Consider the following 954,430-nt stretch of genomic DNA (forward strand, 5'->3'; position numbering starts at 1 on the left):
ATCCTCCGCCGTATCTTCTGCCGCATTATAAATTCTTATTCTTATTTTCTATATGTTATAAAAATTGAAACAATTATTTTATCAAAAAATTCGTAGGTTGGAACGGAAGTTCGTAGCGTTTTGAAATCAAAATTCAAAGATGATTTTTAAAGACTACTTTTCTTTTCAAAGATTAAAAGATAATATAATGATAATATATAATATTTAAATATATATTTCTGACGCGCGCAGGGGAAGAGCAGGGAAAGGGAAGTGTGGTTAATTAAAATGTACCCAGTCTATATAATTTATTTCTTTTTATTAATAATTAAAATAAAAATTCTATGGTGGCTGTCGCCCGAGCGGTGAGTGTGTGAGTGCGCCGCGCGGTCCGGCTTTCACGCCTGCTTACAGAGCCTCCCGAGCAGACATCATGCTGCCGAATAATGTAAATTACGCCTCGAAAACGCAAAAGTAGGCCACTTTTATTAGCTCGCGCCCTAGATTGATCTTTTATCTAGCGATTGTGACTACGTAGGGGTCTCAAATGTGCATTAGCGAGACGAATAACGTCTGGAACTGAACCCTTGCAATCCGCCTAGGCACACGTACACGCTTCCCGAGCGGTGAGCTGTGCTACACACTCTCACTCGAGCACACCAACGCAGCATCATCGTCAGCCGTATAGTGACTTCACGTTTGCGTATGAAGTCTGACTTACCGGCAACACTTCTCAACCCCCGGTTTATCGATACAGTGATTGAATTGCTTGGTGACCGAATGACAAGAACCAGACTTCAGCGCTCGTAGCGGAAAAATGCCGGAGTTGTAGTTTCAGAGAACCGTCCCTTCTGAGTGTATGCTTCGGCCACCGACGTCGGTGCTTCGGCTCTAGACGAACGGTCGGTTTAAATACGTTTGTTTTAACATAATAAACGTTGCATCGACATTGTATGTGTCCCCGACAGGGCGCGAGATTATCACCGTTTCTATAAGGATCCCAGTTCTCTCGATATTTAAGAAAATGTGTGTCTCTTGACAGTGGCAGCACTATCGCGCCGCCCAATGCTTCTCGCGGCTCCGCTACATGCTGCCGAATAATGCAAATTACGCCTCGAAAAAGCAAAAGTAGGCCACTTTTATTAGCTCGCTCCCTAGATTGATCTTTTATCTAGCGATTGTAACTACGTAGGGGCTCCAAATGTGCATTAGCGAGACGGATACCGTCTGGAGCCGGACCCTTGCAATCTCGTGTACGTATACAGTGTCTAGCGGTGTGTGAGTGTGCCACACACTCTCGCTCGAGCCGGATCTACACCCGTAAGCGGTGTTTACGGCCCTAAATCAGTGCTTCGATTGTGCCCAACATTTTTCGTACGATGGATGGCCGCTAGAGGCTCTGCGAGGAAAAACAGTAACGTATCTACTATTGGGTAAATGAAATGGGGTTCCTTGAGCACCCCGCAGAATTTTAAAAAATTTATATGATTTGATTCTGAAAAATGAATGTATAACAAGTGTATTTGTGTATATTTTGTAACTCGTAGGACACGTCCTGGAGTCTTTTTGTCCGGTAAGATTATTTCGATACATTCCCGCCAATATAACTGCCTCAGAGCTCTGGCCGCTCTGCTACCCAATAGTATATAGATACGTTACTGTTTCTCCGCGCAGCGCCTCTAGCGGCCATCCATCGTACGAAAAATGTTGGCCACAATCGAAGCACTGCCCTAAATACACCTAAATAACATGGCGCGCGAGTATGCGAAAACACGTGCTGACAGAACGAATACATACCTGTAGCGTGACAATAAATAATAATTATTATTTTAACACGACAATAGTCTAATTATTGTGATCAATAAAAGTGTATTCAACGTTGCGTAAATCTGCGAAAAAATGGCGGTAAGTAATTCTACATTAATCACACAATTGAAAAATACAATAATTATACTTAACCTAATCGTCGTCGTATGAATTATGAATACATTAATTCAATTTGTCATATAATTGGTTTGTTCTTACTTTTTACGAAATAGAAAAAACTGAAAATTAGCGCGATTAAAAGGAGCAATCAGAAAAAAACCAAACTTATGAAACAAGGGAAACTTCGAACAAGGCGGCACAAACCTAAGAAGCAAGTTCAAAAAGTAGTGCAGCAACCAGAATCAGTGGAAGAAGAGGAGAGTGACCATGGAGAAGATCTTTTGACTATGGTAGAAGAAGATGACTTACAGTTTTTGGAGAAAGCTATCTCTAATAAATCCTATAATTTGTTGAAGCATATACATCTAGATCAGTACGTTGAATATATTTGTTTGCTCCGTTTATCGTGATATTTTAATGGACAAATATTTACAAATTATGTGGAATTCAGAGCAGATAATAAGCAAGATAAGAAAAGGAAAAATAAGGGAACGCTGGAGGAAGTATATGAGAATAATGTCTCTAAGATAGTGGAGGAGAAAGGCAACAAGAAAGTTCGTATGTTGCTTCCCACAAAATCTCAAAATGGGATTATAGAGAAAAGGGTAATAGAAGTCAACGACAAAGATAACAAAGATGATGGAAACGAGTCTGAACAACAGGATGCGGAAGATGAGAACGTGGAAGTAGAAGCAGATGTAAGCGTAATAACTAGTCGAGAAACAGGAGCTGAATAAAACAAGAGTTCTTATTACGTACCTATAAATTAATCGATATTTCAGAATGAAGCTGAAAATGGAGATCGAAATTTGAAGCCTGTATCTATGGTAGAACTATTAGCATGTTCTAGGGAAGCACGAACGGCCAAACGTTTAAAAATCGGTATACTCGCTAGCAGTCTTCTAGAAGCACCAGAGGCCAAGTCCGATAACTTCAAAGCGTTGCTAGACTTCATGGAAGAATCGGATCCAGAAGCGTACATTACTGTTAGAAAATTGGCGACATTGTCTTTGTTAGAAGTTTTCAAAGACTTGCTGCCATCTTATCATATTCTACAAGTCCAACAAGAAGGTGTAAAATGTATGTAGCTTTGGTAACATTATTATTTACATTGTAGTAACACGTTACAACGTATACAATAAACGTCTTTTACTTGTTTAGTGAAGAAGGATACATTAGCGCTACAAAATTACGAAGCCACTCTGTTGAGTAATTATAAACGTTATTTGCAAAGATTGGAGAAGATGTCTGGTGTGTTAAAACGAAAGAAAGGAGATACTCGGCCGTTAGAAGGGCAGGAAATTGAATTAGGAAAGATTGGAATAACGTGTATGTGCGATCTTTTAACGACGCATCCTTACTTTAATTACTCCGTTAATATCGCTAATTTTTTGATACCGTTTCTTGACAATAAACACGAATTCGTAAGACAAGAAGTGGCTAAATGTTACTCGCAAATATTCAAGGAAGATAGACGAGCTGAATTGTCTCTTACAGTAAGAAACTCAAGCTACAGCTACTATAAGACGAAATCGAAAAATATTACTTATGCTGTTACGTCTTTCAGATAGTACGTAGGCTAAATCAATATATAAAAGCGAAAGCTCACTCTGTTCACTCTGAAGTTCTGTCTGTACTCTTATCCCTTCGTATAAAAGACGTGAATTTGGATAAAGAGAAAGAAGAGGAAAGTAAACAGAAGAAACTTATGTCTCACAAACAAAGAATACTTGCTTTGAGTAAACGAGAACGCAAGAAGAGTAAAAAGCTAGAACAAGTAGAGAAGGAATTGCTCGAGACCAAAGCAGAAGAGAATAAACAGACTAAGCAGAAGCTGCTTACCGAGATTACCAGCATAGTATTCACCATATACTTCAGAATTTTAAAACAAGCTCCGAATAGTAAAATTTTGTCTATTTGTTTGGAAGGCCTTGCAAAGTATAGTAACATTTATATCTACAATCTACATTAAATTATATGTCACATTATATAATATTTTACTCTATGTGATAATTACACAGGTTCGCGCATTGCATAAATTTGGACTTCTATCAGGATTTAGTAACTGTCATAAATAAATTAATGGAAGAATCAAATTTGAATTTAAAAGATCAATTGTATTGTATTCAATGCGTACTCACGATATTATCAGGTCAAGGGTCAGCATTAAATCTCGATCCTTATAGGTACGTGTCTCGAAGAAAACTAACTAATGTTTTTTTTAAGAAAAAGTTGAACATACAGTATAATTTTACAGGTTTTATGTACATCTATATAAAAATTTAATAAATATCCATTGTGGTAAGACTCAGCCCGAGTCGGAGATTCTTATAAAAATTTTAGTACAAGCTTTAATTCAAAGAAGAAAAAGGATCACGCAGAATCGTTTAATAGCGTTTCTCAAGAGAATGGCTATTGTATCGTTACAATCTCAGCATAACACAGCACTCAGCATCCTCGGGATAATAAAACAAACTATGCAACTTGGAAAAACGGCAAACATTTTGCTAGACACAGACTGTAGTACCGGAGACGGCTTTTATCAACCGGAATTAGAAGAGCCTGAATGTTGTAATGCACATTGTACCGCATTATGGGAGCTTGCAGCTTTGCAAGTACGTACCCATAGAGTTTTTCCATAACAATAGGTATATCGTTGAAGTTCTACCGATTAATTATACTTTTACCATGTCTGTACAGCGACATTATCATAGCGCTGTTCAGAAAGTTGCAAAAAATATAGCTTGGGGTGTGCCACCAAGCGGAGAAGGTAGTTTACCCCCCGAAATTGCAAAATTGTAAGTAAATTATTTGACTTGTTATCGAACTCCAGAGGAACTATATCTATATTTAATTTGTTATAGAACTCCAGAGGAACTGTATAGCGAGTACGATCCTGCTGGTGTTGCATTCAAACCAGCCGTACCGGTTCCCAAAAAGACAACTACAAAGAGGACAATAACAACACACCATTTCGTTAACAGCGAATTCGGAGATTATGTTAACGGCAAATTTAAATGTTACGGTAACAGCGTAAACGATAGTGAATTATTTGCAGACGGATATGTAGATTTTTATAATGCATATCGCAGTTAACATTCTACAATACGAACTACAAAGAATGAAACGAGCAGTGTATTATTTTCAACTGTGCATACTTTGTAAATAATCATTTACGATCCTCGACGTCTTGTACACAGCTATATAAAATAACTAGCATTCCGGAGTAAATTAATTAAAACAACAGAATTTTATTGTATTAGAAGATTTAACAATGAAACAAATGTACAACAATGATTGTGATCCGCTTACTCACGAACCGTTGTTATGTATGTATTTGCAATACATATTCGGTTATTGTCACAATCAAGATAATTTAAGATAATTGATTTCTAAAACTTTAGCAACTTATTAAGATAAGTTCAGAATAAACAACTTGTTTTAATTAAAAATAGTAGAGAATGTTTGTTTGAGGATGTCAGCTTACAGCTGTAAACTTTTTTCTGAAATAAACAAAAAAATCATAAATTGTTCTCAATTCTTCATGAAATGTATAGTATAAGAAAATGTGAGATTTGAAAATCTGAAATAGTTTAAAAGATTGCTGATTAATAATTGTATACCTACAAAATGTATTCTATACAGTATACAGTATCTGTGAACATCCATAGAACTGCTCTATGTTCCTATATATATGTCACTCTTTTTTTGTACAAATTAGCATTGCATTTTTATTACATTCATACTATAAAATAAGGAACAATATATCATTAATTACTATTAAAGCTGTTTAACCGATAACATTTACATAATTATGCTAGTTGTACAGACACATTCTCTTACTTGGAATTAGATGTAATCTACATTTGGAAATCGATTTCATCGTCAAGCCTGGAATTCTCTGAATAAGTCTCCTCGTCTATTCTCATTTCACACGGAATTTCTTTTACATTGTCATGTTTTGTTGGCGACGTTAAATCGATCTTCTGTACAGGTATATATTTACGTTCTATAATATTCATTTTTATAGCGTCTTCTATCTCTAACGTTTCGTCTATATGCTTCTCTTCTTCGTTCCTTATCAGTTTCTTGGATGTGATTTGTGCGGTTTTGTCGAGGCTCAACAGTTTAGATGCGTTAATTTTGTCAATGGCCTTTGTAACGATGACTTGTTCGTTTTTATCGTTTTGACGAGGAGGCTGTGAATTTCTTTTAGCAAGTATTATTTTAGTGTACTTGATGGTGGGTTGGTTCGTACGAGTTTGCATTGGATTTGTAGTTTTAGTTTTCGATATAGTAGGATTTTGAGGTCTTGTCTGCAGTATTACATGATTTAAATTTTGCATGGCTACGTTAGGACATATGATAGTTTGAGCGGAGGGTGTGATAAATTTGTTAGTTGTCTGTTGCTTGTCTTGCTTGTTACTTATGAGAACAACTTTAGTGTTGCTATTCAATTTTGATGTGTTTTTCTCGTGAACATCTATAGGTACGGTTACTTGCGACAAAGATGGATTCTTTTCAATGGAATTCAAATTGTCGTCATCTTTTGCGAATATAATCGGTATGTCCAATATGTTTCCTAAATCATCGTCGATATCGTTTGCAAGGCAATTCTTTTGTACAGTCTGCGGTTTCGCTTTGTGAATCCTTTGCAGGCTGGACGTGTTCACTGTGATTTTTGGCATTATTTTTGCAGATCGTTGGGTGGCTTTTAACTTGTTAGACAGCGGTAAGATAGTACCTGAGCTATGACCATTTAATGGTACTATCATCGACGAACAAGTAGGTTTAGCATTAAGAGAACTTTCAACCATGATTATATTCCCACATGATGTATTATGAGAGTTATCGTTGTTGTTACAGGTTGTTACTTGTCGAGGTAATTGTGACATCTTGAACGTATCCAATGAATGAGCAGAACTGAGCATCACATGCGAAGAGTTACTGGTCGTTGGCATGTCGTCCATCACTACAAAATATATTATAGGTAACGTATCAACAAGTTTTTTTCAGATATAGATCAGCAAGTGTTTCACTGATTCAATATGAACACCACTCAATGATATAGATATGTTCAGAAATTATGGGAAACTCTCATTCTTACTATACTGTAAACTGTAAACTGTAAACCATGCAAGAAACTGTCAACGTACCAACAGAAATTCGATAATAGCTTAATTAATTATTTGTACGAACAGTATCATAGTACAGGTACCATTGTATTTTTTGGGTCGAATGTGTATACTGTATAGAACACTTGAATGGAAAAATATTACCGTATGAATTAAGTGAAAATTTATATAGATCGTTAATGCACATAGGAACGGGGTCAGGAAACAAATAAATTCAAAATACATGAAAAAATATTTATTTAATACAAAATAAAAAGTAGCGCTAATATATGTACAAGACATTACTTTAAATATTTTTGAATATATAAACTTATATTAATTGTAAAATAATATAAATACACATGCTATATTTTATAACAAATATATATATATACACGTAATCCCCTTGTTATCTTTATGCAGCAAGAATAATTTACAGGAATTGTTTTATTCTATATGTACAAAATCAAGAAAGGTTGTTAAATGCACTAATAATAATTCGAAATATAATACGACTAGAAATAAATATGGTCAGTTAAAGTTATTGGACTAATGCAGTCATTCTACAGAAACACATTTCGAATAAAGACGTGAAAAAACTACTTAAAAACACAGGTAAAAGTTTGAACCACAATCTATGAACATAATAGCAACATAAAGAATTGAAACAACTGTTCCGAGACTCCTGTATCAATGGTGTTCATGCATAATGTGTTTTATTTTCCCATAAGATAGGAGTCGTTTTAAATTGATAAAAAAAATCGTAGATACAAAGACAAACTAATAATTATTTTAATAAAGTAAAAGGCTATTCGAGAAGTGAACTGTAAATAGTAAATAGTAATATATCGAGAAGAAGCTCTAGTCTATACATGGCATATTCTTGTGTACGAAGGGTATTTCTACAAAAGAAACATATTTTGCCGAAAGCTTTTGTAACTATATTGGGCAGATGACATGGAAGCCTCCTCCCAGTGCTCTTATCTCTTGAAACGTAATATCTTAATATTGAAAATGGTCAGTAGATTTTTGTTGTTTATACTCTTTTTGCTTTTTATACTTTAATTTCATTTTTGTTTTTCCAATATAGTAGACAGTTTGAAGCAAATATGAAAATTTATTTATTTTTCCTTTTTTACGTGTATTATATACGGATATACGAAATACATTTCAAAGATACATATTACAATTGCGTGTAACTTTTTATACATATGTACAAGATTGATAAAATTTAGGAAAGAATATTTCCATTAAGAAAAGGAAAAGAAAATTTATCGTTTCGTTTCAGCGGACAAATTTTTTACAATAATTTCATTGTACGAATTTACCCTTAAAAGTAATAATTAAATTTGATATTTCATTGGAAACCGAGGGAAGTACGTATTACGATGTTGGCAAATTATTTAGTATTTGATTAGATAATGATATTCTACCTTTTGATATTGTGGACGAGGTTGGTGCTACATTATTTGCTGCAGAATTGTTTGGGGTCAGTAAAATGCTAGACGCTGGTACACGCGTGGACGATGAACCTGTCGCAAGTGTCAGAGAACTTTTCCCGTTTTGCAGCATGTTTGGTAAATTCCCGTTCGACGTACCAACTCCAGATTTACTATGTATTACTATGTACAAGGAAAATCGAACATTCATTCAGTATAGTATACGACTGTAGTATAAAAACTAAGTACAGTAAACCCTCCTATAACACGGAGCAAGAATTGCGTGAGTTGATTTCTCACAAATTTCATTTATAATTTGATCTGGTTTGTAGAAATTCCAAGTTTCCTATTACGCGGTTACGATATAACACGGTACGAATTAATCGCGTTATAGGCAGGTTGACTGTACAACCGTTGCATAATATTTACCTGCTGTAGTCGGAGTAGTCACTCTAATTTGGTTTCCTGAACTTGTCAACACGTTCACCAATTTCGCGTCTCCGTTTTTATCGGGCACGTTAAGGTGCCTGTAGTTGTTGGATATTACTTTCGAAAACCCTTTACCCGACGATACTATCGCTTTCATTTTTGAAACGGTTTGCAGCTGAACGTTCGTCGGTACGATTTTATTAGGCACTTTAGTCGAAGAGATCGAAGATTTCGCGGTACTTTTAACCATTGGAGACGTGATTTGACCAGTTGATGCCGGTGCTAAACGTATTGGGCCAATCGGTGCTAAACTCGCCAAGGACCCAATGTTCAATGTGATACCACCGTTGTCTGTCGTCGAATTTTGCTGCAATAAAAATGTTCATTATTGCATTTACTTCTTCGAAGGACGTTCAATGAGAGACCCTGTATGCAATTATTTCATTATTTACCTGACCAGTGAGTCTAGAGGTTATTAAATGCTCTACGAAGTGAGCTTTTTGATTACTAATTACACGAGGTTTCCGTTTCACGGTGTGGCCTGTATGCGCTGCACTCGACGTTGCTAAATTCGACTGTGCACTGAATGTGCCTACTTTTGAAACTGCAGGCGACGATGTATTTTGTCCAACAGACACCACCGAAGAGATAGGTGTGTTTGGTCGAGACTTTTTCACTGTTGGTGAATTCGGTTCGCTTTCGACGGAACTGCTTGTCGAGTTTCTTCGTTTCCGCGGTTCTTTCCTGTTGTTTTTACTTTCGAAACTCGACAGCAAGGTGGATCTTAACGGCAACGGTTGTGGCTGCAGGAGAATGCTGCCCACGAAATCGCCGATTTCGTCGAGGATACATCGGTCCACCATGCTCTGCGTAATACCCTCTGATATCTTCTTCGCCGTAGATATCCTCAAGTGATCGTCCGCGGTCCCGACCACCACGAGACTTGTCTCGACCAACATCTTTTCCCGTAGATCTTCTAGATCATCGGGTCTCACGAGTGTGGCATTTTGCCCAATTACGAACATCACTGGACAACGAATATCCATTAACGTATCATCCGGCGTACCTCTTTTCCCTTCCACTGTAGAGAAAGGAAATCCAAGGCAAATAACTGCGGTCACGTGTTCCATCTGTGCTACCTAAAAATATGCTCCCATATGGGCCGGTTAAGAGGAAGTCTACCATAGACAGTATCGCGATAAAGTCTAGACACTACCTGGCATGCAAGAGCAGCGCCAGCATTGAAACCAACTAATATGATCGATCGACCAGGACAATCGCTTCTGATATCCTGTATTTTTGTCCTAGTGGCTTGAACTAATTGATCAACACACACCATCATAGTCATTCTATTGGCCGCTAAACCTAAATGTGTATGTACAGTAACAACCATTCCCAAAGCTCCTAATTGCGATATCCATTTATGTTGCCTCGACGACATGGTGGAGCCAACTCCAGTGGGTGTTATTATTAAAATTGGATTTCCTGGTAATTTTTTCTGCAATAATAAGGTTAACAATTACATTAGCGAACATATTATGTACACGTACGTGTTGCAACAATCTAATAAAGGTTTCATTACAAGTCTGTTGCCGTTTAAGCTCGGAGCAATCGGGTCCCATGATCTTTTCAGAAGCGATCCAAGGGTTTCCCATGTTATAGAGCCTGTTTTTGCATTAATGTTCGGTTGCACAGCAATCATCTTGTCGACAAGTTGAGGAATTTTCAGTCTTAAGGTTTGCAGTATGTCGAGGTAAATACCAAGATATTCTTGAGGAAGATGATCGAACAACAGACTGTGCAACCATTGAGCAAGTCTCCAGTCCCAGCCCGCAGAAGCTAATGTTTCTCGAAATCTTCTTGCAGCTGTATCGATTGATGTCCGCCGAAATACTGGTTCTATAGCGCTGGTTGCTTTGGCTAGTCTCGCGAGCCTCTCCGAATTAAATATTTTAAGGACTTTGGTAAATATTCGATTCTGAACAGGGGTCCACAAGATTTTATCGAGTCGTTCTTCCCAATCTTCGTTCTCGTCGGGCCGTGCGAAATTTGCTAAACCTTGAAGCTCGTCCATCTGATTCCTAGATCTTGTTAGATCAACCGGTGGTACCAATAATTCATTACAATCTTCCTCCACGTCGATTTCTTCATCCTGACCAGGTTTCTCCCTGAAACATTAAAACTTATATTACAGTCTTTGTCTTAGTAAATGCACAAATTCTTTACTTGTTAGTTTCTTACGTTGATGAACTTTTTCTACGAAAAAATAGTCTTTTCAAGGGTTTCACATATATGTTTTCCGGTCTCCAATTCCATGGTCTAGCATAACAATGATCCCTTGTTATCATATCAACTTCCATCTCATAGCAGCCAGCAAGTTGGTGTAAATACATTGTTAATCTGTTCGGATTATCATCGAATGTATCGCTCATAGGGCTTGGCACCCTCGAGCCACTAATCGACGTGGAAGGTATTGCTGACATTGGAGTCAACATTGTTATCGTAAATTTCCAATACAAAATATATCCATAAGCATAATTAACGTTTATTTGATAATACTGGATCTGTTTAAACCATTTAATCCATGATATTCATTAGATCTACGTCCCTAGAAATAATTGGAGTCTTATATAATTAACGTATATTACAACGGTATTTACATTCGCCACCTCGATAATAGATAATACGCTTCGAAAAATCGAAACAAACAAACTGTGTAAATTTGAACTATTTCCAGTGAAATCTATATATGTAGGCGTATGCATAAATATCGTATGTAGTTTATTTCTCCTGTAAAACTAACCTTTAATGTACATCAGTATCGAAGTTGTTTGCTGTAGCATCAGAATTGATCAGAATTCAGTAAAGGTTGAGCAAGGTTGAGGTTGAGGCACTATGGATCGAATTAGCTGTCGTCCAATAATGCACGAGTCTATTAGGTTAGGCTGTACATTTATCATTCAGCATGTAATATTCGATAATCACGAAAATATTCTATCGATTGGACGACTTCTGCATATATTAAAGTCACTCGAAATTAGTTTTTCTATTTATTTAGTGGTAGAAATTGAGACATGTATGTACATATGTTATAGAATGTAAATAGAAGCATCATGGGTCGAAATAGACCCAGGCGCTGGCGTACGCGTTGCATGGATCAAATATCGCATATTTATAAGTCATACGTCATACGAGAATGAACAAATTGAATGAAAACATAAATAACCATACAGATGCAGACAATGGCAGACATAAGTATATAGCCTGCAACATTCAGAACAGCAGATGTTCACTAATCCCAGAAAGAAAAATTTCCTCTCGAATCTAATTGACCAATCGTGGACTAGGAAATCAAGCCAAATTCTAATGTTGCTTGAAAATCAATTACGAGAATTTATAAATTACTTTTTATTATTGACAATCGATTGCATTAATCTTTTTTCGATTATATTTGCTTCGAGAAGTCTAAAGGTTCGATTCCAACATGGCAGGCGTTACAATTTACAATAAAGGTTGATTCTCAATCATCGTAACCCAGACTGACACTGACCCAGACAGCACAGTCCAGCACAGTCTGACAGAGCTGGACAGAGCCTACCACCACCACCGGACCCAGCCAGCAGAGCCCCTGACACTTGGAGCCAGGCAGTACTGTGCAAATGCGTAGCAGTCTCCCTTTTTACCGACAAAAGTATAATAAGTTAATAAATAAGACCTTTGAGGGCGATTGCTGCCTAGATTGACCTTTATCTGGCGTTTTTGACTACTGAAAAAACCCGTGTTTGGATTATCACGAAATGAGAACGCGAATCCCGCACCCTTGCAATCTTGCAAATCGGCCGAACACCGGCCCGGCCGGCAGGCCCTGGGCTCGAGCCCCCTGCAGGTGAAATTCGCACCATTTTGTGCACAGGGGCCCGGCTAAAATTGGCTAAAATCGAGCCGGTGTGCTGTCTGGGAACATTTTAGCAGCAAGTGGCAAGTGGCAGCAACGAATACATATAAGTCACTGATATATACATATATATCATTGACATAAGTATACAGGTGGTATCAGAGTATCAGGTGGTATAAGCGGACCCTACACGGTAATCAGGAATGACAGTCTGATTGAACAGTCAGACCAAGTCGGACTGTCAATCCTGACCAATCCTGATTGATCCTTACTTCAATCACGATTGACAGACTGATTATCAGATTGACAGTATTGAATGTTGAAATTTTTTAACCAATAACTAAGTCGCAATGTCTTTTAAAGAGAAAGCCTGTTAGTCTCCCCTCCACTTCCCGTGATTGAAGCTCGGATTTCCAAATATCTGGAAATCCGTCAGTCCATTTCATCAGTACATCAGTATTAATCTTTCACGATCAATCCGAATGTCAATCTTCGACAAAACTGTCATTCCGATTGACCGTGTAGGGTCCGCTATACGGTATAAATACAGTACCGGTGCAGTGTTGCTAGATGGTACCTGGTACGGGAAAACTCGCGCATGCGCGGCGAATCCAGGAACGTATCTGCGTTCTACAGTCCGTAGCTTGTGGGGCAAGTTTTCTTTAGAGCGGTCTTAAACTTTTGTCCGTTACTGTATATATACAATTAGAATATATTTATATATTACATGTACATACACATCAAATTTTAATATAACATACGCATGACGTTATGTTTGAAAATCGAGAAGAAAAGATTGTGCGAAGCTATGCGGGGCAACCAAGGTGCCCGATTTCGTACTTCAGTGACGCTGGAATCGTCGCGCATGCGCGAGTTTTCCCGTACCATCTAGCAACACTGTACCGGTGGTGTACATTGTACATTGTACATATATAATATATACCGTATATACTTATATACATTATACATATTACTTACTGCCTTACTGGTAGTACTTACCAGTACTTACATACATCGCTGAACATCAAACCTGATCAAACCAAACCAAATGATTGTGTCAAAATTGAAATTTTAATGTGACAAAGATGTAACCTATTCAGTATTGTTTTTTCAATAGTATATTTACATGTATTTTTATGTATTTTACGTATGTGCCGTGACTATACAAGTGTCATAACATATTTTAATAGATTTCAACTGTATGTACATATATAATAGATGACTGGTTTTCGTCGCTCGTTTTCATAGAATAATAGTGTTAAATAGATCGCTAACGTATATAGGTAGGTAAATAATAAAATGCAGATATTTATGCAAATTTACGTCTTGTACGCATACATACATTTATAGAGATTCTAAATATTCATATGGCATAGACTTTCTGTACAAATCGATGTATTTATGTATATATTTTTTATATCAACTCTTGTCTTCCGTATTTTTAATAAATTTTTACAAGGCATAAATGTGCAAAAATTCACGATTTAGTAATTAGAAATCATTTATTCATACACCTTTTAATTGGTCCAATAATTACTTGAACCATATGTTTATAGGTATTTTTATAATGGATGGACCCTTGTTAACCAACATCATAGAGATACACAACAATGTGTATGCTTGTACACGTGTACAGTGAATTTAGATCTATGTAATTTCATACATATTTATTTCTGTACACTTCACAAGTGAAATGATAACTATACTATGATTGCTTTCGCTTGTCCAAAGACATAATGGCTGCTTTACGTAGTACAGATTTCTTGACAGGATTTTGGTTCGATATATTGTTACGGATCCTTTTAGCAGGAGTCTTCATGTAATATTTTTTTTAAGATTTATTTCTTGACGCTATTGTTATTATCATTCTCATGCACATTTATTATTCTTTGTACGAACAGAGAGTTAGAGAAAGCAGAACCGTTTACAAGAAAAATTCACGAGGAAGAGTTATGGTTGTATAAAAATCCAAGAACCGACTCCTATGTTCCAACAACAGTATTATGGGTAATGTACCATAATGTTGCACCACATTTTTATGCATATGTCAAATGGTAAAAGCATTATTCATTTCTACTTTTGCAGCCTTTAGTATTCCTTATGCCAGCTGCTGTGATTTTAGCTACTTTCATAATTTGTAAGGACAAAACTGACTTCTACCAAGCATTATTGTCAGTTACTTTAGCGTTAGGCCTTAATGGTGTTGTAACAGACATTATAAAGATTATAGTTGGTAAGAAGTGGCTTTTCAAACATGTCTGAACAATGTTTAGAAACAGCGAAGAAGACACGCGATTAACGAACCCATTTTATAGGCCGTCCTAGACCAGATTTCTTTTGGAGATGCTTTCCAGATGGGAAAATGAATCCAGATTTCAAATGTAATGGAAATCCAGTTGCTGTAAGAGATGGAAAGAAGTCGTTTCCAAGTGGACATTCCTCGTGTATGTATCACTATAGAAAACCATGTCGATTCTATAGTGATCATTATTTATTTTTCAGTCGCATTCGCAAGCTTTGGTTTTATTGCTTTATATGTAGCCGGCAAGCTGCATACATTTAGCCTAGTAGGCAAAGGACAATCGTGGAAATTATGTGCATTTATTTTTCCGATTTGTATTGCACTTGGAATAGCTCTGAGTAGAACATGCGATTACCACCATCATTGGCAAGGTAAATATCATTTTCCTTCTACAGCATCCAAGAAATATTCTAATCCTTGAAATTTTAGATGTGGCCGCAGGCTCGGTGATAGGATACTGTTTAACATATATGTGTTATAGACACTATTATCCACCTCTAGACTCACAAGTGTGTCATAAACCCTATGCTGTGCTTACACTCCAACCGGAAATCGCAAAGACCAGAAATGATCAGATCAAATGGATCTAATGTATTATTTGAAAAACAAGAGATTCTGATGTAATTGAACCGTACTCATTTAGTACAGTGGCTAGCAAAATTGATCAAACATGTTGTGTTTCACGAAGTATTCGAGCCCATTGTATCTTCAATAATTTCATACTCTTAATTTATGCCTGTGTTATGTATATTTACGAACATACCAAATAATAACGCTATATTTTTTACATAAAACTAATAATTTTACCATGCAAAACAGTCCATTCTATTATCATTTCATCTTTATTATATCGCTCTTTTACCGCAAACAAAGAGTCATAAACATGATTATACACTTTCTTCCTTTTCTTTATCATGTGAATAATAATAATGTACTGTTTGAACTTTTAGATTGATTAAGGGGTGATAATAAACAGGGGTAAAAGATCATTTACAACATTGAATAAAAATATATAAAATCAAACTCGTTTTTCCTAGAATAAAAGACAATTATATATCGGAACGTATATCGGAATAATGACGGGAAAAAAAGTAAAGTAGAAGCAAACGTACTCGAAGAGCGAGGTTCAGCGGCGCGGTTATTAAATCAGTCAGTTTTATCGAATAACAATTTCTTTCGGACGGTGTAATTTTTAAATCGTTTGAAATGGCGCGGTTCAAAGTGCGCAGAAACCGTACAGTAATCGTATTGCGCGACCGACCGCCATTTTGAAGGTGTCGCGGATGACGCGCCACCACATTGGTTTCAGTCAAAGAGGAGCCAGCGGTCGAGTTGATGGTGTTAGCGCTTCTCGTTAAACTTTTTAACTTGGCGGTTGATCGTATGTGTCTTTGTCAGCTTTGTGCATCGTGGAATTCGGTCGAATATCTTCTACATTAGTCAAAGAGGGATCAACATTGGGTTTCGTGGATCGGTTGTAAACGGGACGGGTGTAACACGGCCGTGCACCTTTTTCCGCGGAAATTAACAGTTGTATCAGGTTTCTCAGCCACCGTGAAGTGACATAGTTATTTACGAGCTGTTGTGTTGGTGAAATGTTGTCTCAACTTCCTGTACATGGCGAAGACTCGTGAGCGTCGTCGACCGTGTTGAATAGTCAAACGCCAGTGTTCGAAAGGTGTTTCGTCCCTTTCTGAAAAACCATTCATCGTATCGACCTGTTTCACGCAACCCAGATCGACGAGATCGTGCCAGTTGCGCGTGCAAGTGATCAACATGGAAACGGATAAGATTATCGGCGACACAAACACAAATCTTCAGGTATGCAACATATACAGTGGAGCTGTACGCTTATTTGAATGAAATATCGTTCGAACCACTGATGTACCAAATTAGTTAATCGATTAGCCTCCCGATTCTTCTCAGAATTATTGCCAGGTAATGTTCCAGTTTCGCGAACGTCCCAGGTATCTTATCCCCTGTCGACAGGTTCGGTAAATGTATTAGTATTTTTGACCCGCCATTCTACCGCCATCTTATGTCTCCTTATGACAGAGAAATTCGCTAACATTTCACGATCAGTCGTTAATTTTTGTTGGAGAAAAAGCTTCATTGGTTGCGTCTGATTCTCGGCTAAATAAAATCATCGGCGTGAATTAACATTGCGCGCAAAAGGTTGCAGGTTTCTGTCGCATGCTATTGTCACCCACGACGATGGTTGTGATCGTTCGACGGAACTTCTTTTATCAGAAGTATATTTACCTGTATCTATCGGTGACAGTTATCGTATCGTCGTTCGGAAATTTGTTATCGCACGCCTATTTCGGTGTTTCCTGCAACGAAAGCAAAATCATCCTGTAGCTTTACGGTTATCGTTACGACAAGTGTTCACTCTTTAATCCGGATCAAGGAAAATACGTATTGTAAACTGAAATCGTACAATTTATGTGCTTCTGTCATCGAGCATATTTTTTCTCTTTTACAGTGTAACTTTGTACACGCCGTTAACAATTTTGCGTCATGAACCGAATAATGTTTATACGGTGTCTTCGGTGTATGTGCCTTCTTCTAATGCTTTTTTTTATATCTTGTATGTTTATAAAGATATATCGAGTATATTTATTCGCAAACTAAAATTCGAATCGATACGCTGACACATCTGATCGAATTATGTATTTGTCAACGTTATACGGCCGATCAATTTTCCGTAAAATCTAAATAGCGCAGGCGGTAATCTCCAATTGGAAATCACATTTGCTCGATAACGTTCAATTGGTAATTAATTCGATCAGGTAATAATCGGCTTTGTTACTGGAACAAAGAAGAGAGACAGATGACTCGAATACATGTCTAATTTCGATTCCTGGCGAACTCCGAGAACAGCTTGCTACATAATCAATATTTAACTCCCGCTTCTCCCTTTCTGCTGTTTTTTCCAGTTTTACGATCTCGTACCCCTTTTTTAATGCTTCGTCCACGCCAATAATAAATGATCGGCAAATATCCGCAATAGAATTTGCTTTCGTTCGATTCGAATCGAATTTCTTGTATTCGAATGAAAAATTAAGAGCAAATTGAAATGAAAAATTCATGAGAACAAAATAAAGAGGCGTGAATCGATTAATTCCACGATAGGTGAATTTCTTAATAGGATACGTACACCCGTACTAAATAAAAGCTAACATTCTGTTTCATCGCGTGTCGTTACAACGATATTGATTCGTACACACGATTGGGTATAAGCCAAAAATGTTTAATTATGCGTACAAACATTTGGATCTCTCTTCTCCCGCCGTCGATCGTATCCGAATTAAACTCTCGATTATCGATTGCAATAAATGTACATTACACTATTGTAAAAAAAAAAGTATAGAATTGTGCAAAATCGAATGGGTCATGGCGGACCCAGGCGTTGCTTGTAGATGATGGAAAAGCAAGTGAATTATTTCTCGAGACGAGCCCGAGCGAACAAGTGTTGAGAACTCGTGTCGAGATCGTCGAAGAAAGAGGAATAAGCTACAGTTGTGTTGCATCAGAAGGTCTTGTGAATTTGAGTGTGCGTTTCCGACGATTCACCATTTACCATCTGTAGCGAAACAAAGGTTACGAGTGTATCATATTGCGTAGCCCCTCCGGAACAATTATTTCGTTTGGTAGAATATTAATCCTGTTTTCGGCCAGATGATAATAACGTCTGTCCACGATCCGCCAATGTAAACGAACTCTGCGCATTGTGTCGTTGGACGAAACATGACTTGACGAAAAAAAAAGAAATGTGCGTAGCCCTCATATTTAGTGCCAGTGACTCATCATTCCGGTTATATTACTTACTACCAAGAACCGCCAGACGCGCTTTTAATTTTTCATTTTTAACCGCGGTCCGATTCACGGCAAAAACCGAAGAAGCCACACGCTCTCCGAGGCAGTTCGAGGCTCCGAAGGAACCGACTATGAATTCACAATGGTCATTGGGAACCGGATAAAATTCGTGTACTTACGCACACGTATTCTTCAAACTCGTTTTTTTTCTATCGGCCGCTTTTTCAGCTGTATATGTATTTAGAAAGACAGGAAGAGAGATACGAGCGACCAAGGACTACGAGAAATTTCGAAACCTTTTCCGGTTGCAAATATCGCTACAGGTTATAATGGCTACTCTATGCTTTTTTTCGCGCCACGAGTCATGACTCCCGCTAGTCCTGCTTTACCGACGCGTACAGATTTCATTCTTTTCTTTCAGTTTCAAGAAAAAGGTTATCTACTCTTCGCGGCTGTGACGAGGGGAACAAGAGGAGACTCTACCTTCTCAGAATTCGATTCATTGTTGCTTCGACTGATAGCAAAATTATTTGTACTTAAAATCACATCACTTTATATTTTTTTATATGCCATTAGTTCTTACGTACATTAATATTGCACATTGTATGATAGCTTTACGCGTTTAGACGTGTATTAGAAAATAATTAATCTTAACTGTTAACCCCTTGCAATTACCTACCAGAAAAAGAAGATTTATGTTTTTCTGTATTTTCATTAACCGTTGAATATCGATGGCAGAGAGAAATAGAATTCGATTTGAATAATTTTGATTGAACAGTTTCTGTTAGATGGCAACAAACGTTAGGAATACTGCTAGTGTAGTCGGATGAATTTACCGAACTGAAAGGGACTGCCGCGTTTTCGTTCGAATCGAAGGTTTTATTTCGAGCGTTACCCAATTCGAATTTCAAGCAACTCAAACTCGTCTCGAGTACTCGGCGGGACAGCCCGAGAAAATAGAACACGTAACGACGCGAAGACAAAGAAATACGAGAAGCATAGATTCGACACAAGTTCGCGATCCCGTTATGCCGGGAGCACCGCGGAGAAACATTTTCAGGTGATCGAGGAGGTACTCCTTGGCCGCCAGGACTCTTCAATGTTGCTATGCCACCTTTTACAGTCGAGCGATCACGATATCTTGGAACGAAGGAGCGTTTTCTTGCGCGATGTACTCTTCCCCTCGCAGAAAGTGTTGCAATCAGAGTTGTCGATCGTTGCAGCGGTTGTTCTGCACTACATTTTGAAAACATATTCGCGCTACTCCTATCAATCCCTACGAAAAAAACAAAAATATCTAAAGATTTTTTTATGAAATCAAAAATGTACCGATGAATTTTTTAAAAATTAATTGGAAAGTCTGCAGTCGAGAATGACATGATCAGACAACAAATTTTTTTATCACAACAAAACTGTTTTACCAACTAACAATAAGTTACGTTCGAGGAATGTCGTCGCAGGGGTCGTTAACTCGAGGATCTAATTGTTAGAAGAACATCTTTTTTTTTCTCGAGCATCTGTCTTTTTTTGCTGAGAATTCTTTTCACCCCAATTGCATAAAAATCGTACATTCTTACGAGATACACCCTGTATTATTATATCACTGAAATGACCTATGAGAAGGCGTTTTATCTTGAGTACATGATAAGAAATATTCCTTTTCTGCGTTGTAATGTAGAATATTGCATTATATATCGAAACGATATCTTGAGCGAAGGGGGAAGGCCTTTTACCGAGAAATCGTTGAGCGTTAAGCCATAGATTCGCAGTTTTCTTTAGACTTAGCGATTTACATTAAGTCTAGCAGCGACGATGTTACCGGGTAATGAATTAATCGCAGTAGCACCGTCAATGATCGTGTCGAGACAGTTTTGATGGTCTCGTTTGATCGCGATAGAAATGTTCAACCTTAATTGAGGAATGCTTAACAAGATGTGCGTCTATTATAAGGGTTTTCGTTTCCAGAGGTGGCGAGCGTGACAAGTAGGTCAGACACGAAATATTGGATTATAGCGGGCACAGGCCACGGTCCTTCGGTACATTTCCCTCTCGTACAAATTAATTAGACGTGCCGCCGTTGAAAAAAAACCTGTATGTTTAAAAAGGTCCGGGAGACGTTTCTGTTACTCGAACCTGTTAACCTGCTGTGATTCTTTTTTCCCACCATAAACTGCTCATGAGGGCGTGTAATCCAAGGCGAACAGAACTAATAACTCTGTAACGCATAAATAAAATGTAGGTTACAGTAAATATAGACGTTGCGCCGTGATAAAAAAAGGCAGGGATTATTTATTATTAGTCGAGTAAAATGGAAAAACCGAAAACACACGAAACACGAGGATAACTTGTGTTTAACGGATGATTGGGGTGTCTGTAATCTGGTTCCGCTTACGATGTCGGTAAATACAGGGCTTTCGTTCCTTTGCGTTTTCCGATATCGAGTTCATTCGCAGATAAATCGTATCTGCGCACAATAGAAAACGTTCTAAATCAAAGAAACGAATCGCGTGTTTAAACATCTATTTCTGCAAGCATGCTCGATGTCCTGTACATGCGAGTGAGCGTAGTATATCTGAGGTCAAGAATCCGGTACCTCGCTCTACCTCAAGATACGTTTGTCGTATAGCAGGCTTGCGATCGCGGACTTTTTGTATGATGCTGCACTTGTTTTACAGATGTATGGAAAGAAAATTATTTAAATATACGTTGAACCATTGTACATGAGTATTTTTATCCACGTCCCTGGTAATACGTGATGTTTGCACAATAGGTGGAAGAACAGTAGTCGGAATCGTTCGTTTTATTGAAAACTCGAAGACCTATATGTATAAATTCGAAAGAAACTTTTCGTTGTTCATTGATGCTTGTTATTATAATTTTTGAAATATTTTTTCAGTATCCAATAACAATACTCTACGACCCTACTCGCAAGAAAGAATTGCCAACGGCGGTGTCCCCACAGTATGGCCAGGAAAAAGAAACTTGCATGAAATTGTTCGAGGGATGGAGCGAAGCGGAACAAATCAACTTTGTTGAACAATTGCTAGCCCGAATGACCCACTATCAGCATGGACACATCAATGTCTATCTAAAGCCAATGTTGCAGAGAGATTTTGTATCTCTATTACCAAGTAAATGCTTACATTATCGTGTAGATACATCGTAATCGATACTCCAATCACGATTCTAATGCACAATGGTTTTTCTTTTCTGTTTTTAGAAAAAGGATTGGACCATGTGGCCGAAAGTATTCTTTCTTACCTGGACGCGGACTCGTTAATTGCGACCGAATTAGTATGTAAAGAATGGCACAGAGTGATCAGCGAGGGAATGCTTTGGAAGAAATTAATCGAGCGGAAAGTACGGACCGATTCAATTTGGAGAGGACTCGCCGAGAGGAGAGGATGGTTTGTTGATGCCTCTGTTGTACTTTCTTTATGAAATAAGATCTCGGAAATTTACTATATACGCTACAGAGGTATATCGGTTTGGTTTTACTTTCAGGATTCAATACTTATTCAAACCAAGACCGGGACAAAGTCACCCAAATCACAGTTTCTATAGATCTCTTTATCCTAAAATAGTCAAAGACATTGATAGTATAGATAACAATTGGAGAATGGGAAGATTTAATCTTCAAAGAATAAACTGTAGAAGTGAGAATTCGAAAGGCGTTTACTGTTTGCAATACGACGACCAGAAGATCGTCTCTGGTCTTCGAGACAATACCATTAAAATTTGGGACAGAAACACCCTGCAATGTATTAAAGTGTTAACAGGGCATACCGGTTCTGTTCTGTGTCTACAGTACGACGACAAAGCAATAATATCTGGCTCCTCTGATAGCACTGTAAGAGTTTGGGATGCTAATACCGGTGAAATGCTTAATACGTTGATACACCATTGCGAAGCAGTTCTACACCTCAGATTTAACAATGGAATGATGGTCACCTGTTCGAAGGTGAGCCACGATTTCTTCGTTTCCGATGATTTTTCGATACGTTATAAATCTCGACATTTCGACTAAATTTTTCCTGTGCATGTTAGCGGCGGTGTCGCTTAGTTTCACGTGGCACAAGGATTTACGTTCCGTAAACCTACTGTTAAACGTATCCCCGTTTGCATTATGGAATTGTTCATTTTGGAAACATGAACGATTTGCCTCGTTTTCAGGATCGTTCAATAGCTGTATGGGACATGACATCGCAAACGGAAATTGCATTAAGAAGAGTGTTAGTGGGACACAGGGCAGCAGTTAACGTTGTTGATTTCGATGAAAAATATATCGTGTCTGCTAGTGGTGACAGGACTATCAAAGTATGGAGTACGTCCACATGCGAATTTGTGCGAACATTGAATGGGCATAGGCGTGGTATAGCGTGTTTGCAGTATAGGGACTGCTTAGTAGTTAGTGGTAGCAGTGATAACACAATCAGATTATGGGATATTGAATGTGGTGCGTGCTTACGTGTTCTAGAAGGACACGAAGAATTGGTCAGATGTATTAGATTCGATAGTAAACACATTGTTAGCGGTGCCTACGACGGGTGAGTGAGAAGTATAATTATTATGCCGAGTCTCGTATGTAACATGTACGAACATATACCAACGTTTCATCATTTTCTATTGCAGCAAGATTAAAGTCTGGGATTTAGTGGCAGCCTTAGACCCACGTGCTTTAGCCAACTCGCTCTGTTTACGTACATTAGTGGTAAGATGTTCTACATATTTTACTTTACCAATAACTAGACTGCAGATCTTTATGCGAAAGAAAAATTGTTTGTGCATCGATTCTAAGACACAGGATCTACTCAGGAATTTATTTCCCCTAACAATTCTACTATTTTAAATTTCTTCTAGCCATTTTTCTCATAAATGCATAAAATCCTTAGTCTACTAATAACGGGTGAAATTCATTCTAATCTTTACGTCGTGTTTTTTGGACCGTAGGAGCATACAGGACGTGTATTCCGCCTTCAGTTCGACGAGTTCCAAATAGTTTCGTCATCGCACGATGATACAATATTGATTTGGGATTTCCTCAATTTTACTCCATCAAATGGAAGTATATCACACGGGCCATCAATAAATGCATCTGGTAATTCAACTCATACAGACACCAGATCTCCATCTCGTGAGTATTTAAAAAGAAAGAGAGAGAGGGGGAGAAGGAGATTTTGCCAATATACAGTGGGTGTAAAAAGTATTCGTACGCCCTTTAAAATAGAATAACTTTTTTATAATTGTACCAAACGACCTGATTTTTTGTAATCAATTAGAAGCATTGGTTTACGAAATGATATGCAAGAAAGATTTTTCAAAAATTGTGATTTACAAGGTTACATGCAAAAAGAAAAAAGGAATTTTTTAAAACTTTTTTATTTGTGTCCTTAAAAAAAATTTAAAATATATATGTTTTGTAGATCTATAGTAGTTAAACGCATGCTGAAAATTTCATCGGAATCGATTAACATACACGCAAGCTACAAGCGGTTAAAAATTATTAAAATCGTAGTTTTACACGACTTTTGATCAGTTTCTGCTTAAAATCCACAGAATCGTACATCATTCGATGCGTGTCGTTTTTTCCCGCGTCAACCGATTTCGATGAAATTTTCAGTATGTGTGTATAACTAACATAGATCTACAAAACATATATTTTAAATTTTCATTAAGGGCCCAAATATAAAAGTTCAAAAAATGCCTTTTTCTCTTTTTGTATGTAACCTTGTAAATTGTAATTTTTGGAAAATCGTTTTTGCATGTCATTTCGTAGACCAATGCTTCCAATCGATTATAAAAAATCAGGTCGCGTTTGGTATAATTATGAAAAAGTTATTCTGTTTTAAAGAGCGTACGAATACTTTTTACACCCACTGTATGCTTTAAGACACTTTAAGTATATTTGCTAAACGTTTTGTGTATGCTGTTTTGCAGCATTTGAGTGATGCAAGTAACACGAAGATTCCTTCATTGTGATATAACTGTAAGTACACTATGTAGAAAGTTATTTATTGTCTTAGGATGATAAGATTTATATAAATTTTTTTTGTAAAAATATTCCTGTATAAATCACGTTTTATAAATAACCATTACCTTGTTGTATTAATAGCCGGCCTTTCTTAAATTCGGTTCGTCGTAGAAAGCGTACGTGATTGTTAATTAAGTTAATGGTGTGCACTTTATTTCAGACAAGTGGTTAGTGAGAGTGAGTTTCAATGTGTTCACGATAGTGCACGCAAAGAATGAAGAATCAGTGTCCACTGTGAACAGCGGCTAAACAGAAACAGAATCTCAAAAGGACATGGTCATTGACTTTTGTTTATTATTTGCTGTGAAAAGCAAACATAATCCTCTAAAAAAGAAAAAAAAATAGGAGACACGGAGTGACACATAAAACTATGAATTAATTTATACGCGCTTGACGCACTGCGTTTAGTAATGAACATTATGACGAAACCACATAAATACATCCCATGGATGTAAATGATTGTCTGCTTTGGCCATATCTGGAATTCTTCTACGCTCTATGATATGATAGAAGTTGACCACTTTCCTACTATGAAAGAAAAAAAAAGACTTACGATACGTAAAAACACAAAATGAAAACGTTTTTAGGGAGGCTGGATATACTTAATAAGATGTTAGCTGTATTATAGTAAATTAATAATTTTCTTGTGTAATTAATTTATGGTAAGAAAATTGTAAAATGTCGTTTGATTGTGGAGTACTTATTCTGTGTGAATGTGAAACAAAAAAATAAGGTATTAATATGTGAAAGGATTATGATAACCATCACGTTTCATTATTTTCGAGAGAAAAAAAAAACGCTAGCTAATGTGAATCATTATACCCATGTTTAGCATTATAAATGTACAGCCGTTAATCGAACATGTAGCAATTTCCATAGACATTAATTTTACGAGATTCATATTATATACTGAAAAGTACACGAAAAGTTAACTGTCTGTATACAGCTATTGGTACAATACCATTTGCATTTAAAATATAAATTTTCATTATACCAAGATGTAAATATTAATTCATATAAAAGCACTATAGTGACTCTAAAATAATCTTAGCTATTGTAAAGGAATTTATTATGTTCTGACTGAGATGATCTCTGATAAGATCATATTTTGCAGCGTTTAAGATTTTTTGTTAGTCACATTTTTTTTGCACTTAAATTATAAGAACATTTCGAATAATTCAATATCCGTTTGTATCGACAGTCGACATTAAAAGACAACGTAATTTTGCTTGCCGATATATTAAAAAAACAGAAGAAACATGTCGCCGATTCGCCAAATTTATTTAAATATTCTGACCTCCAAAAAAAAAACAACAAATCTCGCACGAGTAATATAATTACGAAATTCCTGATTTTTATTTCGATAGGTGTTTTTTGAATTTTTATACAACGTAGACCTTACATTAGGATAAATCTACGTGAGAAGTACTGAAACAAAGAAAAGAAATGAGATGATTATTGATCAAACGTGCGGAGCCACTTGATTTTTACGTTAAACGTGTAAGGAGTAATGTTAAGTAGCACTTGTACAATATTCTAAGTATTATAAAAAAAAGTTTACATTAAAAAAAAACAACAACAAAAGAATTCTAGAAAATTGTGAATCGTATGTAGTCAAATTGGGTACAAAGAATTGTGATTTTTAAATTAAAACGATGGCATGAACAATTTTCTATAACTTTAAGGTATGTATATGTGGGATTCAGATGCAAACTATACTTTTGTAGTATGCAGCATGTTCTGAATTCATGAAATACTTTAATGAAGAGATCGAGTAGCATATTAATAGTAGTAAAAGATATTAACTTACTCCTTATAAGCACATATTCTGTTATATTACAGCTATCTATGAATGCGTATGTATACATAGATATTATGGACGTAACATCACATATTAATTGCTGTTCCCTACATTCCACGCGGGAATGTAGAAAAAGAAAAGATTGGGGTCTTAAATGATTTCAGCCAATAAACGCATTATTATACAAAAACGAAAGAGATTCCTTATGTAAAAGTCTATGATCGAGGAAGGTTACTGATATTTTTTTTGAAACTTTGCGACGAATGATGTGTCTTGAGTGTAACTCAAGCTTTACATTTATCAAAAGTAATAGTACGAGAAGAATACCTTTAAGATAACATATTGTGATGATTACTGTTAATAACAACAGAAAGTTTCATGTACGAAATTGACTACATAAAAATTGAATGAAGGCTGTGGAAAAGGTATATTTGAAATACAATACCTATGCAAGAAGAGGAAGAATTTTAATAGACAAACTCATTCATCATTGTCCCTTGAATATTTAAGGCTTTTCAAAGTTACAGGTGCAATTGTAAGTTATTTTAAATATACTTATATGAAATAATTCACAACGTTCAAAGTGTTGGCCAAATTATCAAAAATCAAACAGTTTTTATTTATTATCTTAAACGACAAAAGCCATTACATCATTACATACCGATAAAAATGAACGATTACATTGCAAGTCTAGGGAACATGTAAAAACATTTTTAATTCATATATCATATCCATTTAAGTATCTTTGTTTAGAACGAGTATTGCACGGTATAGTTCCTGATACATTTTTTAAATGATTACAATTTGCATTATTCCATATTCAAATAAACTGTACATACATATATATACATAATATATATATATATATAAAGAAACTATATGACATTATTAGTGATGCAGTTTATTAGATATACAAATTACGAAGTTTTATTAATTAATAATAAGATATTGATATTTGATATTAATATATACGTTTCGTATGCTTCGAATAACTAATATGTAATTCTTTTTCTGATAAGGAATAATGCATTTTCTCATGAAAATTTTATCATCGATGATTTAACAAAAAATTCTTTTCAAGATGTTGCTATTTCCGTAACACATTTAAAAGGCCCCAATCTGAATGTTACAATCGCATTTTGCTATTTATTTATTATGTATTATCATGAACAATGGTATATAATTTACAAAAAGTACATTATTCATGACAATCACCTTTTTATCCAGATCCATTATTTTTTCCTGTTATGTTATATTATCATCAGAATTAATTAAATCGTATTTATTTGGAGAACTATCTCTTTAATAACGTAAGAATTAATAGAACTGCCAATTAAAAATTATGGTAATTTTTACAGTAATCTACATCAATAATCAATAAATTATATATGAAGAATAAAATACAACAAATCTTCTCCTTTATTTCTTTTTAAAAGAATCAATGCAATATTCTTGGCTAGACAAAATTTATTCTAATATTCGTTTAGGTATATTTCAATAATAATTCAGAAATATATATCATTTTTGTTATAAAATATTTTGATTGTAATTTTATCTTTTTCATAATTATAGATTGCAAACATTTACGCGTAATATAATATATAGTGTATTTTCGTATTTATTAAAATAATTTTGATGCGCGTAATTTACTAAAAGAGCATACATCACAGAGGATTTCGCTACAATTTTGATCAGTGATTGACTATAAAAAATTAATATTTATTGTGTATATTGACTAATACTCGTTTCATCAGTCGATTAAAATCGATTGCCGTTTCGGGCTCTCTGTAAACATTCATTGATCGATCAATTGAAAAATTTGAATCGATTAATGTGTAATCGTTGGCTGTAATAATAATATGTTATATACGGCTGTCATCGAAATTGTCAATTAACATAATACATATATATATATATTTAGTGGGGACGCAGCTTGTCATGCAACATCGATAGATGATAAGCGAGGTGCGATTACTATTTTCCTTGTTTTCTCTTTTTGTTATTAAAGGTGGCGTTGTCGATGCTCCCGACTGCTCCCGACGTATTTAGAAAACGTCGCTTCTACATAACATGTTGTGGCAGTCGCGATATTAAAGCATGTGATCCTGCCTTCACTGTAGATAATATACGAAGCTGCGAAAATGGCGGACGAACAGGTGAGTTGCCGATCAAAATAATGTGCGAACCTTGAAACGAGACGGTGTTATACTACGACGAAGTGATTTGAAAAACGGTGTGGTAAATCGGCCGGCGGCAAATCTGTCGTGAGTTGTGCGGTATCGATGTGTTACCAAAACGTTTCGCAAACGTGAAACTTCCGAGCGCTCGCCAATGCTATTGCACTGTTTGTTGCCGGACCACAGTGATTATTATTCGGCCCCGCTGTCAATGAAAATGCAGTCACGAACTAAACCATCCCTCGGCCAACAGATTCATTGACGTTCTATTTCGTCGACGAGATTCTGTTGCCGTTGTGCAAAAGTTTAACCTTGTTTTCGTGAATTGCAGTTTGTGTAGATACAGTTCCGAAGTTTCAAACAGATAATTAATGGATGGAAATGTTGAGTTCGTGGACGTTACGTTTGATCATTATATTCGGGAAAAGTATCGTTTCCTTTCCGACGAGCACAAATCTACGCTAGCCCCGTCAATTATTCGAAAAAATACGGCATAACCTATCTGTTACTCAGATTTTGCAACATAAACTAAATAAGATTGTTTTCTCTGCAACTTCAGTACGCTAGATAGTTGTTTATCTAACGTTCGTTGTTAGTATTTCGAGTCGCTACGTTTCGCTTTCATTCAAAATCATCGAATGCGTCGCACGGGAATGGATTCTTGAGATATTTTCAAATCGAATTTCCCCGACCGTTTGAAAAACAGTTGTTCCACGGCTGTTATTTACAAAATAAATAGAAACCGCGTAACCTCAAACTATTGCGCTGCAAAAATCAAAGAAACAATTTGTTGTTTATCGCTTACTTATCAGTGGAAAGCGGAGGAACAGTGAAATAAAGAAATCACGCGAACGAATAAATCGTCGAAACCACGAGAATCGTGTGTATTTCGAAAATGTAGGGACCGAGGACCGAGAGTATTTGTGATGTTTATCTTTCGTTTATGTTATTGTGATCGCCGTAAATGATGCTATATACGTATGTAGGATCTAACTTTTTCAAAAGTTACATTCGGATGCACTCTTTTCTTTCTTTACACGTACAATTTTACATTTACATTATTTCATAAGATCAAAACATATTATAAATAAATGGTATTATTTTGAAATTATGTTTACTTTTATTGTAATATATAAAGGCTAATTAAAAGAAAGTATCTAGATACAATTGTGTTTCATATTCCTTAGATAAACAATACGTTTTGTTATTATATACTCTTTGTTCGCAACTATGATAAAAGATCAATAAGGGATTCAAAAAATATTGAGAAGTGAAGCAATGGTTTCGAAAGCTTATAGACTTGAACCTAAGTGAAAATATTGAGGTATACATTTGAAACATTAAGAATGGATGACATACAGGAAGTACGGCAGCTGGAGTTGCTCTGCAAGCAGTTGTATGAATCCCAAGATTCGACTCACCGTGCAGAGGCAGAGAAAGCACTTGTTGCATTCCAAAATGCACCGGACACACTCACAAAATGCCAGCTGCTGCTCGCACGAGGGGACTCTGCGTACGCGCAATTGTTGGCAGCCACAACATTGACAAAGCTGGTCTCGCGTTCCGGTGGACTCAGTTTACAACAAAGGCTCGACATAAGTAAGATCTTGCGATCACATTGATAAACAAAGAAGACGACAAACACACCTGCTAATACACCTAAATTTGTTTCAGGGAATTATGTGCTGAACTATTTAGCGACACAACCCAAATTACCAAACTTTGTGATACAAGCTTTGGTCACATTATTCGCTAGGATATCAAAGCTTGGCTGGTTTGATTCCGACAAAGATGAATTTGTCTTTAGAAATGTGGTCAGCGATGTGACAAAATTTCTTCAGGTTCGACACAATCCATTTTTTTTGTCAAGTTAAACCGATTTCTTATGATTTCGCAATGTTTTCATTCTGTGCAGGGTTCGGTGGAACATTACATGATAGGAGTCCAGTTACTTTCCCAATTGACCTACGAAATGAATCAAGTAACAGACGTGGACGCGAGTAGGTCTCTCACAAAGCATAGAAAAATTGCTAGCAGCTTTAGAGACACACAACTGTTTGAGATATTTAAATTATCATGTACTTTGCTAAGTACAGCACGTGAGAACTGTAAAAATTTAGACTTTAACGATGAGGCTCAGGTATGTGTATCGTACTCCTCTATGTTTATCTTTTTCAGTACTTGGCTAACGATATTCTTTCGAAATTTTGCAGAACGGTCTGATCAGACAACTTTTAAAATTGGCACAGAACTGTTTAACATTTGACTTCATCGGAACATCGGCAGACGAAAGTTCCGAGGACTACTGTGCAATACAGATTCCACATTATTGGAAACCTATATTTTTGAATTCTACTTATTCGTTAAAACTTTTCTTCGACCTATATCATAGTTTACCTACCTCGTTGTCATCGCTAGCCCTCTCATGTTTGGTCCAAATCGCGTCTGTCAGAAGAAGTTTATTTTCTAATCTCGAAAGGACACAGTTTTTAACACACTTGGTAAACGGTGTGACCAATATAATACAAAATCCACGAGGTCTAAGCGATCCCGCGAACTACCATGAATTTTGTAGACTAATCTTAAGGCTAAAGAGCAATTTTCAATTGGGAGAACTGATTTTATTAGAACATTATCCGGAGGATATACAATTAATCGCCAAGTTCACAGTCCAAAGCCTGCAAATGTGGCAGTTCTCTCCGAACAGTTTGCATTACCTTTTAACTCTCTGGCAAAAGATGGTGGCATCTTTACCTTACGTTAAATCCGGAGATCGACATCTGTTAGATGTGTACACACCAGAAGTTGTGAACGCGTATATTACTTCACGATTTGACTCGGTTGCTGTAGTTGTTAGGGAACGTTTGGAGGATCCACTCGACGATTTAGGGGTGGTACATCAACAGTTGGAGCAAATATCGGTGATCGGGAGGTGTGAATATCAGAAAACGTATACCTTGTTAGTACAACTGTTCGATCAAGCTGCACGAGCATACCAAGAATTATTGACTCAAACATCATCCCCAAGCCAGCAAATGGATATCACTATAAGGGAGGGCCAACTTACATGGCTTGTATACATTATAGGTAAACTATTATTTTCGAAATTAATGTGCATCAATCCACAATTGTTCGATCCACTCTTGCCGCTAGCTGAACAAACTTATTTTTTCACGGTCTCTCGAGCTTATTTCAATAATATTTCTGCGACGAGTGATACAAGATACATATAATAATCTAACAATTAAACGTACAGGTGGTGTCATTGGTGGGAAAGTAACTTTTAACAATAATGAAGAGTATGACGCAGTGGATAGCGAACTGGTCTGCAGAGTACTTCAATTAATGAATCTGACCGATTCACGACTTGCACAAGGTGGCTGTGAAAAATTGGAGCTAGCGATGTTGAGCTTCTTCGAGCAGTTTCGTAAAATATATGTAGGCGAGCAAGTTCAAAAGAATCCGAAAGTTTACAGAAGACTTTCGGATGTTCTGGGAGTGAACGATGAATCTATGACGCTCGGTATTCTCATCCGAAAAATGTAAGTGTCCGATCATTTGACCAGCTACAGTAGGTTTAGCGTCAAAGAAACATTTAACAGATTCATTTATTGCTATTTCATTTGCAGTATAACAAATTTGAAGTACTGGGGCCGTAGCGAGCAAATCATCTCGAAAACGTTAAAGTTATTGAACGATTTATCCGTGGGTTTTAGCTGCGTTCGGAAACTTGTAAAATTAGAGGAAGTACAATTTATGCTCAACAATCACACAGTACGTATTAAATGTGCAGCGTTGCTGTCTAGAGATCGTGTAAGAGGGGAGAACATTAATCACGTTTCTTTTAACAAACAGGGAGAGCACTTTCCCTTTCTGGGAAACAATGTTCCTGTATCGGAAATGCGTTGTAGATCAATGTTTTACACATCCTTGGGTAGATTGTTAATGGTAGATTTAGGAGAAGATGAGGAAAGGTTTCACACTTTCATGCTACCCTTAACAGGTGCGCTGATTATTTCGTACACAGGGTGTTCCGCAATTTACTCGAAAACGAAGCGTGTAGAATTATTTCCCAATCGATTGTCCACGGTATGCGGGACACCCTACGTAAAATGCGATGCGATTATACATTAATCCAATCTCTGCGTTTGTGTTGTACTTGTAACTAGGTGCATTGGAAAGTTTGGGACAATTGATGGGTGCCGCGGATCCTTCACTTTTTGCAGCAGAGGAAGCGAAAAAGGCTTTGATCGGTTTAGCGAGAGATTTAAGAGGCTTAGCTTATGCATTTAACACGAAAACATCGTACATGATGCTTTGGGATTGGATGTATCCTTTTTCTCTTTGATAAAACGTAACTCGATAGATATTTGGTTAGTGCAAAAGTCAGTGCCCGATTTCGTATTAAAGTAAAAGGAATCGGACACGAACTTTTTCACTGGCCTAATACATATCTAACAACAAAATATCTTTGATATATATATATGTATATACATATATATATATATATATATTTCTTAATTTACATGTAGATATCCAAATTACACACCCATTTTATTACATGCGGTAGAATTGTGGCATTACGAACCACAAGTCACAACACCCGTCCTAAAATTGTTTGCTGAATTAGCACAAAATAGAAGTCAACGATTACAATTCGACGCATCTTCTCCAAACGGAATCTTATTATTTCGCGAAGCTAGTAAAGTGATATGTAGTTACGGTAATCGTATATTGAATGTTGACGTTCCAAAGGAACAAATATACCCTTTAAAACTGAAGGGGATAAGTATATGCTTCAGTATGTTGAAAGCAGCTTTGTGCGGGAACTATGTGAATTTCGGAGCGTTCAGATTGTATGGCGACGAGGCATTGGATAATGCGCTTAACACATTTATCAAACTACTCCTTAGTATACCACAGAGTGATTTACTGGTACGCATTTCATTCAAACAAATTCAGCAAGTGGTAGAGGTGTGTGCGAGAGCCCGAAAATGTCGGCTACTCGATGATGGAGATGGATTGAGTCGAGATTCCCGAAATTTTCGTGACTCCGTCCAGATCCCGAATAAAATTCTCGACCCAATCCGACCTTCTCGGGTTCTCGCACACATGTAGCGAGTGGGAGTTCGAAATTTAATATAATCGTATTGTATTTCACAGCATTATCCAAAGTTGTCAGCAACGTATTATCTGTTACTTGAGTACTTGGCACAGGATCATATGGTATTCCTCTCCACCTTGGAACCCAGAGTTTTTTTGTACATTCTATCAAGCATCAGCGAAGGCCTTACAGCACTAGGTGCGCAAATTGACTATTATACAGGTCTGTGTGGCTGATTCTACCGTCTAATCAATCTCTTATCCTCTGTACCCCGTGTTAAAACGTTCCAAAACCAGTTTCAAATAAAAATTGAATCTGTATGATTTTACAGGTAATAAGAGGATTGGAGTTTGTATAATCTAGACTCTATTTGCCACGACTGTAATGTATCGCTTCCTTTTAATTTTGAATTTTTGTGGTTTTGATACAGCATCGTATTGAAAACACACGTTTTCTTTTATAAAAGTTCACTAGCATAAGGGTCTAGCACACATAGTCAGCCGCACAGCTGGCATCATATCATTGACGAATGTTTTTGTAGACATTAGTGTTTGAATAATTAATCTATTCATTGTTTGCTTCATTATTAGATTTCGATATATCCAGTATCATAGAGAATTATTGTAATAACAGCAACGATATCTTATTGCAGATACAATGATTTCTACTGGCAGCTGCTCGACACTCGATCACATCGTGACATATTTATTCAAACATCTTTATCCAAAAGGTATCATGTACTTAGTAATTGCGTTGTACATAAATTCATGCGTGCAACATGTGTCTTTTCTTTTACAGGAAACTATGCCAGGAGGAAAAATGCTGTAGTCCCTGGAGGCGGAGATTTGTTTCTACAAGTTCTGAAACAACATCCTGAAATCCTTCAGCAAATATTAAGTACAGTTTTAAATGTAATAATGTTTGAGGATTGTAGGAATCAATGGAGTATGTCACGTCCCCTTTTGGTACTGATTCTCTTAAATGAGGAGGTGAGCATAAATCGCTAGCTGCTAAACACTTTACCATGAAATTTTCTAGCAATCGAATTGATAAAAAAAATGTTTACTGTTTCAGTATTTTAATCAGTTACGAGAAAATATTATTAGAAGTCAGCCGGTCGATAAGCAGGCAACTATGGCGCAGTGGTTTGAAAATTTAATGGAGGGAATCGAAAGGAATCTACTTACAAGAAATAGAGACAGGTAAGAATGATTAAAGATAAGTGGTGCGATGGTGTTCGTAAACGAAAGATCGATATTCTTAATACTAGGTTTACGGAGAACGCATTCTGATATTTTTCATTTACTATTGTAAAGATGCATTCATGAGGAATTATTTAACAAACTTATTTTCGTAAACCTAGTGTTAATGAGAAAGTAAGAAGGAGGGGGATGTTTAAATCTATACATGTATATTTCTTTATTCTAGGTTTACACAAAATTTGTCGTTGCTTATAAAAGATATAAATGATACCATGAAAGGACCTTACTCGTCTCTGTATGTTACCAATGATAATATGATGACATTGCAGTGATACCGCTCTCTTGCTACTAGATTCTCCTAGGTTCTTGCCTGCCAAAATGCTTGAATGTGTGTGCGAGTGAAACTATAAATTATGATGGATTTAAAATTATGGTTTTAGATGAGTATAAAGATAACAAATTAAGTACCGTTGTTTTATAAAATCGCTATTGTTTGGCTTCCTATTCTCTTGTGAGTTTATCTTATTTTTCTCTTTTTTTTTTGTACATCTTTCTGCACCCCACAACCGCTTCTAAGCCGGTATGATGAAACTCGTGCTTCATTTCTTTACATATATCTTTTCATACTTACAGTTTTCTCTTTTAAAATTAATATTGAAACGCTCTCGATCCTATAATAATATTTTAATAATATTTGCCAACAAACAAAAACGAATTGTCTTTATTACCTCTGTACTCCTACCGCTTTAACTTAACATCGATAATTGTGCACACGTATTATCTATAAAAATTTTGCAGGCAAAATTCACTGGGCTGTCTTTCTCTTTTCTCTTTTTCTCTCTCTTTTTTTAACTTGAAGCGTCAGGTTTCAGATCTAGCGTGCATTGTTCGTTGCATTAAAAATTTAAACTTTAGAATAGGAAGCCAATTGTATGGATTACAATCATATATCTTGTTCCATATTACTTTTATATGCAGCCAACTTCCATTTATTTAAATGTATTTGTTATTTAAATATTTTTTTACTGCAAGATATGGGCCACAGTTTTAAGAACAACGGTGATATTCAAAAGTGAAAATGAATCGGCATCGAAAATATATGAAAAATTTATCACTGATATCATTTAAAAGTGCATTCTTTACAGTGTCAATACTTTCAACATCTTTAAACTGATAATGGAAAATTTCGCTTTCAAATCTATTTCGTTACTATTACAATCACCATGAAATTATACTTGTCATGAATATTTTATTAGAACACAGTTGGTATTAAACATATGTTGCAGAAAGTTGTTAAAAGTCTTCTAACTGTTAACATGTACATTCTGGTATCACCAAAATACGTGATGCACTTTTCTGTAAGCATTTTTAGCATTAAAATCTTTTGGACACCTGTAAAATATGAACCGTCAAATATTTTTAACAAATTAGTTTTCTGTATTAAGGTTACGAATCATGTATATTGTTAGTGAAAAAAAAATGATGAATTTCAATAATAAACCATTTTCATTACATAAAGACTAAAAATCATTTTATCAGTGAACATAAAAGTCGTGCCGAACGGAATTTCATGTTACCTACACTTATCTAATTCCTTTTTGTCTGTGTTGTTTATTTCATCTTTCTCTCTCTTTTTTTTTTTAAATGCATGTTAACAGTAGAAGACTAGCAATATTTTTATTAACATTACATTTTATCCTGTAAACGAAAGTATTTAAAAATTTATTGTGAGTTTTGAAATTTCAAAACAGTTTTTAAAATATTTTTCGGACTGAAAAAAGGTATAATAATTTCATTCTTTCACAGCCTTTTGTACTGCTAACTATATTATTCAATGATTCGAGAAAATCGACGAGAAAATATTAAGTATGATTAGTTCCTTGAACATACTTATCTTTAGCATAAACATAATTCTTATCGTTAAGATGAAAATCTTGTTGATACATCATTGCGTCGATTGTCATTGCGTTACATGTTTCTGTTCCCTTCTAATGCTATTTTAGCAGTGATAAAGATATGTGTGAGGAGTGCGTGCAAGAAACTCATGCGAGAGATCTGTATAATGTTAATCCTTATACAGTGATTAATTTAGTAGGAATTAGATTGAATATTTACGAGATATCTTCTTTTAGGTTGCATCAAATCATTTATATATTTTTTACTGTAAGATAGTAGAAAGCAGCTGTGTTACGAAGCGGCTGACATTTTTTTTTATAACAAACTTTTAGACATTTTATGTTTAATAAATACTTGTACAAAATGTTAGAAAACTATTTTTATTAAACCGTGTGTGTGTCTCAGTTGAATACCTGCTGTAAACAAATGCATTGTATATACATTTAATATAGTAAAAATGTTACATTTCATATTGTACACGATGTTCAAAAATATCTAGCGCAGAATTAGACTAATTAATGTGACACCATATCCATCGACGAGATATATTAATTTTCATTTTGCATATGTTTCTCTGTTCAGTCGAATTATGCGCTAGGTTTTTAAAATAATTAATATATATATATATATATATATATATATATATATATATATATATATATATAAAATATGATTAAAGCTTTTATATAATCTTAATGTCATTTGTTGTGTAACATACAAATATGAACAAAATTACCTACATTTTTTAATATCTCTGGAATGAGTAGAAAGTTATATAAAATATATATGTGTACATTACAATTTTTTCGTTTGGTTATTTATATATTTATTTAACGATAAATTGAAGAGTAGGATAAATAGAGAGAGGGAAACGATAGATTTCATTGGTTTAGCATAACATTGTTATATAACATCAACACGATTGTTATATGGCATTTCGTATAGAAATAGACTTAACTTAATAAAGTTTCGCCATCTTCAGATGTGAACATTATGTACACTTTTTTGCTTAATTCGGGGCCTACTTTTCGCGATGTTGTGAGAGGCCCGACCGCTCTTCTTATCTGTAAAACATCAGACGTATGCTTGTGAAAAATTTAAGTCGAAATATCCTAATAAAATACTTCATTTTTATAAGTTTTAAACGTATTTATATATGTAATTTTCTCCATGCCTGATGACTTTAAATGTTACATACATGCGGAATTGGAGGAAAATTATTCTGTTTTATTTGTCCGAATATTAATCAGTAAACTAAAAGACAACTGAAATTTATATCTTACTGGAATATCCTTCAGCAGGTTCATTCCTTCTGTTTGTGTGCAATTATTGTAGGCCTGAAATCAAACGGAATACAGCAAAGTTTTACTCGTTAACTTACGTTTAAACGCTTATGTAATGCTTACTTCCATCAAATCTGCGGGGCATCGATATACGGAGCATATTGCTTCTGCGATTTCGAGACTGCTCAAATTAAATTGGCAAAGTTGCTGTTGCCATAATCTCTTCAATCCATTTCCATCTTTATCCACACGCACGGAATTTCTATTATCTCCCATTACATACCAATCAAATTTGCTCGTTAAACTTTTATTCTTCTCTGCCTTAAATGGAATCTCTGCTATAGCTTTGGTACATTGGTATATCATTAACGACAACTCTTCAGAGGTATTTATCAATCTACTACTACATTTGGTAATTATTTGAATCTCGTTCAGACAAGATTCAAGCTGTTGCTTTGATATTTCTGGATAATTTTTAAACTCGTAGCTGTTTTTACGTTTAGTTTTCTGTGTTTTTTCTCCATTTTTACCCGATTTCTTTGATTGTTTTCTACATGCAAAATAGTCTCCTATACCATAGATAACTAACATCATATTGTAATTTGGTAGAGTGGCTTTGATACTGGATATAGTTGTACAAAAGCTGCCATCTGCTACTTTTATTACCCCTTCATCCCAATTCCATATAATTAATATTTGTTTAACATTTTCCGTATCTGTTACTGTACATATTTCATTCGCTTCGTCGATATAACTATTTTCGATACTTCTTTTCCATGCAATGCTATTTGGAATTAATTCTTCTCTAATACTGTACCTTACGCTAGCATCCAATAATGTAGTTATAATTTCATTTTTACAGCTAAACCGTTCAATACCTTTGTCCAGAACAACTTCTATAAATTTCATGCATTCCCCAGGTTTAATATTTTTGGAGTTTTTCGATGCTATCGCTTTCAGTGCCCTGTCTCTAGCTAATTGTTCCTGCCTTTTCAATTTTTCCTCCGTTAATTGACTCTTAGGTTTCTTCTTGTTAGCTTTGTCAACTTGTGTTGCTTTTTTTCCTCTGTCTTCTCCGATGGTCTCTATAGCAGGTTCAGGAGAAACGGATGTACTACGAGAGGATGCTTGAACATTTCGTCTTTTCGTCTGGATGCTCGTTGTACCTGCAGATAACGATGATGAGCAGATTCTATTTGATTTAAAGGGACTAACGTTAGGTACACGATTCTTATAGGAACAATCGTCTGCTTCGAGCAGTTCTACATCTGCAACATGGTGAAATTGTACTTCAGGAAATTCGTAGTCGTCCTCGTCGATATTCGCGACTTTATCATTCGGAATAGAAGTAATAGATACGTCCGAATCACTGAGTACGACGACGTCTGCCATTTTATTAAAATAATTTAGCAAACTCTCAAATACAGCAACCAAAATTCACATAATATAGAGTATCATAAAGAATTAAAGAAAAAAGATTTTCGAAGATACTTTAGCCACATTAAGCTCAGCGATGGTATTTATTCATCTGACCAGACTTTTAAAACGAAAATAATTCTTCCTATAATTCTTTTATTCGATGCATTTCGATTCTCTGCAATTCTCTGTAAACAAAATATTCTCAATTGAATCGAAAGCATCCATCTTTGAAATAGTAATGCGTGGAGAATAGAATAGAGTCAAATCAAGTCAAATCAGTCAAATCCTCTGCCTCGCATCACTGATGATCAGTGACTAATGGACTTCGATTGAACCTGATTGAACCAGTGATGTGATTGAGGCCACCTTTTCTCGCGCATGCGCGACCGAAACAGTAGCGTATCTACGATGAAGCAAAAGAGCGGCCAGAGCCCTAGCGCCCCGTGGCAGTTATATTGGCGGGAGTATACCAGTGTTATTGGCGGGACGACTGATAGACGAGAGTATATATATATATTATTATATATATTATTCAGTATTTTGAATACTGGTAAGGTTTTGGCAGTTTTCCTTACCCTAGCAACAAATGTTGGTATTCTTTAATTGATTCTGCCAAATAAAGTATTTTCTTGTTATATTATGTATTATTTTGTGTAATTATTATAGCGCTCTTTCCCTATCCCATCCTCAAAATAAAGAATAAGTTTTAATTATGTTAAATTTTAATATTTCGTATGTATAGACTAGTAAATTTTTTAAAGTCTGCGTGGTGCTCTAGCTACCCGATTTCATCGAAAAGGTTACGTCCCTGAGGCTGAAATTGCCGCGCATGCGCGAGAAAAGGTGGCCTCAATCACATCACTGGGTAGCAGCAGTGATGCCGAAATCGTGGTACTGTGGTACTAAGCCGTGGTACGAGACCCCCCCACTATGACCTACCGTTGCCCCTACTGGCCTTCTCCAACTCGCTCGCGCGCTACACTCACCAACGTACCTCTCCTAGGATATTACGAGTTGGAGATATACGAGCAGTGATGCCGAAATCGTGGTACTGTGGTACTAAGCCGTGGTACGAGACCCCCCCACTATGACCTACCGTTGCCCCTACTGGCCTTCTCCAACTCGCTCGCGCGCTACACTCACCAACGTACCTCTCCTAGGATATTACGAGTTGGAGATATACGAGTAGGAGATATACGAGTTGGAGAAGGCCAGTAGGGGCAACGGTAGGTCATAGTGGGGGGGTCTCGTACCACGGCTTAGTACCACAGTACCACGATTTCGGCATCACTGTATACGAGTAGGAGATATACGAGTTGGAGAAGGCCAGTAGGGGCAACGGTAGGTCATAGTGGGGGGGTCTCGTACCACGGCTTAGTACCACAGTACCACGATTTCGGCATCACTGGTAGTATCGCCGGTGTGGTGTGAGGCAGTGAGGTTAGCAGAGGTTAGGTCGCACTAATGTGGCAGATGTCGGCTGATGTCGGCGAAGTAAACTTTTATTATACCAAATATACAGCACTCGTCCGTTTTACTGATAATTCAAAATACCGACTTTTGAATGCAGAAAAATTTGGAAATTCGTACAATGTCTGTGGAGAAGACGTTAGAGCCCTTGGTTCTACAAGTTACTACGCTTGTGAACACAAAGGGCCCCAGCAAGAAGAAGAAAGGGAAGTCAAAGAGAGCCAGTGCTCTCGTAGGAATTGTGGAGAAGGCGACTAGTAATTTTATCGAAAAAGGTGAACAAATCGCTTACGAGAATCCAGATATCACTGCTGAGATGTTAAGTGCTGTCGAAGAAGTCAAGAAGACTGGTGCAGCAATGAGCATTGCTGCTAGGTATCATTTTCATTCTTTTTTCTCATTCCTGTAGCATGCACATGTTTTTAACTATATATTCGTATTGTTGCAAATCTGAACAGGGAATTCTCCGAAGATCCTTGCTCCTCGTTGAAGAGAGGCAACATGGTCCGATCTGCGAGAAATCTTTTATCCGCAGTGACCCGTTTACTTATTCTAACGGATATGGTGGACGTGCATTTGTTGCTGAAGTCCTTGCACGTGGTGGAGGACGATTTACAGAAGCTGAAGAATGCATCCTCGCAAGGAGAACTGTTAGAGAACATCAAACAATTTGGAAAAAATGCATCAGAGCTAATGAACCAAGCAGCGAAACGTCAGCAAGAGCTGAAAGATCCTCAGTTGAGAGATGACTTGGCTGCAGCCAGAGCCGTGCTGAAGAAGCACTCCACTATGCTTCTCACTGCCTCCAAAGTTTACGTTCGACATCCTGAGCTTGCCGCGGCGAAAGCGAATCGCGATTACGTTTTGAAGCAAGTATGCGAAGCTGTGAATACCATCAACGATGTCGCACAAGGAAAGATTCCTCTCAATAGTCAACATCCTTACGAAGGACCTGGCGAACTGGCTGCCGCATTAGATGACTTTGACGAGAGAATGGTCATGTCTCCGCTAGCGTACAACGAAGTATGCACAAGACCCAGCCTCGAGGAAAGACTAGAGAGCATTATCAGCGGCGCCGCACTGATGGCAGACTCTTCGTGTACCAGAGACGAACGTAGAGAACGCATCGTTGCCGAATGCAACGCGGTTAGGCAAGCCTTGCAAGATTTGCTCAGCGAATATATGAATAATGTAAGTATTCCGGGAATTCCTTTAATAATTCATACAGAAATGAAATGATTGTTAGGGGTGTGTAAGAACTGGTTGTTGTTTATTTTAATTTTTCTATGATTTCTCTTGATTCGTCTTGATTTGTCATTCGTCGGATACATTCTTGCATTGCGTTAATCTCTATGCATCATTGATTATAATTCTAATATAATTTAACAGATGGGCGTCAAAGAACAATCCAAAGGTTTGGAGAGGGCAATTGATCACATGTGCAGGAAAACACGGGATCTTCGTAGGCAATTAAGAAAGGCCGTAGTAGACCACGTATCGGACAGCTTTTTGGAAACAAGCATGCCCTTGCTGGTTCTGATCGAAGCTGCAAGGAACGGTCGGGACAAAGAAGTCGAGGAATACGCGCTTGTCTTCACAGAACATGCGAATAAATTAGTAGAGGTAAATGTTCACTCAGCAATCAATATTCTTGCGCATTGCCGAAGTTGTTGCAAGAAACTGGAGCCATTCAGGAATTCCTTTGTTTTTTCAATAATTCTAGATCAGTGGTCGGCAACGGCAGTGTTTTTCAGCCCGATTTCAACTCGCTACGCTTCCTTTCGTCTCGCTCCCCGTGACGGCTCTAGTCCTCGAGGCAGCTCAGGCGTACCTATCCCAGACCGTATGAACTGCGCGTGGCGCATTAGGGCGACATCCGTATCAATAGGTTCTCAGTTAGGTACGCGCGCCTGAGATGCCTCGAGGACTAGGGCCGTCACGGGGAGCGAGACGAGATCGGGCTGAAAAAACACTGCCGTTGCCGACCACTGTTCTAGATGGTCAAAATTAATGCGTCGATACTCTCGAATTCTTTTAATCCTTTTACTGTTTCAAATCCGCAGTCTATTTATGAGTAAATTTAGATGGTACGGTTAAGTGAACCTGCATAATCAACTTCTGATGTAATCGATGAATTTTTCATTGATGCAATCAGGTCGCCAATCTGGTGTGCAGTATGTCCGGCAACGAGGACGGAGTAAAGATGGTTCGCTATGCCGCAGCACAAATTGGTAATTTGTGCCCTGAAGTAATTAATGCGGCCAGGATATTGGCGGCTCGTAACAGGTCCAAAGTAGCTTTGGACAACATGGAAGTGTTCCGGCAGGCGTGGGAAAATCAAGTGAGAGTATTAACGGAAGCGGTCGATGATATTACCACGATCGATGATTTCTTGGCCGTGTCTGAGAATCATATCCTAGAGGACGTGAACAAATGCGTGCTGACATTGCAAGAAGGCGATGCAGATACCTTGGATAGAACCGCGGGCGCGATCCGCGGCCGATCGGCTAGGGTCTGTAACGTTGTCCAAACCGAGATGGACAACTACGAGCCTTGTATCTATACCAAACGGGTTTTAGAGGCTGTGAAAGTTCTGAGGGAACAAGTAATGCCGAAATTCGCACAGCGAGTAGAAGTCGCGGTAGATGCTTTGGGTAGTAATCCTGCTAAAGAGGTGGATGAGAATGACTTTATAGACGCTTCAAGATTAGTTTACGACGGAGTCCGTGAAATGAGACGCGCTGTATTGATGAATAGAGTAAGAACACACCTCAAGTTTCAGACCAAGGCTCGGAACTAACACGTCTGCGGATGAAATCGCAGAACAGCTACGCTTGCGATAGTATTCGTAGGTAGCTGTTCAGCAGTTTCACTTGTTCGTGTAAATTCTAGCCTTCAGTTTTAAACAGAGACTCGTTCGTCGCGTCGGTCTGACGTAATTTTTCTTTTAGGCGGACGAAGATTTAGATCCCGAGGATGTCGAGCTCGACGAACACTATACATTAGAAACCCGTAGCAAATCGAGCGCTCAAACCGGCGAGCACGGCGTCGACGAGTATCCAGAAATCAGTGGCATAACAACTGCGCGCGAAGCCATGCGCAAGATGCCGGAGGAAGATAAGCAGAAGATCTTGCAACAGGTGGAGTTCTTTAAGAGCGAGAAGTTGAAGTTCGATAAAGAGGTTGCGAAATGGGACGATGCTGGAAATGATATCATCGTTCTGGCAAAGCACATGTGTATGATCATGATGGAGATGACTGACTTCGCCAGAGGTCGTGGACCACTGAAAACTACTATGGACGTGATCAACGCGGCCAAAAAGATTTCCGAAGCTGGAACGAAATTAGATAAATTAACTAGGCAAATTGCGGATCAATGCCCGGAGAGTTCTACCAAGAAGGACCTCCTAGCGTATTTGCAGCGTATAGCATTGTATTGTCATCAAATGAATATAACCAGTAAAGTTAAAGCGGATGTACAAAACATTAGCGGGGAATTGATCGTGTCCGGATTGGATAGCGCGACTTCTCTCATCCAGGCAGCAAAGAACTTGATGAATGCGGTGGTTCTTACTGTTAAGGCTTCGTATGTTGCGTCAACAAAGTATCCTCGACATTCTACAGTAACTGTGAGTATCGTTGATGTATATCTGTAGTGGGTGGGCAAAAGAGTCTAAGGCAAATTTTCATAATAAAAATGTAAATGTAAATATACTCTTTGGCTCGTCCACTGGAGATATTGTAATCAATTTCATTGTAATAATATACATACACACGGTAGATTTTCGCATACAACTAACATTAATACTCAACTTGTTTACTAACTAACAATTGGATTACACAGTATGTGAGTATTTCTGTAGCTATGCTGAGCATCGATTGTTTGCATTTTTCACTAATCGTTGATTGATTTTCTGTTCGCTTAGTCACCGATCGTTGTGTGGAAAATGAAAGCACCGGAGAAGAAACCGCTGGTACGACCCGAGAGACCGGAAGAAGTTAGAGCCAAAGTACGTAAGGGTTCGCAGAAAAAAGTGCAAAATCCGATACATGCACTCTCAGAATTTCAGAGTCCTACGGAAAGCGTTTGAACGCTCTCATGTGTAAGTAATTTAATCAAAATAAAATCTGTTCGAGCTCAACCGTCCCGGCTGCGCCCGACAATAACTCGGGAGCATCGGCCGGGCGACCGAAAGGACCGCCACGGTTTTCAAAGAAACGCGCGTGCCCGCAAAACGGTCGTCCGCACGGGGCGTATACAATTCGAAATCGCGATCCGTTGCCGAACCGCTCGGCAACGTGTTCCCCGCGACAACCCTTCCCGCGCCAGGAAGGCAGTGATTATATATATACATATATATATACCCCCTGCGCACCGATGCGCGAGGAGTTGAAAGTAGATCACGAAGCGAGCTAAGACACCTCTCTCTTTCGAGTTTCACAACCGTCTTTTCGCACCCTCGTACGAGCGAGTTCATGCCCTGTATATAGAGTTATTGTAAAATGTTATTGTAAAGAGTTATTGTAAATAGTTGTGTCGTGTAACAGTTTTCCATAATTCTCTCGTGTTCGCCCCAGCGTCCTCACCGGCAGTCCCGTACCGTAAAAGACGGAACAAAATCTATAGACAGCATCACCTTTGGAGAGCGATTCGAGCAAGATGTTTTATTTTCTACTGAATACAACGTTCAAAGACTTAATATCTGCATTTATTAACGATTTCTCGTCTATCATGAAATATAGACACTCTTTCTGCAAAACGATATCTCGTAGAAAATTAAAAGACGGAATTAAGTATTACTAACATGTTTTAAATATCATCAGTGTACAATCATATTATAGCTATAGTATTGATATATGTATGTATAGTTGTAATACCTGGCAGTAAAGGAGCAAAGGAGAAAGATTTCAAATGATAAGATATAAAGAAGAATTGATTTCGCATGAAATTGTGATAGAAATGGAAAATATTCCGAACAGAAATATAATGAAACTATTTGAAAATAAAATGTCTTGTGTAAAGTAAATGTTAATATTCTTTGTAATTATGTATTGATCGATGAACGTTTAGAAAAGCAAGAACGCTATAATGACCATGTCAATTTTCAGATGGAACTTAATTAGATCCCAACAAAATTAATCTCTTTTTGTAGAATATATATGAAATTTAGATTTGAATTATTATTAGAACGTGTTTTAATCACTATGAAGTACGTATGGGTATTTAAGTAAATTATACCTTACTCAAATAAGACGTTTACAATGTTTTACTACTCGTAAATCGATAATGATTACGAACATATTTTTTTGTAAGAAAAGACTTCCATGCAAAATGTGACTCTAATATCGAGAATAGCAATAAGTATCGAAGGGATGCCAATTTTTTCATTATCACGTGTACAATTGATATACAGATATAAATTTTTTATTATATACATCAATTTTTATTGGATTTTTACTAAATAATATTGAGCGATGTGAGTGCTGTATGTATATTTAAGGATATGTGCACGACAGCTTATCAAAGGCCTCATATTCTATAGTATTATGTTGCAGTATTGAAGAAGACTTGTGCATACATGAACAGAAATGTTGAAAACAAATTTAATTTTTTCGACGAGACGAACACCTCTTAGCGACAGAGTGACTATCTTTTGGAGTATTTAAATGTCTTTAAACCTTTGAGAATATAAAGGTTGCTGCTTCAAGTAATTTTAAGAATAATCATAGGCCTTGAACGTTTACCAATATGTTACACTAATGTCGGTTTCTTATTGTAATGTATTCTTTGACAATAATATTGCTGCATACTTTGTTATGCTTTTATACAAAAGTCTGCTAAGGTACAGACCTTAACGTCTTTCAAACTAAAATTATATTAACAATTCCAACCGATTCATTTACAAGCCTAATTGGATCTACTTGTACGCAAAAAGAACGTTATTTTTTAACGTGTTCTAAACTGTACAACTCTAGCTATATCAACTCATTTTGCATATAGTTTGTTCGACATATTCTCTCCAGTCTACAAATACGAGAAATTATTTAAATGCAAAATTATGACGTTATCGAATATTTTGTTGTGCTTTCGTGAAAGGAATAATATTAAAATTGCAAGGAAAAAATAGTTTCTACTGAGAAGACTTACAGAAAAGCAATAAGAAGTAAACAGTATTGCATTGGAATAAAGAGACTGCAGAACAAAGTATTTAACAATTGTATATAAGTAAATATGAGTACGCATTTTCGAGAAAATCTTGTTTACAATGATTTTGTAACAAACATAGCCGATAAGAAGTAATATTGTAAAAAAAACTGATACCAATTTCATACTTTTAATAATTACTACTGTGTAGTCGTGCATAATCATTCATTTACTAACAATTTAGTTTCTTTTTCTTTGAGCTATTATATAGCTTTACGTTGAACGTTCTTACGTTATATGTATATGTTGATCGAAATTAATAGTACCAACGTGTTTTGCAGTAAAAATTGCATCTCTATGAAAATATATAAATATATATATATATATGTTGTACATATACGCAACGAGTATTTAACAGTAACATATATATAATCGCACTCAACGTTATGACGTGTATACATTTTATTTATATTAATGCAGCTGTTATATAGTAGGTGTTGCCTATCGAAGTACGTCAAAGCGTTTGCAGAAAGTGTGAAATGTTGCAATTTTGCAGGTTGTTTCACCACGAAATATGTATTGGTATCAATTTTTTACTTTTGTAAGACGAACACTAATTTATATAGAAATAATTATAAGATTAAATTGTAGTTACTGATATGTGCTGCCAAATATAAGAGGTGATGCTTTTAACAAATATAATATATTTCCTTTGTATATCACTCGTTATTATTATTCGTTTAATCGTCATCGCTACAACTGACAATGAGTGCCGTGATAGCGTATAAACAATAAAATAATAAAAGAGGAGAGGTGAGAGGATAATGTGAAAATTTTGGAAAAAATATACAATACACACATCTGTATTTTATATGCTTCATTTATATACTAAATGATACAGAAATAATGATACGAGATGAGAAAATCGCAAATGCAAGTATTTAATGGCAATGGTACAATATAGTAATTGAAACTCGCTTAAAAAATAGAAGTATTCTTAATCCATCGTGCATTGTACTCGCAAATGGCGAAAAAGATTATCTTATCGTTTGGATTAAATTCATCTCTATTTTTTTGTGTATTTTAAATTTTGTACTTTTTTATCTTCCAACGTAAAAGTTGAAATTATGAATATATACTGCACAACCACATAAATAATTGATTGAAAATGAAAAACACATTATTCGAGTCCTTTCCATCTAAATATTACAAAGTATTTTTATATATATATCTATATTAACAAATTCTTTTTGACAATTTCATTATTTGTTTTGTTCTTTTTTTTTCTTTCAATATACATAATTATGTAAGGGACAATTGCAGTTACTTATTTAGTAAAACCTAGATAACTATTATTATTATATTATATTACTAAATAAATACAGGTACCATTAAAATAAATCATTTAGAAAATTGATTCTTATCTTGAAATATTATTCAACTTTGCGACAATCTGAGTACATGAGAATTCAAAGTTGTATGCAACAAGGCATTTATATGTACTGATTACATTGTAACCAGACAAATTTACTATATAGTTTCCGTTTTTATCTTTTTCTACTGCTAGAAAACAGTTTCGTACTGTGATACATGAGACATGCTATTAAAAATATTAATAATATGATTTAAATATTGCATGTCACTCGAATTGACAGATCCAATGACTACATGATACGTGTTAATACAACTATTATTATATGCTCCGTATTAGGACATTTTTTTTTTCGTGATTTTATTGCAAAAAAGTATAAGCATACAAACTAAGTAGCTGCTTTTAATTAGCATAATATGCCGTGTCATCGATAATATGTAATGAATCGATATAATCGTTAATTAAGTTTGTCGATTTGGATAAGCAAATGGTTCTAAATCTAGAAAACAGTCTCTCTCTGTGCTAAGTTAAATGTGCCAAATCAAGAAGTAGCTCGAATTACAAGTGAATTGTTTTACATAATCGATGTGTATCGATAAGTATTCGTAACGTAACGTATACCACCGTATAACGTTACAAACTACATGTACAATTCTTTTTTAAATTTTTCTTGGTTTTTACAAGGAGGTGTCACAAATTATTAATATACCAGACACGTATGAAAAAAAGAAGAGATTTGAAAGCAAGATAATACGAAGCTTTTATGAAATCAGTAAAGTGTCTTAACTGTGAATAATATATTTGATAAATCTATTTAATTTTCTTTATAATCACAGTTTTTGCGTTCGTACTAAAGTATATGTTGTGACTAAAATAATACAGATTTACCACATGCAATCTTACAAAATCCTGACAGTATATATATATGTATATATATATATATGTATGTATATATTTATATATATACATATCACAATGCAAAAAATGTTAATAAAATTTGTACATAAGTATGTGTTTCCAAATAATACACATAAGTGGTGAATACGTGGCAGAATAGGCTACGGACTATAGAATTTTTGTCCTTGGAAATGTTTGATTTGTTGTTAAGTTAATGCTCAAACATTTGCTAATGAAATATGTTGCAATGAAAAGTATGCTGATTTTATACCTATATATCTATCTATCTATCTATCTATATAATATATATATTTATATATTAAATTTTATATTATCATTTTGTATATTCACCACTTACAAGTATTCAAATATTACATTTCATATACATATTCTAATCACTTTTGAAGTATCGTTTCATAGAAATTTTTTATTACATAATTAAAGTAAGTAAACGATACGGCTCTTGGTATTTCTAAGAGGAGCCATAGAAACAGTCCTTCACAGCCTGCATAAGACTTTCATTTGAGATCTTTTAAGTCTTTCAGATGTACGCTGATAGAGGACCAAAATAACGCGACATTGATGTTTGCTCTCACTTTTTTTCTTCCTCTCTTTCTCTCGAATAAAGAAAACAAATTACAATACAAGATCATCGTTAAAGGTTATTCCATTATAATAAAGACATATTAAGTATGCTTCAGCAACAGAATATGCATCGGATGCAATATAGTTCTTTTAATGCAATATATCTCATTTCGCCGTCTTAATGACGAGCTGTATGTATTGTTCTTAGTTTATGTCAGTGATCCTACGGAAGGTGTATATACCAGTATAAAATAAGTGTTATAAAAGGAACTCTTAGGAGAAGTGTTTCTCTAGAAACGCATGCTACATTATAAAAACCTTCAGATCTTAATCAAAAGAAACATTCTGAAAGAATTAAAAAGGATATGCTTGTCTTGGATACAATAATTAATCGGGTGTACGTATGTACAACATAATTCATACAAAAGTGAATGTGATGCATACGAATCGACTAAACATTCGAGACTTCGTCGGTACATGATTTTCCCTTATATATATGCTGCCTCAATTTGTGTAAATAACATATATTTCGTAAAACAAAAGTAACAAAAGGTACCTCATACTTTTTCGCGATATATAAATTGTCCCCGGTTAAGCAAGAAATATAAATTGCAAATTTTTTTAACAAGTGATTTATGTATATACGTCGTGGTTAATTATACTTCCAAAAAAATATATATGTAAAATTAAATGTTTATAATATTATGCAATATTTTTCTTTCTATAAAAATTTGAATAGCATTATTTTTCCATATTTTTTTCTTTTTTTTCAAATTTATGGTTATGCAACTGATTTCATTAATCTTGGATTATCATATAACAGCATTACGTATTATCCACTTTGACATTTGTTATATCTTTGTACGTTTAGTCACAGTTGTTTAACTTTCAATACGTTTCAGTTAATACGACTGTGTTACTGTGGGTGGTAAATATTTAGCCATACATAAAGTCCATTTTTATTTACTTTAATCGGGGGAATGTATGGCTTCTATGATGATTCTGCAGTAACTTCTGGCGGTGTACTTACAGACGTTACTGCTGGCTTAAATGCTGGTACAAATTCAGCCGCGTTTGGATTTAATGTACTCTGCAAGTACACATTACACACGAATTAGATGTAATTATATGCTATGTAGTACTACTTAACAAAAATATCAAGGTATACCCATTCGGCAATGTCGTCTGGAAGACTTAGGCGATCGAGTTGCTGCCAAATTTCATTATCAATACTGTTTCTTTCGAGTTGCTTCTCGTCTTCCCACATTGCTTTTAAACATTCCTCCGTTAGTTCTTCCTCCATTAATTGTTGGATTACCTATATAGATAGAAATATTTATATCCATGCGTATTTACGTTTCTGTCTTTTGTAAGCTTTCACGCTAGCAGAACCTAGAAGTATTGTACCTCTTTGTCAAATTCCTCCTCGTTTTCCATCCAGAGATACTCTGAAAAGTCGGAGCTGGTCTCTGCTTCTGGCCCGTCAAGATCTGGCTCAAAGTTATTTTCCATATACGCGATAATATCCGTTTCCGTGCCATAATCGCTCCCAGAGCCACTGGTTGGTATCTTCATTTTTGTTTCGAATATGTCTGAAAGCACAACTACTAGTCTATATACAAATTAATTCCTTTTTATGCACAAGCTATCTATATGCCGAAGCGTTCAATCTCGTATAGCAAAATACACCGTACTGAAAACAACATGTACGAGCAGAGAACAAATGTTGTTTTCGAAGATTAGATTATATATACATACATATATATATATAGATCTTTCTCATACATATATGTATAGATATATTATTATAAATGATACGTACAATACAAAAACATGTAATCGGAGAAGGAATCGGTGATTTATCGACTGAACGTAACGTATCTCGTTTAAACGTACTGAAAACAATGTACAATAACATACAACCTTGAACTTTTTTGTTCGTACGAAAACTCGCGAAACTGAACGTTTAAATACACGATTGCTCCGTTAACGCATATGGTAGCAGCGACTTCGAATTTACGATTCCCGCTGTGGAGATCGCGAGATTCAGCGACTACGATTAATTTATCGTTGGATACGCGAACGACCGAGAATTTTGAACGATCGGGTTTATCGCATGGCAGCGATCGGATACGGGTGAATGTCGCTTGACAGATCTGTGTGTCGCAGGGCAACCATTTTTAACTATCTATTTTGTAGTCACCGACGAACCGATATTCCGAAATTTTTATTCATAATCGCACCGTCTATCTATTGTTATTACGGCCGAGAATGATCTCGTTCCGATCGTGAAGCGTAAACATACCTTTTAACTACGCGTCTACGGACGACTTGCGATAGAAAACACGATTTACGCAGTTCATGGGTGAAATACGTGTCGTGCAACACAAATTAACCCTTGGAGTAATGCCGGGACGGTGCTGCCACCATGTGCAAAAAGAGCAATGCACTTTGTGCTCGAAAATGTTGATAGATATTGATTTTGATCTGTGCATTCTAATTATTAAATAATTAGCGAGTATCAAAATCTTTCCCTCTCTTAATATTCCCTAAGCATACGACTTCTCTATGTCAGGAACAATAAGCGTCGCAATCTTTCCGTTACATTTACATTAACGGACGATATACATGATAACTCAATTTAACTCAATTACAAAATAGCTTAATTATATATCAATTCTTATAAAACTGAAAGAGAGTTGGTAATTATTACACGCTTGCCTTCGTAGAATAATTCGACAAAGGATTTGCTGATATTCTAATAAGTGATCCGGCGTAGTGCAATAAATCGAGTAGAATGATTATTAAAACAGGAAACAACGTAAACGCGTAGATTTATCGCGTATCTGATTACACGCGTATGCGCATACAATTAGAAAATTAAGGGAAACAACAGAACAATGATGTTACGCGTAAAAGAAGAGAATCAAGGCTCCGACTTGTAGATTTCGATAAAATTTCTATGTTCGTTCGATCGAGTCCCAAGAAAATAATGAAACGGATATATATATATATATATATATATATATGTTCATAAAAAATAGAGTTATTTTCTCGGTATTCGAAGATCGCTCCACCAGATTTTCGGAATCGCATCGTACGTGCGGTTACAAGCATCTGCAGGCATTATTTTCTGCGTCATTTTCTAAACTTAAGAACGTGGATTGAGTCACGTAGTCATTGGTAGGAGAACTATCGCGGTCATCGGCGTCATTCCCTACTTTCGTACTGTACCCGGTACCCACGAGCCACGAGCAAATTGGGTTTCCCCTACTCCGCTCCATCGTCAAGGGAACTGACACGCACAGTATTATGGCGGAATTCAAATATTAGGTCATCCCATAAGTCCTGTTATTTATTGTTGTCAGAAGACTGCATATCTTTTGTATGGGAAAAGCATAGTTTTCCTAAAAAATTCCTTACTTTACTGTTACATAAAATGCATGTATACAGAATACAGACATACAAATCGCGCGTCATTCAATTATTCAGTTTCGAGCGATTAAACTAAATGAACAGCTGTTATATAGGACTAACAGAAAGACTGATATGTCTACAAGAAATACTACCAAAAATATGTTTTAAAAAATTGATCCGAGGGTTAACGGGGTAGATTCGTTTTTAGAATTGCTAGGATGTGAGATATGCGCGTTCTCATTTCTCGGTAATGCAAAGATGGGATTTTTTAGTAGTCAAAGCGCTAGATAAGAGATCAATCGTAAAATTACATTTGCGAGGCGTAATTTCTATTATTCGGCAGCATGTAAATATAGCTATCGCAGCTTAATGAAAATAGCTACATGCGCAGCTGTATGCGCTTCCGTATAATGCAAATTACACTGCCGAATAATAGAAATTACGCCTCGTAAGCGTCAAAATAGGACGTTAAGGGCGATTGCGGCCTAGATTGATTTTTTATCTGGCGCTTCCCACGCCATCCCACATCCTTGCAATCTTGGTAAAACGAGTCTACCCCCTTAAGTAGCTGACCGACCGGAGCAATTACCTTGAAAGAAAATCAATAAGGACACGCATGTAAATGAGAGAGAGGTAATTAATTTGTTCTCTGAAGGGATGCTCGTTTCAAATACGAACGCGTTCCCGCCAGATTGCGGCGACATCTGTGTCAAACGCAAGGACCTCTGCCACTACTACCGTTCTTTGTTAGCGACATCGAGTAGTGGAGGGGATGTAGGGGCCCCACCCGGGGCAAATACACGGCAACGGCAACTTGACTCGAGCAGTGTATTTCAGTATTTACATAGAGGCGAGGGAGTGCAGCGATTGGTTGTCCCGTCGTGACGTTTATGTGTTGACGTTTCGTCAAAACAAAGCAGGCTCGGCCGGCTCGCCGAACCATCGAACATTTTATCCATTTTATCACGGTGACTCGTCGCGGATGCGTCGCCTCTGTGCTGTGGCATTGTTGTTGAAAAGTGTTCGTTGACTGTTAGTAAGTGCCGCGACCGGTTTTAGTGAGAGAGCGAGTGCCTTCGGCCATTGCGATGTCGTCCACGGTGAAATTTACCTCTGACGAGAGCCTGGGCGGTGAGTAAACTCCGTTTTCAAAAGGATCGATCCGAGCAGCTGTCAGACGAAAGCGGCCATTTCGCGGGTCTGAAGTTGACGCGTAAACAAATGCGATCTCGTTCTCTTTTCCGTTGTAGACGTTCGCACATGTACGATTCCCACTCTGCCAGAACGTTTCGTTTTCTACGGTTTTTCGTATTCGCACGATCCAACTGTTGAAACTATCGTGAATAAAGCGTGCGCGTTCTTTCGAAAATTTTGGCGCGATCATCTGTTTTTCTAACCTGACACGAGCCGGTGGTAAAATTGTTGAATATCGCGTCGTTTACGAATGCGTGACAGGAAACGACCGGGCTGTGTCGATCACCCGTCACCGACAGTATTCACCAAATTACGATTTATAGACGAGAACACAAGATCCCCGAAATTATTTTACCCTAGCTTTCATAATTTTGTCGAGCGGCAATTGCTCGGAGCCTTCGACTGTTTTATGGATTTTTACGGAAATTCGTTTTCGTGTTTAATCGCACGCGAATTAACCGGGGGACCTGTTGCACCGGTGAAGACGCCGAAAGATTCACAAAGGAATCGGGATATGTATGTATCTACAATCTACATACATAGTATGTACATAGTTCGATCCCCGGGGAATCATTCATTTTGGTCCGCAGTCTATTGATTCGCGACATTTTACAAATTCCACGGGAACAACGTTAGTCAACTGTGTTGCATTCGCCCGGTGAACGGTGCGTCAATTAATGCCGCATTGCAGAGCTTAATTTCTTTTTCCGGAGCGGTATTACGATACCGTAATCTTTATGTCCGCCTGTTGTTCTCGGATTTATCTTGCCGTACCCCGCGATGACACTATTCTAAAACCAACATGTTTCGATAAAAGAGTGAGGACAAATGTATATACACTCGATACAGGGAGATAAGTGTTAATGGATAAAAGTCGGGAAATTTTCATTTTAGCGTAAATCCTTCCGAGATTACCAACCACCCGAAAAGACACGATTGATAGGGAACGCTCTATGGCCAATAAACATTTTATTGGAAATGCGGGGTAATAAATGAATACATAAAAAGAACATTTGACTAGCTTTATATCTTGCAGTACGTGGCTCTAGCCTGTACACTGTACGTAATATTTCTGCCATGAAAAATAATAGTACATATCGGGAAACGGTTCGTCGACTGCTCACACTGCAGCACAGTTTCCGCATAGGGGGAAAGACCGACGGATAAAATAGCTCTTATTTATGTTTCTTCGGCATGCGGCGCGGCGGTCGGGAGAATCTCGGGAATCTAAACACCCCCGATGTAACCATGGTTACGATTTTTAGAGACTCCTCACAGTCAGACGTTCACGAACATTTGAATCTCGGCGGAATCCACGCGTCGGCACTGCTGGAATTGTAACTGATAACTTCATTATGTCCTATAAATAATTTCCCTCCCATAATCTTAAAACCGGCTGCGAACACAGTTTCCGTTCTCCTTTCTTACAATGTGCGGTTCCGATTAATCGATCATTTCGCACTGCGATTTTTCACCCCTTGACATTCGTAACAATTTTTCAAATTCAGATAGGATTCTATTCTCCAGTTATATCCGGCTAGCAATTAGTTCGTTGAATAATAAGAAAATGGTTGTAACGTTGTTTAGCAATTTTTTAACGGATGAACGCGTCTCGATATTAGTTGAAAGTCTCGGTGTTGAACAGCAACATTTGCGCACGCGAAGACGCGCGTGTTTGTAAATGCTAAGTGGATGCGAAAAAGAAATCTTTAGCTCCCCGAAGGTCTTGAATGGCTATTGTTCACGATAGTCGAAGCTGAAGTCTAGTAGTTGCGAGCACACATTGTTTGTTCATTAGCTCAGCGTTTATGAATGTTTTTGAACTTTTTAACTCGCGTTCAAATTACGTCCGTGAAAGCGGGATTAATATTCACGTATCAATGGATTGAACAATGTGTTCATTGGTTTGTTGGCCCACACGGGCGTGAATCGAAGCGTAACGATGACCAACAACTTTCCATTGTTCTTATCTGGTTTTGTTATTGGGAATAAATAATTGACCGCAGCTAGCAGCACGCGGCCGATACCTGTTGTGTTGCACCTGCATAACGAAAGGAAATATTGCGTCACAATAATCACTCGATAACGTCGTGGTCGGCTTCCTGACATTGATCGCGTCTCTACTCTCTCTCTCTTTCTCTCTTTTAATGATTTTTCCCGAGCAGATGCAGCTGGAAAATCGACAATACTCGGAACAATCGCGAAAGTCGGACAACGGAGTCCCTGAACTTGGCCGAGTGCCACGTTTCATCGGGTCCGTGTAAATAGAACCCCTGGTTCGAGTGAACCGCGGGACAGTGACCCAATTGTTCGATACCTTAACGCCGGACCTTGCACGTGCCAATATCCTTTCCGTTTTCTATCTGTCTGTTCCCCCTGGAACTTTCTGGAACGTCCCTAAACACAAAAATCCAATTTTCTTCTTACCTTTTGCCATACAACCCAAAAATAAGATTCCCAGGATCTTCCTACGTCTTCTCAAAAAGATTAATCCACAGCTGCAACCCAACAAATACAACGCTTACATTCATAATCAATCATCCATTCTTTCAGGGTGGTTTCTCTGAAATCTCTTAGCCCAGCTTAATGAAACCTGAAAAGTTCAGAGTTACTCCTTTATTTCATCCCACTCCTACAATGTAGACAGATATTAACACAGTTTTTTGAAAATTTTCTTGTTCACATCTCGGGTTCACACAAGTTCAAACTACAGGCTACAACCTGTTTAAAACAAAAATTACTGTAACGTTGCCTCGACGCCTCTTCCCAGGGGAACTCGGCGGCTCCCGAAGCAGAACTCGATCATGCTCCATCGACACAGGGGTTAGCATTAATATTAAAAATCGTCCCTCCGCCGAGGATTCAGCTGTAGGTCGCCTAATTTTATCTCCGGACGTCTAACCGGACGCTCGATACAGCGAAAGTTTATCGTTTCCTGAAGAATGCCGCTCTTCCGGGAGCGAGGGCCGTGCACCGCGCAGCTGTGAGGCTGTGATATGTCCGTTTATACTTTACGTGACGATCCTCAGGAGCGCGCGTATAGCTGACGTCAGTCCTCGGACTGGCTCTGAAAAAGTTGACCCGAGGCCAGCATTGCTAGGCAACCACCTACCTACCTCTACCTATCTCTTCGTACGTGACTCGACTCACGGCGGCTATTGTGTACGGAGCTCCGCAGACGAGACTCAAATGTTGCACCTGCGCTGCGTTTCGGCCATTAGGACAGGACAATTACCGCTGTTCCCCTTGAGGGGCCCTTTTTTTACATTCTCCTCTTTCTCTGCAAACAGCGTATTTCACTTCGCAATAAATTACTACATACTCGGATTACTGCTCGCCTAGGTCTTACCGAGAAACGATACCGGAAATTCAAAAAATTCTAAGAACTTTTTAGCTACCCGAATTCGCTTTCAACGGGGTGAATTCGACTCTCGAATACAATTTCTCTTCTGATTAACAAATTGATAAATATGTTACCAGACGGTAGTCCTCGTTACAAAGAACAACTTTTTTCCTATACTTTATGCAATTTGTTTCAGTGACAAAGCAGAGTATTCTTCCTATATTTAGCAGAGATAATACTTGCTGATGGACAGCCTTTGATGGTTGTGTACTCTGTTATACCGTCTCCCATCACGCCTCCGGCGCGGCGTGGAGAACGTTAGATTGAAGCGACGGACCGATGATAAGGGGGACACGTTTGTGTCTATTTTTAACCGTAACGCCCGTTGGCGGACCTTAATTCAATTTATTAAGGCCACCTACCCGCCGTGATTTCGTGGCACGTGACGTTTCCTGGTAATTTTCGTGCGTTCATCCCGGCGCGGCGACAGTGTCCGTCCCCCCCCCCCCCCTTTATCTTCCCCTAACAGCCGATATTATCACACTGTTCGGTAGAGTCCTCGCCTCGGCTACTTCGCATCAAGCGCAGCTCAAATAACCGTTTGAGTGTGAAAACCGCGTGAAAACAGGTCGCCGTTTGAACTCCTCGTTTCGACGAACTCAGAAACAGCGTTTGCACTGGACCAATCCCCGAAATGAATAAACTTTCCTGGGGGCTGCTGAAAAGTTTCTCTATTAAAGAACGCCATCTTGTCATACTCCATGATAATTGCGACTCTGGATACGCTGCTGGAAAAGGGAGCTGCAATTTCGGTGAATCGCTCGCTAATTGGTTGCTAGGTTGTTAATTAATTGCAGGCGTGGGGAAAATAAGGTCCTGGCCCAACGCGACCCTTCGGGGCCAAGTGACGCCAGAGTGGGAGGAGTTCTCTCGGTGATAGAAGCAATGTCTCACAGTACAATAATTCCTCTATCAATTCATCTGTACGATTCTCGCGCGCTAGGAAGCCACAGGCAATGGACAGATCACACAGAAATTGAAATTACAAAATTGTCACAGAGAAGCAAAAGCTCTATCTATAGTAGAAGAATATTATATTTCACGGAGTGGGGGGGGGGGGGCGTGGCCTCGCTGCCCCAGCCTGCTCTAGCTGGTCGTCCACACGATTTTCACGCGTAAAGTCCCAACACATACACACAGTCGGACACTAATACGCTTATCGCGTTTCAACTTCGCAAGAATCGGGACCATAAATTTACAAAGTCATCGCGACGGGCTACCTCGCACTTCGGAAACTAGTTTCGCTAATGCCTCTCAATCATTCATGTGTTATCCGCTCCTGTTTCGACTGCATTCCCGGCTCCCTGGGTTTGCTGGCTGCTTGATTACCGCTTGGAATCATTAACTTCAGAGATGCCTGGAATTCGAGATGAGCAAAGCGCCCGAGTCTTTCATAAAAATTGAAGGAAGCTCGACAGTGTCTTTCGAAGAAGAATTTCGATCGAAAGTTTCGAAGAGGATAGTGATTTTACTCCTCGAAAGAGTAACAAGTGCATTCGGTTTCTATCTTCTGCTTCTTCCGTCTTCGTATTTTCTTTTTCGTCGCGTGAGCCGAATCCAGGGAGCTTTGACGGTGCTGGACGATGCTGGAGAGTATCACTAATTGGCGCAGCCTCTTCATGTTTATCCTGACCATTTCGCGGGTGTGCACATATGGACAATTAAGTATTTGATGCAGGTTGATGACGCTCCCCTTACAATCCAGCTTCACGACCATTTTTCTAGCGTTCGAAGCCGTTTCATTCATCACCGGGTCGATATTAATTTTCCACTGAATCTAGATTCCTTGACACGAAATAAGATCGTTGACATTTAGCGATTATAGTTTATCGCTAGACTGCGGATTTTATGCATTTATGGCAAAGATAGCTGGGTAAAATGTCAAACGATAGAAAGATGAATCGATAAGGAAAATTTTGATTTATTATAACTGCTCGCGAATGAACGGAAACGGGACTGGTAATTAACGTTGTGTACCTGCGTGGTAGTGGATCTTTTAAACTTGAAAGATTTCTAAGGTGTAAGGTTAATTTGGTGGTGAACGGTAAAGAGTTCCTTGACGTCAGGCGTCAAAGAACAAAACAGGATTAAAAACAGCAGTCGATTACCTCGAAGGCGAGTCGGGTCGAGTCGAGTTATTTATCGTCGCGGCGATAGGTAGCCGATATACATTATACACAATAATGTACATTTTATGTCGTGGCGCGTGTATCGCGGCTTATCGCCTCGCCGCACGCTTGATACGAGCTTTATAAAGCAGCGGGTGTTGCCAGCCAGACTTCGCTCATTACCTCCCTCGGTTTTCGATAATTAAATTCACCGGGTCGAAATTGTGCCATCGCGTCGATTCGACCGCCCGCGAACGTGTAAATTGCTTAATCCGCGCGTTCGCGACAAAAGGCTCGAATTGATTCAGGCAAATTACGGCGAGAACTTTTTTCGCGTCTCCGTCAGCGGAAAAAAAAAATGTGGAAAGATAAATAAATTCGTACAAAATCAGAACAATTTATTTAATAATGCGCGAATAGAAAAGACAATATTTATTGTAGCAATTAGTTCGATCAAGTGTTAGTCACAGTGTTAATTCCGATTTGTTTCTTATTTCATTTTCTGACATTTCTTTTCATACAAGTTGCATATAAATTCTCTGCAAAATATGCAACAGAAGTACAGGCGAGTATATCAAAGTGCAAGTCGGCGCAAGCGCACAGAGCCACGATGGAACGGAGAAGAGAATCATTTTCTTCGAGCGTTCCCGAAGAGAAGAAAATTTCTATCCAGCCAAGTTGCATCGAGATGCCCAGCAAAATATGCAAGACAAGCACAACCTAGTACACCAAAGTGCAAGTCAGTGCACAGCGTCTCGATGCAGCTGATGAAGAAAAAGCAGGATGCTAGAAGAAGCGCATCGCTCGACCATTGAAGTTTAAACGACGTTGGTTCGCGTTCACCAGACGAAGAGACAACCCTTGTCGGGATTTATTACTCTCGAAGTAATGCAATCGTCGTACAAAGACGAGGAGGGGGATATGTTTTCCAAGTGGTCCAAATTAATAATATATTAATCCAAAATAATTGAAAAATAATTGGCTCGATTAAGCAGGCGGTAATTACAGACTGGCGATTAACTATAATCTGCCAGTGACAAAACAAACGAATCAGTCGAAGAGTGAAATTCGATAAAATGCGAGGAGCTAAAACATATAGCAACGGAAAATCGATCGTGAGAAGTTGTGCAATTGGGACAATCAAACGAAGAGATTCGCGTGGCGTCGTCGCTGCGGTTGCATCTTCTTATCACAGTTGTTCCGGGAACGGGCTCTCTCTCTCTCGCAATAAAGTGTTTGATTCGCGTGGTTAATTACTAAAATAGCGTACACCCGACGGAAAGAGAGAAAAACCAGTGTAGCGTGCCGGGAATCACGTAATACACATCGCGTATCCGCTTCCCAAGTTCGCAAAACGTCGAAGACCGTCATTAACCGAGTCTCTCGTGACGTCGGAGCGTTCGTTTCGTTACTGGTATTGCGAGATGCGACGATTGCGTTATCTGGAAGAGAGAGAAGGCGTTTTTGTGCAACGTGGCTAATTGTAGGCAGAAGAAAATCGCGGGCGTCTCGGAGAAATCAAGTGCCACGTGGTCAGCGATGGTGCGAGGATACTCGAAGATTCGCAGAACAGTACATTATTACAATCCTTTCTAGCATTTACTTATCCGAGACTCCAACGATTTCTTCGGGTCCCTTATTAACTCTCTTATTTCACCCGACCTAGAATATTTACATTCTCTCGTAAGGTGTGGAAGATCATAGATGCTGAAATAGGAAACAGATTACCAGCGATGAATCATTGGACACAATACAGAAGATTGTCGTGTAACACGTGACGAGCAAACCGCACGCAAATCTATGTGAATCTATGCGAGGAACGCGGGGGACACTGACATGTACCCGAGCCGCACGTGGCCGCAATTGGAGCGTGAAGTTCCGTGACATTACGTTTTCGTGTAATTCAATCGATCAATATACCCTTACGCAATAATCTCTGCACCGCGGATAGACGAGCGTACAATAACCGGAAACGGTTATTTTTCCTTGAAATTGGTTCCTCGAGAGATCTTGTTCTCTCGCCGGCTATTCATTGGAAGCTAAAACCTCGAGAACAATGCGATCGATTCTTCCATGGATCGATTAACAATCACACAACGTTCCTACACGGAAGATAGATCCTCTGTTCCATCGTACCGGGGTCAATCAAGTATACATATGTATGTATAGTCTTCGGTGACGCGGCACGATCCGCAGTTACCACGTCAGATCTAAAGGACCTTGCCCATGAACTTCTCTCGTAATGAACGATTCTCGATTTTTACTACACAGGATTCGATTTTGCTTCTCAATTTTTTGACACGCAGGATCTAGTGAATCTTGTCGTTCGAATTTCATTCAAGATCGTACGATGTAGACATCTAACGTGAAATTCATCTTATGCAATTACTCTTTTTATAGCCATTGTAGAATTTGTTTTCCCCAATCACGCCTCTGAGTCACCGTAATTCACTCGCAGCTAATGTTGTTCGTGACCGTAGACCAAGCTGATTGCGATCAACGTCGCTAGCGAAGTAAACAAGGTGTTATCGAAGACCGATGCTGAAAAACTTTATCTAGCAGAATTCTATTCATAGAATTCGCAATATTGCGCTGTACCAAAAGGAAGCTGGAAAAGTAGCTTTCCTGTTCAACTTCTGAAAATTACTCTTGATCAAAAATGTTCCTCACGCTGACTGGAACAAGTGCTGATACAAAATTTCTGTTGTATGTTTTCTCTGTTCATTTTTGTTATAAACGCATCCACAGTCCAACAATTGAACCGTTTGTTTAACAGGTGAGCAGCTAATATGCAATAGAAACCAGTTTTGAGCAACGACCATAATGAAAAACACGGTTTCGAGTCGATAGGCGCCTCCGCTTCCTGTCACATACATATGTACACATATTCTCCAAAAGATAAGATCGCGCGACGTTGCCTGCATTGTGGTTCGGGGTTAGCTACAAAAAAACATTAGCAATCGATGGAAAAACGAGCTGCGCGTACCGTCTCGGCCCGACCGATGACTCAGGTGTCCTCGCTCTATAGTTAACGATCTTCCAGGGTACTACCTTCCCTTTTCTGCCTGTGCACCGTGAATAACCCAGGACCCCTGTTTCTGTTCGCAGAGTCGTGGGTGGAACTGAATCATGTACCTGACAGGATAACGCCGTTGCCGTTCAGCAGCGGCGGCGAGGAGTACCTGCGACTTCTCAGGGAGGCACAAAGGGATTCCACGCAATCATCAGCGAGGCATTCGTTGGCCTCCTCCCGTCGGGACACACCGAGAGATAGGTAAGATCCTCTTTCCTGCACACCTTGGAAAATGGTCTAAAGGTTTCATCCTTCGAAGATCCTCGGGATAAGAAAAGCAAACGCCTCCGGCGTCCCTTGAGCCATTATGTGAACCCTGTGGTGTTCGTTTTTTTTCTCCCACAAGTCGATTAACCCTTGTCACTTAAGTTGAGGTCGTCTTAGGTCCAGCACTATTGTCAACACATTTCCTTTTTGGTACAATAATGTAGTAATATAGAATAATATTGTGAAGCTTCTCGAGGTCATTGGAGATTGGGTGCCCTTGCGTGGACGTGTACTCTACAACCGCGTCTTTTTCGATATCGCTGCAATTTCGATTCTCATCAAAAGCGGACTTGGCTGATGAAAACATGTTTGTTTTCGGGACAGAACGTTAGAGAAAAGTGAATCCGCGACCTCTCGAACGGCGAATCGATCGGCGGTCAGAGATTGTCGGAGGGGAGTGGCCGAGCGGTGTATAACAGTGGGTCTATTATGAAATCGGCTTACACGAGCAACCCGAGAGAGTTCACGGAGTCAGTTCGCTGGAAAGTCTGGTTTGGTTTCTCTTGGCGCAGTCGACGAACGGAGCGGCGCGGCGGCCGCTGTGCAGGGAAAAAAGAAAGAATAACTGGTCGCATGAGTCAGAAGAGATGCCGAGGTGCATGGAACGCAGTGTCCGGGTCTCCGGACCGGGGGATCTTTTTCTGGCCGGTCTCTTTGTACTCGTGGGCGTTGGTTCTCTTCAAGACCGCCCGATGGAGGAAGAAAAAAAGAAAGAACGGACAAACACCCTTTTCTTGTACACCCTCTACCTTCCGTTTCGCGAGTTTTATGCCCGACGTTTTGGCCTCTTTGAACCTACTTCAAGAGCTCTAGACTTTGAAGGTTACTTAAATTATTTTAATATTCGAAACATTTGAACGATGGAGCTACTCGGTGAGCTAGTACGATGTCGCTCAGGTATCGCGCTGTTAGATGAGCTAAACCAGACACCTCTATCTTCCCACCACTTAAAACCCCTTCGTTCTGTAGCATACTTCAGCCGGAAATGATGCTTCTCTTGCTCCAGATTCATCGATGATTTCAAGCATAGTCATCTCGCACGAGGAAAGCAAACGTAGCGATTTGCGACGCAGTTCTTTCCCCAGTTTTTCCCAGTACGTTCGTCGATAGCGCTCCTTGAAGGTCAGGCGTGATTAGATGTGCATCGACGTCACGATAGATAAGAAACGCACGCGTCACCGTCTCATATTATCCTATTAGAACGATCGAGTTTTCAGATAATCGGGGTAACGAACTCCTTTCTCGAGGTTTATCGTACTCGATCTGTACTTCTCGGAATCTCTCGCGAATGAGGAACGACATTTATTCGCCGTTTCTCGGTTTGCTAACTAGCGACGCAGGCGTTTGATGAGGTCATCGCCGTCCGAGATCTTAGACTAGGCTTGGCACCTGTTACGATCAACACCATCCCAAATTTCCAATTATTAGAATAGACCCAGGTGTAGCAGGATCGATAAAAATTGATCGAGAGATTTATAGGATGCTAAATTCTATATTAAACTCCTCGGTTCTTCAGGTATTTATTCTTCATTACACGGGAGTCGATCAAAAATTTATTTTCCTTCGTCGTAATAGGTTGAAAATAGCGTCAAAACCCCTTTCCGAAACACCGATAATGGAGGCTCGCGTGTAATCTCCGCAGTGCGGCGCGAACGATCGGCAGAAAACCGTAAAAATGTGGAAACGTGTATCGTACCATACACAGAGGTCAACCAATACAAAGTCGTCAGAGTTATCGATGAGTAAGACCGTTGTGAATGTTTCGAATTCATGGATGAGAGGCTTACGTTGTGATTCTACTTTGCTATTATACTTGTGACGCGCTAGATGTGGGAATTGTGTAAACCGTGTGAAATCTTATTGTTTCAGCCCAAAGAGCCCGCCGAACAGCCCCAACACCGAACTGTCCACCGAAGACGAGCTCAAGGGAGTTTATATAAATTACAGCTCCAACAAGGTCAGTTCCATAATCGATTTCTAATAGAGCCGTGTATGTGTATAGCTGTGCGTGGTCGATACGTGGGAGACATTCCATGACACTGGGAGCAAATAAAACGCTCTCGATTTGAAGAATTTATTATTCTATTGATATCTCTGAAATAATTCTATTAGCAATCACTAGACTGTGGATCTTCGTGAGAAATAAGTATTGGAAATGGGTAGTTGAATAAACTGCAAACAGTATATTCTTTTCTAAACTCTAGTTTATTTGACTGAACTTGGAAGAACGTCGTGTCGCGTTGAAGGCTATACTCGAAGTGAAGAGACATGGCATAAAAGTCTTTTATCCACTTGAGATAAAGGACCAGGGCTGCGTTCTGTTTCTTACCCCCTGGCATCTGATTTAACGTCAAAGTCATGATGATTCTCACACGTAACTAAATTAACTTTTGCTTTCTAGCTGACGCGTTGTTACCAACAATCCAACAATAAGATTTTTATTCGTCATTCAGAAGAGAAAGAAATCGAATAGAAATTTATTTCTCTTGTTAATAATATGAAATTCACAGTCTAGTGATCACATTCGTAATCTTAATTGATTTATTTTTTGCCAGGGGTGGTAGCGCGCGATAAAGAAAGTATGAGACAAGAATAGAACCATTTATCTTTGGGGGGAAATTGGGTTTTCCATTTCGTTCGTTTCCGTCAGCGAAATCGAGTCCGTCCATTCATCCCCGGTCTATTTTCGCTTCAATTTCACGGAGAGACATGCAACTGGTTTTATCGAGCGACGTAGTCGGCGAGTTTTCCAAGTCTACGGCTCGCAGACTTCTCGAGTGAAACCCTTTCGTATTTGTGGGTCACGGGACACCTGTTCGGCAACGGTGATATATCGTCCCTTTGCCCCTCTGATCGATTCGTCTTCGGATCCATGACGTGATACACGCGGGCCCATTTCGTTTTCGGGCTTAATAATTAATTTCAGCAAACGTTACACTTGTGCCAATTGAGTTTTCATTAAAATTGCCGGAGACTAAATTAGAGTTGGACCATTGTGACAACATAAAACATGCAAAACGCTCTGAAGGCAAATAGTTTTTTCGATGATTGTATTTGCGATTCCTTGTGATAGTATTGTTCGCAATCTTTCCAAAAATAAACTAATGATCGCGGAACCAGACGCGATACGCGAATCAATGGGAGCGGTTGCGATAAAACATTATCACCGATGACTGTTTGCTGGCGATTCACGCGGATTATTTGTCTCAGCGGGGAATCGGTGTGCCCGAGAGCTTATGGTCACGTTGTAGCACGGAAAATGCCGAGGTACTCTTATCTTTAGGTGGACCGTGTAAACACTGCATAACAACTTCGGCAAATATAGTCTATTTACTAAATGCGGATGGCAGGTTGACTCGGTCGCGCGAGACACGCGATCGTTCTCGTTATCAGCCGATTTATCTGTTGGAGACGGTGCTCGGAAATAGCAACAAAGACAATTGTATCTGCGTATGTAACGGCATGAGTAATGCGTGATAACGAGACGCGAAGGAGAAGCGTTAAGGATTTTCCATGAGCGCGTTGCTTAATCGTGACAAGATGGACAAAAGAAGGATCTCTTTGTGAGTCATACATGGTTGGTTACAAGCTGGGAGAGTTTCGTGAAACCATCGTAGAAATTGATGTTGTTTATCAATAGCCAGGGCCGTTACACAATTTTACAAGCTAGACATTTTCTGCTCCAAGCGCGCGGGGCCCCGGGCATTTGTCCAAGTTGCCCATAGAGTAACGCGCCATTCTGCATTACGATACAGTATAGTATATGACGCGCTATGGTGCAGTACGTTGCAGTACAGGTTCCCGAGGTCTCGGAGAGCGCATTCCCTCTCCTCCCGTCTTCTTCGAGCAATCCGCAGTGCATTTGGCCACTTGGATCAACTATTATAAATAGAACATCTCGACCCGAGGTTTCTACGTTTCCTGAAAGGCCACGGGATGCACAGTTGCGGTGTTTTTCCCACACCGTGGTTATTTTAATCGCGCGTGTGTCCCGTTCGCCAGAACGGATCGTCGTTCGGACAAGAGAGAACGAGGTCTCTCTCTCTCTCTCCCTCTCTCTCCCTCTCTCTTTATCACCGTTTCTCGAGTAATGCGAATGAACGACCTTGGTGGCGAGCTCTCTCGTAGTGGAACGGCCGACCATTCCCCACTACTATGTACCAGCGCAACGATTCGAATGATTCGAGAATGATTCGACGACGCAGAAACGGGGCTTGATACAAGCCTCGCTGAAGTCATATACCGGTGCTTGTTTTTCTCGGTTGTCAGGTTGTGCACCGTGCAGCGTGATTGATATAATCTTGTCCTGATATGATCAAGCTTGCGACGACCTCTTGCTGCAACGTAGGTTCCATCGCAGTGCGTTGCAACGCGGTGTTTCTTGTCTACAATCTAAGATTTATAGCGTTAGGTTAGTTCGCCGCATCGCTGTGCAATGTTGCTGAACGTAGAATCTACATATAGAAGTCTGTTTTACATCGAAATTCCCCAGCTTCCAGGCCCAGAGAAGATTTAGTTAACGAAGAACATTTGCGATTCGTGGATCACAACGGTTGCAGCCGAACGAAAGGAGCCTTCTCCGAGGCGCGGCGCGAGAGCGTTCACGCGAAACGAGCATAACAGAGGAATTATCATAATCCCACGCGAGCGCATTGCGACCGGTGAAGCGTCTGCGCGTTCCACGGAGCGTACTCTCGAAGCGGTTCGTGGCTCGTGGCAATCGGGCCGCGGGAGGACCGGTTTTTGCGCGGCGATGAGAATCGCGAACCGATTCGCTGGCTCGCGATCGCGTGATCCCTCGTAACGGGGAAACGGAGACGCGCGAACACGCAGGTGAACGATCTACGGGGCGCGAGAGCACCTATGCCAATACAGCACCGCGTTTCGTTTCAATTTCGTATCGTTTCATTTCATTTTGCGACGAAACGCCACTGGGTTCCTAGACGCGCACGCCTGCGACCGTTGATATAAAACGAGTTCTTAGCTGACGCATCGATAATTGCGGGTCTTAGAATTGCCTCTGTTAGTTTATCCGGCCGCAACCTCGAGTACCGTAAGCCTAAAGTCTCCTATGCACGGCGAAACGTGTCGCGATGCATTAATATTGCACTCTATTCGCCGCAGAAATCGGTTCTTTACACACGAGTTCACGCAAACGATGTGGAGCCATTTAAATGGAAATATTGCATCGCTGTTTTACGAAACGATGCCCAATATTGAAATTTTCTGACGTAACTCGTGAATAGATTGTGGATTAATGAGTCGGAAAGTAACACAACATTTCTAACACACTATACCAACCACGGTTAAACGTTTTCTTATTTCACGATTATTGAAACGGCACTTATTTTGCAATTACTGAAATTATAGGCGCAGAATCGCTTTTAATGCTTGTTAGTAGATTTCTTTACAAGATAACACGTTTCTAATATCAACTAGGACGAGTCCAATTATATCCGTTATCATTTTCACACATGATAGTCCAGGGTTCAGACAAACTAAAAAGAATCGGTAATGCGCAGCGCGAAATTGAAACAGATGCATGTTTCACGAAGTATAGACACCGATGCGCGCATCGCACGTTTCGGAGTATGTACATAGGAAGCTTATAGTCTTCATCCGTGTGAAACTTACGAAACTAGAGTCGCCTCGTTTCTTTTCGAAACTGGCGAATTAGTTATTGATGAACCCAATTGCGTCGGTGCTCGACCTAATCGAGAAGAGTCCCTTTCTAAAGTAGCATCGATTTCAACCACGGGATGATTCTTGTCCCACGTGTTACTTTTGCGCAGTTCTCGCGACTCATGCTAGTTCCTCAAGGTTTTCGAATTGCACGTAGTTGCAAACTACACGCTCGATGCCAGGCCTTTTCTTTTCTAGTTGATGAACGCATTCAAAAGAGAAATTCGATAATTCCTGCCAAATGAAATTAATTCACTTCCTGGCACACTGGTGAATGCAGTGGATTAGAAAACGCGAACAATTTGCTACAATTTTAACATTCCGCGAAGTCGCGAAGACATGAAGAGTGATCGGGAAAAGAAAGGACTACGATCAATGCAAACATTTTTTATTTTGCATAAAGATCCACAGTCTGGTAATCACATTTCCTAGCAGTGCATTTTTACGATTGTAATGAAACCTTATTCTCGGTATCGCGTTCTTGTTTCTGCCCAGGGATTCTTAATTCATTAGCGTGTTTTGCTGTAGGTTCTACCTTGAAATGCAGCTACGAATGCACAGAGCACTTTAATACACGTAGAAAGTACGCTTGGCGTTTCCCTATATACGGCGAATAAACCGCTCGATAAAAATTTCTCTTTTGCTTGTTACGCGACGTTGTGAACGTAACGAGTTCCACTTCCGCGTAATCCGAGCGAGGAGTCGCGTTTCCATGAACCGGTTCGCATAAACGACGGTTTTCTACACAATTCTGCCGCCGCGCCGCGCCGGTCAAATATCGCACGTTTATCACTGCACTATAACGAGAAAAGAATTAATGTTGCTCGAAAGCGAAACCAATCCTTTCCGAATCCTGATTTTGTTCATGCTTCTTGTTCCTGATGGAGCTTGTCTTTTATTCCTGGGCTCGAATGTTCATTATGTTCGACTGGTTTGCCGTCTCTCAGCGACCCCAGCAGGAACAATTGTGGAGAAAGAGACACGAGATAAAAGAGTACGTATGTCGAAAGTTCTACGTGTCAAGGGAGCAACGTAGAACCCCGTTCATACCAATCCGGAATTGTCCAGGGATCGGACCACTCGCTGTATCGAATCAACTCGCCGTGGGCAGGAACGTACGTAGCCTGATTTCCTTCGACCGGTTCTTGATGACTTCTTTTTGTACCTCGAACGCCTTTGTCACCGGCGGGAAAGTGACTCGCACAGTTCACCGAAGTTAGATCGATTCTTACACGTCGCTAGATACTGCTTGCGTCGACAATTCCTTCGGGAATGAGACGTTTCCTGTGGGTCTCAATGAAATCAATTTGTCCCTGTGATCGCGAGAGATCACTTCTCTTCAGATCTTAACCGAACTTCGTACAATATATATTGCGTCCGATGTTAGAATGTTCGAATTAAGAGAACACTCCTAACATCTGGCTACCAATTTTCCCACAAGGTCTCCGCATTTGGAGCGCAGCACGTTCATCTGGTCTAAATCGGCTCTCCTAGATCCCCGAACAGTTGTCGCGCTAATTTATGGTCGTTCTTTTTTAACCAACAGCAATAAAATCTTCCCGTGGACCTTTATATTGCCCGCGTGGGAGAATAGTTAAAAAAAGAATCGGTAGAAACTCGTAGACAAACCAAGCCCGATTTGGTAAACGATCGCGAAGCGGAACGGATTTCGAAAGAGGTTCACGATAGGATCTACGAGCGAGATAGATTCGGAAGAGTTCGTGAATAAAAAGTCGCGGCCACCAGGAATCGATAAACTTGCTAGCTCGACAACGAGTGATTGATAAGCACATTTTTCTTCGGCGAGTGTGTGTCTTTTTTCGATAAAGCTGGAAGTGCTTCACGAGTGAGGGTACCAGATTAGCAAAGATTTCTTTTCACTGAATACGATTGCTTTTGTTTTACGATTGTGGATCTCGTTTGTATACAATGAAGATAAAGCCTACGAATTACAAAACCCTGAAACTTCGGAAGTGTTCGGCAACGCCAATATTTTATCACAATCTATTGAAATACTTCGGATATGAAATCAATTTTTATCTGGTCTTTGTTTCTCGTTGAAAATTTTAATGTTAACAGAAAAATGTACAATTTAGTAATTAATGAAATAAGGTTGAAGGACCTTATCAGTTAGCTTTTTCTTGGCAAAATTTTCGTGCCGGAGCGCAACGTTCTTGGATGCGCATTGCGCATAGAGCAGGCATGTCCAGAAGTTGCTCGATCGGAAGCATCCTCAAGGAATACCCGCGTGGCCCGGAGAAGTGGGGGTATTACTTGAGAATGCCTCCGATCGAGCAACTTCAGAGGAACCAAGCTGAACCAAGCCTCTTGTCGAATGCGTCGCGATGCTGCACCTAACCGGGCTACCGATGGAAACCGACTCAACCGACCTTAAAAGGATTTTCCACCAAGCAAAGGTCCACGTCGCTGCAAATTGCAACTCATCGCGTTTCAAAACATAGTTCAAGCGAGCTTACCAAGCGCGAGTCTTTGATGTTTACCTCCCGATGGGAAGAGATTAAACAAAGCCGGATAATTCGAGGCTAAATGGATGCACTCGAGTGGCGAGCTCTCTGCGTGATTGTTTCCCGATTTCTAAATGCGTTCGGCGTCGACGGCGCATCTCTTCGCTTGTGCATTTCTGACCGCGAGGATGTCCATTTATTTCCGCAGTCAATTCAAATTCATATTCGCGTCTACTTTATATGTAATTGATTATTCAGGTACGCGTGGGCAAGCATTCTTCGGTATTCAGGCCAATCGCGAGACGGAGCTTCGAAAGATATCCTTGAAAATCGATTCTTCGCCGCATTCCCGCATATGTAATCGAGCCGGGCAATTGAAATCGAGAGGGTGAGTCAAACGGAAGCATTTCGATGCTTCCTGCGTCTCTTTCGGACAATGTCTTCCGGTCGTTTAGGTGTTTCACGCCATTGTTACGCTCCTCTGAAATGTAAAATCAACCCTCGATGATCTGCAGAGGCACCACCTCAACAAACGCTCTTACCGCATCTATTTTCCTTCGAGAGAAATTTCTTTCAAATGTTGTGGTGTTCACGATATATCCGGCACTCGACAGTGATCGCACAGACGACCGCTAAACGCGCGATTACTGTACCATGAAAGTAATTGACGTTTTGAATCAATAAACTGCTTGATATAGCATTTTATTGAGAAAAAAACGCTTCCCCTGCTGAATTATTTGAATTTTCTATTGATGAACATGATAATTTAGATGTTAAAACATAGTTCATGTTCAACATAGAATCCAATGGATGTTAGACAATGAATTTTTAGATTTTTGTCCACAGGGTACCGCGCACTGTGCGTCGTCAAGACTACACAAAATTGAAAGACAAGAAAGAGCTGTGTTGCACGTTAAGAGACTAATTGTAAGCCAAGTTTTTGTTGTTCGCCACGAAAATAGATCAATATAACGAACACACAGAGAATCTGAAAGTTTTAAGGCGTCGTGGGAAATGATTCATCCATCTTTGATCTTTTTGGCGCCACTCGGCCCGCGCAGGTAGACACGCAAAAGCGGTTCGCGCAATTTTGAGCAACGGAAGCTTCACTGATTCATGGTAAAATTTAATCACGCGGTGGTTTCGGTCGAACTGGGCACTATTTCTCGAAATAGAGCCGTCGGCGCCGATGCTCTGCCCGTTCACTTGGCAAACAATTTAAATAAATTTGACGGTGGTTAACGAGCGTGTAACGTCGCTGCAAATAATCCCGTGTATCCCCCCGGCATTGTCGCAGCTATTCGACTGCATCGTCGCGCGTCGTTTGCTCGTCGTTTAGCGCGTTTGCAGCGAGCGGCGCAGCTCGCTGTCGCCTATGCAAATGTTCATCTCCATGAACGGAATCGCAATGAGGGGAACGAAACGGGACGGAATGCTTCTCGGGAACTGAAAACGGCTTTAATAATCTGTCAACAAACGGAGAAACCTCGCCGAACTAGTTTGATTCGGCTACGGGCGTTTATCCGCAGCCTTGAGCGACGAGATTTTAACGAATAATTGCGGAGTAGCTGACACGACGAATTCTTGATCTGTTAGTCGGCCAATTTTTCGAGCAAACGCTGAAGGCGTGACCGGGAAATGAAATTGGTACATTGGATATTGAGGAATTCAGCAAAAGTTACGTTTGTCTTGTACAAGTCACGGTCAAATTAGGGAGCGTTTATAGTTCGCTTTCCGCGAGCGGTTTTCCGCGACGTCAAATTTAGTTACCGGAGAATTAATGGAAAAAATAATAAACTAGAAGTTATTTACGATCCACCACAGGCTAGCTATCGTTTTCCGTGAGCTCGATATGCATATAGTCGAACAAATAATTATTCCAGGTTCCTCGAGCTCCTCCGACGCGACAGTTCGTTTACGACGTGTACAAATGATCGCACCTGCATTTCAGCGACAAACAATGGCACTGTTAATAGAAAAATTCGAGGACGAAGTCGTGTAGAACGAGCAGAGTTGTTTTCAAAGAAAAACGATCGGAAACCCGACTATCGGGGACTTACGCGGTATCGCTGTGACACCGTGTTTACACCGAATAATCTGTTCAAATAAAGGAAAACCCGTTCACGGACCGCATGTTTGCGCACCGAATTAGGATTTTTGGATTCCCGCGCGGTCGATAATTCGCGAACGTTATCGCAACTACGGTAGCGATAAGCGCTAAGCGTTGCTAGCTGGATTGAGGCAAATATCAGCTGCTAAAAATAACACAGCAACAAATACGATTTCACCCCGTTGAGAAAACCCGAGCTGTCGAGCACTTTTAAATCACAATAATCGATTTGTCCTGCGAGCGCTAATTTGCTAAACGCAACAGTTTATTCGATGTTTCAAGTCTTTCCCTTTTGATAAGTTTAATTAACGATCTGTTGTCTGCTATTTAAATACGTGTAAAACGTCAATGGGGAACTACTGTCGTCGTTTATCTATTTAAAAGGGATAAAACAAACATCTTCTTAGCAATATATTTAATTTATTAGCTTTTAATGTTTACGCGTTAAGTGAAATTAAAAAATATTACCATAAATTTCTTGTTTGGGGGATGATGATTAGTAGACTGCGGGTCTTTATGTATTTATAGCAAAATTGGGAAGATGAAATTGAAAATTGTTGAAAAATTTTAAAAATTGAAGATGTCTCGTTTCTATTTCTTGATTTCCAATGTTATTATTGTTGAGTTCGATTTAATAAATAGAAATTTAGTTGCACAGTAATTTATGTAGAAAGTTTCGAAACTTTTGCCGTACCCTGTGATGTATTTTCTATAAAAATAAGCGTAATACATATGTTGTGGAACGTCGTAGAAAATTTTGGTATTAATACGAAGTTTAAATGTGCCGGGTCGCGAAGCGCCATTCGTCTCGCACGCGAAATATAAATTTAGGCGTGTTCGCGAACCCGACGATTGTTTACAAACAAACGCGGCGTAGTTGACGTGCGACGCGTGTACAACGATAGCGAGATTGCGATCGTCTCGCGATTGGCCGATCGCCAATAGATGTTATCCTTGGGCGGCTCTCTTAGACCGTGGTGCATATCCCCGGTATGTATAGTCATTCATAGATAAGAGAGCACGGCCACGAGCTGCTGCGTCTGCGATCATTTTTATCTTCGAGTAATCAACTTTTACTTTTTTCGTTCTCTCAAGTGAACGAGATAACAATGAAAACAGTAATTCTTCTCCACCGTACGATCGCTTGTCAACGAACAATTAAAGAGCATAATATTTATATGTACTTGTTTTACTATCGCGTGAGATACGGACGCATAATGCTCGTGCGAATTCGAGAGATAGCAAATGTTAATGAACTTCTAATTGTTGCTGATTCTAATTGTTGAATCGAACGCTGTGAACATTTTGAGAAAGTCGTCGACGATGTCTTCCGAAAGACATTTACACCGATAGATGATATAATTTAGATGATAGGTATAGGATATTTACCTTATTAAGACATTTATTTATTTCTATTAAAGACATTTTTTTTCTGACGCATTCGCGAATGCATTGCAATCGCTCGAAGCCGAAAGATCGGAAACGTTTTCGTTGCGTGAATAGATCAGGCTCAGAAATTTGAACATTCATGCATGATAATAAATTCTGTAAAAAGTTGTTACTTTGCCGATTGTTTCCTGAAATTCGAAGCCGCGCAGGAGAGATCGGTCTGGCTGATTAAGCGAAGCTTGGCAGGAGTGAATCATTGAGATTGTTTGTTGGCTGTCGAAAGAATTTCTGACAAAAGAGAGATCAGTTTCTCGGTCGATTAAAGAATGGGGCGTGGAATCGCGAGGTCTCGATCCTGTTGCGCAACGACCCGCGGTCGATTCTCGGTCGTGATCGAATTCTTCCAGGCGGCGCGGCGCAGCGGCAGGAAACCGATCTGCGTCGCGCGTCGGTTTCCCATGGCGTCGTCGGCCCAGCAGAAAAACCCGCTCGAGCTTTGTGTTACACGCACAAAACCGGTAAACCGATCCCACTGACTTTCAATTCATTTCTGACGCGTGCATCTTCTGTTTCACTGGACGACACACGGCGGACAGGACACGGGATCCGCTCGCCCGACGACTTAAACGATTCGCGATCCGATTCGCCAGCGGGATTATACCGAAACGAGTCCCGTTCGAATCGCGTTTCCCTCGGATTTATAGTAATCGTCGTGCTAATAGGTGTTCTCTTGTATTTTTTGTTGCAGGAATCGGAGCTTCTGGACAAAAACACCGACTGGATCTACGAGTGGAGTTCGCGTCCGGACCAAGCGCCCCCAAAGTATGCAAACTACTCTACAAACGAGCAAGACGCTGGTTCGCTTGAACGGGAATGCCCTAATGTCTCTGTTATTTATGGTCGCGGGAAGAAAACCGCACGAGACAAAGCAATGCTATTTTAAGAAACACGTTGTTCGACGATACAGAAAGATTTCTCAAATCAAAATTACCTTTTACGATCGTCGATGCGTTGGAAATTTCCAACAGCTATAAATAACCGAGATATTTTTGTATTTCGACTTCAATGCCCCGCCTTGTACATATTTGTTTAACAAACGATCCCCCTTTCCGAAAATTGTTCCTTTATTTTAACGATATGCTTGATTTTTTCTTCTGCATATTTAGCTACCGTGCGTCACTCTGTAGTCTGAAATATTCAGAACCATCCTCGCACAGATCCTTTGCCATTCCAACAGTCGCCAAGTAGATCGTGTCCTACTTACAGCGATAACCGCATCGTCTATATAGATTATACACACCGATAGCGTATATAATAATAAATAAGCAAGGTCTCTATTTTATTTGAGGTACGATAAGCGCAATGGCAGAGTCAATACGCTTCTGTTTGACCCAGTCCGTCAAACTTGATATTTCTAACAACATTCGTATCCTTAGCTATGTACATCGTTGTAATCTTATACATATATGTAGAGTGAGTCAGTATTACAAACAGCAGCAAAGACAGAAGAACATATTTCAGTTTTCCGCGATCGCGAATATTTATGAAGAGCCCGTTCAGACACGGCGGAAACCGCGCGATTTTTCTTTTCGATTGTTCGACCGCGCGGATGCGTGAGAACGAATCCATATAAGCCAATGTAAACAAGGTCCGCGCGGTTCAAATCGCGCGCTGTCGAGAACGCGCGGATTCCGCCGCGCCGTGTCCGAACGGGGTCGAACACTCCGTGTTGTTGCTCCGGAATTGTTGGAACAGCTGCGTAAACTGCAGAAATTCTCCGAGATGGTCTATACCACGCTTGCTTTTAAATAATAACTTCGGCTTGGGAATTATTCCACCAAGCTGACAATTTCCAGACTACTTTATTATAACACGGTCTACTTTACTCTGCATAGTTTCCTACAAACTTCCTAGCACAGTGCAAAGCCATCATTTCTGTTTGGCAACACTTCACTCCTAATTTCCCGGCCTCTAGTGCTACTTGAAAGCGTATATGCACAATGCAAAGTTTCAATTTTCATTCGGGTATATCGCTTCACCTAATTTATTAGCACTAGTTTTACGTAGCACTGAAAGTGTGTCTACTTCGCAATTACAAAACCATCCCCAGTTTTCCACAGTTATATTTTTCCCGGTGCATATTTCAAGGAAGCTTTGCTCTCAATATCGTTGTTTCATTTCAGAGACTGGAAATTTAAGCACCCTCTTGGAACAAACAAGAGGAAATCCTACAGCATCCGAACTACAAAGGTCGGCAAGATTGGTCTGTTCTCAAAGGAGGTCCTCTACACTCTTTTTATTACAAACATTCTGTCCGTGCTGGTCGGCGCTGGCTTGGGGTAAGCATGAAATGTGGAGCTGAACGGATCGAGGGCGAGAGTATTAAATATGATTCTCAGAGTTCTATACTAAAATCTGTGCCCATTTTGCAGAGTTTGGCTGACCAGGCGAGGATTCATAACGTCCAGCGTGACTATTGAGTGAAAAAGTTCGCCGGTCAGGACCGCGGACGTGTAAGGATTGCTGCGCTTATGTTTGCTGAGGGAACGGAGCGACGGGTTGGTCCAGAAAAAACGAGTTGCGAAAGAAAGAAGACTGAAGAGCGAAGATGGTCTATCGAGCCTAAAACATTGACTAAACAAGAAAAAAAACAAACAAACACCACAGTAAAACCGATAACAATCAAGAGAAACAGACACATCTCGAATTCCGATTAGCCTCCACCATCGGATGTTTCATATTAGCACTATATTCGTCTTAACCCTTTCCTGCCCGACAAACAGAACTTAAAAGTCACGATGTGTACTTATCGGGACACACGCCGCGTTTATTATCTCATAAGCCGTATACGCAATTTGCATTTGCTTAGAATGAAAGGAGGAAGATGAAGAAGAAAAGCATTGTAGACGTATACAGAGACACGTACACACGAACATACACAAGATTAATATGATTTATTACTATAGTCTAGCGCGTTGTTGATACAACAAGGAACATGTCCATTTTATACCGTTTCTAAATGCGTTTCTATCTGCGATAGTCTATATGTAGGTATAGCTTGGATAGTATTTATCTATAATTAATTATTAATTATTACACGGAGAGGAGAACGTTGAGAGAGAGAGAGAGAGAGAGAACAGATATATGTAGAATGTTTATGAGAGTGGGAAGTAGCTAGAGGCAATTACTATGAAAGAGTATAACGATTGGAGGAGATTAAAGAGCGAGCGAGAGAAAGAGTAGTCGTGTTGGAAAGAAAGGAATTGCGAAGGGAGACATTCGACTGCATTGAAATCGACGTTCAATGCAGGCACGAGTAGGCAAATTTTGTTCGAGTGTGATACATGTTATATAGAGAGTCAATGGAGCTTAATGGTATCTTCTTTCAACGGAGTAATAATTGAAATCTGTTCGTAATATAGAAATACAATAAGACGAGAGTTTATTGGAAAGTGAGTTACAATGTATGACCGCGTTCACGATTTTCTATCTTGTTCAATGATGTTTGTTTCTTTTCCTTTACTACGTTTGCGACGCCGCCTATCGTCGAGTATGGTGAAACTGTGAAGAATCGTTTCGATACTAATTTAATTTTTTAATTTTCCGTTAGAAATTAAGAATTTGCATATATTCGGACATAAACGTTTGCTTTTATTGGCGTGTTTTTGATCTTACGAATTTATGAATTTATTAGGTGCCACCCCTGGCAAAAAGCATTCTACGGGAGAGCCTTATATTGAAAATGAATCATACTATTCCATATATGGTAGACTTACCCGATAATTCAGTTAATTATATTTCAGAAAAAAAGGTTAATCAAACGATTAGGGTTCTTGTTCATTATGAGATGAACCATTTTTCTCGTGTATAGCCTGTGCGAATCAAAATATTTTCCACGTTTAACTATGCGGATGCTTGCGATGATCGACGTTGTATGGATCGAATACCTTCTGCCAGGGGTTTGATAATCGACGATGCACTTGGAATATGCGACAGCGATTTTATACGACGCGAACTATGATTTTGTATCGTCCAGTACACACAGAAGCTTCGACGAGAGACGAAATGGGGGATCGCTCGCGTAATTTCGACGTGAAACCTCGAGTCAATTGAACGATCCTTCCTACATTTGAGAGACTTTTGCCAGTTACTTGCGACGCTTACAATTCTCCCGCGAAACTCTTCGAACCGCGCTTATCTTTCGATAGCACAATGTGTGGTTGGTATGAACTATGGTAAAGTAAACAACAAAAGGAATAAAAAAAGGCATACATAATAGAAAGAAACAACTCGATAGCCGACCGCTATCGCTTTACTAAGATTTACCGCGGTTTTTCACTGACGACGAATATAATATCTGTACCGTGTATTCAGTGTAAGATGCTGTATATTATGAAACAGTGCGTATTCGATGTAAGTAGGAATTAGCCACGCAGGTTTTTGTATTTTCAATAATAATTCTATATATTATATCGGGTCTTTTATTTCTGGGAGCCTTGCAGCGTCAAAGTTATTATAATTACAGAACTATCGATTGGTAATCGATAAAATAATCCCACTGAAGTGCAACGCGAAAGCATATATTGAATATTTTTATAAGCACTGTATACAGTATAGTGGAGTCTGCGTGGTTCAGGGACTTGAAAGTGTCTGTGAAATGCAAACATCAAGAAAATCCATGGAAATGGCGCGTGAACCGGACAATCCGGGAGCAACTTCCACAAAACACAAATAACCAAGCACCAAGAAACAATCAACGACTCTTTTGATTTCTCAAGATTTAACGAATGCAAAACAATACATAAAACCGAGAGAAGCTCTGCTGAACCGAGTTTAATTGCACCCGGCGATTATTATTAGCATGACGACGGATTACGATGGTGCGGAGACTCGCGAGAAAAATATCAAGATCTTCGTCAGGGTCTTGCCTTTACAGAAACCTTGCGAATCGTGCGTGAGAATCGACACGGAGTGCAAAGTAATTTAATGTTGTTTGAGTTTGAGATTTAATTGGCCTTCGTTAAACAGTTACGAAGAACCATTCATCCGAGGCTGGCGGGTTAATTTAATTGATTATAAGAAGGGTTAATGTTGATCCTCTCTTTAGAAAATATTTGTACGATGTCTTCAAGAGATGCAACCAAACAGAATCGCCGTGAAAAAGGAGCCGTCCTATTGGTGCTTCCAAACGGATGGCATTTTTATTAATGCCTCACAGGATGAGGTGTATCGTGTTTCTAGCCAGGACCTAGTCCCGAAGTAAATCGAAATATGATCGTTAAGATACATTAATCGCTTCCACCATCCTCGACTCCTTATCTTTGGCCAACGTAGCTTTCAAATCTTCTGGCAATCCTTTTTCAAGGCTTTGACCCCATTCTCACATGCTCTAAACAGTATTTAAGGTACAAAGTAAAGTCGTGATCTAACTTTCCTGAGGAACTCCACGATCACTGTCCCCTCGCCTACCCCTTCCACTAGGGGGCATCCTCGCGAGGAGCCAAGAAACTCGAGCTGCCTCGGTCACCGAGCGCGGTCGACTCAGTCATAAAAAAATAGTTTCACTACACGATCTCTGTTCCTGCTCGGAACAGGCAATGGGAGCTAATTCGCGTAGTGTCTCACAATCAGTGGGTAGAGCGCGCGACTGCGGACTCCGTGGCACCTCTGGAAATATTCCATGTGCCATTTAAGTGTGGTGTGTTCGAACCAAGATGGTTCGGAGCCCACACTAAACTGTGTAGGTCCCGTCGCTTAATAATTATAACCATAGCAGTTGAAGAAGCTACGTAAAACAATGAAACAAAAGGCAATGGGAGCTAGATCGCGACTTTATTGTAGCTATACATATAGTATATCATCGGATAGAACTTTAGTTTTGATGTCGGGTTGCAGAAATTGCATATCAAAGGGATGATCCTTGATTTAGTATGATTATGTGAAAGTTCCAGTTCGCAAAAGGATCTTTTTCAGGATCCTAAATGGCATAAGCTGCGTGTTGATGGGCCACGGCCAGACAGGCTCCGGGAAAAGTTTCACACTCAGCGGTCTAAGAAACAACTGGGAAGTACGATTCTGAGCGCAGAGAAGTTGCCACTGACCGCAATTAACCGAATAAACGCAGATCCACTGATCACGGTTCCTCTTCTCAGCACAGGGGCCTAGTATCAAGGATCCTATACGATCTGTTTCTGGAGAAATCGAACCAAAAGAGGGTCAGTAAGATACAGTACCAGATTAGCTTTGTCGAGTTGCGTGGGAAACACGCCAGAGACCTGCTGTTACCTGAAACGGAGAACAGGATTCGGATAAACGATCGAGATCCGTTTAAGGTGCGTCACCTCGGGAAACAGAACGATATAACACGCGACGGTTTAATTGTCGCTCTTATAGGAGATCTCTGTAGAGAGCGTGGAGAACCAGGAGCAAGCTTTGAAGAAGATCTTCGAAGCGGAGATCAGGAGGTCCATCGTGAAGGGACCCACTTATCCGGATTCGCATTTAGCTACAGCTGTGATCACCGTTCATGCTACCAATGCCAGCTTGGTCACTTCGGGATACACCTTTACCAAGGCTAAAGTAATTTATACTCAGAAATTTTCATTTTCATAGACTGCTTCGGGGGAAACTTTCGTTTCCAGGATTGCAAGGGTGCGGGATGCGTCTTCTCATTTCTCGATAATGTAAAGATGGGCTTTTTCAGTAGTCAAAGGCGCTAGATCAGAAACATCAATCTAGGCCGCAGTCGTCCTCAAAAGTCCTATTTTTACGTTTACGAGGCGTAATTTGCATTATTCGGCAGCATGTAACTGTCGCAGCTTCATTCCCCATTCATCATTCCCCTATATGTATACATGCGCAGCTCTATATGCTTCCGAATAATGCAAATGCGCCTTGTAAACGTAAAAATAGGAAATTTGAAAAATAGTAAAAACCCCATCTTTGCCTTTATAGAGAAATGAGAAGACGCATCCCACACCGTTGCGCAATCCTTTCTTGTTAACGTGAAGGAAATCCGCCTTATGGATATCCTGCCCCTCGCTATAAGCACCCTTGAAATCCTGGAAACGAGACTACCCACTTGAGTTTGTAGATCCTTGTACGAGAATAAAAATGGTCTGCACTGACCATGAAGAGGGAACATTGTGAATTCTTTCGAATTGATTTTTCTAGATGCACATCGTGGAGATGGCTGGCATTGGAACACCAGGCAGGTCATTTATCCGGAAAACGGCTTCAGACATTGGTGCAGCTAACTTGACCAAATCGCAGTTGGGACAGTTCTTCTCGCAGCTCCGCACTGCAGGGCCGATCCCCTACAACGCGATACGATCCAATAATCTGTTGAAGATCCTCGGAGACGATTTCCCCGTTGCATCTGTGATCCGGTGATTGATTGAAAGATTTCTTTTTTTATTGTAGAAAATCTCATGAGAGATTTATTTCAACATAATACAGAATTCGATATATGAGAATTACAAACAAGAGAAATGTTTACAGAATAAGAATATACAAATACATAAACAGTGTAGACTGTAGACGTTCCAACCGCTAAAGGCAATTTAATCAAAGTACTTAGTTCCTCATCTATAACGATAATTGAATTTATCAGTTTTATATCCCATGTCCGAGTGACGAAAGAGGATCTGGACGTCACTCTGTCCACGCTGAGGTTCACCGGGAACGTTGCCAGATTGAAGCCCATCAAAATCAAGAGGAGCATAGAATATCAGAAGGATCACATAGTGCATAGACTTCGGAACGAGGTCGATGCCGTGAAGAAAGAGCTGACGATGAATCGGTTGTTCCTGGATCAAGAAACTTCGATAAATATGTCCAAGTTGAGATCAGAGCAGATCAATCGGAGCGTTGTCAATTACTTGAATGGTAGCATCAATGACTTCACCTTGGTCAATGCGACGCAGGCTCAGCAGTTGCTGAAGAGCATCAAGGATTTCTATAACAGGTTGTAATATATTTTTTCGAACGTTCATCTTTCTTATAAAATGATTCATGCAATTATATTACCATTAATCGAGTCGCTAGACTGACAGTCAAAGAGACGGAGATCGAGCAGCTGAAGCAGAAGTACGAAAGTATTTCGAAGAACATGGTGGACACGAGTGTATCAGCAAGACTATCAAAGGTATTCGTATATGTTCAAAATTCGTGGTTATTGATTAATGATCGTTGTTAAAATAGTCGTATGTTGACAGGAGTCTGCGTTGTCTGCTGATAGCCGTATTCGTAATCGAAAGAGGAGTATGAATTCTTCGGGACGCCTTTCGGAAGATCAGGAGGCAGTGACGGAGGTTAAAGAGATTGAAATAGAGGAAGTGGGAAGCATAGCTAAAACTGGTTAACAGATTTCCTAATTTTTCTAAATAGATATTTAAGACGAATAGAATGATTAATATGAATTTTTAGCTGGCGGGATGACACTGGGACCATGCAAGGACACAGAAGATGACAAGACCTTAACTATTCCAGAGCCAGTTTATCAGATTGATCGCCAGAATAGAATACTAGTTAGTATACATTGCAATATAATTACACGAAGAGCAGAATCTTCTCGTCTCGTGTCTTCAAAAATATGTTTAAAAAATTGATAAACGAACCTGTGAACGGTCGTAATCATCACCAATTATGTAAATGAGGGGCAGAGCTGAGAGTTGATAATTAATTGCGATTTTCATTTGCGCTTCTGTAGAAGCTTCGACAACTTTTCGAGCGTTTCCTCAAGAGCGATAAAGAGTACAGAAAGATGAAAGAGATGCTGGATAAGAATACGAGGACTTTGGCGACGGTTCAGCAGAAGTTCACCAAGTGGATCAACAAGTACTTCGAGGTGAGCGAAATTTACTTGATTCATAGAATCAACTTAGAACTGTGCGATTGACTTGGCAGTTTTGTTCGCCAGGTAAAGAGCACTTTGGAGAACGCAAGGGACAAGCTCAGCAAGCACCAACGAATTCGACACGCGATGCAACCCGAGGACCAACAGGAGCTTACACCGAAAGCGGAGATAATAATCGAGCGTGATATCGCGTGTCATCAAAGAGTCCTGTTGAATTTGGAGGAAGAGGTGGTTCAGGCACAGGACGAGATTCAACGATTGTTCCAGGAACAAAGGGAGATGCGTTCGCAGTTCAACTCCGGTTTCAAGGAGTATTGCAAAGAGATGGACGCCTCGCCACTTTATAGCAACAGTTCGATGAAATTGTTATTTGAACCGGCGGAGAAGGCGTCTCTGGAAGTAGCTAAACGCAAGTTCAATCAGTTCCAACGAGCGATGACGCGCAAGCTCCAGGTAGATATACTGAATACACCGAAGAGAACTATTTTAATCGTGTATTATTACGGTAATTTTTGGGCCTATAAGTTTGTTAGTTTTTTATGATTTTAGGAGACGGAGACAATACAGAAAACAGAACGCGGCAGCTCGAGGTCTTGCATGGATTGAAACCTTAATTAATTAAACCTTATCAGCTACTGTAATAATAGGTACTTAATGTAACGCAAAAATAACGTAATAAACATGTATAATTTCGAAATTGTTTAGATTGCGGATTTTAATGATGGCAAATTTAAAATCCGTATTTAGCGCTAGTTTTCATACCGGCATTCTGCACCGACGATGTACCGTCGGTGTCTTCTGTTTCCGCACACAAAGTTGCACCCGCTGGCACCGACGAGGTGCCATCACTGCTCCGGTTTAGTGCTGCCACATCGTGCATTTCATATATTTGTTTACAATTGTGAGCAAATTATGAACTGTAGAAAAAAAATTTATTTTTCTTAAGGGTGAGGGTTGCAAGCAATAGAAGCTGCTGTGTCAAAGATTGACGATGTTCCGGATGAGTTGTTTCCATTATCTATTCCTTATTCTTTCCGTTACTTCGGATTTTGAATGATATAAACAGTATTGTAAACAGTAGTGGTGGCCACAGTATTGCCATAGTAATCTCAGAATCACGATTACTGTCGCGATTTCGTAATCTAGAGTGAATTTGCTCATTGTCATCCTAATTCTTCGTATATCATAAAAGATATTCCTACCAAAGGTTGAACCATGCTAATATTTGATAAAAACATCTTCGATCGGACTGTTGATAACAGAGTAAATACTACCGATTACGAATCACGATTCGTGGTTCACCCGGTATAAAGGATGTTAGACGTATACAAATGTTTATTCTCTATGCTGTGTACTAACCTATTAAAATAAAGCATACAAATAACAATCGTATTGGGTCATTCCATGCCAAATCGATCACTTTCTGAAGTCACCATCGTCACGATTTTGTTCTAAATGAAATATGTTGCAGTCCATGTGAAATTAGGGGGGGGGGGGTTTAAGTCATCATTTCGCCGATTTCGAATTTATTTTAGAAATGACAGGCCTTCGAAATTTGCAATTTTTGTCCATTTTGGCGAAAACGCGACCCTCACTTACGAATTTTTATCTCGGGAACTGTATGTCCGATTGAGCTACATGGGGGCCAGAGTGATTTAAACTTTGAAAAGAATATGATATATTCCTTGAAGTTTCTCCTTTAAACTGAGCCCATGAAAAGACGCGATTTCAAAGTTAGCGTCACAATGAGCTGGTAAAGGACGCCGTGCACACCCGTTTCAGGTAGAGGCGAGTCGAGCGCACCGCTATTATGGTCCGCGTTGCCTACATCGCAGGTCTTGGGAAAATACCAGCAGACTGTTATACATACGACGCGACGTCCGACTGCGGCACACACACACACACACACACACACACGAGCGTTTCGAGCGCCTCGGGAGGCATGTGTTGGTGTCTTTTCGGCCGATTTCGTCCGAAAATGTGCTCACAGCGGGCCAGACATCGGACCAAATGGTCGAGGTCAGCGGGGGGCCGAACCTTTTCGAGTGCTCCGAGAAGGGTAACAATGGACATACCCCATGGGGCCCCAACCCGACGTCGGAAGATGGTCGAAGGAGAATCAAATCAGTTTGTTTCTCGCTCGACGTCGGACGGTGCAGCGTTCACTTCAAATAATTTTCATGTCGCCAATTTTGAAGTATCCGTATTTTTAAAAACGGGTCCGTAAAGAGGACACTTGGGGCTATATTATCATTACTTTTATTTTTTCAATTCTCCGGTGCTATGATAGCAATGCGCCCGTTTAAAACAATTGCAAAATAAACTATGAAAATAAATATCTTTTCAACTGAAATCATTTTTATTAAATACTCTTACGCTTTCGCTATGAGCACACAAAACTAATCGACATAGTTTTGTTAGTTTGGCCGTTATAATTTAATGAAAAACTTGTGACACTATAAATCTTTAGAAAATCAAGGAGTGCATATATACACAAAAACAACAAAGAAATGAGAAAAAATCGCGTTTTGAAAATTGTTGGGGACATCTTGCCAGAGCTGTGTACCAAAATGGCAGACAATTCCAAAATATTAACGATTTAAAATAGTGCATTTTGGATGAATGGGAGGATATTAGCCAAAACAGTATTAAAAAATTGTATAAATATTTACCAAACCGAATGATTAAAGTCGTTAGCTGTAAAGGAGGTCCTACAAAATATTGAGCAATGATTTTTATCGATTAATTCTGTTATATTTAAAGTTTTTCGTTAAGTGTGCTATCTTTTCGTCCCGGAGTGTATGTTGACATATTAAAATATTCATTTTCTTCAGTTTAATGTATCGAATGAGGAAAAATAGATGATGTGTAACCTTTTTACCCCGGAGTGTGGGTTACAAATGAAAATTAACAGTTAAAAATCGTAAACTTCACATTTATCTTCGAAATTCCAAGCAATAGTAATTTTTTTTTTAATTTTCTTATGCATTATCTAGTAAAAAGATTCTTCCAACATCTTAAGAAAATCCATTTTTCTTAAACCCATCCCAACTTGTCCACCATGGAGGTGGAAGACAGGTAAAAGAGTCACTGCACACCAGTGCACACGGTTGACGGGGAGAACCCCAAGACCCCAAGATGAATAGCTGCAGCCTGCAGCTCACAACTGACCGTGGAGGTCTGCAAGGTTTATAACACATAATTGCTATAGAGGCATAGGAATATGCCCGAGTCTTTCTTCGGGCTCCGACAATAAAGTAATAAAGAACTAAATGCATTTAAGAGAGAGACTTTCTCTCAAATAAAATAGCAAGAAAGTCACGTCCGTGTATATATAAACACAGGTATATTTTCCATTTATTCCGGTACGTTGTCGAACTTTCGATGCTGTGGGTATGGTCACGTTGCTAGAAATGATCTGATTGGTCGGTTTACCTGAAAATCGCAGACCAATCAGCAAAGTTTTGGGGGCAAATGTACGCATCGAGGAGTTCTCCTCCTAGAGCGCGGGAATGAAGACACCAGAACGATTTCGAGACGCGCCTAGTACGGTTCGAAAAAGCAGAGAGACACGCTACGTATTATAGTAATGGATTGTGTGAAATTAATCAGTTTAGTCCAGGAGAGGAGAAGTTTGTGGGACCCTCAAGACTCTAATTACCATAACAGAGTTGCTAATCGGGCACTGTGGTGTGAAGTTGCCGCATCATTGAATTCCACAAGTAAGTACCTACGTCTACGACAATTACTACATATTCTACAATTGATCTATACATTGCATACAATTAATATACATTACACATAACTAGACTGCGGATGTTCATACACGTAAAATATGCAAAAAGTAAATGTAAATAGGCACAAAAATATGCAAATATGCACATAAAATATGATCAGAACTAATGCAAAGTGATATTTATCAGTCAGGTTTTAATTAACGATAAGTTGCTAGTAAATTTTTCCATGTTTGTAACACTTAGTTGTTGCCGTTTGTCAGTTAATATTTACTTATATGCTGAAAAAGTACGTTCTACATCACAGGATGTAATGCGTGCATATTTATACAGTTACTCGAATTAATATTCGGACGCTCTAAAAAAGACGATAACTTTTTTAATATTGTACTATACGATTTGAACATTTTCGGGAAACTAGATCAATTAGTTTACTACAGAATGTGAACAAAAAACAGAATATACAAAACGTATTTTTTAAATTTTCAATTTAGCCCCTCATAATGTCGTATTTTTTATACCATATATAGATAGAGTATCAAATTCCGAGTATAATAGTGTTGACCTTGATATGTCCTAAACCTAATAGTTAACGAAATATTATCGAAATAATTTTCTTTTTTCTTTGGATAATATCTCGTTAACTATTAGGTTTAGGACATACGAAGGTGAACACTTTTATACTCAGAATTTGATACCCTATCGATATATGTATAGTATAAAAAATAGAACATTCCATTTACAAAACTTAATTTGACTTTGAAATCCCCCTCCCCGTCATTCTAGTCCTCAAAAAAAAATTAGACTATACATATTATATGATTGTACCCTTCATACCGAACAATTTTCGTACCTAAACAAATTTTTTTCGTAACTTCAGTGCGTCACAAGATATTTCCGCGTTATCAGATAAACGAAACACCGTATTGTATACATGGTAGAAAACATATACAATATGCAAAATAATATCTGCATATCGAAATATGTATTTACATAAACATCCGCAGTCCACATATAACTGTTATACATTACAATTAGTATACATTATACTATACTATTTTTATTATTTATGCATTGTATTTTTTTCAGGCCATCTTGTTAAACTTAAATGGCAACGTCTGAGAGACACGCATAGACGAGAAATCAGGAAGAGCAATCTACCGACAGGCTCTCAAACAGGGGATTCAACGTGGCGCTATTTCAATCAAATGAGTTTTTTGGAAGAAACATATACGATCAAAGCCACGGCTGGGTATTCCCATAATCGGGAATATCTTCCCGATATACTGGATACGCACAGAGATTCAGAAAGCGATGTCATCGATATGGAAATGGACGAGACGACGGACAAGGACTTGTACGATAGAGTCTATCATATGGAACTATTAAATAAATCATCGCTACTGAGGAAGAGGATATTGGCGAAAGATTTGGCGAAAGATTTGGCGAAAGATCCATTCGATGAAATTCTACGAATTGAAAAAGAGAAACTGGAGCGCGCCCAGCAACTACTAAAGGACAGACACGATATGGAGGACGACGATTATTTCTTCCTAATGAGTCTGCTTCCCTATGTGCGTGCCATACCCAAACGCAGGAAATTACAAGCACGCATGCGACTGCAACAAATCATCATTGAGGAAACAGAAAATACAGAATATAATTTGCATTCAGCCTCGTTCCAATAACGCAGCCGCCGCACGTCACAATTTCAAAAATTTGAGATTATGCTTTTACTTCTAATTACCTATTCCGGCGAATTTATTGCTAAAATTGTTTGGATGTGTTCATTGTATTGTTTGAACGATTGGCGAGAGGAGTTTGAATCTTTGTAGTCTCGGTTCTATTTTTTATTATTAAAAGTGGAAATTTTCTTTTGATCTACCGTCATTTTTTAACTTCTGATTCACAAAGACCCTTTCCTTCTTCCTATATACATCTGTCCTTCTTTTACTAATTTCACATTTAGATAATTGCAGCGATAGCGTATCTTTAGCAACGCTACTGTTGTCGAATGTCGTTTTCTCTTCAACACGTGCATCTTGCGATTCAACCGAATCTGATTCTGTGGGATCGTCCAATGTTAACCGATCTCTCCATATTTTTATCGTATCGCTATTGGTAGTGTGAAAATCCTTATGTTTTGTGTTCTATTTAATATCTTTGTACAGTAAATGTTCTATAAACGCGAACGCATCGGGGGGATTTCTTCGCGTTTTTCGATCGTGGTCCTACTTTTTTCGAGCTTCAAAGGCCGAGCCGAACGTAGAGAAGGACAGCGCGTGTAAAGCGAGACCACGCGCGGGCCTTTGAACTGTGCCGGCGACTGCGACTCTCCGCGTCTCTTTCTTTTCTATACGCGCTATCCTTCCTTGCGCCCAAAACGTCCATCGTCATTTAAACCTCTACAGTTTAAATACCATCGAAGGAAACCTATCGAATTGGAGCGTTTGCATCCATCAGGAAAAGGCACACTTTTTGTAGTTTTTCAACTGTTTTAAGTAATGTACTTAAGATTTATTTAATTTTGTTTCTTATCAAAAAATTGTAATGGAGCGAGCGACGCGCGTGACTTGACACGGTGTTCGGTTTTGCGACATGATCGGTCATAGTTCATCGCGTCTTTATATTTGCGAAACCGAACGTTAAATAATAAAAATATAAAACAGTTCAGCATATTTTATAAAGTAATTTTTCTCGTTTTTTAATCTTTGCCTAGCGTCGAGATCGCAATTTCTCTTTCTTTTTCACTCGCTATACATACTCTTATGTTCTAAAGTCACTTCATATGTACATACCGTCAATTAAACCACTAAATTCTGTTCAAATTATATCGTGTTTGGTATCATTTTAATCAGAAAAATGCCAGAAATAAGGTAGTGAAAGTCCCATAACAGAATCATGGAAAATGAAGAAGTTTGACTGTTGGTGTAACGTTATGATGACTCACGGGCGTTTGAACTGTGCCGGCGCGCTGCGACTCTGCGTCTCTTTCTTTCACATACGCTGTCCTTCCTTGTGCTCGACACTTTCATCGTCAATTAAACCACTAAATTCTGCTTAAATTGTATCGTGTTTGGTATCATTCTAATCAGAAAAATGTCAGAAATAAGGTAGTGAAAATCCCATAACAGAATCATGGAAAATGAAGAAGTTTGACTGTGGTGTAACGTTATGATAACTCACGGGCGCGTTTGAACTGTGCCGACGACTGCGACTCTCCGCGTCGCGTTTGTAGTGGTTCACACCGATATACCGAGCCGAGTCAGTGTATTAGTTTGGAGGGGATATTTTTTTCGCGTTTATCGTTGAAAGATTTTCGCGTTTATAGAACATTTACTGTAATTATCTGAATTTGTTTTACTTTCATCTTTGCTTCCACTTTCTACTGTGGTGGCCTTGGCGTTGCCCTACGCCGCCGTCGTTTAGAAAACTCCTTATTTCCTTGGCATATTCCTTTTCTATTGTCCTCAGTTCTGAGTGGGTCTGGTCAGTCCTGGTAATCCTCTCCTTTGCCTCTTCCAGGTCTCGCTTGGGCCTGTTCAAGGTCTATTTACGTTCAGGCCCTGGCGAACCTTTCCTTTCTTTATTGACATCCTCCTTCCGTTTTATAGCATCCTTCCGCGTATCCTTGCCTGATCTTTCTCTCCTCCTGGATATTGCCATACCATCCTCTCCTTCATTTTGTACCTCTTCCGGGGGAGTTTCCTAAACGTTGACACCGTGGGTACTGTGTGGTACTAAACCATACTAAACCATACCCCCACCATAGCCTACTATTGCCCCTCCGTTGTTTTCCAACGCGCCCGCGCGCTACACTCACCAACTCACCAGCGTACCTCTACGGATACAGTAGAGTGATACGTGGTGATACGCTGGTGAGTGTAGCGCGCGGGCGCGTTGGAAAACAACGGAGGGGCAATAGTAGGCTATGGTGGGGGTATGGTTTAGTACCACAGTACCACAGCCTTGGCATCAGTGACCCCCACCATAGCCTACTATTGCCCTTACGTTCCTTTCCAACGCGCTCGCGAGTTAAATGGTTCCTAAGATGGCGCTGTTCCCGGCCTGACTTGCTCTGCCGGTAACATTTGGCTAAGAGTTTGAGCGTTTTGCAACTAGATGGCGCTGCAAGTACGTATACGAAGCGCAAATAATTCGTGCCGGAATTAACATTGCGTCTTATGGGAAAAGCGGCACGAATCATTTGCTGCTGTAATGAATATCCAATATTTTTCATTTTGCATGAATAAATTATCTTTATTGTACAATACAGACACAGAGGATTCTCCAGTATACACCCACCAATTTTTTCAGCCCTTGAATAACAATTTCATTGAATATTTAACCTGATTTAACCATCCACGGTCCACGGTTTAACTTGTGAAACGGGAAAAATGGCGGACAACGATGTCAACGGTGACTCGGATGAGGTGCAGCAAGAGAAGTCACAGAAAAAGGCAGCGAAATATGACAGCGGTGCGGCAGATTTGGAAAAAGTCACAGATTACGCGGAGGAGAAGGAAATATCTTCCTCCGATGGATTCTCTTGCGTGAGTGTTCCATAACTATATGTATTTACTTACCGTTTCACGTGTTTACCATTGTGTGAACAATTGTCTTACGTTTTACTTCGTAACTATTTAGACAAATCTGCGTTTTTCCAAAGTCATCATCTGCACTTTACCATTTCACTGTGCGTCACCAGTTTAATATTCGAAATTAGCTATATTCGAAGGAATAGATAACAAGACCTAACCTATAAGTTGCGTATATGTCTCTCAAATCTAAACAGCGTTGAACATGAACGATTCATAATCTTACTTTTAATATTGTTTTCATGCCAATCACAAATTCTGTTGTCTTTTATACAGGCATTGAGCTTAATCGGAGACCAAAGAACTAAGGAACTAGCAGCGAAAAAAGCCAGAGAAAGGGAATTGCTAAAGGTTCCTATTAAAAAAGAAGACGTCGATCTGATGGTAAGACAATGGATTTATGTATATATGCAACGGGCAATGTGTATAATGCGTGGACCAGGTATATTTCACAAATTGCCCGGACATTTTATATAATATCCATGGTTCATTGGGCAGCATGTTAAATCCATGCTTGGCATTTTTTATGTTTATTTTTTATAGCAGTAAACTTGTCAATTAGGGTCCTCCTCTCAGATTTTAACGGGCATTTTACACATTGCCCAAAAGGCATTGGGTATTCTATAGAATGTCCGTAAAATATATAACTGCCAGTTCCTGTGCCCTCTGTAACGGTAAAGAAATCTCAAAACGCAGAAGACATAGTAAGCTGAAATTTGGTGCACAGCTGTTAGCCCAAAAGGATGCACAAATATGTTATGATCCCAGAAATCCTTCATGATCAAGCATTAAAATTAAATTAGTGTTATTTAAGTTCCTCTGTCCTCTGTAACAGTAAAAAAAATCTTAAAATACAGAAGACACAGAAGTACACAGACAGTCTGTAGCTCAAAGGGTTAGAGAATCCTGGAATAACGAGTCTACCCCTTAAAGATATTGCTCGGTTGTTGTATCGATTACAATTGGTCCAATCTTGTTTCAGGTGAAAGAGATGGAAATCAGTCGGACTACCGCGGAGCACACGCTCAGAGAGCACAGAGGAAACATTGTCGAGGCGTTGATTACGCTGACAAACTGACTGTACAGTACAGGCTCTAAGCGTACGATTTACATGAATCTCGATTTTATTGTGAATTCTACGGTCTTAGGAGTTGTTATGACTTTGGGTTATTAATACATATTCGTACATATTACAAAATATATTCTATGCGATTCTGTACACTCTGCTGTTAATTTCTCTAATTCGATACCCGCGATTAAGATCCCTTATCGGAAGATATTTTGCCGACGTGCGTACTAAAGGATATATTTTCAATAGAATGAAAAAATAATTGCCGTAGTACTGATTACATGCGTTATCAGGGAGTTTCCTCTTGATAAGATTGTAACCTTTATACGATCCAGAAGTCCGGAAATTTTTTAGTGTTAAGCGACATGTTTTGCTGGTTGCGAACGATGGTCTCGGTACTTGTACTTGGAAATCGGTGAAAGGTTTCAAAAGTTGCGCGGGATTATTATCTTCGACACGTTCTCTTCGGCGCGAAACTTATTTCCGTGTGAAACAACTATGCGTACATCTCGAAGAATAATCAGCTTCGCTGCGAGAACAGTTTAATTAATAATGTCACCGTAATGTCTCAGTATCATTTCACGCGAGATCTCATGAACTTTTAGACTCCGAAGACGAACGATTTTTCGAACTGTTCGAGATGGTTACAGTGAATCAACTGATGAATTATCCAGGTATGTGCAGTTCGTTTACGCGCGACCACGTCTGAAACAGAATGTTAAACGGATGTTTGGTATCTTTGGTAGAACTAAATGATTCGCTGCATCAACTTGCGAGTACTTTTCCGTACACGGAACATTCGATGACAAAGTTCGAAGACAAACGCAACAACAACGGTAACAGCAGCAATAACAAAGGTGAGACCAATTAAAGAAAAGATTAACAAAAGAAGATGACGAGATTAAATTTGTTTGTACTCTTTTCTATGACGTACTAATCTTCGTTCTGCTGTCCGCGTAAAACTCGAAACGATTGCATCCTTCGCTGGTAAGATCAATTCGCCGTTTTCGCGCAAAAACGCCGACCGTTATCAACCGACTGATTCTTTGTTTCCTTGTTTCCAGGAACGAAAAGATATTAACGTGATCACAGCGACGCAAATTATAGTTTTACTGTTGTTCGCATTTGGTATATTTTTTGCTCTTCTAATATATTGCAAAACCTGCAACAGGTAGGAACGAATCTCTTTCTCGCCTATCGATCGATCGCGTTTATAGCTAACGAATCTAAAATCAAATCTATACACAAATGTATAATATTCAGATGTTCTCGGCGCAACGGTTCGATCAGTTTATAGGAAACTGTACTATAAACTTCCTATAAACTGATCGAACCGTTGCGCCGAGAACATCTGAATATTATACATTTCACTACCTTGCGATCGATATTTCAAACAACATTTCTATACACAAACTTTGGGAACTCGACCGGATGATATCCAAAGTTCCGCGTTGATAATGCCTAGGCGATATCAGAGTCTCGTTATTAAGTATTTGCAGGTCGAATCGAGCGAGATACTCGGACCAAAGTCGATACGGTAATAATGACGACGATCAACAAACGGACACCGATTCGTTGTATTCCCACGCAATAAATGAATCCAGGCAGAGGCCGCCGTCTTACAGCGAAGCTTGCAACGCTCCACCCCTCTACGGATCACCTTTTAACAGGGTAAATTAATCCCTACATTTTTCTTTTCCTTTTCCTAGAGGTACAGTTAATCCCGCGATCTAAGCGATCTCAGTCGATTCTCTCGGTTCTGTGTTGTGAAAGACATCGTGAAGGGATACTAATCATTTTGTGCCGCGTCGACCGCGCCAAACGTAGGAAAGGACAGCATGTAAACACAATAATACAGCATGTAACGAAAATAGTGTATCGGTGAGACAAACCTAGCGCAATAATGAAACTCTCTTCTTTATCTTTTACTTGTTTTTAATGTAATTTTACCCATATATTTGCGACATTTTTCGGATTAAAATGACACCAAACAAGATACAATTTCACCCATATTTACTGTACATGTGAAGCATAATTTATGCTGTATACAGTAAAGTCTTGATCTGAGAGTATGATCCTCGGTTTGGAGTTGTGACATAGATAGTGAGGGGATACTATCTTTGTCTAACATTTTTGTGATCGTGTCGACCGTGGAAAAATTAGTCAATTAAACCCCACTAAATACAGTTGAAATTACATCGTGTTTAGTGTGATACTAATCAGAAAAATGCCACAAATAAGTTGGTGAAAGTCCGATAAAAAAATAATGAGAAATATAGAAGTTTTGTAATTGGATTAGTAGTGGTTCACACCGATATTTCCCCTGGCCTCTCGCGGGGTATACCCCCCAGTGGAAGGAGTAGGCGAATAGGCTTAGATCGCGGGATTACTCCACCACGATTTTGCGATTTGAAATAAGGTTGAATAATAAACTAGACAGCGGATCTTTATGTAAAATGGAAACTTTCTACCCGCATTGTAACAAAGTCGAGTGAATTAGAAATTGATTCTCTTTCAAAATATGTTTAACAGATTGAAAACAATATAACTTGTATCATTTTCGCAATAAATGCACAAAATCCGCTGTCTAATAATAACAAATCGAAGCGATGCTATCTGTACGCGAAAAACGAGATTACTTTCCGAACGACCTGATAACATGCAGCTGCACCAACGCGATTTTAAACAGGACAACCTACAGAATCAATACGATGCAGTATAAATCTTTTATTACGAGTCAATTATTATATATTCTCATTTTACTATCACATAAAAATCGAATTTTATTTGGAGACGCGACACCAAGATATATCGTTATGTTCTCTAGGCGTCTATGCTCGAAGCACCACCGGTCTACCCGGACACCCCTAAGCTATCGGACAGGGTGCACGGCCAAGGTTTCCCAGTAACTCATCACATTTAAAGCGTACAAAGGACCCCCGATCATCTGTACAGACATATTTATAATAACGCGAGAAATTTCGATTTGATAACGGCGAATAAACATGAAGTTTTGTGATATAACACGCTTCTCTTCTTGTCAATTCTTTCTCTCACACTCTCTCACTCTCTCTCTCTCTCTCTCTCTCTCTCTCTCTCTCTCTCTCTCTCTCTCTCTCTCTCTCTCTCTCTCTCTCTCTCTCTCTCTCTCTCTCTCTCTCTCTCTCTCTCTCTCTCTCTCTCTCTCTCTCTCTCTCTCTCTCTCTCTCTCTCTCTCTTTGTATGTCGCAACCACAACGCAAAAGTGCCAGGGATAATGAGAGAAATCACTGTAAAAGTTGTCATGATTATATAATGAAAATGTCATTTATTTGATGTGGTGCAATGACTTAAAGTAAATGGAAAAATGAACGTTTGTATGAGCTGGGTTCGATGATCACAACGATGCCGTGTACAACATCGGCGAGCTACCACTGCTGAACTATTCGTTACAAAAAAGCTTTCTTCGGGTTTAAATGCAATATACAACGGAAGTGTGTATCAGACAGCAGCGCAGTAGTAGCTAACACGATACGGGCACGCTGCTTTTCCATGATGAGGTAACACTTGTCTTATAATTGTACTTATAGTTTATCAAATTATCCAGTCATACGCTTATGCAGATTGGTTCGAAGAATTGCATCTAATGTATTTTATTTTTTTTTTGTTTCTTGTTCACCCTCTCTCTCTCCCTCTCTCTCATCTCTTTTTGTCGAACTCTCGAACTCGTTTTCTATCTCTCTCTTTCTTAGGAAAAAGACATTCAACGTTACGAGTTTTGTTTTCGTGAGATATTTCGCCGTACAGTCCCAAAGATAGAATGGGTAGAATTGGACGTAGATTTTCGTTCGTTATCGATAATCGTTTCCTCTCTCTTTCTTTCTCTCTCACACATGCACACGCACTCTCTCTCTCTCTCTCACTCTCTCTCTCTCTGTGTCTATCTACTTCTTTCATTCTCTCCACGAAATGTTAAAATCTGAGTGAGCACGGCCAAATCTGTTCCTTAAACCGCTTATACAATTTTTAATTTTTCTCGTTTCTTCTCTCGTTCCCTTTTCTCCGTTTTTCTTTTTAACCTTCGTCCGTCCCTCGTGGCGATTTCACAGTTTTACCCGAAGTAAATTATACTGTTCTGTTGATTGTAGGTAAATTTGCCCGAAACTGCGTGACTGATTTTTTTAAAGCGAAACACATAACCGAAAAATCTAACATGTAAATATGTTAACCCTTTGCACTCTCTCGGAGCTATTTTAACTGGAAAATATTTTATGGATATGAAATTGATAATAACACCTCGTACGATATTTAAATGTTTGGTAATTGATTAGTAGATTGCGGATGTTTATGCAATTTCCAATCTTTATAGACGAATTTTAAGAAAGTGGAATGGAATAAGATCCTATTTTTCATGGAAACAGCCTTTGTAGATGTAAAACAAATAAAAGGCGTACTAAATACTATCGAATTTTATATTGTAGCATTTTTTAGAAGTTTTCATAAGCCTTTCATATTGATTAAATATACCAACAGATTTAATAATCTAAACAATATTTTGAATAATGGTATAACGATTTTTAATGGTAACTCACGGTCACCAGTCGAGTGCTCAGGGTACCCTTTGCACTCGGAGCTATTCGAACTCGAAAATTAAACATTTCTTCCGACTAAGAATAATTTCATTCCATATCATTTTTGAATAATGATATAGAATAATGAATAGCAATTTTTAACGGTAACTCTGAGACGCCATTCGAGTGCTAAGAGTTAACTCGGCAATTTGAATAACGAAAATATCGAAAAAATAACTGTTCACACTTTGTTATCTCATTGATCTTTCACCACACTGTCAATTTAACACCGAGGGACAAATTCAGTTCGTGAAATGAGGGACGGACGAGGGTTAAATTCGCGTTCATATTTCATCGCCCTCGATTCTTTTCTTTTTTGCCATTTTGTAGTTTCATTTCAAGCTCTAACGGTCTACGGACTCGAAATAAACGTCGTGTAAAAAACGGTGGAAAACGTTCCCTAACTATGTTTCCCATAGGATCTTTTTTTTTCCTTTGTTGTTGTTTTATTTCCCTCGATCGTTCTTTGAGCCTGGACAAGAAACGGGAAATACGCGCGGGGCGCGCGCGCTCGCGCGTCTCTAATCAATATAGGATGCGGCGCATTTTTGTGCGCGACACGAGAGTCAAGGCTCAAAGATGAACACGCAAAACGTATGTTCTAATCCGTATTTTAATTTGTCGACAATGTACATATTACATAGTTTACTTAAAGCATTCGCTAGTGTTTCAAGGAACATGAGTTTAGCACAGTCTGTAAAATAGAAATAAATTATAGTTGGTTATTGTACCCTTCATAAAAGTATGTGGTTCCGTTATTTTCGGTTTTGTTCGGTTCTTATAAAATACAGTTTAGATATGTACAGAGTAAAAATCTTAAAATCGAAAGGGACGCTAGATTTGGGACTGTCCGGATTGTAGCGACCGTTTCATAAAAAGATTTCAAGTTTTTCTTTCGTTCTCTCAATTTGTTTCTTTTTTTTTTTAATCCTTTTCCGCTGGCTGCCAGGATCGTCAGAAGTTCTAGAAACTGTGTGTACATGTATGCGTGTGTGTGTGTGTGTCTTCACGTGGTTCTGTGTATGTATGTCTCTCTGCGTCTCTGTCGTCTGTCTGTCCGCGTCCGTCGCATACGTGTGCGTGTACGTGTGCTTGCTCTGTATCTCTTCGTGTTCCATGTACGTGTGTACGTGTGTGAATGATTACAATTGCGGTAATTACAGTGGTCTTATCACAGAACATGTATGGCATTAAATCGTCGATATCATTACTTTCAGGTAATGGTATTTATGGTATATATTCCGTATTTAAAACGTTCGGTAAAGCTAGGTCGGAGGATCAGGAAGCCAGTACGGTACTAAATGATGATTATTCGTTTCTGCTGTTCACGGTTGCCCATAATTCAGATCATTGACCACACACGAATTCACAATTCAATAATTAATTACATAAAAAACGATTAATATTTCGTGCTATATAATTGACTAACTTTTATTTTACATTTTTCTTTCGTTCTCTCTCTTTCTCTCTCTTTCTACCTCACTTTTTCTCTTTCTCTCTCTCACACATACACTCTCTCTTTCTCTCTCTCCTTCCGAATTTTACTCGCTCACACTTTCCCTCTCTCTCTCTCTCTCTCTCTCTCTCTCTCTCTCTCTCTCACGATTTGATTTTTCTTTCTTTCGTGTCCCTTTCGCGTTTCTCCTATGTGTCCCGTGTATCTAGCATTATTTTCATTTTAGATATTTTTTTTATCTAGTTGCATGCGTCAACTCGATTTCCGCCGCGACGAACTTTTTTCTTTCCGTGTAATAACATCTATAGTCCGATTTATTGTATGTTCGAATCCTGCGCGCAAGTAGGATCGACGTTTTGACAATAATCAACGTAAAATTCGATAAATTATGGACAACCCTAAATTTAATATAATTAATAATATAATAATAATAATAATAATAATTAATATAATAATAATAATTCGAATCTATCACTTCAGCTACTATGCAATACTCGAGAAAACAAAACAAACTGTGCCTAGTGATCGTTGGGAGGAAGGTGGGAATAAAGGTCGCGCGCGGCAGACTGGATACCCGTTATCCGTTGAGATGGCCGTTTGTCGGACAAGCGTTGAAACACCGTTTGACGGAATTTTGCAGTGTGTGCTTGTGGCGAATATTTACAAATAATTGTTTCGAAATTTTCTACGCGTTCAACAAAAGATCTGTACGCAGAGTTGCTTTTGGAACAGCCGTTGCAACGTACGTAATATACTACTTTGACTGCGAATCTTCATGCATTGATAGTAGAATCGAGTAGATGAAATTCAAAATTGTTGGATTTATCCTCTATTAACCCTGATTATAGCAAACTAAAGTGTGTAGATGATTTAAAACCTTTTGTATTTTACATATTTGCACACATTTTCATTTCAGGGCTGTAAATTAATATATCAGCGAGCAAAGAATAGACATATTCAGAGAAATATCGTAATTTTTCGTTGGAGGGACATTAATAAATTATCATCGATTCAAATCAGGAAGAAATAACATATTCAATTCAGTTTCTGTTCCTCGCAATCGATGCTAACAATTTTGATTTTGCATAGAGATGCGCAGTCTAGTTATACCATAATCGCGTGAATCGGGGAGCAAGTGTTTTCTTCTCTTAAACGTTTCTCAGCGTCTAATCGTTCGGAACGACTTATCCCACGACGAATGCGATCACAATCGAGAATTTACGTTGCCACCGACGATAAACACCGCGAACAAGTTTAAATGAGAACACCAGAATTGGACGAGATTAATTCGTCGATCAGTCAACGATCCAAAGAATCCAGCTTTGAGATTAGGGTGATCGGGGCGGGCGGTGTTCGCGCGCGCGAAAAAATATACAAAAATTAAATGTGGGAGGCAGGAGGGAATTGGGGCGGAAGGGGAGCACAGATTGCGTAGCGTTAATAGTAATCATAGTAGTAGTAGTACATGTTTGAGAGAAAGAGATCATAAAAAACCCTAACTAGAACCCTAACTAGAATGTTTTTCTTCATTCTGGAAGAGTTTCACGTTCGTATCCGTCTCTTGTGTGTGTCTCCGGTTAAACTAAAAATCACTATCGGTAATAAACATAGCATATATCTAACGTTCTTCTTGTTCGTTGCGTCGACGAACATGCGTGGGACATCGTTCGATGCATTCTTCATCTATTTTCATCGTCGTCTCGCCTTCTTCTTCTTCTTCTTCTTCTTCGACAAAGGAACAAAATGTTTAATCGCCTGGCCAACGTCTATCACAACTTCCTTCGCGCATACCGTGTACGTGATCTGTCTTCTGTGTATCTGTCTCTGTCTCTCTGTATGTATATGCGTGTGGGTAAGAGCGCGTGTGTACGTGTAGATGAGACTCTAACGAGTGGTAGCAATTTCAGGCGAGCTTCAATCTCGCTTTGGTCCTCTGACTGCTTCTTTTGTGATTCGTTCTCTTTCTCCCCCAAGATACGGTTGCTTCGACGAATTCTCCAGCTTACCTCGGTCGGTAGAAACGAAAAGCAGACCGACTAAGGGAGACTACAAACGGTGCGCATCGACGGATCGCTGACATTCGAGCGCGGCCACTCGAGGCTAACGATGGACGATGGACGATGGACGATGGACGACGAACGATGGACGATGTGGATGATGGACGAGATGGACATTAGACGATGGGTGATCAACGAGCAACGAGGAACGAGCAATCGCACGTGGTTACCCGGCGCGCAACGCGAGAAAGAGTATCGTGTGATCGTGTCCCAGTCCGTGTATCGGTCGGCCCGAACCCTTCCGAGGATGGACCCATCGTCATCGTTGGTTACACTCAATTTCCGGCTTCTGTTTTTCTCTGTGTTGCGCGCGGGGACGCGTGCTGCTGCTGCTGCTTTTCTCTCCTCTTGATGCTCTCTCGTCGCTGCACTCCGGATATCTGTGTGATAGGCTCGCGGGCCGCATCTCGCGATACACGCGAAAAGCTCGCACGCGAGACAGTCTCTCTCTCTGGCTCCTCGGCGCACAGTTCCTTTCGCAGTGGACCAGAGGATGTGTCGCACTAGGAAACATTTATTTAGAACACTACTTTTGTATCACTGTACAGAAAAAAAGTTTCTCATGAGGGATGCAGAATAGGCGGGGGCGATGTGGAGGTCGTGCCCGGTGTTAACGGTGATTGTTTTCAGCTCTGTTTCACTCGCTTCCTGGGCGGACCGATCGGCGGGATCTGTTGGGTGGCGAGCGCTCGAAACGCCTCCGCTATCAGGTGCGGATGCGAGTTCACCATCGACTTGAAACCCGCCGTGTCCATCACGTCTGTCGCGTGTCTGAAAACATAAATCGCGTCGCTTTAACAAGGTCTTTCTATTCCAATAAAAATTGGTCGTCCATGCGGTTCTTTCACGAATTACGTCTTTCATTACGTCTTACTGTATTTTAATACAATTTTCAATCTCTCTCTCAGTCAGTCTGTTACATCTGAATTCAAATAAAGAGCAATTTCTACTCTATTTTTATCAGTAGACTGCGGATCTTTATGCAAAATAAAAATTGTCTGCATCGATTACAAAGAACAGAAACTAAATTGAACGTTATTTCTTCCCTTAATGATGTTAATAGAGGAAAAATCATATATTGACATCTTGAATTATTAAAATTTTCCAACTCTTCTAGATCCCCGCATATTTTGGATTTGTGTGTGTTTAAAGGGTTGTCACTTTATAGCAAGAAAAATTTGTTCGATACAAGAAACTTGAAGAATTGACTTTTTTGGGGTTCCAGGAGAAACGGGATTCCAGCCCATAGTGTGCATTCGTTCGAAACGGACAACCACTTACGTATTAATGAAGTCTATGGCTTGCGCCTTGAGTTGATCGGCGCTATGAAGATCAGCGAGAATGAGGATGTCGGCTGCGTTCTCGATGGCTAAACTCGTGCAAAGCGCTTCCTCGCACATCACCTTCAGCCTCTCTAACGCGTACTTGTCCGCCGCCGCGAGCAGATCGTCCGCCATCTTTTCCAGATTCGCCGCTTTTCCCGTGTAGATGAACCGCAGCATTTCGCGCAACACTTCATGATCCACGTCCGTGATGTCCACGCGGTTCTGCTTCCTCTCCTCCATCTCGTGCTCGAACATCGCCGAGAACACCGGACTTCGAGCTAGACGCGTAACAAAATTGCTGGTCGATTAGCGGCGAACGATTTACGGATAAACGGCTTTCACCGGAGTTGACAGAAACAGTTCTTTTTAGATCTATTAGGTCGTTCGGAAAGCCATTTCGTTTTCTCAACGGAAAATGAAAGCCAATTTCTTACCATTTAGAATAAGTTTTATGACATTTCGTTCTATAATCTTTTGCGATTTTTCAGGCAAGTTGATCCTTTGCACTCGGAGAAATTAACGGAGAAACATTTCTTCCGACCTAGAATATTTCCATTCTCGATGATTTCTTAAATTTGGTGGATACGAGATTGATGTAATACCTCGTACAATACTTAAATGTTTAATAATTGATTAGATACCAACATATCTAATAATGTAAACAATGAATGAACAATGAAAAAAATTGACTCAGAGTCGCTGCTCGAGTGCTAGGGGTTAAAGATCCCATGCTCGTAGTATTTCTGGTTTTTTATTAGCAAAAGATCGAGTTATAAAAATCATTAACAATCTTGATGTAGTCATATCAATGTGATCGACATTGTTAAACTCTTTTAATCTTTTTATTGTTTTGATTAATGCATAAAATCCGCAGTCTAGTAATAACAAATGGAAGCAACGCCATCTCTACACGAAAAACGAATGTACTTTCCGATCGACGTAATATGTATCAGTGACGGATCTAACGGTAAGCGGACTAAGCGGCCGCTTGGGGCCCTGGGGTACCATAGGGCCCCGAATTTTAAATAAATAAATTTATTACATTTAATGTGCAACACGGTATGAAATTTTTCATTAGTTTTCTTTTTCAATAAGTTCGTGATAGTTTTCTTGCACCTTTTATTTCTAACTTGAGTTTGCGGGCCCCAAGATTGTTACCGATTGGGGCCTCCACTTGACTTGAGCCGCCACTGTCTAATACATGGAACCGATTCTTTCCATGGTCTCGATTGTTCGAAACGGGGCGTGTACGCGATCTCTTCCGAAGAGTTTGCGAAAGGGGGAGAGACCGTCTCGCGTCTCGCGTCTCTCCGAATCGGTATCTGTAGCGATAGCGCGGACTGTGCGCGAAAGTACACGATCGAAAGTAGTCGGGAGTCTCACCTGCGAGTATGGCTTTATGCGCCTGAAACTCTCTCCCGCAGACCGTCAGCGTGACGTCGCTGAATTTTTGGTTTTCAAAGAGGAGGCCGAGGTCGTCGGGCAACCGGCACTCCGGCACCTTAAATTGAATGGTGTTGCTCTGACCGGAAATGTTGACGCTGTCCGCCACCACGCTGACCTGCGAATACCAGAACGTCCGTCGTTAATTCGACAAAAGGCCCAAGGTGTTACGGAACAAGGGCGAGTATTAAACAATTAACATACAAAGGTATATACCTCACAGAATATCGTGAGTTTGTCGTCGGGCAGGAGTCCGTTGGCCTCGTCCAACAGGAAATCTCTCCTGATGAACTTCTTGAAGCCCCAATCTTTACCTTGGACGAACCTGTATGCACGTTGGCTCTCTGAAACCCAGGAAAACAACGATCGGTTTAATCATCGACGCGACTCTCGAGCCCTCTGACGACGCACAGAAGCCACCAAACGACTCGTGGGGTCGCAATAAATAAAATCAAATTACTTTGGCCGGTTGCAACACTGTAAACGGAATAATATCTATCCCCATCCATCTTCCGAGCGATTCGATCGTCTTTACAAGAACAAAATCGATTACGCCGCGCCGTCGCTGTCGTCAACGAATCGTTATACGGTGGTTTCCCGATAGATCGTCATGTGTCGTGTGTCTTCTGTCGTGTGTAGCGTCGTTTCAACGATCTGACTTTTCACTTACCCATTGCTTTGGTTTCCTCTCTTTTGGCATTAAGGATAGAAAATTTGAACTTTGCTCTGACTTCTGATTTGTTGCACGAGACGAGAAGAAGGTATAGGGACAGGTAGTCTTTGCTCTCCTCGTCCAGACCCTTAGGATTCACTCTTAGGCACCTGGAAATCAATTATCGTTCATGTAAAATTCATAGCCGGTAGCCGGGACCCCGATATTTCCGAGGATCTGCATACTTTTGCGCGAGCCCGCGCGCGTCTACACTCTCTCTCTCCCCCCCCATTTTTGTTTCGTTTTTGTTCGGGTCCCCGCGCGCAAGGACTCGCGACAAGTAGTCGAGTGCTCGAGCACTCCAACGCTCGAACACTCGAAAACTCCTCGAGCAAGGAAAGTTTACCCCGGTAGCTAAACTTTCCATCGAACGGAAAGAAAAAATGAATTAGTCGGCGCGATTTACACGGCGCACTACGGTCCGGAAACCCGCTTCTTGTGGCCAAAAGTCAATATTTCAAGATTAACGTGTTCGCTACCACTGTCACAAATATGCGACATCCATTATCTGACAGTTCACTTAAAAACAGTCAAATTAATTTTATGCACACTTCGTTGTTTCAAGTCATAATTTTCAGAGAATCCGTGACTTTCTTCTGCTAAACTGTTTTGACCATTCAAAATTGGTTACGTTGCATTTAATAAAACTTTCGAACAAGGAAGGTGAGTTAAATGTTAAATAAATAAAAATTGTACTAAATTCTGTCGAATCTTATCAAAAGCCATAACTGCATAAAGATCCCCGGCAGTCCACCTTTAACTTTGAAATAACGCTAAATTACTTTTGGTCGTAAAAAGCGAGTTTCTAGATCATAGTGAGCCGATGCACGTCAACGTTAATATCGCTCGAGTATCACCGCGGAGAGAGTGCAACCAGTGGACACAATATGTATGTTAAAACGAGACGACAACGAATCGTTGGGCTTACCATTTTAATTTGTCGTTGGCCCCTGCCGAGAAGGTGGACGATTTCAGCACCTCTCCCATCTCCTCCCGGCAAAAGCTGAAGTTATTTATCGTCCACATGTAGCTGAACTTCACCACCTTCACCTGTGCACATAAGACCTTAAAATGCGACATACGTCAGAATGTGTCCCGTTCGAAGTCAGCGTTTGGGGTTTGATCTACGCGCTAACTACTACATACTCCGGAATCGTTACCTCGCCGCTATCGTTTCCTCCCGGTGTTAGTTTTGCGGCTTCCGACGCGATGCTAGTTCCGGTTGCAAATCGAAAGATTCGCGTAAACGCGTTACGAAAACAAATTCATTGTTAACCCTTTGCACTCGAAGCTTGTAACTCGAAAATTAAACATTTCTTCCGACCTAGAATATTTCCATTCTCAATGACTTAAAAAATTTGGTGGATAATTGATTCGATACAAAAACATACAGTAAATCCTCTATACACAAAAAAAATATCCCCTCCACTGTAGTAATCTGATCTCGGCTCGGATATATCGGTGTGAACCACTACTAAAGCGACGCGGAGAGTGGCAGTCGTCGGCACAGTTCAAAGGCCCGTGCGTCCTCGTAATGTAATGCCAATATAAAATCTTTTTTATTATTACTTATTTTTTTATGAAACTTGCACCAATATATTTGTGGCATTTTACTGATTAAAATAAGACTAAACACGATATAATTTCAACTGTATTTAGTGGTTTAATTGACGATGAACGTTACGGGCGCAAGGAAGGACAGCGCATGGGACACGCGCTGTCCTTCTCTCTTCGTTCGGCTCGGCCTTTGAAGCTAAAAAAAAACAGTGTCCGTCTACGAAAAATGCAAACGAACCTCCCCGAGACTTTTGCGTTTATAGAAGATTTACTGTATCGAATAATGTAAACAACATTTTCGATAATGGTACAGCAATTTTCAGTGGCGCCTCGGAGTCATCGCTCGAGTGCTAAGAGTTAACATTTAGGAGTGCAAATTAAAAAATTTTTTCCGGTCTATAATATTTCCATCGTGAATGATTTTTAAAATTTGGTGGATAATTGATTAGATACCAACATATCAAATAATGTAAACAATATTTTAAATAATGATACAGTAATTTTCAGTGGGGCAACTATTTTGGTAGCGAAACCCTATTATGGAACATCCTGTAAACACGCCCGATATCAGTTACGGAAGCACTGGTGTTTCCTCTATAGTTGTGTGCAGCGAGTAGGATTAAAAAATGGCTGAAATATCGCAACGAAGAACGTTCATGCGACGCAGCGTCGCGCCGCCGCACAGTGGGTAAATTTGATCTAACTCGATTCAAAATCAAAAGAACTTTCGATAGAAATTGAGGTAGAGCGATGAATTTTTGAAAAAATTAAAGCTGAAACTTTGCAGAATATGGGAAAAATAGGGAGATTACGGTACAAACGGTTTTTAACCTTGAGAAAATTCGTTAAACTTGCACAATTTCAAGAAAATGTGGTTTCAACATTTCAACGAAAACATGATTTCATTAATTTCTTGTCACAAAAATCGATTTCTTGAAAAAACCAGAGGTCGTAGACAAATTTTGAGACCAGATTTGAAATCAGCGTGAAAAAATCCACGGGAAATGATTGAATAGCATGTTAAAAGAAAGATTTTTCCGCCCGTGATAACGGAGAAACCACATTTTCTTGAAATTGTGCAAGTTTAATGAATTTTCTCAATGTTAAAAACCGTTCGTACCGTAATCTCCCTATTTTTCCCATATTCTGCAAAGTTTCAGCTTTAATTAAAAAAAAAATGCATCGCTCTATCTCATTCCTATCGAAAGTTCTTTGATTTTGAATCGAGTTAGGTTAAATTTACCCACTGTGCGCCGTTTCGTCGGAGACGTTGCGCGATGTTTGACGAACGGCAAAGTCCTCGGATATATTTGTTCGGCTAGCTTCGTCGCGAGAGAAGAGAAAAAAGACGGAAGAAGTTCTTTTCGAGAGATACGCTCGAAGGTCCCTGTCGACTAAATTGATCGTGGCCTTGAAGTCGAGCAGACGAGCAGCGAAGAACTACAAGTACCGAGAGACAGAGAGGGAGCACGTGTTTGTTAGAGACTGGCTGGGGAACGGAGAGAGATCAAGACGAAGACAGAGAGAAAACGAGCAGAGAACGAAAGAGAGCGAGAGCGACAACCAGGGTCGAGTCGAACTTATGTCTCTCTTACGTAATTACCTTGAAAAACGCGCAGAAAAAGGATTTAACCTTTGCGAAGCTGTTCTCCCGCTCTGTTCTACGCAGATCGTGCCTGCCGCGAGTTGTCCGTTCAACGTCCACCTCTTCGACCGGCGCGGAAAAGAAATTCCGTGCATGTTAAATTCGTCCCTCGTTTCACAAACCGAATCTGTCCCTCGGTGTAAAATTGACGCGGTGATAAAAGATCGGCGAAATAGCAAGGCAAACAGAGTTACACCATTAAAAATTACTGTGCCATTACTCAAAATATTGTTTAGATTATTAAACATGTTGCTATCTAATAAATTACTAAACATTTAAGTATCGTACGAGGTGTTAAACCAATTTCATATCCATAAAGTGTAAAAAATTATATTGTTTAATTTTCCAGTTAAGATAGCTCCGAGTGCACATTTACATCTTACAAGGGGGAAGGACCTCAAGTGTCCGACTTCGATTTTGATCATTTTTTTGTGAGACGATGTGACGTATGGATGCCTAATAATGTTTGCAAAATATTAAGTGTAGTTACTCAATAGTTTTAAAGATATAAACAATTAAACTTTCATACCTTGTTGATACATCATGATTTGCTGCTCAAGTTTTCCAAGTTCAATTGTTTATATGTATATTTAAAACAGTTGAGTAACTACATACACCTAATATTTCGCAGACACCATTAGGACTCCATATATCATCGTCTCACGAAAGATTATCAAAATCGAAGTCGGGCCTTCCCTTGTAAGGTTTCGCAGTTATGTGTTTCGCGTTAAGAAAACAAAAGTCACGGAGTTTCGGACAAATTGACACGAGGGACGGACGAGGGTTAAAAAGTTCCGCGATGTTCGATCGGACCGACCCTTCGACCGCCTACGTCTTCTCGAAGATATTTAACGCGGCTATTGGTTCGCCATGATTTTTCCAAGAATCGTTTCGAGAAGCCTTTCGAACGATTCTCCGCGGAGTTGAACTCTGCGCTTCGCTTGAAATCGCTTTGAGTGGTTCCGAGTCGCGTCGGCAGGGGAAGGAGCAAGATAGAGATAAGCGAGAAGGGGCAGTGGAGGGAGGAGGAGGAGGAGGAGGAGGAGGAGGAGGAGGAGGAGGAAGAGGAAGACGAAGACGAAGAAGAAGCCGAGGTCGAGCCCCCAGGAGTCAACGATCCCTGACGTCACGCGTGTGCACGACCTTGGCGAACGAAGCCGTGCCCGTAGCCAAATCTATTTGTCTAGTTCGCCTGCCATCCGTTCGGAGACGGGGCCCTTTTATCGGCGATCTATTGCTGTTGCGCGCGGTGCGCGTTGGTGTGCGCAAGCAAGCCTGTTCTGTTAACCGTATGCCGTATTCGGCGTAAGACGCAACCTTGGCAGACCTCGGATCGATCGGTAATCGCTCGTAAAATTTCCCCGCGAGATAGATACATGCGTACTTCGTGTCGCGTAGATCGCGGTAATCGCTACGTGTCGACACGATCGCGATAAAACCGAGGGGAACCTGTCGCACTTTCAACAACTATTTCTTGGAAACGCTCGTTATGACAAGTGTTCTCTGCGCTTTTAATCGAATTTGACGACAACGGAGCATGCTCGGTCTCAAACAGACCGAACGTGAGATTTGGACACGGTCGGCTGCAATAGCTCGAGACTCTCGACGCGACGCACAATTATTTCGATGCCATCGGCACCACCTCGAGACCTTCGTGAACGAAACCCTTGACAGAGCAAGTTTAGCCAAAGAAGCACTTGCAATTTCCCATACATATCTCATCTAATTCACAGTTTTATTAAAGCACACTTCCATTCCGACGACCGAAACGCATCGCCCTCTCACCAATTAGAATTCGAGTCACGACACAGAAACTGTTTGCTTAAAAATGGATAACTATAAAACTAAACAATATAATTGAATGCAATATAAGAAGCATTTTATATAGCAGGCTTGTTAATCATTCTTTCCTCGCCCCGTAGCACGTGAAACAAGGTTCGAAAGCATTTTTAAATCTCAGAGACGGATTTGCCCCATTTTCGCGGCAAGTGCGTCCTACTTGACACTTTGTACAATATCCTATCAAAATGATCATTTTCAAGCAAATTTACAGTCCTACATAATACTAATTCGTTTGATACCAAGAACGTTAGGTTTTTACATACCAGACTGAAAATACATCAGTTTAAAGTCCAGCTTTGCAAAAACTAGGGCGGACTTGGTCCACTCCACCTTACTGTTAAGTTTCAAAAGATATGTAAAGTGTTGTCTTCCAAAATTGACAAGTTATTTCAACTAGGCGTTGTTACTCTGTAACCTCGCCAAAGCTCCGAGTATCGTCGCAAGGAAGCGAAACGGGATTTACGACTCCGCGAAATTCGGTACAATCGATTCGAAAAGGAATTCGTTTGGAGTCGATGGTGCAAGTGCCGGTTCTAGCAGGAATCGAATACGGCAAGCATTGGCAAGACTACGCTACCGACCGATTCTAAATTAGTTTCGTCGTATTCTCCACGTGTCGGACCTTGAGGAACGGTTCTAACGGAAGCTCGAGGCTAGAATCAGCTATTCGGGCGACACAGGTGGCGCTTCCGGTTTCAAAATATTGCCTCTCGACGGGGCGGGGACGTTCGATATCACGGTCGCCGCTGCGCTGGTAACGCGTTCGACGCCAGGGGAATCGTTCTCTCTTCGAGTTTCCTTTGATTCGGCAAATTTCTCTTTGTCCTCGTTAATCGATCGGCGGAGGCGAAACAATCGAGGACGGATAATCGATTTCGATCGGCGGTTGCAATCAATTAAGAGTTTCGTTGCGACTCGATGTACCGTGACGCGTCTTTTCAAACTCCCGTCGATATCGTTCGCCGACGAACTTTCGAATATATAAAGTTTAGCCTGGTAGAAATCGCTGTCGATCTCCGAGACAAACTCGGCCAGCTTTCACCCGCAATTGTTCCCACCTATCGACCGGTAACGCACTGTCTCGGGCTTCCGGTCTCGGACCTCGATGGTAACGACGCGCGTTCAACGTTCGGAGCGCGAAATTTCGAGCGAAAAGCGTCCGAGTATTTCGAAGTTTGCCGTACGGTCGCGAAGAGGTGTACGCGCGACGGCGCGGCGGTCGTGCTCTTCCGAGGGGAACACTGCGCGGAGTGCGACTCGAGAAGAGGATACGCGGTGCCGTGAGTTCGATGATCTTCGCTTTGGCGTGACCTTCGCGCATCGGAAGTTTAAGGTCAACATTCGCATCGAAACAGGTAGGAGGTGCGGAGCGGTGCGGCGCGGCGCGGCGTCGGCTATCTCACCACGGAGCACGGCGCGGCACGGCGGTTCAACGCACGCTCGTGCGTGTAATCTCGTAACCAGTTACGTCCCTGGACGACGGTTCACGGCCGGAAAATGTTCTTTTCAAGGTGGCGTTGCGAAATTCAACCGGCCGACGCCGGAAGTCGTGAAACACGACCCTGAACCCACGCACCGTCTTCTTCCACGTTGTCCGCGTTTTTACGTTCGAGCCGAGGTTTTATCGCTCTCGCGATATTCTTCCGGGTCGCGGCGGTGTTCTCTCCGCGAAATCCCTTAGGAAAACGATTTCTAGGGTCGCGAACGAATCGAACGCGCCGGAAGTCGATATCGATCCGGGCCGCGTAGATTTCCGAATAACGGAGGAGATGTTCGTTATGTTCCGACTCTAATTTCGGTATCCTCGAGCGTAATAACGCAGCCTGGACGCGTTCCAAGTCTGCCTACGCGTTCGATCGATCCTCTCGAACGCGAGTTCGCGCGTACTCCTTTCGTAAAACGCGGCGGACGTGTCACGTGGCCTGCACACTGACCCTCTCCGTCTTGTTGCATCAGCTTTGCGCGCAAGACCGACTACCGGATTTTAGCTCGTTGTACAATGGTCTCGACAAATTTCATTAGCCGAGAGACAGAGAGAGGGAGAGAGAGAGAGCCGTTCTCTCTCGTAAATGACTCCCGTCCTGTTAACCGGGTGATTCGCGGCCGATAAACACCGATGCGGTTGAAGCTAACGGCGAATCGAATTGGGCCAATATAATTAACCGATAATCTAGTTTGCTATCACGACTCGATTCACGCGAGAATAATCGGCGAGATAAGCAAATGAACGAACGTCGCGAATGATTGAGGGAGCGGAATATGAGACGATGCGACTGGTCTTATCGCGCGGATAAGGATTAAATGCGATCGTTCGAGGTAGGAGGACGAGTCGGAGAGCCGACGAAACGGGACGCCGATTTATTTAAAGTTTAACGAGCCGGTGGTAATCGAAACGTCGGGACGTCGGAGTCGTGAGGAATTTCAGACACCCGAGAGAGACACGAGAGAAAGAAAAAAATGGAACCGGAGGAAATCGTGCCACCCACCGATCCTCTGGATACTGTTAATCGGACTTGGGTACTGTTAAGCAGTCCGGTGGAGGGAATATCGATACGACTCGCTCGTTTCCAAGGATCGAGGCGACGAGGAACCAAAGAGGTGTACCGGTCGATGGCCCCGGGAGTCGTTCAACCCGCGATGATCGACCATAATCGTCCTTGAAACGCGCGTTTCAGGAACGAGCACGGGTCAAAGATCGGCGCGCTTCCATCGATCGCGGCCGTGAAAACACCTCCGTCGAACGACGGCGCACGAAACCGGTCGCGTCCGTAGAGAAACGATAAGCCTCAATGGGGAAATCGATGGAAAACTGGCCTCGGGGATTAAGAAACGATTTCGCGAACGGATCGGTCCGAGAGTTCTCCGACGCTCCGATCCAGTTTCGCGTTCGCAAACACCGTCGATCGTTCCGGAGTCTATTTCGGGACGGAACAACATTCTGCGGAAGCTCTTAACGCCGGACGAGATTCGCCGTGTACGAATCGGGCTGCTCGTAAATTCTTCGGCACGGTTAAACGCCTGTTAAACGGAATACGGAAGAGTTTGACAGTTCACGAACCGATTTATCCCCTCCCGCCGCGCCGACGAGAAAACCGAGACGAATCGTCGATTCTTTGCGATGGTCGTACGGTCGCTAGGCGTGACGCAACTGCGATTCGATGCTAGCGGGTCGATCGACCGGTCTGCCCGGGCCACGATATATAATTTGCGTTAAGCGGGATCACGCTATCGTCGACTAACGCTCGAACGAAAACTGCGCGCGAATCCTCCGGGTGTACATCCCGCTGCAAGCAGGGAATTTCTGATTTTGTTCGGAGTCTGTCCTCGTTCCGGGAGTTATGGATGGCGAGATAAGAAGGATCGCTATTCAGCCTTCCGTGCAAGAGAAGAGCGGATCGTATCGGATCGGATCGGATCGGATCGGATCGAAGCTGAAGCCAGGACACAACCCAGCCAGCTAAGAGGTACTCGTTTGTTCATCGCGTTCAACGATTCAACGATTCGACGAGATTCAACGTTTCCGCATAGAAGAAAACACCGCGGAGCGAGACGGCGAGGAAGGGAGAAGGCCCGGTCGACGCCCCCGGGAGTCGTTCAACCCGGTGCCGGCGGTCGTCGAGGATCGGCCTTGAATCACCCGTGCCCGTTTACGGGAGCGGCGCGCACGGGTTCAAGCACCAGACCAAGTCGAGGCTTCCGGTAGAATCGTGGACACGGTGCCCGGGCACACACCGAAGCACCAAAGCACCGAAGCACAAACGATCGCTCGTTCGAAGGATTCGTCTTTCGCGCGACATCCTCGCCGACTCGAGTCTCATCGATCCGCAATACCAAGCTCTCGAGGGTTGGTTCTCGGAATGGTAGCAACTTTTCAGGGAGTTTGATCGAGTCGACAAACGAGATTGGTTCGATAAAGGTAATGGGACCCGCTAATGAGAATTTCGCGGTGAAAATCAATTACCGATAATTTGCGCGCGTTCAAAGTGTCTCGTTTGGCCTGGACACATTCGCGGGCCAGTGAAAATAGTCGGTCTATCTGCGCGGCTGGGCGCGGCGCTTCGGAGCGTTTTGGCTCGAGGCATTATTTTCACGGCGCTTTGATCCGACGATGGACGAGAGCAGCTCGGTTTGGCGAGGATGAACACGTGCCCCGAGATAACGACGTGGAAATGAAAGGCAACGAGTGATAATGACCATTAGCGAGACAGCGTGGGGCGGGCCTGGTCGCCCAGGACCGGCCGACGCGCGACGCGACGACGCCGAAAGCGATCGAACTTATTACGAACCGAATACAAGCTACCGCATGGGAATTGCTTGGGACATTTTGATAGATTCGGGACGATGTCGAGTGGATATCGATGAAACCTGCTGGACATCAGAGTCTACGACGATCGAACAAACGAATTTTCTGTCGGTAGGGACACGACCATCGACCAGACGAAAGATTCCGTTTCCCAGCGGAAGCTTTCGGCTGCGTTCGACGGCGGAAAATGGTCGCGGCGCTCGACGGATTCGAAAGGCGGACAACAGCATCGGTTATCCGACGCCGCGACGCTTTCTACGGTTTTATCGAGTCGATCGATCGGCTTGTTGCCGCGAGTTACGACAGATTCAGCGGCGGCGATGGTGCGCGCGATTGCTGCACCGCCGACTGCACCCGGTGCTGACGCGGCGAAATCGGTGTGCATTACGAAAGTTAACTGGAGCACGAATCGACTTTCGATTCGGTGGTAAGAGGCCCCGTGCGCTCCCCTTCTCGCTCCCTCTCGCGCACGCGTTCTCTGAAAACCGAGAGTACTCTCTTCGGCGATTCCCGGTGATAGAGAGAGAAAAGATCCGCGCTTTGCTCAATACACCCTATCGCAATCCTTCTAGAGAATTCAACAGGCCCCGTAACTTCTCCGTTGCGTAAACTGTGGCCGAGGCCCAGTTCCCGAAGATCTTGCCGCCTATGGGCAAACTTTCCCGACGGCGAATGAAGTTTGTTCGACGCAGAATATCGGGGGATCGCGATCGGTCGCTTCTGATGCGTCGAAGGCGTTCGCGGCGACAGATCGCGAATCTTTAAGCAATTTCGCCGGGAAACTCGGCGAACGTTTCCACGGCCAAGTCGGAGGATCCGCGGGGCATGGGAGGAACAAGATATCTAGTTGCAGGTCGTTCACATCGCGAGGGGACGACCAGTAAAAATAGAATGAGAGCGCCAGGAGCGCGCGAGTGCGTGCGCCGCGCGACCAGACGATCTTCTCGATCCTCCCTTTGCACCGATTCGCGAATCTCTGTAGGACTACATACTCGGTTCAGCGAGACTGATCTAAACTACCGGGACTCGATTTTTGCTAGGGTCATTGGGGTCATCTGGTTCATAGGATAATCGTCGTTCTTGCATCGATACGTACCTGCGTGTAACACCAATTCTCGGCTACAGGGGTGTTCACTTCCGGCGGTGGTGGGCTCGGTACGCGGCTTACTGCCATACTACTGCTGCTGTGCAAGTTCGAGCTGACCCGCGATGTTTGAGGCGCACAGTCGCTCACCGCAAGTCTGCAACAGAAAACGACACCGAGCAATTATAGTTACCGTTGGAGAGACGACGACCGAGAGTATAAGGGCGTTAGTCCGAAGCGAGGAGGTCGACACCCTTCTTCGGCATCGAGATCGAAGTTCTTTGTTTGTGTCGTCGAGGGACAAGGAAGGATCAAAGAGCCGAAGGAAATGGGAAAATTCTCTAGTTTCTCGGAACGAAGGTCAGCGACGGTTGATCGACCTCCGTCACGAGGATGGAACAGTCGCGCCTCTTCGAGGGGACTCGCTCGATGCTACGAAAAGGGTGGACACGTCGATGGAGGGGATGAAAACGCGAAACAAGGGGCGGAGGAGGAGAAGGCGGTGGAGGTGGAGGGGTGAAAGAAGCATGAAAGAAGAAGGGTATGCAGGGCACGCGATGGTGCTCACGTGCGCCAAGTACGGAACAACTGCTTGAGCATCATCGACTCTCGACTACTCTCGAGTGCATTAGCCCCCGCGCGCAGGTTCATCGGACCCGAGTCGTTCGGGAAACCGGGATGCACCGCCTTGTCCTAATCTTACGACCCTTATCTGTCAGTCGATCGATATGCTAACGCGATAAGGGCGACGGTTCGGTCAGGTTAATCCTTCGGCTCTTCGACGTACCTTGCGCGCTTGCCCGTTGGGGAACTTTCTGCGCTGAACCACCGCTTTCGCGGAAACTGGGCCACTTTTGTGGACTCGTTTTTTAACGGGGTAGACGGGATACGTCTTCTCATTTCTCGATAATGCAAAGATGGGCTTTTCCAGTAGTCAAAAGCGCAAGTTAAAAGATCAATCTAGGCCTCGAAAGTCCTACTTTTACGTTTACGAGGCGTAATTTGCATTATTCGGCAGCAGCGTATAGCTGTCGCAGCTTTATGAAAATATCAGATGATTGCACAAGTTCGTCTCCGATTCGAAAATAAAATTCAATGGTTAAATTTTCAAGAATACAGCTGTATTGATCAATTATATAGTCACCATTTTTTTCTACAATTGTTAGGAAAGAAATTATTATATTATTTTTTTTCTGTAATTCTTCTTACAGTTTGCGACATCTATGAAACAATGAATAATGCAAATTACTCCTCGTAAACGTAAGAATAGGACTTTCGAGGGCGACCGCGGCCTAGATTGATATTTTATGAGAAGGCGCCGCAATCCTGGAAACGAGACTGCCCCCTTAAGCTCTACCTCCCATCTCTGGTTTTCGAAATCCGGTGACATTCGTGGAAACGAATCCGTGCAAAAACGCGTGGTATTTCGGAGGACGATAGGATCGGTGGCAATTGGCATTCCGTCGATCGTCCTCGCGAGCAGGCACGGCACAGTGCGACGTTCCGCGTGCGTACCGTGGAAAAAGTCGATCCGTGGGTATCGGCACGCCACGGGATCCCCGGGTCTCTCGTTTCCCACAAAAATGCTCGCGTTACGTTCACCTCGGGTCTCGTGCCTCGGGTGGGATCACGACGGAACCGTTTATCTCTCTCTCCTGGCGAAATGTCGTCGCCGCGCCGCCGCTCGCTGTCGGGAACACGAGCTCCGAGTTCCGAGCTCTCTGCCGTGTGCCACCAAGCTCGCCGCGTTGGAGCACCTCTTCCCCGTTCTCCGCACGACCGTACCCGACCCGACCATCCAACGTATAGTATTATAGCGCGAAGGCAACGTGGGAGTAACGTGGAAGTGAAAGTTAGAGCAGGCTTCGACGGTGGCGAGGGGAGAGGACAGGACAGGTTGCGTAAAAGGCAACCGCTAATACGTCGACGAAGAAGACATTTAACCCTCGCGCACCGTTCGGCTAATCGGCGCGCCATGCGCCAAACCAATTATGGGAGAAAACTCGGAATCGGATATACGGGCCCCGCTCGACACCCGATCCGTTCCTTCCCCAAAAGGATTAAAGGTTCCACCGATCGGATCGCACACTCGTTAATACTTGGACGCGACATTTTTGTAACTGTACAACTGATGTTGTCCAACGCTACTTCGAATGTAAAAGCTATTCGCATAAAATGGATGAAACAAAACAGAGGAAAACTGGTGAAATAACACAAATTCGGTTTTAGTGGGTTCGAGGGAAAAAGTTTTGTCGTATTTTAAAGAAAACATTTAAATCAATTTATCATATAAAAATATATGTTCAATATTATTCAATCATACGATTTCCATTATTTGTAACAGCTTGTTGCCATCTTTCAGATAACCTGTCGATTCCTGTTTCCCTGTTTTACGAGCGAAATTGCCTGCTTATTTCGAATACGACGGAACTCTCCCTCCAACCTAATAAATACATATTCTGTTCATCGGTGTTGAGCCCGAGCAGGACCGATAAGGACCTCGACGCCCGAATTTCATCTTTACCATCTCTTCGGATTACCGTGCACCAATTGTGGTCTGCGCTTTCACGAATGCCTCATCCCGTCTCGGCGTGACGGGAGTCGGAGCCAGAGCCGGTAAAGATTCGTCGGTTTTTCTTGGGTCGGCGACAGCAACGCGATCGCGGGATTTCTCTTATCCGCTGGTTGTGCAGCATATTGGAAAGTGAAAGGAGAGAACGAGAGTCTTTTTCGCGTGGCCGGGGACTCGATTTATCCTCCGGAAAAGATCCGTATCTTATCGGGGATCGGTGCGGCGTAGACACGAGACACGTGTACACCATCGCGTGTGTTGGATCGCTCGTGCCTCTATGTATATGTATATCGGGCCATTCGTATTCATTTCGATTCTATCTTCGTCTTCGTTTCAATGCTTTCGATTCTTCCGACGAGACCAAACGAAGTCTCGCGCAAGGCGTTTGCAACTGGTTAAACGATCGCTGGAGATATATCGATTCGAGTAAACTTTTAGTTTTCGTCGCCCCTCCATGGAAGAAGAAGGCGTACCAAAAATCGACGAGTTAATTAGCGAGTGTGGGGCTGGATTCGAGATGTCGAAAACGGTTGCCGTAGTAATTAATATCTCGCGATATCTCGGTGGATCGTTTTTTCCCCGTTCGATAATCGCGGCCGTGCGTACTTCCCGTTACTGTAAAGAAGGCGGAAGGAATGCGGGTCCGCTCGGTGAATAGGTACGCGTAATTTTGCTATCGGCCGAAGCGACGATCTCGACGAATCGAATTACGAACAGGCACACAGGAAGGGTTTCCCCCTGTCCTGGTGTCGCGCCCGGGCTGTCTTCTTCGCAGCAACGGGCAGCAGTTTACCTGTGCGCGATGCGACGCGACGCGACGCGACGCGAATGCAAGCGGAAACGTTGTCCTTTGGAAGGGGATAAACACCGATATTAACCCATCCGGCGACAAGGGGGCCGGCGGACGCCTTTGTGACGGCGATAACGTTCGCCAGAATGTATCACACCGGATGTGAAACCCGAACTTGCCGGAAGTTTTGTCGGATCGGTTCGAAAGCTGTGGAGAGGGAAAGGGAGCGGGACGAGCGGAGGTTTTCTTTAAATTCGTGTTCGCGGATTTGCGACGGAATCAAGCCTCGAATTAACTCCTCGGTAACTCGGGCCAACCTACCGAAGTCTACGACCCCTTCAATCCTCAATTACGTTTCCCGGGCTGCGACGTGCTCAAATGATCCTGCCGTGATCCTTTCAAAGCGACTCGAGCCCGAGAGGGTTAATAACGCTAACAATTACCAACGACACGTGTGTGGGCGCGCGGCGCGTTCCCTTCACGAAAAAGGGCTGCGCCCGACGGTGTACACCGGGTGAACTACCCTCTGCCAGAGGGTCGCACTCGTTCACCTCGAGGGTCAGGAAAGTCGAATTGATACGACGTCAATTCGATGGAAAACGCACGCCTTTCATCAACCGTTTTATACTCCAGGACAAATCTTATATAAATCTCGGACAACAATTTATCTCCTGCCTCGAGATCGATCGTTTATACAAGGTTTTCTTTCTCAATATTCAAAACGATTGGCAACTTATAAGGAGCAACAACAGAAATCTGCGGTGAACGACTCGACCGAAGCCGAGGAAGCTGATTCGTCGAGTATCTATTCTCGGAACGCGATACGTTCGCTATAATTGCGTTGTTTCGGGCTTGGTGCACGCGGTTTTCACCCAACTTCCTCGTTTTCACCAGCGCGGCGCGGCGAGCAGCGGTGTTCCACTTTCCCCTGAGCTCTCCGGCCTGGCCCACGACTCCGTTTCAACGGATTCGGAATTCGGATGGGCCTGTGAACCATGGAATCGTCGTCTTCGTGGCTGCTTCGGGACTGACGCGTCACTAATTAACGCCGTTGCGTTCATTTTCGCTCTCGAGGAAATGAAGCGAGACCGAACAGCAGCTCTCGATAGAGATCTACACATGCTTTTTCCTTACGACATCGTATAAATATTCTGTTTAACCACACCTCTCTGTGTGTAGGGCGCAAATGCACCCCAGGCTGGTAAAAACGGTAATAAAAAGTTGGAGGATGGAAAATTTCCAGAAATTTTCTAGGAATGCTATCTGCGATGTGTTCCAAATTTTTTATGTATTGCTTACTTCTCTTTTTAAAATCAATATAATTTTATGAATACTCGTGCAGACAAGCTTTTCCTTTCCAGTCTTCTCCGAAAATGTATGGGATCCAATTACGCCCCTGTGCACGGCGAGCATTAACACTAAACCTACCGCCACCGGTCAAAATAACCGGTTCCAGACTTTTTATTTTACAATTATTTAAATAATAAAATTGATTTCATAAGAAATGATTGTATAGATATCTTTAGTAGAGCATGCATTACGATAGGAGCTGCACAAAGTCTAAATAAAATCAACCTTGTCATTTTTATAAGGGGGAGCATGTGCCAGTTACTTTTAAGGCTCGGGAAGTTTAGTGTTAACACTAGGATTCAAAACATATATTCAATAAATTCCCATGAAAACACCTTTACAATTTCAATAATTGTCAAGTAAAAAATCTATAATGGATCATTTGACCCATCGTGGTCACGAAAAAGGAGAAAATAATTTTTTTCCTGGTTTTCCATAAAATACCGAATCTACTTAAATGATTAATAATATTTTTCCCCAAAATTTTAAGCAATCAGTTCAAAATTTCTTCCGTTATAAAATTAGTGTCGGAATAGATGGTGTAGTAATAATAATAACTAATGATAGGTGTAGCTACTCAGTAGTTTAAAAGCTATAAACAAATGAACTTGGAAAACTTGAGCTGCAAGTCACATGGTATATCAACAAGGTATGAAAGTTTCATTGTTTATATCTTTAAAACTATCGAGTAACTACGCCTAATGTTTCGCAGACATTATTAGGGATCCATATACCATCGTCTCACAAAAAATTATCAAAATCGAAGTCGGACACTTGGGGTCCTTCCCTTGCGAGTACTCGAGCGCGTTCGATCGTCGATCGTCGTTCGCAACAATAACTCCGTTCGAACGGGATTCGGCATGAAGCGCGATCGAGAAAAGGAAGACGCTTTGAATATTTCGTAATCGGTGGGTGCTGTTCGAGTGTTCGTAAAGAGGGACTCGATGGTAGTCGAACGCATCGTAGCGTGAATTCGGACTGGTTTTATAATACTGGGAAGAAACTGGTCGACGGTAACGACGATGTTCGAGGAAATAAATTGCGCGTCGCTTCGTGTCGCTTCGCGTTGCTCCTTGTCGCTCCTTGTCGTCGGAAGCTCGCGGTTTTATCTCGTCCCGTGGCGGGTAGAAACGAGGACATGGAAGAGACGCGAAGAAACCCGAGATCGTCGACAGAAATCGGAAACCGGACGAGGTAGCTATCGCCGGAAAAGTCACTGAAATTCCCTGGCCGCGATTCCAGCTGGATATTCAATTTGGGATCTGTCGTCGCTGAACCCGGAATAAAAGAGCTCTTCTCGAAATCGAGAAAATTTCATGGAGCGTAACCTTTCGACCGATCGATTAGGCTGTTTCCAAGGTTGCGGTTACAGTTATCCTGGCGAGAATCGCTCGCCGAGATTCCAGAAAAAGATTGTTGCTCATCGCTGCACCGAACGATTAATGAGGGTGGTGCGCGTACCGCATCGATGACTCGTCAACGAGGAATTACGCAACGCTCGGAAATCACGATACGCCGAGTAGTACATATATTCGAAGTTAACACCTGCGCGTTCGAATTCTGTGACTGTTTAAAACAACGCTCGATTCGCCTTACGAACGTTTTCTATTTCGTTGAACGAGACATTTTTTTCGCCTCCGAGAAGCCTCGACAGTTTTCGAGAGCCGGTCCGTGCGATTTTCGCCGCAAACTTGGCAACGAAGTGGGAGCAGAGCTTAGGGGAAAGAGAGAACCGAGAGGGGCGAAGTCAAGGCTGATGCCTGGCGCAAGCCGACTGTGATAAGACAAAGGCTAACTCTCTTCAAGGGCGCGACGTCGACTGCGGTTCTCGCGGCCGTTTCGCACGCGCCGAGTTGTCGCTTCGACGAAGAGGCACGAACCGGCCGAGGAGACGCGCGACGTCGTTCTACAGGGAGAGAGAGAGAGAGAGAGAGAGAGAGAGAGAGAGAGAGAGAGAGAGAGAGAGAGAGAGAGAGAGATACGAAGAAGAAGAGAGAGAGGGAGACGAAGGGGCAGAGAGAACGGGAACAAGACCAGTCCAGGCCGACCGTGAGCAACCGTGGGTTTGGCCTCTCTTCACGCGCGGGCCTCATGTCGCCACGATAAAATTCGATAAAGCGTCGAACCTATAATCGACGTGCCTCCGCGCGTGTCGCGTGTGCTCCGGCATTGACTTTAATGGTCACACACATACACGTGGCGGAACCGATGACCGTGGAAATAGACGGTCGCGTAACGCTTCGCTAGATCGATTCGTGACGGGATCGCTGCACAAGAGCTTTGCGGAATCTCGTGTAAGAATCGTTCGAGATGCACACACGTCCGCGGCCTAAAGTTCACCGTGAGCGAGCACGGATCTTACGGAGTCGCGACAACAATTACTCCGACGCCTCAACCTGCCTTCGAAAAAGCAACGATAGAAGAGATATCGGCACGAGTTGCTCCAACGGAAAATTCAACCCGCGAAATTCCTCGCGTAATTTTGAAATGCTTCGAATGGGATCGAAGTATATTCGAATCGGGACACAGTGGAAATAACCTTGAGAGTTTTAATATCGAGTTTACGCGCGACAGCGATTATTCAGCGAGTAGATTATAATTTTAGAGTCGCGCGGCAAGAATGAAGACCGTCCGCGAGCAGCTGATTGCGAGTTAGTTTGTTTACCGAAGCGAGTGTCTTACGCCGTCCGTGAGACGCCTTTTAATCGGACAAGTTTTTCCCGTTGTCTTCCTTCCACGTGCAAAAAGATTGAATCGGTGGATAAACACGCGCAACCAGGGCCGGCATATCCCCTCCCTCGACCATTAAAACGGGGAATTACAAATGGTAATCGAATAAGAGTGGCAGGCCACGTAATTGCGGCGAATACGCGGACCCGAGGCTTGAAAATACCACGTCCACCATGCTGTTGCCCGTGTGTTCGCCGGTAATTTTAGTTTCTTCACCGATCATTAGTCGTCGTTATCCAAGACGGTGTGCACGCGTCGCTCTGCTCGCTTTCGCGTCCCGTAAAAAAGGCAAATGCAACGAGAACGTTGGCTCTCTGTATCATACATTGCCGGACGCGAGTCTTGGTACAAAACTGGACGCGTTTGAGAAAAAACAATCTCGGTTGACGCGCCGAAAAGCGAGTCGTCGCGCGTCGGGGAGGAGATTCCACGGAGGATGGGGAAAGCGAGAAGCGAGAAGCGACTCGGTGGCTAATAAGACGGCCGTAAGAGCTCATCTGGAGGGAATGGACCTCGCAAATTGGCCATGAGGCCCAAGGTCGTCCGGTATATCCCACATAGCCGGGGCCAGTGGCCCCCGTTGGAAACGAGTCGGGAGTTGGGAGTCAAGAGTAGAGAGTACAGTCCAGGGGAGTGCTTCCCTGCCCTTGGTCCGCGTTGGCTCTCTCGACTCGGTCAGCAAGGATAGAGGATAGAGAAAACAAGACTGGCCCCGCGGCGGCCCCACGGCCCTATGGCCCTATCGAAGGACGACCGAGTCCTGCGAGGAGGTTCAGGCCTTTTCTCCTCTCCTCCGTGTAGCTCCTTCTCCTTCTTCTTTCTCTCTTTTCTTCTTCAGGTAGAAAAGACCGAGCCCGCAGCCAGCCTCGCCGTGGGCTCTGTGCTCTGGGCTCTCTCTCTCTCTCTCTCTCTCTCTCTCTCTCTCTCTCTCTCTCTCTGACCGTTCCAGCTGCACCTTTCGAGAAACGCGCTAGGAACTTCGAACAACCAACGGCCATCGAGCGCAACAAAGAAGCTTCCGTGGAACGCGTTGTCTGTCGTGGTCCTTGGAACTTCTCTATCCCTTCCTCCTCCTCTCTTTCTCTAGTTTTATATGCTCCGAGTTTCTCGTGGGAATCGTCGTGTTTTGGATGATCCAGGATAAGCGATACAGGTTTTCCCTTCGACGAGCAGGAACACGCGAACCAAGAGGCCCAACGATTTTCTTCCCGGCTCGATCGTACCTGTGTACCTACAGGTCGGCGTTCCGACTACCTGTCAAGGCAACATTCGGCGAGAAAAGCTGTTTGGAATAGAAATTACACCGGCACGTCGATTAGATCGCGTTTTCGGGGATCCTTTGTGCTCGCTCGACGGAACATCCTGTACAGCTTGAAAACCGAAGCGTGTGGGTGGTCCGTCAATATTTACAGCATCGAGAAGCTAAGAATCTTTCACGATTTTTCGAATTCCGTATTTTACAAACGCGGCCGAGAATCGAATCCGTTTTATTCCATCGCTCGAAGAATGTAGTTTTGACGAACCGGTCGAGAGAGTCCGTAAGATTATTCTAAGGTGAGACGCGTCGCAAAAGTATTTTCCTTTCGACGGTTTCGATCGATTTTCCCGGTTCGGTCGGCTGAAAGCCGGAGTTAAGGGCCAAAGTACCCAAGTTGAAGCGAAGCGAGACTCCACGCCCTCCTCCGTAAAGTCTATACCCCGCCCGCCCCTCCCTCCGTCGCCCCACTCTACGTTTCTCTTGTTCCCCAATTAACCCGAATTGCACTTCGGGCTGTGAACCGGACAAAAGCTCCTTCTCTGCCAGTGGTTCTCCGTTTCGCGCAGCTGTGTCGAGTGTTGTAGGACGCAGCGCCGACTAATTGCGCTGTTAACTCGGTGAATTAATTCTGCCAACGAGTGTGACACGGAGGGAGAGAGAAATGAAGAGAGAAGGAGAAAGATAACCCCGCCCCTCTTCCCGCGTTATTCAATTAACAAGCTGTCGTATCGATCGGTAGTTACGCGGAATCGAGAACGTCGAAAATGATCGAATAAGCCCGGATTACGGCTTTCAACCCTTCTTCCGCAACCCTAACCGATTATCATCCCCTAATTCAACCTATCCTCGAGGTTCGTTTAAAAATGTTCAAATCTGTCCTGCTGGCCAGTTGAGAAGCAGCGTCGAGATATTTCCTTCGCGTTTGCGGAGAATAGAAATCAAGTAAAATTTCGACGACCAATTGTATCTGAATGTGGGGGGCGGAGAGAAGAGACCTCCGGCGAATGCGAAATCACAGAAATACGCACCTTGTGTATTTAATTTGGTTGTTCGGACAACGTGTTTCGCCAGGGGCCAGCCAACCATCTCTCTCCCGGAGGAGGGAGGGGACGAAGTTCGTGGAAGCGTCAGGCTGTTTTTCGGCGTTCGCGAGAGCTTTTGCATTCCGCGCGAATGCTGGCCAGCAACAATTCCATGGCTCCATAGCCCCATAGCCTCCAGCCCCCTGCCCCCTGCGAGAGACGGCGAGGGAGAGGGAGAGGGAGAGGTAGAGGGCGAAAAACCGAGGGGACGTCGCACCACGGCCCTGTACCCTTGAAGCCGAAGGTTGCGGAGCTAGCGAGGGACAACCTTCCTTCCTTCCGACCCCCTCCTATCCTCCTGTCCTCCTGCCCTCCTGCCCTCGACCAGTCCGCCTTTGTGCTCGGCTTTATTTCATCGCGCACCGGACATCGATTGGCCTCGAGTCTCTTCGCGATATAATAATAACGCTGGGCAAACGATTTCCCGAATCGAGACGCTCCCGAACAGATATCTCGTTCTTGGCTGAAAATCTCTGTCGCAGTCGTCGAGACTATATACAAAGTAAAATATTGACGACATTGATTCGAGCGACGGCAAGTCCTGCAAGGTTCCAAGGTGAGGTCACAAAAGGCCTTTCGAGAAAACCGTTCTCGTGGACCGAAAATCCGGAGCAAACGTGCGCGCGCGTTTCTGGGAACCAACATCATCGTCGAGATAAAAAGCTTTAGATAGAGCCGAGCGCGTACACTCGAGAACACAACGCTATCGGGCATCTTCTCGTATCGCTGCGAAAGATCGGAGAACGGCTTCCAAGTTCTTGGTTACTGTTATCAGCTCGAACAGCTGGAATTAGTTGGCCAAGGAATGCGATATATCCGGTCTTCGAGATCCGATTCGATCTTCGAGTGTCGTTCCATGGATCAAATAACTGCGAAAGAGGGAATTGTTTGCGGAGTTGTAGTGACGAGTTAGCGCCGGTTTGACGCGACCGTTCTAAACGATTCCGAACGAGGACGTTGCGATATTCCAGAGGCTGTTCGCGGGCTCGTGGGCTGCGAGAACTGACAGGGGAACGGAAGCGAACTGCGAGGGGAACGGAAACGAACCGCGCGCAGCTCGTTACATAAACGTGCAAACACGCTCAAATAGGTAAAGGTTAATTCGCGAAGACGGTGAATACAAGCGGCGAAGCTGTAAAAGCGTTACGCGTGTATCGTCCCGGGTTCACCGCGATAATTGCTCGCGGCTGCCGAGCAGAATGAATGAAACCGGCCGGAGGTGAGAATCTAACCCCGGCTCTTTCTCTCTCTCTCTCTATCGTTAACCCGTCATGTAATCGGGGCTACACTCGTAGGAGTTGATTCGATCGCCTCGACTCGCGGGTTTGCCTTATCCTAAGTATCTGCCGCTAAATTGTTTCTTCCATATTCGCGGGTCATATGCGGTACGAGTGTGACTCGAGTTTCTTCGCGGCGGAACCGCGCCACATTGTGTTCTTAAAATATACGCTCTTTGATGGACGCGTCAAGAAAAATACGGAACATGCACCTTTATCGGAACGTTTGCCACTGCGTTACCCGTAAACCGGTTCGCGCTTCGGAAAAGCTGATTTGAATGATTGCGACGAGCCGTTCGACACCCCGACACGGACATCGGCGTTATCCGCTTCGGCCGAGTCTTGAATATGCAACGAGTCGAGTCGCCGCGAGTCGGGATAAAAATGTACAACGCGACAAATAAAGTTGCGCTCCCCGCCACGATTAGTTGCAAAAGAGATAAATCTGTACGCGGATATCGGGGCTCGGTGTATAAAAATAAGCGGTGGGGAGAAGATCTTGGAAGCTCTTGTGTGGGAGCACGACGCGAGCTGCTCGTCGATGACCGAAGAGCAAGCGAGACGACACGGTTCTCCGTAAACCTATGAACAAACACATATTCAGCCGGAAAAAGGCTCTCGATCAACGCAAAGAGAATTTTGCGTCGACAGGAAATCTGGGAAATGATACATGCACGAGAGCGAAACTAATTTACGACAGCGTATATGAATTTCGATATCGCTATCGTTATCGGTATCGGACGTTTTATGGCTAACCATGCACGCGCTTCAATCATCGATCGTAGGCTCTCTCTCTCTCTCTCTCTCTCTCTCTCTCTCTCTCTCTCGCATTGTTTCCACATGCTTCGGGGGAAAGGAGACCCATGCCGTCATCAAGCACGAGAACTTCGCCTCTGAAATCGACGTGTGTGTGAATGACTCTATACCAATTTACGGGAAAAGAATCTGGGTCGAAATAGACACACGGATGCGCACACAGGTACGGCTACGGGTCCACGAAACGTAAATTACTGTAATCCAGCTGGTAATAGGCCAGCCATTAAAGGAATACCATTGCGTTAATTAAATCTGCTTATTAGAATAGCGCGTTTAGCTCACGTTTACCTATCGGTGCCGGTACACCCTCTGTTTGCCATCGCGATCGATACGGGACGATTAACGGGGCGGGGGCGGGAGCGAAAGCGCGCGCGCGCGCGTCTTTTCGTCCCCGTGTTTACGCACGAAATTCAACCGGGTAAAATCGCTTGCAAACTTGGCGTAATCTATTCCGTAAACCAATGCGGCGGAAAACGTTATGCGCGCACACGATCGGAAAAATATTTACTACGAGGAGCTCGCGAGAAGCTTGCGTAATCGTCGTCGTCGCCGCTCGTCTCCGCAGGTTCGGGTTACAACGGAACCAATGACACGTTGCGGATATAGAAGTCGAGGATACTCTTCGTCGACGACTGAAATCCGTTCGCGGAAGGAAAAACGCGGAAATCTTATCGCGCGGTTGTGATAAACGCGGAAAAACAGTATTCCGAGAAAATTACCAAAGGAGAACGGAGCGATAACCGGGGCGGACGAGAGGATCGATGGATCGTTAGGAAGGAACAGGTGCTTTTATTTGAAGACACCGTTGCGCAGAAACGATTGATACGGGTTCTTTCGACGAGCAAAGGCGAGTATGTATGTAGCGCGCACGCAAGCAAGAGCGCACACGCGCATTTACGCACACTCGAGTAAAAAGCAGGCGACTACACGGCCAACAATGATAGCCGGCCAGCTGTGCCGCGGTGGGGACAAAGGACACCGACATTCAAAGCGCGATTTCTGGCTTTGTGTGTTCTCCCCTCTCTAACGAGCAACGAGAAAATATTATGACGCAAACACGATAACGGCGCAGGCAAGGTCGGAGAGCTTTTCCGATTCATCTAACGCGACAATCAGCACGTTATGCTGAAACTTTTATGCTCCCGGGACTTTAACGAACCGCTCAACTTTATCGCCCGCCATGCTCCACGCGCCTCTACGTGCTCGTAATTATGGCGACGGCTTTTAAACGCTGAAGCGACAATCACGAAAGAGACAGAGACACAGACGGAGAGGGAAGAAGAGAGGGAGCATAGAGCGTCGAGGCTCGTCGAGTATGTTCTCTGAAAATGTTTACGCTAGCCTGGCCTCGAAATTGAAATTTCCCACGCCAGTTTTCATAGTCCGACCCCCCTCCGGACAATCTACAATCTACACCAATTGAATCGCTCCGAATCGTGTTTACTTGTGCCCGATCGAGCTCGTAAGAACGTCGATAAAGCAAGAAAGTTTCTCGGGCCAATGAAGCGACAGCACGAAGGTCGCCTCTCGAACAATTAACATAACTCAAAGCGAATCACCCGTCGATCAGCGTCGATGGAAATCACATTAAACGCTTTACGACGCGAATCGATTGACTCCCGGTTGTTCGCCGCGGAACAAATGTCGGTCGAAACAATTTTCATATTGCGACAGACACAGCGCGCGCATTAAACGCCAAGTTGATCGGAGGGTCTCGCGAAGAAACGTTATCGGCCATGTAAACGCGATGGAGATAACGAGAAAGAGCGGGGGGGAAATCGGTGTTACGAAAAATCGTGCGCGCGGGAATGAAACCGAGGCATTAATTGAAACGTTCTCACATTCCGCCGGGAAGTGTGTGATATGATCGAAATTTCAATCGGCAACGAGAAATTGCTCACCGGAAATCGGTTTAGCGTTCTCCACGATTCGGTCGGTTCTCAGAATCAAATTACCGGACCTCGGACAAAATTGAATCGCCTCGATACGCGAAATTGTTCTTTCGCAAAGATATTCGCGAAGAGAGACGAGGTATTCTAACAATAAGAAAAATGCGTCGAATCGAGGATTTCGGATGTAACTGGCGGTAAACGGAGTGGCTTCCGCAATGCCAAGGTTATGGGCGCACAGGTGAGGGAGGTCCCACACTAGCGATCGCGACAGGCGTTCATTAAATTACAATTATAAAGTCGAAGATCTGTTTATAGCCTCGTGATTCATCGGTTCGCCCGACAGCGTTTCTCGCAGCAGGAAGTAATGACTAATAGGTTCCATCGAGGAGGTCCACTGGTTCTGTGCACAGCGAACAGTGCACAGTGCACAGTGCGGTGTAAGCGCCCATTTCTCTGGCCGACCGTACCGTGCCGCCCCCCGGACTATTCTCTAATTCTCTCCGCGTTCAATTACCGTTCGTACCTCTCCATATTAACCCCTTGCCGTATTTTAACGAGTCAGACTCGCGATGAAGATTTGAACAAACTCTAACAAATATGTATCAATGTTACGCCTTTCTTTTTAGATGATATAAAATTTGATTCGATCGTAATCAATTACTTAAGCATTAAAATAAATGTACCCATACAAAAAATATCAATTTTCTTTTCTCTGATAATATTAATTGTATGAAATTTCATAGTAATTTAATAATTCTATTAAATTTACTAGGAATCTCAATTGATTTAGTGTTATTTTAGAGATTTTTCGGGATAAAGACGTGTTTTAGTCATTGTAAATGTGAAGAAAATGATACGGCAAGTGGTTGTAACCCCTGCCAGTACTTTGCTCCCCTCCCCGATCGCTCGAAAAATGCTACAAATGATTTCTATCCAAATTAGTTCTGGCGTATTTTAAAGAAAACGTTTGAATATCAATTTATAAAAATATATGTTTCATTATTTGTAACAACTCGTCGCCATATTTCAGACAACCTGTTACATACATAGTTCCTGTTTCCCAATGACTCGCTAGCAACATGTGTTTTTGATTTACAAGTGAAATTACCTGCTTATTTAAAATACGACAGAACTTTCCCTCCAACCTGATACGCTAATTCCGCGAACGAATTAATCGTGTTACAGGAGGGGATTAACTGTATCGCACCTCTGACGAGAGAAATTTCAAAAAATACGGGAATATGGATACGAGTAGCGCGAGCAGCTCAATGTCAAGAGACAATACAAAATTAATAAAGAGGGACATTAGCAATTCCAACGAGTATACTGGTGTATGAATTGTTAACCGATTTCCGACGACATTATACGAGTCGAGGCTGCTTCTAGGGGACGCGGAGCTGGTCGTAAAAACTCATTGCCAGTTCCGTCACGATTCGATCGGATACGAACATAAATATGAACAGCGAAGGCTGTTTACTGGCCGCGTAGTATCGTACTTACTGATAAAAACCTCTGACACAGAGAAAGTCGTACGAGAGACGGTACGTAACCGTCAGCAAGTAATAACATTTGTATGAACACGGGTGGTCTTGTAGGTTAGTTAATCGCACCGCTGCGTTCACGATGCTATTTTATTGATAGCGCGCAAAAATAGACGCGAATATCTCTTATCGCGTTTACGCAACAACAACAACAACAATAATAAATACACGGTCGAACGGGCATCAAAGCAACAATATTTGTCGTACGACTGTTCAATATACGAGATTTATTTGTAGTACGATTTCGTGTCGTCTAACCTCTGACTCATGCCGAATCCTAACCTCATTTTTGCTGTCGCAAGATATTTCGAGTGTACCGTTCCAACACCATCGATGTAGTATCGAGAACTCGAATTGTATTCAAATATCTTCTATCGCGTTCGCCAACCTAACCTACAACGGTTCCACTTTCGAAACGATATTTTATTCAGCCTGGCGCGTTCTCTTTTCGAAATCACAACGTCTCTCCACTCTGTATCGTTCGATTCGAGCATCGGATTCGTTTACACTGCTTCTTACGAAAAGAATGTAACTTCGGTTTAGAGAGCGCTTAACTTCGTTGATACTGTATCGGGCTCGAAGATACATTGTATGTCGTCTGGCAGTTATTGGCGTGTTTACTCGAAACGTCCACGGACGTTAGGGGGATGTTCTTGTCGTTAATTGGTTGAAAGTACTCGGGGCCATCTGTAGGGACATGGCCATATGGCTATCGGCGCTTACAACACTCCCGTCCACAAGTCGCCGGACATTCGAATTTCGATGCAGGCTATTTTTTGTTATTAACCCTTTGCACTCGGAGCTATTCCAACTCGAAAACTAAACATTTCTTCCGACCGAGGAAAATTTCCATGCCCTACGATTTTTTCAATTTTATGCATGTGAAATTGGTTTCGAGAGCTAAGGATTAAAGGACAGCAATAAAAATGGTACTCGCTAATTTTTTCTAGTGTCGAGAACACGCAAATTACAAATATAAATCACAAAAATTTTCATCATTATTCTTATATTTTCTAATTCTTAAATTCGAGCGAGGTACATTGTGTTTCCAATTTGGTTTCTACAGCTGTCCACAATTTCTCAATCTTGCATTCAAATTTTACCGTATAATAGCGACATCTGATCAAATATAAAACAATCAAATCAATCTGGAAGCTTGTATTCTTCATGGTAATTTATGGACGGGAGTGTAAGTATGTACATATGTACGGGCGCGGACGCGCCGAGCGACATCGGTGCGTGCGCGTCGAAGAATTTTCGTTGACCCGACCCGACACGGCCCGGAAACCGACGCGCGACTCCGATTCAATGTTTCCTCCGTTCAAATTCCAACAGCTCATATTCACGGTCAAACGTTTCAGCATAAAGGCGGATTGTCGAACCGTGACTGTGCCCGCATCGGACTCGGAAGGTCGGCTCGCAACGTAAAAAGGTGTATTAACCTTGACGTCTCTCTCTCCTTCGCCACGCAAGCGACTTGACCAAGAACTTTCAAACTAATAACGACCACGGCGGTAGGCATCGGCGACAAAAGAACGGAAAAACGAGCGTGATACGTCGCAGGTTATGCGAATTCTTGGTATATGTATACCCCGCAACGGTGTAAATCTGTTAAATCAGTGACTATATACATATGTATACGTAGCCATGGCAGGGATGGGTCGTTGACCAGCGCGCACTCTATGGCAGATACCGGCATCTGCGGTCGAATACTTCAAAACAAAGGGACACCGGTATCACCGCGAAGGGCACAATCGCTCTCGATCTATCATACGAATCTGCTCTCGAATTCAACTGCCAAGCTTGTTCGAATTTTCGAAAACCCGATATATGTACCGACTGACATTGATTTTCGGAGTAAGTCGACGATTTCCCTTAAATCGAACCATACTGCTCGTTCCACGTTTGCCTACAACGATTTTTGAATCGTCGTGAGAAAACGTGAATGGAATCAGGGGGCTAGAAGAGTGTGTAGCTCTCGTACGTAGTTGGTGGTGATGTCGGATCGATAGAGCCACTTAGTAATGGGGAACGGGGAACGAGAGAAGAAGAAAAAGAAATGGTGTTCGATCAAAGACCCACCCTGGCAGCCTAGGCACAACGTCGAAGCTCTTGGGTCGAGCGTATACAGAAAGTATATATAGAGAGAGAGAGAGAGAGAGAGAGAGAGAGAGAGAGAGAGAGAGAGAGAGAGAGAGAGAGAAAGAGAGAGAGAGATGGAGCACGTATACAGTAGAGTATAGATAGGTAGGGATAGAGTACGTACCGCGCCAGCGCCATCCTGACATGAGATAATCCAGGTCCGGTAGGTGTCGAGAGCAAAGTATCCAGATCTGGAAAGAACGCTTTATCGCCGGCACTAAATCCCACTGGACACATGCGCGTAAATTCCTGGTCCTCGAACACACGAGCTCGTCATAACTTCCGCTGGTTTTCGGAGGGGCCTGGTCGTTCGAGGAGCCTCTCCCGAAAATTCTTTGCCGTCTCACTTCGATTTTCTCTCGAGTAAACTTGTGGCGTCCTCGCGCCTATGAAACGTAACCAGGGATATATATTATCCCCGCGCGGTCCCCGCAGTCCTCGGACGGTAACTCACTGTCACTACCGCATTTTCACTGACTTAGTGTGTCCACCGCGAGACGAAACAAGGCCTTCGCGAAGACAGTCAATTACGGCGACGACGGTCGAACGGAACGACAACCGAGAATCGACGGAACGATCTGAACCGTGTCTGCGCGTATATACGTGTACACGGAGGCAAGAGATAGAGACGGAGATGAATAGAGAAAGCGAGAGCGAGAGCGAGAGCGAGAAAGAGACGAGTGTAACAGCGCACGCGATAACGGGTGAACAGAAGGCTCGCGATCCAAGTATGCTCGAGCTCTCGTGTCAGCCAGCCTGACTCTGAATTTTGACTCGCGAACGACTAGAACCCGCAGGTCGAGCTCTTACGCCTGCCTGCTCGAGTACACAAATCGCCAGTCACTATTCCAACTCCGATCACGGCGCTGGCTCGACTGAACCGAGCAACTGAGCGTCCGAGAGTCCCCACCCCGGCGGCCGCGGCCTCGTGCGCTCTCGTCGATTCTCGGCCGTCCCCGCGGTCGGTTCGGGACGCCTCGTGCCTCGCCGCGACCTCGTGTCGTCGCTAGAACGATGCCTCACCGCCGCGCCGCGCTGGGTACCCAAGGCTTCCTCCGCTTCCACCGCTTCCTTCACCACCACCACCTCCACCTCCTCCTACAGGAAACTAACTACTCCTCTCTGTTCGGGAATGCACGTTTTCTGGCATGCTACTTCGAAATTATACCAACTAATGCTATTGTAACGTAACACACACGTCGAACCGCTGCGCTCTGCGTCGCACCACGACGCCGCCGCGCCGCCCCGACCGTTCGACCGACCGTTCGACGAGTGCTCTCTGACATTCGTGTCCTCTACTCCTCTGACAACCACCGGAGAGCTTAATATAGCGACGTGTAAAAATATTCAATGATTCTTCCGATATTTACGGTGCTCTTGAGCGTTACATAGGAAAACGATTCTCGACCAAGTCGTTTACCGATCTCTCGTTACAGGTTTTACGCGTCCGCGGCACGTGCTGCCGTTCCAAACGATAAAAAGGAAAAATCCATGATAATATTTCTCCTCGTTCCGGAGCAATCGGAAATTTTCCGTGGAACGAACGCGCGCGCACGTGTACGCCCCCAGTATGCACACGTTCTACCCTTATGCATACGGTTTGCAAATGTTAGCTTTCCAAATTTCCGATGAAAACAATTTCCAAGTATGTATAAACGGGTTAACCCCTTGCCATAACATTTTCTTTACAGTTACAGTGATTAAAACACGGCTTTATCCCCATAAAAAAATGTCGTAGAAGAGAAAAGACTATATTTTTTGTTCAGCTACGTTCATTTTAATACTTAACCCGTCGTACTCGGACATATTTTAACTCGAAAGTGAAACATATTTCTTCCGACCTGGAATATTTCCGTGTCCCATGATTTTATGGATGTGAAATTGGTGTAACACCTCAAACAACACTTAAATGTTTAATAATTGACTCTGCGTCGCCACTCGAGTGCTAAGGATTAAATATATTGGTTGCAGGTTAAAAAAATAAATAAAAATAAAAGTCACAAAGTTTCAGGCTTTAAAGTGCGTCAAATTGACACGGGGGACGGATAAGGGGTAAAATCTTGATCGCGAGTCGTTAAAATACGTCAAGGGGTTAACCTGTAGAAATTTGTTTATATAAACATCTCCGCCGACCGACGCGTCTCGGTTCATGGGTTTTCACGAGAACCTTACGGGTATGGAACGGAATTATTCATGCGGTTAGCGATGGCATATCCGAGGCATTCAAATCGGTATAGGAAACGCGTGAACGTTTACGAATTCAGAGGTATAACGCACAATCGTTGGGACGTGTGAAAGGTCCCCTCTCTTTCTCTCTTTCTCTTTCTCCCAGCACGCCGGTTGGATATCGGTGCTTTCATGTCACCGGAAACGGAGAACAAGCCTCAGTGTTCGTCGAATTACATGAAAAAGAGGTCACGAAAATGTTTTATGGGTGTTTAAGGTGGCCTGGGGTCGGCGTCAATGGGACCGTGACGTCGTGCCGGAATCACGCACGACGATCGTGACATTGTGAGAATACCCGCTCGCGAAACTAATACAATAACATGGGGCCACCGCAACAAAAGACGTTGAAAATTGCCCGTGAACGATCCCATCAACCTATATCTACCGTCATACTCGATGTATCGCGTTCCTCAAACATTAGACGCTCGCAACACACGTGCGAAGATAAATATCCCTGGAGTACTTACTACTCCATTAGCCACGCTTCCAACATGGATGCCGTTAACCTGCTACACCTCGACCGCCATCTTCGCCAAACCGAATTCCAATTGCCGTTCTTTTCAACGTCATCCGATGAATCGTTTAGGAGACAACAATTTGTTCAAGTTAACGGACAATTAATTGAACCGATGCAAAGCGAATTATCGGTGGGTCGTTCCGTTTTTAATTTGAACTCAATTGAATTTCCATGTTTTCGTTGTTTTAAAAGCGGCGGTTTACGAAGAGATTTTTCGCTGTTTTAACAGGATTATAAAGTAAGTTGGAAACCCGAGCGGAAAATTGAAGAACGTTATCCGTCGAGTTTAGTGGACCGACGTTGTAGCTCGTAATTTCCACGGTACAATGGGACTTTTGTGCGAAGAAAGTTGATTCGACGCGGAGGAAACGTGTTTCGCAGCGATCCTTGGTTTTCGGTGGACAAAGGGACTGGTTCTCGAGGAGAGCGGACACGCGGTTTATGGAAGGCTAAAGTGTCGCTTCCACTGTGACAACCGGATCACAGCTGCCACCGCACACGATTTCCTCGAGAACCGACATGGACGACACGTCGCGTCGTTTGTGTTTACCGCGTGTCCTCGAAGTTAAACAGACCCTCTTAGCCACGGCAGAGTTTTCGGGGAGGCATCAACTCACGGCTTCGAAGGTTTCCAGAGGGCCGGAGTATTTTCGGGACCGCGGTTTCGGGCCGTTTTTACGAGGAAGGGTTCTTACCTGGAGCCTCGGAACACGATGTCTGAAACATTGATTCTTTCCGTTCGAATCCCTATTTAATCGATCCGGCAATCGTGTCGACAGTCGATCCGTAACGAACGACGATGGTTCCGAATGATTTGTCGCCGTTCTGTCGAGTAATCGTGCCCGTGAACGACACGCCAAGCGGCGAGGGAAAAAAGTAAAGGGAGAGAAGAATGAAAAGCATAATAGAGTTTACGTGGCACTCTCGTCGCGTGCTCTGGGGCAAACGAGACTCAGGGACGTATTTGAAGGGGGTCAAGGGGAGCCTGCGCCCGGGGCCGTCCTTATTAACGCTGACCTTTACACCTCGAAATCGGGAATTTCAAAATTTCTTGCGAAAATCCAGGCGATGGGACCTCGCGTCGCCTGGCACTGTTGCCATTTCTAATTATCGGAGATTCTCACATCGAAACCTCAGCCTTCGTGCGGAAACGTTTGCATCGGTTATCGGGATCGGAGAAAATCAGCACCGTTACAAGCACGATTTTCCGCGGGTTACTTTGGGAACTGGAACGAATGCTGCGCGCCACGACTCTACTCCACTCTGCTCGTTTCAAGATGGCGTCCTCTCACCGGATTTCCTCGATAATTTTCCAATGGAACGACAGGCGAGAAAGTCGTTCCCAACGCGACGCTTAATTTATGGACGCATTACGCCGCCGCGTATCAGCGTGCGATCCGTGCAACCTTAAACTTGCATCCGTGCATACGATTGCGGCTAATGGAATATGTATCCTGGACCCGGCTGAACCATAATAAACCCGTTTCTTCCTGTTAGTAACGCGAATTCAAGAATCGATATCAGGGGGATCGTTCGCAGCAGCCCTTCGCCTGTTGATCGTTACCTCGTGAGAGAGATCGATCGGCAGAGACCCCTCCGAGACCAGTCTTTCCGTTCGCCTTCAATTATCAAGCCGACCACCGAATTACCGGACCAAATATTGCCCAACCTCCGGAAGAGAGATTCTCTCTTAGGCTCTTGTTCGAAAATTCCAAACGTATTTGCAGTTTTGCCAAGTGAATTTTGGAACGCGTTCGAAGAATCGGCCGCGAACGCGTTAAGAGGAGTACAAAGAGCTTTCGGTCGAAGTGGGAAACCGGCTTCACCCCTCCTCGGTTTATCCAACTTCGATCGAGCCGCAGTCTCTCGCAACCCCGCGAGCTCGCCGCCGAATCATTTTCTCCCGTCTATGCTAAAATCCCTTCGCGAGTGGTGCACACGTTGGGGTTCAACCCTCAAACAGATATATTCCATCGCGATGCTATGCTGTCGGGAGAGAGAGAGAGAGAGAGAGGGCGGGCGGGGGGAGAAAGAGGGCGATCCCGCGGATGAAATACGAGGGGAGGACCTGTACATGGTACGCGTACTTCTACGTGTCCGTGTAAGCGTACGGAGTGTCCGCCATTAATCGGCGAGACGCGCGACAGTCGGTCTCGCGCTAATAGATCGCCACCGCAACAATGAAAAATAAAACCGTCGAACGGGCGCCTCGCTGCGTGCAATTAACACCCGGGTACTGTCGATGATTAACCCGTCGACCGAGAAGGACGAGTTAACTCGCGCTCCATTTTGCTCTCCAGCGATTTCAATGTTTTGCTCGTCGTGTACTGGAAATGATTTTCGCGTTCGAGTTTATACAGCGCGGCGAAAGCTTCGGTCGAGCGCGAATTCTTCACGGAAAATCAATCGTTTCCGGCCGCGTTCGTCGGCCATGTTCGACCGCCGCCCTGTGAACTGGGCGTCCATTCATTTTCCTCGAATCCTGCGATCGTCCTCGGTCTCGCAGCTTACCTCGAAACTGCACAGTCTTTTTCCCAGCGTCACCGGCGGCCTTCACCCGCGCTTTCGTCGCTTTCCGATTGATCGCGAGACGCGAATTTCCCGTCCTTCAGACTCCAGTTCTTGACCCCTGACCGCGTTCAGTCGTTTTCGACTGAAATTGTTTCAATCGAAGCGAACGGTAAATCATTCTCGCCACCTTGAAAAACTTCGGTCTCGTCGCTACCTAAGTAGAGCCTTTAGGGGACTAACGATCGGACCCTTCTCGACGAGGAACCCGGAATGGTTTATTGACCTAAGGCTAGCCAAAAGGGGCTGGGGCGAAAGGAGGGACCGGCGGAGGGAGGGCAGGGAGACAGAGAGTGAACCAACCGTTCAGATGGAAAACGACCAAGAATTTCAAATTCTCGTTCGATTCGCTCGCCCGAGCGCAAAGTGGTGCGCGCTCGTTTCAGCGTCCACTTAGATTCCGATCGTTCTCCAGGCTGCTCGTTCTCTCTCTCTTCTCGTTTCGCGGTTCTAATCGGCTGCGGGCACATTCTCGGGCTTCGTTGCGCAACGATTTATAGGATCGAAGTAATAGAAATCGATCCGAATAAACGTATTTGGCAAGCAACGATCGCTCGACGGCCGAGCCCTGACGTAACCGCGAAATTAATTCAGCCGGAGCAACAGGCTCGCTTGCTCGTTCACTCTCTCCCGCCACCGTCTCGGCATGGGAAAGTTAAGTAATCGGTGTTCGGTGTCATTTTCGACCCCTGGAAAACCTATCTACGGATCTACGCGTTATCCCGATAATGTACCGATCGCCTATGGGGCAAACAGCGCTTCCGGAACAGAGGTTGCCCTCTGGGGCCGTGGCTCGAGAGATGGACGATCTTCCGTCTCTTTCCGTGGCATCGTTGGCCTCCACGTGCTGCGCCTGGGGACGATCCAGGGTGGAAAAGGTGCTAGTCGTTTCTGCAACCGTTCCGTCGCGCGGATTTATTTACAAAGGATCTTAGGGGTGATCGAACGAGACCCGGGGACGAGTTGAGAACGCGGCAGCTAGATACGGAAGGTAGAAGGCAGTGCAGCGCGAGCCACTGGCGTGAAAGATGTATGTAATACGCGCGGCGAGGATAGGCGTCCCGGGGAGACACTAGCCGGTAAATAAGCAGCAACGATTAATAACTCCCGCGGACGAATGCGCGTTTGTTGCTGAAAGCGGAGATCGCCTAACGCATACCGACACCCTGGCCCACAAGAGGGGTTTGACCCCATTTTTATTGCGGACGAAACGCGTTCTCCTCCCCTCTATCCGAGGAACAGTGTCATTGGTCGCTAATGGATTAAACGCGCGTGGAACAGTCAGAACGAGAAGGACAGAGAGGTTTCGGAGCGAGAGAGATGGAACGAGAGGAACCGGCGCGCGGCGGAGGGACCGAGAGACTTCTCTTTCGCGTTTTAAAGTTATTACTCGAAAGCACGGACTCGCCGTGACTCATGGGCCGCCAAATGGACCCGTTAAACGCACTCGAATTTACCCGACTACCCGATGAAAGCATCGTTTCTGCGATTGCAACTTTCTTCCGGGGAAGTCGAACAACAACGCGAACCCGCGTTCTACGACTCCGTCGGCTAAGATTCGATACAATACCGTCGATACCTCGAACGGAAACCTGACAATCTGAAAAATTCTCGTGTGGACTCGCGAACGGTCCCCGGAGCCTCCATCGGAAATGGATCATAATGGAAACGAGATGGATCGATCGATCCGAAGCTTCGTCTCGCGCCGAGAGTGCGACACACGTTCCTCGTTGCGTACAGAGTGTGTGTCCTATGAGCTCTAACGGTCTTCTGCCTTGACCGAGTTGAGCGAGGTCCGTGTCGGATCTCTGTCTTGACTTTGACTCCGTTTTATCGTAAAAGTCATTTTCACGATCAATCGGTGCTCGAGAGGCGGCGCGGCGCGGGCTGCACGCTGAAATCCGCGGCGTTGTTCAAAGCACGTGCGGCAGGCCGATAGCGAGAGCGAAACAGGGGAAAGACTGTGTGTGTGTGTGTGTAAGAGAGGGAGAGCGAGAGGGAAAAGGGAAGAAAAGAGCATGATGGGCGGACTAGGAAAAGCTTCGCCTAGGCAGGAGCTATCGATCCTTTATTTACGGGCAGAACGGAGCGATCCATCTGTTTCTATTGCGCTCTCCAGATCTCCTTTTTCCTTGGCTGGCATCGGCTCGTCTCTTGGATCGCCTCCAACTCCAACTCCAACTCCAACTCGCTCTCAGGCCGGTACATACTCGTGTGCTGCCCGCGATGCTGCGCCGGCCTGGCGTTCCTGAATCCTTAATGCGACCTTATCGAGGTCTTCCACGAGGTAAACCGCCGCTAGAGGAAGCGAGGAAAACGACTGTGCTTCCTTTCCTCCGGAAAGATTAACCGGTGTACGGATAACATACACGTTTTTTACGCGGAGGTCGCACGATTTTAACTTTTCGGATTTCCCGTAGGAGATCGGACGCGATTTGTAATTCCAGTTCTCGATATTGAATTTCACCTGTCCCTCGGCCTCCGAATTTTGCGGAGCTTGCTTCCAAAGACACCGGGGATCTTTCATTCGGGAAAAATTTTTGGTCGAAAGCTGAACAACCGGGGAGACTCGCAGCGGACTTCCGCGTCGAAATGAACGGTGTAAACGTGCGCAGAGACGACCAGGCCCGCGAGACTGGCCCGATACGCTCGTGTACGCGTTCGTATACGTGTTTATTCGGCACAGCATGGCGTGCTGGCGTGTGGCATAGGTGGTAGCTTCGTTCTATCGACCGAACAGCAAGCTCGTCCCGTGACCTGACCTCGTCTGAACCCTCCATTCCGCTCTGCCTCGCTCTAACACAATCGCCAACCGCGCAACCCCCTCTTTCTCCTCCTCTCTCTCCTCCTTCTCCTCCTTCTCCTCCTTCCCTCTACCCACCCTTTAGTCTCCTCTGTTCTTAACACCTCGCGCGCAGCCACAGCTGAAATCCAGCTTTACATGAATAAGCCGAGTGCCTCGCCGCTTATCGAACCGATCGCTTAATAATTTAGAGCAGGCCCTGTTTCTACGGCTCGCGCTTCACGGCATCTCCGAAAACCGTCTATTTCACCCTCGCGTCGCGTTTTCCGGATCGAGCCGGTAGAAGGAGATGCGAATTGTTCCGGGCTCCCGAAGATTCTTCTACTCTCCGTACCTCGGAAGAAGTCTCCTGGTAGGAATTGGAAAGGAATGCGGCAGCAAACCATCCGCGATTGGGTCGTTCCACTGGCACTTTCGGTTCTAGCCGAATTATTGGCTAAAGTGTGTCATGTCACAGCCACTGTGCCGTCTCGAGGGACTTCTTGCGAGGCATGGAGAGTAAAAACGCGCGAAATCGATGGTTCGCGTAGAACTTGGAAGAAAATCTGACGGGGAATGAAGAAAGTTTGAAACGGGCGCGCGTCCTCGAGAGGATCGAGGGAAGAGAGATCCATTATCGGCTTCGTTGGCGTACGAAGTCGCAAAGTGCAAAGGACACATAGGAAATACGTAGAAACCGAAGAGCAGGGACTTTCGAGCAATGGTGCGGGCTGGAGATAGGAAGATCCAGATGGAGCCGACGAAGGACGAAGGAGGGTCGGACGCAACTCGCAGGCAACGGAAGATCTATCAGGAAACAGCATAGAAAGTTTTGTGAGATGGGCACCGGTGGCCCAGGGCGAGCGTAAAGGAGAACAGAAAGGCGCGCGCGTTGGGGGCTCATTGTTCGTCGCTGTCGTGACACCCGCGTTACGACAGCGACGACCGTAGCCTCAGCCCGCTCTCGCGCTCATGCTCCCGCGCTCACGCTCGCGCCAGCACCGGTCCGGATGCATTGAAAGCGGTCTCGTCCGCGTCGCCCCGAGCACCAACAATGCATAATAATGCTGGAACGGGCCCGTATGGATTCTGGCTCCGGTGTCGCTCGCAAATAAGCCGGCGACAGCACCGGAGGACCTAAAGAATACGTGAAATGGAAAACGGAGAAAGTTCTCCGGCGCGGCCGAAAGCGCTCGTAAATTTGTCCGCCGAAAGGACTACTCGATCGGACGAGCCTGAACAGAGGACAGAAAGAGAGAGAGAGAGAGAGAACGTGGATTTCCCGAGAGAGAGAGAAAGAGAAGCAGGCTAAGTTCTTCGGTTTCTGTTTTGCCGGTGATAATGCCAGCGCGGCGAGATCGCGTTTCGAAACGCGGCGGCGTCGTACCCGCCGAGACACTGCCAATTCGATTCGAGCGTTCCTCGCCAATCGCACCGCCATAATTTAGAGCAGACTTGGAAGTCGAGCCTATCTGCTGCTACCCCTTCACTCGGTCTATTTGCACACTTTCGGCGAGGTATGCGTCCGGCTCACACGCGATCGCAACCGCCGCGCCGGGATTCGAGATCCTGCACATTGGCCAACCGGATATCGAGAGACGATCGAGGACTCGCAACTTGACGGAAACCTGTTCGATTCGATACAACACGCTCGAGAAAATCGTCAAGATTTTCGAGGTTCACGCGAACCCACGATGGATCGTCCTTCGTCGCTACGCTTCTTTCGAATTTGCTTTCACCGTAGTCGGAATGCGAGAGCCGATCGCCGATTGTGCAAACAAGAGAAATCTTCGAATTAGAGGCGATCCGGTCGGGGACCCGATTCCCCCAACGGGGTAATCGATTACTGGCATACACAGCCTTGTACGCGAATTCGGAAATCGGCCATTATGATTCGAGAGTCATTGCCGGCGACTTTGATTCATCCTTAACCCCGTTTCCCCGAACGACAGAAATTCTCGGCTAATATCTGGATGAAACCGTAATTAACGGACTAACCTTAACACTGTTTGCTCGGTCTCCTCCTTTCCCCTCTCCCTCTCTCTCTCTCTCTCTCGCGCGCGCGTTGTAACACAGTTCGAAGCGATTCCTCACACCCCAGCATGTTGCGCTACGACATTATAACTTTATCTCCCCGCATTCTTGTCCTTCGAGGGCAGAGCTCCAAGCCGTATCGGTGGCGATCGCTGATACATATCGATCGCAGCAGCGATAGCACGATCGAACGACGATGCGCTCGTCGAACTACATTCACGGATGGAAAAGCCTACCTCGAGGAAAAGGAGTGACAAGGAAATTTGGAAAAATTAGTGTTGCATCTGAGGGAGAAAGGAGAGGAAGGGGAAGGCAGGATTTCTGGGAGGAATTTTTTTCTCCGGGCTTAGCGACGCTCTCAGCCTTCGGTGCGTCCGAACCTTGGGACACTTTCATGCCGAGCCTACGATCAATTCCATCGATTATCGACACACCGAGGTTAAGGTTAGCCCCGTCGCTTCGCTTTAGGTCGTTTGAACGGGATTGCGGCGTGGCCGCTCGCGGGATCGGCCCCGCGCGCGCGGCTTTCGCAGCTCGTGGCTTGTGGCTCGTACGTATCGATTTTCGGCTCGATACGCGCGGAGGCTGATCGAGCGACACCCGGAGACAAGCGCCACCCGATTTCACCTTTCGAGCAACCGGACGACAAATTCATTGCTCGTTGGAAAATCACCGAGACTTTTTTTCAATTTTTCAAAGGTACCAGCATCGCGATGGACGTCGCACAGTGGTCGGAAATCGTTAAAACGTAGCCAAAATGGGGAGGAGTACCCCAGTTTTTTTAGTTGAAAATTGTTACTCTGGGGTTTCTCGGGTCGCTGATTATAATTATTGGACTGTGGATGTTCATGCAAGCTTTAATTCTTGCAGGCAAATTTCAAGTAGTGTCCTTGATAGATCTGAGATAAATAAAAATCGTATCCAGTTCTGTGGAATTTGATCGAAGCTTTAAAAAGTGAAATAAATGTACACGCGTGTACACATATGAGAAAGAGAAGAGCAGGAATCGCGGCAGGTGCCGCCTAATAACCATTAGTGTACGGACGTTCCAATGAACTTGTTTAAGAGGACCACATAAAGCTATACATAATTGGCATTACAACGCGAAGCATAATGCCGATCATTTGAAACTACCAACTTTGAAGCTGCGTATCTCCGAACGAAGCACCTATTAAATATTGGTTGTACACAAAGTAAACGCGCTCAGGCACTTTACAAGCAAAGTACTACTACACCGATTTTTAAACTACGGAGAAACATTTTTTACTTTTGGCCACGATTTCGATCGAACTCGCCACCACTGTGCATCGCGAGTTTATGCGAATGACTCGGTGTCGATCGGTAAGCAATAAACAGGTGATCGAACAGGAAACGTCGGAGGTCGCGCGTTGGGGTTAGGCTTCTTCGTGGGCTTGGCTCTCCGTCTCCCTCTCTCCGCCGTCTGTCTGTCTGCTCTCTCTCTCTCTCTTTCCGTCGTACGGTATAGAATGGAGCAGTGAGAGGTGCCACAGCACAGGACGTCCTCGAGTTCTCGTTTTATGCGTCCTAGACGACCTCACCGTCGAATATAACCATTTCGATGGTCGCTACGGGTGTGTACCCACGCCTTACCCGTGTCCATTGTGCTCCCCTGTCCGTATTGATCGGGCACTTGCGCAACCCGGAAACAATGCACCGGACGTACCTTTCGGGCTTTTTATGGTTTCCATGGGTTTCCCAGATCCTTTCGGGCCAACTGTTGCGAGAGCCGCCGTCTACGAAAAGCTGCCGCGTACCCGGAGAAGCGAGAGGAACCAGGCGGACGATCGTTGCCACGCACCCCCTCGATTTTTTAACCCTTATCGCTCGAGGGGTGACTCATAGTCGTAACGAGAAATTGCAGTACCGTCACTTACAATATATTGTTTACATTACTAAATATGTGTGTGTGTGTGTGTGTGTGTTGGTATCTAATCAATTGCAGCACATTTAAGTATTGTACGAGGTATCGTATTCATTTCATATCCATAAAATGAAAAGAATCATACAGGGTGTCTCAGCTGAAGGAGAGGCCACCTAAATATCTCCTTTATTTTTAATGGCACAAAAGATATCCACGGCATAATTTAGAATGGTATCGAAGGAGGAATATCATAGAAGAACAATTTCTTTTGTCCGGTTATTTTTTCACAGTTTTTTCAAGGTCATCGTTATTTTTTGTATCGGGAAAACTTTTTTTTTTTAAATTTCATCTTATAGCTGCTGAAAAAATACATTTGAATATGCTTAAGTCCATTAACAAGATGGAATAACAAAGAAATAAGCTGTCCCGATAAAAAATAACGATGACCTTGAAAAAACTTGAAAAATAACCGGACAAATAAAAATTGTTCTTCTATGATATCCCTCCTTCCATACCATTTAAATTTTATGTGATAAATATAAATATTTCGAATTAGAATAGCCCCGAGTGCAAAGGGTTAAAAAGGATCAAGGCAAGGATCATCCGCCAGGGTCGAGGACGTCTCGAACAATTTCGGACGGCATCCCGTTGGACCGGAATTTCATCGTCCGATCTATCGATTCGTTTCCCCTCCACTGCCTGGAATTTTACCGGATATAAAGAAGCGATTGTCTGGACGGACATCGCGGCGGCTACGAGGGAGCGACGCGCGACGTCGCTTGTCCTCGGTTACGTAAACGCGTCGTCGTTAATATCGATGATCCTTGCGTGGATTGTGTTCGATGGTGGCAAGCTGCTGTCCCCTTCGCCACGATTCAAACATTTGACAGCGCGCACCGGCCCGTTTCCGTTGCACGCGGAATGGAAAGTTCTTAGAAAGTGACGCGGCGTCTCTTGTTCACCGTGTAACCGCGCGAACCGAAGCACCACGTGTCCAAACTGTCTTAATATGGGATGACAAGGCTTCGAAGACGCGTATACAGCTCGAGCTGGGACACTCGGCGCCTTCTGCTCGCGCGGTTGATCGAGCCAAGCTCGATTGATCGGGATTCCCTTGTTTCGATCGATTTCTATGTTTCCCCGTGAAAACGGGTTTCAATGTTTCACCGCTTCGGACATGAAGAGTCGAATGAAAAGAGGTAACACTCACGCGTCGACATAGCTGGTCCTCTTCAGGCGACGGGGCCCGAGCACGACTCAAACGGGGCACATCTGAAACCGAGAAATCAAACCGAAGGTTATTAACATTGCCAGATGGATTTGGAAAAAGGAAAAGATGGAGGAAAGAATTGAAAGAAAGCAGGACGCCCTGTAGGCCAGCCAGCCGTTGCAACCAATTTCCCTTCGTTTCACCGTTTCGTGGCCGGGGTATGGGCCAATGGAAAGAAGACCGGCTCTCGTGCCGGCTGCTTTCGATTGTCAACCGCTGGTGCCCACGGTTGGCGAAGTGAAAATCACGCCGCTAGAGAAGCTGAAGGCAGAAACTTTCAAATCGCCATTCTACCCGGCCGGCGCGGCGCGGCGCGCTTTTCACTGGTCGCTTTTCACTCGGCCGGTGATCACTTTCCTCCGGTGGGCGTTCAGCCCACAGTCTCGACGCTCGGCCGTGTCCAAGAAAAGAAGAAGAAAAGAGAAAAGAAAGAAACCGTGATCGTGAAACCATGGTTTTCCGCGATATTGGCCAACATTATCGTCGATCACGCTGGGCTGCGGTTCCTCGCGCGTCCTCGGCATTCTGGTTCCAAATGGAAACCCGCTTTCGCTGCTCGGACCTTCGGTCGGCTCGAAGCGATCCGAAACTCGTAAAAGCTAAACGCTGTCCTACGGAACGAGGAGACGCGAAAGACGACCGATACGAAAATTTCCATATTAAAAGTTTAAACGGACTGTAGAAACGTCCGCCGAAAGGAAGCGGGGTCTGGCTAACTAAACAAAAGGGGATCCTCGCACAGGGCCGGATGGCAACGTTACCATAATCCCCCATTGAATCTTCGGAGAAGCTGTTAAGTAACTGGTGGCACAACGCGCGGCGAGAGCGGTCCCACGACCACAAACGCAATCCTACATACATATTCATTTAATTTTTCGGAGGTACATATCATCGACGTACCGGAGCTGGGGTAAAGGGTGAAGCGAACACGCGGGGGCGAGGGAGAACAGCGAAGAGAGACAAAGGCGGAGACAGAGAGAAGAAAAGAAAGAGAGAAAAAGATAGAGAGAGAAGAGGGGCCACGGTGGCCACGAGGGCTCCGCAGAAGAGAGACCTGAATACTGCGTGTGGTACCGGATGGCGAGAAGGCAGGACAGAGGGGGAGGGGAAACGATTTGGACAGCGACGGCCCTGAGCCACTTGCCACAGTAGGTCAGCTCTCTTCACCACACTTCGCCTCGTTTTTCGAGCCTCCATTATACACGCGGTGAGGATCCTCCATCGCTCTTCGACAAACGAGCCCACGGATTCCTTTTTCCGCCCGCACTCTCTTTCCCTACATACGCAGCTGCGTATAAATATAATTGCTCCCGTTCGCGTTATCGTGGCCACGGTAACGGGGTTCGCGCTCTCTGCTCTGCTCTCCTCTGGATCTCCTCCGCTCTCCTCGCTGCCTCCAACGCCGCACACCGCCCCAGTCTGGTCTCTCTCCCGCTTTCTCGCTCTCTTTCTCTCGTTCGCGATTCCGTCGCCCTTTTGCGATCTTTCTTCGAGGCACCCGTGAACGTCCGATCGAATCTCGGCCGTTTCGCATAATTCCCTGACGACGCGACGTGACGCGGCTTTCGAAACGCGAGCGTGCGACGATCCTCGGTCGGATTTCTGCGCGTTTTTATCGGCTCGACTATCGCGTCGCGACTCGAGACCTTACCACGGTTCTGCACTCGTGACCGAAATCGCGCGCTCTCTGCGTGGTGTACAAGTACAATATAGGAAGTTAAGAGATTTGGCAATAAGGTGCGACAAACACAACAGGTGTCATGTATAAGAATAGGACGTTAATAAAACTAATCCATATCAAGTCCAAGTGTGTGTGTCCTTTTCCATGCCTGCTGGCAGCGCAATATCTGTGGTTGCAAGGAAAAACATCGCATATCACAAGTTATGCATTAATTGAGCTTCAGAGTGTAGGATTTACGTATTTACCCGAAAAAAACTCATGGAAACAAATTCGGAAGGGTCAGAAAATAATGCAATTTAACCAATGTCCTATGTCAAAGAATCAGTAATCATAACTTTAAACAGCAATATCTCTCGAAAGTGAAAGTATGCGACATGCGTCGTTTTTCCTGACAACCACAGATATTACATTCTGAACGCCAACGCATCGGTTCTCCGCCACGGACCTCTGAGAACCTGCATAGGTACTAGATTCGTGTGGGACAGCAACAGAATCGATCGAGCTTGTCCCGAGAGCGATTAGGCTGGCCGGTTAAATGATTAGAAACTGCAGGGACGTTCCAGGAAGCAACGCGTTTTCCATATTCATAGGAAACAGATGTGGCCGCGGGTGCTGGAGGCAGGCGACCCACGTGCTCGACAGCCGACGCGACACCGAGCGTCGCTCGTCGCAAACCGCGTTACACAATGCCTTTGTCCGCGCACGCTGTCCGGCACACGTGCGAACTGCGAACCGCAAACTGCGAATTGCGAATCGTTCCTACCAGGCTCTCCGGCTCCGGCTCGATTAAGACACGATGCCTTTTTCGCGCGGGCCAGCCGCCGTGCGCAAACACGTGGGGCGATTGTCACGCGTTCCACCGCGACGCCATTGTCCTTCGGTCGACTATGATGAACCCGCCGATCTCGAAAATCCCCGGGGAACCATCCCAAACGGGTTCCAGAGGGACCTTTCGAGGTTCTAGTTTCGAGACCTGGATCTCTATCAACATAACTTTCGAAAAGATCCCTCGAGAGATCCGAAACGGTCGTAAAAGATCCTCGAGTATTCGCGAGAGTCCTGCGTGGAACGAAATCCGAATTCGTGGTCGAACCAGTCTGAGGTTAACTCGTTGTCCGTTCCGAGGCGTATCGAGCATGCTCATCGCGCGCGGTTCGAGATTGGCCTCGATCTAACGAGTAAAGATTGGCCTCAATCTAACGAAGAAAGTGTATCTCGCGAAGACCCGGCGAACCGAGCGAGCACCGGCGAGCGATGACTGTTCGCGTCGCGTCGCGCGCCAATCACAAGGGAAGGACCCCTAAAACACCTGATAATCGGTAATAAGCGAACGATGTTCCCGTAAAATGGTTAAGAGCGAAAAATGTGCTATAAAATCTTTTAACTCTCGATGAAATATGCTGCTCTATGAATTTTTAAATTAAAAAAGAATGCTGATACATTGTTCCTCAGACATTCAACTATCTCGAACAACAAAATTTGTACAGCTTGCGCAAAATTTTTGAAATCGACTTTTGGCCAGCTTTTTCGTACAAATACCCCACTGTGCGCCGCGCCGTAGGAAACGGTGGTAGCTCGCTGATCCACGATCCACGGGATCGTTCGTTGTCGGTGCCGCGTACGCCGAGTATCATCGGCACCAACGATGACGGCCGAATGTTAATTTAATCGAAGCGAACGGCGCAACCTGTAATCGGGACTTATTTATGGGAAACCAGTTTCGGAGCTGGCGACGCCCCGACCACGGCCCTGGCCCCGGTCCCAGTCAGAGTCCCAGTCCCATCGAACGGGTCCTACTCCTTAACTCGATAATGTTAACGAGGACCAATTTCGTTGTAACAACGATAACATCGATACGACGTATCCACTCCGCTACGGATTATGACAACACCGACCACGGCTAACTTGTTCAAGGCCCATCGAAACGGCCCATCCTTACGCACCGTCGAACCACGTAATTATTTATAGAACCGTTGCCCCAGAAATCATCCTTAGACTCCGCTTCGGATAATAACCGTCTCGCCGGCATATAAAGGAATCGTCAATTTCACTGTACACTGGACACTTTCGTTTTCTCTTTGGTAGTTTAACCTTCGGACGCTGTTCGGATCGATACAGCCCGAAAACGCATCTTTCCATCCAACGTTTACTTTCGCCCGTCCGTGATTCAACTTTATCGACCGGAAGCCTATTAATCGGCGTTTTAACGAGTCAGCTGGATGTCGAAGAAGTTTTATCATTTTTTCTTGTACATATAATCATTTCGAACGATCAACGAAATTGTTGCCGCTTTCGAACGAATTGTTGACACGTCTTCAACCGTTCATCTTCGTAAGTTGTTGTTTCCGAAAGTATAAATAGCCAGTCAAAATGCCATATCATTATTTGTAACAATTTTTAAATGATTAAATTCTTCCGTATTTTAGAAATTGCTTGAAATTTAAATGTCGTGTGAGAAAACAGGTTGAATTTCATGCGAACAGTGTAAAAAAGATTATACATATATAGAATAAAAGTTTTCTAGGTTGAAAGATATGTCTTGATTTCGGAATTAGAATTGCTTCGAGTCCAAAGGGTTAAAGGTTGAAGACAGGATAGCTGAATAGAATAGAATAGATGGGTATTGGGTGAATCGACGTTAAACCTTGCGATTAATTGCAATTCGACCGGTCGTGCATCGACGTTTCGTGCAGCCGGGCTTTAGCTCCAAGGACCACCCGGTCGGCCGATCTCTCTGGCGCAACGGCCAAGGATGATCGAGGTGGCGGACCAACGGAGCCAGGGGATTGTTCTCGAATTGATATCTCTCCGAATCGATCGTCGGATGGCACCTGGCCGACCTAGTAGTACAGTTAGACAAGTGGGAGGAGTGGTATTAACCGTCGCGCGGCTGGGAGGATCGAGGTTAACGATAAGTCCTCCGCATCGCGAGCTAATAAACGTCCGGGAAGAGAACGGAGAGACAAACTAAAGACGTTAAGAGACGGCCGAGGACGACCCTGTATCGATTCGGAAAAATTCTAGAGTCCTTGATCTCGTCGAAACGATCGACGGATCGTCCGTCGCGTCGGACAGCCTCGTTACCAGAGATCACGGTTTTGAACGTGTACTAAAATACAGGGCCGCTTGTGTGCAAATGTAGCGCACCCTTTTTAAACAAACACAATGAATCACCTTTTTTTAAGCAGAAATGTCTGTGCTCCCTGGCATCGACAGGCGCCCTTGCCCGTTCAAGTTTCGGCGCCTCTTCGATTAAGCGCCCGTGTGCGGGGGTATTGGGGACCTGCCCAACCGCACGTGGCAGCCATGTTTTGTATGGCGCGGGGCCCGTAGCATTTGCTACTTCTGCTACGGGGCTTAATCCGGCACTGCATCTCGCGTGCGCGCACCCTTGCAATCCTAAAAACGAGAGTCTGCTCCCTTAATTTTGATAATAGAAGGAACAGCGATTTACCAAATATACTTAAGTGTCCAGTGTTTGTTTATCCGCGGATGCTTAAATTCTTACTACATACATACACGGTTCACGTACCACGTGTATCTATATGTATACACGTGAAACATGGATCTGTACTCGTTACCGAGTTTCCAGAGTCGATTTTCTGGAGGATGACGAAACGAAGAGTTTGACGAACGGTCGGGTCAGGGGAACTCGGCGATCGTTCACTTGAACGTCCACTTAGGTGGGTTTCTTTGTAAACGGTCTTGCCCGAGGCACGTGGTCGAATCGAGGGCATTAGCGTGGCCGAGCGACGCAAATAATTAGGATAGTTGCGTATCGTTTCTATAGGCTTATTGAATAATGGCGGGGCAAATTGGTGTGATTTGCAGACGAGCGACTGGCGACGACTGAAAAGGATCGAAATTTTCGACGCGACCGAAAAAAAACACGTCTCGTCCGAATTCACGCGATTCGCCACGAGAAAAAAACAAACGAACGCGCCGAACCTTCGGGAAAGTAACCGTAAAAAGAAGACGCGACACCGCGAGAGAGTATGAAATTGCCGGCAATAAATAAAGCAAAGTTATACTGGGCTCTGGCAGCTGTCGAGGTGACCCAATAATTCCAGATCGTGCCCTTTTCGTTCAATGTTCTGGCAATCGGCCGACGCAGCCGATCGAACTTTCGATGAATTTTCGTACGTCCTCGAGTTTCACCCTCGACCGCGATCGAGTTCCACACCGAGGTACATTCGACGACGGGGTATATGACGTCGATACATAGGGTGATTTTTCGAGGAGGGGGGGAGGGGGATGAGCTCTCTTTCTTTCTAGCGAAATTCTTGAATTACAAGCGAACAGTATGGGGGAAGGAAGTATCGATTTAATTGGAGCGCTCGCAGCAGACGCGCGATCGATTTCACCGGCAAAACGTGTCCCACGATCGATACGACGCTCCACCGATTGTCTCCGCTCGTTTTCTCGAAGCTACAACAATCGCGCATTGTTTCTCGAGCCGATACGCGATACAACGATTCGACGCGCGCTTCCAATTCTTCAATTACAAAATCTATTGTACCACCTGGATTTTTACCGCACGCTACACCTACCTCGGAGGTATCGAAATCGCGATAAATCGTTCTCACATGTGTGTTTACCGAACGAATATGCGTGTAACAAGAGAACCACCGGGACAGTTAAAACCTATGATCCGAGGACACATTCATCCCCGGTCCGGTTATTCCCGCATTTGGGATCTCGTGACGGCCCTCCTCCGTGGGTGGTAGACGAAATAAGACCGAGGGTTCTCTCTCTCGCCTGAATTTTCTGTGGGGGCCTGTTGCCACCCTCGTCGAGCAGGCGAGCGGATCGGTACTCGTACGGATCCGGTTCGGGCTCGGGTTCGGGTCCAACTGGGGGATGGCGATCGAGCAGAGGGTGGCAGATGTGTTCGACCGAGCCTCGGATTTCAGCGTTGCCAACCCAATCCAACCGACCGATTTTCCCCTGGGTTTTCCAGCAAAGTCGCGCGAGCCACAGAGAGACCATTGCACATTCCACTTTTCTATTCGATCGTTCTTGGCCCTAGCCACCGGCCTTTATTTTGAACATGCTTTATGTACTGTTTTCTGAGCCAGTCCCCAGCAAGTGTGGGATTCATCAATGACAGGTGTTGTAGTCATCGACCTACCCACTAAACATCCTCCCTGCACTGTGGTCATTCCTAGCCGTTGACCGTTTTATTCTATCCTCTTCTTCGTCAGCTGTCACGCACTTATTGTTACTTCAAGTACGTTGCAGTCTGTTGATTCGTTTTAAATGAGTTGCAAATTTTTCGTGTCACTTGCCTATACCTTTCACCCGGCTTATTCGTCGAATTAATACGTTCATACTTTCGTTCTCTCGATGACAGACTGTATCGCGCTGCTGTCGAACGTTCCTCGGTTTCGACGGTTCGTTTCTCCTTGGTTATTGGTTGGGAACACTGATTAACTTTCCAGCAGCCTCGGTGTAGAGCGAATGAACAGTCAGGGTGGCTCGGAACCCTTCGAATCGGTGAAACGAAGCGAGGGTGATGGTGAGAGTGAGGGTGAGGGCGAGGGCCGGAGGGTTCGTCGACGCTCGCAAGGGCAGCAAGGGCATCCGAAAGAACCGAGACGTATCTCGGAGGGGACGAGGGCGGCTACGAAGACTACAGGGTCTGGTCAATGGGGCCCCATCTCGTGCACACCCTCCGACGATTCTTATTTCGTCGGCATTGTCAGCGTTCAGCATATGGCAGCCCTTCATTCAGACTCTCCGCGGCGAAACGGGTCTCTGGAGCGACGGGAACCATGGGGAAATCGAACGAGAATGGGAAACGGTCCTGTGCCTGAGCACGTGGGAGTCGATTTCAGGGATGTTTCTCGCGCCTCACAGACTAGGGGATTTTATTCCGTACGATATGTTGGCTGTGCCGAGATTTCGCTCGACGAGAAAGCCCTACGAATTAATTTTGGACGGTAGAAACGGTAAGTGGAATCGGTTAATCGATAAATTGCTGTTAAGTGGTCCCTACACGATCAATGATATTGTCAATATTAACGCTCTATCAATATAAACGCATCAGTATTCTCACCAATACTCATTCTAGCAAAAATATTCGTACAGTGGTGTTTTTCTTGTGAATTTCGAAATGTTTTCCAGTTCGGACTTGGGTTTTCTAGCATTGACTCTTTCACTGTGCGAACAAAAAAATCAAAGAGAATGAGAATTAGACGCTGGCCTAAGGAGTGGTACAAGCTGAGAAACCGTTTTACACACGAACATTTGCTGAATTTTTTGCGTTCTATAGAACCGGACGACTACAAAAATTGTCTTCGAATGGACGAAGAAGGCTTTCAAACTTTATTAGAGCTAGTTAGGCCCAACATCCAGAAAAAAGACACTGTTATGCGCGAAGCTATCCCTGCAAACCAAAGAGTTTCTATAACATCGAGATATGTAACCTAGATCGGTTCCAAATACGTTCGTACATCAGTATGTTGACAACAAGCATGTACGACGCACGCAACACACGTGTCGCACATTTATCATAAATTTATTTTCCCCAAAGCAAGTGAGTGTGTCTTTATGAACAATATTTCTTACATTCAATCATTCAATATTTCTGTTCCTTCAAAATTACTACATATAACATATTTAATTTACAGACACGATTCAAATAAATCTTGAAGAAGATCCAAGCTAGGATCGAAACGTTGATTTTGTTTGACAATTGGCAAAGTTGCTTTATAATTCGTAATAAACGATCGAACCGTTGCGCCGAAAACATTTAATAATTCATTATCAGCAAATACGATCGATAGAAGAAACATATACTATATTTAATAATGTAAAGAATATTTTGAATAATGGTACAGCAATTTTTAGTGGCGTCTCAGAAGAGTCACACCATTCGAGTGCTAAAGGTTCATTTGGTCGATAGAAGCGTCAACTCTGTTCTGGACTAGACCTCATGCTGCGTTTCCAGCTGAAAGATTCCGACGAGTTTGGCGTAGACGTAGACTGGTAGACAGTGTCGAGTGTAAACGATTCTTCGAGCAACTCTCTTCGGCGTCGAAATGTCGAGAGTGCTGCGGAGCTCGATCGCGGGAGGGGGGAGAAATTTGAAAAATCTCGATCGCACGAGACGCGATAGGACGCGGTTTGCCGGAAAAATCGAGAAGAGAAAGAATCGTTCGCGTGGAAGAAAGTCCGAGGAGACTTGGAATAGCGAGTAGGTAGAACAATATCGAGGGAATCTGTGCTAAAGTTTTGCAGACGCGAGGTTCTTTCGCTCGCACGCTCGCTCGTCGGCCGAGTGGGTAGCGAATGGAGCGGGCAGGCTTTCCAACGATATTTCTGGTGGTAACTATGCCAGGGACTGCCGGGTAAGTAGTCACTGTAATACGGCTTGAATCGAGTAAAAGTACATGGGTAACCTCGTAAGCGGGTTCACCATGTCGCTTTCACTCCCCATGCCGCAATATTATCCGTCGCTCGAGGACCAACCGGTAGACAATCCTAGATACCGTGGGCTGCCATTCCTCCGAACTGAACCGAACCGAACCGATCCGATCCGATCGGCAATCCCATAAAAATAGTCGCGTTTCCATACAGGGTGTACCGTAACGATCGAACGTTTCGCTTCGATCAAAAAGATCAAAGCGATATCTAACCCACCAACTCTTTTCTTTTACGTAATCCCACAGACGTTCGGTGTCGGGACGCGTCGAGAGTCGAGAGCCAGCCGTTCGAGTTGGGAAACGCAGCCAGCAACGCTCGCGCACGTTACAAAATACAATTAGAAGAAACAGCAAAGCGAAGCGATTCATTTCCGAATAACGATGTCAACGATAACAACGAAGAATGAAAGACGGTCGGGCAGGACGGTAGGTATGGTAATTCGGTGGCACACCCTGTACAGAGAAGGATCGGTGAGAAGCGGATGATATTTGCAGAACGGGAATCGTCGGAGCTTTAACGCTATCGTCGACGGTGTCGTACATGTATCATTGGTTTCTGCTTGGACAAGCACGACCTGTCCCGGAGAGCGATTCAATAAAACGTGCCCGACACGATCGAGGACGATACGAACGAAAGGTCGTCAATTTGCAAACGCGTTGTAGAAAATGGAAGGAAATGGAATCGCGGCGTTCAATGGGAGACGATATTGCACCGGTGACACGCTATACACGATCCTTCGGACAGTCGATAATTTCTGACAGAGAGATGATAAACGGTGGATTTGTAACCGAGCCGGACAAATTTATTACCCGAGAAAAGCTCGTTCGAACGACGAGCACTGTGTATTCGTATCGAATAAAATGGCTTTCGAACGAGCGAAGAATCGACAATTTATTCTATAGAAACCCGAACAAATTGTAGGTAGAATAGGGTAACGCGTGAAAGCGTGTTTCAGCGACCGATTCCATGGCAACCGATCGTCTGATTAGAATCGCCCTGTAGCCTCCACGTTTTTTCACCGTCCTTCGGTTTTTCGCTATTTTCCTTTCACAGGCCGGACCTCGGCGCGGCGAGGTCACTTCGCTCGATTTTTTTCCACTCGAAATTATCCACGGTCATCCCGCGTTTCGCTTAGCTAATCTATTCCACCCCCTGCTCCCTACTACCGACTCCCTACCCCCGAGCTCCCCATGCGCGATAGATCATTCACGGTGGCTGGCTTTAAATCGCGGAATTATCTAACCGAGGTCAGCTGGGAAAAATTCGCGAGTAGCCAACTTTTATTACCGCCTGAAAAACCGTGCGGCGGACGTTGCTGTTCTTCGAAAAGTTTCGACCCACATTCAGCCTAATTTACAATTCATAGTCAATCTTCCAGTCTATTCTTCGCGATAGGCCCATTTTCGTTTAGATACAGGTGGTTCAAATTAGTCTACAATCCTGGAGAAAAGGATAAGACGCTGCTGCGCGTGAAATGTGCGTTTTGTATGTTCTATGAACTTTTTCTCATCGCTAAAAATTACTTTTTTCCATTTTATCATCCAACGATCGCGCTCACGAGCAAACTTTAAGCGTGCAGCCGACGTGCGTTCCTTAAATTTGTCTGTACTTCTTCTTCTTCGGCAATTTGCCTTGTCCGCGCGTGTTAAAATGCACTAAAAGGGAGAAAATAATTAATTGCCCAAAATCGCGAGCAATTAGTTGAAAATTTCTTCTGTTATAAAATTAGTGTCGGAATAGATAGAAAAAAATTCGACTAATCGAGACGCGATGAAACGAGGCGCCAGCTGAGCGCCAAAGAATCGATGCAGCTCCGTGTCTCGTTTTGGTTTCCGGTCAGCTAGACGTTTCTCGATGCGCACCGGTGGAAAAGCAGGTACCTACTCGCGCAGCGGGCTCTCTATTGTGCCTGGTATACTTTAAACGAGCCATTTTACTATGGGAACGTTTCCTCCGGGCTTTGTGTCGCACACCGTCGCGTCCGAGATAAGATAAAAGGTTCCTTTGTGTCGAGTCGAACGCCGCGCCGATGCTCTCGCGGTGACCTTTCGCTCGCGACCCGTTCAAACGAACACGCTGCTCCACGATCTAACCGTCGCGTCGTGTACAATTTAGCTGTGATTCATCGGACCCCGCACACGACGCGACGCAACGGTTCCCTTGATCGCTCGACTAACTATACTGCCCGAAATTTCCGTAAAGCCACCTGATTTTTTGGTGAAATCTTATAATCATGTCATAGTAGTAATGGGTAGCTGATGCACGATAGCATTCTAGGATTAAAAAAAAATATATATAATAAAAAAAACTTTTTAGAAACCACGCTTATATTAAAATGTACTAAAAAGAAGAAAATAATTTTTATATAGGCATTAGCGATAAATAAAAGATATAAATAAAAGCGTGGAGCGCTAAACTATATTGACGTAATCTTCGTGGGCGCTCCACGCTTTTATTTATAGCGACTAATGTGTAAAAAAATTATTTTCTCCTTTCTAGTGAATTACTCTCAAACCTTTTTTTCTGTTTGATCAACTTTTCCGAACCGGGTTCACGGATTACTCCCGCCGGATATTATTGTCGCGCGATCGCCAATACATAATATCTCGAAGAGCTTTCGACGAGACAGAAATAATGATCGGGTTGATCGTGGCCCTCGTGTCCGCGCGTCAATTTGCGAAATGAATTAATCGATTCCCACGGTTCGCTCTTGGAAGCACCCACTTGAAACTGAAGTAACGGTGGAAAGTAACGCGATCTCGCCTGAGAACCACTTTTCTCAAATCGGCGCGCACCGGAACTCGAAAGCCATTCGATCCGATCGACTGCCAAATTAATTTGCTCTTGTTCCACTGAAAAATCACACCTGGCAGACATTTCCTAACACCGACCACAAACTGTTGTCTCTCTCGTCCTAATGTCAATGTTAACTGTACGCCTTTCTACAAATTACTAAACAGTGAAAACATTAGAAGAATTTTAAAACACAGTTATATTATATTTTCAACCTATTAAAAATATTACGAAAGACAATAAATGTCTATTTCACTGTAGATTGTTGCAATTCAGGTAGAACATAAATAAACAGCGAATAAATAATTAAACCATTTTTTCCTGAAGTGAAGTAGCCTCGCGATTATCGAAGCCGTTTCTCGGAGAGATTCGAGGAGGCAGTGACGGGCGACATCTCGAGAAATTACGATTTCGCGTTCACCTGCGTCGACGTCGTTTACGAGAGGCGTGCGCTCGAGGCTTCGACGGTGAATTTTCGCGAGAGGAAGCTCGCGGGTTGGCCTCGCGCTCGAAATTGTCATCGGAATCGGAATGGAAATCGCGTGCGCAGAGTCGGAGCAGGCTCGCTCGTTGGAAGATGTTCCGCGGGGAGCTACTCGGCGTGCAACCTACCTACCTACATAAACACGCTGCTCCGCTTTGCTTTCCGTTCTCCTTACGAGCCCCTGCATTGCACCTCGACGAGAAAATGAGAGAAAGAGGAGCACGGAGCCAGGAGCAGTGGCAGCGATGGTACCGACGACGGCAGCGGAGTAGCACAGTCGCTGGATGAGGAGCAGCAGCCAGAGGAGGAGAAAGAGGAGGACGAGAAGCAGGAGGAGTTGGAGGAGGATTACTAGGGAGGGGACGCGGAGTAGGAGGGCAACGAAAAAAGGTCGAGAGTTGAGAGTAGGCAACCCAATTTTCCTCGGCTCTCCGCTCTCCGTTCTCGGCTCTCGTCTCTCGGCTCTAGGTGTTCCGATCTGTATTGGATAGGTCAAGGTCGACCGAGACATTTAACCAGAGAAACGTCAGTCGTTCTAAATGCGCTCCTCTCTCAACCCGGACCTGGTCGACGTATTTCGCCTAGCTCGTCACCGAGATTTCAACGACCGTCAACAAGAAGACCATCGATCGTTATCGGGTAACGTCTACGCCGCGCCGCGCCGCGCCGTCCAACGAACGTCTCTCGTTTCCCTCCAAATTGCTGACCCACCAATTACACTCTTCGCCGGTGTGACACGGTCTAAGGCCGCGGTCACGGTGGCTCCGATATCGGACGATTCGGCCGACAACCGAACGACCCATCTGTCTCTTTTCTCGAACGTGCGAAAAAGAGACAATACATCGGGCGTCAGAGTTCCATTAGGCGAAATCCAGAAAAGGTACCGACTCTTGCGACAACAACTATCTGTTCGTGAATTTCTCGATTCGTTGATCGCGTCGAGTCCGGTCTGCTCGGCTCGATCCCAGACGATTTTGTTCTCGGAGGAAGAGAGAGCTTCGCTCGTGAGTTTCAAAAATGGAGGTTACACTAAATATTAAAATAGAAATAATAAAAAAAACAATTGTTCATTTCAACTTTATCCGTGTAAAACGAAAATGACATTATAGAAATTTCGCAGTCTGTTCTGTGTAAAAATATATTTCTTTTCTCGTTTATCAATAAATGTTATACTTATGTTTCGAAATCGGTGTGTATACTTTCTTGATACAAATTTTTCATTGGTGTATGGTATAATTATAAGATAATTCATTATACAAAACACAGTGATTTCCTACGGAAATATGTATTTAATAACGGAATTGACTTCAACAAACTATTATATGTAGTATCGAACTAAATAATAATTGATCTGAGCCACGTGCTCTCTCGCTCCACAACGGAATATGTATCTCGGAAATCTCTGACCCACGTTGCTTACTCTCTCGTGGTCTGTAACGCACTCGTCGTTTTCCCCACTCTCGCGTTCACCTCAATTAGTCACCGAACATTCTCACTCCTAGAACGTCTTCTTATATTCAAACCATAGATACCGACGTTCTAAAACCAAGTGCACAAATAGGAGGGAAAAAATTGAAGAGAAAGAAGATTGAGACGTATCTGATCAGAGCTCGAGGCAGCAACGGACAGTGCAGGCGTTGAACGCGCGCGCGGATAATCCCAATCCCCCGCGCGCGAGCGCGAGCGGCGAGCATGCAGGTTTGTAGCTCGAGAGATCGACGAGCCATAAAATCAAATTAATTGTACGATCACGCGTCGCCAATGCCCGGTCCGCGTACACGTACTACCCGCGCGTCTACACGTGGGCGTAATTCGCGCGCGTGTGCGTGCCCGTGTAGGTGTGGTCCGTTGTGTTACGTGACCTCGTCGTTGTCGTACGGCTGAATAGGCTCGTCAATGGCTCGTTTCATTGAATTAAATAGGCCATTCGTGCATGAACATAATTACTCGCCGTCGAGATGAGGAGGAAAACGAGAGAACGGCGAAAAAACGAACGCACCGCACCGGCGAGAACCAACCAAAACGAAGAACACACAACACACGGAGACAGAACAACGTGATCCTTCTTTCATTTTATTCGCACGATCGATCGCGTGATCTTCGACGGGACGATTTACCTCGTTCCAATTTCCGTGGACTCGATTCGCGAGAGAATTTTGATTCAAGACGGAAAACCAAAATGTGGAATGATAACGCGGTTAGGAATCGCGCGGAATCAACGAGGACTGCAAGCGCGGGAACAGAGAAAGAAAGAACGCGCTGATTACACGTTTCGACATCGAATCGTGACGCAAACCGTCGCGTCTCTTGGCAAACCGGTACGCGATCGTGGAATCGCATTGTTGCGCGATGCTGTTCTACATTTTCGGCGTCGCGCCGCGCCGGCCGAAAATCGCTGCCCGCGTCCTCTCGCGATCTCCGATCAGCGAAACTTTCCCAGGAAACCGTTCGTTTTCGACGTTTCGTCCGTAGAACAGAGAGCGAAGTCGAGCTGGCCTAATCGCGAGGAAAGAGAGAAGCTCGCATCGTGTCGGGACATTGCGCAACAATGGCGTAACGAGCAAAAACGTCCATCGTCCTGTCGCGATATTCCGGTCGACTAGCATCTTCGAACGACCCGATAATACGAATCGAACGTAATCGAGAGGCGATTAAACGTAACGATTTCGAAGCAGCCGGAGCTCTTTCGCCGGTGGCTCCCAGCTAGTTCCCAGCTCGCGGCTTCACCTCCACGCGTGCTCCAAATCGCGAACAGAGTGTGTCTGTGACTCCGCCACGCGATAAGTGGACCGAGACCGAGTCCTGTCTCGTCGCAACGAGCCTTTTGTACGAGCCTCCGCGATCTGCCCGGATAATCGCCGTAGCTGTTCCCCGTTTCGCTTGCGCGTGTGTCCGTGCGAGTACACGTGCGTCGATGTCCCTTTTAGTATTTCCTCTCTTTTCTACTCTTTGTTCTTTCTTTATGCCCGCGTTAATCGTCGACGATCGGTAACGGTAGCGCTCCGGTTCGTCGCGTTCAAAGAAATTTGGCAGACCGAGCGAACCGGGCGTCAATCGAAAGTAGAATGCGGGTACTTTCACGGAATAGCAACGATAGTTACCGTCCCGACCAATACCGGTAGATACTCCTATTGCATTTATTCTTCCTGTACCTATCTATCTTCAATCTTACTTGTTTTTTATTCAGGAAATCTCATAGGAGATTTATTAAAACATTTGGTACAAATAAAACTATAGCACACATAGCAAGTAATCTGTACGAACTAAACACGAGGCTATTCAAGTTTACCCAAACCAGATATTGCTGTAAAAATTGTTCCGTCGCATTATGCGTTTCACCATACTTTCACGCATTTCATACGAAATAAACAATAAAGCTACAATTGTGTCGTCAGATACATATGTAATGTTTAATATTTATCATCTATAAGTAAAAATCGATTATTTCTGTCAAATTTTTCAATTAATATTCATATCAATCATAAAGATACACGAGATATCTCGTCCACACCAGTTAAGGGAGCGTTCTCGTTTCCAACGATCCAAAAATCAATTTTATGTATTCAATTCTCTTCAAGCGTGAGTGTTCTCAGCAGCGTGGAGGAAAATTGAACCTGTGAAATTACCTAATATCGGTAAAATGTTCAATCGCGTTACAGTAACTGTATACTGTTTGAATGGAATTTACCGGAGCGATTGGTTGCGACTCGTCGACGACAACGTTCGTTAACGAATAAGTTTCGCAACGGAGGAGGCCGAGAGCCGGATGATGTCTCCGGGAGAGCAGCTGGCATTTAGCTCCCCGCGGCATATATTGGCGAAAGGAGTGTCTCTCCAGGGTCGCGGTGAAAAATTGATTGGCGCCTAGGTTCACCGAGTTAAATTCGGTCCGACCTCGCAGCCTTCCCTTCCACTTGATATAAAATGGTGTAGCGCGACAACGGAACAATCGCGAATTCGAAAAGTTGTACGAGATTGTCGGCGGTAAATCGTTCTGAGATATTTAATTATCCGAGATCTCGCGCTAATGGTTTGCCCGATTTGCGAGTATAATTTTTCAATCAAATTGTCGATCACGGCTGGCCGATTAGCGTGGTAATGGCGGTCGAGTCCTGAAAACCCACTCGTCGGAGAAGCGTGGGACGCGTCGCGTCGATGAAACTCATCGAAAGCGTTATCAATTGCCTGTGATGATATCTGCACGTAATTATGAAAGTGGTCCAAGTCAAAATTTAAAAAAAATGAAGTTTATCAGTTATTTCACATCACATTATTTGAAACTAAGTGAATTCAATGTAATTTTTACGATATTGTCAAAACTTAATATCCTTTTCCTTTAAATATCTAGGGAACAAGCATCAGGAACGTCCTCCTCTTCTTCAAATCCATCGATCTATACGAACTGTTACGATTTTATGCTATTGCCTCTCATCCTAATGTCAATGTTAACTATAGCCCTGTTTACAAACTGCATGTCGAATATATTATAACAAGTGTAAACCATGTGATCGCTAACGACCACGCTGTTAATGCGATCACGAAATTAATTAAATTAAACTCTCTCTCTCTCTCTCTCTCTTAGACTACTTTCATAATTTTCGGCACATAAATCGTAGGCACCGGGGAAACGTGGAAAACTGGGAATCATCTCGAATCAGGGAGACGATTGGTTATATGGGATAGAATGGATAGATGATTTATCGAGCACTCGTCCTGGCCAATTGTTTGGGGAATTGTCCGCAAATTGGCTGGAGGCAAATAAACCATCGACGACGGTGATTTATGCGAATCGCGATTCAAGGGCCGGGACTTTCTAAAAGGATCCTTCATTCATGCGAGAACCTGTTCATTCTTTCGATTTTATTGGCGACGCGAGCGACCAAGCGAGAAAGAGACGGACAAAAGGAGAAAGAGGTGGCGACGATGGGATCGAAAGTGTCTCGACGAATCTCGATAGGCCTTCGGACATTTCGCAACGGTCGTAGCGATCGTACAATACCTTTGTAGGCTTCGAGGATTTCACGATCGAAAATTTCGGATGTACCGTTTCGAAAGATCGATCGAGAAATCGTTTACTCGACGTCGACGAACGATCTCGAACAGTTTGATTTCTAGAATACGAAACCGAAGGATCTGCTCTTTCGAAAGATCGTTTGGCAGAAATCCCGAGGAATCGTCTACGCTTTCACGATGGGCGTTCGGAACGCGTGAAAGTTTTCGAGATCGCTGAAAAATCCGCGCGTACCTTCGGCGAAAAAGCCGAAGATACCGGAGTAACAGCACAGGAAGCCAGACACCGATGAGTATCGAACGTTTCGAGAGAGCGAAAGGACCCGAAGCTGCCGGTAGAAATGGTGAAATCTGAATGTATACTTACGCGAAGGTGACCTAAAAGTGAAACCATTTGCGAGCGGCGCGGCGCGGCGCGGCGCCGTGTAAAACGTTAAAAGTCCGAGACCCCACTTTCCATCGTTTTGATTTTTTTCACGAGTCGAGGACACGGATTCGTCTACCGAACGTGGCCGACGGAAAACGGACTGCTACAAAAGTTGATTCGAAACGAGGGCTATCGCGTAGCTCATCGACGCGAGGGGGCCGAACCTGCGATCGAACGAGAGGAGACGTTTCCTTCGTTTAACCTACTTGTCCGAATAATTAGCCGACCGTCGGGCGCAAGGGTCAGAGGTGGGCCATCTCGAGGAGATGGTCTGCCAATCGAGGTGGACTCTTTTCGTCTGAATGCGGAGGAGTTTCGTTGCACCGCGCCGCTCCGCTCTCGTAATGCGCGATCGAGCAAACATTCTAATTTCGCCTAGTTCTCTCGGCCGGTTAGCCGCGCTCGCCTACTTGCATTAGAACGTCGGCTAACCCGAACCGTGTCGGCAATATAGGATTACACCGGTCGCCGCGAGTCGGCTTTCTAAGAGCGTACCCCCGCCATCGGTTGTGGAACGTCGCGTTTTCACGAGAGAAATGGATTACGCGAATCTCGGCTCCGACCGAGAGAGACGTCGAGGTCCAAAGAAGGAGATACCGAGAGGCAGAGAGACGGTGGGGATGGGGAAGAGAGCACAACGAAAAACCGAGAGACGGGGTCACGGCCAATCAGATCGATCGAGCCGATAGGCAAAATTCGAGAACCACCGAGGCGAACCATCGAACTTTGACCAAAGCATTCCCATTGGTACGGCATCTACGATATACATATTCGAGTCGTTCACAGGCCAAAACGATTAAAAAAAATTGTCCTGCAAAAACGATGCTTGAAATTTCATCGTCGTGGACGCCCGTTGGGGGAAGAAGCCTAGAAACGCGTCTTTCGTTGCGCGGTTGGTGTTGCGAAATTTTCTCTAATAGAAACTGATAGATTCTCGATAAAATATTCCCCGTTTCGTAATCGTTACATTTGCCGATGGAACGTCACCGTCGAAAGAATCCATCGTCCTGTTCTTGCCTGCGAGTACAGCAAGTCCTCAGAAAACCAATTTCGAAATTCGTTATTTGACTGCCAGAACGGGAGCTTTGTCGGTACATGTATGCGACAGAAGTGAATTCATTCAGTTTGAATTATTTATAGCCCTTCATGCATCTCTTTAAAAATTAAATAGCGTTCTTTTAAACTAATTTTCACAAACGCTTTTTTCAGTATTACAACAGGTATTTCTAAGCTAACGAACTTGGCCGTATTTTGTTTGATCTCACAATTTTTTACGGCCATAGGAACTTGGCTCCTGTTTACAGGACGTTTTTGTTAGGATGAGTGTTTACTTGAATTTTCCTTTCAAACGAGTACATACATATTGCGGGGCTTTTATAAAAGTTGTTCGGTTGTTGCTCGGTTTACACTCAGCGAGGTACCGTCTTCTCTTTTGTTAACATGCCTTGTCTCGAATGTCGCGGCTACAGCCGTAGATTATAAACTATTACAGTTCGCGGTCGTATACATATTATAAAGTATTACATTACAGTTTGGTATGTACAAAGCATATTATATTAATAAACTTTCAGCGATGGCGCTCTGGCGCTAATCAACTTACGCGGAAATGTCTGGAACGAATTAACGGCGTAAGTTGAGGACTTACCGTACCCGAATAACTCTACGTAAATATTTTCGACTTTACTCTCGGTGCAACGAAGATCGATTCGCGTTCTCGTTTCCGTTCGCCGACGTCGCGAATCGCGTCGAAAGAATCCAGGCGCACCCTTCGCTCGCGTTCAGGTTCGAGCGACGGCTGCGAGAGGGTTCGGCAACGATCGGAGCTCCTCCCACGATTCGCGGAACACGAAAATCGATGTGCAAGCTGCCCGGATTCCCGGCGAAAATGTCGCGTGAACAGATTCTTCGGGATCCGGGTGAACGGTGCTTAAACGAGATCGGAGCGAACGCGGAGGTTGCCAAGGAGAGTCGGGGCTGACTTCGCTAACTAATCTTCCGGTGGGAGACGTTCTGTACTATGAAAATCCGTTCTTTACCGGCAGGAAAATATTCGCTTGGAAACGGAACATGGCATTACCGAGAATTGACTGATGCATTGCTCAGAGGGGCTTGAATTTGACTATTATTTAACGATTTTAACCCTTTGCAGTCGCGGAGCTGTTTCAACTTGAAAATTAAACATTTCTTCCGACCTGGAATAATTCCATTGTATACCTGGCTTACAATTAGATCGCCAAGCTCCGTCGCGCTTAAATCGTGGGATTACTGTACTATCCCCGCAATCAATTTACTATAGCAAACAGCGACAGCGCGTGTAATCCTCATCCGTCCCTCGTGTAAATTTCACTCAGTTTTCCCGAAATAAGTTATTCCGTTCTGTTATTTCTAGGTAAATTTGAGTGCGAAACTTTGTGACTTTTATTTTTTTCATGCGAAACACGTAACCGAAAAACCTAAGATGTATTAGGCGTGCAAATAAGTTCCTTCCCCTTTGTTTTCTGCGATCATAACTTCTGACCGAATTCGAATTACTTCCCGATTTTGGTGTCATCTGAAAGGGCGTTCTTTTAGTTTGAAGAAGAGTCGCGATGAGCGCTCTAAGGGTCTCCAGTCCTATGCAACAATTTCAAGCAATACAGTCGTGCGAGAAGCATTATTTGCGTCACTGCTTACTCTTTGCATTCCTGCTTAGTAAATCAGCTGTTGAAGCTACTGAAATGGTTTGTGCGGCACTGCAGAGAACGCTGTATCTTACGGAACATGGAAAAAGTGGTGCCAAAGATTTAAGTCGGAAATTTTTATTTGGAAGTCGACCATCGCTCAGGTGCACCGAGAAAGTTCGATGCAGAAAGATTGGCAGTCACCGGACAAGATTTTACATTACATTTTATTTAATAAAATCTTGAATTTGGAAAGAAAGGCGAAGAAACTTATTTGCACAGCTAATAAATGTTAAAATTAAACATTTCCTTCGACTCAAAATAATTCCACTGTATGTACATGATTTTTTTCATTTTGTGGCTATGAAATTGATATAATGCCTCGTACAATACTGAAATGTTTAATAATTGGTTAGATACCAACATGTTTAATAACGTAAACAATTTTTAGTGGTGACTCTGAGTCAGCTAAGAGACTGCTAAGGGCTAAAAAGGGTAAAATGTGCAAGGCGAGTCGATGCGACGCGAGCCGCGGAAATTCGAACGAGGGTAATGGAAAATCGTGATAATGGCCACGAGACGACGAAGGAGACCGAGAGGAGAGGAACGCTAGCAAGGCATTAGACAGATAGGATGCTAGGTGGAACAAGAGAGGCGAAAGAAGAGGGAGGGAGAGAGAGAGAACGAGAGATACGACGAGTTTCTCAAGTGATGCGACCCTGTTTCCAAACGGCGCGCTTCAAGATCGCTCGTAAATCAACAGCACGCTACGGGAACGCTTCGTTTTCATTATCAGCTCGCGAAAATTAAAGAACAGTCTCTCTCTCTCTCTCTCTCTCCCTCTCTCCGCGTTTCCATCGTACCGACGAGACACAATGCGTCTTCCGCGCTCACGAGAACGATTCACAGTCCTCTGCTTCTGGTCGTTCCACGCTGAATCCTCGGCGCATTGTTCTCTTTTCGCGTTATCTTTCAACGGTGGTCGCGAAAATTCGAATGAACGCTTCCGAGACTGGGAGTTAACCCGAGAACCGGATTGGTACGAAACTGCTGAGCCGAGGATCTGGGAGGTGGTGATCGACCCTTTGTAGGGCGACGCGGTTTCCGGTCCAGCTTTAAAAATGAAAGTTCGAGCGTAGGAGGTGCGGACGGGTCGAAAGACGAGCTGCTCTCGCGAAACGCCTCGGGGGAATCGGAGGCAACGTCTCGTAGGAGGCTGATCGAGTACGTGGAGGTGAGCTGAGCATCGTCGCGCAGGAAGCGTCGTTAAGGACACGCACACGAGCGATCGGACTTCCGGGGATGCGAGCAGGGAAAGTGAAGCAGCAGCGCGCCGCGCCGGGCTGGCACGCGTAAGTGTCGTGCGCGAGTGCGTACGCGCAACAGAGTTGGCCGACAGACGATCAGGAAGAGGAGAGCAAGAGAGGAGGTAGAGGAGGTGGAGGCGATGCAGGAAGTGGAGGGAAAAAAGGCGGCGACAGTCTCGCGCGAGATCCACGGAAACGGGGAACCGTCGACGACCGGGTATCGAGTGCGGCCTATTTGATCGGGAGGTGGCAGATCGAGGGAGGGGAGGTACATGAAAGGCGAGGATGGAGGAGGCAACGAACAAGGCGAGAGAGGGCAGGTAGGCGCGTGCCACTTAGCCCACCAAGAAACGCGGTCATAGCCTCGGCACGTCTGACTCGTCGACGATGTCGTCGTCGCCTGCGTCGTCGTCATCGTCGCCGTAGTCGTCGGAGACTGCTGCTCGCGAGACCTTTCGATCCGCGATCGACCCGAGTGGATCCTTGTACTCTACGCCCACGCCGAGAACCTCGATTCTCGAGTCGAGAAATTAGAATCGCCAACGAGGAAGATCTAACTTTTGAATATCGAATCTCGAGACGCGGTAAGATGCAGGCTTGCAATGCCAGTGAGATTAGAAAAGAAAGCCCCCCGGGGCTCTGTTTGTGCTCCGAGTGGGCGTGACTTTGTCGCTTCCGATCTCGCCGGAGACAGGCCAGTGCCCCACAGGGCAATCCGTGGGCCACGCTTCTCGAGAACATCCGAATGACCTCGCTCTTCGAGCGTTACATACTCGTTTCGCAGTACGCTTTTGAGCCGCGCAGCATGAGCACGAGCACGAGAAACGAGTCCGACCAGAATTCACCGGGTCGAATTTTCGGCTCGAGAACGGGATTATCGCGTACCTTCGAGACTCTCCGATACCTCGGATCACATCCCGTCCCTCCTATCTCCGTCTCTTTTCTTCTCGGCGTATCTCGTACGTCGTACGAGAAGAGAAGCCATTTCGCGCGGGCACCGACTCGTAAATCTTTCGACGCGCCTCGCGAAACGTAAATCTTCTCGCGACGCGTTCAATCGGAGAGCAGCTTTACTCGCAATCGAAGTGCTCCCGGTAAAACGCTTACCGCCGCCGCGCCGGTGCATCAACACGCGTTCAACCTTCCCTCGAATTCGCCGACCCTGAATATGCACGAGGCAGTTCCGGGACGCTTTGAAAGCGGCCAGACCGGCTGCTCCTATTTACGATTTCAACGCGGTTTCTTTGGCTTCTGCAATTTTTTCGACCGCTTCGGCCTTTTCTCGTCGAAGATCTCCCACGGATCGATAACAATGGGACGCGGCGCATCGTTCTCCCGCGGTAACTCCCTTGTTTTTTCACTTTGATCCCATCGTAAGTTCGTTTCCAAGGATTCGGCGTAACGAGCCCGAAAAATTGCAAGCGAGCAGCTGGCACGGGACGTGTCTCGAACAAAGTGGCGACCAAGTTGCCCAGGGGCGTAGCCACTAGTGGGTCGTGGCCGAGAGAAGATGCCTATCGCGGAGACGGTTCTACTGGACGAGAGAAGGTCGCTGATTTCACGAGCTCCCGCTCTTTTACAGGCCGACGGCGACGACGACGACTGCCTGCCCCCGAAACCCTCATACCTCGATGCGCGATGCACGATGCGCCAGTAGAGATATCTCCTTTTCCGCGGTTTTCTCTAATTGAACTAGTTCTCGCGTAATCGTCGTCGACGATCCAAGGACCCTCCTCGCACCGTCCCCCTTCGCGCATCGTCGCGTTGCAACCCCCATTCCTCGTTTCATCGATCGATCGTGATCGACGCGTCGCGTCGCGACGATCCGTCAGCTTCTCTTTCGTTGCTCGTTCACTTTCCTATGCGATACAGCCTAGGCCCAGAGATCATCGCGTTCCCTGATAAAATTCGATTATCTCGTGTTGTCGATGTACATTCAACATTATTCTTTTCTCACCGAGTTCGCGCCGTGCGGTCGCCGTGAAAACCACGCGTTAGGAAAAGCAGGCGTTCCCTTCGAACTAGGCCTCCTAGGCGAAAGTGTTTTCCAGAGGTGAAAGCAAAATAGGGGAAACGCCGCGGAGAGGAGAGGTGGGGCGGAGAGGGACGACGAGTGCTCCAAACTTCGAACCGAAGGCGGCGATACCCGCGACCCGAGACAAAAGAGAAATCAGAATAATTGGAAGAAACGCGGTATCGTTCTGTCTGTAGCAGCCGCGCAGAGTCGCTCGCATTATTCGCTTCTCGTTTTAGCGTCGGCCGCTGAAAAGACGTGGGCGGGGAGAGGGATGCGGAAGAATGGAAAGAAAAAAGGACGCGGAAACTTTCTCGGGAGAAGGGGACCGCGACCACAGAAATTGCTACGGGTGTCGACACTGCTCCGGGTCGAACGCTAAGACCCCGTTCAGACACGCGTTTTCAATCGCGCGGATCTTTTAATTGCATTAGCGTTTCGTATTCGTTCACGCGTGTCCGCGCGGTCGAAGAATGATTGAAGTAGTACAACGTAAAGGGCAGTCCACGCATTACTAAAACTGCTAAGAATTGTGTAATTTTTTTGAATTCTAATACTTTTTTAATTTTACATTCAGAGTACCTTATCATTTTGCCCACGCTAAAAGTCAATTTGTGTAGAAATAATAAATGGTTTGAACGAGTTACTTAATTTTTATTATATTATACATAAAAGCTAGTACCATATTTTGTTGTGTATTCACTTTCTACATGTATATATGTACAAATGAATGTTCATTGCTAAAAACCTTGAGGTGCCTTATCATTTTGACCACCAGTGTACTGTATTTCTTTCAACAATTTGATAGTGTTCCTCAAAAAAGTATTACAAAATTTCTTATATTCTTATAATGAGAATTTGTGCAAGCATGTTAAATACAGAAAGGTTTTAAATAATAATCTATAGATTTTGATTGACTACACAAGGGTCAAACTCTATGAAATAAGCAATACAGCAACGCCGTCGCAGATCGTTGCTCTCTGTATAATCACGGCCTACGGGATTTGCACGCGCAACTGTCATTTGTCGCGAATCGCGACTCTCCCGCATTCCGCGGCTGTCGCTCCGATCGCTGATTCGAATGTTGTTCGCGAGAAGAGAACGATCCTTGGAAACGGTAATATTCGATTAGCCGAAACGAAGACGATTCGACGCGCTCGTACCTCGGAGGTCGATCGCCGCCAAGTTTCTCTTCCGAGTGTTGCGAAACAAACTTTTACGGGAGAGCACGGTTGTTTCTCTGTTATAGGCGTAATCGTTTCGGGAAAAGGAAAACGTTCAGCCGTTTGTATCATTCTTGCCTTACGCCGAGCGATCCGGCAAAGTATTGTTCGGGATAGCGATCGACAGGTCGTAGGTCGATCGCAGAGCGGAAGAAAGTCCAAGTGCCTGTTTAGACACGGCGGAAACCGCGCGGATCTTATTTTCATTAGCGACTTCGTATTCGTTCGTACGTGTCCGCGTGGTCGAACAATTGAAAACGCACGGTTTCCGCCGTGTCTGAACGGGGTCTAAGGCCCGCTCTGCACACATGCGTATGTATTTCTAACGCGCGACGACCGTGCGGCAGAATAACGAACGTGTACATCGACTGGTATGCGATAATGTGCTGACGATTGCGGCGACCGTGCGTTTCTTTGGGGAACTGCGGTAAATATTGAACGCAGCATGGGCGCGCGGCGCCGCAACTATGGTTCAAACAAATGTGCAGCGCCTAATTGAATCCATAGTATTTTAGACAGCAATTCCGCAAAACGGATGTGTGTAGCGGGCCTAAAGCATTGCGCTGCGATTCGACGATGGGAGCAGCCCTGTACGGGTGCAAAGTGGCCGGATCGTGGATCGTGGATCGTGGATCGCGGGTCAGCGTGTTTCTTTTGGTGGGGCGAGAGAGGCAGGCGCTTGTATCGAAAAACTCGTCCTCCTGTTCGAGATCGCGGGCGCCTCGACCTGGCGCAATAATCAGCTTTAACCGGCTTCGGCGTGAAACGGATGAAATATCGACTAAATATAACCGGGGCCAGGAACCGGTGGCAAAGAGGGGCGACCAGACACGGTGGGAGAGCCTCCTCGTGCCGCGAATGTAGGACATCGTGCCTCGTCTTCGAAAAGATACGCGAACGGGAGAGGGACACCGTCGATTACGTTACTGTTCACGCCCGCCCGATTCTCCGTGCTCGCGATCGAACCCAGCTCTCCTCTCTCTCCTCTACTCTCCTCTTTCACCTGTCCTGCTCCTCGCCGGTTCGACGGTTAGCTCATACCCCGACCGTTTCTCCTAGAGCCTCCTCGCGATCGAATACCAACGCAGCATACAGCTCTACATTCTCCCTAAGTAATTGCAGGTAATAGTGGATGAAACGAGCCCCATCCACCCACAGTTTTGCAAATTGGATCGCGAACAAACGTAACCAGCCTATTAGGGGGGACGATGTTGACGAATCGATTGCCGATCCGCGTCCGCGCTCGAGATGATAGAAAATCGCGCATCGTTCATCTACGATCGGAACGGCATCGAATCCTCGGCGAGGTCGAGCATCGTGAATAATCGGCTCCTGTAGGATCGTCGACAACAAAAGGACGAGGAGAGGCAGCGCCGGTTTAGGTCAACGGATGAAGTAGGTGCGAGGTAGGTTAAAGTAGGTAAATAGCCTGCCGGTGACCCGTCACCTGCGTTCTCGTTCTATCGAGAGCAACGTCTCTCGGTGGGAGGGACGGAGCGGAACGGAACGGAATGAAGATAGCACTCGTTCGCCTGCTCGATTCCCCGTGTCCCCACCCGGGTCGCGAGCTCTTCGTGCACACGGAACGGTAGCGGTGACGTTGGGCTGTTCTGGTTCCAGCAGGACCGATCCGATCAACTTTTCACCTATTATTGCGAGCCGACATGCAAATCGTTCTCTCCGACTCGGTCCCATGAGTCGGCGAACTGCGCTCTCCCCTTCATCCCTGCGACACCCTAACGGTGGGATCTCCTAAGCGCGTGTGGACGCGGCGGTTTGCGATCCTTAATCCATTTATCGTAACCAGACTGCGGATTTTATACATTTATGGCAAAAATGGGTACGTACAATTTTTTTATGCAAAATAAAAATTGTCTGCAACATTTGCAGGACACTGGAGCCAGATAGACCAATTTAATTCTTACTTTAATCATTTTAGCAACGTGAAAGTGCTAGATCGGCATTGTTGGATCATTGTAACTTTTTTACCGTTTTAAGTGTCACCTACTCGATTTTTACCATAAACGCATAAAATCCGCAGTCCAGTGATTACTGTGTAATTCCTATAACTCAAAATTCAACTAAAACGTGACAAAAAACAAAACACTTACGAAGCAGAAGAAATCTGTAGCGATGGAGGACTGTGCCCCACTAAAGTAAACGGGGAATTCCCGAATTTCGTTATATCGCGCGATCTACGAGAATCGCGTTATACGAAAAAGTCTTTCGAATATTTTTAGCGCGTTGTAGGAATTCGCGTTATACGGGAGTCTAAGAGGTCCCACGATCGCGAAACGCTGCGTTCAGACGCGCTTAGAAGATCCCACCTTGAACACTTTCCATGCCACGTGTACCACCGATAGTACAGGTAAAGAAAGCATCGTGAAACGTTCCCGATTGCACTGGAGACGACGCGAGAGCTTAAATAGGATGGACGTCGTTACCAGAGATCGTTCAGCGCCTCGTTGAGCGCAATAGCATACGGATAACGCGCGAAGCTGCGTTAATTTCCTAATGAAACCGAGATGATGTTGACTCGACCGTCGACAAAGCGTTAAACGGGCGTTTATTGCTTTTCGAGGAACGCGAACCGCGGACAGTGCCGGCACTGTTGGTCGTCGGGAATAGGGAATTCTTCTTCATGTTTATGAATTTTGTATATTCTTACTCTGTAAATACTTCTCTTGGTTGTCATTCTTATATTGAATTCTGTACCAGGTTATCCAGAAAGTTCGTAGCCTGACACACGTAGATGATATTGGTAGCAGCAAAAACATATCGTTGTTGAAAACATCCGTCCTTGATGTGAACATACCATACATTCCAAATCGATCTGTCGAATAGCTTGCTTCGGGCAGCTGATTAAAGTAGACGTGTTTGCTTTGGTTAGAAGAATGGAAAACTTGAAAAATCGTGCGGTCATTGAATATTTATATAAGAAAGGATTAAGCGAATAGTAAATATTTGGTGATACGGTGAATGTGTTGGAGAACACTGCTCCTTCATATGAAATGGTAAAAAAATCGGTTGCTCTATTTAAACATGGTCGTACAGACATTAATGATGATCCACGTTCAGAACGTCCAAGAACTGCAACCACTTCATAAATGAGTGATCATGTCCATGATTTGATTTTGGAAGATCGTCGATTAACTGTGGTCGATTTAGCTGAGGCCACAGGCATCGCAACTGGATCAGTTCATGAGATCTCAACTAATAAATTAGGTATGAGAAAACTATTAACAAGATGGGTGAATTTTCACCAGGTCACAAAGGTGTTCTTGCAATGGCCAAATTGAAGGAGTTACGCTATGAATTGTTGCAGCATTCACCTTATTCACCAAACCTGGCCCCCTCTGACTTCCATTTCTTCCAAATGAACAAGTTATAGCAGCCGCAGATAAGTATTTTAGAGGTCCCGAGGAAAATCATATCAGAACTGGGGTAAATGAATTCGAAAATCGCTGGAAAAAATGTATTGAACTTAAGGGAGAATATACTGAAGAATAAATGTATTTTGACTCGTTATTTCATGTCATTTCATTGTCAGGCTACGAACTTCCCGAATGACCTGGTATATGTTCAAATAAGTCTAATATATAAAACAAAATCAATGGCGTTATAGGAGAAGCCGCAAATCTCCGAAAAAAACAACATATCTCGTCTGGAACGGTTCGGACACCGTTCGCGATTCTAGGTCGACGACCAACGCTGCGCCAGCGAACAACGGACACGGCACACAGCCTAGTCCATTTCGCGTTCGAACGTGCGCCGGCTTACGGGAACCGGCTTTTGCGATTTTTGCGCGATCGCGTGTCGGTTTTCGCGTCCAACCGGAATACGTCGCTTCCTTCCTCCGCGAGGAGAGGCTCCGCGCGCGCAGATGAAAGATCAAGAAAGTAGGCTTCGTTTCGGTTTAATTGAACGGCGGCGCGGAGCGTTCTGAAACGATAATTCGCCGTGTCGCATGTCGCCGCGACGCGACGCGATATTAAAGAGTTTCACCGGTGAACGGGGTTACGTCGCGTCGGGAGGCCAACGGAACGCGCGAAATCTAGTTCGTCCAATTAGAAATACCACGGTGACGGGATTTAATCGGTGTTGAAAGAGGTTATCATTGGCCGGAGCCGAAGCTCTTGGAAAGTGCTCGGCTCGATCGCTCGAGATTCGAACAGATTCGATCGACAGGACCGATCGAACTTCAACTTGGAGCGACTAGATCGCGGGTCCATCGACCGTGTCCCATCGCTGGGCAACGTTTTTTCGTCCGGGTGATCGCGGCAGCGTTTTATCGGTCGGCTGACACGGCACGCGGCCATCGTAAAACCGTCGTAAACCGCGGCTGAAACGATTTCGTTAACTGTCAGCCGGCTCGGCGCGGCGCGGATCGTCGCGCGAGAACGAAACGTCTGGGTCGCTCGATACGACCACGGCCGATTCCAGTATCGCCGGCCAGGTAGGTTAACAGATTAATAGTTTGTGTATCTAGAAGGCGGCTCAACAACGAAACCAGGCCAGCATCGCTGGCGCAAGGTTCGTCGATACCGCTACTCGCCGCCGATCCAGAGAAATGCCGAGGAAAAATTGGAAAAAGTCGAAGAGAGCGGACCACTCGAATGAATGGATGCGTGTCGACGCCGAAGATACCGAGACATTCGAATCGAGCTAAACGTTTCGTCTTTTCGCTCGCGAACCACTAGTTGCGCGAAACGAGAGGCTACAACCGCGCGGAAATCGAGCGCGATGTAAAACTATGTATCCGGCTCGATATCCATCGTGTTTTTCGGGATTGGGACCGATCCAAAAGGGTTCCGGTGATCCCCTAACCGCGATATTCGCGCCAATCACATCCGACCGTGCTCCAGCTAATTGGAACTCGAATTCGCGTAGAAGTAGACTCAGACACGGGGCTTAGGTCAGGGACAGAACAACAGATCGATCGGATCGAACGCTGTACGAACGGTGCAAGGTCTCGCGGCACGCGCGCCTCCGCGATCGTGTACTCGTGTACATGTTCATGAACGCGGCTGATGGTGTGTCCGATCGTTGCATCGATTCCAAATGCCCCCCTCTGGTCGTCTACGGAGGAACGAATCCGCGCTTTTCCATCGAACCTGTAGATTTTTCCATCGGGAACACCGACATTCGTACGAAAGAATGTCGAGTCGAGCAACGGTTTCGAACAGAGCGATAGATCTTTCAATTGTCACAGCCGCCATGTTCGTTATGCAATTGTTAGTGTCACATGTTATTTGTATTCAGTAATGCTCGGCAAGTCATCATGGATAGATACTCGGTTGCTCAACGCCTTAATGCTTTATTGAAATCGAAATTCAACGATAGCATCGATTGGCCTCCAAGATCTTGCGACTCGATGCCATTAGACTTTTCCTTGTGGGGCCATGTTAAGTCTCTTGTTTATTCCAATAAACCGCAAACTAACTGTTAATCATCTTAAAGCAAATATAATTCGTGTTATCGTGGAGATACGACCTGGTATGCCAGAGTCGTCGAAAATTGGGTTTGTCGTATTCACTTTGACCAAACGCAACCGTGGTGGTCATTCATATGATATTGTATTTCATGTGTAATGCCGTCGAATGTACTTTAAACTAAAACAGTGAGTACTAGATTATCTTCAGTACCTCCTTTTATTTAATTTCAAAGTTCTATCGTTCTTATTGAAAGACCCTGTATGTATTTAGCTTCCGTTGTCCGTGTGGTGGCTGCTCTGTACTTTACCGGACTCAAACATTTGTGCCTTTCTCCTATAAATTATGATGTATTTGGTATGTGATACAGTAGATTTGTACCCGGGGCGGCTGCACATCGAAGTTTCAATCCTGTAAGACGTAAGATCAATGGTTCAGGAGTTATGCTTGCTTAAAATTGAGCAATCTGCAGTGTTTTTGACAAGTAAAGGCGCCGCCACATTGATTTGCAGTGTCGCGCGCCGCTTACCGAGCAGAGCCACTACAAACCAATATGGCGGCGCCCTTACCTGTCAAAAACACTGCAGATTGCTCAATTTTAAGCAAGCATAACTCCTGAACCATTGATCCTGCAGGATCGAAACTTTGATTTGCAACCGCCCCGGGTACAAATCTACTGGATTACATACCAAAGTCTAGAGTAAAGCAAAGTTTACCCGTGTGGTCGTTCGACACCGCGGTAAAGCACCGTTGGCGTTACGATTACCGTGTCATGTTTGAAACAGCAGCGCGGCGCGCAACAGCTCGGACTACGGTCGACGACTGTTTCGATTCGAGGGGAGTTCCACTTCCAGATGAATTTACGGCACGATATCAGCGGCCGTTTCATGACGCCGGATAATAAATTCGTGTTGTCCGATGCTGCCCAGGGAAATGGCCTCCCTCGTTCGTGGCACCGTGGAACTCGCGGCAACGCTCGATTAAGGTAAGTGGAACGGTGTCGCCTGCGAGTTGCGAGCTACGAGTCGGCCAACGATATCATATTTGAATGGAACCGAGAGGATCGTGGAATTGAAAGAGAACAAATGTATCCTCCGAGCGGAGCGTATCGAGCAGAGAGAACGAATGAGCGAACGAGAGCGAGAGGGAGAGAGGAGAGAGCGATATACGTTGGTGAAGCAGCCGCGTTGTCGTGTCCGTGACCCTAAAAATTGGACTGGAAAGCTTCTGTTGTTCGATTGGTTCTACCATTCGACGGAAAAGAAAGACGGAGAGAGAGAGAGAGAGGAACGAGAGAGTTCGGGAGAGACCGTCCAAAGAGATGAGACACTGCCGTGGCCAATCGATAGAAAACGGTGGGCCGCGGCGCGGCGTTCCACGTGTAACGAGGAAGTGTTCTCGCAAACAGTTACAAGTGGAGTAGGTTACGTAGATAAGTCGTCACACATACCTAGCCCCGAGCGTGTATGTAATTCTCTGCCGAGTGGGCATGTGGGCTCTGAATACGCACGACCGACATCGCAGGTATCGCAGATATCGCAGGTGTAATATACGACACGGCCCGGGTTATATCGTCACTGCCCCGCGTCTATCGGAGTAAAGTCGATGATACTTTTTTCGGATGAATCGCTTTTCATCTATCCCCGCTCGTATACTCCTTCCTTCGCAGCTCGCTCGCGCTGTTGCTTCTCCTTCTACTATTTTCAGCCCCTACCCGCCCGTTCTGCCTTTATCTTTCTCCGCTCACCGCGTCTCTCGCTATCCCTCTCCTTCTTCTCTCTCCTCTCTCGGCCGGCGTACAATCTGAATGAACTCGATGTGCCCGACAACGATTTAAAATATCAAACCCACTCAACGAGCGACCGACCGTGTCTCGCGATAGTCTTAGGGTACGAGTACATCGGAGGTGCCATACTATCGAAGAGAGCGAGGCGTCGAAATAGAATGTGTTAGGTCCTTGCATATGATACATATGAACGATTTATAGGCTTATTATAATTTCATTTTTGAAGGTACAAAGCTAACTTCTAAAGTCCTATCTTCTGTTTCTATTTACATATTCAAACTTTTCAGTGAAGTTTGTTACAATATTAGTCGATCTGTGATCGTTGTGAGAAAATGAGCGTATCGAAGACAACATTATGCGATGCTTAGTCAAAATGTGGCAGCAAATAAACACACTGTTAGTCAATGATAGAGAAAGCTCGAAAATATAGATGACAATCTGATAGATGAGAAAGGTAGTCGACCAAAAAATTCAATTTTTACCGAAAAACTGGTCGTTTTTTTTACAATGATGCTTACTTTAATCGATAAGTTTTATTTAGAGATAATTAGGTTTGTTTGTAAAGTTACTGTTATGAATCGAACATTTCATATGCAACGACCTAATACACGAATATACCTGTAATCCTATGATTAGGGATGGGACCTCGCAAACAGATTTGATATCAGTTTGTATAAAATGAATACTTTCCAAACATAATCATTGAAACATTATTGCTTTTGAGTAATAATCGGAACCCATGAAATGAAACTTGGTTATTGAAATTGACTCGAAGTCGCGAGCACTAGACAGCGGATCTTTATGCAAAATAAAAATTCTCTACAGCTGAATTGCAACAAACCGGAGTCACATAGAAATGTATTTTGTCTCTTAATATGTTCAATAGGTTGAAAATAATATTATGTATTTTTAAGTTCGCCTAATGTTTTCTGATGAATGCATAAAATCTGCTGTCTAAGTGAGTACATATTGAACTTGATCCCATATAATATCCCTAGAATACATACCTATCCTTTTACAGTGGAAGCGTTCACGTTGAAGCGTCGGTCGATTATGAAAAGTGGCCCACTCCGGGGACGCTCTCTTCGCTGGTATAGCAGCTCGAATGTGCCGGTACCCTAAAAGAGAACGTTCTCGCATGGTGGATTTCTGCAAAGGTCCGCGCGGCCACTCGAACCGTTGATAAATCGAAGAAACTCGGGACGGTAAGGCGACGCGAGAGACGGATCGAACGCGCGCGTGCTCGATATGTGCATCGAACGAGCGCGCACCGGATCGGCAGGCGAGGAATGGAGTCGCGGGCGAGGCTGACCTCTCCCTGTCCGTTCCCCGGATCCTGGAAGAAGTACAGTTTTCACCGTGCCTCGTTCCCGTTCCCCGTCGGCTCGTTATCCGAATTGGACGGTGACCTATGCTCGGACACAGAGGTGTAGAGAAAAGGCGGGCGCGAAACGAGGCTTTGGATATCAAACTGGCCAGCGCCTGTTGATATTAGCATTTATTTATATCTCCTGACCTCAAATATGTGTAACGTGGCTCCCCTCTTAGCCGTCGCAGGCTTGGCCGTACACGCACGCCTCTGTTTTCGAGGTTACGCGCGGTGCTGATATCGAGTTCCATCAAATTCTGTCGGTGTAACACCGGTAGGCTTCTCGTTTCGCGATAACGCGCCCGAGGCTTGGCTTTTTATTCTTTTTCCCTTTTCTCGCGCTCTCTCTCTCTCTCTCTCTTTCTCTCCTCTCTTTATTTTCCTCTCTCTCTCTCGTTTCAGACCGTCTGCTCGTGTACGCCCACGCAACGACGTCGATCGTCTCTCGACGATACTCTCGATCGATCCCAAAGGGACAGATACACACAACGCGACGTACATTCTCCGCTCCGTGTAAATACCTATCTCTTTCGACCGGCCTGTGGATTTTCCGTTTCTATATTATGGTAATCGTGTCTCTGTCCAATCATCCTTCGACAGGTATACGCAAAAGGTACATGAAAATGATACGGTTTTCGTTTCCATTCGCTTTCGAGGAATTCTCTTTCGCCATTTCAGCGGCTGCGCTGTGATCCGCAACATTTGTACTTTGTAATAAACTGTTTGCATATAAAGCGACACGTTACACGCGTGTGTCCAACCTACAGCTATCTCTACTTGGTAAAGTCGCGAAATAGGCACTCCGCAAAGTACATACCCATATATAATTCTACCGTTTGTTATCGCTCTCGTTTCGAAACGCGAGACGGTGCACGCCGATCTTCGCCGCGGAAGAACCACGGTTCCGTTGAACTCGACGGATCGGGAGGCCGAGGGAACGAAATCGGACCGATCGCGAGATCGGCATGGTTTCTTCGGGCTCCGGAGCGACGTTCGTACAATGAAGTATTCACGGCCGGGCTAATGTGGAACAGAAGGAAAGCCAGCGAGAATACAGCCGAGAATAAGTAGAATGGCCGCTCCGAAACAGATCCGTAGATAAACCATCCACGGTCTCGTTTGGTCGCGTGTTCGACTAACAGCCGCGCCGCGGAATCATTTTCGAAAGTGCTCGCCGCCGCGCCGCCGCGGGATTTTCATTTCACGATCGGTTCTCCACCGGCGACAAATTGCCTGTCGATCCTTTCGTTCTCTCGCCGGGGATCCACGAATTCTTCGAACCATCTCTTCCGGTCGTACTCGCTGCAAGAACGAATCGAATTCTTGGACCCTGCCGGAATGGGAAAACTTCGCTGTACCCGGTTTCCTTGGCGACCGATAGAGAAGCTGCGAGGAGAACTCTCGTGCTTTCGAAGCGCTTCTTTGTCAGCCGGTGTAAGCGCAGGCGAAGTCCGAGGCGGGTACGTATTTTTAAAACGGCTGGACTCGTTTCTCGATACCGGTGGGTCTCTAATAACGAACTTCAACGTCGGACGGTCCCCTTTTTTTCATTCCCGGCTAACGGGAATAGACCAGAACCGAGCCGGAGCTTGAGTAACGAGTTTGCTCCAATTTTCTGGACCCGTGTCTAACGGCAGATATGGAGAGAGAGAGAGAGAGGAAAGAAGACTGGCCACGCGACGGAGATCGGACGTCGAAGCAATCCGGGAAAACCGATCCGAATTTTCCGGGCTGATCTGAAATCCACGACACCCACGACGTCACGGTAAAACGATTCGCCGATCATCGCGAGTAAAATTAGAACGCGCGGGATACGGGCGACTCGATAATCGTTTCATAACACCGATCCGAATCGATGCGAGGATACAATCCTGCGGCTGGCATCGTCGACGACTCGTCACCTCGTCGAGCTCTCATTTTTCAGGCACTCGATTTAATTAAGGTTATCTGCGGTGACAGTGGCTCGTAAACCCCGGCCAGATAACGGATCGTTTTGCATGAAGATAACTCAATATCGAGCGAGGCGCGATCAAAACGCCCCTGGGGCGTGGGAGAGGGGAACAGAGAAAAACTCGTCAATCTGTGTCGCTGGCTAATTAAGAGCAATCGTTATCGTCGGTATCGCGTCTCGCGTTTACCAACGATCGTGGATTCCCTCGAGGAAAACGTCAAAATTCAAGCCTCGACTCCGGTTCGCCGAAGAAACGTATGTTAGTCCCGAGATTTGATTTTCAACCGCTCGCCTTACGACATCGAGTCGCGAATACGCGAATACCATTTTCGTAGACGAATGTTAAGAAAGTCGAATAAAATAGTGATACAAGTAGGTTTTGCAGATCTCAAAAAAATAAAAATTGTACCAAATTCTGTCGAATTATATACTCCACCGTTTCTTGAAAAATTTCGGAAGCGATAAATATCGCTTTAAATCGCGATATAGAACACTTTATCTCTCTGTTATCGATATTCAACGATCGGAGAAAATATAGCCATGTAATAGATATAAATTGACTTTCTCTTCTAGGAATTTATGAACGGGCAATGGAATAGATCGTGGCGTGCGAGGGCTTAAGGATCCAAAACCAATCCAAAACCAAAACGAAATAAAATTACGTCTGCCACGGTAACGGTGTATGTAATACTTTTATAAATACCGCGCCGCGACGCGGTGCAACATCGTCGCGAAAGAAAAGAACGAAAAACAAGTCCACGGTGTGTGAAAGAGTACGCAAGAGAATCTCGCGAGCAACATAATGGCCGGCCTAATGCGAGGCTAAATGTGCGTGGGGGATCCTTCGTAATGTGGACATCCTTGGCATAAGCATAGAAAGCTAGAAAGCCTCGACAGAAACGGCGGCGGTGTCGGTGTCGGTGTCGGTGTCGGTGTCGGCGGCGGCGGTGGCGAGGATGATAACCCAAATGCGAGGCGCTGTTGTGCTCGGTTATCCGACTTTGTTCGAGAGAAACCTTCTCGCCGCCTAAACGAATCGACCGGGGCCTGTGCTATCGCGCGCGCGGCATACGAAAACGTCGCACGAAGCATGAAACGTTTGATCGGACGCTCGACCAAACCCGAGGGAAACTCTATTAGAATCAGAAATGCCGAACAAGAGAGAACGAGAGCCAAAGAGAGCGTGATACGGCAGGGAATGATGCGATCGTGATGGATCGAGGATTAAACGTCCCACCGATGCGATTCGAGGTGCTAGCTGGACAAAACCGTCTTTACGACTACAGTAAAGTCGCGATAGTTGTCAGGTGAGGTGTTAATATTCTTAGCGTTTAGACATCACTTCATATGATCTATTTTTTATGAGCGCAACACTGTGGATCGGTGCGAAATCCAATGTATGCAAGCACAATAACTTCAAATCCTCTTAGCGAGCGATTCGACTCGCATGATTACAGGCGAAGGCGCCGAGTGAACGCTCAACGGGACGGAAGAGTGGAAGAATGGAGACTCGCGTCGGGAATTCCGCAGGTTGCCGCGGAAGATTAACGACCAACTAATTATTGCGAATCGCCGCGCCTCCTTGTCGAGCCTGGAATCGTATCAGAGCTGTTCTTCCTCTTCGATCGAAGCGTGGTCAGGGTTAGCGGAAGTTTTGGAAGAGATACACGTTGCAATTTGAAAAACCGCACGTCTGCATTGTAGACAAATTAGAACCCCCTTAAAACGAGGTAGCGAACACGGTGGCAACAAGGCGTCCTTATGGCTAGAATTTACTTGAGCGGTCACTGTTCCAGTGACGCTCGCAGTGTTAAGTTCTTGTGGTAGAATAAAACGCACTTGTTGGCGGACGGCTTCACCATCGATCCTGGTTTCATTCAACCCCCGCATCAGTTATCCTTTCATAGGATATTATATTTCTTACAGAAACAACTGAAAGAAAACTCGGTGGGTTTCGATGGAAGGCGATGACGCCATTCGTCGTTTAGGGTGACGTGGATCGACGGGGAACGGTGTAATGGTCTGGCGGTGGTTCGCAGTCGGCGTTCGCAACCTCTTAGAAAGCCGGTTAGACCTTTTTCTGCAACGCTGCAGCGCGACCGGGAGAGTTCGCGCTCACTTTCCCTGGCAGCCGAGCAAAATGCCAATCGTCGTTCGCTAGGAACCACCGATTTAACGTTGCTCAACGAGGTCTGCGGTTCTTTTCGGCCGCAACAAGCGCATCGAACCGTCTGCTGCATGCCCGCCTCTGCCTGCCTGCCCGCCAGCCCGCCTGTCTACCATCTCTCGCGGTTTTGCGAAAACCAGAGAAACTCAAACAGCAAAATTTCGTAAAATCTGAATTGCCAAGCGCAGAGCCAGAGGCTCCGAACCGCGAGTTACGCTCCGCTGGACGAGAACCCGCTTACGGTCCGCTTAAAATCACAATCGGTGTTTCGTCCATCGATCTTCCGGATATTCGACTGCTGCGTCGAGGGAGGAATTGTCAGGAATTCGCTCGGGTGCTCGACTTTTCGATAAAGGGAATACGATCGCTCGAAAATTTATACGCGAATCGCTGTCCCATACAGGGCGATCAAAAAAAGAGAGCGTAACCAAGTCGCTTAGCTTTTAGAAGAATCGTGCTATCATCTCCCGCTGTAAAAACAAGTCTCTATAGTTCCAAGAAGGCAGAGCCGATGGAACAAAACTCGTGGAGCGAGTTGGTTATCGCCGGGGCCCTACGTTGCGCGAACGTTATTGGATTCTGTACGGCTTGTAGCCGAGAGAGCCTGCAGAGGAGTACAGAGAGAGGAGAGCGTTTCGTCGAATGGCGGGCAGCTCGGAGGACAACATCTGTTGCTCGTCAACGGCGCCGGCATGGCAGCATAAAGCCGTGATACCCTAATCGCGGCAGCACGCGATCGAACCTTCTAATGTCAGCGAACCGAGCGAAACGAGCAAACCGAGCGAACCGAACGAACCCAGCGAACCCGGTGAAATTCTGGAAACGTTCTCTCCCCGTGAACACGAAAGGTCCATGGGGGGAGCGCCGTCAAAGGCGGGGTTCATCGTACACCGAGTGGGTAAAGGTAGGTAACCCATTTTGGGGGTGGTTGGCTCGGCTACCTCGCTCCATCCCCTATCCTCCGTTCTTCGCCCTCTTTCCATCCTCCTACCATCCTCCGTCCCCCAGCCAAAGAGCCAGCACCCGTCTCTCGCCCTGTATTCTCGTCGTTCTCTGTCCGACGTGCCTCGACGAGAGCTCGCGGTCGCTCGGTTGTGTGTCGTCGTTCAGTATTGAGCGGGGTGAACGCTCTTGCGCAATGCACGTACAGCAACCCCAACCTCGACGACCTCCGGGCTCCTTCGTCCGGGTCTGCCCTGGCCCGCTGCAATTGATTAACCGAATACCGATCGCGTTCCATCTTGTTACGATTATTAACCCTCCCCCCCCCCCCCACCTCGCCCTGGCCGGACGCGCGACCTCTCTCCATTCAACGTCCTCCATCGCGGGGGCTAATCGTTTCGCCCTTAGGCTGCGATAACAATGAATCCGACGTCCAACGTTTTGTCTGCTTTTCGCACGTTTGAAAACAGAGACAGATGCGTCGGACGTTGATCGAAACGCGATCGGATGATCACGGCAACAAACTTTCGGAACATATACTCTTCGAACGCGGTAAAAGTCCATCTCGATGCGATTACCAACCCTCTTTCTCTTTCTCGCCCCGTCCGTAATCAAGACACAATCGCTTCACCCTTACTCTCGGAGCATTCGCAAAACCATGCTCAAATAAAATCGTTGTCCAGTCACGGTAGGCGTAGGACCGCAAATGGTTCAACAGCGAGAAAGCGTGCCGTGTTTTGTTGCTCGTTTCGTTTCCTTGGTGTGCTGCATTGCGCCGCTCGTTCCCTTTGTGTAACGAGCTAATATTTGATACGGATAGAATCGCAGCTGTACCATCTATTCGAGTATACGATCCGAATTGGTTTCAAAGGATGAATCGGCGACTCCAATGGTTGGAATATCGAGCGAATACGAGGCTCTGGCGACAATTTCGCTCGGCGCGACGCGGCGAGTCCATTCAGCCTCCGCGAGACTGATCTCTGACGAAACGGACCGAGGAGTCGAGTCGGTCTGGCCTCTCCTTCCTCTCGTCTCCGTTCCCTTCCGTTCCTGTTACTTCGCACAAGGTTGTCCTCGCGCGTTCGGTGTAACTGTGTTTAACGATCGAATATCCTTTCTTCCCGGCCTCTCTTCTTCGGAGACATCGTCGGATTATGAAACGTCCTGTACACACGCCACTTTCACTGTCGCGGCCAAGTTTCATAACTGTTATTATCGAGGTCATACGTAGGTTGGAGCGAACTGGCCGGAGAGAGAAAGAGAGTACCGAGAGGGAGAGGCAGAGGCAGAGAAGGGGTGGGGCGAGGGAGAGGCAGAGAAAAGGGTCTGGGCACGTCTGCTACCAATAATTATTGTCGCTCGCCGCCAATGCATCTCGAATCGAGCGTCTGACAAAAGACAACACCCCATGTTTCTCGAATAGAATCGAATGGATCGCGGACTCTGATCTCTCCGCTCTTTGGAAGAGAGAGAGGGGATTCCTCTCGATCGCGAAATCAACCCCTCGAACGATCTCGCTGGATTAGTCCCTCTCCGCTTGAAGCATTATACGAAGAAAAGTTCCTCCTTGGCAAGATCGGATTAATGGAACGAAAAGGGTGTGCGCAACCAGGAATCTCGAATATTTTGGAATTCGAACGATCAGCTTAACCCTTGGCACTCGAGTGGTGACTCCGAGCGAGGCGCCACTAATCAATTGCTACAAATTTAACCCCTTGCCGTATTTTAACGAGTCACGCTCGTCATGAAGATTCGAAACGAATATAATAAATATTCTTTTTAAACGACACGAAATATATTTCGTTTCTAATTAATAAATAAACATTAAAATAAACGTAGCCACACAAAAAATATATAAATCTTTTTTTCTCTTCTACGACATTTTTCGGGATAAAGACGTTTTAACCGGTGCAACTGTAAAGAAAATGATACGAAGAAATTGATATTATATCAATTTTATGTTCATACGAAGGGAAAGATTAATATAGGATGGAATTGTTCTAGGTCGGAAGAGATGTTTAATTTTCGAGTTAACATGGCTCCGAGTGCAAAGGGTTAATCATGGAATAAGCGGCCAACAGAGGATTCGGGTCCGAGTTGGGTCTGTTATTTCCAAAGCAGCGCGGTCGCGTCGTCGCGTCGGATTGGTCGGATTCGCGAGAAGCGCGTTCGCAACATTTAACAGAGGCCGATATCACGGCTGCCAGGCAAGTAGAGGCAAAGTAGCGCAAGCGAGTGCGAGAGAGTGCGCGAGCGAGTGCAACGCCGGCAGCCCTGACACGTGCAAACACCAGAAAATTATGTTACACAGCCTCGGCTGATGTGTGCGTAACCGTGCAGCCGGCCGCGTGTGTGCAGACGTTTCGCGCTCGTGTGTCGTCGGTGTGCTGGTTTGCTCGTGCGATCGCGCGTGTGTGCGGCATGGGTCACACAGAAAACCGCATCAGCCACGCTGCGATGCACGTAACATGTGTGTCAATGCGACTGACAAACCGCCGCGCCGCACCGCACCGTACCGCGCAGCGCCGCGCCAACGTTTCATTGTCCGCAATTATTTTCTGTAACGTCGTCGCCTTCGTTCTTTCTCCCTTTTCGTCTTCCTTTTTTTCATTCGCGAACTGGCCTCCTCTCGGGTCCTGTTCGGCCGTGAAACATCGCCTCGCCTCGCCTCGCCTTGCCTCCCCGCTCGACGCTTCTTCTAGCAGTTCGAGCATCGTTTCGACACGATCCCAATTTTTCGAATGCTGACTGTTGAAAATGTCTTTACGTGGATACGTTATTCTAACAAACTACACTTTATACCGTATATATGTACTTCATTAGTATTATAAAGACGTTACTCTAAATAACGACAAAGCGTTTCCGCGTATCCTGTACTTAATTTGTGTGTAAACGTAAACAGTAAAAGTGAAAGCTGTACAATGTCGCGATCTCTTCAGGCTAGCTGCTTCTACCGAACAGACGATGGTTGTTGACTATATGTCCCTGCCTGGGCAAAGTATGTCTCCCTCCGTGGAAAAAAACCGCTCTTTACGGCTAAACCCGAAAATCGCCTTAACACCCTGTAATCTGTTATCCGACGATTGACTCCAACGATGGAATGAATCCCTTGTGCTTTCGTCGAATGATTCAAGCGTCAACGATTCGCGGCTAACGACGAATATGTTATAGAGAAGACAGGGGAGAAAAGAAGTTAGAACGCGGTCGACTCGGTTACAAGCGTGAAGGAGAATTATGCCCGACAATACCGAGAGAGACTCGATTTACGACAGTCCGTAGAAACCCTGAAGACCGTTCGGAATAGGAGGTTGCCAGATTGGTGGGGGAAGACGGGAATCGATGTCTCGGCGATCTTATTAGAAAAGAATCGCCAAGGGATTCGCCCTGTATGGTCGGTAGGGATTGCAAAGGATGGGAAATGCTCGCCGACGAGGGGTTGTTCCACCCTCGCGCAGCTTATCGCGCGTTTTGCTTTTCAAATGGCTCCTCGTTCGTCGCCTTTTCCCTCGTTTCCCTGTTTCCGTCGCCCGGCCCACCCCGGCCTCCCCGCCGCTGTTTTCACGATCGATCCGGGAAGAGATGTACACCGGGCGGTGCACCTCGTTTCTCTTTTATTGTCTGTCTCGCCTCCTGCCGAATAAAATACTTCCCGGAAACATCGAAGAACTCGAAGAGACGGCGCTGCCTCCTTCGTAAGAGACGTCGTCGAGCCGAGAAAACTGTACGGTAGAGCCTCGATAGTTGCGAAGCCCTGGAAAATGCGGGTCCGAGGTTCCCGAGGCAGAAAATCAATCTGTAATGACGATCCTTGACAGAAAATACCGTCGAAGCAAAGCTGTCGAGGTTTCAACGTGCGCTGCGACCGTCTCGAACCTTGTTGCAGCGTGATCCAGCGACGCTAAGCGAATAAAGCCGTAGCAAAGCTTTGCTCCGTGGAACAGCGAGCAAAGAGATCACGAGAAAAACGAAACCGACGCTCGGCGTCGCGTCGAGGGAAGCTGCGCTGAAAACGTAGCCGTTCGAAACGAGCAGAGACCGACCCGGGGTTCTTGTTTCCAGGAAAAGTTACCGGGGTGATAAGAAACTTATTGAATCCCTGGAGAGAACAGAAGAGAGAGATAGAGGAGCGCTGTGAAATATCGCGGTCGGTTCCATTTCCGGGGTGAAATATCGAATGAAACGTGATATCGAAGGGAAATGAGAGACCTCTCGCGCGATTCTACCCTCTGCTTCTCTATCCGCTCTGTTCCCTTCTTCTTTCGGTTCTTTTTTCGCCTCGGTCCGGTTTCTTACTTTACTTAACCGCGGCAGAGTAATTAGTCTGTAACGAAGTTTTACGGCCGCTTTAATGGGCTTTGATACGAACGAAGAGCGAGGGAAATGGCTTCCCGAGAAGTCTAACGGCGTTTTCGGGAAAGGTAAACAGCGGCGATCGAGGCTTTTCAGCGCATGGCGATGCTAAAACTGCCACCGAACTAGATTTAAACGAATCGATAATCGTGCAACCGGATTTATTAGACGTATCGACGAATTGTCGCTATCCTACGGCGCGCCGTACGTATAACATTTCTTTCTAGTAGCAAGCGTTTCCTCCGTTCCGAGTTGTCGAGCTCGATATTTCAACTCTCCATGGTGCAACGAAACTCGCGCCGTTGCTCTTACTCATTCGGAAACGTCCGTTTGTCGAACGGTCTCCCATTGAATTCAATTAAACGCGTCTGCCGGCGATTCCTCCCCCCATGAATGATTTTAATGCGAGCGAGACGATCCTTATCTGTCGAGTTTTGAACGGTAACAGACTGCATCGATAAACGGACCGGTTACAGAGTGGAAACCGGCAATTAAAAGTTACAAGTAGCGTTGGCAAATATTTCTGACGATCGAGAGAGAGAGAGAGAGAGAGAGAGAGAGAGAGAGAGAGAGAGAGAGGGAGGGAGAGGGAGAGAGAGAGAAAGACGGACACAGAGTGACAGAGGGAGAGAGAAGCAGAAGGGTCGAGGGTCTGCCCGCATCGTGGCCGATTATATTAAGTCTGCAGGGACGTTCTGTCGCTTTCCGCGGCCCTTATCCGATTTCTAGCAGTTCGTTAGTCCATCCTATTCACATTTCGCTCAGCCCTCGGTTATTCGATCGCGAATATAGTTGCCGTCTTAGACCATACATACTTATAGACCCGACTTCGGATAACACATGCCGTGTTCCAAGATCACTTCGTCTACCAGACGACGGATGTGGGCAAAGTGGTATAGTCTGTACGATAAGTCTCCAGTAATATAATAACTCTACTGCTTTAACTAGTTACATTCTAGTTGAAGTATCCCCTGCTCCATGAAATCTTAAATAGCTGCAGTATATTGACCGTACAAAGGTAGCATAATCATTTGTCTTTTAGTTAAGAGCTGGAATGAAAGGGGGAATGAAATATAAACTGTTTCAATATTAAGAAATTAATTTAAAAGTTAAGTGAAAATGCTTAAATTTTTTTAAGGGATGATAAAAAAAAGACCCTATAGAATATTATAATTTATGTAAAATATTAATATAATCTTATAATAAGTTATATAATATGTATATGTATAAATGGATTATATTAATTATTTTATTGGGGTGATATTTAAATTTAAGAGTTACTTTCCGGTAAGTAACCAGTAACTAGTAAAGTAACTTATGCTTTTTGAAGAATAACTCCTTCGGAGGTTATATGAAGGTTAACATACACTTATACATGGTTGAATTTGTCTTTTCATTAGCTATAATGTTACACTAATCAAAATAAGATATCATAGGATAGGAAAATATTATATCGGAAATATCGGAACGAAAGATTTTCTGCTTGACACGTTTCCTTGTATTGCTAGAAACAACCAAGTATACATATATGGTCTAAGGTTGCCGTATAATAAAAATATAGTTGACGCATGGGTCGAATAGGGAGAAAATGAATATTTCGAAGGCGGCAGAATTTGATCCGATGCCGGCGTGTTATTTGGTCGGTGGGCGACTGTGAAGGTTCGGAGCGGAGGCAGCTGGAATTGCGGGTGGAATTGTGGGTGGTACAGCGGGTGGAATCGCAGTCGAGGACAGAGGGAGCCTGGAATCTCGGCTGCGAAAGAGAAACGAATCAAATTTGATCCCCGGGGGGGGGGGGGGGATCCCGGAGAAGGAACGTTTCCCAGCGATTCTCAACGATTCGCAGCATCCGAAGGATCCTAGGTATGCGCAACCGTGTCGGCTTATTACCGGAGCAATCATATCCTTGCACAAGAGACGAGTCTCTCGGCGCGATCGCGACCGTCTTCAATCCCCGTAATTGAATGTCAGTAGCTAAACTACTTTGTCGACTTTGATCGACTGCCGCGCGACGCGCGACGGCTCGCCACCGTACTACACGGCGAAAGCTCTCGCGCGCGTCTGGTTCTTTCGCAAATCCTTTCACGAACTTTGCCGTTCGAACGGGAATGAGTCTTCAGGAGGTGGAAGCGAGCCATTCGAACATTTAAATGGACTTTGTCGATGCGAATTTGAATTTAAATTCGAAATTCGTCGATTCCGGGATACGTTTTCAAGGGTAGCGTTCGATAAGGAACTACGAGCAGGCTCGGACGAAGTTGCGCAATCACCCTCTAGCTCTAAAAGCACAGCTTCGCCTTCTCGAGACGTTTAACGAGTACGGGTTTCCCACTTCCACCGTACGAACAAACGTCGAACAAACGACCGAGTCGTTTCCACGAGGAAACTGGTGCTGCCTAAATCACCCAACTTTTTCCTCGCTCTTAGCAACTAGCCGGAACCACCAATTCTGATCGCGGTCAACTTGAATGCGACCTGAAATTTCGCGATTTTCGAGGTTAAGGGAATTAAAGAATAATAAGGAATAAATGAAACACAGTCAAAGAGCGGATGATTATTCGAAGCGGTTAAGAGAAACGGTGTTGTGCGCGAGGTGTCGGTCAAAGCGCTCCGTTTGACTGGATAAAAGTTTCTATTCCCGAGGAATCGCTCCTCAAAGGAACAAAGAGAGTTTCTTGATTAATTGCACGCGTCGGTGGAACAATGCCGAGCTGGCTAATGTTGCGGCCCATTGTCTCGACACACGCGGCACACGGAAGAATCTACTTGGGTGGCACTTTTGCGACGCGAAGGATCGCATACCTGCGGTCGGCTCCTAATCTCACGGAAGAGTCGAACAAAAATTTAACTTCGTTCCCTGGATGCCGAGAATACTCGGTTGTATTTTCAAAAGCGGAAGAGCAAACGGTGTATACATATACATACATAGGTACGTATATATCGGATAACCAATAAAGATCGGATGAAAGTTATCTTTCCGACGCGACGGGACGAGATAATGGCAATCCTATTAAGTTCTCGAAACGACTTGCGGCTACCAAGCGGCGAGGCTAATCGTTCAGGCTTCGATTCTCGACCGGTCTATTGTTGAGCTAACGAGGAGAGCCTAAGGTGGCGTTCCTGCGCTTCGAAATGTTAAACGTTGCTCCGTGGTAGGCGTAAAAGTCGCGATAGCGAAGTGAACCCGATCGAACAGGGCAAGGGGGCAAGGGAGGGGGCCGAGGGCACAAAGGGGCGGCGGGGGATAATATTTCAACAATGGAGCATTATTTAAGGCCGCGCGCGCGCGCGCGTGTACTCAGCGAGCCGAGGCGAGGCAAGCCGAGGCGAGGCAAGCCGAGCCAAGCCGAACCGAGCCGAGTCGAATTAAGCCGAGCCGAGCCGAGCCGAGCACAACAGCCACGCATATGGAAGGAATCACTCCGTGGCAGTGGTCCGAGTCCGAGATAAAAGAGTTCCATGAGTCATGCACGTAGAATCTTGAGTTGATGATCGTAAGTGATCCTTGACGCTTAACGGCTCCACGACCTCGATTTTGGTAAAACAAGCGGAAATTGGTTAAGCGTCCGCGGACACGGGTTTCTAGTGTTGCACGCGTCAGCGAATCCCCGACAATAGGGTCGGTTAACTTCAAATTATCGCTTGCCGAACGAATCCTCCCGCGCTAATTCAGTTCTCCTCGTTTAGATCCCCGCCCCAAGATTACTCCTGCCGAGTATCGCCCCATACGCCCTTCGCTTTTTCTCCTCGCGATTCGCAACTCGCAACTCGCAACTCGCAACTCGCAACTCGAGAATGCACCGTCGTTTTCCGCTCTTCTGTTCGTTCACTGATTACTAGACTGCAATTACTAGACTGAAATTAGACATTTATTTTCTATCAAGATATGTTTGATAGGTTGAAAACAATATTACAGTTTTTTCCGATTTTTCTAATGTTTTTACCGTTTTAAAATAATTATTATTTTATTAAGTAATTAAAATTCGCCGTCTATCCATAATCTCGGTAATGGTCGCCGACAACACGGACACGGGCGCACAGTGAAATTGGTCTGTCCCGGAAAAGTGAAACCTCCGTAAGCATCGTTACGTGATATTAGCGAAAAAACAGAGGAAAAATGCTCGCTGCGAACTAGGTCGGCAATAAATGCCAATACTTTACTTTCTAAACGATTTTGTTGTTTCTACAATTTTTCGTACGATTGGAAAAAGCATTAAAAGTTTGAAACGGAACGGTATCGATGACAGTGTCTACGCTGAATCACGTAGTGTCATGGTGGCCGTTTGAATTTAATTCGTACGTTACGACACACTGAATAGTCAACGAATAACATGACAATTGTAAACTTAATTGTTTATTGTAAATGATGGAAGGAATCGTTTCAATAGAAATGTAGAGTACTATTTGCATATCAATATCTTTATCGACAACCTAACCAAAAATGCGTGAAACCTACGAACCAATGAAAAAAAATAGCAAACGCAATGAATTTTTTGAACATCGATACAATCTCCTCAAATATTCCGTGATTTTGTTCCGAATACGATAATATGCAGGTGCTGTAGCGTTATGTTTGAAACATGTTTATAAATAATTCCTTGAATGTCACATTGTACATACTTACGTTGCAGATTTTCGATATTTCCCAGATAAATAATGGAATTCCTATTCTTGAACGTTCTCGTTTGAAACACGGAACAACACAAACGCACAGTCAACAATTTGTTTCAAATACTAAAATCTCGCAAAACAGTTCAAAAAGATTGCTGCCGAAATCTGATTACAAAACCACGGGAAACATCGTTATCGTTAGAAAAGATGCCGGACTGCGAGCGTTATCTAGCGGTGGAATTACAAAATTCTAACTATCCTCCGATAGAATTCCGTCGATAAAGATGGCGGCTGTAAATTTCCGAACCTCAGACGAGATACAAAGTTTTATAATAACGGAGGATAATTAGATTTTGTATAAGAATCGAATTTACACTTGATGTATTCAAATCTTTTAGAACACGACCATATCTCAATTTTCGTGTTCATTACTTCTCATTTTAGACTATTTTTAAACTATCGCCATGGAAAATAAAATAACTAATTAAATGTAATCGATTGTTTCATAAAGTATTGTCACACTCCAAAAGAACTTATAAAATCAATCATCAAATATGCTCAAAAGAACTTTGTCAACAAATGGTATGATATATGGATGCTAATATTAAGACAGCTTATCCTTGTGTACGAAATGACTCACCGAAATAAAGATGCCAGAATAATTGCCACTGCACCGTAACAAATGCGCTTATAGATTATCTGCAAAAAAACAACGTATTTACATTACAACTTGGTTTTTACGCATACATTTGTCTATATGTATATGTATACATTTCGCAATATGTGCAACACTTTCTTCGATTTGTTAGCCGGCTGATTTTTCGGTCATGGATACCCGAATAATATTTGACACTGGGAGCACTGGGAGTCGTTGCAGGAATACAGCGAAGAGTAAGAATAACAATGAAATTCGACTGTTTCCCGGTTAACCTTTAGTTATTAGTGATTTCAATGTCTTCACAAATGCGTAATTCCTGTCAAAAAATGTTAACAGAGAAGAGAAATGTTAAAATAGTTGTATCATCTGGATTGAAACATATTATTATATTGGGTCCTACAAGATCCTATGCGAGCAATTTTGCACTAATTGAGTAACTAAAGGTTAATAGGTTAAGTATCGGACAACAAACATTTTTCGAACACGCTGAAGCACACAAACTATGACATATATTCGATCGATAATTCTTCTTCGACAAAGTCGAGTCCTTGTTAAATTATCGAAATGGAGCAAACGTGAAACTGTCATTCGAAACGTATAAACAAAGCAGAGGATTCATTGACGGGTTACAGACGAACAAGCTCGATGCAAGCAAATCTTCTGTTTGTCAATATCCGTTTACAACTATCATTTGATCGATTACAGCGATTACAATTACTACAGAAAAAGGTTTGAAACCGTAGTCGACAATGGTGACTACTCGGTCATTGTATACTTGCCAAAGTCAAGGTTGTCCAACTTTCCATTGTAAGGTCAAGTAACGTCGTCGTGTTTACAATGTCAAACCGGAGCTGTAATTCGCGCTAGGCTGCAACTTACACGCACATGTTCCACGCACTAACATTTCGAATGAACTTACGACATTGTTCGTGGCTAAAAAAAGGCGAAGCATCCCCGCTTGATCGAATAACCTCGTTCCAACAAAAAGAAACGAAAAGAAAGAAGAAAAACTTCTGGACGACGCGAGAGTTAGGTTAGGCTGACGTTTAATGAAATAACGAACCGGTAACCGCACAACCGGCTGAACGATAGTATTTTCGATGCTATCGCCGTACTCGTCGCGATACTCGCAGTTTTCCAATCTGTCGTAGCGAATTAGACTGCGAAGAAAGGACAGCCTGTACCGACGCGATTGCCTAGCCCAGCGGATCGGAATAGCAGAACGAATGTTTCGATAGTAAGCATTCGCTCATTCAATCTTTCCCCAGCGCGTAATTCCTCGTACGACCCAACATACTTGACATCTTACTGTTATTACCGTATCTTATTCACTAACCGGCGAACGTGTAATAATCACACAGAAAAAATAATTCTCGATGTTGCCGCTTGGGCGCTCTGTTCCGAAACGATACCAATGTTAGGTGACCGCAAGGCGGGTCAGTGGCTCAGGTGGTAGAGTGTCTGATTCGTAGCAGGAAGGCCAGGGTTCGATTCCCGGGTGTGGCATAAATTTCCAAGGTGGTTTTTTCTCCTGCTACGGGCTCGGTACCTACTCTCGGGGTCATAGGGCAACCAATGGCAACAATTTCCCCTTTATCCAGGGAATCGGTGAACTGTTGGAAGCCCAAGTTGGCCATCCCGCCTCATAAGGGTACCCGCCGCTGCTCTATCTCCCCTGTTTGGGGGAGAGAGTAAGGAAAGGGGGTGGTCAGCGAACAAATGGTACCACTGTGGAAACTGGGCACGGACCCTACTAAAAAATGGAATCAAGAAACGCAAACGGAATTAAGGGAAAGACCGGGTGGACGGAGCTAATAGCTGAACACCGACCAGAACCGAGGATGATGGTCACATCCAAACAATCAGCCATATTTTCTAGGATGTGTCAAGCCTACCCAAGAAGGAAGATCTCGATGAACCTGATATCAAAATCTCTCAGGAGACAGATTTCGGTGAAGTTGGTGAACCCTTCCTTCTCAACCCCATCGCGAAGTAGGTTCGGCAGGTGAAGACCGAATGGACACAGGCGGAGGGATTAGCCCTAGGGGAGGGTGTGGGCAGGTTTCTGGACTATTTGGAAACAGAGTAGGGACGGGCTTCAAAACTTGACACATTCGACATGAAAATATGGTGAAGTGGGGGGAGTCTGAAAGGGCAGGCGAGACACCCTGCAGGTCTGAAGGTGAGGGGGCCCGACGTTCATACCGAGCCGTAAAACAGCTCAAAAACTGACAAATTAGGTAGCATGGCCCATCTCATCAATGATGACCGACCCGTCTAGTAAGTCGACGACTCTGAAAATGGTCCGGGCCGAATAAAACAGAAGGGACGGCTGAAAAACGTGGATAACTGCAACCCGCAAAAGGGCCGAGTGCCGGCAGCGCCAATTGTGATACTAGTGATTAAAGATCCGGTGTGCCCTAAGGAAGCGAGCGGCGGCCGACCCGCCCTTCCCCGGCAATTACCACGACTACTACTACTACTACTACTACTACTAGGTGACCGCAAGTGGCGTACGGCGTACTACAGTGCACTCAGTGCAGTAGATTGAAAAATATGCACTTATTCGCTCAGTTTTCTTTTTAAATAACGTGAATTTTAAAAAGCTCAACACTTTTACAATCCACAGAGTGCAGAATGGGGATAAATACAAACACGTTTCTACGTGTTTATAAATATTCGCGGTTTTTGTAAACAGTGACGATTTATTCATAGAAGAATAGTACACTTTATTTTATACAAAACATTTTCTCTTAAAACTATTTTTCTTAAAAAGTAATTTGCCAAGAGTATTTCGAAATATCACGGTTCGTGTTCCTCCAGGAACTGTTTCAACAATGTGTTGCTTAATGGAATCACGAGATGCTCCACGCTATCGATATTCCGTTTCACTTTGACTAACTTGTGATCTATAAACTCGGTTAATTGTGCTCTTAATGCCAAATCCGAGCTGACAAGGAAACCTTCGCGGGCTGCACGATAGAGATCTTTAAATGCCATTCCTAATAACAGAGATAGATTACCATTTCGAAGCGTGTAGAATTTCCTTAAGGTTGGTAGACTTGTTTTCAGGATTGCAAGGGTGCGGGATGCGCCTTCCCATTTTTTGATAACGCGAAGATGGGCTTTTTCTGCTGAATAATGGAAATTACGCCACGTAATCGCAAAAATTTTCAGGACTTTTCAGGGCGACTCCGGCCTAGATTGATCTTTTATCTAGCGCTTTTGACTGCTGAAAACCCCCATCTTTGTATTATGGAGAAACGAGGAAGCGCATCCAGCACCCTTGCAATCCTGAAGACGAGATTACGCATTTAAGATAGATGATTAAATGATATGAAACAAATAAGTACCTGCAAAAGTGGCAGTACCACTATTACTTAGTTGATACTTGGCAAGCAGTATATAAATAGATTTTGCGTTCGATGTTAACGAGAGGAAGACGTTCTGAAGGGATGATAACGCTAAAGCACCGCTTTGTTGTACCAAAAGAGAACTTTCGTAAGACGTTTCTTCTTGATAAGATAAAAGCGTGCTCGTGTCCCACCAGAAGAAATTAAATCGTGAACGTTTTATATGGTCCCATACTGTAAACATGAGAATATGTAGTAATTGTGAAGAGCTTCGGTAAATAGACATCAACGTAAAAGACAACTAATCGTACATAATGGAGCATTGACGTGATCGACCGATGCCAAAACACACACGTTTGGTATACTTGCAAGTCTAGAAAGCAAATCCTGAGCTTTATTTGAACGTAGCATTATACCGTCAATGTTATGTATTAATAAGTAGAGCCTGTCTTTTGGATCTTCCTTGAAAGCCTTCTCAATAATATCTATGCACGCGGTTGTGTCGACAGGGCAACTTAACTCTAATAAATCAACGATTATGCCATCCAGTATCTGAAATAGTAGCATCTTAATCTATCGTGTCACAAATGACTTTTATATTTTCATTCTACTTGTATAACTTACATCCTTTACAGTCAGACTGGGAAAGAATCCATTCACCACCAATGAAGGATGATAGCATACACTTTTATGAAAATTATTAATCAAACATCTTTTCGACCCTAAGCCATACAGTAATACATTGTACCCTTGTCTAAAATAAAACAGAATATCAAATAATTTACAAACGATGAATACTTATTGTTTCATATGTACCTAATACATACTCCATAATAAAATACCACATGGGAATCAAGGTGGTGTAACTCTCGGTTAATGAACAAATATTCTTTTTATGTCGCGTCGATACATAATTCTGGTTTGCTAACAATTCTTCCAGTTTTTCTTTTGTTAAACGAGAATTATGTAAATGTTCCAAAGTTCTATTGGATGTAACAGCTTTTCCTGTTTGACTTTCAAAGTATTCGTCAGTTTTCATGTGCTTTAAAGGTATAAATTATGAAATATTATCACATATAAATTCTTTGGCGCATAGTCTTCTGTAAAACTAATTCCATACTTACAAAATCCTTGTGGACAATTGCTGGTTTATTCCAGTTACTGGTTTTTTTCGGTGTACTTAATAAATTCGATGGGATTACTATCTTATGCTTCATGGCTTTCAGTTTAATATTGTCCTCCTCCTCCTCATTGTTAGATTCATAATTGCTTTCGCTCGATTCATCCGAAGATTCTTCATCGGATGGCATGTAATCGCTTGGCTCCGATACACTCTCGCTTTCGCTAGATGTTAATCCAGATTTGAATCTTCTACGATCTTGCGAAACCGATTGTTTGTACTAAAGGTTAGTAAATAATTTCATATCGCATAGTTAAAAATTAAATTAATACCTTTAGCATTTTTTGTACGTCCTTGGGATAAGTCTGCACCATTTAGCTCTATTCTTTCGAGAACAACTTTCGGTACCAAGTTTCTCATTGAACTAACAGGTGTGCGGCATAAACTTGCCTTTTGTGTCATAGCGTTCTTCTTGCTCGGTGTTTGAAATTTATATAATGTTTGACCACTGACATCGTTGCTGGAGAATAATTCTAAACAGACGCAGATTATCGGTTATCAAAGCCTGAAGGAAATTATGAGATACAAAAGTCTGGAACAATGTTGAAAAATTACCAACTGGTTTTTGCACTGTCTCTTCTATGTCATTCAATTCTTTTCTCAATGCGACCGATGCTTCCGCGAAAGTATCCTGATCTTCATCCGAATTGTATGTTGTAGTTCCTCGTACTATAACAATGGAAAGAATAATGTCTAAAAATTACGTGACTTTGGTATTTGAAATAAACTGCAGTTGCGTATTTTTATTTCATATTTTTAGATTTAATGTTGCCTTAATACCTTCGACACGAGCTTGAATTCTGGACGATCGTCGTAAATTCTCCGCAGCGGACATTTCTTACGAAACGTATATAATAATTAAAAGGAAGTGCAATCAGAATTGATCAAAATCCTAACCAATCCTAACTGAAACAACCGCTCTTAGTTGACTGAAATGAACGGTGTCGCGAATCTATTTAGATGATTTAGAATAACCGGTCAACACCAACACTGGTCAATATTGTCAATAACCGCCCCACGTGCGAATTCAAAAATGTTTTGCTTGATGCGCCACCACGCGGCAAAATTAAATCGAATATTAGAGAGAATAATTTTCATTGTTTCTGAAAGGGAAATGAAAGCCAATTTTTTTACTATTTAGAATAAGTTTTATAACATTTTGTTCTATGATTCCATGCTCGTAGCATTTTTGTTCTTTATTAGCAAAAATTGAGTTATATATATGACTTTTTACGACTTTATTTTAAATTTTGGTAATCCGATGGTACACCCTCTCTGTAATTAGCACACATCTTTTTCTTTTGTGCACTGCATTTTTACCCTTGTGGTAATCAAAAAGGTTTTGCATATTTGATGCGATGAAAAAAAAAATACTTATCCGAAATGTCAACTGTCAAGAAGATTTTGCGATTTAAAATAAGGATAAGTAATAACAAATGGAAGCAATGAAAAACGAAATTACTTTGCGATCGACCTGATACATTATATAAAATAAATATCGTGATGATCTTTTTATATAGGTGTATATAGAATATAGATAGGTTATCCTCTCTGTTGCAGACATGTAGGTCCATGGTTGCAGATACTGTTCGAAGACGCCATTTGTAAAGGATGGGAATTGATGGGAATCAATGGGAATTATAAGGACAATTGTGCTGAATTGTGCGGAGATCTGGAATTATAAATAGACGTATTTACGTACTTCTAGGAGATATATATATATATAGTTTAAACTGATGTATAGACAAATGGCAGACAAAGAACATATATTTTATATGTCATATATGTATTAGCTGCGTTGAATAAACGTCGATCAAAATCGACTGCATATTTACATCAGAAATATCAGAATACAAGAATAAAGTAAATTGTCGAATTATTTCGATAAGACGAAATGTTTCCGGCGTATGCCTATCTGTCTGCTTATGACAGACACAAGAAACTTATAAACGATTACTTGACATTGCACGGAGGTTCCATATCATCTATAAAACGAGACACGTATGTTAAATTTTCTAATCGATCTAAAATGTTTTTTATGTCACACTCCATGCTTTAGAATACTATATCGTAGAATTTCTTTCATTTAAAATATTCTCCGATACTTTATCGAGAAATGGTTTCGAGCTAACCTATGAAAAGTTCGTCCGATAACCTCGCGAATTATTAACCGGGTAATTGCTTACAAGAGAGCCCTTTTGTAAATATATAATTACTAGACAGCGGATTTTATGCATTTACTGCAAAAATGAGTAGGTGTCAATTGAAATAGTACATAGAAACATTAGAAGAATTTCAAACTACTGTTATATTGTTTTCAATCTGTTCCAACATATTTTGAAAGAAAATCAATTTCTAATTCACTCCACTTTGTTACAATGCAGGTAGAAAGTTTTTATTTTGCATAAAGATCCGCTGTCTAATAATTACTACTAATCGTAAACGACGAAGAAAAATGATAACTCTGTGAACCTTAAAACGAGCAGCACTTGACGTTTCGGCCTGTGTTTCGAGGTCCCGAGATAAGAGAGACTATGACGTTATAAAAGAAAACCATAAATTTCTTTGGGATCAGGATAACGATGTACCAGAGACATGGGGTGCACGGTTGGCGAAAAAATATTACGATAAATTGTTTAAAGAATACTGTATAGCCGACTTATCCTACTACAAGCAAAATAAGGTACGACATTGTTGTTTTCCATAAACGAGTAGTGTTATTTCAATGAATCTGAGAGAGATTGTTATCGAACAGGTCGCCTTAAGATGGAGAACAGAGAAGGAAGTGATAGTTGGAAAAGGTCAATTCGAATGTGGGAACAAAAGGTGCAACGAAAAAGAAGATCTTAAGTCTTGGGAAGTGAATTTTGGCTATATAGAGCACAGGGAGAAAAAGAATGCGCTTGTGAAATTAAGTAAGCCAATTGTATTTGTGGTATTTTCATTTGTTTTTACCTGTTCGATCTATGGATTTCCACTGCTATTCTTCAATTCAAGGATTATGCCCCGAATGCTCGGTGAAATTGAATTATCGATCGCAGAAACGCGAGGTAAAGAAACACAAAGCGTTGAAGAGATTGGGAAGAAGTTCAGAATCGCAGACCGATGTACCGAGCACATCTGCGGTAACTATTAAAATCGAAGAGGACAATACCACAAATAATACAGCGGAGGAGTCTATCGCACAAACGGAAAAAGACGAATCAACAATTTGGAAAGAGAAACCAGCGGACAGCTCTGAAAAGACCAGGGAAGAGGAGTTCGAAGAATATTTGGCGGATCTGTTAATGTAACAAAATATTTTCGTTTACGTAATGCTATCGGGTAATGTCGAAACATTGTTTATTGATAATGCTGTTAAAGAATATAACAATTTTTACATATAACACTAGTCACGTTTAAATAAATATAACAATTATAATCGTTGTATATTTATTTCAATCGATACATGATTCATATTTTACCATTATACCGCATGGTAAACAAGGCTTAATATTCACATTTGTTTAATGTGTACAGATAGAGTAATTTTCCGTTCATGTACACTCGTGTCATCGAAAGAGAACTGAAATTTTTTATCGTGTGGAAAGAACTAGCACCAGCCAACAAATATACGTCGATGTATATTTTACAATAAATAAATACAACTATTTACTTATTTTATTGCAGTCCAGAATCTTCAACAACCTCCGTAATATGTATATATACACTTTGAAAAATAAAGGAAACTTTTAGCTTACCTACTCGTGAGATGCAGATTATTTTAATTGCATTTTTTGCTGAACGGTGATCGTGTTTTATGTCTTTTTATCATTTACAAAATAAAGTTATACAAAAATTGTATATTGTCTGATTTTTATAAGATTCGCTAATCGCTGTTTTCATGCAAAATTTCTTGTTACCGCAACAAGATTTCATAATTGTCAGCTAGTCGATACGAACTAATCATATAGTTGAATAAGTGCACACGTTTTATGCATTCTTCATGCAATTTATATAACAAAGATAACAATTTGATTGATTCATTTTCTTTAACTTAGTTCTACGGTTCTTTTACTCTCATCATGTCAATAAGCTAAAATTTCATGTAAAAAGACTAGCCTAATACTCAAACTTACTCTATCCTCAATATTTATAACATTTAGTACTCTTATATAATGTGTGTAACAACTTACAATGTGTCGTATAAGACTAATTATACAAAAACGTACGATACGTAGTTGCAAAAGTCTAGCTCAAAGATTCCTTTTACAATGGAAAAAATATTTCTAAGAGAATCTCAATTGTGCGAGAAACATGTACATCTAAAAATAACATTACAATCAAAGAATGTTTTTCTTTTTTATATCTTTAATGAGCAATCGACATATTGCTTCTATTGTCTGTTGTTAGAAAAAAGAAAGAAGAATCAGCATTATATAATACGGAAAAATTAACAACTAATACGTTCTGCATTTTATTTTGCCTTCTTCGTTAATTAATGTATATTCTGCACATGTATATTAATAATATTATAGCACTCTATTATAATATTCTCAATATAGACATTTGCAAATAATAAAAATAAGAATTTATTCACGTGTACAAGAATCGCTAAATTATTTAGTCTGTATACAGCTTGTATCATTTCAATTGAATTTCAAATAAATATAAATCTAAATCAACGAGGATTGTAGATTAACATGCACGCTAATATACATTTACGTTTGCAATAATTCATAACTTGCAACTTTAAGAGCCATTTCAAGTGACTGTAAATTCAGCTTTAATATGTTAACACGTATATATATATATATATATATATACATAAATATATAATTATGTTAATATATATTATATAAATATATAATTAAGTGAATATATATTATATAAATATATATTATATATTTATAAGTATATAAATTAATATATATATATATATATATATATATATATATATATATATATATATATGTATTCGTTTTGGAATAGTTATCGTAACGACAGTATGTATCATGATCATGAAAATCCTAGCATCGATGTTTCGCGAATGCAGCAAGGTAAAATACAACAGTGCCGACAAAGCGGCTTCAGTTACAGAAACGAAAGGTCTCTAAATTTTTATAAACATATCGATGTCTCTGATAAAGACTTGAAAATATACGGGGGCACGGTGTAGAAAGACCGGGACGAGTAGTTCTATTTAGTCAAGTTACACAACAGTTGAATAGATGCAGGAATGAAGTATAGCATATCATTCAATAAATCCGATCAAGATCTTAGAGTACTCCGTTTACGTAGCAGGGTCGTATAAAATCCTTCAATAATATGATTGAATTATTAAAAAATGTAGGAACGAAACACAACGCAACGGTAATGAAACGAGGATGGAAAAAAAAGATTCATTTACAATTAGCATGAGTTGAGCATGATCTTACATGATTCGCTTGCTTCTGGGAGTCGCTGTCTTCGTCGCTACAATCTTCGTCATGCGTATGGGTTACATTCCGTGGAGTTTCAGGCCTTGCGTGTGGTATCTGATTGTTTGTACACTCCACGAACAATGTTTTCTGATCATTGAAACATAAAATTTGTCACATCGATTATCTTGAAATGCTAAACACAAAAGACGTTGGTACTTACGGATGGTTTGGTTGGTTCTTCTTCTTCTTCGTTGAGTTTGAATGTTCGAGACCGACTGATCATCGGTGTTTCCATTACGAATCTTTGCTCGTGAGCCACGGTGCTTTCGTGAGGCATCTATAAAGAAATATCATTTCGAAATAAACAAGAATGAGAATAGAGTGTAGAAAGAACACGAGGTGAGAATCATCTCCTTACCAACATAGCAGGTGCTCTGAACATGTACGAAAACGGATAATAGATCAGGTTTAAAAAGGTTGCCGCATAGAGATCGGCATACCTAACTACTTGACTACTAAAGAAGGTTTGTCTACTTCCGCTCCGAAACAGAGAACCCATCATTCCGTAAGACAGATCCATTTTGTGCGTAACATCTCTAATAGATGCTCGGAGCTTGGAAATGTCGGGTTTTTCTTTTGTGCTGCTATCTAAATTTCTAAATACAGAGAAGATCGTAGAATACGGTGTAGATATGCTTTTTCGATGGTTGAACGATTCTGCGACTTACTTATACATTTCCCCTAACATAACATCTAGGTTCTGTAATTCAGCAAACAATTGACATTTGTCTGTCCAGACGTGAAGTTCTTGAACTAGTTCAGGCACTATTAAAAATGTTCTCCAACCCCTGATCTTTTTACTCTTCAAAATATCACCAAAAATATGATCACCGACGTATAATACGTCTTTGCCTTTTGCTCCTATCAGCTCGGTAAAGACGTCACACGAACCTCCCGAATAAACTTCCCCTGTGTTCGAACAAAAATCATTTTGTTATCACCGCACCGTCGCGAATCGTTTCCGGACAAAGTCCGGACGTATCGACGGGTACGTACCCGTGTGAAGCGGGCCCTTGTGTGTTCCAAGCTTCAAAGCGCCGGTCTTCGTATCTACTTGCCGCAAAATCGTACCCTCGCCAAAGAACAATGGTTTCCTAGCATCGACCACGATAGTATCAAAATAGGTTTTCCAGTTTCGATGCGGTTCGTCCGGCTACGAACAGAGATAGAACCGCGTTAAGTCTAACAAGCTTTCGTTTTACAAATCAACGACAATAACAACAACGACCTATTCGAACACATACTTTCGCTCCATGCGGAAAGTCAAACAGATAAGTCATGATCTTATCGGTGAAAACGTAATCGCTATTCGTTAACAAGAATATCTTTGCTCCGCTCTCTCTGATCCTGTTAAGGAACATCGGTAGCCTCTCGTCCTTTTTCACATACTCGTCCAAGTTCTCGATAGTCTTCGACTTGAGGTCACCGTGTAGATGGATCCAATCGACCGCGTTTCGAACATCCTGGAATATACTCTTGAAACTCATTGTCAGCTCGCCCTCTTTCACCCCTGTCTTCTCCCGCGTGTATTGCGGCGAATTGGTAAAAAAGTCGATCAGGCACGCTAGTAAATACGTTTCGGGAAGATTGAACAGTGTGTTCAGCACGTATACCCTGGACTCGTCCAATTGTAAAAATTTGTTTGGATAAAGCTCGTATACTTGCGAACTGAAACATTGTCAAAAATCAACTGGCTGAAATATACTATCGCGCTAAATCAATGCTACTCTTATTGTCAGGCTCTAGAGATGGCGGTTTTGATTTACATATACGTAATCCGGTGCGTGTCATTTTAAGTACACACACGGGGTACACATCCTCATTTTAATTCGCATACTTTTTAGAACATTGATATTAATTACCCAGTAAGCAAAATGCTCGATTTTCGACGGGCATCCGTGCGCGCATAAGTATCGGTTTCTGCTATTAAATAATTTAGCACTCCATGTAACTCATTAAAAATTAAATAGCGTTCTTTTAAACTAATTTTTTGCAAACGCTTTTTTCAGTACTGCAAGAGGTATTTCTAAACTAAGGAACTTGGCCGTATTTTGTTTGATCTCACAACTTTTTACGGCCATAGGAGCTTGGCTCCTGTTTGCAGGATGTTTTTGTTGGTTTATTTTGATATAAACCATCTTGATATAATGTTTGAAAATAAAGTATATAAGAGAACGTGACTGAAAACTACGAGATCATGGAGAACAGTCTTGTGTTCCGCTGGCCCTCTTAAAAGCAGGCAGAATCCAGGACCGAGCTGTCTGCGTACGGCCGGCAGCTTCTGCCGCGCGGACCCTACCAGCAGAATGCCAGACATCTGCGCAACAATAAGTATAGGCAGGGTGCGCTGTCCAAAATCGAGCAGATTCCGAGCATCCTCTGCTTCGAGCAGCGTTCTGCCAGCATGATGCTGGCCATCTGTTGGTATCGTACGCTTGCCGTTATACAGGACACGCCACATTAGTGCGACCGTGCTGCCCCCTTGAACGAAGGCAGAATTCGGGACTGTGCCGCATTCGTTCTGCTCTCGGCAGATGCAGGCTCTTTCTGCCAGCAGAAAGCGGTACTTATGCGCGCGCAGCTGCTCGTCGAAAATCGAGCAGATTCCTCGCATCCTCGCCAAGCTGTGCTCGATTTCTGCTCGAGGCAGGCCTGGCTGACTGGGTTAATATACACGTGTATTTAAGTATACGTGAAATAGTACACGTGTACCCGTCTACTTAAAACGACACGTACCGAAGTACGTGTACGTGAAATACACGTGAAATAGGGATCTCTATCAGACTCCTAACAACTACAAACTCCCGCCCGCGTCCCTAGATTCGAGTCTCGTAGAGTTGAAAATATTATCGACGGGAGCGCGATTTGACTTACTGTTTTAAAAATTCGAAACCGTGGACGCAAACTAAGATGTTTCCGTAGGCGTCCACTTTCAGGAGATTTCCGTAAAGCGTGTCGAACCATAGTCCTCGCACTGGGAAGCTAGGGTCGTATTCGAACGCCTTGATCTCTTGCGGATATCCCAGCGACACGAGGCGATCCTTCAATAACGTGAAACCGAGTTGCTCGTACTGTGGCGACTTGTATTCTGCAACATTTCAAACGATCATTTTCATCTTCTATCGTGCATGTATATCTACCGTGTGAGTTACGCTCTATCGATATATGTATGTGTATATACCTGCCAACGTATAATCCATATCGAAGCCATAGAACTTGATGTTTTCTAAATGGAGACTACGGTTGACAAAAATTCTGCAACATAACAAACGGCCGAAAATCAACAAACCATGAATACTTCTGGTCGCTTAAAGCAGGGGTCGGCGAACTATGGCCGGCGGGTTAATATTGTTCTTTACATGAAACGATTCGAATTAAAATAATTAGATAATCGTTGACAATAAATCAAATTACGTAACATAAAGAAAAGTATGTATTAGGTTGGAGGGAAATTCTGTCGTATTTTAATGAAAACGTTTGAATCAATTTATAATACATAATATGTGTTTAATATTATTCGATGATATAATTTCAATTTATTTGTAACAACTTGTTGCCATCTTTCAGAGGACACTGTCAATTCCTGTTTTGTGTTTTTGATTCACAAGCAAACGACAGAATTCTCCCTCTGCAAACTAATAAAAATATCACATCTTAATCAACAAAATTTTTAACCTGTTTTTCTTTTGTTGCTCTACGAGTAAAAATTTAGTCCGCCGAGACTAAGAAGTTTACGATTTGGCCCTTTCCAAGAAAAGTTTGCCGACCCCTGGTCCAAAGAATACATATTCGAGAATTCGTCGGATCAACGATTTCTTCGAACCTGTTTATCGCGATGCATCTAGCCTTCCGAAAAATGTCTGGGCATCCTGTTTCGAACTCTTCAGGCTCGGTCATAGAAAAACGCGGTAATTGCATGATTTCGGAATCGCTAATTCTTCGAAGCGTGGGCATTGTCTCTTGAGAAGACATTTTTCCCTCGAATAAAGGAGAAATTGCCGAAGTAAGGTTACAAGAGGAATTGATATTGAAACGGTACGGTTTCAATTGTTATTATCGATATAACTTCGTGTCAATTCTTATAACATAACAATTCATCGGCTGCAAGTGTGCTCGGATATCAGTTCGCGTATCTTATCCGTAAGTATACCTACTTCGTACTCCGATAAATTCAATTGAGTTCAATTGTTCGTAGAAATGTTCATCCTTGCGGGTTTCTTTCAAATCATATTAATTTCCGTTCAATAATAACGATGATAAGAAAACGAAGAAAACGCTTGTGTTTTTACGAGTTGTGTGGGCAGTCGTCATCCGGTTGATAATTACGTTGCGCGAATACATTGATTCACGTCTGACCCATCGCCACAACAGTCTAACGTAATTGAAGTGGATCTCGCTAATTTATTCGCGCTACGATACAGTACCAAACGATGATTAAATCTGCTTCGTGTATGTACAAACTATTCGTACACCTTTTAATAACGAATAACTTTTTCAAAACTGGACCCAACAGCTTGGGTTTTCTTTTCTGAAACTTTCGAAGGATTAGTTTATTAGCTAATGTGTAAATAATTTTATTTTAATCTTCATAATTCTCTCTCTCTCTCGTAATAAACGATCGAACCGTGTTGCGCCGAAAACATTTAAAAATTTATTATCAGCAAATACGATCGATAGAAGAAACATATTTGTTATTGGTTGCAATTCCGAAGGAAAAAGTAAAGGTCACGATTTTTTAATTTTTTATCTGTGTCTGTTATGCAAATGAAGATAAACTTATGTTGTCAAGGTCATACTTCTAAACAACTTTTTCCTATACGTATAATAGGAGGTGCTTTGTGCAACTCAAAATATGCTCAAATAAGGACAAAAAACGTCAGCCCGTAACCCATGTTTTCAGCCAAAATCTAGGTAGATTCTAGTTCTTTGCTAGTTTTGTCACGTGACTACCCTTCCGCCTTAAGTTTGAGTTAGGTCTGGGGTCTGGAGTCTGGACATCTCAAAGAAGTTCAAGCTGTTGGGTCCAATTTTGAAAAAGTTATTCGTTTTTCAAAGGTGTACGAATACTTTGTACACCCACTGTGTGTCTATCATATTATCTACACTACCATTGATCGATTCATCGACCTTTTTATTGAAAGGATCAACAAAACCCTCCTTCCTCATGGCCAATATGGCCTGTTAGCTTGCAATCGATACCTGCAGATGTCGATACCAATAGACAAAGTTCAATTGCCACAACGATCCGTCAGATAACACTGTTCAGCCTCTATTTTCTGTTTACCGTCGGAACGTGAAAAATGTGAAACTCGGTTGGACGGTGTAATTATCCGACTTTGATCATACCTCGTAATACGCATGGTTGAGAATGACATAATACTCGTTCAAGAATTGTAAAGCAACTGCGAATAAGAAATTGGTGATCGACCGAGTCTTGACAAATCATTTCGGCTGGAATTGGAAGAGAATGATACGTGTGGGAAAGAGAGAGAGAGAGAGAGAGAGAGAGAGAGAGAGAGAGAGAGAGAGAGAAACTTACTCGTTCTGGACGCAGCATCGCGAGTTCACGAGATTCGCAGCCGGTACGTCGTCGTTTGCATCCTTCAGCCACATTTTTCGCTATTTTCAAATAATCATCGGCACCCTGTGTGATCGATACGAGCACCTATCAGGTCAGTCGGTAACAACACAGCGTTTCGGTAGAGTTGTTTCGATGTTAATCGGCGCACCGAAAAGTGTCGCGCGCGGCTCGAGTGAAAGCGATACAGAGTGCCATAACAAATTCGTTGGAATTCCTTATGGTGGGCGATGCGGTTGATGCAACGATGTGCATTAGACACGACCGTTCGGACGCGCACGATTTACTTCGGTGGCAAGCCGGTTACCGTGCAAGACTAGGGTAAATGTACCTATTACTGCGGTTTATTTCTTCCGAATCAGATTAAAATACGTAAAAATGAATATTTTGCCCTGAGTAAATTTGTGCAACTCGACGAGAATGTATTTTCGTTGGCGAGGCAAACAAAATTGTCATTCATTCTCATATTTTTGTAATCTCAGAATTTGAGAAAACACTCTTCGTAAAATGTATTTTCTTCGTAGAAGGTACATTCTTCGTAAATAAGACCATTTTTCTTCTATCTCGATCACCAAAGAACTGTTGTTCACATGATCGTACATTCTTTATATTGCTTTAAATTGCACAGGAGAAAGTTTTGTCATTATTTAGACACCTACTTCAAGACAATAAACATATAAAAAGAAAGTTCTCTTGCCTTTTTAATAAAAAAAAATTAAACCCTCGGTATTATGTACATTAAAGTGAAGGAGGAGCTCATTACTGCGGCACAAAAATCACTAAGAATGTCCCTAATACTGCTGTGCGTGTTGCAACTACGTAATACGTATGTAATACATACAAAATGTTATCGATTTTGAAAGAAGTTTAGTACGGTGACAACGCCTGCGGTGGTGGGGATTAGGCGTGTATGGTGAGGGGGAGGAGGGTAATACGAAACCGAAAGAATTATTGTACGGAAATGAACGGTTGTCGAGATATTTGCAAAAAACTATAATTATTTAAACATTCTATATCTATATAAGTATCTCCCCTCACCATACACGCCTAATCTCCACCACCGCAGGCGTTGTCACCATACTAAAACGCCGCCTCGATTTTATTCGTTAATACTCCCTCTTTCCCAAATAATAGCAGCAAGTTTAAACGGAAATTGTTGGCGAATGCAGCTTCAATCAAAATCAATGTTTCACGACATCTGTCATTTGTTTTGACACATCTTCCAATTTTTAGGTTGACCTAATTATTACGAATTACATATAACTATTTTTCTAATTCCATCCGCTGATCGAAATCAATTTAGTTTTATTTCAGTTGAATATCAACCCATTGTAAAAGTAAGATGAAAAAAAACAAGTTATGCCGGAAGCAACGAAGAACGATGGCTCCAATAGTTTTAAGCTCACGCATATACATATAGGGAAAGCAAAGCTTCGCAGCCAAGGGATCCTACTATGTAGCTACTATATTATTATGGGACAAGAGGGAGTATTATCTTCCGATGTATTAGGTTTTGTGATGGTTTATAATATACGGCTGTTGCCAAGACATATTAACAAATAGAAGACCTACAAACCTACTTATATTCAGAACACATCATTCTTCGATAACAAGCTTGCACATATTATTTCATGATAAAGTAGAAATAATATTAAAATAAAGCACGATCGAGGCATGATACCGCAGTAATAGGTACAGTCACTCTATTCAATTTTAGACAATGTCCTCGGCAATCGGTGAAACCTAGAAATCTCCCTGCTCGAGATTCGCGGAAGATTTTGCTCGATTCGACGCGACCACGGCAGATTACTGACCTCGCGAAACCAAATCGTAATACGTGATCAAAGAGATTACGACGACGGAAGAGGGAGGGGTTCCGTTAACGACTGAACAGAAGCTACGAAGGTCAATGTCATTCGGTGTTTCGAGGAGCGATATCTACAATACATATAATACAAAGAAGCTGTTCCACGTGTGCTATACATATAGTCGTACTATCTCGACCAATCTGTCTCACGAACGAGATCAAAAGTTCTATTCAATTCAAATTTTCTAGTGCACGCTCCTCGGCTCCCACGCTTTCGAAAGGCGCTCGCTCCTTCTGCCAGGCTTACAGGTTTTCAAAGAACGTTATTTCTGTTATTCCATTCGGAGACGATTAATTTTACCGTAGGATCTGTTTCATGGTTTCGCGATCGAATTACGCGGGCCTCTAACGGTCGCGGTCGAAACGCGAAGCCAGTAAACACGCAGGAAAATTCGAATCACGGCGAAGTTGATCATTATTTTCTACGCTGTGCTTCTCACAGTTCCTCGTGGATTGTAATTCTCTCGCGTTATACCGAAGTCTGTCTCGAAAAATGATGTATTAGTTGGAAACCAACGAGATATCCGCGTACGCGATGTTCAATCGTACCTGCCTGTCGAAGTCAAGCAAATTGGAATCGTATGTTTTCGTTGAAAGAAAAAAGGCTCGAAGATCGTCGAAGGCCACTGCACTCGCCGCGGAAAGTAGACACAGATGGGAGGGAAGAATTTCACGGTTCTCTCGATCGAAAGACGTCTGTCTACTTGGGCACACGTGAAAGTCGCGTGACAGAAAACTACGATGTGATCCGCGCGATGATCAAACGTCAACTGATCCTTGACTTGCCGAGCACCCGGTTAATACGCACCGATAGGAATTAACTCATCGTCTTCCGGACACGGATCTATTCTATCACGGTGTAGCAGACGTTCTTCTAGCGTCCTCCGCAATCACGGATTCGTCCAATTCCTATCGTTGCGGTTTTCGGTTATCAAAAAAAAAAAACAAAAAAATATATCATATATATACATAGTATCTTGTTCCGATAGACATCGTAATTAGCACTCGATGCGATATTTAATACCACACTCGAGGGGTATTGCATACCAAATTAGAACGCGATATAGTAAAATATTTCGATGTTTCCTCTATTAACGGCTCGGGTTTGAAAATAAATTGAAAGAGGATAAGAGTGGCATAGTTCGCGCCACCGATGAACTATGAACCGCCATCTATCGCGATTGCGCAATAATAGTTTTACCAGACGCAGTATTGTTTCCGTTTTCGACATAGGGGCGAGACCCGCTGTGACCAGCAGAAATTATTGTGGCAGCTGATTTTTATCAGAATTTCTTCTATACAGCTAGAACTCTATGCAATAAAAATTTCAAGATTCTTTGAGACTTTCTAGAAAACTGGTCTAAAATTGATCGAGAAGGACTATACTAACGAACTTTGTGAATGTTAATGCGAGCATTTAATTAAGTTAATATAGAATATCGTGCACAGGACTCTGACACAATTTTCTTTATAACGAATATAAACGTACGCGTTTCACGTATGGATTTCTATGCTTGTATCGCTATTAAATGAATTATTATGGGTATAATAAGGCTCGGTAAACATTCCCAAAGAAGAATATATGAAAGTTACCGTCGTAGCATCGCGTCGCACGTCGTTGCGATAGATCTAGCGAAGCGATGCGACGCGTTGCGGAGAAAGGATCGCCTGATGTTAACAGTTAGGATGATTGTCGCGTAATTATCCACTTGTTCGAGTGTCGCTGGGAGGGCTAACCATTTCACGAACAGTCCGTTTGTCTCGTCGAGACGTTGCGTGCAGCGGCTCGGCAACAGACGTGTCGCGTAGTTATTACGCCCGGTAACCTTTCGATGACAAACTAACTCTGTGGGTGAACTTGGGTGGAAGGTGTTTCGGTCACGAAATGTATCGAGCAACGTTTTGCACCGGCAAAGGGGTAAGTTTCGCAATCGATCGATTCGATCGAGGAAAATCTCGGTTCTCGGCCGATTCGCTCTCGAGGTCGGTGCGTGAAACGGTTTTTGGAATTACGTCAGCTTTTACCGAAAAACCAAACGAGATACTTCTCGTTAGTAGCAACGTGCTACTGTTAGTCACCTTGGTAATCACGATTCGTGTACTGTAGGCGGCTGAAAAGAAGGCAGTGGGGACGTCGCGGTCCCATACTACCTCCTTGTACTCTCCGTGCCTTACAGGAAGTCCCTCGAGACGACATATGGGACACTTTAGCCAATAATTCGGTTGGAACCGAAAGTGCCAGTGAAATAACCCAATCGGACTGCTTGTTTCCGCATTCCTTTAGAAATTCCTACCAGGAGACTTCTTGTGAGGCTCTTGAGGATAAAGTAGGCTCCTATACGTATAACGCGATGGAAAAACTGTTTAAAATTACTGTGTATCTATATCTTCTGTAGCTGTAAGTGTACAGTCGTCTTACGCAAGAAACGTGACACAAGCCAAAACATGGCAATTTTGAGGCTATGTCATTGAAAAATATGTATCAAGTGCCCCAACATGCACGAGGAGCGTCACATCTCTATCTCGCAATTTATCATACCCGCCTGAAATTTAAAAGAAACAAACTATTTCGATATAAGTTTTATAATATTCTTTAAGTTGATTTTTCTCAAATGCTGCATTTCTGAGTTTTGTCCCTTTTCTTGCGAGGGTGCGATATATGTATACAGTCTTTTCAAACAAGCTTCTGGTCGCGTTACACGGGAGCCTACCGTAGTTCCAACCCATCGGCGAACCCCGAAACCCTTCGACTTGTTTCGCCCTCGACCAATCGGAAACACGCTCTTTCCGGCTGCCTTCTTTTCAGCCGCGTTCTATAGACGGAAGCAACCTTCCCTAACAACCTAAAATTAGAGCCGCCGAATTCGACCTTACGACGCGATACAACCAGATGTTTCCCAAAGTTTCGATTCGCCGCCGCGCCGTTACGAAATCGCAGACAATCGGAAAGTTTCGACGATTGGTTCGGCCCGCGAACCAAGATAAAGTACACCGCGCGCGATTCATTATCGCGATTGAGACGCGACGTAACCGGCAGAGCCTTCCCGTTCAACGATATTAATTCCATTTGGTTCTTTTAGGTAAAGAAAAAAGGTGTTCCGGCTTTGGTGAACGACGGAAGCGGACTCGGAGACATTTTCCCGCGTTTTCCCCCGCTTAAGCAAACAGGCATAGGCGTCGCGCGACGATTCAACAACAATTACGAACGATGTTCTGGATGTGCCGAGTAACTACGTCAGGCAATATCCGGCTGCCGCGCCGTGACTCTATTAATTCAGCGGAGACCGCCGCTGCGCTGTTTTCATCGGCCTAACACGAGCTTTTTTCGCCTCCGGTTCACGATATCGACTTTTGGTTAAGTCGGTCAAGCATCGAGCGAGGATGCACGTCTACACGCGAATCTCTGGCTCTAAAGCACGCGTCCTCTGCACTTTCACTCCGACTAGTCAGACAGCGAGAATCTTTCGCGTTTCAAGTTTCAGCGAGAAAATCCTCGTGGACCCGCGGTTTTTAATGTCCGTCGGTATAAGCGTTCTCCAGGGCCGCCGAGGTAGAGATAATCAGTTGGAATCACTGTGAAAAATCGCCGTGATTGGGAACGGACGATACCGAATCACGAGTGATCCAAAAGAGGTGTATGTAATCCTTGCGAGGAAAGATATTGTTCGCAGTGGCGCGGGCACAGCCACGCGCTGCCAACATTGCGCAACGAAGACGGACACATTCTCTCTTACTTTGTTGGCATTGTTCGCTGCAGTCTAGCTGTTCGGAAAGTTTCAAATTGCTGGCGTCAAGAGTTCTCGATACGGTTATCGATCGCAAAGTGATGCCAGGTAATCGGTGATTTTTATAAAGCGAGTAGCGACCGTAATGTATATTTCTTTGAACTGCTTCGTTTCAGGATTAGAAAAGTTATGATTCAGAGGACGCGCGAGTTCCAGCATGGAAGACCAGCGATAAGGAATCGCGCGTTCGTCTTTCAGTCTACGATCGACGATCGAGATAAGGAACTGTGAGCAATCAACGAGAACAGTTCCTCTAGATTTCAACCGAAATGGGATAATCCGAAGGGCAAGACGCAGGCAACGGCTCCAACGAGCGACTGCGCGACCACAGGCTCTGATCCGCTAAAATTAACTTCTCGACATAATCGGGAACGCGCTTCCCCATTGCATTTCGCTTTGTTCGATGCACCCGATGACACTGACGAATGACACGTGTCCAGCGTTGCGACAGTACAATTAATACCTATCAGATATATTGCCAGGGTTTCCTGCCAGTGACCAGAATAAGATGCCTCCATCGTTCTTGCGCAACAGTTTCTTTAACCCTCTTCAACCTAATCTTTCTTCGTGTCTAGGAAAGCAAGAAAGTGACATTCGGACTGACAAAGAATCATTCGATTATACATACAGACATATAGTAAGTCCTCCGCACCGCTAAAAGATTATTATTATTATATAATACGATCTGATTTGTACATACGAATAAACCAACTATGTCCATAGAAAATGTATCACTCATAAATAGCTGAATGCCTACGCTGTACACAAGCAAACACTTATCTCCGCAAAGCTCCCGTTCTGGCAATCAAAAAACGGATTTCACAGTACGGAATTGGTTTTCTGATTCGTTTATAGGAATTCGCGTCGCGTCGAGGACTCGCTGTACACGTGTATGGTACTTCAAAGTCGTTACAGAGGATTAGCTCGTCGACCAGAGAGATCGGGGTTGCTAAGGGCACCCTATACTACATGCATCTTGATCCCGTGGAAACACGAGCCACCCTTAATTGTCCCAGACAATATACTTGGCCAGATGAGCTGGATCAGGGTCGTTCGCGAACGAATACAAACATCATTGATCCTATCCGTCGCGTCGACGTGCCCGCGGGAAGATGGATACGAAAATACATACACGGATACATGGAGCAGCTCGGAATGCGTCACATCTAGCCGGAACAATAGATCGTGACGCGTTACAGACGTTGATACGTTGCGTCGTCTATGCGTCACGGTTTCCCCAGCATTTCTATCGTTCAGCTTGGTTCCGTCACCCTCCCTCCGTTGCTGTATTTGTTCTCTTGTCGCAGAACAGCTCAAAGGAAACCGAACACCTTTGACTACTTAGCTGCTGGCACGTGAACTTCATACCGAACCGTGACCTCAATGTACAGGGTGTACCGGTACCGTACGGATCGACCAGAGTGAATCATATTCGAATCTTCAAGGAAACGATGGCAGTAACGCTTCCTGGAATCCGGCCTCTCGTTCCTGAAAGTGACTACGAGCGGTCCAGCACGTATCCTAATCACGCTTCCAACTTCGTTTTCAGGTGGCGGGGCCAGTTCGGAATCCGGAGTACGATCGGACTGGCACGTAACGAGAAAACGAAAGTTGGAAGTTTACGAGATGAATCAAGAATGAATCAAGCTTCGATGCAACAAAACGTTCTGGGAAGAGGAACGAATTCGAGGAAAACGCTCGACGAGATTCGCTAGAATAAACACCGTTGTTTCGAGTACATAAACCGGTTAGCGCAAAGAACCCGATTAATTTGCGAGCTCGCTCCTGTTCGCGGAAAATCGATGCGATGGATTTCCAGGGAAGCACCGGTGCGAGAAGCCGATACATACTTACGAAGATACAATTTTTCGACGAAGAGAACTCCTCTCCTCCCGCATTCGCGATATCGATTCGCGCGGCAGTCTTGCTGCTGGAAGAATCGCTTCCTGAAAATTCCGTCGAGGATCGAGCCGCTGCTGCACGGCTGCTGCGCTCTGCGCGTCGCGTCGGCCCACGGCCCACGAGTCGCCGAGACAGATTTCTACAGGACAGTTGCAACATTCCGTATGTTGCAACGTGTTTAGTGTTTTCGTCCGTATTCAAGGCGATACGGTGCCGTTTATTTCTGGCTACGTTATCGGGGGTCGGTCTCTCGATGCTAACAATGAGCCAATAGCAGAGAAGGAATGATTGTTGAGTGGTAAATCGAATGCTACACCTTTATCGCGCGAGATCATTACTCTAGAGCAATTCTACGGGTCGTTCAACAAGTAACAGACCTTATTTTTGGAAACAGTCCGAAGTATATTCGGGTTTGTTTTCTGTTTCGAGGATAGACTTGTTGTTAGGGTTCGTTTTATCACCGAGAGAAGTTGCTCTCGTTGTTGCTTCAGCGAGGATGAAGGTTCATTTTGAAACTGTCTGTAGCTCTGTGCTCGATGGATGCAGATCGTTGCAGATCCGCGCGCGCGCGCGCGTATTGTTAAGCGAACGAGCAAAAGAGAGAGAGGACAAAGAAATCTCGGAATACTCATTGGTGTTTCGAATAACCCGATGGTCCACGAGCATCTTTCGGTAATAGGATCGGGAACGCTGTTACTCCCGAGCAATCCCCTGAGTTTTCGCGGCGCAACGGTTATGGGATACCCTGTACGCGACGGGACGCTTAATTTCATTTCACCGAGCCACCGATCCCTCCTAACAAGGCCAGCCAATTTTCCGTGGGCACCATTTCTTTCTCAAACGGAACGAAACACGAAAAACGATAAGAAAAAAGAATTACCTGTGCCCTAACTCGCGTTTATCGGTTCGTACACCCTGTCTGCTGCCCTCGTTGTAGCAATCCAGGTCCTGCTCGCTACGATCGTTCCTGGTCAACCTGATCCCCGGGTTCAAATCGAAACCGAGCATCGACGGATGAAACGACTCCCCGGAGAAGACGTTCGGCTCATCCGGAAATTGAACTTTCCACCCTGCTTTCAACATTTCAATATCTTTTAATCTATATTCTATCGAACGGTATTTCGATCGAATCGATTCCAAATACTGGCTACAAATAGAGAGAAGAATTACCGGTCCTGATCAGCGGTGTGAGCGCATCCATGCTTCGACGGCTCATCGTGAAGCACCTGGAAGAACTCGTATACGATCACTGGTCCCTGACGGTGTTTCACACTTTTCGTCGATATAGAGTTTATAGAGGAAGAGAAGGAGCGCGCGCGTTTTGTGTGCGGCGCGAACAACGGCGATGTATGTAATGATTGATTGCTAATGAAGATTTTCGGCTGGTTCGCTCGCTCGCGACGCGCAAACACTTGGTCGGAATAGCAACAAAGATAAGAAGGCTGCAGGGGTCATCCGTGTGACGATAATAAGCAGGAAGGAAAAATACACGGAGCGAGTGCACGCACACACAACGTCGCACATGGGGCATTTGCCCGATTTCAGCGGTCAAAATTCAATTAAAAAAATTTTAGATAAATTGTAAAATTTTTGTGGCTTGAGTTAGTTGAATGTCTGAGGAACAATCTCCCATCATTCATTTTCCCATTCATGTATCCATCAAGCACTGAAATTTGTCGGAAGTTGAAGTTCCGTTAACCCGCTTTCATTTCTCAACGAATTCACCTGTTAGTAATTGTTACCTTATTTACATACACTAACAGATTTTTGTTTTGTAGAAGTTTTTTCTAGCTAAGTATAGGGTATACTTTTAAGAGAAATTCACTTTTGTACCATATACATGTTTGTAATTACTAATACTTAAAGATAACCAACGATGAATCACTTTCTTGATGATTCTAAGACTGGTAATGATTTCGTTATATGTACTTCCGGGTGCGTCCCGGTGTTCATTTCTGTGCCATTGTATTCTTTGAAGTCTTCTGATTAAGATGCAAGAAAAATTGTATCTGCCTTCGTCTGCTTTCGTGTTTTATAGTTGATTTACGAAAAAATGGCCATCGTGCGCGCGCGAAAATCGCAGCATTTCTCACATCCTGCATGTTCGCATTCGCTATATTTTCGTATTTACTTAAGTAAATATTAAATAATAATAATAAACACAATATACACTAAAATAAGAAAACAGTATACACATGAAATTTAAATAATATACAGGGTGGAGCAATAACTATGTCCACTTTGAATATTGTCGTTATTTGTAATGATATGAAAAAAATGTTATGAACAAAATTTGCACGAAACAGAGGGGGACATGTTGTGGCATAAACATTTTCTGCGTGGGTGGAGGCATAGAGGAGATTTCAAGGTGACCTCGATTTTTTTAAATCGAAAGACCTACTTTTTGTATCATGAATCGATAGACTATTGAATTCTGGGTAAAAATGTATTGAGCTCCACATGTCTTAAATCTAATATGTAGTTAACGAGATATTATCGGAATAATTTTCTTTCTTCTTTTGATAATATCTCGTTAACTATTAGGTTTAGGACATACGAAGGACAACACTTTTATACTCAGAATTTGATACTCTATCGATCTATGGTATAAGAAAAGGACATTCTGTTTAAAAAAATCAAGGTGACCTTGAAATCTCCTCTATGGCTCCACCCACGCAGAAAATGAGACACAGTACAAAAAGTAGAAATCTCAAGCTTTAAAATGGCTGTTTTTTTCATCAAATTTGGATGAATTTTAGCAAAGTTACAGCGGTTTCAATATTGAGCGAATTTTAAACTAGCTGTGACCGCTGAAATTGGGCATATACCCCACTGTGCGTCGTCTCTATACGAAAGAAAGAAACATTTTACACCTCTAAAAATGCAGTAAAACATTCAACCTATTATAATTTGGTGCATGGAGAACTTTACGTCACTCCAACATAAATAATTTTCTGTTCAATGAAATAACTACTTTAATGCAAAATGAGTATTTGCTAGTGTGGTCGACACCTTTGTTTACGCTTGAAACACCGTTGTTTATTCTTGCCAACCGAATATATGCGAGTAATGAACAGTTAAACAGTCGATTGCTCGGTTTGTTTCCCTATTTATGGTCGATAAAGTTGTGCGGACGCGATGCGTCGAATTTGTTTCGACGAGGCGCGATTATAGCGTTGTTGCGTCATGCTCGACGTATCGTTTTTGCGTTACAAGGAAATACGGAGAAATTTGGAGCGGGATCCCCGCAGCGAATCGATAAACCGTGGGCGTAATCTCTTCTGCGGGGGAACGTTGCGGACCGGAGGCGAGTTTTCAGCCAACACATGTATTCGTGACTGCGGCCGATAATATAATTAACCTTTCGCGGATCACGACGTTCTCGCAATTCTATGCGCGCGATATTCCCAGATTTCTTTTCACTCGCCGACTGACTTTGTTGGTCCTGTACAATTTTCAACTATAATTATTAGAATAATTCCAATTATCGATCGTAAATGTTGACTATCAAAATTATAGATGCTTTCGGCGCTACTATTTCGATCAATTACTAATATAGCAAATTTGCAAAAACTTTTTACTTCTTTCCTGACGTTTCGGTTCACGTTTTGAACCTTTGTCAAAGGTGGAAATTTGCTTCTAAACAAAAATATATATATATATATATATATATATATATAAATATAAATTTCAATAATAAGAAATGAATTTGAACATACTTGGTCTTGATACGTACTTGCTATAATAATTTTATCTATGTAAAAATGAACATTGATGATAAGGATTCATTTCTTATTATTGAAATTTATATTTATATATATATATATATATATATATATATATATATATATATATTTGTTTAGAAGCAAATTTCTACCTTTGATAAAGGTTCAAAACGTAAACCGAAACGTCAGGAAAGAAGTAAAAAGTTTTTGCAAATTTGCTATATTAGTAATTGATCGAAACGGTAGCGCCGAAAGCATCTATAATTTTGATAATTATTAGACTGCTGATTATCTTCTCTATGCAAAATAAACATTGTTCGTATTAATTTGTATACGTAGGAACCGAACAGGAATTTGTTAATAATTATAATTAGACTGCGGATCTTTATGCAGTTATAGCAAAATTTAGTAGATGAAATTCAAAATTGATGGGAATATGTGTATATATAATTCTCCTACATTGTGAAATCATTAAGGGAAAAAATAACATTCAATTTAGTTTCTACTTCTTGCAATCGATGCAGACAATTTTTATTTTGGGTAAAGATCCACAGTCTAATCATAATACTACGGCGCGGCGTCGGTTTCGGAATTTGACGTTGAATCACGTTTGATATAGAGCTTGTTGAAACAAAGTCTAATATCCACTCGGCTGCCACACTGTACACAAAGTAGTTAACACCGAGACCAACAGCTCATTTCTTGTATAAGTTCTGAAACGCCACGTCTCCTGATATGTATGTACTACGTACTTTAAAAAAAGATTCGAGGTATCTGCACCTCGGTCGTTCAACGCGCAACGAGTTTATTAAATCGAGTAACGTTTCAGAGAAAACATTTTCATTTCGCGATTCGAGCGACTCTGAAACAAGATAGCAGAAATTAGTCACTTTGACCGATCCGGTAGTTCTAATGTTAAGTTGAACGAGTTATTTTCGCGCGTATGATCGAGCCGTGGCTGACAGTGCGTAGGATGTTTCGGCTGGCCTTGAACATCTTACGAATAATATCGTAAAATCTGGTAGCTTGCTGCGCGATACCGCGCTTTTATCGATAAGCATCCGTATAGATTTCGGAACGCTGTCGATCATGATTTTGACCGATCAAAAAATCGTTCGCAATATCTTATAATTTTTCTGTTGTAAAATTCTAATCTTGGTCATCTTGAAAACTTAAAACGATTAATTAACGTTTCAACAGGTCTCTATGCGATAAATTTCAACGATTCAATTAGATTGACAACTATCATTTGGTGGTACATTAAGCTTCGAGATCGCGTGTCCATTAAAGATCCTTGTCACGTCGTCTAATCGCAATTCCCATTTATTTAGTACCATAATTTTCCTCTAATCTGTAAATTTGTCTATCCTAAAATGTTCATAACAGAACGTGGTTTCTAGATCTACCTTTAATTTGAACTGAATAAATCAATCTGTTATTAAAATCGAGGCTGACACTTTACTGTCAAATTCCGTGCATTCCTTCAAACTAGTTCAAACACGAGTCTCTTGCAAACTATTTGATTTTTTAATTGGATTTTTACAGGTTATCTTTAGTATTATAAGACCTTCCAACAGCAAAAGAAATGTTTTCGAAATCACTTTTTATGTTCAACATAAATTATATATTTATTATTGAAATTGTTTAAACATTTACAATCTTTCAATTGAGTATTACAGAAAGTACCAAAAGGTACCATTTGATACTACGCGGTCGTTACTACGGTGATTTGATATTACGGTCGTCCTTAAGTGCATAAATATACACAAATGTTAAAAACATAATAAAAATTAATTTAGCGTTGAGTAACGCGCGTTCGCCGTCCACGCCTTTAACGCGGTAAACAAAAGGAATCTTAAATACTCCCAAGTTCTAATTCCTTCTTGTGAAAATGTAGATGAACAGTGTACAGTGTACATAATATGTATAGTACTTTTTTCCAATTTTCATTAAAATTGTAAACCACTTTTTACTCGATAAAAAAACAAAAAGATGTCATTTGAAAAGAATTTTTTTATTTACCAATAATTTCATCTTTTTGCATTTTATTTCAAAAAGTACCAAGTTACTTTACTCGAAACTTACTCAGTTATGACTTTTTCCCCGAACGCCCATATATACTCGACAGATTGTGCTTCGTCGTGAATGGACAAAGGATCGTCCAATTAGCAGTTCACTTGTCGTGTAACAATTGTCTCTAGAGAATAATTTGAAAGAAATGTTGACTTACCTTTGGCTGGCTTGTCGGTAATACTTTCTCGTTCCGCTGGGATCATTTTCGTGTTGAGGCGTGTTGGGTCCGTGTTCATGATCGCCGTGCGAATTGCAATTTTCCAATTCCATGATTGACTATAACAATAACAACGAGAACGAAAAAGTCGTCAATTTATCCATTAACTGCGGAACAATTATGACAGCAAGTACATGTTTCTGTGAAACGAATTTCCAAGTCCCTTGTTCGTCCGGTTAAACATCAGACTTTGTCTACGTACGTGCAAATTCCCCGTGAAATTCCACAGTTCAATTATCACCGAACGTTACAGTTGTGCAGACAGAATCCAGCGAACGCGTTGCGATATTAATAAATCATAGGTGTCCGCGTTATATCGAAGATGAATCTTCGATAACGCTTATCAATGATCAAATTTCGTACGAACGAACGAAAACACGTCAAAACAGTTCAGCTCCGAGCAACCTCCACAAATTTAGAAAAATTGACTTTCCGAGGAATCGATGATTGCGAGTATGGAACAAAATCTTACTATTTAATCAATTCGTGACAATGACAACACATTTAACGAGACAATATCGCAACGAGACCGCGAACGCTGGCACTATTGTTGTACGAGGAAACACAAAACGAGAGAGAAACGTATTCGAACGCCACTATCCTATGTTTTTGTTACAATTTAATAGACCGGTCGTCATCACAGAAACCGAAGTACATACACGAAGTAACTGAATACGAATATTGTTTGATTGTTATGTTGGAAATAGTATTAGTCGCTAAAAGAAAGCAATGGTGCGCTAATGTTCTTTCTTCTGTCATCGTACTTACAGCGCTGGGATTTCTTAAAAAAATATACATTCGACGCTTCGCAGAGGTCCGAATACGACTCAGAATATTATTTTGATATAGGTTAAACACCGACACACGGCACGACGACCTGTCATTTGAACACTAATTCCACACTGTTCCACACTGCCTCGGAACTCGCAATGAAAACCAATGAAAACTGCACCACGCACTGTGAGGCGTGAGGTCAGTTCACTGAATCGCGTTGACCTCCGCGCAAGTATACCAATATAGAAAATCGAAGTGTTCCTATGTGGTTCGACACTATCGAAGCTTCCGCGGCGGGAAAATTGATTCGAGTCGAACCCGATATTTTTCCGTGAACAGAGTTGATCGACAAGTTTTAACTGCAGCGTGAACGAGATAAATAGACTGCAGATTCGATGGATTTACAGAACGAACAAATAAATTTTTCCGAAAGTAAACATTCGCGTTTGCATAATAATACGCGGTTTAGCAAATAAATTGTGCTCGGTGGATTTGAAGCGCGAGTATTCAAGCGCTCGTTGTCTCGAAATAAACAATTGATATCAATTATACTTGTTCCTGCAACTATGTACAATTCCAAGGAAACGATTACATAATACTTGTGCGACAGACTGTACGCTAGGAATGACAAACTGCGCGAGATGAAAAACTTGAAATAAGTAATGTTCGAACACGAAATCGACAATTGCTGTGAAGCTTCGTAACGAAGAATTTCAATGAAATATTTGAACAATTGGGGAAGCACTCGGAATCAAATGTACATATAGCATTGTAAAATGTAAAATTAGAGAATGCGATAATTAAATGGAAACAATTAATGTGACAGTACAATGAAATCGTCGCGAGGGAATAAATAAATTCTGTCTATATATACGCGCGGGTAACTAAACACCTATATATCTATTATATATAAATATGTATATCGAAACATTGTTAACTGTTTTAAAATAACTGCGTTTCGAACTATATGCATACGTATAAGTATACTTACGTGAAAACGAACAATACACGTTTACGCGTTAGTAAAAATACGGATAACTATGAGCTAATATAGAAACTTTAACCCACTAACACCCGAATTCGTTAGATTCGGTTAATTTTTGTTTTTCTTTTCAAAAAAAAAATAAAAAAAGAGAGAAGGTGGTTCTAACATGGAAATAAACGAGGATTAGAGCGAAGAGTATGAAACGATTGAAATTGAAAGGACAGTGATGAAAATGGGGCAGCGGGCGTTAATGGGTTAACGGGTTAATATAAAAGTGTTGTAAAATACAGATGACATACTTAAAAAATTGTTGACTCGGCATTATGGACACGTCCATTATTGGTATCGGCGTGTGGATGATCGGTGATTTCAATGCAAGGAAGGAAGAGGGTAATTATCAGTAAATGATGCACCTGCCGGACAGTTGAGTTGCCAATCGCACGCGTGTCACTTGGACTTGTAAAGGCGGCGGACAAATTCGTTCGTAGCGCCGTGCTTAACCCGTCCGTCCGCTGTCGTCTGAACGCCATAATTCGAGGTAAAATCCCGTAACGAAGGAATTTCGCGATTCTCCACGCGTCCGCGGTGCACATCGTGTGACCGACGACACTCCGAGACGCAGTCCCGAGGCCCCCGTGGCCAAACAATTACGTTGCATCCTCTGTATTGCGTAAAATTAATCCGATTTAGGTGACCTCGACGCGACATAACCTAACAGCCCTGTGGTGTCCGCCGACGTTCATCCGGATGACCACGCAGCGAGCCGTTTGCGTGCTCGCTCGGTTTCGTTGAAAACGCAACAACGCAATTGTTACCAGAATATAAAACGCATCGAATCACGGCTCGGACTACCGTTTGGGAATGTGTCAGGTAGTGCATGATCCTAGATGCACCGCCACTCGAACCTCATCGTAGCCCAACCCATTTTTCACTATCCAACGCTTTGGACCCATTTGGACCACCCCGTGACACTTATCGCTCAGGAAATCAACGGTGTTTTTCATTCATTTCTCGCATCGATTCGATCGTGATTCTCACCGTGACGGACGGTCGTTCTTTTTACCTTCTTTTTTGCACTCTAAATACTATCGTTATTAAAACGATACAAACACACATAACCTTTACGATCGTTCAGTATCATTCAGTATCGCCTTCGTTCTATTTAATCGTGTCGCACACCTTTCCGATGACTTTTTAATGAAAGACATTTGTGTTGTTACTTCGTGGTACACTACTTTTTGTAAGTAGGCTGTGGATCTTAACTCAAATTCTGATTCATCTCGGTACAGACATGTAGATAAGTACTTGAAATTTCTATACCTTTCTGAATTCGTGTACAAATTCGAATGAAAAATGCATAAAATCCGCAGTCTACTCGTCATTTTTTCGCTGCTTTCGTGTTATTTGATTTAATTTCTACATTGTTTTGAACTGTACAATGTTACATTTGTTCACGATATTATTTGTATTATAAATATTATTATAAATATTTTTAAAGATTTTAAAACTTTGTGTTTTTATTTTGCAACACACATTTTCCATTTTTTATAGCACTCGAGAGTTGATATATCGTGTTCTATAAACTAGTATATCCCAAGTTGTTCAGTGGTATTCGATATTGTTGTACATCTACGCATATATCATCTCTTCGGTGTTATATAATTGCATTAAATAATAGCTAACTATTGTTACAAAAATTGTTCTAATAATCGCACATAAATTATTAAAAGCAATCTTGTGCTAAAGCATCGAGCTTCCTAAGATTTGTGGCCTAAATATTTTGAAGAATTGGGTAACTCGAGAAGATGAATAATCAGGCATTCAGTTTAGCGGAGAAGCTTATTCCTTCGCTTTACGTACAACAAGGTTTAAATGCGAAAAAAGCACGCGAGAACCTTATAAGACAGTTCATCGAACATGTAAGATTTTATGGAACCTTTCTACTAACAATCATGGAATTTGTCAATGATTATAATCGCTAATCATATATATATACATATTCTTTTGTACCAGCAAAAATGGCCAGAAGAAGGATGGGACGATACAACGATAGAATCATTTCTCTCAGATCTATCCCAAATGGATAGTAATAATTTTCCTTCCAACTGTAGTGTCGGAGAACGCGAGGCCAGAATTATATCAAATATTGTCGCAAAACGGCATTATCGAATGGGACATGGTATAGGCAGATCAAGCGATTTAGAAGAAGTACAACCGAAAGCTGCTGGAAGTAGTTTAATGTATAAATTAACAAATGCTTTGGTACTCGAAGTGATTCGGTACATGGGTAAGAACGATGACTCTCTGGATTTGTGTTATACGTTACACACTACTACATTGCAAAACATTTTTATTATTCTAGGTGTAAAAAGTATAGCAGGCTGTTTTTTATCACCAATGGCTACAGGCATGAGCTTGGTGTTATGTATGCTTACGTTTAAACAGGATAGACCGAGAGCAAAATATGTTCTCTGGTCTAGGATCGATCAGAAATCAAGTTTCAAGTCGATATATACAGCTGGATTAGAACCGATTGTTATCGAAACGAAAATAGTTGGGGATGAAGTGAAGACGGATATGCAAAGACTCGAATCTCAAATGGCAGCTTTAAGCGAAAGCATTGCTTGTGTCCTTACGACAACCAGTTGTTTTGCACCCAGATCATGCGACTCTATCGACAATATCGCAGCGCTTTGTACTCAATACAACATTCCTCATTTAGTAAATAATGCATACGGGTAAATATTATGGTTATTATAGATAAATATAATTTTCTGTTGAAAACACATCTTATATTGTATCTTCTTCTTTGAAGTTTACAAAGTACAAGGTGTATGCATCTCATACAAGAAGCCTCACGAAAAGGCCGTGTCGATGCTTTTGTTCAAAGCACAGATAAGAATTTTTTGGTGCCAGTTGGCGGTGCAATCATCGGTTCATTCGATAAAAAGCTGTTAGATCGCATATCAAAAATGTATCCTGGTCGTGCAAGCGCTAGTTCCATCATGGACGTAATGATAACGCTGTTAAGTTTAGGAATGGCTGGTTACAAGCAGTTAATAACGCAACGCAAAGAAATGTATTCGTACTTGAAAGACGAGCTTGGAAAATTAGCAGCCAGGTATGACGAAAGATTGCTCGACACTAAAGGGAATCCCATATCAATGGGAATGACTCTTCAATTCCTAAATCATCACAATGGTTTACAACAAATTCATATGTTACGTTCGATATTGTTTCTTCGAAACGTTAGTGGTACAAGAGTAATAACAGGTACAGAATGTAGGCATGTTGCTTCGCATAAGTTTGAAGGTTTGTATCCCATTCTTTGCCTCCGTCTATGTTCTATTAAATACTTCAAAATTGATTCTATTAAATTGTATTCAGGTTGGGGAGCTCATAATAGTAATTATCCGGTACCATATTTGACTGCCGCTGCTGCTTTGGGAATGAAGAGATCGGACGTGGACATATTTATACAACGATTAGATAAAGCTTTAACTAAAGTGAGAAGACGTTCAGCTCCAGTGACTCCAACAGCATCTCTTGCTGGATCCAGTATCAATGGAGATACAGGAGGTGCTGGTGGTCCTGGAGAATCTAGCACAGCTTCAACTAGCCGAGCAAGTAGTAAGGACAGTTTGAGGAAATGAACCGTGGTCAACGCAAGTGGTCAGTCAATCGAGTACATTAACTTGTAAGCGCATCATTGTTCGAAATTAATACATGTTAAATACCTCTAAAGACTATCTTGCATTTATACTTTCTATATGTATACACCGTTACCTCTTCTATGATATTCATTTAACGTTTAATCGGTATAACTAATTTGGAATCGTTATTATTGATATACTATTTTTAAACCAGCAGGTTACTAAATTTCTAATGAAAAATATATTCTATAGAGGTATGTAACAATAAAGTGCGCTGATTCAGCTGTCCATTTGCGTTGCAACAACGTCAATTCCCAAAAACCAAAGAAAGGGATTTGCATTCTCGTGCAAACGATATTAATACCTGAACATCAAACACAAATATGAAGAGGAGGAAAAATATTAGGATATTCTGTAGACCCATTTGACCATATTAATTTATAAGCGCTGGCCGCAGAAATATCTAATGTTTGGTTGATCTTCTGATATACAAGCACTTGTGTTTAATGCAATGTATTGTTAAATGTTCAACTTTTATTCGAATTTTGTACCTACTTCTATCGTACTAAAAATTCTGTACTTTTGGCACACCGAGAGAAAGCGATAGTATTATCTTGCATTTCTTAAAATCAACTATTTCTTTTCTTTTAAGATGATTATTTCTCAATAACGAAGTAGCATTCTACTTGCGTGATTTATTTCTGCTATAAATTTAGGAAGATAAAATCGAAAAATATTTGCTTTTACTTAGGGATAATACAATTGTATCAATGGTCATAGTGAAAAGATACGTTATCACTTGTAAAGAGAGGTTTATAGTAGATACAGTTGCATATTTGCTTAATCACATTGTTATAGAAAGTATTTACGAATATTAGAGGCACTATTCATAACAAACAATATTTTTCAGATCTGTATAAATATTATATTTCTGCAAGACAGGTATTAGTTTATTTTGAGTAATTTACCATTACACCACGAATATTTTCTGTACTAACAATGTGTAAACCTTGTTTGTTATCAAACAATCAACAAAATAGTCTGTTTGATATTTCTTAAAAAGAGAAAAGAAAATGAAATTCACAGAAACGATACCATACAATGTATAAAATGTTATACTGCTGAACACAATCATTTCCAGGTGTATATATAAAATGTTGTGTACACACAATGTACACGCAACCTGCGTTCACATTCATTTTAATTTACACGGAACCTTTTACGTATGTTCCTTTCTTGATTCTATGTATAATATGTATTCAACTGTTTTTTTTACATTGTTATCCATGTAAATTTGATTAACTCGATGTGATGTTTATATTGGCATACATTTATATTAGCTCACGAGAAAGCAATATAAAGCGTTCCAATTGAAAAATTACGTGCATCGTTACTTTTAATAGAGAGAATCAAAAAAAGAAGTAACTTCATAATTAATAAGGAACATCTCTGTTGTACACTTGTTTAGTTTAAAGAAATAAATAATGTTTGTTGGTTTGTAACATGTCTCATGTAATTGAAGAAAAAGTGTTATGTTAACACTAATTCCTAAAGTAGCGAATCACTACAGACTTGTCATTCTGGGTAAATCTCATATGCTATCGTAGAATGTATTATTATAATGTTATTTATGAAAGAAGGTAACATATAGTGAGTATAAAAAAAAACATTGTAGATTTAGTAAGAAATAATGTACCTCATGCCATCAACATTCCTACGAATGTATATATATTTACATATATATACACATATATTTTTTATTCTTTTGGTATTAATATTTATTTCATATTTTAGTGAATATTAATTTTCTGTTAAAAATATTTATTATATATTAATTACGCGACATAATTTTTACATGAAACAACGACATTTTTATGGTCCTACTTCATTCATGTTCTTTTTGATTTTTTACAGCAAATCATATGTTTCCGTAACAAGGTAACGGATACGATTATTGTTTGAAAAATAATTTGCGTTATCAAAAGAAGATTTTCTATGGAAGACAATGTAAAATGTATTGGAAAAAGTTTACTTGTTGTGTATTCCTCATTTCAATGTAATTAATGTATACCACTGGCTGTGAACATATTTTACTGTTATATATGTTGTAAACTAAGAAATAGTTATTCACAGTTTCATGCTGAGTTCTATTTGTAAGATGAATATTTTGTTGTTTAGTCATAATATTCAAAAAGATGATCTACATACTATATAACAACATTGTATATATGCAGTTGTTTTAACAAAATTTTTAAAAATACATGTTTAAGATATTTAAGATACAAGCCTAAGCAAAATAAATTACACGTATACACAACACTCGCTAATCTCAGTAAATTCTCTGGATCATAAAATATATACATTCTATTACCTATATAAATAAGTGACCATTTTACACACAATATATGTATGTACTTGTTTGAAATTCAGATGGAAATTAATGTACTAAGTAAAAACTAAATAGAAAAAGAACATGTGTACAAAACATTTAATCATGACAATATTATGATTAACTTTGTCGAACGACACCGATACTCGAGTATTTCCATTTGAAAATTTAAACAATGTGCTTGCATAGTAGAATTCTATACAATTACTATAACTTAATCAAAGATTTACATGCATAAATATGTAAACAATATATGTAATTATAAGTTCTTCCCCCATTATGATTACCGTGTGATAGTAAATGCTTTATTTGTAATATATGCAACTATAATTGGGTAAATAAAAATTTAAATGTTAAACAAACTTTTATGTGACACATCATTAGTGTAGGCCTTGTAAATATCTAATAAATTAATAGTATCGATTGGCCAAAATTTAATTCGTTTATTAAAATGGTAGTAACAATTAAATAGATCTTTTATTGCTTGTGAATTATTTAAAAGGTAGCGCTACTTCTCACATGTTTTTACGTTTTATTGCTTCACATGGCTTCGCGACAAAATCGGTAAAACAGAATAATGTAATTTGTATGCATTAAATTGTTTATTTTTCGTACTTTATTCAAAAAGCATTACTGCGTGTTCTATTTTTCGGTTCTTATCAGGTAAAACGTGGTCAATTTATTATCACCTATAACCTTCAAGGAATGAATTGATCGCGTAAATGTAAAAGAAAGTTCATAATTCGAATTCTAACTTTTGTTTCCTGACTTGCGTTATTAAAACTAAAGGTATCTATTCAATATGTAATATTTAAATATTAAAAATTTGCAATTTCCTAGGAATTGTTATATATATTTTTTTTAAATGTATAAATCATTTTATTTTTATAAGGAAATATTTGTTTTATGTATCTAATACTTTATGTGCCTAATATTTATCATTTTTTTTAGGATAATTAGTATGGCTAAGAGTAAAGTACAGGATAAGTTTACAAAAACAAAGAACAAAATTCCAAATTCCAGCGACATTAGAAAAGAAAGTAAATTTAAAATGTCAATGTTAAATACTACGATTACAGCCGCATGTATAGCCATCGCAGCCTGGTTCAGTTACAAGGGATATCTGGAAACTAGAGTGAATACACCTTACGACGTAGATAAGGTCTGCTTGGCATGTCGTTATTCCAGAATATTATGATCTCATAAAATATATTAACACGATGTCTTTTTCACTGTGTCATTCGAAAACAGTTAGTTACAGCCTCTGGTTTGGATGTTGCGGATAGATACTGGGGTACTTACCGTCCAGGTGTCTATTTTGGATTTAAAACAAGAGATCCTCATTCTTTGGTAACGGGATTGATGTGGTACTTTCCACATTTATTGCATCAAGATGGTAGTGGCCTTAGACATTGGTGCGAGCAAGCAGACAAATTGGATAGGTGAACAAAATTTTACATTTGGTAATATACGTTATTAGTAGACTGCGGATCTTTATGCATTTATGAAGAAATTGGTTGGGTGAAATATGAAACAGTAAAAGATTTAAAAAATTCAAGAATGTTGTAATGTTGCTTTCAATGTAACACAGTTGTTAAGGGATGAAATCAATTTTTATGTTGTTCCTGCTTCCCATAATCAATGCAAAACATTTTTATTTTGCATAAAGATCCGCAGCCTAGTTATTAGGAATGCGTATAACGTGTGCTGCTTAAATCTAATGCAGGTACGCATGGCTAGAACACGACGGAAAAACTTTTGGCGTTCAAGAAATAATAGATGGTTCAGCTATTTTGAATACTACGTTTGTTAAAAGACCCGGTGGCAAACATGGTGGAGACTGGACAGCGAGGATCGCTGTAACGTCCGAGAAAGAAACACGAGATGGCGAAGAAATTTCTCTACTCTTTTACACTGCCACTGACGAACACACCAAAGGCTGGATTAAAGCCAGCCTTGGCGACGAGAAACGCATAACGGGTGTAGAGGGAAATACTCAAAGTTTAGGCACATTCGCAATAAATATTAATATAGTGCAGGGGAGTATAGAGGAGCACTCGTTTTTAGCAACTGTCGCTCCTGGCTTGAGCCACTTGAAAGAAACCATTCTGCACAATTTTAGAGTAGCCTCTCATAAAGGATCGTCGAAGAAGCACATAGTTTTAGCAGGTGAACAAGTACCATTGGCGGTAGATGGAATAAGGAAAGATGCAAACTTTATTGTATCGCAAATAACAGGAAGGATTCCTTTCACGATAGAAGTCAGTTACGAGTCCGGTAGTTTTATAAACAGAGGTGACAAGCTAATCGGTAAAAATTACGAGTACGCTCTGGAAAAGCAGAGAAGATTGTTCAACGAAAAGTTTGAAGAGACCTATAAATTAACTTCGAAGGGTTACACGGACGAGGAAGTAAAATTTGCGAAAATGGCGCTATCGAACATGTTAGGCTCCATAGGATATTTTTATGGAACTTCGCAAGTGCAAAGCCAACATACTAAAGGACCTGTGCCTTACTGGAAAGCACCTTTATATACTGCTGTACCTAGTAGAAGCTTTTTTCCACGAGGTTTTCTATGGGACGAGGGTTTTCATGGGTTACTGATATCGACGTGGGATTTAGAAATTGAACTAGATATTATAAACCATTGGTTCGACTTGATGAACGTCGAAGGTTGGATACCAAGAGAAATGATTTTAGGTCAAGAAGCTCTGGCGAAAGTTCCCGACGAGTTTGTCACTCAAATCAACACAAATGCTAATCCGCCCATGTTCTTCTTAACGTTGCAATTTATTCTGAAACACAATCAAAAGGAAATATTGGAGGAGCATTATCAATTCCTCAATAGATTGTATCCGCGTCTTCAGACGTGGTTCAATTGGTTTAACACCACGCAATTAGGAGATTTGCCGAGCACATATCGATGGCGAGGCAGAGATGCTACTACGAATAAAGAATTGAATCCGAAGACGCTCACGTCTGGATTGGACGATTATCCAAGAGCGTCCCATCCAAACATTGATGAACGACACGTTGATCTACGTTGTTGGATCGCAGCTGCTGCCGATATCTTGTATGAAATTAGCAACATTATAAGTAATTCCAACAAAAAGTATCGGGAGACCTATCAATATTTATCGGATAATCATTTATTGAATAAACTACATTGGTCGCCGAATACGCAGTCCTATGCTGATTTTGGTTTGCACACGGATAAAGTATCGTTGCGAAGACAGCCTTCACCTCCGAGGTCCCACGTGCAACCAGAAATGATACGTGTTGTTTCAGAAGATCCAACTTTAAAATATGTGGATTCATCTTTCGGTTACGTTTCGTTATTCCCATATATTTTACAGATCATCGATCCTGAATCCCCGCAACTAAGCAAAGTGTTGAAGGATTTAACGAATCCTAATCTTCTGTGGACTAAACATGGTCTACGTTCGCTCGCGAAGACATCGCCGTTGTACATGAAATATAATACCGAACATGATGCTCCTTATTGGAGAGGAGCTATTTGGATGAATTTGAATTACTTGACAGTAAGAGCAACTCATTATTACTCGAACATAGAAGGACCGTATCAAGAGAAAGCGAAAACTATTTACCAGGATTTAAGACAGAATTTGATACAGAATATCATGAAACAATATAAAAAGTCTGGCTATGTGTGGGAAAATTATGGAGACGTTCATGGAGATGGCAAAGGAAGCCATCCGTTTACTGGTTGGACATCTTTAATTGTTCTACTTATGGCAGAAATTTATTAATTTTCTTTTTATACTACACACACACACGCACACACACACACACACACACACACATACTTCCGTACATATTCCTTTAGTAATAGTAAAATCAAAAGACTTTTTAATGTCCACAGAGAATGTAATAACGTGTGATAGATCCTATACTATAAATGATCAAAATCGCTTGGGTGAAGAAGGCTCTCTTTCACAACAGGAAAATTTTGGGAAGATATAGGTCTATATGTTTTACAAAACAATGCAATAGAGTTGCATTTAGAGTGCACAAGAAGCATGTTCAGACACTCACTCGCGTATTGCGACCATACAAACTTGATTATGTGCGAAGACTATTTTGATGACTTTGATTACAATATATATTTCAATGAATTAATACTAAGTTTTTACTCTAATACGATTCCATTGAAGCAGCGCGAGAGAATTTTGATACTTTTTAATTCTATTCTTACAGTGTTAGTTTGCCAATTGTTTATATCATGTTCTGTTGTCTGCTCATTTATACGTTTGTCTATTTTCAGCGAAATAGTCAAACACATAAGCAAAGTTCAAATCTTGGCTGTGATTCGTTAAACAAAAACTATGCTGTAATGTTAAATCATCTTAAAAATAAACGCGTTTAAAATACATTTTTGTATTTTTCTTTGTAAATCAAATTTCTACAAAAGTAAATATATGTACCTTGTCATATCGCATCGTGTATTACATATTTTGAATTTGCCGGGTTCGCTATTGGCAACCCTGTTTGCGACTAGACGGAAGAAGTGATTTTGTTGCGCCTGGCTGTCAATAACTGCCTTCAAACCTTACCAGAGAATAGGTGTGTGACTGAGGGGTTACAGTTGTGCATTTTCAAAGTCCTTACATAAAACAGCACACTTTTCAAATAATTATGGAGCCGTATGATGTTATAATTAATCAGCCTGTGGTTATTGATAACGTAAGCGACTCGTTAAATTTAAAAATTATTTCATTTTTTCCGTCCTTTGTGTCGGTATGTCAAATTGAATCATACCATAATGTCGGCTCCTAAGTAACTCCAAAATTTCGAACTTTCTCCTCGAAATGATACGCATCGAATAGATTATCCAATTTCGCGAACGAGATTCTTCATATGATCCTGTACGAACATGTCGAATGTCAAATAAACCCGACAATCTTCCTGAAATTGTTATTATTTCTGTAACTTTAAATCGGTCATTCGACGATTGTGTGATCTTTTCTACGTTTTAGGGTTCAGGAGTAATCAAAGCAGGATTTGCAGGTGATCAAATACCAAAATGCAGATTCCCCAACTAGTAAGCAGATTATTCTATACGATCTAATTAATATTCCCGATAGTGTTCGCTTAGCAGTATGTACCAACAAGGGGGAAAGAAAATCAAAATTTTCTTTTCGAACAAATGTATTTTTCATTATTTGTATATTAGCAATTTCAAAATGACTACTTACTTTTCCCTTTCGTTGTGTTAACACATCAATTATTCGTTATCGAACCAACAACGTTTTGTAGTATCGGAAGACCCAAACACACGCGTGTTATGGCTGGTGCTCTGGATGGAAATTTGTTTATGGGTCCAGTGGCGGAAGAACATCGTGGCCTTTTATCTCTCCATTATCCAATGGAACACGGAGTTGTTACAGATTGGAACGACATGGAGAGAATTTGGTCTTATGTATATGGTAAAGACCAATTAGCTACGTTTTGCGAGGAGCATCCGGTACTGCTGACAGAGGCGCCTCTTAATCCAAGAAAAAATCGTGAAAAGGCAGCAGAAATATTTTTCGACGCGTTCAATGTACCAGCTTTATTTATCTCGATGCAAGCAGTACTTAGTCTGTAGGTATTCGATCTGTAAATCTGTTATTTGAAACAATATCGTTTGAAGACATTGCTTCATAATAGATATAATTGTCATTCTTTGAATTTAACAGATACGCGACAGGACGAACGACAGGAGTTGTTTTAGATTCTGGAGATGGGGTCACACATGCAGTACCTATCTACGAAGGTTTTGCTATGCCTCATAGTATTATGAGGGTCGATATAGCAGGCCGCGACGTTACGAGACATCTTCGACTACTTCTACGTAAAGAGGGTATTAATTTCAAAACAACAGCAGAATTTGAAATTGTTAGGACAATTAAAGAACGTGCATGCTATCTCGCTAGTAATCCTCAGAAAGAGGAAACGATCGAAACAGAGAAATTTCAATATGTTTTGCCCGATGGAAATTATTTAGAGGTAATTATTTCTTAATTCTAACTACAGGTCGCTAATGGTGTAATTCATTTTTATAAATCAGTTGCATAATCTCGCAATGTATATTGAATCCATTTGAGAATTACTTCATATCATGTGATGTATACAGAGTATGATGCTTCTTTACGATAGATTGGTCCAGCTCGCTTTAGAGCTCCTGAAGTCCTCTTTAGACCAGATTTGATCGGAGAAGAATGCGAAGGACTTCACGAAGTGTTAACATATTCCATTCAAAAGTCTGATATAGATTTGAGGAAGGTGTTATTCCAGAATATTGTCTTGTCCGGTGGATCAACGCTATTCTGCGTAAGTATGAATTTATTGAGATCCGTATACGCGAATGAATAACATTTTAATATATATTGTTTGTACATTAGGGATTCGGTGATAGATTGTTATCGGAAATTCGTAAAATGGCACCAAAGGATGTAAAAATTAGGGTACGCATAATATTTTGTTAAAATCTAATTTCTTATTTGAATGATTTCCTTGTTATCATTTCGCTGTAATGTTTAGATATCAGCACCTCAAGAACGATTATACAGCACCTGGATCGGTGGATCCATTCTAGCTTCTTTAGATACGTTTAAGAAGATGTGGGTTAGTAAAAGGGAATACGAAGAAGGCGGTACAAGAGCAATTCATCGTAAAACATTCTGAATGTAATTTAGAACGATCCGAAGATTTCAATGACACATAAATTAAGTACAACACATAAATAATGGCACACTCGGCACAAAGATCGACATGTACCGTGTTGACAGTGCTCTTTCAATGCTTTCAACCCTCCAAGTTTTGCAGCTAAGAATTCTGTGCCGGAGTCATTTTTGACTCACATTAATACTCGCTAATACAGTGACAGAAGAATATGTTATCTACATTAACTTGGATTTTTGTTGTACATTTACGAAAGAATAACTTTCTGAATCGTAAAAAGAAAGATATTTAATTCTACGATTTTGCGTAAAGCGAATGTTACAACATTTCTCACAGAATGATCGCATACGCGCACGCACATGTATGTCTTTCTTTGTCGAAGGTTCTAAGAAATTAAATTGTATCTGTAGTTTGTTTTGACGTGTGCGAAGTCGATCGCGAGATGAAAATAATGACTCTGGTACAGGAATACGGAGGATTAATGTCGCAATTTCTTTTAAAATGCGTTTTCTTTCTCTTTCGAACGAGAATAATGCCTCCAAGGAATCATGAAACGTGCATGCAATATGATTTATTTTATACCTGAATAGTTGTAAAAAAAATTTGAATATTTATTTCCAGTCGCAATTTTAAAATAAAATGTTTATTCTGTTTTTACGAAACATCTATTATTTATTACGGTTCCTTGGAAATGTACATAGAAAAATTTCCAAATTTCGATGTATTCAGCGAAATCGAATCCCTATTTATTTATAAATTTGCAATTCTTTATTTTTAAAATATCACATTCACAATTTATATATATATTTGTATTTATGTTTTTTTATACTATTTATAACTTTATTATATTTAAATATAACATAGCGCGATCAGTTTTTAACACGAACGGAAAAGAAAAAGTTACTTAAGTGCTTTAATCGATCGATTTAATGTTATAAGGAAAGAATAATGTAATTTCTACCTGCAGTAACAATTTTGCAAAGTATTTGTAAATAATGTATGCTTTGGTAAAATAAATCTGTAAACATTTACACGTATAAATGATTACGTCGTGTTTTAATAATCGTTTTCATTAGTGTGGTTAACCGCAATTATGCGATGTTCTTCGCGATCAAGAAAATAGGTAAATAAATAAATATGTTTTGTAATTCTATTTGTCAGATATGTTTTATAATATTATTTGTTAGCATTGTAATTTCCAATTAAAATATTCCTGATTTGCATATGTGTGTGTGGGTGTGCGCGCCTGTGTGTAAATAAGACACACATGTGTATTTATATGTATTTAATATTGTTACATAAACATGTGCATCGTACATTTTGGTAAATAACAAACTTTTGTATACACCGGTGTATACATATTCGAATATGGCGACGTCCATAGTGACGCATCATTTAACAACATCAAATTCGCAAAAACACTTTCAGTCAATTCTGCAAGATAATCTGAAATAAATAACGTGTAATCGTGTTTGTCTGGTTTTTCATTATTACAGTCTGCAAATCTGGATGAAACTAGGGAGAAGATGATTGCCGCTTCAGAACCGGTGGTAGGTCACCTATATTTTTTTAGGTTAACAAACATACAATCGACACGAATAATTCTTTCAATTACTCAATGTTAGAAAGTTATGTTATTGTAATGACTTCCGAGCAATTTTCTCTTTAAAGGAGTATACTCCTGGTGGAAGACAGACAATTCTAAGGCATCCTGAACCAGTAGTTACCAGTCAACAAACAGTGAATAACCAGTCAACCGCTGGAGAGAGTATTTTATTACAAAAATTTAGTCAAGTAAATATTTCAGATAGATCGCTGGTAAGTCGACGACTTTTTGTATAGTTAATCATGGTTGAATTCGCCATCTCTGATATTGCCAGTCTTTAACAAATAAAACTGTTAAAACGTATAGAAAGACTTCTGGATCGTACGCGAGAATGATTTGTGCGGCGAAGAAGAATTATATTGCTCTGGCAAAGTTGCAATTCATTCGAAGGGTAGTCAAAATACCCGAGTGCTGCAAACAACTTACACTTGTGAAACGGACATTAAACACGCCTTATGGTGTAAATTTCATACCAGTATACCGAATCGTCTGTTGAAAGGGAAAGAATCGGAGGACGGAGAGTGTAACGACAAACTAGTAGAATGTATATGTTTAATCGATTCTTATACTCTGAAAGTTTTCACAGAAACCGGCGAGGATTATGTATCCAGTTTGCAGTTTCAGGTAAATGTTAAATATAACAACGTAACAAATGAAATCTTTCTATTAGACTTAAATGTAGAACTGCGTTGTGATATAGGTGTCTGCAGTTTGGCCTACGAAATATGGAATTTTATTAGAGAAGTTGCAAGTTCCTACGACCGAAATAAGGTTCGCTTCTGTTCTTTAAACGTTTCCTATCGTAAATATTGAGAAATAATATCTCTAGTCTTGTTTATTTGCTTACAGGTATACGTCGTTAGATGGAAATAGATTACAGTTACATAACGATACGAATTTACCAGTGGCTTTTTCTCTAATGCATCCTTTAGATGAAATTTGCCCTGTACTTATTAAACACGGTACTGTTACTGTGTTTTGTGCATTCTCTTATAATATTGAGATTAATCGAAGTAATTTTTATATATAAATATGATAATACTTGCAGGAAGCATATCATACATGTATGATTCGAATCAGAGAATTGTATTTACTAGTTCTGAACCATCTTTGGCTGTGATATACGATACGAAGACTGGATTGCATTCTGTATATAAAATTCGTAAAGCACTGATGGAGGAATGTCTACTCGTTTGCGGAAATAACGACAGTACTCCTAGCATATTGAATCAGTCAGCGAGCGCGTCATCGCTGAATTATGGAAGTAACCTTTCGTATAACAAAAGTTGTACGAACAAAGGATACTTAAGTATATTTGGTAAATCGTTGTTCCTTCTATTATCAAAATTCAAATGATTTTACACATAACTTTTATTCATATCTGTTTCAAATAATTGCAATCTAGGAGTACCGAATCCGCAGTTAAGTACTATGGGAATAGGAGGTATAACGAACAGTCCATTTGGTTCTCGAACATCTTATACTACCACATGCTCGGGAGGACCGTCTCCCTCGCAACAACAGCAACAACACTCTCGATCTCAGAGTCCAATGGCAACTATTTCACGTTGTCAATCTCCTACTCACTCTGCATTTTCACCATTGCTTGGAGCACCGCCTACTTCGGTCATTCATCACAGTAAATTACACCACGCGATTATGGCCTCTGCGATGAGCCACGCACAAAATAGTCATGTCGGAAGTTGTAGTAGCAATATACAATTACAAGATATCGTTGCATCCAGTAAACCGTTGTATCCGGAAATTTGTCTCGATCATGTGTGGACCGAAAATGTTGGAATTCCCAAGTGAGTATTCTGCTCGCCTATATTGTAGGTCCTTCGCAATCCCATCTTCACATACCCTATTACAGATTTCCTTCGTATTTCCAATTCCTATGGACTTTAACTACAAAGTAAGTTAGACAATGTTTAATCGAAGAACTATAACATCAGCAGCATTAATCGTTTCATCTTTTTAAGGGAAGTTGCGTCCGGTCGGGCCTCGAAAGTTTTCTTATCATCGGATCTTGTCGGGCAGAGTTACTTGTGCTATTTGGTGCCACAGCGATCTCAACTTTTTCTAGTGAGACTCGAGAAAACTAATAAGCAACAACAAATTATTTTTGGCATGGTGACGAGCATTGTGGCGAAGGATGCCGTCAATATACCAGTCAGTATATTTATTGTCACCTCATACTACGAATCCGTGTACAATAATTAGACTGCGGATTTTATGCATTTATAACAAAAATCGGTACAATTTAAAGCAGTGGACGTGTTAAAAATATTTAAGGGCATCAATGTATTAGTTTTACTTATTGTTAGTAGGATAATTAAAAGAAGAATAGAATTTTTATTTGGCTCCTGTGTCCTGCAATCAATGCGAACATTTTTTATTTTGCATACAGATCCACAGTCTAATAATAATTGTTATAAAAGTAAAGTACCTTACCTACTTCTTTTTACAGAATTTGCATATGATAGCTATAATGGATTTGTCGAATGGAGTGGTGTTGTATTCCGGTGTGATTTGCGTAGGAAAATTACATGTCACCGGAATTCTTCCGAATTTAACCGGATGCAATTACTTCTTGTCCAGTATTAATCCGAAACTAGGCTCTCCGTTCCCTCGACGTAGTTCATTGATCTCGCAAAACTGCAGCACCGCACACGATATTAAATTCGAAGAAGGAATGCACTTGTTAAGTCCGGTGGGAGGGAACTGTGCGAGGCCTCCAATTTTATTAGAAAATTCTTTAGTCGATTCGAATTGTCTCGTGTTAAAAGAAGCAGTAGGGAATAAGGTTACTCTGGAGTATGGCAACAAGAATTATTTTCGAATAACTTTACCTACTTCCAGTACCTCTCCTTTAGGTAACAGAAAATGCATATTATAGCGCAACTAATCGTTGAAATGTTTAGTATAAATGTTACTAAAAGACATATTTAATATTTCTTCGCAGTTACGAAATGTTTGCAAACGCTGAGAAGCGTTCTACAGAAAGACTTGGCGATGCAGCTACTAGTCAAATGGTACGGAGCTCGAAACGCTCCTGGGCCCCAAGATTTTTCACCGGAGCAGGAGTGGTATCATTTCCTGGTAGTTCTATTTACGTTATTGGGTTACGAGGTTGAAAAGTTACAATTAATTCAAAGAAACGAGAACGATCAACTTGCCGAACGTAACAGTCCCATGGTGGTACCGAAGAAACAGAAAACAAACAATTCGGGGTCCACTGACGATTGGATGTACATGTTGCATTCTGTTAAAAATGGAAATCCGCAGAATTTTCTTTCGAATGTACTCGGTGTTCACAAAACGTCGAGCGCTTGTCAATCATCGGTGCCAAATGCTACAGAATCGAACGCCACAGGAAGAATCAACGTACAATCGATTTTATTTCCATATTTCCCACTAGTTCTGTTCTCGTTGCATCTCTTATACGAAGAGTTAAAGTTGAATTGTGTAATGTCGGAAAGTTTACCATTGCTCGCGCAGCTGTTGTATCAGTTGAGCGCTGATTTGAAATTCGAAATGTACTCGCATCACTATTTTCTAGATTTTCCGTCTCTTTGCCACGTACGAGACGCTACATCTCAAATCGGTGAGACAGACTTGCCAAAGATCGCTGTACCGAACTACATTCAGCTGAAACCGCCGAATATATTCGAGACTTTAGACAATTTATTAAACAAAAGAGAAACGGCGCCGTTCCCTTATCTGAGCCAAGTGAATCCGAGAACGAAAAATATCGTTTACTTGACGGCGCTAATAGCACACGAAAACGAAACAAATCTTCCGGAAACTGATGAGTTTGTGAAGCATGTAATACCAGTCGGTAGCCGGATCGATTTCCAAGAGAATGGAAACAAACACGAGAAAGAAATATTTCGAAAAATCGACTACTTCACAATAGATAGAATAGTGTTGATATATCATGAAATGGGTAAGTCTACGAACGTTCTAAATATTAGATTGGACGGGAAGTTCCGTCGTATTTGAAATAAGCAGGTAATTTTGCTTGTACATCAAAAACACATTACAAATAATGGAAATTATATCATTGTGAACAATATTAAACATATATTGTTATAAATTAATTTGTATCTTCTCTAAAATACGACAGAACTTTCCCTCCAACCTAATACATACGTTCTATTGGAAACTCGAATTTTAGTGACCCGAAATATTTGTGGTTTCAGGTATGACTAAAAAGGATCTTGAGATTTTGCCGCCCGGTATATCGTTGTTGTTGAAGGATGTGATGTACAGGTGTAGAGAACGGCCCCCAGCGAACTGGCCGATGCAAGCATACGAATTGATCGATCGTCAAGACTTGGCGGCGTTAGACAAGCATTTAAAATCATCTACATCGAATCAGCACTCTGAGAACGAAGGAAAGAATTATTCCATCAAAGATCCCGAACAAGACGACGGCATGGAATTCGATGATGTTGTGTTAAAATTAAGGTTCAACAAAGACCATAGAGTAACAGAAGTACGAAAACTCCTTAATTCTTCGAAGCCAGTGAGAATAGCAATCGTACAACGACCAGACGTAAGCGATCACGAGTTCATAGAGGAACAAGAGAAGCATTTGCATGCGTTGTGTACGAGGACGATGGCACTTCCTGTGGCTAGAGGCATGTTTACGTTAAGAACGTCCACGCCTATTATTACAGAGCAATTGCCAATTCCACGCCTGTGTTTAACTGGTACGAGACAAAACATACTGAAACAAGTAGGAAAAACTTTTAAGGACGAATAACCTTTTTCAAATTCGACTCAAAAGCTTGAGCTTTTGTGCGATGTTGGAAGAATTAGTTTACTGCAATGTGTAAATAATTCTTTTTTTAAATCGTTATTGGTCGCAATTGCGAAGGGAAAAAGTTATTTGTGCCTGTAATGGACATTTAAAACATGTATTTTATAAATCTAATGTACAAAGGAAAATAGCAAAAATTGTAAGAATCTGCGATAAAATTGTCGGGTCCAATTTCGAAAAAGTTATTCGTTTTTAAGAGGTGCGCGAACACTTTATACACCCGCTGTATATATTTAGACTAGATGAAAATATGATTTTTCTCGTAGGAAAAGCACCTCCTCGTGGGACCACTGTAGAACTGGCTCACATCGACGTTCCTCCAAATATGAATTTGTGGCCGTTGTTTCACAATGGTGTTGCCGCAGGGCTTCGTATTCATCCGAACTCGTCGAACATCGATTCGACGTGGATCGTGTACAATAAGCAGCAGCAAGGAGAATTCGGGATCGAACATTCAGGCTTTCTGATGGCTCTCGGTTTGAACGGACATCTGAAGAATTTAGCACCGTTTAATATGTACGAATATTTAGTAGAATGTCACGAAGCTACTAGCGTCGGCCTTTTACTGGGACTATCGGCGACGCATCGTGGCACGATGAACGTTTCGATGACTAAATTGCTGTCGCTTCACGTTGAAACATTGTTGCCACCGACGAGCATCGAACTAAGTGTTCAACATAATGTTCAGGTTGCTGCCTTAATGGGAGTCGGTTTGGTATACCAAGGCACTGCTCACAGGCACATTTCACACGCTTTGCTATCAGAAATGGGTAAACACTATTTAACGTATATGCATATATACTGCTCAAAAGTATCCGGACACTTGCGAAATGTGTAATAGCAACGCCTAAAAGTTACTCAAGCATCAATACAGTGACTAAAATCGATCTTCATCATTACTTTTTATATGGGCTTTTTAACTTTAACTGGCTCCAGAAAGCGAAAAAATTATCGTAGAATCTTGTGCAAAGAAGCAATAGAAAGAGCGTTTCTTTCTCTTCAAGGCACTCCTTTTGTTTTTTCAATTTCATTAACATTTCGATATATCAGGTGTTTCTGAAAATATGCTTAAAAAATGCACAATTTCCATTTTTCCTTCAACTCGCTATATCTCGGCGAGAAATGATCGTAATATGTAGCATGATCCGAACGTCAGATTGAAGCAGAGATTCTGCCGATTCGATTGAGTACCCCATGAACTCGCTGTGACAATTTTTTACCTATGGCAGCTGTGTTTGAAGTTAGTGCTTCGCAGAAATTAGCACGCCACGTACAGTGGCTGCCTGACATCTCTGAATACGCTACCGCCGCGCCGCACAGTGGGACCTTTCGTCCAAATCGGAGACAAAATCAAAGAACTTTCGATAGAAATGACGTAGAGCGATGAAATTTTTTAAAAATTAAAGCTAAAACTTTGCAGAATATGGGAAAAATAGGGAGATTATGGTAAGAACGTTTTGTAACGTTGAGAAAATTCGTTAAACTTGCACAATTTCGAGAAAATTGTGGTTTTTCCAATACCACGAGCGGAAAAAATTTTTTCTGAACATGCTGTACTTCATTTCCCGTAGATTTTTTCACGCTGATTTCAAATCTGGTCTCAAAATTTTCTTATCATTAGTCTACTGATTAATAATTATTTGACCTACGTTTTGTAGAGAAAAAGGAAGTGTCCTGATACTTTTGAGGGGTAGTGTACATTTACAAGAGTTCATACAGCATTTAATTATGATTTGGTGAATTCAGGTAGACCGCCAGGACCGGAAATAAAGAACTGCGTGGACAGAGAGTCTTACTCGTTGGCAGCGGGATTAGCATTAGGTTTAGTTGTTCTAGGAAGCGGCGGTGGGCCAGATCTGACTAGCATTCCGGACACTTTACATTATTATATGGTGGGCGGACATGTTAGACCTTTCACTGGTTCGCAGAAGGACAAATACAAATCGCCTAGGTACTGTTTTACTAATTTACTAATTTAAATGGTGTTCTTATACAGCGACTTTTAGTTTATACGTATCTATTTAATGATTTCAGTTATCAAATCAGAGAAGGCGATTCTATAAATATTGATGTGACGAGTCCCGGAGCAACGATAGCTTTAGGTCTTATGTACTTCAATACCGGAAATCGAGCAGTCGCAGAATGGATGCAGGCCCCCGACACTCAATATTTACTTGATTTTATACGACCTGATTTCTTGTTACTGCGAATACTAGCAAAATCGCTTATCCTTTGGAACGAGATCGAGCCGACAAAATCTTGGGTGTCCAGTCACGTGCCCAATATTGTTTATAAATACAGATTACAAAAACCGACATCCGAAATAGCGCAAAATGTAGATTTGGAGACCATGAAGTTAGTATATCGAACCTATATGATTTCTGTTCTTCCCGTTTTGTTTTCATCCTCTGACTAATATTCATTCAAACACAGCCAAGCTTATTGTAATATTATCGCGGGAGCCTGCATGGCCTTAGGTTTGAAGTACGCAGGCACTGCTAACAGAAATGCCTTTAAAACTCTGTACAACTATGCTCAGATGTTCACGGCGTTGTCGCATAAAACTATCGCGGAGTTGGCAGGGAAATCGACTATTGAAACCTGCTTAAATGTTACTTTACTCGCTGCTGCTGTTGTAATGGCGGGATCCGGTGATTTAGAGGTAGGATATTTGATATTTTTCACTTTCACGTGACAACTAGACCGCGGATCTTTATGCCTTCACACAGGGTGAACCACGAATCATGACCAGTAGAAATTACTCTGTTATTAGCAGTCCGATCGAAAATGTTTCTATCAGGTGTAGCATGGTTTCGAGAGAGCTTTCACGTGATTATAGCAAATTTTACGTCAACTTTTACGCCTATTTGTTAGATGATTCCAAGGCGAATTCGGTAAGTATCATAAGATTTAAAAATTTGCTATAATCACGTGAAAGCTCTCTTGAAACCATGCTATATCTGATAAAAACATTTTCGTTCGGACTGCTAATAACAGCAATCTCTACTGGTCACGATTCGTGGTTCACCCTGTGGATGATGAAGATGAAATTCAGAATTGTTGAAAAGTTTTTAAAATTGAAGATGTCGGTGTATGATTTCTCCTCTATTCAAATGATTAAGGGTAGAAATAACATTCGATTTAGTTTATATTTCTTGCGATCGCTGCAGACAAGTTTTATGTTGCATAAAGATCCGCAGTCTAGTGATAACATTGATCAGGCAGCGTGTAATTTTGCTAATTCTACAGATCATGAGGATATGCCGACACGTGAGAACTCGCGTGGGTCCAGCAAGCAGTGTCGTTACATACGGTTCCCATTTAGCGACGCATATGGCCCTTGGTCTTCTGTTTCTTGGAGGAGGAATGTACACCCTCTCGAATAGCCCTAGCGCGGTAGCTGCACTTATAATCTCTCTTTTCCCGAAATTTCCAACCCACAGTAATGATAACAGGTTTATATGCTACTGCGATTTAGTCGCAAACATTTTTTATTTTTCCAGTATTATTGATACAGTAACTATGACGATGTTTCACTGATTGATTTTATGCTTTGTAGGTATCATTTACAAGCTTTGAGACACCTGTACGTGTTGGCTGCAGAACCACGTGTTATTTTACCTAGGGACATCGATAGTCGTCAGTATTGTTACAGCAAAGTACATTTAACATTCGAATCGGAGAAGCAAGCTGAAGGACAAGATTTGGTACTTCAATCGCCATGCTTGCTACCACAGTTATCCAGTCTTAAAAAGATCGAATTGAAAGACGAACGGTATTGGGAAATTATATTCGAGAAAGGTCACAATTGGCAGCATCTTGAAAACATGCTTAAGAAAAGTGAACCGTTGGATGTTAAACAGAGAGCTGGTTGCTTACCGTACATAGAAGATCCTCACGTAAATGATATTATTTAATCCAGTCTAAAATAATCTAATTAATCTAGTCTAAACTCTAAAATACATTTGCTGTTAAATGTTTGCAGGGATTTAGGAGTTTAATTGCTCAAACGTTAACAACAGAAAATGTGATCGCGTGGGCCGCTCGCCCCGAATCTGTCACCTCGTTTACAAACAACAAAACCGTATTGAATATAGTCAAGTACTTTTTACAGTGGCCTAAAAAAGATAAAACTAATATCGAGGGCAACTTGAACGCACAGTCGCACAGTAGTCTAGCTAAAAGTAGTTCCGGATATCTGACTCAGAGCTTGAGCGACGTGTCCGAAAGAATAAGCGGCAGCTGGAACGAACGATCGGACTCGTCCACCGAGAAAATGGAAATTGCAGAGCTCTCGACTGGTTTAAGAAACGCCAGTTACTCATACAAGTTAGAAGGACAACATTTCGATATGACGGACTTCGAGAAACATTTCCTCCATACCTTCGCTATAATTGTTTACGAATGCGTGATAAAAGATAAAGTCACGCTTCTTCCTCTGTGGGTGAATTTATTGAAGAGCATAGAAATCATCGAGAGAGAACCAAACAGTTTCTCCGTCTGGCAAATCAAACTTGTCTCGTCGCAAGTGTTGAGACGGTCTTACACGGAAAATAGAAATCCACTGCTGAACGCAGAAAGCGTGAAAGCAATCGAACAAAAGATTTCGTATATTATAGATAGTTGGGAACATGGTAATTTATTGACTTTCTTTCGTTGCGATACTTCTACCATTGGTCCGGGACTATTCTCGATTTTGATTTTCCAGATCTGAAATCGTGCATCAAGTCGTACTTAACTACAGGAGAGATACAGGGTGATTTAACGTCGCTGCGGAGAATGTGTTCATACTTCATATTTTACGACATACCTCACAGAATGGACGATAGGACAGTTTGTAAGTTTCTTTTTTTTGTTTCTCTATTCGCTTGTTCAGCGAAGAATATTTCTCTTGAGATATTTACCACTGTCGTTACATCTTTTTCAGTGGCTTCGATTCTGAATCCAGAACTGAGATCTACAATACCGAATGTTAAATTGTACAACTTGTATGAGATTTTTAAATTCTGTTAATCGCGTTACACGTTCGATTTTCGAACGATTGCAGTTATTCCGTGAATGAAATTATGGAAGATCGATAAGTTGAATTATATATTTTCGCTTCACAATCGAGAAACGTATAGAGGGTGCAGAGTCATTTTCATAAATCAGTTTTATTATGTATAAATTACGAAATGTAGATAAACTGTAATGTATTATGTAACGCAGAAGAATATAAGATGAATCAAATGTAAATAAGGTAACGGTCGTATTGATAGAAAATTAATTTATTGTTTTATACAATATAACAAATGCGTAAAGAATATATAAATCGCCATTTCTTATATACACATATATATACAAACATCCCTAAAAATCATTCAACACCTTCAGAATAATTTACATACTTAAGGCTTCAGCAAAATCATAAATATTTCAGTTTGTTCGAAGATGGATTAATGTATTAGGTTGTCCCAAAAGTTTCTTCCGGAATGTGATCCTTTAATATTGCTAAATAAATATTAGGTTGTCGCCAACAACCTCGTTAGATCACCGAAGTTAAACAACGTGGAACGTGACCGGCACTAGGATGGGTGACCGTCTGGTCAAAAACCGGAAAGTGACCCACCCGGGGTGTTTTTCACGTGTTGTTGGCAAAAGGTGGTTCGGAACCCACCATAAACAGTAGGTCCCGCTGAAAAGGCGATGGTGAGAGTGGAAAGAGGAAGAGGATTGGTAAATGAATTTGAAACCCTGAGGGGACCAAATATCATGTCCATACCATACCATACCAATATTAGGTTGTCCCAAAAGTTGGTTTTCGATGCATACACATAATGCAAATTCATATTAAGAAGTACTAAAATATTAACATAAACATTATCGTATTGTTTGTATTTATTTAGCGACATCAAAGGAACACATTCCGGAAGAAACGTTTGGGACAATCTAATATAATTAATTAAATAAGTTATTCACATCGAATTAATAAATAAGAGCTACAAGGTACTCGAGTACTGTCACGAAAATAACATTTGCAACTTGTAAATGTACTGTACATTCGTGAAAATATATTTTAATTTATAGTCTGATAGTCAAATTTATTCGAAATAATTGTCAAGCTGAAATATTAAAAGTTTTCTCACTATAAACATTACCAAAAGAATGAATTTCGTTTTCTGTAGAATTGTTCTTCGTGTATGATAGGAGTACCGGTCAAACTATATATTATGTTATCTATTCTTTCTCCAACAAATGTATAACAATACAAACAACCAACCAAAATTCCCCCAAGATGTCCAATAAATGAAGACTGTGGCACCAAAAGATGAATTAAGATCAACTCGACCCAAACAGCAGTCTTACTGGGAACTGTAAACCCACCAATATTGTGAGATCTATCTTGTTCCTCGCAGACTACGATTACTTTTAATGCGAACAAAACTGCAGAGAACCCGATAGCGCACTGAGTGTAGTACGCGTAGTCTCCAGTCAATTGCATTAAGGTGTAGCCTAAACTAGCGTACATAGCGCTACATCCGACCGTGAGAGTGCTTAATAACAAAATAAAGTTCATCGTTCCATACATTGGCTCCAAGTAGGAGCCTTTTAAGATCAATGATACCATGTTGTAATATAAGTGCATGTCCGAACCATGTTCGAAACTTGACATTATAAAAGACTTCCAGTTTTTATGCTTGAACACTTTTAACGCAGATATGCATACCTCCTCTGCGTTCCAAGGAACTTTGATTACACCTATGTACAGCAGAACCTGGCAAAATATAAATTTATATATCTTTTTGATATTTTATATGAAAAAGGTGGAAATATCAACATATTTCGTAAAAAGACGGAGAATAAGGTAAAATGTAATCCAAAATTGGCATTTCATAAGTACGTAAAATTCGAGAAAATACTTGCTTGACCGAGAATCGTAACCAAAGTAGCCGGCGGAATTTTATCAATGCCGAAATTGAAAGCTTGCAAACACAGCAAATAAATGCCGTATTGAAGGCCCTGTTGTCTTCTTTGAGCGGGCCTCATGATCGTTTTACTTTGATTAAAATTTCATCGATATTCTTCGCTATGGAGCACTCAAAGTCCAATTGAGTTTACGCTGCGTTCAACGATAACACGTTAAATCGATGTATAGTAAAATATAACAAGCACATTGTTGTGAACTGTATTTAGCTTACACGAACACGTTTGGCCGTCTTCAATTGTTAATCATCGACTTCTGACACAATTGATCATTTTCGTGAAATAGATTTATCGCGATAGAGAAACGTCATTTCATTTCGTAAATGTAGTCAAAACTGCTGCATACATTCGACCAATCCTGTGAAACCACGTGCTCTTATATATATGTATACGCACGTATGCCTACCTACGTAAAAGATAACCGTGTGAGTCAGGAATTTAAATACCTGTCTCACGTTTCTGCTGACGAAATCCTGTGAGAAGGCCTGGTAAAGTTATAATCAGACTTTTCAACAATCGTATATGTTACAAATCCATAAGATCTGCATTCTGATTATTAGACTTCAGATCTTTATGCATTTATAGCAAAATTAGGTAGATGGAATTCAAAATTGTTGAAAAGTTTTAAAAATTGAAGGTGTCAGTGTATGATTTCTCCTCTACTGAAATAGAAACAACATTCAATTTAGTTTCTATTTCTTGCAATCGATGCAGACAATTTTTACTTTGCATAAAGATCTGCGCAGTCTACTAATTATTTTTAAAGAAGACCCGTTATATCTAATTCCAATTGAATAGAGTCTGAACATTTTTATTCATAAAATAAATATACAAATTACATAAAACTTGAAAGATCGCTTTCGAGTATTAAATTATAAAATTAATAAATAGCAGAGGGTAATATTTCGAAACGAATGTGAATATATATATATATATATATATATATATATATATATAGACATATACGATACACTCTCGCATGACTTGTGGTATATAATAAAATATATGTATATGTATATATCTTCACGATCGTCGAAGAATTGCTTTTTACAAATTAGTATCTAGACGAGAGATGAAACGAGAGTTGTTAATAAATAGATAGTAAATTGCGGTGTAAATTAGAGATCACGGTTTTGAACGTGTACTAAAATACACGAGTAGACGTGGTATGTGTAGTATGAATTTATGGATCCGTGTTCGTGGATCCTTAAGGGGGTAGACTCGTTTTTCTAGGATTGCAAGGTTGCGGGATGCGCCTTCTCATTTCTCGATAATGCACGCGATGGGATTTTTCAGTAGTCAGAAGCGCTGGATAAAAGATCAATCTAGGCCACAGTCGCCCCCAAATTTCCCATTTCTACGTTTACGAGGCGTAATTTGCATTATTCGGAAGCATAAAGCTGCGCATGTAGGTATTTTCATAAAGCTGCGACAGCTACATGCTGCCGAATAATACAAACTACACCTCGTAAACGTAAAAATAGAGCTTTTTAGGGCGACTGCGGCCTAGATTGATCTTTTATCTAGCGCTTTTGCAATCCTGCAAACAAGTCTACCCCCTTAAATTGTTACTACACGGTTCACGTAGCACGTGTATCTATATACACGTGAAATAGGGATCTCTAGTGTAAATAGAGGACGGTTTAAAAGGCTCAGCTGGAGAAACCAGGATTAGTATGCTCTATGATGCATCTACGGCAATAACGTTTCACCGCCCGGTATCCGACCCACGTAACTCTAGGACATTCGCCGATATTCAGCTGTCTCAATCCCCGTACATAGTAGGCTAACGCTTCCAAGCCAGCGTCCGAAACTCGCTCGCAGCCGCATAGAGACAATTTCTTCAAATTTGGACATCCGGTCGAGAGAGCCTCGAGGGTCGCGTCACCGATATCGCATTTTCCTATATCGAGAGCTCTCAACCGGGGACATCCACGGGCCAAAGCCAACGTGGCGCTGTCGCTGAGTGCTTCACAGCCACGAGCATTCAAGTATCTTAATTTGTAACAGTGCCTGGCGACAACCAACAGACCAGCATCGGACACGCGATCGCATTTGCCTACCGAGAAATAACGCAAGGACGGACCAAGGCGCGCTGCCAATTCACGTACCCCGAAATCCGTGATTCTCACACAATCGGAGACGGATAACTGTCTTAGACTGGCGCAATAGGAGGAGATCGCGACGAGACTGGCATCGGTTATACGTCCGCATCGTCGCAGATACAAGCAACCTAGATGTGGCATGCGCGACAGCGTCACCACCAAACCGGAATCTTCGACCCCGTGACAATCGCTGAGATCCAACGACTGCAGCTTCAGCGTTGTTATTCGGCTGCATGCTCTGGTCACGCCGACGCATCCCGTCAGGTCCAGTTCTTTCAGATTTATACAATTGTCTAATACAGAGCTGACATTCGTGTCTGTAACACGTCTGGAATGTCGTAGTACCAAGGAAGTTAAACTTAAAAACGGCAGCTGAGTGAAAATACTAGCCAGGCCAACAGCTCCTTCCAGCACAAGACGACGAATACACGCATGACATCCTCGTCTGGACAAAGCGTTCAACGCGACCGTCGCGTTTTGGGGATAGCGTATTTCTACTTCTTTCCAGAGGGACGGATCCCACGCTATTTCCCAAAGGCGTCTGCATGTTTGGGCAACGGAGCAGAGGTCTCTGGTACCCAACCAACTGAATATTCTTAACAACAAGGTGTCGTCTAGCTGACACAGATCAGCCGTGTAGACGCATTTCTGTTGCAACAATGTTTGCTGTCTGATGGGTACAGATATAGCGGTCGACAACAATGTAGATCGGCAGGCATTGTTGTCCAGAGTATGGTACCCTAAGTCAATCGCATCCGAGGGTGGTCTATACAGACCCACTTTTTGCGATGTGTATATAGCTTCCCTCTCAGAGCTGCCTTTTTCCCCAAAGGATGGAAGGAGTAATGGACAAGATCCATCCATTCCATGCTCTGTTCTAAATTAAACAATTTCATATTATTTCCATTTCCGTTTGCTTCGTATCATCAAGTACATGAAAAATCAGAGTAATTTAAAAAAAAGGCAAATTCTAGAAACAGGACTCAAATTTCGCGGGCATATCGACAGTTAATTGATCGATATTCGTAACAAGTTGAGAAAATAATGTCGTTCTCTGTCTAAAATAAATATTCGTGAATGTTTACTTACTATTGTGCGACAAACGGGAGAATTATCAACAATACGTGACATTGCAGGTCAATATCGATCTATCTGCCACTGCCACCATTTTGATCTTACATTCCAGTTCTTGCAAAAATTTTCAGCTGTTTCTCCTCTTCGTATTAAAATATATTGCTTTCAGATACATCGGTTAAATACACATCTGCAACCTTTAGTCGATTATGTACACAGGACGATAGATTGAAATGAAAGTATCAAATTTGATAGATAACGTAAGGCCCCAATACATTTGATAAATCCCCACTGCTAGGATAGTCACGTGACTTTTCAGATTTTTGGGTATTTATCAGTGTAACCAACCTCTATGCAAAAAAAGAGTTTGGTAACACTGAGAAACACGCAACTGCCTGATGAACACGAGATGGAGTTGCTTGCTATTTCCATATTCTATTCTGGGGGGAAGTGCAGTCACGTGACTTTTAAATTTTTATGTGTGTGTATATATATATATAATATATATGGGGAAACTCTGCTATGTGAATGCAATCACGGGGTTTCGTTTTTTGTCCTTATACGAGCATATTTTGAGCTGCACAACGGTTCATTTGATAGAGGAAGGTTCATCGCAGCCCGCTCTGGTCATCATATCAGTCAAAAAAGTCTTTTTGTGACAGAAAAATACATTGGAATCTGCGGCATCTGTGGCAGGCTTCAACGTTTCGTACAGGCCGCGCAGTCTATCTCTATTGTATTGTTCTTACTAAAGCCTACTATATATATATATAGTATATAGGCTGTGTTCTTACTGAAGTAAATACAGATTTCATATTATTATCAACATCTATACTTGGGTCCAAATAGGGAGGTACTTGTCACTTGTTCTGCGCATGTTGTTGCGCGTCAGCCATGAAATTAGCCAATGAACGAGTTCCGTTAGAGTCATATGCGCAGTAGATTCGTCGGCTAGTATAAGTATACCTTATTCTTATTTGGGCTCAATAACTTTCCCAAATTATAATCGACAAAATGAGTTAGCCATATTTACAATAATAAGAGTAAAGTAAAAATGAATGAGTAATAAAATAAAATTGTATGTTACAGTTACAGTTTCCATAAATATATATTTATACAGAATGATTCCCCTCTCCCCTCTAGGTACACTCAGGTACACTTTAGCTTCGTGATACATACTGGGACTTCTCAACAGACTATATATAGCACTTTGCCCACATCCGTCATCTGGTATAGATGAAGTAATCTTGGAACACGGCATGTTCTCTGAAGCGGATTTATACTTGACGCCAGATAAGAATAAAGAGTAAATCTGGCAAATCTAAAGCCTTATTTTCAAAGAAAAGAAAGAAGGGGGCACTAGAGTTGCGAATCTACAATATTGGTAACCAAGTTGTCTAGATATCGTATCTTTTCAGGGACACACACACACACACGTTCTCTCGTATGTATACACGTCCACGTTGACACTACCTGTATGTTTGTGCTTGTGTGCGTATATATATCACACCTAATGCTCTCCCGAACAAATTATGGCATTGTCTCTTATCAGGAGTAAGGGTCTTCAATACGGAAATTCGCAGTTACGTTTCTTATCCTGCATCGCGACCATGAAGGTATTTAATTAGAAAACTATTATTCGTTCGTGTGTTAGAAAATGATTTTTCGGATGTTTTTCGTCGAAAGAGCGTTTATATTTTTGCTTTATACGACGAATTAACGAGATGGAGAATTTTTCTGTTAGACTGTCGCGATAATTTTCCGCACAATGAAAAAGAGAAGTATTTAACCATGAATTGCAAATTTTTAATAAGATTTCGCGAGAAATATATTATATTTAAAAACGATTTGCACATTTTTGATAATTTTTCGCGACGAATACATTGTAAATCTCTTGGTATTTGAGCTTTTTCACATGAAACTCGTTTTCGCGAGGCTACGGTTCGAATGCATTCTAACATACTTCGCGAAAGATTGTCTATACGTTTGATTTTTATCCGAAATATTTCAATTCCCAACAGAAAGGTTTGGTACTTGGTGTATACGAATCAGAGGATGAAAGCAAGATTTCGTTGACTCCCACGGCGGCTAAATACGATGAACTAGTTAATGGAAAACTACAAAAGAATATTCTATTGTAAGTGCCAGTAATATGTCTTGTAACCTATAACATACATATATGTATTTTGTAATTGAATCGTGTCATCTGTAATACCAGTTCATGTAGCAGTCTGTATTTATTTCATTGAATTGATTATTTTTTTCTTGTACGATATGCGATACCACAGTACACATACGTGTCCTCATTTAGATATGCAAATACCGGGTACCGAACATTGAACTGTATTTTTCCTGTATCGTGCAAGATAGCTGAGTAATCTGCAGATATACAAATTATATACATATAACAAAACACACACATGTCACAGAATTGTGTGATAAGCTTAAACTTAAACACAGAGTATTTGTACTATATAGTTTCGTACATGTTACTTTTGCACTTTTCCTTTGAGATTATGTGAATTAACATTGAACGATGTTTGAAAATGTTTTATCGATAGTTCCAGCCTGAAACAATTGTCATAATGCTGCCTGAGCTTTACATACAATATTCAGAATTGCTTTTCCTTTGTTGTTTTTTATAAAACTTCTCCATAAATTATTTTTTCCGTTAATAAAACTCTTTCGAATTTGAACGTAAAATTATCTTTCATGTGAGCTCACTGGCATTATTTTCATTATTTCAGGAGTGACTAGACTGAGAGATGGTATTGTACGCATGATATGAAGCAAAAACTCGCTGCACAGAAGGAGTTGCCAGATCGCATATTTTGTTATATAAAAAAACATTTGAGAGCAAATATTATTTAGGAGATAATAATTTCTTTTGAAACTGATTTTCAGTTAGAAATAAATTATTATTAATTTTTTGACAACCGAAAGAAGCTTCGAGTAGCATGAAATATCAGATAGTTCTCTAAAATTTAGGCATACGTAATAAGAGATATTATTTAGATAAAGAGAATGTCGGCTATCGGTGATAATAGTCTGGGAAATGATAACACTGCTGGAAGCAGTGGGGCGGTAGGTGAATGTAGCAGTAGACTAAGCAAACACCATTACCCCACGAATGTTCTTCATAGGATTAGTGGTACACTCGAAGATAAAAATAATGATTATCTGTGTCCTATTTGTTTTGAGGTAATCGATGAAGCTCATATCACACGTTGCGGTCATACATTTTGTTATCGTTGTATAGTCAAATCTCTAGAAACTAATGGGCGTTGTCCGAAATGCAGCTACACGTTAACGCAACAAGATATTTTCCCGAATTTTGTGTTACACGAATTGATATCGAAATATAAGACTAGAATTAAGGGTCTTAGCGAGCTAGGATCTTCTTACACGACCGATGGTAGACACAGAGGTATGGGTACAGACTTATGTTTACCGCCGTACGATGGATTAAAAGACATTGTAGCTGCTGAAAGCGCTAATCTAACGTTACCCGATATAAACGTAATGTTAGAAGTATTAACACAAAAGAAACATTTGCTCGAAGCGGAAACTTGCGCGGCGCAAAACAAATTGCTGCACGAGTTTTTAAAGCATTTACTGCAACAGAAGGAAGAACAAAAGAATCAGTTACAAAAAGAGATAGCATTGATCAAGAGAGACACGGAAGAAGTTGAAAATATATTGAGGGATGTTCAGAGTAAATGTCCGAAAATGGAAGACTTGAAGAAATCAAGCGAAAACGACACTGCACAGGTCTCTGCTATTAAAAGAGAGATGATTGGACTTATAGACATAATAGATTCGAATATGGTGAAGCCACTCGATAAAACAGGATCGTCTGGGAACGATACGTTTGTTAATCCCCCGGGAAATCAGAAGCAAAACGAATATACGCCTGGTTCCACTCTGGCTCTACGTAGAAAGAGAATGCACGCTCATTTCGATGATTTCGTGCAATGTTACTTTGACTCGCGTGCCAAAGTGCTGCACCTCGGACATAAAACTGAAGGACAGAACGACGCGTGGCACGGCTCGAGTTCAGGATTGGATGTTTTCAGAGAGAATCTTGTGAAATTTTTGAAATACAATTCATTGCGTCCGTTGGCAACTTTGAATTACTCGTCGGACATTTTTAATAATTCTACCATCGTATCGAGTATAGAATTCGATAAAGATAATGAATTCTTTGCCATAGCTGGGGTCACGAAACGTATTAAAGTATTCGATTATAGCGCCGTGATTAGGGATTCGGTAGACATACACTATCCTTGCGTAGAAATGACTTCTAGCTCGAAAATATCCTGCGTTTCATGGAACTCTTTTCACAAGGGAATGTTAGCGTCGTCTGATTACGAAGGAACTGTAACGGTCTGGGACGCTGCGACTGGTCAAAGAACAAAAGCATTTCAAGAACACGAAAAGAGATGCTGGTCCGTTGACTTTAACGATGTAGACACTAGATTGATAGCATCAGGCTCGGACGATACCAAAGTTAAATTATGGTCCTTGAATAACGATCATTCCGTTGCTTCCTTAGAAGCGAAAGCTAACGTATGCTGTGTTAAGTTTAATCCACGTAGCTCGTGTCATTTAGCATTCGGATCTGCGGATCATTGTGTCCATTACTATGATCTGCGTAACATGAACGGGGCACTGTGCATATTTAAAGGGCATCGCAAAGCTGTTTCGTATGTAAAATTCATTAACAAGGAAGAGATTGTATCGGCGAGCACCGATTCACAATTGAAAATGTGGAACATCAATAATCCACATTGTTTGCGATCGTTTGTTGGACACGTTAACGAGAAGAATTTCGTAGGTCTTGCTACCGATGGTCATTATGTAGCATGCGGATCTGAGAACAATGCATTATATGTATATTACAAAGGACTTACCAAGCAGTTATTCTCTTATAAATTCGATGCCGGTCGAAGTATATTAGAAATGCAAGAAAGAAGAGAAGAGGACCTAAATGAATTTGTATCCGCAGTTTGTTGGAGACGAATGTCTAATGTTGTGGTGGCTGCAAATTCTCAAGGAATTATTAAAATATTGGAACTTGTTTGAAGATAGATCGTAAATTAATTGCATATACCGATACATATATGTATATTTATCGTTTATATGTTTGTATATGTATTTTGAAATTTATTCGATTCACTGCTCAGACATACAACAACAACGAGAAGTAAATATTCATTATAAATGTTATAGTAATTTATTGTGAGGCAAATTGTAAAAAGAAAAAGGAACAAAAGTATCTATATACCTGAAAATCTAAATTATTAGAGACTGACTAATTTCTGAGAATACTCTGAGCATTAAACAGCACAAATATTATCTTACAATTGTAACTACGAAAATGGGTACTGTTGCTGTACCGTTATCTTAGTTTATTACGAGTACTGTTTGTTAATTCTACTTTCGGTTAACTATTTCTCAATTTAGATATACTTTAATAATAGACTGAATTTAAACTATATATAAATAGTTGATATGTGTCTGTACTAACGGCACACGTCTGTCTCTGATAGTTTATAACATGAAACATGGTATTTTATAGTTTTTAAAGATGTAGTATATTAAAGTATTCATGTTCTTTATTTTTATCATACACTTTAAGTGGATTAAGTTTCTTTTTGGTCGTTCTACGTTAATAGTATTCGTTCAGAAAACAAATCAAACGAAACAGAGAAATTTGAATTCAGTATATATATACATATATTATATTTAACTTGTAAATTACAAATGTAGTATAAAGTATACGCTACTAAAACTATTCAGCGTTGTAAAAGATATTTTTCTGGCTGTAACGATACAGACAACACTTGATAATCCGAAATCGCATACTCGTTCTAAATTTTCATTTGCAAATGCAACTTGAATTGTACAATCCGATCTGTATAGTAAATGTCTTGCCAAAGTAGCCTAATTAATTCGAATCAGGAGAGTAGATATATTCGTATCGATATAATAAACGAATTAATGTGTATTCAATTGACTTTGTGCCAAGAATATCGTCAGCTAAGAATAGTAAATGTGCTTGGATCGCATTAAGTTCCTACTGTCAGCATTAAGATCATTGTACGCTGGTATCAATCTTGTGAGTTTGCTATTATCCTAGCATAATCGTAAACAGACAGCTGGCATTGTGTTTAGAATTGGAAATTTTATCGGTTGTTCGAAGTCGTAGCGACTCTAGTGTTAATAAGTTCCGGTACGCCTACATTTACGGCAGTAATAATACCGATAAGTGCAGTCTATTATTTTTTGTTCGACGATTGTACAATATATTGCTAATTTGAAACAGCTGAAGGCTGGAATACTAGCGTCACAGCTAAAAAAGATTAGAATTTCTGATTAGAAGTAATAGATTGTAAATATTTTCGTTTCAGAGATATTCTTATATACATATATAATATATAATACTATATGTATATATAAGAATTTGCATGTACTACTCTCTTTATTTAAATGTTATTTTACCTATATAGCTCTGATGAGTATACTTTAAGCGAACAATTTTCACGACTAATTGTCGGAAAATGTCTCAATGTGTCAATTTCGAATAATTTGTTTAGTATTTCTATGATAATATTTAAGCAGACAATGTTACAAATACGCGATAAAAAACCCCATGACAAATTTATATACTTACATCTGTGTATACATACGAAGGAAGGAATCGAATTTTTGGTATATACATATATATAATTCAAATATAGTTTTACATTGTACTATATTATCATTCACGAAATCATTCTTTATTATTACGAACTTCGATTAATTAATAAGTATACTGAAAATAATTGTGGCGCCTATCTTCGATGTACTCCTAGTACAAATTAATTGTCTTCATTATATAAAGTCGGAGAGAACACAAACGGAATATTGTGAATGTGTAGCTTATTATGTAGCTCGAATTTGTGAAAGAAACTCTAATTGTAATTGTAATTAATAATTTAATACTTAGAATAATCGTTATCATAGAAATAATTCGACTAATTTTAAAGAAGTTTATTCTAGGATGTATGTAAAGAATAGTATATTTTTAGATTGTATTTTAAAATCGCAAACGCTACAGCATATGTTACGAACGATGCCTAGAATTATTGTAACGAATAAATTTGTGGATCTGTGTCTCAGTACATTTTTTCACATATTTTATTAATCAGAAAACAAACTCTCACCCTTACCTCAGTTAATGCATATGTCAATGAAAAATCAACATTTTCAATAACTCTTCAATACTTGTACCACTACAGAGCAGGCCCGAAAATTCCCAAAGGCTCTGTTAGAGTATTTTGGGGTTTGGATGAGAAGGAATATGTGGGAGTTGCGGTAGTTGGTCTTGGGAAAAAGAACCTCGGCGTTAACCAACTTGAAGAACTACACGAAGGGAAAGAAAGCATACGCACAGCTGCCGCAGGTAGATACACTTGCTTTTCTTCTTTCTTTTTCTGAATACGTATACATCATTTTCCGTGCGTAGTCTTACGGAATATATTCACAGTCAATCTCAACATTGAATGTTTCATTTATAGCGGGTTGTCATGCACTGGATGTGGTTGACATTAAAGACATCAAATTAGAAACATTAGGCGACGCGGAAGCTGCAGCCGAAGGTGCTACTCTATCAACATGGTTCTACCAAGGTATGAAGAACAAAGAAAAGCAGGCAGCATTCCCAAAAGTTTCACTGTACGGCCAAGAGGGAGAGTAAGTATTATGCACAGTTTTTCGTACGTACATTATATTTAAAAGATATTTATACATGATTACAAAATGACCCTGTTACAGAGAGCAATGGCGGATTGGAAACATCAAAGCCCAAGCACAGAACTGGGCGCGTCAACTATCGGACACTCCAGCCAATTTAATGACACCCACGATATTTTCCGAGGAAGTCTGTTCGACTCTTTCGAAATTAGGAATCACCGTTACAGTACGCGATAGATCATGGGCTGAGCAGAAGAAAATGGGCTCTTTCCTCAGCGTCTCGAACGGTAGCTGTGAGCCACCGAAGTTCGTTGAAATTCATTACAAAGGTGCTAACAATGACTCTCAACCGATCGTGTTCGTTGGGAAGGGTGTTACTTTCGACGCTGGCGGTATCAGTCTCAAGGTACAAAATGGTTTTGTCTAGTAAAGTTCTTTTAGGTTGCTCTTATTAGATTCTTAATGAATTTATTTTTGAGTAGCCATCGTTAGATATGGACGAAATGCGTGCAGATATGACTGGCGCGGCATGCGTAGCAGCTTCTATTCGTGCTGCCGCAGAGCTCAAGCTGAAGGTGAACATGGTCGGTTTGATTCCACTTACCGAAAACTTACCTTCTGGAACTGCGACCAAACCAGGAGACCTTGTGATCGCGATGAATGGAAAGAGTATCATTGTAGATAACACGGACGCGGAAGGCAGACTGATTCTTGCCGATGCGCTCAGTTACGCTCACGAATTCAATCCAAGGTAATTCGTGTCCGAGTGATTTTGAAAACAATTCCAATGTTCGCGTATCTACGAAACACTTCGACATATACCTGTATAAATATAATTGTAGATTTATCTTGGACCTCGCGACGCTGACCGGTGCAATGAAAATCAGTCTGGGAGCAGCAGCGACTGGAGTTTTCTCCAACGATGCTGCACTTTTCGAGAAATTGAGAGAAGCCGGTACTGTGACTGGTGATCGAGTATGGAGAATGCCACTGTGGAAACATTTTACAGATGAAATGACAAGTAACATCGGACAATTAAACTGCTTACCTTTTATTTTAGATTTGTTAACACTTTCGAGACTGGTGGTTACGTAGTCGTGCGACATCTGAAGCTCTCTTTGTTCTTTGTTCTAAGCCTGACAACCGTTGGTCACGAATGTGTTAACATTTTTTCGAAAATGAACGACCAACGAGATTATTTGATCGTATGATTTCGCTTACAGAGAAAGTGAAGTCGGCAGACATAAACAACGTTGCAAAAACGAAAGGTGGCGGTGCGTGCACCGCTGCAGCTTTCTTGCGAGAGTTTGTTGAATGCGACACCCCATGGATGCATCTGGATATCGCTGGAGTAATGTGCTCTGGACCCGATGATCAACCATATTTACCATCCGGAATGGCAGGTCGTCCAACCCGTACGCTTATCCAGTTCTTACAGGCATTCTGTTAAAGTATACAACTGATTGTCAGTTGTTTGATGCAAATTGTATGGTCTATTTCTATATATATGTATATATATGTATATATATATATATATCCGTATGCATGTGTATGCAGCCACATGTATATATGCATATATATTACATTATTTGTTTCTTTATATACATATGTATAAAAAACTTATGCATTTTATGTAATACGCTACCCGCCTCCCTTCTTATTATATTCCGATATCACAATTGCATTTCTGTAAATGGGTTTACCATATATTAAGTATACGCGCGAATATTCCAGCGAATCAATCAAATTGAAATGGAATGTATAAGCGAGAATTTGAAATCGAATGTTCGTCAGTTTACAAAATTTGTAATCATTAAATTTCTGTACAGAATTATATTACTTTACAGTGCGACACAGTATTTTTAGTACAACTGTGATGAGTCCATAACCTTCTTTGTACAGTTACTTTTTGTTCATATTCTGTAAAAAGTGAAATTTGGTGAACAATAATCGGCGATCAATCATATCGCCGAACATTGATAATCAAATTATACAACAACAACAAAAATGGGATAGCGAAGAGGCATACAGGAATACTTTTGTACAAAACGGTGCAGAGAATACGCTATATCTTTGTATTCGACAGAAAAAATTCTTCAACACACCAGTTACGGGAGGGATATCGTTATTTGGGCAATTTACATTTTATTCGAGTGTCGTATCTGAAATACATCCGACAGTTTTGATCAACATTTGTGTAAACGTTACACACGACTTTGTAAAAGTACTAACGATTATCCGAACTTAATGTAATAAAATACAAGATTTATTGTATGGAAATTCGTGCTTCTAATTCTATGTACAATGTGAATCACTATGTTATTCTTCGTCCGTCACGGTCACAACACACACACAATCTCTTGTTATGTACAGTTTTTACTTCTTATACCCTCTTAAAAAGAATCTTTCATCGTTCTGTGCACGGGAGCGCATCATATCTTACATAAATAGTCCTATCAGTTACTGTTACTACATTCGAGTAGAGTAACGCAAGATATACTTAAATCAATAATTGCAGAAGTCGCAAACCGAAAAGAAACATTTACAACAGAGAGACTGAATAATACTCTACATTCGTTATTTATATCGAAACAATGCAATAAACTGGCACTGTGCAACGAATACGTCCCCAATGATATTTCCAATTTCTCGGTGTATCTAACACGGTATATCATTTTCTTTTGCCACGCATACCTTTGCATGTCTCAAAATTGTCTGTTCAAAAAATTATTGCAACACAATCTTAAAACTAAGCTAACAAAGCACTTTAATGTTTCTTACACTAGATAGTACTGTCACTGGCATCACCAAGTTGTTTAACAAATTCCGGACTGAAAGAAACTTCTTGGCAAGCTTTTCATTAACCCTTATGTAGCCAACCAAAATGTGTAGATTATTTAAAACCTTTTGTATTTAACATATTTGCACGCATTCTTATTTTAAGACAATATATATATATTAGGACATTCAGAGAAATGTTGTGATATTTTTAAAAGAACATTAACAAATTGTTGAAGGAAATGCAGTAAATGGGTACCCGGATACCCGGTTGGCTACACAAGGGTTAATGATCACAAGTAACTCTCGTTAGTGTGATCTAATAAGTCCTTTTAAGGTTCCTATTGGAAAAAATATCTTTAAGCTTGTTAAAGATTTATGCCGATACAAATATGTACTTCGAAGGAGGAAAATAATAAGATGCACAATAACCGAGAGATGCTTGGCCAGTGGTTCCCAGAATAATTGAAATGAAATCCATCGTTTTCGAGAAGAGTCTATGGTCAGAAGGATTTCAGACATAGGAATAGTAGTACATAAATAAATCACTGTAATTATGTGTTCATGTACAAGACGGTGGTGGCTGCTGCTGCTGAGGAGAGGGAAGGGGCGCTGCCGCAGCAGCTGCGACTGCGGCAGCAGCAGCATACGACGACGGGTCTGAAGTATCGAGGAGCGGAGGTGGCGGAGGTAGATTTCCTCCTGCGCTTCGTCCTTTTCCTCGGCCTCTTCCTCGACCCCGACCCCGGCCCCTCCCCCTTCCGCGTCAACTCCGCCTTTCCGGCATTCCTATATTGCTCGTTGTCTTCTCCAGGAAGGCTAACGGACCTTGAAGAGCACTGCTCCCTACACCTCCGACAGGAAATCCAGCTCTTGCACCAGCTACGCCGACACCTCCCTGCGTCATGAACATCCCCTGCTGCCCAACCGAGACTCCAACTCCCTGAAGACCAGCTGTGGGAGGAGCACCCGAGCCTTGCTGCACCTGCAACGTTAGGTCACAACGTTCTATACAATTGATACAATTGGTCGGATGCTTTCCGAACACAAGTGGACATCAATGTTGAATGAAATAGAAGGATTCTTAAGGACCCGAATCTACGTCAAGCTAAGATTATTTAGTCGCGGAGAGTTCCAAAGTACTTTTAGATATACAGATTTCAGAATAGAAATAATGGTATATAGTGTCTTGATTGTTTGTAAGCCAATAGGGTGGCAGGAATAGTAATTAGATAGGCGAGGGAAATGAAAGAAAGCACAATGTTGTTTTACCATGAACAGAGATTTATTCTGCGAACATCTAGTTGCATGTAAAGACAACACAAGCGAAATGATATACGTTTGTTCTCTTACGGTCATACCCATTTCAATGAATGGCTGCAATATGTAGTTTTGTTCGTATGTATGGATCTCTAAACATTTATACGAGAGAAACTATAATAGTCATATATGAAGTACAGAAGAACAGTCACGATTTTGTTCAATATGATTTTTCTGAATATAAAGGTATTTTGTTTTGTAAGGGCTTTCATACCGATACAATACGCATGCATACATGTTCGCATGCAAAAGATATTTATCGTATTATAGTCAGGGAAGCTTATAAATACCGAGAAATATCTTGTCTCTTTAACAATTTATAATATGCGATATAAAGAAATCTATGATATGAAAAAATATGAAAGGAAAATGAATTATATACATATGTCCATGTATACATATGTCTATATATGTATAAGAAGTCACTTTAGGTTTCAAATATTAGTTCCTGCTTCTATATTATAATTTATATTCGTTAAGGATCGTTAGGTTTATTATTAATATTAAGCAAACTGATATATGCTTATCTGTTTTTCTTATTATTGCCGTTATCAGATTTATCATAGCAGCTTTTGGCTAAACATTTGTACGCATTCTAGTATCAATAGTTTTGGCACCATTTTATAACATATTTATATACAAGTATATATTGTATACTCGATACTTTCTTTTCTCCATAAATGAAAGTCATGCTTTTATATCTCTATATATCGCAGATGCTAATAGAAGCACTTTAACTTTTTTTTCTTTTCTCATATGTTACGCTTCTGTGGATAGGAATTATGTAAGGCACTGATTATACGCAACACTATAATGGTATACATTCATTTTTTGTGCAATAGGACCGAATAATTTCATGTCTTGAATAGAGCTACTATTATAAGAAAGAAGAGCAAAAATAGTCTCTATGATTCCGATGAATGTTTCCAATCGTAACAGATCTTAATAATTTAAACTATTTATATACACCTTATACCTTATACACTCGCACTCCCATGCATACACGCAGGCAGACGTATAAAATCATTCAACAGTGGTATTCATTTTCAAATGGAACAAAGAATAGAAAAAACCTAATAACAATAAATATACTAGAATCAGAATGAGAGTATTATAGCAAGTATAAATAATCTTTTGATACAAGTAACCGTACGGAGCAACAATTCTTTGTAAAGAGAAGATTTTCAATAATTTACATTAAGGATAAGTCTTAATTTACAATTAAAGCAAGATAAAAAACGTTAAAAAATAATAACTCAAGATATTTACTTTGTTAGCTATAACCGCCACGCTAAAACAAAATGTCTGAGAATACACAATTTCTTTTCTTCCCTGTGGTTAAAAATTTTTTTATATGCAGTATCGAAAGAAAAGTCTCTCCAATGGTAATTTCAAACAGCTGCCCATGTACGAAGGTTTTCAGCATTTCTTGTAATGGTATTATTTAAATACCTGTTGCTGATGAAGCTGTTGTTGCTGCATTTGATGTTGCATTTGATGTTGCAACTGTTGTTGCTGCTGGAGCTGTTGTTGATGTTGCAATATCTGTTGCTGTTGTTGAATCGTTGCGTTCCCTCCCCCGTTAGCGGCTTGTTGATTTTGCCCACTTTGAGTACCATTCGGTAAGCCTATAACATTTTCAATTTATCGAGCATTCTTCTATTTACTGATTTTCTTAGACTCTTACCGTTAGGTGCCGGGCCTTGAGCCGGGGATTTGGCCCAACCCTGCAAATCCGCTAACAAATTCTGCCACACTGCGATCTTGTCGTAGTGTCTTTTTATGAGATCTTCTTTCCGAGCTAACTCTACTCTAAGATCGTTAATATCCTCTTTGACTACTAGCTCTGGCTTCAATGCAGATAATAAGAATCTCTTCTGTAGAAAGAAGGCCTCCATTTGTTTCGCTAAATCTATGAACCTTAATGTCACTTGTTCAACTTCGCTACGAGCTTCGTCCTCATCCACAGTCAAACCACCAGACATTCCTATCCCATTGTTTCCTAATCCCTCGTCCTTTGCCGTTAGTATACTCAAACATTGCTGTAAATTTGATTCTACGTTAATGAAAATCGTTATGCAAGCAAATAATAGGCAATATTATATCAAATATGTCATCAAATTATTATCCCATCCAAAAATCATTAGTATTATGTAAAACGTAAAGTGTTATAAAATATAGAGCTTTACAGACGTTAACCCTTTGCACTTTGAGCTATGTTAACTTGAAAATTAAACATTTCATCAACATGAAATTGATATAATACCTCATACAATACCTAAATGTTTAATAATTAATTAGATACCAGCATATCTAATAATGTAAACAATATTTCAAATAATGGTGCAGCAATTTTTAGTGGTGACTCTGAGTCGGCACTCGAGTGCTAAGGGTTAAATAAATGAATAAAGAAATTGCAGCGCCTGTTATAGCGTACCTGGAATGCTTCCTCGAATTCATCTATAAGGTTACCATTACCATTAGTGGGTGTCGCCATTATACTAGTAATGTTTATGTACAAAAAGAGATTTCTTTACATTACAATTACATTGAACTAGGGTGCGCAGGCGCGAAACTGATACCACCAACCACCACCACCAGTCCAGTGTTCCGATTGGTTCCGATTGAACCAGATTGAACCCGTGGATTGAACTGGATTGAACCCATACCGTTAACGTCCGTAACTCGCGCATGCGCGGCAATTTCAACCTCAGTAACGTAACTATTTCGATGAAATCGGGTAGCTTGAGCACCCCACAGACTTTTAAAAAGTCTTTCTTCACTATTAACTGCCATTGTATAATAAAATATTAACGTTCCGCGTCACGTCTCTCGTCCATCAGTCGTCCCGCTAATAACACCGGTACATTCCCGCCAATATAACTGCCTCAAGGATCAGGGCCCTGGCCGCTCTGCTGCGTCATTGTAGATACGCTACTGTCTTGGCCGCGCATGCGCGAGTTACGGTAGGTTCAATCGGAACACTGAGCTAAGCCCGCCCTGCCCGCCTGGCTTGCCCCACTCCTCGCCAGTGGGAGCATCTGCTTATGTTAGCCGTAGCCAGCCGTAGCCCAGCAGATGGGCGAGGGGCGCAGCGGTAAGGGGCCTGGTACAGCACGGAATATGGCAAGCCTGGTCGGCACACCTGTACAGTGTGTAAATGTAAATGTATCGGAGAATAAATAATAACCAATTAATTTCTCTGGCAGAATTTACCGAAAATTGTTACAGTTAAATTGATCGCGTTCAAAGGTGTGCAGTTCTTATTCGTACAACACGTATATTTACATACTGTAGCTCGAAATGTTGAAATATGTTTTGTATATTATTTAGCCGTTTTCGTTTATATCTTGGAATAAATTATTGATCGTCGAGCCCGTTTAAAAACAAATCGATTGAACGTTCGAATTGACGACAAACAAAAATGTAAGTGATAAAGAGTGAAAACTATTTGTAAATTGCATTATGTTTGTTTATTAGCAATATTTACATGAATCTATTTTTGTTAACTTTAAAACTGTCATTGACCAAATGTAATTATGAATAAATAGTCACCCATCAAGTACAAACTTTTTTTTAATGAAACTCTGGACTTAACCATTTAACACTGATTCAAATTATTCAGGTTCAGATTTCGTTCAAAAATCGATTAAATCAAATTCCATCAGGTCACCCATAGGAGGCTGTGGCATCGGTTGATACCATGGATCGTCCAACTCCCATAAATCAGGATGCAGCGACCCCTTGTCCGGTGGAAGTTGGCATACCGGACAAGGAGGATAATTTTCAAGATCAAAGAATCTTTCCAACTCCTCTGGATCAAACGATTTATGTTTGTAAGCTTGTTGCTGCTGTGGGATAGGAGATGCATAAGCTTTAACTCTGGATTGAACAGGCATGGCTGTGCCTAGCTCTTCGTCTTCTTCCCAAGATATATCTTTATCTACATAAAATTCCTCTTCGTAAGGAACACCTAAGTGTAAGTCATCTGAGACTTCTTCCGCTATTCTTTCAAACTCTTCTTCCAACCTTCTGTCTGCTATTCTTGCTGCCATACTTTCTTTAGCTTTCCGCAAAAATTCACGAGCAGCTACAACATCCGGATGATCTCTTCCGTGTTCAACTTGGAACGCCTCGGTCTCCACATCAGGAACTCTGTGTATCGTTAAGAAATGCCATTATATTCGGGCATTGATTTCATTCGTACTATTATACCCTAAGCGAATTTACCTATATAGTTGTCTACGAGGAGCGACGGGTGACGTTCTCAAAAAAGCAGTAAAGTCGGTATCCGCATCAGGATCTCTGTGTATCGTTAAGAAGTGCAATTGCCATTATACTCCGGCAAGAAGTGGTGTTTTCGAAATGATTTCATTCGCACCATGTACCCTAAGCGAATTTACCTAAGATGTGGTTGTCTACGAGCTGCGGGGAGTTGCATGAAACTAGTTGCGTCGGGTGGACCTTCATCGGCAATGTTAACAGCGTTACCACCAACGTTTGCTACCGCCATGACAAAGTCTCGTCTGGCTTGCTGTAAATCTTCTAATTTGTTTTGCACTGCTGCAACTTCTGCAGCTTCTTGCTCGTCGAGAGTCTCACTGTTACGATTCAAAAGATTCTGTATCAGAATTGTAGGTAAATCAATGGTACGACAGATTCACCTGATCACTTGAATAGAGCGATTCGCAATTGACGATGCTGCTTTTGATTCATCTGCGGCTGCGGCTGCGGCTTGCGGCACGCTGATAATAGTAGTGCGAGCGTCGTCTATTGTTCCAGGAGGTATTACAATGTTGCTGATCGGTCCTTCGCCAACAGGCTCGGCCCTAATTACATCGGCGTTCATCATTTTGGCTAATTCGTTGGTTTGTCTGGGGATTTGGGGTAGTCTTGATTTCGGTCTTGGGATTGCACCCGTCGATGGACCTGCAGCCACAGGCGGAGGTCTTTGTACAGGCCTCGGCGCTTTCTCTTTACCGAGCCTAATTAAAAATTCATTTTAGGATATTAATGGTAAATCTTGTGTTACAAACAGACTGATTAAAGCAGACTTGACTACTGTCGCGACCTGGCATCACCTCCTATCGGACGTGCTGTTCTTTTTGGCACTCGATCACCAGCAGTTGCTTCCTGCCGTTTCCGCTCATATTCCTGCTTCATTTTCTCCGCTTGTTGCATTCTAGCGATCATCGCTTTAGTCATTCCCGGCTTATGAAAGTCCACTTTCTTTGGCTCATACGCTGGTTTCCTTCGAGACTTGAATGCATCCTGCTGAGGCCTCACTGCCTCCTCCTTTTTTTGCAGTTCTCTTACCATTGCAGTCGTCTTCGCCTCGCGAAGCTGCTGCGTCTTCGTTAAGCCGGGACGTGCGTATCGACTCATTTTGATTCTGTAAAATTTCTCATTGGATTCAGGATAAAGAAAAGCTGTGTTACAATTTTATCGAAGAATTTATTATATATTTTAATATTCATTATAAATGTATAAATATCGCTGATCTAACAATCGCGTGGAGAGATATTGTTTCCTGACGAGGACGATTAAGTAAATAGATTAGAATAAATGATTAATAACCTAATCGATTGTTACTTTTCGTTGATAAATGCTTATATCGCTAATATTTCACTGGTAATTTGTTAAGTCTTCATGCTGCAAGTGTTCTTTGAAGTCAATGATTCATAATTTTCAGTATAGAGATTACATATCCAATATTGTTGAATTTTTTTTAGTGTATTAGTTACGAGAATTTTATGTTGTGCATAATATATACCTAAACCGTATGTGATTTGGCAGGTAGGATAAGTATTTGCAGTAGAAATTGCTTTTGTTTTTGACAGTATGCTAAATGTGTTTGCGGAAAAGTAAAAATCTCGAAAAGTTTCATTTTATAATTCTTTTCATGTGTAGTTTGTAAGGATATTAAAAGATATATATATATTTTTCGAATAGTAATTAACGATGGGGAATGTAAATATAGTATAGCAATTGAAAAGTGTAATTCCATAATTTGCGACGATTATTTGAAAATTTAAGTTTAATCGATTGTTGCAGAACTTTCGATACTCGAAGCAGTGTTTCGATATGGGGCAAGATTTCACGCGCATGCGCGCCCAAAACAGTAACGTATATCTATATTAGGACGATGAGGTAGCGGAGCCCTGAGGCAGTTGTATTAGCGGGAATGTACCGAAACAATCTGTTCCGAACAAAAAGACTCCAGGACGTGTCCTATGTGTTACAAAATGTACACAAATACACATGTTATACATTCATTTTTCTAAACATTAATTTTTTAAAATTCTACGGTGTGCTCAAGGTACCCCATTTTATTGAGAATCTGAGGTTGAAATCACCGCGCATGCGCGTGAAATATTGCACCATATCGGAACGACTAGAGGTCGAAACGAATCGATACTTGGTCGATATGTTGCAAACGTAAGTCTGTATATTTAATTAATATCAGCTGAATTCTTCACTTAAGTTAATATACATTTCTAATAATGCCGACTAGGGCAGAACGCCCTAACTTAATGCCCTTTCAGGATACTCAGTACAGTTGGACAGATGATTTACCAGTTTGCAAACAATCTGGTACGTAACTTTCCACCCTCCTCGTATACATAACCTCAAAGATTGATTACTCCAATATTTAGATAGAGATAAACCAACGGTTTTATGGTCAACCTGGGAGGTGCCAAAATTCTTTAATAAGTAAAACTTGGCAGTTTCTAAAACGTATCTATATTATTAATAAACACACTGAGATAAACTAATGTTTGTAAACATTGCTAGATCTCTTCTGACAGGCCAGGAAGTATAACGTATAATTAACTTTTCGAAAAAATACGTTTCTCAAGTTGTCATCATATTTCAGGAGTAGGATTCTCAACTAATCAAATTTATCGGGAGGATGGATACAGACAAGAGGAGCACCCTTTCGAGGACCGTAGTTTCCATTGCCGCTATGATGATTCGACATTCCTTTATGGAGTGTTCGACGGGCACGAAGGGACTAAGGCTGCGAACTTCGCTATGCAGAGAATGGCTGCAGAGATTTTACTGGGTCAGTTGAACGGAAAATCAACCGACGAAGAGATCAAAGAAGTTCTTCGGTAATAATATGTATTTTCATACTATTTTTAGTAGAAGTAACAATGAATAATGTATTCGTGGTTTATTATTATTTACAGGCAAGCATTTATTGCCGTAGAACGAGGCTATCTAGATTCCATTGGCGATCTTCTGGCTGAACGTGCTAGCTTGCAGTTCGATATACCCGATGGTTTAAACTCGTATGAAACTTATCAAAAATTCCCTCACTTGGTTAGTCCAATTTATTGATTGCATTTCCAAGAAAACGGCATAGAATTCATATCTTAAGGGGAGCTAGTCAAGTTAAAAGCTAAGCTTTTTTTCTGAAATTTTTCCAAATATTTCTTTGTTCATCAGTGAAATTATAAATGAACCAAATATTTATACAGGTCGATAAATTAAATTCATTAAATTGCGAGCTATCAGCAGGAACTAGCGCAGTTGTAGCTCTTGTATACGGTGGAAGATTATACGTAGCGAATGTTGGCGATAGCAGAGCTTTATTATGTAAAACAGATAGCAATCAAGTGTTAAGAGTTGTACAATTAAGCGTCGATCACGATCTACGGAACGAGGATGAGTTATTACGATTATCTCACTTAGGATTAGATACCAATTCGATAAGACAAGGTGAGTTAATAATATTAAACCAATTTTTCTCATCGATATTATCGCTGATAGGATATTGAAAACCATCAATTTTTACTTTGAAGGATCTCATCTTGGAAATCAAGAGAATACACGATGTCTTGGAAATTATCTCGTTAAAGGAGGATATAGAGAATTCGAAGAATTGGCAACTGCCACAGCAGAACCCATTATAGCTGCACCTGAAATTCATGGCGGAATAGAACTTGACGAGTCGTGCAGGTTTTTATTGCTCATGTCCCACGGTCTTTATAAATCGTTAGAGGAAGCTACTGGTACCGATCAAGTTAACAAAGAATTGGCGCTTATAGCCGTTGAACAGGTACAATACAATTATATATATATAATTCTGTAACAATGAGTTTTACGGATTAACTTTCAGTTTCGCATACAGTCTACGTTGACTGGAGTTGCTCAGGCTGTAGTAGATAAAATTGTAAGGATTCATCATGATGTTAATATGAGCACTTCGCAAAGTACAGTAACTACTGGCAAACGAGACGATATCACTCTTCTCGTACGAAATTTTAATTTTCCGCTTCCCCACGCGTTGAAAAGTCCAACCAATCAATCGGTTAGATTTAATCCAATCGTTGAAACTGCTCCGGTAAGAACGATACCGGAAACAGAGGATTATTCGAGCACTGGAGTTACAGACGAAGTATCGACAAGCGACACGTCAACGTCGGATATGTATTCTCCAGGAGCAAAGCCGGCCGACAGAAACGCTAGGATTAAACCTTACGTGAATTTTTCGGAATATTATGAAAACGTGGAAAGGAGACGACAAGAAGGAACTTTACCCGAAGGGATAAATTTTTAGTTCTAGACTCTGAGGATACCAAGTATTTATCAAACTCCGTATTATGCTTGTACATATTTATTTTGTATACAGGTCTTTCAAATAAAATATCGAAAATCTATGTATAATCTGTGCTTGCATAAACTGGATATAACAAAATTGACATTATAAAATATATATAACAACTATAAAAATTAGTCTTCTTCTTTTCTCTCTCTCTACAGAGCGATGACACGAATAGTTTCAATTTATACGAGAATTTGTACCACTTGCACGTTTTCAACTTTCAGACGTTCTAGAATCAAATTTCGGTAATTAACAAATACCTGCAATATGAAACTCACACGTTTGCGCATATAGATTTATAGATATTTTGTTGGATTTGTTTTAAGTCTTTCAAATGCAGCCTTCTCGAGGCATTCTCTATGATCCGGATGAGCGATTTGAATCAATGCGTTTGCTCTTTGACGTAACGTTTTGCCAAAAAGGTGTGCTATCCCGTGCTCTGTTACAATGTAATGGGCGTGTGCCCTTGTTACTACAACACCGCCACCTGTTTAACAGTTTACAATTGTTATACAGTAGAAAGATTACAGTACATAGTCGGCTCCGCATAATTGAACAAGTACAGTGTTTTCTCGATTAATGTCCCAAATGCCAAATGTCCAAAACACATGTTATACATTCATTTTTCAGAATCGAATCATACAAATCTTTTAAAATTCTACGGGGTGCTCAAGGTACCCCATTTTATCGAGAATCTTACTTTACCGAGGCTGAAAGGCGTCACCATCGCTCGAGAAATCTTGGACCATATCGGAACACTGGGCTGGACCCGTGTTTTGGACAATTATCGAGAAAACACTACTGTATTATTTCTTTCTCGTATCGTACCAACTTTGATCACAGGTTGAATTTTACTTTCACCCTTGCTAGTCACCGAGGGGAAAGCGATCACGGCTTTCCCCCGGCCGTCCTGACCCATCGCAGCACCGCGAATAAAGTCGAGCTGCCCACCGAAACCAGAGTACATTTTGCAACCTAAACTATCCGAACATATTTGTCCAGTAATGTCCATTTCTATGCAGGAGTTGATCGCTGTCATTTTCGGTTGTTGAGATATCACTCGAGGATCGTTTACGTAGTTGATCGTAAGCATCTCTAGACGAGAACACAAGTATTCAAAGTTACATATACAGTTTCAGAGACACGTTAACAAAATTGTTACAAGAACAAGCAGAACGACATACGCACCTACGAACGGATTATTATGTATGAAGTCGTACACTCTTTTAGTACCGATTACCAAAGAACTAACCATGCGTCCTCTGTGTTTAGGTTTCATTTTATTCGTAATATTTCCACGTTCAGCGAGGTCCACCATTGTGTCTCCCATTATCTCGGTGTGAACGCCAAGATCTTTGTGGTTGCCGAGTGAACAGAGGACAGCGTCGGGTATATTGCCAATACCGAGTTGCAAAGTTGCCCCGTCGTCTACCAGCCTCTGTGCTATAATTTTGCCGATTTCTGCTTCGATTTCATTCGGTGGTGTACTAGCCACGCACGGCAAAGGACAATCGTACTTTACAGCCCAATCGATGTGGCTGCAATGAATGACGGTATCTCCGAATGATCTTGGCATGTGTTCATTGACTTGAGCTGCGAGACCAATCAGAGAACTAATTCTTATTTCAATGCATTCTCGTAAATACAGCGTTTCATCCATAATTGTCCAAAACACGGGTCCGGCCAGGGATGTACTATTCTTTTACTTTTGCCGAACGTAATGTAAACAAAACTTCTTTATTTTTCATTATTTTTGTGTGGGAGTTTCACCAACATATTCGTGGCATTTTTCCAACGAAAATGATACCAAATATGATACAATTCCGATGATATTTACTTGGGTAACGAACGATGAAAGTTTTAGACGGAAAGAAGGACAGCGGACAGAGTTCAAAGGCTTTCCATTAAGTATGACGCCAGGGAGTTCCAACTTATTCCCCTCCGAGAGCCGCAAGGTCCCCACCATTCGAACCTCTTCCCACTACATATTACGTACAGCCGTAGAGTTAGCGAGTGGGGCGGCGTGGAAGGGAACAGGGACGAAGTTCGACAGTTATTATACATATGTATAACGATTAAGTTTAAGAGTAGGGGAAGAACCTAAGCGGGGAAGGTGCCGCGTATGACTCGCGAGCTAAAAGTTGGAACTCCCTGCCTTATGCTGTTCTTCTTTGCGTCCGAAACTTTCATCGTTCATTACACAAGTAAATATCATCGGAATTGTATCATATTTTGTATCGTTTTCATTAGAAAAATGCCATGAATATATTGGTCAAAGTCCCATGAAAAAAAGTAATGAAAAATAAAGAAGCTTTGTTATTGGATTAGTAGTGGACTCCTGGTCTCACACCGATATACCCGACCCGTGTTATGTTACACTTGACACTTCTCTAGTAGTTCTGGGACAATTATACAAGCCAGACACTTGGGATATTTATCGATAAAACACTGTATTTCCGTAAATAGCGATCTCATTAATCCAACTGACCAATGATCACTTTGGCCGAACTGAGAGCTGCACGCGTAGTGTCCACGCTCACACCTAACGAACAAAAGCCACGTGCATCCGGCACGCTGACGTGAATCAGCGCAACGTCCGGGATAATTCGCTTTTCGTAAAACAGCTTTGGTGCCTCGTGGAGGAATATTGGAATATAATCGGCGCGACCTTCGTTCACAGCTTCTCGAACGTTCGCTCCGATGTAAAAGCTCACGGACCTGAAGTGTTCTGAATAAAGTGAATTAGAACGAATATTAAAAACTACAATTACAATTACAATTACAGGATATCATACTCTCGAATTCGGGGCTCGCGAACGGCGCGTCTCCTTCGAGACCCATATGGATTAATCGTACCCCGCGTAGATTATTGCAAACACCGTGCTCCGTCATAGCACGTATCAATTCGTTTGGCGTCGCTGCGCCACCCTGTATAAAAACTAAATGCTCTGGAACAAGAAGAATTTTCAAAGATCAATAAGCTAGTTTATTCGAGTACCAAGCCAAAACCACTGTAAATACCTGAATTGATAATTTTCACTGCATCTTCTACGCATACCCATCGTGGACATCGTTTCAATGGTTGCAGAGGTTCTCGTATATATTTCAAACCGCACATGTTGAAGTTACTCTTCGGCACGAATTTGTTGAACGTTGTGTTCAGCGAGTCCAAGTTCCGACGTAAATTGAGACCAAACATTTTGACGTGAAGTACAGAACGAAAGTATAAAATGTCAGAGAAACCGTGCCGGCGGCCGAGATACGTGCTAACTTCGTCGAATCGACGGAATATATACCGGAATTACATGAAAATTTGGAAAGCACATAATCTAAACGATTTCATTGGTTTCAGATGTCACTTCACGTCAGATCTGGATATTGGATCTGTTGCCATCTCCACGATAACTATTTGAACGTCGGATTTGACGGTTTTCGATTTTTCGACTCTCTCTCTCGATGTGTTTGTCACGTTTAGATTTTCCGAACCTCCCGTAGCATGATACATAAAAGGTGACCAAAAAGAAGAAAAATAAAGACAGTATCGCCGACGAAATAATTACGCTTCAACCACATTCCATCTTGAATTTATTCCTTCAAATGCGATGTATCTGCTAGTTTGTTTACAGTGATTGCATTATACAAAGGAACTTCTTTAAAATTCCATATAAAAAGTATTTATCATCATTGTACAACAGCTTTCGTGTTCGACTATCGTGAAATACTCATTTAAAATAAAAGGTTTTCCTTGCTTCGTTAGGGATCGATGTTCCCTTGCCTATGACCACAAATAAGAGGCCTTCTTGTATTTACTCAGAATGTAGTTAACTATATTGTATAATGTGTAGAAATTGAAGATTGTTTTCTGATATTTTGTTTGTCCGTACGGTTTTATTATTATTCTTATATCCCAGGCAAGAAGGCGCGTTGATTACACGGAAGTCAAGAATGTACGAGGTCTTCGGCACGAATAGTTATGCGTGCGGAAAACGGTAAATATCACGAAATGCTATTAGAATAGAGTCTTTTGACGTTGGTGTGTGTTTGTCGTCGAGACGCTTATGGAGCCGGCATCACTTTCAACCGTTCGAACGCTGCTTTCTCGAGAGCCTCTCTATGATTAGGATGAGAGACTTGAATTAATTCGTATGCTCGCTGTTGAAGATTTTTGCCGAACAGGCTGGCAATTCCGTGTTCTGTGACGACGTACCGAGCGACTGCTCTGTTGGTGACAACACCGGCACCTGGAAACCACGAATCAAACATTTTACGATTCACATTTTTTTCGAAATAATTCGCTTACACGACTCATTGCAATAGAGATACAGAAAACCCTCGTCATATATCTCTTGTTTCGAGATATTTAAAGGAAAAGGCTTTCAACACTAAATGAATTCCATATAATGTTAAAACAATAACGGCTAATTTTCGACAATATCGTAAAAATTACATTGAATTATTTGGTTGGCAAGAAAGTAATTTCGGTGTTTCTATTGCTTGCTGACCCAATAATTTATTTAAAATATAATGTGATGTGAAATAACTGATCAACTCATTCTTTTTTTTTAAATTTTGACTTGGACCACTTTGATAATTATGCGCGCATATAACACGGTACGAATTGATCGCGTTACGTTACAGAAGGACTGTGTATCTCCGTGCACCGGGTACGGAAAAGGCGCAGAGAAATTCTGGGAATTCGAATACCATGTTTTAGACAAGGTGCAATTTTACTCTCGCCCTTGCTAGTAGTAGATTGCAACGCGATAATAGGCTTTCCAAGTCGATCTTCGCTGATCGCTGCCCCCGTGATGAAATCTAGTTGTCCTCCGAATCCAGAATACATTTTTGGCCCGATACTGTCGGCGCAAATTTGTCCCGTGAGATCGACTTCGATACAGGAATTGATAGCTGTCATATTCGGCTGCTTAGCCACCACTTTCGGGTCGTTCACGTAGTCCACCACCAACATCTCTGCAACAGTCATAGCCTGTATTGTACACTCTGACCTGGATAGAATTTGTATCAAGGCCTTACTAAAAACAGACTCACCGATGAAAGGATTATTGTCCATAAAATCATACAGTTTCTGGGAACCGACGCAAAACGAGCCGACGATTCGGCCTTTGTGCATCGTTTTCATATTATTCGTGACGCAACCTTTATTTACAAGATCGACTACACCGTCGCTGAACATCTCGCTATGAATTCCGAGGTCCTTGTGTTTGGTCAGCTGTGACAGTACCGCGTCCGGTATGCTGCCAATCCCCAACTGCAAGGTAGCTCCGTCCACTACCAAATTCTCTGCGATATACTTGCCGATCTGAAGTTCCTCTTTGCACGGCGTTTTCACAGGATGCACCGGAAGTTTCTGGTGGTGTTCCACGGCGAAGTCCAAATGGCTGACATGGATGATGGCGTCGCCGAACGTCCTCGGCATGTGTTTGTTTACTAACGCTGCGAACCAGCGGTAACAAACAATTTTACCGATGATTAATATTCGCATCGGGTCGCAGAGAGAATATGAATGAAAAAGATTCGAAAATTTACCTACGATATATTTGCTGTGGCACACAGCGGATCTGACGCAGTCCACGCTGGTGCCGAACGAGCAGTACCCTTGGTCGTCCGGAGGACTAACGTGAATGAGCGCGATGTCCGGCTTGACGTATCCTTCTTTGAATAATCGAGGAATCTCGTGTAAAAAGATGGGAATGCAATCGGCGGTTCCCGCTTGAACGGCCGGTCTTACGTTGCCTCCAATAAACAAGCTTATCGACCTGAAATGCTCTGTATACAAAGCGTCATAATATAGTGTACATAAGAAAATCGGCATATAATTAGAACAGGTCTAACAATGAACGAACTGCACGCCTCGATTTACATACACAGTGCATTAGAAAAAGCTTTGTTACTTGTACGACGTACTTGCATTTTCTGGCTTGGCAAACAGCGCCGGACCTTCGAGATGCATATGATACAGCCGCACGTTTCTCACGTCGCATCGTACGCCATAGTCAGTCATCGCCCTTAAAAGTTCAGAGGGTGTTGCTGCTGCTCCCTGAATGAATACCGATTGATCTGCAATGAAAAATGAATTCGTTGAAAAATAGTACATCGCAATCTCTAAATCGATCAGTCTCGATTTGCGCTACAACTCTTACATCGAATTGTTTAAAAAATATATGTACGGGATGACCATTCTGTTATTAGCCGTCCGATCGAAAATGCTTTTATCGGATATACATATAGCATGGTTTCAAGTTTCAAGAGAGCTGTCACGTGACTGTAGGCTCAGAGATACCGATGTGAACCACTACTAATGCGACGCGGAGAGTGGCAGTCGTCGGCACAGTTCAAAGACCCGTGCGTCCTCGCGATGTAACACCAGTATTTAATCTTTTTTATTATTACTTATTTCTTTATGAAACTTTCATCAATATATTCGTGGCATTTTGCTGATTAAAAAGAGACCAAACACGATATAATTTCAACTGTATTTAGTGGTTTAATCGACGATGAAAGTTTCGAACGCAAGGAAGGATAGCATCGTCAGAGACAAAGAAAGAGACGCGGACAGTCGCAGTCGTCGGCACATTTCAAAGGCCCGCGCTGTCCTTCTCTACGTTCGGTTTGGCTTTTGAAGCTCAAAAAGATAGCTACAGTAATTCTTCGATCGGAGTCCCAACTAGAGATGGGATGAACTGCTCATTCCGAATCACTTGTGATTCGATCACGTTCGTTCTAAATCACGGTGTTTTTTCACAGTTATTCGTGATTTTTCGTGATCGCTACTGATTGGTGGAGAGCATAGGAACATAACTGTTCTTGGTCACTCTATATAGAAGTCTATGTTCGGGTTGAACGGGTTGAACATGTTGTGACATAAACATTTTCTGCGTGGGTGGAGACATAGAGGAGATTTCAAGGTCACCTTGATTTTTTTTAATCGAAAGACCTACTTTTTCTATCATGAATCGATAGACTATATATCGAATTCTCAGTAAAAATGTATTGACCTCCATATGTCTTAAATCTAATAGTTAACGAGATATTGTCGAAACAATTTTCTTTCTTCGTTGGATAATATATCTCGTAAACTAATTAGGTTTAGGACATACGAAGGTCAACACTTTTATATGTACTCAAAATTTGATACTCTATCGATCTATGGTATAAAAAAATCAAGGTGACCTTGAAATCTCCTCTATGGCTCCACCCACGCAGAAAATTGGACACAGTACAAAAAGAAGAAATCTCAAGCTTTAAAATGGTTGTTTTTTCATCAAATTTGGATAAATTTGAGCAAAGTTACAGCAGTTTCAATATTGAGCGAATTTTGAACTAGCTGTGGCCGCTGAAATCGGGCAAATACCCCACTGTGCGCCGCAACCGAATCCCCCCGAAGCTTTTGCGCCGTGAGAGACATTACATAATACATAGAGTAATATCTCTACAGATTACGATTTATGGTTCACCCTGTATGTATAGTGTCTCGGGGAATGTTTACGCACATAGAACGCGCGATAATGGAATGAATACTTTGAACCCCATCTGCTATACTATTTACACGGCTAAATACAAGATAACATCGAATTTGCCTAAGGAAAGCACAAATTATCATCTATACACGCGTTAACAATAATAATTAATTATCTCTTATCTGTTGGATGTAATTTCCGTAAAAGATTTTTATCGAAGATTGTGTTTTCGAGCCGTTCGATATTAAAATAAATCCTCGTTCCGTATTCGACTGCTGGCATTTGAACCTTGACCTCAAAACACTGTACGCCTTGGCAAGAGAGCGAGAGATCGAGCGTTCTTGATCTATTTAACCAGTGAGACGTGCGAATTGAGAACAATTCATTTTTCCTGTCCGAAAGTACAGGAAAGTACGAGAAATTGAAATTATGCAAAGGAAAAGTTTCGATCAGTTTTAGCGGAAAATATTATTTCTGTTTGCAAAATAAAACTATTCGTAGCAGAAAATGGTCGAGAAGCATAACCCGTGAACAGTTTATATTTAATCGCAGACCCGGAAACCAATAAATATTCGCTCGCCCAGATTTATCCGCTATAGCGGCTGCATGTTCGCATGTTGGAAGTATGTTTTGAGGTCGATGATATTGCTTGTAATAAAATCAATCGAAGAGGAAAGGGTTAGCGTTCATTGTACCTGATATAGCTGAACATTCATTGTCTCATTTCTTATTAATTCGTGAATAACGATTTATTTCATAGGAATAATTTAAGACAATGGACAATTGTAATGCGATCATTATTTAACGAAGTATGTACCATGGTGTAAGATGATACGCATAGTCGTCCTTGGCGGGCATGTGACTCACTATCGGAGTGTACAAACAATTATGTACAATTCGTTGGTTGCTTGGAAGAGATTTTATTGGTAAAATTAGTAGATCTATGTTTAAAATACTGTAATCTCTCTGCCTTCAGGTTTGTAGATGTCGACAAAATTTATGTTAAATATAGTCGACAGACGGAGGCTTCCGTACGTGATTGAAATGTAAATTTTCTATGTATGTATACATATGTATATGCGTTACACTTACGGACACGGCTACAAATATATCTTTCAATCCTAAAATAATTTCTGGTTGCAAAGTTCTACAGTTAATAATAATAACCGGTTCAAAACAATTTTATCGTCTGTAAACAGTCTATAATCGCCGATTACGTCACTCTTCATGTACCGTTAAGTACTCGTGTTCATGAAACGGAACTCAATATAACTACGCCCGCCTTTCATTAAGTCAACAGTCGACAATCGGTATTAATTAATTGTATACATTGAGCGGAAAATCGATTACATAATAACTGTTATTTTCTTGCTATGTTTATTATATGTATAATGTCGTTGCCATATGTTTATTATTGCGTTTGCTATAATTGTTAAGTAATACATTGGTATTTTGTAAAACTTTATTCGTAAACGTAAAAAAAATTGTCTGCCCTTTTAGACTATTTAGATAAATATTACGATTTCGAAATCGAGAGGAAGAATTTATTTTTTTCTGTTTTAAATACTGAAATAAGGTACGGAAAAGAAGATATTTTTTATTTTTATCATTCAATGAAGTAAATTAGGTTATATGCAGATATTTTTATGCAAGCTATGTAATCGATGTATTTAAAAAAAGAACTAATTGAATCGAGACGAAAAAGGAGGACGAGAGTGATCAAATTTACTTTAGATTAAAAAATCACGGTCACTATGTGCGATCATTGTGATAAATCACGGTTAATCATTTTGCACGCCGTCATTATTTAGTAGAATTCCGTAGGCCTGGGAGTTCCAATTTATCCTCTCCGCGAACCGCAAGGTCCCCACATTCGAACCTTTTCCCATTACATACATACATACTACGTACAGCCGTAGAATTAGAGAATGGAGTATGGAGCGACAGTGTATACGTGTTCTACTACACATACATATGTATAACGATGAAGTCTAAGAGTGGGGGAAGAACTTACGCGGGAAAAATACCGCGTATGACTCGCGAGTGACAAGTTGGAACCCCCTACTCCCTGCCGTAGGCAGTGATGAGGTGTTGCGCGCTTTCATCCTTGCCTAATTTCGCAAAATTCGTTATCATTTGATTTTGAAATGTGAATGTATAACATGCGTGTGTTATATTAAAATTTAATATGTATGTACATATAATATTATACATTGTATTATATATAGCATATGTTAAATATATGATAAATTATAAATTTCGCTTTACATGTACAGTAAATATGGACCAAATTGTATCAGATGATTGCATAAGTTCTCGTGCCCGATTTTTACAGATGTCGCAAAACTGTACATATTGCACAGCGCAGCGGAGTGTAAAAAGAAAATAATTTCTAATTGTAGAAAAGAATGGTGACTATATAATTGATTAACAAAGCTGTATTCTTTAAGATTTAACCATTCAATTTTATTTCATTTAATCATCTAATATCTTGTTCGATATCATTTTAATCAGAAAATGTCGCAAGTATATTGATAAAATTTCATTAAAAATAAGTAAAAGATAAAGAAGTTTCATTATTGCACTAGTGTTGTCTCACCTATACGCTTTTTTTTTGTTGCGCCTTCGGCCGCGCGGTCCGTGTTTACAATAGTTCACAGTTTACAGTTTACATGCTGTCCTTTTTTACGTTCGCGGCACGGTCGACGCGGTCACAAAAAAATATCCCTTTACTGTATACTACATACATATTAAATTCTAATACAACACTCACAATTTATACATTCATATTTCAAAATCAAATGATAACAAATTTTGCGAAATTCGGCAGGATGACCAAGATAGCTCAGTTTAGCACAACTTTGTACGTTACTGACGCTAAAATTTCCGCGCATGCGCGTGGAGAACACGGTATCTCATCACTAACAATGAGCGTATTTACTTACACTACGCATGGATAGACAAGCGGAGATGAACGAGTTGTGCAGCGAAGTGGGAGAAGCAGGCGTTTGAGGGGCCCCTATATCGTACTGTGCCCAGGTCTATCGTAGACCAAGATAACAAGTGTTACTGGAATATAATATGTATCGCGAACTGTGGCAGCGAACACGGGCGTGAAACATAACTCAAAATGTAACATCCCAGAATAAACATTCCCCATTATCTCGCATAAATAATGTCATCAGCGTTCTAATTTCGACAGAATTTTCGACATCGTTATCCGAGGGTAAGATTTTGCTTTTCTAATTTTGCAATTGTTTGCCCGTAAAAAATCGAATTTTCAAAATACAGTTCGCTCCGGAACTCGAGACTATTCTGTCAAGAATACTTGGAACACTGACATCTGGATTTATCCCTACTTAATTCTTTCCCGATGTGTCATGAATCGATATAGATTTGATGAACGAACAGCCAAATTTCAAATGTCGTGTTGGCAAAACGTGTTCGCGGTGTGTCGCAGAAAAATTAATTAATTACCTGAATCTAGTTCTGCTTGTTCAATAGCCTCATCGGCGGTCTTGAGCCAGCAAGGTTCGTGGCCTGGTATTGGCATTGAAGGTTCGTTCACGTAAGTAAAATAACTTTTCTTCGATGCTGTAAAACTAGAAGTTCGGGAGCTGGCCGTCAACATATTCAATGTTTTCGTGAGGGTGGTTATTCGCTTCAGGGTCGCCATGGTTCAGCAGATACACCGTGATCTTCTGTCACTATAGCACGAGGACACAGTGTCGAGTGGAACGACGATAAAACTGTTAGGCGATCCAAAGGTCCGAAATACAGAAAAAGCCGCGGCCGAATGAACCAACAAGATCACAGAATTTCGAAAAGAACTCGGCGGAAATTCGATTTTATCGAACGATATTGTATATCCTCGAACCAACCGCCACCGTGTCACGTCAGTCTCGCAGTGCAGTGCAGTTGCGCCTCGTCGGCGCGAAATTATCGGGAACAGCGAACAACTCTGTATCTGAAAGTAGTACTACTGCACCGATTCAATTACGAATGACAGATTTTGTCGCTAGATGGCTACAGGCGATATCTAATTCTCGCGTGATTATATAGAATAGAATTAATCGCTTCCTGTAAATACAAAGGAGTTCTAAATAATCATTCGAGCTGTGAATAAATAATATGGAAAAGGGTTAACATGAATTTAGTAGTATCTCTGGAGGAAAGGAAAGTGTTTGATTGTAAAGTTAATTCTCAGAGTTCATACTAGATGGCACTCACGAATTTTTAAGGTTATGCTTGATCGTTCTGTTCAAATCAGAGAGTGATCAGAGATCAGAGACAATACGAGTATGCGAGAGTGCTCAGCACAGTGTCGCCAGTTGAGCTCCAAACGGAGCTCACACATTCCCCTCTTTTTCCCCTTCCACTATCCCATTCCAGCACCATGCGCACACTCCACTGCACTCCACCAACGTCCCCCACTAAGACCGTACGTTGCGCACGCGCAACGTGTCACATATTACGACTCTGGCCATCAGAGAGGGGGTACCTAACTCCCCTCGATTTCCTCAGTCTGGCGACACTGGGCGACACCGGCTCAGCACAGTGATGCCAGAGCTGTGGTACTGTGGTACTAAACCATACCCCCACCATAGCCTACTATTGCCCCTACGTGTCCTTTCCAACGCGCCCGCGCGCTACACTCACCAGCGTACCTCTATGGATACAGTAGAGGTACGCTGGTGAGTGTAGCGCGCGGGCGCGTTGGAAAACAACGTAGGGGCAATAGTAGACTATGGTGGGGGTATGGTTTAGTACCACAGCTCTGGCATCACTGGCTCAGCAGTGATGCCATACGAGGGGAATCACGGTGAGATGATGTACCCTCTCTCTGTTGACATAGTGGGGGACGTTGGAGTTGGAGTGTGCGCATCAGGTGGAATAGGATAGTGGAAGGGGAAAAGGAGGAGAGTACATGGCACCCGTTTCGATGCCATATGGCACACGTCACTGGTGGTCACTGTCACTGAGGCTCACGTCCGGGGTCTCTCTTTTCTGCCACCACTTTTGTTAGTATAGACAAAGAGAGAGAGAGAGAGAGAGAGAGAGAGAGAGAGAGAGGGAGAGAGAGAGCATATTCAGGTTTAGCATGGAACAGAACCTATACCCTAATTTTTGGACTCGAAGCAATTTACAAAATCAAGACATTTCTTTCAACCCAGATCATTTTTATTCTTTGACCTGTTTTCTCATACAACAGTTGAGCTTTTGACAATTTATAGAATACGGACAATTGTAATAATATTAAAACTGTTTTGAATAATGGTACGTCAATTTTTACTGGCGCCTCACCATGTCATCATTCGAGTGCAAAGGGTTAAAAGTGGGTATAGGTTCCGTTCCATGCTAAACCTAGTATTCGTGCTGAATGAACTTCGACAAATCTGAAATTGAATAAACATTTCCGTACTGTGTTCCGTTAATTTTCGATCATTTTGAGGGTTGACAAGTTTCTGCGTAACTTGCGTGGTAACTTGGCACAATCACAATTGAGCGTTGCGCGCGTAACGATTCAACTACGATGGTAACAAGCAGAACTTTTATGACTTTGATCAATAAATATCCTGTGATAAAATACATATTCTCTTCTCGTAGAATTCTTAAAATTATCAATAATATTTTTCTATGGCGACAGAGGGCTCTGCGAAGCGGATTTTATTTATAATAAACGTGCAATGAATTAATAGTTGAAGCCACGTGATCGCACGTGCCCCTGTATCTGTCTTTGTCAGACACCTATTCTCCGCTTTATCTGCAAGGTTGGGCAAATTAAGTGTACAGCAAATTGGTATGTTGTACCACGCACTGACCATATAATTATCAAAGAGTCTCGGATTTTTCACTGTTAACATTTCCCTTGAATTCTATTGATTTAGTCGATTGCATAACATATTATTTCTTCGATTTTAGTCGAATATTCGAAGTTACCCCCACCCTTGACGTTTCGGTCTGTCTTCTTTCATCGAAGCTCTAGTGGCAGTACCTTCTGCTGTTTGGCCGACGTAACAGTTCAGGGAAATCACTCGGCAAAATGTATTCGAAAACCATCGGAGATCGCCAAGCCAGTCAGGAACATGTTTTGGCTGTTTCGAGGGACTTTGTCGCACAACCACGACTCAGTAAGCCACTGTATTGTTTTCTCAAAAACTGCGAGCGTAAATTCACAAAGTAGAAACACTCGACGTAAACTGGGCGTAGCAGCGGATCGATTTGTAACTAGTCAGCTGATCCAAAACTGTTCGCTCTATTATCGTTTATGAAAAATTCGAAAACATGCTGCTGCTAACATGCATAAACGTTCCAAACAATCGATTATTTTTAGCTTTGAAAAACAATTTGCGAATAGATTATAGTTTCCTCAGGGAAGTGCTCGTTCGACTATCATGTGACTAGAGGCATAGACACTGACATAATGAATTTTAGACGTGCTCGAGACTAAATGATTAAATTGATGATTCAAATCGATTTCTATTCTTTCAGCGTACAAAACTGTGTCGGGTGTGAACGGACCCCTGGTTATATTGGACGAAGTCAAGTTTCCAAAATTCGCGGAAATCGTCCAATTGAAGCTTGCCGATGGATCTATGAGATCCGGTCAGGTTTTAGAAGTATCTGGTTCGAAGGCGGTGGTTCAGGTGTTTGAAGGTACTTCTGGTATCGATGCGAAAAACACTCATTGCGAATTCACCGGCGACATTCTTCGGACACCGGTGTCCGAGGATATGTTGGGCCGTGTTTTCAACGGATCCGGAAAGCCGATCGACAAAGGACCCCCGATTCTCGCGGAGGACTTCTTAGACATTGAGGGTCAACCGATCAATCCCTGGTCACGTATTTATCCCGAAGAAATGATTCAGACGGGTATCTCTGCTATCGATGTTATGAATTCTATTGCTCGTGGTCAGAAGATACCTATTTTCTCGGCAGCTGGTTTGCCCCACAACGAGGTAATTTACTTTTCGATGGTATAAGGCAGGGGTTAATAATTCTATAAATTTGATGATGTTACATTGTATGATTTTGTTTAGATTGCCGCACAAATTTGTCGTCAAGCTGGCCTTGTCAAGGTCCCTGGAAAATCAGTCTTGGATTCTCACGAGGACAACTTTGCCATTGTATTCGCGGCCATGGGTGTAAATATGGAAACCGCTCGTTTCTTCAAACAAGATTTCGAAGAGAATGGTTCTATGGAGAACGTGTGCTTATTCTTGAATTTGGCCAACGATCCTACCATCGAAAGAATTATCACTCCGCGTCTTGCTTTGACCGCAGCCGAATTCTTAGCTTACCAATGCGAGAAACACGTTTTAGTTATACTTACCGATATGTCCTCTTACGCCGAGGCTCTTCGTGAAGTATCAGCCGCTCGAGAAGAAGTACCGGGCCGACGTGGTTTCCCTGGTTACATGTACACCGATTTAGCTACGATATACGAACGAGCTGGCCGAGTAGAAGGCCGTAACGGTTCCATCACTCAAATCCCAATTTTAACTATGCCGAACGACGATATCACTCACCCTATTCCCGATTTAACTGGATACATTACCGAGGGACAAATCTACGTTGATCGTCAGCTCCACAACAGACAAATTTATCCACCTGTTAACGTACTTCCATCTTTATCTCGTTTAATGAAGTCTGCCATCGGTGAGGGCATGACCAGGAAAGATCACTCCGATGTATCCAATCAATTGGTATGTATCACTGCTACGAGCGATTATTCTTCAAGTTTTCAGATATTCTAAATTTATGAATTATTTTGTTTTAGTACGCCTGCTACGCTATCGGAAAAGATGTACAAGCTATGAAAGCTGTGGTCGGTGAAGAAGCTTTGACACCCGACGATCTATTGTACCTGGAATTCCTCTCGAAATTCGAAAAGAACTTTATTTCTCAGGGCAGCTACGAGAATCGTACCGTCTTCGAATCACTAGACATCGGTTGGCAATTGCTGCGTATCTTCCCCAAAGAGATGCTCAAGCGAATCCCAGCCAGCACTCTCGCAGAATTTTATCCAAGAGATTCCCGCCATTAATTTTCTTTTTTTATCTTATCATTTAATTTTCATTTTCCTGAAAATTCCACGAAGAATGGAAAATAAAAAGATTATGAACCAGGCCTGGCCCAATAGCAGAAAAGAAGAGAACGGAACTTCGCGTAAACAGGATTTTCAAGGAATTTTCTTGAAACAAATTGGAAGCTAAAATTGAAAAAGTTGAATCAATTTATTTTCGAAAGATCGTAAATTATGAGATTAGACAATAATGATAAGCGTGTACCGGTAAAAAATAATGTTTACACAAAACATGTACGTAAAGGTCAGAGCCATGTTATACTGTTGAACGTTAATTCTGTAGCGTTATTGTAATTTTAATTATAATGTTTTCTGTCGTATTCAAATGTTCGCTTACAGAAAGTGATTGTGTAAAGTGTAATATATTACTCAGTATTAACATAGAAGAAAAAAAAAAGATTGCGAGATCATATCACTTTTTTGTCCTACATTCCAATAGATTTTCGTTTGCGCTTTCGCGAAACCAAAAAACGAAGAACAATGTTCGTTCAATGTTGTCGCAAATGTCTAAACTTGTATGGATAAACAACTTTTTAAACCATATTCTGCAAGCACTCTTGTTGCTTCGATGTTATACATATAGAATAGTATTCTTGTTTCAGAATAAATATATAAAATATAGTTTAAATATACATGAATTTGTTGACGATACTACTCAGTGTAATTAACAGCCCAAAATGCAGATGCATGCGCACGACGTGAAAACTTACACCCATGGAAACGAAAGAAAGTTGCACACGAAAAACCATATACTGTTTGTACATGTTCTGTTTGCTTTTTATTGTTTTACAAGAGCAGGGACGTATGTAGTCGGGATCGAGAAAACATATGGTTATAGATAACAACTTATAAACTATATATGTTCATACTGTGCAAAACATGATGTTACATATGTTCAGAATCTGTGTAATTAACTCTTCCGTAAATTTGATATATTAATTTTGATCGATTAGCTGTCAAGTTTTGGCTGTTAATTGTTGTACTGCTAATTGGACACGGAGTTCGATGCAAGCATCCTTTTCTTCAATGATACTGCGGATTAAAGTGGTCATTTTTTTCTGAAATCGAACAAAACGAAGATATAGATAATATCGATTAGAGATATTAAAGATATTAGGTCGGAAATACCTCCAATAACTGATTTTCTTTATCTAATTGAACCATGGCTGTCCATTCAGCTTCATTCGGCGAATGTACTCTTCCTGGTTTTTCCGGTTTCTTCTTCTCGGGACCTCTTTCTGACAACATTTCCGTTAATTGTTTGATTTCATTCCTCTCTTGATTTATTCGTGACTTTAGTAACGCCTGCATGTTTAATAATTCTTCATAAATTAAGCTTTCCCTTAACTTATCTATAACATTCTCTGGTTCTGGTTCTACGGTTGAAGCTGAAATAATATTTTCGATTACGTTGAGATGTTACGTTAATTATACAGTAGAGAAAATATTCCATAGGTTTATCCTTACTGCTCTCATTTGTCTTGGACGCTGCAGTACTGTTTTGTTCACTGGATTGCGACACAAGCGTAGACGGCTCAGCAGAATCAACGATATCTTTATCGTTGGTTTGACTACTTCTTTCACTTTGATTACTATTCGTACTTATTGGTTCCTTACCGTCTTCCGAGGTGTGAACTTTGTTAATCTTCTTTAACGTCGAGACAGACGTTGTCTGAATTTCAGATTTCAGGTGGGCCGAATCTTCTTCCTCGACTTTAACTTTCTGCACCGTTGATTCTACTATATTCTCATCGGTCGACTTGACTTCCTCGTCTAAGCTTTTCTGCGCGGCACCTTCCATTTTCTGAACTGTTTTATATTTTCTCTGAACAGGCAAAAGAATATCATTGACACGGAATATATTTGCATGCGTTCGTTAGTTCAATTTGTTATAAAATCGGACCTTCAGTTGCGTTATCATACGTTGCACTTCCCACAATTGTTCCTCGCGGGACTTGGTAACAAAGCCTGCATTCATTTGCATATGTATTTGTGACAGTAACGATTCTTGCTTGGACAGTTCAGCAGCGATCGTTTCCACGGTGTCTGGCAGATTGACACTGCCAGACGAGAGCGGTGGGACATACTTTGTTAACAGTACATTTGGAAAGAGAGCTTTGCAATGAAATAACAGAGCTAGTAACAATCTATGACTCATTTGTAAGACAGGACTCAATGTCATCGAGATTGTTTGGGCATTCATTTTTGTCGTTTTCTCCTGAAATCAAGTTTCAATCACCAAACGTGATCACTTTCTAATGAAATTTACAAATTCGTTTGACGTACTCGCGCTGTGACATGATCCAAGTGCAATATGACCCACGCAAGAAGAACCTTGTTGCATTCTGGAAGCTGTTGAGTGAGCTGTATCAATTGTGCTTCTCTTTGCGCAACATCTTTAGTGGATGCTGCTTGCTCGAACCTAGAAATCGTCTCGCTGTTCTCCAATACAGGTTCTGGCAACTCCCTGGAATACAAACATTCTAACGACAGTTCTTTTTATACAATATCAAATCGTCTAAAAATCGTATAATTCGAACCTCAGAAATAATATCAACAGGCTTGTAGCTACTGTTGGTTCAAACTCGGACATATTCACATGTTCCCTGTTGTTGTACAACTTTTTCAAATATTGAACTTTCGACTTCACCCCTGGAACTTTGTACAAACCCTCCACATTCATGCCATTTTCTTCCACAAAGTCGATACAGTCTCTTACAACCAAGGGCAGTTCAATGCCGTCATGACAACGACTTCGTTCTACTGCTAAATGCAAGCTCACCCCGAATATCGGTTGCTCTTCTAAACAAACAATTCAATTTTAGAACAACAGGAGCAAGGAAATTTTGTAGTGAACACTGCGTTTTACCTCCAATGTCTAGACACTCTTCTCCGGTATGCTTCCCTTTCTTACGGTCTTTTAGTTTCTGTTTAGCCTTGTCCTTCTCCTTCTCCTTGCGTTTCTCTTTATCTACATCCTTTTCATCCTTGTCTTTCTTCTTTTTGTCTTTCTCTTTCTCCGCATCTTTCTCTTTACCCTCTTTCTCTCTAGACTTCTCTCGTTTCTCCTTCTTTGAAGGAAACTTGAAAGCTTTGGTCTTTTTCGACTTTGACGGACTTCTACAAGTTGAATCTCTTATTCATTCGATCGGTACATCGACAAAAACAAAGATGTTACAATGATAAATCTTCTTCCCATCTGTGATCTATTCATTCTCTCTTTGTAAATATATTACAACGACTTTTATGATAAAATACACATTCACTACTGTAATGAGAACCAAAACGATTAACAATATCAAATCATAAATATTTGCTATAAGTTTGTTCTCCATTTGAAGATAAATGGGCTTTGTATTATCGACTCTAACTGTGTACATACAAATCAATACACCTAATTTTAGATCAATATGAAGCTTAATTAACACAACAGTGCCAACAATATGTGAAAATTAAAATTACTTTGTAGAAGAACTATAACACCATGAGAGGTGACATTGACAAGCACTTTCGTGTTATCAATTATTCAGAACGAACGAAATGTTTGACAGAATAGAATTGAATCAATTATAAAACGTAGTCGTAAATATGAACCACTTTGAATAGGAATGGTGAGGGTTGATCAATGAAATACTCTATATTGAATAATTCAATGAAATAAGATTACTTTGTTTCTTGCTCCTCGTCGGGGGAACTTTCACCCTCTAATGTGGCATATCCACGATCTTTTCGATCTTTTTTCTCTTTGCGTTTACCGCCTAGGAGTTCTTTCTTCGAATGTTTCTCGTGTCCACCTTCGTCGCTAACTAAAAATGTATTTACATACACACACACGTTACACAGAACGATTAATAAAAATTCATGTAAATTGTTGACACGTTGTTATAACATGTCATTAAAGCGAAGCAGAGATATTCACAACATTCGATATACATATTTAGTTGTACACGGATGACAGGTGTATAACCTCTTGCATGAAATTGCTACGTAAATTCGAGGGAGTAATTAATTTGACGAGCAACAATACGTACAATCACTTTCGTTACTTTTCTTGGCGGATTCCGAGGCGTACAGTCCCGGAAATTCTTTTTCTACGTCAGGGCTTTCGAAATCCATTCTCCGTCACTCAAGGTCTGTTTTAGCCGACTTAAAAATTCTGGTGACAAACTATCGATTATTACGCTCGAGTTTCCCGTTTCGATTCTTCGTAATCGCTCTATCAATAAAATCGATTGCTTCGAGCCCGCGAAATTTTCATAATTTAAACCTTCCTTTTTTCAACTGAGAGTCAGAGAGTCTCGGAGTCGAAATCTTATTTAAGTTGCTGTTTTCCGTATTTCGGAACGATTCCATGGCTTAAAAACAAAGCCATCCGCTTCTTTGCCTGCCATGTATGTAAAATATGCTTCTTTGAACGATACGTCTGGAAATTTTCCATAATCCATTGTGTTCCACATCGATCGCGCATATAAAACGCGATTTTTGCGAACCTGGCTGTGGAATGTCGCCTTTTTCTCCGCGATCTGTAAAAGAGTATAATGATCTCTGCAAACACAAAATTCCATAGCAGAAACGAACTTGTTCTTTTATTTTGTCGGCGTCGTCGAAAGTCAATTTTCTTAGTTGAACTTTGGTCATGCCTATCGATGGGGGATCGGACAACGACGAGCCTCTGACACCTATCGAGTTCCACTTCTCGATGCTCTTCCGCACTGATTCGTCTTAAATAACGTAATCAAATTAGTACGACGTATACTAGTTGTACGCAATGAGTAGACTGCGGATCTTTATGCATTTATGAAGAAATTGGTTGGGTGAAATATGAAAAGTTTCAATGTAACAAAGTCGTTAAGGGATGAAACCAGTTTTTCTATTATTCCTGTTTGCCACAATCAATGCAAAACATTTTGATTTTGTGTGAAGATCCGTGGTCTAGCAACGAGAAATAAGAAGAAAACTATATCTACATTTATCCGTACTGCTAATAGCAATTCCTTCCCTATACATCAGCCAGTATCTCAATTGCGGTAATAGAAAGCACCTTGGTAATTTTGCGAATAGAAATCCTTCTGTTGCCATTTTGTTTAATTCATCCTAAACATTAAACTCTCTATGCGTTAATGTATTCATTAATTAATCTCCGGCTAAGAAAAGAATTATTTTACCTTTACGAAAATCATAAAAGAACTTTCCTCAGACATTTCTATGTCTTCCTCGGCAACAGCTTCCTCTGCAAGTTCTTCTTTCGAGTCGGTAGTCGTATCTCGTAAAGAAGAATTGCTTTTACCTCCTCTAGATCGACTTCTTGAGGGGCTTTCTAATCTTCTTGGTACATCTCCTTCTACAAATCTTAACGCCTCTGTCTTCTCTCTGTCTCGGATTTCTTTTTGTTCAGATTTTTTACGAGTATTTGCAACATTTTGTACGTTCTCTTCGTTCCTAATGCCGTCTTTAGACTTCTGCCGAGGACTCGTTCTAGTACCTTGAGAATATCTCTGCAGCTTTGATCTCCTGGTACCATCATCCTTACTGCTCCTATTCAGACTACTTGATCTGCTCCGAAGTTTCGACCTTTTAGAAACCACCGCTGTACCGCCGTTCTCCTCTAGATCTTCATCTTCTGAACCAGTATTCGAGTGACAAGGTTTGTTACAACTATGGGTACCGTGGGTGTCGTATACTTTATCGGGCACATGAATTTGTCTGTATGCCTCCTCGGCGGCCTTTCTCCTTCTACATTCCTCAGCACGTTGCAGTTCCTCTGGTTTAGGTAATGGACCAGGAGGAACGTGTATGGGTGACCAATGTCGATGTAGACAAACGCATGGTATCTCTTCTACGCTTGGCTCGGGTGTTTGAATAGGTGTAGCCATATGGACACCAGCTACTATCGGTTTCGGTGGTTCTTCAGTGTAATTTTCAACAACACCGTTTATACAATATGTAACATCGTCTATATATTCGTCTTCTCTTGGAATTCTTTTTACTCCTGATATCATCAACTTATTGTCGACAACTACCGGTTTCGAGATATTTTCTACATTTACAAACGGCTGTTTTTTCATGGATTTCAATTTTTGCTGGCGTTCTTTCCGCTTGATCTTTTCTTCTTTATTCTCGAGTATTTTCCTTTCATACTGACATTCGCAGACCGGTCTTTTCACAACGAGTCTCGTTTGGGGTAGTCTACAACCGATTTTATTGAATTTACTGCACTTCAACCAACAAGGCATCGAATCTCTGCATCGTGTATAATAGTCGATCAATCCTACATCATTCAGCGCTAATTTCCATCGTTCTTTCGGCGGTTTCGCTTCTACCAAGCTCTGTCTGGTTTTCTCAAGCTCTTCCATCGCTTTCTCTGCTTCGGCATCTTGACCTTGTGCTTGAATATCATACGTGTCCACAAACTCGTTGCACCCGCACGGTTCGGTTCGCTTTGATGACACAGAGCTTTTCGGTACGCTATAGCGTTCCAGGAATTTTAGATTTTTATCTACGCGTTTATTGAGGCACATGTCGTACGGAGATTTGTTGAGATCGTATTCGGGTACATATTCGTCGCTCCTACGGGGACTCAGAGGCGGAGTGTGATAAATAATACCTTCTATCACCTGCAGCTCCTTGTCTTCTTCGTTTTTCTTCTTCCTAAATAATTTCGTATTAATATGCTCTGCATCATCTTTCTTTCCTACTAAACCTCCAATGTTGTACATCAGTACTTTCTTCTTTTCTCGGTTCTCGCGACAAACGCATGGTTTCCCTCCGGGTCGTACATCTATCGTTTCCGGAGGATAATCTGGTTCGCTCAGATAAACTAAAGTCTTTTTCGTTGGCAATTGTTGCTCTGATTTTGTCCTCCAGCCACACGGCCCCTTACTTGGTAATGTTATATCAGTTTCTTCCACTTTCTCCGTGGAATCATCTTCGACATGTATATGTCCATATTCGTGTGCACACTTTGTCGGAGGCTCTTCCGGCAGATCTACTGCTTTAACATTGGGAGGATAGTTCTCGGGAGACATTAGCATGTTCTTCAAGTTCAAAATCTTCTTTCTCGGATCGTCACCTTCGTCTTCACTGGTTAGCGTGTCTTTTCTTCTCTGCCTCTTCTTGTTTACACTAGGCGATCTTGATTCCTTTTTCTTTCCTACAGGCGAATTTCCGCTCGCATTTAATGTCCTCGTAGGTGTACCACTTCTACTTCTGTTACCGGGTTTTTCATTCTTTTTACTAATCTTACTTTCACTATCTCTTGCCGTTTTAGATACCGGGCTTTTGCTTGATTTCGATTTGGCTTCTGTCTTCTTCCTTGAACCTTCGCCACCTTTCATGTCTAAATTCGCGGTTCCAGGAACTGTGCTTTTTCCAATTCCCTTTGTCCGAGGATTATTAGCTTTTTCTTGTTTCAATGACGTATAGTCGCTTGTTCTATCGCTTTTCGTGTTTTTCCTGGAGACCGTTTCTGCAGATTTTGCTCGAGATTCTAATGGTTTTCTTTCTGACTTCTCCTGTCGTTTATCTGTTTTCTCGTCTATCTTCGGCTTTGCGGAGGATTCTGCTTTCGAAGTTGTTCTCGGCTTTACGGAGGATTCTGCTTTCGAAGCTGTTCTCGGTTTTGCGGAGGATTCTGGTTTCGAAGTTGTTTTCGGTTTTGCGGAGGATTCTGATTTCGAAGTTGTTTTCGGTTTTGCGGAGGATTCTGATTTCGAAGTTGTTTTGGATGGACCCTTCTTCGGAGAAGCAGCTGTTTTCTGTTTATCTTTCTTCGATTTTAATGTATCTTCTTGGAACGAAGGCTGAGCTTTTTCATGATCGTGTATTTGCGATTTCGATTCTGCAGGAGTCGCAGGTGGATTAGGAGAACTAAGTTTCAGTAAGGCTTTGAAATCTGTTTCCGATTCTTTCTCCGACGGTGCTGTACGACGTATGTTCCATACATCATCGTAACCAGGATAAAGGGGATCTGGCACAAATTTTTTCTTTGCCTTCTCCTCCTTGATCTTCTGCTTACTAGCTAAACTATCTGGGCTCATTTGGCATTTGTGATCTCTGCTCTTCTTCTTCTCTTTCTTTACTTCTACCGTCTTCGTTGCTACCTCTTCCTCTTCCTCATCTTCCTCCTCTTCTTCATCGAATTCTCCAGGTATTTCTGACAAATCTATTATCTTTTTTTTCATTGGTATGCGTTCACCGAAGGGTCCTTTACAGACGGCTCGACCAGGTTTTATTCCACACGGAGGACCCTGCGTGACGCAACCATGCGATTACGAATTCAACAAACTTTACTATAGTACATTTAAAAATATCGGGGCATGCGCACAGAGGAAATACCGAGTGAGAGGGAGAAAAAGGAAAGAAAAGAGTAGAGAGAAAGATAGGAAGAAGAGAGACAGCTCAAAGTGTATGAGTAGGTACGAGTTAGTAGGAATTGTAAACCGAGTCTCTTTTTATGGTCGGAAGGTTAAAAATAAGGCATTTCTATTTTATTAAAGAATATCTACCCTTAGTATTTGTTTCCTCAATTTTTCTTCTTCTTCTAACTCTTGAGGAGTCAGAGTATGCAAAGTACCCCATGGTGCTCCGCAAATGCCCATACCATGTTCGTCCCCGCACGGTTTGAAATCTGCGATGCTGTACATTCTCTTCTCTGCGAAAGGATCTAGGGATTTCTCCTTCGCTCTCTTTGCTCGCCTCTTCGCGTCTACTATTTCACGGTAAAATGGATTTCTCCTGCACGATTTATCGCCAGGATATTTTTTGCAGGTCATCGCAGGAGCTTCGTGGGGTCTAAATTTTTTTCCGAAGCACAAACCTTCTTCTTTTGTCCACGGTATGTGATCGTGGCTTACTTCCGGTGTTAAACCTTTAGCCGATATTTGTTGAATGGCACACTCGCACGGCGGAACGTTTTTCGGTGGTGGAGGAGGTGGACGTTCAATGATTCTGGATGGTTGGTGTATGATCTCGTCTGTGACCCCGGAAATAAAATATTGCGTTTCGCCCTTGGAATCGGTTACTCCGTTTATCATCAGCTTGGAGTCGAGAACGTCTTCCGAAGGTATCACTTCCACTAAATTAGTCGTTGATTCCGGTGGTGTAGCTGCAGGTGAATGCATCGCCATTGATCCTATAATACATCTGTCGTAAAAAGGAGTAAGGAGTTTATATTTTCAAATGAAATATATTATCCGACTCTATTACTTTTACTAGCATAATACCCGTTGAAAAGTCAACGGATAGCTTAATTCTGGAGGTATGCCACTAATTTATTTTTAGCACTGAATCCTGTAGGATTTCCGGAATAAAAGCATATTCGTGCACCCTTTTGGGCTAATGGCTATCTGCATGTACATCAAATTCCAGCTTTCTACGCCTTCTGTGTTTCAGTTGAAACACAAAAAATAGACAAAGAAATAACTCATTTAATTTTAGCAATTAATCCTAAAGGATTTCCGGGATAAAAACATATTCAGAAGTCTAACGTTACAGAGGACAGAGAAATAACACTAATTCAATTTTAGCAATTGATCCTAAAGGACTTCCGGGATTATAACATATTCGTGCACCCTTTTGGGCTAACTGCTACCTGTGTACCAAATTTCAGCTTTCTACGTCTTCTGTGTTTCGAGATGTTTTTACGGTCACACAGAGGACAGAGGAACTGGCAATTATATACAATATATAGATTACTTGTTCTTTTTACTGTCTTCGGCTATAGTGTCTATCACGACATACGGTGTTCTCGTGTCCTTCCCTTTTAAATACGACTTCCTGCTTTGTCTGCAGGAACAACAGTTGTCGCATTTAGGTCCTGGGAACACCAGTTTCGTTATAGCTTTTATCTTCTTCACCAATTTGTCCATTTCCCTTTCCCTTTTGCGATATTCTTCGTCCACATTTTGCAACCATTCTTGCCACTTTGGAGACAAATTCTTTCTACCGCTCGGGTAGATCTTTTTGGGTCCATCACCGAGTTTCAATATAGCGAAAAATTTTTCATCGCTATTCGTTGGGGTTACGTTTGCAACGCCAGACATTTCATACGTTATAGGGCACGATGGTGGATCTTCCGATGCTCCAGATATGATGTAGTGCGGATGTTTCTCACCGAGCCAAGACTTTGTGTGTGGTTTAGGGGGTTGTAAAACTCCTACAATAGATGTACACGTTCGAATAAATATTTCAAAATGATTGTGTACGCTTCATCCATGTAGTATCGAAACAAATACCGCATATTTTATATTCTACTGGTCCTGGTTTCTCGCTAACTCCGTTTATCGTAAAATCAAATACTTTACTTCCATGGGGTAATTGTGGAATATCAGAAATAGACTCTTCCTTGTTCATCCCTTTTGCCTCTTGTTGCATACTTCTCCCTAATACATAAGTCAAGCATTATATTATTATTTAGAAGTTTAGACTTTGGAGTAATATACCTCTACTGTGACTTCTAACGGTACTTCCTCTGTTCTGTTCTTTAATTAAAGCAGAACTCGTTCGCGCCCTATTTTCATCTTCTTCTTTCACAGAAAATCTACTTCGTTTCTCTTTTCTTTGAATACTCGAACTTCTTTCTGTGTGATACGACTTATTAGCATCGAAACTTCCTCCACCTTTCTTTCTCTCTCCTCTATTCTCTTCTTGATTACGACTCGTTCTCGTGTTCACGTTGTTAGACTCGGTTAAAATGCACTCTTTAGGTGGTAATATTACTTTTGGTAGCGGTAATAATTGATAGCGTGCTCTCCAATGTTGGACACGATTATAATAAGCTGCCCAATCTGAGTGTACAAAGAGATCTTCTTCGTAAGGCGATTCTTTCTTCTGCCTTAGGGGCAATGTCGGCGGTAAAGCTATGGCGTAATTGTAAAGATTAGTTTTTAATTTTAATTCGGAAATATACACGGTACACACACACACACACACACACACAGATCATACGTTTAATAGGAATCTTTGGCATTGTCACGGGAGGTAATCTCTCATGCAGTTCAATTATTGCTTCCGGCAGAGTTAAGAATGCAATTGCTGACAAAATGATCCGTTCGTTACAGTCGTAAAATTGTTCTGAAATTGTGAAGATACCAGTGAAGAGTAATCTTAATAAATTCTACGAATTTCAGACGACAAAACAAACAAACTATAGTCTTCTTCTTCAAAATAATTTCCTGTTAAGACTTTGTAGATTTCTCTCAGAAATGTGATTGCATTGCAATTAGAAGTTTCTTGTAATTTTCTAATGATATTTGGCGTAAGTAGGAAGAATGTAGACATTATCCCAATGTCCACGAGCATCCTTTCCGTGCGTCCTGACACCATTTCTTCGCAGTCACTGCGTATTACACATTGCAGCATCATTAAGTTTCTCATCTATTAAATTTCAATTCTCTATTATGTTATTAGTAATTAAGTTTCAGCAATTATGAAACAATAAATGCTCTATACTTGGTCGATGGAAAAATCTTGGTACCATCTTGGAATCTTAGCCAATTCTGCTTTCACGGACCAATTATCTGAAAGAAATTACAAACATATTAAACTGTGTTCGATCTGTGAAATTCGAAGGTGCTACTTAAAAAAATTGTAAGTTTACATTTTTCACTTCCCATTTCGATATTTCTACTCATTTCTTCGTTATGAGTTCTCTGTTTTTCTGTCCGTAACACATTTTTCGCTGCTTCAATTTCATCTTCTATATACCATACTATTGGTCCCCGTTGATTTTTTTCTGTTTTCTTGTCAGATAAATTGGTGTGTGCAGTCCCACCTCCACCTCCACCCCTACCTCTACCACCACCCCCACCTCTACCTCCACCTCCACCTCCACTCCCACCCCGACTCCAACTCCAACTCCGACTCCGACTCCGACTCCGACCCCATCCTAACCCAGACTGCCTTCGTAGATCTTGTGCAGTCTGTCCCGAATGTAATAATTTACGTTTGTGATCTGCAATATCTTGTTCGGAAATATGACCAAAAAACTGAGTTCGAAATTTTAATACTGGACCCTCATTTATTGTATTTGCAGATACGAGCGGAGGATTGTAAAGAAATTTATCTTTGTCATTGTATTTCGACAATGGATCGGCATTTTCCAGTGAACAGCAAAAGCCATAAGGTTTTAAAATTTCCGGATCCTTTTCGTGGTGCCTATTTTGTATTTAAGACTAGTTATAGTTGTCTTCAATTTATATTTACAAAATGTTTAGGGGTTTACCTTTTGTGATGTGGTTTAGATGTTATAGTGGTCATTTCTGATTTTGGAGGAAGAGACAATTCTGATCGGATGAAGTGAAGGACAGTGGTAATTAGAAATGTAAGGTGTTCATCTTTAGTGATCCATGGTGTTGGTGTGGTGGTTGTACTTATATAAATTTAAAGGTGGTGTAATGGTTCTTAAGTTACAGATGGTTTTGTGGAATGAATGTGTCTGCAAACATATTGTATATAGGGTGATTCTGGGACTTGGGACAAGTTAGTGCTCTTTGTTAAATAAAAATAGAAAAAAATCATATACAATATGTCCTAGCTTTCTATGACCTTACTTTTTATGTGAATGCACAGATGCACCCACCGGAGGTGCAGTTCAGTGCAGTTGCACTTTATTCTTTAATGCAACCGAATTTTTTTGCTAAATCAATCGATTCCTTTTGTTACCCTACGTATAAAAGTACTAACCCAAGGTCACCGAAATGTCAATACTTTGCGAGATATTTGACATTTTGTGTCAGAAATGTACTTTACTACGACAAGTAAACTCTGACACAAAAAATTGTCAAATATCTCGTAAAGTATTGATATTTCGATGACCTTGGGTTAGTACTTTTATACGTAGGATAATAAAAGGAATCGATTGGTTTAACAAAAAAATTTGGAGAATAAAGTGCAACTGCACCTCTGGCGGGTGCATCGGATCGGTGCATCCACATAAGAAATAATTAAGGTTATAGAAAGTTATAGGACGTATTTATTATGGCATATATAATTTTTTCCTCTATCATTTTTTTCTATTTTTACTTTAAAAAAGCACTAATTTGTCCCAGTTCCCAGGATCATCCTGTATAATACAAGGTGGTACTTCATGTATATTATACATAATAATTTTTATGCAAATCTTTTTATTCTTATTCTGTACTTAGTAAGTCATTATTAAAACATTGTAATTGTCACGAAAGTTTAATGTTATATTTCGTATTATCCACAATATTATAAAATATAAATCCAGAATAAGATAAACAACAATCTACTTTGTAATCAAATTGTTTGTAATATCAGAGTAATATATATTGGTAATATATATATATTGTACCAGGGGTTCGAAACAGTTCAAAACAGTGAACTATCGAGATACTATCGATGGTTATCGATAGTTATATTCTCACTATCGAAAACTATCGATGATTCACTTTTACTATCGATAGTTCGCATAGGTGGCACAAACGTCGTATAATTCTCTGTCCTTCTTGGTCCTTGTTGCGCACTATCTCCGTCCTTATCTTACGCTGTCTTACGCACATAACGTAGTTTTCTATTTCACTATTTTGTTATAATTATTTTTCGCGTGATTTTGATTGAGATTTTTTGCATAATACGAATACAGTGGAATGTAATAAATAATTTTTTATGTTTAGAATATTTGTATATTTAAAGATAACAATAACATCAATAAGAAGAGGACGCTGTATTCTGTAATCATTCTGAATCATTCTTGAATGTTTAGGTGGGCGTAGCACGACAAGATGTGCGGTATATTTTTACATTTCTGTGATATTATGGTGCATTTATAATACATATGTAATACTTGTCTCTAGTAGGAGAAAAATAGTTTGATGTATTAGCTAGCCAAAGATGTTCATCACAACGAATGACGAGTTTGTGCCAAAACACTTTATCATTTGTACGTTTTACGGAGTAGAAACTTGTTTCTGTTGGCACGAAGATAAGGTAGTAATATTTCCATACACAAACGATGATTTCGTGTCTACTGAAGTACTAACAGCTCCTGCTCCAATCAAAAGTATACAATGTTTCGCAAGCCGAATTTTTTTCATTTGCTTTCCACACGGTGTATACAAACTTTCGAGAGACCGAGAATTTGCTGTTTTAAGTAAAAGTGCAATTGGAATGGGTACGGTTTTCTACGAAGTACTGACACCAAGAAACAAGTACCTTTACTTGGACAATAAACAAAATATGATGAACAAGCTGTTGCTGCAACTTTCTCCCAGGGAAAGTGATTCGGGCAGGTTATCTGTCTGTACGCTGAACGCGGAGAACACAACTCAACAATTCATGCAGACCGTAACCAAAAATGACAGTAACGTTGAAAATTTATGTATACTAGCAATTGGAAAGAAGATTCTAACATTAATAAACGAAACTGTCCAAATAGTATATAATAGTATTTATCCCGTCAGAGATATAATACCTGTACAAGCAGATTCTAAGATTGCTAGTCTGCTGTTGCCCACTAATGGCGATAGCGTTGTTGTAATGCACTCCAAGGACGACACGCTGACTTTTGAAAAGATTTTCTTAGGAGTAAATGTACAGACTATTTGCGCAGGCTACGACCTATCGACCATGGACTCGTTATGGCTGGTATATTCGGATAAATGTAAATTATATTATGGGAAAAAACAACTATTAAAGCCAGACAGTGTTCAGCGGTTCAGCGTTCAAGACAACAGCATTTCCTGTTTGAGATATTATAATCCAAACATAATTTTAGGTTTAACCGTGAACAAAGAATTAGTGGAGTTTCCTATAGACGAGGTGGAGAAAGTATTGTCGATGGAGCAAGATACTTTTATTGGTCTTAGCGCAGATATGTTGAAAGGCACGGGTCTTATAATGGACAAGATCTATAAGGGAACTCAAGAAATACATACGTTGAACAACAGGTTACAGGCCGAAGAAGAGAGACTGAAAAGAATAAATTTGTACGCTCACAAACAGAAAGTACAATTCTCTCCGAACATATCGTTGCACAGGATAGCTAATCTGTTGCTTCTGTCTGTAACGTTTCTCGACAACCTTCCGAAAGATAGTTGGGTTGTGTTCAATGTAAAATTCGAGAACGAGACTACGTTTTGCATGAAAAAAGTGGAAGATCAAGAGACTGTAGTCGATATTTACATACCGGATGGTAAAACAGTAAATTCTTTACAAGTTGCAACGGATTTGATTACCTTGAAGGAAGAGGGGCGACCTTGGTGCCTAATAAGGAACTATGTAATCTATCCTCTCCGCGAGAAGAAGAAAAGAAAGAAACCAAGGTTGGGTGCAACAGATTCCATAAATTCGAAAATCGCTATGCTCGAGAAGCTTCTACAGGATGGGACCATCAATATGAAAACGTTGTCGGACATTAAAAGAAACGTGAGAAGAGAATGCTTGGATGGGAACGACGTTTAAAGAATCTTCGTGAATAAGTATGCACGTCGAATTTTATTAGAAAGAAATCTTACTCTGGTCAACGAGACGTTTATAAAATATTTCATTATATATTTTAGATTATTTCCCGATTCGCGTTCGACTGAACGTGCAGTCGTAATTAAAATTAGAATGATCTGGAAATTATTTGACTTGGATTTTTCCCATTCCCGATATCGAAACTTATGCGTGTTTCGTACAGGATGTTCTATTATTTCTCGGTGATAGGTACTTCGACGATGCTACCGATACTGCAGCTAGAGCTTTTCTTCGACTGTTTCTGTGGGTTTCTGGAACTGTTCGGTGTTCGGACGCTGCCCAACCGCGTTTGAAACGCTTCCAATGTTTTCCCGTTTTTCTTGGATGATCCTGTGCGTTCCGCAGTAGTCCTGGCATTCCCGTCGAGCTTGCGTCGCCACAGTTTTACGAAACAGACTCGAAAGTTCTCGGAAAAAACACCGTACAGCAAAGGGTTCACTATGGCGTTCAGCTGCGCCGCGATCAAAGTCCAAACGAAGTGATGCGATCGTAGGAAGAAATCTGTATTCTCGACTGGTCTGCTGCCGTCTACGTAGATCAATAGCATCACGGTGGTGATGGGTAGCCACATGACGAGAACGCAAAGCACGTTCAGCATTAGGATTCGCACGGCACGCAGATGCTTCTGCAATCGAATCTCTTCGTGTTGAGAAAGACTACCAGCTCGTCCTGGTCTGGCCGCGATGCTTGCGCTGGATAGCTTTCTTCCTGGCCAAGTTAGCAACGTTCCCATCACCGACAGTTCGGAATCTCTTCTACCAGTTGCGCCGCTCTCCAACCCCTGCGTTTAAACGCATATATATATATATATATATATATATATATACACACGTACTCGTCGGTTTCCTTTCGGAAGGTAAAAATGTCTGGAGTCCAGAGCGAGTAGGTAAAACTAAAGTGATGCTATATAAAGGGACTTAAGGGGCTGGTCTCGTTTCCAGGATTGCAAGGGTATGGGATGTTCATTTCTCGATAATGCAAAGATGGGGGGTTTTCAGTAGTCAAACGCGTTAGATAAAAGATCAATCTAGGCCGCAGTCGCCCTCAAAAGTCCTATTTTTACGATTACGAGGCGTAATTTGACGAATAATGCAAATTACTTAGAATTATGCGTGGTCTTACCAACTCACAACAAATGTGCATGAAAAACCCTATCTTTGTAGAGACCCGCACCCTTGCAATCCTGAAAATGAAACTATGTACCCCCTTGATAGACTCTGGCTCTGGGTCCGTATGTCAGGTGGCATTGGAAGATCAGCAATTGGACTTACTTGCGCGATGCACGAGACGGCCCATCTGCTTCGCGAGTCGAGGATCTTTTGAAAAATCCGCTGATAATGGTAGACAAGAAGAGTCATTGGTAGAAGGCAAGCTAGAACGACGATCGGTACGATGAAGCACAGGGAAATGCTGACGATGTCGCTTCGGGGGAAGACTAGAGTGCAGATCGTCAACTCGTTCGAGATCACCTGCGCATTTAGGGCGTATCAAGGATAGCTGGAACAACGAGGACGCTACGTACATCTACACCAATCGTTTCTCGGAACCGTCTCGGCAAGCCCTGGTTCCTACACGTGTTTGCTGTAGGCGTTGCACAGTTGTTCGCGCGTACCTTCGATTTGAACCAAAATATCACAGGTAGAAAAAGGAAAGCCGCGACGATCCAGGTGACGAGACTAGCCGCTAGGACTCGGGGCCTGGTTAAAGCGCTTCTATAAGGAGCTACCGCTAAACATCGATGCCTGTCCATCGATATGAACGTCAACGTCCACAGAAGCACAAAGCCGCAGACAAACTATAACGTGAATCACATTTAAGAAGCCGCGAAATGAGAAGAGAGAGAGAGAGAGAGAGAGAGAGAGAGAGAGAGAGAGAGAGAGAGAGAGAGAGAGAGAGGCGAGAGAAATACCTGGGAGTAGGGTAGCAGTTTGCAGATCGTTCCCCCGAGCCGCCAGGATTGGGTCAATCTGGTGTAGGCGATTGCCGGTACACCGGTGCTGAACAAAAGATCGGCGGCCGCCAAGTTCACCAAGCACAAGTTCGTTGGCGTTCTCATTTCTCTGTATCCGAGTATACAACCGGTGATCCCCAAGTTCCCAGCAACCGCCAGAACGAAGCTAACGGCTAGTATCACCACCTGCGTAACGATTCCGCATTTTCTCTCTTTTCTTTTGTTCTGATTTTGCGACTAGAACGCGGAACACAGCGTCGCCTCGCGACGTTGACACGCTTATTATTTGGGATAGGAAAATTAGGACGCGGTTCCACCCGGCATTGTTCCCTTTCGTTTAACGAGGCGCGTGTGCGCTCTCTTAGTCAAACTCGACTTGCTAATTAGCCCGTTAACCTGGTAATTTTTCGACCATAGTCCTCTCTATGTATCTCAAATAGGGGACGATGGAGACTGATCCGATGCTTCGGGGAATGCAACTGCCTCGGGACGTAGACGTTACAGGGTAACGCGAGCGTCGAAAAGCGTCCAAGAGTCGTCGGATAAATGACTAAAGGTCGATTTCTACTGTACATATCTGCAAAGACACGGACCGTTTCCGTACCGGACCTGTTCCGAACACGACAAAGTATTCGCGAGAATGTCGAACGGTCGGACCGGTGCGATAGGTATAAACACTTCTATTCAAATGCATTCAAGAGTATTTGTCAGGTTGGATATGTTCCAATCTAAGTGATGCGCCTTCTCATTTCTCGATGGGGTTTCCCAGTAGTGAAAAGCGCTAGATAAAAGATCAATTTAGGCCGCAGTCGCCCTCAAAAGTCCTATTTTTTCGTTTAAGAGGCGTAATTTGCATTATTCGGAAGCATAAAGCTGCGCATGTAACTATGTATTTTCATAAAGCTGTGACAGTTACATGCTGCCGAATAACGCAAATTACGCCTCGCAAACGTAAGAACAGCACCCTTGCAATCCTAGAAACGAATTTACCCCCTAAGGACAACAAGCCGACTATATGAATCGAATTCGTTACCTCGACGGTGCTAGCTCCTGCGCGGTTTCCAAACTGACTGTAGTAGGTGAAATAGTACCGTGGTCCCCATTCTTCGTCTTCTCCCCAGAGGTAAGACGAGTTCATCTTTAAATCACCGATCCCGTTCGCCGATGGCCAAGCAACGAGAGCAGACTCGATACATTTTTCGTTGCTGTGTTCTTTCCCTTCGCTCGTGATCGTACGCGTTTATTCTCCACGCATTTAGACGCATTCGGCCTTCCTTTCGTTCTCTGTTAAAGAGATGGTTCGTTCGCCGTGGTTTCCGTCTTCGTCGGCATTGTTCGAGGAATGAACGAATCGCGATACCTATTCTTTAACAGCAGACTATATCGATATGCTATCCGTGCAGCGTGTCCGGTTGATAGGACTCTTATCGAGTGTCTGTAACAAGCGAATCGTTTAATGCAATTTAACTTCTGAACAACGAAATTGCGATCTATTAGACGAGCAGCGTGTACGCTCGATCGAATCGCTCGATGCAATCGCAGATGCTCGTGCTGCGATCCACGATTAATTGTGTTATCGTCGGATCGATGCGATGGAACAAATTCAGCGCGCGCGATCCTTATCGAGCTCTTTCGTCTTTGACCTTACCGAATAGATAAACAAGCATTATCGAGGAGATGCTTTTCATTTGTATCGCAATTACAGGACCAACGAAGTCCAGACCAAACCAAGGGGGTTGAGCATCACGAGTATTTGGGTCGAAGATTGCGGGTCGTAGGAGGTTGAAAATAATTGGAAACGAAATTATCGCTGCAAGGGCGGGCCAGCCTTCCAACTACATATATATACATAAGTATACGTATATTTTTCGGGGGGATCAAGTACGTGGATCGATACATCGAGTGGTAATTAACCTGGCCGAGAGATTCCTCGATAGAAACGTCCGATCCGGAATACGCGCGATAAGAGTAGTCTTTTCTTTCATTATATTTTTGTTCGATGAGCCACAGCCGCGGGCAACCAACGAATACGGTGGTATTGCATCCACCTAAGGGGGGCATACTACCCTCTTTTTTCCCATCCTATTAGAAAGTTGAATATTTGCAGATATTTCCAGAGAATCTTTCTTGCCGGACAACCTTCGCCGTGTCGGCCTTTCGAATCGCGACGACGTAAACAACTCCTTTGTCCCGTATTCCTACTATTTTTGTCGAGGCAGGGGTAGCAAGCAACGCGATCCCAGAGCTCGGAAAATATTTACGAGAATTTTATGGCTTGAACAAGATTAACACCTTCGTTAGATTTAAAAAAAGCGATGAGACAGCCTCGTAATTCCTGTTCGTCAGACCGCAATATCCCCTATTGTTTTGCCGACCGCACTCTCGTTCCTTCGTTTTCCCATAGCAGAAACATACATGATCGGTGATGGAATCTCCATAGTACGCAGTTTCGTAATTTTCGGCACATATTTAAATGTAAATTCAAATTCAACTTTCAATCATTGTATTTAAATCTAAAGTCAAATTCAACTTTCAATCATTACACACAAGTCAAAGTTAAAAAGAATGAGTTTATCAGTTATTTTGCATCACATTACGTCACATTACATATTGTTAAAAATGAACCGTTGGATAGTGCTTGTTTTTTTCAACATTATGTGGAATTCATTTAGTTTTAGTATCCGTTTCCTTTAAATACATACATATCTAGAAACAAGAAATATATGACAGACTACTTTCATAATATATACGGGCACATTTATATGTGTCTAGATGATCGAGTTAAATAAATCTGTTGTTCGAATTCGAGAGGACCGCGCGAATAAACTTATCGAATCGTTTGTTTCGGTCCGATACCGAATTTCGGCGTTGCAGTGGTAAATGTGATACCGCGTACAGCCGATTGTTGTTTCATTCACGCAGAATTCGGGTTTCTGTTTATCCAAGGATGGATAAAACATTGGAATTCGACCAGTGGGAGGCAGCAGCCGTTCCTCGACGACTCGTCGAGTATTCACCTTGGCTGTCGTGCAATTATCTGCCTGCGACTTTTCTCCGAGAACCCTAGACACGTTCGAGCAGATGCAATTAGCTGGCTGTTTCCGGACGAGCAACAAGGACAGAAAACGGCCAACAACATTATAACAACAACTCGTGAACGATGTGCTCTCGAAACGACTGATTCGTTTCTGCGAATTGTGTCCGGCGCGGCGGTTCCGTGTCGCGTCACGTGTCACCACGCGAACTTTCATCGTTTAATAAATGATTTTGTCGCGGTTCGTTCGTGCGACGATATCGTCGTGCTGACCCAGATCCAATCTTCGGATCAGAAATAGTACGAATTCAATTGTTCCCCGTAACGATATCACAGAAAATTATATTTTTCCTTCGTCTCTAGACGTCACCGGACGCGAATTCCCGTTCTCTACATTTCTACTTTCGCCCGACTTTTATCTCTTTTCTCGTTCTCTATTTCCGGTTAACGATCGAGCGTGCAACGAGAACATATTATTATCACGACCAGAGATTTCTGACTTTCCCGGCCCGGCGCGTCGTGCAGTTCTCATCGCTGAAGTCTTTCAATTGGAAAAACCGTCTACTCTTCGAGTTGTATGTATTCTCTTTTATTAGAAATTATCTTTTATTGTGGGATACAAAAGGAAAGGAAATTTTCCTCTCCGGTGTAAAGGAGAAAGCCCCGTTACACTGGAAATAAATAAAGACGTACCTTTTCAAACGGTGCGGCGGTAATCCGGCATTGTCAAAATGCAATTCTAACTAGTAGATGAACCGTAACGAGGAAACATTATCAAAGAGTTCGTCAGCGTTTAGTATGCTGCGATCGAGAAAAATTGCACGTTTCCACCGACTGGAAGAGCGAGTAACGAGTAGCAGGCAACCCGTGCTGCCCCAGCGGATGTTACCCGCCGACTAGTCCGCATCGAACAGCTATCAACCATCAGGGGCCACGTTCTTGCGATCCTATTACGCGCATCTGTGGGAAACGCGCGCGTTTCCATATACCCGCATTTCCCGTAAATACAGACCACATCGACCAACATCGACGACGAAGCTACGGCATACACTTCTGTCCATAAATCGCCGGACACTTATTCAAATTTGAATGCAGACGATTTTTTTGTTATTAAAGGACGTATATCATGAAATAAAAATGGTACTTACTAATTTGTTCTAATGTAGAGAATATGCACATCAAATCCGACATAAATATCCTATATATTTTCTAAATTTTAATTATTATTCTTGTATTTTCGAATTTTTAAATTCAAATGGGTAATCATCCCACAATTTTTCAACCTCCTTTTTCCAGCATTTATTCGAATAGTATATCTATGTATATATACATATTTAATTTTATATTAAAATATATGATCTATAATTAAAATAAAACAATAAAATCAAGCTGGTAGCTTGTATTCTTTAATTACCATTTTGTTGAAGATGTCTGGTAATTTATGAACGGCAGCAGTGGCGCACCCAGGGGGGAGCCAGGGGGCCAAGTCCCCCACCAAGAAAAAAATGTTCAGCTTCCAAAATTAAAATCGCGGAATAGCCCTGGGTACCGTTGATAGATATTTTGGGTTAAAAAAAAGGTCATCACGCAAAACCTAGGGCTGGGTTCAACTCGGCCCCCCTCCCCCCCAAGATTACATTCTGGGTGCGCCACTGGACGGCAGTATGTATATATATATATACTACCATAATAATTATTATGAAAATGGTCCAAGTCATATATTTCATGTTTCGAGATATTTAAAGCAAAAGCAGGATAATGAATTCCACATAATGTTGAAATAACAAGCACTACCTAACGGTTCATTTTTGACAGTATCGTAAAATTACATTGAATTAATTTAGTTTAAAATAATTTTCGTTTACTTAGATCACTTACCAAAATTATTTACGTTCCAGCAGGTTGTTGTCACAGCAGAACATTCAATAATAATCGCGTAACAGTTTCCTAAAATAAAACAATTCTAGGCTCTCCGAGCAATTTGTTCTAATCGCGACAGTATTGTATAACTTCATTCGTAAACGAAAAACAAATTACCTCGAGGAACATATAGCGTAATTAATTTTTTATTGGACTTTTTGTTTAAAAGGAGATTACTGAATTCCTTTCAGATATAGAACGGTCGTTAAAAAACCTATTCATAGATTTATGTTAGCTAAAACGTTAAAGTCCGTCGAAATCGCATTCTGAAATATGATTAGGCTTAAGAATTGCTATTCTCAATGAAACGCGGTTTGTTAAGGAGGATCAGCAAAAAGCAACCTCTGAAAACGAAATTGTACTTTATATTTCGTGAATACAGTAATACGTTAATAAATATTTCACTCTGTTTGTTTTTCTTCTCGAATGTACATTTTCGTTGACATACATTGATTTAGAAATTAACCACATAACGAACAAGTAATGTAACAAGAGTTTTATGGTCGAACACCAATAGAAATAACCGAATTTCTGGCACTGATACAGCTTCTTTTCGTAAACGAATTGCAATACCTAATAGGAATTACAGGTGTTTGCCGCGATATCGAAGAATTCGTTACAATTCTCAAGTGTGTCAATGATATCACTATATCATGAAAAGGACGTCGTCGGTGTGAGCACCATGTACTAGCTAATATATAATTTCAAGCACAAAGTCTGACAAATTAATCAAATTGATGACATTGCGAACGCAACGTAAAAACCAAGTTTTTCTTTTCTCTCCAAATTCTTGTCGTTGGTCTTTTCTTCCTGTTTGTTAAAACTCCCACGGCAAAACAAAGTATTGATTATAAGAGACGAATAAAACAGTTCTTTACGAATACATACGGATAAATACAATATGCGCAGTTCCTATGAAAAACCATAAATATAAATGATTCGCAACAAATACAATAAAATGGTTTAAAAACGAAATCTACTAGCTAAGTGAACTATAAAAATACTGCGTATAACATCCATTGTAAATAAACAACAAAACGATAATCGATACCCGGAGGAAAGTAAACTATATAAAAAAATAATAAATGCTACGAATCCACGCGACGGCCTATTGTTGTTGTTGCGCCGCGTAACTATTGCAGTTGAAATTTTCGCATTTTTCAATCGAAGTGTACCCGGTAGAATACCGAATGTATTTTCAAAAGCTACATATACTATAAATTATATCGTACTCGACGAAAACATTCCACAAAGGTACAACAGACATATAAACGTACATGATTACGTAAAATCGTTCAAATGATAAACACAGTTATAGATTTATATATATATATATAAAAAAGAAGAAAACAAAATCTGAACGATTTTGTACAGTATACGTTGATCTAAAATTGATATATTGAAACATATGTCTTCGAGCAAGCATGTGTATAATAATTCGACGGTTTAAAATTGAAATCGCGTTAACGTTTTCTACTTTTTTCCAAATAATGGATACCTGTACAACGATGCGCTAGCGATCGGTTTTGGATTTCTCAACTTTTCGTTCCGGGAGAAAAATGATTTAAAAGAAACATCGAAACAACAATGTGTACGTATAAAAAATATGGCAGTAACAGTCTAAGTATTAAATTTTAAATGGAAACAACGATAAGCCGCAATGATTTCAAAGTGAAAACTGTAGATTTTCTTCGCCCCTATATATGCTAATATACGTAAACCTATTTGTTGAACCGGCTCTATGTTGCTTACGCGTTAAGTACGCTAGTTGATTATTTCCGTAAAAAATTCAACGACAAATTCTCTCATTTTCTCTCATTATCTCGTTAATTCGTCGATTTAACAGCTTATCAGATAATTATTATCTCTTCGATAGGGGATTACTCTCTGAAACTCGGAAAAATCTCTATTCGTACTTATTTCACCTATTTCGAACACAGGATATGTACAGGATGTTGATCGTTGTTACGTGTATATGTATATGTGTATGCTATCCGTAGACTGCGGATTATTACGCATTTATGGCAAATATGAACGATTTAAATGGGAAACGGTAGACATAGAAATTTTAAGAATACTGCTATTTTAGTTACAACTCGATCAAATTCATGAAGAGAGATGTGCCGCTTTTTACTTGAACGCCTACCTGTTGTAATCGACGCGAGAAATGTTTAATTCGCAGAAAAGGCCCGCAGTCGAGTTACGCGCGCGTGTGTGTGTATGTGTGTGTGTTTATGTGCGTGTGGGTACGCATTTATACGCGTGTATACATACGTATATGTATAGTGACTCCCACTAATATTCGGACACTCTTAGAAACACCGTAACTTTTCAAATATTGGACTATGTGATTTGAACTTTTTTTCGAAAGCTAGAGCAATTAGTTTACTACAGAATGTGAAAAGAAATTTTTTCAAAAATTGCATTTGACCGAAATTGTAGAGGAAATACTAAATGTTGCATTTTACAACTTTTTTATGCGGGCCTATATTGAAATTTTGAAAAATATGTTTTGTAGATCTGTGTGGGTTATACGCATTGTGAAAGTTTCATCGAAATCGGTTGATGCGGGGAAAAATGACAGTCATTGAAAAAGATGTAAGAATTCTTATATTTACTGCTGTTATAGGCCGAAAATCGTGAAAATCTGCAATTTCTTTAAACGCTTGTAGCTCATTGCAACGTCGACCGATTTTGACGAAATTTTCAGGATATGTTTAATTGAAACAGATCTACAAAACGTATTTTTTAAATTTTCAATATAGGCCCACATAAAAAGTTATAAAATGGATCTTTTAGTATTTTCTTTACAATTCCGACCAATTGCAATTTTCGAAAAAATTTCTTTTCACATCCTGTAGTGAACTAAGTGCTCTAGCTTCCGAAAAAAGTTTGAATCGTATAGACCAATATTAAAAAGATTATCGCGTTTTTTAGAGCGTCCGAATATTAATGGGAGTCACTGTATATATACACGGGGAACGATTCTTTTTCATTCGATACAACAATTAAGAAAAATAAAAGCATATGTATCGCAGGATATCGAACTTGTTGGGATTTTCTATTCTCCTACTGTTTGAGGGATTGCACCCCGTTGCGCTGTTGTCGCATAACAACACTATACTTTTTGAAATACGCGACCGTATTTTTACAATACACTGTGCACGAGTATATCTCCTATGTATATAGTAGTATAATAAATATCACGTGTTGCATGAAAGTGTTTATGACGAATGAAAGAAATCTGCCTAGAATCAACAACATTTATAATAAACAGACTGTGCCATTTGTCGTAAGAATGCAAGAGTATTGAAACGAACATACATTTGGAAATCATCCTAGAAAATTCTATACTCGCCTTCCATTAAAGTGCATTTCATTGCAGACGATTTATATAACTCGTTAAGGCACTCAATACAAATATAATCAATTTTTTCGTATTTATACTATACCGAGGATCTTTTTACATTTGCTTAATAAGATGAGGGGATTCGATTCTATACACACTATTCACACTCGTATCTTGGACACGACGTAAACAAATCGAGGAAACTTAACAAAAAAAAAAAACAAAATGGAAAAGAAACGCACGACTTCGAGAAAGACCTCTTTGTATTTATGCGATAGACTTTAAATAACGCGTTTTGTACTCCCATCTGGTAAACGCTCGATGTGCTTTTATCGAATACGCTTCCTTGCTCTCCCTCCCTCTCTCTTTCTCTCTTCCCCTCCTCGCGATAACAAGTAATCTAACAATCTCGATTGTATTTGCCCGGTAATCCTTCAAATTCTTTCAAATCCTTCCGAAATATTTTGTTTCCACCATACGATAAAAATATAATGTTGCGCAATATGCAAACACACGGTTCTCATAAAATGTGATGTAAGCGCGTGTACTTCATTGTCAAAAATGAAATGCACATTTCAGAAGTTCCGTTTCCTTTTCTTCTTCGAGATAATCAACATGGCAAAAAAGAGAATGATACTTACATATTCTACATAAAGATAATCGGATAATCAAAAAAAAAAGAAAAACGAAGCCTCCCAATGAATATGTATACATATATGTATGTTATTACGATTAGCGTTCCGCTCTCTCGTTGTATGAATGGGAAAAAAGAAACGAGAAAAAACAAAAGAAGAAGAATTATGAATTTGAACGCGGTATCCGAATGGAAACTAGACGATCATCGATTAATAGTGCATTTACGGGTTTGATTACGTATTCGGTCGTTTACGTAGACTATGTAAGAAGGATGCGTCTGAAAATTTGGCAATCTTCCCTGAGCGTACTAACTCGGTAGAACTAGAATGTCGCGAACAGTCTTCTCTGAATCGACTATCCCGAAAATTAAAACTCGCATGATCAGATATATCGATTTGTTTGGCGATAAATATTTTAAGTGATTCGTTAAGTACCTAATGCCATCGTGATAGCATTTGTATGTCATAGAGGTTTTTCCTGCTCTTCATTGTTTGATAGTTTTCTGCTGATAAGCGTCGACGCGTTTGAACATCATCGACCATTCTCTGAACGTTAAGAGTCCTCTTGCTTTGGCAGGAGATTCGTTCTTTCTTCTTCCTCCTCGAGCAACTTCTTCGCCGACATTACTCTGTTCGCTTCTCGACACGCGAGGATCTCCATATCTAAATCCAATTTGTTTGGCGTCTGGATGGGACTTGTCACCAATGTTGCCTGTAACGGAAGTGTGCACGATAATAAGAGCTTCGTAGGCTCTACCTTGCAGAGAAATCGGAACACCGTAAACTATACCTTCGTCGGCGAATTTTTCAGCTTCCCGTTATGGTCGCTGTACGATGAAACAAATTTCGAATGTGTAACCGGGCTGGCACTGACAGGCGCCGGTGAAGTCGGAGCGGTCGCGCTATGAACAGGAGATTGTACGCTCTCTTTATCTTTTTTCGGTTCCTTTTCTTTATCGATTGGCAACACCGGAGATTCTGGTACGCTACGGTCATCCTCGTCCAAAGAGTGCAATAGCTGAAACATTCGAAATTATCAGAGCGTTTACAAGAATAAGACGTCCCCATAGTTCGAAGAGCGTTTTCAAATGTTATCAATGGACTGCGGATGTTTACGCAATTTACAATTTTTGTAGACGAATTTGAAGAAAGTCAAATTTTATATCCCAGCATTTTTTGTAAACTTTCAGCAGCCATAATTGCATAAAGATCCGCAGTCTAGTTATCAATCTTTCGAATTCAGCTGCAACGCTGTCGAGAATATGTCTTCAACATATGTTAAACTGTAACAAAAAAAAGATGTTTGCAACCCATCGAACTAGAGAGACCCCTTAAACGATTGCTTGATTTTTCGAAACGATTCGCGTAGTAATGTTTTTTCTGTGTGTAATGTAAAACCTTTTCGACTTCGTCGTCAAACTGCTCGTGACCAGGTAACGGATCCTTTTGGCTCTTTTCCAAAAGCGTAGCACGTTTCGCAGCCAGATAAAGAGATCTTTTAATTTTAACGTAAAACACTTCCGTTACCGCCCGTACTGTATAGTCAGGGACGAACGTGTATCGTAGCATAGAGTCTAAATTAATAGACTGTATGCTTCCTACCGCTTGTGGATTCGAGGTAGTAGTAGGAGATTCGGCTAAGAATTCAACAGAAAAAGTCGGAAAGTCAATAATAATGTTACTAGAAAAAAGAAAAGCATAGTTAGTTACGTGGTCTTACCAACTCCGATATTCACGGTAAGTGCTTGAGAACCGAAAAATGTGAATGGACCACTTTCGAACATCATATTCTCCTTGCCAACCGTAACTTCAACACGACCTTCCAAAATCAAAACAAAATAGTCGACTGCTTTTCCTTGCTGGTAAATTACTGCTGCCGGATCGTGTCTCGCTTTTTCGCGCGTTTTCACTTTGACATGATAAATAATGTCTTGTTTAAGCAAACGACGTAAAATAGTTTCCGATATTGTATCGCATTTAAATGCGTCTACAGCTGTGAATTATATATTACACTCAGATGTATCTTAAGAGTATTCTAACAGATTTTTTTATATAAATCTCATATTTTCTTAAATCAAAACACTTCTTCCTACTTGTGGATAAATACTGAAACATGGCCAGTGTCAACTGCGGTGATATATGAATTCGTTGGTTCTCTTTCTTCTCCGCGAACACGGTGAAGTCTTGTACTTTATGCTTAGCTTGCCTTCTACGTTTCGTTTTGTTATCCGCTGCGGAAGATCATAATCGATCATATATATAATGCCGTGAAAACAATTGATCAACACGTTAACAAACAAATCGAGAATCATCTTACTGAAGACGTCAGTTTCATCCATGATCTCGGCTTGAATCAGTTCTTCTATGACATCCTCCAATGTAACTAATCCTATCACCTCGTAAAACGGATCTCCTTCGCCTTCGTTATTTACTCTTTGAACAAACGCCATATGTCCTTTATGACCTGACACGAAATGTACACTTTTATTGCACACGTTGGCTTCCAACGAGAAGTACACGCTCTATTCTATCTAAAAATATTTACCTTCTTTAAACTGCTTGAACATTATGTCTAATGTGACATCTTCAAAAATAAAGTTGCATTGATTTTTATAAAACTGACACAACGCCTTGAGCGGCATATTATCGTCCGGATCAACGAACGCGAGATCTTTAATATAAAGCATCGTTACTATGTTCGTTCTTGTCCCCTCGAACACCGGTATCCGTGAGAAACCTGAAACGATCAACCATGAATATTCGGTTTCAACGATAATCGAGGTAAACTATAAAAACGCGTACCAGTCTTCATGATCTCCGATACTGTTTCGAAATCTAGAATGGCATTGTAATCCAACATGTATACATCCTCGATTTTTGTCATTACGTCGGCAACAGTTTTTTTCCGTAATTCTAATGCACCAGCAATGATGTTCACCTCGTCCTTCTCTAAATCATTATAACCTGTGGTGACCTATAAGTAATTGATATTGGCATAGTTATGATTCCACGTGAATCGATATGAAATCTTGAACAGTGTTTTGACATTATATAAGTAGAGCACTCGGAAAATGGTTCTGGATATTAATCACACAACTTACATACATATGTTTGTATTCGTATACGTACACGTATGTACACGGATACGAGTTACGTATAGAAATACATTTTAACGATAAGTCCAGCTTGAATTAGCACAGTATAAATATATGTAAAGTTATCTTATTTAAGTTTCACATTGAGATAAGTAATCTAACATGTACTCTGTAGAATGTGAAAACTTCAGGCGAAACGTCAGTAGATCTATATCTTACCTACATATGATTGAATTTGGATGTCAGTATAATAATCTGCCCTATCCATGCTCAATCAGATAAGATCCATAAGAGTAAAAAGTTTGGAAAGGCGTTTGATAATGTATACTTCAAATTACAATCGGAGAAAAACTATATTAAGTACATACTGTAAGAATTAATCTAACGTATCTATGGCGAATTCTTTTCTTTGTTCTCACCCTTACAAGTTCCTTCAAACGTTCACGGTTATACACATTGCCAATTTCTTCGCCCAGAAGAACATCTAGAAGCTTGCTGATCGGGTAACTCAATGGAAATGTTATTATCATAGTTAATTTTGTTATATAGATTGTTTTAGCTCCGATACATAATCCGTGTCTACTGCAAATAGCCTGAAACCATACAACGGGTTTATGGTACAACTGTGCAACACGTGATCGCCCCTATTACATATATCTGTGGTTCAATACATACTTGCGGCGAAATTTCACCAAAAATCACGATGGCCAAAGTCGAACAAATAACCGCGACTAAACCGGACGTCAAATCATCTAGCAAAATAGTGAACATCGAATTCACCAAAACGTTCGAGAACAAAATTGAACATAGCAAATAGTTCCCGTGATTCCTCACTGGCTGTATGGTCCTTGCATATTGTTTTTCCTTTGATACATATTATATTATTATAAAATCGTAATATAGAATTCAATCTAGAATAATAATAAATACGATAAAGGGACACACCTTCTCAGTTCCAGTGTTACAGAGTATTTTTAGCTCTGTTCTATCCATCGCCATTAAGCCCAGATTCAGACCAGAAAACAAAGCGGAGAAACTGAGACACATGAGGATGATTACGATAGTTAGCCAGAGTGGTAAAAATTTTTCGTACGTATAAATCTGTAAACAACGGCTACTATTAATAATAGATATATTTCACACGCTCTAGGATACTTGGTAGTAATACATTTATATTCTAGATGCGATATACTCGTAAAACACATTTACTTACAGTGCCCCATGTATGTGTACCTTGATGTTTGAAGAGAAGACGATCAGAAGCATCCCTTCCGTGTACCGGTTGTTTTATACATACGTAAAACGGGGAACCAAGTGGCAATACCACATCTATAGTTGCAGTATTGTTATTTACATTTTTCACCTACGCCAATAAAACCCTTACGTTCATATAAATACAATAAACTAATAAATAACAATGGTAGGTGTTTACCGGGAATTCGTTGCTTTTGATCTTGTCGCAAATCGTACCCCATATCGATGGTTCATCCGTAAAAGTGACTAATATATCATCTGTAATACCAACACCAAACAGTCTTATAACAGCCCTGCTCTTGGCCAATATTTCTGGAATTCCATCAGCTCTGTAACTGGGATCCTTATCCGCCGTTTCTATTCTTAATCCCTGAATAACCGGTACTACATGGTACTCTCCGTGGTCATTGTGAATCGAAGAGGAAAACTCCTGACGACGTGAACGAAAATGTTTCCTGAAAATAGAACCCGATTTTATAATAAATCCTAAAATATCATTTTATCTTTCCTACTCAACATATTAATCGATTGTTTCTTCTTTGAAATAAATGTAGTATTATTTTATTAGTCGAATACAGTTATTTAGGTCTAGGTTATTAGTCTCCAATGAGATGAAATTACAAATCCAGCAGGAAAAACATGTTTTACTTTCAACGAAATTAAACATTATTGCTTTCTTTCTGTTTTGTAATTTCATGCATATATCGTACATATTTCTGCAGCACGAGAAAACACGAGGAATAAAATTTCCTCGCTATCGTACGGTATCGTCAAAAAATACCAAACACTTGACGTGCAATATAAAATTGTAATAAAGTAGGATAAAATCCTTGCCGTCGGTAATATCGGTATTTTCCTGCAGTCAAAAAATTGTGCCATGTCATAAGACGGATATCTATTATTAGTAAAAGAAGGGCCTGTTCCCGAATGAACGTTCAATAAAAGATAAATGATAAATGATCGAGCGTTCGAAACTTACTCGGATCGTGGCGGAGAAGCGATAGTAAAGTTGCTTCCCAGATTGGTCCATTTTTCACCGAACCTGGTGACGATTCTTAGACAGAAATAGATTGTGGTATCCTTAAATGTAGGAGTTTGGTCGAATTTGTAGACCGCATGGTTGCCATTAGGCGCGATCCAGACCGCGTGCAATTTGTTGTTCGGGTTTGGATCACAATAGTCGGGTGTGGGAGACCAGCACAAAGAAACGTTGCTCTCGAGACCGGTGCCAAGAACATCGACAAAGAAATCCGAACTGTCCGACGTGTATTTCCGCGTGTCGTATCGTTCCGTGTCCAAAATATTCACTGATCTCACATTTTGACGACCTATTACATTCACTTCTATAAATGCGTTAGCGTATACTAGATTGAATATTGTAAAAACAAGTAATAAAAGAGCTGCCGGTGTGCCTGAACGGTCAACATGTTGCGCCATCATGCGACAAGTGCACCGTGACAACTTCACACTGTCGTTGGTTAGTGGTCTATTTATAATCTCGGATTCTCCTATTGCGCCTGCGTATTTCTTCGATCACATCTCGCCGTTATTCGCCGAGACACACGCTATCGCATCTTGGTGGGGAGAGCATTACTCAAATTCGGATATGCATACATTCACCTTCCGCTATAGATATAAACACTACCGAACGGGTGACATGTATTAAAAACAACCTCTTATTTCAGACCTCGGAATTAATGACTCGCGGCGACCAATTTTTAAAGGCTACGCCCCCTTCACCCGGCCGCGCGTCTCGCTCCCCGTGGCGGCCATAGTGCTCGGAGCTTCTCAGGCGCGTACCATAAGTATAAGAGCTATTCGTGACACATTAGGGCGACATTCATATATATATATGTTTTCTGCCGCATCCGTCTTCATATCCGCATCAAGACATTTTTGAAATTTTTTTTTCTGTTTGATGTTTTTATTACATCGATATACAAGCAGTAAGAAGCTACATTGCAAAATGGTAGCGAAAGAAATATGAGAAATAGATAGCATATCACAGCGGTCGGGGATCCGCTGGACACCCACGTGGACATACTGATACGTAAATACAGGCACAGCCTACTCTATTTAAGTAGGCTGTGATACAGGTGATGCGAAATCCCACAAACTTTGCGGGACTACGCGTGTAACGAAAATCGCGCGAATGACGACGCGCAAGATGAACTATGTCGACGATGTTGCATTGATATATTCTACCTACAAGTGTATGATATATGTTTATTTAATGCGTGATTTTATTTTTGCTAATGCATTAATAACTTCAGAAAAATTACATTATTTTATTTCTTCATCATGTTCAGGCCCTCTCAATCGCGGGGCCGCGGGGCCCCGGTGCATAGCATCCGCCGCACCCGCACCCCCCAGATGGCCGGCCCTGTATATGTATATCTTATATACATATATCAAAGTGTCTGTTTGTATTAGAGAGCAGTGATAGTATGCGTAAGGCGCTTTTTTCGCGCATGCGCGACGATTTTAGCCTCAGACGGCCTCAGTCAAGTACGAAGATCGGGTACCATGGCCGCCCCGCTAATTTTTGGCTCCTGCCGTAGGGCAGCCAAACGAGCCAAACTCCAAAGCCGCCACAGACGCCACAGTTCCTCATGGTTCCTCACAAACTTCGGACGTAGATACGTTCCTGACGAAACTCGCGCATGCGCGAAAAAAGCGACGTACCATCACTGTTAGAGAGGATATTTTGTATGTATTGACTTTCGCGCTTAATGAATCCGTAAACATAAATAAGGAATGATCAACTATTATGTAAATATGCACTCTGTTACGCTTTCAGATTTTTATGACATAAGACATAAACGATGTATTAAAAAGTAGTTAATGCCACGATCACCGTTGACATGAAAAAAATAATTGCACACTGTTTATTATTCGTGATAAAATAACACTAAATATAAGGTATTGAACAACTCCGGCTAGAGTTCCAATGCATTCCAATGTAACTTTAGCGACAGGCAACAAAATGATGCCTGTACCTAATTTATTTTGTTTACTTTGTAAGAGGAATCTCGACATTTCGTCCTGTATAAATATATATTGCACGACTCTCCCTCGCAACGGAGAATTATTACTAGCGAATTTCATATCGAAAGTGTTGCGTGCAACTCTTTCAGAATTAAATGATTCGTATGTCTGTTCTCAATGTTACAAAATGTTCGAAATGCTAGAACAAGCTCAGAAAACTCTTCTAAATATACGTTGCGAAATTTTAAAGATATACTGTGCTGGTCAGAGAAGAAAAAACGTGAAACAATTGATAAACAACGATGCAAGATTGAATGCAAGAACAGTTTTAGAAGAAAACGAATTAGACTTGAATGAGAAAAATGTACAATCTTTCCCAATCAAAGAGCTGGTTAAACAACAATGTATCCAAAACAAAATAACAGATCATGTATCGAATCTGGTTGACAGTATTAATGTTGAAACAACAAGCGTGGACAATACTAGAACTTACGATAATAGCAATAGTCAGAATAATGTAAAGAAGAGACAAACTTTTAAGAATGATACAAGTTGTCGTTCTCTATCATTGAATAATGACAACAATATATATAATATTGATTCTTCAGAAGGTAAAAAACTATATTATTTCAAATAACGAAAGTATCTGAATTAATAACACTTTTCGAAATGCTTTCAGCGAGTACGTGTACAATAAAACTGCATGTGAATTCTGGGAGCAAATTAAAGATCTTCGAGAAACCTAATCCTTTACTTTCTGACAATAAGTTGCAAGTACAAAACATTACAGAGTCCATTGAATCGAAATGTAAAAAGACCGATGAAAATGCAATAGAGATAAGTGAAATTACTAACTGCTCAACTGGTAAGGAAACATCTAAAACAATTACTTTCTAAACAGTATATTCGTAATTATTGAAATTTCTATATAAATTCAGCATCGAAAGCTAAGAAAACAAAAGTTCCTGCAAAATCAGAGAAAGCATCGAAACACGGGCCAAAATCATTTACATGTTCCACTTGTGGAACGAAATGGAGTACATCGGCTGAATTGAAAGTACATGTAAAAATTCATGCTTCATTAAAACCCTATACGTGTGAAAAATGTGGTCAGGCATACAAACGCAAACATGCGTTGGAACTACATGTAGGAATGCATAATGGAATTAATCCGTTCCAATGCAATTTCTGCAACAAGTGCTTCTCACAGAAAGTAGCACTTATAAGACACTTGCCAATGCACACTGGTGAAACACCATATCAGTGCGAGCTATGTGGCAAAAGGTTTATACACCATACATCTTATAACATGCATAAACTGTCGCACAGTGGAAAGAAATCTTATAAATGCCATGTCCGTAATATTTTCTGTTTGTCACTTGTTTCATATTTAAAGAATGAAACCTTTATCGAAGTCGTTTCCTCGTTACAGATTTGCGACTTGTCCTTTCTCTCGACATCTCATTTGAAGAGACATACGCGAGCTCATAGTGGTGAAAAACCTTACAGCTGTACACTGTGTGGAAAACGTTTTACAGAACGATATAATTTACTTGCACACCAGAAGATACATAATCCGTCCGAAAATAAAACGAAGAAAGCTAATGCGGACGGTATCTCCGATCTTAAAAACTCGTGCACAGGCTCTTCGGTTGAACCAGATTCAAACGATTTATCGAGGAACCTAGATGCCGAGGATAACATGATGAAATTTGTACTTTTACAAAATCCTCTGCCCGAAATCGACGAGAGTTCCTTTGCAGTCACGTTCAATGATCAGAGGGAGAGTACAAATTATAATGCAAGTTTGCAAGTAATTACACAATCATCGGATACTTCTTGTTGAACGACATTATATGTATATTGAAACATAAGTAATACGTAACTTAAGCAGCGTTAAATAGACTTTAATGATAAAAGAAATGTATTTTTTCTACATTTTTAAGAGAAAAATACGCTAATTATATTTTATTAACTCAGTCACGACTAAATTAATACATTAAGTAAAATAATGATAGTTCCTCGTGTGCAAAAGTACTTCTGACAAAATGTGTTCACTCTACATGTAATTAATTGCTATGTGCCAATGAACTTATTAAAAATAAATTACAGTAAGCTTATAATGAATGAAATTTATAAATTCTTGCAATTAGTTGTCATCGGCGTCGAGACATTTCTTTGAATCGCGGGGTATTTGACTAGGCATCAAGTTTTTAAATGACGTAACACCGTAAGTTCTTAACCATGTTTTTGTTTGTTGTTTTGACGACGAGAGTGATCTATAAATTTAAATATACAGAGTCAAGTTAACATAAAACATTGGTAAAACATATATACTTACTGTCTTATTTCTTCAATTACAGTGTTCACCATTTCAGGAACAGCAACTTGCGAAAAGTGTTCAACTTCGGTGAAAAATTTAGGCTGTTCAGTAGCGTAGCCTGTGTACGATTTATAAATAAAATGGATCAATCTATTAAAGGTCCGCTTATAATCGTCTGTCAACAACTACAAAAAGCAATCGAATGTAATTAAGTAAGCATTGCACATTTTGTATCTTCTACTGGATCATGGTAAAAATTCATACCACTAAACAAAAAAATCCTGGATTATTTATGTGATGATTCAAGTACATTTTTCTTGTTTTTATTACAAGATCAGTGTACATATCCTTCAAGTGTTCTGGATTTCTCATTTCCATTAGGAACTTGAAATAAATGGCGGAATAACATTACACCATCTATAAAACACTAACATTAAGATAGAAAGATATAGTTTTTAGTACAAACTTGATCAAATAATGTTTCTTCGCTTGACCCTGATTCGCTTAAATTATCTGGTGTATATAATTCTTGATGTATTAACGTACTCCTACGTTGCATCAGTTTTGCCTGATGCCTTCTTCGCTTTAAATCTTCGTTTTCTTCTATGGCCGATCCTTTATCCAAAATTACCTAATCAATCAAACAACTGTTTATTCTTGAAACTGTTCATTGGTAATTGTAAGTATCAATGTCTTTACCCTCAAATCGCTTTCTTTATCTAATGCAAAATTAAACGATGGGTCCATTAATTTTCGATCATTAAATTCTTCTCCTTGAAATTTGATATATTTTTTCTCTTCAATATCTGTATCACTTGCCGTTGAAAAGAGCCTTGGTACTGATGAACTACTTACATGTATACGAGCTACATATGCTTCTTCTGCATCCTAACGACCAAAATTTTGGTAACGGTAATAATATCACAGAGAGACAGAGAGGACAGGGAAGTTCGTACATTACTCGAATCATCTTCGTGTGACATAGTTCCCTCATATTCTGCACTTTCCCTGCTATCGCTTTCCTTTGGTAAACCCTCTGCGCTTTCCTTAATACAAGTATATACATCAAACTTCTCCTTGATCCAACTGCGATGAATTTTCTCGCTTTTCGTCAACACAAGAATTGGCTTAGCATTGGAATACCGTCTACACATTTGTATAGCTGCATGCAAATCCACTTGCGTAATACCAATTTTCTTTTCAGATATTAACGAAGCTATTTGATTGTGATCTGCTCGCATATATAGGGGCAATTACAATTAGTCCGTAATCGAATAAAAAAATGTCGCTGGCAAAATTTAATATATTTTTAACTAACGAAACCCATAACTGTTCCCTAACATTTCTTGAATCGCTAGAAATTCTCCGCGGCGAGACATATCGTTAAATTCTTCCCTATTCGCAAAAATAAACGACTGCCGTTCTAGTTTAGTGTCGCCTAGATCTTTTGTGGTGTACCACGGGCAGTACTTTACCTGAAATTAATTGTTAATCTTAAATGTCTTGGCTCACCATCTTTATGTACAGCTATATTACCTTTTTTGGAAGTGTTTGAGCAATGTGGAGAGCTAAAGATATTTTTCTCACTGCTGATGGGCCGGTAAGTACTAATAATGGTGGGCTTGCTTGGTCATATGGTAGAACATGCAGACCAATTGTAGGTATATTTAATTGTTCTAATAAAGTTAATTTCGTTACAGTGCGGGCTGCCATTAAATTTATCGGTGATGCAAACAAAGTTGCTGCAACAATCTGTTCGAATTACTTTCTTCACTATGATGACATTATTATATTTCACCATTTAATTGCATACTTTTTCAGACGAATGTACAGGAACACCATCAATTTTTTGTATACTTGGTATAGAGAACAGGAGTACAGCTTTATAATTAGGCCATTTTGTGCAACCATTTCCTCTTAGATCTATTTCATCGATGAAACCCTTGAAGTTCAGCAATTCCAGTAAATCTGAGATTCTATTAAACTTCAAGTCGATTACACGTAAGCTGTATCCATCCTAAACGAAAATTTTACATTTGAAATATTTTATTAGTTAATTGATGGAACAAACATCATATTATAGACATTATTACTTTAAAAAATTCCAAGTTAGAGATTCTATTGTATCCTAAATATATTTCTCGCAGATGTGGCAAAGTGTTGATATTGTACTCGGGTAGACCAGATTTAAATGATGTTATACAATTGCCTTCCAGGTTCAGTTTTTGGATATTCATTTTATCCAAATTCTCGATACATTCGATTAAATTGTACGACAAATTTAAGTACTTCAAATATCTAAAAATACCATACATGGAAACAATTCGTTTTCTTTCTTAAGTAGGCGCGGCATGTATACTAACTTCAAATTCTGCAAGCCGGTGATTACCTCGATCGCGTTGTGCGATAAATCCAAGTGTACGATACTCCAGAAGCAACTAATATCGCGCATCTTTGATATATAATTATAAGACAAATTTACGTAAGTCAAATACCAAGGTGGATCAAAGTCTAGAATCGTGGTCACTCTGTTATGCATTAGATTTAAGTGCATTAAATAAGGAATTTTTCCCAAAGGCGTTAAATTCGATATATGATTGTACGCAAGATCAATGTATCTCAAATAACGATGCAAACGTAATATTATAATGTTTGAAATGGCCTGTAGGAAAATGATCTGTATTAAGAGAGATGTTCGTTTTGTTGGTGGTACTAACAAAGTACCATGTTTCTCATGACATATTTGTTTAGAACATAAAGGCCATTTTCCGGGGACTTGGCCAAGAATGAAGATCCAATTCCTATCAGTCTGTCTGTCAGAAAGCCACAGAATTCGAAATCAGTGAACATCACTTCCTTAAGGTTTCTCAGTTGTACAACAGGTGCTCTATCATTGTCCCATGCATTCTCGTCTAAAGCGTAACTACCCCAACGGCTTTCAGTTGTGCAATGTATCGAAACTATACTTGTCGGTGTTGGCATATGATCGAGTACAATCGATGGACTAGACTTGGAACGTGTGAGAGAATTATTACTTTGATTTCATTAACGAAGCGCTAAGTAATATTTACACTCGAGTCAGAAGAAATTGTGGAAGACGACACAGTAGACGCGTCGTATATAATTTCATACGGCACATATCTGTCCTCTAACGAGCCCCAACTCATATCGCTATGCGACAATAAATCAGAATCGCTGTCAACATGATCATTCTCGTCGTGATCCTTATTTGGTTTTTCTTTTCCAACAGGGACTGGAATCGCATTTGATCCATGCAGCGACGTGGTCGAAGAAAAGAGATATGTAAGCTATACATAAAATCAGAATTAGATACTGTAACATTGATCCTAAATTTGCATTACATACTATGTTACCTTTCTATTACTCATTTTTATATTGAAATGATTATTAGCATAGATATGTAACCAATGATCTTCGTATATTCATTAACAGTTGAATACAGAGTTACATATAGGGGGTTTAAAAATAAAGTAATAATTATATACTAGCAGCTAAAGCTTTCAAAGCTGTGTCCGAGAAACGGTAGTGATGCCATCCTTCGTCTACAGTTAAGTCTGTAGCTCCTTTAATTTTATAAAACTGTTGCGCAGGGTTCCATTCGAGTACTGAAAAATCTAATCTGCAGCAGTTGTTATCCACGGCTTCCTGTAATGTAGGACAAATTTATTAGTTAAAATTTACTTAGATATTAATGTAATTTTAATAACAAGTTCTTCATATTTGAGAGCTTATACCTTAGCTACAGCTTTTAACAATTCACCGCCGATATGTTGTTTCCGATATTCTTGTGTTACATATATATCTTCTAAGTACATGGCTTTCCCACACCATGTAGAGTATGTATAATATGAAATTGCATATCCCATTACATTCCCATTAATCTCTGCCACAAAGCAAATGAAGAAGGGATGCTCCGTATCGAATCCATCCTTTTCTAATGCTAAAATTGTTTCTTTTATTTACAACTAATTTTGTCGTATTACAATGAAAATATTTAAGACTAAATCGTTACTTTTGTGATCGATCCTTGGTCCATCTGACATTTTTTCAAAATCCGCAAGTTCCTAAAAAAGGATAACAATAAAAGTGCTAGATAATATATGTATATATATACAATGTATATTTTTTATGATAAATAGAAAATAAATATTTTACTTGTATCAAGTTTCTTATAGCCTTGCAATCTTCACGCTTTGCTCTGCGGATTATAGCTTTCATATTTGGTAATAAATTTACTGATATCGTTTTGAAAAATGTAACAAATCTGAATGAACTTAACCTCAAAGTATTCAGTATTTAACGTGAGTGTACATAAATCATTAATATTAAATGCTAACAGTAAATTAGTCGTTAATAAAGGTAAATAATTCTTATTTTCAGTCGTAATATTTATTTCTTATTAGAAAAACGTATTTTATTTCAGAGTCGGGCTACATTTAATGCAATTAATTATTAATAATTACAGTCGACATATTTGGTGATCAGTTGTTATACAGTTACGTATAACGTATAAACGTAGTTAATAAAAGATTTTAATCGGTCAATGCCGAACTTTGTTTTATTCGGCAAGTAGCCGAACGGTAAATATTCCGAAGTTTTAAATTTTCGCGGGCGATTGTATCGATTCCCTTCGTCAAATGAACGACAACTTCCGGTCAGGGACAACGATGCGACTTCCTGCGGCTGGATGCACCGTTTGTATTCACTTGGGTTTGGTGCGTCTTGTGATGTCATTTTGTGCGATCGGTGGTGACGTTCGAATGATAATTTCGGGTTGATAGTCGGTTCGCGATTCTCGTGTTATTTCTCGTAAAAACTGATACAGAAAAGAGAAAGATTGAGAAAAATGTCAGAGATTGACGCTAAAGTGAACATGTCGCTTGGTAAGTGGCCAGAATCTCGAAAATCTATCGGTTTCGCCGATAATCCTGGGTGAGCGTACGGCTACCGTTTCTTCTTTTGCACGAATTCAATATGGCGACGGAAAAAAATCGTAAGCGTAGATATACCCACCAATTTATTTTCGTTCCGTTTACGCCCGACGATAGATAATGATTAACAAAAAAAGTGCGTCTCAAACGACGAGGCTTAATTAATTCCGGCATTAATTTTTATAAAAGAGAGAGAGAGAGACGCGCGTGTGTGTGTGTGGGACCTTTCGATCACTGGAAGAAAAAAAATGTCCTTGGGAGTTTACGATACGTTGGGCAACGTTTATGGTGGTGTACGCATTCCTAGTCGGCAAAAAAAAGTAAAATAGAATGAGAATATTGGGACCATTCAGAGTACAACCATGGCGATATAGATGCTTTATCATGAAATTCGGAGAGTATTAGTGAAAAAGGAGAAAATAGCTACCGCAAAAAGGATTTACTATGATTCCCGTAGGATTATAGTGGAGATTGGAAAATTGACGAACATGAACCCGGGACACTATTTTGGACGTGGCCGCATCCGAAGCCATGACTCACGCTTCACAGAAAAGAAGTCAACTTTCTCGTTGCGTGGGATACGCGTTTGCGTAACTTTCGTTGTATTTTTATCTCTGCTATCATGTTCCTCGAGTTTCTCTTCCTTCATGCGATGAACCTGAAATACGGTGCACCATCCACGAGACAGGAGACCAATTGTCCCGTCTCATGTACCTATATAATATAATCTATGCCACGAAGCGTATGCAAAACATTCTGTTCACTGTTAAATTAAATTGTTTGATTTCTTTATGAATGAGAGTATATGTATTTATACAACAAGTGTCCGTCACCCAGGACGATTACGTTTTATGCTTAAACATGTTCAGTTTGACAAATATATATATCTATGTATATATATATGTATATAAATGTTCAGAATGACAGGATATTCTATGAAAACGGTTCATTGTACGTATGTTATTCGAATGATAAAGAACAGACGAAGCGTAGAATAAACTAACTTCAAGGAGACAAGAAACCTGAACAATCCTGAGTCAACGATACATATTTGCACAGATACAGTGTTCGTGGAAACTTAGTATTAGCAGAGCAAACATAAACAGTCGTTAAGGATTCAATTTGAAACAGGAGAAAAAGGAGAACTATACGGTTTTGATTCAAGACCCATGTCGGTATTGGAAACTTAAAATCACCATTATTTGTGCAATCAAGTCGCTATAATTCAATAAAAAGAGTCGTCGAATTAATATTTGCGAACATGTTTTACGCAAGCGGTCATATCATTTTTCTGGATCCCTTTTGTTCAAAGAATAACTAATTCAGTATTTTTAAACGAGCACAAAGAAGTAGAAAAAGTGACCGAGCCAAGTTACGTGTAATATATCAAAGACGAAAAGACATTATTAAAAATCGTGCAGAAGTCTTGATCAGGCTAAATCAGAAATCAAAGAAAGTCTGAGAACACTGAAGATCAATTATTTTCTATTGAGAAATCGGTGGTGAAGACATTCTACGAACTGCTCAGATACAAAAAGGAAGAGTCGGAAAAATATTGGTGAAAGAAAAATTAAATATACAGCCGGATCCACTTTTTGGAGTATCAATAACAATGGACATTTAATAATATCTTTAACGGAGCAAGAAGAAGGATTAGTAATGAAGAAAACAGTATGTTTATAGAATACTAGTAGAACCTCGAAAATATGGGAAGGAAGAAGAAATACTGTAAAAATGATAAAAGAAGAATCATCGATTGTCGCCTTACACATCAGTCCTGAATGCTTCCTGGATGACCAATAACTACATACAAAAACTTGAATAATCTTAAACTCATATATTACATGAATTAAATATACGATGTTCCCTGTATATTTTACTATAGCATCGAAAGATACCTTAGAAGTTTAAATAGTAGTATATTTGAAAATTGGGAGGGTTTAATTATCTCTTAAATTGTAATTTTGTCATTAGATCAATACGTTTGATTTTTTGTTATCTTTCTTGGTATTATTTGCTTTTAACACATCAATCGAACAGTTAGTAGTGAGTCTGACACTATCCTCAAGTGGTTGGGATACATTGCACAATAATTAACACACAGGACAGTCGAAAGTTATGGTTTTGATATATATTGAATTAAAAAATTTATATATAAACTTGTACTCGATGAAAAACGATTTGAACATGCACGTATACATATGTCTGAAGAAAATCAGGGAAGCGGTTAACGATAAACAGACCAATTTCCTTAATGGAATTAATACACTGAGTTTCTCATCTCGAATTATCCTTCAGAGTGTCATCCGTACAGGAGGGGATTTTTCACGTATTCCAGATTAAAGCTTAGAAACCGAAAAACAAACAATTTAACTTCTTGAACTAAGGCTGTATGCTCACTAAACCTTGTGAATTTTCTTCCTTTTAAGATGAAATCATAAAGATGGAGAAAAAGGAGAAAAAGAAAAAGGCTGGGACTGCCAATGGAAAAGCTGGCACGAAACGCACACAAGGTAGCGCGAGAGGACGGAGTGGACTGAGAGGTAGAGGTGCAAGAGTGAAACGTAACATTGGAACTGCTAAGAAAGAACAGCCCTGGCAGGCTGGACAGAATAATAACAATGTGCGCGGAGGTTTTGTAAGAAAACGGTACAAGAAAAACAATGGTCTCACCAGATCACGAAGCAATTTAACATTGAACCAAAAGTCCAACACACGAGGTGCTTTCAATGTTCGCCGTGGTCGAGCCAACAGATTCGGTCTGACTCGCAGTAGAAGTCGCACAAATCTGACTTTTACTCAAGGAGGATTTTTCACCAATAATAAAACACCGTTGAAAAGAACGAACAGTCTGCCGAATTTGCGGGACCCGACTTCAGTTCACAATCGGCTGGGATATCAAAGTCCTGCTCAGATTGCTTACCGGAATCGTGTCAAGAGAGCAAAACAGCTGTTGTTGCAGAGACAAAATCAAAGATTATCTTTGCAAAATCAGTTCAGAGTAAGTATCTTGTTCCATGTAGAATCGTGAGCAATTTGGAAATCCATAGTCGAATAGAAGCTATAACAATTGTTTTATCGCAGATGCCACAAGCTGGGAAGTCCTTGTTGTCGCTACAGCAAAGAAGCGCCATAGAAAGAAGACAGCAGATTTTAACATCTCAACGCCGTTTCACTACCGGCGGATTGCGGTCAGATCAGATTGCCAGAGCACAGAGACGCGCACAATACGAACAGAAATTGATGAGACTAAAGTATGATTACAGTACCTTTCACGATATCGTTACGAATAAATAAAATTTTTAAGCTTTAAAAATTTATAAGTAGACTGCGGATTTTATGCATTTATGACAAAAATGGGTACATGTAATTTAAAGCAGTCGACATGTCAAAAACATTTAAGGACATCAATATATTAGTTTCAGCTTCATAGGATAATTAAAACAAAAATACAATGCAAACATTTTTTATTTTGCATAAAGATCCGCAGTCTATAAGTAGTTACTTGGCATTTTTCATTAGGTCAGTGCAGAAGTTTGTATCCGATCTTCGTATTAAAATAAAAGAAGAAGAATCGGACACGATCTTCTTTTAGACTGACCTAATACATTCGGTTTAGATTTTGGAGACACCTTTTCTTTTTAAGTTAGCATTGCACATATTTGACGCTTAATACGATGAAACAATGTTTGTAGTTCTCCACGATTAAGTGCTAATTCAAATGTGAACTTCATGTGTACCATGGGAAATGAATATAGTCCTAGCACGCATCAACGTCCGCTTGCTCTTGCACCGAGCCGAAACGGAAGCGCTATGAATAGTTTGCGCCAGCTACCCAGGGGACGTTCACCATTCAGACAGAGTGTACAAAGTTTAAATATGGTATGTTTAAATTATGTTTAAGTTACAGGGGTCGTTTAGGGGATTGTTGTAATAAGAAAGGTTGCTTCGTTAAGGGGGTATTCTGGTTTGCCATTTTCAAAAGATCGATTTTGCATGTAATTTTGATTATTTTCACATCACAAAAGGTTCGAAAATAAGAAAGAAAATTTATGAATTTCTAGTGTTACGGGTACTATAATGTTTTTTCTCTACACAGTTCTAATAAACTGAATGAATTTCAGGTTGGTCGGGCACCTCTTTTCGGTCGACAACGTTCGAGGTCTAGATCACGTTCTCGTTCCCGTTCCCGTACACGTAATACCCCGTCATCGGATGCTGGAGCAGATGTTGATGATCGTGCCTTCAGCGAAGTCATGTACAGCTTATCCGGAAGCCTCGGCGTCACGGGGAGAACGTTGAACGATAGATTTAGCTTTTGAATTTAACGAAAGGATTTGTTTTGTATTTAGAGTATAAGACTGTTGAGGCCAGAGATGAAAGTTTTATGCTTGAAACATATATAGATACACAATCTTACAATTTATATTAATATTTAAGTTGTATCACGTGCGAAAGAAAAATAATGAAAACTAGTTTCCTCGCATGTACTTTTCAATTTTTTCTCATTTCATATTTCAGAAAATATGAAGGTTTATTTTTAAGCTGTAGAGTAGACGATTTATGTTTCGAATATATTAAGAGGATTTAGATATAGATATATAGTATATAAATATATCTATATTGCTTTTAATAAAATTTAATATTTCTATTATTTTTAATGTTTGAAATTACCTTAAAATCTTAAAGTATCTTTGCTTTGTGTATAGTGTATAGTTCGTTCTTTTTTTTCCTTCCAACACTCGTTTCTTCGCTTATTCATTTACACGAACAAAATTTCGCTGCTCAAGTTTACGAAACGTTGTAATAAATATCTAGAGATGGCATTTCAGAGATTTTATATCGAGACATGTTTTTTTAATTTATTATATAATCTCGTATGATTTTCTGTTCGTCTACAACTTGAATATTTCCGGCTTATTTCTAGAAACTCAAGGCCTCGATAAGCATTCTATTTGTTCCATAATTTACTCGTACGCATCATCCGAAGTGTGAAGTATAATAAGTAAAACCCGAGATACTATAACTCTATACGAATTATCAGAATACTAGAAAAATTGTTAAGGACGTAGTTCCTAAGATAATCGTAAGTCTGATTTAATAAGGAAAATAATTGTTATTCTACCGAGTGGTATTAACATATACGAGATCGACTTATCACGCGTATCGAACTATATCTAAACTGACATACCAATGAATTTATGAAAATAACGTAGTATGAAATGAATTCTCTTTCTGTTACAATCATTTCATAATTATATAAATGCTTGTAAGAAAATCTGTAATCCGATTCTACGTAGATGACATTGTAAATTGACTTTTTATATTTTACTGTATTAACATAATTTAATACATGTATCTGCAATGCGTATAAATGAGAATAGATATAAATATCGCAGGTTTATTACGATAATATAAAAGTTCAATCTAACCGAAGGACTCACTTTCCTAATTTGCTGTTTCTACCGATACTGGACGTTGTTACACGACGAGTGTAACACAAAAGAATTTTGTATTTATACTGTTGACAGTATATATATATGTTCTGGGATTATCAACTCGAAGCGGTATCGACCGCACATGAATACATCTATTCATTTATCGTAATAAGACAAAGGAGCGGCCGCGCTCACTGCCTACTCGGCTTAATCTACAGTGTATGTATACAATGAAGTTAATTCTGAAACTTGTAAGTTGAACATTCTTCATGATGGCTCTGCGAATAGATTTGCCCGCAAGATTTATAAGTATCAAAGTGTCATTTTCTGTATTCTCGTAAAACTTGCGTTATAAAACGAGTAAACGAATTTATTGGATCGCTTCTTGTATAAAGACCAAGTTGGTCAAGCTTTTTCAACTGATACAATGTCAATCAAAATATTATCTCTTGTATCAATCGGTAGACGGATCATAAATAGACAGGTATTTCTTTGCGTTGCAAATGCTATTTCTATTCAAACGTATCGTTGCCAATTCATGTGAAGCAAAAATATATGTTTCAGTGCATTCGTCGATCAAACATTTATTTTCAACAAATTCGACGCCTGCAAGTTCACGAGCATGCTGCATATACATTATTGAAGGAAGCTGGAATTCCGACACCGGTATTTAAGGTAGCTAAAACTCCAGATGAGGCTGCCACGGCGGCCAAGGACCTGAATACAAAGGACATTGTTCTGAAAGCCCAAGTCCTTGCTGGGGGTCGAGGAATGGGGCAATTTAAAGGTACCAGTGTTAGCGGTGTTGTTATGTGCGAAACGTGAGTTTGATCAAAACCTGATTTTAGCAATTGTATATGATCATTCGTTTCGAAAGCGTTATTAAACTTCGGTAACTTCGCAGGGTCGAACAAGCGAAAGAAACAGCCGGTAACATGATAGGAAAATTCTTAGTAACGAAACAGACTGGAGAAGCTGGAAGAATTTGTAATTCGATCATGGTGACGACCCGAATGTTCCCCCGCAAAGAATATTATCTAGCAGTTATGTTGGAGACCAGTTTTGATGTGAGTCTCCTGTGAGTCTCTAAACAATCGATTAACGATCGCTAAATTCTTCTACAAATTTCAGGGACCGGTTGTTATCGCGTCTAAACAAGGTGGCGTTAATATCGAGGACATTGCTGCTACGAATCCTGAAGCTATAACGTATATTCCAGTTAATATTATGAAGGGTCTGTCGGTTGAACAAGCAAACAAAGTTGTAGAAACGTTAGGTGTGAAAGACGAGGACAAAAAGATCATTTCAGCCATCGCTTGCAATCTTTATGAGCTGTTCATTGAAAAGGATGCTTTGTTACTTGAGATAAATCCGTTGGCGTTAGATCTTTGCGAAGAATGTATGTTTAAAAATGATATTAATTAATTCAACGGACAAGAACATTTGATTAGTAATCAATTTGTATTTTCAGATTATGCGTTAGACTGTAAATGTTCATTCGACGACAGTGCAGAATTCAGACAGAAAGAACTGTTTGCCTTGCAAGACTTCTCGCAGATGGATCCTAATGAAGTTCAAGCGAATAAATTCCAGCTAAATTATATAGCTCTCGATGGGAATATAGGGTGCATGGTAAACGGAGCTGGATTAGCCATGGCTACTATGGATATAATAAAACTTAACGGTGGTTTGCCAGCCAATTTTTTGGACGTAGGCGGTAGTGCCTCTGTAGAAGCTGTCAAGGAAGCTTTTAAAATAATAGTGTCTGATAAAAAGGTCATTTTACAATGAAATAGGAATATAATGTTTTATCGATAATTGTCTAAAACACAGGTCCAGCTAGGGATACTATTCTTTGACTTTTACCGAACGCGGAAAAGGGCATCGAAGCTCGAGAGGCCTCGGCCGCTGAGAAGTGTAACAAAATACGGCCAAAGTTATTGTCGTTCAAATCTGGAGTCGGTGAAACCTGTGTCGGTGATTTTTATGGGACCCTTATGTTGCCCTCGATAGTTGTGGGACAATTATAGGCCAGACACTTGAGAGACATTTATCGATAAACCACTGTATCAGTTCTTATAAGTTCAATTATTAATTATTACACAAGTTGAATTCTTTCTCTAAATTTCCAGGTAATCGCCATTTTTGTGAATATATTCGGTGGCATCATGAGGTGCGACATAATCGCAAACGGAATTATCACCGCGTCGAAAGACTTGAACTTGAACTTGCCGATAGTCGTAAGATTACAAGTAAGTTATCAAGAAACTTGATAAACGTTCGTAAAAATCAATAGACTCTATGTTTCTATTCCTCAGGGTACCAATGTGGAGGAAGCGAAAGTGTTAATTCGAGATGCTCAATTAAAAGTGATCTCCGTGGACGATTTTGCTAATGCGGCCGAGGCGGTCGTAAAATTGGCTCTAATGGTGAAATTAGCAAATTCATTGAATCTTGATATTTCTTTTGTAAGCAAGGAGAAATCCAATGACAAGACTAGCAAATGCAAAAAGTAAACGAAAGGAGTTTTGTGAATGTTTATGAAAAGAATGTAAAAGCAATGTATGATATATCTACTACTTTTAAATATATAGTCTTTTTGTATTCGCTTTTATATATCTATAATCTCAATTATTTTAAAATCATAATTGTTGTCGAAGCTCTATATAATATATTTATAGGGATATGAATGTTATAAAGCAATAAAGATTGTTCTTTCAATTCGTAGTGCGTTCACACTTTAACTACCGATAGCCTATATACTTAGATTTATTTTTAAAAACCCTCGTTTATCTCCGATTTTGGTCTCGCGTATGCGACTGAAACGTATAAGTAGATTTAAAGCTTTAGTATTGAATATTTTTTTCAAAAATATGAATTGCCGTGCAGTGCGGTTTTGTATTTTCGGATCTGGATAAAGGATTGCTAAAGACATGTATATATAGTAAATAGGTAGGTGAATACCTGGTTGCCTGTAGAAGGGCTACATTGAAACACGATCGTGCCGATAATGCGAATGATTTTTGTTTGAAATAAGTAATGATTAGCTTAGTAGAGAGAAATGTGGTAGCGCCACCGCGGCTCTTCAGCTGCGGAGTTTGCGTCATGTTTTTCAGGAAACGTCAAGAAAGGTGGGGACATGAAGGCGCAGCTTACGCTCGACAGTCCACTGCCACTGCTTTAGTAAGATGGCTACCATGTTGTCGCGGTCCATCTCACTTGCTGAGAATCTTGCCCGATTCAACGGGTCTAAGGTACGTTCAAGTCACATTTACCACAGTGTGATCTTCCACCTATTTGTTTTCGCTTGCCTGGAAGTAGTCGGTCTGTTTACATACCGAATGAAATTCGTCGGATACGTCCGAATGATTCATACGAAGGACAACCACCATATTTGATGTCTGTAGTCTGCTAAATTGGGCGCCAGGGTCAGTCGATTCGAAGCCAAAGATCGTGGCCTCGTACTAAACTCGATTTTTTCACGAATTATGTGTGTGACAGTTATGCAATGGACACGCGAACATTTCTATGCCCGCTCGTCCATTCATTGGTCATTGACTCCGCATCGTTCGTTCGTATTTAATTAACAATGATTGAATTACATCCGAACGAGCACCACTTGTCAAACAATCAACACTGGTCGCGTTCTTCGAAAATTCAAAGTTCAAACCGATCGACCGAACGATCTCTCTCGTCATTTGTTTTCCTTCTTATCGCTCCTTTCGGCTCATCTTTTGCTGATATTTATATCAACACACTGTTATTTTTGGAGAAGATAGCCGTTTTTGTTTTCATCGACAAACACTCGCTCTACCCGGAAATTCCGAAAATTATGAAACATTCAGTCGCGAAAGTTTATGTTCGAATATTAAAGGGAAAACACAAATTTCGTACGTTTTACGCGTATTGATTAATTTATTGACAATGTTTTTGTCGCATTTATAATGTTTTTTACAAATGTACCCTGAAAGTTTCGTAATTTTTTGAATTTCCGGGTTGGGATATTCCTTTGTTCGTATCGAAAACAAGTCAGGGACAACAACGATCAGACGTAACATATGTGGGTCATTACCAATGATCGATTTCTGAGTTCAGATTATTTTTAAATCTGAGAGACAACAGAGTATTTTAAGATGCCAATGACAATGTGTCGGGCTCTTTATATTTAAGTTATCTTTGTTCTTGTACTTGAACATTTATAGACATCTTTGTTCTTGTACTTGAACAATTACATTATTATGCGAATTAATTGTCTAATAAATATATTATTTTTATGGAACATTGCTAATTGTTCAATTATTTGTCTTTATAGATACTAGGATGCAAGACCAACTTAGTAAAGCAACCAGTGAGAAATTTAAATGTGCACGAGCACATCAGCTACAGTCTTCTAAACGAAGCTGGAGTGCCAACTCCAAAGTTTGGAGTTGCAAAAACTCCAGACGAGGCTGCGAAGCTTGCCGCCGATTTGAAGAGCAAAGACATTGTTCTTAAGGCGCAAGTTTTAGCTGGCGGCAGAGGAAAAGGCCATTTTAAAGACACCACTGTCAGCGGTGTGAAAATGTGTGAAACGTACGTCATTAATAATCACAATGAATATCGCAACGATTACGTTAAAATGTCTATCGTTTCGTAATACATTCCTATTTGATTTGCAGGCCGGAGGAGGCAAAGAAGTTAGCCACTCAAATGTTAGGTAAATTATTAATTACAAAACAAACAGGTGAAGCTGGTAGGATATGCAACGCAGTGATGGTGACACAGCGCATGTTTCCCCGCAAAGAGTACTACCTTGCAGTCATGATGGAGAGAGCCTTCGGAGTATGTTGTTAAATAAAATCGAAAATTCGAATTATTACAGATGCAACGTATAACACGTGAACTTTTTGTTTAAGGGTCCAGTTATAATAGCTTCGAGCCAAGGTGGTGTGAACATCGAAGAAGTTGCTGCAACAAATCCCAGCGCTATCATGTACGAGCCCATTGACATTCAAAAAGGAATTACGAAAGAGCAGGCGGATCGCATTGCCGTTAAGCTCGGTCTGCAAAACGTTAAGGATTATATTTCCAAGATCATTGTAAATCTGTATCAGATGTTTATTAAGAAGGATGCTCTTCTGTTGGAAGTGAATCCTCTTGCAGAGGACATTAATGGAAACTGTAAGTCTAACGTTAGAATCGATGGGGAAAGACATGAAATAATGTTATATTAAATTGGAAATGTTATTTTGTCGTACATAGACTTTGCTTTGGACTGCAAATGCAGATTCGACGATAATGCCGAGTTCAGGCAAAAAGATTTATTTGCCTTGAGAGATTGGACTCAAGAAGACACTAAAGAAGTCGAAGCAGCGAAGTTTGATCTGAATTACATCGCACTCGATGGCAATATTGGCTGTATGGTCAACGGAGCTGGTTTAGCTATGGCTACTATGGACATTATTAAATTACACGGTGGAGAACCAGCCAACTTCTTGGACGTTGGCGGTGGCGCGTCCACCTCTGCTGTAAAAGAAGCATTTAAAATTATTACATCTGATCCAAGTGTAAGTGATACTCTTAAAGATTATTCGAACAAGCATAGAAATTTGTTGTACAACTAAATCGAATATTTCACTACCATCGACACAGGTCCATGCTCTTTTGGTTAATATATTCGGTGGTATCATGAGGTGCGATGTTATTGCGGAGGGAATTATAGCTGCAACTAAAGAACTTAGCTTAAAAATTCCTGTCGTTGTTCGATTGCAGGTAACTGGAACATGACGCTCTTTCTTTTAAAGATTGCATCATAAACTTGCAAAGTATTCAATTGTTTTCTGATTTCAGGGTACAAACGTGGACGAAGCGAAAGCCTTGATCGCTAACGCAGGATTAAAGATCGTACCGATCGACGATCTCGACGAAGCTGCTCGAGTCGCGGTCAAGTTGTCTACGATTGTCAAGTTGGCGCAATCTGAAAATCTTAGCGTTAATTTCGAGATACCTTCGATTTCTTAGATATAACGAGAATTGTAATTTACACGCGTTATCAGAAAACGAGGAAAATCAAGAATGTATTCTCGAGCATTGTTAAACGGTTGGAACAACATTTGAAAGTAATAACTACATAACAATTTCGAATGTTATTTCTGCGCTTATCTCTTTAGAATCACATTTTCAGTGTTCCGAATGCCGCCGCCGCGCCGCCGTGCGTGTCGCGCGGAGTAGAAAAATATTCGTCGAACGTGTTCTGGAGAAGACTTGTACTTTTCTGTAAGAGCACACGTGGTTTCTTCACGCAGTCTTGTAAATGTTGAATGCTAGAAAAATTACTCAGACTATATCCATTCGAATTCTTTGGTGTTGCTTCTTTTCCAGTGTAAGCACAAACTTACTACCGAGAGGGAAGTATATGCAGGCTTCTCCGAGGGTATCTATTTATTGCTTACCCATCGCCGGGTCTCTGTGATTCAGTATTAAAACTAAGTTATATGATATATATTTATCAACATAGCTATATTTTTTGCACGGAAGTCTATACAACATCCTTTCAAACATTGTCCGCGAACGAACCAATTGTAACACATCTCCCACCAAAAAAAGGAAAGAAATTGTTGTATGTAAGCTATATGTCATCCAAGCAAAGGCCTGTTTAATGTAACATAGACATATATGTAGCTATATGTATACATATATAAATTATTTTACGTAATTTTCATTTGTTTTATTTTCTGTTAACGATCGAGTATGCAACGCGCACGTTTTTTATCACCCTGAAATATAATTGCATTACGAAATAAGGAGATTTCGCTGTGTCAGTATTATACGTATATATGTATATATATATACTCATGACGTTATTCAGCAATGATAATATATTATATAAATAATGACACGTTGATTCTCGCGTCCAAGTTACAGAAATATATCATATAACTGACATAGTCCATAATGTCGTTCGTTTATAAGAACTCGTTCGGAGAAAAGTTCTCTTTGATAAATATATACAATGTAATGTTACTTTAAATACAATACAAAACTTTGAATAAAACTGCAAACGTTCCTTCATATGTGTTACGCAGTTCGAAAGTATTATCGGTTTATTAATACTATCACAGATGAGATATCTCGTCTGTGATACTATATATTATCTTTTTCTTAATAAGAATATTGCTGTACAAATCTATGAGCATAGGAATTTGCGTATCAAAATGCTTCAACAACATTGAACAACTAAGGCTATATATACCCCGACGGCACACCGGCTCGGTTTCAGCCTGGCCCCTGTGCACAAAAGGGCGCGTTTTCCGCCTGCCGAGGGCTCGAGCCCAGGGCCTGCCGGCCGGGCTAGGATTCAGCCGATTTGCAAGATTGCAAGGGTGCGGGATTCGCGTTCTCATTGCGTGATAATACAAACACGGGTTTTTTCAGTAGTCAAAAACGCCAAATAAAGGTCAATCTAGGCAGCAATCGCCCTCAAAGGTCTTATTTATTAACTTATTATACTTTTGTCGGTAACAAGGGAGACTGCTACGCATTTGCAAAGTACTGCCACATTGATGCGACCCGCCCTGTGTCGCGCATGCGCGAGAAAAGTTGGGCCCAATCGAAGCACTGATTGGCCACATTAGTGTGATACCGTGCTGCCCTCTCAAAAACAGGCTGAATCCCAGCCCGGCCGTCAGGCTCTGGGCTCGAGCCCCCGGCAGGTGAAAATCGCGCCCTTTTGTGCACAGGGGCCAGGCTAAATCGTCCTGATTTGGTCTCAACGCTGAGCCAAGCATTGCGTTAGCCCGTAACGTGTCGGGCTGGGGCTCGGCTAGCTGGGTCCGGCGGTGGGCTCGGGCAGACTGTGCTGTCGGGGTATATGCATATATGTATAGTTTTTAATGTGTATTATGAAAAATAAGACAACAAGATCGAGCATGAAGATTACGAGAGAAAAACATCATTTCGAAATATTTGAATTATTCATTGATATTGTAATAAATTATACATAAGAGTTGCATAACGTCAAATCTTTTTTAAATTTACTTTACTATATATATTTTGTATCGTAGTCGTTCTCAGGTTGGCTCTACTGTCTGGAACAGGTGTAGGTGTAGGCAGTGATGCCAAGGCTGTGGTACTGTGGTACTAAACCATACCCCCACCATAGCCTACTATTGCCCCTACGTTGTTTTCCAACGCGCCCGCGCGCTACACTCACCAGCGTACCCAAGCGTACCTGAGCGTACCTCTACTGTATCCATAGAGGTACGCGGGTACGCTGGTGAGTGTAGCGCGCGGGCGCGTTGGAAAACAACGTAGGGGCAATAGTAGGCTATGGTGGGGGTATGGTTTAGTACCACAGTACCACAGCTCTGGCATCACTGCCCGGCATACCCCCACTTCTCCCGGCCGCGCGTCTCAATCCCCTTGGCGGCCGTAGTTGCTCCGAGCACTTGGGCCGCCACGGGGAGCGAGACGCGCGGCCGGGAGAAGTGGGGGTATGCCTGGGTATTCCTTGAGATTCCCTAGCCCGTGTGCTATTTCTGCCTGATTTCTACCTGTTTCTGCTGTTTCTGTCTGGTTTCTGCCCATGCCTGGTGTAGAGTGGAGTGTAGGCTCTAAATACAATTGGTATAACAACAGAGGTTCGCAATCACTGCAGTAGACTCAAGTAGACTGTAGATTGTAGACATATGATTTGAATAACGTACATTGTAAGTACATTGTAACGAAAATTTCGTATTTGTGACGCTATTTTCTTCTGCAATTCTAATTTATAGAGACCCTCCAGTTTGAGAATATGGTGAGAACGAAAGCAGATCGTGTGCCTGGCAAAGGTAAATGAATTTTGTTGAAAACTCTCGGCTTCAGCGAACCAGCGAACTCCGAAATTAATTCCTTTGTTTCTGTTTGATACTGATTTCGATCCGGATTTCGATTCTCCATCAATGTTTCACATTTTAATTTGAACAATTCCTCCTGGATTTACAATTTCCCATTTACGAAATAATGAATTCTGTCGAATTTATTTATGTAGAATTATTGTTTATGTTCTTTGTAGCCGTTGGCGGTAAAGCGCCAGCTAAATCTGTAAAAAGTACTCCGGTGAAGAAAGTTGTGGGAACCAGCAAAGGTAGACAAAATTATTTATGCACTAGCATTTACTTTTGACCTATAAAATCACTTTTGACCCAGTATTGTATCAACAGTTGATACGAGAATCTATGTACTTAGTTGCATAAATATTTTTCCCTCACTGTGTATATTGTTTCTCACTATTGTTTCAAGTATAGAAATTTCATTTTAGGAAAGAATTATTCTGGTGGTAATCCATACCATCCGAGAGAGACACCTGAATGGCAGAAGCCAATCACATGTTTTCTCAATCAAAATTCTTCTACAGAATGTACTTCGGCATCGCAGGTACATTTTTACATATTATATAGTAAGATATAACATAGCCAGACAGTTTGTTTAAAGTTAATTTATCATTGATAGGAATCTGGAGGCCAAAATGAGAACGAAGACATTGGAAATGAATCCGAGTAATGCCATATTATCTTGTTGATGTATCTCAGTACAAACATTATTTATTTCTCATAAGTAACATAGGCGTAACTTAATACAATACTAATTTATATTTTTTATCGATACATTACATAAACTTCAAGTTTTTAAACATATGTGATAAGAAATAGCAAGTGAATTTAATAGATTTCTAAGTGTTTAATACTAGCAGTATTATATATTATAAATTGTTTTAAACTTGTCTTTTTTATACATGATATTTAAAGTATGTTCACTTCATTATAAGTAGATTGCGGATGTTCATGTAAATATCTATTTTGCATTCATTAAAAATGTTAATTATTATTTTGTACAAGATAAAAACTTCTAGTTCGTTGCATTTTCAATATTGATATTTGCATAATATCTGCAGTCCAGTTGTAGGAAATGCTCACAAATTTCGGAGCTTTAAGACTGTAAAATATATTAAATATATAATGAGGTATTTTTACATTTCTCCCGCATTTTTTGGTGATCAATTTCCAGTACGCATGCGCCCATTAGTAGTTCTCGGAATTCACGTTTCAAATATTGCCGCGCTTTCCAACGTTGCCAATTTTTCGCACACAGTCTCTTTGCACTTTTTCATCTAAATTCTAAATGACCAATGCAAATGGTAGATATATGCATGAGAGAGGATATCCTCTCTGTATGCATTTATACTGATTTATACAATTTTATACAATTTACAGAGCGGACAACACTGTTCACGGACGAGTCCAAAATATTGGAGTTCCGACACGAGTTTCGCCTCTCAGATATGTATTTCCCGTGACTGTTGTTTCGATGGGTTCAAGAACGCACGATTACCATCAAAATTTTGGCAGTCGAAGTTGCGGTAAAGATTCGCAGTATTGAAATGTTGCGGGCGGTGAAATTTCATTAGAACGAAGCTTTCCTAACAAGATCTACGACCGAACGAACGGGATCGAATTCAGTGTCGCCTGTTCCCCAGAAACTCCGTAATTTTCTGTTCTTTTTGTTGAATTACAACGTAGAAATATTGGGAACGACAACTGTAACCGGCTGTGAAAAAGTTTTCAATCATGGCTAGTGTCTCTTATCACATTGCTAACTTGCTGGAGAAGGTATTTATCATGGCTCCTTTAAACGAATCTTTTTACCACACCGAACATTATGAACGTTTGCTCGTTACTTTGAAATTATCCTACACGAAAATGTTAACGTTGTAACCGTTAATGATACTCAACTTTTACATAACCTTTATCCATGTAAAGAGCTTCTGTTGATTTCGTAAAATTCGAGTTAATTTTCGATACGAGTACAGATCGATCCATTTATCTAAATTGATCTGATTTTCGTTTGAAAATGTATCCACTAATTTTCGCTATTATCTATCACAAATGGAAATTTCTATTTCAATAAGTGCATTGACTCAATGAGAATCTGAATTGCACTTTACTGTCAAAAAATTCGTTTTACGCGAATGTTATTCTAATTAATTTAATAGAGATCTTTATACAATATTTTTGAACCTTGGCATTGCATATTCTCATCAATTTATGTTTATCTTATATTTTTTATATGTTTAGAATGATTTGAATGAAATCTAATAGAATTTATTATTTTAGATGACATCCAGCGACAAGGACTTCAGATTTATGGCAACCAACGATCTAATGAGTGAATTACAAAAAGATAGTATCAAATTGGATGATGAATCGGAGCGCAAAGTTGTAAAAATGCTTTTAAAACTGCTAGAAGACAAGAACGGAGAAGTACAAAATCTTGCTGTAAAATGGTACAGTTATATATAAATTAAACCTAGACTATAAGACACACTGCCACTATCGTTTTCTGTAAAATTAGCTCACAATGGATGTAGATATCCAGAATTTCTTGTTATTTTAAAGGACTAGTTAAGCACTTTCTTGCATTTGCAAGATTTTCTCTGTATTTGGACATGATTACAGAAACGTGTCCGATTTCAGTTTGGGCCCATTAGTCAATAAGGTAAAGGAGTACCAAGTGGAAACTATTGTAGATGCGCTATGCAGTAACATGGTGTCAGACAAAGAACAATTGAGAGACATCTCCAGTATCGGATTGAAGACTGTAATCTCCGAACTTCCCTTAGGATCCAGCGAACTAGTTGCGAACGTTTGTAAACGGATAACCGGTCGTCTTAGCAGCGCTATCGAAAAAGTAATTATGACCCCGCTGAACTATTCTGAAATATTCTAAAAAGAAAAGCTACTAATTACTATTCACATAGCAGGAAGATGTATCTGTACAACTCGAAGCTCTTGATATCGTCGCTGATCTATTGTCTCGATTCGGTGCTTTACTAGTCACCTTTCACTCTATCATTTTGGCTGCTCTGTTACCACAACTCTCTTCACCCCGTCAAGCAGTTCGAAAACGTACCATAGTAGCGTTGAGTCATTTGTTGACTTCGAGTAACAATTACTTGTACAATAAGCTTTTGGATCATTTGCTTGAAGGTCTTTCCACTCAAACTACTAAAAATGTGGTACGCACTTACATACAATGCATCGCATCTATTTGGTAAGTGGTACACTTTTTTCTGAGAACAGTTTTCCCTCACCCTGCATATATCATTTTCTACTGCTATCGTTAAATTTCAGTCGTCAAGCCGGACACAGATTTGGAGAGCAAATAGGGAGGGTAATGCCTCTAATCTTACAGTATAGCATGGACGATGACGATGAACTTAGAGAATATTGTTTGCAAGCTTTTGAATCTTTTGTATACAGATGCCCCAAAGAAATTACCCCGCATATAAGTAAAGTATGATATCTCTTTATACACTCGTGCTACAAACTCATCGGACTCGTGATCCGCTGAGACTCAACAAACATCTGTTCCATAGATTATAGATATTTGTTTGATGTACATCACCTATGATCCAAACTATAATTACGATGATGATATGAATGATGCGTCTGATGGAGAAGGTGCCGTGATGGAAGTAGAAGAAGATGGAGAGGAAGATGCGGAGGATGAATACTCAGATGACGATGATATGAGTTGGAAGGTTCGAAGAGCAGCTGCCAAGTGTCTCGAGGCTGTTGTTTCTAGTAGGCGAGAACTTCTCCCGGAACTTTACAAGGATGTTTCGCCAGCTTTAATCGCAAGATTTAAAGGTATAGAATAAAATGGCCCATATAAAAAGTTACTATCGACTAAAAATACAACACGTATGTTAACACACACAGAGAGAGAAGAGAATGTAAAATCGGATATATTCCACGCATACATCGCACTTCTGAAGCAAACTAGACCAACCACCGGAGTACCACTCGATCCTGACGCGATGGAGGACGACGACGGTCCGATATCGTTACTCCAACAACAAGTTCCGTTAATAGTAAAAGCAGTCCACCGTCAGATGAAAGAGAAAAGCATTAAAACCAGACAGGACTGTTTCTCGCTGTTGAAAGAGCTGGTACTCGTGTTGCCAGGTGCTTTGAACAACCACATACCGGCATTAATATCCGGTATTCAATACTCATTGGGAGACAAGAATTCCTCGTCGAATATGAAGATCGATGCACTCGCTTTCGTACATACGTTATTAATCACACATCAACCGGAAGTGTTTCATCCGCACATGGCGGTTCTGGCGCCTCCCATTATAGCTGCCGTTGGAGATCCATTTTACAAAATTACAGCGGAGGCCTTACTGGTACTGCAACAGCTTGTCCAAGTCATTCGACCACACGGTAGGTTGCGAAAGATCATGTTTAACACTAACCGTACCGGGTACAAAATGTATCGGATATACATATATTGTTTTATCAAAATTACAAGACTGAATTTATTTAGATATTTCACAATTTTTATAATAATACGTGCTCGAATAAAGAAATTTATGATTATGTGAAAGCGTTGATTGACCGGTCGCGGCACGGTTAGTGTTAAAATGAGGTTCGATGAAATGAGAAGTTTCAAGATTAATTTCGTTCCAGATAAGCCATGCTATTTCGACTTGACATCACTATCTGGCGAGATATATCGTTGCACATTGACGAGACTAAAAACAGCGGATATCGATCAGGAAGTGAAGGAAAGAGCGATCGCTTGCATGGGTCAAATTCTAGCTCATTTTGGAGACATCCTGTCGGATGAATTGCACGTGTGTCTGCCTATATTCCTGGACAGACTTCGTAACGAGATCACGCGACTCACGACCGTCAAGGCCCTGACTTGTATAGCATCATCGCCTTTGAGAGTAGATCTTAAGCCTATTATGGTACGTGTACACCATTGTTCGGCACGCATAACCCTTCGTGCAAGCTTCATGTATTATCTTGTACTTTCTGCAGGACGAGGCCATTCCAATTCTTGGATCTTTCCTCCGAAAAAATCAACGAGCTTTGAAATTGTGTTCCCTACCACTTCTAGATACTCTCGTGCAAAATTACAGCTCTGCTCTTCATGTAGATTTATTAGATAAGGTAATGGATGCTCAGGAGTAACGTCAACTAGGGCTGTTACTTTCCTTTGAAGAGGAAGAAGCTCCGGAAAAGTAACAGCCCTAATATCAACTAAACATTGAAAGTGCATGTCGTAAAATAATATTCCGTTCGTTAGGTAACCGCGGAGCTACCAGCATTATTGAATGAGACTGATCTGCATATTGCGCAATTAACTCTTAATCTCCTGACCGTTATCGCGATGCTCCATCCCGTCGCTTTGACGAAGGTGTCCGATTACATCCTCCCAGAAATATTGGTTTTGGTCAAATCTCCACTCCTTCAAGGTAATCTTATTTCAAAATCGCTACGCTATCGTAATATTCATTCGTCTTATCGTTCACTTGTTTTATGTTTGTAAAATTTAGGAGTGGCCTTGACTTCGATGCTGGAATTTTTCCAAGCATTGGTCCAGGCAGACATACCGGGCCTGGGATACAGAGAGTTGCTTTCGATGTTGATAACGCCTGTGAATCAGTCTGTACTTCATAAGCAAGCCTACCATTCCCTTGCTAAATGCGCGGCCGCGTTAACGATCACGTGGCACCAGGAAGCTCAGGCGGTGGTAGAACAATTTCTGAAAGACGTTCAGAAACCTCAGAGCGACGCGCAACACATCTTCGCGCTGTTGGTCATCGGTGAAATAGGCAGACACGTGTAAGTAATATATATCACGAAGTGTTTCGGATTTACACCGCGTCTAGAATTGCATTTTCTTTTCGTGCAGGGATCTGAGTAGAATCACTTCTCTGAAGCATATAATTTTAAACTCGTTCTCGTCTCACTCGGAGGAAGTGAAGTCAGCAGCCAGCTATACATTGGGGAACATAGCAGTCGGCAATCTTCCGGAGTATTTACCATTCATACTGAAGGAAATCGAGGCACAACCGAAACGTCAATATCTTCTCTTGCACTCGTTGAAAGAGGTAGAGTACGTTATATCGTATCGTATCGTCTCGCAAGCAACGTTTTCTAAATTAATTACCAAGCGCAGAAGTGTATCATTTCGACTTTATGAATATTTGTGATTTTACAGATTATCACGTGTCAATCTGCTAGTCTGTCCGGCGTGTCCCACTTGCAAAACTTCGTGCCTTCGATTTGGATGTTGTTGTACAGGCATTGCGAATGCACGGAAGAAGGCACGCGCAACGTTGTCGCGGAATGTCTAGGAAAACTTACTCTGATCGATCCTGCTACCCTGTTACCAAAACTGCAAGAGTCATTGAAATCGCCTTCCGCGTTCATGCGAACCACCACAGTCACCGCTGTCAAGTTCACCATTTCCGATCAGGTACAGTGACTCCCACTAATATTCGGACACTCTTAAAAACACCGTAACTTTTCAAATATTGGACTATGCGATTTTAACTTTTTTGGAAAGCCAGAGCAATTAGTTTACTACAGGATGTGAAAAGAAATTTTTTCAAAAATTGCATTTGACCGGAATTGTAGAGGAAATACTAAATGTTGCATTTTACAATTTTCTTATGCGGGCCTATATTGAAATTTTGAAAAATATGTTTCGTAGATCTGTGTGGGTTATACGCATTGTGAAAGTTTCATCGAAATCGGTTGATGCGGGGAAAAATGACAGTCATTGAAAGATGTAAGAATTCTTAGATTTACTGCTGTTATAGGCCGAAAATCGTGAAAATCTGCAATTTTTACCATCTTTAAACGCTTGTAGCTCATTGCAACGTCGACCGATTTTGACGAAATTTTCAGGATATGTTTAATTGAAACAGATCTACAAAACGTATTTTTTAAATTTTCAATATAGGCCCACATAAAAAAGTTGTAAAATGGATCTTTTAGTATTTTCTCTACAATTGCGACCATTGCAATTTTCGAAAAAATTTCTTTGCACATCCTGTAGTGAACTAAGTGCTCTAGCTTCCGAAAAAAGTTTGAATCGTATAGTACAATATTAAAAAGATTATCGCGTTTTTTAGAGCGTCCGAATATTAATGGGAGTCACTGTATATCGAAAGTCACATGCTCAATTGTTGTCTTACATATATAGTAATAAATCGTAACGTCTTTCACAGCCTCAACAAATCGATGCCATGTTGAAACAATGCATGGGCAACTTCCTGGTGGCTTTAGAGGATCCTGATCTGAATGTGAGGAGGGTAGCTTTAGTCGCGTTCAATTCGGCAGCTCATAACAAGCCGATGCTAATCAGAGATTTATTAGACTCTGTGTTACCACATCTCTACGCTGAAACAAAGATAAAGGTACTCGAAAAACACTTGTTATTATTTTAATTTTAATACGACTTCTCTCTGCACTAACGTAATATTTCTCCGCGATAACAAAATGTTAATCGTCTGCATTTCGAATGCTTTGTATACAGAAAGAACTGATAAGAGAAGTGGAAATGGGACCGTTCAAACATACAGTAGACGACGGTCTGGATCTTAGAAAAGCAGCATTCGAGTGTATGTACACGTTGTTAGATTCGTGTCTGGACCGATTGGATGTCTTCAACTTCTTGAACCACGTCGAGAATGGTCTCAGAGATCACTACGACATCAAGATGTTGACCTACCTTATGACGGCCAGGCTTGCTCAACTATGTCCTACCGCAGTTTTACAAAGTGAATATTACAAAGCTTATTTATTAGCTTATTATTACATTATTCTTACACACTATTTATTTATATAAACATCGATGCGCAGGGCTGGAAAGGTTAGTCGAACCGTTGAAGAGTACTTGTACAATGAAAGTAAAAGCAAATTCAGTGAAGCAAGAGTATGAGAAACAAGACGAATTGAAACGTTCGGCACTGAGGGCAGTGGCAGCGCTATTAACAATTCCAGACGCCGGTAAATATTGAAATCGTCATATGGATTGCACAAGCTCTACGAGCTGATATATATTTTTCTTCCAGATAAAAATCCGTCGTTGTGCGAGTTCGTAACACAGATCAAAGCAACGCCCGAATTGCAACCACTTTTCGAAATAATTCAGAAGGACTGCAGCGGAAGCAGTATGAATGAAACCAACGCAATGGATCAGAGTTAAAAGTCTACGATCTGACTTTTTTGTATTTCACATTAAACCGCTGTTAGCTATGCATGATCGCGGTCATATTATTCATAGTTTATTTCTATACGTTATTTTTTCATTATTGTCCTCGACCCGAAACGTAGTTTGAAATGAATGTGATTTCATGTAACACGCCATGTATAAATTACGAAAATAAATTTGCCAATTGTAAGCATTTTACGATAACGTATCGGGCTTCGGTTTATCAGTGTAACACGAGGGTTGATTAATTTTTAAAAAAGAGCTGAATGAAATATTCAACAAAAGAACCATCTGTCTTTGAGTATTTTCAATAACTAAAACCGAAAGGCCTTTGGAAACGTGACTGTTGTCACGTTCGCAAATGCTCCGTTTACGATTGCGCCAATCGACCACGATGTTTATGATTAATGTTCAATCGTTTTGCAGACATTCGTATCCCCATTGACCCACTTAATCCGATCCTTAATCAACTACTTGGCAAGGCTGACTGGAACTTTCCCTTAAAATATTATGGAAAAATTACATTTAAATATCGTTTGACAACTAGAAGTTTGTCCCGGTATCTTCAATTTACAACGAAACTGGATCAATCTATGTAATACAAGCGGTACCGTTCAACGAGCCGTTTATTACGAGTTCGTGATGATTCTCTTACGCGTGTAAAGTCCAGACCTTCACCTAATTCCAAAACCTGCCGCAGATCATGTTTTCCTCGACTAATTCAAGAAACCAGTTTTCGATACAGCCATCATTTACATTTTCGAGGGCTCAAAAAATCCTTCGAAAGGCATGCAATTGCTCTAAAGAATACAAAAATGTGTTTCGGGAGTATTTATTTTAAAGTAGGAATTGTCAGAATATATATATATATATATATATATATATATATATATATATATATATATATGTATGACGCAACACGATTATAAATTTCCGGCATCCCGAGAAGCATTCGTTTCGTTAGAATAGGAACCGAATCGTAATACGTTCTACGAATCGAGGTCTACCCAAAAATTGTCTGACGTTGCTGGGAATCACGTAGGCACCCGTGAGACGAATCGCTTTTAACTCGACGCATTCGTGTGTGTGTGTGCGATGAGACAGAATGCGAAGATGCAGGCTCATCGATTCGTCAGCGTTAATTGCATTTATAGCTCCTCATGAAACAAGAAGGGGTACCGCTGTATACATATTTCTTATTAATCGCGTTCTCTTTTGACAAATTCCTTTGCTATTCAAGGAGTGGATAAGAATTTCTTGATTCTTTCTTTACAATCTTGAAAAAATAATGTCCAATTCGGACTATAGACCACGTTACAGTTGCATCGTACGATGTAGACGTAGACGTAGACAGATATGGTGTCTCTATGTGCAAAATGTTGCAAAGACGTTTTGACTGTCTTTTCGTTAACCCTTCCGACCCGATGGAGGTACGTCGCAGTGTGCCAAACCGACGAAATCTGTGTCAAAATCAAAGAACTTTCGATAGAAATGAGATAGAGCGATGAAATTTTTTAAAAATAAAAACTGAAACTTTGCAGAATATAGAATAGTTATGGAGATTGTGGTGCGAACGTTTTTTAACCTTGAAAGAATTCGTTAAACTTGCACAACTTCAAGAAAATTGTGTTTTTTCCAATACCATGCGCGGAAAAATTTTTTTTTAACATGCAACACATCATTTCTCGTAGATTTTTTCACGCTGATTTCAAATCTGGTTTCAAAATTCGACCTCAGGATATTCCAAAATCGATTCCTTGAAATTCTACATGTTTAACGAATTTTCTCAAGGTTAAAAAACGTTCGTACCACAATCTCCATAATTACCCCCTATTATGCAAAGTTTCAGCTTTTGTTTAAAAAAAATTTCATCGCTCTATCTCATTTCTATCGAAAGTTTTTTGATTTTGACACAGATTTCGTCGGTTTGGCCCACTGTGCGTCGTCTGTCCCCTCGCATAGCCGCACTGTTTTCGCGCGATTTCATATCTTTATATTTATAAATAAAATAAAGATTCATAAATAAAAATCAAAAAATGATTGAGATATGTTAAATTTCAATAATAATATACCGTTTTTATTCGGAATATGTATCTTATAGTCATAAAAAGACGAAAATTCATCATGTTGCATCAGGACGTATACATATACCGTATGTCGTCCGTCTGCGTACGATAGATCACGATAGATCGTGAGGACGTACACCGTACGTGCTTAGGGTCGGAAGGGTTAATAAATACATTTGTTGATGAAGCAAATTTCTTTACAATCTTGAAAAAATAATGTCCAATTCCGACTGTAGATCACGTTACAGTTGCATCGTACGATGCAGTACGATGCACCATGCGTAGAATAATCGCTGACAGGGTGTCTCCATATGCAAAATATGTTGCAAACACGTTTTGACTGTGTTTTCGTTAATAAATACATCTTGTCAAGAGAAATATGAAATTGTCTGACTCACGGAGATGGAAGCGATATTAAAGATATCAATATTTTCATTGTTTCGTACGACGCAAAGTGAAATTATACATATTTGCGTGGTCGTAACGATTCAGAAGGTTGTGCTCTTAAATTACAAAATTATATAAATCGATTTCATTAACGCATGAAACGCCATTAGCGACCATTCATGTGAAATCACTCGGGTAAAATGCAATCGTTGGCAAATGATGCCGAGTGCAGTTTCAAAATACCGCATACCTTGATTCTTCATGTTCTTTTTCCATGTCCGGTTCTCGCAGTAACATCTCAGGGTGTGAATTACGCATTAAACTCTTTTGTGGCCGGATAAATAATGAAACAATTCGAAATAAGAGAAGAATTAAAAACAATTTGATAACATTTTCCCCCCTTTCGTTGGCGCAGTCTGCTTGAAATTATTTGCTTCTATAATTAATACTAATATTTACTTGCAACATATATGTATAGTCGCGCAGTATTAATTATGCATATGCTTGAAACATAGGGATGTTGACCCAGAATCGCTATCGCACGATCGCGTATGATAAGCTAATGCATTTCTCTGTCTGCGAGAAATAGGAAATGAATCACATTGTGTTGACAGTCTCGATCGATTTTCGAAATCGACATAGAAGCTCGACAAAAGTCTGTTACGAAATTCTGTCGATTTTACGAAATCGCTTATGGCATTTCTAACAAATATCGTTACAAGGGGAAGTTTCGAGTGGTGACTCTGAGGCGCCACTAAAAATTGCTGTTCCATTATTCGAAATATTGTTTAAATTATTATTAAACATTTAAGTATTGTACGAGGTATCCACCAAATTTAAAAAGTCATTATAAGAATGGAAATATTCCAAGTCAGAAGAAATGTTTACTTCTCGAGTTAAAATAGCTCCGAGTGCAAGTGGACACAGTGGTGAAAGATCGACGAGATAACAAGGTAAATATTAGTTATTTTTCGATGTTTTTTTATTCAAATCGATGAGTCAACATTTACATTTTAGGTTTTTCGGTTATATGTTTTGTATGGAAAAAAACAACAGTCACGAAGTTTCGGGAGAATTTATCCACACATAACAGGACAGCATAACGTGTATTTCAGGAAAACTGTGTGAAATTGACACAAGGGACGGCTTTCCACGGATCAGTGAACTGATCCTTTGTAAATTCAGTGTTGGGCAAATTTTATTTTAAATAATAAATAATTAAATAATAAATAAACATGTGATTTTAATTGCAAATAATAACTAAACTTTTTATTTCAATAAAAATTATTTAAATAATTCCAAAAATGATGTATTCATTATTTCTTATTTGCAAATAAAAGATTATTTATTATTTGGACTGAGAGATGGAAATATCAATCAAATAGTTTTTGCTCTTCTCTCTTATTTCTTGTATTTTGTATACATGTATACAATGAACACGTGGCGAAATGAATATTTACGTAAATACAACTATTTTTTTTTGTACCAATTTGCTTGGGTGTGTTGCACGTGTTGTCCATCTGTCGGAGTTAAAGTTGTCGGAGCGCGATGGTTGTAAATAATCGGCCGATTCGGAGCTGATCCGTGCGCTATGTTTTTTTCTGCTATGGCAACCTTTGCAGGTACACCGCCAGAATTGTATTGAAAATACAATTTAATTTATGATTTGCCAATACAAATAATAATTGCAAATTGTATTTGTAAATAACAAAATTAACTTTATTATTTTAAATAAATTCATTTAGACTTGCTCAAATAATAGATAATTATTTTTGCGTTTTATTTGAATATCCAAATAACAAATAACTTGTTATTTAAATTATTATTTAAATAAATTTATTTATTGCCCAACACTGTGTGAATTTAGGGTTCCCGAATGGGAAACCCTTACGACCGGCTAGACCCCGTGGATTGGCTGATCATGGATCGATGGTGGGGCGGTATAAAAGGGGATTACGTCCACGGAGCGGCGCACTGTGCGATAGTACAAGTTCGCGATCGCGTCGATCTGGTATCGCGGTTTCCAAATTCTCCCTAAAAAAAAGAAGAAACGTTCGCGAGAAGTTTTATGGTGTAATTGGCGAGATACGATTTGTTACGTTCTGAATTCGATTTCTCTCTTCTTCACGTACGGTTGCCAAAGGGAAAGAAAACACCATGTGTCTTCGTACATCGCTCGGTACGGAGCCCACGGAGCCGGTAGTGGCGCATCCTCATCATCAGAACAATAAACTGCAAAAAGCGAAAGAGAAGTATATGAAGTTGCACGACGAGCTGGTGGCCAGGGAGTTGAGCATCATCGAGGAGCAAAAGGCCCAGGCTGTTTTCATTCCGGAACTGGCCGATGACATACTGAGGGCCAGCACCATTGAATACAGCTCTCTTCTCAAGAAATTGTCAAGATATTACGAGGCGTTGCAGCAGACGAAATTTTTCAAGTAAGTATCCCTAAATATGCTGTGTCTCATTCTTTTATCCTGTCAATCGGGATACTCTTAACTTTACTTTGCGGGTAATCGTGGACTTTATTGTTCATATGCTTTATTTGTGCACTACTTGCAATATACAATTACGCACATTACTCTGATCGCGCACGCACTTTAAATCAGAATAACTTTCTTATGAATGTGGACCACACGGCTTCAATTTTTCTGCAAGGCTAGAAGAATTAGTTTAGCAAATCCGAATGAAGGCCGAAAATCATGAAAGATTGCAATGTTTACCACTTTCGATCGTTTATAATTCGTAAACCAATCAACCAATTTCAATGTAAACAAATCTTTGAAATTTTCGTTATTGGCCCAGCTAATACTGATCAAATGCATTTTTTCAATATATTTATTAGACGTCCTTTACTAAACTAATCTTTCTAGCCGTACAGATAAATTTGAAGTCGTTTGGTCTATTCATAAAAAAGTTATGTGATCGTTGTGTCAAATCTATTGTTTGGAAACTAGGTTAGAATAATTCTCGTATTTTACTGCATCGAAAGATCGCGTAACCGGTTGGGAATCGTGAATTGATCAATATTGCGAGAAAGAAAGTGGAATTCCCCTAAACGCAGAAGAGAATCTCATTTATTTTTTAAGGTGTACTCGTAAAAATGTTCGGCTCGATTGCGAAACTTTCGGCGTGGATAATAAGTCGGTGGATTGATAAGTCGACAATTAACAGTGATTAATAAATGAGCAGATAAACGAGTAGCGTACAGGTCCCGAGATAACGTTATAGTGTCGATGTTAGATGCATTCGAAAGATTTCGAGTAATCTTTGTAGATGTAACTAATGCATACAGTGGTAATGGGAGTGTTCTCCCATGTTCTTCACCTGTCGGTGGAGTTTGATTTACAACCTATCGCATATTATATAAATATTCGTAAAGTGCTTTCACACGATTAACCACGATAACTATCAAACTTGCGTATAGCACTCGTGGCCCGATAACGAATGGCTGCGAAGCTTGCAACATTTTGACTTTTCCGAGATCTGTTGGCTCGTATTGTTAATATTATAATCGATAAAAATATGAATAACAACATTATTGCTCAACTGGAACGTAGAAGTATTTTTCTTTCATGTCAATTCGCACGAAAAGCTTCCGGTGTAAAGTTCTGTAAAACACAGACGTTTGAACGGCGATAAGGTAATGAATCCGATAACGATAAAAGATATAAATGGAAAATTTGGCAAAGCATTTTCAAAATCCGAACTTACAACCTCTTTCGTGTGTAAATTACGATTCGCGGATCGTCGACAAAAATGAGTATCGGTTGTTACACATCACATTATTTATAAAAATGAACCATTGGATTTCATTTAGCGTTAATATCTTTTTCCTTTAAATATCTCGAAACAAGAAATATATGACTTTGAGCACTTTCATAATTATGGGCACATATCTCTCCATAAATTGTGTAAAATGATAAATTGTTAACGAAAAAACTGTTTGTCCGAGTTCGATCGGAAACTGGGAATTCGCGAGAAGACAATTGCAACAATATTCGCGAGTAAAAAGAACGAGGAAGACGTGAAATAAGATGTGAAAGTAATTAGAGCATGGAACGGTCTACGTGACTATGCGCCTGATTAAGAATGGCACCGAGCTCAACATGATACTAGGGTTGTCACCTTTTCCCATTACAGTATCCGGGTATAATAGGACGTGTAATGGGAGGGGTGTACGCGTTAGAGTCTACTGCAGACCGTTAGCAAAAAGTCTCTGATCTCTCTCCACGTAACATTTCGAGACTGTATCGAGTTTGAAAAGGATATTTTTTCGGAAGACTGAGCGCGCCTTTATCGGAAGAAAATAAACAGACCAATTGCAATATTATTTTCCAGCTCCTACGGTCGCAGAATTAGTATGCAATATATAGACTTTGGTCGGACGCGTGAATCATTATTGTACCCATCGTTTATTCTTGATGTTTATTGGCTCAGTGGTTCGGTCTTTGATCTATTTCTGCATCTGGAGAAGATCAATCGGTTATCAGCCTTTCGTAAGTAGTTTGCTTTAGCCGACAGGTACGTTTAGCGAAATTCGAACCGAATTCGATTTGAAATTGGGATGATATAGTTATTCTTTTTCTCAGAATGTGTAGATATGTTAATGAGAATTGGAAGTTCGGTTGGCACGAGTGTGCAGAGAATAACTTTCTATTCGAATACTTTCCATTCAGAACCTACAGGTGGATGATGTTCATAAAACAGAAATAGGATGCGAGAGAAATAGATCGCCGTCGACGGTATAAATACACGGCATTGAATTCACGTCGCTTTTTCTCTTTAAAGTGCATTCACACCCGAGTATAAATAGCCGGATATTGTATAATAATTGCGCGTCCCCCGTGATACGATGATTCCTCGGACACGTGCTCTCTCTCTCGCCAAGTTTTTCGGAATGCCACGTTCCGCGCATGCGTGCGAGAGAGACTGATGGAATGACAGACAGTCCGACACAGTCGGTCACGCATTCTCCACGCGAGCGAAACCAAACTGGCCAGGCCCCGCAACAATTACATAACAAATGCAAGTTTGATAACGACGACATCGTACGAGGGCCGAATCAAAACGCGATCGATCCTCGAGGTTCGCCCCGTGTCCTAATCTTGAGAGACACGGTCTCGATCAGCGTTTGTAATATTCGAAAAGATAGCGCGAAAGTCTCGGGTAAACGTACCTATAACTGCGGGTGTACGTTTTGCTGCGGTATTTTTTCTCAATCAGATCAAAATATCAAAATACGTGAAAATAAATGTACCCATAATTATGAAAGTGGTCCAAGTCGTACAATATTTCTTGTTTCGAGATATCGTAATGTAATGTTGAAATGACGAGCACTGTGTAACGGTACATTTTTGGAAATATCGTAAAAATAATTTAATTTAACATAATATGATGTGAAATAACTGATATAAACACATTTTTTAAATATCTTTACTTACAGTGACTCCCATTAATATTCGGACGCTCTAAAAAACGCGATAATCTTATTAATATTGGTCTATACGATTCAAGCTTTTTTCGGAAGCTAGAGCACTTAGTTCACTACAGGATGTGAAAAGAAATTCTTTCGAAAATTGTAATTGGTCGGAATTGTAAAGAAAATACTAAAAGATCCATTTTACAACTTTTTTATGTGGGCCTATATTGAAAATTTAAAAAATACCTTTTGTAGATCTGTTTCAATTAAACATATCCTGAAAATTTCGTCAAAATCGGTCGACGTTGCAATGAGCTACAAGCGTTTAAAGTTGGTAAAAATTGCAGATTTTCACGATTTTTCGGCCTATAACAGCAGTAAATCTAAGAATTCTTACATCTTTCAATGACTGTCATTTTTCCCCGCATCGACCGATTTCGATGAAACTTTCACAATGCATATAACCCACACAGATCTACAAAACATATTTTTCAAAATTTCAATATAGGCCCGCATAAAAAAGTTGTAAAATGCGACATATAGTATTTCCTCTACAATTCCGGTCAAATGCAATTTTTGAAAAAATTTCTTTTCACATCCTGTAGTAAACTAATTGCTCTAGCTTTCCAAAAAAGTTAAAATCGCATAGTCCAATATTTGAAAAGTTGCGGTGTTTTTAAGAGTGTCCGAATATTAGTATTAGTGGGAGTCGCTGTATGTTAGATTTTCAAAATTATGGGCACAAATATCGCTTGTCCTGAATAAATTTGTACAATTCAAACAAAAAAAGGACTGTTGTTCGCATGATCGTACATTCTTTACGTTGCTTTCAATCGAATAGGGGAAAGTTTACTTCTATATGTACAATATAAATAGAAAAAGAAACTTGTCTTGCCTTTCGATTAAGAAAATTAAGCCCTCAGCATTACGCACAATCAAGTGAAGGAGGAGCCCATTACTGCGGCACAGAAATCGCTAGGAATGGCCGTAATCCTGCCGTGTGAATTGCAACCAATAAATGCTTACAATAAATAAATTGCAACTAATAGATCCATAAAATGCTTGCACATATTATTATTTCACGATGAATAAAATAAATACACGATTATAAATGTACATTTGAAGCATGATACCGCAGTATAATCGGCACAGTCAGCCTAATGCCGAGCAGAAATGTGTTCGCGGGAACTCGAAACGCTAATCGACGAATGGCGCGTGTCGTATTATTTTAGGGCGAAGACGTTAAACGTACGGGACGAGGACAAGTTTGACGCGAACCAGATTTTAATGTACTGTCGCGCGCGCGCGTTTACACTCGTCATTCTATCGTCATGCTTGTGAACCATCCAGCAAAGCTGAAGCAGAAGTGTGCCCCAGTGTGCCCGCTAACAGTGCTCTCACACTGCTGAGCGCCAGCTAGCCTGCACCACTCCCGACCAGATGTTCGCCGGGGCCGGGATTACCGTCATTAAAATTCCATCGCGACTACCTGTCATTTCTGTCGAAAGTGCAGGCCTACGGGGAAAACCGGCGCCGCTTCCCATGAATAATTCTGGGACTTTTTTTCCTTCCAAATTTTCACGAGTCACCGTGAGACTTCTTTCTCTCAAATATACCTGGACGGACTCTTTTTTTGCGGTTTCGCTGCTGATCAGAAAAGCAAACCGAAAAATAAGTCGAGAATGCAAAACGACGAGAAAGTTTGCGCTCCCGTAATTTATTCCGATTGTCAGACAAATGGTCGCCGCAGTCTATTTGTTGCCGTTCCTCGGAATACACAAGCGCGTAAATATACATATAAATAAATACATAATGTATATATACATATACGCACGAGGAAAATCCTGCAACATTAACCACAGTATTTATAGGCCACACCGGTAAATATAATTAGACGATCGTCTGCCTACGTGAACGAGTTAACCCGAATATGTATCCTCGTAGTGTACGCAATGGTCCGACATCTATCTATTGTTAACCGCTAATGCGTCCAAGTATTGGAAGCAAGAATTAGGAAATGCTTTTAGGCGGTTCGTGTGCACGCTTGATAACAATAACCTTTTGAAGGTATAGAAGACGGCGTGTCGAGCTGTGCTTTCACCTCGTCCAGTTAGTTTTTATCGCGGTCTGTCATAATTAACCGGCAGTGACGCAGGACTTTCGTGTATCTTCGTCGTAACGAAGGGATCTCGCCCAAAAGACCATCGGCAAGGTTAACGAGCGAATGGAACCGTGAAAATAGCCTTGGACAGATTGGAACAATTTTTACGCTTCCGATTTGTTTGCTTTCATCCACGACTTGACGCTACCTAGATTTTAAAGGTCAATGCTTGTGTGATTTGTTTTTTGGAGTATAGTTTTCCTCGTCAGTGTCACGCTGACGAGCACAACGTCACCAACTAGCATTGTCGTCACATGGTACATTAAAGAGGAAAGCTTATTTGTATTTTATCTCACACGATGATCTTGACACACACACACACACACACTTCTTACAACTTAATAAAACCGTTAACCCCTTGCCGTAACATTGTCTTCATCCCCAAAAATGTCATAGAAGAGTAAAGAATATTTATAGTTTTTCTATGGCTGCATTTATCTTAATACTTAAATATTGATTACAAACTGTGGAACATCTGCAAAATTAAGTCGAGTGTTGAAGGATACTAAGAGTGTCCATGGAGTGTCCCGGTATATTTTAACGGTCCTCGGGTCTTTGTCACTGACTCAGGTCAGAAGTGGAAGGCCTGCAACCTTCAAATTCAAATAGGTCCTGTGTTTTTTCCGAGTGGACCCCCCCCAACAGGGGTTTTTCTTTCCCAGAAAACTTTCTCTGTAGCTCCACTTCAGTTTCGGCTTGCTAACGATACAGACGTCTTCTGACTAGTTCTTTTTCGGTCAAATAAAGAACAGATGCTTTGAATTCTTGTGCGTTATTTCTGTATTATAAATACCCATTTCCATTACAAATGAATCAAATTGTTAAAATACGGCAAGGGTTAAAACGAGAAATAAATTCGTACATGGTTCCTGTGTCTTGCAACGAATGCTAACAATTTTAATATTTCAGTCTAGAAATAAGAAATAACTATCAGAATTATATTCCGAGGAGTCGCGTTTCGTTGAAGGGGCTGGCGGGTCGAATGTGCCGAGGGAACGAACGAAAGGCTGCGAGTAGAAAGAGCGAGAGTCAATTCGTCGTAACCGGTTAACAGGGGTCAAGAAGACGAACGCGTCTCTTCCCTATCTGATCGTGTTTCGTCTCGAATCGGGGACGTACAACAAAGTAACTGATCGTTTGATTCGCGTCTAAATCAGAATGGCAATTGCCCCGGAGGTGGTGCGTGCGTGCGTGCGTGCCATCTCGCACGTCTGCCGGTCGATGCCTCTTGATAACTGGTTCATAATGCCCCATTGTGCTGTATATCTTGCAGTTTAATGCTTTGGAAGCCGAGCAGGACAGGTTCGTCGTAGGTGCAGGAACGGTTGCCGTGCCGATGTATTCACGCGTCGTATTACGAACGATCGTGTAGTGCAGGCCTGAAACCGGTGGTGTGGGTCTCTCAATGGTTTCCTTTTCACAGGTGGACCCCCTACAATGAAAGAAAAAATAGATTTATAGGGAGCTAAGCCCCCGGGTACACCGAAACGCCCCTTCCGGGAACGCGGTTTACAACTTGGATGTTTACATAAGCCGGGTCGAGTAATCGTTTCCGGCAGCGTCCTAAAGTAATCTGCCGCTTCTAACGAGAATCATGCACGTCTAGCCGGCGATTCCGGTTCTGTTTGGTTTATCCGAACGTCCGGTCCAAGATCTTGCTGCAAAACCGGGCAAATCGCGTGCAAGTCCAAGTCAAAATTTAATTTTAAACTAACTCAATTCAATGTAATCTTTACGATATTGTAAAAAATGAATCGTTGGATATAGTGCTTGTTTCAATTTTTCATAATTATGGACCCGTACAGTCGAATAAACCCTTGATGTGGACTTTTGGGATGCAGAGAAGGGTCGAAGAGTAGCGTCTGCTATGATAAACTTGAATTTTCTAGTTTCAGTATTCCATCGATTAGATTATTAGACAGCGGATTTATGCATTTGCGACAAAAATGAGTAAGTGCAATTTAAACGAGTAGAAACATTAGAAAAATTTAAAAATACTATTACATTATTTTAAAAAATTTTATTTTGCATGAAAATTCGCTGTCCACAGATTATTATGATAATGCTCGAAACGTCGCCACTCGAGTGGGAAGGTTCGAAATGAAATCGGCTAGAGAACGACGATATCGACGAAAGCAGAATTTGTGTCGAATTGGCCGCAAGACGTCGTAGAAGATACAAAAAAAGGCCTTTGTCCAAGGTCCGATCATGTTCCTAATAATTGATGTGAGATAGTCTGACGGTGGTCGCGCGCGATGATCCAGAATGATTGATGTAATAATGAAACGGCCGGGATACGATTACTTGCCTCAGACGTCCCGTGTTATCAGTGGCTGTCGTGCTGCATTTCCATTGACGGATTGTCGGTGGGAATTGCCGCGCTCCACGTGTACGCTTCCATTATTTTCCGTCGCGAGTTATTCATCATATTTTCGGCGAGGATATGTTTATTCGCGAGACAAGAAGGAGTCGCGCCGTGCGAATTGGTCTTCGGGATTTCGGAGGATTCGCCGGTCGGTAATAATTAGTAGGCGCTGCCGGAGATGTTTGCGAGAGACTCGTGATTGTCGTGGATTCTTTCCCTCGAGAAAATTGATCTGTCGTTTGACTAATTTGCCGAACTCTCCTTGCGCAAATATATGCAGCTCTCGCGAGAACACGCAAGGGCAGGACAGGACCTGCATAATCCTGTCCCGAACTTCTTGGAAATGTTCTCGATAGTGTGTGCCAGACGGTCGAGAACCTGTCGCAGGAAGAAGTTGGCTCCCCGAATATCTGCGTGCACGTGATGCACCGAGAATATCGGAGTGTTCTTCAGTCCAGCGTCTCGCTGCCTTTGAACAACTCTTTTGGGACGAAGGGTTCGCGATTTGTTCAACACGTTAACGGAGTAGACTCTCGTTTCCGCGTCTGCAAGGGTGCGAGATATGCGCCTTCTTATTTCTCGATAATGAAAGACGGAAAGATCAATCTAGGCCGCCGCGATCACCCTGAAAAGTCCTATTTTTACGTTTACGAGACGTAATTTCCATTATTCGGAAGCATAAAGCTGAAAATTATGTCTCGTAAACGTAAAAATAGGACTTTTCAGGGCGACTGCTTTTGACTACCGAGAAACCCCGACTTTGCATCATCAAGGAATGAGCAGGCGCATCCCGCACCCTTGCAATCCTAGAAACTTGTTTACGAATTTACGAAAGTATTGTATGTATGATTTGGTTAAAACAGACTAAAAATATGAAATGGAAACCAAGACGAGATTAGGTCCGCCGTCGAACGTTTCAAATGCCACGATTATTAAAAAAAGCTACTAATAGGCTTCTGGCAGCTAACGTGTGAATGGGCGTTTACACATTTTCCGTTTTGCTTCGAATTTAGGTCAAGTGTTCCGAACGACAGCGTGACGAGCTAATGCGTCTGTTCAATCTTTGCGGATTCTCTTTGCAGGTTTCCCCTCGCCTCGGTCGCACGCAATATTGTTTGTCCACGATGCACGTCTTAACCGCTAACTACGCGCCAGCATCCAATGGACCTGAGCGTGAAACATAAGATTAGAAAGTTCTCTTTGATAAGTAGACTGCGGGCAGAGATGCGCGAAGATAGTCTAGTCCTAATAATAGCATCCTCCGAATCGGCAAGATTAAAGTGCCTCTGTATCGAAGGAGATCAAAGAAACCTTCTGTTATCGTAAGCAAATCTTCGATCAAAGGCTACTCGCCGACAAACATGTTTGGATTTGCTTGTGTAAAGTCTCCTAGGATTCGTAGAATTGATGAAATTGTTTCGGTAGCATTTGCGTAACCAGAGGGAATTAATGCGACGAGCTTTCCGGCTGATAATGTTGGGGATAGACACGCGACCGTGGAACTTTCATCATCGGCGGGGAAATGATGCAACCAGTCTACCGGCTACGTGCGAATTGATTACGACGATATGGCAGGCCTACGGCAAACATCGAATGCTACCAGGCTTGCATCCTCCGTCGAGAAATATGTTTTTCTGTTCTACGGAACACGGTTCAGTAACCAGTTCGTGTCGCGGCGCCGCAGAGTTTCGTTATCTCTTGATCCATATTTTTTTGTTTTGCCATTATTCACTTCGTGTTTTGCTGAGGTGTGATCCAAAATGTCGAACCGTTATCTCGGAGGAGAAACGAGTTTGCGAATCGTCCAAGCAGATTTCTTGCACAATTTTTCGCTTCGTTAAAATAGGTCTCGGATAATAAAACAACTGAAATGATCGATATAAGAATGGTAGGGATGGTACACCTTTCTCTAGAGTAGATCAGCGGTTTCCAATCTTTATGCTATGTAATAAATTTTTAAATGTTTTCGGCGCAACGGTTCGATCGTTTATTACGAATTATAAAGCAACTTTGCTAATTGTCAAACAAAATTCGTAATAAACGATCGAACCGTTGCGCCGAAAACATTTAAAAATTTATTATCAGCAAATACGATCGATAGAAGAAACATATTTTTATGCTATGTACTACGACTCCCTGAAAAATACTTTTTTCCGCGCCTCTCTACCTTTTATATTTTCAACCCTTTGAAGACGGAGACTTTTTTTTAAATACTAAAGAATATATTGCTCCGAGAAGTAGATCTTGTATCAAAGTCTTGGGTGCTGGGAAAATGGAAGATATATACTGATATTTTATCATGGAATGCCGTCAACGTGACGACATTCGTCCGCGAAGGGTTGATAGATATAATAATGTAGACACGTAGATATTATTAATTTTTTCCCAGATTGGAAACCGCTGGAATAGAGAGAATGTAAATGAACGGTAAAGCTAACGTTCCGTTGTACAAGATTTGTTGTTTCCCATGTAAACCGAGCTATCTAAAACATCGGATCGTCTGGCGCCAGAGACGATGATGCGAGTCTGATCCGCATGCGAGTCTCGTGAGTCGAACTTAACGGAGAACCGGATCGGGTAATAATAAGATGCGGTCTCGTGAACCGTGTAAACCCATAACGAGAACATTAACGCGTACGTTCCGGCGATTTTCGATAAAATTACCGACACCATTATATGGAAGCGTTCTTCGTCGAAGAGGGTGGGGCTTCTTAGAAAGAAAAGAAAAGTTTTCTTTGAAAATTTGCATTGCAACGATGATTTGATTTGTTACAGGATTCTGTTCTACACCACGCAGCCAGCCCACGTAATCATGATCGCAGCAGTTCTATGTGTAACGTCAGCTCTGGTGCCAACGAAGGACAGGGTACAGGGTGCTGGTCATCCTTACTCGAGAACAACCACATTTATTTATCTGGCCTCGTTCGTGATGCATCTTGGTGCTCAAATCTGGATGACCTTTGTCTCAGGTAATATTTGAGTCCGTCGAGTTAAGCACAACAACAAGGAAGAACAGCGTTTCTATTGGCAATTTATTGTCGTTTCAGGTCTCTCCTTGTACTTTGCATTGCCGAGGCACACGTTCGGCGAGGTGCAGCGGATTCTGTTCCCAAGATATTTCACCATCAACGCGTGTCTCAGCCTGACTACGCTGTTGATTTTCATTAAACACCATCCGGCGCATACGTGGGACACAGAAATAGCCATACAGGTACGCGAGCATTGCTAAATTATAATCACAAAAAGATTCCTTGTTGCATTTTAATCCTTCGTGGGCGACAGCGCGAAATTTCACTCTTGAATTTCTTTCTTTCCAGTATCTATTCTTTCCCACCGACGCTTTCGAAACTATGACTGGAATTAAGACGAAAATTAAGAATAACAAAATTGCGTTAAAAATTGCGAAAATTTTTGTTGTTCGGGGACCCGAACATCATAGATCTTCGGGTATCTGCCAACCCCTAGTTACTATAGTAAGGCAACAGCATCTTGTAGTGGGTCCATTCCATGCCAAATCGATCACTTTTTGCAGGCACCATCGTCGATTTTGTTCTAAATGAAATATTAGGTTGGGGAAAAAGAAATCCATTATTTTTACGTTATCTCAAGCGGGGAAAAATGATGGATTTCTTTTTCCCCAACCTAATATGTTGTAGTCCATGTGAAATTAGGGCGGGTTTCTAATTTCACACGAACTACAACATATTTCATTTAGATCAAAATCGACGATGGTGCCTGCAAAAAGTGATCGATTTGGCATGGAATAACCCAGTGAAATCCGTGACATCGGTAATTTATTAAGGACGCGCGTACTCGACTGATATTTAAATTTAATTTTCTCGAAAACAAAGCCTCTCACGCAATTTCGTTATTCTTGATTTTCGTCTTATTTCCAGCCATAGAATCGACCTGGCCTAATTTGTACCATGAACTATGAAACACCCGGTGTTAAAGTAGGAACTTTAATACGTACACCAGACAATTTTTTCGTTTTTTTTCAAGAGCAGCTGTAAATCTAGAACAGCAATAAAATTAGTCGTGAACATAAATGACTTGTGTTGCTCCACGGAAGATGCATAAAATTAATACGAAATCGGTCACGAACTTATGCACTGGCCAGTCCGAGGAAGGGGAAGGTAATTATTATTTATTTTGTTGTAGGTGGGCGCAATGTCCGGTGCATTTTTCCTGGAGCTGCTAATTAGACTCTATCTGACTCCGCCTCTGTTACAATTGATAGTTCAAAAGAACGTATTGGAGCGTGCTGCTGGAGTCGGCAACGAGATCGGACGCCACAATCCCGGCCCGTTGAAACACTGCCCACACTACTTGAAAATTCACAAAGCTTTCCGACGCGTTCACGTCTACATTGCCATGGGGAACATGCTGACTATGGGATGCACGGTGTTGCATCTCCATTATATAGCTAGCAAAATATGTGTTCTTTAATATAATTATATCCGAATCAGATCTTCCTCGAGCACGTGTATATGCCGAGAATTGTGAGAGTAGCCTGTTCTACTTTTTCACCAATGTCTCGTGAAAATCTTTGGACGCCAGGACTTTTCAATTAAAGTATCTGACGAGGAGACCTTTCGAACGGAAAACGATAAGTGAGAAAATTGTGTATAGTGAGATATGCGCTTCTAAACTTTTCCTAATTTTCTTACGATCGCTACAAAAAAAAGATCCATCTTGTGACGGGACCCTGCGACATGAGCGTTCGATGTAATTTAGCCAAGTATCGTACGGAATCGGAATTATTAACGTTGGAACGAGGAGCACGACTCAAATCTATTCTTAACGCGATGCATTAATTATAATAAAAATTCCGCTTTGTGAGTAAAACTGTGGATACGTGTGAGATTTGGCCGTGCAAAATATTTTAATGTTAACCCCTTCCCCTACAATATCGTGTCTAACTCGTGATGAAGATTCTGAACAGAATATGTATGCTACTAATTTCCTTTAAACCGAAATAAAATTTTATAAGCATATAAGCATACAATAGACATAAATTTTCTCCTTTTTGTTGGGAAAGCATATGAACTAGAAAAAAGTTCTAAACACTGAAACCGTAAAATAAATCGTAAGGCAAGGGGTTAATCATGCTTTTCTTTGTTTAGAGACATGCATTCTGCGTGTTCGTGGATAGCGCACGTACAGAAATCAGTAGATGCGGTTTAGAATAGAAATCTGCAGAAAAGAATCATTGTCAAAAGAATCTGATGTAGGAAAATGTATATATTTTGATAAATTCGAACATTCGAAGAAGTAAGAATGCGAATTCGTTGACTATACTGTTAGGTAGTAAAGAGCTTGCTCTGTATCAGAGTTAATAATATTTATTAAAGTAGCAGTAGTATATAATACTAATCTTACAGCTGTCGGGATTCGTCAGATGTTTGATTGAAAAGAAGATATTACTGCAAGAATTTAATTTAATTGATTGACTAATATTCTGACTCGTATACTCGCATTTCATTATTGTAAATAATGCATCTCGCCCATATTACGTTAACTGTAAATTATGATTATATACGTGTCTGACAACAATATGAAATTTGTTTATTATTTTTGTTCTTTAAATGTTGAAAGTGTGTCGATTGTAATCCTATCATATACATACATATATGTTGGCTATGGAAAGTATGATTTTTATGAAAGCATGGATTATTGGTACATTGAATTGTCTTAGCGTTAATTCAAATAATTTATGTATAAAAAAACTACCTTTAATTACAAGTTCATGATACAATCTTACGTCTTAAGATTCATTGAAAACTTCGTAAGTATGTAATCATATTATCACATAAGTTGGTTTCCTCGCTAATTCTAGTATCACCAATACTACCGCTATAACTTTTGTCATTGCAATAAAAGAAATATTGAAAGTTACTCTCCCCCCTCTTACTAAATCATGAGTACACACACACACTTTTGCTACGATATAATTATCGTTTAATACAAATATATTGATTGAACTCGGAGAGTATGTAGAAAGCTATTGTTATATTCTATGATTTTCTACAAAATCAAGTAAATATGGAAGTATAAACATATATACAATCTTATTACGATCGGTACATTTCATTTCGTTTTATCCCATGAAGAAGACAAATAAAGACAATTTTGTAATAAATCAGTCTGATTTGTGTTTTTCTTCAATTGCGAAATGAAATATCTCGATCACGTTCACTTTATATTATGATAATATACATGTGATTCGTCAGTCTCTATATATCGCGTCTCCAGAACACATCCATAGATGACCGAAGACATACATAATTCTTCTCTTATACAAACATTACGCTACTGTTTCAATTATCATTCGATGAGCTTTTACTTTGTGTGTTTGCTACCGTTATTTCACTTGATCACGCGTACATTTGCTTGATACTCCTGAGAATCTTAAATACATACATAAATACCAGTGGCACAATGATAACACATTGCATTATCGTTAAGTCAACATGTACATATACTCGATATTTTTAGATCGGTCCAGCCATACTCGATCCGACCATTTCAATTCATAAACCTAGTTGAACTGTATCGAATTGTTTTATCATTTTCTTTTGTATGTAATTCTTTCAATATCAATTTTTCTATACTTTTAAAAAATAACTAGTATTTGTACATGCCTATTTTACAGGTACAAACAGAAATGAAAAATGCATGGTGAATCGACAAGACCATACAGAATATACAAATGAAACGATCTAACGAATTCGAAGACAATTCGTCGAGAACATGGTTTTATAGGGAAATGCGAACCTATCGGAAGATACTTTCTTTACACTCTGAGGATCTCCGCAGCTTTGTTGTAACAAATTGCAATCCAATCGGGTTGCGTTGCGCCCCACTGAATTTGATTCACCTCTCCCTCAGCAGCGGTGTAAGCTAGGATAGGATCTTCGATGGCTCTCGGCATTTGCTGTATGTCCCAAATTAACGCTTGATGATCGTCACCAGCTGTGCAAATGTGGCAAGATGAATGCGGTGCCCAGGCTATACCATTAACACTTGCTCTGAAAAAACAAAATAAAGAATGAACGATATATAGAACGTAGAACTAATATGAAATTAAGAGAACAATATATCTTTTGTACCTATGGTTATTTAATCTGGCAACTGGTGTACATGGAACACGAACGTCTAAGATGATCACTTCACGGGCATCCATAGCTACCGTTGCAAGATAATTTGGATCCTGCTTGTTCCATGCGAGCCTCAACAGCGGTGTGTGCTGAGGGTCCTCGTAAATGATTGTCGAGTGCTCTAAATGTCTCAAATCGAACATCCTCACAGAACCATCAGCTCCGACAGATGCAAACATGTCCCTACCACCTCCAGCCCGACTGAATGCTATATCGTATACTTCTTTGTCGTGGGCGATCAATTGTGTTTTAACGTGTCCTGTGACCATATTTACTCTGCCTAACACTTGTCCCGTCTCTAGACCCCAGATGGTACATGTTGTGTCTATGCTAGCTGTACCAATCAAATTTGGATCCACTTCGTTCCAATCGAAGGAAGTAAGCGGTGCACAGAAGTCTGAGTTTTTATTGTTGTTTAAAACGCATTCCAACCGAGTCTCTGGTTCTGCTGCTCTCCAGACTCTTAAGTAATCGCCGGATGTAGCTAGGAGATCGGGCAGCAATCCTGAACATAATAAAATTACAAATTTAATATAAATACTTCTTTGGCGATACGACTACAGAGGCAGAGACCAAAGCTAGATCGCAAGATTCAGATTTGGGAACAAAGAGCAGGGAAGCAAGTACTGGAAGGAAGAAAGAGATAGTATGCAGATAGTTTGCCTGCCGCAGCCAAGAAGCTTCCTCCACCAATGTCTCTTTCGTGCAGCATGCACCTTCGGAAGCAAAGGCACGAGGCATGCTGCGCAAAAGAGAGGTTGGCGGGAGAAGCAGACAACTCAGGGGCCCCTACAGTGCCCACCACTAAGCTAGAGAGACGTTGGGTCACATGCTCCAAGAATATAAGGAGCTGAGAAGAGAAAACTCAGCGATAAGAGGGGTACTGAAGGGAGAAGGAGGAGGAGCAGAGTGGATGCGTCTGATTCTAGAAAAAAAGGAGAATCCCAAGTGGAAGGAAGAAGGTAAAGCAAAACCATAATCTTAAGTTAACAGCCCCAGAAACACTTAAAGGCAAAATATAAACCTATTTACTACTATATATGCTTCTTTGAATTATACCTTTACTGTCCGGTATCCACATAACTTTTGTTGTTGGATAAGGATGATCAAAAGTACTTTTCGCACTGAATTCTGACGTCTCTTCGTCCAGAGAAACTATTTGTACTTTATTATTATACTCTTCTACGAAACTACCGAGGGCCAAACGAAATCTCTTATCAGGTCGAACAGACCAATTCATACTGTACAGAGGCCATGGTGCCTCGTATTTATAAATTTCTTTCCTTTTTGGAGGCACACTGTGCAAAGCCATTATTGCCTTTTGTTTTTCCCGCTACAAATAATGTATGGTAGATATATGTTACATCCCAGACCCGGTAATATTACAAGTACAATAAAATTCTAACTAAGAAAATCGAACGTTTGTATGTACATATATTATAACATAATAATTGGAATAATTGTAAAATAAATATTAGCGAAATTTTTTTCACGAAGTTATTGCTTGCCGCAAAACTGTGATAATACAATTTGTTTAACGAATACCACGACTTGTTCATGTATAAATAAACAGAGAAAGTCAGTACTTGATGACACTAACCTCAGAATTCGATGAGTTCGATATAATACATAGAATCGCTCCGAGTACAATTTACTCAAGAATACCAGACGTTTACTCCATGTTAATCTTGTATTTATGAACAGAACTTTGTATTTCTGAATACTGAATGAAAAAAGAGAATAGGCACGTTACAAAGTTTCATAAAGGTATACAATTAACCACATCTCCCACGATAACATAAAATGGCGCTCTTTTAAATTTGACATTTTGCCACACAATCTATTGCTTCGCGATGAACATAATTCATTTATAATTGAAGGTTATTATACATATCAGTAAACTAAATATTGTCCACATTATATTATACAATAATAATTATAATATATATTTCGTAGCCACACACATTCTTGTATAAGTTGAAATGAACAGACTCCCTACTTTGTGAAAATTATTTAATAAATCGCAAATTTATTTATTCGAACGTAAAATACAGTTGCCAAATTTGAGAATAAGGACATCGCTATATTCAGAGAGGAATCGCTGTATTCATCACTGATAATATATATCAGTGGCTCGCCATGTTTGTATGTAAGTACCATATGGTAATGTAATAAACGTCGCACGCAGTTTACCGAGCGGTGCTGCTAGGTGGCACCACGAGCACGGGCATTTCTATCTATCAGATTTCCTCTCTGTATCTATCGAACACGCATTTTGAACCACTGACACTAACCGCTTAGAATTGTGAAGCGTAGATTTTTAGCATTTTCTCGCCAAAATCTACAGGATTACATACGAAAGAAGCAACAATTTCTGGTTTCCGGAGGTAAAGTTTAACCTTATTTAATATTCATTGATTTAAATTTATTCTCGAATCGTGTTGCCTTCTCGCGACGATTTACTCTTGTGTCGTGACGACCAATCCTAATTAAATTTGTTTTGTTGTGAAGTCGAGTTTATTTAATTTTGATTCACATATTACTTTTGATTCTCTATTCAAATTGAATTGTTTATTTACTATTAATCCTGATTTAGTTTCCGACTGTTTGTCAATTGAATTTGTTCTTTCTGTTACAGATTCCGCGGGAAAAGAATCATCGTTTGACAGAGCACCTTATTGGTAGCGAGATCGATGCTTTCGAGAATCGAATCGTGACGTAGCATCATGGCGGACTTTCTTGAAGCGGGAGAAGACGCGAGCGTGAGTACAAATTAAATTTCAAATTATACTATGTTTTTGAACATCTTTATTCATATCATTAATGAACAATCAATAAATATTCCACTTTAATTATCTAATTCTTATTGAGATTAAATGAATTTATTCTTTCTGTTACAGAGCCCTGAGGATATAAAATATTTTGAGGCAGCCTACATGGATGACTGCCTACCTTCACGACCAAAGACGACATCGATAGCTGAGACCGAGAGCAACATGTCGTGCTCAAGTACCAAGCATACAATTTGCGATAACATACATATACTCCGAAATCACAGACAACATCTTTGCACGTCTCAAAACAACCTGCAGTAGAAATTAATGGAAAGAGTCAGGAATGTATTTGTTAAGGACAACATTAGAATGTTCAAGTAATTTAATTTCTCTGTAGTCGTTAAGGAACTTCCTTTATTTTCACATAGTACATAATTTTCCCACTCTACTATCATGTACAATCAACCGATAGAAGTTATTGTCACAATGTTAAAGTAGTCGGACGTTTTCCTCGTGTTGCTCTCTTGAAATGTATACAAATTTTTGCTACCAGTACACAATTCATTCAATAACAATTATAAAATATATCGATTTTGACACTCATAATACACAGCATACCCTTCGGTAAAGATTACCCGGGAAAAGGTCTATTATTATACATTTACAACAAAATATATTACTTTCTTTCTTCTAATATACACAGTATACACATACATATATACATGTGCATACACATCACAGACACATACACATATATATACATATACACATTCACGTACTCGTATACATATGTATGTATGTACATATAGATATTCATATACATCTACGTACGCATATAAATGCACATATATATGCCTAAACATATACAGTATGTTTTCATTTAAGTGTATCAAATAGTGAACCATTCAAAATTTTATTTATCATAAATAATTATAAGAAAAACATAGGCCGATTTAGCAGATCAATGCGTCAGTAAAATGTTACACTTGGCCTAGTTTTTTTGCATTGTTTTCGTAAATTTACAGTGGCGGACAAAAGTTTAAGACCGCTCTAAAGAACACGATAACTTTTTTAATATTGTACTATACGATTTGAACTTTTATGGGAAACCAGTGCAATTAGTTTTTACTAAAGGATATGAAAAGAAATTTTTTCAAAAATTGCAATTGATCGGAATTGTTGTAAAAATATTAAAAGTTGAACTTTTAACTTTTTTATGTGGGCCTATATTGAAAATGACAAAAATAATTTTTGTAGACCTGTGTCAATTAAACATATTCTGAAAATTTCGTCAAAATCGGTCAACGTTGCAATGAGCTACAAACATTTAAAGATGGTAAAAATTGCAGATTTTCGCGCGATGTTCGGCAATAATTCGTGAAAATCTGCAATTTTTACTATCTTTAAACATTTGTAGCTCATTGCCGACATGTAGGTCCTGTCGTACCATTTAAATTTTATTAAGAACTTGTTGACTATTTTCAATATCTTATGAGGCGATTAAATGTATTAGCACAGACTTTAAGTCTGTGGTGTTAGTTTAAGTGCTACCACACTGTACTGTACGTATCCATACACATATATGTACATACATATACACATCCATATATCTAGAAATTCATCTCCATCCCAAATAAAACGCGAGGCAGCTCGTTAACATCGTAAAACTACTTATCTGGAAATAGAAAGCTCCTTGTCAGATCACTTCACAAATTACCCCTAATTAGGCTTGTGCGAGGACCCGAAATCTCGAATTCGGGACGGATCGGGCATTCTCGGACGAGAAAAAGAAATATCGGGCTCCTGAAACTATCCAGCCACGTATCGAGAAATAGAGACGCCCATAGTCAGTTTTAGAATTAGTCGGATCGTTTCGGCGATCTCTCTTCTCACTCTCCTCTCTCCCCATCCCTCTCCCGCCCCTCAAATAGTAACCGTATTAAAATGATTCTTGTTAATTTCGACCATACCTACAGCACCATGTTACAACTTCGGTCACACATGAGGTTCCTAATTCCTTAGTCGTGGAATAAAAATTGTTCGATGTTTCGGGAGTTCAATTCTGGGGTGCTGGTTGCTGTTGATTCGATGGTGGTTCCATGTCGTTGTACAATATATTCGCTTGATGAGGACAGATGTGAAAAGGCACAAGATCAGGAGGGTTACCGTTTTGTTGGGTTGGACCTTGCGGTTGTGGTTGCGGTTGCGGTTGTTGTTGCGATTGCGGTTGCTGTTGCGGTTGCGCAGGCCTTTGCGGCTGTTGCTGATGCTGCAACTGTTGATGCGATTGTTGCGGCACTTGGATCATTGTAGCCACATTTCCTTGAACCGTGGTCGACACTGTTTGCACTGGACTGACTGGCAAAGAGTGAGAGAATAATTCAGTGGGCACCAGAGGTACTGGAACAGTGATGGGTAGAGGAAGAACGTTCACGCTCTGTACATTGTTCGATGTGGGAAGTTGCACAGTTGTATTATTCGAGTTACAGCGGTTCATCTGTTGACATGCGTTCGTTGCGTTGTATGACATGCCCGCCTGAAGTAAAAAGTAGTATAGAGTAGATAGTAGTATAATAGATATGTAGTATGATAACTAGACTGCGGATGTTTATGCAAATGCATATTTATATAGAAATCTGATAAAGCAATGGGACTTAAACAGAAATATGTTTTGCGATTAGAAGATTCCAAAAATATGTTTTTTATTTTGCACTTTTTGCATAATGCATATGTTTTGCATATTTCTCTTGAAAAACATATGCAATATATTGTTGCATATGTTTTTCAAAGAGAAATATGGAAAACATATTATTTACCGTGTATATGCATATCTCATGCTCATATGAATCATTTATCTTGTTAAATTTATCTAATCTATTAATAAGCACTCGTATCATAACCGAATAGCATCGATAATAGTGATATGCCGATATATGTAATACTGAAGAAGCCTCAACAAGTTATGATGTTACGACCTTATATTGCTTGCTGTGTGTGAATCAGCTGTAAGAACACATGTAGCTGTTGGTATTTAGAATTCGAACACTTCAGTTTGATACTCGAAGTGATAAAGCGAATTTTGTGAGAGTGGTGCGATCATTATTAAAATGCCGGAAGTTCGGAAAAGTAGGGTTTCACTGATGAAAAGCTGGATCGAGGACGATCCCAATTTCATTATTGACGAAAATAATGGAAGTAGTATTTACTGTGAAATGTGCGATAAAAGTGTAAAGTGCGATAGAAAATCGCAATTAATTCAACATATTAATACTTCCATGCACAGAAAAAATAGTGATTAAGCAAATATTACGATATAGGTTTATCATTAAATGAATCAGTAGGAATATACAGTAGCGGACAAAAGTTTAAGACCGCTCTAAAGAAGACGATAACTTTTTTAATATTGTATTATACGATTTGAACTTTTTTTGGAAAGCTAGAGCAATTAGTTTACTAAAGGATGTGAAAAGAAATTTTTTCAAAAATTGCAATTGATCGGAATTGTTGAAAAAATACTAAAAGTTGAATTTTTAACTTTTTTATGTGGGCCTATATTGAAAATTTAAAAAATACGTTGTAGATCTGTGTCAATTAAATATATTCTGAAAATTTCGTCAAAATTCTCGACGTTGCAATGAACAACAAACGTTTAAAGATGGTAAAAATTGCAGATTTTCACGATGTATTGTTGAAAATAAATCGAAATACTCCAGTATAACTGTGAAATGTCTCTTAATACTCAATATTGTACCTAACACTTAATCTAATATATAATTAATATCGGAAAAATTTGCATATGTTTCGAGCATATTTGCATATTTTTCGTGCACATATTCGCATGTTTTTCGTGCATAAATGTCATATGCATTTTGCATATTTATCGTGCATAAACTTCTCCGCAATCTAATGATAACTAGACTGCGGATCTTTATGCAAAATAAAAAATGTCTACGTCGATTTCAAGACACAGAGGTCACATAAAAATTTCTTTCTTGTTTTAATTATTTTATTGAACTGAAACTAATGCGTTGATGTTCTGAAATTTTTTGAATATGTCCACTGCTTTAAATTGTAAGTACCAATTTTTGTTATAAATGCATAAAATCCGCAGTCTAATGATAACTATAGATTATAATGTAACAAATCGTGATCGCGTAACATCGAAGACTTCGCTTTTCGAAAAAGAAGTTGTCGAAGGTTTTGTACACTACCAGCCCCGATAAGAAGCATTTCTCGAATAAACTAGCTGTTATAAAAATTACTCATCTGTTTAATTTATTCCTTTGCCAATAGTAAAGCAACTAATCATTCTTACGTAAATCAAATTCTAATAAGTTGACCCTCTTAACGAGAAGCTGAAATTGACGAATATTTTACATATAATAAGTCGAAATCAGAGATACTTGCATTCAGCAACGGCGACAGAATTCCATATCTAGCGATAAATAGTTGTTCCGAGACTCTTCTAAGTTCTTCCTGCTGATGCACTATCAGCTGTTGCAGCTCCTCGTGTTTGCGCTGCAGCTCGTCCTGAATTTGATTCTGCTGTGGTGTCATTACGATACCTTGCTGATGCAACATCTAGAAATATTCCTAGGTTTTCAGACTCTGATCTAATAAATTTCTCAAAGAATGCATAGTAACAGAAAAGTTTCCAAGTCAATCCTAATTATTAAGTCTATTTTATATAATATTAGAGCGAATTAAACAGTACGGGTAGACAAAATATGATTCGCATGTAATAATGAAGTATTTGAAGTAATTATTAGCGTTAGGTTACCAAAAAATTTTAAAAACCCGACAAAATGGTGCGGTAAAGTAAATTCCAAAGTCGAAAATAAGAGCCACCCTAATTCTCACGTTAAACACGTTGATCGTAACGGATACATAGGCACAAAAACTGAAATTAAAATAGATCATTTCGTTATCTCACCTCGTGAGTAGGAACGGTCGACAGAATTGGACCGGCAGGTGCAGCGAAACCAGTTGTAACCACAGGTTGTAGATTAACTGTTGCATATTGCGTCTGTTCCATAAAGTTAATACAACTCTGATCAACCTCTAACTGAGATTGCTGCGACTGCTGTGATCTGCTATCGATCTGAGGTATCTGAGTCTTCGAATTGTTAACAGAAGTGCATTTCGATCGCGACGCGTGCGTTATTTGCGAGTGTGGCGAACTTTGCATGGAGGCCGACATTGAAGAACTTTCGGAGCCATCGATGTGATGCCTCGGTCTAGTATTGGAAGCTACCGATTTCGACGACTTTGACGATTTCGATGGCCATTGAGTCGATGGAATTGAGCAAGATGTCGTTACCTGCAACGCAACAAAAATTTTAAAATTTTAAAGACGTTTCGCTCTCTTTGAACATCGTTGAGACGTATTTAACTGTTCATAATGTGATAAAAAAGTATACTGTCGCAAAATTGTTGTCGAACAGTGTTATCAACGAAATAAACATAACTCGATCATACCTGCTGTTGTTTTACTGTCATCAACACGTCTTCGTTTTGTTCTTTTCCAAAAGCTTCGGACTCCTTGCGCAATTCTTTAATTACATCGATATAACTAACTACATAATGGGTACAGACGATAAACTCGGGCTTTGAGTTCCATTGATTGTAGGTGATATAAAATCTCGTTTGTAACCATATCCATTGCTGGCCCTTTGTAAGGAATCTGTAGTAACAAGAAGTCCCTTCTCCTTTCTGCATCACTGCGCATATACATAGCACTCAAATGATTGAGAATCTTGAAATTATTCAGAATAATTATCTTTCGATTGAGTACTTACGGGATTCGTGGCACATGACGACCTTATCTAAATCATCCACATGATAATAATCGTAACCAGAAGTACCAAGAACTTCGAAGGGTAGGTAGCCAATAATGGGAGGCGCTCGATGGTCCAGAAAGAGAAATTTCCATTCAAGACTATGTCTAGAAGTGAACTCTGATTTGGTGTTGTCCATCACGGATAACTCGCGGATTAACTGAGGCGTTTGAAGACGTCCTGTACCCACGAAAATCAATCTACGGGCGAGTATAGAATGATTTTATAAAAATTTTCATAGAAAATGGTTATTATCATACACAAAAGCTATTACTTCGTGTCCATCCCCCCTGTCGTCCCGAATTTTGTATTTGGAAGAAGATTGTCCACTTCTGAATCGACATCAGAACCTAAAGTAAATAAAAGAATAAACGAATCTTTATGTTTAGCTGTGTTATTATTACACTGCGGATCTTTATGCATTTATAGGAAGATTGGGTAGATGGAATTCAAAATTGTTGAAAAATTTTGAACATTGAAGTTGTCAGTATATGATATTAAAATCATTAAGGGAAGAAATAACATTCAATTTGGTTTCTATTTCTTGCAATCGATATGGACAATTTTTATTTTGCATAAACATCCGCAGTCTATTTATTATAAAGTACAGTGTAATTGATAGCAAATAATAAAGGCTACTGGTTCTATGAACAAATAAACAGATTTTTTCGTAAGGAACTTTGCGAATAAATTAATTTTTATCTGTTACATGGTTACTGTCACGAGTACAGTTTGCAACATTCGAAGAAAATTGCAAAGTAAAGGACAGAATCCTTACTTTGACTAATTGTAAGTTGCTAATGGGAAAATTGCCTCTTCGTAGAGTCTATTCCAAGTAACCACACCCCATTCATGCATTATATTAAAATTATGTTTTTTATAAAACAATGATCCCTACTAAAAAATGGTACTCTACATTTTTTGACTTACAGTAACGAGCATAACTGATTTAAAGTGTGTTGAATTAGTTGTGCTCGTTGGTGTATTTATTTCAACGTACGTTTTAAAACCGTATAGATTCACTATGGAATACTGTATGCAACTTACGAAAATATCCGATAAACTGCACGAGCTCGTATATAGGATTATCTTGAACATTTAGGCCACCCCTCTTAATATGACACGAAAAACATATTTGGTCCTCTACGAATAAGAATAATATGTATATTATTAACGCGCGCGAATGTGTTAGATTTTTCATTTATTTACAATCGAAGAACTACCTTTCTTAACGTTTCGCCGGTCTCTCGTGTCGACAGGATTCAATAAAACGTTGTACAAAGGTGACTGATCCTCTTGGTAAGTTATGTCATAAATAGTCGTGTTTTCCAGCTCCTTTGGAAGGTAGCCAAGTAGGGATGTAACGCTTTCGGACACATAATAAATGCGCCCGCTTGAAGAAAATACCATTATAAAACCGTCCAGAGCCTACATTGAAAAAATTGTTTCTGGTTTTATCGATCAAGAAATTCGTACGGATTGCACTTGTAATTTTTGGTTGCTTATGTATGTAATCTGTAGGATATAAGTTTCAGACTCGATCGTTTTAATCAATAATGTTAACTAGCTTCAAATTTGGAATAATAATCATTCGCATGCATATCTTACCGATCGAACTCTTATCCTCTTGTATAACAAAAGTAATGGAAAATAGAGATAATCTTAAACTTGTAGTTAGTAAGTTAGTTACATTCTATCTTCTTATTTCTGTTATATACTGTACGAATTCTCTACTTTCCTATGTTTACGTCTAGTTACACCGTCGTCGCTAATATAATTGTTGGTTTAACTGTGAGTGTCTTTTAATTTAAGAACATCAAGAAAAATATAAACCACAGACAATCTTCCATACGTTTTTTTACAACTCATAAGTATGATCATAATCGTTAATATTCGCAGAGGTATTAGAAATTCCTTATTAATTTATTTTGTATTGATTACGTTGATAATACCTCCAATATCAAATGCGTAAATTCTTCGTTCGATAGAAACGATGGCTTCCAATCTTCTTGAATTTCATGCACTCTTGATCTAACGGCTATTTCTGCAGCATTTACAAGGTTCGCATAATATAGCACAAGAGGAAAACAATATTTTATATTAATTAAGCTATACTCACCGTTATGATTTTTTAAGAATAATATCGTAGATTTTAATACAGTTGATTTATCCATTTTTCGCGTATTCGAACCAACCATGCTCCCCAGTTCGTTCACCAGCATGTTGAATTGATCGCGTCGCTTCTTTTCACTTAAATTCCTCGATTTCCTAATAATCGAAATAATATTGTGACGAACAACAATTTAAAAGGTACCCGAGCAAAGAATACGAACAAGGATCTTCTAATTAAAAACTTACCGCTTCGTATCATCTTTGTCGTCAATGTCATCTTCCATTGTGTCACTGAACATAAGCCTTTTAATTACTAAATCAAATCTTAGAACAATATAAGCTATAAATTCGTAGAAGGTTATAATTTTGCAATGTACGCATCGGACATGTTAGTTTTGTCTTTAAAAGGAAAAGTTCCGAGGGAAGGTACTTTTGAAAACTCCGAAATATTCGAAACATTTCTTATTACCAGTTGCACCAATCAATTCACCTGATTGTATAGGAAAGTATAGTTGTGTGTTTGATATACGATTCACTTGAATCTTAACTTAAAATCTTTTTTTCGTTTCTTTGAAAATAATTTTTTCTTGAAACGATTACATAGCCGATATCTACATACGTACTACGTACCTACAACGATCAATAGTGTTTGAACTAATAGGTGGACCGTCTGTTGTGTAACACGTGTGGTAATCAATATTGGCCACGTGTATGGTGAAAAGTATTTCCGTAAAGTTATTTTTCTCACCTATGAGATTTCGCGAATAATCTTAGTGGATAAATTATACAATTGGCCATAAACAAAAAAGTGATAAGTCCATAGGTTTAAATAAAATACTTTGACGATAAACAATAATTTTTAATAATTTCCAAATTTTATCAGAGAACGGGATAGCATACAAAAACAATTAAAAGACAAACTCTAGACAAATGAAATACGTAATTTGTGCAACATACAGTTACTCAAATGCAATAACAGCAATAATCTAAATGAAGAAGTAAATTGTAGTAATCGACTATAAAAATGTACTGCTTAGACATTTTGATATTGTTGTTTCTAATTGGCATAGCAGAGAAAAAGCAGATACGTATATTTCGAAAGTATGAAGTAAGGTAAATGTTGGAGAGAGGAAATGAGAAAATTCGTCGAACAAAGATAAATGTCAATTCGATCTTATTGTTCAAAATTATATTCGATGTCAATGAATCTTATAAATAATCGGGCCCCGCATGCTGCAAAATATGATGCTCCGTGAGTCCATAATCCAGTCTCGATCCTAATTAGTTTACAACTTGGCCAATTGCCTGATTCCCGATATAATCGATAATAATAAAGTTCCTTAAAAGTACAAACAACAGTGGTTTCTGTGCCGTAACCGTGCAACATAAGAGATGTAAAGAATGCGGTGATAAATATTGTGCGGTCAATGAATCGTCCAGTCAGTTGGTCGTGGTAATTCTGACCAGATACCCGAGTCGTTCATTATAAATGACAATTGTTCGCTGATAGATTGTCAGTTGGAAATTCTTGGAGCGTTATGAAAACTCATTGGACATGGAGTTACAATGCATCGAACGACTAATCGACGCGAGGCGACGCGATGCGACATTTCATACAGATCGTTCAAGTTCCAGATTGGGACTTGTTGATTGGAACATTGCCACTCACTCGGATTGTCGAGAGGAACGTCCTCGCGAATAAGTCGCCATGTAACTTGGTCCGCGGTTGTTGTCGTTGTCACGCAGCTGTATGTATTGCGCTGGCGAGCGCGTTACTCCACCGATCAATGCTCAGATCGTGTGATCTGTGTGTGATCCGTGCGATCCTCGCTCTCTCGAGGTTGTCCCTGCTGATTGTAGGCAGCACGCGTGGAATTCACTTGTTCGGGGTGCCACTGTCCCCAACAACATTGACACATTTTTCACCACGTCTTCGAGAACCGATTCGCACGCGCTACGCACACGCACCAATCGTTAATCTATCTAACGATTAGCCAAGTCAGCTACGTACTTATACGACGCTTGCGTACCAGCTTGCAATGGAAGATCCGTTTGCACGGTCGTGCACCGCCTGAAGTTGCATCGACCACGGAACTAGACGGAAGAACGCATGCTCTCAATTCAAACTGGATACCTACTTGCTGCATGCTCGACACTGATTTCCTCTTACTTTTTCTAGCTATTTTTTTAAACGTTTCTGCTCCCCGAATTCGATTTTTGTCTTTGCTTGCTCCGAAAAGGGAAGTCCACGAAATTGACAAGGATGATAAGGTAGAATTCTGAGTGAGTCGAACGAAACATACAGATGATACGGAATTGTAAAGGAAGGTTATTTGGAAATTCATAAAGATTGAACACTACGTTCAAAAAGATTAAAAAAAAAATAGAAATAGTTCCTTCAAGAGTTTTATCAAATGTACACGTGACAAATTGCTAAATCAGAATGATTGCTCGAAGACTCTAGAGTTGTAAAGAAAACAGAATTTATTCAGTTTTCGGTTTAAAACATCGAACTGTCCTTCTTCTTAACGAAACATTTCTGGTGAAACTCGATTCACTACGATTGTATGCACATTCTTACCGTTACAACTTGATCTCGGTGTAATACGTGTTGTTGACGTGCAAATACACTGACATTTTTTTCGTTCCACTGTATAAATATGTATGATAGACATTTTAGATATTTAAAAATGTTCCATCGATCTTTTATTCGATTCGTTCCTAAGAAAAGAATGTGTATTTGACTAAAGGTTGAATTGGAACTGAACTGATGCACAGTGTTCAAGACAACAATGTTCTAAAGGCTAATTTTCGAAGTATGAAATCTGAAAATTTTGTCGTAAAACATTAGTAATACTACTTGCAATCATGGCTTGATATATGAATTTATTGCTAAAACTGAAGCGTAAATTCCAATATAAAACCCGACACATTCCTTAAAACACGTGCTATTTGCTGAATGTTCACACGATTAATTTTAGTTTAGCAAGTTATGACCTTAGAAGGTCTTTCAAACTCCACAAACATTCTTTTGAAATATTAACAACGATTTGTTCCAATTTTTCATGTTAAATGCTTGTCAACAATGTTGACTCAACATTCATTCGAGTTTTAAAATAAGTACCAAAAACTACCTCTCCTATTGTTTGCAGACCACTTTTGAATGCATTAAACTGTGAAAAAGCAGTTAATTTTACTTGTTCAACTTTGCCCGAATCGGAAAAAATATCCAGAACGTAGCGCCTTCACACCCGAGACTAAAGCAACGCATTTCACGCATTTCCGATAGCCTGACAAGAAAATGTTCGGACAAGAGTAGTTGTCAGTAATGATACGATAATGCATTGGAATAAAAATGAGTTTTTTATTTAACGAGAGAAATAAAGATTACTTCAATGCTTTTTGCTAAATTATATATTTTTCTCATTAATTCGTGCACCTTCGTGTCCTCTTTAGAAAAGTATTAGGGGTTTTAGCTCGAAAAAGGATTAGTTTAGAAGTTATCGATCTTCTGTCGTCATACAGTAAGAGGCCGAGCAGTGTGTGACGTAGCGTTTCAGGAAAACTACGGCTAACTTCAAGCAAGTTTTCCGTGATCTGTGGATGTGCATGATGTGCATGATGTGTGCATGGGCACAGAACGCAGAGAGACCGTTTGCTGAGAGTGCGCAGCCGCGGCTTATCATTGCATTGCCATCTCGGAATTGTATGCCACGAGGTGAACGGGAAAAGCATACTGTATATCGTTCGGCACGGCTGATTGGCCGACCGTAATTCGTAATCCGTAATCCATAATGCACTATTTGGAACAGTACGACAATAACGCTGCTACGCGTCGAGCATTTTCTATCAAGAATTCTAGAAACACGCGTAAACTGCTCGCGATAGTAGCATGCACTTCGAAAGCTAGGATGATGCTTACAAATTCAAATTACCCAGTCTGGCAGGCCTTCGTTCTGTCCCGAGCAGCTTCTGCCGGGCAGATGCCCGGTCTTTCTGTCAGCAGAAAGCGCTACTACTTATGCGCGCGTAGATGCTCGTTCAAAATCGAGCATTTTGCTTACTGGGTAATTACAAGACTGCGGATCTTTCGCTCGCGGCTTCGCTCGCACAGGAAACCGTTTAGTGCCCTCGGAAATTGATATTGTTTCTCCTATATAAAACCTTTTAACCCCCCATTCACCCCTACAGAGTTTTAATTTTACGTCATGTCGCCATCTTAGACTTCAAAACCCCTTTTCACCCCCTTAGAGGTTCAATTTTTTAAAATGCCGAAATAGGTGTTTCATTAATTATATCAAAGAGTATTAAGACCAAGTTTCAAGCAAATCCGACCACGAACAAAATATTCCTCATACAAACGTTGCAACCCCTTTTCAACCCCTTGGGGATTGAATTTTTAAAAATGCCGAAACAGGTGTTTGATTAACTTAATATATCAAAGAGCATTAAGACCAAGTATGAAGTAAATCCGACCACGAACAAAATATTCCTCATACAAACGTTGCAACCCCTTTTCACCCCCTTGGGGGTTGAATTCCGAAATATCCTTTCTTATCCCTTGCATAGATCATAAAGAAAACCTCTGTGTAAAATTTCAGCTTTCTAGGTCCAAGAGTTTAGCCTGGGCGTTGATCAGTGAGTGAGTGAGTCAGGAGGACTGTCTTTTTATAGGATAAAAATTCTCTGCATCGATTGCAAGAAATAGAAACTAACTTGTAAGTTATTTCTTCCCTTACTGATTTCAATAGAGGAGAAATCATCTAGTGACATCTTCAATTTGTCAAATTTTCCAACAATTTTTGATTTCATCTATCTAATTTTGCTATAAATGCATAAAGATCTGCAGTCTAGTAATTACACTTGTATCTTAAAAATCGTTCCGCCTGGAATCACAGTCCAGCCCTCCCTGCCACAAAATGATTTTACTAAATCGCTCTGTTTACTACATGATTTTACTAAATTACTAATGATAATAAATTGCACAGTATGAAGTAGCGAAATACCAATTATGTAGGTCGTGGGTTGTCGATATTATATCAGATATGTATATTCTATCGCGTTCCAAACTGAAAATGAAACTGCAGCGCAGCTTCGTAGATAGTGCAGATATAAATACAGTGTTCCCGCGATTGTTGTGAGAACCTCGGGGGTATCGAGCCTCAGGAAACGAAATGGTACTACGTTTTTTTACGTGAACATAGATTTCTTGGATAACTTTTCCAAGTGTAAACGACGATCTTAAGTAAACAACGGTGCTAAAGAATGATACATGATGCTGAGAATGATACATCGAGTATCATAAAACCCCAATTTAAACACCCTAACACCTTAATTTCTTTGTAGCGCGATCGGCCGCCCAAGGGCGAACCCCCTAGTAGTGGGGGTAAAAAAGTCACGTCATAGCTAATAGTTACGTGGTAATAAAGAGTTTGGAAGGAAGACAAAGGAAGAGAATATTTCGATTATATTTCCGGTAGGGAAATTAGACACGTGCACGAATAAATTTTACATAATGTTTATTATTTATAGTGTACTCAGAAATGTCGGGCCTCAACCAGTGGGCCTCCTCTTTTTTGACATATTTGATCAGTAAACATCACATTGTTAATTTTCTTCTAACCCACACAGTTTCTTTTATATTGTTCTGTCTATTCAAAGTGATGCGCAAGCTGTTCGTACGTTAACAGTAAAAATTTAACAATTTTTGATTTGCACGCGCTGTACGTGTGTTTGTTTGGCGTCAAAGTAATTCATAAAACGAACATCGAAACGAAAAGATTTCTTCTCAGTCGTTATCTTTTCTCTTATTCGAATACATATATGTATACGTGCAAAGCACACGCGACAAATTAGTTAGTTAAATCGACCACGATCAGTTTGCGCTCCGCAGAAAATAGATGATATCCAGCATTTTGTTGATTCTCTTCCATTGATTCAACATGCCAGCATATTTCATATAACAAAACATCGAATATAACAACTGCATAGACAAAAAACAAAAAAGGAAAAATGAAAAAACAAAACGAAAGTGGAGAAGTGTGTGTATTATTAGTCGCCAACTCTGTTCAGGATTACGAATTTCGTTTTTGCGTGGTTCCGATGGCCAATAATTAATAATTATAATATTAATATATATATAGATATAATATATGTATGTATATATATATATATATAATAAGTATATATACATATATAAATATATATATATATATGTACATGTGTGTATCCGAGCACGGATGTATCGTTAGAACGCAACTTAGTATATTAGTTAACTTCGCATTCGTATTACAAAAGTTGTCGTCGGAATTTGAACGTCGATTTGATCGACAATTAGAAAAAATGCATCGGTTATCTCATTTGATAATCACCCTCTTGATCGTCATTTCTCAACATTCTTCCTCTTTAATTTCATTAGCGAGCCGATATTCGAGGAACTTCTAGACGTGACGGGCACAAAACTCGAGAGAAAAAAAACAGGAATCAGGAGTTGGTTGAGAATGGGGAAGTGGGTTCAGAGGGAGGAAAGGGACTAACTTTCCTTTTCTCATTTTATTCGTATTACAGTAACCAACCACACCCGCTGTACAGGCTTCTGATCGACTATTCGTCCTCGTCGCAGACATTGAAAAATTAGGATTCGCGTATGTCGGTCTCAGAGAATGAAAATGGAAGGGAGCATCTCGAATCATATCGACGTTTCTCGCATCGATCGCGGTAGACGTTGATTTACACACCCCCTTCCCTCCCTTTCCCTCCTCTTCCCACCGTTTCACTCTTCGATCCGACGAATTGAGAATTAACCGGCTCGGTCGTCGAAGGGTCAATTATATTTCTTTGAAACAACTAGGATTTTCTCTTCTTCGTTATTCTTGACTGTCGTCGATTCTGAAAGGTTCGTGTCGAATCGAGCCGAGAGAGAAGCAAACCCCTTTGTTCGACGATCTACCTCCGTGAACATAACGAGGATCAAAATTTCGACCCATCGACCACCGATTTAAACGGTTGTACGCTAAGGAAATCAGCGCGGAAGCAATAGTGGCGCGCGAGTACCTTTCTGTGTTTGTGATCTTTCACTTTTTCCGTTCAAGATCTCGTCGTATTAGGAATCGAAGGGGACTGAATATTCGAAAAATCTCGGTAAAAATATGTGTAGCGCGACCCGGCGCCACTCGACTTGCCGACGCTTCTGGCCCACCTTAATTAATTCTCTTAAATCTTCGAAATACTTCGTCCAGGCTTGGCGCTATTACGAAATTCATCGTTTACAGTATCATATTATATATATATAATATATATATAATACATATATTATATTCTACATTACATTACTATGTTCGAAAAATAATATTACAATATATATTTTGTGTCGGTATGCGTATGTGTATGTGCATGTGTATGCGTTCTTGTGTGTGGCGTGTGTGTGTGTGTGTGTGTCCTCGTTGTTGTTGTTATTGTTGTTACGTGTATTATCATATTATTTTTTTTCCTTGTTATTCTCCTTGTTCGTTCTTTTCTCTGCGATAGTGTACACCTCTGAACTATCGCCAATTTCCATCATTCTTTCGTTTCCCCTATCTTACGCGCTGTAGTACCTAAAATGTACAATTAATTAGTTTATAATCGACGACTCGATGCTGCTGAGAGGACTGTCAACCTGCGTTTATCTGCGTTCGTCCCTCTGAACGGTCGTATAAAATTATTATTAATATTATCATTATTATAATTATTATTATTCTATCTGCAAGTCACGAATACAAATCTCTCGTTCGTTAGAAAACTCGAGTTCCATATGAATTATTACGTATACCGAACGGGTAGATCAGTTGTCGATCGCGTTTCCACTATCGACTTTCGTTTCGGTCGAACAAACGAAGTACGAGAACAACAGTATAGACAACCACTCTAGCCGTTCCTCGCCACGGAATGCCCTATAAAATTTATCATCGACTTATCGTGAAACCTGTTGCTTCTCTCAGCAGTACGCGCGTCACATTACCAACTCTATTTGGTGTGTTCGTGTTGATGCAAAACGCTTCTCTTCCCTTTCTCTTCATCTTTTTTTTTTTTTATAATTCGAATAACAACCATTTTCCTTTTAAATTTGTTTTACTAAATATATCACAAACTGCCGGCGGCTAACACAGCCTCTGTGTTCGTACCGAAAGCATCCATCGCTCCTGTTAACGATAAGTCTTACAATCTTTCCCACGAATTCGAATGGATTTCTTTCTTTCTTTTTTTCTATTCAGGTAAAAATGAATTTCGGTATGAACGCTCAGACTACCGCCAGAAAAGTATAACGTTAAGGGATACATGTTAATAGTTACATCACTGTCGGAAGACGCAACGTGCCGGAGGGTCTTCGGCGGCTTATGTAAGTCTCCGCCGGGAACCTTTCGGTCTCGTCTCCGACGTTACGGTTAGTTTAAGTTGTCGAACTATAATAGAAATTTGTTCTGTTTATTATGCTGCCACAGAAGATTCTCTGTTCGTTTCGTGAAACTGTAAATACATTTTATATTTCGATGAGCTTACGATGTAAGCTGTAAGAGTGTAGTTTGTTTTTTGTATTGCTTACGTTGCTCGATAATCTTTGCGAATTATGCCGAATAAGTCACGAATATTGAAGATCTTCTTCTTCGTTCGATTCGTCGAATTTTCAACTTTCTCTCGTGTTTTTCTTATTTATTCTCGTTCGTTTCATTTTATTTCGTTATCGGAATATTTTTCTCTTTAGAAAACTTGTAGTCAAGGGGGGCAACCGTGTTAATATACCAGAAGGACATGACAGGGGCAGGTGTGGGGACAGAGGAGATTAAGCCATCTTTCGACTATACAACGACGTACAATGACTACACCGAATTATTCTTCTCGAGGCTACATGCAATCGGTTACTAATACCGCGAAAAGGAACTACTATTCTAACATTTAGTTGGTGATACATATGAATGCGTAACTAGAAGGAAAAAGTCTTAGAAACGCAAATGCTTTCTCATGATGTGCAAAGCTGGTCGCTATGGCTGGCGTCGTTGAAGTGTTAAAAACATTTTCTTTGTGCTTCAACAAACAAATTTTTCGTTCAAGGTACTTTCAAGACTAGGAATCTCTTCTTCGCACGATTACAACTTATAACTTGTACTTAACGATTGCTTTAAAGGAATTTAAAGAACTAATAAGAAAACAATGTCCGAATAAGAATGAAGTAGAATTATAATATGTACGTATTATATTACGACTTTATTTGGGATTCCTTATAGCTATGCTAATTGAATAGCAATCTCTGAATGCAATCTCCTATTAAATAATAGATTTTCGCTACTGTTTTTCAAAGATCTCCAACAACGAATAAAGAATTTCTGAACCTAATTGCAATCGAACGTGTTAAAAACTCGTTAAATCTTGGTTTTATATCGAACTTAACATTTCGACGGTAATTCATAAATTTTAATTAGTAGACTGCGGATCTTTATGCAAAATAAAAAATGTTTGCATTGATTGCAAGACACAGGAGCCAAATAAAAATTGCATTCTTCTGCTGATGATCTTGTTAAGGTGAACCTAATGCACTGGTGGCCTGAAATCTTTTTAATACCTCCACTGTTTTAAATTGTACGTACCCATTCTTGTCATAAATGCATAAAATCCGCAGTCTATTAATTAGAGACGTTAATACTGGAAGTTAAAGGTTAGTTCGTATTTTCAAGATTCTCGGGTCTATTTTTTCAGTTTCGAGTATCATAGAAAACTACGGAATTTATGAATAAACCACAAAATCCAACGAAAATTCCCAACGCATTCCTACCTTCCTAACAATACCAGGAATATAAATTACTGTTAAATTGGAATGACAATGTACTCGTGAATATTCCCAGTACACGTCATTCTATTTCCAAAAATACATCTGAAATTGCTAACCTTCGTTGTACACAAAAATGACGAAGAACATGTTTAACGCAATAACGACACGGGAGTCCACCATTCACGATCAGCAAAAGTGTCGTACTAACATCAGCGGGTAAAACTACCTTTAATAGTATAGTTCAGATAAATATACGTACGGTAATAACACGCTATTCTTAGCATAGCTGAGGCGCGCGCGTTCATATAGGATTAAAGAACATTTAATCTAATATCAGTATGCATATATATGTTCGTTTCTATACGTGGTACATGGTATAAGGATCTAAAAAAGCGTTTCGCAGATTGCGTGGAAGCTTTCGCTTAAGCGAGGAAAGAACCACGAACTTCGGACGACCGTAGCTTAATATGGAAACAATAGAGGGCTACTATTAGTTAAACAGTCCGTCTACTTCTATCACTCTAACTACAGTTCTGATAATCAATGCGCGATCAACAATGTTTTCCTTGGCGAGAAAGCTAATTTTTTCCATAAATCCTACGTGTGCTTCACTACCACGAAACAAGCCGAGGGGCTTGGAAAAGTTGTGTGTCGTGTTGTTTGGATGAACGAGGCTATTCAATCTTAACAAAGTTAGAGAATGGGCGAAACAGGTGGGCATATTGTATAGGGGAGTTGGGAAGAGGCGATGGATTGTTTTTCCTTTCAGAGTTTCGAAAATTCTCTCCGACGAAAACCTCTTCTGTTAGCAAATTTCTCCCTCGTGTGTTGTTGTTGTTGTTATTGTTGTCAAGAACGGCAGGTTTGTTTTGTGTTTCCGAGACAGTTGCGTTGCATGGGAGCTACAAAAATCGACTGGTTAAGGTTACATCCTCCTCTTTATCGCTATTCGAAACCAATTCTTTCATGTTGCGGTAGATTCTCGCTTTGGGACCGTGCTCCGATCAAGGTAAGCACCTCATGAAGAATTCTATTCAATTTTTGCTGACGTTCTTCTTTTGCGGCAAGTACACGACCTTGATACAGATACAGGACTACACGTACGGGGGGCTATCAAATGAAATGATTCGAATAAAGGGTTTTATTCGTAGACGTAGACAGTTAACGATGTGTCGAATACGTATCGATAGAACCATCTTATCCAAATATTCGAAGAGGGTGGAAAATGCTTAAGAGGATGGAGTCAGTACCGGGAAGTAAGGCATCGATTCCTCGTGCTTTCTTCACCGTACATTGACCTTGAACCGTGTACATTTATAGCTCCCACTAGCGTGTATTGAAAAGATTCGCACCAAACAGGAAAGCGGAGTGCGTATTATTTTGGTGGTGCGTTTCATTCTCGGCAAGGTAGCGAACCCGAGTTCGATGAATACATTCCTACCATTTTCGAAGTGATATATCATATTAATGAAGTTTCCCTTTGTTTATTAGTTACGTTTCGGTAATAATAGGATATATTAAACACTAAACGTTAGTCAGCGCGAGATCAATCGTCCCTTCTTCCATCGGTTTCCCTAAAGTGGGTTAAGAGGAGCAAGCTCTGAAGGAGTTTCAAAGGGTAGAAAGAAAAGAAGACGATACAAATTGTATTTGCTCGTTCAGGAGGAGTAAATTGCGGTGTTTACACATGACTACTGACTACGAGAAGCTTACTAGAGATAGGATGGATTCACTAACATGCAAATTACTTGATCAGTAAAAGTTTTCATCTATCTTTTCTGTCTCTACCTGCTAGAATCGTGTACGTACTACAATGTACTGCTAATTGTTAATCGTCTAAGTTCAAAAAATACTATTAGTTCTCGTTAGCTTAGTTTCAAAGAACGTTTAATTATCGAGAAATCTTTAACATCGATAGCTATCAATATCGAATAAACGCGTTGTGTAACTTCTCACATTGTCGTCTTTTTCTCGTTTATCGTAAGAAAGAGTCGTTTTTTCAAAAACTTATCCATTGGTTTCGTCTTCGTGTTTCTTCAGTTTTAGCTTTTTCTTTTTTTATGTTCGCCTAGATAATTGTTCATTGTGTGTTCTCTTGTACTTGTGAAATCGAAAAGACGTCATGCACACACGGGGCATTTCTCATTCGTTGGCGATCTGTCCGGCCGTTGCGCATCGCGTCGTTAGGTGCGGCCACACCGTTTACGGTTTCTGTGTCTTCTGTGTTTCTATTTCTTGTCCTCCAAGAAAATTATCCGCCTATTCGCGTCTATAACAATAGTTTGGATAAAAAGGAACTCTCTTGAAGTGGGAGCAACTGCTCGAACGATATTATGTATATATCTATCTACACCTTTTTTTTCTTTTCTTTCTTTCTATACACACCTATAGTATATGTTTTATTTGTGTACGGGTGCGAATATGTGTTCGCACGTAAATGGCGTCACTATATATATATATATATATATAAATATCTATATATATGTATGCATGTGTAACAAAAATTCCAGTTGTTGTATTCTTATCGAACCGCGCTCGAGTTCTCGTTCGTCTTGTCGCTCTCATTTTCTTCTGTGCATCAATCTTTAGCCACCAACAAGGGAAACACCCCGCGTAGCACGCCCGAGCACTTCGCTCTGCAGAGGAATTCGGTTGCTTTCATTGTCAGCTTTTCTTCTTTCTTCTTTTTCTTTCGTTTCTTCCTCATCTTTCCAGTTTCTTCTGTTTCAGTTTCTCCTTTTCTACCATCGACTGATTACGTTGAGTGGATTTCAAGTCGAACTTCTGTATCTATTTCGACAGAGATTCGAGGGCGCTTAATCCTCATTCATGCGACGGAATCAGAATGTCGACCACTTGGATCCATAGAAGGAATGAAAAGGTGTCAAGCAGCCAAAATTCGCGAACGCGACTCTAACGTATATTTGTAACCAAGGAGACTTGTCCGTTTTGTTTTTTTAGTTAATTATCATCGTACCGCTTACGAGTTACTGTAGAATAAAAGTCAAAAATATATATCATATTATATGTATATCCATATATATTCGGTCTGTCGTACCTACTAATATGCGTATATAACATATTATGTATATCATATACAATTACATCGTATACATATATATTATATGTTATAAATACATTGTGTGTGTGTGTTTACCTGTGTGTACGTGCGCGCGCGCGCGCGTGTGTGTATATTTATATATATCTAATGTACTTCAGAAGCGTATACACGTCTGAGTTCTTTCATGACGCTACTTAGACCACCCTTTTTGTTTGTTTGTTAAACCTGTCTATAATCTGACTGCGGATGCTTATGCAAGCATAGTACAAAGAATTAGATAAAACAACGAAATGCAAATAGAACGTCGAAATGGAACTGTTGCACGAATGTAATCGTTTTTGTAAATTAGCTAACGAGATTCTCGATTCGCGCAAACATCCGCAGCATATACTGGTTACACATGTTGTTCTAGAACTAAGGTTCTACAATTCTCACACTTCTCGAAGAAAATCATTGTTGATCTTGCATCACATGCTTTCGTTCTGTTCATCGGACAAGCTTATCCCTGGCGTGGACGGTCTGTTAATGTATTTATTTCGGTACAGTTTTTTCTGTTCGTTTGTTCTCTCCAATGTTCTCCTCCGAGCCACTTTTGCTTTCGATCGGCCGTCTATCAGCTCTTCGATACAAGTCAACGATAACCGTTCTCGCGCGTTCCACCCGCGAATCATGGACGGGTTATCCGGACAATTCCGATCGAAGTTTTTCGTGACCGCAATTTCGGATAAGCTCTGTTCAGTCGATAGTATACAATCCAAATGAAAATATACCAAAAATATCCGAGCATTCAGGCCCACTTTCGATCGCGAGCTGTTCAGTTTCTAGTAACCGATGCTCTGCAGAGCGAGCAACTGCTCGTTGAAATTTTCGTTTTCGACCTCCTACTCGGTCCACTGAGATTTTTTCACTTTTTTGTCTCTGTTTTATAATAGTGTTCACCGGGACTGGCTGTTCACTCGAACCTTTTTCTTCTATTGTTCCATTCTCTCGGTAAAGTCAAAAATGCATTGCACACAAAAAGCTAGATAGGTACACGCGAATATATATTTTGCAGCCAAAGAAATGGTAGCTTTCGTGAGAAACGGGGACGTGGAACGAGACGTTCAAATTTTTCGAGACACTTCAGAATATTTATTCCTCTAGTAGTTTCGCTTGCGGCTCTCCTGTGGTCTGGCTTGAGTGGTTGTTTGTTGATTACATGGAGAAATTCGACGTAATAATCATTTTTTGTAAAAGACTGTAACTTGAATGCAAGTATTTGAATACACACTACCGATGTAGTCTGGTTTGTGATGTAAGTAATTGCTGGATATCCATTTTGTCATAGTTCGAAATGTAGAGAATTTTGAGAGAATGAACCAATTTCATTACCTTCTCGGAACATTGTCAAAAATAAAAGGTGCGTTAAATTTCAAGATCGAATGAAAATGCGGAAGGTTTGAAGATTATATTCCGAAATATTTCTAACTGACAAGCCGATATAATCATCAGATATCATAAAGAGATACTGGAACATTTTACCGAATGATACAAGAACCGGGATCAGACCCGATTTTCCGATGTTCATTCCGGAATCCCCGTTTCTCCTGCTTATCGGTACCATTCGATGGCCTGGCAAAGCAGTACTCTTTGTCTCGTCAAAGCGACAGCATATATAAATTGTCCTATGAACCCGTCGTCGCCGAAAAGTTATTCGGTTCTCCATCTAGGCACGGGACAATATCGATTCTTTAGAACAGCGACATATGGCGTTCAAGCGAGTGAACTCTTTGCTTGTTTATAGAAATAATTTATTTGACTTTTTGACCGCCTTGTAAATGGCTTGCTTCAGCGCAGCTAAAACCCTTGACTCAAGTTGGGAAGCTCAAACTTCAGTGAAATCATCGTATCGTTTTCGTCATTATTACCTTTCGTATCTTCTCTTCTTATTGGTTTAGTTCATATTTTCTTAGACCTATCTACATATATTTCATTTATATGCTACACATATATACACATCTCTGACAGTTTACATTCCGCGAACGGGTTTGGTGTTTCTCCGCTCCCGATAGCAGAGTAGCACCCGCTCCGATCTTCCTAATCATCGTTCTCCCCTCCTCTTTCGTACTGGCATAGCTATGAATTATTCAGTTATAATACTTGATGTATTATTTGCGAGAACGTTTGGTATTGAAGGGAAAGACGGGCTACTACTACTCAATCTCGTTCGTTCAACATTCTACGCGTGATCCGTTTCGCTTCGGACAGAAATCAAAGTTGCTTCGAAGGTTACGCGTTCACTCTAACGATAAGAGTAGCACTCGGAGTGGGACACGAGTCTGCGTATAATAAAGACCGGACGAAACCGCGAGTTATAATTATAATCTCAACGATAAAAACAGTCATTTAATCGAGAGTAAAATGTTAAAGAGGTATTCTCAGGACTGTGTAGTAATTGGTAAAGTTTTACTTTCAGGGACAAGTTATTAAGCAACACGTTCACGCGAATACGTAACACAAGTGATCTCGAGGCGAGAAAACCGGTCGTTCATACGATCATTGAAATTTTCTGGTTGTCTCGAAACAACGGAAAACATTGCTTGATGATTGGCAGCGATTGGGACGAATTCGAATATATCACACTCACGATCACCTAGTTTAAAGTTTAAAGAAAGAGTCGAACACACAACACCATTGTAATTCGATTTCGCACAGAAAGAAAATCATCCTCCGAAAGATATTCGAACACGATAAAAATCGCAATTAAAAACGTTCTCATCTTCTTCTTCTCGGCGCTACTTAAATGGACATTCGTTAATTATTGTACTTATAGTTTTATATGGATATATCGCGTACGACGATTCTCGTTTCTTCTTCATTATAATCCTATTTATGAACATAGTGGCAGAGACGGGCAAAATTTCAGGTAAGGATCTCGAATAATCGTAAACGATAAAAATGTGTTGCTTTTGTTTTCTCAATTATATCAGAGTAATCAGCGTAAAGATCATGTAAAAGGTATTCGATGGAGTAAATGATTAACCCGGTATATATTGTTTCCCTTCGTTGTATATTATTCGAAGAAAATTTGTCCCATCTCCGCATCCTAGATGCAGTCACGAGGAACTCGTCCGTATTTTCTTGCTCTGTCTAACTTTTCGCTTCTTTTCCATTTCCTTGTTGTTCGTCATTATTATTTCCTACCAAACGTTTGTTCTTGCGCGAAACGATAGTAATAAAAGAACGCCTCCCTAAATATCCCTATTCGTATAATCTGTACGTACCACGCGATTATTTTCTTTCACTTTCTAAAATTGTTCGTGTGCACGACATTTCACGTTATCTACATGTTCTCTATGTTGTCTACGATGTATGAGAACTCGAACGAATTTGTTATATCGTAAAGTAAACCTCCAATAGTATCCCACCTCTAGCTGTGATGTATCTCGGCTCTCGACCAGTGACATTTCAAGAGGCAGCCTTTTATCTTCAAAAATATATTCTTCGAAGAGAAAGAAATAGCTACATGTTCGTGACTAGATTCTCGAATGTCGAAACAGTGAAATTTCACGGCGAAGAAAGCGCGGTAAAATATATATATATATATATATATATTTTTATATTTATATATCTCACTGGTAAAAAACGTTCTCCGTATCACGTTTGCGGAACCACGAGTAATTTTTGGATTCTACGATGATCTAAAATTCTTCAAAACATCCTTCGTCTCGTCATACAGTCTAAGCTATGTACACGAATAATTTACAGCATTCAATTTTCATGATCTTTCCCCTCTAATACCAATATTAACCGAAAAAAAGAACAACAAATTAACATATATGGAATTGCTAACCTTTTCGGGTTTCATTTTGTATGCATCATCGATGTAAGTATGTTCTTTGATTCTTAAATGCTGTACAGGAACATTTACTTGTGTAATCGTTTAATCGCTCGCTCAGCATTTCTTTTTGCCACTTTGTCTTTATTCAATTATCTCGCATCGATAAACCTATAGTTAGTTTGTCGTTAAAGTACTTCGTTTATATCTACATATAGTTTTTCTCAAACAATTGAAGATATCGTTCGGTTATAATCGATGAAAATAATTACTGTTCAATTTTGAAAGTGTTTCTGCGTTGTGTATTGCGCGTGTGCCCGTTAATGAATCTCAATCATTCATTGATAATTTATTCTCAAAGAAATTCTGGTCGTTTGTGGTCGCCTGTGCAAGTAGTAGAATAACGCGCAAAGGACCCGGCCTATATCGCGCCGACTAGTTCAATCACACGGTTCTTATGTGCAATCTTCAACGAATGAAAAGACTCGTTCCTACAGACTTGGTCGGGGAAGTGATTAAAAGCTTTTCCTGGACGGCCGTATTCTCTCGTTATTTTTATTTCTTTTTTCCTATGTTTATTCGGGATCGAGGTGACTGTTCAGAATCGAAACAATGTCGCAGCATATCGATAATAGTATAATAAGAAACGACTGGAATCAGGCATACACATTCCACCAAACGAAAGTACTTTTATCTATTATGTGCTATAGTGTGATATTCCAACTTCTACGATATATGATCCATGTTTATTGGCTGTTGAGGATCAGTTCTAACGCGTTTACGCTTCAACACCTTGAGAAATGTTGATTTTTTCAGAAACAGTTTCGAAATATTTCAAAGAACTACCGTGTATTCAAACAAATCACGAGAATTTCAGATTCGGAGATACGATGTGAAATGCAAACAGTTGTGCCACGCACTCGGTGAATCTTCTCAAATATTTGTAACGCCCAGATATCTGCTTTTACTTCACTTTACATTGCCAATCAGACCCTTTACGTATCCGAAATAATGCGTATATATCACGTTAAAATTGCGTTTATGCATCGATCGCATGAATTACTTTCATTTATCAATCGCGCTAAAGAAAAACAATGAAATACCGTGGAATATAGAGTACCGAATGAAAATATCAAGGGTAGAGATGATGTAGAAATAAAGAACGACGAAAGGCACAATCGATGATGGGTCCTTCGCGCGACAAATCGGGGAAAGCTACCGCGCAACGTTCTCGGGAACGCCACACGGTTGATAAACTAAGCAAATCGAGTCTTGTTTGAATCCGTTTACGTGAATTAGTACCGAATATAAAATGATTTCCACACGAATGTACTTCCGTGTTGACACTTGTTAATCGTTTTCCGAATGATTTTTTTTATCTAATTCCCCTCCCCCCTCCCCCCTCATTACCACTCTTTTCTTCCTGTGCTTATCGTACTCATTCTTAATTTATTTCTGTCGTATAATAACCTCGCATCCTCTCAAAAAATTCTATTACTTTAATTAAATATAATTTCTTATATAAGTATACACACATATGTATGTATATGTGTACGAGTACGTATACACATATATATGCATATATAAATAGTATATATAAATAGTATATATATATATATATGCATATATAAATACATATATATGCATACATGTATAAATATAAATATATATATATATGTATATATATATCCATATATAAATAGTATATACATATGTCTATATATGTGTATATATATATATATTTATTTATTTATATTTATATATTTTTGTCATATACATTTGTCGTGTTAGTAATTAAATAGCGTTTACTTGCCTAAAGTATGTAGATTTTCGGCGTTTTCTTTCCGTGAATGGAGAAAACAAAAAATAAATCGTTCAAAACGAAAGAGCCGCCGGAAACCTTGATGTAAGGCTTTGTTCCTCCCACGGAAGAACATATTTATTTATTCATTTATTTCAATTCTATTTATTTATTTAATCATATATTTATACTTATATTTATATGTATGTATCGTTTCGTCCTCTGATCACCGGTCGTTACCTCTTTTTCTGTTCTATTATTTCTCGTCATTTTGTTTTTTTTCTCTGCTTCGATCAAATACCAATCGGTTTGTATCGATCGATCAGTGTCCTGTAACGTATGCATATACGTACGTTCGTTGATCGAATCAAACGTATACGCACACGTGACAATATATTGATATAGAAACAAAATATAAGTGGAATTTGTTTAATATATACGTGTATAAAAACTCCATTAGACGTTAAGTTATCTTTTATCGCCCGGACCACCTTAGTCTCGTCTAGGTTCGAAGCGTCCTCGATCATTTCATCATTCCCCCTCAACATCTGTATGAAAATAACGATTCTGTAATTCTCGACATCTGAACTTCGTAATTATAGGAAATGAAGAACATGTTACAGCAGAGTGTGTTGTTTGGCCAAAGTAGAGTCACGTGAATGTGTCTATTCACGCGTTTTTCTACTTTTATCAGGCTTTAAAATTTGTTTACCAGTTGCGATGTTATATAGAATGAAATGATGCATATTAGTTGCGCAACGAAAATGCATAATTTCTCTTCTATAATAAAATACCAATCAATCATATATCATTTGGAAAAGTTTACAAATCAAGCAATTTCTGGCCCAGATATAAATTTATAATTCGATAGTGTTTAATCCCCTAAAGTTCCTTAATTTCAGATGTACTTAGATATAATAATTACACGAAAGTAGAGGTAACGTATCAAATTTAATTCCACATGTACATATTTTATTACCCCCTTAAATTTTGTCGGTTTACCTCTCAATGGGCTTTCTCCTAAAAGAATTGAATAAAAATTCATAGTTATTATTTCTATTTCTCTCAATGTGTGCAAATTATTCGATTCCATAATAAATGTTTGTAGTACTTGAATCCCCAACTGCGTTGTTGCCTCTTTGCAAGATGTACTACAACTATAAATATAATCTCTAAAGGATAGAAAAAACTAAAAAAGAAAGTTTCAATATGCGCCCGGAATCGATTAATTATTAGTAAAGATATCAAATTCGGTTAGAATTTAATATTATAAAATGTTGGTGTCAATGTAATACAAAAAAAGTAAAGGACTATTCAGAATACTATATATTTCTATAAAATATTATAACATTATCGAAACAGTTTATTAAAAAGAAAACATTTGCCAAACCAATCTTGTTTTCTAATAACAACTTCGGCTAATCTGTATAGTTTTTATCTATAACTGGCTCCCCCTTCCTTTCTATTCGAATCATGGAAGAACAGAAACAATATCATCTCTCCGATGGAAGTGATAAAAGAAATCAGTCAGTGGAACAAAGTTTACATTGTAAAGTTAAATAAAGATCTTGACGAAACACACACATGGAGATTAATATGTGTAGTAATACAAATCGGGACAACTTAACCCTATGATTAATCAAGTATTTTTCTCGAAGTAATGTTACGTTCAACTCAGTATGTTCTAAGAGTTTAAAAATCCAGAAGTATGTACATAATTAGAGATTATACTTAAGTATTTCATCGTAGCTGCGATCCGCTGATTTCTGATCATTAGAGTACACGGTAATAAACTATCAATCAGAACTCAGGGTGCAGCTAGGCGTCATTTGTGCAATAGTATTGAAAACGATAAATATTACGCTCGGAAACATACAGTTACAGAGTTAGTGTTACAGAGCCCGTCTGCAGAAGTGTTGTAACGTAGTTTAAAGAGCGTCGTCGGTTACGTGTCGGGTCGTCAAGTATGAAACTCGACGAAGGAAACGCACACCTCTTGACATTTGTCAAGTTTCATGCTTAACGACCTGATAATTTCCTCATATTCGATAAAAGACATCAGGGAAGAGAGCAGTCGTACCAAATACAGAAACTCGACTATTTCAACGGATTTGATAATTTTGCTTCCAATCTCCTTCTCTCAGTGCTTAACGTGAACGAAGAAAATAAGAGGGCAGGTTCAAGGAAGACCTCGTCTAATGATGCTCGATCGATATCAAGCATTCTGAGGGACTGTTCTAAGTTAATTTTCACTATTCGCCTTGTTAAAGACAAGCGACTAGTCGGTGAAAATTATACGATCTAGCTTAGGAACTAAACGAAACATGGTGTGAGTATTAACACACGAAACTATCGATAGTCGTTCATCTAGCAAGCAACAAGACGTTTAGAGACAATCAACTTTCTCTCGTCAACGTAATATGGCTCGGTTGATCTGTGATCTATTGAGATTATTATATATGTAGCCCTTCAGCGATGTTAAAGTTTCTCCTTGTCAGGGCCACGAGATTTGGAAGTCGGAGGAATCGACTTCGGTTAGTCGATATTGTCGTAGGAATCTCGTTGAAATCGTTGAGTTCCGATTGAAAGAAGGAAAGGAAAATAGAATTCTGTATGGTTCTGTTCTCTTCCCCTTTTCTTTCGTCATATTTCGTTTCTCGGCATGTCCATCTTCCCCTCCCCATTCAATGGTAACGTATGCGTCGAAGGAGATTCGCAGAGCAAGATGAAATAAAATCGAGTCGGTTCTTCCGATGTGGACGACGATGTGAACGACGAGGACGAAACAGTTGGAACTTGCGATGCGGCTGCTCTATCCTTTTCTCTTTTCCTCGATCTTCTTTGGGCGATCAGGACTTTCCCTCGTCCTCCCCCACTCATCCCCAGAGTTCTCTCTCTCTCTCTCTCCGTCACCCCCTTGTCCCTTTAATTCTTCATATTTCTCTCTCTCTTTCTCTTTCTCTCTCGCTCATCGTTTCTGTTTTTCTTTTTTCTACCTCTCACGTTCGTATTCATTCTTCACACTTTCTCGCTAGTGCTTCTCGTCTTCAGTTTCTCTGTCTGTCTGATCGCCTCGTCGTATTATCCGCTAAACGAGAAGGAGTAACTAGGGCGTCCCAGGAGATGTAATCGCCATCAGGGGCGCTGGCGGTAAGGCGACCGGTATGTGATAATATTTACACTGGGGTCGCATGCACGCGCCCTTCACTGCGTCCCTGCACACAGTTACGCGATTCTCGATCACCTCCACGTTTCCTGTAACAGTCGGGAAACAGATTGTTTAGAAACCACGAGTGTGGACGTGGACGATATGGCCGAACAATGATACAACTTACAGGGTGACAAGAAATAACGGAGTTAAACATTTCTTATTATAATTCTTACTATAATTCTTATTATGGCCACTTCGAAACTTCTTAAATATATGATATGAATACTAAAGGTCCATGTTATGGTTGTTATTATTTGGTTTTTCAAAATTCGCCAATTCGACAGAATTATATGATAATAAGAAATGATTAACTCCGTTAATCCTTGTCACCCTGTACAATCAGATTTATTGTCTATCTGGGATTATTCGCATACGTTGATGACTGTTGTGCATGGAATATTCATTTTCTGATATAAATTACATACAAAAGGGCACACCTCACGATTTTGATGACTTTGAAAAATGATAACGAAATTGTCACAGGCAAAATTAAATTTCACATCATAGGCCTTCGAGTTTGCTGTGAACTACCGAGCTTTAAAAACTTTGGTACTTTTGATAAAAGTTCAACTCGTATGGTCGAATATTAAAAAAGTCATCGTCTTTTTAAGAGTGTCCGAATATTAGTGGGAGTCACTGTAGATAGAATTAAGTATATCTCCGAGTTCAATTTCATTCGTGCAAAATGTTTTTTCGTCAAGTGCATATAAAACGCGCAATAAAAACATAGAAATAAGTTTCCTTGGGAAAAGTTCTCTTAAAACTCCACCGAAATTCAGAAATCTGAAGAACTGGAGATTAGAAGAAAGTATGAAGCAAGTTTACCATTCGATTCGACGTTCGGACAACCCTGATCTACCGGTTCGAAGCGAATGAGACTTACCGTCACTGAGATGGATAAACTTGCAGGCGGGACGGTTGCACACTTGTCGATTAAAATCTTGGCACACCGGGAGGGTGTCCAGTAACTGAAAGAAAATGTGCCAGGTACTTTTATAACAGGTACTTGCCAAGTGCTCGCGAACAGTAGTTACAACAAAAAGGGGACAACTCTCACAGTATCTCACCTCAAGCACACGGAACACAGAACCACCAGCATCCATTCATTCTCTCACACCCACTTTCAAAAGGAGACAAATGAATTTTGCCTCTCGAACATCATCGAGCACATTCAGACAGTTCAGTGTTAGAGCATATGCACGGTACATTACATGCTCTAAAAAATCGGATCGTAATACGAATATTTATTAATTACTACTGGTGCACGAATAATCGACACAGAGAGTGTTCACTGAAACTGAGAATTTCTGTAAATTAGTTTTCGTTGAAGGAGAATTGATTCGGACGGGTCGATTATTCGTGCAAGTCGAATTAAGAGGAAAATTTGCAGTAGAACTTTTTCATTTTCAAACAGGGCAATTGCCTATCTTCGTTATTCGTACTATTACTCGTCGATTGTAAGATTGTTTGATTCGGTCCAATCGACACGAGCCATTTAGCTCGTTTTCACTGATTTTTCTTACGATACGATACGACACCACGGTTGTCAGACTCAAAAGAATTGACTTTACAAATGGGCGAGAGCAAAGGATTCTGTTTCATTTCTTGACGATTCACGCGTGACTATGTCTTCCAATTCATTATTTCTTTTTTTTTTTCACAAGTTAAGTATCATTCCCGACACTCTGTGTGCAAGGAGCGTGCCTGTAAACAAGGATCTGATTCGCAAATTTTGTTGAAGCAACTAAGATATTCAGCATAGTGATTGTCTTATTAGTGTCAATTTCTAGAAAGAAAAGATGAAACATTACGAAACATCGTCAATACAATCGAAGTACAGTTGGATTTGGTAGAATTTGCGAATCAAGTAATGGACAAAAGCCCTCTTCTCAGCGGGCCATTCAGCACAATGACTAGACTGAAATTTTAGTGTTAACAAAAATCGTGGGAAGCAACGTGTCGCGGATCGTTCGAAACGTTCCGTTGTTGGCTGAAAAATACGGTTTTGCTAAACAGTGACTTAAAATGTAATACTTGACCAGTAAGAATGAGAAACAATAATCGTATCACTCGTGTGCATGTATAAATATAATATGGCCGCGAATAGAACTTGCATACCGATCGATCTTTCACTTTACTCGGACAAATGAGAAACGAGTACTCGATTTTTCGTCAAATAATTCATTTGTACGACCTACTTTGAACGTCGAAAGCAGCAAATTAAAACAAAAAAACGTACAGAAATTATATATTATGTGTACAGGGCCGGACTCGAGACACCAAACTTTAGTATAGACGAATTCAAAGAAGAGAAAAATGTGTAGGACAAATACTCTGCTTCGGCGAAACGTGATACATATCGGGATCCGTTATACAGTTATAATATCGACGTAAGTCAAACACGGAGGCATCAGATTCTTTCTACATACGCGGATAAATCGAAAATAAGGAATCAAATTTGTTCGTATAATGTTTCGTTTTTGATACAATCAAATTTGAAAGTTCGTCCGATTCACGTGCTAGAAAATCAAAATTTGTTAGCAAGCCGGACCGTGAGTTATCGATTTCACTTCTTCGTAAATGCTCTTGGAATAAAGCAATATGTAGACAAATTTTTACCGCATGTTTTGTACAATCCAGACAGATATATGTACATGAAGCTGTTTTTATAAAACCGTGGAAACGCGATCTCTCAAACTAATAGTAATTCAAGCTTGTATAGTTCAAATTATAACGATAGAATCATAGAATACGGGTCTAGAATCTAGAATCACATTTATTAAGCGAGCGTCGCTACACTATCGGTAAACGTTTCGCATAATATAAAGTGGTACAACTTCTCTACATAGTATGTTGCGAATAACGCTTTCTGTCATTGACTCTAATTATGCTACTATTTTCTACGTCCGTGCTTAGCTGATGTTACTCCGAGTGAGTTACAGAAAGTGGGGGGTATGACGAGGCAACATACTAATTTGGTTGGTGCTAACATTCGTAACTAGAATATTGTTTGAATTATGTGCTCTACACATTTATCTCGAATTTTGAATCGAACAAACGCGTACTGCAAAAACATTTCGTTTTTCATGGCTCACCCAGTGTACAATGTAGAAAGAGGTATGAAAAACTTGCGTACAATACTCCAGCCCAGCTACGCTATCGTACCGTTCCTCAGATTAGCCCCGAGCGAAAGATGTATGCATATTATATGTACACACACACACAGAGACACACGCGCAGCAGCCAGAAACACACACGTACACTCGTATTTAGGAAGATCGAATTCGAGCGTTCCGAGAATATAATAGACAAATGCAGCAAATAGATGAAACATTGAAATCGTCAAAGAAAGACAGAGACAGAGAGACAGAAAGAGAAAGAGAGAGAGAGAGAGAAAAAGAGAGAGAGGGGGGATGAGAAGAAGAAAAGGAAAGAGACAGATAGAGAAAACGAAAGAAAGAGAAAGAATGAGTGAGCGAAAGAGAAAGAGAAAGAGAAAATTCTGTCTCGACGGTTAGCGGAAAAAAACCGTTAGATCAAAAAAGCATTAACAACCTACATAAAAGAGAACCGTTAAACTAGAAAATAACAAAAATTGATTAACTCTTACAGTGTACGTACGATGAAAACGATTTGCGAAACCGTATCGCGCAAAAGTAATAATACCATAGGCTCACCATAGAAGCGTGCAAAATATATATGGATGTATTAAAAACAAATAAAGAAAGAGACAGAGATATATATATATGTATATATACGTTACTGAAATTAAATCATCGTCTTTCTTTGTCAAGCAGTCACCGGTTCTACCGTGTGTTATGGCGACAATGTATTAGAAACACAGCAACAGATCAATAACTTAATAATACGAACAACCGTGGTAACGAGAAAAAGAGGGAAAGAAAAAATGACCAATGATATACATATACACACATATGTGTGTATATTATTATACACACATTATATATTATGTATACGTATTATACATATATTATATATGTATATAAAACAATACATAAATATTAATATAAATATAATGTATAATATACATACATATACATATACATATATGTATATCATATTAAGAATAAGAATAATGATCATAAGAATAACAAATAATTCTTGCAACTGCGTAAAGAGATAATTTGCTACAAACACAGAGTCTGGTCATGCAAATAATGGCCCGGGAGAAGGGGGTGGTTTTCTGCTTGGGTGGTGATCATACGCGTTTAAATTATCCAAGATGATGTTGGCATATCAAATCACTGAATAAGTAATTTTGTCTTTGCAAGCAACTAGAAAAAGTCAATGATATATATATATATATATATATGTATATATATCCATTAATGTCTCATGGAGATATGTATCGTCTAAACGGTTATTACAATACAATATTGTTCGGTACGGTATTTATAAGTATTCGTCAGAATATTTCAAAGTGACTGTAACAAATAACGATGAAACTAGATAAATGTGTCTACAATTTCGTCGTATATCACTTTAGAAATTTATATGCAAAAATGTGTTGACTACAGACTTACTCGAGTGTTTTCGAATTCACCTTTATCCAATTATATATATTCAAAATATATCGGATAATTTGAAAAGTTAAAGGTTGAAATTACAAGTTCACAGTTTTTGAAACGATTCGCGAGATAATTAGTACAGCTGTTATTTCACTACGGTAATTCATATTTTAACTTGCTATATGTATAGTATAATAAATTCCTCGCGTCTCTTACAAAAGGGAAATAAGTTATGAATTTGTAAACTAGATCTTACTTCAGGATCTGCGTTAAAGAAGAGATTAATGAATCGTATTTGCACGGCCAGATTGAATAATATTTAATTTGGTCTATCCCCTGAAGAAATCTACTTTGTCACATAATAAATTCTCAGGTTTAGGCTGAAACCGTTCAAATTGACAGCTACTTGTGTAAAGTATTAGCGGACAAGGATTCTGGTTTACCGATTTCTAGTTCCTTTTCAACTAGTCAAAGCTGGAATAAAGTTTATGTACTGTTAACGTAGTCCGGAATGCTGTATACATGTAATACATATATATATATATAAAGACGACATTACTTATAAAATGGTTTGACTATCAGCGGCGAACATATTGAAAATAAAATGAAAGAAATTCCCTCGTTTGACGTGATGAACGATTGCGAATCATAATTGTTCATTCGTTTATTCAAGGTGTTGTTGGAGCTCTCCTCTCTTCATCACCCAAGCATTCGTGTGCTGCCAAAAGCCGACTTGAGAGAACCGCGGGGTTTTGGTTCGCGTGCGTGAATTACAAGACTTGAAACACACACATCCACTCATTACTAAAGCTACGGAAAATAGATAAAGATAGATTCATGGGGGTATTGTTTTGGGGGGTGGGGGTGGGGGGGTGGGTTGATCCACGCCAGCGAACCGAAACTGCCGTAGGTGGCTGAACAAAGTCAGCGATTATTGGCATTCGTATAATGTGGATATGGGATGTCGTAAGCTGTCAAATTAATAATATTCTACTGCAAATAAGTTCAACACTATAGCAACTGCGACTCCGCAACCATAACAAAAGAGCTGATTATGCTCACAAAGACAGAAATATAAGTTAAACCGTTTATCCGACCTGAACAGAGAGATTGTGGAACGCAATATAAAATGATTCAGGATGGAGGAAAGCTTTGTCAGTTGTTTTGTAGGCAGGTCGTTAATGAAACAACGCGAAATCGTTACTAATTTGCACCCTTTTTATCAGTTTTCTTCAGCTTTTTTCCCGGCTACAGGCATCGTAAGCTCTCTATGCAAGCGAAAGAATTTTCGTGTTCGTTTTGGCGGTAGCGATAAATTAATAATAAACCTGGGTCAAGACTAGACAAAACGGGAAGAAGGTGATATGTATGTTTGGAAATCCAGTCTTGGGAGGACAATATTAAATCTGACGGAAAATTTTGAACTTTTACCGCTATACAATGACCTTTTACGTCTGTTGTGTAGTAATTTTATTTAGTTATGAAGGCAATCTTCAAAATTGGTTCAAAATAATAAATTTTGTGGAAAGTCGTCAAATTTGAACTGAAGGAGATGACATTAAGCAATTTTAATCCTTAACCCTTGCTTATATAATTGTATTATACATTTATCATGACCTTGTAGATACTAATTTTCTCGGTAGTTTTCTAGGTAGAGTAATGCTCTTTAATTCTGATAATCAGACGTCATCTACAGAAATTATTGTATGTTTAATTGTAAGCAGAAAGGTGTCCTAGGTAACGGTACCTTTTATCAACTATTATTATCACATTGTTCTATTTTAAGAATTATTTTTACATTATTTTCCAAATAGACATAACATTGGTTTGGCCGAAATCACGCCATTGTCATTACCGCGGTGTCCGACTAGAAAACAAAAGATGATCATAGACAATCGACTTGGAGGGATCGCGAATCGAACAGAAGCATTGTGACGCAACGATTCTATATCATGGGAACATTAATATCAATATACATGCAATACATATCGGACATTATTTAACAAACAGTCTATACCGTGAGGAAATTCTAGTGCGATAAAAAAAAAAGATGCACAAGAAAGGTAGGGTACAGAGACAAATTAATTTCGGTATTGAAGCATCTGTGAATAAAGTAAACAAAATGTGCATACAGGGTGTCTTATCCAAGTTTATTACTTGAAACAATTCCTCTAGTTTTATTGCTTCGAAAACATTTTTATTATATATTGTATTACATTTTATTTAATATACGAAGTAAGGAGCAAGTCTCAAGGAAAAGAAGACTAAAAAATCTCGTATCATTATCATGTTATAATAAATTGATATAATAGAGAGCAAAGCAAACTTGGAAATATGTTTTTATTAAAAAAAAGAAAGATATAATTTTCCAAACAATAAAAATCGGAAAAATGTTTCAAGAAATTATATAGGATATGTAAAATTTTCTCCGTATATATTGTTGCTTTGTCAGATGTGTCGGACGTATCTCGGGAATAAAAAGATCCAGAATAAACGCGCAATGTTAATGTAAAAAGCGTATATATCAAGACAATGGCATGATAGATAATAGTAAATATGTAAATAATAGTAATAAAAACGATAATAACAACAACAATAATAATGATAATAGTAATATACGTAGTATGTTTTAACTGAGTGTACAAAAACCGATTATTTGAAAACTATTGAAGTTATGAAAATGTTTGTAAATGGAAATTAAATAATGTACAGGTGAAAGTTCTAGCTGCTGGTGAACTTTGGTTAAATATCCTTTTCTAAATGAACATTTTATGCGCGTGCGAAATTGAATATGACAATCTAGAAAATATACACTCGACTTTGAATGGTATTCAAGATACTGTAGGTACAAATTTTTAAGTAAGAGGAACCAATGCTGTCAAAAGGAGAAAGAGGTATCGATGTCAATTTCGATCGGGATCTCAAGAGTCACGAATGAATTGTCACGTCCCGATAGTTCGAAAGAAATTTGTTGTGTCACAAAATTTGTAGTAGGTGTAACTCTCCGTTCTAATTCATTATAAAGCGCGCTCTCAAATTATTTAAAAGAAAATATATATACTTTCGACTGTACCAAAAGGATTGCTCTTCGTACCATCCAATTTCCATTGAAAAGCTTTTCTCTTAGTTTCACACAATAGTTTTTAAATAATAGAGTTCTATACATTTAGCTGAGATATACTGTATATGTATGTATCTACTATTTACGTATTGTTTACCTAAATAGTAGCCTAAGTAAAGTATTACAAACTGTTTTCACTGGGAGAAATAGCAATTATCAACTTCATCTTTTTAGTTAAGTAGGGAGGTAGATGGTTTCTTTAGTTTGATTTCATTTATACGAACAATGGAGACGTCTATGAATTTATTTAAGTAATAAACACTTTCAAATCTGTTTATAATTACATTCTTCTGTGTTGCCTGCTTGTTAGATAATAAGATGGTTTTTTAATTTATATTTTGTAGCAAGAAGAACAAGTAGTTTCAACGATTTTAATATTTCCTCGAAAATTAGATATTGAAAATACTACATTTTGACGAAAATAAAAATGATAATTATATATATATATATATATATATATATATATATATATATATATATAATGTGTTGGATAAATACAAACAAAACTGCAAACAAGTAAGATTTGATTTTATCACAAGCAAGAATATTACACAATGCTACGAACAAATTGTAATACTGCTGTCATTTTGATAACGCTAACTACAAGTCAATTAAACCAAGAGAATGATATTATATTATACAATCTCAATCATATTTCAGTTAAAAAGATCGTGAATCAAAACAAAAGTATCAGTCGCATGAGATATGTATGTTTTCGCCAAAATCTGTTTGGAAATTCATTATCGAGTCCATCCGATTGGAAATTGAATTATTTATTCAGCTGCTTGTTTAAACAGTCGCGATTATTTGGTAATACTGGTCAACTAATAGACATAACTAGATTATTTTTATTATCTGTAAAATGAGACTTCCTTTCGATACGTTCTGGTGCATTTCAACACCGATGTTTAATGAATACGCACGAAACTATTGGACACTATTGACTGTACTTCTTTGAACTAACTTTAACTGCAGTTTTAGCTGATCTTGGGTAAACGTATACATAAGCTGGTCCACCATAGATAGACCTAGTTGGTTAGAAAAGGGATAGATCGTAAGTGTTCAACAGTCTAAATATTAGAAGTTTAATGAAGTTTTAACAAAACATTAAGTGTTTCTTGAGAATAGTGCCCTTCGCTATGCAAAACAAAAAGATAGACAGGTTACAAACCATCGACGCACCCACAGGGGTCGCTAATGACCTCCGTTAGATGCATGTGACCTTAAACGCGCAATTAAAAAAAATGAAAAGATAGTCCAACAAAATGTTATTCAATTCGATAAGATCTACCTAACAGGAGAACGAAAGCTGAAGTCGATATCTGCTAAGGCCTGAGAGAAAGTAGCTTGTAACACTTCGTTCATATACATATACATGTACATGTACATATGTGGCAAACTGCTTACTAGCAAGGTCTTGCTAATTACTGAATAAGAAGCGTGCATCTCTTTCTTCGTGAATAGGTCTGTCTGTAAGGGGAAGGAGAGGGGGTGACGACAACGCTTTCGAAGTAGCATAATAATAATTATTGATGTAATAATAGTAGACAAACACCAGATAAGGCAGTGGTTATTCGCAGTTATAGTTGCGGTGAGCAGTCGTGAGGGAGATGCCCCCAAAAGCTACGTGTTAGCCAAAGTTACCGAGGGATTGGAACCGTGCTTCATCACCCATATTATTCTTCATAGTTCATAACTGTTAAGAACTCAGTTTAATGCACTGCCTTATCGACAGTTAGGTCGAGGTTTTACGCTAGAAATCGAAATTGTGTAGGATGATCAAACGCGTTCCTCACCCCTGTTAACCTTGAAGGTTAGCAGCATTAAAAGGCTCGAGCTTGCATCAAAGCGCCGTAACGATTTTCTGCAACTGTAAAATTTGGGAAATCCGTATGAAACTGTTACATATTCGAAGAAACAAATATTACGCCTGGCGCATATAAGATCTAACAAAATCTTCCTCCCTCTATCTGACGAATGTCAGGCGCTTCTAATGCAGATTCGAGACCTAGATAAAAAACTGGTTACAATAATGAGTCTACCTGTCCGCAGCTGTCTGTGTAGACGACACAGTGAGCGTTTTGGGGGACCACTTGGGCCCCGACAGTGGCTAAGGCTGCTAAGGCGATCCACATGCAGCAAACGAGGCAGTGTTCGGTACGGTTTTTTTTTTTTTTAAGTATTGGTAGCAGTTTTATACATATATTTTTTCAATTAATTTTTTTGTTTTTAATGCAGGTCATTTATTACCAGTTGATCGAATTCGGTGGAGAGGACACCAAAAATTAAAATGAAGCACGTCGAAACGTGTCCTCGGAGCACCCAGGTACATGTACGAGAGAACGAAAAGAGTTCGAGTATGTTCGTTGTTATCCGTATTGTTTGTTCGATATTTTAGGATGATTTTTTTTTTGTTGTCGTTGTCACATTGTTGGTTGAAGGATTGGCCACAGAAGGACGTTTAAGAATGTAATTTTTTTCGTTTATCGATCGCAACGGATTTCATATTTAACATGTATTTTTGTCATTTTGGTGTACAGACAAAAAGTAGTCGATGCGAGGGGGGTAGGGTGTAGGAGAAAAGCCGGGGGGGGGGGGAACGTGTGAATCGCGCGTGACAAATAAAAAGGTACACCATGCGGCGACATCGTGTTGTTTACGGAATCGTGTGTTGTTCCCACGTAAACGTATGTAATTTTCGTTTTCATTTTCATTTGGTAGTTTTTTAAGTCCAGTGACAAGTTGATGCATGTACCAGGGTGTATTCGTTGCAACGTTTTTTTTATCGTTGACGTTGTTTTCCGAGTGATGGGGCGAACATGACGGCGATAATGCAGTGCACACATACCAAGCCAGCATTTATCAATAGATTTAGACGTATGTGTGTACGTGTATAACGTGTGGAACATGTGTAACGTATATCGATTACGTTAACGTGTCGCGGTGGAGAAATCGCGAACGCGTACACGAATATTACGAAATGAAGCAAATTTTTTCAACAACAAAAAAAAAAAGAAGAAGAATTATATAGTAAAACAATATCCGTCACCAAAATTCGTTGATCAGAAACGCATCATAAAAATCCGTTAATGTGCGGAGGACAAGCAAAATACACGTCGTGTGCGCGTGTGCATATGTGTGTTCGTTTGTATGCGCAACGGCGACAGTTTGCATTTAGTGTGAGAAGATATCATGGGGATCGGATCGAGAAAAAGAAAAAAGAGACGAACGAAAGGAGAATGATTAGAGAGGGAGAAATGGTAAAACGGTTTACGGTGATTCGTTCCCAGCGCACGGGGACGGTAGGATATGTTCACAATCGCCACATAAATGTAATCAATCGAAGATCGGCGGATCGAGAGGTTCCGTAGTAGCCGTTGTAGATTCCGAAGAGCAGGGAATAATTCAGGCACGTGTGGCGTTTCAGGATGAATTTCGGGATTGGAGAGTAATTTTCAGGCACGTGCGTGGTGGTGGAGGACCATGGACGGATTGTGGGAGGATGTTGCGTCGGTTCGTATCGTGGATGGTAACCAGGGATGAAAGCGTTGACGGGACGAGATTAAACAGTATGCGTGGTAATTTTCGATCGAAAGACGTGCGTGGTGGATATCCAGGCAGAGGGCAAGCATGAAACAGAAAGTTGAAAGAGTGGTTATGAAACGATCGGCGAGTAAACGTGCAGAGACTGGTATATGTGGATCATGTCTGGAACCATTCGCTGTAATTTGTATAGCTACGTGGCTAGAAAATTCTCATTCCATTTTCATTCGTGTCAGCTAATAGATATACAGTCGTTTCTTATTCTCTATCACTATATAACAATTATCAAAATATATTTATACACAGGGTGTGGCCGGACGAGTGGCACAACCGAGCAGGCAGCGATACTACGTGTAAAAATCAGTCGGAAAATAGGAATAACAGTTTTTTGTTTGACGCTTCGTTGTCGAGAGAACCGAGTTAGATAGATTAGAGAATAGACGTGCTATCGCGTAGGAATCGTCTGACGCGTCTGACCATCATCAACCAATTCTACTTTCTACATACATACATGCATACTAAAGCAGGCCTGACCAACCCAAATGGTTTTACGGGCCACTTTGATGACCGCGTAACGTTACAGCGGGCCGCACTTTATGTAATAAACATGCTTTTAAAAAGTGTAATACAAATACAAAATGAATAAAACTTTATTATTATAAGTCGCATTATAACGATGACACATGCAAATTTTCATTTACTTAATATTTTTGTATACATACAACGAGAAACAAAAGTTTCAACAGGCGTATAAAATCGCCCGGCGGGCCGCACAATTTAACGTTGCGGGCCGCGTGTTGGCCAGGCCTGTGCTAAAGCACGCGAACCCGGCGGAACCTTAAACTCGTTTTTCTCGAAAACGAAATAATGTTATTCCTTTTTTTGCGACTTATTTTTACACGTAGCATCACCCCCTGCTCGGTTGTACCACCCGTCCGGCCACACCCTCTATATGCTTATCATATACATATATATTACTGTATATATACCATATATATATATATATACACACAATATATATCCATGTATAAAGAGAGAGAAAGAGAGAGAGAGAGAGAAATTACACACAATAAATAATCTTGTTCGCATGCGCTTAAGTTTTGTCGTTTCCGTGGGATGTCGTGTGTCCGTGTGTTGTGCGTGTTATTCGTTCAAAATTAAAGTATACCGATGGAAGCTGAAAAGATTGGACTTTAATGAGAACTATCTTGCTGATCGACACTTCGGTTCTTTGGTCATTCTTTGCCATCTTTGTGTAAGATAAAAAGTGAATAGGCAGTTCCAGAATAGCTGTAACATTCATCAAGTAAACTTACTATTTTATATTATCCATTTTACCAGCGAAAACAAAGAACCAAGCGCTTGAATTTGTTGTTGATAAGCATTTCAATGATTCGATAAAGATTTGAAAAATTTATAAACTTGTATATATCAATAATAATAACAATAGTGATGATGATCGTGATGATGATAAACTCTTTGTAATAGGAATGATTGAAACACACAAATTCCATAGAAAAAGAATCACGTGCACAGACGATGAAACGTCAATTCATTTCAACATCTCGAACTCGTTGAGCCCAATCTCTTCAACCGCCATCTTTGGACACATGCGTGAAGAACATACCGTGACGTTGACATTGTGTTACAATTGAACGCACGTACAAAATTGAAAGAGAGATTACAAGAAACAAGACCAGGTATAGAGATAGAGTTGACAGAGATATTTATTTTCGTCCATACAATAATAGCGTGGAAAGATACACAAAAGAAATGAATGAGAAACAAGCCAGTACTATTGTACCTCCTACGAACATTTTGCGTGGAAGCCGTAAGTGTTCTACATGTGTACTCTATAGAGAAGCGTTCTATCGGATCGAGTACCATTCATTGATCGTGAAGCTCCAAGTGTTTCAAGCTTGCATGTGCGACAAAATAAAGTGCTACTGCGATACTTACATCGGAAAGAGTGCTTCACATCGGTTTCTATAACATAGGTGTGCATAAATAAGACAGAACTGCGAAGTATCCAATAGAAATCGATAATGTGGAGAACGTTTATCTATCCGTCGGAACAAAGCTCAACAGGTTATTCGAGAATAATGAAAGAATGATTTTCTCGGATAAATCTTCATGGATACCCAGAAGTCAGTTCTATCTATTCATATTCACCTATCGGCCGTCACACGTTGAACGTTAGAGTGCGGCGATAAACCATCGGTCAAATAGTCTTGGCCATTTGAGTGCAGCTCCGGCTTAATTTGCTCCCTGTTCGTGCGGTGCCATGAACATGTATTTTTACGCATTTACAGAACGTAATGGCATCGACGGAGTCGTGTCCAGAAAGCACGTGAGACGGTGCGCGTTTCGTGTCACTCGCGCATGCAACGTCTCTTTCGCCGTCCATCGACACGAATGGGGAAATCAAAATTCGAGTACCGAATTAATCGCGTGTTCCCATTCGATACTCATGTTTTCATCACTTTGTTTTCTTCTCTCTCCATATATATACATATATACATACATGCATACGTACATTTACATATCTACATACATTCATATTTGATATGTATTGTATATATATGGATATGTGTATGTATATACGTATACACGTATGTATATATTGTACGTATGATGCAATTACCAAACCTTGATATATTGATACGTGTATACATATACAGTAGTGCACGGTAAAATTGTATCAGTTCGGTAAACAACAGAAAAATTTTCGTGAGCCCCTTTTTTGCCAAGAATGTAGTACTCACGTTGTTATCGAGACTCGACATTTTAAAGGGATACAACGACTGACAAAAATATACAGAGTGGCTCACGAAAGTATTCGTACACCTTTTAAAAACTAATAACTTTTTTATAATTGTACCAAACGACCTGATTTTTTATAATCAATTAGAAAGCATTGCTTTATGAAATTATATGCAAAAAAGATTTTCCAAAAAATTATAATTTACAAGGTTACATGCAGAAATAAAAAAGGAAATTTTTAAAAGTTTTTTATTTGGGCCCTTAATGAAAATTTAAAATATGTGTTTTGTAGATCTATGTTAGTTACACACATGCTTTAAATTTTGATCGAGATCGATCAACATACATACGAGCTACAAGCGGTTAAAAAATGATGAAAATCGAAGTTTTACACGACTTTTTCTTTTTTTTTTTTTATCAGTTTCTGCTTAAAATAAACAGAAATAATAAAAATAATCGTCCGTCTTTCGATGCGTCAACCGATTTCGATGAAATTTTCAGTATGCGTATAACTAACATACATCTGCAAAATATATATTTTAAATTTTTATTAAGGGCCCAAAGAAAAAAGTTTTAAAAAATGCCTTTTTTATTTGTGCATTTTACCTTGTAAATTACAATTATTTGGAAAATCTTTTTCGCATATCATTTCGTAAACCAATGCTTCAATTGATTATAAAAAATCAGGTTGTTCGGTACGGTTATAAAAAAGTTATTAGTTTTTAAAAGGTGTACGAATACTTTGTACACCCACTCTGTATGCAATAAAAGAAATTTGATTTTCAGCAATTGTCGTCTCGCCATTACAATTGCAATACCAATGGGCACACTCGAGATTTTTCCGAGATTAAAATAAGTCCAAAGACGATGCAAATCGGACTATTTTAAATTTGTAAAATTAGTCCGATCTGCCTCGTATTTGGACTCGTTCTAATCGGAAGTGTCACAGCCACCTGTTGGTACTGTAATTATAAAATTAAGACGATAGTTACTTTCTCTAGTCGTGGTATTGCATACATATATCGTATTCGTTCTTAATCCTTGTCTACCGAGTGAGATATAGCGTCGCTGACCTCAAGAAACTGATAACGAGTGGTGGGAGTACAGAAGACTTGACTCGAGCAAATTGAACCGTGTATGAAATTCTATCCGTGCCCTACTGTATGTAGAATATTCACGAGTTGACTTTCTTGACACAGAACGTCAGCAAACAATCTGCGTAGCACTCTTCTCTCCTTTTTGAATCGCAAGGCAGTTTGAAAGCGATCAGAACAGGTGTAGGCCTCGGCGCGATACTTGATGCGATCAGAAGCGTGGATTATTTGATATGAAATAGAGATGCATGTACAGCGTTTTTCTGGCGACACTGCCTTTGACAATCGCGGACTCATCGGTAACAAGTGCCACGTGGCTCCCGGTTACCGAGACTCGACGTTGTTGCAAAGGTCCTTGTCCATGTGCCAAGCAGTTACAAAACAAGTCAGTAGGCACACGCGCGAATATAAGAAAATTCTTACGCAGGCGATTAGCGGCGAAATAATATAATTCGAAGCTTGGATATGAAGCTGACCGAACGCAGGATTGGTTAGTAATGGACACTGGGGGTGTTCGTTTTGAAAAAGATCGACTTGCGTACTCATTTCTATGGAACTGAATTATTCGGAATATTCTAGCTCATTGCCATAAACGTCGTTACGACTCCTTTCTCATCACACGTTCCTATAAAATTTAAATCTATATTTTAAATTTAAATCTATGAGAACCCCGCTCAATATTTGGTAGATTATGAGCGATATTGTACATAAAATGCCCTACACTGCTATAACCCTTGAAATAACATGATACAGATTGATATTATAGAAATACATTTCCGTTCACCTTCGAAACAAAATCACTCAGTAATATGGAAATATGTATTCCACGTTTATTGAAATCAGGAAAGAAAAGAATCCCATTCAACATAATTAAAAAGAAGCTAGCCAATGACGTAAATTTTAATACCATTCTCCTGCTCCTGAATAAAACTTTGCGACAAAATTCTTTAGTCGAGTAATTATCTATTATAATAACTTTCTCTGTTTCGTTTATCCTTCGCTTCAGTAATTTTAGAACCATAAAATATATTCTCCTCTACAGTTTGTACACGTATGATTGTGCAAATAAATAAAGCAACCAAACAGTATCGTAGTTTAACCCTCCGAGTACGGACTTTCTACTGCCGCGTTCGGTGACTAGACATGTAGCTCGTGATCTAGTCATAAAAGAGGTACGCGAGGGTTAAATAAACACTAACCAACACATCGATCTTTTTCAACGATTAATGAGAACGGTATTGGAAGTGAAACTGGATGTAATGTGGCGATTGTTCATAAGAATTGTAGGATGCAAATGGGAGTGGACATGATTTAATACGGGTAAACCTAGACATTACTCCTTCGTGCCTCCGAATTTCGCAACTAAAGCGCAACCAAAGCTGCGGCACGGGTGGAAGAAGGGTACGTAACGGTGATGTGAGGAAGTTGGTGGTGGTGTAAATAACAATTTTTACGATCAGAGAAACGAGAAAGAAGTAGAGAAGTAGAAAGAAGAGAGAAAACAGTGAGTTGCACGCCGGTATTATGGCGTTCCTCGTAATAAAAGCGGCTAACATCTACAAGATTTTAAAGACGATCATGTGTGCTTGGCAATGTCTGGATAAGCTCGGCCGAGTACAGACCGATTCCCGATGAAAATAAAATGAAACGTATGCGTACGATTTGCTGTTATCTTGTTCGCCGAGAACTCTTCGACTGCGATATATTTGAATTTGTACGAAAAAAAAAAAAAACAAAAACATTTCATAAGAAAACAATGTTACCAATTAATCAACAGAAAAATAATTAGAAAATGAGAGAAGGCTAAGGCCAATATTACGTAGAAGAGCGAATAATGATACAAGCACCAAGTCGACTAGATACCGTCAAAGGATATGTATAAAACAAGGGAAGCAGGAAGCGAGGCTAAGACTGTGAGCAATAATGGACGCAATATCGAGTAATACACGAGTATATATGTAGTATATATAATATATTATATAATACTATATATATATATCTTTTTTTTTATACATATATTTATATTTTAGAACTCGCACACACGCACGCACACACCCACACACACACGCACGCACTCACATGTATGTGTACATATATATTTATATTATAACCTGATATATGTATACATGTATACACATAAATATACATATACATCGATATACATATATATAGATATACATATACATGTATACATATAATAGGATTGCATTACTAGGGATTAGCGAGTTGTTGGGAAGTTCTGTTTCGATAGAAAGAGATGAAATAAGAAGAAGCATTAATAAAACAAATATTCATGCATTTCTCAAGCATTATTATTACAAATACTGGCTGACTCCTTGACAAACCCCGTGAGCGTGCACGCGCGAAAACGCATTCGGGACCTTCGAAGACTCGTTTCTTACTTGTTTCTTAAATTCTTTTTTGTTTTCGTTAAGCTGTCGTCTCGCAATCATTCAAACTTGTTGCTGATACTCTATTCTGTTATTTCTTTTTTTTCTTTTCCTTGAGTCGATGGCGCAGATTACACGTGGTTAGATCTCCTATACGATATCTGTTTTTTTTTTCGATTAAATGGACGACGTGTGTGTCAGTCTCGTCGGACGTCTTCTCGCAACACGCGGCTTTATCACGCTCTCTACGTGATATCGTGCAACGTGTGTCAATGAGACTGTGTATATGTGTGAGTGTATACGCGTCGACATGCATACAAGAGTTCAAGATTATCGGATAAATCTCTTTAAACATAATTATACAATTTTCCAAATTTCGTTACACTTTGAAATCTTGTGCACACTCTTCTCCTTCGTATTTCTTTCGCGCATATTCGTGCATTTATGCACGCAAGCATGGTGTTTACGCGGATTCGTGTGTATGTGACGTCTAGACGAAAGATTCAGGACGAAACGGTACGCAATTATAAATTCTTATTTATACGCGTATGTAATATATATGTATGTATGTATGTAGTTTCGTCGTGAAACCTGTTTCTTCTCTTATTGTTTATAATCCTTATTCAACAGTTTAGTACATAATATTATCGTTATTAATATTATTATTATTATTATATATGCTTATTTGTCTATTATCTCGCGACTTATGGCTACTGTTCTCTTTTCGTTGCACGATATCTATATGCAACACTGATAATGTATTTAGGATTTTTGTCGTATTTATATGTACGTATGTAAAGTTATATATAAATATAATAATGTGTGCGTATACACATATATATGTATATATAAATATATATGTGTATATACATATACATATATATGTGTATGCCGTGTAAGTAGATCAGACGTTGTGCTTTTTACGTGTTCTCGTCGAGTTAATCGGGTACTTCCAGTACACGTGTGTTCTTCGTGTGCGACGGTGTATGAGTGCAGGGGGAAGGCACTTCTGCTGTTTTTCGTTCGATATTTCGCCGAAAAACTCAGATCCGCTGTTCATCTTTCTGACTGATTGTCTATCGAACTCGATTTTGATCGTGGAGGGTGTCAAACAATACAGTAAACATTAACGAATCTCGAATCATACATATACATATAAATATAATACATGTATTAACTTCCTTCTCCTTTGAATTATTGTTGAAAAGACTAAAAATGTTCGTGCCAGTTCTGTGATACTGTTAAGGCAAGATTGTATGCGAATAAAAATATTTATAACAACAACATATTACGAAGAAATAGCAAGTGAAATCAGTATTGCCACAGAAAAGATCCTCGTCACATTTATAGCTATAGGTGAAAAGGGGCCAGCAAGTTCTTGTTTCCGGGGAAAATCTAGGAAAAATCAGCCACCATCTCGATAGTGTAAAAGAGTGAACAAGTCAAGGAACACTGGTGTCGTCAGTTCGTGTGCGCGAGTCTTTCGAAGCCGAAGAATACGTGTCGTCACAACTTAATTTGTCTGTTCTAGGAGGCCAAAGGAAGTATGATCGTCAAATATTGTGTTCTTGTAATCGAAAGTGTGCGAGTGAGCACACTTCGCGAATGTGAGTACCGGTATTCGTCGTGTCTATAGATACATCCGGTTTGTTACACATCGAAAACTATCACAACGTATCGCCTTTAGAGGTATTTCAGCTAGCGCAGAACAAAGACAGCCTCTCCGCTCTGTTTCGTTCGATAAACGATAGAAAAGTAACCGTCATATACTCTGCCTCTATGGAAGACCGTGTTTCTGAACAATTGTTACGCTCAGAGGATAGCCGTATGGTTGCCACAAATTTTAGTACTTTGTGCGTGTGAGCGCGTTCTGTGCAATATGCGCGCTGTATCTTCGCGATCAACGTGGAGAAGATGCCTTTGCTACTCGCGAAGAACAAACGGAACCGTGAGAACACGTACCAGAATATATAATTGTTTCTATCAGTGATCGTTCACTTTTTACAATGTTGCTTAAACGCGAAGCAGTTTCATTGCATCGTGAATTAAATAGCGAAAAGATCTCTGCAATCCAGTTAGATTAGGCCGATTTGAAGAGTTTTTAACTTACAGCGAAGGATTCTTTGAAGCTCGAGAAATCTTTATCATGTTTAACCAGAAGACTATCTTCCACAGATTATCTTTCACAAGTACGAAAATGTAAGACATTCGATATAAAAGAATTAACTTTTGATAATATTATTGGCTCTATCGATCTAAGTGAATTCGACGAAAAAGGTGATCGAAATGTATCATTATTTTTCACATTATGGTTTCTGCCACCTTCGTAGATCAAGTATGATTCGAGAACATCTAGAATATTTTCGAAATTAGATTTGCGTGTTAGCATGGTTCCATTCGTTCTTTTAATAATATTAAGAAAATTCTTATTTACATGTACATAGATCTATACATATACATATGTATATCATATACATATATAAAGTACATTATATATATATGTATATAATGTATGTATATCCATCTTCGCCAGTATTACCATTTCGGCTAAAACAGGCGCTTTCAAATCACTGGCAAACACGTGTACGAATACAAAGAAGAGAGAGCAATTCATTCTATATACGAGCAACTGTTCTCGTGTCATCGTTATTCTGTGTGTTCGGACGTTATCCTCTTCTCCGTAAGAAATGCACAATTGCTAAAGTACATTGACACGTATGCGTGTATTTGCCCTCTGTAGAGTGTTCGTGTGTCAATTTATTGAACGGTTTTGTGCGGTCGTGTGTCATTTTAATGCGCATGTGAACTCGTTTTTCATTTTCCGTTATCCGTGTTATTAGTCTTATATATTTCCTCTATCTCTTCTCTCAAGATCAGCCTCCTGGTTCTTTTCTGTTCGCTTTGTTTTTTTCTTTTTTTTTGCAAATTCCTGTCAATACACGTAACATTTGTTTACTCTGATTTCCGCTTAGGTTCGCGCTCGTAATCGTCTGTTCGCTCGACCAAATGCGTAAACTCGAAAGTTGCAATTGACGAGGTTCACTATGTGCAAAACAAACTCCCCCGAGTTGAATCCGCAAAGGACAGGAGGATGACGCCTCGTGTTTTTCACATGCTAATTAAATACTATCTAGATAAATATACTATTATCAATATTACCATTATTATAGCCCTAAATAAAATAAGATAGGACGATGTCTCTGCTAAATCTATGCATATGTTAATTATATTACATACACACATACACGCACGCACACACACACACACACACACACTCGCACAGACACGCACGCTCGCACACATATGTATATACATATATATGCGTGTATATGTATATACATGAATTAAAAGGACTGCCACGAACACGGTGACATTTCCATTTCAATCTTATCGATGTGCAAGGTGTTTCTAGGAAACATACGTTACTATAGTTCGATTAATCCCTAAAGCTAAATAGAAGGGAGAGAGATCAGGTTGGTGGAAATACCATCTGAAGAAAGATCGGAGGTCTACGCGATAAGAATAAAAATAATAAAATATTTAAAAAGTACGATCAACAGGAGTCTCCAAGACATCCTACAATTAAATTTCTCTGCTTCCCTCTTTCTTTTCTTTTCCTCTAGTTGCCTCTCTCCCCCCTGTTCTAATTTAGAGTAGGCTATACGTTAAACGATCAAAATTAAAATCTGAGAAAACGATAAACCAACAATATATATATATATATGTTCATATATATATATATGTATAGTGAATAAAATCATTCGATCTCGAATAATGAACAATCGATTGAGTAACTTAAAAATGTACGTCGAACCAGCCAACTGGATTTAAATTCGTTTTAACACTACAGATTTAAAAGGCAAGTGTCGCGCACGTGAATATGTGACTTAGGCCGAGCGTGGTTTCCGTCCATTCTGGCGTATGTATGTTTCTATATATATATACATATATTATATTTGTACAATATTTATATGTATATACACACAGTATATCTTCGAAATATATTCAAAACATATTTAAATATAAGAAGAGTACAGTTAAAATTCTGAGGGAACATTTCTTTCGACGATTATATCGCAACAAATAAAATAATATACACTAAACAAAAAACGGAACAAATTGCGCGCGGTGACGCGCGTCTCGCAATAGAAATTTTTAACAAAAGTAAAATTACTCCTAGATATAGGCCAATCAAGATCGACGCATTTTGACCTATAAATAAAATCGTGATTACGAACTAAGTAACGTTAAACGTTATGGGAAGAGAACGGAGAAATTATTAAGAAAAATCCCGATGACTCGTACGAAACGCAAAGTTTAAACTCTGGCAAGTCTTCATAGATCCACTTTAACAGACGACGATACGTAGAGATAATAAAAACGTGAAACAATGGATAAATACACCTTTCATGGACGTTTCAAGTTGCTGAAAGTACCGCTAATCGTTGAACAAAACGAAGAAATTCAGAGAGTGACTTAAATAGTCTTCGCGTTGTTAGTCATTACATAGTTGAAAACGCTTTAAAGTGGAATCGGGTCAATAAGGCACTGTTCGCCGACAATGTCTGACTAGAAAATGAATCTATTTTTCGGAACTCTTGTTTTATTTCTTAACTTTTCTTCGTCTTTTCTTCTAACAATTCAATTCTCGTTTCACATTCGCTCGGTTGGTATTCTCTCTTTCGTGGACAGGAACCGCGCACAGTTTCTACAGTTCACTCAATTCCTCGTTATAGTATAATGTATTTAACTAACAATCTAGTAGGTACTTCAATCCCTCTAATTATCTTTAACAACAGATATAAAAGAAAATTTTTTTAGACTGATTGTTAACTTTCGCACGGTTCTTGGCAAAAGACTAGGATCACTATTCGTCTCGGTTTCAGTCAGTTTGTATAGTACGTGATAACTATACGGATATCCTTTTGCTGCAAGTATCGAGGAAAACAAGAATTTATCTGTTTCTTTTTACTTTCATCGTCACAAATAGCTTATGATACTTGTCTACTTATCTATTGAAAATATGTGTATTCATAATTGACAGCAAACAAAATGTAACCAAGTTTAATCGTATCCGAAATCATTTTGTTTCGTACGGACAAGGCAGAAAAATTGAAAAGGACGCTCGATAAATTGATAAATTGATAAATTTGTAAAATACAGTGGGTGGCCGAAGTTTAAGGGAAAATTGTAGATACGTTTGGAAACAATAAAGCTTCCGTGCCGAGATACATATATCGTTGGAAGTATGCTCGTTCGTAGGAGCCTGCGATTGATCCTTTTACCGCCAACAAACTAAATAAGTGGTGCATGCGAAAATGTCTAGCCTCGATTTGATAGTTACGTTTTCACGAAGAAATACAATCAGTTCGATCAATTCAATGTTCATTCTAACATTCTTCTGCCATCAATAAATATCGATTTCATTATCAAAATTGTGTGACTCTCCGTATAAGAATCGTCTAGTATCGTAATTCCTTAGATTTTTAAGGACAAACCTTTCGGAGACACACACACACACACCGTGCGAGCGTTACACGAATAGTTTATATCTCAAAGTCGAAGACAACGCTAAACTCTCGAAGATCGACGGACGCCGTTCGTGGCCGAAAGAGAGAACGCAAAGAGCCCAGAAGAAGGAACCAGATATTCAGCAGCGAGAGAAGAAGGAACTCTTCCCTCGCGTTCCTCAACAAAAAGAAATAGTTTACGAAGTCTTCATCTTTTTGTATGGCTGCATGATCACACCGGAACTCACAGGGATAGCTACCTGTGGTTGTGCCGCGATGGTAGCAGGATTTGGAATCTGAGGTATTTGCGGAACACTCGGTACACCCGCTGTTGGTACACCAGCGGCGACTCCAGGAACACCAGGAAGAACCGTGTACGGATTTTGCACGTACGGGCTACCTTGAACCGCCGCGCTAGGAACGGTCGGTATCGATGCCTGTACGTAAGGATTTGGTAGGATCTGTTGCCTCATCAAAGAATAAGGATTGATGTGAGTACCTGCCGGCGTTCTCGAGTAGGCTAATAGTCCAGCAGACAACGGAGAAGTCAAGGCCCCTGGAATACCAGCTAGGTTAGGAATGACTTGCCTGGGCGTTGCCGCTGTAGCTTGTAATCCAGCTACCGCTGGATTCCCTGCTGCAGCTGCGGGATTCACAAGGGCCTGTTTGTTTAAAGCTACACCGGTGTAATTCAGCGCCGTCAGTTGGTTAATAGGATACGATTGAGACGCTTGCGACAGTTTAATAGCTTTCGCGTAATTCTTCTGAGCAACCTCTTTTGCCAGAGCTGCCGGATCGAGATGAGTTGGCAACCCGGTCGCCATACCCAGGCTGTTCAGCATATTCAGATTAGCAACGTTCGAGGCGTTGTAGTTCGACATCGAGGCCATCGAATTCGACATGGACGCCATCGAAGCCATAGAGGCCATCGAAACCATATTGACTACACCCGGCATCGAGGTTAAGCCAGCAACCGAAGTCAGTGGGCTCATCGCGGGCTGTACGGAAGCAGCGGACAATGCCAATTGGTTTTGTATCTGTTGTTGTTGTTGCTGCTGCAACTGATGCTGTTGTTGTAACTGGTGTTGGTGTTGCTGCTGCTGCTGTTGCTGCTGTTGCTGTTGTTGCTGTTGCTGCTGCTGTTGTTGAGCCTGCTGTTGTTGATGGTGACTTTGCTGGTGCTGCTGATGCTGCTGATGCTGAGATTGCTGTTGAGTAATCGTCGAAGGACTCGAGTGATTCAATTCGGGGGAGTTATGCACGTTTTCGGCATCGTGATTTTGCGTAGTATTCGGCTGCTTGTTACTGCCGTTACTATTGTTACTGTTATTGTCAGCAGTTGGAGGTGGTGGCGGTGGGTTGTTGCAGGGATCCATCAGCACGCCATTGTTGGCGTCGGCGCAGTTATTGACTGTGGCGCCACTGGTTCCCTGGGAGGAGGAGGAGGACTGAACCACCACCGCGTGGTGGTTGCTTTGCACGTTCGGAGGTTGCACGACCGATTGGTTAGAGGTTTGGGTGGGTAGGGGTGGTGTTCCAGTGTACTCACATGACACAGGCACGAAGGGCTGCTGCAGCTGCATTAACTGTTGGTAGGTCGTCGCACTGGTAGGTTGATAGACCGGCATGCCGGACTTGTCGCCCGCCGGTCGTTTATACGGAACCATTCCTGGGAAGGCCTGGAAACGGAAGCGCATATATATGTTTACAGTTAGCGAAAGCAACATGGTATTTAGGGAGGATTGAATGGAAATTTTATTGTAGGGCTACACTTCTTCAGACTACTTCTTTAGAGATCCAAAGAAATTTTGGCTCGACAATGATTTTAAAAGTGTCCTTGCATCTTTTCGTCTCGATACGATGATGCTTTGGTACAACAGTAAAGTTACTTCGAAATTGTAGAACATCGTTTTCTTTAGAAACATTACACGAGTGACTCGCGAATCTCTCGGATCCCATATGTAAAAACTGTGTAGAAACGACGTAGAAACTATGCATAGTCATATTGTTTTTATTATGCTTGCTCTATTGCATAATAGGCACGCGACTGTGGGAAAGCGGATAAGTAAATGTACTGAGCGAGATTGGTATGATTCAATGGGTAGATTCTGCACTTACAAAGTTCTCGTAGTAGAACGATCCGACAGACTTCACGTCCATCTGCAACAAAGACAGGATTGGTTTCAACTAATTTCAAGGAGGAGGCTGCGTTTATATTATTGAATATTGAATCAATAGGACGATGGTAATTGAAGGAGCAGGTCGATTGGACAGGTCACTTCTCCAGAGAAACAGAATAATTGGGAGGATTGCACACGAAAATAGTTGGCTTGTAGTAGTAACCAGTAGTAAACACAATAACAATAATAATAATAATAATAATGGTGGATGATGATGATGATGATGATGATGATAATGATGACGATGACGATGACGATGATAATGATGACGATACGATGATGATACTGATGACGACGATGATGACGAAGATAATTATGATCATAATGCTGATCATGATCATATGTGATGATGATGATAATGATGATGACGATGGCGATTACGATATGATGATGATAATGATGATGATAATGATGATGACGATATGATGATAATAATAATGATAGTAGTGGTGGTGGTAGTAGTAGTGAAAGTAGTATAATAATATTAATAATAATATAGTAGTAATGGTAGTGTGTGAAAGTTGTGCCGATGACGCAGCTTGCGGCGACGTTCCCAAATGACGACGTTCGTTGTTGGATAACTGTAAAATGTTCAGTATACTTTCTTTCGCTTCCCTCCGTTTCAACTATTTGAGAACAAAAAAAGAAGTATGCCAGAAAGACCAGCCATAGTTTTCTATCATGGAAGAGGACCGTCTCACGGCCAATTAAACTGAGAATCGTTGGTCCTGTTTTAATTGGATAATCAAATAAATTCATTAAAAAGGTATCACCGACAAACATGAACTCGGAACGTGACTGTTCTCCGATTGACGGAGAAAAAAGAGATTTCTTCCTCCTTCGGTTTTGCGGATGGGAAGTTCCCCGTATTATTCGCCATATATGCCGTTCGTCTGACACGCAACAGTCGTACTATGATTGTAGTCGAAAGCAAGAACCTTCTTGAAGACGAAAAAAAGAGAAGAGGAAATGTAACAAAAAGAGAATTAACAGAAATTTGAGTAGATGTGTTCCTCGATCGACGGTATTCGTCGACGACAGTCGCATGGAACGGAATGCGATAAACGAAAAGTTGTATAGGTCGAAGTGGTGAAAGTTAGAAGCTGCATATGTAGTACGGATGCAAAAGCTGAAAAAGCTAGTAAGGTTCGAGTAGAGAGGGGAAGAACTGTGTAATGTGAACTGTTACGACAAATGACTGTATATTTTGTAGTATAGTATAGAAATGTCGGAGTAACACGCGGAGGAACGAAATGCACAAGTACAAATTTCATTGAAAAGATTCTACTAATTTTACGGTTCGTCCAAGACATGTATACAAGATGCTAAAACTGAATGTTTTATGTTTTTCGATATTACGTGTTTGAATGATTTGAAAATGGTTAAATATTCCGTGAGGAATGGACAACATGAAAATCTATATCTGTATAGTTTTTCTATAGGTACGATAGTGCGATAGGTTTGAAGCCGAGATTAATTATTTTCTTAGTGGAATGTTATGCTTTTTATTTATAGTTACGGTAATGTTGTTTCAGAGTTCAGTTGTTCAGTTTGGTGTAGTGCAACAGAGAGAAGGTATTCCAATTCGATCGAAATCTTTCTTGGTCGTGCAATGGGACGCGGATCGAAATTTTCCAATGGCATGAAACGCTGTACCGTTTATGGTGATGGACATATGTACATGTTACAAACAAAGTAGATAGCGGATATACATATTATAGCATAATACAGCGGCTGCTCCAGTTGTCTCCTGTCCAGTTGGCCAACAAATTTTAAGGAAATGAACTTCTTAACATTCCACATGGAATAAAAAACAAATATCAACATAGTTTCTCGTGAATAATCAAGTTTACATTGAAACATATGTAGATTATAATACGATGATTATCTTGGCTACTGTGATCGTTCCTACTGTTCGAAGTACCGTGTACAGATGTGAGACAAACATATTCCAGCGACTGAAAACCCGACAAGATCGTGAATGTTCGACTAGAGGCCTTCAAGCTGTCGATGGACAGATAAGCAAAGATCATCAACGAAGACACGAACGAAAACGCAGAAAAATTGGCGTTAAAATGATTGACGAATGTGTGTATGCTGGTATGAGTAGACTCATGTGTGTGTGTGTTTAAGCTGTCTACTTGTGCTCCTAGCAGTTCCGACGTGACTCTGAAATCGACAGACACATAGAGTTTATTTCGCAAAAAAAAAGAAGGAGACGAGTGGAGGCGAGACGAGACGAGACGAGACGAGACGAGACGAGGCGAAACGAGACGAATCGAGACGAGACGAGATGAAAAAACGAAAACCCCGGAGAAAGCCGAGTGAAAAAGATCGCAGGAATACCGTGGATCGCTGATATGTACTATAGAAAAAGACAAAACTTCCCGGGACATCGTCCAGAATGTCAAGGGGATGACATATTACACCATCACCTCGGTACATAGTCGCTTAAGCACAACATGCATCATCGGCGCAAGCTCGGAGTTTACACAGATCTATCGCTCCGTAAACGCATACCAATGTCTTGTCGCAATCGTTTTATGTATACTCGTGCGATTCTTTCTCATCGATCGATTCGTTTGGTTATGTTTGTCTATCTAACGAAATGATCCTAATGTTCAGAGATTTAACAGTATCGGACAACATACAACTTTCCCGAATTTAGAATATGTATACATTAAAGTCTGGAACAATCCAACGGAGAAGCGTCGGTAATCAGGGAAACGCGACTTTTTGATTCGTAACGCGATGCAATCGTTACAAATATAATATTATAGGTGTGTACTTGATCTTTTGATCGTAGAAGAAGGAATGAAATAAGGAAAAATACGCGTAACGGATACACAAATAATCAGCAAATTTGCGTCTGATGTAAATTACAATTTACGAGTTGCTAAAAAAAAAAAAATAACAATAAACCAATTGAGAAATTACATAATACATATATTCCATAGAATACATGCATTCGAATGGCGTATACTGCAACAGCTAGTCAGCTCTGACAGTAAGTCTTATATTGTATGTCGAATTTTACAGAAATGCGCGCGTGACTTAAACCGTCGAGTGCAGCCATCGATCGGACGCAGCGCAGCGAATCGATGGATCTTTGATCGATCACGAGCTCTGATTGTTGTTGGCAGAAGAGTTCGCCATGGGGTGAGTTTACATTAATCGTTTGAGTGCCACGAGTCTTTGAAGAAATTCTTTGTCTCTGAAGCAACGGTAAATTAAGAAAAAGTTGATTACATGTATGGCTTTCGTAAAATTTCTCTTGAAAAGGAATCGCTACGACGATTGCTACAACAAAAGTTACAGCATCTAACGATAGAAACCGAATGCATCGTCGTCAATTACACATCGTGATTCGATTTAGCGTTATTTTTCGAAATAGAATGATCGCGTTACGTGGTACTCAAACGGTTCCAAGTAGTATACTGGCATCAGCAACCACGAATAATTGTTCATTTGGTTCAAGTAGATATTACGTTATGCGCAACCGAATGGACTAATTCGTGGCCGATGATTGAGAAACCAATAATAAGCGATCTATAAATACATTACGAGGCGTAAGCTCTGATACAAACAACATTGCAACGAACGACAGAACGAAGCAAAATCAGCAAGAAAAGTTTACGAACGAAAATTGAGAAGAACATATTCACAGAGACAGATAGGTAGATCTTCGCATCTTTTTTTTTTTGTTTCCCGAGAAGCCAATGATATACAGGTGTACGCGTATCGTATGTTGTAATTATTATAAGCGTAGTATCATGAGAAGAATATAAAAAGTATGAGCTTCGAGGAAAATATGTGCGGTGCAATTAAAAGATTGGATGCTCGAATTCTACGGAGCGTGTGTGACCGGAACACGCGGGAAATATCCCTCGAGGACCGTGTACAGTTGTTTCGAGACTAAACAGAAAAATATAGCGGGTCTCTTATCGGAAATATTTGAAAAATGAGAGACAAGAGCTAGAGCTCTAAGCGCGCTCGGCAGTGTATTCACAATCGCAATAACTATGTATTCGTAACTTAAAGATAGGGCTACAAGGAACTTCCGAAAAATGGCCCCTCAAACTCTACGATCTATTTTTGGCAAACCAGAAATTATCTCGCGATGTTGATTGTAAATTAGCACGTGAAACAAATTTTTATACCACGGATTCCCATTTTTCTTCTTAAATGGCATATCTTGACAAATATTATGTGTGAATATTAATAGTAATTTGCAATGGACGTCTTTTATGTTGAAAATATTTATTAGGATGTGTAGTAAATTCGTTCGCGTTGATAGAGATACGTACGTCATTCAAGAAATCATATCTGAACTTGTTTTTAAGTTAGAACACCGGCAAGCACAACTTTTATTGTCACCGTTAAATGCTCTTTTATTGTCAGGAAATCAAAAGTATTGGAAAAATAAGAAGAAAATTTTGTTCGAAGTACTAGTTCAATAAAGATTAACCCTTTGCACTCGAATGGCGAGTCTGAGGCGCCACTAAAAATTGCCATATCATTATTCAAAACAGTTTTAACATTATTAAGTTTGTCTGTATTCTATAAATTGTAAAAAGCTCAACTGTTATATATAAGATAACAGGTTCAATTTGATGTGCACAATGTAAAAAAGATTACATAGAACAAAAATGATCTCAGTTGAAACAAATATCTTGATTTTGGAATTCAAATTGCTTCGAGTGCAAAGGGTTAATAACGAGTAAATATGAAACTTACTTGACCAAAATGATCTGCAACAACGTAACAAGTAATATGTATTGAGATTTAGCTGGACTTGGTAAAGACTTAATCTAAGAAAACGGAAACCCTGGGATCTAAGAAAAACGAATATCCCCCCTCCACCGCGCGGGGCATACCCCGCGAGGGACCGGGAAGCTCGAGCTGTCTCGGTCGCCGAGCAGTTTAAAGTGTACTCCGATACGAAGCCGGGATATTGGTGTGAACCACTACTAATCCAATTACCAAACTTCTTTATTTTTCATTATCTTTTTATGGGACTTTCGCCAACTTATTCGTGGCATTTTTCTGATTAAAATGACACTAAACGGGATATAATTTCAACTTTGCACTCGGAGCTATTGCTACTCGAAAATTAAACATCTCTTCCTAACTAGAATAATATTATATCATTCTATATGATTTTATTATATGATTTTTTAAACGTTTAGTAATTGATTACCTAGCAACGTATTTAATCATGTAAATAATATTCTAAATAATGGCATGGCAATTTTTAGTGGTGGCTCTCACCCTCCGAGTTACTTATCTACGTTCGACGCGGTCGATGAGGGCACAAAGAAATAATAGAACCACAGGATCTAAGAAACAGCACCGACCCGAGGGTTTTCCTTAGATCAAGGCGTCACTGTACCTCGAAAATGACAAAATTTGTCTGGATTCTTGTTTAAAAGCATACACGAAATAAACATGCGAATGATCGAATTTCATAGTAAACATCGCGATCGTCGAAAAAATATAATACAGTCACGATGCATTTCACGGTTTGCCTAAAGTAACGCGAAGGAATTTATTACAAACTCGGCTAATATCTGCAGAAAAGTGTTATAAAGATATGGTGCAAAGGGACAGGTGCTGTGTAACACGTGCACTTTATCCGAGGCGGGGGACGATCGTGATTCAAAAGTTATGACAAAAAGGAGATAACAGTTGTTACACTACATTTACCGGAGTATATGTAATTCTTGGGGAATATTTTGTAAACCAAGTGATTTTTCGAATCAAGTAAAGAAATCAAAGATTTGAATCGAACACGACATTGATAAACTTATGCACCGTCTTAACGAACGTAACAGTTCAACAAATGGAGCGAAACAAGAAACAGAAGAAAAGTTCAGTGATCGGACTCTGTTAAAGTGAAGCAGTCAGAGCCACGAATAAAATAGAACAGAATAGATGGAATTATGTGTGTCGGCTGGAAGAAGAAAAACAAGAGAAGCGTAACCAGTGGGGCCATTTTCGTAAGTTCTGGCTACGAAAAAAGGAAAGTGTACACCATGCATAAGCCGTGGTACCATTAGCAGGTCATCATTGGAGTCGCGCATCCGCTTTTTGCCGAGTTCGATGCTCGCCATACTGGCGCTCTGAAGTCCTCCGGGAACCGCAGTCGCGGGAACTCCTGATACTCCGCCAGTCAACGCGCCCATTCCCGCCACATTCGTTGGCATTGTCGCCGTCTGCTTTTTATTTTCATTTCGGAATGTTATATATTATGCGATCGATCGTGTCCAAATATCCCCGTATTTAATCCAAAGTAGGTGTATCGTTATCGTAATCGTAATCGTTATCGTCGTCGTTGTCGTCGTTGTCGTTGTCGTTGTCGTCGTTTTCATTTTCATTTCCGTTTTTGTTTTCATTATCGATTTCGTTTTCGTTTCCATTTTCGTTTTCGTTTATCAATTTGTAATGTTCATTATCGTGCATACATCACGCCAATGTGCGTATGCACACCGTCACAATCGTCGTCAATTCATTGTATCATGTGAGCCGTTGGCGATGTTGGTTGTTGTTTGTACGCACAGTATTCGGTTATATTTGTTTGTTTGATTTTTTTTACAATCATATTTGCATTCGGCCGTTGGTTAATTTTCATTTGATTTTGTCATTGGGCGTGGCGTAATCCGAGCGTATTTGGATATTCGGTTGGCGTAATTTGTCGGCAGGCGTTAATTGGCAGGTAGCGAAGCGCACGGAGGTTTTGTCAGCAAGCATGAAGAAGCATCGTCAGGCGGAAGAGGGCAAGATAAAAATCAAAAAAAAAGAGAAACAGACCAGTTGAAGCTAAAGGCATAGAAACGACAGTCGCGATCATTTTTTCGATTTTTTTTCTTAAACTAAGAAGAAATAGATATATGTATATATGCATTAGAGGTGTATATAGATATGTATGCACACATGTATAGATACATATAGCACGTGTATACAATGTATGTATATGTATACACATACGACAGTACACAATCGCGCGTTTGTATCGGCGCGCCGCGCCGTGAACCACAAGTGAGCGCATTCGCGCGCACAGAATTCACGGCAAGGGAATGTTTTGTGGTAAAACGACACGTAGATTAATATGCACCTGTATAGACGTATGTAACACACTTCTCGGGTTGCTCGCGCGAGTACCGGTACCGGGCTGACGTAATTACTCTCGTATCTATCTTGCGATTCGATCGCTTCTCGTTGGTCACGATCTCGTTTTTCATCGAGCGAGGAACCGGAGAGGCGTGCGGTACAGTCGAACCGCCGCGTCTTTTATCGAGTAAACGCACGAATGCAGAATTTATTCGTTCCAATGATAAACAATACATCGTTTCCCAATGCCTAATGTCACTTTTACTTACGTATAGCAAGAGACAACGGTACTCGTAGAAAAATAGATGTATTATATTTACCTATACGTTTGCATACAAAGCCGCTCCGACATGTCGACATATTGTCAAATATTTCAAGTTCGGGCTACGTTACTCTGCAATTACGCAAAGCGTTCCAGTCGATGGGATACACATAAATATATTCTTCGTTTTAATAATGCAAAAGATGTTTAGAAGTTTCAACAGAATGGGGTGGATAGTTTGTGTCTAGTAGTTGCAAGCTTGCAGTGAAAACGGTACAAGCGATCAGCGAAAACGGTAGAATTGAAATTTCTCTGCTCTCATTGTTATACGATAAACGCAAGGTATAGTCGCGGTAGGGACAATACGGTACAACTATACAGCTTCTCTTCGAAAAGCAGAAAATCCAATTTCTAGAAATCATTTCGATCCTCCTGTGCTTGAATAATAAGAATAAGCTCTATCGCGAGACGTTGACTGGACGTCTGTACGTGTTACGTTTTAATAAGCACGATACTACATTCACCGTTTTGCTGCTGTTCATTGGAATTAGCTGCTGCATCATTTTAACATACAGAGAGTTTGCATGCAGCTCTACATTTATCGTGGAAATGGATTCCTTTCTTCATGGTCGAGGCACTTTGAAGGTAGATACATTATTCGCGCGTACTACTTGAGAATATTTTGGTCGTCAACATTACAAAATAGAACTGAACAAATACATGATCTACTGCAAACAATACTGGCGATTTCAGTAACGTAATTAGTCGAGAATCATTCCGGTCCGTCATATAATAGTTTCTCTCCGAAATCGTTTAATATATGTATTTCAAAAACGTTTCTCGTGCCACAAAAACAAAGAAGATATTTTTAGGTGCTCTTCTTCAGCTGGGTTACGCTCTATATTCTATATCCGTAGAACTGTATTTTTACGTATGGGTTTATGTATGCGTAGCAGTGTAGCTGAGAACCATTTAAACAAATATAAATTGTTCAGACTGATTTATGAAATTATTTAATTATGTCTAAAATGTCAGATTACAGGTCTGATATCTTCGGTGAACGATGAAATATTACACGACCAAATAATTTACTTAATTTTCTCGATTACTGTTCATACTTAAGCACAATTGTAAAAATAGCGCCAGTCTCTTACTGTACGAATACCTCTTGTGATTAACTTTTACATTACATGATTGATTGAATACGAAAAATTTTGTTTAACATTGTCGGCGCACACGGCTTTTCTTATTCCCCGAATAAATATTGTACGATAGTTAAAAATAAATTGCGTTTACTCGGATGACAGCGTGGTTCGCGAAAAGAAAGCTGGTAACAGAAATAGTAAAAGGAACTGAATTCTGTCGAAAGTAATGGCAATTGTAATAACGATGACTATAATCGTGATAATAGCGATAAAAGGGCCAATAGGTAGATTTCCGGGCGTCATCGGCAACAATCTGCGAACTAATAGTGCTGATATTTAATTCAGTAAACGCCTGTGTGGCTCCGTTGTGACACCTTTCATGAAATCGTAAACGATGCTCCTGATAATAATTCAAAATAAAATATCCACTTGTTGGTGGGAAGTGCGCAATTCAGGAGGGGGCAGGGGGGGCAGGATGGACAATGGCGTAAATGAAAGAGGTAAGTAAGGTAAAAGAAAAACGGAGAGAATTCCATTCGATCGTCCCTCGAGTTATCGGCTGGCGTTTCTGACTCCGGCAACACCTGCAATAATCAGGACTATCTGTCGAAATTTATTAGTTTTCCCGAGATATCTTTCGGTCCAGCCATTTTCTCCCTCGCTCCCGCTTTTCTTTCCTTTTTTCATCGTCAGACAAAAGAAAGAGAGAGAAAGCAGCGTCGTAGGGTGAGAACTAGGCAATTTTGTTCCTGAAAAATTGAATTTCCAGATTATTTCGTGTCTCCTATGGTCCATGTCCCATTGTTTCCTGCTGGCATCACTGGGGCATTATCCGTCGGTCGTTGCGTTGATTCACGGTACGTGCGTATCGAGACGTGGTACGTGTGCGTGTACGTTGCGTGTGCGTATACATGTGCGTGCGATGAATCGTGTGCGTATATTCGTACAAATCGATAGTGGACAGACTCTTATCGGCTGATCCATGTGTCTGCAACGCCTGATCCGTTTTTCGTGTTCGTACATTTGACAAACATTCAGATATGGCGTAGCAATTCCGAAGAGTGCATTTCATTGCATTAATTTGATTAGACCGATCAACGATACTAGCGGCGAGGTCGAGGTTAATCGATCTAATGGAAAATCGCGACCGAGTCCGAGAGAGAGAGCATCAAATCAATACCCGGCCCTTGGAATAGATCAAAGAGTGCTGCCGCGTGGTTAAATCGGTTTATACGATGCATTCGGATCTCTCGTCGCCATTGTTTTTTTTCATCCACGTAAATTTTCATCAAAAGCTTCAGTGTTTGGACCCTTTGCGGTCGTATGTGTTTTATAAGTTGCGGTTATTCTTTTTTTTTTCATAAAATCTATTATCTTCTCCAGATAAAAAGTATTAAAAATTTATATCTCAATCAAGATTACCTCAGTCTATAAATATTTGCTCTAACATTTACTTTTCCGTTACTTTATGCTACACACACTATATATTAACTGATTTTTTCTTTTTCTTCGATAAGCTAGACTTTGAAAGTTTTAGTTTATTAGCGAAGTAATTCGGACCGTGATATGTTAAAATTTGGGCATGGAACTTTGAAGATATTCCTCGAGCAAAACTCTGTAATCACGGTAAAAGTTCGTCCCGAAAATGGCGGCGCAATGGGCTACAAGATTGAGGAAAATTTGACCAAAGGTTACCATTCGTCGGAACGCGCGTTATGCACCCTTGGGAAATTGAAAACCACTTTTAGAGAATGAGACTTCCCTGCCAACAAGCTGGTCTGCCGCAATCATCCATGTGAGACTTTTTCTTCCATTGTGTCCGGGTGTGGCTGCAGGTCTTCCGCGCGACGTCGCTGAAAATGTCTTTCCCACGTATTCTTTCTTTTTTTTTTTCTGTTCTTGTACTCTTTTTATTTTTACTACTTTTCGCTCTCTATTCCCCGGACAGTGGATAATTTCGTTCCTCGAAGACAACGTACGGAGCGGAGTGTCGAAACGAATGTATAACGTTTTTCCCACCGTACGAACAAAACAACAACAACAAAAAAAAAAACCGAAAAAATTGTCTACCTTCTGTAACAGATTTGTTTCTCTCGAACGACTTTCTCGTTTCTCGTCTTTCGAGCTGAATTTGAATCGTCGCGTAACATAGAAAGATACATTACTCCATACAATTGTCCCTCGACACCCACTTTGCAAATCAAGTCCCAAACGCAAACGTATTCCAACAATGTTCGATCGTACGAAATAAAAGACTAAACTACGAGAGAAAATAAACAGCGGTCGAAGCAAGATATATATCCGGTCTTTCGAGTTTAATCGTTATTGTCGTTGCGTCACACGGAAACAATAAGTTTCCGCATAAAATCGGCTCTCGACCTCTCATTAATATTATACAATAGAGAATTGAATTTTCATTTGGTTCCACTTAATCGAATGTTTTCGTAGTAATCATAGACTACAAGGAAATAAAGATTAAAACGATGCGAAGTAACTAACAGCAGTTGAGGGAGGACAATTGTGAAGATTCGACATTGCTAATTTCGACGTCGGTGTACCGACTAGTCAGTCAGTCACTCGAGCAACGTTCCTCTAACGACTATCCGTTCGAAACGACGATGTTCGTTCTCCGATCGTCGTGATGAACACGCGGAATATGAACGAAGATAAATATTCCCGAGCACACTCTTCTTGTCCCCGAGCCCATATCTCTTAACAAACCCATCGGATGTGACTCTCCGGGCGTACAAAGCATCTGTACGCTTTGTTCTATATTTTCTTATTTTTTTTTTTTTCTTTCGAGGTTTGACAACTTTCAGTGTAGCGTTTTTGTGTTGGGCAGCAAAACAGCAGCGAGGGTTGATAGCCGGGGTTCGTGCAGCACAGCTTGTCAGCAGAGTGGTGTACGTGTCATTCGTAAAGATACGTGTCACTTTAAACTACTTTCTTATTTACAAAATCGCGAGCAAGCTCCATTTCTGGTTTCCGACCAATTTTCGTTCAACTGAATTGATGAATGAACTGATTCGCGCGGTCATGTTTACCATCTACAGTGAACTTACAAGTATCTGTTTCATTATGCCTTGCTCTGTATAATTACAAAATTTCGAATAATTCAATCATGTATTTATCCGGTAAAGGCAGTGAACTCCATTCGTATCGTGCCATGTCATGTTATCGAGACTGGAATGGCTGCGAATAATGTTGTTTTCTTATCCCAAAATCCCAATAATTTCTTAATTATCCCAAACTGGAACGATCAAATTGAAATACTTCTTATTATACCTTTCGTTAGGTAGACTTTTCTTCAATTAAAAGAAAGGAGTATCCAATTGTGGCTAAATTTCGAAATTCTGAAGCACAACTTCACCCGTAAACTACCCTTCATAATTCCCTTACCGATCTTCTCCGATATTTCTCACGAAAAATAATGTACGGAACATGACTAACAATAAGATGAGCTTCTTCTCGAGGCTAAACATCTCGATATTAATGTTAAACGAAAGATATTTGACAAAAGCAAAGTAATTGATCGAAACGGTAGCGCCGAAAGCATTTAGAAATTTGATATTCAACATTTACGATCGATAACTGAAATTATTTTATCATGGATGGCGAAACAATCACACACAACCAGGGATTTTTGACAACAATGTCAAGAACGTCTGGATCAGAAACCGTTAAAGTTCCAAAGGAACGGTCAAACACGAGAAGCCAAATCGCGAAGATAAGTAACAGAAAGTAAAAAAAAAAGAAAGTAATTGATCGAAACGGTAGCGCCGAAAGCATTTAGAAATTTGATATTCAACATTTACGATCGGTAACTGAAATTAGTTTAGCTTATACTGTGTTTGGATCGTTACAGAATAATTTATACGATAGATGTTAATGGTGGTTTACTAAGAAAAAAGAGATCTACATATTGTAGTTGCGTGTTTCAGTCAATCGAATTTGCCATGCTATTTCTATTTACCTCTACGTATCCGGCGCAGACAACAACGCAGCGTGATACGATGTGAAGAAAATCTGTAGGAGGCCCTCTAGTCTCGATTATGTGACTTGGAGAATACATTTATGCCGTGATTTCAATCGAAATCGTGATCAAATTTGTATAACGAAAATGATCTTTGCCTCAATACGGTTAATATAGCCAGACACTTTTCTAATTCACTGTAGATGTACCGACAAGCTTTTTTGGGGAGCCGAGAAATCGGATTCGCTGCTGAATGATCGGAAATGGAAATGGAGCGGTCGCGTGTAGCTGCATAAATATATCTGGTACTCGTTACAACCTATGTACCGAACAGGTAATTGGTGTATTGCAACTAGTTCTTTGCACCTGGATAGCTGCGATAGGCTGCTAGAAAGAGAGAAAGAGAACAGTGGTGTTTGGTGATGTTAACAAGAATTTTGCCTCGTGTACTACTTACTACACGCTACGGGAACGGGCTGAACATCATACAGGAGAATGTAAAAACGGACGAACACAAAAGCGACAAATATGATACGATGAAATGAGGAACAGGAGAATACCTTGTACAATCCAATGAAACAAATCGGACAGTTGAAAAATTAACATTAGGGAGTGTGTAGAAAAATGAAAAGTAAAGCTTGAAAGAAAGATGACAGGATAATGAAAGAAACCAGAGAGAATTTGGGAACTAATCTCGTAATACAAAGTCAACGATAACCGTATCGCGTGAGACGTCGAGTTTTTTCCTTTTCAAACAAATGTGGAACAAATAGAACACGTACCATTGACCTTTTTAATCGAGTCTATCTTCGTATTCTTACTACGGATGTTGTATAAGTTGATTCGGCTTTGACAGCACGCCGTTACGGTTATCGCGTAATTCGAACACTGCGCAGCTATTGGCCAATTTTTACTTGTGTCTCGGTTCCCTGTCTCACGTGCCATAGCGTATACATACGTGTACAGGGTGTCTCGACTGAAGAAGACCATTTAAATATATCCTTGTATCATTTCAGATTGTCGAGTGGTTTCACAGAAAAATATTCTGCATGTAGAAAACAACTTTTCAAGGTCATGGTATCCTTTCTTGCAGGAAAGCTTCTTTTCCTGAACGCAAGATATATACGATTCGGTTTTAAGGCATTTTCGAAACCATTAGAAAATCTGGAAATCACAATAATAATGTCGTTAAAGTGAAGAAAATATTTGTATGGCCTCCTTCAACTGCGATACCCTGTACATATATCCTATCTATCTATCTACACATAGTATAGTATAGACAAATATAGAGAGGAAGAAAGAGAAAGAGAGAGAGAGAGAGAGAGACAAAGGTAGATATACAGAGATAGAGACCGATACGTGTGTAATAGCGTATACAGAGTACGTATAAGGGTCTACTGCGTTCAAGGGGGAAGCCCGACATATATATTTATACTCGACGTAGATTGGCGAAAAGCAGCGCAGCAACGAAAGCTTCTTTCGATGCAAACCCAAGAAACTGAAGGGACTGACATGATAGACTGAAGTTAGAGAGTTTGAGTGACACAAGAGATACAGAATGAACGGGAATCAGTGTTGAGAGTGGGAAGAGAAATTACGTATGTATACAGTCTGTGATCGTATGCGTGCACTTCGAGTTCTTCCTTCTCTGGTGAAACACGGTTGTCTCAGCTTTTAATATTACTTTTAGGTCGACTAATTTCGTTCGATGTGCTGTGGAGCGAACAGTACGGTGGATTAGTACCATTTTTAAGTTTCATAGGAATAAACTAAATTGTCACATCTCTGATTCACCTTCGATAGAAATTTATCGCTACACACTTCTTCATTTTGGCTATTTTCTGAAAGGCGAACATTTCTCGATCACATCGTTATATAATCTGTAACGATGTTACAAGCAAATCTTCGGTTTCGTTCGAGTTCCCAGAGGATCCTGCTGTATTCGATTTACCAATAGTTCACTCACTGCTTTTTATTGCACTTCGAGAAGGTGTTTGCGTTTTGATTTTGCACATTACTTGTGGAATGACTAATTCTAGCAGTGGATGTATAATTTTTTTACATCAGCATTGTTGTTCAACGTTATCGGGTTCATTGAAATATTGTTTGATAAAATTGCAACCACTAATGATAATACCAAAGAACTTATTTCAAAGATACAGATTCTTATACCTACAATTTTTCTGAAAAGATTCTATAGAAATAGTTCAAATTTAGGACCGAAATATGTCACTTTGTCCACGTTAAAATAGAAATTGATAAAGTTCGAAATTCGCTGGTATCCTCCGTTTGCTTATCAAGACAGAGAACGTTCATATATGCGAATAAAATATGAATAAATGTCATTCGACAAAAGAAATGGAGAAAAGTGTTCATTTCGGTAGTTGTTTGTCGGGAGAAATATTTTGTTAAATTATACAGGGTGTTTTGTAACTGGTGGTGCAAGCGAAAAGGGGGTGATACTACACGAAAAGATAAGTCGATGAAAAGGAATAAGATTTTTTCGTTTGGCAAACTCGTTTTCGAGATAATCGAGTTCGAAAATGCCAATCAACCAATTCCACTTTCCGCAAATACTGAAGCACGTACCCGGCGAAAATTCAAAGTTGATTTTCTCGAAAACAAAGCCCCACATGAAAAAATGTTACTCCTTTTTTTCGAATTATTTTTTCACGTAGTATCAGCCCCTTTTCGCTCGTACCACCAGTTACGTAACCACTCTGTATATCTAGCCAATTGGTACTAGACTGAGGTACAAGCAAAATTTGGATGCTTCGTCGGAACGTGGACAGAGCCAGCTTAAGCATTTCGTTCTTCCCCTATTTACCAATTACAGACACGACACGAACATATATGCACACGATATAGGTAGACTTTCATCACCACCGCACCATTTCGCAAGCTCAGCGATGTAACAATCATATATATGTCCAATTTTCAGCGTAGATAAAAACACAGGAAGTACAAGATATATCAAATATTTGCACATGAAGCACACGCAACATGGACTGAGAGAGAAATATAGAGACTTGGAGAGAGAGAGATAGATAGATAGATAGATAGATAGATAGAGAGAGAGAAAGAGACTTTTGGAAAGCATCAGAGAAAAAACAGGAGCCAAGGAAGTTTGGATTGATCAGGATTTTTGTTTCGACAACAACATAGATAACTCTATTGATAAATCTGTGCGATTATACTTGCAAAAGATTTTTCAATAAATACGTCCGATGGCGAACACGAGCTCGGCTCTCAACATTGAAACTGGAATGAAAACTATCTCGATAAACCAACATTTCAATAGAGAATATCATCGTAATCAACATTATAGAAATTAATCGTATTTCTTTCATCCAACCCTAATTTGACGGTGCCTAGGTTTAATTCATCCACGGTTGTCCGCAAACGTTACTTACGTACATAGCCGATGATACCCCTTTTATCGGGCTAAGTTCGCGGTAGGATACCGACGAATCTCGAGAACGTGAGTACGTTTCAACCAGAAGAACACGTTACGTTTGAATAAATGTAGGTACTGCTATATGTGTAGTCGTCGGAAGTGTCCGCCATCTAGGAATTCGTGATAAAGAGAGAACATTCGTCGTACATACAATTATCGTCGCGGGTTTCAATAGAAAATAACGGACATAGTCAAACATTAAAATAATAGGATAAAGTACAGGATATTTGGATAAACGTATGTCTTTATAGTCCCGAGTTGTTCGTCGAAAGGCGGATAACAAAGGTATCTTGGAACTAATTTTGTCATTGTTCAAAGTGAATAAGGAATGTAGTAGTTTACAGAACAGAAACAGTAACATTGTGAAGTGTATAGAGAGAAAGAAAGAAAGAGTTAGACCAAGGAAAGACACGGCAACGGTAGAGAATAAGACTGATAGAGGTGGATAGAGTGAAAGTTAGAGATAGAAGTGAAAACAGAAATAGAAATTAAGGTAGAGGAAGAGATAGACAGAGAGAGATAGAGAGAAAGAGAGAGAGAGAAGAGAGAGAAAGATATAGAGAGATAGAGAGAGATAGAGAGAGAGAGAGAGAGAATGCATTACCGCAATGCTAGCCCGAGATTGTGCGGCCTTAATGTGGGCTTGAAGGTGCAGAGGGGGGTGGAAATAGCGGCAGGGGTCCCGATTGCATCGGCCCTTGACAGCGTCCATGCAGACCGTCACAGAGCCGTCCTCGTTCGCCTGCACCGTCTCGAGGGGGTGCGCAAACCGGCACTCCGTCTCGCCGCGTTTGCACGCCCCGCGTTGAAACTCGCGACATACCTACAGCAAGAGCGAACACGCATGGCATGGCACTCTATCTATGTGGCCAAAGGGGGCTGGGGCCGGGGGAGGGGCGCAAAACCGGGGGCAGCTCTGGAATTTGTTGGCTGAGATGGTGAACTAGTGTGTGACCCATTCTCTTTTTTTTTATTCAGCACGATATCTCTCGCCTTCGACATTCTAGCTGGCTGGTTTGACGTTTCATTCGATGGGTTTGGATACGGAGGCGGTGGTCGTGGTGGGCAGGGCGGGGCGAGGTGAGGGAACGATGGCAGGAGCTGCTGGAGCAGGTTGGAGAACGCGTCCTCGAGTGAGTAGAGGCTGGCGGCGAGTGTTGAAGACGTTGAGATTTGGGTGCAGGATAGCAATTGTTTCTGGATGCCGTGAAGAAATAGCGGTGTAAATTGGATCAGTTGAGTAGTAGCTTGTTCTACAGGGATTGTAGGATCTAGTTAAAATGGCTCGTACAATCATCGATAATGATATAAGGAATACATAGTTGTAAGATGGGCGACGCCAAAACATAATTGGACAAGCCACTTGGGTAATTTACTGTAGACAAAATGTTTGACACAAAAATGGTTTCGATGCGGAGAAAGATTATAAATAAAATTTTCAAGGCAACCCCCCTTTCGAGATGACTTTAATAATTCAAGTTACTCAAGCTGACGGACACCTAGTGCAGAATGACATCGTTCTGGTGAACTTGATTTATACAATTTATTTACATAGTGACGTGGGGTGGCAGTATTAGCAATGAACAAATACTATGCCTTCGATCATAAATTCCTATAAAGCCCTGTACAGACTGACAGACAATTGTCCGCAACTTTCTGTGGATAATTTTTTTCAAAATTTCTTTTACGGTATCCTCCAGAATTGTTCAAAATAATTAAAAACAAATCTGTCGAAGGTTTGAGCTCGATCGGATTACGAGGCACGTGTCCCAAGCAAATACTTCTTAACAATAAATATTGGTAAAAAGAAAAGTACGATAGAACCATTCTAAATTTATGATTGAAGGGCATTTTCGTTCTCTATCGTACCTGAACTGATGGGTAGAGACAAACTATGAAACTATACTGAATAATAGCCATTTGGATAGTGTAGAAAGTTATGTTATATATTATAAATATTTTACAGTTGTATGTAATATACAGTTGTTGTAATATTTTAGCTAGTTGTGCTTCCTTGTGCACAGGTAAATCCGTCGTTAATTAATTTCTTATATGCAACTATTCATCTTTGAAATATTAATTTACCAATGATTGTATAGAAAGGAATTCAAGTAAAATGGAGGAAAAAAATTGTATGCAAAATTAAAATTACATATTTTTCACCGAACACATTAGACAATGGGAATTTTTTCGATAAAAGAATCAGAAGTGTTTTAAGGTAAGAAAGGATGACAGAGAGAAAGCCAGTATGCGGAGAGGAAAAGTGAGTAGAGAAAAATGCAAGACATGAGAGAGAGAGAGAGAGAGAGAGAGAGCGAGAGAGGGGAACAAAGCAGTGATGAAGAGAGTAGTAGGAGAATCGAATGATACGAAAGAGCGCCACATTTCTGCGAGTTTGGTCTCAACAGCCAACCTGACTTTGTTCCAGTCATCCGTTCTTTCTGGTCGATAGTACGACACTCCAATCTGCTTTTGTTTAAACGATTCTTCTGAATTCAACGAAAATTATGTAGAAAATGAATTAAAATGATTTTGTAAATACCAATTTGTCAGAGTATAAACTGTATTACTGGTTCGTAACACTGGAGTACTAAAATGTAAGATTGGAGTGTACCAACGCCCAGAAGAGACAAGGCGTATCTAATCACTACTCTCTACTGGTGGATCTAAATACCGTATCCTATCAAATAGACGTCGCTTGCTGGTTTCGGTGTACCATCGCCCCCGCCCAATAAGGTCAGAGGACACGGAATTTTGGACGGCTATATGTGAGTGAAACAAAAGGGGTGTTGGGGGAGTAGTCGAACGGACGCCACGACAGAGGGCATCCCCTCAGTGTCCTACCAATTAGATTTATTTGCACATGTGTTAGAGGATTCCTGGCGCATGCATCATTTGCTGTTTTCGACTTGCTGTTTATCTTCCGTCACTATGCACAGGCATTCAGAAAAATATATAATCTAACAAATCGACAAGTCGACAATGCGAAAATGCATCGTTTGATATTTTTTATGTCTTCATTACTTCGCTGTACTTTGGTTCTAAAAGAAAAGTAGCCGAATATTGTTGAGAAAACGAAGGAGTTTGAACATTGGAGCGTCTCCAGTGGCTTGGTCGAGTATGAAGTTGTAAAATACACTTTAGAACTTCGACTAGAAAATTTGGATCATTTCGAAAACAATCTACACATTGCCAATTGTAGTTTAGGATAAGAAAAGACCTAACTGGAAATCGATATACGACCATTATAGAAAACGATAAATATATTAGTTATAATAAATTGTTTGAATAGTTCCAATTTCGTCACGTACTCTAAGGCAAAAAGTAATAAACGAAGTTTCACTATTTGTCCAGGGAATGCAAAATTTTGAAGGTCGTATGAATTGATGAAGGGTCAATTATACATTTTTCTCTGTGCATGATGAACCACAGAATTCTGAAGAAGCATGCGAATCTTCTGTGTATTGCATTCAAGCGTACACAGAAAATCAAGCGTGGATCAATTTACCTCTGTCATCCTCGCTAGCTTAACTGCCGCTGGCGGTTGTGTGTTAGGAAAGTATACATACATATATACAATACATACGTATGTATACATGTATATGTATAGCCAGACGAGCGGGTGTAGCATGCGCAAATCGCTCGACAGTGTTCACTTTCGTTTTGTTTCCTTCGTTTCTTTCCATTTCTATTTACTTTCGGTTTTGTTTTTTGCTTTCGAACGCGTGAACACTCTCGAGAGCACGCGGTCTCTCGACCTCTTTTCGCCTAAGGGAGCGGAGCTTTCACCGAAAGGCGGAAAATTTTGTTAGGAACGTACGTACAAAAATTGAACGATTAACGAAACACACGCACGCACGCACGCACGCACGCACACGGCCACGCTCGCACACAAGCGTTATACGGATCGTATACAGAGATCAAAATATGATAAAATACGCATAAATGTATTTAGTACAGACATATACGAGAAGCAGAAGGAGAGAATGAACAAGGGTCACGGGACAAGATGAATAAAAAGGAGGATGGCAACATAAAAAGGAAGAGGTTTCGACACACGCTTCGAGTAATTGCTTATGCAGTTGAAAAGAAAATTTTCTGAAAGGATACAATAGTTTGTTCGCAGAGGGATAATTCAGGTATGCGAAACATTTGATTCGTAACCCTACACATATATTTAGATACTGCGGGATGATTGACTCGTTAGAATTTCGACTTTTGAATTGATCCAGTAGAGTGAACAAACTTTCACAAAGTAGTGTACGTATGTTTTCTACAGAATTGGTTTTTCGGGCAATTAGGCAAATGATCAAGAGAGCTGCCCTTTAATACGAGATGTGCCCCCCACTCCCTCGGCATCCACATCAGCGGGCATTAATTAGAAACAAGGAGGTAACAAACGCCAAACAATTGGACAAGAAATTCGATACATACTGGTTTTGTGTGAAAGCGGTTCGACTGAGAAACAGAATTTCTTTCAATCTATTTTCTCCATTTATTTATTACAATCGTAAGAAACGTTCTGGGGCTAACGACAAACAACAAGAACTTCTACGGGATATGTTGCGTTAGTTGAATTTTCCTTGGTTTTTCACTCTGTATTCTTTCGAAAATGATATTTCCAGGTGGACTCCTTTCTCGCGACGCAATTGTCCGCGTAACACACTCACCGAAGCGTTATCGCTGCTGTGTGTGTGTGTGTGTCGTGTGTGCTGAAGTTACAGACTATATAGATTATATTCGGTGCACTGACGAATTCAAACGTAAACGGATATAACAATAGGTGTACAGCTGTTCACACCGATGTAAGTAGTTCTCCCGGAGATGAACGACGCGCTGATCGTCGCGTCGTACACACGTTATCACGCGTCGTTCTTATCGAGACTGTTAAACCGAGCTATATGTATTAGCAGAAATATGAGACAAAAAGTAAAACAAGTTAACTTGGTACATACTGCTCGCTGAAGCATACACATAAACTTTCAAATAAAGTAGTGTGGAGAGAGAGAGAGAAAGAGAGAGAGAGAGAGAAAAGGAATTATGCTGTTATATGTTTTTGTACGTGAATTTTCTGTGTCTTTCTATGTTGTACTAAAGGCAATGATCTGTGTACGTGTGTGTAAGCGTGCGTGTCGCATGTACTATGTACGTATTGCGATGTCGTGTTTCTTGTATTTGATGTATATACATATATTATACACACATACATATACATACATACAATATACTATATACAGTAAGGAGCATAACTGATTCAACACACTTTAAACCAGAATAACTTTTTTATGAATCGACCAAACGACTTCAATTTCTCTGTAATGCTAGAAGAATTACTGTAGCAAATGAAGTCTAAAAAATATTTTTAAAAAATGCATTTGGTCGGAATAGTTTTTTAGTACTTTTTTAACTGGACCAATAACGAAAATTTAAAAGATGTGTTTGGTCAATTCGTATAAATTATATACGCTCTGAAAATTTCATTGAAATTGGTTCATTGGTTTACGAGCTATAAACGATCAAAAGTGGTAAAAATTGCAATTTTTCAAGATTCTCGACTTTTTTACCACTTCTGATCGATTATAACTCGTAAACCAATGAAGCAATTTCAATGAAATTTTCAGAGCGTATATAATTTATACGAGTTGACCAAACACATCTCCTAAATTTTCGTTATTGGCCCAGCTAAGAAAGTAGTAAAAATCAATTTTTACTATTTCTTTTCGCAATTCCGACCAAATGCATTTTTTCAAAATATCCTTCAGACGTCATTTACTACACTAATTCTTCTAGCATTACAGAGAAATTGAAGTCGTTTGGTCCGTTCATAAAAAAGTTATTCTGGTTGAAAGTGTGTTGAATCAGTTGTGCTCGTTAGTGTATGTATATGCAGATATATGTGTATAATATGTATAACACGTATGTATACATGTAACACATATATAATTATGTATGAATGCATAGAGAATGTCAAAAAATTTAGCATGCGATCGTATACATAATAGAAAAGCACCTTCTCCTAGCTGTAAAAGTAAACGCAATAAGTCGCAGATCACGTTCAATAATTAATAGAATTAGTAAACAAGTGTTTTCTTTTGGTAAAAAACAGAAAAGTAACAACAAATATATAAATATAAAGTCTGGCGCTGAAAAAATTAGACACAAGTATACGGTATGCATATATGTATATGGATATACATATGTACATGTATATCCATATACATATATGTAACAGTAGGAAGATTACGAAAGCTGTAAAGAGCATTAGCTTTGTGCAAGTACGTTGCCAATTTACGTCTATATAGGATCAATGCTCTCCCAGGATTTTCTTCCGATTACAGTCGAGAAAAATAAAGTGAAGCAGCAAAAGAAAACTGTCCAAATAGCAGACGACATAGATTTACGAAAATCTTTCGACTGGGAAAGCACTGTGGCGCCAACAGCGGGCTAGCCAACAACAGAGTAGAAATATTTTACAAGTACCGCTACAGAAGGAAAAAAGTCTTCCGTTGCCAATTATAGATTGATGATAAATTAAGCGACGTGATAGAAAAAGTAAACGGAAAGGGGGAAAAAGTATGAATCGATTTGAATTTCGAAACAAAACATTTAGAGTTGACGGTAAGTAGTGTCGATCGATTGGCCCATCTATCGTGCCCCTCTACTAATCGATTACTTTCTCGAAAGCGAGAGCGTAATCGAAATATAGGGTGGGGCGCCACCTTCGTTGTCTTTTCTGTGAATGTATGTTGAATCAGTGTGCGATTTTCTTTTCTTAATTCTGGTCGATTCGACAGACTTTTTGAACGACAGCAGATGGTCTTAAATAACGGACAAATAGACAGACACCATTATATTTAGGGGGGGCGTAAGAAATAGAACAGAGGGACCTCTAAATTCAATTGTAAGTGCCGGCCTGTAAAAAAGAAATCTCACGGACTATAAACATGTAGGGATACGTACAACGAAGAATGTTCTGGTGAGTCGTTCGCTAGTGTGCTAGTGGCGGTAAGAGTTCGTTAACACCGATGCAAATAGTTGTAAAGACAAAAAATAATATTAAATGGACATCACTACGCTTCAGTCACTATGGTCATGACACTACTAATGATTATAGGATATAAAAATGTCGTTGTTTGGCTTTCTACTGCTTCTGCTTTCTCCTTAATTGATCAAGTCTTGTCGTAAAGAATTACTTGGCCGAAAACTTTCGTTTCATAGTGAAAAAAATGAAAAGTTTAGAGTCGTTCGTTAATACCTTTGCTTCTACCGCCAAGACAGTCTCGACCAATCAAGGGTTGGAGATTATATTAATGGTGTCTAAGTAGCAAAATGCAAACATATTTATATCGAATATTAATAACATTATACTTAAACAGGCAGCAGGCAATTAATTTTAAAACCATCAATGATATATAACGTTCTGCGGGAGATATGTAAATTATTTTCTTTCCTTCTTTTTCTTTTTTTTATTCCTGATGGATGATGGAGTTGGAGATTGTGGGGAGTATCGAGATATCCAGACGGGATTAAAGTTGAGAGACAGAGTGAGATGGGCGTGACACGGTGTTTGCTCGTCGTTCGACGCAGAAATTCGTTAATACAGAGCTCTATCGGAAGTTTCTCGACTCTGTGGATACAGTTCACCTGACCGGTAACGTTGCTACTTTATCACGGTAAAATTAGCAATTGAAGGAAAACAACAACAACAAAAAAAAAGAGAAATAAAACAGTGGAACTAAAAGCCAACGGTAAGAAAGAAAACGTTATTTTACACAGAAACTATTTCTTTTCTTTTGCAAGCGGAATATGTGCTATGGAAACGTTCGTATTTTTTCCAATAAGGCAAATATATATTACTGGTAACAATATAAAGTAAAACAAAACAGAGAAATAGTGAGAATACAGATTTGGGCATACTTCGCACAAGTTCGATCAACTAAAAGAGCAAATTCACATTACACCGAAAGGAAACACAAAATAAATTGTATAAATCGCAATAGACAAAAAAAAGGTGAAACACAAAAAGCGCACACACACTTGATCTGCTTTTTTCCTTTTTTTTTTTTTTTAAATCTTCGTTTGGTCGTTGAGTAAACATAAAACAAAAAAGATTCAATAAATGTAGTCTGTGCGTTTGTTTTTAGTTTCAATTATATTTCTTTTATTTGAATTCATCGCTCAATAAATTTCGTTGTGACCCGAACTTAGTGCAAGTCATCAAGTATTACATCACAAATAGGTTATCATTTTTACGATTACTAAATATCATTTATTATCGTATATTTACCAAATATTATAATAATATAATTATCGTAAGACCAATTGTGTGGTTAGTTGATAGATCAATCGATATATCATCCGAATTCTATTTGTAATAGTTAATAATTAACGACATTACAGTGCATATACTTTTTCCTTTTTTTCCTTTTCTTCGCTCTCTGATTTTACTTAATCATTAATCCCTAATCGTCGGCAATTATTCCTCAGACTAAGGAAACCAGAAGACGTACGAAAATTCCGAAGTATCTTTTATGGTGTAGGAATCGTAATAGGGTGGGTATAGGGGAACGTTGAAGCACGATATCGATCATCGAGTTGTAATGCAAAAAGAAATGAAAAAGAAAAACATACCGTGTGAAAAAGAAAACAGCTATTTCGTTATTACCCTAGGTTGTCCTAGGCTGGAAAGTACTTTAGACTGAAAACTTTTTAATACCATTTCTAATCTTCAATGTCCGAACGATTGACGTTGGTATCAGGTATTAGGTATTATATAAAACGTAATGTAACTAGAAGTAACTTTGATCAGAGATTTGTCCATTATTTCCGGCTCTCATTCTCCGCAATACGAAACACAATTAATTTGTTAACCTACCTACTATGTACACGTGTTACTGTGTGCATATGCGTGACTGGTTCGTCGCGTAGAGCCATATTTCTGCATATGCACACGAACGTATAGATTCTTTAAAAGGTTAAAATTTTCGGCTTCAGAAATGTGCAACCAACGTCGAGAAATCGAGGTAATCATTATTCTCAGAGAGAGAGAGAGTTCGTCTTCTATCTGTTATTATCATTTTCCTAGATAAGTCTAAAATGTCGAACAGAATAATTATTACATTAGCTTGCAAACATTCGCATCATTATTAAATTTATAAATAATTTTCTCAGTATGGACCACCTTTGCTGAAAGTGTACGATGACCAGACAATTGTATGTATAAGTATCACAGACAGTGAGTGAATTCTTCAGAATACGTAGATGCATGAATATTATACTTCCGGTCCAATACGACATACATATGTATATGCAAGGCTACATAGTATTCGAATCTTTTCTTTTTATTCCGATCCTTTTACTGAATTAGAAAATAATCAATGTCCCGAAACAATTCCCGAATTCAAAGTATCTGTGACGTAGCTATCAAACGTTTTTTGAGAATGTATGGTATCTCAGTAATATGAATAATAGGGTATAAAATGCGGATTGTATAATGATACGGCGTATTTTTCGTGGGTTGTACGGTTTATACATTTACACTGTTCTGCAGTAATAGCAAGAAATATGCAAAATCAATTTACGTTAATACGAATCAATGCGAATAACATGTACGATATCTACTGGAAAAGTTCGGTTTCTCATTTTTCGCCACGAAAAGAGTATTAAAAGGTGTGAATGTGCGCAATTAGAGCGGTTCGTTTGATCTAGTTCTGTTAACTATACAGAACATATGTATTTATGACTGCAAATTAAGGATAAAATCAAATGAGGCGAAGTCTACCTACTGTAAGTAGGTACTTACATACATAATACAACTCGCGACTGTACTTTCCTAATTCTTATCGCTTGCAATTGCTAAGCATCACGTCGGAAATTTGTGCGCTAACCTTTTCACAATCACATTTAAATAGATCTATCCACCTCTCGAGAAGAATAGGAAAATGCTTGATTTCGCGTGACTGTGTTACGTTATTATGATGGATGCGACGCACAAAAGGTATCCAATTTTCGAAACCAACTCCGACATTGTGTGAAGTATAACTTTGATGGTTACATGTGGAAAATGTCAATTTTAACACTTTACCTACCGAAGGCCTATTAATAGGCTTTGAAATAGTTGTGCTGTACCAAAAGAAATCATAGAAATTTTCTTTTACATTGCAATCTTAAATGAAACTGTTAGATGACGTTATCGAGGATGCCTTGTTAGTTCACAACGAAAATTGCTGTTGCTATTAAAGATTCCATTAAAAGGTGTTTAGCCATGTACCACAAATTTCCATATCAAAGATCTTGATTGCATTGTCGATTCTGAAAACGTACTTAAAGGTGTTCGGTGCGAGTGATGTTTCCTTTATGTATTTCGTTTCCAAAATCGTTCAGTGTTCTCGCTTAATCGTGTAGGTGTAGTAGCAAAAGTGAAGTATCAAAAATACTTGTAAACGTAACACGTATTCGGGGAACGTGGCTTGATCGCGAATTTAGGCATCCGAAGATTTGTTTGCACAATTAATGAATTCGTTAACAGCCGAATATGTAAATACATGCGAAACGTGTGTACGTATAATGAAAAATTCGGCGATCGCGAAGAACCGTTACTTGTTCTTTCCCGTTCCGGAAAGAACAACTCCATTTTGCAAAAGGAATCGTAAGAGTTTCGCGGGGTACCGCCACGCGTCTGCGTCCATTCGATTTTATTCATTTCGCAGTGGAACTGTTGTGCGGAACTTGTTAATTTCGCGAAAGCTACAGTAGGAGTGAAGTGTGGGGTCTGCTAGTAGATAATGCGATACAAGCTCCGGGGAAATTTGTGAACTCGAACATTAGAAAACTTATAGCGGCTTTCACGACAGACCGAAAGTTTTCGCCGGAGCCCAACTTTTAGGAGACCGGCAAGAAACATTATTGTTGCTACTAAAACGTTTCCTTACGCGAGAATTCAGTATGCTTCCAGTGACATCGTCGGAGAACGTTCACCGATAGGAGATAGAGGTATTAAAAAGTGATTCGATTAAACGAATAGAACGCCGGTGGTTTCTTTTGAACTGCCGAGCTGCTCTTTATTAATTTAGCACGTGCTTTTAATATGTGTATATGAATATATGAGTATATGAGTATATGAATATTCATGCATATGAATATGTTTTATTTATACTTCACGTTCAAATATTCGTATCTCGGTGAAATTGATTTTTATAATATATCCACGACAAAGAGAACATAATTCACTTAAGATTTTCCTTCCTGTTGATAAAAAAATACACGATATTGGCAGCAATATGTTCCTTCGCCCATCAATATTGTAGGGATAACAAAAAATGAGGGTACAAGTAACAAAATTTATATGAAAACATTGTTTTCTACAATAATGTTATAGAAGAACCTCTAGTTAGACCTTTACTGAAACTCGAAACTTTACTGAAAAACTACTGAATGGAAATGAATTGTCATTTGTCGAAACAAAGCAATTATCGGATGCTTGACTTATTATTAAACAGATTTGTTCCGATGGACATAGATACAAATACATATGCGTATAGGTCGTCGAGAAGTGTAAACTCATTATAAATTACACGGTCACATATCACCAATCTATTAAAACCAAAAAATAAGTATGCTTCAATATCTGTTGTTTGCAATAATCAAAATTTAATAACTTTCCTTAAACTTTATCCATTATTATGGAGGCAGTACCCTGCAATACCGTACCGCAACGATCTTGGTCCACAGCGATCATATTTTTTACGAGCGCGCCGAAGCAAAGGGGTTGGAAAGAAATTCTTCAGTATTTCTCGGGAGTATTTAAGTGTGAAATCGATAATTCAGGAATTAAGTAAATGTTGATTCGCGAAGAAATATTTTAGAGGGCACAACTAAGTTTCATTTGAACGTTAAATGTTTAAGTGTAAATAGATCTTAGGCGAGTTTCATGTACATACGCTTGAATACATTGTGCCGAACGGTAAATTTATGAAAACTTTAACAATTAGTTTGCCTTCCATTCGAGCACTAAATGTATATCAACAACTCTTTAGTAAAAGTGATTCTAGTCGATTGGAGTGCGAGTACCATTTCACTTTTGAAGACTTATCTTATTTGGAAGAACTTATATAATATTCGACCCGAAATTCATAAACGAATTAACCATAGAATTCTTGCGAACGACCGGCATTGTATATGTTGCACACTTCTGAGCCCACGTCTTGCCACTCTTGCATACTTTTAATCATTTAATAATATAATCATAATTATCATCACGGTTTTGTCGTTGCCATTATAGTATGAGTTAATCTTATAGATATACAACCTCCGCAAAGTTAATCTTCACGATTAGCCCGGAGCTCTATTCCTACCTTGTGTAATGGTTTCTCTTAATCGAAACGTTGCGCCGCATTCTACGTTAACCACAAGATAAATTACTATGAGTACCTACGGAATCTTGTAGCCACACTCGCGTTTCTTTTTACACGTTTCCTGTTTCTCTTCCACTGAGAAACGCGATTTGCTGTTTTGCTCTCTGCACGCCGTTAGCGGAGTTCTTTTTTTTGTCTTAGTTCGCTCGGTTACAAGTGACTCGGCACGGTTACGCGGTTCGTTTTGTACGACCCGACATCGTAATCGTTAAATATCGGTGCGTTCTCGATAAAAATGATTGGATTCGTACAAATAAACGCGATCCGACTACGAACGAAGACGCGCGCGCAGCCCGCGTTCGTTCTTGCGACACAATTCGTACAAAGCTGGACCATCGGCAGCGTTCAGAATTCGTATAATTGATGGAACAAGTTCGATGCTTGTGTAGAAAAGTCTGCAGAATATATTGTATAAGTAATACTGCAAGTACAAAGACGTAAAGCTGACGAAGCTTCCTCCGCTCTGTTACATTGTCCAACGCAATGCACAATATTTCGTAAGCGCTATATGTATAGTAAGTATGTCTAACGAGACGTGCGACAGAGTTGATAGTACTCTTCTCGCATAATTAGCAAAAGACGCACGCTGGTGCTTCACTGTCTTGCCTCGTTGGACATACTACACATAGAGCAGAAGGTCATCAAAGAAAAATAAAAAAAAATGTAATACGTCTTTATACGCGACGGAAAAAAATTGAGATCAATTGCGATCCATTAATTGGCTTCCACGACTAGCAGTTTTTTTTTTTAAATATCGAGTTAATTCGAGGAATATCATGGTACCTGTTTCAGCAAATATACGCGCATTATGTCCACTGCCGTGAATAAATGTGTAGAAATATATAGCTTTTCTGTTAGATGCTCGTCCCCGTAGTTTCGGGAGACCGAACGAGAGCGATCACTGACTTCCAGCCCAGGTAGTTTCCTGTTTGTTTTCATTAAAAACGCCTGACACAAATCCTTCAATCTTTTCCTTTACCAAATCAACTCTCTTTCCTTCGAAGTCTGAGCGGTATCGAATAAATACTTTAATCAATGCACATATTCACGCGGCTAGTCGGCATAAATCACTTGAAAATAATGTTTCCAGCGCGCAAAATGGACTTCCGAGGAGACTTTTAAGGTGATCCGGTGAACACGGTGGAATCTTGACCTTAAGTGATAACAAACTGTCGAGTATTCTTTGTATCAACAATGCAAGTAGAAAAATATGTTAGTTTAGGCAACATAATCAGAGCATCACGTTGTTGTATTTGTAAGAGGTATAGAATGTTCGTAACACGAATATATTGTCGTTCTGGTTAAAAAAAAAACAAAAAAAGAGAAAACCATGGTTGTACATTGGTACGCCACAAAATTGGATGTACACAATTGTCAGTTTATACACGTCGTTAGGCGTTGAATATTCAATTAGCATATCCAACGATTGCAGTAATATACTAGCATGTCGGTATGTGACTTAGTGTGCTCTGGTTAGTCCCTAATTGTACTGAAAGATATGTATAATCCTATCTATTTGAAAATTGAAATGATCATATGTCACAGAAAAATTGAAGAATGTGGCCAAATAGTCTGCAGAATATCATCACAGAATGTCAAGAGAGAGAGAGCGAGAGAGAGAGAGAGAGAGAGAGAGAGCCTGATCGCTTGAAAATCTCACAATCTCCTCTCACCTACGTCTAAAGTCGAATGGTGATCCGACAGAACGAAATAGTCGCGGCAGAAGTAAGAAATGAAAAAAAAAGAAAAGAAAGAAAGAATGGAAAGCACCGGTCGACTTCAGTAATACGCGTGGACGTAGATCAGATTATGGATCGGATGATGGTGGGCATGAGGGTTGTGCAAGGGAGTACAAAAGGAGGTAGTGGTGATGGTGGTAGGGGATGGTGGATGATTGACAGATTGCATCGTGGAAACGGGCGACACTTGATTGGGGGGACCGGCCGGCACTTGGTACACGGTACTGGGAGCGGCCATCGGGCACCTTGAGGCCCCGGCTGCGCCTTGTTGGGCCCCATGCTGTTGTTGTGACTGTTGTTGTTGCTGTTGTTGTTGTTGTTGAATGTAGTTTGGTGGTAGACATACCTCGAGGCGGTCGGTACGTGGCATCTTCTGCGGCATCGCTACTGTCTGCGGCACCACGCCGAGAGGGCTTCCTACTCCGGTTGGGTCCGCCGGCCCCATTATCGCCGGCATGATGGGGCTGGGGGCGAACGTGTACGGGCTGTACGTGTTGCCAACCTGCGGCATACCGGTCAGGTACGGGTTCGTCGCCTGTGAAAACAAACCCGGAAAGTATCCAGGTAACACGGATTAGAACGGATCTGGTCCCACCTTCGCTTCGCATCGGTCGTCTTCGTTAACTGCCCCTTTATTACGCTAGCCTTCGAACTTCCTCTCGACTGTGACCCAACAAGCTCCGTACAGTATGTGACATGTATCGAAATCCAAATTGAAATCGAAAGCGGCAAACTTTGACGCTTCCACTTCCGCGTCTCTGACGATAATTATAATCGGTGTCGGGGAGCGCAAGAAGAAGCGTCAATGTAGGACTTTCCCGCTTTCTTCGCACCGAAAACGATTTTCTGTCGCATAGTGCCGTGCTGTCCAGGGCCGACGCCCTTACACTTTTTACGCCACTCTCCACCGATTGCTTCTAACAACAACGAAAACAGCCGCAAAAGGGAAAGACTCGAACTCTCCTCATCGACGCATACAACAGTAGCTGAGTCATGCTTAGCGCGTCTTGGTTTCTCTGAGGACATAGACAGGGTAGGGGTAGCCGAATTTACTCGCGAGTAAAGCTTGGACAGCACAGGCATCGTGTACTTTCGGCTTGTTAGCTTCCGCCCTGTTTAGAACCTTATGCTTCACTCGAACGTATCAAGACCCTGTGAATGCCGTGAATCGTCTATCGAAATATCTACTCAGCTAATACAGAGGTTGTTTCATAAGAGAATTGTCGAGCATGCGGTGATCAATCTAGAATGTTAAAAGCGACAACGTTCAACCAATATACATACGTCCACAAAGTTCTTCTGATCTGTTCTCTCAACATTCGAGAAAATCATGTGTTGGACATACCATTCGGGTCGTTTTCATAAATCATAAAAAGAAACGCTGCATGTTTGTTTAAATTTACCTTACCTTTCGCTAATGATATTTATCGAGACATATCACACGAAACATTTATGTGTATAAGATCGAAAGGATAGCTGGCCATTGAATTCACTGAAAAAATAACGAGAACAAGACGTATAGAGTTGTAAAAACGAGGTCGCGAGACTGCTTCGCTGGTTATTCGATTCTGATTTGATCAACGCGGGTTAAAAGATCGATCTCCTCTCCACGGAGAAAAACACGGCTAAAAATACATTTTTAACGTTGAAATAATTGAAACGTAGGCAGCGATTCATATGAAATTTTTTATAAAATGTGGCGACGCCACGAATACTGTGAGACCTGAATGGAAAGTCACGAAAATAGTCCGTTTTCATAGCTACAGAGAACCATACGTATGTATATTGTATTACTCGTTCTACCATCCTTTCTTTGATTCGCATTCCAGACACATGGCTAATTACATTTTAAGTAACCAATGTTATTTCAAAATGTATCTATCGAGTTAAACTTTATGAGATAATTTTAGAGATCGATGAGCACAATTTGACGACTGTTCTGTCAAATCATTGCTGGTTTCGCTCTTATTTCCTTGCATCAATCTACGTTCTCTTTTTCTTTTCTTTTTTCAATGCGACGGAGATCGCGATACAATTTCGAAAGCGTCTAAGTTTAAAATTTATTATAAAGATTCTAGTCCCGAAAATTGATACTGTTGAAGACATTAATTTGCGAAGAGAACGAACGGTTCTTGGAAGAGTAGTCGAGACAATTTTCAATTTGTGGCATTCGAGTTGAAAGTAACGAGCGGAAATTCGCGAAGGGAAAGAGAGAGACAGCACCTTTACTCACAGAGTCTTAATCGTTCCTTCTTTCTCTCTAGTCCTCGTTTGAGCGACAAGCTCGCGCGCGTTCCTGTAAGAAGCGTTCGATTTTGTGGGGAACGAGGTTTCCAGAAGGAAAGGCAGGTAATTTGAAGGCAGATAATTCTTCTTTCTAAAGGATTTCTGCTCTTATGCTTCGAGCTTTCGTTTGGCGTATAGAGAAAGCTTTCGGACGCAAGTCACGCCGGCTACCAAAAGACATCGGCGCCGTTGAATACTGGCATTGACAATGGTTATCAAAAATGAAAATAATAATATCTCTTTTGAAAGACGACGCGACATGCGCGCAGTCGTATCCTTCGCTCCCAAACCACCTCTCTCATCGATCACATTTTCGTGAAACACGAATAGCAACCGATAAAACTAGTTTCTCGCGGCGTTCGGAAGGGAAGAAGCCGACGCGATTCGAACTTGGCCGCAGATTTCCATGCTTTTACTCCTCTAAAAGAAGGAAAACTTGAGAACTAGACGATTCATCGCCTTGGATATTGAAACGGAGCATCTCGTGAGGCATGCAATTAAATTCCTTCGATTTACGGTGCGGTATTTTCTTAAACAAGTCGAAGCATTCGTACAACCGCTTACTAAACTTACAGGCATACTAATTGTAAGTGGCGCGGCGGAGACGGTAGAATCGAACAATTTATATAGTCTGATCCCAAGGATCTGAAACTTGAGCGCGCGTGGCTCAGTGATTACGTGATTTGCGTAATCTACAACGTTAAACTGTACAAGAGCGCTCCATTAAAACGGTTCAAATTACAATCATTCACGAAAGTTCTTCACCTAGATGTTTCTTGCACAATATAACAGGTATAGAAGCAACAATGCATTATAACAATTCTTTGCAATATAAATAATCTCTGTGTATTTCTTAATCACTATACGTATAACCATAACATATATGTATATACGTACACTATACATATGTATGCATGTATACACGCATAGTCTCCGTGCTGAACCAAAAAATACTGAAAATTTGATAACGTGTGTACACCAACAATTACTATTACAATTACTATTGTAGCTAAGAAAGCAAGACAAGATTGTCTTGGTAGGTAAATGTTTTTGTTGTAGAATAATCAGCGAACACGACAATTTTTCTAAAGATTCGTCTCCTGTAATTACAAAAGGGTTTATTCGTCTACGACGCGGTAATTGGAAATGTTCGATTTCTTAATGAAAACGAGCTTCGCCCGACAATTTTGTATTTGTACAGTGAACCGTCGCCACCGCGCTTCATTTAATTTAACTAAAAAATTAGTGGAAGCCAACCAAAACCAGGAGTTACCATAAAGGCGTGGGTAGCGAGAAGTTGCTGCTGGATTTGCTGTTGAAGGTGATGGTGTGGTGCCGGAGGTGCCGGTGCCTCCTGTTCACCAATGACGTAATTGGAGAACACACCAACAATCAACCACAACCACGAGAGCCACAGCGGCAAACATAGGGGACAGACAGGCAGTCATACGAGTAGTATAGGGTTCGATGTCACGTAGCAACGACTATGAATATATGTCATGAATAAAAGGCATGTGGGCATTTAAAATGATGTGACTTGATTTCTCCACGACCGAATTTTTTCTTCTCTGTTCGCCAATGTCAGTGCACAATTTTCGTGCGAACGCACACGATAGACAACAAAAAAAAAAAACAAAAAAAGAAAAGAAAGATTGATCTATTGGAACTACTCGTTTCAGTAGACGCTGCATTTCCATTTTGTTGATTCGTCAGAGTGATGGAGTATTGTGACAGATCGAAAAAACAGTATCGACGAACCGACAAAATTCTCTCTCTTTTTTTCAATGACAGTTTTTCGTGGCAGATCTAGGTGGACTAATGTAAAGACTACTGTTTCTTTCTATATATGTAGAAATTCATTGATATTGACTGTCTATCAATATTCATGGATACAATTCAGGAGAAAGGGGATGACACTGACCAAAAACATGCGGCGTGCTAGTTTTTACTCGCGGAGGTTTCATCTCTCGATGCAATGCCCGCAATTTCAAGACGCTGGGAAATTGAGACGACTACGTATGTATACAGACTTTCAACAAGAACCGTTAACCTGATCGATTAGAAATTAGACTATCAGGTATACAGATGAGTAATCCAATATTTCTTTTTTCTCTGATATTACGGTAGCGGTAACATTTAATCCTCTGATAATAATAATAATTCTACGTATATTGTTCGCGTGATCATCGAAATATGTGCAGGGTGTCATTCTTAAAAAGAAATATTAAATTTAGGAGTTGCAGACGCAAAAGTAGCGTATTACTCATTAGAATACTTGCTAATACTAATTTCAGAAAACTTTAGAAAATTTGTTATTAAGAATGGACCGTGTTATCTATTTGTATTATGTATTCTATGTATGATATAATAAGAATTCAATCGATTCGAATCGGTGCAATTTTCAAACGAACCAAGCTTTATGCCATTTCGAATAATTCTGATGTTGCGTAAAACTGAAAAATAACAAAAAAGAAAAGATTCGGATTGTCGTTCATTTACCCAGCGTAGCCTACCAATAAGGGGTAGTCTAGTGGTAATCATCGACTAACACAGACAAAATTAGGAATATGTCGATCGTGATAAAAGAAAACCAAAATGTGGATGTGTGAACAGCAGAAGACATGGTGCAAGTATGCATGAAAGTTCGGACGTACCACTGCCGGTACCTGGCCAGGCACGAGAGGTTGAGCCGGTGTGAGACCCATCTGCTGCATCAGCGCGTTCTTCAGGGCCAAGTGATTGCGGCCGTTTATCAAAAGCTGGTCCTTTAGATGTTGCGGTGGATGGAAATATTTGCAGGGTGGCTTGTCGCGATTACATCGGCCCTGAAACAGAAACAAACTCTCCGTTACAGTCTGAACGATTCCATAAAAATGCAATAGAACAACCAATACAATTGACTCTATTCATGTTTCCAATTGATTTTCGATGCTTTCGAATCCTTAATAAATTGAGTACATTATGTGTCTCTTGTAGTTAGATTAAATCCAAATTCATGAGTTAATCGAAGGTACTAACTATAGTAAAGTCACTGTCTAAGCGCAACGGAGGTGGTCGTTCCAAGTCAGTTTTCCTACCCCTTCCACTGTTATTTGCAATTACAAAACTTCTTTATTTTTCATTATTTTTGGGGGTTTTCACCGATTTGTTTGTGGCATTTTTCTGATCAAAAATGACCCTAAACACGATGTAATTTCAACTACAATAAATTTGTCAATACAAATAATAATTGAAATTGTAATCGTAAATAACAATTAACTCTATTATTTTAAATAATTCTATTTAGACTTGCTCAAATAATAGCTAATTATTTTTCTGTTATTTAAATTTTTATTTATTTAAATAAATTTATTTATTGCCCAATGCTGGTAATACCGAAAAAGTTTCAGTTTCCGTAGCGGTTCTTCTACCTTGTTGCGTCGTGTTCATGCGTATGTGTACGTATCGACGCGCGACGCAGCGCGCGGCGTCCTTAAATCGCGTTAAAGCTCGCTGCGACGACCGAGTTACGAGGAGGCGGTAGACCTTCCGATATTAGCTGTATTATAAACCACTTGTACGTGAGTGAGTTTCACTCGCGGGTAAATTGCAGATAGGTTGCGCATACACTTTGAAGACTTTGCTCTGCTTCTAAAACGGTCCGTCTAACGCTTACGCGCCTGTGTACATATGTACACAGAAACGATTCGCGAGAGAATATTGTTAACGGGAAAAGGTTCCGTAATTAAAGTTGCGTTTAATCGTACTACCATGCCACCAGAGGTGGGCATTATTTGGCGAAAAAAAAAATTGAAATACTATTTAATATTTTAGATTTTACTTTGCTTAAAGAAAATAGTATTTTATTTGAACAATCTGAAGAACCTCGAAATGAAATACTTCTATTAGGTTGGGGAAAAAGAAATCCATTATTTTTACGTTATCTCAAGCGGAGAAATGATGGATTTCTTTTTCCCCAACCTAATATTTATACCGATTCTATTTATGTCTTTATACCGATTTGCAGAGCTTCGGTATCTGTGGGTTAAATGTCGTCGAGCTGCGCCGTAAAGCAAGTGTAAGGGATGCATGACCTTGCGAAATTCAGTATATGTATGTGCTGAAACTTTAGATTTAGAGAAAGTGAAAAATGATATCGAAGGGGTCAATCGCAACTATGTGAAAACCTAATTGTCCTCGGTATTCTCTATCTCACAGATCCTGGACAAAGTAAAGTAGTACGCGTGTCTGCCAAATAAGCTATTTACCCAACTAAACGGGTCCACAAAATTTGTCCCATAATCTAAGTGCACCCGCGTGGCTCGTAATAACACGCCTAGGGTCCGCTGGGTGTTATCATTTTAGACACCGCCTAGCACTTACGTAACTCTCGTGGCTGTTGAAACAAGGCATCGCAAGGGCTAAAAGTTGTAAGCTAGCACGCGTAAGTCGCAAGAAAGGGCTAAACGCAACGAATAATGCTTCATGGATGGTGTATAATCGAAAAGCGGATGGATGGAACGAAGAAAAGTTGAAAGACGAAAATGCAAGAAGGCAGAGGAAAGCTGACAAAAAGAAAACAAGAGAAGGAACACAAGAGATAGAAAATGTCTGGTGAAGAACGCGTACGTAGAGGGGAAAGAGAAACCGATATCGGGGTAACCGAGAACGGGCTCGGAAGAGGATGGAAGAAGAAGATCAGACGGTGTCAGGATGGTACTAATTAGACCCTAACAATATTAGTTCAGGTAAGACGCCTACAGGATAGAGGGGATAGCAACAGCCGGTAGGCATGCTTTCTTACGAAGATCCAGTGGCTTTCCGTAATAGCAGCTTGCGAGCGTAAAGCCGACCTCGAGAGGATGGTAAAGGGATACCTCCTCAAATATCGCCTAATTAAGCACATTCGTGAGTTTCGAGGAATAATGTGTACCCGCCAGGGAGAAACTTTCGACCCACTGAGGAGAGCACAATTGCACGCTGCTTTGCACCGTTTCCTTCTCCTTCAGCTTTCACTCGCCCTGGTACATACCCGTATTTGCATCATTGCTCCTATCCCCCTCCAGTGTGCTCGGTGTATGTAGAATTGTGTGGTCCATGGTGCACGAGACATGAAAGCTTACCGACATGTCCCTGGTGGATGAGATTTCCGACCAAAATTTACGTACATACGTGCCATTTTTCAATAAGTTTTTAAAAAGTTGTATTATTCTCTACAGTTTACGGCAGAGAAATGACTCCAATGTCGTATGTACTAAAACGGAAGGGTACAACGATATCTTTTTCCATACGAGGTACATAGTATCTTCCAATGCCTGCCGTTTATTCCTGCATTATCCGATTTCGATGACATTTCCCGACGGTATACAATCATTAATAAAATCGATATCGTTGACTAGATACCGCCGCAAAGGATATTTAAAACGTTTGAAAGCGTAAAACTGTTAAGACCGATTGTCATTAAAATTTGGAATAAGAACGAGCAGTACGGTCATAAGACGATTTAATTAAAATCGCCACGGAAACGGAACTGGGTTGCTTGTCAGATGGAAGAGCGAATGATTACCTTGAATAGGGTGCGCGAGATATTATATGGTTGGGAAGCGCGAGATTTATAATGGGTGCCTACGTCCCCGGACATCCTCTAAATATCATTAAAGTCTCATTAAAATTAGAACGAAACATTTCGCAGGGTTCCCCGGGGAATGCTGTTTCTTATCAGTAGACCCTTTAAATCAACTTTAATACTACGCTCGCCGGTTAATGCCACGAAATATGTATATGTTACTTTAAACTCTTCGGGACTACACACAGTTATTTGCATCCCAAAGATAATATACACCTCGGCCCGTGAATTAAGTTCATCGTGCACGTGTCGCGAAGCCTTTCGAGGTCGGAATCGAACACTTCATGGTATTTTTGATCAATTAAAAATACTAATAATACGAGCCTGTGAGTTACGATTGGTTTTACACGTAGACTAGCCGATGTCCGTTTCACCACCGGATCGCCGCGTGTGGAAAGGGTTCGCTTGTTCCGTTGCCTCGTAGCTTATAGAATTAACTAGATCGACACCTCGAGCGGCAAAGGTGTATCGTCATAGAATACCAACTACTGGAAATTCGAAAGGATGTGAAAAATACCGATGGACTTTAATATGTTAATATGTACATATGTATAGAGTGATATATTCTGGAGTATTCCGTGCTCGTTATATCCGTGCTCGTGCCCGTGTCGCGCACTCTCGTTTACCCAGCACTATTTCGTTTTGTCTCTAGTCGAGAGACAAGACTGTTGGAGTTGCGAATCACCCGCCAATGAGAACATAGTTGAGATAACTAGCGCTGTTTCCAAACATCCCGGTGTGTCTCTCGTGTTGACGGATGTAAGGGATAGATTACCGTAGCTGTACTAATTGTAGGTCGAAGTGAAATAAAAGAATACGTTAATTGGATACGAATATCAAATCAAGATTGTATACGTAACAAATTCAAAGAATAGTCCCGGTAAACATTGATCTTCGATTCTCCTGATTCGATCGGAAACGTCCCGAACACTCGCAGCCAGAATACACGAGCTGGTTGATTTTTACGCAAATGAACACGGTTAATTCAGCGACAGAGGAAGAGACGACCTGGAATCGGTGTGAAACAAGCGTATTTAAACGCAGCCACGAGGCTAATGTCGTAGGCACTTCTGCCGACGAAATTAAGGGACATCATGTGCCGCTTGGCGCCATACGACACCGTTTCAACGGGAAAATCGATATGCAAATCTACGCGCAAATCCTAGTAATCTTGCCTCACCCGGTCTGCAGCTCTTGCAATGGCTGTGCGCTTTTCTACCATGCTGTCCCCTCCCTCCATTCTCCTTTTCTCGGCCCTACCGAGCATGCTGGCTCACCTTTCGTTCACGCATTCCTCTTACACTTTCTCCCTATCATCCTGCTCCGAACGTTTTCGTTCCTTGCACGTGAACCGATCTTCCGTCTTCGGTAGTGAATTTCCACCTTCCTCCTCTATCCTGCGATCCAGAGATGTGTCGTGTCACGCGAACGTGTGCACAGGGAGAGGGAGAGAGAGGAAGAGAGAGAGAGAGATGTGTGCGTGAAAGGTTATAAAGCAGGATTAAACCCGGTCTGAAGGATCGTGTTCGTAGGCCACGTTCGACGGCAGAGCTTTATCAAGGTGAAAAGTCATCGACCTTTTCTGACATCATAAAACGAGTACTTCTCGGTATAGTACTTCTTCGTACGTCGTCCTTCTCTTTCGACAGTCATTTTTCAAGTTACTTATTGTTTTTTTACTTGGAGAAATGTGGAGGATATTTTCTGGTTCTCTAGAAGTACTCTAGCTACCAGCCTGTTGCTATTCGAGCCAATGTCAGCATGACATGAGCATGGTCGATTGGTTTTTTCTCCGGTCTTGGATAAAACAAGATTATGAATTATGATTGACAATTACCCAGTTACAAGTTTAGGATAATTTCTGCTAGTGATGCCTAGAAAAATAGCAAGCTACATATTAGAATTATTTTGCAGATTTTGCAGATTCTGCTCCGATAAAAGTTTGTTTTGTGTCTTTTAAAATCTTTTTTATACTAAGTGGGTGTTCTGGTTTTAAATGCCATTCGTTTTACATTCTTTTTTTACTAAAGTTTCGATTTTTATATAGCTACGTCTCGAATTAACGTTGGTACGGAAGTGGTATGATCGTCGTGATCGTTCACACATTTCCCGGATACGCATTGGAGCAGAGAGAACGAAAGGAAAGAAAAAGAAAAGGCAGCAATTCTTTCCATTGGCTAAAGGTCAGAGCAGCAGGAGGAAAGACAATCAATCTTGATCCCAATTATCGCGTCATTCAGCAACTGTAATTGAGTCGGTCGCCACCTCTCTTTCACCTTCTTTCACCCTTTAGTTGTTCCTCGAAATGCCGGAAAGTCGAAACACAATGAAGGTGAAAATTCCTCAACTACAATCGAGCAGTAACTTATTTTGCTCCTGCCACACCTGCTCTTCGCGAACCAATAATTTATCAACAACGGTTGAAAGAAGACGACTGACCAACGGTTGAAAGTCGTTTGTCCTTAAAAGTTCTTCGATTTAGACGGTTCGTTTTCTTTTCTCGTGATTTCACTCATCCTGGCCCATCCTACCTGTCCGCCAAAGTAGTTAAGTTTTTTTATTAAACAGACGGTACCTGCTTCCGATACAACTGCGAGTTCTCCCAAAACAACTACCAGACAGCTAAACGTTGTAACGTTTATGAACTTCTTAATTTCATGAACTTCGTCGCGAAAGTCCGAAATAGAAGCGAATTTCTCTCGCTCTGTTCTCTACACTCATTTTAGAACGCTACAAATTCCGCAATCAATTAATAATGCTTATCGTTGTACCTATCCTAATAGTGCCAACTCTGCAATTCCAATCAATTACAATTTTTTGCAACTTTTGGAGTACTCTACGAATTTTCCATGCAAGTTTGCGTAACGCTAAATCTTGAAACGCATAACAACAGCAGTAATTATAATTTCGATTACCTTCTTAAAACTTTTCTGTTCACATAAACACACACACACAAAATGCATTAAATTAAATGAGTTGAAACTTGAAAACACGAAAGAGGTAGTACACAGAAAGGTTGACAAAGGAAGATCTGTTGGTAGAATTATGTTAAGTTTGTGATAGGTTATTGCACACAGGAATATGTATATGTAGATGGCGTAACAAGGATTGGAGGACAACGTCGTGTTTTTCTATTCCCCTAAGTAATGTAGATAACAAAGTTCCTCTCAATCTGGCCTATCATCATGCCAATATCCGCTGGCTGCGCCGCTATCTCGATATTTCCTCCGAGAAGGAGTCTCTGCTGTTGATCGTATTACTCGCTCCCTTGCAAGGGATATTGCAGAATAGAAAGCCTCTTCGGTAACTCTCACTTATAGACAATTAATTCTCTATACTCATATACCTATACACAATTAACACATCGTCCTCTCACGAGCTATTATTTACCAGACACGTCTCATTCGCTGGCTCTCTAATTTTTCATTATCTGTGGATTACTTTATAAATGAACTGCAATACAGTATTTCATCGATAATTGTCCCCAACACGGGTCTGCCCAGGGACAATTATCCGCCAGGGATACTATTCTTTGACTTTTGCCGAACGTAGAAAAGGACAGCGGAGCTCGAGAGGCCTCGGTCGTCGAGAAGTGTAAACATAACTAATCCAATAACAAAACTTCTTTATTCTTCATTGTTTTTTGACGGAACTTTGACCAACATATTCGTGGCACTTTTCTAATGAAAATGATACCAAATATGATATAATTCCAATTAGATTATAATTCCGGTCCAAAAATTCCAGTTAATTTTTTATTATAATTCCAGTTCAAAGAACTTCCTATGCGCTGTTCCTCCTTGCGTTCGAAACGTTAATCGTTCACTGATTGGTCGGTGGTTTTTCGTTAATAACTCCTAAACAAAGCCGCGAATAACATTTTTCCAAAGGAAAATGTTGCTTCAAATGATCTCGGCAACCTTCCATTTCCAGCTGTTTAAGGAATTTTGGGACACCCTGTATATTAAGCACGTTTTTGATTACATATTCAAATGGCTAAAATAAATGAGAACCAACTTCACTACAAAAATGGTAAAATCATCGTACACCTAAACTATACAAAGGCACGCATGGACATTTGTGAAAAGAAAGCAATTAGCATAAATCGTGCATGTGAGGGGATAGATAGGTTGGCGGAAGATTGGAACGCGGTCCATATGGGGAGCAATAATTATTCGCGGGTGTGGAATGAACTCGGCACCGACTGGCCGCGCAATATCCTGCTTCGACGCTCGCAGAATTCCGAGGAATATCAGGGAGCTCCGCGAAAGATTGTGGAATGAAATCTTAGTAGTGGTGGAATTTTGAGTGGTATCATATTCCCGCAGTCGTGCGGGTGCGTCGTCGTCGTCGTCGTTACGTGCGCGCAATATGCAAAAGCATAGCCGGTGTCTTGAGGTTCCATTTCGGGCGGGCGCGGGTGGTAGAGCGCGGATAACGACGCGGAATTATTAACGACACTCTTGCCAGGACGCAACACTTTCCAACTAAATTAGAGAACAAGTTGGCCATGCGCAACACCGAGCGTGTGTCCCTCATTATCCTGACAAATTTCGTCGCGAGCGAGAGTGCGAGACATGGACCGAATGTTTCGTAATGGGGGTTCTGTACGGTACATATTAATGCGTAAAAGTTAATTCCGAACACAGCGATATCTTATGTAGATCACGAACATTATTAGATTCAGTGTACATGTATTAGAGTCGCATTGGATCTATCAGCTCGGTGCTCCTTCGGCGTCTATATTGTGGATGAGACACTGTGAGAAATTCTTAACTACGTTTACTCTGTTGGGGCAGAACTTGTCGTATTCAAACCACGAATTCTCTCCGACTTCACGGCTGTCTAGGGTGAAGAGGAAGCGATTGGTCTGGAAGAAGACGGTACCGATCACAGATCCCTATTTAACTACGCGGGTACACGTGTAGTACAACGAATCCGGATCTCAATTCGTATAATTCGCACGTTCAAGTTCGGCGACTCATGCGTTTATGTTTTTCGATCGAATTTGATCAACTTTTAGTGTTAGTTTTAGTTTTAGAAGCGAGACGCAAGCGAGACAGCAATCAATTCCACGGTAAATTATTCGACGTTACGTCACAGCGTATTCAAATACACGAATATTTGTGAAATTAAAATACACGGGCAAATAAATAAATAAACGGATTCGTTTATCGCACGTATACACACCAGAGATCCCTATTTACCGTGTGCGCAAATTCGTGTGGCCGACTATAGGTAACAATCCTTTTTAGAGGGTGAGTCAATAGTGAATATTACATCAATCATAAAACTGGAATGAACTGGAAAATATTTATCGTGTATGAATATAAAAAAAAACTTGTGTGGTGATGGACGAACAGCTTTATAATAGCCTCGCTGATCATTATTACATTTGACTCACCGTGTCACGTTGTATACGAAAATATTTTTCCTCGAAATAAATTAATAATCAAAAATCCCACCACGAGTATATTTTCTGTGGAAAGTGGATAGCTCTGCGAAATTTCATTTAGATCCACCTGACAGTTACGAGTTGTGCAGACGTACCGGTCGCTACAGCTGATACGCTGAACAATAAATCCCCATAAATCACTACCAAGCGTTCTTTAGTTGAAGATCGCGTTGTAAAATAATATTCGGACAAAGCGATTGTTTATTATTTGAATGAAATTTCTAACCGAGTGAGCGACGGACGTCTCCGTCTCAGGGGGGTATAGGGGGGTTCACAGATAATTCACAAGTTTCTCCAGCTCATTAAATCGACAGATTAAATTCTCGTTTCACGGAGAACGGGGTATCGTACGAATCCATTACTCGGAGGGACGATGGAAAATGGACGCGAATAATTATGCGGGGGAGAGAGCGGGCTCGCGAATCTGTGTACGGGATTTGAACGAGCCACGCTCGAAATGGGACAGAATTCACCGCGTGCCACACGTCTTTGAGCCGATCTTGAACTATATACAACGGCAGTGCAGTGATTGTCGGTGGATCGACGATTTAACAAGACATTTCTCCGAGTGTGAGTTATCGTTTAATGAACGCCTCTTCGACTTCGGGATGCTGAAGCACCCTAGAGTCTAGTGCAGCGTGCGAACCAGGCCTCACCACTTGAGTTAAGGACGGCCAACCCCCGATTTGCTTTGTCCCTCCCATTCTTCCCCTCCTAATCTCTCTCTCTCTCTCTCTCTCTCTCTCTCTTCCTCTTTCTCTGCCTCCATGTTACTGCCCCATCTGCAGACTCCTACCAGTTAACCGGGCTTGAGAATTCGTGATAATTCGTACAGGGGCGAGAAAGAACGGAAGGAAGTCGGAACGAAGATGGATAAAGGGGGTGGAGGAAGAGGAGAAGTAGTGAGAGAGAGAGAGAGAGATTCTCTTAGCGTTTGATTCGTCAGCACAATTAAACAAATTAATAGGCGTCGCTCGGCTCGTTCAACTCCCCTTCCGTGGCCGGCTTTCTTAATCTCTCCGACACTACCGACTCCGACCCACGCCACTTCACCTCTATGACCTTCCGCTTTTAGCCAGATAACAATCAAAGTTCGCTTGGAAACGTACCGATTTCCGCCGCTACAAATGGCTACAGTCAGGGACAAAACGATAGGACGTTCTACGTTTCTTTGCGCTTCCTTATAGTAAGTGATATCGGAAGGAAGTGCGTACACATTTTTAGTCAATCAGTTATACAGTGTTGTACACGTAGCTGTAAATACTGCACGAATAGTATTACTATCGTGGTGCATGTACGAGTGAATGAGCGATGAAGGAAGTTAGCGAGTGAGCGTGAGCGAGCGATAGGTCGAACGAGGAAAGACGAGAGAATGTGTGAGAGAATGAGACAGAAAAATCGCGAAGCGAATTCAGCGACAGGTTCGTCGCAGTCAAAGCGGACAGACGTACTCTCGAGTGTATCGCAAATCGTGTGGATTGTTTAAATGGTTCGAGCTGTTCAACAAAAGTTACAACACTACGAATAGCAATCGTTTCTAAGAAACTTGTATTTTCTCGTCTCATCGTCAGTTGTAAAACTCTCTCTCTCTCTCTCTTTCCCGTTGCAGTTTTCGTAGATCAAAGACCGCGCGAGAACGCCTCGAGAAGACGTGTTCAAGGCCGTAAAAAAGGCGTCATGGTGGTTTTGCTTAGGGCGTGATCAGCAATTCTTTTTTACCCTCGCAGAGTATGGCTGGAATTTCGGTGCAAAGGAATACGGGAGTTCGCCTTTTATAGAATAACAATTTAGTGAATTAGGAAGCTTCAAAGGAGAGAACTCCGGCAATGATCCTCGTGAGAAGAAAGTGGTCTTAAAGGGTGTGGAAGAAACTGGAAAAAGAGAGAAACACATAAAGAAAGAACAAAGAATGGAGAGAAAGAGAAAGAGAACGAAAGGCTCAAAGGCGAAGAAAATTTTCCGGGTCCTAAGTGATCAAAAAAAGGAAGCGTTGAACCTGCTAGCTGTTTTCTCTACATCTCCTCTGATCTCTATAGCTTTCGCCCTTGTTCTCGTGTTCTGCCAGTTCTCAATGTTTCATCGAGCCCACCATCACCCGCCGTGCTAAGAGTCTTGCCCGAACATCAAAGAGCTTCGTGACTGCCTCTACGTGTGGAATAAAACAGATACGATATACCAAAGCAAACCACTAAGTCCCTGGACTCCGAGAGCCCCGATTCGAGTCGTGCTCGACGCGCCACTATAATTATTAGGCTTCTCTCTCCATCCCTTCTCGAACAACGATTTTATCTGTCATTTCGATACCTTCAACGCGAACTGATCATATTAACCCCCTCGCCGTATTTTGACGAGCTAGACTCGTGACGAAGGTTTTTAACAAAGTCTAACAAATACGAATGTTACGCGTTTCATTTCAGAAGAAATACAATTTGATTCGTTTGTGATCAATGTTTAAGCATTAAAATAAATGTAGCCGTACACAAAATATAAATTTTCTCTTCTCTTCTACAACATTTCTCGGGATAAAGACGTTCTAATCAGTATGATTGTAAAAGAAACGGCACGGCAAGGGGTAAAAATTGCCAAGCAGTTTTATAATTTGCGACAACAAGTTAATTCGGCTGTTGGCGAGAAAGAACTTTCAAGCTCAGAGATACTTGGACACCGATGGTGCATCGGATCTTTCTCCTTAGAAAAGATTCGCTTTTGTACAATAATTACTTTTTGCCACCGCTTCTTTTGGAAATGCGTGATTCAAGAGAGAAAGGGAGAGATTGATCGAGGTATATTTCTTATACAATCGCAAAAATTTGTGACAGTTTTTGAAAATACTACTGTGCTGCTCCGGGATTAATTCGATAGAGGAGTAGTTTATCAGTAAAGAGCCTTTCTTTGCTCTAACATGTAGTGCGTATTCACTGACCCAATTATCAAGATTTATTCGACCCCATTCTAGCAATGAAATTAGAGATATCACGTTGGATAACAAGGTGGCCCTTAGCAGAGGAAGCCCACCATGAAATGTTTTTCATTTTTATGAAGTCCATCGGAAGAAGTCATTCAGCCAGAACAATCTTATATGTATTCATCTGTTTGTCGAAAAAATGCCACAGGAGTTTGTGTCAGAGGAGGTCTGTTTGGTCAGTTCGCGCCACAAACGATTACTCTAATTTCCTTCGGCAGCTTTGCTATTGTCTACCACGATAGCATTTGATTTTTCTTGGACTTCTCCACAGTAATGTAGAACACGAGTTTATTGTATTCCGCAACAGTGTTCCTTGGGACATTATGAATGACATCGCTCATGAATTTCTTAAGGAAAACGATGAAATTAAAATATATTGGTCGTAACACATCCCTATGCTGCCGGGTATCAAAGAGAGAGTTTAGTCAAAACTAAATAGTGTATGTGCATATTTTTTTAATGTAGTTTTATGTAGCTGTATATATTTTTATTATTCGCAATATTCTTGTCAACTATGAACTGTGAGTAACTACAACATGACTTCTAAAGAAAATGCAGTCTCATAAGACGCTCTACCTACACTGTACATTAAGAACCAGCAGATTTATCTTGATTTTCGCTATAGAATTCTAATGCTTTTGATTAGGTGGAATTATACATATGTTAATATTACCTATGCTTTGAAATAAGGATTCACGAATAAAATGATCTCAGAAACGGTAAATTTTAGGAAAAATGTACCTCCGTAGATTTTTTACTTGTCCAAAAACTGTTATTACTAGATTATTAGTAATAGATTCGAGTCCTACACATTTTATTTTGAACATTCTCGCGCATTGTTAAAACGACGAGACTCTAAAATGATCTCAGAAACGGTAAATTTTAGGAAAAATGTACCTCCGTAGATTTTTTACTTGTCCAAAAACTGTTATTACTAGATTATTAGTAATAGATTCGAGTCCTACACATTTTATTTTGAACATTCTCGCGCATTGTTAAAACGACGAGACTCTGTACGATTATAAAGTGGTTATATGATATAATAAAAGAGCAAATTCATATGAAAAATATCCGTTTCGACTAACAAGATAAAGCGTAGAAATTTTCGTTTAAAAGGTCGTTCTTATTCGTTCAGTTTTAGCAGATTTGCATCAGGATATGCCAACTTTAGATGGACAATCCCGATTGAAAGTCGATGACGGAACAGCAACCCTTCGATTGGTTTTTTACGCGGCAACGATATCCACGTGGCGGTGCGGCCGATAGAGAATCCCGGGATTAAATCAATGTACCGTGCACGGCGATATGAACTCATTGAAACGTATGTAATGCGTTCATGAAAACGGTCAGGGGAGGCAACGTGCCGCGGATCCCGGAGATTTCAAAATTTGTTTTTGTCCTGTGAAATATGCTGCGCTCTCGCTGGCCGCGATAATGGAAAGGGAATTACACGAAATGGTTATTTTAATTTCGGATCGTTAAAATCCTGAAAAACGATCTATTATTATTATTTATCACATTGCATTTTCGTCCCGGTCTACGTGTTCCACATGTTCGAGAATCGATCAAGGAGAAATCGTGAACATAGTGATACACTATACACGTGATACATTTAATGAAATGTGGTCTGAATCCAGAAATTCAGTGACATTTTGTTATAACTTGGACTGTAGGTGTTTACGCAATTTTCAATTTTTGTAGGCGAGTTTTAAAAGAGTGGAATAAAATAGAACCTTGTTTTCCGCGGTAGTAGCATTTTTAGGTCTGAAATAAATTAAAATTGTACTAAATTCTGTCATATTTTATATATCATAGCACTTTTTGAAAATTTTCGAAAGCCATAATTGCATAAAGATCCGCAGTCTAGTTATAACTTTTGAACCATCAGAGATGTTGCAATGAAATTTTCAGTAAAAGTAATTAAATGATGCAAATTATTACGCCTCGTGAACGAAAAATAGGAATTTGGAGGGCGATGGCGCCCTAGATCGATCTTTTATCTATCAATTTTATCTTTTATCTGAAAAACCCTATTTTTATATTATCAAGAAATAAGAACGCGAATCCCGCACCGCTGCAATCCTGGAAAAAGGAGTCTACCGCGGCCGTTCAAATGACCGGTTTCGCGTTTCTTAATTATTGAAATTATGAAGATGTTTCCATCAGAAATGATTCAATAAATTTCCTTATTTAATCACGTATTATTATCAAAATTGTGAAAATTCTAAACAAGTTCGGTGTTGTAATTTTTATAAAACAATATACATCAAGTCGTTAAGTATGAAACTTGACAAATAAGACACCAATTTCAAACACATTTGTCAAGTTTCATACTTAACGTCCCATCTTGTAGCCGGTACGGCTCGTGTTAAACGCGACGACACGAAATTGCATTACAAAATCAAGTTCAGCGTGGCTGCGTCATAACGAAGCGTTCACGGTACGAAGGAAGAAATCGAAGAAACCGGTTGAGCTGCGCCGAGATGCACCGTGCCGAGCCGCCGCGGAGCCGATGGACAGGAAAGCGATTTGCGGGTGGAAATTCCGGAACGGCTTAGGCTAATAATATTAATGGATGCCGATGCGACAATGCCATTTGCGCGGAAACGCGGACGAAGGAAGTTTCGTCTGATACGAATTCGTAGGGGCGCGTAAGTACTCGAAGTAGATTGCGTCATGGTGGGAAAGACATTCCGTCGCTATGGAACCGAGTTCTCTGAAGCTAGAGGGGGGTTAGGAGACCAAGTGGAGAGGCTACCGAACGTTCAGTTTACCATAGTCTCCCCCTCCCCCCCCCCCGCCGCCAGTCTCTCCCACTTTCCCCTTTCACCACCATCTCCAAGCCTCGACCGGCAGGCACAACGTGCCTAAGCGCGAGCTATTAGAGTAGATCCCTGCGAATTTGCACGTGGTCGAAGTCACGGACGGTGAAGTTCTTGCGAAAGCAAATCCAGAGCAAATCGACTGCTTAATCGAGTGACGCGAAATTTGAATAAAGACTCCGGATTCAACGCAGGCTGTGCCTTTATTCCGCACTTCGCCCACCGCTGGATTACATTATCATAGGAACCACGGGCCAACCAAATGGATTATGTCTAATTAACTGTAGCTATGGCTGCCTCATAGATTGGACAATGTGCTAGAATCAAACACGATAATACGCCATTCAAACTTTTACTACTTTCTAATCGCTAATACCGTGTCTTCTAAACATACCGGAGTAATACCAAAGTATTTAACAACGTCTCAATGCCCACGCATCGGCACATTGCGGAACGGCTGAAATTTCACAATACATACAACGTGATGCGAGTGAAATTAGGAGAAGTCTAGGGCTGTTACGTTGCTGGCAGTACAACGCGCAGTGGGCCAGCAGTCAATTTTTAAAGTTTAATATATTGAAGCAATCTTTTCCCTATACACTGGCAACCCTTTAAAACTCCTACATCTAAAATATTATTCATTTCAGATGATTCTGTGATGAGATACAGCGTTCTAAAGACAAAATCGTAAAATTCAGAGTGAAATTCAACGTGTTTCATACCAATGTGGAATATCAGAAAACGGATTTTTATAGTGGTTTTATATGTGTTAGGAGGTGCACTTCTCAAGTATATAAAAGCAAAATTTTAACAATTTAAACTTTTTGAAAGTTCTTAAACAAATGCTTACACATGCTTGACACGAGGATTGTTTTATATGAAAATTTAGTCATCAAAGAAAATCAACATATAGGTTTTAGCTGCTAATGCCTGCACGTTTCATTTTTATACAGATTTTAAGAAAAAGACGCATGAGATATTCGACAACATATTTCTTCACTTTTAGACAACATAGAACTAGAGAATCAGAATATCCAGTATAACATTATTTCTTGTGATATTTTGGCTATATTAGCTGTGTTTTTAATTTTGTCCGCAAAAAGCGTGTTTCCGAACCATTGAGAGATTAACATAATTTTTTAAATATTTTTAATGATCTGACAAAAAAATGTGTGCAACAAAAGTTGATCAGTGTTCAGTTTTCTACAAATGTCGATATAAAAGATTTAGAAAGAAATTTTCTTCTTATAAAAAAACGAAGGTCAGCAGAATTTTTTAAATGTTAAATATGCATGTCGGTGAAAAGGAGTAATCGTTTGATTATATTTACGAGAGAACTTGGAACAAACCAGAGGATTAAGAACGAGACCAGGTGTGTAGCCACCTGCTGCTGATCCTAGGCACCCCCGAAATTCGCAGTACGATTTGCAAGACAGGCGAAACATTGCCGGCCGGAAGCCGGCGAGCAAGGGGTTGTTAGACAATGCCGCCATTTCCGGCCGCACACAGTTGCTTTGAATCGCTTCGTTTGTCCCGGGCGCTCGAGAACGCACAGCTATATGTAGATTAAATCGGAACACGTGTAAGAAATATACTAGGCCATGAATCTATAACGTACTCGATTCACATTTTTCTAGATTACTTTCGTAAAACGAATAGTACAAAGTTGTCGAATTATTCGGTTACTTACTCGAAGGCCATATTCGAAATTCTACTATTTGACTACATTGATTGAATATTATTACTAAATTATTACTAAAATTTTCATAATATGCTGCAGTGTAAAATTCGATAGAATTTCGTACGATTTTTATTTATTCCAGATCTACAAAGGCTACTACCACTGAAAATAAGATTTCATTTCATTCCACTAATTATTGGGTTGGCAAATAAGTTCGTCCGGTTTTTGTGATTTATTCCAATGTAAAAAACTGAACGAACTTATTTGCCAACCGAATATTACAATTTAGTAGTGTTAAAACACTTTTGGTCTTTTAACAATTCCGGCAGAGGGATCAATTGACGACGCCGGCACCTCTGGAAATGTTTCATGTGCCATTTAAACTGTGGTGCTCAAGGTGGTTCGGAACCCACCTTATAAAAACTGTAGGTCCCGTCGCGAAAAAACCCTGGCAGTTAAGAGCGACGTAAAATAACCAATAAAAAAGATAACAATTGAAATTAGTTGTTTAATTTCAATATTCATATTCATGTAAAGCTAAGTAAAAGTAGCAGCGTATCGACCAGCATGTCCCACAGGAAGAAAGGGTTAATCGTAATTAGTCTGCGAATTTCATGCGTTCGTTACATTCGAGAATCAGCAACGCGAAGTCGAAGAGAAACTGTAAGTACAATATACATACACATTGAGTCTGCTCGAGGTATTAGTGGTAAGTTGCTCCTGGTGTTATAATGTTACACAAAGGTACCGTCTATTTCTTGAAGGCCCACCCAATTTATAGTTTGGAAAACTACCGACATCTGATACAGTTAGTTGCACATATCATGATACATATAATAATACTTGGAATGTAGTATTAGGTCAGTGCAAAAGTTCCTACCCAAATACCCTTTTGCACTGACCCAACACAATTGTTTGTTAGTTTAAAATCTACCCGTCGGAAGTCGGAAGGAATGCGATTTAGGCCATACACACTGATACAGTTGAATTACACGCATTCTCGCTATTATATTCGCTGAGTAGGTTACAACCAGCGTTACCAAACGATGTGTTTTCCCCTCTACCACTAAATGTAGCTTGATTCTCCTCTAGCGACTCTCTGCACGAGGAAATACGTGACGTCATACTATTACCACTACCGGTGCTGGCAAATATCTGCTAGCCATCCACTGTCACGCATTCTCCTCGTGTGCGATAATAATATCTCTTCTTTATTACCTTAACCCTTTGTAGTCGGAGCTATACATATTAACTTGTAAATTAAACATTTCTTCCGACCTAGAACAATTCTATTCTATATGATCTTTTAAGTTTTATGTATTTTTAACACATTACCGACCGGTGATTATTGCATCATTTCAAGAAATCTATGGAACATGGCTAAACACTTTTTAATGGAACCTTCAATGGAAACAGCAATTTTCCTTGAGAACTAACAAGTCACCCACAATATCGTCATCTAATAATTTCATTTAAGATTACAATGTAAAAGAAAATTTCTATGCTTTCTTTTGGCACAACACAATGATTGAAAATCCTATTAATAGGCTTCCGGTAGGTAAAGTGTTAATGATCAGACACTAACATATTTAATAATGTATGGAATATCGTGAATAATGGTACAGCAATTTTTAGTGGTCGCTCAGTCACCACTCGAGTGCTAAGGGTTAACTTAATCTTGCTACTAAATTTCCTTTCTGCATAAATCAGTACCATAGAAAACTGTTAAACCAAGTAGACAATGCTTTCAGTAAGAAATACATATTAGGAAAGGTCTTTATTTTGAAGTCAGTATGAAACTTTCCAAAGGTTCCGTTATTTTAATAAAAATCATTGGGAGAAAAAGAGGGGGAGCCACAAACAGCCATTTGCCCCATTTCATTTGGTGAACGATCGTGATATCTTGCAGTCGTTGGAGACGGCCGCCAGTTTGCCCTTTTCTGGCCCTGGTAACCACGCAAAGGGGTGAATAGACAGAGGGTAAAAATCAGAGAAAGGGAGTCGAAATTGCTAACGACACACGCGGCTAACCGCGTTGACCCTCCACGCGGAGAAGTGCCGTCGCGTCGTCGTGCCCTTTGCCGACAATTTTAAAGTGAATAGGGCTGCAACGGGCCAGCTTTCTGCCATTGTCCTGCTCCGCTCTGCCTCTTTTCTCCCACTATTACTCATTTCACAGACCAAAGGAGGGCAAACGCTACTGCTTATTCAAATAATCACCCGAACAATCAGGGACGACGTGTTTATCGAACATGTTTTTATGTGTCTTCCAATAAAGAATTGACGTTTTCAATGTTTCATTCGTTCAAAGGATCGCTATAATGGCAATCGAACCAACCATCTACTCAAGAATCTTAAACAATATTATTGTTTTCGTTCCGTATTATTTTAATTACGATATAATAATATTCTGCTATTCTACAAACGTTTAAACAAAACGATGTATTGTGCGTCTTAAACTATTTCAATTAAATTATTGTTTATGCATCCATACATGCGCGAAATAAATTTACATATTGATTACTGGTCACGCGAGGTTCAAATAGCTAACCTTTATATTCTATTAACGTGATATTCGGGTTAAGCTCAATTTGCATGTTTAATCGAAAAAATATTCAAACGACGCATTAAAAACATTATATTTGTAAAGCCATGATTACATGTTACGTTTTTATTTCTTTTATCTCTTCACATTTAAGAAAAATGTTTAGACTTTTACAAATAATGACAGAGACCTCATCTATTGTTATCAGTAGACTGACGGTATTTATGCAAAATAAAAATTGTCTGGAATCATTGAGAGATACAGGATCAACATAGACATACGTGTATTTCTGTTCTTAATAATTTCCACAAGTTGAAAATAATACAATAGTAAAAATCTTTTTATTGTTGTGCATTTCATGCGCGTAACCATTTTTCTCGTGAATGCATAAAATCTGCATGTTTACTTGTCATGAAGAATAATCTTTGATCGTGATAAAATTTGACAGAGAACGAAGACACGATTCGCCTTCTTCGAGCTATGGTTAAATCGGTTTTTCTAGAGCGCTATTCGCATGAAATATTCAGAAAACACGTATGCCACAACTCTTTTCGGCATACAAGTACCACCGTCTCTGGGTCTTGCAAAACTAATAACTTTAATGAACGCCCAGACGCGGCATCTTCTTTCGCGAAAGCCACGGATAAGAAAGATATTTGCATGGAGCACGTCCGCATGTGAATTCGTGGGGACGCATTCGAAGTAGATTGCGCCCGAGCTAGCGAGACATCTGGTGCTCTTCTCGGGTAGGTAAGAAGGTTGGGTCGCCGTCATGCTATTGACGGGGTCACGGGGTCAATAATATTTCTAGAGAGTGCATACAATTCTCGGAGAAATTTTGACCAAGATACAAATCTCCAAATTAATGAGATCATTTTTGAAACGCACAATGTATCAACTTTATGTCCTAATACACTGTAATAAAAATGTGAATTGGTTTATTTACGATAACTTCGGCGTGTTGCACCAAATTCTGAGAAAAAGCAATCATTTTTTTCTTGAATAAAAAAGCTAGAAACGATGGAAAGATGAAAAATACTAACAGAAGGATAAATTAATGAGACAATTTTTGAAACACACAATGTATCAACTTTATGTCTTAATACACTGTAATAAAAATGTGAATTCGTTGCATATTTACGATAGCTTCGGTGTGTTGCACCAAATTCTGAGAAAAAGTAACAGTTTTTTTCTTAAATAAAAAGACTGCAAACGGTTGAAAGATGAACAATACTAACAGAAGGATAATTGTAACGATTGTGTTGAGCTGAAATAGTTTCTATTATACTGCGGATCTTTACGCAAAATAAAAAATGTTTGCATTGATTGCAAGACACAGGAGCCAAATAAAAATTTCACTCTTCTTTTAATTATCTTGTTAAGGTAAAACTAATACACTGGTGGCTTTAAATCTTTTTAATACCTCCACTGTTTTAAATTGCGTGTACCCATTTTTGTCATAAATGCATAAAATCCGCAGTCTAATTATAACATTGAAAGAAGAAGCCACGTGGAGCTGCGAAATTGAATTCGAATCGAAACCCAACTCTAAAGTCGAATCCGAATCGGTACTCGAGCCAAAACCTGAGCCCAAACTCAAAGTCAAACCCGAGCTCAAACTCGAACCTGATCGCGATACAAACTCGCATCTATTCTGGCGACCGGTAGTCTCTGGCAGTTAAAGTTACGCGTACGTCGCCGAGGAAAATTTACATGTTGCAGAAACGTCGGCAGGTTGCATGCAAGGGCGCTATATGTTAACCGGTCGCTGACAGTCGGCTTGACATCTGCTCGGAGCACCGGTAAAGTCCTGGACTGGACTGTGCTGAACTGGTCAGCACCAAATGGAAATGACTCCGCAGCAATTTAACATTCATTGAAAGAAGCTTCGGCCGGACAAGCGACGTCGACCTTCCGTGAAACGAGCCGTCGCGTCGCCTCGCGTCGCGCCGGGCCGCGGATACCGGTCGGCCATGGTTTCTCTACTCGCCATGGGGAAGCTCGTTATTCTTCTTGACAATCGACCGCCTTGCCACGCGTGATAATAAGCAACCTCTTGCGAATTACAGCTTTGTTTAGTACCGATTATGCGATAGTTATACCGAACCCAACGTGCATTTGACATGCCTATAACGAGAAATTCGAACACAGATGACTCGAACGCGTCGACCGAGCGTCAACTATGTATAGTAGTATACTCTGACGTCTATCATACTCTGACGCGTGGTCAAGAGTCTTTATCAGATTAAATACAGGGTGTCCCAAAATTCGTGAAAATCCCGAAAGGGGGTGGTTCCTGAGACCATTTCAAGCGACATTTTCCTTTGCAAAAATGTTATCCGCGGCTTTGTTTAGGAGTTATTAACGAAAAACACGGACCAATCAGAGCGCGACCTAGACGCGAGTTGCCACAGTCGGCCCGGCGCGCCAAATGTCTATTGGCCGACTGTGGCAACTCGCGTCTAGGTCGCGCTCTGATTGGTCCGTGTTTTTCGTTAATAACTCCTAAACAAAGCCGCAGTTGACTTTGGTGCAAAGGAAAATGTCGCTTGAAATGGTCTCAGGAACCAACCCCTTTCGGGATTTTCACGAATTTTGGGACACCCTGTATAGTAGTACAGTAGAACCTCCGCTGTATGAAATAATTGCGGGACAATAGTCTTTGCATAACAGAATTTTCACATAACGGAACGGCACACAGTGGGCCAAACCGATGAAATCTGTGTCAAAATCAAAGAACTTTCGATAGAAATGGGATAGAGCGATGAAATTTTTTAAAAATAAAAGCTGAAACTTTGCAGAATATGGGATAATTATGGAGATTGTGGTGCGAACGTTTTTTAACCTTGAAAGAATTCGTTAAACTTGCACAACTTCAAGAAAATTGTGGTTTTTCCAATACCACGCGCGGAAAAAATTTTTTTTGAACATGCTGTACTTCATTTCCCGTATATTTTTTCACAGATTTCAAATCTGGTCTCATTTGTCTACGACCTCAGGATATTGCAAAATCGATTTCTTGAAATTCTACATGTTTAACGAATTTTCTCAAGGTTAAAAACCGTTCGTACCATAATCTCCCTATTTTTCCCATATTCCGCAAAGTTTCAGCTTTCATTTAAAAAAAATTTCATCGCTCTATCTCATTTCTATCGAAAGTTCTTTGATTTTGACACAGATTTTGTCGGTTTAGCCCACTGTGCGGCATACGGTTAGCTATCAATTTGACGAACTACTTAAGACAGCGGTTTCCAACCTTTTTGCTACTACGCCTCCTTAAAAAAAATAGTTTTTCCGCGCCTCCCTATTTATACTCGAATTTGTACTGTTACGTTACGATATGAAGCTTATTTATTTGTAGATACTACGGTATGAACATCAATTTTTTATTAAAAATTTCGGCGCCTCTCCTGGCAATAGTCCGCGCCTCCCAGGTTGGAAACCGCTGACTTGAGACGAAGTTAAGTAAAATAAATACAAATTTCTATATTAAGAAAAATAAAGATATATAAATTTCTAGATAACTGTGTGCACACACACATAGAATATGAAATCGAACAGAAACTAATGTTTTGTTCTTCTTTTTGACGAAATTAAAGAAATCAAACCCATTGATATTCGTCAACTAATTGTAAGTTGCATGATATCTTCAATATAGGTAATGACGATATGGCACAGATAACGATATCTGTCCGAAGACGACACTTATCGTATTGTTTGTATAGTGTGCAACATTTTTAAGAATCATTTCTTCTCTATTTGTGTCTCGAGTTCTCTAAAAGTGTCTAGTTTTATCGACCCGAGGGAAACTCAGAGACGAAGTAGAGTTTCTTATGGTCGCATGTGAATTCTGGGGAAAACATTCGAGGTTGATTGCGCCGAGGTGGCAGGACATCTGGTCCTTTATACATATACACTAAGCGTTTGCATGAACGACAATTTTGTGAAGGGAAGCTAGGCACGGAAAACAACTTTCCTTCGGCTTACGATGTCTCAATTTTCAGCGAACAGATGTGTCTCGTAAAATTATCATACATTAATCATACTTGATTCTCCTACAGCATAATTGTCTACAATGGGCAAGAAAATGAATCAGAATTACGTACATGATTTTATCGACTGATCTTTATTTTTTTTCTAACTCTATATGGAAGAAAAATTTAAATCCGGGAACGTTCATGCTCCGAGTTTAATAAAAATGTTATCTGTTACCTCGTTCTTGACGGATCAGATCTACAATATCATGTTATACATATGTTTGTATATTTGTATATGATTGTAGGCAATCACCAGCATAGAAAATGAAATTAAAAGATGTTGTGTAAATATATATTCTATCTTTTTTTTGCAGTGTTTTACAATCGCTAATTAGTTACAGTGACTCCCAATAATATTCGGACACTCTTAAAAACACCGTAACTTTTCAAATATTGGACTATGCGATTTGAACGTTTTTGGAAAGCTAGAGCAATTAGTTTACTACAGGATGTGAAAAGAAATTTTTTCAAAAATTGCATTTGACCGGAATTGTAGAGGAAATACTAAATGTTACATTTTACAACTTTTTTATGCGGGCCTATATTGAAGTTTTGAAAAATATGTTTTGTAGATCCGTGTGGGTTATACGCATTGTGAAAGTTTCATCGAAATCGGTTGATGCGGGGAAAAATGACAGTCATTGAAAGATGTAAGAATTCTTAGATTTACTGCTGTTATAGGCCGAAAAATCGTGAAAATCTGCAATTTCTTTAAACGCTTGTAGCTCATTGCGACGTCGACCGATTTTGACGAAATTTTCAGGATACGTTTAATTGAAACAGATCTACAAAACGTATTGTTTAAATTTTCAATATGGGCCCACATAAAAAAGTTGTAAAATGGATCTTTTAGTATTTTCTCTACAATTCCGACCAATTGCAATTTTCGAAAAAATTTCTTTTCACATCCTGTAGTGAGAACTAAGTGCTCTACCTTTCGAAAAAAGTTTGAATCGTATAGACCAATATTAAAAAGATTATCGCGTTTTTTAGAGCGTCCGAATATTAATGGGAGTCACTGTATATACATATAATACGTACCACAATTAGCCTCCCCATTTCATTTTAACCCCCGAGAAAAATTCTAAAATTAGAGGGCGGTGAATGGAGTGTAGCCAATAATAGGAGACCGTGAACGAAGAATAGGTTATGGAAAAAGAAACGCTGGCAACTAAAACACTCATAAGCAGATCGATAGAGATCGCCTTGAGTCACTTTTCTGTCTTCTCTCGTGGTTGACATCCGCGAATTGTACTTGCAACCTGTTGCGTTCTATCTCGTTCACCCTTCCTCCGAGGCTGGATAGCACCCCCTCTCGTCACCCTCCACACCCCAACTGGCTCCATCTCCGACCCTTGGCCGAGTCCAGAGGTGTAAGTGTATCCTGCGCTTTAAAATCTTGCCCCGTGTCGTTCCAGCACCGTTTATAATCGCCCCAAGGAATTCCTACATACATATACTCGAGTACGCTCTGCGAAAGCGAAACTTGCGGAGCATACACCTACCTACCTACTTTTAAATCTGCTTTCGGAACTCGGGTACAATGTACGCGGAAGCAGGCGACAGCATCGCCACGATGAAACAGCGACGCTCTGTTTGTCGCAGTAATATCATTATTTTGTCACAGAACATTCTCACATGTTTTCCTGTTTCCCTATAGGCTGGATGACGTAACTTTAATATATGTATACCGTCAATAATGATGCGCGCACTATTTTCTTTTAGATGAAGACTCCTGAGTATAGCTAAGGTAACCTTTATTCATTATAATTGAAAGTTTCACGGCTATACAAAAAGAAATTCGAGAAACTACTATAGCTTATATGTATAGTACGAAGTATAATAACGAAATAATAAATTGTTTGATTTAAAATGGAGTTAAAAAACCGTATTGTTTTATGCAAACATCCTACTTACGTTCAAAATGAGAATAGCCTTTCTTCTTTAATCCTCATACGCTCTTTAAAACTGATTACATAAAAGATGCTCATATTTTCTCCAACAACGGAGAAACAACAAATATTACAGTATTTGAAACAGAAAATAGATGAATTAGCACCCGACTACATATCGCTGCGAGTCCTAAAATGATTAATAAAAACACCAAGAAGTTACACATCAAACTCAAACCCCAGAATTTTTCAAGATTTTACTACATCGCTGCTACGACTTTCTTAGAACGTGAACGTATTTACGAACTAGTTTATGTTTGAACTGCATATTTAAAAACAACCTATGTATGCATGTCGGTAACATCGATGAATCAATAGTCAAATGCTATGATTGAATTTGGCTAAAACGAAGAATGATCTGAAATAGAGCACTATTTATTGCTTTCTGTACTGGTAGGTAATATCTGTTCGATTTCATAGAAGACGAGTATCCATCGAGTACCAGCGCAGACCTCTACGATGCCGCGAAAGCAAAATTTACCTTGACTCAATTCGAAATGTAAACGTATCCTCGGCTCCTCCCTTGTGCGAACGTACCATACTCTAGTTCGCTGTATTAGCTGTTTTCGCGAAACTGCTGAATTAGTGAACGCTCTGTGGTATTTCCACCAAATCGACATCGCGTGAAAAAACCGTATCGATCATGTTTCTTCTTCGCATTACCTCGAGTAATTTCATAAAATATTCTTCTATCAATGCAGTTAAAAAAAGTTGTGAATGCAATCAAATGTTAATGCAATTTCATCGATGCCGACATTTTTATTCCGAAGATCGCCACAGCCAATAATATAATTAGAGTCAACCCTTTGCACTCGAAGCAATTTTAATTCGAAAATCAAAATCATTTCTTTCAAACCAGATCATTTTTATTCTGTGTAATCTTTTTTACATTGTGCACATGAAATTTAACCAGTTTTCTCATGTAACAGTTGAGCTTTTCACAATTTATAGAAAACAGACGAATTTAATAATATTGAAACTGTTTTGAATAATGGTGTGGCCATTGTTACTGGCGCCTCAGAGTCGCCATTCGAGTGCAAAGGGTTAACTGTCAGTCCCCGTCCCAGACATCAATTTCTATGAATAAATTGGACTCGGTTCTTCTTTCTAGAGCGAGTATTCCGGAATCACGTATCCACCGACGCCACATCTGCGAGGATCTCGGACCGGAGTAGTGAAAGAGGACTACGAATATATGTATCAGATAGGGAAATTCTGCAAACCGTATCCACCACTTCTAGGTTCCGTTGTTTCTCCCCGAGAAACATTCCACGATCAAAGGGATGGTCACCCCGTCTCTCGTCGGAGGTAGACACACTTCGTACGCTGGTACGACAGTACAGTAGTATTTATGGAAATGAACCGAGGTAGTTTGAGCCCACTTTTCGTCCGGCTATGTTCTGTGCAAGCTCACCAACTCGAACCATCCGCCAACTCTACCCCTCGGATCCTTCTATCATTTTGCTTCCTTTTTTCTCGTTCCGCTAACTTCTCTGCACCGCACCGCAAGTCTGTCCTTGTTTCGTCGAAGAAAATCCAAGCGCAGCTGCTGACACTGTTTGCCCACCTAATTACGTGGAATTCATAAGTTACGGGCCACCGCGAGTCCCATACTTCTTTTACTACATTATTACTGTACTGTACTTTTAGCCGGCGAATAAACTGTAACGAACGACAATCTTTCATATTAAAATAATTTCAGTTATCGATCGTAAATGTTGAATATCAAATTTATAAATGCTTTCGGCGCTACCGTTTCGATCAATTACTAATATAGCAATGTAGCAATATATTTTTGTTTAGAAGCAAATTTCCACCTTTGATAAAGGTTCAAAACGGAACCGAAACATCAGGAGAGAAGTAAAATTTTGCAAAATTGCTATGTTAGTAATTGATCGAAACTGTAGCGCCGAAAGCATTTATAAATTTGATAATCTTTCATATTATTTGGTATCACGGGGAGTGGCATGATGACATTTCAGGGATCTTATAATAATGTCATTGTCTGCAGAAATCAATGCAAGTATAGTGATTCAGTTTCGAGATTCGTCACTAGAGTAAATTTTTCAAATTGCAGCGGGCGTAGTGAAATGTATATGAGAAACGAAGAATTCTCTAACATTTTATCCTATCGCTACAAAAAATCAGTCACGACGTAGACAGAATCAAAAAGTTTGAACTTTCTGGATTGAGGACATATCGAAAACTGAGTTCTTCTAAATCGCATTAACCCGGCGTTAGTTAGGTGGGGTCTCACAGACCCCAGAGTTTTTTGATTGATCGTAACATTGTAACAACGCGTGACAGTTGTTAAGTATTTTTGAATAATAAAAGTTTAATTTCGTGGATCTGCGTTTTTACTCTGATAAATTACAAGCGTCTTAAGCAATACCTAATCTTATATTTATGAAAAAGGTATTTATTTCTATAATAGAATATATTATTTCGGGGGATCTGTGAGACCCCACCTTACCAACGCCGGGTTAAAATTATAATAATCTCATAGCGTTTGATCGTAACGATAAGATCTCAAAACGTTTCAATTTCTCTAATCGGAGTAGCCACGAGCCATTTGCATGTCAACTAAAATTACATGTTGAGTTACTAGACTATTACCGACTATCTTTCATATCAACAAATCTAGTGTACCTAGCTCTTTAAATCATATCTCGTGAACAAACAGTCTTCCTAATCAACCACAACGGAACACAGTTCAATTGTAAATGACGTCTGAAGGGCTTCCTTTCCGATCCCATTTCTATGAAGCTCCACCTCGCCAATTCCCGATCTTTTTCTGTCGAGTTGCGCGATGCATTTTTCCTTCTATCTCCCAGCAGCCATGTTTTACGTTCCTTTTTCTTTCAAGGAATTCTCTCCTCCCGGCATTCGGTAACGGCTCGTTATCACGGGCACTTTATTCTCGATAACGTTACTCTCGAATTCACTGAAATTTCGCATTAATTGAGCCTCGAGTTCCGCGAGTTTACCTTTGCGATAAATTCGCAAAATCGGCTGGGAGTTTTAATGGAAACGCGAGCACGCTAGCAGTTTCGTTTAATGACCTTCGGTCAAATAAATTCGCCTGATTTTACAAACGAGCCTGCACATGGCCCCCGGGTTAGTCGTCGTTCCGCGGAACGATATAATTGAATCGAATTATTATACGGTCCGCGTGATCGCCGACCAACGACGCAAATCACCGACAACATTTTTCTGATTGTTACATGACCCCCCCCCCCCTCCCCGCCCCTGCTCCACCAACTTCTCTCTCTCTGTCTCACTTCTTTACAAACCTGTCGGAAAGTTCGTTAATCCGACGTAACAAAAATATCGAGGAATGCTGTTTGCGTAATTAACCTCTCTGTTGGCTGAGCATTGTTTGCGACAAATCGTGGGAATTGCGATGCAATTTCGACGCGGCAACACTCTCACCCGTTTTATTAACCAACTCTCCTTTCCTGGACCACCCTCGGTATCCTCCCCTTTAAACAAATGAACGCGCAGATACAAACGATGCTGCGTTATGGCGATTTGACGGATGTTTACAAGACCACGCGACGTACTAGGTTTGTTAAATATAGGACTGATTTCGCGGTAAGAAAAAAGCAGACGCGAAAGACTCGTACATTGGAAAAAAGGAGAAAACAATTCCTCTCGAGTGCTGTTCGAATGAAATTTCCACAATCCAAGGAATAGAGAATTCTGTATATCGGTTAGTTTGTTGATTCTTTGTTGATTATTATATCCAGTTTTTCTCCGTTTATTATATTCGTTAGGAATTTCGCGATCAAACTGTTTGTCCAGAAACCGCGCGCATTGTGAATAGTACGCAATTAGCTCTCAACATGCCATAGCTAAGGACAAAGAGTGCAAAGACGATGGCCAAGCCGATCTCCGGTGAACGAATATAATGCGGATCGAAAGTGGCAGCTGAAACAAACTCGGAAGAGTATACGAGTATTGTGGCAGAACGCGATATTACGGGCTCTGATTTACCTCGAACGAGGAGCCCCGAGGTTCGAAATTCTCGAGGAGCGAAGCATGAAGGGATGAGGGTACGGCGCAGCGGGACGAGGGACGGGAGAGGAATATGAAGAGCGTGGAGGAGTTGAGACGGAACGCGATAATTGCGGGGAAGGATAATTTAACGGGCGGCTCTTTTCCGCCTCGACTTCTGCTCGCATCCATTTCTCCTTTCCCTTCTCATCCCCTAGCTCTCCCACCCTTCTCTCGCTCTCGGCCACCGTTTCTCTCGTTTCCCCTCTTCTTTTTTTCTTTCTCCGTTGTCACGGTGCGGCGCGGCACGGCACGGCGCCCGGTGGCGGCTACGAGAACGATAAAGTCCACTGTGTTATGGGACTGAATGGATACGAGATTTTCGTGGTACGTACAACGAGATCCATTCGTTGGATTCATTTTTGTATTTCTACCTTGCTCTGTTGCTCGCGGGGATAGCTGCGTAAAATGTGTATCTACATTTAACGTGTTACACCAGCAAAAGAAACACACCGATATAGTAAATCACGTTTTCATATACAGGGTGTCCCAAAATTCGTGAAAATCCCGAAAGGGGTTGGTTCCTGAGACCATTTCAAGCGACATTTTCCTTTGCACCAAAGTCAACTGCGGCTTTGTTTAGGAGTTATTAACGAAAAACACGGACCAATCAGAGCGCGACCTAGACGCGAGTTGCCACAGTCGGCCAATAGACATTTGGCGCGCCGGGCCGACTGTGGCAACTCGCGTCTAGGTCGCGCTCTGATTGGTCCGTGTTTTTCGTTAATAACTCCTAAACAAAGCCGCGGATAACATTTTTGCAAAGGAAAATGTCGCTTGAAATGGTCTCAGGAACCACCCCCTTTCGGGATTTTCACGAATTTTGGGACACCCTGTATACGATAATTGTAATCTTCTTGGATTTATAGCAGTTACTAATATAGAGGAAATACGGGCCCCATGGAAATCACCGACACGGTTTTCATCGACAACATTTCATTAATTTTTTATTTATTAATTAATTAATGTGGATTGAATGAAAATCAGTGGATAAACGAAATATGAAACCGAGTGTTCTTGAATTAATTAATTAATAAATAAAAAATTAATGAAATGTTGTCGGTGAAAACCGTGTCGGAGAAATCTGTATCGATGATTTCCATGGGACCCCGAAATACAGGGTGTCTCAGCTGAAGGAGGCCATCTAAATATCTCCTCTATTTTTAATGACACAAAAAATATTTATGGCATAATTTTTAGATGGTATCGAAGGAGGAATATTATAGGAGAACAATTTCTTTTGTCCGGTTATTTTTTCAGTTTTTTTCAAGGTTCAATCTTATAGCGGCTGAAGAAATACATTTGAATATGCTTAAGTCATTAACAAGATGGAATAAAAAAAAAGTTTTCCCGATAGAAAATAACGATAACCTTGGAAAAACTATTAAAATAACCGGACAAAAAACATTGTTCTTCTATGACATTCCTCCTTCCATACCATTTAAGTTATGCCAAAAATATTTAGGTGACCTCCTTCAGCTGAGACACCTGTATAATTGGGTCGCACAGTATTGCTAGAACATGGTAGGGGTCACAAAAATGTAATTGTAAAAGAATACAGACTAGTCAAATTACCTATAACATGTTTCTCAGAAGTCAAACTAGGCCTGAAGATAAGAAAAAGTATTTTATAGGTTTAATCGACCACACATACTACATATAAAATCAAACTTAAATTGATAGAGATTCGAAACGATATACAGTATAGTGACATTTGAACAAGCTGTGTTCTCGGAATAGCTAAGGCAGTAATAGTTACCGATCTACTTTGTATATTTGTACCACTCGACAATTTGGGAAGCATAGAGAAACAAAAACTACGGTAAACGTTATTTAAAGCATTCGTTTTATCTTGTGTTGTATTGATATTAACCCTAATCACTTGAATGGTGACTTAGAGAGTCACTATTAAAAACAATATTGTTTGCATTAATGGATATGTCAGTATCGAGACAATTACTAAATATTTAGGTATTGTCCGAGGTATTATACCAATTCCATATCCATCGAATTTTAGAAATCATGGCGAACGGAAATATTCCAGGTAGGAAGAAACGTTTAATTTTCGAGTTGTAACATCTCCGAATGCAAAGGGTTAATAATTAAATAAAGCTCTTTAATATACAGCCGGAAATCGTAGTATAATCGGGCAGCAGGTGATTCTACATGTGAAAATAAATCGAGGAAAGGAATAAAATATTTTCATTTCGCAGGTTCGCCTGCTTTAGTAAGTACATACATCATATATGCAGGAAGTAGAATTGGTTGGTCATGATCAGGCGCATTAGACCATTCCTATCTTGTAAAAGCACGCGTATTCGCTGCATCTTCAAACTCGATCTTCTCGAAAACGAAGTTTCGGATGAAACAATATTATACCGAATTTTTCTCTTATTTTTTCATGTATTTTTTCACCCCCTGCGCGTTTGTACTACGATTCCCGGAGCACTCTGTAGAAGTGAGAGTTGAATTTGCATAACAGTTTAATATGTACATTTCAATAAACTCCTGCGTTATCGGAAAAGTGTTCTGTTAATGAAACAAACCAACTTTTCGACTGTTCATTTCGTAAAATGTATTAAATTGTTAAGCAATCTTACAAATTGAAACTGTTACCATTATTACGTTCTATTTGGCATGTAAATGAATACGCACACATTCTGATATGACGAATGCGCTTTCTCCAAGACTGTAAGTAGATATGGATACGTATGTATTTACGTGTAGTGAAATTTATGGTTCTGAGCTAACAAATACATAAACAGAATGGAATCTTGGTCGAGGGCTACGAAGTTGGTAATTTTGAAACAGTTCCCGAGAAGCTACAACAAATTATAGGACTTCTGCAACGGCAGGTGTTTCCAGAGTTTCGAAATTTCGTAGGTCTTCCCATGGAAACGATCGTATTACAGAAGGATGTATGTATGCACGGGGTGTATAAAAAGTAATAGTCACATCCGGGATGAATCTACACCTCTGGACATTTGTAAAAGAATCTTTCCGCAAAATTGTTGTTAAAGTTCTTTTTTACATCAACAGCTTCCACTCATCTAGAAGAGAAAAAGTTTGAAAGGAGCCACATGTCGCAAACAAATAGTTATTGAAATATAAGCTGTTAAAGTTTCAGCAAAATTCTTGCAAAATTTGAGTTACGCGTATATGTATAGACGAAAGCATCGTGTTATCTTTTTTGGTGGTAAAGTGTATTTCATTTATCGTTTTCTATCTTCCATGTTTTACGCTTGCCCTAATTATTCTTTACTGGTATCTGTATGTACTATATTAGACACTCTGTTTTTTTTTGTTTTTAAATACACTGCACTTTCATGATCGTCATATTTCAGCTGACAGGAAGATAAATGCGACCATGTGCCACTATTCCTGTAAATCATGAGCCATCATAAATTTTAGTGGTGCTCCAAAAAATATGGGAACGCCGCCCTGAAGTCACCCTTCGTATGTAACACTCTAGTGCACCCCGATAGATACTCTGGCGATATTCACCATTTGAATTTGTAAAAGTTTGATCGTGGTATATCAACGAGATTGTACCGAATTGTTTAACGTTTCCTTCGGTGTAAAAGATAAAAGAGTGCGTACAACTTTTTCTATTTCTACAAATAACATCATTAGACAGGAATCGTACGAAATTGAAATTTCGGAAGTGAAATTGAAAAATAACGACATATATGCAGAACGTCCAGTAACTGGTGATAAATTTTTTTAAGTATTCTGTACAGAGGACGAACAAAAAATATCGAATAGAATATTTTGATAAGAATCTTTTATACAATATTAATACAAAATATTTTATACAATACATATACATATGTGTACATATGCATACGCATAAGATGCAGTAAGTTCATAATGTTTCGCCAATCTCCAAACTCTGTTCTTTAAATTAATCTTGAGAAGGGTGTGTATCTTTCACGGAAAACAACTGTTATTTACGTGTATTTTCCGTATCCAAATTCAAACTTTTTAAATATCTAGCTAATAGAAAAATCTTTGTCTGATCCGTGACGGTCAATGGTAAATATTCAGAGTCACTCGGTAAATAGAGCTCGGTACATGACAAACGATCTCTCACTTTCATCCGAATTTCATTTCTCGACATTACGTAATTGGAAGTCACTCGAGCAAATTGGATGCAGCGAGGATGTGTGAGTGGTTTTCGCGATTCACTCTGATTACCAAATCAGAGGAAGGAAAAGACGGGCCACGGATGCATTCATCTTTGTTCTGTCGTCCGGCTTTTTATCGATATTGTTTTGCACCTATGACAACAATACTCTCGATGGCAATTGTGATGATTGAACTGCACTCACAGCTACGTGCTGACTTGCAATCTATGCCGGCCTATATTGAAATATTAAAACATACATTTTGTAGATCTGTTTCGATTATAGGCACTGTGAAAGTTTCATAAAAATTGGTTGACGCGGGAAAAAAAACGATAGGCATTGAAAGATGTAAGAATCAAGATGTGAAAAACTGCAATTTTCACCATCTTTAAACGTTTGTAGCTCATTACAATGTCGACCGATTTATGAATATGTTTAATTGATCCAGATCTACGAAACATGCTTTCGAAATTTTCCATACAAGCCCACATAAAAACACTTTTAGTATTTCCTCTGCAATTCCGACAACTTGCAGTTTTTTCCAAAAAATTGTCACGTTGTGTAGCAGACCAATTGTTCTAACTTCTCCAAAAATTTCAAGATGTATATTCCAATATTAAAAAAGTTTTGGAGTTTTTAAGAGTGTCCGAATATTAGTGGGAGTCACTGTAGCTAATAACACCTTACAACGTTACACGCCAATAAATCGTCTGAATTAGTTACGCGACTTCTTATGGAAGCGAGTAAACTATACGTTTTCTGATCGCAAGAAACACATAAATTCACTCATTCCTTCAACGACCTAATCGTGCGCGTTCTAAGATCCAATATATACGTATATCCAAGTTCATCTCATTCGTTGAGCTAACAGCCCGAAAAAACGAAGGAACAGCCGAATAATGACTCCAATTCCGGATAATTTTTCCCGGTCGAAACGACTGCAGGCACGTCTTACTGTTTGTAATAAGGCAGCCAGATGAGAAGAGAGAGAGAGAGAGAGGGAGAGGGAGAGGGAGAGAGAAGTCGAGGACTGCTCTGGACTATCTGTGGTAGAAAGAGAAAACGGAATACGGCGGGGTGCGTGGGTATATACCCCAGGGGTGTGATAGTCGTACGATGTATGGTTATTGGGCGGCTGGCGGCATCGATTCTCACGACGAGGGAGCCACAGATCACCCGGAAACTGAAACTCCCGCCGCGCGCCGCGCCGCGCCGCACCGTACCAAACTCTCCTCCTTCGGCTTCCGTAGCCGAGGCACATCGCGCTTCCATCCGTCGGCTAAATACTTTATTAGGAAGTTATACGGGTTTCCCTTGGTGCTTCGGATTCGAATTCAACTTTGAGACGGAAACCGATCCTTCGACGAACGCCTAGGTATCACTGGGACGTCGTATGCGTATGACGCGCGGTTTTAATCATTCTATGGGCCAAACCGACGATACCTGTGTCAAAATCAAAGAACTTTCGATAGAAATGGGATAGAGCGATGAAATTTTTTTCAAATGAAAGCTGAAACTTCGCAGAATATGAAATAATTATGGAGATTGTGGTACGAACGTTATTCAACCTTGAGAAAAATCGTTAAACTTGCAGAACTTCAAGAAAATTGTGGTTTTTTCAAGTAGATTTTTCCACGCTGATTTCAAATCTGCTACGAAATCCTGCGTTAATTCCCATAGTACAGAGATCAAACATTCCAGTGGGATATCCATTCACGTATTCGCGTAATTTTCAGGGCCAAGCGCACCGGTCCAATCTTGTTCCATCTAATCTAATATCACAGTGGGTAATAACGGCTGGATATGAGGTCAATTGCGCGGCAATAGTTCCGCCACGGAGTGTACAGAGTTTGTCAATCTTCTCGTGTTTGCGGATCCGTAAGTAATGCGAGGAGCAGACTCGAGGGGTCTCCGTGCATCGGCAATAACGACGGCCAGGGCTAGCGAACACACACCGGCGCGGTGCGGCGCGACGTCGCGTCGCGTCAACACGAACTTCCCCAACGTCCGTATGGATCCATCGTCTTCCGTTCCCTCGATCGATCCGATCGCCTAATTGTCCGTGCTTTAGGACCGTTCTGGAACGTCTTAGAGCGTGCAGTTTGCAAACAATCTACTCAACTACCTTCGTCCTTTTGTCCCGTGTCCCTGGAGTTACTCGATCAATTCATAATCCCTGTCTTCTCTCTCCCCTTCTCTTTTCACCTCTTTCCATTATATGGCAAGGTTCACAGTCTCCTCGTCGAACTCTCCTCTGATCACATATGTAGGCGTGCGTAAACCGTGCTACCTCGTAAACACGCGCGAAAACCGGCCTCCGATTTTGTCGCGGCGGCAACACCGAAGGTCACACGTACCCCACACCGTTCCTCCCGCGTATTAGGCGCGACATACCTGGAAAGGATGTTTCAACAGGTAAAAAGCATATAGGGATCGGCTGTATTAGTTTGCGACCATTGCACTCTCTGACAATTTCGACTCCGATAGATGGACAACACGTGCGACAGACCCACCGAAACGACGAGCTGACGTACGCCTATAAATCACGCCATTGACAACCGAAGACAATACGAAAAGGAATTTTCAACATACTTGAAGTTACGTTCTGCAGCGGGTGAGACAAGAAAGCTGCCATTATCGTGCAAGATCCCTTCAACATACTCTGGCGTACGGCATGTTTACATCAGACTTCCTATACTGTGTACATACTCCCAAAATTGATTTGTGTTTCAAATGGGTACACTTCATAATTTCAGAAATTATAAAATAATTATAGCTAACATATTGAGTTGGCAAGGAAGTAATTTCGGTATTTTACCCCTTTGCACTCGTGGACTTTTTCGCTCGGGCGAGCAAGTAACTCGAGACGATTTTGGCAATATTAGACAAGTGTTTTACAGATACATACTTTAAAATGATTTTATACTCGACCAATCGTATACAAATAATAAAATTTCAATAATTTATTTATTTCTACGTTTTACAAAACAAAGTCTGTTAAATATTACTCTTTGCAATTGGTTTTTGTTTGATATATTTTACAAAACAATCTCCAAGACGCATCCTCGGTTTGTCAGGGCACGTATCACAATAATTTGAGGTTTCACGTCTGTATACCGCCAGGCATACTTCGGTCAGAGCAGACCTTGGAACCCCTCTTTACCCCTTTCAGAACAACATGGAGCTTTTTCCATGGAAATGATGTATAGCATGTAAAAAAAAATTCTTTTGGCGCGTGATATTGGATAAACAACAATTTTCTTGAAATTGTGCAAGTTCAACGATTTTTTTCAAGGTTAAAAAACGTTGGTATCATAAACTCTCTATTTTTCCGAAATTCTGTAATATTTCAGCTTCAATTTAAAAAAAAAATCATCGCTCTATCTCATTTCTATCGAAAGTTTTTTGATTTTGACACAGAATCCATCGGTTTGTCCCACTGTGGCGCCGTAACGGCGCCGCTCGAGTGCAAAGGGTTAAGGTGATATAAAACCGAATTTCTTTATTCAAGCGATGAAGTTTGATCAATAAAATATTTTATTATTTATTCTTCTTGGCAAAAGATCATCGAACAAAAGGGAAAATATTTTATTCGTTAAAATGCATTGCTTGAATAAAAATATTGGGCTCTATTTCACCTTAAAATATACCGAAATTACTTTCTTGCCAACCCAATATATCATTTTGATAAATTATAACGAAAAATTTCATTGTCTGACAACACGCGTAAAGGATGACCTACTTGAAACGAAAATAAACCGAAATATCCTATTACCTGTTATCCAACAGGTTCGGTTGCTTATCATTTTTCATTGTATTTGTTACAGAGTTGAAACAAATTGATCAGTCGAACAACTGGCAGGGAAGATAATTTGGGTTAGGTTATTAGTATTCTGCCATGATAACAGTTAACAAGTAAGACTCGGTATTGGTGACCGAGTCTTTGGTAGAAATTGAGATACTGTTTGGCAACCAACATTGAAATTTTGAATGAACAGTGAGTGGACCGGCCATGTAATCGTGGCTATTTCGCACGGATACAAGAACGCAATTTGGGTAGCAATTTAAGCGCGCTGAATTCGAAATGGTCATTACTATCCCCTGCGAACGTAGTACATTCAAATATATATATATGTATGCTTACCATGCAAATAATCTAGTATGCTATTACCAAATTACTCATGGAGATGTAATACACATTACGCTTCGGTCAAGCATTGACGCCTGAAAGCATTGTTTTGTACAGGATATCCGTAAAAAATGTCGCGGGAGCCGCTGGACCATTCTTATCGCGCGAAAGTGAATAAAATACTGAAACCAAGCTGTTCGACGCTGTTGCCTAAACTCCTTCTTCGCGTTCGATACGAAGTTCCGTAAAAATGCAGGAGCCCGGTGCTTTGAAAAATTGACGAAACTACCGACAAACCAGACTATCTAAAATTTATCCATTTGCAGACCCGTAGCCGGAATGTCTCTGAGAAAGGTCAATGAGAGAGAGAGAGAGAGCTCCGTAGGATCGTGGCATGGGAAAATAACAAATTCATTCCGAAAGCACCATAAACGATTCCCGGTTCAGCCATCTAAGAAGAGGGCCGGCCAAAGGTTCCTTAATTTATTAAAACGTCGCAGACGCGAAATTCGAAGCGATCGTTGGCGCAGGCATGTTCGTCCGTTCCTCGGTACGATCTTCTTCTTCTTCTCGAACTTCATCCTTTCGTTCGTTGCGCCCGGCGTAAAATTTTCAAGTGCTGTTGCGCGAACGAAAAGCGTACCCGGGTGGCTGCGCAGAGCTCACATCTGCCATTTACACACGTTTTCCTCGTCTGTAAACGTGTGGTCGGCATGCAAGAAAGAAGGTCCAGGAGAAGAGCCGTAAAAGGAAGGGAGAGGGGGGAAGGGGGTAGAGGCGTGGGATACGTGGAATAAGAATCTAAAAAGACTGCGGTGAAGACTCGGCGACGCGACGCAACGACTCCCATGGGTTTTCTCCAATCAGCCAAACTCGAGACTGGCTAAAATGCACTCCTCGAATATTTCAGATGTTCCCCCAGGAACCGTATACAGTATACACTATGCACTCTCATTTATAGGTAATAAATCAACGCAACGGTTGTCTCTGTTTTCACGAGCAATCAAATGTTTTTACTGAATGAGACGAAGAAGCCAGGACAACGAAGAATGCTATTAAATCTTAGCACTCGAGTGACTCTGGGGCGACACTAAAATTAGCTACTAAATTTGGTATCTAATCAGTAGACACTGGATCTTTATGAAAACTAAAAGCTTTCTACCTGATTTGCAACAAACTGGAGCGAAATATGTTTATATATAGGCTGAAATTTAATAGTTTGAAAATTATAGAACAGCATCTTTTGATTCTTCTAATGTTTTTGCTGTTTTAAATTACAGCTACCCATTTTTGTTATAAATGCATCAAATCCGCCGTCTACTAATCAATTACCAGATATTTAGGTATTGTATAAGGTATTATAACAATTGTTTTCATATCCATAAAATTTTAAGAATCATAGGGAATGGAGATATTTCAAAGTCGCAATAAATTAAAAATTAAAACGGCTCCGAGTGCAAAGGGTTAACATTTCGAGTGCCCGATATCGGCCCGTAGGATTTCTGTGAAAAGTACCCTCTTTCAAAATAATTACCTTAAATATCTTTTACACTACAATAAACTAAAAACAAATTGCCACATAAAAGTGACGCAACTCCGTTTTATTTTTTGTTTTAAATGCACCACGGTTTTTTTCATTACACAATTCAATGCCAGCGGTTCAGAGAAATATGATACCCTCGTGACTCAAGGACGTTCTAGCTCGTTCGAGGACGTAAATATGGTTTCAAGGATAAATTGGTAGAATGCAAACGCGAGAAGGCTTGGAAGATTGAATCACTTGGTCAGGCGCTGTGTATTTATTTGAAGATCAAGCCGATAAGATTCAAATTTACGGAAAATGTCAACTAAATTCGATGGGAATATTCGCTGTTCTCTCAGCCGTATAACTTCTTAAAACATTTTTCTAAGGAAGGTGTTGAAAGATATTTATAACATAACTTCAGTTCGAATATAATATGTATGATTGAATACAACAAAAAGAAGAGATGAAATAAATTAATTTAAATTTCTTAGTATTAAAAAGATCGCGCAAAAATGATAGTAGCCTTTGCTAAACTTCTTTTTATTCTATCGTGCGTATTTATGTATACTATGAACGCATAATTAGCATGCTAATTTTAAAGACAGATTTAAGTAAAATTAAAAAGAAAATTTACGTCGGTTCGTAGCCGATATTTCACCAAGTTATTTTAGTCTAGAATTTCATACTATTTTTCGGTTTGCTTCGCATTCCACGACTGTTCCGATGCTTATAGATGGAAAATGTATGAAGTGTATGTGGTAACTCGCTAATGTACATCGCCAGTGGAATAACCAACCCCTATAGTGTTTCGGCAAACCTTGGCCAGCAGCGAACAACTTTTATACGCTCGTATGGATTCCATTAGTAATCTTTATGCGATCTGTTAACGCGCCGTGAACAAAAAAAGAAGAGGAAAAGTCCCCGGGGAGTCTTTCCGTTTGGCACGTTCGCCGTTCCCCAGCTTTTATACAATTTTCAAAGGCCTTACGTTACGCGTCAAGTAGATACTCGACTCGTTCGTTCAGCTCGTTTCAGCGAGGAAATGGACGCGCTATCGTTTCGCCTGCTAACGTTGCAAGAGGGAGGAACCGTGAATAGCTTTATCGATGCGACCATGTAGGTACCATTCCTCTGCATCGCTGCGTGTCAATGGTTTTAATCTCTTGTTCACCTCCAAAATAGCTTCAATCGTTCTGTAGTAAATCAGCAATCGCATATTAGAGTTATTTACTTTTAGCCGTCACCCGCTGGTTGGGGACCGTATTCCCGTGGTTTGATAGTAGATACATATGTAGTACCAACTCGCGCCCAGGGTGAGGCATCTGTGTTTTGTGTTTGTTCGAGTGTCGCTCTTAACCCTTGAACCTTCTTGCAATGCGATTTCGACAGTTCTTCTTCGCGGCATTCTTCGACACAGCTCAGTAGGTTCTTCTTAATCGGAAATACGTTAAAATTGCCAAATAAGCTTCTTAGGGTAGCGAGACAATATCCATTCTTCAAATATACGGTACAGACTCAATAAAAGATCTCATTACTTAGGTAGATAGCCAAAACTATTGACCCCAAACATATTTCCCTCGGACGTTCTGGTTATAACAGCAATCAATGCATTAAGGCTAACATTCCAGAGTTTTGTTATTTAGGTGCACGGTAGTGCACCAGCCAAGTTCCTCGCACTACCTCCTTTTACACGAAACAACTTAGCCGTTTTTTAGAGGCTCACAACTCGGCACTGGAGGCAGATGGAGAGATGTAATTTCGTACACTTGTTAAATGCTATCATGTCTCAATATTGACAAAACATTAATCTTCCAACATTAGTAGGTTCCGAGATATACAACCTCAAAAATCGCTGAATTTCTCACTGTCTGACTGACAGATCATCAAAACCTTTTGGGTACTTCCCGTTGACCTACAAGCTTAAAATTTGGTACATAGGTCCACCATAACAAACACTCAAAGGATTAATTATCAAAGTTTGAAATTTTACACCTTGAAGGGGTTGTATAGCAGCATAACATACATAAGTATACGTTTTATTAGCTTCGAAGTCGCAACAAATACTGATGAAAAAAACAATCGGTCTAACGTAAACAAAAGAATCTTCAACACATTGAATTTAGATTTTGTCTTGCAGATTAGAATAGGATTTTTTTTTCTTCGATACTTACTTGATAATTGATGAAATTTCAACAAAAATTGATGAAATCCCAACAAAAACATCGTGTAAACGGGAGCCAAGTTCCTTAAAAGCTCCGTAAAAAGCTGTGAGATCAAACAAAATACGGCCAAGTTCGTTAGCTTAGAAATACCTGTTGCAATACTGAAAAAAGCGTTTGTAAAAATTAGTTTAAAAGAACGCTATTTAATTTTTAAAGAGTTACACGGAGGGCTAAATTATTCAAACTTGGCCGCTATCTAACACCTTTTATGGCCATTGGTTTCAAATGTAACGGCCCAGTTTGAATAATTTAGCCCTCCATGTAACTCTTTAAAAATTAAATAGCATTCTTTTAAACTAACGAACTTGGCCGTATTTTCTTTGATCTCACAACTTTTTACGGCCATAGGAACTTGGCTGCTGTTTACAGGATGTTTTTGTTGGGATTTGAAGCTACACGTACTCGAATCTCATACAAGACCCAATAATTAAAGTTTCTTGGTTGAGAGAAATTAGGTAAACTGAAATTTCTACGGCTTAGAGTATACAGCAATAAAACGGATAGTATTCAAATTAATGACCAACTTATAAAAACATACTTGTTCAATTCTTTTCAATAAATTTTTCGAACGATTAAGGGATTGACTGGGCAAGCGGCGTTTGGGACAAACGAATATGTACCTGCATACCCGACGATACCCCGGCTTCGATAGTTTGTTTCGTATACTTTTGTATTCTGACTGGAATCTTATTCTTTTTTACGTCTGCATGGTTTCGTTTTCTCTTTTTCATATTATTTGTACACCGATCCTAGCCAAGATATTGCAGCAACAGCGGCATCATGCAACAGCAGCGGCGCGGCGGCGCGGCGGCAGCAGCAGTACCGTCGTCGTCGACAGTAGCAGTAGCAGAAAATCTCAAATAAATCCTTTCGTAATCCCGCATCGCTCCTTTCAGCCAGTCCGGATTTCCACTACTCGCTTTTATGTCACCTCCGTACCCTTCGAAAACTCTCCACCCCGTTATCTGCTGCCCTTCTTTCCTGCATCCCTTTCTCTCTATCTTCCTCCATTCTCCATTCCTCTGCCCCTCCCCGCTTGCGAATCTTTGTCCCCGTATACTACTACCGCCCGTTCTCGTTTCGTTTACCCTTTCCGTATGGCCGTCAATAGCGACTTCCTGCTTTCCAGCATTCACGGCCGCCGTCATTACGATATCTGGCGACGCAGAGCATTCGAAACAACCATCGCCCGGTCGTTCCGAAACAATTTTCGCTCGCGACCGCTCCCGTTGGAATTGGATATTGTAAGCGCTTTACTGAAGAGTGAGCGAGAGAGAGAGAAAGAGAGAGAGAGAGAGAGAGAGAGAGAGAGAGAGAGAGAGAGAGGGGGGGGAGGTCGGGGTGGAAGAAAAATCCTGTATTTATTTCCTGCAATGCAACTCTCGTTACAGGAGCACCGCACAAATTTCTGGGTTAGAATCTCTTGGTTCCACGATATCCCCAACCCCACAGACCTCCGAATAAACTCGGTTTTTCCTGGTTAAACGGCAGACCACGGAATGAACATATTTTAGGGAACAAATTAAAAGTACTCTGTTGGATGAAAGACTGAGGGGTACCATTGACGGCGGATGACGATGAATTGTTGGGGAAAATATGTTGAAATAAGGGTCCTCGAGGAAGAGATTCGTTAAGAGCTGGTACGCGGGCAAAGCGTCATCATTTTCTGTCATAAAGTAATAACGGTGCTCATCAAACTCGAGGAGTTACTATTGACAACAAGTAATGGCAGCGAGCACATAATGAAAACAGTAGCGTTTCATGCGATTATAAATATCAGGTTACCGATGTTGTTGATCTCTTTATCAAATAAAATCAAGTATCAAACAAATTTGATAATTATGATTGTTGTCTCCGTTAGGGATCGATTACGATAGCAGCCGCAGGAATGTTTAAACAGAACATTAATCGTCACATTCTGAAAACACGAGCGCCCCAAGATATACCGTTCATTCTCTTCTGTGTGAAGAATTAGCGGAATTGCATTCTGCGGTTAGAATTCCCAATGTCCACGTGGACATTGTGGGAATTACCTTGTCGTACCCTTTCCCAAACTTCCCAGTTTGTGAAGCGATATTATTCTCAGTGGGGCACTATTAAAAATTATACAATAGTAGATCCACAGACCTACTAATTGTGCGGTATTTCTAACTAATATCAGGACCACCAAATTCTCGAAAAAGACGAGAACTCGTCACTTAAAACAGACACTTGTTCACTCTAAAAACACGCGTATAGCCAAGCACATATCATAATAGAAACGAATCGAGCAATTGATAAATGGGGTTTGCATATTTTGTGGGAAATCTTCTATACATCCGAGCGCATTCAGGGAAAAACAAATTTCGTCTGCGTTCCGCAGTGCATACTTGAAACGTTTACGGAAGCGTTACCGAGGTATTGGCTCTCCTTAAATCGTTCACAAGCCTATTCGAGTCATATTTTTGCTTCTTATTCGTTTCGTAAGCACACGAAGGAAACGTGGAATTTCTTTTTTCCTCGTTCTCGTCATCTCGAGAGAAAAGCCGTGTTTCTAGCCCCGCGTTCTGTCACTTCTATCCGGCTTAAGTTAAGCCACTTTTTATGCTAGCCCTTATTCGAGGCTTATCGTGACAAGATGAATGCAATATGATATCAAAAGAGGAAGGAATTCCATAACGGAGTATACAGTCCGCTTCAAAGGGCGCTTCTTCACTTCCGAGGCGCTCGCTTATTCAGTTCCCCGCCAATTTTATTGGAGTCCGCTGCACACCTCCTTCCTTTTTTAGCCAGAACGTCTCGCTCCTTCTTACGTGCGAGCCGTGTTCTACGCTTAAACCAAAGTTGCATGAAAACAAAATTGAAATCGGATTGCAGACAAAATGGAGTTGCGATTAAGTTTATCGTAGCTCGATTGTTTTTTGATGAAATTAGACGGTTCTCCTGGTTGATTTTGATAGGTAAGAGATATATATGTATTACGCGTTTCTTTAAACTCTTGCGAATTAATTAAGAAATGATTAACTCCGTTATTTCTTGTCACCCTGTACAAGTACGTGAATAGATTTTACGAACGCTCCACAGAGCCCGTTTCCTAACAACACGATCTAACCCAACGATCTCAATGACCTTGATGTATGTTATTAACACTAAACCATCACCATCATCGGTCAAAATGATCGGTTCCGCATTTTTTATTTTACGATTATTGATATAATAAAAATAATTTTATTAGAAATGACTGTATAGAGACATATTTAGTGGAGCACATATTACAATAGGAGTTGCACAAAGTCTAAATAAAATCAATCTTGTCATTTTTATAAGGGAACATGTATTTACCAGTTACTTTTAAGGCTCGGTAGGTTTAGCGTTAAAGTCTTCACTCTAAACAAGTTTCTCCTATACAGTTCAAGAACAATGTGTGCTGTTGAGTGAGCTTAATTCACGGATTTTCCCAAAAATATGTCGGACAATTGGAAAAAAAGGTAGGAAAGTTTGTAGCATCATTACGATTTAACAATGAAAATATCCGCCAAAGGAGGTACGATCGTGTGGCATCGTTAGAATCTTATGACTAAAAAATTTCATAGACTATCGAATATACGTCAGGTAGCATCGTGGCTCGAACTCGAACGGGTAGGCGTCGCGTCGTCGTTACGGAGTCACTCGTAGACGTCGCGTCGTATCGCCGCAATTAGTTTCATTCTTATCCGGCCATAACGACTACCTTTTCCCGCTTTTATGGATCGTCTTCCCTTCCTCTTGAAGGTATCGCGAAGGTGTGAACTAAAGAACGATGAAGATGTAAGGAGAGGAACTCGAGAATCGTCACGTTGGACGCAAAAATTATATGATCTTCTTCTCACAACTTAAAATATACTGATTTCGAAACTTAATGAACTTGCCTGACTGTAAACGCTAACAGTAACGATAAGCACCATTCTAATCCACATATTCCGTCAATAAATTACAAGTTTCTGGATTATATTGTGATAGAAATTTATTCGTTTGTTCGTTCACGTTCTTCATTTAATTTTTCCATTCATATGTACGGGTATGTTCTACATCTATGCATCTAGCAAATTCTTACTGTTCTCGCGCGGTAAAATGCCGTGCTAGCGAACAGCAAGGGATAGAGGTTAGTTCTGAAAACTCGCATGACATTAAAAGGGATGACGTTCAGGACCGCGACATTCGCAGTTAGTACGGATAACCTAAGGCAGACCGCATTAGCCGGGAAGCTTATGTCTTGCTTGTCGACATGGCGGCAACTTCAGAACAACAATTACTATTCGCATGCCAAGATGTATATTTGTTGAGAGACCTTCCAAACTGTCGTCCCGCCGCTAATAAAACTGGTGCAGTTGCCAGCGGGTGCGTTCACCTGCACTGAATATTGTCAGCGAGGCAATTAATAATCATTACATTAGGCGAACGGGCCGAGCGTGTGTTAAAGTTTACGCCTCCACCCCATAAAATCTATCTGTTTACGATCCTCGTGGGGGCGAGAAAACGGCAGGACGTTATTTCTAATTCCGTGGAAATTGCGCCAACCCTGCGTAAATATTCTAATATCGATTTATTGTGAAGCCTGCCGCTCTTTTTGTCAGAGTCTGAATAAAGAAAAGCTTCCTGGGGGGTATATCCTCTGCGGAGGGAGACAGAAGAACCCAGAGAAGTAGGTGATTTTCTTTACAATTTACTGTATTTCTTTGAACAATGTGTTAATGTTCCTCTAAAAAATATTACGAAATTTCTCTGAATATCCATTTTTTACTCTTACAATGAGAATTTGAGCAAACATCTTAAATACAGAAAGATTTTAAATAATCTACATATACATAAACAAGGGTTTATGTTCGTATCTCGTTTCCCTTAATTTATCTCTTTGAGGAAAAATTTTATACTACACGTACGCACATACACGTGCTAGTGTGTTTGAAATGATTTGTTATTATGCATGCAGACAACATTATTGAATATATATCCATGAGTTCGCGTGCACTTTCATTCATTTAACGGATTGCATCGCAACCGGTTTAATATTCGATTACAAAGACAGAAAAGTCTCGTCATTCGTTTATTTATTCGTCGAAAGAGACGATATCTCGGCGAATAAATATGAATGAAGTGCCTGTTACAATGGACGTTTTAAGAGTTGATCGAGCAAAGGAAGTTTGCGGTGGAACGTTCCGAGACAGATCAATTACATTTCAGTATCAATATTCATAGTTACACTATTGGAAATATTATTTATTTCGTTATTCAACCATTGAACACATTATTCTTTGTAACTTCTACATAAGTATTTGACACAAACACGTAAAATTGGGGGTAAGGAATACATTTGATCGAATATTCTACCATTCCCATAATGGTGCAATTCCATCTCGATGTTCTATCGCGCATCTAGCCACGCGTAGTGTTTCAAGAAGAAAAAAACGACAAGGGAGAGAGACAAGGGATTAACTACCTATCGTAATCATTAGACTGCAAGATCATTAGACTTTATGCAAAATAAAAAATGTTCTCATTGATTGCAGGACACAGGAGCCAAGTAAAAATTGTATTCTTCTTTTAATTATTCTATTAGGCTGAAACTAATACATTTATATCCTTAAATATTTTCACCACGTTTAATAAATGCATAAAATCTACGGTCTAGTAATCATCTCAGACTATTTTGTCGATAGGGAACTGATTGAAATTTTTTATGATACAGTCGAACACCTCGATAACTCGAATCTCAAGGGAAGAACTAAAATCTTCGAGTTTTAGAGATTTCGACTTATCGAAGACTTCGAGTAATAGAGGTTTACCCAACGAAAATTCGACTTACAGGCGGTTTGTATAAGAGTTAATAATTTGCTGATTTGAATAGTTTCGAAGAAAGAAAGGTACAATTTTTGGAGATGATAGGAATCGACTGACGCGTCTGACCATGATCAACCAATTCTACTTTCTGCATACATACTAAAACACGCGAACCTGGCGGAACTTTATAAACTCGATTAATATAATCTACTAGGCTGTTACATATTACTATTACATATTAAATAAATCTGTGATTTTACCCTGTGCCAATCAATTAACCGATTGTTGATCAATGGTATTTTCAACGGTAACCAAAGCAGAGAATACATTTTCTTCAATATCATCGCATCTTTCTACGAAACATTGTAAAACATTTACTACTGTTTTGGCTTGTTCAGCTTCCACACTTGTGGAAACTAATTCGAGTTAAAGGAAGTTTTGTTTCGATTTATAAAGGTTTTCACAGTGCTGCCGGAAGAGAATAAACAAAATTTTAATACATAGATAATATAACATGTGGTACGTCTAACTATTTATCCATGAAGTCAAGTCACAGTTTTTCTCTCTAATCGTAAGGTAGTAAAGTGGCGTCAATCAGCCGGAACAAAGACAAACTAGCTGCTTACGCGACGTTAAAGAGGAAATATTTTACATAACAAAGAGTGATGTACAGTGATTATCATTTAATGTTTCCTGGCTCGAAAAACAGCGAGGTATTCCAGAGCAGCGAAAACTGTTTTTGCTTTGCTCTTATTGCCTAGTGGTGGTACTTACTGCTGCCTCGCGGCCGGTAATAAAGAGGGGTTGGTACCGAGCGAGTGAAGGGAGCAACGATATACCCACGAATATTTATTTGATTTACCAAACGGACATGAGGTCATGTATGTCACACACATTCACTTTCGCTCTGGTTCTGTTAACTCCACTAATTGCTTTTCTTCATCTTTCTTCTTCAACTGCACATTTTGTAGCCTACATAATTATTTATTAATCAAACAGGCACTAAAATTTTGTGATATTGTGTTTCTCCTAAATTCTTATTATACTATCCTTATCAGTACAATATTCATGCCAAATATTTACAATATTGTTTGCGTTTATGTTCGTAATGCATGGTGTTTAAATATCGATTATTTGGATAAATTTATAAAATTCGGAAACACGCTTTTAAATACGAAAAAACGAAAGAGGATTCAATCAATCATTCTATTAAACATATTTTAGTATTATAATATTTGACATGAAAATTCACAAACGCATTTTATTATTATATTCTTATACCAGCACACACCGACCATTAACCGACGAGACTTTAATAGTCATTGTATGTTTTTAAAATTCATATTTCCGGAAGAAAAATATTAGAGGAAACTAAAATGACTAAAGTCGGTGCAAAATATGAATGATAAATTGTATAATTCTCTCGATAAATGTCTTATCACCGAGAGTAAGTGAAGCACTGGCCACAACATAAGCCACCCACACTACTTGCAGTGGAAGTCAGCGCCATCATCTGTTTTTTATACTTGCGATGCCGATTTCAATGATTCGGAAACAAATTAAATTTAAATTAAATTACGCAACGTATTATCACAGAAGAGGGTACACAAAAATCGCGCTGTTTTATCAAGAATATTGACGTTTATCCTGACAGTATGCACAACTGGTAAGGAACCACCCGGAACCACTTTCTGCATATAAAAAAACGTGATAACTAGATGAACTCATGAACTCATGAGCCTATTGTACGTAGACCTAGCGAACAAGTATAGCAGTTAACATCCAGCCCTCTCGATCTTATAGTGTTTTATAGAGCCCCAGGTCTTACACTCTCTCAAGTACAGTGGGATCTAATCTTCGAAAACATTGATAACCAAAGCCATACAATTTTTATGGATGATTTTAATTCTCACCATATAAATTGGAATTGTAAGAATCGTGATCTCAATGGTGAAAGGTTACTTAGCAGCTACAACAACTCTAATTTGTTTCTACACAATTCTAATTCTATTACACATTTTCAAACACGTAATAATGTCCCAACAACTTCGAATTTAGATTTAATATTCTCGTCTATAAACCTAATTGAAAAAATCAATAACACAGCCTTATGAAGAGACTTTGGGTTCTGATCATTTCCCGGTATCCGTAAATGTCTATTTAAGTATAGCAGTTCACACAGAAATAGTTTCTAGAATTAGTTCTCCATCGCAGCATTTTAAATGCATGTCTCGTTTATTGTTTTATCACGTGATTCGATTACATAAATTGATTCTGCCAATAGACACCGTTCCACATGCTCGTGCATGTATATTTTTTATCTGCTCTCGAACGGCGTTTCACGAGATACGCGATCGCGCACGCGAATAAAGCCTGCCTCCAATTCCTGCTGAAAACACCGGAGCTACCGCTTATCAATCCCACCGACCCTTTCACCGACCGCAATCGATTACGATCCATTAGGCAGATACTAATCGAGTATTTGCACGGGGAATTCATCCGCGTCGGGCGCTCGTTCTTCCACCGCGTTCTTTATACTCTTCATTGACGAAGAGGCACGTTCCTAGAAACTCGCGTGCGAGCACGCCACTCGCCTCTCGCCTCTCGCCGCTTGCCGCTAGGACGGAACGGCGTGTTTTATATGACCGGTTAGGCGCCAGGATGGCTGCTCCGACCCCGTGGAAGTCGTCGCGTCGTACCGCCGCGCCGCGCCGCGCCGCACCACGACGCGACGCACCACGCCACGCCACGCCGGTTTTCTTTATAACTGTTACCACAGAACCCTAACCCAGCCGTTCTACTCCTCTACGAGTAGCGTGCGCTTCCATCCCGCGATTACGTGTACGCGGAGCAGGAATTATAATAAAACACGGCCGCGAGGTCAGGCTTGCAAGACTAAGCGTTAATTTTAAAATTCTTGTTGGGCATCGAGATAAAGAGTTAGATCGGATAGCCACAGTATGGCTTCGAAAGTGGAGTTTTAAGCTCCGCTCATTTTTTAGAGTTGTTGAGCGTCAAGGATTGCGCAGGGCGCGGCGTGTCGCAGCATCCGGTATTTCAAAATTATGTGATTTAGTAATTTAGTTGTGCGAAGCCAATATACAGGGTGGTCCACGCAACTTGCACACCTATATAACTTCCAAAGTATGCGTTGCGCGAAGAAGTTTTGTACACAGAAGTTACATGGTCTGAAGAGGTGCATTATGTAATGTATTTATTTTTTCTACAGGTGGAAGCGTTTCGAAGAGTTGAAGGTAAACATTGTTTTTTTAAAGCATGTAAGTTAAATAAAACGAAAATCAAGAATAACAAAAATGCGTTGGTAACTTCATTTTAGAGAAAAGAGGATTGTGAGATTCCATCAAGTGCACGTTGGATCGATATCATCGATATCAATACTAATATACGAGTACAAGAATGATTAAGGCCAATTTTCCCCCCAAAAAAATGAAAAGTCTCCAACGCAATTTTGTCATTCTGGATTTTCGTCTTATTTTTAGCTGTACTATCTCCCTGACCTCACTTCTGCCCGACCCTGTATTCCTCCTCCATAGTAAGAACTATTTTAGTTTTATAGAATTTTGATGTACTCTGTCCCCATACTTGTCCTCTCCTGCCTTACATCTTCCACCATTTTGTGTCTGAACAATTCCACATTTTCGATTCACGTTTTCTCAGAGAAATGCCCTGTCGTCGATTATTATTATCCGGTCGGTTGTATCAGTCCACTGTTCCACACTTGTGCCGCATTCGTGCCGCCAAGTGTGCCCAGTATTATTTTCTCGGGAGTAATCGTGAAGCGTCACGAGATCCAAAAGATGTCCAAGATAATCGAACGACCTCGTCACACGTCGCGGCTCAGCTGATGTCTCCTCCTCCACCCTTCGCCCTTCGCTCTGGGAGGCGGAACATACGAGGAGAAATGCCTACCTCTATTCTCATGCAAACAACGAGGCTCGATTACCCTTCCCCGTTCCGTTTCGCAAGCCCTATCCGAACCCCCTCTTTCCAGGAACGGCGTCACTGTTTGGCACAGGAGTGTCCCTCCGTTACGGGGTTAGCGGTCGAGAAAGGGTCGGTGTTAGTTGCACGAGACTTCAGGTTACCGAGTGTACGAGGCATATCAGAGGGTCTGGTAGGGCAGAGTGTGGGAGGATGCACGATGAGCGTGGCGGGTAGATGGACGCGTATAGTGCGTTTCCATGTGTTTGGATGCGTTTGTGCGCGGTCGAACGCGCGGAATAGGGGACTAGTACCGAGTGAGTGGACTAGTAACGCGCGCGGGGGATACGTAGATCGTAGAGCCGGCAGGCAGGTTGCCGCTACCGTTGCCGCTACCATTGCCGTTGCCGTTGCTGTCGCCGCTGCCATGCCGTCGCCGCTGCCGCTGCCACTGGGCGAAACAGGGTGAATCGGGGTGAAAGAGAGAGGAGGCAGTGGATGGTCTATAGGGAGGTGGGGGTGGAGGCGGCAGGCAATAGTCGGAGTGGCGCCGCGACTCCCGTGACGTCTGTCGGCGCGTTGGCCAATCAATAGCATCCCCATGGCAACCACAGATAACATCGGACACACACCGTGCCGCACAAGCACGCCGCCTTTCGGGTACTCGGTACTTCCTTCCACCGATGCTCGGACGAAAGACCGACGCAGGCCTCGGCCAGGGGGCGAGGGGCTTGCAGCCTCTATCGGAAAGATTCCTTTCAACCCACTCATCCACGTGCTACTACCTTTTTTGGCTTTGCTCGTCGCTCTTCTCTACCTTCCATCGTTCGCGCACCTACTTCTTTTCTTTTTCCTCTCCCACTCGCCCGTACCTCAATCTCTCTCTAACTCTGTGCCTATCTTCGTCTTTGTCTTTGTCCCTATACTCTTCAAGTTCATTCTCCACCACCACCACCACCTCGCCCACAACTCGCACACCCATTCTTTGTATCTCTAGCGGTTTAAACGAACTCTCTAACCAACGCGGATACTAACGGTTCGCAGCAGCTTTGCATTTATCCGATTCCAGCGCACTCCGGTTCCAGCACACAGAACTGCCCGGTAAACAGAGTTGTATCGGGTGTCGGTTCGACACCCCCAATCAGGCGCCTGCTTGCGGGAATCATCGAACAGAGAACACTCTGTCGATTAAGGTCTTTCTGTACGATGTCCGACTTTTTGCACGAAATTATCAAATTCAACGAAAACAGTTCGCGTCTACTTCTGAATCGTGAAGTGTAACAATCGATCACATTAATTTTGCGCTGCTCATGTTGCGTGGCTCTTGTAATTTAGCACTGGATCTGTCGAGAATGCATGTATTGATACTTCACTGGCGAATGTTTTGCCACGTTTATGCAAACAAACGATTTCATGTACGAGTAAAATATTGGGTCGTTGTGCACGAAATGTACGATTTTGGAAGGCATACATTCCGAAGCAGTTTTATTATACATATCATTTGAGGGTGCAAAGCTAAACTTTCAAGTCCTATCTACAGTTCATATTTACATATCGGACTTTACTTTTAAATACAGTCTACTTATTTATTTAGTCCAAATGAGGTAGTAAATGAACGCACTGTTAGTCAATGATAAGAAAAGCTCAAAAATAGAGACGGCAATCTCATACATGAATAACATGCACGTCGAAAAATCAATTTTACCGTGGTAATTGAAGAACTCGTAATCTGTTGACAGTCGAATGTTGACGGTTCGACAGATTCGAACCGTCATGTCGGAGAAAGTTCATGTCGGTCGCGCCGCGTGAACCCGTTCGTCGATTCGGCTTGGTTTTGCATCTTGTGCTCTACGTAGCGGATTCTTAGCGTGAGAAAGATTTTATTTATCAATGTGAAACTTTCCTTTTCCATGCGCGCATCGTATACGGCCAAACTCTCGAGCGCAAGCAATCAGATTAACGATTGTCGGAGCCTTGCTTTGGTCGCGACTTCACCGTACAGACTGTGCGTACGTGTAAGTTGGTGGCGTCGACAAATATTCAAGAACACGGTCCCGCGGACGTTAGAAGACGCAGCAACAGGAGGAGTATTGACGAAGAACCGGAAGAGAATCATTGGTGCATCGGTGCAGTAGGGGTGACTCCGTCTAGGGAACTTTTCCTCGAGTAAACGCAATTAAACGATGGAGCAGCGGCGCAATTTGCCCGGAACAGCAAACGGAGAAACTCTCCTTATGCACAAGTGGAATAATCTCGAGAGGAAAATCGAGGGCCCAAGCACGAAATCGATTAGTCGAGGTACTCCAACCCGAGACGGTTCGTTATTTGCGGAAAGAACTACTTAAGTTTGTATCCTTGCTGAATGAAATATACGGAAAGGCTGCAGTGTTTGCCCAATTGACTGATCTGTAACACTCTACGACTGACAAACTTTATATACACGAAACGAAAATATAAAACGCTCGGTTAAAGCGAATGGTTATAAAGCAAAATGAAATATTACATATAAAATGGGTTTCGATGAAATTGTCAAAACATGCGTATAAATAACATAGATCTGCAAAACGTATATTTCAAATTTTCATCAAGGTCCCAAATAAAAATTTCGAAAATGCCTTCTTTATTTTTTCATGTAACCTTGTAAATTATAATTTTTGGAAAATCTCTTCTGCATATCATTTCGTAAACCAATGCTTCTAATTGATTATAAAAGATCAGGTCGTTTTTAAAAGGTGTACGAATACTTTATACACCCACTGTATATGTATCTTCTTCCTATTTGAAGAAGCTCAGAATGCTTTCACCTATAAAAGGTGTCATTGCGCGAACTCCGCCCCCGATGATCATCTCTGAAATAACAGATTTCAATCACTGAAATCTTAATACTGTACTTTTCACCGGGCTGAGCAGCAAGTAGCAAAGAGAATTGGAGAAGAGGCGGTGATCTAACGAGATGTTTTCCCGAATTGCACTCGCACGGTGGCAACTAATAATTCGATTTTACGAGCGGTCGCGTCAAGTGGTTCTCCTCCCTCTGCCCCGGTGCAAAGCGACAAGCAGTCGGCAAGCGTCGCGGCGCCACTTGGGCTGGAGCCCCATTCTCACGCGGTCGCCAGCATAGCTTGCTTATTCGTTCGTTCATTCGTTCATTCGTCCGTCCATCCGTCCGTTCGTTCGCTCGTTTCTTTCCTCGTCTGTTCCATACTAGTCGATCAGCTGGTCGAAAACGTCAGGACTCGGTCGCTGGATTTCGTCCAACCGGGTTACTGCATCGCTTTCACCGCACCCCCTCGTCATCCTGATCGAACAACCCCTCTCACCACCGACTCGCTGCCCCTCCCACCCCTTAAACGTCGCTTTGAGACTCATTTATTCTTTATTTTCGAACCTCTCGTTTTTCATCTTCGTTAGAACAGGAGATGGTCATTAGTTGCTGAATCTAAAGGAAAACTCTTGACCCGTTCGATTTGAAAGTCGGTCATGACGTCATCGAGAGATTCCATGGTTACGCGACCCCGTCGATTGTCGTAGAATTTCGGGGAGAGTTCGTCGTTAAAAGTTTTACGTCTCGACGGTAGTCTTGTGCGTTTCTTGTTATCTGGGGCGACTCACCGACGGGTTGTAGGAAACAAAAAGAATGGAAAATAGAAACATGGTAATTTTTTGGTTAGTCGAATTCATTGTTTCTATCCGGATACGGGTTTGTAAAAGAAACTTTTCGTTCTATAAGTAAATAATGCGTGAAATGTTTAATGAAAAATGTAGCGAATCCAAACTGTGTATATGTACTGTACGGCCGGCTACTGAAATATAAACAGGAATTAACCCCTTGCCGCATTTTAACGAGTCAGGCTCGTCATGAAGATTTTAACAAAGTCCAACACATATGAATGTTGCTCGTTTCTTTCAGATGAAATAAAATTTGATTCGTTTAGCCATACAAAAAATAGGAATTTTCTTTTCCCTTCTAGACATCTTTGGGGATAAAGACGTTTTAGCGATCGTAACTGTAAAGAAAATGGTACGGCAAGGAGTTAACATCGTAAGCCGTTCATACGTTGTTAAACGAAAAGACGAATATATTCGTGGCCAGCCCGTAAGATGTTAATCAATTACTGACCTGTGATTATTGCATAGTTTTGAAAAATCTATGGTACATGGCTAAACACTTTCTAATGGAACCTTCAATAGCAACAGCAATTTTCATTGTGAACTAACAAGTCACCCACAATAACGTCATCTAGTAGTTTCATTTAAGATTGCAATGTAAAAGAAAATTTCTATGCTTTCTTTTTGATACAACAGAATTATTGAAAAGCATATTAATAGGCTTCCGGCAGGGAAAGTGTTAATGAGTAGCATAGAGTGTTAAATATTCATGCGAGAAGATTCTTTCTTTCATATTTTAGAAAAATGTTTAGCACGTCATACAAAGAAAATCAATTATTTATTGACATTTGTATTGTTGAAAGTGTAGCGTATTTCACATCGCTCAAGAAGCATCAAGAGCAATGTTTTCGAAACAATTAAATACGAACATTTCAAGACTGAATACCGAGACCAATCCGATGGATCGCATCTTTTTTATTGCGGCTCCATCAAAATATGTAGAAACAAATACTATACAAATAAACGATGCATTCGGTAGCGATCCTAAATATTCTCTTTCCGACATCGACGCGGTCATTCGTATTTAATCAGGGTTAAATAAAAAACTGAATCTAATGAACCGAATTCGACGAGGCTACGACCATCGATCCATATCGGCATTCATCCAAGAGTAGACGTTTATCGCGAATTACGACGCGAAGCGAAATTTTTTAATATTTATGATTGCAGCTAATGTGTTCCTGTCGGTTTTGCGCAAGTCGGAAATCAAGGATCGCGTTGGTTGGCCGCAATATATCGACACGGCGCCAGCTGAAACGGGAAAAACACGGCACCGCAAGATAGCCAGTTTCTGAAGTTAATAAATCATGCTTGTAATTACCAGTAATTTCGTTGGTTCCCGGAGCGCATCACTTCCCAGCCGAACTTTTCGTATAACTGGCGCAACTCCGGTAAGATCACTGCCGCCGCCGCGGCGGTTTCATTCTTCTGTCGCAGAGGAAGCGGCAGATGCAACGAACGGGAGAAAAACAAGACGAACTCTAATAAACCACGCAACGGATTAGTGTATATTGTCTTTTGGTTACTTGTATCAACCCTTCATCTTCCATTTAGCTTGGCTGTGCTTCAAATTTGTGGCAGAAACTGTTAATGTACAAAAACAACTGTTCGACTACCGTGGTATTTCGATGTATTTTTCCTTATTTGAACTGAAATATTTATTCGTAAATTTTTCTGAATATGGCTATTAGTTATAACTCAATTTTGTTATAAGATTTATTATAACGTTATTATCATTATAGTAAGAAAATAGTATTTTTTAAACAGTAGATAGTACATAATCCCATTTATTTGACAGTGTCTGTACAACTTTGGAAATAGAACATTTTATTTGATGCAGTACTTTTTGAAAATAGTATTTTATCTGAAACTCGGAATCTGAAATATTTTATTTCGAGGTCAGGATTGTTCAAATAAAATACTATTTTCTTTAAGCAAAATCAAAAATCTAAAATATTAAATACTATTTCAAATATTCTTTTCGCCAAATAATGCCCAGCTCTATTTCATATCCACAAATTTCAAAGATCATAGAGAATGGAAATTGATTTATTCTAGGCAGGAAGAAATATGTTTAATTTCAGTGTTAAGATAGCTCCGACCGCAAAGGATTAAATTCGAAACGGAATACGAATTCTTTACGTAAGACTTGTTGCGGCATTGAACGTGTGCTAAAATTTGCGGAAAGAACATGTTTCCGTCTCACGCCAAGGAACGTTACGCGATTAGAAGATGTACGAAGCTGTAGACGGTGCAGGTGGGAAGAAGGAAGAGGAAGAGGAGATGGCTACGGTGGGGAGGGATTAATTATCAGCAAAAAGTTCAAACCGGATGGGAATTAAATCGAAGCTGAACGCGATCTTAATCGTTGACGGTTAATCACTCGATTCACAGCGTGGGAATCGGGAAGTTTCCGAGGTACAAAACTTGCGAATCGTCCAACACCAAGGGTAGACAAAACGGAACGAAGTGATTGATACCGGGCCGGGGGCGCGAGAAGTTGAGCGAGTTCGGAATCGTTTAGAAAATTCGCCGGCTAACGAAATTACCGTTCACCCCTGCAGAGTACAGACCGGTGGTACGGACGAATAAGGGTGGTTCGATACTATACCGAACCCTTTCACAGTTTTACGAAACCAATGCCTATCCGAAAGTTTCCTTCTCTCTGTATCAATGCAGCTGGTACCGTACCAGTCGCGTGCTACTTCCACCATCACGATTGATTTCCGTTGTGGCACATGGGCACGACTACTCCAATTAATGTTATTTCGGTTCGTTAGGAGTCGCAAGGATCATTGCACCTCGGTAGAATATCTCTTGATTTTTATTTAACACGCGCGCGTTCGCCACCAGCATTTGTTTCGTTGCTTACCTTTCTTCTTCGAAAGTTTTACTAAATGCAACGTATCCAATTTTGAATGATTAAAACAGTTTGGCAGAAGAAAGTCACAGATTCTCTGAAAATTATGCATTCTACTATTTACTATTTACCATTCTACACTTTAAACGACGAAGTGCATATAATTAATTTTACTGTTTTTAAGTGAACTGTCAGATTACGGATGTCACATATTTGTGCCGGTGGTAGCGAACAGGTGAAAATTACAGTGATTGCGTACAGAACAAAAATGAATCCTTACCTAACCGATTTCCGTTTAGATTGAGAAAAATTCAGTATCTGGAATGTACCGCTTGTTCTTGCGCACTCCGTTCAAATTTCGTGATATTGTAGGATCGGAGTGAAACTGGTTATATAAGGACGCTAAGTCTATGTTTAATGAAAATATAATTGGTAGACTGCGGATCTTTATGCAATTATGGCTTCAGAGAATCTTGAAGAAATGCTAGAATATAAAATACGATAGAATTTTTAGTACGATTTTAATTTACCTGATCTAAAAAGAGAGGCTATTTTGTATAATTCCTACCAATTGCAATCGTATTAAATTTTTGTTTACTTATTCTCTAGCGAACCAGCCGGTCTAACATCTTAAAAATATTCAAGTCCTTTGGACCGATTTCTAAAAAGTTGTACGATTTTTAAGGGTGTCCACTTATTATATCTCGTCAAATTTTCAAAAATTTTGTTGCCTTTTCATATACCTCCAGAACATCCTTAAATAGATCGATTCGTTCGATCTCTATCCTTTTTCGTAATATGGGTATGAAGCGGGAGGCGGGAGGCGGGAGGGGATAAAGCCCTCCCGTGAGGTCGTGCTAGCGGAGCCCATTGCACACATACCATTCCTGAGTCTCAAGAAATTTTCAATCAAACGTTTGGAATGCCCGGGGCTATCTACATCGAATGCCACGACAGGAAATAATGCGTGGTCTCGCGGCCAACCCCTTTCCACCCCGTCGCTCGCCGCCTACCAAAGACGTCTGACTGCCGATCCCGTTGGTAATGCCTCTTGCCGTTCGTGCCGCTGAAGAAAGCACCCTCTTATTCGCGACGTACCAATAATGGATGTGGGATTAAAGGGGCGCAAAGGTTTACGGATTCGACTCTCGTATATACGAAGTGCAGACACATTTGATTTACGAGCTTGTTCGTGTTCCTGGATTCTTTTCCACGTCAGCCATCCCCGCTGCGGGATATAAAGCAGCCGGGCCGCAGGATCCATTTTTGTTTATTCTGGAATTCCTGCAAGACGATGGCTGGGCTTGCCGCAGCAGAAAACGACTTTCGACTCGTGAAAACCCACCACCACCTTTAACCCTCACGATGCACACTTTTTCTTTCAGCCTCTCCTCCTCCCCTTCGAGTCTCACCGTAACCTCTCTTTCCCCAACTGCGCTTATTTCCTTATGGTCGTCATGAAACGGTGCTGTCGGATGAATAAAGTATGGCGACAGGTGAGAAAAGTTTCTCGAACTGAAATCCGCGGGCTTTCGCTTGTCTCCTTTCCGTATTTCCTCGCGAGAAAGTATGATGCCGGCAGGGAATGGAGCCAGTTCGAAGCAATCCCGCCGCCATTCCCGACAAATAAACCTCCTTTCCGCCATCCAGTATATTCGGAAAAACTGAATTAGCCGCACGCGTTTGCGGCGAAATTAAATGTTGCGGGTGGCGGGTCGCGGTACAATTTTCGAGCGGAATAATTGAACCTCAAAGGCTATTCGGGACGTTCTACACGAATGTAACTGGCAATACAAACGCGAAATTAGAATTTTGACTCGCAATTGCAGACATACTACACAGTATTTTCGAATGAACCATCCTCTAGCTTGAACGGAAAAGAGCGGAAATATCTGTGGTACATTCAACAACAGAAAACTGTCTAATTTAACGCAGAAACTTCTTCATTTTATAAAAAGTAAATACTTTGTTGTCTTTCATAGTGAAAAGTGCACAGTAATGTTGCTTAAACGTAACATTCTTTGTAATTTAATTACATATAATTATATTAGATGATTGCATAGGTTCGTGCCCGATTTGAAAACAAAATTCAATGGTTCAATTTTAAAGATTGGTTAAATTAAAATTGAGAAATGGTTAAATTTTCCACAATTAGAAAAGAATGGTGACTATATGTATTGATTAATAAAGTTGTATTCTTTAAAATTCAACCATTGAATTTTATTTTCAAATCGGGCACGCACTTATGCAATCATCTAATACTTGATTATACTCTTATCAGTATTTTCAGGTCGATAGTATAACAAAATTAATCCACTGCTACAATGAGAATTTGGAATATTTCCATATAAATATAATCATTACAATATGAATCCATGGTCGTTCGTTTATTATTTGTTATACGTATTGATATTAACGTATTAAAATATCCGATATCTGCTAAAATTAATCTGACATAAAATAACAATCGTCCTAGCGTTCGTCGCTGTCAAATAAAAATGTTTTATTCCATAATTTAAACATAAGAAATACAATGTGGAACACTTTGGCGGACGTATTAAGAAACAAGTCAAAAAGGAGGAAGAGCAATGTGTTGTTTGACGCCTCGTTTTCGAGATAAACAAAGAAAATCTGTCGAGTTTCTGTGTTCTGGGATTTGCAGGAAGTAGAATTGATTGGTCATGATCAGACACACCAGTCGATTCCTATCTAATGGCACGGGTACTCGCTGAATTTTCAAACTCGATTTACTCGAAAATGCAGCGCCAAACGAAAATATGTCATTCCTCTTTCTTCATCTTGGTTATGCGTGTAGAATCATGAGAACCTATAAAGATGAAAATGATCATAATGTAAACAATTATTATATGCTTCTGAAACATGTTGTCTTTCGTTCAATGGATTATACGAAACGAACTGCTTTTACGAACTAATTTTACCTACAGCTGAAACTCGTCTCATGAAAAATAAAATCAGCACAGATCGAACCTATTTTTCATTTCATCCTATGACTCATTATCAGCTAATTTCGCTTCTCTCTCTCTCTCTTTCAAAGAAGATGTAATTCATTTCTTGAATTCTAATGGTCAAAATAAAATAATAAAAGCAACTTCCCGAGTCGTCAAGTCCATAAAATATTTTGAAGTGAACGTTGGTTATGTTTATCCATTTTAGAAATCATCAAGCAGCTAAGGTTCAGGCTGCATTTGATTTAATTGAACACACCGATTTAATTGCGAAAATGTATAGGCCCAGCTGTCGTCAAAGCGATAATAGTATCGATGATAGCGTAATAATCGATCTCTATAGGCTGCGGGTTAATAGAAAATGAAATTGTGGTTCGAATATTATCCCGAGAATTTTGGATTATCCTCGCACCGTAATAGAACGCTTATTAGTGTCAGCATATTGTTTCTACCGACAAGCCGCGTTCAAGATTGCCCGATATGCAATTAACGGGAAAAGTAGCAATAATTGCTATGATTAACTATGATTAACTACTCTATTACCAAAATTTACGTAATACGCGGTTAATAACGAAAGTGACGCGACCGCGGTGAACCGTGTCCATAATGTATGTAGCTGCGTCAATGCGCGGATGATGTTCATGCTACGAGCTATAATACCGCACACAAATTTTTCACTTAATTTAGAATAATTCTAAATAATAACGTAATTACGAGGTCGTTTATCGACAGGTTGTACTAATTATGCTGGAGGGATTTCGATAATGTCGATGAATTAAAACGAGAAAAGCGAACAGGAATAGCCAATGCTTATTCTTAAATAGATTGCACAATACATTGCCAATTTGTGAACGCTTCCCTTGGATTAGTATCGGTATAATTAGCCATATTTTCTTCATTTTGAAAAAAATAATATGGCAGGTCTAATGATAATAAACACACGATACACAAGTACTCTTAAGAATTTGACTTCCTTCAACTCTCAGTACTCGAATGGTGTCACTAAAAATCGCTGCACCATTATTAAAAAATATTGTTTCACATTATTAGAATCAATTAGTAAACATTCAGGTATTGTGCGAGGTATCATGCCAATTTCATATCCGTAGAATTTAAAAAATCATGGGAAACGGAAATGTTTTAGGTCGGAAGAAATGTTTAGTTTTCGAGTTAAAATATCTAGTGCAAAGGGTTAAATAAGTTACCCGAATAACTTGTGAAATTGTACTTCATTATTCTTTTGTCGCTCCATAGTAATTGGCTGCTTCTCACAGTTTCTCCGAAATCAATCTTGATTAAAACTCTCGATTGTATCTTGTTTCCCTACATTTAACGAATCGTTCTATGACGATGAAATGATAAGAAACATAGTTTTTGTGGAATTAGGTACAGGTTTCATGGAGCATGCTACATCGCAGGTTCTAAAGACAAACTCGAAAGACTTGGATGCCAAACAGGTCAGGTACAAACACCCTGTCTCAGTGTTAATAACGTTCTCGCGCCTTTAGAAAGACCTTAACTTGAAGGTTCCCGCCTCGAAGTACAAAAGAGAACACGCCGGGCATCAGGGGGAAATTGGGTCTGGTTCCTTTGTAGGGGAACACTTGGAGAATACTTAATGGTCGGCTAGGACGCGGGTTTACCCTCGCAGGTGTGACGATCAAAAGTTTCCGCATCGACGTGGCTCATTTACCCCGAGCCATGGCTTTGACGTTCTCCTCCCGCCTAGAAATTTCATTCCAGAAGACGTTGATGACACTTACATTATTATTCTCTGGCTTTCTCACACCGTAAACAAAATTCAGCCAAGGTACGCCTGTTGTCTGCTGACATGGTCGTAGACGATGGTAACTGATTGTGATGAAATCGTGAGGCGCGAACATTACGAACAGATACATACATTAAATTAACCTCATCCAACAGATACAAGTTTTATTTGGATATCATCGCTATCATACGCAATATAAGTAGCGAGACACAATGGTACCATTCTTTACGACAATGTTAGAACTTGGAACACACATTTTCAAACCTACAGTGACTCCATTAATATTCGGACGCTCTTCAAAAAAACGATAAGTGTTTTAATATTGAACGATTCTCACTTTTCTGAGAAGCTAGTTATTCCGACCAAAAGAATAAGGTAAGATGGATTGGGGTCCGTCTACGGGGCAAGTCCGTTAATTGGTTATTTTTATTATAATACGAGATTAACTAACTGGCGAATGTTTATAATGTCGATAATGCAAACAGACGTCGATAATGTAAATATCTATTGAAATATTGATTAAAAGCTACGACGTTCGTTTTTTTGTTGTATTGAAATATGATTCTAAAAGCACTTTTAGTTTTTCCCGAATTTTCCATTTTTCCGTGATACTTTTCCAATTTTTCTTATCCTATAACCTAGTTCGGACTAATACGAACATTTTAAAAAAAGAATTAGCCAAATCGGTCCAGCCGTTCTCAAGTGATGCGCTTACCAACGAACAGCATTTGATTTTTATTTATATAGATAGATGAACGAAATTTCTCTAGCTTGTATTTATTAATGTATAATAGAATAAGTTAATACGAACTATTCTACATAGATGTCCCCAAAGAATAAAGGTGTTTTCCTCGCTTAACATAAATCAACCAATGCCAAACAGTCACGTGCGAGATACACGTACAACTTTGAGGTTACTCTGAACGTGCAATAGTTTACAAGTTATTAATATATTCTGTGTTGTTATTTTAGGCAAGTACAACAAATATTGACGTAGGTTTACATTAAATAAACCGTTTTTATTGTATTTTTGAGAAAATTAATTGAGAAAAACACTAAGATGATCTTGCCCCGTAAATATTACTACACGGGGCAAGTGCGTACCATCACGGTGGGGTAAGTCCGTACTGTATGGGTAACTATAAAACTAAACAATATATGTAATGCAATATGAAGCATTTTAAAGTACGCGCTTGTTAATCATTCTTTTCTTGCCCCATAGCACTTGAAACAAGGTTCGAAAGCATTTTTGAACTTTGTTTTAAAATCATTGTATCCCTTTTCATATTTCAGCATAGAAGTACATGTTTGTTTAAAAATGAATAACTATAAAATTAAACAATATAATTGAATGCAATAAGAAGCATTTTATAGCAGGCTCGTTAATCATTCTTTTCTTGCCCCGTAGCACTCTTGAAACAAGGTTCGAAAGCATTTTTAACTCTCAGAGACGGACTTGCCCCATTTTCGGGGCAAGTGCGTCCTAGTTTACACTTTGTACAATATCCTATCAGAATGATAATTTTCAAGCAAAATTAGAATCCTACATAATACTAATTCAGCAGTAATAACTGTGGCAAGTGTTTGATGCCAAGAACGTTGAGTTTTCACATACCAGACTGAAAATACATCGGTTTAAAGTTCAACTTTGCAAAAACTAGGGCGGACTTACCCCACTCCACCTTATTATAAAAAGTACAGTACAGAGCAAAGCGAATGGCCCGAATGAAAAGCCGAGCAAAAACAGCTCGGCACGGAACGTGTTAATTTTATCCACTATCATGTATTTCCTGTGGTTTCTTGCGTTTATTATCTGATCTTGAATGGTTATGGAAACCGTTCTGTTTCCGGGTAAACGAGAGAACTTGCTTAAGCCAACTGTACGTTAAACATAGCAACAAGATTTTTTCGTTGCTCGTTGTTATTTTATAATTCGTAGGTAGGTATATTCGCCGCATGAAATTCATTGACGAACTTTACCCAGGGTCGTGTCGCGTAAGTTACAGTAGTAAAATAATGGGCAGTCAATTATACGAGGTCACTGCGGCTTGTTAGCCGGAGAAACGCACGAATTGGTAGCTTTTTTACCGACTCGCGTGAAATGATTTATCGCGGCGAGTTTTTCGCTATTCCACCCGGGGAATGACAGCCGGGCTAATTAACTTCGCTATTGTTTCCCTCTATCCACGTAGTGGCGAAACTATTATTACTCACGGCATCGTTGCTTCGCGGCAATTAACGAACACAGTCCGAATATCTGACAGGGAAACGGGGGTGGCACTGTCGCCATCCTCTTCATCCTCCCTTCGGCTGCCTTGGCGAACGTACCCTAATTTAGTGGGCTACATGTAATACGCGAACGGGAATCTGATATGAGTCAATTTTATCACGTTTCGAGACATTCGTGCTTGGACTATTCGGCGGAGGAGACACGAGGGCAATTTCATTTTCAAACTACGTACATATGTATTTTAACACATTACCGCGACCGGTGATTATTGCATAATTTTGAAAAGTCTATGGTACATGGCTGAACACTTTTTACTGGAACGTTATTGAACGTATTATAATATGTTCGTGGCCAGCCCGTAAGATGTTAATCAATTACTGACCTGTGATTATTGCATAGTTTTGAAAAATCTATGGTACATGGCTGAACACTTTTTACTGGAACGTTCAATAGCAACAGCAATTTTCATTGTGAACTACCAAGTCACCCTCAATAAAGTCATCTAATAGTTTCACTCAAGATTTCTATGCTTTCTTTCGGTACAGCACAATTATTGAAAATCCTATTAATAGGTGTGCGGTAGGTAAAGTGTAAATTTTCGCCGCTTCTGCAATAGTCGCTCGTGTAATGCAACAAACTTGAGTAATGGACAGGAGTTTACCTTCACGTAGCATTCGATTGTGCATCTTCATTCGCCATTAGAAAATATGACATTGGTTGAAATTATGATCTTACCTGGAACAGAAAAAATTTGTGTTTGTGAGATTTTAACGAAGTACACCGCGCGTTCAGAATTATTACAAATATTTCCGATACACTAAATCAATTAGACGATATATCTGTAGTTGCAAGGAAAAACGCCGCATGTCACAATTTCAAGAAATTTCAGTTTATACATTAACTCAACTTTAGAGTATAGGATTTACGTATTTACCAGACAAAAAGTCATGAAAACAATGCAACTTAATCAACGTCCTATGTCAAAGCATTAGTGATCAAAACTTTGAACGGCAATATCATAAGTTATGATTCATAACTCTGTTGATATTAATCGGATCTGGCATTTTGAATCGGATCGCAGATTTGAAATCGGCGTGAATAAATCTACGAGAAATGATGTGTCGCATGTTAAAAAAAAAATTTTCCGCCCGTGGTATAGGAAAAACCGCAATTTTCTTGAAGTTGTGCAAGTTTAACGAATTATTTCAAGGTTAAAAAACGTTCGCACCACAATCTCCATAACTATCACATATTCTGCAAAGTTTCAGCTTTTATTTTTAAAAAATTCATCGCTCTATCTCATTTCTATCGAAAGTTCTTTGATTTTGACACAGATTTCGTCGGTTTAGCCCACTGTGCGTCAGAGTAAAATAATTATTTCTCTGGTTGAGAAGTCGGTCCTACAAATACCTAGTCTCGTAGAACGTTGTTCTCGCGGCCGTGGATCTGCGCGCGACTTTCCTTACTTCCTTAACGAGCGAAACGACGTAACGATGATTCATTCCTGCCGGACGTAACTAAGTGCACCGGGGTTTAATATAATGTGCCGTTAGGGGATTTAAATAATTAGTATAATGAGGTGAGCGAGGATACCTAACCGACGACACCTCGCGTGCCTCATCCGAAGACGAGACGCGCGGAGGACGGAGGTGGTAGAGCAGCAGGAGCGGCAGGAGCTACAGGAGTTGGTAGTACATAGCTGCAAGAGCAGAAGGGACGGCAGGGGCATCAGGGACGAAAGGGACGACAAGACTGGTGAGGAGAGGGGGCGGATGGCAAAGTGGAGGGTGTGAGTAAGGTACTCCAATTTCAAACTCTGATATCAAGGCACGGGAGCCGACACAGAAAGCACCGAAACCAACCGACCGTTAGCGAACCTTTCTCGTATTACTAATTAATTATTTGCGGGTTTACACCGCGATGAGAAGAGATTTATGTACATCCCCCGTATCCGACGAATTCCATTTCTTGCCGTTTAAAATCGGTTTTGGATTTAACCGTGTTTGCGGTCCGTGGTCTGGTACGAGAGATAAATGATCTCATAATGTGAGGGCAGATGGTTCATTCATGGAATTTTAAATCAGTTTTGGTTGGGAGTAGCGATGTCTCTCTAATAGTCGCGCATGGTTATCCCCCCCCCCGTCCACCCCCGGGATCCTGGATCTATTTGTGGCGGGCGAAGGGATCCTATGTGTGTTCACGCTCATGAATATTAATCCGAAGAATTAGGACACATTCTTTTGCAATGGGTTTTCCAAGTTTAATCATTTAACATCCACGCCGGACGGATGTTATCAGCATATACATTTACACCCCTTTATCTATCATTTGTGCGGTGAACGGAGAGAAATGTTATCTCATATCAGAAGCATTTTCATCTGATGCACGTCAAACGGAAAACCTAGTTGCTTTTCACTTGATGTTGCATTCTGTTAATTGCGCCATGAGTTTCCTCCTCGAAACGTATTCACGTTTTCCATTTCAGTGCTTTCATTATTATTATTTTGAAAATATATTAAACCTAGCAGAGTTTTCTAAAAGAGGATGTTTCTTATTTACTTCTAGAAAATGATCTAATTGTTACGAATTGTTTTTCCTGTAACCTTTAATGATATTAAACAAATCAATGACAACTGGAATTTTCGTTCTCGTGGCTAGTTGAACTAGAAATTTCTACTTTTGATTTGTTCAAAATATACGAAAAGAAACGAGAAAACGTCCAGGACTCATCCCCTGTCCTGCTAACACGGATAACGCAAATAAAAGAGCGTATTCGGTGGACGTCGAACGGCAGCAAGCTCGTAAGACAGTGTCGGAGGCGGAACGTGAGGAAGATACACGCCGAAGGGGTCAGAAGCCACCCACTAAAGGTTCCGCAACCCCCTTAGTTTCACATGCCCGGCGCATTTTGGAAAACTCTAGTTCAGCCGGGCTTATAGTTGAAGCTTGATACGACGTTGACGGTATGCGCGTTTAGTGAAACGGGTGGGACTCTGTACGCGGTATGAATAAAACATTCTCCGCCTCGTAAAACCGTTTCTTCCTTCTCCCTTTCCTCCTTTTTTTTCATTCTCTTTCACCCTACCCCTTCCCTTTTCTCGAAGGGTTACGAAGTCTGGCTCGTGAGACCATTAGTACGACAGCGTTGGACCGACGCGACGCGACGCGACGTCTAGCGTCTGTGTAGATAGACCGTTTCGCCAAAGGGTCACAATGAAAATTACGGGGAAGCAGCAGGGCTTGCCAGTGCAGGAAAAAGGGGATAGTTCAGCCCAATACCTCGAAAGTACCTGTTTTCCGGGGCAGATTTCGCACTTTCATGTATAATAAAGTCACTCCGAGATGTACGGAATAATTACCTTTTATTCGCAACAGCACGGAAACTCGTTTATATGCATAAGCTGTTCAGAAATATTCAAACTGAATGTGATAAAGACGCGGAAAATCCACGAACAACGTTTACAATTTTCTGGATGTGATCAATATTAGAATAGTGTAGTTGAATTATATGTGAACTCAAATATACAAAGTAGGTATACTAAATAATAGTATGCGTGTACATTGAGGTAGACTTTATTTTTCGACCTTTGTATTTTTGTCAAAAAACAATCTGTGGAAAATTTAGATCGATCGAACGTGCGGCATCGAGCTTGAATACTTTTTATTATTTTTGAAACTTGGTTTTCCCCATGTAACACACATCGTGAATATACATTTCTATATGTCGTTGAATTTGTCTGTCTATGCTCTATAAATAATATTCAAATATAATACAAGGTCACCGTAAAAATTGGATTTCAAAACAATTTTTCTTTAGATTCGTAGTTACTTCGGCGAACAATACAACTTTTGTTCGACACGTTTTTCATATTTTTATACATAAGACTTCCTTTTTGATGGAGCAACTAATACCTTCATCAAGATTGCAGTTTCTCAAGTATAATAGTAAATGTTATTACGAGTTCTTACGTGCAGAATAATTTGCACGAATATTAGAAGAATGGGGATCATCTGGTTGGTCTCTGTCGATCATACAGAGCCACACAGCACGATTCATATAACACTGTTAGGCGTTATGAGCCGCCATAGTCTAAATATTAATTATAATTTACTTTATAATCATTGAAGTTGTAAGGATAATTCCATTAGAAATCATTAAACGAATTTCTTCGTTCAAGCACGTATTGTTATAAAAATTGCAAGAAATTTGGATGAACTCAGTCAGTGTTATCATTTTTATAAAACAATGTATAGCAGTCGCATTTTGTGCTCGGTACGGTTAGTGTTAAAGCCTCCATTTCCTCGATTCCATAAACATCAGAAAGCTTAGTCTGTCACATTAAAACAATTCTTTGTAACATTAGAATCGCCACGACACTTTTACTCTTGGGCGATTGCAAGCCACCTCGAAGAGAACAAATTACCTACTTGTATTAAGGAATTACTTCCTTTTTCGATTGTAATCCTGCAGCTCTCAGACATGGATTTCATTTCCTTAACTAACAATTGTATAAGAAAAGACCCTGACTGCTACAAACAGTCATTTGGTTAAAAAAATTCTGAAATACAAGTATAGTATCATACGATTCATTGAAATACTATAATTGTACTCTTTCCATATAACATTTAACATTTAAATGAAGTCAAGTTTTCTACGGAACAAATAGATAACATTCCTTTATGTAACACAAACTGGATCCTAGTCTTCTTTATACTAGACAATGCATATGTATGTTTAAAGTGAAATTAAGTTTATCTTCTATAGTCTGAATGATGAAGCTAAGCATCGACTATAAAATTGATCATGAAACGGCTCTTTTTAGGACGAGAACGAGCAGAATCTTTTCGTCGATGATAAACAATAAGCGATGGCAGTTTAATAAAATCAAGTTGGTTAATAACGTTTTACGAGTAACTCCGTAGCATAAAGGCGAACGAAAATCCGGAGAAGCGCAGACCGGGCAAACAGGTGTTTCGGCGGCATTATTAAGTTTGATTCACCGTGTTTCCCTTGCAGCTGCGGCGGCGCGGCGGTGAGCTGTGCACCGGCCATAATTTCCATTGTAACTTCTCGTTTCGAGTTGCCTCGAAAACTTTCAATCGGATTTGCGAAACGATATTACGGAATATTACACGAACGATTGAACCGAATCGTTATCTGCTTGAACGGGTACTTAATCCACGGCTTCGTGTACACGCGGTCACTTTTTAGGGATTCTTTTACTCGCTTGTGCTACTACCACGTTCACGATTTAATCATAGTATTGATTTTTCCGTTATTAGAAATAGCATTGTAAACGGTGTCCTAAAATTCACGCAACAAGTAATTTTGACGAATTAGTTAATGTAGACAAATTTTGAGACCAGATTTGAAATCAGCGTGACGAAAATCTACTGCAAATGATGTATAGCATGTGAAAAAAATTTTTTTCCGCGCGTAGTATTGGATAAACCACAATTTTCTTCAATTCGTGCAAGTTTAACGATTTTTTTCAAGATTAAAAAACGTTCGTACCATAAACTCTCTATTTTTCCCATATTCTACAATATTTCAGCTTTATTGTTTTTAAAAATCATCCCTCCATCTCATTTATATCGGAAGTTCTTTGATTGTGACACAGAATTCATCAGTATGAAACTAGAGCGTTAATTGCCTTGAACCAGCGGCAATATTGGACACAACGCTCGAAACACAAGCATTATATTCGCATAGTTTATCAATTTTAGATGTTTATTCTAATGGAACGGATTCTCCATTAAACCCAATAATATAATCACGAGCGAAGAAGAAAAAAGTGAAATTAGGAATAGAAAAACGGAGAGATCGCATTTAAAACTTAAAGACGAATTAAGAAAAAACAGGAAGTATAATAAAAGTTAGTTAGAAAAGAAGAGAGCGAAGAAGAAGAAGAAGATGAAAATAAAGAAGAGAGTGTGTGCGTGTGTGTGCGAGTGTGTATGAGAGAGAAAGCGAGAGGGAAAGAGAGAGAGAGAGAGAAGCAGAACTCTTCGACTGATGCATTAACCGCAGCCGGCGTAACCAGTATTATCCGGGACGTGCGGTCGTTCGCGAACTTTGAATCAGATTTTAATTAAACGAAATTGCGGAATGATATTTCACGGCCAGTTACGTGGGTGGGCGAGTTAAGGTTCGCCGGAGATACTCGCACGGCCTACGGCAGTCAGGTGTCTGTGCAAAATTAAGTTTGATTCCGTTTCTTTAGTGGCAGCTGTACCAGCGGAATCGTTCGTTCGTTCGTTCGTTCGTTCGTTCATTCGTTCGTTCGGGCCCCCTTATTTCCCCGGTTAACTGCCACGAAAACCCTTGAAAACTTTCGTACCGATTCCTTCCGAAGACGGGATTACGTGATATTTCAATGGTCTGGCGTAATTGAATCTCTTCTCGCGATACCTCACGCAGAATAAACACTCGGAAGACTTGGAAGATATCGTAACAATAATCGCTCGTAGCACTGACACGATAGAGCAGTCGTAATTTCACAAATTAATTAAGCGACACGTCTCTTACAGAAGATAGTACCTCCACCTTTGTTTTTCCGTCCGCGGCAGAAGGTAAGAATTTTGAGAAATATTCTCTTTGGACATTCCTGAAAACGCAGATTTTCTACCAACACCGGTTCCAGATTTTTTATTTTACAATTATTGAAATAATAAAAATTATTTCATAAGAAATGATTGCGTAAATATCTTTAGTAGAGCACGTATTACTATAGGAGCCGCACCAAAGCACCAGTTACTTTTAAGATTTGGTGAGTATAGTGTCAATGAAGCACGAACGTGAACAGGAATTAAGTTTCTATGTCAAGACTTCTTGGTATATTATACGGTAATCCATATACCTAACCCCAGACCTAACTTAAACTTAAAAAAAATATTTTTGCGAATATCTAAAAAACTGAGAGACCGCTTATTATATGCATACGTAATCTTAGCTAACGCAAGATGATAATAAAAATATAAAGACTCGTTTAACAAGAACATAGATAATCTCTATTGTATATCTTGAAAGATACGATTTTGAAATAAATCTTCAAACCTAATTAATGATTTCAGCGAAGACTTTTTTTGGACGTAGTGAAGCATGGCCAAGTGGATATTATAATAATGGGTACACATACATATAACAACTATGTAAATGTATGCGTACGAAGATGTAGCCAAAGAACAGAATGAGAGAAGTGTGTTTTTAACCGAACGAGTATATTTTCATAACTCTAAAATAACGTCAACGGTTCGATCGTACTACATCAAACGTTCTACGAGGGACTGCGCACGTTAAAGTTTAATCGTAAGAAAGTACTGTGTCGTATAATATGTATAGATATTGGACACCGGTGTAAGGAAATATTCGAGGTTATATTTCAATCCGACGTAGTGCCCGCTTTATGTACCCGCGTCCTATCCGTCGAGGGACCAAAGATGGATAACTGATAGGGAGAAGAAATGTTGGTGACGATATTTTATAGGACTACAGCTTTTATTGCGCAACACATTTAGGACATTTCTAAAGGGAGTCTGGTTTCCAGTAATACGAAACATCCAGAAATATACCCTGATGTTACTTTCCTGTCGGGGACGACATATACGACGCCCCTTATGACCTGTAATTTTTTTATCGTGATGCTCGCGATATTCGCTCAATTCTGCACACCTGTAAATATATGCGTGTCTGTATACATATGTATATAGAAACTTACGTTGCCCTTTTTTAGTCCAAAGCTGAATTAAACCCTTAAATGAAACATTTCTTTCGACCTGGAATATTTCCATTCCATATGGTTCCTCAAATTTTATGGATACGAAATCGTAAAAAGTCTTACGTACAGAATTTGTATTCTGTTTCGAATTTGATCCTTTGCACTCGGAGCTATTTGAACTATAAAATTAAACATTTCTTCCGACCTAGAATAAATAAACTTCCATTGCCTATGATTTTCGAATTTTATGGATACGAAATTTTATGATTTCAGTGATTAAAACTTTTTTTCTAATTCTTAATTTCCTAGAGAAGGAGGAACTTTGTACTTGTTGTACGCCTACACGTTCTCCAACAGCTGTACATTAACAAAACCAAAATCGGATTTTGTTTCGTTTTAAAGGAAACGAATAGCAAACACATTTATTAGACTCTGTTCAGAATCTCCATCACGAGTCTGACTCGATATTGTAAGGCAAGGGGTTGAAACGTTTCCGTAGAGGATTAAAACGCAATAAAACATACAAAAATGTACATACTTTGTTTAAAAAAATTAGTTGAAAATTTTTTATTTCCAGAGTAGATACGCGGATTGTACGATACATTATTGGAAACCATTTAATTTTGTTTAGTACATCTGTTATGTATCTTTTACACTCGTGAAGCTTGTTTCAGTTGCGTACAAAGTTTTGTTTCAATGCAATAAAAATTCCAACGGAACACTGTACAGTATAAGCGGGATAATTGCAAATTCTCAACAGTGTTTGTGTAAGTTTTCTTGCTCGCGTACCGCGATATAAAAACCAAAGTGACATGGAAACCTGTTTTACCCATTTCAAGAGCCCAAGTGCATTTTATCTTATATCGAACTTCCGGTTAGATTTAATATTAGTGTTTTCTAATTAACGCTAGATCATTTGGCGTATGGTATCGGTCGGCAAATTAAGCGAGAAATAAAACAAACGGGAGATATAATAGGAGAAACTCGTTCCTATTTTGTCTTATTCGTCAATTACGTACAACCAAAAGGTTTGTATGTAAAAACTAAGTTTCTTCAGCGATATACCATCATATTCGAGCTGCGCCAAGCTGATGCTTTTTAAATATTTCATAAAAGCCAAGTATTCAGAAGCCAATTCCTTTTTTGCTAAATTGTCGATCGTAGATAGCTCGAGGCGACGCAACGCGACGTAGTAAAATATGTTACTATGAACAATGGTTTTAGGTTCGTGTAACGTGTTCTCTGGTACACGATTTACAACCGTGTAGAGTCCGCCAACCCACGATTGTGAAGGGTGAGTTCAGCTGGGTATTAGGGCAATAATCGTATAACAAAGGGATGGTCACCTGATGGTCCTTCCGGCTGGAATATGGATGCGTTTGTCGGGAGAAAATTTGTCGAATCTTCTCCCCAGTCTTTCGGTGGATTCACGAATATCACATCTGATTCTCTCACACACTCAAATATACAGTGACTCCCACAAATATTCGGACACTCTTAAAAAGCCATTGGACTATACGATTCGAACTTTTTTTGGAAGCTAGAGCAATTAATTTACTACAGGATGTGAAAAGAAATATTTTTGAAAATTGCAATTGGTCGGAATTGTGTACAATGTACTAAGAGTTGTGTTTTACAACTTTTTAATGTGGGCCTATATTGAAAATTTTAAAAAATACGTTTTGTAAATCTGTGTCAATTATATGCACTGTGAAAGTTTCATCGAAATCGGTTGATGCGGAGAAAAGCGACAGGCATTAGACGATGTAAGAATCTGCAGTTATAGGCCGAGAATCGTGAAAATCTGCAATTTTTACCGATTTTGACCGATCGACCGATTTTGACATAATTTTCAGAATATGTTTAATTCACAAAGATCTACAAAACGTATTTTTAAAATTTTTATTATATGCCCGCATAAAAAAAGTTGTGAAATGCAACTTTTAGTATTTTTTTCTACAATTCCGATCAATTGCAATTTTTGGAAAAATTTTTTTCACATCTTGTAGTAAACTAATTGCTCTAGCTTTCCCAAAAAAGTTGAAATCGTATAGTACAATATTAAAAAAATTATCGCCTTTTTAAGAGTGTCCGAATATTTGTGGGAGTCACTGTATGTATTTATACGATTATTACAAGTCGCAGCTTTATTTGCACTCTTTCTATCATCACCTTTCGTAGCGCAATTGCAATATGTTTTTATAAGGTACACATAGAACAGTAAGGTCTACTCTGAACTTTCTAAAACAACTTCGAAAGAAGATGCCTTCGCCTCGGATAAAAGAGAATTTATAAACAATTGTCCATTCACATAATTTCTTAACGATCAATCCGTCGTGTACATTCAATTCCGACTTCGGTATTACTACTAGACTGCGGATCTTTATGCAAAATAAAAATTGTCTGTATCGATTACAAGCCACAGGAATCAAATAAAAAATTCCTTCTTCTTTTAATCATCTTATTAAGCTGAAACTAATACACCGATGTCGTTAAATCGTTTTCACATGTCCACTGCTTCAGATCGTACGTATCTATCTTTCTCATAAATGCATAAAATGCGCAGTCTAATTATTACAAATAGTAATAGTAATAATAGACTGCGGATTTCTATGCATTTATGGAGAGATATTGGTTAATGGGTTTGAGAGTTTACTTCATAGCATTATTGTAGCAGTAGAAGCTTAAAATTTGAAAACGGTATTAGGGAAAGGTGCGCCTTGGAAATTTTCTTTCTTCTTTGCACAACCACGTGATTATATTAGGTGTGCAAATAAGTACCTTCCCCTTTTTTTCTACGGCCATAACTTCTGACTGAATTCGAATTACTTCCCGGATTTTGGTGCCATCAGAAAGAACGTTCTTGTAGTTTTAAGAAGAGTCGTGATGAGCGCTCTACAAGTTTCCAGTTCTAAGCAAATATTTCAAGCAATATGGCGTGCGAGAAGCATCATTTGTGTCACTGCCTACTCTTTGTATTCCAGCTTACGAAATCAGCTGTTGATGCTACTGAAATGATTTGCGTGGCACTGCGAGAGAACGCTGTATCTTATAGAGTATGTCAAGAGTGGTAGCAATGGCTTAAAGCCGGAAATTTTAATTTGGAAGACGACGATCGTTCAGGTGCACCGAGAAAGTTCGATGACGGTGAGTTGGAGGAATTGCTCAACGAAAATCCGTCCCAGACGCAAGAAGAATCGGCAAAAAGATTGTCAGTCGCCAGACAAGACTTTATTACGTAAAATTTAATACATAAAATGTAATAAGATCTTGAATTTGGGGAAAAAAGATGTGATAGTATGTGCACAACACATGCACAATCAACTTGGCGAGAACTCTGCTTCGGTCTTCTGCAATTCGAAAACCATTCTTGTGATTATGGTAGAATGAAGATAAAGTGAAGACATTATTCAGCGAATTTGAAAGGACAGATTGTGCTGAAAGAGGTCTGTATAATATGTATGTATTCCGCACAACAACGTGATCGAATCTAGTCAGAGTCCCCATAGAGATAAGACGATAATTGCCACTTTTTCTTCTTCCGTCAGGGTATCGAGCGAAACACACGAAGCCCGGCCGAAGTAGGAACTAAATCTTTGTGACTCCATTATTGGATCCTCATACCTCCGTTCGAAAGGAAGAACGAGTGGGAGGGAGCGCTGGTAGCACTGGCCCGATATGAAATCCGGAAAGTGCAGCCCCTCGTCGGTGCAACCGGGACTACCGTGCGGTGAAACGGCACCCGGATCGAAAGTTATTACAAATTCCAATCATAAAGCCCAATCGATAAGCCACGAAGCTTCAAAGAAAATTATAAGTTGAGCATCATGGATCCGCGGGATAGGGGTGCAGGCGGATGACGCGACGGTTCGACGAGAGCGACGGGGAGGGAGGGTCAGACCATGGAGGGGATGATGGCGGGGTTCGTGGGGACTGGAGGGGCGGGAGGGAGGGAGGCAGGTCGTAAAGCCATGAAAGCGCCTCCAACAAGGCGGTATTGCAGGCAGCTTTTAAAGTTAATAAATTCGTCGGCTTGCTTCACTCTTCCAATGGTTTTCCCTTCCGCTTCTCTATCTCTGTTCTTCATACTCTTCCATTTCAATCGCCCTCCTACCCCCCCTCTCTCTCTCTCTCCGTCTCTCTTTTTCCCGCGATCTTCTCCTCTGTGTGTGTGTCCTGTTACTCTATTTTTTTTTACCAACGAGACTGAGAGAAGAGATGCAAACTTAGTTTGAACGGGAAAGCGAGATAAACGGATTTAATAATATCTCGTAGCAATAATAAATGAGATTTATATTTAGCGGTATCGCAGCAACAGCGCGTGCGAAAAATCATGGAAAGATTGAACGGTTCACGGAATAACGATGTTCAGGATTCTCTTGACTCGCTCCGAATATATTTAATGACACTCGCCTACGATTTCTACCGTAGACATCGTTATACTGAAGGGTCCACGATTCTATGCTAGGAGAGATCCCCGTGACTTGATGTGAGACGAAAATCAAGAATAACGCAATTCTATGGGATTGTTTGTGGAAGACTTCCGAGGAATCTCGTGTATATTTGAAAACCTGACGATATTACGAATTTTACGCGCTAAGCTGTATTGCCGTAATCTTCGTGGGCGCTCCACGCTATTATTTTTATAGTCACTAATGTAATGATTTTATGTAAATTTATATTAAATTTTTCCATCTATCCCGACACTAATTTTATAACAGAAGAAATTTTGAACTGATTGCTGAAAATTGGGGAAAAATATTATTAATCGTTTAACTGGATTCGGTATTTCATGGAGAATCAGGAAAACAAATTATTTTCTCCTTTTTAGTGCATTTTAATATAAGCGTGGTTTTTAAAACGTTTTTGTTATATACCTTTTTATTCGTATATTCTGTATCGAATTGTGAGCAGATATACTAATTTAACAATAAACTTAAGCATCAGTTGGAGTTCGTTACAATTATTCACAATAAGATCTGACGTGCGTCTTCAGCTCATTTCGAGCAGTGTAAAATGACCGACTCTATAGGCGTTAACAATACATCCAATGCACAGCTTCAAAACGCCTGTCGGGGCCAACCTTAACAACTGGGTTAAATGAAGTAGTCGCGTGGCAAACAATTCTGTATAAATTATCTTAGAAAAAGTTTTGCGGAAATAATCATGGATCATTGTAAGAGATCTAGCCTAGAGAAATCCGATTCGAATTCGCAGAGAGGGCCAAACCCGGACGGCACCAGTAGAAGGAGGCAGAAATGAAGAAGGTGGGGGAGGATCGTTGGCCCCAAGGCTCATCGTTCATTCATGGGGCATTTACTCGGTATCCCCGTAAAGCCAACCCTCTCCTTCCTCGTTGCCATCCTCTTCTAGACTGCTTTCCTCCTTCAGACCGAGCCACCGGCAACCCCTTGTGCCTCCTTACATCATTCTCTTGTCCTCTGGAATGGATCGGGATCAAGCGGATATAACATCTTCCTCAAGGATTCATTTTCGAGCGCGGCTGACCACGATGCGCCTGCTCATCCCCAGAATTTTCAAGTTGCAATTCGTCATGTGTGAAATATCGTCTTCGTATCGGAACTGGAAACAGTATTCCAATTCCAACCGGGCCATTCTTGTTGCTTTTCGCACGGGTATCTTGACTCTCGCATACATAGCTAATCAAATATGAAAATAACAAGGCAACAGAATAGATTATTTTAATGAAAATAGCAACGGTGTTGTCTGTATTAATCAACATATCATCATGGAAGCTTAATGTTCTATCCGAATTCCATAGTATGGAATCTATGATGCCTGTGAAATAATTCACTCTAATAACCAATCTCTTGTGGCAGTTCGTGGGTGAGTCTAAGGGCATATCGAAAGATCAAGGTCAAAAAGAATAAAGAGAAATATTCCATGTGGATCGAGGTGTATGAGGGGGGTGATATCTACGCTGCCGCGAAAACAGCAATGACGGTGGTGGAACAACCGAGATAGAGTAGAATACGTTTACTCCACCGATTGACAGATTCTGCTGACTGATAACTAGAAGAAGCGTTGACTCGTCGGGATTCCTCGAAAGGGACTCGAAGACCCTACCAAGGTTAGGGATAGCGAAGAGCAAAGGGGGATCGAAACGAACGTGGAAAGAAGAGGGAAGAGAACGATTGACGCATGAAAGATTCATGGCCTGCACCCGATGGCCACATCAGAAATGCCGTAGGGCGAGTCTCGACTCGATTCTCCTTTTCTGCGAATCCCGAAAGGTATCTCGAATTACCGTTGCTGGCTTGCTGCTTCAGCTGTACTGTATAGGCTGCTCCCTGTTAACTGACCCCGTTACGTTCATTTTCGAAATCGCGACGCGTCCTTCTTAGCTGATTAGCCCTGCGGAAATGAGAATCGTTCGCGAAGAAGAATGAAGAAACTTGAAAAAATAAACCAATTGACGAGGGTAGCAGACTAAAATGATTGAAAGATAACAGCGAATAGTTCTAAAGACTGCTGGTCATCGCTGAGATTTATTTTTGACACTTATCGTTAGTATTAGAACATGGGGATTAAATGTTTTCATGATCCCTGAAAGTGCTGTTCACCGGATTAAGCTTTCACGTAATGGTAATACCTCCCGTACCAGCCAATAAGTTCTTACCATCTATAACTCAAAACTCGAATTGTTAATTGCGATTAACGATTGAAGTAGAAATTTAGTCGTCAATCGTTGATTAAATTTTTGACCAACTCTGGTGGACGCAGAGTCGTTAGATGAGGGGAGGGAGCACGAATAAAGAGGAAAAAGTTACCCTCTCTCTCTCTCTGTGATCGAACTTTTTTAAATAAAAAATGAGTTTGATTTAGGTCAGATTTTTGGGATCAGGGCGGAGAAGGGAGAAGTTAATAACATATTTAAAAAACTATCGGAGTGGGGGGTTACTCCGTTTTCGTAAATATTTATCTGGTTTTGATAATAGTTTCCTTGCACAAGAGAAAAGGCGAGAGCGTGGAAATTTGGCGACTAAGATGTCCTTTCTCCTTGGCTCGTGGCCTCTTATCCTGTAAAACGAAACACATATATGGAGAGAGACAGAGAGAGAGCGAGAGAGTGGGAGAGAGGGAGAAACGAGCGGGTGCGCGCGTGTGAGTTCTCAATGTGGAACGTACATCCTCGTGCTTCTCCTAGAATTACGTGCGAGGGTTTGAAAATGGCCGACGCTCTTATGAATTGGTATTAGAGGATAATTACGACGGTGATCCCAAGACGGCGATATATTACGTCGTAACGTGAGACCGGCTAGGGGAGCATCTACGTGCGAAGCAATAACCAACAGCAACTCGTAATATTTCCGAATTGACTCGAGATCAACGTAGCTACAGCGATAATGTACGAATTCTTCGAAGTTTCCTAATTTTACGAGTAATTAGTCATTCTCAAAAAATTGCTTTTCACATCTTGTAGTACACTAATTCCTCTAGCTCAGGGGTGGGCATTATTTGGCGAAACAAATATTTAAATAAAATATTTAGTATTTTAAATAAGACGTACAATTTCGAAAATGAAATATATCTTATATTTTATTATATTATATTATATTAAATATATTATATTTTATTTTATAAATATATTTTATAACAATCTGAAATACGAAAATGTTTAATATAACATTTAATATATTATAAAATGTTGTACTTTTTGTCTGTCTTATCGTTGAGAAACGATTTACACTTATAAATGTATTGAATTCGAACCATTATTTTCAGCACTTCCGTAACACAATCCAGGGATCTTCAGAGTGTTCGAAATGATCCACGACGCGACTTCTATCCTAAAAGAATTCATCGCGGTGGTGAAAAGCATTGCCTTCTTAGGCGAATCGGTCCAAGGAAGGGAGAGAGCAACGTAATGGTTCGACGGTGATTTGTGGAGGGCGCAAAGTTGATTCAGGGGTGAGAACGGGACAGCTTTCGGCCGACGAAAATGAGCTCTAAATCAGGGATGCCTGGGAAAACGAGTGTAACAAAAAGACCTGCGGGACCAGGCTTGGCTGATAGTGGAAGCGAACAGGAAGAAGTATCGGTGGAACTAGGCAAGTAGGATGAGTTTGAAGTCTGAAGGAAAAGGAAGAAGAACCAGAGAAAAAGGAGGGAGACGAAAGACACTATGGTTTCTGCGAACAGTGAAATCTTGACGAAATTTTCAGCATGTGTATAACTAACATAGATCTACAAAACATATATTTTAAATATTCTTTAAGGGCCCTAATAAAAAAGTTCAAAAAATGACTTTTTTATTTTTGCATGTAACTTTGTAAATTATAATTTTTTGGAAAATATTTTTTCCATATCATTTCATAAACCAGTGCTTCTAATTCATTATAAAAAATCAGGTCGTTTGTTACAATTATAAAAAAGTTATTCTGTTTTAAAGGGCGTTCGAATACTTTCGTGAGCCACTGTATGTGCATATGTAACATATATGCATACATAAAGTTTCGAATCATTCAGATTCAAATCGAAATAAATAGATTTGATAGAATAAGAATAAGATAGAATAAGTACTTTCATTTAATTTAATTTGAACTGCTTTAATTAATTCCTTTAATTAACTCCTTAATGTTAAAAGGTCCGAGGCAATAATATAGTAGGATACCATTTCCCATGGAGTAATTTTATAAATTTGTTCAGAGGTATAAATGAAACCGTGTATGATCTCATTGTTCATTTCCAGGTAGCCTAAGGAGTCTGGCTAACGAAAAGAATTTCTAATTAGTTACGGTTCCGCTGAATGTATTATCTCACTACATCGATACGTTTAATCCTAACTTGTCTGTCTAAAGACCATTAACAATTAGAAGTAACGTAAGAACTTATGTAAGTAACGTAGGACTTTGTATGTTTGTATAGAACCAGAAAGAGTATTACATATCAGAGATCTCTGTACAATTGTACATCCATTCAAGGATCAGCTTATAGAAGTGTTAAGAAGACCACACTCTTTCTAAAGAGAAAATTTCAAGACGGTGCAAAGACGTAGGAGAAGAACGAAGGAAAGGGGTGAAAGAGGGCGTTGTAGCGGTCCCGTAATCCGCATCGAAGCGAAAAATACGGTTTTTATCTTTAAACGGGGTTGGATAATTGCGTAATTAATTACAGCTTTTATCCCGTGGCCCACGTCCGTTCTTGGAATCCTGGGCTGAGGTACCTACTTTGCCGACGGAGCACCTGGGCGATCGTGATTTACGTTCACCCCGGTAATTAACATAGATAGAAACCGGTGCCTGCTTGCGTCCTCTCGGCCAACTCCTCCTCAGCACGCTCTTCCTTTACCTTCCCTTAACGCTTCCACCCCCTCGAAACTCCACCGCGATCTTCTTATCGCGCGAACCGCGACATTTGCACTCCTGGCTGTTTTAATCGAGCCAGAAGTAATTTTCGAAATTCTGGATACGTAATAAATTCATGCAACTATATTTATAGCCAGATAAAACATGAAACGATCTTGAGGAATTGGGGTTAGAGAAGAGAGAAGGTGTTAGCTATCCGACAGAAGTCCAAACATTTTCTTCATAAAATTAGGTAGATGTTAATTCGTAATTCGTAACTTTTAATTAACGATGATTCGTAAAATCCGATAGATTCGAAGCATTTTTTCACACATTTCGTGAAAAAACTTGAAAACTTTATCGAGTGAACTAGGTATTGAAAAATTTGCAAGGAAAGCTCAACTGCAATTTTGCCACTAGTTGCCGACGTAAAATCTCAATTATCGCTAAGCATTGCATAGTAACAGTGGATTTTATCTTACAGTCAGTATGGACTACAAATACTTGTGTCATTTACGACGCTACACTGTCATTTTCAACAAAATGACTAATCACATGTAACACAGTATTATAGTTTAAAATATTGTAAAAATTTATGTTGTCATTTCTCTCTACACGGCTTGGGAAAGTATTACGAATTTAATAATTTTTCTGAAAAACAAAAACGAAGAACAAAAAATCCCAAAAGCACATGTTTCCTATCTTGATTTATAGATTACACATGCGATTCTGCATAAAAGTGGATTAGCAATCGATAAGAAAAATTATTTAACAAATCAAATTTTGTAAATATTGTTTGTGCTGTTTCATCCCTTCAGTGTAAATGATAACTAGACTGCGGATCTTTACGCAAAATAAAAAATGTTTGCATTGATTGCAGGACACAGGAGCCAAATAAAAATTGTATTCTTCTTTTAATTATCCTATTAAGCTGAAACTAGTACGTTGATGTTCATTAAATATTTTTAACATGTCCACTGCTTTAAATTGTACGTGTCCATTTTTGTCATAAATGCATAAAATCCGCAGTCTAGTGATAACCGATAACCTTGTACCGAATACTTTTCAAATAATTGTATAATATAATTATCTGTATATAAATACTTGTATGATTGAAGAATTTACTCCAACTTCAGTAGCACTCCCAAATTTTCCATTCACTTCTCTGAGATTTCCCAGCACACTTGAAATAAAATCGATGCTACCAACATTTCGAAGGACTTTTCCCCTATCGAGTGATTTCCATATACCCTCTATTCGTCCATTACATTGCCTATTCGTCTTCATCGTGGCCTTTGTTCGAAAATAGGAAAAGAGTCGCAGAATCAAAGGTTCCTATCGAGAATATCCTAAAGTTTCTTATCCACGTTCGAACAAGCAAGTTCGGCCCTGACCGACGTAGTAACTGATGGAGGCGTGGGGAGGGGGGCAACGGCGAAGATGAAGTACTCTAACGTCGGCATTAAGAATCCAACTTCTTTCTGGATATTCCCTCGGACACGTAGCATAAGACCCGCCCACCTGCTCGTCGTTTTTCTCCCACGAAACTTTCAAGTCCTGCTCCTTTACCAGTACATATCGAAAGCTTCGAGTATCAGCTAAAAGTATGGATCTTGACTCTGGATCGTCGAAAATCGCAAGTACTGTGTCGCGAAAATTTTTAAATAACTGTTATAGGATGACAGAAGAAATAATGAAAGATGTAGGTGCGTCTTGTGATAAAACTTCTAGCAAAAGATCTAACAATAGTGAAATCAACATAAACGGTGATGTAGTTTTGCAAGAAATCAGCTTTTTATTGATCCTAATGTGAGCACATTAGACTGCGGACCCCTTTATGCAAAATAAAAATATTCTGCTTCGATTGTGGGAGGCAGGAAGAAAATAAAAATTGATTTCATCCCCTGATGACTTTGTTACATTAAAAACAACGTTACAGTGTTCTTAAATTTTTCTAGTCTATTACTATTTTATATATCATCCAACCAACTTCTTCATAAATGCACAAATAAATAACTTTATGTTGATGTACTAAGAATATTATTCTCACGAATAAAATGTACGAAATTCTGTTTTCGAGAGCAATATTTGTATAATTATGATTATGGAACGACTGTAATTTTCACTTTTAGTCCACACAAAAAGTAACTAGAAAGTATAAAACTATTATTGGAAAAAAGGAAACGTCCTGATCCAAATCATCCGCTTTTGAAAGAAAAACAAAACAGTAGAGAAATCCAGAGAATTCGAAGATTGCAATAAATCGTATTTACGAGCCACCGAAGGTTGGGGGTTGCGTGCCAATTTTGTGGACACTGCTCCTACAACTCCTGTGCGTGGGTTGATGAAAATGATTTCGAAGAAATTCATATTTGTGCGTCAATTGTTAGAAAATAATTAAAGGAACCAACTTGCTTCATTCTATGAATTTATGAAAGGAACCAAATTGCTTCATTTTACGGGCAAAATGGGTTTTCACTACTTTTTCAATCTAAGTTTAATGACTCCATATTTTTATTTAATTACTGACTTATAATTAAAATGTATAATTATCAATTTTTTGCTTGGCTTCCCCGCCATATCATCTATTTCCCTGCATATGTACTTACGTAGATGGCTCTACGTGTCGTTCGGATGATAAATTAGCTAAAATCGGTGGAGAGCAATGAAACTTTTCTAAAATGTTCGTGGATCGATCGTTTTCTGCTACATGAAAAAGTGTTTCTCTCGGGCCGACCGAACGAGAGAATTTCCGAAAATATATATCTTTCTCTCTGGAATTTGTCTCGTTGGATTCGACGAAACGCGCGCGCGACAGGAGTTTAAGAAAAATTGAAAAAGCTTTCGGTAAACAACGCGATAAATATCGTCGGTGCGCGACGCTTTTGTTATTCGCGATCGGAATTGGGTCGGAAAAATGGCGGAAGCAACGTCGACTTTCGTCCCCTTTCCTACGCTCTTGTTTTTCTCTCTTGATCGCTTTCAGGACATATTGCAAATGAGATTCGAGTCCCGTACCTTCAAATGAAGTTTCAGACACGTTCTACGGAGGTTAAGTAGATTTTATATTATTGCGCGGCGGCGTTAATGTCGCTATTATCGTTCCGATCACTGACCCGCGCCAGCTTCCGCTCATATTACTTTTTAATTCCATTACCACGCGAAATGTGTGCCACGTAAAAAGCTACAATTATCTGTTCCGCTGAAAGAAATGTAGATAGTGGCTCTTTCTACGAGCTTTACATATAATAGTAAACAAGATGGAAATTACTCTAAATAGTTAGATTTCCTTTCTATAGGTACTAATCATTTATATTTCGTTCACATTCATATATTAAAACAATTAATCATAAATTAGAGGTACGAGTTGAGCCGTACAAAATATTTCAAGCTGTTTTTTAAATTAATTTGTTCAATTTGATGCGATTACAGCTGTTCGAACAAAATAATTAATCCTCGATTTGATTTAAGAAATAGTGAATTCCCTGTTGTCTTTCCAGCAGTTATCTTGGAATATCCTGGATTGCTTACTCAATACGAAACATCGTTATTAGTATTGCCAAAAAGTATACAGCATTTTAAGGGTTAAAGAAATAATTGCAGTTTACAAGCAAGTCTGTAATAATTTCGTAAATGTTTCGTTTCTTTCTACACTAGCTATAATATTCAAATTCCGCAAATCGATGTTTCTTTTACCAACAGGCAACAACAAATGGAAATCGTTCGAATAAAGCCTTTTTCAACAGGGGATTGAAATGCTGCGCAGCGTTGGGAAGTCAAAAAATTACACGACAGTGCGAGACGATCCCAGGACCAATTGGATTTGCAACCAAGGTCTCTACGATGGACTCGATGCGACCCGGGAGAGAACTTGAAAGGACTTCGAAGGATCTGCTGTATGTGTTACGGAAAAGAGAAGTCGAGATTCGGGTAGGAGGGAAAGAGATTTCGCATTAAAAAACGCGGACGAGGCAAAGGTTAAGAAGAGTCTGCACGCGCCGAAAATCTTAAGCAGCCTCCGGTCTCGATCGCGCGCAGACCGTACTACTTTCTTTTGCTTTCTTTTCGGTCTCTTTCGCTTGCCCTCATCTTCCCGATCTTCCGGCTCTTACTAACCGACGTTTGTTCCTTCGATACCTCGCCGATCCTCGGATTTAAGTTCGTCCGACTAAATTTCTTGACCGCGTATCTTCACTTCGAATCTTTCTTCGATTGCAATTGGTTCGGTATTCTGCTTTCTTCATCGTTCAAATGCATACGTATACTTGTATGTACGGGGCGTTTCAAAATTATTAGGTTGGCAACTAAATTCGCGACCTTTTGTTTCGTAATTCTCTTTTATTGTATCGTTATAACCTCATTCAGTGACCACTACTTTTGAACTGTATATCATTGGAAAGCTCTGAATAATGCGATTAATTTGATATAGAATACTCGTGCTTAAAAAAAAAAATATATATATATATATAAATGACTTTGTTTGAGAAAATATGGAGGGAATGATTCTATGAGAAAATAGAAAAAAAACTTTTTACTACTTCTTAAGAAGGTAGACTCGTTTCTAGAACTGCAACGGTGTGATGTGCCTTTTCATTTCTGGATAATGCAAAAATGGGATATTCCAGTGGTCAAAAGCGCTAGATAAAATATCAATCTAGGCTGCAGTTGCCCTCAAAAGTTATATTGTAACCTTAATTAACATGATCTTGATTTCTACAATCAACGTGAAATGTGTATCACCATTCGATAGAAGTTTTAAAACCTTTAAAACTTTTGCCTGAAATAAAAATACACGACCACGTTGTTTTTTCCGGAATTACCAATACAGTCATATTATCACACAATTAGTTTAATTATGAATATCTTGAATAACGAATTGCATGAATATCTTGAAACATTGTATCTGACACTATAACGATATATTTCCGTAATTGCGATAACAAAATCTATACAAATCTACAATTTTCCACCTTCCACTCTCCTTGTAAGCAGAAATTTAAATTTAAAACTCATAATATCTACCATATCGTTCATCAACCTGTTACCATTCGTGTTTCAGTATACGGAGGGCAATACATTGTCGGATTAAATGCTGTTTGCTTATCGCGACGTATGCTCCGACAATAAACGGTGAGCACAGTTTTACATTTTATGTGGTGCAACTAGTAGATTACCTTATCGTCATGACACCACCACTTTTTAGGTTCTAGATAATTGAACCATGGTTACATTTTCCTGTAGAAAACATACAATATCCGATCGAAATCTAAACTTTATGTATAGTCGGTGTAAAAAGTATTCGTAAACCCTTAAAAAAGAAATCATTTTTTTTTTATGTGGACCAAACGGCTTGAATTTTTTTGAGATGTTAGAAGGATTTGTTTACTAGCTAATGTATAAATGATTTTTTAAAAAACTTTCTAAAAATCAGTCGCAATTACGAAGAAAAAAGTAAAGGTTACGATTTTTGAATTTTTTATCTTTTAACATGTCTTTTGCAAATCAGTTGACGCATAGAAAATATGTGCATGTATAATAACTAGACTGCGGATTTTGTCCATTTATGACACGTACAATTTAAAGCAGCGAACGAATTAAGAAGATTTAAGGACATCTGCGTATTAATTTCAGCTTAATAAGAGACGATTAAAAGAAGAAAGAAATGTCTATTTGGCTCCTGTGTCTTGGAATCAATGCAAACATCTTTTATTTTGCATAAAGATCCGCAGTCTAATAATAACTAACTTAGGTCTACTAAAAGCATTTTTAAATTTTCATTAGAGACACAGAAAAAAATCTTAGCAATTGTGGGCGTCGCTTTTTTTCTTCGCAATCGCGACCAATAGCAATTTAAAAAAAAATTATGTAACCATTAACTGGTAAATCAATCCTTTCAAAAAGATTTGGATAAATTTTTCAAAAGTAATTCGTTTTTAAAGGGTATACGAATACTTTTCACAGTGATTGTATACTGACCCGTGAAATTTATTTAATCAACATTCCATGGTATTCAAAATTACATTTGCTTCAAATAATATAGAACCACTCGAATTGTAATTCTAATTAATAAAATCTCATTTACCTGTATGGGAATCGACCGATCCACATTTTGAGAATGTATTTAAATACGATGCGCATAATGAAATTGTCCAATGTTCTTACCTGTAACAGAAAAGAGAGAGAAATTTTATAATAAATATAATTAATTGAATTATGATAGTGAAGGTTGTAAAAATAACTTTTGATATTGTTCTCTAAAATCGATTAAAAATAATGGTACGAGCAAATTCATGAGTTGTATTTCTTAAAATTCTCATTTTCATATAAGCTAAACATTTTATAATGCAAACGCCACTCTAAGCAATGTATAAGTATTCACCACCCGTTTATCGAGTTTTTTTGTTGTAAATATGTTTCTTCTATAGATCGTATTTGCTGATAATAAATTTTTTAATGTTTTCGGCGCAACGGTGCGATCAAATAAATCTTGAAAAAGATCCAAACTAGGATCGAAACGTTGATTTTGTTTGACAATTAGCAAAGTTGCTTTATAATTCGTAATAAACGATCGAACCGTTTTTTTGTTGTAGTTGAAATGAAATAATTTAAGCTCTATCTGTTTGATAGAATTAATGCGCGTAGTATACATATATTTAAAGTACTCGTAATTAACTGAGAATGAGAGAAGGATAAGACCGCATTGGTAACGAGCCACGTAGGTGGATCAGTCCAAGGAACCATTAGAACAGAATACGAGTTCTTCAGACGACGAGCATTATCGTGGGGTTACCCTTATCTTGTTTCGCAAACTTTTAACGTTATTAACGTCGATTTGCCGACGAGTTTCGATTTTATTCAATCGTCCGATGCCCCATTGAATTTAAGATAAGCGCGGCGATCGATCAGCTGTGCCTGGGCTGGGTCGTATACATATATACTCGACGAATAAGAAACGAGGCAAGAAGTCGGACTCGCGTCAGGCCACGAGCTGCTGCCCGATCCGTGTAAAGGAAAACTTATCGGGAATAATAAATTCCGCGGCGGGACGAATCGAGACAAAAGCCTTGGCAATCCATCGGTCTCCAAACTTGGACTCTTCGCAGAAGCTGGTTCTCTCGCAGGAAACGGAATAAATCGGAGGGGCGCGATAAAGAAACTATGGATGGCCAGGGCAGAGGGGCGAAGGGATATATAAACGACAAATTATATGCTATTCGAATATCTATACAAAATCTTCCGTAAGCGGTGGCACTACCGTCGCAATGAAGTTTTGTCACATGCCAATTTCAAAACATGCTGCAATCTCTTTTGTTGAAAGTTTCGTTCCCCGAGAAAATCATAGCTGAAACTTATTTATAGAAATTAATTAGCGTATTTTATTGCGTCTCGGTATGCTTAGTAAAATCTTGAAATATGCGACACTTGCCCTCACACATATTATAATAAACATTTCTTTTAATAATCTTACACGCGACAGAATAATTTCGCATCCTTTGTTGAAAATACGTATGTATATTGCAAAATTCAATCTTATACTTGTGAACTTTTGATAACACATTCTGTAAGTGAAATTCCGTACAACGCGACGATATAAATTCGCGTTAAAGCGAGTAACTGTAACAAGTACCTTTGTTAAACTCAATTCTCAGGAACACCAAAATACATTGCAGCCAAAAATGTTCAGCAGCGATTGTGAGCAGTAGGAGAGTTCAATACAAATTCATTTCATCCCCTAATAGTTTTCTACACCTGAAACGAACATAACACTATTGTATTTTTAGATTCTTCTAATTCATCACTGTTTTATATTTCACCTAGCAAATTTCTTCACAAATGCATGAAAATCCGCAGTCTAATTAATCTAATGCAGTCCAATGACACAAAATCCTAATTTTTCTACTTGAAAATCACGCGATCGTCTTGATAACGTAAATTATTCGATTGGTCTGGGTCGTGCATGTTACACAATGTTAAAAAGACATATGTAAACATATAGAGGGCTTCTCATGAATACAGAAAAGTTGAAAAGTTTTTAACCATTTTGGAAGTACAAAAAAGTTCCGAGATTATTAAGAGTTGTAAGGCTCACGATGTGCAAATCTCGGTCAGCCGATCGGTAGGTCACCTGTGCACGCATACGCAATCAACAAATACAGGGCATCCTGCTGCGATAGGTCGAGTCTAGGGTATTGCCCTGTTTTTTTCCTCTTCACTGTATATTGCGCGTGCGCGTGACGTACCAACCAGCTGACCGAGCGAGACTTGAACAGAGTGCATCGGAAGTTGAATCATCAATTTTAACTGTTAACATATTCGCCATTAGCGTCTTCTCTGTCAATGGTTTTTATAGTTTCAGCATTTTACCAAACACAATGTGTCCTCTTACGAAATATGAAAAGTGCATTGTTCACGCAAAAAATTACAAATGCTTTAAGTATAATGCTATACGTTATATTTTTATCATGGACAAGAACATTGTTAATTTTCTTCGCGAACATTGTGATGCAAGTAGCGAACATGTGAATATTTTGCGAACAAATTCTTGACTTGCGGAATGGTAACAGACTTCTCGATTTCTAGGTATGTGTGCAAGGAATAAGTCGGTTTTCTTCTAATGTTCGTTCATAATAATATTCAATATTTTTTAGCATACTTGCTAACTGATCTTGGATTATCAAAAACAACATTTTCGATGATCATTAGACTGCGAATGTTTATGCGATTGTTGTAAACGAATTTTAAGAAAGCGGGGACAAAGAACAAACAACATTTTCGATGATCATTAGACTGCGAATGTTTATGCGATTGTTGTGAACGAATTTTAAGAAAGTGGGGACAAAGAAAATCTTATTTTCATTGGGGTAATATCATTTATAGATCCTAAATAATTAAAAATCGCACTAAATTCTGTCGTATTTTATATCCTGGCATTTTTGTAAATCTCCAACAGCTATAATTGCATAAAGATCCGCAGTCTAGTGATCATAATATTTGACTCCTCAAATCAAATTATGTCCTCTTATATCAAGGTGTTTTGTGTGTGTGTGTGTCATAAAGAGTAACCGAAATAAGTTAAAGTGTCCAAACCAGGGACACCCTATATGTATGTATGTATGTGTACCCTATAGTGTATAGAGATCTATCCGTCTAAAGGGTTCTCGTAGGACGTAACCGAGCAGAAGCAGCTACTGTGTCGTCCAATAGTGTCGAGAATCGAATAGAAACGGGAATAATACGATGAAAAAGAGAGGAAAGAATAGAGAAGACTGCAACCTCAAATCCTTTTCCCTCTTTCTACTGTTCCTCCCTTCACCCTTCTTCCACTTCTGTGTTCTATGTCTTCTATATGTATATGTATATGTATACATATAGCTTGGACGAGACATGAAAAATGCATCTGACGGCCCTCGAGGCTCTCCGCCATTCAAGTCCACGGCTATTCCCTGCCAACCTGCCACCGCTTCTCAGATCAACAGTTACCGGCTGCCGGCCTATGTCCTCGTACCGAAAGGAACCTTCTCTCTACAATTCAATTTAACGAAGCACAGGATACATCATTTAGAAAGATGAGCAGCGATGATCCAAATGTTACAGGAATACAGTGTTTCATCGTCGACAATCAATTGATTAATGTGGTAGGTATGTAGCGGTTTCTTTATAAGCTTAAGTGTAGACTGCGGATGTTTATGCAATTTCCAATTTTTATAGAGAAACTTTAAGAAAGTGCAACGAGATAAAATCCTATCTTTGAGAACAGGACTGAAGGATCTTTCCAATTTTATAACAAATCTATGTAGTTGTTAATTTTGAAAGTGACATAACTCTATTTGTGGTAAGAAAATACATATTGTTCACTAAATAATTGCTATTATTTTAATAGGAATTGTAAACTTAACTCTTTTGGATATACTTAAGCAGTGTGACGTATATTTTTAATTTTATTGAAGAACGCAAACTCTGAAATATATCTCAGCTTAAATATAAATCGACTTGGGTGACTTAACAGGCTAGTAATCGTACTGTATGCATGTATGAGGTCTACGATTTTTCTGAATTTGTGATTAGTTTATAAACAATTAGCTATGAAACTTTGAGTCAAATAATTAAAAATGTTTGAATGATGTACAGTTTCAATTTGAAGCGTTATTCGTTGTAGAACCATTTCCACGAAGGTCAAGAAATGAACAACAGTTTAAAAAATCATTCCTAACTAATTTATTAAAGCAAACTCTGTCGAATAGTGTGTAACCAATAATTCTTCACTGCGATTTATTATTTAAGAGAGCTTGTACTCTTGTAATATGCAATATAAATATCTATCTACTATATACCAACATCATGGACTATTTATTTAAACCCCTTCCCTACTATTAAGTTGGCGAAGTTCAGAAATACATGTAAAGATTGCGACTGAGTTGTGTTTGAATTGTACTACTGATTTGGAGTTGTGAAAATGGTGAAAATTCTAAAATTTTTAGCCGTCTGACTTTTCGTTGAGTTGCACTACTGATTTTCGTGCCACCTCCTTTATTACCATGTTTACCTAATACAAAACTCAATTTTATAGATTCTCGAATTTTTCGAAAAATCGAACTTTGTATTAGGAGAACATGATAGCGAAGGAAGTGGCGCGAAATTCAGTAGTGCAACTCAACGACAAGCCAGACAGTCGAAAATTGTCGAAAAAACTCGACGATAATCCAGGCGGCCCAAAAGTGTTCAACGTAAGAAAAGGGAAGGTGTGTAAAAGAAAATAACTTTGTTACTACAAAAGGTTATTGCACACTTATGTACAATTATGTATACAAGTAAACTTATGTACAACACATTAAAAATAAAAAAGACATGTTTTTAAAATTAAAAATAAACTTGAAACGCAGTAGGATTTAATAAACGAACTACCATGTTCAATATATTTTTTATAGTAAATTAACAACGCTTCAACGTATTGGTTGTCGATTTGCATAATAAATAATAATATCCGAGTCGCGCACGATCCTCTTCTCGTCGTCTTATATTGCAAAATACGTAGTACGTGTATCCATAGACTAAGATATTGTATGCAGTAAACGATCCGATAATTTCAGTGGGACGTCGTGAAAGTTGAATAAATAATAAATCCTAACATTCTCTTGCCGGTAGTTGACCAACGCTGAGAGCTGTTATTAAGATCCAGCTGTACTTTGAGCAGAATATTGTATTGTTTTGTTGTGATTAATTTTAAATGGTACGCGTATACACACACAAGAACATTCAAAGGAAATTGCAACATCTATAGTTTCCCATTGTTGATTAATGTACAACACAAAAAGGTAATTATAGACCAACGAATAAGGCCGCGTTGTTATTAGAATACGGCTTTCATAATCCCCCAATAAATGCCTATTCCACGTAATCTGACCGCTGTGTTCCTGAGCCAATTTGAATACAAAGAACCGTGATAACTGGCTCTGGTTCTATTGTCGAGGGTATATGTAACGAGTCGTTCGCCGGCATAATACGTACGAGCTGGGGGTCTGTGACGCGCAGGAATTAGCTCGAAAAATTTGAATGGAATTACCGGAAGTTTTACCGGAATTTCTCGCGACTCGTCAAACTTATACGAGTACATCTACATATTCGTCTATACGAAACTGTTAATATTGCTTTTTACAAATATCACCGATGATTCGAAGACAGCATAAAAGAGTTTGTATTGACATAGGACGTAAAGAATAAACAATTATTTTATGGTTTGTAATATTTGTACGGTTTAAAGCCCGACAAATATAAATAATAATAATAGAATAACATTTGATTAACAGTTTAAGATTAAATGCAATAAAGCGGAACAGGACATTGAAAATGTACATACAATGACCCCCAAATTGATATTCGGACGCTCTTAAAAAGACGATAACTTTTTTCATATTGTACTATACGATTTGAACTGTTTTTGGAAGCTAGAGCAATTAGTTTACTACAGGATGTGAAAAGAGATTTTCTCAAAAATTGCAATTCATCGGAATTGTAGAAAAAATACTAAAAATTGCATTTTACAACTTTTTATGTGGGCCTATAGTGAAAATTTAAAAAATTCGTTTTGTAGACCTGTCACTTAAATTAAATGAAAAACGAAAAGTCGTGAAAATCTGCAATTTTTACCACCTTTATACGTTTGTTGCTCGTCGCAACGTCGACCAATTTTGACGAAATTTTCAGAATATGTTTAATCGATCGTTAGTTTTGAGTAGTTCCGGTGAAAATATAAAGAGTTCGTGTTGAAAATACATAAATCTCAACACAATGTCGGCTTATACCCGTAGAAAAGCCAATACGAAATACAGAAATTGTATACGGTTGGAAAGAGCATCTCAACAGCAATCCAATGATGCTCCACAAACTCCTTATAAGAGATTTAAGCGTTGTCAGGTGTGGAAGAGAGGCTCTGCGGCGCGGCGCGGCGGCGACCACGCGTGTCAATGACGGCGCCAGCAAGTGCATCTGCCACGGTGGTAACTATGCCAGTAAATATAATGAAATCACTTCTGCGTCAACGTCACAATGTATGGACATTAATTGTTTTATCGTTTATTTCCTGCCTTTCTTCCTTCCCGATGCCAGTGACAATAAAACGATCTCTTGGCGAACATTGTGACGTATCTATTTACGTCATCTGTCCGTACGCGTCACAGACACACCGGATATTTTTTAAGCATATTACGCGTTCATTAGAGATATTCTCTCTGTTTCTTTATTTCTTTCTCCCTCTCTGATTGATATCAGACATTTTCAATGGTGCATATCACGATATTAAACAAAGATATAACTAGACTGCGGATCTTTATGCATTTATGGCTTCCGAAAATTGTCAAAAAATGCTAGGATATAAAATATGACAGAATTTAGTACGATTTTAATTTATCTGATCTAAAAAGAGAGAGGCTACTACCACTGAGAACAAGATTTTATTTGATTCCACTTTCTTAAAATTCGTCCAGAAAAATTGAAAATTGCATAAACATCCGCAGTCTAGATATAACACACGATTCTGACATTATCTGTGTACGTACACACATTACAGAATACGATTGGCTTTTTCTGAAAATTGAATCGGGTCAATTTATGTCTTACGTAAACCTCGACAGAAATTACTGAGCAGGTTTTGGGGGCGAACGCGAACCCCTCCGATCAATTTCCAGCCATCCAAACTTTCAACCTTCCAACCAGAGGCTGTAGCCCGACCGACAGAAGTGCTCTCCTGCGAGTTTCGAGGACGGTGAACACATACTAGTCCGACCTAATAACTAAATCATGAGGATATAATAATGGCAACTCAGCGCGGAAACAACGCGTGATAATGGATGCTTCCATTAAACAATATTCGTCTCGTTATGTTCCATTACAATTATGTAACATCTTCAAATAATTCCGCTTGGTCGAATCGCATATTTTTCTGCACCGATACGGTAACCAAGTAATATCAATTATGATACTAATTTACCGCTTAATACGAAACGTATCGATCAACACAAGTGAATAGTATAGTAATTTATATAATAATTTATTGTTACGTTCTCTGTGTAATTTTTATTGTAATATATGCTCGAATAAAGAAATTTATTCAATCATTTACTACGAAAGTATCTTCATAATGTCAATAATTATAAAATAATAATTATTATTAGTATTATGTACACAGTATTATGTATTAGGTTATATAATTACTCTTTTTTGTCTGAATTAATTGTGAATAAACGTAACTTGGAAGTATATGTATAGCAAGATAAAGTTTAAGGCGACACCTAATGTTAAATTAACACTAAACCTACCACCACCAGTCAAAAGGACCGGTTCCAGACTTTTTTTTCTACAATTATTGAAATAATGAAAATGATTTCATGAGAAATAATTGTATGGATATCTTTAGTAGAACACGCACTGCAATAAGAGCCGCACAAAGTCGAAATAAAATCAATCTTGTCATTTTTAGAAGGGAACATGCACCAGTTACTTTGATGGTTAGGTAGGTTTAGTCTCAATACCGACCAATATAGATTTTCACGAAGAATCCGCATTTGAGAACCGTTGGATGTAATCGAAACGGAAGAACGGTCGTAACTATAATAAATAGACAGCGGATATGACACAACGGACAGCAGAAAATTAATTTTCTTTCTCACTAAGTTTAATAAATCGAAAATAATATAACAGTATTTCGAAATTCTTCTAATGTTGCCACTGTTTCTAATTATACCTACTGATATTTGTCATAGATGCATGAAATCCGCCGTCTAATAATAAACGTTACATAGAAACCGGGATTCGATTAAACTATTTTACGCTCCATTGCGATATTTCAATGCTTCCGCGGAACACTTAATCTCGAAACGTAAGCAGTTTGAAATCATATATACAGCCATTCTAAGCGTTCAGAAAAAGATTCAGGGATACAGAAGAGTGAAACCCCACCACTGGCTCGACAACTAATTCGTAGTTAGCGGAAGTATACTCGGTGTTGGTAGACTCTATCTAATTAGCCCGAGTTTGCTAATTGGCAAATTGGCAAATTGCAAGCGTGAGTCATATAGCAGCAGGTTTGGTGACTCACTTTGTAACAGTCCCTTTATGGTTCGCACGTGATTCTAGTACGGGACGATCGTTATGCGTGTGACACATTTGGAAACGCCTAAGCAACCTTGATACACATCTTCCAGGCTGCTGTTAAACGCGATACAGCATCCAACTTTTTCCTCGTGTCCTTCCTACCCCGACTCTAGTACATATCTTATTTATTGCAAGTGAAAATCCTGTAACGTGGACGACATAGTGTTCAGGTGAAGGTTAAGGATGTTCTGGTAGTATGTCAATAGTTAGTACATACATATAAGTATCTACTAAAAATTTAACAGTAGAATGAAATATTGGAAGTAAAGTTCGTGGCGTTTTCAAATGAAGAATCGAAGATGAAATTAAGATATTTATTCATACGTTTATTCAATAACACGAGAAGTTACCTCGAAAATGGCAAAAAGCAATAGAACAGAATGGAAAATATGTTATTGAATAAATCTCTATGAATAAATATCTGAATTTTAGCTTTCAATTTTAATTTACAAACGCTACGAACATTCGTTTCAACCGAATATTATAAAATTGGCCGGGCGCTATTGGCGCCTGCAGTTCTCCTTACGGCAATATCAAGCGAGCGGCTGCATTTTCAACAACGCAAAATTTTCAAAGCGCCTTTAGGCTTTACTTGAACAGTAAAGAACTGGTTAAATAGACATTTCAAGGATGAAATGTTCGCGAAATAACTTTATTCAGGATAAGTTTATCAAAGTTGTTCGAAAAACGAACATTCTCAGACAGCTGTATGGTCTCAGGTATCGTCAGAAAAAGAGGATAGCATCGTTATGGAATGAATGAAAGTTTGAGCGGGATTTAACATTCCGCGTGAAATAATGGGGCTAAGTGCAAGCAAGCAGCGTATATAATTACACCATTATTTCCGCGCGCTATTGAAATTCCTTCGTGCGTAATGAAAAATTTGTTCCAGATTTAGGACATGTTAAACACGTTCGCTACTACTCGCTCGTACGTATTATGTATTACTTCTATTTCGGTTCATCGTCATTTGGACATCACGGTACAATTATTCAATTCCCTTTCTTTCACGTTCGAACCACGAATGCTCTTCAAATGTTGATAATTTTGCTTCGCTATTATGAATACAACGTGTACGTACAATGTGTATGTAGATAGAAAATACAGAAAAATCTAAAGTAAAAATCAACCCTGCTGAATGGAACAAATACGTCCCAAATATTTCTAGTCTCGCCTAGATAATATCCCTTGTTAAAGCGGTAGTATACCGTCGGATTGTAACTAGCAAATAACTAGAATCTTACTAGATTTTGGGTCGAAACCATGTCGAAATATGGGTTTGCGCGCTTCGGTTGTTTGACCTTATTTGAGCAGATTTTGGGCTGGGTGAGGGCTCATTCTAAAGAGGAAGGTTCATCACAGTGCGCTCTGGTCATCATACAAGTCAAAAAAGTCTTTCAGAGACAGAAAAATGCATTGAAATCTGCGGGAATTTCTCTAGATTTTTTCTCTACTTTGGGCCCTCATATTATTAGATATAAACATAATCTCGTTAAAATCATGACCAGAGCGCACTGTGATGAACCTTCCTCTTTAGAATGAGCCCTCGCCCAGCCCAAAATCTGCTCGAATAAGGTCAAACAACCGAAGCGCGGAAACCCATATTTCGACCCAAAATCTAGTAAGATTCTAGTCCCTTTCTAGTTACAATCCGAGGCTATACTACCGCCTTAAGGTCCTTGCACACTAGGATCTTTAATCGTACCCTTCTTCTGCTTTTTTCTCATTTTCTTACATGCTTTTCTCCTACATGTTTGTACGTAATTTTAAAAAGGGTAGTACACGTTCAGTATTTATAACAATGTTACTATTACTGTTGTCGTGTTCATTATTGATATTTCTAACGCAATCACCGGAGAATAACTGTAATTGCATTGATTAACTGAAATCGATGCAATTACAAGTCGTATACATATGTATAGGAAAATAACTTCTAAAACCGTTCGATTCGTATCAGTCAATTTTGGTCGATCGGCGGGAAGTGCAACTTGATACAGTGTGTACAACTACGTTAATTATTTTCAAAATGATTGCGAAAACCGACCGAGTCTATGGCATGTGTTCGGTGGCGGGCAAAAGCTGCTCTGTTTGCTGTTTGCAAAAGCTCGTTGTGTATGAACCACCCAGCCCCGACACGTTCAAATTAGATTCGTGTTTACACGACCTCTCGCGACGCGGAGCTCTGCGTCACGACCAATCAGAAGGTACGTCTGATTAGAGGCTCGCAGAGCTCATTAATTAACATTGCTTCGCACCGAGTTGATCTTATGCTGCGCCTTTGCCGAAAATTTCCTGTCCACAGCCATGAGAACGGTAATTATTTGCAATTAACGTTCAGCCGAGTCGCACCACACACTTACATCCATTTATAACTCGCGAGACTTGCTCTGCTACATTTACAGATTCGATTAATGAATAGCCGAGCGTGTTTCAATAGTTACACCGATATATAACGTTCCGTTTGAATATTTACTGAAACGAGATTGTCCTATTCAGTCTTTTAGTAATAATTAGACTGCGGATCTTGATGCAAAATAAAGATTGTCTGTGTCGATTGCGAGATATAGAAACCAAATAGAATGTTAGTTCCTCCCTTCATAATTTTAATAGACGAGAAATATTGACATGTTCAATTTGAAAAATTCTCCTACAATTTTGAATTTCATTTATACACTCAGTAAAATAAGTCTCCGTACATGTTTAAACAATCATAATGTATTAATATGGGAAATCACACTGTATTCGGGAAAGTCTGCAGAATCTTTTGCTGTAAAGAACAATTTAATATCGTTTATAATAACATCGCAATATTTACTTAAAGTTGAAAAATGTGTTTTGCATGCAACCTTGTAAATTGTAATTTTTAGAAAATATTTCTTGCACATCATTGCATAAACCTCTAATTGATTATAAAAAATCAGGTCATTTGGTATAGTAATAAAAAAGTTATTCTGTTTTAAAGGGTGTACGGAGACTCATTTTCCTGAGTGTAAATAAATGCATAAAGACCCGCTGTCTAGTAATAATAATATCTTGATAGCTTCTCCCAGTTCCAATTAAGCAGATATTTTCATGACGAATTAAACAGAAGAAAGAAGTCCGACTGCAAAAGTGCTAGCCACCTAAGGAGTTTGAAAATGACCAGACCCTAAGGCGCTTTTGTGCTGCAGCATAGTATCTCTTTCCAAGAAAGAGACCAAGGGAGTAAACATTTTCGTAATGAATTCACCAAAAGAAGGGGAGTACTAATTACGCGATGCAGACGCTGCCGGACGCCACCGTGCCGTCTCCTCCTCCCTTCCACCGCAGATTATTAATATTTACGACAATTCGCGGTGTTCCGGCCCGCGCCTAACTGCGCAATATAGCAGAAACTCGACGACTCTTATTTTTCCGTATATTTACTGGGTGCTCGGGCAGCGTTGCCTCGTTTTCGAGCCCGTCGCCGCACACTTGTTAAAATAGAAAAAGGAAAGGAACGTTGAACGAGAATAGAAACGGGCCGGGGAGAGAAGGAGGCGGAGGAGGAGGAAGAGAACAGTGGAAAAAAACAGCATGATAAATAAGAATGAAGTGCGGTTATTAAAATAACAAATGCGTTTGCGTGCGGAAAAAAGGCGTGCCGGTAGTTTTTATGCGTTCGCACGGGCCCAGCGCGTGCACAATGGCCCCTGCCAGCGTTGTCCATGTGTCGACGAAAAATTACGTTTCGGTCGACGAGTCTGGATTTCTCCGGCGGCCGTTTATTGTTCCCGGGTAATTGACGACAAGCGATTCCTCGGTGGAAAATACGGTTAAAAAACGCCGCGTGCGCTTCGCTCGCGGGAGGCTTTCTCCTCTCGAGGAGATTACTTTTGAATATGCGATGGGGAAGCACGCTCGGTTACGCTTTTATTTATTTCTTCTTGTTTCTTCTCTTTCTGTTGTCTTTTCTTTGGAACGGTTCAGTGAACAGACAATACAGTTAAACTAAGGAATGTTCTCAATCGCTTCTTTGACGGACTTTGTGTTCTAATAAAGTAAACAAATATGAAAGAATATTTTACGATGATTGTTATTTCCTTTTCGTATTTTTTTGTTTAATTTTGACTGCTCGATACATGTAATTTGTACGTATACTAAATAATCAAGTACTTTTTAACCCCTTGCCATACAATATCGTGTCAGACTCGTGTTGTAATAAATATGTATGTTGTTAATCTCCTTTAAACCGAGATGCAATTCTATTTTGGTTTTGTTCATGTGTAGTTATTGACAATAAATATCAATTTTCTCCTTTTTTAGGAAATTACGAACTACGAAGAAAGTTCTAATCATTGAAACCGTAAAATCAATCGTAGGGCAAGGGGTTAATGATAGGGTACATAATTTATTGTATAATGTCATAATACTGGTAGCTTAACAAACAATCGTTTATAAATGATTTTAAGGATGCGTACCCATGTATTCCATACTTTTCCGAAAAATTCGTTGTCACATTTGTATCATATATTCAGTGTCGATTTAAGTATTACTTTTTAATAGTTTTACGTTTATTCTGTTGTGAACGTTTATTGGTATCAATATACCAATACATAATGTTACGCGGAAACAAACGAAAATGGTAGTTGGAGCATCTATTAATATGACTTTGAAAATAATTCCTATAGAAAAATATGAAAGAAAGTGTCATCGCTGTAAGGAAACATTGAATGTGCCTGCGAAGAAATTTAAGTATTCAAAAAAGCACTGAAACATCTTCTTAAAAACATCTTGAACAAACATTTCAAAAGATGGATTAATTAATTGTTGACGCGAAACGGTTTCAATAGCCGAAGATGTATTCTAATTCACTGGAGTGAACATCCGATGATGGCAGCAAGCAGATAATTTCCAGATATCGCAAAAGCCTTTCGGAAAATTGCTACCTCGATGCACTTGACGATAAAAACTCATTTATCACCGACTATGGTAGACGAAGAATTGGTTTTGACGTCATCCGACAAACATTGAGAACAAAACAAGCATGGGGAGAGGGCACAGATGGGCAAATGGATATTTTCATTTCGACTTTCTTGATCGAAAGCTTCCTATTATATGGAAAAATGTAAGTTTACGATTAGCTGGTTCGAGGAAGAATGAATCGGCGAACATCTCGAATATCTGTTGATTAATTGCGCCGGTTCTGGTAAAGATTGAGAGGGGTCGTTGGAGATGAAACTCGGAGGTCGAAGTTAATTTGAAAGTAAATACTATCTATATAAGAGCAAAAGAAACGTCAGAATAAGTTGAATATTACTGCCAATTATATCCAGATTCTGTAATTTTCAAGAGATGAAAAAATAGGTATAATAGAGGTTCATTTATAATAAAGGATGGCATTCTGTATGTCGCTCACTGTCTGAATCATTCACTGCGTTTTCTAAATTGAATGCTTGTGTGAAAGAAAATTAAAACAAACATTCGTGAAAAATGCCTTTCACCATTTTTAGTTTCTTGTGTTATTTTTATCGAGCAGGATAGTGAAACTACCCATTGAATCTAATTGATTATTTTTAAAAATGTATTTGTTTCTAACATATTATATTGATCGTTGATGAGTCTATCGTGTAGACACGACTAACAAGATTTCCGTGTAGCGAGTAGCCATATTTTAATTATCGAATTATTTTCCGTTATCAATGTAAACGGTATGTACCATAAAATCAAAATAACAAAAACCGTAAGAACTTTCTTTTCGGACTAATAGAATTGGAAAACAACAATACACAGACGGGTGAGAGAGCGAGAAACAAATATTAGGTTGTAAAGAAAGAAACGCAGAACTTTTGTTCCTTTGTTATAATTGCAATTCTATACGAATAAATATTTACTTTAACTTAACGAGTTATATGTCATATTAAAGCTTGTTTTACGCTCTATTTAATTATGCTTTTGACATTTCATTTTATTCAAATTTTTATTAAATTTTTTGGCTTTTATTTTAAGATGTCAAAATCCGATTTTCGCATTATTTTTTTCTACGAGTTCAAACTAGGCCGAAGTGCCGTTCAAGCGGCTGGGAATATCAATGAAGTATGGGGCGAAGGAAGTGTCAACGAATACGCAGCTTTATATTTTGAAATAATATTAAATTCTCTGTAAAATTAATTTTAACACTATTCCCCTCGATAATATTAAAATCAATTCTCATAATAATTTAATGTTACTATTAAACGATATTAAATTTCCATATTATTGTTTCTATCAATACAATTTTAATAAAATTGAGGAAAATAACCGAGCAACGCTTTTAACACTTACTCAGAAATCCAATCCATAGAAATTTCTTTGCATATTTCAAGAAGATCTGTGGAAAACTGTTGATACGTAGGAACAGAGACATTAGGATTGATGGGCGCCGATCCAGAGTCACGAGGAACGCGGCACTGCACAGTCACGAGAAGATAAATACACGGAAGAACACGGAAGATACAGAAGCGAGGCGATACGATTACAACCAAGCGTAATGAGCGAAGAAAGGAGAAAACGCGCAAAAAGAGGGAAAATAGATAGTTAAACTTGGGAGAAGCATGAGGGGGAAGAGAAGAAGCTGAGAGTGGGGGGATGGATGGAGGACCGAAATAAAAGGGTGGAAGGGAAATGGAATAAGGAGCGCCGGAATGGGAACAGAGGCGGAAGGACTACGTAGGTAGGAGGCAGAAGGTTGGTCGTGCGCCGCTCAGCAGGAAACTTTTAATTCCGTAACTCCCGGATTAAATTATCACGTCGAGACGATTGTCTCAGGAAAGATTAAGAAAGGAGTCCTCTTAGCTGCCGGTGGGCGCCACACAGGCGTTGCTTCTTCGGGGAAGCACGCGCAATCGTCCTAACCGGCGAAACGGAGACCGAAGCCCGGAGGAACGGGAGGAACGGGAAGGCACGGGTTGGGCAAAACGAGATCATGGAGGGGGAGGAACAACGACCAAATCCCTTTTTCGTCTGCAGCACCGGTTGTTGCGCTCGGTTTAACTTGACTACGACTCACAGTCGGAGAAAGAAATAAGGAAACACCGATGAAGGAAAGCACGGGGGAAACACGGAAAATCCACTCGGTGTGGGTGGGAGGGAGGGAGGGAGGGAAAGCGAGAGATTGAGACGAAATAGAGAGAGAGAGAGCGAGAAAGATTGTGCGGGTCGCGAAGGGCGCGACCAGAACGCGGTACAGGCTGGAGAGAAGCGAAGAAACGGGGTGAAACAAATGGACACGGAATTCACCCTCCCGTAGAGGGAGCCGAAAGAGGGCTGGAGAAAGTGCCACGGAATTTGTTCGGCGCGAAGCAAGTTGAAGGGAGGGGGAACGCGAGAAAAAGTCTTGACAGAGACACCGTGGAGAATGTATAGAAGGTGGGGAGAGGGGGGGGGGCAAGAGAATCAGTTCTCGTTCCATTTTCCCAGCCTGCACTTCACTAGCTGGATGAACAAAGAGCACCCCGCGTGAATCTTTCTTCGCAGGATTTGAATTTTTATTAACTAGAACCTTCACTCAAAGAAGCTGATAAAGAATCTATTGTCTCGTATCGAGACAGGTTTTGCGAAGGAGAAACTCGAGAAGTGATCTGATTTAATAAGGCCAGCTAAATTCTTAGTTTATCGCATTCATCCGCGAATATTGGCTGTTTCGTGATCTTCTTCGTCTGCTATGTTTGTAACCGACTATAAGGGTAATAATTATTTAAATAAAAATAAATTTTTAAAAATACCACGTTTTTAAGACGGACTAAAAAGTATAAAATAATTTTTCCTAAACCCGTACAGATTCCTAACCCCGTACAGATAGTCATGAAAATTTGTGTTTGTGAATCTTTAATAGCTATGAAAATATTGGGTTGGCAAATATGTTCGTTCGGTTTTTTAGAGTGGAATAAAACACAACAACCGAACGAACTTATTTGCCAACCCAATGCTTGCAAGATTTAAAACGAAAAACGTGGGGTTCGACGGAGAATCTCGGTGCAACTGTTCTTTTGCTTGTTAAACAAACATTATAGTGTAATAATACGTAGCAACCTCGTAAACACCGCACGGAGCTCGAACGCACACTAAGCTCCTTCGGTGCGAAGCGGGTTAGTGGAGTGGGGATGAGTCAGAGTAGGAACGCGTAGTGGAGTAGGGAGCACTGTCGCACGGGGAGGTGTAACGGTTAAATTGAATAGTTTATATCTCCTAAACGCATAGGCTTTTTAAAAAAATTTTTAAATATTGCATTGTCATCCACTTCTGAGCTATGTCTCAAATTTCAAGTCTCTAGCTCATCGGAAAGTTAGTTTAAAATCGATTGCAAAATTTGTACCGGACAGACAAGAAAGCGAGCTAATAAAAACGTGATACAATACGGTACAAATTGACCCTAACCTTTAATTAACCTAGCCTTTAATTCTTATCCTTGTTTTTGTCTGATATACTGAATTGCTTTGAGCGAATTGTCTCCATTTGAAAGTTTTGTAATATTGCATTCGTAGCCATAAAAAGTAATAATTTGTTATTGCAAATTTTTAATAAAAATGTGTATTTGTCATAGTATTAATAGTGTCCAAGCTTACAACTCAATAGGGGTTGACGTATATCGCAGACGTGTCAGTAGGTTCGCTAAATGCTCAATTGCCTTGGATATCTCTATAGACAATCTCTGATTTGATTGCTGATTTATTCACCATCGATAGCATTCGATAACAGAATTTAAATTCATTTACATTGCAATTGATTAGTCATCTACATACACCTGTAGGCACACTATAATTTCCCATTTTTAATTGTGAATTTATTCTATCGGTTAATCTTATTAACCGAGTTATTATTGATCAAGTTACAGCAGAAAAACTAATAGCGGTCATACAAGATTTAACACTGTCAAAGCTTTTTAATGCTCGATTTGTACATTTTAGTCAAATCTCCGAGTTACCACGTATATGGAACTTGACTATATGTGCAATTTCATTCCTGTCTGACCATGAACCGTTTGTTCCACTTCATTGTGCAGCCTAACAGAAATACTTGGTTCGCGTTCTTGTCGACTTATGAACTGCGTATTTTATTTTTCCTCGGACGAGATAGAAAGAGGGGAGGAGAAAGTATACCCATGGAATTGGTTTGGCGTGGAACGAGGGGAAACAAAGAGAGGGCGAACGCGAGAAGAAGTCTCGACGAAGACATCGTGTAGAGGACGCATACAGGAGGAGAAACAAAGAGAATCAGCTCTCATTCCATCTCTCAAGTCGACACTTCCCCAGTTGGAGGGACAAGGGGAATATGGCGAATCTCTCTACGTAGGGTTTGAGTTTTGATTAACTCGAAGGTCGACTTGAATTCGAGATCGAGTTCCGTTGAAAACTCGTCGTTCCTGCAGCGACGCTCGCGCGGTAGAGGTGCGAGCGAGAACAGGGCTGACTGGCGGATGGAATCTGGATGGAAAGAGACGGAACTTATCACGTTTCGTAGTCTGTTTGATTTGGATACAGTGACGTGACAGGTAGTTACGCGTTTGCCGAGATTCCTCGCCCGTGCCTGAGTACACTTCAGCTCTCAATATTATTATCAGGAACAACGCGGTGAATCGAGAACAGCCGACCCGGAACTGTATCGCGATCAAACGAGATGAAAATTGGTTTTCTCTGGCCACACGTAACGGGGATCATCGCGATTGGTGAATAGGAACTATCCTGCCAAAAAATAGCTGATTTTTAGAAAACAATGTTTCATAATTAGACTGCGGATTTTATGCATTTATGACAAAAATGGGCACATACAATTTAAAACAGTGGAGGTATTAAAAAGTTTTAAGGCCACCAGTGTATTAGTTTTACCTTAATAAGATAATTAAAAGAAGAGTGAAATTTTTATTTGGCTCCTGTGCCTTGCAATCAATGCAAACGTTTTTTATTTTCCATAAAGATCCGCAGTCTATTCATAATCCATGCGAGCTGGAGTTCTCGTTATGGAGAAATACGGTTCGCGAGAACATACACCTCGATAACAACGAGCGCAAATATATTTTTAAAAATATATTTTAGCTAGCGAAGATATAAATAAAAGGATTTTATCCCATAATATTCGAAGAATATTAACCGAATAGAAACATTATGAAAATATTGTCAAATTTTGCTGAGGCCACTCGAGCTCCCTGTGTTTCATATTTTGGAATGCAATAAAATAACACACAATTTGCAGTTTAATTGCAATATAAAAATCAATGAAAGAATCATATGGAATAGCAAAAATATTGTGTGGTAATTTTATTTCGTATTGTCAGAAACTTCTGAAATTGTTTAAAAATCTGTGCGAGACATTCAGACTTTAGACTACTGAATAAAAGTCATATACATGCATGAAATGAATTCTGTAATCTAAGAAGTTAAATTGAAGATCCCAATTTGACCCTCTCACGCTTATTGTTAGTAGAAAAAACGAAATATCAGAAAATCAACGGAATTAACTTTTCTATTTTTATTCGCCGTTTTTGAAAGTGTGTTATTTGTCCCTTGAGCACCGAAATGTTAAAGTATTGTATCAGCTAGGAGAATGGTGTCGCGTGCTATAACAAAACAGTAGTTGTTACCATTAACAACGTCTATTAAGTTAACGACGTTTCCCTTCAATTGCATTAGTAATTATCTTTAATGGTAATTACCTTGCCTCGGAAAAAAAATTCCATTTAGAAACCTATAAAGAACTCGTTCATTGATTCTGCACAATGTACATATTCCCCCCCGTTTCTATCAATTTAGACCGAATAAATGAAATTCTTACAATTCTCATCGAACTCGTTTCTCCAACTATTGTAGAAGAAGGCGGACAGTGTTACAACAAACAATAATTGATATGTATAATCTTCATTTTGATAAATAACACATTATTTTACCTGTTCTAGCAATAACGTCTCGTCTTCGAGACAGTAGCTATTCTAACAACACAATTTTTACTAATATAATTCCCGACATCAACGACTTTTATGAGCATGAAACATCATGTCAACTTTAGTTTCTGAGATATTTGCTTTAAATACCTTTTAGATTTTTAACCGTATATCCGATGATAGCACACATTTAAATAAGAGACGTTTCAGTTCTATTAGTAACTTTTCTCCTTCGGAATTGGTATCAGTTTGGGGTACAAAAGTTCTGAGCGAACACCGGTCGATACTACTCACTGTCATCGTTCTGAAATAACCTTTCTGCACTATGTATTCAGTTGGTAATTAAGTTACAATGGTGGGAATAGGTAGTATGATTGGACTATCATAATTAGATGGCGGATCATTATGCACTTATAGCAAAATTGAGCGGATGAAATTTTAGATTGTTGAAAAATTTCAATATTGAAGATGCCAATATAAGATTTCTCCTCTATTACAGTCGTTAAGGGTAGAAGTAACGTTCAATTTAGTTTCTATTTCTTGCAATCGATGCAGACAATTTTAATATTCATAGCGACTATGTTTGTACACAGTTACAGACAACATATTTCACGAGCCTGTTCTGTATGTAATACTTCAATACAGTAGTTGCATTTTTGATATGTATAATCGCAGACACTTTCCTCCAAGTTCCAGTAATAATAATTGACAGGGTCAAGTTTAATATTAGATGATTGCATAAGTTCGTGCACGATTTCCATACGTAGATGTCGCAAACTGTACTGCACTTGTCTTTAAAAAAGAAAAAAATTGTATAGTCACCATTCTTTTCTACAATTTGAAATATAATTGATTAATAAAGCTGTATCTTTATTTTCAAATCGGGCACGAACTTATGCGATCATCTGATATTATACATATAATCCAAAACTGTTGCATTGTCGATAAGTAACCAGCACAATGAACATATTCTTCTTCGTCTTAGGATCGTCTTCCAAACAAAGATTACAAAGTATCGAATGTATCGAGACTTTGTTTCGAGGCTCCGACTGTGGGACCTAACCGTAACAATCTGGAGATACGAGAGGACCCTAGTTTTCCTTTCAGCTAAGAATTCGTTGAGTAAAAAGCTTCCTGACACGTCGCGAAATAAAGAAAAGTTTTATAAGAAAGTACCAGTGTACATTTTATTTACACCCACATTTCCAATAAAAACAATTTCAAAGATACTTTTCTGTATAATTCGGAAACCAGGTTGTTTGGAATAGTAATCCTAGCAATGTACAGCGGTGTACAACGAACGTTGGCTACTTATCCGGAGAGGTGACTTTTCAGAAAGTCCCGACGGTATCGATAAGAACCAGAAGGGAGACACAACTCGTGGCCATATATCCGTACATCACTGTATTCTAATCTGAATAAACACAGTGAGCAATCACTAATCGCAAATAATTATCGGAATTTAAAATGTAAGAATCAGATAAATCTAATTTCCAATTTCGTGTACTTTACTTCCCTGTACGCCACATTTACGAACCTGGTACATACGCAAAGTACTTTGAAGAAGTATATACATATGTATGTATCATCTGCCAAAAGACATTCAACCGAGACTCTAACAGATCTAACTGAACTCCAGCAACCCTATCGCCTCCGACAAAGCGTTCCACCATCAAAAGGAATGAAATTTCTCAACTTTCCAAAGGAACAAAAGAGCATCCCTTCGATATCACGGCTAGAACAATGATCGAGTGCCGTCATATCGCTGGATTATCCCGTCGAAAGATCAAGGAGTGCAATTAACGGGGTCTCGGAACCAATAACCGAAGCTCGCAAGTGTGTTTGAGGATAGGAAGAATCGATGCTTCCAGACCTAACTCAGTCCCTCACCCTCTCCCAATACTCAACCACCCACACACCCCTCCCGATCCCGCTTTCCCACCTCGTTCTTCTCTTCATCCTGCTCTTCTCTTCACCACGGAAGATCGTAAAAGGTGCCGCGAGCCATATTCTCGTCGCGTTTGTCGCGGTCGCAAGAATACTCCTCTTTCTGCTGTATTACCCTCGATCATAGAGTCCTTTGAGCGTCTTTCCGCGCGACTTGCCGCGCCGCCATTGTTTCGGTATCGCGTCTACAAAAGCTCGCGTGGCAACCGCGACGCTGCGGCAATTCGTAATCCCCCGAAGCAGCAGAGGCAAGAAAATGGTGGTACATCTATGTCTCTCGCAACAGAGGATAAGAAGAACCCCCACAGAGAACCTGGAGTATGTGAACTAGGAGAGAATGTAGTTCGAACATCGAAATTTCGAAAGAGAGGGAGGAAGAGAGCATGGGGTAAGGAGAGGGAAAGATGCGGGAGTACTGGTGAAGAGAGAGAGAGAGAGAATGAGAATGAGAAGGAGGAGGAGGAGACGGCGAGAACGCATCCAAAATAGAGGATTTCATGGAAATCCATAGAAGACACGGTTCACCGAGTAAAATATCCTTCGTCGCCGTATCCCGGTTTTCGAGGACTCGGCCGAGGGCTCGTTCGGGATCGGAACAGAGGGCGACGGAACCGAAGAAAGACGGTGACCGAGAAAGAAGGGTGGAAGGCACAGGAATGGTCCTGCATTGCGACAACTAATGAACCATCTTGGAACGGACCCCCGAAGTCCCGTGAGACGTGACGGCGCAATGCAGTCGCCGGCACTAGCGGCTATGTTTTTTGCTCTCATCATCCCGCACCACCCTTCCAATTTCTCTCCACAGACCGATCGTATCTCTATATTCTTCTTCTCCGTTTTCTTCTTCCTTCTTCTTCTACTTTCACCTCCTCCATGGTTCCCTTTTTCTCCTCTTATTTCCTCAAGACGTCTTCTTTCTCTTATAAAATCTTATTTGAATTTTCTTCCTGGCTGACCAACGTCGCCGGACCACCTAGCACCATCCTCTTCCCTTTCGCTCTTCCTCGGCTCTTTCGCTTTCATCTCGACGCGCCTGACTAGAATTTGAACAAGATCAGAGCAACGAGATTTTTAGATCCTCGAAGGACAACGGGGACCGAGATTCCGGTGGATGATCCGGTGACAAGTAATAAGCTTCTGCGCCTGGTGTTGTAAGCGAAGAACGCGATGATGGGGTCGTTAGAGAACGCAGAGCTTGGTTAGAATTAGTTCAGGATTGAAGGTCGCGTAGCTTCCGCTTTTACATGCCACCATCGTCCTATTACGATAATTGAAGTCTGCCCCGGCATCTATTGACTTTATCATTTTCTGTCTTATTAATGGGGGTAATCTGTTGGCACAGAATATCCTTGAAAAGAAAAAAGTGCCGACAGATACACCGTTATGTTAAAGGGAAAAATTCTGTCAACTGATGAGGCTTCATCGCTTCATCAAAGTATCAACAACGAATATTATATAGCCTAGGTTTTAAACTCGATGAACAAAGGCAATTGAATAAAGCATAACTCAAGATTGATCAGCTCGGAAATACCGTCATTTCCTGAATTGCCGAATATCAATTCTCGTCTTCGATCACCCCACTATTGAAAGGATTAAGTTACTTTGTCAAGCAAGTTGTTTTGGTTCCTCAAAAACGAATGAATGAATTTCTACAATGATATTTTCAATTGTATAAATTCACATTCATACAATTCAAATTTACCACGACAAAAGACAACAGCTCTCTCGATGAAACTTCGAAAAGAAGGATGCAACAAGAACTTCTTCTCGAAAACGTCAAAGTACGTTCGAAGAATTTCGTTTTTAGTTTTCCTTCGCTGTCCTTTCTTCCCTTCGCGGAAAGCAACCGGGCACGGAGGCAGTAATTGCGTTAAAGTGGACGTGGGTTACACAAGGGCCGCCCTTTTCGTACGCGGAATAATAAATTCTCAGCGGCGTGGTAACGAAAGTTAGGGCCCTCGGCTTGTTTCCCGGTCCGTTAACGGAGCAACCTCTCTGCTCACTCACTCCCTCCTCTCATCTCCTCGCGCTCCCCTTGCTCTCCTAACACCACTCCTCATCCCGTCGACGACGGTGACCCATTCCCCTCCCGCTTCCTTTTCTCTTCGTTACGGAAAAATCTATAGCTCCAAGCGGGCACATAAATTTTCAAATAATTTAAACATTGTTTGTTGCCTCCGTGTCACCTCACATACACTCTACTCGCGATCTTCGACTCTCTCGAGGCTGTTGCTAAACATGCAAAAATACGTATTCGCGTCGGAAAATCGAACCAGTTCAGAGTTATTTGATAAACCGAATATTCTATCCACGTCGATTCGTTACCTTAGTACAGTTAATTGAAAAAAAAAATGTAATATGCGTAACTGACCCGAGTTAAGCGCAACAAATCAAATATTTCATGAAAGTTATGAAAGTTATCCACTTCGCTTCTATGTTGCAATTATGAAATAATAAAAGTGGAGTGTGAATGGCTATTACGACTTCGATGATACGTACACCGGAATAAAAATCGTCTGCATCGATCGCAAGAAATAGAAACTAAATTGAATGTTATTTCTTCCCTTAATAATTTTAATAGAGCAGAAATCTTTTATTGACATCTTCAATTTTTAAAATTTTTCAACAATTTTGAATTTCATAAATGCATAAAGATCCGCAGTCTACTCATGAGAGACTCGGGTAATTTTAAAATCTCATTTTCAATGGGGGGGTAGTAGTTTTTGTAGCTCTGAAATAAACAAAAATCGTACGAAATTCTCTGCAATTCTATGTATATTCTACAATTTCTTGAACATTCTAAGAAGCCATAAATGCATAAACATCCGCAGTGTGCTCGTAAGTCAGAGCTCCACTAGGCACATGTAGATTAGCAAACTTAGAATGAAACGAGTGGTCGTTAAACGTGGAACAGTTTGAGAAATGCTAATACATTCATAGGAAGCCGGCGCAGAAACGGTGCGAAACGAATAAATACGCGAAAAGCGCTGCGCCCAAGTCAAATAGAAGACAAAGGGGGCGGGAGATGATAGATACAGGCGGAATCGAACATATGAAGGGAGCACGTGGTAGAAAAGAAAGATAGAACGGGAAGGAGAGTAAATTCGACCACGTATGAGGAGGGTGCAATACGGAAAATGTATTTCACGAAAAACAGAGACTCGCTCTCCTCCTCGTTCTGCTGCCGTTGCACTGCGCCGGCTATATGGCGAGCAGGCCGTTTCACGCTACGTTTACCATTTTATTTTATTTCGAAAGATATATGTCTTTAGATTTTATTGCTAGTTCCGTGCTCTATCCTCTGTACAACGGGTGCGCCCGAAGTATCCATCGCATCCTTCATTTTGCGAATTTATCCTACGGTTCCGGTCTAAACGTTCTCATTTTATTGTAATTATAAATATATAATTAATAGACTGCGGATTTTATGCATTTATGACAAAATTGGGTATTTGTAATTCAAAGAAGTGAACATTTCAAAAGTATTTAAGAACATCAACGTACTAGTTTCAGCCTAATAGGATAATTAAAAGAAGAATACAATTTTCATTTGGCTCCTGTGTCCTGCAATCGATGCAAACATTTTTTATTTTGCATGAAGATCCGCATAATTAAAATGTGGATTTGTAAATATATAATTAAACTGCGGATTTTATGCATTTATGACAAAAATGGGTATTTGTAATTCAAAGAAGTGAACATTTCAAAAGTATTTAAGAACATCAGCGTACTAGTTTCAGCCTACTAGGATAATTAAAAGAAGAATACAATTTTCATTTGGCTCCTGTGTCCTGCAATCGATGCAAACATTTTTTATTTTGCATGAAGATCCGCAGTCTCATAATTAAAATGTGGATTTGTAAATATATAATTAAACTGCGGATTTTATGCATTTATGACAAAAATGGATATTTGTAATTTAAAGAAGTGAACATTTCAAAAGTATTTAAGAACATCAGCGTACTAGTTTCAGCCTAACAGGATAATTAAAAGAAGAATACAATTTTCATTTGGCTCCTGTGTCCTGCAATCGATGCAAACATTTTTTATTTTGCATGAAGATCCGCAGTCTAATAATTAAAATGTGGATTTGTAGATATATGATTAAACTGTGGATTTTATTCATTTGCGACGAAAATAAATGCGTGGAACGTAAAAGAATAAGAGCTTCGGAAGAATTTAGGGTGGCCATAACTATTAACATTAATAGACTGTTTTTTATGATTGCTTCGGGAAGTTTTGATCTTGCATAAACATCCGTAGTCTGGTAGTATTATATTTCGTGAAAAGAGAGAACAATTATGACTGTTGAGCGTGCAAAATAGATTTGCGTCGCGCTTATTTCAACGAATCTCTGAATATCTGTTAAATCTACATAAAGCCGGTTACCGCAAGACAACGGAACTTTCGGACTGACCTAGCAGAAGGGTAAAACCGAGTACGTTAATAGGAAAACCGAGTGTGATTTATCATTAGCAATTTGTTACTCGGTAGCGGTGCAGCGAGACTTGAACTAATTTCGAAGAGTGCCTAAGTAAAGAGAATCTGGGAAGGAAATCGGTTACGCGGGCTCGGTCTTACTTTTTCGTTAATATTAATTTCGCGGAGACACCGGAAGGCGGCGGAGAAGCAACTAATAAAGTAAATTCATTTCCATTTCTCTAGGAGAGCAGAGAGCCGCTGCCGCTGCCGCCTCCGCGCCGCGCCGCACCGCGCCGGTAGCAGCAATGCAGTACCGAAGTTCCGTAGCAGCCAACCAACCAACCCGGTGGCAAGCAACCCCCTCCGCATCGCTTTATTATCTCGAAAGCTATTTCGCCGGCTGCCTACTCGCTAATAGGATTGTCACTCGCGTGCCTTTTGCCAGGCCAAGGGCGGATAGTTCCAATTCTCGGTATCGCTAACGTTGGTCGAAGATATTCCAGCTCATGCCGCGTTCGTACCTCGTTACCCTCCTACTACCACCGCCCCTTTCACCCTTACGAGGGAAATAAAAGATAGAAGAAGAGAAGGAAACGGGGAGAGGGAAGATAAGTGAGAAAGAGGAGAATAAAATTTCCTCTGATCCGATGGAGAATTGATGCGAACGTAACACGGTTTGCATAACTTTCACCCTTAAAAAGCTACGTTTCCGACCCGAGAGAAATAGTCCCCCACCGTCAGTGTGTACACATTTGCTCAAACTGAATTCATTTCGTTAGGGAAATTCAATAATTCCTTTCGATCGTTTTCTATTTTTCATAGTGTTGTGGCGCGCCTTGTTACGATACAGTTTTGTTTGCTGAAATTCGAGATACTCTCTTGTCCCTCTTTTATAATTGTAAATAAAGTTCCACGTTCAAAATAAAATGTGATGTTTATAAAATATTTAAGGGCATCAATGTGTATTAGTTTCAGTTTAATAGGATATTTAAAAGAAGAATACAATTTTTATTTCGCTCCTGTGTCCTGCAATCGATGCAAACATCTTTTATTTTACATAAAGATCCGCAGTCTAGTGATGATACATCAAATAACTATAAAAGATCAATGACAGATCAATGATACTTAATTGAAATCCTACAAGGAGATTGTGTAATGGGAATGTGACGGATAAAAAATATCTCTTGATTGAAAACCAATTCTGATCATGGAGTACATTTCACGTGAAACACGTTGAACACACTGTAGGCAAGAAAAATATTCACGTTAGCTAAGTTCATTCAGACTTCGCGTCCGCTCCAAGGAGTCGTGTTTCCGAAGTACAGAAGAATTCATCGAAATCATCTTCATGAAACACAGGATATAAGAAATAAGAAATGAACGTCGTGTGTAACGTTGCGTAAAAAGGAAAGTTGTCCACGACACGTAAGGAGGCAAAGTTTGAGAAATACGTAACAAGTTCTCGAATAATTCTCACAGGTCGCCGTATATTACGGTCACACGAGGAGTAGTTTCGATGAGGCTGGTAATAATGGAGGGGTGGGGTTGTACGGGGGTGCGTGTCAAGATTCGACGCACGATTTCGAAACTTTTTTGATGACTCAATTTCGTCAGTGAGGAAACTCCAGCTTTTCTATTTTCTGTGGCGACCTTTTTCCTTGCGGAAGAGGATTGGGGTTAATGTCACCGAGTGGAAAGAAAAAATCGCCAGCGATTCACGGACGTGCTCTAGACTCTAATATGTTTCGCGCGTGTATCCTACTTTACCACCTTCCCTTCTCCGTGTTCCTGCTCTATTTCCTCTTCTTTCTCTTCCTCGGCCCTTTTTCGTCGAGAAAAGTAAAGGGAGACAACGATGGAAAAGAAGAGGAGTGGGCATGAAGATGTAGAGTGGTTCGTCCGCCATGGAACTTGAACCCAATCCCACTTTCATAAGTTTTCCCAAGTTTTGCGGCAGCTAGTGCCGTCTAATAGCCAGCGTACCGATTCTCTCTCTATCTCTCTCTCTCTCCCTCTCCCTCTACCACGTTTCTCTCTTCCCCTATTCTCCTTTCTCGTTCGTTGCTTCCTTTTTTCTACTTCGTTTTTCCTATCGCGCTTGCGAAACTTCGCCGCGATGGCGAACCGAGCCCGGAGACTTTTCAACGGGCCACGACGTAATTCACCGCGAATATCCCAGCAGACGTTCATGGAAATTGCGGGTAGAAGGACCGAATCGAACCGAAAAAGATCAGTTCAGTTCGGTTTCTGAAGACATTTTCAGATTCGACTAATTGGCCGTGTCTTTCTGCTACTTCTACAATCCGATATACTATGTAAATACTCGAGGTTCTCAAATCATTTCAGTTCTGATGGTACATCAATTTCGAAGATTACTATTTACAACACCATATTGATATTCGATCATGCAAACACTCTGACAAATAGGTCAACACTGGATCGTAGTAACATATACGTACATGGGCTATCAGACAGTCTGAATCGTAGCCATGTTATCAAGGAAAACGCGTCGTGATAGCATCGTGACGACTCTGCCAGAGTCGGGTGAAACAATCATATACATACAATTACTCGAATTAATATTCGGACGCTCTAAAAAAGACGATAACCTTTTTAATATTGTACTATACGATTTGAACTTCTTTGGGGAGCTGGAGCGATTAGTTCACTGCAGGATGTGAAAAGAAATCTTTTAAAAATTGCGATTGATCGGAACCGTAGAAATAATACTGAAAGTTGCATTTTACAACTTTTTTATGTGGACCTAAATTGAAAATTTAAAAAATACGTTTTCGGTCGACGTTGCGATGAGCTACAAACGCTTAAAGATGGTAAAAATGGCAGATTTTTACGATTTTCGGCCCATATCTATGTAAGAATTCTCACATCTTTCAATGCCTATCGCTTTTTTCAGCATCAACCGATTTCGATGAAACTTTCACAGCGCATATAATTGATACAGACCTACAAAACGAACTATTTAAATTTTCAATATAGGGGCGTACATAGGAAAGTAGTAAAATGCAACTCTTATTTTCTTCTACAATTCCGATCAATTGCTATTTTTGAAAAAAAAATGTTTTACATCCCGTAGTAAACTAATTGCTCTAGCTTCCCAAAAAAAAGATCAAATCGTATAGTACAATATTAAAAAAGTTATCGTCTGTTTTAGAGCGTCTGAATATTAATTCGAGTAACTGTATGTACTTACACAATTCTTCGTTACAATCTGATTGATCCGTACGTAAATTCGAAACACGACAACTACACGAGCGAACCACGTCTCAAAGCTAGTAAATTATAAATTAATATTGAGCTCAGCGAAGCTACCTCAGCAGAGGAAGATGGGGAACGAATACAATATAAAGAAAGAAGAGAGAAAAGGTGTCCTGCTGGCAAGAATTTAATTGCTTTTACTCCTGATTTCATTTATCACAAAGCCAACTTACAATCACAACATCTTATTACATCTCTCAGACGTATACCAATTGTCAAGCTTTTTATTATATGATGGCGTTTACCAGCAATTGAAGAAGTCTCGATTCAATAGCGACGATTAATATTAATATTAGCAGTACACATGATACGAACTCGAAATTTTCTTGCTTTCCAATACTAAATCTTTGCTTGAAAATATATATTGTTCGATTTACACTCTAGATTCGTTCATTCAAAATGATATTTACTGAAATCTATACGTAGGATTTCGAAAAACAGCGGAGATGGGAAAAACAAGCGATTACGAGATGTTCTTAGAAAAAACAGGAAAGGAGACAATCTTGTGAAGACTCGAATGATAAATGACACCCAGATCGACGTTATATTGAAATCTTAAGGGACGGTTATATTCTCTTAGCCCTCCGCTACGTTGCAGACGCCATATGGCACCAAGAGGACGCGTCATTACCGCTGGGACATCCGAGTATCGAGGAAAACTAATACAGACACTCGCTGGAATTGATAAAGTTCTCGATCGGTTTTTGCGATCTTTCGAACCTGTTCGTCCCTAAACGACAAGTTTAAATTACGGTCGAGGAACTTTCGGATGATGGTTTCCGGAAACGGGAGGTTATATCGTGACACGGTGTCGGTTTAGCAAAAATTAATGTACATTACGAATAGTTTTTATGGAACTCCTAATGTCGCGTAACTGTAGCTGTTCTACGATTCAAGGAAATATGATGTATTCTCTTCCTGTGCTGACTCGTGTCACTCGCAAGTAATAATGCGATTACACGTGTATAAATGGCGGAGGTCGCATCCTTAAAACCTAGTCTTGAGTCTGCCTATTTCGGACGTGAGAAGAATCCGGGATAACGTTTATAAGGAGGTTATCAAAGCGAAGAAATATCAACAGATTCGTACTGGAATCTCGCAAACAAATTACTCATAAAATATAATAATATCATAGAAAAATGAAAAATAACACTGTCCAACAAATTTCAACTTTTTCTATGATTTCAATATACTGTTGGGTCCTTCTTATACACGCGCTGATTTCGAATCTGTCCTTAATTTTTCTAAACGCACAGTTTTTGAGTAACATGGCTTAAAAAAAAACACATATTCTTCAACTTTAAACAAATATTGTGATGTTATTATAAAAGATATTGAATTGTTCGTTACGGAAAAAGATTCTGTAGACTTTCCCGAATACAGTGATATTCAATATTAATACATTATGATTGTTTAAACGCGTTTAAACATGTACAGAGACTTACTTTACTGAGTGTACAAGAAAATTGAGTAGATGAAATTCAAAATTGTAGGAACATTCTCAAGATAAAAGTCTGCTCTATCGCGTGGTATAGTTCGATTTTCCGCTGGACCCTTATTTTTTGAGATAAATTGAAAAATATCCTCAAAAATTGGTGCAAAAGTCGTGTCTCTCCGTCTTTAATCATTGTTTAAACATGTTTAAACAATCATAATGTATTAATATGGGAAATCACACTGTATTCGGGAAAGTCTACAGAATCTTTTTCTGTAAAGAACAATTCAATATCTTTTATAATAACATCACAATATTTGTTTAAAGTTGAAAAATAGGTTTTTTTGTTTCAAAGCCATGTTTTTCAAAAACTGTGCGTATAGGAGAAAAATTAAGGACAGATTCGGAATCAGCGCAAAAAAAACTCTATAAGAACAGTATATTGAAAACAAATTTGGTGTTGGACAGTGTAATATAAACTAGAAAAATAATTTTTCTAGGAAAGGGTAATCCACTGGACGGATACGAAGAAAGTAGCTTCGACGGACTCATTTTTTATTATCCTCGATTAGCGCGATTCCAGGTTCCTTAAGGAATCGCCGATAAAGATGAGGGCGTCTAAAGGCGTCACCGAGGGGGCTAGGGACTTACAAACCGCGTTCGGGCCACTTAATCTTCTTTAGTTACTGATCGACGGCTTCATAATCCTCCCTTAGCTTCGAGTTTTTCGGACTTAGCACCAGCCGGAATGACTGGTCGATTTATCGGGCCACCTAATAGAAAGGTGATCGGGATGGGAAGAGAGGGTACGAGACAGAGAAAAACGATACCCGCCGCGCGCTGTCTCACTCGTTCTCAGTGCTTCTGACGAACCTTGAACGACGTTTCGGCTTATTCTAAAAGATGAACTAGAACCTCTCTCGATGAAAAGACATCGCTGAAACCGCAGTGATAATGCCGATGATATTATAAATCTCTGACACTCTCTCACGGCGAACAAATTGATACGAGTGATGCGGTTCCTGGTGACCCGGGATCTATATCGGTAATTGCAATTCATCGTATCGCTCTGGTGTTTATGCACGAATAACATTTAATGGGTGATATTTTCATTCCCCCCCTTTTGTGTACATTCATTTTTTTCCATCCCGACGAAGAAAGCAATCGGTGTTTGCTTTGCATCGTTGGCTTACGGTATTTGTTTACAATTTTCTAAAACGTTTGCGTCGGTGATATTAACCCGCGAATTTACAGCTGAACCGATTTGTAGGAGCCGTTGATAAAAGTGTTGCAGGTTTTTATCAATCAATCAATTGGTCACGGTGAAAATATTTGTCGGATGTTTAATCCGATTCTCTAAAGCGGAAAGAAATTCGAAACTTTCAAAAGTAAACAACTATTAGGTTGTGAAGAAAGAAATGCAGGATTTTTGTTCCTTTGTTTTAATTGAAATTTTATACCAATAAATATTTACCTTAATTTAATGAGTTATATGTCATTTTAAAGCTTGTTTTACGCTCTATTTAATTATGCTTTCGACATTTCATTTTATTCAAATTTTTATTAAATTATTTGGCTCGTATTTCGGGATGTCAAAACGCGATTTTCGATTTTCGCATTATTTTTTTCTACGAGTTCAAACTAGGCCGAAGTGCCGCTCAAGCGGCAACGAATGAATTATATTTTTAAATAATATTAAATTCTCTGTAAAATATTAATTTCAATACTATTCCCCTCAATAATATTAAAATCAATTCTCATAATAATTTAATGTTACTATTAAACAATATTAAATTTTCTATAAAATTAATTTTCATATTAAAACGTTTCTATTAAAACGATTTTAATAAAATTGTTTTTTATGTTAGTTATAACACTTTAAAAACATAGGTTTAAATCCTGCACTTCTTTCTTTACAATATATGTATACAATAAAATAACTTGATTTTATTGAAAAAATGTGCTTCTATAATCACACGCGAACTTTAGAGCATTTCATATTTATAATAATGGAAACACTGTTTTCGAAATACGATACATAGTGTTATAAGATGATAATAAACTTGAAGTCTTGGATTATTATAATAATTTGTGGACTTGACATTGTGCAAGAAAAATTAGCGTGACCAATGAGAAACGTGCATTGATAGATAAGTGTTATAAAATGATAATAAACTCGAAGTCTTGGATTATTATAATAATTTGTGGGCTTCAAAATGTGCAGGAAAAAATAGCGTGACCAATGAGAAACGTGCATTGTTAGATAAACGGCGGCTTTTCACTGCAAAAGGTATCGTTCGCATAATCATTTGAAAGAAACAATGTTTGTTTTGAAAGGATCAATGACAATGTTCTCTTCGTATATTTGTTCTATCGATAATACGTCCGTTTGTCAGAGTCCAACAAAGTTTCACTGTTCTAGGAGACAGCTAATCATTGTCCGACTCGCTACAGAGAACCAGCGTATTCGTAACAATTGCGTCGGAGGTGTTAATGGACTCATGGTAGGAAGGAGCAAAGAAAAAATGTAAAATACGCGTCGGAACGTTTTCATTGCTACATAGTAGGGAACGGGTGGAAGTCGGTCGCGTTAACATTCTTCGGAAAGTTTCGACGAGGAAACGTAGTTATGTCGGGCAACGGTGCGGCATCGTCGTCGGCAGGGTCGTCGTCGTCGTCGGCGGCGGCGGCGACGACGACGATGTTACGCGCACAACGCGTTGTTCGTGAGCGAGAATTGAAGCACGTTTCGGCTGCAGCGGTACGTGACGAGCCCGTTGCCTTTGCTCGAATACACGCCGAAATAGGAGACGCGAGATACAAATCAACCGAAACGTATTCATATTTCACGTGTCTCGGCCTGGTCGTAGAGTTCGCTCCTTCGTTCCACACCAACCAACTTTTCCGCGTTTTTCTTTCCCTCGGAATCTAATAAACTCGCATGTAAAACTGTTTATAGTGTGCGACGTGTGTATTTTTATTATGCGTCGAAAAGGAATTATCGGCTCACTTCGTATTTCTTTCGCGGAAGCTCTTACTGCTTTACTCTTTCGAAGGGTTACTGGTCACTGGGGTGACTGGTTTATTCTTCTCTTTATATATATTACATAAAGATGGCGTTGTAGAGCCTGAGCTCTATTTGCCCAATTCAAACCGGTCCTTTCACTCTTTCGAAGGGTGAACAACCCGTTTCGTAGGAACACCGCCATTGCGAAACAAAAGAGCAATAAGAAACAATTTATTTTGAGTAGGTTGTTAATTTGAGGTACCCCTAGAGTACCTTAAAGCTGAATAATACGGAAGGTCGATTGTGTTTACTTTGCCTGTACTTACGAGATATTTCTTAACGTACGAGGATCGTTAAAAATGTTTAAGACATCATTTCGAAATGACCACCTTCTGCATCGATACAAACTTGACATCGTTTATAAACAAACTTCATATAACATCTTTTTCGTATTTTCACTTGTAGATATCTTACTCCTACAATCTTGCCAGAAAAGTAGGAAACACCCTGTACAAGAGAGATCGATGAAAAGAAGCATTTCCAAAGGTTCCTGAATGATGCTTGATCAATAACAGAAGTTCATTGACGTTGACGCGGACAGTCCAGCAGCGGTGGCAGCATGAAAAAGAATAAACGTTCGGTGTTGGCGATAACTACAGGTATAGGCCATAGGCGATAGGCGTTGGGTAACTGCGAGCCGACACCGCAAAGGGCTACCTTGTTAAATGCTGCAGGCTAAAACGACTTACGCCCGTTTAATCTTGAACGCGAATTCTGCGGTATCTCGCAAGGGGTTGTAATTCAGCGTAGCTCGTTCTCCATTCCCGCGCCGACCAGCTAACCTCCTCCCGGCGTAAAGGATAAAATGGAGCCGAAACACTACGTCGCTTCGCCCCTCACCAATTCTCTCCGCGCTGCGCCACCGACGCGACGCGACGCTACGCGCGACGTCGAGAGAGAATCGCGGCGTATCTCAGTTCCACTAGTATCGCCTCCACCTTCCTTAACCTCGAGTACCGCAAATTCTACCGCCCTTTATTATCCTTCTCTTTTCACCATTGCGAGAGAGACCGATCCTCGCGCACGGTTCCGGCTTGACCGGCTGTCGTCGCCTAGAAAGGCGGCGAAGAATTCACCCGTTATTGAATCAATATTGTGCAAACATATCAGCGGCATAGTCCCCTTCTTTGTCATCCGTCAACACCCTTCAATTTCTTTTCCCTGTCTCTCTTCCGTACATTCGTACACACGGCCACGCTGACTATTTTTTCTTTTTTCTTTGCCCCATCCCGGCTTCGCGTCCTCTTTTCACTCTTTCCCCGGTGGTGCGTTCGTGCTCCTGTCGGCATCTATGGACTCTGATATGACGCCGGTGAAAAGTATTGTCTACTCGTCGAGCTATCGATCCGTGTGTAAATATTGAACGTAGGAAGGATCCAGGGGTACAGGGGATGAGGGACCTGGGATAGGGGACGGGGGATGAGGGATGGTGGTGTGGAAAAACGGTGCGCGCGAGGATGGACAAAAAGAAAGCCACGGGGGCGGGAGGTGGAGGCGGAGGCGGACGGATTGTCCTCGTTACGGAAACCCGACCGACTACATATAGTCTTTCGAATGCAGATGAATTTAATGGAGTATCGTTCGCTTCGCTACGGACGAGGGGACACTTAGGTTCAATTAAAGGAAATCTCTTTGGTATCGCCCGCGTCCCGTTTCTTTCTATCGATTCCTGCTTCGTGAAACTGATAGAATCGTTATTTTCTGTCAGCTTTACTCTGTCTCGCGCGAAACACCAGATACAATACACGCGTGTATAGTATAGAAAGTGAGAATCACTGTTGATCCGTGATTTATGATTAGAGACTGCGGATTTTATGCATTTATCACAAAAATGGTCGAGCACAATTTAAAGCAGTGGACATATTAAAAGGATTTAAAGAAATTAGTGTACTGGTTTCAACTTAATCAGACAATTAAAAGAAGAAAGACATTTTTATTTCGATCCTCTGTCTTGCAGTCAATGCAAACATTTTTGATTTTGCATAAAGATCCGCAGTTTATTTATGATGTTCTCGAAGGATATGAAAAGTCGAAGTCTGAGACCGTGTGACTCGAGACATTATCAGTACTGATCAGGAACAGCCTAGACAGAGTGAAACTTGTAACTTGTAATTGAACGACGCGACGCCACGGTAGAAATTAACCCTAGCACTCCTATGCGAAGGGCTCCACGAGCCCACAGGTTGGAAAAATTAAAATTAAGACTATTTTTCTTGGGTGAAAATTCTGAAAAAATTATTTATCGTCGTTTATTCGTTATACTTTAATATCCAGAAGGTTCTGCTGCTATAGAGAAAAAATTACAGTGCATGGAAAAGAAAAACAATGCCGCGAGCGACCCGAAATAACAAATAATCCCAGAACTAAGGATCAAATATAATAATATATCGAAACCCAAACAAAAATGTAAAAATCATCAATGCAAAAAGCATTCTATAAATGTTGTATCCTGTCATTCATGTTTGTCATCTGAAGAATCGAGTTCGGAGTGGTATTGATGTATACATTATCTTATATTATATTCTATTATATGCATATACATCTAAATACAATATAGTAAAATGTTCATTAAGTATCACACGCTCAAATATTACGAACCTTTCGTTTTAAATAACTTTTGCTTAGAAGAAATGAGTAAAGAAGAGTGAAGGATCGGAGCTTGGTAGTGCTAGGGTTAAACTATCGATCAAACAAGAACAAGAAATTGAAATATGTCTACTTGTTAAATTGGCTGTGGATATTCCTGAAAATGCAGATTTTCTACCAACACCGGATCCAGATGTTTAATTTTACAATTATTGAAATAATAAAAATGATTTCATAAGGAATGGCTGTATAGATATCTTTAGTAGAGCACGTATTACAATAGGGGCCGCGCAAAGTCTAAATAAAATCAATCTTGTCATTTTTAGAAGGGAACATGTACCAGTTACATTTCAGGCTCGGTAGGTTTAGCGTTAAGCGTGATCAAAACGTGGGGATTATAGGGAGAACAAGTGTACACTGCGTATTATAAGTGGAGTTTTCATGCTGTTGGGCAGACCGTGTCTTTTTTATTCCTTCGAGGGGAATTGTGACTCTCTTAGTAGCTGAACAAAGCAGACTTCTTCGTTCATCCGAGACGTTTCATGCTTTTGCGTTTAAAAGTTTCCATCGACGTTGTTATCACGAACTTCGATCGAAGCTGGAAAATTTCTCCTGTATCATGACGTGATAAGCAAGTTTTCATTTTACATATTTCTTCTTAAAGTATCAATTTCAAAATTCTTGAAGAAACATGATCAACTTGTGCACAAAAAATTGTTAACAAGAGCGAGTTTAGATGCGCAGTTTATAATAAAATCGAGCGTACGGTGAGTTATTAATAGTTGCGGTACAATTGAGAAATCTGCTCAAGATTAGTAACAATATTTATTATCTTTCAGTTATTTGGATGATTGTTTTGTATTTTTAATAGGTAATTAAATTAAACTAAATTATTAATATGTATTATAAGAGTATATCGCCTAATCAATATTTATAGACATTATAAATTATAAAAAAGTTAAAAATGACGAGTTTCACTGTTTTTACCTTTGTTTACCTAGTTAACGAATCCTTCTAACAGCTAACATATAAAAAAGATTCAAATCGTTTATCCAATTTTAACTCTTTGCGCTCGGAGCTATTTTACGACCTAGAATAACTCCATTCTATATGATTTTTCTAATTTTATGGATATGAAATGGTATAATACCTCATACAATACATAAATATTTAGTAATTGGTTAGATCCCAACATATTTAATAACGTAAACAATATCTTAAATAATGGTACAGCAATCCCTCATAATGTATGGAAAATATTAAGGGTAGTTACTCGATAGTTTTGAAGATACAAACAATGCAATTAAAGTCTCATAGCTTGTTGATGATACGTAGAGTGATTCATAGGTATGATACTTTAATTGTTTATACCTTTAAAACTGCCGTGTAACTACACCTAATATTTTGCATACATAATTAGGGATCCATGTACCATCATCTCACAAAAAATGATCAAAATCGAAGTCGGACACTTGGGATTCTTCCCTTGTGAGTCACCACTCGAGTGCTAAGGGTTAAAAAAGTTGTTCGTCCTTAGAGGGTGTCTAAATATGTAGTTTTGTCCACCAATGTATTTCGAAGACCTGATTTTTCTGCCGCTACGACGCACTATGGGCCAAACCGACGAGATCTGTGTCAAAATCAAAGAACTTTCGATATAAATGAGGTAGAGCGATGAATTTCTTTTAAACGAAAGCTGAAACTTTGCAGAATATGGGATAATTATGGAGATTGTGATACGAACGTTTTTTAACGTTGAAAGAATTCGTTAAACTTGCACAATTTCAAGAAAAAAAAATTTTTTTAATATGCGACACATCATCTCCGGTAGTTTTTTTTCACGCTCATCGCTCTATCTCATTTCTATCGAAAGTTCTTTGATTTTGTCACAGATTTCGTCGGTTTGGCTCATAGTGCGACGCGATGCGACGGGGAAAATGTTGGAATTCATGGAATAAATCTGTCGAGGATAGCATAATAAAATAACGGGCGGTAAACTGGGACAGGTAAACTCGACTAATTTCTACATGTACATATATGTATAAACGTATGTATGTCTAATGTATACGTATACAGCAGTCCGATTTGGGTCCAAGAAGCGACAGTGTGTCGCGCGTCGAGCGTCGAACGTCGAGTGTCGCATGTCGCGTCGCGCAGAGCAACAGAGAAAGAGAAAATAGGGTTGCGGGCGTAGAGGAGGTTGTGGGCGGTGCAGTTAATCTTTCTGGTCCACTAGACGGTAGGAGAATCCGGCAATTAGTTCGTATCCACTGCATTGTCTTTCCGCCGCTCTCATCCCTTCTGATACTTCATACCGGCTCTTCCGGTTGAAATCTCGTGGCTGTGTGTAACGCAGGAGACAGATAATGTCTTCCTAACTGTATGTAATTAACAGGTAGCCTGCTATTGTTGCCCGCATATCCGCATCACGGTTTTTCATTTCGCTGGAACGATTCGCCCTCTTCTCATTCGCTTATCTCTTAGTCGGGTTAAAAACAAAAATATTGGAATTGTCCTATTTTCCGGTAGCGTCGGGGCAAGCGACATTTTAATGAGCCACACGAAATTTAAGCTGATTCGTACGCGCGCGGAAAATTGTTCGTAATCATATGTACGCGTCGACGATAATTAATGACATTAACATGGCCAAACCGGAAAAATCATTCGAATTATCGGGTCAACGGTATTTTGCAGTCGATTCGACGGAACGAAGTGCCAACATGTGGATGGAATTGAAAGGTTTTGATTATCGAACCGAGTCATGAATATTGCAAACTTCTAATTTTTTTAAAATTTCGAACTTCGAAATTTTTAGAATACGTTTAGTTGATGCAGATCTACGAAAAGCATTAAATAAATAATAATAATATATATAAGTATTTTCTATATTTCTTCCATATAACTCCACATCGAAAAGTTGCAAAATGAAACTTTTAGTATTTTCGCTGGAATTCCGAAAACTCGCAATTTTTTCAAATTTTTATCGATCCTGTGCAGCACACCAATTGTTCCAACTTCTCGAAAAAGTTCAGATCGTATGATTCTATAATGAAAAAGTTATCGTTTTTTTAACAGTGTCCGAATACTAGTGGGTGTCGTGTCCATTTGATGAATTTACAAACTAGAAAAAAAAAATGTTTCATTCTCTCAACTTATTTTTACGTGTAAAATCACCACCGAACTGTTGGTATCATGATTTCGTAAACCGATATACAATATGTACACAAATAATATACGTTCGAATGAAAATAACTTGTTACGATTAAATTGAAACACATACACACACACACGTTTAATTTTTCGAATTCTCCTATACCATCGAAAGCTTCGTTGAAAACCGCGGATATTTCGACAAGTTTTGTCGTAGATTGTAACGATCGAACGCCGCGTTACGTGTTTGCGAAGCAGAGCAGGCCGAAGAGTAGCAGTCGATTGAAAAAAAATCGTGCGTGAACGATTCGAGCAGCTCATTCGAAACGGGAAAGTTGATTCTTCGGTCGACCCGCGAACATCCACCCTCCCCTGAATGTCAACATCGCCGTTTTCGCCTCCCACTACCTTCCTTTGTTGATTTTTTTACTCCCCCGCCCATCCCCCCCCCCCCCCACCGCATCCAAACCGACACAGTTTGCCAACGTTTCACCGCACAGGCCATTATAAAACGCGCCTCTGTTTGTTTTTCGCGCATTTCGCGAATCGGTATTTTTCATAGTTCCCTTGTTCATTTGTTACCTTTCGATTAGCCTCGACATAAATTACATTTTATGCGTCTGGCCACGAACTATTACTGAGCAACATTACTTTTTCTTTAAATCGTTTCGCGTTACTATTATCAATATTTCTGTAGGTATACATACTATGACTTCCATTAATACATCTGTGGTTGCAAGGAAAAACGCCGCATGTCACGATTTCAAAAAATTTCAGTTTATGCATTAATTGAGATTTATAGCATAGGATTTACGTCTTTATAAGAAGAAAAGTCATGAAAACAAAATTCGAAATAAATTATTTCTATGAAACCTGGAAAAGTGTTAAGGGTTCGCCTTTTCTTCAGAGAAAATTTCTATGTTAAAAACGCTGCTTTTTTATCCTACATTTATGTGCACATACTCTAAAAGGCCGCGGTCGACTTTTCCGTGAGTTCGCAGATGCAGCTCCTCCATTCCGAATAAAATGAAAAAAGAATTTCCGGACAATTAACGGTATCAGTAGCACCCCCACTTTTTTCATTTTTCCCTTTCTCGTCCGCTGTTTAGCACGCAAGGGAGGCTTTCACGAAAATTCCGTCGAATCGCGCCTACTTCGTCTCGCGATAATTGTAATGGATCGCTGAGTAAAACACCAATACGGTAATTTCCATCTGCACGAGCGGCAATCGTGTAATACGGTCGATAGAATGGAAAACACAAATTCGGCTCGGATCGGTAGAATGGCGCGTCGACAAAACGGAAAGAAACGGGGGGGAAAAAAGTAACAAGAGGATGAGAAAAACAAGTGAAAATAAATTCAATTCGAGGACCATGATTCGCGTGCGGTTCTTTCGAATCGATGCACGCCGTGGCTTCCTGTCGTTCGCGCTTACTTTTAATAGAAATAACATGACCAATTGATCAAACAGTGACCGATCAGCCGTGATACGTTTGTACAACAGAGCGACGCTCGCTGCCATGCCGGGATAAAGCACACCGAAACAGAAAGGGAACAGAGATCATCGCTCATTCGAGACATCGTTCGCGGCTGTGGTTGCTACGGGGAGCTTGATGGAGAAGCACAGAACAAAATACGATCCGCGAACAATGCTCTGTGAGAAAAAAAAACTGCTTTCTCCACGTTGAAACACGCAGATGATCGATAAACACGTCGGAGGGCCTAACATTTTCAGACTTGGCGATTATGATTTGATTACCATCGTCATACTCAAGTATACTTAGAGAACAATAATCAATGTATAAGACACTTATGAACATATTGATCTAATTAATTTCTCTCGAAAGCCGGCAAACGTTGTTCTCGTGCCTAATAGCATGTCCACATTAGCTCAATTATTATTATGGCTGCTGTTGTTAAGCAAATTTTATCATTTTACATACTACTCGTTCTGCAAAAGTGTCGGTCATTTCGTTTATCAGGAGGACGCTACTTTAATATTAATGCGTGACGAAATGAAACAATATTTCACGTTACCGAAATTATTAGTTATTTACAAATATTTATAATTCACTTTCATGATTTTATCATTTGTTATCAATTATCATTTGTTGGCCAAATTGTGTTTGATATCATTACATTTATAATGAATACTTGATAAATTTAAAACAAATATGATTCTAATAATCAACATAGTAGACACCGACAGCTGGTTATTAATATAAAATTACAAATTGTTGATCATAATCACCGGATCGCAATGCAAAATTACATTTGTCAGCTAGAAAATTTATATGTAGAGGTAAGGGATGCACAGAGTAAAATTCCAGTTAGAAATTTCGTTTAAACGAAAAAATATATTAGGAATTTAATAATAGTTTGCATTTTTCACACTTAAAAGTGCACGTTCCTTATGTAGATATCTAAAATTCACAGTATGATAATTACTAGACTGCGGATTTTATTCATTTATGAGAAAGATAGAAACGTACAATTTGAAGCAGTGGACATATGAAAACGATTTAACGATATCGGTGTATTAGTTTCAGCTTAATAAGATGATTAAAAGAAGAAAGAATTTTTTTACTGATTCCTGTGGCTTGTAATCGATGCAGATAATTTTTATTTCGCATAAAGATCCGCAGTCCAATAATTACAGAATGATTTTAGAAATCCAGTAGATGGTTGTACCTACAGTCAGTGACAATTTAAAGTGGACACCCTTAAAAATCGCATAACTTTTTAGAAATTGGACCAAAGGACTTGAATTTTTTTAAGATGTTAGACCGGCTAGTTCGCTAGAGAATAAGTAAACAAAAATTGAATGCGATTGCAATTGGTAGGAATTATACAAAATTTTAAAAAATGATGTTTTGTCAACTTTTTTATCTGGGCCTGTAAGGATAATTTAAAAAATGCGTTTTATAGATTTCGGTAACTTATATGCATACTGAAAATTTCATCGAAATCGGTCTACATTGCAATGAGCTACATACGTTTAAAGATGAGAGCTTAAGGGTGAAAGTCGCAGATTTTCAGATCACCTTACGTGATCATCTTTAAACGTATGTAGCTCATTGCAATGTAGACCGATCTCGATGAAATTTTCAGTATGCATATAAGTTACCGAAATCTATAAAACGCATTTTTTAAATTATCGTTACAGGCCCAGATAAAAAAGTTGACAAAACATCATTTTTAAAAATTTTGTATAATTCCTACCAATTGCAATCGTATTAAATTTTTGTTTACTTATTCTCTAGCGAACTAGCCGGTCTAACATCTTTAAAAAATTCAAGTCCTTTGGTCCAATTTCTAAAAAGTTATGCGATTTTTAAGGGTGTCCACTTTAAATTGTCACTGACTGTATGTGTAACATGACCGCTATTTTGATTACACGCTAATGAAAAGAGTATTGTTCTATGATCTCCAAAAACAACTGCGATCACTATTTTTATTTGCGCCGCGCCGCGTCAGGTCGATCGGACGCTCCGTCCGGTATAAAGAAAAAGGGGAGTCTTCGACGTATAGATGGACTGAGTCACGTAGTATTGCAGCCAGAACGTGCTTCAATCTTCGAGAGAAGTACGCATTGGCGTGCAACCCGCGAGGCCGATTCTTCCTCTAAAGTTTTCCGTGAGAATTTTAACCATCGCCACCCTAGGAACTTCCTCCGGAAAATAAGAACGATCGAGTGAGACGCGATCCGAACTTCCGTCGCTGATTAACGCTCTCCCGACGAAATTATAACGAGTCATTTCCGTGTTCGTTGAATCAGCCTACTCAAGGATGCTGCTCGATCGAGGAGAATTTAAATTACACGAATTTAATTATTGTCCCCGACGAAGCCGAACACTTTTCTCTGAGAGAGAGGCGAGTTTTCTTTATCTTGGAGACGTCCAAAGTCACGTCGAACTCCCTTCTTAAGTTGTAGATACGGTGGAAGGAGAGAAGAATGTCGTCTTTAATCATTCATTTTTCCAGAACTTCCTTCGAATGCTGTTTTAAAATTTCTTATATTCTTTTGGATACAAATCGTACATGAAGAACTGCAAACTTACGATTCGACTATTTATTTCTTTGGAGTAATTTAGTCGGGTACCCGAAAAATCCAGGTACCCGAATATCACGAATTTTCGGGTCCCGAGGCTCGGGTACCCGACATTTTCGCTCACCCCTAATCATTATCGACGTCTACAAGTACTGAATAGTCTTCCATTCATTTTGATAGAATAACTAACAAGTTTTAATTACAAATAATTACAAATTACAAATTTTACTAACAAGGCAAGGACTCCAAGTGACCGATATCGATTTTGATCATTTTTTGTGAGACGATGGTATACAGATCTCTAATGATGTCTGCAAAATATTAGGTGTAGTTACTCAATAGTTTTAAAGATATAAACAATTGAACTTGGAAAACTTGAGCTGCAAATCATGGTATATCAACAAGGTATGAAAGTTTAATTGTTTATATCTTTAAAACTATTCAGTAACCACACCGAATATTTTGCAGACATCATCGGGGAACCATCGTGTCGCGAAAGATTACCAAAATCGAAGTCGGACACTTGTAAGAGGAAAATGATTTTAACGAAAATGATTTTCACAAAACAGTTTAGAATAAGCACACTAAATGAGACGAGGTAATTATACAGAAATAAACGCTCGTTAACTCACATTTAGTATAATATTTGGTTCACTTTCTAGAAACTTTCGCATGCCGCGAAAAATAAATATATTTCTGTTTCAATAACAATTCCAATTAGCTTCGCAGCACGTTGCTTCTCTATCGAGATTGCACGGGGCATTCCATATCATTCACCCTACGTGTCAATTGAAAAACAGAATGTTTTTATATTCGATATCTTTTCCATATTCGCAAAGAGACAATGTTTAATTTTATGGAGTTGATTTTAGAGTTTAAGGATAAGCATCAGTGTAAAATTTCGCGAAATTGAGAATTGTCAATTCGGTGATGCATTAGCAATTTCCAGCGCGTAATTAGTTTACACCGCGAATACAACACAAGCGATAAAAATACCGTTCCCGCTTCGGCAAATTTTCCATCCCGAACGTGCCGCGACGACGGTGCAATGGAGGCAATGTCGGTTGACGGTAGATAAGGAGTGGCAAAAGGCAGAAATGAGAAATGCTAATGGCATTCCGTTCTCACCGCTATCATCTTTCACGGAGCACAGAACCAGGGTGGGCAAGAGAGGGAGACAGGAATCGAGAGAGTCAGAGAGAGAAAGAGAGAGAGAGAGAGAGGGAGAGGGAGAATGGGGTGGCGTTGGCACAGTCGTAAGAACGGTGCAGCAGCAAGGTATTGGGGGTATTTTATGCAAGGACTCGCGGTTGATACCGCTCATCTTGAATATTTTATGTGACGCGTCTGGAATAAGGTTCGCGGCTCGCCTACCTAGCCGTACTCCACTGAAATCGTATACTTTCACGTGAAACTACTTTATTGTGGTAAATTCTCCGTGTAATCCGTTTTTCGAAAAACTAACTTCGTCAGATTTGTTGATTAGGAGAGTTAATACTCGAGAATGATTAGCCGAAGGGAACGGTTTTGCACAATATGCATGTTGCGAAAACAGAAACGAGTTGATCCTGCAACGAAGAAATCTAAGTAAGTTGTATCTTTACAGAAGCTATAAGTTTGAATATAATCGAATACCAGGCAATTCTGAATGCAAGCAAGTAATAAAAGTTCATTGACTGTCTCTCGAAACTGATCGAAATCCAACTATTTAATTAAAGAATATTAAAAACTATCAACGGAAGTGACGCAGCAATTTTGCTCCGAGAAATTAAAACTGGTATTCCTTCGAGAGGGGACACGAATGCAGATTCCCTTTCAACCTCTTCAACCAGTCGGTAGATTCGGTTTTCTGTATCGGCGAAGTAGCCGGGAAGAAGACGAGCCTCTTACGGAATTATTCATTACGCCTCCCTTGCCCCTCTCGCAGCGAAGCAGTTTCATTCGCGGCACTTTTCATCCCCCTTTTACCCATTTCGCGACGCTCACTTTTCAACTTCGTCTCTAAGCCCACGCAGTCTACTGAAAGTTACGGAAAGTCGGTGGGAAGGGACGAGTTCGCGAGAAAAATTGAATAGTTAAAAATTCATTAAAAAAAATCCGCTACCGAGTTTACAGTACTCGTGGAACGTCAAGCCGGGCGACATTTTAAAACAGATCGCGGACAAGTTAACAAGAAGATGAACAGTCACCGCTATGTAGCGGAGCTCGATAAACTTGCTAATTATAGATACATATAATGTAGTCAAGTATACATTGGACAGACATCAAGGCTATTAGAAACAAGAATCAGGGAACATAAGCGAAATATTTTTCTGAATCCAACACAACATACTGCTTTAACAAAACACTCTGTTGAGTTTGACCACAATTTTGATTTTGAAAACGTTAAAACAATTGAAAAGGAAAGTGATTTGAATAATAGGATCCTACTGGAAACGATTCATATGATTAAACATCCTAGCGTTAATCTTAGGTATGAAACACCTACGATTCAAGAATATTACGCAACACTACTGAACCAGTAGTGAGTTATGATGAATCACTTCCTAACAACAATTGTATCCTATTACTTGTTATCATAATATTACTATTATTGTTATATGTTTTCATTATGTGGTCACTAGTTATAAAGGTTGGGTTATTGACGTTTTCACGGTTTGAAATAACCGCCAAATATCGATTGGCTTGTGTTTTGATCGATTGAGCCGTTCGATTCTGTTTCTATTGGCTTTGCATCTCTGATCCAGTAGCTTGTTTGACGACATGAAAACAACATGTGTTAATACATTTCAATTCCGTTTTTAAGATTTCCATAAAGCAAGTAAGTAATTTAATACAGTATTTTGATACAGAATTGCAATCCGATTTCACAGAAATTCTAAAGTTTTTGTTTATTACATTATAAAATCTGTTTCAGACGCAGTTTTTCTACTTTCTTGAAAAGGATCCACACATGGACGAAACGTCGAAAGTTCAAGCTAACGTGCAAAATTTGCTTTTTCGTAATTAGTTGATCGAACCGTTGCGCCGAGAACACTAACATATTATTCATTTAACAACCATACGATCGATCATTCAAACAATATTTATAGATACATACTTCGAAATAATTCTAATTGATTCTGCCTTTCGGTAGATTCGTCCACTATAATTTTTTGGAAAGGTCAGTGGTACGCAACTTGAGGTGAATTCCGCACACCATGGTATACCACAGTATTCTATGAATAAAATCTCATTTACCTGTACACAAATCGGCCAGTCCACATTTCGGAAATGTAAGTAAATACGATGCACATAATGAAATTGTCCAATGCTCTTACCTGCAACAGAAAAGAAAGGGAAATTTTATAATAAATATAATTAACGAGAGATATGAATGTAATTTACTTGTTAATAAGAGTACATACGTTAAATATAAAATGTAAGAAATCATGATAGTGGAAGTTGTAAAGTAACTTCTAATATTGTTTTGCAGGATCGATTCAAAATAATAATACTCCCTTGATAAAGTTACGAATTCAAATACCTCATGGTCATTTTTACATGATTTGTCATTGCATATTCGACGAACAATGTGGCTCCAACAGGATGGTTGTCCTGCACATTATGCAAGAATAACAAGAAATGCATTAAATCAAATATTTCCGAATCGTTGGATAGGATGAGGTGATTCCGTTCATTTTCCGGCAAGATCAGCTGATTTAATCATCATCTGAATGTAATAACTAGACTGCGGATCTTTATGCGTCCATAGCAAAATTGAATAGATGAAATTCGAAATTGTTGGATAATTTTTAACATTGAAAACGTCAATATACGATCTCTCCTCTATTAAAACCACTAAAGGAAGAAATAACATTCAATTTGATTTCTACTTCTTGCAATCGATGCAGACAATCTCATTTATTTTCTCTGATCAAAGTATGTAATCTGATGAAAATTCTGATTGTTCAACGGGATGCTAATGTTCGGCAGATTAGGTCAATTCTCCCTAAACTCCATATTAGCTAAATGGAACGTGCAAGTTATCGACTCGGCAATCTGATTTTCGTACGCACAACTCGCAAGCACATAACCTGTCGATTCGAAAGTTCGGCTTCATTAATATGAAAATGGTGGATGACAGGCAGTCAGGTTGCAAGAAAACCGGTCGTATCGCGACCGAGACGTCTCGATGACGGTAGCAAGGTCGGTATAGTGGGTCGGTAGCCGGAATAACAGTGGATATCGCCGACGTCGTCGGTATTATGGCAGGCAAACAAAATATCGTGGCGTAACGGGACATGGGATACGGTGCTCAGGGTCCCAAACCAGGAAAACTCGACCGAGTGCTCGGGCAAACAATGACGACGAGGCCAGTATTGTTCTCCAAGTAATTGAATCCAGCCTACCATCCTCCTCCGTCGCCTTCTCCCTCTGTGGCCATCCGATCTTGCCCGTCCTGCTCGCTTCTTCTTCACCTCGTTGCTCTCCCCGTCCTTCATCAACTGTCATTTCTTTTCCCCCGTCCCTTTATCCTTTCCCTCTCATGGACATCTCCAAGGTCCTTCGTCCTTCCCTTCCCTTCCCTTCTCACAAAAAATTCATGAAATTTTCCTCTCGTTCTATCGACAATGATATTTCTTAAGAATACATCGGTTCTCCCTCTTTTTCTCTTTTCTCTACCTTGTATCCAGCTACTCTACTTTATCGTTTATCGCGATCATTCGTCCCCTTGTCTCTGTTCCATGTATTGCCCGGGAGGACGAAACTACGTCCCTTTGTACAGCGTCAACATTTATGTTACAACGTTAAACTGAGATTTCGGGGAAAGCCTCTTGCCCGATATGATGCGGCTTTTGTTAAGGTTATCCTATCCGTGCGTTTTACAAGCCGGGAGACACTCCGAGTGCATCTATCGGTGTTCCCGACGCGATGCGACGCGCCGATGCTTCCCTTTGATCGAGTGGCACCTAGCTTTCGACGAGATAGCGTTATATTATACGTTTCGACGACTATTTCAATTCGCGAATAAGATAGTTTCTTTCTTTGCGTATTAACCCTTTGCACTCGAATGGCGAGTCTGAGGCGCCACTAAAAATTGCCATACCATTCATACCATTATTCAAAACAGTTTCAACATTATTAAATTTGTCTGCAATCTATAAATCGTAAAAAGCTCAACTGTTCTATAAGAGAACAGGTTCAATTTGATGTGCACAATGTGAAAAAGATTACATAGAACAAAAATGATGTGGTAAAGGAGGAATTGATATCGATCGCATGATTTTTAATTAGACATAATAGTATTTTTCTCGGCGCTACGGTTCGATCAGTTTCTACATTAATTATAGCTATTGTAACGAAAAGAAAGGCGGTGTGTTTCGTCCTAGACTCGCAAGTTACTAGAATGTAATCAATTAGTATATTAATAACTTTTCTCATAAAGTCTTCTGACCCTGTGTCTAAGGCTAGGCCCGCTAGATAGCCTTACTGATGAGTCCTCTAACGGGTCTAGGACGAAACACACCACCTTTCTTTTCGTTACAATAGCTATAATTAATGTAGAAACTGATCGAACCGTAGCGCCGAGAAAAATACTATTATTTCTAATTAAAAATGATGTGGGTTGAAACAAATATCTTGATTTTAGAATTCAAATTGCTTCGAGTGCAAAGAGTTAACCATTTGCAGGGGTTTTTCGCAAATGTTCGCCAGATCGACGTTATTATAAATGAATTATGGATGAATTATAAACAGCTGATTCGGAGATAGTTGCATCAGAAACGAACGTCTAGAAGTTTACGCGGTTATACAAGAAACATATAAACATACATGCATACGTACATTGATATCGGTTAGAAGGTATAGTCGGTCGTTCCCTTCCCCATTCGATATGGAGTTCTACCGAACCGGAATTTCAGGCGGATATTTTAATACTTTCTTTACGTACTCGTGCCGGTAAAATGGTGATCGTCTGTTCATGATAAAGTACTCTGCAAATGTCCTCGATTCGCGAGCATTCAGTCTGTATTAGTTTCCACAGTAGGTATGGAAACGTCTACACAGCGCAAATATGACACGCCAATATCAATATCTGTTTACGACATTGGACGACGCCAATGTCCGGGGTTAACGTTCCCCATACGCAGCCATTATTTTATATGGATACTGTACACTCCGCGGCCGTGTCTTTTTCCGGGTATCGAGCACGTTTGTCAGGAACAGTCCTCCATTTGTATTTTCATGGAAAACAACCCTCCCCTTCCGGTACCAGTGTCGCTCTCGAAGTATCAACGATACACACGCCGGCATTTCCATGCCGCGGTTCTAATATATTATTATCGTCCCGGGCGGAATATATTTTCATTGTAACGTCCTTGTTTTTCCCGCCAGTTTCCGAGAGAGATTTCGTAGCTTGGAATAATCTTCCCGCAGCAGGAAACTGACAGACTGATAGAGCTAGAGATTGCTGCTTCGCTGCGGTACCTCTCGTATTTAAATGACCTTTTCGTTGGTCTGATTGTTTTCAGGTGCTCCTGACTGTGGTATAGAGTTACAGTTTTAAAAATACATAGAGTACATTTTTGTAGCACATCTATGCATCGCGAGAAAGGATAATTTCGCGAAACTTCGAATAAATAGCAAAGAAGGATAAACACCACTTGTGAAATAACCTTCAAACTGACGTCGTCTATGTAAGCAGATGCAGGAATCACCTCTTCCTTTTTCCGACACTCTATCTGGGACACCCTGTGTATTTACCGATACACAGTTTAGCAGATAATCTTTGTTAACCCTTTGCACTCTCGGAGCTATTTTAACTCGAAAATTAATCCTTTGTTTTCACCTAGAATATACCCATTTGCTATGATTTTTGAAATTTCATGGGTATGAAATTGATATAATAACTCGTACAACACTTAAACTTAAATGTTCAGTAATTGATTAGATACCCGGTGGGGTCTCACAGACCCTGAGATTTTAGATTGATTGTAACATTGTAACAACGCGTGACAGTTGTTAAGTATTTTTGTATAATAAAAATTTAATTTCGTGGATCTGCCTTTTAACTCTGATAAATTACAAGCCTCTTAAGCAATGCCTAATCTTATATTTATGAAAAAGGTATTTATTTCTATAATACAATATATTATTTTGGGGGGGTCTGTGAGACCCCACCTTACCACTTACGATAGGTACATTTTCCTACCTTACCAACGCCAAATTAATAATCTAAACAATATTTTGAATAATGGTATTTACAGCAATTTAGTGGCGCCACAAAGTCGCCACCCGAGTGATAATGGTTAACAGTAGTAACAATCTTTTGTTGTAATAATTTAATCAACCGTAATCTCGTTCCATATAACCGATAGTGGGTGTAAAAAAGAGATAATAACGCATAAATTTTAAGTAAAACGTTTGATTAATTATGACTAAATAAGTTCTTGTTTCCACCCTATTGTATACAATAGTATAATTACAGTATACAGTTATTAACAGGGTAATGAACCAACGGAACCGAATTGCATTTGAAAACAGACTGAAATAAAAAGGCTGTACACGCGATAAACCAGGTGCGAATAAGGCAGCGACTCAGCAGGTCAATCACAAGAAACAGTGTTCCTGCAGCAACAAATGAAGGTGTCTCGTTTTTAGTCATGCGCATATATGCACCGCTCTAATTGTAAACACAGGTAGCGAAATTTGATAGCCGGTCAACTGCAAATCGAGTCTCTCTCTCTATCTCCGTCTGTTCTGTTTTGTACGGGCAGCGTTCTCCTCTAGCAAACAAAAGAACGTCTACACGCTAACGTTCTACACGCCCTTGGCAAGCAAAGGGCTGCCCGTTCCGTAAGTACCCTCGACGTGTATAATCCAAGCCGGTAGGGTTAGGTCCTCGTCACGGTCTATTACACGAACGCAAGAACTTGATGTGGCCCGCGTGTGTGCTCGCAAGCTATGTACAATTGTTAATCGGGATCATACAAAGGAGTGGCCACCGATGACGTCACGGCGCACAATGACGACGAGTACCTGGCCGGCAACACAAGCTTCCTCGATATTATCACCGTTCCGTGCTTAATGATCGCGTATATCGAGTGCACGTGCACACGCGTCCCTGTCATATGCGACGGTAAATTAGTGTCGCCTTATCTGGCCATTCGTCTCTCTTGTTAATCACCTTTTCTTGGGTCGCGCGTCGTCAATTTTCTGTTTTTATATATCTTTTTTTTTCTGTTTAGAAGTCGTTAGAACACGAGTTTCCGGGAAACGATTCTTGACCATCGAGGATGATAGCACAGGTGATTCATACACCAGGTGGGAAGATTCATCGTTACCTTCACTACCTTTTTTTTTTATTGTACTTTCCCACTACAATGCACGAGATATTGGGTTGGCAAGAAAGTAATTCGAGTGGGTTCAAGAAAGTATTTCAAGGTGAAATAAAACACAATGTTTTACATTCAAGCAATCGACTTTAATCAGTAAAATAGTTTCCATCTTCTTCGATGATCTCTCGCCAGTGTTGGGCAAATTTTATTTTAAATAAGAAATAATTAAATAATAAATAAACAGGTGATTTTAATTGCAAATAATAACTAAACTTTTTATTTAAATAAAGATTATTTAAATAATTCCAAAAATGATGTATTTATTATTTCTTATTTGCAAAAATAAAAGATTATGGTAATTATTTACAAAAGCACCACCCTCTCCGATTTTGATAAAATTTATATATGATATAGATATGGACATTTTGAACAACTTTTTCCGTTTCCAATATAGGGGGGTCGCTTTTAGTTTTCGAGATATTTGCAAAAAACTATCGCGAATACTGTATTCAATTTTTCGCATTCCTGGACACTCCGCTGCAACGTAGACCTGTTTAGGTGCGGCGTTTGTTTACATTTTGACGCTGTAGAGATAAGAGAGAAAACAGGGGGGGGGCGGAAAGGGCCAACCTGACACCACACACACCCACCCAGTGCTTAACACGCACCCAGTGTTTTTAAAAAGAAGGTTTCCGTTAAGAAATTAACATTTGCACCAATCTTCACTATCATATTCGTAATCAGCGCGTGAAAATACGTAAGAATCTAGAGTATAATTTAGAAACAGTGGGTGCATATCTATAAAATGTCCATATCTATATCATATATCATATATAAATTTCATCAAAATCGGAGAGGGTGGTGCTTTTGTAAATAATTACCAAGATTATTTATTATTTGGATTGAGAGGTGGATATCAATTAAATAGTTTTTGGTCTTCTCTTCTTTCTTGTATTTTGTACATGTATACAGTGAACACGTGGCGAAATGAATATCGCGATTACCCGTATGTATAATATTTACGTGAATACAACTACTTTTTGTACCAATTTGCTTGGGTCTGTCGCACGTGTTGTCCATGTGTCGGAGTTGAAGTTGCGAAAGAACAATTTCTAATGTTCTTGTGGAGTAACATTATTCATGTATAGTCGAATCTACGGGTATCTACTATACCAATTTAGCAAGCCTTATTAAAAGTAACTCACGCAGACGCAAAGTAATTGGTCGGTTCAGTTCTAAAAACTGAAAAATTACTCGAAAACGAATCGGTTCTCGGGCCATATTAACCATAGGGTAGCGAAGTGTATCGCGTGGAAAAATGTTCTGCTCCGATGTGTCGCAGATTAGTCTTCCATGGAAGTCGGCAACCCGCGAATTCAACCCCATCTGGTTGCATGTCTTATCGACTCGAAGATGCAAATTTAGAAATACGTGGCGACGTCGTGTCTAGTGGCTCTAATGCACGCGATCCTAACATACCGTACAAAGTAGCCGCGGATAGATATTTTTGTAATTGAAACTAATCGATCGCGATGTTTGCACGTTACACGGCTGGGGGATAATGGCTAGCGGTCTGACGGTCGAGCGATGGACAAACAGGAATATGAACAACCGTGAGAGGTATTTCCTTTTGTCGGTGGAACCGCGAGTTTCTCGGAAAATGTAGCTAACGGTTTAATTAATTAATAACTTCATCCATTTACTCACGCGGCGATTGATGGCCGGCAAGAACATGGGAAATCCATTTGAATTACGTACCTGAAACAAAAAACAACGATACACTGTTAGTCACCTGTGAATTAACGAAATGCGCGACAGCGTAGATATTACCGGCTTAACTTACTGGAAAGCGAAACGTGTGCACGTTCGGCATTGTAACTTTCTACAGTAGAATATTCTATTTGATGTAGTATTTCCGAATTATGTACCCGAAGATACATGTGACATGTTTTTAAGGGAAAACACACCATGAAAGTGTTATATTTTCCTGGCAAACCGTTTTTATTATACTACTTCAGTCACGTAATACATAGACAGAGCAATATTCCGGAAGTAAAACTCGAAGATAAATGAAATGCAAATTTGACAACTCGGAGAAAATGTGCAAATGTTGAACGAAATATTTAACTTGTCCTGCTAAAACACGAATTCAGGTTTGTATGTACATGTGACGGTTAAATATTTCCTACTTCTGCACCACCCCTCCCCCCCCCCTCAATCCGCACCGCTACCCTAGAAGTATGTACGTAAGATGATAATTCGTTTGTGTGGTAGAGATCAAGGAGAAATCAATTATCGAAATATCGAAGTTGTGGGGCGTCGTGTAGTAGTATTTCGATATTAAGCGCCCAGGGAACACAGACAGCTGTAGCTTGCGGAGAGATTGTTAGGAAGGAGAGAGAAGAGAAGAGAAGAGTTGAGCGAAAGAGAGAGAGAGAGAGTGATAGGGGGAAGGGGGAGGGAGAGGGGACCAAGCGTAGAAGCGCGCCGGCTAGCAATATTTCGCGTTCATAGCGTTGCTAAGCCGCAACTAACCGCCTTGTTAGGAAGTTACTCCTCCTCTCGACCTCCACCCTCATCCTCTTCCACCTGCCAGCTCTTTCTCTTCCGGTTTCTGTTCCCTTTCCCCTCCTCCGCTCTATACTGCACCCACTTGTCCTTTTCTCCCCCCCTACACTGTCTGCGCACGTATGCTCTCCTTTTCTACTGCATATTAGATTTTTTCATTACCTTTGTCCGGTCTCGATTTGTACGTTTTCCCGGCTACCTACCCTCTTTCCCCGTTTCACGTTTATTATTTCTCCCGTCCCGTTTTTCCCTTTGCCCTATTGTTCCCGTTTCGTTTGTCATTTGTACTTTCACCTTTAGCAGATTTTCTCCCGTGTACCCTGGATTTCCTTTGTTTATCTCTGCTTTCTTTTTTCCTCCTGAAACCGGTACACGCCAGATTTCGCCGTTTTATGCGATCTCCCGTTGCATTAGAATTATTATTCCTCCCCTTTGTGTTCCTTTTCTCGCTAATTGTCCGCGAATTTCCGCCACCTGTCCGATTCCATCCGTGTTTCGTCAGTTTGCTTTGCATCGTCCGTCTTCTTCCTACCCTTTCATGTTTCGATGTTTCTACATCGAGTTAACTACCTCTTTCTCTAGCTGCAGCCACCCCCTTGCACCGGATACTATATCATAACTTGAGAAATTCACGTGCCGCGCGTGGAACACCTTTAAAGGGCTTAGAGGAAGCTCGCCATAGCATGGGGATACTGCCGCCCATGCAAACCTTTGATAACTAAGTACGTGCTGCGTCTAATCCTACTCTCTGAGAACCTCGCGATGCGCGCATGGGATGGATGAATCCATGTGGCGCAGCGCGTCGCGTCGTGTCCCGTCGCACGTCGTATGCTTTCGTGAAATACCCATTCTGAAACTGGTTTCATTATGACTTCGGGGAACCGTCGAATTGTTCATGTTTCGAGATTTCATTGAACCTTATTTAATCCGGCGTTAGTTAGGTGGGGTCTCACAGACCCCAGAGATTTTAGATTGATTGTAACATTGTAAAGATGTTTCATTAGTTAAGTATTTTTGAATAATAGAAATTTAATTTCGTCGATCTGCGTTTTTGCTCTGATAAATTGCAAGCCCCTTAACACTTTGATGGCCCAGCGTAATTCGGCTAAGTTTCCCGCGGGGCCCAAATCCGACCGTCGGTACACAGAACGTAAACAAAGCGAAAAGCATGTTGTATATCCTATATATAAAATCTGTTGTTAGGGTGGCCCTGAGTATACAGAAGTGAATCCATTATTTTTATTCATCTACAGCTTGAAATAAATCATTATAAAAAAGTGCTCTCCGTGCTTCACGACAAGTCCCTTGAGACAGCACACAGTGGGACCTTTCGTCCATATCGGAGACAAAATCAAAGAACTTTCGATAGAAATGAGGTAGAGCGATGAAATTTTTTAAAAATTAAAGCTGAAACATGGCAGAATATGGGCAAAATAGGGAGATTATGGTGCGAATGTTTTATAACCTTGAGAAAATTCGTTAAACTTTCACAATTTCAAGAAAATTGCAGTTTTTTCAATACCACGTGCGGAGAAAAATTGTTTTTAACATGCTACACATAATTTCCTGTGTAGGATCCGACATAATGGTAGGAACGGGTTCTCTCTCTCGTATCGCAAGGAATAGGAATTGGGATTTCTCTCTGAACAAAGAATATATTTTCCAATTAGTTTTATACATCGAAAGTTTTCGTAAAATTTACAATAAACCTTTGAAGAAGGTTAGCAACGAAAGATTAAAATAATTTTACTAATAAAAGGTTTTCCCATCAGGCGTCCGGTTTATCTCAACCGTACTCTCCTATTGGGAAAACGACGACGACGACTCGGATTCACCAGGTGTCCTCTGTAAGCTCGGCGACCGGCCTTCATGGCCGTCCTCTCCAAGACGTACAGAGTAACCTGGTGAACCTACTTTCAGGCGGCCAGGAAGCTGCCCTGTTCTTTCCTCTCGGCGGGCGGCCGGCCTTCATGGCCATCCTCTCCCATTTATCCAGAGAGGCGTCCAGGTGCAACCCCTGTCCTCTCCTGAGCTGCCGGGCGTCCGATAGCATTGCTTCGTACTCTCCCTAACCTATGGGCGGCCGTGGTCTTACCTCGTCCTCTCCCACAGGCGCAGCAAAAGTGATTTCTCCGCGATCGTCTACCGGTATTTATACTAGTCGTTGCTAACCCTTGTTTGGGCGTTGTTAGGGATTTTAGAAGTTTCTCGAACATGCGGCCTTCTAGAACATTCGGTCGCGGCGCGATTCTTTTCTTCATCTCAGGGTAGTGCCGAGGCGGATTGGCGGCCCTGGGGTTGTCTCGTTCCTCGTCGCGTTACACCTGCAGATTTTTTTTACGCTGATTTCAAATCTGGTCTCAAAATTTGTCTACGACCTCAGGATTTTGCAAGACCTTATTCTTATTTTTATGAACAGAAGTTAAAGAATTTAACGCCGGACATTGCTCTCCTTCAGATTTCCACTTGTTCCGGACCATGCCATATCTGCAGAGCAGTTCACTTCCTATGAAAGTATCCGAAATTGGCTCGATGAATGGCTTGCATAGAAACAACCAGATTTTTTTCTTTGAGGAATTCGTTTATTACCTGAACGGTGGAAGAAGGTTGTAGATGCCGATAGAGCATACTTTGAATGAATTTACTTTCCATTTGAATTTCTGAATAAAGAGCTTTTTTTCAACAAAAAAGGGCGGGAACTTATTCCCATATCCAATATTTGATGACAGGATTTATAATGAGGCTGGTTTATGGCAGGCAATATGTAATACGTAAAGCAACTTGGTTGACTCAGATGTATATTTGGTTGCCGTTGTATATGCTGTTGTCGCTTTAGTTCGTTGAAAATTCAAGTGGTACGACTCGAGCACTGGTACGACTCGAGCAACCTAACCCTCTGCTTCGTTTTTATACAAGAAAATCAGAATATCTTCAGATTTTTGATAGATTTTCAGGTACACGTACGAAAGCACCTCATCTTCGGTTGCATCAACACCGATCACGATCCATGTTGTATTACAGGATCAATGTATCATCTTCAGGCCGTACCTATTCGGAGGAGTTCATCACCGGCGAAAATAGAGTAGAATTACAACGGGCTCGTTATAACGGAAGGTCACGTATTTAATAACGGTAGCGTATATCGGTCGAGATAAATTGGATAAGACACGTATCAAGATTTATGCGCTCAGCGCAGCCGAGATACTCCGTAGACTAGAACATCCGAACCTTGACGAAACAATGCGTCCCCTTACGCTTGCCAATTCTTGTCGGGTCTCTCATGAAATTTCGATCGCGATTCGCACCTCGGCGAATCTACGCGATTCAATCCGATACACGGTGCCTCTTCAGCGACAACTTTGTTTAAACTTTCCACAGTAACCTGCGACATTTCACGCCACGCCTCGTGTACAACGATATTAGATAGGGTAGCTTGCGCCGCGTTATCATCTTGTTATGAAACCAAGCATGGAGTTGTAGTTGGTTCGCGCTTTGTGTAATGTTTTCAAATTTCGTGGTCTTCGAAAATCACTAATTTGTTAAGGTTGCTGTTTCTTAAATTGTTGTTTTGAATTATATCGATTCAAACTTTCAACTCATTCCCCAAGAATCTAATTTTGTAATTAAACTGTTTGTGGTAACAAACTACAGTTTTTGAATTCAACTAAATATTCCCAAATATTTTCTATTAAATGTCTAATTAATCTAAATGTCTGAATAAACTTCAATTATAATATTCCTGGTAGTAAACAATCGTCATTTATGTTTCATGAAAATGTTGAACGCTACGAAATTCACAACATTCGGGGAATAATTCGCTTGGAAAAACGATGACGATAGAAATTAGCCAGAAGAGTCGTAGGTATTCACGTTCTTGAAGTAACGATTGAATAAATATTAAATGTCTCGTCGAATTGTACGGGTCAGAACTTTGTTTTCTTCAATCGTTTCTCCGCTTGTAACTTTCTACTCTCGATCTTGACCCGCTCTCGGGACAACGTAGTCCTTCGGTCTTAATTAAGAAGTAATTCACCGAGGGGATAATGTTTAACGCCGGGCCAAGATCAAAGAGAAACGGCCACGAGCGTCGAGGGTTTCCGCGCGAAATACGATTTCTTTGAGAAAGTTCTACGACTGATTCGATTAAATTCAAATGATACACACCCTTTGACTACGGGATCCAATTATATCTGACGCTCGTAACCGGACCGACAATTAACGGTACGAAAACTTGTCTGTCTTCGAGTCGTTTCCTCGGATCTTCAATCCGGTCCCTCATGTTTGTCCTTTTACCAGACTTTGGCCAAACATTTATTAAATCAATTATTCTTATATATTTCTTTTGTTCTACATGTTGTAATGCCCGATGCGTAATACTGTAAATAAGACAGCATTTGAAGATGTATCTACGTTTGGACAAACATTGCAGTTAATTTTAGTTTCTGTAGCAATTCAATGGAACTCGTGAAGAAAAATAAGTGAGGACGGTTGGTTTTAGAATAACATTTTCGAGTAAATGCGACAGAAGTGCTGTACTATTGTTACGTACTGGTAAACTGCGAAACGTCTTAAAGTATTTAAATTTAATATTTGCGTTTTTTCTTTTTCGAAAACAACACATGAAAATTCAAGAATTATTCGTTCAGCTGACGATGGCAAAACAGTGAAAAATATGTCGACTAACGCAGTTGAATAACATTGGTCGAAGTTCGCGGTTAAAGAATGCGATCTAGAAAGTAAACTGAATTATAGCTGACCGGTGAAGAAACGAAGAGAAATAACAATTACACGTGACGTTTAGAACTCCTTGTTTCGAAAGGAACAAATCTGGAGAAAGAATCACGTCCGTCCAGTTGTCTGCGATTCGGTTCAGATATAATTTTTATTTATTTACACAAGGGTCGGGCACCCTTAGCCTGACACAGGATCGCAATGCAGGTTGGTTTATATTTTATTCATCCCTTATTGAATTCGAGCTCAATCTCATGAAAGTGTCTCTACCGTGGCCTTCGGTCTCCCATTCTCTCTCTTTCCTCTGTCCGTTCTTTCTTGGATCGTTATCTGTTCTCCCTTGCTTCCCATCTCCCTTGGCTTCTTCATGGATGGGTATTCCAATCTCCCTATGTTTCCGTCTGCCTCCGCTCCCCGGTCGTCCTCAACAATCCTTTGCACTGCCAAGTCTCCGCGATACTCTACCTCTACGACGCGACGCGACGTTCTTCTTCTCTTTAAATCTGTGCCCGACATCTTCGCTGCCTCGCCGAGTCCGATTGTTTTCAGGCCCGAAACCAGAACTCTACTGATCCATCAGTTCGAATCAACTAGGACGAGAATAAAAGGGAGATTGAGATCCGGCGAGCCTCGGGCGAGACAATTAATTTGTAGGAAGCGCGACGGAGTACTCATGTGTGCAGATGGTATATGTACAATAATGTACATACAGTGACTCCCACTAATATTCGGACACTCTTAAAAACACCGTAACTTTTCAAATATTGGACTATGCGATTTGAACTTTTTTGGAAAGCTAGAGCAATTAGTTTACTACAGAATGTGGAAAGAAATTTTTTCAAAAATTGCATTTGACTGGAATTGTAGAGGAAATACTAAATGTTGCATTTTACAACTTTTTTATGCGGGCCTATATTGAAATTTTGAAAAATACGTTTTGTAGATCCGTGTGGGGGTTATACGCATTGTGAAAGTTTCATCGAAATCGGTTGATGCGGGGAAAAATGACAGTCATTGAAAGATGTAAGAATTCTTAGATTTACTGCTGTTATAGGCGGAAAATCGTGAAAATCTGCAATTTTTACCATCTTTAAACGCTTGTAGCTCATTGCAACATCGACCGATTTTGAAACAGATCTACAAAACGTATTTTTAACATTTTCAATATAGGCCCACATAAAAAAGTTGTGAAATGGATCTTTTAGTATTTTCTCTACAATTCCGACCAATTGCAATTTTCGAAAAAATTTCTTTTCACATCCTGTAGTGAACTAAGTGCTCTAGCTTCCGAAAAAGTTTGAATCGTATAGTCCAATATTAAAAAGATTATCGCTTTTTTTAGATCGTCCGAATATTAATGGGAGTCATTGTATATGTATTGGAAGTCTGCCTCTCGGAATTCATTCCATCTTGCAAACAAAACGTTCATACAGTTTGGTTACGTTATTGTGCAGTGTTTTTATAGAAATTAAACTTTCCATGAGAAGTAGAAGTCCATATTTGCGTTCACTGTTTTACAGATAAGCTACGAAAATATAAAGCAGGTTTCTTTGCAGATGATTTTTCTTCTCTTCCTATATTTTTCGTCCTGTTCAACGTGGGTGAATTTGCAGCAGCTCCGCATGAATGATTCATTTATGCGTCTTTATAGCACTACGTGCTCTCTAGATCAGCACAAGCTCTAGATACACCACAGCAGTATTCAACATTTTATAGTTATGATCAGACTGCGCATCTTTATGCAAAATGAAAAATGTTTACATTAATTGCAAGACACAGGAGCGAAATAAAAATTTCTTTATCCTTTTAATTATCTGATTAAGTTGAAACCAATACACTGATATATCCTTAAATCTTTTTAATATGTCCACTGCTTTAAATTGTGCTTATCCATTTTTCCCATAAATCTATATATTTGATTTCTAAATTGATGCTTTTTGTTTATATCCGAACCGTCTAAGCACAAGGACTAATTTTTACCCAAAGAACGGTTATCCTTCCGAGTTCGTGTACACTAATCATCAGTGTCTTACCTCAGAACCACTTTTTATAAATATCCCTTGATTAATAATTCTTTCCTATACATATATGTATGCATCCACGTGTCACCTTACGTTCTCCTCTGTCCCTCCGAGTTTTGGAAATACTTCCACCAGATTCTGTCGTTTCGTGCAAAGGCGTGCAACGGGTGATTTAATCAGCGCGGGAAAACGTTTCCGTCTGAATATTTCAACGAGCCTCCCTACTGATCTTTAATTCCTTTATCCTCTCAAGGCTCCTTAACCGCCGCGATTCTAGCTACGCCCAGACAACGACAAATTCCGTTCCCTTCTTCGTCTATTTGCCGTTTCTATGCACTCGAGTCCTTCTCGCCTTGCAATTTCAGGAGTGTCGAGGCAGCACTCGTATCCAGACGCTATTAAATATTGAGAAACCCTATATCCACCCTCGCGCGCCCAACTATCGGTTCAATCTCTCCCCCTAGAAAGAAGCTTCCTAAAATCTTGAATGAAACTTCTCTACGGAAGTTGAGAAATGGAACTATCGGTCCCCGGCTAGAGTGCTCCACGGATTAGATGGTTAATTGGAAATACTAAGCTGGGGATGGGGAAGTTTTCATTCCAGAGCTGAGCAAGTTATTCCGATGTTCGAACCGAAAGGGAAAGCGAAAGAGAGAGACGCACGGATCATGCTAGGTGCGTCGAGTCGTGTATAGGCAATGATTCTGTGAGCTGTAACTTGACGATTATAACCTGCACTAATCCGTGGAGGATAGAGTATCGTATTTACCTACGTCCGGGTATCGGATCGAACACTCTAGAAGGATATGCTTTAAAATTTAGAATGACACTTCTAGGCTGGATTTAGCAACCAATTCCCATTATTGCGTCGAATGACTACGAAATTGACTAATCTTATTTCGAAATTCTATTCAAATCATTGAACAATCTATCGGTGCAGGAGATTTTATATTTAATGCTCAATTTTAAAGAAGTTTAACAACAATGCAATTCAACTTTTAGTTTAAACAATATAATGTCGCAGAATCATAATTTGTTTATCATTTTAAAAGCTTAAAAATAATGTTTGCTCGTTTGAAAGCAAAACCCAGTTACGTAGATTAAATATTTTGCAAGTGGTACAAAAGGAAACGGACATCGTGGAATTAATAGTTTTGAAAACAAAGATTAATTATACACATACATACAATTATATACATATATACTTTGCAGTTTCACCAAAATTGTTAACTTAACATCTTCCAACTTTTAAAGAAAATCGAAATGAATGGATGATTGAAAGTGCTACATAAACTGTGCCACATTACAATGTTACTATAATCCCTATGAACTCATGCAAAAGTAATCAAAAATTACTAAATTCTCATGAATCGCAAAAGATAATCAACAAGCACTGATACCAGGATTAAAACATCATCGTCGCGTCGCAAAATCGTCTCTAGTGTGCGACGATCGGAGAGTAAATGTTTCTTGTATCGAAAATAAATTTCTTCGGGGGCTCGCTTCCAATGAAATTAAAACGAAGGGAAGAATGTGAAATGGGAAGCACAGAGAGACAATCAAAATGTATTACGTTGCCTGGCGAGACACTCAAGAACCGAGTGGAGAGCATTCCGATATGCATATACACGACGTCTGGTTTGGCGGTTGAATATGTTTTGTTTTTCGTCGAAAGACAATTCAAACGTCTACGCGAGTGTAGAGGAGGCGGAACGATGAATTTAAACGGCCGAACTGAGAGACAGGGAAAGAGAGCGGAAGAGAGAGTATAGAGGGCCGAGGAGGAAAAGGAAGGAAATAGTGTCATCGGCTAAAACGAGCGTAAAAGGGAGACCGAAATACAAAGAGAGAGAGAGAGGCAGAGAGAAAGAGATGGTGGCGGGGGTTGGAGAGGTGAGAGGGGGAGATGAGAATCGAGACGAAAGGGAAGCGTAAGAACACGTTAGCTTTGGTAGGACGACAATGTTCTCAGGCGCATCCTCGAAGAGTACTGCTACTGGATGGAATCCGGGTTCCCTTAATTACAACGACCCTCTTCTCTCCCATTAATAAGCGGCCTAAACAAACTGCCGTCATATAAATACTTGGATTTCTACCTCGTCCACTCTCCCGTACAAGCAGCTTCCTTCTCCGTTGTCGTTCCTCCTCGGTTCCTCTTCCACACCCACCGGCCCCTCCCCCCACCTCCTTCTCACACTCTCTGCCCTCTTCCCTATAATTAAATTTGCACTGCGCTTCGTGAGTTTGGCTCCTCCGTTCGTTTAATCGGACACCGGGCGTTAGTATAATTAAAAGCACATCTCTTTTGGAATTCACCTCGGTCCAAATCTCTCACACTCTCTGTTCCTATCCCTGTACACGAGTTTCTTTCTCTGTTTCTCACGTTTCTATGTCTCATCCAGCAGCTCCCCCTCCCACCCACCCCTAGCCCCAGCCGACTACCCTCTCTTTTCTAGATGAGCATCCTCTTGTTCTCTAATTGCGAGGCACTCGGCTGTCTGTACGTGTTTTTGGCGTTTCTATGCGAGAAACAGGACCGTTCTCCTCTGTAAAACGATCTGTGAGCAAAGTAGACGCATGCGAACCGTTTGGACGCCATGCCGGTGTTCGTTCGCGAACAACGCCGTAGGGTTTAGGCAAATACTCGTGGAACTTGCTTAAACGTGACCACGTTTAGTATTTTTCGTTCCGTAAACGACCATTTCCTCTATATTATCAGATAATTCAGCAATAGTAATTGACCTCGATGTATTGTAGCAGTTGCTGCGTTCTACGTTAGGTTACATGTCCATGTGAAACATTAAAACATCGCTAATTTGGTACGTACGTAGTGTACGAAATTACATCTCCCCATCTGTCTCCAGTGCCGAGTTACAAGTCTCTAAAAAACGGCTGAATTGTTTCGTGTAAAAGGAGGTAGTGCAAGAACCTGGCTGGTGCACTACCGTGTACCTAGATAAAAAATGTGAATAAACAGAACGAATGCTACGAATGTACATATGTATATAGACTACAAAACATAAAAAATTGTACAATAATTACAGAAATATCAAGTAATGAAATTAAAGTGATATGAATAATGAACTCAAACCTGTCGTTAAACACGGACGATGAAAACATGCGTCTACGATTTGACCGTGTCGATGAAGACATTTGTCGACGATTTGACCGCGTCGATTAAAACATAGTGTCGACGAAAGTTACTGTCGCTCGAATTGTGTCGATGAAAACAGTGTCGGTGAAATCGGTTGTCGACCAACCAAGGGTAACCCGCTAATTTGAGTATCGCTAATTTACCAACGACCATTGCCTCGCTGCTGCAAACCGGTTGTCGTCCGATCACCGAAGTTAAAGAGCGTTGGGCGCGGCCAGTAACCGCCTGGATATACGCCGCGTGTTATTGGCAAAAGGTGGTTCGGAACCCACCACGATAAACAGTAGGTACCGCTGAAAATTAGGCAGAAACAGGCTGAAATTAGGCGATAGTGAGAGTGGAAGAGGTGGCGAATGGATTTGAAACCCTGAGGGGACCAAATATCATTAAATAAAAATAAAACAAAATTGTGTGTATCGCTAATTTCCTGCGCGCACAAAAGTCACAGGGTACACCGCGCCGCATCTCGGTTACCTGACGGCCGCGATGCCGTCTATCGTTAACGAAATTCCCTTGCCGCAGCTGGGAACAAAGCGTATTCAAATCGCAACGACCTGTCGTTTATATGCATACCGCTCGCGACCGTTCGTTGTCTTTAAATGTCTCACGGTGGAATAAAATACTGATACCCCTCATGCTGCTATCCACGAGGCTTCCTCTTCCCTTATTCTGGTTCACGGGTTGGTGTTACGAACCGAACCGATGCGATGGTAGGGGTATAGGGAGAGAAGAGGCCGGGAGAGAGAGAGAGAGAGAGGACACACCGAGGGAAGCTGGCGAGGGAGAGAGGCCGATGACGGGAAGGGTACAGGGGGGCGGCAAAAGCGGAATTCGTTTAACTGGCATCGAATACATTTCTTTCGACGGTAGACGTCAATTAACCGTGCTCTATTGAAATTGACGTTAAATGTGAAGAGAGGCAAGAAAGAGAGAGAGAGAGAGGCGGCAAAGAGAAAAGAGAGTCGAAACACAGGACGAGTTTACTCCATTCAATTATGCGAGCCAAGTACACACAATGGCTTGATCAACGTCATGTTTCGTCGCGGTTATCGCACCAATCTATAATAATCCTTCTATTTCATGTTATTCGATTAATTGATTATAGGTTAAAATCTGATGGAATCATTTCTCGTATGTTCACAATCAACGGACGCTCGACAATAAAAGAAGTGTTCGTCGAGTGGCCTTCAATCGTTTAATACGTGAAAATATTTTCCATTGTACGCATACAATATGTTTATTTCGCTCGGCGTATATACGCTTTTCCGATAAAGGGGAAAATGTAAATGTTCGTACGTAATCGTTATTATTTTATGTAACTTCTTTTTATAACGTTATTATAGGTTTATGTAGCATTTGAGAATGTAGCGAAAAAGTACACTTGTACACTATAAACTACAAAGTGTCAAACGTAGACAATCGCAAACAGGACGAATGTGTAATACCTACAGCCACTCTGCCTAAATTAAATCTAAAAGAACTCGTTACCACTTTCGTGTAAATTGTATAAAATTCAACAACGAAAATTCGATGTTAAACACAAGTTTTTAGTAGAAATCTAAGCCTTCTGATAAATACGATTGCGTATGACAAACGCCCGACCGCGCGGCTTTAAAAGCAAATTGATAACGACATCGGAACGCTTGGATCTCGCTTTCTCGAAATTCACTATCGACGCGCAGAACTGTTCCCCGACTCAATAAACCAGACATCGACCACTAAATTAAACAACCATTAAATCTGCAGGATCGCGCGAGCCTCGCGTGTCTCTAATTCTATAAACGATAAGTCCTCCAGACCTATAGGAAAGTGAGGAAGAGGAGAGAAGGTAGAGTGGAAATGGAGGTGGAGTCGGGGATGGAGGAGGAGGAGGAGGAAGAGGAGACGGAGAGGGAGGAGGATTCAGACCGTGCAATTTCCAGCTGTTTCCGATCTCCCACTTCGTTACCGTACTCCCTGGAACGTTTTAAAGACAGCCTCCTTCAGACTACATCAAAAATGCGATTCGTTGTACGCGCAATTAGCGGAAGGATGGTAATTAACCGGCAACGATATCGCTCGTCGATCGCGTCGTAATCGAAAAGGATGCAAGATTGGAACAGACGGTAACGGTTGCGGAGCCAGCGGAGCTCGGTTTTCTCGATGCATGGAGACGCGGCTGAAGGCGGTCAACGAAGCGTGCATCCGTGAGCACCGAGCAAGTAGTGAGTAGCGAGCAGAGCACTGGGCAGCCGAACGAACCGGCCGCGGCCTCGGTCGGGCCTGAACGCGAGCGTGTGCAACCGTGAACGCGTCTGCGGCCCGTGTGCGCCGTTCCGCGTGCTCCCGTCATTATTACGTCTTTCAAGATTACCGCAATTGCGTTGATAAACGCACCGGCACGAATTCAGCTCGGTGACTCTTCCTAAATTGAGGCTTCCCTTTCCGTCATGCCGCGGCATCAGAGTTTCCTTGGTGGAAATAATGCCCGAAATAAAACTTAATAGACCTCGTGAAACAAGGATTTTATAGACGTTACACTCTGTTTAACTGTAAGCCGGAGATTGGCCTCGCGATTCCATCGTTTTGCAGAAAATATTTATCGAGAACAGAGAATTGTCGTAGTCTCTCATTTTTCTATAATTCTTGAAGCTTCGTAGCTCGAAGCTGTAGAAGTTGATCAATAAAACATAAACTTCAGATTGATAGCCGTGTATTCACCATTTTTATAAAAGCTGGCTTTGAATGTTAACATTTTCAAGTCATCGAATTAAAATTTATGGGGGAGTCGCAATAACATACGGTCGATTATTATTCTAGAATGAAGAATCTTATAAAAAATAAAGATTTTCATTGTTCGTGATCTTCACATGGTTTCAAAAGTTTCAGAATATGGAAAAATGAGAGTTCAGTTTCTCTACAAAATTGTCTACTCGAGGAGGCAATGTAAATATTTGTTTCCTCTTGTATAAATAATTAACGGGATACAAATTTAATTATTATTATGGCCAGTATACATAATAATGAGAATCACTCTCGTGACACCTGTAGTTATTTATGGCTCAACCACGTGTCGGTTCGTTACAAAATTCATAGTAAAAGTCATTTGTCCCTATCACTTTTGAAGAACCTAAGATAACAACGCGCCTTGCATGATACACCTATGAATATGAATATATATGTATACAGTATGACGCAAGCATAAAGAAATAACGGGCGCGATAAAACGCGCAAACGAACGACACCGACGGGCCGCACATCGTTTTCAATGCAAACACTTTGGCTTGTCAGCCAAGAGGAAAATTACTGACCGACCTATGGTTGGATGGACGCATACACGTTATACGTACACGCTCATAGAACGCGTCGACGTCCATTGATTCTAGTGTTATTTGCATTCTCAAAGGTGGAAAGGTATCATCCGTTACCATCGTCGCAGTTGAGTACTTATCCCGACGCGCGTATTTCCCAAGAGAGTAACGATTCCCAAGAGCATGTACGTTTGTCGTCGGGCGAACGCGTACCAATGAATTCCTAATTGAAAAACATGCCATCGTTTTCCTGTCCCGCGAGCTTCCGACATCAATGAGCTTGCCAACATAAATATTCTTTATTTCGAGAACATGTATGTGTTCATCTCATTTATCTCGTTTAACGCAACGAGAGAATATTAATTACCACCTCTTAATATTATGATACATTTCTACTAATTCAACTGTGTGTAACACCTGTTTTAGATTCGATGTTTTCTACTAATTGTTCCTATTGTTAATCGTTCGGGTGTAGTATGAATTCTGCACAGGTGTCTGTATGTTTAATTACGACGACAATTATTGTCTATTGTCGCAGCAGGTGTCGCGGCCCAGCTCGAGCTGCCATCGACATGTATATCATAGCATCATCGGATAATAATTCTGTATCAATGATTATAATCAAGAGTTTCCAGTAGTCAAAGGGCTAGAGAAAAGCTCTAAAGTCAATTTAGGCCACAATCGCCCTCAAAAGTTCTATTTTTACGCTTTTCCGTGGCGTAATTTGCATTATTCGGCAGCACGTAGCTGTCGCAGCTTTATGTTTCCGAACAATGCAAATTACGCTGCCGAAGAATGCAAATTACGCCTCGTAAACGTAAAAATAGGACTTTTGAGGGCGACCGCGGCCTAGATTGATCTTTCATCTAGCGCGTTTGACTACTGAGAAACCCCATCCTTGCATTATCGAGAAATAAGAAGACGCATCTCGTACCCTTGCGATTGAAAGAGAAAGTACTTACAATGACGCTAGATCAACTAGATTCTACGAGGAATCGAGAACACGAGGTACGCATTCCTGGTTCGCTGAACGCTCGTTGTTGATCCTCGAATAAGAAGCTATTAGAGAGGCATGTTCAGAAAACCACGTTAAGTAAAACTTTCGATATTTTGCGAGGTTTCTTAATTTGCCCACGCAAGGAGGAGGCAAGCTCAAAAGTTTCCACTCTCCCCGTCAAGGGAATCCACGCTAATCAGTAACGGAACGAGGAAAGTCTGGGAAGGAGAACTTTTAAAGGCGAACGCGAGAAAATTCAACTTCATTGACGGCAAAAACGCTCAAGAACGTGTTGCCAAAGTACTTAACGAAGAGAGGAACTTTGGGACGGCAACAAAGACAGGCAGCGACGACGGCGACGACGGGAACGACGACGAAGACGACGACGACAGGAACTTGCCAAAACCCTCTTGTAAGAGGGCTATGTACACCGTTCCCCATTAAAACGAAATGCTGTTTCGCTATTCGCGGTGCACCATTAGGTGTATGGAAATGGCGCATAACCCGGACGATAAGTGCGGAAGGGGTTGAGAAATGAGGAAGTTCCCCCTCGGTAACCGTCCCGGTTCTTCGGCTTATCTTGGGTGACTCGTCGACATACATGTCGTCCTTATCTCCTTCGTACCATATTACACGCTATATACAGCCTTGGGTGGCTATCTTTAAGTGAGAAACCTAGCACGAGCTTACAATGGAAGGCCGGGTCGCGTTAGGCATAAGGCGGCGTGGACGCTAACTTTTCAGCTGATTAGATTTTTAGCAGGCCGTATTTCACCACGCTACGTCCCCAACCTGTCGAAGTCCGTCTATGAATCAGGTTACAACGCGCGAAATGCCCCTGCGCTTCTATTTCAAACTGTAAATCTCCTATTGAGCACTATTCGCTGTTAACGCTGCAACTAATAATAAAGCATGACATGGCAAGGGGAACGAATCGCAGTCCATAATTGGCCACGTGATAGAACATATTTTACTCGCGCGTATCGCGTTTCTAGTGTCCATTTAACGAATTACTGAAATTCGGCATAGCGAAATTCTGCGTGCAGGGTCGAATCAAAAGCGTAAATTCAAATTGATCATTTTCGGGATCATTTGTTTGAAATGAAATCAATAAAAAGACATATATTCATTGCTCTTTTTATCATGGTTAAAAAAAACAAAAACAGTGATGCAGAGATAGTGGCAGATTACAATTTTTAATTGTACCGAACAGCAAACACAACAATGTTTTGTCGGAAAACCATCCGCATTTTGGATATATTATACATATATGACTCTATCAAGCATTTTTGTTAGCCCACGGTGTATGGCATGTAACGATTTATAGTACTATTATTCTTTTTATAAAAATAACTAAGAAAATAATGAAGAAATAGAGCACACAGCTTCACTGGCGGCAAGTTAGCGAAGAATTGTTTGCCATTGAATTACTCTGCTCTCAAGAGTGGTCCTCATTATCTATCCTAAAATCCTTTCTTGCCCGCACACGAAATTATTACCGTCAATTATAACAAATTCACTCGGACCGAAGAAAGAGGAAGAGTGACAGAGAGGGAGAGAGAGAGAGAGAGAGGGAAAGAGTGGAAGGAAGAAGGAATTCTTCCCTGGGAGACTACCTTCGAACTCCGTGTAATTTATTTTGAAAGGTACCTGGGTCATGAGAAAACCGGGAGGAAACGTCGAAACGGTTTTCCAAACTTTCCGACAAAAACTCGACGAGCGAACGGAGGAGAGACGGTGGTTGAACACGATCAGTAGCTCGAGGTGACATACTTAGGATGGATCTAGTTCTGCGGCGTACGAACTGATACTGCCATTGTCATTGTAATTTCACGGTTGAGTACACAGCCGACTCGAAGGAGGAACCGAGCCAACCTATCCGCCGAGTTGTGATCGATGATGTGCGTATACCTGAAACTCCCCTGACAGAGAGGGACTGGTTTCGTGGTAGCAGCGCAGCGTTTCAAATAGGAAAACTGGAAAATTTTGTCATCCGAAGAGAATAGGTCTAACGGAGGAGGAACATGCTGCACAGCAGTTTTAAAACCACCATTTTTTTTCTGTTCATTGTCTCTACACTTTAGCCTGTAATAAATCAAATTCTTTTTTACTATGTTTACACGTAATTCATATAAAATGAATATAATGTTTTAAAATGAAAACACACGTAATAATCTACTCATTGAATGCACCCCTATGCAGTACGCAGGATATTTTTCTCGCATGAACTGAAAAAGTACAATGAAATTTTTTCCTCTCGAATTAGTTGACAATAATTTGATTGTTATGTTATTGCTCGAACGTTTGTCACATTCACACTTTTCGTGTTGAAATGGATCAAGGTTAACATATATAATATGATTTATAATATTTTTACGGTCTCCTTCTTAAGCAAAAACACAAGGTTGATTCGTCTAAAAATATAGAGATTTATTATTAATTACACAATAAATAATTCTTACATACTTGCCACGTGTCACACTAACCTAAAAATATAGAGAATCAACAAATTAAGTGTTTGTGCTTCCCTATATTCTCTCAACATACGAACTTCTTTATAGAAACCTGCACTTGTAGACTTCTGAATTGAAATATTTCATTAATTCGTTTCTCACGAATTATCAAGGTAATTCATTATTAAATCAATCAATTGAATTGTCACTCTGTCTATCTGAATCTCTGTTTACTTTATCCTCTCTAGTCCTGACCTCTCTCGAGCATCTATGTATCTCACCGGCCTATACACAAAGCTTACACATATAATTACAAAAAGGACTGTCTCTCTAATCGGAATGTCATTCAAATGTTTATGTATAAACCATTGATATCGTATTATTTTATACTGTATGATTAGTTTGACTGTATGATTATTTTATACTGTATATTGCACGATTAGAAACAAAGAGCTTAATAGAACACACGTTCTATGTTCAGACACAGTATTGTTAATTGTTACCCTTAATTTTTACGACAGATCGAGACAGTAAGTTGGCGAATGAAAGCGTTACGTTGATATAACCATTTTTTCGTACGCGTTTAGGGAACTATTACGTGAAAGTCGAATTTCGAATGAGTATCCACGAATTCAAAAATGTCGATGTGGTAACATATGGAAAATGATTCGAATTAACAACTTTTTGATCACTGACGATCCAGTTATTTCTGTTTGATTAACATACTAAGCTTATTGGTCGCGGTGGATCCACGGAGCAAGTGAAACCACTCAGGACGTCGATATTCCACTGTGTGGAATTCGGCTCATAGTGAAGGCTATCCTCCGGAATGTGTTTAATTGAAATTACGCAGCACCTCCTGTCACTTTGCTCGTATGAAGGGTCATGGTACGTGGCACAAATAAGAAAATATGAATATTATTGTATGGAAATATTTTTCAATCCACATACATACAAAAACGTCATATATATGTATAATGGCGATTCTAAAAAATGTTATATCGTTGTACTATCCTATAGTTACATACATTATAAGTTGTCAATAACTATTATATAATTTTAACACTAAACCTACCATTGCCGGTCAGATGACCGGTTTCATATTTTCCATTTCACAATTATTGAAACTATGAAGTTGATTACATGAGAATTGATTCGATAGAGTTTTTACTCGGGCACATTATTGTAATAAAAATTGCACAGAATCTAAATAAATAGAGCCTTGTGCTTTTTGCAAAGCTAAGACATTTTAGTCGCTTTTAGTGCTCTGTAGGTTTAGTGTTAACATGTAAGTAAGTAATATAATTTTAACATGTAGGAAAGTACTAATACTGTCATAAAATTTTTAGTTTGATTTGAAAAAAAATACAATTCACAAACTTTTTAACATTGCGAATACATTGCATAATATTCAAGAAATTCATTTTTAAAATAGTACTGGAAAGTGTAGAGTGTAGATGTTATGTCCTTGTATATGTGTGTGTATAAAGTCGGGTACCATTTAATATTATAAACATACATATAGAAAAAATGGTGTCTGTCTATCTCTTGTTTTCATAAATCAATGTATGCAATTTTGAGTTGGTATAAAATTTCTCACATCCCAGAGCTGATAAAATGAAAAATTGTTTTTTAGCAGCTCTGTGTGCAACGTTTTACGACCTAATCGAGCATCTTATTTTAGGAAAAAATTGTTCTGTTTTAGTAGAACAATTAGTAAAAAGCGAACGCTTTCAGTGATGGAAGTGTTATGACTGTTTCTAATCGTTCTAATATATTCGCTTTCCAGTTGGACTGCATGAATATATTTCAGATCGTTAATCGACGCCGTTTTGCGTTAATCATGGCTGCAATTACGTCGCCCCATTATTGCCAGTAATACTGATTTGATTAATTAGCAGAGTCGCTTTGATTTGTGATGGATTGCAAGATGAATGTATCCGTAAACATATTTACACTGACACATCGATATTTTCCCTGATCGCCGGTACTGAATTTTCTTCTCCGTAAACATCGCTAATTCGCTCGAAAACAGATCGATACACAGTAGTCTCGAATCTCTTTCATCGAAAACATATTTTCTCGATGTGAACGTTTAAATTTCACAGAAATATCTCTGGAAATACAACTCGAAATAACGATTCTATTGTACATAGATAGTAATACTCTGCACAACTGATAGAAAACGATGCAACTCTTTACTCGGGGTTTAATTCAGTTTCGTAGGTGACAAAAACGAGAGAAAAACACCGACCAAAGTGAAGTAAAACGGTCGTAAATCAAACTGCCGTGACTATTCAGTTGTCTAAGCTGTTTAGCTTTAAGGATTAAACAAGAAAATATTGAAATTCATTATACTGAAATGAATTTAATCAGTTTATATAAAGAGTAAATATTTAGTAAAGTCGATGCGTTCTATAATCTACTTTTTAGTGGTTTCCAGTACTTTCTATTAATTCTATTACGCATTTTCGTAGGATATTCCAAATAATTGATGAATTCACAATTCCAGACCAGTATCGTTGTGCATATTGCATAATCCTTGCTTTACCCTATGCGGCTTTCGCGTATTCGATAAACTAGACTCTCCATTATGAACAATACATTGAAACTTCAAAGCTCTCAAAAAGCGCATCGCAATTACGTGTGTAGCGATTCAACAAGTATTTAGCTAGGGTTTAATTTCGAAATCGATTCCGAACTAACGTTTTCCATTTCCGAGCGATTCGGACGTATGGCGTAGCCACGGCAGAATTGCATTGTGTTTTTAATCGACGCTATTAAGAGCACAGAATAAGAGAAAACGGTGTCACGCCGATGACAGAATCAAGCAGAAAATGCCAGTCGCGCACGGTGTACACGTAGCAAATGAATCGCTCGGTTAAACGCTGTAATCACGAGGCACCCACGATCACGAATCAGGATCTGTGATCCGCAGGACGCATGTAAACGTACGTGATTACCTACGTGAGCCTGCTAGGTACACACGATAAACAGAGTACGAAGACAAAACGAGCAAATGAATCTCCGACGGAAAACAGACAGAAAGAAAAGCGGAAGAGGAGGAGCAAAGAGAGAGGACAGACAAAGAGATGAAGAAGTGGCCCAATATTGAATATATGATACCATGGAAGAGTTGAAGGTAGTTAATCAACGCGCAGCTAAAATTCAAACTGATCGCCAATGTTTTCGAGATTTACCAATATTTCTTGCATTGTTATAGCGCAAACATACGTGCCATAAAAATGTTGACGGATCACCGTTTATGGCACAAACGACTGAACGACTTTTTGTTTTTTTTTTTTGTTTTTTTGAAAGAAAGAAAGAACAATATTTAAAACCGATGTCAAGTAGAGCTTTGCTACAAGTTAGTTTATCGTTACACATTTTTAACAAACGCGAGAGCTTCTAGCATTCAATAGCCGTTGACGGAACATAAATCTCTAGATGCGATACAATAGACAATGGGTCCGCAATGTACGCGCTCCATAGAGTTGCTTGTTGATTCAGTGATCCCCCGAGTCAATTCATAACTTATTTTCACACCCGTAACCGCGCGATGAAGCTATGGATTTGTAAAATTGACTAGTCGCAATTTTTTTTGAAATGCCGCCAATAGAACACGTAACAAGTTGAAGTTGCCTAACAAGGCAAGGACCCCAAGTGACCGACTTCGATTTTGATAATTTTTTGTGAGATGATGGTATATGGATCCCTAAGTATATATGCAAAATATTAGGTGTAGTTACTCAATGGTTTTAAAGATATATAGTTAATTTTAATTGTTCATATCTTCAAAACTATTGAGTAACTACACCTAATATTTTGCATACACAATTAAAGATCCATATACCCTCACCTCACAAAAAATTATCAAAATCAAAATCTTCCCTTGCAAGTTACAATTAACCTATGCAGAGCATGTTCTCTGTCCAAAGTTCGATGATTTTCAAATTTCGACAAACACGAATCTGTAAATCGACTAAATCAATTCAACCTATGTAAACGATCCTAGATTATACTTTCAGAATGATTTCAAACAACGCTGCCAACGCCGACTTGGCATCACCCTATAACTGTGCGTCGATATCGAAGCTAGAATTTCACGACCACCGGTAATTGGACAAATTGTTCGTCATGAGCAGTACCGTGCGTGCCACGCATTCATTTGCGAAACTTCTCGTTGCGATGCAATTAGTTCGGCTGAACTGTGCCGTCTCTTTCTTTGTCTCTCTCTCTCTCTCCCTTTCCCCTCTCTCTCTCTCTTTCCGTTTTCTCTTTTCCTACAAGCGTCTGCATCGATTTCACGCGTAGGATAAACCTGATCACGGAAAGGCTCGACCAAACAAGGGTTAGGAACATCGTTCCAAGTTACGGGCCGCTTCTCTCGAAACTTCCAGCAAACTTTCGGAGTTTAAGAATATCAAGGTGTTACAGGAAAATCGCGTGTTGCTGGCGCCCGATCTCCTTACTTATTTAGCGGAAGCTTTACGGGGCAATAAATTACCATTTCGGGGGGAACTTGAGACGTTGTCTCAGGGAAATTGCATTAACGCATGATCGACTGACGATTCCGATAAATTTCTGATTAAACGTTGTAGATGCGATTTACTTTGGAAACGATTGTTTCGCGAACAATTTGCGACGTACACGTGTACAGTAGAGCCTCGGCAGTTGCACTCTCGATACTTGCGTGCGAATCTCGTCAGCGGTGGGAGTTGTTGCCTAGTTACGGTAAACACGTGACCACGCGATTGTAAGACAAGCATGATAGAAGTGGGGGATTTCATACGGTTGATTGGTTATCTCGATAGTCGCAGGAACCTCGATCAGTTTACTGTATGTACAGTTTAGATAATTTGTCCTGAGCCAGCCAGGAAACAAAAATGAATTTGTACAAGATGTCCCAAACAAATGTTTAAGGAAGAGCACAAGCAGGGAACTCCTTTCTGTATCATTAAAGACGAAAGAGACATTTAACGCTAAACCCCCCTACCGAGCACTAAAAGCGATGAAAATGCTTTAGCTTTGCAGAAATGACGAGGCTATATTTATTTAGATTTCGCGCAATTTTTATTACAATATGTGCTTGGATGAAGAAAATCGAATCAATTTCCATGCAAGTAACTTCATCGTTTCAATAATTGTAAGATGAAAAATATAAAAGACAGTGCTAGGTTTAGTGTTAACAGTTCTCTTTCATCCGGGACACTTTGACGAATTTAGCTGAACTAAACAAATTAATAGAAACCAGAGGACATCGGTGTAATGTTTATCTTAAATGTTAAACAAAAAAGTTGCTGTTTCTCCAGAAAACTTTCATCGGGAAGATATCTCGGACAAAGACTGAAATGAGGGTGCAATTATTTTTGTGATAACGTAGCGAGCAGTAGACACGACATTCAGTTCAGAGATTCATGAACGCTAGAATCGCATTTACGAGAACGCAACCAAGCGCGATGTCATGCGAAAACTGGGTTAGGTAATTTATATCGTCCATTTCGTTAGATGTCCGCGTTGCGTCTTACCATGTTTCCGTTGCAGTGCTCGAATCGATATTACTTTGGTCGTTCTCGTTTTTATTTTCGCGTCGATGCAGGACGCGCTGTGGTACCGAGAGAACTGGGTTTCTCATTGAACGACGGACTTAATGGAAGTTTTTCATTTGTTTACAAATAGCGCTGTTTATTCGCAACCTATTTACCATACGACGAACAGCGCGAGTTATAAATTTTTATTATTCTTCGCGCTAGAGCTTTTCTTTGTGTCCACTAACGTGGTAACAAAGTTATAGATGTAAAATTTTTACATTTGAAATAATGGATCAGATTCGCTCACGCTATCCACTTATACGTTACTAGGGGTGTGAGAGAAACCGAAATATCGGGAATATGTATACGCGAATACACCCTTGAAAAGAATTCGTGATGGACAACATTCTTACACAATGAAAAGAATTTTGTATAATAATGAAATGTTTACATTATATTAAACATGTAACTTGAAATTTGGACATTTCGAGTTATCTACTTCGTATTAAAGAAGAAATCAAGTAGAATTTAATGTGAAAACTGGGTAACCTACCAAAGTAATCTACGACATCTAGCGAGCAGTGTTCAAAGTAGATAAAAAATAAATACATACAGATTTCTGTTTATGTTATAAATGTGCAACTCGACTTTTAAAAAATTTTTTAAATCCAAAATGATGGTCTTTCATGTATTGTTCTACTTAAAATGAAGATTTTAAATATTATATATAATATTATAAATATATTATGAAGAAATATAAGCAGATAATGGCGCATTATGTTTAAAATAACGGTCTCCCTACCATAATCTTGAACCCTTAAAATACTGTCTCATCAATTTCTCTAAAATAAGGAATTTGTAAGTTATCTAGTTATCTAGGCGGCGATATAATACAGGGTGTCCCAAAATTCTTGAACTTCCCGGAAATGGGAGGTTCCTGAGACCATTTGAAGCGACATTTTCCTTTGCAGAAATGTTATCCGCGGCTTTGTGTAGGAGTTATTAACGAAAAACACGGACCAATCAGAGCCCGACCTAGACGCGATTTGGCACAGTAGTCACGGCGCGCCAACTGTCTATTGGCCGACTGTGCCATTGGCCCTGTACTTCACAAAAAATTGTCTCTTGAAAAGACGAAGATAAATCCGCAATATTTGAGAAGAAAGTACTCACGGAAGGATTGAGGAAGTGGAACATAATAGCTTGTTTCATTCGTCTATGTAGGGTTGCGTTCCATGCAGGATATCTACCGTTTTTGCGCACAATATGCTACCAAAAGAAGGGACAGTCGTCGCGGCGCAGCGTGGTGCGTCGCACCGGGAAGCGATATAATTAAACAGTCTCTCCTAAATGTTATAATACGCGCAATTTGCTTGAGAAACGCGCGTGCGAAATTACGCACGGTTCGCAGTGGTCGTGGCGTTCTCAGCGCGCTGCAAAGGGAAAATTAACGAAATTTCATTTCCTCGAATTCAAGCGATACAAGGCGCCGCGCCTCGCCGGCCGCGCGGGCTCGATGAAGTCGAGCTGTGCTGCTGCTGCACAGCCCGACGACTTCTATTTGCCGTTCGAGGCAGTTATTACATCGTTATTCCGTCGCCATGTCCAACAACGCCGTATTAAATTCCCATACTGCATTGTTTCCATAGAACTCCACTCGCTAATGGTAGGGTCTCTGCCAACGTTGCGTGGACACTATTATTTTGATTGATAGGTCGGTGGACAGGTTTGTCGCGTGGATGAAATTTTTTCTCCTTCCGAAACAATCGTATTCGTAATTATCGTTTCTTTTCTAGAACGATTTTATTCAGATTTTCTATGATTCGCGGGAACATGGAAGAGACTTCAGAAGAAATGCCATTTTCCTTTAGTTATTAATCGTTTTGGTTTGTTCTTTTTTATTTGCATGCAGTTATTTTGATAGAAATTTAGGCTGACGTTTATCTCTAATTTTCTTTGTTTTGACGTTATATTTTTGGAATCTTCCTTGGTCCGTTCAATGCGGAGCCACTTCACGGAATACTCTTCAGCTTCCGTGTTTTCTTCTTTTTACTTCCTGGGCCTCTACCGTTCTTCGTCTACATGCTTACATTTAGCTGGATGTTCAATAAAAATAGAACAGATAGCGGCCGTATTGACGTTTCATAAATACGGAAATCAATTTCTTGCATTGTACGACGTTCATCTATCGGCACAGTAAAGGTTCGATCTAGACAAAAATCCCGGGTCCGTGTCTTTGCTTAGATCGTACACTTCCACAATTTGTTGTGGTCTCGCGGAACGTAGAAAAGACGCAACAAAGAATAACGTATCGGTTAGACAATGCTATCGCAAAAATGAAACTTCTTTATTTTCATTTGTTTCGACTGAAATTTTACGAACACATTTGTGTGATTTTGCTGATTAAAATGACACTAAACGAGATGTAATTTGGCCCGTGCTTACTGTGTACATGTGAAGCACAATGTACCACTGAAACGAAAATCTGTTTTGGGAATGGCTTCACGGCAAGAAATGAAAAATAAAAACGTTTGCATTAATATTGTTCTATCGGTAGGTACATTCCTAGGCGGACTTTATCATTAAACCAGTTTAAAACATGGGGATGTCTCGTGCAAATTTAACCATTACAGATATAGTAAAATTAAAGTCAGCGCTACTGTATTCATTTTTATAAACACTTCGGACGCTTCTGGGAAATGTATTGAACGTTAAACTTCGTGCCGAGAAAGCAGTGAACAGCCTCGAGTTAATTTTCGGAAAATTTTGCCTCGAAGCGAAGAGAACAATTTTCTCAATGCTTCACCCTCGATTTTATATCGGTCAATCGTTAAATCGGTAAGTCGTGAGAGGGTGAGTTCGCTTTACTATGGAACAACCTCGAGAGCACGGTCAGTTAATTCCGAAACGCGGAGCCTAAGCGGAGGTTGCAGCGTTCCCCAGGAGCGGGAATGCGCACCGGGGCTTAATCAAATTCAAGATTAAACTTTGGAGTTTCGTAAGTCGTTCCGCGCCAATATTTGTCGGGGAGCGGTTTTAATTTCCATAAGTACCGTAATCTCCAAGTTTTCCCCTACCTTTTTGCCTCTCCTCCACGCGTCCGTGCGCGTTTACTAATATCGTTAATAACACGTGTTCGCGGACATGCCTTCTCGTGTTCGTCCAATGCCTAACGAAAAATTACAATTTGTTATTAGGAAATCGTATTTAATGTTTTTATCATTATAATCTTATCTCGCACACGGAGAAGTGAGACGAAACTAAAGAATAACATTTTTGTGTTTGGGGCATTCTTTTCGAGAATCGGTAGGTCATGTTCAGACGCATCCTCTCTAATAGCACGTGTATTCACTGAATTTTCAAACTCAATTCACCCGAAAACGCAACGCAAAAGTGTTCTTCAGTTTCGTCTCACTTTTGCGTGTAGAATTATTTCCTAATCGGTTGTCCATTGTCATTGCCATTATCATTTTTAAGTTGTTACGTCAAAGAGATATTATCGCTCTAGTATTTCCTTTAGTAGGATGACGGACAACATTTTTATTTTAGAAAGCGCAAAACCGTCAATATTGCGAGAGGTTGACTCTACCCAAATAGAGAGCATCTGCTCCCATCTCGAATTTAAAAAGATTCGAGAGGGACTTGTCCCCCATTACATCTTCGGTAGTCCAACCTAAATCTTGTTTCTATATCGCCTTGGAAAAAATATATTTGAGGGGGACTGTTTGTAAGATCAGTCGGAGACAGTCATATTTTACGGTGCATTTGTAAATCGGTCGTAACAGTACATCTGATTAAATTCTTTGCGCTATAAGGCGCACCTGCTGCCCGATGAAAGATCTCCGTAAAAATGAAATGAGCAGCAAAGAAATTGCCGTTACGCTAGATTTATATTCGTACACGTTTAAGTCGTATATTTTTTCTTCCTACACGTTCCTCTTAAATTTAAATAAAAAAAATCGTAGGAAAGGCAATATTAACCCTTGGCACTCGAGAGAGAGAGGAGACACCGCTAAAATTTCCTGTACCAGTATTCAAAATATTGTTTACATTATTAAATATATCGGGATCTAACCAATTACTCTAAACATTTAAGCATTGAATGAGGTATCCTGTCAATTTCATATTCATACAAAGAAAAAACAATTAACATAGATTGGAATTATTCTAGGTCGGAAGAAATGTTTCATTTTCGAGTTAGAATAGCTCCGAGTGCAAAGGGTTAACATTCAAGACATCTTCGAAATGGGAATCATGTTATTGTTATTGAAGAATAGAACGATAGATCTTTCCGTCGTGACGAGTCCTGCGACCGCATAAAAGCGATAGAACCTTGCGGTATACCTAATAATATCTGTAACTCGAGTAGCAGTAACTCGAATCGATACTAGCGCAGCGTAAAATAACATTGACGATGCGAATAATAGTGAAACGTAAGACAGTAATGCAACGTATTGCACGACATTTAAAGAGCAATCTACTTTTTTTTACTTTACTGAAACTCGATAACGAGATTGTTTATTGCGACTATGTAACTCGGTACATAAATGAGTTTTAGATTCACCAAACACAATATAAAAACTTGTTACATCGCCTCAAGGAACTAACCATTGAGATAAACTTTTATAATAATGTTTGACATAACAAGCAAAATCATGAATTCAAAATTTCCTACATTTATAGCCAATTTCTGTAAAACATACTCTACTTTCAGTCTCCAGACATCCTTATAGAAATATCTTTTAATCGCAATAACTTTTTTATAAATAGACTAAACGACTTTAATTTTTGTACGAAGCTAGAATGATTTGTTTAGTAGATGACGTGCAATGAAAATTTTGGAAATATTGCATTTGGTCGCGGAATCGAGGAAAAAGATGGAAGTTTCTTCTTACGACCAGAAGGTCTATCCGGGCCTATAATAAACATTTTAAAAATGTGTTTTGTAGACTCTTTTCGATTACACAATACATTCTAATGATGACAAAGGCGGTGAAAATCGTGAAAAATATAATCTACATAAATCTGCACAACATATTTCCAAATGTTTATTACAGTCCTGGATAAGAAGGTCCTGAAAAACAACTTTTACTACCTTTTTTCATCTACTAAAGTAATCCTTGAAGCTTTACAAAAAAATTAAAGTCGCTTTGGTCCATTTGCAAAACAGATGTTTATACTTAAAGCTCATGGATCAATTATGCGAGTTACAGTACAGGTATTAGAAATGAAACTTCTTTTTTATTGAGCCACTGAAACCTATTATGGGTTTATTTTAGCTTTTACAATTACACATTAGGCTTACAGTTAGTGTACAATGACTAGACTGCGGATTTTATGCATTTGTGGCAAAAATGAGTGGTTGCCATTTAAAACAGTGAAAAGGTTAGAATGATATAATACCGCTAATCTAGTGTTCGCAGCTCGTTAAGATTATTAAAATGAGAATTAACCGTCTATCTGACTGCAGTCTCTTGCAAATGATGAAGACAATTTTTATTTTGCATAAAAATCCGCATTCTAACAATGACGGTCTTAATAATCGCTAGAGAAGTAGACTGCAGTCGTTTAAAGAAATGAAACTTGAAGCATTTATACGTATAGAGAATTCCGTATAGGAAAGAATGAATCTAATATTGGTTTTCCCGTGTCAGCAAACGAATATAATCGAGATAAGCGAAAATTAATATAACAAGCAACAGTTCTTCTTGCAGAAGCTTTTTCCCCCAGAATCAAACCGAAAACTGTGTTAATAATGCACAAAGAACGAGCAAGTCGACGAAAGCGAGAAAGTGGCTGTAATTATTCGAAATTTCGACGCAATTGGGAGCAGAAGCGTAGAGGGCGAGGAACGGGTAGAGGGAGATAGTGGATAATTTCGGTTCTCGCGCGACAAAACATCGCGGTCGACCCTTTGCGTAATTGGCGGCACACTGCTGTTTATAGCGCCACAACGAACCGTGCGGCCGGCATTACGTACGACCACATACACACGAACATCCACACACACCCACGCCCTCATACACGCTCACGAGAACCGTCCACCCGGGCGCTGATATACCGTCGTTTTCCGCTCCATCCGTGTATTTATGCAGTTGCAGACGTTTCTGCACGCCCGAGGTAAACACGTGAACCGCGGTTCACGCAGTTCACGCGAATACCGCGAAGATACGTGACACCACCAAACTGAAAGCTTCGCCTCCCCTCCCCTCGTTCCTCTATTTAATACGCACGTATCGTGCAAATAGGTTAACTTATGAAAATAAGTGGCCTGGAACGCGTGAAACGTTCCTTGCTCAGATGTACATATATCCTTGAATAACGTGTATCGAACAATGGCGGTTTCGATTATACAGCTTGTCCAAAACGGTCGAGACCAGTCTCGCATCACAGTTTACTCGGGGCAAATAGGTAAAAAATGTTCGTGTAAACTTGTGTTCGAAAATGCTTCAGACTTGTAAGTAGACTGCGGATCTTTATGCATTTCTAGGAAAATTGAGTAGATGAAATTGAAAATTGTAGGAAAATTTTGAAAATTCAAAATGTCAATATATGATTCCTCATCTATTAAAATTATTAAGGAAGGAAATAGCATTCTATTTGCTTTCTATTTTTCGTAATCGACGCACACAATTTTTATTTTGCATAAAAATTCGCAGTCTAGTTATAAGCGTTCAAAGATCGTTTGGTAGTGTACAATGAATGTCACAACGAGTGATAGAGGTTTGAAACTGTAAGTCAAGTCGTGTAAACAATAGGTAACTGTCAATCAGAGTGGGGCAATGATCAACTGATATTTAAAAATGTCTTTTCGGATGTTAGTCATAGAAAAATAGTCATTAGTCAAAACTTTTCTGGATGAATTGGTACGTCCTTGCTTTCGCTAGACGACGACATCCTCTGTGACATCCTTTGCTCTATCAATCTTTTCTTAAACTGCTCCATCAGTTCTTTGATACACTCGGCTTTCCTTTTTGTCATTTTTTCCTTAATTACTACTATTTAAACCTCACTCTAATAACGTGTTGCTCCTAGCGAACAGCGAAAAAGAATGAGGAACGAGAGAGACGCCAGTATGCAATGAAAATGCAGCGAGGGTTTTTGTTTCCACTCTAAAGGCGCTGTTAATCCTGTGGGCGAAAGGGGGACTACATCCATAATCTCGAGAACGAGGCGAATGAAATGTAATAATAATTTTCCACCTGAATTGCAGCGGACTGTGCGGACGGAGTATCCACAATTAAGTAAACAATAAAACCCTAAACAGATCCAGATACATAGTACCTAACGATCATCAATACGGATTATCCGAGATCCATTAAGACTTCTAATTCCGAGTACAAATCATTTGGCACGGATTACAACAGATACGGATAATGGTGATGAAAATACACACCAAGCAAGCAACACGTGTGCACCACGTTGCATCGATACACAGTTTGTATTCAGGGGATCCGCCATCTATTTCTCGAACGAACTGCTGGGTAAACGAATGCAAAATCAGGGAGTTATTGGTAGGAAAAGGGATGCAAAGAGTGAGAAATTGGAGTGCATACCGAGAAATCTAGAAAGAGAGAAACAGAGAGCGTAGGAGAGAGGGTAGAGAGAGAGAGAGAAGCGAAGATAAGGGCAAGAGAGAGGATATTCAAACACTGATAAGAGACTCAATTATCGAACTATCACAGGGAGGCTCGTTCCGTTTGCATTTCCAATTATTTGCTGGGAAACGGTCTGCCAATACCGGGTACTCTCGATAACGCTGCCCTCTCGCTTCTCGGACCGCCTCGCCGGCTTTCCACAATCTCTTTCCCACTTTCCCGCTGTTCGCAGCCTTCTCGCTCTGTGACAATCCATCTGACTTGCTCGCACCGCGCGATCCTCTTCCTCTCCCGCTCCCTTTCGACCTCCCATCCTCCTGCGCCGCCCGCGTTTCGCCCCACCGTGCCCACACCATGCCGCACCATGCCGCGTGTCGCTCGCTATTCCCTGAGGCATGTGACTTGCACACGCACACACACACACACACACGCGCGCGCGCGCGCGCAGGCCCGTACACGCGCGCAGCGCACTCTACGTTCAGGGAAAATGGCATATAATTACAGCGAATCAGATTAGCGATTTGTAATTGCACGCGTCAAGAGAGATTAACGGATCGAATTCGTAATTCACCAGGCGTCGCCTGTCCACGGTGAACTTTTTATGGGCAGAGGCTTCTGGGTAGCTGCAGCCAGCCCGGTGTGTGCACTTTGCACAGTACGCGCGCTCAACTAAAAGCTACTTGAACTTTTCGATACTTGAACCGATTAATCAATACCTTCCGTAATATTTTGCAATTTTAATACTTTTTATACAGTCTACAGAGGAAGCATAATACTTCTAAACACTTCTTAGCGACTCTAAACAGTTTAAGAGATACGAAAGTTCCTTTTACTACTACAATAAATGCATTTTCTAAATGTTATTGTTAGTTTCCTGAGTCAGACTTTTGCCATTCTATGTATAAAATATACTGTGTACGTGGAATATCAGTTTTCCGTCACTCAAAATCAATTTTAATAGGAAAGATGTAAACTTTCCTACACTTTATCGTTGAGGTCCCGTTGAAATTTTTTGCCATTGCGCAGCGGGGACTTTATTATATCAATTAAATTGCATTCACGATCGTCGACGGGGATCGTAAATTTGATAGTCTTCCCCCTTTAGCGGGCAGAAAGAATTTGACAACGAGAATGATTGGTGTGTATCCATGACGATCGGGTTTGTTGCGTTTATGACGAGCCACGAAATTAATGACGTGCTCTCGTGGCAACGGCAGGCAGCGGGGCGGAGGAACGTTCAATTGACCACTGAAATGTGGAGATTACCTGAAATGTCAGGGGTGAAAAAATATGGATCGGTGCCTCGCGTTAGCACGCGAATGTCTCATACCCGTCGGGGCATGCATTGCCGAGCAGGAGGATGTTTGCAATCTGCAGAATTTTCTCTCTGTCCTCGTTCCTGATGAAATAAGTGGACAGATCGACCTTTAGCTGAGATAAGTACAGGGGTTCTTGCGTGAACATTCTACTATATCGCAGCGCACTGTGATTAATTAGTTGAACCGACATTGGTGTTCGTCTTAAGTACCTTCTGACTGCTTCTAACAGCTTTCTATCGCTCATATATTTGCTCCCCATGAATTAGCCAGCCTGGAATTAGTAACCATTAAATTTCGTGAGATGCACAGTCAGACAGCCACGTGTTCGACGAACGTTAGATCAGTTTTCCTCGGATTTGCTCTACAATAATGATTCTGTGTGATGCAACACTTCGAAATGACGCTCACTTATCTGCTTTTTTATTATCCTTAGAGAAATAGAATGGATACGTAGCTTTCAGGAAAATGAAACTATACGCGTGAGCCATAAGTGAAGAATATTTATCTCTCACTGTAAAATGACTCGATAGTCGCCAATAAAGATATAAATACTAAGAATATAAAGTAGGTGTGTGTGATTAAAGTAGTTTTTCGATTTTCGTTAATTGTAATGCTTGGTATTTTTATGAAAATTTTTATGAATAACCTATGTGAACGCGTGTTTAAAAATATATAAATATATTTGAAAAGTATGCAATCTAGAATTTCTGTTACATTTCCATAAATTAGTCTTCCTTTTAATACTTCATAGTACCTCGGAGTCTTATAAATGTATTCATACTCAATCAATTGGACATGTAGGCCTGCGAGAATACTTGGCAAATGAAAAGTCTCGAATATAGAAGACAAAAATAATTTAGACAAAATTCTAATAATCCATAGATAGGAAGATCTCCGTGGTTACAAGTTGCAACCTCGATAGAAAACAATGTTTTTCGCAACATCCTTTTTGTCACTGTCGCTATCATTCTTATAAGGTCTATATGTTTTGCGTTGTGTATTGTGAATTCGACCCACACAAGTCCGCTAGCAAGATTGTATCTGAACTAAACGTAGGTCCGTTTTACGTGCAGTCATGTTTCAATACCTTCAGACACGTGGTCAGAACATGCTCAAGTCAAGTCAGAACATTCTGTGCGAGGATGTTGGACGACATCTGTCTGAAGCGCAACTGCTTAAACTGAATCGCGACGCTATCGACATACATCAGAGTTGGGCAAAAATTGTATTCAAATAAAATTTTTGCCCAACTCCGACACACATACAGTGGGTGTACAAAGTATTCGTACACTTTTTAAAAACTAATAACTTTTTTATAATTGTACCAAACGACCTGATTTTTCATAATCAATTAGAAGCATTAGTTTACGAACTGATATGCAAAAAAGATTTTCCAAAAATTACAATTTACAAGATTGCATACGAAAATAAAAAAGGCATTTTTTGAAACTTTTTTATTTGGGCCCTTAATGAAAAATTAAAATATATGTTTTCTAGATCTATGTTCTTTATACGCATATTGAACATTTCATCGACGCAGGTAAAAACAACAGGCATCGAAAGATGTACGATTCTGTGGATTTCAAGCAGAAACTCATCAAAAGTTGTGTGAAACTACCATTATCACCATTTTTAACCGCTTGTAGCTCGTGTGTATGTTAATAGATTTCAATGAAACTTCCAGCATGTGTACAACTAACATAGATCTACAAAACATATCTTTTAAATTTTCATTAAGGACCCAAATAAAAAAGTTTTAAAAACTACCTTTTTTATTTTTGCATTTAACCTTGTAAATTATAATTTTTGAAAAATCTTTTCTGCATATCATTTTGTAAACCAAAGCTTCTAATTGATTATGAAAAATCAGGTCGTTTGGTACAATTACAAAACAGTTATTAGTTTTTAAAAAGTGTACGAACACTTTGTACACCCACTGTATGCATGTAATAGGTATATGGAACTAATCGTTCCGTGTCTGACCGGATAATATAAATTAACCTTTATACAACTCGGAGATGTTGAAGTTGAGACGGGAGACGCGGAAATATTTTCACTTTCGCTGGGCAAGAATCATGCAGAATTACGTGAACGGTGCAGCGAGCGATTTGTCGGACGCAGTTAAGAGGAGGAGCGAACAGAGCGAAAATGGGAAGAATGAGTCGAGCGGGGAGCGAGATCCCAGGGGTGTACGATGATCGATTGAAACGTTAACGAAATAAAGCGGCGCGTCAGTCGCCGCGGAATCCGTCGTCCTCTTTCTGCCCTCTTGCGCGTCCGCTCGGCGGTGATTAAAATTCGCGGAGGGGAAAAGCGGCCGGCGCGCCGTGCAAGCGGAGGCGGTTTGCGGACGCGGACGCCAACGGAACGCTGGACGAAAAGTCAGTGTCGCGTACCGCCTCTACACTGCTCTACTAACTACTACTCTGCTCCACTCTGCTCCACGCTGCTGCATATCGCGTTGCGTCGCACCCCTCCACGGGGCCACGGGACATTAATCATGCGAACTGACGGGGAGTGACATCAAACGCGAATTTACAGCAGCAGGGGTAGAGAACCGTTCGATTTCATGGGGAATAGACTAGGCAAAATTTGTCAACCGATGATTCTTCCTGCCTTCTCTCCGACAAGAGATTCGTTATTGCCTGTTAAATTCACGCGATAAGGCGATCCACTTTGCAAATAGATTCGCGTGTGTATCGATCAATAAAGATTCCAATTCATACGACACAAGAGAAGACGCATTCATTTTCATTCGTTTCTCTCTTGTACATATATTATATAATTACTAGGCTGCGGATCTTTATGCAAAATATAAAATGTTCGCATTGTTTGCAAGACGCAGGAGCCAAATAGAAATTAATTTCTTCTTTTAATTGTCTTATTAAATTGAAATTAACATACTGATGTCCTTAAATCTTTTTAATTCGTCGACTGGTTTAAATTGTACGCGTCCATTTTCGTCATAAATGCATAAAATCCGCAGTCTAATAATTACGTTAGTCACAGTTCGCGCACCACTCATTGCAGTATAATAAACAGCGCATAAATAAACGAATTCATTTCATAATTTCCAAAGTGCAAAGACACGTTCATGGTTTCTGCAATTATAAACTTGTTTGTTTCGTAATATCGCGAGAGACTCGTCACACGGTTCGTGGAGCAAATGTCGATGGACGGACGAGTCGCAGTTGTGGTACAAATTAAAATATTTATTTCAAATCTTTGAACAAATTGCATCGATGTATGGTTTGTCGAAGCTTATACGATGCAGCACAACCGGTTCTACATCAAAAGTAAAACCTGCGGTGGAATTTTCTATATCCGATTTGGGTGATTGAAGTGATGAAATATCTTTATTTCCTTGAAATGTTCTACACGTAGAAACACGCGAAAAACAAGATTGACATTATTTTGTTTGACAGTTCGTTTTCGAGAACTTGTCTCTTTTAGGTTATATTTCCTGCAACTACAGGTTCCGACAGGTTCCGACAGATTCCGACTCATTTTTCTCGAAAAGTACTCTTTTGTCGATTTATTTCTGCATGCACAATCGCCAAGCTTGTGTTATGATTTCGAAGATATGTAATCAAGAGCTCTAATAAATAGTGGCGGGACCGAATCGATCGTGTAACGAAAAGCGATAATTGACGAGTGGGTCGTATGTACTTGGTGAATATCACGAATTATCTTAAGTGAGAAAACCATGTTGGTTCTACGAGCAGAATCTGGTAAAGGGAAGCATTTGATGGCCGGCGTGCGTGTGACCTAGCGTTCTCGAATCCCCCATTTTCCCGCGCTTTATCAACGTAAAATTGCACACTGCGAAAGCAAAGTTAATATCTGGCCTAATACGCGGCGGCAAAGAATAAAGCGCTCAACGCGCTCGACCGACATTTGTATCGCGCCTCGATCTCTCGACCCTCCTGCACCATCGATAAAGCCCGACCCCGCTGCACCTAGAGAGCCGAGTTTTCACGAAACGCGCGACGCGGTTTGAACACGCGACTACGCGACCCACGAGAGGCAAGGCACACACGTTCCCTTCGCAATCAAAAGCGTTTCTCCGCACACACAAAGAGAGTACCTCCTCGTTACCCGACTTTGCCACTTCTAACCCAATTTTCACGATAAAACTATCGAGAACCATTCATATGTTTCGTTTCATTACTCATCGATCCAGGCACGGTGTTTAGCGGTCATCAGCGATTCTCTTTTCGAAAAAGGCCATGCACGGGTTTGGAGCGAAAAATCGCTCCCGGGCCGATTTTAATCGAATTTCGACCAGTCGATGGCCTTCCAAAAGAAGAAACCTTCCCGCCAACTTTCAGCCCGATACCTGTGTAAGGGTAGTTACGGGGAAAATCGAAGAACCGGTTTGCCCCATTTTGTTAACAAAAGATCTACAAAACGTATTTTCTAAATTTTCAATATGAGCTCACATAAAAAAATTGAAAATGCAACTTCTCGTATTTTTTCAACAATTCCGATCAATTGCAATTTTTAAAAAAATTTCTTTTCACATCCTTTAGTAAACTAATTGCTCTAGCTTCCCAAAAAAGTTCAAATCGCATAGTACAATATTAAAATAGTTATCGTCTTCTTTAGAGCGTCCTTAAACTTTTGTCCACTGCTATAGATATAGCTCTCGAAATTCGTTGTAATTTATGTTTGTGGAACTTATGTTTATTTATAACTAAAAAGATAAGACAATTTAATAAATAAAGGAAGAACCAAATACATATAAGAACCCGTTTTATTTACATTTTTCTTTCTCTGATGTGGAGAGTCACTCGACAAAGGAGAGCAAAGGGATAATTTGAAATGGAGGAAAGAGAGAGAATTCCGAATTGATTATTCACGGAGCAAGTAATTTATACACGCATGGCTACTACTGTAACTGTTGAAGATTCGGAAACTTTTGTTAACAAGATTAGTAACAACGTTCATTCTTCAACTTATTCTCGCTTGTCATTATCTGGAAAATTTGTATCGTCCGAAGATTGCGTTCAGGAGCGCGATACCGTCGCTAAAAGTCTCGCCCTCGAACTCTCGCAGCTTACAATTCGCAACTTATAAGCCAAAGAAAATAACGACAGTGCGGGGTGAGAAGAGAACGGCGAAGAGAAGGGAAGACTGGTGGTAAACTGGATAGTAATAAGAGAGCGACTAATCTCGGTTAAGAAGAGTAAATAATCAAGCGGAGTGAATGACTGGCAATTTAATCAGACGCTGGCCAAGATTTTGAATTAAGCGAGGGTGCCCATTTAATCTGGATAGCAAATTCAAGCTCTGCCCGGCTGCTAATTCTCCGGGAAAAATTCATTTTACATTTTTAATTTCTTATTTCGGCTCAATTCGTCCGTTCGCGCACCATTTACATCCACCCCGTTCCCGTTTCATTCAACCCTCTCCGACGAAACATAATACTTTATCAAGAGTGTCCGAGACTCGACTAGAAACTGGAATTACTGTGTTTCTCCTTTCTGGGTCACCAGGTAGCTGCTGAATTACAGTTCGGTTGAATAATAAACGGAAATTCGTGTTGCCAGTGATATGTGTCTAAATGACAGTCGTAGCTTTGTCAGTACGCGATTCATCAGCTCAAAGAATTTTGTTAGAAGAGAGTTTTACAACAATTTTTCGACTCGATCGAATGCAATGTACACGGCCGGGTAGAAAACCATTAATGAGTGATCAAGTAATTGACGGCTGTGGTTACACGTGGGTGGAAACTTAATATTCTTGTACTCTTGATACAGGTACTCTTTCAATTTGATGATTATCAATTTTTACTTTTCAACGAAACAACATGGACACTGTCGTGGTCTCGATACAGGTACTCTTTTAATTTGATGATTATCAATTGTTACTTTTCAACGAAACAACATGGACACTGTCGTGATAGTTGTGTGATCGATATTTCAGGTAATAACAGAATTGTGCAGAGAATTATGCTTGCTATATTACGCTTCTTCAAAATGTTTTGCAATACCGTACAGGTTTTGCAAGTCAAATAAACCCTTTTACAAATCAATTTCACCCTTTCGCGAATCGATTTCACCTTTCTGCAAATCAATTTCAATCTTCCACAAACACAGTATTTTTAAGTAAAATAAATCAAATCAAATGTGAATTAATTGTTGAGAAATTCAAAATTTTATTTATTGCAAAGAAGTACGTCAAATGCTTATTTCAAAGTAATTACCAATTCATTAACTTTGTAATGTGAGGAACAAACACATTTTCTGAGTAGCAAACTTCATTTTTGAAAGTACATTTTCAACATTTTCACAAGTTTTATTTCTCCCCCGCGGTTCACGTGTGTCTCAACAAATATCATATATAATTTAATCTAAATAAATAAATAATTGATTTTCACTATTCTTCATGAGTGAGAATTTAATTTGCAAAAGATTGAATTTGGATTGCAAAAGGGTGAATTGATTTGCAAAAAGGTGTGAATTTGGAGTGCGAAACCTATAGTAAAGTATGCGCGACAGCACTCCGAGTTATTCTTCGAGACACACAACTGCAGAAATGTGTTCGTTTTAAATTTCCGCGTCTAAGTGAATTATTAATTCGATTGGAATGCGAGTGGCGTAGATAACATCGTCAGGAACCAGAAACAAGAACAGATGAGGACAGGCAAGGAGGCGCGGGTGAGAAGCGTACAATTATCGGCTGCTGCTATCATCGTCTTGCTGAACATACAGCCGACGCGACGCGACGATAGAATTGCTTGAAGATCGTAAACAATCGGGACTCGTTACCAGTACGGTAACTCGATAGCCGTCTCTTAATGAGCGTTTTTAGCGCGTTCCCGAAGAAGTATTTGCACAAAACTGTGCAGCTAATCGGAGCTTAATTAAATAAGGAAGGACGAGGTACGGGGTAAGAATGAAAACAAACGAGTAGCCAGGTAAATAGACGTTAACGAGGGCTTTGTTTGGTCCTGCATTATACCGAGAAATCGATATTTTTTATTTCAAGGAATGATTAAACTGGCTCATCCTCGCTGACGAACTTCTAGTTCCAGAATTTTAGAACCTGTCCAGAGGAAAAGCACGGTCAATTCTGAATTAACTCGAACGCTCTACCTTTTCGAAAATCTGCACTCTACAAGCAAGGGTAATACATTTTGCGTGAATTGGTATTGTATGTATTGCTAGACAGCGGATCTTTATGCAAAATACGAATTTCCTACCTGAACTGCAACAAAATGGAGCGAAACAGGAGTTTATTTTCTTTCTTAATAATAATGTAAAGAAACAAAGAAAAGAATGTAATAGTATTTTAAAATTATTCTAATGTTTTTACTGATTTAAATGACACCTACTCATTTTTGTCATGAAGCGGAGAATCCACTGTCTATTGATTATAGTACAGTAGGTTTTTTTACTGACAATTGCTTGTGGTAATCGACTGATTTTAAAATTCTGATATTTATTGTAGTTCTACGAAGTGATTGTTAATTAGATGAGAGAGAGATACTTTGTATGGTTCGAAAAGCCCATAGTGTTAACTTAAACGATATTCTTGTCTACAACGCGTTCATTCTAGGCATGAACTTTAAGATTTTATTATCATAAAACTACAGTCTCTTTTATTATAGAATTCGTTGAGACAGTTTAACTTTTCGAGGAGAAATGTCAACATATTATTTGACGTATACCGAGCAGTGTTCGGAAACTGTTAAACAGAAAGAAAATCAAAATTGAACTTTCTGTAAAATATTAAATATCTCCATGACAATAAGGTAACAAAATGGCTACCATAACTCCAGCAGTACACTTTACAAATGTTTTAATTGTCTTTGCAGCCCAGTCTTTCAGCTTCAGCACTCAATGTGTGCAAACCAGTAATTTTAGCCTGATTCTGTTTAGTACGTGAAAAGATCTAGTTAAAACGTAACAGGTAGCCCCAGAATGGTGACCAATAGCAATTAAACAAAAAACGAATCCCTTTAACATCTCGAAAGAACTCGTGCCGTTTGCTCCAATTTTAAGAAAGCTCAAAAAATAAATAAAATAAGTTTGAAACAAAAGATTTATCGGTGTCGGCCACAGTATCGAAAGTAAAAATCTACTAGTGGTGTGCAGATAAATTGTGTAAAGGTAACGCTGATAAATCCCGGATCGAATGGATTTCGCGAAAGGTTGCAGTCGAACGCAGTCTCCGATGCCTCGATTTCTCGATGCCTCCCCCCCGGTTTCTCAATCCCTCGGTACACTCGGTTCGCGCTCTGCCCGAGAGACAAGGAGATGTGGAGGCGAGGAGGCAAAGAGGCAAGAAGGAAAGGAGGCAAAGCGAACGAGCGAGGCGTGGGAAGTGTAGGTGGTCTCGGGCAACGTCTGCCCCTCGATTTCTGCGGACGATAACGGGCCGTTGACTCTGCTCCACGTGCACGGGAGCAGAAAGGGTACCGAGGTGCCGGCCGGGTGAGAATTCGGCGCCTAATTTGGGAAGGTTCTCTCCAAGGGTCGTGCTCGAAAGGACGACCCGATAGAACCAGATAACGCGAATCGTGAACGCCGCCTACTCATAAGCCTTCCCACGATCTTCTTACAAATCGCGAAGTCATTATCTTTCAGGACTTTTTTTATTTGAACCGTCGCGTCGGTCTTTTTATTCTGGTTTGAATGTTATGCGGATCTGACGCTGACTCGGAATCCGGAGAATTTGCCCGCTACGATCAATATTTGAATAAAAAATATCAACAGCGCTGGAAGTGTCCCCCCACTTTATTTGGAATTTTTTACTCGATTCCATTTCCATTCGTGGGATCATATTTCTCTATAACTATTCCACAATGCATTGATGATCATTGTTTTTCTCACTATGTCAAAAGTGGATCAGTTTATTACTGAAACATTTCCAAACAATATATGTAAATGGAAGAACTTGTAACCCAACAATGACCGAGGAATTCTTCTATACAAAATTTATATCTGACCTGTGTTACATAGTGATTGCTTAAACCAGTCTGCTGTTAAGATGTACCAGAGGTATTTCCAAAATTCTTACCTGAAACAGAAAAGGAAAAATGTGTTTCAATGATAAATTTCCTTAAGAGAGGAAAAGGCGATAGTAACAGATATGTATAATGGTTTCTGTCTCTAGTGATTCCAACAAAATTTTTGTACACAAATCTTCGCTACTGTATTAAAAATAGCGTGATACAGATATTAACTTAGTTCCCGTGGCGTTAGTAAATATCCGATTTAATTTTAAGTTCTACGACGTCATGGATTATTCAAAGAAACGTAATAATTCATCTCACAGAGCAATTTACAGTTCCAGGCGAATTTCTTCGGGGCCACGGAAGGTAAGAAGGGAACATTGAAAGTCAGGACGCAGTATCGCGCGAAAAACGATCTTCGTGTATCGCTAGGTGACTCGGCAGTCCCAGCACGCTCGTCCGTGTTCGCCGGAGAAATCACGAAGGCCACGCAGAAAGAAGCAAACAAAGAAAGAAATAAGTTTATCGCGCACCGCCGCGCCGGCTGTACGTTCCGCTTTCCGGCGGGAACCAGGAAAATATAATTCGAGTCGACGCGGGATAACCATACGTTCGCCTGAATTCGTGTGTACGTGGGATCATGTTAACTCCTAGTCCTGTCCAATTTCGAAAAGAGTGGTTCCCGAAGACACGAAAGAAACGAAAGTATTTTCCAGTATTTTCCAATTTTTAACACTCGGGCGCTGCGACCCGTCTAATTGAGCACTTGCTCAATTTTGTTATAAATGCATAACAATCCGCTGTCTATTTATCAGTACTCTTCCAACAAACCTCTCGTTATGTAGTGCTTCAGAGAATGAGGATACTGTATCTTTACTCGTGAATTAACTCAAAGTGGAGGTAGTACACTACAGTAAAACTGATTTTTTAAGTGGCCCGAAGAAGCATGGGGCTTTAGGGGATCGCGTGCCTATCGAACTTTCTACATGAACTACCCTATCGCTTTTGAAGATTTATCATGTGTCAATTCCTATTGGACTAGAACTGTAGAGTACAGAGTACCGTAGACACGGAGTTTCACTCTGTAAAATTTTCAATGATGGCGCACTTCGCAGAGACAAATGGTCTCAAATATTTTTAAAATCGGGCGTTTTATGGCAAAAAACAGGTAAGCTGGTTGTATTTTAAGAGCATATAGGAACCTAGCATGTGTCTATATCAAAAAACCGAAAAAAGTGAAATACACAGCTTACGTACAGTTCATTTTAGAAATGCTGAGTTATGATTAGTGATTAGTACACTGCGGATGTTTATGCAGTTTGTAATTTTTGTAGACGAATTTTAAGAAAGTGGAATCAAACGAAATCTTATTTTCAGTGGCAGTAGCCTTTGCAGGTCGGGGGTAAATAAAAATCGTATTAAATTCTGTCAAATTTGAGGCTCTAGCATTTTCTGAACCGTTTCAGAAGCCATGAATGCATAAAGATCCGCAGTTAACTGATTAGTTATCGCAAAATGATTGATCCGTGTTCCAATTTCACCGACGAATTATCGAGATTCTTTGAACGCTCTTAAAATATCTTACAAGTTCATGACTGACGGAGAAACAATATTCTAACTTTTAATGACGGTTAAATGAATTTTCGATCCAGATATAATCAATTAATAATTGAACTGTAAAGAGCGGAGTATATTTATGTATGTTAGGAGTACGGGCGAGGTTAGATACTTAGCATAGTGCAATCTTGCAGCTACATATATCATAGTAAACTACTGGAACAAGGTATCCGAAACTGTTATTGCATTAGCCAAAAGAGCCTGAAGGTCCTTCCGGTAGAGTAAATCGATGTTCATGCAAATCGAGCGGATGGTTCGATGCGGTATTGAGCCGCAATATATTCTACAATACTTCGATAAGTATGCACTTAATATGCAATATGTATACATTGTGTTGTATATACAACAATAATATCAGTCTGGCGAATTTATAAAGCCAAAAGGTAAAATCGTTCGTTCCTGAAACTCTAAAAGAATCAAGCGACATGCTCTCGTGCAAGGTTGCACGGCAGCAGCCTGCATGTGTAGCCGGTAGAAAAAGTTGGGCCTGGAAACAACATGGAAGCAAAAGAAACGGAAAAAGATGCACAGGCAATGGGGATAACTTTATCGGTTTGTATCGTGGTTGCAGCCCGCAGCTGACCGGGTATATTATTTTCGCAGAGGGCACGGAATTCGAACGGTCGTCGGAGCAACGGCATCACGTTTTTATCGAAACGATGCGATCCGATGGCCGGAGGCGTCAGCGCAGCGGTCAGGTAAAGAGGGTCTGGCGTATACGTGAGCACGGACCAACGAGTCCAAGCCCGTAACAAGAGGCGCGATGTGATTTGTGAGCGGCTGAACCGCTTCACCGTGATTCCCATCATTCCGTGATGCATCGCTGCGGCACGCATCTGATGACACAGCTACCTCGCTTACGTGCCTGTCTATTCCTGCCTGCATCACTCCGGGACATGTGCCCACGCTTCTTCATGCCAGTCTATGCGAATGCAGACGATTAACAGAGGAGTTTCCGCAATCTGGAGCCTGCCTTTGAATTTTTCAAACGATTCTATGGACAAATGAGGATTCTTCTCGATCGAAATGTTTGAATAAACTTGGAATAATGTTATCGGCGCCAGGTTCGATCAATTTCTACGTCGAATAACTTTCTCGCAAGTTACTAAACTGTCACCAATTAGTCTATTAATAACGTTCCTCACAAAAAGTCTTCAGACAGTTGTGTCTAAGGCAGGGCCCGCTAGATAGCCTTACCGATGAGTCTAGGACGAAACACCACCTTTCTTTTCCCCTAATAGAACAATTCTATAGCAAACGTGGTCTCATGACGTGGATCATGGACCATCATTGTTCAATTACTAGAATCTAGTGTTCATTGATTGGTATTTTTTATATTTTTTATTTAACGTTTAATAAAGAAAAATAGTAATACATAATTTCATTTTATTTGTGTTCATTTATTTTTGACAAATGAAGTATAGGGAGTCGTTTGGCATATATGAGATTCCTTTAATTCGCATATTTTTTTTTTTAAATAAAATATCTTCCTGAACAATTTCTTAAATTACTGGTGCTTAAAATCACTTAAAAAAACTTAAAATCACTGGTGCAGTTACCCTAATCGATTCGAGTGCTGTGGCGTGTTGAGAAACAAAATTAATCTTTCTTCATTGAATAATAGATTATTAACTGATACGGTTAACAAATCTGGTACATACCTAGTAAACTAATAATGTGTTTCTTACAATTCCACACATTTTATTTCGTTTGACAAAATGTTGTTTTAATTTTTTCAAATATTTTCCCTTCAATAAAACACCAAAGTCGACCTTCTCTCAATTTAATGCATAATGAGTGAGACGATCGAAAACGAAGAGAAGGGAGCTGCGAAAAGGGAGAGAAGAGAAATGCATTACAGTTTGAAGGAAAACATGTCTACGGCGATGCCGCTGTATCCATTAAGGTTGTACAGGAACGTGTAGCCCCGGGACAATATTGTGTTTTCTTGCAGTTCTGTACCCCATGCGGGTAATCACGACGTCTCCGGTATTTCTCTCTCGCCCCCGTGAGTGGCCGTTAAAGCGGTGGAGAAGTTGACGGTCACGAGCTTCGATCAGAACGCCCGCGCCGCGCGCCACGCCACGCATACGCCGCGTCACGCCGCGCTCCGGAATATACGGGTGGAAACTTGTGGTCTGCCTTGAACTGGAAATAGTTTCCTGTTTACAGAACGACAGCTTCGACTGGTATTTTCGCATTAACCCCTAGTAGGTTCCACTTCGATTCCTGGCTAACAATTATTCCTTTCCACTTCAACAAATTCAACATAGTTATGACTAGACTGCGTATCATTATGCACTTATAGCAAAATTGAGAAGATGAAATTCAAAATTGTTGAAAAATTTATTAGTCCAGTCGCCAGGTACTTTTAATAGGAAAGTATTCCGAACATAATGAAATTTTGACACGTCATTCAGGGGTACTCTGGGGTGTCGAATCTCAGTTTTCGACCTCGAGGACCCTGTGCTAACTTGGGGAGGGGGAAAAAACCACGATTTTTGTTACCTGTTTTCGGTATTTCGCCTATTACTGAAAAACTGTGGGTCCCCAGAACTTTTGTTTTTCATTTTTGGAAAGAGAGCATGAAATTTCCTTCAAATTTCACTGGTCAATCTTTTTTTTGACCCAATAGGCACCGAGAGACAGGCGTTAATTAGGAAATGTTTCTCAAAATGTCATTTTGAGCCACACATTGTGACATTCAGGAGGAAATTGCAGGTTTTTGGCTCACAAATTTAGTTTTTCAACATATCTACATATAATCTACATACTATGTATATCCCTTACATTTTCACACTCCCCTAACACCCCCCCCCCCCCCAACCCCGGGAAGACGAATTTGAGAAAACCCTAACATTGTACTCTTATCAATCTAACTTCACATGGTTTCAAAAATGTCTACAAAAGCGATGCCTCTCCGCCTTTAATGATTGTTTAAACATGTTTAAACAATCATAATGTATTAATATTGGATATCATTGTATTCGGGAAAGTCTACAGAATCTTTTGCTGTAAAGAACAATTCAATATCTTTTATAATACCATCACAATATTTCTTTAAAGTTGAAAAATATTTTTTCTTCTCGAAGTCTTGTTTCTCAAGAACTGTTCGTCTAGGAGAAAAATTAAGGGCAAAAATCTTGATTCGGTAGAAATCGTTTTTCAATTCCTGGCAGAAAAGATATGTTAGGTTCATTAGGCACTTCGTTTGCAAATTCTTCGATCGAGCATTATTGATTCGTGCAGAAGATGAATATACACGTGATATTCTGACGCTCGAGCCGTCTTCGACGCACGGGTGATAATAGAGAAATTGCACGGGGCAAAGCAGACGGATGAACACGCAAATGGACGGACATACTGACAAGTCGGGGCGTGATCATCGTATTGTTCGATACCTCAATTTTCCGTACTGTCTCATTCGCGACGCAGTCTAATTACCCTCGAGGCTTACCGCGTGGTTTAAACATCGGCACACATTACGCGTGCACATTGCACATGTGTGTACGTAAATGGAAACCGCGATATGTAGGGATCGGGGGGTGGGAGAGCACAGGAGAGCGAGGGGAGAGGTCCCCTGCAGCGTGGGAGGGAGAGAGCAGACGAACATATGAGAGCTCGATGAGATAAGGTCAGGCGCAAATGGCAAATTTCACGGGAAATTTATGACGTTTCATGGGGTCGCGTAATTATCGTCAGATAGAGAATCGTTCACCGTTTATGAACATATGGTAGGGATCAGTGCCATGTGTACGTTGAATAAACACCCGAGAATAATACACGAAATGAATACGCGGACAAGACTGACGAACGGAGAAACATTTATGCTAGCAGCGTCACTACCAGACTGTTAACCCTTTGCACTCGAATGGCGAGTCTGAGGCGCCACTAAAAATTGCCATACCATTATTCAAAACAGTTTTAACATTATTAAGTTTATCTGTATTCTATAAATTGTAAAAAGCTCAACTGTTATATATTAGAAAACAGGTTCAATTTGATGTGCGCAATGTAAAAAAGATTACATAGAACAAAAATGATCTGAGTTGAAACAAATATCTCGATGTTGGAATTCATATTGCTTCGAGTGCAAAGGGTTAATTTCTTAAGGCTCACTGTTTGCACCTTTAGAGTTGTATGTATGTATTCGGAAATGTTCCACCTTATTGTTAACCCTAGATTCTACGTTATCTTTGTAATGTTAGCATGCACAGTCATGTGCATTGGAACATTTATGTTGAGCGTAACTACCGGGGTGGAAAATAGAACTTTCCAATTTTTGACAAATTGATCTTCGGATTCTTGTACATTCATGAAGAAATTAACTCGGCGGATAAACGACAAAATGAATTTTTATTCGACTACTGCTTCCCAGAATCGATGCAGAATATTTTTTTATTTTTCATAAAGATCCGCAGTAGAAAGAAGGACTGAAATTCATATGTTTAAAATGCTTTAGAATTTAGATGAGTTGTTTGAAGATACGTTAATTAATTCTTACTTAATCGCACGTGTGCACGTTTATAAAGGACGTGGTAAAACACGGAGCAGTGCGAAATAGATTTCCGTGTGAAAAGACGAATCAGAAATGTAGGGTAATGGTATTTCATTTAACATTTTGGATTCGAGATAATTGAGTACAAGAATTTGCCAGTTACACATTTAACTTTCATGATTCAAGATTTACTATTTCGTCTTTGCGCACATTATACTGTATAATAATACTGTATAATTAGAAAATCTAAATATCTTGTCGCTTGTTTTAATTGTACGAAATAATCGCTCAAATTACTGTGTATCACACGAAGAAATCTATTTAACTGTACGAACAGTGTATAATATGATCAATTAGAATATTTAGATACTTCCATGTATGTGAACTTGAATGTTTAAAAAAGGTCCTGTACCTTTTTAACCGTCGTGTAGTGCATTCATTGTTAAATAAATTACCAAATTTATCGAAGGAACAGAATATCTCGGTACTCAGAATTTATAGGAGAAAATATGCATCACAGTTGAACGGTTTCCTAATAGGTGGTTTAATATTTAGCCGATATTTTAAGGAAGTGGAATAAAGCACAATGTTATTTCCAGTGATAATAGCCTTTGCAGATCTCAACAAAATAAGAATTATACTAAATTCTGTCGAATTTTATATTCCACATCTTTTAGAAAATTTTCAGGAGCCGTAATTGCATGCAGATCCGCAGTCTACACGTCACATTAAACATCGTTTATCTACATTCATTGAATTATTCCGTCCAAGGGATCGTGCAGTGTCGTCGAGAAAATGGTGACAAAATATGAGACGGTTAAGTGCGCCGAAAATCTTCATTTCCACGGGGCCCAATAAGTTCTCCGTTAATCTGCTACCTAGCTGCGCGGAAAGAGCCTCGCGTCCGAACGCATTTGCATTATTCTCAGGAAAGATTCGTAATACTTAATCTATGAATAATGCAACCGGTCCCTCTAGTAAAATCCCACCGCCACATACTTTCAGTTAATCTGACAGTTCGAAGTAGTTTTCAAATAGTTCTGAGCGGACGTAAGTCAAGTTGAACTCAATCTTCGCATTATCCACTTCCACCAGGTGATCATCGTACCGGCTGGCGAGAGACTTTCCGTGTACGGAATCGATACGTGACGTAACCGAATCGCCGGAATTAATAACGAGTAGTTCCGGACCAGGTAGAAGTACGAGAAATTGCTGGAAAAATTGTAATCGAGTTTCTCGCCAATCCCGCGAAGCTCCGCTGTTCCCGCGACAATCCACGAATTTTCACCGAGCCCGGTAAATTACAACAATTGTTCCCCCTTTGAATATGGCCGGCACGAGGAAAAACCAAACGGCGACGGAGCGTGACAGGTTTCTACACTACGAACGACTGCAGCCCGTAAAATACAATATTTCCCACGGATGAATGTCGCGTGAATAAATGCGTTTTGCATTATCCTAATCAGTATCGGTTGATGTCGAAATGCACAACGATTTGAACGCACTTTAAAACATTATAACTTTTGTATAATCGGATCAGACGATCTGACTTTTTGTGAAATATTAGAAGAATTGGTTTACCAACTTGACCGATTCACCTATTGTTTCTGCAATTCATTACTAGACGTCAATTCCGGATTTTATTGACATTTAGGAACTGCTGTAGAGTTTCTAATCTTTTAAGATATGTAGAACAATAAAACTTTCAGGTATGTTTGAACAATTTCAAGAATTTTAGCCCTTCGGAGAGCTACTTTAACTCGAAAATGAAACATTTATACCGGCCTAGAATAATAAAATTGATATAATACTTCATACAATACTTAAATGTTTAGTAATTGATTGAGACACGAATATATTTAACCCTCATCTGCCCCTCGTGTCAATCTGACACGGTATTCTCGAAATAAGTTATACTGTTCTGTTATTTGTAGGTAAATTTTCCTAAAACTTCGTGACTTTCATTTTTTCAATGCGAAACACATTACCGAGAAACTTAAATAAATGTGGGTTACGAATATAATAGTGAAAATTGGCGCAAATGTTATTTTCATAGCGGAAACCGTGAAAAAACCATAAAAATCATAGTTTTTTCCATTTATTTCTGCAAATAATGGGAATTTTGAAAAATACTTCCGATAAAAGTTGTAGGTCTCATCAAAGTGCACATTCCATGTCCTATTGATTTTTGTGATAAAGATAATACTTTCTGAGAAAAATGATAGGTAATTCATTTATACGGAGCCACCCTCGATTTCAATGATCGCATGATTTATCCATTACTATTACGTGAGGATACGTAAGAATCCAGAGTATAAAAAAATCGGAGGTATGGGCTTTTCGGAAGTTTATCCGTAGATGTTGACTCGTCATCAACTTGACTAAAAAAAACATCGGAAAATAACTGTTTTTGCCTTGTTATTTTGTTGATTTTTTATCACTGTGTCAATTTGACACCGAGGGACAGATTCGGTTCGTGAAATGAGGAACGGACGTGGGTTAATAATCTAAACAATATTTTGAATAATGGTACAGCAATTTTTAGTGGCGTCTCTCTCTTAGAGTCACCATTCCACTGCTGATGGTTAAAATTTGCAGAGATAACATTTCAAGCTGTGTAGATTTCAAAATGTTTAAATTGTTTTAGACATTCCAGAGATGTCCTGATAAAAGTACCAAAGTACTGAAACAAATTAAAGCCATACAAGAGTTTGAATTCCATGAAATGAATGCTATAAAATTCCTTAAAAATTCGCAAAACTGATGCGTCGAGACTTCACTGTGGAAACAGAGTTCTTAAAATGTAAAGGAACACACTCAGCGATACCCCGCGTTACTTAATCTATATTCTTCGTCCGAGGCGTCCTGTTTTCCCAGCGGAGGATCGACCGAGGACGAAAAGAGATTCGTCGGAGCAATTTCCTCGCGGAACAGGAATACGTTCGTCGTCGCGGTTCGAGTTATTCGCATTCGAAGCGAATATACGCGATTTTGTGTATTCTCCCCCGTCCTGCCTTGTTGTGTACGTGTGTACAGTTTCATTCCATTGCACGTCCACACATACATACATACATTGTATAGTTCTCCGTAGGAACGAATGAAAGGAGGAGGGGAGCCCGAGAATAGAATGTATATTTGGGAACAAATACAATTTGAATGAATTAGCAGTAAACTGGAAATGGGCAATTGAGGGTTACCTGACCCGAGGGTTGCTGCTTCCCCACCACCACCACCACTACCACCACCACCATTCACCCTCTCGCTCACTTTCACTTGGTCCGACGGTCTGACTCAACCGTCTCCATCTTCTTCCTTCGTATTTAGCCGGTACAAGTAGGTTATCTCTTGCAGATCCGTTACTTCGTCGCTCTCAGTTCTCCGTCTCGTAGTTTCCCTACTACGCTCCCCCCCCCCCCAACACCATCTCCGGCCGATCTAAACGATATTTTTCGAGGCAAATTCCGCTCCAACAAGGGGAAACATTGTACTTCGAGTGGTTTTCTCCCGGTTACTTTTCTACTCAGACCAAAACAGCCTCGTCCCTTCGTACATAACTCTGTCTTCTCTTCTCTTCTCTTCTTCTCTTCTGAGTCATCCATAAATAAAATTTCGACATGTCCAAGAATTACGATGTTCGTTAAATCTTTCTATATTTCTTACGAGACGGTCAGGGTAGTCGAGGAGTTTTTTCAGGTGCCTGACATACGCAATGCTTGTCAGACACTTTTTCTAAAAGACAAGTTTTACATAGCTTGTTTTGCCGCGGAACTGTGGGTTCGCGTATGTTCCGGATCACTGCCCGCCAAGTTAATCTTGGGCAGCTAGTTCAAATGATAGAATGATCGCAAAAGACAATAATTGATTCGCTTGACTTGATATCGCATGAATACGTTAATGGAAGCGTTTCGTCCCGGACCTGCTAGTGGACTCGTCAGTAAGGCTGATCTAGCAGGTCCTGCCTTATACGCGCGCAGATGATGATATGAGGATTCCCGTTTGTGATTGAACGCACGCGAGGGATCTCGATTGATTTGATCCGGTTCGCGAGGGATTTCGACCGACGCGATCCCGGTTTGTCGGGTGTCCTGACCACTGGACAACGAACTACCGTGATGCTAACTTTGCACATGTGATGAACGATTGACAAGACAACGGCTCGTGCGTTGTACTTGTCTACCCGAGGACTGAAGAATGTCACGGCGTTAGAGCGTAAAACTCAACTGAGCGACTTCGTCTTCCAGTCCTAGCGCGATGCTCGTTGGATTCTCGAATATGAAATAAGATGCGCTGATTGGTTCCTGCAGAAAGTTGCATTTCCCAATCAGTACACACTTTGACTTCTAGGACCTCCTTCCCGTAGCTCTGAATGAAGCCCTGGGAAGGAGGAGTGGGGCGAGATCTTACTCGGTCGACGACGCGACGGTTCCAGGTAATTCGAGACCCTGCGTAACGGTCGCGGACGGTCCTTCGGAGGGACAAAATTTATGACACCGTGTAATTTCGAGGGTGTATAAAAACTGAACGTTAAACAGATGCCTTGACTGGTCGCCGAATGACCCTAGTTTGTTTAATCCTTGAGGAGGATATTTAGGCACGTTCGCATCATAAATCCTGTCCGAAGGAAACCTACGAATTATATTCCTGTGCGACGGAACATAGCTGTACATATGTGTTTAAACGAATGAGGAAGAAACATATAATGAATGATAGACAAAAACGTATGAAGTGAATTTGGCTGTGTAAAATGAAGAAGTAAGTTAAAATTTCCACTGCCTCTGGATGTTTCCATATTTCTGGCTGGGCCCAATATTAAAGTCTGCCTTTATATTGACTCGTTCAAATATTTTATTGATTAAACTTCATTGCTGGAATAAAAGTTCTATTTCACCTTAAAGTACCGAAATTACTTTCTTGCCAACCCAATACTCTTCGACTACTGGAAAACCCCATCGTTGCATTATCGAGAAATGAGAAGGCGCATCCGCACCATCGCAATCCCGGAGAAACGAGTCTACTCCCTTAACTGAAAAGTCATACAACATTCAGAACAATCCACTGAACTGCAGTAGGAACAATTAGCTACTAGTAAAAAAGGTAATGCACGATTTAAGCATTCCTACCAGATGTTTCTAATTCCGTCTCGGAGCGAAGCAAACTCTTCTCTGCAAATCGAGGAACTCTGTTTCAACGATGTTTCGCAGCGGGACAGTTCCAGTGATTTCCAGGGGACGAAGTTCCCGAAGAAAGTTAAGCCCGCCGCGTCCTTCAATTTCGGTTTTCACATAATTTATCCCAAACACGGTTCCAACTTCCGCGAGCCAAGTTTCCCCTCCTCAGAAATTAGTAGGTGTCCCTGGCTCTGTTCGCAACCGTCTGTTGACATTCTCTCCGCGAAAGACAACGTTTTAGAAGCGTTTCTGCATCCGTGTCACGAAGCTGCGGCGAACAGCAAAGAAAGTGGTAAACTCGCCGATCTTGCCTCTTTCGGGATTAACGTTCCAGTTCCTGGCAACAATTACACCCTCCATGTTCAGCCGACCAACCAACACTTATGCGGACATCTACATGGATGATCTCTCCCTCTCTCTCTCTCTCGCTCCCTCCCCCTCTCTATCGCGCTACTTGCGCAACCCTCCAGATTACCTTTACACAAGCTGATCCTCGCAAACACTCGTCCAAGTAGCCGGGAGAACCGGATTCTCCTAACTTTCGAAATTTCAACCAAGTTTCGCGCTGCCTCGGACGAATCTTCAACCGCCCCATCATCCTTCGTCTTCCAACTTAGTCGTTGCTACTGTATCGGTTTAGTCGAGTGGAAACACTTTTGCGCGTTGAGTCTCTGATTGCGTACAAATAGAAGACAATGTTCGCCCGATGCAATTATACCTAAGCATTGCGACTAAAAACCAGCGAGACAGAGAATCTGCAGGAAATAGCGCGTTGCCAGTGACTTTGTTACCGAACTATATTTACATGTAATCTGCTAACGAGCTCGAAACTTAACGTTAACTATCAAATATCAAATGGGCCAATGAACGTGTTAACACGAACGCTAGCTGAAAGTATTTAGATGCATAATCTCGCGACACGTTAAGACACGTGTTCGCCTAGTACAGTGGTCGGCAAATTCATTAGTCGAAAGCAGAGTTGGGCATTAATCGATTAAAATTGTAATCATGCTTGATTGATTAATGTATACGATTAAAAAAAGAAATCGTCGAAAAATCGGCGATTTTCGATGATTTTTTTTTCCATCAACGATTGACGATTAACTTCATCAATCGATTGAATCAATCGTCCATTTTTCAATGATTACCATTTTTAATCGTACTCATTAATCAATCAATCTTGATTAAAATTTCAATCGATTAATGCCCAACTCTGGCGTTCACCCATTGGGGGGGGGGGGGCTTCAGAATACATAACACACATACATTCCAGGAGACGTATCACATATGAAATAATAATTTTACAAGATACTGCACAGTAAGAGAACGTTAGTAAATAAGCGGACAAACCTGAACGTTCCAAGTACATACAACTCGATTCGTAGGAAAGAAAAGTTCACTGTTAGCTTTTCTACGCTGCTGCCGCATCGAATGAAACAGTAAAATCCAAATGATATTGTTGGCTATCCTATCAGCATTCATGGATTTTAGAAACGTTCGAGCGAGGAATGCAATATTACCGAAATATAATACAAAAAGAACTAATAACGAGAAACTCTGGACGCAAGGTCTCTGTACCGAATCGATTCTTTTGTATCGCGACGGGGGTCGGGGGATGGAAAAGGGCAAAAAATCAACGATACGAAAAGCGTAGAGGGACCGGAATGGAAAAATTCGTGATTCCCGAATGTTCCGTATCGGTAAGCTCGATCGATGAGAAGTCATCGAGATTCAGTTAGCATAACAATACTCTCCTCGACACAATTCTCTCTTCTACCGATGCCTTGCTGGACGGTGTCGAATCAATCAGAGGCACGTTCGAACGCCGCCAGAGAACCCAGCCGCGAAACCACGTGATAATCGATATTTCAGTCCACCTACGTGCTGCTCTCGTGAGGTATACCTGTCCTATACGGCCCTGTGTAGACTCTGTAGACACGGGTCCTACCAATACACCAGCCATACATATGTAATCCTGTCTGGAGGCATACGGAAAGTCGTAAAGACGCTTCCACCGCAATAAGATTTCGGCTGAAGGCATAGCCGACGGCCGACCGATAGAAACGAGCGTTGCACCGAGTAGAAAAGGCTAGCATGTTTTGCTCGATTCTATTGAACGCGAAATCCAGAACGGGCAGAAGTTAAACGCGAGATGGGATCAGCAAAGAAAACAGTGGACCACTACTACTATGTACCTATGTACATTTTATTCATCGTGATCCTTCCTAAAAATCATCAATATCTTGTTCGACTCGTGATGAAGATTTTGCACAGATTCTAACACGAATGTGTACAGTTATTAATTTCCTTTAAACCGAGATGAAATTCTATTTTGATTTTGTTAATGTATAGTTATTGGAGAACATGCAGGCATACAATAGATATAAATTTTCTCCTTTTTTAGGAAACTACGAACAACAACAAAAAATGTTCCTTTTTTTATCGATCATGGAATTGTTGATGAAAGATGTAACAATGCTCTCGGCGCACTGGTTCGATCCAATTTTATCTCAAAGCAATTTTGCAATTTGAATTAAATTTTCGACGTTTCGATCTGTGTTTTATAGATCATTCTCAAGAAAAATAATAACTGCGTCTGTGAATTATTAAACAGAATAACTAGTATTCTATAGAATAGATAAAATATGTATAGTAGAATATTACTAATAACTAGTATACTGGTTATTCTGTTTAATAATTCACAGACGCAGTTATTACTTTTCTTGATAATGATCTAAGCACAGATCAAAACGTCTTTAATTTAATTCAAATTGCAAAATTGCTTCGAGGTAAAATTGGATCGAACCAGTGCGCCGAGAGCATTATCACATCTTTTAACTACAAAAAAGTTGTAATCACTGAAACCGTAAAATAAATCGTAGAGCAAGGGGTTAACATACATTTTTCAAGATTATTGATTGAGTGTTCCGTCGAACGAGATTGCGAATGCTTGTCCTTGTTCATTTCAGAAGGTTTAGCTTCGGTGTGTGATGTCAATAACATTTCTATTTTGTAAAGAATATTTTTTGTAAAATTGATAAAGAATATGATACCACTCCCTTCCAACTTGAAGTGAAGACAAACGTAAAGAAACAAACAAACGTTGACATGGCGATAACTAAAATTTCAAAAAATACACAAGTTGTAGCTGAACTAATTGTTAGAATAAATCGAACAAAAGGAAATGGCACTTTTCATTAAATGCTTTCGTTTTTCTCGAGAAAATTTCATTTAGTATTTTCAAATAAATGTATTCAACTGCTCCCATGACATCGGAATATTCCCGTAGAAACCGAATGAACGCATAGAACTCGACCAAACAGCAGAATTCTGGTTCTTCGAGGTTCTCTTACGGATTTATGGATTTCATTATTGTCGACCGTGGTTGGTAACACCGTGTGACTACTACCGCTCACCGACACGCTCCGCGGGGTGGTTCAGAGGACTGACAGGGGTCTGGTAGGAGGCCAACGCCGCGTGGAGAGGGCTGAAGGGCTGGAGGGCTGTCTAAACTTAAACTTGCTGCCCGTTTGCATTTTATGAGCAAGCAGCAAGTTTCTACGGGCCCGGAGGAATCCCAGCGGCATCCAAACCGAAGCCCATACATTCATCCCCCTTCCTTCTCCGCCTCCTTTTCTTCCTCCGATCCTCCATCTCAATCTTCTTCCGCTGCCCCTCTCTCTCTCTCTTCTTCTCTTTCCCTTTTCTCTTCATTCTTTCTCTATCGCTCTACGTTTCTCTCACCACTAGCCATTTTCCTAGCCGTTGCAACCTCTAACCGCCAACATACTCCGGTTGCTAGCTACCAGAAACCCGGCAACTCGGTCAAACCACCCATTACACCGGAGCGTGTAACTTGAATTACCTCTCTGTTCGGTTTTTCCTCCCTCTCTAACTGAATAGTGTAGGTGGTGGGTATAAAGAAATGACACCCCTGAATCTTAGGGCTTTACGTCCATTGTACCTAGGGTTGCCAGATCTTCTATATTTGATACGAGTCTTTATCATATTTGAACTTGATCTCCTATATCATATTTGAATTTTCGAAAATCTTTGTTTGAATAAAAAAGTTTAAAATGTGCTGTGTACCTCTTTCACTTGAACTCCAATATTTTGAGCCTATCTCATATACAGGGTCTGTCCGGAAAGTAATGCAACCACATTTTTAAAAAAAAATCTATTAAACATATGGGTACAAACCTTGAAATTTCTTCAAAGTAGGATCCTTGGGCATCGACACATTTTTTCCAGCGCGATTTCCATGCTTCGTATGCTCCCTGGAAGGCGTTTTTTGGAACCTCTCGCAGTACCCTCGTCACAGCCTCTTTGACGCGTTCCACGCTTTCAAAATGGCATCCTCTTAGCACATTTTTCATTTTTGGAAACCAGAAGAAGTCGGCGGGAGACAAGTCAGGACTGTACGGGGGTTGAGGAGGCGTTGTGATCCAACTAAGAAGTACCGTTTACTGTTTTCCCCGTAATCTACGAAAAATTTGTGGCTGGAAGTGCTCGACGAGGCTGCGACGAGGGTACTACGAGAGGCTCCAGATAACGCCTTCTAGGGAGGATACGAAGCATGGAAATCGCGCTGGAAAAAATGTGTCAACGCCCAAGGGTCCTACTTTGAAGAATTTTAAAGGTTTGCACTCATATGTTCAATAGATTTAAAAAGAAAAAATGTGGTCGTATTACTTTCCGGACAGACCCTGTATGTATTCATAATTGCAGTTTTCACTACTTCTTCTATATTTGGATAAAACATTTCCGGCAACCCTAATTGTACCTTACAATTTCCATCTCACAATCAGATGTATCTTGTTCGGCTGTTTCGAAGAATGCATTCAAAAGTCGGCCTACCGGTTAACCCCTTGCTCTACAATATCGTGTCAGACACGTGATGAAGATTCTGAATAGAATCTAGTAAATACATGTATACATATGTTATTAATTTCTTTTAAACCGAGATGAAATTCAATTTTGATTTCGTTAACGTATAGTTATTGGAGAACATGTAGGCATACAACAGATATTAATTTTCTCCTTTTTCTAGGAAATTACGAACTACAAAGAAAGCCCAAGGGGTTAAAATGCTTTCTATATCTGTCTTTGCCACATAAGAGTAAGTTTCTGAGAATACCTTGGATGTGTCGCGTGGTTGAGAATCGACGAAAAAATCAATTAGACTTAGGAAATTCAGAACGGTATGAAGAATTTTTTAAATGAAGAATTTGCTCTTTTCACGATTTCGCATTTAACATTTTAAATTCTGAGATTTTCTCACGAGAAAGTTTTAGGAAGTACACAAAATTACCGAGACAACGTTGCAAAGAAGCTCTAACTTTAAAAGGTAGTTCTTGCCAGAGACAAAACCGACATTCACGTCGCGACTATTCTTTTCAATTCTTCTTAACAGAGGTGCTTCATCTTTGCAAAATGGCCTGGGGAATAAACTGAAGAATAGAAAAAACTCCATTACCGAACGCTTGCATGTATTAGTTATTTTATGCAAAATAGAAATTGTTTGCCTGAATAGCAACAGACTGGAGTGAAGTAGAAATTTATTTCCTTTTTTTCAAAATTTTTTAGTATTTTAAAATTCTTCTGTTTTCACTGTTTTAAATTACATATACTCATTCTTGTCATGAATGCATCTAATAAATAGACAGCAGATTTTATGCTATTCCACAATAAATGATATTCCACTTATTAAAATTATTCAACAGAGAAGGATATTCTTTAAAATAAAATATAAACTTTCTTCATCAATTGTGAGTGATGGAAGTCGGATATAATTTTGCATAAAGATCCGCAGTCTAACAACTACGTTGGAAGTGTTAAACGATATGTCAACGTGGCGAGAATACTCTAGACACATGATGCAATAATGCAATAAATAAATAATTAAGAGAGAATAGTTTCTTCACCGTAGGGGAGTCGTGAACGTCCTCGTTTGAAGGCGCACGTGTTCCCCCACTAATCTACATACGCACATACGTATAATACGTAACAGTATACATATACCACGTGGGTATAATGCTACACCCCGCACATCCTGCATAATACATAATGCTCGATAAAAAATGATGTAGATTGGTAGGAAAGACAGACCCGTTAGGGTCTACGCATCTTATTTAGTTTTCTTACGCAGCTACGAAACAAGAAAATAAGGAAAAGAATCGCGAGAGGGTCACGGGGGCTATCGGTTCATCATGCTTGTGCTGGCGGAAACTAAGCCACTCAATTATTCACAAGATGTTTATACTTATTCAGCTTTTCATATTTCACATTCGCGAGGGAATGATGCATTGTCAAAGATCGATGGAATCGCGGAGAGTCGAAGAGGGTTGCGAGATCAGATGTAACACCGATAAAATATTAACCCGCGCCGGAGGGCCGTGGAATTTCATTACGCAAATTCCACGCGCGCGAATTTTCTTCGGAGAAAGAATCGTGAAATAATTTACACCGGGTTCCTGGGGACACATCGCGTCGCGTCGCACGCAGACGACGGCAGTCGACAGTCCCACTCCGAGACAATAATACCGGACAGAATTGAGTCGGTATAGATGTTGGAATATGCGAACGAGCTAAGGCAGAGTGCACTATTCAATAATTCAACAGCGATAGTAGATCTTCTGGGCGAGAGAACTCTCGCCTCCTGTCTTGTTCCCGATCTTTCGCGAACAACTCGTCGAACGTGGCCTCTCTCGAATTTCCTGTCGGTCACGAGCGACTACCGAGCCTCTTCGAACCGATCCGCGATACATGTATGCATAATATACAACCCTGCGAAAAATTCCGTTTCTTCCACCAATTCTCTTTCGAGAGAAGATGTACCGTTGACGGTATTCAGATTAAAGACTTGTTGAATTTCGGTTCTTCAGTCTTCAGGGAGTACTTGCTGTTTTAAGGCGGTAGTATAACCTCGGATTGTAACTAGAAAGGGACTAGAATCTTACTAGATTTTGGGTCGAAAATATGGGTTTGCGATATTTCGCTTAATGTCCTTGTACGAGCAAATTTTGGGCTGGGTGAGGGCTCATTCGAAAGAGGAAGGTTCACCGCAGGGAGCTCTGGTCATGAGGTTAACGAGACTATGTTTATATGTAATAATATGACCCAAAATGTAGTAAGATTCTAGTTAACTAGAAAGGAACTAGCATCTTACTAGATTTTGGGTCGAAAATATGGGTTTGCGATATTTCGCTTAATGTCCTTGTACGAGCAAATTTTGGGCTGGGTGAGGGCTCATTCGAAAGAGGAAGGTTCACCGTATGGTGCAAATGCACGGGGTATTTTAACTCCAAACTTCGCTTACTAATTAAATAAAATAATATTGATGAAATAAGATAACAAATAATCATTTGAAATAACGAATTACTATTTCTAGTTGGTAAATAACATATTAAAAACCTACTTTCATTTTGTGTTCAATTCAAATAAATTATTTGGTTGTAAAGAAAGAAATGCAGGATTTTTGTTCCTTTGTTTTAATTGCGATTTTATACCAATAAATGTTTACCTTAATTCAATGACTTACATGCCATTTTAAAGCTTGTTCCACGCTCTATTTAATTATGCTTTTGATATTTAATTTTATTCAAATTTTTATTGAAGTATTTGGCTTTCATTTCAGGATGTCAAAACGCGATTTTCGCATTATCTTTTTCTATGAGTTCAAACTAATCAATCAATAATTTAATAAAAATTTGAATAAAATTAAATATCAAAAGCATAATTAAATAGAGCGTGAAACAAGCTTTAAAATGGCATATAAGTCATTGAGTTAAGGTAAACATTTATTGGTATAAAATTGCAATTAAAACAAAGGAACAAAAATCCTGCATTTCTTTCATTAAAACCTAATATTCTCAAATAATTATTGATAGAGTTAGAGTATTTGAGACTTTTTTTATTTAAAAAAGTATTTGATCAAATGAACAATAAAATGAAAAATTATTTATTTACCTTTTAAAGTAGCTCCGAGTGCAAAGGGTTAAATTTCATTTGGGACACAATGCTTTTACTATCTCCTTTTGAAAGTTTTTTGGTAGAAAAGAATAGCAGAGAAGTGTTTTACAAATGGCTCAAGAAATACCAGGAAAGGATGGCGCTGATTCATCTTGAATTTATTAAAAGTCTTTCATACGAAATAACAGTTGCCGCTATTAACGGATACGTAAATGTTCACGTTCGTAAAAGGGAACCATTTACCTGCAAGTATAAGAAATCCATCTCCCAAAGATAAAAATCACAACGAACTGCTTACCTGCAACAGAAAACAAATTATCCTATAATAGCGGAAAATATATAAATGAAAGGAAGTATTCTTAAATTAATTAACATCTGTTTCGGAACAACAACCATTCTTCGTTTAGTTTGTGATTAATTAAAATGGGGTACCGTACCAATTTACAACCAGCACCTTATGCGATGGAAAATTCTTTCTCTTAATTCCATTTAAAGCGCGGAACCGTGAAAAAGTTTAGTCTTTTAATTAGGAGACGCCGTGTATTTTTCGTAGAAGAACGGTATAATTTCTAGGAAAACGTAGGTCTCGCTTAGGAAATCGATGCAAGGTTTCTGGTGTATTAATTTACCGCGGCACGAAACCCGTTGCCGTTTTTACGATAGAATTTTCCTGGGAATCGGCCGACGCGACGGCGCGGCGCGGAAAACTGACGGAAGACATATCGTATCGACTTTCTCGTCGAGTCATCGCATTAGCCTGTTTTCTGGTTGCGGTTTTACTTCGTGATTTTACTGAATATCGCTTTCTCGTTAATAATCGTCTTAGAGATGTTCAACTGGCATTAACATCCAGGAAAGTAGGCCACTCGGTGACAATGGAATGAGGAAACGTTAAAAGGTACATAAACAAAAGTATAAGAGTCCTTTTTCTGCTCATCGATCGTTAAGTAATTGTTATTTGAGGATGTTACCTCAGGTCTATTTCAATCCTCTATACATATGCATACGTGATATCCTAGTTTTCCTGCCAAACATTGCCAACATGTTTAACGTGTAAATTTAAGAAAAAATTCATGCTTTCGTAAAAACTTGTAAGAGATATATAGGAACAACATAGTTTCTGGTTTTCTTCCCATACAACGTAACAATGAAACAGTGTTGGGCAAAGTATTTGGGTTTCAAACCCACTTTATTCGAAATTTTTGCCCATCTCTGCAATGAGATGTAATAGATATTCGTTGCTTTACATTTAAAAGTGTTGCTTGTTGCTATGCATTCTAAGTTCTAAGGGTTCGTAATGTGCAAATTTAACAAAAAATTCATGCTTTCGTAAAAACTTTTAAGAGATATATAGGAACAACATAGTTTCTGGTTTTCTTCCCATACAACGTAACAATGAAACAGAGTTGAGGAAAGTATTTGGGTTTCAAACCCACTATATTCGAAATTTTTGCCCATCTCTGCAATGAGATAATAGATATTCGTTGCTTTACATTTAAAAGTGTTGCTTGTTGCTATGCATTCTAAGTTCTAAGGGTTCGTAACGTGCAACTTGAGAGACAGTGTGTGTACATTGGTTCACATTTTTATCCAAAATTCGCATAAAATTGAAAAACGTCACCAAAAATGTATCGCAATCAATTCACATCGTATATAAATGATCAGCTGGAGTTGAAATTTCGAAAATCAGAAATACCTTTGGCTATACAAATGAATAAAATCGTATTGTTAGCTACTAGCTACGAAAACAGGATCGAATGCATAAACGTCGAACAGACCTCGATCGCTTTCACGCTTCACTGACCGTAATAGAAAAACATATCCTTGCCCGCACCTCATTCTACGTGCTGTTCGAGACTTGTCATCGTGCAACAATGTTGAGACATGGGATCAGTCTCATACTATAGAATATTTATAGCATCTTTATCAGAACACCATCAAACCCTTGTTAAAATGAAAATGCGTTCAGGCTCTCGTCACCATCCGGTTTAGTTTCAACCAGCAAGTATTTATTTGGATATTTCTAGATGTAATGTTTACACTGTAGAAATATTAATTAAGTTGATTTCATTTTTTAATTACTTCTGTACAATGCTCAAGGTTTATCAGAGCCTGATAGACTTACAGAATAAATAGAATGTAATAATTTTAAGGTTAGCTTAGTTCTTCGCGGAAAAAACGTCGAAAAAATCGGTTTTTATTTTTTTTAACGACGACGCACCAAAGCAAAAAATCTGAAAAAAATTCATGAACAATACTTATAACAATATACCGCTACTGTAAAAATATAAATGTTGTCATTCTAGAACTTCCATGTGAAATCTGCGTTTTTTCGATTTTTTGAGGTTTTTGATTTTTTACAAGCAGGATTTTCATTTAAAAAATCTGAATTGCAAAGTATGTATTTGGGTTCTTGACATTTGTCAGATTTTTCTCAGAATTTCTAAACGTCATTAACTAGGGAAAATAGGCTAAAAACTGATTTTTCGATTTTACCCCATAACTACCCACCAGATCGAGATACAGGGTTGAAATTTTGCACAGTATGTTTTTTCTTGGTGCTCTATCGAATGGTGCTCTATGCGATGGAAATCGACGAAGATTTTTGAAAATTATATGCAATTCAAATATGATATAGGAGATCAAGTTCAAATATAGAAGACTCGTATCAAATATAGAAGATCTGGCAACTCTAACTTCAGACCACCAGAAATTAGAGGGTTAATAAGTATCAGTTTAGAATGCATGCTATATAAATCATATCCTAAACGTTGCTTATTGCTACAATTTATAGCCACAGAATAATCCAAGCTTGTAATGGCCAGCTATGTACCACAATAAAAAACTTCAGTGGTTTGTAATTCGTTTAAGTTATTTCCTACACCAAGTTATACTATTCGCTGGTATAATCTTATTATTAGATGCGCATACAGTATTTCCCCTCTAATGTCACACTCTGGAGGTTCTCACAATGAGGTAATTCTAACCTTACCAATTCATGGCACTTATGCTACATTTACCAGCACAGATGCTACTTTCCACGCGGATGCGCAGCACAGCTTGTCTCATTCTATTGTCTACATGCTCATCTTTAGCATTGTACACGTTCGTCTCGCGAGTGAAGCCTAGATATGAAACACGAAATTCATTACTTCTTACGTAAGATATCGTTTCATTCGAATAGGATAAATGTCGAGTTCTCGCGAAGCAGCGCTTAGAATTAAAAAAAAAAGGGTTCCGGGTGAATGTACAGGGTGACAAGAAATAACGGAGTTAATCATTTCTCATTATAATTCTGTCAAATCGACGAATTTTGAAAAACCAAATAATAACAACCATAACATGGACCTTTAGTATTCGTATATTTAAGAAGTTTCGAAATGACAACCTTTTGCGCCGATACAGAGGCTCAAACGTGTCTTGAAATTTTCGGCAATGGGCCGCAGCTCTTCTGGCGTCATTCGGCCCCACTCCTGGTACAGAGATTTTTTCAATAACTCCAAATTTTTATGGGGCCGAGCACAGGCCCTGGCCTCCAAAATCGACCACACGCTGTAGTCCATCGGGTTGAGATTCGGTGAGTACGGCGGCCATTCCGCAGATGTGATGAAACCTGGAAAATGGGCTTTGCACCACTCCTGAATCGTTTTCGCCCTGTGGGCGGGCGCGGAATCCTGCTGTAACGTCCATTCCGGATCGCCGAGGTGCTGTTGGGCCCACAGAAGTACGACGGCTTCGAGAATGTCCCGTCGATACACTTCTTGCTTGATTTTGACCCCTTGATCCACGAAAACCGTAGCAAATCCCATTTTCCAGGTTTCATCACCGGATCTCAACTCTATGAACTCCAACGTTTGGTCGATTTTGGAGGCCAGGGCCTGTGCTCAGCCCCATAAAAGTTTCGAGTCGCTGAAAAAATCTCTGCGCCGGGTGTGGGACCGAATGACGTCAGAAGAGCTGCGGCCCATTGCCGAAAATTTCAAAACACGTTTGAGCCTCTGAATCGGCTCAGAGGGTGGCCACTTCGAATCTTCTTAAATATATGAATACTAAAGGTCTATGTTATGGTTGTTATTATTTGGTTTTTCAAAATTCGTCGATTTGACAGAATTATAATAAGAAATGTTTAACTCCGTTATTTCTTGTCAGCCTGTAATAGCCACGACCAACCAGAATAGTCCACACGAACAGTTATAGTTCTGCAACGGGCGAATAAATCGAGCATGCTCCACTCTTAAAGCTGGCTGCGATTCAGTTTGTCGGCTTGATTTGACTCGAAACCCGAATTTACTCGAAGCCAGCAATGCTCGCCCAGTTTGCTTGAATTGATCGGGTTTTCCCGCCAGAACTGACCTGCCCACTGTTATCCACATACATATGTACCTACGCTTATTACATATCTTTTCGCGCTCTCTTTCCTCCCTCTCTGTCTCTCCCTCGTTTGTTATCCCGAATAATGCGCGATTTTCTTTGAAAGCTCGACGGGGATGTAATGCCAAGCTTGGCAGGCATGTATTCAAATTAATTCATCGCACAGAGGAAAAGCTACGATTAGGGGAATAACCCGCTGCTTCTCATTATACATTTTACCTACCATTCGGCTGATTGGGACTTAAATTGCACGCGTCGAATACCAAATCTTCAATTTCAAACTAGTAAACTGATGAATGAATCTTAATGAATCTTTTTCGGTAATGAATCTCTCGTCTAACGCCATACTTTTATCATGTATATTATTAAGGATATTATACATTATACCTACTATGGCGGCTCGTGACGGGCGAAGATATTTTGCTTTTTGGTTCGGTAAAAACGTCGACGTTTCAAACTTCAAACGGGGGTTTCTCAAGATAAAAGTGTGCACTATCGCGTGGTATACATAGTTCGATTTTCTGCAGGACCCTTATTTCTTGAGATAAATTCAAAAATATTGTCAAAAATTGGTGCAAAAGTGGTCCGTCTTTAATGATCGTTTAAACATGTTTAAACAATCATAATGTATTAATATTGGATATCACTGTATTCGGGAAAGTCTAAGGAAATCTTTTTCTGTAAAGATCAATTCAATATCTTTTACAATAACATCACAATATTTGTTCAAAGTTGGGAAATAGGTAATTTTTTCAAAGTCAAATTTCTCAAAAACTGTGCGTCTAGGAGAAAAATTCAGGACAGATTCGGAATCACTGCAAAAAACTCTATAAGAATTTCATAGTGAGAATCGAAATCCTTTTTGGCTGTTGTACAGTGGCTATTTGCCATTTAGTTATCACTAGACTACGGATCTTTATGCAAAATAAAAATTTCTTATCTGAATTGCACCCAACTGGAGTGAAATAGAAATTGATTTTCTTCCCTATTGTTTTTAGTAGGTTGAGAATAATGTAATAGTATGTTTAAATTTTTCTAATATTTTTGCTATTTTAAATTAGACCTATTCATCATGTTCGTCATAAATGCGTAAAATCCGCAGTCTAATTATCACTAACTAATCAAAAAGGTTTGACTAATGACTATTTTGCTATGACAAACATTCAAAAAGACTATCAGTCATTTTTGAATATTAGTTGATTATTGCCCTACTGTATTTTATACTCTATTTTATACCCCCTGGTATATTTCTACAAAATTAGAAGCAATCCCTAACGAGACAGGTGTGCGAGAAACATAACGTGGAAAAAGCCGGGACATTAAAAGTCCAGGTGGAAGGAGTGCAACTGTGTTCGACAGGAGGATGACTATCAACAGATGGCGTTTTAATCGTGACACTCTGCCTTCAGCGGAGAAAAAAGGGCCAAGAGGGTGGATAGGTGGAGAAACATAGACGAATAAGAAAGATGAGGGTGATGGGCCGATAGAGGGGTAGTAGGGATCCCGATCCTCCGAACTTTTGCCGGGTGGGAGACAGTATAGAAAAGAGGGAGGAAGAGAGGAAAGTGGGAAAAAGAGGAAAGAGCCAACGGGACACTGGTGTGCAGCCGGATAGTAAATGATTGTCGATTAAAGTGTCCCCCGTCCAAGAGCGGGCAGGACCCAGCGACTCGATTGACAAATGGTTTGCGAAATCTGCATTCGCTGCGAAGTATTCGTTTGCCAATTCGGCTGGAAGTCGCGCGCGTACACGTACCCGGCCATTTGTTCGTTGTCCGCTCTACCGTGAACGAATGGAAGAAATAAAAATGCATAGTCTTGCTGGCTCGGGGTTTGTTTGTCTACCTTGATCCTGATCTTTGTCGATTCTTGCTCAACGACGATCGATCGGCACTCTTCCCACTTTCCGTTAGCCTTCGATTATCGATGGAAACAGTGGATGGCGGATAAAAACGATAGGTTCCAAGGGAATTAGTAGCCACTTGAGAAATTATGATTCTCAATTTTGTGCATATGAAATAATTATGTTCACCTAAAAATACGTCCATTTTCTCTAATGCTTTCTGCCCACTTACATTATCAACCGTTGCTTTAAAATTTTGAGTGTACGCTAACGTTTCTTTGTCGACTGTCAATGCTGAGAATATATTTTCGTTGAAGGAATAAAGTGTAATGCGTGTAGACTGATTTTAGAAATGAAAGATTAGTAATTTTGTTAATATTATAATTATTTATTAGAATAATTATTTGTTAGACAAAAATTTTAAATTCTCCTTTATGTCGATCGTAGATAGTGTAAATAAACAATTTAATGATTTCGGCGCCACAGGTTCGATCAAATGTTACTCACTAAGCAATTTTGCAATTTAAATTGTTCTCGACGTTTCGAATCCAAATGTCGACCATTTTCAAGAGAAATTTTGCCGATGCAATTTCTCAAATTGCAAAATAGCTTAGCGAGTCACATTTGATCGAACCTGTGGCGCCGAAATCGTGAAATTGTTTATAAATATTTTGTTAGTTATTTTAATTTGTCATTAGCTTGTACACATGAGTTGTTTCATCCGAAACATTTCTATTATTATTGGATAGAATGTTAAATAAATGTTTACTGTACAAATTGTGTACTTTTACGGTAACCGATGTTCGGTAACGTTAATTTTACTCGGTTAGAACGGTTTAATGAAATACGAACTATATTTCATTTATATGTATTCGATAGTCACTTTAAAATTTAGAGTATACGTATGATATGTACATATACTATTAAGTCCTACAAGATTACTTAAGATCGTGTAAATAAGTGCGAAGAAATAATCTGTTTAAAAGCACAGGTGGTCCGAAGGAATCCGAAATAAGTACTTTGCTTTAATATTTCATTAGGTGAGCGCCGTTCCTACACTTGTGGTGGGAATTTTAGACACATCTGATCTAGCGTAAGCTGCCCGAACCGCTGCATTTAACACATATTTTGGACTTCCACGAGCAGCCACTGAATTGTGCAGCGAACTCTGCTACACAGAAATTAAGGTTATGAGTGTATGAAAATAAGCCGGATGCATCGCGCCAAACTTTGCGTACGCCGAGCTAATTGCTTCGCGAAAAGGAAAGTAGCTGAAAAAAGTGCATTACAGAATATTCTGCATGTTCAAAAATGTAGACCGCAACTTGTGATTAAAAATTTAATCTCTTTCCTCCATAGATTTTGTTTCAAACTTCTGTTACTCGCACGCCACGTTCTACATAATCGTTTACATGGAACTTCGTATGATTCGAACATAAATAAATTTTTATTCAATAAAATCACTACTTTAATGCAAAATAGATATTTGCTAGCGTAGTCGGCAGCTCTGTTTTTATGCTCGAAACACTACATTTAAAGTTTCGAGATTGTAAGTTCTAATATGCGAGTATGTAATTAAAAGTTAACACTAGACCCCCCTCTCTATCTCTCTCTCTCTCTCATGGACTTTTATAAAAATGGGATTATTACGAACAATAAACGATTTAACATATGACAAAATGTTACAAAAGAGGAATTTGTAAAATTCCTGATGATTTTCTCAAAATTTGTGATGTGTAAAAAATAATATTGAGATACATCCTGCATGGCGGCGGTGCGAAGCATTTCACGAACGAATATTGTGGCAGCAGCGGATCGAAACAGCCAGAATAATATAGCGTATAAACGCTGATATTCCGGATTGGAAATCGAACCTACTGAATGCCTCGTCTATCCGACTGATGATTTTTCTACGAAACCATCTCCCTGGCTTGAATATCGGTTTATCATTGTGGGGCACCGGCTATTATCTACTGAAGAGTCTACGCGGACACTGCACACAGACGTATACATTGTAAAGATTGCCATGCTTCTGTGTTTTCACGTATCTGACCCCTATGAATGGGTTTTTCTGCCACGCGGAATATTTTCAGCAATTCCAACTTGTAAATGCTTTACCATCAAGAAACTTTTAAGGATGTTCTGGAGGTATATAAAAACGCAAGAAAATTTTTGAAAATTTGACAAGATATAATTCTTACTAAATTAATGCAATTACCAATGTTTGGGCTCGATTCACCGCACCGTTTAAGAATTATAGCAACTTCAAGTTTGCACATTTTAACACGTCTTCTTATGGAGAATTCATAAAATTCCACTTCAAACCCTACTTAAACCTTGGAAAACCGCAACTAGAAACTCCAGTTTTTTTTTTATGTGTAGTAAAAATTATGTAATTAATTATGTTCAAAATTTATTAGGATTCACTAAACAGTTACAGAGCAAAACAATTATAAACTCTTACAATTGATGATAATTGATTGATAATATTGATGGATTTCGAATTTCTTGTACTTTTGTCTCCCATTGTGCCTCCAGAACATCCTTAATGTAATAATTTCACTTCCTCGGAAGGAAACTTTGCTCGTTTGTTAGCGATAGTTGTACATACCTATAAAATGTGTTGGTAAAAATTTATTATAATATAATAACCAATTATATAAAGTTATTATATATATGTATGAAGGATTTATGTTTTAGCGAATGAACACATAAAATTGAATGAACACATTGTTTGGAATAGCGTACATTTCTCGAACAGAACTTCAACTATTCCAGAAACCGATCAAGATTATTATAAAGCTTATTCCACATAAGAAATCTGTTTTTATAATAGCGATTACATAAAAATCTTGTTAAGAACAGGATCTAGGGCTTCCATATTATGTCGAAATGTGTACCAGACCACAGTACAGTGCGTATCGAAGACCGATCGGAAGGAGAAGCTTTCTACTTTTCTCCACCGAGCAATGAGTCAGAAAGGTGAACGTTCTAAATTGTACTCTGCACGGGCTGCAGAACGTTGAACTTTCACCGATATTATGCTCCCATTACAAACAGAAATTCGCTTCCTCATGGTGAATGAGTCGTCCGATTTTTTTCTTCATCTAAACTCAAGAAAGTCTCATTTGAACGATGCTTTCACGCTGATGGATGCCTAGTCTTAATGATCTTTCTGCACGTGCACACAGTCACGTGGTTTAATCCGTTTCAATCACAACCATTTGATACATTCGAATCGCTTATTTATTGACGAGAACGGTCAGTTTGTGTTCAAGTTATAAAAAATGAAAAAAAAATTATTTTTACAGATTTCTACTTCCTATGATGGGGGACAAACAAGGGCAACGATACAATAGTTGCAACTAAATGCAAGACACCGTGGACTACTGTTTAATCGTTTCTCGATGCAGAAACAGAGACGTGCAAACGGAACTATCGACAATAACTATATTATATTACATATATGCATATGCATATAGTGGATGAAAATTATATCGATGCAATACTTTTCATCGGTGCGGCGCGACGTCGCATTTTACATCAAGCCAGAGAAAAAGCGACAGCCACTACCGCAACCGCAACGCGTATCCCAGCCAATGAGAGCTCTGCGGCTCGATAAAGTCCCGCAAAAACGTGGAAAAATTACATTTCACGTTTAACAAATTCCACGATAAACATCTCTGCGGTCCGTACAACGCAAACAGGTATTCGTTTCCCTCGATAACGCGTCAACACTTTCGTCGCTAGACCGACATCCATAAAACTTGTCGCAGAATTAACACTCGTTTACCAGATCATTGTAAACTGTATAGGATGCCCATATTTGTCGATTCAAAGGTCGTTTAATGATTTTATGAGACGAAGGCTTTCTATAACGTAACAACAATTAATTAAACCGGTTCTTTCGAACGACGTTTATCTGTTTACAGGCAAGGCGTGAACTGTCCAGTCGTTTCATTACTGTACCATTATTCAAAATATCGTTTACATTATTAAATACAATCGGCATCGAATCACTTGCTAAACATTTAGGTACTGTATGAGATATGCCAATTTCATACCCATAAAATTTCAAAAAATCATAGGAAATGGAAATATTCTAGACCGGAAGTAATGTTGAATTTTCCGGTGAGGATAGCTCCGCGCGCAAAGGATTAACCGTTTGCACTCGAATGGCGAGTCTGAGGCGCCACTAAAAATTGCCATACCATTATTCAAAACAGTTTCAACGTTATTAAATTTGTCTGTATTCTATAAATTGTAAAAAGCTCAGCTGTTATACATATAAGAAAACAGGTTCAGTTTGATGTGCACAATGTAAAAAAGATTACATGGAACAAAAATGATCTGGGTTGAAACAAATATCTCGATTTTGGAATTGAAATTGCTTCGAGTGCAAAGGGTTAATAACGTCGAGTGTAGAAAAGTGTGGGCGGCGAATTTTGGTGTGACCTCACGTGTATGAAACGCGGTGACTCACCTACAGAGGCGTGCCCAAATACAGTAATGCCGTAAGATGTGCTGTCTATTCGTTCCCGAAGTGTAAGATCTGTCTACGTGCAATGCAATAAATAAAATAACATTTACGGAGGTCGCGACTGAAGAATGAGAACGCGATGAAACGAGGACTGAAACGGTAGGGACTCGTGTGATTTTCTTCTAATTGGACCGAGAGCGAAGAAAGACGATTCCCGACATAAATCAGGCCGGCAAAGAGAAATTGGAATCGCATCAGGCGCCGGTTTGCTGGTTTTGTAAATCAGCGCGTAACTTAGAATCGAGTGGCAGCTCGGTTGACGGAGCGGCAATAAAGAAGAACGGGAAGAGGAGGTGTAGGTGGTGGGACAAGGGGGTGAGGGAGGGAGCTAAAAAGAAAACGAAGGCACACCTTGCTCAGAACCGCCCCCAAAGCGTCGAAGTGATAAATCCACCGGGCCGCCGCGCCGTTCGCTGCTTTCGAGTTTTTAACTTCCGCAACTTTCTTATTTATGTGCGGCACGTACAGGAATAGATTTTGCCCGTTAAAGTTCCCGTGCCGTTGAAATAAACGAAAACTCGACGGATCGATCGCTAAGGTCGAATCGACGACACCTCTCCGCCCACTTCTTTCCTCGAGGAAAACTTCTTCGTCGGTTTTGCGGAAGAATCATCCCGGCGCAGTTTCCAATTTTCGTTTATTTTTTTTTTTTTGTTGCCTTTTACCTGTAAGGTGTAGGTAGTCTCGAGTTTTGCGTCACACGCTGCTAATATTTTGCATATTTTACAGCGAGAACACATACATAGGTGGATGGAATACTGAAATGGCATTTAATACGTTTATGTAAATCGTACGAGGCGCGTTTCAAATCATTCGAGCAGCTAAGTCATGCGTTATTATAGCGATGCCCCGCGAACGTTGTTTCAGCGTTGAACCACACGCTTCCCACGCGATTTTCGATAAATGTCAAAACGATACAATTTGTATTACAATCACTGCAGGACTTTTCGTAAACTTGTTCGCGATTCTCTTGGAAAATCAGACGGATTTTCCGGCGAAACAGGACTAAATAAGAATTGATTGTTGGATGTGGCTTTGATATCAATGGAAATCAAGTTGCGATTTGTGGTTTTTGTGTCTGGGAGAATTGTTGTCGTATTTCGAATCTTCGGTCTGGTCAGGATGTGGCTTTGATATTCGTTTCATTGAACCGGTTTCGTAAGAATTGTCGCTTCGGTACGTCGAAGCGAACACGGGATCTCTAACATACCATGTTTTCACGGAAAACATGTAGTATATAGATTTTCTGGCACTTCCCTCGGCTTTAAGCGAGTCACTTAACGCGCGCTTTGTTTACGATCCCCAAAGAGCCACGGCACGCCACGGTTTCCCAAAGAGAACCGCGTTAAATCGACATAATCGCGTTGCCCGCTCGAATTTGAATCGTCACGTGGAACGGAAGGAGAGTTTTACGATGCCGGGACCGTTAACTCCCGCGAAAATAACAAAATACAGCGGGGCAGCCTTAAAGCGTAACTGGAAGAACGAGATTTTACTCGGCTTTATCCATCAAATATCTCTGTATGCAAACCGCGGGGTAGAAAATAACCGGGTGGAGGGCGTATCGGTCGGGGGGTTAACTCGGTTGAGTAGAACCGGAAGGTGGAGTCACGTAAGAGCGTTATTAAAAACGTGCTAGTAGGGTGGTAGTTTTCGAGGGCAATATGCGGTCGTTTGCTTCCACGAACCAACCTACCAACCACGTGGGCCAACACTTCCATGCTGAAAAAGGGACGTATCTGGCGAGGGGTGGACCGAAAACTTACAGAAATACTAATATCTGTTCGCGTCTTTCGTTGATACCTTTCTTTACACTGTAGAGAGAAACGACATATTCGTCCTCTTTGTTCTCGAGGAATCTCTTTCGCAAAATTATTATAGAAATATATTAAATATCCTTCTTATTTGCGGTCCTATGAAAATCTTCTTAGGATAAAGTAGTATTGTAAGAGACGCGCGTGAAAATCGAGAAAATTCTTTGAAGATAATCTTTTTATTCTTTCAAGAACAACCAGAACAACAAAGAACAACAAAATTCTAATTACTAGACTGCGGATCTCTATGCAAAATAAAAAATGTCTGCATCGATTCCAAGACACAGAGGTTAAATGAAAATGTCTTTCTTCTTTTACTTATTTGGTTAAACTGAAACTAATACGTCGACGTTCTTAAAATTTTTAAGTACGTCCACTGATTTAAGTTATACATAAATACCAATTGTTGTTGTAAATGCATAAAATCCGCAGTCTACTAATTACTAATAGAACATAAGAGATCGTCTTCGGAGATATGTATCCTGTCGTGTTCATCCACATGTTTACAAAAATACTATACGGTCGTTATTGGGTAAAACAATGTAAAAAGATGATTGACACTCTATATTGAGATCCTTCTCAATTCCTGATTGGGAAAGATTTTCTCTTTAGCCCCTGCTACATTCTCTTCCTCACTTCGAGTCCGCTAGTCGAACTGTCCAGATCGTCCTTCCGCGCTGTTTAATAAAACAGTTTTGAAAAGAATTCTCTAGCGTATTCAATCATTGAGATACCAATTCCCAACATGTATTAAATAGTTGTCCGAAATACAATATAAAACTGCGTGAAAATCGGAAGGACATTCACAGGCGGTACGTCCGGTTAGGGGCGGGTCAAGAGGTAAGAGTAGTACGAACAGCCCTCCCCTTTTAGTACTTCTCGAGAAGCCTTCCCCCTCTAATTCAACCCTTAACCGCCAACCCCCAATCTCCAGCCGCCACTCGGTTATTACTGGTTGGTCTCCTGGGAAGACGTTATTATCCGTGCGGCTCCTTCGCGATGAGTTTCTCCTGGAAGCTGATTGACGGCGCGGAAAACTGCACCAGAGACCGTCTTACGCACCGACTTTCTCACTCTCTTGGTACAGTGTTATCTTATTAGCCTACTGGAATCGATTCTGCCATGCAAACACAATCTTTCTCGTTATCGTGACATTATTTTTCTGTCGCATTTCACCGTCGCTCTGCCAAGTTATTCATCATCAAATATATTCTATCGTAAAGGAACGAAAAACGTGCTTACCAACTCGGAAACATAATTTGATTGTTATGAAATAACTGATTTTTGTCAAATTATTCAAATCTGACCTCTACGAGTTACTACTCGATCTTAGGAGAGAATCTACACATTTGCAGATGGCCAGTCTGACGTTAAGACTCGACTTTCACCGGCTGCTGTCCACTCAGCTGACGATCTTTTTGATTCAGACGTGTAGCGGTGGAACCATGTTTCATCTATTGTCACATACCGACGCAAGAAATCCTTTTTATCTCGCTTGAACAGCTTCAAACAGCGCTCTGAATCGTCGACGCGTTGTTGTTTCTGGTCCGGTGTGAGCAAACGCGGCACCCACTTCGAAAGCAATTTGCGCATGCTCAAATTTTCATATAAAAGTATAAAGACACTGCCCTCTGATATCTTCAAGGTGTCAGCTATCTCACGCAACTTCATTTTACGGTCTTTTAAAACTATTTTGTGGACATTTTTTATGTTTCCCGGAACAAATGCCGATTTTGGGCGACCAGAGCGTTCAGCATCATCGGTGCTTGTACGACCGCGTTTAAATTCAGCATACCAGTCAATAATAGTTGATTTCCCTGGTGCAGAGTCCCCATAATGCTTATCAAGCCACTGTTTGGCTTCAACAGTATTTTTCCCCATCAAAAAACAGTGTTTAATCAACACACGAAATTCCTTTCTATCCATTGTCTTGAAAATTACAAAACTGGGGTCACTAAAACGACTATAACCTCTAAACTAACGGTCAGAATGCCATGAAATTTTGACACGTACTGTTTGGATGTTGGTACTACCCGGAAATCACGTGGGTCTGTCAACAATGTTGCCATATATGTGTCAGACCGGGGACTTATCGAGTGATGTTATATGTGCTGAAAACATACATTTTATAACAAGTTTGAGACCGTAGAATATATTTCCACCAAAAGAAGGTGGCATTATAAAAATGGTGGCAGTATAAAAGAAAGCACATAAGTTTGCTTAATTGTCGAGCAAAAATGGGTCGGCACGGAACGTGTTAATGAACGATGTATTACTCCTTTAAAACAGCTCGTCAAAGGAAGGTCATTGCCCTATCCGGGTTGAAAAGAAACGAAACATGAAGGAGTTATTTGAATGAATCACTAATTTCCCGTATTCCGAAAATCCCGACTACATATCCCGAAAAATTCGTGCGGAATATCCCTTTAATGGATGAACCGTCACATATTCGACCAAGATGGGAGAATGCGATACGCGTATGTAGTATGTGACTGTATCTTGTGTTCCATTCGTGTCTCATCGTTCCACACATCGTCCCGATGCGCTGTCCCTCTCCCTCTCCCTGCTCTCCCTGCCCTTCTCTCTTTCCACGCGTCCATAGCCAACCCCCCTCAGTCACCACCGTCGACCCCCTAGAACTCGTAAAAGAGCCATTCGTTTGACTTACGTCGTTGCCCGTTTGTTATTACAGCACTCGTTACAGAGTCAATTCTGGCACTCGTATTCGCGTGTACCGCTCTTTATGGCCGTGTCTGCGAGCTAGAATGGGGGTACGGAGCAGGGAAAGGGACAGAGAAAAGACGGAGATACCCGAGAACGAGCAAGGAACATGAACTGGCTGGCTGGCTGGCTGGTGTCGCGGAAGATGATCGTCAGACGGTTCCGCCCAACGATGTCGCATCAATGTTAAAATTCTCCTTCGAAAGGAGCCTTCGAGAGGTAAGTGTATTTGTCGAGCAGACTCGGCTGTTCGCGCGACAAATTCCCGCCTATCCCGATGAAAAATTAAGCTCGCGCCACTATTTCACGATTAGAAGACCGTTTACGATACGGTGAGCGTACCTGTTGGAGCGTTCACGAGGATTTAATGGAAACTGAAAGCAAGGATGAGATATTCGCGATGTTCCGACCAAGTCATTAATCTATCGCAACAGGAACATGAAAAACTACAATGAAAACGGAAAAGGGAATTTATGCTTTAGGGGACATTCCAATGCGAATGCGATAGTAATAATACTTTTTAGCTACTTTCCATTGTTGCAGAAAAATCTACCAACCTCGTTCGGAAAAGTCTGCGCAAATCATTTCTATAACACGTTTGCTTTTGATACTTTTCGATGCTCTGATACGTGTAAATTGTTATCGAATTCATGAGTAGACTGCGGATCTTTATGCGATTATAACTTCCGAAAATTTGCAAAAAATGCTAGGATATAAAACATGACAGAATTTAGTACGATCTTCATTGATTTCAGATCTAAAATGGCTACTACCACGGAAAATAAGATTCTATTTCGTTCCACTTTCTTCAAATTCGTCTAGAAAAATTGAAAATTGGAAAAACGGATGAGAAGAATGAGGATCGCGACGAAAGTATGGAATGGTTTAAATAAAGCAAACGCGTATTTTTATTGGGCTTGCACTATTATGCTGAACTCGTGAGTGATGGTGATGAAATCGCAAATGTGACGATCGTCCCCGACAATAAGACCAGAAGACGCTTCTATGCGCGGGGAAAAGAACGTTGAAACGGTTGAAACTCGACAAACGACACGGAGGCATTTTCCGCGTGACATAATATCTATTATGCCGCGGTACAATGGACCAGATACGTCGCTTAATGTACCAACGAATGGCTATTGCTATTGTCACTGGATGGCAGAAAGTAATTAGTTCATTGTCTCGATAAATTGCTCGTCGGCCGACACGCATTTCGTATGTTAATTAATGAACGCGACAATGCGGCTATTCTACAAGTATCATCGACGTTTCCATCGTTCCAGCACATTCAACCGAATTAAAATACAAAAAGGAAGAAACATTTTCTTTCGTTGGACTGGCTATCGAATTTTACAAGATTTACAGTTGTTGTATCCTTATCAAAATCTCTATCTTTATCGTGTATTTCGTATATAACGATACTCCTTGTTACGTTCTGTGCACTATAATTCGACGGTTGAATTTCCCAGGGCTGTAAATCCCACTTACGCTTGATCGCGACGATATAGCGAGTCGTCGGCTAATGCGAAATTTATAGGTCCTGATTCCCGGTATATGAAGCTTGGATGTGACATAACGAATGTCCCGTTAGCCCATCCTTTATCAATCATTTCAGTTGAATTATGTGTCGTATTTTCAACTGATAGTCAAATATATACATATATATATATATCTTTTTACATTCGTCGGACCTCTTTAATATGTAATAATACGCAGTTAGAATGCGGATCGATTACTGTCGCACAATATGTTAGCTGTGGTCGTAAAAGCTTCTAGTTAGAGTTACAGCTGTGTCGGAAATAAATGTGTTTTCCTTCGAATGAGAGTTATTTCCTATTTTTGGTCGAGTATGACAATTGATCGCTGTGTGTATTGTAGTCGGACATGCAACAGGATTGCGAGATGTGTCGATTTACGTAACGAAATTTATAAATATCTCGAAAGAAAGAGTAAACAAGCATAAACAACGAATACATTCAAGAAGCAGAGGCTAGAAATGAAGATCCTGCAAACGGAAGCTCAAGATGAATACTTTTGCGGCCACTAAGAAACTAGTTGTAGGTATATGTATGTAGATGCAATTATAACTTGTGACTAGACTGCGGACCTTTATGGAAAATAAAACATGTTCACATTGATTGCAGGACACGGGAGCCAAATAAAAATTTGGTGCTTCTTTTAATTGTCCTATTAAACTGAAACTAATACATTCATGTTCACCGCTTGAAATTGTACGTGCCAGTTTTTGTCATAAATGTCTGGCCAAGATTTGAAATACCCAAAACAAAATCGCACCTGCTTGATGACCGGATTTATGTAACGATGTAATTATACTTATGTTAACTTGCTATGTTGCTTTTCACTTATACGTTAGAATTCAACATTTTCTTCTAGATGTTCCATCCTGGGATACCAAGGACCATTTGAAAAAGTTCGCCACCCGGAAAACAAGATCTCGAATAATCCACGAAGGCAGAGCGCGACGGACCAATACAAACGGAAATAACTTTCGGCCGCGTGCGCGAAAGTTCAAAGCTTGGCCGGGAGAGTTTTAATGGACCGTGCACCGTCGGCTGATTTTTCATCCTAATTTGCGGTGACAAAGTCCAGAAGCGGAGGTTCCTTAGAATCCCGGAGCGGTGCGGCGCGACGCGACGCGGCCCAGCAAGCGAAAAGGGGGAAAGAAAATCGAAAGGAAAGAAGCGAAGAAGAAGCTTAGTAAAAGGACGTAGCCAGTGCGCCAGTGAACGCGGGAGGGGCCCGGAGAAACGAAAACGACACATTGACGAGACTCGGGAAGATAGTTTTCTTTTGTCGTGCTTGGCCACACACTCCAGACGGTCCTCACCGCCGGAAATAAATTACCACTCGAAATCTCCGAAAGCCTTTTACCCCCGGTCCGAGTCCCAAACGCCCCCAACGCCCGCCGTCCCCTCGCCGCAATTCCATGTGACTTGAGATCAAGAAGTCGCGAGGAACAATTTTATTGTATCTGTAAGCCTTCGCAGCGAAAATGTGTCACCCGATGGACCGAGGAAGCGTCTGACGAGCAACAGAGAAAGGAACCTTCCAGCCAGAGAAAGTTCCACTGCCACGAGATAAATAGAAGCGTGTGCGACGCCGCGCTCTGCGCCGGCAGATGAACTACCGTTCTAATATGATCGGTGAACGTAGAACGTGGTACATATACTATGTATGTATATGTACAGGCTGGTTCACCAAGATTTTTCTCATTATTATTATTTGTTGAAAATTTATAGAGTCAATGAGAAACTCTTCTTCGATGTACGAATGTTCGCGTTTCAATTCAGTCTGTGTCTAACCGCCGCACAGTGGGTTTTCACTCAACTCGATTCAAAATCAAAGAACTTTCGATAGAAATGAGGTAGAGCGATGAATTTTTTTTAAAATTACAGTTAAAACTTTGCAGAATATGGGAAAAATAAGTAGATTACGGTACGAATGGTTTTTAACCTTGAGAAAATTCATTAAACTTTCACAATTTCAAGAGAATGCGGTTTCTCCGTTACCACGGGCGGAAAAATTTGTTTGTTTAACATGCCATATATATCATTTCCCGTAGATTTCCTCACGCTGATTTCAAATCTGGTCTCAAAATTTGTCTACGACCTCTGGTTTTTTCAAGAGATCGATTTTCGTGACAAGAAATTAATGAAATCATGTTTTCGTTGAAATGATTTCTTGTCTTTTTACATGTCTTTTTACATGTCCACTGCTATAAATTGTACGTACCCTTTTTTTGTCATAAATGCATAAAATCGAGGTGGTAATACACATCTGGCGAACCACCCAGAGTATACATGGAACCCAGTACAATGTAGAACACGTAGAATCTAGGATAAATGCGTCGTACATATATCGCATATTGCATCGTGCGCTACGTCAGACCAGAATACAGAACGTAGACTGCAGATTATAGATTACCATCTGGCAGAAAAACGACTGCGTGTCACGAACGTCGTAGCCATTTCTCTTCAGAATTGATACTCGTCCGACAGCCAATCTACTTTCTACAATTACCGGAAGAAACGAAAAAAAAACGTCTTACCACGTCGTATTATTCGCATTGATTATTACAAATCACGCCACGAGAGAACTATTGTATCATAAAGGTCATATTAAGGATGACACGTCACGATACGAAATATTGATGTGTCATTTCCCGCGCGGCGAATTAGATTGTACCTATCACAACGGGGAGGAAGTTTCGACATGAAAAAATGTAGGTTTCGTGTGGGATATAATCCAGTCAATGAATCAATGAATTTTAATTTTGGGACTTTTTTTGGACTAGTTAGGAGGTAAACATACTAAAAGTCCCCACTCCTAGGAGTTGAGCGGGGTGCAGGGGGGCACGTAGGAGGTTCCCTTGTCCGGTTTTCCGCTTATATCTCGGAAACTATGTGTCCCAGCGATAAGACTATTCTATACAAAATGAAAGCTGACAAAATGTGCCACAAGATTGATTACATTCAGTTTTTCGCTATCTCGCATAGTCTCCGAGATATTCGCGCTCAAAGTTCACTAATTGTGAAAAAGAAATTTTTGCCTTATTTGACTACATAGTTAACTCTTCAGCACAATCAGTGAACTTTGAGCGCGGATATCTCGCAAACTATGCGAGATAGCGAATAACTGAATCAAATCAATCTTGTGGCATATTCTGTCAGCTTTAATTTTGTATGCAATGATCTTATCGCTAGGACGCATAGTTTCCGAGATATAAGCGGAAAACCGCAAAAGGGGACCCGTTCTTAGTATGTTTACCTGCTAACTAGTCCAAACAAAGACCCAAAGTTAAAAATTGTGTTCCTACGATTTCCCTCTACAGCTTTTCGTTGACTGGACTAATGGCTATGTTGCAGAAAGTGTATTTCGGCATTCCCTTTACCACGCGACATAAAGCTACGAGGCAAAAGTAATAATGGTTCTAATGCGTTTGGTCGAACCGATGTAATTGCAGACGGAAAAGGAAAGAAAAAAGAAAGAGTAGGCAGGAGCGCGAAAGACGCAAGAAGGAGCGTAGGAGGTGGGGAATAAAACGAGCGTCGTACTGCGGCGGAAAGGGAGTTTAAGGCGCGCTTCCATTACTTCATTAGCAACGGTGAAAGGTACAGGACAATGGGGCGCCCTCGGTAGGTTGACATGGCCGAGAGCCGCGGGGTATCTCGATCGTTCCGAATGCCAGACGCGAAAATGAGACGAGAGCCGCTGCTCCGCTCGGTCCCGGCTGAACCAATCCCTTCGATCCACGAAAAACTATTACATACAACCTTTCTTTTCGCTCTGATTTGCATCGGTCTCATCCAATGAATGCACACTGCGTACCAGAAGTTTACACGTACGTAAAAACGTACCCTCTGATGAGTCTTCCATTGATTTTTTGATCGTATGTTTAGAACGCTTTGAAAAATTGTAAAACTATTCATACGTGGCACTCTGCAGGGAAGAATTTTTATCAAAAATATGAAACAGGGCTGTATCAGAAGTTTAGACTCGCTTTAGAGTGAAGTTAATAAAGTATTGAGAGACTAAACATCAAGATGGCGTAGCAGAATTGGTTATTCGAAACCGAGAACGGAAGAGAAGTAAACGATCCATTTACAAAACTTCCTTATTCTTTTATGGGACTTTGACGAACTTATTTGTGGCATTTTTCTGATTAAAATGACACCAAACACGATATGATTTGAACTGTATTTATTTATCTTTATATTCGACGAGATCGCAGAACTAACTGTACGATCTAAGAAACAGCATGGACCCGAGGGTTTTTCTTAGATCGAACCTTCACTGTGATATGTATCATAATTTGAAAAACGATGAGCTAACATCGAAAACATTTTGAACGATGAAAATATGTTTTCAAATCGTTTCTAAATGATGTGACGATATTTGAAATTATGGCGAGTTTTTTGCCCGATCATGAAATTCCTCTAAGCCGGCGGTAAGTCTGCTACAGACGTCGTGCATGTTCTATCACACATTTCTCTAACTCATCCAACCAACATTCGTCTTCCATCCATTCCTGATGCACTTATTATCCGGTGATAGTCGGTTCGTGCTTGTCATCGGGAATTACTATGTCACGAGTGCAACGATTGTCAGACGTTGTTATCTCAACGATCTGTTATTACCGAGGCGCATTGTGCGCGGAATACAAAGTGACAGGACATGAACATGGCTGGCGTTAAACGAAAATGCTGTTATTTAAGAACACCGCAAGCAATCATTTCTACGTTATTTTTCCATTATTTTCCACTTTCACTGTATAAACTGTGCCGTATAAATGTGAATATGACTTTTGTTTGGTCGAGCTTGAAGAACTTTTCCTCGAACAGGGCAGAAAATTGCTGTACGATTGAAAGCGCAAACATTTTAATCAATTTCGAAGGGAGTTTAAACTCTCGATTACATTAAAGTAGAACGGAAACGCAAATTCAATCGTGAAATATTCAAAGAAGTTAAACATTAGATTGCTGCGTTAGAAATTGCTATTTCACTCGAAGGTGACTTCGAACAAAAATATTTTTTGCTCCCTAACCATTTCATTTACACGAAGTAATGTTTGGTGAGATTTACTGGAGTTATCAGCAATTTTTCAACTTTCATTCCGCATTTAAACACATAACTCGTTGCCATATTTTTAATTTGTAATTCCCAGCATGTTTTCCTTATAAACGAAATACTTTTGCAATGTAGCAATTTTTAATCGCTAATTTCGCACGAACCATGCGCACGAAAATATGCATTTATGGCATCTGGATATGTTCACAAAACGTTGCAATGTAAAATTTGATAGAATTTCGTACGATTTTCATTTATCTCAGAACTACGAAGACTACTATTGAAAATAAGATTTCACATGATTCCACTTTCTTAAAATTTAAACTCCCGCAGTCTAATAATAACATATCTCTAGTTGACGCTGTCATTGGATCAGTAATAAGTAAACAGCGGATATACATACATATGTATATGCACTTACAATATGCAAAAAGCGTATGCAATTTATGCACAAAAAATATGGAAATATGCACGAAAAATGAGCAAATATGCACTCAAAATATGCAAATATGCGCGGAAAATATGAAAAATATATTAGTTATATTCAGAGCGTTCATATTCTTGTACGAGTCTGTGAACTCTTGTGCAACGTACGGAATAGCTTTACGTACACGCAAATAAAAGATAATATATCCGGTACAAAATTTTAAGTTACATTACAGATTTATTATGTTGTGCATTACAATAAATGACAAGCATTTCTTTTACATTTTCAATCGATAATTGCTGACTTTTCTCAACGAAAATGAATCGAAACTCATTTTTGTTTGAAGTTGTTGCCTCGTTTGCGAAACTTTCGGTTTCATGTAAATTAGCTTCCTGTGCAATTTGCTCTTGATGCGAGAAAGTAAATATTTGCGTGTTGTGCTAGTTTTAAAAATTGAACGAAGCATAATCGTACCAAATTGACGAAACAAATATGCCTCATAAAAATGGCACGTGCATCTTATTGAACTAAATATGCAAAGCATAGGCGATATGCAAAATAAGAAATAAATTTTTAGAATATAGAAATGACGTTATAAATTTCATTCTCATATGTCTTTATCTCTTTTCTATAAATTTGAATTTGCATTGTATAAAGTCTCTGTCTAGTGATAAGCGTCAGCGAATAATTGACCGTTATCTCCTTCTCTTTATTTTTATATCGGGATCGGTACATAATTGATAATCACAAAATGTATAATCAAACGACAGCTTAGTATTTCTGTGATTTTCATATGCTGATTGATTTCACAAATAACAGATCGCGTTAATTGTTCGTTTAGCGAATGAAATGAAGTGTTCCTCGTACAGTTATCGCATACCTCACAATAATGATACGCAAACAGAATTACGTACACGTACATACATCCCCAGCCCTCGATTTATTATTTATTCGCATATTAATAACAGTAGCTGTGTGCGCACTTCGTCTACTTTTATTAAATTATTTTAATATCCGTGTAAACACGCACTGCGATATATCATCCAGTAATACTCTTATCGCGAGCCGTGAAGTAGGGAGAATTGGATAGAAGAGGAACATTTTTCACTTCCCGAATGATATACTGTCTCTGCCGCTAGGATACCCTTCTCCTCTTATGCAGATAGGAGGATCGCTCTTCGAATTTTACCAAATTAGAAAATCTGACGTACCCCCGTTGGAAATAATTTAAATCGAGAGATATGGCGTCGGGCAGTTTTTTAAATTTAATATCAGACCAAATCATTGTTGAGAATTGGAAGAAACATTTTTAAAACTAATTCAATCGTTTTACTGGGTTGCAGATGTGCATTACCTGCACGCGTTTAAAATAAAATTTCATTGATATGGATGGTATTTAAAGCACAGATAAATTGTAAAATAATTACTTTTTTCATTCCATAATTTGGTGCTCTGATCCAAAGAATTTTCAGATTTTATTATAACATGGGTCGTACGCAGAATTGTTTACGAGTCAATACATTTATCTACTTTTCTCAAATGGAAACCTATATTTTTTATTATGGGATCTTATTGTACGTAAAAAGACCAGCAATTTTCATAGAATACTTTTTTTATCCGCAGGTTTCCATTCGAAAAAACAAAGTTCACCTTCAAATGATCTTGAAAACGCCACCCACATAAAAAACTGATACTGCCGCCCTCTTTCCCCCTCAAAATCCTTGGACACGTGTTTTACACTTCTTTTAACATCTTTCATACTTTTCGAGATATTCGGCAGGAAAGTTTTCAAATGAACACCGTACAATTCTATTGTATTTGAAAGAATTAAATTCATTTTGCTGATTGATTGCTACGCATGGAAATAAAACAGACACCCTGCAGATATTGTGTTACGCTCTATGGAACGTTAAGTCAACTATGACCAGACCTTTAGGCAGGATCTTATGCAAAATAAAAATGTTCTACATGAATTGCAACAATCAGAACTGACCAAGACATTTCTTGTCTTTCTTAATATGTTTAATAAGTTGAAAATAATATGTATGTTAAAATTCTTCTAATGTATTCACCGTTTTAAATTACACCTGCTCGTTTTCGTCATAAATGATAGATATTGGTCGATAACGGATTGGCGCAAAAGTATGTAAATCGACGAACATTTTATTTGGATAATTTTCTTTAGCTTTCGAGGATATTCGAAGTAATATCTTCGTAATGCGACTCCGAACCCGAATTCGAAACAAGCGTAAAAGTTGAATCGCCCCGTATTCGTGAACAGTTTCGCGAGGATAAATAACGGCACAGCTGTAGCAAGCTCGTAAGCGGGAAATCGGTCGAAATAAGTTCCCCGTCGAATTAAAATAGCCGGGGAGCTTTCGATCCCCTTATCCCGAGCGGGAACACGATCTCACGTTCGACGGTGAAACGAAGCGAAGTGGTAAAATCGTGCACGTTACGGTCCACCCTCAAAGAGAAAATCACGTGGGAGACATAATAGGAATGTAGGTACTAGCGAAAGCACTATCCAACGGAATTTTCAAACAACATAAGTTAGCCGACAATATCTGGCCGGCACGTAGAGTGCCCAGAAAGAAAGTGCTGAATGCGATTCCGTCATTATTTTATTTCGGTCGACGGTATTGGAATATCTAGACGGCATCGGAACGCGCCAAACCACTCGTTCTTCCTATCGACCCCGGGGAACAAATAGCACCTTTCGCACCCAGCCACTCTCAGCTCCATATTAACCTTAATTTCAGCTGGCCCCTGCAGAGAATCTAAACTGGCTACTGTGAACGATCGTTCCCAACGATAATTTCGACTCGCTGCAAGGAATTCTCGGTGCACGAGCTGGTAGCATTTGAAGGAAACTGGAGGAGCTTTCTGCGAGCGAGCTCGAATATTCTTGGATGTAGAATGAAGCTATTTAGAGCTCTACATTGACTTTTCTAAGTTAGCACGCAGACGTGATACAAGGTAGAGGATCAAATGTCTCGAGACAATGTTATTCAACATTTCTGACTACCAACTGCGTGAACACCTCGATAATATTATGGAATATTGTAGATCACGGTTTTAACACATTACCGACCGGTGATTATTGCATAATTTTGAACAATCTATACAGGGTGTCTCAAAATTAGGTCCAGAGCCGAAAATGGGAGGTTCCTGAGATCATTTCAAGCGACATTTTCCTTTGCAAAAATGTTATACGCGGCTTCGTTAACGAGTTATTAACGAAAAACACGGACCAATCACAGCGCGACCTGGACAGTTGGCGCGCCATGACTACTGTGCCAACTCGCGTCTAGGTCGCGCTCTGATTGGTCCGTGTTTTTCGTTAATAACTCGTTAACGGAGCCGCGGACGACATTTTTTCAAAGGAAAATATTGCTTCAAATGATCTCAGGAACCTCCCATTTCCGGCTGTTGAAGGAATTTAGGGACACCCTGTATATGGTACATGGCTAAACACTTTTTAATGGAACCTTCCATAGCAACAGCAATTTTCATTGTAATCTGACAAGTCGCCTAATATAATGTCATCTAATAGTTTCATTTAAATTTTCATTTAAATTTCTATGCTCTCTTTTGGTACAGCACAATTATTGAATATCCCATTAATAGGCTTCCGGTAGGTAAAGTGTTAACTGGACTAGCTGAAATTTCTGATAGGGACTGCTGCAAATAGAGTAACTCACGCTGTGTTTGGTCAAGAGGTCGTGAGTCAACCCTCCAATGCACGGTTGAATAGAACTCCTCGCAATGCCTTGACATACAATCTTTCACCTGCATTTCCATTCGTAATTTCAAGTACTTTCAAGAAGTTAATAAACAACAATTTTCGTCAAGGGGCCTACAGACCCAATCCATGTACCAAAAGGACTCCAGCCATGGACTGGGCCCTGCCAGAAATAAAAATGTATGATCCCAGGGGTCAGACTTATTTTTCTTCTTTGGTGTTCAATGTGTTAACTTTCCGAGGGCAATACCTACGTTGTAATATTGAGGTAATGTAGTTATTACCCCTTATTACCTCTACAATATCGTATTTGAACTGTGATGAAGATTCTGAACAGAGAGTCTAATAAATATGTATGCAACTAATTTCCTTTAAACCGAAATCAAATTCTACTTTCGATTTGTTAATGTACAGCTATTGGAGAACATGTAAGCATACAGTAGATATAAATTTTCTCCTTTTTTAGGAAATTGTACGAAACCCTAAAATAAATCGTAGGGCAAGGGATTAATTGAATCACCTTATCAACCCTTTACATTCCTTTGTAGAGTGTGACTCAACATCCGAGTCAGAAAACTGTAAATACAACGGGTTCTTATATGTATTTGGTTCTTCCTTCATTTATTTTTTGGTTAGAAACGAATATAAATTGTTTAAAATAAGTAGCAGCCAAGAAACTGTCCGTCGAAGTAAATTTGAAATAAAACACTTAAAATAGCGGGGAGTTGTTGGCAACAAAATTGAAAAATATTGTAATTCGGAGTGCAAAAGGTTAAAATCAAGTAGTTTGTAGCGAATCAGGATACTCAATTGTCTCGCGTTTTTATACATTACAAGAGAATTTGTCACTCATGAATTAACCGATACTTGATAAATAAAGTTTAGCAAGAACTGTGGGGATGTGATTCACTGGAATGGCACAATTTTTCATTTACGAGTTCGCGAATCGGAAAACACAACAAATAGTTTTCAATAAGGAAGTTTCCTTGTAGGGGTGCAGGTGCGCAAAAGTTTCACAGCAGGAGTTTAAGGCGCCGGGGGAATAAAACTTCCAGCGAGTTTTTAAAACAGTTCCGCGCTTCCTGACGCTTAAAGACCGCGGCAATTCTTACTATGCCCTCTATTCCCGGTAATGTTCGTTCTGGAGCAAATAACGTCTAGTCGTTCTTTGCCGGATTACTGACAGTACGTAACAAATTTAAGATATTAACCCTTCGCACTCCGAATTATTTTTCAATTTTCAATCTTGCCAACAACTCCCTACTATTTCAAGTGTTTTAATTAAAATTTACTTCAAAGGACGGTTCCTTCGCTGCTGCTTATTTTAAACAATTTCGTTTACTAATTATATTAAATATTACTGAAACTTTGTTGTAATTTATATTTGTGAAACTCTTGTGTTTGTGTTTTTAACCAGAAAATAAGACAAATATGTATTTGTCTAAAAAACCCGTTTCATTTACATTCCTCCTTCTCTGATGTCGAGGCACACTCGACAAAGGAATGCAAAGGGTTCATCTACACAATTACAGAAGATTTTTTCTCTTGACTATACAGCGAGTGTAAAAAGTATTCGTACGCCCTTTAAATTAGAATAACTTTTTTATAATTGTACCAAACTTACCACGCGTTACCAAAAATAATTGTATTCGAGTAGAAGCATTGGTTTACGAAATGATATGCAAAGAAGATTTTCCAAAACTTATAATTTACAAGGTTACATGCAAAAATAAAAGAGGCATTTTTTAAAAACTTTTTATTTGGGCCCTTAATGAAAGATGTACGATTCTGTGGATTTTACGCAGAAACTAACAACAAGTCGTGTAAAACTACGATTTTCACCATTTTTAACCGCTTGTGTCTCGTATGTATGTAGATCTAGAAAACAAATATTGTAAATTTTCTTTAAGGGCTCAAATAAAATAAACTTCTAAAAAAAGGCCTTTCTTATTTTTGCATTTAACCTTGTAGATTATGATTTTTGAAAAATCTTTTTTGCATATCATTTCGTAAACCAATGCTTCTAATTGATTATAAAAAATCAGGTCGTTTGGAACAGTTATAAAAAAGTTACTCTATATTAAACAGCGAACGAATACTTTTTACACTCACTGAAAAGTATCATCTATTCTGAATTGTATAATTGTTTCACAATTTTCGATAAAAAAGAAAAGGAATCGAACAATTCCGAAATGATTTCAGGTCATACCAGAAGAGATTCCGCGCATCATAGAGGATTTTCAACGAGCAGGTTATCTCGTTCGCGCGCTCAATTAAAGCTGCTTACGATTTTCAATTTCGGTAACGAGGTAGTGGTCGATGGAAAAATGAATTTCCCCGTCGACACTTCGATAGTTCGTAATAAACGTTTCGAAGGGTCCTCCGACAAAACGGGTTCACGTACCCTTCCCTTTTTGTCCTCGAATGTTCCATGCGATGAGTGTGTTCCACGCGCGATCGTTACCTCTCGCCAAAGTGGTAACGTTTTGTGTTTAAATTTTTCCCAATTACAACTGCCGCGCGTTTTCAAGTGTTCTCGACAGTTTGCCGGAGTTTTAACGATCCGACATGGGAAATTGACTTCGTTATTATCATTGCGGCCTTTCCTACGCGACACGTGCCGTCTGACTCCACCGTTCAAACATCACACGAATATGTATGGAAATCGTTAAGCGAGTCGATTCTTCTTGTTTCCGTTCAGCTGGACAGATAGATGCTGATACCGGTAACATTTTCACGGTAAATATCCTAAATATCGTTACGATATCGATAAGAAGAACTTCACTCGATAATTCAAAGCATATACGGCATTCAGATGGATTTCCATCTCGGAAAGTGACACGTACATGTATATTTTCAGCACTAACATTTATACAACTAACAAAATAATGACGAAATCAAATTCAGAATCTTTCTGTTTTAATCGTGGAAGCTACAGTAAAATAATTCTTACGCTACTGTAGTTTCTTACAGCTACTTATTTCAAACAATTTTGTTCACTAACTACATTAGATATAGCTCTCAAACTATGTTGTAATGTATATTTGTGTAACTTCTATTTGTTTTTGACTAAAAAATAAGACAATTGAAAAATACATATAAGAACCTGTTCAATTTAGATTTTCCTTTCTCTAATGTCGAGTCACACTCGACGATGGAGCGCAAAGGATTAAATATGTTGGTATCTAATCAATTACTACACATTTAAGTACTGCATGAGATATTATATCAATTTCATATCCATAAAACGAAAAAAATCATGTAGAATGGAATTATTCTCGGTCGGAAGAAATGTTTAATTTTCGAGTTAAAATATCTCCGACTGCAGAGGATATCTGAATTTTGTTCCCCGAAGAAATCATCCCTACAACTGGGTGCTACGTAAAACATCGACATTCGAAATTTCGTATTTTCTTCGATCGACTTGTCCGGCTCCCATTGTTGTTCCGGCGTTTATTTTATTGTACTTTCACTCTATATTCCGTCTTAAGTCTCGTACGCGCAGCGAAGCCGAAGCAAAGAAATCTATTACTGCTTTCGCAGACTGTACACCAGATGGTTCTCAAGAAACAAAATAGAAGAAAATTGGATTTTTTAAATTTACAACGATGGCTATGCAGCAACCTGGCGACGCTAGAATGTTACCTAGATGTCGTTAAATAGAGCAGCTGTACAAACCATTACTGCAGACTCGAGTTTATACTGTCGTTAACGATTGTTCGTTTGACGTTGTTTACACGAGTCGACCTTGTAAGTGCTTCTCCACTGTTTATAAGCTAGTTCTGTCCGACTACTTTTTGTTCTTTTATACCTGTTTACGTGGACGCATCGTGTAATGACGCGATGAGAGTTCACGTTAATTCTCTCGTTGCGTCCTCTTCTCTATCTTATTGATACGCTGCTTTATGCAATTTCTGGACTTACCTGAAACAGAAAGATAAGATTACGTTAATAGAAGTATATTTAGAGTCTTACGAGCGTTTTATGAAATAAGATCGCAGTTCTTACGATATTTTGTTCAGCATCTTTCCAATTCAGAATAAATGGGAGTAGGGTAGTGGAAATTGCTGCCAATGTTATGGAAGGATCACAATTTTTAACTTTGGGACTTTGTTTGAACTAAATTTATTTTTCACGATTCATGGACTTTGAGCGCGGATATCTCGGGAACTATGCGTCCTAGCGATAAGACTATTCTATACAAAATTAAAGCTGACAAAATGTGCCACAAGATTGACTGGATTCAGTTTTTCGCTATCTCGCATAGTTTCCGAGATATCCGCGCTCAAAGTTCATTAATTGTGCTGAAGAACTAGCTAGTCAAATAAGGCATTTCTTTTTCACAATTCATGAACTTTGAGCGCGGATATCTCGGGAACTATGCGTCCTAGCGATAAGACTATTCTATACAAAATTAAAGCTGACAAAATGTGCCACAAGATTGACTGGATTCAGTTTTCCGTTATCTCGCATAGTTTCCGAGATATCCGCGCTCAAAGTTCATTAATTGTGCTGAAGAGTTAGCTACTCAAATAAGGTAATTTATTTTTCACAATTCATGAACTTTGAGCGCGGATATCTCGGGAACTATGCGTCCTAGCGATAAGACTATTCTATACAAAATTAAAGCTGATAAAATGTGCCACAAGATTGATTGGATTCAGTTTTTCGCTATCTCGCATAGTTTCCGAGATATCCGCGCTCAAAGTTCACTAATTGTGCTGAAGAACTAGCTAGTCAAATAAGGCATTTCTTTTTCACAATTCATGAACTTTGAGCGCGGATATCTCGCAAACTATGCGAGATAGCGAAAACTTGAATCGAATCAATCGTGTGGCACATTTTGTCAGCTTTAATTTTGTATGGAATGGTCTTATCGCTAGGACGCGTAATTTTCGAGATATAAGCGGAAAACCGAAAAGGGGGACGTTCTTAGTATGTTTACCTCCTAACTAGTCCAAAGAAAGACCGAAAGTTAAAAATTGTGTTCCTTCCATTTCCCTCTACAACTTTTCGTTGACTGGACTATATGTACATACAGAGTAACAAGAAGCTACGTAATGTTTGCTGGCCGCAAACACTTTTTGAAGAAACAAAACAGAAATTCTACAGTTTCGAGCATTCGTCTGTATTATCTGAGGTAATACTGTTTAGTAAGATACGTAGGTGTATACTACTTGGCAAACAGTGACAATGACAGATGGATAAGTGACGATCGATCAAGTGGAATTTGCAGTTCGGCGTCGAACTACCTCTTGTTTTTCCAGCACCATCTTTCACAACCTCTGAGGAGAACGGTTGAAGCGTTTTTTTTTCAGGCAGTTGGTCGATTAACAGAAGTAACCGAATAACTCCGACATTGTGTAGCATGTTTTCTCCTTTCCCGTTTCGCGTTCGACTCGAACGTTTCGAATGGCAATTCACCTATTGTAAGGAAGACCCGCGTGGCATTCTCGTATCTCCTCTCATCCTGCCTTTGAAATTAGAACGCGCAGTAACATTAATAACCCCGATTTCATCACGTGAATTCGAAACGGAAAGATATTCTTAGCGTTGACCGACTTCTGGACCGTGAACTTTCCGGGAAAATAGAAACGCGAAAGCGGCATGCTTATGCGATATGCCAGGGCGAGGTACAGAGCTTAGCTGGAATAAAAACTAACAAACTGGAAAAACTTAATAAGCGCCTAAACGGCAACAGGAGAATGAATTTTGATCCGCCATGCAGGTAGTAATTTTCCACGGATGTACATATACAATTTTCATTCTCCCGGCAGATATTTTCTGAAAGTAATTTAAATACGCCGCTGTGCTTAAAAGTTACAGCACCAAGAGAACATAAAGAACTGACGGTGAAATTGATATTCCGGCTCGCGGAGGTACTGTACATGTATGTATGTATATTTACTGGGTTCCGAGAAAAGTTCTAGCGTCTTTAGATAGAATAAAAGGATCTTTTCCTATGAAGTCGTTCTACTTGCAACATTCAGTTGAATTGCATTTAATAACTTCTCGTTAACATTTATTCAAAGTAGACTCAAATGCTTCTTTGGTAAATTAGATTGATTTATTTATTACATGATACATTATTTTCAAACAAATTCTAGTCGAACTTATACATTTCGTTTAAGAAGATGTCTATTTCAGTGGACGTTTTATAGAAAAGAATTTATACAAGAACTTCTTTAATCTCACAGTTCACTTAAAAAAACAGTAAAAAATTAATTTTATGCACTTCGTTGTTCAAAGTCATAGTAGAGTGCATAATTTTCAGAGAATCTGTGACTTCCTTCTGCTAAACTGTTTCAATAATTCAGAAATCGAGTACGTTGCGTTTAATAAAACTTTCGATACAGGGAAGGTAAGCAACGAAACAAATGCTGGCTGCGAACGTGTTAAACAGTGTTTGGATCAGTGTCGCCGGACCAGGGGAATTGAGAGGAATACGGTTATCCTCTATCTGTCTTTAAAATATTGTAAATATTATAAAATATTATGTCGGATTAATTTCAGTCACGTTACTAAATTCTGCTCATTCATTTAATTGAATGTGACCGCTTCTCTTGCGTCCTCGGTAATATTAAATATTGTTTGAAGATGTAATTGAATCCGCTGCATAATAGATACTGTAGCTGTGACCATGACATCGATAGTCGCCACGACGACACCGGCAAGTGCGACACCTGGCACCAGTTCGTACTAACTTTACTTTGCAATTTTGATTCGCAGTTTGAGCCGTAACAAATTTTCAGAAAAATATTTCTATCACTCCAAAACTAGTAAAATTTGGAATAGCATAAGACAGTGTAGAATTAGGCGCGGCATCCTAAATTGAATTTATACCAAGAAAAATCATCCTGATGCATCAACTAACCTAACAAATAGATCGCGGATTTTTATGCATTTATGAAGAAATTGGTTGGGCGAATATTGTAATGCTGCTTTTAATGTAACAAAATCGTTAAGGGATGAAATCAATTATTATGTTATTCCCGCTTCCCGCGATCAATGCGAAACATTTTTATTTTGCATAAGGATCCGCAGTCTACTAATAAATTAGTATTCCCATGTTGAGTGAAGTTAAACAATTTCACGAACATGTTATTCGGTGAACGTAGAGAAAAGGTATCAGTCAGAGAAGGTAATGGACGAGGCGATGAAAAATCAGCAGCGGCGTTGAGTCCCGTCGCAACTGGTCGTTTCCGGTTTCGTAATAGCTGGCTCGTGGCTGTCGACGCGAAATGACACGGAAGCGGTTGTTCTCGAAACGAATCGCCTACAGTCGAGTCTAGTTCGTGCTTCGATGCGTGAATTCAATACCAGCAATAATTTCAAAGGGAGTAGAAATTCCTCGTCGATTATCGTTCTTGCTCAGTGAATGAAACAGAAAATACCATTGATAACTGCTAGGTGTATAATAACGTCGTAATCATTCAGATAAACACGCGCGTCTGATACCCGAATAGAGGTCTTGCTGTCGTGGTCTACATCTAAACGAATTATTTTTCAATTCTCTTGCCAAATCCCTACTATAATATTTTAAATGTTTTGTTTGAAATTTATTTCAAAGGACAGTTCCTTGACTGCTACTTAGTTTAAGCAATTCTGTCTACTAATTATATTAACACTAAACCTACCACTGCCGGTGAAATGACACCGGTCTTACATTTTTAATTTTATAATTATTGAAATTATGACGTTGCTTACATGGAAAATGATTCGATAAATTTCTTTAGCCAAGCGCATATTGCAATAAAAATTGCACGAAATCTAAATAAATAGAGACTCGTCATTTTTATCAGCTAAAACACAGTTTTAGTGTTAAATATAGCTCTGAAACTCTGTTGCAATTTATGTTTGTGGAACTTTTACGAAATACATAAAGGAAGAACCAAACACATATGAAAACTTTGATGTCGAGTCACACTCGACAAAGAAGTGGAAAAAAGGGTTAACTGATATAATTGTATTTCTAATTTTTAATCTATATATATAAAAGCGAAGTCCTGACTCACCTATCAACGCCCAGGCTAAACCCTCGGACTTAGAAAGCTGAAATTTTGCACAGAGGTTTCCCTTATGATCTATACAAGGGATAAGAAAGGATATTTTGAAATTCAATCCCCAAGGGGGTGAAAAGGGGCTGCAACGTTTGTATGAGGAATATTTTGTTCGTGGTCGGATTTACTTCGTACTTGGTCTTAATGCTCTTTGATATAATTAATCAAACACCTATTTCGGCATTTTAAAAAATTCAACCCCTAAGGGGGTGAAAAGGGGTTTTGAAATCTAAGATTGCGGCATGACATAAAATTAAAACTCAATAGGGGTGAATGGGGGGTTAAAAGGTTTTATATGCAGAAACAATATCAATTTCCGAGGGCATTAAACGGTTTTCTGTGCGAGCGAAGCCGCGGGCAAATGCTAGTGTAGAATAATTTCGCTGAAGAAAACTTGTCTCTGTCACAAAGTACAAAAGCAACGTCGCATAAAACAGAGAAGGTACATATTTTTATTAATAGATAGTGCAGTACGACATTCTGTAAGTCTACATATAATGTAGTAGCCGCTCGATAAGTGTCATCAGATAACTGTCACTTGGGAACGCCTCTCGCTCGCACGTAATTACTTGTACACGCGCGCGTTCCTACTCTGTCACGTATATGTAGTTGCGACGACGTGCATATTTACAAGCGGCGCGCGGCGCGGCGGTAAGAGTGCACGTGCCATTGGCTGTCTAGTAACTATTATCTGTCGCATATGTGGACAGTCAGTAAGCAGCTATTGTATTTTGCATTGCTACATACACATTTGAATACATTCTATGTAAATATCTACGCTCGATATCTTCATAATGATGATGATGCCAACAAAACTCAAGGCACAGTTCTATACAGGGTTTATATAAAGTAGATAGGACGTACAGAGAGGGAAAATCTCCCCCTCCCTCTTCTCCTTCTCTCCATCCCCCTTCTACAGACGTTTAACCGAAGTAAATAATCCGAAGTAAAGTCCAAATTTTTTGGACGCTTTCGGAAACGAAGCATTTCGGTGCGAATTGGCAAAGGAAAAAGTTGCTTGGAATTAAGCACTCCAAGAATCAGCCCTGTCTTCTTCCTACAGAAGATCTTCCTATACGAATAAGTTCTAACTTTAAGAAATTTTAATTTCTAAAGAAAATTGTTACATTTGTAACAAGTCGAACAAATATTGTACAAGCTTCGCACGGAGGTGCATGCATATTTTCCTCGAATAAAATTGAACGGTAGCAAGATAATTAAATGGGATACGAGAGACTCGTCGGTACTTTTATGCAATAAGAGGGAATTTGGTGGATGCACTTGAGTCTGATATACTTTAAACATTCAACGGGAAAGGTACGCCTTAACAACGTCTTCGCTTGGGCTTCGTTTTTCGGAAAACGAACAAATATTCCGTTGCAGACCGTAGACGCGGAACAGCTCGCAAACGATGTCCTTACATCGTTGGCCGAAGTCCTCGAAAGGTTACGCTGTCGTGGGCAAATTTACTATGCAAATTAGAAGATGTATTTCTGCTCCCTGGTGAAAATACCGGCAAAAGATCGTGGTGAAAAAAAAACCAGTTTCACCGTCGTCCGGGCGGAACGTCTGCCTCGCGAAGAATAATTACGTAATCACGAATGAAACGCTGCTCTGCCTTTTCCTCCTTTTCGTCCCGCGAGACTGCCACAAAAAGTGGCCGGCACACAAAGCCCGCCCGGACTTTAATCTGAGTATTTTTGCGTGAACAAACGAAAAATTTCGGTGCTATAAAAATGTCTCGCGCGGAAACAAAGAATTGACCGGGGTCCATCGAGTAAAAACCGATAAATGCTACGAAGAAATCGGACGAACAATGGAGGACGGGCTCAGGGAAAATACAGGACAAAAGTCTCTGCTGGACCTGTGGAAATAGAGAGAGAGAGAGAGATGGCCGGAAAGGCGTGTTGCTTACGTTTCCACGGAACGGTAAAATGGAAGAGGGAGTCGAGTCGCGTGTGGTCGTCCGCGGGCCGCAAGTTTGTCGCTACCGACATAAGCCAATGTATTGCGCACGTGTAGACAGGTTGTTTCTACATGCAGAAACAAGTCGGATAAAAGAAACGACACTGTTTCGTTCGACCGAACGTGTTTAAGAAGAACGAGTTTGGAAATTCGTCGAGTTCACGAGCTCTATTGGTATCTACTCCCCCCTCTCAAAAGTATGTGGACATTCATCGTTGAAACTTGCGTAGTACTTGATTATCACTAGACGATATTTGTCGTTCACAGAGCTCTGTGTTGAAACGTACTTTAAGGGAGGCTTGTGTAACTTCAGTGAGAAGGTGATTTTCAAGAATTTTTTTTAGAACAACTAGTGGGTGTATGGAACTAGGCCTTTTCTAGATGTAAACAGATAGTCTTGAAGTACAAGTGTTCTTGTTTTAGTGTTCAAATACATTTATATCGTTCAGAAAAATATAAATAATAAATAAAATATACATTTTGTCAAAGGAAAAAATGCGATTTCCCTCATTCGACTTATTTCCGCACGTAGGACCGCCGCCTGGCCCATTATACCACGATTATAACACCCTGTATTTTGAAGGAATAAACTACACAAACGTGTTATTCTGTGCTTATATCGAAATTGCCGAATGAAAACTGAGATGTGTACGAAATGTTAAAAGTGAAACACGTGGAGGTACATGACGATGAATGTACGAAACCGGAAATACAAGGAAATAGAAAGCCGAGTGATAGAATCGTTGATAATTGGTATGGTTAAGATCCTGGAGAGATCATCACGGTGTTGATGAACCGAGGTGGTCCAATAGGATGGATGGTATAATATCGCGTAGCGGTGATTTCAAGAACGATACAAATTTGAAATTACGGTGCAGCGAGGCTCGGCGCGGCGCGCGGTGGCCAGAAACGCCGCAGATAATATGCAAAAGAGAAGCTTAAAAAGTAATTACTGGTGAAGAGGGCGCCGGTGGTTAAAAATTGGCGTACATAAAAAGTTTTCTAATTTCAGAAGCCAAGGATGGGCCGCATGGACGGCAGAACCGCGAGGAACAGGGGCGAAGTGGAAGGCGACGCGATGGTTACCCGTAGCTAGGTAGCTCGGCGCGGCGCGCTGCGACGCGTACGCGCGATCGGGGAATAGAAGCGAAGCGATACCTCCTATTGCTTCGTATCGCCTAATTTCTCGATTTTCAAAGCATTTCCAAAGCGATTCGAAGTAAATCGTTCCTATTATTATTCTATCAAATATTCTCGTTGCCTAGGCAAATTGAACATTCGAGGCAATTGGAAAACGACAAGGCTACAATGAGATCTTACCTTTTCATTAACAATTGACATACAGCTAACGCATCCTACGGTACCGACCCATTAACCTAATTAAGTACACGATAATGAGCTGTAGCGACTATGTACACCGACAAACCGACGCCACGCTGTTGCTAGTAGGAAATTGTTAAACATACGCTGCGCCAGCGTTTCTAGTTCTACGGCATTCTACGTAATCTGGGAACTGTGTTTCCACATCGATTTTTCGGTGAGTAGGCTAGGTCAGGTTAGCTTAACTTATTAACTAACTAAGCATCACTGAGTTATGCGTAACTGACATAATTCTTACTTAATTTTTATAACGATTGTTTTATGCAACAACCAGATAAATTATGAATCTACAAATCGCTACGCATTTGTTCAATTTTTCTGCATAACTGTTAAGCAACTGAAACTGTTACCATAAAATGTAAAATTCTGTGTTTCACTTCCGTTTTATCATACTTGACTATAAAGATATGAAATTCTATGAATATTTGGAATCTAGATAAAATTTAAAGTGGTTACTGGCAAGGTAATAAACGTGTTGAACTCGCAGGAATATAAAAATTAATAAAAAAGAAACTGTATATTTAGAACTAATATTGTGTCAACATCTTCTAGTTCTAAACTGAAGAAACGTTATTGTTCCACTTCTAAGTTTTCCTTTACAATAAAAATTTTCATAGTATTACATTACTAACACGCGAGCCGACTGATACAGTAACTCCCATTAATATTCGGACGCTCAAACAACCGATAACATTTTTAATATTGGACTATACGATTTGAACTTTTGTGAGAAGCTAGAGCGATTAGTTTACTGCATGATGTGAATAGAAATATTTTCAAAAATGTTGAATATATTTAAAATTTTTTAAATACATTTTGTGGACCTGTATCAATTATATGCATTGTGAAAGTTTGAAAAATCCTTAGATTTATTGCAGTTAGAGGCTGAAATTCGTGAAAAGATGCAATTTTTACAATCTTTAAACGTTTGTAGCTCATTGCAACCTCGATCTATTTTGATGAAATTTCCAGGATATAATTGATACAGATCTACGAAACGTGTTTTCTAAATGTTCCATACAAGCCCACATGAGAAAGTTACAAAACACAACTTTTATTATTTTCTCTGCAATTCCGACAGCTTGCAATTTTCTTAACAAAATTTTTTCACGTTACGTAACCGATTAATTATTCCAACTTCTCAAAAATGTTAAAATCGTAGGATCCAACATTAAAAAAAGTTATCGTCTTTTTAAGTGTCCGAATATTAGCGGGAGTCATTTTAATTGGCCAAGCAGTAGTGCCTTTCGGTTCTGTTTGACCCGTGAAAATTTCACAGAACGCGTCACGTTTCCAGCGGTTCAACTGGCTGGTCATCGAGTGAAAATCCGATTACCCAGCGAACACTGGTGGAAGTGTATCGCGAAGTTTACATCAGCAAAACATCTCGAATCCAGTAAAGTTTAACTGCAATTCCCGACGGTGAACTCGACGGAACATACGGAGGAACGCGGCGTGATTCCATTAAACCGGCTGCGCGGCGGCGGCGCATTACCACAAATTTTCAAGACGCTGTTTGCGGTGACTCGAGTACGCCGGAGTGCATTTAAACGTCTTTTCGATTCACAGGAGTCGCGGCGCACTCGACCTATCGATTCTATTCGTGTGCGGCGATTTTATCGATAATTGGTGGTCCATACATTGATGAAACTTTCAAAGAAAGTATCTCGGCGTACCCTTTAATTAGCATTCAACTTTCTGCCGTCTATTTATGAACATTTTTAATGTGTGGCGGAAGAGGAAGTGATATTCCAATTTCTTCTGCCGTGAAATTATTCGCAGGCTGCCGCGAGAGTTCGACAAATTTGTAGGTGCAGAGTGTAGACCTTGTTACCTACTTTAGAGGTAGGGGAAAAATGTTCTGAAAATTTTAGCCCGTTTGTTGTTTGTGCTGCACAGAAAGGAAAGTGTTTAAACAACGCATATCATTTATTTATAAGCATTCTTTTATAATTTTCCTCTAATCACAAGGATTAACTTTAAGTATAGTTAGGTAAAAATAGGCAAGTTTATCTTTTATCAAATCAAACGTTTTTAAAGTGTTATGAAACTTTAGGTTTGGTTCTTCCTTTATTTATTTAATGTTGTCTTATTTTTTGGAAATATGAATTATCTTTACAAATATATAATTATAATTAGTAAACAGAATTGTTTACCAACTGGGAACTGTTTTGGGAATTAAGGAATTGTCCCTTAAATTTCAAATAAAACAAATAATTCGGTGTGCAAAGAGTTAAAGTTGTGGAACGTTGATGTACCACGATACCGTTTGAAAACGTTTACTGGCACCTTCTAGTGAAAAAATATTGTTTGAACCCATGTGGACTTGTTTCTGCGATGCTAATGTTGTCACGAGACTTGGATCACCGTGAAAGATTCCGTACACATGCCGGGTATCCATAATCTCGCGATTAAATTGAAGAACCTGTCAAAGCGAGGGTATCCACACTGACTGATATCCAGTCAGGATGACGACGAAGCACGTGCATGCCCCGTCATTTCACGGTTCTCGTTTACAGGCACATCTGGCGTATCCTCAGACCGATGGTTCGCTCGTGAGGATTTTTTAGGATGGCTGAATGTCGTGGGATCGCTTGATCTTCAGCCCGTCAAATTTCTACTTCGGCGGAAGCGACGCGCGACGCTTGAAATATGTGACGGGAGAAAGGTGAAAGAAGAAAGGAGCGAGATCTCCTCTCGAATAGTGAACGGAGTCTGGGCGCAGTATTTCTCCAACTATTGTTCAAGCCGTGAACGCGTTTTGTCGGATTTCGGCGTGAGATGTCAATGTTGAAAGCTGGAATACTACCGAGTTCCACGTAAAAATTCTCGAATATTTGCGAAGCATTCTTCCTCAAACTAAATCGATTTCTCCAAACAACCTACCTCTCACGGCGTGCCTCGATGTGTCGAATATACGATAGAAACGTGTTAAATCGATAGATCGACAGTACCTATTTTTATTTCTTCATGTACATATACATTGACATTTTGTTCTGCCAACGAAACAATCGTTCCGATCATATGTAGAGACGCGGTATCGTCTCGACGCCAAGTACATGAAAAATTACCAAACACCCTGTATTGATGTCAACTGCCGCTACCGCGTATCTTTTACTCGTAAACCGGGCATTCTAACCTAACCTGGAACTTCTTTCGTTAATATCTCATCACGCCTGCAATATTTTCTAAATTGAAAGGTATTTTTCTGTAGTGAACCGCATATAAGCTTTCGAATAAGACCAAATTCAATAAAATCGGTCCACGTATGACAGAGATATCGTAATATCATGTCATGGATCAGTCAGAAATGGTAGGATTTTTCTTCAAGAAATTTTCGTCAACATAATACGTATACGCGTTACACGCACACATTCAGCCAAAAGGACTAACTCACGTGTTTCGTTCGTCGACTCTCGGGATCATTCGGCAGAGCTCGGGCTCCTAGTCTGTCATTGGAAGTCGAAAAAGTTGCAATCGAAATAGATCTCTCATTTCATTCATAATCTGCCAAGTGTCAACTTTCATAACCTGCCAAGTGTCAATATTATATACAATAGAATAGTGTACTAGAAAGTATAATAACTTTTATTCTTGTAAAAAGAAGTGATATCCCAATCGAGACTTGAAAAAAGTAAAAAAATTACGCCAAGTACATGAATTGAATTGAGCCGCTAACACGGCATAATAATTACGATCACAAAAAATATGTGAAATCGAAATGAGCTGCAAGTACATAAACTACATATAAAGATCTAGACATTTGCCTAGATGTCCGCGGCCTGGAAGTCAAATACTTGGTGTGGCCAATAATATGAATAATTCTTATTCATCGACACACCTTCACCTTGCCTGGCCACGCCAAGTATTTAACTTCCAGGCCGCGGACATCTAGGCAAATGTCTAGATCTTTATAGTTTACGTACTTGCAGCTCATTTCGATTTCACATATTTGTTGCGATCATAATTATTATGCCGTGTTAGCGGCTCAATTCAATTCATGTACCTGGCGTAATTTTTTTACTTTTTTCAAGTTTTGATTATATTTCTTACTTTGTCCGATGGAACGTCTGGCGCAAGCAGATTACATTAATTTCCTTTCTCCTGTGTTTAGTAGAAGTTCGCCGTAATTCATTCTACCGTCAAAGCTCAACGTAGAAGTAGCGCGAAGCCACATTTAGAAGCGCCTCAAAGACTTTTTTCACTGGCGTAGAATCCAATGTACGCGGTAAAGCAGGCAACACGTAGTGCCTTAAGACGTGTCTCCGAGCTAGCCTCCCGACAACATAATGGGTGCTTCATTTTGCACTGAAAGCAGTTTCTCCCTTGGCTCTTATTTAGTCGTCGGAATTCCATGGTTCTTCATTTCATGGCTCGCGCTCTTGGCAGCACGACTCGTGCCCTATTGATTCATTTTGCTGTCGCGTCGCGTTGTAGGCATCAGTTTTGAATCAGCAGATTCTATTCAATACGGTATAATTATATCAATGATCGTTTGATTTCAAGCTGTTCTACGAGTCTCATTTAGGAGTTCAAATATGTATACAACTGTTGATAATATTTGAAATCTTCTACGTTTTCTTCAAATAAAATCTTTTTATGTGAATTACAACGAATTTGAGTGAAATAGACATTTATTTCCTTTCTTGATGTGTTTGATAGGTTGAAAATAACAGTGTCTTTAAATTTTTCTAATCTTTTTCATGTTTTAAATTGAACCTTTTTACAACACCTTTCTCTATGTATCACCACAGTATTATCAATATAACAAAAGATACGTGTTTGTGAAAAAAGTATGCAGTAAATATCGGAAAACTCGTACAGTATTCACGAATATTCAGAGACGTAACACACACACGAATAAATCACATCCATTGTGTGTGTATAACGACCAGATATTTCACGACTTATTAAATCGCGAGACAACAGGAATATCGAACCATTGTCCTGTTGAAAAATGACATTTTCATTCTCGGAAATTGTTATAAATATAATAGCAGTTGCACCTAATTCCTCTTGTAGCATTCTTCGATTTTCTGTCAAATTTATTTTTTCGTTTTTAGTACTTCCGATTACATCTTTTATGATCATTTACGTACGTACATAGCTGATGTATATACATAAATATTTAACGCTCTTGTCTATTCTCGCGTTTCATCTTCTCTAAACTGTGAAACATGAATCGCATTGCAGTTGAAAATAGTGTACCATTTGCGACAATGAAACTCTTCTTCATAAAACTTTCTACTTTTCCTGTCCTCTATTTCTCATTCTTTTCGTTAAACACGTTACGACTAGGTAATACAAAGCACCTACTTGCAAATTTTCAGTAACGGTTTATTCCGTGACAAATGTTTTCAGCTTTGTGAAATTCGATGCAATTTTGTACAATTTTTATTTGTTTTAGATCCATTAAAAATAGGATTTCATTTCATTCCACTTCCTTGAAGTTTGTCTACGAAAATTGGGAAATGGATAAACATCCGCAGTCTACTTATTACGTTTCAGCTAAGACTGATTTCTTATCGACAACTTTCCTCTGCGCAAAATTTATCAAAATTTGCTGAACATAATTTATTGCAGTTTGATGCCATTCGTAATTTCGTGCACACCAAGCACGGTATAGAACACCCTCGCGGAAGATCCTGTTGAAGAAGTCTGCCGATAGTTGTATTATACAAGTGTTAGGAAAAAATATTCGTCGAAAATTGCATTCATACCAGATGAAAAGCTTTATCAAGGAAAGAACAGGTTCTCGAGCTTTGAGAAGAACATGAATGTATTTAATTCCTGTGGCGGGTATTCTTTACTTCTTTATTGCACAGTTCTTTGCGTTTTATACTATTATTCAACACATCGCCGTGAATCTCTGCATTGAATAAGGGAACTTTATATAGCAATAAAGCGACGTGTAACGGACCGACCTGAAGCTCCGCTAATACATCAGGGATAAAGCGAAATCCTTCGATGAATAGCTTTGTCTCGGAGCCCCACTCGCAACTGATCCCATTAATTAAATCTTCAATACTCTTTAAATTGATTCGATTAATAGGAAAAATCCTTTCCGTCCAGATGAAAGCAGGTTTTCGCCGCGGTTCATTATGATTTTAATACGATTTTCATTATTACAGGCCGTACCGAATCGTTCTCTGCGAATCAAACTGCTCGTTGAAAGAGAAAACACTTGGGATACGACGCAACTCGACGCGGCGCGGCGTTTCTCATGGTTGTTTGTATGTATTTAATATTTTCGAAAAGAATCAAACTGAGAAAGATTCAATATCCTTTTTGCTTCGATCAAAAAATTAGTAATGTAGTAAATCAAAAACTTTATATCTTCATACACTTATTTGCCGTTTGCAATTGCTTCTTTAACAGAAGAACCCTCAAGAATATAGGATCTTACTTTCCGGGTGCGGTGTTAGAAAAATTGTTCGTTATCGAATTGGAACTAAAGGAAAATTTAGCACTCTGAAAGATGATGAATTTTCTTCGAGCTTCAGTTTCATACAAAATTGGTTTCTCCGGATAAACAAACCTCTTGAGCTAAACAATGCAAGATAGTATGTAACTACCAAAATTATGGGAGGCATAAAGTGATCAAGAGTCTATACTATTTAAACAAAGAGATTGCGCTCACTATGTACACAATGTTTGAAAAATACGTCGAAAATATGGAATAAATGCTTTTCATTTAAGACTTCATTTTCGAGAAAATGGAAAACGACTTAACTCATAATTTCTGTGTTAACTGTCGCCTTTCTGTATATAACTTTCACTTTCTTTTTTCATTCAACCAATAATTTTCTTATTTTGTAGTAATATATAATAGCCATCATATTAGTGTACATATACCGTACATTTACGTTCATCATAACCAGATATTTATTACATCAATTTTATTTGTCTCACGTGTCTGTACACGACCGACCGGTTCTACTTCCTAGCCACGCGGACTTGAAGGCTTTTCAAAATAGATTTGATTGAAAACAATGTCCAACAGCCTGTGCTCTACACGGACAGTGATCGCGTACCGACATTATCTTTTTACGACTGCGTCTACCGCGCCGACCGCGTCGAGAGTTTAAAAGAAAGCCGACCGTAGAGAAGGATAGCATGACAGTGGAGTGGATAGGCACTGGACAGTAATCGCGTACTCGATCGCGGACAGTAAACGCGACTTTGCTGTATTCTCTTGTGCAGACACTGCGCAGTCTTGCACAATTATTCTCCAACTTGTCAAAGTTATTTTAGAAAATATATTGCCGGATATCGAGAACAGCTGAAGGCATATAATACCGATAAGAGGATATTCCTTCGGGAATCATAAAAATGACGGCAAGCAGTATGATTAACCCACTGATGAAGTGTTAAACATCGCGTCGAATTATATCAAAGGCAACAATAATAAAAAAAAAAACCAAAACGAAATAACAGGAGATGAGAAAAAAAAGTGCTTGGTGCGTCGGTGGTCGGTCGGATAGACAAGCATGGAGGGATGAGCGAAGTCCTTTCTGGCGAGGCGAACAATAGAAGATGAGGAAACGGGAAAATAAACGGGGGGAGCCGTAGGAAATTAGGAATGAGTATCTAATAACTGAAAAATGTGTCCTGGTATCCCGGGAGCGGCGGGCAGAGAAGAACGTGCGGGGAAAGTCAATGAGGGGCTCCCACGAACGACGAGACGGCGCGGCGCAGGAATGAGAGTCGTACGAGAGGAATGACAATGGTACAAGCCATGGAGAGGGTTTAAAACTTCAACCCCTCGTGGAAAATTTACAGTGGGCTGGATCCAGCGCGTCATTAAACACGTTGTTTCATAATTCATGCTACGATATATTCGCTCCCTCGTTTCGCAAATCCTTCTTTCCTCTGAGCTATTCGGAGGCCGAATTTCAAGGCTTCGCGGGGCCATTTCACAGTGAATAGAGTAACTGGTCGATTCCACTTTTGCAATTAGTCTCTCCGTAATAACCGATTCCCATCTTTACGTTCTAGTTTTCTTGTTGACGTTACAGAGGATTTTACGAGATAGAAATAATTAGAGGAAGAGGTGGTAATTAGTGATGGCGTGCAAAATTACACAGTGATGGCAGAATCACGATCACGGTTGTAAGTTTAACTTCATTCACGCCGTGATTGTGAATTTTTAATCTGAATTTGCTCACTGTCGTCCTAATTCTTCATCTGGATTGAATTAGTTCTTTTTTTAACATTTTACCTACCGGAAGCCTATTAATAGGATTTTCAATAATTTTGCTGTACCAAAATAAAGCATAGAATTTTCTTTTACACTGCAATCTTAAATGAAACTATTAGATAACGGTATTGAGGGTGACTTGTTAGTTCACAATGAAAATTGCTGTTGCTATTGAAGGTTCCATTAAAAAGTGTTTAGCCATGTACCATAGATTTTTCAAAATTACGCAATAATCACCGGTCGGTAATGTGTTAAATACGTATAACGTAAACTTACTTTATTTAATGATAAAAATGAAAAATATTCCATTTTTATTTTCCGTACCTTATTTCAGTATTTGAAAAAGAAAAAATTAATCGCAATTGAGTACTGACAAGACAGAACAGGTCAAAAGTGACTTATTTTCTACATTTTAAGCAAGAAATCAAATGAATTTAAATGACGCGTGAGATTTTAGGAAGCAACAAAAACGTAAGTGGCACAAGACAAATAAAATTGATGTAATAAATATCTTGTTATGATGAACGTAAATGTATGGTATATGTACACCAATATGACGGTTATTATACTATAAAATAAGAAAATTATTGGTTGAATGAAAAAGAAAGTGAAAGTAATATATTATAGAAAGGCGACAATGTTAACACAAATGATGAGTTAAGTCGTTTTCCAAAGCAACGATAAACTTAACCTAAATGTAATGGTTCATTGTTAATTACAGTCATTATATGATCAGTGATCAATAGACTGGGGATCTTCATGCAAAATAAAAAATGTTTGCATTGATTTCAGGACACAGGAGCCAAATAAAAATTGTATTCTTCTTTTAATGATCCTATTAAGCTGAAATTAATACACTAATGTCCTTAAATCTTCTTAATTCGTCCACTCCTTTAAATTGTACGTGTCCATTTTTGTCATAAATGCATAAAATCCGCAGTCTAGTGATCAATTATCCATCAAAGACATTAATTATGAAATACTAATCGTTGGAATTAATTTGGAATTTAATTAAGATTCTGTTTGAATGCTATATTACAGAAATGCTATATTTATTATTTTCTTTTTAATTATAATGGAGGAACAGCAGAAACCTGTAATAATTTAATAGTGACTCGTTACTCAAATTGTCGATTGAATAACTCATTTGATTGTCAATCCAATACATAATTAAATGCCTGTTTTAACCATTACTGTGATCAGTCATTAAATATTTCAATTGTAACGGTTGATCCTCCGATTACATTAAATGTTATCTAATACCGCATAGTACCGTAATTGATAGCATACATGCGCAGTGAATTTTTATCTAGATTCATTCAGTTCGGAATGTTCTTCTAAAATATTGAAACGCTACATTTTTGTTACCAATTCTTTTAAGTAGATTCATTTTCTTTTAATTGTATCACCATATTTTATGATTGATTCATTCATTCGTATACGTCCTAACGTTACGTTTGAATTTTCCTTTACTTTATCAAATTATTCACATTGGATTGCCACAGAGATTTTTAAGCAGACAGATTGCGTTGACGTATTTTGCAAGTAACACAATATAAACCACATACAATTAACTAACAGCGCGACCGTATGTTTAAATTCGTCTAATGTTTCCACCGTTTTAAATGGCATGTACTCATTCCTATCATAAATGCATAAAATCCACTGTCCGGTAATATGTAATTGACAATGTTTTGGATAACAACAGATATTTGAGAATATTCGGTAGCAACTATCGAGTTGAACGAGAAACTTTTGAAAGATTCCGCGCAAAAATATCTCCCGTCTCTAATTTGCAATTTGCTTGACGCGGCGGCGACGCGACTTCTCGAAAGCAAGAAAATCCGCAATCACGAGGACGGTTGCTCAGCTAGAGCGGCAAAGTTTGACTTTGTTTCTAGTTCATGGCGGAATCAATGCACGAGAAAGTTTGCTCCGCCCACAGGGAAGTTAATTTCATTTCATTGACAAGCAGAAACAAAATCGAATACGATCCAAGTTTCGGCAGGTAAGAAACCACTCTTAAAGGCGCGGTATCCGTTTACAGGCTCGTCCGTCCAATTGAATGTTTTACGAGCTTTAGCTTGTTAAATGTCTGTCCAGGCACGAGTGAACGCGAACTCGCCATGCTTTTTGCGAATGTATAATTTTCCCCGTTCCCGTTCTCTGCTGCAAGGCAATTATATCGCTGTCCCGAAACTCTTCGAGCTCGTTTCAACTCATTAAAATCACTGAAATTGTGTATCGAAAGGAGAATATTTTTAGTACAAGATACAAAATATCATAAACAAATGGCATTAGGAAATGCAATACCCGTACACAATGTTTGACAGACTATCTACGCGCTTGTGGAATATTGTGGATCAGGACATAAGACGAGCCTGTAGCGAAGCGGTTACTGACAATGGTGATCTGTGCCAAGGTGCAGGTGTGAGAGCGCGAACGAAAGCGATAGGATACTGATATAGCAATCTGTGATATACATAGCATTAGATCATGTTTCGAGGAAATGTACCGCGTGAATCGGAACAGTATTGCACGGGTAAGTTCGCTAATTTATAGTTCCGGAATTTATAGCGACCATTCTCCAGTGTGCTCAGCCCCCGGATCGCTGGCAAGATAGAGTTCAAAGCGAATAAATGGCGCACAAAAAGTTTATTCAGTGGAGATATGAAGCGCGCCTCGGCAATCCCGTGAATGCTAAGAACCGGTGGAAATAAAAAGTTAATCAACTCTGCAAACAACGCGACGATTAACCGTACTTCGCCGTAGATGCTTTAGCTACCTATAACGAAAGGTGTTTTTTTTATAACGAAAGCTCTTTTATTTCTATATGTATACATATTGAAGCGACAGTGTCGGTGAAAGTGTATAAAATCAGACGAGCTTGTGGTATGTAGCGATAGAGTACAAGACGGAGAGAGGACGAGCTACAAATTGTGCCGATATCTCTAATAACCGTGACAAGGTTCCAGCAACGTTTCAGCTACCGTGTACGATGGCTGCGCAGCTTTGCAAAGCCACTTTAAGGACGATATCGGAGGACAGGGGAGTCCATTACGAAGAAGTTGTGGTTTACATTGCCTCATCAGGAAGTCGTTAACCTAGCCCACCGACACCTTCTGGCCTCCGCATTCACCCGCCCCCCTCTGATGTCGCTCACCCTTGCACCCTTTAGTTATTCTCCGTGAGTAAGAACTTCTCTCCGCGGGCCTGATAGAGACCATCCAGTAACGTATCCGGTGGAAGAGCCGCCATAAACCGACAGAGGAACTTTTAAAAGACCCCAGATAACTTCTATTTTTTCGGGGGGGATCCAGCTTTTCAGCTATCCCTAAATTTCCCACGGCTTAATCTTCTGCGAGTTATCCAATTTATCTAAGAGATTGCAAATCCTCCGAGGAATTCAGTTCTTTCCTTCGAATTGCGCCGAAGGGAACTTGGAATGCAACCATCTACGTGTCATTAGACCGGGGCATCCACTGTTTTCGTTCAAGTGAAAGTTTCGTTCCAACCGAGGGCAGACTGATTGGTGAAAAGAAGATATCGAACAGTCCGATATATAACAGGACTTGGATAAATCATTGTTTACGATTAGCCACCCTTGCGATTCTCATTAACACTAAAACTACCAACAGTTAAGACCGAAGCTATTTCTACTAAAACCAGTCGAAATGAGTGGTCTTTAAAAAATATGTAATAATAACATACATATTTTTATATTTATTGATTTATTACTATCTTACAAAAGGAATATGGGGCCGAATATGTCTTTGAAAATATTATGTAATGGTAATCTTAGACCCTTCTTTTATTTTTTCCCAACTGGTTCCGTCTGCGGCAATTTCATTTTGATGATCTTGTTACTTCCATTTTCATCTTCAGAACTTGAAGGCACACAACCACGTCTTCTTTTACGTAAATTCTCAACAATTTCTTTGTCTCTATAATCTCATTATTACTATTATCACTATAAAGTTCGATTTTATTTTCTTCTGGTCTACTTTTTTCATGCTCATACAATTCCCCATCTTCAATATCAGAGCATTCCATTGGTATATTGTTCACTTTTCGCAACAATGCAAAGATTTTCAATCGTTTTGCCATTTTTAGGGCTAGTAATATATCGCTATATAAAAAAGAATTAGGTCCTATTTCAGCGGCTACGTCGATAACTATCATATGTTACGTTACATCGCAGCTATGTTTATATTTACGTTGTGGCGCCAAAATAAGACGTTGCGTGCGATAAAGTTTAATAACAAAACACATTAACAAATCTATCTGAATATCTAATAAACGATTCCGGGTTCGGTGAACAGATTATTGGATACTTTTCCACTTAGAAAAGTACCAGTCAAAATGACTGGTATTGGTATAAGTAGCCATGATACTAAATTATTTTGATTCTGAATAAATTAAGCAAAAATAAAATTCATTATATTACTCCTTTGGTTATCGCTGCAAAAGTCATCACGTCATTGCGGGACAAAAATGTAACATGAAGTAAGAAAATTTTAAAATGAAATTATAAAACCAGTCATTCTGATCGGTGTGGTAGGTCCAGTGTTAATTCGGAATGAGATCTCATTAATTTGTGTACAGCAAGCTTTCATCGAATGACATTCGAAGCGCAAATAGAAGGTAACAAAAATGAAAAAATCATGGTTGCTGCAAGTTTGAATTCACCGAGATTGTAGGAACACTTTGGACAAATCTATTGCAAAATCTCGATTACAAGCAACTAATGTACAGGATTTGCTGGATCTGCGGCTTTCAAACATCGACGAAGTTATGTAGTTGATATTCTCTTGATATTCAATTGGAAACACAATCGGAATCCTGTTTAAATGCCGTCGGACCACATGGACGGATATCTCGAGCGAAAGGGGATGAGAAACTTTCGGCAAACCGAGCACTATTGAAAGAAAACTTTCTGCCTTTGATCAGCGGTGGTTAAACCGACTGCGCTTCTGAATGAACCGCTGCAACTAATTTAATACGTTTACTGTATATAATTTCTGTGGAATCTTCTCCCGGTTGCTTCTTTGTTCCTTTGACAGATACATTTATCGGTACTGAATTTCACGAATAGATTATGCCTTATAACTCAAGCGTTCGGTCCAATTAAATACGATCTAAGATTAGGTTACTGTATAAATAATATCTCATTAGTATAATAAATTGAATTTTAAATACAGATTTATTTTTACTTCTGTGAGAAAATACTGTCTACAAAATTCTTCCTGCAACAATAATCAATCTTTCCATAAGCTTTGGATATTGTCCATTGAAGACCTAATTGCAATTGTACTGTTTTGACAAAATAACAAAAGTAACGATATTTCTCGCAATCGAATCAAAATCTGCTCACAGTAAAAATTTTGCTTACACATAATTCATTTTTGTACGAAAGTGTACTCTGCGATACTGTAATTCATTCGGTAGAAATTATTTAAAAATGTGGAATTTTTTGAGACCCGAAACTTGGCAATTTAGAGGTTTACATAATATCCGAGAAAGTTGTACGACCGCGATATTCCTGGTGTGCCCATACTGAGAAAGTTTCGCGACGAAATCAACTGCAGGTGGGCCTCTCGGGGATTTACATCAAAGAAAACCAAATTCTCGGCAAGTTTTATCGATGCAAATAGTCTTTTTGATTTAGATGTCGCCGAAACACATCACGTCAGACTTGTTGGGTTCTCGCGTACGGGAAACAACTGCCCCTGAGCGTGTCGGTGCCCGTGGGAGCGCGCTTCGCAGATAACTGAATTCCAAACTCGTGTCCCCGACTTTCATATTTTTCCTGGCTATCGCGCGCTACCAGAAAAATATGTATTCGTCTTGAACTGTGCCATGAAAGATAAAGAATAAACAACCACCGAGTGGCGTGGAATTTATTGTTAATTTCAGTTTCATCAAAGTATTACCCGATTATAAATTCTAGGTTCATTGTGGTTAATATTGTGGAGTAATCATTATCAAAGAATGGCATTGGATTATTTAGCTTATGTGAACAAAACCTGAGAAATTTATGCTGAACTCTATCGAGCTGTATCATTGTTATAATAATAATAGAATAATTATATATGGTATACAATAATAAAGATATTGTTACTTCGAACTCGTCTGGCGACTTTGGAGCCTCGTTTCGATTTAATTTGTTCAAGAAAACAGGCTCAGCCCTTTCATTGAATAAATTTCGTAAATACATAATTTGGTTTGTTCTTTTTTGTATGATACAACTTTTACATTTTTTATATTCAGGTGTGCCGCAAATAATTCCAGGTATTTTTAGATATTAGATATTCGAAAAAACCAATGATAAGGCGAGGTCCTCGGAGAAAGGAAAGAAGAATCGCGGCGAGAGAGACGTTACTATTCCTTCCATTCCAGACTCTACTTTATTCCTGAGAAGAAATATGTGCAGTAAAACGATAATGTACAGGATTATCTCGCAGCCCCTCCGCCACTGCTACCACATTAGCCACTACAATCCCTAAAAACTATGTGCAGGACTTGCACAAACGGTTCTTTCGTCACTGAACCGTGGTAGCACCTGGAAGAGTCTCAAACGGGCGTCCCCGTATTTTAATGTCGCGAAGTCAAAACTCGCGACGCGGTTGAAGTGAAATAATGCGCGTTCCAAGGTTATTTATGAGAACGCCAAGGAGGCAATGGTGCTGCCAGTACGTCCGGTGAATTGTAGAGGTACCGTCGGAGACGGAGAATTTGCTGGTGCGCCAAAAAAGAAGCAGAAGAAGACGGAGAAGGGAACGAAGACGACGAACAAGACGACAACCACGATGGCAGCAGGAGCAAAAGTCTTTACGCTTTCGGGGCACGACTTTTTCACGGCTGAACGTTACAGTTTCCTGGTGCCAATTCCAACCGACTATTGAATCCTCTTCGTGACTCGAAAAACGTTCCGCAAGAGAAAAGTTGCCCGTATGTTATTTTCTCATTATTTCCTGGTTTCCTATCTTTCATTCTTACGTTGCTTGATTGGTACCACAAGCTGGACGCGAGAATTACATCAAGATATTTATTATATAAAATCGTGTACAACGTATACGCGCTACGCTACTACTGGGGAAAAAGATTTGATTCCTTGCTTGATAAACTATTGTAGGGAATGTCACGGTCGGAAGTATCACAGCATTGAAACAAACAAATGGAACCATAAAATCAGGAACGTGGGTATTTACACCTCGTCAAGATCTGGTTCCCACGAAAGTCTGGGACCCACAAGTGGCTATTGAAAACTGTATTCGTAGCATGCATTAAAAAGTAGCTGTACCACGGAAAAGTTGAGCGAACGGATGCAAAGAGCGCCTCGATAATTCGTTTCGCACGGCTCGTGCGGTGAACAAAATACGAATAGATCTCTTTAGATACTTGAAATTAACTGATACGATTGTATAGCAACGATTCAATTACACATAAGTAGACCGCATTGTTTCTTCTATTTTAATTTAAACTGTAAATTACATAATACAACATTATGTAATACAGTAGATAAAATTTATTTATTCAGACTTTCATCGATGTTTATCATAATGCATACATATATGCCCAAAGAAATGAATTCCTTCGATAAATTCTCCATAAATGCATCTTTATAATCCATAATTTTCATGAGATCTGTAGTTTCGCTGTTAAATACTTCTACTTTACACAAAGTCGAGATTTTATTGTACAATATAACATCAAACAAAGAGAATTGTTGTTTTCCTGATCGAATAAACAATCGAAGATTAAATATGTGTTTCTTCTTGTACTGATTCTCGTAGAATATCGTTTAACAACCATTACACGACGCACGATCTGTTTTCAACACTTATACACGTTTAAATAAAACTTGTAGACGTTCCAACGCGCGTTCGTTCCCAATCAAACACCCGAGAAGAAACTCTGTTTCATATTTAACGGATTCGTATTCTACTTTGCGGCAACAAAGGTCTGCCATTGTGTTCGAAAAACTTGGAGTCATCCCAGGCATCGTGCAGAGCCACTTTTAGCAACTGCGATTATACAATGTTTGCCAAACCTCGGTATGCGTAATCCACGCTGGCGAAGATACCAGGCAGCTATGACTTCAGCGAGCACAATGGCGTCCTGTCTTCGTGCGGATTCAGAAACGGCCATTGAAAATAAACAGACCTGACGCCGGTCTATTCGCGAATTGTTGTACGCGGAGCCAACGCAATTGCGGTCTCGCCTGACGAAAGTAGCTCGCTTCATGTATCAGGAATACGTCGAACCGACCAAAACCGAAGATAGATCCCCTCGCACAATTGCAGCATTGATCTGTCGAGTCCCATGAAATTATGCGGAATAGACGTGATTAATAGCTACCGCAACACCTCAAAGCTGCTTCGCTAATTATCGCGACTCGGTTCCTACTCTTACAACAACTATCGAGACACCAGGCTATATCCCGGAGGACACGATGAAAGGTCTGACAAACCACTTAGCGAATACATAAACGTTGCCACCATTAATGCAACACGCTCGATATCTTCTCGAGGTACAACAACGTTATTAATTTCATTGGGACGTGCCTCTCTACAAGATCTATGCACAAAACAGCGTCAGCGATCGGAATCGGTGAAACGAGTGTTTCGGCGGATATAGACTCGGGATGCGCCTTCTTATTTCTCGATAATGCATGCGATGGGGGTTTTCAGTAGAAAAAACGCTAGATACAGGGTCGATGTAGGCCGCGATCGCCCTCGAAAGTCCTATTTTTACAATTTGCATTATTGGGCAGCGTAATTTTCATTATTCGGAAGCATACAGCTGCGCATGTAGCTATCTTCATAATGAGAGACAAAATAGACGATACGAAGGATGCCTTAATGGAGCGATATATGAAAAACCCGAAAGGTTCGGTACACCGGTTGCGCGACCCGCACATCCTTTAAATTAATACTGCGTCACATCGGTTCAGTCATGTTAATGTAGATACCGAGGGTCAAATGTATATTTCCCAACCCAGGCCTCTAAGGGTGGATTTATAGTGGAGCTGCGAGCGTCGATGATAGCGGCGCGCGGTGAAAAGAAACCAACATTCGTGACAACATTTCGACACGTACTAATGAAAAAGTACATACGTATTTTCTTTGTTTTTCTTTTTTTCACCGCACAGCTCACCTCGCTGCTCCACTATAAATCCACCCTTAGACCCGAAGGACGTCGGTCATAAAACACCCAAAAGCCATGTGTTGTTGAAACGCAGATAAAGCTAAGGGCCTTCAGCCCAACTGACCTGGGCCTTCTTTCTTTTCCGTTGCAGTCGGCAGAGACATCCTCTCTGCAGTCGTTTAGTCAATCGATTTTCATAAGGCAGATAGTACATTTGCAAGAGTGAATTTCACTAACGCGTTTTTCATTTAAGATCCTAGATCCTGCTTCCCAGAAAACTAATACTTTAACACAAAACCTACCAACACGGGTAAAAATGACCAGTTCCAGGTTTTTCATTTTACAATTGGAAAAGTAATAAAACTGGTTTCCTAAGAAACGATTGTATACATAGACATCTTTGTCATCTTTATAAGCGAACATTCTTGTCATTTTTATAAGGGAACATGTAGCAGTTACATTTGAGGCTTCGTAGCTTTAGCATTGAATAATGAATACTGCAAATTACACCTGGTCAACATTAAAATAGGACTTTCGAGGGCGATCGCGGTCTAGATTGATCTTTTATCTAGCGCTTTTGACTACCGAAGAAAAGCATTATCGAGAAACGAGAACGCGCATCCCGCACCTTTGCAATCCTGGAAACGGGTTTCCCCCTTATCACGTTGATCGCCCAGCGTAATTCGGCTAAGTTTCCCGCGGGGCCCAAATTCGACCGTCGGTACACACAACGTAAACAGAGCGAAAAGCAGGAATTCATGTTGTATATGCTATTTTTAATTAACTCGAACAAGAAGAGCGTCACCCATATTTGGGTGACGGGGCCCCCACGGAAGCATACCCGTCACCCAGATATGGGTGACGTGGCGATCAACGTGTTAATTTAGTCGCCTCTCGGTCGAGCAGTAAATATTCTGGTGAAAACTACAAACTGAAATATCCGTACCCTGGAACATGAGGCGACGCGACGTGACGCGCGACGGTCCGGCATTGATCTTCGCGAGTGGACAGCGAAAGCTGCGTTCCCCAAGAAAATGGGACGAAATGTATTATGATTCCCCGGGCAAACAAGAGTGTACGGATTCTATTGATTCGAGGAAAGAGAAGGGGGAGAACGGATGTGTGTGTGTGTGTGTGTGCCGCGAACGAAGACTTTGTCCCAGCATGTTTACGTAATCTGGCTGTAATCAGGCTCGTAAGTAGAAGCGTTTTCACGGGGACTTTTCCTTCCCGTACGTGGAGACCGTGTAATCCGCGGGAAGGCCAATGTCTCACGTACAATGAACACCGCGCGCACGGTGTTACGCATACAAAATAAATGGTTGTCGATACCAAGATCGTAGGAGCGAACGAGACGGAAATACGGCGGATAGTTCGTCGGTAAGCCAGCGGGTAAACTGCCGCGGGCGCGAGTCCAACGACGCCTGCTGCACTCGATAAGAGACGTTTACATACGTCTTAAGACGTCATTACTTTAACGCCGATCGTACCTAACCATGTAGAACGCGGAACGCCCACCACGTTATGTACCACGACACCGGTGAAACGATCTTTTTGACGATTCCTGCGTGGGCCACAGAGAATTATCGTTACTCCGACTCTGACACTGACTCTGATCTAGGGATGCCGATTATTAATCGATTATTTAAAAAATCGATCATTTTCATAAAATAAATCGATTTTTAGAATCGATTCTTCAATATCCGATTTTTACAAATAATCGATTCTAACATTGTACAAATAATCGATTGTTATGGCAAATTGTATGACTGTACGTGGAAACCGTGGAGTGTTTATGCGGAGACTGTATAAAGAGAATAAGAGATCCAACTAGCATCAAAAGTAACTATATAAGTGTTCCTTCCTAAAACACGACCATTCTACTGCACATGATGATTCTAACGAAACTCGTTAATAATAGTAAATAAATAAAAAGTAATAAATAATCGATTCAGAAAAATCGATCTTTTTGAAAATAATCGGCATCCCTACTCTGATCCTAAACGCCCCGGTATCTTCTCTGGTATGTACATACAGTGACTGCCACTAATATTCGGACACTCTTAAAAACGCCGTAACTTTTCAAATATTGGACTATGCGATTTGAACTTTTTTGGAAAGCCAGAGCAATTAGTTTACTAGAGGATGTGAAAAGAAATTTTTTCAAAAATTGCATTTGACCGAAATTGTAGAGGAAATACTAAATGTTGCATTTTACAACTTTTTTATGCGGGCCTATATTGAAATTTTGAAAAATATGTTTTGCAGATCTGTGTGGGGGTTATACGCATTGTGAAAGTTTCATCGAAATCGGTTGATGCGGGGAAAAATGACAGTCATTGAAAGATGTAAGAATTCTTAGATTTACTGCTGTTATAGGCCGAAAATCTGCATTTTTTACCATCTTTAAATGCTTGTAGCTCATTGCAACATCGACCGATTTTGACGAAATTTTCAGGATATGTTTAATCGAAACAGATCTACAAAACGTATTTCTTAAATTTTCGATATAGGCCCACATAGAAAAGTTGTAAAATGAATCTTCTAGTATTTTCTCTACAATTCCGACCAATTGCAATTTTTTGAAAAAATTTCTTTTCACATCCTGTAGTGAACTAAGTGCTCTAGCTTCCGAAAAGAGTTTGAATCGTATAGTCCAATATTAAAAAGATTATCGCGTTTTTTAGAGCGTCCGAATATTAATGGGAGTCACTGTATGTATTGTGTCATTATTAGATATTATTAGATATTATTAGATATTAAAAATGTTCTGCATTTATTGCGGTTAGCAGGAGTAAAATAAAAATTGATTTAATTTCTGAATGACTTGATTGCGTTAAAACCAACATTGGAATATTCTTAAATTTTGCATAAAAATGTACGAAAATCCGCAGTCTAGTCATTATTAATCCGGATGGAAAATGTCGAAAAAATATACCACTTCTCTTATCTCAAAAAATATCATAAAGTGACGTATCGCCGCTTCAATATTACTATTAAATTACTGATTTTCGATTAACAAAGATATTATTAAAAATATGCTGCAACTTTTGTCTAAAATATTTCTTCATATTATATTTTTCCAGGTGAATACCGTACATGCTTATACAAGCGGAATTAATTATATGAAATTACTTGGAATAAAAGAAATAACGTCTTTTAAAATAAAAGAAGACTCGGAAGTTCTAGGGTTAAGTAGATGATACAGCTTAATTTATGAAACGAAGAAGTACCTTATACGTTTAGTTTTTTTTACGCTGTCTCAAAAAGTTTGTCGCACTGTATCCATTACGCACGCCGAAACATTAGGCCTCAGAATAAGTAATGGCAACTCCAAAATATCTCTGTTTGAGTTATGACCCTCTGCGTCGTTGCAGTATATCTTCACGGGACAGCGAGATGCGATTTTTACTGTCGTGACACGAAAACGCGTGACTTTCGTCGTAGCGAAAACTAGAAATGGTGCTGTGTTACGACAGCGGACACATGAATTTTATTGTCGCGAGAAGTAGACGACGCGCTATTGTAAACTTTTTGTTATACATGTTAAATTATAGTATCCTTTTAACTTGTATTTAGACGAATTTGACATTGTCACAAGTTTTTGATGAATTTTTTTGGAAAATTCATAATATGAAGAATAAATATCAAGACGTATAGAGATAACGAAAGACACATCGGTGATTTAAATTGTCTGGAAAACTACTAACCAAGTAACAAATGAACAGTTTTTAATTTTATTTTACGACAACAAAAAATTTAAAGAATCAATTAAAAAATGATTACAAAAAATATATTTATTACGATAATTGAAGGGGTGGATGGATGAAGGTGTCCAGTTTGTTTTCTGTAAAAGAGTTTTTAACAAAATATGAATTACTTCGGGGGATTCATATGACTCCCAACCAACTTCAATCACAGATTTGTATGATAGAATTCAAGTACAGTGGGAACAAATATCTCCGGATTATTGCAAAAAATTAGTGGAAAGTATGCCAAAGCGAATTAGTGCAGTTTTACAAGCGCAAGGGTTATGGACGAAATATTAAAAATAAATAATACATATATTAAATATTGCCAAGTATATTGGACGTGGTGCAAAACCGAGTCAATCTATTTTTGTTGTCATTGCTAAACGAGGAGACATTAATTATCGAAAAAAATTTCTTAAGTTACTTCTAACTATGATAAAAATAATTATAATGTTGATTTTTTGTTATTCTTCTATATTCCTAGCAATAAATGATGATTTATATAAAACTTGTGGTTATTGGTTCAGTTTCGCTCCTTACTGTACAATGGGAGTAACTGTATATCCTTCCGCGACGGTGGCCGGTCAGGGTCCAGAAATCGTACATTAATCTCCCGCTGTCCACGAGCGTGGGGTGTCAGCGGCGACAAAAAGAAATATCTAGACGAGAAAGGATCGTAGACGGAGATTGCACCGTTAAAGGTGGTTGATTTTAATTTCACGGGGCGCGAGTCTTCGGTTACGGCTACGAACACGACCGTCTAAGCGTCTGGCTCTCGTGCTACATTGTCGGTTCAGACTCGTGCACACGCGCCCTGTCTACGATGTGTGCGTGTGTTTGTATACGCGGTATACACGGTTGTATGTGGGTATATACGTGTGACACGGGCATATCCTCGCCGCTATCTGCATATGCACGAGTGTGTGCAAGTCCGTGAAGCTGCGCTCCCGCGGCGCACAACAGCCCTTCCATGGCATCGATCCTGCATAATGGCCCATTATGTTGCCTGATTTGCACATTATCCGACGACTCGTGCGACGTATAAGCCGCGAACTTTAGGACATTACCGATTCCATCCGGATACGATTGTATCGAGGATGTAGGTGGAGCCGTAGACCAGCTGATCGAGGGAGGAAAAGAACTCGGGTTCCACCGTTACACTGACTCCATTCTACGGAACGAATTAAACCTCCGCATTATCGGCCGGAGATTTTAAACGCATCCACGAGAACAAACGCGCTCGCTGAAAATACTTCGCTCGGCTTCTTTCTACCGGAAAACTTTCTCCAGTTCACCTTCTTTATGTGCTGTTAATGAAACTTGCGCGAATTTACAACGACAGTTGTAAATTTATTCGGCACAGCGAGTCTGAAATGAGAATCCCATCTTGCCAAAAATTCAGGGAGCTTTTCCGAAAGAGAGTTTCCGAGAGGAGGTGGCAGATTTCCGGAAAAGGTAAAAACATATTTTTACTCTGTACACGCGTATTTAACGCACAGTGATTAATAAATATGTCTACTATTATCGATCAATTCCCAGAATTACGATAAACCAGGTTGTTTCCGTATTTCGTTTCCGAGAAAAAACGTCACGGTTAAAAAGACGATAAAAAGATAAAAAGGGTAGATGCGGGCGTATTACTGACCCGGTCACACCATTGCCGCACAGTCGACAGATGTAGCGGCTGTGCGAGAGTTAACAGTTTCTCTTTACAAACTGCAGCAATGTTCTACTGTCGCATTAGCTTGGTAAACCAATTAATCAAATCATTTTACGTATTAACAAGTGCTGCGACATGTTGAAACTGATCAGACACTCGGTTCTTAAATGTTCTGTGGGAACAATACCGAACGGTCATTCGTTTGCCATCTCTGAAAAAGTAGTTGGTCAACAACCCCTGGTCCCATCCGCGGCAATCGTGTATCGAATTTCACGATAAAGTTATGAAAACAGCTAGAAATTGTGTATCGCCTCGTGAATCTCCGTGAACGTTGCATACGCGACGCGAATGATTCACGATTCCACGCGGCTCAGCAAATCACACCACGTGTCTCTCTCTCCTTTTCCCTCCCGGTTACAAACGATCCTCTTTCCATCGGTCTTTCTCTCCCTCCGCGGCCCACCCTCCTTCGGTGAGGGTGCAGTCAGTGAATACACGCATCGTGTACGGTGTATTATCTATAGGGCGGCCACTACAAACGGTGTGGGGTCGGAACAGAGACAGCTAATTATTTAGACACGCTTGAACGCCACCCCATCGATCACTTCTCCAGAGTCGCCTCTCTCGCTCTGTTCCGCCCTCGTTCGTCTCTATCTTCTTTCTCGCTTCCTGCCCCTTGCCCTACCTTCTGCTCTTTCTACGGATGGTTACATAGACACGAAGGCAAACGGGTTAAGCGCGCGCGAGCGCGTAACGGGGAGCACTTTCTGCCTCGGTTCTACGCTGCTGTACATACCTAGGAACAGAGGGACGAGGGAGGAGGGGAGTCGAGTCGAGTCGAAGAGCACAGAACGGAGAAAGAGTGACACGGCAGAGAGAGGACATTACGGAGGGACTCACCGGTTGCCAAAACTATCGTTTCCTCTTAGCGCGTCGCCGCTGGGAGGAATAACTTCCGGCATATTTACTCGAATGCCCGGCATATCCCGCTGTCCTGCGCGATATTGCGCCGGTGGAGAGCGTGTTACGTACGTAAGCGCGTGAATTACGAGCAGGCTAATGTATGAGCACGTCGTAGAATGAAAACTCGGAGTAAAATACAACGTTGCGTACGCGCTGCAACGCGCGCTGCACTGCCTGATAAATCGCGCGGCGAGATCTCGATATTAAGTTGGTGCCGCGTGAACGCGCCCCTCCCTTCCCCTTCCCACCCTCCGCCTTCGTCGCGATACTTAACCCTTTGTTTCATAATATACGACCGAAAATGTCACTTTTACTTCACGGTGCGTTGCCGCGCGTCACCTGGCCCCCAACAATCGCCGATCGTGAAATCTGCAACGGGCACGGTACCGACACGAATAACACAGTTACATGCATTTGTGAACTTTCAAAAACTACTACCGAGAACGAAGAAAATATTATCGAAAACGTAAACTACTATCAAATGCAACTTGTTAATCGAGATTCAGCACCGGGAGTGGTAACCGCGTGGAAAGTTCTGCGATTAATCAGACAATTTATGGTTAGAGAGATTTTCAATATTGTGGATAGAACATTTATAATTACGACCCCGTCAGTGAACTGACAGACTCTGTCTGTGATTCCCACGAATGATTCATGACGGTTAATCATCTGCTACGTATATCAACGATACAGCTAAATTCGTTCAAAGAGTAAAAGAGAATTAATTTCTCAATCAAACTAATTTTTGTTTTGCCAGTCTTTACACGCAAGTCACATATGTATATAATTAAATAATTGAACAAATGAATGTTGAGAGGCGATTCAACCAGAAACCGTCCACTTACCAATTCACTCGCCAATTTTGTTGTAACGATCGATGGCCATGATTGTGCGAATGATGGTCATTAATTTGCTGATTGTGTGCATCCATTATAAATATTTACATACAACGAGAAACGTCCACAATTTTATTGATGTTGTGTTATGTGGTATCCCAATATTCACATCTTCATTAAAATCTGTGACATGTAAGAGGAGCTGATATATCGCACAAATTATTTGTTCCACATTATTGTATTATTTGACTGAATATTTTATATTCCATGCAAATACATTTTTCTGTAAATGATTTTTTCAATAATCTCCCATGGAGATATTAAAGAACGAGTTTTGTTGTTCAACAGAATTGTACCACTTTGATGTACAATTAATAGATAAAACCATTACAATCAGCAAATTAGTCATTCTTGTACAAACCGCCTGTAGTCGAATTTTCATAGGGTAAACCTCTCTTACAAGTCGGAACCTCCATAACTCGAAGGTTTTAGTTCTTCCCTTGAGATTAGAGTTATCGAGGTCCGACTGTATTAGATGAATTTCCGCGTTGTATCCATTTCCCTAAATTAGTCGACGAAATCGCGAGTCTTCATAAACATCCGCTCTCTAATGATAAACTATTACGTGTTCGGCGAAGAATTTGACGCGCGCGTCGAAGAACGAGCGGGCAAATTGCGCGGAAAAGGAGCAGCCTCTAGAATCTAGAACTCTTTCCGAAAGGGAACCGGTGCTGTGGAAACGAGGAAGCGGAGGATAGAGAGAACGAAGGAGGAAGTATGTACAGAGCGAGGGAGAGACTAGAATGGGTTTCTATTGGGCCGAGAATATTGCCGGGCCGGGACACACGGGCTACGGGCCACGGGCACGAACACACGCAGCCACGCGTGCCGTCTCCGAATGTTTTTCAGGGGAGGCTCGAAATACTCGAGCCACCGCCGTAAAACTACACGGTAAAACACTTACAAACTATTGGTCGGCGCGGCATTAAATGCGGCTCACGTACGACATAACCGTCCCGTATACGAGCCCTAGTAAATAACTATTCACGCGAGCGTGTATTCTCGTTTGGACCGAGCCGAAAACGCGACGCGCGTTACGTCCTGTTTGGTTCGTGAGCAAAAGATTCCGCCGTTTTACACGCGCTCGTTGCTCCCGCAATTTGACCAGCTACGCTTCTAAACAATGATATACAGTTCAAAAGGAATGGTCACTGAATGAGGTTATAATGATACAATAAAAGAATTGCGAAACGAAAGGTCGCGAATTTAGTTGCCAACCTAATATTTACTTAGAGTAAATATGCTCACAGCGCACAGTTTCGATCAAAAGAAAAGACAAAGCAAATTTGCAAAAGTTGACCTCTACGTTTCGATCCGGTTCATTTTATAAACAGTGTCCCTTTCCGTGTTAAATACCAATGATATTAATTCAGTATATATTTTCAGACGAATTTCTCTTGAAAATGATCCAAATCCGGATCGAAACGTAGAGGTTAACTTTTGCAAATTTGCTTTGTCTTTTCTTTTGATCGAAACTGTGCGCTGTGAGCATATTTACTCTTATCAAATATTCACGATCGTGAAACAACAAATTAATTACTAATATGTACTTATACACTTTACACTGAATGTAGATCGTTTTTTATATGTACAACTGGTTACACGTTACTGATAATGAAGTTAAAATAATTCCAGATTATTTCTATGGATATTTAAGAGGATCCATCAAGGGATCAGTTAAATTAAAATAATTTAATCAGTTAAATCATTAATTACTTTCTCAATTTTTTTTATATACGCATGTCACACACCATAAGCGAATGTAGCACACTCTACCAGTTACAGAAGAAATTCATTTCTGAGTCTGGAGAAATAATCCAACATGGCAGTCAAAGTGTTAATGAGAAATGACGATAGAATTGTACAGAAATAGTCTTTCTTATTCGTTTCTTATTTCCGTGAGTTTTGGTTTTCGAGGAAAGCAATTCCGAGCTATCACTTATTCAACGCTCGAACGTTGCAATGACTAGAATCACTAGATAGTCCAAGATTTAACAACTTCGTGTAAGACGAAGGAAATCTTTTCTCGCGAACGAAACGCGCAAACCCTTCACTCGAGATCTGTTTTCTTATGCAATGTTGCATGTATTTTAAATGAATTTGTGAATGATAAATAGCTAATATTTATTCGGTATTCTCCTCCACAAGTCTGGAAAACTAAGCCAGAATCCACTGTACCGAAGATACGCGTGTCTCCGCGGCGCGGCGTGACGCGACGCGACACGTAAGAAAAGAGGGCGCAGGTTGCATGGAAAGAGGTGCGCGGCACTACCTTCGTCGTACTCCCGACAAGCAAATTAAATTTATATATGAAAGAACGTGTACGGTCACACGACATTCGCGAATAAAGTTTGCTGACTAAGACGCGGGCGCATTTCTTTAGATGGAAAGTGCATACAAATCGAAGTAATCATAGAATCTTTCATTACTTTTTAAACGATATCGGAGCAAGAATATTATTTAAAAGAGACTATATGTGTTTACACAGAAAATAACAGCATCAGTTCGATTCTCCAACAACCTCCGAGCATACTGATCATTCTCGGACTTAAAACATGCCAACATGGAGTAGAATAATTTTAAACGATTTATGGTTTACATGTACCTACTGTCAAGTCCATTAGAAAGGTTGATAATATTCAGATTATTCACATTTAATTTGTTTCTCTCATTCTTCGAACACCCAATAAAAACTTTTCAGTGTTAAATATCGGTTTCACACACACAGGGACGGTGAGTGTGACTTGTGGAGGTATATTCTAAGAGGCAATGAATGTGCAAACGCTATAAGAAACAACACAATTGCGTTCAATATAAAATTACTGAAAACAGTATAATATGAATATCGAAACTAATGGCTAAAACTCTTCAAATTAATAAAAACTGATTGTAAATTTTAAAGAAACTGTTTCTTCTAGTTATCTTAATTATCGTGTCGTCACATAGAGATGTTTGTTATCACTAGACAGCGGATTTTTATGCGAAATAAAAATGTGTCACCTGAATGACAGCAATCCTGAGTGACATAGAGATCTATTTTCTCTCTTAATATGTTCAGTAGGTTGATAATAACATAGCAGTATTTTGAAATTCGTCTTATGTTTTTACTGTTTTAAATTACACTTACTCATTCTTATCATAAATCCATAAAATTCTGTAGATAGGAAACGCGTGCGTTTAAAAAGAATTCCCCTCTACAAAATACACTATTTACCGCTTGAAATTTTTGCTTAAAATCACCGCTTATAGTTCTTGGTTGAATTCGGTCGGCGTTCGCGCAAAGCCGTGGTTGGCAGAGCGATTCGGCCTTCGGTTATTTTATAACATATAATGGTTGTGTTCGTGGGTCATATATCGCGGCTCGGTAGAACGTCCGATTATTCGGCGGGCCGAGGTTCGATCACCGTGAAATTCTGGGCAACGCAGCCACGTCACTGTGAGAACTAAAACCTGTTCGACCGACAGCAACCGCGTAGCACAACCTATGCCGCCGTGATTCTAAGCACCACGACTTCCTTTGTTCTCCGTCTCATTGTCCCCATCACGATAAAACCATTTTTCGGCGTTTCGTTCTAACTCGAGCCCGGTTAACAATTGTCGTTGGATTTCAGCTTTCAACAATTCCGAACGAAATTCTCTGGGCAGACAAACTTTGCGGAGAATTTTTTTCGGATTGAATAGTTTGATCGTTGAAGTATTACTAATACCTACGGGAAAAAATTATCTAACATCCGTATCTTGAACGTCCGTAGTCAAATTTGCTTGATCGTAGCAACAGTTGTCTACGTTTAGAATGTTCATATGAAAATAAATATTTTTGTTCATAATCGATTTCAAAAGTGAAATGATAATTGAAAGAACTGTTGTCCATATCTTTTCAGTCAATACAATGCTGAACTCCGTGTAATGTGACCACGCTTCGATGTTAATGGATCAGTATCTCCGAAAGCATTGTACACTGAGAAAAAAAGGTAGTTACTTCAATAACACGCGTGTTATTGTAATTTTTTTACTTCGATGAATATCAATGTATTCTTTTCAATAGTATGAAATTTAGAAGGAAATCGTGATGTATTTGAATTGTCTATCATGAAATGATTGAAAATATTATTCGATTCAATACCGTACATTATTATTCGTAATATTTCTCTTTCTCCTTCAATCAGATATGTTGTTAAACAAATTTGAGAAATGTATTGATTTATACTGGAATTGGTTTGAGGCCATATCTTATTTTTTTGAAAACATTGATGTCAGGCTATTCGCTTATATGATTGGCGGAAATGAGTTTTGCTATTGACATTCAATAGTATTAAATATTAAAATAAGTTCATATGATATTGGCACTATTCAATAGTACATCTTATTGAATCAACATATATTTTTTTTGTTTCGACAGGATTTTTTTTCTCAGTGTAGAAACAAGCAGAATGGCTACGTATTAAATATTTTGACGGATGTGAACTCTTTTTATTGTATTAGTTTGAGGTGATGTGTCTCTGAGAAGCGCCACTAAAAATTGCTGTACCATGATCCAAAATATTGTTTACATTATTAAATATATCGGTATCTAATCAATGACTAAATATTTATTTTGAATGCAAATATTCTAGGTCGGAAGAAATGTCTCATTTTCGAGTTAAAATAGCTCCGAGTGCAGAGGGTTAAAAAAAATGTTAACTACTTATTTTCACGAAGAAGGATTATATTCCGGGGTCCCCCCTTACCGTTTACAATATTGATTTGCCGGGCTAAACGTTATTCGGACTTTTAACACTGAGCCTGCCAAGCATGCCTGCCAAGCACAACGCTAGATTTATGAAAATCGTCTGCAATTTCGCGATATAATAGATGCTCGCGCAAGGAGATTTATTCCATTATTTTCCATAAATGGATTTTCATCATTTCGATAATTGGAAAATATAGAACCGGTCAATTGACCGTGACAAGTTTAGTGTTAAAGCAAGAACATTTGAACGTAAAGGAATTACTTATGTAGCTGTGGGGGCCAGTGCCACGTAGAAATCCACGAGTTAACGTACAGCGAAGCCGAGCACTTTATCTCGAAACCAGCACACAAATCTCGTGGTTCCGAAAGCAACACTAATTTCTGACCGTGACTGTACATCATGGATACCAGAATCCCGGGGAATCCTGTAAACTGCCTCGATCCTCCGTCCGAAATTGTGCAACGCGAGGAAGTAAAGCGTATCTCGGGGGGATACGGTAGCGGAAGAATAGTCGGAACGCGTGCACGTATTCAACAGAATTGCGCACTTTTGCGCGCGTGTGGGTGGCAGGGGGGGGGAATCGCGGGGCCCTGGGTGGAGGGATGAGGGACGTGGATCTAGGGGAGGCGATGCAACAACGGTAGGGGGAGGAGTGGGGTGGCGATGGAACGCAGGGAGGGGGCAGCAGAATTCGAGGGGATAGAGACACGCGAAGGCCCGACCGAGCTCGGGCTGGCTGGCGCTGTGCTACGTCGCGTCGGAACACAATATTGCGGATCAATAAACCTCAATAAAGTCAATTTCTGTCGCAAAAGCATCTGAATACGGGAATTTTGTATTCTGCCGGCTAGGCAGCAGCAGCCGGCTGGGCAGGGATCGTGTCCCGAATACAGATTAAGTATATTTTATACCGTATCTCGGCGAACTAGCGCGCATATGTTTCTCCCGCGCTCTCGCTACAGACATCCGCGCGCCACCTTCAACCTCCTACCTAGTTTTTCGCGTTCGCCCGCCGCGCCGCTTCCTCCTTTCCAACGGAGAAAATAACAAAAGAGGGTAGCTCTCGCGAACAGAAGTATGCGGAGCGCTACCTTGAAATACGCGCTTCCCCGTACGAACGAGCATGTGTGCGCGCCTTGACGTGCAGCGACGTCCTCGACTCCTCGTGTAATTTGTTTCGAGCGACTTCGCGACTTTAAAGGCTCTTCTCCCGCCAACCACGCACAACTTCGCTGCCTCGATATATTTTCGACGGGAATACCAATATCTTTGCTCACCCTCGGCCATTACTTTTCCTCGCGGAGATGGATTAGAGAACGACGGGACCGAAAATGTATAATAAGCTCGCAGCGTGCCGAGAGCATTACCAATTGATTTACAGTCAGCGGCAATAATAAGTGGACACCTTTAAAAATCGGATAACTTTTTAGAAATTGATCCGAAGGACTTGAATTTTTTAAAGATGTTAGACCGGCTAGTTCGCTAGAGAATAAGTAAACAAAAATTTATTACGATTGCAAGTGGTAGGAATTATACAAAATTTTAAAAGATGATGTTCTGTCACGATTTTTTAAATTTTTTATCTGTACCTGTAATGAAAATTTAAAACATGTATTTTTTAAATCCAAGTAAGTTATATACTTGTACAAAGTTTCATCGAAATCGACCAAGGATGTTACGAAATAATTGATTGAAAATAGCAAAAATCGTAAGAATCTGCGATTTAAAAGAATCGCAAACCGTAAATTCAAAGATTTTTACATCTTACAATGCCCATAGCTTTTTTATTCGTCAACCAATTTCAATGAAACTTTGTACATATATACAACATAGTTAGATTTACAAAATACATGTTTAAAATTTTCATTACTTTCATTACAGGCACAGATAAAAAATTTAAAAATCGTGGCCTTCACTGTTCCCTTCGTAATTGCGACCAATAACAATTACAAAAAAAATTATTTACACATTAGCTAGTAAACTAACCGTTCGAATACTTTGTGCACCGACTGTAGACAGGCATAGATTAGTAGGTTTGATCAAGTTGGCCCAAGCAATTAGAAACGAAGAATACAAAAACCAATAATTCCCACGCTGATCTTGAGGTTCAGGAAATCACGAAAAATGTTCGGAAGTAACGAGATATTTTTAGAAGTGTAAAACAAGATAGGAGGGAAACGGTATGCAGACTGAAGAACGACATATTAGTGTGCCGTGTATATTTAACAATATCATGTTTGAATGTTTTCACAACTATCCGTACATTTGAATCTTTCCAATGGAAATAAACGAATCAATGTATCTCGATTATCCAAATTAATCGACTGCAGGTTGATTTGTACAGTGAATCGTGTCGTATATGAATCGCCTGAGATTGTGAAACGTATTTTGATAATAGAGAATTCAGGTGTCCACCTTTCCAACATATCCTCAGAATAATTCTTTCCTTTCACACTGTTATCGAAAAGCTTATTGGATACTAACCAGATGTCCGTTCAGAGGCGAATGTTTCAAGCTGAAGAGGTAAATTGAACATATTGATCAAATACTTAACATCGATCGATGAGAAAAATAAGCAAACTGTGTAAATAGAAGACAATTAAAAATGAGCGAAAGCATTACGGAAATGCCAGTTGCGAACAATTCGCGCGGAGCCTGACGATGAAGGCGGCCGAGCGAGCAAATATTGACGCGTGACCATAAATATGATTCCCGATGGTAGTAATAAACGTCGAATAATCGGCCGCGGAAGGACGTATCGATAATATCAAATAAAATCTGTATCGGTGCGCAAGGCATTTTCATTAATACGATTATCGAGCAAGTTCGAGGTCGCTGAGGCGACGACGAGCAGGCGACGGTGGCCCCGTGCGGCATAATTCATTTTCCTGGCGTAGCGGAGAGCTTTGGGTCGTTGGCGCGACCAGCGAACCACCGGGACACCAACTTCCTCTCCCGTCCCGATAATAAGAAGAAAGTCGAGCTTGCTGGAACGAAACCAAGTGGCACGTTCTCGTGGAGCAGCCACACCACGTAATTATCCACTTCGAAAACTCGGCGCCGAACAAACTGGGGGAGTCTAGTAGCCGGGAAAAGAGCTTCAACTTCCGAGCGAATGACAAAACGCGATGAAGAACGACAACGCGGACAGATTGGAAATATCTTAGATTCAGGTTCCGCGGACCGCTCGCGAAAACTTTTCGATTTCATTCCATCGAGAAACGGTAAGCAAATATTTTCCACGACGAGAGTAACCTATAAACACGAGTACCTCGGAGAAATGCTAATCGAGAAACCTAGAAGTCAGTTTCTTAGCATCGGAATGGCCGAAAGAGCGAACCCAGCGATCTCTTGGCGTTTCTCCAATAAAATTTGTTCATCTAGAATGAAAGATTACGGTACTTGAAGAATTTGTCAGCTGGTTTTGAATCACGTTCAAACATTTACTAATTGTTAGCCAAGATTACATTTTATATTTATGACGTGCCTGTGTCTTTTCCTATCGTATATCGGCGACTGTCCTATTCCAATTTGTGGATTCGTAAAATGGTAGTACGCCAATGTGTAAGACGACCTATCACTTCTCTCTTTGTTTCTTTCTTGTATGTCTCTTGAAATTTCATTTACAACCAAGTCTGACACAGCTCTTAAATTGTATATACCCTTAGTCGTGCCTAACTTTACTTGATTTTAAAGCAAGGAAGCTTTTATTGTTTTTATAGCTCTATTAATTATCGTACGGTACAGTGATTTCTGCAATGGTATCGTATATACCCACGTATCCAAAGATAATATAATGGTGCTGTGTTTTTTCCAAGCGAGTACAACACGAATAATTAAGTCTCTGAAAGAATGATTGATAATACTGTAGCTTTCCGTTGTTCCCACTGAATTATTTTATTTCTGTCGCCACTGAAATATATTTCCATAGTGTTTTTACTCTTTAGTGTAATACATACAGTATTACTACTATGTACTACTGTTATCTCGTGGAATAATGGTTTAAAGATACCTTACATGCAATCGTGTAATAACGCTACATCCAAGGACGGATACACATATTTATGCATACATAAAATAATCAGTTAACGAGTTGAATACGTTAAAGGGTAATATGACCACTAGACTGCGGATCTTTATGCATTTATAGGAAAATTGAGTAGATGAAGTTGAAAGTTGTTGGAGAATTATCAAAATCGAAGAGGTCAATGTATGATTTTTCTTCTATTAAAATCGTTAGGGGAAGAAATAACATTCAGTTCGGTTTCTATTTTCTGCAATCGATGCAGACAATTTTTATTTTGCACTAGCTGTGTACCCGGCCACGCGTTGCTGTGGCTCAGACTGCTAGCTACAGCTAAAGCTACAGCTAAAGCTACAGCTGTTTAAAAAGTCGGTAAACCAAAAAGTTTAAGAAAAACGCCACTTTTTGTGTTGTAACTCCTAAACTATGCAACCTACAGAATCGGATCAGTGGCCATTTGGAAGAACTCGGCGAGCTGAATTCAATGAGTATCTCAAATTGAATATTGGTGCTACCAGCTAAAAGTTATAAGCAGAAACGTGCCCAAAAGAGGGCGAAAAGGTCGTGTCTCGTCACTAATGACGTCACAACTTTTGAACGAATGGACTTTTACGAATGCGGATTATCCTAAAACCTTCTACGTTCAGCCGTTTCGGAGATGTTAGATTATGAACAAACAAACATTTACATTTTTATTGATATAGATAGATAAAGATTCGCAGGCTAATGATCACAATATACATCTTATTTCGATCGAGCTGGAAACAATTGTAACAAGCGACGACTCGAAAAGATGATGACGCTCACAGAAAATGAAGAATGGCGTATCATCATTTGTGCAAAAAGTTGAGAAAACTCGAACCTTCTACTCAGCCGTACCGGCTGTTAATCCTTTGCACTCGGAGTTATTTATCTGGAAAATTAAACATTTCTTCGGATCTAGAATATTTCAATTCCCTACGACTTTTCAAATGTTATGGATACGAAATTGGTATAACACCTCATACGATACCTAACTGTTTAGTAACTGATTAAATATCGGATATATTTACTAATGGAAACAATATTTTGAACAATGGTGCAGCAATTTTTACTGATGCCTTAGAGGGGACAACCGAGTGCAAAGGGTTAAATGTTTCCTCGACTAACTTTGAATTGTATAATATGTAGCTAGGTACATATGTATACGAAACGTGTAGGCCAGATACAAGCAAGATTACTACAAGCGGAGTACAAGCAACTTCCTGCAGTGTTTACGAGCGCTCGACGTCGCGCGTCGCGTCGTAAGTCGTACGCGCTACGCGCGACGTCGAGATACTTTAGTGGTCGAGAGTTTGTCGTAGCTCGTATGTTCGCTCAAAGAAGATCGAAGAGGCCACGAAGTAATTCCACGGAGGTGTAAAGAAACGGAATAAGGGTGAAAAAGGGGTTATATGCTTGTTTCATGGTCCCCTAGTCGTGTACACGCCTTCGGGCATTTGCACTAAAATTTGCACCCTCTTGACTCGCGGCTCACAATGCCCGATTAGATATATGTATGGCTCGAGGTAATATTCAGGCATTTTCGTGAATAATTTCACTGTGCATGATCGAAACTGCAACGATCTCGTGTACCATGTTTTCTCTCCTTTTTATCCACAATCGAACAACTATTTGTTATATTGAGCACAGCATACATATCGCACCCCCGCAAGAAATGTGACACAACTCAAAAATACAGCATTCGAGAAATATCAACTTAAGGAATACTATAAAACTTATATCGAAATAGTTCAAGCTTCTTTTAAATTTCAGGTAAGTATGATAAATTGCGAGACAGAGATGCGACGCTTTTCGTGCGTGTTGGGGCACTTCATACATATTTTTCAATGACATAGCCTCAAAATTGCCATTTTTTTACGTGTGTCAAACAATATTAAGTGTAGGAATTGTGTAGGAAACAATATTAAGTTTTTAAGACACTCTGAAAAATCGCATAACTTTTTTAAAATTGGTCCAAAGGATTTGAATGTTTTTAAAATGTTAGACCGACTAGTTTGTCAGAGAAGAGAAGAGTGAACAAAAATTTGTTTAGATTGCAACTGACCGTACAAAATTTTAGAAATGATGTTCTGTCAACTTTTTATCGGAACTTGTAACGGTTATTTACACTGCATACTGAAAGTTTTATCAAAATCGGTCGACATTGTAATGAGCTACATACGTTTAAAGATGAAAGTCGCAGATTTCCAGCCTCGTCTTTAAACATTTGTAGCTCATTGCATCATGCACCGATTTCGACGGAATTTTCATTATTCATACAATAAGTTAAATTATCGTTACAGACTCAGGTAAAAAGGTTGACGAAACATCATTTCTAAAATTTTGCATGACTCCTACCAATTGCAATCGTAACAAATTTTTGTATAACTCATTCTCCAGCAAACTAGTCGGTCTAACATCTTTAAAAAATTCAAGTCCTTTGGACAAATTTTAAAAAAGTTATGCGATTTTCAAGATTGTCTATGTAGAAGTACTTTCCTTCGTTTAATAAATACCACTATATACGTCTTTCTTCCTAGCGTTGAATTGTTTTTTATCGAAAAGAAAATCAATTTGAGGAAAGTAATATAAACTTGTAATTGCGAAAATTTGTAATTTCTACATATAAAACCGTTGTTACCTTAACGAGTAATTAGTTGGATTGCAGACATTGCGGGTGGACTCAAACAGTGGACACTTTGGTAATGCTTACCTGAAACATAAAAAGGGACATGGTTATAAATAAGTGGAAAGTGTTAAGACAATGAAATATTCATTATAAAACGGGATCAACGTGGACATGCGATGTAAATACATTATCACGGAATAACTCTGATTGAAACGAATCTAAAATTTCTTGGTAATTCAGCTCATCCATCACCGAAGAAGAAATCGAATTTCCTATTCTAAATAGAGACTGGCGAGGAGGGGATGGAAAGTAAGCGCGGCGCAAAATATCTTTTCATCGACGGCCGCTCCCTTAATTCCCAATATTTTTTCGAGACACACCCTTCAGTCGGGGCTCAACTTGTTGCGCTTTACGAGCACGTCACCGCCCGCTGAAATTCCTATTTGTTCCGGCAGACGTGAAGAATACCCAGGAACGAGACTGGCGAGGCTGGAAGAAATAAGGAACAACGGAGGGAGAAGGAAACAGGAGGTCGAGATGCTGAACAAGAATAGGATGAAGAGGAGCGGGGTGGGGAAGCTGAAATAAAGGGTGGAGTGTACCAGAACAAATATGGGGAAAATATGAATATGAATATCTACATACATACGAATGTACATGTATATGTATAACAAAATAGAGAATAGAAAAAGCGAGTGGTTCGAGGTGGAACACGCCTCAACGCGGAGACTGGAACCCTCCTATTGGGCACCATTGGCGGGCTTGGCTCGAAAATCGAGTCTCAAGGGCAAATCAAGAGCCACTGGGAGGAAGAAAAAGAAATAATAAGGGCGGAGCCGCCAGGAGAAAGACCGCTATCACGAGAAAAAACGAAAGGAGGAAGAGCGAGAATGGGAGAAAGAGAGAAAGGGGAAAAGAGAGGAGGAAAGAGTCAGGGTGGTTTGGAAACAGGGGGTCGGAGAATGGCTGTGAAAAACGGAGAAAAACAGATACGAACATCTAGCACGAGGTGCAAGAAACAAATTGCAGCAAAGGGGGGGCAAGGGTGGCGAACGGTAGGGACGTTTAATGACAGAAAATTGCAAGTAATGGCGGATAACGCGCCCTATTTAACACCTCCGCCTCATCTTATCCTATCACACGAAATAACCTCTGCATCCCCGTTAAAATTTTCTTATCGCTGAAGCGAGCGTGGAGCCAAGCTGCCTGCCTTACGTGTATTACACGTCGAGACTCGACGCTATCTTCAGCCTGCTCGTCCGACCGAATTATTACGCTTCCAGGACATAATTTCGGTGTACTTCGGGATAACGTTTGTCCCTCCAGGCTTAGGCGTGTCTCAGGGCAAGACGGAGGTTGAATTTTTCAATTCTCCCCTGTGCAACGTCGAAGCTGCGATTTCTTCATTGCGCCTCGAGCACTAATTGCATTGTTTAGGGAGGAAGCGAATGTTCACAGACTTTAAACGTGAACGATATCTTCGCTCGAGAACTTCGAATCAGGTCAAATTATTAATAAAATCAGAAAGCAACTGTCACGGTGCAATAGATGGACTTCACTAATTGAGCGTATAACTTCATACTTTCCACTTGCAAGAACTCGATTCGAATAACAAACGTATCTGCATTAAAACGTTCCGATTTTATATGCGAAGCATGAATCTACTTAACCCAACTGCGATCGAGTTTTTCCTACTACATAATGAAAGAAACAATGATCCGAAACAGAAATTCCTCCGATTCCGACCCATAAAGTTGCATTCCCTATTCCGTTTCCTGCGGCTTCGTTTTTGCGAGATTCGCAGAGCGAGTAATTAGTTTTACTCGAACGAGCACACGCTGGAAACACGGAGCACGAGGAAATTTTTCGGCGAAACTTTTCAGGCACCAGAGGGAAACGAGAACATTTATTCTCGCGGGATGATTGAAAATAAGTCTGGTATCCGGTTATGTCGATTTCTGCTCCGTGGCAAAGGGTCTACGGACGAAGAGTGCCTGGGTAAATCAGAATCTTGCGCCTCCTTTATGAGGCATCCAGCGAAAATCGTTGCGAAAGACTGAAATCGCATTAAGCGGCCAACGCATAGAAGGTGAATGCAAACTCGTGACGAAAGGAGCGCGAACGGGGACGTATGAAGCGAAAGGGAGTCAGAGCCGGGAAGAAAAAGGGGCCGAAAGATAAAAAAGAGAGGGAGGAGGGCAGGCGGGCAGGGAAAAAAGGCATTGAGGCTTCGACACCGAGGCCCGAGTAGCCCGACGCGTATATGAGTCAAGGCGAAACGAGGTCTGGTCTCATGAACCTCGCATAAACCAACCTGGTGGTCACTGTCGTTCAACCTCTGTCCCTTCCTCGTTATCCCTCTTCCTCCCTCCCGCACGAACGAATATTATATTAAACCGTGTCCGCGTAAAATATTTGTGAATTTCGAATTTCTTCCGTCCACACTGGAATTTCACTCTCTGTCTGTTCTTGTAGTTTATCGATACGTGATTCGTATCTGTTCAGGGAAAGTGAAATCGGTAGACATTGTGAAAAAGCGCAACATAAGCTCATGCACTGTGGAAACAATTGGGAAATTCTTATTAATGTCTTATTAATCTTTGCATCAGCAAAGATGGTGTTTTCAACAGTGAAAAGCGCTAGATAAAACGTCCTATTTTATTAGCTTGCTTTCTTGTCTGTCTGTTTGTTCGGTACGAATTGTGCAATTGATTTTAAACTAACTTCTCGACGAGAAGTTGGGTTGGCAAATAAGTTCGTTCCGTTTTCGTCATTTATTCCACTCTAAAAAACCGAACTAATTTATTTGCCAACCCAATATATTTTGATAGCAAAAGTTTCAGATGCGAACGCACTTAAATAAATACAGTAACCCACGAAATCTGTAGTGTACATATGAAAGGATCAATGAATCTTGATATAAGGTGAAAAATTGACTCAAGTATCAAGGAAGATGTCCACTGGTACAAACATGTCCGAACACATGAAGAAATCACGAAACGTGAAATTGTCCAAATAATATGGCCGATATGTCAGTGGACATCGTCTTCGCGACCGAGAAGAAAACCACCGACAACAAAATGTTTTATGACCGCGATTCATCAACCAGACACCTAACTCATTCACGATTCACTTGGCCTGGTAAACATAACGTGGAATATATCGAGAGAGAAACACGCCTGATAAATGTACCGATCGATGACCCAAACACTCGCAAACACGAAGCAGAAGAGGTTTGTCGCTATCGGCGCACAGGTTAGATGTGACACCGGTAGTTTTTCTCTCTTCCTGACCGCGCCGGGAAAGAAGGGAAAATGCCGTTGAAAATATTCGATTTCCGCAGGAAGAAGGCGGCGAGCGTTCTCTCTGAAAGTAGGTAAGCCCCTTAAAGCGTTCGGCACGTAGTGGTCGAAGAGGGGTGAAACGATCCTCAACTTCCCGCAGCCCGGTCGAACTCACGAGAAAATCTCCAACACCTTCTTCCTCCTCCAACCTTTATTCTCATCATATTCCGACAGCCATTCTCGCATCCCTCCCTTGTTTTTCGTTTCGCGTCGATTCACCAGACAAGGGACGATTTGATGCGCGGATCGGGCGAATCTTAAAACTCCGAGAAATCATCAAAATAATATTCGAAACTGTGCTGGGTATTAGAGAGTTGAAGTACGGTGTATATGTATTAACAGCTAAATTTATAAAAATAGAAAATCAGGAATAACAGAAGAATTTGTAAAACTGCGATCGCCAACAGATTGCAAAAAGAAACGATTGAAACGAGCCATAATTAATATGAATAAACCTGTTTTCGCTTTTCCTTACAGTATTACACAAAAAATTGCTTCAAGATTATAAAAGCTAGCAAATAATGGGAACTATGTCTTCATAGTTGTTTCGAATCTTGGAGCAACTATTCGGATAATCTTTTAAAAATATTGGAGATCTGGTTTCGTTGCAAAACCAACTTGTGTCAAGAAGTTAGTGCATGAAAATAGTCCATTGGTCTACATGTTCTGGAGGAGTTATGAAGGTAGGAATGAGTACCGCTGGCGAAGGAACGAAGCCACAATGCCAACCGATTGATTTACGTTGCTCGTTACGCGGTCCACTGCTCCGAAGAGAGAAAAATAAATTGATAGAGGGTGTCGGTATGGGGGTAAAGAAAGAAGAAGAACGGAAGGAAGAAACAGGAGGGAGAAGAAAGGTACGAGAAAAGGATCTACGAGAACGAAGGAACAAGAGTAGGGGGGAGGCGATCCTCGCGAACGAGGAGAGTTCTTTTTGAATGAGCGTGTGGAGAAGGGAACCGACGGGGAAGGGCGAAGGTAAAGGAGCCGCGTGATGAGAAATGCAAAGTGAAGCAGGTTGGATTTTGCCAAAGATATACCGAGGACTTGTTCGATCCCCTCCGTTCCATTAATTGCGACTTTCGTTAAGATCAATGAACGTGTTCCTTTTTCATTTCCGTACCTAAACACTGGTTAAAATCATCGGTGATGATTCGGATGACTTGCAAATCGATACTCTTCAACGATTTCAATGATTTCGAAATGTGTCGTAATTTTACACCGTGTTACATCGAAACCATGTTCTCTGATTATCGTGTCATCAAAATGAGATTACTGCTCCTCGGTTTCAGTTTTCAAGATATTCGCAAAAATATATTTGCTGTGTAGTTTGGAGCACGCTTATTGCTCTTTTACATCGAAATACACAACTGCGATACATACATGTACACATTTCTGCTCACCATTTAATAGACTCAACTAATTTCTTTTAGAAGATAAATATACGGACTTCGTTACTATGCGGAGTAGCGTTTGCGTAACCTTGCGAAACATGAGAAATATTGAGACGATGAAAGCAAGTTATGGATCAAAGAATGTGATCGAAGAGGAACGGCTACAAAACTGTTACTTTTCTATAGTAGTCATTATCGAAGATGTGAGCAGATCAACCATCGAAACGTATACTATACATATTTTTAATTCAAACACATTCTTTCCGACGTCTGTTCCGGATAATAAAAGGTCTGAGAAAAACAAGAAATCGGGCCAGGAGTTCTGATCGAAACAGTCGCAACTAAAAAAACCTAGAAAAATGCACTTCAGATATTCTCTCCAGTTCGCCAAGAACATAGCTACGTATACAGTCTAAACCCTTTTTGCTGCATCACTCCCCCTGTTTCTCCTGGCCCCGAATCGACGATGCAAATTCGCTAGGAAAAAACTCATTCCCCTTTCGAAGCTGTTGTTAATATTGAAGAAGTAGACGTATTTTCATCCGCATCCGTAATCGCGTGCCTGTGAATGTACAGGTCCGTGTATATCGACTGCATCTGCATTTACAATCAGGACTAGCCCTCGGATCCATTAGTCACCTGACGGCGCGGCGCGGCGGCGGTGGATCGGTTTCCAAGCGTGCAGGGAAGAAGCAAGTCCAGAAGAAGGATATACCGAAGCTGGCAGTATTAGAGCAAACCGATCGGGACACTAATGACTAGGATTACTTCTTGGAAGATATTGCTGCCTTCTTTCCTCCTTTATCTACCTTCAACCCTCCTTTTTCCCTCCCATTCCCGTCTCTACCGTCTCTGTTTGGTTTCTCACGCGTCTGCTGCGAATATCGATGAACCGAACCCCGGTTCCATTCGTTTATTCGTCTATCGTCTTTTTGCGTTTGTTTAAGATTGAGAACGGTCGCAGTATCCTGCTAGATTGGACGAATTCAGATAAGGAGTTGATAGGGGGCTTCGACAAAGGGGACACTCTAGTGATTCTGTTCTATTAGACGCGCAAACTTTCCTTTGTTTTTCTTATTAACCCTGCGTCAACGGGGCAGACTCGTTTTTACAGGGTTACGGGGGTGCGAGACGCGCCTTGCCATTTCTCGATCATGCAAAGATGGCAAAAGCGCTAGATAATCGACCTCAAAAGTCCTATTTTTACGTTTACGAGGCGTAATTTACATTATTCGGAAGCATACAGCTGCGCAAGTACAGTAAAGTCACGATTCTAGCTCCCTGAGGATCTACACGATCACTGTCCCTTCTCCTACCCCTTCCACTGGGGGGCATTGCCGCGAGGGACCAAGAAGCTCGAGCTGCCTTCTACGTTCGGCATCCTTTGTACTTTCGACGCGGTCGACGCTGTCATGAAAAAATAGTTTCCCTATGCGACCTCTGTCCCTGTAGCTATATTTGATATAATGCAAATTAAAGTTTATATTATGAAAAATTATTCTCTATTTCACTAAGCAAGTAAGCAACATTTGTTCCTCTTGTCTTAAATTCACACAATTTGAAATATAGCATTTATTACTGATTTACAGACGCAATTCTTAAAAATTTTCTTGAGAATGATCTAAAAGAAGATCGAAACGTTGAAATAAAGATATTGTGAAAATTTGCAAATCGTGTTATGTATAACAATTGATCGAACCAGTGCGCTGAAATCATCAAAAAAACGTTTTTAATGCAAATTACGGCCCGTAAACGTAAAAATAGGACTTTCGAGGGCGATCGCAGTCTAGATTCATCCTTTCTCTACTGAAAAACCCCATCTTGGAAACGACTCTACCCCTTAAGCATACGGAGGACATGTGTTGCCCAATTGATGTTTTTATTCACTATCGTAGCTACCAATAAAAGTACATGCATCGTCGGTTGATTTTATTCCGTTATCAAATTATTAACAATTCCAAGCTATGTGTATGCATGTATATCTCCATAGGTGAGAAAATGAGCTTTTGTTAACAGAAGATTGGATAACATGATTGCTGAAGCTATACGCGCAGAGTAATAACAACGTACGATACATTCAGATGTAATTTGCAAATTACAATTGCAAATGGTAATTACAAGTAGACACACGTGGTTCATTTTGGTACACGAAACAATATTCAAGTTTTGCTAAAAGTTCTCACTTGTTGTTTAATGAATTAATAATAGAAAGAGCTAATAATAAAAATCAGAGTTTTACACTTTGCGGGTTACCCTCGTATATTTCAACTCTTTCGATACGGATCGTAATGCGATGAATCTAATTCAACATTTATCCTGCACTACAACTGGCAATTTAGAGTCACGGTTAACGAGGAAGAATGGATCGGAAGTCACTTGTTACCGGAAAATGTTACGATCCCCGACAATTCCTTATAAACGATCCGACGCTAATAGCAAGTTTCGAGGCATTATAGCTGACATTGTGTGACGCCTTCTCGTTGCGAGTCTTAATCGAATCATATTCATTATGGCCGGCCACGTCTGTTACAAAGAAAAGTGAACTTCGCAGAAAAACCACGCGCTACACGATTTACTCGCGAACAGCCCAGCATATCCTGTCGTGCAACGAATTACGCCGCGCCCAGTAGCTATCGCGCGCGAACAAAGGCTGTACGGCCTGCCATCGAAACAGGAAATTGAAAGCAGCATCGCGTAAAATTTCAATAGAAGTACAGATATAGATATATGTATACATACATCACACGCACACACATACACGCATACGTATACAGGGTGACAAGAAATAACGGAGTTAAACATTTCTTATTATAATTCTGTCAAATCGACGAATTTTGAAAAACCAAATGATAACAACCATAACATAGGCCTTTGGTACTCATATATTTAAGAAGTTTCGAAGTGGCCACCCTTCGAGCGGATTCAGAATATGAATACTAAAGGTCCATGTTGTGGTTGTTATTATTTGGTTTTTCAAAATTCGTCGATTTGACAGAATTATAATAAGAAATGATTAACTCCGTTATTTCTTGTCACCCTGTAAAGAGATATGTGTGTAGTAGGTATATACATATTGGATAACCAAGGATAACCATGACAATGGAGTCGTTCTATTCGCGAGGTGGTCCTTCGGCTGGATTATGGTCGTCCGAAAAGCCATCGGGCTATTAGTCGCGTTTATAGGTCTAAGGAGAATAAAAAGTAATACAACGCACACGTGTGAGGATAGGGCATCGGAGTGGAGAGAGAGAGAGAGAGAGAGGGTGATAGAAAAAGAGAGAGAGAAAGATGGAGAGAAAGGGAAAGTGGAAGAAAATAGAGGGTCTAACGCAATAGAGACAAAGCAGACGAGAGAGAAGGTAATACAGTTAGGCGAGCAACAACCACTTTTACGACGGAGCTCGTATTCAGGGATATGGTTTATCCGAGTAGCGTGGAAAGACGGAGCGTTACGAGGAAAATCGAAGGACATCGGTACAGCTTAGAGTATCCTTCCAAGCCTCGTATACGCGAGTTAAGACTCCCGCAGTCCTTAATTTGAGAAGGAAGCTCAGGGCACAGCCGGCGAAACGAGTGGAATAGCTCGAGTAAGACACCGTTGTGCGGTTTACGAGCAGGACTCCCCGCCATCGTTGGCCTTCTACCCAACAACAGCTTTTTACCATCCATAAATTTAATCAAGCAGCGATTGACGCCTAAGGAAGGAATAACAGCGAGCGTCTCTACCGAGTGGGAAAGGAGTAAGCAAGCTTCGGAACTTTCAATCAATGTCTAGATCGGCCCTTGTCACGAAAACTCGCGACCGTAGGTATATACCGGGGAGAAGCTAAAGGGGGAAAAATTGATAAAACGCGTGCCTCGCTTCCTTGAGGCAGGACGATAAAGAGAGAAGCACCCTCGTCACCCTCCACACACTGGTTTGTACCTGCTTCTCATGCTGATAAGACACTGGTTTGTGCCTGCTTTTCATGCTGATAAGACACTGGTATACATATGCTAGCTAGAAATCCCGTATTACCTCGATTTTCGAACTTCTGCAGGGATACGTAGCAGTTTCACAAGTGGTCTGCCTTCAAAACGATACTTCTACTAATTCCGCCCCTTGGGCTACGATTTATTTTACGGTTTCGGTGATTAAGGAAGGAGGACATTTATATATCTAATGTATGCCTACGTGTTCTCCAATAGCTGTACATTAACGAAACCAAAATAGAATTTTATTTCGGTTCAAAGGAAATTAATAACATACATATATTTATTATAGACTCTGTTCAGAATCTTTATCTCAAATTTATAAAGTGAAATCGTTTTAATCATACTTAAACTTATTGTTCTCAACCTATTAAACATATTTTGAAAGAAAATAAATTTCTGATTCACTCCACTTTGTTACAATGAAGCTAGAAAATTTGTATTTTGCATAAAATATCCGCTGTCTACTTATTAACACTAAACTTACCACTGCCGGTCAAATGACCAGTTTTATATTTTTCGTTTTACAATTATTCAAATTATAAAGTTGCTTGCATGGAAATTGATTCGACAAGTTTCTTTAACCAAGCACATATTGTCATAAAAATTGCAGAAAATCTAAATAAATATTAATCGTTTCTAGTGCTCGGTAAATTTAGTGTTAAATATATTCTACCAGAAACGCGTCTACTTCGAACATTTCGTTTTGCGTTCGCAAATAAAAGATCTGCAAACATATTTTATGATTTTGACGTGCACCCATCAAGGTCTACAACGATAGTATGAACCCAGCATTAAGGATCTGAAACACATGTCCGAAGAATTCTTTGGTTCAGAAAACGAGACGCCTGTAAACGGCAACATATACCGCGGCATAAGTAATTTGCACCAATTTACCACGATATTCGTCTAATAGCGACGTTGTTTCTTAATTAGCCGTGCCCTTGGCAGCCAATAATGCTGCCAGTGGAACAGCTACTTAGGTAGTATGTAGTTCGCGGGGACATCCCAACAATTTCATTGCGCCGCGCAATATCTTCAAATCATAAGATAACGTTTATAATATGCGCGGAGATATGAAAATCCGTTGCATATCCACGTCCTACTTTACAATTACAGGGGGTATATCGTTTATCGAGGTCAACAGTTTTAACGGTGATCGATTTCACCCTCTTGTACGTTCGAATTCATTTCTAAGAGTGCACGCTTCTCGTTTCGGTTTCATATCGCGGTGGCAAAATCTCCAAGCGGCCTCGTATCCGTCATTATCAACCGATATTACTATTAGCGCGGTATAGCGGATATTAGTATTTCGATAAGTAAGCATTCGAGAAGCTCTGATATCTACTCGTCAGCTGGCTCCCATCGTTGTTAAGTTATTGCAAATTTAACGAATGGAAACATCTAAGATACATAAACAATACGCGACATTACTGAACCAGTAATGGGTTATGATGAAGTTTCCAAATTCGATAATTTTTTATAATACCCATTTAGAGTATAACATGTTCTCTCGTGTACTAATAGAAATTACATTCTATTTATTGGTTTTACTCAAGAATGTCGATTTTTTTAAAGCTACCACTTGATTGTGGTATAATTAGCATGTGTGTAGTACCGTTGGATGTTTTCATATTTACCGTCATATATCGATTTGGGAAGCATGTACGTTAACACACATCGAAGGTACTCCGACAAGTTTCGCTTAGTATTGTTCGAAGACTGGGAAAATGTTAACATGACGTAAGGGGAAAATGCCAGCGATAGGAAATCAGATGCAAGCTCGAAACAGTTCGTCTAGTTTTCTCGTCGTTCGATTTACAGTCGTTCGCGATATTCAGGAAGTTTCTCGCGGCATACACGAAACTGCTGCGACGTGTTTCAACGTTTGACTTACTGTCTTACGGACTCTGTTTATTTATGCCCTGGAATAAATCTGCTCAAAGAGAAATATACAGAAACTCGTGAACACGCATGAACACGTTCGCGTTCAAACTTTCCCCTGCGCGACATTCATGTTTCTGCGAGGTATCGCACGTCGCGGACCTCCAAATTTTTTGCTTCCGCGCGTTTGATCCTATGATAGGATTCCTATCGGGTCATCGGCTAAAGTTGAACCGTGCGAAAGCTATATTCAACGCTGAGAATTTTCAAAGTTTCCAACTATGACAAATTCGTATAAATTCGAAAAGAATTCCGGTTTGGCATGTTCCATCTAATTTTTCTTTCCTGTGCCGGGTCTATCGATGTACTTACTATGTGAATTTGCTTGTGATCATTTCTAAAACCACTGTATCCTCACTAGAAAAGTTCGCATTTGTTCAAAAAGAGTTCGCATATGAAAACGAAACACAGACATACTTTTAAAAATACAGTCATCAATAAAAATTGCTGTGCCATTATTCAAAATATTGTTTACATTATTAAATATGTTGGGATTTAAACAAATACTAAACATTTAAGTATTGCATAAGGTGTTATATCAATTGCGTATCCACAAAATTTTTAAAATGATATAGAATGGAATTATTCTAGGTCGAAAGAAATGTTCAATTTTCGTGTTAAAATGAAATTAAAATCTCCAATAATGTAAAGAATATTTTAAATAATGGTACAGCAATTTTTAGCGGCGCCTCAGAGGCACCACACGAGTACTAAGGGTTAACACCATATTTTATGCCTTTTGAACTCCATTCACAAGTAGAAAATAGGTCTAAAAATGACCCAACATCGAAATCGATAAACGATAAATCACTTAAATCGTTTTTCTTTCCTTCAGATATATCGACAAGACCTTTACACAGCTATTTAAATTTTTCACTACGACGTCCATTGGGACCATGCTTCTTCCGAAATTTGTTTTAAAGAAACAGTTTTGCTCTTCTAAACATGATAATGTTAATTGTCAATAGACAGCGGATCTTTATGCAAAATAAAAATTGTCTACCTGAATTGCAACACAAACTGGAGTAAAATAGAAAATTATTTTCATTCTCAATATGCTCAATAGAGAGATCAACAATATAACAGTATTTATGAATTCTTCTAATGTTTTTACTGTTTTAGATTACACCTACTCATATTTGTCATAAATGCATCAAATCCGCTGTCCAATTATCAACTATCGATAGACTGCGGATTTTATGCATTTATGACAAAAATGGGTAGGTGCAACTTGACACAGTTGACAAATTCTTTGCAACTCCTGTTCTTTGCAATTGATGTAAACAATTTTTATTTTGCATAAAGATCCGCAGTCTGATTATCAAGCAGCGTAAGAGTGAATCGATCAATATAACTAAAGATTCAAAAAATGAAAGTAAAACTTGTACGAATTGCTTAATACACGATCGGACGAGCCTTGCTGGTTTCCAGAAACAATGGGATTCATTAAAAGAGGAGGAGTACACGCCAAGAAAACTATTCGCCGAGATAAAGTACACTATCAAGGGTGGAGTTAATTAAGCGAATTACGCGTCGATCTTCTCTCCATCGAGCTGATTATTTTGTTGTTCCGAGCAACGTGAAATTTATGCGGGGAAAGAGCAACGCTGGTTAACTATGTACATACACCGAGGAATGAATTATCTCGAGGCTGTTCGCAGAGGGAACGATCGAAGAAGGATCGATCACTGACGATCGCTGCGTGTAAGCGGTCGGGTTCTTGAAAGTGACTATTCTTAACGGTACCTACAACTTTTTACGTGTCGATAAGACGCTGATTTATGACCGACCTCAACTAAGTAAACAGTGGCCGCAACACGGAGCATTTATCTGTAACTCATTAGGCGCGTGCCTGACTTTTAATTAATCATTCGTCTGGTAAGGAACCGCGCCGAAAGTGAACAGCGCGATCTCCATGACTTCGACTTCCTTCATTTTCGAACTTTTTCTCTGCTCGCCACATTTTTCATCAGCTTTGCATAGACTCGAGATTTATGCATGAAACCGTGTATCTTGTGAATTTTCTATCGATAATTTAATGGTATTTTTCGATGTTGTCGTTGTCGTTGTTGTATGCGTCAAATATTGCAATCGAATTTTAAATCCCTTCCCGATGAGAGCTAGAGACTCGAGACGTTTAGCGCTCCACGCTTTTATTTATAGTCGCTAATGTCCAAAAATATTATTTTCTCCTTTTCGGTGCATTTTAATATAAGCGTGGTTTGTAAAAAGTTTTTTTTTTCTCGACCAATGTGATGAACAGACCTTTATGCATAATAAACATTTTTTACCTGATTCGCTACAGACTCGAGTGAAATGGAAATTTATTTCCCCTTTCTTAATGCGTTTAACCCTTTCGTTTAAACTTCATGCGTTTAAACATTTCTTCCGATCTAGAATATTTCCATTCCCTATGATTCTTGAAATTTTATGGATATGAAATTGGTATAATACCACATACAATGCCTAAATGTTTAGTAGTTGATTAGATATCGATATATTTAATAATGTGAACAATATTTTGTGTCTCAGAGGGGACAACCGAGTGTAAAGGGTTAATAGGCTGAAAATAATACGTAATTTTATATTGTTCCAATGTTTTTACTGTTTTAAATATACACCTACTCATTTTTTTGTCATAAATGCTTAAAATCCGCTGTCTAGTGATGAACATTACTCGGACACACTAGTATAACCGATCCAAAACTTTCAGTATGCACCACAGAACACTCTTTTTACACGCCTCTATTCTATCCAATGATGATGTTGTATAACACGAACATCTAGTAGGTAAAACGTTTACGTGTTCACAAACATTTTTCTATTCGGTAAAATTTGCCCGGCTCGGCGGTCTGGAAATGTTCTGTGCTAGAATAATCAAGTGAAAAAGCTCAAAAATGCAAGAACGATATATGCCTCTACGTAGGTTAAAAGTAATTTAGTTTTCCAGAGGCCGGCATGCAGCGTCGGTCAGCGACACTAGAGAAATTCATTGCGTTTTGAATATGCTGAAGCGGCCACTGGGAAAGCTGTTATGCAGCGCAACTTGCCAATTTGCCTCCGCTAAAGTGGCGGAAACCAGGGATACAGGAGACGCTTTTCGTTATTTTCCATGTATATCTATACGATCAAAAATATCTTTTTTTTATCGGTTATTTTACGTCGCACTTAATCCTGTTAGGATTTTTCGCGACGGGACCTACAGTTTTTATAAGTTGGGTTCCGAACAACCTTGGGCACCACAGTTTAGATGGCACATGGAATATTTCCAGAGGTACCGGCGTCGATCAAAAATATTTCATCCTTATTCGTTCACCTCGTCAACTCTCGATAGCTCGGCACAATATAATTTTCACTATGCAAATGTAACTTCAGAATTCCTCTACTACTGCATCCTGATTTCAAAGTACCACCCTTGGAAAAAGTTATTCAAGTGTCCATCGTTGTAATTATTAGACAGCCGATATCTTTATGCAAAATAAAAATGTTCTACCCGATTTGCAACAAACTGGAACGAAATAGAAATTTGTTTGCTCTCTTGATCTGTTTAATAGGTTGAAAATCATATAACAGTATTTATTAATTCTACTAATGTTTTCATTGTTTTAAATTACGCTTACACATTTTGCTGTCTAGTAATTATTCATATTTCTAACGCGGAAAGTATTATCAGAAACGATAAAGGCAAGTGCAATGACGAAACTCGTTATTAGTCTGCGGATCGAAGAAATTGGTTCGGTGAAATGTAAAAAAGGAAAAGATTTAAAAAGTTCAAGAATGCTGTGATGTTGTTTTTAATGTAACGAAGTCGTTAAAAGGGATGAAATCAATTTTTATATTATTCCTACTATCCAGAATCAATGCAAAACATTTTTATTTTACATATAAATCAAATAATAAATATGTTTGTTCATAACGTATTACCAAATAGACAAATTGGACTCTAATTTAAGTAAGGGTTTAATCATCCCCGAAACATTTTTTGATGTTCCATCGTCGTTTTCACCGTTAGAAATATTAAGAAGTTCATTTTCTGTTCCGACCAAATATTTTTGCGAGGGGTGGTGGTTTATTGTTTGACAGAACGCCACGGAAATACAAAATATTTTCATTTCAGATGAAATGTCTACCAAGCGATTAACTGTTTGTGAAGTTAACGGTCAACGTATGGCCTTATTTTTCTACAAGCTTTGTGAATTGTCGTACGTTGACATTTTTATATATGTGTGTTATTATGCATAAAACATATGAATCCTTTTATTATTGAGATCCAGATGCTTTTTTCTTTCTCGTTTGTTCTTCTTCCGTCAGTTTTTCACATTCCACCTTCCATCCCCCTATCGTTCTCCGCCGTATTATTTTCCTCGTCCGTTCTCCCTTGCCTCATCCTCTGAAACCCCAGTGGTCTCTCACCTCTTGTCATTTCTCTGCACTGAAATTTTTATGGTGTGTCCAATTTCCGGCGTGGCTAATAGGCATTAAAGCCGACGTCCTGGTTTCCGTTTAAAGCGGTCGTGATAAAAAAGCAGGCGCATCACGGCAAAATTTATTGCTTTACTGGACAAATTTCTGGCTGGCTTTTTAATTGTAAAATGGATTGCCATTCTCAAATACGGAGAATGTAGAAAGACGAACGAGTAGGAGTTAAGTAATATTTAATGTAGGATGCGTTTAAAGCATTCGCTCTTTTATTGCATACGGAAATAAAAATCTTAAGATGCGACATGAATCAAATACAAATTTCCTTTTAATTAGCACGTAATGTGTACCTACTTATTTTCAGAATTAGTTGGAAAAAATAATCTCCTGAAATGTAGGATAATAGTTAAGATGTAGTGCTCCAGTCTTGTGCATTTCTTCTCTTTGATAAATGATTTTGAGAAAAATCTAAACAATTATATCATACATCTCTATAAAAGACAAACTATTCGTCGATTAGAAAATTGATGACGATTCACATGGGCTAGCAAGCATAATATAATAAAGAATATACTAAAAGACGTACATAACTGTTTTTGTTGTCAATAAAAATCCAACCGACCGGGTGCGATTAAATAAATAGCACACTGTAGTCTCACAAATGAACACAACACACCAAAAGAAGAACACGGTCTGCAAAAATGATTATTTCACTGACAAATAGCTTTGGCGTTTTCGTTGAATTTATCCAAATTCAAAACAGAGAGAATATCTCCGACAATCAAACTATTATTCCATCACCACGTTACATTCTAAAGCTAAAGGACTCGACTCCAAAACGGCTTTCGGCGACTTCGAACGAGTCCGCAGCCTAATCGTTTTTTAAACCTGATATATGGGAGCAGATAGCTACATATCAAGGAGGAAGGAAAAGAGTAACTTTTTCGAGGTGATTGTGGGGTCGGCGTACACGACGAATTTTAGCTTTTAACGTTAGCTCGAGCAGGTCCAGGGGCAGTGGCGGCGCCGAAGTAGAGCGTAGAAATAAATGGGAGCTGAAAATCCTACGACGTCGATAACAGACTCCGAAATTAGCTGGTCGTACCAAATTCCCAATGGAGATTGAACGGGCTCGTTGCGCCTCTGCTATCGTGAATAACTACGTTTAGTGCGCTGCCAGTAAATGGCCTCGCTAGTAAATGGGTAAACATATATACAAGCCGGTAGAAAATCCCAGTAGCCTGGAACTGCAGGGAACACGTGATAATTAAAGTTACAAAAATACGACGGTTAAAAAGGTATAGGGGGAGAGGAGGGATGGTGATCCGGTGGAGGGGAAAAACCGGCGAATGATAGACCAGGGATTCTCCGCCCATCCGGCAGATGCAACTTTCATTGTAATTATCTTTCTAATTGTTCCCTGTCCACCGGGGAACCAAAGGAGAAATAAAATAATACGCGTTTCTCGTATTAAGCCGCGTCTTAACGATCTATCCATCGTCGTCGTCGTCGTCGTCGTCGTCGGCTTCGTGGTCGTCGCCGTCGTTTTCGTTGTCTTCGTTGTCGTCGTTGGCTTTGTCCTTGCCGTCGCTTTCTTCCTCCGACGGACGGTAAAAAATACCTAACAGCGTTGTTAATAGGGATTGCAATACCGCGCTAAAAATACAACACCGGTATTCGGTATTTTTCTGGTATTAATACCGATATACTGTGGTATAATGTGATTGTAAAAAACATAATGCATCTATTGAACTATCATTAAGCCTTGAACGTATTTTTTTGCACAAATTACCTGCAGTTGAAAATGCCCTTTCCGCATCCACGCTGGTTGGTGGTACTGTTAATAATGAGCGATATACTTTCTCCAAATATTTGCCTCGATGTCCTTCATCTTCTAACAACTCGGTCGCTCGTCTGACGGTTTTGGATAAATCTATTTTTTGTATTAGTGTTCGTGGCAATTTTTTTATTTATAACTGATTGTGATTTCTTCCCGGGAGACAATTCTTTTTCGATATCAACATCATCTTCAACGAATTCATCTGGATAGATTTGTGTTCGGTTTTCATAAATGTTTTTGTGGAAATTGACGACGAACTTAACTAAATTTGACCTTGTTAGCTTCTTTTCTTCCTTTCCGTTTTCTTTTTTAAAGTCGTTATATAATTATGTAAATACCTTAAAATATTTTCTAGTTCACCATGCCTTTCCTGTATACGAATTTCCAATGCACTGTATAATTCCTCAGACAGTGGCGTGCCCTGATCTTTAAGTGATTGCAACATAAAATTTATTGCTGCATTCGCTGTTAATAAGTTGGAATCCTTTCGACATATAATGCTTCCGCAGCCAGCTTTATTGGAAGCAGAGCTGATACAGTTCTTGATATTAAATCGAATTCACTATCGGAAAAATTAACTTGTAAATTTAAGTCAATTAAGATTTTCGGCTGGTCTTTACTTCACCGGACTCAAAATTTGTGCCTTTCGCCCATAAATCCAGTAGATTTGTATCGAGATTTTTCGATCCTGTAGGATCAATGGTTCAGGAATTATGCTTGCTTAAATTTGAGCAATCTGCAGTGTTTTTGACAGGTAAGGGCACCGCCATATTGGTAGTGACGGTCGCGTGCCGTTAGTTCGCAATGAAAATCGCAGTTGCTATTGAAGGTTCCATTAAAAAGTGTTTAGCCATGAACCATAGATTTTTCAAAATTATGCTAATACGATCATATCAACGAAATTGTACTACAGCAGTTTGCGAAGGTGTTTCGATCATAACTAATTGTAGAAACTGCATGTAAGTACAGTGATACGGTTTTTAGACGTCCTTACAAGTAAACAAGGAATCAAGGTTCGAATTACAAAGTGGCGCGGCAAAAATTCTGCGTTCGTTCTCCAAATTTCGTGTAAATCTTCCTTGAAGGCCAAATTAACGTTACACGCGCTAATTCAGCGTTTAAAAGGACTTGTTTATGTGTTAAAATCTGAAACCGCGGTGGAAATAGCCAAGAAACGTATTTCATAAGCCGCGTAAAATAAAAATGCGGTAGTCTGGCCAGCCGCGTTTAATTTAACCACAAATTATGAGCATATAACCTGCACAGAGCCCGATGTTTACGGACACTATTGCGGGCTTATTTCTTTACGCAGCTCGATATCAACGCAGCATAAAATATCACGCAATACCCATAAGGGAATTTTAACGACGATTAATTCGCACCGAGAAGAATAAAAATCCCCTTGATAATATGTACATAGTTCCATATTGAATTTGTGTGACTGATCTTCTCTCGAATAGAATTTATTAACAGGTTTACATTATGATTCGGTACCACATTTTCGAATAATTTAGTGATGCAGCACATAATTGCGTTGTACCTGTTACGAACCAAATTCCAATAATGATGCTGGTTTTAATATTTCCCAAATTCAATCGTTTGCTCATAAAACAATACGTTGAAAGTTAAAAATAAATAACGAAAATTTAAAAATGAAGGGTCACATATTATTAGTTCGTGAGTATCCAGAGTGTCGCGATTTAACGAATTACATTATGAATATTTCTGTTTGAGTGTATATTAGAATCATAGTTAATTCTTGGTGTACCGAAGCTTTGCCTTTTGACTAATTTTCTGGACGACCTACGACGCATTAAAAATGACGATAGCAGCAAAGAAGAAGGGCCACAGAAACCTAGAAATGCTTTGTACGAACACTGATGGAATGCAGGAAACAAATAGAAAGAAAAGACGCAAGAAAAAACGGAAGTTGAAAAAGCACTTGGAGAACTGTAGGTGGAACATTTAGGCTAAATGTTTTCCCGTAGTTAGCTTAGCACGTGGTTAAAACATAGAAAAATGGATGAGGAGTTGTACTTCTGACGACGCGACGTTTCTCAACACAGTATTAACATTAATAAACTGTCAGACATAAACAGACTGAATGCTAGGTCTATGTACATACGAATACGAAACCAAATATCCCCATGTTTGAAAATGTGGCAAGCGGAAGTTTCTTCACCGCTTTAACGTACAATAATACCTCCAAAACAATATTACCAAGATCGAGCACTTGAAACAGAGAAGAACATGTTGATGGATGATCCATGAAATTTTCTAGTGGCAAAACATTACGTTAGAAGTACATTTCATGCGATAGTCTTGCAGTTCAGCGTCGTGAAGGTTAACCAGCCTAATATACCGGGTGTTCCCCGATTAACTATCAAAACTTCGGGAGCGTGTAGGGGACCGATAAACCAAGGGGAAAAGCCTACTTTAGAGATGTGCTCGCTTAGAAAAATCGCAAATTAAGAAACAAAGCAGTACTTATGTATCACCTTCAATTCTCTTGTTCTTTGCATTCCCATGTTCGTGTCTGCAAGAGATTAGTAATTTTGAACAGTATTTTTAGAGTAAATAAGCCCTTAAAAAAAATGAACCTGAATACACACGTGTACATTAAATAAGTGGAGAAACGAAAACTGTTGCGTTTCTATTTTCACGGTTTTCCCCAAAGCAAAAACAATTGAATTGTGTACCTACATTTTGAAAATTTCTCCATGTTTAAAATGAGAAATTAGGATTTTTTAAAATGTTTTCAAGTGCAATTTAATTATTTATTTTGTTCGGAAAGCACTGTCTCGCTATTTCGCAAAGCTTCGACATATTTTCCAAGTGAGACTTTCTTTATGCGGTCCCTATCCACCGCATAAAAGGAAGTTTCTTTAATCTGTTGTGAAAAATTATTTGTTATAGCTATTTATGAAGTTTGTGAATATTTTTGTATGTGCGGTTTTTTTCCCGCGGTCTTTATCTGCCGCGCAAAAACAGGTTCGCGTGTACTGTGACGATAACAAGGCGGAACACATTGTGTGCATCTCTGATAGAGAGTGGTTGTTCCGCGGCGCGTTTAAACATTCATATTGCTCCGTATCGGTTCGTCAAGAACGACCAAAGAGAAACGATGGAGGCCTCGAACGAAGAACGCAATCGGTGTTTGGTTAGAGAGACTCGGTTCGGCAAAAACATTTTCCGAAACGGAGGTGCCCAGACGCCGGTTATCGATTGGGAATGACTTTCGCGCAAACGTGTCGGACGAGAAGCACGATAAACGCGATAAGAGGTGAGCGCGGAGGCAAAGAGGAAAGGAGGATGAAAGAGCGAACGGGGTCGGAGGGGACGAAAGTGTCGACGAAAAGCTTCGCTTCAAAATTGCAGTCTTCTGCTCGCGGCAGCGATCGACGTTCTCCGATAAAATAGACGGAACGACGACGGTTTCGGCCAAAACGGCGGCGCTCCTCGCGTCGCGCATCCCGTTGCTTGCCAGAATGAGAAATAGGGAGAACGCGAAATTGAGAAAATAGAAACTGAAAGGCTGGAAACACGTTTCCTCCTCGGACCCGAATTTGCTGTCGTGAGAGAGCACTGCGAATTTATGACGCAGACACCTGACGAAACTGCCATATTTCAATATTGGACCTCCAGACACGAAACTCGTAGTCTTCTGCGTGGCTAGAGGATTCTTAAAAGCCCGGACTAGTATACCAGAAGATATGATATCTGTTTTACGGTTCGAAATTTTAAAATTTTATCCTCGTACGTGTAGATGTCTTTCATTCGGGACGTAGGGATGAATTAATAAATTCTAGGTTTAATCGATTCGGAAGCTTTGGTATTTGATTAAATATCTTTAAACGGTGACTTTTATTAAATACTGTATGTAACACTTCGTCGCTCGCTCTAAAATAGCATCTTAGGTACCTAATATAGAACCCAGAACATAAAATGCAACTGATTTTGCCTGCTTTTTTTCGATCGATGACGTTCATCATTAGCCACAGTGACCATCAACGCTACGCGATTGAAAGTAACGACCTACGTCTACAGCAGACTGAGCAAGATAGATAGAGATGTTACCTATCTTTTTCTTAGGCATCATTTTCTTTTTCTGCAACGTCCCCAGGCAAATTCCGAATGCTCTCGAAATAGAGAATGTTAAAAAGGTAACCTTTCGAAAAATATCATCACGGGACCAATGTTTCAATGGAACCAGGAAAAAAGACAATTATGATACTAATTTATGAATCCAAATAGTCGATTCCACGAATTAGTGTACATCATCTCGGAATTGTAGTAAGTCTGTGCCTGTGAATATATGTATGTAACTGTTCGACACTTACGTTTCGAGAATATTCTAGACGTCGACCTATCGATAGCTCACCTGCAACAACAAACAGAGAATTTTGTTTAAAGGAGGAGACAATGGAACAAGTGTTAAAAATATTGGCTTATTTATCCCGTGTTGTCTTGGCTTCGTAAATTATTTGAAAATATAAAATAAGTTCTGAGCTATTTTTTCTATTAGTGTACGCTAGACCAGTGGTCGGCAAACTGCGGCTAGCGAGCTACATGCGGCGGTGCGGCGAATGACGTGTTCAAAATAAATATATTTTATTTTAATCAGTCACACAGTGTGTTATATCTAAATTCAAATAAAGGGTAATCCCTACTCTATTTTAATCAATAAATAAGACACCGTGTTTTAACCGACTTCTAAAAACGGGGTTCTTGTGAAGAAATTTGGCTCTGAAAAGAAATCTAAACCGTTGTACAAGCTGATATTTGGCTCTTTCGACTAATGAGTTTGCCGATCACCGATCTAGGATTAGGACTGAAGGGGACAAAACGCTGCTAGCCGATTCTCGACATGGAAAAACATGATGGTTTCGCAGACTATGTACAACTGAGTCACCCGTGTAACGCTTCTAGCAAGATAGCTGCCATATCGACGAGCGTGGTCCCGGCTATCAGAAAGAAATCAGTGTCCGATGATCGTCGATACGAGTACTTTTCATCTTGAAAATCGAAGTGGAGTGGAATCAACGATCCTCTGGTCGAGGAAGCGGTGTCTACCGATAAACTGCGGGACAAACACCGGTTCCGTTCGTTGAAACGGTTATCCTCCCCCTCCCCCCCGACTTGACGCCAGTCGAGACGAGAGACGAGAGACGAGAGAGGAGACGACGACGCGCTACGGTTCTCGAACGAGCGTGTTCACTGTCGGCTACAAAATTCCTGCCATATAGAGGGAAAACGGGGGACACCGGGGGAGGGCTGGAGGGGTTGGATGGAAGGAAACTGTAAAGACTCCGTCGGAAGATTTCTCCGTGCAATCAAGACATCGTTTTCCACGGGACGAGTGAAATCGGACTTGGCGGCGTTCTGCGGCAAGGGAAAGAACAGGACAAGAGAGGCGAACTGAAAATAACCGTAGAGCCAAGGACGAACCCAGAGCGAGGACTGGAGAGAAGAACGAAAATGAAAAAAGACAGGGAACGAAGGGAATACGTTTACCGCGCGCGCGGCTCCGGCGATCTAGCTATTACGACGGAAGTCCTCTCGTGAGTAACTTCCAATTTAACAGGACCCGGTCCGCCAACGTTCCGACGTACCGCGCCGCGCCGTCCGAGGAACGCCTGGGCGCAAAGGAATTACTGAAAATCTGTTCACCTAGTCGCCCGTAGTCGCCTGCAGTCCTCTCTGTAGTCTGCAGTAGTCGGCACAAGAAAGAAAAGTATATAAAAAAACTTTTTAAAAACCACGCTTATTGTATTGGAATGCACTAAAAAGGAGAAAATAATTTTTTTAGGCATTAGTCGCTATAAATAAAAGCGCGGAGCGCTAAACTATATTCACGTGGGCGCTCCACGCTTTCATTTATAGTGACTAATGCCTAAACAAATTATTTTCTCCTTTTTAGTGCATTCCAATACAATAAGCGTGGTTTTTAAAAAGTTTCTTTTTATATATAATATATATTATATTTTTATTACGCAACATACAATAGTAATACTGGTATGAAATAGTAAGATATATAGAAACGCAAGATATGGTGTTAATGGTTGTGGAAAATGAACGCCCTTTTGTTTCGAACGCTACTATTTATTACAATATAAAACATCTTGGTATAATATATAAAACACACGAATATAAGAAAACTTGACTAAGAACAAACCGAGAGAAGTCTTTGTTTATATTGTTACAAGACTGGTAACCTTATCGTAGGAACTTTTAGTTGGTGCGAGCGCCGATAGACGCCGCTGTATAGTGGAATCATTTTCATATGGAAATACGCGAGATAGAATGAGAGAATGACTCCGAGAGACGACGTTTCTGAAATTCCGAAATGGAACTGAATGAACGGAACACTACACTGACCGAGCTCCTTCGGTGGGTCAGTGGAGTGGGAACGCGTAGTGGAGTAGGGAGCGCTAGTGCGCGGAGTGGGGATCGCTGAACGCGATGTCGTACTACCGAGTGTCGCGCGGCGAGGTGTGACGGTTAATATTAAAATTTTCTTTTTCATCCAGTCATCCAGTTCTGAGCTATGTTTAAAGTTTCAGGTCTCTAGCTCATCGGGAAGTGATTTAAAATTCGATTACAAGATTTGACGCATACAACGACAACATCGACAACTCGGCAAAATAATAATACATTATCAACGGTCAAATATAACTCTACAGAGTTTGAACCGCGATGCTGGTCACGCGCGTATGCACATCCGCACGAAAATAAAAATTATTTCGCGGTTCGGCGAGTATTTTTAACGATCGTTACGACTCCGCTCGAGGAATCGAGCTACGGGAGGAAGTAGAAAATATGTAGCGAACAGGGAATCGCGTTCATACTTGAAGGCGTATGTATACCAATTTGGGCGATCCTGGTTTAATTGACTGCCGCTCATTAGCGATCCATTGATCGATATTTGTTTTTGCAGTAACTGGAGTGCGGATCTTTATGGATAATCGAAATCGTCTGCATCGATTGTAAAAGATAGAAACCAAATTGAATGTTATTTCTTCCCTTAATGATTCTAGTAGAGGAGAAATCTCATATATTGACATCTTCAATTTGAAAGATTTTCCAACAATTATCAATTTCATCTGCTCAATTTCCCTATAAATGCATGAAGATCCGCAGTCTAGTAATGACCTCGTCGAACAACGCGACGATCTTATCTCGACACGCGCAAGTTTGCATTATCAGGTAAGAAAATCGTTCAGCAATTCGATCACTCCCATCTAAATAAATAAGTCTGGTTATTAATCAATTCGATCTTAATCCACTTTAAAAGGATTTTACAGCTATCCGTGTTACCTGTTTTCCGGGGTTATTTTTGTATTTGTATATCTTACTCTTGCCGATTAATAATTGTGTTCTCCCGAGCTGTTTGCTTTCCGGAGACTCGGTAACTCCTGAATTAGTAATTAATTAATTTTTCGAGATTCGAAAATTCCCCTCGGAAGTTCTCGAGAATTCCGAGATTCTTAAAGAACTGTGTTTTCCTGTTTTAAGTAAAGAGATACACTTGTTGTTTAAAGAAGGGAACAATCTTCTATTTGTTTTTCAGTTACAATTATGTTGAAAGTTTAATTGTATTGGAAACCGGGGCCAAAAGTAACGATTTGAGTTTCGACTATGATTACGCAGGAATTATTACATTTACGACAAAAAGTTGTACACCAAAATCTGTCGGAACTATTCTGGCATTACTGTGTCGCAAAAGTTTTGTGGATCGATAGTAACACTATATGTTTCTTTTTTATTCAAATATTCATTAAATTCGATTTTAAAACATGTAGTCACTCATTAACCTCGCTGTTAATGCGACCACGTTCAAATAAATCATAACTAAATAAATAAATTATACTAGGAAACAACACAGCAGTAAGCAAAATAATTGTATCGATACAAAAGAAATTCTCTTAGAAAGTTACACGATCTGAGTTTGATTATAAATTATTCGATTTACGCTTTATAATTAATTATATTGCAAATATCATTGATTTTAGTATATTGTAAACATCACTCGCCGTATTCTATAGTCTCTGTTTCCCATTTTCAAAATGATCTGAAAAACTGTTAAGCTAGAAATGCTTTCGTAACAAACAGTCGGTCATTCGCAATGCCGAACAAAGGATTCCGAGTAAAGGATTTCTCATACCGTAGGAACTTACACGCGGTACCTCGAAAGAGTTTTCTTCCGATTGTTTCGACGGTGTCCGTCATTTGTGTGTCGGTAATAAAATTTCCTATTGCCCGAGGCGACGCTCGGCCCAATCAACTTTGCAAAACTCAAATCTAATTACCGCAGCCTTTGAATCAGGGACAAAGGACGAAGGAAAGAGGAGTCTTTTCATCTAGCGCTCAGGACGCTACGCGGTCCACAGAGGGCCGCAAGGTCTAGAGAACGAAGGTACCCAGACTCAAAGGAATTCTATTCTATACCCACGGTCTGGGTAGCCGAAACGTCAGAAACTATGTTTCGATGCTATGTGTAACCAAATGATCCATTATCAACTACACACTCTGTAGCTCGAATCACTACGTCGCATAATGCTACGAATTGCCAATCTAGTTGGACAAAAGTCATTTTGCTAATTATCAGAGAATCTACCAATTTCTCGTGCAAATTGCCGAAGATGGTCTGGAACTGCAACCGATTATAGCATCCGAATTTTCGGACGCGCATGAAATTTTGTTCATCGACTATCTTGAGAAAGGCAAAACTATCAACAGTGAATATTACATGGCATTATTGGATCGATTGAGTGCAGAAATCAAGAAAAAACGGCCCCACATGCAAAAGAAAAAAGTGCTGTTTCAACAGGACAATGCCCCGTGTCACAAGTCGATGAAAACAATGGTTAAATTGGACGAATTACGCTTTGTGTGTGTGTGAATTGCTTCCCCACCCACCGTACTTTCCAGATTTGGCCCCCAGCGACTACTGGCTTTTCGCAGACATGAAAAAGATGCTCGAGGGAAAGAAATTTGACTCAAATGAAGAAATGATTGCCGAAACTGAGGCTTAGTTTGAGAGCAAAGACAAATCGTTTTACATAAAGGGCATCGAGAAGTTAGAGGAACGTTGGAATGAATGCATCACTCCTGAAGGAAAGTATGTTGATGAATAAAGTGGAATTTCGAAAAAAAAATTTCTTTTTCTTAGTTAGACCGGAGACTTTATGAGTGATGGTTATTAATATCATGCAATACCTAAACTTTATAGAAAAATATACAAGTTCGCTACAATTGTGACTAAAACAACTTCGTAATTGCTAGGATAATATGACCTGCCGTTACCAGACGTCCGCCGAGAAATTTAGCAGAAAGGAAATGCCTAGAATATTTAATTAGAGCGCACTAGAGAGAGGGGGGGAGAGAGATCCAAAGAAAGAGTCCAGCTAAGAACGAAAGAAGGTATCGAATGTGCCCAAAAGTCGGGAGGGTAAATCCAGGGGGCGGTTTAACTCAGGTGAGGGTACACAGATGAGCGAGCCATGTCAACCGTGAACCGCGATTACGCTTTTCGTGGTCGCTCAAAGTTGGACGGAGTAAAGTGGCCGTGGGCTGTGAGCATTACCGCAATTAGACCCAATGAAGTCGTCCGTCCGGGGACTCTGCAAACACCCTGCATATTTAACCTCGCCGCTAGAGTCCCTTCCCTCGAATATATACTTCACAGGCTCGCCGGAAGCCTGTCTTTCTTCTCTGGAGGCTATCAAGCAAGCGGGGATAGACCGGGATCGATCTCAAAAGATGCCGCCCGGCGAAATGGAAATTAAAGACTCGCCAAATGTCCTTAACTTCATTGTTCCACCGTTTTTCTCCACTTTCGTCCGGCCGCCATTGTTCTCCGAAATATGACGGACAGTTTAGCAATGACTCTGAAAGCGCGATTACGCCCACTCGAATCCGTGGCACAAAACGGGAACACTTTTCTTCTTACTTTCTGTAGGGATACTCTCTTTCTTCGTTCTGGCTCGGCTGTAGTCTAGAGTCTGCTCACACGGAGGTTAATCTACAGTCTTTCTCACAAGATCGCATGATCTCTCGAAAACTGATGGTATGTACCTCGGAAAAATCATTTTACATGTGTAATGTACAGGGTGTCACAAAATTATATGTCGTGGACATCATAGCGCGATTCTACACCCCCGATTTAGTCGAAAATGACGTAAGAAACCCCCCGCAAAATTGACCTTGAACGTGGAAAACAAGGTAAAAAAAAAACCAAAATTTAAGGATCCCTGATTGATCTATACCCTACAGTGTAGGGCCTACAGTAAGGATCACAGATACTATTAAGGATCAAGATTTTTTAAATTTTATATCAAAGTTTTCTTTTAAGATTTAAGATTTTTAATCTTAAAAAAATTTGTTTTTTTACCTTGTATTTCTTGTTCAAGGTCAATTTTGTTGGGGGTTCCTTATGTCATTTTCGACTAAATCGGGGGTGTAGAATCCCGCTATGGTGTCCGTGACATATAATTTTGTGACACCCTGTACAAAATTTAACCCTTTGCACTCGGAGCTATTTTAACTCGACAATACCTCGTGCAATACCTGAAGGTTTGGTAATCGATTAGATACCGATATATTTAACCCTTTGCACTCGAATGGCGACTGTAAGGCGCCAGTAAAAATGGCCACACCATTATTCAAAACAGTTTCAATATTATTAAATTCGTCAGTTTTCTATAAATTGTGAAAAGCTCAACTGTTACATGTGTGAGAAAACTGGTTAAATTTCATGTGCACAATGTAAAAAAGATTACATAGAATAAAAATGTTCTGTGTTGAAAGAAATGATTCTGATTTTCGAATTAAAATTGCTTCGAGTGCAAAGGGTTAATAATGTAAACAATATTTTGAATAATGGTACAGCAATTTTTAGCGGCGCCTCTCAGAGTCAGCCCTCGAGTGCTCGGATGTTCGAATTCTTTATCGTCTGAATACTTTCCTCAAAGAATTAGTTTGCGTTAAACCAACCCATACGCTACACGATTTACTGCACACTTCAATCAGGATTAAGTTCAGCAGAGCACAGCATTATCCGAACAATCATGTTCCACTAATTAGCACGGATAATCGAAGTTCTGCTGTACAAGTACAACATTAATGGGCTCTTAATAATGGGTGAAATCTCCTTCATTATCGACTATATCTTAGTGACGTTTCGGCTTGATTTCTATTAATTTCTTCTACGAAACTGGCAGTGATCTCTATAGCTTTTTAATAATATTCTTAACTATAGTTCTCAACTTTAATGTACGCTTCTCTTGAAGTTTGTGCCTCATAATTGTGAAAACATGTCTTTATATGAATAAAGACACAATAAGCCCTGACAGCCGACGTTTTTAGCCTACTTAATAGTCTAAGGCACTCGAAGATACTCAACTCGTGAACAAATATTGAATTTTTATGCATTCTTGTGATGCATTCTGATGAACTCGATGCAACTTGGATCCAGTAACTTGAGAAAATACATCGAAAAAAATTTACCAAACATTCCGAGCAAGTATTTTGCACAATAAATATTATAGTTGTTATTTCGAGAGACAAAGGTAGGTAGCTTGAAAACGTTCTAAATAGGAAATCCGAGTTAAAGGTTTAATCTTGAGGGAACTCCTTGCGCGTTTTGTTCGAAAAAATACCTCGGCTCGATACCAAAAGACGTACGTCTTTTGAATGAAGTCCTCGAGGAAGAACGGTTCTATCAGATACGAATTACTTGCTCGCCGCAAATTCGACGTCCAGGCATTCCAACGGATTCCAGCGTGTTACGTGGTAGACCGATATTAATGAACCGCAACCATCGGATGCTAGGACGGAGGTGAATCAGTGCTAAATTCCGTTCGGTAATAAATAGCCTCTCCGAACGCGCGGGCACGGTCAGCTCTTGGAAGAAAGAAGGCAGGGAATCTTCGCATTCCAAGGAATGTTAACAGTCGGACCCGGTTCGATCGTTAGGCTCATATCCCGAACGAATGATTAAACAGATATCAATGGATGAACAGTTTCGTCCACTGATTAATTGTTCGTCGGATGCTAGCGGTAGAAAGCAACGAGAGACAACCCATGCAAATGAGAGAACGATAGAGCAAACGATCGTTCGCGCAACCGAAACGGAAGAGGAAGGTTCGAAGAAGACAGAAAGCATCGCGAGTACAAAGATGGGCACGGCTGACGGATTCGAGGGGGTCTAAGGGGGTCTAAGGGGGTCTGGGGAAAAGAGCAGTTAGTACGACTCGCTCCGTTGGTTCCTTAGACGAAATACCTTTCCTCGATCCTGCGTCTGCTAGCCGTCTCCGTTACGCTTTGCTTCCTGTTCCCTTCTTCATCTTCTCTACGCGATCTTCCACCTTCTTGTTTTCCTCCTACGGCTTCATTGTTTCCATTACCGCTTTTGTTCCCTGATAATTTTATAACTCTCTATACTCCTTTTTTCACGATTAACTCGTCGATAGTACAACGGTCCTCCTCATTGTCAGAAAAATTTGCTGTGAAGTCTTTCGAACGTTCTTTGTCTCTTGTTCGATGCCTTTTGCTCTCCTTTCTTTCTGTGCCGTAGTCTCCTATCGGCACGAGCTTCCTTTGATCTTTCCACTTCTCTTTTCAGATCCACCTCTTATTAGTTACTGCTTTCCGTTTTTCCGTTTTCGCGTCCTCACGTCGAATCTTTATTAGGTCAGCTCTTCCGTTCGAACAAATTGAAGTCTTACGATTAGTTCAAGGAAAAGTCGTCATCGTATCACTCGATTTCTTGGCATCGATACTCCGTCGCAGACCAAGATCAAACCTAATCGTTCTTTCGTGTAGTTATTAATTGTTCCTACTGATTAATGGACAATATTTAGCGACTACATTCTAACTGCAAATCACTTTTCCGCCAGTCTTATTATTTTATGTATGATATAACAAACATTCTGCTGGATAGAGGAAACGTGGAAACAAACTTGTCCAGTTCCCAATAATAAGAACCGGAAAAGAAACGTTCATTCTAGTATTTCCACTTATTGTTCATAAGGAAACTACGAGTCCAATTTATTTTTTGAACCTTGTCAAAACGGACGTAGCGAATAAACATTAATTTTCCCGTGGTTTATATTTTAATTTTCTTCGGTTTCGTCACTTGTTTCCATCTTTCAAGCTTCTTTCCGTTTCATTGGTGCGAATCGTCGTCGGAGACGGAGTTACATTGCTGCCGTCAGAGGCAGCTCCGCAATCAGTCCAGGCACGACGTTTCCCCACTGTCCGTCTCTCGTGTTTCTGTCACCAGAGGAAGATCCGTCGCAACCAGTTCTACAGCCTACTTCGATCTCCGGAGCCTTCAACTTCGATGGTTAAACGAAATCTTGAGGAGGCGAATCGACAACGCCTGCAGGACCGTCAGACGCATGTGGCGAGATTCTTTCTACCACATTTACCTTCGATTCGACTCCGTTTAGTCCTCCTGCGATTCGCTTCCACCTAACTCTAAACTACCCTGTTCCAATATCCTATTATATCTACGCAAAGCATTCGAATTATCTTGAAATCTTTTCCCCTTAATAATCGTGTTCGTTTCACGTAATACGCAGATATAATGAAGAATGACAGAATTTTCTACAGAGGCTTTTCTACAAATCATCCTTGATTTTGGCACTGAATTGTAATCGAGTAAGAGACTGTTCCTAAGGTGTCTCAGGTCTGAGTTGGAAAACGATAAAGGGTCATTCTAAATGAAATATGTTGTAGTCCATGAGAAATTAGGGGTGGTTTAAGTCACCATTTTACCAGTTTCGAATTTGAAAAGTTACAGCTGTTTCAAAAGTCGGTAAACCAACAAGTTTAAGAAAAACGCCACTTTTTGTGTTATAACTCCTAAACTATGAAACCTACAGAATCGAATCAGTAGTCATTCGAAAGAACTCGGCGAGCTGAATCCAATGAGTACCTCAAATTGAATATAGGTGCTGGCAGTCAAAAGTTATCAGCGCAGAAACGTGCCCGAGGAAGAGGGCAAAAAGTCGTCTCTGGTCGCTAATGACGTCACAACTTTTGGACGAATGGACTTTTTCGAATGCGGATTGTCCTAAAACCTTCCCGAAGGAACGCTGCGTCTGATGGCTCAAACCCCAGCTTTCTACGTTCAGCCGTTTCGGAGTTGTTAGATTTTGAACAAAAGAACATTACCTTTTTATTTACATAGATAGATATAGATGGGGAGAAAACATTTCACGAAAGAAAGAATTAATAAAGGTTAGTGTACATGTTGTACAGTGCAAAATACTGGAAAATTAACTTGTCTGACTCTATAGTAGGTGCAGGTAAATTTCGACTTCGATCCATTTTAGTGATTTCAAGTTTTCTCGCTATTTCTGTTCAGAAACAACATTTGAAGTTTGAAGACACGTATAAGATAAACATGTTTCTATTTCCCGGTTCGAGTTCAAGAAGAGATGGCTCTCAAGAATCCCCTAGCCCTGCCACAACCGAAAACCGGCGGAACGATCAATTTCTTAAAACGCGCGCGGTCACCCTAAAATTCATACATTTGGACAAGAGATATGATAATAACTTGCGAGCTCTCGAGAAATTGCATATTCAAGTAGAATCATCGAATGTACACGTCCGATCCATGCAGCCTGCGGAGCCATTTTGACGGCAGTGAGAAGCGTGTCCTCGTAAGGGGAAGGAAATATCGGCGGCTAGGTGTCTTCTGGGTAACGTCTGGCCCCAAACGACGCCGAGACGTGTAAACTCGGAAGTTCTCGAGTGCGGCAAGTTCTTACGGGAGAAAATGGAATTCGTTCTCCCCCGAACGATCTTGAACGTCCATTGCAACGGAGACAGGGGACGAAGTAAAGGGGCGGTTTATACCGCGATATCCAAATGCGATCGAACGAGAGAACGAAGGAAGAAACTGAAGGAATGAAATAAAAGAAATACACGGTGATCCGGTATTTCTTGATTCGATGAATAAGTAACTCGACGTAAATGTTGCATTCGTCATCAATATATCTTCATTAACAATCCAAAATCAGTCTGCTTGCTATGAAAATATTTGGGGGGTTGTTGTTGTTGTAGTTCAGTTTTTTCCACGACAGATGGGGGTTGAAGTTGTACAATTTGGAAAGTACATATCTCGTACATGAATTTGCGTGTATAAGATTATTAATATTGTACAGCGTACATGATTCAAAATCGATTTTCGTTCACCGTGGAAAAAAGGAAATTCGTATAGTTTACTTGTACGAGTTCAAACTTGGACATACTGCGTCTGAAGCAGCGAAAAACATAAGTGCCGCTTTCGGTGAAGTATAGCAAGTGATCGGACCATAATGGAAAACGAGCCTCGTGAACATAAGCCAGCAGCTATTAAAGATTTAGATTACATTTAAAACAGATAGTTGAAAGGGATGCGCGTGAAACGATAATTGCTGATAAATACTGTCAGGAAATTGACATAATGGACGAAAATCTGCGTGTTCAACAGTCGGCATTAATCAATAGACGTGGTGTAATATAATATTACTTCACGATAATGCTCGGTCACATATCGCGAAAGAAACAGTTAAAAAATTAGCAGAGTTGAAGTGTAAAGTTCTTTCTCACCCTCATTATTCGCCTGACCTGTCACCTACTCGTTACCATTTTTTCGAGCACCTGGATGGCTTTTTGAATGGAAAAATATTCGAAGAAGAACGTGATTTCTACCAGAAAGGCATTGAGGCACTTGTATCACGATGGAAGAAGTGCACTGATGTAGATGGAAATGATTTCAATGAATGGAATACGAATAAAGCTTGTGAAATAAAAGCTTATGCTAAAGATTCAAAACGGCCATTTGATTTGCAACAACCTAATACATAGATCAAGAATGTTTAAGCGGTGAATATAAGATCGGAAGCAATTTTACCAGACTGAAATTTCTACCAGCAGAGTAACCGAAGAGGAATACAGCCCTTAGCGGCAGAAATATTGGCATGTAATACGGTATGTAGTACGGTAGTTGCGATAAATTTCCGTAAAGCAACCTTCCGTTTTTATTAATTGGACGGCTTTGCCCTCTGTTGTGTTGCTAAAAGTGTGTATCGCTAAAGTATGAAAGTACACGCGAACTTTCGAGCCACCCTATATTCGCAAGGGGCAAAGAAAAAAAGAAGAAGAGCTTGTCTGGGGGTACAACAGCGTCAGCCGCACGTTTCCTCATAGGCTGCAGCGAATCGAGAGCTGGAACAAGTAGAGATGAGAAGAACGGAGAAGACGGTCTGCCATAACTTTCGATCCTCCGGCAATCTCGGTTTATAGGGAGCTGCTCGCATGACAATGCGGATGGTTCGGCAGGTGGTGTGCTAGAAGCCTAATTCGAGCGGCGGCACATGCCGCTCGTAAACCACTAGGACGAGACCTGGAGCAGCTAGTACCCCGGGCTTTTATCATTTGTACACGTGCTCGAGCCTGCGAATCTAATTTCAACAAATTGCGAGACTATAATGTCGCTTCGTGATTGACGAGAAAACTGTCCGCTAGCAGGGGATGCGGAATAATCTGCAACGTCGAATAGGAAATCCCATGTAACGGCTCGCGTGGCAATTTTCCATAAACTTCGCAAGCCTCGTTTCCTGCCACCAGTCCCGCCGTTAAACCTTAGCGACGTTATGCGGGCGTTATGCAGCGATATCGCACAGCACACAATTTACTTAGACGCCAGTTTGTCGACGATTCTTTCGCTCGCATCAAACGATTAGGGAATCGGAGTTCCGTAATACGCGGATTCATTTGTCAGACAACTTTTCAAACCAGAGCTGATCATTAGACTACGGATGTTTATGCAAAATGAAAACTTACTACCTGAATTGCAACAAGCTGCGTTGAAATAAATGTCGAATTTCTTGCTAAATATGTTTAATAGGTTGAAAACAATATACAGTGGCCGAAATTTCTATAAAGTCACTGTGTTTTGCGCCCGTGCGAAATCAATACGGGCCGGTTTATGTACTTCTTTAAGGCCTGGTTTACGTTGTATTTTTGTCCAGAAGAATTTAAAAGTTGTTGCACACGTCTTGTTGTTACTGGGAGCTCCAATTCAGCTCGAAATTGTGCTGCATTTTTCCTTTCCTTAGCTGCAGACCTCAATAATATTGAATGTTGTCTCTTTGACTATTTTTTATTACTACCTTTAAGATGATTTTTACCGTAATTTTCACGTAAATTGATATAATTATTAATCACAGTATATGACCGATTAGTTTTCTTAGCAATTGAGCGATTAGAGCAGCCCATATCTTTATAAGCATCGATTGATGCTTTTTCTTCACTTGTTAGTACTTTTCCTCTCGGCATTCTCAGACACGTGAATCAAATTATAACAAACAGAATCTCTGTGAGTTCTAAAACTAATACTTTTAGAATATTCGCAGTTTTCCGTAGTTCTCTGCTCAGAATACAGAGAAACACTAAATCGGAAATCAGTGTACCAACCAATCTCCCAACCAGGAGAATCATTCCTGACGAACGCGATTATCCGATCGAATCACACAGCAGCTAATAAACCGATGTTCAATTTCTTGTCTGGCCCGATCGTTTGCTGACTCCCAGCCACAACCTTTGCTGGTACGATAACGAAGGAGAAGGTCTCGAGTGTCGTTCAGACGCACCACAAGCACGATTAAAGAGTTCGTCATCCGAGAGGGAACTAGTCCGGCGACAATTTGACGTGCAAAACTTCAATTTCCCGTAAACTCGACGTCCCTCTAACTTTATTGTCGCGGAGAGTGCTGACGAATGGGAAGGCTAGAAGCGGGGGAGGAACAAGTGAAGAAGGTCGGGGGACGAGCGAGGGCCGAGGATGAGGCAAAAAGAAAGACTAGCTACGGAAAGGTGGTCGCTCATTCTCTTCCAGTTCCAGAGGGTGGCGAACCTGAGTCTAAAATTCTGTCACGTACGCGTCATAAGTCCTTCGCGCCTTTAAGTAAGAAGTAACGCCATCCCAGCATCACTTTCCCCGTACACCTACTAGGCGACCCTAAGTACTTTAGACTCGATGTGTAACCGAGGGCAGCCCGTGGCCAGTCGAATGTCTCTGGGAAAGTTAACTTGTTACTCGGAATTAGAAATTCTTCCAGGGACAACTTCGTGTTGTCCGAATGTAACTGGAAGTAACTTGCTCAAGTATCTTGAAAGAAACATCAAATTTCTATCTAATATACATACATATATTTTCGATACGATAAAATCTGTATCAACGAACAGGAACGCAACGATGACTTATTTTTTAAGTACATGGAATGGTAAACAGAGACCATTTCAAGCAGGGAGAAAGACATGAAAAATGACTAGCTAGTAGTAATCCTTGATACGATTGTAGCACGAGGGTCTTAGTGGATCCTGGTACATAAATCAAGAAAGAAGAAGCATCCGTTCCGCCAGGACCAGCCGAAAGCCAGTCCCGGTTCGTCCAGTCCGAAGTGTCTGGCTCTAAAATTCCGTCACGTGTGCGACATAAGTCCTTCGCGCTTGTAAGTAAGAAGTAACGACGTACCTTCTCACGTACGGTCGCACAGGTACTCGAGTTCGTAAGTTCTCTAGGCTCGATGGAACACGTTGGTGGCCACCACCGTCGCCGCCGCCGCCGCCACCACCTTTACCACCACCACCACCACCTTTACCTCCACCTTCACCTCCACCTCCCACCTTCGGTTCCAGCAAGGGGCTTTAGCGCTCAGGAAATCGCTCGCGGTGACCGAACCGGCGACATTCGAGGTTCCTCGAGGCTCGTCGAGGTTGCCAGAGGTCGACGGAGGTCGAGGGGCGGTTTGGTAGCGCCTTACGACGGAGTTCACTTGACGAGGACGTGGTGTGCGGCGGTCAGGCGTGGCCGGCATACGAAATCCGCGGGGTATTCTGGTCATGTAGCAGTCACGGGGGGTGGGGGGACGGGGGGGTGGCCTAGCTTTTCAAGGGAGATACTTCCTTCTCCCTTCCGCAGCCCTGTTTTACTCGTTCGTAAGCTACCGCTCGCCCAGGAGGTGGGGGAGTATTAATTGGCTTACGAGGCGACACTCATTAGCACTTTGAGTACGGGGGGCTGAGCGGCAAAGGGGGCGAGACACCCTCTGGAGGCGTTACTCGAGACTGTCCCGCGTCACGCGCCTTACTCCAGATTCTCCCTCCACTGCCAACCTTCTCTCTATTTCTCTCTTTAATCTTCTCTCCAAGGAACTTCTCGACTTTTCCGCGACGACACGTGAAATTAGAATTACCCCGGTCGCGCTTCAGATTACATCCTTCGATTCTTTATCGCTACGTTTCGCTCGGATCGAAATAATCCGACGTGTCCCACGATCGAACTTCATTGCTTTGATTGGTAAACGGTTAGAGCAAAATAAACTCGTCGACGGCGTTGTCAAATTCTACAGCAAGCCTGAAGAATGAACTTCCGATATAAAATTACAAGATTTATTCAAGAAGGAATATGTACGTGGAAAAATTTTTTGATCTTTCGATTACTTGGAATAATGTTTGTGGCGCAACGGTTCGATCAAATTCTACATTATATAGTTGTGGGAAATTTAAACGTTTCGATTCGGATGTGAATCAGTTAACGTCCTAAGACCACGTTTTGCTATAGAATTGTATTTTATTAGAGGGTGTATCTAGCGGGTCAAGGACGAAACACCTTTCTTTTCCTCTAATAGAATACAATTCTATAGCAAAACGTGGTCTTAGGACGTTAACTGATTCACATCCGAATCGAAACGTTCAAATTTCCTACAAGATAGCTATATAATATAGAATTTGATCGAACCGTTGCGCCGCAAACATTATTCCAAGTTTATTCAAACAATTTACGATCGATAAGAATCCCTCCTTTTCGATTACTTGTTTGTTTTTGTTTCCTTACTTCATGATACACACGTACATTTATGTCGACAAATCGCGATCGTGTTATAAGTCGACTCCATATTGAAATGAGGATAATCAAACTGTAATTATTCCTGTACGTCCATGCTGTACAAAATTTCAGTACAGGAGGTTATATGTGCGTACATGTATTTGTATAATCAATCTTGAAAAAATTCTGTTGAAACTTTCATCCCCGACTCCACCGCAAACAAGCCACAGTTTCGTAAACGATGAGCCCCTAGAATCCAGAGCCTAGATCCCTGTAACACGATCCTCGAGTGGTACCACAGAGGGTCGGACATGTTTGACGTGTCACTGATCAATCTTAATTAACTGTGAATTACAGGACGCTCTAAACGCAGGCCAAACCAACGAACCGAATGTTCGAAACGATCTCCGGTGGTTCCGTTGCAAGCAATTTCTTTCCTCCTAACGTGTTCTCCCCCTTCTATTTGTGCGGCGAGGCGCGTAGATCGTGCGCGGGTTGGGTCCAGCAAATTGCATTTCGATTCATCGATATTATGTAAAGTATCCTGGGCGTAATGTCTATCGGCGTTTCCCCGGAAAATATCGCGGCAGTTGGTTTGCGGGAATGAGACAGGATTGTGGCTGGGGAATATTTCGTGGTTCCCGTGGATTTGCGCCGCTGCGGTCGACCCGATACTCCGAACTCTCAGTAGATCCAATTTGATCGGAAGACCGCAGCGTCTACGGGCGACCTTCTATAGAAACGGACAATGTGTGTACACTATGCACGAGATTACCACCGCTCTCTCCTCCACTCCCCATCAGCCCCCTTTCCCCTTACCGACTCTGATTCGTTTACTCTCGTTTCTGTCTCTACGCTCCGCCTAGCTAGCGCACCCTCCGCTTCATAGACAATGTTGCCTCGATACGGTATTGTTCCATCGCGGTCTTCGACTATACCAGACCTCACCCCGGTTACCATTACCTGTCGTCGTCACTCTCGGCAACCCTCGTCTACAATTTGCGCCCTCTCCGACACGTCGCGTCTATCTCGCCCGATAGCTCTCGCAGATGAACATTTCCGTATCGGTATATGTATATTACGCGGATATGCAGGTTCTTGCAAACACTTATGGGGCTAGACTCGTTTCTAGAATTGCAAGGGTGCGGGATGCGCCTTCTCCTTTTTCGATAATGCAGAGACGGGCTTTTTCAATAGTCGAAAACGCTAGATGAAAGATCAATCTAGGCCGCGATCGCCGTCAAAAGTTCTATTTTTACGTTCACCAGTAGTCCAGTCAATGATTGCTCGTAAGGGGGGTGTAGAGGGCAATGGAAGGAACACAATTTTTAATTTTGGGACTTTGTTTGGACTAGTTACGAAGTAAACATATTAAAAGTCTCTACTCCTAGGAGGTGAGCGGTGTACAGAGGGGCACATAGAAGGTACCCTTTTTCGGTTTTCCGCTTATATCTCGGAAACTATGCGTCCTAGCGATAAGACCATTCTATACAAAATTAAAGCTGGCAAAACGTGCCATAAGATTGATTCTATTCAGTTTTTCCCTATCTCGTATAGTTTCCGAGATATCCCCGCTCAAAATTTCTCTAATTTCGTCCAAATCGACGTTGCAATGATCTACAAACGTTTAAAGATAAAATTGCAATTTTTCACGATTTTCGGCCTGTAACTGCAATAAATCTAAGGATTCTTACATCCTTCGATGCCTGTCATTTTTTTCCCGCGTCAACTGATTTCGATGAACCTTTCACAGTGCGTATAATTGACACAGATTAAATTTTCAATATAGGCCCATATAAAAAGGTTGTAAATGCAACTTTTAGCATCTTTTTCTACAATTACGATCTATTGCAAGTTTTGAAAAAATTTCTTTTCATATCCTGTAGTAAACTAATTGCTCTTCCTTTCCAAAAAAGTTCGAATCGCTTGGTCCAATATTAAAAAAGTTATCGTCTTTTTAATAGTGTCGCAATATTTTTGTGACCGACTGTAGAAACCAAATAGAATGTTATTTCTGAAAATTTCTTTCCGAAAATTTTCCAACAATTTCGAATTTCATCTACTCAATTTTCCTATAAGTGCATAAAGATCCACGGTCTAGTGATTGACCATAATTCCATGCAAGTAAAAAATGAAGAGGCCTCCGACGTCATCTGTGGATTTGCAAACGTATTCTTCGGTTCCGTGTTTCCGCTCTCGATATAAATTCAAGCACCCGCGGTTGGAAACGGTCTCTTGAGTCATCGATGATTGTAACTTGTTGCTGAAGGTCAGCAGGTTCGTACAATACATGCGATATCTCTCAGCGGTTGAGCTCTCGAAGAACAAGCATCGATCTCTAGCAAAATAATTGTCACGGTGCATATTCGTTATTCTTCCAAGATTATTCTTACCGAGCTACGCTACGTAAATGTAAATATACAGATGAATCACGACCGCAGGCGGGAAAATACCTTTCGGTACAGCTGCATCGATAATAGAAAGCACCTACTCATAACATAACGGTCTTCGCATGGATGGCCGTGTTAATTTCAACTTCAACTTCAATCGTCTTCGTTTTGTCACCTCTGATTTTCGAGCTGATGTAAATTGTCTTTGTTAGCGAAGCTAGCGGTAGAACGTAGTTGTACAATGATAATTATTTACTTCAGCGATTCTTCGCCGATTTTCATGGCCGCCATCTTCGCCCTATACAGCTTTTCATATGCAAAAACTTTAACATTAAAATTAGAATGAAGTACTGATAATTTTAGATGTCAGCTTTATTTATCTCTTTTCGTAAAGCTCAAATGATAACTTTAGAAAGATTTCACGGTACAGAATTCGCTTGCAATGGCTGATTTGGATTCGGAAATGGTGACGACTCGGTGATTGCAACTCTAATGTCTCTGGATTAGTTATTTTGCGATAACATATGGACGATTTCTGTGTTGTATCGCGGTTCGAGGTTTGCTACGATGACTAATACGGCTATGAATGCTCGCAATTCGACTTGCAGATAATGAATTGAAGCGATCAAAAAACATATTGCTTTCAGTATAAATAAGTAGTGATTCAGCTCATTGGTATGAGCTATAAATGGTTAAAGATAGCGAGAAGTCAAGTTTTTCTTGATTTTCGACTTATATAACTGTAATAAATGTAAAGATTCTTGCTTTTCGTTGCTTGTCGTTTATATTTAATAATAAATTGGTTAAACGATGTGAATTTCTTAAAGATGTTAGACCGACTAGTTTGTCGGAGAATGAGTAAACAAATATTTGTTTAGATTGCAATTGATAGTATAAAATTTTTATCCGGGCCTGTAACGATAATTTAAAAAATGCGTTTCGTAGATTTCGGTAACTTGTACGCACACTGACAGTTTTATCAACATTGCAATGAGCTACGAACGTGTAAAGATGATCGCACAAGTGCGAAATGCCCCGACAAGACCGAAAATCTGCGATCTACTCTTAAACTATTATCAAGATTATTCTAATCCTGCCGAGTCCTTAAAAATTCAAGTAGGTCGGTCCAAAAAAAATTTCGAACAAATTATTCTCATTTAAAGAGTGTGAAAATATAGACAAACGTGACTGTATAAACAAATTGGAGGTGGATCAGTGGCTCTCGAAAACAAACAGCCTCTGTGCATCGGGATGCGTATCGACGATATTTATTTTACAATAGCAGCGCGGCGCGGCGGACCGAAGCCTAGATCTTCGACTAATTGAGCCATTCGTTCCAGAGACACGGAACGTTGCATTATAAAGAAAATATTTAAGAGTTTCCTTTGCCGCAGCTTGGTTTACCAGCATCCACTGAAATATACAGGGTTGGAAGGAATCTTCAATTCCACGTAGAACGGTATGACGAACATGTTACGGGGAACAGCAGTTTCGAACATTACATATTGACGAGTCCGGGTGCTGGGTTTTGCGGTGTGCACGAAAGGAAATAAGAAAAGAGACGAACGGAAAGCAAAGGAGAAAGAAAAGTCGCTGGGTCGGAGAGAATCTTCCGTAGTGCGGCCACGTAGCCGCCGTTTGTCGATCGTACCGCAATAATTCCTTATTGCTCCTCCAACCCCTAACCTGACCCTAACCCTAACCCTAACTCCTTCCTCATTTCTTCTCCCCTTTCTCCTCCTTTCTCTTCGTCCTCTTTCATCTCGGTTCGCTATTTTCCCTTGCGATCACCGCCGCTCCGCGCACCGCGCCGTCCCCATTCCTCTAGACTCCTCCTCCTCCTCCTCCCCCACCACCACCACCGCCTCCAATAATCTTCCACTTCCGGAAGGAGTTTTCGGAGATTAACGGGAAACTATTAAATCTAGCTTCAACCGGAGGATCAGTCGAACAAACCGATAACGTGGTTCCGATTGACGCATAACGATCTACTGAATGAAACCGGTGATCGCTATTGTCCTGGATTCTTGGGTCTGTTGATTTTCTCTGCTGCCTTCTTCTATTCGTCCAAGTGATTTTATTATGAGAAGACGACAATGGTATCGTGTTCTTCTCCGTTGTGGTTTATCGACTTCGTAATCATCGTTTCGATATCCTCGTAGCGCAGGTATTGTGCAATCAGCTGACTGTCGGCTTTGCTTCGAATTTAAAACCGGACAAAGCAATACGGAAGTAAGCTATCAACCAATAGAACGATCACAGCATCGTGTCCACTGTTGTCCAGTAGAGGAGCAAAGGTACAACTGTGAAAATGTTGAAAGGAGGATACATGTCTATTTTCGTTGGTAGTGAAGACGCTTCTTTTAATCGATCACATACAGTGACTGCCACTAATATTCGGACACTCTTAAAAACACCGTAACTTTTCAAATATTGGACTATGCGACTTGAACTGTTTTGGAAAGCTAGAGCAATTAGTTTACTACAGGATGTGGAAAGAAATTTTTTCAAAAATTGCATTTAACCGGTATTGTAGATGAAATACTAAATGTTTTGCATTTTACAACTTTTTTATGCGGGCCTATATTGAAATTTTGAAAAATATGTTTTGTAGATCTGTGTGGGTTATACGCATTTTGAAAGTTTCATCGAAATCGGTTGATGCGGGGAAAAATGACAGTCATTGAAAGATGTAAGAATTCTTAGATTTACTGCTGTTATAGGCCGAAAATCGTGGAAATCTGCAATTTTTACCATCTTTAAACGCTTTAAACGCTAAGTAGCTCATTGCAACGTCGACCGATTTTGACGGAATTTTCAGGATATGTTTAATTGAAACAGATCTACAAAACGTATTTTTTAAATTTTCAATGTAGGCCCACATAAAAAAGTTGTAAAACGGATCTTTTAGTATTTTCTCTACAATTCCGACCAATTGCAATTTTCGAAAAAGTTTCTTTTCACATCCTGTAGTGAACTAAGTGCTCTAGCTTCCGAAAAAAGTTTGAATCGCATAGTCCAATATTAAAAAGATTATCGCGTTTTTTAGAGCGTCCGAATATTAATGGGAGTCACTGTATTTGTGTCCAAATCGTGAAAGCTTATTTATTATACTGCACATGTTTATGCAATTTTTTCAATATTTGTAGGCAAAAAAATCTTAGAATCATATAGAATCTTATTTTCAGTGGTACATAGTAGTCTTTCTAGATCTGAAATAAATGAAAATCGTACTAAATTTTGTAGAATTCTATTTTTTAGCGTTTTTCGAAAGTTTTTAGAAACCATAGATGTATAAAGAGACCCGCAGTCCATTTATTATCTTGCTATTATCTTGGAAAATTTGTCTAACGCAAATTGTCCGTTCCGAAGTCTTAACTCGAAGATGAATTGTCCCGGCCGATTAATACGTTGACTGGGTATTGAGGGTCATTAATAACTGACGCACGACTTGTCAATGGTTCATCGGGGTCATTGGCGTCCGGCAACAATAAACTCGTTTATATCAGTTAATATAATTACCCGATTTTTGTGGAGTTTTCATTACACCGATGGTGGAAGAAAATAATGCTGCCGATAATTATTGGGGTGGTAAAAAAGTAATTTCGGTATTTCAAGGTGAAATAAAACCGAATTTCTTTATTCAAGCGAGATGAACTTTAATCAATAAAATGTTCTGTTATTTATTCTTTTTGGCAAAAGAGTATCGAACAAAAGGGAGGATATCTTATTCATCAAAATTCATTGCTTGAATAAAAAAATTGGGCTCTACACCTTGTTTTTTAAGGAATATAAACGTTTAGAAACCTATTGGTACCGAAAATGACTCATTTTTTACCACGAAATTGAAAGCCAGACTTCGTAAAGTACGCGAAAAACGGGACAAATATTTGAAAAAACGTGTTGAAAAGATATTATACAAGCCAAGGGGGCTATATCTATTATTAAAACAATTTAAATATATACCACTTTGTATTTGATTTTGTGTTTAATAACTAGACTGCGGATCTTTATGCAAAATAAAAATTAGCTGCATCGATTGCAAGAAATAGAAAATAATCTGAATGTTATTTCTCCCCTTATAATGATTTTAATAGAGGAGAAGTCATATTATCGACATCTACAATTTTGAAAATTTTCCAACAAGTTCGAATTTCATCTACTCAATTCTGCTATAAATGCATAAAGATCCGCAGTCTATTAATGATGAATAAATAGGGTTGCCAGAAATGTTTTATCCAAATATATAGAAGAAGTAGTGAAAACTGCAATTATGTATACGTATATGAGATAGGCTCAAAATACGTATAGGAGTTCAAGTAAAAGAGGTACACAGCACATTTTAAACTTTTTTATTCAAACAAAGAGATTTTTGTAAATTATATGCTATTCAAATATGATATGGGAGATCAAGTTCAAATATAGAAGACTCATATCAAATATAGAAGATCTGGCAACCCTATCAATAAATGATAGTTTCCAATATTTCACTTGTGTTCACAATAATTCGCAGACTACTACAGTGGGTGTACAAAGTATTCGTACACCTTATAAAAAGTAATAACTTATTTATAATTGTACGAAACAACCTGATTTTGTATAATTAATTAGAAGCATTGGTTTACGAAATGTTATGAAATAAAAATAAAAAAGGGAATTTTTAAAACTTTTTTATTTGGGCCCTTGAAGAAAATTTAAAATGTATGTTTTTTGTAGATCTATGTTAGTTATACACATGTTGAAAACTTCATCGAAATTGGTTGACGCAAGAAAAAACGATACGCATCGGAAGATGTACGATTCTGTGGATTTTAAGCAGAAACTGATCAAAAGTTGTGTAAAAAACTACTGATTTTCACCGTTCTTAACCTGTCGTAGTTCGTATGTATGTTAATCGATTTCGATTAAATTTTCAGCATGTGTGTAATTAACATCGATCTACAAAACACATATTTTAAATTTTCATTATAAAGGCCCAAATAAAGAAGTTTTAAAAAATCCCTTTTTTATTTTTGCATGTAACCTTGTGAATTATAATTTTTGGAAAATTCTTTTTTGCATATAATTTCATAAACCAATGCTTCTAATTGATCATAAAAAATGAGGTCGTTTGGTACAATTATAAAAATGTCATTAGTTTTTAAAAGGTGTACGAATACTTTGTACACTCACTCTTGCATAAGCGTTATTTTAATGAACGTTATAATGAATGTACAATATGTATAGGCTTTCCATATTAAATGTTATTGAAATAACTACGTACGGTGCAGTATGTACTTTGCGTAATGAAAACATTGTTGTTGTTGTTGTTATTAACCGAACATAGACAAATTATCGACATTCAACGGGTTAAATGATTTTCTAACTACGCGTCGTATCGTGTTTCGAAAATCCGACGTTTCAGAGGTCGTAACTCCATATGCGGCAGACCTATTTTTCAGCAATAAACTCCGGCTATCGAACGAGAACTCGTATCGATAGATCCGCAAGCTTATAGTCGCCGATAGGAGAATTCATCGCCACCTTCGCGCGGCACAGAGGAATCGCAAACGAACCGAACTGTTAAAATATTGGCAGAATCCGAATTCGACGAAACACCCTATTTTTCTATAGACGCGTTCGATTTCAATCTGGGTTTGTGATTAATATTGCAATAGTCAACGTTTCAGAAATACCTAGCGCGTCGTCAGCAAGCGTAACGGGATTTACGAACCCGCGAAATTCGGCATCGGATTGCGGTGTTCGGGATGTAACACCATTATTGACGAAACTGATACTAGAACTACTATTGTCTGGTATCCTGTGTACCCTAACCGAAACCTCCGTGTTTCCCACAGAATAGCAAATTTACAAATACGTGGATCTCGATTCCCTTTAATTCGACGACGGAGAGAGAATGCCCGAATAATTACGACAGCGTTAATTCGCCATATTTTCGTAATTGGAGGACACGTGTTAGATTAACTGTTGGAAATCGGTCGGAAATGAGTTTCGTAGACGAGCTAGACAAAGACGAATGGACGAAAATAGAATTTTTATAGCGCTTTGGACTAGAAATCACGGTTTTGGACACGTGTACTAATATACAGGCTGGTTTATATGAAGTTGAAGAATGTTTATACATATCTACATGTCTCGTCCCTAGCATCGTTTCTTCGACATCGTAGAAACGAGATATCTCGTCCATTGCAGTGAAAGGGTTAATTACACGTGTATTCTCAATACGCGATGAATTCGATAAGATCCTCTCTCGCCAAGTATTCCTTTAGAAAAGGAATACTCACCAGCGCACAGTGGGTGAGAAACCGATCTTTTTGGACAAAAATCTGCCGACAACTCAGTTTTTCATCGATTCCATTGGAATTTTTTTTAAAATGTTCGTGAAGGACTATACTATATAATGTGTAGCCGCAAAAAGACAAATATAGATATTATATGGCATATGTTATTATCATCCGATCCACTTATAAGCTCTCTAAGAATAAAGGATGGCAAGCACAAGGAAGTTCTTTCTCAAGAAGCGAAAACACTGCTGTTGGATCAATAAATTAATGGTGAGTCTCACAAGTGCCGAATGTAATTCTATACAATTGGTAATTCTCAGGGCCAGATTTACAGTTTAAAATTTTGCGGTTTAGGGTTTTAGGGTTAAGAAGCGTCGGCAACTCAGCTGGGACATGCAAATTTATGGTATGGGCGGATGAAGTATCGGAGTTATCGGGTTTTGTAGGTAAGGATTCTTGATTTATTGTGATAGTTAACGATTTTCGCGCAGCACGTCATCAAAGTATAGTCCTTCACGAACATCTAAAAAAGAATTCCAATTGAATCGATGAAAAACTGAGTTGCCGGCAGATTTTTGTCCAAAAAGATCGGTTTCTCGCCCACTGTGCAGCGGTTCGTATGGGGATGATAAAGACATCTCTTCCCCAGGTCCGAGTATACATTTTTTTCCTATTCTTTTTCACGGAACTTAAGTGGAACTTGTACAGGGTGACAAGAAATAACGGAGTTAAACATTTCTTATTATAATTTTGTCAAATCGACGAATTTTCAAAAACCAAATGATAACAACCATAACATAGACCTTTAGTATACATATATTTAAGAAGATTCGAAGTGGCCACCCTCTGAGCCGATTCAGAGGCTCAAACGTGTTTTGAAATTTTCGGCTATGGGCCGCAGCTCTTCTGGCGTCATTCGGTCCCACACCCGGCACAGAGATTGTGCTGTGAGATTGTGACTGTAAATTAAGAAGGCTCCAAGACAACATACGAATCGTTCTCATATGAAAGCTCTTACGCAACCACTTCTTCCCCTTCGTGAGCAGAAACCTACCCCTACCACAAGCTTCGGACAATTTACGATTGCGTAACGGACCGAATCTGCAGATATAGTATACATTACGGGCAGTATTCGGACCGAAACATTTTTTGGATCGTAATCGAGTTACGCCGGCCATTTAAAGGGCCGCTAATAGACTGATACGGTAATCTAAGTGACCCAGAAATGCAACCAATTGCCTGTAGGCGAAAATTCACATTAACCACCCACGCGGCGCCGCACCGAGCGCCGCGCGCCGCGTCAATGACGTCCAATACGGAGAACAAGTCCGCCTGACATTGAATACAAATCGACCACTTGACCAGCCTCGATGATCGTTAAGCACTGTTCTCATGCTAAATACTTTGTTGCTGGTATGATGCGTTCTGCAACCCTTGGTCGACAACAATAGTCACGTTCACCCATAAATATGCCCATGAAAATGACTATGAAATTCGAAACACTTCCACGAAGTCTTTCTTTCTGATCTGGGTCGCGTGGAAATTACCGACACAGTTTTTACCGACTCCAGATTGGACCGACAATAACTTTGATTATTGAAATACTAATGAAAAGAGATCTTTAAAAAAGATTACTTCGACACACAAGTCCAGTCGAGATTTACTTTCCACAATTTTGCAATGTCGTCCACCGTTTCGGACACAGTTTCTGAATTATCCGGAACTCCGAACCCCAATCGAGGAAACAGTATCGGGCATCGTTACGTAATACGTTCCGCTGATTGCGCTTTCGTGTTCGCACACTTAACCCTACGGCGAGAAGTTATTGCAGGAGAAAAAAGCCGGTTCATCGACAGCGTGAGTGCTCCTTATCGAGGTTCCATGCAGACGCGGAAAAAAGATTCGAGATACCTTATCGTGTGGAAATGATAATGAACGATTATGCGAAAAATGATAATCGTGTCGCGTTAGACATAATTACGAATCGACCGAACACTTGCATGTATTTTATAGACAAAGTTCACAAGTTTAGTACATATTCCCCTCGTTAATTGCTAATCTGAACGTGTGAGTTCGTTGGAATGTCGATGACTCGTACGTTTCTGCGTTCGGAGTCTAGAAAATTAGAAAGTGGCACAATGATTGCAAATGCAATAATTTCGCAATCGTTTTACTCGGTTCAGAAGGATTGTCTAATATCGAAAGGCTCGGCTGGAATGATTGAGTTCATTGTTAATAATAGAATATACCAGAATACACCAGAATATACTAGAATACATACACCAGAATGTACAAGAATATACAAGAATATGTATATTAGAATATTATCCCCTTGCGTAACTTTTCTGTTACAGTTACAGTGATTAGAACACCTTTATGCACAAAAATTTCGTATACGGGAAAAGAAAATGAATATTATTTGTATGGCTACATTTATTTTAATGCTTAAATACTGATTACAAACGAATCAAATTTTATTTCATCCAAAATGAAACGCGTCCGTTCACATTCATATTCGTTAGACTTTGTTAAAAACCTTCATCACGAGTCTGGCTCGTCAAAGTACGGCAAGGGGCACACACAGTGTTGGGCAATAAATAAATTTATTTAAATCAAAATTGAAATAGCAAGTTATTTGTTATATGGATATTCAAATAAAAAGCAAAAATATAATGTATTTATTATTTGAGCAAGTCTAAATGAATTATTTAAAATAATAAAGTTAATTGTTATTTACAAATACAATTTCAATTACTAATTGTATTGACAAATAATGAAAAGGTTGCTATAGCAGACAAAAAACGCGCACGTGGTCATTATACATATGTATACACAAAATACAAGAAATAAGAGAAGACCAAAAACTATTTATTTCATTTCCACCTTGATCCAAATAATAAACAATCATTTATTTGCAAATAAGAATTAATAAATAAATCGCTTTTAAAAAGTTTAGTTATTATTTGCAATTTAAATCACACGTTTATTTATTATTTAATTATTTATTATTCAAAATAAAATTTGCCCAACACTGGCGAGGAGTTATTGGAGAAAGGATAACTACAAACGTAAATTTACTTCTTGTGTGTTTATTACATTTTAGATATTAAAATAGTTAATCGTATATGTATAATCTTCTTATATCTCATTCATACTCTTCGAAGCATGTTTTCACGATTGAATGGTAAAGTATCTCCATTCATAAAAATTTTCATCGCGACCTCGAAGAGATTTGAATATTTTGTAAACTTTGATAGCGATATTTTCGTGGAAAATTCTTCATGCATGTTATAAATGTTGAACGACATTCAGAATTGAGAATGTTTCGTTATTTCTATGATCTTCTCGACCGAATTTCTCGAAACAGAGATCGAGCATATTTTAGGATTGGAACGTGCATATCTCTGCCATCGTGGAAGAAAGAAATTAATTCTTCTTTAGTCTGAATCTGACCTACTTACATAACTCGAGAGAATCCCAAAATGAAGATCCGACGGGCGTTAACGAGGTAAAAATAAGCTATTCGGAATACAAAATAGATCAACCAGCGAGGTCGCGCGTTCGCGTTGTTCCGTATATTGCTGTCGTGTACTCGGTCGACTACATAAACGCGTTTTGCAACCTGTGCAAGTAACTGTGACATTGTCGTATAATGCTGGAAACGTTGCTATATTAACAGTCGGAACTACCAGCTAGAATTACGGGGCATGATGTGACTCGTTACGATGAAATAGATCTCTCTTATTCCTATTGATGTTTCTCTTTCTACTACGACCAATTGATTTCTCGATTTTCCTTGACTTTTAATCAGTATAAATGATTACTTTCAGTATTTGGACAAGTAAAAGTCAAATTACGAGTAATTATTCGACGCTGTAACCAAAAGTATGTACCATGAACTTATTAATAACCTTTGCAATCGGTTGTCCCCTCTGAGGCACCACTAAAAATTGTTGTACCATTTTTCAAAATATTGTTTACATTATTAAATGCTGGGTGTCCCAGACCACCCTATACCACCCATTTATAATCTAGAAAATAGGTTATTTTCAAAAATTCAAAGTGTTTCTTTTATAAATCAGACGCGCTCTATCAAATGGTGATATTTTTAACATCCGGTTTCAACATCCGAGACCAGAAGTTACATTTTTCAAATGGAACATGGTATTTTTTATTACGGATTCGGATTCTATGCGAAAAGACAAGAAACTTTTGTCTGAAACATTTTTCATGTAACCTTCAAAATCAGTCTTGGCGAAATAATGTTTTCACTATCTGTTTTCACTTTAAATGACTACAAACAGAACTAGAAATCAATAGTTAATTGATGTATTTAGAAGTGATGCATACATTTCAAGATGTTTACGGTTTCAGAAAAGGAAGAATGAAAAATTTAAAGCGAAACTAACTATTTCTAGGGATTTATATCGGTTACCGTTATTTGGTTAAATGTTCAGTTTAATAAAAAGATATCATAATGTTCCAGACATTTTACTGTCTCTAGCAATTAAATTTTATTTTCTCTTTTTTTTTTGTTCAACGGCCGTACATCGTCAATAAAACAGGGGGAGGATATGGTAACGGTTCGGTATATGATACATTATCAAAGCAAGAGAGCACCTTCATGCCATGTGAAACTGCGCAGCACACGGGCAAACTTTGCCATAAGCTTCATTGCGTAATCCTAAAACATTTTATTGCGCGTGGGAACGATGTACGTCATGTACCGCATTGGTTTTAACAAGGATAGCGCTAACGTAACTGTTCGCCGCGTCCGTGTGTCTTTCAATAAAACTGTTCTGCGATTTACCCTAGGTATTCGAAGCGAAGCGAACTGTAAAAACTATAATGTACCAACCGGTGTACAGTAAAAATTATATACACCTGCTATTGTACATTTATATCACTATCAAGACGTCCAAACCAAACGCGTTTCATTACAAAGAAGTTATTTATCCATACGTCGAAACATACAGGGTCTGTCCGGAAAGTAATGCAACCACATTTAAAAAAAAAAAACTTTTCCGTAGATTACGGGGAAAACAGTAAACGGTACTTCCTAGTTGGATCACAACACTTCCTCAACCCCCGTACAGTCCTGACTTGTCTCCCGCCGACTTCTTCTTATTTCCAAAAATTAGAAATGTGCTAAAAGGATGCCATTTTGAAAGCGTGGAACGCGTCAAAGAGGCTGTGACGAGGGTACTACGGGAGGTTCCAAAAAACGCCTTCCAGGGAGCATACGAAGCATGGAAATCGCGCTGGAAAAAATGTGTCGATGCCCAAGGATCCTACTTTGAAGAAATTTCAAGGTTTGTACCCATATGTTTAATAGTTTTTTGTTTTTAAATGTAGTTGCATTACTTTCCGGGCAGACCCTGTATGTTTATCGGAAAAATTGGATAAAAATGACGATAAATTATAGCAAAATTGCCACTCGCAATAACAGTGCGTTTACTGGAGCTATGTCCGAGTTTGAACTCGTATAATAAAAATATTTAAAAATGTCTGCAAATATTATAAATATACAAAAGTGGACGAAGTAGTACGAGTAATTTATAAAGAGTAATACAAACTTGATACGCCAACTCTTTGTATACTAACATACATCAACATGCAATCGGTCAATCATTGAAGCAATCATGTCGCTAGTAATAATCAGAGATTCGACATTTCATATTACATGACTTAATAGCGATAATATTAATCTACTGAATTTGTACAATTGCCGGATACGATTGATCACCTCCACTATAATTTATGTACATAAATGGCAATAACGATGGAAATCTCATTTAAATGGTATCGACTAAAAACAAGTGGAGAGAACATATACAGGATGTCCTACTTAAATAAATTCACTCGTATATCTGTCAAACAGATGATACAAAAACAAATGTTTCAAATAAAAGTTTAGTGACTTTACACGCCACATAATTAGTTGTTTTGTAGACAGCCGTGTATAATCTAATGTCTAATTATAAATATGTATATTATACATACCTATATATAGTCTCTGAAACCATTCAATTATTATTCGAAACATTGTTTTGTATTGTCAATAGTTTGCTAGATATTCGAGTAGATTGATGTAAATGGGACACCTTGTATCTGATGTAGAATTGCACCTCAGAGTCACCACTAAAAATTGCTGCAGCATTATTCAAAATATTGTTTACATGTTTAAATATGTTAGAATTACTAAACATTTAAGTATTTATGAGGTATTATATCAATTTCATGTCCATAAAATGAAAAAGATCATAGGAGAATGGAATTATTCTAGGCCGGAAGAAATGTTTAAGGCTTGAGGACACAAAGGGCTCTAATTAAAAAGAGTCTAAATAAAAAGTACAATTCTCGTCTTAACGTAAACGTACGAGTCATAAATTGTTATCCCGTTAGAATCAATTTAAAACAGCACTATGCATTTAAACTGTAGTATCCAAATAAATTAGTTGCATAAAGTACTCAATTTCCTGTATAAAGGTTATTAAAATCTACTCAAATATTATCAGTAGACTGCGGTTCTTTGTGCAAAATGAAAATTGTCTGCATCGATTGCAAGAAATGGAAATCAAACTGAAAGTTATTTCTTCCCTTAATGATTTTGATAGAGGCAAATACATTGGCATTTAAAATTTTTTTAATTTTCCAACAATTTCGAATTTCATCTACTGTATTTTTCTATAAATGCATAAAGATCCGCAGTCTAATTATCACTTGTCACTAGCCAGTGTTCATTTCAAGCATTTCGACCCAACGACATTCTCATTTTCCCTCTATCCCACTCTATAATGCTGGGTCCACACGTTTTCTGTTGAATTTTATCTGTTGTGATAACAGTATTACTTTTACTGGGTATGAGCAGAGTAGGAATATATGTATAGACTGGTTTTAATATAACACTTTAATCTGATACTTGTATATAAGACCTTCTGGTTGTGCGGTCGTACAGAGACTGTATTAGATACATTGTTCAGAGTATACACAACACGCAGTAGTACACAACAGGTGTCACTACAACTATCTGTTCAGATGATAATTGTTTGCACCTACTTTATCGACAGACTTGCCGTTATTACAATCAACACTTCCTCTTAACGGTAAGTTTGTCTAAGAGATTTATTAATTTTTTTATTTCTATAATTACAACATAGATTGAATATTATTTCTTTTAGAAACCAAAAAATATTACTGAATTGCCTTGTCTATAGCTTTTAACATATGTAGTCACAAGAACAATAAACCAAACTGAGTAATACACATCATTGATTCATGAGCGCTGTTAATTAATGCTTGTTTCTACATAGTATATTGTAAACTATTCTTAAATTCTTTAAATTTTACATTGCTTAAGGGTTTAGTTAGTAGATCAGCTAACTGTTTTTCAGATGGACAGTATTCTATGTCAATAGTCCCTTCATTATATTTTTCGCTGATAAATTGAAATCGTACATCAATATGCTTGCTTCTTTTATGAATTATTCCGTTTTTAATTAGGCTCAAAGCGCTCTGATTGTCTATTAATAGTGTAGCCTTTACCTTTGAATTAGTTAAAGTTTCTAACACAGTTTTTAGGTATGTAAGTTCTCTACAACATTCTGCAGCAGCGATGTATTCGGATTCGGTGGTTGACAGTGCAACTATGGATTGTTTGTGGGAGCACCAGCTGATAGGTCCATTTCCATAAAATATGACAAAGCCAGTAGTACTCTTTCTTGTGGATACGTCACCAGCAAAGTCCGAATCGCTGTAGCCAATTAATTCATTTTCTCGTTGAGCGTTTTGTTTTGAAAACTGAATACCAATGTTTTTAGTTCCCTGTAAATATCTGAGAATGCGTTTTATATTACTTATATCTAGGTTTGTTGGTTTGTCTACGAATCTGCTTACGTAATTGACAGCGAACGCGATGTCCGGTCGAGTTTTCGACGTTAGATATTGTAAATTACCAACTAATTCTCTATAAGGAAAACGAGTATCTGATGTTTCATCATTTAAATTAGTATTCGTATGAATACTTACTATAGGAGTGGAAACAGCCTTTGAATTTTCCATTCCATATTCTGTTAATACTTTTTCAACAAATTTACTTTGATCTAATATTAACGAAGTATTATTTCTAGTTATATTAACACCTAAGAAATTTTCAAAAGAGCCAAAAAATTTTACCTCAAATTCTTTTGACAGTTTTTCTTTAATTTGATTCAAATATTTAGTATTTTTACTTAGTATTATTCCGTCGTCTACGTATATTGCCAATATCAAATGACCTCCCTTTGATTTGAAAATACATTGGTCTGAAGGAATCGGATCTAGCCCGTTTTGTTTTACAAATGATTTGAAACGTTGATTCCAATTTATTGGAGCTTGTTTCAGTCCGTACAAAGCTTTTTGCAACTTACAGAATTTGTTTGTGTTTCCGAATCCTTCTGGTAACTTTATATAGACTTCCTCATCTAAGTGTCCATACAGGAACGCAGTTTTTATATCAAATTTCAGAATTTTGTAATTTCCTAAAACAGATAAGGCCATTAACAGTCTGAAAAGATTTGCATGTAGCACAGGACTATAGGTTTCGTTGAAGTCAACTCCTTTTTGTTGTTCACATCCTCTGACTACTAAACGTGCCCTGTGTCTTCCATCATCCTTTATTTTGAATATCCATCTTGCACTCAAAATCTTTTTGTCTGATATGTGATTAGGATCTACCTCAATCCATGTTTTATTTTTTTTTAAGGATGTCTTTTCCTCTTCGATTGCAGCTTTCCATTTTTCTGCATCTTCTCCATAGATTGCTTCCTTGTACGTTAGATGTACATAGTACTCTCCAAGTCTTTCTGGTAGATTTCTTTGTCTTTCACTTCTTCTTGGCATTTCTTGTCGATCTTGATCAGTATTTTGTATATCTTCATTCTCATTTACAGATGTTTCGTTTTCTTCCGAGTTTTCTGATCTGTCTGTCTCTTCAGAGTTTTCTGATCTGTCTGTCTCTTCCGAGTTTTCTTCTTCTTGATTTTCTTCTGTATTCTCTGTTTGTTGTTCGTCTGTTTTACTGTCTTCTATTCTGATCATTACCTTTGATATTTTACTTTCATTGTTTTCTTGTTCTTCTTTATTCTCATTGTTAAAGATTACATCTCGTGCTAGTGTTATTTTTCTATTTTGTTCATCCCATAAGCGATATCCGCAAGTGGAGTAGCCAACCATAACATATTTAGTACTCCTTTCATCTAATTTTTTTAGTCGTCCAAGCTTTTTTGCATAGGCGTTACATCCGAAGATTTGTAAATTATCCAGGTTAGGAATTGTTCCATGCCAATTTTCCGCTGGCGTTTTATCACTCGTGGTGGTAGGACTTCTGTTTAACAAATAAACTGCTGTTCTTACAGCTTCTCCCCACATCTCTTTGTTTAATCCGGAATCCAGCAAAAGAGCTCTTGCTTTTTCCATAATTGTCCGGTTCAACCTTTCGGCTTTGCCGTTTAGCTGTGGAGAATAGGGTATCGTAAAATCTAATACGGTTCCATTGTTTTTACACCATTGTTCTAGATCTTTATTTGCAAATTCTCTACCATTGTCACACCGCAGCTTTGTTACTTGTTTTCCCCATTTAGTTTTACATTGATTTAAATAATATTTAATTGTTTCTGTTACCTCATATTTTCCTTTGATGGGAAATACAGCTGTGAAATGCGTGAAGTCATCGAGAATTGTTACAAAATATCTCATCCCGTCCCAGGTAGGTGGTTCTATCGGTCCACACACGTCGGAATGTATGATTTCCAATGGTTTTGAGGCTCTGTTTCTCTCCGTATTAAACGGTTTTCGCGTTTGTTTCGCTCTCATGCATATGTCACATGTTTCTAGGTTATTAGTAGATATAGACATTGAGTTCATACCTTTACTTAATTTTTCCAATTTCTTCATGTTTGCTCCGCTCAAATGCCCAAGTTTTCGGTGCCATAGTAAGGTCTCGTTTTGCAATGTTAGCAAACTTGTAGTTTTGTTTGTTTTATTGAAATCGATTGCATATAGTCCATTCTGTCCTCGAGATCCTTCAAGTACCGTTGTATTATTTTTTGAAATCTCTACTTTGTCCTTGGTGAACACAACCTTTCCATTGTTTTGAGTGATTGCATTTACAGACAATAAATTTTTCGTGAGTTCTGGAATCAGTATTACATTGTTTAGTGTGCAATTTTCAGTTATTACTTGCCCTGTTGCTTTGGCCTTCATTGTTACCGACTTTTTTGCAGTAGATATTTCGGACTCTACAGTTTTTACATCACTTAGAAGATTAATGTTGTTAATCATGTGGTTCGATGCACCTGAGTCAACTACCCATTTATTTTCACAGTCATTGTTTTTATTAACGTAGAAACATACCTTGTCTTGAGTACGTCTAGCAGTTGATACATTTTTATTCTTTCTAAAGTAACAGTCTCTCTCTAAGTGGTTAGATTTCTTACAGATTCCGCATCTTTGTGATGATTGGTCACTCGCCGATTCGAAAGATTTCTCCTTATATCCTCTTTCGTTGCGATTACGTTCTGTTGACCTGCAATACTTAGCCAAATGGTTAAAACCATTGCATTTGAAACACCTTCTAACAGAAGCTTTAAAGGCAACATTGTCGGGCGAATCGTCCTTTTGTTTGTTTCTGTTTTCTTCTAGCTGTAACCTTGTTATTAAATTCGTCAAGGTCCTTTCGGCCAATGGCGTCGAATCCCACGCGCTTGCGAAATGTTTGAACTGAACAGGAAGAGTAGCTAATATTTTTGTTATTAACATTGTATCGTCTATTGTTTGATCCAATGAATTTAATCGATGAGCTAAGTTTTCAAGAGTACTCACGTGAGTCGATATATCGCTTCCTTTTTCGAAAGTACAGTTAAAGAATTCTTGCAGCAATGTACATTTCATTTGTTCCGTATCTTTTCCGTATATGGCCGTTAATTTCTTGAACATTTCCATTGAGGTTTTACAATGCAGGAGATGCATTTGCGGTTTTTTCTCACTTGAAAGTATGATAACTTTTTGCGCTTTTGCATCCTTAAGTTCCCAGTCTAGCTTCTTTTGCTCGTTCCAATCGTTTGCTGGCACAATTTTCCCAGTCGCTACATCGAGTATGTTTTGCGACTTAAACAGAATCGTCACTTGGAATTTCCAGAACTGAAAGTTGGTTTCGTCCTTCAGTTTTTCTATATGATCTGCTTCATTATAACCGTTTCTGGCAGCCATTTTCACTTTTGTTTCACGACCACGTGTATTTGAATTTCGAACAGAACACTTATGGTTTAACTTGTTAGCCTTATTAATTTTTTCACTTTCCTACAGTTTTACTTATTACTGCTCTTTATTATTTCTTACTTGATTTTAATTTTGCTTAGACTTTTCGACAGCTCTTAGTATTAGGTTAGTTTTTAGTTTTTACCTTTTTTACTTTTCTTTGGACCTGGGCCCATAACCTGTTGAGTTTTATCTGTTGTGATAACAGTATTACTTTTACTGGGTATGAGCAGAGTAGGAATATATGTATAGACTGGTTTTAATATAACACTTTAATCTGATACTTGTATATAAGACCTTCTGGTTGTGCGGTCGTACAGAGACTGTATTAGATACATTGTTCAGAGTATACACAACACGCAGTAGTACACAACAGGTGTCACTACAACTATCTGTTCAGATGATAATTGTTTGCACCTACTTTATCGACAGACTTGCCGTTATTACAATCAACATTTTCCACAAACAATTCTGAACGTGAACGCTGCAATCGAGGAACATAAACACCAGAGATATTTCGGTACTCCCATTTAAGTGTTCCACTCAAGTGGAGTGTGTGTGTAAATTCTATTCGGATGTATGCGATGAAAACCGTAAACCAAACTTTCTATTGCTTCCAACTATTAATCAATCATTTGGAACAATCTTACGAACGAAGATGATGTTCGCTCGCGATGGAATACTTTCGGGGATGATCGAGAAGAAGCGATCCAGCAGATGTCTTGTCACCGAGTGGCTCCAGCAGCAAACAGAGAAAAGATATAAAAAGTGGAGGGAGAGCAGGATTTACGGAGACAAAAAGTAGGGTCGGAGTAGGAGCGAATGGAAGAGGGAGCTTGATATAGCGATAATGGCGCGGTACTGGAGTGCCGTCCCATTACAATTTGCAATTATTGCATTTCCCGGTAAATGGGTTGTGCTTCTGGCGAGCAGCGCCCTATCCTCCTAGAAAGGAAGAGCTACGAACGTGATTGCATTGGGATTCCATTGAACGACATTAGAGGGCTGGCTATGATCGGGGCGAAAAAAAATTCACTCGGTAGCTAATGATGTCGAGTTAAGAATCGAAGGATGCGTATCCACGCGACGTTCTTGTCAACAAAATAACTTTGCTCGGAGATCTACTTCTAAAGTAAAGAAGAGCAACAAATCGCAGGAAGCTACGTTAATTAGAAATCGTGTAGAAGTGAATGTGATTAGTAGACTGCGGATTTTATGAATTTATGACAAAAATGGGTACGTACAATTTAAAGCAGAGGACATGTAAAAAATATTTTAGCACATGAATGTGTGTTAGTTTCAGCTTTAATAGTATAATTAAAAGAAGAATACAATTTTTGTTTAGCTCCTGTGTTCTGCAATCAATGTAAACATTTTTTATTTTGCATACAGATCCGCAGGCTAGTGATTAGATTATGTCCACTGAATGTAGAAGATAAAAGCGTATGCAGAGTGACGCTGCCGAACGTTGAATAATAGTTGCAGGCATATCTTTCACCATTAAGTGTACCTTCAAAATGTACTCTAATCCTTTAACCTTAATGTATTTGGTTCTTCCTTTATTTACTCTTAAGTATAGTATCTTTTTGTTAAAAACAAATATGAGTTCCACAAATATAAATTACAGTTCGAGAGAGCTGTATTTAATCTAATTAGTAAACGAAATTGTTTAGAATAAGTAGCAGTCAAGGAACTTGAAGAAGAAACACAAGAAACACTCGAAATAGTTGGGTTAAAAATGCAATGATTCAATCAAATTATATTTAATATTCATCTCTATCGAAATAGTGAATAGAACGTAGTGAGATAGTGAAATTTAATTAATTAATAGCATAAATTAGTCGGCCGTATCGGTCCCAATAGTTCACGTAAGGGTTGAAACGTACAAACGTCAAGTTTGTTTTTCCAAACGAAACCTGTGAAATATGTAAAAATGTACGCAAGTATCAAGTGCATTGCTGCATTTCAATTATGTATAATACTATTTTATTCTGTAAGTGACGAAGACATCATTTAAAAACCACCAACGCCGAAGAAGTCAGCTGGTCATTAAAAAAAATTGAAGAAATTCGATTCTTTTTACTAAATCTACGAATAGGTCGATACTGTTGGCTCATAATTTTCTATACATACCGTACAAAAAATTATTAGAATTACTAGAATAGTTCTGGTAAAATTATTTCATAGATTTATAGATTATATTTTATATGAATAGCACACTCGTGACCAATTGCGTTTTCAAAAATGTTCATGAAACTTGGAATACTCGCTAACACGCTGTCTCTCTTTTTCTTCCTTTTTCTCTCGCTCTCGCTCTCTCTCTCTTTCCCTCCCGACAACTTATCCGCTCGTACCTTTCGCTACTTCAACTCCCGGTAAATTAGATTAGCGTGAATTAGCGAGCCGTATTCCATGCCGACGGCCAAATTCCAGCGCGAGTCGCACGGAGCAGAAAAGGGGTGGTTTGGTTACAAGCTACCTATTGCCGGCAAGCCGGCTCTTACTCCGCCTGGCTGCTATTATTTCCGCTGTTATTGAAGTGCTAACATACCGTGTACAAGCTGATATTGGGGAGGAAATTTTAATCGTCGCGTAGCACCGTTGTCCGAAAGGAAACGGTTTCTGTTGTACCTCACTCGACAGAATGTCTCAGAATTTTGCGAAGATACTTCACCTTTCTGATCTGAAGAAATGCGGTACGTAGATATTTACCATTTACATTCGCGAGCGAAACTACTATCCTGTTCTCACATGATACAGACCTTGCGATCTCGGTGTGCACACAGGTAAACGCGAATGTGAAGCAAAATGCTGAATGTTACCCAGATGCTATCCCATTCTGAAATACCTACTCCTTCAGATTTTACACCCACACTGCTATCTAGGTCTATAATTCTCGGTAAAAGAGATCTTTCGATACGAGCAACTGACGAGTGGATCAAAGTAGTAACTTAAGTTAATTAATTTTCTAGTTCGAAACAACTCGCGCCTCAAAATATAACTGGATTTCCCATTACAGTTGAAACAACATATCAAATTGTCTTTGTATTTATAAATAATTAAGAAACTTCGTAAAACTTGCTGTTATAATAAGGCAAATCAGCGGATCTTTATGCAAAATAAGAATATTCTGCATTGATTTTGGGAAGCAGTAATTCAATAAGAAATCATTTCACCCCTTAACAGTCTTTTTACGCTGGAAACAACATAACAATATTCTTAGAATGTTTATATTGTTCACTCTTTCATATTAGGTTGTCCTAAAAGTTCCTTCCGGAATGTGTTCCTTTAATGTCGCTAAATAAATATTAGGTTATCCCAAAAGTTGGTTTTCGATGCATAGACATAATGCAAATTCATATTAAGAAGTACTAAAATATTAACAATAAACATTATCGTATTGTTTGTATTTATTTAGCGACATTAAAGGAACACATTCCGGAAGGAACTTTTGGGACAACCTAATATTTCACCCAGTTAATTTCGTCATAAATGCATAAAGATCCGTAGTCTAATAATAACCAATATTAACGACATATTTACTCTATGTTTACCATAACAAATATTTTATTCATAGATTGAGATCATTCCGTATTCTGATTTTTATAAAATACTCCATTAAAGTTGGAATGTACACAAAGATTCGCAGTCTAGTTATAACAGTTGGAACTCTTCAAACTCATATTATGAAATGATGAATGAATCATGCCTCGAATCATCAGCTGTACCATTGTTTTAACAAATAAAAGCGATGAAAGTACACAGCCGCATAAATAAATAAATGAACAAATAAATAATGGCAACAGCTATACGATATTTGCTGAAGAAGGATTAAAAGAAGCGCGACAGGGAGACTACTGAAAATTCACAGGGAGCAAAAATCAGGCGAGTAAATTCAAGTAGCTGAGAAAGGGAGCGAAGGAAGGAAGCGAGGGAGGTGGGGAGGAATTCGTTTCGCTGAATCAGTTGATGGAGCGCACGGAAATGGGAACTAGGAAGCACGACTCTTCCTAATAACATTTCCAGTGTTTCCAGTGCGTTAAACGACCGCCGCGCTGTGATTTTTATCGCGTGGGTGTTATTTCTTTCGAGCGACGAGCAACGTTTGTTCACCAGCCAAACGGGAGCACTAATTGCTAAAGCTTCGCACGCTATTTTCTCCCTACTCTGCGAGCGAACGATCTTCCTCGAATCGCGTTAATGAACGACCAGGAATGTTTGTTGCCAACTCTGATCCATCATCGAACACTGTCGATAATATTACAGAAGTTCACTAAAAACTTCTCGCTCCTGAACGTTAATACAACAGACGAAGCTATCGAAAGCTAAGAAGAAGGATATAAGTAAGAGATTTATATCAACTACGTTATATGAATCTCATTCTACATGAAAATAACGTACTCCGTTTGAAACGATGGCAACTTCCTGTTCAGAAGAATTAAAGAATGTGGCTTATGGATGAAATGATACAGTCTTCAGGAGCAAATAAAAATAAACCGTCGACACCTACTGCGACGTCACTTAAATAGCAACGTTATGGTCTTCTTTCTAAATAATAACAGGTATTAACGAATAAGCTTTTGACACTTGCAAACAGGTTTTCCGTTCCTTTCCCTGTAACGTGTAACTGCTAAACATCTTGCGACTCTACCAATTATCGGTGTCCAAAGGTTAATGTAGATACTAGATTCTAGTTCTTGGAGATTATTTTTTAATAGAATATGCAATTAAGTTAATTATTTTAAATATTATGTACAATGAAGCGTACATTCTTATAATAGTATCAACACGACTTGTTTTTCACGTTGATAAATACTTGATATGTGCATTCGAACGGACCTGGCACGATCTGGTAAGCTAAAAATTCTACAGTAACCACTTTTGGCTATGTTTAGACTGCGGATTTTATGCATTTATGGCAAAAATGAGTATGTACAGTTTAAAGCAGTGGACAGATTAAAAGGATTTAATAATATCAATGTACTCGTTTCATCTAATTATAGTATCATCAGAGAAAAAATTATATTTCTATGTGGATCCTATGTTGTACAATTTATGAAGACAATTTTTATATTGCACAAAGATCCGCAGTCTATTAATAAATATTGTTCTTCCTGGTTGTATTTTCCTATCATTTTGACTTTCATCTACTCACTTTCGGTATAAATGCACAAAGATCCGCAGTCTATTAATAAATATTGTTCTCCCTGGTTGTAATTTTCCTATCATTTTGACTTTCATCTACTCACATTTGCTATACATGCACAAAGATCCGCAGTCTATTAATAAATATTGTTCTCCCTGGTTGTAATTTTCCTATCATTTTGAATTTCATCTACTCACTTTCGGTATAAATGCACAAAGATCCGCAGTCTATTAATAAATATTGTTCTCCCGGGTTGTAATTTTCCTATCATTTTGAATTTCATCTACTCACTTTTGCTATACATATATGCACAAAGATCCGCAGTCTATTAATAAATATTGTTCTCCCTGGTTGTAATTTTCCTATCATTTTGAATTTCATCTACTCACATTTGCTATACATGCACAAAGATCCGCAGTCTATTAATAAATATTGTTCTCCCTGGTTGTAATTTTCCTATCATTTTGACTTTCATCTATTCACTTTCGGTATAAATGCACAAAGATCCGCAGTCTATTAATAAATATTGTTCTCCCTGGTTGTAATTTTCCTATCATTTTGAATTTCATCTACTCACTTTTGCTATACATATATGCACAAAGATCCGCAGTCTATTAATAAATATTGTTCTCCCTGGTTGTAATTTTCCTATCATTTTGAATTTCATCTACTCACTTTTGCTATATATGCACAAAGATCCGCAGTCTATTAATAAATATTGTTCTTCCTGGTTGTAATTTTCCTATCATTTTGACTTTCATCTACTCACTTTTGCTATATATGCACAAAGATCCGCAGTCTATTAATAAATATTGTTCTTCCTGGTTGTAATTTTCCTATCATTTTGAATTTCATCTACTCACTTTTGCTATATATGCACAAAGATCCGCAGTCTATTAATAAATATTGTTCTCCCTGGTTGTAATTTTCCTATCATTTTGACTTTCATCTACTCACTTTTGCTATATATGCACAAAGATCCGCAGTCTATTAATAAATATTGTTCTCCCTGGTTGTAACGAGGTCGTCACTTCATCGTAAAGCGCTAATACAAATATATTTCAACTATTAATTAACTTCAAGAAGTTAACTAAACAGCAACTGTCATCACGCGATCCACAGACCCAACCCGTGCAACCGTATAATGCCACATTGTTTCCATAATTAAATGTCACCACAATGTCAGGATAATTTCGTCTTTCCTGGCACTTTCTGTAGCGGGAATGATAAGAAGTAGGTTCGAAAAGACCGCCAATTAAATTCCTCCTCGAATGCAGCGAGTGTGGTTCTTTGAAAAATGACTGTTCAGTCTTGCGAAGGCTGACAAGAACCACCGTTAATTATCCGAACGGTACTGTAACACTTGTGGAAACGATACGGTTCGGCGAAGCTGCTGTCAACTCTAACGAAAGTCGGCGCGTTTATGAAATCACGGCTAAGGACACGTCGGAGGAACGGACGGGGAACAAATGGCGTAAGTGCGAGCACGGTCCCTCGACACGGGATTCACCGTCGATTTTCTTTTCCACGCCCTCGTGGCCGTCCTTTGCTCGAGAAAGTGGCGAAAAGTAAAAAAAAAAAAGAGCAAGAGTACAAAAGACGAGAAACGAGAGCAAGCACGGTGGGAGGGATTCGCGAGGGGTGTGGAAGAGTGAGGGCGAGGGATGCGGAGAGACCGCTCTTGGGTTATCTAGCAAGTCACTTCATGGTATGTATCCACCGACTACGAGGTATATCCCTTTACAGGTTGGGTGTTGCCGGAGGAGGCGATGCGAGAGGTGTCATTTGTACACAAAAGAGGGAGGCGAAGCTGCGTTACGTGGCACGTGCATTTAGGGGTGGCGGTGGGGTGGAGGAGAGAAAGCCAGACGGGGACGGAGAAAAGAGCGGAACATATATTTACGGTCCCGAACGAACGTGCACGCGTTCACCGCGCTGGTGTATCGAGGCGCGTGCTATTCAAAGGCGACGTGGAAAATCTAATGAAAATTTTGAATAATAAATACCGAGGCTGCCTGGTCCCCGCATGCGAATTATTTCGAAAATGTCTGCTGATATTACCTCGCCGTTGCTTTTCAGCAGAGGGAAACCTAATTTTATTTCTAGCCTGACCATGTTAATGCAAATGCATAAATTCACAGACTAATTTATAGAAAAGTAAAATTAGACAGAATTCGATTCTCTAATTTCACAGAGTCTTCTCAATTAAGATAGAGTTACGTAATAGATACGAATGAATAGTTATAAATACGTTAATCTCACAGTTCCTCTTGTCAAACTAAAATGAAATATCTGAAATTCACAGATGAAGTCAAAGCAATTTAGACTATTTTTCTCATTTCATCTTGAAAAATGTTTGTAGGGTAAATTCGCTCAAAAGGATAGGTTGACAACCGGAAGAGGGACCGTAGTCTGCAAATTACAACAGTAAAAACATCAGAGAAGAATTTAGAAATACTTTTATATTATCTTCGAACTATTAAAAGTATTAGGAAAAAAAATAAATTTCTACTTCACTCCAGTTTGTTGCAATTGAGGTAGAAAATTTTAATTTTGCATAAAGATCCGCTGTCTGATAATATATAAATGAAGTTTCTGACCACGAGAGCTGTCTGTATAATTAACCACTTGCACTACGACTTGTTTTTCGGCTTTCCTTTTGAAAAGGAAGAAAATTGATATCTATTGCGAAACCAAAAAAGACAGAACTCGAAACATTACAACACGTGGAACACCATAAAATCACGATAGACGAAGCCGTTTGTAAACTTTATTTCAACTAGTCGTTGTTAAGCTTTAACTTCGCCAGCGATCCGAAATATCGTCGCAAGCAAGTGGAGCGGGCTTTACGACCCCACGCAATTCGGTATACGAATTTGCGATATCGCGGATGCAACTCTGTTATATTTAAAAACAAAAAAGAAAGGATACAAACAATTATCCATATCTTTGCTTTACATTCGGTACATATTTTTCAAAAAATATTGAATAGGTAATGCGAATCTTCATGCAAAATAAAAATTGTCTTTATAAATTGTACAACATAGGAGCCAAATAGAAATGTAATTTTTCCTCTAATGATGTTAATTAGCTGAAACGAGTACATTGATATTTTTAAATCCTTTTAACATACTCATTTTTGCCAGAACTGCATAAAATCCGCAGTCCAGTAACGAATAATCCAAATCGTAATCTGCAAAACTGTTCTGCAACGACGAATCAATTTATTTGTTACTTTTGGAGAACATCGGTGAGAGCTTCCTTAATTTATCGACGCTGGCACGTAGGAATGTCGGTGAGATCTTGCGAGGTAATTTGGCACATCCATTACGAAGCACACGAAGATTAGCGATTCAATTTTTTCCCTAGTTCACGCTCGTTCGGTTTCAACACCGATTGAGCCCCGAGATTATTGCCGGACGAGTGAAACTAAACCTAGTTAACCGACATTAATTGCGGTGAATCGGAGAAGATTGATTCCGCCTAACATATAATTGACTCATTAATTTCCAGCTGTTGCGTCACGCGTAGGCGCGATACTTCCAATGTTTCATTAGCTCCTAATGAGATCATCGGCGCGGCGCGAGGAAATAGACGAGAAGAAAGAGACTCGGTACCTGCAATTTTGTGAATGTTCTTTTCGAAATTGCTGCGCCGATAAGAGAGTATTTGCTTCATTCAACAGAAAAAATACAGGAGAATCGTAAAACTGTAAAATCCACAGTCCAATGATAAAAATAGTTAAAAACCGCTCATTATCTCGGCCAACATAAATTCTGCAACTACTTCACAAATGATACTATCGTAAAAATTGTGCATACCTACTATATGTACCAATTTTAGATATGTATACGTTGCAGATCTAATTTAACACTACTAGAAAAACACTAGAATGAAAGATAATACAGTCTTTCTCTTCTTCTCTGTCTTACGTGAATGTTGCTTCGATTAATCAGGATATATTTGAAATTCTTTGAGGAGAGTTGGTGTGGTTGCACAGTATGGTAACCATCGCCTCCCCCCGAAGAACGTTCATTCCAACACCCTCGTTCGCATAACCAAATAATTGATGCAGCAAATAACAACCCAGAAATTTAACGACGGACAGGAATGACAGTAAATTCGTCGCGAGCGTCGTTTCGAGTTCGCTGTACAACGGTCGCGAGTATGCATACGAAAAGGGGAGGTATTTTCTGGCACGTTGTTACCCCGGATTATGGTACGCGTCTTCAACCCCGAGAGGTTATACGGCCGGAAGTTGAATGGTCTCTACAAAAGTTTCACCGTCGTGGAGCTCTGTCCTCGTTAATTCCAAAGTTTCGTGAATCTCTACCATCTCCGCAGCATTCCCTCGTATTTTTTCTTTTTTTTTCTTCTTGTTGATAGGAAGAGTAGCGCGCGGGGGTGTGCGGCAGAGAAAGAAGAAAAGACAGGACCAGAAAATAAACAGCGAACGCACCCTTCGCAGCAGTTGGCTTGTTCGCGGGCTTCCATTCGCGCGAGAACGTAACGAAGAATGAAACCGTCATCGTCGGTAATAAGATGATGGTCGGAAACCCGTTCCGCGTTTGAATAATCGTGCTCCAGCTTTATTAGGAGCCCCGCAATTACGCCTAGCGTGATATAGGTGTTTTCTAATTGCGCGAGAACGTGTTCGCGGTAACAAACAGAATACATTCTACAGTCTACAGCATTTGTAATCTCACTGCTTCGATCATTTGGCTGCTTAGAATTTTGCTTTAAAAAACCGATCAAGACAATAATGTATGTGTACCGGTGATCACTTGGAGACTTGAATGTCAAGCATTTACAAGCGTAATCGCAAGAAATAACGCTTTTATAACCCTGTCGTTACATCGTGTCACTCTTCATTTATTCGAAGCATAGTTCCGGAACAAGAAGCGAACATGCAAATACTACGCATACAAATATCAAACTGCTATGCGCATTTCAGAAACTACATTAAATAATAGAAGCGTGCTTTTGTCATTGTAGTTTTTCAATTTTCTATATTTAAAATTAAACATTTCCTCTCTGACCCAGAATTATTCCATTCTACATGATTTTTTTCAATGATATCATACCTCATACAATACTTAAATGTTTAGTACTATTTAGTACATTTAGTATACTTAAATGATTAGCTAACAACGTATTTAATAACGTGAATAATACTCCATACTTGGTTTAAAGCATTAAATAAATAATAATAATGTAAATAATATTCTAAATAATGGTACAGCAATTTTAAGGGTTAAAATATGCTGGCACAATTTTCATGGCGAATTGGAGGATAAAAAATAAGTTGTTATTACATTTTTATGTATAATACGCCTTAAAGTTTCTCTTTCTTGTGTTTAAAATGTCCACATTTTACATTAATATTTTTCTGTTGTTTTCGAGTACGCAATTTACTGATCGTTCCTGTTTTTTTTTACAAAAGAATAAGTAGAAGTTCATAGTAATGTTAACAATTGGCTAACGTAACGCTGCTCGTGCGAGTGAACTTTAATAACTGAAACTGGCTATAACAGTTTTCTAAGCGATGACCTAATTTCAATATTCCCGCAGACAGACAGAAGAATCGATTTCAAGGAGATATAGTCAGACGATGTATAGGTCTCGTTTAACCACTGCAGTTTTTACTAGTGTTACTTAGAAAAGAGTTGTAACTAGGCTTGGTTCCTGGAATCACGCGACATTCTATAAGGTGACCCGGAACGAAAGAATCGCGAAAGGATCAAAGAGAATGAACACTTGTTTTATGTATACGGAATGTGAACACGCGCGCACGTACGTACACTCTCATTTTCATGCGCAATAAGTTTGTTCGATTATTATCTCAAACTGTCTATCAATATCAAATTTATAAATGCTTCCGGCGCTACCGTTTCGATCAATTACTAATATAGCAATTTTATTTCTTTCAAATTTTACTTCTTTCCTGACGTTTCGGTTCCGTCTTGAACCTTTATCAAAGGTGGAAATTTGCTTCTAAACAAAAATATACTTATAATGTAAAATGATAAGAAATGAAAATGTTCATACTTAGTCTTGATACGTACTTGCTATAATAACTTTATAACGTACTTTATAATGTAGCGCCGAAAGCATTTATAAATTTGATATTCATCATTTACGATCGATAACTGAAATTATTTTGTCTATCAATGTTTGCCAATCACAAAAATAAGATCATAAATCTGTGGTTGTCAGGAAGAACGCCGCAGTCACAGAATTTCACTTTCAAGATGTCGCCGTTTAAAGTTTCCGCCACTAATGCTTCGCAATAGGACATCGGTCCAATCGCATTATGTTTTTAAGCATTTCGAATTGATTGTCATGCCTTTGTTTCTGATAAAAACGTAAATCCTATACTATAAATCTCAATTAATGCGTAAACTGAAATTTTTTGAAATTGCGACATGCGGCGTTTTCCCTGGCAACCACAGAACTAGCACGAGAAATCCCTGTTGATCTTAGAAAAAGAGTGTGCATGAAACGGACCATTGATTGTCATACAAATTTTTGCTTTATCTCCGGAGAAGGTGAAAACGTGGATCACGGATATGTGCACACATAAAACGAAGCACTTCATCCCCGTTCAACGACTGGGCACGTGGAGGGAAAATTTTTTTGACCCGACAACACTCGCGAAACTAGTTATTAGTCACGCGGCGAGAGGCTGCAAGGGGAATGGGGAATTAAAGAGAGAGAGAGAGAGAGGGGGAGTGAGAGAGGGAGAAAGCATAGTGAAATAATGTGGCGCGGAACGTGGATCGGAGAGGGGCCAATGGGGAGAAATCTAAAGGGAAGGGGGTCACAGGACGCGGGATGCGGGGCCACGTTGGCTCGCAATTTGCGTAATTGAGCCCTGAATTATTTACACTGTCGGGTGCGTCATACTTCTGTTCGGTAATAACTGACAGGGCCGCGTAAATGCGAAATCGGTTGACACTTAACACGATTCAAAATTACGGACGGCAACCAACCAACGACATCGACCATTGCATGGATTACGGGCAACGAAATGCTGCTTGGTCTCGATTAGAGACATTTTTATCCGCGGTATTCTGAATCGATGGAAACATTTTTTAAGGGAAGCTCGAGAGACCGGGTCGGAAGTAAAAGTGTGACTCCACTGAAGATAACATTGAACACTCTGGTGATGATAACCAAGGAAGATCAGATTCTATCCTTTCACGTTGCTGAATGAAGAACAAATAACCGAGACGCTATACTATTCCAACGCGATGGGAGAATTCATAATAAAGCCGCATGACAAGATTAAGGCTTTTAAGTTTCTCTGTTGCGCTTTGTCGGCAGTGATGCCCTCGATGAATGAACAGATGGAGAATACTGTGATTTCTCGACAGTATATTCTCCAAAATGTTGCTTCGAGTCTTTAGAATGACAGTCACCTGCTTGATGACCAAAATAATCTCAGATTTCGTCGGTTTGGCCCATAGTGCGTCGCTTCGGGCTCAAGAGCCATCGACTCTTAGACTAATTTATTTCCTCTAGTCGGGTGGTCGAAGTCTCTGGGACTTGGTGTCGAATTCGAGAGACAGTTTCGTAGGTCTCGCGTTACGTTGCGTAACAACACGTCCAGCGAAGTACATTTTATTGTTTCCACAATGTCGACGTTCAGATATCACAAATCGATAATGTTCGCCGTCGGAATCAACCTCTATCGACCACCGTCCATGTTTACATGCATACAATAGCATACAGGCATGTACCTGCACGAATATACAAGGTGTCCCGAAACAGAAGACGAATTACCGTATCGATTTGTCAGTGAAAACAAGACGCCCCCCGTGCGACGTACGTTCCTGCGAGATTACATCGACATATTTGCAGAACGGATATAATGTTTACGCGCGTCCTCGAACAACTCCGTGTACTTAGCGATTCACTTAACAACTCGCCGAGAAGTGACTTCGCTTTTGCTAATCTGCCTCCGAGTGCGAAATATAAGCTCGCGATAATGCACTCGACAATCCCGTCGCGAATCAAGATTAAGGTGAGCTGCGGACGCTAATATTCGCGACGAAACTAAATATCGTTCCCCTCCCCCCTGTTTTCCTCTCGACGCGGCAGTTTCTCTGCCATTTCCGCGGCTCTAATCTCTGCCAAACACTGTCGATGTTTTTTAGCGGCGCGGCTAGGAACGGCACTCGAAAACGAACATATTTGTATTTCGAAATAGAAACACCTCCAGGAATATACACGTGAAATCTCCTTTCCCCTCTGAACAAAGGGGAAATGAGTTTGCCGTCTAGAATATTCATCTCGCCTCATCTCGAGTCTACGAGATACGCTTCGCGGAGATATTTCGGCGAATAAGGAGATAGGAGGCAAATGAACGGTGAATGCAACGTAGCTACAATCACACCGGGGAAATCGAAGAGGCACGGAAAGAGGGATTGGCGTGAGCCCGGGGGTGGGAGGGAGGTTGGTTGGTTGGTTTCGGTGGAAGGAGGGGAAAAACAACGCGAAGAGAAAGGAAACACCGGGCATGTTGCTATAGAACACCTCATTTGCCGGAACGATTCGAAAACGAAGGAGGATGGGTTTGATAGCAAACGAGAAACGGCTTCTGCTGGCTCGAGGATACAAAGAAATCGCGTAGATCCGTCGTTCTGGAAAATTCGTTTCCGCGCGGCATGAACTTCTCTTTTTTCCCCTTCGAGATTACCAAGTAAACTAAACAAGCGATAATATGGTTGCTTTTAAATACTTCCGATTTGAACGATTGTCGACGGGTTCCCACGTCCAGACAATCGCTAGGATTCATGGTGAAACCAAACTTGGAAAATGTACGCCAAGTTTGACGGTTGCATCTGCTTCTAATCATTTTTCATTGATGTAACACATAGCGCAAACCGCCAAAACTTTGCGTAAACGATGTTCAAACGATGCTCTACTGTACAAGTTATCAATACATGCTTAATCGAAGCTAAAATGTCAAAATAAGTTGATGACTAGACAACGGATTTTATGAATTTACAGAAAAAAAAATGGGTACATCTAATTTAAAACAGTGAACCATTAGAAGAATTCGAAAAGACTGTTCTATTATTTGCAACCTGTTAAACATGTTAAGAAAGGAACTAAATTTCTATTTCACTCCGGTTTGTTGTAGTTCACGTAGAACATTTTTATTTTGCGTAAAGATCCGCTGTCTATCGATGACAATATTGGCATAATAAACGATCTACAATGCTAATGCGGCTATGAAACTCAAGATATTGAACATGTACCATGGCAATGTTCCACATTTGAAGAACGGAGATCACAATTTATCAAGCAATTACATGAACTACATCATTTTCTTCCGCTCTCGTGTAATCCTACTCTCCATACCTACGGTGGAAATACAAGGTGTCCCAATAAGAGCGGAAAAGTTTTATTTGGCGCCATTTCTGCTGCTTTCGATGGTAGACAGTCTGCCATTATTAAAAATGGATCGCTATTCGACACTACGGAAATGGTGTAAATCGAGCGCTCTTGACTACTGAAAACTCCATTAACGTCTTTGGATTTCTTTGTCTTGGGTTTTTTGAAGTTAAAAGTTTATGTGAACAAGCCCATGACCACTCGAGCCTTGAAGGAGGAGATTAGACGCTGTATCCCTGAGATCCAGGCGCAATTATGCCAAAATGTGAATGAAAATTTCGTCAAAAGCCAGATGTGTTCTTCCATACATAACTCCCACAATTACAATATCAAAATTACTATAACATATTTAATTTACAGACGCGATTCAAATAAATCTTGAAGAAGATCCAAACTAGGATCGAAACGTTGATTTTGTTTGACGTTGTGTTGCGTTGCGCCGAAAAAACATTTAAAAATTTATAACTCCCACATGTTTACTTTATGATTACATCAAAGTTTCGGTAGTAAACAGAGAAAACTGTATTTTATTTTGAATTTAAATATTCCACCCTTGTTAAGGCGCCCTTTATTTAATCTGAGCTACTCGTTTCTGAATGACTGTCATCATTAAAGATTTAAGAAAAGAGTACATCTTCAAACCGCTCGTGCAGTAGGCATACGATTGTTTGTAATTTGTATAGTATCATATAAAGTATCGTAATGAATTGAAACGTCTGTACAGTACTGCAAAAAAGTTTCTTCCTGGAGATTCAAATTGCACCAATAAAAAGTTGATGTCCAAGGAAAGAATGATCGTGAAGAATTCCAAGAAAAATTAAATTTCAATGACATCGGCAACATCTGTGTTATTAGTGGTTCTTAATCAATCGAAAGTAAGAGGTAAGCGGTAATGTCTCAAAGTAAAAGACTAGGGTAAAGACGATTACTTTTCATTAGGTGTCCTCGACGCAAAACGCAGAGAACGAGCGGACAACCGAGGTCGGTCAAAATTGGAGATACGAATGAAAACGCTCTGGCGTTGGATCTTTAAGTGGACAGTTAAATACGACACGTGAATTCCCAACGAGTCAGAGCCCCGTCAATGAAAGCGAAAAACAGAGAAAAAAGATCGGCCGATTCAAACGTCAGTCGAAATGCTGATGAAAACCGCACCAACAGGAACGAGCTCACTGCAAATGGCGTAGGAAATTTGTTTCTGTTATCGCGCTCGGCTATCGCGACGTCACTCCTCGATGCGTTGTCAAAACGAATCACTGTCTACAGTCTACGGGATCGATAACCCATTTCCTCAACAGGGCTTCCCGATTAACCGGCTACGGACCAATGTTTCAACGGATCCAGGAAAAAGGACGATTATGATACTAATTTATGAATCGAAATAATCAATTCCACGGATTAGTGAACGTCATCTCGGAATTGTAGTAAGGCTGTACCCGTACATATGTATATGTATCTGTTCGACACTTACGTTTGAAGAATGTTATAGACGTCGATCTCTATCGATAACTCACCTGCAACAAAAAATAGAGAATTTTCTTTAAAAAACGAGACAATAACAAGTGTGAAAAATATTGGCTTATTCATCCCGTGTTCTCTTCGCTTCTTAAATTATTTGAAAATATAAAATAATTTCTAAGCTGCTTTCTATTAGTGTACGTAAGACTGGTGCTTCCACGAATGACGATATTTTATTTTAAGGTGGAGTGGGGCAAGTCCGTTAATTGGTTATTTTTATTATAATATGAAACGAAATTTCTCTAGCTTGTATTTATTAATTTAGTATAAGCTAGCATGAACTATTCGACATAGATGTCTTCCAAGAATAAAGGTGTTTTCCTCGCTTAAATCAACCAATCCTAAACAGTCACGTGTGCGAGGTACACGTAGAACTTTGAGGTTACCCTGAACGTGCAATAGTTTACAAGTTATGAATATATTCTGTGTTGTTATTTTAGGTAAGTACACCAAATATTGATGTAGGTTTACATGAAATAAACCGTTCTTATCGTCCCCTTTCATATTTCAGCATAAAAGTACATGTTTGTTTAAAAATGGATAACTACAAAACGTAACAATATAATTCAATATAATGCAATAAGAAGCATTTTATAGCAAGCTTGTTAATCATTCTTTCCTTGCCCCGTAGCACTTGAAACAAGGTTCGAAAGCATTTTTAACTCTCAGAGACGGGCTTGCTCCATTTTCGGGGCAAGTGCGTCCTAGTTGACACTGTACAATATCGAAATGATAATTTTCAAGCAAAATTAGAATCCTACATAATATTCATTCATCAGTAATAACCAGACAGCGGATTTTATGCATTTATGACAAAAATACGTACGTACAATTTAGAACGGTGGAGATATATTATAAAGATTTAAGGCCACCAGTGTACTAGTTTCACCTTAAAAGATAATTAAAAGAAGAATGATATTTTTATTTGCATTAGTTTGCAAAAAGTTCCGCAGTCTAGTAATAATTGTGGCAAGAATTTGATACCAAGAACGTTAAGTTTTTACATACCAGACTGAAAAGACACCAGTTTAAATTCCAACTTTGCAAAAACTATGGCGGACTTACCCCACTCCGCTTTACTAGTATTTTAATTCAATTTTCCAAGCAGTCAGGATGCTCATCATTTATTTTATCAATAAATAAGATTATTATGAAGGATGACATCTAGTTTTATACTAAGTGCATCTAGTTCTAACCGAATTCTAACACCAGGATTCTCGTAAAGAAATGTGGCGCTCGGAAGAAATCTAAATCGTTATGCTGCTGATATTAAGCTGTGTTAGTAGAATGATGTTCTTTCGTTGAAAGTTTAGAAGACAATAAGAAAATCCTGATGTGGAACAGTAAAAGCAACTGCTCTGAAAAACCTCGAACACACACACACACACTTCAGCTTGTCCGATTCCGCTTGCAGTTTTCCATCTTCCGTTTCAGTTTCAGTACACTAGTATGTACGTGCTACCGAACTTCGTAACTATCGTTAACCAACGTTAACGATTATCGACCCTCGATATCGGTGTCCACATAACTACCAGCTCACAGGTACGTGTGTGCACTACGTATTACTTGCTTGGAATTGAGGCGTAACGTCATTTACAAACTACCTGTAATACATAGAAGTTCCGGGAACTCTCCTCGAAGATTAGGTTACACGAGTATACTTGTTACAATTTTTTTCCATCTCACTCACGAATCAACGTTCGACTACGTCCGACGACCATATTGATCACCGCACAAAGGTAAATCAATTTCTATTCACGACCCGTTTAAATATTAATTCACCGATTCTTTATTTTCGGACGAAATTTATCGTGCGAAAAGGGTCGGGGAATTTTATATATTCATGAACATAGAAAAGGGTTTCGGAGAACCCTTCTAGTCAGGTCTATCCGCCAAATACAGGATGACAAGAAATAACGGAGAGTTAATCATTTCTTATTATAATTCTGTCCAATCGACGAATTTTGAAAAACCAAATAATAACAACCATAACATGGACCTTTAGTATTCATATATTGAAGAAGTTTCGAAATGGCCACCCTTTGCGCCGATACAGAGGCTCAAACGTGTCTTGAAATTTTCGGCTATGGGCCGCAGCTCTTCTGGAGTCATTCGGTTCCACTCCTGGCACAGAGATTTTTTCAATGACTCCAAATTTTTATGGGGCCGAGCACAGGCCCTGGCCTCCAAAATCGACCAAACGCTGTAGTCCATCGGGTTGAGATTCGGTGAGTACGACGGCCATTCCACAGATGTGATGAAACCTGGAAAATGGGCTTTACACCACTCCTGAGTCGTTTTCGCCCTGTGGGCCGGCGCGGAATCCTGCTGTAACGTCCATTCCGGATCGCCGAGGTGCTGTCGGGCCCATAGAAGTACGACAGCTTCGAGAATGTCCCGTCGATACACTTCTTGGTTGATTTTGACCCCTTGATCCACGAAAACCGTAGCAAATCCCATTTTCCAGGTTTCATCACCGGATCTCAACTCTATGAACTCCAGCGTTTGGTCGATTTTCGAGGCCAGGGCCTGTGCTGAGTCCCATAAAAGTTTCGAGTCGCTGAAAAAATCTGTGCGGCGGGTGTGGGACCGAATGACGCCAGAAGAACTGCGGCCCATTGCCGAAAATTTCAAAACACGTTTGAGCCTCTGAATCGGCTCGAAGGGTGGCCACTTCGAAACTTCTTAAATATATGAATACCAAAGGCCTATGTTATGGTTGTTATCATTTGGTTTTTCAAAGTTCGTCGATCTGACAGAATTATAATAAGAAATGTTATTTCTTGTCACCTTGTATAAAATAGGTCTTTAAATTAATTGAGGATGGATAGTAGAGGAGGGGTCGATCGTACGAACACCTGCTTTCGACCTTATTCCACCATTTTACTATGTCTCTGTTTCACTCTCCCCTCTCGTCGCACCCCTTTCCGCCGCTGAGCAAATGATTTGATTAGAGAACAATGGCTTTCCATTAACAATCTCCCTTCACCCTTGCTGACCATCCCTCCTCCCCGACTGCCTGTCAGCTGACCAACCCCTCGGCCGAACGTTCTCTGACATCGGTCGTTCAGCTCGGAGAAATCTGTTTAAATATGTACCGGCTAGCGGAATCGTGTGAAAATTGTAAAAATCTTTGTTATTTGAATGTTTAAAATCATGAAAGAGTAACAGTCGTTCCCCACAGTCCATTTGAATAATTGAAATGTCAACGTAAACTCTATGTTCGCTTCATAAGGTCGTTATCAATCATTGACAGCTTCACAGAAATTCATACTTATTCCTTCTGTATCAATTTTAATGTCATAGAAATTCCATAGAAAGTTGCCATGAATTTATGATTCCTCAGCGTGATAGATGGATTTTACGTTATAAATCTTTACACCGAAACAGAATTTTTAAAAAGCCCCTTCTGACCAATCAATACGAGAATAGAAGTTTTGTAATACTTTACAAAAGTATTAAGCAAGCATGATTTCTTGATAAATATTTGGTCCCCGTTTAATACCTTTGTTTGTAAAAAGAGCAGTAAATTGCGCAGATATACGCAAGGGAAACATTAACCCTTTGCACTCGGAGCTTTTTTAACTCGAAAGCTCTGTGATATCATGTTTCTAGCCGCACCATACCATGGCGTACTCATCAGTGCTTAGTCTTTTAAGAAAATGAAATAGCAGTGACCTGAGTGAATAGAACCAAAGCCTGCGAGCCTTTATAAATATGTGGTATGTACACGTGTACATAGGTACATGTTCCTCGTTCGTATAACCATAACCAGTCACATAAACGTTCGAGTTCGTGTCGTTATCCTCTCGGTAGCTCGGAACTATCTCTCGTCTGCTAAGCAACAGTACAGCGTCTCGTCGCGCCGCGCCGACGGCCGAGAAGAGTAAAACCAAAATACGAGTATGTATATGTAGTTATGCCTTGTTCAAGTAGCGTGATTTCTGGGACACAGTGTAATATGGCAAGCAGGTGACGTACCTAGCACATAAGGTAAAGGTACCAGTAGTTGACCATTTTTCAAGAAAAACATAAAAAATAAGATGTTTATATACTTTCGATGAAAGTGAACATCGGATGCCATACCATCTGTTTGGTTTTCGAAACAATTGCATGCGAAGTGAAGTATGCATAGTAATAACAGACGTCTGAATTCATTAAGGTTAGTAAAATATGCCGATATATTTCTAGTTCCTTAACGTTTCTGTTAGGGACAGCTGTAACGGCTCAGGTAAAAAAATCCATACGTTGTGAACTTTTCGCGACTGAATTATTTGCTTTTTAGATTCTCACGGAGTTTTATAAGTGATAAATGCATTGTTTTCGTTATTCTAGCTTTGTTAAACATACCACCTTTCTTTTCCTCTAACGGAATACAATTCTATAGCAAACGTGGTCTTAGGACGTTAACAGATTCACATCCGAATCGAAACGTTTAAATTTCCTACAACATAGCTATACATATAATGTAGAATTTGATCGAACCGTTGCGCCGAAAACATTATTCCAAGTTTATTCAAACAATTTACGATCGATAAGAATCCCTCCTTTACCGAGTAGGACCGTGTTAAACAAAGAGAAAGGTGGACGTAGTCGTTAAAATTCGAGAATCATGTATTCCAGGCTTACATCAGCAGGGCCGATAGATTTTGAAAAGGTCTTATACCGACTCGAAGAATGAAATCACACGATTCGATATGAAAAGCGGAACCGTGGTGCGAACTATGCCGGCGACGTTCCTAACTATGAATCGCTGATAACAAGAGCGCCGATATCGGCGAGTCGATAATCGTTAGGCGATGCTAACGGTGGCCGGAAGGGTGGTCTAGCGTCGTCGAGGAGAGCTGTCTCGGCGTGATCGAAGCGAAAGGAAAGAGGTTTCGAACGAGACAAGAAGAGACAGGGCAGAAAATGGGCGCAAAAGACTCGATGGGGAAAAGGGGTGGCAATGACAGCATGGAGGATGTACAGTTGATGACGTGAATTCTTCGCGGAGAAATCGGAGGGAAATAGGAGTTCGAGCAGTTTTGACTCCGGCAATGATATAATAGGTCGGTGTGCATGAAACTGTCAACTGCAGGCATGCACAGTGTCGCCAGATCGAGAAAATCGAGGGGAATACAATTTACCCCTTCTCCGATGACCAGAATAATATGTCTACAGTCTACAATCTTAGTGGGGGATGTGGAGTATGCTCATGGTGCTGGAATGGGATAGTGGAATGGGGAAAAGGAGGGGAGGTAAAACCGATCAGTTTGGGACGTTACTGGCGACACTGGGTATACCACAGTTTCCTTATTTATCACAGGTATATACAGTGGGTGTCGAAAGTATTCGTACAGGATTTAGTGAAATTGTTGTTTATTAACTATTTTTTCTGTAAACAATGAATAGGTACATATTCTGAGAAGTCTTTCAGTCGATTTTTTGTTTTTCCTTATTAAATTCGCAAGTTAATCAAGAAATTAATTTTTTTTTTGCATTCTATCTATTCTATAGACATCTCAGAATGTGTACATATTCATTGTTTACAGAAAAAATAGTTAATAAACAACAATTTCACAGTTTCGCTTGAAATTTATCAGTGTACGAATATACTTTCGACACTCACTGTATATTAACACTTTACCTACCGGAAGCCTATTAATAGGATTTTCAATAATTGTGCTGTACCAAAAGAAAGCACAGACATTTTCTTTTACATTGCAATCTTAAATGAAACTATTAGATGATGTCATTAAGGGTGACTTGTTAGTTCATAATGAAAATTGTTGTTGCTATTGAAGGTTCCATTAAAAAGTGTTTAGCCATGTACCATAGATTCTTCAAAATTATACAATAACCACCGGTCGGTAATGTGTTAAGAAACGTTGGAGCGAGTATTGAAGCGTGACAACAGATAGTGACGGATCGTGTAAAAAAAGAGCAACGAATATTAGTATCTTGCGTAGCCACGTGTTACACGAACAACGCCGCGTAAAGTACGCAAACGACTATAATTAGTTCTGCTCCGTTAACCGCATTCAATATAAGTCAACTTTTCATTTCATCTGGAATTTCAGTGACTTGTTCAGCTATCCACTTTGTTCGGAGTTAACATATCTAGAAGAGAGAGCATTAGGGGCATCGTTTTTATCAAAGAGCTCAACGGTTGACGTAAACGTGTAAATGATTTGAAAGATTATCCTGTGTATATCACAAGCTCAATTAAAGCTACGTTTTTCAATAAAACGGAACAGCTTCGTTGCTTTTAATCCTCGACACTGAAAACATTGTTTAGATTATTAAATATACTAGTATCTCTGATCAATAGACTGCGGATCTTTATGCAAAATAAAAATGTTCTGAATTGATCGCGGGATGCAGGAATGAAATAAAAATTGATTTCATCCCTTAATGACTTTGTTACATTAAACACAACATTATTCTGCAATTTTTCTAATCCTTTATTGTTTTATATTCCTTCCAGCCAATCTCTTCATAAATGCATAAAGATCCATAGTCTACTCTAATCAATTACATCAATTTCATATTTCATACAAAGAAAAAAGTTAATATGGAATGGAATTATTCTAGGTCGCGAAAGAAATGTTTAATTTCAGTGCGAAGGGTTAACTGATTGTTCAAGTCTGATAATTCGACGAAAGGAACTGATTTCTTTAAACGTGAAAAAGCAAGGTACTCCTCTCCGACGGGTATGTAAACTCTTGGCCTAAGTACATACACATAAATGTGACCGTATTATACATACATATAGCAGACGTCAGCGTTGTCGACGCTGCCGCCGCGGCGCGCCGCGGCGCCGTGCGACGTTGTCGTAGATCGTCGCAGTCGTCACTCTTTCTCGCCAGCTTAGCGTGGGAAGCCGAGCAGCACTCTTTAACGATCGACACGCGCACGCACGTATTTCGACGAGCTGTATGCTCATGCAAATGCAATAAAATGCAGCAGGACGTTGAGCGTACGGGGTGAATTGTTTCAGCGCCCAGCTACGTTCGTGGGCCGACCTGTATACGCGCTCTACGTATGCCGACCATTGGCCGCTGACACGTACCGACCACATCTGTCCGATAATCACATTTCGTTCGTGGATAATTATCATAGAATCTCGATGTAGATCGCATTGATTGACCGTCCAGCCGGCTCGTTTTAAATATTTCATTGGCCGGCGCATTATTTATTCCAATAGTGCTCGTTTCCCACCCAGGATAGTGCTTTCTGTTTGTTATACCTCCGTGAGAGAGTTGTCAATGATGTATGCAAGTTTTTCTGACCAAACTCTGAATGTAAACGTAGTCCTGTTTGCGCCGAATGCATTTTCCCGCGAAGCGCATTATCAAACTTCATCTTCGATTATGAACAGGATCGACGGCAAGTTGAAAAACCAAATTAAAGAGTCCTTTAACGCGAGATCAATGACTGAACGAGTCACCTTCGGAATCCTTTGTAAATGATCTAAAATTAATTCGTTTATTAGCAGACTGCGGATCTTTATGCATTTATGAAGAAATTGATTCGGTGAAATATAAAACAGTGAAAGATAAAAAGAATTCGAGAATGTTGTACCGTTGCTTTTAATACAACAATGTCGTTAAGGGACGAAGTCAATTTTTATTTTATTTCCGCTTCCCACAATCGATGTAAAACATTTTTATTTTGCATAAAGATCCGCAGCCTAATTATTAGGGATTCCGTCTCAAACTTGACCTCAATCTCTAAGTAACCGCAAATAGTTGTCATGTTCTACGAGACCCGTAGCTACCGTTCGAGAGGCAATGAAATTTGATCCGTGAAATAATTTACGCCGGTCTTCTGTTCGATATTTGAAAGCAAACATTTTCGTGAGATTCCGTGAAACGATTTGGAGCATGGGTTCACTGTACACCGCGGTTCCGATGTGGCTGGCTAAATATATGCACGGTCGGTTTACATCGGACCATTCGAGTTCTGTTGCACGAACAATTTACCGTAATTTTTCGAGCGGATCAATGACGCAACCAACAGCTGTCGACCTGATAATGTAAAACGTTTACCGAGCCGAAAGAGAACGTTCTGCGATTCGAGCTCTCAGATTCGCGACGCGATCCCTCGATCGCGTGAAATCAACTTACGAATCGGTAATATCATTAGCGCCGCTGCCGAAATCGTTTATCACCAAGATCGAACGTGATTAATCTCTCGGTAGATGCGGCTATCGGATCGTGGCGGCGCGGCAGATGGATTGGTATCTAATCAGTCACCGCGCGATGAGTCATAGCGTCCTCGAAATGCTTATATGTAGATCCGATGCATGGTAGTCGACGCAACGCGACGCCGCACAGTGGTCTAAAACGCGAAATTTAGTGACATTTTGCCCAAAAACCAACTGTATCATATAGATATCAGTTGAGTGTTTATTGCTTCCTAAATATCCATCAACCTCGAAAATGAAAATATTAATAAAATTTAATAAAAACCATTAGTGTAACAAACAGTTAAAGTTGGAAGTTTTGAAGATAGCCTTTCTCATGGAAAAAATTGCTTTTCTTCTTTAAGATGCCCTGACGATCCTTTTTAATATTTTCGTGCGCCGCGCCGCACAGTGGTCCCTTTCAGCGATTTAGCTGGCCAAAAGTCGATTTCAAAAATTCACCTAAAGTGTGACATTTTTGGTGCTTGCTATTGTTTAATATATGGGGGACAATGTATGTATTAATATGTTTTTTATCATCCAGGCACCCATGAGTGCTGCACTTCGTCGAAAGTTAAAGATGTTCGTAGTACGTGTCTTGCTGCTAAAATTCGATGACACAGTTTTTATATGTTTCAAGTATGTTGTACACATTTCTTTCCAGTATGAAAGTTTTGCAAGTATGGACTATACTTCCATCAATTTTGTACCTTTTTATTGCATATCTTTTGGTAATTATTTACATTTCAACACGATTAGTATATGAATAAGATTTGTTACGATTGTAACACTTTATGAGTAATTATGTTGTACATCAGGGTACGTCCGGGAATTTTTTTAAGCGCGGTTGTAATTGTCAAAGGTTTGGGCTTACAGCAAAACAAGAATTAGTAGCCCGAGTCTGCCCGCGTTCTTTTCACAGCATTTTCTTTATCGCGGCAAGCGGCCCTTGCGTTTCGGGCGCGCACGCTTTCCAGACGTAAACACTTTAGATGAAATATGATGTTTTTAAAATACTTAAACAAATACAAAATGATACTATATGTGATTTGAAAACGTTGCGGGATCATTAAACATTATAAATAATTTTGGCCAGCTAAATTCAATGAAAAGGTTCGGTTCGGAAGCTTTTCGGTGCAAATGCCCAATTGTCACCACGATGTTTTGAACATTTCGGATAATCTGGCAAGAAAATATTTCCAACGAAAGTTAATCGAAACTCGGTCATCTATAAATTCCAATAAAAAAATTTGACAATAATTTTTTTTTAAATAAAAAATATGATCATGTTAATTTTTTAAATGCTACTAAGTATTTCTTATTTCATATTGTTGTAGCTGACGTCAAGACGAATCCAATGACCTACTTAACTATGGCTTCAAGTCTTAAAATAATGCTAGAATAATTTTGTCCAGCTAAATGGCCCGTTTAGACCACTGTGCGCCGATGCTTTCCGCCAATCTCTGCGTTCGATTCGAAATGTAGAACGGAAACGTATTTAAATTGGTGAAACGACAAATAATAAGTATGTAGAATCTTCGTCGTCTACCGATCGAGGAAACCTTTCAACCAGAAATCACGCGAAAATGAAATTTAAACATTTAAATGGAAATTTCGGGGGAGATTTATCTACCGCCACTCAATTATTGTCGGATAAAGGTTAGAATTTCGATGGATAAATCGAGGGCTAAAGGGTATCGAATCGTTGGCCATGACCTTTCCCTTCAATTCCCAGGCGTACCCGTCGATTTAAATTCAACGCCCAACACCGCCACGGAAGAAATCCCTTTCGCGCCTCATATTCCTCGAACTTAACGCTTCACAAAGGCGGCTTCATCATTCTTAACAGACGGAGCGTGAGATCTCCTGGTGTAGCGCCAGTGTCCTCGAAACCCATTAACCCCCGCCTTCCCCCACAATAACTCTAGTCACCCACCTTTGCCGTAGTCCCCTCTTAATTCACCCTGCCTCCACCTCCGCTTCCTCCATCCCCGTCCTTCCTCTTTCTCCTTCTTTCCTTCTACTCTACCGATTCCGAAACCATTCCCTTTATGAAACGACCGAGCCAACTAAAATACACTCGGATGTATTCTAATTTCTATCCAATAGTCGACGGAATGAATCTAGCGAATGAGTACTGCGATTCTCGCAAAGATTTTGCTGTTTCACTATTCTACCTTTAACCTTTTGCACGCGGAGCTACTTTAACTCGGAAATAAAACATTTATTCGACCTAGAATATTTCCATTCTCTATCATTTTTAAAATTTTATGAATATGAAATACCTAAATGTTTAGGAAGCGATTAGATTCCGAATTATTTAATAATGTAAACAATATTTTGTATAATGGTACAGTCATTTTTATAAATATTTTTCCCACCCCAATTTTAACCAGGAAACCGAAATACCGGTTTTACCGAAATAGCAAAAATTGTTCTTCTATGATATTCCTCCTTCGATACCATTTAAATTACGCCATAAATATTGTTAGGTGGCCTCCTTCGGCTGAGACACCCTGCATAACACGTGACAGACAAAGCGTTGAAGCCTGTTTTCAATCCTTTAATATCAACGATGGCATATGAAAAATATATCGAACATTTTTATGACGAAATCCTTCACCATTCATCAAAATCGACAGATGTCATTTCAATGTTATCCTTTATCGATGCTACTATGACTGCTTATCGGTCTGCGAATACTGGGCTGCTGCGCTTTGCTTCCGTCTACATCACTTTGGTAACTAGTGCCACTGGCTTTGTTACATTCAAAAGAACATTGCAATAATCTTGAATTATTATAATCCTTTGCCGTTTCACATTCACCCAACCAATTTCTTCATAAATGCATAAAGATCCGCAGTCTATTGATAACACTTAAACAAATTAGCGAAGTTGCACCACATCAAAAGTTTTACTTTATACGTAGCAGTATTTCCTGGTTTATGAACGGAAAGGATCCAGACGCATAGCAGTTTGCCGGGAACTCTGGATCGCAGACCAGACACGACAGAAAAAATGGCACGAGAGCGCTCGGTTTCGTATTTGGTGTCTAGCAGTCTGAATACATTGTTAGCCGTAATATATCAGCACGGTATAAAACGACGCTATTATCCTGGCGATATCTCTTGGCGTCGCGCAGCAACATATCCGAGCGGATCGCCCGAAAATTTCGCCGTTGCTCCCTTAAATGTTCCCCGGCGGCGTTCCAGGGAGGGTTTAACTGCGATCGTTTGCTCCCGAAAATGCTTCGTTTACGGTGGGCGAAACGACGATTGTAAATCTCCTTAACACTGCCTCGGAAAGTCGGCGACGAGGACCGCGACGAGCGGCGACAATGTTAGAAACTTGACGCCTCTATGAATTGGAAAATTGGTCTGGCAAAGTTTCGCGTGTACTCGCAATGTGCTCGACGATTCTTCTTCTGAGAATTACAGTGCACCAGTTTCTCAGGAAGTAATATGTACCACACATTCGACCAGTGGCGGCTCAAGTCAAGTGGAGGCCCCAAGCGGTAAAAATTTTGGGGCCCTCAAACTCAAGTTAGAAATTGAACAATAACAACTTACAAGAAAACTTCTCAAACTTATTAACAAAAGAGAAAAGTAATGAACAATTTCGTACCGTTACACATTCAGGGAGTCTTTTCGAACAGACGTCGCTGGCACGTGAACACTCACATACCGCTAGACTGCGTATACGTACGCGTTTGATACTAGTCCTAACGCATACTTTAAACGTGGTGTGTTCCAAAAACAACGGGAATTTTCATTTTTCGGGAAAGATTCTATTCATTCGTCTACACGAATGTTGTCACGAATGAATGTCCTTTGCGTCGAAAACTTTCATCGTTCATTACTAGACTGCGGATCTTCATGCAAAATAAAGAATGTTTGCATTGATTGCAAGACACAGGAGCCAAATAACAATTTCGTTCTTCTTTTACTTATCTCATTAAGGTGAAACTAGTACACTGGTGGCCTTAAATCTTTTTAATACCTCCACTGTTTTCAATTGTATGTACCCATTTTTGTCATAAATGCATAAAGTCCGCAGTCTATTCATTACACAAGTAAATATAATTGGAATTATATCATATTTACCAACATTTTCATTAGAAAAATGCCACAGATAAGTTGGTCAAAGTTCCATAAAAAAAATAATGAAAAATAAATAAGTTTCTTTAGATTTCTCGGCCGCTATGATCTGTGTCACAACACAGAACCGAGAATCGGCTTAGATTGGGACTTTACTGTACAATCCACCGAAGAACAAGAATTCTTTCCATTCCCCGTTGCAATCACTTGACTTGACAATGAAAATATACCAGTACTGTTGCAACACGAATAACACACACACATTCACGCCAATTCATACCGGACTTGATCCGTCTCATTGAACCTCATCCGTCATTACGCGAACTATCGTCCACATAACTCCAGGACGGGGTTTCATCGTTTCGAAGCACTTATAGGAGCTTTACGTAAACGGATCTTTATGTGTTTTTCGTAGTATATTCCAAACTGATTCCTAATACAAATTCAAACGAACGCCGGTCGTTAATAACAAACCGATCGTCGGCTCATAACGACGACCAGCGAGATGAGCAGACGATCGCCAAATCGACTCAGCTGGTCGCCGACGATCGATCGGCATCAACACCAACGTATCTAACATCTAATTCTTATACGTTCCTACACATTCGAGTTCGTGCGTATCCATTTCGCGAAACAACAAAAATGATGATAAGGGGGTGAAAAAGGGGGCGATTTCGACTGGGTTTTCCCCCGATTTTATAATAACAGTATAACCCTGTCCAGGGGTCGTTACAGTTTGCAAGAGAGGGAGAGAGGGGAGGGCGGGAGGTGTCGGTGAGCGAATCGATAATGAAAATACACGACCGAGAAATTTCGTGGCTCGGATCGAGCCGCTCGTAAACCCTTCTTTTTCACGGGTATCGTTCAGCGGCGGACTGGACAATGGGTCGTTATCGACGCGAGAAAAATTTCTCCACGGCTTGTCGCCGCGTCCCCGCCTTTCGCGATCTTTACGACTTGTCGATGTAATAATACCCGACCGCGCGTCCTATTTTTAGTGAAAACCTTCCCTGTAACGCTTGCTCGCTCGCTCGGTCGTTCGCGCTTTCTAGTTCGAGCTCTCGCGGTGACGCCGAGCCGGGCCGAGCCGAGCCGAGCCGCGTCGCGGTTCGAGGACAGCCAGAGAGGGGAAGAAATGAGTGCGACGAGCACACAGGGTACGACAGCGGCTACAGCAACGGCTACAGTGCTACAGCAACGGCTACGGATACGGATACGGCTATGGCAACGAGGCGAACGACAGCGAACGCGGCGCACACGGAGGAATCGCGCTCGTCCGTGAAAGCAAGCGGCTTACGCCGCGCAGGCATAACAGGATTTAAGCCACTGTGAAACCGGTCCTCCCACTGGATACCGCCGCGAGAGCACCGATGGCCAATGGCGAAAAATCTGCGCCGTTTCTGTTCGTGTCGCGTCCCCGAACTTTCCTCGCAAAAACGAGGCATAGCGATGGGACTAACGCGCGCTTCGATATGCGGTTCACTGTAAAAGTATCTCGTCTCTCCTCCATCGCGGAAACTTCGATCGTAACGTAATTTCAATCATTTTTTTTTTACTGATAATAAATTTTTTAATGTTTTCGGCGCAACGGTTCGATCGTTTATTACGAATTATAAAGCAACGTTCCGATCCTAGTTTGGATCTTTTTCAACATTTATTTGAATATTACGCAACATTACTGAACCAGTAATGTTCTAGGATGAATATTCCAATAAACTTTACACTTTTGTCATCAACTGTTCTCTCACGTACAATTAAATGTATGTAATTGATTCCAATAAAAGTGAACGTTAATAACGATTTACCAACAAGCTATATTCGTAAGAGTGGATTTAAGAACATATTATTACTTTTCAAGCTTACCGCCTTACATCGATTGATATAACCTAGATCGGTTTCAAATACTTTCGTACATCAGTATCTTGACAACAATGTACGACGCACGCAACACACGTGTCGCACATTTACCATAAATCTATATTCCCCAAAGCAAGTGAGTGTGTCTTTATGAACAATATTTCTTACATTCAATCTTTCAATATTTCTGTTTTATTTTTTCAAAATTACTATAACATATTTAATTTACAGACGCGATTCAAATAAATCTTGAAAAAGATCCAAACTAGGATCGAAACGTTGATTTTGTTTGCACAATTAGCAAAGTTGCTTTATAATTCGTAATAAACGATCGAACCGTTGCGCCGAAAACATTTAAAAATTTATTATCAGCAAATACGATCGAGAGAAGAAACATATTGTTTGTACTTATTCTTATACGAAACTTTTATTTACCGCGTAAAGTGAAATGGTGGCGGGCATTGCAGTTTTCTTATTGTCTGCAAAATTTAATTATCTCATACTTTCATAGTTGCTTCGTTAAAGAAAGTTCATACATAACAATTGGAATAATCACGTAATTATGAAAACGTGAAATTCCATTTTATCACGGCAGTAAAAACGAACTGCAGAAAGCATTTCGTAGAACACTGAACCTGTTACCATCGAAGCTCGAACACACAGAGAACGCACGTGTTAAACCAAAAACCAATGAAATACGTAATATGTTATTACTAGACTGCGGATTTATATGCAAATTAAAAATTGTCTGCGTCGATTGCAAGATATAGAAACCAAATAGAATGTTATTTCCTCCCTTAATCGTTTTAATAGATGAGAGATCGTGTATCGACATCTTCAATCTTCAAAATTTTCCTACTACTTTGAATTTCGTTTACTCCATTTTCCAATGAATGCATAAAGATCCGCAGTCTGGTTATTAACACACGGCCGTATCGATAAAAGTACAAACAATGGCACGCTTTGATCTGCGGCTAACTGTAAAAGTATTTCGAACGTAACCGTTGATCAAAATACGCCGCATGAGAATTCGATTTGAAGCATTTTTACTGATTCTTCTCCGAAACTTTTAGTTGCCGCGTCAAATGGTGACGGACATTGCGAGTTTGCTTATTGTCTGCGCCATGCCCTTCCTGGCGAAATTTAATTATCTCATACTTTCATAATTGCTCCGTTAAAGAAAGTTCATACGTACATTCGGAATAATCAGATAATTATGAAGACTCACAATTGCGAGAAGAGTGTGAAATAATAATTAGACTACGGACCTTCACGCATTTATGAAGAAATTGGTTGTGCGAGATATAAAACTGTAAAAGATTCTAAAAATTCCAGAATGTTGTAACGTTGCTTTTAATGTAACAAAGTCGTTAAGGGGAAAAAATTAATTTTTATGTTATATTCCTGCTTCTGACAATCAAATACATAACATTTTCATTTTGCATAAATCACCGCAGTCTACTAATAATAAAAACGAACAACTGCGGAAAGTATTTCGTAGAACACCGAACCTGTTGCCATTAAAGCTTGCACACACAGAGAACGCACGTGTTAAACCAAAAACCAATAAAATACGTAACATGTTATTACCACGCGATCATATCGATAAACGTACAAACAATGGCCCTTCGGTGTATATAACAACACAACATATTTATCGGTCAATACATAGCAATAAGCTGTATGTAGAAAATTTGAAAATAACCTGACTGTGCTTGAATTACAGTATTGCAACAGATCAACCCAATATTTTTTAAACAGGCATTGTTGTATAAATCACACAGAGAGATAGGTTTTATCAACATCGTCGAGGGATAAAATCAATTTTTACGTTATTCGTGCTTCTCACAATCAATGCAAAACATTTTTATTTTGCGTGTGTATTAAGATCTGCAGTCTAATAATAATTAGACGCCTTTTAGGACTATTAATGCAGTGTGGCACCAGGTCTGCAGAGTACGAGGGATACTTATCGGCAGACTGCAGATGTCCTTTATGTAAAATAAAAAATGTCTACGTGAATTGCAAGACACAGGAGCGAAATAAAAATGTTTTTCTTCTTTTAATTATCCGATTAAGCTGAAACCAATACACCGATGTCCTCAAATCTTTTTAATATGCCCACTGCTTTAAATTGTGCTTATCCATTTTTCCCATTGATGCATAAAATCCGCATTCTACTTATCGGTGACAAGGTATGATTCTGGATTGTACCCATCGCTACACGATGCACCTATCCCGCTCTCTCATTCCTGCCCTCCATTCTTCCTTCAACAGCCGGTCTTCCTACCCGTCCGTCTTCGGCGCGGAGCACCTTGCCGATGTAACGAATCGATTGAATTCTTCGTTAAACTTTGATTGACGGTTTTTTAATTGCGAAGGTAACGAGCCGAACGTGGTTTGAATCTCGAACGAATTGAAGTCCGCGCCTGGAATTCTTTTTTCTGATCGAATAAGTTTCCGTGGCGATAGTGATCGCTGGAAATCTGGTAAATCAGTGCGGCGCGTCTGTCTAATCTGAAAATTTCTTTTCGACGTGTAAGTACACATATGTATGCATAGTTTTCAATATGCGACGATGACAGATGTTACGCGATAGAAACACACTTCTTTTCTCCGTAATATGGCAACTAATCAAAAACCAGCTAAACATGTGTAACGACGACGCATTAGAACTTTCAAACGACTGCTAATTCTCGAATAAATTGGAATGTTAATTTCCTACACATGAATTTACATGACGAATTAAAATGTATATTTACATATAGACAGTAAGAAGATTTAATGCGGTAAGTTTAACGCCGTCGTTATGACGCAATAAATAATCAAAGTTAACTCGTGCACGAATGAAGCTTTGAGTTATTAGTTATTAAAGCTACTGGAACCACTCTTCTCGGAAGAAAATGCACATCCCAGTGATTCCCAACGTTGGGCCCACGGTCCACAGGAGGCAATTTGATTGTTGAGGGGGGCAATTCAACAATTTGTTAGTAATTTCTTCCTGAAACCTATCGTTTAAGTTCTTCTTCAGTGAACAATTCAATTTTTCATGCCAGCCGAATATCTCGAAGAGTATGAAAGATATTAAATAAGTGTGAAACACGTGTCCGTGGATTTCAAGGGAGAAAAAGGGTGGCAGTATCAGTTTTTTATTTGGATGGCGTTTTTTCAAATGGAAACCTATATTTTTTATTATGCGATCTTATTGTACGTAAAAAGACCAGCAATTTTCATAGGTTTCCATTTGAAAAAACAAAGTTGACCTTCAAATGACCTTGAAACGCCACCCAAATAAAAAAATGATACTGCCCCCCTGTTTCCCCCTGAAATCCTTGGACACGTGTTTTACACTTTTTTAATATCTTTCATACTTTTCGAGATATTCGGCTGGAAAGTTTTCAAATGAACACGCTGTATAGAAGAATTTTGGAAGAGCTATGCGGGACTTGGCACAAAAAAGGTTGGGAAACACTGGTATATATCCGATTACCTAATTCACCTGTAAATTATCCCATAATCACGCATTGGTATCCACGGTCTAGCAATAAATAATATTTTACTGCCTGATCGTTTAGTCGATCGGGGCGAGAAACGAGGGGGTGCTTTTCTACTTCTTTCGCTTTTCGCGAGGTCTGAAAAAATGAAGGAGCCGTCCGTCGAGATCTGAGAAAGCGATTGTGCATCGGTTACGGGGAACAGTTGCAACGGGTTGCCAGTGTAATTTCCGTGGCTAAGCGCTGGAATCGAGGGAATCAGACCGTTCTCCTCGCTCTGCCCGATATATTTCAAACTCCGCGAAGAAACTATCCTAGTCTGCCCGTCTCAATATAGCTCGGGCTAGCCGGGGATAGAGTTCACGAGCCGTAAAAGTCGAGAGAACTCGTGGGTTGCTTCCAAGGGGGCAGCACAATATTGCATGGTAACTGCATAGCAGTGCTCTGCGGCTTGCTGCTTTGAAGGTCACGAGTCGACGACTTCAAGAGAGCCTCAAGACCGGTTTCCTCGCAGGCCCACGTCGTCGTCTACGGTCATACAGGGTGTTCGTGAAAGTACTCCCGTGGTTTTGGTAATCATCGGACCTTGCGATCGATCCAACTGCCAAGTACAGAGTGACTCCCACTAATATTCGAACACTCTTAAAAACACCGTATCTTTTCAAATATTGGACTATGCGATTTAAACTTTTTTGGAAAGCTACAGCGATTAGTTTACTACAGGATGTGGAAAGAAATTTTTTCAAAGATTGCATTTGACCGGAATTGTAGAGGAAATACTAAATGTTGCATTTTACGATTATTTTATGCGGGCCTATATTGAAATTTTGAAAAATATGTTTTGCAGATCTGTGTGGGTTATATGCATTGTGAAAGTTTCATCGAAATCGGTTGATGCTGGGAAAAATGACAATCACTGAAAGATGTAAGAATTCTTAGATTTACTGCTGTTATAGGCCGAAAAATCGTGAAAATCTGCAATTTTTACCATCTTTAAACGCTTTTAGCTCATTGCAACGTCCACTGATTTTGACGAAATTTTCAGGTTACGTTTAATTGAAACAGATCTACAAAAGTATATTTTCTCTACAATTCCGACTAATTGGAATTTTCGAAAAAATTTCTTTTCACATCCTGTAGTGAACTAAGTGCTTACTCTACTGTACCCACGGATCATTCGTTTTTCGTCAACGTGATATCAGTTTAGAATCACTCGCGAATTTTAACCCCTTGAGAATTTCCGAAATCCCTAAAATCATCTTGATCGTCAAATCTCATCTCAGGGTATGGCGAAACGAAATTTTTAGGGATTTGCACTATTTGCATCCCGTTTGTATTGATTTTAGTATCCTAGACCTAGACTGAGAATCTATGTTAACAGTAAAAATTATAACTATAGACTGCGCATCTTTGTATTGGGTTGGCAACTAAGTTCGTTCGGTTTTTGTCATTTATTCCAATGTAAAAAACCGAACGAACTTATTTGCCAACCCAATACAAAATAAAAATGTTCCGCATTTATCGTGGGGGAAGCAGGAATAAAATAAAAATTGATTTCATCCCTTAATGACATCGTTGCATCAAAAGCAACATTATGGTATTCTTGAAATCTTTTGATCCTTTGCAGTTTTATATTTCACTCAACCAACTTCTTTATAACGTTATAACGAATCCATCCCATTTTCTACCATTTGATCTAATTAAATGATTATATGAAATATTATAGAATTGTATACAAAAAGTGCACACAGAGACATTATGTAGATACTTGTGTCCTCGCAATAAAACTTGGGCACCGCTTCAATGATCGAATGAGGAATTAATTTTTAAAAGGCACGTAACCAGAAAAAAGTTTAGGCTGTGTAACAATATTGTACTGTGTTCTTTACACAGCTACGAAGTAACGAAGTTATTGTTATTTATTCGAAGTAGACTGCGGATCTTCTTTATGCAAAATGGAAATGTTTTCCGTTGATTGTGGGAAGCAGGAATATAACATAAAAATTGATTGCATCCCTTAACGACTATGTTACATTAAAAGCAGCATTACAACATTCTTGAATTTTTAAGCGACCGATCGACCAATTTCTTCATAAATGCATAAAGATCCGCAGTCTAATTCGAAGTGATCGTATACCTATTTAAATGAATGTATTCGACGAAGACCCACCAACAGACGACAATGAAAAGCCCGATTATTCAGTTGAATATTTGATTAATTTTCGGCTCAATTCCTGGACGAGTCAAGCCAGAACGATATGTACCAGCGTTCGGATTCCATTTTTTTTGTGCAATATTTTTTTAGAAGTATCGCCGTCGACCGAGCCTTTTACAGAATGCACTATCCGACGCAATCTTCTCGAGCTTCGGAAGCAAAAAACCCTTCAGCCCTTCGTTAACCATCGCTTCACAGTCGGCGCATCGTAAATGGACAGTTTTCCAAGTGTAATGTTCCGCACCTTTGCAAACGGCCCGCAGAGTTCTGCTACACGGTATTGATTAAACTCGTTTTCTCAAAACGAGACGCGCTCCGCGTTGCACATTTCGTCGGCGACTACCACGGGTGTCGTAAAAGAGAAGGAGAGGCGTGGAAAGATGCGATTAAAACTACATCTCTCCGCATCCGTCTAATTTCCTATTTTTACCGGCAACGGTAATCGTTTTACAAGCAAAGTCCATCAATAAACTTAATGCTGACGTTCATACTTGATTACAAAAAACGAGGAAGTGTAGTTTCAAATATCAGGTCGTTAGGTATCAAACTTGACAAACGTGTTTAAAATTTCTGTTTTATTTGTCAAGGTTCATACTTGACGACCTGGTGGTAAAAACATTAGAAAAATTCATAAATACCGTTGTACAGTAAAGTCGCGTTTACTGTCCGACAGCCTGTGTTCTGCACGGACAGTGATCGCGTTTCCGACATCATCTTTTTAGGACTGTCTACCGCGCCGAGGCACAGTGGGCGAGAAACCGATCTTTTTGGACAAAAATCTGCCGACAACTCAGTTTTTCATCGATTCCATTGGAATTTTTTTTTAAATGTTCGTGAAGTACTATACTTTGATGACGTGCTGCGCGAAAATCGTTAACTGTCACAAGAAATCAAGAATCCTTATCTAAAAAATCCAATAACTCCTGTGGATTAGGTTTTAGGTGCGAGACGCGATGAGAATAAGACATTAGGTTATATGTATATTGAAAGCATGCTGTGTGGATGTCATTCTATGTTCTATAATGTTTATGTTGAGTACGTTGCGAGCGAGAACCGGGAAAGCGGTTGGTATGCCACGAAACGCGAGAGAACAAACATCGATATATTGTGAGAGAGAACTAAGAGTGAGACGAAGTGAGAGTAAAGAGAGAGAGAGAGAGACCGTTGTGCGAAACACATGTCGCGAGAGTTTGTGATAAAACATCTTACTGTAATTATTCAATTCAATATCTACTTATTAAACAGTTATTCATTTCTTTGTCTAATCCGCGACTCGTTTATTGTGATCACCCACAACTCCAATACATCATCCGCCCATACCATAAATTTGCATGTCCCAGCTGAGTGGCCGACACTTCTTAACCTTAAACCCTAAACCGCACAATTTTAAATTGTAAAAAAATTAAAAAGAAAACAATTTTATTAAAATTTATCCATGGTATAAACTACCTTCATCAGTTAATAAGGTACTGCAATATGGAAGTGAAGTACTTGCTACATTTGAATTGTCACCAATTGGTTTGTATCCAGAAGAGCCGCAGGAAGCAAATAATAGTCTTCCGGAAATCACGAGCTGAAAACTCTCGAATGTGTCGCCGCAAAAAGACAAATATAGATATTATACGGCATATGTTATTATCATCCGATCCACTTATAAGCTCTCTAAGAATAAAGGATGGCAAGCACAGAGAAATCTAAACACATTTTGTACCCGGTACTGCTAGTGTTAAGAAAGAAAACAAATCTCCATTTCACTCCAGGCTGCTGCAATTCACGTAGAAAATTTTTTTCTTAATTAAGGTTTAACGCCGCACGACAAACTTCTATGGTGTTTTTAGATATTGTGAAGGTGGTTGATTTCTTTAAGGATGTCCTGGAGGTACCTATATAAAAACGCAAGAAAATTTTTGAAAATTTGACAAGATGTAATTTTTACTAAATTAATGCAATTACCAAAGTTTGGGTTCGATTCACTGCACCGTTTAAGAATTATAGCAACTTAAAGTTTGCACATTTTAACACGTCTTCTTGGAGAAGATTGGTCTTCCCAATGGAGAATTCATAAAATTCTCCTTCAAACGCTATTTATATATATATAAACCTTGAAAAAACGCAACTAGAAACACTCAAAAACAAAAATATACTCATGAATGGCTTTCATTGCCAATATATTGATGGATTCCGAATTTCTTGTACTTTTGTCTCTCATTGTACCTCCAGAACATCCGTAAGCAATTCGATAGTGTTTGTTGTAATGGTTTTCGGATGTGAGGGCCGTGTTCGGGTTGATTCCGGTGTTTTGTTTGCACCTTTTGCTGTCTAATTATAATGTTCAAAGACGATTTTGTTAAACACTGGACCAAGAGCTCCCTGATATTCTCCATTTGTCACGTCAGCGCGACGAACACATTATCACCGGACTGATTGTGTTATCGTTTTGTTCACCAATGAACCGATTAGTCCATTAACCATAATTATTACTCCACGAGCAAATCAATTATTGTACCCCGACAGCTTAGGCGATATCATCTTTCCACTGTCTGTCACATCGTCTACTATAATTACGGTAAATTAGAATCTGTAACGAGGATCAAATTCCAGCTAAATTTATCGCACACCTAGTACACCGATCGAGTTACACGAATCGTCTGCGTATATCATAAATATTTTTTTCTGGAATCTAGAATACATACCAAGAATAATATATGCAATATACATACACCGACACTCGGGAAGGAAGAAAAGAGGTAAGGCTGCAATGTTTCCACATTTGAATCACTTGCATTTGCCCGCGTACCTCTATCGTTAATTGTTTAAACTATTTTCTACATCATTAACACAATATGAAAATGTAATTTAAACGGAACTCGAACTTCAGGTTGAGAACCGCTGTTCTTTCTCTCGTTGTTTTGCCCTCTTTAATTTATTTCTTAAACGAACGTTACGAAAGTTTTCCGAAGCACCCGGCAGAACAAACGAACTTTCGCGCACAATTGAAAACTCTGAATATGAATAAGTACTTCATAAAAATAAAACGGATTCAAAACCAACAGAACAAATCGTTTTTGAATGGCAAACAAATGTTGAAAAAGATTCAACGTCATTCAGGAAATTCGGCTCTTTGGATGTTTATTTCACGTTTTATATAACAAGCTCTGTGATTCTTCTGTGCATCGACACGATCCAAAGCGCTGCGATGAAAGGAGGCATCCGCTATTCGTTACAGAATACAGGATACAGAGTACAGAGTACAGAATGCAGAACAAACCAAAGCCCCGAAATCCTCTTTTGCCGATGAGTCAACCGTAAATAATCGCCGATGGGAGCGTAATCGGTTCGAAATAAATGACTAAATTTTCACACGATCCGAACACGGTTTGTTAATTAGGATCCGTGCACGTGTCTACGGCTAGCGATAAATTCATCGCGCGCGATCGTCGTGCATTAAACTACAAATCCTCCCGAGGCCGAAGGTAATTTTGTCCGAAAAAAAAAGAATAGCGTGCCGAAAGAATGTTGCCGGAGAAAAAAATGGCAACAATCTGCGAGTACATATTGTATAGATCGAAATTAAACAGTCAGAAATAACTGGAAAGATCGATTCCTCCGATGGAACTCGGGCCGCGCCGTAAACGGAAGCTTTTACAAGCCTTCCCCTGGCAACATAAACCCTCTAAATCCCACACGGACGGAACGTTCCCGTCGTCGTCGTGTGCTGCTGGCTGCACTGGCGAGTTTAGCAGCGTGGCTGCAGTCAGGACTGCAGCTGTGACTCCGATCCGTGCTACAGCGGGCGCTCGTTGCAACGAATGGCGGCGTGCTGAGCACGATGAAATTTTCAACGAATTTTTTCGCGAAAACCAACACCACTCGGCTTCCCCCTGTGTTTCGGACCGAAAAATTTGTAAGGAAACTTCGTTCGACCACTGCGCAAACAGTACTGCCGTGGCGGCTACGATATACTCTGGAATGTGATTACATGGGAGTTGTTTAACAGGAACCTTTAATATGTGAGACCAAAGTCTCGGTGCTTTTCGTTCAAGATGAAATATTCAGGTCTGGGCCGTTTTGTACGTTGAAATTGGTAAACGGGTACGTTGTATGTGTGCAGCGTATTCCGCGCGACCGAGCCAAGCTATAAATTTCAAATAGCGGAACGTAAATAAAATGTTGCTTGGCAAAATTAAATAACTTTGAATATAATATGTACGTATATAGGATGAGTCACCTAACGTTGCCACCTCAAATGTCTTTGTTGTTTTTAAAGCCTGAGTATGAAGTCTACACATAAGGGGCCTCGGAAATCAGTCAGTGATTAACGAGTAGACTGCGAATTTTTAATGGTTAATGCAAAATAATGATGTTCTGTGCCTCTTATATGGACTAGGAGCTACTTGGAAAGTTTATACGTGCATGGGTAATTATTGGACTGCGGATTTTATGCATTTATGACAAAAATGTGTAGGTGTAATTTAAAATAGCAAAAATATTAGAAAAATTTAAACATACTGTTTTATTATTCTCAACCTACTGAACATGATAGGGATGAAAATAAATTTCAAATAGCGGAACGTAAATAAAATGTTGCTTGGCAAAATTAAATAACTTTGAATATAATATGTACATGTGCAGGATGAGTCACCTAACGTTGCCACCTCAAATATCTTTGTTGTTTTTAAAGCGTGAGTATGAAGTCTACAAATAATGGGCCTCGGAAATCAGTCGGTGATTAACGAGTAGACTGCGAATTTTTAATGGTTAATGCAAAATAATGATGTTCTGTGCCTCTTATATGGACTAGGAGCTACTTGGAAAGTTTATACGTGCATGGGTAATTATTAGACTGCGGATTTTATGCATTTATGACAAAAATGTGTAGGTGTAATTTAAAATAGCAAAAATATTCGAAAAATTTAAACATACTGTTTTATTATTCTCAACCTACTGAACATGATAGGGATGAAAATAAATTTCAAATAGCGGAACGTAAATAAAATGTTGCTTGGCAAAATTAAATAACTTTGAATATAATATGTACATGTACAGGATGAGTCACCTAACGTTGCCACCTCAAATGTCTTTGTTGTTTTTAAAGCCTGAGTATGAAGTCTACACATAAGGGGCCTCGGAAATCAGTCAGTGATTAACGAGTAGACTGCGAATTTTTAATGGTTAATGCAAAATAATGATGTTCTGTGCCTCTTATATGGACTAGGAGCTACTTGGAAAGTTTATACGTGCATGGGTAATTATTAGACTGCGGATTTTATGCATTTATGACAAAAATGTGTAGGTGTAATTTAAGATAGCAAAAATATTAGAAAAATTTAAACATACTGTTTTATTATTCTCAACCTACTGAACATGATAGGGATGAAAATAAATTTCTATTTCACTCCAGTTTGTTGCAATTCAGGTAAGACATTTTTATTTTGCATAAAGATCCGCAGTCTGGTAGTTATAGTCACCGAATTCCTAATGAAAGGGACTATCATTGTAGGTGTTTAAAAAAAATGAAGGTGATCATCATGTGAGCCCTACTGAACCATTCAACTTTGTCCTTCAGACATTTAATGTATCTTTGAAGACAACAAAGATTTTTAGAGGTGACAACGTTAGGCGACTCACCCTGGACGTATACGAATTAGAGTTTGATTATAGTTCAATATACACTGTCGTGACGAGATGCGTTGTCGAATAATAAATATGTATAAATCTTATAGGGTACATGTATTTTCGCTGTAACATCGTTCTTCTGTGACCCTGCCGACGTCACATTTTCTATCCCTATCATTTCATTACACTGGCAGCAATGCACAGGCCTTCGGGAAAAAGAAGAAGGAATGAACAAGTGAAGCAGAATCAAAGCAAGAGCTAGCTCTCGCGCGTACAGTGTATACGTATACTCTCGCACTCGCTCTGTGTTATCCCTTCCACAGGTTCGATTGCGAAGGCAGCGCCGTCGCAACGGCGATTCATCAGCCAATCAGGGCGAAAAGAAACTTTTTTCCATCCTCTCTGGTGTTGCACTGTGTTTCTCGAATTATGCGACGCCGCGGAGAGATAATATACAACAATGATTTCCTGTTATCGTGACGTATGTACAGTGGGTGTACAAAGTATTCGTACACCTTTTAAAAACTAATACCTTTTTTAGAATTGTACCAAATGACCTGACTTTTTATAATCAATTAGAAGCATTAGATTACGAACAAATATGCAGAAAAGATTTTCAAAAAATTACAATTTACAAGGTTGCATGCAAAAATGAAAACGGCATTTTTTAAAACTTTTTTATTTGGGCCCTTGATGAAAATGTAAAATATATATTTTCTAGATCTATGTTCTTTATGCACATGTTGAAAATTTCATCGAAATCGATTGGCGCAGGAAAAAACGACAGGCATCGAAAGATGTACGATTCTGTGGATTTTAAGCAGAAACTGATCAAAATTCGTGGGAAACTACGATTTTCACCATTTTTAACCGCTTGTAGCTCGTGTGTATGTTAATCGACTTCAATGAAATTTTCAGCATGTGTGTAACTACTATAGATCTACAAAACATATATTTTAAATTTTCATTAAGGGCCCAAACAAAAAAGTTTTAGGGAATGCCTTTTTTATTTTTACATTTAACCTTGTAAATTATAATTTTTGGAAAATCTTTTTTGCATATTATTTGATGAACACCCATGTACACTGCGTATCAGAAGTCTACACGCACCCTATTATTTTAATAAGAACGTACCCTCTGATGAATCTTCGATTGATTATTTTTATCGTTGAAAAATTGTGATTGCGACATGATAATAGGAAATCATTGTTGTATATTAAACAGTCCCTAACTAATGAAAGCAAAGACGAGACAGCTTCCACTGCTTTCGAGCGTCCTGCCGCCCTTCTCAAATTGGAAGATGCTACAGGGGAAAATCCGGATAATGTACTGGATAGACCATCTAAACGGAGATATCTTAATGCAGAGGGGGTACATTAATTGAGCGTGGCTCTCGAGATCATATCTGGTCAGCTATCAAGAAAGATAGTGTTCTAGAACTTCTCAAGTCTGTTTTTCCTGCATTGAGTGCGAATCAGATACAGGTCTCGGTCACGTTTGTTTATTTTAGATACGTAACGCCAGGGGCTCACTTCGCGAAGCTGATTCCACGAACTAGGGGAAATAGCGATGGTCACCCACAACGAGGCAAAATCACGGTCACTTAACGCAGCACAAGCTGTATGTATCTCGTTATTGGAGGTCGCGCGCAAAGACCCCTGAAAAGGAGTAGATATTCCCCCTTGATTTTATGCCCATTCTTCCTCTTTTTCTTTCATGCTCTGATTAATTTTCACCCAATTACAAAGATGACACGACTACGATTATTCGGATTTTTAGAACCGTTTTTGTTCGAACGTGTACAGATCTTTCCATAAAAGCGACTTTCTAACTTCGGTAGTTGTGAAATGGAGAATTTAAATTTACCGCGACTGATTTGGCGAAGAAGATCGTCATTCCTTAGAAAAATGTATTATATTGTTTATGTTAAAAATCTATTATTTGAAGATATACATTTCAATTTTAATTTTCAATAATATGTACTAGCTTGTACTAGACTGTACTAGACTGCGCATGTTTATGCAACCTGCAATTTTTGTAGACGAATTTTAAGAGAAAGTGGAATCAAATGAAATCTTATTTTTTGTGGTTGTGTAATACTGTTGTATTTTATGTGCTAGCAGTTTTTGAAAATTTGCCGTAATTGCATAAAGATCCGCAGTCTAGTAATAACTGTCTAGCTTGCCGCAATCACTTTTGGAGCAAAACAATTTGTTACGATCTCATAACGGCTTATTGGCACAAATAAATAGTTTCTCATCATTTCTATGAAACGTTACATTGAATACTTTCCGATGCCATTCAAAGAGTACCAATAATTTTGAAATTCAATTGAAAAACTATCCCTGGAAGCCTATCGTTCGATCGCCAATTACGAAGACACGTAAGTGTTTCTATTTACTAAGAACTTGGGTAAACGAGAACGAGAGATATTCGAGGCGGTGGAGGGAAACTAGAAGTAATGCAGGGCTAGTAGGAAAATCCTAAATGCTGAGAAGGAAGGCAGAGTTATAGCGAATTTACGGCGTGAAAATGGCGTAGAGTGAGTCTATATAGAAGATTTACGAGCGACTATGCATACTTCGTACCGAAATCAGACTGGAAAATGTGTGAGACGGTTCCCGAACCTGTTAGAAGGGAACTGTTTTCGCGGAAGGGGTTGGTTAACTCCATTGATAATGGTACATTTGAAAGTCTATGGCGCAAGCTTGGGGAGTGGCAGTGTTATCAAACGAGGTGGGTTAAAAATAGGCCCGGTAGACTTTGCTGTAACTCGAAGCATGTCCCGAGACAAGCTTACAGTCTCGAGAAGGGTAGAAGAACACGGAAGTCTCGTGATCTCCTCTCGTCCGACCTAAACCTCCGAAATCCTTCTGACGAAACGCCTCTGTCGTCCCTCTTTCCAATCCTCGCTCATGTTTTCTCACTCTCTTGTCCCCTCGCCTCTCGCGCCATCACCTATTCCTCCTCTTCTCGTCCTCCACCTTCTCCTACTGCTACTCCTACTTTTACTCCTACTCCTACTCCCACTGTTACTCCTACTCCTCCCACCTCATTGTTGTTTCCGTCTCCTTCGCACGATTGCAATTTGAAGAGAACCGCCGATTCTTCTAGAGATACTTCTTCTTCTTCTTCTTCTTCTTCATTCCTCTACCGTGAATGGATCGAGTTTACTGCCGCGGCAGACGGCAGAAGACTCTTACGTCAGAGCTGAACTGATGCAGTATTCACAACGAAGACTGCAATCGGCAAGGTAAACTCGTGCCGGTCGAATAATCGTCGAGCAACGATTCGACGACACCTGAATATTTCGACCGTACACCTTCCTTTTGGTACCGTTTAAGCCGAAACATTTACATATTCCGTTGGCTTCCTTTCAGTCGCCAGTCACTTCGTTACGTTCCAGATCCTTTCCTCCAAACTTCCGAGCCCCCCGGACAAGCTTAATTGCAACGATTATGAAGATAGATACAGAAACGACGAGTTGATCATTATTTATGAAATACAGGGTGACTAGAAATAACGGAGTTAAACATTTCTTATTATAATTCTGTCAAATCGACGAACTTTGAAAAACCAAATGATAACAACCAGAACATAGACCTTTAGTATTCATATATTTAAGAAGTTTCGAAGTGGCCACCCTCTGAGCCGATTCAGAGGCTCAAACGTATTTTGAAATTTTCGGCTATGGGCCGCAGCTCTTCTGGCGTCATTCGGTCCCACACCCGGCGCAGAGATTTTTTCAGCGACTCGAAACTTTTATGGGGCTGAGCACAGGCCCTGGCCTCGAAAATCGACCAAACGCTGGAGTTCATAGAGTTGAGATCCGGTGAGTACGGCGGCCATTCCGCAGATGCGATGAAACCTGGAAAATGGGATTTGCTACGGTTTTCGTGGATCAAGGGGTCAAAGTCAACCAAGAAGTGTATCGACGGGACATTCTCGAAGCCGTCGTACTTCTGTGGGCCCAACAGCACCTCGGCGATCCGGAATGGACGTTACAGCAGGATTCCGCGCCGGCCCACAGGGCGAAAACGACTCAGGAATGGTGCAAAGCCCATTTTCCAGGTTTCATCACATCTGCGGAATGGCCGCCGTACTCACCGAATCTCAACCCGATGGACTACAGCGTGTGGTCGATTTTGGAGGCCAGGGCCTGTGCTCGGCCCCATAAATATTTGGAGTCATTGAAAAAATCTCTGTACCGGGAGTGGGACCGAATAACGCCAGAAGAGCTGCGGCCCGTTGACAAAAATTTCAAGACACGTTTGAGCCTCTGTATCGGCGCAAAGGGTGGCCATTTCGAAACTTCTTCAATATATGAATACTAATGGTCCATGTTATGGTTGTTATTATTTGGTTTTTCAAAATTCGTCAATTTGACAGAATTATAATAACAAATGATTAACTCCGTTATTTCTTGTCACCCTGTAATATTCATATGTATTCGTAATTGTTCCACATTCGTGTTTGCCTCACTCTCCCCTACATATTAATATGATTGTTCCCGGAATTAACACCCGAGGGAAGCATACATATTATACTGATCTCATTCGTGGAATATTATACAACGATATATCGAATAACGCCATTTTTCAACGAGATTATATGTTTACATTCGATAACATTCGCACTAATTATCCGAACAATAAATTAAGAAATAACTGTAATCGTAGAAACTTACATTTAGCGGATACTGTAACGTGCGCTTGGTGAAAACATACCTGGAACACAAAATTAAAATTTACGTTAGACAGGAAGAATAAAGAGCAGATTAATGTTTTGGTGTACAAAATATTTCGAACTATCGTAATGCAACAATTAGCATCGATGTAGAAACTGTTCTAGTCGCGTATTCTTCTCCTTGAAAAACGTGATAGAAATTATCTTCGGTAAATGCGAAGATAAGCTCAAACAAACGTAATGATTGCACTGCGAATGTTCCCCGCTGTTGGTACACACAAGTGAGTGAAGCAGGAGAGAAAAAGTAACCTTTACAATGTCCAAACATAGATTAAAAATTGTTTGTGTAAAATGATTGGGCCAGTTCCCTTAGAGCGGGGCACTAAAAGTTCTTCTTAAATAAATGAAGAAGCATAATACCGAGCAAATAACGGAGAATAAAAATATTAATCACTAGACAGTGGATCTTTATGCAAAATAAAAATGTTCCACCTGAATTTCAACCAACGGGTTGAAAAGCGGGTTGAAAATAATATAACAGTATTCTTAGATTCTTCTAATGTGTTTACTGTTTGAAATTACACCTACTCATTTTCGTTATAAATGCATAAAATCCGCTGTCTTCTAATCACATTAGAGATTATTGTTTGTTTTTGTTTCTGTACAATGTACACGGTACAACAGCTCGGTAAAGTTTTAAATGTGAAAGCTCTAGTTACCGTCCGGCATTAGACGTAGTTCAGCGTTAGGGGAACTCCCCTACTTATTGTACTAATAAAAACTGAATGCTTTTCGATCCAATAATAAACTTTTTCAAGCAACGAGCATCAAACATCTGAGCATTTGTCGCGGTTCGAAAGAGATTCCGTCGATACAATAGGATAGAAATCACTGATAAATCTTGGTTGACAAGGATTATATCCGCTCGGCACAGTAGCGACAATTTATGTTGCAGTTTCGCGATCGTTTAGTTCGCGAGAGCTAGTCCCTTGCGTCGCATCGCGTCGCAATTTCAAGAGGAACCGAGACGTCGTCGCTCGCGACGCGAATGGACCGAGTTTAACGCGGGAAAAAAAAACTGTTACGCCCGGCTCGAACTGATACTGTATTCACGTCAGCAACTGCAGCCGGCGAACCAAGTCCCGGCTCAATGGCTGCCCTGTAATGGCTCCGACGCTCTTTGAAACTTTCATCGGTGTGGAAAAACGCTCCGAACCCGAGGCGTACTTCTCGGGTCGATCAACGAAATAATTTCGCGGATACCGGGGTCCACGAAGAATCCCCCAGCGCGTTCCTATGTTCTCGGCGCTGGAAAAATCGTACGTGAAACCTCGAATTTTCGCGCGTCAAGAGAAGAAAATTCCCCGTGAAATTTCTTTTCACCCGCGCTCGACTCGTTTCCGCTACGAGAATAGAAATGCTATGTAAATTGGAATATTTCTCAGGGTGCGATGCATTTATTAGAATAAGCTGTAGTTATACATAGTTTCTTCGCCCGGAACTTTAGACGGTGCTTTCATCACCTTACCCCCAACTATGCAACGCCACGAAAAATGCAGGATGTCCCAAAATTCGTGAACTTCCCGAAAGGGGGTGGTTCCTCAGACCATTTCAAGCGACACATTTTCCTTTGCAAAAATGTTATCCGCGACTTTGTTTAGGAGTTACTATCGAAAAACACGGACCAATCAGAGCGCCAACTATCTATTGGCCGACTCACAGTGGGATATTTGGCTGAAAAACGGGAATAAAATATTGTAGTGTTATTTATGAGTTCAGGGTCATAAATAAGTAGGTCGTTGAATTCGTCTTGACTCCAGCAATGAGATTTTGAAATAAAAAAAATGTATTTTAACATTTAAAAAATCAAAATAATTCTTATTTTTTGTGGAAAAAAATTTCTTTTCGAAATTCATAATGTTATAGCTGGCGTCAAGACGAATCCAACCACCTACTTATTTATGACCCTGAGCCCATAAATAACGCTACAATATTTTATTCCCGTTTTTCAGCGAAATACCCCACTGTGCGACTGTGGCAACTCGCGTCTACGTCGCGCGTGGAATTGTAAAATGCAACTTTTAGTATTTCTTTTACAATTGTGATCAAATGCAATTTTAGAAAAAATTTCTTCTCGCATTCTGTAGTAAACTAATTGCTCTAGCTTTCCAAAGAAAGTTCAAATCGCATAGTCCAATATTAAAAAAGTTATGGTGTTTTCAAGAGTGTCCGAATATTAGTGGGAGTCACTGTAAATGCACACTAAGTCAAGTCGTTTAGAATTTAGGAAACCAAATTTTTGCTCGAGGAGTGAGTGATAGAATAAACCGTATTAAAACAATAGCCTCGTGTGAACACACGCTGCCACGGACTTCCGAGGGTTAAAGCAACCGTACATTAAATGTGAAATCTTATTAAGAGATCTTTGTCTCTCTCTGCACCCGTGATTAATTATCAAGATATTCCTGTACACAGAGAGACTTTAGAATATGGATATTTTTAACAAAAGGTATTTAGATTTTTCCGTATTTCGCGAAAACAAAGCCGTGAGTATTTCATTAGAGCCGACAAATAGAATGGAGAATGAACAGGGTGGTGCGTGCTATTGCTTCGCGACCTTAATTTCCGGAGCCCTCACTTTCGCCTCGGCCAGCGAGCGCATACATACACGTGCACACGTGTACGGGCTCGCAGAGGCACACAAACGCGCGCACACACAGTCGGACGCAAGCCTGTTTCTTTGCCCTTCTTCGTTCCTCTTCGTTTTCATCGTAGCACCTTCCAACGCGAGCAAGAAAAGAGTTGTAAACGGAGGTGGGTCGAGGGTATTTTATTACCCCGTTCCCGAGCATCTTAGCTTCAGGTCCAAAGAGAATAGGAAAAGATGGCGGCGGGGCGCACTATAATTCCTAATTTGGACGATTAGGCGCGCGCCGCTTTCCTAATACTCGCTACCGTGAATTGTGCTGGTCTTCCATTCTCTGAAGATCAAGAATATATAAAGAACGCGCGATTCCCCATCTCTCGACGTTTAAACGAAAACATAAAGCTGGGCTAGAGAATGTGAAGACCACGTTCAATTTGCTTGATGATTTTAACAAAGTCTAACAAATGTGAATGTTGCGCGTTAGACTTTGTTCAAATCTTCGTGAAGAGTCTGACTCGATAAAATACGGCGTAAGGGGTTAATAATGCAATAATAATGCAATCTGCGGGTTTTTTCTAGATTTTTTCTCTACTTTGGGCCCTCATATTATTAGATATAAACATAATCTCTTTAAAATCATGACCAGAGCGCACTGTGATGAACCTTCCTCTTTCGAATGAGCCCTCACCCAGCCCAAAATCTGCTCGAATAAGGTCAAACGACCGAAGCGCGCAAACCCATGTTTCGACATGATTTCGACCCAAAATCTAGTAAGATTCTAGTCCCTTTCTATCCCTACTAGTCCCTACCGCCTTAAGCATCAAAATAAATGGTAGCCATACAAGAAATATAAATTTTTTCCTTTTCCTTCGACGATATTTTTGGGGATAAAGACGTTTTAATCACTGTAACTGTAAAGAAAATGGCACGGCAAGGGGTTAAAGCTGTTCTAAAACATTGTATGTTCTACTGCAACTTGTTACCGATGCATAAAAGAACGTTTAACATTTCAGTCGACATACACGGAACATAGAATAAAACCAATCGAGACATCAAAACAACCGAAAGGAGCGATGAAAACAATTCCGCCATCACTAATCCGGGGGTAAATCGGTTGCTCCGACCCGTGCCAAACTGTTCGCATTCTCTCCAAATCGCAGCGATCGGATGACAACATACAAACTGCGAAACTGTGGAAATAGCGCGATTTGAAAGTTAATATTTGCCGTATCGGACAAAGTCGTCTGTCGCACAATATCGGTCTCCTATACTATCCGAAAACTCGTCGACAACAAGTTTCCATCGCGTGGCAAAAAAATCTGTCGCGCATTTTCCACGATCGAGGAGGATCTGAACGTGCGCGGAGATGGGCGGACGAAAAAAAAAAGCGAGGGAAAAAAGGAAAACGGTCGGTTCGAATTCGAGGAACCACCGGCGAGCGCTCTCTGTTTAAGGTTTGCTTTGTGACAACGCGAGCGCGCCGGAAGTCTGGATATTCGGCGAGGACGGATTTCCGCAGGGTAATCTAGCATCCCCCTGTGTTCCCGGCAGCAGTGCCATTTGCCTCGAGCCCGTTCGAATAGATAGGAATCGTATAAATGGGTCATTCGTTTGCAAAGGGACGCCGCGCGCCTCGCCTCGCCTCGCCTCGCTTCGTCCTGCAGCATGCCGTCCCGAGAAAAGAGGAACGCCACCTTTTCATTTCGCAAAACGAGCATGAGCTTCTGTAATTGTCTAATACACGAATCCCGATAAATTCGATTGTCTTCGCGTTTCATGAATCCTCCATGAATAGGGTAATCTATCCGTTTGAAACACACGTTTCCCTTTCCTTGTCATTTAATCGTAAACAATCGTCGCGGCCACGAATACCAGCGAAATACGTATTCAACTCATTCGCAGAATATAGGATAGGTCGTAATAACTGTGTCGGGAAAACGTTTGTCGTGCTGAAAGCTTTTGTCACTAGCAGCTCGTGTATGTCCCATTTTAGTATTCAGAATATGTGCGATTTTTATATTTCTTTTATCCTTCTGCAAATTTCTTCGTATTCGAACGGTCGCTTTATATTATTTCCAGGTGAAGCATTCGGTACTTCTTCGTGACCTGTGAAAACTTTGCTCGTAACATAATTTCCAATGTGTATGATAGCAGCCTGTCCGGATCTACGGGTTTTGTTTAACATCTTTAGAAGATATTCAAGAAAAACGATTTCATCAGCACTAAATTAATTATCTTAACCCGATCAAACTTTGCACAGATTTTTTTGTTACTTATTTGGAACAGCTACGGGGGTGCCACAAATGAAATTCAAAAGTCGAAAATAAGAACCACCCTAGTGTATAAAGAATAAAAGATGAACTTAATTGGCTATCCAATACCAAGTTAAGTCAACATATTTCGAAATCCAATTCTACATGTTTATCGTTTCTTATCGATTCGACGTGAACAATGTCAAATGTCCTAATTTTATTTGAGAAAAATGCCGATGACACTAGCTCCTTCCTCGAACAGAAAAGGGGTTAATTGTATTTTCTTGGAGTGTAACGTTCTAAAAAAAGTTTTTATGAAACTCCCGTTAGATATTCAACGGGCCGGTGGTGCGCCGGTGCTTCACGGACTTAATTAAAAATTAAACGAGCCCCCCGGGAGCGTCGCGACCGCCGAAATTCGTCGGCGCTCGCTCCATAAAGCCGAGGATCGAGCGCCGCTCTTCACAATGACATCCCTCTGCAAACGAATAGTCTATCCATACGGATCCTACCATTTGGGTGGTCGAGACTATCCCGAGTATACAATCTGTCAGAGCTATCTGAAAACGCTCAAGGAATCGACAAAATCAAACCGATATTGAAATCTCTATCGGTATATTGTACCTACAATAGAAAACAAATCACTCCGAATCGTTGCATCTTTACGCTCGTTTCCTTTTGCGACATTCTATTATACTTTCTCCCATTTACTATATGATCTAGTGTCACTAGATGGAAAGTCAGATTGTATTTTCTTATGCTCAGTTATAAAGGTTTTATAAAGGTAATTTTTGTAAGAAAGGGGAATGGAAAAATCCTATTTTTAACGGAAACAGCCTTTGTAGGTCTAAAACGAATAAAAAGTGTACAAAATTCTGTCAAATTTTATAGTACAGGCTTTTTTGAACATTTTCATAAGCCATAATACTTAAAGATCCGCAGTCTAATCATTATTTATCAACGAAAACGTTAGTCAGTAAGATTCCAAATAACATCACGATATTCTACGAACCAGCGTTACCATAGGATCTTTTGATCAGATTCAAGAATGTTGCAATGTTACTTTTAGTGTAACAAAGTCGTTGAGGCATCAAATCAATTTTTATGTTATTTCTGCTTCGCCCAATCGATGCAAAACATGTTTATTTCGCATAAAATATAAGTTACGTATTCGCAACGTCTCTGTTTACGCTGCTCGAACGGCGATAAATGAAACAGTGCAATAGTCTTTGGAAACATTCAGCGAGTAAGATTCATGTTCAGCTGTAAAAGAAGCGGAAGGCTTAGGAAAAGTTGGTAATTTTAATTACGGTAAGCTGCGATTAACATATCAAATAAATGCAACACAGAGTGGTATCTCGATGAAACAGGCATTCGTGTCGCGGTACCAGCAGGAACATGGCGTGATCTACTAGCCTCCTAAAATTCCCACAAATTTCTCAAGACTTCCTGGCCGACACGCGAAAGTATCCTCGACCAGACACTTCCAGCAACTTATCGGCCGGTCGTTCTCGTTTGTCTACCAAAGTTTACCGGGTTGTTCCGTCTCGACCACGGTGTGTCTACGTATAGAAATATCGACCTTCGCCGCGCCTTAGAAGCTAATCGGATTTAGCATCGCGCAACGCGCGCGCGGACATGATCCACGGCCGAATAAAATATACTTTCAGGAAATGTGTGTATAAAGCGAAGTTTTGTAGGAGAAACCGCGGCGCGGCGCGTTCTATCGATCGTCGAGGGTTCGCGGCTCGGTTTCGTGCTTGTTCGCCCATGGAATTCTCCTTTCTCCCTGGCAACTTCTAAACGCGTCTAATTTCATTTAACTTTCGCCCTGGCGAATCGTTCCGCGCGTGGTAAAAACAGGCGCGCACTGCCGCCGCCTGCCAGACAATTTTCGTCGCTGATTACGCGGAGCCGCGCAACACAACACGGCGAATATCTTTGCGGCCGTGAAACAGATACCTACGCAACGGTCCGTTTTCCGCGTGCAACCGCGGGGCGCAGGTTACGTTCCCGTACCGTGGAACCGCCGACGATGTTTCGCGAGTCGAGCCCGGCGAATCCAGCGGTTTAGCCGGTGAAAAATTTCTTTAGGATGCAAATAAGTTCGCCGTGAACCTGCTCCCTTCGCCTCGTATCTGCCGCCGACACTGATTTCGCGTGCGGGCATGCAGAAGTTGCAATGTCAGCCAAGAACGCGGTATCCGTGCGCGCATATTCCATCGGCTCGGAAAGCCAGATACCAGAAACACACCGCTCCCCGAGAGCTGTATCCCTCTCCACCACCACCATCACCCCCCTTCACGCTAACATGGACTGGCTTTTGTTGCTACTACGTGAATCGGCGACGTTAGGAACTCGGAGTCAAAGAAATAGTGGAACGGGATCCGATGTCTGATCGTTTGTTCCACATTAAACTTTCTTCGGAAGCAGATCGCCGACGAAATTTAGCGAAACAGACCGTTCTTTCGTGTTTCAATCTCGTAGTCGTTGATACGATCGGTCGACGAAGCACTCAATGGAAAATAAAACTGTCTACAGGATCTGGATATCTCCCCTTCAAGCTTTACTCCCAGCACAGAACGCGGAAGAAGCGTTGAAAACGATCGTCGCGTCGAAAGCTGTTTAACTGAAAAAGCGGAGATAATTCTATTATACATTTATACATTTGAGCCGTGATCTCATACTCGAATCACGAAAACTGTGCAGAAACCGTCGCGACAGAAGTCGATTATTACACACAGTCGATTACTCCACAATATTAAGCATAGTCAACCTGGAAACATTGTCTGCTCGCAGAGGAGTATCCGACCAGAGCTTCATTTTTCATTTAATTAATAACCATATAGATTCTCCCTCTCTTCTTATGCAAATCAATTTTTACGCACCTGAAAGTGCTTTGAGATCTCGAGCAGGTTTTCAAACACTTAAATGCAAATCCACAATATGGATTAATAAAGCCTATAAATCGAATTATTGCGAACTCCAACACACTATATAATAGTATTGATTATTTTAATGGGTCGTTACACACTTTCAAAAAAAGAAATGACGCAGGATTAACTTATAATATCAGTACCTTTGTACCGAAAGTTCTTTTTTATGCATGTCCTTTCTTAGTCATTTATGTTAAGTCTTTGTTCTATTGTAAACATTTGTGTAAATGGACCTCGGTCCGTTCATAATAAATAATAATAATAATAATTATCCGCTGGTGGTAAATATTACACAAGCTGATTCAAATCTTATTATCAGTAGAGTAATTCCGATATTGCTGATGAAATTTGGGTTTCAACCAAAACTTCAATCATAAAACGTTGGATATTCCCGTTAATATTCAATCGGCATTATCCTTTCGAAAGAGTAAATGGTCTAAAGATCGTGTTTGACGTGTCGAGACACAATACGGTGAATTATTTTAATTTTCAACGCGTATATATAAATAGCAGGAGTGTGCGAGGAATTCTCGAAATAATCGGGATTCTCGATATAATTTATTCTTTATCTATATAAATAAAAATCAAATGCTGTTCGTTGGTAAGCGCATCACTTGAGAACGGCTGAACCGATTTGGCTAATTCTTTTTTTAAAATGTTCGTACTAGTCCGAACTAGGTTACAGGATAAGAAAAATTGGAAAAGTATCACGGAAAAATGGAAAATTCGGGAAAAACTAAAAGAGTGCTTTTAGAATCATATTTCAATACAACAAAAAAACGAACGTCTTAGCTTTTAATCAATATTTCAATAGAACGTCGCAGCTTTTAATCAATATTTCAATAGAAATATATTTATAAATATATCATATATTTAATATAAATATTTAATTATTGAAAGAATGTTGTCCACCACGAATTCTTCCCAAGAGTGTCACATGTTACAATCGCGAAATTTTTGGGAAACCCGATTCCATCGGGAATCTCTAAATTTCCGGGAACCCAACTCGACCTCTTCTCGACTCGTCCCGACCATCAGGTCCTCGCACGCCCCTGGTAAATAGTAAGTTTCACCGTGGAAACGCTAATCCAACTTCGCCTTTCATTCGACTGCCACAGGCATTCCGCCGTCCGACGATCGATAAAAATCGTTCCGAGGAAAAAAACTCGTTGCAAATGGAATTCGAAAATTTTTGACTGAACGGCGACGATGACCTAAATGTCAGGTACACGTTTAATACCCCGTAAGAAGATTTTCTAGGCACCTGCTCGTTAGTAACTCGAAAGACAAGAGGAAAATAAACCGAAAAACGTCGGCCAATTCAGCTAAAATTCGTACAATCAAAGAGGTAGGTTGAATCCAACGGGGGTGCAACGGAGGAGAATCGATATCGCGGAGGCACTTGGTAAAACGACGACTGGAGGAGCTCGACTGAATGACAGACAGAGAGAATCATAAAGGAAGAATGAGGAGAGGTGAAGAAAAAAAGACGAGGGAACGGGAAGGGACGAGAAGGGACGATAAGGGACGGTAAGGGACAGCGAGGCGAAGAGTAGAGAGTAGAAAAGTAAGGGGTAGACAGCGAGGAGGAGTACTGGCAGGGAGGGGTGAACGAGCAACAGCCGCTGCTCTTTTGTTTTCTGGGACAAGAGGGTGTCTTGGTTCGCTCAAAATCTTCGCCAGACCAGTCAAGACCCCGTTCTTCCCTCTCGGATATGAAAGTGCGTCGATCGAGGTGCCTTCCATCCGACACGATCTTCTGTTACGCTAGCTTCTTTCCGACAATTACAAGATCGTCCCAGAGAGTGATTGTCTCTCTAAGATCACGGCGAAGCAGTCGATCCGTTGATCCGAATCTTTCTTCTCTCTGGGATCAGTACTTAGCTAAATTGTCCTCCAGTTCCGAAAGTAAAGTTCGTGCCCTGGTAAACAAGTTTCGAGGGATTTTCGAGCCGATTCGCTACTTTCTTTGACATACTTGCTCGGCTAGAAACATCGCCGTAATTCACCGCGTAGCTTGGAAGGCAGACAATCTATTTATAAGACGATCCATGCTTTAATCTCGTCCGATATTGCACCTAAAATATAATTCTCTCATCTCATTCCTGTTTTCTTCTGTTCTGTATGATTTCCAAAATTCAAAGGACGAATGGGACGAATATTAAAGGAAAATTAATTTATAGGGGAGCAAAATTCTTTTTTTATTTATTATTGTATTTAACCCTTTGCAGTCGAAGCTATACTAACTCGAAAATTAATTCGTGTGCGAAGGGTTAACATAGCCTCTTGCTCGAGGCATTGACGATTATGCGTTGCAACATTAAACGTTGCAAACAATAAACATGGAAATAAGCAAACGGTAAGTAAAGCAACTATTAAATTTTTTACCAATGACTAAATTAGTACTTCTTTCGTAATTTCAAACGTATCCTACGTTTTTGTACCTATCCTTCAAATGGGGCTGCGATAAAGACTAGAAGATTCTGCTTTGATCTTCAATTTACAGCGACACAGTTTTCACAATCGAATTAATGGGCACCGCTACTAATTTGTGTACGTGGCAGACAGTGCTGACAAAATCCTGAAGCGCGTTCATACAGACAGAGTGTACCGAGAACGGTTCCTCACGGTGGAAAACAAAAAGATACTCTTGCCCAAGCTGATAAAACATCTGCCAGTTTGGAACTGTTTGGTACAGTTTGTCGGGTGTACGCTCGCAACGTGGCACATCCAGGGAAGCATAATGAGAGCATTGTTCTCGGAAATTATAGCCGCATTGTTATTACTCTTTCTTTTTCCGCGCTGCGCTTCCTGCTGTATCCCCTACCCACTCTCGAGTCTCGTCACTTATTTTCCTGCGTTTTGCAGTCTAATACCTTCTCTATCTCTTTTCTCTGTCGAAACGTGTCTTTGTCAGTCTTTCGCTATTTGACAACGAGAATAGACTAAACAGATTCCTATATATGTGTCAGTTCAAACCTGCGTTATGCTTTTTACCAAGGAAATTCTTCACTATAAAACTAACCAAATAACTTGTTAAATAACATCGAACAAGAAATAACTTGATATGTACTGCCTCGCGATGTCGTGTCCGAGTTGTGGTTTTATGCATTCGTGACAAAAATGGGTAGTTGCAATTTAAAACTGGACAGATTTAAAAAATTTGAGCTAATGGACGTCGTTAAAGAATGAAAGAAATTAATGCCTGGCTCTTGTTTGTTGCAGTTGATGCAAACGATTTTTATTTTGCATACGGTTTCGCAGGCTACTAATAACTTGACCGCTTGCTCGGCAGTTTTCCTGACAGTAAGTTCACGAAAAATTGCGTAAGCTATGTGGAAAAACAGAAATGTACCTGTATATATGAACAAAATACCGCTTCTTCATAGTTGGAAGAGTATTGCTGTTGGAAACGTGTCGATTTGGTTCTTGTTTTTCTAGTAGGGGTGTACATGTACACCGTTGGTGTAGGTGAGAGACCGCAGTGTTTAAGGGATATGTTCCACATGGGAATAAAGCAACAAGGCACAGTTTCACTTAGGCGTAATCAATAGAATTACTCCGCCTCTATTATAGCTGCAGCTACAAGCTACAATGGTGGATCATTAGGAATAGGAGATAACGCCGTAGCAAGATCAATTCCGCTTTGAGGTTACCGTCGGTCGGTCCGAGCTGAATAGATTGGTTCTGTTATAATAGTATTAAGACGTATTTTCTCCGTGGCCACGCAATTATATGTATAGCGAATCATGCAAATGCTCTTAGTCGAAATTAAAATTCACTCGCATTCACTCCACAAAGGATGCTATTAATGATCCTATTAATTGGAGGAGTTGGCTGAGTGTGTTAACGATTATGACACAATACACTGGAATTAGACATTACGTAAAAATACTGTAAAACATGTAACAGAAACCTCAATACTTATTAATTACAATGCTTATTTATTACAGTCATTATTTTTAGTATAAATTACTCGATAGCTGTACTCAATATTTTTTCGAAATGCTGAATTTTTATTCCATTGAGTTGGCAAGAAAGTAATCTCGGTGTTTTAAGGTGAAATAGACCACAATTTTTTTCATTCAAGCAATGAATTTTAATGAATAAGATTAAATAAAGAAATCCTGTTTTATTTCGCATTCAAATACCGAAATTACTTTCTTGCCAAGTCAATACTAATACCGTTACTTTATAGTTAATTTATATTCCGATATTTAACCCATTGTCGTACGATATATTTTACGGTTTCAGTGATTATAACTTTTTTGTAGATCGTAATTTCCTGTAACAGGAGGAAATTTATATCTATCGTATACTTTCTAGTAGCTGTAAATTAACGAAACCAAAGGGAATTTTATTTTGATTTAAAAGAAATTAATAACATGCGTATATTTATTAGTAGACTGCAGATCTTTATGCGAAATAAAAACGTTTTGCATTGATTGTGGAGAAAGCAGAAATAACATAAAAATTTATTTCATCCCTTAACGACTTTGTTACGTTAAAAACAACATTATAACATTCTTGAATTTTTAAAATCTTTTAGTGTTTCATATTTCACCCAGCCAATTTCTTCATAAATGCATAACGATCCGCAGTGTTCGATAGACTCTGACGATATTGTAGGGCAAGAACTTAATCAGTTACATAAGCAGAGATATTTTCGTTGACCCTTTCGCAATTAAATGGGCGATTTAAAAAGTAGCTAAACATATAGGTACGAATAGGTACGAATTCTCCACATTTAAGCTTCGTGAACATAGAATTTCCCAGCTACTTTAGAAACAATGAACTTAAATATCGTTTACAGTCGTTAGAAGATTGAAGAACAATTTCGTCGGTAGATTTCAATTGTTCAAAACCGTCAGGAAATGTTGATAAATACGAGCTGCATAGTGGAAACGAGCTCGAATGCAAGTAAGCACGCAGTTCAATTATACATATGTTTGTATGGTTTATTGTTATCTAAGCCAGACATTCTTGAGAGCAACGCCGGAACGATTTCGCGGCGATGCCGACGAATCTCTCTTTACTCGGCGGAACACGCTTGTTTAACGATTGCAAGTTAAATTGCACGGTATGCTATTATAACTTTATATCCTCGTTAGACTTTCTAAGAGGGCGTCGTCCGGAATATGTACTTTTGAGAGGCGTCGATTTACCAGTTCTCGAGGAAGTTCGAGGAGCTTGTAACGCGACTGGAAATGTTCTGGACATTGGCGCAACTTCGTTCTCCGAAAAAGAAACGGGGGGGGGAAAAAAAAAGAGTTTCGTGAAAGGCTCTTTCTTTCGGTCGTTCTATCCATAGAAATGTTGCAAAGCTGAGTTAAGTGGGGAAAAAAGCATTGTTACCAGTTACAAACACGCCTGCCCGGGAATCACTTAAATTAACGAAACCGGTGACTTTTCCGAACTCGACGAAAATAATGAAATCAAAACTACTTTCGTTTAAAGCGAATTCCCATTAAGTAATTAATGCCTCGGTTCTCCGTGGCCCTCCCTCCCCTAGCTCACCCCCCTATCCGATTGAACGCGTTATATGTGTACATATTCGAATGGATAGCGAGCGAAAACGAAATTTTTCAATCTCGAGATCGCCGATTTCGAGTGGCCAATTGATGAATGGCACGCAACATCTTCGATTAATATCGGTAATGCTTATTTACCTGAAACAAAGGAAAATATCGATTGGCCGGGGCCATCAAATTTGATTACTGGTCGACGAAGCTCGCTAGATCGAACGGCAATTTCCCTGAAAACATGCACAATATTTTTCCGCTAGCGATGGCGAATTAGTTGATTACTTTTCGTTGAGGCATTACGCGCGGCGCGCGTAAACGCAATTCGCGATAAATGTGGTACTACAAATTTGTGTAAATCAATGAAATGTCGATCGAACGAGCCACTCGCTACCATTAAGAGTACGCGGAGCGTACAGGACGACCGCGGGGTGATAAAGATCCACCATGACTGATGAGGATGCAAGCGGCCGGTCCTTTTGTTCGAGCCTTTTATCGTTAACGAATTTCAAACAAGCCTGCGAAAGCTCCGATCTCGCAATGAGCGATTCCGATGCCAGCAATATAGGGGCATCTCTCTATTGGCCATTTGCCAGTTCGGGAGTAACAGCGCTCTCTCGCAGCTTGACTCGATAGTAAACAGCCAATAGGGAACTTCGTTGCGATTCACGGTGTCGGCTTTGAAAAGCTGGCCTTGGGTGTGTAACCATTGTACTGTGATTGAAGAGGCTAATTTAGATGGACGCGTGTGTATGCCGGCCAGAGGAGGGAAGAAACTCTCCTAAGGAGTGTTCCACCACCGCCAGACAAATGACTGGCAACTGACCTCAGTCACGTTAAGAAGATTGAACGCCGAATCTCGACGAGTCAGATTTTATTCTGGTCGACCTGCGCCCCTCCCTCTTTCTCCACTGGACGTTAAAAACCTCCGGGGGATGTTAAATCGGCGCCAAGTCGGACGTCGAAAGATCATCGATCTTTTCGTGTTTTAACCAGCGCGGCGTTCCCCGTTGCACCCCTTTCCGAGAATTTAAACGGTATGGCAAGAGGAATGTGTGCGCTATAATTCGGAGATCGTGCTGCATATATTTTCTAGATTGTTATTACATTGTAGTCGCCGTTTAAACGTTAGAACGTAAATCACGAGAATAGACCTGGCAGAGTCGTTAATCAATTTCAATCGCGTACAATTACGTTGCGGTAAAAACATGTTTTTAGTTAGAGAGAAATGTGTTGCGCAATCTTGAACATTTTCACTCGTTAATTATGGATGATGGCCGTCGAACGTAATATCGAGCATACTTTCGACTTCTACGTCATACTTTGCACATTGAGGTATGTTGGATAAACAGGACTGTTTTTCGTAAGCATCAAAATGGCATGTGAATTTCTTTAAATAACCAAGTTCCGATAAAATTAGATAGTAACTAATTGGCCAGTTTCCCTTATTTCCTTAATAGACCTTCTAACCTAAAAGTATCGCACAGGCGTGTGTAGATTACGTTCTGAATGTCCATAAAAAATTGTAATAAGGAGATATTAGAAAAAATTGGTTTTTAAAAATAAATACTCGGTTGGCAAATAAGTTCGTTCGGTTTTTGTGATTTATTCCACTCTAAAAAAACTGAACGGACTTATTTGCCAACCCAGTACTATTTTATTGCAGATTCAAACTTCAATGTGAAATCTGTATTTTAACGATTCCTGTTCACTTCTCATAACCAGAAGTTCGCGACTGAAAAATCGGGAACAATAAGTACTTTAATACGCGATTCGATGCCTTATTGTTCCTGATTTTTCAGTGGCAAACTCTTCAGTGAAAAAATTGTTAAAATACAGACTTCACGTTCAAGTTTAAAAGTGGCATCTTTTATACTGAATCTGCAATAAAATAGTATTTATTTTTAAAGATCAATTTTTTAGAATATCTTCTTATTACAATTTTTTACGTACAAGTACTCTAATATGTGATTCGATACCTTAAATATGTGAAATGTTTTTCAGAATCTTTAGATGCGATTAAATGGGGAAATGGCACAAAATTAATGAAATAAATGAAACCTTAATATTATACCCTTTATAATATTAAGCGTTACTATTACATTAAACCTAAATAACTATTCAATACTAAATACAATACAAATAATATTAATCCATTAAATAATATTAATTCTATATAAAATTTATAATATTTAAAATTTAATTTTATCAAATAATATTAAATGCTAAAATTTTCATGTTAATTTAATTATAATAATAAATTCAATATAAATTAAATATTTACTTGTGCCATTTCTTTTTGCCATTCATTTCTCGCGTATTCCTTGTAACTATCCTCACAAGGGAAGAACTCCAAGTGTCCGACTTCGATTCTGATAATCTTTCGTGAGACGATGCTATATGGATCCCTAATGATGTCTGCAAAATATTAGGTGTAGTTGCTCAATAGTTTTAAAGATATAAACAATGGAACTTGGAAAACTTGAGCTGCAAATCATGGTATACGAACAAGGTATGAAAGTTTAATTATTTATATCTTTACAACTATAACTACGTCTAATATTTTGCAGACATCATTAGGGATCCATATACCATCGTCTCGCAACAAAATCATCAATATCGAAGTCGGACACTTGGGGTCGTTCCCTTGTCAGAGACAACATGTACAGTCAGCGGCAATAATAAGTGGACACCCTTAAAAATCGCATAACTTTTTCGAAATTGGTCCAAAGGACTTGAATTTTTTAAAGATGTTAGACCGGCTAGTTCGCTAGAGAATAAGTAAACAAAAATGTATTACGATTGCAATTAGTAGGAACTATACAAAATTTTTAAAAATGATGTTTTGTCAACTTTTTTATCTGTGCATTTTTTAAATTATCGTTACAGGCCCAGATAAAAACGTTGACAAAACATCATTTTTTAAAATTTTGTATAGTTCCTACTAATTGCAATCGTAATAAATTTTTGTTCACTTATTCTCTAGAGAACTAGCTGGTCTAACATCTTTAAAAAATTCAAGTCCTTTGGACCAATTTCTAAAAAGTTATGCGATTTTTAAGGGTGTCCACTTATTATTGCCGCTGACTGTAGGGTTGATACTTGGCAGATACATAGTTTTGTTTTGATATGCTATTGAACGTGCCATTTTTGGTAGAAATCGGTGGTTTTTGACTTCTTTATCCAGTTAGACACCTTTCCCGTTAGATGCCTGGGGGCGGTTGGTCATCCCTTTAGCTATGTCCCCTCTGTGTTCTGTAGTTGAGAAACAGAAACTGTACCCACGAGAAGATTCCTGGTTCCAAGCCTTCCTCGAATGTACTATAACGGCCTTCGGAGTACACCGAAGACGTTTTCCAACATCCTAGGGCTGCCCCCATCAGCTTTGGTATCATGACCCCCTTATTAACTGAACCGAGACAACGAGGGGACAGCAGTAAGTTTCTGTCCGAAACCCGATGTTGGAGAATCCAAATTTCGTCCCTTGTCGACGCCTCCGGGTTGATCGGCCAAAGTGTGAGCGGCCTCGTTATTTCTCCCCGCGGGGATGTTTGGTTTGGCCAGCAAATGGAGACCGAATGGTGCCTGGTCAGGTGGTATTTCAGAAAAGGTATCCGGGTCTCTAACCATCCTGCAATACGCCTCCGAAAATCTTTGGGTATGCTTGTCGTGGAACGACGTTACGTTAATACAAGATCTTAATGGTTCCCAGGCAAATAATCAGCTCGCACGTTCTACCAGTCCCTTGTAATTAGACAGCGGATTTTAGGTATGTATTTATATGAGAAATGAGTAGGCGTAATTTAAAACAGTAAAAATATTCGATATGTTTCTTCTATCGATCGTATTTGCCGATAATAAATTTTTAAATGTTTTAAAAAGATCCAAACTAGGATCGAAACGTTGATTTTGTTTGACAATTAGCAAAGTTGCTTTATAATTCGTAATAATTTTTTATTAAAAATATTAGAGAGAAATAAAAGAAATGCTGTTATATAATTTTCAACCTATTAAACGTATTAAGAAAGAAAATACACTTCTATTTCACTCCAGTTTGTTGCTAATCAGATAGAAAATTTTTATTTCGCATAAAGATCCGCCGTCTACTTATAATACATATACTGTCAGTCTCATAAGTATTCGTACACCCTTTCAAACAGAATAACTTAACAGTAGAACGATCTGATTGTTCGATAGCAATTAAAAGCATTGGTTTACTAAATGATGTGCAAAAATTACAATTGATCAGGTTACTTTTTCATTTGGGACCTTAATGAAAATTTAAAATATATGTTTTGTAGATCTATGTTAGTTATACACATGCTGAAAATTCCATCGAAATCGGTCGACGCTGCGGATTAAAGCAGAAACTGATCAAAAGTCGTGTAAAACTACGATTTTCGCAATTTTTAACCGCTCGTAGCTCGTGTGCATGCTAATCGATTTCGATGAAATTTTCAGCATGTGTGTAAGTAATATGTGTAGATCTACAAAACATATATTTTACATTTTTATATACCAAGGGCCCAAATAAAAAAAGTTTTTAAAAATGCCTTTTTTATTCTTGCACGCAACCTTGTAAATTGTAATTTTTGGGAAATCTTATTTGCACATCATTTAGTGAAGCAATGCTTCTGATTGCTTACCAAACGTCAGGTCATTTGGTACAATTATCAAAAAGTTATTCCGTTTTGAAGGGCATTCGAATATTTATGATATTATGATACTGTATACAATACAATACAAATTATAAACAATCGTATGCCTGCTACACAAGCAGTTTAAAGATGTACTTTTTTCTTAAACATTTAACTCGGTCAATTACATGAGAGCGAAACGAAAAGATGTAGTTTTTGTAATTGCTTGATAAATGTTCATCCTTGTTCCTCAAATGTGGGACATTGCCATAATGGTCGATATCTTCAGTTTTATAGCCGCGTTAACATTGTGGATCGTTTATTATGCCAATTCGAGCGAGAGAGTTGGCAAGATTGTAGCGTCCACACGAGGAATATTATTCTTACAATTGACTTTTACTTTTATCTTGAACAAATCCCGTTCAAAGAGGAAGAAACATTGTCTATCTTGTTTACAATAACCTTATAAAGTTAAGGAACACCTCGTATGAAACTTTTTCTATACACGTATACGTCAACAGGCTCGTGGACATGTTAAGACCATCGTATCGTCGAACTTTGTATGTAACACCATCCCGCACGATTTTATTAAATCTCCAAGCTGACTGTGGTATTCTGGTCGCTGGTTAATCGCAAAGCGGCTCTCTCGACACCCGAATAACCACGTTTTGTCCACTAAAAAAAGGTTTCCGAATGAAGTTTGCGAGCAGACATAGAATCCGCTTCCCGTTTTCATCAGCAGCAGCTCGCGAGGTGACGATCGGATCAAAATAGAAGCACGAAGTTGCGTTTGTAGCTGCTTCCACGGCTAGAATTTCTTGCGAGCAAAGATAGACGTGGGTAGGTGGCTGGGGAACATAGCCATTACTCTTAATGTAGATGCCGACTGTGTTTATCGACGATTTGGCGTCTACATGCCTTTAGCTATGGCGAAGTAAAAATAAAGTCTACAAGAATGTTCGTAGTGTCTCGATTAAAATCACTTTCAGACTCGAAGAAACCGATGATGGTTAAACATTCGCGTCATCTTTTATTGCAGTTGTCATTATTCAATCTAAAAGCATACGCATACACATACAGTGGCTCACGAAAGTATTCGAACGCCCTTTAAAACAGAATAACTTTTTTATAATTGTAACAAACGTCCTGATTTTTTTGTAATCAATTAGAAGCACTGGTTTATGAAATGATATGCCAAAAAAGATTTTCCAAAAAATTATAATTTACAAAGTTACATGCAAAAATAAAAAAGTCATTTTTTTAACTTTTTTATTAGGGCCCTTAAAGAAAATTTAAAATACATGTTTCGTAGATCTATGTTAGTTATACACATGCTGAAAATTACAAGTGATTAAAAATGTTGAATATCGTAGTTTGACACGATTTTTGATCAGTTTCTGCTCAAAATCCACAAAATCGTACATCTTTCGATGCGTGTCGTTTTTTCCTGCTTCAACCCCGATTTCGATGAAATTTTAAAATCCGCAGTCTAGTAATGGCTAATGTAAAGAAGTTTGAATTAGTTCTGAAAAAGATTCCTAAACAACGGCCTCGAAAGCCGGAATACCCCTATAAGTGAAAAACTAGACAACAGTTGCATCGAGGATAGAATCTGACCGAAACACGAGGAACGTTTAAGGATGTTCTGGATATAAAAATTACATTAATGCAATTACCAGAGTCTGGGTTCGATTCACTCCATCGTTTAAGAATTATAGCAACTTGCAGTTTGCACATTTTAACACGTCTTCTTATGGAGAATTCGTAAAATTCCACTTCAAACCCTATTTAAACCTTGAAAAAACGCAACTAAAACAAAAATATACTCATGGATGGCTTTCATTGCCAATATATTGATGAATTTCGAATTTCTTGTACGTTTGTCTCCCATTGTACCTCCAGAACATCCTTAAAAATCGGTTTATCTTAGCCAATCCGGCCAGACAGAACCTAACCACCCTGGTTTTGTGCCCAGTATTTTCCAAAAAAATAAAATACTGGATATAAAACCAGGGTAGTAACTTGCTGTCGGATTGGCCCGGACTGACTAAGATAAATCGACCTTAAAATTGTCCTCGCAACCCTTTGCCAGCCGGCATCTGAACCGCTTGAACCAGCGCGACGAGCAAATACCGCTGACCCGAATTATCACGAGAAAAATTCGTATCGGAGTGCCTCGCAGGGATACAATAATCTTCGAGATAGGGTATCTCTTTTTTCTCTCCTCTTCACACTCGACCAACCTCTTTTTTACGTCCATTTCTTTCTACCCTCTTCATTCCAGCCGGCGCGCCGCGCCGCTGCAAGCGTAGTTGCTCCAGCTACCTCCGCGACGATATCGACCCCTCCCCTCATCCACCGCTTCGCAACTCCCACGCGTTTTTTCCGTTCCCCAGTCCCGTGACTCCTTCTAAATCTCCCCCGGTTCTTCAACCCCCCGCGTCCCTTTGCATCACAGTATCGCAAACTCGGAACTATCTTAAGGAGATTTCATGCCAGGGAAGTCTTACGGGATAAAATAATCCCGATGATACGACCGGGGGAACCTGCACCCGGCTCATTCGTGGTTTCCTCAAATTTTTCAACTTAATCGCTCCCTCTTTAACACCATTCAACCCACCGGAGAGAACCTATTCTTCGAAATGATTAGTCTGTATCGAGGGTATTACTCTGCCCTGGAAACTAGAGGAACCTTGATGAACCTTGATGATGCTAAATCTACCGATACTTATTCCCTTGAGCGAAGGAATTTTGTAAACGTGGAAGTGAGCGAGACAATAGAGTTGAGAGTTTCCGTGAAAATGTTGTGATCTTAATACAGTAAAGTCGCGATTCTTGTCAACCAGCCTGTGTTCTGCACGGACAACTATCGCATACCAACATTATTTCATTATGACTGCGTCTACCGCGCCGACTCACAGTGGGCGAGAAACCGATCTTTTTGGACAAAAATCTGCCGACAACTCAGTTTTTCATCGATTCAATTGGAATGTTTTTTTTAAATGTTCGCGAAGAACTATACATTGATGACGTGCTGCGCGAAAATCGTTAACTGTCACAAGAAATCAAGAATCCTTATCTACAAAACCCAATAACTCCGATACTTCATCCGTCCATACCATAAATTTGCATGTCCCAGCTGAGTTGCCGACACTTCTTAACCCTTTAAATCAGAATAACTTTTATATGAATGGACCAAACGACTTTAATTCCTCTGTAAGGCTAGAAGAATTAGTTTAGTAAATGACGTCTAATAAATAAGTTGAGAAAATGCATTTGGTCGGGGAATTGTGAAATTCCTTCAAATCAAATTAAATGAAATTAAATTAAATTCCTCAAATTATAAATGCCTTAAAAGATATAACAAATATTAATACTAAATACACGATGAACAGTAAGATTTGTAAGATTTGCAATGCGTCCATCCTAATCCAAGCAACATAAACATGTGATAGATACACTCTCGCTCATAAGTTTTAGCATACCTCAGGTTTTTAGTAAAACTCTGGTATTTCGTATAGGTTATGAACCTTTAACTGTATTAACTACATAATATAAATATACAATAATAATAGTGATTCAAAACACACGTCAAAAATCTGTAAAAACTATTTGGATCAACTTAGATGTAATAATCCATTAAAAATTATAAAATGGCCACCTTAATCACCAGATTTGAACCCCGTAGAAACATTATGGGATGAACTGGATAGACAAATAGGAAACTTTTTCCCTACTTCGAAAACACATTTATGGAGTATTGTGGAACGAGAATGAAATAATGAGAATATCCGCTGCTTTAACTTGTGCGTGCCCATTTTTGTCATAAATTTACATAGTAAAAGCTAATGCTTACATGTATAAGTGGATTTCTAGTCATATAAATATGTATATATCGCGTCTAAATTTTCATTTTACCGTATCTTTCGTTGTAATGCTTGGATGCAGGACAAAGTCATGAGTAGACTGCGGATTTTAATGCGAAATAAAAGTTGTCTGCAGCGATTCTAAGAAATAGAAACCAAATTGAATGTTGTTTCTCCCCTTAATGATTTTAATAAAGGAGAAATGACATGTGAATTCTGTCTACTGAATTTTGCTATAAATGCCTAAAGATCCGCAGTGTAGTCACGAGTTCACACGAGCGTGTTCTAGGTTCGGTTAATAAGAGCTCAGTGACATGTCCCGTGAACCGTATACTGTCACCAAATTAGTTTGGATAAATGGCGTTTTAGTGCATACATATTCATTTCACATACATATCTCTTAATTGAATTGTCGTTGCAGTAACTGTTACCACCTAATCTGACCCGAAATAACAAAGGGATTTCGAATGGTATCAGACGTGCATTGAAATGTAACAGACTGAGAAAATCAGGATAACGAATATACGTATTTGCCCATTAATAATAGAAGCAACAATTTACGAGACGATCAAAAGTTAATTAGCATACTTTTTAGTGATAAACGTCAGCTTTCTCGCAGTTGTAAATGATCCGTGTCACTGTATTTAATTCTCCTGTTCAACATCGACAACTTCGACATGCTCGAAGAATATGGCTGATGAGCGAAAGCAAATATCGAGTTCGATGAGAATTCGCCAACACGCTTGAATTTTATCCACGAATAATTCGGAGGTTCGAGCCCGTGGTGCCGTGAAACGTAATTAATGCATTGTTAATCCACTATACCGAACGAATGAAAGGAAAAATGAAATGCACGAAATCGCCAACGAGTTTTTTGGACTTCGTACACCCTGCGTCCGTCTTTCTCTCTGCAAAGTTCGTGATCTCGCTAATATCCGGCACTGTAGCCCGTTGAACGCACGAATATCGCTGAATCCGATCGAAAATTAATAAAAGATTACTTTGTACAAAATTTTGATTTCATTCACCGACTTGTTTTACCATTTCAAAAGCTGAAACCAATAATACTTATCGCATTGTAGACCATTATACACGAAATGAAGAGTCCATCAGCGAAACGTGGAATCATGATAATGTTACGGTATACTTTGAACGATATTTTACCATATTTTACCATTTGCTGGTGTACATATGCGCGCGGAATTCTTCAGAACAATGAATTTAAAATCATTTCCTCGTGATGTGGTTTTTCTTTATTTCGCAAGAACTGCGAACAATTTATAATTTCATTTTGTAGATCTGTGTCAATTGTATGCATTATGAAAGTTTCATGAAAATCGGTTGACGCGGGGAAAAGCGACAGACACTGGAAGATCTAAGAATCCTTACATTTATCGTAGGTAGATACCGAAAATCTTTAAAAAAAAAACTGCAATTTTTATCATTTTTAAACGTTTGTAAATTTCCTGTATAAATTGCATGTTCTCTAAATTCTCCATACAACCTAGCATTAAAAGTTGCAAACTACAACTTCTAGTATTTTCTCTGCAATTCCAACAGTTTGTAGTTTCTTCCAAAAATTTTGTTCGCGTTCTGTAGCAAACCAATTGTTCTAACTCCTCGAAAAAGTTCAAATCGTATGGACACATACAGTGCGTCTTCGTTATGCGGACAAAGTCGATTACTCCGAAATTAGTAAACATACAAAAATCTTTTTAAATCAAGATTAGATCGTACAAGGTGGTACATTTTGTGATGAAGGCGAATTTTTTAGATGGTTTTGAGTAGACTGCGGATTTTATGCATTTATAAGAAAAAAGGGTACGTACAATTTAAAACAGTGGAGGTGTTAAAAAGATTTAAGGCCCACCAGTGTATCAGTTTCACCTTAAAAAGATAATTAAGAGAAGAATGAATTTATTATTTGGCTCCCGTGCCTTGCAATCAATGCAAACACTTCGTATTTTGCATAAAGATCCGCAGTCTAGTTATGAGTAACGATCTTTGTAACGAAGCTTCGAAATCACTGCAAGTAACCATACTTCAATCTCGACATTTATGTATTCCGTTTTGGAATTCCTATTTTCGACATTCTCGTAACTCGTATCTCGTAACTTTTTCGAAAACAATTGTTTTCAAAAATTGTGTTGAAAAACAATTGTGTTAATGAATGAGTTCACGAATGAGTCGTTCTTTATAATTCCTAATTTTAATTGATAATGTATAGACTGCGGATTTTATGCATGTCCGACAAAAATGGGCACGTACAATTTAAATCAGTGGACTTGTTAAAAATATTTAAGGATACCGATGTATTAGTTTCAGCTTAGTAGAATAATTAAAAGAAGAATACAATTTTTATTTGGCTCCTGTGTCCTGCAATCAATGCGAACATTTTTTATTTTGCATAAAGATCCGCAGTCTAATAACGTAAAAAGAAATACGCCCGTGCCCCAACACAAGTCCCTCCTCCTCCTCCATACATTTAACTTCCATGTTGTCCATGTAAAAACTTTTTTCTATCTTTAATAGTTTCAAAATAATCGGATTTTATACGCTTAGCGAGGACATACTGTATATCGAACAGGCGTATCCACTTAACGGGGAACTCGTACGCGCGAAAACAAACACGACCATCAACACCGTGGCACAAACGGATACTACTGCATTTGCATCATTTCCCTCACACTCGCCATTTCCTGAAATAAAGTTTCTTGGAAAGCTACGAGTGACGTTTCTCGATGCTGACTTAATCTGCATTATTATCCCATTCGTGTTGTATTTACGCTTGCTTTCAGTTAAACGTAGCATAATAATAAATCGCATCAGTGACAATTTGATTTTTATTAGCGACAGCCACTTTTGCACGTTATTCGAGTCCGACTTTTTCTCAAATTACAGAGATCCGTTATTAAAATTATCGGTTACAAGTTGATACCGAATTTTTTCGCATTTATAACAAAAATAAGTGTAATTTAAAACAGCAAAAACATTAGGAGAATTTAAAAGTACTCTTATATTATTTTCAACCTAATTCAGAATGTCAGGAAATAAAACAAATTTCTATTTCACTCTCTAGTTTGTTGCAATTCAGGCAGAAAATGTTTATTTTTCATAAGATTCGCTGACTAGTTATCAGTAGACCTTTATGCAAAATAAAATATGTTTGCATTGATTCGAAGACACAGGAGCCAAATAAAAATGTCACTCTTCTCTTGATTATCTTATTAAAGCGAAACGAATACACTGGTGGCCTTAAAACTTTTTAAAACCCCACTGTTTTAAATTGTACGTACCCATTTTTGTTATACAGTCACTGACAATTTAAAGTGGACACCCTTAAAAATCGCATAACTTTTTCGAAATTGGTCCAAAGGACTTGAATTTTTTAAATATGTTAGACCGGCTAGTTCGCTAGAGAATAAGTAAACAAAAATGTATTACGATTGCAATTAGTAGGAACTATACAAAATTTTTAAGAATGATGTTTTGTCAACTTTTTTATCTGTACATTTTTTAAATTATCGTTACAGGCCCCGATAAAAAAGTTGACAAAACATCATTTTTAAAAATTTTGTATAATTCCTACCAATTGCAATCGTATTAAATTTTTGCTTACTTATTCTCTAGCGAACTAGCCGGTCTAACATCTTAAAAAAATTCAAGTCCTTTGGTCCAATTTCTAAAAAGTTATGCGATTTTTAAGGGTGTCCACTTTAAATTGTCAGTGACTGTAAATGCATAAAATCCGCAGTCTAGTTATCAGTTATAAGTAGACTGCGAATCTTTATGCAAAATACAAAATGTTCTTCGTCGCCTACAAGATGCAGGAACCATGTAAAAATTTCTTCCTATCTTTAACAATTGTAATAAATTGAAAATAACACATGGATGCCCTTAAATCGTCTTAGTCTTTTCACTGTTTTAAATTACGTCCACCCATTTTTGTCATAAATGCATAAAATCCGCAGTCTAGTTACAAGTAAACTGATATTAACCATTCTTGTAATAATTGCTAATCAACCGACCGGGTGACTTTTTTCCGACGAAGATATAAGTCTAGGTTTCTCGTGAATGAAATAATAACATTTATTAGTCTAATATTGAACACATCCTCGCAAAGCTCACTTTTGCCAACAAACTCTATTTCTGGGACTTGTATACGAGTCTCGGAGGACCCGAGTTTGATGACTGTGGAAGTAGGTACGCGTCGCGGCAGTGCCATACCTGCTTATTCGCGTACAGCGTACGCAAGGATTTTGAATTAAATGGATGATCCTATTCATATGCATGTATACTAATGCAACGAGCATGTCATTTCATTTTTAATGCCTAGACAAACTGCTAATCGAACTACTCCTACGTTGTATCATCGCTAGACTGCGGTCTTTATGCGAAATAAACATTTTCTTCGTCAATTTTAAAAAGCACTGGTCAAGGAAAATGTTCTTTCCCTCTTTAATAATTGTAGTGGGTTGAAAATAATACATTCTCTAATTCTTTTATCAAATTGGACTTGTCGATTTTTGTTATAAACGCATAAAATCCGCAGTCTAATCATCGCTTTCATTCAACTAGCGATTGTAGACCTAAGAAGGTTTCAACTTTACAATTTTCGGTGAAAACACTTTAACCAATGTACCAGTTAAATAATATGCAGAATTTGCAATATTTTGACGAATATTTCGAAAAACAACAGAGCAGAGAATATAATAAATTCGAGTGAGAGAGAAGGAGACAACGTATAAATCCTCTCTTTCCACGTTGCATACGGATGCATCAAGAAGAACAGAGCAAACAGGTGTCTGGTCGTCTCGTCGTTCGTCAAATGACTGCAATTAAATTTAACGACTTTTCCAGCGCCTTTAACTTTAACTTTTCTCCCCGTGGACTTTCCAGCACTCGCATTCCACCATTACACGAGGGTCGAGCTACAGGTCTGGCTACATGTATCTCGACGTGATGATGCACATACCGTCGTATCTTCTCGGCACTTTTTCCCCACCCTATTATCTCACGTTTCTGTTATAAAAACAATGAAATTCTCAAATGAATGGAGACCAATCATTTACAGCAATATTGATCATTAGACTGCGGATCTTTATGCGAAATAAAGAATGTTTGCAGTGATCGCTGGACGCAGGGGAGCCAATTAAAAATTGTATTCTTCTTTCAATCAAATAAACATGTCCACTGCTTTAAATTTTGCGTGCCCAATTTTGCCATGAATGCATCAAATCCGCATTTTTACCACAGATTTTATGGATTTGTGACAAGAATGAATGGGTGCAATTTAACACATTAAAAATATAAAAATACTTTTACATTATTTTCAACCTATCGAATGTGTTGAGAGTGAAAATTAATTTCTATGTCATTCCGATTTGTTGCAATTCAGGGGAAAATTTTTTATTTTGCATAAAAATCCGCCATCCAATCATTAGACAGCGCATATCTTTATGCAATTACGGCTCCTATTTATGAAAATATGACAGCATTTAGAACGATTTCAATTTAATTCAGTTCTAAAAGGGCTACTACGTACCACGGATAATAAGATTTTATTTGATTCAAGTTTCTCTCTCTTAAAATTCGTTTACAAATATTATAATATTTGCATAAACGCACATAAATATCTGTTAGCCGTTGTGCAATCTCTTTTTGAATGTTTGCGTTACATTTAACTAATTATTTCAAAAGTATTAATTCTCTGTTGAAAAATATCTCTGACGACGGCTGCGTTCGCCACGCACATTCGCCATATTGCATTAAAGTCTACATAAACCTGCACCATATACACATACAGATGCATGTATACATATTAACTGTTACATTAATAAGTATTTCCATTTATTCTGCAATTTGTTTTTATCAGTGCACAACAACAGAATTAACGGAATATGAAATCGAGTACGTGTTCCACAGTGTAAGCAGTTCAACGTTATCGGTTATTATAACTGCTAATTAAATTTCGTTTTCATGTAACTTACATTGATATCTTTCCGCGTATTTTTGCTGTGACGTAACAAAGCTGGTAGTATTAAACGATATGAAACGTTCGGACAAGTTATACCGCGCATTTTTTTTTTTAGGGAAAACGTTCATTCGCTTATCCGTTTCGACTGGCTTTCAGAAATCGTAAAATTCTTAGCAATTTCGATGCCCCGCTAATCTACTTCGAACGAGGAACACTCGTTTTTCGGAGTGGCAGAGGATCACGCGATAAATACACGGGAAAGCGCAAATTGATATAAAAGTCAGAGATCCAGTATGCCAGTAGGTTCGTATCGTAGCTGGCTTTTAAAGAAATTGGCTGACGCGAAGTACCTTTTTCGCTCGCGCTTGGATACACACGATACGCGCGAACCTTCTCCACCTGTGTGTTTCGATTTCTGCCGTCTTTTTATGGTTATTAACATGAAAAATTCCTCGGTAGATCTGATATGTAAATAAGAACGATATTAACCGTTTCCACTCCGAATTGTTTTTCAATTTTATCACCAACTATTCCCTACCATTTCAAGCGTTTTATTTGAAATTTACTTCAAAGAACGGTTCCTTGACTCCTACTTATTTCAAACAATTTTGTTTACTAATTATATTAAATATAGCTCTCTCTCGAACTTCGTTATAATTTATATTTGTGGAACTTTTATTTATTTGTAACTGAATAAGTCAAATAAATCAGGGAAGAACCGAATACAAATAAAAACCCGTTTTATTTATATTTTTCATGCAAAGGGTTAAAGCATATACGTATGCTTGAACTAATAGTTGTTTGTTTTTTCTACCTCTAATAATCAGAAAATAATTTAGATATTCCATTTGAAAGGAACACACGTGAGTCTCGTACAACATGACAACTTCAAATAATGTTTAAGTTATTCAAGAATAAATTTATCGAACAAATGTTGCCTGGAATTCAGGGGGCCATACAATGCTACAATCTGGTTTTTGTTACTTTTCCTTTTTATCGATATACGAGGGTCATCTTCTCCTTAATTCGTTTTTTCTCGAAATCGGATGAAGTACCAAATTCTCTATAAAAACAAAAGTATGATATTAAATAGGGCTTAAAATAATTCCTAAAATATTTATGAGAGAAATTGTTATTTCAAGCGATGATTGAAGTGTTGTCCATTGCAGGCCATGCACTTGCGTAATCGGATTATGAATGAACGAACTGTTTCTAGTGTTTCTGCAGTTATTGCGGCACATGGACTAATAATACGTTCTTGCATCTCTACAGCCATCGTTGATGGCTACGATAAATTTAATTTTCAATATTTAACAAATTAAATAACTTTGAGGAGATCTCGGCAATTATTAACCCCTTTGCACTCGAAGCAATTGGAATTCTAAAATCAAGATATTCGTTTCAACCCAGATCATTTTTGGTCTATGTAATCTTTTTTACATTGTGCACATCGAATTGAACCTGTTTCCTTATATATAACAGTTGAGCTTTTTACCATTTATAGAATACATATATGTATAGAATGGTATGGCAATTTTTAGTGGCGCCTCAGACTCGCCATTCGAGCGCAAAGGGTTAATTTTGAGCCCTATTTCGTTCCTATTGCTTTATACGAATTTGAGAAAAAATATTGGGCATTCGATTTGAGAAACGTATCTCGATAAACAAGCAAAATAACAAAAAATAGATATTACAGAACTACTGTATGTCACACTGGAAAACATGCAGCATTTGCTTAAAAAAGTTATTCGTACAACAAATGACTTAGGAGTTATTTGAGTCTCACCCGCTATAGTTATACAATAGAGAAGAAACGTTGAAAACGGACATTTTATTTCTATGAAAATAACAAATAAATCTAGTTAGTCTCTTATTTATAAGATTAAGCTCACTGAAATCGATAACATTCGCAAATTACTAAGTTGATTCACATGCGCGATAACTGCAAAATGGCGCCCGCCTGCAAAGTGTTAAAAGTCCCCTATTGACTGATTCTATGCTTTCGATATTATCATTGTTATTTTTTCAGTACACATATAATAAATTCCTAAGCCTTTCGGATTGCGTTAAAATGAATTTATGTTTAGTTTATTTGGTTTATTTAATCACTTTCGATTGGTCAACACAGTCTGTCAGCATCGATTCGCAAACTCTGCCACGGCTTCGTTAATTTTACAGATGCAACTACAAAATTTGCAACGCGTGTGTAAAAAAGGATAGTAAAGCTGAACCGCACGCGGTAGATGCGCGGTACGCACGGCCTCTTGTAACATGATTTCGATACGCTGCCTTATTTGAAAAGTTTCCACGGAATCCCGAAATTAACAGCACACCAAATACAAGCAAAGAAACTTCTGATTTGACGAACATTTCTCTCCTGAAATGACATGCCCACACTATTGAGGCTGCCAATCAGTGCTAGCCCACTTTATTCAACTTTGATCAAAGCGAGCCAACGGCGTCGACCCAACGTACCTAGATATTTACATACGTATGTGTACACAAGTCCATTGATTTATATTTCATACCGAAGTTTATTAGTAGTTTACCGAATAATTTCACCATCCCTTAAGTTATCCACGCAAAGTGAAAACGGTGTGCGAGGAGTTCGGAATTCACAGTCTTCCCTCGCATAGTGTGACAACCTCGGGGTTATAGAGTCTCGGAAACCGTAGAGGTACTGCTTTATTTGAAGTTTGCCGAACATAGAGAAGGACAGCGCTTAAACGACAAAGAAGTACCGAGGGTCGAGGCAGCCGGCACAGTTCAAAAAGCTGCGTATCGATTACAATCTTAATGCAAATAGGAAAGTTTCTTATTTTTCATTCTTTTATTACGGAACTTTTATCAACGTACTTGTGAGATTTTTCGAATTAAAATTAGTCTAAGTACGGCATAACTTCGACCATATTTACTGATTTAAAGTGTGATCATAACTCGCTATGATACAGGTAAATATGATTGAAACTCCGTCGAGTTTGGTCTTTTTTTAACCAGGGAAATCTTAGAAATATGTTAATACAAGTTCTGGAGATAAAGAATAACGTAGGCCTTTGATCTATGACGGCTGCTACGACTCTGCGCGTCTCTTTCTTTCCGCGTGCTGTCCTTCCTTGCGTTCATCGTGTTTGGTCTCGTTTTAATCAGAAAAATTTCATCGATCCGTTGGTGAAGGTTTCGTAACGAAATAACGAAAAGTAATAAAGATTAATCGTTGCATTGGCGTTGCTTCAAACAAGTAACACTGTCCGTAGAGACGAAAGTCACGCTATGCGAAGGAAGGTTTTACTCGCAAGAATAATTCTTCGTGTGTTTCATCTGTACGACAGATTCTATTTCATTTTTTCTTCGAACGAGTTTCCTGTTCCACACGTTTGTTTAAAAAAGGAAGAACAGGTCGGGAAATGACATTACTTATGAGATGATCCGTCTTAAGAAAAGCTGAATCGCATCGATAGTTGCGAAGGCGAAGACAAACAACATCGGAACTCTACCGGCGCGGCGCGGCGCGGCGCAGTGGCAGAGCGCGTGCACGAGAAGAAGCCCCGTGGCCGGAGGAATGTCAGCCATCGAGCCGCTCCAAGAAAATTCCTGTCATAAGAAACACGCCTATATATAACAGAGTTTTTAGTGGAAACATGTTTTTGTACTCAAGCACCGTCTCAAGACCATTTTAGCATCAAATGATGTAACTACGCGGGGACCACACGCGGGAAATATGGCGAGTATTTTCTAGTCGGGCCGTGAAGGGGGGACTGCCGAGGACAGACGTGCGCCGGCTACTATTATTAAACTGCACCACATACCCTCGGTTATATCGTGTCTTTCTTCATCTTACGGGCAAGTGGCATCTCCGACGGAGACGTCTTATATGAGCAATCACGGCATTACTCCCGCCAACTTCCGAACAAACTTCTCCCGTCCTCATATTTTACCGTCGAATCCCGTTCAACCGAGCTTCCGATAAATTTTCCCGTCACACCGACAACGCTACGCGATCAAAATCTATGAGAAAATTTCGCGAACAACGAACAAATAATGATTACTAAACTGCGGATATTAAGCGTTCACGTAAAACATCGTAGATCAAGCCCATTCAAATTGAACAATGTGTTTTCATCTTACGAAATTTATAAAAAGAGGGTTCGATCGAGTTAGACTGTTCAGTTTACGGTGCTCACAGCGACTATAGACTGTATAGGGTGTTCAGAGATTTACTAGCCAGATACTAGCCATTATAGTCCAGTCAACGAAAAGTTGTAGAGGGAAATGGAAGGAACACGATTTTTAACTTTGGGACTTTGTTTGGGCTAGTTAGGAGGTAAACATACTAAAAGTCCCCACTCCTAGGAGGTGAGCGATGTATAGCCGGGCACGTAGAAGGTCCCCTTTCTCGGTTTTCCGCTTATATCTCGGAAACTACGCGTCCTAGCTATAAGACCGTTCTATACAAAATTAAAGCTGACAATATGTGCCACAAGATTGATTCGATTCAGTTTTTCGCTATCTCGCACAGTTTCCGGCCAATAGATAGTTGGCGCGCCGGGCCGACTGTGCCAACTCGCGTCTAAGTCGCGATCTGATTGGTCCGTGTTTTTCGTTAATAACTCCTAAAAAAAGCCGCGGATAACATTTTCGCAAAGAAAAATGTCGCTTCAAATGATCTCAGGAACCTCCCATTTCCGACTGTTGAAGGAATTTTGGGACACCCTGTATACATATGTATAATGATGCACAAATCTCTTGATCAGTGAAATAAATTTTTCTTTCATTCTAAAAACGATGGAAAAAAACGAGGAAACTAGTATGAAAGTCAAAGTTCAGCGAAATAAAAGTTCGCTGCTTCGAGGTTTAGCCTTGAGAAGACAGACAAATAGATGTGCGCACGCATGATGACTCCAGGATCATTAAAATTCCACTACTTTTGCATTTCACACACAAGCATCTATGGTCCCTTTGCGTGTAGTAAAAGAAAGCATATTCGACGCAGAAATTATTCTGTTATTTGTGTAGCGTGGCCTAGTTTGACGAGAGGCAGTTTTAAAAGTATTTGAAGCGCCCTACATACATGCATACAACTTCGTGAAATGTTTTTGTTCATCGTGTATCAATTATTAAAATGATCTTGTGATAAAGTACCCATGCGTACATTTTTTGGATTTCGACCTACGATACCGGCAATTTCGTGTGGTAAAATCTAAGATGCCACTAAAAATTGCTGTATCATTATTCAAAATATTGTTTACATTATTCAATATGTCGACATCTAAACACAATTACAGTTATTATATCAATTTCATACCCATGAAAAAAGAGAAATCATAGAGAATAGAAATATTCTAGGACGAACAAATGTTTAATTTTCGAGTTAAAATTATTGTGAAATTGCATAAAAATTTCGTAACGATCCAGTACACAGAATTCATTTGCTGTTGTGAGCATAAAACATACGCCGACAGTATACAAAAACTGTAAACTAATACCTTAAAGACCGTATTTCAAATTTATATTGATATGTACATTACAAGATTTAAAATTCATTGAATACATTTTAAGATATAAAATTCATACCGAAACGCGTTTCTAAAAATACAATTCGTGCATAAAGAATCGAGTATACACTGCAGCATATCAAATGAAACTTTGTACATAAAAGAAACTCTCGTAAGAGGAAGTCTACGTTCAAGTCTGTTATTTCAATTTCCGATGGAGGAGCAAATATAAACGGGGGTATATCTGGAAGAAAAGTGATACATAAAAAGATTAAATGAAAGTTCCATAGACTTCCACCGAGGCAATTAACAGCGAGGGTAATCCGACGAGATGAAGAAGAAACGAAAGTAAGAGTACCGAATCGGTAGCACGCTGCGTATCATCGTACGCGATGACTCATTGGTGAATATCAAAGAGCAGCGTTCGTCTGATCAACAATAGGCCGCACGAGTTTCGCAATAGTATTACCTAACCGACCGTTGTACGCACCGGTGTCTCTTATTGTATTTAAAAATGGAGGACGCGCGTTACACCCGTGAATACCGAGTGACGTATGGTGTCACGCAACACAGTACACGCAAGTCACGTACTCCTCCCTCGTACGTAGGACGGGTGAACCTCAGGACACGCTACAATTCTGACAGTGAAATGCTCCTGTCTCTTCCTGGAAATGTCGATTCAATAGTTCAGGGGTAGTCTCGTTTCCAGAATTGTAAGGGTGCGGGATATGCGCCTTCTCATTTCTCGATAATACAAAGATGGGTTTTTTCAGTAATCAAAAGCGCTAGATAAAAGATCAATCTAGGCCGCAGTCGCCCTCAAATGTAGGACTTTCTTCATAGAAAACTTTAGAAATTACTAAATACAATATTATAAGTATTAGCTACTACCGCATCGGCTGCTAATTTCTTTCTAAAAGAGGTAGCGCCGGGAGTATTCTAGCGTTGCGAAGGCGTTCTTTGTTCTAGCCACTTGCCAGCCACTACTATCAACCTCTTAACTGCGAAATTTAGTTTTAAAAATCCCCCACAGAGTGCGGAATGAAAATCAAGCAATGACGAGTATACACGTCGAACGCGGGGCAAATGAATTTTACGAGAATCGAGGAAGGATCACATTATTTGATAAAAATGAACAATTCATTCTTGATAAGGTTATTGTCATTGCACCGCAATAGAGATTTGGATTGACGTGTTTACACGTCGAACGCAGTAAACTGGTTAAGGGGATAGTCCTGTTTCCAGGATTGCAAGATGGGTTTTTTCAGTAGTCAAGAGCGCTAGATAAAAGATCAATCTGGGTCGCAATGGCTCTCAAAAGTGCTATTTTTATGTTTAGGTATATTCTTGGTAGCCTTATAAATGTATCCCAAAATTAAAGAAAAGATTATTAACCGCTAACCACTATAACTAACTAAGGTGGAGTTGGGTAAGTCCGTTAATTGGTTATTTTTATTATAACACTTTACCTACCGGAAGCCTATTAATAGGATTTTCAATAATTGTGCTGTACCAAAAGAAAGCATAGAAATGTTCTTTTACATTGCAATTTTAAATGAAACTATTAGATGACGTTATCGAGGGTGACTTGTTAGTTCAAAATGACAATTGCTGCTGCTATTGAAGGTTCCATGAAAAAGTGTTTAGCCATGTACCCTAGATTTTTCAAAATTACGCAATAATCACCGGTCGGTAATGTGTTAATATGAACGAAATTTCTCTAGCTTGTATTTATTAATGTAGTATATGTTAGTATGAACTATTCGAAATAGATGTCGCCCAAGAATAAAGGTGTTTCCTCGCTTAAATCAACCAATGCTAAACAGTCACGTGCGAGAGGTACACGTATAACTTTGAGGTTACCCTGAACGTGCAATAGTTTACAAGTTATTAATATATTCTGTGTTGTTATTTTAGGTAAGTAGAACAAGTATCGATATGTAGGTTTACATTAAATAAATCGTTTTTATTGTACTTTTTAAAATTTATTGAGAAAAACACTAAGATGATCTTGCCCCGTAAATATTACTGCACGGGGCGAGAGCGTACTACCACGGTGGGGTAAGTGCGTGCTGTATGGGTAACTATAAAACTAAACAATATAATTTAATGCAATAAGAAGCATTTTATAGCGGGCTTGTCAATCATTCTTTTCTTGCCCGGTAGCACTTGAAACAAGGTTCGAAAGGATTTTTAACTCTCAGAGACGGACTTGCCTCATTTTCGGGGCAAGTGCGTTCTAGTTGACACTTCGTACAATGTCCTATCAAAATGATAATTTTCAAGCAAAATTAGAATCTTACATAATACTAATTCATCAGGAATAACTGTGTCAAGAGTTCCATACCAAGAACGTTAAGTTTTCACATACCAGACTGAAAATACATCAGTTTATCGTCCTCCTTTGCAAAAGGACTTACCCCAGTCCATCTGACTACAAAGTCAAAAATACTATAATTCCACAGACGGAAGCCCCATAGCGAGAAGACCTGTTAGCATATGAACGATAACACCGAATTCTCGCGATTAATGACATGCAGCTAGGTGAATATAGTGCGTGTATTATGGTCCGAAACGTTTCAGCGAGGGAATCGATTGATTAATCGGAAAATTTCCACGTACGGAAGAAGCACTGGGCGAGATAGCGATCACGGAATCAATAAAGCAAAAGTGGTCCAGCAAACGGAGTCAGGAGGCATCGATCAATTCGCACGCATCGACCGGCAAACACAAAGGGGGTGCAGAGATCGCAAAGTATGAGGGAAGACGATACGGACTCGGGAGAAGGGTTTATCTGGCATAGCTCGAGACAGGCAACTATACCGTCTGGCATGAGCGTAGGCATGGACGAAGCAGGGCTCCGGGCCAGGAATCGATAACACATGACAGCATATAGGCACATACTGGACTGACCACAGAATGCCATCCGCGCGCCTCCCATCGCCCCTGTCCCTCATCACCCTCTCGCCCCTGGACAGTTGCATCCCCCGACACGCACGGAAATACACGCTTGTGCAGCTCCCTGCACGGATAGCTGGCCCTTCCACCACCACCCCCTCTGCTGTGTATCCCATCCCTTCTCCCTCCACTATTCCTTCGGCCGTTCGCCTCCCTTGGCGGCAGCCGTTCCGACCGTTCTATTGCAGGGACAGGCATTGCGGCTAATGCCGTTCAGCCGTAAATTACGTGAAAGCGATAGACGGTAACCTAGGTACCACCACACCTGTACGATTTTTAGGGTCAGCCTGCACGCCCCCCGCTTCTATCCCCCTCCGCTACAGAGAGAGACACAAGTGCACCCGCGCGAACACTGTTCAGAAACAGTGACACAACAGCCCTTTCAGCAGTGCGTTTCTGCGAAACGTGGAAATAATATTAATACGAGCGAGGGTCGATCCAAGTGGAAGTGGCACGCTAGTTAATCATTAGGTGGTCCGGTTTCGCGGAACGTAATTTGCTTTCCGACAAATTATGAAAAATTAATGCGTTCTTTTTAGATTTATATTCCAGCACCTGCACACCGTCTCCGACGCGACACATCGTTTAGTCCCAAGTTCTAGCCTAGCTGGGGGGTCAAGGCGATGCGTGTTACCGTATCGTTGGAATAATAAAAGTCTGTCGACTCTCTTTTCCTCCACTGTTTATCCTTTCGCGTAAAAGTATATTTTCATGACTACGACGTTCGAATCAACCGGTGAATTGCCGGCTGCTTTGGATCGGTTATTGCCCGTTTATCGCCACTATATTATCATTATCATAGTACATAACATGGTCTCTTCGCTAACAGTCAATGATATTCTCGAAGATGCAAAGTTTTCTCACTCTTATGCTTCCTAGAGAATTTAACAGATCACTCTTAAAGTCTCCAGTCTGACTAAGAAAAACAATTTTTTTTTTAGAAATTCCACTTTATTCATCAGCATACTCTCCTTCAAGAGTGATGCATTCATTCCAACGCTCCTCTAACTTTTCGATGCCCTTTATGTAAAACGATTTGTCTTTGCTCTCAAAATAAGCCTCAGTTTCGGCAATCACTTCTTCATTTGAGCCAAATTTCTTTCCCTCGAGCATCTTTTTCATGTCTGCGAAAAGCCGGTAGTCGCTGGGGGCCAAATCTGGAGAGTACGATGGGTGGGGAAGCAATTCAAAGCGTAATTCGTCCAATTTAACCATTGTTTTCATCGCGCTCTGAATAGTCGACGCGTTGTTGTTTCTGGTCCGGTGTGAGCAAACGCGGCACTCACTTCGAAAGCAACTTGCGCATGCCCAAATTTTCATGTAAAATTGTAAAGACACTGCCCTCTGATATCTTCAAGGTGTCAGCTATCTCACGCAACTTCATTTTACGGTCTTTTAAAACCATTTTGTGGACATTTTTTTATGTTTTCCGGAACAACTGCCGATTTTGGGCGACCAGTGCGTTCAGCATCATCGGTGCTTGTACGACCGCGTTTAAATTCAGCATATCAGTCAATAACACTTGATTTCCCTGGTGCAGAGTCCCGATAATCCTTATCAAGCCACTGTTTGGCTTCAACAGTATTTTTCCCCATCAAAAAGCAGTGTTTAATCAACACACGAAATTCCTTTCTATCCATTGTCTTGAAAATTACAAAACTGGGGTCACTAAAACGACTGTAACCTCTAAACGAACGGTCAGAATGCCATGAAATTTTGACGTGTACTGTTTGAAGGTTAGTACTACAATGTTGCCATATATGTGTCAGACCGGGGACTTATTGAGTGATGTTTGTTGGGTCATAAGTGGACTGCGGATTTTATGCATTTATGACAAAACTGGCCATGTTAGAAACATTTAAGAACATCAAGGTATTAGTTTCATCTTAATAAGTTAATTAAAAGAAGAATACAATTTTTATCTAGCTCCTGTGTCTTGCGATCAATACGAACATTTTTTAGTTTGCGTAAAGATCCGCAGTCCAGTTACAAGACTTCGATCTGGACACTATCAGCTGAAGGTCTCCCTTTTTTTAATGTTAAACTTGCTGACACAAGCTGTCTATGCGGTTTTCTGGTACATGATGCTAATCATGTGTTATGGCAATGCCCGGTCTACGATAATAATAGAAATGTTCTAATTCACAAACGTTGCAATAAGGGATACTTTCCACCCTATACAAAATACTCTCTTTCCCTTTACTTTATATCCATAAATTCCTTAAGTCTCACTGTTTGCATCTTTAGCGTTGAATTCAGAAATGTTCCACCTTATCGTCAACCCTAGAGTCTAAGTTATTCTTGTAATGTTAGCATGCACAGCAATGTGCATGTTGCTAAGAGAACATGGTCTCTCGAATGAAAAGTTTCGCTCTGTGTAGCCAACAGCGAACACGAAAAGAACAATTTCTTCCTCGAAAAAGTATTCCTCCGTATTTGTTTAGACGAGATATTCAGTGTCCACAGGACTCTGTGCACTGTTTGCGAGCACTGTTCGCAAACTGTTTCTCCGTTAGTACATGCCTTAAGCGGTATTCTGCGCTGCAAGGCCCGGATAAGAGCACTGTGCAACGTGTTCAGTAATTTCAGATGTTCCTAAATTAATCGCACGACTTTTCTAGAACGTCGATGCAAGAGATTAATGATAAGAGATGATGATAAGTCCGTGGAGAAAAAAAGCGAACTCGACCTTCCAAAACAAGCCATTAATTTTTAACCTACGATTACAACATAAATCAATTTTTATTCAATGAAATAACTACTTCAATATGAAATAAATATTTGCTTAGTGTGGTCTACACCTTTGTTTATGCTTCAAACACCAAATTTCAAGTTTCTCGATTGTAAATACTACATGCGAGTATGTAATTAAAAGTTACGGGAAAATGAAAGCCAATTTTTTTACCATTTACCATGCTCGTGCAATTTCTGTTTTCTGTGTGCAAACAATCGAGCTAGATGACTTTTCACGACTTCATTTGAAATGGCACTGCATAAACAGTATTGAGAAAAGCGAAAGCATCAAGTTCACTTCTTCATAAATGCATAAAAATGTTCTGCATTTATTGTGGGAAGCAGGAATAAAATGAAAATCGATTTCATCCCTTAACGACTTCGTTCCGTATTAAAAACAACATTACAGTCTTCTGAGATTTTTCTAATCTTTTACCGTTTTATATCCCGCAGAACCAAAGCCTCTAATCACTCTAATGTATAAAAATCTGCAGTCTGTTAATAGCAAATGGAAGCAACGTCACCTTTACGCGAGAAACGAAATTACTTTCCGAACGACATTTAATCTGTATCACTGCCATGCGGATAAAAATGTCTTATCCATAGCGCACCAGTTCCTTACCAAAGATTCAGCAGGACGGTGAAAAAGGGGTGCGGCAATGGCAGAAGCATATATCCACTCGATAATGTACAGTGATCCGCGTGCATGTATGTATGAGAAAACTGCGCCTCTCGAGGGACGAGTCGAGGGTAGGGAAAAAACAGGAAGGAACGGCAAAGACGGAAGAGAGCAGGTAAGAGATACGTCAAAGAGGAAAATGGAGGGGGGAGGGGGAGAAGAGCTCTTGATCTTTCGAGGCAATTAAATGAATTTCCACTCGGCTGGAATGGCAAACGTTTAGACGGTTCTACGTAAGATATTCCAGCGAGCTCTCACAGATATCAGAGAGGTAATATCGAGAAGGAGAAGAGGCGTAGTTTGTGGGCTAGAAGTAATACACGAGAACGTACCAGTCTGCTAGCATACTTGCTTGTCTGTCTCTCTGGTCGCTCGGTAGACGATCTCGTCTGTCTGTGTGCCGTATGTCGCCGGCCTTGAATCGATTCCGAAACTAACAATGCATGACTAATCGGACCAACCCCCCGGCCCGGTTACCTTGTGCTACCTTGCGCTCCCTTCTTAACATGCATCATTCGAATCCATCATCTTTACCACAATTCTAGCCATCCTTGAAAATACATTTTGTCGCGTTCACTCGCATTTTCCGTTGCCCGATCGCGTCGCCTACGTTCAAACGGAGAAGCTTCCCGGCCGGGGAATCACGATAAATATAAATCGGACCGAATGCTTCGCGGACTATCCTCTCTGACAGCGCCAACGAGTAAAACGAACGCACTCGTGGCACGCCGAGGTTCGCGTGCCTTACAGAAGGAAGGTCAGCGACTTGGACCATGCGACGGCCTTTGAACCCTGACGAAAGACGAGACCGAAAACCTTTAACCCTCCGTGGCAGAAGAAGAAGAAGAAGAAGATCAATGAAACACGTGGCAGTAGGTAGTGGAATCAAGTCGAGTTCCGCTGTGATTTAGGTTTCGTTTCGAGTTCTATAGGAGAAAGGAAATCCTTTGCTTCACGTTGATTTACTATAATTGCCTTATCAATTTCTGTAGTTTTCTAAAAATATTTTTAGGCGCGCTACATTCTTTAATAGCGGAGGGACTCTTATCGATCGTAAATTGTTTGAATAAACTTGGAATAATATTTTTCGGCGCAACGGGTCGATCTAGGACGAAACACACCACCTTTCTTTTCCTCCAATAGAATACAATTCTATAGCAAAAACGTGGTGTTAGAAACATTAACTGATTCACATCCGAATCGCGAAACGTTTAAAATTCCCTACAACATAGCTATATACGTAATGTAGAATTTGATCGAGCCGTTGCGCCGAAAAATATTATTATTCCAAGTTTATATTTTAATAGCGTTTAAAATGAAAACGTACGCAATCGAACTTACCAAAGACGACTAAAGTTCCCAAATTATTTGTACATTTTCGTTGCCCACGCAAAGATTAAGCTCTCGATACAATTTTACTCTTTCAAAATTGTTTTCTGAATATTTCTCATAATATTGTGTAGAAACGCGAAACGTCTTCAAAGTCGAAAATTTGCAATCGTTTCTCGTTTCAATTAGTGAAACATTTACAGGTTCGTACGCAGCCCATAAGGATTAATTAAACCCGTTTACCGAAAGCTGTCGAACAGTGTAAGAATGTGCGTTCGCGTTTAATTTTGCGCGTCGTACTTAAAGCTTGGCGCTGTAAGTTCGCAGGTTGAGATTAACAACGAGTTGATAGCAGAAACTTTTGTATGTAACGAAATCATGCCGGTAGAAGAGATGTCTAAGTGGTACGCTGAATGTTGATACTATTAAAGTTTACGAAAACCGGGATATGTCGCGGAGATGCTGTTACACCGAACGGAACGTTTTGTTCCGCGGGACGCTTTCGCACGCGAATACGTCGTTTCGTATTTTAGTCTCGCGTTAACGAACGCGACAGGTGTAGGAGGGGAGTAGAAAGAGAAGAGAGACACCATGGATGACGATGACGCCGATAGCAGTAGCAGTGGCTGCGACAGTAGCAGCTGTTAACTATGTTTTTCGTGTCCGGTGCCATGAAACGCGTCGCGTCGCGCCGCACCGCGTCACACCTCCCACCCCTCTGGACGAGTGCACCAACACGATTTTCTGATCCCGTCACGGAAATACGACACTGTCGTTGCCCGGTGAATCCCGCGAGAATCTAAAGTTACTGTGACCGATCCGATGGAACAGTCGGCGCATTTCTTCCTAGCCCCGCGGAATCCGCGTCAAACATTTTCCGCCATTTCCGTGTAATCGTCGATCCACAGTTGTAATTTCTTATATTCTCGAGAGCAGCTTAAATATACCGTGATATCTGAATATTCTGTTACAGAAACTGCGTGTCTCGAGTAACGAGTCTTTATACACGTGTAAGGCAATCTATACCCTAGCCTTTTCCAACCGAACAAATTTTAATCGATTCATTATGAACAAACAGCGGACCTTTATGCAGAATGAAAAATTTTCACCTGATTTGTATGAACTGGAGTGAAATAGAAATTTATTTTCTTCCTTAATATGTTCAATAGATTGAGAATAAAATAACAGTAATTCATTCGATTTAGAAGCAGAAATAAAGAGAATGTTTCCAATGTAGACACTGTTTTGCCAAATTAAATTCTACGCGAGTGCCGTATGAAATAATTTATTAAGGCGGTAGTATAACCCTCGGATTGTAACTAGCAAATAACTAGAATCTTACTAGAAAAAATACCCTGTACACAGTTTGTTTCGTGTACCTGTTGTTCATTAGAATTGCGAATGAATGCGGACGCGAAGGTGCAGAAATGAGCAGCTCGGCCGCAGTTATCATCGTGGGAACGCAACATTATCGCACGCGGACGCATGCGAATTGGTGTTAAAGAAAGAAAGGGGGGAAAAGAGGAGCGCGTCGATCGGCGTGGGTGTTCGTGTGTCACCCGATGGGTCACTGGAAACGGTAACGAGTAACGAGCGAAGAAGGAAGGAAGAAAGAAAGTCGAATCGTCGCCGGGACGTGACGGACCGATAAAACAGTCACACCGTAGCAGCGTGGCATGGCATGGCACGGCACGGCACGGCATGGCATTGCTCGGCTCGATTCAGGTCTGCTCGGCGTGGCGGGATTTTTCGACGGGGATCCCACGACATCTGCCACCGAGAAATGGCTGGCACCCGATGTCGTTCTCCGGCAAGCGTAAAACGCTTGACAGTTAAATTAATTGAAAGTTTTAAGGTAATTGGAATCGATAACGGTGAGGTGAGTAAGAGCTACCGTCCTCCGGACGCACTGGTCTGACTTGAAGGAAGGGTTCTCGCCGAGTGGCGCATTTCACGGCGAGGGAAGAACATTCGTGGAACAACCCGGCAAGCTCTTTCTAACCTGGCCACCACTCTCCTTCTTGAGCACAAACCATTCGATATTGTATATGTATATCCAAAACGGAGAATGGTACGAAGCTACGACGATTAAGCCGACCGTCTACTTTAATATCCTGTCCCCATCCAATTGGTCTAATTGAAATCGAACGTGGACGAATTTTCCAAGGACTGGCAGATCGTAGCGTTCTTTCTGCGTGTATGAGCGAGGGGGCCGCTTTATAACCATTTAGGACTGTTACGAATCTTCCCTGGTTCGTTCTAATTACTTATATTAAACGGCAGAAGACACTACAGTTGGGGGATCTGAAGAGATGGCCAGCTGGGAAACGGAGATGGCCATGCCATGCCATGCGACCCTACGTTGCTTTTCGACGATTAAAAAGAGCACTGAAACGATGCTGCTTTTTAACCCAGCCTGTATAATAATCAAAATCTATTATGAATATTTAACGGACTGAACATTTCAGCGCATTTTATCAACACCATAATGTAGAAAAATGTGCCGATATCTATTGAAAAAGTGTTTTCTACTTTTCAGAATGTGTTTAAAAAATACTACGTAGAGTTTTCCTTAAAAACTTCTCTAGATTCCCGCCTTTTTATGTCCGTTATTGCCTCGTGTGTTACATGAGACGACACCCTTAACAGACTCTTCACTGTAAAAAAAAAAGAATGATATAGTCACAATTCTTTTCTAATTGTAGAAAACAATTGCGACTATATAACTAATCATAAACCATACTTGGTTTAAAGCATTAAATAAATAATGATAATTCTATATAACTGATTAATAGACTGAGGATGTTTATGCAATTTTTAATTTTTGTAGACAAATTGTAAGAAAGTGGTCCGAAATAAAATCCTATTTTCATTGGTAATATTTGTAGGTCCGAAATAAGTAAAAATCATACTAAACTCTGTCGAATTTGATGCTCCATCATTTTTTTTTAAATTTTCATAAACTGTAAAGGCATAAAGATCCGCAGTACATTGATTAATAAAGCTGTATTCTCTTTAAAACTGAACCATTGAATTTTATTTTCAAATCGGGCACGAACTTCAACAATCATCTGACACTAACAAAGCATATCAAGCATAGAACATCCGTGACTGTCGCAAACCCGAAACAGATTTGACAAAACAACGTACGTAGTTCGGCAAAAGTTGAAATTCTCATGGGAAAGGCAAATGTCATACAGCCGGTAGCAACTTTAGACACATCCTCACGCGTAATCTTACGAGACCTCTGGCGGAAGCGCTACATTCAACACATATTTTCAACTCCTCCGAGTAACTGCAACATGTATGTACAGTGAGTTCTGTCACGTGGAAATTAAGATTACGAGTATTCTTTCACACCCAACCTTACACGCCCGGCATTAAATGTAGTTATTTGATAAAAGCGAAATAGCTAAATTATTACGAGGTGAGATTATATCGTGGCTCTCTCTCTCTCTCTCTCTGATCGAAATAAATATTACTTTCTAACTTCTAGATTTATAATTGCAGAGATCTTGTGGTTGGTGAAGACAGTATGATTATTGCGACAAACATAATTCTGTGGTTGTAAGGAAGAACGCCGCACAGTGGGACCTTTCGTCCAAATCGGAGACAGAATCAAAGAACTTTCGATAGAAATTAGGTAGAGCGATGAAATTTTTTAGAAATTAAAGCTGAAACTTGGCAGAATATGTGAAAAATAGGGAGATTATGGTACGAACGTTTTATAACCATGAGAAAATTCGTTGAACTTTCACAATTTTTCAAGAAAATTGCGGTTTTTTCAATACCACCAGAAGTTAAAGAATTCGTTGATGAAAAGTATGTTAAAAAGATTAAATACTTATGTGATATATGTCAAATAAACGTTCAAATGCTTCATTATGTTTAATTTTATTGTGTTTTATATATGACGATACAATATACCTTCAAACTAGTGGGTTATCAAATCATTTCAACGAAAAAACGATTACATTAGTTCTGTTCACAAAAATCGATTTCTTGCAAAATCCTGAGGTCGTAGACAAATTTTGGGACCAGATTTGAAATCAACGTGAACAAATCTACAGGAAATGATGTGTAGCATGTTTAAAAAAAAAATTTTCCGCACGTGGTATTGAAAAAACCGCGATTTTCTTGAAATTGTGAAAGTTTAACGAATTTACTCAAGGTTATAAAACGTTCGTACCATAATCTCCCTATTTTCACATATTCTGCCAAGTTTCAGCTTTAATTTCTAAAAAATTTCATCGCTCTACCTAATTTCTATCGAAAGTTCTTTGATTTTCGTCCATGGGACCTTTCGGTCCCACTGTGCGCTGTATATCACATACTTTCGCTTCCGAGATATTGCCGTTTAAAGTTCCGATCGCTAATTCGTTGACATAGGACATCGGTGAAGTTACATTATTTTGTTAACCCGTTTGAATTTGTATTCACGACTTTTTTCTGGTAAATGCGTAAATCCTATATTTGTTTGAAATAGTGGAGTTCCGTATAATTTTTTGAGAGAATCACGTTTGGGACTAGTTGGACCCTCGGGAGCGTCTAAAACACAGGAGATTTTCGCCGAGAAATCGGAGTCACGATAGCCTCGTAAAAGTTTCGGCAATTTAGTTTTGCAAACACCGGCTCGCTTTGGTCCGTGCTAAATGGCTGTGTAAATAGGCAGTGCGCGAACGATAACGGATGCGGAAGTTTCGCGAACGATTCCCCGGGGCTCTCGATGAGTGTATAAGCGAAACTTGTACGTAGAGTGGCGCGAACCAATATTACCCCGAAGAAATATTAGCAATAAACCATCGCATTATATACACCGGGCTTTGTCCGACCGCGCCACTCCGTTCTGCGCCACGCCATACCACGTCATACCACGCCACATCGCGTAATACCGCACTGCAAGGCAAGGCGAACCATCTCGTCGATTTCTCTGTATGTATAGTCTACAGAGAGTCTGGCTCGTTTCGGTGGCAGAAGTGCGGCTCTCCTTACGCTCCACCGATGAAATAAAGGCTCATTTTTCGGCTCGGGAATAAAAGGGGAACCGACTATTGCCGTTTCCTATGTCTATTGTCCTCGTTTAACGTTCAAGTATCGTCCGGGCGAAAGCTAGATTAATCTGCTCTGCGGAAGAAACTCGTAGCCCAAAATCGGAGCCATTCTTTCTTCGCTATCGAGCAGGGAATAGCTAAGAGACCGAAGTAACGATCCTCTTGGTTCTATGTATATTATCCTTCTTGAGTAATCGTGCGAATTACATGCGCTCGAGTCCCGAGATATTAGGCTATCACGCGAGTTTACTTAATTTTTGCTGTATATGAACTACTAGTTCAAGAGGAGCTCTCTATAAGCATTATACAGGGTGTTGGAAATGGAATCTGAGATTTTCTCGGCTCCTAATCTAAGATTATTGGTAAAATTAAACGTTTTTATCAGTGGGTAATTGTTGAATAAAAGGAAAATAGCTTTTCAAGGAATTTTTAGCAGCACCTTGACTTTACTTTCGTATTTTTGTGGTATTTAACCCTTTACACTCGGAGCTATCTTATCTCGAAAATTAAACAGCACTTCCAACCCAGAATAATTCTATTCTATGTAATTTTATAATGATTAGAGATATAATACCACCTACAATATTTAAATAATTAGCAACTGATTAGAACCCAACATATTTAATAATTTAAACAATATTTTGAATAATGGCGGTGATTGCGAGTCGATCAGGGTTGAAACTACGAAATAGCGACGTTATACAAATATTGTCCATCATCATGTTTGACGGGTCCTTCTCAGCAAAAAGTTACTGGGACACACGAAGCAAACAATTTTTATGTGAACTGGATCAAGAATAAATATTACAGAAATAAATATAACAATCCAAAGAAATCTTGTTTTTTACCTCAGAATAATTAAGTTCAAATATCCATAAAATTAGATACATGAAGATATTAAAACAAATCGTACGCTACATTGAAAAGTATTTATTCTTAATTAATTTCACATAGAAATTTTTTGCCTTCTAAATAGTTCCGGTAGTATTTGATGATGCTGACAATATTGTACGATAATATCGCCATTTTGTACGTTTAAATAAAAAGTCAAGGTGTTGCTAAAAATCCCCTAAAAAAATGTTACCCTTTGCACTCGAACGGTGACTCAAATCAAGACAGTTTTAATATCGTTAAATTCGTCTGTATCCTATAAATTGTAAAAAGCTCAACTGTTGTATGAGAAATCAGGTCCAATTCGACGTGCACAATATAAAAAAGATTACACAGAACAAAAATGATCTGGGTTGAAAGAAATGTCTTGATCTTTTAATTAAAATTGCTTCGAGTCCAAAGGGTTAATTCGCAACAAGAGTTTTCGCATTTCAAAACGTTCTACGAAAGTGTACTCCACTGGAAGATCGCAAAAACTGCCCATCATTATTCATCTCAACAAAGGTTACGTGATCCACAGATGTTAATTCTAACAGTAACCGTGCCACGACCGATTAAACGACCAGTTTCACATTTTTTGTTGCATAATTATTGAAATTACAAAGATGCTTTCATTGGAAATGATTATCAATGCAATTTTTTTCGATTTTCAATGCCATCGCGTATTGACCAGAATGTGAATAAACATTTGTATTTTTCGAAACCGGTGCTGGTACATTCACGCACGACAACTCGATAAGGCCAGTGTTAACGACATGTTTTCATTCCACTAACAATAAGCCGACAGGGAGGATGTAGTAGACCTGGCAACGACCGGTAGGCAAACTGTTAATAAAACATCGCTATCAAGCTGATCGATATCGTATTTAGACTAGCTACTAGTAGAAGTCTGACCAAGTATGTATCCTGATCGGGTACAAACGAGTGCACGTCGAGAAATCGTGAATGCAGACTGAGGCTACGTTTCTATGGACGATTTCTGTTCAGTCGTTCAGCGATTAAACGTAACGAGTGGCGCTATTGAGTAAGAACGCGTGAGGAGCAAACGAGGCAAAGAGATGGCCGAGGATCGACGGACAACGCGGCCTTTCAACCAGGTCCCAACGAACATTAATAGCTTCCAGAATTAAACGACGGACTCGGCTACGTGGCTCGAATCGCGTACCGTCGTATACATCATTGTCGACGTTGACGTACGTCGTCGTCGCACGCAGTACGCAGCTCTCTATCGTCGTGACGACCGACAGCGAGAATAATCTAGTCGTTTAATCAGCGAAACGAATTTTATTTCGCGGATCAAATCGACTACCGGTTCGATGAAGAATTGTCCTGCTCAGGACTCGGATAAGCCTTATTTCGAAATAAAATGGAGCCTTTTTACTCTGTTGCATAATAGCTGTTGCAATAAAATTCACCTTCTTGTACGTAGTTACCGTGAGCGTAACCGACGAAGACTGTAAACAGTCTCTACGATTTTGTGGCAGTCCCACTGGTTGACAGCTTGCAGCTGGCTGTGTCGATGGACACGGAGGACACGGAGATAAGTGAATTACAAACTTTCTGCATTTACTGTGTTTCTATGGACTTAAATTTAGATCAACAGATTAGCCACTTGAGAACTTTCGGTCAAAGCGCTCGATGACGGACCTGAGTCCTCGCTAGGAAATGGACAAGAGATGGGCAATCAAATTAAATCCCATTTACGTAAATGGTTGGTTGAGAACTCGATGGATACTCGAGTAATCAATAAGCTATACACTGTAAGTCAACTCTCATTGTTACAAATAGCACAAATTTGCGTCTATTTTATTCTTTCTTGTTTTATTTGTTAGTCTGCGGATGTTTACGCAATTTTCGCTTTTTGTAGGCAAATCTTTAGGGAGAAACTGGAATCATATAAAATCTTATTTCCACAGGTAGTGATCTTCGCAGATCTGGAATAAATAAAAATCGTACTAGATTTTGTGGGATTTCATTTTCTAGCGTTTTTCAAAAATTTTGAAGTCTACTTATCGCTTTCTACATCCCTAATATGTATACTGGGCGTCCATCCTAACGATCGCACCGATTATCGAGCCATTTAGGCCAATCTGACAAGAAGATATTTCGAATAAAAGATATTCTGTACTTGAGAGCTCATGGTCATCCAAAAGCCATTGTATAGTAGGTCGCTGAATTCGTTTTTTCAACAGCTATAACAATATAAAATTAAAATTACATAGTGTTATTTTAAAAAAGTCAACTGACCTGTTTTTTATGATATTAAATAAAACATTTTCTCGGAATTTTTATTATTGCGCTTTATTCCCATTAAAGTACTTTCATTCGAAACATTTTCTTGTTAGATTGAACTAAATGCCTAAAAAAATGAACACCCTCTTTATGTTACGATACGGTTAAGAGAAAATTAACGAAACGACACAATCGTCAGGGAACGATCTAATCTAGAGCGAATGAACCGAAGATTTATCTGATTGAGCGTTCGTTTGAACATTTTCTATACACTATCGATATGGTACAATTCTGATTGTCGGTAAAAAATCAAGGCGAGTATAGTATTAAGAAGATAATTGGCAGAACTTGTGTACGAGATGTGGAACATTAATTTGAACAGCAAGTCTTCCGTAAATACAATTTTTGGTTATAGACTCGTCTAAAATATAATAATTCGAATTAGTTTTTGTTTTTTATTTTCCAATCTAAAAGACGATTCACCGCGTACACGTGAACATACAATAAAGGAAAGCTCTGAAAGTTCAAGGTGAAGCCCTATCAGAAAATACGTGGCGGGGGAAACATTGACTTCACATCAAATGAAACAGCCGCGCCCTGCTCGTAACATCTTTCTCCTCTTTATCTAATCGCTTCACGTCACCGGACAATAAACTATCTACAAACAGCCCGGTTATTAACGAAAGTTTTTCCAATTTTTGCCTTAATGGTGCTACTTTCAGTTCTAATTCGTCAAACTCGGCTGCCCGTTTTTCATATTCCCCCGTTGAGTAATTGTCGCTATTAATAACTACAAACTCGATCCTCGAATTCAATATCTCCGAAGGAGGGACGGGACATTCGATCGAGCCGCGCCCAGCTCGTATCTTTTTTCGTTCCTTTCGTTTAATCGCACTCCCTTCCCACGTGTACTCGCGTCTGTTTGCTCTTCGTCACTCGAGGAAATTTATACGGTGACAGTTTTATTAAAGACGGACCGATGTCCCTTATTCGTTACGCAAAATCGAACAGCATCTGTAACTTTTTAATCAATCTCTTGGTACGTTCGAAAATTTCATTGAGACCCGTATTCTGCGACCTTAAAAACTATTGGGTTGGCAAGAAAGTAATTTCCGTATTTTAAGGTGAATTTTTTTATTCAAGCGATGAACTTTAATCGATAAAATATTTTCTTCTTTATTATTTTTGGCAAAAGATCATAGAACAAAAGGAAAAATATCTTATTCGTTAAAGTTCATTATTTGAATAAAAAAAATCGGCTCTATTTCACCTTAAAACAAATGGACCAGTTTTCTAGTTTACAAGTATTAGAATTATATGAGAATTGAGAAAGAAGAAAGAAAGAATTGACTTCCTCATTTAAGCACATGTTATAATGAAAACTGTACAAAGGCTAAATAAATTCAATCTCCTCGCTTCTATAAACTGATTAAATTGAGTGGATTTATTATATGTACAGTGACTCCATTAATATTCGAACGCTCCAACAGAAATAATAACTTTTTAAATATTGGACTATACGATTTGAACTTCTTTGAGAAGCTAGAGCAATTAGTTTACTACATGCTGTGGAAAGAAATTTTTTCAAAAATTGCAATTGGTCGGAATTGTATAGAAAATACTAAAAGTTACATTTTACAATATTTTTATATGGGCCTATATTGAAGATATACAAAATACGTGTTGTAGATCTGTGTCTATTATATGTATTGCGAAAGTTTCATCAAAATAGGTTGAAAAGTGTAAGAATTCTTACATTTATTGCAGTTAGAAGCCGAAAATTGTGAAAGACTGTAATTTTTATAAACTTGAAACGTTGTAGCTGGTCGCAACTTTGACAGATTTTGATGATATTAGTGGGAGTCACATTATTCAGTGTTCGAACGAGATATGAAAAAGTAAATTCAAACCACGAAATTTGTAAATGAAATAATACAAATTATTTTTTAGGCCTAAATTAGAGAAATCTAAACTAGATTGTTATATATTTTCTCTGAATTACTATAATATGATATATATAAGTTTCTCACGATAGATACAATTTTTTAGCCATGAACAGTGTAAAGGAACAGATTATTCAAGGTTTGCGGCTGTTATTAATTTTAGTATTTTTCCGTAAATAGAGAGAGAGAGAGCTAGTCAGTTGAACTTATGTATACTCTGCCAGTAGTTATATTTAATTTATGTATTTCCTCGTTAGGCACGTGCAATCTATTCGTGATAATGACTAAAGAATAAACAGCGTTTCTGATTTCCATATCTATCTGTCTACTGTTTACGTAATTTCTCTAAAAAGAACGAAGACTGTCGAACTCGTACATATCGAATGATATACCGAGACGCAATTACGGAAAACCCACTTAAAGACAATTATAAATGATTATAGTAGCATACTTAAAATTAGTGTTGTATAAAAGCTCGAGTCTTCGAAGCTCCAGAGCTCAGTCTTAAAGACTAAGTTTCTATAGAAGAACTCTTTAGAAGAGCTCTGGAGCTTCGAAGACTCGACAAGACTACTTAAAATGGTATAGGAAAAAATTGAAAATGTACCAGTGAATCTTGATAGCAAGTAAGATCGATAAGGGGATGGCTCAGACTTGAATAGAGGTGCAAGACCGAAATCATAAATGTCTGTTGATACGACACTTCATCTTTATCGATGAAAGATAATGGACACATTGAATGGTGGCCGCATTATCCACGACTAATAGACTCGATTATACAATGGCTAATTACCTTGATACTGTCGTAGCAAGCAGTGACCCGTCCATTCTGCACCTCGACGTTAGCTGGCGGATGAGCGAACTTGCACTCCGTGTCGGGCCTGGTGCACTTGTTGCGCTGGAACTCTCTGCAAACCTCTAGCTGCAGCCATCGGGAGTCCTTGCCGTTCAGTAGGTTATTCATGTTGACCATTGCCATACTTCCTTCCAGTCCTGGAAGACCACGAGACTCCTCCTTAACGGGGTGCAGGCTTTCGAACACGACTTTAATTTATCCTCTTCCTTCACTGGCCTGTTCTCGGCGTAGTGTTGCCTGTTCGTTCACGATCGCTCGCACCAGCTGATCTTGCCAAGGATACAATTGGTTTTCGTTTATTCTGATCGGGCCCCCTCGACTTCGCGGCACTTGCGGGAGTTTCGTCGAATCAGAACCTGCTCTAACCTTCCCCGATCTTTATACAGTGACTCCCGCTAATATTCGGACAGTCACAGACAGGGTTGTAAGGGTGTGGGATGCGCTTCTCATTTTTCGATAGTGCAAAAATCGGGTTTTTCAGTAGACGAAAGCGCTAGGTAAGTCAATCTAGACCACGAGCGCCCTCAAAAGTCCTATTTTACCACGTTTTTATTCACGTTTACGAGGCGTACTTTGCAAATTACGCCTCGTAAACGTAAAAATAGGACTATTGAGGGCGATCGCGGACTAGATCGAGCTTGTATCTAGCGCTTTTGACTACTGAAAAACCCCATCTTTGCATCATCGAAAAATGAGAAGGCGCCCCACCGTTGTCTACCCCCTTGAAACGACGATAACTTTTTAAATATTGGACCATACGATTTGAACTTTTCTGAGAACTTGGAACAATTCGTTTGCTACGCAACGTGAAAAGATTTTTGAAAAAAATTTGCAAGTTGTCGGAATTGCGGAGAAAATACTAAAAGTTGTATTCTCTGCAACTTTAAGTATTTTCTCTACGATCCCAACCAATTGCAATTTTTGAAAAGAATATCTCTTCGCGTCATGTAGTAAACTAGTTGCCCCAACTTCTCAAAAAAGTTCAAATCGTATAGTCCAATATTGAAGAAGTTATCATTTCTTTTAGAGCGTTCGAATATTAATGAGAGTCACTGTACTTTGTATAATGATACAGAATTTATGAACGAACCAGCTAGTCATTACAGAATCAAGAACATTGATTTTTAATAATTACTTAAAGTGTTTCTGGATTAATTATTATTTCACATGCAATTTTGTTTGTGTCATTTTTGTTTTATAATATCGATAACGTTATAACGTGAAATACGAACTTTGAATTTGTTCGCGATTTCTGTGATTGTAATTGGTCAATTAATTAAAAATTTTCACTCGCGCGTGATACGTGAAATTACTGCAATATCTTTTTCTTAATAATACAATTACAGGTGGACAGTTCTACCGAGTATCTCAAATTTAAAAAAAAAAAGATTATTATTTTCCTTTTAACAAACGTCTAATTCTGACAAGTTTTCTCCTCAAAAAAAATCAACGGATAGTAACTTCAATTTATCAATCTTTTGGATATATGAATATTTTGGGAAACTTGAAAGTTTTCATTCACAAATATGGACGGAAATGAACATTCAATTATGAACCCTGTATCATCTTATTCCTTACAAGTCTGAAAAAATACACTTTGGACTAGAAACATACTTTCAAACACGATACAGAAGCAAATAAACTAAAGTTTCCCTGTTTAATGCGCTTGGGAGTCATCGAAAACATTTCTCGAAACATCTCGACATGAGAACAGCATGTGTTAAGACATTTTCAATTCCGTGTTTAAAATTTTCATAAAGCAAGTGAGTCATTTAATACAGTATCTTGATACATAATTACAATCCGATTTCACAGATATTCTAAAGTTTCTGGTTGTTACATTAGAAAATATTTTTCAGACGCAGTTTTTCTACTTTCTTGAAAAGGATCCAAATTAGAATCGAAACGTTGCGCCGAGAACATCAACATATTATTCATTTCTCGAAACATATGGAAAATATTACGATAACCTGAAGAATTATCTGAACAATCCGTAAATTAATTTTGATCATTCTCTGTTTTAGAATCTATTCGTTAGGCATACAAGCGATGTAAGTATAAAGTCGTCCTTCAAGTAAGTAGTTCAAATTAACAATTGCAAACTTGGAAAGAAATAAAAAAGACAATATAAACATACCTAATCAAAAGACTATATTCAATATGGGTTTGAAGATAATAAATAATATGAATTCTATTCTATTCTCTAACCGCGCAAGAAAGAACACCGAGTAGCCAAGTCGCGTGGGCCCGAAATCCCGCAAGTGCCGGGAGCATTGATACAATGATAAATGTTGGTACCTTTGGAAGGTTGTCTTCGTGTAGCGTGCGATCTTATTGTTCCATGAACGTGCCTCTTGTCGAGTTGTTGGTCTTCCAGATCACTGTTTCTTCCGTGTAGACGACGACGACGACGAAGAAGACGACGACGAACCGTAAAACTCGCGTAACCGTACAACAACGACGAAGTGAACAAAGATAACTAGAGAGTGAATAAACTCGCGTAGATCAGACCCGTCGTACTCTTCTTGAACTTGTCTACTATTCGTTGTCGCGTATATTATCGAACACCGTGTTAAAAGGCTCGGGATTGTCGGAGACTTCTTGCCTCGTGATGCTAAACTATTCTTAGACCGTGCGATATCACCGTTGTTATCAGCTGCTCGCTCTTTATCGTACGCACAGTTTGCGTTATCGACCGGGATCGGTTAGTCGCTGCAAAGAGAGACAGTGCGGCTTCGCTTGCCGAGTTAGCGGTTAGCTAGACAGCAAAGATAGCGAGAAAGAGCAAGAGTATAGCTGGTATCTGCTCTCCGTTTCTTTATTCGTCACTGATTCTTTCTTCCCTTCTACTTCCAGCGCTACGATCTCGAACGTGGATGATGATGTTCACACCGTTGCGTTGCAGCGAAGGCGTTCAACAGCAAGATTACAGCGATTGCGATTGACGGAAGAGAGGAACGTGTGTATCTCCTCGGAGAACTGGGGAAATTTCACCGAGAAAGTAAAGCGAAGAGGTAAAGAGGCGTTTTCTATCGACAGCGATTAGGCTCTGGGCTTCGATATATGTATATATATATATATATATTTTTTCTTTTGCGTTGCTCTTTTATTGTTTTATTTAGGCGATGCTTGCGGCTTCCGTTGACCAAGAAGATCGTGGATCCTTCCTGATTCCCTTTACCGATCTCTCGATCTTCCTTTATCCAGGCAGCACTCTGTTATCTTCTCGCAATGCACGTCGTAGGAGCTTTAGAAGGCGCGTAGTAGCAACCAGAGCGTAGTAGTTTTTTGGGCAAAGCTTGAAAGCCTTTCAAAGCTAAACGTCGACCACCAGAGGAGCGTGTGTGTACGTACGTACGTGTGTGTGTGTGTGTGTTTGTGTTTCTATGTGCTCTCTAGGCGCAAATTTGTTTTCTTTGATCAATATATAGCTGGCTGTTGCTGGCTGGCTGCGTCGGAGTTTTTATTACAGAGAGACAGCGAGATCTGTGACGTATGCGTGTCTGTTCACGTCTGTATATACGTATGGTCTGTAGGTAGTACGTGTGTTTCGAAAAGCCGGTCGTGGTGTCCTTGAAGCCGGTTCTGAAGCGTGTACTCTCGTGTGTAGTGTCTACTGGACGAGGAAGTAGAGGACTAAAGACTCTCCGGTGGAGGTAGAAAACGGATCTAGAAAGGAGTTCTCGAATGTTGGAAAGCTGAGCCTAGGCTATCCTTCGACGGGCCGGGGAATGGAAGTAGACGAAGAAGAAGGGATAGACCGTTGTTCCCTTGAAGAAGGAGCCGAAGAAGGAGGCTGGTAAAGAGAGTAAGCAAGGCGGTAGGCGACAAAGCGGGTAAAAAGGCGAGAGGGGTAGAAAGGTCCGGTTCTATGTTTGGGTCGTGAATTCTCGGGGTCGAGTCGGGTCGGGTCGGGTCGTTGCGGATTGGGCGAAAGGGGAACGGGAGGAGACGTGGAGAACGGTAAAAGAGAATGATAGAGAAAGGGGGAGGTTCGGTGGGGGGAAGGGGGATTGCGAGTTAGCGAGTGACGTTGCGTTTCCGTTCCTCGGATTTACGTCATTTATTCGGCGCACTCCTGGTTCCTCCCGCGGTCGAACTCCGGATTCTGCTGTTCTGGAAACATACCAAAAGCGAAAACTCGCGTTACTGCGGATGCAAAGGCTTAAAATGCTTCTTGTTTTCGGGGCGGGGGGTGGGGCGGGGCGGGCGGGAGGACGGCAAAGAGAAAGAGAGAAAGGGGAAGGGGTCTTCGTTCGTTTTGGTGGGCTTAGGAGGTGGGGCGTTGGCTCGATGAGAGGTTTTAGCTTCAAGATAGATAGAGAAAGACAGATCGAGGGCTGGTTGGAAGTGTAAATGGGAATGATCAAGCAAAGGCCGCGAACGGGCAAAGGTATAGTAGAAAACAAGCGCAGGACTACCAATGCAAGCACGCTTAATCGAGTAAATTAAGGCGTCCCGTTGTGGTGTGGAGAATGCATGATCCACAACCGACCATGTACAGTCCCAGTTATTATTCAAATCAAACGAGCTATGTATCATCTTGGCTTTTTCTATACAAAATCATTATATTTCCAAAGAATATGTCGACTGTGTTAAATAATTCGGTTTCTATGGTGTTCCGTCGCGTCGGTTACGCACATTGTTTCAATCATTTCTCGAATGCTCGAATCTCTCGAATTATAGTAAATTAACATGACGAGAGTGGAGTTTTAAGCTTATCGTAGTTGCAACCGTAGTATTAGGGACATTCCTAGTGATTTTCGTGCTGCAGTAATGAGCTCTTCCTCCACTTTAATGTCCGTAACTCTGAGGGCTTAGTTTCTTTTTTATTAAAAAGGTAAGACAAGTTTCTTTTTATATTTTTATTTCGTCGAATTAGGTATCTAAATAATAACAAAACCCTATGCAATTTAAAGCAATACGAAGAATGTAAACTGTAAACGATAGTCCTTTGATAACCGACATAGAAGAAAAATGGTCTTATTTTTACCTTTTATGGAGAATGTTTTTTCAAATCCCGAGATTATGAAAATATGAGAATGACTGACAATTTTATTTGCCTCGCCAACGAGAATACATTCTCATTGGGATAAAATGCTGCCGTAGTACATTAACAAGGAAACAAATCCAAGGAAACTTCATATACCACTCTACACTCTGCTAATTGGGCATGTTGAATATATACATTAATTTTTTCCATTTATAATGGATCATAAAAACAACCGTTGTACTTACACCTCGATAAAAGTTCAACATCTCTCCCCCCTCAAACATCGAGTCGTAAAAACGTAATACTTGGTGGCGCGATTTAATTTTATATTTCATAAAATCAGAAACGCTCATGGCAAAAATTGTTCATCTTACAACTACAGTGCTTAAGAATTTAATTACCCCCCGACTTAGAAGTAAATCGTCTGCTAATGAAAATTAAAACCTTCATACACAGTTCAAAATTATTAGAATATCCATTCTGTTATTTTCCATTTAATTGTTTTCTCCCCTCCAATGATTAAATCTAAAATACTCGATAGTACCATTCATATATTTCACTTCAGACTACGTTCATACCTCATGTGACAGTTTCATGGTGAAGCGAGATATATGTATACTGCGTGTACTACTTAGTTTCAACCCATTTTCTTCATGGTAATGTCCACATTAATCTATTGATAACAACGTCCAATCACGCACAACGAAAACTGTACAAATATGATTACTTTCTTCGGGGACACCTCGAAAACGAAGTTAATCACGAGATACTAACGACACCTAAAGATATGGACAATCGTATCATTAAAGCATTAATGATATAACTCGAGAATCATTGTAAAGTGTATCAGTTATCGATTGATTACGCAATTGTATTAATTGCAATAGACATCAATTCGAGCGTTGCTCGCATTTAATTATTCTGGGCTCAGTTCTTTCTTCAACAACAAGAAAAAGAAAGTAATTATTACATTGTATCGACACCATACAACTTTCGTCTCAACAATTTGTTCATATAACAAATTGTTTGCATGTAATTTAGGTGGCACACATCGCTGAATCAGCCTGTGTAATATCGTCGATCTAGCAAATGTATTATTACGAGACTGCGGATCTGTATGCAAGATAAAAATTGTCTGCATCGATTCCAAGCAATAGAAACTAAATTGAATGTTGTTCCTTCCCTTAACACTAACAGTAGACCGGTCAAAAACTACTTTCACATTGTTTATTTTTTAATTATTGAAATTATAAAGATGCTTCCATTAGAAGTTATTCAAAAAATTTCTCTATTATTATAAAAATTGTGAAGGATCTAAATAAATTAAGTCTTGTAATTTTTATAAAACAATATACACATCTGACATATTTTGCACTCGGTACGGTTAGTTTTAAGACTTTAATAGAGGAGAAATCACATATTGACGTCTTCCATTAAAAAAATTTTTCAACAATTTCGTATTTCATGTACTCAATCTTGCTATAAATGCATAAAGATCCGTGGCGTAATTATTAGACTGCGGATCTCTATGCAAAATAAAAAATTTTTGCATCGACTCCAAGACACAGGAGTCAAATAAAAATTTAAGGTGAAGCTAGTACATGGTGGCCTTAAATCTCTTCAACACCTCTACTGTTTTAAATTGTACGTACCCATTCTTGTCACAAATGCATAAAATTCGCAGTCTAGTAATTATTATGAAACGTCCGAGCGAGAACGTCCGAGAATTTCTTTACCGAATGGCTGGCAAGATAAAAATTCTGTATCGAAAACTGCAGATACGCCCGGTTATCTGAGACCGAGCGTAGCTGCCACGTTTCTGAAATATCCGTGGGACGGAGTATTTATCGCTCACGAAATCCTATCGCGAGTTCGCGAAGCATATAATTCTAGCTGATATCGTACATTAACCGGTGAAAAACTGCGTTCCCTTCTGCACGTCCCGCCGTGAAAAGTCCAGGAGAAAAAATACCAGGACGAGCTGGTGCACGTACACGCGCCCCATGAATAAGTATGCACTTTTATGTACGAGCCAGAGACAGTTAAGGCAAAGAAAAAGAAAAGCTTGAAGAGGGCTGAGGTAGAGGGAGGAGGAGGAGGAGGAGGAGGAAGAGTGCAGCGTAGTACAATTTTCCGTCGCGCAAGTAAGCCGCTTACGAAAAGCGGACCCGAGGCGGTCGACTCGTTTCTCATGTTACCCGACAAGAGTTATGGGGACGTATGTGCGCGTTCAACGCACTAGAAAATACCAGAAAGAAAAACGTTTTCAGTCGAAACGTTTGTTTTCCCGAGGATTTCTCGGCTGGAGGGAAAAATCGACGACGCTGAACTGACCGTCGCGTCGCCGTCGCTGAACGCCGAACGAAAGTCAGCGGACGGAGGTCTCAAGAAACACAAGTCGAAAAGTGTTTCGTACTAGGTATGAAGTGTATCTTTCTCAATAACTGTGGATGTTTATGCAAATTCATCCTTTTGGGAACTAACCCGCAGAGAATCACCCATTACTTTCTTTGGAATAATACTGTCACGTGCGTAACAGACCTGACAACCCGAGAAGTCGGACGAAGTCTCAGACTTTTGGCCGGACCTTGGCCAACCATCATAAAACGATTTCCCAAATAATTGCAGGACGATTGGGGACCCGTACGATCGAAAACGGTAAACCCAAAAAACTTTACAGCACCCAAAAAATAATAAACTTCCTACTTCCAACGTCCCATACAGACCACACCCACAGCCACATCTACGCCTATCAGAAAAACAGACACTCATCCCCACAAGCGCAAAAACAACCAATAGAAATGTAACCCAACAAAAAAGATAGTAGGACGAAACACTCCACCTTTGTTTCCCTCCAATAAAACAGCACCTGACATTTTACAGATTCAAATCCGAATCGGAAACGTTATTTGTTTCAAACCCGAATCATAACGTTTCATGCTTCACTCAGCTATATTTATTTAATGCAGAAATTGATCGAAACTGTGCGCCGCGAGAAATTAATTACCATTTTCAAAAAAGATAGTAACCACGTTCAAACCGTCACCTCACTTGTAATCCGGATCCTCCCGAACCATCGGCACGACTTCAGAACCGCGAGCACGATTTTGTACAACGCCTACTTAACACATTACCGACCGGTGATTATTGCGTAATTTTGAAAAATCTATGGTACATGGCTAAACACTTTTTAATGGAACCTTTAATAGCAACAGCAATTTTCATTGTAAACTGACAAGTCACCCTTAATAACGTCATCTAATAGTTTCATTTAAGATTGCGATGTAAAAGAAAATTTCTATGCTTTCTTTTGGTACAGCACAGTTATTGAAAATCCTATTTGTAATAGGCTTCCGATGGGTAAAGTGTTAATAAACAGTTTTAAGTGTTAACCCAGTTCACTGTCCACTACCCAAGTCCCGCGCGCGCGCGATCCCGGGTAAATTCCTCTTAAGTGGTTTGACCGAAAATAAAGGGCAATAATATTTCGCTACGCGATCGGTCCGTAAATCGGTGTATCGGCGCGAACGTAACATTAATATTACGGTCTGAGACTTTGTCTGACTTTGTCTGACAAGTGTTTAAAAACTTAGCACCTGAATGGAATGAAATATCCGACGCAACCCCCATAAAGTCATGTTTGATCTATTACGAGTAGACTGCGGATTTCATGCATTTATGAGAAAAATGAGTAGGTGTAACTGAACGCAGTAACGACATCAGAACCATTTAAAAATATTGTTGTATTAGTTCCAGCCTGTTAAAGATATTACAAAAGAAAACGACTTCCTATTTCACTCCGGTTTGTTGCAATTCAGGTAGAAAAATTTTATTTTGCATAGAGATCCGCAGTCTAATTATGAGGCACAAACTTCAAGAGAAGCGTATATGTTAAAGTTAAGAATTTTAATTAACCATATTAACATGTAACTACCCGCGCCCTGAATTTTCACGTAACTATCCGCGCGGTGTATTCAGTACACCACATGTATCACTGAGTACTGTGCGGAGCACGAGAGAAAACTAGCGGGCAGGGAAGGGGTTAAGAAAATTGCCTTTGCGTTCCTCCTGCCCCGTTCCCCTCCCGCTAGTTTTCTCTCGTGCTCTGAACAGTACCTATATTATTGTATTGGTGTTCTTTTTACACCAGCGCGGGTAGTTAAAGGTTAAACAAATGTAGAGGTCACTACCAGTTTCGTACGAAAAATTATTAACAGAAATCAAGCCCAGAACTAAGATGTAATCGATAATGAAGGAGATTGGGCCCATTATTAAGAGCGTATTAGAGTTGTACATGTATTTACTTTCGATCCGGTGACTCTGATTATTCAAAGTATTTTTTACATTATTGAATATGTCGGTATCTAATCAATTACCAAACATTTAGGTACTGCATGGAGTATTATGGAAAATGGAAATATGTATTGTAGATCGGAAGAAATGTTTAATTCTCGAGTTAAAATAATTCCGAGTGCAAAGGGTTAACATAATTTCTAACTTAAACTGTGCTATAACTAGTATGTATGTACTGTGCGAATTATTAGTAACCACGATTTCGAGGATCAGAGCTATGTATGTACGTTCGAAGAGTAGATACTCGAAGTTCATTATTGCGTATACTATAAATAATTGTCGTATTATTACCGTCCGGTGAACTGGCACCGTAGAAGTATTTATAGAAATTCGATACCAATTTATTCGTTTTAGACTCCTTCAAATCCAGTTTAGTTTAAAGTTTAAAGGAAGATTTATGAAAATTGATCTGCGAGACTGTATTCTTTATTTAAGAAATACGTACCAACCCTATAGCTCTAATAGTTTCCGAGTTTAAATATGGTTCGGATCCCAAACTTTGAGGGCTGCTTTCACCCCTAAAATATGTACCATGGCCGTTAAAAGAAATGTGTATCTAATGTAAGACCACACATATGTGAAAACAGTTTTTATTTATATTTCACATTACCACTGTCAGGTTAAACAGAGATTCTATTTCCCAGTGAAAGGTTCGCTTCGAATGAAAACGTTCGTGTTCCTCTAAGAATATGTTCTACGAATAGTCTCTTTCTACTTAAATGGGATATGACAATTGCAAAACCATAATTTGCTCGGGATGATGAAATTCTCAATATCCTTGACTTAAATAAACGTTTGGCACAATTTCTGTAATGCAAACAAGGAAAGATACCGCATACAAATATTATCGTATGCGTGTAGATTCAATATCAGAACGTTGCAATTTCTTCTGCCTTCTTTCCAGATCGAAGATAGGAAAATGATAAGATACATTTGACTTTATCGACGATTAATAAGTGCAGGCGAAGGTGGACAAACAGGATTTTCGTAATCCGCGTATCTTTTTCACGTGGCGGGGTTTTTTCGCGTGCTCAAGAGTTTCCGTTCGGCTCTCTCTCTCGGTCGAATCGATATACTACGTGCACGAATGCGGCTTCGAGCTTCGTCCACTTCTTTCACGTGACTACCGCAGAAAAAGAGGGACGACGAAATCAATATCTCTCACACAGACTTTTCGTGATCGTTGTCGTTGTCGCTGACGCCGTGTAACTCCTCGCCTTCGAAGGACGTTCCTGACATCTGCATCGAATTCGGCGATACACCACCGAATGCATCCAGTTGTCTCGATACAATCAACGGTGCTGCTAAATCACGGCGAAGTTCGATTTGTTCGAGCCTATCGGGAAACAAGATGGTTCCGATAACCAGGGCATTTGACTTTACACGTTTAATTCTTCATCTAGAAACTTCAAATCTTGGTCGAACCACATGAGTAGACTCCGGATTTTGATGCCGAAGGAAAACTTTGTGCATCAATTGCAAGACACAGGAGCTATATATCAATTTTCATTAATAATTTTAATTGAAAGTTGTTCAATCTGTTCACTATCTGTTTTTGTTATAAATGCATAAAATCCAGAGTCTGCACATGAGTATTTACGTCACTATTTATTTAATACCGTGAAAACATATTTTAAACGCAGCATATTTTTTGTCTCGGTGCTTGATCGAAATAACAAACGATTATATGCAGCAAGAAGTACTGAATTACTTATTTACAATAATATATACTATGTTTATACGTATACAAACTATGAAACCCGATTGATTGCTGAACAATTTTAATCAAAGTAAAATCATCATCGCAAAGCTAACACTGTGCACCTCTAGTCCATGGTAATTAATGAAATATTTGCGGATTGTTTCTCAACGATTATATGGTGATCACGCACTCAAATTCGAATGAGTGAACAAATGAAACCAACGTTCGTGTCGCTATGAAGATCAGCCGTTTTTCTGGAATTTTCGCCAATGTCCACGCAGAAATCTGACACTATAAATATCCAAAATTGGCCTACTTAATGATAATAAATTGGCCTATTTAATTATTACTTCTGTTGGAAAATATGCGATATATGGGATGAGGCTGTATTTCAACATTTAGATATGACTTTTGCAGGAGTTCTGCAGATCATCACTAGACTGCGGATCTTTATGCAAAATAAAAAATGTTTGCATTGATTGCAAGACACAGGAGTGAAATAAAAATTTCTTTCTTCTTTTAATTATCTGATTAAGCTGCAACCAATACGCTGATGTCTTTAAATCTTCTTAATATGTCCACTGCTTTAAATTGTGCTTACCCATTTTTGTCATAAATGCATAAAATCCGCAGTCTAGACATCACACATTACAATATGTACATAGTACAAACAAAGTGCATCTCATTTGTGTTCATTCGTGACTGACAACGTGTTTATATTCGTGGAAAAATCCTTAAAATTGGAAATTAGTTGCTGCAGGTGAATAGCAGACATACATATATCCACCTAACTAAAAACGAACAGGAATACTAACAGAATCTCAATGACTGTTGCGATGAATTTTCAAACTTGATAACTAGACACAGCGGATCTTTATGCAAAATAAAAATGTTCTACCTAAACTGCAACAAACTGAAGTAACAGAAATTTATTTTCTTTGTTAACGTGTTCAATAGGTTGAAAACAATACAACAATATTTCTAAATTCTTCCAATGTTTTTACTGTTTTAAATTACACGTTCTCGTTTGTGTCACAAATGCATAAAATCGGTTGTCTGTTGATAACACATGTTTCGTACACAATTAACATTATCCTATTACCAGAATAAGTTTTGTTGGGAAAACTACTTTGCAATTCGAGCATCGGAAACTTCCTCTAATCTGCCTACGAAATATGCCGCTTATAATAAGGATAATTTAATAAAGTTGAATAAGTTTGTTATGTATAATTCAGCTACAGGTTGTTTCATCATCTTAAAGTGCTTCGTAGTATCGGTGACTGGAGTCTCAAGCGGATTGGTCAATGCATATTACAATTTGGAAACTATGAAACCCTTTGATGCAGATCAAGCTCTGACATTTTATCTTCGGTGCAACCACCTTGCGCCTACAGGCAGGTCTATTTATAAAGCAACCTCTAGGAACGGCTGACTGGCCGATCCCAGTCGATTGTAAAAGTCCACTGATCCGAGTAATCATGCCAATAGTCGGTCGTCGGTGTACGGGGACAGAAATAGGTGGGGAGAAAATGATTTTTAACATTTACGAGCGATCGCTCCCGATCAGCCAGGCTGAAACGAGCCAGCGGAAGGGAAGTCGCTCGGCTGTTCGACGATTGTTAACTTACTGCAGGCAACCGGGGATTAAAATAAAAATGAAAGTGAAATTAACGGAATGAAACAATGGGAACGACCATCCCTATCCGAAGCTTAAGAGTTGTCGCCAGCTGTAATGGAATTAGGACCGATTAAATTAGCTAAAAGGATTTTGAACACGGAAGATGTGACGCCCTTTTTCATCTTATTACCAGGGAACATTTTTTTCTCCTTCTGCCACAGTTTATGAAATTATTCGAGGTTGATTAATGCTTCATATAGACACTCCCAACCAATTGTTTTTACACAGCTTTTGTCTTGGTTTAGTGCAAACGCGACAGTTGCAACACTAAGCCACATAAAGTGGCTACTGATTTTTCGTAGTTACGAGTATGTATCCATGTATGTCACCACTAAAAATGGATGCACCATTACTCAAAATATTGTTTACATTATTAAATATGTTGGTATCGAATCAATTACTAAACAGTTGATTATTGTATGGGGTATTGTATCAAAAGAAAAGAATCATATAGAATGGAATTATACGTAACAAGGGAAGGACTCAAAGTGTCCGACTTCGATTTTGATAATTTTGGTGTGAGACGATGGTACATGGATCGCTAATAATGTCTGCAAAATATTAGGTGCAGTTGCTCAATAGTTTTAAAGATATAAACAATTAAACGTTCATGCCTTGTTGATGTACCATGATTTGCAGCTCAAGTTTCCCAAGTTCCATTGTTTATATCTTTAAAACTATCGAGTAACTACACCTAATATTTTGCAGACATCATTAGGGATCCATATACCATCGTCTCACAAAAGATTATTAAAATCGAAGTCGTCCACGTGGGTTTCTTCCCTTGTAAGCCGGAAGAAATGTTTAATTTTCGAGCTAAAATAGCTCCGGGTGCAAAAGGTTAATAACTTCACGTGTCGCGAGGTTGTTACGCGAATATAGCAACCACTAGAAATTTTATTCGTGTATCGTACATAAAATTTAATATTTCATCGCACAACAATTTTGCAATTGAGTCAATAACTATACAATTCATTTCTAAGGAATTTATTGGGGGTTCTATTAACACATAACACAAAGTATACGTATAATACAAGATTTTTAAAGAGCCGGGTTCGATGTCGCCATCTTTAATACTTTCAAGGGGACAATGGAAGCCCCGCGGGAAAACGTTTGCATTCTGCGCGAATATTACACGAAAAAAAGTGGGATTCTTTAGAGAGATCGTGAAATTCACCCAGTGGAGCAGCCAAGAGAAAGACGTCTTTTTCATTCACCACTCGAATACATGGATATCCGTGCAGTCTAAGCCTCCGTACAAATTCCTCAACGGTCCGATGTCTCTTCCTACTGACAAGAAGTATTTCTATCCGTTCCTTTTTTGCATATGCATCTCTGCATTCCAGGACATCTGGTATTCGTCACTGTCGTCGTCTCGTGACCGATCTAGACTCTTTTGCATCGGCAAAAACTTCGTGAAAATTTAGGAGTGGTTCGAGAGAACAGATTTTCATCGACTCGGGTTCATTAAACATTATTCATTAACATATTCATTAACATATTATCTAATTGACTACACAATTCAAAATTCAAATTATCAATAGTAATAAAATTATTTCGTTATTTGATTATCAAATGGATTTCAAATAATTCTTCATTTGATCAAGTAATTTGTATTCTCCAAAATTCGATTTATTAATCCAGCTAAACTTTGATTGTTAAACTACGAAAATTGGTTATTAATAAACTACAGAATTATTTATTATTTTCTTGGAACACGTTGATTACAATGGTGCTCACTTTCATCGATAAGTTCATTCAGGGGAAAAGTTGCGTTTGTTTTACACGCTTCGTGCCGAGCCGTTTTTGCTCTACAATTAAGCAAACTCATGTGCTTTGTTTTATATACTGCATTGCTTATAATGCCACCTTGTTATAAAATAAATGTTTTTAGTGGTTTTATATGTATTTGTTTCCGTTACTGTTAACAATCAGACATTTCATATGCAGCAACCTAATATTTAGCGATTGGAGTGTTTTTCTATTGCCAACCGGAGCACTTGTGTCATCTAATGTCAAACAAAACGACGACCAATTCGTATTAAATTCAATGGATCTGCAGGAAGCTGATTCCGCAAACATCTTGTAAAAGGATCCAACTATCTAATTGCTTCCAGGTATATGTGTCATCGATTGGAGTCGATATAGCCGTCAATAGGACCGTCTCCGGCCACACAATACTAAACGTCTCTCGGATGTTTTCCTAGTGAAATCAAAACTCCAGAGCCGGGTTTTTAGCTTTTTGTGATACTTGACTCTTGCTAGCCTTTTAAGGAGATTGTCGGCTAGGTACCTATACATCTATAGAATTGTGTTCTTTTGTGCTGCGGGGACATAGAGGAAAGGTACACTCGCAGGGAAAACCTCTGTCTGCGAAGCAATAAAAGCAAAAGGCCTCGTCCCGATGCCTAGATCCTTCCATCGATTCGTGTTCACCACGGCTGACACGTATTTCACGGTGAAACGTTGTGACAGGTGTTAGACAGTAATCGATTATCCCCGGTGTGTTACGTTTCGGTCGTTGCATTCTTATTCTTACCCCCACATGCACAATGGTACACTGACTTACGGGTTTCCGTAAAAAAGACTCCCGTAATCCGGATTATAGTTTGGTCTGTGATGGGGAAAAAAACTGTCGGCATAACAGGTGAAAAATGTACGTCTTGAAGGAGCCAGGGTGAACTCGCAATTCAGGCTCCAGCTACGCTACATATGTATACTTCAGTATTCAGACATTTTTTCTGAGTCGACTAGATTGTTAAACTAAGAACATCAAATAAATAAACCATGAGAAATGTAAACCGAATGTTTCTAGATAAATGTTTCTAATGAATGTTTCCAATGAATGTTTCTAATAAATGTTTCTAATAAATGTTTATAATAAATGTTTCTAATAAATGTTTATAATGAATGTTTCTAGTGAATATTTCTAGTAAATGTTTCCAATGAATGTTTCCAATTAATGTTTCTAATAAATGTTTCTAATGAATGTTTCTAATGAATGTTTCTAATAAATGTTTCTAATCAATGTTTCTAGTGAATATTTCTAGTGAATATTTCTAGTGAATGTTTCCAATGAATCTAAAAACATCTAGATCATGTTTAATGTCACACTACTATAAAGCTACTACAGTTAAATGTTTTGCTTACAGATTATTTTTGATATGTAAAACAATGTAACAGGGTACGAATAGATATAGATATAATACAGAATAGGCGTAGACCTGAATGAATATCAATAAATACACATGGTGCATGTCTTCTATATTTCTTACCATATAAGTATGGAGTAATAAGCATTGTTTTAACACCTAGATTATAAATAAAGAAGATACAGCAGTTCATAACTAGACTGCGGATCTTTATGCAAAATAAAAAATCTTTGCATTGATTGAAAGACAGAGTAGCCAAATAGAAATTTCTTTCTTCTTTTAATCGTCTTTTTAAGCTGAAATTAATACGCAGTTGTCCTTAAATCTTCATAATTCGTTCATTGCTTTAAATTGTACGTGCCCATTTTTGTCGTAAATGCATAAAATCCGCAGTCTATTCATAACTCAATTTTTGTTGAACAGTTCTTCGTATACACTACATTGAATACCCTTCGAAATTTGTCTCGATTTGAAAATCAAAAACGTATTGAAGAGTACATTTTCGATATTTGCAGGCGGCAAAGAAAACAACGGTAAATCTACTGAATTACTTAACGGGAGATCAGCATCGATATTGCCTTGAAAAGGTGGAAAACTCGTTTGCAGTGACACATAAATGAAGTTATTCTTGCTACTACTTTCGTCGAGTCAGACCAATTACTCGATATGACAATAAATTTCTCTTGAAAAAATCCTTTCATTTAAAGGAACACGTTTAACGTTCTTTAAACAAAGAACGTTTAAATATTGTTTGAATTATCGATCGTATGGCTGTTAAATGAAATAATATGTTAGTGTTCTCGGCGCAACGGTTCGATCAACTAATTACGAAAAAGCAAATATTGCACGTTAACTTAAACTTTCAACGTTTCGATCCATGTGTGGATCCTTTTCAAGAAAGTAGAAAAACTGCGCCTGAACAAGATTTTATAACGTAATAAACAAAAACTTTAGAATTTCTGTGAAATCGGATTGTAATTCTGTATCAAGATACTGTATCCAATTACTCACTTGCTTTGTGGAAATGTTAAAAACGGAATTGAAAATGTCTTAACACATGCTGTTCTCATGTCGTCGAGCAAGCTACTGGATCAGAGATGCAAAGCCAATAGAAACAGAACCCAACGGGTCAATCGATCAAAACACGTGGATCGAAACGTTGAAAGTTTAAGTTAACGTGCAAAATTTTTGCTTTTTCGTAATTAGTTGATCGAACCGTTGCGCCGAGAACGTTTAAAGTTTGAATTGAAAGTTTATCAAGAATCTTTGCCAAGTCTACGATGTCGTAATTCGAAAGCGCAGGTTCGATGCACGTATCTCACATGCGATCATAATCGTAGATAATCGATCGTGAGGATGAGAGTCGGGGCCGAACTAACGCATAATAGTCCCGGGGTTTGCTAAGTATTTAACGGGAGCGAATAACGAAAATCCGACTCGGCTTCCGAACTACGGTTGAACGAGCGAACTTCTACAATAAGACTGAATGCTGCACGGCAGAGAGGCAGCGCATTATCAGCTGAATGGAAAACAATGGCAATATCGATCGAGAATTTACAGGCTTCGATCCCATTTGTGCCCACGTGGTATGTGTGCGCGCAAAACACGCTAAAGCCCGGCCTTTACGCTTCACACTTTCGCGATTTAAGTGCCTATGAACTAACAAGTTACCGCGCGCGCACTGTGATTCCCGGAGCATACTTCACGAAATACCAATAAACCGGAAAATTATCTTTGCAGATTGTCCGAGAGCCTTGGGTGCAGTCAACTGTCGCGCTCGGAATTCCACGAAGAAGTAGGGTTTGGATTAATGTAACAACTTCACTGTGGATTAGGTGTGCGGACTGTTTCTCAACTGTGGCTGGAAACTTAAATTGCTGATAGAACTCGTTAAAAGAAACAAAGATGTCTTAGCAAACGCTGCTCACTTAAGTCATTATGACTGGACGGCGGATCTTCATGCATTTACAACAAAAATGAGTAGGTGTAGTTTAAACCAGCGAGAACATCAGAGAAGAATTTTAAAATTCTATCATATTATTTTTCAACCTTTTCTCTCCAGTTTGTTATAATTAGACTGCGGATCTTTATGCAAAATAAAATTTTTATACATCGATGGCAAGCTATAGGAGCCAAGTAAACGTTTCTTTTCCTCATTAATGATTTTTATATTATGTTAAAAGTAGTATATCGGCACTGTTAAACTCTTTTAATCTTGTTCCTGTTTGGAATTACACCTACTCATTTTTCTCATAAATGCGTAGAATCCGCAGTCTAGTTATAATTCAGGTAAACAGTTATTGTATAAGGTTATGAGATAATAATCAGACAATAATCGAATTAATCATTTCATTATAGTCGGACAGCTTTCGACGTTATAAAAATAGGCAAGTTTTTCGTATGACGGTTTTGTTTTCTCTATCACGTTCTTATCGAGCAAGTTGACTGTGCCTATATGCACATATTTCACGAACACACTCCGTAGTACATACTAATCGTTATCACGATTCTTTTTACGTCTACCGAATACCTCCGAGTAGCTCGATTTCATGCAGCACTAGCATATCTAATTACGTGAAAGATAAAGAGGAAGGTATTCAGTCATGAACATTGCGTAAGCAGGAACGTCACACTCGCTGCCACACAATACATATCGTTTTCAGTAAATATCGAGCGACTACGACAGACAGAGACATTAGTTGTCTCCGCAAAAGAAAAATTGTGTAATTACTCGGCGAATATTTCCCGTTGAACGGCTCTCAATGCGAAAGCTCTCTTGAATCGAAAGTGCAACCCTTCGGAATCGAGGAAGCGAATAAAATAAGGGTCACATTACCGCGGTGATGCTTTCCTACGAGCACACAGCGTGCTGTACCATTTTTAAATACATATAAAAGAAGAAAACGGCCGCCGGACGGGAGAAAAGAGAAGAGAGTGACAAAAAAAAAAACAATTCACGCGAACGAGAGAAATATTTTAATCTGTTCGTGACGCGGAAACGGGGCAAAGAGTGGGGGAGTAAACGGGGTGGCACGCCCCTGATCAAACAAACCGTCCTCGGAGGGCGAAATATAATTAGATAAAACGTAAAACTGCCGCGATACGGCCGAACGGGATGTTAAAAAACCGCTGGAAAGCAATTTGACGCCACAGAGTAGATGCATTGGGACGCTTTGAAGCCATAAATTCGTAGAGGAGGGCGAGGGCGCGACTACGGAGAGAGGCAGTCGTCCAATCGGACGTCGCGCTCGGCTTGCTCGTTCATGCATTTCAACGCTTGCAAATCATTCATTCTGACTCATTGTCGAGAGAAGTCGGCCGCTATACGTGCACCGTCACACCGCCAGAATGCTCCCGCCGATGAAATTCCATGGAACGCTTCGCACACTGAGCTCTCGAGCCTGTGTGCGCTCGCGCCCAAGCGCCCAAGCGCCCGACCACGACCATGCGAGCGAGCAAGACCACGTTTGCCCTTGAATATTTATCGTTTTCCGTGAAATCAAATTCTATCGCAATGAATGTACCATCAGCCCGGGCTAGTCCGCTCGAAAAACAGAATTACAATCGAGTTTATTTAAATTAAAGCAACTCAACCGTTTCTCTCAAGATTTTTTTTCCGTTTCATTCACCTAACTTTCGCGAATCAGCAGCCTTTGCAGGGCCGTACGCGTTCCAAAAATCTAGCTTTCATTTGAAACTTTGGATCGGATAATCGGTCGCTAGAGTTCTGATACACGTGCAGCGATGAAAATCATCCTCGTCGATAAATTAAGATCAAAAACCTACATTTATGAAACAATACAGTAGAAACTTTGGTGTTGAAAGTGAAAAACAATGACAAATATAGGTTTGTTCCCTGGTTTCGAGTTAGCGATAGATTCGTCAAAGCTGCTCATCGACCAGCCGCCCGAGTCCGTGCCTTCTTCCTATTCAGTCACCCTGCCATGCCGCTCGATTTGGCCATTCACCATATGTCTACGACACGGCGCACATGGCGAGATAGTGACTGTGTGAGGTTTGTGCACGCTTGGCATAGTTTTTCATGAAGGAAATATTATGTCCGACAACCAAAATCACTTGTCTTTCTTATGACGAATCCTAATCAGTTGCGCACATTTCAAATTCCCTCTAGTACACCGGCAAGTACACACGAAAATCTTGATTCATCCCTCGATTGAAGGGTGCTGTTCGATTAACGATAACTAGGCAGCGGATTTTATGCATGTATGACGAAATGAAGTAGGTAAATATGCTGTTATATTGGGAAAAAATATTATTTAAATAAAAATATTTCGAATAAAGCGGGATTTTTCCAAGTGGGTTTTAAACCCACTTTATTCGAAATTTTTATTGAAATAATGTTTTTGCCCAACTCTGTTTTCAACCTATTAAACATTAGTATGTTTAAGAGAAAGAATAGATTTTTATTTCACTTCAGGCTGTTGCAATTCAGGTAGAAAATGTTTATTTTGCATAAAGATCCGCTGTCAAACGACAACACACTCGAAATTCTAAACGATCAAAAGCTCTGCCTAATATCGATGAATATTCGCGAAATGGGTTAGTAAAAACAAATAAGTTTCGCTTAAACGATACCGGTCCATCATGATATACATATGTCAATCTTTCAATACAGTTTTAAGGAAGCTGACACACAACATGACTGACAACCGCGAAGGGATAACAGTCGTTAGGCAATGCGTAGAAATTTACACAGACACATGATAGCCATTTGTTAGGAAGTTAACGAAGAAGTGAAATTAAAGTAAGCGAAGGATACGAAGAAGCAGTAAAAACGAACCGAAGCTGACGACATGGAACTCGTCAAGTGCGTACAAAAAGAAGACGAAGAGGATGTGTTGTCAAGGCGGAAATGAAGAGCAAAGCAGAAAAATAAGAAAGAAGAGAAAGCTCGAAGCCTAAGGTCGATTCTGTGTATGTTCCACCGAACGTTTCTGGACATCGTATACAAGTGTGTAGGCAGGGTGGGTGTGCCTCGTTTTAATTTTAGTCCCGCGACAGGCTGCTCCGGCGAGGGATAGATAGGTGGCGTTGACCCGCCAACGTAACCTACAAATATTTCTCTCTTTCTCTTAGCTTCCCTGCCATTTCTCTCGTTCTGGAGCCGTGCATATACCACAATTGGTGCATCAACCGAAATCCATGCGTGTTTTTATACCAGCAGCGCTTTGGTTCGTTCGAAGATGTGAGAAAATGGATCGATGAATCGTTCGCGGCAAAGGGGGGAGATTTTTACTGGCATGGTATCCACAAATTACCCGAAAGATGGGAAAAATGTATTACTAGCAATTCAAAAATATTTTGAATAAACCACTTTTTCTCATACTTCCGGATTTTAACGTTTTTTCTTGGAAAAAAATCCGCATTTCATACTTGTACACCTGGTATTACTCGATCAACTTGTCCCTTCCCCAGTTTCAATGCTTGAACGAACTTAGAATCTCAAGAGAGTCCCCCTCCATCCTTCTCCTTCAGCATTTAAAGAAAATCTACAGTAGAATCTTCATTACACAAATTATTTTACCGATAGTGTTCAGATGATAGCCGGTAGATATATCAACAAGAAATATTCTTGTAAATGTATTCTTTTTCCTCAGTCATTTTGACATCACTGAACCATCGTATGTAGAAATGGCAATGCCAATTAAAAACAGAAATATAATTGAATTCGTTCTATTTGACAATGTTTGAAACATTCGGTGGATAATCTATTGAGTTGGCAAGAAAGTAATTTCGGTATTTTCTTTAAGCAATGAACTTTAATCGATCAAATATTTTCCATTTTGTTCGATGACCTTCTGCCATCTTTCTGGTAGGTTAATAAAGTTATTGGCTACTTTCATAAAGCTGCGACAGCTACATATTGAATAACAAATTTAGGTTTCATTTCACCTTCAAATACCGAAATTACTTTCTTGCCAACCCAATAGTAAATCAGGTATCGGGGTTGTTTTTTGGTAAATATATCTCAACATCGTAAAGTTGACTCAAACATCTGATTGTTTATTGTTCAGATAGTTAAACTGTATAATAACATACATATATTTTGTAAAAAGTGCTCTACTAGAACAACATTTCACGTGTACGAAACAACTTTCAAAATATTTTGTGAAGATTGCTTCAAGTGCACAGGGATAACGATTTTCCGTATCAATTTAGAAGATAAATTTTAGATTTAATAAAGTTTACAGGCAATTACAAAAAAATGGAACTGATTATACTAAATTTATATCGCACGGACGATTTATCCTCGTTACGTACATACACGTAGTTATGTACATGCATATGTAACTTGAGAGCTGTGCAAGAATATCGCAACGATTAGACTCGTGACTTTTCGCACTCGTTAATTAACAAAAACGTTCGTTTCCACAGAATGAGCTTCACTTGACATTTTTGTTCGCGTAGTCCACGTCCCAGTTGATCAGAGATATTATTTTGATGAAAATTAATCTAAACAAGCTTAGTTAATGGGTCATTCCACGCGAAAACTGACACGCCATAAGTAGTATTTCGGACGTTGTTCAAATTCGAATATGCTGTAATGTTTAGTGATACATATATGAACTAAAGTAAAATAAAGTGTGAACCTCTTTTCATGAAATTATAACGGCTGAACTAACAAACTGATGCAAATGATATTTTAGGTACTCGTAGTGAAAGTAAGCATCGACGGTAAATTAATATCGTTGACAAAGAGTGAGTCTTCCTAATAATTCGTAACAGTGTTAAACACTGTGGCGGTCGCATACATGATATAAGAACAGCTGTTATGGCTGCTCGATCGCTGTTAGTATCACGTGTCGGCCGATCTTGTCGGTATACATATCGCGGTGCAGCATTCACTTCAAATAACATTAATTTTCTCAATTGCGAAGTGTTTGTTTTCTTAATAACAGGTCCGTAAAGAGCAAACTTGTGGCTACACACCTACTTTAAAAAAAATTTGCAATATGGGACATAAAAACTATATTGCACTATAAAAACACTGGAAAGTAAATGGTGGAAAAGTATATTTTTAAAACCGTAATCGTTTTTATCAGGTACTCTAATGTTTTCGCGATAAGCACGTAATACCATTTTCACCGGTTTGTTAGTTCAGTCGATATAATTTAAGGGAAAAAGGTTGTCACTTCATTTCACGCGTCTGTAAACCTAATTTTTAAGATTTCGTAAAACGAATATTCGAATTTGAACAAAATCCGAAAAGTGTCCGAGATTGGGAACCACCCAATAGGGATAAACTGTTAAAGAGTTAATACTAGTTACAGTTTCACGTTTCCTCTAGTATTATTAGAAAAAACGAGCAATAAACATTATTAGTGCCACGCGGAATAGTGAGAATAATATGAAAATCGAATAATAATCATTTTAATATACTAGTGATTGCTTTGAAGAAGAACTATGATTAAGAACGGTTAAAAAATGACTAATCATATTTAACTTTTCATCGTCGAACTCTGCGACTCTGTGTATCGTTCGACGGCAGCGTTAAATTAGGGATTACCGCATTCAGTTCTCCCGTGATCGTTAAGAATTCTCCCATGACATCATCCCGGTGATTACAGCTCGCGGATACAGCGCGCGACATAGATACGTATAAAGAGGCGCGTCGGTGTGCGTTATGGTTCGCGTGACGCAACGGAGTCGAAATTATCTCGGGATTTGAATAGTGGCGGAGAAGTTCTAGTTTCTCCCGCAGGCGATCCACGCTTCCACGTTTTTGTCGCGCTTTTACGGAAAGAAGGAACCACAGAAATAAAAGCCAGAAAATCATATTGTATAGGGTTACAACCACCCCACGCGAACAAATTCTATTTATACTGTTTCGTGTTGGTCCCACGCCAACAGGACCGCATTTATATCAAACGCCCGTTAATTTACAATCGCCGCAGAAGCGTGGATCTACGCGCGTGGATCTACCAGCCGTAAATCGTTTCATGGATCGTCCAGACGGTCACACGCGACGCTACCGGCAGATATATGTCCTTCTAATCGCGGTATTTCTGCCAGCGCGTCGTTGCGGGGCTCATCCAGGACAACATAATCGCGACAATCCTGCGGTTGGTACCGGGCAAACTTATCGACGAGCCGTGGATCGATAACTTGTGCGACCGCCTACTTGACGGACTCTTTATTTTTCGGTGAAAGTTTCATAATAAATCAATAGATTTACCACTATTTACTACATTGTGTAAACGTGTGAACAAAGAACGGTTGACACTAGTTATACGTGCGCCTCCGACTTGTTCAATCTAGCGACATCTACTACATTTCAACAAACTTGTTTGTTTTGCTTGTCTACTGGTGATGAAAGCGAACACTGTCCGAAATTAGTAAAAGGATCCTGATTGAAAGCAAAATCTAAAAATTGTACATAAACTGTCCTGCAATTATAAATGCATACGGTCTTGAGTGAATGAAAAACCTATTTGAAATGTGGAATAGCACCTTCGTTGTGTAAATTTAGTCAATTTTTCTTACTATAGATTGTACATAGAAGCATCTTTACATGTACCCTAATGTTAAATTGCTGAAATAAAAAGGAAGACGGAGAAAGCATCAATAAAATACTCGAATGGTTGGTTTCGGTGGTGTGCAGTAAAATAAGGAAAATGTAAATTCCCCACGAGGTATGTAATAAGTAAAGAAAGAGCAATATTACTTATAGAATTACTGTGCACGGTTGACCTAGTTTGGTCAGAAAATCCGACGTCATTATTCCGTATATCGTTCCATTTAAAAACCAAATGAAGGGAATCTACAAGTCTCTAGCAGCAAGACTTCTCGCTCGTAAACCTTAACATAATTTCGACCATTTTTGAAATGACCTCTACTTTATAAACCGTCTACACGTATGCTAGTATTCCAGTACACTTGTCCAAGCGGCTGTAAATTTTTAAATAATTCACTGCTTCTTGCTAAAAGTTCCTAGACCTCGTTATTATTGTCATCGTCACTATTCTTACTATCCGAGTCTACTGAACGATAAATTAGAAAAGAATGTTCAATACTGTCGAGAATTATGGTTTTCCTTTTAATACTTCAGTTACTTTCTGAGCCAACTGAACGATGAATTAGAAAAAATGTTCTATACTGTCGAGAATTATGGTTTTCCTTTTAATAGCTACATACTCTGTACGTATATGTAGTTACTGTGAAACATGTCCGCTAAGCAGCACCACTCTCGGCTAATGGTAAGCCTATCGCTACGAAAAGACCACTGCTGCAGTGACCGCCCGCGAATCTATTCCCGTGCATGATTGGCCGCTATAATGGACCAACCACTACCCACAGCTAAAATGTTATATTATTGCATAGCAACGACGTTCCTTTCTCAGTAAATCACGTTTATACAAATTGCAGAGCCGTGAATACTTATAAACTCAAACATGAAAGTTTATAATCACTAGACTGCGGATTTTATGCATTTATGAGAAAGATAGAGACGTACAATTTGATGCAGTGGACATATGAAAACGATTTAACGACATCGGTGTATTGGTTTTAGCTTAATAAGATAATTAAGCTCTGTCTTGCAATCAATGCAAACATTTTTTATTTTGCATAAAGATCCGCAGTCTAGTGATTAATAAATGAAAACAGTTTGATCTAATTAAACATGATGCAATGTATCGAATACATTGAATAATAAATGAAATCTAATTTACAAAAGTTTCCGCTGACGAAAACCTCAAATAATAGTAAGAACAGAGCGTTAATGTTATTATGTACAAGGATATACGTAAACTGAGTTTGAAAAGTATTCGTACGCCCTGGAAACTAAAATCCCTTTTTCATAATTGTACCAAACGATCTGATTTTTTATGATCAATTAGAAGCATTGGTTAAGGTGGTTCGGAACCCACCATAAACAGTAGGTCCCGCTGAAAAGGCGATGGTGAGAGTGGAAAAAGGAGAGGATTGGTAAATGAATTTGAAACCCTGAGGGGACCAAATATCATGTCCAAAGAAGCATTGGTTTAAGAAATGACATGCAAAGATTTTCCAAAAATTATAATTTACAAGGTTACACGCAAAAATAAATTTTTTGCTTAAAGAAAATTTCAAATATACGTTTTGTAGATCTATAGTAGTTACACACATGCTGGAAATTTCATAGAGATCGATTAACATACAGTTGAGCTACGACTGGTTAAAAATGGCAAAAATCGTAGTTTTTACACGACCTTTGATCAGTTTCCATGCATGTCGTTTTTCCATGCATCAACCGATCTCGATGCAATTTTCAGTATGCGTATAACTAACCTAGATCTACAAAACATATATTTTAAACTTTTATTAAGGGCCCAAATAAAAAAGTTCTAAAGAATCCTCTTTTTATTTTTGTATGTAACCTTGTAAATGATAATTTTTGGAAAATTTTCTTCGCAAATCATTTCGTAAACCACTGCTGCTAATTGATTAAAAAAAAACCAGGTCGTTTGGTACAATAATAAAAAAAGTTATTCTTTTTTCGAAGAGCGTACGCGAATTGTGAATACAGCGGATTTTATGCATTTATGACAAAAATGTGTACGTACAATTTAGAGAACAGTGGAGATATTAAAAATATTTAAGGCCACCAGTGTATTAGTTTCACCTTGATAAGATAAATAAAGGAAGAATGCAATTTTTATTTGGCTCCTGTGTCTTGCAATCAATGCAAACACCTTTTATTTTGCATAAAGTTCCGCAGTCTAGTTATTTAGCACGTGACCTAAAGTTTTAAGTAGTCCTGTAGGTGCGGAAGAAGTCGACCGAAATGACGCGTGAATGCGAATGTGTCGATTGCATCCCACGCGTATTACTCTGTAGGTTCTGAACGCATCGAATTTCAGAAGCTTCGTGGGCGTGTCCCACTGACATTCCGACCTCGGTGTCTTTTATCCTATTGAGTTCTAGCTGCTGGTACTCCATGCCCACGAACCCTTTTTAACGCGACCGTCCTTGTTTCCACTTGTTTACGACGATTACAGGAAGTCGCGCCTATACAGACGGCGCGCAGCGGCGCGGCGCGGCACGGCGTAGGCAGTAAGCGAATACCAGTGGAATTGATTGGCTCGAAATCGAAAAATCGTCGAGCAATAAAGACACGAAGTAAACTTCGCTCTTAACACGCTGGCGACTATCGCCGCGATGCGCGATAAGTGCTTATAGTTTTCCTTTTTCCACGAGCGCGCCTTTGTTTTCAACGCGCGAATAGATATTACAACATACACACAGAGACACACACACACTCTTCACTATCGCGATTGATTCGATTCATGGCTGCATATTGCGATACGCGTATCGTTGCTCCGCTTTATTATTCCGTCCTGATGTAGAATGTGATATCCACAATATTCATTCTTTCACTTCCCTTTATCTGCGTCGTGATATTTGTGTTTCAAATTCGTGTTTCGGTCTTGTAACTTCTAGAAAAATGTTTGACAGCATTTTACTTTGACAGACGAGTTTTATTGTTTTCGTAAAAAGGTTTATGCAGCGTTATCTTGTGTTTATGCAATCAGACAGGTTAGGAGATGCTAGAAATACGTAAACTCCCACGGCATTGTTATTGCACACATTCTTTACATTGATTTGAAGAAGTACCGATTACGTACATCGAAATCTATCTGTCTTAAGTTACAGATTTTATCACCTTGAAGGTGAAAGAGAAGCCTTCTTTGTATAACAATAAAATTCACTTTATCATGTATGTATTGCACACTCGCACTCTGGAAATATCCATCATTTTGTGGTCTCTAGGTTTCAATCTTTACGTCAGTATCAAAAATTACGTACCTTCTTACACTCTTGAATAATTTCAGTATTTTATGCATTGTCACATGAATAATATGTTCTCGGCGCAACGGTTCGATCAATTATTTACGAAAAAGCAAATTTTGCACGTTAACTTAAACTTCCAAAGTTTCGATCCATGTGTGGATCCTTTTCAAGAAAGTAGAAAAACTGCGTTTTTTTCTTCTTCGTAAATAATTGATCGAATCGTTGCGCCGAGAACCTTAACATATTATTCATTTAACAACCATACGATCGATAATTCAAACAATATTTATGCATGTCGCTTTGCAAACGTTAACCTCTAAAAGAACCATTTCTTCGATTCACAATTACAATTATAAGAATATACGTATTAAGAACAACGTAATAGACACTTCAGCATGAATTCATAAAATGTTGCTTGGTAAATGCCAGCTTTGTAAATCAGTAAACTAAGAATTTTCGTAAACACTCACAGAGTCCAATAAAGAGTTTCAAACAAGATAAATCACTTCGTTCGTTTAAACTATTCCTAAGTAGTCCCACGCCAAGAAACCTCCATCTTATTTTACACTCGATTAACCTCATAATGGATGAAACAAGTTTCACTTTGATACCAATTTACACGAAATGCCCTATGACAGCTGAAATAGGAATGACAAAAGCGTAGAAGTATTATTACAAAAATAAATCCTCGAATAAACGACCTCTATCGAATCAAAGTTGCTCGAACCTCGTAGAACTAGAATTTTTATAAATCCTTCCAGGAGCGTGGGATTCACAGTCAAAAAATAAATTAAAACTGTAGGCTGCAACAATAACTCTTTGAAACTGTACTACCTCGAAAGAAGATTAAAGTTACAGATAAGAAGGTCGCATACCTGTCTGCGTAGGAATGCGAAGGAAACGAATAACCGGAGGAACCGTGTGCGACTAAGAACAACACGTTCCCGGACCACCGAAAAGAATTTCTGGAAATATTCGTACATTTTTCTCGATTTCATCAAAAAATTACTTCGATCCGTACGAGCTTTATCCCAGCCGCAATTCGTATAGAACTATGTAATATTCCGCTTGATTGGTAGTCCATGCTTAACCCGAAAAGTTCGGGGAAAAAGTAGAAATGAGACATGATTGTGCGTGACGAACGAACCGTGGGAAATGGTCGAACGTAATTTACTTATCGCTATCGTTCGTGGAAAGATAGCATGAAGTAAGACACATTTATCACAACCGTACTACGTATACATGTTAAAGCAACGAGCTTCCCGAGTGCTCTTCCACGTTTTACGTTCCGACAGGGTCCGGATAAAAATGGAATACACCAAGAACAATTTTCGTTTACCGAACGGAGGGACCGAAACAGTTTCTAAAATTATGAAACAATAAACACCGGTCGACAGAATCGCAATGATCCGTACACTATGTATCTTTCTGAGGATACGGAACGAGCATGATCAGTCGTGAACGTTCCATGCGACATTCGTGAAAATGAAAATGCACGATCGAGGGGAACGCGCGAGAAAATGAGAAATTAACGACACGTGGCTAATCATCTGAAGTGTACACGTAACATGGAAGCAGCGCGGCGCACTCGTTGCCGCGCGACGGTTTAGAATTCGCTTTGCGACACGTAAGACGTGTCGATTATGTAGTTTTCGTTTGTTTCATTCTCGGCCTCGCGCTTCCGGTTGCAATGGTGACAGAACAGACTCGACGGGCAGGAGATTCGATCGCATTTTTCGCGAGAAACGAGTGCAAGCGGAACGGGACAAGAAATCGCGATGTAATGGCAAAGTGCGCAGCTACGTTCGATGAAAACCGAACCGAGCAGCTTGCTAATGGATTCTTCTTTTTCTCGTTCTTAAAAGAGTCCAATACGCAGAAATAAAAACGAAACGGAACAAATGTCCGGTGCCATGGAACGACGTAAAAACGTAATTACAGGAGGGATGACGTCATTGGGATGACGATGTGAACCATGATGTACATGTATAGGTTTGGAATAGATACAACGGAGCGCCCACGCACGGCCAATGGCTACACGACTTATTGCTCTGTACCGCTAAAACGTTTACCGAACGAACACAATCGTACAAGGCACACATATGTATCGTAAAATAGCGATTGTACTGTACTACCTTGCGCCGGAACACGCGGAGGTATCAGCCGCGATCTCGCCGTGATGTCGGTCACCGTGACAAGACGTAAGGTTAGGCGGTCGGTGAGCGTTCACTGGTTCCTCAAACCTTGGTACTCCTCACTTGTAGTAACAAACAACACACCAAAAATAGATATATATATATACATATATACATATATGTATATATGTACGTAGTATGTATGTGTGTATGTACGAAAAGTAGGTGTGTATGTAAATATGTGTATGTACGTATATATATATATATATATTTATATGTATATTGATATATAGATATATATATATGTGTATGTATATATATCTTATTTGGCAGCACTAATATCCCGAGAATAACACGACGGTTCCGAATTTTTAACGTGCGACATACGAAAACTTTTGCTTCAGATTCTGCACTTGTTTCCTCTTTCTATATGCGTATATGTAGGTATGTGTATTCTCTCACGATAAAGATCGTAAAACGACAGAAATCCAAACGGTTGCCGTGGTACTCACACTGTACTGTTCCAAACGGATCTCTCGCGTACGACACAAAAACCACGGAAAACTTGTTCTCACTTTAAAAACGCTGGCCCGGATGCTCGCTGACCCGCTCCACTATTCCAACTCATAATCAGCTTGTCCGATATTCTCGCGGGAGACTTCGTTTCTCAATTCCTTCGAATGGTTAACGGGGTACTCGCTCGCAATTTTCCCTTTTCTAACAAGACCGCTGCTTCGTAATCCACGCGCGATTGAACGACGATTGCGAGAGCAATAACGACGACGTACTGCGTGTGCGACGATGACGACGGCAGTAGCAGCAACGGCGACGGCGACGGCGAACGGCGACGGCTACGGCGACGGCGGCGGCGGCGGCGGTGGCGGCGGTGGTGGTGGCGGCGGCGGCAATGGCGACGACGAACGACGACGGACGACGTCGGAGGGAACCGGTTGACGGAACGGGGCAAATATATGCGTCTGACGGAAGCCTCGATGCGATTTTGTAAGAGGGTGAAAAGGTAAGGCGAGCAATGCTGGTTAGGCGACGGGATTGCGACTGCTTGCTGCTTGCTTGGCTAGCCGCTAGCGGGGGCCTGGCGCGATACCGACTGTCCGACATCAGCGCCCCCTTTATCCCCCCTTTTGCCATTCATATTCCCCTTTCTCCCCACCGCCTTCGCCCTACCCTCTGGACTCTCCCCACCCTCTTTGCCTTCCTTACTCCTCGCCCTAGCTACACTTATACCAACGTATACATCACCTATCTCCTTCTTGTTCTTTCTTTACGGAACCTCGCGCTCCGTTGCATTCGTTCGTTCCTGTTCCCTTCCGTCTATCTCACTTAGTCACACCTACGATCGGCCGATTCGCTCGACGGTATACGACTCTCCTTGTCCAACGTTCCGTATCGTTCGCATCTCCGTTCGATGCACGTACCTCTCTCGATTTTCTCTCTTTCTACCACCTATCGCGCAACTATGCATCCTCTCACTAATTCGAAACCCTGTCCGTCTCTTTCTTTCGCCTGCTCCCCTTTCGCTTCGCCAGTTTAGCTCTGTCTCCGTTCTACTCTCCCTGTTCTATCTCGCTCGATCGTATATACGGTATGTATATAGGAACTATCGTGACGCACACCGTCACACCGACACTCTTTCTCTCTTCGATTATCGCGTATCTACCCTCCTCTTGCTTTTCCCGACTACGAGGAGCCAGGATCCCCTCCCCCGCATAATATCAGCCATCCACCTTACCCCTCGCTGCACCCATGCGACCATATACCATGCCACGTCGTCGTCACCGCCACCACCGCCGACGATGAGGCACCAAACGCCCCTCTCCGTGGCTCAATAAGCGTCCTTGACGCGCATGCGCCGCTCTAGCCCCACCACCCCCTCCCCCCCAACACGCATACATATACAGAGAGACCGTTCTACGGGTAGCTGTCTCCTTCTATCTTTCACCGTCTAGCGACCCAGCCTCTCTGCTTACCCTGCTGGAGAACCGGCACAGGTTAGGCTTGGTCGCGCATCGCCCACTGACTATCACGCTCGCGGGTGGAAGAGGTTTAGTCAATCTCTCTTTCTCGCTTTTTCTTTCCCCCCTATCTCAGTCCCGTCCCTAGGAAACAGAACTTCCAGCGCGTGTATACCATACACTGGCGTAATCTTGTTTCTCCATGCGTTCACGCGCTACAGAAAAGACGCAAAGAGAGAAAGGGAAAAGAGGAAGGGAGCCGAGAAAAATTCTTTATACTCGATGCTGGTGTGCCGGTGGTGCTTGTACGCGTCGTGACGTGCAACGACTGATACGAAGATAGGGCAGGACGACTGCGATAGGCATAGTATTCGCGCGAGTACAATAAGCATGGCCGATAGAGGAGTCGTAAATGAAGCAAGGTCGTAGACGGAAAGGTATTCTAATTGCTGGGTCAAGTAGTATCGGAACATATGGGACCAAGACCTTATATGTACATGCATACTACTACAAACTGTCTAGTGTCCCGATTTTAGTTAGCCGCATTGATCGGTTTTCATGGAAATTTCGGTTCCCAAACTCTGACCGATTTAAACATTTCAAAGCTGCCTCGACTATCGGCGTTTCTTAATCCTGATAGTCGAAGCAATCTCAAATATCGATGACTGGTATTTATGGTACGTAAAATATTACACCGGGTTTCGATATGCCCTGCTAAATTATTCAATTTGGCTTTTCGTAAATTTTTAATGCGGCACAGAATCCTTCTGAATATGTATATTCACATAGTTTACATATATTCTACGTATAATGTAATATCCGTATTAAAGTATCGTGTACGATTTTAGAACATAAAGTAATTTGTTGATATCAGTGAGAAAACGATCAGGAAACTTAAAGGGTTATAAGTAGACTGCGGATTTTATGCATTTATGACAAACGTGAGTAGGTGTAATTTAAAATAGTAAAAATGTTAGAAACATTTAAACATATGTACTACGTATATTATCATTCTCAACCTACTAAACGTAATAGGGAAAAATATATTTCACTCCTGTTTTTGTTGCAGTTTAGGTAAGAAATTTTCATTTTGCATAAAGATCCGCAGTCTAGTTATAAGTAAAATTCTCGCATAGTGCACCTGCAACTGCAGTGGATAGATAAAGTTATCGTTGGAATCGATTGAGATTTTTTTGTAAAATGGTGACAAAAAGATATCAAATAAAAAGTGCCAATCTGTCGTGACATTTTTTCTGGAACATCTACAATTACAATCATCGCAGTATTACCTTATCGTAAGTTACACTTCAGCGTAATCACGGCCAATGAAATCCGTGCAATCCTTTGACTTACACTGTAAGTACCTGTAAGCCTACAAATACATTTCCGTTAACATCGCAAATTGGATAACTTTTATAATAGTTAAATTATAGGTGATGTAACAAACACAATATTTTGTTTTTGTTCTGTAATCAAACAATTAATATAAATCGAAGTTAATTAAATTAAACATTTAATTGAAAATACATTGTTACTGAAAACTGAAACGATATTGTATAGTGTATGGTATCGTATGACAGTTCAAAATATCTTGTGCGTTTATTCTTAAACGTTGCATCATATTTTCCACGTTTAACTGTATAAATTAATGTTTGCATTGCCGATTCCCTGTAGTTTTTTATTTTTGTAAGCGATCACAATTGTACTTCCAAGACTGATGAGTTCATGAGTACATTTCATCCCGTGAAATTCCCTGGAGAAAGCACTCAAATTTTGTTAAGCGAATACGTACTAAATATCGTCAGATACGGTACACCGTTACATAACCTATTTGCAACAGTGATAGAGCTGAACGATCATGATTTTTAGAAAAACAACATCGACATTGTATCGTTTACTGTAATATCACCATTCAACCAATTCACACATTTATGAAAACTATTCTTCCTACACTAGACTGCGGATCTTTACACAAAATAAAAATGGTGGGAGGCAGAAGTAAAACAAAAATTGAGTTTATTCCCTAATGACTTTGCTCTTAGAATTTTTGTAATCTTTTACTGTTTTATATTTCAGCCAACCAGTTTTTCTCACAAATGCATAGAGATCCGCAGTCCATCCTACACTAATCGTTCAGAGATACAGAGTTACGTAACAGAGTCAGAATGTTTCACCACGTGAAGCAACTTGTTCCTAAATTCGCAAAAGAGAAATAAAGCTGCTGTTGACTTGCGTGTGACGAGTCTCTAAAAATACGCCGGAACGTATTCAGAAGCCCGGTAAATTGTATTTAATTTATTCGAAAACCAGTCTGGATTGCTTCGTCTGCAGATCTATCGGCCTCGCAGCTTCTTCGGAGATCACTTTCACGTGTCACGCTTGATTGCCCGCGGATATAGTACGCGAGAACGCTAATCGGGGGATAGTATGCGAACTTTCGAGGCGAATAAACTTATGGTGTGCACTGTATACCTGCTTAATCTCGTTCCCTGGCGTATTCGCGGCGGAGGAAAGGGGGCAAAGTGACAGTGTGCGAGGGAGGCAACGAATGAGATCCGTAGAAAATTCTTTATACCGACGCTGATGGCCTCTGCGCGCTACGGTTCGCAGCGGGAAAAGATCCCGGTGCCTGATACCGAAGGACCGTGCATATCGTTTGCACGAATATCTCTGCCGTACATTGTACGTATACAAACTTATCGCGGCCCATTGTTACGATTCGTTCTTTTGCTACACTTTCATTTTGTATTTTGATTTACCGGCCTCGATATGTAGAAAGAAAACCAACGACCTCGCCCGTAAGAATTTTATTCTACAACCGTGACTGGACTGCCCTTTATTCCAGCACATTTTTTAACGTCAAACGCTACCGATTTCAATGGTAACGAGAACGTACCTATTTAGGTATTGCAACATACCGTCTTCGATTACTTTGATGGTGAATGTTAACGAAGTCTAACAAATATGAATGTTATGCCTTTCTTTTTCGATTAAATAAAATTTCTATTGACTCAATTCAGAATGATATAGTTAACCCTTTGCACTCGAAGCAATTTTAATTCGAAAATCAAAATCATTTCTTTCGACTCGGATCATTTTTATTCTGTGTAATCTTTTTTACATTGTACACATGAAATTTAACCAGTTTTCTCATGTAACAGTTGAGCTCTTGACAATTTATAGAAAACAGACGAATCTAATAATATTGAAACTGTTCTGAATAATGGTATGGCCAGTTTTACTGGCGCCTCAGAGTCGCCATTCGAGTGCAAAGGGTTAATATGATCCGTACCTGTAGGAAACTCGTAATCATTTTTCTGTATATATTTTGTTTTTCCTATAATTTTTTATTTCTTCATATAAACTTGTATTGTACATATTTTCGTCAGTCTATCAAATTACGTTACGGAACATATCTCTTAATTTTTAAATCAACTCTAATATACGCATTGCTTTCAAATTTTCGAAGAGTAGAATGCAAAACAGTTTTTCGCATTCAAAAGTATGATAATAATTTGAAGACGTGAAACATTTCATGTTCAATGATCCCTATGAATCAACTGTGAAGTTGCGTGAAATCGAAATAGTAAAAAATATGTTTAATTGGGGGGGAGGGGTATACCCTCTGACATAACAAAGGCAAAATAGTGAAAAATAAATGCTGAAGAATTTGCTGTTTCTTGAACTTGTGAAAATCAAATTGAATATCGACTTATTTCTAATTTGGACAAGGCTGAAATACTTACTGAAACTACATATTTTTGTCCACCAGAAAATAAATCATATTCGTTTGTAATCAATATTTAAACATTCAAATAAATATTCACGTTGTATAGCAAACTAATTGTTCTAACTTTTCAAAAAAAGTTCAAATCGTGAAGTTCAATATTTAAAAAGTTATCGTCTTTTTAACATTGTCCAAATATTAGTGCGAGTCACTGTATGTACTTGAACACTCTGAAGATACGATTAACGGATTAAGCTGTACATACACACATCTGTTTCATATCCATAAAATCAATAACATGACGATGTTTAATAATCGTATAATGGGGATGTTGAGACTATTGCACAATGTGTTCCACATATTCCAGACACGTACAGGGAGAGAGATAGATAACTTTTTGCAAAATGCTCATATGATTATCGTAACAAGCTTGAAAGCGTTTCGATTAACTTCAGCCAACATTGTGGCCAACACTGGTTTCAAACTCTTTCTTCAGAGATTCTCGATACCAATGCCGGAAGCGGAAGTACACCATTCTCGCCTCGCTGACTCTGATAAGCGGAGCAACTGTTACCTACACATAAATGTACTTTCCGTTTCCAAAATCCTTGCAACGTGTTGCACTGCTATTGCCGTATTTCATTGTAAAATTATGATATCTATTATTCGAATCTGTCATCCGTAATCTCAATCAAATGATCACTTTATTTTCATGGTTGCACAAAATTAAATGTTGGTTATTCCGTTTCTCGAAGTGGTTGCTATGCAGAGTTGGGCAAAAATTTTGTATAAATAATAATTTCGAATAAAGTTGGAAAAAACCCAATTTATTCGAAATTTTTATTTAAATGAAAATTCTTGCCCAACTCTGTTGCTATGATTAGTTTACTAAATTAGAGATTTCTGTCTTTCCACAGAGATTCATAAAAAAGTTATTCTGATTTAAAGTGTGTGGAATCAGTTATGCTCCTTGCTGTAAATACAATATCTTTTAATCCGGTGTCAACACATTATTTTTATAAAGCTTTATATTCTAGAGAATTCTCGTGCTAGTTACCATATTCTTGTTAAAATAATTTACATTCACATTAGTTTATCTAACACTATTCAAAAGTAGATTATAAAAGCACATATTTCCATAGACGTGTACGTAGTGTGACGATAAGTAGTACCGTAATGGTTGACTTCAGTATAAGTAGTATAATTACTGATGGTATGGATATTAGGGATGATATTACATTGAATCCTTCGAATTCGACGATAGAAAAGCTATCGAGCAATTCCATAGCGTGGAAAAATGAATCGGCCGTTCGAGCAGCATATATCGCGGTTAGGTACACGTATATAAATGTAAGGAAGAAAGGATAGAAGAATCGAGGGTGAGTTTGGAACGCGAGACACCGGTGGCAGTAGGGGTGGAAGCATCCGCTGAGGTGTGATACGGAACGTCGAGGGGGTACGAGGTGATATTTCTCATGAAACTGAACCGAATAAATTTTTAACAAAAACTGCTGACTCACTGCATTACGTTCTCTCCATTCCTTTTTTCTTTACAGCCAGACTGCTGCCATCTTTTCATCCTAGTGTCCGTCGCTTCCTTTCCCTTCAAGTGCCGGAAATATGAGAGGGTCCTACTGAAGTACCATCGTGCGGAGAAATTTATTTGCATGCTCGATTGTATATAACGTTCCTGAAATATTGAACAGGCACGGTAGTAAAACGCTAAGGACAATGCCATTAACGTCTTGGAAATTTCTTTTTACAATTTTCTTTCGATACCGGTAGTTTGCTCTTCGCCAACATTTTTCGGTTGAACGTCAACATTCCCCTGTTATTCTAACATAAACGAGTTCGCGAAAAAAAAAGTATTAAAGAAGGCTGTTCCTCGACCGCAATCATTTCCTTCGGAACAGCGGTATCAACGTGCGTCGTCGGCCACATAGAGGATGTAAAACGGAAACGCGGTTAGATCTGTTGCAAGCATGGCGTTAGTAGGTTTATGCGTACATAGAAATTAATACGCAGACTAAATTCTCACAAGACATCGATTGATCTCTAACCAGGGAAGGACCCCGAGTGTCCGACTTCGATTTTGATAATTTTTCGTGAGATGATGGTGCATGGATCCCTAATTATGTATGCAAAATATTAGGTGTAGTTACTCGATAGTTTTAAAGATATAAACAATGGAACTTGGAAAACTTGAGCTGCAAATCATGGTATATCGACAAGGTATGAAAGTTTAATTGTTTATATCTTTAAAAGTATTGAGTAACTACACCTAATATTTTGCAGACATCATTAGGGATCCATATACCATCGTCTCACAACAAAATTATCAAAATCGAAGTCGGACACTTCCCTTGTGAGTCTTCCAATCAATTGTTTCGATTCAGATGCTACTTTTCCGAAGCGAATTTTTAAAACAGTTTCTTTAGAATAAATTAAAAAATTGTTTAAGAAAACTGTTCACTCACTGCCACAGAAGGTGCGTAGTTTTTTAAAACAATTTTTTGAATACCTTATACAGGAGTCTACGGTAGTCAAGTTAAATCGTAGACGCCGTACCATTTTCTTTACAGTTGCAGTGATCTCGCAGTGATCAGTGGTCTTTGTCCCGAAAAATGTCGTAGAGGAGTAAAGAAAATTTCTATTTTTCGTACGGCTACATTTATTCGAATGCTTAAATATCGATTACAAACGAATCAAATTTGATTTCATCTAAAAAGAAAGGCGTAACATTCATATTTGTTAGACTTTGTTCAAATCTTCACGACGAGACTGACTCGTTAAAACACGGCAAGAGGTTAACACTTTACCTACCGGAAGCCTATTAATAGGACTTTCAATAATTGTGCTGTACCAAAATAAAGCATAGAAATTTTCTTTTACATTGCAATCTTAAATGAGACCATTAGATGACGTTATTGAGGGTAACTTAATAGTTCACAATGAGAAAACTGCTGTTGCTATTAAAAATTCTATTAGAATCACCGGTCGATAATGTGTTAACATTCTCCATGAAAGTGATCGAAGACAATTTGTCACTCGGAACAAAATACTGCGATAATAAGCATCAAAAGTTTCTCGCATAGAGTTTCGTCACATCAGATGCTACTTTTCCGAAGCGAATTTTCAAGACAATTTCTTTCGAGAAAACAGGAGTTTCCGTGCTAATGACAAGCTTTCGGGGATACACGTTCTCAGGCAACACGGTAGAACTGTCCGGCGGCTATGTTTCCGGTGAAACAAACGTTATTACGTAACCAGCCATCGGTTTTCGAAGAGAAGAGTTTTCCCCCGGAACCATTGTATCCCATACAAAGGTGAGACTATTGAGCGCGTCCTTCACACAGAAGTGAAAAAAAGCGGGAAAGAGACGAGACACACGGGGGAGAAGGTTGGAAAAATTTTCAACGGTGTAAAGTAGGAATAGGAAAAGAGCGATTCGATCTTCACCCTCGGAACCATTTCATTCCAGGACTGCGGCGGGGAATCTTCCGAATCGGGAAACAAGCGAAACGCCGCACCGCGCCGGCCGAATGAAGAGAACGAAAAAGAGGGACAGGATTTAGAAGAGAGACAAAGAGGAAACGAGAGGATAAAAACCCCCTCGAGGTTCGACTCAGCATCCCCCACGATATCTACATCTATTTTTGGCCACGGTCAGCTGTAGTTGCACGGCATTAGCATAATGAAGACAGTTCGTCTCTTCTCGTTCTCTTGGGCAACGCGTGTCCATCTCTATCGCCTACTATGTGGCAAAACGTGGCATACACGCACTCACACACGCCTACTTTCTCTCTCTCTCTCTTTCTCTCTCTCTAGCCATCTATCTATCCATCTATTCCCTTTTTGACTGCTAGTGCTATACGTTGAAATGCATATCGTTAGAACGTTACTAAAAATTTAAGTAAAAATTGAGGCAACGCGCGAGCACGAAGGTGAATGGCCCACAAGAGATGAATAGTTATCAGAAAAGACATATCTCAAGTTTCTGAATGAATTTCTACAGTTTCTTTAGGTAGAGAAACTCGGACAATGCACTTTTGTTACTAGTTCATAACACGTATCAAAATATTAATAAAATCATTAAAATTCTGTCATATAAAGTACAAAGTATTGTTTAATAGTAACCGTGTAGAATACATAATAGACTTACTTGATTAAATATTCGTAGAATATTTAGAATCGCAGAAAATACCATCTCATATGTATAACAATTCGTAGAAAAGGAAAATCTAATATTTATATGAAATAAAACTTTCGTGTTCGAATGACGAATAGACTGCGGATCTTCATGCGAAATAAAAATGTTTTGCATTGATTATGGGAAGCATGAATAACATAAAAATTAATTTCATCCCTTAACGACTTTGTCTCGTTAAAAGCAACGTTACAACATTCGTGAATTTTTAAAATCTTTTACTGCTTTACATTTGACCGAACGAATTTCTTCATAAATGCACAAAGTTCCGCGGTCTAATGATGAACATGCCATTTTTGCTCAATAATTGTATATATTTACTTATCCGTTGGCACAAGTAAAGCCTGAACCCCAATTTCGGCGATTGTTTCAACGCGAAACATAGAGAGACAAGACGTTGAAAAGTGATTGAATTATTATTTTCACCATAAGAACAGCAGAATGGTGTTCAATATCGATAGCCGACGTTCTCTCTTATTTCTGGGCTAACATTGAAGTAACTTTCTGAAGTAATGTCCGGGGAAAGTAAGCTAATAACACATTCAGAGGATTATAATCACGTGTTAAGCTCACATCTGTGAGGAAGGACGATGCAGAATTCGGCGGATCGAGGCGAGCGCTGGCAAAGAACACGAAGAGCAAGAGGTCGAGTAGTTTGGAGAAAGGGAAGGAGCGGAGGTAGCAGAAAGAGAAGAACAGAGATGACAAAGCAAGAAGCGTGCCGGTGCAAAAGAGTGAAGGGCGCAGGGGGGGAGAAAACCTGCTCCAAGACGGCGTCGTACTAACAATACAATAAGATAACAAGCCACGGGGAGGGCCCAGAGCCGTGCTAACCTGACTTTCGTGGATAACTCAGCTTGCTGCTTGAGCCCGTAAATACGCTCCACACACGATATTTTGTCCCCTCCTCCCATTCCCTCCTCCGCAACTAGCCTAATCTTCACGAGAGAATACGACGGACTCATAATCCTCTCGCGGTGATAAAATTGCCCGTTATTCTGCGCGCGATCGCGCCATCGGCGTCTCTCGGGACAAACATTCGTCGTACAAACAGTAATCCGGAATTAAACCGAAGCAGAGCCGTTCCTAAATGTCAATAACTTATGCATTGTACGAATTTGTAGTTCTTCGTACGCAACGAATACTGCACTTATTCAATCGAACGTGATTTATGAAAATTCTAATGTTCTACTCTTCAAAAACATATGTAACATTTTCTCGGTAATCACTAGACCCAGCGGACCATTACGCATTTATGAAAAAAATGAGTAGGTGTAATTTAAAACAGTAAAAACATTAGAGGAATTTAAAAATACTGCTCTATGATTTTCAACCCATTAAACATATTAAGAATGAGAATCAAATTCTATGTTGCTCTAGTTCGTTGCAAATCAGGTAGAACATTTTTATTTTGCATAAAAATCCGCTGACTAGTAACTAACATAATTTATTTTGCAGGTAATATGTTTCCTGGAATATATTTTTAGATTAATTGGGGGAAGTGAATACCCCTTCTAAAAGGATTGAGATACCTTTTGCTCTTTTTACATTGATAAAGTTTCTTCACAGAGATAATTGAAGAAATGAGTTGATGTACTATATTCTAGACTTTTTGGTGCCTGGTGCATAATTGAAATATTGAGAAGTTTCTTTACATATTCTCTCTTCATATTTATTTATCAACACTATCGTCAAAGAGCTCCTTTTTGTTAATCGTCACATTTTTCCTTCAGCAAAGAGGACTACGTAAAAGTTTCTTGTGGAAGGAATTAAGCAGTGCCTTCTTGTGTCCTCGCGCGGAAAGCTAGTAGGTTCATATTTGATTAACTCACCCGAGTAGATTAATTTCAATCATTATTAAATATTAATTATTATTAAACGATGCAGTGTCGTTTGTCTTCATCAGCGTTCTCGCGTTCTTCCGGCTTCGTATTTTACGGTAGGAAATTTTTTGTAAATGTTTGTTAATCTCGAGTTTTCCAATGAAATTGTGAAACTCTTTATTCTATTAATAGTACAATGATATTTTTACTAATTACACGAGACTCTGCTGAAATATGAAATTTTAGCTATCGAGACATCAATCATTTGATGGTGTTCATAAACGCGGAGATTATAAACGATACAGTTATAAGTCAATCGGGATTACGCTGGAGCTGATCGATTAATGGCGGTACACTTTACACGAGAACGAATGAGACCGCCGCGCCGCATCGACGTCAATGAAATAAGCAATCTTCGACTATTTATTACGAAAACCAGTAATGATCGCTAGCGAGCCTGCATCCAATAATTTATGGATGAGCTCTCAAAGTACAGAATCTGTGGTACATTATCCCTCGGTAACTTTCCTTTCATTTAACATTTTACGGAAATATTTGTTTTAGTCACCTTTATTATTTCATTTTTATTGGTTTAGTCGTACATAAGTTTTTATTCCTTCTCCATAACTTGAAAATCCTGTATTGGTTTTGTCTTGGAAAAGCGAACTTCGTTAATTAACTGATTGCTATTTTCTCTATTTTTTTTGTAAAGTGTTATGGTAATGTATGCTATATAAACCAAACTAGATTTACGGCATCAATAAATAAATAATTAATTAATTATTCCTATTTTCTGATCAATTAATGGTGACTCCGATAGTGCAATAAAACTGTACTACATATTGCGAAAATGTTCGTGAACCTACAATAATTAACATTTTGTCCATCTTTACAAATTATTGTGAAACAGAGGTTAAATCTTTTATAACTTATCATTGCAAAATCACAGCAAAATAAAGATTTTCCACCTGAATTCCAACAAATCGGTGTGACATAGAAATTTACTTTCTCTCTTAATATGTTCAATGGGTTGAAAATAATATGAAAGTATTTTTAAATTCGTCTAATGCAGTTAATGTTTTCAATTACACCCACTCATTATTGTCATAAATGCATAAAATCCGCGGTCTACTGATCGCACTAAAATTGCAAGTTGTCGGAATTGCAGAGAAAATAATAGAAGTTATATTTTACAACTTTTTTATATGGGATTATATGGAAAATTTAGAAAACACGTTTCGTAGATCTGTATCGATTAAATATGATATATTTTGAAAATTCATCAAAATCGGTCGACGTTGCGAGTTACAAACGTTTAAAGATGATAAAAATTGCAGGTTTTCACGATTTTCGGTCTTTAACTGCAATCAATCTAAGGATTCTAACATCATTCTTACATCATAGCAGACTAATATTGGTTGAGCGGCCCCACCCACAATTTTTATTGATATTATGTGGAAAACAATCGTTTTAGGTTGAAAGATAACCCCCTAAAATTTTAAGTCGCTAACCCTTCGTATAAGGGTGATATGAGGGTAAATACCCTTAACTGTATCATTTTTTATCTCGGTTGTTAATTAGGATATTCAGATTTAAAAAAAACGAAAATACTCGAACTTACCTCCTTCATATCATACCCTTCTTTCACCATCGTGATCAAATTATTAAGGGTAGAAAAGGATCATTTAATTTTTTAGGGGTGGGAATTGCAAGCAACCCTTCGAGTGACCACTTCCAAAAAATTCAAGAACAATGTTCTGTTGCTTATCTAACATATAAATAAGTTTCGAGATGGTCGGATTGGTGAACATAGTTAAATATTAAAAAACAAATAAAATGACGTCATTGTAATGGTATAATATACAGTGCAGTGTTTCTTATCAGGTTATTAAGTCCCTTCTTGATCAATTATTTCTTTTCAAACGCGACGCATAACATTACATATAAGTAGTATATAGTTTTATATGCGGTTATATTATACATATACAGGGTGTCTCAGACCACCCCTACCACCCATTTATAATCTAGAAAATAGGTTATTTTCAAAAATTCAAAGTGTTTCTTTTATAAATCCAAAAAGAAAGGCATACCATTCATATTTGTCCGACTTCGTTAAAATCATCGTGACGAGTCCGACTCGTTAAAACACGGCAAGGGGTGAACATTTTCCATGAAAGTAATCGAAGACAATTTGTCACTGGGAAGAAACTATTGCGACAATAACCATCAAAAGTTTCTTTTAGTGTCGATCGATTTGGCATTCCTATATAAATGGTGGATAAAACCGAGGCCGATTCTAAGAAGAAGGCTCGTAATCACGTGGGGGCGGAGGGTTGCCGCTAGTTTAGCGTCACGATTAGTCAGCCCCTGCTAGACACCCTGGTGTCTTTTCTCCTACATTGCATATATACCTACTATACTAGCTCGAGTCGCTCTTTCTTTCGTGAGTCACTGACGGAAATTACGATCGATCGAACAAGAACGGAACAAACGAAGTAAGGTTGCGTCCCGCTCGTTCCAGCGGGAATCCTCCTCGTGTCTGTCTTATCGTAAACGCGTTTAGGACCCCGATGACACTGGATGACGGAACGTCTTTGTCGAAATTTATTCTCGCCACGTGTCCTCCCGTCGCTGATCTTGTTAGCACCAACGAGAGGATAGTGTCGATAGTCTTTTGTATACGTGAACTCCGGCGAAACTTGAACGAAATCTCACTCGAGTCAGGTACCTTTACAGAAAGTCTCAATTCGAAATTAAACGGTATTCTTTTTATATGTATAGCCCTGCGTGTTAAATACAACGATGTAATCGAAGATCTTTTCATCCTTTATCCCTTTTTATCTCCCCTCCCCCACCTTCTCACCGTTTGAGAAAGCGTTTCATCGATCACTAGACGGTGATATCATATTCCCTTCACGCGTCTCCGCGAAGACTGATATCGCTAGATGTGACGAATACATATACCGCCGTGAAAAAGAGTGTTCTTCCCGTCCGAAGCTGACCCGGACAAAGAAACAACACAGCGCTTGATCTCTCATGAATTTTCGTCAAGAGTCTCGCGGAAATCTTCCATGTTTTATCCGAGAAACATCCGGAATGAACGTTGTTCCATGGAGAAGTCCCCCAAAGAAAGGATGATTGGTATTCTCTAAGAATTTTGAGTCTTTCGTGTGACTCTGGCGTCTTCTCCCCGTTTAAATCTTTTCCTTTCTGAAATGATGATAAAGCGAAGGGGCGGTTACTGAATATTCACACGAAAGTCCGTGGCATCGATCGAAACAACCGCCCCCTTGGCTTTTTCTCCACCCGCGTGGGGTCGGGACATTTCGGGCGGTGGAGGTGGGTTGAATCACGGGAATTAATTATACTCCGAGGAAATTATAATCGATAATATCATTTTGTTTTCGATTTTGCTGAAATTCGGTTTTCCGTTATTTCATTAAGTTTCACGTGTAGGGCATAGGACAACTATTTCACTATTTCTCCCGTGCGTTATAATCAAAAGATTGAAGATGAAAATTTATCAAGCAATTAGAAAATCTACATCTTTTTCTTCCGCTCTCGTGTAATGTTCTACTCTCCAGATCCAGTAAACTGATCTACTCGTTTCTGAATGGTTCACACTGGTCCACTCGCCTGATCTAACTGTTCATTTGGTTAAAAAGCAACTTGCTCAAATCGATGTTTATCAAATGTATATTGCTTCTTAAGTGTCCATGATACATACTCGAAAACGATCAAGTTAATGAGTAGACTGCGCATGTTTATGCAATTTGCAATTTTTCTAGACGAATTTTAAGAGAGAAACTCGAATCAAATAAAATCTGATTTTCCGTGGTACATAGTAGCCTTTGTAGATCTAAAATAAATAAAAATTGTACTAAATTCTGTCGTATTTCACATCCTAAGATTTCTTGAAAATTATCAAATTATCAATTGCATAAAGATCCGCAGTCTATTAATGAGACTCATTAAAAAAATTGTGATTAGAACACGCATTGAAAAATCAACATTTTATGAATCCCATTTGTCACTGAAAAAATTAACTCTTTTCTTATTGATACCCTGACGAATCTATTTAATATTGTGTCCACTTTTGTTTCAAATTAATAGTATTTGTCTATATTCACAGTGTATCTTTTGTACTAAGATTTAATACTTATAATTTATTGGAATAACAATGCTCGACAAACTAAAGAGAATCATCAAAGTTTTCAAACTTTGGTCAAGGATATCTTTCGAATCCCACGTGACCCCGGATTGTATCAAAGTGCATTATGTTCAGCGAACTTTTCTCTATGAAATCATGTAAGATTCACAGCCCATTCGGCGCCGGAGCTCAAGCTATTATTGTTTAAAGCGTATGTGCCGCCTGAATTGCGGCTGAACCTCTGGAGCGGCGCGGATTTTATACAATTCCCTTTAAAACTTTAAAATATACGTGTCGAATATGTTTTGTTTCGCTGCAGATAGACTGCTTGTGTAGTAGATATGCGATTATTTAGAATCTGCATTGTATATTATACTATAAAGTATCATAATTAGACTGCGGATCTTTATGCGAGATAAAAATTGTCTGCGTCGATTGCAAGAAATAGAAACTAAATTGTATTTTATCTCTTCCCTTAATGATTTTAAAAGAGGAGAAATTATACATCGACATCCTCAATTTTTAATATTTTTTAACAATCTTGAATTTCATCTACTCAATTTTCCTATAAATGCATAAAGATCCGCAGTCTAATCATAATGTATCGAGTCTGTACAGAGTACTGCAAAATAATCTCTTCCTTGAGATTCAAATTGCATTAATAAATATAATTTATTTCTCGAAAATTCTTCATCTGTCGTGTATACCCTGTTTCATTGCCAAACTAAACATCACGTCCTTTCTTCGATTCGATCGATGCCGTCTTCCTCTTCTTCTTCTTCTTCTTCTTCTACTACTTCTCATACTCCGACTTCTGCTAGTTCTCATTCGATGACAGGAGTAATTACATTTTCATGTTGTTCCGACACGAGGCCGTACGTGACTGCAGCGAGATCAATTTGTCCCGAAGCCCAGCGTGTTCGCAATGGTAAATGTTATTTACTTGGAATAACGTCTCGAGAATGAAGAAGAGGAAAAAGTTTAGGAGAAAGTAATGAAAACACAATTGGGTACGGTGCAATGTCTGCAACTCCTATTCGTTTACCTGACTACAAATAACATATACAAATATTTATATGTATACGGAGTATAATGAAAGTTTCTCGGAACTATTGATTTGTCCCGACAATGACATATTTTCATGGTTTTGTCGCGTCGAAAGAAGGATTTTCTGATTTGCGACAAATTGATTTTCCAACTTGGACGATGGTTTAACTGGTCAGTTAAAACTTTATTTAACTCTAACCGTACATCTCGCATTTTTTCCTTTATAATCATCGAAGTTGCAAGGACAATTCCATTAGAAATGATCAAAGCTGAAACCTAGAATATTTCCATTCTCTATGATTTTTAAAATTTCATGGGTATGAAATTGATATAATAACTCGTACAATACTTAAATGTTTAGCAATTGATTAGGTAACGACATATTTAATAGTGTAAACAATATTTTGAATAATGCTACATCAATTTTTAGTCCTAAGGGTTAAGCGTTTGTAACTCATTGTAATGTTGACCGATTTTCATCCACCAAAAATTCGTATTTTAGTTTACGAAAGCGTTGCTCGAGTCGCATTATTATTATCATTATTCCAACAACACGTGATACCCATTGCATAGCAGTTCTCTCGGCATACAATCATGCAGTGCACACACGCACGAAGGCGTCAGCATAGTCAAACCAATTTTCAATTCCCAACTTTCGTTATTAGTGTCCGTCATCGTTATGCGAAAGATGCATTCGTTCCCAGTATTACTGGCGTCCATATGCACTAACTGATGGCTGCAACGTTCTGGCCGCAAAAAGATTTTCCTAAACGACGACTAGATACCGGGAAATCAATGCAGAGTAACATTACACACGTGCACACGGCTGGCGCGTATCCAGATGCGTTTACCGATGAGACATTTTTCTGCATAAAAGAACAGCTGTATACAAGTGCACGATAAACATGGAAAAACTATCAGCCGGTATATTTTGCTTCGCGTGCTGTTACATTAGATTGGAAATATTAGTTTGAATGCCCCGCGATCCGATTATTTATCGTTTCCCCTATTGAATAATATCGGATACACATCGCTGAATTTTATTAATAAGCTGTAAACGTTATTTATATACGCTTTCATTTCATTCAAGAATGGAGAAAGGAAAAATAAATGTTAATAGATATCGCTAAAATTTAAATACTAGTTCTTTTTTTATTTACGACAAGGTTAATAGTAATTATCTCAATCGATGTGCCACAATTTGAATGACAATTTGAATGACAATTTCAATCACGTGAATCTCGGTCCACTGATCAATGTATCGAAGACATTATTGTATTTACGGAATAAGGTATTTAACTCTCTTTAGCTTCAATTTCTGCATCAATACTACTTTGAATAATTGCCATAAATATCCACGTTTCATTGGTGCATTACCAAACGGAAACGTTAAACATTATCAACAATAACGAATATATGTTACTCCAGTAAATATTTGAATCAAGGATTTCCTCGTATCGCTCGTTGTATCAACCTACAAAGCCCATTGTCATCAATTCAGTATAAATCCAATTTTTCGAAGCTCTTATTACAATTCACTTCGTTGAGTCTAATCTGTGTGGTATTAATCCTGCAATAATTCGTTTCAACATTTCTCTGCATCGATTGTAAGAAATAGAAACGGAATTGAATGTAATTTCCTCCCTCAATGATCTTAATAGAGGAGAAATCATATATCGACATCTTCATTTTTGAAAATTTTTCAACAATTTCGAATTGCATCTACTCAATTTTCCCTTAAACGCATAAAGATCCGCAGTCTAGTAATAACGTATTGTCTAAACAATACGTGACTCCCACTAATATTCGGATACTGTTAAAAAGACAATAACTTTTTTAATATTGCACCATACGATTTGAACATTTTTGAGAAGTTAGGACAGCTGGTTTATACCACATAACGTGAATAAAATTTTCGAGGAAAATTGCAAGTTGTCGGAATTGCAGAGAAAAGAATAAAAGTTGTATTTTCCTACTTGTTTTATATGGGCTTGTATGGACAATTTAGAAAACACATTTCGTAGATCTGTATCGATTAAACATATTTTGAAAATTTTATCAAAATCGACCGACGATTTATTTATTGTTTACTTCATCTTGATCGAGTCCTCCATACAGGTAAGTCGAGGAAAATTCGGAGTAAAAGGATTAATAGATTTCGTGTCACATCTAAAATATGGTTGCCGAAAAGAAGAAACCGAATCCAAGAATCAGCGGATCGTGAGACTCTGAGGATACGTGAGCCTTGTGCATCTCTCCAGTCCTCGGTCTCTGATCGCTTCCAGATTACTCCTTGTTCCACCAGTGTAGTATGTATTCAAAGACGAGCCCATGACCAGTCTCAACTCTGACACTTTCGATCTGGTTTGGCTGGGTAGGATATACTCGTCGACGTCTAGCCGTCTGTTTGCAGATCACAAAACTAGCAACCCCCGAAAAATGGTCGCGCACCTTTATTCATGCGCATAATTTCTTGCAGACAGGTTGCTGCAGGGGCTGCACGGAATTTAATATAAATCGAAAGAAAGATTGCCAGCCTACGTTTCCCTGTTCCTCACGATAAGACCGGTTTTGGCGTTACTCCAGGCCCCATGGATCCATCTTATCTTTTTCTTAACCGGATGTGCTAAGCTGCCTTTCCACGGTATATGTACCGACGAACCGCACCGTCAATCTTCTCCTGCTAATGAAATGGATCGCTGAGTTAACGATGACACAAGAACGATACCGACACTTGACCGTAGTTGCGAGTAAATCCAGCTCGTAAACGAGATAAACGTGTTCGTTCGTGTTGAACGCTCCTATCCCACACACATTTCCCGCAGTTCAATTCAAACGGATCTTTTTTTTTTACCACGCTTATATTAGCTTGCCGAGTTGTCGTTGTTGTATGCGTCAAATCTTGTAATCGAATTTTAAACCACTTCCCGATGAGCTAGAGACTTGAAACTTCAAACATAGCTCAGAACTGGGTGACAATGCAATATTAAAAAACAAATTTAAAAAAAAAACTATGAGTTTAGGAGATATAAACTATTAAAAATTTAACCATTACACCTCCCCGCGCGACGCTCGGTAGTACGTCATCGCGGCCAGCGATCCCCACTCCGCGCGCAAGCGCCTTACCTACTCCACTACATGTTCCCACTCCGACTCATCCCCACTCCACTGGCCCACTTCGCATAGAAGGAGCCGAGCTCAGTTTACTTACTGAGTTGGTTAGAATTAGGTCGGGGTGGAGGGCGACCAGGACAGGCGATTTACCATACGGTAGGAATTCATTCGCGATGTACGAGAATGTGCGAGAAGGGTTGAACTTTTTATTAGGCGTGCATTTCTGAGAAAGTACTATATTCAAATACAATCAAAACACTGACTTCCACAACATTAAACCTGTCATTTCGACCGGTGATGGTAGGTTTAGTGTTAATTAGGGTCGTAAGAAACACCGTTACTTGAAACTAATATTATAATGGGGTAATTTCATTTGTTTTTCAATTATTTCACTATTCTACACCAAACTGATCATCTTGCAACTTTCAGATACATTAGATAGGTTCAAGAACATTGTTCCTGAATTTTTTGGTAGAGAGGTGTTACTCAAAGGGCTGCTTGCAACCCCCACCCCCCAAAAATTAATATTTTTTCTACCCTTCACAATATGCTCACAATTGTAAAAAAAATATATGAAATGCCCTAGAGGTAAGTTCGAGTATTTTCGTTTCTTTTTCATCTTAATATAATAACAACCAAGAAAAAAAATTATTGCTTACTTTGAGCTTATTGAATATTATATGCATAACCTTCAGAATGTATATAATTAACGTAATTAATTAAGACAATAAAACGTACATTCGCCGTTAGTTTTCATCATAAAGATTTACTTTAGAATATAGAAAAGTAAGTAGAAAGCGTATTTTAAAAATATCGATTGATATTAATTACTGTATAAGAGCTTTTATGGAGTTTTAAAAAGACTGGGAGTTTTACCGACAGAGGAATGTTAATATTCTTACTGTCTAGACATTACTTCATATGACTAGCATTTATTTTTTACGGAATTACGTGCGACCGGTCAAATGACCGCTTTCGCATTGTTTATTTCTTAATTATTGAAATTATAAAGATGCTTCCATTAGAAACTGTTCAATAAATTTCTTTATTCGAGTACGCGTTATAAAAATTGTGAAAAATCTGAATAAATTGAGTCTTGCAATTTTTAGAAAACAATATGTTTATATCCGACACATTTTGTACCCGGTACGGTTAGCGTTAAATGAGTGGTTAGCGACTTAAAATTTTGGGGGATTATCTTTCAACCTAGAAGCATTGTTTTGCACACGTTTTCAATAAAAAAAAATGTTGTGGGTGCCACTGGACCGTGCTAGACCCTTTCACTGCCAATTTTGGTAAACTGCTGAAAATGTAAACACATAGGTGTCTACGTACAACAGATTGAACCAGTATGTTGGTCACAGATGCAGGCGCAAACTGTTCTACCTGACCTATAAGATCTATTAGACCTTTGCCAGGCTAGACGCCAGAAAGGTTACACAATTAGGAAATGGCTAGCGTCCAGAACTCTAGATACGCTTCTAGTAACCACCTACGCCACCTTTCGCATTGTGTCTCCTTTCCTGTACCTTCGTAGCCTACACCAGTGTTTCCCAACGTGGGCCCACGCCCCAAAGGAGAACAATTTGATTATATTAAAGGGGCCATCTGCTGATTGAGGCTATCGGCTGATTTAAAAGAAGGATTTTCTGATTTGGAACAAATTGATATTCCAACTTGGATGATGCAGCCAATGTTAGTGGATTTGTCTGATATTTCAAATATGCAGTATCAAGAAGAACTCGCAGAATGCAAAATGATGACTCGCGGTTAAAACTTTATGTAATGTAAAAGGAGCGATGACATGGCTTTGTGAGGAAACAGAAAAATCAAATATCCAACTTGAACGAAATGTGCACAAGAAAACTATTATTGTTTCAGAACATGTGGTCTCGAGAAAAACCCGTATAAATATTCTCTTCGAATTATATGAAAATAAGTATAGTTACAACTAATTTGCAAGTCGAGGACCATACGATGAACCTTCTTTCTCTTCATAAAGTTCTTGTACGGTCAATTTCTCTTCTCTGCGAGGATTCTGGCTTTTTTGCCATTTCGGACGACCGACGCGACGCGACGGTCCAAACAATTATTCTCTTTTCATCTCGAGAGCTTGGAAATATCTCTGTTTGGAACCAATAATTAACCCCTTACACTCGAAGTTATTTTTACTCGAAAACTAACCATTTGCACTCGGTTGTCCCCTCTGAGGCACCACTAAAAATTGCTGTACCATTATTCAAAATATTGTTTACTACATTATTATATACAGTGGCTCACGAAAGTATTCGAACGCCCATTAAAACAGAATAACTTTTTTATAATTGTAACAAACGACCTGTTCTTTTATAATCAATTAGCAGCACTGGTTTATGAAGTATGATTAACTTCGCTCTGCACCTTAGAAATGTCCTTTCAAGCACCGAGACCGTTTCACTATATTTCGTATTTGTGGATAGAAATTATGTTATTGCGTGTTCATTATGTAATTTATACATAAAAATAAATTCTATTATGCTATGGTACCACAATATACATAATAATAATTACAAGTGACAAAATTGTTCTTAATATTGTTCTTACTAACTTAAACTACGTTTTGTAAAGAAGAAGGAAGTGTCCGGATACTTTTAAGCTGTAGTACACACAACCGACTAAAAGTTTGGAATCACTTGCTGATTTTCTTTAAAATCGAATGTATCGATAAATTTTGAAATGATCCATCGTTATAATATCAAATGTTGACTAGTTGAATAATATTTCTTAACAGATTTCAGCATTTTCTTATGTCCATAATGCTCTTGTATAGTTTACATACCTAGTGTGTAAGACAATGTTCGGAATGCACTTCTCTAAAGGGACATCTTTGGCAACTTCTACAAGAAAAATATCAAATGAGAAACATTCGAAAATCTAAGTGTGAGGTTGCCCTGAATGTGTCAGACTGTTATTCAAAATAAAGGCGGTTTTTTAAATGAAAGGACAATTTGAAGAAAAATACGCATTCCTTGGTAAAAAATTATGATACAAAATGTGAAACATACTACTCGTAAGTTTTTTGACAAGCTCATCTTCCTTGATTGTTCAAAAGGCATTCAGTTCTTCTTATAAACGTTCCGTTTCTCTAAATTCACGCCGTGATTCGAAACTTTTAGCCGGTATAGTGTATATAAATCTGATTTATTTTGTTAGAAGAAAATCCCGAGAGTTATATGAATGCTTTAGCATCCTAGACCGGAACCTCCCGTTAAATAGGTGTCGTAAATAGGTAACAGGTTTTCCTGTATTCGTAGGATACGGAATTGTTGAGAACTGAACCGGGGAGAATGCTTACTAAAGGAGAAACCAAAGGATCGTAATATCCTTCCTGTGCTATTTTCCATTCGAGGCTGTTTCTACCGACAAGCAGGAGTCACTTTCGAAATTCCAGAGCTTCGGCGAGTGATGACGTTGGTATTTACGCAGACGTTTCGACAATCGTACATCGCTCGGAGCGATTATTCGCGTACTCGCTGGTCGGCAGACACAGCGATGTTCGCATAATCGCGAGGTTATGCACGTTAAGAAGGATGTGCGAGTTAACTTAGCTCGTTGCATTAACGGAGATGAACTCATTCCGCCTATTTCTCTTCGTCTCTGTCTCTCTTTGCCCAGTACTCCCTCGTCCTTTCTCTTGTTCCCTTCTTTGTCGATCTCTAACGCGTATCCAAGCGACCAAATCAACTCGTACAAACCAAGCAAAACTTGCTCTCTCTGCTTCTCTGTCTCATTCTAACTGGCTGTCTCCGTTTTTCCTCACGGTGCTGCCTTGTCTTCTTCCGAGCTGGCTATGTTTCTTTCGGAGCATTCTCTGCTTTCGCGTTTCACCCACTCATAAACCTCGTTCCTCCTCTCCTTTCTATGACGGAACTAACGAACCTTGAAAATCACATCTTGCGAGATGTTTGCCAAACTTTTCTGTCGCATACCCGATACCCCGCACCGTCGTGGTCCACTCACTTCGAACGACCGAGGTGAAGAGAGATGTACATTGACTCATCGGTATGTCGCACGAATTGACAAGAGTGATTCCCCTCCTGCTTGTAATTTCTTGTCTTATTATAACTACAACTGGGACTTATACCATTAAGAAAACACGAAACTGTCAAAATAAATAGTCTCGAAAGAATCTTTTTAGGTCTTCGTTAGATTTCTACAGACGTGCTCTGAAAAAGGCGATAACTTTTTTAACCCTCGTACGCTCCTCGGGTGAAAACTGACCCACTTTCTGTTTCCAGATACTGTATTATGTTTCCTAAATGTGTTATAACTCGGTGTATTTGTCTAAAATACCATATATGTAAAACACGAGTCGAAATTTGTAAGGAGAATGCATGTGGCGAGAATAAAAATGCTATTTATATACAGTGACTCCCATTAATATTCGGACGCTCTAAAAAACGCGATAATCTTTTTAATATTGGACTATAGTATGATTCAAACTTTTTTCGGAAGCTAGAGCACTTAGTTCAATACAGGATGTGAAAAGAAATTTTTTCGAAAATTGCAATTAGTCGGAATTGTAGAGAAAATACCAAAAGATCCATTTTACAACTTTTTTTATGTGGACCTATAAAAAAGTACGTTTTGTAGATCGTCATAATGTAATTCCGTGTAATTCTAATTCTAATTCTCAAGTCGTCGCTAAATATCCGGCAACTGGTACCTTTACCCTACTGCATATTTGCAAAGATGAATTCGATAAAAATATTAGTGATTGACAGAAATATTGTAGAATGTATCCGTTAGTTTCATGTACATAAGAGAAACTCTTCCTTATTTTCCAATTGCTTGAACTAAATGCTAGTTGAAACTTTAAAACAATATTTAATGTATTTTGCGAATCCACAATTGAACAATCGATAAATCAGTTCTGCACAAATATAAAGAAACAAATAGTTTTCATAATAAGTAAAGAAACAAAACGATAATCGTTTACTTCTGCACAATTACTCTCCGCAATGTGATTGGTACTTTGCATTTGTTGAAAACCTCAGCCGAAATCGTACCACGTCGTTTTAGCGCGGCGATTGCGTTCAACCAAACAAACCCGTTTCTTGAACCGAAAATTTCGCAGCCAATTTACCCAGTTGTCGACGGAATCTCATTTCGCATCTAACCTTCGACGATGCCTAGAGGGGACACACGCTCGTATACGCGTGCGTATCGATCGTCCGAGCGATGCAATTCGCGGTGTGAATAAATTTTCCTTGATATTGTCCGTGGAAACATAAAAGTCTTTCTTAAACGTACTGCGCTAGCCAAATCGACTGCACAATATCCATGTTCTCGTTATTGCTTATGCGTCCCGCTGCTCGTATGGCCAGGAAAAGAGCACACTATGCGAACTGACTGCGATACAAATTTCCCGACTCGTGGCAGGGGTAAGACGAATAAAAGTAACGCACGACGCTTTAAATCAAGCTAAGCGAACTTCATGTGGCGAGCTTTCGTCTCTCTTTGGCTACTTTTGTGTTTAACCCTTGCGTAATCAACCAGAATGTCCACTGTTGTTGGACAACCGGGGTATCCGGGTACCCCAGGCGTTCTATTCCGATATATGAGATATGTAGCGACAAATTTTACCGATATTCATTGTCGATACTTAGGGCTGGCGCCACAGTGGGATGAATCTACGAAAACCCGCGACATTGACTAATATTTGAAGATTGTTATAAGACTTTGGTGGCATATACTTGCTTTAGTGCATCTTGACGAGCGTCATCCACGTATAGCAATTCGAAAAAAAAATTTTTATGTGCTTTATAGTCGAAGAAAAAAAAATTCTATATTTTTCTTACGTTTATATTACAATAACCGTGAATGGAAAGAAATCGAAGTCGGACACTTGGGGTCCTCCCATTGTAAGAGACTCCGCAAAATATAAGGTGCCCTTAAAGCAGGCCTGGCCAACCCAAATGGTTTCACGGGCCACTTTGATGACGCGAACGTTACAGCGGGCCGCACTTTAGCTAAACATGCTTGTAAAAAATCTAATACAAATACAAAATGTGACTAAAACTTTATTGTTATTGTATATTATGATTCAATATAATTAATTCTCGAGTTTTAATGAATGGGATATTTGTTTATCCTTTCTTTCACTTAATTTTGGTAAATCTATATTTACGTTTGACGTTGTGCAACGTCTTTTGTTAGCTCTTTCTCTAAATTGGTATCAGTTAATGAAGCACGTGATGAACTCTTTGTAAATTTCATCTTCGAAAAAAATGTTTCACAAACATATGTAGATCCAAAAGCAGTTACAACTTACAACTCGTTGTGCAAAATAGTTGGAATATCTCTCAAATGTAATATAAGTATTGTAAAAATTAAATTTTGATGTGGACGCAAAAAGTTTAATTTCATTGTTGCACTGTAACTCAATTATATCAAAGATATCAAATATAGAACTGGAGTCCATAGTCGCACTTGCGCATGATAAGAATGATACTTCGTTTATTTAATATTTTTTGTATACACACAACAAGAAACAAAAGTTTCAACAGAGAAATATAAAATCGCCTTGCGAGCACAATTTAACATGGCGGGCCGCGCGTTGTTCAGGCCTGCCTTAAAGCAACGTCGTTTGTCAAGCATACACGAGATTAAAAGCGGATCACTGACAGAGCTAAAAGTTATCCTAAAGATCGAGTTCCAGAAGCGTGTCGGGCATTGGAAGAAGCGCTGGCATAAGTGTATAATACTAATGGAGACTATTTTGAAAGGGATAACATTCATCTTTTCCGAAAAATGAAAATTCTCCATATTTTTTTGACACGCTTCGTCCCGTGGAAGTTATGTTGTGTTCAGTGTCATAGCGAACGAATGCATGGTCTTACCGCACAACCGAATGTTGCCGGAAAATAGAAAACTAAGAGAAGGCAGCAAGGAAGGATCGATAGGAAATGCGAAAAATTTCATTCCATGTAACTAAAGAAAGGGATTGAAATGTGCGCATGTAGAGTAGACTGAGAAACTGGCCAGTAATACAATGGTTTCACGAGGAGCAATGGTAAGTCGTTGGTTTCGTGACTGGGGGACTCAGAGTTCGTGACTCATTCGTGACTGGGATTGGGATCTGACCTCGTCGGTGCACGAGTTAACCATTACATTAAACTTCGAACGGTAGCTGAAAAAGGGCCAAAAAACCGGGTAAAGTCGCGTCCACCAGTTACTAGTCCGAAATTATCGCGGGAAATTTGCCCGATTATCGGGATAATAGAGAAAATTACTTTTCCGTCGTCTTTCGACGAGTGCCAACCAGTCTAGTCGCGAAGAGATGAAATTGCCGGCAAACGATAGCCAGGACACAGACTTTCACGATTGCACCACTTCGTGTCGCACTCTAAATGGCCGAAAAAAATATTCTTAATCCTTAGCAGTCGAGCGGTGACTCTGAGGCGCCGATAAAAATTGCTGTACCATTATTCAAAATATTGCTTTCATTATTAAATATGTTGGTATCTAAGTACTGTAGGTATGGTATCCAAGTATGTACTAATTTAAGTATTGTACGAGGTATTACATCAATTTCATATCCATAAAATTTCAAAAATCATGTAGAACAGAATGTATTTCTTCCCTTAATGATTTTAATAGAGGAGAAATCATATATTGACATGTTCAATTTTTCTATAAATGTAATAATGTAGGATTAATATTCTTATGTGTACCAGTGGATATAAAATAAGGTATTCTTCCACAGTTTGCAACTTCAAAATGATTCGAATGGACAGGGAGGCGATCAAGTTTTTGGTACGGGTCTATCGACGAATGTCCCTTTAAATTTCGTTTGCCTAGAAGCACGCACACGATTATGTTCCGTCTCATCGACACGATCGTGTGGACTGTAGTAGTAGGCTTTTCTCTATGTATAATGTATACGTATAACTCCACACAATCAAATTCTGCAAAAACAGTTTATATCTCGATAACTATTTGTTTGCGTCATGTGGCTTCTTTCAAACTTTTTCTCTTCTGGATGAGCGGAAGGTGTTGATGTAAAAAAAAACAAACTTTGACAACAATTTTCTTTGTTGTAGACAATTTTGCGACAAGGTTCTCTTACAAATGTCCACCGATCCAGAGATGTAGATTCACCCCTACGACGGATGACCATTACTTTTTGGTACATGCGAAATACATCACTCTTCCTTATTTCCCAATTGCTTGAACAAAACATACTAGCAAAATTTATTTTGTCTGTTTGACAAGATGTAGGGCGGGTCTCATTCCCAAGGGATGTGTTATAGCTAAATTCAATGTATCCGTTAATCCGTTTCGGTTAGTGCAAAGATAGGGGATACAGGATCCTCGTAGACTGGCGGGGGGTTGCAGCTAGCTTTCCCGTCGACACTGACCGCTGGGGGTAATTATCGTGTCTCGTGGAAAGCTCTCACGCTCACGTTGAAACCCTTCCGGCTTGCAAACGCCGATCGCCGACCGCCCTTAAGGTATCCCCATGCATCGGCGAGAGTCTCCGACAACAACCGGTAATTTTTCTGCAACGATCTGGTACAGCTTCTCTCGTTTCCCTCCCTACTTGTACGGTCCAGGGGTGCTTCGTTCGAGGACAAGCAGAACAAACAGGGCCCTTCCATCGGTCTATTTCGAAGCGAACCATGGAATGGGGTCAACTGTGAAAGTAGGATCACTCGTCGGGGGCATACTTCGCCAGTGCAGCGAAATCGATTTTTGTAAGAAGCATCCTCTCGGTATTTGCACGCTTAACGTACACTATGGATGGTGTAACTGCGCCCAGGGCAAAGTCATAAGACGATCCGTGTTTCTACGCTACATATAAGAACACCGTATAATCACATAGATCCGTAATAGTATAATAAGTAGTCACTGGAAGAGATTCATCATTTCTAAGCTAGTTGTTGCTAAAGATACTGTAACATACGAACCTCGTCTTTCTCATTCTGTCACACAACGTTATGTATAGACAGCGAATCTTTATGAATTTATGGCAAAAACTAGTAGGCGTAATTTAAAACGGTAAATATATATATTATAAACATTTAAAGATACTGTTAGATTATTTTCAACCTATTGAACATATTAAGAAAGGAAATAAATCTCTATATCACTCTAATTTGTTGTAATACACACGAAAACTTTTTATTTTGCATAAGGATCCGCTGTCTAATTATATGCAATATCACAATTAATTTACTGTAAAATTTGCATTACATCGTTCCAT

The 954,430-nt window shown here is 39.7% G+C and overlaps 50 protein-coding genes and 4 long non-coding RNA genes across 132 annotated transcripts; 32 read left to right on the top strand and 22 right to left on the bottom strand.

Annotated features, from left to right (window-relative positions):
- The first annotated feature begins 1,422 nt into the window (after window positions 1–1,422).
- Noc3 (Nucleolar complex protein 3) lies at window positions 1,423–5,527 on the top strand. Its single transcript, XM_076445249.1, has 10 exons — window positions 1,423–1,884; window positions 2,019–2,278; window positions 2,357–2,603; window positions 2,688–2,985; window positions 3,067–3,401; window positions 3,473–3,843; window positions 3,927–4,091; window positions 4,163–4,520; window positions 4,606–4,703; window positions 4,770–5,527. Exons 1-10 carry the CDS (start codon window positions 1,879–1,881, stop codon window positions 4,999–5,001), a joined length of 2,370 nt encoding a protein of 789 aa, XP_076301364.1. The 5' UTR covers window positions 1,423–1,878; the 3' UTR covers window positions 5,002–5,527.
- A 5-nt stretch (window positions 5,528–5,532) lies between these two features.
- Window positions 5,533–12,407, bottom strand: Rcd1 (Reduction in Cnn dots 1). 2 transcript variants are annotated; one of them, XM_076445237.1, is made up of 9 exons: window positions 11,691–12,407; window positions 11,129–11,495; window positions 10,470–11,055; window positions 10,104–10,385; window positions 9,340–10,026; window positions 8,888–9,254; window positions 8,453–8,641; window positions 5,749–6,877; window positions 5,533–5,650 (listed from the first exon to the last, which is right to left on the bottom strand). In XM_076445237.1, the coding sequence occupies exons 2-8, from the start codon at window positions 11,380–11,382 to the stop codon at window positions 5,766–5,768; spliced, it is 3,477 nt and encodes a 1,158-aa protein (XP_076301352.1). In that variant the 5' UTR covers window positions 11,383–11,495; window positions 11,691–12,407; the 3' UTR covers window positions 5,533–5,650; window positions 5,749–5,765. The 2 variants fall into 2 exon arrangements, with proteins under 2 accessions (XP_076301352.1, XP_076301351.1); XM_076445236.1 differs by having other exon boundaries at window positions 5,649–6,877.
- Window positions 12,408–13,679: 1,272 nt separating this feature from the next.
- LOC143219253 (phospholipid phosphatase 5) lies at window positions 13,680–15,900 on the top strand. Its single transcript, XM_076445252.1, has 7 exons — window positions 13,680–14,065; window positions 14,339–14,601; window positions 14,684–14,789; window positions 14,868–15,015; window positions 15,098–15,226; window positions 15,285–15,455; window positions 15,514–15,900. Exons 2-7 carry the CDS (start codon window positions 14,519–14,521, stop codon window positions 15,672–15,674), a joined length of 798 nt encoding a protein of 265 aa, XP_076301367.1. The 5' UTR covers window positions 13,680–14,065; window positions 14,339–14,518; the 3' UTR covers window positions 15,675–15,900.
- Window positions 15,901–16,406: 506 nt separating this feature from the next.
- On the top strand, window positions 16,407–26,521 carry Slmb (beta-transducin repeat containing E3 ubiquitin protein ligase slmb). The gene is made up of 9 exons (XM_076445250.1): window positions 16,407–16,905; window positions 21,800–22,034; window positions 22,124–22,310; window positions 22,408–22,864; window positions 23,077–23,450; window positions 23,536–23,614; window positions 23,854–24,037; window positions 24,841–24,889; window positions 25,095–26,521. The coding sequence occupies exons 1-8, from the start codon at window positions 16,861–16,863 to the stop codon at window positions 24,849–24,851; spliced, it is 1,572 nt and encodes a 523-aa protein (XP_076301365.1). The 5' UTR covers window positions 16,407–16,860; the 3' UTR covers window positions 24,852–24,889; window positions 25,095–26,521.
- Window positions 26,522–28,672: 2,151 nt separating this feature from the next.
- Window positions 28,673–36,735, top strand: Ranbp16 (Ran-binding protein 16). 5 transcript variants are annotated; one of them, XM_076445239.1, is made up of 15 exons: window positions 28,673–28,891; window positions 30,274–30,511; window positions 30,587–30,753; window positions 30,828–31,052; window positions 31,126–31,999; window positions 32,169–32,454; window positions 32,542–32,686; window positions 32,768–32,915; window positions 33,082–33,241; window positions 33,445–33,847; window positions 34,076–34,238; window positions 34,669–34,746; window positions 34,815–35,005; window positions 35,091–35,218; window positions 35,445–36,735. In XM_076445239.1, exons 1-15 carry the CDS (start codon window positions 28,877–28,879, stop codon window positions 35,548–35,550), a joined length of 3,327 nt encoding a protein of 1,108 aa, XP_076301354.1. In that variant the 5' UTR covers window positions 28,673–28,876; the 3' UTR covers window positions 35,551–36,735. The 5 variants fall into 5 exon arrangements, with proteins under 5 accessions (XP_076301354.1, XP_076301358.1, XP_076301357.1 ...); XM_076445242.1 differs by having other exon boundaries at window positions 28,676–28,891; window positions 34,076–34,214; XM_076445240.1 differs by lacking the exon at window positions 28,673–28,891 and adding an exon at window positions 28,898–29,890 and having other exon boundaries at window positions 30,100–30,511.
- A 1,050-nt stretch (window positions 36,736–37,785) lies between these two features.
- On the bottom strand, window positions 37,786–40,680 carry Mms4 (Methyl methanesulfonate sensitivity 4). Its single transcript, XM_076445251.1, has 3 exons — window positions 38,521–40,680; window positions 38,398–38,451; window positions 37,786–38,178 (listed from the first exon to the last, which is right to left on the bottom strand). The coding sequence occupies exons 1-3, from the start codon at window positions 39,787–39,789 to the stop codon at window positions 38,068–38,070; spliced, it is 1,434 nt and encodes a 477-aa protein (XP_076301366.1). The 5' UTR covers window positions 39,790–40,680; the 3' UTR covers window positions 37,786–38,067.
- Window positions 40,681–41,032: 352 nt separating this feature from the next.
- Window positions 41,033–51,889, top strand: Alpha-cat (catenin alpha). 5 transcript variants are annotated; one of them, XR_013011284.1, is made up of 8 exons: window positions 41,033–41,108; window positions 41,195–41,310; window positions 41,387–41,661; window positions 41,745–42,477; window positions 42,676–42,909; window positions 43,442–44,044; window positions 44,238–45,133; window positions 45,213–45,349. XR_013011284.1 is itself a non-coding variant. In XM_076445244.1 (8 exons), exons 2-8 carry the CDS (start codon window positions 41,281–41,283, stop codon window positions 45,375–45,377), a joined length of 2,718 nt encoding a protein of 905 aa, XP_076301359.1. In that variant the 5' UTR covers window positions 41,034–41,108; window positions 41,195–41,280; the 3' UTR covers window positions 45,378–51,889. The 5 variants fall into 5 exon arrangements, 4 of the variants coding, with proteins under 4 accessions (XP_076301359.1, XP_076301360.1, XP_076301361.1 ...); XM_076445244.1 differs by having other exon boundaries at window positions 41,034–41,108; window positions 44,238–44,915; window positions 45,213–51,889; XM_076445245.1 differs by lacking the exon at window positions 41,033–41,108 and having other exon boundaries at window positions 41,178–41,310; window positions 44,238–44,915; window positions 45,213–51,889.
- Paip2 (polyA-binding protein interacting protein 2) lies at window positions 48,296–52,748 on the bottom strand. Of its 4 annotated transcripts, none has more exons than XM_076445257.1 (4): window positions 52,591–52,748; window positions 51,693–51,877; window positions 51,454–51,603; window positions 48,296–51,375 (listed from the first exon to the last, which is right to left on the bottom strand). In XM_076445257.1, exons 2-4 carry the CDS (start codon window positions 51,858–51,860, stop codon window positions 51,277–51,279), a joined length of 417 nt encoding a protein of 138 aa, XP_076301372.1. In that variant the 5' UTR covers window positions 51,861–51,877; window positions 52,591–52,748; the 3' UTR covers window positions 48,296–51,276. The 4 variants fall into 4 exon arrangements, with proteins under 4 accessions (XP_076301372.1, XP_076301370.1, XP_076301369.1 ...); XM_076445255.1 differs by having other exon boundaries at window positions 51,693–51,889; window positions 52,591–52,745; XM_076445254.1 differs by lacking the exon at window positions 52,591–52,748 and adding an exon at window positions 52,108–52,551.
- A 1,812-nt stretch (window positions 52,749–54,560) lies between these two features.
- Window positions 54,561–79,863, top strand: Bnip3 (BCL2 interacting protein 3). The gene is made up of 6 exons (XM_076445308.1): window positions 54,561–54,833; window positions 63,516–63,681; window positions 65,617–65,704; window positions 76,142–76,215; window positions 77,577–77,732; window positions 77,826–79,863. The coding sequence occupies exons 1-6, from the start codon at window positions 54,791–54,793 to the stop codon at window positions 77,875–77,877; spliced, it is 579 nt and encodes a 192-aa protein (XP_076301423.1). The 5' UTR covers window positions 54,561–54,790; the 3' UTR covers window positions 77,878–79,863.
- Window positions 63,688–65,678, top strand: LOC143219293 (uncharacterized). The gene is made up of 2 exons (XM_076445309.1): window positions 63,688–65,263; window positions 65,323–65,678. The coding sequence occupies exon 1, from the start codon at window positions 64,177–64,179 to the stop codon at window positions 64,558–64,560; it is 384 nt and encodes a 127-aa protein (XP_076301424.1). The 5' UTR covers window positions 63,688–64,176; the 3' UTR covers window positions 64,561–65,263; window positions 65,323–65,678.
- A 136-nt stretch (window positions 79,864–79,999) lies between the features above and the next one.
- LOC143219294 (kinesin-like protein KIF9) lies at window positions 80,000–81,505 on the top strand. The gene is made up of 2 exons (XM_076445310.1): window positions 80,000–80,652; window positions 81,367–81,505. Exons 1-2 carry the CDS (start codon window positions 80,528–80,530, stop codon window positions 81,470–81,472), a joined length of 231 nt encoding a protein of 76 aa, XP_076301425.1. The 5' UTR covers window positions 80,000–80,527; the 3' UTR covers window positions 81,473–81,505.
- On the top strand, window positions 81,505–85,637 carry LOC143219290 (uncharacterized). Its single transcript, XM_076445306.1, has 9 exons — window positions 81,505–81,725; window positions 81,787–81,972; window positions 82,567–82,781; window positions 83,006–83,359; window positions 83,440–83,539; window positions 83,610–83,751; window positions 83,821–83,921; window positions 84,104–84,241; window positions 84,314–85,637. The coding sequence occupies exons 3-9, from the start codon at window positions 82,567–82,569 to the stop codon at window positions 84,791–84,793; spliced, it is 1,530 nt and encodes a 509-aa protein (XP_076301421.1). The 5' UTR covers window positions 81,505–81,725; window positions 81,787–81,972; the 3' UTR covers window positions 84,794–85,637.
- Window positions 85,638–85,788: 151 nt separating this feature from the next.
- On the top strand, window positions 85,789–90,643 carry LOC143219291 (uncharacterized). Its single transcript, XM_076445307.1, has 2 exons — window positions 85,789–87,972; window positions 89,074–90,643. Exons 1-2 carry the CDS (start codon window positions 87,840–87,842, stop codon window positions 89,670–89,672), a joined length of 732 nt encoding a protein of 243 aa, XP_076301422.1. The 5' UTR covers window positions 85,789–87,839; the 3' UTR covers window positions 89,673–90,643.
- A 1,622-nt stretch (window positions 90,644–92,265) lies between these two features.
- On the top strand, window positions 92,266–93,801 carry LOC143219064 (huntingtin-interacting protein K). Its single transcript, XM_076444855.1, has 3 exons — window positions 92,266–92,537; window positions 92,859–92,966; window positions 93,565–93,801. Exons 1-3 carry the CDS (start codon window positions 92,382–92,384, stop codon window positions 93,658–93,660), a joined length of 360 nt encoding a protein of 119 aa, XP_076300970.1. The 5' UTR covers window positions 92,266–92,381; the 3' UTR covers window positions 93,661–93,801.
- A 150-nt stretch (window positions 93,802–93,951) lies between these two features.
- LOC143219061 (uncharacterized) lies at window positions 93,952–103,136 on the top strand. Of its 3 annotated transcripts, none has more exons than XM_076444852.1 (5): window positions 93,952–94,325; window positions 94,398–94,508; window positions 94,726–94,822; window positions 95,142–95,322; window positions 103,000–103,136. In XM_076444852.1, exons 1-5 carry the CDS (start codon window positions 94,292–94,294, stop codon window positions 103,021–103,023), a joined length of 447 nt encoding a protein of 148 aa, XP_076300967.1. In that variant the 5' UTR covers window positions 93,952–94,291; the 3' UTR covers window positions 103,024–103,136. The 3 variants fall into 3 exon arrangements, with proteins under 3 accessions (XP_076300967.1, XP_076300965.1, XP_076300966.1); XM_076444850.1 differs by lacking the exon at window positions 103,000–103,136 and adding an exon at window positions 96,479–96,792; XM_076444851.1 differs by lacking the exon at window positions 103,000–103,136 and adding an exon at window positions 96,479–96,792 and having other exon boundaries at window positions 95,151–95,322.
- Window positions 96,939–196,078, bottom strand: Rdx (BTB/POZ and MATH domain-containing protein rdx). 5 transcript variants are annotated; one of them, XM_076444839.1, is made up of 10 exons: window positions 195,487–196,078; window positions 194,690–194,748; window positions 146,355–146,416; window positions 115,698–115,842; window positions 106,183–106,319; window positions 105,213–105,364; window positions 104,747–104,886; window positions 104,483–104,660; window positions 103,056–103,377; window positions 96,939–102,545 (listed from the first exon to the last, which is right to left on the bottom strand). In XM_076444839.1, the coding sequence occupies exons 4-10, from the start codon at window positions 115,773–115,775 to the stop codon at window positions 102,401–102,403; spliced, it is 1,152 nt and encodes a 383-aa protein (XP_076300954.1). In that variant the 5' UTR covers window positions 115,776–115,842; window positions 146,355–146,416; window positions 194,690–194,748; window positions 195,487–196,078; the 3' UTR covers window positions 96,939–102,400. The 5 variants fall into 5 exon arrangements, with proteins under 5 accessions (XP_076300954.1, XP_076300950.1, XP_076300953.1 ...); XM_076444835.1 differs by lacking the exons at window positions 146,355–146,416; window positions 194,690–194,748; window positions 195,487–196,078 and adding an exon at window positions 133,260–138,931; XM_076444838.1 differs by lacking the exons at window positions 146,355–146,416; window positions 194,690–194,748; window positions 195,487–196,078 and adding an exon at window positions 133,260–138,531 and having other exon boundaries at window positions 104,759–104,886; window positions 106,183–106,304.
- LOC143219065 (uncharacterized) lies at window positions 182,540–190,667 on the top strand. The gene is made up of 2 exons (XR_013011235.1): window positions 182,540–183,286; window positions 183,410–190,667. It is a non-coding gene; the product is annotated as an uncharacterized LOC143219065 (long non-coding RNA).
- Window positions 196,079–197,388: 1,310 nt separating the features above from the next.
- On the bottom strand, window positions 197,389–200,912 carry LOC143219068 (origin recognition complex subunit 2-like). The gene is given in 10 exon segments (XM_076444857.1): window positions 197,389–197,709; window positions 198,061–198,294; window positions 198,372–198,612; window positions 198,685–198,814; window positions 198,888–199,102; window positions 199,185–199,460; window positions 199,513–199,542; window positions 199,544–199,713; window positions 199,796–199,909; window positions 200,021–200,912. Coding segments are annotated over 10 exon segments (1,665 nt in total). The 5' UTR covers window positions 200,076–200,912; the 3' UTR covers window positions 197,389–197,509.
- LOC143219060 (protein FRA10AC1 homolog) lies at window positions 200,816–202,661 on the top strand. Its single transcript, XM_076444849.1, has 4 exons — window positions 200,816–201,241; window positions 201,755–201,923; window positions 201,996–202,155; window positions 202,238–202,661. The coding sequence occupies exons 1-4, from the start codon at window positions 201,135–201,137 to the stop codon at window positions 202,531–202,533; spliced, it is 732 nt and encodes a 243-aa protein (XP_076300964.1). The 5' UTR covers window positions 200,816–201,134; the 3' UTR covers window positions 202,534–202,661.
- On the bottom strand, window positions 202,545–226,201 carry Nt5b (5' nucleotidase B). 2 transcript variants are annotated; one of them, XM_076444803.1, is made up of 13 exons: window positions 226,022–226,201; window positions 223,790–223,908; window positions 219,005–219,060; window positions 218,715–218,904; window positions 207,884–207,957; window positions 207,577–207,790; window positions 205,947–206,370; window positions 205,699–205,855; window positions 205,371–205,611; window positions 205,061–205,298; window positions 204,863–204,979; window positions 204,658–204,789; window positions 202,545–204,537 (listed from the first exon to the last, which is right to left on the bottom strand). In XM_076444803.1, the coding sequence occupies exons 1-13, from the start codon at window positions 226,199–226,201 to the stop codon at window positions 204,499–204,501; spliced, it is 2,181 nt and encodes a 726-aa protein (XP_076300918.1). In that variant the 3' UTR covers window positions 202,545–204,498. The 2 variants fall into 2 exon arrangements, with proteins under 2 accessions (XP_076300918.1, XP_076300919.1); XM_076444804.1 differs by lacking the exons at window positions 218,715–218,904; window positions 219,005–219,060 and having other exon boundaries at window positions 202,545–204,789.
- Window positions 209,093–212,715, bottom strand: LOC143219070 (uncharacterized). The gene is made up of 3 exons (XR_013011237.1): window positions 212,697–212,715; window positions 210,242–210,346; window positions 209,093–210,153 (listed from the first exon to the last, which is right to left on the bottom strand). It is a non-coding gene; the product is annotated as an uncharacterized LOC143219070 (long non-coding RNA).
- LOC143219066 (uncharacterized) lies at window positions 213,872–226,699 on the top strand. Its single transcript, XR_013011236.1, has 2 exons — window positions 213,872–214,065; window positions 215,228–226,699. It is a non-coding gene; the product is annotated as an uncharacterized LOC143219066 (long non-coding RNA).
- Secs (Sec synthetase) lies at window positions 226,007–232,012 on the top strand. 5 transcript variants are annotated; one of them, XM_076444825.1, is made up of 6 exons: window positions 226,007–226,146; window positions 227,339–227,527; window positions 227,622–227,895; window positions 227,971–228,346; window positions 228,424–228,920; window positions 228,996–232,012. In XM_076444825.1, the coding sequence occupies exons 2-6, from the start codon at window positions 227,414–227,416 to the stop codon at window positions 229,259–229,261; spliced, it is 1,527 nt and encodes a 508-aa protein (XP_076300940.1). In that variant the 5' UTR covers window positions 226,007–226,146; window positions 227,339–227,413; the 3' UTR covers window positions 229,262–232,012. The 5 variants fall into 5 exon arrangements, with proteins under 5 accessions (XP_076300940.1, XP_076300941.1, XP_076300938.1 ...); XM_076444826.1 differs by having other exon boundaries at window positions 226,026–226,146; window positions 227,355–227,527; XM_076444823.1 differs by lacking the exon at window positions 226,007–226,146 and adding an exon at window positions 226,337–226,478.
- Window positions 232,013–232,158: 146 nt separating this feature from the next.
- Gcs1 (mannosyl-oligosaccharide glucosidase) lies at window positions 232,159–236,041 on the top strand. 2 transcript variants are annotated; one of them, XM_076444801.1, is made up of 4 exons: window positions 232,159–232,439; window positions 232,602–232,812; window positions 232,902–233,092; window positions 233,377–236,041. In XM_076444801.1, the coding sequence occupies exons 2-4, from the start codon at window positions 232,612–232,614 to the stop codon at window positions 235,418–235,420; spliced, it is 2,436 nt and encodes an 811-aa protein (XP_076300916.1). In that variant the 5' UTR covers window positions 232,159–232,439; window positions 232,602–232,611; the 3' UTR covers window positions 235,421–236,041. The 2 variants fall into 2 exon arrangements, with proteins under 2 accessions (XP_076300916.1, XP_076300917.1); XM_076444802.1 differs by having other exon boundaries at window positions 232,159–232,313.
- Window positions 236,042–236,194: 153 nt separating this feature from the next.
- On the top strand, window positions 236,195–239,365 carry Arp1 (Actin-related protein 1). Its single transcript, XM_076444846.1, has 7 exons — window positions 236,195–236,354; window positions 236,648–236,712; window positions 236,928–237,254; window positions 237,350–237,659; window positions 237,810–237,983; window positions 238,055–238,117; window positions 238,194–239,365. The coding sequence occupies exons 1-7, from the start codon at window positions 236,307–236,309 to the stop codon at window positions 238,335–238,337; spliced, it is 1,131 nt and encodes a 376-aa protein (XP_076300961.1). The 5' UTR covers window positions 236,195–236,306; the 3' UTR covers window positions 238,338–239,365.
- A 279-nt stretch (window positions 239,366–239,644) lies between these two features.
- On the top strand, window positions 239,645–250,079 carry Shtd (anaphase promoting complex subunit 1). Its single transcript, XM_076444799.1, has 20 exons — window positions 239,645–239,884; window positions 240,006–240,152; window positions 240,247–240,564; window positions 240,641–240,711; window positions 240,790–240,902; window positions 240,989–241,258; window positions 241,346–241,748; window positions 241,923–242,112; window positions 242,411–242,816; window positions 242,906–243,889; window positions 244,146–244,658; window positions 245,035–245,538; window positions 246,515–246,719; window positions 246,803–247,123; window positions 247,202–247,430; window positions 248,018–248,223; window positions 248,328–248,667; window positions 248,754–249,402; window positions 249,477–249,605; window positions 249,696–250,079. The coding sequence occupies exons 1-20, from the start codon at window positions 239,861–239,863 to the stop codon at window positions 249,779–249,781; spliced, it is 6,108 nt and encodes a 2,035-aa protein (XP_076300914.1). The 5' UTR covers window positions 239,645–239,860; the 3' UTR covers window positions 249,782–250,079.
- LOC143219059 (rhomboid-related protein 4) lies at window positions 250,020–252,086 on the bottom strand. Its single transcript, XM_076444848.1, has 3 exons — window positions 251,947–252,086; window positions 251,672–251,867; window positions 250,020–251,522 (listed from the first exon to the last, which is right to left on the bottom strand). The coding sequence occupies exons 2-3, from the start codon at window positions 251,792–251,794 to the stop codon at window positions 250,902–250,904; spliced, it is 744 nt and encodes a 247-aa protein (XP_076300963.1). The 5' UTR covers window positions 251,795–251,867; window positions 251,947–252,086; the 3' UTR covers window positions 250,020–250,901.
- A 442-nt stretch (window positions 252,087–252,528) lies between these two features.
- Window positions 252,529–255,235, bottom strand: Fbxl7 (F-box and leucine-rich repeat protein 7). 2 transcript variants are annotated; one of them, XM_076444841.1, is made up of 2 exons: window positions 254,926–255,235; window positions 252,529–254,708 (listed from the first exon to the last, which is right to left on the bottom strand). In XM_076444841.1, the coding sequence occupies exon 2, from the start codon at window positions 254,698–254,700 to the stop codon at window positions 253,384–253,386; it is 1,317 nt and encodes a 438-aa protein (XP_076300956.1). In that variant the 5' UTR covers window positions 254,701–254,708; window positions 254,926–255,235; the 3' UTR covers window positions 252,529–253,383. The 2 variants fall into 2 exon arrangements, with proteins under 2 accessions (XP_076300956.1, XP_076300955.1); XM_076444840.1 differs by having other exon boundaries at window positions 252,531–254,713; window positions 254,926–255,234.
- A 1,130-nt stretch (window positions 255,236–256,365) lies between these two features.
- Window positions 256,366–264,927, top strand: LOC143219045 (cytosol aminopeptidase-like). The gene is made up of 8 exons (XM_076444816.1): window positions 256,366–256,526; window positions 256,932–257,047; window positions 262,194–262,357; window positions 262,473–262,647; window positions 262,729–263,053; window positions 263,130–263,398; window positions 263,490–263,668; window positions 263,871–264,927. The coding sequence occupies exons 1-8, from the start codon at window positions 256,443–256,445 to the stop codon at window positions 264,095–264,097; spliced, it is 1,539 nt and encodes a 512-aa protein (XP_076300931.1). The 5' UTR covers window positions 256,366–256,442; the 3' UTR covers window positions 264,098–264,927.
- LOC143219038 (E3 ubiquitin-protein ligase COP1-like) lies at window positions 257,664–262,071 on the top strand. Its single transcript, XM_076444805.1, has one exon. It carries the CDS (start codon window positions 257,935–257,937, stop codon window positions 259,993–259,995), a length of 2,061 nt encoding a protein of 686 aa, XP_076300920.1. The 5' UTR covers window positions 257,664–257,934; the 3' UTR covers window positions 259,996–262,071.
- Med28 (mediator complex subunit 28) lies at window positions 264,768–269,386 on the bottom strand. Its single transcript, XM_076444847.1, has 4 exons — window positions 269,183–269,386; window positions 268,433–268,787; window positions 268,198–268,373; window positions 264,768–266,410 (listed from the first exon to the last, which is right to left on the bottom strand). The coding sequence occupies exons 1-4, from the start codon at window positions 269,240–269,242 to the stop codon at window positions 266,192–266,194; spliced, it is 810 nt and encodes a 269-aa protein (XP_076300962.1). The 5' UTR covers window positions 269,243–269,386; the 3' UTR covers window positions 264,768–266,191.
- Window positions 269,387–269,819: 433 nt separating this feature from the next.
- Window positions 269,820–279,497, top strand: LOC143219042 (TGF-beta-activated kinase 1 and MAP3K7-binding protein 1). 3 transcript variants are annotated; one of them, XM_076444811.1, is made up of 9 exons: window positions 269,820–270,171; window positions 270,414–270,724; window positions 272,053–273,183; window positions 273,260–273,339; window positions 273,623–273,860; window positions 273,939–274,071; window positions 274,230–274,470; window positions 274,554–274,810; window positions 274,871–279,497. In XM_076444811.1, the coding sequence occupies exons 3-9, from the start codon at window positions 272,930–272,932 to the stop codon at window positions 275,309–275,311; spliced, it is 1,644 nt and encodes a 547-aa protein (XP_076300926.1). In that variant the 5' UTR covers window positions 269,820–270,171; window positions 270,414–270,724; window positions 272,053–272,929; the 3' UTR covers window positions 275,312–279,497. The 3 variants fall into 3 exon arrangements, with proteins under 3 accessions (XP_076300926.1, XP_076300927.1, XP_076300928.1); XM_076444812.1 differs by having other exon boundaries at window positions 272,800–273,183; XM_076444813.1 differs by lacking the exons at window positions 269,820–270,171; window positions 270,414–270,724 and having other exon boundaries at window positions 273,119–273,183; window positions 273,265–273,339.
- LOC143219069 (uncharacterized) lies at window positions 270,106–272,931 on the bottom strand. The gene is made up of 4 exons (XM_076444858.1): window positions 271,817–272,931; window positions 271,410–271,730; window positions 271,200–271,346; window positions 270,106–270,912 (listed from the first exon to the last, which is right to left on the bottom strand). The coding sequence occupies exons 1-4, from the start codon at window positions 272,128–272,130 to the stop codon at window positions 270,384–270,386; spliced, it is 1,311 nt and encodes a 436-aa protein (XP_076300973.1). The 5' UTR covers window positions 272,131–272,931; the 3' UTR covers window positions 270,106–270,383.
- LOC143219049 (succinyl-CoA:acetate/propanoyl-CoA:succinate CoA transferase) lies at window positions 275,653–278,555 on the bottom strand. The gene is made up of 6 exons (XM_076444828.1): window positions 278,378–278,555; window positions 278,152–278,304; window positions 277,845–278,084; window positions 276,545–276,949; window positions 276,185–276,451; window positions 275,653–275,843 (listed from the first exon to the last, which is right to left on the bottom strand). The coding sequence occupies exons 1-6, from the start codon at window positions 278,553–278,555 to the stop codon at window positions 275,653–275,655; spliced, it is 1,434 nt and encodes a 477-aa protein (XP_076300943.1).
- LOC143219046 (succinyl-CoA:acetate/propanoyl-CoA:succinate CoA transferase) lies at window positions 278,925–287,268 on the bottom strand. 4 transcript variants are annotated; one of them, XM_076444818.1, is made up of 6 exons: window positions 287,065–287,268; window positions 286,312–286,801; window positions 281,282–281,434; window positions 280,904–281,143; window positions 280,061–280,810; window positions 278,925–279,597 (listed from the first exon to the last, which is right to left on the bottom strand). In XM_076444818.1, the coding sequence occupies exons 2-6, from the start codon at window positions 286,508–286,510 to the stop codon at window positions 279,413–279,415; spliced, it is 1,527 nt and encodes a 508-aa protein (XP_076300933.1). In that variant the 5' UTR covers window positions 286,511–286,801; window positions 287,065–287,268; the 3' UTR covers window positions 278,925–279,412. The 4 variants fall into 4 exon arrangements, with proteins under 4 accessions (XP_076300933.1, XP_076300935.1, XP_076300936.1 ...); XM_076444820.1 differs by having other exon boundaries at window positions 280,061–280,327; window positions 280,406–280,810; window positions 286,312–287,262; XM_076444821.1 differs by lacking the exons at window positions 286,312–286,801; window positions 287,065–287,268 and adding an exon at window positions 285,434–285,576 and having other exon boundaries at window positions 280,061–280,327; window positions 280,406–280,810.
- Window positions 287,269–288,487: 1,219 nt separating this feature from the next.
- Vha55 (V-type proton ATPase subunit Vha55) lies at window positions 288,488–291,571 on the top strand. Its single transcript, XM_076444827.1, has 5 exons — window positions 288,488–288,634; window positions 288,757–288,965; window positions 289,327–289,793; window positions 289,875–290,540; window positions 290,615–291,571. Exons 2-5 carry the CDS (start codon window positions 288,878–288,880, stop codon window positions 290,879–290,881), a joined length of 1,488 nt encoding a protein of 495 aa, XP_076300942.1. The 5' UTR covers window positions 288,488–288,634; window positions 288,757–288,877; the 3' UTR covers window positions 290,882–291,571.
- A 99-nt stretch (window positions 291,572–291,670) lies between these two features.
- Window positions 291,671–295,093, bottom strand: Rlip (Ral interacting protein). The gene is made up of 9 exons (XM_076444808.1): window positions 294,952–295,093; window positions 294,588–294,726; window positions 293,790–294,040; window positions 293,461–293,722; window positions 293,207–293,387; window positions 292,824–293,138; window positions 292,388–292,745; window positions 292,049–292,308; window positions 291,671–291,978 (listed from the first exon to the last, which is right to left on the bottom strand). The coding sequence occupies exons 1-9, from the start codon at window positions 295,034–295,036 to the stop codon at window positions 291,877–291,879; spliced, it is 1,953 nt and encodes a 650-aa protein (XP_076300923.1). The 5' UTR covers window positions 295,037–295,093; the 3' UTR covers window positions 291,671–291,876.
- A 138-nt stretch (window positions 295,094–295,231) lies between these two features.
- LOC143219067 (uncharacterized) lies at window positions 295,232–304,781 on the bottom strand. The gene is made up of 14 exons (XM_076444856.1): window positions 304,233–304,781; window positions 303,141–303,353; window positions 302,517–303,073; window positions 302,369–302,436; window positions 302,065–302,293; window positions 301,865–301,990; window positions 301,360–301,776; window positions 301,153–301,299; window positions 300,614–301,073; window positions 299,425–300,061; window positions 296,086–299,166; window positions 295,888–296,014; window positions 295,499–295,641; window positions 295,232–295,443 (listed from the first exon to the last, which is right to left on the bottom strand). The coding sequence occupies exons 2-14, from the start codon at window positions 303,173–303,175 to the stop codon at window positions 295,237–295,239; spliced, it is 6,234 nt and encodes a 2,077-aa protein (XP_076300971.1). The 5' UTR covers window positions 303,176–303,353; window positions 304,233–304,781; the 3' UTR covers window positions 295,232–295,236.
- Window positions 304,394–306,340, top strand: LOC143219043 (uncharacterized). Of its 2 annotated transcripts, none has more exons than XM_076444814.1 (2): window positions 304,394–304,643; window positions 304,735–306,340. In XM_076444814.1, the coding sequence occupies exon 2, from the start codon at window positions 304,772–304,774 to the stop codon at window positions 306,338–306,340; it is 1,569 nt and encodes a 522-aa protein (XP_076300929.1). In that variant the 5' UTR covers window positions 304,394–304,643; window positions 304,735–304,771. The 2 variants fall into 2 exon arrangements, with proteins under 2 accessions (XP_076300929.1, XP_076300930.1); XM_076444815.1 differs by having other exon boundaries at window positions 304,738–306,340.
- Window positions 306,341–306,354: 14 nt separating this feature from the next.
- LOC143219051 (free fatty acid receptor 4-like) lies at window positions 306,355–312,303 on the bottom strand. 3 transcript variants are annotated; one of them, XM_076444831.1, is made up of 6 exons: window positions 312,076–312,303; window positions 309,382–309,783; window positions 308,307–308,534; window positions 308,010–308,192; window positions 307,669–307,866; window positions 306,355–307,178 (listed from the first exon to the last, which is right to left on the bottom strand). In XM_076444831.1, exons 2-6 carry the CDS (start codon window positions 309,484–309,486, stop codon window positions 306,570–306,572), a joined length of 1,323 nt encoding a protein of 440 aa, XP_076300946.1. In that variant the 5' UTR covers window positions 309,487–309,783; window positions 312,076–312,303; the 3' UTR covers window positions 306,355–306,569. The 3 variants fall into 3 exon arrangements, with proteins under 3 accessions (XP_076300946.1, XP_076300944.1, XP_076300945.1); XM_076444829.1 differs by having other exon boundaries at window positions 307,920–308,192; XM_076444830.1 differs by lacking the exon at window positions 312,076–312,303 and adding an exon at window positions 311,366–312,046 and having other exon boundaries at window positions 307,920–308,192.
- A 1,344-nt stretch (window positions 312,304–313,647) lies between these two features.
- Window positions 313,648–323,303, bottom strand: Uex (metal transporter uex). The gene is made up of 14 exons (XM_076444800.1): window positions 322,615–323,303; window positions 321,814–322,090; window positions 321,595–321,744; window positions 321,327–321,482; window positions 321,057–321,245; window positions 320,801–320,974; window positions 320,089–320,260; window positions 319,832–320,023; window positions 319,604–319,750; window positions 319,380–319,517; window positions 319,007–319,279; window positions 318,685–318,923; window positions 318,077–318,304; window positions 313,648–317,998 (listed from the first exon to the last, which is right to left on the bottom strand). Exons 1-14 carry the CDS (start codon window positions 323,073–323,075, stop codon window positions 317,840–317,842), a joined length of 2,955 nt encoding a protein of 984 aa, XP_076300915.1. The 5' UTR covers window positions 323,076–323,303; the 3' UTR covers window positions 313,648–317,839.
- An 835-nt stretch (window positions 323,304–324,138) lies between these two features.
- Window positions 324,139–326,738, top strand: LOC143219041 (uncharacterized). 2 transcript variants are annotated; one of them, XM_076444809.1, is made up of 5 exons: window positions 324,139–324,344; window positions 324,436–325,234; window positions 325,303–325,488; window positions 325,562–325,977; window positions 326,056–326,738. In XM_076444809.1, exons 2-5 carry the CDS (start codon window positions 324,586–324,588, stop codon window positions 326,467–326,469), a joined length of 1,665 nt encoding a protein of 554 aa, XP_076300924.1. In that variant the 5' UTR covers window positions 324,139–324,344; window positions 324,436–324,585; the 3' UTR covers window positions 326,470–326,738. The 2 variants fall into 2 exon arrangements, with proteins under 2 accessions (XP_076300924.1, XP_076300925.1); XM_076444810.1 differs by having other exon boundaries at window positions 324,141–324,407; window positions 324,874–325,234.
- Window positions 326,739–326,761: 23 nt separating this feature from the next.
- On the bottom strand, window positions 326,762–329,646 carry LOC143219039 (uncharacterized). Its single transcript, XM_076444807.1, has 11 exons — window positions 329,310–329,646; window positions 329,040–329,244; window positions 328,760–328,963; window positions 328,483–328,698; window positions 328,265–328,421; window positions 327,903–328,177; window positions 327,646–327,834; window positions 327,413–327,577; window positions 327,211–327,330; window positions 326,965–327,131; window positions 326,762–326,902 (listed from the first exon to the last, which is right to left on the bottom strand). The coding sequence occupies exons 1-11, from the start codon at window positions 329,498–329,500 to the stop codon at window positions 326,773–326,775; spliced, it is 2,019 nt and encodes a 672-aa protein (XP_076300922.1). The 5' UTR covers window positions 329,501–329,646; the 3' UTR covers window positions 326,762–326,772.
- A 288-nt stretch (window positions 329,647–329,934) lies between these two features.
- On the bottom strand, window positions 329,935–331,724 carry LOC143219063 (thialysine N-epsilon-acetyltransferase-like). Of its 2 annotated transcripts, XR_013011234.1 has the most exons (5): window positions 331,123–331,724; window positions 330,980–331,031; window positions 330,702–330,907; window positions 330,321–330,612; window positions 329,935–330,254 (listed from the first exon to the last, which is right to left on the bottom strand). XR_013011234.1 is itself a non-coding variant. In XM_076444853.1 (4 exons), exons 1-4 carry the CDS (start codon window positions 331,183–331,185, stop codon window positions 330,445–330,447), a joined length of 489 nt encoding a protein of 162 aa, XP_076300968.1. In that variant the 5' UTR covers window positions 331,186–331,724; the 3' UTR covers window positions 329,935–330,444. The 2 variants fall into 2 exon arrangements, 1 of the variants encoding a protein (XP_076300968.1); XM_076444853.1 differs by having other exon boundaries at window positions 329,935–330,612.
- LOC143219056 (uncharacterized) lies at window positions 331,640–337,329 on the top strand. 3 transcript variants are annotated; one of them, XM_076444844.1, is made up of 5 exons: window positions 331,640–331,682; window positions 334,328–334,899; window positions 334,983–335,152; window positions 335,594–335,780; window positions 336,023–337,329. In XM_076444844.1, exons 1-5 carry the CDS (start codon window positions 331,655–331,657, stop codon window positions 336,218–336,220), a joined length of 1,155 nt encoding a protein of 384 aa, XP_076300959.1. In that variant the 5' UTR covers window positions 331,640–331,654; the 3' UTR covers window positions 336,221–337,329. The 3 variants fall into 3 exon arrangements, with proteins under 3 accessions (XP_076300959.1, XP_076300958.1, XP_076300960.1); XM_076444843.1 differs by lacking the exon at window positions 331,640–331,682 and adding an exon at window positions 331,689–331,850; XM_076444845.1 differs by lacking the exon at window positions 331,640–331,682 and adding an exon at window positions 331,728–333,569.
- A 152-nt stretch (window positions 337,330–337,481) lies between these two features.
- Window positions 337,482–340,057, top strand: LOC143219052 (succinate--CoA ligase [ADP-forming] subunit beta, mitochondrial-like). The gene is made up of 7 exons (XM_076444832.1): window positions 337,482–337,820; window positions 337,901–338,157; window positions 338,241–338,403; window positions 338,468–338,735; window positions 338,808–339,112; window positions 339,469–339,588; window positions 339,655–340,057. The coding sequence occupies exons 1-7, from the start codon at window positions 337,764–337,766 to the stop codon at window positions 339,850–339,852; spliced, it is 1,368 nt and encodes a 455-aa protein (XP_076300947.1). The 5' UTR covers window positions 337,482–337,763; the 3' UTR covers window positions 339,853–340,057.
- Window positions 340,058–340,430: 373 nt separating this feature from the next.
- Window positions 340,431–344,031, top strand: LOC143219053 (succinate--CoA ligase [ADP-forming] subunit beta, mitochondrial-like). Its single transcript, XM_076444834.1, has 7 exons — window positions 340,431–340,590; window positions 341,649–341,908; window positions 341,995–342,157; window positions 342,232–342,496; window positions 342,578–342,882; window positions 342,968–343,087; window positions 343,166–344,031. The coding sequence occupies exons 1-7, from the start codon at window positions 340,525–340,527 to the stop codon at window positions 343,334–343,336; spliced, it is 1,350 nt and encodes a 449-aa protein (XP_076300949.1). The 5' UTR covers window positions 340,431–340,524; the 3' UTR covers window positions 343,337–344,031.
- A 1,749-nt stretch (window positions 344,032–345,780) lies between these two features.
- Window positions 345,781–347,340, top strand: LOC143219183 (PCNA-associated factor). Of its 2 annotated transcripts, none has more exons than XM_076445081.1 (5): window positions 345,781–345,954; window positions 346,090–346,146; window positions 346,371–346,442; window positions 346,617–346,732; window positions 346,808–347,340. In XM_076445081.1, the coding sequence occupies exons 1-5, from the start codon at window positions 345,900–345,902 to the stop codon at window positions 346,856–346,858; spliced, it is 351 nt and encodes a 116-aa protein (XP_076301196.1). In that variant the 5' UTR covers window positions 345,781–345,899; the 3' UTR covers window positions 346,859–347,340. The 2 variants fall into 2 exon arrangements, with proteins under 2 accessions (XP_076301196.1, XP_076301198.1); XM_076445083.1 differs by having other exon boundaries at window positions 345,823–346,023.
- Window positions 347,341–347,607: 267 nt separating this feature from the next.
- On the top strand, window positions 347,608–354,577 carry Cand1 (Cullin-associated and neddylation-dissociated 1). Of its 3 annotated transcripts, none has more exons than XM_076445079.1 (17): window positions 347,608–347,964; window positions 348,469–348,638; window positions 348,829–349,042; window positions 349,116–349,405; window positions 349,486–349,648; window positions 349,731–350,004; window positions 350,077–350,583; window positions 350,830–351,113; window positions 351,187–351,318; window positions 351,455–351,623; window positions 351,705–351,993; window positions 352,064–352,262; window positions 352,373–352,630; window positions 353,388–353,576; window positions 353,696–353,939; window positions 354,022–354,168; window positions 354,234–354,577. In XM_076445079.1, exons 1-17 carry the CDS (start codon window positions 347,923–347,925, stop codon window positions 354,365–354,367), a joined length of 3,705 nt encoding a protein of 1,234 aa, XP_076301194.1. In that variant the 5' UTR covers window positions 347,608–347,922; the 3' UTR covers window positions 354,368–354,577. The 3 variants fall into 3 exon arrangements, with proteins under 3 accessions (XP_076301194.1, XP_076301193.1, XP_076301195.1); XM_076445078.1 differs by having other exon boundaries at window positions 347,610–347,964; window positions 349,113–349,405; XM_076445080.1 differs by lacking the exon at window positions 347,608–347,964 and having other exon boundaries at window positions 348,497–348,638; window positions 348,811–349,042; window positions 349,113–349,405.
- A 4,211-nt stretch (window positions 354,578–358,788) lies between these two features.
- LOC143219190 (transmembrane protein 205) lies at window positions 358,789–372,672 on the top strand. Of its 2 annotated transcripts, none has more exons than XM_076445119.1 (4): window positions 358,789–359,264; window positions 369,550–369,743; window positions 369,822–369,985; window positions 370,936–372,672. In XM_076445119.1, exons 1-4 carry the CDS (start codon window positions 358,984–358,986, stop codon window positions 371,221–371,223), a joined length of 927 nt encoding a protein of 308 aa, XP_076301234.1. In that variant the 5' UTR covers window positions 358,789–358,983; the 3' UTR covers window positions 371,224–372,672. The 2 variants fall into 2 exon arrangements, with proteins under 2 accessions (XP_076301234.1, XP_076301235.1); XM_076445120.1 differs by lacking the exon at window positions 358,789–359,264 and adding an exon at window positions 368,929–369,475.
- On the bottom strand, window positions 372,488–376,020 carry Wap (DDB1 and CUL4 associated factor wap). Its single transcript, XM_076445118.1, has 4 exons — window positions 375,535–376,020; window positions 374,994–375,267; window positions 373,887–374,439; window positions 372,488–373,805 (listed from the first exon to the last, which is right to left on the bottom strand). Exons 2-4 carry the CDS (start codon window positions 375,244–375,246, stop codon window positions 373,571–373,573), a joined length of 1,041 nt encoding a protein of 346 aa, XP_076301233.1. The 5' UTR covers window positions 375,247–375,267; window positions 375,535–376,020; the 3' UTR covers window positions 372,488–373,570.
- Window positions 374,705–377,148, top strand: LOC143219191 (uncharacterized). Of its 2 annotated transcripts, none has more exons than XR_013011269.1 (3): window positions 374,705–374,896; window positions 376,573–376,696; window positions 376,835–377,148. It is a non-coding gene; the product is annotated as an uncharacterized LOC143219191 (long non-coding RNA). The 2 variants fall into 2 exon arrangements; XR_013011268.1 differs by lacking the exon at window positions 374,705–374,896 and adding an exon at window positions 375,709–376,321.
- Window positions 377,149–378,764: 1,616 nt separating this feature from the next.
- Clk (circadian locomoter output cycles kaput protein Clock) lies at window positions 378,765–386,880 on the bottom strand. 2 transcript variants are annotated; one of them, XM_076445117.1, is made up of 12 exons: window positions 386,327–386,864; window positions 384,904–384,948; window positions 384,665–384,813; window positions 384,498–384,589; window positions 383,769–383,973; window positions 383,593–383,688; window positions 382,820–382,895; window positions 382,507–382,745; window positions 382,187–382,428; window positions 381,642–382,028; window positions 381,116–381,289; window positions 378,765–379,244 (listed from the first exon to the last, which is right to left on the bottom strand). In XM_076445117.1, the coding sequence occupies exons 1-12, from the start codon at window positions 386,365–386,367 to the stop codon at window positions 378,765–378,767; spliced, it is 2,226 nt and encodes a 741-aa protein (XP_076301232.1). In that variant the 5' UTR covers window positions 386,368–386,864. The 2 variants fall into 2 exon arrangements, with proteins under 2 accessions (XP_076301232.1, XP_076301231.1); XM_076445116.1 differs by having other exon boundaries at window positions 384,498–384,813; window positions 386,327–386,880.
- Window positions 386,881–406,251: 19,371 nt separating this feature from the next.
- On the bottom strand, window positions 406,252–926,836 carry LOC143219184 (protein muscleblind). Of its 36 annotated transcripts, XR_013011262.1 has the most exons (13): window positions 925,655–926,251; window positions 925,143–925,264; window positions 897,635–899,452; window positions 895,274–895,600; window positions 466,519–466,689; window positions 465,138–465,218; window positions 461,925–462,113; window positions 448,031–448,249; window positions 437,533–437,697; window positions 431,418–431,459; window positions 430,849–430,978; window positions 407,233–407,317; window positions 406,252–406,393 (listed from the first exon to the last, which is right to left on the bottom strand). XR_013011262.1 is itself a non-coding variant. In XM_076445086.1 (11 exons), the coding sequence occupies exons 4-11, from the start codon at window positions 895,457–895,459 to the stop codon at window positions 429,497–429,499; spliced, it is 2,535 nt and encodes an 844-aa protein (XP_076301201.1). In that variant the 5' UTR covers window positions 895,460–895,605; window positions 897,635–899,452; window positions 925,143–925,264; window positions 925,655–926,258; the 3' UTR covers window positions 408,883–429,496. The 36 variants fall into 36 exon arrangements, 31 of the variants coding, with proteins under 31 accessions (XP_076301201.1, XP_076301200.1, XP_076301204.1 ...); XM_076445086.1 differs by lacking the exons at window positions 406,252–406,393; window positions 407,233–407,317 and having other exon boundaries at window positions 408,883–430,978; window positions 895,274–895,605; window positions 925,655–926,258; XM_076445085.1 differs by lacking the exons at window positions 406,252–406,393; window positions 407,233–407,317 and having other exon boundaries at window positions 408,883–430,978; window positions 925,931–926,257.
- Between the last annotated feature and the right edge of the window lie 27,594 nt (window positions 926,837–954,430).

This window comes from Lasioglossum baleicum, unplaced genomic scaffold (assembly GCF_051020765.1).
Source record: "Lasioglossum baleicum unplaced genomic scaffold, iyLasBale1 scaffold0021, whole genome shotgun sequence".
Lineage (NCBI taxonomy): Eukaryota > Metazoa > Arthropoda > Insecta > Hymenoptera > Halictidae > Lasioglossum > Lasioglossum baleicum.

What these genes read in the sequence shown, in the direction of transcription:
- Ranbp16 (XM_076445239.1), top strand. An exon ending in TACCACAGAGTGATTTACTG is followed by an intron (nt 33,848 to 34,075) that starts GTACGCATTTCA and finishes TGTATTTCACAG; the next exon opens with CATTATCCAAAGTTGTCAGC. An exon ending in TGATTCTCTTAAATGAGGAG is followed by an intron (nt 35,006 to 35,090) that starts GTGAGCATAAAT and finishes TTACTGTTTCAG; the next exon opens with TATTTTAATCAGTTACGAGA.
- Rcd1 (XM_076445237.1), bottom strand. Translation starts at nt 11,382, where the DNA reads ATGTTGACTCCAATGTCAGCAATACCTTCCACGTCGATTAGTGGCTCG. An exon ending in CCTCTAGACTCACTGGTCAG is followed by an intron (nt 9,255 to 9,339) that starts GTAAATAATGAA and finishes TTTTTATTGCAG; the next exon opens with CAAAATTCGACGACAGACAA. An exon ending in CTCGTCCACAATATCAAAAG is followed by an intron (nt 6,878 to 8,452) that starts GTAGAATATCAT and finishes TATATTTTGTAG; the next exon opens with TGATGGACGACATGCCAACG.
- LOC143219291 (XM_076445307.1), top strand. Translation starts at nt 87,840, where the DNA reads ATGGATTGTGTGAAATTAATCAGTTTAGTCCAGGAGAGGAGAAGTTTG. An exon ending in CGCATCATTGAATTCCACAA is followed by an intron (nt 87,973 to 89,073) that starts GTAAGTACCTAC and finishes TATTTTTTTCAG; the next exon opens with GCCATCTTGTTAAACTTAAA.
- LOC143219045 (XM_076444816.1), top strand. Translation starts at nt 256,443, where the DNA reads ATGGCATTGTCTCTTATCAGGAGTAAGGGTCTTCAATACGGAAATTCG. An exon ending in CTGGCGGTATCAGTCTCAAG is followed by an intron (nt 263,054 to 263,129) that starts GTACAAAATGGT and finishes ATTTTTGAGTAG; the next exon opens with CCATCGTTAGATATGGACGA. An exon ending in TTTTACAGATGAAATGACAA is followed by an intron (nt 263,669 to 263,870) that starts GTAACATCGGAC and finishes TTTCGCTTACAG; the next exon opens with AGAAAGTGAAGTCGGCAGAC.
- Bnip3 (XM_076445308.1), top strand. Translation starts at nt 54,791, where the DNA reads ATGTCGTCCACGGTGAAATTTACCTCTGACGAGAGCCTGGGCG. An exon ending in CGGGACACACCGAGAGATAG is followed by an intron (nt 63,682 to 65,616) that starts GTAAGATCCTCT and finishes TTATTGTTTCAG; the next exon opens with CCCAAAGAGCCCGCCGAACA. An exon ending in CTGGTCGGCGCTGGCTTGGG is followed by an intron (nt 77,733 to 77,825) that starts GTAAGCATGAAA and finishes CCCATTTTGCAG; the next exon opens with AGTTTGGCTGACCAGGCGAG.
- Vha55 (XM_076444827.1), top strand. Translation starts at nt 288,878, where the DNA reads ATGTATTCGAAAACCATCGGAGATCGCCAAGCCAGTCAGGAACATGTT. An exon ending in CTGGTTTGCCCCACAACGAG is followed by an intron (nt 289,794 to 289,874) that starts GTAATTTACTTT and finishes GATTTTGTTTAG; the next exon opens with ATTGCCGCACAAATTTGTCG. An exon ending in CCGATGTATCCAATCAATTG is followed by an intron (nt 290,541 to 290,614) that starts GTATGTATCACT and finishes ATTTTGTTTTAG; the next exon opens with TACGCCTGCTACGCTATCGG.
- Secs (XM_076444825.1), top strand. Translation starts at nt 227,414, where the DNA reads ATGAATAATCAGGCATTCAGTTTAGCGGAGAAGCTTATTCCTTCGCTT. An exon ending in TAAGACAGTTCATCGAACAT is followed by an intron (nt 227,528 to 227,621) that starts GTAAGATTTTAT and finishes CTTTTGTACCAG; the next exon opens with CAAAAATGGCCAGAAGAAGG. An exon ending in TTAGTAAATAATGCATACGG is followed by an intron (nt 228,347 to 228,423) that starts GTAAATATTATG and finishes TCTTCTTTGAAG; the next exon opens with TTTACAAAGTACAAGGTGTA.
- LOC143219294 (XM_076445310.1), top strand. Translation starts at nt 80,528, where the DNA reads ATGCAACCAAACAGAATCGCCGTGAAAAAGGAGCCGTCCTATTGGTGC. An exon ending in AGCCAGGACCTAGTCCCGAA is followed by an intron (nt 80,653 to 81,366) that starts GTAAATCGAAAT and finishes GATCTTTTTCAG; the next exon opens with GATCCTAAATGGCATAAGCT.
- LOC143219039 (XM_076444807.1), bottom strand. Translation starts at nt 329,500, where the DNA reads ATGCACTTAAATCTAATGCATAACAGAGTGACCACGATTCTAGACTTT. An exon ending in ACCGGCTTGCAGAATTTGAA is followed by an intron (nt 329,245 to 329,309) that starts GTTAGTATACAT and finishes TGGTATTTTTAG; the next exon opens with ATATTTGAAGTACTTAAATT. An exon ending in AAGAAACATTATTTGATCAA is followed by an intron (nt 327,331 to 327,412) that starts GTTTGTACTAAA and finishes ATTTATTTCAAG; the next exon opens with TTCCTAATGGAAATGAGAAA.
- Cand1 (XM_076445078.1), top strand. Translation starts at nt 347,923, where the DNA reads ATGGCTAGTGTCTCTTATCACATTGCTAACTTGCTGGAGAAG. An exon ending in CAAATCTCCACTCCTTCAAG is followed by an intron (nt 351,624 to 351,704) that starts GTAATCTTATTT and finishes TGTAAAATTTAG; the next exon opens with GAGTGGCCTTGACTTCGATG. An exon ending in GGTGAAATAGGCAGACACGT is followed by an intron (nt 351,994 to 352,063) that starts GTAAGTAATATA and finishes CTTTTCGTGCAG; the next exon opens with GGATCTGAGTAGAATCACTT.
- Nt5b (XM_076444803.1), bottom strand. Translation starts at nt 226,201, where the DNA reads ATGTGCACCGCGGACGCGTGGAGAATCGCGAAATTCCTTCGTTACGGG. An exon ending in CAAGGGCCCGCTTCACACGG is followed by an intron (nt 205,612 to 205,698) that starts GTACGTACCCGT and finishes GTTCGAACACAG; the next exon opens with GGGAAGTTTATTCGGGAGGT. An exon ending in ATGTTAGGGGAAATGTATAA is followed by an intron (nt 205,299 to 205,370) that starts GTAAGTCGCAGA and finishes CTCTGTATTTAG; the next exon opens with AAATTTAGATAGCAGCACAA.
- Noc3 (XM_076445249.1), top strand. An exon ending in ACGTGGAAGTAGAAGCAGAT is followed by an intron (nt 2,604 to 2,687) that starts GTAAGCGTAATA and finishes TCGATATTTCAG; the next exon opens with AATGAAGCTGAAAATGGAGA. An exon ending in GGGAGCTTGCAGCTTTGCAA is followed by an intron (nt 4,521 to 4,605) that starts GTACGTACCCAT and finishes ATGTCTGTACAG; the next exon opens with CGACATTATCATAGCGCTGT.
- Med28 (XM_076444847.1), bottom strand. Translation starts at nt 269,242, where the DNA reads ATGGCGACACCCACTAATGGTAATGGTAACCTTATAGATGAATTCGAG. An exon ending in TCAAGGCCCGGCACCTAACG is followed by an intron (nt 268,374 to 268,432) that starts GTAAGAGTCTAA and finishes AAAATGTTATAG; the next exon opens with GCTTACCGAATGGTACTCAA. An exon ending in AACAGCTTCATCAGCAACAG is followed by an intron (nt 266,411 to 268,197) that starts GTATTTAAATAA and finishes CTAACGTTGCAG; the next exon opens with GTGCAGCAAGGCTCGGGTGC.
- Gcs1 (XM_076444801.1), top strand. Translation starts at nt 232,612, where the DNA reads ATGGCTAAGAGTAAAGTACAGGATAAGTTTACAAAAACAAAGAACAAA. An exon ending in CACCTTACGACGTAGATAAG is followed by an intron (nt 232,813 to 232,901) that starts GTCTGCTTGGCA and finishes ATTCGAAAACAG; the next exon opens with TTAGTTACAGCCTCTGGTTT. An exon ending in CAAGCAGACAAATTGGATAG is followed by an intron (nt 233,093 to 233,376) that starts GTGAACAAAATT and finishes AATCTAATGCAG; the next exon opens with GTACGCATGGCTAGAACACG.
- Rlip (XM_076444808.1), bottom strand. Translation starts at nt 295,036, where the DNA reads ATGGATTTCGAAAGCCCTGACGTAGAAAAAGAATTTCCGGGACTGTAC. An exon ending in CTGTTGATATTATTTCTGAG is followed by an intron (nt 293,388 to 293,460) that starts GTTCGAATTATA and finishes TTTGTATTCCAG; the next exon opens with GGAGTTGCCAGAACCTGTAT. An exon ending in GTCCAAGACAAATGAGAGCA is followed by an intron (nt 292,309 to 292,387) that starts GTAAGGATAAAC and finishes ATATTATTTCAG; the next exon opens with CTTCAACCGTAGAACCAGAA.
- Wap (XM_076445118.1), bottom strand. Translation starts at nt 375,246, where the DNA reads ATGGCTTTGCACAGTGTGCCTCCAAAAAGGAAAGAAATTTATAAATAC. An exon ending in GTGGATACCGGACAGTAAAG is followed by an intron (nt 374,440 to 374,993) that starts GTATAATTCAAA and finishes TATTATGTTCAG; the next exon opens with GATTGCTGCCCGATCTCCTA. An exon ending in GCCAGATTAAATAACCATAG is followed by an intron (nt 373,806 to 373,886) that starts GTACAAAAGATA and finishes TTGTTTTTTCAG; the next exon opens with AGCAAGTGTTAATGGTATAG.
- Paip2 (XM_076445253.1), bottom strand. An exon ending in AGGAGGAATTTGACAAAGAG is followed by an intron (nt 51,604 to 51,692) that starts GTACAATACTTC and finishes CTATCTATATAG; the next exon opens with GTAATCCAACAATTAATGGA. An exon ending in CAGACGACATTGCCGAATGG is followed by an intron (nt 51,376 to 51,453) that starts GTATACCTTGAT and finishes GTGTACTTGCAG; the next exon opens with AGTACATTAAATCCAAACGC.
- LOC143219060 (XM_076444849.1), top strand. Translation starts at nt 201,135, where the DNA reads ATGTTTCCGGCGTATGCCTATCTGTCTGCTTATGACAGACACAAGAAA. An exon ending in TCATCTATAAAACGAGACAC is followed by an intron (nt 201,242 to 201,754) that starts GTATGTTAAATT and finishes CTGTGTTTCGAG; the next exon opens with GTCCCGAGATAAGAGAGACT. An exon ending in GAATGCGCTTGTGAAATTAA is followed by an intron (nt 202,156 to 202,237) that starts GTAAGCCAATTG and finishes CTTCAATTCAAG; the next exon opens with GATTATGCCCCGAATGCTCG.
- LOC143219051 (XM_076444829.1), bottom strand. Translation starts at nt 309,486, where the DNA reads ATGAACTCGTCTTACCTCTGGGGAGAAGACGAAGAATGGGGACCACGG. An exon ending in GAGAAACGATTGGTGTAGAT is followed by an intron (nt 307,867 to 307,919) that starts GTACGTAGCGTC and finishes CTAAATGCGCAG; the next exon opens with GTGATCTCGAACGAGTTGAC. An exon ending in CCGTCTCGTGCATCGCGCAA is followed by an intron (nt 307,179 to 307,668) that starts GTAAGTCCAATT and finishes GTTTAAACGCAG; the next exon opens with GGGTTGGAGAGCGGCGCAAC.
- LOC143219067 (XM_076444856.1), bottom strand. Translation starts at nt 303,175, where the DNA reads ATGACCACTATAACATCTAAACCACATCACAAAAG. An exon ending in AGTAGAATATAAAATATGCG is followed by an intron (nt 301,074 to 301,152) that starts GTATTTGTTTCG and finishes CATCTATTGTAG; the next exon opens with GAGTTTTACAACCCCCTAAA. An exon ending in TGAGGAAACAAATACTAAGG is followed by an intron (nt 299,167 to 299,424) that starts GTAGATATTCTT and finishes TGCGTCACGCAG; the next exon opens with GGTCCTCCGTGTGGAATAAA.
- Uex (XM_076444800.1), bottom strand. Translation starts at nt 323,075, where the DNA reads ATGATGGCGCAACATGTTGACCGTTCAGGCACACCGGCAGCTCTTTTA. An exon ending in GCTTCTCCGCCACGATCCGA is followed by an intron (nt 322,091 to 322,614) that starts GTAAGTTTCGAA and finishes TTCTATTTTCAG; the next exon opens with GAAACATTTTCGTTCACGTC. An exon ending in TACCGTGAATATCGGAGTTG is followed by an intron (nt 318,924 to 319,006) that starts GTAAGACCACGT and finishes TTGAATTCTTAG; the next exon opens with CCGAATCTCCTACTACTACC.
- LOC143219043 (XM_076444814.1), top strand. Translation starts at nt 304,772, where the DNA reads ATGTTCATCACAACGAATGACGAGTTTGTGCCAAAACACTTTATCATT.
- LOC143219059 (XM_076444848.1), bottom strand. Translation starts at nt 251,794, where the DNA reads ATGAGGCCCGCTCAAAGAAGACAACAGGGCCTTCAATACGGCATTTAT. An exon ending in TGGTTACGATTCTCGGTCAA is followed by an intron (nt 251,523 to 251,671) that starts GCAAGTATTTTC and finishes ATATTTTGCCAG; the next exon opens with GTTCTGCTGTACATAGGTGT.
- Shtd (XM_076444799.1), top strand. Translation starts at nt 239,861, where the DNA reads ATGATTGCCGCTTCAGAACCGGTG. An exon ending in GAAAATGTTGGAATTCCCAA is followed by an intron (nt 241,749 to 241,922) that starts GTGAGTATTCTG and finishes CATCTTTTTAAG; the next exon opens with GGAAGTTGCGTCCGGTCGGG. An exon ending in AGGATGCCGTCAATATACCA is followed by an intron (nt 242,113 to 242,410) that starts GTCAGTATATTT and finishes TTCTTTTTACAG; the next exon opens with AATTTGCATATGATAGCTAT.
- LOC143219064 (XM_076444855.1), top strand. Translation starts at nt 92,382, where the DNA reads ATGGCGGACAACGATGTCAACGGTGACTCGGATGAGGTGCAGCAAGAG. An exon ending in CCTCCGATGGATTCTCTTGC is followed by an intron (nt 92,538 to 92,858) that starts GTGAGTGTTCCA and finishes TCTTTTATACAG; the next exon opens with GCATTGAGCTTAATCGGAGA. An exon ending in AAGAAGACGTCGATCTGATG is followed by an intron (nt 92,967 to 93,564) that starts GTAAGACAATGG and finishes ATCTTGTTTCAG; the next exon opens with GTGAAAGAGATGGAAATCAG.
- Slmb (XM_076445250.1), top strand. Translation starts at nt 16,861, where the DNA reads ATGGAAACGGATAAGATTATCGGCGACACAAACACAAATCTTCAG. An exon ending in ACACAAACACAAATCTTCAG is followed by an intron (nt 16,906 to 21,799) that starts GTATGCAACATA and finishes ATATTTTTTCAG; the next exon opens with TATCCAATAACAATACTCTA. An exon ending in TCTGTTTACGTACATTAGTG is followed by an intron (nt 23,615 to 23,853) that starts GTAAGATGTTCT and finishes TTTGGACCGTAG; the next exon opens with GAGCATACAGGACGTGTATT.
- Alpha-cat (XM_076445244.1), top strand. Translation starts at nt 41,281, where the DNA reads ATGTGGCAGATGTCGGCTGATGTCGGCGAA. An exon ending in GCAATGAGCATTGCTGCTAG is followed by an intron (nt 41,662 to 41,744) that starts GTATCATTTTCA and finishes AAATCTGAACAG; the next exon opens with GGAATTCTCCGAAGATCCTT. An exon ending in CTCGACATTCTACAGTAACT is followed by an intron (nt 44,916 to 45,212) that starts GTGAGTATCGTT and finishes CTGTTCGCTTAG; the next exon opens with TCACCGATCGTTGTGTGGAA.
- LOC143219061 (XM_076444850.1), top strand. Translation starts at nt 94,292, where the DNA reads ATGGTTACAGTGAATCAACTGATGAATTATCCAG. An exon ending in TATTGCAAAACCTGCAACAG is followed by an intron (nt 94,823 to 95,141) that starts GTAGGAACGAAT and finishes CTCGTTATTAAG; the next exon opens with TATTTGCAGGTCGAATCGAG. An exon ending in ACGGATCACCTTTTAACAGG is followed by an intron (nt 95,323 to 96,478) that starts GTAAATTAATCC and finishes TATGTTCTCTAG; the next exon opens with GCGTCTATGCTCGAAGCACC.
- LOC143219253 (XM_076445252.1), top strand. Translation starts at nt 14,519, where the DNA reads ATGGCTGCTTTACGTAGTACAGATTTCTTGACAGGATTTTGGTTCGAT. An exon ending in CTTTTAGCAGGAGTCTTCAT is followed by an intron (nt 14,602 to 14,683) that starts GTAATATTTTTT and finishes TTGTACGAACAG; the next exon opens with AGAGTTAGAGAAAGCAGAAC. An exon ending in TTACCACCATCATTGGCAAG is followed by an intron (nt 15,456 to 15,513) that starts GTAAATATCATT and finishes TTGAAATTTTAG; the next exon opens with ATGTGGCCGCAGGCTCGGTG.
- LOC143219069 (XM_076444858.1), bottom strand. Translation starts at nt 272,130, where the DNA reads ATGAGTCGATACGCACGTCCCGGCTTAACGAAGACGCAGCAGCTTCGC. An exon ending in CCGATAGGAGGTGATGCCAG is followed by an intron (nt 271,731 to 271,816) that starts GTCGCGACAGTA and finishes ATTTTTAATTAG; the next exon opens with GCTCGGTAAAGAGAAAGCGC. An exon ending in CGCTCTATTCAAGTGATCAG is followed by an intron (nt 271,347 to 271,409) that starts GTGAATCTGTCG and finishes GAATCGTAACAG; the next exon opens with TGAGACTCTCGACGAGCAAG.
- Mms4 (XM_076445251.1), bottom strand. Translation starts at nt 39,789, where the DNA reads ATGGCAGACGTCGTCGTACTCAGTGATTCGGACGTATCTATTACTTCT. An exon ending in GCCCCGCAGATTTGATGGAA is followed by an intron (nt 38,452 to 38,520) that starts GTAAGCATTACA and finishes GTTTGATTTCAG; the next exon opens with GCCTACAATAATTGCACACA. An exon ending in ACCTGCTGAAGGATATTCCA is followed by an intron (nt 38,179 to 38,397) that starts GTAAGATATAAA and finishes GATGTTTTACAG; the next exon opens with ATAAGAAGAGCGGTCGGGCC.
- LOC143219190 (XM_076445119.1), top strand. Translation starts at nt 358,984, where the DNA reads ATGTGTCTTCGTACATCGCTCGGTACGGAGCCCACGGAGCCGGTAGTG. An exon ending in CAGCAGACGAAATTTTTCAA is followed by an intron (nt 359,265 to 369,549) that starts GTAAGTATCCCT and finishes GATTTGTTACAG; the next exon opens with GATTCTGTTCTACACCACGC. An exon ending in CTGGATGACCTTTGTCTCAG is followed by an intron (nt 369,744 to 369,821) that starts GTAATATTTGAG and finishes TTGTCGTTTCAG; the next exon opens with GTCTCTCCTTGTACTTTGCA.
- LOC143219042 (XM_076444811.1), top strand. Translation starts at nt 272,930, where the DNA reads ATGTACCGAAACAATCTGTTCCGAACAAAAAGACTCCAGGACGTGTCC. An exon ending in ACCAGTTTGCAAACAATCTG is followed by an intron (nt 273,340 to 273,622) that starts GTACGTAACTTT and finishes ATCATATTTCAG; the next exon opens with GAGTAGGATTCTCAACTAAT. An exon ending in GAGATCAAAGAAGTTCTTCG is followed by an intron (nt 273,861 to 273,938) that starts GTAATAATATGT and finishes TATTATTTACAG; the next exon opens with GCAAGCATTTATTGCCGTAG.
- LOC143219046 (XM_076444818.1), bottom strand. Translation starts at nt 286,510, where the DNA reads ATGGCGACCCTGAAGCGAATAACCACCCTCACGAAAACATTGAATATG. An exon ending in TGCCAAGCCAGAAAATGCAA is followed by an intron (nt 281,144 to 281,281) that starts GTACGTCGTACA and finishes CTTTGTATACAG; the next exon opens with AGCATTTCAGGTCGATAAGC. An exon ending in CCACAGCAAATATATCGTAG is followed by an intron (nt 280,811 to 280,903) that starts GTAAATTTTCGA and finishes GCTGGTTCGCAG; the next exon opens with CGTTAGTAAACAAACACATG.
- LOC143219053 (XM_076444834.1), top strand. Translation starts at nt 340,525, where the DNA reads ATGGCTACCATGTTGTCGCGGTCCATCTCACTTGCTGAGAATCTTGCC. An exon ending in TGATGGAGAGAGCCTTCGGA is followed by an intron (nt 342,158 to 342,231) that starts GTATGTTGTTAA and finishes TTTTTGTTTAAG; the next exon opens with GGTCCAGTTATAATAGCTTC. An exon ending in AGAGGACATTAATGGAAACT is followed by an intron (nt 342,497 to 342,577) that starts GTAAGTCTAACG and finishes TGTCGTACATAG; the next exon opens with ACTTTGCTTTGGACTGCAAA.
- LOC143219041 (XM_076444809.1), top strand. Translation starts at nt 324,586, where the DNA reads ATGCATTCCAATGTAACTTTAGCGACAGGCAACAAAATGATGCCTGTA. An exon ending in TAATATTGATTCTTCAGAAG is followed by an intron (nt 325,235 to 325,302) that starts GTAAAAAACTAT and finishes AAATGCTTTCAG; the next exon opens with CGAGTACGTGTACAATAAAA. An exon ending in AGAAATCTTATAAATGCCAT is followed by an intron (nt 325,978 to 326,055) that starts GTCCGTAATATT and finishes TCCTCGTTACAG; the next exon opens with ATTTGCGACTTGTCCTTTCT.
- LOC143219290 (XM_076445306.1), top strand. Translation starts at nt 82,567, where the DNA reads ATGCACATCGTGGAGATGGCTGGCATTGGAACACCAGGCAGGTCATTT. An exon ending in ATCAAGGATTTCTATAACAG is followed by an intron (nt 83,360 to 83,439) that starts GTTGTAATATAT and finishes TCGAGTCGCTAG; the next exon opens with ACTGACAGTCAAAGAGACGG. An exon ending in GGATCAACAAGTACTTCGAG is followed by an intron (nt 84,242 to 84,313) that starts GTGAGCGAAATT and finishes TTTGTTCGCCAG; the next exon opens with GTAAAGAGCACTTTGGAGAA.
- LOC143219184 (XM_076445088.1), bottom strand. Translation starts at nt 895,459, where the DNA reads ATGGCAATGGTCAACATGAATAACCTACTGAACGGCAAGGACTCCCGA. An exon ending in TCGCTACCCACGCCTTTATG is followed by an intron (nt 462,114 to 465,137) that starts GTAACTCCTGGT and finishes TTGTTTTCACAG; the next exon opens with GCGACGAACCCGTACCTGAC. An exon ending in CCAATGATGACCTGCTAATG is followed by an intron (nt 431,460 to 437,532) that starts GTACCACGGCTT and finishes TCTTTGTTGCAG; the next exon opens with ATGGACGTGAAGTCTGTCGG.
- Arp1 (XM_076444846.1), top strand. Translation starts at nt 236,307, where the DNA reads ATGGAGCCGTATGATGTTATAATTAATCAGCCTGTGGTTATTGATAAC. An exon ending in AGCCTGTGGTTATTGATAAC is followed by an intron (nt 236,355 to 236,647) that starts GTAAGCGACTCG and finishes TCTACGTTTTAG; the next exon opens with GGTTCAGGAGTAATCAAAGC. An exon ending in GTGGATCAACGCTATTCTGC is followed by an intron (nt 237,984 to 238,054) that starts GTAAGTATGAAT and finishes TTTGTACATTAG; the next exon opens with GGATTCGGTGATAGATTGTT.
- LOC143219038 (XM_076444805.1), top strand. Translation starts at nt 257,935, where the DNA reads ATGTCGGCTATCGGTGATAATAGTCTGGGAAATGATAACACTGCTGGA.
- Clk (XM_076445116.1), bottom strand. Translation starts at nt 386,367, where the DNA reads ATGGCGACTTATTCGCGAGGACGTTCCTCTCGACAATCCGA. An exon ending in CGTTCCTCTCGACAATCCGA is followed by an intron (nt 384,949 to 386,326) that starts GTGAGTGGCAAT and finishes GCTTATGTTCAG; the next exon opens with TGACACAATGGAAGATGACA. An exon ending in TGACAGTAAAACAACAGCAG is followed by an intron (nt 382,029 to 382,186) that starts GTATGATCGAGT and finishes GTTGCGTTGCAG; the next exon opens with GTAACGACATCTTGCTCAAT.
- LOC143219183 (XM_076445081.1), top strand. Translation starts at nt 345,900, where the DNA reads ATGCCTGGTGTAGAGTGGAGTGTAGGCTCTAAATACAATTGGTATAAC. An exon ending in CAATTGGTATAACAACAGAG is followed by an intron (nt 345,955 to 346,089) that starts GTTCGCAATCAC and finishes TCTAATTTATAG; the next exon opens with AGACCCTCCAGTTTGAGAAT. An exon ending in AGATCGTGTGCCTGGCAAAG is followed by an intron (nt 346,147 to 346,370) that starts GTAAATGAATTT and finishes TGTTCTTTGTAG; the next exon opens with CCGTTGGCGGTAAAGCGCCA.
- Rdx (XM_076444835.1), bottom strand. Translation starts at nt 133,372, where the DNA reads ATGTGTCCAGTGGGATTTAGTGCCGGCGATAAAGCGTTCTTTCCAGAT. An exon ending in GCCAACGACAAATTAAAATG is followed by an intron (nt 105,365 to 106,182) that starts GTAAGCCCAACG and finishes ATTGATTTCCAG; the next exon opens with GTGCCTAAGAGTGAATCCTA. An exon ending in GCCATAGACTTCATTAATAC is followed by an intron (nt 102,546 to 103,055) that starts GTAAGTGGTTGT and finishes TTATGTTTTCAG; the next exon opens with ACACGCGACAGACGTGATGG.
- LOC143219049 (XM_076444828.1), bottom strand. Translation starts at nt 278,555, where the DNA reads ATGTTTGGTCTCAATTTACGTCGGAACTTGGACTCGCTGAACACAACG. An exon ending in CGCGAGCCCCGAATTCGAGA is followed by an intron (nt 278,085 to 278,151) that starts GTATGATATCCT and finishes CACTTTATTCAG; the next exon opens with AACACTTCAGGTCCGTGAGC. An exon ending in TCAACCTGTGATCAAAGTTG is followed by an intron (nt 275,844 to 276,184) that starts GTACGATACGAG and finishes ACTGTTAAACAG; the next exon opens with GTGGCGGTGTTGTAGTAACA.
- Fbxl7 (XM_076444841.1), bottom strand. Translation starts at nt 254,700, where the DNA reads ATGGATGGATCTTGTCCATTACTCCTTCCATCCTTTGGGGAAAAAGGC.
- LOC143219063 (XM_076444853.1), bottom strand. Translation starts at nt 331,185, where the DNA reads ATGAAAGCTATAATCCGCAGAGCAAAGCGTGAAGATTGCAAGGCTATA. An exon ending in ACCAAGGATCGATCACAAAA is followed by an intron (nt 330,908 to 330,979) that starts GTAACGATTTAG and finishes AAACAATTTTAG; the next exon opens with CATTAGAAAAGGATGGATTC. An exon ending in TGTTAAAAGCTGTAGCTAAG is followed by an intron (nt 330,613 to 330,701) that starts GTATAAGCTCTC and finishes CCTACATTACAG; the next exon opens with GAAGCCGTGGATAACAACTG.
- LOC143219056 (XM_076444843.1), top strand. Translation starts at nt 331,814, where the DNA reads ATGTCAGAGATTGACGCTAAAGTGAACATGTCGCTTG. An exon ending in CTTTGCAAAATCAGTTCAGA is followed by an intron (nt 334,900 to 334,982) that starts GTAAGTATCTTG and finishes GTTTTATCGCAG; the next exon opens with ATGCCACAAGCTGGGAAGTC. An exon ending in GTGTACAAAGTTTAAATATG is followed by an intron (nt 335,781 to 336,022) that starts GTATGTTTAAAT and finishes AATGAATTTCAG; the next exon opens with GTTGGTCGGGCACCTCTTTT.
- LOC143219293 (XM_076445309.1), top strand. Translation starts at nt 64,177, where the DNA reads ATGAAATCGGCTTACACGAGCAACCCGAGAGAGTTCACGGAGTCAGTT.
- LOC143219052 (XM_076444832.1), top strand. Translation starts at nt 337,764, where the DNA reads ATGTCAATCAAAATATTATCTCTTGTATCAATCGGTAGACGGATCATA. An exon ending in GACGGATCATAAATAGACAG is followed by an intron (nt 337,821 to 337,900) that starts GTATTTCTTTGC and finishes TATATGTTTCAG; the next exon opens with TGCATTCGTCGATCAAACAT. An exon ending in CGATAGTCGTAAGATTACAA is followed by an intron (nt 339,589 to 339,654) that starts GTAAGTTATCAA and finishes TCTATTCCTCAG; the next exon opens with GGTACCAATGTGGAGGAAGC.